At 41.9% G+C, this 1,153,433-nt stretch overlaps 1 protein-coding gene across 1 annotated transcript; it reads left to right on the forward strand.

Moving 5' to 3' along the window:
* Positions 1 to 126,666: 126,666 nt before the first annotated feature.
* Positions 126,667 to 696,412, forward strand: CLSTN2 (calsyntenin 2). The gene is made up of 17 exons (XM_088472076.1): positions 126,667 to 126,727; positions 127,072 to 127,194; positions 355,236 to 355,431; positions 380,620 to 380,828; positions 430,561 to 430,710; positions 467,961 to 468,146; positions 486,387 to 486,635; positions 489,488 to 489,609; positions 609,287 to 609,449; positions 644,169 to 644,335; positions 647,697 to 647,845; positions 656,552 to 656,772; positions 666,366 to 666,536; positions 670,818 to 670,963; positions 673,371 to 673,488; positions 686,021 to 686,205; positions 696,200 to 696,412. The coding sequence occupies exons 1-17, from the start codon at positions 126,667 to 126,669 to the stop codon at positions 696,410 to 696,412; spliced, it is 2,829 nt and encodes a 942-aa protein (XP_088328202.1).
* Positions 696,413 to 1,153,433: the final 457,021 nt, after the last annotated feature.

Here is a 1,153,433-nt window from a genome sequence, read left to right on the forward strand (position 1 = left end):
AGCACATTTATAGACTTAGCGGGGATGTGGCTAATTACCCACACAGAGAAATGCTATTCAATTAAAAAGGCTTTTTCCCGGCGCGGTAAACCAGGGGTTAATGCGCACTAACCCACTGATTTCAAGTAAACGGCAGAATCAGTGGGTTTTCCTTGCACGTTGACCCTTCATGGGTGCCTTTTCTTGCGGATTATTCCTTGCAGCCCCTATAGCTATAGTTTAACACAGGGAAACTACATCTCCCAGTGTGGATAAACCCTGCAGATAATTAGATTCCCAACATTAGGGGAAGATTTATCAAAGTTTGGAAAGAGGTAAAGTGCCAACCAATCAGCTTCTGTTATTTTACAGGCTGCATTTGTAAGCTAGGAGCTGATTGGTTAGTACTTTACCTCCCTCCGCTTTACCTCTCCCCATTGTATCCACCATAGATTGGTTTTCCTGCCATGTGTACATCACAGGTATATTCTAAGGCAGTTTTTCCCAACTCCAGTGGAAACTCTAATAGTGCCTGTTTTCCTGGTCTCCTTACAAACTCACAAGTAAAATAATTATAAACCACGTGTGGATCATTTAAATTGTCTCTGGGTCATGTGTTTGATGAAGAATTATTCATGTCAAAGTAATTTTTTACCGATGTATTAATGTTACAGGTGTTTTTGTTTCTTGTTTTGTACTGAATGGTATATTGTATGAAGCGAGTCTGTGCTTACAGGTGTAATATTTTATCCCTGTCCTCTTTCTTCTCTTCTATTCTCTTCTCTTCTCATCTCTTCTCTTCTCTTTTTTCCTTTACCCTATATTTATTTCTGTAAAATGATCAATAACAAATATAATGATAAATATAAAATGTGCCAGTCAGTAATGGCTACACCTGTGTTGCAGCGTAAAGTATGGGAAACATGCACTGTTAGGGTGCCACAAGCACTGGCATTGGGATATACTGGTCTAAAGCTGCATACACACGATACGATCTATTCAGCAATTGATATCGCTGAACGATTTCCCTTGAAAATCCCGATGTGTTGGTTGAATGATATCATTCATCCACACACCAACAATATCACCCACTGGCAGCATAAAAATTAATGATATGAGTGATTTAAAGATGAATGATATCGTTATCGTTCATATCTTTCATTTAATCACACCATGTGTGCGTACCATAAGGGCTCATTCCAACAAGTTTTTTCAGAGAGTTCTTATAAAATTTAACACATTTATGGCAAAAATTCATGGATCATGGCAAATATTAAAAAAATGCACGGCTGGCATTTTGCTGGAGATTTAAAGGTAGTTTTACTCAGTTTTGTAGCGTATAATGTAGCCTGTGCAAAAAGCAGAAATGTATCTATAATCTGTGCAGCACTTTCAGAACATCTTTCTCTAAAAACACTGGTGGTTACATAACAACAGCTGGACCTCACAATGAGGTGTAAGAAAAACTCAGGGCTCATCACTGAATTACTTACAGGCATCTACTAGTACATTTCAGGATTTTGTTTTCTCTAAATACCTTGGATTAGCTAATTACATTAAATGGTAGTGATCAATGTCACCTGCTAGTCTCGGTATCTCCCCATACGGGGCCAGATCTGTAAACTGATGCTATTTGCTTGTTCCTAATTACACTAATTGCATAAATGATTAGCATTATGGATTGGACTTTAACAAACAAAAAAAAAGGCAAGCATTACACTTACAGCTAACGTGGGAAGTGACACGAGCAGAGCTGTAGATCCATGTCCCGCTAGTCTGATCTGCAGCAATGACATAACGATTTAGGCTGTGATCCATTCTTTTTAGGTTTGAACGGTGATAGTCAATCCATGTAAGCAAGAATGCAGCTCTGAAATGTCATGTGTAAAGGCCTATGTGATCCATCTCTGTGCGTATGATTGATGAATGTGCAAACCTGCATACATCATTATGATTATGCTTTCTGTGCTGACATTAAAATCAGCCAGGTTTAAAAATTCTAATATGAAAAAAAAAAATCCTAAACTTTATCTTCATGGTCTTCCATAATTTCTAGCAAGAGATCCACTACATTTGGCTTTTGTGTTCTCTTACCGTGTAGAGGTAACAACATAAAATAACATACAATATCTTATCAAGTGGGAACAACACAAAGGTAAACTATAGTTTGATGAATGGTTGTGGGCCATGCTCCATATACGTTTTAGTGTCCAATCACCTACTGTACTGAAACGTTTAGTAGTCTATAGTATCAGCTCTGGATAACTTATACTGATACAGTAAGATTACATGGTCTATCACATACAGTATTTGTTTTAGATTCCACACAAAACACAACAAATACTTGGACCAACCATCACTGCATAAAGCCCCCTCTTTGACCACCGGCATTCTTACATAATGCTTATTGTTTTTTTTATATAGATATATATATATATATATCTATATATATAAATCGTTTTTATTAAAAAAATCATTAAACTTGCTTTATATACGGTATCACTGACACAGTTCATTTGATATTCCCAATTACCCAACATGCAGAAGATGATTTCAATGGGATCTATTCATCATCAGGTAATTTCTACAAAAGCCAGTTGAAAAAAACCATTCTCACCTGCTATTGTAGATATTACGTTTTTGGGCCATTCATTCATCAAACAGGTAAAGCTGGAGATATCACAGATATCTCCTGCTTACCTTTCTCTCCCAGAATGGCCCACTGTCCCCATACACTAGTATCACAGATATCTCCTGCTTACCTAGGTGTCTGCACTGCAAGAATAGAAAGGTAATCTATTTTGTAAAGAGTCCAGTGCTACACCAGGGCTGTGATCTTTACCAAATGCCACAGCATTTTTTGTTTTCTTCCAGCAATGGCAATTCTTCTCTAAGGTGGCGCTTTTTCTTCACTTGAAGAACTCTGGATTGCTCCCTCTCTGCCTAACTAAAATGTTCCCTGTTGGCACATGAAAAGCTGGAGAGAGGGGGCAAATCTAAAGTGCAGAGTGATGCCCCTGAAAATTCCTGGCTTAGCAATACAAAATTAACTGTTTAGAATTGCTAAATGCAAAGTGCTGCAAAAAAATTTGTTTGGGCACGAATCTCTGCAGATTTACACCCACAAAAGCCAGAATGGCCCACTGTCCCCATACACTAGTATCACAGATATCCCCTGCTTACCTTTCTCTCCCGGGATGGCGCTCTGTCCCCATACACTAGTATCACAGATATCCCCTGCTTACCTTTCTCTCCCGGGATGGCGCTCTGTCCCCATACACTAGTATCACAGATATCCCCTGCTTACCTTTCTCTCCCGGGATGGCGCTCTGTCCCCATACACTAGTATCACAGATATCTCCTGCTTACCTTTCTCTTCCAGCATGGCCCACTGTCCCCATACACTAGTATCACAGATATCTCCTGCTTACCTTCCACTCACGGAATGGCCCACTGTCCCCATACACTAGTATCTTAGATATCTCCTACTTACCTTTCTCTCCCAGCATGGCCCACTGTCTCCATACACCAGTACCACAGATATCTCCTGCTTACCTTCCTCTCCCGGAATGGCCCGCTGTCCCCATACACTAGTATCACAGATATCTCCTGCTTACCTTCCTTTCCCGGCATGGCCCACTGTCCCCATACACTAGTATGGGGACAGAATTCATCAAGCTCCGAAGATACAATATTTTCGGAGCTTGACTGTGGGAGTATTCGCCATCTTCATATTGCCCCTGTCCAGCTCCTTGCGCTGTAGGTCAATCAGGCTCTAGTTTCACTGCTCCAAAAGGAACAGTGAAGAGACTCAGGGAAACAGCTGATTTTTGGACTAGCTTGTCTCCACACCGGAGCAATGATGAATTGCTTCGGTGCTCGCATCGAGTAGGAATGTTATCTATCGGGGTCTGTTCAGACTCCGATAATTAACATAATGAATAGAGCACAATATACTATATATGTAAGATGTAAGACCTTGTAATCTTATAATCCAAAAATTTTAGGTGAAATTATTTAATGACTGCAATAGTCCTGTTAACGGCAAATGTATCTACAGCATTCACATTTTTACAACATCTACAGTCAGGTCTATAAATATTGGGACATTGACAGAATTTTCAGATTTTTGCCTCTATTCACCACCACAATGGTTTTGAAATGAAACAAACAAGATGTGCTTTAACTGCAGACTTTCAGATTTAATTTGTGGGTAATTACATCCAAATCAGGTGAACGGTGTAGGAATTACAACAGTTTCAATATGTGCCTCCCACTTTTTAAGGGACCAAAAGTAATGGGACTATCAACTCAAAAGCTATTTAATGGACAGTTGTGAGCTATTCCCTCGTTATTTCATTATCAATTAAGCAGGTAAAAGGTCTGGAGTTGCTTCTAAGTGTGACATTTGCATTTGGGATCAGTTGCTATCAACTCTCAATATGAGATCCAAAGAGCTGTCACTATCAGTGAAGCAAGCCATCATTAGGCTGAAAAATCAAAACAAACCCATCAGAGAGATAGCAAAAACATTAGGTGTGGCCAAATCAACTGTTTGGAACATTCTTAAAATGAAAGAATGCACCGGAGAGCTCAGCAACACCAAAAGACCCGGAAGACGACGGAAAACAACTGTGGTGGATGACAAAATAATTATTTCCCTGGTGAAGAAAAACCCCTTCACAACAGTTGGCCAAATCAAGAACACTCTCCAGGAGGTAGATGTATATGTGTCAAAGTCAACAATCAAGAGAAGACTTCACAAGAGTGAATATAGAGGGTTCACCACAAGATGCAAACCATTGGTGAGCCACAAAAACAGGAAGACCAGATTAGAGTTTGCCAAACAACATCTAAAAAAGGCCATTACAGTTCTGGAACAATATCCTATGGACAGATGAGACAAAGATCAACTTGTAACAGAGTGATGGGAAGAGAAGAGAAGGAAAGGAACTGCTCATGATCCAAAACATACCACCTCATCAGTGAAGCATGGTGGTGGTGGTGTCATGGCGCGGGCATGTATGACTGCCAATGGAACTGGTTCCCTTGTATTTATTGATGATGTGACTGCTGACAAAAGCAGCAGAATGAATTCTGAAGTGTTTCAGGCAATATTATATGCTCATATTCAGTCAAATACTTCAGAACTCATTGGACGGCGCTTCACAGTGCAGATGGACAATGACCCAAAGCATACTGCATAAGCAACCAAGGAGTTTTTTATGGCTAAAAAGTGGAATGTTATGCAATGGCCAAGTCAATCCCCTGATCTGAATCCGATTGAGCATGCATTTCACTTGATGAAGACAAAACTGAAGGGAAAATGCCCCAAGAATAAGCAGGAACTGAAGACATTTGCAGTAGAGGCCTAGCAGAGCATCACCTGGGATGAAACCCAGCGTCTGGTGATGTCTATGCGTTCCAGACTTCAGGCTGTAATTGCCTGCAAAGGATTTGCAACAAAGTATTAAAAAGTGAAAGTTAGATTTAGGATTGTTTAGTTTGTCCCATTACTTTTGGCCCCTTAAAAAGTGGGAGGCACATATAGAAACCGTTGTAATTCCTACACCATTCACCTGATTTGGATGTAATTACCCTCAAATTAAATCTGAAAGTCTGCAGTTAAAGCACATCTTGTTTGTTTCATTTCAAAGCCATTGTGGTGGTGAATAGAGGCCAAAATATGAAAATTCTGTCAATGTCCCAATATTTATGGACCTGACTGTATTTATATAGCTACAGTATATGAAGAAAATAAAATAAATATCATTATTATTATTATTAATATTATTATTAATAATAATAACAACAACTGTTATTTATAAGGCATTACAAAGTATCTGCAGCTCCATACAAGCAGTAACACAAGAACACATAGCAGAAATACAATACACAACAAAGATTATGTTTTTTTATGTAATAGGTCTACATTGTTTTATGAGAATAATCATTCCATAAATGTTAATTTAAGCCCATGTATGTACACTGGAATTTTTTATAGATATATTTTCTTCAGAGTATATTGAAATCATTTGCTGCATGTTGGGTAATTGGATATATCAAATGAAACTATGTCAGTTAAATATTTGGTCTCAGTGAGAATTTAGTTGGCCAGCAGTCCTGGTGCTTCCTGGGCTGAACTGCTGATACAGAACAATCTCATTTCTTGAACAGTTTGCAGATTACTGTAGATCTTAATTTGTGCGAGAATAGAGCCTTGCTGAAGCCAAAATGCTGGCTATGTTTAGAAGTGATCACCTTAGGGTGAAATTAGATGGAAGGAAAATTACTTGTGTAACTCATTCACAGCATTGAAACATATATCTTATTACTGTGGTGTCATTTGTTTTCTGGAGGCATTATAGAGTTAAGTGTTCAAATGTCAGCAGAAAAGAATGAAATTGGGGCCATGTGTTTATGAAGGAAAAGGTCAGTACACATTGGGGAGACTCTCCAATCCATTTACCCTGCAGAAATAAAATATTTTTATATAGCAATTCATACAATCAAAGTTATTTTCAGCATGGAAAAGGGCAGTAATTTGAAGGAGAACATGCACATTGAAAACTATTTTCTCCACCCAAAGCCTTCAGAGACCTGTCATTTCCCAGCATCTGCCTCATTGTCCATTTACTTATTAGTAACTCCTTCATTGTGCACATGATTTCCCTGAGAGAGAAAATATATTGCCATATATATGCGTATATCTCATCCATCTGTGGCTATATAGGAGTATACCCTCAGACACCTACATCGGGAGAGCGTCATATTCAACTCCATGAGTATCACATTAAGCAGTCCCGGACCTGCCTTGGGATCTTGCAGTAGTAGTAGATTTATATATCACTGCCCATGGAAATTCCACTCTTGGTGGCCCTATTCCCAAGATATAGTAGTTGGTCCATTGGACAGGGCCCCCTGCATGTGTGTGTTTTTAGTAGCAAGTGAAACTATAAGGTGGAGCTGACACAGGAATGGTAGCATAGTACAATTACAGTTGACAAAACAAATGGGCTCAGGGCCATCTCTCAGATGTAATAAAAGTGCTGTACAGTATAGTACATTTAGAGCTGAAGGTAGGTGTATTTGTACTTAGTAACTTTGCATTTTGCATATGATTTGTTACACTGCACATGCACACATCCTGCACTCATCCTTTGAGTTAAACTTAAAAACCCTGCCACAGATGAGCCTGGGATCCTTTTAAATGGCAAGGAAACTTTAGGACATAAAAGTCCTCTAAAATAGTCTCTAGAGCAAGTTAACCAGTGGAAGACGCAGCCAGATGAATAGTTCCAGTCCAGACACATTTCTTGTGTTCCAACAGACTTCCTCAGGGGAAATCATAAATTCTTAGTTACACAGTGATTGAAAATGTAATAAAAATTAGTACAATGTTGTGTTGGCCTTTGCAAGTAATAAAGGAGCAGCTTCAGTTACAGCTACAGACACTTCTACATAGTAAGCAGTGGATTGCTTTATGGGAATATGTGACGACTGCCCTAAGCTAAAGGCCAGGGCCGTAAGTAGGGTGGTGCGACCTGCACCATGGCACAGGGCACCGCAGGGCAGGGGGCGCTCAATTTCCTGTTTCAATGGCAGGGGGCCATTCAATTTTCCCGTTTATTATAATTCTCAGTTGTAGCTTCCTCTACTTATATCCCCAGCATCTCCTGGCCTCCCCTATCTCTTCCCTGGCCCTTCCCCATGAGGCCATGGCCCTTTTTCAGGTGCACTATCTTATGTCCCTATTTAAAAAATGGGGGGGGGGGCAATGCTCTCTCTGGCACAGGGCACCAAAAAGTCTAGTTACGGCTCTGCTAAAGGCAATACGGGGCCCACATCTAAGGACCCATCTGCCCTAGGAGCTCACCACTCTCAAATGTCTTTGTTCTTTTTTTTTTTAGTTACGGGTACGGCCAGCTCAGGACTACGGTGCAGCGAGTGGTGGCATTTGCATAGTCCACAGGACACTAGCTGAATTGTGAATACTATATGTTTTACTAATGTAATCTAAATAATTATTCCCGCCATATATTTAAGTTTCATCATCTAGGGAAATTCAATGAGCACCCCACATCCCACATCATATCCTTGAAAACAGTGAACAACATTGTGCTTCATATACACACAAATAAATAAATGTGTTTGTAACGTGCATCTGTGCTTGTAAATTCTCCTATTTCTTTACTGTACTGTGCACATTCATTTATTTGGCAACATCTCCTTTATATTGTTTGAGATGAAATTTACCTATTTACCTGTTTTTGTATCTTCTGCCACCTAACTATAACAGGAATTGTTTTTTTTTTTTTTTTTTTACTGTTCTTTGATGTATGTTTTTTTGCTGTTTTTGATAATATGTACTATATATTTATAGATTTTTGTTTCTACTATAGAATTGCTTCTGTAGAGAGAATTTGTGACTAGAACTCCTTAATTAGATGGTCCTGTTAATGTTGTTTTACTAATTGCCTACAATTGGTAACCTTCAAATGGTGGCATTATATATGCAACATAAACACTGATGTTAGCCTCTCATTAGCTGAACATTTATAGAGCGTACTGTATGGGGAAGTCTGCTCTGCCTGCTCCACAGTGTAGGACCATTCCGCAGTTAGCAGCTTTAATGAGGTCAGCCTAACCAGCTGGTCTTTGCGGCTATGTACCTGTCATTTAGAAACTTTGCTGAGTGGAACTGGCCATTGATTTCTCAGAACCCTTTCAGATTTTCACTTCACCTCTGAGATTAGCAGCCTTCTAATTGAAATAAATTGTCACGACTTCTACGAGGAAAGTGAAGCCGATTCTGATTAATTTCTTAGCATAAGTGACCCCTTTAACTGTAAAAGGTGACTCCTTAAAGGTTAAACTGAATGGAAATCTCTTATTGTCATATGGATTTATATAATGTCATATTGGGATATATATAATAGCCTGCGAGTGGCAGACTGACGCAGCATTTTCAGAGTTTTAGCTGCTATTTTTAAAGCAAATAAAAAGAAAAAACAGCGCTTACCCAGATCAGGGAAACAAGTATTAATGCAGCAGTAAAAAAGAGGTTTTTGCTACCTCTTGACAACAGTACAGAAAAGACAATATACTGCGCTTAAATACCCCAGTCAGGACCTGAATTCAAACACACGTAAAAAATGAATAGGTTTAATTACCCATACTTATGGTCACAAAAAGCACATCAATTTACATAGACATATTACACTACCTAAAGGAATATATATATATATATCATACTGATAACAATATAGATAGTATTATAAAAAATGAATAGGTTTAGTTACGCACACTTATGGTCAGAAAAAGCACATAAATTTACATATACATACACTACCTAAAGGAATATATATATATCATACTGATAACAATATAGATAGTATTATAAAAAAATAGTACAGAGAGTTGATCAGACTCTATGTATAGGAACCATATATTACTTTCCCAAACAGGAAAAAAATCCCCAGTCAGGGGTCTCTGGAGTAAAACACAAAATCACAATTTAATTCAGCTTATTTGCTCAATTGTGCACTGATACATCAGATGTGATACATATTATACATAAGAAAAATTAGTCTCATGTATCCAATGGAATTATTGCACTTTGTATCCAAAATAAAATCCTTGCCGCAAGTGGTATGACAAGTATACGGCAGTCCACCTCAAAGCATTCATATAATCATTCTCAATTTGAATTCAACATTAGGACATCTATTTCCCAGCAGCCCAGCTGGAAATGTAGGTCTGGTGTATTATTGAGAGTTTTAGTACTTGCCGTCACCTCTCATCAGCAGCCGTCAGTCTCTGTAGCCGCGTGGGTCCCCAAATTAATAGATCAAAAGATGGCTTAGTGCTGGTAATAGGTGAATGCTGAGGGTACAAGTCCAAAAAACAAGGAGAGCAGCAACGCACGTTTTGGCTAGCGCCGTAGTCTTTTTCAAGCTGATAATTTGGGGACCCACGTGGCTACAAAGACTGACAGAATATGGGAGTGTTATCCCACTGAGGTATGGGACTCCCTTCAACTGCGGGTATTACATTCTACCAACGTCACCTGAGGCTGCTGATGAGAGGTGACGGCAAGTACTAAAACTCTCAATAATACACCAGACCTACATTTGCAGCCGGGGTGCTGGGAAATAGATGTCCTAATGTTGAATTCAAATTGAGAATGACTATATGAGGTGGACTGCCGTATACTTGTCATACCACTTACAGCAAGTGAGGATTTTATTTTGGATACAAAGTGCAATAATTCCATTGGATACATGAGACTAATTTTTCTTATGTATAATATGTATCACATCTGATGTATCAGTGCACAATTGAGCAAATAAGCTGAATTAAATTGTGATTTTGTGTATTACTCCAGGGACCCCTGACTGGGGATTTTTTCCTGTTTGGGAAAGTAATATATGCTTCCTATACATAGAATCTGATCAACTATTTTTTATAATACTATATTGTTATCAGTATGATATATATATATTCCTTTAGGTAGTGCATTTATGTCTATGTAAATGTATGTACTTTTTCTGACCATAAGTGTGGGTAATTAAACCTATTAATTTTTTATGTGTGTTTGAATTAATGTCCTGACTGGGGCATTGAAGCACAGTATATTGCATTTTCTGTGCTATTTTTAAAGAAGCAATATTTAAAAGGCAAAAGCAACCTGTCTTTGCCTTTTAAAAAAATTGCAGATTTGTATATAACAGTTAAATCACATAAATCGCACTGCTGTCTGCAACTCGCAGTCTATTTATATCTACCCCATTATGTTCAGAAGGCTTCAGGGGTACATTACAGAAACAGATCTATGCCCTTTGTCTACAGGGTTGGACTGGCCCACAGGGGTACAGGGGAAATCCCAGGTGGCCCCACTGCCTGAGGGCTCACCTCCTCTTCTAATGGCAGATTTCAGATAGTGCACTTGACTTATACATTGTTACCGTTACCTGGTAGAGCAGGAACATGGATGAACAGACCATGCATTGTAGTATCCATGGTGTCTGCAAGTCCTCTATGATGGTTAGCCAAGTCTCTGTGGGGTCTTTGCCACACCCCTCTGGAGGCTGGCCACACCCTTTATGCATGGGCCCGTACCACTGCCTTCTCCTGGTGGGCCCTTCTTACCCCAGTCCGACACTGTCTTTAACTGTTCTGTCATTCCTGACCTGAAGCCACAGTTACAGTACAGATTGTTTTCCTTTTTATACTACTAGAATGCCAGGTGAATCTATTTCATTGTCCTGTATACTGTGCATAAGGGGAAAATTTAATTCAGAGTGATTGAAACAATTTAAAATTTTATAATGGCAAATAACATCCATCTATTTCACAAGTTTTGCCTCACACCCTCTAGAGATGCATACACTTGTGATGTACGGGCTACTGTAACTGGCTTTAACATTGCCAGCATTTTATTCTCCCCCTCCCATCCCCCAACAAAGGGTTCCTATGGAGAAGTTGGCAAAAAAAAGTGCAGAAAAATGGATTTGCATAGAGGGGCATTACCAGTATTATTACCACACATATATAGAAGATTAATATATATATACAGCATGCTATGTACAGTATGTCTTTATTTAGAGAGGGCTGCCCAAGTTGGACAAGGCCTTTAAAATAGTAGGAATGAAAGAGTATACAAACCAATACATTCAGATAAAATGACTCAGTCTTTGGCGTTTAATCTATCTATTTATTGGGGATGTAGTTATACGACCAGCGGGAGCAAGGCCGCTGGTCACTATCCCGATGTCGGAACACCGGCTAAGGAGTCACGGTGGTGTCAAGATATGGATGACGCCGGAAGACAGAACACCGCGGGCCCGATTGCGGTAAGTACGGACGCCTGTTCTGTTAGCTCCTGGGGCGTAGGGTTAGGTTTAGGGCACCCTGGGGGAACTTAGGGTTATGCACCCCTCAGGGAGGGTTAGGGTTACGCTACGGGAATGGCACTCCCAGGGGGAGCTTAGGGTTAGGTTTAGGGAGCGGGGGGGGGTTAGGTTTAGGCACTAATGGGGGGAGGTTGAGGTTAGGCACTAGGAGGGGAGGTTAGGGTTATGGTTAGGCACCCCTAAAGGCGGGTTAGGGTTAGGGGGGGAGAGGGGAGGGTTAGAGTACTTACCTCAGCCTGTCGGGATTTCAGCCTGTCGGTCTCTCCTTGTCGAGATTTGAACCGGCGACAAGCCACGGGTAATACAATCCCATTCCATTTATTGTATCAATGGGTAAAAGATAATAAATATATCAGTATGCTCAGTTGATGTTTGTGGATAGAATATAAAAACTTTTGTATTGAGAGAGTAGAAACAATAACTTGTTTAAACTATAAAAAAGGCTAGATGTCAAAAATAGCAACATACTGTAATAATTGTAGTAGTTTTAAGTATCTGTTATAAAAATGCAGATGGGAAAATATCCATAGATAATAAAATAAGGTAACTGGTCAATGAATATCAAATAACAGTTATGGCAAAAAGACATTCATATTATAGAGTAGATGTGTCCACATACACCTATTCTCAAATCATAAAATAGCTGTGTCCACATACATCTATTCTCAAATCATATAATAGCTGTGTCCACATACACCTATTCTCAAATCATATAATAGCTGTGTCCACATACACATATTCTCAAATCATATAATAGCTGTGTCCACATACACCTATTCTCAAATCATACAATAGCTGTGTCCACATACACATATTCGCAAATCATATAATAGCTGTGTCCACATACACCTATTCTCAAATCGTATAATGGCTGTGTCCACATACACCTATTCTCAAATCATATAATAGCTTTGTCAACATAAACCTATTCTCAAATCATATAATAGCTGTGTCCACATACACCTATTCTCAAATCACGCCAAATAGCCCTGTTTAGCATGCCACAGACTTTGCTTCATGGCTGGCCAAAGTACTAACTCTAAGTACCTAGTACACTGTAAGCAAACTAAGTAGCAAAATTTGAGAAAAAAGTGGCACATTTGAGGAAAAAACAATACAATTTAGTGTTAAAAGGGCAAAAGACAGGTCTGATATGAGTGACCTGCACCATACATAATTATACGTAATCTGCAACTTTAAAACAATTCCTTTGCAACAAATAAACAAAGCCCAAGTAGTTAATACACTATATGTAAAGTTGTAAACTAATACCCTTTCACATTGCAATGTCAGGTCGCACCTGGGTTTTTGCTCACGCATCTATCCCGGCTGAGACCCCTTTCAGACTTACGTCCCCACCTGGCTTATTGCCGGTTCGATGACGTCACCGCCATCACGTGCTGAGCCAGCACTTGGAGATGAGATCATCTCTAACCGCTGGCTCTTCTTATGCTGTGAACAGGACCTGGGTCGCATAGACCTGGATTATCCATTCACACTGCATCACAAGCCGGGGTAAACCTGTGCTCGACCCGGGTTATTTCAACCTGGCCCTTTCACACTGCACAGTAACCTGGGTTGCTGCGTGTTCACATGCAATAACCCGGGTTATTGCTTATAGGGTTAAAGGGGTATAAGGTGCAAAATTGAGGAAAACGTACGCAGTCTGTTACAAGTGACCCGCACCATGCATCATTATGCTTTACACCAATTCCTTTGCTACAAAAACAACTAATACTAAGTACCTAAGAGTGCCAGGGCCGGCTCGAGGCACGTTCGACCAGTGCGGTCAAACAGGGGCGCCACCCCATAGAGGGCGCACCCCTCCCAACCATTCCTGTTCCGTCTTTCGGTCACTGCCCCGCTGTTCCACCAGCGGGCCTAAGTGTCCCGTGGAATGTTGGTTACCTCCACCACCGCAGATGTGCGGCGATGCCGGACCCTGGAGAAGAGGATGGATGCCGCACGCATGCACACACCATCAATTCAATGCAGGAAGAGGGCTGGGGGCAGCCCAGCTACTGACGGAATGCTGGGCTCTCCTGCAGCCTGACTTTAAATGGGAGGCGTGCCATATGGGCATGCCCCCCAAATAACGCCATTAAAGGAGTGTGGCCTATGATAATTATGTCTCGTAACAGGCGCCTCAGTTCCGTTCTGCACAGGACGAGGCTCCCCCTGGAGCTGGCCCTGAGCAGTGCATTCAAGATAATCGAACAGACTGCATTAGTGGTCAATCAAATAATGAGGTATATAGACAGTTAAGTAAGTGACAGTAATTAGCAGTAGCACTAAATCATCCAGTGCCCTGGGAAGGTGGACAGAAAGGATTAGAGTCACTGACTGTGAGTGGGAGTGCATTGGTGACAAGGACATTTCAGGGCGAGAACAAGTGGGTGGAGGCAGGGCCATAGCTAGGGTAGTGCATCCGGTGCCATCGCACAGGGCACCACAGGTCAGAGGGTGCTGTTTGGGCATGTCAAATTTCTGTTTATTATCATTCTTGCTTGTAGCTTCCTCTTATTTCATCCCCAGCATCTCTTGGTCTCTCCTATCTCTTCCCTGGCCCTTCCCTGGTATGAATTACTTGCGTCCAGCGGTTCAAATCCCAACAGCAGCTGCCCGACATGGGTGAAAATCCCGATTGTCCCCAGGTAAGTATTTACTAACCTAACCTCCCCCCTAACTCTAACCCTCCTTAGGGGTGCCTAACCCTAACCTTACCCCCAGTGCCTAACCCTAATCCCCCCTCTAAGTGCCTAAACCTACCCCCCCTTCTCCACCGCCTAAACCTAAGTCCCCCCGGGGTTGTGCCTAACCCTAAGTCCCCCCCGGGGGTGTCTAACCCTAACCCTCCCTTCCCCTATCCTAACCCGAACCTCCCGGGGGGGTACCTAACCCTAAGTCCCCCCCGGGAGCCCCAAACCTAACCCCCCCCCTGCAGCTGTCCACGCTCGGCGCCCAGCATCACTTCGATCGTGATGCCGGGCGCCGGTCTCCCGGCGTCGGTAAAATGACAGGCGTCTAGAATTAGACACCTGTCATTTAACCCTCGCCGGGATTAAGAAGTTGGGAAGCCTGCTGTCGGGATTGGGTCCGCCGGCTTCCCGACTGCATACCGCCCCATGAATCCATGGCCCTTTTTTGGTTGCATTATGTCCCTTTGAAATATGAGGGTGGAGGGCCATGCTTATGAAAGCTAACAGTTTAGTGGAGTGGGGGATATAAGAGGGAGGTGAACTGGGTACCTTTTAAATTGCACAGGCTGATAGAGAGTTAATGTAGAGAATATCAGTAGACTAGATGTAGTGGAGATGATGGTTATATGCATTCTGTTCTGCTTTACATGCATTCTGAACATTGCATTTGCTGTACAATTCATAGAGTGAAAAAAGTGCTGAGCGCTTTACTAAATGATTGTAAAGATATGAATATGCATAATGCACATTAATAAAAATGCAAGCATGAAGGTTGATTTAATGAGACAGAACATGTGCTAAGTGCCAACAAATGTAAAATTCCATCAGGGATAAATATATAGGAAGGAATTAACACCCTAAATATGGATTCAATTCAAATTTAAGGGTATCACTTGATTTAAACAAGTGCTGTAGGTGCTATGGAATGTATGCAAAAGTCCTTCATAAGTACTATAGTCACTCATATAATACTATTATTTATTAATTGATCAAATAAATTAAAAATGTGAAAACAATGGATGAATAGATGTATTCATGGATATAGTTCTAATAAAACATTGTTTATTTACCATGCACACAGGGCTGCCATCAGGGGGATACAGGGGTATACCAGTTAGGGGTCCAAATTTACTGGGGAGCACTGATGATCTTGGCCACGATTTCACAATGAATAAAATGTAGTTTGTAGCCAGGGCCAAGGCCATCTGTGCCAGCACAGCCCTGTGCCCCATTGTCAGCTGAAGCAGTAGGGCTGTAGAGAGGTCAGTACAGAGCCATCGGCCAGGGTGCGATGTCCTGGGGATGGCTTGCCCACCGCTGCCCTGGGCCCCTGATTCTCCTCTGCTCCGTGCCCCACGGAAGTGAGAGGCACCCGCCGTGATGCATTATTTCGGTTCTGTCCTCGGTTCCTCTGCACGGAGAGGGCGATTCAGACCCGGACGCAAAGCAGCGCACTTTCGCTGCCATCAGGGGCCGTGTATGCAAATTCCACGATTGCACAGCAAGGCTTAAGGACGCCCTCTATGTCTTAGAGAGCGACGGCAGAGCGAAGCACGCCGGTCTAAAGACACCCACTTTTCTTTCTTAGCACACGTTATCTCCAGAAAGTCTATGATTAATCAGTAACATTTAGAGCCATCGGAGCTGCTTGCGCCCTTGAGTTCGACACTACCCCACCGTAAGCACTGCGATCACTGCAGGCTGAAATATAACCAAGTGACGTGTAGAATGACGCTTCCATGCTAATTAGGCACACCCATAAAACGCCATTTTGACGCCCAGACATGTCTGCTTTCGCAGCACCACTCCACCGTTCACAAGCACCTTCCCCTGTTACCACCCACAAACGGCACTATCTGTCACTCAAAGTAGCATCCAGTCTGTGTACTACGAGCGCACGATTCCCGAGTGCAGTGAGTGTCTCGCGCATGCACATATTGATGCATACGTATGCGCAGAGGGGCGACTATCGGCCAAAGCGTGCGTTCGCGGCTTAGCATCCAGGTCTGAATCAGGCCCAGAGTTCCATCCTCTCCATGTATCCAGGCTGCCACTGTGACTTTGGGATTGAGATCGATGGTTGATGTTTACAGACTATCACTGTTATAGCAGTTTTTTTTACAATTCAATGACATTGTTCCGATATTTGCCGCCATCGGAATGGGTATGAAGTCCCAGTGGCTGAATAGCTGCCGGTTCATATCCCGACGCCGGCAGCCCGAAGGGAGAAGATCCCGACAGAGCAGGTAAGTACACTGTCCCTACCGCTCTTCCTCCCTAACCCTCCCTTAGTGGTGCCTAACCCTAACCTCCAGCCCTAGTGCCTAACCCTGACCTCCCCCAGGGGTTTCTAACCCTAACCCACCTTACCACACCCTAAACCTAACCCTCCCGGGGGAGTGCCTAACCCTATCCTCCCCCGGAGGGTGCCTAACCCTCCCCCCTAGGGGCACCTAACCCTAACCTCCCCCCAAAAAACCTAACTCCGCTATGCGCCCTAAACCTAACCCTCCCCCTGCATCTAACGCTAAGGGCGCCCCTGACTTACCTTGTTCGGGCTGGCGTCCTACGGCATTCCGGCATCGGGATTAAGATAGGCATCGGTATTTTGACACCTATCTTAAGTCCCTTGTGGCTGCCGGTCTCATAACTACATCCCGCCGCCATCACAAGGTAACGAAGCGATGGTCTTCCTTTGTTCTTTTTTAATCATGAGAGCTGCATTTCCACTGGCTCCTTCTTGTCTGAAACTTTCTGCATCTTGGGTTCATTGGAGGCTGTCTGTCTGCCTCAGACATGACTTGCTCCTGTCTCTCCCCTCACTCTAGGCTGTTGTTAGACAACAGACACATTGCTAGCTCTCATTGGTTCTCTCTGTTTCATTGGTTTACACTGTGTCATTGGTGAACCGCGTCATCAGCCACCCATGTTTGCGGGGTAAGTGGGCTTGCAAGTGGATGTTTGCTGCCTCGGGAGACTCTTCTGGGCTGCTGGGAATGCCACCCAATTTTCGGGCGCCTCACAGCTGTTCCGGGAGTTTAGGCAAGTATGAGTAATAGCAGCACTACTACTGTATTACAACTACTACTACTGTATTACTACTACTACTACTGCTACTACTACTATTACTGTATTACAACAACAACTACTACTACTACTACTATTACTGTATTACAACAACAACTACTACTACTACTACTATTACTGTATTACAACAACTACTACTACTACTACTACTACTATTACTGTATTACAACAACAACTACTACTACTACTATTACTGTATTACAACAACAACTACTACTATTACTGTATTACAACAACTACTACTACTACTACTACTATTACTGTATTACAACAACAACTACTACTACTACTACTACTACTATTACTGTATTACAACAACTACTACTACTACTACTACTATTACTGTATTATAACAACAACTACTACTACTACTACTACTATTACTGTATTACAACAACAACTACTACTACTACTACTACTACTACTATTACTGTATTACAACTACTACTACTACTACTACTATTACTGTATTACAACAACAACTACTACTACTACTATTACTGTATTACAACAACAACTACTACTACTACTACTACTATTACTGTATTACAACAACAACTACTACTACTACTACTACTATTACTGTATTACAACAACTACTACTACTACTACTACTACTACTATAACTGTATTACAACAACAACTACTACTACTACTACTACTATTACTGTATTACAACAACAACTACTACTACTACTACTACTACTACTACTACTACTATTACTGTATTACAACAACAACTACTACTACTACTACTACTATTACTGTATTACAACAACTACTACTACTACTACTATTACTGTATTACAACAACAACAACTACTACTACTACTATTACTGTATTACAACAACAACAACAACTACTACTACTACTACTACTACTACTATTACTGTATTACAACAACTACTACTACTACTACTACTACTATTACTGTATTACAACAACTACTACTACTACTACTATTACTGTATTACAACAACAACTACTACTACTATTACTGTATTACAACAACAACTACTACTACTACTATTACTGTATTACAACAACAACTACTACTACTACTATTACTGTATTACAACAACTACTACTACTACTACTACTATTACTGTATTACAACAACTACTACTACTACTATTACTGTATTACAATAACTACTACTACTACTACTACTACTACTACTATTACTGTATTACAACAACTACTACTACTACTACTACTATTACTGTATTACAACAACAACAACTACTACTATTACTGTATTACAACAACAACTACTACTACTACTACTATTACTGTATTACAACAACAACTACTACTACTACTACTACTACCATTACTGTATTACAACAACAACTACTACTACTACTACTACTATTACTGTATTACAACAACAACTACTACTACTACTACTATTACTGTATTACAACAACAACTACTACTACTACTATTACTGTATTACAACAACAACTACTACTATTACTGTATTACAACAACTACTACTACTACTACTACTACTACTATTACTGTATTACAACAACTACTACTACTACTACTACTACTACTATTACTGTATTACAACAACTACTACTACTACTACTACTATTACTGTATTATAACAACAACTACTACTACTACTACTATTACTGTATTACAACAACAACTACTACTACTACTACTACTACTATTACTGTATTACAACAACTACTACTACTACTACTACTATTACTGTATTACAACAACTACTACTACTACTACTATTACTGTATTACAACAACAACAACTACTACTACTACTATTACTGTATTACAACAACAACTACTACTACTACTACTACTACTACTATTACTGTATTACAACAACAACTACTACTACTACTACTACTACTACTATTACTGTATTACAACAACTACTACTACTACTACTATTACTGTATTACAACAACAACTACTACTACTACTATTACTGTATTACAACAACAACTACTACTACTACTATTACTGTATTACAACAACAACTACTACTACTACTACTATTACTGTATTACAACAACTACTACTACTACTACTATTACTGTATTACAACAACTACTACTACTACTACTATTACTGTATTACAACAACAACAACTACTACTACTACTACTACTATTACTGTATTACAACAACTACTACTACTACTACTACTACTATTACTGTATTACAATAACTACTACTACTACTACTACTACTACTATTACTGTATTACAACAACAACTACTACTACTACTACTATTACTGTATTACAACAACTACTACTACTACTACTACTACTACTACTACTACTATTACTGTATTACAACAACAACAACTACTACTATTACTGTATTACAACAACTACTACTACTACTACTACTACTATTACTGTATTACAACAACAACAACTACTACTACTATTACTGTATTACAACAACTACTACTACTACTACTACTACTACTACTACTACTGTATTACAACTATTACTACCACTACTACTATTACTACTATTACAACTACTACTAATATATTACAACTTCTACTACTATTACTACTACTACTACTACTACTACTATAACTACTACTACTAATAATAACAATACAAGTATTAGTTATCAAGTAAATGAAAAGCACCAATGCACAAACTGTAGTCCATGTGTAAGCCAAACCTCCCTTTAAATCCATGTGGTTTATGTAATAATTGTCATATATGCAGCACATGGCGCATTCACAACAAAATACAGGATTCTTAGTATCTACACATTTATGAAACTACTATATACAGTATGTAAGGACCTCTGAAAGTGGCATACTTATTAACGTAATTTTGTGGTAAATCCCCCCAAAATGTAAGCATCCCTAGAATGTTTGAAGGGGGGTGAGCAAGGGGCCCTGACAGCTAACGCCAATCAGTTGGCATTAGCCCATAGTAGCCTATGGGGTAATGTATCACATTTTTATATGTTGATAGATCCTTTGGCTCCCTCCCTGTCAGCCAGTACTGGCACAGTCCAATGTTTGTGCATGCACATTCAGCTAGCTGGGTCTCTACTCAGAGGCAAAGTGATATCAGTTTGCTTCCAACTCCTATCAGAACCCATTTCCCGGCAAGAGAAATTTGCGAATTTACATGATAATATCTAATCGCAAAAATGCGGATTGTGATAAATATGCCCGTTAGAAACATATTAAGACATGGAAATATGCCAGTGGTGACAATTTCTGTATTCATTTAGCAGAATTACCTGCACTACATTCCCCGGACCCCAGGTCTGACCATCCATTTTTTCTATTCCGGTCCAAAGTTGTGTTTAAACGAAAGCACCAAAAGTGCGATGAAATCTGCTTCTTTGGAATCCTTTAGTAGGATAATGCTTAACTGATATCTGTGACGTACTCTAATCAACCCAAGCACTACAAATTACATTTATTGTATCGCTATTAATGCAGGCTCAAGATTTCCTGTCTGGCATGTCAAATTCTACTTACAAATCATTAACTTCACATTTATTGAACAACCTTTACCTTTTGATACATTGTACTTTCTATTAGGCTCATGCTGGGGTGGTGGCATCTCACGATGCTTCCAGCTCTGTACCAATCAAATATCCACCAACTTTACGTTAGGTCAGGTCGGCCGATCTGCGTACGTGGTTGCAATTGCGATCCATGCTGAATCAGGCCCCAACTAGGTCAAAAGTATAAAAAATGTTTTAATCATTTGTTTTGATTGCTATTATATTTTATTTAACTAAAATAAAAATTCTAAATACACCAGCTTTAATCTTCCTTCTGGTGAAGAAATGAAAGTACTGTAGCAAAATATTCCAGGAGACTTGTGATTTTGGGGAAGATCTCCCTATTCCAGGAGAGTGGGACTCTATCTGCATCCCACCACTTCTCCAAAGAAGTGGGTGGTGGACACGGTGATGTGATTTGATATGAATCATCTCATCGTGGTCCCCAATCTCTGAAACGTAATGAAGACATAGTTCTTGTAATATGTTGCAGGGATCTACGAAGATGTGATTCATAGGGCCTAATTTATTAAAGAGTTTTATCACCAAAACGAGTGATAAATGTCACTGTGTATGATAAATGGTGCTCCAGCCAATCACCTCCCAACTGTCAACTGTTAGAAAAATGACAGTTGGGAGCTGATTGGCTGGAGCACCATTTATCATACACAGTGAAATTTATCACTCGTTTTGGTGATAAAACTCGTTAATAAATGGAGGCCATAGTGTCACACCCCCGTAACTACCACCCGGACCTCCCCAGATCTCTCGGAGGCCAAGTTGATAAGAACAGTAAAGCTGGATACACACTATGCGACCCATTGCACTATATATAATACAGGCATGTATCGGAACGATATATAGTGTGGATCGCATAGTGTGTATGCCCGATTGCGCATGCCCATCGATGTGATGAACAATGCCATGCTGCTAAATGCAGCAACAATACATTGCTTTATCGTACAACGCATCTTGCAGTGTGTTCGGACAGCGTGATGTATCATTACATCGTCTCATTGGATGGGTACACCATCATGTAGTGTGTACCCATCTTAAGTGTGGATGTAGGCACAATCAATTAAAAGAGCAATATCAGCTTCAGAGGCAAATTCACAAGCAGCCAATCAGAAGCAGGCGCTAGGGCTGGCAACCATCATTATCAGTGTGTATTTGCAACAGCTCTCATGCACCGACAAGCTATGCTATTTTTCAGCAGGAACAAGCAGGGACTCTCATTAACTATGACGTAATGTACTGGGTCAAAATGTATTTTCCATAAGATAAGTTTTATTTTAAAGGCCCTTTTGACTGACTTATTTTCTAAATACTGTATATATATATATATATATATATAATATATGTATAAGTATATATGCTGTAATATATATAATTGTTTTTCTATAGCTCCACGCCCAGTAGCTCCACCCACAGTTCCTGGACCTATTTTTCCAGAAAAATGGCCCTCCCGAAAAGTGACAGGCATATGGGTCTGTCTCAGTTTGTATTTATGCAAACACTCCATTACTGCACTTAGGGGGAGACTCATCAAAGCTTGGAGAGAGATAAAGCACCAACCAATCAGCTCCAAGCTGACATTTTTTCAAACACTGCCTGTAAAATAACAGAAGCTGATTGGTTAGTACTTTATCTCTCTCCAAGCTTTGACAAATCACCCTATTAGTCTGTGTTTATACTAGAGATGTGCGGGTTCGGTCTTACTCAGTTCTTTTCAAACCGAGTAAAACTGAACCTGCACATCTCTAGTATATACGCCCTTTCACGTCCAGATCCCACTTCTCCAGGTGTATACCTTAGAGACTTGAGTAACAAATCGGCATATAGATGTAAGCATACACTTTTCTTGGGGCAGATGCAGAACAAATTTGCATATTTTTTTCTAAGCAGACCGGTATACACCCAACTCGCCATGATCCCTTATGAGTTTTGTTTACTTTTGTTTTTTGTCTACGAACATATTTTTTAAACTGCATTTGAGTGGGAGAGTTTTAAGAGAATTTAGGTACACAAACTTGGATCTCTTGCATTATAGTCTGCCCTGTAACCAGTGGCGGCTCCAGAGGTGGGGCTGCAGCACAGTCCAAAATTCAAATAGGGGAACCACACCAACTGCCTGTGAGACCCTGCCGGCGATGTTTGTCAACATTTGAAAGGACACTTGGTGTGGCTCCCCTATTTGCCCCACCTCTGGAGCTGCCACTGCCTGTAACATCATAATCATGTATATTATACCAAACCTATACAAACACATTTTCCTGGAAGATATACTGCAATAAAACAATGGAACCACCTATTTTTCTGTAATTCTTCCATTACTCCAGTGGTTGATATGGCATCAAGAAGAGTTATAAACACAATGGCACACCGCTGTAATAATGCAAAGGTGGTGTTGAGCTCTGGGAAACTAGCCATTTCTTGCAGAAGCTGCGGTGAGTGTATTGGGAATGGGGAGTGAGTACCTGTATATTAGGAAATGACTCTCTAAGGATAGTTCATTGCTTTTATGTAAAATGAAATATTATTATGAATATAACACACCTCGTTATCATAGTTTTGTGTGGTGTATGGTTTCTCATACAGTACAACAATTGCGGAACATTTTCTTACAGGCTATAACTATTTTAGATTCTGTGTACAGATAAAAAAAAACAACCCATATGGTTAGATGTCAATTAAAATATTGTTCTCCATAGTAGACAATAAAATTCTATTTGCTTCAACACAGTTTTCCGCAAGGAACACAGCACAGTGCTGTTTGGGTTTGTTTATTCTCAGATAGCATCTAGCAAACATCTTAATTATACATTGCAGTTTATGAAAAACATGCCAAAATACAGGGGGTTTGGTGCCAGATGAAGAAGAATACATCTAGGAAACTGGTCTTATTGCATCTTAAATATTGTAGCAGCAGGATGTTTTCCAAGAAACCACAGCATTTTCATAGCTAATTGGTCATGTGGCTGACACATTTTGCTATAACGAATATGACATACTGTACAGTGTTAGGGACCTAAAATATACATCTGAGGCTGTGGCTTAGGTATTATTTTTCTTCCTAAACCCAATTCTTCTAATCAAACAAAATGTAGTTCTGCAAGTTGGGCATCTAGAGACCTCCTGTGAAGGGCACCTAGTGCTGGAGGGATGTGCTGCACAGATTCCATTTAAGATTGTATAGATTGCTACACATTTTCCTGTACTTACACCCAAGAATATTGATCTGTGTCGTATTCTGTGTCCTATCAAAGTTACAGACTTACTTTACAAAGTGAAAGTAACATTCTACCATTGAAAATGCTTTATAGCGTACTTTTATCATAGTGCCATTAACTATTCGCATTATCCATTGTATGTGCTGACACAATAATCATTTGTGTAAGGTCAGATTACAAAGTTCTAGATCAGTGTGTCCAATGGTGTGAGACATCATTTTTACATTTTTAAACTATAAAGTACAGAGATCGAGACATCTGGAGAAGTGACAATGGGACCAGGAATGGTTTATTAATCACAACAGTATACCTTCATGATGTTGACATTCAGAATGTCATGGAAAAAATGTTGAAAGTCAAAATGTCGACACTGACAGAATGTTGACATTGTGAATGTCGACAGATGATTATAGGGCTAGGGTTAGGCTGAAGTTAGATTCCGGGTTAATGGTAATGTTGACATTCTTATCGTCGTCATTCTGAAAGTCAACTTTTTGAAACACACAAATCACAACGCTCTGTGCACAGTGCAGTGGTTACATACCATGTAACATTACATACTAGTGACTGATATACAATACAGAGATCACCTTAGCGACCAATATACAATACAGAGAGTATCATAATGGCCAATACAACTTAAAGAGAACATTCTAGTAACAGATAAACAATACAGACACCATACGAGCAACCAATATAAAATGGAGGTACTGGGGTTAAAAGCACCAAGTGTTAAATGCACAAAGTGTACTAACATAACAGTTAATCAAACAATTATCCTGCATGAATATGGACTAATCATCTGTTTATTTCATTTCATCCCTCAGGTACGTGACTGTCCCATCCTGCTTATTGCACCTATATTCTGCATAGAACTTCATGCTTGCAATTGTGTGTGGATTTAATGTACGTGACTGTCCCATCCTGCTTATTGCACCTATATTCTGCATAGAACTTCATGCTTGCAATTGTGTGTGGATTTAATGTACGTGACTGTCTCTTTTGCATAGATTTTTTTTTTTTTTTTCCTGTATAGTCTGTATTGGTCAGTGAAGCATAGTTTATGGTATATATCTGGCCTGGTTTATGCTCCAACTCAGAGCAAGTTATCTCCTTTGATCAGCAAACCAATTGAGTCAGCTGTAGCCTGTCCTAATCAAGGGATGAACAAACATTGACCAACATCTAAGGTAATTTCAGATTAAGAAACTGATTGCTTTAAAATTTGTCTAAAAATAACAAACCTAAAACTCACCATGTACTACACATTTCTTTTTATCAAGTCCCTCCTTTGTATTTTCTCTAAGGATATAACATCCCTAACTCTCCCTGCATCTCCCCTCTCTGGGCACACTGCCGCCCTATTGAGTCACTCACCTCCTCTAAAAACTAATGAGCTTTCTTTTCATCAAAAATTGACAATTACAGCCTCATTGTGTCACTATAAAAAACTTTTACACACCTACAACTATATCTACTTCTCCATTCTTCTGCTTTTATTATCTGGTGACATATCACCAAATCCAGGCCCCACACACATACAGCGGATTTACTATGGAATAAATATCCTGCAAACCTCACATGTCTCCCATCACCCTCCAAATCAATAAATGTGCCTTATAGAATTCACACTTGATCACAACTTATTATTTTACATCTGAACATCTCTTTACAATAACTACTTTCACCAATTTCTACATTTACCTGAGACTGCTGGGTCACACGTTAACCAAACTCTCTAAATAGCCCTTCATGAAGTCGCTTCAGCCATCCGTCAGACTTCACGTAAACTGATATAACAGCCATGGCTTTCCACAGACACCTACAAATACTGCCTCTTAAAGTAGAATGTCAGTGGCGTAAATCTTAATTCAAATGACTTCCTCAAATACTGTAAAATAGGAATCCAGCCATCTGTCATCCTAACCCTCTGTCCCATGCTCACTGTCTACCCCATCTGTGTCACCCCTGTCTGTTTGCCCATCCCCTCTAGAATGTAAGCTCTCACGAGCAGGGCCCTCTTTCCTCTTGTGCTTATTCTTTCTTTACTTATACTATCTGCTCTATACTCAAAAACACCTAACCCGTGACTTTTGCCATCCTGCTTCTGTTGCAGCAGTTTTTATATACCATCTACTTGTCTTGTAGTGTCTTAAACTGTATGACACTGTTTTCTTGTTCTGCTCAACTGTTTATGTACTATGTTTATGTACTATGTTTATGTACTATGTTGTGCACTATGTAAGGCGCTGCGGAACCCTTGTGGCGCCATATAAATAAAGGATAATAATAATAATAATAATAATAATAATAATAATAATAATAATAATTAAAGGCCCGATTCAGACCCGCTCACTAGGAAGCGTTCGCACGCAACCAGCAGATTTTTGCACCAGTTTATAAGTACACACACCGTTTCCTTCTATGTCCATGGAAAATGCAGCCAAACACATTGTAACTGTGGTAGAATAGAAGTTTACCATAATGCAGTTAATAAAGATGCAGCACAGCTCACTAACACTGTCACTATGTACTGTAATAAATCCAGCCCCATCTAACTGAGCTCCCATAGAAACACTATGGCATAGTCAGGGTTAGTGCATTGCAGTACTGTTTAGTAACACTTGGGGAAATGTATCAAACCATCTAAAAAGTGGACAAGTGGAGAAGTTGTCCATAGCAACCAATCAGCTTCTAGATTGCATTTATCATGTACATTCTATAAAGTAATTGGTAGAAGCAGATTGGTTGCTATGGGCAACTTTTTCACTCTTATAATCAACTTGTGGGAGGCATGGTTTACTCTCCTGACTGTGTGTGTTAGTGAGGTTAGAGATGCACGTGGCACAAAGTGTGGAGGGAAATGGTACAGCCTCAAATCTAAATATGTCCTCCCACTCCCGTCCTACAAGATTTTGCCCTTGCTAGTACCCTACCTCTGGAATTTTCTTCCTCTCCCTATCAGACTCTCCACCTCTCACCTAAAACTTAATTTGGGCTCTCAAAACCCACTTCTTCATGAAAACCATCCAGCTCTCATCCTAACCCACTGGTTCATGCTCCTTCCTCACTGTCTACCCCATCTCTGTCACTCCGTCTTCTGCCCCTCCCCTTTAAAATGTAAGTTCTATCGAGCAGGGCCCTCTTACTCATGTGCTTCTCCTTACCCTTACCTATGCTATCACATACTCCCTACAACGGCACCTAACCCTAGGTTGCTGCTGCCCTGCTGCTTATTTGAGTGTTATGATCGCGGGTGCAACAATGTTTATAAACCATGTCCTTGTCTTGCATTGTTTTGTATTGTAAGTCATTGTTTTCTTGTTTTTCTAATTTGTAACCATTGTGGCACCATAATAATAAATAATAATAATAATAATAATAATAACAAAAGCAGAGTCCTTAAGATGCATGGCACACTGATAGGGGATTACTGTGATGGCAAACACAAGTCTCCATAAAGCAAATACATATATCCAACTTGTTATCAATGGTATTTTATACTGTTTTATACAATACTAGTAACCTGTCCGGTGTCACACGTGAGCAAATTTGAATTTACGGAGATAGTCTTGTTTAACTTAGGTCTTATAAGATTGCCTTGTAGACATTAGCCGTTTTCCCTCCTGACATCAACACGAAAAGATTTAGCTTTGACGTGGCACAGAAGGGCCATGTAAAGTATTGACCATGAACAAAACAGTCCCCACCTAGATAAACTCCAGCCACGTTAAGTGTCTGTCCTGTGCTTTATATATTGTCAATGCAAAGCAGACTCTTTCCGAGAATTGGATTCGTGTGAAATTAAAGAATCGTTTTTCACATGAAGGAAATAGGATCGGTAAAAAAAGGGAAGAACTAAAATATGTATCAGTAAACAGGGCTTACATCAATCTTTCTGGAGAACCGGATAATATGTATCAATCTCTACATGGTATAAAATACAGTCCACCGTGATATACCTTTAACGTTTAAGCAGCGTAAGCCAAGAAAGCGCTTGGACGTCCGTTTTTTCATTGACTTGCTCTACTAAAATCATCACTGCTCAGCTCCCTTTTGTCATATATTTAAATTTTTCATACACCTAAACCTTCTTCTACACATGCTCTATAGAATAGTGAAAACTGCATCAAAATCTGTCCAGTGGTTCTTGAGATTGGCCCAAACAGACAGACAGATGCCTACCAGGTACTTTATTTTATACAATTTATAGATAAATTAATGGCATATATATTCCATGCTGATCCCTCCCAGATCTCCCCCCCCCCCCTAGAATGATGCCAGAGGGACTCTTGCAATGTCCCTCTATTGCAGTGGACAGCTCTTACCGGACAAGTTTTGTCATTTGTATGTACCCGATAGTTGGCGGTATGTACTGTACGACATTGCGGATGCAATGCTTAGTACGTCCCACCCTATGTCTTATTTCAGGAATGGGCAATACCAGCTAAGTTGCCTGTACCACATTATCCATATTAAGAGCCTTTAGTGCAGCATCCCTTGAAAATATTCTCAAATGCTGGCAATTGTCACCTGTGAAATGAATGCATTACAGGCAACTGCTAGCATACCTCATAAAGCTGACAAAATAGATTACAGGATAAAGAAATTGACTTTCTACATATGTACACAAACAACTTGTGAACTTTGATTTGTAGTTTCATTATTATTTCACTCCCAGATACTTAAAAATTGTAGAACGGAAAAAATCATATTGTACCAAAAATGATAGTTTGTGATTATTATAATATAGTTTACACAATGTTTTGCAAATATTTCTTATGTCAGAATGTTTCTTAACTAATGACACTCATAGATTTAGCAGGCATTAAACTTGCAGTTGCTGTTGTTTCTTATCAAATGATTTCATATTATTTAAGTCGCCTGTCACAGTTACAACATGTGAAGTAAATTACTGGGGTTTGGATTGATTAGAGGGTACCAAGATTAGGCATTAATGTCCCAGATGTGCCAGGTTATACGCACATCACTGCATTGAGAAAAACTAGAGCAAGCGTTGAGATATTCCATTAAATCATCTCTGCATAAGAGCACACACAATTTGGAAAGTTTCTTCTAAGAGCACAAGAAAACTAGGCTAATGAGCCCTAAAACACAGCCTCCTGCTATTAATCTATTGGAAAATACTACATTTGCTCTTATTTCATACATCAAATAGAAAGGAGAATTTCTCAAGTTAAAGGAACATTGGGGTTGATACATACCAAGCAATGAAAGAGCAAAGAAGTGAACCAGTGGAAAAGTTGCCCATAGCAACCAATCAGCTTCGAGGTAGCATTTGTCAAAATGCTGAATGGTTGATATGGAGATCTTCATCACTGGTCCACTTCTCCCATCTGTTCACTGCTTGATACATCAATCCCATTATTCTTTTGAATAATATGTATGAATTAATTGTATTTTGCTTAGACTTTCCACAACATGTGAATGTAGATATACAATAATTACGGTATACAATACTTTGAAGACAATGCAAAGACACTTCCCATTCAGGGTACCATCTCTGTGGAGTCTAGCGGGTGGAACTTGAACACTGCCACCTCCCACCTCATTGCGGTCAGAGGGTGCTGTAACTTTTATAAGGACAGCAGAGGCCTTTTCCCTACCGCAGTCATGCTGTCAGTCACCACACTACAGTGATTTCAGGAAGGAGCACAAAAGACTCCTTTCACCCAGTGCTCCTTCCACACTTCCACAGCTCTACAATTATCACACTTTTCCATACATTTTTGGATACTGAGTCCAGTAAAAATACGAAGACAAATTCCATCACGTACCATTTTTTCCACAAAATTAACTTTAATTTTGTTATCTATTAATTGGTCAAGTTTTACATATAAACCTATTATTTTCATTTTAGCTCTTTTGTTTTGAGAAGTTAGTATTATTTGACAAATCTACTTTAAAATGATTATTTTTAGACCAAAAAGAAGATACTGTATGGCAGTCAGTAAGTATGCTCCAGACCCATTTGGTCATTCTGTGCACCTTACAGAAACTTATGACAATTTAGCTTTAGTTCTTATGAAGCTCAACTACAAGGATCACGAATGGATGATATGTGGTGATCTTAAAGTACTGTCTATACTCTTTGGACAGCCAAGCAAAGGGTCAACATGGTTGAAAAACAATGGTGATGGGATAAGCAGTATATAGAAGAGAAATTACCAAACAAAGCGTTAAAGGGTAAATAAAAGGCAGTATAAGGACTTTTAAATGTAAGTAACATTGTAAAATTGCATTTTGGTAAAAATTTTTGTGCCTCAAAATATATGTATGGTTTGGTACTAAAGTGAACAATCCACCAGAATACACATGTATAGACTATTTTCCCATATCTTCTCATTTTGTTACATCTTAAAGAAAAATCATAGTATTTTTTTAAATAAGCACAAATACCCTAGGAATCAGGAATCAATGAGAGAATTGCAGACAATTTTCAGTGAATCAAATTTTGCAGACCTGTGTTATTGGGAATGGCATTAATCTCAAAAGTGCATAGTGGTACGGTATAAGTCTTTTAGGTGGAACTGAGAGGTGGCAAGATGCAGAGAAAGATCTAAGAAGGTAAAGAAGGTGAGTGGTAGAGTAAAATATATATGGAATTTCCGCTGTATGAAGGGGTTGTGTCATTGAGGGGTTTGTAGATAATGGAGAGTATTTTCAATTGGATTCTGGAGGACACAAGATACCAGGCTAGGGATTTCCAAAGAAGTGCCACAGAGATGTGAGTGAGGAAGATTAGTCTTGCTGCGGCATTGCAGATACAATTGATTGAAGTGGGAACATTTACAGCAAGACCAAATTATAGGAAAATTAGCACTATTGGTTGTGGTTTTATCCCTGCAAACTAGCACCACTTCTGTAGACTTATCCTAAAACTTAATATATATACACACACACACAAAGGTTTACAAGAAGGAAACTTACAGCGGGAGGTAGGCAATTAAACAATACTGTAGATCAGTGGTAAGGGAACAGGGGTAAATTACCCCACATGGGGTAAAAATGAAATTCCTGGGGGTAATGGACGGACAGCTGGGCATGCATATGAATCATTCTTAAATAAAGAATGATTCTTATGCATACCCGGCTGTGCCGCAGGAGGCTCTAAGCCGGACGCCTGCTGAGATGTTATTTCCAGCGGGCACCCGCTCCTTCCCTGCAGCGCCGCGTTAGCCGGAGGCTGGAGTTCTCTTCTGAACTCCAGCTTCCGCCTCTATCCATGCACACTTTGGGAGAGATGTCATGACGACTCTCTCCCATAGTTCCAAGGAGCAGCCGGGTGGACAGGACGGCAGCGGATGCAGGAGCGGGGATTGAGGTAAGTGTTTTTTTTGTACAAGCGGCACTACAGGGGCATTTTATGGGGGCACTACTACATGGTCATTATATGGGGGCAATACTCCAGGGTAATTATATGGGGGCACTACTACAGGGGCATTGTATGGGGGCACTACTACAGGGGCATTACTATGGGGGCACTACTACAGGGGCATGACTATGGGGGCACTACTACAGGGGCATAACTATGGGGGCACTACTACAGGGATATTATATGGGGCACTACTATATGATTTCCTTCCTTTCAAATCAAGGGGGTAATGTCGGCGTTTCTAAATATATTTTGGGGTAAAAGGTAAAAAAATTCCCTGACCCCTGCTGTAGATCTTCAAAACAATGTTATTTATTTCTGCATCACTTTATACTTTAAAAATAGTTTCACCTAAGAATTAATGTTAAAAATGTTTTACTACAAAGTTATCTGTTTACTTTTTTTTTTTTACTTCATAAATTAAATTTTAGCAACATTATTCCATCTGGAACTTGAAAATTAACACTTGCACTAGTTTAGTAAAATAATGGGGTTCTTTGCATGTCAAAATTTTTTCATTTACTTTACTGTTTTGTTTTTTCTTTGGCTATTTATAATATATAGTAAATAAGCCCTATGTATTTGTGAAACACAGGGATAATTTACTGTTTCATTTTAGCATATGTTTGAATAAACCCATTTGCTGCAGTATCAAGAGGGAGTGTGAACGGTATGTACATGTTGTTTGGTTGAGTAATACAGTGTTCTATCTCTGAATACCCAGGTGACAGTTCATGCACACCTTCTGCTGTGTAAATGTCTCTAGTGCAGTTTCTGCTCACTGAGACTGATCTATGATTGAACGGTGTATAAATCAGTGTGTATAGTTGCAATGAGTCTGCTGGATTTCATAATAAATACTTGCAGCAAGTGCTGTGTTATCTGTTACGGAGTTGGCAGTGGATGCCGTATGATAACTATCTGCTCAGGAAAGGACTGATTAAAGGGCTCAATTTCTCAATTTCCAAATAGATAGTGTCGCTATGGTAACTTATTGTGTATAGTATTACCTGCCTGTTTGGGCAATATTTCTGTGAATATAATTGGTGTATGTGAGCACAGTACATATTGGAAGTGATTTACAAATTAATTTTTTTTTTTTTTACAGAAACAGAATTATTACTTGAGATACAGTATACTCACATATACAGTATCAAATTTTTATCTGCCAGCATTAAACACAAGCTTTAATGTTCGTATAATGTTTTCCAGTGATAAATTAGGTAACATTTATTTGCAGATGGTTACAGTAGGTGCCATCAAGGAATCGTTCAATGGTTGTGTTTCTAAATCAAGCAATTTAATGCAAAAACATACACAATAAACAATAAAAAGACATACTGTGCTGTACTTTAGATATGTCATATTGAATAAAAATGTAAAATGAACTGAATTTAGATTAATACCAAAATACATGTTGTTTAGAAGTGGTGTACAGTTTAAATAAAAATAATAATAATAAAAAAAAATTAAAGAATTTATTAAAAAAAGACTGCTTATTTTTATAGAATACGGCTTATTTCTTAAAAGAAAAATATTTACACTTTTTTTTATCCCATTTTCCTCTACCTTTTTTACAGAATAACCCGTACTTACTTTAATTCATCTGTTTTTGTCATATGAAACCATCTTGAAGTGTATGACTAAGCTAAAATCACTACAGTTATCTTGTAATATGCAAATGATTGTAAATTCATTCTAGTAATCAGACATACAGTATTTAAGTCATTTAATTACTTTGAGTGCTTGATTATGTCTGATGAGGACAAAAAATTGTTTGTACAGTAGTTTAGTGATATGACTCTAAACGATCTCTTGTTGACTTAATATAGGTATGAATACATATCCAGCAGACCTCTCAATGTCAGGGAAAATCAATATTCTAATCTTGAATATCCCAACCACGTTCATGCCGATTATGTTATTAGGCATATAGAGCCTAGTCAGAGCTGGCATACTGCATAGATATGGTATGGGTAAATGCTTCTCTTTGGGTGCCAAACATTTAACATTACAAGCCCAAAAGATGTGCAGAGTGCCATTACCATTCCAACAGAGCCAGATTTACAACCGGGCAACTGGGGCAATGACTTAAGAGCCCTGATACAATGGAAGTCCCCTCACAACTAGTTACATCACCAGTGTGGGGGCACTGTGGCATATGTGAGCTAGGGTTGCTCAGTGGCATTATGTGAACTAGAGGCACTACAGTGTGTTTAACACATTTGTGGTGCTGTGAGTATTTACACATTATACTTTGTAATAACATCACTAGCATATCATAGTGACAATTTTATTGGTACAGACCCCCACATATTAGTCAGCCCTGGGGCCCCACAAACCTTAATCTGGCACTACATTCCAACATACTGTATATAAACATTTACAAAAGTTATGGATGGGTACTAAACATCTAAGTGGCTTCCTTGTCCTTCCTTTTCTGAAGCTCGTTTGCTCAGGTTAGGTCGATCAGTTGTAGTCTGGAGAGGAAGACGTGCTTCTGAATTTTGTATTGTTTATTGCCAGTGAACAGGATTAACTGTAGCTGGGTTTTCTAAGCAGAGGCCCTGGCTTTGAGGGATATTATGGCTAGAATAGGGTCTAGCATGTCAAAAAAGGTATCCTCTTTTGGGGAAGGAGGTGGGGCATCTTTGGGTGCCACCTTGTGAAACTAGTTCCGAGGGTTTCCTACGCCTGTAATAGAGCACACACTCTATGTAAAATGCTTTTTCCCTACTTTACTCTTTCCTATTTACTGTATCTTACAGCAAGAGTGCTATAAGATATATTGGCCTATGTATTAATATTTGGCTATAATATATTGGCCTATTTATTAATATTTGGCTTTCTATTGCAGTAAGCAGCAATAGAAAGTCACCTATCACCACTATTTATCATTAAAATATACAGTCCAAGAGCGGTAACGGTAGTTCCACCCGTACAGTCTCCAGGGATATGTGCAAGAATGATCCGGCTAGCAAGTTTAATTTGTTGATATATATATATATATATATATATATATATATATATATATATAAAATTAGGTAAAAAAATAGTATTAGCCAGATCTTTATATTTGATAAATATACCCAATAGTGAGTCAGTCAGGGTGGAAGAGAACATAGAGTATATTGACAGCCAATATTGAACCCTGCTCTATTGCATGTCCTATAGTGGAACTCCATGCACAAGGCATTTTGTAAGCATACTAAAAGAAATATACATTAGTGGCAGTTTAAAAAGTTTTTTAATTATATGTTATATACCATGGGTGCTGAGAGGGGGGAGGGGTAGGTACTAATTACCCAGGCCCGGGCTTGTTGGAGGGACGATGACATCCCCCTTACCTGTCAGCAACCCAGCACACTCTGCCAGGGGCTGGCTGGCAACTTTTAGCCTGGGGGGCAAAAGCATGCAGGCGGCCCTGGCAGAGGAGTAGCGTGTAGGCAGGGTGTCCGAAGAATATGCGTGCTACGGTGCCCCCCCCCTCAAGTGTTCCAGGGAGCAGGCGGGTCCATATGGGATTAATGTAAGGTAAAAATAAAGATTAGGGCAGCCCCCTGTCGTAGTGCCCATATGCAGTGCCCCCGTGTGCCACAGGAGAGAACACCCTTATGCAGGCCTCCAGTAGTGCCCCCAGTAGTAGTCCCCCCCTTGTAGTGCCCCCAGTAGTAGTAGTCCCCCTCCTTTTTAGTTCCCCCAGTAGTAGTAGTCCCCCCCTTTGCAGTGCCCCCAGTAGTAGTAGTCCCCCTTTGTAGTGCCCCCATTAGTAGTAGTCCCCCCTTGTAGTGCCCCCAGTAGTAGTAGTCCCCCCCTGTAGTGCCCCCAGTAGTAGTCCCCCCCTTGTAGTGTCCCCAGTAGTAGTAGTCCCCCCCTTGTAGTGTCCCCAGTAGTAGTAGTCCCCAGTAGTAGTAGCCCCCCACCCCCCTTGTAGTGCCCCCAGTAGTAGTAGTAGTCCCCTTATAGTGCCCCCAGTAGTAGTAGTCCCCAGTAGTAGTAGTCCCCTCCCCCTTGTAGTGCCCCCAGTAGTAGTAGTCCCCCACCCCCCTTGTAGTGTCCCCAGTAGTAGTAGTAGTAGTCCCCTTATAGTGCCCCCAGTAGTAGTAGTCCCCTGTAGTAGTAGTCCCCTCCCCCTTGTAGTGCCCCCAGTAGTAGTAGTCCCCCCCTTGTAGTGTCCCCAGTAGTAGTAGTCCCCACCCCCCCTTGTAGTGCCCCCAGTAGTAGTAGTCCCCTTATAGTGCCCCCAGTAGTAGTAGTCCCCAGTAGTAGTAGTCCCCTCCCCCTTGTAGTGCCCCCAGTAGTAGTAGTCCCCTACCCCCCTTGTAATGCCCCCAGTAGTAGTAGTCCCCCCCCTTTGTAGTGCCCCCAGTAGTGCCAGACCCCCCCCAGTAGACACACAATATAAAAAACAAAATAAAAAAAAAACAACTGAATCCCCGCTCCCGCCGCCGCCATCTGCTCCTCCATCTGTCCTCCCAGGCCGGGCCGCTCTGCATTATGGGAGAGACGTCATATGACATCATGACATCTCTCCCATTGCCCACTGCGGGAGCCGGAAGATGGAGCAGCTCCCGCAGTGGGCGCAGCAGCAGCAGCTAATGAGAGTCTGACAGACTCTCATTGGCTGCTGCTTACAACAAGCACACAGCTGCCGGAGCCGTCCGGTCAGCGCTACACACGCGGTGCAGTCTGTGTCACAGTGACACAGACTGCACTGGCCCGCATGACGCTGCGGCCCGGGGGGCACATGGCACCCTGCCCCCCCGGCCCAGCCCGCCACTGCACGCTGCTGATCTGCAATGGGAGACTGCTCACTGGTGCAGCAAAAACAGTCTCCTCTGCCTGTGGGGGAGCGATTGTGCTGCCCCCTGGATTAGCGTCAGGTTGAGGAGCCCACAGCACCCCCCTCCACAGCGCGCAACTTCGCTTCGCGGAGCTGCAAAACATTTTTTTTTTCCCTAAAAGGCACGCCTCCCGTGATTAGGCCATGCTCCCAGGCCCAGGGTTGCTCTCTACGGCCCTGACTATATACAGTAATAGTAATATACATTTAAACAGTCAGTTGCAGATAACATAGGAATCCATATTCATGCAATGTGATCACTTCTGCACAGCATGCTGCCAAACAATCAGATTAGTGACTTAACATGTGGATCAATCAGATTTTAAGAAATTCTGAGGGAGATACAGGGGCGTATTTATACCGCACACCCCGCACCCATTTAAAATATACTTACCTCTCCATCAGCCCAGCGCTGGCTGCAGAGCTGCAGGAATCACTGGGAAAATGGCCACCGTGACCATTTTCCTGGTAATTCGCACATGCGCAGTAGAGATGTCTTGGGAACACGGCGTGGGTGCCATATTCCCGGAGACCTGCACATTCCAGAGTCTACTGTACTGCCATAGAAGAGGGGCCTGATTGGAGCCTGCACATGGGCCCCCTCTTCTCTTAAAGCGCCTCTGGGGAGATATTTCAAATCTTGGGGGTCTATTCATCATCACTTAATTTCTACAAAAGCCGGTGAAAATTAACATTTTCACCTGCAATTGTCGAAGGCCATTCATCAAGAAGGTAAATCAGGAGATATCACAGATATCTCCTGCTTACCTTTCTCTCCCAGAATGGCCCGCTGTCCCCATACACTAGTATCACAGATATCTCCTGCTTACCTTTCTCTCCCAGAATGGCCCGCTGTCCCCATACACTAGTATCACAGATATCTCCTGCTTACCTTTCTTTCTCACAATGGCCCGCTGTCCCCATACACTAGTATCACAGATATCTCCTACTTACCTTTCCCTCCCAGAATGCCCACTGTCCCCATACACTAGTATCACAGATATCTCCTGCTTACCTTTCCCTCCTAGAAAGGCCAGCTGTTCCCATACACTAGTATCACAGATATCTCCTGCTTACCTTCCTCTCCAGGAATGGCCCGCTGTCCCCATACATTAGTATCACAGATATCTCCTGCTTACCTTTCACTCCCGGAATGGCAAGCTGTCCCCATACACTGGTATCACAGATATCTTCTGCTTACCTTTCTCTCCCAGAATGGCCCGCTGTCCCCATACACTAGTATCACAGATATCTCCTGCTTACCTTTCTTTCTCACAATGGCCCTCTGTCCCCATACACTAGTATCACAGATATCTCCTACTTACCTTTCCCTCCCAGAATGCCCACTGTCCCCATACACTAGTATCACAGATATCTCCTACTTACCTTTCCCTCCCAGAATGCCCACTGTCCCCATACACTAGTATCACAGATATCTCCTGCTTACCTTTCCCTCCTAGAATGGCCAGCTGTTCCCCTACACTAGTATCACAGATATCTCCTGCTTACCTTCCTCTCCAGGAATGGCCCGCTGTCCCCATACACTAGTATCACAGATATCTCCTGTTTACCTTCCTCTCCAGGAATGGCCCGCTATCCCCATACACTAGTATCACAGATATCTCCTGCTTACCTTCCTCTCCAGGAATGGCCCGCTGTCCCCATACATTAGTATCACAGATATCTCCTGCTTACCTTTCACTCCCGGAATGGCAAGCTGTCCCCATACACTAGTATCACAGATATCTCCTGCTTACCTTCCTCTCCAGGAATGGCCCGCTATCCCCATACACTAGTATCACAGATATCTCATGCTTACCTTCCTCTCTAGGAATGGCCCGCTGTACCCATACACTAGTATGGGGACAGAAGTCATCAAGCTCCAAAAATACAATATTTTCGGAGCTTGACCGCAGGAGCATTTGCCATCTTCAGATGGCGTTTGCTCCCGCTCGCAACCACCGCCCCTATCCGGCTCCTTCTGCCAGACAACAGGGCACTAGTGTCGCTGCTCCGAAAGCAGCTCTCTGCGCTGGAGCAACGATGAATTGCTCTAGTGCTCGCATCGAGTTAGTATGTTAATTATCGGGACCACGATAATTAACATAATGAATAGACCCCTTGGAGTGAGATAAAGGGGAATAAGCTTCTGTCATTTTACAAGCTGTGTTTGAAATATGGTGATATAGAGGCTGATTCAGAATGAGCACTATGCCAGCTCCATAAATGTGTCTCATGTGATTTGCTCTGTGCATGCTTAGAAAGTGAATGCACACATACAGTAAGTGGCTGTGCAGAGTCAGACACACGTACTTTGCACATATCAAACATTATGACCAAAGAGGTGAATCTGGGGTGTGAAGACGTGTTCCACACTGCAATCCTGATGCGACGTGTAACAGTAGCAAGTAAGAGCGCCATTGAACTGATGTATTTATGCATGGAAGGGGGCTCCGCTCTCACCACAATTTAATTGTTCACCAACAATATCTAGAGCTTGTATGATTATCCATGGTGACATCTCTGCAAATCTAGGCAGACAGGATTACAGTGGATGGAATATAAATCAGGTGATAAAATACACTGTGACGTGTCATGGATACTCTCTTGTGTAGATTTGCATTAAACAATTTCTTGCCTGAAATTTTTAAATTAAAGTATAGACAGAAGTGCAAAGTCTGCTCCTACCTTCAAGGGCATTTAAAATTGTGTTTTTAGTGTGGGGAAAGAGTTTTGGTGGCTGTCACCTAACGCACATTACTGTACACTAGGGAGGTCAATCCCGGGATCGGCGGGATCCCTGGATTTTGGCCTAAAATTGGTGGGATTTCAATCCCTTGATTGGAGCATCCAGGGATTTCGGGACTAGTGATCGCATGCGGTGTTTCACTTTCTTTAAGCCGGGCACCGCTGAGCACCTGCAGTACTCGCTCAGACTCTGCACAGCTGCCCCGGCCCCCATCTGTGTGCAGCGTGACATGATGTTAGCGGTCACTCTGTGTGACCCCACACTGGACCATTCCTTCAGCCATGCCTGCCCGCTCCATTGACCAACTCAATACCGGGTATCCCGGGAATCCTGGGATTGAGCCTTTTTCAATTCTGGGATTGAAAAAAATGACCCAAGATTGTCTTCGATGCTACACACACTCCATGCCTTAAGTATGCTTTTAAGTATATAACCTCAAGTAAACAAAATCTGATTTTTATATATTGAACCATTGATCTATGCAGTTCTGGTAAACAGGTGTATTTGCACAATAATCATATGATTTTACAAAATGGCATTTGCACTGCAGGACTTGGGACCTGATTCAGAAATGTACCGATGTTTATGCAGTTGAGCGATTATCAACCGTCTGCATGTGCGTCTGATTCGCACTGCTCAGGTGTCAATGTACATTACCATAGTCACTCGCTGCAAGTATTTATTTGCAATATGATTGTCCTACAGGGAACGCATGGAAGTGGTTACAGAGTATAGGCTAAGAACGCAGGTGTATTGCGTCTGCATCAGGAGCATGTCACATCATGCGTCTGCGATCCTGTACACAGTGTACATGGCTCCGGCGTCTCATTACCCGCAGCCATTCTGCACCACCATAGATTTCCTCAGGACTGCTAACATCAAATAATCTGGGACCAATGACTTTGTTCGCAGTTACTTGGATTTGCAAAGACGCCGGTTGGCATCTCAATACATATCCCGGTGACTGCAATATTTGCATATAATCACAAAGCAGCTGCGTACAATTCTAAATCAGGCTCTTGATCTATGAAATCAGAAGAAAATTTGGTTGTTCTACTTGTGAGAATAAATTCCCTTTCTGCTTTGATGTTTGTCAATTGGCCTAAATATCTGCATTATAGTTAATTGCGTTGATTGCACCAGAAGTTAGCAGTGTACATTTGTCGCTACAAGTATTTTTAAGCAAATAAGAACAGCATTTTGAGAGACAAAGACACTCAACGAGGCTAAGTTGCCTGGGACCTGGCACCCCAAGAGGGGCTATTTGGCGCAACTTGAGGAACTGAGTATGAGTACACATCATGGGGCTTTGGGGCTTTACCACAAAATTAATAAATTGCTCCCCAAATTACTAAAATGTCTTACGTCTGGTAAACTGCAACAGAATACAAGAAATGATATGTCTGTGCTACATACTATACATAAGTTTGGCTTGATTAGAGTGTGCCATGTACTGGTGTACAGAAAGCATTCTAAATGAATTATCAGAGAAAGTAGCCTAGGAATTGCTGATGTATGTTCCCGATGCATCTATGGTAGGGCAAACGTATTCAGTGCCTGCATGCTTGGAACCAGCAGCCAAATTCAGCATTAATCTGCAACTCTTTGACACAAGCTGTGAAGGTAATTCCTGCCAGGCTCAGTGATTATCCACTCGGTTTAGTTTACAAGCTAGACTGGAGACAGTCAGCAGCCTACATTAAAGGGCTTTCTGTTGAGCTAGCTGAAGCCAGTACAGTTTTTTTAGGGTGATGTCCTGAACTTGAATATTGAACATGTGAAACTAGCTTTATCTGTGTAGTCCGTCGGTATACTGTGATACATTACAGTGCTGAAGAGAGACAAGCTGTTCTGTGCTCTACAAAGTCATAGAAAATGTGGAATAAGATTTTCTCACTTATGCAGGTAAATACATTATTCAGTGACATAGATATCTGGCTTTAAGAGTGACTGCCCACATGTTAAAAAATCATGCAGGTCAGATGTAGACCTTTGAATATATCTAAATCTAATAGACATTAGCAATTCAAGTCATGATACATTAATACTGTAAAAACTGTATAAGCAACTGTGAAAATTGTGACAATTGTCTTGCAATGCTATTATAGATTTATGCTGGGGGAGTTAATGCTATTCCCCAGTGGACCTCAAAAGGGAATGATGGGACTGCACTGTGGGGAACCAAAAGGTCTCCCTGGGCAACTATTGGCACACAATAGGAAGGTCGGAGATTAGACTAAGGTCATGCTTAGTTGCACAGGTTTGTAAGTGGTAAACATGGCTAATTTCGCTGGCAGACAACCCTAGTCAGAACAAGTCAGAACAAGCTGGTTTGGTACACAGAGAATGAGATAGGTTATACCCCAATATATAGCAAAAACAACAATGATACATGACCAACACAAGAGGAAGGTCTGACAGAGCAAGATTAAATAGTCAAGCAAATGGTATGACATTGCATACGCCTACAGAGTGCATATTATTAGAAGCACCTACAGAAGGAGCATCCAAACAGATGAGTAGGCTGAAGGAGAGGTGCTTGCAGATGGATAAACGACAAATGAATGATTTTCTAGCATAGCAAATAGAAAACCTCCTATCGCCATGATTTACAAATAAATTATTCTTTGGCAGCTACTGGCCAGGAGTGGTAAAAGTAGACTGATCACTTTACCGGGCCAGTATCCAGGAATATTCACATTTAGCAGGTACACATACACAGTAGACTTGGAAGTCATGGTTTGGGCCTTCAGTTCCAATTATAAAATAAAAAAGTTAAACATATTACATATACTTTTTACAAAATTTATAATATCCATATTATGATAAGTAAAATAATAACTATTTTATCATTAAAGATATTTCTATAGTGAAATGAGAATAGCAGCATAAGGATTGAAGCAGTAATTGTTATTGAGGTCCAGGTTCAAATGCAGGATTTGTAGAGGGGGTTTCCAGAGAGGGGGTGGAGCCAAGTACGGGGGTGTAGACTGAGGTGACCTAGTATATACCGTATGTATGTATATACAGTATATATACACACATAGTGGCATTCCATGCAAGAAAGAATGAGCCAGACTCGTTCTTTCTTGCATGGAATGCCTCCATATGCTGGCTAGGATATGCACGTCTTCCCTGTTAGGAACCTTGTTGAATGCACCTGCATTAGAGATTTTGTACTTACCCTATGACATATATATATATATATATATATATATGCAAACAGGCCTATATACGTATATATACATATACAGTATACACACATATATGTATATATACACAACATACTGTATATACATAAGTAAATACATACACACATATAAAACAGTCCAGTGTATGGAAACTTTTCCGCTTTTTCCAAATTTAACAAAATTCAATCACACATCTCTGACGTAATCTCACAGACACGTCTTCCTCATCCTCCATGATGAAACGTACGAAAATCTTTTACTCGCAGTGACCAAACAAAGAAGACTGCAGTCCAACCGCAGGTTCAGACACATCGATGTATGAGCTTCACAATACCCAGCATAGCGTTGCTACAGTGTGTCTGCCTATGGGACAGAAAAACAGAGGCAGCCTCCTTACTTTTCAATCAGCCCATATATATATATATATATAAAGTTCCCATAAACAGAGGCACTCGGAGACTGCTGTAAATAAACAACTAGTGTGTAATAACAATAGACACCAACGTTTCGAGACCAAACGTGTCCCTTTGTCAAGGCATGCCTTGACAAAGGGACACGTTTGGTCCCGAAACGTTGGTGTCTATTGTTATTACATGCTAGTTGTTTATTGACAGCAGTCTCCGAGTGCCTCTGTTTATGGGAACTTTTGATGGAATTGTGTACGGAGGGCACCTGAGCAGCTGAGGTGGAAGGAAGAGTGCCGGTCCGCATGAGATTGTGTATATATATATATATATATATATATATATATAATGTATTTAAAAACTTACCTTCATTAAAAAAGATAAATGAAAGAATAAAGCATATTTTTAATGGGCAGGTTGGCATTTTGCAGAATGGCAAATCAAAGGCAGTATTCAAAGAATCTATCACCGGAAATTTGCACCTCTGCAAATTGGCCTGTATATACAGTACAACCCAATTAAAGAGGAAATGCACTGCAGACTAATACATAAAATACATTCACTAAACAAGTACATAAGGCTTGATAACATTTATCTCACTTATTTCACTTTTAAAAATACTGTCACTTTGTTTGGTGTATTTTCCAAATTTAAACTAATTAACCATGGTTGCTCCGGTCTGTGCATCCGGTCCCTACATTATACAACAAGCTTTGATAACTGAGCCACAGTTCTGGAATAAAACAGTTCCTCTGGGAACTTATTTAATATGAATAATATAGCATATAAATAAATACATAAAATAAAACATTATTGTACAAACATAAGTGTACCATATAAAGAGCTGAATGCGATTGTTGAAAGTGCGGTTTCCTAAAGGTTACACAGCATAGAAACCGTACCTAATCATTTTACAAGACAAAGTTATATATCGTACCACAATTCATTACACCTGGTGCATTACGCAGACACTTATACGGATTCGGCGTACGCATGTGCCATCCTGTGGATGTGTTTTCAAATATGCCGCTATGGCCACACTTCTGTTGCAGTCCTGGATTTATTGTAATTGACATTATTACAGTAGAGTTGGCTGCCTCACCTCATTTTTCACATACGTCAAGTCACTTTACAGCACAGAATAAATAAAGGGGATTTATCATTATTACCCTGGTAACCTTCAATAGACTTCCTTAGCGTTCTAAATTGAGATGGGCAAATAATACCAATATTTATTTGCCTGTGTATTTGTAGCCTTGCCCTTGGGCTTTACTCATGGGCTTGTAGTGATTTGCAGTCAGTTTTTGTATACTTTCAGCTTGGTAGTTACAAAATAAACTGAAGTATAGAGATAGAGATGAATAAAGAGGGTGTAAATAAATATTCTGCTCTCGCTATGCATTTTAAATTATATTTCCATGGTGCGACAAAGCCACCCGGCAACACTTTCTAGTAAACTGACATTTATGTTTTGAATTTACATTCCTGCACAAGTCAACAGTCTTAACACCTGGGACCAGAGCTAGGTGGTTTCCCCGCAAGATGGCAATAGTTTTCTCACAATTCCTCTTCTCTGGTGCCTGAGATACAGTATACCATGATACAATTATAATACATTGCACTGTGTAAAGCTGGGCATACACGTCCAGATAAAATGCCTGTCAGACCGACAGACATTTTATCTGGCAGCGTGCCAGCCGCAGATGTCCGCGGCATACACTGCGAGATTACTCACAGCATATTAGCCGACATCTGCGCTCCGCCCCCGGGGGTGGAGACATTTCCATGTTCCTTCCATGGGAAGGAACACAGGAAACGTCTGTCTGTCGGCCGCGGCTGGGCATACACTGCATACCACATGCGTTAATGGGTGTCAACTGGGTGTCAACAGGCACGTAAGAGAAACGCTCTGTGGTTGTTTTGTACACATGTAGCCAGAGTTGGGACTTACTCTGGGTTGTGTGAATGCACAGTGCACACCAGAGTCAGTCTCATCTCCTGCACCCAGCATGGGGTAGGTGTAACTTCTGATGATAGTGGGCGGTTGCTCTCGCAGACAGAGGACTGGCGCAGTGCAATCATAGAGATACATACAACGTAATGTAGATATGGGCGTATAGTTGCATTGGTATTCTGTTCGCATTCTGTTTGCATCAGGGGCCCAGAATTGTGCTTACATTACCTACTACTCTTAATCAGGCCCTTAATTTCTGGCTAATAACGAGAATAGCCCGTGCTAATTACAGAAGAGACAGCCGCCTAACAATTCTGTGAATTCACTTGAGCCTCTAGTTAATGGTTTGTATTTTTGCCTTTTACTATGTTCAGTGTAGGTTTTCATATGTATATCTCACACGCGGTCTCCATAGTGCATAGGGTTATATGACACATGCTTCATAGAGTTGTTTGAAAAGGAATAATGACTAGTTACATGTCATCTTGGTTCTCCATCAGTAGGTGTAATAAACGTGAAAGGCATCATTTCTAAACCAGTCATTGTTACTAAGTGCACATTTAGGGAGAGTGTACAGGGATGTGATCTGCTGGGCTACCAGCTTTATTATCCATCAATTACACTGCTCTTGTTCAAATCACTAACACTTTCTGACTTTATAAACAGTATTTGGAGTGGACACAATGTATGTTGTTATGTAGTGTTTATTAAGCAGAACAAAGCTTTACACAGCTTTACTGTGTGGTTTATTTCACACAGATAGTACCTTCCTTAGCTACAATTTAAACTCATGACCAGGGGGTCCATAATGCTTACCACTACGCCAGCTGTGCTGCCCACAAGTTTGAAATGTATCAAAATTTTAGGTTGCATGATTCACAAAAGGCAGAATGCAATGTTTTTTTTGTCATTTCTATCTTGGTATACAGATGTGTCCGGCTACATCTTTGCTCATAGTGCCATACAGGCATCAAAGTCGCGGCATGAGAATAGCACGCCATGGCGTGGTAAGGCGCAGTGAGACTTGATAAACATCCACGGCATGCAATGTACACCTTCACCGCTGGATGGCCAGTGCTCCACTGAATAAGTGTGAATACAATGTAGCTGGCAAATAATACAGCAGTGGATGGATACAGTAAGGCACTACAGAATACAATAGAACAGTAAGCCCTGACAGGTGGGCCAATCGAATACTGTACAGTATTGCAGAGTGTAAGCAGTGTCTTTATTACAGTATGCAGTACTGTAGTAATTCTGCATGGCAGGCTGTTTTCGGCAGTGATGTGCGGCACTCACATAGTGATGGCATGCCTTAGAAACCAGTAGTGGGGTTTTAGCGATGTATGAAAATTTTCAATGAACCACAAATCTCAGCCCAGAAAGAGGTGTGTTTAAATTTCAAACTGACTGTGGAAAGTGGTGTGTAGTGACTGGATCAGACGACATATTGGGCACATCGCCTAGTGTGTACCTGTTATGTCACTGACGATGCGCGCTCTTGCTCATTGTCAGCGACACCGCATGTCAGACATGCATGCAGGTCCTACAGGCAGCATTGTTAGTGAAGGTCATGCTGCTGAATGCAACATGGCCCCCCGCCGTCATGTGTACCCAGCTTTAGGGATGACCATCGACAGGTTACCCATTAATGGTTTCATCCACCAATGATCATCCCCGTTTTAATACTGGATGTGCAGGGGCCGAGCAAAACTAGTTAACATGCATGCAGGTCTGACGGGCGACGCGCGGGAGGATGTATCATCAGCGGCGTAGCGGGTAAACTGCCCGATGTGGACGATATGTCGTCTGATCCACCGGATCGGACGACACATCGTCTAGTGTATAACCGTCAAGTAACTCTACAGTTTATGGCACACAAAGCTCATTCCCGTTATGTCACACAATAATGGCACTATGAAGGATCCTGATTGGCTATACTTAACTACTGTAACTGTACAGTAATACTGTACTTACTATGGGCAAGGCGTTGCCTGAGCCTCTGCAGCCGTAGGGCATCCCACCTCACCAAATCACTCCAGCAGCGCTGAAGGGAGCGAATCGATCTATCCCATCCTACTTGGGCCAGGATATCGTGCCAGGCATTTAAAAGCATTGCTGAGAAGTGGCTGATCCCTCCACTGAAGGAGGATCTGCAACTCTCTCCTGGAGTATGGCTGCTGCCTAACCGTCATTTTCAACATCATATACTGTAATAGCAGCACGCAGGATGCACAACGCAGTATATTAACGGGGAAGCAGTTGAGAAGCTGGCGGACGCAATGCAGACCGCCGGCTTCCCGACTGCTTCATCCCGGCAAGGGTTAAATGACAGGCATCGAAATCCCGAAGCCTGTCATTTTACCTACGCCGGGAGACCGGCGCCCGGCATCCCGATCGAAGGGATGTCGGGCACCGCTGCGAAGGGGAGGGTTGGGTTTAGGCACTTAGAGGGGGGATTACGATTAGGCACTCGGGGGGAGGTTAGGGTTAGGCACCCTAAAGGAGGGTTAGGGGGGGAAACTAGATAAGTTATACTTACCTCTCTAGACGCTGTCGGGGTTTGAACGTTAGTCATACTGATTCCTATTAACGCACAGGAGCGTACACATGCGCAGGCCATGTTTTAATCAGTGTGTGTGCATGAATTTCAGTGTATTAATGCTGCGACGTGTACCAATTAGCGACATGTTGTCCAAGCTCCTAGTGGCACAGCAGTGTCGACATTGTCGCAGGTGTGTGGTGTTATGCACCACTGTTCAGACCCCACTCCTAGTTTTTAGGACATGCGATCACTATATGAGCACTACAGTGAAGGCACTTACGGCTATGTGTCGAGTAGCGACATGTTGTCCAAACTCCTAGTGGCACAGCAGTGCCAACATTGCTGCAAGTGTGCTATATAAAACGCACAGCCAGTTTCTAATCCAGAGATACCTCTTTCTGGGCTGAGACTTGTACTTCAGTGAAGGTTTTATACACCACTGCTCTAGTCCCACTACTCATTTTCTAAGGCATGTCATAATTGTGTGAGCACTACACACAACTTTCTACAGTGCCGCAGTGCCCTTCAAACCCAACTGTTCATTTCTAAGGCATGTTATCAGTGTGTGAGTGCTGCACACCACTGCAGAACAATGTCGCACGGATTGGCACTGACTTATCTAAAATGAGGTGTTATCTTGGTGATACCTGTACCTAGCATAATACACTGTAATAATGATGGCCGAACATATTTATACATTGTTTTTCAAAAGTGTACTCAGGACTCACACACCGAATGATTTAATCCTTTATTACACACTCAATTATTGCTATTGTTCCATGACAACTGTAGCGTACCTAATGACCGGTTCAGTCAGCCAATCAGCGGCAGTACTACAGACATTGCATTGTCCCTTTTTTTACGCATGCACAATGCAGTTTAGGAAAAGTGACATCTGGTGGACAGAAAGTTGTATTACACTCTCTGGCTGTTACTGTGCTCTGGGCCTGATTCAGAGCCGGACACAATTAGCGCTCGCTCGTCCAGAAAATAGGGGTGGCTATTCAAATGAACCGTTCGCTGTTTGCGGTCTGTTCACGCCTCTAGGTCTGAACGAGCGAACAAAACTTGCGGTCGTTTTTTGGATAAATACGCCCCCTGGCCGCTCGCATCCTACGTCATGTCCGCTATTTATTAGATTAATCAAGTACATCGACCAGCGTATGAACTGCTCGCTATTCTTGTAGTTGGTTTTTGCTACCACAATCTTGCGAGCAGTTCTGGCTATAAAATAACCCAGTGACGTGGTCAATGATGCTGCTGCTTTAATTATACACACTCATAAAACGCCCGTTTTGACCTTTAAGCACGCCTGCGTTCGGATCTCCTCTCCCCGTTTTCAAGCACCTTCCCCTGTTACCACCCACATACGCCTCATTCTGTCACTCAAATTATCAGGCATTCGCTATTTTGCGAGCACATGAATTTCGACCGCACTTACTGGGTCGCGCATGCGTATAACGATCCGTACGCATGCGCAGTTGGGCAAACATCGCTTGGAGCGAACGAACGGCCGCTTACGAGTGGCTCTGAATCAGGCTCAGTACGTTACCATGCGACTCAATACGCCATGGCACAGCGCGACTAGCAAGGCACACGACATGGCATATGGAGCAAAGATGTAGCAGGTCACATCTGTATAGTAGTTTTCTACATTTCATGTATCTAGATTTAGGTCTGCAGATAACCTATATATACTACAGTGTGTTTTCATACACTAGAAATAGCTCCCGCAGCCTCTATCATCCTATTACTTATGAATACATGCTCAGACTGCTTACCGCTCATAGATGAAGAGAAAGCAGCCTACTTCTGACAGACTTGTGTGATCACACTTATACAATCGACATAAGCTAATCCATGATACTGCTCCACACCTCCATAGTCTTCACGAAAATGACAACCGAAAACACATGTTAGATTTCATGTGAGAACACAACTTTTTATTGTAATGGAAACATGGAGACAATTACCATAATGGAAGTTCTCACCAGAGTTGTGTTCACCTGCTTTTATTGCCTCTGAAATCCCAGAGGTATAATTGCCCTGCTTTAAAAGGATCTGCTTAAGTAGAGTAAGTTGTTATTTAATGCTAGAATTACTGTCTTTAATGCAGATTAGAAGAATGTAAATGCAATTTCAACTTCTTGAGCTAATTTTTATGGCTCCGCTGGGCCTTATTTTGTAAAATCTGCTATTTTATAAAGCATGGCAGGTTCAGTCAAATGAGCTGATTAAAAGGCACTTAATATAACTTAGGGACGGTATGTGCAGCTTTTCCACCTGTAAGACTAAGTCATCATTAGATTGGGAATTTAGAAGTTTTCTGGATTGACATAATCATAGTTAAATGCAATATTGGTAATTATCCTGTCTCAGAATTCACAACGTCTTATATGTAACATTATTGTCATATTGTTTCAGTACTATTATGTTATATTTGGTTAGGACAGATACACGGGGCAGGGACAGCTTAATAGGCTGCAGTCCCAGCATTTAAACCTGTATCAGATTGTATTCCAAAAACAGACGCGTATCTTTAGCTGGCTGTAGTGGAGGGAGTAGCTAATACTTCATTTTTCAGCAGAGCTACATCAGACTGTCATTTTACAGTAGCACTGTTTATATCAGAAAATTTACATTTTGGAGCTTATTGGTGTTTTGGACGGAGAAACCTGGTAGGCATCAATTAGGTAAAGGTTGTCTATGTTTTCTCTTTCCTTTTCATTAAATTGAAGTCTATATGTTTAGGAGATATTATATTCTGTGAGAAAATTAATTGTGATAACGGACATATTAGAGATTAGTGGGCACAAATAACCACATGAAGCAACTAAATGTGAGTTATTTCAGAGCCTATCCCAAACCCTCCCCCTAGTGCCTAACCCTAACCTCCCCTCCCATAGCCTAACCCTAACCATCCCCTAGTGCCTAACCCTAACCTCCCCTCTCATAGGCTAACCCTTACCATCCCCCTAGTGCCTAACCCTAACATTATTCTCCCATTGCCTAACCCTAACCATCCCCCTAGTGCCTAACCCTAACACTCTCCTCCCATTGCCTAACCCTCCCCCTCCCCCTAGTGCCTAACCCTAACCTCCCCTCCCATAGCCTAACCCTAACCATCCCCTAGTGCCTAACCCTAACCTCCCCTCCCATAGGCTAACCCTTACCATCCCCCTAGTGCCTAACCCTAACATTCTCCTCCCATTGCCTAACCCTCCCCCTCCCCCTAGTGCCTAACCCTACCCCTCCCCCTAGTGCCTAACCCTAACCTCCCCTCCCATAGCCTAACCCTAACCATCCCCTAGTGCCTAACCCTAACATTCTTCTCCCATTGCCTAACCTTAACCATCCCCCTAGTGCCTAACCCTAACACTCTCCTCCCATTGCCTAACCCTACCCCTCCCCCTAGTGCCTAACCCTAACACTCTCCTCCCATTGCCTAACCCTAACCATCCCCCTAGTGCCTAACCCTAACACTCTCCTCCCATTGCCTAACCCTACCCCTCCCCCTAGTGCCTAACCCTAACCTCCCCTCCCATAGCCTAACCCTAACCATCTCCTAGTGCCTAACCCTAACCTCCCCTCCCATAGGCTAACCCTTACCATCCCCCTAGTGCCTAACCCTAACATTCTTCTCCCATTGCCTAACCCTACCCCTCCACCTAGTGCCTAACCCTAACCTCCCCTCCCATAGGCTAACCCTAACCATCCCCCTAGTGCCTAACCCTAACACTCTCCTCCCATTGTCTAACCCTACCCCTCCCCCTAGTGCCTAACGCTAACCTCCCCCCCATAGCCTAACCCTAACCATCCCCTAGTACCTAACCCTAACCTCACCTCCCATAGCCTAACCCTAACCATCCCCCTAGTGCCTAACCCTAACCTCCCCTCCCATAGCCTAACCCTAACCATCCCCTAGTGCCTAACCATAACCTCCCCTCCCATAGCATAACCCTAACCATACCCCTAGTGCCTAACCCTAACATTCTTCTCCCATTGCCTAACCCTACCCCTCCACCTAGTGCCTAACCCTAACCTCCCCTCCCATAGCCTAACCCTAACCATCCCCTAGTGCCTAACCCTAACCTCACCTCCCATAGCCTAACCCTAACCACCCCCCTAGTGCCTAACCCTAACCTCCCCTCCCATAGCCTAACCCTAACCATCCCACTAGTGCCTAACCCTGACCTCCCTACTATAGCCTAACCCTAACCATCCCCCTAGTGCCTAACCCTAACCTCCCCTCCCATAGCCTAACCCTAACCATCCCCTAGTGCCTAACCATAACCTCCCCTCCCATAGTCTAACCCTAACCATCCCACTAGTGCCTAACCCTGACCTCCCTACTATAGCCTAACCCTAACCATCCCCTAGTGCCTAACCCTAACCTCACCTCCCATAGCCTAACCCTAACCATCCCCCTAGTGCCTAACCCTAACCTCCCCTCCCATAGCCTAACCCTAACCACCCCCCTAGTGCCTAACCCTAACCTCCCCTCCCATAGCCTAACCCTAACCATCCCCTAGTGCCTAACCCTGACCTCCCTATTATAGCCTAACTCTAACCATCCCCCTAGTGCCGAACCCTAACCTCCCCTCCCATAGCCTAACCCTAACCATCCCCCTAGTGCCTAACCCTAACAATCTTCTCCCGTTGCCTAACCCTAACTCTCCCCCTAGTGCCTAACCCTAACCTCCCCTCCCATAGTTTAAACCTAACCCTCTGCTGCCAGTTTGTGCAGAATGTCGCATTTCACATGTCGCCATATCACATTATTATCACATTATCGGTGGTGGTACGGCTGTCGCAGTGAGTATCTGCACACAGTGTGACTGACAGTCAGAGAGCATTTAGAGGAGGTAACGGGGTAATGATGGCTGAAATGCAGATGTGTCTGCAACTGTGATCTCGTACGTAGTTAAAATGGCTCCGGCGTCTCAGTTCCCTAACTCTATCAGTAGACCATAGGTATTCACAGCAGGCTGATTATCAACTGATCTGCAACCGGTGCTTCGTCTTTGCACCCAGTTGCTTGGATGTAGTGGAGGGCGTCCCAATATAAATCCTGGTAGCTGCAACATTTGCATATTTTCACGCAGCCGCTGTGTACAACATTAGCGTTCATCTCTGAACCAGGCCCTCACTTTGCAGAAACCTGCAGCCTAAACTTTTACAAAGCACTGAGGCCCTGATTCAGAGCCGGACGCTCTGACCAGAGCGCTCGCTCTGAATCAGGGCCCACCTCCATTAATATGGAGCATCCTCCTGGACGCTCGTATAGCTGTGGGTCACCACCCACAGCATATACGAGCGTGCAGGATGATGGTCGCGATGGTCTTGACCATCGCGACCATCGCCACTGCGAGCAGAAGCCTGCGGTTGAGTTTCTCAACCGCAAGGCCAGGAGTGATTTTGGCTCTATCAGAGCCAAAATCACTCCCTCTGACATCACTAGTGATGTCAGTGGGGCCGGCTTCTGACGGTAGGCATTCCCTTGGGAACGCCTCCGTCTGGCAGGCACGCCCCCGGCACGCCCACCAAAGGGGGCGTGCTGTCAATCAACATCGACAGCACGCCCCCTTTGATCAGACACTACGAGCGAAGGAAAGTCCTTCGCTCGTGGCGTCTCGTGCATGCGCAGTGCAGACCGTCTACCCACTTGCGAGCGGACAGCCACTCGCGAGTGGGTCTGAATCAGGGCCTGAGTTGGCTATCCTTTCTTATTTGTCTGCTCTGTAATTTAAGGTCTTAAACATGCCCTACTGTATATGAGAACAGGTGAACAAGAAAAGATGAAGGAAACATTTTGCTGAAATGTTTTTTAGCTGTACATTACCACAGAGCCCTTCATCAGATGGGGAATCATGTATATTTTTTTCAACTGTGCAACAATCGTGTTAAAAAATCCATTGAAAAAGTTAGCTTAGTGTATCCCCCTGCAATGTTCAGTTGTTCATTTTCATGCCCCTCATCAAACTGCCTTTCATTGCTTTCAGGCTTTTCTGTCTAAACTTTGGCTCTAAGCTCCACTTTTTTATATTTTCTAAGAATCTACCACTACCTACATGAAGTCCCTTTACTTTTCCTTCTGCTGTAAATACTGTACAGAAATATGGATGATATCCTAGACCCTCATCTCCATTTACCAGACTTATTTCCTTCTATTGTTGGCACTTTTCTCATACTTGCCAACTATCTCTCATTGTTTGTGAGACTCCCTGAAATAGTAGCAATCAGGGATATATATATATATATATATATATATATATACACGCACACACACAGTATATCTATACATCCAACTTATATGCTCCGGTGCATTACACTGGAATTTGATTTATATTATCATATCGTGGTGCTCTTTTTATTTGCCTGCATATAAATAAATGAATATATACAGTATAAGGCACAGTGGAGTATGCTGGAGCTATATAAGTAACTTAATAAATAAAATAATATGTAAAAAATGTTTGTTGCTCATATTTAATGATGAAAATGTGGAATGGCAATAAGCGGAAACTCCGAGATTATGGACCTCATTCAGACCCGGTCACAAGCGCTGAGCGCTCGCAAGCAGGTCGACGTTTAGGCCCTGTGCACGCGCAGCTGCCGCACTGCGCATGCGCAAGCCCCGGAGCGAGATAAAAACTCTCTCGCTCCGGAGCTCACTACAAAAGGGCCGGCTGTCGATGTTGATCGACAGCTCGGCCCGTTTTGTAGGTGGGCTGGTGGCTACACAAACAGAGGCGTTCCTAACGGAACGCTTACCATTTTGTGGGCGGCCGCACTGACATCAGCAGTGATGTCAGTGTGGAGCTTCCTGCTCGATCAGAGCAGGAAGCTCCCTGGGGCTTGCGGTTGCCAAGACCCAACCTTAGGGTCTCGTCGCAAGCCCCGATGGTTGCGATGGTCTTGACCATCGCAACTATCAACCTGGTTGGTTGCTATGCTGTGGGTGGTAGCCCACAGCTTACCTAGCGACCAGGAGGCCGCACTTCAAACCACAAGCGGCCGCCCTCATTCAGAGCGAGCGCTCGCTACTTGCGACCGCCTCTGAATGAGGGCCTATATCCCTGCATCTTTGCTCATCTCTGCTCTGGCGAAATGATGGCAAAATGAGTTTTTGGGCATAATCGTTAAGCTAATGTTACAGTAGCGGCCGTAGCGGTCTGTCATAAGATGTTCCTCTGAGAGTATACTATAACTAATCTACATCCACAAAATGCTGTAATCTACATCCACAAAATGCTTATTGTAGCCTCATAAATGTGTTTTATTTCCGGTATGCAGGTTTAAGGTGAGGTTTAAGTCATGTTCTGTACAAAGTTCCATCCTCAGTATAGTATGCCGCACTCCCAAATACATTCTGCTCCTGTTTGCTGTCCCATCTTAACCTTGACCACAACAGTTTCTGTTTAGCTCTATTCCTTCTAAGTACTTTAGTATTTCCATCTCAAGTCTGACAGCCGTCTGATCACAGACTACATGAGTATCCAAAAAACATCTCATTCATTTATATGTTCTTTGGTAAGTTTTATAAAAGACAAAATGGTCTGAGTTTTTTTCTACCAAAACTTCCTTGTGCCCTCTGAAAAGTGGGCTGCACAATGCCATTGTTAGTGTAACATTAATGGGAAGGTTAAGAGATTATTTCTAAGACTTCTTGACTTTTCTGATGTCACGGTACAGATGAGAATATTTTTAAATTTGTTTTTGTGACATTTTGTCCTTTTCGAAAGCAGATTGTTTTTTCCTTTAAGTGTTCCAGTCCTACCCGTACCACACAGCACAGCAGATTGACTTCACCATGGTCATCTTGATTCTATTCATAGACTATAAATTCAGTAATGTGCAAATTTACAAATACATTAGGATTATATCATCTGAAGTTCGTACCTTAAAATGTCCTATTCCGCTTTGATTATACTCATCTCTATTGCCTGTTAATTTCCCTCACCAAATATGCCATGTAATTCCACTAACTGCTGTGAAGCCAAACCATTTCAATGTTGGGATTTTAATGGCTATTAATGCTTTCATGAGGACGACCTTAATCTCTGTCACCACTCATCCATGCGCCATTATAAATTCCATTACTAGCATTAACAAAGAACCGACAAGAGTCTCAGGGGAAGCCCTATCACACCTTCTAAAGTGGAAAAGTGTTGAGGCAACCAATGAGAATTTAGCTATCATTTATTACATTTTATAAAATGATACAGATGTGTCCACATCCACCTAGCCTCAAGTCGCCAAATAGCCCTGTTTAGCACAACATGGACTTTGCTACTTAGCCGTGCTAACACACTAATGCTAAGTACCTTTTACACTATAAGAAATCTAAGGGGTCGATTCAACTACCTGCACAGAGCGTGAGATACAACATTGATTAAAAAGTAGCGCAATGAAGAAAAGAGGGTGAAAGTTATGGAACACAATCCAGGGTAAACAGGCAAAAGACAGGTCCGATATGAGTGACTCCCACCATGCTTCATTATGTGTAATATGTGACTTTACACCAATTCCTTGCGACAAAAACACTAAGGCCCTGATTCAGAGCTAAACGCTCTGAGCAGAACGCTCGCTCTGAATCAGGGCCGTCCTATTTAAATGTAGAGCGGCCTTATGGACGCTCGCATAGCTGTGGGTTACCACCCACAGCTTATGCAAGCGTCCATGATGATGGTCGCGATGGACAAGACCATCGCGACCATCGGGCTTGCGACGAGACCCTTGCGGTAGGGTCTCGCTGCCACAAGCCCAGGAGTGATTTTGGCTCTATCAGACCTAAAGTCACTCCCACTGACATCATTACTGATGTCAGTGGGGCCGGACTCAGACGGTAGGCGTTCCCACGGGAACGCCTCCGTCTGGCCGCCATGCCCCCGGCACGCCCACCAAAGGGGGCGTGCTGTCAGTCACCATCGACAGCATGCCCCCTTTGGTGCGAGTCCCCGAGCGACGTATTTCTTGAGTTCCCTCCGTCGTGCGCATGCGCATTCTCACAACATCGACCCGCTTGCGAGCGAACTTTGCTCGCGAGCGGGTATGAATGACCCCCTAAGTACCTAGTATATTATTTGCAAGCAATTGGCTTGATTCAGATAGCTGTAGATGTGCGAAAATCTGCTAATGCAACAGTGGCCGAGACTTGTACTGAGACACCCACCAGAGCCATCACAGCTGTCCGCAAATGCAAACACATTCGCAGTATCGGACACAGGTCAGGCAAACATCGACTCTTGGCAAAGAAGGAACCCTCAAACATGGTACTAGAAAATGATAATTAACTATCGCAGCTGTGAGGAGGATGGTCAGGTCTCCTAATTACATCTCAAAGAGAAACTAGCACAAAAAGGGTTGAACACAGCGCTGAAACACAATTAAGATAATATTACAGTCTTTGTCATTATCTAAAATAGAATTGATTTAATAAATCACAATTTCAGTGTTAAAACATACAGTATGTAGATTTAAAAAGCAGGAACAACAATTAATATTCAACTGAATACAGCACATGTAGAACCAAGCCATAATTCAAGGTTAAAGATTGTAACTGAATGATGTTACCTGCATGGAGAAAGTTTCTGATAAGCTGGAGCCCAAAACTGTGCCCTCTGATAACGGAGGTCTCCTATGTAGCGTATAGATGAATGAACAATGTCCCGGTAACCAAGCTGGTAAACAGATATTAGCCTGTGAAACAAGTCAGTCTCCTGTGCAATGAGAGCCCATTAAAACGACTATAACTTAGCCTGAACTCTCACCGCATGTATGGAGTCCGGTGGTAATGAGAGCGGCTGAGAGCGGGTTGCTGCAGGAATAACAGGCAGACAGGAAGAGGCTACGTTCCTGTAGCACAGCTTGGAGAGCAGCAGGGCACCGCTTATAAGTATAAGTCCGTGTAGCTGGTTCAGTGCTAGAATGAGTTCCTGCTATAGTCAAACAAAAGTGGAAGTGGCTGACGCGTTTCCCTGTGGCTCCACCCACGGCTTCTTCAGAGGCATATGACTATGACATGTGTACATACATATATAAATATAAAATGCAATCGATAATGGTAAACCAAGTGGAACTCCTTTCACAACAACAGTTAAACTCATTTTACTGGCGTTTTGCACATGCGCAGTAGGAAATTAATGGGCGCCGCGGCTGTTATCCTGGTGAACTGTGCATGCGCAGTAGATTCCGCACACACTATAGTAGTTTTTACTACCTAATGCAGATTCCTTCTCTATCGTAACTCTTTATTTTAGCATGTATAAGAGTTGCAAAATGTTGTTCTTATTATCACCAGACTTGGCTCCAGGCACGCTTCTTGTGTTCGGCCACACATGGGCGCCGAGGTCTGGCTGGAGAAGTTCCCCGCTCTCCACCCACCTGTTACCGCAATTATTTTATACACGGGGAAGTGCGCAGTGAAGGAAGGGGCAGTGGGGGAGTACGGGACGGCGCTTGGTGCCGAGACACCTAGCACAAGCCTTGTTCGTACTTTTGATGTATTTAATGGCAATGATACTTAAATTCCTTACATTATGATTTTGACATAGTGATACATGGCTGGACAATGGGTGGGTTTTTCATGACTCCCATGATGTTTCTGTGATGTTCCATATATCTTATCTGGAGCACACGAGTAGTGTGCCCCACATTTTGCTTTCCACAGCCACAATTGATCAGTTAACTACATAGGAAGATTTACAGTTTAGAAAATCATTTATTTGAAAGGTTTCCCCTGTTACATAGGAGCTAAATTCTATGTGCGCATGATGTGCTGCGAGAATTTCCACATCTATGGTACCCTGAGGGTATATTTGGAAACCAAGTTTTATTTACTTTGGTTTCATTTATAGTAGTTCTCCTAAAATGGCTTGGGATTAATTTAGACCTTAGGTTTTCCTATTTTTGGAAAATAACTTTACCTTCCACATTAATTACATTTTTTAATACTTCATCTAACATAAGTAATGAAGTGTTTCTTTTAATAATATTTTTAATTTCTTTCGCCCAGCTATTGAACTGTGTATTAAACATCGCTGATCTTTCATTATACTTTTGATCCGTTTCTATTGTTTGTTTTTTTTACATTTTGACTGTAGAAGTGTATCCCTATCTATTTTATTTACCTCTTTGTATGCTTTTTTGTAATATGCTATCTTGGTAACCTTGCTCTGAAAATGATTTCATTAGGGATTTTACTTGAGAGTGATATGACTGTTCCTAAGAGCAGTTCTGCTTAATCCTGCTTCATAAATTGACTTTTAGGAATAGTATTTTTCCACATTTGGGAATGTGAGCTATTAAAATTTAAATATCTATTTTGGTTGACCGGTATAACGTATGTTTCCATGACAAATTTGACTCCCACCACCGAGAGTGCGATATCCAAAAAATGTTTAGAAGTGACAGGTGAACTTTAAACCATATGTGTTGTCATTTAAATTATCAGTGAACTCTTGTAAAGACTGCAAATCCCCATCCCAAATAATAAACAATGTTAATTGAAAGGGATAAATAGACTATTTCTATTTACTTGGCAGAAATCTGTGAACTAACAACAAGATTAAAACTGCATGCTGCTTGCCTTAAGTATAGTTCTTACTCATTTCTACTTGGCAGAAATCTGTGAACTAACACAAAGGGCCTGATTCAGACCAGGTCGCAAGCGCTTAGGGCTCGCAACCGGGTCGATGGTGGCCCACAGCGCATGCACACGACGGAGCCGGCTCTGTCGTGCGCATGTGCGAGACCCGGCTAGCGACGGGCACTCCTTCGCTCCGGGTCTCACAACAAAGGGGGCGAGCTGTCGATGTTGAGTGATAGCTCGCCCCCTTTGGTGGGCGGGCCAGGGGGGTGGCTGCCCAAACCGAGGCGTTCCCATGAGAACGCCTGTCATTTGGGGGCGGCCCCACTGACATCACGAGTGATGTCAGTGGAGAGATTCCGGCTCTGTTAGAGCCGAAATCTCTCTGGGGCTTGCTGCCACGAGACCCTACCACTAGGGTCTCGTCACAACCCCGATGGTCGCGATGGTCTTGACCATCGCGACCATCATCATGGCCGCTCGCTGTAGCTGTGGGAGGCCGTTCTAAAAAAAAAACAAAAAACCCGGTCCTGATTCAGAGCGAGCACTTTGTCAGAGCGACCGGGTCTGAATCAGGTCCAAAGTGCAATACTGTATGCTATTGGCTTTAGGACAGTGGGCCTGTTTCAGACCCGCTTGCAAGCGCTATGCACTCGCAAACGGGTCAATTGTTAGGCAGTGCGGCATGTGCACTGCGCTGCGCGACCCCTGGAGCGAGCGCAAAAAGCACTCGCTCCGGCGCTTGCATCCAAAAGGGGTGGCTGTCGATGTTGATTGACAGCTCACCCCGTTTGGCAGGCGGGCGGGGGTTGGCTGGCCAAACGGAGGCGTTCCTGCAGGAACGCCTGCCATTTGTGGGCGGCCCTACTGACATCACTTGTGATGTCAGTATGTGGACTTCCTGCTCTATTAGAGCAGGAAGTCCACTTTGGCTTGCAGCAATGAGACCCTACCGCAAGGGTCTCGTCGCAAGTCCGATGGCCGCGATGGTGTTGACCATCGCGACCATCACCTGGCCGCACGCATAAGCTGTGGGTGGTAACCCACATCTATGCGAGCGGCCAAGAGGCCGCAACTAAAAAAATATGCCGCCCTGATTCAGAGCGAGCGCTTGCTCTTCGCGATCACCTCTGAATCAGGGTCAGTGTCACTAACCTTCTTTTCGCAGAAATTTGGGAACTAACAACGAGTTTAAAATTGCATGTTATTTGTCTCTGGGACAGTTTTTGCCAGTCCTTGCAGGTGTGTGAATGGCAATTAATACAACAAACTAGAACTTGTAAATTACAATAGGACTGCTACTAGCACGGTAATTGCTATAGTAACCACTACATGCTCAGTGGACTGGCTATTAATAAGAAATATAAGTATTATTGCATTTATATACATTTTTTATTTTTTAATATAGTGATTTTATATGTATATCTATGTACCGGCCGGTGTGTTTATAATTGTGGAACATTGTTTGATTAAATTTGATTAAATTTACCTGATTTCCAAGCGCTTCATTTTTCTGTTGCGTATACAGATATGCCTTTAGCTCCTGGCTAAGGCTTACATACACATTACATATGATCCAGTTCAGAGTATTTTTGTTTTTACATTTGTCTTTTCCTACATGTGTTCATCGGGCAAATGTGCCTATTTACAAACATGCCTCATTATGCTCAGCTGCCAACCTGCACATATTATTGTTAGGCACAACAGATGACACTCAGTGCTGATCCAACATTGCACCCACCAGTGACAAACACATTATGCTCAGCAGTGACCAACACATTTTACTTAACAGTGCCCAATACATTGCACTCAGCAGCAACCTACACACTGCCCTCAGCAGGGTTCCACACATTGCTAGCACATGGTACTATAGTGCAGTCATTACATCACGGGCAACGTTATTTAGAAGATTTACTGGATCCCAGCTCAATTGAGAAGCTGGACCCATTGAGCGCATCTGCTGTGGCTGCAACCACATGTGGTCCTCATTTGGTGGTCTCCACTGCTTCCGTAGTAGCAGCAGAAGCTGCCAAATGTGATGAATAACCATCCTGGCTCTGTTGTTAGCAAAGAGGATAATGGTAAAGTAAAACAATGACACTGCTACACCAAACTGGAGGATAACTACAATAGAATCTGTGCATCATGAAAACAAAAACCTTTTCTAGAACCATAAGAGGTTCAGTTGGGATAAACAGTGAACACAGTTATGGTTGACATCATTCCACTGTTTTAAGATTTTTATATATTGACTGGTTCCTGTTTTGTGTCTTCTCTTTCTGCTGTCTCCTCATTACAACAGTGAGGCACAGCATTACTGGTAGCTGCACAAGAAATACCAGTTACTAGTGGCTGCATTATTCAGGGCCATAGCAGGGCTCTATGTCACCCAGTGCTGGCCCCACCCCGTGATGTCACACCTAGGGGGTGTGGCCACCGACACTAGGAAGTAGAGCACTTGATGCTCCGGAGAGCTGTACAGGCTGCAGTTTGCCATTCCAAATGCAGGTGCAGTGGGGCAGCGACAATACCGGCAAAGGGCCCTGATCGACGGCACCTCTTGCACACCCCTAGTTTACGGCCCTGGCTTTATTATTAATGGCTGATAATAATGCTGCCTTAGAGTAGCCTCGCACAGTTTCCGCACCAGCAGCTACTGTACAATTGTTATTCCACTTCCTTGTGTACCAAGTGTCCATTAAATCTATAAACTTGTTTGTACATATGGACAGGATAATCTTCTCCTGCTTCAAGTCTTTTTAATCATTGCACAGTGCTGCACGATATGTCACCACTTACTAAATAATAAATAATAATGGTGACATTTTAAGAAGTTTTGCTTTATTTCTGTACAATCATTTATAAATGAAGCTTCTACATCTTGCACTGGATGAGAAAGCTGCTGTCATCCTAAAGGCAGTGTATCAGCATAAAGGTCATTACATTTTATGCTTACTTCCTAAATACATTTTTGCAGATTCTCTACAGTATCTCTACTATATGTTGACAATAGATTTCTCTACACAGACATCACTGTTCTAACACCAGAGCTAAAGGTTCAGCAATCATTAGTAGATATTTCCCAAAAATACAAAATATTCCCTACCCATGGGCATTTGAAGCAACATTTTCCACTTCTAAACATCCTGGATGCCAAGATTTAGAGTTATCTATTGCATCTTTTATTTAGTCAAAATCTACATTGAACGTTATTAGTTTTTCACTTCGTTGACTTCTCAAATTACATTGCAAACATTTTACTCCCAGGGTCCTCTGCAGAACATTTGCATTTTATGAGCACATTCCATTAGAATCCTAGTGCCACCTATATTTATTCATAGGAGCTAGAAATGAGACGGATTTGAATTCACTGGGTCTGTCTGCTCAAGCGAATCTCTTCATATTGAATGAACAGCAATATATACTTGAATCATTAGCAGTGAGCTTTGTGACAATTAACCTGTTATGGGTCATTGTTTGCTGAGCATGTGGTCAAGGGGAAAAACAAGTATTCTTTTCAAGGGCAGCTATGGACTAAAAATAGTTGAAGCGACTATTTTGTGACATGAAACACTATTTATGAAAAAGTAGCCTTTATCCATTGAAAACAAATGGGACTCATGAAGCGCAAAACAGCTGATATACAATGCAAAAATTGTCATTGGTGGTGCCATGCACAAGTGCACCAACATTTTCTCCAAAGCAGTCATTAGGGGTCATTCAGACCCGCTCGCGAGCGGCAGTACGCTTGCAAGCGGGTCGATGTTCCCCACTGCGCATGCGCACGACGGAGGGAGCTCCGTCGTGCGCATGCGCGAGACCCGGGGAGCGACGGGCTTTCCATCGCTCCGGGTCTCGCACCAAAGGAGGCGTGCTGTCGATGTTGATTGACAGCACGCCCCCTTTGGTGGGCGTGCCTGCCAGATGGAGGCGTTCCCATGGGAACGCCTACCGTCTGAAGCCGGCCCCACTGACATCACTAGTGATGTCAGTGGCAGTGATTTTGGCTCTGATAGAGCCAAAATCACTCCAGGGCTTGTCACAGGGAGACCCTACCGCAGGGTCTCTGTCGCAAGTCCGATGGTCGTGATGGTCAAGACCATCGCGACCATCTTTTTGGCTGCTCACATATGCTGTGGGTGGTCACCCACAGCTATACGAGCGGCCAGGAGGCCGCTCCATTTTCATTGAGGAGGGCCCTGATTCAGAGCGAGCGCTCTGGTCAGAGCGTTCAGCTCTGAATCAGGCCCATTGTTCATAGTCATAGTCTTGTGCTGTGCATTCCTAGTATAGTCAGCCATAGATAGCTCAACTAATCTAGGGTCTGAGTACTGAGCATAACGTGTTAGTTACTGCTGAGAATTGAGCTAAACTTTCAGTGCTTTATGGCAACAGAAAAATGTCGTTTTTAGTTTTCACAGCCATACCAAAACCACATAAATACAGGCATATGCTGTACAGCATAATAAATTGTCATTTGCCAGCTTCATCTGTAATATCTGTAAAATATGAAGTGACAAATTCAGTACAAAATGGTTAAGCAAAATGCAAATTGTATGATTCTATCTCTGGAACTCACTGCTCTGCAAAATAGCATGTATTTCGTACATATGCAAACCATGTGTAAATGTATATGCCCCCAATTACAGTATGTTCAGTGTGTATTTGCACCTGCCCTGTTGCAGAATAAAAAGCCCAGATTATGCAGACCAAGCTGGGGATGTTTGCGGAGGAATAGGAGTTTACCCTAGAAGATTGTCGGAGCTGGTTTAGTATGGGGGTAACAGTAACTCTTAATAAGTATTGAGTAGTCACACTGGTGCGCCTCATTTTCTAGACCATACCCTACCCTATTGGAGAGATGTGCCTCTTCCGGGACTATCCCAGATGGGACTGTAAGGAAGTCGGCAAGTATGCAGTGCACTGTACATGTATGTACAATATCAACCATCTCAAGTTCGGCCAAGGTATGGCGGGATGCAACAGGGAAGTCGGCTGACATTATACCGACAGCCGGCTTGCCGACTGTCATATCCAGGCGAGGGTGAAATGCCCAGCATTTAGATGTAGATGCCGCTCATTTCACCGACGCTGGGAGACCGGCGCCCGGCATCCCGATCGAAGAGATGCTGGGCGCCGCGAAAAGACAGCAGCGGGGGGGAGGGTTAGGTTTAACCCACCCGGGGGGACTTAGGGTTAGGCACCCCCAGGGAGTGTTAGTCTAGGGGGAGGGAGGGTTAGGGTTAGGCACCCCCAGGGGGACTTAGGGTTAGGCACCCCCCCGGGGGACTTAGGTTTAGGAAGCGGGGAAGGGGGGGGGTAGGGTTAGGCACTTACAGGGGGGATTAGGGTTAGGCACTTCGGGGGGAGGTTAGGGTTAGGCACCCCTAAGGAGGGTTAGGGGGGTTAGGTTAGTCATTACTTACCTTACGACAATCGGGATTTCCAGTGCTGTCGGGATGCCGCTGCCGGGATCTGTTCCAGTGTCGGGCTGCCACTGCCGGGAATCGAACCGCCGTCCGCATACCGATTCCAGGTATGGCAACTTACATATGTATTTGTGAAATGTATTAAAAGTTCTTTTATACAGGACAACTAAATCTATTTACTTAAGTTTATTAAGTAGTTCTGCCACGTAATGATATATGTGATCACACTAACCTCTTACATACAGAGGATAGAGAGAGACCTGCAGTGAAAATAAACATTATGAATGAGGTACAACTTGCTTTATGAAGCAACAACCCTGACACAACTAGAAGTCATCTTTCACAGATCAGGCTTTAATATATATGTGTTTTATGTAGGGAGGAAAATGAATCAACCTTCTACAGTGCTGGGGAGGGCTCCCACATAAAGTCGGACAATGTGTTGATTGCTCCTCCAGCTATATTGCAGTCATGCTGTATATCTGCCTCAAGAAGAATAATGACAGCAATAACCACAAATAAACACACTCTATATGAAACTGCAGTCCCTAAACAGTTACTAAATGTGACTGGTGTTATTGCGGCATTAATAAATTCAAGTTCAATTGAAAGAACAGTCAATTAGTTGCATGTTCCCTATAGAGAATTTACAGCCATATTTCGTTCAGCGAATCACCTTATTTTTCCTTCAAACCTGTTTATTTTATTTCAGCATATGTTTCCCCAGGTTATACAGTGCAGACAACACAGGCAGACAGCAGCTCCCTGGAACAAAAACAAAAACAAAATGAAATGGATAAAGGGCCTGATTCACAAGGATCGCAGCTGCTAGTACTCACGCAATCGGCTGATCTTTACGTACTGTGCATGTGTATGCATCACAGTGCACGGGCGCGACCCAGTAACTGCAATCGGGACTGCGATAACTACGCAGACCCACCACAGAGTGATGGACAGGAAGTACCGTTTGTGGGTGGTGACGGGCGGTGGTTGGGTGAATGCAGGCGTGCCAGTGCGTTTCAACGCCGTTGCATGGGCATAAATTATCCACTGCGATACCATACGCAGCCTGAGGCCTCATAGCGTGCACTGAAGTTAGCAATTCCTGAGTAAGGTCTGACCAGCCTTAACTGTGCGTATAGGTCCGATGTTACTCAGTGTTACCGATTATTTCGCTATGTTGCTAAAGTATACAGATGTGAGTAAGGGGCAGTGGGAGTTCTTATGTTAGGCTGCGATCGCAGTGCAAAGGCAATAATTTGCATATCACCATTTATATTAGCAACTGCATTGCGTGCGTATTAGCAGAATAGCGATCCTTGCTGAATCAGGCCCAAGGTGCGGATATGTGACAAACCCTAAATTATTATCGATATATCATATATCACAATTTTATTGTAGCTAGTTATAATGTAACTACAAAGTAAACTTTTTATTTTTGCTAAGTATTTAAACTTGAAGCTGATGTGAGTAGAGATGTTGCTCATAGGAACCAAACAGCTTCTACTTAACATTTATCTGGCACCTTCTAGAAGATAATTGCTAGAATCTGATTGGTTGCTATGGGCAACTCTCCACTTTTAAAAACCTGCACTTAGTAAATATACCCCTAGATGTCTTAGTTAATTGATGTGCATGAATTTGCTGTTGCAGTGTACAGTCAGGGGCGCCGAGAGGGGGGGGGAGCGGGTACAGATTACCGGGGCCCGGGCTTCCTGAGGGGCCCGGCGGGGTCCGGGTCCGGCGCCGCTCCCCCTCCCTCACAGCAGCCCAGCATACAGCGTGTGCTGAGCTGCAGTGGAGACTGCTCGTGGCTGCTGAGCAGCAGCCACAGCAGTCTCCTATGCCTGTGGGAGGGAGCGATCACACTGATTGCGCCCCACCTGGCTTTGAGCAGGGCTGAGGGGGCCCAGAGTGCCCCCCTCCCCAGCATGCAGCGCTTCGCGGAGTTGCAAATACACCTCCCGCGATTAGGCCACGCCCCCTATTACCCGGACCCGCCGCGGCTCTCAGCGGGCCTGATTACAGTGTGATGTGGTCATTTTATATATGGTGTTTTACTAGCTACAGGGCAAACCTTAGTTACAATATGCAGAGCCGTAACTAGACTTTTTGGTGCCCTGTGCCAGAACGAGCATTGGCGCCCCCCTCATATTTCAAAGGGACATAATCCACCCAAAAAAGGGCCATGGCCTCATAGAGAAGGGCCAGGGAAGAGATGGGGAGGCCAGGAGATGCTCGGGATGAAATAATAGCACCCCCTGACCTGTGGTGCCCTGTGTGATGCCACCGGCTGCACTACCCTAGCTATGGCCCTGACAGTATGTACTTAAGAATAATTTCTAGCTGGATCACGCTGGCTAAGGGCACTAACCTGTCCTTATTTCTGACCTTACTTTCATTTCAAATCCTAACAGCATGTCTAATAAATTATTGTTAACATCCCTTCCACTTGTAGACAGACTTTTACTGTCTTGCTGTGTCCTAAACCTAACAAATCCCCTCTGTAGTCTAAACCTAGCCCCTCTTCTGCAGACAAAGAGGTATACATATTGCTGTAAGTGTTCAACGTACTGTACACAGACCAGTGCCCACACAAAATGCACCTAAATATAGCTAATGAAAGATGTTAGCCCAAAGTGATATAGGCTTAATATACTGTAGCTCAATGCTCAACCTGATATCAACTATACGGGATGAAGTCATAATTTGGACGTTTGCAATATCGACATTTATAATGTTGACATAATGTCGACGGGTAGGATGTCGACATTATTGAAATGCAAAAACAGTTTTCATAAACAAAAAAGATGTTCCCAATATGTTAAATAGATGGAAAGTTCTAAATGTAAACCTCCTAAAAATGACCTTCTAAAATACAGTGTATAAAAATCAGTAAAATAAATAAAATAAAATACGGATCTGCAAAAGAGATAATCGGTAAAAAAGGACACACATAAAAACAATTTCGATGTTTATAGCCCCTCTAATGAGTATATGGTGATTCTCCGCTGCTCTGGTCATTCACTCTCCCCAATTCATGGTTGGGTGATCTTCCTAAACTGGTTTCGAAGTGCTCTCTGTGTGGTGTGTTGTTATGATTGTTTTTGGTGACGTTGCTCGTTGTTAAAATGAACCATACGATGCAAAATCCTTCCGCCTGTGAAGTGTGGAGTGTTATTAGATTTTTGAATGTGCAGACAGTGAGACCTGACGAAACGGATTATCAGTTAAACCAGGTGTATGGTGAAGTGGTGTGCAATGTTCACTTGTCACAGTTTTGGGTGGGAGGATTTCGATTATCCACCCTACGGTATATTCCGGAACTTGCTCCAATCAATTTTCACCTTTTCAATAAACTCAAGGAGTTTCTGGACGGAAAACATTTTGGAAGTGATGATGAGTTGAAGCTTGCAGTCAACAACTGGTTCAATGGACTGGATGCAGCCAGGTAGAACAAGGGGCTTCTAAAGATCATGGACAGATATGATAAATGCTTAAATTAAGGAGGTTATTATGTAGCGAAATAGACAAAGGTAAAAAGGCAAACGGTCTTTACTTTCTGGATTACCCTCGTACATTATTGCCACCCATATTAATTATTCTCTATCAAGGCTTCAATGATATTAGATTGTCAGCAAATGCACACAAAATACCACTTATATAAACATAAAGCTTTAATCTAGTTTTGTCCAATATTTTTTCTTATTAATTATTGTAATGTGGTCATACAATTGCCAAATCAACAGCTTAAATGGGATGCCACATTACCCATTATAAACTAGCAATTAGGTAAGGTACATATGGTAACAGAAAAGGTTTGAGCTCTATCTTTAGGCCCTTTCTGAACCTCTAACTTAGTAATTATACCCTGGGAACAGCGACGTCCTCCAGACAGATAGAGTAATACAGGTGTGCAGGTGAGGTAGAATTAAAGTCAGTACAGATGACCCCTAATTGTACAGACATCCAATAACACTATTCGTGCAATGGTGGCCCCTGAAATAAAGTGACCCTGCCTTTCTGTCTCACAGCTGGATCAGCTTTCTTTATACATGTAATGTTAAAATGCACTATATTATTTGTATGATCGTTCTATATTACATTTATGGGTATAACAAACAGTAATTACAATGCAGCATTACAAAGACAATAATTATATAAATTATGTGCGTAACATTTGTAATCCTCAAACAAACAAATATATATATATATATATATATATATATATTATATATATATATATATATATATTTAAATTTTATTAATTTTAGACAGGTTAATCATAAGCACTCAATTGACTTCTGGATAAAACTAATTGCTGTGTATTAGCAAGGTATTAGTTTTTCCTCTTGTGAAGCATAATTGCCAAATGTTACACAAAGGTTGCTTCCTACAGATCGATACAAATATATAACATGTTACATCATTAAACAACTGTTTGACCTCAGCCAAATCATTCTCTTTATGTACTATTAGTTTGAATCCAATATTTTATTAACCCTGAAACAATGTTGTTGAACTTTTAGCCCAGGACTTTGCGGCTAAATATAAATTCTGTGTTTCAATTGAACAACATTTTTGTAGTGAAGAAAAATTCACAGAAAATAATGACTTACAAAAAAATAAAAGTATAGTACTGTACAGTTTGCATTAAAAATAAGTCATTCATTTCTAGTGACTAATTATATTATATAGATATATTTGAATTATGGGACATTTTGTTTGCAGTAGTTGCCCATCTTTTTTAATTTCTGATAGAGGTAAGGAGGATCAGGGCTGCCATTAGAAATGATGGGGCCTGGGACTGACAAAAAAGGTAGGGCCCCTACCCCTTTTCCCTCAGTCCCATCATTTGTATCCACTGTCTGAAATTGACTACACATCAATCAAAATGGCCTTGCCCGGGAGAAAGGACAGACACACACACACACAGACAAAGACAAACACACATACATTTAACTTACTATCTCGCTCCGGAAAGAGATAGATCCCCTTCTATTTCTGTACGATGACATCATCTGCCAGAGTCCAACATCATTCCCTACCATCCAAGTGGGCATAGAGGGGGAAGATAATTATGTGGCGAGCGAAGCGAGCCACCGAGTCTGCAGGGTGGCGAGCGAAGCGAGGTCACAAGGGGCCAACTTTCTTATTTTCGTGGAAAGTGTGGGCAGAAACCTCCACTTCAGCCCTCACTCACGTCACTTCCAGATACGGCTAGTGAAGGGGATTTATACTCTTCCATATCGCTCTTTCTTCTGTCTCAGCCTCTATGCTCTAGACGGCGGCTCCTCACACAACTTGCCCGCCGCGGCTCCTCTCTCTCATTTAGCGGTGCAATGTGACATCATGACGTTGCGCCACGCCTGCTTCAGTGTAAAAAAAAAATTACTTTATTGGGAGCAAGGTAGTGGGCACGGCGGTCAATGCGGGAGGGTGATGCGGATGGGGCTGAGTGAGAAGTGACTCACAACTAGTCACTTACTCACTGTATTGTGCAGCGGGAGGGGGGGGCAGGCTGGGGGGATAGCGGTGGGCACATGCGCGAGCGGCTGCAGGCCTGCAGCATCGTGGTAGGAGCGGCTAGGACCCCCCCTCCGGGCCTTTCACTGCAGGGGGGTAGTGGCGGGCGTGCGGGCAGCAGCAGACCCCAGACAGGCCCTCCGAGTGTTTGGGCCTGGGTCCCCAGTCCTAACAGTCCCCCCTGATGGCGGCCCTGAGGAGGGTTATATGTAATAGGTTCCAATATTGCGTAATCGGCAGGATTTCAGCGAGTACACTGCAAAATTTAATGTGGCAATAAGTTATAAGGCTGGTTTTGCCATTTAGCGCAAACTCACTGAATTTCCGCAGAATAACGCAGTTCTGTAGTATTGGAACCTATTACATATCCCCAAGGAGTGAATAAAAGGAAAACGCACCCATGTCTGTTCAAGAAATCTCAGTGAGGAGATATTTAATTGCTCTATAGATCCTCTATGTCTCCTCTCAACTGCTTCATATTGTTTCTGTAACCCAAGCATGTGGTTGATCTTTAATCTGGAGGCACCATGAGAGCATGCTTAGCGGTACGTAGTGTCATTTACTGGGGGTAACCGCAACTGCTGTTTTCATCTGTCACTGCTTTCACCACTAATCAATCTTATAGCTTACAAATTGCTATTGACGGTAGCTGCGAGCTTCTTTTTGCTTCATATAATTCTTTACACTATGAATGATATAGCAAATAAAGAATACTTTTTACATTTCTGGGTGCTGTCACATTACAGCATGTGGTGAATTATTGTGTTGTCTGATCTCCTGTATTTATTTGTTGCTATTAAAATCTATTGGCAAAACAGACAGTTTTGCCAATAGCGAGTGTTAATGCTATATAATGTATAATAGTTAATTGACAGAGAACTACAACCGTTGCATACATTTTTGCTCTGCCCTCCTGGTACATATGCAGCACAGTCCCTATAGGGCTTTGAGTTCTGCGATTAAAGGTTCAAGTAATGCTGCACTATGCATGCACTGGTCCTGTGCATACGTAAAAGAGGACAGGCGGCACTTCATGGATGGAATGGTATCACCTGGCCACCATATTTTGGAATTGGACCTGTCTACATTGTAGCAATAATATTGACCTGACACCATGTAATGTTACTGACAACATCTTAGTAATGAAAAGATCAGACAGTCTAAAGCTGAACTCAGTAAAAGCTGTAACTACATAAGATTCAATGAGGGCAGTGAGTGGGGCTTTACAACTCAGAATTATTTTAAACATGACCAACCATTTGTACGCTTGTTACCACCATTGCTAAGCTCTGCTACTCTTTTCTCTTTTAACCGGACTTCTTTTCTATAAAGTATATTACTGCCCTGCAGGCAGGGGGCGCTCACAAGGTATTCAGAGCACACTGCAATCAAGGGCTCTGGGGTATTGTTATTCTTTGGCAACTTTAGTAACAGTGTTGCCTACTGTGCCAGAATGTCCAAGACACTCCCACATTTCGTCAAGCTCTTCCGGAATCCCAAGAAAGCACGCCAGCCTCCTGGGTCCACCCACTTCAACGCAACCCCACCCCCCCAGTGCCCAGTGTCACAATTAGCATTGACACGATTCACTGCAAAATTGCTCCCCCACCTTCCACCAGCTCCCTCTGGTATCTCCGAGAGGGCTTTCAGAAAATGTTGGCAAGTTTGTTTTAGTCGAATTAAACAGGCAATGTAAAAAACCTCAAAATTCCCCAAGCCCCAAAAGTCCAGTAAGAATTACTGTGTGTGATACATTCAATTATTATAGCAAGTGTTACTAGTATGTATGATTGTTATACACTTGTAGCAGGGATGGAAAGCCTGTTGCTTCTGAGCCTACTCACTGGGCATAATAAAGGATGTATTCCCGGCACAGCTGGAGCGCTAACGATTGCCTATTCTTGTACTATATTAAAGAAATGTTCAGTCTTGCCATCGCACTTCACATCTTTTTCCCTAATCCTTCTCAGCATAAACTTCAGCTGGTAGTCACCACTGAACGAGTGTATTTTTTTTTATTTGTGTTAGATGAAGAAATCACACTTTATCTAAATGAAATGAAACTACTGACGTGCAATGCCGAAGGTGAAATTGAAAATGAGAAACGATAACTGGAGGAATGGTGGTGTATAGTGAATGTGCTGCTGCCTCCTTCCATCCAGCAAATCAGTTTTTATGCATCTGTCGGCTCCCTAACTAATGCATTCAGATATCTTAATTTAAAGGATTATAGCGTGGGAATAGCATGAATATTTTTATTTAAATATATGTTAAGTTTGAGTGTTATTTGCAGTATTTTTTATTCTTTTTAAGCTTAACACTTTAGTCAGTGCAGGACTTTAAAATAAATATTGTTAATATTTAATTGTAAGGGTTGTTTTGAGCAGAGGATGAACAGCTGTGGCCTTCCAATATCTGTTGAACTACAAGTTCCAGTATAACTTTCCAGCCACTGAAACTGAGGTTGCCTATTTTAGAGCATGCAATGACAAGGGGGCAGCGACGGGTTGGAGGGGACCTGTAGACGCGGCCAAGGTACAGTAATGGCATGCCAAAGCGAAATGCACCTAAGATAACCTAAAAGGGGCAGTATGTTGGGGCTGGAATCCCGACAGCAATCAGAATCCGGCTCCAGGATCCTGACCGCTGACATCCTGATGGTAAGTATTAGGGTTAGGTTTAGGCACTAGAGGGAGGTCAAGGGTTAGGCTGCTGGGGGGGTTAGGCTGCGGGGAGAGGGTTAGGGTTAGGCTGCGGGAAGGTTAGGTTAGGTTTAGGCTGCGGGAGGAGGGTTAGATTAGGGGTAGGGTTAGGAGTAGTGTTAGAGTACTTAGCTACAGATGTTGGTATTTCAAACCAGTCGGGATTCCGGCATCGGCATTCATAGTATGTGTTACGGGTTCCCGTACCTAACTTGTTTGGAGGGACATGACTTGTGGGTACTAAATCCCTGGTGGCAGTAGTGAGCTGATCATGGTGATGGCTACTGACAGTGTCTGATAGACTGAATATATTTAAGATACACCCAATTGTAAAACTGCTGCTGCTGCGATTGTATTGTAGAATTACAGCATATGAAGTAGCCGTTTCTAAAAAATAAAGCACATTACTCTGCATGGGATGGCTGCTGATATTTTTATTAGTGCGGATTTTAAAACAGTTAAAATTTTATATTTGCATCCTATTCCATTTGCCTTTAACAGGCTCCAAGCTGGGTTCTTTTTATCTACACATTCCTACCATTTACTATAACGTGTACAAATTGTTTACTGTGTTTTTGAGCTTCTTTTGTACTAACAGTGAAGCCAAACGGGATGTAGTCAGGATGCCGGCAGTCAAAAATACCGACTGCCAGAATCCCGACACTGAAAGTCCGGCATGGGACGAAAGATCGGCATCTAAATGAGCCCTACGCCGAAATCCCGACGCCCGGCATACCGAACTTAGGTGAGCTGGGTGTCGCGAGCTGTTAGCCGCAGGGGGGAGGGTTAGGTTTAGGCACCCCCGGGGTGGGACTTAGGATTAGGCGCCCCCCCAGGAGGGTTATGTTTAGGCTAGGGGAAGGGGGGTTTAGGCACCACTGGGGGGAGGTTAGGGTTAGGCACCCCCCCGGGAGGGTTAGGTTTAGGGTGCAGGTAGGGGGGGTTAGGGTTAGGCACCACCGGGGTGACTTAGGGTTAGGCACCACCCCTGGAGTCTTAGGGTTAGGCACCTCCAAGGGGGGAGAGGGGAGGGTTAAATATACTTACCAGCCGGCATCAGGATTTTTATCTGTTGGGCTTCCAGGGTCGGGATGTGAACTGGCGGCTTTTAAGCCATTGGTATTTCACACCCAACCCAAGCCAGACGTCAAGTCTCCTTTTACATTTCCATTTGCATTTGACGTTGAATGAGGAGCTTAAGATCTGCTGCAGAGTGGGGTGTACACCAGTTTGTGTAGCATACCTTTTATGCTCTATATTCTGTGTGACCGTGTAGGCAAAATTGCGTTTTTTTCAGAGTTGTGTGCACGACTTCAGTTGGAGTTCTTGCACCAAGGATAGGCTGGTACAAGCCCGCACTGATAGTGATGACGAGGGGCGCTGTGACCACAGAGATGTGTGCAACTCTGAATACACATTTATTTCCAAGTACGCAATGCGTCCTTATCCGTGTTGGAGTAGCGTGCAACTCTGTATAAGGCTCTAACTATATTATATATGGTGCTAGTAATGCTATTGCTGTGCAAGTCTGCCTTTGAACTTGAGCTGGTCCTTCTTATGAAGTAATACTTGTCGCACATAATTGATTCTTTGTTCAGACTGAGACAGGATCATGGTCCAACTTGGCAACAACCAAAATAAGTGCTGGTAGCAATTGCTGGGTAGATGAGGACCACATGGCGAGCTGATTACATGATGACCACACACAGAGATAGAGGCCATCTACTGATAGGATGTTCAGGCATGCTGGACAACAGTTCAAACAATTACAATCAGATCATTCACAATAATGATATCAGCCAAATAAATAATATGGCATTATTTGTAGCATAAGAACATCTCTCTGAAAAACATTTAAACGTCTAAAAAATTGCTAGTGAATGTCTGCGTCAGTACTGTACACCATCACTGGGCTTTCTAGGTTTGAAAAGTGGATTTATTTAAGTTGTATTGTGGTTTTTACATTGTATAAATTCAATCATTTATATTCTTCGGTTTATTCATTGCATAATTGACATTGTAATATTTCTGCTATTTACTTAGCCGTACAGTTTTGAAATTAACTGTTAAAACCTGTAAGAAAGACAAAATGCAATCTTAACAAGGAGACCATAATCAATTAATATTGTTTTGTTTACTATTGGCAGAAGCCACCATTATCTGTATGCAATTTGCAAACAAAGGGATTGTCTCAATTTAAGCTCAGCATTATTAACGACTTAATCAAAATTCATATTTATCACCATTGTACAGTTGTGGCCGTGATAATTGCATTGCCATTTATATTTTTCAAATTGTATGGATACACCCACACTCAATTTATGTTAATGGATTATTGTTAAGAGTAATTTTGATAGTAACATTATATTTTATGTAACGTAACGAAGAGGCCACGATTCATTTTTAAAAAGTAGCGATTTGGTATGCAGGGTAAAGAAGACACAGTGGCAGAATCTTTATTCTGGTAATACATTCATATTTTATACCTTTAATGGGTAACTGGGAAATGGACCATTTGCAGCTCTCCGTACCAAGCATACAATATGTTTTCTGAAACCACATGTGTTCACTAGGTTTATGTAACAACATGACTGTACAGCGATGTCTTCTTACCAGCATGAGTAACACAGTGACATTAGCCAACTGCGTGGATTCTCTAATGTACAAAAAGACACTCATTGTGATCTGATTCTTGTTAGCGAATGTACGGCCTACTTGTGGGTCCGAGGAAAACGTATGCACACATGCCTACTTTTTAGATCTTGTCTTCTTTTTGTAACACCCGTTCACACACATAACCGGACTGGCCATCTCGCAATTCTGGCAAATGCCAAAAGGGATGATAGCCAGATTAGCAGGACCGGCCTTGTGAATGCCTGGCCAAGCAGCTCGGCCTCCTGGCGTTCTGCTCAGCCAGGATGCTTTGCCCTTTTTCCTCTGCATGCACAACAGAGATGCCAGGGCCGAAGTATAGTCCTAGTCCATCCCTCCGTTCACAAGAGTGGTGAATTGGTTATGCCTCCTAACCTCATACGTGAGCAGCCTTGCAGAATGATGGGGATCTTTCTGGACAGTGGACCAGCCCCTAAAGGTTTCATGACTTCATTTGCAGCAAATTGCCACCTGTCACTTGTAGCACAATGAGAATAATCACATCACTGTTCATCTGGAGACAGGACTGTCATGATGTGATTATTGGCACAACCCCCACACAGACACACCTGGACCTCTCTCCTCCAGAAGGGGAGAACAGAACCATTTGGCAACCTTCTGGGATGGCGGGAGAGAGGTCCAAATTTGGGACAGTCCTGCCCAATCGGAACAGTTTGGAGATACCTGAAATAATTTCACTGTAGATTAAATAACTACATGTAAATACAAGTATTATTTACACAACCATCAAAGGTCATGGTCCTAGATAACAGAATTTGCAATGGCAGCAGATGAGGTGGTTACACATCTATCAATGTTCACAGTTTCATGTCAAGGGTGAGTTTAAATGTAGCTAGTTGTAGCTAATATAGAGAAATACTACAGAACATCAGGGTAAATGTATCAAACCTTGGAGAGAGATAAAAAGCAGAGAAATAAAGTATCAACCAATCAGCTCTTGTCACAGTACAGGTTGTGTTTAAAAAATAACAGTTAGGAGCTGATTGGCTTGTATTTTATCCCTCTCCAAGGGATAAAGTTTGATACATCTCCCCAATAGTGAGAGCAAACTGTTTCCATGGTAGAATTTGTCTGAATAATTAAAAAGGAGTATTTGAAAATTATTTTTTAAGAGTTGTATTTGCTGTAGTCTGCTGACTTACCTGCCCTCTTGATTCAGATGAGACGATCCCTATTTCAGAGCTCTGTCCCCAGAGCTGGAATGTTAGGGGGTACAGGATGTCACATTCATTCAATACTGCTCTGCATAACATATACCACCTGCATCACTTACTGGGCAATAGGTCGTAAAGGTGGGAATGGACATCAGAAACCGATGGTTGGCAACCAATTATGTTCCATATTTAATTGAAATACTTTTTCTATTCAATGTCGGTATTGTGATGGTTACCACCATCACATACTTGTTTCAGATGGCTATTTTGATGTTTAAATTTGTCCATTCAGCTGCTGACACCTGAAAGCAGTGTCAGGTATGTTTTGTATCCACAAGACATGAGATATACATATTTTTTCATTTAAAGGAAACTGTGCTGTTTCCATTACATAGCTTTGTTGAAAATTGTGCTTTATTTATTTATTAAGAATATGCAGTATGTATCACATCTAATGCCATTATCATTCTAAGTAATAGATGCAAAACTCAGAGAATTAAATTAATTACACATGATAGTTACTCATACATTGTTAGGCTGAGCTACAGTACGTCTATTTATATATCAATATTTACTATCTCTAAGCTACTTTTCTTCTACTAACATGTCAATAAAACACATTTCCTCCAGCTCTAAGCTGAGCCTATAGGTAGAAATAACACATTTGCCAGAAACAAGAAAATACTTTAATATGAAAAACACTCCAATGATTTTAACAATGAGGTTGTGCAAAATATTTTATTGTTGTTTTTGTTTTATTAGTTTTTTAGGAAAAAGTATCTGTTCCTCAGTTTAATAACCTGTTTTTGAGTTTGCCAACACAAAAATAAATGAAATCAAGGCTTACAAAGTCATAATGCAATAGCATTTAGCAGCCATTCCTTTTGCTAGATGGCATGTGGGTGATGTATAGCATTTTTGCCTCTTCTATACAAGCCAAAGTGACTGTGTTGTGTGCTTATAATATAGTTATCAGTTATTTATACAATACCAGCTTACTCTACAGAGTTTAACATTTGGAAAAGAATAAAGTAACCAAAGAGACTGAAAATTAACAAAGAGGGACCCAGGTTGCAAGCACAATACATGAGGTCCTTGATATTACAACAGGGAGCCTCCGTGCAACACGTTTCAGGTCCAAAACCCTACTTGAAGAATGGTCTTGGACCCAAAACGCATTGCAAGGAGGCCCCGTGTTGTAATATGAAGGACCAGATGTCCTGACTGATCCTGAGGACCTTGTGGACATTCTTGTTTTCGATACAGGGAAGATAAGTGACCGGGACTTGCAGCCACCTTATTAGGTATTGCTGAATGATCTCTGGTACGAAGCTGGGGCATTTCAGGAAACCTTTGTATACATTCATTGCCTTACTGTATACTTCTTTTATACCTGTGAGATCAATTGCTGTTATATCAATAAATATTTTCTAAACGGTATTACACAATATGTATTCCCGTTTTTTTCCGCATGGTATTTCGGTTTATGAACTGACTACTGGCGAGGAAAATCCATCCTATTCTTAAAAGACCTGCATTTAAGACAACTCTAAATAAGGTCTTACTTCAAGCATAATCCCTAGAGGAGAGAAGCTTTGGGACCTTGGGACTCCTTTGCTCGGATTTGAAAGGAACTATTTGATCACCTCTTTGCTTGTTTCTAGCTCAGTGGTTCTCAACTTGGTACTCAGGACCCCAAACAGTTCATGCATCCCAGGTTACCTAGTGGGTACACAGGTGTATTCATTACTCACTGACACATTTTAAAAGATCCACAGGTGGAGCTAATTATTTGTGGTTCTGTGAGGAGACCTGGAAAACATGAACTGATTGGGATCTTGAGGGCCGAGTTTGAGAACCTATGTTCTAGTTAATTTCTTCCCCTTGTGCAGGAACTTTCACTCTTGCAGCTTGTGCAGGACCCTTGATAGGCTAAGTTCTGGCTATAGCAGACTCAACTATGGTAGGATTTACACTGCCTTGCAATTATTTGCAATAGTCTTGCAGCCTTAAAACAGGCCCTTCATGGTACACAGGAAATCCCTAAAGGGGCTTTTTATTGTCATTATTATATATAGTGTTAAATAAATCATTGTTCCTTTTTACACTATGGTGCATATTCATCATCACTTAAATTCTACAAAAGCCATTCATCAAGAAGGTAAAGCAGGAGCAGGTTGCCTTCCCTTACCCCCTTTTTTTATTTCTTTCCTCTCTGTACTTTTCTTTTTCTTGTTAAAAATGTAAATTAATAGTTGTGTATTCACAGTGATGTATATGTTACATTTTGGATATAATATTTGGTTTGTAATTATTTATACACAATATGTTGTGTTGTATTCTATATCAAGTATTATAAATACAGAGATATAAAAAAAGAAGGTAAAGCAGGAGATATCACAGATATCTCCTGCTTACCTTCCTCTTGCGGAATGGCCCACTGTCCTCATACACTAGTATCACAGATATCTCCTGTTTACCTTCCTCTTGCGGAATGGCCCTCTCTCCTCATACACTAGTATCACAGATATCTCCTGCTTACCTTCCTCTTGCAGAATGGCCCTCTATCCTCATACTCTAGTATCACAGATATCTCCTGCTTACCTTCCTCTTGCGGAATGGCCCGCTGTTCCCATACACTAGTATCACAGATATCTCCTGCTTACCTTCCTCATACGGAATGGCCCACTGTCCTCATACACTAGTATCACAGATATCTCCTGCTTACCTTCCTCTTGCGGAATGGCCCACTGTCCTCATACACTAGTATCACAGATATCTACTGCTTACCTTCCTCTTGCGGAATGGCCCGCTGTTCCCATACACTAGTATCACAGATATCTCCTGCTTACATTCTTCTTGCGGAATGGCCCACTGTCCTCATACACTAGTATCACAGATATCTCCTGCTTACATTCTTCTTGCGGAATGGCCCACTGTCCTCATACACTAGTATCACAGATATCTCCTGCTTACCTTCCTCTCCCGGAATGGCCCGCTGTCCTCATACACTAGTATCACAGATATCTCCTGAATACCTTTCTCTCCCGGAATGGCCTGCTGTCCCCATACACTAGTATCACAGATATCTCCTGCTTACCTTCCTCTTGCGGAATGGCCCGCTGTTCCCATACACTAGTATCACAGATATCTCCTGCTTACCTTCCTCTTGCGGAATGGCCAGCTGTTCCCATACACTAGTATCACAGATATCTCCTGTTTACCTTCCTCTTGCGGAATGGCCCACTGTCCTCATACACTAGTATCACAGATATATCCTGCTTACCTTTCTCTCCCAGAATGGCCCGCTGTTCCCATACACTAGTATCACAGATATCTCCTGCTTACATTCTTCTTGCGGAATGGCCCACTGTCCTCATACACTAGTATCACAGATATCTCCTGCTTACATTCTTCTTGCAGAATGGCCCACTGTCCTCATACACTAGTATCACAGATATCTCCTACTTACCTTCCTCTCCCGGAATGGCCCGCTGTCCTCATACACTAGTATCACAGATATCTCCTGAATACCTTTCTCTCCCGGAATGGCCTGCTGTCCCCATACACTAGTATCACAGATATCTCCTGCTTACCTTCCTCTTGCGGAATGGCCCGCTGTTCCCATACACTAGTATCACAGATATCTCCTGCTTACCTTCCTCTTGCGGAATGGCCAGCTGTTCCCATACACTAGTATCACAGATATCTCCTGTTTACCTTCCTCTTGCGGAATGGCCCACTGTCCTCATACACTAGTATCACAGATATATCCTGCTTACCTTTCTCTCCCAGAATGGCCCGCTGTCCCCATACACTAGTATCACAGACATCTCCTGCTTACCTTCCTCTTGCGGAATGGCCCGCTGTCCTCATACACTAGTATCACAGATATCTCCTGCTTACCTTCCTCTTGTGGAATGGCCCGCTGTCCTCATACACTAGTATGGGGACAGAATTCATCACCCTCTTAAAATACAATATTTTCAGAGCTTGATTGCAGGAGCATTTGCCATCTTCAGATGTCAAGTGCTCCCGCCTCCCTGCTCCTTCCCTATGGGACGGAGTCCCGGGTTGTGAAGAGGGATCCTTTCGGATCAATGATGAATTGCTCTGGCATCTGTGGCGAGTTAGAATGTTAAATATTGGACCCCGATAATTAACATCATGAATAGAACCATTTTGGAGGCTGGTATTTGTGAATATTTTTGTTGGAGGGACTCCAAACAGCTGGCGTGGATCTCGTTTAACACCAGGCATACCATTAGACATGTGAAAGGAGGGTATAATGTCTAAGAAATACCAAAGAAACCTTTATAGGTACATATCTCACCACATTAAGGTGAGCACAATCCTGATCGTTTTATATGGAACCTTTCTATTTTCTCTTTACTATACAGATATACAGTATATATATATATATATATATATATTTATTATCGTTAAGACGAGCATTTGATGGCCTCCCATTTGGTTGTTTTGTGTATTCTTAGAGTGTTGGTGATCCTTGGGTTGGACCCTTGCTGCTGGACTACAAGTGCAGGTTACACAATACATTGTCTTGTAGTCTTGCAGCCTGGTCTGGCAGATGGAATGGGATTGAAATACCTGCGGCTGATTCAAATCCCGACTGTGGAAGCCCGACAGGAGCAGATCCCAACGCCGGCTGGTAAATATCCTGACCCTCCCCCCCTAACCATCCCTTAGGGGTGCCTAACCCTAAATCTCCCGGGGTGGTGCCTAACACTAAGTGCCCCCGGGGGTGCCTAAACCTAACCGTCCTAGGAGGGTCCTTTTCCTAGCCTAACCCTAACCCTTTTTCGGGGGGGTGCCTAACCCTAAGTCCCCCCGGGGGTGCCTAAACCTAACACCCCCCCCGGTAACTCCTAAAATGACCCGGACATACCACGTTTGGGATGGCGTCTGTCAGGATTCTGGCGTCAGGATTAGGATAGGCGTCAGTATTTTGACACCTATCTTAAGTCCCATGTCGGGCTTGAACCATCGGCATTTAGACTGGCGGCATCTTGTCCGACGGCCTAATAACTACATCCCCTGGCGCACTGACATTTTTGTTTACTAGTTTTCCTTGGGCTTCTAACAGGCAGAAAGGTCTCTTGCTATGTGCTTCTCTCTGTCTTGCAGGCTCAGTGGACTTTCAGACGCTTGTTTCCAATTGCAGGTTACTTATTTCGACATGACTGCAGACCAGATAGTGCCTGTGCCTCCTTTGCCACTCTCAGATTCCTTCTTTTCCTTTTATTTTGACTAAAACCTCCCAAACTTTTCGTTGTCGATTGAGGGTTATGAGAAAAATACAGAGGTGTGAAATGCGTTTGGGGGGGATGGAGAAGAAAACCATAGCGATATTTAGGAACCTTGTATTTGCAGACAGGAAGCAGTTGAAACCTAGAAGCCATCTTATAATATCTGATTTACTGCAATACAGAGCTATGTTGATGTGGTATGAGAACCTGCCTTTCTTGAGCAGGTGTATTTTATATGAATTATTCTGATATGTTGCAATAATTTCACACCATAAGAGGTTCATTATATATTTATTTATTTTTATTTATTACCAGTTATTTATATAGCGCACACATATTCCGCAGCGCTTTACAGAGAATATTTGGCCATCAGTCCCTGCCCCAGCGGAGCTTACACTCTATGGCCCTCATTCAGAGCCGCACGCAAGCGGGCGCACGTACGTTAGGCGTACGTACAAAAATATTTAAATTCAATGGCTCGCTCGTATTTTCGTTCGCATCTAAAATTCCTCCCTAAACTCTGACGACCCCTCCTCTAACTAACGAGCGTACGAAATAGCGAGCGTACATCCCCGAAATGGCTTGAAAGGAACGCACGCACAAGTATAAACAGGAAGTGGCCTTGTCAGATGTCGATTACCTGCTCCTTTATTCTGCCTACCTCCATCAATCGTATCATGCCAATCAATGTATCAATTAGCTTAATTGTTTGTTTTTTTTCAACACAATGCAAGAAACTTTACTCTTGTCTGTGTTTGTGTTTACCCGCAGAATACGTACGGATGAAACATTCGCTTGTATTGTTTAAAAAACATGTGAACCACAATTAAACAATTGTACTATTGCTGTGTATCCCCGCATATTTCCCTGGGTTCATTTCTTTATTTAAATTTGCTTACGCATGTCACTGCATCAAGCCTATCCTAACTCTCCAGAGATTTCTGGCCCTGTCGAACACATGACTCATACACTAACCAATAAAATTGCTCCTGTTAATTTCCAAAATACATTAGCCAATCAGAAAATTTTTACACACTTTATCAAAAATGATTTTTAAGAAAAACACCATTGCCATCATGAGAGCCTCCGCATTCACCAGGCGTGAGCTGCTGGTGCTTACGGAGGTCATGGATCGCCGGATCACCAGCCAGCCAGAACCCATGACCAACCGGCAGAAGCGCTCCGCGTATGCGGAGGTACGGTCCCGCCTGCGGTCCTTTGGATCACGCCGCAACATCGGGCAGCTGGAGCGCAGGTGGTCCGACCTGCAACGGCGAACGCCCCGCTTGCTGGCATGCTTTCGCATGCAGATCCTGGCAAGTAAGTGTTATGTATTGTGGTTTTAATGTTTGTGTTTGTGGGGCAAACTGCGTGTGCATGTTTTCCTGTCTGTTCTATTTATTATTTGTACTCATATCTGCGTGTGCATGTTTTCCTGTCTGTTCTATTTATTATTTGTACTCATATCTGCGTCTGCATGTTTTCCTGTCTGTTCTATTTATTATTTGTACTCATATCTGCGTGTGCATGTTTTCCTGTCTGTTCTATTTATTATTTGTACTCATATCTGCGTCTGCATGTTTTCCTGTCTGTTCTATTTATTATTTGTACTCATATCTGCGTCTGCATGTTTTCCTGTCTGTTCTATTTATTATTTGTACTCATATCTGCGTCTGCATGTTTTCCTGTCTGTTCTATTTATTATTTGTACTCATATCTGCGTCTGCATGTTTTCCTGTCTGTTCTATTTATTATTTGTACTCATATCTGCGTCTGCATGTTTTCCTGTCTGTTCTATTTATTATTTGTACTCATATCTGCGTCTGCATGTTTTCCCTCTTTTTATGAATTTTTAATTCTACTGCTATTTTTTTTTGTTTGTTTTTTTTTTTTGTTTGTTTGGCCGGATTTGTCCATAAACTAAACGCAATTTATTTGACATATTTTAGGGGGACAGCCAAGACTCCGCCGTCACCGTCGGCGTTCCCGCCCACTCTCCCCAACCCCCAGCCAACACTCCACCCCAAATCTTTCGCCTATTCCCCACTCCTCCCCATCCTTCCCAGACCCTCTCCCGGAAATGTCGGGACTCCTTCCCCTCCGTCCCACTTCCCCCTCTCCTCCACCCACCCCTCTTCCAATTACCCCCTCCCCGGAGTCCTGCATAACTCCGCCCCATTCTTTGGGGAATGACGGATCCTCCGAGGAGGATCATGGAGGTTTTGCCGGAGCTCCCGATTTGTTTCCCGGTATGTTTTTTATTATTTTTTTTTAAAGCACAAACTGTTTGTATGTAATCATGTGTCGTGCCTTTCTTCGTGTTTTTGTGGCTTGACTTTTGTTGATTGTGAAGGTTTGCCTTTACCTCTTCCTGGTGATTTAAGCATACACATATCATACCTGTGGGAATTTGTACCTAGGCCTTGTATTTTTGCCAGCCCACCCTTTTTATTTATGTTTTTGGGTTTAGGAGTGATTAGTTTTTTAATTAATGTTTTTCTGTGGAGTCCCTATTGTTGTATTAACCCACACACTTTTCTCACCCACAGAGGAACAGAGGCGTCGGCAAGAGGTGGCGGATGTTGTGGGGCAGATGCGCCACCATGTAATCGGCCTTCTGGTGGCCCTCGACCGGCTGTCTGGCCTCCTTCGGCATTAGTTTTTTTTTTTTTGTTGTATTTTCCCAATAAAATTTTAAAGACAAATATACGTTGTGGCTCATTTTTAAAAACCAAAACCAAGATAGTTTAGCCTGACATAAGTTCCTGCAAGGATTTCCCTTTTTTAAAAGTTAGATTGTGTTTTGTCTTTGTATGTCAAACAGACACCAGAAACACATAACAGTAACAATGTAATTTCCCTTTTTGGGTGTAGTGTCAATTTCAGATTTCTACATTTTCCAGGTTCCTACTTGGTGCGCAAGCTGCTTAGGCCAATCTTACAAATCCCAAGGTTGGGCCAGGCTTCCTTTTGGTGTGGATTGGAAAGCTGAAAACATATTTCAGTTTTGCTCATCTGGCGTCAGTACTGGTTTACCCCTTAGTCAAAAGTAACTTGTGTTAACCTGGTTACACTTGCTGTTAACGTCCCAAAAAAGGAAGACCATTTCACTCTTCAAACATTTATTCACCACATAACAGAGAAAACAAAGTGGTCACTCCCAAAAAAAATACACAGTGATAAATTCAAATACAACACATACCAAGAAAAAAATAAATAAAAACACAAAATCAAGAACTGGTTGACGAAGGACCATGCCAACATGATTCCACAAACATGGCGTTGCGATATGGGTTCCAGAATATATGCCCAAAAGGACCAGATCCAGGTTTGGTAAGGGTAGCAGGAAGTAGTGAGCGTTGGAGTGCCAAAGATTATGTGAACAAACAGAAGATGGTGAGAAAATTAAAAATAAATTAGATGTTTGCCAAAAAAAACAAACACATTAGGTATAAACACTGGAGTTTTGAACAAACTTACCTAAAAAATCTGGCCACCACATCATCGCGTATGGCCCCCCCACATACTGACCTTCGACCAACCTCGGGGGGGCCATCCTCAGGTAAGGCATCCTCTGGCTGCATTGGGACACCACTCCTTATGGCAATGTTGTGAAATATCCCACACAGGACCACAATTTTAGACACCATATCCGGCACATACATGAGCTCGCCACCAGAGCGGTGGAGGCATCTGAATCGGCCTTTTAAAAGGCCGATACAGCGCTCCACCACTTGCCTGGTGGCTGTAAGTGCGGAATTATACGCACTTTGTGGCCCTGGTGTGGGAGCCAAATAAGGAGTGAGCAGCCAGGACATGCAAGGGTATCCACTGTCTCCTGTGAACAAAAATAGACCACATCAGGAACACTGTGTATCAAGCTTAACATTGTTATGTACTAAAGGTCTCCACTTACCCAGAAGCCACGCATCACCAGCTTGTAGGTTGGTTAATTTCTGCCATATCCCTGATTGCCGGATGACGAAGGAGTCATGAGCACTTCCGGGTAATTTAGCATTCAGGGACAGGATCTGGAGGGAGGCATCACATACCACCATTACATTCAGGGAGTGATAGTGTTTCCTGTTTCTAAATATGGCCTCCAGCCGTGCTGGAGGCTGAAATGGTATGTGAGTACCATCCACAACCCCTATGATGTGTGGGAAGCCAGCTATTTGGTAAAAATTGGCCTTGGCCACACTAAGGGCACCCATATCCAAAGGCATTTTAATAAAATGATGGAGGTGCTTGAAAAGTGCCTCCATCACTGCCCTCAGGATCCGGGAAAAGGAGGATTGGGAGATGCCCGCCACTATTCCGACCGTTGTTTGAAACGATCCTGAGGCACAGAAATGTAACACCGCCATAAATTGCGTCAGTGGTGGTATTGCTGTTGGACTGTCAATTTGCCGCTCAAGATCACTTTCTATTAATGAGAGAGTGTCTATGATGATTTTGGGAGGTAGACGGTAGCGTCTTAAAACCTCATCATCGGGCATTCCAAAAAGGGTGACACGTGTTCGAAATATCTGGGGCCTTGCATGCCTACGATGCCTACGCCTGGGACGAGTTTGAGGTTGGTCGTCTTCCGGGAGCAGGGCCAGAACAATTCGCCCCAGATCTACCTGAAATTCAAAGTTTACAATGTAAGGCTTTTGACCCACCCCAAAAGTAAGAAAAAACAACTTAGCTTTCTGATACCATCCATAGCTGCTTACATGCCGGGGTATTGTCATGATACGTATAAACTGTAAATAAGGCAACAATGAGACGTCAAAATTTTAAAGGGTTTTTTTTTTGGTTAAAAATTGTTGCAAGCCAACACAGAAAATAACGGAAAAACACATTTGGCCATCGATGAAAACTACATTGCACACCTTACGTCAAATAGGGTTCAAATGGACCCAAAAAATGGAAAAGGGAAAAGCAAAACTGGATTATATGATGAATAAGCCGTCCAAAATGCGGTAAATTATTCGCAAATGCAAGTCACTACACCAACAGTCAAAAATGCGGTAAATTATTCGCAAATGCAAGTCACTACACCAACAGTCCAAAATGCGGTAAATTATTCGCAAATGCAAGTGACTACACCAACAGTCCAAAATGCGGTAAATTATTCGCAAATGCAAGACACTACACCAACAGTCCAAAATGCGGTAAATTATTCGCAAATGCAAGTCACTACACCAACAGTCAAAAATGCGGTAAATTATTCGCAAATGCAAGTCACTACACCAACAGTCAAAAATGCGGTAATTCATTCGCAAATGCAAGGCGCTACACCAACAGTCAAAAATGCCGTTATTCATTCGCAAATGCAAGACAAAAAATGGACTTACCCAACTCGAATATATAAGATGTCCTCAAAAAACTTCTTTGGGTCCGAAAACAAAAAAAACCTAAAAAAGATGAAATGAGTGTTAAACAAATTAACTAACCACAAAACAGAAGAATACACCAATTGGCCACAAATTTGAATGCACAAAACTTACCAAATCAGGAAAGGATGTTGAAAAAAAGAAAAAAATGCGAACGGAAAAACCAAAGAAATGTAGCAAAAACAAACAAAAAAACAACTCTCCAAAATCCTCCAAACGCAACCAACCAACCAAATCCAAACCACTTAACCAACAACACTCCAACAACCCCACCTCGAATCCACACACACCAAGCCATAAATAGTGTTTATTTTCCCGCACAAATTAAGGATGAATCATAGGGACGCACAATCAATGATGCGGCCGCAAACTAACGACGCATGTATAAATACGTCACGAAATCACATAGAATTTCTGGATGATTTCATGCTGGAAGCAGAGACATGGCTTCAAACCAGGGAAACAATGGTCAAAATTGCGGCGGTAAGGCCTTCATGCATTTTGTGTCAATGAGTATTTTAAAACATAATATTGTGCAAGTTGTGAAGTGGCTAAATCTGCATATTTACCCAAATAGGTGAGGAGGATGACATGGAAGAGACTGCTGGCCCCAGTCAACCCGCCAAAGCTGCAAAAAAAAAAAGGCAGCCACATTTCACAAGCAAGGAGATGGAGGTTTTGATCCAGAAGTGCGTTGACATCCTGCCCCAGGCAGCCAGGAATATGAGCCAAAGCCAGAAGTGGAGAATGTGGGAGGAGGTCGCCGTTGCTGTCAATAGGGTGGGTGATTATGTCCGTCTAGCCCGGGATGTCAAACGGCGGTAAGTAAACACTTTCCCATCCTATAAACAAACCCCATTGTAAAAAAAAGGATAATGGTTCCAAATTCATTCCACAGATGGGCAGACTTCAAATATCGTCTAAAACAAAAACTTGCCGACAGGGCTAGGCATGCAAGGGGGACAGGTGGGGGTCCCACCCCTGTGTCATTGGAGTTGACAGACTTAGAAGAGATGGCACAGGGGTGTGTGCAGGCTGTGGAGGTGTTTGGCGTGTCCAACATGGATACGGACATGCCAGACTTTGCGGCTCCTCATGTTGGCCAAGGTAAGTCTTGTGATGTCACCAACTCAGAAATGCTATTGTGCCAATATGTAGATTCTAATGTGAGTCTTTTCTCCAATTTCCTAACAGAAACAGAGGCGGATGAGTCTGCTCCAGAGGGGAGCCTTGGCCGCAGAATTTCTGCTGACTCTGCAGGGGAGGAACCAGTACATCCGGCTGAGGACCCTGCAGAAGCCAGTCCAGGGCGTGCCCCCTCGCAGGCAGTGGGCCTCCTCACAGAACTCAATTTTAAATCGGATTGCCATACGGAGATTCTGCAGAGGATGGACGCCAGTCTGATACGGGTGGCTGAGGCCCTGGAGCAAAATGCTGCGGCCAACGTGACCATTGCTCAGGCCCTGGCGGAAAATACCAGGGCCAACATCCGCATCGCCGATGCCCTGGAGCAGCTCGTTCGCCAGCACATGGTGGAGCCGACCTCCCTTCCTGCCGGAACATCCAGATCCTCTACCTCTGGCACAACATCAGGCAATCCTCCAAATGTGCCTAGCCCTGTGCCTAGTCCAGAGGCCACAACATCTGCCTCTGGACAGGCCAGCCGATGGCATCCCGGACCCGGTCTGGCGCCCACCCTCACCCAGCCAAACGGGCGAGAAAACGGTGACAGCAATGGCGACTTTTCCCACTTTCCTTCTGTGCTTGGCTCATATTCCTTTCTGGTCAAAACTTCCCTCTCCTTTCTTGTGAAATGTTTTTAAATTTTGTATTTACGATTATGTTAGTAGTTATGTTTTGTTTTTTTTTTTATCAAATATCTTGGCCACAAAAAAAGGCAATACAATATTATGCCAATTTGTTTGTGTGTAAACAATAAATTTTAAAAAAAAAACTGACATTGTATTGTGACATTATTGTACAAATGGGTTACATTTAATCCTGGCCTTAAACGCAAAAACTGACCCTCTTTTGTTAAAAAAAAGACCTCTTTAAGGAACGTTTAAAAAAACACATAGCGATGCAAATTCCACAGTAAACCAAAAAAAAGGGGAGCTAATTAAAAGATGATGACATTATTTTTACAATAGGCCATAACCACCAAATTGTGGCCAAAATAAAAGCCCAAAAATGTACGCTAATTGATTATGTAATCATGACATTAGCAGCTCTGATTTCCACCTGCGTACGCTTTTGTGCTATCCCAATAAACTGCTTTCCAAACACATACCAAGCCGGATTTCAATCCAACACTAATTACTTTACTGACCAGCCACGATTAATCACAGCACCATCGTGGAGTCCCGGGACGGAGGAGAAGGCCATCGCCAATGTGGTCGAGTAATCCTGACCCTAAGCTGTGCGAGCATTTTGAAGGGAAAGCGGATGTTTCAGTGACGTATGAGACGGTCCGAACACATTTGACGTTCGCATCTGCTAATGTATGTACGCCCCAAAAACGCTTCGCCACGCCTGCGTTTTGTCATCTCCACCCCCGTCAACACCCAAAAACGCCCTGTTCTGTCAATCACATTTGACATGTCACTTCCTGTACGCTATTTTAGGAACGAGAGAAAAAAAGCTCGCAATCTGCCGTACGCACATGCGTGGTGTAACACCGACGCATGCGCGGTTAGTCAACATCGGAACGCAACGAGCGTACTGTTGTTAACGTGCGGCTCTGAATGAGGGCCTATGTTCCTTATCACATGCTCACACATATACATACACACTAGGGTTAGTTTTGTGTTGGGAGCCAATTAACCTACCAGTATATTTTTGGAGTGTGGGAGGAAACCGGAGCACCTGGAGGAAACCCACGCAAGCACAGGGAGAATATACAAACTCCACACAGATAGGACCGTGGTGGGAATCGAACCCATGACCTCAGTGCTGTGAGGCGGTGATGCTAACCATTACACTGTCTATATATATACATATATATATATGTGTGTATATATATATATATATTAGGGGTGAGCGGGTTCGGATTTCTGAAATCCGAACCCCCCCGAGCCCCCCCAATCCGAGTCCGATCCGAGTCAGGCTCGACTTTTCCCGCCTGACTCGGATTCTGAAATCGAGGCAAAACGTCATCTTCCCGCCTTCCGAGTCTCGCGGGTTTTGGATCCTATATAAGGTACCCACGTCGGCGCCATTTTCTCACTCGGCTGTGGACAGTGAAGAGGGAGGGTGGGAGTTAGGGCTGTGTAGTGTAGTGTAGTGTAGTGCTGCTGTTGTCCACTACTTCAAAGTCCATAGGGGCTGGCTGTGTTGTGCTGTGCTGCTGTTGTTAATAGGGGCTGTGTCCACTACTTCAAAGTCCATAGGGGCTGGCTGGACTGTGTTGTGCAGTCAGTTCTCCATAGGGGCTGTGTCCACTCCAAAGTCCTGTGCAGTGTCCCAGTCCTAAAGAGGTGCTGTAGTGTTGTCCAGGGGGTGCTCTGTCCATCAGGGGTGCTCCCCCCAAGTGCTAAAAATATAATATATTTTCTGTGTTTGTGAATTGTGTGCGCAGTAGCCGCACGTGCATCAACAAAGTAGTGCCAAGCGTGCGCCTGTGTCATAAGTAAAGGGCCGGCTGGCTTGACCGTTAAAGGGTGCTGTAACCCCCGAAAGTACACTCCAGTCCAAACCAAAAAAAAATTATTTTCTGTGTTTGTGAATTGTGTGCGCAGTAGCCGCACGTGCATCAACAAAGTAGTGCCAAGCGTGCGCCTGTGTCATAAGTAAAGGGCCGGCTGGCTTGACCGTTAAGGGTGCTGTAACCCCCGAAAGTACACTCCAGTCCAAACCAAAAAAAAAATTATTTTCTGTGTTTGTGAATTGTGTGCGCAGTAGCCGCACGTGCATCAACAAAGTAGTGCCAAGCGTGCGCCTGTGTCATAAGTAAAGGGCCGGCTGGCTTGACCGTTAAGGGTGCTGTAACCCCCGAAAGTACACTCCAGTCCAAACCAAAAAAAAAAATATTTTCTGTGTTTGTGAATTGTGTGCGCAGTAGCCGCACGTGCATCAACACAGTAGTGCCAAGCGTGCGCCTGTGTCATAAGTAAAGGGCCGGCTGGCTTGACCGTTAAGGGTGCTGTAACCCCCGAAAGTACACTCAGGTCCAAACCAAAAAAAAAATTATTTTCTGTGTTTGTGAATTGTGTGCGCAGTAGCCGCACGTGCATCAACAAAGTAGTGCCAAGCGTGCGCCTGTGTCATAAGTAAAGGGCCGGCTGGCTTGACCGTTAAAGGGTGCTGTAACCCCCGAAAGTACACTCCAGTCCAAACCAAAAAAAAATTATTTTCTGTGTTTGTGAATTGTGTGCGCAGTAGCCGCACGTGCATCAACAAAGTAGTGCCAAGCGTGCGCCTGTGTCATAAGTAAAGGGCCGGCTGGCTTGACCGTTAAGGGTGCTGTAACCCCCGAAAGTACACTCCAGTCCAAACCAAAAAAAAAATAATTTTCTGTGTTTGTGAATTGTGTGCGCAGTAGCCGCACGTGCATCAACAAAGTAGTGCCAAGCGTGCGCCTGTGTCATAAGTAAAGGGCCGGCTGGCTTGACCGTTAAGGGTGCTGTAACCCCCGAAAGTACACTCCAGTCCAAACCAAAAAAAAATTATTTTCTGTGTTTGTGAATTGTGTGCGCAGTAACCGCACGTGCATCAACAAAGTAGTGCCAAGCGTGCGCCTGTGTCATAAGTAAAGGGCCGGCTGGCTTGACCGTTAAGGGTGCTGTAACCCCCGAAAGTACACTCCAGTCCAAACCAAAAAAAAAATTATTTTCTGTGTTTGTGAATTGTGTGCGCAGTAGCCGCACGTGCATCAACAAAGTAGTGCCAAGCGTGCACCTGTGTCATAAGTAAAGGGCCGGCTGGCTTGACCGTTAAGGGTGCTGTAACCCCCGAAAGTACACTCCAGTCCAAACCAAAAAAAAAATTATTTTCTGTGTTTGTGAATTGTGTGCGCAGTAGCCGCACGTGCATCAACAAAGTAGTGCCAAGCGTGCGCCTGTGTCATAAGTAAAGGGCCGGCTGGCTTGACCGTTAAAGGGTGCTGTAACCCCCAAAGTACACTCCAGTCCAAACCAAAAAAAAAATTATTTTCTGTGTTTGTGAATTGTGTGCGCAGTAGCCGCACGTACATCAACAAAGTAGTGCCAAGCGTGCGCCTGTGTCATAAGTAAAGGGCCGGCTGGCTTGACCGTTAAAGGGTGCTGTAACCCCCGAAAATACACTCCAGTCCAAACCAAAAAAAAATTATTTTCTGTGTTTGTGAATTGTGTGCGCAGTAGCCGCACGTGCATCAACAAAGTAGTGCCAAGCGTGCGCCTGTGTCATAAGTAAAGGGCCGGCTGGCTTGACCGTTAAAGGGTGCTGTAACCCCCGAAAGTACACTCCAGTCCAAACCAAAAAAAAATTATTTTCTGTGTTTGTGAATTGTGTGCGCAGTAGCCGCACGTGCATCAACAAAGTAGTGCCAAGCGTGCGCCTGTGTCATAAGTAAAGGGCCGGCTGGCTTGACCGTTAAAGGGTGCTGTAACCCACAAAGTACACTCCAGTCCAAACCCCAAAAAAAATTATTTTCTGTGTTTAGCCGCACGTATATATCAAATCGATATAACATAAATGGAGGACCAAACTTTCTCCGATAAAAATAAAATAGAGAAAGATCAAGAACCACTTCCTCCTAGTGCTGAAGCTGCTGCCACTAGTCATGACATAGACGATAACATGCCATCAACGTCGTCTGCCAAGGCCGATGCCCAATGTCATAGTAGAGGGCACATACAATCCCAAATGGCAAAGTTCAGGAAAATGACCTTGAAAAAGACATTTAAATCAGCTGAAGAGAAACGTAAACTTGCCAATATGCCATTTACGACACGGAGTGGCAAGGAACGGCTAAGGTCGATCCCTAGTATGTTCATGACTAGTGGTTCAGCTTCACATGACGATGGAAGCCCTCCTCCCACTAAAAAAATCAAAAGAGTTAAGCTGGCAAAAGCACAGCGAAGAACTGTGCTTTCTAAGAAGATATCACAAATCCCCAAGGAGAGTCCAAGTGTGGTGGTGGTTGCGATGCCTGACCTTCCCAGCACTGGACGGGAAGAGGTGGCTCTTTCCACCATTTGCACGCCCCCTGCAAGTGCTGAAAGGAGCACCCACAGTCCACTTGCTGATATGCAAATTGAAGATGTCACTGTTGAAGTACAACAGGATGAGGATACTGGTGTAGCTGGCGCTGAGGAGGAAGTTGGCGAGGAGGATTCTGATGGTGATGTGGTTTGTTTAAATCAGGCTCCGGGGGAGACAGTTGTTGTCCGTGGGATGAAAAAGCCCATCACGGTCATGCCTGGGCAGAAGACCAAACATTCCACCTCTTTGGTCTGGCAATATTTCTATCCAAATCCGGACAACAACTGTCTTGCCATATGTACCATATGTAAAGGTGAAATAAGTAGGGGTAGGGACGTCAACCACCTAGGAACATCCTCCCTTATACGGCACCTGCAGCGCGTTCATAAAAAGTTACTGTCAAGTTCAGAAACTTTGGCTAAGACCGTAAGCAGTCCAGGGACACCTAAATCCCGTTGTCCTGTTGTATCCAAGCGCCTGCAAACCACACCGTCAACTCCCTCCTCGTCAATTTCCTCCTTAGTCAGGATCAGAAGTAGTCCTGCAGGCCATGTCACTGGCATGACTGACTCTCCTATCCGGGATTCCTCCGGAGGATCCTGCATTGCTACGCCTACTGCTGCCGCTGCTGCTGTTGCTGCTGCTGGGAGTCGTTCATCATCCCAGAGAGGAAGTAGGAACACCACTACTTTTACTAAACAATTGACCCTCCAACAGTCCTTAGCGAGGAGGATGAAGTACGACAGCAGTCATCCTGAAGCAAAACGTATAACTGAGGCCTTGACTGCTATGTTGGTGTTAGACGTGCGTCCGGTATCCGCCATTAGTGCAGTGGGATTTAGACAATTGATGGAGGTAGTGTGTCCCCGGTTCCAAATCCCGTCTAGATTCCACTTCACTAGGCAGGCGATACCGAGACTGTACAGAAACGTCAGAAAAAGTGTCCTCAGTGTCCTGAAAAATGCCGTTGTACACAATGTCCACTTAACCACGGACATGTGGACAAGTGGAACAGGGCAGACTAAGGACTATATGACTGTGACAGCCCTCTGGGTAGATGTATCACCTTACGCAGCAACAGCAGCAGCGTCACCAGTAGCAGCATCTCAGAAACGCCAGCTCGTTACAAGTCAGGCTACGCTGTGTATCACCGGTTTCAGTAAGAGGCACACCGCCGACAACCTCTTAGAGAAACTGAGGGAAATCATCGCCCAGTGGCTTACCCCACTTAGACTCTCCTGGGGATTTGTGATATCTGACAACGCCACCAATATTGTGCGGGCATTACATCTGGGCAAATTCCCATGTTTTGCTCACACAATAAACTTGGTGGTGCAGAATTTTCTGAAAAGCGACAGGGGCGTGCAGGAGACGCTTTGGGTGGCCCGAAAAATTTCTGGCCACTTTCGCCATTCAGCGACTGCGTGCCGAAGACTGGAGCTCCAGCAAACACTCTTGAACCTGCCCCGCCATCACCTGAAGCAAGAGGTTGTGACGCGGTGGAACTCAACCCTCTATATGCTTCAGAGGATGGAGGAGCAGCAAAAGGCCATACAAGCCTATACATCCACCTATGACATAGGCAAAGGAGGGGGTATGCACCTGACTCAAGCGCAGTGGAGAATGATTTCCGTGTTGTGCAAGGTTCTCCAGCCCTTCGAACTTGCCACACGTGAAGTCAGTTCAGACACAGCCAGCTTGAGTCAGGTCATTCCCCTCATCAGGCTTTTGCAGAAGCAGCTGGAGAAAGTGAAGGAGGAGCTAAGACGGAGCGATTCCGCTCGGCATGTGGGACTTGTGGATGAAGCCCTTCATTCGCTTTGCCAGGATTCCAGGGTGGTCAATCTGTTGAAATCAGACCACTACATTTTGGCCACCGTGCTTGATCCTAGGTTTAAAGCCTATGTGGTGTCTCTCTTTCCGGCCGACACAAGCCTGCAGAGGTGCAAAGACCTGCTGGTGAACACACTGTCAGCTGAAGCGGAACGTGACACGTCAACGGCTCCTTCTTCATTTTCTCCCGCAACTGGGGCTGCCAGGAAAAAACTTAGGTATCCTAAGCAACCCGCTGGCGGTGATGCAGGGCAGGCAGGACCAAGTTTGGACATCTGGTCCGGACTGAAGGACCTGGCAACAATTTCTGACATGTCTACTGTCACTGCATATGATACTGTCACCATTGACAGAATGGTGGAGGATTACATCGGTGACAGCATCCAAGTAGGCATGTCAGACAGTCCATACCTGTACTGGCAGGAAAAAGGGCAATTTGGAGGCCCCTGTACAAGCTGGCTCTATTTTACCTGAGTTGCCCCCCCTCCAGTGTGTACTCCGAAAGAGTGTTTAGTGCAGCCGGGAACCTTGTCAGCGAAAGGCGTAGGAGGTTGCTTCCACAGAATGTGGAGAAGATGATGTTCATCAAAATGAATTATCAGCTCTTCCAGGGAGACCAGCCTCCAGAAGGTACAGAGGGACCTGTGGTGGTGGATTCAAGTGGGGACGAGTTAATACTTTGTGAGGATGAGGATGTACACACTGAAGAGGGTGAGGAATCGGTGGATGAGGAGGATGAGGATGACATCTTGCCTCCGTAGAGCCAGTTTGTGCAGGGACACATTAATTGCCAGCTTGTTTTGTGGGGGCCCAAACGAACCAATCATTTCAGCCACAGTTGTGTGGCAGACCCTGGCGCTGAAATGATTGATTTGTTAAAGTGTGCATGTCCTGTTTATACAACATAATCCCAAGGACAATTCCATCTTGCACTTCTTTTTTTTCTTTGCATTATGTACAGTTTGGGGCCTAGTTTTTCTAACTGCCATCCTGTCTGCCACTGCAGTGTCACTCCTAGATGGGTCACGTGTTTGTGCCGCCCACTCGTGTCGCTTAGCATAGTCATCCAGCTACCTCGGTGCAACCTTTTGGACATGAAAACACTATTGTGAGGTGTGAGGTGTTCAGAATAGACTGGAAATGAGTGGAAATTAAGGTTATTGAGGTTAATAATAGCATAGGAGCAGAGAAACCAACAAATTCTGTGATTTTAGCTGTTTTTATGCTTTTTAAAAAAAAAATACAGATCCAAAACACAAAACCCAGAACCCAAAACACGGAAGGGTGGTTTTGGCAAAACCAATCCAGATCCAAAACACGAAGAAAGATCCAGATCCAAAACCAAAACACAAAACACGAAAAGTGGCCGGTGCACACCCCTAATATATATATATGTATATATATATATATATGTATATATATATATATATAAACCATGTTGTTAAAGGGTATTATTCCAAATATATCCTCCTTTTTTCCTTTTTCCTTATTATGTAAGATAAAGATGCATCATACAGTATGAGATAACCAGAGGGATTACCTAATTGAGGTCTAATTGGGATATACATCATTTATTTATATTTAGAGTAAGTGCACTCACAAGGATAAAACACCTGGCGGAATTTAGAATCTTGGAAAAACATCATAGATATCTGGAGACACTTGTTCCTGTTGGATCATGACAGTGATCACTTGTCATACACATTACCTTCGTGTACAGTATACAGTGTTTTGTTGAAAGGAACACACTACATTTGTCTATATTCTTTTTAACACTTAAAAAGACTTTTGGTCTTTACTGTTCATCTCAGGTTTTATACATACGATTTTTACATTATTGATATTTTTTTCATCACTAATTTATACTATGTGAAATACTTTGATGTGAAAATGCTATAGTTCACTATTATATATTTCATTTAAGCAACAGTAAATGCCTGCTGGTTTTTGGTCCAGAAGTACAGTAGCTTTTGAATTGCTGTAAGGAAGAAGCACATTCAGCATGTTATAGTGATTGATGGACACAGGTCATGTTGCTGGTTACCTCACGGGTTGTCTGGCTGGACGCAGGGCATCTTGCCGAGGGGGCTGATGTAGAGGTGAATGTTCGCCTGTTTGGAGAGTGTATTTTGTGTGTTTCTCGCACTGGAACCAGGAGTATATATACAGTAATCATACTTACCTACTTTTCAGCTCCTTTTCTCCAGGAGAAGCCCAGAGGAGAGATGCCAGCTGACTGGAGGTGGGCGGGACCTGGCAATACATGTCATTAGACCCCATAACATGATTTGCATAGAAACATGTCATGTTAGCCCACCCCCTCCCTGTTTACCTGTGATTTGCGGCATTAATCTCCCCATAGTGCCTGCATTGTTAGGAAATGGGGAAATGGGCAGTATGTGAGAGGACCACTTACTCTTCTATGGGTGCTGGGGACTACCTGCAAATTCGGGTGTCTCCTGCAACTTCCGGGAGAGTAGGTATGTATGTTTATAATCACGAGTTATGTAGAGTTGTAAGGTTTTTAATTGCATCTACAGTACATTTGTGACTGAAGGGGTGTAACAGGCATAGTTCAGAAAGGACGTGTGAACAGAAATGCGGGCTATGGAGATTTGGACAGAAGGGTAAACAATCCTGGTTTCAAACAATTTTTTGCACAAAGCAAGTGCACCATGGTGGATTTAAACATTATCAAACCAAGCATACGGATAGGTGGAAGGGGCACTGCTGTCACGATCCAGTGCAAGAATTCCTCTGTGGAGGATGGTGAGCCGAGGGGTTCGGGTGACTAGGGGAGTGACTAGACTAGGTCTCCTAGTTGCGGCCAAACCCAGGTTTGGCTAGACCTGCCCAGAGGCGTGGAGTCTAACTCACTTGGTGGTTTTCTCCAGTGACCCCTCCAATTGGGATTTGGTTTTCAGCTGCACCAAGTGAGCAGGTCGCGGCCCTCTGGACAGGTACCTGGGAATGGCAGAAGACCGGAAACTATAATGAATGCAATATGACTAGAGGTGAATGGAATGAATGAACTCTGGAAATGGAACTGAATGCTATAACACAGGCAATGACTGGAAACAGTTAAGTATGCAGAAAAACACAGACATATACTGGGGATTGCAAAGGCAAGAGCAGAATGGACTCAGGGAATATATGGAAATGCTGGAAATGATTGGAGCTGATCAGGCATACACTAGGAGAGTGCTAAATGCAAGTGCAGATTTGCACTGACAAGACTCAGGGCAGATTGACACAGATATGTGCTGGGAGGTCCAACTGTGGGCTAATTAATACCAGCAGGTAATCTGACACCTCAGTAACACAAGGAAGCTGCAATACTAGCAGCACATATACAAAGACACACAGACATAGAAAATAAAACAGTCTGGATACTGGGAGAGAACTACTCTCAGACTAAGAATAGCTTGGAAGCTAATACTGGAAACTGGAGAACTGTGAACAGGCTGAAGTAACTCACTGAAAGATTAGCACAGAGCAACGCTGGTATCACTGGAAGAGAAGAAGAAGTTGAACAGCAACTTCCTGGAGTTCTGGAGGCAGATTTATACCCAGGGGTAGCAGATTACTGGAGCACAGCATCAGCTGACTGAAATCATGCTACCATAGGTTAGGAGTACTGTCACATGAGAGGAACTGTCATGGCGGCACCCATGATGGGAACTTCGATCCCCAGCACACACAGCCGACCATAGAAGCTCACAAAAAGCACCTAAGGCAGAATACTCAGCCCCACATCCATCACTGCACCAGACGTCTGACTGCAAGGAAGTCAGGGGAAGTCGGCAAGAAGGTGAGAGAGGCCGATCCTAGGCTGAAGCCTGACCGTACCCCCTCCTTTTAGGGTGGGCACCGAACACCAATAAAGGCTCAACTAAAACTCCTCAGAAAGACACAAAAAATATATTTGAAAAACACGGGAAACTCGAAAATCTTGATTGAAGATACAATAAGAACTGGAAAATTTAGAAGAACAAGGTTCCCAATACCAGATGGATTCTGAGACTAATAATTGGAAGAAATAGTCAACTTGGTCCAAGAAAGGTTGGTCACCAGGAAGTCATCGATTCTTCTTTTTCCGAGACTTTTTCGAACCACTTGAAGAAGAAGACTTAAGTTGCAAAGTGTCTTTCATGGGAACTACCGAAATTGTTTTTTCATCGTACTCAGGATCATAGTTAGAATCTATGATATAATTCATCATCCTTATGCCTCCTTGAGTCTTATCCTTCTGGACAGGTTGTTTTTGTACTGGATCTTTTTGAGAAGGACTCAAAGAAATGCATCTGAGCTTAATAGCAGAGGGTGGTACCCCAGAACTTGAGACTTTGTTGAGATGAGTATCCTCGAGAGAACTGTAAGGATAAGTTGGACCAAATTCTTTAATGACTGCCGCAGTAAAGGCTACTAAATCTGACAGCATCGGATCCTTTGAATCATAAATAGGCTCAACCCAGTCCCAAGCTTTACCTCGGAAAGATGAAATTATAAATTTTACTACATTAGTAGGCTTGATTTCAGACCATGGAGAGGTTTTCATAATAGCGATGAAATGATCCACCAAAGCATAATACTGCGTTATATCTAAAAAAAAAATGGACATAGAAACATCAGATGGATCCTGAGGTATACCTTTAAATGTAGTGGTAGCATCATCTTGTGAACCTCTTAATGGATTGGGCACTAAAACATTTGACTTTGACACAACACTAGAAGATTCTTCCTTGAGTAAAGAACCGGAGATCTTTCCTTGGGATACAGATTTTGAAATCCCTTTTTGAGATGTAAAACTTTCCCCTGGACTATGAGACTTGATACCCCCTGCTGGGGTACATAACTAGAAACCTCCTCTGGAGGTATAATGTTTGAACCCCCATCTTGGGGAGTAACACTTGAAAACCCTTGTTCTTGGGGTACAAGACTTGAGACCCCCTCCTGGGGTAAGACACTTGAACTCTTCTTCGGAAATGTAATACTCAAAATCCCCCCCTGGGGGATGGCACTAGGAATCCCATCCTGGGGTGAGACACTTGAAGTCCCCTCCAGGGGAATAACACCACGAACCCCATCTTGGGGCATTACACTGGTAACCCCATCCTGGGGTGAGACACTTGAAATCCCCTCCTGGGGTATAACACTGGAAACCCCATCCTGGGATGGAATTCTTGAAATCCCTTTCTGGGGAAAAATATTTAAGGCTCCCTCCTGGGGCGTAACACTAGGAACCCCCTCTTGGAGTATAGCATTAGAGGCCCCTCCTTGGGGTACAACACTTGAAACCCTCTCCTGGGGTATAGAGTCAGGAAACCCCTGTTGAGGTACTTTACTTGAGGCCCCTTCCTGGGAAACAAGATTTGAAACCTTCTTTTGGGGTGAGAGACTCAAGGCCCCCTCCGGGAGTAAAGAACTTGACACTCCCTGTTGGAGTATGGGACCTAAAACCCCCTTCTGGGAAGCTGACTTGGCTTTTCCTTTCGGGGTACGCAATATGAAACCCCCTTTTGGGATGCAAGAACACAGACTTCCTCCTGGGGTGAGTGGCTCAGAACCCCCTTTTGAGGTATGGAACTTGAGACCCTTTCTTGGGGAGTAACACTTGAAATTACGGCCCGCTCCTGGGGCATAACACTCGAAACGAAGGCCTCCCCTTGAGGCATGAAACTCGAAACGAAGGCCCTCTCCTGGGGCGTGAAATTCTAAACGATGGTCTCCTCTTGAGGCGTGTAACTTGAAACAAAGGCCCCCTACTGGGGCATGAAACTCGAAATGAAGAACCCTCCCTGGGGCGTGAAACTTGAAATGAAAGCCCCCTCCTGGGGTACAACACTTGTAACCCCCTTCTGGGGTGAGAGATTTGAAACCCCTCCTGGGGCATGAAACTTGAAACGAAAGCCCCCTTCTGGGGCGTGGAACATGAGACCCCCTCTTGGGGTGCGAGACTTGAGACCCCCTCCTGGGGTGCGAGACTTGGGGCCCCCTCCTGGGGTGCGAGACTTGGGGCCCCCTCCTAGGGTGCAAGACTTGGGACCCCCTCCTGGGGTGTGAGACTTGGGACCCCCTGCTGGGGTGCAAGACTTGGGACCCCCTGCTGGGATGTGGAAGTTGAGACCCCTCCTGGGGCTACTGACTGGAGTCCCGTATTGGGAAAAACAGAATCCGGACTGGGACCGATGGAAATGGAATCCGGGCCGTGACCAGTAGAAATGGAATGAGTAGTGTCCCTGACTTTAGAAGGTTGAAATATCCTCCCAATATTTCTTAGACGAGGGTTGAAGCAACTTGTAGCAGGGCCCCAATCAAAAACTTGAACTTTCTTTTGCTCAGTGGACATCATCTCCTTATCTGTAACTGAAGAAATGGGAATCACTGATGGATGATGGGGAGCACTGAAAGCGCAGACATTGGGAGTCACACACTTGTCACCACTTCTCAGTGGGCGCAGAGTACAGTCCTTAAGAAAGTGATTGTCATAACCGCAATATAAACAGAGATGCAGTTCCCGGCGTCGCTGACGTTCAACCTCAGTAAGTTTAGGGCGCAGGAAACTTTGATGCTTTACTTTAGTTTGTTTGGAAAAGCTGTTAGTCAAGTCAGGAGTAGCACTAGAAAGCTTGGGAATAACTTGAAAAATTTTGGGACGGAGATTTTGTAGTTGTTCTAGAAGCCAGTAGAAACTCTTGAAAGGTTCAGGGTCACGCATATCAGAAAATTGGGAAACCAGAGGACACTTGAGAGGTTCACTAGCTTGCACAGAAAATTTTTCATCTGTAGGTGTAATTGAAACTTCAGAACAAAACTGTGGAGAATTCACTGGTGGAACTTGTAGTGTGTCTGGGGACAAAGCAGCTAGAACTGAATGAATAACCATCATTTGACTAGAGAGTTCTTGCAGCTGCTGTCTGAAGGATTGCAAAGCTGTCTCCTGTGCAGTCACATGAAAGAGTAAATCCTGAAACCCTGTATCACCCTGGAACCCGGCGGCTTGCATATTGGGCTGTTCAAACTGTCACGATCCAGTGCAAGAATTCCTCTATGGAGGACGGTGAGCCGAGGGGTTCGGGTGACTAGGGGAGTGACTAAACTAGGTCTCCTAGTTGCGGCCAAACCCAGGTTTGGCTAGACCTGCCCAGAGGCGCGGAGTCTAACTCACTTGGTGGTTTTCTACAGTGACCCCTCCAATTGGGATTTGGTTTTCAGCTGCACCAAGTGAGCAGGTCGCGGCCCTCTGGACAGGTACCTGGGAATGGCAGAAGACCGGAAACTATAATGAATGCAATATGACTGGAGGTGAATGGAATGAATGAACTCTGGAAATGGAACGGAATGCTATAACACAGGCAATGACTGGAAACAGTTAAGTATGCAGAAAAACACAGACATATGCTGGGGATTGCAAAGGCAAGAGCAGAATGGACTCAGGGAATATATGGGAATGCTAGAAATGATTGGAGCTGATTACCAGAGACAAGACACTGGGGAAAGTACACAGACATATACTGGAGATTGCACAGACAAGAGCAGAGTGGACTCAGGGAATATATGGGAACGCTGGAAATGATTGGCAGAGACAAGACACAAAGAGAAGTCAGGCATACACTTGGAGAGTGCTAAATGCAAGTGCAGATTTGCACTGACAAGACACAGGGCAGATTAACATAGATATGTGCTGGGAGGTCCAACTGTGGGCTAATTAATACCAGCAGGTAATCTGACACCTCAGTGACACAAGGAAGCTGCAATACTAGCAGCACATATACAAAGACACACAGACATAGAAAACAAAACAGTCTGGTTACTGGGAGAGAACTACTCTCAGACTAAGAATAGCTTGGAAGCTAATACTGGAAACTGGAGAACTGTGAACAGGCTGAAGTAACTCACTGAAAGATTAGCACAGAGCAACGCTGGTATCACTGGAACAAAGAAGAAGAAGTTGAACAGCAACTTCCTGGAGTTCTGGAGGCGGATTTATACCCAGGGGTAGCAGATTACTGGAGCACAGCATCAGCTGACTGAAATCATGCTACCATAGGTTAGGAGTACTGTCACATGAGCTGAACTGTCATGGCGGCGCCCATGATGGGAACTCCGATCCCCAGCACACACAGCCGACCATGGAAGCTCGCAAAAAGCACCTAAGGCAGAATACTCAGCCCCAAATCCATCACTGCACCAGACGTCTTACCGCAAGGAAGTCAGGGGAAGCCGGCAAGGAGGTGAGAGAGGCCGATCCTAGGCTGAACCCTGACACACTGCATTGATGTGCACAGCTCTTCACCTTCTCTTACAGAGTACAAATCCCTCTCCTCTTTCTTACCTATAAAGCCCTCACCCAATCCTCTTCCCCTACATCTCCTCTCATACTCCCACCCGATCAGTTTGCTCTGCCAATGACCACCGCTTCATTTTCCAATGGATAACCTCACACCTCTGGTACTCATTCCCTCTGCCTAACAGACTCTCCACCCTTCTGCTTAATGTACTCAAAAAACAAGCATCATCATCAAAGCCTAGGAGCAGGGACTTTTTCACTCATGTACCCTTTCATTCCTCCCTTTTGCCATTATCTCCCAACATGCTTGCAGTAGCCCTGAACCTACCCGCTGCTCCGATCAACTAGGGCACAGGTGAAACCAATGCTGACTTTGTTGTTATTGTGTCTGCAATTGTTGGACAATTATCTAGCTCAGGGCTTAACAAATCCCGGGGGCCAGGTCGCAATGGCTGCCAGATCTTCCTGCCTGGCTACCAGATTTTGCAGTGAGGGAGGAAGCAGATCCTCATCAGCTCCAGTGGAGATTTGTACCTATAGTATGTGTTCATATCATGCACAGGAGTGATGTGCTGAGTGTCGCCTGCAGTGACTGCTGTGCCTGTGTCCGTCCCGGCATGCTCTGATGACTCCTCTCCATCCTGGCCTGCTCTGATCCCTACTGTCTGTCCCAGTCTTCGCTGATTCTCCTGTACATCCCGGCTGTCTACTGTCTCCTATCTCCGGCTGCATCAAGCTCTCCAGTAATAGGGTCTATGGGTGGCCAGGGATTGTGGAGCGGCTTCAGAGGGAGAGAGGTGTGATCACGAGGGGAGGGGGGTTTTGTTGTACTTTCTTGCACCATTGTTTTATATGAAATGTGGTCTGTTATTAGTGAAGGGTGGGGGTGGAGCAGGGGAGCTGTTCATTTTACTGTATCCATTCAACTGCATACATTTTGTGGACTAGTATAGTGTGTATAACAGTTGCATAATACACAGAGCTGTGCTCCTCGCTCACTACTGTAATTTTTTGGGGGGACTGTGGTCTGGCTCCTACACTTTCATCCTGGATCCTAGAATTTAGAAAAATGTGTCAATCCCTGATCTAGCTTGTTTGTATTGCAATGTTTTGTACTATATCTGTATATGCACTCTGTAAGGTGAAGCAGGCCCTTTGTGGCCCATTATATGTAATGGTTGATAATAATGATTGTGCATAGAGGTGAAATCTTGTAGGTGGACCAGTAGCGTAACTAGGGTATTTGGAGCCCAGGGCAAATTTGAAAAGGGAGCCCCCCCCCAACATCCTGAGATGTGCGCGCGCCCTTTATTTTCACGCTGAACATTCCTATCCATATGCACCTTAACCCCAGTAGTACCCCTTATACAGTACCCCCAGTATGGGGTTGTGATCCCTCTTATGCAGACCCATAGTAGTGCACCTTATACAGTATCCCCAGTAGTGGTCCCCCTTATTCAGCCCCCAATTAGTTCCCCTTACTCAGTACCCCCAGTAGTGGCCCCCCCAAATGCAGTGCCCCATGTAATGTTCCCCCTTATGCAGTGCCCCCAGTAGCAGTCCCCACAATGCAGTGCGCCCAGTAGCGGTATCCCCTTATGCAGTGCCCTTTATGTGGTGCCCCCAGCAGTAGTCCCCCCCCTATGCAGTGCCCTTTATATAGTGCCCCCAGCAGTAGTCCCCCCCATGCAGTTTTCCCAGTAGTGGTCCCCTTATGCAGGCACCCTGTAGTGATCCCCCCTATCCTGTGCCCCCTGTAGTGGCCCTTCCTATTATTGCCCCCAGTAGTGGTCCCCCGAGTGCAGTGCCTCTAGTAGTAGGCCCCTTTTATAATGCCCCCAGTGGTAGTTCCCCCCCAAGTAGTAGTCCCCAGTAGAGTAGGTCCTCCCAATGGCGCCCCCAGTAGTAGCCACCCCTCCCCCAGTAGAGGTCCCCCAGTAGTAGCCACCCCTCCCCCAGTAGAGGTCCCCCCAGTAGTAGCCACCCCTCCCCCAGTAGAGGTCCCCCCAGTAGTAGCCACCCCTCCCCCAGTAGAGGTCCCCCCAGTAGTAGCCACCCCCCTCCCCCGTTGTGCAGATAGGTTAAAAAAAAATAATATATATATATATAAAAATATACTTACGTGAATCTCTGCTCCTGGTCCTGGTCCTGCTCGCGACGCCACTCCCGCCCGGGCTGGTGCACTCAGCATTATGGGACAGACGTCATGACGTCATGAATGCAGTCCCATTACCCACTGCAGGAGCCGGACGGAAGTCAGGCTCTTGCAGTGGGTGCTGCAGCAGTCAATGAGAGCAATGAGAGTCTATCTGACTCTCATGGGCTGCTGTTTAACACACGCATCACCGCCAGCGCTGGCGGTGATGCGTGTGTTATGCACAGCCTGAGCTCGCCTCCTGGTGCTATTGGGCAAGCGCTCAGGGGGAGGGAACGGGCTCAGGCATGCAGCACAGGACCGGCGCTCGAAGCCTAGCAGCGGTCCTGTGTAAATGTGTAGCGCTAACCGCACTCATTGCGGTTGGCGCTAAACTGGCTAACTAGGGTGGGCGGGCCGGTACCGTGGATGGCGGCGCCCCCCTGCGCCGCCGGTCCAATGGTGCCCAGGGCACGCACCCCACTCGCCCTGCCCTAGTTACGCCACTGAGGTGGACATATCTGCTTTGCTCTGCTGCTACAGGTGGAAAACATGAAAACTCTCCTGCCCCCACAGTACAAAATGACTTCATGGTAAAAGGCAGAAATTACTGTTTCTGTAGATAAATGGCCTTTATTATCTCTTACTGTACAAGTTATATGGTTAAGCCTCACGCCAGGAAATGGAGGAACATGCAGGCGAGCAATTTTCAGCCAATTCACTCTCCCCATTTGAAGAATGATTAAATTAATGGCTAAGAAAGAAATGCGGTTCCCCAGCTGTAATGAGGTTTAAAAATGATCCAAAATAGATAGAAAACATTTCTCTTGCTCTCTTGTTTTACTGTAAATTGTGTGGTCATTACATTGCTCTGAAAACTAAATGTCTAATGCACAGAATATTGAATGTGTTGACAAGGTACAAGATTTATCAAGCAATGCTTTTAAAGGGCTTACAATATATTAACACCAGCTGTGCTCAATCATCCTATTTGACCACAAAGTCACTGGCCTGATTTAACACTGTATATTGTGTTATTAAAGCTTTGGTAAGCCATTTAACACTTCCTCTGCTCACTGTGACCTTGCTCACACAAGGCCAATTCTCACTTACAGTACAAGGACTTCTATTCTGAGGACTGCATAAAATAGAGTAAAAATACATCATGGTTCAATAGACATTTACGGTAATACGTCACAGAGTACAGATTTGTTATTACAGTATCAGATATATATATAAAATCTATGAGGGCTGATTGAAAATTAATGAGACTGATATTCTTATTCATTTATTCAGAATCGATGACTCCACAGGATCTGAACATTTTTATTTTTCAAAGTAGCGTCCTTCTTTCAATACATTTTTTGCAGCACTTCAACAACGATTTAAAGATATGCAGTAGACTGTTTTGTGACAACACTGTTAGTGTTGCGGCTGAGGCATTTTTCACTTCACCATCTGTTGAGAACTTTGGGCCTCATTCAGAGGCGGTCGGAGGATGAAAGCGGTCGCTCAGAAACTGGGCGGCCACTTGCATCCTGACCGGCCACCTCTGTTGCGGTCGTTAGGCTGTGGGTTAACACCTACAGCTCTAACGACCGCTCCGGTGATGGTCGCGATGGTCAGAGACCATCGCGACCATCGGGGCTTACGACGAGACCCTAGGGTAGGGTTTCCCTTGTCGTAAGCCCCGGAGAGCTTCTGGCTCTGTCTGAGCCGGAAGCTCTCCACTGACATCACTAGTGATGTCAGTGGGGCCTCCCCCAAATGGTAGGGAACGCCTCCGTTTGGGCTGACACCCCCCCGGCCCGCCTTCCAAATGGGGCGAGCTGTCAATCAACATCGACAGCTCGCCCCCTTTGGATCGAGACCCGCTACGACCGGCGGCATCGTGCGCATGCTCTGTGGGGGGCCATCGACCCGGTCCGAGCGCATCGGCGCTAACGACCGGGTCTGAATGACCTCCTTTGTTTTTTGCTCTGAAAAGCAGCAGTCCTGCAAGCCCTACCATTGCTATTTTTGCTGATAGCTAGTAGTATCAAAACTTGACACTGCTGGGCAGTGTCACTGTGACCTTCAGGGCTCGGGGAGGCAGTGATCTCAGTGATCCCTCTTTGTACTCTAGATTTTCTTCCATTTGGAAGCAGCAGGCCTCAGCAGGCTAATGCCATCTGAAGATGGCGTTTAGTTTTCTTTCAGTTTGCAGATCTTGATGAATGAATGGCGACCACATCTGTATGTAATGGTGAATGGGTTCATTACATTAAACATGTAGAAATTACTAAAGTGGTACTGTACCGATACCATGAAGATGTATCAGTACAGTATATTATGCATATAGCACACCTCTGAACTGTTTCGATTTTGGTGGAACAGTCTAGATGTAATGGCTGTGCCCACCTTCTTGATGTAGGCTAAAGTTTACTAATCGGCAAAGCATTTGGGGAGGTAAGTCCCTGTTAGCACTATGCACAGCCGAGGTGAACTGGCATTTAAAGTAGAGATCTGCACAGACACCTGTGTTTTGGTTTTGGTTCTAAATTGATTTTGTCAAAACCACCCTCAAGTGTTTTATTTCGGATGTGGTTTTACATTTTAAAAATGTACAAAAATAGCTAAAATCGTGTAACTTGGACCTGTTGTTGTAGTATTATGAACATCAATAACATTAATTTCCAGTCAATTTTGAGCACCTCACAGCACCTGAAATCACAAGTGAGGAACTTAATTGCAATTCAAAACAAGCGGTTTTTAGATCTGAGGTTCTGCTTCAGACCCGCTCGAGAGCGCACAGCGCTTGCTAGTGGGTCGATGGTCCCCCACTGCGCATGCGTACGTTGGATCCGGCTCTGGCATGCGCATGCGTGAGACCCGGCCAGCGACGGGCGCACCGTCGCTACGGGTCTCGCACCAAAGCGGGGCAGCTGTCAATTGTGATTGACAGCTTGCCCCATTTTGGAGGTGGGCAGGGGGGTTGGCTGGCCAAACGGAGGCGTTCCCAAAGGAATGCCTGCCGTTTGGGGGCGGCCCCACTGACATTATGAGTGATGTCAGTGGTGAGCTTCCAGCTCTATTAGAGCCGAAAGCTCACTGGGGCTTGCGGGAACAAGACCCTACCACAAGGGTCTCGTCGCAAGCCACGATGGTCGCGATGGTCGTGACCATCGCGACCATCACCTGGCCGCTTGCTAAAGCTATGGGTTGTCACCCACAGCTTAGCAAACGGCCAGGAGGCCGTCTTTAAAAAAAATACAGGGACGGCCTGATTCAGAGCGAGCGCTCTCAAAGTGTGTCCGGCTCTGACTGAATCAGGCCCTGAGTTCCAAACTTGGAGAGAAGACCCGAGTCAGAAATCAGTTCTACTTGGAACCCCTAAGTGATCTGAGCCGGGAACGCGGTTCAATTATTCAGAACTCCAAAGTTCAGTGTTGGAAGTACTGGCAGTTATAGGTGACACTGCTTCCGTGATTTGTGGTCGCTCCCTCTTCTCTGTTAACTCTGTTCCAGTGTATCAAACATACTGTAAGTAGTAAGTACAGATTTTAAATTACATATAGGAGCTATGTTTTGTTCCTATTCCATAACTTTTTGCATCACAATCTTTATTTTAATTGTTGACCAGAGTTATCAATTGCAGTCATACCCAATACAAAATAAGTTTTTCACCAACTTTATGTTTTATAAATAAAACCTGGATATCTATCTGTCAGATGATTGTTACAAAATCTGTCGGATCAATTATGGGTCTATTTATTAAAGATATATGGCTACTGTAGTTCTCTATTTGGTATTTGTTGCAGCGACTGAAAGCATCTCATTGCCATGATTTACCCTGGAAAATATCTCTGGAGCATCCAGTTCCACTTGAATATAAATAAATAAGCAAAATGTGAAGCAAATCGTTAAAGAGTATATAAAAAAACGAATAAAACCCTAAGAAAGTGAAAGAAGGATTGCGGTGGTCCTTGCACAACGTGATCCTTGTATTGCTGCCGTCCTTGTTAAATTGATTTCCTATGCTGGCAAAACAAGAGCATGGGTAGCCTGTCCTAGATAGGGAGGAGTCCTACATCTGGTGAAAACACCTGTTTTCACTAAACATGGGGCTTTTTTTCAGCTTTATAAATAGAACCGTAAAGGGGCCTATCCATTACCCGACTTTGTGAACAATCCGACCAAAACCTGGAGGTTTTGGTCGCATTGTTCACAAAGTCGTGTAATGGATAGCCGGCAAGGACCAGCGATGCGTGTGCATGCTGGGTACTTGCCGTCCCCGACTGTCTACTGAACATGCCCATCAACAAGACGACGCTCATCAGGTTCGGCATGTTCAGGGATAGGAGGTCGGACTCCTTCACTGAATGACGTTCAGTGAACGCCATTCAGTGCGGTGCCCGCACCTCGGTGACCTGAAGGTCTGAACGCTAGACATTCAGACTTTCAGGTCGCGTAATGGATAGGCACCTTAAGTGTCCTATTGAAATAGATTATGCGAATGTGGAGATATTGACCTAAGACCACACATATCATCTGGGAGCAGTAAAGTATTTTGCAAGAATATTTTGTAGTCTTTTGCATATTAATTTAATAATATTGCAGAACATGAAACCTGGAGACAGAATGCACATTACAGCAGGTCAGATAACCTATTTTATTCTTTCCAAAATGGAAAGCTTTAATTATCATCTCGTACTGGTTGAAAAATCATGACCCTGATAATGGTTTCTGCTGCTGAATTTGCTAATATGCTGAAGGTGGGATGATGGTTACAATCTACAGTACTTTATAAATGCTGACGATGATTAGAAGTTTTATTTTTCATAATGATCTGGTAATGTAGTTAATAGGCCATAACTAATGATAGCTGAATGGAAATATTGCAATTTATTTAGCTCTTTTTTTTTAAAACTACTTTCCTTTAAAACACCTTTAGAGCAAATCATGGATCCCTAATCTAAATTCTTTAGAAAGAGAATCTGAAGCGTGAACATAATAGCTTAATAGTTTAAAGAATTGTGGAAAGATACAAACTTATCCTTGCTAGACAGCTCTCATTTCTTCCTGCAATTGTGAACCCCACTAGACATAATGAACCCCATCAAAAGAAGATGGACCACATTAGCAACCAGCTAATGGTAGATGCCAAATAAAATAAAATAATTGCAGTGAATTATTCCTGTTGATGTCTGTCATATAGCTTTTAACGGAACTCAGATGTAATAGTGAGAGCAAATCACCGTACTCTATGGGGAGGATTTAATGTAGTGAGATTTGGTAAATTCAGCAATTATATTTGAGTGAGTTACAATATATAGGATCTATTAAAATACAAAATCACTGGATAATGAACAAACAACACTATTTTCACACACAACCCGGCTGTAAATCCATTTCCCGATTATTAAATGTTCTGAATATAAATAGTAGGATTGACTAAGCTGCAATTTCACAAATCAGTTAAGATGTTTTTTTTTATTATGACTTATTATCATGTTGTCCCAACTATTATATTAAATAAGGAATTGTTATAAGTTTATCTATTAATTTCTTTGGGCCCCTTTATTGAGTATTAATTTGTGACAACTTAATACATATGTTTAATGTGCCTCTTTATTTTATTCTTGACAGACAGATAGCTCCAGTCGCACGCAGTTTGAGCTAATCTCGTCGGCCTGCTCAAGTTTCTGGTAAATTTTGCTAAAATCGCCAATGATTATGGAATTTAATACCTCCTGCACATTGCTGGTGATTTTCAGATTAATTTATACCCCTTCCAGACATCTCGAGATTCCCGGGAATTTGGCCTGCCTCAGCCAAATTCCCGGGTAGCCACGTCTGTCTGAACGGTACCTACCCGGGAACACGTTCCCGGGTAGCCGCCCCTTCAATCGACCAGGGTTTTTCCCGGGACTTAAGTCCCGGGAAATTACCCTGCTTCTGTCTGAATGGTGCTACCCGGGAATTTACTACTCCCGCGCAGCACCAAGCAGCTTTTACATGGAGGTGACAGTGCAGAGCGCCCTATAGGATGCTCAGCGTTGCTGCTTTCAGTTGGCAGTGCAGAGCTTCGTATAGGGCGCTCAGCGCTGTTGCTCACCACCCCCAGCACTGGCCGGCTGTGTACACAGAGAACCCCAGCCGGCGGTGGGGATACCTGCCGGCGGGTCTCTGCCACAGCGGGCCGCCCGCCACGCCGGTCACTGTGTCAGCGACACAGGAGCCCAGCCGGACGCCGTGGACACCCGCGCTGGAGACCGCCGACTGGTCCCAGCCATAGCGGGCCACCCGTACATTCCCGCTGGACCACCAGGGAATTAAATGAAATTTTTTAAAAATAATACTTAAAAAAAGAATCTGCATTATGATTGGCCGGCTTCCAGTAGCTGAATGATGACATCATCATCATCAGCCAGAGAGGGGATAGGCTAGGAGGAGCAGACGGCAGAGAAGAGGCAGGTAAGTAGCAAAACCCTGCTCTTGTCTGAAAGGGGTCTACCTGGGAATTTCCCGGGTAGACACTGTAGTGTGAAACCAAATACCCAGGAATTTGCACAGGAGAAATTCCCGGGTCTGTGCAGGAAATTTCCCGGGTAGTATATCTGAAAGGGGTATAAGTCTCCAAACTGTTGCATAAAAAACCTGGCCATTTGGAGGGGAAAATCATCACCAATTTGTGCAGGTTTGAACTCGCCCGATAGAATGTACTTCATTAAATGCTCACCTACATGTTGATAGTTACAAACTTGTCAATAGTGCCCAATCTATGCATAAAGATTATGGGGGAGACTTATCAAAGCTCGGAGAGAGATACAGTGGAGAGAGATAAAGTACCAACCAATCAGCACCTGTCAGCCTGTAAAATGACAGTTAGAAGCTGATTGGTTAGTACCTTAGCCCAGATTTATCAACGAGTGATATTCTTGTTATCACTCAGTACTAATCCTAAATTGCGCCCCAACCAATCAGCTAATGTCATTTTTCAAACACATGACAGGTTGGAGCACCAATTAAGATTAGTAGCGAGTGATAACAAGAATATCACTCGTTGATAAATCTGAGCCTCAGGGCGGGATGCAGCAAAGGGAGGAATGTGGTCAAACCCTGAAAATGTGGGTTTGACCGCATTTCTCATCTGCACCAAGTCCAGAAATGCGATGCACTCTGGGGCTTGATTGCGGTGGGTAACGCCATCTCCTGATGGAGTTACCCTATAGATGTCTATGGTTTTCTATCAAGAGAGTGTTGTGAGAGGGATCCAAACTAGCATTCCCGCTAGGCTGTTCTTGAGGGGCGTGGCGCCCTGCCCTCCTTCTGGAGGGCAAAAAGCACCCTGCCCTCCAGAAAGAGGGTAAAAATCGCCCTGCCCTCACAGCCTGCGGGTGTGTCTTCACCCGAGGGTCGCAGTGTCCCGCGGGTGGAGAAATGTGCGGTGACCCGGTCACCACCGGAAAATAGACGCTGGGCTCATGCGCCCGGCATCTATTCTCCCTGTCGGCAGTGCTTGGGGGCTGCCCGGCGTGTCCGTAAGTGCCGGGCAGGCCTCCCAGAGTGATGAAAAGGGGATGCATCTTATAGACGCACCCCCTTTCAATGGCCATGCCCCTTTTGGAAGTGCCCTCTCTAGCTCCGGCGCCCTGCCTGCCACCGGAGCTAGAGTGAACACTACCAATTGGATTGTGTCCTTCTGCGTATGCGCAAAAGGATGCCAGAGGGGATTCTGGGTCATAGACCCAGAAGTCCCTCCATCGCAAAGGGCCGTTCTTACTGAAAGAGTGGTCCTTTACGATGTTCTTCATGCATACCGGCATTGCTAACATCGGCATGCATGCGAAGGGTGGTGGGATGCATCGCATTCCAAATGCGATGCATCAAGCATCCTGCCCTCAATCTCTCTCCACTTTATCTCTCTCCAAGGTTTGATAAATCTACCCCCAATATATACTATACTTAGACAGTTATAAGAGATTTGATTATGCAGTAACATAAAACATATTATATAAACCAAACATGTAATCTTCGATTGAATATAAGACTAATTATTTTTTTATAGGTCTAAAATAGTGTTCCACTGCAAATTCAGTCATACTAACAATATGATGGAAGACATAATATGCCATTTTATTTTGTTACATTTCTAAGAAAATACATTACTGGGAATTGTTGAGTAGCAAGTAGGCTATCCCGTGGGTAAAGACACAATGCACATTTTACCTGTCTAATATGTCTAGTTGTTTTACGCTCTACTGAACAAGCTGCCTAATTATCCAAGCAGGCTTTACACCTTACCAATAAACAGCATAGCAACTCTTACAGCAAATTGTTTTCTTACTTACAAATTGCTATTTTTATGTTTTAAGCTTTTTGGTTGCAAACTAAACCTTGACCTGTATTTGTAAGTAATAAAGTCAGAACACTTGATGATCTCTCACACTTGGACATTAGTTATATCTTTTTATATATATATATATTCAATCAGGCTACTCTCTTATGGATGGATTTTGATGGGGCTGTCACTAATCTATACAACATTGGTCAAAGAAGATTTAGGTGAATTAACCATTCATCTGTGAGAAAAGGGAGCCGAACAGTGACTATTTTAGTGAAAAAAATCTATTCTTACACCAAGCTGAAGCAGAGTAGCTGCGCATGGTGCTGAAACAGTAAAGTGAGAGCAAATCAGAGATAGCAATGTGCCCTGTTGCTTAGCAGCAGCCTAGAGAGGGGAGAGAGACAGAGAGTGAGCAGGATCTGGTCTGAGGCAGACAGAGAGTGAGAGACAGCCTCCATCAAACCTATGAAGATGCCCTGTCACAGTAGTCAGGAAGGAGCCAGGGGAGGCATAGCTATCAGGAAGTAATAAAAAAAAAACAACCATTGGAACACCATCAAATTATTTCCATTTGATGGTGGCAAACATCGAACCACCACCATCCAATGGTAAAAAACACTACCATAGGGACAAAACATTGATGGTTAGTAACCATCGGATTCCGTTGTCCATCTCTACGCTGAACCTGCAGGTGGACTCCGGCTATCTCTCCTTCACCGTGAAGTGCTCCCTCTCCAGCATGATGTTCCCATGGAAGTCAACGTTGTTCTCGGACAGGGGCACCACGATGAGGAAGCTCAACATGAAGCCCAGGAAATATAGGGTACATTTTGCAAAGAGGACATTGCTCATCCCCATGTTTGGCAGCTGGGGAGGGGTACGCATGGATACTGCGGAAATATGCTTACGGTAGCTGCAATACAAATTTCTCCTCCATGATCCTCCTGCCCTTCCCATCCCATCCCATCCCAGTGGCCGGCCCCAGCCAGCTGTAGGGCAATAACAGTGGGAGTTGTGGTGACACTGGTTAGATGCAGGGGGCAGGAGTGAGAAGCAGGGGTTTGTGGTGAGATGAAGAGGCCTGTGGTATGATGCAGGGGGCTGTGGTAAGAAGCAGTGTTGAGAAGCAGGGGCCTGTGGTGAGGTGCAAGGGGCTGTGGTGAATTATAGGATGCTGTAGTTAAATGCAAGGGGGCTGGAGTAAGAAGCAGGAGGCTGTTGTGAGATGCAGGGGGCTGTGGTTAGATGCAGGAGCCTGTGATATGATGCATGGGACTGTGGTGAAATGGCGTAGGTTGTTATAAGATGCAGGGGGCTGTGGTGAGATTAAATTTCTCCCGTGCAATGCTGGGCCAGGTCGCTAGTTTATACTATAGCAATATTATTTCATTAGCGATTTTAGAAAAAACAACAACTGAATTTACCAGTCTGTTTATCAATGGGAGAAGAGTCCACTTTATTTATCTAGCCCAGCAGCCACTGATGACTACTGCCAGGTATCATCAGCGACAGCCATAGCTGAAGCTATCCTGAGATAGCTTCTTCATGGGGTGACAAGTTATCGAATATTCAAAAAGGGCAGTGTAGGTACCTGTGTTACTGGCTGTTTTCCTGTGCTATCCTCATTTCAGGATGTCAGTTGCATAAGGGAAAATTTTGTTTTATTATTAATATAAAGCATTTTTCCCAATATATATATTAAATGACTCACTAAAGAGGCTCCCTTCACTGGCAAGCAACAATAGTACATTTTTGCAGACATGAACACGCACATGTAATCTGTGCACATACAGCCCCCATCCCCTTCCCCATCTGTACACATACAGCCACCTTCCCTCCTCCACACAGCCCCCTTCCTTTCCCCATCTGCACACACACACAGCGCCCTTCCCCTCATCCATCTGTGCACATACAGCCCCCTTCCCCTCCCCCATCTGTACACATACAGCCCCCTTCCCTCCTCCATCTGTGCACATACAGCCCCCTTCCCTCCAAACAGCTCCCTTCCCTCCTCCATCTGTACACACACAGCCCCCTTACCCTCCTCCATCTGTACACACACAGCCCCCTTCCCTCCTCCATCTTCCCTCCTCCATCTGTACACACACAGCCCGCTTACCCTCCTCCATCTGTACACATACAGCCACCTTCCCCTCCTCCATCTGTACACACAGAACCCCCTTCCCTCCTCCATCTTCCCTCCTCCATTTGTACACACACAAAGCCCCCTTCCCTCCTCCATCTGTACACATACAGCCCCCTTCCCTCCTCCACACAGCCCCTTCCCTTCCCCATCTGTACACACAGCCCCTTCCCCTCCTCCATCTGTGCACTTACAGCCCCCTTCCCCTCCCCATCTGTACACATACAGCCCCCTTCCCTCCACACAGCCCCCTTCCCTCCTCCATCTGTACACACACAGCCCCCTTCCCTCCACACAGCCCCCTTCCCTCCTCCATCTGTACACACACAGCCCCCTTCCCTCCTCCATCTGTACACACACAGCCCCCTTCCCTCCTCCATCTGTACACATACAGCCCCCTTCCCTCCTCCACACAGCCCCCTTCCCTTCCCCATCTGTGCACTTACAGCCCCCTTCCCCTCATCTGTACACATACAGCCCTCTTCCCTCCTCCATCTTCCCTCCTCCATCTGTACACACACAGCCCCCTTCCCTCCACACAGCCCCCTTCCCTCCTCCATCTGTACACACACAGCCCCCTCCCTCCACACAGCCCCCTTCCCTCCTCCATCTGTACACACACAGCCCCCTTACGCTCCTCCATCTGTGCACATACAGCCCTGTTCCCCTCCTCCATCTGTGCACATACAGCCTCCTCCACACAGCCCCCTTCCTTCCTCTATTTGTACACAGTTACACACATCATGGCCCCGCATTAGTCGCCTGTTCGCATTGGAGTGTTGAGCCGCGCTCCCTTCCTATCTGGGTCCCCGGCTGTATTTTGAATATATTACTGGCCACGCAGAGCAACAGCCAATTAGGGGCAGCCACACGGCCGCCCCTGATTGGCTGCCGGTCCGCGAGCTGTGATTGGCTCGCACAACCGGTGCCAGCGGCCAAATTTAAAGGGGACAGTGATAGATTGTGCCAGCTGCTAGGTGCTGAAGTGAAGTGCACTTCGAACACTGGTCAGCTGCGATAAATCGGCGTCGAGGGATGGTTTCTAGGTACTCTGAAACCCCCCTGCGTATGTGCCTGCATTTAGTGACTATAACGTGAGACTCCACCCAAATACAGACACAGGAACTCCCAATCCCTACAATCCAGCAATTCACAATAACTAATAATGCATTAAGCTTATCACAATAGGTGCAGTACACATTGCATTCATGCCACACATGCGAATTATTATCAGACACCACTACACACACTATGCTGGGCTGGTTACACCCAGAAGAGATAACATGCCCAGACTTCACCTTATGGGCAGCACAGATGGTGTAATGGTTAGCGTTACTGCCTCACAGCACTGAGGTCGTGGGTTTGATTCCCACCAAACTACCTGTGCGGAGTTTGTATATTCTCCCTGTGCTTGCGTGGGTTTCCTCCGGGTACTCCGGTTTCCTCCCACAATCCAAAAATATACAGGTAGGTTAATTGGCTCCCAACACAAATTAACCCTAGAGTGTATGTGTGTGCGCAAGTGATAGGGAATATAGATTGTAAGCTCCACTGGGGCAGGGACTGATGTGAATTGCCAACTATTCTCTGTAAAGCGCTGCGGAATATGTGTGCGCTATATAAATAACTGGTAATAAATAATAAATAAATAAATAATGAGCAGAAACCAACAGCAAAAAAAAGTTCTTATAAAAAAAAAAAAACAATAATAGTTTTCAGTAGTATATAAATAGAGATGTGCGGTTCCTGGCAAATGAGCACACCTGAACTTTGGGTTCCGAGCCGAACCAAGTCCCAGTTCAGAATCACTTTGGGGTTCCGAGTAGAACCGAGTCCTGACTCGGGTCTTCTTGCTATTAAGAACTCGGATCTAAAAAACTGTATCTTGCGTATATTGTGTTCCATTTAAGTCCCTCCCTCATGATTTCAGGTGCTGGGAGGTGGTCAAAATTGACTGGAAATTAATGTTATTGATGTTAATAATACTATAGAAACAAAAGCAGGTCTAAGTTACATGATTTTATCTGTTTTTAGCAAGTAACGAAATCCAAAACCGAATCCGAACCAAAACACTTGAGGGTGGTTTTGCCAAACCCAAAACCATAACATTTGTGGGTGATTTGCCAAAACCAATAAAACAGGTGTCTGCACACTCTCTAGATATAAATAGCTGCACATTTAAGTTGGTTTTGTTTAGTCCTGATAGTAAAGAAGGTATCAGTAGTATGTATTGTGAGTTAGCAAATATGGTCAAAAGTAAACAAATATGCAAACTAATTTTCCCTAAACTTTATCATCTAATTAAGTCAGGATGTATATATGTATACAACATAGTAATGACCTCACTGCTTCTGTTCATTATAGGGGCAGGCTTGCCTACCCTCCCAATTTGGCCGGGAGCCTCCCAATTTTCGGGTGCCGCTCAAGGCCCCCCGGGAAGGCAGGCAAGCCTCCCGCAAGCCGCCATCCCTCCCTACCCCCTTGCAGAGTTACTAGGGAAACCCCCGCAGCGGGGAGGCCCGGTGAGGCGATTCGCGCTGAATCGCGTCATCGTGGCCCCGCCCCCCGCTTTACATGCCGTTTACTCCGGCATTGTGATGAGGGGGCAGAGCCGCGATGACGTGATCTGGCGGCCACACCCCTGGCCCGCACTGGCCACGCCCCCACAACGGTGTTATCATGCGGCCACGCCCCCGCTGTAAGCTGACATTCAGCCCCCTCCCGGAAGGAGGGAACTGAATGTCGGCAAGTATGTTATAGGGGGCTCCATTCTTCCTCAGCATTCAGCAAACATTGCACAGGCTCAGTAGGCACTGCCTCGCTCTCCCATGAGACTGCTGTTCAACTTCACTGTCAGAAAAGCATGTGATGAGCTCCACCAATTAGAGCTCAGCACATGGGACTTAGCTCCCAGTGCACTCAGTGTGTCCCCATGTTCGGGAGGGGGGGCGAGCCACCCCTTGCCTCCCTCCTATTACGGCACCTATGATAGGCCCCATACTAAATCTGCAGCTTACAGTTAGACTAGTAATGGTTCCTGGATATGAGAGGCCATAAAAAATTGTCCTCCTCTGACCTGGGGTGTAATACCTGTGTGTCTATAGCTTTAAATAAGAAGTCTGTATAAGTGGAGTTCCTCCCCCTGGTTTGTCTCCCACTGGTTAGAGGCTCTCCTGGGATTCCTTCTCTTATTGTACACCTGCAACTGAGAGAGAATCTGCTATATTCTGATTAAGGTACAGTAGAGGTGGAGCATGATTCATTGCCAAGACATGTCCACCTGAACCAAGTACTCTCCCAAACCTACCATCAGGTGAGTCTAGCCCCATGCAGTAGCAGTATTTTAGTTTGAGTTTTTCTTTAAGAAGAAGGACATCAAAAAATATAAATAATTATTTTGAAACTAGCTTTTTGTAACCTAATTATGTTGTAAAATTCATCATAAAAGCCGGTGTTATCAGACAGGTAAGCAGGTGTGCAGGGTACATAAACTGACACGGGCAGACAGAATAGGACAACACAATTGCAATTAAATATGTTGAACAAATGACACATAAAAATAAAATGGAATCATATTCCGAGGTCTGTAACATTTGGGGGAGTTTTCAGCACAAAATAGTGATGCTTATATTTTCATACAGCAGTCATCGCACAAAAAGAAATTCAGAGATGGTCTTGTAATGTGCACAAGGGAATTGGAAGCACACTTCTAACGGAAATGTATAGCTGACAGCAAGCTTTTTTTTTGCTAGACTTATGAAAAACAAATGGTCTGTTTGCAGTGAATGAAGTGTAAAATATGTAATTACCATTCATTGTTCCAAACATTTTGCAATAAAAAGCGTGAAATTAAACTTTATTGCAAATCTCTCTCATTTGAAGCACTTTTACTAGAAAAACAGATATGCTTTAGGTCAGGATGAATTTTATTTAGAAGATTTACAGCCAGCAGAGGATAATTGAAAGCAAAATTCAGTGTTTGGAGAATCTGATCCGGTAGTTAAACACCAAACTGGACAAATTAGCTAAAATAATTAGGGCTAAAACAAAAGGATTTTGCAATTAGATCTTTGTGGAACCGTATTATAATTTAGCAAGATAAAATTCAAAGTTGGGGAATTAGGACTATAAGAATTACTGGAATTGGGCCTAGGGTTGAGTATGACTTTTGTTCTATGTTTGGAGCAGAAACAACAAGACTTACAGTCAGCACACATGTGCTTATTATTATTCCATTTTACACAAAACAAGGTAAACAGCTTTTTAGATAATAAGCCTCCTGGTTGGGTTCATCTGGTGACAGTACAGCCGTAATTTACTATTTTGTTTCCACTGTCCCTTCATCGCTTAAATCAGTAGTTCCCAAACTTTTTTGAATCACGGCGCCCTAGAGTATCAGCACTATTTTCACACCACCCCTATGCCTAGTTTCTTAAAATTCTGAAAGTATTATTCAATTATGTAAATTGTGCTTATCTGTCATCCAAAGGATAGGTACACATTAGGTGACCCCCTGATGCGACACCAGATGGTGCCGTTGAACTACAAATCGGGTGGTCGGTACACACTGCACGATCCGGTGACCGACCATCCAATATGTTGTTCACCGGCACCATTGAAATTGCCGGCGTCGGCAGCTGGGTTGTTCCATCATCCGTGCATGCCCTGATGCCATTGCCTATCACACTGACCATAAATAATTTGATTTTATCCTGGAACACCAACCTGTGGCACCCCTGTATGTGCCCCGCGGCACCCCAGGGTGCCACAGCACCCAGTTTGGGAACCACTTAAATCCTTTTAATATTCTATATTGCCAAATGCACACTAACTTTTACCACATTTTACAACCCCAAGCAGTTTGGGCTGCCATGGTTCTTCACAATAGTTTTTTGTTGTTGTGTATTACTGCAAGTGTTTTGTACAATGTAGCAGTTTATTTAGGACAGAGCAGTACGTGCAGATCTCAGCACGGCGCAGAGAATTGCTTTCACGATTATAAACAATCATATAACCTTTTATATGCAAAATATTAGAAAACAATATTTCCTTGAAGAAATCAGTTTTGGTTAATAATCTAAACATAGGCAACTCCTCCTTCAGTGCTGCAATGGTTAACATTACCTGCAGAGCGTTTTGCACGGCTATTGTGCATTATCACATCTCTCCTTTCAGACTCATTGGGTTTTATTGTATCCCTTCTGTTGTAGCACATCAATGCCATAGGTGCATTCACTATCTTAATACGTATATTGGCTCGTTCTCTTTCAACAATGGTGCTACAATAGTCAGTCTTTCATGACCTCAGCAGCAGAATTATTATCTGCTTGGCCAATCATCTGGCACGGCTTAGACAAGTTCATAGTAATGTCACAAGTCAATATGTTCAATACAGAGCTGATGGAATCCATGTAAAATGTTCTTCATGCAGAGAGGACCTAAAGTTACCCAACAGTGAAGTATTGCAGATAATGCAGAGGAAGATGTGACATAGAATATTGATTGTGAGGGGTTGCTCAGGAAAATGTAACTAGGCAGCTGCAAAACTAAGAATAGAATAATAGGAGGGGGAGAGTCCTCATAATGGTCATGGATGCTCTATGCCAAAACATTGCTTAGGGGAAACCTAATTGGTGCTCACTCTCTGTGATGTGACCATTAGTTTCCTACACATTACTTGCTGTCTAAGCTAAGAAGGACATCACTATCAGATACAGTAAATTGAACTGAGCACTGCATGCTGTATACATTGGTGAAATATAGGTTTTATTTCTATTGATCCTTTAAAATAAATTACAAAAAGTTACTTTAACCTTTCAATGTATAATTTTTTGAAACTTTGACACATCTTTTGACTGGATGGGATTTACTAGGGGTGTCACGTTCGCCTAGGCCCAAAGTACATTATTGTGGAGGAGAACCTGGTGATGCCAATCCATCCCAGAGGCCACGCCTTGCGCTTCTGTCCATGCATGGGGGCTGCTCATGTACATTGAGCTGGAACCTCAAATATGGCTACACTGCCCATGTGCGTAATCAGAAGAGCAGAACAGGGGTAACTGGAATGGCATCACTGGCTTACTCACCTCCAGGCCGCATAGCCATCTCTCTCTGCAATGGTGGTAATTCTGCCACTGGGTACCAGTTAGGCATTGGATTGGCGTACAGTATACATTTAGTAGTAGAAATAAGATCATTTAAGCAATTTGTTCATCTTGTGTGTAATGTAAGTGGCTGTGCTCATGGATAAAATAGGCAGATGGGTGACTTTTACTAAACAGGACAGCAGTAGTGCCTACCAGGTCATTTCTACTATCTGGTCTGACATGGCTGAGAGTGGGTTTGCATCGGGAACAACCAATTTTCTATATTTTCCTCTCAGCTGTAATATTTGAGTTGAAATAACAATGTAATAATCAGAAGAAACGTATATAACCAAAATGTGGGTTAAAGAGCAATTGGTAAATAGGGAAGAGATGTTTCAGAGTTTGATCCTGGCTGGGTGACGTGAGTGGACGGCAATTCATACATAACCTGTGATTGCTGAGGTCATCAGAAGGCAATATGTGAGACAAGTTAGGGGAACAGGCAAAAATTCACACAGTGAGAAATAGTTTGAAGTCCACCAATAAACTGTAGACAATAAGAATAGAAATTCCATGTATTGTAAATTGCAATGATTACTGTACATTTTAAACTAAACCTAAATAATGAAATAGTAACTTAGTGAAAAGAGGGGATTTTACCTGATTTGTCAAAGTTATGTTCATAATCATTATGTGTATCTCCCCAGCATTGAGAACATGTTGCTGCTTTATAAATAAAACATTGTAATAACTATAGCGAATGTGCTGCTAGATTTGCATCAGATCAGATATGGGATATTTGAAACAGGGCAATGCATCACTAGATAGTAAACATACATTTGCAAATGAATTGTAGAAAAGGATAAAAGGGCATCTAAGGAAAAGAAGTGTGTTCTTTGAATCACATGGACATAGCATACTGTAGCTCAGTATGTGTATGAAAAAATATCTCCAAAGAGTCTTGATGTGGTCCATACATACATGCAATTTTATCTATATAATAAAATCAACTGCTGAAATTCACATATGAATGTAATGACATTTAAACTTGAAGGATTAAACATTAACCCAGAGGTTCCAAAACGCGGCCCTCAAGGCTCCCCAACATGTCAGGTGTTAGAAATATTCATGGTTGAGCACAGGTGGTTAAATCAAATTGACTGAGGTACTAATTCAGCCACCTGTGCTCAACCATGGATATCTCTAAAACCTGAACTGTTAGGGAGCCTTGAGGACCGCGTTTGGGAAATTCTGTATTAACACAATAAGTCTATCCCTATGGTGTACATTGTACCAAATCAGAAGTCAGATATGCTAGACAATTTCTACACAAATTCTTCAAACCCTTCGCAATTGTACAGTTAACTACAAAAAGATACCCTGGTAAAGAAATGCTAAAGTTCCGCCCCCCACACCCACAGAAGTGTAGGGAGATCTCCCACATCCTGCCCACTTCTTAGTGAAGCGGGCAGGATGGGGAGATTTAATGGGGAATTGGCGGGTCTGTAGAGAGGGGGCTGGGCTAAATGATGCAAATTGCGTTGTTTAGCCACGCCCCCTCCTTGCGGACCCGCGAATCGCTGTCTTTTCGGGGAAAGGGACAGGGCCTAATTATGTCTACAGCCCATCCCCGCCCCCCCCGGACCAGCCACCAGCATCCGCTCTCCCTGAGATGATTTCTAAAAAGTAGGTAACTATGAAATGCCGTGCTTGTTCATATCATATTTTACTGCCAAAATTGGAATATAAACACTATTTAACATGAAGACATAGTTTTGCCTTTGTAATAAGATGACACATCTTTTTCCTGGAATCTAATGTACGTGTGAAGTGATCATTCAGCATTTGCCAGCCGGAATAAATGCCACTATGTAATAATTTAGTATTATTCCTGTTATTTCAGTCTGTAGGCATGCTAGTTTAGTCTTTATATTATGTTATTGGATTTTTCACTGAACAGTTAAAATGTCCTTCTCAGAAAGAGCTCCTTCAAATCTCTCCAGATTTCAGCAGAATAAAGGACAGAATAAAAATGAAAACCTTCACGTACATCTTGAGTTTCACTTCTGAGATCGATGTGCAAGTAAATATGGCTCAATCTCAGGCTCTGGGAAAGAAACACAAAGAATAGACACTATTCCTTACTTATTAAAGGCCGTCAGTTCTCTGCCAGTGATATACAATTTGATTTACATTACATTCAAACCTATTGAGCTTTTTCCACCCTGAGGTGCAGATGGTTTTAGGTTGTGTGATTGAAAAAAAGACTTCTACCATAATCTATCAGTCGCTTTAGGCCTGGGATCTAATGTAATATACAATAGCCACTTTTACAGCCAAGCAGAAAGAAAAAGGTCATTGGCATGTGTCTTATATACTAGTCTGGTACACTATACATTTCCCATTAGCAAGAAGTCATCAAATAGACCTTAGAACAGTACAAACATTGATTGCACGTTTCAGTCTTAGCATCACACTTCCATTTAAGCGACAGTAAAAGTGATCCAGAAATTAAAAAGTGAACTTAGGAAATAAAACTGCAGGGTAGCACTGAACTGTCTATTTTCAATGGAGCTTGTTAGAGTGGAATTCTCATTAGATTGAGATGATAACTCTCATATGCACATCAGTCAGCTCATTTATCACATGAGATATGTGAAAGAAGTAGCTCCACTTATCACCGCAAATTAGTAACTAGTTCCCTTAGTGCAGCTTTGTAATACAGTACGTTTGTGATCCTACGGTTCCCTTTATGGCCAAATAAAATTTCCAAAAAAATTGTACATTATTTGTTTTTTGTTTCATTTATTCAATTGCAGAATTGTTGCTCTCTGGTTATAACTTATGATTAAACCCAAGTTAGAACTTCACTTGTTTTGGAAGTTACGTTTGTGATTAGATTAAAATATGATAGAATAATAAGTAGTGTTACTCAACAGATAAGGCATCTCCCAATCACCCCGAGTTTGGTATCTTCATTCCGGATGTGAGGGGGGAAGTTGGGAGATATCACCGTGAAAATTTAGGTTGTTTTTTTTGCTAAACACTGATTGCTGATAAAGCCATGCCCACCGTACACCATCATTTTTAGTCCGTTTTAGCATATCTTTAAATCCATCGTCCTGGCTGGATGTTTAAAAATAAATAAACCTGGAGCAAGCAGTATGTTTAGATGGTAGGAAAATAAATGTGATAAATAGTCCCTGTGCATTTTGATTACTTTTATAATAGGATAACATGTATTTTATGGTCTGTTTTCTTAAACATAAATCCTACATGGGCGGGCCCTTACTGTGTTACTCCTAGCCTGATCATCCATCATGCAATATAGCCTCTGGCTGGAGTGAGGGGCCCGGATTACCATTACATGTATGTATTCATGTTTGTTTGTTTTTTAGATAAACAGAGCGGTGGAAAGGGCATACACCAATATGTTACCAAGGGTTAAATCACTACTTACTAGTGTGTTTATCAAATATATGTTGTAACAATCTAATATATGGAGATTTGTGCAATACTTAGCTGATTCTATGGGGTATATTACTAACCAGCGGGTTGTCAAAGCTGCCGATTGGCGTCTTTGACCAATAGGTTTAAAACGGTAACTGAAATAAATGCTCAGCATGTCCGATTTAGAATATATTTCTATTGCCGGTTTTAATCTATTGGTTAAAGTCGCCAATGATCCGCGCCCTTGAAAACCAGCTGGGTATTACATACTGTATACCCCTGAGGTTGTTTAGTGAAATCTCAACACTGTGGCTACATGTATTTATTTACATGTTATTCTAGGGCTTTTAGTACCTTGCTATTACTAGTTATTTTTCTAAATAACATAGAATGTATTTAAGAGAATAGAAGATGATTTTATAAAGGCATATGATTCATTGTATGTCAATAAAATGTTATATTTATAACTCATTCAATATCTGTTTAGTTATTCCGCTATTTGATTCCCATTAGTTTATGAGAAAAGATTAGCACTGCCAAACTATTTATTTTTATAAATGAACAGAGGTGATCAGAGTAAATCAGCACAGTGATTGCAGCCTGTTGCCTTGTCAGGGTGTGGAAGTCAAAGACGTCTGGCATTTATCAGTAACAATTATTAAAGCTAGGAAGGAGATGTATCAAGCCTTGGAGAGAGGTAAAGTGGAGAAGTTGTCCAAAGAAAACAATCAGCTTTTAACTGTCATTCATTTAGAAAATGACTTTGAAATGACAGATATGTGGGCTATACATCTACGGCCTCGATTACCCGTTCTGTTGATCCGATCCGCCAACGACGTTCAAAAAACGCAGATCCGCGTACATCGATAATCAGTGATCCTTCAGAGGATCTGGGAAAAAATTCAGGTTAAAAATCCCTGACTCACCGATCCTGATGCTTATTGGTCAGGATCAGTTTATTGAGGATTTCTAACATGTTGGATTTCACCAATTTCCTGACCCCGGCAGAACGGGGAATTGGGGCAATACGCAGATGTATGGGCTCCTTTAGAAGCTGATTAGTTGCTTTGGGCAACTATTCAAATTTAGCTCTCGCCAAGGCTGGATACAGCTCCCCATTAGAAACAAACAGGAGTCACACTATGCTTTTCTAACTTTGGCGTGATAATAATAATGGTGCACAACATAAAAAAGTACTAAATCAATATTGAGCCAACACTAAAATGCTACACATAGATAAGTATATCCCATTAGCAGTTAATATCTTATCCATGATTACCTGCCTGCCATCAATAACATGCATGAACAGATGTCTGAGTAGTAATATAAATGCGATTTTAAAGGTATTCACACTGTTGATCTCTTTCCATTTGTCTCAGTGAATAAGCACAAGCCATGGATTGAGACCTCATATCATGGAGTCATCACCGAAAATAATGACACAGTCATTCTGGACCCACCTCTGGTTGCATTGGACAAGGATGCCCCTGTGCCTTTTGCTGGTAGGCCAATGTTTTCCTTGTTGTATGTTTATTGCATTTGGCTTTCAATATATTTTGATGGTTCCATATTGTTTCACCTGATTAAGAAGTTCAAGACCATGTAGTAATTTTAAGTAAGCTATGTATTTGTACATTATACAGGTGGTTTTTGAAGCTTGTGGTAATTTCCTCAGTGTCATATTGAGTGTTCAGAGTTTGTAGCTAATTTGAACAGATGCATTTCTGAACACAGTTTAATATACCCCAATCAGGGGCTGGCTGGCAACTTTTAGCCTGGGGGGCAAATGCATGCAGGCGGCCATGGCCTAGGAGTAGCGTGTAGCCAGGGTGCCCGAAAAACGTGCGTGCTACGGCGCCGCCCCCCCTCAAGTGTTCCAGGGAGGTGGCGGGCCCATATGGGATTAATGTAAGGTAAAAATAAAGATATGGGGCAGCCCCCTGTTGTAGTGCCCATATGCAGTGCCCCCATGTGCCACAGGAGAGAACACCCTTATGCAGGCCTCCAGTAGTGCCCCCAGTAGTGATCCCCCCTATGCAGTGCCCCTTGTGCCCCCAGTAGTAAGCCCCTTATATAGTGCCCCCAGTAGTGGTCCCCCCTGTGCAGTGCCCCTTGTGCCCCCAGTAGTAAGCCCCTTATATAGTGCCCCCAATAGTGGTACCCCCTATGCAGTGCCCCTTATATAGTGCCCTCAGTAGCAGTCCACCCCCCATGCAGTGCCCCCAATAGTGGTAACCCTTATGCAATGCCCCTTAAATAGTGCCCCCAGTTGTAGTCTCCCCCCTATGCAGTACACCCAGTATTGCCCTTTATATAGAGCCCCTCCCCCTATGCAGTGCCCCTAGTAGTAGTCCCCTTCCCTCTATGCTGTGCCCCTAGTAGTAGTCCCCTCCCATTGAAGTGCCCCTAGTAGTAGTCCCCTCCCCTTGTAGTGTCCCCAGTAGTAGTCCCCCCTTGTAGTGTCCCCAGTGGTAGTAGTCCCCACCCCCCTTGTAGTGTCCCCAGTGGTAGTAGTCCCCACCCCCCTTGTAGTGCCCCCAGTAGTAGTAGTCCCCCCCTTTGTAGTGCCCCCAGTAGTGGTCTCCTCACTGTAGTGCCCCCAGTAGTAGGAGTCCCCCACCCCCCTTGTAGTGCCCCCAGTAGTAGTAATGCCCCCCTTTGTAGTGCCCCCAGTAGTAGTAATGCCCCCCTTGTAGTGCCCCCACTAGTAGTAATGCCCCCCTTTGTAGTGGCCCCAGTAGTGGTCTCCTCATTGTAGTGCCAGACCCCCCCTGTAGACACACGTAATATAAAAAACAAAAATAAAAAAAAACTTACCTGAATCCCCGCTCCTGCTGCCGCCATCTGCTCCTCTGTCTGTCCTCCCGGGCCGGGCCGCTCTGCATTACGGGAGAGATGTCATATGACATCATGACCTCTCTCCCATTGCCCACTGCGGGAGCCGGAAGATGGAGCGGCTCCTGCAGTGGGCGCAGCAGCTAATGAGAGTCTGACAGACTCTCATTGGCTGCTGTTCAAAACAAATGCACAGCTGCCGGTGCCAGCGGCTGTGTGTTTGTCACTCCATCCGGTCAGCGCTACACATGCGGTGCAGTCTGTGTCACAGTAACACAGACTGCCCGCGGCCCGCATGACGCTGCGGCCCGGGGGGCACATGGCACCATACCCCCCGGCCCAGCCCGCCACTGACCCCAATCATCTCTGATATCACAGTATAGGTTCCATGCTCCTCCTGCTGATAGCTGTATCATATGTTGTTCCAATCGGTACTCTTAATACTTACAAATTTGCAGTGGACACTGACCAATCGGTGCTCTTGAACCAGGACAAAATCATATTTGTATGTGTAAGTAATACATTTATAGGAATTACCATTAGGTGACAGAATGGTGACTATGTTTTGCATTACTTTGGGGACCGTAACTATTCTAATAGTAGGGTATTTAATATTAAAAACTGTGGGGTCTATTTATTAAGCCTTGGAGAAAAATAAAGTGGATGGAGATAAACCAGCCAACTCCTAACTGTCATTTTTCAAACACAGCCTGTGACATGACAGTTAGGAGCTGATTGGCTGGTACTTTATCTCCATCCAAGGCTTAGTAAATAGACCTATATGTTCTGATTGACATCTTATTTTAGGATTGATGTAAATCACGACACATATTTAGTTACAACCATCAGATATAATTTTCTAGGACCACTACAGTCAAAAACGACAATCTTATTTAATATATGTAGAACTTCAAATTGAACGCCAAAATTTGTAAATGGAAATTCAGTTTATCAACCTAAACATAGTATAATTAACATCAGTATTTTTTGTTAGTTTATTCATTGCATCACACAAACATCAGATAAAATAGTACAAAATGTTATTAAATGAACTTCAAATCCATTAACTTGTTATATCACGTTTGTTAATTTGGTAACAAAATGTCAATCTGATTTTACTTATTTATGATTAACACTCTTTTGACTTATCTATGCAATATTTGAATAGACATTGAGCGGACTATTCAGAGTCACATGCAATTGCGTGCAGATAATGGTATTTTCCATGTAAAATAGGTAACCACAGTTATGCCTAAAGAATGACTCGGCAAATAAATCTCCAATATTAAGATTATTATAAAAAATATAGGATTAGCAGTTGGTTATAGATGTGAAATTGATAGTTTCAATGGTCAAAATATAATCTATTCAAAAGTAATATTACTTTGCATGAACTGCATTATAAATACACATAATGTTTCTATAATACATGTCAATTATAAGTTTTTAATGTATATACAGATTACTATCTATATGTTATATTTAATTCTTATATAAAGTTTGAATCCCAATTTTAAACACAAATTGCTCCCTAAAGCTGGGTACACACTATATGAGATATCATACAATATATATCGTTCCGATGCATATTGGAAAGATATATCGTACACATCATTTGATGCGTCGCTAGCGATGGTCATTCATCGCAGCGTCCCATCTGTTATTTTGCACGACAGATGAGACGATGCAACGAACGATGCAGTGCTGTTATATGCAGCATGTAACGATACACTGCGCCGTCGTACACCATATCGTGCAGTGTGTATGGCGCACACAATGTATTGTTACATTGCATTGCACCATCGGCTGGGTCACAAATCATATAGTGTAGTTCTTCCCACTGTCTCTAAGCTATGATAAGGTTTTTTTGTAAGGAAAGAAGTCTCACTTTGCAAAGCCAGGGAAGAAATGAATGGCACTTGTTCATAAAGGCCTTGTCTAATGGCTCAGTACAATCTAGTCCTGATTAGTTGGCTCAGGGCGATCTACAGTCTGTTTCCTAGATTGGCCACTCTACTCACATCACTAGGACTGGGGACATTTTTAAGTGCTTATTGGAATTTATGGCAAAGATGAAGACTTGGTTTAGCTCTATAATAAGAGCACATATTGCTATATAGTGGGTGTTCACTCCTGGGTCTTCATGGGCTGGAGGTCAGTTATGTCTCCCAATGGACTGGCTGGAGAATTAGAGGGGTACTGAAGGACTGCAAGGTTCAGTAAGTAATCTTCCTTTATTTGAGTTCCTGCAGCTCTTGTAAATCTGTCTAAGAATCTAATGAATTTGTATGAGATTAAAGTGAGATATATATCAACCTGAAGAAGTGCCACCAGGTGATACCTACTGCAAATCAAATGGTGGTAATACATGCAATATATATACCACTTTGAAGGAAGTACGTACTAGAGAGGGGATGTAGTTTAAATCCTGTCAGTCGGGATGCTGTCACTCGGAATGCTGGCACTGGAATTCCGACACCAGTCAGAATCCCAGCGCCGGCATCCCGACAGTAAGTAGTGGGGTTAGGGAGAGGGTTAGGTTTAGGCACTATAGGGAGGGATAGGGTTAGGCACTAGACATGGAGGGTTAGGTTACTTACCAACAGGTGTCGGTACCCAAACCCTGTCGGAATGCCGGTCTCAGGATTCTGACCACCGGGATCCCAAGCGCTGGTATCCTGTACCCAACCTCTAGGGAGTACAAGTATCAAAACAAAGGAAGTATTACTAGATATCTGAACCAAATCACAACAATTACTTATGGATAATATTTATCAAATAAAGTGTAAATTGTAATGGGTATAATTTATGCTAAAGGGGTTTTATGACCATTAGATGATGTTAATGTAATGGCATGTATGTGCCCCCATGCCACATCTACTAAATGCATTGTCCTTTCTTTGTAGCTTTCTTCTGTCCTTTCTTTGTGTATTTAAATAATCATAGAAACTTGTTAATTACTAAAAAATAATATATTAGAGAGATAGTTTATGGGGAAATCCTCAGAAAATGGCTGTTTTTGGAGGATTTCCCACAAAGCAAGAGTGTTACATATGACCCATAATCTTAAATGTACAACTATAGAGATTATATTCCACACCTACAGTATAGAAATCTGACAGCAGCGCTCCCAGTTGTCATTGCATGTCCCATGTCAGAGTGACTGCTCCATTACCTAATGCTGCTGTAGGTGTTTTTACAGGATTTGTCTCTCCTTTATTTACAAGATTGAAACTCAGGAATATCATGTACATAATCCATTAATAACATGTCTTCCTGACACCATTACTAGATGAGGCTCAACATACATACTGGTGTCCCTGCTTAGCCTGTCTACTTCATTACAATACACAGATTGTCTGTGCAGCCTGTAACAACAGCATTGTCACTGGAAGGGCAGGTGTCCTACCAATGCTCTGACAGTGGATATACTATTTTACCTCTCCTCCTGCAGCTTTGACAGCATCCATATTAAAAGAACCTGTTTTGCACTCAGCACATTTTGGAATCTATCTGCAAATATACATGCCAGCTGTTAACCTCCTGAAATGGGATAATGTGGCGCCTGCTCTTTCAGGCTGCGCAACCAGGGCACTAATGCAGATGGGTTATGGTAATGGACTTCAGGATACATTTGTTTTTGAACTGGTTGTTATACGTGTAATGGATCGAAGAAAAAAAAAAGCTGTGTTGATAATTGAAATGAAGTTCTTTTGTCGAGAGTAAGGATTTAAAATATGAAACTTTTAACCGTTGCCCTTTTAACCTCCCATCTGTTTGAGAATGGAATATTTATGAAATTAAAATGTTTAGTGCAGCTGCGGAACACTCCACTACGTATATACGGGGCCGTACCTAGGGGTGTGCAAGCCGTACCATCGCACAGAGCGCAGTGCTCTGTGGGTGGCACCGACATTGCCCCATGGTCCCTGGAATGGAACCCTGCAGCCAGTGTCACTGCTACAGCACCGTTGGGCGCTCCAGACATCTGAGAGTGTTTGCCGGTGGTGATATCTGTACCTGCGCTGCCGGCCCCGCCTCCTCGGTATGCAGTTATGATGTCATCACTTCGGGGGCTTTGTGAAGCCCTGTTACAACTCTGCGTACATTCAGAAATGTATGCATGTATTATGTATATGTGTATACATAAAAAAAATGTGTACAAATATCCACTCTCCCAAAAAATTAGGGGTCTATTTACTAAGCAGTGTTTGGAGACAGAGTGAAAAGTGATAAGGTGCCAGCCAATCAGCTCCCAACTGTCATCTCACAGGCTGTGTTTGAAAAATGACAGTTGGGAGCTGATTAGCTGGCACCTTATCACTTTCTTATCACTTTTCACTCTGTCTCCTAACACTGCTTAGTAAATAGACCCCTTAATCTCTATTTAATGGTAAAGATTTAGGAGTCTGTTCACCAGATATATACAGTACAATCCGGGTGGTTTTGTTTTTTATAGAATTGACAATTTAAAACATTGGGCAGACTCGCCGGATATTACATTTACCCCCATGAGAATATTTTCACATAAATACATTCTGCATTACTTTTTTCCCCAACAAATTATCAAAAATTAAGTATTTAAGCTTAAACTATAATCACAGGGAACAAGTTTTCCCCATGAATGTTAGACTTCTTGTCCTTAGCTCTATTGAAGGACACTGAAGTCAGCCTTTTTTAGTTGGAACTGAATAGAAAATAGAGATCAATAGCTTGGATACATGCTTGCAACTGTTCCAAGATGTTAAGTTAATTCGCTGTTTAAGAAGGCTTGAAGTGATAAGTACAGCAATATAGTGATAGAGGTAAACTGACAATTGTTGATTGGAATCTTTGCAATAAAACAAGCTGGAGGTTCTAATCTCCAAGTAATTATATTTCAATCCTAAAATACAATCATATCCTTTATCAATCCTGATAAGTAACCTGACTGTATAGACACTACATATTAACAATAAGATCATATCTGTGTCAGTGATTAAAGCTCATCCTTATTGGAGCGCTTATTTGATGTTTGATCAATACAAATAAATTAGCTACTGAATTGGGATTTCAAACTAAAACTGGCCAAGCGCATGCAGATTTGTCAGTCAGGTTGGTTAGATTTGTACCAAATCCTTGAAGATCATAATCAGAACAGGAAGTCCAATTAGCCAATGGCCTCCATTGGTGCTTATACAGGAAGTTCAGCCGGGTGCTTGCAGCAGTCTGATTTCTCAGCCTAATACACAGGGAACCATTTTCATCAGAGTTAGAGCTTTTCCAAGGATTAATAATAATAATAATAATAATAATAATAATAATAATAATAATACATCAAATAGTCCTGAGGAAAAAAAAAATTATCACTACAATGAGCACCAATAGAAAATAATTTTCGGGTGTATTTAACAACAGCAAAAAAAAAAATGCCAAGGCAGGTGAGCTCACCTGTCCGTATGTGCACTGCGTAGGGCCGGATTAAAGTTTGTGAGGGCCCTATGAATAAAATTGCCACGGCTCCACTCAGCAACTACTACACCTCTTACCTTGTCTCCAGGCTTTCCACTGACCGGCAAGGTCGCAGCATACTACTTCATGTCCGCCCAACACTGCTGGGACCCAACTCCCGCCAGCATAGCAGACAGGATTTTCAGTGGGGGGTCAGAGAGAGAGAGAAGGAGAGATGGGGGAGAGAAAAGAGAGGAGAGAGAGGAGAGAGAAATAGGGAGAGACAAGGAGGGAGACAGTGAAAGAGAGGGAGGAGAGGGGGAGGGAGTCATAGAGAGGGAGGGGGGAGGGAGAGCAAAATCGAGGAAGAGAGGGAGAGAAAGTGAGGGAGGGGAAGATGGAGAGACAGGAAAGAAAGTAGGGGACAGAGAGGGAGAGAGAGGGGGTGGAGGGAAAGGGAGAAAGAAAGAGAGAGACAAAGGGAGGGGTATACTTGCCTACTTTTCAAAAAGCTTTTCAGGTAGATTGTGAAAGCAACACCTACTGTTAAAGTGGGCGTGTACTGCTACATCTGAGAGGCGTGCCATAAAATGTACTTACATCCAGATGTAAACAAGCCCGAAAGCAGTTAGTAAGATCTATTTGTTGACGACAACACACTGATACTTTTCAGAAAATACATGTAGCCATAGGGATCATTGTGCCTTATAACCAATGCTGGGCAATGATACTAATGAACCCATTTGAATGTATCTCTGTTTTCTTGGGGAAAAGGTGTAATCAGGGAGATTTGTAGACTCTTCAGTGAGTCAGAGAGATTGCGACTATTTCAGGGAAGTATGGGGAGGGGGAGAGAGAAAGGGAGATAGATAGATAGATAGATAGATAGATAGATAGATAGATAGATAGATAGATAGATAGATAGATAGATAGATAGAGGCAGAGTGAGGGAGGGAGGGAGGGAGGGAGATAGATAGATAGATAGATAGATAGATAGATAGATAGATAGATAGATAGATAGATAGATAGATAGATAGATAGATAGAGGGAGGCAGAGTGAGAGAGGGAGGGAGATAGAGAGAAGTCATGAGAGAGAGAGAGCGGGAGAGGGAGAGGGGAGAGAAAGGGAGGAGAGAGATAGAGAGAAGGAGAAGGAGGGAGAGAGAATAGGAGGGAAGGGAGAAAGGGTGAGAGATAGGATGAGGGAGGGAGAGAAGAGACAGTGGGCCTGGTTCAGAGCCGTATGCTATTTGCGCTTGCTCGTTCAGAAAAAGGGGCCGGATATTTTAATAGAGCGCTCGCTCTTTGCGGTCTGTTGACGCCTCTATGTCAGAGCAAGCGAACGAAATATGCGCTCGCTATTTTGTAAAGACGCCCCCTGGCCGTTCGCATCATTCGTCATCTCCGCTATTTATTAGATTAATCGAGTACATCGAAAGGCGTCTGAACTGCTCGCAGTGCTTGTGGTTGGATTTTCCTACCGCAATCATGCGAACAGTTCAGGCTAAGAGACAACCAAGTGACGTGGCCGATGACACTGCTTTGTTAATTATGCACACCCTTAAAACGCCCGTTTTGACCGTTTGGCACGCCTGCGTTCGGATCTCCACTCCCCATTTTCAAGCACCTTCCCCTGTTACCACCCACAAACGCCTCATCCTGTCAAATTAGCAGGCACTCGCTGTTTTGCGAACACACGATTTCCGACCGCACTGACTGGTTGGCGCATGTGCATTATGACCCATACGCATGCGCAGATGTGCGAACATCGCTCGGAGCGAACGAGCGGCCGCTTACGAGCGGCTCTGAATCAGGCCCAGAGTGCATACACAGTTACACACTACCTGTTGTGGAATCAGGCTTCTGATGGGGATGGGCAATTCACAGCAGTAGGCTCCATCCCCTAAATTACACCCGCAAAGCACGGAATTATGTCTGAGAGGGGGTGGGGCCTCCATCATCAGTCACGGTCCATCAGTAATTGTACTGTCACTGCTGTCTGCTGCCGGGAGCCAGCCAGAGCAGGTCCAGAGTGGCCTGAATGTTTGTGGCAATATGGGGGTCCCCAATGTGTGGGGACCTTTGGGCGACCGCCCCATCCGCCCGCCTATAATACGGCCCTGGCACTGTGCCTAGATCTTGGTCTCGGGCTTCCAGGTGCAGAAATAAATTAAGCAAAACGATAATAAATATATATTTTTTTAAATGATTGTAATAAGAAAAAAATGGCAATATCATAGGAGGACAGCTAGCAGTGCTGGTACTGCCACTATCCATGGCAAATACTGTAGGTGGTAACTAGTCTTCGCTATTCTTTACGGGGGGAGCTATTGCGTAAGAGCCTCTGTGATAGCCACAGATTGTGATACCTGGCAATGGCATTTGTAGGCTGCCAGGATTGATAAATACTGTAGGTAAAGGCAATAAATCTGGTAAAAACGGTATTTGGGTTTGCGATGACAAATAAAGTAAGATGAAATCACTTCCTACTTCCATATTGATTACAATAACACACCATTATAAAGATAATAAATAATGATATGAAATATATTTGTATATAAGATCCTTACTGTGAGAGGAATCTTGGTTGAGCAACAGCACATTACTAGCAGCAGCTGATAATTTCACCTCTGATGTGATGTTAAAATCTGGTTATTTTTTGCTTGCTGCAAAAGCTCAGTGACACCTTACATAGCAGTTTGGTTTATTTCTACCAATTACAGTTAATTTTGACTTGACATGCAGAATAACATGTAGTTTTAGGCTGTCACTAAATTGCATTTAACGTGTAAGCCATAGGAGTGCCATTATACAGATGTATCACGCATTGATACTTGCTTTCCAACTAAAATGACTGAATTAGCAACATATGCCGTCTGAGCAGAGGCAATTGTCAATCACTTGCAGAAAAGATACACAGCTGAGTAGCCAAAAGATACATGTGTTTAAAGTTACCTCAACTCAGACCACAGATGCCATATTGTATAGTTAAAAATAGTATTAAAAAGACAACAACACACCAATTCCCTAAATCCTCAATCTGTCCAGCACTATGCAGCCTAGGCTTGTTTCCACTATTAGAGCTTGTTGTCACCCAGTCATACAAAAACCCAGTCCCAAGGTGGCCAGCACAGAGCAACTACCTCTATGGAGTGGTGGGAGTTCCAAATACAGAGTACCCCCATTCAGAGCCCTTCACACCACTGCTGAGAAGTGCTTGGGGTCATGACCCTCCCGACCTGTAGGGGGCTTGGATTGTTTCACAGGTATAGGACACCTGACACCTATTGGTCACAGTATAATAGACCATGGGCAACTGGGTACCTTTTCATTATACTAGGGAACCCCATGCCTTCCTGTTATAGAGGAAAATAGGCCAGACTGTCTAACACTTAAGCAGATTCAGTATTTGTGGATGAGGAATCTTGCCCATTTTTTAATTAACATTAGTTTTTTGTTACAGAGTGTAGCATCTGTTGACTGAGCAGAGGTAACTGACAATCGCTTTCAGTTCTCTGTTATTTAGTTATGTGTTTTTTTTTCCTTTTTCAGAAAATGACTGACAGTTACCACCACTCAAATCTTAGATGCTGTAGATTCATTAATTTAAAATGAAATGTTTTCAGAATTTATTACCACCAGTAATACAGGTTGAGTCTCCCATATCCAAAATGCTTGGGACCAGGGGTATTTTGGATATCGGAATATTCCGTATTTTGGAATAATTGCATACCATATTAAAATGTCTTAGGTATAGGGCCCAAATCTAAACACAGAATGCATTTATGATTTATATACACCTTATACACACAGCCTGAAGGTAATGTTATACAATATTTTCAATAATTTTGTGCCTCAAAGTTTGTGTACATACATGAAATTTATTTATGTGTCATATACACCTTATACACACAGCCTATAGGTCAATTTATACTTTATTTTTAATAATTTTGTGCCTTAAACAAAGTTTGTGTGCATTGGACCATCAAAAATCAAAGTTTTCACTATCTCAGTCATGCTAAAAATATTCCGTATTTCGGAATATTCCGTATTTCGGAGTATTTGGATATGGGATACTCAACCTGTATCACTAAAATCTGTAATTTATCATCTCACCATGACTATGGTACAAAGGTAAATAATTGATTGACCAATCAAGTTGTAGTTTTCCAAAAAGAAAAAGTGGAGTTTATTACAACATGTTGTAGTATCAGCATAGCCTCCAGTAAGCTCCCTGACCAACAGGTGGGAGATGTTTTATACAAAAAAAAGGCTATATAGCATGGCTGGAAACATTCAGTGGTTTCGATATACTATATTTTTTGTTTAGTTATTCTGGCAGTTGATACAGTCTTTAGTCTGTATTGGATAATTTTCCCAAGACATTTTGTGAGGATATGCAATAAGTATATAATGTATAGGTTCGATGTAAATGCAGGACCTGTCCATATATGGTCATTACATAACATTTTTAGTGTTTATTTAAAAACAAACTTTGGTTAGAAAAAAGCTATTATTTGGTATAAAATCGATGATTTGATGTATTTATTAAAGAGTAAAAAAACATTTGTGGTAAAATATCGAGGAATAGTGAGACAAGTAAAATGCACTTATTTAGTTGCAATGTAATTTAAAATGGGATTGGATCTTTTACCTATTTTTTTCCCACTTTAACAATTACAAGTAAACGTATAAATGGTTTGGTGTTTAACATTAACATTGCACTTGTGGAAATCGTACCGTATGGGATTTGCCATGACAGGAACACCCAGTGTTAATATACATTTGCAGCTTGCTACAGCTGTATGTTTATATGGATATACTTTATTCAAGGTCATTGTTTGTTTGAAGTTCTGTGGTTGCCAACAATATACATACGATTCTGTGTCTATGGTTTATGACATGCTGTACTTTTTTATGCCAATGGAAATATGTCACATCCAGTATTTCTCCAAACAGCTCTGTGCTTTGTTTCCAATATTTTACAATACCCTTAATAATGTAGATATGTGCAGAAAAAAATAACAAGTACTAGCAGTTTCTTTACGCTTGTGCAAGTTTTCCACTTTCCTTTCCCACATCTAAATCTTGATTAATTGCCTGTAATTCAAACTTCTGAAGCATTTTTTTTTCAAAGCTTTTTCTAGGTCACTTAGCTGTATGGATATAATTAGTCCAGCCATTTGAGAACATTTTAATTTATGTTTTTGAAATGTAGTAGCTGAGATGTGTGAGGATGAAGATTAACACCCAAAAGCATTGAATCTTTCAAATACTACTTTACAGGCCGGGATTTCTAAATTCCAAATACTTTATACAGCAGCAGATAGTTATCTGGTCAAGTCTTTAAAGTTTAAAGAGATGTCTTGGATTAGGGACTTCCTTTAAGGATTTGGTTGTGTGTCTTCTGCCAACAGACAGAGCACCTGTGGTCTCAAACACAAGTAGGAAAAGGGGCAAATTTATTAAGAAGTGAGAAGCCTTTTACCCAATGAAAATGACTGGTTTGGTCAGAGGTAGAGTTTAATTGTATTTATTAATAGGCAACCGCTAATTATCACCAGCATTAGCCATCAATTGGGCTCTGCATGCTACAGTTTTATCATAGTGCTAAGGCACAAGAAAAATGCTGTATTAGTACATAATCTATTTTTTTTATTTTTTTCTAATAAAATATTTTTATTTTTCTATTTTTCAAGTTTTTTTTTTTACAAAAGTGGAGGTGCAAGTTCAAGTAGGTCTTGGAGGTCGACTGCACATATGTGATCCGGCAATGCCAGATCAAACGTGCAGAGGCTCCGGCAAGCAGTGACAGTAATCTTACTACTGCCAGCCAGCATCGCCAGGGTGCTGAACACTTCTCAGCTGCCCTGGTGACATTTTTTTCATGTATGTGTTAAGATCAAATGTGTATTAATAAAATATAAGTGGTAAGAAATTCAATTTATATCTAGTTGTAGCTAAAAAAAATATAATATTGCATTAAAAAAATGAACTTTTAAGAGCATTAATATTGCAAACTAATGGCTTCTATATTATATAACAAGTCATTTGCCCAGTGAAGTGTATGAAAATCCCATTAGCTTTTGCCATGTACCAATGTGTTTGTGTCAATTAATGACAAAGTCAACAGAGCATTGCTCCGCTATCTATACAAGTAAATGAACATAAGTCCTCAGCAAACTCTTTACTGTAAGAATAGCGGTAATGTTTTGTGCTTGATACTGCAATACTTATGGATTACTGTTAACAGATTAGGCTTTTAATAGGAAATGAATGTATGACGCAGCACTAGCCTTGTGGTGAATAAAATACACAATTATGTGTTTGGAATTCTACACAATTGGATGTTTTCATTAGTTTTTCATTGTTGAGAAAATATTGCTGTTACAGCAACTTTACAAACTGCAATTGAAATCCAATATGACATGTCATTGATTAGTCAGTATTTTCTAAACGGTGTTACTTTTTTATTTATTACAACAAATCATTTTTGGGAATAGATCAGATTTTCTGCCATGAAATTTTGTTTTGCTATTTTTCTCTCAGTAGCAAGATCTTGTATTAAGAAACTGATTCAATAGTGAATTTTGAAATGACGTACAGCCCCCACCTTGTAATAATATTATTATTGATTGTATCTTTGTAGCCCCCCTCCCCGTAACTGTAATCAGTTCTGTTTAATGATAACTTGTAGTACTGAAGAGTATAGTTTCTTGTAGCCAGATATATGTGTATATGATTCAGATTATTCAATTATTACCTTAGAGAAACTATTCTAACAGTTGTAGCAACTAAATTAGGGATTCTCCCTGGGTCAATGCATTACAGCTCGCAGTCCGTTCCTTTCTGAATAATAATTCCAAAAGTGAGGCTATTATGCAAAGATCTGGTTAGTTGCCCTAAAGATTCATTATTTTTTTTTTTTTTTTGGGGGGTGGTCTTTAGGTATATTCACTGATTTTACCATAGCTATCATCTACTTGAATCTCTACTGCAGTTGGCACCTCAGACAAGGAGATGGTTTGCCAATCATACTGTAGTACTGCACTTCTTACAACTGTTTGCAGGACCAACATATGTGGGGGCATATCACCCTACAAGATATTTAACTACATCATTTAAGTAAATCAAATGTTATTGGTATGAGAGATCCATCCTGTCAAGTTACTTCAGTTGCTTGTAATGGTAAAATGACTATAGTGATATCGGGGAAATTGCTGTAGTAAAGTTCCTGATCTAGTAAAGGGGCGTCTCTTGCGTCACACATGAGGCATGTGTAATACCACCAGGCAACTAACAAGATGCTTAGTTTACCTATTTAACAGCATGACGGATCGCAGATCTCATGGTTTTTCCATAAGATCCACGATGCCAATGTACGACGGCGGGGATGCGCATCGCCATCGTACAGCATGCCAAAACACACACGATATGCACGATCGATCGTTGTGATAGATCAAAATCGTGCATATCGTGTGTAAAATCTTACAGTGTATGGTGGCCTTAACTCTCATTATCCTAATGCTCAGTACTGTTCCAATTTTCATTATCCTCATACACTGCACTGATCCTAACTCTCATTATCCTCATACATTGCTCTGATCCTAACTCTCATTATCCTCATACACTGCACTGATCCTCACTCTCATTATCCTCATACTCAGTACTGTTCCCAATTTTCATTATCCTCATACACTGCACTGATCCTAACTCTCATTATCCTCATACACTGCACTGATCCTAACTCTCATTATCCTCATACACTGCACTGATCCAATTTTCATTATCCTCATACACTGCACTGATCCTAACTCTCATTATTCTAATGCACAGTACTGTTCCCAATCTTCATTATCCTCATACACTGCACTGATCCTTACTCTCATTATCCTCATACACTGCACTGATCCTTACTCTCATTATCCTCATACACTGCACTGATCCTTACTCTAATTATCCTCATACACTGCACTGATCCTTACTCTCATTATCCTCATACACTGCACTGATCCTAACTCTCATTATCCTCATACACTGCACTGATCCTTACTCTCAATATCCTCATACACTGCACTGATCCTTACTCTCATTATCCTCATACACTGCACTGATCCTTACTCTCATTATCCTCATACACTGCACTGATCCTTACTCTCATTATCCTCATACACTGCACTGATCCTAACTCTCATTATCCTCATACACTGCACTGATCCTTACTCTCATTATCCTCATACACTGCACTGATCCTAACTCTCATTATCCTCATACATTACACTGTTCCAATTTTCATTATCCTCATACACTGCACTGATCCTAACTCTCATTATTCTAATGCTCAGTACTGTCCCCAATCTTCATTATCCTCATACACTGCACTGATCCTAACTCTCATTATCCTCATACACTACACTGATCCTAACTCTCATTATCCTCATACACTGCACTGTTCCCAATCTTCATTATCCTCATACACTGCACTGATCCTTACTCTCATTATCCTCATACACTGCACTGATCCTTACTCTCATTATCCTCATACACTGCACAAATCCTTACTCTCATTATCCTCATACACTGCACTGATCCTTACTTTCATTATCCTCATACACTGCACTGATCCTTACTCTCATTATCCTCATACACTGCACTGATCCTTACTCTCATTATCCTCATACACTGCACTGATCCTAACTCACATTATCCTCATACACTGCACTGATCCTTACTCTCATTATCCTCATACACTGCACTGATCCTTACTCTCATTATCCTCATACACTGCACTGATCCTTACTCTCATTATCCTCATACACTGCACTGATCCTAACTCTCATTATCCTCATACACTGCACTGATCCTTACTCTCATTATCCTCATACACTGCACTGATCCTAACTCTCATTATCCTCATACACTACACTGTTCCAATTTTCATTATCCTCATACACAGCACTGATCCTAACTCTCATTATTCTAATGCTCAGTACTGTTCCCAATCTTCATTATCCTCAAACACTGCACTGATCCTTACTCTCATTATCCTCATACACTACACTGATCCTAACTCTCATTATCCTCATACACTGCACTGTTGCCAATCTTCATTATCCTCATACACTGCACTGATCCTTACTCTCATTATCCTCATACACTGCACTGATCCTTACTCTCATTATCCTCATACACTGCACTGATCCTTACTCTCATTATCCTCATACACTGCACTGATCCTTACTCTCATTATCCTCATACACTACACTGATACTAACTCTCATTATTCTCATACACTACAATGTTCCAATTTTCATTATCCTCATACACTGCACTGATCCTAACTCTCATTATCCTCATACTCAGTACTGTTCCCAATTTTCATTATCCTCATACACTGCACTGATCCTAACTCTCATTATCCTCATACACTGCACTGATCCTAACTCTCATTATCCTCATACACTGCACTGATCCTAACTCTCATTATCCTCATACACTGCACTGATCCTTACTCTCATTATCCTCATACACTGCACTGATCCTTACTCTCATTATCCTCATACACTGCACTGATCCTTACTCTCGTTATCCTCATACACTGCACTGATCCTTACTCTCATTATCCTCATACACTGCACTGATCCTTACTCTCATTATCCTCATACACTACACTGATACTAACTCTCATTATTCTAATGCTCAGTACTGTTCTCAATGCTCATTATCCTCATACACAGCACTGATCCTTACTCTCATTATCCTCATACACTGCACTGATCCTTACTCTCATTATCCTCATACACAACACTGATCCTTACTCTCATTATCCTCATACACTGCACTGATCCTAACTCTCATTATCCTCATACACTGCACTGACCCTTACTCTCATTATCCTCATACACAGCACTGATCCTTACTCTCATTATCCTCATACACTGCACTGATCCTAACTCTCATTATCCTCATACACAGCACTGATCCTAACTCTCATTATTCTCATACACTGCACTGATCCTTACTCTCATTATCCTCATACACTGCACTGATCCTAACTCTCATAATTCTAATGCACTGTACTGTTCTCAATCCTCATTATTCTCATACACTGCACTGATCCTAACTCTCATTATCCTCATACACTGCACTGATCCTTACTCTCATTATCCTCATACACTGCACTGATCCTAACTCTCATTATCCTCATACACTACACTGTTCCAATTTTCATTATCCTCATACACTGCACTGATCCTAACTCTCATTATCCTCATACACTGCACTGATCCTTACTCTCATTATCCTCATACACTGCACTGATCCTTACTCTCATTATCCTCATACACTGCACTGATCCTAACTCTCATTATCCTCATACACTGCACTGATCCTAACTCTCATTATCCTCATACACTACACTGTTCTAATTTTCATTATCCTCATACACTGCACAGATCCTAACTCTCATTATCCTCATACTCAGTACTGTTCCCAATTTTCATTATCCTCATACACTGCACTGATCCTAACTCTCATTATCCTCATACACTGCACTGATCCTAACTCTCATTATCCTCATACACTGCACTGATCCTAACTCTCATTATCCTCATACTCTGCACTGATCCTTACTCTCATTATCCTCATACACTGCACTGATCCTTACTCTCATTATCCTCATACACTGCACTGATCCTTACTCTCATTATCCTCATACACTACACTGATCCTAACTCTCATTATTCTAATGCTCAGTACTGTTCTCAATCCTCATTATCCTCATACACAGCACTGATCCTTACTCTCATTATCCTCATACCCTGCACTGATCCTAACTCTCATTATCCTCATACTCTGCACTGATCCTTACTCTCATTATCCTCATACACTGCACTGATCCTTACTCTCATTATCCTCATACACTGCACTGATCCTTACTCTCATTATCCTCATACACTGCACTGATCCTTACTCTCATTATCCTCATACACTGCACTGATCCTTACTCTCATTATCCTCATACACTACACTGATCCTAACTCTCATTATTCTAATGCTCAGTACTGTTCTCAATCCTCATTATCCTCATACACAGCACTGATCCTTACTCTCATTATCCTCATACACTGCACTGATCCTTACTCTCATTATCCTCATACACTGCACTGAACCTAACTCTCATTATCCTCATACACTGCACTGATCCTTACTCTCATTATCCTCATACACAGCACTGATCCTTACTCTCATTATCCTCATACACTGCTCTGATCCTAACTCTCATTATCCTCATACACTGCACTGATCCTTACTCTCATTATCCTCATACACTGCACTGAACCTAACTCTCATTATCCTCATACACTGCACTGATCCTTACTCTCATTATCCTCATACACAGCACTGATCCTTACTCTCATTATCCTCATACACTGCTCTGATCCTAACTCTCATTATCCTCATACACTGCACTGATCCTTACTCTCATTATCCTCATACACTGCACTGATCCTAACTCTCATTATCCTCATACACTGCACTGATCCTAACTCTCATTATCCTCATACTCTGCACTGATCCTTACTCTCATTATCCTCATACACTGCACTTATCCTTACTCTCATTATCCTCATACAGTGCACTGATCCTTACTCTCATTATCCTCATACACTGCACTGATCCTTACTCTCATTATCCTCATACACTACACTGATCCTAACTCTCATTATTCTAATGCTCAGTACTGTTCTCAATCCTCATTATCCTCATACACAGCACTGATCCTTACTCTCATTATCCTCATACACTGCACTGATCCTTACTCTCATTATCCTCATACACTGCACTGATCCTAACTCTCATTATCCTCATACACTGCACTGATCCTTACTCTCATTATCCTCATACACTGCACTGACCCTTACTCTCATTATCCTCATACACAGCACTGATCCTTACTCTCATTATCCTCATACACTGCACTGATCCTAACTCTCATTATCCTCATACACAACACTGATCCTAACTCTCATTATTCTCATACACTGCACTGATCCTTACTCTCATTATCCTCATACACTGCACTGATCCTAACTCTCATAATTCTAATGCACTGTACTGTTCTCAATCCTCATTATTCTCATACACTGCACTGATCCTAACTCTCATTATCCTCATACACTGCACTGATCCTTACTCTCATTATCCTCATACACTGCACTGATCCTAACTCTCATTATCCTCATACACTACACTGTTCCAATTTTCATTATCCTCATACACTGCACTGATCCTAACTCTCATTATCCTCATACACTGCACTGATCCTTACTCTCATTATCCTCATACACTGCACTGATCCTTACTCTCATTATCCTCATACACTGCACTGATCCTAACTCTCATTATCCTCATACACTGCACTGATCCTAACTCTCATTATCCTCATACACTACACTGTTCTAATTTTCATTATCCTCATACACTGCACAGATCCTAACTCTCATTATCCTCATACTCAGTACTGTTCCCAATTTTCATTATCCTCATACACTGCACTGATCCTAACTCTCATTATCCTCATACACTGCACTGATCCTAACTCTCATTATCCTCATACACTGCACTGATCCTAACTCTCATTATCCTCATACTCTGCACTGATCCTTACTCTCATTATCCTCATACACTGCACTGATCCTTACTCTCATTATCCTCATACACTGCACTGATCCTTACTCTCATTATCCTCATACACTACACTGATCCTAACTCTCATTATTCTAATGCTCAGTACTGTTCTCAATCCTCATTATCCTCATACACAGCACTGATCCTTACTCTCATTATCCTCATACCCTGCACTGATCCTAACTCTCATTATCCTCATACTCTGCACTGATCCTTACTCTCATTATCCTCATACACTGCACTGATCCTTACTCTCATTATCCTCATACACTGCACTGATCCTTACTCTCATTATCCTCATACACTGCACTGATCCTTACTCTCATTATCCTCATACACTGCACTGATCCTTACTCTCATTATCCTCATACACTACACTGATCCTAACTCTCATTATTCTAATGCTCAGTACTGTTCTCAATCCTCATTATCCTCATACACAGCACTGATCCTTACTCTCATTATCCTCATACACTGCACTGATCCTTACTCTCATTATCCTCATACACTGCACTGAACCTAACTCTCATTATCCTCATACACTGCACTGATCCTTACTCTCATTATCCTCATACACAGCACTGATCCTTACTCTCATTATCCTCATACACTGCTCTGATCCTAACTCTCATTATCCTCATACACTGCACTGATCCTTACTTTCATTATCCTCATACACTGCACTGATCCTAACTCTCATTATCCTCATACACTGCACTGATCCTAACTCTCATTATCCTCATACTCTGCACTGATCCTTACTCTCATTATCCTCATACACTGCACTTATCCTTACTCTCATTATCCTCATACAGTGCACTGATCCTTACTCTCATTATCCTCATACACTGCACTGATCCTTACTCTCATTATCCTCATACACTACACTGATCCTAACTCTCATTATTCTAATGCTCAGTACTGTTCTCAATCCTCATTATCCTCATACACAGCACTGATCCTTACTCTCATTATCCTCATACACTGCACTGATCCTTACTCTCATTATCCTCATACACTGCACTGATCCTAACTCTCATTATCCTCATACACTGCACTGATCCTTACTCTCATTATCCTCATACACAGCACTGATCCTTACTCCTATTATCCTCATACACTGCTCTGATCCTAACTCTCATTATCCTCATACACTGCACTGATCCTTACTCTCATTATCCTCATACACAGCACTGATCCTTACTCTCATTATCCTCATACACTGCACTGATCCTAACTCTCATTATCCTCATACACAGCACTGATCCTAACTCTCATTATTCTTATACACTGCACTGATCCTTACTCTCATTATCCTCATACACTGCACTGATCCTAACTCTCATAATTCGAATACACAGTACTGTTCTCAATCCTCATTATTCTCATACACTGCACTGATCCTTACTCTCATTATCCTCATACACTGCACTGATCCTTACTCTCATTATCCTCATACACTGCACTGATCCTAACTCTCATTATTCTAATGCACAGTACTGTTCTCAATCCTCATTATCCTCATACACAGCACTGATCCTTACTCTCATTATCCTCATACACTGCACTGATCCTAACTCTCATTATCCTCATACACTACACTGTTCCAATTTTCATTATCCTCATACACTGCACTGATCCTAACTCTCATTATCCTCATACACAGCACTGATCCTAACTCTCATTATCCTCATACACTGCACTGATCCTAACTCTCATTATCCTCATACACTGCACTGATCCTTACTCTCATTATCCTCATACACTGCACTGATCCTTACTCTCATTATCCTCATACACTGCACTGTACCTAACTCTCATTATCCTCATACACTGCACTTATCCTTACTCTCATTATCCTCATACAGTGCACTGATCCTTACTCTCATTATCCTCATACACTGCACTGATCCTTACTCTCATTATCCTCATACACTACACTGATCCTAACTCTCATTATTCTAATGCTCAGTACTGTTCTCAATCCTCATTATCCTCATACACAGCACTGATCCTTACTCTCATTATCCTCATACACTGCACTGATCCTTACTCTCATTATCCTCATACACTGCACTGATCCTAACTCTCATTATCCTCATACACTGCACTGATCCTTACTCTCATTATCCTCATACACAGCACTGATCCTTACTCCTATTATCCTCATACACTGCTCTGATCCTAACTCTCATTATCCTCATACACTGCACTGATCCTTACTCTCATTATCCTCATACACAGCACTGATCCTTACTCTCATTATCCTCATACACTGCACTGATCCTAACTCTCATTATCCTCATACACAGCACTGATCCTAACTCTCATTTTTCTTATACACTGCACTGATCCTTACTCTCATTATCCTCATACACTGCACTGATCCTAACTCTCATAATTCGAATACACAGTACTGTTCTCAATCCTCATTATTCTCATACACTGCACTGATCCTTACTCTCATTATCCTCATACACTGCACTGATCCTTACTCTCATTATCCTCATACACTGCACTGATCCTAACTCTCATTATTCTAATGCACAGTACTGTTCTCAATCCTCATTATCCTCATACACAGCACTGATCCTTACTCTCATTATCCTCATACACTGCACTGATCCTAACTCTCATTATCCTCATACACTACACTGTTCCAATTTTCATTATCCTCATACACTGCACTGATCCTAACTCTCATTATCCTCATACACAGCACTGATCCTAACTCTCATTATCCTCATACACTGCACTGATCCTAACTCTCATTATCCTCATACACTGCACTGATCCTTACTCTCATTATCCTCATACACTGCACTGATCCTTACTCTCATTATCCTCATACACTGCACTGTACCTAACTCTCATTATCCTCATACACTGCACTGATCCTTACTCTCATTATCCTCATACACTGCACTGATCCTTACTCTCATTATCCTCATACACTACGCTGATCCTAACTCTCATTATCCTCATACACTGCACTGATCCTTACTCTCATTATCCTCATACACTGCACTGATCCTTACTCTCATTATCCTCATACACTGCACTGATCCTAACTCTCATAATTCTAATGCACAGTACTGTTCTCAATCCTCATACACTGCACTGATCCTTACTCTCATTATCCTGATACACAGCACTGATCCTAACTCTCATTATCCTCATACACTGCACTGAACCTAACTCTCATTATTCTCATACACTGCACTGATCCTAACTCTCATTATCCTCATACACAGCACTGATCCTAACTCTCATTATCCTCATACACTGCACTGATCCTAACTCTCATTATTCTCATACACTGCACTGATCCTTACTCTCATTATCCTCATACACAGCACTGATCCTAAGTCTCATTATTCTAATGCACAGTACTGTTCTCAATCCTCATTATCCTCATATATAGCACTGATCCTTACTCTCATTATCCTCATACACTGCACTGATCCTAACTCTCATTATTCTAATGCACAGTACTGTTATTATCCTCATAAACAGCACTGATCCTAAAGCTGGGTACACACTGAGTTGATGTCGGCACAATATGTAGTTTCCAGCTGAGTTGGCACAACATATCGGGCACATCGCTCAGTGTGTACGGCCAATATGCGCGCTCCAATGGTCGCATTTGGTCGGTCGTGCTGTATGTCCAACCGGACGATATCACATGCAGCCCAGTTGCAGGTAATGAAGGACGGAACAAGGGATCGTTCCAACGTTCATTACCTCTTTCTAATGTGTTCCCGATGTACCATATGTCAGCCTTTTCGGCCCGACATATTATACTGCTCAGTGTGTACCTGGCTTAACTCTCATTAACCTCAAGCACAGTACTGGTCCCAATCCTAATTATCCTCATACACAGGACTGTTCATAATGCTCATCCTTTATTGATCCTGTGAGTTGATGCTAGTAAGTGGTTATTGCGAGCTCTTGTGATTCAACTTAAGCCTACTCCATTAATAACACCGGGCCTGATTCAGCTTGGATCGCAGTTGCTAATATATACGCAATCGGCCAATTGTTGCGTTCTGCGTATGCGGATGCATCGCAGTGCACGAGCCGGCCACTATGATCGGGACTGCGATTGCCGTGACTACACAGACCCATCGCAGAGTGATTGACAGGAAGTGCCATTTGTGGGTGGTGACAAGGGGGTGGTTGGCGAAATGCAGGCATGCCAGTGCGTTTGAACACCGTTACATGGACGTGCAGAAATTATCCACAGTGATGCATTACTCAGCCTGAGGCCTCATAGTGTGCAATGAAGTTAGCAAATTCTGTGCAAGTGTGCGTGAGGCTGCGATGGTACTCGATTGTACCGATGGTTTTGCAGTCTTGCTAAACATTACGGATGTGTGTAAGGTAAAGTGGGCATCCTTATGTTCTGCTGCGATGTCATAGCGATTGCAATGGATTAGCATACTATCGCAGTTGAACTGCGCGTGTAATCGCTATTGCAATCGCAGTTGCAATCGGTAGTGAATCAGGCCCACTGTCTAAAGATATGTAAATAAAATGCTCCATACCATACAATTATTTTTACCTTCCTCAAGTTTCCTTCGTCACATGAAAATGACAAGAGATTACTCTAGATCAAAAAATAAATAATTTATAACTGCACTTTTGTTAAACTTATTACATGAATGAGGTAATGGTAATCTAAGCAGGGGTATTAAGCATGCTGTCCTCCAGCTGCTGTGGAACTACATATCCCAGCATGCCCTGCCACAGTTTTGCATGATAAAACTGTGGGAGGGCATGTCGGAATGTGTAGTTCCACTGCAGCTACAGTAGAAGGGGTGGCATGCTGAATACCCGTCATTCTAAAGCAACAGGTTTCAACCTGGAGAACAAATACCCCAGGGATACTTGATGTGATGTTCAGGGTGTGCAAAACATTTCCTGTAATTGGGCATCCAAATGATAATTAGACACATAGGGAAAGTAGTGTCCTAGTGATTTCTACCCCCATGCATAGGTCTCAGTGGGACCCTGATAACAGGCAGGTAAAAACAGTGACATGTTCTTTAGTATTTCCTATATAAAAGAGATCATAACGATTTAGTGATCTCCGGATCATTTCTGACACAGCGTCCCTAATGTCAGAGCTTGTGACTATGACACCAGTCTACGATATCACATGTTACATATGTTTTACCAGTTTCTACTTAAATCAAAGTAATTACATTGTCAATCCCTGTATCTCTGTAATCTCCATAGTTGCTATAATGTATCAAAGTCTAAAACGTAATAACAAAACATGAGTATAGATTTGTTATCAATTTTTTTAGTTTTCTTAAACTGTAATATATGATAAATATACTGTATACAATATGTACATTTATAGGGGCAGCACCAGGTGCCCCTCATTCATCCCATATAATCGCATCATATTGGCCCAGCCCCCTCATCCTGGACCCACGATTTGCGGCATTATGCTCCCCATCTCACCCATTTGGCTAGGAAGTATATGGGATGCCAGACCACACACTATTTCAGGTGTCTGGGGGACTCCCCTAATACCTGGGGGTCTAATGGACATCTTGGGAGAGTAGGTAAGTATGGCTCAAAGTAAAAAGACATCAAACAGTACAGCTAGAGCCAACAACGGTTGTTCTGATCCAGAGCATGGATCTTTGGGCCTGATTCAGAGCTGAACGCTCTGACCAGAGCGCTCGCTCTGAATCAGGGCCCTCCTCCATGAAAATGGAGCGGCCTCCTGGCCGCTCGTATAGCTGTGGGTGACCACCCACAGCATATGCGAGCGGCCAAAAAGATGGTCGCGATGGTCTTGACCATGGGAACGCCTCCGTCTGGCAGGCACGCCCCCGGCACGCCCACCAAAGGGGGCGTGCTGTCAATCAACATCGACAGCACGCCCCCTTTGGTGCGAGACCCGGAGCGATGGAAAGCCCGTCGGTCCCCGGGTCTCGCGCATGCGCACGACGGAGCTCGCTCCGTCGTGCGCATGCGCAGTGGGGAACATCGACCCGCTTGTGAGCGTACTGCTGCTCGCGAATGGGTCTGAATGACCCCCTTTATCAAGACACTTTATGTATCAAGCCTAGGAGAGAGATAAAGTGGAGACAAATAAAGTACCAACCAATCAGCTCCTAACTGTCAATTTTCAAACACAGCCTGTAAACTGATGGTTAGCAGCTGATTGGTTGGTACTTTATGCATCAAACCTTAAAGCGAGATAAATCCTTTATGATATTAACACTGTTTATATTGCACCAGGATTTGCACCAAACAGTGTATGTATATTACTACACGCTATACTACAGGTTGAGTCTCCCATATCCAAAATGCTTGGGACCAGGGGTATTTTGGATAACGGAATATTCCATATTTTGGAATATTTGCATTTAATAATGAGATATCTTGGGAATAGGGCCCAAATATAAACACAGAATGCATTTATGTGTTATATATACACACAGCCTGCAGGTCAGAGTCGGCCCTAGACATAGGCGTTATAAGCAAATACCTAGGGGCGACTGGATTGCCCAGGGGCATCCGACGGCTCTGCTGTTTCCCCAAGGCTTAGCTCCCCCCGCCTGCCACTGTCCCCCCTTCGCCGCCGTGATTGGAGCTTCCTGGAGCAGCTCCTCCCACCTGCCGCTGCCCCTCCCCCGGCGCTGCTGCGATTGGAGTTCAGCTCCGATCATCAGCTCAGTGTTTGGCCAGGACCCAGGTCTGAATGAGCATTCTGGCAGGGCTGGAGGTGCATGTGCCAGTATCCTCCAGCCGCAGGGAGGCTCCAAGCCGACACCCGCTGAGATGTTAGTAGCAGCGGGCGCCTGGCTCCTTCCCTGCAGCGCTGCGTTAGCCGGAGGCTGGAGTTCTCTCCTGAACTCCAGCTTCCGGCTCTCCCCATGCACGCTATGGGAGGCTCTCCCATGCGCACTATGGGAGAGACGTCATGACATCTTTCCCATAGTTCCGAGGAGCAGCTGGGCTGACAGGATGGCGGCGGATGCAGGAGCGGGGATTAAGGTAAGTGTTCTTTTTTTAAAAGTGACACTACAGGGGTAATACTATGGGGGTATATGGTTACTACTACAGGGGCATTACTATAGGGGTATATGGCACTACTATAGGGGCAATACTGTGGGGGTATTACTATGGGAGTATATGGGCACTACTACAGGGGCAATACTATGGTGGTATATGGGCATTACTACAGAGGCAATACTATGGGGTTATTACTATGGGGTTATATTGGCACTACCACAGGAGCAATACTATGGGGGTATTACTATGGGGGTATATGGGCACTACTACAGGGGCAATACTATGGGGGTATTACAATGGGGGTATATTGGCACTACTACAGGGACATTACCATGGGGGTATATGGGCACTATTACAGGGGCATTACTATGGGGGTATATGGGCACTACTACAGGGGTATTACTATGGGGTTATATGGGCACTACTACAGGGGCACTACTATGGGGGTATTACTACTGTATATAGACACTAAAGGGGCATTACTATGGGGCACTACTACAGGGGCATTACTAGGGGTATTACTACTGTATATGGGCACTACTACAGGGTCATTACTATGTACGTATATTATATATATATATATATATGTATTGATAAATATATATAATCTCCACAAGGTCTTACACTCCCAATAACAAATTCAACTTGCTGAGGTACCCTCACATAAATAGTAATAGGAATCTGGAGGTGTGGCACTCTCAGAAATAAATATTAACAACATTAATATTTAATATGTTAAATCAATCAACGTTTCGGTATTTAATATACCATGAAGATGATATATTAAATACCGAAATGTTGATTGATTTAACACTTGAGTGTTGTTAATATTTATTTCTGAGAGTGCCGCACCTCCAGATTCCTATATATATATATATATATATATATATATATATATATATATATATATATAATGTGTAGGGGTAGGGGGCACCGGTCAAAATTTTGCCTAGGGCACCAAATTGGCTAGGGCCGGCTCTGCAGTAATTTTATACATTATTTTCAATAATTGTGTGGCTCAAACAAAGTTTGTGTATAGAGATTAAATTAATTTGTGTTTCATATACACCGTATACACACAGCCTGTAGGTTATTTTAAACATTATATTTAATAATTTGTGATTTAGACAAAGTTTGTGTACATTGAACCATCAAAAATCAAAGGTTTCATTATCTCAGTCATGCCCAAAAAATTCTGTATTTCGGAATATTAGGATATGGGAGACTAAACCTGTACTAGACTGCATTTATAGTAAATAAAACATTGATTAGTTTTGCTCGCACCTCAAGTTCATTACTTAAATACCACATATAAACATAATGCATTGGGGGAGATGCAGTAAGCCTTGGAGAGAGATAAAGTGAAGAGAAATAAAGTACCAGCCAATCAGCTCCTAACTGTCACTTTACAGGCTGTGCTTGAAAAATGACAGTTAGAAGCTGATCAGTTAGTAATTTATCTCTCTCCACTTTATCTCTGTCCATGGCTTAGTGCATCTCCCCCTCTGTGTGATGCTACTAACCCTAACTGAACTGGTCCCTATGAAGGAAAATTGTGTTCATGACACAGACAATTAAAAATATGTCATGTAATAAAGTTATCAGTGTAATCTTAATGTTTTGTTCTGTATTCCCTATTCTTATTGTCTTTTTTTCTTCTTCATACTGTATGGTCTAATTTAAAACTATAATACTATGGCAATTATAGTATATGGTAATAAAATATACAGTAAATGGGAGTGTGTTTCATCTGTTCCTCCAGATGAATAGGGCAAAATGATCTGTTGTCTCCTACAATATTCAGTGCTACATTCAATAACAGTATTATGCATAGGACCTACTGTACAGTATATAACAGCAGATGTTGCCAGTGGACAGAACAGCAGCTGGAAGCAACGCACACATTCGAGGCAAATTATTTTCCTGCCACGCGCGCTAGACATTTCTCAGTGGTTCAATTCTCAATGGGTTATTGCTCTTTAACCAAACACTCATGAAACTCTGAAAGGTCCACAGAGGGAGATTGATATGTTAGACAGGCTGGCATGTTTAGTGATTGCAGATGACAAGATTCCTGCCTCTCACTGGCTGATGGGCCTTGGGAGTGTTTCAGCTCTGATAATGAAGGGAATACTGAAAATAGTATAGATATATTTTCAGATAGAACATTTAGTGCTTAACTGCTTACATCATGGTTATACGTAAATCAAACTCTAATGATCAGAAGCTGGTACAAGTTTTCTTTAACTTTGCTGATGAATTCTGTAAGGACCAGGAGCTTAGTTACTAAATGGCTGCTTTTGAATACTATTAATTGCAATAAACATATCTACTGTATACACTTAATAGTATTGTTGTTAAAAAAAATATTGAACAGCTGCCCTTTAGAAAATAAATGCCCCAGTCTCAAAAATATACATTTAATAGAATTTGATGGTAGACATCTAATATGAATATGTAATATTAACCTTGTAGTTCTAAATATAATAAATTATTGATTTTAGTACCTACTGTAGGAACATCACAATGTGAAACTGAGTAAGGCACCTATTTTTGTTTAGGATTATTTGAAAACATATTTTTGGTGAAGCATTTCAAGTATTTGATTATGAAAATGTGTTTACTTCTATGGTTATATAACACTGTCTACTGTATTGTCTGAGCCAATTCTCTATACTTAGTATACAATCATTAATGAAGTAATGCCTCATCCACCGGCAAAGGAATATTTCCCAATGTGCAAAAGGTAGTCCCAATTAAGGTGCTGTAGTATAAAGTCCAGTGCTGGTTCAAGCGATTCCACAGTAGGTAGGTCCTTGAGGTTAGTAGGGGTGAACACCTAATGCAGTTCTCTGCTGTCCTGTGCAGCTTTATCAAAGGTGACTGTCCATGTCCTTTAGTTGGGAATATTTACCCTTCTAAGGGACATGGATAGTCACTTTTGATAAAGCTGCACAGGACAGCAGAGAACTGCATTAGGTGTTCACCTCCACTCACCTCAAAGACCTATCTACTGTGGAATCGCTTGAACCAGCACTGGACCGTATACTACAGCACCTTAATTGGGACTACCTTTTGCACATTGGGAAATATTCCTTTGCCGGTGGATGAGGCTCCACTAAAGAGACATCGCATTACTGGTGAGGACATACCGTTTTTTATCTGTACAAACATTTATGGGACAATACCCTCCAGCTGTGTATTATGCCCCCATGAAAAGAGGAGCCCTAAATATCAAACTACTGTCTTTTCAAACTGGCCCAGTGCTATAAATGGGAACAAGCAAGACTGATTTATATGTATTTTTTCCCCACTCTTATGTTCTGAGGTGTAACAGCTGATAAGACATAAATCCATACTTGCCAACTCTCCCTCATTGTCAGGGAGCCTCCCTGAAGTAGCAGCAATCTCCCTGTCTCCCTGAAGAGTCTACCAATCTCCCTCATTTCACCTTACCCCCAGTATGACACTGTTATATAAAAGAATAAACAGAGATATATACATTCAAATGGGATCATTAGTATAATTTCCCTGCATTGGTTATAAGACACAGTGGGCCTGATTCAGAGCCGGACGCTCTGAACGAGCGCCTGCTCTGAATCAGGGCGTTTTTTTTTTTTTTTTGGTGCGTTCGCATAGCTGTGTGAGCGTCCATGATGATGGTCGCGATGGTCTTGACCATTGGGCTTGCGACGAGACCCTGCGGTAGGGTCTCGCTGCCGCAAGCCCTGGAGTGATTTTGGCTCTATCAGAGCCAAAATCACTCCAAATGACATCACTAGTGATGTCAGTGGGGCCGGACCCAGACGGTGGGCGTTCCCATGGGAACGCCTCCATCTGGGCAGCCACGCCCCGGAACGCCCACCAAAGGGGGCGTGCTGTCACTCACCATCGACAGCACACCCTCTTTGGTGCGAGACCCCGAGCGACGGCTTCCCCGTCGCTCGCCGGGTCTCGTGCATGCGCACGACGGAGCAGCCTCCATCGTGTGCATGCGCATTTGGGTACCATCGACCCACTTGCGAGCGTCCTGCGTTCGCGAGCGGGTCTGAATGAGACCCAGTGTTCCCTATGGTTACATGTATTTTATGAGAAGTATCAGTGTGTTTTCATCAACAAGTAGATCTTACTAACTGCTTTGGGGCTCATTTACATGTGGATGTAAATCAATTTTATGACACGCCCCTCTGGTGTAGCCGCCCACGCCCACTTTACCGCCGAGCTCATAGGTGCTGCTTTCACAATCTCCCTGAAATGCTTTTTCAAAAGTAGGCAAGTATGCATAAATCTTAATATTTTTATATTTACTGATTTTATTACTATTAAATATTTTTGATACTATGCATAGGCAAACGCAAGGGGGGTTTCCGTCTGCCTGGAAACCCCCCTCCCCAGCTCACACCATGACTACAATAGAAATAGTAAGGTCATTTTACTAGTGCTGCATGATCTTCTCAGTATCACAAATGAAATAATTAGCACCACCTGTGGATCTTTTAACATGCATCAGCCAGTAATAAATAACCTGTGCACCAGCTAGGAGATCTGGAAAACATTCAGTTAGGGATGTGCTGCTATAGAGCCCAATATGTACATATATGTCCAGGGCAATGCTAGGTTATTCTGCTGCTCCCCCAGACTCCCGGACTTGCTCTAATACTCTGGAATGGGGCCCACATCTAAAATAAAAACATTCAGCTCAGACAGGATGGCCTTACTGCCGCATCTAATGACTGTGATCGCTGGTCCTGTATATGCTGGAATTCTGACACACAATATACTTTGTATGACACATATTAAAGCTGGTTAAATGCTAATTATACCCTCTTCATGGACAGGCCACACTCACTCTAAAATCAAGCATTTGGAAACCCCCTCTAGAAATCCTGCATTTGCCAATGCTATGTATGTATCATGATTATTAGATTGGTGCATTCGTTTGGTTACTAAGTAGAATTTAAGCGCTGCTATTTTCTGTATTATTGTTTCTTATGTTTTTGTACTGGAACTGACTACTCCAGCCATTTAGTAGCTGCTTTAGAACAACAACTCATATTAGCGCCTGAATATACCTTAATTAGTTAATTTCTTTACCACATTCACAAGAGGTGCCTATGTGATTTCACTTACTCATGTGGAGGCAGCTATTATGAGGGCTAAACTAATAATCATGAAAATGCAGCCTGCCATTCTCTAGGAATCAGTGACATTATCCCATGGGCACTATGCCTAGGTAATGAAATTAGTTCCTTGTGAATATAAAGGTAATATACTGATACAGTCCACAAAATGCTTGTCTCAACTGTTTGTAGGAAACTCGCACAGTGTAATAAGTAGAAAATCCATGTATCAGAGCAGTGGTTCCCAAAGAGAGTGCCGTGGGGCACTTGCAGGGGTGAAAAAGGGTTGGTGGTCCAGGACCATATTAAGTATTTATGGTCAATGTAATAGGCAAAACAAGTTCTGGGGGGCTGCCAATCATAAAATATGTGGACAAACCTGGTCCTCCTCCTCCACCACACAACTGAACCTAAAGTGACAGGTAAGCACAATTTACTTCATTTATTTTTTTTCTGAATTTCTCAATAAGAAACTTTTGGCATAGGGTTGCTGTGAAAAAAAATGCTGATACTCTAAGGTGCCGTGATTCAAGAAGTTTGGGAACCACTAGTAACTCTATACAATGTACATGGTGTTTGGCAGTGAAGCCAGGCCACAGCTCTTGGGAACCTAGCAACAGGCCTGAGCGAGGATTGAAGTGAAAGTGATTTAAACCCTTTCCCCCTTTACTCAATACTAAAATTTTTATGTCTCATTTGAGTTAAAATGGTTAATTAAAAATAGAAGATAGAACTGGTTTTAGGGTGCAAACTATGTTAACAACAACAATGTACTATTTTTTACAGCAATCTATATTTTGGAGTATATACACAAGTATAGATTAAATTCATAATGCTACAGAAAGGATCATTTTTAAGGCATCACAAAGTTCCACATGTAAACAAATAATAATGAAATCTAAACTGTCCTCGCTCAGAAAAGGCGGTATACAAATGTACCTATATTCTGCAACCTCACAGTAGTTGGATATGCACAATATACAATTTAACAGAAAGATGATGTATATTTGGTATTTTTAAAAAATAAATAAATTCTGAAGAGTATCACATGACGCTTTATCCACTGTCTACACTATACTGTCACTGTTTTTGTTACATTGTATTTTTTGTATTTTTTTTTCCTTTTAACACAACATTTTATTTTCCAAATAAAATGCAATGGGGCAATTTTTTCAGCTTTCTTGTCTTCGTAGCTGGAAGATAACACTTCTTATGAGCCATTAAATCTACGGGAGAGTAAAAATAAGACTTTTCTATCAGACGTGGAAGGCGATTCACAATCCTCAGCTTTAGACTCGTAACAATTTAAAATACTGTAATAATGAAAGTGGTGGAGATTAACATAAAATACATTAAGTGGGTTTGTATACGTTTTTATGGTCATAATAACTTGTAAAACAAACTGGCTTTTGTAGTATGTTTTAAAGCTTTTATATCAAGCAGGCATTGTTATTTCAGGACACAGATAAACTCGCAGAATATATTTGAGTCTACTGTACATCATTACAACTAATAAAGCACATAATTGCATATTATTTATCTCATGATAACAATTTAGTTATATACGACTTCAAATTATAAAATTTAATTAAAAAATGCACCAAATTGGCCAAATTAATTTTATCAGCCTCAAGGCCTTGGGTTTTACAGTACTGTAGCAGTATAACATTCATAGACAGCTAGATTTTGTAGTGTAATTTATCTGCACAAATGAGGATTGGGAAGGATATTTGGAATTCAACATAACAGTAAAATGGCAACAGTGTGCTTCTGCTTTCCATTGTAAAATAAAATATATTTTCTAATGTAATAACTTTTTATTTTATGGTAAGGGGGTACATACAGTACATTATTATTTATTATTATTATTATTATTATTATTATTATTATTTATTTATAGGACTCCACAAGTGTTCCGCAGAGCCTTACAAAGTACTTAGACAAAAAAGTAACCATTGGCTTACAATACAATGCAATACAATACAGGACATGGATAAACATTGCTATATTAGCGACCTTAAAGCCCGCATAAGCAGCCAAGTGTTAGTTGCCCTAGTGGGGAGTAAGAGATAAATTAAATTACAGTAGGGAGAAGAACAAGAGGGTAGAGGGCCCTGCTCGTAAGAGCTTACATTCTTTAAGGGAGGGGAAGACAAACAGGAGTGAAACAGAATGGGGTGGGCGGGGAGAAAGGAAGATGTAGCAGCAAGTTAGGATGAGAGCTGGAAGGCTTTAATGAAGTAGTGGGTCTTAAGAGCTCGTTTGAAAAACTGTGGAGAGGTGCAGAGTCTGATGGGGAGAGGGAGGGAGTTCCAAAGGTGAGGAGCAGCACAATTTAAAATACTGTAATAATGAAAGTGGTAGAGATTAACATAAAATACTTTAACTGGGTTTACTTTATATACATTTTTATGGTCATAATAACTTGTAAAACAAACTGGCTTTTGTAGTATGTTTTAAAGCTTTTATATCAAGCAGGCATTGTTATTTTAGGACACAGATAAACTCGCAGAATATATTTGAGTCTACTGTACATCATTACGACTAATAAAGCACATAATTGCATATTATTTATCTCATGATAACAATTTAGTTATATACGACTTCAAATTATAAAGTTTAATTAAAAAATGCACCAAATTGGCCAAATTAATTTTATCAGCCTCAAGGCCTTGGGTTTTACAGTACTGTAGCAGTATAACATTCATAGACAGCTAGATTTTGTAGTGTAATATTATCTGCACAAATGAGGATTGGGAAGGATATTTGGAATTCAACATAACAGTAAAATGGCAACAGTGTGCTTCTGCTTTCCATTGTAAAATACAATATATTTTCTAATATTACTTTTTATATTATGGTAAGGGGGTGCAGTACATTATTATTATTATTATTATTTATTTATATGGCGCCACAAGTGTTCCGCAGCGCCTTACAAAGTACATAGACAGAAAAGTAACCACTGACTTACAATACAATACAATACAATACAGGACATGTATAAACATTGCTATATTAGTGACCTTAATGCCCGCATAAGCAGCCAAGTGTTAGTTGCCCTAGTGGGGAGTAAGAGATAAATTAAATTACAGTAGGGAGAAGCACAAGAGGGTAGAGGGCCCTGCTCGTAAGAGCTTACATTCTTTAAGGGAGGGGAAGACAAACAGGAGTGAAACAGAATGGGGTGGGCGGGGAGAGAGGAAGATGTAGTAGCAAGTTAGGATGAGAGCTGGAAGGCTTTAATGAAGTAGTGGGTCTTAAGAGCTCGTTTGAAAGATTGTAGAGAGGTGCAGAGTCTGACGGGGAGAGGGAGGGAGTTCCAAAGGTGGGGAGCAGCGCGGGCAAAATCTTGGAGGCGCGAGTGGGAGGAATTAATCAATTGGTATGAAAGGCGGCATGCATTTATGATATGAATGTTGCCATTTAAATGAAAATAAAATGTTTAGATGAGGTCATCCTCATCTTCACCTATATTTTTCCTTGACTCACAGTTATACATACCATAATGTAAGAGAACAGGAGTGACATTACTATATTCCAAATATTAATACTGCTTTACTATTTGTACCTTATTTATTTGGAAAGCATAATGACCATATCTCCGAAATTCATATACTACAGTAAACTGATTATACATGCATAAAATTAAATTGGTTTTGTGAAAACTTTAATGAAGAATTTGTGTACTAAAGCAGCAACCCCATATATAAGGTGTACTTAAATAGAAAGTTGAGTATCTTTTAAATATGCATCTGATAGTCATTTTTCTTAGTAGTCCTTCTACAAATCATAAATACTATTGTTTTTTTTTGTTTACTTAAATAGCAATTTTAGTATCTTTAAAACATGCGCCAATTTTAACTCCTTTTCAAAATCTCTCTGAAGACTGCAAAAAGCTGCCAGTTGCACAGATAGTGCTCAGCATGACATGTGAAGGCAGAGGGAGCAGGACAAGAGGGTGATCTTACATTACACAATCAAACAGAGCTCAGAGTTGTATTCAAAGCCTATCTGCACACTACATGATGTGCCATGTAACTGTGGTTGCTATGGTAGTCACTTCTCATTGTGCACAGATTACAGAACTATAAATCATTAATATCAGCCTGAAGGAAAAAAAAGGAAAATAATCAATACCAATATTCTTATTATAGCATTTCAAAGTGATTTGTGCTAAAAACACATGCTGTATTTGTTTGAGGGATTACTGGTTTAAGCTCAAGCTACATGTACAGTGTGCCTATATTTGCTCCAACATGACACTGGGGATCTATTGCCACTAAGGGGGTGGGAGGTAATTTTACATTGGGGGCCTGTAGACATGGGGTGTACAAGACACATAAGCATTTTTTTAATAAATTATTTCAATACATTTTTTTAAAACAATTTTTGAGGGCCTTTGGGTAAATTTTTTTTGCAGTTAAGTGGTTAATGAGACACATTTTGTAGTTCTGTGAACAAGCACATGTCTATGTATGCCTTCAACAATATCATAAAAACCTTTATACACACAAATTGATATGTGCAAGAACAGTCCTGATGTCCCTGTCATTATCCATGTTACACATTAATCCAACTAAAGTGAGGAGTGTTTTGGAGAAAATGTGAAATGCTGAAATGGATGAAAGGGGAAGGTAATAGAGTGTTACCAGGTGGGAAATTATGTTTCACAGTTTCCAGTTTCCAGCACACACATTTTCAGGTGAATCGGCAAAGCCCCAAAGTTAGACGTAGGTGAATCCTTGGGATAGGTGTACTAGGCTGATTAGTAGAATCATTTGAAAATAGAAAAAATTGTGGTACTGCACTTCATAAATCACTATTATTGTGTCTAAAGCAAAGCCACAGTCATATTTACCCCCACCACAGTTATTATGTTAGTACATCTTGTTTAGACATTAGGGCTCATTTTTAGCATTGCACAGTATTTTACAGTAGGTGAGCAATTCGCACTGTTTCACAGCAACCAATCAGCATTTTCCTTTATTGTATTGTTCAAGTTAGACAATGAAAGATGAAAATTTATCGAAGAGCTCTTCTGCTGAACCCTAGGTACATCTGCTCCTTCTCTAGCACATTCTGATTAGTACAATTCTCCAAATTAGATTGGATAACCGAAACATACACTTATTTATGTAATCAAATTTTGTATTAATATGAAAACCATAATATTTAAACATTCTTGTCGACTACCAAAGTTTGGTCTTCTCCCTGAATCCAAGCCAGAGAATCATTGGATGGAGCTACCATGTAGCGGAGAATGGCAGCCCTTTCCTCTTAGCACACCTTATTCTGCCAAATAAAGATTACTTACCAGAATGTGTGCTACAAGAAAATGGCTGCCAGTCCCCAGCAAACAGTTGTGGTCATTACATGTTCTTCTCCCCATTGTGTGAGACAGAGAGTGAGAAGTAGAGAAAATGGGCATCCCACACTATGCACTTACTAGTAAGCTGCAGCGTCCGTCCTGGTGTGTGCACTCCGAATCTTCAATCCAGTCTCCATCTTTATACTGGGGTATCCTTGTTCTGCACTTGGAGATGGTTGTCTAGAGGGAGGCCGGAATCCCCGCAAGTCCATTCAGAATCTCCTGTCTCTGTGTGTGCTGAGGTCTGGAGGAGAGAAAACTTCCTCAAAGTAGCATCAGTGACAGCAGCTGTGATGTCAGCGGTCATGTGTCCTCTCATGGAGGTGCAACAACCCTGATGCTAGTGTGCTATTGGTCCACTGTCTCTCCCCCTCCCCATTGTCTCAAAACAATCCTCAGCTGACTATGAGTATACTTTGCAACTTCTCCCTGCAGGGCCCCAGGCTTCAGGCTAATCAGTCTTATGAATAATATGGCCCTGGTGAAGAGAGGTAGGTGGTAAATGGAGAGGAAGGAAGGGCATGCATTTCTTGTATATAAATCTATAATATAGGGGTCTATTTATCAAGCAGTGAAAAGCATGGAGAAGTGAACCAGTGGAGAAGTTGCCCATAGCAACCAATCAGCTCCTACCTATTATTTTATAGACTGTACTTGATAAATGCTATTTCAAAGCTGATTGATTTGCTATTGGCAACTTCTCCGCTGGTTCACTTCTCCACACTTTTCACTGCTTGATAAATAGATCCCTTAATCTTCTACAGCAATAGTCTAGATTCAGGGAGGCCCTGCCAGCTTCCTTTCCTTCTCCTCTCACTAGCTGACAGCTTTCCAAACACAGCCTTAAGCTGCATACACACGGTATAATCTGTACCACCAACGACTTGAAAGATATCTTTCAAAGATATCTTTCAAAGATATCGTTCATAGACATCGTTAATAGATCATTCAAAGATCTTTCAAAGATATCTTTCAGTGAGTCATCCTGCCACATCTCTGAACAGGGAAAATTGACGATATCGTCCAAGTTGGCCTGCATGCATGGACAATGAAAGATATCTTTATCGTCCATGCGGGAACACGCATCGTTGGTCGATCGTTCACCGTCTAAAAATGAACGATATGAACGTTATATTGTTCAACGATATCGTTATCGTTCATATCGTTCAGGAAAATCGTCCCATGTGTATGCAGCATTACTTCTGTCTTCTCCCCCAGCACTGTTAGAAAAGGGCTCTCTCCCCTGTCAGGACCTATAGCGAGCACACCCTCACAGGAGCAGAGACAGGGGTCCGCTGTTGGGGAAGGGCTGCAGGTATTGACTGAAGAGAACAGTCCTGTCCTAACACTATATCCATCTGCCCAGGGAGTATTGGAGACAGAGAGGTTAGAGACATGGGAAAATAAGACCCTTTAACCCCCGGACACAATAACTAGCAACCCAGCAAATGATAAGTGCAAAATACTATTATGTACTGTATATTATATTATATATTATATAAGGTATGCTCTTTGCATGGTGCCAGAATTTATGTTACATAATGTTATGTCATGGAACATAATGTAAAGTGTCTTCTGTGCTTATTAGCCAGAGACAATCAGGTGTGTGTACGCTTATGGGATGGGATATTTTCACTCTCCTTCATATTGTAACTAGTCTAACTTTCTTGTAACTTATTATTTAGGTGAAATTGAGTATAATTTGCACTTCTCTTTAAACTGATCTGCCAGCAGGATGTACAGTAGTAGGACATACAAATGGGACACTGGGTTCTAGTGAGGAAGCCCTAAACCATTCCATATTGTTCCAACACTGGTCACATCCTCCATGGACTGGCAAGTTTGAGGGCCCCTGCATTCCAAAGAGGACCCCATACCCCTGTTCTACACTGTCTTAGACTCTTCATGGATGCTGTCATCAGGTCCCCTCTTGTTATTGTTTAGCTTTACTACATACTGCATTGTGCTCATTGAACAAAGTTCTCTCTTCTAGGTGATCATTTTCAGGGCAACCCATTTTTTACTTCATAATCCACCAAGCATGTGACCATGTGTTTTTCATTATTTTGAAATATTCCTCAATTCAAAACAAAGTTTAATGGACCTTGAAGCTGAACGTACCAGTTTGTGCTGTATAAGGAATGAGTAGGTCTATTATTAACAGTCTGTCCCGATTGTTCTTACACTTACAGTGATCTTCAACCTCACTTTATATCATACTTGCCTACTCTCCCGGGAGTTGTGGGAGGCTCTCAATTTTTCGGGTAACCCCCTTCACCCCCGAGAGAGTATGAAGATCTCCTGCATCCCGCCTACTTCCTAGTGAAATGGGCAGGATGGGGAGATTTTCTGAGAAATGTGCAGGTCCGTAGGGAGGGGGTGGAGCTACATGACACAAATCGCTTCATTTAGCCCCACCCCTCCTCACGTACCTATGAATCACAGGTTTTTCCTGTAAAGGGGACGGGGCCAAATGACAGCTATAGTCTGGCCTCACCCCCCGAAGCTGATAGAGGCAGCTCCTCTCCAACTGCTCCAGAAAAGGAATCCTGAAAAGTCAGTAAGTATGCTTTATATATTCCAGAAACTGTACAGATTTCCTATAATGTACGTTACCTAGATAACATATTGCTATGGAGAGATAATGGCGCTTTCAAATCTTGGCTAAGATTAATTTAAGCTTCATCAGTAATTTGTCTGCATACGTTTTTTGTGTGTGATGTATTCTTGCTATTTTATAAAAGTTTTATCAGTGTGATTTTGTCTCTGACTACAAGGAGTTTTGTGATGGAATGCATAAAGCATTGTGTGACAATGGCATTCCATTCTGAATTACTAGCGGCAGAATTCTTTGCTGTATGAGTGGGATTAGCCTCGGTACAGTCATATCGCCATCAAATGTTAAACCTTTTTATTTGAAAAAGAAATTTAATGTGTATTTAGTCACACTTTCTGAAATACAAATCCATATCCCAGTATGAGGCAAATGAATAAATTGATGGAGGTTTTCACAGGGATTGAGGAAGGAAGCCTGTGCTTTGGAGAATGGCTAATCTTTTTTTACCTATAGTCAGATTTCAATTGGTTTTTATTCAATTGCAAAAAAAATCTGAATGTTTTAGATTATTGAACTTTCATTGAAAACTGTCACACAAAAGTCACCGCAAGACTTAGCATGTTCGTTATTGGGTAGACTAACATTGCACTTGAGAATACAGGAGTGCCCAACACTTATGGTAGGTAGGTTCCAGACCCCTGCCGTACGGCGAAAATCACTGAAAAGTGTAACACTGACTTTTTCAATTGTAAATGCAGTCATGGACATAACGTGCTCATTAAATTTAGTAATTGCTATCTTGGTATTTAAAGTAAGAGGTAAAACAATACTGTTCTGTTAATGGCACCTTTCTCTGACGTAGTGTCAGTGCTAAAAACTCTGAAAGAACATAACGTTAGCCAAACTTATTGACCATATATATAATTGAACGCCGCGGTATTAGTGGAACGCCGAAAAAAGATGGACATTATAGAACGGGACACTCCTGTACTTTAAGATGGAAATTTATCATTAGAAATGTTATATTCAGGGTTCTATTTAACAATATAAGGCAATAGTAATGATCTTCTATTGCAGATATTAAAAATCTACTATTGCCGCAATTTACCAATAAAACTGCGCTAGGGCAGCTTAGTGACGCTCAGCTCCCCAGCGATGCTGGCTGGCAGTGGTAAGTCTGAATTTTCCACTCCACCTGGGCAGTGTGGAGGCAAATGTCTATCCATGACCTGACTTGTAGGCTCCCACGTCCGCAGTGGACTAGAAGCTCGGCTGGAGGCTTCTTAGCTAGCCTCTATATGTAAGGTTTATCTCCCAATAATAAATATACTCCTCAATTTAGAGTGGGTAGGATATGTTGGCAGTCATAATGTCGGCATGGTCATAATAAAGACAGTAATTACATTTTGACATGTTACAATGTCAACATATCGTCCCTGGTGGCCCAACTGTAATTTACCTGCTCTGGGTGCCTGCAGCGGCTCCAGAGACATCTTCTCGGTCATATTGACTGTGACTAGTGGGCCATATGTCTGATCCTCCAGCATTTGGGTGAGTATTTCTTCCCTAACCTTAATCCATAACCCTCCCTCTAGTGCCTAACTCTAACCTCCCCCCCACCTAACCCTAACATCCCCCAACAGTCTAACCCTAATGTTGACATTATGACTAGAGATGTGCGTCGACCACCGTGATTTGGTTTTGGATCCGGATTCAATTTCGTGTTTTGTTTTTGCAAAACCACCCTCGTGTTTTGGTTTTGGATCTGTATTTTTTTTTTTAAAAACAGCTAAAATTATGCCATTTTGACCTGCAATCCAAAACCCGAATACAGTTTTTATATCTGAGATCCGAACTACGGGGAAAATCCGAACCGGGACTAGGTTCGTCTCGGTACCCCAAAGTGATTCCAAAGTCAGACACAGGTCAACTCGGAACCCCTAAATGTGGTTGTTGTCAGTTCTCACAGAACTGGATCCGCACATCTCTAATTATGACATTGTCGATATTTCACCTTTCAACATTCCGAGAATGTCAACATGTTGCCTGTCAACACTTTAACAATGTTGACATCATATCTGTTAACATTGTGTTTATACATGCACATTTCACCATTTCTTCTAGGTTCATTACCTTTATGCATATTTTTTACTGACAATAAATTGCACCAACACTTGGAACTTTTTTACTGACATTTCCCTACAGTATATCATATATATATTACATATAATGCTTGAAGTGAATAACAGAAGCAGCAAATAGAAGACACAATTTATTTTATTATCCAGACTCTTAAATCAGTGTTTACTTCAGTGTTGTGATCTTTGTCAGGGTCCACATCATGGTAAACTTTTTACTTTAAATGAAAAATTCCATGTAGTAGGATATATAAAATCTACATATTTGTAATTCAAGCAAATTATTTAGAAATGCATTACTGTATTACAATAAGTACTTGCCGACTTTGGCAAGTCTTAGTCCGGGACAAGAAGCAGACGGGTGGGACGGGGCAGAGCATTGCTTCAGCACAGCACTGCCCCCTATGGGGTTTTGCCAGGATTCCCGGCTTTGTGTGGACAGGACAGGGCCAAACAACATAAATTGTGACATTACGTATAGTGAATCGCGTCATCAACAGAGTTCCGCTCACAGTGGCTGCCAGAATGTGGGAATTTTCACACTTTACTGGGAGCCAGGAGACTCTCTCCTAAATAATGGAGTCTCCTGCAACTTCCAAGAGAGTGTGCAACAATGGCATTATTTAAATAAATTTTATATAAAAATATTTCACATTTTATTTTCTTACATCATGGCTTACATCAATAAGGCTTTAATTTGAAATTCTTACATTGATCAACATACACAACTCTACAATATAAAATAACCAAATTATCCAATCAACACCCTAAAACACTTAAATAAACTCTAATGTAACTAGTTGTCTTGAGAGGTCACATATAATGAATTGATCAGAGTTTACATACATACAATGTAAGTGTATTAATACACTTCAATGTAGATGCAGTGGTCTGTGCAAGGTCCTTCATTTTGAAAATCAAAGAACACTTATACCAAATTCGAGGAAGGATAGAAGATTCTTCTGGTGCACTGTCAACCCCATTATGAAGATATGGAAAGGAAATGGAATGGCTGTGCATTTGTCTAGTACCATCCATCCTTAAAAATTGAGCATTTGAGCTTGATCAGTGGCAATCATGAGGGTTATGGTAAAATCACATGAAATGTCACCAAGCCCTGGCAGAAAGCATATGGGAGATCTATTTACCAAGTGAAAGAAAATTCTACAATCTGATGAGATTACTCATTTTGATCCCAACACTAGGTTCTATGGGAGAGAAGTCGAAAACTTTGGAGAGTGATAAGTACCAACCAATCAGCTTCTAACTGTCATTTTACAGGCTGTGTTTGAAATACAAGAGTTAGAAGCTGATTCAATGGTATTTTATCTCTCTCCAAAGTTTAAGACATCTCACCCTATGTTTGGTGCAAGCCTAACACTGCCCATCATCCCAGCAACACTATATTCAGGGGTCTATTTACTAAGCAGTGTTAGGAGACAGAGTGAAAAGTGATAAGAAAGAGATAAGGTGCCAGCCAATCAGCTCCCAACTGTCATCTCACAGGCTGTGTTTGAAAAATGACAGTTGGGAGCTGATTGGCTGGCACCATATCACTTTTCACTCTGTCTCCTAACACTGAAGCATGGTGACACGAACATAACACCATGGAAATGTCTCTCAGCTTCAGGCATTCATGAACTTGTAAGCACACTGTAAAGGAAATGAATGGAGCAAAGTATAAACACATTTTGGAGGAAACTCTTTGGCAGTCTTCAATAGATCTAGGAATTTAGAGAAGATTTATATATCAGCACTGAAACCACCTCAAGCATTCCACAAAAGTCACATTTGGATAATATACCAAAAATAATAGGTGAATATCACTCTGTCCGGATGTACAATGCTGGCTACCCAGATTATACTCATAGCTGTAATTGTAGCTAAATATCCTGTATCTAGTATTAAAATTAAACATATGTAATCATATTCAGAAAAAGCTTTAGAGCTTTTTGATTTTTTTTGCATTGGAGCGTTATGTGTTCATCAGTGATAAAAATTGCTACATACGGTAATTCTTTCTGATGATGGAGCAAATAACATTTTACAAATGTCAAAAAGGATGATTGCTTATAATAAACACTGTGAATACTCTTGAAATTGACATCTACAGTTAAGCAACTCAACACAGCTAAATTCCATATTATCTAATGTGCTATTTATCAAGTGATGGTATTTTATAGAGGGTACTGTGTCTATTGTATACAGCAATGTTTTGGCTTATAGAATCTCACATAAGTAAAGGTGCTGAGTTTAATGCCACAGAAATGTACAAGGTAAAAGAGCTGAGTGTGAACATTCTGCTGGCTACAGCCTCAGCCCAGGATCATTTTCACATCTTTAATTCCTATTGATTTTAGAATCAAGTCCTGTAATCCATAAAAAGATTTTAGATGCATGGTTCCTGAGGCAGACGTACAGAAAGAAAATCCCAGACCATCTAGATGAGGTTTGCAATATATAAGGGGGCTTATTGCTATAAATGAAATATCATTTAATTAAATTTTTTAGCCACAGTTTTCAGTATAATGTTGCACTTGGCATGTGATGCATGAAACCACTTGTTTGCCTATAACCCTTGTTTTAATCTCCTGGTACCAAGCTGCAACAAAAGTGGGTTACTAAGGAAGCACAGCAATCTCCCGCTTAGCGCTGTTAATTCTCCCTTGAAAACTGGGGTGCTAACCGAAAAGCACTAAGCAAAAAATTTATTTCCCATAGGAATGAGCTGAAATCAAATAAATTTGTTCCCAAGGTCCCAGAAACGATATCAAATTGCAATAAAATGTGTGGTGTTTCCACATTTCCTAAAATGCATCCTCTTCCTCTCTATTTCTCATAGCTGCCAGCATTCACTTTCACTGACTGCTCTCATACCATATGCAGTCTCTCTGGCTGTTCCATAATATAGCTCATGTCTCCATCCATGGTACTAGCTGTCTTCACCTCTAAAATTAAATCCTGCTCCAATAGTATGCAGGTTCATTCAGACCCAAAAAGATATAATTTATTAAGAGCAAATCAGGGTGGAATAAAATAAATAGAGTTTAAGATCAAAAAGCTTAAGCTGGGAAATTACAGTAGTATATACATAGATGTACTGATTCTTAGGGCGGTATGTACTAACGATAAGATGCGGGCAACACTCCGAAAACTGAAGTTTTCGGAGGTATGTCTTATTTCCCCTACATGATGTATCAAGTTCTGGAAAGCAAAACTTTCCGGAGCTTGTTCCCAATAGGCAATACCGTCTGTAGATGGCGTTGCCTGATAGAAGCCTATGGGCTTCTTACCAGAGACTTCCCAGAGAGGGATCCAAAAAGATCTCTCACTGACCCCCTGTGGCTCACACTTGCACGGTAGGACTGGAATTTCTGTCTAGTATGACCCTAGACCAGTGGTTCCCAAACTTTTTTGATTCACTGCACCCTAGAGTCACAACATTTTTTTTCAAGGCACCCCAAGGCCAATTAATTCTTATAAACTCAATCAGCAAAAATTATTAAATTAAGTTAATTGTGCTTACATATCCTCCTTAAGTTCTGTTATGTGGTGGTAGATTGCGCTTCTGTTTGTCCACGTATTATATATTTGGTAGCCACCAGCACTGGTATTGCCTAATGCACTGACCATAAATCATTTGATTTGGGACTGGACCACCAACTCGTGGCACCGCTGCAATTGCCTGCGGCAGTCAGTTTGGGAACCACTGCCCTGGACATAAATGAAGTGATACACAAACTATTTTACTATTTATCTGTGACTGCATCTGCTGATACATAGCATACCGAATGTTGCCAACTGGTTGTTATACTTTTTATTTGCTGACTATTTTGTGTTTTTTTTTAAATACTGTTGCCATTTGGTAGTCTATAGTGATTCAGATATACAGTTTGATCACATTTAATATTATTTGTATTTTTTATTTTTATTTTTTGGGGGAACAGTTGTACTGTATGTAATTTTATTTGATACTTAATTTTATTAATAAAATACTTCTTATATACTTTTTGTGAGATTCCTGTATGAGACCCCAACTCCATGCTACAGTATTTGTTTGTTACTATAAAGTTAAGTAATCCTTATTTTCCGAATGTAACATTATAACTATACTGTAATCAAAGTGGAAACAACAACCCAATGTAACGCGTAAATGTATTCTGTGTACAATCTGCATATCAGGGCATATCTGCACATGCAAGCTGCTCCGTTATTAACTTTGTATGTGCTAACCTTGTTAGAAAGTTCAAATATTACTTGAATTATCCTGAGGGCAAATGTGGGTTTATTTATGTGCATTTCATATATGAGTGTGTTTATTACATTTTATTACAGATCATGCATCAAAATAAGTTATCACAGACTCCTATGAATATTGCCCAGAAGCTGGAAACTAGGGCACAGACGCATTAATAATGCAGAGTTCAGCACTCAGACCCTTCCAGGCAGCTGCTCTACCAGTGACACAGAAAGGTCACCACACATTTAGACCACCAGCCCAGCTCCTTCTGTTAAAGCATCATTGTAATTATTATTAATGCATTTGCTCACTCAAACTGCCTTTATTTCTTAATTTGCCCTCTTGATTGTGTCCCTATAAATGAAACAGCAAGTGTTTTCATTGTAAAATGCCAGATAATTATCTTTTTTGTTTTAAAGATAAAGGCGGAAATCAAAGAGGATGTTAACAAGGCTTACTTAGCATGGTCAGTGTATTGTAAAACAAATGGTAATGGGGCTGATGCAGGATGCAGACTGAGCGTACGTGTTTGTGGGTGATTCAGTTGTACACAACTAAGTCGTAGCTCCACTTTTGGATAAAGGAGTGTAACTGGCTGGCAATTGGGCATTTAGTGTAAGATAAGTTTAGTGTGGGTGTGGACAGAATCACAGGCTATGAAGGGTTATCACTGATTATGATTGCAACTGTGAAACTAAGTTGGATAGGGCCAGGGTCGTAACAGGGCACAAATGCACCCTGTGCCACCCCTGCCCCGAGCCCGTGACATCACGACATTGCACGCATTACAATATGTCATGACATTCTGCAAAAGGGGCAGAGCCAGCAGCACAGCTAAATGCAGACCTGACCGGGCAGACTGAGGATGCCTAGTCAGCTGCACAGAGCTCAGTGTGCCTGTTTGGAGCATCCACAGCACACTCTGGATGGTACTACACAAGCGATCCTGGCTGCAGGGTGCCATTCCAGGCTCTGTTCCAGGTTCTGGACAGCTTCAAAGGCTGCAGGGTGCCTGCCCAGAGCATCCCCTGGCTCTACAGTAGTGCTAGTGGCTGCAGGGTGTTATGTTGGGCAGCACCTTGCAAGTTACATGCAGGTGTTGTGTTGGGCAGCGACAACCCTAGTTATGGACCAGATTGCAACCATCTGTGGCGAAACTGCACAGTGACCCTGTTCTGTCCAATGTTAGGCATATCTGTGAAGGTCACCAGAATCACCAACAAAATCTGATGGCGCTAACTGTATAATGTCTAGTATATTTTATTATCAGAACACAACCCAGATTGCTGCAATCAACATAGGGGGATCTGTATACCTCCAATAAATAAAAAAAAAAACAGAAGAAACTATTTTATATGGTTAGTTGCGCTATTCCAGATTAGGGTATCTTGACCAACTTAAAAACAAACCAGTAATTGTATTAGTCTGTAACATGAAAAAAACAAGTAAACTAATCAGGAGAAGTCTGGTTCACATATAATGCATATTTAATAATATTGCACATATAAAATCACATAAAACATTCCAAAATATCATAAAATCAAAATCTATATGGATTGAGTAATAAATTGTGCTTTCATAATAAGTATTAAACTTATTTAAAAAATAGAAAATGATGGTTTAATCTAAATGACCAAATGATGTTCAGTTGAAACAATGAATCAATTTCTCCAGTAAATGTCTTCTAATACCAGCCAAATGAAACCGTCACACAGGTTTGGTATACACTGTTGCAAATGATAGTAGCCAAGTCTTAGCTACTATCATTTGCAACAGTGTCTACCAAACAGTGTCTACCAAGCAGAATGTTCTGTGAGGACAATCAGTGTAGTGGTTGCATTCACATAGATTGTACAGGTAAAAGCATGGTTAGGAGAAAACTACTGTAGTAAGAATGTCTTTGTAATATTCAATACAGGAGATAATGAGTGCATTCATAAAAGTTTTTGCAGTGTCTTATGTGAGATATAATGATATATGCATATTTGGGAAATATTTCTGAGATGTATGTAACATGATTGGATATACTGTAGATTGAATTTGGGGAACAAATGACAGATCTTAGACAAGAGTGACACCTAGGCAGCAACTTTAAGGGGTAAGGTCTATTGTCAAGTTGTCAACAGAAATAGAGATGTCAGGTAGTTAAGTTCTGTTGACTGGTATAATTTTTATTAGCACTGTTTTTAAAAGATTAAGGACCTGATTCAGAACTGCTCGCTAAGTTGCAGCCGCTCGCACTGACTGATAGTCGCCCGCCTGCGCATGCATATAATTTGCAGTGCGCGTGCGCAAGCCAGTCTAAGCGATGGGGAATCGAGCGCTCGTAGTAAACAGACTGCCCGCTACTTTGAGTGACAGAATGTGCCATTTGAGGGTGGTAACAGGGGAAGGTGCTTGTGAACGGGGGAGTGGATGTGCGAATGCAGGGGAGTCCGAGTGTCCAAACGGAGTTTTGTGGGTGTGCATAATTAGCAAAGACGCGTCCTACTACACGTCACTTGGTGGTTTTTTACACTGAAGAGCTTGTAGTGCTTGCGGGAGGGTAGAGTCAACCACAAGCGCTGCGATCACTTCCGATGGTCCTCGATGTACCAATGTTTTAAGACACTTCCTGGGGATGACGTGCGCTAGTGGGCATGTAAAGACACGCTAATGGGCGTCTACATTGACAAAGTGATTGCTCGCCAAGACATAGTGGGAGTGTTTACGCCTTGGCGTGCGATCGCCTGCCATGCCGCCACTAACCCGAATTTGCATATGCTAGGAGCAAGCGGCCGCAACTAGCGAACGGGTCTGAATCAGGTCTTAAGTTTGAGGTGACAAGATGACATCTGAAAGAAGACACACATTCTGTAACACAGGCCAGCACATATGGTGAGAGATCCAGATGGAGAATAGATACATTTGGGCATCATCTGCATAGGACAGTGCTGGAATTCAAAGGAGCTTATTCATTTTACAAGAGAAGTTTTATAGATAGAGAACAGATAACATTTAATAGTTATGGCTGGGATGAGCACAGGAGTCTGGGATTTACTACTTTGTGAGGGTATAGGATCAAGAGGATAAGCACCCGCGCACGCAGGGGGGGTTTCTGAGTACCCAGAAACCCCTCCTATGATCCAAAATTCTTTTTTTTCAGAGACGGAGACAGCGCTCCATCTCCGACCTCTGTGGCTCCCTGCACTGTGAACACTGGCCTCTGAAGAGACCGGAGGCTAAAGAAGCCTCCGATCGCTTCAGAGGCCAGCGTTCCCAGTGATGCACTGCGCGACGTCACCCGCGCGATGTGAAGAGCCTGATCCAGCCAAAAGCAGAGGCGAAGCGGGAGACAGCGTGGTGGTGAGGTAAGGACTGGACATAAGAGTAACAATACAGACAGATACACATAACTAAAAATGGGAGTGTATCTCACATATATATATATATATATATATATATACAAACTGTGTATATATACATATATATATATATATATACATATATATGTGTCTGTATATATAGAGAGAGATTTGGAAACCCCCCCCCTAAAAATCATGCATTTGCCACTGATAAGAGTATAAGAAGAGAGTAGATTCTTTGGTCCTGATGAAGAGTTGAATGGAATTTAGCGTATGTGCTCCCACATTGTATAAGGATGAAATTATTTTGCCTGTTTATAAAGCTGTGTGCATCTGGTGATGCGCCTGCCATTTGTGTATGCTTGGTTTGCTACTAATGATAAATGTACATTGTGATCCACGTTCAACAAAGGTTCCCCAGGTTGCAGGAGCAGCTGAGTACCTGAGATGTCCTTACTCCAAAAGGAAGGATAAATGTGGTGATTGTGTACTAAGCGCTCACCTGATGTTCAGTGGATGGCTAAAAGAAAAATATCTAAATATATAAATAAGTGTGAATGACCAAATGGGATACGTATATGACAATGTTTTTTTTATCTTAGAAGACACAGTGCTCCAATATAAACAACTGATTGTTTAAAATCCTAAGGAGTGGGAATGGTTGCCAGGGATATTAGCAGGCTCCTTTGGTTTGCTACTAATCATCATCATGATCCATGCACACTTGCATCTCCCTAAACTTAGTGTAGAAGATACGCCTCTCGTTACTTTGCACGTCGGCAGGTCTTATATAGGACAGCTCCACTAATGAGCAGTGCTTTTTCACCCTCTCGTACTTCTGTTTTTTTATTTTGTAATAACTGTGTATCAATTGCTTGCACTTCAAATAAAATAATAAGCTCCACAGACTGCCCATTCTCAAGTTATAGCTATCCAATAGGGTCATAGTCATTTTCCTGTAACCCAAATATAGTTCCCTTCAATAGAATTCAGATGCTGACTATAATAGACATTATTGAATTACAATTCTGAGCTCAGTGATAAAACTTGTTTGTGCAAATTAGGTATACACCATATTGCAACTGTAACAGCTTGTTTTCTTTTGACCTTTCAAAGTGTGCAGGCTTAATGGAAAACCAAGTATTAGCATAACTATGATAAAGCACTTACCAGTCTGGATATGAATGTGGTATCTGCTCATCACTTCTCATTACGGCACTGGCAGACTGGTAGAGACATTGCAGCCTTATAATAGTCTTTATGTTGGTGGACGTTAGGGATATATATATATATATACATTAGGGATATACATATATATATATATATATTAAGGAAAGATATACAGTATATATACACTTTATTAAATACATGAATAACCTTACAAAACTGTTACAGGTAGAAATTAAAGTGCAGTAGGTTTGATAAGTGTGAACATTTTGTTCCCATAAAACTTTAAGTAATGAACAAACTGATAAGAAAATGCCAAAAGCAATGTGAAAACTGTGGGTCTGATTTAGAGTTAATAAATAAATAACTAAATATAGGGCCGATTTGCTCCTGGAATATACCATATTGCAATGCACGTGGTGCAAATGCATTAATTTATTTATTGCCTGCAGGGAAAATACTATTTGCATTTGCATGTAACAACCAAATACTGGGCTGCATTCTTTTTACGGTTTTATCAAGGTGAAAATTGCTACTTTGTTTAAACTTTCTCCTAACTATGAATCAGGCCCTGTATGAGTGCATTAATAGAGATGGACATGGTGCATTGCTCCTCCATATGTGCTATATGTCAGCAGAATGCGACCCTCTGAGATGTAAAATTGCTCCATATATACAGTATCCTGGTTTTGGGCAGTGTTATGTGGGACACTTGGATCTGCTTCATGTGCTGACTAGTGGGGGTATAGATAATTTACAGTAGTTCTCAATTGTATGTTACTGCTAGATTGGACACATTTCCCAAAAGGGTTATTATCTATACAATATTTCTCACTACACCCACAAAAACTGTTGGCATGTGCTTTATGGAAAGTGATTCACTTATGTTAAATGTGCATTCCTTTGTAAAAGCAGTGGAGATCAATGAACCTTACATTAGACAAACATGCAGAAATGAGTAGGCTCTTATGCTATTATATACATAAACACATACAGTCCCTCTGAACGGTAATCTTTCTGTATCTTTCAACTAATCAGCAGCAATTTGTTCAGAAATGTGCCAGCCTTTGTGTGTTGGCTATTCAATGTAGCATTTTTCATCTGCAGAGTAAATGTGATTTTTTTTTGTATTATTCATTTTCTTTTCACCTTTGAAATGAGTGATGTACTAAATGTGAAATCTTGATAATGTTTTGTTCAACTGTAAAATAATGGAATTAAAATTACATATCTGTCTCTTCATAAATTTATCTGTAATTGTGAATCTACTTGAAACTTTTCTTAGCAAAAATCACTGATCAGTGCTATTGTTATATTTTGTTTCCAAAATTACGTTTATCTTTGAAAAAGCTTTTAACAGATTTGACATAAAAAAATAACATAAAAAAACAACAACAAAAACACTACAAGTGACCATGGGTTACAGTTAAGTAATGTAAAGTCTATTGTGAAATGAACATATACGGTCAATTTGGACCCATGTACTGTAATTGTTATTATAGACTGTGATTCCTTATAATGGGCTAACACAAAAAGTCCTCCACAGGTATGAAAAATAATCTTCAGAACATTTCAAATGTTTCATATGTGACATTTTCTTTGTGATGATAAAATAAAGCAGAACATGACAGTATCATAAGCAAACTACAGTATAATTAGCAAACTACTGGCATTTTGTTCTGCAAATTAATTTGTGCCATTGGCCCAGTAGGTTTATTGATCCAATAGGTCTATTTTATTATACTGTATTTTTTAATGTTGGAACATTTACATTTTAACATTGTTTGTCTTATATTACTATTTATTGCAACTCTGAAAGTTTCTGGCTTATAGTAAATGCGCATTCTCCAAAGTCATAAGAAATGGAGGTAAATTCATGATCAGGTGTAGAAAATGCTCAAAAGAGTAGGACCAGTTGAGAATCATATTCTTATTTCGTACTGATGATCTCGATGAGTAATCGTTTTGGCCTTTTTACTGTCATTGGAGCTGATGCAGAGAGAGCCCTTTGCAAATAACATGATGTGTTTTGCTTATTTTCACACTACACATGCTCAGAAAGTGAGCATACACAAATGACCGATTATAGACTCAAACACCTAAGACCAGGGAGGCGGAACAGGGACAGGAAGCAACAATCCTTAAGCAAAGTTCAGTAAGCATGCATCCGTGCAAGTGAAGCCCATGTTAGGGAATTTAATTTGGGCACCTGCTACATTGCAGGTGAAATTACTGCACACTCATAATGACTTGTTATAAACCAAGTGCATTTGCTGCATATGTGAAGGCATGTGGAGATGTCTACATATTGGAATAGCTAATCATCTGTGCACAATTTGTAAAGAAACTTATACCCATTTTCCTACCCATGTGCTCTACTGTTGTGAGGTATCACTGTATTGCTTTTGGCTGTTCTAGCAACCATTTTACGGGAGGAAATTATCGCAACTTACATCATGTTTTCCGCCATCTGGTTTGCTCCCTCCAAGAGGGGACAGCTAGGTTGTCAAGATGGGATGTGTGGCGCGGCAAGGTGGGTGGTGTGGGGGCATGATGGTCTGAATGCGTAATGGCCCAGCCTCTGCTATACAATGCCGCCATTGCCGGCACTGTGAAGTGCGGTGTGGGGCTACAATTACACTATTTTGCACAGATCACATCTTTGGCCGATCGTACCACCAACTTCACTTGGGAAAGTGGGTGGTGCCAGATGGCCATAGGCAGACTCTGGGACACTTGCTTACTTTTCCAGGGATCTGTGAGCGGTACCTGAGATTCAGTAGCCTCCTGGATGTTCTGGGAGGCTACAATGCCATACAACTGTCATTAGAAAGAAGGGCTGTGCCATCTTGGGAAAGACTTCTCCCCTGCCAGGATCCCCCAGAGTGCTATGGAGAGGCACAATACATCAGGGGCTGGAAATAGATGAGGGCCATGAAAACCGAGCGGTGTGGGTGAAGAAACAGACGGTGCCAGAGACTGAAGGCAGGAAGCAAAAGAGGAGTAGAAAGTTAAACTGGCACTCCCAAGCTTGGAGGAGAGAGCTGCAAGCTACCAGAAGCCCAAGATTTCCTCATCTTCTTGCTACGACAGAGATCAGAGGGGAAGCTGACTCACTATTCCTGATGGAGTTGGTGTAACTACTACACATGAACCCTGCTCCACATAGTCATAAATTCAGTTTCTGGATTAGTTTCTAGCCCTGTCCATTGTTGTACACTGTAGGCCTGATTCAGACGTGGACGGTATTGCACAGTCGCAAGGAAGTGGCTGTGAAATATTGTCCTGCAAATATTTAAATGCTGCAGGTGGCGTCTATATGAAGCAGATCCATAGATCAAATCCAGAGATGCTGCATCGGACCACTATTGCGACCATCGGTCACGATGGCAGCAGCACTGGCCAGTCTGAGTAAACGTGGTAAAAAATGTTTACCCCCCCCCCATGTGCTTTGCATCGGCAAATGTGAATATCATCGGCTTTATGCACTATTTGCTGTAAATGTTTCTTTAAAAGTCATTTAAACAAAGGTATTGTTTAAAGATACTTTATTGCCTTGCTAAAAGCTTGGCCTCTGTGCTGGGGTGTGGTACAGTGGGACAGCATTTCCAGAACAAAACCATCTTACTGTACAAAGAGGTACTACTACTTTGGGTACCACACCAACTCTTGAAAAGCACAAAGCTCTGCATTCCCATATTTATTTTTGGCACATGCCCACTGGGAAAACACACAGGATAAGCTCCGCCTATGGGAATATGTTCAATTCTGCATCAGCCCCAAACCATCCAAGTTTCCAACACAGCTCTATTACACAATATCCCCATAGCAAGATCCCACTTTCTTTATAGGAGTTTAATGTAATTCATTTTTACCAGGAAACAATATTTGTAATATACTGTATAATCTAGAGCTGAAATCAGCAGCTTGTGTTTAGCGTTTCCACTTAGCTAAACTACGTGTGCATCCAGTTGTTGACATCAGGCTTCCAGCAAAGAACTAATTTGACAGCAACGGCTACAGCAGAAAATAGAAAGGAAAAAACAATAAGTGAAAACTGGAAAAACAACAAGCGGGAAAAGGAGAACAAAAAGTAGTAGTAGGAAAATAATCTGCATCAAATTGATAAGAGGTCAGGCAAAGGCACACAGCTGAGCTTTTATCATACAATACAGGACTTTAAAAAAAAAACATAACAACTTTAAAATTGAACCTTTAGATTAATGGTTGGTTGTAGCTACTATTTGGCACCCAGGTGGTTAAGTTGAATTGCATTAATTGACATTAAGTATGTCCATTCATGCGTGTGCAATGCCTCTCCATGCTTAATTGGGTAATGGCTTTTCTTTCAGTAAAATGCTCTGAGTGGGCAGTACACTGTAACACTGTAAATAGAAGCAATCACGTCAGGCTATGGAAAAGGCATATTTTGCTTCCTAAATGATGGGCAAAGTGGTTTAGAATGTAAGCTATATCCATATTTTGTTTAATGTATTAAAAAGAATGCTAGAGTTTATGCATCAATACTTAACCTTAAATGTTTAAACATTGCAATGGTAGAAAGGAGGGGTGTGCACCGGCCACTTTTCGTGTTTTGGTTTTGGATCTGGATATTTCTTCGTGTTTTGGATCTTGATTGGTTTTGCCAAAACCACCCTTCCGTGTTTTGGGTTCTGGGTTTTGTGTTTTGGATCTGTATTTTTTTGAAAAAAAGCATAAAAACAGCTAAAATCACAGAATTTGTGGGTTTTTCTGCTCCTATGCTATTATTAACCTCAATAACCTTAATTTCCACTAATTTCCAGTCTATTCTGAACACCTCACACTAGTGTTTTTATGTCCAAAAGGTTGCACCGAGATAGCTGGATGACTATGCTAAGCGACACGAGTGGGCGGCACAAACACGTGGCCCATCTAGGAGTGGCACTGCAGTGGCAGACAGGATGGCAGTTTGAAAAACTAGGCCCCAAACAGTACATAATGCAAAGAAAAAAAAGAGGTGCAAGATGGAATTGTCCTTGAGCCCTCCCACCCACCCTTATGTTGTATAAACAGGACATGCACACTTTAACAAACCAATCATTTCAGTGCCAGGGTCTGCCACACGACTGTTTGAGGATGCAGGTGCGGCTACTGTGCATACATTTCACACACAAACACAGAAAAAAAGAAGATTATTTTATTTTTGTTGGAGCGCACTTTGGGGGTTACACCACCCTTTAACAGACAGACGCACGCTTGGCGCTGCTGCTTTGAGGATGCACGTACAGTTCACACAATTCACACAGAAAATATTTTTTTATTTTGTTTGGAGTGCACTACTGCGCACACAATTAACAAACACAAAAAAATATATTTTTTTTGGATTGCACTTTGGGGGTTACAGCACCCTTTAACGGGCAAGCCTGCCGGCCCTTTACTTATGACACAGGCGCACGCTTGGTGCTGCTCCTTTGTTGATGCACGTGCAGCCACAGTGCACACAATTCACAAACACAGAAAATTATTTTTTATTTTGTTTGGAGTGCACTTTGGGGGTTACAGCACCCTTTAACGGTCAAGCCAGCTGGCCCTTTACTTATGACACGGGCGCACGCTTGGCGTTACTTTGTTGATGCACGTGCGGCTACTGCTCACACAATTCACAAACACAGAAAAAAATATTAATTTTTTTTGGAGTGCACTTTGGAAGAGCACCCCTGATGCACAGATCACCCCCTGGACAACACTACAGCACCCCTCTAGGACTACAGCCTTTATGAGACACTGTACAACACAGTCCAGCCAGCCCCTATAGACTTTGGAGTGTACACAGCCCCTATGAACAACTGACTGCACAACACAGCCCAGCCAGCCCCTATGACATCAGCACAACACAGCCCAGCCAGCCCCTATGGACAACAGCAGCACAACACAGCCCAGTCAGCCCCTATGGACTGAGTGGTCTTATGGACAACAGCAGCACAACACAGCGCAGCAAGCCCTAGCTCCCACCCTCCCTCTTCACTGTCCACAGCCGGAGTGAGAAATTGCGCCGATGTGGGGACCTTTTATTGAATCCAAAACCCGCAAGATCCGGAAGGCGGGATGATGAAGTTTTGCCTCGATTTCAGATCCGAGTCAGGCGGGAAAAGTCGAGCCTCACTCGGATACGACTCGGATCGGGGGGGCTTGGGGGTGTTTCAGATTTCAGAAATCCAAACCCGCTCATCCCTAGTAGAAAGGTGGACCACTGCATTAGTCTAATGATCTTATTCTGGTCTGGAGGGATCCTGGTATTAGAATAATCCTTCAACAAGCTCTTTTTATTCTTCTCTTTTCTTCCCCACTCTAGATGGGAATCAATAGAATTTGTTACCTGCTTTTGAACTACCCACCTTAACCCAAGATTAAGTGATTGCTGAAATAGTACAGTATTATAGAACTGTTAACCTTAGCAGACCTGACACACTATCACTCATTCAGGGTGGGATGTATCAAGCATCACATATTACAACCGATTAGTCAGGGGCGTATCTATAATGGGTGTACGGTGAACATGGGCCCCTGTGTCCAGGGGGGCCCTGCACCGCACACCCTGCACCCATAATATAACTTACCTCTACGGAGTCCCATGTCGGTGCGGGCGTCTGGCACTGTAAAATGACTGTAAAATGGGCGTGGTGCCCATTTTCCCATCATTTGCGCTTGCGCAGTACAGGGAAAATGGCCACTGTGGCCATTTTCCCGGTGACATGTGCAGACACTATAGGCTCTGGGCACACTCTAGTGCCCAGAGTCTATAACTCCGGCGTTGCCCGCTCGCAGCTTTGTGCGCTGCCGGCCGCCGGGCGGAGAGGAGGGGGCCCGTGTCGGAGACTGCACATGGGTCCCTTCCTCTCTAATAACGCCCCTGCGATTAGTGCTATTAAATCAGCAAATGGGAAGTTATTTGGAATAGAGCTGTCCTTTACGGTGTAAGGTCTTCCAATTTTCTGATCCGGGAGTCCTTCTGCGCATGTGCGTCCGTCGGGCAGCGCACAACCCTGGGAGGGATTCTATTGGATGTCTAATGAGGAATCATGCTTAAAGAAGCCCATAGGCTTCCACTAGGCAACGTCAGAGAGGCAAAACAGGGAAGGGTCTGAAATATAGCGATTATAGTAAGGGCGTGATCTTGCAAATGTGGCTTATACAAATCTGCAGAAAACATGTTAGGAGTTGTATCCTTTGCAGCTGGTAGAATACAGGGGGTAAGTAAACTCTAATAGGAATGACTTGTCATAAGCCTAGTACATATACTGTCAAGGTGAAGCAAGACATAACTCGAATTTGACAATTATGGAAATAGACTATTCCCTTTAACAATATTACATGTCCACAATAAAGTGGCAGGTGTCATTATTATATAATAGGATACTTCTATAATGATGTATTTGGTCTCTGAAAAAGTGTTGTCTGCAATTGTTATTCAGTCCTAGTTACTGTAATATGGTGAATTTTAACGTAAGATTATCATGTGACCGGGGTCACGTGCTCTTCTATGGTGAAAAAAAATAATTTCTTAAGATGGTGGATGCCACCTCATTGCTGTTTATTTGTTTAAGATATAGACAAACTGAAGAGATATTAGTTTTATTAGATGATTCACCATTGCAATTCTACATTAAAATGTTGGTTTCTAGTTTGGGATTGAATAAGCTGTGTGTCTCCAGTAAAATAGATTACAGTATTCTCTTCATGTAAAATGGTGGCTGTCACTGTTACAGAATTTGATAGGACACTTTGAAAAACATGGAGCAACTGTCATTCAATACTATACATCAATGAGCGGTATTCAATTAGTTTCGCACCCGCAGAAAAGTTTCGCCTGCCGGACTTTTCACCAATATTGTGTGTTTTGGAAGCGGAAACTTATCATATGCGTCCCCGCTTTCCGCCATATTCAATACCAAAACAGACGAAAACGGCAAGCGGCGAATGCAGAACAGGCGGAAAGTACTATCAGACTTGTGGAAATCAGCCTTACCCCCCAAAAGATGCACTAACATTGGGGATCAATGTAGAAGTGTTCCAATAGCCCTAATAAAACTACTTGGGGTACTGAAGTTGTTTAAAATCCTTGTTATTAGCGTCCTTTCAAAAATGGTGAAGAATGGCATTAAGCAGTGTTTTTTGGAGCAAATAAGTAGTTCCATTAAATTTGGGGTACATGAAAATGGGTACTAGCATATATTAATGTCTCTAAAGTGAATTTTTAGAAAAGTTAAATTTCTCCGTCATACAAGCACCTGCAATCCCAAAAACACTTGGCCCCTTCTTAGAGCACCCCCAGAAGCTTATTTTGTTAGTTTTTGAAGTTGTTCCCCCACTTTTGTCATTTTTGCCCAAAATTTCATAGGTTTTTTTTTGGGGGGGGGGTTCCTAGAATTTTTTTATTCTTTTTTTGGGGTGAATTGTCCTTTGGGGGGTGTATCAAGGGTTCTGGGTGGTTCCCATCATTTGCACCCCAAAATATAGATTTTACAGTACACTTTTTTTCACCTGCTATTCTTTGGAGAAAAAGTATCGCCTATTTCAGTGCCTTGACTTTCCGCTTAGGCGAAAACTGAATCGAATTGAATACGGAATAAAAAAAATATGCAAAATTATCGCTAAAAACAGGCGAAAATGGCTTTTAGCTTCTAATTGAATTGTGGTGAATGTTATTTTGTTAGCACTAGACCACATGTAATCACCTATAATGTAAAGACCATTTCTAAGATTGGGGGTCCAGTTTTATTGGTGTTTTTTGTTTGACAAAAATAAAATGTATACTTAGTTTTATTAGATTTAGTTTATGTATAGTGTAATTGTTTATATTACTTTATTTGAATACTGTAGATTAATATATAGTAAAATAAATCTGTCTGTCCTAACATAAAAAAATTTCTTCAGTATGGAACTCCACATTTTATTGGATTCTATTGTTTGTTTATCCTGATATGTGGTGATTGGTGTTTGTAATTAGGATACACTATAGTGCTTTGGCTAATGAACAACTTCCATTAGAAGGTGGCGATATGTAGGGCTCTCTTGTAGAGCTCCCTCTACCCCTTACATTTCCATTCTCCTTCCTGCCCTATCCTCTCCTCCTCTGACACTTCATCTCAACCCTGGTCACCTCCTTTCACAAGATTTCTCATGCAGTTTCCCCAGCTTTAAACGCTCCCTAAAAGAACAAATTTTTACTAAAGCCCCCCCACCCTCCTCCCAACTCTTCACTTCTCTCCTCAGCGCCTACTCCTCTCTTAATTGTGTCACCAATAAAGCACATCCCCTTTCAAATCTATGTTTTTTAAGTGTAGTGAGTTAACAGACCACTGTGGTTCCTAATGTATAGAGTAAATGCAAAATGAATCAATAATTGGTCAATTTCCCTGATAATATAATACACAACTGCTTTGAGTATTACACTTTAATGCTGGTAACTTCCACCACATATTGAAAACCCCCCACTATGAGCCTATACCTTATTACAGATTGACATAACTCTGCGTTGGTTACAGTAGCAATATAAATCTTCTAAACAAGCTATGGGTCTGTAGGGAGCAATAAGAACATAACTTATTAAATTGGAATTTAATATACAAAAAAAACAATGCTTATAGAATAAGTGAAGCGTAAGGCTGACTTGCAAGCCTGAGTCCACTTTAAACCCTGAGATTGCTCTGTAAATTAACTCCCCTTTAAGAAATAAGTGATTGATACTTGTATGATTCTTTCCCCTAGTGATTAGGGATCCTATTGTGTGTGAGGGACAGAGTTTTGTAAGTGTTTTTGTAAGTGATTGACAGATTGTTACAAAACAGACATACAAATACAGATGTTGAATAAAAGGTTATAAAAAAACAGAATAATCCACTTACACAAGGGCAGTTTTCTGGTCGCTGGCATAAATAATAATCATTAAGTCCTCACCAAGCCCTAACATTTTATAGTGACACGTAACCAATAATAGATTTTACTTTGTCATTAATTATTCATAAAAAAAAAAATATGAAAAAAATGCATGAACAACATACAGTATAAGTACACCTTACTACTTCAATACCAGTAAAGGGGCCTATACATTACATGACTTTTTGAACGATCCGACCAAAACCAGAAGGTTTTGGTCTCATTGTTCAGAAAGTCGTCTAATGGATAGCCGGCAAGGACCAGCGATACGCGTGCACGCTGGGTCCTTGCAGACCCCGACTATCTACGGAACATGCTGGTCAACCTGACGACGATCGTCAGATTCCACATGTTCCCAGATAAGAGGTCGGGATCCTGCACTGAAAGACGTTCAGTGAACGCCGTTCAGTGCGGCACCGCACCTGGCGACCTGAAGGACTGAACGCTAGAAGTTGAGTTTTTCAGGTCGCGTAATGGATAGGACGCTTAAGGAAGATAATTTGAGCTAGGAGTTTCCAATCAAGTTCACATTATTATATGATCATCAGAACATGCTACCACTTGTATTAAGGACAGAACATTTGGCAAATCAGTCTGGAGTATTCAGGTTTGTATTAAGACCATTCTGAGAGAAATTACATCTGCAGTGATCTCAGAGAAGCAATTATTACTGTTCATCAATGTGGAAAGAGTTATTTACCCATTTCCAAACAAGTCCATCATATCACAGTGAGAAAGACTATTTGCAAATTGAAAACACTGAAGTCAGTTGCTAATCTTCCCAGGACTGTGCAATCCAGCAAATTCACTTAAAGATCAGATCATAAGATGCTCTAATATATTGTAATAAGCCTCTATGAGCAACATACAGGACAACACCGCATATGTTAAAATGGGATGTAGTCAGCATCCCGGCTAACAGGATGCAGACGGTCTAAATATTGGTGCCTGATTTCCAACAGCAGTCGGGATCCCGGCTCGAGAATACAGACCATTGGCATGCCCAAGGTAAGTATCGAGGTTTAGGGGAGGCTTGGGGTTAGGCACTAGGGGGAGGGTTAGGGTTAGGCACTAAGGGAGGTGGTGTGGTTTAGGGCGCGGGTATAGGGGGTTAGGTTCAGGCACTAGGGTGGAGGTTAGGGTTAGGCACTAGGAAAGCAAGGTTAGGGTAGGGAGAGGGTGAGGGTTAGCATACCAACCAACAAGTGTCGGTATGTTAACCCTGTCGGAATTCTGACCACCGGGACCCCGACTGTCGGCAACCCATACCCAACCCATTAAAATTCATGCTTTTAAGACTGTTCTTTCCAGTAAACCCATTGTATGAAACAGAAGACTTCAGGATCACTGTGCTCTAGATCAAAGTGTCTTACTTTGATCTAAATGCACAACTCCAAGCCAAACACAGAACAACACCACAAAATATTCATAAAAACTATTAAGCTTTTGGGTATTTTGAATTGATTTGTCACAGGACCTGGATGTCTCATAACCATTATGTCCACAATGTTCACTTCTCTATATCCCAGAGTATTCTAGAGGAACATGTGATGCCATCCTCCTGATAACTAAAGTTTGAGTGAAATTGGACAATGTATCAGGACAATATCCTAAACACACCAGTGAATCTTCAACTGAAGAACTGGAAAATACAACATTCACGGTTCATACTTAAATGCCTGTAGGAAGTCACTGCCACTGCTAGGCCTTCCCTGCGTGTGGTGGATTCTATTGGGGGAGCTGCAGTCTTGCAGACCAAAGGTAAAATCTGCCCCTGACAGGTATCAAGGCATACTTGCCTACCAGTGGCGTAACTAGGGTATTTGGAGCCCAGAGCAAATTGAAAAATGGAGCCACCCCCCCCAACTATGTGGGTGTGTGGCAAAAAATGGGCGTGGTCACAAGGGGCATGTCCACTGAAAAATGGGGCATGTCAACATGACACACCCCTTTGTTGTCACTGGGAACATTTCTTTCCATATGCACCTTAATGAAGTGCCCCTTATACAGTCCCCCCTATACAGTGCCCCTAGTAGTGGTCCCCCTTATGCCATCCCCCAGTAGTGCCCCTTATACAGTACCCCCTGTATGCATTGCCCCTAGTAGTGGGCCCTCTTATGCAGGCCCCCAGTAGTGCCCCTTATACAGTACCACCAGTAGTGGTCTCCCTTATGCAGTCCCCCATTAGTTCCCCTTTTACAGTGCCCCCAGTAGTGCCTCCCCTTATGCAGGCCCCCAATAGTGATCCCCCATATGCAGTGCCTCTTACACAGTGCCCCCTGTAGTGGTCCCCCTTATGCAGCCCCCAGTAGTTCCCCTTATACAGTGCCCCCACTAGTGATCCCTCATATGCAGGCCCCCAGTAGTGATCCCTCATATGCAGTGCCCCTTATACAGTGCCCCCTGTAGTGGTCCCCCTTATGCAGCCCCCATTAGTTCCCCTTATACAGTGCCCCCAGTAGTGATCCCCCATATGCAGGCCCCCAGTAGTGATCCCCCATATGCAGTGCCCTCTGTAGTGGTCCCTCCTGTGCAGTGCTCCCAGTAGTAAGTCCCTTATATAGTGCCTCCAGTAGTAGTCCCCCTTGATACAGTGCCCCCAGTAGTAGTCCCCCCCAGTAGTGGTCTCTTATGATGCAGTGCCCTCAGTAGTAGTCCCCAATAGTGGTCCCCCCCTATGCAGTGCCTCCAGTAGTTGTCCCCTCCTTAGTAGTAGTCCCCAGTAGTGCCCCCCCGATGCAGTGCCCCCAGTAGCCAGTAGTGATGCCCCCCCAGTAGACACACACACAGAAAAAGGGAAAAAAAAATACCTGAATCCCCGCTCCTGCTCCCACCGCAGCCATCAGCTCCTCTGTCCTCCCCGACCGGCCCGTTCTGCATTATGGGAGAGACGTCATGACTCTCCCATTACCCACTGCAGGAGCCGGAAGATGGAGCTCATGAGTGAGCTCCAGCCCGGCTCCGGCAGTGGGCGCAGCAGTCAATGAGAGTCTGTCTGACTCTCATTGACTGTTAATCAGTGGCGGGCACCAGCTCTAAGCACGGACTAGGCGATCCGTCACCCGGAGCGCAGCCCTGCTCCCTGCCTGAGCCACCCTCTACCCTCCCACTAGTGTTATTGGGTAAGTGCTCAGGGGGAGGGAAGGGGTGCGGCCATTCAGCACAGGATGGCGCTGGATGCATGGAAGCCTAGCACCGGCCCTGCTGCTCATTAAAACAAACAGCCGCTGGCCGGCAGCTGTGTGTTTGTACTGAGTGTAGTACTGACCTCAGTGTCCTGGACCGCGCCGCCAGTCCAATGTCACCCAGGGCACACACCCAACTCGACGCCCCTTAGTTACGCCACTGTTGCCTACCTTTTGCTTCTCCTCCCTGGGAGAAGCCTGGGGAGGAGAAGCAGGTATGTTGTGATGGGGGCTGATGGTTTGCATCATTAAGCCCCACCCTCTTGATGGCAAATTGCCGCAATTGGCTTAAATTTAAATAGGAGGTGGGGCTAAATGACGCATTTCATGGAGACTCGCATCATTAAGCTCCGTCCCCTACACTGGGACCCGCAATTGTCGCGGAAATTCTCCCCTTTCTGTCCACTTCACTAGGAAGTGGGCAGAATGCGGGAGAAGTGCCCACCCTTCCGGGGGTGCGGGGAGTTTTCCGAAAAATCGGGAGTCGTACACATACAAGCTCATAGCTTGCATATACATACAGTTTTACATATGGGTGAATATACGCATTTAATTCCTGTAAGTGAATGAATAATGGGGTGTACTTACTTTATCAAATGTTGCTTACTTATTTTAGTTTATTTTTTGCTGAGTAAATATTAATGTGAATCTGTTATGTGTTATTGTTCACACGAAATTCAATTTACCAAATTTTAAGACTTGGGGGTCTATGTATTAATAATCGCGGCACTGACATGATTATTTACGTTCCAACTCGCTGGAGATATTTTCATTCTTAATAAAAATATCCTGGCTATGTACTACCGGGAACTCGCAGGGACAGTGGTTGTGGTAACCACTGTCCCTGCGTGTTATATCCCTGGCATTTCAGGAGTAGTCTTTCACTGATGCGAAATTCTTCCCCAGGGGAAACTGATACTGCGCATATGCACAGCGCCAGCTTCCGGAACTTTATGTAAAAAATGGCTTGATATATATGCCACTTGATGGGCATTAGATAGATATTAATTGGGCCCTGATATGGACAACACTTTCTTTTTCACATGACTGTAGATTGATATCATCTCATATTATACATTACTTCTGTAACAAAAATGTTTACCTTTGTGCAAAAAGTTCTGCCAATTATATCTTAATTTGTCTGATTTCTGCAGACACTAGATAATTAGTTCACTGCAACGCCTACGGTTCTGTGTTTTTTTTTCTCCTTTTACAGCAGCACAGGTTCAAAAAAGAAATGGTCTGTAGAGGCACCTGTTTCATCAGCTGTAATTTTGCTTTCAATCGGCGCTAAGCTCCATGAGACAAGCTGTTCGTAGGCCCACTGATATGAACTGATCGCTGGGTTGGCGAAAAGCCTAAATACTGTAGGAACTGCAAGAAACAAAAGAATCCAACAATGAAACAAAACAAATTGCATATAAGAAAAGTATAAGTAACAATTAACATTTACTCCCAGTTATAGACAGCTATTTATCTTCTATAGGATCTTATTGTCTGTATATTTTGTTGTCTTATGTATATTATTTTGTATTGTACTACTGAATATAGTATGCAACTAGCAGAGTTATTGCATAAGTGTAGAAAATATCTTGCATGTGGAAAAATTGCCAAGAAACTATACATATGTAAAATAAGGGAATCATTTAGAAAGAATGAAATAAAGAATTATAGACTGGCAACCTGTATTGAATATTAAAATATACATTTATTTTAGAATGCCATTTAGATGATAACAATTGCAGGAAATAGTTTATAAAATATCAATAGTTAGTCTAAAGATGCTGAATATGTCTAACATATGCATGGGAGATAAGGGGCGTAGCCAGAACATTATGGGCCCAATAGCAACATTCTTCTAGGTGTCACCTCTCTCCAAAGCAGTTGTTTATTTTAGGCCCCATAGTAGTGCCCTAATTAATGTTATTCCCTATAATAGTGCCATACTTCAAGCTGTGTCCGATAGTAGTGACCTAGTTAATGTTATGCCCAATAGTAGTGTCCTAGTTAATGCTGTGTCCCTTAGTTGTGCCCTAGTTAATGTTATATCCCATAGCAGTGCTCTAGTTAATGTTATACCTCACAGTAGTGCCCTAGTTATTATTATGGCACAGAATAGTGCCTATTTAATTTTATACCCCATAGTAGGGCCCTAGTTAATTTTTTTTAGCTTTCATTTTTCACCTTATTTGTGATAGCGATACATTAAGTGCTCCATTCCTATTGGCTGCAGGGCCTTCAGGGCTAAAAGAATTACAGTTTACAGGGAGTGTAAAGAGAGGAAAGGAGGGTGGTGGGGAGGACCAGCCAGTTCTTACATTCCTAATGCAGGAAATTCCACTTTGAGCACCATATCCCTTTCTGGTTCAGTCCTAATCTTGGAGCTAAATCCCCATCCCCTAACTCCCTTAAGCAGGATACAGATTAGACAATGTGTACCCAGAACAACATCGTTTGCGACAGACCTGGCGGGGGTGCCAGCATCGGCAAGTGCATACACAATTGCCAATGCCGGTTTTGACAGAGCAGCGGCAGGGGGGGGTGGATGGGTAGCAGGGGCCATGCTGAATTTGGCAACAAGGCATTGCTAGTGACATCCTCAGATCTTTCTGCATGTAGAAAAGATCTGAGGATGCGAAGGACGACCCGCAGGAGAACACATTGGCATCGCGATAGCGGGTATACACTACACAATTTGAATGATTTGTTGTTCCCATGCATTAGAATCGGCCAAATCACTCAAGATATCGTCTAGTGTGTACCCACTTTTACAAAAACTGTAATGAAGAAGAAGCCTACTCTACAGCAGTGCCAGGATCACTGATTAGCTTAGCTGTGTCTGTGGGAGTGAAATGGGAGTGCGAGAGATTGACCATATCAGTGTGGAGCTTTACTGAGAGGCAGAGATAAAGACTGCCACCTATATGAGTGCTGACAACTTCCTGCAACAGACTGGACTCAATAGCTTAGCAGTTAATTCTGGAAACTTGGTAGAATACTATATGAGATGGGTCCAGAGCACCCTAAGCCTCGGCCCCATAGCAATATCAACCCCTGCACCCACTATAGCTATGCCCATGCGGGAGATGTCAGAAGCATAATAAGGATATATATTTGCACAATCAGACAATTATAACAAATGCCTAAAGTATTATTATTAACATATATAGTATAGCAATTAAAGAAGACCACTGGTTATCGAGGTGCAATAAATGTAGCCACTCAAATAAAACAGAGGGTGGTTTCACATTACTATGGTAGGATTGCTATCCAGAGAGTTCAGAAAGGACCCAAGTAGCAGGAGCTTTAGAAAATATGGTAGCGGGGTGTGAGCAGCCAGAGATGCAGGTGTATTTTGACTGGAATGTATGCATAGGACAGAGAGAGCTAACTTGTAGTCTGAACTATCATGGATTGTGTACATGTGGGAGCAGGATAATGGCAGTCAAGATAATAAAGTAGTCAATCCGTATCCAGGGTTTGGTACACAAAGGATCAATATCATAATGAGTAGTCAAGAGCTTAGTCAAGTTCCATTCCAAGGTCTGATTCTCTGAATGAGCCATAAGTAAGGAGTTAGGCAATGTTAAGGTCATGTATTTGGGACACAGTAAGTTAGCAGTATCAGCACACGGAAGATCAAACTGGAGAGTGGTGTGCAGTTATGATAAAAATGGGCACTGGCAATCACCTAACACTTGATGCTAAGAGAGGCCCTGCTTTATAGTTCTAGTAGGTGAAGATCTGAGACTATAAGAGACTGCCAGCAACTCATACATGAGCGGTTTGATTTCCACTACACTGGATACTAGTACCGCATCTTCCTTCTCAGTATTATATTACAACTTTGCTTACAATATGCAGTCAAAATCACTTAACTAACTTCTTTTTATGGCGCACAAGGACAGGAAATGTGCACTGGGCAGTCAATAAATTGAGCATACATCCTGGCAGGTAGTTATATTTACATTTAATTACTACTATTGCAGACGGTTAGTTGGGATGTAGTACTTAGATATAAATGTTCAGATTGACACTTGCAAAAATTATGAGATAGTCCCTGTATATACAGTATAAAGCAAATGTTTTTGCTGTAGAAAAAAAATGAATATAGTACCTCCATTAATGTGCATAATTAAAGAGTTATTGGTTTTGTAAGTCATTCCAGAGGATAGAGATAGTACAATGTTAAAAAGAAAATTAAAAACATTGCATATCTGAAAGAAGATGGAAACATCGACATGCAAATGTAATATTGTCCAATCATCCTTTATTTGAAGCATATTTATATGCTTACTTTTTGGTTCTACACTGAAATTTACTAATTGAGAGTATCCTAGTTCACTGAAATAATTTCCAAAGTAGATTTCCTATAGAAGCAAAGTTGATAGCTCCTTTTTCCAATGGATGCAATTTCTTCACTTATTTGTCCATTGGGGCAAGTCAAAACCTGTGTTTCCTTTGATTGCTTTAGAATGTCACCTATGAAAGTAACTCCCATCCTGGCAAGAGCAGCTATGATGTAATTGTTAATGAAATAGATCTAATAATTGGCAAAGCCAAAACATGTCAGAGTAGCTTTGAGACCTACAGACTAAGTCCAACTCAAAATAGTAGAATATTTGTCTGAATACATCTGAAGTCACAAAGTAGAGACAATTGCGGAAATGTATCATAACGTCTAAAGACTACAAGTGGAGAAGTCGCCCCTTCCTGTATCAACCAGTCAGCTTCAAGCCATTTATTTATTTATTTTCAAGTATACTCACTAAAATAATAGGTAAAAGCTGAACGGTTGCTTTGGCAACTTCTCCACCTGTACTCTTTAGCAGGTTTGGATCATCTACCTAAATGTCTGGAACCAGGGACTGTTTGCAAATGCACTTCTTGAATTTGGCATAAGACAAAGAAGACAAATCTAGATAGAAAACTAAAATATCACCTAAATACACCTGGACAAAACAATACAGAAGATCAAGAAAAGGTCATTAAAATTGTGGAAGGCTGCTGTTATGTTACATTCCATATATTGAAGGCTGATTTGTTCCATTCTTCAATCCATGATTCAGTTATTTAATCAATGTAAATGAAGCTTGGTAAAAAATGAACCTCCATCGTTAAGCTGTAAATTCATTGAAGTTTTTAACTGCGATATTATTGAAACCTTTGTAATTTGTGCAGTGTGAGAGGTTCTTTCTTTCCAACACAATAAAACCTTGCACAAACAGGGGATATGGAATTGCTAATGGCACAACCAGGGGATATGGAATTGCTAATGAAACCTCTGGTCATGTTCATGTAATATATTCAGACATAAGTTTTAATATTAAAATTTGATAAAGGCCAGCCTTGACCCCTTGGAGAAGTGTTTCTAGGTAATAGTGGTATGTCACAGTCATATGGTCTGTGTGGAGCTTTATACTCACTAAACACATAAATGCAGAGAGACTATCAATGGCATGGACTTTAAAAGCATTTTACAGATGCTAAAGGTAAAGAGGCTTCAGGAATGCGTTATCTAAGCAAGAGACAAATCATAATGGACAGCAATGTTTGCCAGAATTCCAATCCCTGTCTATGTTTCTGAAGCCTCAGTAGGCAAAGTAGGAGTAGATTATACACGTTAGACAAAAAATAAAATGAGCTCTTTATGTAGAATGACAACTTAAAAACTAAGAGGAAGAACCTGAAATTGAATAAAGCCTACAGGAATAATGGGCCTGATTCAGAGCCAAACGCTCTGACCAGAGCGCTCGCTCTGAATCAGTGCCCTCCTCCATGAAAATGGAGCGGCCTCCTGGCCGCTCGCATAGCTGTGGGTGACCACCCACAGCATATGCGAGCGTCCATGATGATGGTCGCGATGGTCAAGACCATCGCGACCATCGGGCTTGCGATGGAGACCCTGCGGTAGGGTCTCCCTGCCGTAAGCCCTGGAGTGATTTTGGCTCTATCAGAGCCAAAATCACTCCCACTGACATCACTAGTGATGTCAGCGGGGCCGGCTTCAGACGGTAGGCATTCCCATGGGAACGCCTCCGTCTGGCAGCCATGCCCCCGGCACGCCCACCAAAGGGGGCGTGCTGTCAGTCACCATCGACAGCACGCCCCCTTTGGTGCAAGACCCGGAGCGACGGAGAGCCCGTCGCTATCCGGGTCTCACGCATGCGCACGACGGAGCTCCCTCCGTCGTGCGCATGCGCAGTGGGGCAACGTCGACCCGCTTGCAAGCGTCCTGCGCTCGTGAGTGGGTCTGAATGACCCCCACAGAACATTACACGTGTGAGAGGTCTTGTTACCTTACTTATTGAACCACCCTCGTACATGTTTTGTCTATTACTCTTGTAAAAAAAATGGTTCAATTGTAATTATTTGTGAGTGTAAAATAACTGTTAGAGCTGGGACTGCTTTAAAGTAAACAAAATGTTCTTAGGCTGGACAGGCCAGTGTATTTTGAGAGATAGGAATTTTAATAAGCGTTTACCAATTACATCAATTAGAGACGTCACATTTATAATGTGTTCAACAATCAACTCCCATAATAGGATTTTCTAAACATATTTCTCAGTTTTAGTTGCAGAGCCAAAGAACATATATTTAGGCAAACACCTCTGAGCTAGTGTTAATGCTTCCTTCAGTGAAGTACTGTATTTCTGCAATAAGTAAACTCTAGTTCATCTCTTAGGATAATATGTGTCTATGTCATAAGAATTAGGAGTAAGCTTTGTCATTATTATCCTAGAGCAATGATATAGTTTTAGATTTTGAGGATACATATCAGTTTTTAGACTATGGTGGTGAGGGATCCAATCGGAATGCCGGTGCTTAGAATGCTGGCACCGGAATCTTTACACCTGTTAGAATCCCGCCGGCAAGTACCGGGGTTAGGGTTAGAGGTTAGGGTTGGGCACTAAGGGGGGAGTATTAGGTTTAGTCTGCGGGGAGGGTGGTGGTTAGGTTTAGGCACTTGGGAGGGAGGGTTCGGGGAAGGGAGAGGGGGGAGGGTTAGAATACATACTGACAAGTATCGGTATCCTAACCCTGTTGGGATGCCGGTATCGGAATTCTGACCGCCAGGATCCTGAGCATCGGCATCCCGTACCCAACCCGGTGGTAATTTGCTAAACGGCTAAGCTTCTATATTGTTGTAAGCAACAATGTCTCACTAACCTCTCAACATCTGAAAATTCAAAAGCGGACAAGGCAGAAAGGAGACCTGGTCCAGTTAGGGGGCAAGTCCATGTCTCAGTAATCATGGTCAGATGTGCCTAGCACTTCCAAAATGCTAATTCACCACACTTCCATCCCATGCTGTGGCATAGCATTTATAGTACATCAGTAGAACATACATCCAAACTCTCCGTACCTGACTTGGGAAAGCAGTATACAAAGCACAATGGAACTTGGCATGAAAAAAAGCCACATCCTATGCATCACAGCACTTTGTATACATATTCAGACTCAGTTGCACACGGATATACAAGGATTACATATCAAATTAATCAATACAACCTCGTAAAGTGCTTTGTCACCGTCTCGTGAAATGGTTTGTCACATCCGATTGCGTCTAAGACATATTTTCAGGCAAAAAAGATGCAAGAAAGACGGTACAAGCAGAGACACACAGGACCTGGCCCCGAGAAGGACTATGTGGTGTGACTGCAGCAATAGTGTATGAGGACACATATGTAGGTTGCACCTCTCTTAGAAAAACAAGAACACTTAAATCAATGAAGTGAAGATTCATGTCCAATACTCTGCAAATTGCTTCTTTCATTGCAATATTCAAATAAAATGCATTTAACTCCTCAGCACTCCTCAGTGCTTCTTTAGATATAAATCACATAAAGGAAGGAATGATTTAAATAACAAATGTCCTCTCCATCATATAATCTATGCACAGTTGTTACCTAATCACATAACACATTGAGGGCTCACATTTCAAGGTTTGACCATGGAAGTAATCAACTAACTAATATACATATAACTACAGAAACATTCCTACTGTGTACACTAACTACATAACTTCAAGGCTGTTAAAATTTCTATTAAAGCACATTAGAATACATAAATGTACTTCTATAATGGAGTCTATATCTATATCATAGCAAGGTAGACGGTCTTAGCCTCACTGTATGCATATATTTTTGTGCCTGAATTGAAATATATTTTGTTTTATATGAGACGTGGTTGAGACGTGGTGTTAATGAATTATGATATTAACAATATCATACTTTATGTAATATACAGTACAGGGACAGACATGGTTTGTGACTCGCAAACTGTACATCTACTGTTAGCCAGTCATTTATATTGGTTTGTGCAATCTTTATATAAGAAAACAGGAGCCAATCTAGTTGATCTAATGTAAAGAAATAAGAATAACAAATGTATTACATAAAGATGTCTTCATACATCATAAAATAATAATTGAAGCTACGGTAGCTACGGTAGTGCGGCCGGTGCCATCGCACAGGGCACCACAGGTCAGGGGGTGCTGTTTGGGCCTGTCAAATTTCTGTTTATTATCATTCTTGCTTGTAGCTTCCTCTTATTTCAGCCCCAGCATCTCCTGGCCTCTCCTATCTCTTCCCTGGCCCTTCCCCATGAAGCCATGACACTTTTTTGGGTGCATTATGTCCCTTTGAAAAATGAGGGGGGCCGCATTCTCTTTCTGGCACAGGGCAGCAAAAAGTCCAGTTACGGCTCTGGTCCCCAATACATATGCCACACAGATGTGCACCAAATTTAGTGTATGCCACATAGCAGTGAATTATGCCACACAATGCCTCAATACATATGCCACACATATGCCCCAAATTCTTTATATGCCATACAGTTGTGCCCCCAATACAATACATTATTCCTCAAATCCCTGCCCCAATTTAAATTTATGCTACACGTTTGCCCCAGTATGTTAGTACCCATTAACCCCCTCCCCCCCCACACACACACTCACCCTGCACTCATTAAACCCACACACACGCATGCACTAACCCTGTCGGCACTCAATAAAAACACCCCACACACTAAGCCTGTCTGCCCTCATTAACACACACAGACAAGCCCCCCGCTACCTACACATACAAGACTCCCACTTCCTAGTCACACACTCAAATAATCCTTTCTCCTCACCAAAAAGTCATAACATACCTCACCAGGATCCATTCAGTAGCTCCTCATGTTGTCTAGGAGGCAGAGCTTCTTATATGAGTGACAGGCTGGCACCCTGTAAGTAAGGAGAGGACTGGAGGAGTGGGAAGATGCAGCCACTACTGCTGCTGAATCTACTGCATTAACAAGTGAGAGTGCAGTGCCGGGGGCTGGGGGAGTTCCTGCAACAGCCTTGGTCATCAGTAGTCCTGGCAGGTGCTGAAAGAGACATCCTTCTTTCTTTATTTGTTTTGTGGACTTAGCGGCTCCCTCCAGTGGCCGGCAGCTGCCTAAAGGTGCCTAATTGTAGCACTGGCCCTGTTTGTGGGTGTAGTATAAGCAAAAATGGAAGAGGCAAGTGTAAGTGGGATATTTTGTTTATTGAAAAGAGACATAATGCTCCCCAGTGAACAGTGTACATCTGCTGGCATTGGGTCTGCTCTTGTGGGGAGCACCCTTTGTGGGTATTGCAGTGGGTAGCTATACTACCACTCTCTAGATCTGATATCAGCACGTGTGCACTAAGGGGGGAGGTAGGGTTTCTCTTTCAAGGAGCATCTGTTTCATGTGGATCAGTGACTGCCACATGTCCCTTATCAGACATACAGTCTGTGAAACTAATAAGGAGATGTACGAAACCATGGAGAAAGATAAAGTGGAAAGAGATAAAATACCAACCAGTCAGCTTCTGTCATTTTTTAAACACCGCCTGTAAAGCAGGGATGGGGAACCTCAGACACAGGGGCTGTATAAGGCCAGCAAATCATTTGGTCTGGCCCTCTGAGCTTTTTTCTGCTAGCCTCATCTGGCTACCAGGGTGCCCAGAATAGCACCCTGCAGCCAGAATATGTGCAGCAGTGCCACCTGGACGCTTCAGACGGTCACACTGCTGCTCTTACAGCTCCCCGGAGCACCCTCAGGATGCTCTGTGCATTGATGTATTCACCGGTGATTGTGGGTCCCCATGTAATGTCACACGGAGGGGGTGTGGCCTGCACCGGACCCGCAAAAAATGTTGTATATATATTAAAATGGCCCTCAGCAGAAAAAAGGTTCCCCACCCCTGCTGTAAAGTGACAGTTCAGAGCTGATATGTTGGTACTTTATCATGTGATCACAATTAAAATAGCTAATAGTTGTAGTGATACAATATACAGTCAGGTGCATAAATATTGGAACATTGACAGAATTTTCATATTTTGGCCTCTATTCACCACCACAATGGCTTTGAAATGAAACAAACAAGATGTGCTTCAACTGCAGTCTTTCAGATTTAATTTGAGGGTAATTACATCCAAATCAGGTGAACGGTGTAGGAATTACAACGGTTTCTATATGTGCCTCCCACCGTCAAAAGTAATGGGACTATCAACTCAAAAGCTACTTCATGGACAGGTGTGGGCTATTGCCTCGTTATTTCATTATCAATTAAGCCGGTAAAAGGTCTGGAGTTGATTCTAGGTGTGACATTTGCATTTGGAATCAGTTGCTGTTGACTCTCAATATGAGATCCAAAGAGCTGTCACTATCAGTGAAGCAAGCCATCATTAGGCTGAAAAATCAAAACAAACCCATCAGAGAGATAGCAAAAACATTAAGTGTGGCCAAATCAACTGTTTGGAACATTCTTAAAAAAAAAGAACGCACTGGAGAGCTCAGCAACACCAAAAGGCCCGGAAGACCACGGAAAACAACTGTGGTGGATGACAGAAGAATTATTTCCCTGGTGAAGAAAACCCACTTCACAACAGTTGGCCAAATCAAGAACACTCTCCAGGAGGTAGGTGTATATGTGTCAAAGTCAACAATCAAGAGAAGACTTCACAAGAGTGAATATAGAGGGTTCACCACAAGATGTAAACCATTGGTGAGCCACAAAAACAGGAAGACCAGATTAGAGTCTGCCAAACAACATCTAAAAAAGCCATTACAGCTCTGGAACAACATCCTATGGACAGATGAGACAAAGATCAACTTGTACCAGAGTGACGGGAAGATAAGAGTATGGAGAAGGAAAGGAACTGCTCATGAACCAAAACATACCACCTCATCAGTGAAGCATGGTGGTGGTAGTGTCATGGCATGGGCATGTATGGCTGCCAATGGAACTGGTTCCCTTGTATTCATTGATGATGTGACTGCTGACAAAAGCAGCAGAATGAATTCTGAAGTGTTTCGGGCAATATTATATGCTCATATTCAGTCAAATGCTTCAGAACTCACTGGACGGCGTTTCACAGTGCAGATGGACAATGACCCGAAGCATACTGCAAAAGCAACCAAAGAGTTTTTTAAGGCTAAAAAGTGGAATGTTATGCAATGGCCAAGTCAATCCCCTGACCTAATACATTTCACTTGCTGAAGACAAAACTAAAGGGAAAATGCCCCTAGAACAAACAGGAACTGAAGACATTTACAGTAGAGGCCTGGCAGATCATCACCAGGGATGAAATCCAGCGTCTGGTGATGTCTATGCGTTCCAGACTTCAGGCTGTAATTGCCTGCAAAGGATTTGCAACAAAGTATTAAAAAGTGAAAGTTAGATATAGGATTGTTTACTTTGTCCCATTACTTTTGGCCCCTTAAAAAGTGGGAGGCACATATATTAACCATTGTAATTCCTTCACCATTCACCTGATTTTGATGTAATTACCCTCAAATTAAATCTGAAAGTCTGCAGTTAAAGCACATCTTGTTTGTTTCATTTCAAAGCCATTGTGGTGGTGAATAGAGGCCATAATATGAAAATTCTGTCAATGTCCCAATATTTATGCACCTGACTGTATATATATACTGAATATAAAAGTGCCTAGGTAAAGTATGTCATGAAATTGCTATCTTGGTGGAAAATATCGTTATCATTTTGTAATAAAATACTTGTTAGTAAAATATTAGAAGTATAAAAGTCAATTAGTGATTTGTTAAGATGTGCAATACTTGTAAATGTAGAGACAATAAGCCCCTCTATGAAATAGTATGCCGAGCTAGTATGAATCCAGTCTGAACACAGATCATGTTCCTGTTGACCTTCTAAATTCATTATCCATTTTATTCATCCTGATATATGTAATGTTTTCATTTTCTTTTCTTCTTGATAAATGTAATAAGTGCAGGTATTATAAATTGTAGGCTGGCATTTTCTATGCTCATGTTTTCTAATTAAATTCTTAACACGTTATTATTCAGCACATTAGATAGAGAATTGTACAGTATTTACCTACAGTATTAAATAATAAAAAGAAGATTCACTTTACAGGATACATCTGTAGTAAATTAAAGGGGTTTATCAAATTTCGGTGGAATTTTACACAACCACCTCCACTTTCAACAGACTAGTTCATTAGTCCATTATGTGCAATGCTGTTTGCCTGTTAATAGCTATTTAAATAAACCCAGTTGCACTAGCAGAGGATACTACTTCAGGCAGAAGTAATACATTATCATTGGAGGCAGTGATGTTTAGCAAAACTGGTACCAGTGCAGCATTTATTAGTCACATTAATTATACTGTAGGTGTGCATTGATTAAATATCGTTTCCTTATAAAACATTGTGCAGGGCCACAACTAGGGGTTGGGATAGGGGGGCACATGCACTGGGTGCCGGATTTGAGGGGAGCACCGACCAGGGAAGGGCTGGGCTGTGTGCTCACCAGCCCTGGATGTAGTCTATTAGTGTGCCAGCCGGCTGCTCCGACATCTTCCTGAGCATGCGGATCAGCTGACCACCATGACCATTCCTCACCTTCCCCAAACTCCTCCTACCCAGTAATGTGCAGCTGCTAGAGGTTAATGGGCAGCTCCAACGAATATCTTCAACAGTGATACACGGCGAGCCCCCAGGCAATGGGTGTGAGCTATGCCTTGTGTGTTGGTGCAGACCAGTGAGCAGGGCCAGGTAGAGATTATGGAAAGAGTCCTGCACATCCCTCCCTTGCTTTCTGCTGACCGTACCCGATGGAGCTGACACGGTGAGCCTCTGTGCGGTGTTGAGGTAAGCTGGAAGCTGTGCTCTTGTCAGGTGTGCCTATATTATATACAGAACTGTAGCTGTAGGAAGACGACTGAGTGCAAGAGAGAGCAGGGCAGGGAGGCTGACCTCGCCACTCGGAAACAGCAGAGCAGCTTCCTTCACATCTTCAGCTCCTGCACAACAGTATGCCCGGGTTGCTGTGGTGGAGTTATTTGCTAAGGCAGGAGCTAGGGCTGAGAGAAGAACTAGTGGGATAAAAGGTGCATGCCATGGCTGAGGAAGGACAAGGGTGAAAGAATATGTGTAAGGCGAATTACTGTGTGGCATAATATTATAAGGGATATTACTGTGTGTGGCAAAATGTGTTATAATGGGCATTACTGTGTATGGCAAAATGTATAAGGGGCATTACTGTGTCACGAAATAGAACCCCCTTTTCGGGAGCGCATGCACAGAAGAATGCCCTCTTTGTTTGTTGTTTTTGTTTGGGGGGAGTGTTGGCGGGGGCAAACTACTGCCTTGCCCCGGGTGACAAGAATACTAGTTTGGGCCCTGCATTGAGTAAATTAGCATGTATGTCTCATGTCTCTTGAAGATAGAAACACATTTTTAGATATGATTATCTGTTTGTTGCTGCAGTTAAAAATCACCTTCTGTCTGCAAACAGTGGTTTGTTCAGTAATTTTATGCAGTGAATAACACACCTGATTATTTGTACTGAGGTCCCTTGTCTAAGAGCTGCAGGAGATCTCTAGAGCTCCAGGAGAGAGACTGACTGAAATGACAACAAGCTTCTGAGTGGGTGAGTGTTGTGCAATGCCTTGAAGCTCATTAGTTCTTGAGATACATAGAGCAGGTCAGTACATGCATCGCTATCATTGGTGTGTGCAGGAGACAGCCCAGGGGGTGCCACAACAAATCCCCCCCCCACCACCCCCCTTCGGGACATAGACTACTCAATTAGACAACCTGGGCAGTGAGTAGTGTGGGGGCGTGGGGGATAGTCCATGACCCAGCGGAAAGGGAGTCTTTTTAAGGCACCTCATGTGCCAGCTTCTGCGCATGCCTATGATCACTATACTGAAGGAAGTTGTGTAGCCATCTACCAATTAACTTAACATTTTCAACACTAGCTAAGGAGATATGAACATAGGGCCTGATTCAGATCTGCACGCAAATGCTATCGCAGTTGCGATTTTTCATGGAATGCAATTGCAAAAATATGCTAATGATCCACTCAACGTCCAGGGCTAAGAGACGCCCAATGAATGCATCTCACACCTGCCGCTCAATCGCAAATCCAGAAGCATCGAACCCAGATCAGTCGCCACCAGCCTTCTGAGTAAGTCTAAGGTGCTGCAGACACAGCATGTCTCCAGACATTCACAGGGCTCTCCTGCTGCGAGAAGAACGCAATGGCTAATTTATGCATGCCCTGAAAACCATGTTTAAACAGTATTTCTAGCCTCGTCACCTCCTCCAAATGCTGGCTACCTGTCACTCACTTTGAGAGTGAATTCTCTGTGTGTGCGTGACCACAAAACGCTGCATATGCACAGTACGGCTTTTACACTTGCGCAATGACTAACAATCGCTAAGAGCAGGGACAGGGGAAACCAAACCACTTGTGTATGGTATGCTTGATGAAGCTATGTATGTGCTAGTTGAAATCTGAAGGTTGAGCAGGGAAATATAGGATAAATTCATGGCACAGAGTTACAGATGTAGTAAGGAAAATTACTCCTTTATCTTTTCTCTGTCTAATTGACCCTGTGTATAAATCCTTTCAAGATTAAACAAATAATGAAAGCTGGATTGTAGACCTCACATTTTATTTGTTTGCTGTAAGTGGTTACACTTTTCTTACATTTAATTTGTATAAATGATCAAACTCCTTGGAAGACAACCAGACATAAATTATCAAAAAACACAGCCACAAATACCAGAAAACACTCAATCTTACAGCCCTACACAATTACCACTACAGTACATTTAGTGGACAAACACTTTTGAGAGTTATACCCCTTTTACACCAGAGCTAAAACCCGGGTTATTGTAGGGTTAACCGGGTAGCTCCTTGGTGTAAAAGGGGATTCCTGGGTCGAGTGACCCGGCAATTCAACCCAGGTAATTTGCAGGGTTTAACACGGGAATGGCATGAAAAACCCTGCAGTGTAAACGGCGTGATCCGGGTCACAATGACCTGGAGCACGCCGCATGCCGGCCGATTGGCCAGCTTCAGTGGTGCTTGGAGATGACATCATCAGCAAGCGTCCACTTCCACGCCGGAAGAGCCGGGTCACTGCAGACCTGGCTCCGGTGTGAATGGTGCTGACTCTGGAATTTCCTGGGTCAGTGTCGGCTAAATTCCGGGTCTGATCCAGTTTGGAACCTTGTTCCAACCTCCGGGTCAGACCCGGAATTTAGGTATAAAATCAGTATCAGTGAAGAGAGGTTTATGTCTGCTAGAAGCCTCTAGCTGTTCTCATTGCTAATACTACAAATGATTAAGCATGCTTAAACAAAACAAAAACCTTCCAATATTTTTTTCTAATAACCAACAATTGCAAAAATTCCTGATAAGTCCCCAGACAATAAGGGAAACATATAACAGTTGTTTGAGGACTTTAGTTGTCTCTGTGAAAAGTGTATATTGATAGACCAATTAATATTACAAATTGGCTTGTTAAAATGATAAATAATATTTATTAGTTTAACAATAAAGTGAAACAAGTTCAATATTCTAAATCCTGGATTAATAGAGAGAATTATTTACTATATTATTTGCAAACTATTAAATGGGTGAACATGTATAAATGACAAAATATAACTGCAGCCTCAAAGTCAAGCCAAAATTTTTATTTTAATTAGTTTATATATATATGTATATACTGTATATATACACACTTTTATTAATATACTAGTTGAGCGCTGTTCAGTATGTTTTAGTTATGCCTTAATACTTATTGATGTTAACTGCAAAACACATCTGCCATTGTGTTCTTATATTGCATTGTCTCTGGACACTCAGCTATGACTGCCTGGATAGAGTTAATGATAATAATAATAATAGTAATGGTTGTCTGTCAGGCCGCTGCTTGTACAAATCCAGCTTCCGCCCTCATTGCACCATCCTGTCATTGTTAACTCTTCCGAAAGTCCACGTGTGAACCTTATCATTATTGCTTCACTTAATTATTGATATTTTTGCACACTTAAGACAATAGATTTTGCTAATATCCCTATTAAATGTTTTGCCATTGACCACAAATGAAAAATAGATATTATGACCAAGTAGTGAAAATTACTTTTTCTTCCACATCAAGGTTTATTTAATTAACCCCACATAATAAGATTGTGATTCGAATAATGACATAGACAACACTCATTAAGTCAGCAATGAAGGAAAATAGACTTTACAAACAAGAGAATTACTTATTGTTTTCAACGGTTTTCTTTGTCTTCTTCTATATATTGACAAGACTGAGTTTAATCAATTTCAGATGTAGTGTAAACAGGTAATAGGGTTTTCACATTTCTACTTGGCTATTTGAAGACTCTCTGTATAAAGCTAACTGTATTGTAATCAGTTATACTGCATGCACAGTAATATTTAGACCAATTATGTTAACAGTAATTACATTGTTATAATATCCAAATAAATATCATATACTGTAAGTGAAAAGGGCATCATATGATACAGTATTTAATGTGCTCAACTGTTTAGCTCTTAACAGCATAGCCAGATTAAGGGGGGTCTTTATCAAAGCTTGGAGAGAGAAAAAAATGTGAGAGATAAAGTATCAACCAATCAACTCACGGTAAATCTCTGCTTCAGGTAGGTGATATGTAATTGTTGATTTGGCATCTATGCTAGTCTGCCCTGGAAAGCTGTAGGTTCTAATTCGTCATTTACTGACAACCTATGACTGTTACCACAATATATGCAGCTTCCAACAGCTCTGAATTGTGGGTCTAATGCTTAAATGGTAAACACAATAGCAGACTGATGTTACATTTTCGCAAACACAAGAGTTGCCTAACACATTGTAATTAAATATGAAGTACATGAGTATGTGGTTTATGTGGTTTATTTATCATCACTTAATGGCCCGACACACATGCGGAAACACTAATTTCCACATATTTAAGATAATGGGCCATTCATCACCGGGGTCTGATAGGACCATCAGATATTCAGCAAACTCTGAAAACTTTACGTCTATAGATGGTGCTTGTTGTCAGCGTCCTGCTCTTTCCTATGGATCCCTCTGCTGCCTCCTCACTGCCTCTCCAGTGGCTTTGTGCATGCATGACCTCTGGTCACACATGCGATTGAGCTGGCAACGGGGACAGGTAAGTGATGCTGCTTCAGAAGTAGCAGTGTTACTGATCACGGGGACAGCTGCTGTCCCTGCACCAGAGCAATGATGAATTGCTCCAGGGATAAGTATCGCCATGGCAATTAGGATACTTCATCATCGGGGGCCATACTACCTCCAGTGGTGAATAGACCCTTATATTTTTTTACCCAGCGCACCCTACACCAGAGAGAGATATGTAAGAAAAAACGTCATGCCATCGGTATACTATCAATAGGTGCCTACGCTACTTACTGTACTGTATTTAGGAAAATTACTATGACCGAGGGATATACATTAGCTTTATATACATATTGTAGAGCTTACTTGGTAGAAGTTTAAGAAACGCTGACAAAAAGATAGGAGAACAAATAATAATAGAAAAGCACAAATAGCTGCATTAAATAGTTAACAGCCAGTGATGTTGCAGATTATTCATGTTATTTCTTCCTCTAACGCATAATCTAAAATGGCCGATTATGGAGATGGAAGAGCACATCAGTTACTATTGTAACGCTAAAGGGTGTTCATTAGAAACAAATTTACAGCTTTTAGTGCTACTGTAATTGCAAAGCTCTGAAACAGAGGATATCTGTTTGCCTTTTAATGTCTATTTGAATAACCATCCCAATTGCACTGTTCATAGGATACTACTTTAAGCAAAAGTACGAGGTTATCTACTGGAGAGAGGGTGATGATTAGCAGAACTGGTACTAGTGCATTATTAATTAGTCACATAACACTTCAGTGTGGTTATACTGTAGGTATGTGTTCAGAAAATATTGTTCCATTATAGCACATTGTGTTAATTAACATTTATGCCTCTAGAAGAAGAAATACATCTTCAGGGATCCTTATCTATTTGCTGATACACTTAAAGAGCACAATCACTCTGCAAACAGTGGTTTCTCCAGTCATTTTGTGCACTGAATCAATACTCACGATCGTGCAGTATTTAAACTGGAATGAGACCATTGACATCACCGAGATTTGTCACCTGATCACTCCCTATGGCAGTGATGTCTCCGATTTCATATGAAAGTATGAGCTGCAGTTTCATGAACTAAATGGCTCCAATGTGTGTACCTAAAAAAAATACATTCTAATGAGTCTAGCACCCTTTTTACAAGCACAAATCAGTCAGCACTAGGGACAATTATTGGAAAGTTGTTCCAAAATCATTTTGTCAAACCCCTTCTAAAGTTTTAACATGTGCTATAAATTCTCATTCATTCATAGGCTAAAAAACTTGCGCTAAACACAGGAAGTTCAGCAGGTTAGGAAATATCTGAGCTTTAGTGGCTGAATTGTGTAGTAATTGTTAAAATGTGAACAACTAATTCAAACGTCAAATTTAAACACAAAAAGGGTAGCTGTACAAATTAAAAAAAAAAAAAATATATATATATATAGAATTTAAATAAAATATAAGTGATAATTTGACTAAAGTTGGGTACCCACTGGAGTGACGGGCATTTGTTCTGACATCAGAATGAATGCCAGTGAATAGTGACGACTTTAACTGGATGACTTTAACCACTTAACTGGCTAATATTTTTTTCAAAAAAATGCCCCCAAAATTGTCGTTTTTTTAATTTAAATAGCAATTAATTACATGTGATAATAAATAAAATGGCCATTTGGGGATTTTGGGGACTTAAAAAAGCCCCAAAAAACATAAAAACATAAAATGTTGCCCTTTAAGCTCAAAATGGCAGGAAAGGCAAACTGAAGCCGTATACACTACATGAAGTATTGTAATATATATATATATATATATATATATATATATACAGTGCTCGAAGTGAGAATATTGATATTGAAGTGGGGGTATGGATGTTTTAGCTGAAATCCCCCCCCCTCACACTTCCCTCCACCCACTCCCTGCACATCACACTAAATACTACCCTCTCTTACTCCCTGTACCTGTTCCATGTCCGGAAACAGCGCTGACAGGGTTCTGGCTACTCTCCTGTCCCCTGGCTTGAAGTGGAGCTCCGTGGGCAGATCAGCATCCTCCTGCCAGGCTTTCGTCTTGGTGCCAGCTGTGAACCAATCACGGCATGGACTAGCAGCCAATCAGATGCAGCCGCGTGGTTCACGACCGGCGCCGGGTTTACTGTGGCTGCATCTGTCAGGTGCCGGGACCCTCACCTCTTGATTGGTCAGGTCAGCATTGCTTAGAAATGTCACATCTCCACTTTATGCTGCATCTGCTCTTTAGCTTTCAGCACCGACTAAGTTGGGACACTGGCGGAAGTAGCGGTATGGCATACCACTGTATACTGGCTCACTTTGAGCACTAAATATATATATGTATACATGACACAGATCAGGAGGATATATCGTACACATGGTATAGTGTGTACACCCGATCAGTTGTTCCCGGCTGTCGTTCATTGCATCGTTCCATCTGCTGTCTTGCGCAGCAGATGAGACGATGCAATGAATGACGCGGTGCAATTACATGCATCATGTAACGATGCTGTACATGGCTCCATCGTATGTCGGATTGTGCAGTGTGTACGGCGCACACAATGTACCATTACATCACATTGCCGCATCGCTCGGTTGCATCGTCTTATGGTGTGGACCCAGCTTAAGACGCTCATAAGTAAAATATATTCTAATAAGCTTGGAAGTAATAAAATAAAATACATACACTTTGATGATCAATCCAAAATGAACTTGATATTGACAAGATGCAGTTTTGTCAGCCGTATATTAGCCCATATGCACCCATATGCAGGTGTATCAGGAATGTGCGTCAGGGTAGGAAGAAGAGGCAGAGCGTCTCCTGTCATACTCCCTCCCTATCATATTCCCTGTCATGCTCCAGAGTTTTGATATAAAGATTGTGGACCTCATTCTCCCGGTCGCAAGCGCTGAGTGCTCACAACCGGGTCGATGTTAAGGCCCTGCGCATGCGCAGCGGCAGCACTGCGCGTGCGCAAACCCAGGAGCAAGAGAGAAACTCTCTCGCTACGGAGCTCACTACAAAAGGGGCGGCTGTCAATGTTGATCGACAGCTCGCCCCATTTTGTAGGTGGGGCGGGGGGTGGTTTCGCAAATGGAGGCATTCCTTAAGGAAATCAGTGCGATCAGAGCAGGAAGCTCCCTGGGGCTTGTGGCTGCCGAGACTCTACCTCAGGGTCTCGTCGCAAGCCCCGACGGTCTTGATGGTCTTGACCATCGCGACCATCAACCTGGTCGGTTGCTAAGCTGTGTGTGGCAACCCACAGCTTAGCTAGCGACCAGGAGGCCACACTAAAAAAAAAAGCGGCCGCTCTCATTCAGAGAGAGCGATCGCTTCTTGCGACCGCCTCTGAATGAGGGCCTGTGTCTTTATACATGTGTGCCTCCCCAGCCATTGACCTCACCACACGTCACTGGGTTGTATCCATCTTTGCAGCCAGACTGCCCCCCCATCAGTATGCTTTGTTTGATAGCAATCATAAATATCAGAGCACACTTGCAACAGTCTTAATCTTGGTGTAAAAGATCCATCTTAAAACAGGCATATTTACGTTTAGCACAAGTCGGTATAACCTGCAATACTGTGAACACACCTTCCACACCCCTTGATAAACTTAGCTTTCCTGTGAATGCTCCATTACCACTCAGTTATGCCCCTTTAGCCACAAGTGGAGGTGCGATTGAGTTGCATATAACTCGCCATCTCCCGCAGTTACATAGACTTGCCTTGTCTCCAGAGAATATACATCAATAATGTTGTGCTATTAGATAGCAAAGTAATAAAGGAATTCTGTGTGCTGGCCTCTTGTACATTACAAGGATAACGTATATGTTCCCCCATGCCCCACACAAGTCACCTTCAATTAAGTCAGTGTTGCTGTTTTTTTATTTTATCATTGTATATTTATACTGCGTACAGCACCAATATTTCTATTGTGGAATGAATAGTGTAAATCAATGAGGAAAGTGTATTTTACACCATTGAGTTTTACAGTGTATTAATATAATATTTTCATTGTAGCTTTTGTGTGTTCTTTATATTGATCTATGTTGAGCTGGTTTTTGCTACTGTTTGTGAATTTTAGAATACACTGCAGTGGAGGATGGGCCAAGCTGCATTCACTATTGACTACTTTCACAGTAACACAAAGACAAAATCATTTTCCAAGGTTTTAGCAACTGTCTAGGTACAGAATGAAGCTATAGTGATTTTGGTAGAAAGTGTAACCACCTAATGAATCAATGCTTATTTGACCTAATACTGTACTTTTGGTCATTGAGCAGGTAAAGGCTGGTCTAGATACAGTGTTGGGCTGGGACATCAAGGACCCACTGGGGGAATGCAGTGGCAAGGGCCCATTGCTTAAGGGGATTGGTCTGCCACAAGAGGGGGTAAGACGAGCCACCACAGAGGTTTGGCTAACCATTAAAAACTGCATTGTCTGGACCCCTTTCGAAATATATATATAGTAAATACTGATAGTGCATGCAGTATAATGTATCAGATTGATAACAGCAATGCACTATAGTGAAGACACTATAGTCCTAGGAATGCTGTATAATGTGACATATATATAATAATTACGCACATGAAGATGATCCTGTCTGTATATACCATATTAATGCAGGTACATGTGATAAGGAACCCCAAGATAAAGTAGCAACTAATCAGCTTCTTAATGTCATTTTACAGGCTGTGTTTGAAAAATGACAGGAGTTGATTGGTTGGTTCTTTATATCTCTTTAAGTCTTGATACATCTCCCCCTTAGTCTCAGAGTTACAGTACAAAAAATGTTCACTGCCTATTATCTGGTTCCCATTTTGTTAATCCACTTTCTGAATGTTCTTAGAAGAGCAAGCATAGATTATATGGGCAGAATTCACATATACCCGCAACTTGCAACCTGCTTCCCAGCGGGTTGCAAGTGGATATTTTAAACGGCACTCAGAGTCTGTGCATGCCAAGCTTTACACTGACTACTGGTGTAGTTTTAAATATGTGCCGGGAAGCAGCGGCTTCCTTCGTAAATTATGCCCTATATCTCATAAATCAATTACGTAATCAATTGTCCATGCAAAAAGTATATGCAAATCCACACAGATACTTAAAGAATGATTTGCAATGCATTTGTAATTTAGAAAGAAATACCTACCTGTGACTACTAGGCACTTTGTTCAAGACATACAGTCAGGTCCATAAATATTGGGACATTGACAGAATTTTCAGATTTTGGCCTCTATTCACCACCACAATGGTTTTGAAATTAAACAAACAAGATGTGCTTTAACTGCAGACTTTCAGATTTAATTTGAGGGTAATTACATCCAAATCGGGTGAACGGTGTAGGAATTACAACAGTTTCAATATGTGCCTCCCACTTTTTAAGGGGCCAAAAGTAATGGGACTACCAACTCAAAAGCTATTTCAAGGACAGGTGTGGGCTATTCCCTATTTATTTCATTATCAATTAAGCCGGTAAAAGGTCTGGTCACTATTAGTGAAGCAAGCCATCATTAGGCTGAAAAATCAAAACAAACCCATCAGAGAGATAGCAAAAACATTAGGTGTGGCCAAATCAACTGTTTGGAACATTCTTAAAAAGAAAGAATGAATTGGAGAGCTCAGCAACACCAAAAGACCCGGAAGACCATGGAAAACAACTGTGGTGGATGACAAAAGAATTATTTCCCTGGTGAAGAAAAACCCCTTCACAACAGTTGGCCAAATCAAGAACACTCTCCAGGAGGTAGATGTATATGTGTCAAAGTCAACAATCAACAGAAGACTTCACAAGAGTGAATACAGAGGGTTCACCACAAGATGCAAATCATTGGTGAGCCACAAAAACAGGAAGACCAGATTAAAGTTTGCCAAACAACATCTAAAATTGCCATTACAGTTCTGGAACAACATCCTATTGACAGATGAGACAAAGATCAACTTGTACCAGAGTGATGGGAAGAGAAGAGAAGGAAAGGAACTGCTCATGATCCAAAACATACCACCTCATCAGTGAAGCATGGTGGTGGTAGTGTCATGGTGTGGGCATGTATGGCTGCCAATGGAACTGGTTCCCTTGTATTTATTGATGATGTGACTGCTGACAAAAGCAGCAGAATGAATACTGAAGTGTTTCGGGCAATATTATATGCTCATATTCAGTCAAAATTTTCAGAACTCATTGGACGGCGCTTCACAGTGCAGATGGACAATGACCCGAAGCATACTGCAAAAGCAACCAAAGAGTTTTTTAAGGCTAAAAAGTGGAATGTTATGCAATGGCTAAGGCAATCCCCTGACCTGAATCCGATTGAGCGTGCATTTCATTGATGAAGACAAAACTGAAGGGAAAATGCCCCTAGAACAAGCAGGAACTGAAGACATTTGCAGTAGAGGCCTGGCAGAGCATCACCAGGGATGAAACCCAGGGTCTGGTGATGTCTATGCGTTCCAGACTTCAGGCTGTAATTGTCTGCAAAGGATTTGCAACAAAGCTTTAAAAAGTGAAAGTTAGATTTAGGATTGTTTAGTTTGTCCCATTACTTTTGGCCCCTTAAAAAGTGGGAGGCACATATAGAAACCGTTGTAATTCCTACACCGTTCACCTGATTTGGATGTAATTACCCTCAAATTAAATCTGAAAGTCTGCAGTTAAAGCACATCTTGTTTGTTTCATTTCAAAGCCATTGTGGTGGTGAATAGAGGACAAAATATGAAAATTCTGTCAATGTCCCAATATTTATGGACCTGACTGTAGATTATAATTCACCACCAAAGTTCTTGACAAATTGATCATGGAGAAAAGGAGCTGATCGAGGGAAGATGATTCTCCAACTGGAACTGAAATGGATAGACAGGTTGACTCCATGTGGACTTACAGGCTGATTATGAGTCGCACACTCCTGCAAACACTGTAGCTGTAGTTGTGTCTGCCATTATATGCTAAAGACCCTGGTGTACAAGCGTGCAAGAACTGAGATACCCACTTTCACCATCTTCACACACCGCTCATTGCTCCTTCATACGCCACCATCGGTCGCACCATCGAAACTTACACCAGCCCTATTGTAGGTATAGATTTTACATCAATGTGAGCAATTAAGCAACCACATCAGTGATACGCCTGCGACACTCCATAACATAGCCATAAGGTGGACAGTCTATGGGCCTGATTCAGAGCCGCTCGTAAGCGGCCGCTCGTTTGCTCTGAGCGATGTTTGCCCAACTGTGCATGCATACGGATCGTTATACGCATGCGCGAACCAGTCAGTGCGGTCGAAATTCATGTGCTCGCAAAATAGCGAATGCCTGATAATTTGAGTGACAGAATGAGGCATATGTGGGTGGTAACAGGGGAAGGTGCTTGAAAACGGGGAGTGGAGATCCGAACGCAGGCGTGCTTAAAGGTCAAAACAGGCGTTTTATGGGTGTGCATAATTAAAACAGCAGCGTCATTGACCACGTCACTGGGTTATTTTATAGCCAGAACTGCTCGCAAGATTGTGGTAGCAAAAACCAACCACAAGAATAGTGAGCAGTTCATACGCTGGTCGATGTACTCGATTAATCTAATAAATAGCGGACATGACGTAGGATGCGAGCGGCCAGGGGGCGTATTTATCCAAAAAATGACCGCAAGTTTTGTTCGCTCGTTCAGACCTAGAGGCGTGAACAGACCGCAAAGAGCGAACGGTTCATTTGAATAGCCACCCCTATTTTCTGGACGAGCGAGCGCTAATTGCGTCCGGCTCTGAATCAGGCCCTATGTGCGTCCGATTTGCCACAGCACATTTCCAATCCATTCCTGCTACCGTGCGTCTCCATTGCACTGCGCCTCTGTGCGTACACACATTGTAACTCATTCGCCATTAGAGAGTTACGGTTAGGGGGGGGGATATGGGATGTTAGGGTACTTACTTGCCTCAGTTGGGATCTTGATCCTGTCGGGCATCCGCTGTTGAGATTTGAACCACCGGCTAAACAGCCACTGTCATTTCAATCCCATTCCATATTTTGACCTATATTTACATAGCTATGTATAATCACTATATAGCTTTTTAATTTTTGGAGGTTACTTAATATATTTTCTGTACCTTGCATATCACAAAGCTGACTTATACTCATGCTTTCTATTTCCTAAAATAACATATATTTTTGTTCTGAGATAATATCGTGGTTCCATATAATTATGATAAGTAAATAATTTCCTTTTGTTTGCAGAGCTAGTACTGATTTACTGTTTTGAGTTATGATAAGGAGATTATTATTTTTGTTACAATGCATCATCCTGTTATGATTTATTACAATGTATTGTAAGCATTTTGTTCATCTATTACTTATTTCTACAATTTTCTTTATGGTAGTGCATTGCATTGCTGTCCTGGTTTTATTTGTGCCTTATTTGTCCCTTGTTTCTAGGGGCTCAGAATGTACAGTAACAGTATATATGAGAACATTTCCCAGTTAATGGGTGGTCACGCGATTTGCAGTTGATCACATTTTATTATTTGATAAACACTTTGCTCCAGATGGCAAACTATCCACAGATGAGAGCCTTCCATGAAAACACTTATCTGTACAATACAATCTTACCTTTATGAAAGCCGGACATTACAGCATACAGTACCTGACAACTGCAGAGATTTAGGTGGGACAGTGTCAATTTGAAGGGACTATCCTAATTACAGTATCAGGATTTTGCCTAATTTGGGTATATTTGGGAATTATGTGTTTGAGTACAGAAGAAGAGTTGCTGCTTTGGAAAGCTGTGGTATGGACATGTCCCCCAAATGGGATGCGTCTTCACTCCAGTGATGTGCGGTGAGGTAAATGGCTGGGGAGGCCCTGGCTAGTATCAGAGCCAGTTTTACAGATAAATATATAAACTCGAGGGTTCATGTAGGCATTATACAAAGGTGCAGCAGATGTGTGGAAAAGGTAGATAGGGGAGGCAGTGCCTCACCTTCCATACCAGTGGTGTAACTAGGGTATTTGGAACCCAATTTACAAAGGGGCATGGCCACTGAAAAATGGGGGCGTGTCAACATGACACCACCGTTTCTCATCAGGGAACATTCCTTTCCACTCCATATGCACCTTAATGCCCCCATTAGTAGTGCCCCTCTTGCAATGCTCACTGTAGTAGTGCCCCTTGCCCCTTATGCAATGTCCCCAGTAGCAGTGTCCCATGTAGTAGTGTCCCAGTACACTGACTTTAACGGACCTGGACCTCGGCCAGTGGCACCGCTGGTCTGAATGGTCTGACCCGCCCTGGTTACGCCACTGTCCCATACACTTTTTACTCCAGAGTTTTGACTATTAAAATGATTAGAATAATACAAAGGAGATATTTATAATATTTTCTTTACATTTTTCTTATAATATTTATAGTAAAAACTGTGGTGTATACCTAAGTATGACAGGAAAGGCTCTGCCTCACCTCACCGCACATCACTGCTTCACTCCCTTTTGGCCATGTACCAATTTAGAATTTCACGAAGGTATGGCGACATGGAATATCAGGAACTTGTTTACATGGAATATCAGTAATTTGTTGGCATGGAATATAATGGAATTTGTTGATATGACTTATCAGGTGTACTTTAGCAACTACAAAATATTCGTGGAAATTTTAGAAAGTCGGAAGACATATATCTGCATCACGCACTACTGTCCCAATTTAGGCAAGACAACCAAGAATTGAGGGCTAGCGGACCGCTTTGTCCGCATTGGAAGAAAGCTGTGAGGTATGCACCATTTAATGCTGCTCTTCCACACTGGTGGGCAACGAACAAGAGGTGAGAACTGTTGAGTAGTTACTAAACAAATTGGACCACATGCAGTAATAATGAAATTTGCAGGATAGTAGACAGTTATGGTTTAATCTCTTACTAACCTATTTACATGAAGAGAAGAAGAAAAGATAGGCAGTATTGCGGTACACAAATCGAGAAGGAATTAATAAAAATTAACCTTTATTGGGTATTTATTAAAAATAGTATCCCCTGGAAAGAATACATCAATTGGTGAAGTATTAAACAAATTGTAAACTAATCAAAAAATAAATTAACAAACAAAAATGATTAAATTCATAAAATAACAAAGAAAATTAGGGCTGACGCAAAAAGGGAGACACACGTCTGGGTGGCGTGAATGGGCAATTACTATTGACAACTGCCTTTAATCTCGGATCATACTCATTTGATCCTGAGAACATTAACAACTTGGCCCCCTAAATGAATTTAATGTGAAACCACTGCACACTACAGCTGAATTATTTGATCATAGTGATCACCTGGAAATACATTTTACCCTGATATACCAACACAGTCAATAACGTTATGCCTAATGGACCCTATGTTTTGAACTATATTCATCTTATGTTAATAATTAGTTTGGACTAAAATGCCCTACATATAAATAGTCCGCAGAGGACAACTCCTGTTAATTTGTACAGGAAAACTGTATGCCTGCTAGTAAACATCAACAAGTTGCAACAATTTACTATGCAACATTGTTTCAATAAGGCTATGTTACAGGGAAGAGAAACTCTGTCTCTGATTACCAGTCAACAATAAATACAGAGTAAGAAATTTGTCCAATACTTTAACATTAACTGACATTCACAGGAATCATCTTTTTCATACGGGTGTGACCCCTAGTGCGTCTTTCTAATTTTCTTTGTTATTTTATGAATTTAATCATTTTTGTTTGTTAATTTATTTTTTGATTAGTTTACAATTTGTTTAATACTTCGCCAATTGATGTATTCTGTCCAGGGGATACTATTTTTAATGACAGGTAGCACACCCCTTATAGAATGTGAAAGCTGTACACCAATTAAAGGGGTTCATCGAGATAAACCTGGTGCATTAGATCTCTTTGTTAACCTATTTACATACAGCATACTTTATATATTTAACTTGTCACATGCAACAACATGAATGTCTTGTTTTACATTTTACAAAAAAAAGTCTTGTGCAGTATACAAATGTATATTTCACTATTGAAAAGTATTCAGTTCAACCCAACAATCGTCAGATTATGCAGAAAGAGTATAAAAATTTAAATAAACCAGCACAGATTTAAACTTTAACATTTTGAATTACCATTTTCCTCCTCCTTTACATTTCACCCGAGTTTGCCAGACGATGGATTTTCTCTGCAGGCACTGAAGGATAGAACAGCCAGCACATACATTCTCTCTCTAATCAAGCACAAGCACAAATGGTTTATCTGCAAGTGACACATTAGTTGTGTAAGAGATATCACAACATAACTTGGGAGCTGTTTATCATACAGACTGTATTAATGTCAGGCATGCCGTAATTCTCTGCTTTCGCAACCAAATGAAATGTAAAATAACTTTTTATCCATGCATGACATGTTTAACACCAGATATAATGCTTCAGCCAGTTCTGCATGCACAATTTGATTGATTCTGAAAATGTAGAAAAAAAATTCTTAGAATTTATTACAAATGAAATTTACAGCCGCAATCACATCTGTATATTGTAATGTACAGTATGTGAGGTGCTGTATACTGAACTACTGTATGCTGCAAATTGTTTGGCAACCAAAGTAACTTGTGAGGCCAAAGTAATCGTTACATTAAAGTGTTCCTGTAGTCTACACATAGTGGAGGTCATTTATACACATTAAGCACACCTTGATTTTGAGGTAAAAGATATATAGAGGCTTCACATCAAAGTCCAACCTCCACTCCCTTTAGCATGGATGTGTAGTAAGGGTAGGCAGAGCCTCCCCTTTCATACTCCCTCTCATGCTCCAGAGTTTTGATATAAAACTGTGCTTTTATACATATGTGCCTCCCCAGCCATTGACCTCACCGCACGTCACTGCCCTTTAGTACCACCCGTTTCAATGAAAACTCTTTGAAACTTAGATACTAAAATTCTTTTCTGTGTAGCCTCATGGCTTACAACATGCTTCTTAACTTACTCATGAGAAGTTGGTGTATGGGGTCTGTCTTTGTGTGCCTAAAATGTTCAACTCATTGTTCGGAACATGTCTTGAAATGCTCTTTCTTCTAAGGGTTCTGTGTTTTACATCAATGTCACAAAACCATCAAAGGAAAACCATCTATGGTTGGAACATTGATGGGCATTCCTGCTGTGGAACATGGGGGGGCAATCAGTGAAGGCTGCGGGGTAGGATGTTGTGATGGAGAGGAGAAGCTAAGCAATGGGCCAATCAGGGAATGGGGCGGGGCCACATTGGGGAATGGAGCTAAACACTGTACCACATGCACCAGGAAAAATCATTACCTTGTCTCTGCCATTGATGGTGGATAACAATTGGACCTCCATCATTGATGGCAAAACTATTGACCATCAGTGACAAACCATCGATGGTTGCTAACTACCCATACTTTCTTCTTTGAATATCAAAGCAAAGAAAAAGACTGCAAAAGCAACAGATTTTGTTAAAGTAAATATAAAAACCAACTTACACCAAGTGTGAACTGGTAAAAACGTGAAAATGGCTTTAAAATCCAGCAATGTTGAGCCTACAATAGGCGATATGAGCACATTAAAACATCGCAGTATTCACCACTATCTGAATCGGCTCCTTAGAGTTGGATGTCAGTCTATCTGTACCACTTAACAATGAAACTTGCATAACATTTATTGCCCTGGGCAAGTGCACCTATGTGCCCATATCTCAAGTTGAGCTTACAGTGTCTTTTATTTGTGCACATGTATTTGGGAGATGGTCATTGGGTTCACATGTAAGTTCATATAAAAGACACAATTTTACACTTAACTCTTAATTAGGTCATACAGTACATGACTTCCTTTCCTGGGCCAGTTCCTACCTAACAAACCTCTCTTATAGTGGTATATTTACTAAAGTGAAAGTTTTTACAAATGGAGATGTTGCCCATAGCAACCAATCAGATTCTACTTAACATTTAAGTAACACCTTCTAGAGGATAATAGCTAGAATCTTATTGGTTGCTATGGGCAACAACTCCACTTCTAAAAACTCTCAGTAAATACACCAATTTAATAAGTAACACTGTTTAAGAGTATGGGTAAAATGGGTACATTATGAGTAAAGCCATAGTGTTTTAGCTCAAGTCGCGTGGTGGATGAAGCTTGAATGTCTAACATTATAGAGACTATGGATTTACCACATATTCTCTATACTCACAAAGCAATGATTATTAGTGCACAGAATCAGGAGGACATCGGGTCTCATTCAGACCCGGTCGCAAGCGCTGATGCCCTCGCAACTGGGTCGATGGTTAGCCCTGCGCACGCGCAGCGGCCGCACTGCACGTGCGCAAGCCCCGGAGTGAGAGAGAATCTCTCTCGCTCCGGAGATCTCTAAAAAAATGGGCGACTGTCGATGTTGATCAGTGTGAGTTGTATAGATAGGAGTAATGTGAGCTCAAATGAAGATATGGGTTTTCAGAGTGTTTAAAGCAGGGGCGTATCTACCCATCGGCCAGGATGGCACTCGTCAGGGGTGCCGGCTGAGGGGTGGCGCCATCTGGTGGTGCCATCCATGGACAAGGGGTAAAATCAGGCCGGGACTGCCAGGACTGGAGTCCCGGCACCCAGGTATGCCCCTGGCTCCTACCCGGGCAGATGTTTAGGACCTCGTAGCTGCTGGCGATTGCTGGCGGCTGCCTGGTATGAGCAGATGATTAATAAAGGTTTTTTTTACACAAGGCGCGCGTGACGTCATGCGCACCGCATTGCTGCTCTCACTGAGGAGCCTACCGCAGCCACACCACAGCAGGATGATACAGCTGGATGTGGGGGGAGGAGTAGAAGGGGGATGCCTGGGGACACAGAAGGGGTTGGCAGGGGATACAGAAAAGAGATGGCTGGGGAGAGAGAAGGGGGAAAGGCTGTGGAGAATGAAGGGGGATGCCTGGGTACACAGAAGGGGTTGGCAGGGGACACTGAAAAGAGAATGCTGGGGACACAGAATGGGGAAGGCTAATGACTGGGGAGACAGAAGAGGGAAGGCTGGGGACACTGAAGGGGGATGGCTGGGGAGAGAGAAGGGGGAAAGGCTGTGGAGAATTAAGGGGGATGGCTGGGGAGAGAGAAGGGGGTTAGCTGGGGAGACAGAAGGGGGATGGCAGGGGAGACAGAAGGGGGATGGCTGGGGAGACAGAATGTAATTATTCAGAAAATATGGAGGGACCAGTCAGCTGGTCTCCGGGCTCCTGCACCGCACTGTGACCCTGGTCAGCTTTTTTTTTTAAACTTTTTTTTTCCAGTGATTAGCTTGCGGTCTATTTATACCACAAAGCTGATCACAGGGGCCATCTCCCAGCTCTGTTCTGCATGTCAGAGTGGAGCAGGAGTCGGGGGACCGGGGGGGAAAGCTCTGATACCGCCATCTGAAAATGGCGTTATTATCACGTGGCTTTCCCACGTATTCTTTTACTATTATATTATTATATTTAGTAAATCTCAGGCAGATCACATTTCCCATTATAAGTGTGGGAAATGCGATCTGTATACTAAAAATATGCAAATTAAATGGCATAGAGTAGTTTTTCATGAAAACTACTCTAATCGCCCTTTAATAAATGTATGTGATAATAAAATAATGTGAAAAGGGTGCAAAAACACCCTTTTTCACATTTTCTTAGTAAAAATATTATTGATAAATAGGGTCTAAAGTATACAGTAAAACCAAAACAGAAAACCAGACATTTGCTTTCATGATTTACCTTGAGATGGAATAATTAAACTCCATTTTGGATTGTCTGCTGTGATTTTAGTACACAGTTGAAGAAAATAAAATAGTAACTAACCTCCTTTTATCAAGGTTGGTATGGCAGTATGTTATCATGTACAGTAAAGAACACCAACATACAGTCTATGGGAGAAGTTTCTTAACTCTCCTGTCAAAGCACGCTTGTCATGTCAGGTACAATGTAAGTACTTTACCTTGTTTTGCTATTTATTTTTTCAGATTTGGATCCATTAAGTCTATCAGTGTTGATTCTGCCTGGGCGTTGTTGTAGCAATACATCTTGTTACAGCTTTGCTTCATTTTGTTGTTAGAGATTCCAGCAAAATAATGTGCCATGAGTACGACCTGCTGTTTACACAGAAGACGTCGCCAAGTAACAGAAATGTGAAGTAGGTATAAATTTGTGCTCTTAAAATAAGAGCAGGGAATAGAAGCCGTTTGAATGTAAGTCTTCTTTTTGGCTTAAAAAATAAAAGGAAAAAAGAAGCATATTTCACATGGGAGCTAGAATAGTTAGAAGAAAAACACCTGTTCTTTTTTTTTCACACACATATGCGCCAAGGTGAACCTATCACAGCTGCAGAGAATGACACGAGGTGCAGGCTTGCAGCTGGAAATAGTAGCACAGTCAGAAAGTGAATATTCGGGAGGGAAGAGTGGGAATATTATCTACTGCTGCCATGATAATGCTACCTTGTTTTTTTAATGCAAGGGCTGGATGCAGAATATTTTTAGGATGGAGAACACATTGCAGGATTGTTTGTTTAGTAGGTGACGAGCAGGCTTGTTGTGAGCTTTATAAATGATTTTTAATTAGCTTAGCATACTTACTGCAAGGTTAAACTTGCTCTTCTCACGACTAAAATTCATTTTTTATGAACAGACTTGGCATAATGTAATTAAACCAGCAATGCCATCTGGTGAACATTTTAGTAAACCTTAAATGATTGTTTGTCTAGATGAGGTCATTTATATGTTAGAGTTAAGCTAAAAAAATATTTCAAATGTGCATTTTAAAATTCCATGTACAGAGAAACTGTTTATACATGTTAAATTGTAAATAGGTGATATATAGCGTAAGGACTGATACAGAGTTGGACAAAATACAGAGTGTATTGTATCCAAACTGCGCATCCAGACGAAAATGTGTATGTACTCATATGCAGAGTTACACACATCTTGCTCAGCGCATACTTCTTAAGGTGCATACACACACAACGATTTTCTGAACGATAATTGATAACAATATCGTTTATCGTTCAGTCGTTGAAAAAATCGTTCACTGTCTGAGTTAAAACGATGAACAATTATCGTTAATGCGCGTTCACGCTTGTAGTTTGTAGTTCTGTCAGACTGACTAACTGAACGTTTTTCATGAAGGGAATATGCAAAAATCGTTTGTAGTTAAAAAAAATCGTTCATTACACTGTAAAAGATCTGAAAGATAATCTGACAGAAAATTGTTAATAAAATCATTCAGAAAATCGTTGATAAAATCATTGTGTGTGTATGCACCTTTATGTGTGCACTTGTTCTGTAATTAGATATCATCATCATACGCGTCCACTTCCAACTACCCAAAAATAGGTGCAAAAAATGTATTTCCAAACAGGCGTACCATTGTTATAATCCAGGTCTGCATAGCCTGACTATCCACACTCCCTCACTTTGCCAGTGTGAGCTCATTACAGTGAAAGGGACATAGAATGCAGGCGCACACTCAAGCTACTAAGAAGTACAATGATAGGCTACTCCTGCCTGTGCTGACAATGTCACCATCTGTTGCAGCCTGTGCTCTGTCCCACCACAAGCCAGTCCAACACTGGCGATTTAGCAATGTGGGGGGGCTCCCCACCATATGTGGTGACCCGGTGTTACCACCTCAGCCATCCTGTTGGTAATCCTGCAAGTATTTTGGCAAATACACAGGACATGTCATCAATATAATTCAGTGTTACATGTGTATCTTTGTAGTGTGGGTGACCTCCTGGAATCATTATAATAGTTATCATTGTGGAAGTCCAATCATAGGCAATAGAAACATAAAAAATGAAGCATAGACTCATAAACAGAACAATAGAGCCGCACATGTACATTACATGAAAAAAGTTGTAGAACTGAAGTAAGTCAGGGGCAAATTAAGATTTGCAGGTATGCCAATTTGCGAAGTGCATCTTGCACCTTTTTGTAGTGTTCACTCTAGGTCCGGCATCGGGCTGATAATTATCGCTTAACTGCGTGAACTGTGTACATCTCTGAATCAGGCCCATGGCGTGGAGCCCATGGAAATTATGTGCTAACCCATGTGACATTTCCCTTTCTCCTGTAAGGCTTGCATTTGGAATATCTCCTCTTCAATCTGTAACATACCCTGCCCTAACTAAAGCTGGGTACACACCATACTTGCCAACTCTCCCTGATTGTCAGGTTGACTCCCTGAGACAGTAGCAATCTCCCTGACTCCCTGAAGAGTCTAGCAATCTCCCTGATTGCACCTTATCCCCATTATGACATGTTATATATATAAAACAGAGGTAAATACATTCAAATAGGATCATTAGTATAAATGCCCTGAATTATTATATAGTTATTATAAGGCACAATGATCCCTATGGCTACATGCATTTTCTGAAAAGTATCAGTGTGTTTTCATCAAAAATAGATCTTTCTAAACGCTCTGGGGCACATTTACATTTGGATGTAAGTCAGTATTATGACACGCCTCTCAGATGTAGCAGTACACGCCCACTTTACTGCCGCGCTCATAGGTGTTGCTGTCACAATCTCCCTGAAATGCTTTTTCAAAAGTAGGCAAGTACACCCTGAACAGATATATCTGCAGATGATGGTTGTTCATACACACTGAACAACCATCATCTGTCATCATATGCCTCAGGTCTCACTAGCCAGGGGGGGTTTTGCGCCCCCTCCCCGAGTCCTATTTTGCAGACCGTACACACTGCCTGATGCCCCAATATATCTGCAGATATATTGGGCATCGACTGTGCAGCAGAGCTTACGCGATCTGTGTGTGAACGACGTCGTTCACATACATATTGCTTATACACACTGGCCGACTGGCACCCAATATATTGTCCAATCAGTCAGGCCTGATGACAGGGGGGTACAAGGGGTACACCTGTCCTGGGCCCCGAGGTTGAGAGGGGCCCCATAGTTCTGAGGGGCATCTAGTTGGGCCGCAGCACCTAAATGCAATTTACCTACTGAGCGCACCGGCCATTCATCCGGCGCTGTGCAGAGAAATGCAGTCAGTCAGTGTAACACCGCTTTGGCCCACTCCGATGACTACCTTCTCCGATGACCCCCTCCTCAGCTAACCCTGTCACCTGATGCTCCATATCAGGTGACAGTGCCCTGCAGGGGTGTCATTACTTGCGATGGTGCACAGTCTCAGCTGACGGTGTGTGATCTCTTCTGTCTCCCTGCCTTCTGCCAACATGCAGCCGTGGCCACCTAGGGAGAGATAAAGGAGGCAAGAGCAAGCTTGCCTCGCGATCTGACACCTTCCCGACCCGTGAGGCAGCCGCAGCTGCAACGGGCATGTGGCATATATATATATATATATACAGTGCCTTGCAAAAGTATTCACACCCTTTGCATTTTTTATGTTTTGTTGCCTCACAACCTGGAATTAAAATGGATTGTTTGAAGGTGTGCATCATTTCATTCACAGAACATGCCTACAACTGTGAAGTTGTGTTTTTTTTTTATATTATGAATCAAACCACATTTAGGACTACATAACAGAAAACTTCAGCGTGCATAACTATTCACCCCACTAAAGTCAGTACTTTGTCGAGCCACCTTTTGTAGCAATTACAGCTGCAAGTCACTTGGGATAAGTCTCTATGAGCTTGCCACATCTTGCCCCTGGGATTTTTGCCAATTCCTCAAGGCAAAACTGCTCCAGCTCCTTCATGTTGGATGGTTTCCGCTTGTGAACAGCAATCTTCAAGTCTAACCACAGATTCTCAATTGGATTGAGATCTGGGCTTTGACTAGGCCATTCCAACACATTTAAATGTTTCCCCTTAAACCACTCGAGTGTTGCTTTAGCAGTATGCTTCGGGTCATTGTCCTGCTGGAAGGTGAACCTCCGTCCCAGTCTCAAATCACAGGCAGACTGAAACAGGTTTTGCTCAAGAATATCCCTGTATTTAGCACCATCCATCTTTCCCCCGCCTCAAATCACAGAGACCAAATCACAGTTTCCCAGTCCCTGCTGCTGAAAAAGATCCCCACAGCATGATGCTGCCGCCACCATGTTTCACTGTGAGGATGGTGTTCTTGGGGTGATGGGATGTGTTGGGTTTGCTCCAGACATAGCGTTTTCCTTGGTGGCCGAAAAGTTAAATTTTAGTTTCATCTGACCAGAGCACCTTCCTCCATACATTTGGGGAGTCGCCCACATGCCTTTTGGCAAACTCAAATCGTGTCTTCTTATTTTTATCACTAAGTAATGGCTTTTTCCTGGACACTCTTCTATAAAACCCAGCTCTATGGAGTACACAGCTTATTGTGGTCACATACACAGATACACCAGTCTCTGCTATGGAATTCTGCAGCTCCTTCAGGGTTACCTTTGGTCTCTGTGCTGCCTCTCTGATTAATGCCCTCCTTGCCCGGTCTGTGAGTTTTGGTGGGGGGCCCTCTCTTGGCAGGTTTGTTGTGGTACCATGTTCTTTCCATTGGATGATGATGGATGGATGGTGCTCCGGGGGATCATCAAAGATTTGGATATTTTTTTTATAACTTAACCCAGAATTGTACTTCTCAACAACTTTGTCCCTGACTTGTTTGGAGGGCTCCTTGGTCTTCATGGTGTGATGCCTCTTGCTTCGTGGTGTTGCAGCCTCTGGGGCCTTTCAGAAAAGGTGTGTTTATACTGACAGATCATGTGACACTGAGATTTCGCACAGGTGGACTGCATTTCACTAATTATGTGACTTCTGAAGGTAATTGGTTGCATCAGAACTTTTTAGGGGCTTCATAGCAAAGGGGGTGATTACATATGCACATGCCAATTTTCAAAATTTTATTTATAGATTCTTTTTTATATATATTTTCTCATTTCACTTCACCAAATTAGACTATTTTGTGCAGATCCATCACATAAAATTCAGATAAAAAAAAAATAAAAAATTACAGGTTGTAATGTAACAAAAAAAGGTAAAAAGCCAAGGGGGTGAATACTTTTGAAAGGCACTGTGTGTGTGTATATATATATATATATATATATATATAGAGAGAGAGAGAGAGAGAGAGAGAGACAGAGAATATACATAGAGAATATATATATATATATATAGAGAGAGAGAGAGAATATAAATATATATATATATATATATATATACAGTATATATTTTCAATAGAGAGGGAACTCACCAGTTCAAGTTGTGCAAACTTTTTCTCAAGACAACCAGCAATTACAACATGGTACCTTATATTTGTCATTTAATGTATCAGCACATGCAGGGGAGGGATGTGTGGTTGCAGGGGTCGAGGGTGGTGATGTGGGGAGGTGGTCAACCGGCGCCCCCAGAGACATCAGTGTATAGGGCCCCAAGATTTCTGTTGTCGGCCCTGCAATCAATTGATCGGCCAAACTGATCTGCCTGTGTGTATCAAGCATACGGTGTTATAGTGTCAGACTTGATTCACCTGTTTCACAAAGGCTTAAACCAGCAGAATGAAATCTGGTGTTCATACATGGCATCTGTCTGTCTACCTGAGTGAGCTGTGTCTTTAAAGTACAATACAATATGTTATGACAAGATTTCCAGCTCACAGACACTCTGCTATTAATGTGCCTTTTACTTCAGAGGTATTTAAGAGTATGAATGCACTTCTCAGACAGTTAATTATGTCTTAATTATATTACACATATTTTGATCCCACTAAGAAGCACTTAGGGAATCCTCCAATATCGGCTTCATTCCTGTAATTAAAGTTACTGGAAAATGTCTCCTATCAACCATTCCATTTATTAAAAGCCTGCACCTCAACAAAGCACCTGTACAACTTAAATGCTGCAATATCATTATTTTCAAAATTATAAAATTGCTTAAATAATATATGAAAACTATTTATAATTCAACTTTTAATATAAAGTGGAATTAAAACCATCATTTGAACCATGTAATATTTTGTACATATACTAATATACATTATTATTCTATGTATTGATAGCAGGGAAGACTAAAGATAGCCATACCCTGAACGATAATTGTTCAGATCACCCGATTAAATGACTGTATTATCGTTCAGTGTATGGACCAGAATGATAATAATTATACAAACAGTCTGGATTGTTTGGTTTGTTATGAGACCTGTCCGAGCCTCACTTTGGGCTTGATTCAGAGATTAATGCGATTGCAGCTGCAAAATTATACTAATGTTAGCAAAGATCACCCGAGCATAAAGACGCCCATTGCTGCCTTCATACCTTCGTGCGATGACGCATACCTGCGTAAATATCTGTAACATCAGCGCAGATGGAGCGCCCATCTTGCCCTTGCGGCATGTCTGACCAGCCTTAGACTGGGCAGCACTCCTCTCACACAGAGGGCTCTCATGCTGCATAGAAGATCACAAGTACTAATTTATGCACGCCCATGTAACGGCGTTTAAATGGTCATACACGCCTGCGTCGTTCTGACCACCCCCAAACGCAGACAACCTGTCAATCACTGTGCAATGTATTCCTATGTGCGTCCGTAATCGCAATGTGATATCAGCGCACATGCAGTGCCGTTTATATGCATGCGCAATGGCAAACAATCGCTCAATCTGCAAATGAAATCGCCATTACCCTCTCTGAATCAGGCCCACTCCCATAACATGTCCATAAGACGTATAATCTCCGTACATCTGAATAGCCACCTCCCAGTCACCTCCTAGGAATGGATTTCCAATATATTTCTGACACTGTACGTCTCAATCGCGACTGCGCCTCTGTGTGTACTCACAGTGTAACGCATGCGCTGTACGAGTTTTTAGGTCGCACATATGGTAACAACAAAATGCTCAACTCCGTGAACATCAACATTGGGAGCGACTGAAAATCTTGTCAGAAATGTGCTACAGTGGAAAATATTCTATTCTTATTGCTCCTTATAGTGCTGAACTTGTTATCACTAAGAAGGATTCTCTAATATGCTATTTATCAGGATGAGTTGCATATGACTCAAATTATTTTAACATTTTAAGCCAGTAGATATGTTATATATATATATTTACAATATGTAGACAAATGTGATTGGACACCCCTACGCAAGTGAAATGCAAATGACCACTAATGTGGCAGTTTCGACGAGAACACTTGGTAGGGAGGCCCATGCACTTGCAGTTCTTTGGAAAAACTAATGTTTTTATCAGGATGACAATGTCACCTGTCATGTTTCCAGGGCGATACTGGAATGGTATACAGAAAATTTGGTAACCCGGATGGACTGGCCATCTCATAGTCCAGATCTTAGCCGCATTGAGAACTTCTGCGACGATTGGAGCGATGGGCGCAATCTAGGCCGACACAACCTTCTTCATTGTCACTGCTGGTCACTCTAATTAAGGCGGAATGGCAAAACACACGGCCTGCTGTTGTCCAGGAACTTGTGGACAGTTTGCCAAGACAGGTGTCTGTAGTAATCACTGCACGTGGTGCACCTACAAAGTACTGACATCAATAAAATCTTGTTGATCTATTTGCTGTCAGTGTCTAATTACTTTTGTCTACATAGTGTATATATATATATACTGTGTGTGTGTGTGTATGTATGTATATATATATATGTATATATTTATATATATATATATATATATATATATATGTATGTATTCCTTTTTGTGTAGTTTATTTATGATCATGTTGGATTAGTAAAAACTACACTGAGTGGCCTAATTATTATAACCACCAGGAGCGTTTATGTAAAGTATCTATTCCACAGATAGTGCTGACGTGGATTTCTGAATCTGTTTAAGATGGAACAGCGAAGGAATGCTGAGAGACTAATGAAGTGTATCACTCATGAAATAATAATTGGTAAACAATGTGATCTGACAGACTTTGAATTACTTTTGGCGCTCACAGCAGTGGTGCAAGTATTAGCAAAACGGCTGCACTGGTGAATTGTTCACAGGCGGCATTTGTTACAGTGTACACAGAGTGGATCAACAGATGAATAACTGGGTCTGAGTGAACCCGGCTATCCATTGTTAGTGAATGGAAGTTGCCTACGTATACTGTACATACATTTTGCAGTTTATGAAGGAGCTTTAATTATTATTTGATTATTATCCCAGGTGACAAACCATAAGGGCAAGTCAGGGCAGTGGCGTAAGTTGAACCCAGATGCCCGGAGGCAAGTTATAACTTGGTGCCCCCCCCCGTAACACAGAGAGTTATGGGTGAGGTGGGCACCGGACATGTCACACTGACAAAGTAAGTTGCTGAGGAGCAGCAACACCAATGAGTGTGGACAGGCTATAGATAGATGGAGGCGGCAGCTAAGACTTCTCAGGTGCCAGGAAGAGGTGCCATGTATTGGGTGGCCGTGACGGAGCACTCCGGGTACATAGCTACAGCCCTAAGTGGGGTGAATATGTTGTGGGCAATGGAGGAGGTGCCCCTTCAGTGCTGGAGCCCGGCGGCAGGCGTCTCCATTGTCTCCCATAGTTCTGCACCTGAGTCAGGGGTAGAGGGTTTAATGGGATTTATTAGTAATATCTTTAACTGTGTTGAGTGTATACGACCATACTTATAGGCTAACTCTACATTTAAATGTATTGGATATTGTTATTATTTAATCATTCCCTTTTCTTGTGACACCACTTTCTTTCTTTTTTGGGTTGAAAACTAGCCACCATAATGGGTTCTGCGAGGTATACTGTCACCCAGCAAAGTATAGTAAAGTTCTTACACTGGTATCCCTTATGAAAGTTTGGGGCAGTGGAAACCAACATTTTCACCAATACTCATGGGCATCTAGTTCCACCACTTGATTCAAAATTCCAATAATAGAGTAGAAGGTGGACGTAAGCTGGATTGGCCATTAAAGTTGAAAATGCAACTGTGCAATTGTGCTAACTGGAAACTTGGCCACTGCTTTCCATGAAGTGCCTTTTGCGTCATAAAGGTTTATTTTTTAGAGGAAATCGGTGGTTAAATGCAGGGCTATTTTTCTGGAAAAATAGGTTCAGGAAGTGTGGGTGGAGTTACTGGGCATGGAGCTATAGAATAACAATTATGGATTTTTAAATAAAACTTATCATATAGAAAATAAATTTTGGCCCAGGACATCATAGATAATGAGAGGTTCAGGAACTGATGGCCTGATTCAGCAAGAAACGCAGTTGCTAATACGCACACAACTGGCCGATTGTTGCACTCTGCGCATGCATATTGGTGTGCGAACCAGCCACTGCAGTCAGGAGTGCGATCGCAGTGACTAGGCAAACCCATCGCAGAGTGATTGACAGGAAGTGCCGTTTATAGGTGGTGACAGGGGTGTGGTCGTGGATACGCAGGCGTACCAGTGCGTTTCAACGTCGTTGCAAGGCCGTGCATTAAAAGCCACTGCGATGGCCTACGCAACCTGAGTACTCATAGCATGCGATGAAGTTAGCAATTTCTGAGTGAGGTCAGAGCTTGTGCTAGTGTGCATGAGCTGCGATGGTACTCGATGTTACCGATGGTTTCGCAGTCTTGCTAAGGATTACGAATGTGTGTAAGGTAAAGTGGGCGTCCTTATGTTGTACTACGGCGGCATAGCGGTCGCAATGGATTAGCATACTATCACAGTTGGACTGCGTGCGTAATCGCTATTGCATTCACAGCTGTGATCCATAATAAATCAGGCTCTGTGTTCCTGCTTTTTCCTGTGAAAAATAGCACCGGTTAAAAGTAATAAAAATGTACAGTAAAGAAGAAATACTTACAATTAAAACAGCTACTGTAGTACATACCCTTTCTGTCGCAAAGTGTATAATACGTAGTTTAGGATAAACATGCAGTCTTTAAAGTGATAAAAGCCAACATACTGTGCAATAAAATTTAGGGGATGGTACAAATGTAATAGTAAGCAAAGCAATGCTTTTAGATTAGGTTGTCATGGCAAAGCTCCATTCTATGTATGCACGTGGAAGCATTGTGTAACAGCAGTCACCTGGTGTGGTAACTGACAACATTGACAACATGAATAAAGAAGGTGCCAGGGGGTAAGAATATTGTGTATGCTAACTGAGACAAAGTTGTCACCTTGTCATATTATCTCATGATGCTTTCATTGTGGACAAACACTAGCCTGGAAGTGCAGCTATTAAGCCTTTTGTCCCATTCACATATGAACGTGCATTCGCATCGATATACTGCATGATGTGTTAATGAGACCGTCATTCAAGCTGTATCCATTATATGGAGTGAGATAAAACACTATTGGTTTACCTTTGTATATGTTCCCTAAAGTAATCAACTGAGGGTTATTTACTAATACTGCTGGAAGGTGCAGATATGCACTAAGATAGATAACCAGACATTTGCTTTCATTGTTTAACTTGTTAGTGATAAGCAGGGTCCTGCCTGATGGCTGGATAGCAATGCCAAATTCAATGTGCTCATCAGTCAATCATACATGTCTACTCTCCCGGGAGTCGTGGGAGGCTCACGATTTTCGGGTAACCCTCTGCACCCCCGGAAGAGTAGGCATGTCTCCCGCATCCCGCCCCCTTCCTAATGAAGTGGGTAGGATGGGGAGATTTTACATGGAAATGTCAGGTTCTTAGGGAAGGTGTCACAGTTGGTGCTTGTGAATTACCTGTTTCAGGTGATGAACTGGAATCACTGGAGGCCGGCTGGACTGGAACCACGGGTAACATGAATAGCTCTTTTAATGTAAGAAGTGGGTAGCAGTGAGAACTGCCTTTGGTGATGAGTGACTGGAACTGGAAACTTGAGACGTTGGAATGAGACCAGAAGGAACTTGGAGGGACCGGACTGGGACCGGCAGGTAAGCTGACTGAGCTGGTCGGGGTACCAGGAGATGAGCTTGCAGATGGATGGTAGCGTGGAAGCTACTTGTTGTGGCTTGGGAAGCCGTGGGTAGACGCTGGTAGATGGGTAGCTACGCGGAGCGGCTGGATAACCGTGGGTAGATGCTGGTAGCTGGGTGGCTACGTGGAGCGGCTGGATAGCCGTGGGTAGACGCTGGTAGCTGGGTGGCTATGTGGAGCGGCTGGATAGCCGTGGGTAGACGCTGGTAGCTGGGTGGCTACGTGGAGTGGCTGGATAGCCGTGGGTAGACGCTGGTAGCTGGGTGGCAACGTGGAGCGGCTGGATAGCCGTGGGTAGACGCTGGTAGCTGGGTGGCTATGTGGAGCGGCTGGATAGCCGTGGGTAGATGCTGGTAGCTGAGTGGCTAGGTGGAGCGACTGGATAACCGTGGGTAGACGCTGGTAGCTGCGTGGCTACGTGGAGAGGCAGGATAGCCGTGTGGAGAAGCTGGCAGCGTGGAAGCTACTTGGAGCGGCCTGGGAGCCGTAGGTGAGAGATGGTAGCGTGGAAGCTACTTGGTGTGGCCTGGGAGCCGTGTGGAGATTCTGGCAGTGTGGAAGCTACTTGGAGCGGCCTGGGAGCCGTAGGTGAGAGATGGAAGCGTGGAAGCTACTTGGTGAGACCTGGGAGTCGTGTGGAGAAGCTGGCAGCGTGGAAGCTACTTGGAGCGGCCTGAGAGCCGTAGGTGAGAGATGGTAGCGTGGAAGCTACTTGGTGAGGCCTGGAAGCCGTGTGGAGAAGCTGGCAGCGTAGAAGCTACTTGGAGCGACCTGGGAGCCGTAGGTGAGAGATGGTAGCGTGGAAGCTACTTGGTGCGGCCTGGGAGCCGTGTGGAGAAGCTGGCAGCGTGGAAGCTACTTGGAGCGGCCTGGGAGCCGTAGGTGAGAGATGGTAGCGTGGATAGCTGAACGCAACAGGCTTACGAATAACACTGGTCTAGGAACCAGCAGGAGCCTGGGACATACTGGACACAGAGGTACAGCTATATCACAAGTAGTACACCACAGGACGTAACAAGATGTTCAAGCACTGAGTGCTATTAGAGGAGGACCTATATACCTAGAGTCTGGCAGCGATTGGTGGATACAGACAGGTGGTCTGGCAGTGGCATTCAGAGTGGAGCAAGGCACAACATGCAGAGGGAGTAATCATCTCTGCAGCCCTTGAGAATCAGGACCATACCTGTGATTCCAATTAAGACTAGCAATGCTCACAGATTAATCAGTGTGAGGAGGAGAGCAGTCTGCACATACAGGGTTGTCACAGCCAGCATGATTCAGCCAGAGCAGATCTCCCAGGGGAATTACAACCACAGATCCATGGAGCAGCTAGCAGAGGTAAGTCTCAAAAGCTAAAAACTAGCCAGGATTGTGACAGAAGGGACTGGGTTAAATGGCGCAAATTGCGTCATTTAGCCTCGCCCCATCCTCATGGACCTGCAAATCACAGGGGGGGGGGCTCTGTAAAGGGGGCTGGGCCTAATGACGATTAAAGTCTGGCCTGCCCGCCGAAGATGAAAGCAGCAACTCCCCTCCGGCTGCTCACGGAGAGGTGCCCTGCAATGTCGATCAGTATGCAGCCAATGCCGTAATAATTAATCTCTGGCCCCAACAAAATTATAACACAACAATATTCTTACATTATACCAGTGTACTCACATATGTCTTTTACTATGACTGGCTTCACTTATATGCCAACACCCTACCAGTTCCCCCATATACCTTCCACTGTACCAGGTGTCTCAATATGCCACCTAGTGCCCCAGCCATCTTATGCCACTTCCAATACCCACAGATGCTATTACTGTGCCCACACTGTGTCCCACACATGTAATCAATGGTTCAAGTGTCCCTGTATGCCATTCACAGTGATAGGTGCCCTCACATGATGCCCAGTGTTTGAGTCACATTATTGTGCCACTCACACATATTGCACTATTACCACCCCTACCTCTCTTTCTATACAAATAACCCCTTCATCACTCTGCCTGCATAATACTCCAATACCAGTCTCCCAAAATATTACAGCAATTATTATTATTATCCTTTATTTATAAGGCACCACAAGGGTTCCGCTGCACCCTACAAAGTACATAAGCAAATGAAAACACAAGAAAACCATTATTAACAGTACAAAGCAATGCAGGACAAGAACATGGTTTCTAAACATTGCTGCATTAGCGATCATAACACTTAAATGAGCAGCAGGGCATCAGCAACCAAGTGTAGATGCCGTTGTGGGGAGTTATGAGTAAATTATAGTGTAAGTAAGGGTAGTAGAAGTACATGAGGGAAGAGGGCCCTACTCGTAAGAAATTACATTCTAAAGGGGAGGAGCAGAGAAACAGGGGTTACACAGATGGGGTAGACATTGAGGAAGGAGTATGGATGATTTGGTTAGGATGAGAGCTGGAAGGTTTTGAAGAATAAATGGGTCTTGAGAGCCAATTTGAAGATTAGTAGATAGGTGAAGAGTCTGATAGAGAGAAGGAGGGTATTTCAGAGGTAGGGAGCAGCTCGGGCAAAATCTTGGAGAAGGGGTGGGAGGAAGTAATCAGTTGGCAGGAGAGGTGGTATGCATTTGTGGAGTGAAGTGGATGGGCAGGTGTGTGAAGGCAGATGAGGAGATGTAAATAGAATGAGGGCTTTGTAAATGAGTATGATAAGCTTTAATTGGGCTCTGAAGGGGAGGGGGAGTCAGTGTATGGCTTGTATGAGAGGGTAGGCAGATGTAGAATGTTTAAAGAGGAAGATGAGACAAGCAGCAGCATCGAGTGAGAAGAGAGGGGGAGAGGTCAGAGGAGGAAAGATAGATCTAAGAATCATCAGCATTGAGATGACATTGGAGGCCAAAAGAGCTGATGAGTTTACCTAAAGAGGACGTATAGAGGGAGGTCCAAGAACAGAACTTTGGGGGAGACACCTACCATTAGTGGAAGAGGAGTTATTAACGGAGACTGAAAAGGAAGGTCTGGGAGGTAGGAGGACAGCCAGGAGAGGGCAGTATAACATAAACCAATATCGCCCTCTTCCCTCTCTCCACACATTACACTAATATCACGGGTTGGGTATGAAATTTTGGCTGTCGATATGCCGCTGGTCAGAATACTGACAGCGGCATCCTGACAACCAGAGTCCCAACACCCATAGGAAATAACAGTAAGTATTTTTCTAACCCCTACAATAGCCCTAACCTCCCCCACCAGTGCCTAACCCTGACCTCCCCCTCCCTGCACCCTAAACCTAACACCCACTCCCCAATGCCTAAACCTAACCTCCCTCTCCACGCACTCTATTCCTAACATACCCTACCCGGTGCCTAACCCTAACCTTCCCTCTAATGCCTAACCCTGCTACCTAACCCTAATCTCCTCCTAACACCCCGATACTTACCTTCAGGATGCCGGTGGTTGGGATACTGGTGCCGGGATCCTGACCTGTCGGGATTTCGGCACTGGTATTCAGACCGTTGGCATCCTGCACACCGGGATGCCGACTACATCCCAATATCACTACCTCCTATCCCTACACATTACACCAATAACATCCCCACCCCTTCTCCATCCATTACAATACTATGCAATCACTGCACTGTGTGGCGGGAGTGCCATAGGCGTCTTTATAATGGGTGCACACCCTGCATCCATAGGTAATTATACTTACCTCTCTGCCGATTCCTGAAGTGCTGCTCCACAGCGCCGGACCGGCGCTGTAGAGCAGTAAACACTGGCCATTTTACCAGTGATCTGCACATTCGCAGAAAAGATGTCCCCGAGAAAGTAGACGCAGGCTCCATGTTCCCGGAGATTCGCGCATGCGCTGTAGATTCTGGCATGAAGTGCCGCTGAGCCGCCGTCAGAGAGGAGGGGGCCCAAACGGAGGCTGCACACTAGCCCCTTCCTCTCTTAAAACGCCCCTGGGGAGTACAACTCACTTACCTCTGCTGTCCTTGCTTTTCTACCAGGGATAACACTGTAGCAGCTATTTTATGTCACTTTGAAGAACAAACTTAGCTAATAAGTATAGTAACAGTCAGTTACTCCATTCTACTCCATTTTGTGCATTTTATTCATTAGATTACAAGCTGGGTACTGTACACTATCCCCTGCCTCAATGACACAAGCATACTTGACTCTTATTCTGTGTTCCTGACAATCAATTCCTATTCCAAAGACTTTTAATCATATTTTTAGCATCAAATGCCGAGGGAATGAGGATGATTTCCTGAAATCAAGACCTTGCACTGTGTACCGATGTCCTCTGTCTGGAGGCCACTGCTCCCCCCTCCTCCTCCATGGTTCTTATACAATAAGTCATTTTGTGCTATGGTCTATGATCAGTGATGCATCATGTTTCATCGAGCAGAGAGTTATGCTCAGGGTTAGCTGTTAATGACAGTACACTCTGCCAAGTATTTTGTATTCTGTAATGAGCAAAAGGATAAATTATTTCAGCTCTTTGGAAGAACAGTAACAGTACTGCAATGTTACTGACTTCCTACAGTTTCCTGCATTAGAGAGCCAAGCCATTTCCACATTTCTAGTGGAGATAATTTTTAATGATACAAAAAGCTGGGAACACTAATATCTTGTCTCAGCTGGAAGCATCCAGAGCGGCTGGCGTTCCAGTCTAATACTGTACACACTGTAAGAAGGTGACAAACAGCATGCTGGGTATTCTATGTGCAGTCTGGTGTAGAACAGTGCACACATATAAACAAAGCACCATTCTTATTTCAGGGCTTTATTTTAAGAACTGTCTAAGACAAAATATCTTCTTGTTTAGATATATTTAGCTAAATGTATGCCTATACTGTATATCTCTGTCTCAGCTTGATAAAATTCACATCTTAATATATGAAGTTTCTTTTGAAACATCAAAATATACATTATGATTATGTGAAATTGTTTGTGTGCTGTCTTTATGTTCCTTTATCGGTAATTGTTCAATAAAGATATGCAGTCCTGCCCTGATCAGGCTCCCTCTTTTTACAATTAAACACTTCAGCTCTAGACAATAGAGTTTCTGATTTCATGTCATTCCAAATGGGGACAGATTGTAGGTTTTTTAAGCAAACTGCAAATGTCAAAGCCCACATATGCAATTTACAGCAGTTACCAGGTATTCTGAGTCATATAGATCTCGGTCACTTCTCACCTTCGGCATTGCTTATAACAGAAGTGTTTGCTTATAACAGAAACGTCCCATGGGCATATAGACAGAGGTGCAGGCTATTCAGAGGTGAGTGTATGCAGAGATCCATCTGAACTCGGACAGATTTATTGCACCAAATGTAGTGCTGGCAGGGCCAGATTAAGCCTTCAGAGGGCCCGGGGCACTTAAGACAGAGGACTCTCCCACTCCTATCATCACCGTCCCCCTGGCTGTGTCTGCTCACACCTCCATGAGGCAGCAGCAACAGCACAGGTCCTACTTGCACTCCTGCAGCATAGCAGACTCCAGGGCCTCCTGTCAGGAAGCAGAAAGAACTATTCTACTTGTCCCCAGCCTTGCCGGCAGCTGCAGCTCTCCCAGCAGCATAACATCAAGTATTTGGCTTACCATCCTGTTTGTCTCCCTTTTCTATGCCTCCCACTTCACACCTCTTCTCTGTCTCCCACCTTCTTGCATAACCCTTTCCATAGGTCCTTACACCTGCCCTTCAGCTGCCCTATTGGTCACTTTTACTGTACTGAATTCTCATTGGTTCATAACAGAGTTGTGAAAAGTACTGTAGTTGATTGGGCAGAGCAATGGAGGCTGGAGACACGCAGAATTGTCACTGGAGAGCAGTGACAGAGCTGGGTTGGAGCATCTACGTCCCAGGAGGGGAGCTGAGTGAGGTGGACCTGGTGGTAGTCACCCCTACCCCCTTAATCTGGCTCTGTGTAAGTACAGATAATGATGATGGCCGCTCTCATGATGATGTCTGGTACATTGCGCAGTTGTGACAGAATCAAAATATAGGTAGATGTTCACATAGTACTTTCAACTGCTGTAATTGCGACTGCTTTACATGCAAATCGGAATCAGGCCCTTAGTCCTTCTTTGCTCATGCCGCATGATTTTACCCCTATGTCAAAGACAAAATCAATACCAATCGACAAAATATATTCCTCATGTCATATTCCACACTCTACACATATCTTCTCCTACACTCCCAATCATCATCATTATCTTTTCCCCAGTAACAAAAGACAGTGACTTTACACTCCTCTCATCATCTCACCTTATAACCTGGTTCCTCGGCCCTATTCCCTCACAACTTCTGCACCATCTCTACCTCACTGAATGTGCTCACCTCTTCAACCTCTCACTCTACTGGCACATTGCTATCCTTAGTTTTAAATATCATGTGTAAACAACTGCCTAACTCACTTTCTCTCCTCCTCCATTCTTGACTCTCTGAAATCAGGAGCTGATAAAATCCAGTCCCTGTGATGTTTAAAAGTAAAGAAGCAAAGTGACCGCTAATGCAATCACTTTACGTTTAGTTTTAGGGTCTGTCTGTGCTACTGTGCATTCATGATCTGATGACTGCACATGTGTAAGCAGAGAGTGCCAGGTAACTTTTGTAATCTGTAGCCCATGATGATGGTGTTAGCCACTGGGGCCAAGCTTCAGAATGTTTAGCATCTATATCTTCAATATCTCTTGCATCCTCCTCAGTGGGTATTTTGAGGTGATATCCCACAAATATTCTTAGATAGGGATTTGAACACCAAACCTCTTATACCATATTCATACACTTAACTTTTGAACTATCTGTAAAATGTGTTTTGTGTGCACCTTGTTAATAATAAGTTTTATTTGATTTCCGCTCTATTTAAAATACGTATTGATCAACATGCCATGTAGGGGACTTGAACACTCAATCTCATACACCACAGTCAGACACTTTGTAGCTATTTGCTCCTGCGTTGCAAACATAGTAGTTCTACCTATATGAAGCCAGTTGTAATTGTCTGTTTAAACCATTGCAGCCACACACTACAAAGATCTGCTTAGCTGCAATGGTTTATACAAGGGGTAGGGAACCTTTTTTCTGCCGAGGGCCCCCTTCGTGTGATGACAAATGGGGGGAGGACCACAATCGCCGGTGATTACAGCAATGCCTGGAGCATACTGAGGATGCTTCAGGGAGCTGTAAGGGCAGTGGTGTGACCGTCTGAAGCATCCTAAGGATGCTCCAGGCGGCACTGCTGCATAGATTCTGGCTGTAGGGTGCCATTCTAGGCACACTGCTAGCCAGGTGAGGCTAGCAGAAAAAAGCTCAGAGGGCCAGACCAAATGATTCCGCAGGCCTTATATGGCCCCCAGGCCTGAGGTTCCCCATCCCTGGTTTATACTCACAATTACAACTAGCTTGTAGCAATCACAACGGGAAGCAATCGGGAAGCCGGCTGCCTAAATACCGGCAGCTGGCTTCCCGACTGTCTTATCCTGGCATGGGTGAAATGCCGGGCGTCTAGATGTAGACGCCCGCATTTCCCCGACGCCGGGAGACCGGCGCCCGGCATCACGATCGTAGTGATGCCTGGCACCGCGAGCGGACAGCCGCGGGGGGGAGGTTTAGGGCTCCCGGGGGGGACTTAGGGTTAGGCACCCCCCCGGGGGACTTAGGTTTAGGCAGCGGGGAAGGGGGTGGTTAGGGTTAGGCACTTAGTAATGTTTGAGCAACTGTTTACACTACTGTAGAGCATAAGGAATATGATGCATTTTATTTGGATTTACAGTTATAATGCATTTCACACTTTACCTGTAATAAACCCGATGACTTGCACAGGATACTAAATTACTGTTATTTTTTCATTTATCCCTGCTACAGTACCATCTACTTAATGTACTTGGAGCTCTAGTTTTAACTTAAAAGAAAATGTTACACCTACAGTATGTCTTATTTGCATGATAGAATTAAGGGCACATTTATGTCCTTAAGTAGATATTTTTATTGTAACTTTGTATTTTCTTTATTTTTCACATTATCACATATAAATATAACTGTGGCTATTGTGTCTATTCATGATGTTAATTATTGGGGTCCGAACGGACCACGATCATTAACATTTTAACTCGCCGTGGACACCTGAGGAATTCATCATTGCCCTGGCGCGGAGACAGCTGATGCAAAAATCAGCTGTCCCCGCTCGCAGCTTTGTGAATCTTTTCACTGCTCCTTTCAGAGCAGCAGCAACACTAGTGCGCATGTGTGACCTACAGGTCATGCATGCGCACAAGTGCCCTGACAGAGCCAGACAGAGGTGGAGGGATCCGAAAGGATCCCTCTTTAAAAAACCCGGGATTCCTTCCCATAGAGAAGGCGCAGGTAGCGGGAGCACTCGCTATCTGAAGATGGTGAATACTCCTGAAATCAGGCTCAAAATATTGTATTTTTGGAGCTTGATAAATTCTGTCCCCATACTAATGTATGGGTACAGCGGGCCATTCCGCCAGAGGAAGGTAAGCAGGAGATATCCATGATATCTCCTGTTTTACCTTATTGATGAATGAGTCGAAAACGTTATTTATACAATTGCAAGTGAAATATTCATTTTCATCTGCTTTTGTAAAAATTAAGTGATGATGAATAGGCCCCTATGTATTAATACTGTTACTGTGCTACTTTCTTATATATATTTTATTTTGTTTGCTGAGCATAACTCTCATTTTTCCAGCTAGACCAATATCACCACCTTAATCCTTAATTAAAATTCAACACAACTTTCAACATATTTCACTTTGTATCAAAGGATAAAATATTAATACGCTATGTTGCTGCTAGGAAAGTCTGTTCATATTCACAACTTTATCTTCACCAAACAGTTCCTTTATTTTGCATTTTTTTTAAATAATACAGTTGAAGATCAACAAAAACCAAATTAAAGTTGGATATTCCATCACTGAGATGTTTTTTTGGCAAGAATCTAGATTAATTATTGAAGTATAATATCTACTGATCTTGTACATCTGCTTTTCTGCAAAACACCCTTTTCCATTTAACAGTAGGAATACGTTTTACATATCAGGGAGTATGTTTTGCCATGTGCAGTAGTCAAAATGTGATTTCTTAAATAAACGAAAGGGGTAAATAGGGTCAGTGGCATATCTACTGTATAATGGGTACAGGATGTGTGGTAAACACAGGTCCACACCATACAACCTGAACCTATTTCTTATCTTACCTTCTGTCCGTCCTGACAACTGCGACATATTTCACAATTTTGTGCCATATTTCTGAAGTAACCCCCAGAAATTTAGTGTCAGCAGGAATGGACCGGGGCTGTGATTCAGCATCAACATTCCTCCTATGGTGAATGCATGAAATGCTTGAAAAAGGGGCGTGTTATGAGACACAGGGGAGTGGCCTTATGGCACACCCCTGTCTCTTTACATGCTGACTTTGCAGATTGCTGGAAGCAGAGCTGCTCAGCCAGATGGTCAGTCCGGCTCTGGGTATTGGCAAAATATTCTGAAAATTATGCTGGAAATTTTTGCATGTACAAAAGCACTTTCTGCTACTTTGCGCTTACACCAGCACCAATTTTTCAGGGGTATCATGTGTTCCCTACAGTCTTAAAATGCCACAGTATAGGGTGCTGGGGTGTTCTCTGCAGGAAAATGCACAGCTTTTTCCTCCCTGAAATAGGACTTGAGATCTCTAGCACCATTGAGGTTCCAGAGATTGGGTCTTTCCTGGATTTTGCAACTTCCAGTTACAATTCTGAGGGAAATCACATTTCTAGATGCCCTTTGAGCTTGTTCTGAGGCTGGTTTCTCCTGCAGTGATGTCAATAAATGTACACAGTTCTAGTGCATAGATATTCTTATTGAAATCCATTTTTCCCTCACACTGGCAGGGAGCAGGGTCACAAGTTCGACCCTCTAAAATTGATCAATGCATAGCTGGAGGTGTGTGTTCAGTGACTTCCTCACCTTTCCGGATCATTAACATTCCCAGGTTGTTCAATATGTTAAGGAAATGACTATTCCTGAAGAAACAGGCTAAACCAAACCAATAATGGGCAGAAGATGCTTGCTCACTCATTGTATACACATGTTCTTCACGCCTTCACCAGCCTATCACGCTTGCTTAAATTGTAGTGGCAGATAAAGAGCAGCTGGAAAAGATGCTTGAAATGACTCTTAATTTTGCTTAAATTTGATATTGTGTAGTTTAGTTACTTTGAGTACTGCTGTAAATTTGGGGACTTTAAATTAGATTTCTCAAACCTTCTAAAGAGGACAAATGGAAAAATTGCCCTTTGCAACTAATGAAATTTTAGCTATCAGTTTATATATGTACTCGATAAATGATAGCTAGAATCTGGTTGGTTGCAATACGATTCAGATCTATTCTTACCTGTTCTTATTTATTGCTCTGACCTCTGATCTGTGCTCCTAGCAGCTGTCGGGGGCCTGGTAATCTAAAATAATAACATTTGCAGTCTAGTCCCAATGACCCAGTGTATAAAAGTGCCTCAGAATTTCACAGTGATCATGCTAAAAGGAGGAAGTACGTCCATATTAAAATCATTATAATATACATATTTATAAACAGTTTTTTCTTCTGTATCAATGAAAAGGATGGTGCGGTTGGACATAGTTTTATAATTGTAATACTGGATATGTGAACATTAATTTATTGTATTGTATAAGTCATGAAACTATAAACCTAGTGCCAAAATACACAAACATTTATTTGTTTTCTATTAGGAAAACTGCACAGGTCTATGAATGGGGTATTATAACCATTCAGTTACTGTAAATTATTATTATTATTATCCTTTATTTATATAGTGCCACAAATGTACTGCAGCGCCTTACAAAGTACATAAATAAGTGAACAAGAAACCAGTCACTTACAGTACAGTACAATGCAGGACAATGACATGGGTTATATACATTGCTACATTAGCGATCATAACACTCAAATAAGCAACAGGACGTAAGCAACCAAGTATTAGGCGCCCAAGTAGGGAGTGAGGAGTAGATGAAGGTATATGTAGGGGGAAGCACAAGAGGGTAGAGTCTCCTGCTCGTGAGAGCTTACAATCTTATGGAATAATAAATCTAAAATAAATTATCCATTTTGCTTGATTTCTGAGCTGTGTTCTTGTAATGTAATATTTCTAAAGGAAAGTACCTGTATTTCATATGTTTTATTATATCTTTATAATGTATTAACATTAAGGTTTGATGGTAATTAAGTTAATTGATCCCTGTGATGTCCTTTACAATGTTTAATACAGTCAGTAGTCTTTTTTCCCAAAACCCAGCATTCTCCATATTTGTGAGGGCTACCCTTTGGGCCAGATTCAGAGGTGCACACTATTGCAGCTACTTCCACGTCTTTTGCTGCAGCATGATTGTGTCTTTATGCTAATGCCGCAGGCAATGGTATTCATACAGATGCTCACTGTCTGTGGCGTTAATCCACCGCTGTATTAAGATGTAGCATTGGCTGCATCGGTTGCACTATTGGTCGCACTAACAAACACTGTACCAGCCCTATGGGGAGCAGATTATCCATCTGAATATGCTTGTGTCAGTGCAACTGCATCTTAACACTCATTCGCTGACTGCAATATGTTTGCGTCTGGCTAGCCACCCCCCTGTTACCACCCAGTGATGCCCACTAAAATTGTCTCTCTCTCTCTGCTTACATGCAGCATCGACACGCGTGCACCTAAGAATGAGACCTTGTGTCATGTGAAGTTTATGTGCTGTCTTGGGGAATGCAGAAGTGCAGTGCTATGACTGTCCTCTATCTGATATCAGTTTATTTGGTCTGTCAGTATTGGGTATCACTTTAGTTTGTGCCCTCAGTTCCTTGCCTTGTCTGCATTTTATGATCTAGTATTGTGTATCCCTCTCTGACATGGTCTGTAGATCTGGTACTGTTGCGGGTCCCTCTCTGACAAGGTCTGTGATATTATGACAATGATCCCTTAGTATCGAAAGGCTTACTCTTTGGAAAATTGGTATGCACAGGGCCGGGCTGGCCATCTTGCAAATGCTAGAAGGGCCGATGGCCTGATGGGCCAGTCCAGGCTAAAACCTGGCCAAGCAGCTCCGCCTCTCGGCACAGCTGTGAGGTCACGTCTTTTTTATTCGAACACGCCAACGCATGTAGAGGTTCATGCAAGGGCTGTTATAGAGCGCCAGTCCGTCCCTGGGTATGTACCATGGGTGATAAGCACTGTCATTTGCATCTGTCCTGATTAATCAGTAATTTGCAACACAGATCTTTGATTATAGGATATTTTAGTTTGATTGACCATTTAAATAAAAACTCATACTTTTTTAAATAGATCATGTTGTGGGGTGTTTTTTTGTCTTTCATGAATCTTTGTAGTGGTATCTGGGGGAACAAAAAACTAAAATGAACCAAGTTAAAAATGCAGAAACTAATACCAGTTTACCTGACCAGTGTCAGCCACTGGTCAGGTAAATTTCAGAAGACTGCAACCATGCTAACCAAAACAAGTAGTAGCAATTACAGCTCGATGTCGTTTAAAGTTAAAGCAGATAATGTACTTTAACTCAAGTTCTTGTTGTATCAATGTACAATATCGTGTACAATATAGTGTACCATATATGACAGAAAATTGTTGCCATTATTAGAAAAAAATGTCCCCCAATCTTAAATGATAACACCTCTTAAAAAGTGTTTTTACTTACAGATTGGGAGAATTTTTATTAGAGATGAGTGGGTCAGTTTTACTAGGTTATGTCCGGATCTAATTGGCTATCCGACTCACATGTGGTTTGAAGGGTTGGGTACGGGATCCCTGTGGTCAAGATGCCGGTGGTCAGAATACCAACAGCACCAACCCGACAGAATCTTGACCCAATTAGGTAAGTGTCCTAAAGCTAACCCCTAATCCTAACCCACCTTTCCCGCAGCCTAACCCTAACCCTCTCCCCCCGCGGCCTAATCCTAACCCTCCCCGTAGTGCCTAACTCTAATACTTAAACCTAACCCTAATGCTTACCATCAAGATGCTGGCAGTCAGGATTCTGGCACCGGGACTCCAACTGCTGTTGGGACTCTGGTGCCAGTATTCTGAGCGCTGGCATCCTGACCGCCGGTATGGTAACTACATCCCTTTTTGGATAGCCAATAAGATAAATCCGAACAAGAGCTGGGTCAAAACCGAACCAATGTTCAGCAACCAGGATGTAACTCTCACACAGGGCTCCATACAGACAAATCTACTCACCTCTACATCCAGCACAGAAGATCCATTCTGTGCTGTGTAAACACAGGGACCAGGTGCATGTGCAGTGGAGCCTCATTTGCTCTTTCAGTTTCCATTATAACATTTTTAACTACTCAACCAGAAAAACCACACGTTATCACAGACCCCTGGAAGAATATCCTACCCATTGGTCCAAAGACAAGGGAGGCTGACTTGACTCGCCTCAAATTGCTGGATTTTACAGCAGGTGTGAGACCGTGATGACTGGAATTGCATCACCACACTTTCCGAGATGTCCCGGAGTGAAACGTCTAAACGTAGGTGTGTATGTACAATGGTACTGCACATGTGTCTGCATTTGCACTTGCTAAGAACAGCAGAATGGGGACTCAAGAGCAAATGGCCATGCATAGCCAGGCTGACCTTGTCAGGCATCACATCAGCTGCATGAGCTTTATGTCCTTGGTTAGTAGTATTTCACAGTATGGGTTATGCAAATGGACATGTACTAAAGTTACACTCAAGTACACAAGTAAAAAGGCTCATAGCATTGCAATCTCCATAAACGCAATAAATAAAAAGCATAGGGCTATTTGATAGTTTTGCTGGCTCATCTTTCACCATGGACAAAGACTGAGATTACAAAGTGGTTTAGATGAAACTAATACAAAGGGATACAAAACTTATTTGTACTCCATGGAAATGACATTTGGAAAAATATAAAGAGTATATGAAAGCCTTTGCTCTTCTGTGGTGTAATGGGTTCTGATGTGTTTTTTTGGCAGCGTAATTTGTCAAGCAGAGGTTATATTTTATGTATGAGGGCTCCTCGTGTATGGGGAAAGAAAAGTCATCTTCCATAGTGAATTTAAGTTTCTTAGTTCATTTTGTTACACATTTAGTGCATGATTTTTACATTTTATTTAGTGTTCTGTTTTGTAGCAGGAGAAATCCCACTTAACCCCCCATAGGGAAAGTATAAAAAAATGATGGCAGTTACTGGCTTATTAAAAGAGAATTTGGTATTTTGTAATATTTTTTACAGATCACACTGACGTTTTAGTGCCTTAAAATGGAGCACGAAAACAGTTTTCCCCTCAAAGTATCCATGGCAACTTAAAATAAATGATTGCCTTTGCATATGTCAGTAGTGTACATTTTTAATGTCCCCCAAACACTAAGATAAAGGTAAAATATATATACAAATGCTATATGTTTAATTTTTCTTTTCATAACATCTAACGTGACCTGAAACGGGGAACTTTTTGACTGCTGAGTAACTGTCCATAATTCATCTGCTAAAAATCAGACTGTTAAAGTTGGTTAGTAAGTAATTCTTTTCATGAGTCTAGAAATGAGAGAAGTTTAGTTATGTAACCATTTTTTCTTTATTTAGTAAAGTGCCCATAATTCAAAATCGAGAAAAAAATTATCTCTTTCTCCATTGTTGTACATACTGCCCAGTGTTTCCAATTACTCAGGATTGTCCTGGTTTTTTGGGGGGGGTTTGTTTTACCAAGGTGAAAGAAAAGGAAAACAGAAGGTATTTCATATTCATCAGAATTTAAACTACTAGCATGTAACTGAATACATTTTATGAGCAAGGAATAAATGATTTGTGTAGTCCTATTACAGTTAAGAAATTCTTAGATTATCATAGAATGTAGAAATTTGAGTTACTGAATGTTATTGATTATGCCCCCGCCCATACAGGAAATGGGAATGGTAGGGGTATTTAAGGAAGTTTGGCAGACAGGAAGGTCAGTGTGGGAGCGCACTTCCTATTTTTTAGCTCTTTTGGAATGCCGATGGTCCACCTGGAACCCTTGTCCCTTTTATCTGGATAAAAGTACTGGGTTTATTTTACATCTACATGGTGACCTATGGCAGATCCAATATGGTCTTTTTTGGACTATTTTTGTAACTGTTTTTATCACTGTTTGTTTGGATATATGGAATAAATGTTTATTATTCATACTACTGGTGAAGAATCTATAAGAAACCCTTTTTGAGATATATAAAGATGCCTTTAAGAGTGTTATCCAGTGGTAGCAGAAGTGAGTATGGTACGCTCATTCATAAAAGAAACCTTTTGAAGTTTACAACCACATGTGATAGAGTGAGTTGGGTACGCCCCTCTTAATTCTTTAAGACACCTTGGGTGAGGTAGCACAAGGATTAAAGTTTTGAAGGGTGTCCTTTTTCCACACAGAGGATTAAAGATACCTTTATGAGTTTCACTCTCCTATATTTATAGTGAGTATGGTACGTTGGGGTCTCCGACTATGGTATCTGACCTTTCATTGTAAAGAAGGTACAACCAATTTTTTCTTTTTGTTTTCTTTTCATCACATTGTGACGAGAAATACAAAATCCAAGAAGACTTCTTCTGAAGGAACACCATCCTACTAGAACATTATAACTTATCTATTATTGACTATAATTGGTGAATTGTACCGCCAAACTCTGGGTACTAGTTTTTATTTTCACTATTGCAGTTAAGATTTGGCATTTTGGGACTGAGTTGCTAGTTTATAATGGCGATTTCCTGGTTGGGAGGTCTCTTGCCTCTTTGGAAGTTCCCATACCCACCAGCTTATTGTGATTGTCAACTATTGTTTTGCAGGAACTGTAACAGTGGCTGTCTTGTTGTAGGTCTTGAGGTGCTCTGCCTGCCAATACATGAGTTTACACTGATTGTACCCTACTGGGGTTAGCAACACCAATGGTCCCAGTGGGCCTTTGTGTTATTGGCAGAGGGAGTTTGGATACCTTGAGTTGTTGGTGATGATGAGATGGCAGTTAGCACCCATCTAGGCATTGAGTTGTTGGCAATGGACTGGTAGTTGTCCCCTATCTAAGATCTAAATTGTTGACAGTGGATTAGCAGCTGGACCCCAACTAAGCCTTGAGTTGTTGGTGATATGCTGGCAGATGACCCCCATCTACACCCTGAGTTGTTGGTGATGGGCTGGCAGTTGGCCCAATCTTAGCCTTGAGTTGTTGGTGAGTTGTCGGGAATGGGCTGGCAGATGGCCCCCATCTAAGCTATGAGATATTGTTGATGGCCTGGCAGTTGGCCCAATCTCAGCCTTGAGTTGTTGGCGATGGGCTGGTAGTTGGCCCCCATCTACACCTTTCATTGGATTATTTTTCATTATGGCAATATTGTGTGTAGGGCAATTCTTTCTTCAATACCATACCTTTTCCCTCCTTTCAATAAATAATTAAATAAAGCTGATCCCCTCCAATATGCCTCCCTGTCTATTGTAGATTTGCTTTTCTTCTATTCACCTGGTTTAAAAAAGTAGGCTGAAATCAGCTGATAAAAATGTATGCTGTAAATAAATAGGGGACAGGGTCACAGATACAGTACATGGCAGGAAAGATTAGTAGTATGGTTATGGTAGAATGTTGTTGAGGGATAATGTGTAACAGTATGTATGATATACAGTGCATCCAGAAAGTATTCACAACGCTTCACTTTTTCCACATTTTGTTATGGTTACAGCCTTATTCCAAAATGGAATAAATTCATTTTTGTCCTCAAAATTCTACACACAATACCCCATAATGAGAACGTGTAAAAAGTTTTTTTCAGATTTTTGCAAATTTAATAATAAAAAAACCCACTAAGAAATCACATGTACATAAGTATTCACGTCATTTGCCATTTTTGAGCTCAGGTGCATCCTGTTTCCACTGATCATCCTTGAGATGTTCCTACAGCTTAATTGGAGTGCACCTGTGGTAAATTCAGTTGATTGGACATGATTTTGAAAGTCATACACCTGTCTATATAAGTTCCCACACTTGACAGTGCATGTCAGAGCACAAACCAAGTATGAAGTCCAAAGAATTGTCTGTAGACCTCCGAGACAGGATTGTCTCAAGGCACAAATCTGGGGAAGGGTACAGAAAAATATCTGCTGCGTTGAATGTCCCAATGAGCACAGTGGCCTCCATCATCCGTAAATGGAAGAAGTTTGGAACCACCAGGACTCTTCCTAGAGTTAACTGGCTGTCTAAACTGAGTGATTGGGAGAGAAGGCCCCTAGTCAGGGATGTGACCAATAACCCGATGGTCTCTCAGTCAGAGCTACAGCATTTCTCTGTGGAGAGAGGAGGACCTTCCAGAAGGACAACCATCTCTGCAGCAATCCACCAATCAGGCCTGTATGCCAAAATGCACCCGAAGGACTCTCAGACCATGAGAGACAAAGATTGAACTCTTTGGCGTGAATGCCAGGCGTTATGTTTGGAGGAAACCAGGCACCGCTCATCACCAGGCCAATACCATTCCTACAGTGAAGCATTGTGGTGGCATTATCATGCTGTGGGGATGTTTTTCAGTGGCCGGAACTGGGAGACTAGTCAGGATAGAGGGAAAGATGAATGCAGCAATGTACAGAGACATCCTGGATGAAAACCTGCTCCATAGTGCTCTTGACCTCAGACTGGGGCGATGGTTCATCTTTCAGCAGGACAATGACCCTAAGCACACAGCCAAGATATCAAAGGAGTGGCTTCAGGACAACAATGTTAATGTCCTTGAGTGGCCCAGACTTGAATCCAATTGAACATCTCTGGAGAGATCTGAAAATGGCTGTGCACCGACACTTCCCATCCAACCTAATGGAGCTTGAGAGGTGCTGCAAAGAGGAATGGGCGAAACTGCCCAAAGATAGGTGTGCCAATCTTGTGGCATCATATTCAAAAATACTTGAGGCTGTAATTGCTGCCAAAGGTGCATCAACAAAGTATTGAACAATGGCTGTGAATACTTATGTACATGTGATTTCTTTTATTTTTTATTAAGTTTGCAAAAATCTTAAAAAAAACTTTTTACATGTTCTCATTATGGGGTATTGTGTGTAGAATTTTGAGGACAAAAATTAATTTATTCCATTTTGGAATAAGGCTGTAACGTAACAAAATGTGGAAAAAGTGGAGCGTTGTGAATACTTTCCAGATGCACTGTAGATGTTACTGGGTTGATGTAGAGGAGCACACAAATTCATTTTGCAGACCTTCTTGCAATTGTTAGCACTGCACATAGCCAGTAGTTCAGTGTACAGAATTATGATCAAGTGCCCGTGTTTTAAGAGGCAACTCAGTCAAATCTCCACTTGCGGCTTAAGATGCGTAACTAGGTGGTAATGAGGTGTCCAGTGAGCATGCGTCGTCTGCTTGTAGCTGGGATTTCACTCTATACTGAGTTGTATATATATTTGTAGAGATCTGTCAGTTTCCGTGTGGATCTCCTGTACCAGGAATAGGACAGGTGTTTGTGCAAGCTGATAATGATTCTGAGGAAGCTGGGTATCCATTGCCTGGCATAACATGTAAAGCTTTACCTTGTCATCTGACCACATATTTGATCTACTCCAGATTGGATTCAAAGACTCAGTATATGCTGGTCTTTTCTGCTCTATTTGGAACCATCTACTGCTACTGTACAAGTGTAAAGTGACATAACCCACCATCTGCGGATTAACACTAAGGGACTGTCTGGATCTGGTGAATCACCACTTGGTAACTATCTACTGCATACTGGACTTTTGAAGTGACATTTGGAGTGAGTCCTAATTTCAATTTCTTTCTGGAGTAATCTAGTGGATCTAGTGGCTTATATCTCTATGAAACAAATCAATAAGATCATATGAATAGCAATTATTTTAGACTTTAAACTTTGTTTAAATAAATGTTTAAGTTTTAATAACTCATCCGTCCTCTAAGAGTATCTGTATATACTATATGACATTAAGTGCTGGTTCCCTTTACTGATAATGATGATGGCTGTCTTCCAATGTATGGATCAGGGCTGTACATTGTATAGATGGTACAACTTTGCATACGGTCCAATTTTCATTTTGTGCATGCAGTGCAAGTGCTATTGTGACCGACTTACATGCATCTCTGCATCAGTCCTTGCATGAGCACATGTTCACACCTCTAAAACCTGCTACTGTTACATTTCTGGAAGCCTGGCATTGCCATGTGGTATGTAATGGCCACTGATCAGCAGCTGAGTATACAGAGGAAAGCGATAGGAATCAGGGACAAAACATAGGTGAAACTCAGGACATAAAAAATGAGTCTGAAATGTGCCTGGGTCAGTGTTACCAGCAAACAATCAAGACCAAGAACAGGCCAGGTCAGCATCAGAATGTCAGACAGATTAATGCTCAAATACAGTAAATTCAACCTCAACCTCTTCATTGCACCAGATAATTATCTAAGCAGGATTAAATAGAGAGGATGACCCCCACTGGGCTGCATTAAATCTCCAATCACTCAACATTGAAGCAAACAGTAGTTTATATTCACTCACCCTCTCCCTGTGGTAACCTGAAGTGCCTTTAATTGAATCCTCTCTCTATCCTTTTATTCTCTCTATTCCATTGTTGCCTTTACTTAAGCTGTGATCTGTGAAAAATTGTGGGTAGCACTATGGGAGGCCACTTTCTCCTTTCTATTTTTAAATATAGAAGTGTCTGACATCATGTGTATTAACCCAAATATGTACTCACATACCACTGGGAGCACCCAAGTATGCATGACTAAAATGCACCTACACAATAGCTACTATATAAAATGTGTCTTTACATACAAATATGCCTGCATGTGAATGATTATGCACAGGGATACAGTGTTTGATGCAGCGGATGTGGAAAGACAGATTGTTACAGTAATTGAAAGATTAGCGGTTAGATTTACTAATGGCTGAAGGAAGAAGTCGCACATACTGTACATATTACAATTTAAGCATACAGTTTAATTCACCTTGTTTATATGTTACAAGAACATTTTATTCCAAGTTAAAGAAAAAACTGCAAACAAAAATAGTAATTGGTTTATAAAAGACAGTGATGCATGTCAGTAACTTACCCCCAGGGGTTGGCGGGCAATTTTTATCCTGGGGGGCAAGTCCAGAGCACTGGCCCATAAACAACAGCTCACCCTTAAATAGAGATTTTGAGATCTCGCATGCAGACCGATAGACACAGATGAACAATGAGTGTCCTAATCAATGACTCAAACAGGGATGTAAGTTTCGATACATACACTTAAATAAACAAAACATTATAAAGGAGGAAAATAAAATAGTGGAGACAAAAGAGACAATATAGGGGCCCAATTAATAACAAAACATAATCCCTTTAGTAGTTATTAAAGGGGTAATGGTCTCCTTTAATGGAATCGGTATGAAATACCACCGGCCACATGGCTGGCGGCCTGGCCGACATCAGCAGAGTTCCCTGCAGCGGAAGCCCGACAGCGCTGGAAATCCCGATCGTGGATAGGTAAGTATTCTCTAACCTAACCCCCTAACCCTAACCCTCCTTAGGGGTGCCCAACCCTAACCTCCCCCCAAGTGCCTAACCCTAATCCCCCCACTAAGTGCCTAACCCTACCCCCCCTTCCCCGCTGCCTAAACCAGGGGGGTGCCTAAGCCTAAGTCCCCCCCGGGGTACCTAACCCTATTCCTCCCTCCCTCCCCCTAGCCTAACCCTAATCCTCCCGGGGTGGTGCCTAACCCTAAGTCTCCCCCGGGTGCCCTAAACCTAACCCCCCCCGTGGCTGTCCTCTCGCGGCGCCCGGCATCCCTTCGAACGGAATGCCGGGCACCGGTCTCCTGGCGTCGGGGAAATGCCTGGCGTCTACATCCGTAGACGCCCGGCATTTCATCCCTCGCCGGGATATGACAGTCGGGAAGCCGGTATGTGTGGTGGGGGATGTCTGGAGGGCAGCAGTCTGCAATCCATGTGTGTGTGGGGTGGCTGGAGGGCAGCAGTCTGCATACACATATATACACACACACGTGGGAGAGGAGCTGCTTGGTGGGAGTTACACTGGGCTAGCTGCATGAACATATTGGGACACTGGGGGCAGAGTGGAGCTGAGGCTGCACTGCAGCTGCTGGGAGATGCTGGGCTGCTTGATCACTGTGGCCACAGTGTTTGGGATACTCTGGGGGTGGAGCCACAGCCAGCACCAGGTGGAGAGTGTGTTGGAATTGCCAGATCACTGTGGCCACCAGTGATCGGGATAAATTGGGGGTTGAGCTGTGGGTGCAGAGGGACCGGGAAGTCCCTCTGAGATTGGTGGCAGCTGGAACATTAACTTCCAATAGTGCCCAGTGAGCATCAGATGCGACCATGTCAGGAAAGGCCAAGCTTGGTGAGGTCACATCTGATGTGCCCACTCCAGGCAAGTGGTTAAAAAAATATTTTAAAATTTTTAATAATTAAAAAGGAATAAAGAATTTTTTTTAAAAATGGAGAAAATCCATATTGGCTTAATAATTGAAAACTATGCTTACCTGGTGGTTGCTACTTCGTTCAGTCTCTTCTGATCGGCAGCCAGCAACCATTGAAAGAGGGAGCAGAGGCACACATGGATAAAGGAGGCAGAGGCTCAAATGGGGAGAGGCGCACAGGTGAAAAGGGTACAGGGCATAGATATGGAGGGAGGGAGGCAGAGGCACAAATGGGGAGAGGCACACAGGAGAAAAGGGTACAGGGCATAGATAGGGAGGGGGCAGAGGCACAGATTTGAAGGGGAGGGGAAGCACAAATGTGGGGAATAGGGAAAATGCACAGATATCGGGAAGAGGCAAATGCACAGATATAGGAAAGATGGGAAAAGGCAGAAGGACATACAAGGAATGGGCAAAAGCAAAAATATGGTAGTGTAATGGTGAGAACACATGGTACGATAAAAAAGCACGATATGAATGATAACAATATTGTTCATATCGTTATCGTACATCTCGTGCAATTTTGGGTGTCTTCCAATCCTCAAATGACCAGCGATGCGCGGGCACCTATAGACAATAACGATATCGTCCGTTGGCTGTGCATGCAGGCCAACCTGGTCGATATGAACCAGGTTACATAGGGCCCCACGATCATTGATCACTGGTCACTGGCCCGTCATTGGTGGGTTGGTGGTGTGCTGGATGATCGATATCGATAATCCAGCACCGTGGGAAGGTGCAGGGAGATCAGTCAGCGATATCGTTATTGCTGACTGATCGTACCGATCAGTCAGCAAAATGGACTTTTGCCCAGGAATGATGATGTTTGTCCATGAAAGATGACATTTTGCCTCTTTCTGAGTCCCGTTTTTTCACGCCTCCCATGTAACGTCAAGCTGGGGGGAGCCCAGCATTACGTCACTAGCTGAGTTTCCCCCAGCCCTCTCTCAGCACTGATTGGATGCCACGCACATGCGCGCAGCATCCATTCAGACTCCGGGGTCCGGCACCGCCACACAGTTGCGGTGGTGGGGGTACCCAACCTCCCAATTTGACCACTTGTGCTGTCCCACTGAAATCAGGATGATGGGGAGGGGTGCGCCCTCAATGGGGTGGCGCACCTTGTTTGACCGCACTGGTCGAATACCCCAAGAGCCGGCCCTGTACGCATCATCAGCGAGGCGCAGATATTGGGAGGCAGCAGAAGCACACATATGGGAAAGGGGCAGAGGAAAGATGGCAAAGAGCACAGTAACATATAGGAAGGGGGCAGAGGCACATATATGGGGAAGGGGGTAGTGGCAGGAATGGTAAAGAGGATGGTGGGACAGACTGTACAGGAGGAAGGGCTGAGACACCTCTGTATAGGGCAGTGCTATCTCACTCACATTGCTTGCAATCTTCTGTGCAGTACATGCACACTATGCAGCCCGTCCAATGGGAGCAAGAGAGGAGAGCTGGGGGCGGGGTAGCTGCAGAGGCAGAGATATGGGGAGCTTCTTCGGTGGGGGACCTGACAAGATGGACATAAATGTGACAGGGGAGTCTAATGCCACTAAGGGGGAGATGTATAATCGGCGACATCGCCGATGCGGTACATTAATTACCGCGGTATGTACCAAGAATATCGCAAAGAACAGCTCTTTCGATGAGAGCTGACCTTTGCGATGCTGCCGGGCAGAGGGACTTCTGGGTTTAACACCCAGAAGTCCTTCTGCGCATGCGTAGAAGGACGCGGGCCGCGGGGGCTCATGGGAGGGATCCGTTTGGATCCCTCCCAACCCCGAGCGTCACGCTAAGAAGCCCATAGGCTTCTATTGGGTAACGCCACCTGAAGGTGGCGTTACCTAGCAACGCGCTGCATTCTGCTGCTTAATACATACGCGGAATGTGGTAAAACCCCCAAAACTGCATTTTCGGGGGTGTTACCGCATTTTTGCTGATGATACATCTCCCCCTAACTTTCCAATGATCCCTGTGTTGGAAGAAAACTGAGGGGGGTCGTGGCCTGCGTGAGGGGCGGGGCCTATGGTTGGGGGCGGGGCCTCAGACAGCAACATTAATCCAGCCCTGAGGAGGTGTTCCCACAGGCTGCAGGGGGTGGGACACAGACAGGCAGAGGCAGAACTGCTGTGACAGACAGCACTTCCTGTGCCTGACTGACAGCTGGGAGTCAGTCAGAGGAATCTTCCCAGTTGTCAGTTATATGCATATAAATACACTGATGGCACCAGCACTGCAGAATTGTACCGACCTGGGGGACAGATGGCACCCTGCCCCCCTGCCCAACCAACCCCTGCTTACCCCCCCTCCCAAAAAAAAGACAGAATGTAGAGTAGAGCATTACCAAAATACATGACTGTAAACAAATCCAATTTTAAAATAATAAGCATTCTTATCATCAATACAGTATCCTCTATAATTAACACTTGTTCACAAATAGGGTTGGTGTATGTTGCCCCTAGAAATTCTGTTTGGGGCGGGATGTAGTTATGATCCTGGCAGTCATAATGTTGGTGCCGGAATCCCCACATCAGTCAGAATCCTGGCGCCGGCATCTTGACCGCTGACATCCTGACGGTAAGTATTGGGGTTAGGGGGAGGGCTAAGGTTAGGGTTAGGCATTAGGGGAGGGTTAGGGTTAGGTTTAGGCTGCAGGGGGTGGGTTAGCTTTAGGCTGCAGAGGGAGGGTTACGTTTAAGGGTAGGGTTAGGGTTAGCCTATTTACCGGTAGGTGTTGGCATTGGGTTAGGTGGGATCCTGAGCACCGGCATTCAGTCCAACCCGTTTGGGGCGATTCACGAATTGTGGATACATTTTTGTTTTTAATTCTGCTTGGAAACTGTCATTAGTTTCTTTAATAGTATTGAATGATATCTCCAAAGTTTTTTGTTTCCAGAAGGTTTTCGGTATTTTTTTTATTCAACAAGCAGGTAGACATAGATATTGGTAGTTTTCCAGATAGTTTATTATCAGAAATAACAGTTCAAGGATACAAAAATAAATACCTATTCAGAATGCACAGGATAGCAGAAATATGGAAAAAAATGTCGAGCTGGTTTGAAATTGGATCGAATTTCTATAGTCATAAACCTATTCAAGGTACAGACTTCAATAGATGCTATTCTGAGCTTTGGCTAATGGTGCATACACACGTAGCGATTTAAAAGGATGATTAGAACGATAACGATATCGTTACCGTTATCTTTCAAATCGTTCTTTTAAATGGTCCCTACCAACTTACATTCGACCAGCGATGCGCGGCCACGTATGGACGATATAGATACGTCCATTGGCCGTGCATGCATTAGTCATTTATCTTTAGAGAATGAGGCTTAACATTCATGCTGAAAATAGTATTTTAAATATTGTTACTTTAATAACATTTTTAAATAATTAAAAAGTATTGTAATTTTTTTACATTCAAACGGCTAACTTTGCAGGATTCACCATTGTCATTCACCATTTGCATAAGAAAACACTTAAAATGTATCAAACTAAACTTGAACATGTTAAAATTGATTCTACAATGTGCAAATCATCTCAAACCTGTTTGCCTGGTTACAATTTTGCTATTTTCAATCAAACACAATATTTAGAAATTCCATATTATTTTCACATTTTTATTCTCATTTTTCAAACTGGCTCTAGAAATGTTTACAGCTGGTCCAAGCTTCTCTAGTCTGTAGGAAAGTGCTTAAATCCATTAAACTTGTGTAGGGGTATTTCACCCAAATTGTCCATATCTTTTATGTTCTCCTTTTTTATTTAATTCACTAAAGTAATACAGGTTGAGTCTCCCATATCCAAATATTCTAAAATACGGAATATTCTGAAATACAGAAGTTTTTTGGCATTACTGAGATAATGAAACCTTTGATTTTTGATGGTTCAATGTAGACAAACTTTGTCTAAGGCACAAATTATTAAAAATATTGTATAAAATTACCTCCAGGCTGTGTGTATAAGGTGTATAATGAAACATAAATGCATTTCATTTCTGTACACAAACTTTGTTTGAGCAACAAAATTATTGAATATATTGTATAACATTACCTGCAGGCTGTGTGTACAAGGTGTGTGTATATTTGGGTCCTATTCCCAAGATATTTCATCATGATATGCTATTATTCCAAAATACGGAATATTCTGTTATCCAAAATACCCCTGGTTCCAAGCATTTTGGATATGGGAGACTCAACCTGTAAATCCAAAATCAATTGTTTCTGTACTAATCATTAAACATATCCTGCAGATCAATGTTTCTCAAACTCAGACCACATGGAACCTTAGCAGTGCATGTTTTCAAGGTATACTCAGGAATAATTAGTATCACCTGTAGATCTATTTTGTTAGTCCATGAGGACTGGGTTTGAGAAACAATCCTGTAGATTGTCAGTTATTATAGGGCTATCTAAATAGGGTGTAAAATGCAAAATATGCAAATCAGACAATGAAGTGCACACGCAACACATGTTATCATCATAAATAACTACATTCAAAGACATTCTCCCTAAGAGCAAGCCAAGAGAAAAGAGTGCCAGAGCCACGGGCATAACTACCACAGATGGAAGGGGTGCAGCTGCTTTGGGGCCCAGAGCTGAGAGGGGCCCATCTTCCTTGTCAAAGTTACATGTGTTATATACATTATTCATCTTTGGGTGGTACATAGGGGCCCTTAAAAACTTTTGCTTCAAATACCTAGTCATGCCTCTAGTCAGAGGGGTTATATAAGTATTTTTATTAGACTATACACGTGACATTTGTATATTCCTTGCTGATTAGCTCTTTAAATTCCATACACTGTGATTAAATTGATTTGTAATTGATTATCAAGTCAATGAAATTCGGCAAAATTCAGAATCCATCAAATTTCATCCATCTCCATAGTACAAATTGTAATTTAGTAACTTGGTTTTATTAGAAACATTAAAACTTGGTTACGATGATTCTTGAGTGAAACTACGCATTGCTTCTTATAACTCAAATCTTATAACTCATGGCATAAATAACCGGGTTATATGACATTATCAGGGGCATTTTAAGAAAGAAGGGTGCCCGTGTTCATTCCCCATCCGGGGCCCCCTCCTCTCTCCCCGGCACCCGGCAGCAGACTGACGCTTCTGACCACCGAACGCAGCATCAGTAGACTCTGTGTACTAGAGTGTGCCCAGAGTCTACTGCGCATACGCGGGTTGCCGGGGAAATGGCGTGGCCACCATTGTGACGGCGATTTCCTCACTACGCATGTGCAAAAAGCCGGAAAAATGTCCGCCGTGGCCATTTTCCGCTGTTTTGTGCAGGGCTGAGACACCTTACGCGGGACCTCGGAGAGGTAAATATTAGATAATAAATGTCCAGGGGCGTATCTATAATGGGTGCAGGGTGTGCGGGGCACAGGGGCCCCTGGGTCCAGGAAGGGCCCGCACACCCTGCACCCATTATAGATACGCCCCAGGACATTATCCTATGACTAAAACGTACAATAATTTGAAACCTTTATATTTGCCTTTAGCCTTCAGTACACGAGCATAATTAGTTGGCATTGCTTAAAACACACATGACATATAGTTAGCAGAAAGCAGGGTCAACACGCTTCTGGAATCTAAGGAAAATATGCTTGTTCAAGCAGAAATGAAATGAAATATTGTATCTATACTGCATCTTATGCTTATAGCAATTCAGCAATTTTAATGAATGGGAATTCTCGAGCACTCCTTAATATTATATTATACAGTTTCTGATTAGGGTCTAAAATCATATTCTTGTTTTCTACAAATAAACTAAAGACTGTGGGTTTTATGGATTCTATATATTAATACTTTTAGCTAACTAACCATCTCTGTCACAGCTTATTGCAGTAATACAGATATTCGTAACTAATTTCTCAATTTACTAATACAATACATTTCCCTTGACCCAGAGCTGTATTAAGGTTTGCTGGAGCATCAGGGCAACTAGTTTTTGGGCGCCTCTACCAATGAAATTGTCAAAATGATATACTGGGAATGTTATTAAAAAGTAAAATGTGTAAATACTACTACCACAGCATGTTGTAGTGCCCCAAGTTCACCTTATGCCACACAATGCTCCAATTCACATTATGTCACACAATGTCCCGTCCCAATGACAGTACCCCCTCCCCTTCCTCAGCTACACATTTTATGTTTTGCTCTGGACGACAAGTGGGCACCTCCTCCTCCGCGATACCATCTTCCCGGTGATATTTGGGAAGAAGTTGCATATGCACCATAAGAACAAAGGTAGAGTCTTTGCTTTCACTGGGCGGCGCCATCTTCCTGTAGATTTTACTGGGAAGATGGCGCCGCTGAGGAGGAGAGACCCACTTGTCACACAAAGTATAATCTGGGTGCAGGGTGTGCGGTGCGGGGGGCCCCTGGACCCAGGGGCCTGTGTACATAGCACTTCCTGCACCCATTATATATATGTCCATGCAATGCCCCTAGTTCACATTATACTACAGTGCCCCCAGTTTATATTATGCCACACAGTGTCCTCAGTTCACATTTTGCTTCCCCACTGTCATTCACCACCCAGTGATCTCAAATCTTAGAACCTGCAGCCTGCAGCAAGATCTTTTGAAGGAGCATCTGCTTTACCATGGCCCTAACTCTTATTTCTCCGTCTTGTTCCTTTCACTCAGCTCCTTCTGCCCTGCTGACAATGTAACTGTCGCGTTCATTTGTTGCAACTTGAGCTCTGCACCCCCACTGACCAGCCTAATGCTGTTTAGGTAGCTATGTGTGCCCCCCCCCCTTGAGCATGAGCCCCCAGGCAACACCCCCAGTCATCCTGCTGGTAATATAGCACCGCCTTGACCCATGGACTTATATGCGTTGCACACCCTGCACTCATCATAGATACGCTATTGAGTCATACCAAGCCTTTGGATGACAAGGGACGCAGGGACTTGGAGTTCTCTAATATCTGGAGGGACACAGGTTACTTATCTCTGCTATAAGATATAGGACCCTTCAGTAAGAATTGTGACTCTGCTATAAGAGATAAGACATGGAACTCAGCTATAAGAATTATGTTTTTGCCATATAAGATAGGACTGAATTCCTCTGGCACTCAGTCAGATGTCAGTTTTACAGTATGAATCGCAATCATTTAATTATAAAAAATAAAACATTGTTTCATGAAGAGTCTACAATTTAAATATTATTGTAATTAGCATTCTCTATTTAGAAAGTACTAGCAAATTATACCACGCTGCTTCTGCACTTCAGCTTCTGTCAGCTTGAGGTGTGATACCTCACACTGAATCTCTATCACAGATGCTGTGTAGTAAGTGGTAGGAATGAGAACACGTTTAATACTGTGCCTCATTGACTAGGAAGGGACATGGAATAGCAAGATAAGCTTCCATGGCCTTTAATAGATACATATTGTCATATATATAACATTGTAGCATAAATTGAAAAGGTGTGACAAACCGATATGGTGATTTTTAGAATACATTAAAATATCTGTCACATAGCTTCTCGCTAACTATTACTGTCCTATGTGATTAATGTAAGCAAGGCAAATACAAATAAAAGGCCTTGAAGTGTTGAAGATACAAGACAAGTGACAGGTGGCTGTAATACTCGCAGCCTAGTTCCGCATAATACATACAGGCAGTGGAGTCTGACATGCAAATCTCCCTTGTTTGAATTATTATCCATATTTATTAGACATGCTCTAAAGTGCATATATATGTATTCCTGACAACAAGCCTTTGTATCAATGGTGTTCTTTTTTTATTATAACAAGACAGTATATAAATTAAGTTTGTGTATTAGCAGGAAAGACTGTGAGAAAGAGGTCTCCTATCACAAAGACATGGTTCACTTAGAATTGAGCCCGATAGTAACACTTAAATGCACCTACATGACTCTCTGGTTTTAGAATTAATATATTTTCAGAAATGTACAGGTTCTAAATTTAGCTAAGCTAAGTAAAGACTGTGGGCCTGATTCACTACGGATCTCTATTGCGATCGCAGCTGCGAATATGCACGGAGGTTTGTTGCAAAAATATGCTAATGAATGCTATCGCAAAGCCGTCGCACAGCTAGCATAGAGACGCCCACTACCGCTACTTCACATCCGTAATACATTGCAGTGCTGCATATACATCAGTAACATTGAGTAACATCGGTCCCTCACGCACAATTACAGCAGCTGTGACCTTACTCAGAAATTGCTAACCTCGTTGTACACAGTGAGTAATGGTGTCAAACAGACAGGCGCGTCTGCATTTCTCCGACCATTCCCACGTCACCACCCCCAAACACTGAGCTCCCATCACTCACTCTGTGATGGTTTCTTTCTGCGTGAGTGATCACAATGCTAACTCACGGTATATACGCATGCGCAGTACGCACCATCGACCGATCTGCGTACGCTGTTGCAGTTGCGATCCTTGATGAATCAGGCCCTGTATGCACAATCCCAATTAGTACAAGCCAGGGGACAAACACAGTTAAGTGGCCCAAGCTCTTCTACCACCACACCATAAGGGGAATAGGGGCGAAGACAACTGAGCAGGTGCAGTTTTATATAGCCAATGAAATATGCATAATTGTCATCTTACAGAGATATAGGGAGTAATTGTTATCTTACAGAGATATAGGGAGTAATTGTCATCTTACAGAGATATAGGGAGTAATTGTTACCTTACAGAGATATAGGGAGTAATTGTCATCTTACAGAGATATAGGGAGTAATTGTTATCTTACAGAGATATAGGGAGTAATTGTCATCTTACAGAGATATAGGGAGTAATTGTTATCTTAAAGAGATATAGGGCGTGATGTACTAAAGGCGAAAATGCGGTAAGACCCCCGAAAATGCAGTTTTCTGGGGGTTTACCGCATTCCCCAAATGTACTCAGCACCGTAATGCATCACTTCGTCCCAATGGGTAACGCCATCTTCAGGTGGTGTTACCCAATAGAAGCCTATCGGGATGTGCCCCCTTGGGAGAGATCCGATAGGATCCCTCCCATCACCCCCCGCTGCCTGTGGCCTTCTGCTCATGCGCAGAAGGACGCCAGAGAAACTTCTGGGTGTTAAACCCGGAAGTCCCTCTGTTCGGAGCCGTTGCAAGGACAGCTACAATAACTATTATTCAATGCAGATACTTTTATGGTAACATATAAACAACTTAACAATCATTCCATTCACATATTTAATACTTACTAACTATATATACATACATACATACATACATACATACTTACATGCACAATGCATACTATTCTATGCTAACCTTGTTCTGGTGGCCATTCTAAAATGAAGACCCCAGATCTTTGGTTGCTTTACAATGCAGACCTCATAAATCTTTGATGCTGTTGCAGTGCAGGTCCTCCAAATCTCTGTGGGCTCTAAAAGTCAAGAAATATTTTTTAAAAAGACTGCGCCAGTGATCCATAATACTGAGAAAAAGTGATCAACTGAATAAATATGTAGAGGAATGGCTGAATACTTGAATACAACAATATAAATTTATTGCTAAATGAGTATCAAATCACATGTAACATTCACAATATTAGCAGCATTTTAAGCCAAAAAAATATATATAAATATATGCACATACAACCACAATATGGAACATATATTAAGATAGTAAGTGAAAAAAATATTTTGACTTTTTTAGAATAATATAAACATAGTGGATTTATATTATGGTAATAATAACAATTAGAGTCCTTTGGAGTATTCGTCTCTTTGATTTCAAAGAAAAAGTTCTTGTTTATTTCAGAGAAATTAACTTTGATCGAGATCCACCGATACTAAGTACTCTAACGTTCTCGTGCCTGCCCGGCCCTGTCATCATTAGCTAGCTACTAAACATCAGAGGAAGAGTGCAGTGTGCAGACTGCCGCTGACATGCCCGTGGCCGCCTGGCCCTCCCATCATTTGCCGGCTACTAATTATCTAAACCAATGGTCTCCAACCTGTAGCTCTCGGTCTTAATTTTGGTAGCTCACTTAGCTGCAGTACTGCTGAGTCAACTAAGAGGAAGTGATCTCTGACATGTGCTCCCCCATGGCATCAACGCCATGGGTGGAGCCACAGGGAAGCTCGTCAGGTGATTGCCACAGCCTCTACAGCAATCACCTGATGTGCTTCCCTGTGGTTCCACCCATGGCGGTGACTCCCGCCCAACCCTGCTGGAAAATCGCACAGCAGCCCTGCTTATATCTTTTGCATCTCTATTGCACTTACCTCCTTGGAGCTGGTAATTTTCAGTGAAATGACCTTGGGGCCTATTCATCATAACTAAACTTTCTCTGGAGGTAATTAGGTTTAGAACTCGCATGGAGTTCTACCTAATTACCGGAGGAATTCATCATTCCTCCTCCCTATAACTATCTATTCCGAAAAGCTGTCATTTTTGCGATGACAGCTTTTCAGGAAATATATAGTTATCTCTCTCTACACTAACTTACCGCTGCTGTAATCAGTGCTGTGCATGTGCTCTTACATCTGTAAAACCAGCGCATGCCTACAGATGCGGTAAGTTTGTGTCACCCCCTCCGCTCACCTGCCCCCCCTCCCCCACGGCTCACCTCCCCCGTGTCCAGCACTTACCTGCCCGCGCAGCAGCCTCTGGCTCTGTCTGCTATGCTGTCAGCACACAGTACTGTTTAGAAAAAAAAACAAAACATTTTTTTTTCTAAACTTTATTGTGTTCTGCTGGTAGAACACTTGACAGCGTGGGAGACGGAGCCAGAGGAGAGTCCAGAGCGACAGAGGGAGACACCGGGGGACCTGCCCACGCTGACACAGGTAAGTGTTATCTGCTATTCGGCACCTCACAGTGGCGAATAGTAACTCCATAAAATTCCAAAAATACATAATTTTCGGAATTTGATGAATATCATAATTTCCATATCCCCATACTAATGTATGGGGAGTGTGGAAATGAACGCAGGGGGACTAAGTCTCTTCATGAATACTAAATTAACGTTATTTAAGGAAAATGTCCTTAAAAATGTTATTTTAGTGTTGATGAATAGGCCCCCTTGTGCTTAAATTTTATTTACAAACTACAACAATATTACTGTAATAATTAAATGGATTTTTATTTTCTATGAAACATTTTTTTTTCATTTTCACTAAATTACGTTCAATTGTTCGGTTATTAGCCCGATTTTTTTTTCTACAATTTTAGTAGCTCTTCAGGAGGTTTCATTTTTCTAAAGTAGCTCACACCTCAATTAAGGTTGGAGACCACTGATCTGATCTCTCATGGCTTTACTATACTGACCACAGACCTATAGTGGCTTTATAATATAGCCACTATAGTAATAATAATATGACAGATTAACTCACAAGAATGGTGGGGACTGGTGTCATTTCCTAAGGAAATTATATAATGAACTGAAGTCACCACTACCGAGCCTGCTAGAAGACAACCATACCACTTGAAAAGTGAGTACAGTAGGAAAAAGTGCTGCAGAGTCAGACACAGAAGCAGAGGCCATCCACTGCACAGAGAAACTGTAGGAAATAATAAAGTGCAACACATCCTTTAGAACTTCGGCTTTCACAGAGAATGCTGCAGATTTGGCAGAGAGAGCTGCCTACTCTACAGAGAGGATTACCAGACTTGTCCAAATACCTGCGAAGCAATCAAGAAGAGCTGCTAGATCACTAAAAATAGCTGCCAAACTAAAAGAGGAAACTGCCAAGAACACTGAGATATCCCATTGCTTTAAGATGCGGTTGGTCTTATACAAGCTTCCAGAAGAACAAAGGGAGTCCACTGAGGTCCAGCCCAGAGAAACAGAGATAGTCGAGGCCCAGCCAGGGAAAGATGAAGCCCAGATCCAGCAAGAGTCTGGAGTTGTGACAGTTTTCTACAAATTGTCATGTTTCTTTTCCATTGTTCTAGATTTCTTAATGCAGCTATTGCAAGTAGAACAGCAATTTCGACATTCAGAGATGAGAGTTACAAAAGATACCCTTCAGGTTTCCAAAATTGGTCCGTGACTGAACGAGTAACCTGCCATATACCTTTACAGCACTATGCCCACAGCCAGCTGGCAGTGCTAAAGCCACTTGAGTCAGGGGATTAGCCTTGAACTGCCTTAACATGATTGGACTACTGTTCCCCATACCATGGATGCACCTGCGACGATGTCAGTGAGCAGCTGGAGAGGAGAAAAGAAGAGAAGCCCCGTCAGTACTGCAAGGTAAGTAAACTGCTCATAGGAGTGGTGAAAATGTGAGAAGCCATGAGAATTGGGACTGGGGGTGGGGGGAGAGCGGTGAGACTGGATGGGGGGTATAGGCAGTTAATAATGTACTTAGACATGCCTAACTCCTAAATCCACACTTCTGTGGTACAGTATCTCTAGCTTACTGTAATTTAGAATATGTTATAATATATCTTTCTTTACCACTACATTTACCAGTGCTACTGCACAATGGCCCTGAATCAGACCCGCTCGCTGCCGCTGTCCGCTCGCTGGGTTTGTGAGCGTTTTTATTTATTTATTTTTTTGTTCTCTGGCCACTCGCAAAGCTGTGGGAGACCACCCACAGCTTGTGCGACCGGCCGGGAGACCATCGCGATAATTGCGAACATCGGCCTTGTGACGAGACCCTACAGTAGGGTCTAGGCTGTCGCAAGGCCGAGTGGACTTCCTGCTCTAATAGAGCAGGAAGTCCACTACTGACATCACTAGTGATGTCAGTAAGACCTCCCAACAAATGGCAGGCGTTCCTAAGGGAACACCTGCGTTTGTCCATCCACCCCCTCTACCTGCCCACAAAACGGGGCGAGCTGTCACTCACCATTGACAGCCACCCAGTCTTGTTGCGAGGCCCGTAGCGACTGAACTTCAGTCGCTCAGCGGGGCTCGCGCATGCCGGATGCAGCGCATGCGCAGTGCGGAAACATCAAGCCGCTTGCGAGCACATAGCGCTCGCGAGTGGCTCTGAATCAGGGCCAAGGGGCCTGATTCAGACCCGCTCGCTAGATGCTATTGCTCGCACCCAGTGTATGCAAATTCGGCTAAGTGACGTCATGTCAGGTGCTCGCTCGGAAAGGCATAAGCATGCCCACTTTGTTTTGGCGAGCAATCACTTTGTGTCAATAGACACCCTTTAGATTATGTAGAGACGCCCACTAGCGCATGTCATCTCCAGGAAGTGTATTAAAACATTGGTACATCGTGGACAATCGGAAACGATCGCAGCGCTTGTGGTTGCCTTACCCTACCGCAAGCACTGCGAGGACTTTAGTGTAAAAAACAGGCATGTGACGTGTACTATGATGCTGGCTGTTAATTATGCACACCTCTGAAACGGCGTTGCTAAACTCCTGTGTTCGCACCTCCACTCCCCCGTTATTACCCACAACCGGCCTCTCCTGTCACTCATTACACTGGGCTGTCTTTGCTGGGCAAGCGAGCGGATTCCGATCGCTCTGAGTAGTTCGCGCATGCGCAGAATGAAGCATACGCATGCGCGGTCGCTTACCATCGGCCGTGAACGAGCGAGCGGCCACTTGCGAGTGGTTTTGAATAAGCCCCAATGTCTGTTTACCATCTAGCTGGATATACGTGCATCTCCTGAAGTTATAGTAAGTACCATACTGTCAGCATTTAAGCTAATTGGTATGGTGTTTATGCATAAGGTGTTTTGACAGCACCACTGAGATCTAGTATAGATTATGAATATATGCGGTTCAAGAGAGGAGGGAGCCAATGTGCAGTCTCCATGCAGGCCCCTATCTCTCACATATATACCAGAGACTACTGCGCATGTGAAAATCTCCAGGAAAATTACTCAGATGTCATTTTCCCAGTGGTTTCTGCGGCACCTGACTGGCACCTGGCAGGACTGGTAAGTATAATCTACGGGTGCTGGGTGTGCAGTGTGGGCCCCCTAAAATCATGGGCCCATAAGCACCCGACACCCTGTACCCATCATTGTTACACCGATGATTATGAAGTATAAAGCTGTACAGATGGAAAGTTATTTTTGTGTGTTCTTAGTACAGTACAGTATAGTATGCTTTCCTTATTGTTATGAAGTAGTCTTTTGTTTCAGGTTTGTTTAATACTGAAAAATAAGATCTTAAAGAGTTATTTTGCTACTGTTTAAATGAAATAAGGCATTACCAAAACATATAATTTTGTAGTGTTTGAGATACTTAAATAAATAATTGCAAAAAGAAAATAGGTGACCTTTTTGTACACTAAAATATACCTGAGATAGGACTGACAAAACTATTAAAGTAAAATAACTGTGAAGTCTGCTGAGCTTACTTGTAGTTCCAAAGTCCCAAAAATTTATTTGCACAAAGCAGTGGCGTAACTAGGGTATTTGAAGCCCAGGGCAAATTTGAAAAGGGAGACACCCCCCCCCCCCGATGTGTGCGTGCCGAAGTCGCGCGCAGCGAAAAAATGGGCGTGGTCACTTAAAAATGGGGCATGTCACCATGACACACCCCTTTATTTTCACATTGAACATTCCTATCCATATGCACCTTAGCCCCAGTAGTACCCCTTATATAGTACCCCCAGTATGGAGTTGTGGTCCCTCTTATGCAGGCCCATAGTAATGCCCCTTATACAGTATCCCCAGTAGTGGTCCCCCCAAATGCAGTGCCCCATGTAGTGTTCCCCCTTATGCAGTGCCCCCAGTAGCAGTCCCCACAATGCAGTGTGCCCAGTAGCGGTATCCCCTTATGCAGTGCCCTTTATATGGTGCCCCCAGTAGTAGTCCCACCCCCTATGCAGTGCCCTTTATATAGTGCCCCCAGCAGTATTCCCCTCCCCATGCAGTTTTCCCAGTAGTGGTCCCCTTATGCAGGCACCCAGTAGTGATCCCCCCTATCCAGTGCCCCCTGTAGTGGCCCTTCCTATTATTGCCCCCAGTAGTGGTCCCTCGAGTGCAGTGCCTCTACTAGTAGGCCCGTTTTATAATGCCCCCAGTGGTAGTTCCCCCCCAAATAGTAGTCCCCAGTAGAGGTTCCCCCTCCCGATTAAGTGCCCCCAGTAGTAGCCCCCCCCCAGTAGAGGTCCTCCCAATAATGGTGCCCCCACCCCCAGCAGAGGTCCCCCCAGAAGTAGCCACCCCCCTCCCCCGTTCTGCAGATAGGTAAAAAAAAAAAATGTATATATATAAAAACATACTTACCTGAATCCACGCTGCTGCTGCTGCTCCGGTCCGCGACGCCGCCCCCGCCGCCGCCGCCCGCCATTCCTCCCGGGCTGGCGCGCTCAGCATTATGGGACAGACGTCATGACGTCTGTCCCATTACTCACTGCAGGAGCCGGACGGAAGTCCGGCTCTTGCAGTGGGTGCTGCTGCAGTCAATGTGAGTCTATCTGACTCTCATTGGCTGCTGTTTAACACACGCATCGCCGCCAGCGCTGGCGGCGATGCGTGTGTTATGCACAGCCTGAGCCCGCCTCCTGGCGCTATTGGGCAAGCGCTCAGGGGGAGGGAACAGGCTCAGGTGTGCAGCACAGGACCGGCGCTACACTTGTGGCTAACTAGGGCGGGCCGGACCATGGCCAGTGGCGCCCCCCCCCCCGCGCTGCTGGTCCCACTGCGCCCAGGGCCCGCCCCCTGCCCGCCCCCCCTAGTTACGCCACTGGCTTAAAGAAATAAAAAGAGTACTGCCCCTTACAATTAGAGATGAGCGGTTCGGATTTTGTGGAATCCGAACTGCTCAGAACAGTGGGGATCCGAGTCGACCCGAGCTGAGGCTCAGGTGTTCCCGCCGACTCGGATCCCCACTGCGAGCCCGACGTCAGCATACTGACGTCGGACCTCGCGAGAGTGCCAAACTCTCGCGGGAGGCGAGAGTTTGCCTCTGCCTAAGGCGCCAAGTCCCGTGACTCGGCGCCATTTGTCCTGCACGCTTCGGAGTGTGCGCTACTCCGCAACTGGGCGGGCTGGCTGACAGGGGGCACGCTGATCATTGGCTGGCTGAGTGTCTGTATAGTGTCTGTATAGGGGGACACACTGCAAGCTGATGCTGCACTATACTCTGCTAAGTGGCTGCGCTGGCAAAAGTGACTGTGTAAAAGTAAAAAAATAGAAGTACCCCACTGTGTAAGTGTGTGACTTTGTGGGCCATAGCCCTCTGTGTATAAAAAATACAAGCACCATGACTCCGTGGGCCATAGCCCTCTGTGTATAAAAAATACAAGCACAGTGATTTCTTGGGCCATAGCCCACTGTGTAAACAAGTACTGTGACTCTGCTGGCCATAGCCCACTGTGCATACAAGTCAGGCTTTGGTCGGGAGCTTCCCGAATATCGGGTGCCGCTCCCAACCCCCCGGAAAGGCAGGCAAGCCTCCCGGCTGCCACCTGACCCACCCCCAACTACTACAAGAAACCTCAGCAGCAACCCCGATGACGTGATTCGCGCTGAATCACGTCATCGTGGCTCCTCCCCCTGCTTCACAATGCCAATATTTTCGGCATTGTGAAGAGGGGGCAGAGCCACAATGATGCGATCGCGTGGCTCCGCTCCGGTTCCGCCCCTAAAACCACGTCATTGTCTGGCCACGCCCCCCGCTGTGCACAGACATTCAGCTCCCTCCCAGAAGGAGGGAACTGAATGTCAGCATGTATGATACAAGCACTGTGACTCCATGGACCATAGCCCACTGTGTATATAAGTACTCTGACTCTGCTGGCCGTACCCCACTGGGTCGGTGGGAGGGCCCAAGCACCATTCCATCTTGCACTACCTTTCATTTCTGCCACTGCTGTGTGGCAATGTTTCATAGATGTGCTTTAAACTGTGGTGTCTGTGTCACTGCGCCGCTGCTCTGACGCTTAGTAACCAGTCAGCTCACTGCAACCTTTGGCCAATAATGGTGAAAACAATACTATAAGCTGTGATGTTGTCTAAGTTGATAGTAAATGACTGGAAATTAATGCTATTGAGGTTAATAATACTCTAGGAAGAAAAAAAAAACAATTTATGTGATTTTAGCTTTTTTTGTCAATTTTTGTAAAAAATCCAAATCCAAAGCCAGTCACCGCAGTTTGGCAAATCCAAATCCAAAGCCGGATAACGAATTAGATCCAAATCCAGCAAAAATGGTCCAGTGCACATCCCTACTTACAATGCGCATGCGCGGTTGGCACCAACACAAGGCTTAAATTCTGAATGCACTGACTTCCAACGGTCACTGCAGTACAATTTATAGGTTCACATTCAAATAGTGCTTAGGGAATAAAATCATTGGGTACAGGCAGGGATCTGTATATACTCGACGTTGGATAGGTCAGTTCCTTTGTGTGTGCAGCCGGATCTTCATAAGGCCAGAGGGCCCCGCCGATGACTATCCCATGCTGGATTTCCTTTGTTTTACAGTATTATCGGTGAGGGGAAATGTAGCGTTTCATGGGCAGCACATTACATTGCTTAACTGCAAACAAAGGGATCTTAGAACATTACATCAATAATATTACATTTATATTTACAGCAGAGATGCTTTATTTATCTATAAAACAATACATATCAAATGCTGATTAAAATATGACTAAACATCAATATACAGTTATAAAAATTGAATATAAAATAGGTAATTACACTTATAAAATTAATAACGTACAGAAAGTGTTATAATTTATTGTACTTCATTCAGTTTCAATATTTTACCTTTGACATAACAGAAATATCCACAGAAATAATTCCTGCAAGAGCAGCTCTGTCAAAATAATATCATAAAATAAGAAATTAAAATGAATAAATCTTTAGAGCTAGATTTCCAATAAAGGTTGTCATGTATGTCCTGTTGTACAGTTGTGTGAAACGCATGGACTGAGATAAAGTAAATCAATGATCAAAAATGATGTATCTCAAAATAATGAGAGAATCTGACATACTATAGAAGAAGCGCTTTGCACTTGAGTTAGTGCTGACTAGATTGATCCTAGGAATACAATATAAATAATGTATTTTGCCCTACTCTGGAACAAAATAATATTTCATGCATTGTAAGGAATAGAAATGTGTCAGAACAGTACATTTAAAAAACAAGTAAAGACCCTTTTCAGCATTAATATATGCAAATGGTTATTTTTCCATTTATGCTCAATTGAATGTATGTCCATGCTTTTATCCCAGCGATAAGAGAAAGCAGTTGTTGCTTGGGGTGGTGCTTCTTTATCTTGCTAGAGCTAGTGAGATTGGATAGCAAGTATGTCAGGTAGCAGAAATAAACAAAGCTTATTCATATACAGGGGTCGGCCAGCCATCCAATGCACTGCCTTGCAATTTAAGCATTACATATAGTGACTGTAATTAGGACAGTATCTTAATTATCCAAATTCAGCTATTGGTAATGAAGGAGTAAAAACTTTAGTGTTTAACAGAGCTGCTGTGGAAACCATTTGTAAGAGAGAAAATATGAGCCATTAGTAACTAACCAATAATTAAAGGACATAAGCTGTTAATTATTATTGTTATTATTATTATTATTATTATTATTATTATTATTATTATTATTATTGTACAGTATCATATTGGTTCCCAAATTTCTTGAATCACTGCACGTTCCAGCATGGCACCTCAAGGTCAAAAGTTTGTTATTGGCATAATCAGCAAGTAGGAATATTGTGCTTACCTACCATTCTTCGGTTGAGTTTTATGGTGGCGCAGACTGCTGATTGGCAGCCACCACCATTGGTTTTGCCTATAAAATTGATCAGAAAAGCAGGAATGGTAACTGTTGGCGAGGCATGCGTTATTGCACTGTCTCCTCCTGTACAGTGACCTGCTGGCCAGATGGTACCACCATCATGTGCAGTACTTAGCTCCTTACCTGAGATCGCCACTACCTGTACACTGATGTAAACCCTGTGCCTACTGCTACTACCACTATCACCACTGCCAACCACGTATACACTGACTGACATCCATTTCACATTCTGCTGACATCTATTGCAGCCAAACAATTTCTACCAATAGGTTATTGCAATCAAAACTGCAAAGAGTGGAGAAGTGGAAGACAATGGGAAGAAGTGTGGGCCAATTGGACAGTGGGTTGTCAGAAAAGATGAGAGAAAAAGAGGGCTGAACAGATGGAATGGGAGGACAATGGGAGACATAAGTACAAAAATTAATTACAGAGATACACACACATGGGGAGACAGAGAGACAGGTACAAATGCAAAGAGACAAGTACTATACAGAGAGACAAGTACACACAGGAGCGTATTTATAATGGGTGCAGGGAACACAGGCCCCTGGGTCCAGGGGGGCCCGCACCACACACCCTGCACCCATAAAACTTACCTCTCCGGAGTCCCATGTCAGCTCCAGTGTCTGCGCCTGCAAAAATGGCTGGAATATTGACGCCACTTTCCCATCGTTTGCGCATTCGCAGTACAGGGAAAATGGCCACCACGGCCATTTTCCCGGTGACCTGTGCATGCACTATAGACTCTGGGCACACTATAGCAAGACAGAGAGGAGGGGGGCCCATTTCGGAGACTGCACATGGACCCCCTGCTCTCTAGAAACACCCCTGGGTACACATACAGGTTGGAGACAGAAAATATCACAAAGATGGTGTCAAACACACAGAGGTGGAGTAGAGACACAGACAGACAGGGGGACAAACATGGAGGGGAAGACATGGAAAGAGAGGGACCCTACTTACATTGAAGTCTTCTATGTGTAAAAAGCCACATGGAGGAAGAGAAGTAGAATGGAGGGGAACTACAGAAAGAGGCACCAGAAACACACAAAACACTGCAGCCTGTTTATCTGTAAGGACAAGCACGACACAGTTCAGTTATATGGTAGTGGACATGGCTGTTTGGCAGCCACCAGAATTGCTTTTGCCTAGGACATTGACCAGAAGAGCAGCGATGAAAATGGCAAAGAGAGGAGAAGTGGAAGACAATGGGGAGAAGGTGTGGGGCAAGTGACAAGTGCTTGTCAGAGAAAATAAGAGGAAGAGAAGGCTGAACAGATGGGATGGGGACAATGGGAGACATAAGTACAAAGAGGGTTGCCGAGATTCACACACGGAGAGAGGGAGAGACAGATAAAAATACAGAGAGACAGGTACTCATACAGATTGGAGACAGGGAGACTAACAGAAAGATGGGGTCAGACACACAGAGGAGGAGCAGAGATGCAGACAGAGGATTGGACAAACATGTCATAGAAACACTGAGTCAATGGTGGACATGGAAGGAGAGAGGACCCTACATACATTGACGTCTTCTGGAACTCTGTGTGTAGAAAGCCATGTGGAAGAAAAGGAGTAGAATGGAGGAGAAGTACAGGGATAAGCACCAGGCACACACCTAACACTGCAGCCTGTTCCTCTCTAAGGCAAAAGGCAGTTCACTGCGCAGCCTACAAAGATGTCAGCCCAAATAGTTTGACTTAGGACTGGACAACCAACTTCTGGCAGCCCTGCAGCACTCTCATATCTCCCAACTTTGTGACCTAAAGTGTCCTGATGGAGTATTTTTTTATTCAAGATTCCTTATGATCCTACAAACTAACTTGATAGCTCTGTTTGTTCTGTTTTGTCACATAAGGAATAAAATATCCACTACTTTTAGGGCTATTTGAAACCAGCTTGTGTGCTCTGTAACTCGCCGCCCTCTGCTGCATCTTTCTGTCAGTCACCTGTCTCATAGTTCCTCACACAGGAGAATCCTTCCAACTGTGTGTGTCTGCAACGACAAGAACAGATAAATGAGGCAGAGATGTGATAAGCAGATGTAGCTGAAAGGTCAGTGGAACTGATTGACAGAGAGAGACGTGCTCAAGACCCTCCATTTGATTCCCAGCACCAGCTATTTGTAACCTTGGACAATTTACAATACCTTGCCTCCTATATTTCTCGACACCAAAAAATGGATTGTAAGCTCAACTGGGCAAGGAAATTTCATTGAGCCATTCTATGTGTACCCAGCTGTGCAAATCAGTGACTAATGATAATTATGAGCAGGTGATGCAGACTGCCCAGCTTGCTTGAAGCCTCTCCGACTGCTGTAAAGAAATATGAACGCCTATAGTTTCTTGCCCTGGTGTAGGGGATACATTTATAACACTTTTATTTTATATAGGACTGACTTAAAGCTTTATATTTTACATAGGCCTTTGTAGCTGACCAAGAGTTACAGATCATGTACAATGTGACACTGAATTCTCTTTATATTACCCATATTACAGCCAAACCCGCAAGGATTTTCTTCCCGTAAATCCAAAACCATGGCCAAGTGCGACAAGGTCTGATATATCAGTCTGAAACTCGAGCCTTTTATTTTATCACACTAAACTAAAGAACATAAAACCCCTATGTTACTTCAGAAAGATGGCATTTGGTGCTGAGAATTTAGCTTTTACTAATATATCTTCTTTGTGGTTGTATTCTTACATGTCCTTTCAGTGGCTACAATATATGTATTTTCACATTGCTTTTTCTCTCAATATCGGATAAGTCAATTGATAACATTCAGGTTTCGTAATCCATTTTATAAAAAAATAATCTGAATTTCAGCTCGTATTTCTAGTTAGAATGGGCTAACTTAAATACAGCTCTCATATTCCATTATTTATAATAAGGTACAAACTCCCACCTATTTACGCTTTTTCACTGACTACCATATGATGTCTTGATGTCTTACAAGATTGATCGGTTTACAGTTCTGAATCATTCACTAATGTGGGTCTCTTAAGTCCTGGTGTTGATATCATTAGGGGAGCTAATGTACTGGAAAGACTTTGAAATGAAAATCCTTTGTAGACTTAAAATCATATTATCCCCCTGACAGTATAGGATGCTATGGTGATCTGATAATAGTCTCATAGACATTGGACACGTTTTCAAGATGTCAAACTTTTTTTAGTATATTCAATCTCATAGATTATTTCAATGTAAAGATAAAATATATTTAACAGATCACACATACAGCATCATTGATGTTTCATTAGTTGGTTGCATGACATACACCATGCATGAAAACTATTCTAGACTGGCAATGCTGATGTTTGCGCAGTTGAGCGATTATCGGTGGTCTGGGCATGCATCAAGTGTCATTGCCGATGTCGCTTTCGGTGAGGATTCATTCGCAAATTGATTGACGCTGACAGGGGGGGACCCGTTTGTGGGATGTGGGACAGGGAAGTGGAGACTCAAATGTAGATTTGTCGCAACCATTTTCAGGGGCGTGTCTCTGCCTGCGACTGCGATCCCATACTCAGTGAACATGATTCCGGCGACCATAGGGTTACTCAGAAGTCCGATAATCGACCGATCTGCTGCCGAGCTGCATCTTTGTATGTAGCCACTTGGATTTGCAAAGCCGCAGGTGGCCGTCTCAAGACAAATCATGGTGGCGACATTTGGATATTTTCACATAGCCGTTGCGTTCAAACTCAACAGCTGCAGCGGCATTAGCCTCCATCTCTGAGTCAGTTGCATGCAATTCAGAATGAGGACAGGTCATGCCATTTTTAGCAAACTGCACCTGCGTTGTAGCCTGCATACACAGCTCACAGTAAGTACCAGCAATTCAGAATCATGCGCATCTCAGTCACATTTCGGTTACAGATGAGTGGATGTTACTGGGCAACAGGATGGTAACGGGGTGTTCGCACATAGAATAGGTGCTTTGTGGGTGTTTAGATGGAACTGCAGCCTATTCAGAGGGGAGTGTATGCAGAGATCCCCCAACTACAGACAAATTTCCTGCACCAAGGATAGTGCTGCTGTAAATGTAGATAATAGTCTTTTTGGGACTCTCACAAGCGGAAGGCTGGGGACTCTCACAAGCGGAAGGCTTGGCACTCTCACAAGTGGAAGGCTGGGGACTCACAAGCGGAAGGCTGGGGACTCTCACAAGCGCAAGGCTGGGGACTGTGTGGTTGACTCTGATTGCAGGTGGATGTTTGAATGTATTTCCAGTCACTGTAAGCGGCCACAATTGTGATCGCTTTTCACGTGCAACTCTGAATCAGGCCAATTATTTGGTCAACATATGTTTTAGTGTTAACAAATGTATTAAGGCCTCCATTCATTATTGCAATTAACCAATAGAGATCAAAACCCCTTATAACTCTAAATTAAATAACCACACGGAGGACAACTGCTTGGATTAAAAGGTCACAGCGTTTATTAATTATGACCAAATGTTATTTCTGAGAGGTGGCTAAGAAGGCGCTATAGGATCAGCTCCAGCCAAATTTGAATATACTCAAGGTGATGGGCGACTAAAACGCCGCTCCTGAAGACGCAAATGCGCTGCAAAGGACTCACTTCTCCTTTCTTGGGCACAGACTGAACAGCCCTATAAAGATGCGCCCAGGTCCCCCCGTATTAGTAGGAAACCTGGCCTTACTTCAAAGGGGCAAGTGCCCCACACCCACTTCTTGCGTCACATGTGGCCGCTGATCTGCTTCCCACCACAGCTAGATTAACCAAAACCGAGCCTGCCACCACTAAAGAAAAAACAATCCAAGCTACTCTATAAAGGAAAACATCTACTTAAGAAATCTCCTCGAAACTAAATTAGATAAATTAACCCCATCTGGCCTGTTCAATTGCAGCGCATTCAACCTGGTCATGGGGTTTCAAACCACTACGCCACAAAACTCCTGAAATAATGGGACACAGCAAAATTGATTTTCTTTCTGGCTTTATACAGAGCCGCATGGTCCCTGGACCCTAGCTAAACCAAGTGTGGCACTATCTCAGACCATACTAGCTGCACATTCGGCCGCTTGTTCCTGAAAATCAAGGCAGATATCTCTGTTTTAAGGAACAAGTCAATACATAATTTCTGCCAAGATGAATCACTAACCAGTCTGGGCGTCCCCATTTCTGCTCCAAAGAGAAAAGTACTTCAAGTAAAGATGATCAACAAAGAACCCTAGCACCTATCCACCTAACCCTAAGCCCCCCCAATGACAAAGTGGTTTTCCTTGCTAGGAGGTATTTCTCGGCCCAATAAACAATATAAGTGGTCCACAAACCACACTATTCTGGACAGAAAATCTACAGCTGTAACTAAAATTAAATCCTATAGTCAGAAACCGCACCCAAAACCATTACAGGAACAGGGGAAGAACATCTAGAAACTATAAGGGAAAGAAAGAAATAGAACCCAAGTGAAGGATAAACCCTAAAAAAACTCATGTGGACCATTATATGAGCCAATTGTGATAGAAGGCCTCTTCAGAGGAAAAAATTTAAATCCCTTCACGCCCTCAGTTTTGAATGCTAAACATTCAAAAAACAGCACTGTAAACAAAATTTTTGGGTTAAAGCAAGAAGAGCAAAACTATAGATTTTCGCTGTGAACAAATGCCTTGTATGCCGCCGACTTCCATCTACAAACCTTCTGAATGTCTAATGTTGAGAGACCAGCAGCTGCAGCACATATAGCAGAACCTATCCTAAAAGAATTTATGCCAAATTTTCAGCCTTTAAACCTAACTGAACCAAACAATGCTTAAAAACTGCTGCAAATTAAAACTTTGTAGGCGGGAAAGAATGAATTAACCAATTGCTTCTACTGTGACGCCTCAAAATAGAATAAACAGAGCAAAGCTTAACTGGGCCTATTGCTATTAAATTGGACACTCAACTTACACCAGTGCCCTGTTCCTAACTGGTCCATCTTAGAGCAGTGAATTTTACATGAAGCTTCTCTCTAATAAGAATGTTTCTCGCGCAAGCAAATCCATTGATGCTGACCCTTTACTGGCCAACTTTGCTCACCCAAAAAGCCCCAAAAACTGCAATGAAAAAGCTACTTTAAAAAGTTGGGCTTCATAACTGGAGGAGACAATGCTGTGTATTGCAGAAGACAGCTCTTTCAACAACTTTAGGCCTACCGGTTTCCTAGAAAATGGGCTGGCATATAAGTCCTTAGCCGAGACCTTAAGGGCTATGGTAAAATTTACCTGCTAAGGCTGCCAACATACAGTAGCAACCTTGGACCTACCACATTCATAATGGCCCCAAACAAAATTAACAAACATTGATCCAGTGCTTACCCTCGTGATTTAAATGGGCCAAATACGATTCCCAATCACGCCAAGCCACAGTATCAACTCTCAGCATTGCCAGGGCCAATGATTTTCATACAAGTCCTTCTGTACCTGTTTGATAATCTACCAGACATGAGAAGGGCAAATTAATCCTTCCAAGTTAGCTTTGGAAGCTAGGGTACGAAATTTAGCGACGTTGAAACATGGCAAAGTATCTGCTATCGCATTGTCGACACTCGGCACATGTTTAGCTTTAAAAACTATATTTGTCTGTAAACATTTGAAATCTAAATGCCTCAAAAGCCGCAGAGCTTTAGTAGAGGCTGAACGCTGGTTTATGATTGCATGTACGACACCAAAATTATCGCACCAGAATACAATATTCTGATTAGATAATTTGGTGACACATAATTCCACTGCCACTATCATTGGAAATAGTTCCACAAATAGAAGGTTGTCTGTGAAACCTGTTTGAAGCCATGCAATCGGCCATGATGCCATGCACCAATCCCCGTCAAAATAGGCCTCAAAACCCATAGTACCCGCCGCTTCCATAAACGGCTGTAACATTGCGTCGGTAGGCCAAATCCTAAATTAAAATTCTTTCAAAATGATGCCCAAATTCAGAGATCATCCTTGAACTCCTCGGACAAATGCACATGGTGATGTGGTTTATTAACTCCTGCTGTAGCATGTTCCAATTTCCAACAAAAACAAAACTTGCCTTATCAGAATAATGCGATAAGCAAAATTAAATTAACCTAATAGAGATTGGGCGACCCACAACCTAACCTTGTCTGAAGCCAGACAAAACTGAAACAAGCCTAAAAGCTTCTGAACTTTATCTGCTGGGAGCCGACAGCAACCTTTTACGATATCTATTTCTATACCTACTGTAGGTAGGACCAAAAGGAAACTTTTGTTTTGTCCTGCGCAACAGGAACTCCTAAAATACAAATAATGATTGTGCCAAAAATACGATGTTCGCACAAACACCACTATCCGCAGGAACTATAAACCAAAAGTCATCTAAATAATGTGTGATACCAGCATGACTAGTGCCAGTCTGGACGCACTAATGTAAAGAGAAACTACATTTTTCGAAATAAGCAACCCATGGGCAAGCATTTATATACATAATACTGCCCATTCAATTTAAAACCCATAAATCTCATGGATTCTGGGTGCAACGGTGGGAGTCGAAAGGCTGATTCGATTTCCAGCTTTGCCATTAATGCTCCCTTACCGAAAACACGCACCGGGTCCAATGCCTCATCAAAGAATTGATAACGAACGCTGCTAAGCTTTCCGGGATGGCATCATTTACTGATGCCCCATGCGGGTAAGAAAGATTCTGTATTAGTCTTTATTTACCGGGCACTGTTTTAGGTACAACACCAAGAGGATAAACATACAAATCTTGACGCGTGGCTGAATCAAAAGGGCCACACATGCATCATAAGCTAACCTCAGCTGTAACCTTCTGCAACACACTTTCAGGAAACTCCCTAGCTGAACGGAGGTTCCTAACTACCTCAACATTTAATGAATCACTAATCGGTAAATGAAAATCAACTGTAAAACCCTCTAAAAGAAAATGGGCCTTCTCCCGCAACAGATACCAACCCAACTATTTTGCAAGCTCCTTTAAGTTAATCGGCCAGCTAGCCTTATGAAGCATCGGTCCTGGACTTACACTTTCCTCTGACTCTGTCCTTTCCTCTTCTACAATCCTTTGTTGGGTGTCCCCCCTGCAGATATGACAGGAGTGTTGAAAACGACACCCTGCCCCCCCTTAAAACAATGAGAGTTGCTATAGGCAAAACATTTACCTTGTTGCACCTTTTGCCAGTATACTCCTCTTAGTGCATACCACCTCTTGTGGAACCCTCTCCTGTTGGGTTACCTCTAACCATACTTATATGTCCTATAGCCCAAGAGGAATAATCTCTTTTCCTTCCTGTTTGTGACAAAACTTCTAGTCTTAGGGCCTGATTCAGACCCACTCGCGAGCGCATAGCTCTCGCAAACGTGTCGATGGCCGGGCAGTGCGCACGCGCGGCGTGCGCGAACCCCGTAGTGAGTGAATTTTCACTTGCTGCGGGACTCACTACAAGACGGAGCAGCTGTCGATTGTGATTGACAACGCGCCTCGTTTTGTAGGCATGCAGGGGAGGTGGCTGGACAAACGGAGGCGTTCCTGAAGGAACGCCTGCCGTTTGTGGGCGGCCCTACTGACATCACCAGTGATGTCAGTAGTGAACTTCCTGCTCTATTAAACATGACTCTGTGACTTTAAAAACATCATGTATCAAATTAATATAATTGATAACATTTTGATGTTCCTCAGGACGTGTCTCTAGATAATATGCCTAAAAAACTAAGATGCCCATAATCCAATTATTATAACTCCTAAATGCCTACTCGCCAATACCATCCAGCTTCTTAGCCTTATCTAAATATATATTTGCCTCCTTTGTTACAACAAACAGATCTACATATTTACCCTTACAATTGTTAACCTTGGCCTTTTCCTTTAAACGGGAGGGGCTGGGCTGCACATCCTAATATTAAACATGATAATAGGTGCTACCATGCTGAGACCAGTGGTTCTACAGCAAAAAGGAGAGGGGGGGAGGAGCAGGTGCACACTATAAGCACTAAGAATACAAATGATCAAAATATCTATAATAGACTGCAATAATTAACATGGTTTTAAATGTAAGGTTTCTTAGTACATGTTTGGCCAAAGATGTTTGCCCACCTACCACGTCACGGTGAACCTTATACAGGTAGATCCCTAACATCTCTAATACTGACACACTAATTAATTTATCTAGGACTTACCTATCATAGAGCCCATTAGATGTGTGTACTGCAATGCAAGGACCCATACCAGTTAAAATCACCTGGGGCAAGCAGGAAGAGTGATAGCCCAAAGAAGGGGTCTCACCTTCAGAATGTACCTTAAATACACACACACACAGGAAATGGGAGGGGCTGGGCTGCACATCCTAATATTAAACATGATAATTTGTGCTACCATGCTGAGACCAGTAGTTCTACAGCAAAAAGGAGAGTGGGGGGGAGGAGCAGGTGCACACTATAAGCACTAAGAATACAAATGATCAAAATATCTATAATAGACTGCAATAATTAACATGGTTTTAAATGTAAGGTTTCTTAGTACATGTTTGGCCAAAGATGTTTGCCCACCTACCACGTCATGGTGAACCTTATACCGGTGGGTCCCTAACATCTCTAATACTGACACACTAATTAATTTATCTAGGACTTACCTATCATAGAGCCCATTAGATGTGTGTACTGCAATGCAAGGACCCATACCAGGGCAGGAAGAGTGCTAGCCCAAAGATGGGGTCTCACCTTCAGAATGTACCTTAAATACATGCCTGCCCCAGGTGATTTTAACTGGTATGGGTCCTTGCATTGCAGTACACACATCTAATCGGCTCTATGATAGGTAAGTCCTAGATAAATTAATTAGTGTGTCAGTATTAGAGATGTTAGGGACCCACCTGTATAAGGTTCACCGTGACGTGGTAGGTGGGCAAACATCTTTGGCCAAACATGTACTAAGAAACCTTACATTTAAAACCATGTTAATCATTGCAGTCTATTATAGATATTTTGATTATTTGTATTCTTAGTGCTTATAGTGTGCACCTGCTCCACCCCCCCCCTCTCCTTTTTGCTTTTCCTTTAAACCCCTGGTTACTTCTGTGTTTACACAATTAAAAAAACATTTGCTGTACTAATGTCCATAGTCTGCTTCTTACTTGACCTTTGCGCATTGAGCTTAGCCAATTTACGCGGCCTATGCGGAGCAACAAAAGAAAAAGTGCTACTACTACTAGAAGGAAATTCACATGACAACAGTTGATCCATTAAGGGGATATACTCACCAACCCCAGGCAGTCCAGGCTCTACGGAGATGACAACTGGCATTGATCCCACCGCATCAAATGCCCAGCCTCCGCACCACCTTCCAGTGCTCCCACCACTAATTTTGAGTCACTGGGAAAGCGGCAGGCAATAACAGGCTGGGGAGAGAGGGGTGGGGGTGATTCACTGGCAGCAGAGGCAAAAGGGAAGGTAATGAAAAAGATGGGGAAACCTGGGGAGTTGGCAAACTGGCCTGGGCCAATGGAGGAGTGTTAATTAGTTGTGTAGCATAAGGCTGCCACCAAGCAGCGGGTTGTTGGTAAAAATTAGGGAAAAGAAGGGGCAATGGTGAAGCAGAAAGGGACATGGAGGGGGCAGCAGAGACCGCAGAGGGGCTATAAGAAAAAGATTGAGCCTGACTAACTAGAGGGACGGCCGACACCATGGTAATACTGAAAAGTAGGGATATGGCGCACTGCAGGATGTCCGACAAAAGACCATGTGGGCTGCACATTAACATTTTTTGAGGAAAAAACCAATGGGGGGAATGGAAAATGTGATTGCAAACAACCCTGGATACTCATAGGGGCAGGCATGGGTGAATCACTGATAGAAAGAACTGCCCCTGAAACAGCCTCTGCCTATGCACAACACTTAATAGCCTGCAATTCTGCTTACATGCCCGTGGCATGCTCTCGGAAATCTTAGTCTTCATGCGAATACCAAGATGCCGTCCAGTTATACCCATTCAGCAGCAGATGCATGCGACTCAAATTTGTGTACACTTAGCTCTCCTGTCCTTACTTTCATACACCATAACTCCTTAATGTCTTGATTTTGGTGTGACTATCCCAATTTCTGAAGTGGTTAGGGCAAGGCTTATTTTGTCCTGATTTTTGTTTTTTAATGGTGGGTGGTATACCCATTGAAAAGATTAGCCTGGTAGTTAATTTCACTAATTAATAGTGACACTGACAGACCCTAATTGAAATCTCAGGTACCAAAATAAATTGTACTCTGTATTTGGGTAGATAAACCATACTTGAAAAATTCTATGTATAAAGCTTTGTACATTTATTTTATTTATTAACAGTTTCTTATATAGCGCAGCATATTCCGTTGCACTTTACAATTGTAAACATTAATAGAACAAAACTGGGTAATAACAGACAGATATATAGGTATGATGGCCCTGCTCGCAAGCTTACAATCTAAAGGAATGCATACATTTGAATGCACGCTATGAAAATTAGAGATTTAGCAAATAGAAGAAGGAACGAGTGCTGTATATTCCAACTGTTTTAAATAAATAAATAAAAATAATTATAAACAGCTACTCAAAAGAAGACATTATTCTTCAAAATAGGACAAAATTGTAAATTGATGTGGAAGGGCTATTTAAATGGCTACAACAGCGTTCAATACAAAATAACACAGCAATACCTCCTCATACAGAACTTTTCCAAAATAAAAAAAAGTCCAGTTTGAGAATCATAAGGGGTGATCCGGCCAAGACATGTCAGTCACAATGTGACCTTTTTTAATCCAGTGTTTGATCTGTGATTCCCAACTTCAGGTCCAGACCTGTCATTATATGAGAACATATGAGGATGTCCACAGCTGTATACAGTACGTTACGGGTCTCAAAACAAGCCCAGCTGGGTCATGATCACCTTAAGGCCCCCATACATCAGCAATCGTGCAATTTGCAATCAATTGTGTATAAAAATCTTTCCCTTTTTCAATCGATTGTGGCAATTCTGCAATAGATTGAAAAATTGCACGATTGCTGCAATCAATTGCTGATGTAGAGGACCTATTTGTAACACTTAATTTGGCCATATTCCATCTGAGTTGCTGTATATTTATTGGTACTCTTTGTTCCAGATGTTTTGACACGATGGGCTCTATTTATTAACATTATTTTTACTAAAATAAAGTGAAAAAGGGTGTTTTCACACCCATTTCACATTATTTTAGTATCACCTATACTTATTACAGGGCAATTGGAGTAAAATTCTACTTCAACCCCTAAGTATCACTTATTTTTAGTAAAGCAGATCGCATTTCCCATAACTGTAATGGGAAATGTGATCCGACCATAGTTACTGAAAATAAATGTGAAAAAAATATCGGGGAAAACCCTGTGATAATAACGCCACCTGGAGGTGGCGTTATCTAGGGTCTCCCCCAGTTACCGGACTCCTGGCCTGCTCTAACTGGGAGAGCAGAGCCGGGAGTCGGTCCCAGTAATCAGCTGTGTGGTCTAAACAGACCGCAAGCTGATTACTGTAAAAAAAAGAAAAAAAAAATAGTAAAAAATAAAATTACTTACCTGACTCCAGGGACCGGTGATCGGGGCTCCGGTGATGACTCCCCTCCAGTCAGCTGGTCTCCCACAGTGCACTGCTGCCCGGTCATCAGGTGATCGGGTTCCAGTGCAGTATGGGAAATCACCTGACCGGAGGAATGGAGACCATCACCGGAGGCCTGGAGCATGCAGGTAAGTGTAAGTAAGGGGTCGCGGGGGGTCCGCGACCGTGGGGGGCGGGGCTTAGTGCGGGGGTGGGGTTTAGCGCTGGAGGGGGGGTAGCAGCGGCGACCGGTCGGCGCATGCGCGGGCACTTAATCACGGTATTTTTTGCGAAAATACCGTGATAAGGCTCCGGAGGGGATTCGCAGGGACAGAGCTTTATCACAAGCTCTGTCCCTGCAAGGGATTTGTAGTAAATCCCTGTGATATTGCCTGAATTCGCAATGCGAATTCAGTCAGTAATATCACACTACAATCTGCATTACAAATGCGGATTGTAGTAAATAGAGCCCTTAGTGACACAAATAATACATTGGTTTATGGACTGCTGAATTTCCTAATACTTAAAGTTTAACCTTGTTTATGTCACTAATCTATATTTTATGTCTATTTGTAGTGCTATGTTCTATCAGCCTTAATATATTTCTGTCTGCTATTATTATACAAACTTTGACTGATACTTCACTGGCATTGGTGTGATCTTTTCTAGCAAAGAAAACCTATTGCAGCCATTTAATTAGGGCTATCACGCCAATTTGATATGCTATCTAAAATGTTTAGATGGGTCCCCATCATCTTTTTGTAAACCTATTGCGTATTACTACAATTCTGTGGAATTTCATCATTTACTATCAGTTACAGATTAATAAAATAACACAAACTAATTACAAGGGAACATTTTATACATTTAATAATGAAGCATGCAGATGGTGATACATACCAGGACATAAACACATATAGGGGTTCTCCACTTACGACAATTCCTCTTCCATACTATATACAGGTTATATTTTCCTTTAAGCAGCAGTAGATTATATATTGTACAATAAACACTAGTTTAGGTTTGCTTCCTTTTTACTTTAATGTGAAATTTTGGTCTGGACACGGGATACTTTTCTCTGCAGGGTGACACTTTTAAAGTTGTTATTCAGAGATTTTCGAATAAGAACATATTTTTTTTTAACTTAACTGAATCTATTATTGCTCTTTTATCAATGCATCACAGTAAAGTCAAACAAATAAAACATATATATAACAAAATCCAGGCCCTGAAGCAGCACAAGGGTGGAAGGTCAGCATGAGAATAAACATTGCTCACTGCTTCATATCCTGAATTTACAGTCTCCAGCAATTCCTGGAAATAAAATGAGATAGTTCTCATTATTTACACTCTGCTAAACAAGGTTATTGTCTTTCTCCTCTGGAGTTGCTCATTGGTACCATTTCTTTTAGATAGAACACTAAACTAAATTAAAAACCCCCAGTAAATCCATCCTCATAAAATGTCTGATTTTTTCCCCACGTCTTCCTTCTTGTGTTTTCAAATTGAGTTTTCAACTATGGAAGTATAATAACTAACATGGCTTATATTCTAAGACAATAATTGCTGACATCTCTAGCTGTGATAGCGGAGCTAGTATAAGGTTTTACAGTATATATTACATAAAGAAAAGTGCTAGCGGTGTTCTAGATAATGAAATACACTGTATGTTTCTTTTCAATGTTTACATCTTTCATGAGAATACTACAACTTGTCATATAGTGCAGTATATACATTAATACATTTTCTTCTGTCTGTCTATCTTCTATCTATCTATCTATCTATCTATCTATCTATCTATCTAACTATCTACATGCATATATACACACAGACAGTATGGGTATATATTCATAATGTTTACATTCAACATTCACAATTTCTACAATGATAAAATGTCAACATGACAATGTCTGCATTGTAAATGGTGACAGCCTATTTTTAATGATTTTAGGGTTAGGGTTAAACTGTGGTTAGGGTTAGGCTGTGGTTAGGGTTAGGCTGTGGTTAGGGTTAGGTTTAGTGTTGGGACTCACAACCACAAATGGTAAATCTTCAGGGTGCTCCCATATTAACACTAAAATTTAAACAATGGGGAACTCACCAATAATTATTCCTCCTCTATTATGGTAACATATTCAGATCAAACAAAGGCCCTGATTCAGACCCACTCGCGAGCGGCTGTCCGCTCGCAAGTGGGTCGATGTTCTGCACTGAGCATGCGCACGACGGAGGGAGCTCCGTCATGCGCATGCGCCAGACGCGACGAGCGAAGGAAAGTCCTTCGCTCGTTGTGTCTGATCAAAGGGGGCGTGCTGTCGATGTTGATTGACAGCACGCCCCCTTTGGTGGGCGTGCCGGGGGCGTGCCTCCCTGACGGGGGCGTTCCCACGGGAACGCCTCCCGTCAGAAGCCGGCCCACTGACATCACTAGTGATGTCAGTGGGAGTGATTTTGGCTCTGATAGAGCCAAAATCACTCCGGGGCTTGCGGTTGAAAACCTCAACCGCAGGCTCCGGCTCGCAGTTTCGATGGTTGCGATGGTCAAGACCATCGCGGCCATCAAACTGCACGCTCGTATAGGCTGTGGGTGGTGACCCACAGCTATACGAGCGTCCAGGAGGACGCTCCATTTTCATGGAGGGCGGCCCTCATTCAGAGCGTGCGCTCTGCTCAGAGCGTACGGCTCTGAATGAGGGCCAAAGTGCAAAGCTGATGTTTCAACCTCTTCAGAGGTCATAGTCATGACATCAGATCATGTTCCAAAGTCCCGGTACGTTTCAACCTCTTCAAAGGTCTTGTCTGTGACACCAGATATTGGCCCTCATTCAGAGCCGTACGCTCTGAGCAGAGCGCACGCTCTGCATGAGGGCCGGGCTCCATTTTCATGGAGCGTCCTCCTGGACGCTCGTATAGCTGTGGGTCACCACCCACAGGCTATACGAGCGTGCATTTTGATGGCCGCGATGGTCGTGACCATCGCGACCATCGAAATTGCGAGCCGGAGCCTGCGGTTGAGGTTTTCAACCGCAAGCTCCGGAGTGATTTTGGCTCTATCAGAGCCAAAATCACTCCCACTGACATCACTAGTGATGTCAGTGGGCCGGCTTCTGACGGGAGGCGTTCCCGTGGGAACGCCCCCGTCAGGGAGGCACGCCCCCGGCACGCCCACCAAAGGGGGCGTGCTGTCAATCAACATTGACAGCACGCCCCCTTTGATCGGACACAACGAGCGAAGGAAAGTCCTTCGCTCGTCGTGTCTGGCGCATGCGCACGACGGAGCTCCCTCCGTCGTGCGCATGCTCAGTGCAGACCATCGACCCACTTGCGAGCAGACAGCCGCTCGCGAGTGGATCTGAATCAGGCCCATTGTTCCTAAGTCCTACAGAAAACTCCTACCTCTCCAAACCCAAAATATATACACATAAACTTACCAATTATGAGATTCACCTGAATCCGTTAATCAAGGCTCTCATGCGTTCCAATAAATCAGAAGCAGAAGTTCAGAATGGATTGCAAGCTGTAAGTACTAAGCAATCTGGTCTGTAATAATATAAATGTAAGTATAAGGAAAATCTATCGGGATGCGCTGACACAAGAGCAGCTGGAATAGGGATAGTCACACCCTATACATCAAACACTTCTGTGTGCATTAAATGTAAGTATAAGTCTAAATATCAAAATCAATATCCTTAGTATGAAACAGGTATCCAGGCTCTAAGCCTTCTAGGATATAATTAGAGATGAGCAGTTCCAGTTCTGAGAATTGCTACATAAGATTAAGTTTTCTCACCATTAGTAGGCTTAAAAAGTTGCACTGCCACATCACATTTATTGATAAATAAGCCAAAAGACAGATGAAGAATCTGTCCTAGTTAGCAACCACGCATGTAACTTAAGGAACTAAGGCCCTCATTCAGAGCCGTTCGCTATTTGCGTTCGTTCGTTCAAAAACAAGGGGTGGCTATTCAAATGATCCGTTCGCACATTGCAGTCTGTTCACACCTCTAAGTCTGAACGAGCGAGCAAAACATACGCTCGTTTATTTGTTAAAAACGCCCCCTGGCCGCTCGCACCATACGTCATGTCCGCTATTTATTAGATTAATCGAGTACATCGAACAGGATATGAACTGCTCGCTATTCTTGTGGTTGGTTTTTTCAACCGCTATTTTGCGAGCAGTTCTGAGTTAAAAAAAACCAAGTGACGTGGTCAATGACGCTGCTATATTAATTATGCACACCCATAAAACGCCCGTTTTGACCTTTAAGCACGCCTGCGTTCTGATCTCCACTCCCCGTTTTCAAACACCTTCCCCTGTTACCACCCACATACGCCTCATTCTGTCACTCAAAATAGCAGGCACTCGCTATATTGCGTACAAACGATTTTCAGCCGCACTGACTGGTTCGCGCATGCGTACTAAAAACCGTACGCATGCGCAGATGTGCCAACATCGCTCGGAACGAGCGTACTGCCGCTAGCGAGTGGCTCTGAATGAGGGCCTAAGAGGGAAAAAATATATAAAATGTAAGAAAAGATATACCATGGAGAAATCAGAGATTTCTCTAGTGGAGCCTAACTGGTTGTACGATAACACTGCCACCTAGGGACGGTCTGGCAGTCCCCCTGTGCGCATGCATACAAAGGGGCATGGCCCTACCTCAGGGGGGGTGCTGCGAGTCACAGGGGCGTGGCCTCACGGTACGCCCCCATCTTTCAGTATCCCTGGCCGAGCACAGCACCGGGAGACGGTGCTGCTCGGCCGGGCAGAAGTGCTAGATGGGCAGTCCGGCCCTGCCGCCACCATAGCCAGTTATGGTGGTGAATCATTCAGGTAACTTACCAAGTAATGAAAAGTTGAGATTTTTGTTGCTAGTTGCAAAATCAAGACATCATCTGTGGATAGTATTATGCTTACCTTTTATGCCTCCATCACACCAGAGCTATTGTGCAGAAGTGCAGCTTTAGTTGCTCGCTCATGCACAATGTGAATTGAAATGGTGCATGCGTTAGCAGGCTGTACTGGCTTGCTCATGCAATTTAGGGCTGAGATCTGACAACTACGAATAGCTTCAACATATGCTACTGTAATACAGAGGGACCCAGGTCACTGGAGGCATAAGTTACTGGAAGTCCTCTCCAATGAGTGAACTTTTGATACATTCCAGTACTATAACCTCAAGTATTGCTGCAGTTGACAGATATCATGCTTTGTTATAAATTTAAGATATGGATAAACCTCTATTTAAGATTAATTTGGAGAATGGGTTATACAGTATATTATATGTAGATACATTTAGACCAAATCAGAGGTTTTTTTTATACCCACTAATAAGTCATGTCTAGATTTCTTCTTACAAGCTGACACTGGATGATTTCTGCTGTATACAGAAATGTAAAAATCAAGTTTAAAATAATTAATTTCGGATACATGGATTAAAACTAAATCTGCCATTAAAAGGTGTAGGGTATTTATCCAGGAAAGAACTTATAACAGAAGTGATGCTATAAGAAAACTTAATGATGCTAGGTTTTATGAAACATGAACAATCAATTCTGTTTTGTCTTTTCAGCGAATAATTTAAAATTATTTTGGATTTCAAACTATCTGACAGGGGCATATCATATCATATCATATCATATCATAACATGAATGAGTAGAGATTTTTCAGGGTTTCATAGTAATATTGTAATGCATCACTCATTCCAGCAACTTTTGGCACTATAAAGACATTACAGAAAAGCTATGAATAACAAGAATGCAACAGGTTATTGAGCATTTAGTAGTTATCTAGAATTCAAGCACAATCATTTTGTCCCCTAGAAGAAATAAAAAATGCTAAACATTTAAGAACAATACTGCAGAAGAGCAACAGAACAAACAACATCTGTAAAGTAATAAAATTTACTCCAATGTTTAGGTTTTACTGAAGGTACCCTCTACAGATTTGTAATACTATACATTAATTTATTATATTGTTGGCAAATGGCAGTGGAGTATTCCATGTTGTGGAAATTAACTCCTCAATTATGGACGTGTCCTACACCAAATGATTGATCAATGAAGGATGCATTCAACACTAAGGAACACACTCTCTCTTCATTCTAAAATTACAACGTTTAGTAACTGATAAAAAAGCCACCTTACCTATTACTATTACTATTACAAGCCACCTTACCTATTACTATTACTATTACAAGCCACCTTACCTGTTACTATTACTATTACAAGCCACCTTACCTGTTACTATTACTATTACAAGCCACCTTACCTGATACTATTACTATTACAAGCCACCTTACCTATTACTATTACTATTACAAGCCACCTTACCTATTACTATTACTATTACAAGCCACCTTACCTATTACTATTACTATTACAAGCCACCTTACCTATTACTATTACTATTACAAGCCACCTTACCTATTACTATTACTATTACAAGCCACCTTACCTATTACTATTACTATTACAAGCCACCTTACCTATTACTATTACAAGCCACCTTACCTATTACTATTACTATTACAAGCCACCTTACCTATTACTATTACTATTACAAGCCACCTTACCTATTACTATTACTATTACAAGCCACCTTACCTATTACTATTACTATTACAAGCCACCTTACCTATTACTATTACTATTACAAGCCACCTTACCTATTACTATTACTATTACAAGCCACCTTACCTATTACTATTACTATTACAAGCCACCTTACCTATTACTATTACTATTACAAGCCACCTTACCTGTTACTATTACTATTACAAGCCACCTTACCTATTACTATTACTATTACAAGCCACCTTACCTATTACTATTACTATTACAAGCCACCTTACCTATTACTATTACTATTACAAGCCACCTTACCTATTACTATTACTATTACAAGCCACCTTACCTGTTACTATTACTATTACAAGCCACCTTACCTATTACTATTACTATTACAAGCCACCTTACCTGTTACTATTACTATTACAAGCCACCTTACCTATTACTATTACTATTACAAGCCACCTTACCTATTACTATTACTATTACAAGCCACCTTACCTATTACTATTACTATTACAAGCCACCTTACCTATTACTATTACTATTACAAGCCACCTTACCTGTTACTATTACTATTACAAGCCACCTTACCTGTTACTATTACTATTACAAGCCACCTTACCTGTTACTATTACTATTACAAGCCACCTTACCTATTACTATTACTATTACAAGCCACCTTACCTATTACTATTACTATTACAAGCCACCTTACCTATTACTATTACTATTACAAGCCACCTTACCTATTACTATTACTATTACAAGCCACCTTACCTATTACTATTACTATTACAAGCCACCTTACCTGTTACTATTACTATTACAAGCCACCTTACCTATTACTATTACTATTACAAGCCACCTTACCTGTTACTATTACTATTACAAGCCACCTTACCTATTACTATTACTATTACAAGCCACCTTACCTGTTACTATTACTATTACAAGCCACCTTACCTATTACTATTACTATTACAAGCCACCTTACCTATTACTATTACTATTACAAGCCACCTTACCTGTTACTATTACTATTACAAGCCACCTTACCTATTACTATTACTATTACAAGCCACCTTACCTGTTACTATTACTATTACAAGCCACCTTACCTATTACTATTACTATTACAAGCCACCTTACCTGTTACTATTACTATTACAAGCCACCTTACCTATTACTATTACTATTACAAGCCACCTTACCTGTTACTATTACTATTACAAGCCACCTTACCTATTACTATTACTATTACAAGCCACCTTACCTGTTACTATTACTATTACAAGCCACCTTACCTATTACTATTACTATTACAAGCCACCTTACCTGTTACTATTACTATTACAAGCCACCTTACCTGTTACTATTACTATTACAAGCCACCTTACCTATTACTATTACTATTACAAGCCACCTTACCTATTACTATTACTATTACAAGCCACCTTACCTATTACTATTACTATTACAAGCCACCTTACCTATTACTATTACTATTACAAGCCACCTTACCTATTACTATTACTATTACAAGCCACCTTACCTATTACTATTACTATTACAAGCCACCTTACCTGTTACTATTACTATTACAAGCCACCTTACCTATTACTATTACTATTACAAGCCACCTTACCTGTTACTATTACTATTACAAGCCACCTTACCTGTTACTATTACTATTACAAGCCACCTTACCTGTTACTATTACTATTACAAGCCACCTTACCTATTACTATTACTATTACAAGCCACCTTACCTGTTACTATTACTATTACAAGCCACCTTACCTGTTACTATTACTATTACAAGCCACCTTACCTATTACTATTACTATTACAAGCCACCTTACCTATTACTATTACTATTACAAGCCACCTTACCTATTACTATTACAAGCCACCTTACCTATTACTATTACTATTACAAGCCACCTTACCTATTACTATTACTATTACAAGCCACCTTACCTATTACTATTACTATTACAAGCCACCTTACCTGTTACTATTACTATTACAAGCCACCTTACCTATTACTATTACTATTACAAGCCACCTTACCTATTACTATTACTATTACAAGCCACCTTACCTATTACTATTACTATTACAAGCCACCTTACCTATTACTATTACTATTACAAGCCACCTTACCTATTACTATTACTATTACAAGCCACCTTACCTATTACTATTACTATTACAAGCCACCTTACCTATTACTATTACTATTACAAGCCACCTTACCTATTACTATTACTATTACAAGCCACCTTACCTATTACTATTACTATTACAAGCCACCTTACCTGTTACTATTACTATTACAAGCCACCTTACCTATTAAGCTGCATACACACACAACGATTGTTTTAATGATTATCGTTTAACGATAATCGTTTGCAAAAATCGTTCACTTTCTGAGTCAAACGATGAACGATTATCGTTCATGCGCGTTCACGTTTGTAGTTTGTCGTTTGTGGTTTGTAGTTCAGTCAGACTTGTCAACTTAACGATTTTCATTAAGGGAATATGCAAAAATCGTTTGTAGTTCATAAAAATCGTTCATGACATTTAGTAAATGAACAACTTTAGTAAACGATTTTAGTTAATTTTTTCAAGGGAAAAAAATCGTTTACTAAAATCGTTCATTAAAAAAATCGTTGTGTGTGTATGCAGCTATACTATTACAAGCCACCTTACCTATTACTATTACAGGGTTTTTTTTGCATACAATTAAAAGGAATAAAGTAGAGATGCAAGGTGCTTACAGAGTGTGCTACTTCTCTCTAATTTAGCACTCATTGATTTATGTAATAGTTAAGCAAATATACCAATAACTATTTAATAAATATTTAGAAATCTTTACAAACTATAAATATGAAAAATAATTACAGTATTTCCTTGCTCTTAATCTGATATTCCTATCTTTAAAGACTTATAAAGATTGGACCCAGATTGTTGTTCCATTTAAAACCGAGTATTCAGTATCTCTATGGTGCTGGAACAGCTCCTCCAAAAAGCTTGTTTGCCTACTTCTCCCTTGTGGCTAGTGGAGCACACTGTGGGGATTCTGAGTACCCCAAACCTTTCTCCCTCCCCCCTTGATGGACTAAAACATTTTCTTTTTTTTTCAAGTGAAGACATCCTTGTCCCTGTCTTGTTATCGGCCATGAGTTGGCACTGCAACTGCTGTGCATGCATGACATCTCCTCTGACAAAGAGCTCTCATTGGCACAGCTCTCATTGCACAGTGCAAGTACCACAAGATGGCCGACTGAGAGCTGCTGCACTTGCCCAGCCATGGCAGCTCCTCACCTGGCTTTGTGGAGCTGTGCTCATTTCTTTTCTTTTGTAAATCTTTCTCTTGCACAGGGAGATGATGAATATCTCTTTATCCATTCAGGCAAGCAGCAGTGTAAGAGTTGCTTTATGTATGCTACCAATTTGCAGAGAGTCCTTCCAAAATTCCTAGCCATTCACTTTATTCCTTAAATAAACAGCTTTAGAAACATTATGTACTAAAGCTAATGCAGACTTTATGCCGTTTTAACTTTTTAGACTATTTTAAACCATACACAAATGGAGTAAAACATTTTGGACCTCATTCAGAGCCGCTCCCAAAATGCGAGCGCTCGCTCTGAATCAGGGCGGCCGCATCTCTAAAAAGAGCCGGCCTCCTGGCCGCTTGCTAAGATGTGGGTGACCACCCACAGCTTTAGCGAGCGCCCAGGTTGATGGTCGCGATGGTCAAGACCATCGCGACCATCGGCGCTTGCGACGAGACCCTTGTGGTAGGGTCTCGTCTTCCGCAAGCCCCAGAGAGCTTCCGGCTCTAATAGAGCCAGAAGCTCTCCCACTGACATCACTGGTGATGTCAGTTGGGCCGCCCACAAACCGCAGGCGTTCATTTGGGAACGCCTCCATTTGTGAAGCCACCCCCCCACCACGCCTACAAAACGGGGCGAGCTGTCGATCACCATCGACAGCCTCCCCTTTTGTAGTGAGCCCCGGAGCGAGAGAATTACACTCTCGCTTCGGGGCTTGCGCACGCGCAGTGAGCCCAACATCGACCCACTTGCGAGTGCTCAAGCGCTTGCGAGCGGGTCTGAATGTGACCCTTTGTTCATAGATGTTTATTTACTCTGAGAATATTACACAGTATTACCCAGTGTGAGAGATCTCATAATGAAGCTCCCAGTTAGCAAGGGTTTATTGCAAAACAAAATCCTATAATTACACAATGGTCATTTTTAATAGTTTGAATAGATATCTCTGAGAATGTTATACCCTAATCCCCACATGTGTCCCTGCACCCACTTTGTATGTGTGTATCCCCCCCTTTGTATGTCATCTTATCTCTTCCTTCTCCTGTTTATGTCTTCCCCTTTGTATGCATTTCTGTCTTGTGCTCTCCTCTAAGCCCATCAGTACACTGGGCATACTTGAATAATGCCCTCCTGATTTAAGCAACTGCGCTGGTGCAGACTGAATTTATTGAAAAGATTAACAAATATTTTATTTATTTAAAATTTTTTAAAAGAATAAAGCATAATTTAATTAGAATATGTTACCATCCTGATATGGAAATGACAGGACTGTGGTGATGAAAGTATTGTATAAAGAGGATGTGGTCATAACTTGATGATACCACATTTTAATCATTAAGTTGTTGTGGCAAAGGATGATTATGTGAAGGATATCACCAAGCCCTTTCATAATGCCATCAAATACTGTAGGCAGGGGCATCTTAAGAGAGGAGGGGGCCCGTGTGCACTTCCCGTGCGGTGCCCCCTCCTCTCTCCCCGGTGGCTGGCAGCCACTAGAGTGTGCCCGGAGTCTACTGTGAATGTGCAGAATAACGCGGCGACCATTTTCCGGTGTTCTGAGCAGCGCTGACACCCGACACGGGACCACGGACAGGTAAGTTTAAAATAATATGGGTGCGGTGCGGGGCCCCTGGACCCGGGGGATCGTGTGCCCCACACACTGCACCCATTATAGATTTGCCACTGCCTGTAGGTCATCGCAGCACATCCCCGCATATAGCAGGCCATTGGGTGTGCTTCTAGAAGCAGTAACAGCAGTTTTGAGCTACTTCCGAACATTATGGGGGAATTAAATTCAGCATGAAGTATGCAATTTGCCCCTCTGGAATGGCAAATTCTGTACATCTACATGGTAATTGTTGCCTTGCAGAGGTGCATACAGGGGCATTTTAAGAGAGGAGGGGGGCCTTGTGCTGCCTCTGTTTGGGCCCTCTTCTCTCCGTTGGTGCATTGAGCGCAGTAGATTCTGGCCTCATTCCAGAATTTACTGCGCATGCGCGGGTTCTTGGGAATATTGCGTCCACACCTATTTTCCCGGGAACATCTTTTCTGCGCATGCGCAGGTCACCTGGAAAATGGCCGCCGCTATTTTCCCAGTGATTTTTTGCTGCTCTGAAGCGCCGGTCCAACACATCGGTCTCTGCGGAAAAGTAAGTATTTATTAACTATGGGTGCAGGGTGTGCAGTGTGGGCCCCCCTGGACCCAGGTGCCCGTGTGCACCGCACACCTTGCACCCATTATAAAGATGACTATGGATGCATAGGAAAACTTGCTATGTAGGGACTACTGTAACTGGCTGATATGTGCCCACTGGACTTCATGCAGATGTCTGCTGACACATTGCTAGCAATTGAATTCCAACCTATGGGAGAATAGGCAATTATGATATATTTTGAGTGCTGAAGCTATTGTTATGAGGCCCAGAAGTGAGGAATACCTGGTGATGGCAGTCCAATCACTACTCTTGACAATATGCAATAAATCTTTAAGATGCAGATCCTAACAATTGAAGCGTTTTAATTGTGTATTTGACTTGAATTTATTATAAATTATCCATACATAGGGCCAGGGGCGCCGAGAGGGGGGGGGGAGCGGGTACAGATTGCCCGGGCTTCCTGAGTGGCCCGGCGGGGGCCCCGGTCCGGCGCCGCTCCCCCCTCCCTCACAGCAGCCCAGCACACAGCGTGTGCTGAGCTGCTGTGGAGACTGCTCGTGGCTGCTGAGCAGCAGCCACAGCAGTCTCCGATGCCTGTGGGGGAGAGCGATCACACTGATCGCGCCCCCCCCTGGCTTTGAGCAGGGCTGAGGGGGCTCAGAGCACCCCCTCCCCAGCGCGCAGCGACGCTTCGCGGCGATGCATATCTTTCTTTTTTCAGGAAGGGGGCGTGGCCACACCTCCCACAATTAGGCCACGCCCCCTATTACCCGGGCCCGCCGCCGCTCTCAGCAGGCCTGCATAGGGCTCGTCAGGATAGGGTATACATAAACTCTAGTAACTACCCACTTCCTCAGACTGTTTATGCCAGTGGTTCCCAACTTGGTCCTCAGGACCCCAAACAGGTCACATTTTCCTGGTCACCCAGCAGGTACACAGGTGTACTAATTACTGGCTGACACATTTGAAAAGATTCACAGGTGGAGCTAATTATTTCACTTGTGAATCTGTGAGAAGATCTGGAAAACATACACTGTTGGGGGTCCTGACGACTGAATTTGAGAACCTGTGGTTTATGCTAATTAAAATTAAACATATTGTGCATAAGAGCCTTATACTAAAAACTAAAATATAAATATAAAATCCATCTAGCAAAATAGTAAGTACTGTTTAGAAAAGACTAGATTAATTATAAAAATATATTAAAAAAAACATTTTAAAACCATTATAAACACATTAAGTAATCCTTCACCTAAAACATAGTATATACCAGTGTTGGCTAACCTTGACACTCCAGCTGTTATGGAACTATATAACCCAGCTTGCACTGCTACAGTTTTGCTATTAGGGCATGCTAAAACTGTGGCAGGGCATGCTGGGATATATAGTTCCACAACAGCTGGAGTGTCAAGGTTAGCCAACACTGGTATATACAAACATACTACACTATGTAGACAAAAGTGATTGGACACTGACAATAAATAGATCAACAAGATTTTATTGACGTTAGTACTTTGCAGGTCCACCACAAGCAGTGATTACTGCAGACACCGTTCTTGGCAAGCTGTCCACAGGTACGGGAATGAGGGAGTGTGTCGCCACTGAAAGGCATCGTTAACAACATTGAGCCCAGCAATGCAGGGGAAACACTTAACGATAAAGCTCATGGAGCATATCATTAAGTGTGTATGCGGCTTAAGCAGGGCCAGCCCTAGCCCAAATTTTTTGGTAAGCGGGTATATTTTTTGGCGCCCCCCCTATGCAGTGCCCATTTTACAGTGCCCCCAGTAGTGGTTCCCCCTGTGCAGTGCCCCTTGTGCCCCCAGTAGTAAGCCCCTTATATAGTGCCCCAGTAGTAGTCCCCCTATGCAGTGCCCCCAGTAGTGGTACCTCCTATGCAGTGCTCCTTATATAGTGCCCCCAGTAGTAGTCCACCCCATGCAGTGCCCCCAACAGTGGTACCCCTTATGCAGTGCCCTTTAAACAGTGGCCCCAGTTGTAGTTCCCCCCCCTATGCAGTACCTCCAGTATTGCCCTTTATATAGTGCCCCCAGAAGTGGTCCCTCGATGCAGTGGTACTCCCCCCCTTGTAGTGCTCCCAGTGGATGCTCCCCCCTATGCAGTGCCCCAGTAGTAGCCACCCCATTGTAGTAGTCCCACCTTTGTAGTAGTCCCCCCCTTGTTGTGCCCCCAGTGGAGGTTCCCCCCCTATGCAGTGCCCCATAAGTAGCCACCCCCTTGTAGTAGTCCCTCCTTTGTAGTAGTCACCCACTTGTCCCAGTATTAACCCCCCCCCGAGTAGACACACATGTAACAAAAATAAAGACACTTACCTGAATCCCCTCTCCCGCTCCGGCCGCCGCCATCCGCTGCTCAGTCCGTCCTCCCGGGCCTGGCCGCTCTGCATAATGGGAGAGACATCATGACGTCTCTCCCATTACCCACTGCGGGAGTCGGAAAGCTCCAGCCCAGCTCCGGCAGTGGGCGCAGTAGCCAATGAGAGTCAGACTGACTCTCATTGGCTGCTAATCAAAACAGCCAATGAGCGCCGGCGGCTGTGTGTTTGTCACTGTGTAGTGCTGACCGAACTCTGTCTGGTCAGCGCTACACGCGCGGTGCAGCTGTGTCACAGAGACACAGTCTGCCCTCGGCCCGCATGGTCGCAGCTGAGGTGCCCTCCACTATGTGGTGCCCTACTCAGCTGCGTACCATGCGTAATGGTAGAACCGGCCCTGGGCTTAAGTGTCCTCTCCAGCATGGCTGGTTCCTATTGCCAAGGAATGCTAGGATTTTAGCTGTTTGTTGAATTGGTTATTGCCAAGGTCACTATAGAGGTCTTTGGGAACAGTGGCACAAAATAGAGTAACACCTAACAAATCTGTAATTTCTCTCATGTTGACTTCTTGTTAAACTGAGAAAAGCAGAGACAAATCTTTCCTCTGGCATTTTTGCTGGAGATTTAGCTTTTCTCCGCTTCATAAATAGACCCCTGAGTGTTGCTTATTTTACAGTTATCACTGAGCTAGAAGGTGTTAACAGATCTGTTAAAACTGCGAGAGCTCAAATAAAATTGTGTTATATATAATTTTAATTTTCACCTCTTTATAGTTGGGTTGGTTCATGCACCCTCAACCTTGTTTTATTTTGTTCTGTTCATTTTCTAATGGATGTGCTAAGATAACGACACTAGTTTTTGCCTGATAAAAAAATCAAGGGATGCTGTTACTTAGCGAGGCCTGCATCCAGTGGATGTCATTAATGCCTGTGGATAACTGTCACTGTGTGAATTTTATAAACCTAAAATAACACCTTCAGGGGGAGGAGAGGTTATTGACATTTGGCAGAGGGATACACCCAGCCGCCAGCTCATCAGAAAATGAATGTTCCTGCTTGCTGCTTACAAACTCTCACTCATCCTAAAATATCTTCAACATTTACAGATAAACAGAGCAGATTAATAGATGTGTTAGAAAAAGTGATTTGTAGCAGCCATACAGTATTATTATATGTGTACATTTGGTTTCTCTCTGAAATAGATGCAATTAGTCTCATTGAATCATGTTGATTTAATTATTAGTGGAAAACATTGGGAATCATTTAAAGGTGGACGCATATGTGTTCAAAATGGAATAAAAGCATATTTATGTGCATATGTTAAGTTGGCCACATCTCAAGGCCTATAACAGATGTAACTGTTCATTCTTATGTCTTAAAATAGTGTGAATAGAGATGGCAAACAGTTAGCATATGTGGCTTCTACGTGGTAGTAGTAAATGCTAAATTGCATTACCCTATTTGTACACAATATAATAATGTAATGGAGTGTCATGTACACAAAAGAGAACAAGGGGCCTAATCCGGATTTGTATGCTATAAGCACAGAAGCTGCGTTTTTGGATGCAGCTGCTGTGATAAAATACGCTAATTTCGCAGGAAGAGTCTTGTGTAAATGGGTGCTTCCTGCCGGCTTCTGTGATCCACAGCTGCGTCTAATATAGCAATAATAATAAAGCATATGATGGTTATCCTGTCTGTATACAGTAGAGCATATTAATGCACTCTACATACAGATGTGTCCTGCTACATCTTTGCTCCATTTGCCATGTAGCGCGCTGTGCCATGACGTATTGAGTCCCATCGTAACGTACTGAAGCGCTGGAAAAGCCAGAGAGTGTAATACAACTTTCTGTCCACCAGATGTCACTTTTTGTAAACTGCACTACACATGCACTAAGGCCCTCATTCAGACCCGGTCGCAAGGGCTGAGCGCTCACAAACGGGTCGATGTTAAGGCCCTGCGCGTGCGCAGCGGCCGCACTGTGCGTGCGCAAGCCCCGGAGCAAGAGAGAATTTCTCTCGCTCCGAAGCTCACTACAAAAGGGGCAGGAGCTAGTTGGCTGGGGTGGCTATCTGTTTGGAACAGAAGCTGAGTGGTGCAGGGGCTGGCTTGGACTGGCTGTTTGGGGCTGGGTCTGACACATCTGGGGCATATGTATATATGTGTGTATATATATATATATATATATATTATGGAAACCCCCCTAAAAATCCTGCGTTTGCCCCTGGACACTGTTTACACTCTGCAATACTGTACAGTATGTGATTGGCCCACCTGTCAGGGCTTACTATTCTATTGTACTCTGTAGTGCCTTACTGTATCCATCCACTGCTGTATTTTTCACCACTGTGGTTTTAGCACCAAGCCTCAGAATATGATGCATTCCGGGACTTGGATGCCGTGGGTAACGCCATCTCCTGATGGCGTTACCCTATAGAAGCCTATGGGCATCTCTCCACAGAGTGCTCCCTGCAACCCCAGTGTCATGTGACACCAGAGGGGCTTCTGGGTCATAGACCCGAAAGTACCTCATTCGCAAAGGAAAGCTCTTATCGAGAGAGCAGTCCTTTGCGCTTTCCTTCATGCATACCGGCATAATCAAAGCCGACATGCATGCGAAGAGCAGTGGGATGCATCGCATACCGAATGCGATGCGTCATGCATCCCGTCCAGGATCTGTTAAAACATCCGCAAATTTTGATTGGCAGGAGGGTGAATCTTGGTGTAGTTTCTATAGAAACAAACTAAGCACCTATGTTCATCCATATTCTGCCAAGTAATTGACCCTCTAGTGAAGTAACAATGTATAATTGGAGTGCACAGTCTGAGACCTGATACTAGAGGAGTTGGTGGGGCCCTCAGGCAGTGGGGCAGGGTTATTTTAATGTGTGGGAACAATGGCCAACTGTCATAATTCTAGGGGCCTTTGAGCAGGGGCAGGCTGGGCCAGGTAGCATCTACGTGGAGTGTGCAGCCACTTAGGCATGCATAGGGCAGTCAGCGTAGAGGCAGGCAGAGAAATATGCTGTTTTTTAGTTTAAACATTGATTTTGTTGAAAGTACCAATAAATCTGAAGATTTAATTTTATTGAACATACACATTTTTATTCCTATGAATGGGTCGGCAGAGACGGACAGAGGGCCGATGGGCAGAAGGGATGGTCCGGCATCAAACCCAGGCCGAGCAGCTCTGCCACCCAGCACTCGGTCAGGGATACTGAAAGACGGGGGCATGCTGCGAGGCCAGGCCCCCGTGAGGCGAGGCCAAGCCCTTTTCCTGTCCCCATGTATTACTTTGCCCAAGGCCTACAATGCTGTTAAGATGGCCCTGCAGTGGGGCTCACCAGGGATTTACTCTGTACCCTGTGGGCCAGCCTGACCCTGGGCTGCAGTTAAAAACATCTGCATCCACTGTGCACATAATTTTACAAATGAAGATTTGGTTTTTGGTAGGACAGATGGTTTATAATATTTTTTTGCAGGGACAATGTCCCAGTTTCTCCTCATTTTATCATAATCAAACTGTTCAAAATTAACCAAATTGGGAGTTGAACACTTTAATTCACAATAGCAATAAACAGAAATAGCAAACGTCCCAAGTAATTAAGGTCCTGTAAATTAATATGATCAAGCATTTTGCTAAAAGTGAATGTATCCTTTAAAGCCACAAAATATTACTGCATAGAGCTCTAAAAAGTCCCTTCCATAAATAATTTATGTTTTCCTCTTCAAAGACGTAATCTGTAAACCAAAATTTGTTGGAGCGTCTCTGCCTAATAAAATCAGATTAACAGCGACGGCTAAGGCAACTATCCATAAAGTATTTTCGGTGAAAAGGCATTTGCTCAGGCACTGTGCCTGTCATCTCAAGTAAAATTAATGTATCACCCCCATCTACACGCCTTTTTGAAGTACGATTTAATCAACGTATGCATTAATGGAATAATTATTTTTTTGCAATAATTGACATTCTCTGATTTAGCTGTCATTACAGTTTTCACTTCAACAGTATGAAACAGAAGTGTTCATTATATGCCTGTAGCATAAAATAGAAACCCCCAACCCCAACATGTTAACATTAGGGGGTATATTTACTAAAATGCTGGTTTTCAGTAGAGATGAGCGGGTCAGGTTCTTGAGATCTGGACATACTCGAACATTGCAGATACGAACTGGATCCGAGTCGTGCTCGGGTTTTCTCGCCTGACTTGGACCCGAAAATGAGGCAAAACGTCATCAATCCCGCGTTATATTCTCTCGGGTTGTGCTATCCAGGAACCGTGCTGTTCCGTCCAGGGACTGTGCTGTCCATCCAGGGGTTGTGCTTGTCCATCCAGGGGCTGTGCTTGTCCATACAGGGGCTGTGCTTGTCCGTCCAGGGGCTGTGCTTGTCCATCCAGGGGCTGTGCTTGTCCATCCAGGGGCTGTGCTGTGTCCATCCAGGGGCTGTGCTGTGCTCTGTCCATACACTCCAGTGGCTGCTACTGTGCTCAGTGCTGTGCTGTGTTCATCCACTCCTTTACTGCCGATGGACCTGTCCAATGTCCATCCACTCCTGTGCTGTCGCTACACCTGTCCGGTGTCCATCTCCTCCAGTGCTGCATGACGAACCTGTCCGGTGTCCATCTGCTCCAGTGGTAAAAAAGAAAATATATTAAAAAAAGTTGAAATGTTTTTTTAAAAAGTTCAAAAAGAGAAAAGTAAAAAAAGTATATCCATATAAGTACTGTGACACCGCACGCCATACCCCAGTGTATCCATATAAGTACTGTGACGCTGCAGGCCGTACCCCAGTGTGTATCCCTAACACACAATTACTGTGACTCTGCAGGCCATACCCCAGTGTATCCATATAAGTACTGTGACGCTGCAGGCCGTACCCCAGTGTGTATCCCTAACACACAATTACTTTGACTCTGCAGGCCGTACCCCAGTGTATCCATAAGAGTACTTAGACGCTGCAGGCCATACCCCAATGTATCCATATAAGTACTGTGACGCTGCAGGCAATACCCCATTGTATCCATAAACGATTTCTATCCATCCATCCATTATGGCAGCACTTCCCATAAAATGTGCAAACAATTAATATTTAGCAAAATATTGGGGGAAATGTATTTACATGCCCCTTTTCTCAGAGCCTAATGCAGGGAAGCAGGATGTCTTAGTGCTGAATGTATTACAAAAAGAGTTGCTGGAGAAGTTATGGTAGATCACTCCTCCGATGATCTCTATGTAGCCTTTACATCAGCCTAGTGCTGATGCAATACTGTATGATTCCCAGCATCCTCACTGCAAATGCACGAGTACTAGCAAAACCACAAGATCTCATTCAGAGCAGACAGTGCAAGCTTAAGGATCATCCATTGGTGGGACTGGTAAGTTAACGCACAAGCGACTAAAAGCTCGGCTGTTCATTGCTTAGTAGGTGTCCATAATGCTTCTCCATAATAGCAGAGTTGTTAACAGAAGTTGCAGACCCGCCCCGCTTCCTACAATTGCCCTATAGAAAATACCCCATAATATATTGCTGATATGCCCCCTGTGTGGTAAATAGGGAAGGCCACGCATTCAAAAAAAACCCTTTACCTAAACCTCTAGAGGTGCTGCAGTTCACATTGTTTGGAATTAATCTAGTCTGGTCCTGGTGCACAACGTCACGGTGGGTAAGGTTTTATATGATTTCCACGCCCTCTAGCTCCTGGTATGTGGATTTGAGAATGTACCAAAGTCACATATACAATGATTGAGGAGACTAGATGGGCGAATTTGAGTTTATGTGTTATCACAAAGATAATGTGACTTAAGCGGAAATCATGCTTTATGAAGCTGGTCCAACAAACCATACATCGGCCTATAAAACATCTGAGCAACCTCCTGGAGCTGTGATGGCTCCGGCTGTTTCTCCTCTAACATTAGGCACATTTCTTGGGAGAATGACAAGTGACTACTCAGAGCATATGAGGACACATTTTACATTCATCACAGTAATGAAATACTGTTGGAAAATATGTTTTCATGTATTACTGAAAAATTCAAGGCGGCTAGAAGAGTTTTATTAAAGGTCTGGAAGATTAAAGATGTATAATTTACATAGTTTGTACTACAGTACAGTTCTTTCCTTTAATTAATTTTTATACACAGATACATTCCTTCAGAAGTCTTATTTTTTTGTCATTAAGTTATATACTGGACCTACCTACTTTCTCATTTCTATCTACTTTTCTTCATTTTTTTTCATCTGTTGTAATATGTTCTACTTAAACTTTTCATGTTTCTCATCAAGTTAGTGATATAACAATTTAACAAATAAGGCAGAGGAAAGAAAACATACTCATTAAATTAATTTAAGCTCTTAAACTATGGACCTGCACCCACTGCAGCAATATTCCAGTCTGGGGTGCAGGCTCAGTAAGACAACAAAGTGCTGTGTGTTCTCTCTCTCATATATATATATATATATATATATATATATATATATATATATATTATATTATATATATTATTATATATATATATATATTATTATATATATATATATTATATATTATATAATATATATATATATATATATATAATGCAAACAGGAAGTATTATGTTCCATCACCTCTAGTGAGCCCTGTGTCAATGGGCGGCCGTGATGTCTGGATGCTGCGTCTTTTGGAGAGTTTTGCATGGGGGTGTAAGTTCATCCCAGGCGCCCGGAGGCAAGTTATAATTTGGTGCCCCCCTCCGTCACAGCCGCTGACACTAATGTAGCAATTTGCATGCACACAGGCTATAGATAGATGCAGACAGCAGCTGTTGGTCTGACATGGAGCTCCCCACTAGTGTATGGTGGCTTCTCAGGTGCTGGGAAGAGGTGCCATGTATTGGGCGGCCATGACGGTACACTCCGGGTACATAGTTACAGCCCTAAGTGGGGTGAATATGTTGTGGATAATGGAGGAGGTGCCCCTTCAGAGCTGGAGCCCGGCGGCAGGCGCCTCCATTGTCTCCCATAGTTCTGCCGCTGGATTTGCATCACCACGCTGGAACGCATGCTGCCATTCTAGTGCACAGACAGGAAATAGAGTTTACAAGTTTCTGCCTTGCGTCTAATTTGGCAGAGAATCCTTTAATACTATTATATATATATAAATTATAGGTGCTTCTTTTGGACAAATTTATGTTTATACTGTTTGGCCCATTTGTTTGTCTCATTTTCTATATGCCATTTTTCATATATTGTTCTATTTTTCCTGACATTTTGGTGGCCATTTTTAGTAACTTAACAGTAACAATATGTTATTTGTTAGGCTTCCCCAAGATATCATGGGATTTGCCATACCCACAGCCAATTCTGGTTGACTACACCATCTATTAGTGTTATTACCATTTCTCCTTGGTACAGCAGGGCCGTATTATAGGCAGCGCGAACGGGGCGGTCATCCGATGGCCCCCCACATTGCCACAAACATTTCCGGACCCTCTCTGGCTGCCTCTCTGTCCCTTGCTCTCTTCCCTCCCTCTCTCTCTTTCTCTATATCTCCCTCATGACTTCTGTCTCCCTCCCTTTCTCTCTCTCTAAGATGGACACTATAATTATTATTTTTTTTTTTTTCAACTTTTTTTTATTGAAATTTAAAACGTTACAGAAAATGTCATATAGTAGCTACATAAAAATTTAATACAAAGCTTTATAATAAAAATTACAACATAACAAAGGTAATTAAGTGGGAATGTTTTCCCTTATTAAAATAAAAATAGTAGTATATAAAAGTAGAGAAGAGGAAAACAACTGGTAGAAGTGAGAAAAGATAAAAGAAAGAAATGAGAAGTAGAAAAGGGGGCGGAGGGAGCCAATCGGCGCTAGTCAATGACACTATAATTTTCGGATCCACAGAATCTTAGCACCATACCCCTGAGAAAGTTAGATCTATAAAGCCCAATGCAGAGGAAATATCATGTGCTTGAGGACTGTGAGCTATTGATGAGTCACACCTGCACAGTTCTATAATTATTTTTTGCTATAACATTTATGCAACATGGGACTCTGACATTTACTTCCATTACCTGAACTATTTCCACACTCCTCCTGTCTACTAAGGAATGTTATGCTTCCTCTCTTTCCTCTTCCCTCTCTTTCTCTCCCTTTCTCACCCCTCCCCCATCCTTGCCTCTCTCCCCCCTCATCCCCTCACTCTCTTTCTCTCCCTGTATTTTGCTCTCTCTCTCTTTCTTCCCTCTCTCTCTGTTTCCCTTCTACTCCCTCCATCTCTCTCCCTCCCCCTCCATTCTTCTCTCTCTCTCTCTAACACCCCACTCAAAATCCTGCATTTACCCAGGCAGTATCCTAGATCATGTCCGCTATGCTGGCAGGAGTTAGTTCCCAGCAGTGTCATGGACATGATGTAGTATGCTGCGACCTTGTCGGTCAGTGGAAAGTCTTGAGACAAGGAAAGGGGCATAATAGTTGCTGCATTGGGCCATGCTAATTTTATTAATAGGGCCCCCACAACTTAGTTGCCCCGGGGCTCCCACAAGCCTTAATCCGGCCCTGGGGTACAGTATATATGTTTTTGCATATGAGATTATTGTATATAGAATATATGTTTAAAGATCCAACAATTATTGTATATTGCAACATTAGATGTATGTGTTCTATGTACTTTGTGTATCGTACCATCCTGTATATTCATCCTATGTATCACTGATTTTAAAGATTTGTACCCCTGATGAAGTCTGTGAGAAGGATGAAACACGTAGGGTTGGGGTACCGCTTATAACATCCATGTTTATGTTCAGCCTGGAGGTGGCGTAATCCAGGGTCTCTCCCGGTTACCAGACTCCTGCTCCACTCTGATGGGGAGGGCAGAGCCCGTAGCCGGCCCCAGTGATCAGCTGTGTGGTCTAAACAGACCACACGCTGATTCACTGTAAAAAAAAAGTAAAAAAACCCACAAATTTACCTGACTCTAGTTGTTCAGGGATCCGGTGATATCCTCTCTCCGGTCAGCTGGTCTCCCATGCTGCACTGTTGCCTGGTCATCACCTGACAGGGTCCCAGTGCAGTATGGGATGTCAGATGCCCGGAGGACATGGAGGACATCACCGGAGCCCGGATCATGCAGGTAAGTGTAATTAAGGGAGAGGGGGGGTCACGGGGTCCGCGATCGTGGGGGCCGGCTTGGCAACAGGGGCGGGGCTTATCAATGGGGGGTAGCAGCGGCGGCCGGTCAGAACATGCGCGGGGCACTTGTCACGGTATCTTTTGGTGAAAATACTGTGACTAGTGTGCGGAGGGAATTCGCAGGGACAGAGTTTTCTCGCAAGCTCAGTCCCTGCAAGGGATTTGTAGTAAATCCCTGTGATATTGCTTGAATTCGCAATGCGAATTCACTCGGTAATATCACAATACAATCTGCTTTACCAATGCGGATTGTAGTAAATAGAGCCTCATGTCACATGTGACCTTTTGATGTTTCATATGTATCAATCTTTATGGTTTTTATATTGCATTTAGTGTTATTTTATGTATATGAAATTGTGTACATTTTCAATATCAGCCCTGCTTATCACTTGTTTCTGTGTGGCTGTGAGGCGCTTGCTTGTCTTCTATTTCTGGTACATCTGCTTTTTAAAAGTTCTATTTTAGTAAAAGGCAATATTTTCTGTAGCATGGAAGAGCACCCTGCTCTTGTTTTCTTTTAGACACCTCTATATATAATGATGTTCATACATACTTGTTCATTTATGGGGAGACATAATGAAAGGAAATTTGACAAGTTTATTAAAGCCAGGCCAATCCAGAGATATCATCCAATGTGACAGTATGTAATGAATAAAATGAGTTTGATGAGACACCTAGCAATATGTGACTATGTGGTTTCAGACACGTCAGAATTAGGAATGTGAGGTGTCATCTTTAGCGTATGGTAATTGCAAGCCAATGTCACAATTGACATTTCAGTAAAGAGTGATGGTTACATTTGAAATCCCTATGTCTTGGGATGTGTATTGCAGTGGGACGATGTGTTCTAATTGTGCTAAAATCTTCCTGCCATGTTAGGACTAGCACTAAGTGAAATAAAATAACCAAAGGGGTCTTCTTGCTGGGATTTATTTACCGGTAGCGCTAGGGGCCAGCATTTATGTACCTTGATGATGATTCACCAGTTAAGGCCAAAAGCTGCCAATTGCCTCTAAAATCTTGGCATTTGGACATAATATGAAACACATATTAAAATATTAACTTTTGGGCATAAAATAAATCACATTTCTGTGGCTAGCCTGCATTCAGCAAGGAACACCCAATCTGCCCACCTCCTCCTAAAGGAATTTCATGATAGTGTGAAGGAATGTCATCAAACAAAAAATAAGGTAGAAGATTGAGTCATATTATAGACCCGATATTTTCATCCTTCTTAAACTCATGGGATACTGAACAAGATGCTAAAATTCTCACGGCACACCAGTTTTTTAAAGAAAATATTTTATCATAAAAATAAAATAGTTTTAAGACTGTGTTTTAAAGTTCAATGCAATAAGATTCTATATTTTAATGCCATTATGCCACACTGTAGTACCCCCAGTTCACATTATTTCACAGATCCCCAGTTCACATTATGACACAGTGCCCCAATTCACATTATGACACAGTGCAATAGTTCCCATTATTTCACAGATCCCCAGTTCACATTATGACACAGTGCAATAGTTCCCATTATTTCACAGATCCCCAGTTCACATTATGACATAGTGCCCCAATTCAATTTGGATATGGGAGACTCAACCTGTATATATAGGCATAGTTGAAGATAACATAGACACTAGGTAAAAGACATAAGCATTAGGGAATTCTAACTAAATAAGAAACAGTTTCTATTAATGCTGTCTTGTAAAAATCTATTCCCCTGTGCCACAATCTCCTGGCAACAAGATTAATAGAGATTTTGCTAGCATACATGCAGTGTGCATAATAAACATCCCAAATGCCATAATAATTGTGAAGAATTGTTTTTAGATTTAGATGCAAACATTGTAAGAATCAACTGCATTACATAAAAAAAAACACTCTGCAAAGGAGTTCAAGTGTCACACCACCACTTCATCTGCAAATACCATTCATACTATAATTAAATAAAGGGCCTGATTCAGACCCGGACGCTAAGCTGTGAACGCACGCTATGGGCGATGATCGCACGTCTGCGCATGCGGCAGTATGCGCATGCACAAGCCACTCACTGCATTCGGGAATTGTGCGCTCGTAGTACACAGACTGGATACTACTTTGAGTGACAGATAGCGCCGTTTGTGGGTGGTAACAGGGGAAGGTGCTTGTGAATGGGGGAGTGGATGTGCGAACACAGGCGTGTCTGGGCATCAAAACGGCATTTAATGGGCGTCCATAATTAACATGAAAGCGTCATTGTACACATCACCTAGTTGTATTTCAGCCTGCAGTGATGGCAGTGCTTGCGGCAGAGTAGGGTCTACCTTAAAGGTAGCGAGCAGCTCCGATGGCTCTCGATGTTACCGATTAATCATACACTTCCTGGAGATGACGTGTGCTAAGAAAGAAAAGTAGCCGTCAATACACCGGTGAGCGTTCACTCTTCCATCGCTCTCTAAGACATAGAGGGCGTCCTTAAGCCTGGCTGTGCGATCGCGGCATTTGTATATCCGCCCCCTGACGGCTGCGAGAAAGCGCAGCTTAGCGTCCGGGTCTGAATCGCCCCAAAGTTTGGTGGCAACTGTTTATGTCAAAATTGTTATTTAGCTGAATGACTTCACAGTGAAGTAACATTCATCCAATGACCCCCTATCATGTGCTCCAGTATTGTCATGCAGATGATTAATCATGGCACTCTTGGGGCACGAGAATTGAAACCTGAGACCGAAAGGCTGAAATTAGATTTTCATCCAGTATTTTAGTGAATAGATTCCTTTAATTATTAGAAAGTCTTTAAGGAAAAAAAGAGTTTGTGCATTCTTATAATAGTCATTTCTGTGAGTCTTAGGACAGAAGTAGAATATAACTCATTATTTCAACATGCAGCCCTCCAGCTGCTGTGGACCTACATATCCCAGCATGCCCTGTCACAGTTTTGTTATTAGGGCATGCTAAAACTGTGGCAGGGCATGTTGGGATGTGCAGTATCTCAGCAGCTCGGGGGCCGCATGTTGAACACCCCTCATTTAGTATCTAAATTGCAAATCTTCTTTCCAGCTACTATATATAAAAAGAGGGCTCTATAAGCGGAATCAGTATGAATGACCGTTGGACGTCAGCCCGGCAGTTCATATCCCAATGCCGGCAGCCCGATGGGTGAAAATCCCGACAGCGCAGGTAAGTATACTATACCTACCCCTCCACCCCCTAACCCTTCCTTTGGGGTGCCTAACCCTAACCTCCCCTCTGGTGCCTAACCCTAACCTCCCACCGTTAGTGCCTAAACCTAAACCCCCCTCCCTAAACCTAACACTCCCGGGGGGTGCCTAGTCCGGACCACCCCCCCTAGTGCCTAAACCTAACCATCCTTCCCATAGCCTAACCCTAACCTCCCCCCTAGTGCCTAAACCTAACCCCCCTTCTCCTAGCCTAACACTAACCTTCCCTGGGTGGAGTGCCTAACCCTAAGGCCCCCCGGGGGTCCCTAAACCTAACCCCCCCATCCCCGGCTAAGTGTATACTCACCCCCTGCAGAGAACGATCGATCTGGCGTTCTCTCGGCGTTCCGGCGTCGGGATTACCAAAGGCGTCGGTATTTTGACGCCTATGTTAAAACCCTTGCCTGGATTACAATGTCAGTATTGAGACCAGTGGCCGTCTCATAACTACATCCCTTATAAGCATTCTGATATTTTTCAATGATTAAGAAGAAGTGTAACCTTTATGAGGTGGATGCTTAATTTTATCTAATCAGCTTTCGACTGGTTTATACATTTTTCTTGGGTTAAAAAAATAGTACCATTAGGGAAAGCAGATGCCCACAAAATGCTTGTAATGGAGAACCATGATGCCCCGAAAGGAGGAGAATGTGAAATCAAGGTATAAAAATAGTGTTGTCTATTGTTTGTATACATGCTACATGCAAAAGGCAGTACTGTATGCAAGAACATAAAATACATTTGTACCCCTTGTGTTACAAAATAGTTTTTCCAGGTAAAAGTTTGCACCTTTTAGCTGAATTTGCACCTATCTCTGCTCCAAAGTCTAAATGAGGCCCACAGTAAGTGTCTAACATATCCTGGTAACCTGTAATCTTTCTGCACTGGGGAGATTTGTTTTGCCATTCTGACAGGAGGACAGAAACAATATGTCTACAGTCACTATATCACTAGTGGACACAAGAAAGCCGTCTCCAGTACCCCGACATTGTTGTAATACTACTTAAAGCATTTTAACCGCGTGGGCATTACGGTATGCAGTCGGGAAGCCTGCGGACGTAATCCCGATGGCCGGCTTCCCGATTGCTTTATCACGGCGATGGTTAAATGACAGGCGTCTAAATCTAGACACCTGTCATTACCGACGCCGGGAGACCAGCGCCCGGCATCCCGATCGAAGTGATGCCAGGCGCCGCTGCGGACAGCCGAGGGGGGGGGGGCTAGGTTTAGGGCTCCCGGGGGGAACTTAGGGTTAGGCAGCGGGGAAGGGGCAGTTAGGTTTAGGCATAGAGGGGGGATTAGGGTTAGGCACTGGGGGGAAGGTTAGGGTTAGGCACCCCTAAGGAGGGTTAGGGTTGGGGGGGAGGTTAGGTTAGTAAATACTTACCTGGGGACGATCGGGATTTTCACCCATGTCGGGCAGCCGCTGTCGGGATTTGAACCACGTCCGGCGGTAATTCATACCGATTAAAGATGCTGCTAGAGCGTCCGATTTTTGGTGCTACGTGTCCCAGTCATCAGGGTTCCCTGCTCAGTCACAATCTCTATCCACACTTGTTTTACACAGAACATTCTCATGTTTGCTGTTTCCGTCACAGAGCAGAATATAGTGGCACAATACCCTCCTCAGTTAAACTCACATAACCTGATTTTACTCATTTTATTTATCTTTGCCAATATAAGTAAAATAAGTTTGACATACAGTACATGTAGAAAAAATGCATCTACCACCACCTGTAATATGGTGCAGGGCAATGTAAGCTCATGGTGCCCAAGTAAAATCATATCTTTAACAATGGACCTTAGTGATTTATTTTTGAGCTGCAATTTCCTGTAAAAAGGAAGTTATGATTCAAGCTTATTCTTACTATTTATTCTTTGCTCACTGACACGGTATGTAATTACTATGGAAACCACAGACACAATAACTATGATGTAGAGAACATTGGGCATCCTTCAGGCTATATCTATTAAGCCTCAGCTTTAATAAAGCCCACCTTGCTTTACACGTAATACTGTATGAGTGCCGCTTTAAATTGTCATCTGAAACCCGCCTAAAAGCTTGTAAATATAGCCCTTCATCTAAGTAGGTCTATTACTGACAATTACTCAGGGATCAAATTACGCTCTCAGGTAGAGATGGCAGCCACTGTACATGAATGTGGAATTGCACTTCTAAGTCCATTCATCATCACTTAACTTCTACAAAAGCAGGTGAAAATTAACATTTTCATCTACTTTTGTAGAAATTAGGGGTGAGCGGGTTCGGATTTCTGAAATCCGAACCCCCCCGAGCCCCCCCGATCCGAGTCCGATCCGAGTCAGGCTCGACTTTTCCCGCCTGACTCGGATCTGACATCGAGGCAAAACGTCATCATCCCGCCTTCCGAGTCTCGCGGGTTTTGGATCCTATATAAGGTACCCGCGTCGGCGCCATTTTCTCACTCGGCTGTGGACAGTGAAGAGGGAGGGTGGGAGTTAGTGCTGTGTAGTGTAGTGTAGTGTAGTGCTGCTGTTGTCCACTACTTCAAAGTCCATAGGGGCTGGCTGTGTTGTGCTGTGCTGCTGTTGTTAATAGGGGCTGTGTCCACTACTTCAAAGTCCATAGGGGCTGGCTGGACTGTGTTGTGCAGTCAGTTCTCCATAGGGGCTGTGTCCACTCCAAAGTCCTGTGCAGTGTCCCAGTCCTAAAGGGGTGCTGTAGTGTTGTCCAGGGGGTGCTCTGTCCATCAGGGGTGCTCCCCCCAAGTGCTAAAAAAATAATATATTTTCTGTGTTTGTGAATTGTGTGCGCAGTAGCCGCACGTGCATCAACAAAGTAGTGCCAAGCGTGCGCCTGTGTCATAAGTAAAGGGCCGGCTGGCTTGACCGTTAAGGGTGCTGTAACCCCCGAAAGTACACTCCAGTCCAAACCAAAAAAAAAATTATTTTCTGTGTTTGTGAATTGTGTGCGCAGTAGCCGCACGTGCATCAACAAAGTAGTGCCAAGCGTGCGCCTGTGTCATAAGTAAAGGGCCGGCTGGCTTGACCGTTAAGGGTGCTGTAACCCCCGAAAGTACACTCCAGTCCAAACCAAAAAAAAAATTATTTTCTGTGTTTGTGAATTGTGTGCGCAGTAGCCGCACGTGCATCAACAAAGTAGTGCCAAGCGTGCGCCTGTGTCATAAGTAAAGGGCCGGCTGGCTTGACCGTTAAGGGTGCTGTAACCCCCGAAAGTACACTCCAGTCCAAACCTAAAAAAAAATTATTTTCTGTGTTTGTGAATTGTGTGCGCAGTAGCCGCACGTGCATCAACAAAGTAGTGCCAAGCGTGCGCCTGTGTCATAAGTAAAGGGCCGGCTGGCTTGACCATTAAAGGGTGCTGTAACCCCCGAAAGTACACTCCAGTCCAAACCAAAAAAAAATTATTTTCTGTGTTTGTGAATTGTGTGCGCAGTAGCCGCACGTGCATCAACAAAGTAGTGCCAAGCGTGCGCCTGTGTCATAAGTAAAGGGCCGGCTGGCTTGACCGTTAAGGGTGCTGTAACCCCCAAAAGTACACTCCAGTCCAAACCTAAAAAAAAATTATTTTCTGTGTTTGTGAATTGTGTGCGCAGTAGCCGCACGTGCATCAACAAAGTAGTGCCAAGAGTGCCCCTGTGTCATAAGTAAAGGGCCGGCTGGCTTGACCGTTAAGGGTGCTGTAACCCCCGAAAGTACACTCCAGTCCAAACCAAAAAAAAAATTATTTTCTGTGTTTGTGAATTGTGTGCGCAGTAGCCGCACGTGCATCAACAAAGTAGTGCCAAGCGTGCGCCTGTGTCATAAGTAAAGGGCCGGCTGGCTTGACCGTTAAGGGTGCTGTAACCCCCGAAAGTACACTCCAGTCCAAACCTAAAAAAAAATTATTTTCTGTGTTTGTGAATTGTGTGCGCAGTAGCCGCACGTGCATCAACAAAGTAGTGCCAAGCGTGCGCCTGTGTCATAAGTAAAGGGCCGGCTGGCTTGACCGTTAAAGGGTGCTGTAACCCCCGAAAGTACACTCCAGTGAAAACCAAAAAAAAATTATTTTCTGTGTTTGTGAATTGTGTGCGCAGTAGCCGCACGTGCATCAACAAAGTAGTGCCAAGCGTGCGCCTGTGTCATAAGTAAAGGGCCGGCTGGCTTGACCGTTAAAGGGTGCTGTAACCCCTGAAAGTACACTCCAGTCCAAACCAAAAAAAAATTATTTTCTGTGTTTGTGAATTGTGTGCGCAGTAGCCGCACGTGCATCAACAAAGTAGTGTCAAGCGTGCGCCTGTGTCATAAGTAAAGGGCCGGCTGGCTTGACCGTTAAGGGTGCTGTAACCCCCGAAAGTACACTCCAGTCCAAACCAAAAAAAAAATTATTTTCTGTGTTTGTGAATTGTGTGCGCAGTAGCCGCACGTGCATCAACAAAGTAGTGCCAAGAGTGCGCCTGTGTCATAAGTAAAGGGCCGGCTGGCTTGACCGTTAAAGGGTGCTGTAACCCACAAAGTACACTCCAGTCCGAACCAAAAAAAAATTTATTTTCTGTGTTTAGCCGCACGTATATATCAAATCGATATAACATAAATGGAGGACCAAACTTTCTCCGATAAAAATAAAATAGAGAAAGATCAAGAACCACTTCCTCCTAGTGCTGAAGCTGCTGCCACTAGTCATGACATAGACGATAACATGCCATCAACGTCGTCTGCCAAGGCCGATGCCCAATGTCATAGTAGAGGGCACATACAATCCCAAATGGCAAAGTTCAGGAAAATGACCTTGAAAAAGACATTTAAATCAGCTGAAGAGAAACGTAAACTTGCCAATATGCCATTTACGACACGGAGTGGCAAGGAACGGCTAAGGTCGATCCCTAGTATGTTCATGACTAGTGGTTCAGCTTCACATGACGATGGAAGCACTCCTCCCACTAAAAAAATCAAAAGAGTTAAGCTGGCAAAAGCACAGCGAAGAACTGTGCTTTCTAAGAAGATATCACAAATCCCCAAAGAGAGTCCAAGTGTGGTGGTGGTTGCGATGCCTGACCTTCCCAGCACTGGACGGGAAGAGGTGGCTCTTTCCACCATTTGCACGCCCCCTGCAAGTGCTGAAAGGAGCACCCACAGTCCACTTGCTGATATGCAAATTGAAGATGTCACTGTTGAAGTACAACAGGATGAGGATACTGGTGTAGCTGGCGCTGAGGAGGAAGTTGGCGAGGAGGATTCTGATGGTGATGTGGTTTGTTTAAATCAGGCTCCGGGGGAGACAGTTGTTGTCCGTGGGATGAAAAAGCCCATCACGGTCATGCCTGGGCAGAAGACCAAACATTCCACCTCTTTGGTCTGGCAATATTTCTATCCAAATCCGGACAACAACTGTCTTGCCATATGTACCATATGTAAAGGTGAAATAAGTAGGGGTAGGGACGTCAACCACCTAGGAACATCCTCCCTTATACGGCACCTGCAGCGCGTTCATAAAAAGTTACTGTCAAGTTCAGAAACTTTGGCTCAGACCGTAAGCAGTCCAGGGACACCTAAATCCCGTTGTCCTGTTGTATCCAAGCGCCTGCAAACCACACCGTCAACTCCCTCCTCGTCAATTTCCTCCTTAGTCAGGATCGGAAGTAGTCCTGCAGGCCATATCACTGGCATGACTGACTCTCCTATCCGGGATTCCTCCGGAGGATCCTGCATTGCTACGCCTACTGCTGCCGCTGCTGCTGTTGCTGCTGCTGCTGGGAGTCGTTCATCATCCCAGAGAGGAAGTAGGAACACCACTACTTTTACTAAACAATTGACCCTCCAACAGTCCTTAGCGAGGAGGATGAAGTACGACAGCAGTCATCCTGAAGCAAAACGTATAACTGAGGCCTTGACTGCTATGTTGGTGTTAGACGTGCGTCCGGTATCCGCCATTAGTGCAGTGGGATTTAGACAATTGATGGAGGTAGTGTGTCCCCGGTTCCAAATCCCGTCTAGATTCCACTTCACTAGGCAGGCGATACCGAGACTGTACAGAAACGTCAGAAAAAGTGTCCTCAGTGTCCTGAAAAATGCCGTTGTACACAATGTCCACTTAACCACGGACATGTGGACAAGTGGAACAGGGCAGACTAAGGACTATATGACTGTGACAGCCCACTGGGTAGATGTATCACCTTACGCAGCAACAGCAGCAGCGTCACCAGTAGCAGCATCTCAGAAACGCCAGCTCGTTACAAGGCAGGCTACGCTGTGTATCACCGGTTTCAGTAAGAGGCACACCGCCGACAACCTCTTAGAGAAACTGAGGGAAATCATCGCCCAGTGGCTTACCCCACTTAGACTCTCCTGGGGATTTGTGATATCTGACAACGCCACCAATATTGTGCGGGCATTACATCTGGGCAAATTCCAGCACGTCCCATGTTTTGCTCACACAATAAACTTGGTGGTGCAGAATTTTCTGAAAAGCGACAGGGGCGTGCGCAGGAGACGCTTTGGGTGGCCCGAAAAATTTCTGGCCACTTTCGCCATTCAGCGACTGCGTGCCGAAGACTGGAGCGCCAGCAAACACTCTTGAACCTGCCCCGCCATCACCCTCTATATGCTTCAGAGGATGGAGGAGCAGCAAAAGGCCATACAAGCCTATACATCCACCTATGACATAGGCAAAGGAGGGGGTATGCACCTGACTCAAGCGCAGTGGAGAATGATTTCCGTGTTGTGCAAGGTTCTTCAGCCCTTCGAACTTGCCACACGTGAAGTCAGTTCAGACACTGCCAGCTTGAGTCAGGTCATTCCCCTCATCAGGCTTTTGCAGAAGCAGCTGGAGAAAGTGAAGGAGGAGCTAAGACGGAGCGATTCCGCTCGGCATGTGGGACTTGTGGATGAAGCCCTTCATTCGCTTTGCCAGGATTCCAGGGTGGTCAATCTGTTGAAATCAGACCACTACATTTTGGCCACCGTGCTCGATCCTAGGTTTAAAGCCTATGTGGTGTCTCTCTTTCCGGCCGACACAAGCCTGCAGAGGTGCAAAGACCTGCTGGTGAACACACTGTCAGCTGAAGCGGAACGTGACACGTCAACGGCTCCTTCTTCATTTTCTCCCGCAACTGGGGCTGCCAGGAAAAAACTTAGGTATCCTAAGCAACCCGCTGGCGGTGATGCAGGGCAGGCAGGACCAAGTTTGGACATCTGGTCCGGACTGAAGGACCTGGCAACAATTTCTGACATGTCTACTGTCACTGCATATGATACTGTCACCATTGACAGAATGGTGGAGGATTACATCGGTGACAGCATCCAAGTAGGCATGTCAGACAGTCCATACCTGTACTGGCAGGAAAAAGAGGCAATTTGGAGGCCCCTGTACAAACTGGCTCTATTTTACCTGAGTAGCCCCCCCTCCAGTGTGTACTCCGAAAGAGTGTTTAGTGCAGCCGGGAACCTTGTCAGCGAAAGGCGTAGGAGGTTGCTTCCACAGAATGTGGAGAAGATGATGTTCATCAAAATGAATTATCAGCTCTTCCAGGGAGACCAGCCTCCAGAAGGTACAGAGGGACCTGTGGTGGTGGATTCAAGTGGGGACGAGTTAATACTTTGTGAGGATGAGGATGTACACACTGAAGAGGGTGAGGAATCGGTGGATGAGGAGGATGAGGATGACATCTTGCCTCCGTAGAGCCAGTTTGTGCAGGGACACATTAATTGCCAGCTTGTTTTGTGGGGGCCCAAACGAACCAATCATTTCAGCCACAGTTGTGTGGCAGACCCTGGCGCTGAAATGATTGATTTGTTAAAGTGTGCATGTCCTGTTTATACAACATAAGGGTGGGTGGGAGGGCCCAAGGACAATTCCATCTTGCACCTCTTTTTTTCTTTGCATTATGTACAGTTTGGGGCCTAGTTTTTCTAACTGCCATCCTGCCTGCCACTGCAGTGTCACTCCTAGATGGGTCACGTGTTTGTGCCGCCCACTCGTGTCGCTTAGCATAGTCATCCAGCTACCTCGGTGCAACCTTTTGGACATAAAAACACTATTGTGAGGTGTGAGGTGTTCAGAATAGACTGGAAATGAGTGGAAATTAAGGTTATTGAGGTTAATAATAGCATAGGAGCAGAAAAACCTACAAATTCTGTGATTTTAGCTGTTTTTATGCTTTTTTTCAAAAAAATACAGATCCAAAACACAAAACCCAGAACCCAAAACACGGAAGGGTGGTTTTGGCAAAACCAATCCAGATCCAAAACACGAAGAAAGATCCAGATCCAAAACCAAAACACAAAACACGAAAAGTGGCCGGTGCACACCCCTAGTAGAAATGAAGGATCGGGGCTATTCATTATAAAGGTAATGCAGGAAATATCACTGATACTGTATCTCCTGCTTACCTTTCAGACCGGATCTGTCTCGTAGGCACCATACACTAGTATGGGGCCCTAAATTATTCAATCTCCGAAAATATAATATTTTTGGAGCTTGACTGCAGGGGTATTCACCATCTTCAGAATTGTTGCAGCACACCCATTCTCAGCTAGGGTGCTGAATATGATATACATCTGAGACCTATCAGTGATCTTTTATACACTGCCGATCTCTCTTTACAAAGGAGTTATAGGATAAAGAGTCAGGATTAAAGAAGGCAGACATAACTCCTGCAAAGCAGATAACCTTCAGATGGAGGAGCACATATTGCGATTTTATGGCATGTGCTGCAGATAGCAATAAATCCAGAGTTTAACTATTTGCTAGAAGGGATTTAAATATATGACCATGACTTTGATGCTCTCTTCAAAAGATAAAAAAATCTGCAATTGGTAATATTAAAGTTTTTGTCAGTCTTTTCATGTCTTAGTTCACTTTAACTTATTAGTAAAGTATTTCTGTGTATGGTTTTCTCTTGTTATCTTCACTTTTGATACCAATTGTAGAAATCTGGTGTGTGATTTAGGGGCCTATTCATCATCACTTTATTTTTACAAAAGCAGATGAAAATGAACATTCTCACCTGCAATTGTAAAAACTAAGTATTCGGGCCATTCATCAAGAAGGTAAATCAGGAGATGTCACAGATATCTCCTACTTACCTTCCTCTGGCGAATGGCCCACTGTCCCCATACACTGGTATCACAGATATCTCCTGCTTACCTTCCTCTGGCGAATGGCCTGCTGTCCCCATACACTAGTATCACAGATATCTCCTGCTTACCTTCCTCTGGCAAATGTCCCGCTGTCCCCATACACTAGTATCACAGATATCTCCTGCTTACCTTCCTCTGGCAAATGGCCCGCTGTCCCCATACACTAGTATCACAGATATCTCCTGCTTACCTTCCTCTGGCGAATGGCCCGCTGTCCCCATACACTAGTATCACAGATATCTCCTGCTTACCTTCCTCTTGTGGAATGGCCCCTGTCCCCATACACTAGTATCACAGATATCTCCTACTTACCTTCCTCTGGCAGAATGGCCCACTGTCCTCCTACACTAGTATCAAAGATATCTCCTGCTTACCTTCCTCTGGCAGAATGGCCCACTGTCCTCCTACACTAGTATCAAAGATATCTCCTGCTTACCTTCCTCTGGCAGAATGGCCCACTGTCCCCATACACTAGTATAGGAACAGAATTAATCAAGTTCCGAAAATATAATTTTTTCGGCGTTTGATTGCGGGAGCACTCCCCATCTTCATATTCCCGGGTCTCGATGAGGGATTCTTCCGCCGTAAGTCGGGGATCTTGTGTGCATTTGTAACCTGTAGGTCACGCATGCGCACTGCTCTCGCGAGCAGTGAAAAGATTCACTGCTCCAAAAGGAGCAGTGAAGCCGCTCGCTGGGACAGCTGAGTTTCATTAACATTAGCATATTGTCACAGCTGCGTTGCGTATGAAAATGCAGTTGCCATCACATTAGCATCCGTCCCTGAAGCAAGCCCTGAGTTCTATATGTTATTATAAAATCCAGAGTGTTACTTACAGTACTGTGCTGTGCTGGTCTCTCAATCTCTCGAGTCTGCGGAAGTCTCCATCAGTCCAGCACTTTCCTGCACTCTACTACTACTACTGCTGGGCTATCTTATCATTGTTATTGATGCCTGTCTATTGTGCACTTGTCATTTGTAAGCAGTGGTGGATTTCCCGATAGGCACGTGCCGAGGGATGCACTTATTTTCTTTTCCGATTTCGACAATTGTGTTGCTGGAGGCGGGGTGAGGTTGGGGCAGTCCAAAGGCAATGTCTGACATCCTGACATAAAGGGAGAGGAGCTGTCCATATTCTAAACCAGTAATGTAAGTTATTAGAATTTTCAGTTAAAGTTTGTCTCAACATATGTAGCTTTGCCGCATCACCTGGGATCAGGGCCGTAGAGTGCAGGGGATGTTTGCTGCACTGGGGGGTGCCAGGTAAAGATCAAGGGGGTAACTAGCTCTAAAAACAAGAATAAATCAGCAAAAGTAATTTCAGAAATGAATTAAATAAGACTTGTTCAGAGTAGGGAAACTACTATCAATCTTGTATGAACTTAAACTTTAGATGAGTACTAGTACTTTTTTCATAGAAAGAAAAACACTGAGTATAACTAGAGTGCACTAAAGAGGACAGATGACTCTTCAGCAGGTCTGTATGTTATGCCTTCGAATATGGTATATTTTGGCAACAATCAGAATGTGGACAGCATAATGTCGACATGTGAACTTTCAAGGTTTTGACATGTACAGAGTGTTGACATGTCAAATGTAGACATTGTGAATGTCCACTGCCAGCATGTCGATAATAGAATTTCCCTTAGACCTTCACTCAAAGCATAACCTTATCTGCAGCCAGGGGCGTTTCAAGAGAGGAGGGGTCCCGTGTGCAGTCTCTGTCCGGGGCCCCCTCCTCTCTCTCTGGCGGCCAGCTGTACACTGAGCACAGCGCCGCTCCAGTAGACTCTGGGCACTAGAGTGTGCCCAGAGACTACAGTGCATGCACAGGTCACTGGGAAAATGGCGCCGCGGCCATTTTCCTGGTGTTTTCCCTACTGCACATGCGCAAAACCCTGGAAAAACGGCCACGGGGGCCATTTTACAAATCAATTTTGACATGGCTGATACCGGCGCTGACGTGGGACTCCGGCGGCGGAGTGGTAAGTATTAAAAATATGGGTGCAGGATTAACCCTAATCATTGTGATCGTCGAAATTTCCAATGTCGACATTCTGTACACGTCTATATTCCAAATGTAGACATTCGGAACATGTCAAAATGATGCTGTCTACTTTATGAATGGCGAAATTCTGTGACTGCATACCAACACTTCCAGGTGGTGATTATTATTATTATATCGTTTTCATAAAACTCTAGGATATCATTATATAAACTTAGACACAACGTCATGAAGCAGCATAGAGATGGATCTAGAATTTATATATGTATATAGTATTTGTTGGTTTATTTTAATAACTCAGTTCTCTTTATCACATAAATCCTATATCTTCATATTCTGCCTATTTTAGTCTCTCACACAGAGCCAGCTACACACACAGAAATAATGGACACTTACACAGTAGATGTAAAACAAGGCATCTGTAACACTGTAGTTGACTGAACCGAGTCCTCCCACATCTATTTGTGAAATAAAATAATCTTTTTTGCTGGCTGCCTGTGCTTGTCAGTGTAATTTCTCCTGGAAATATTTAAATGTAAATATAATAAGGTAAACCTGCAAATATAATTGGATTCTTTGCAAATCTGGCAGATTCTGGCAGATGCTTAATTAAAATAGCCATCGATAGAGCGATACATATATACGTTTTCTCCTATGTGAATGACTGGGACAATTTATTATGGAGATTTTTATAGTATTACTTTTCTTTATTACTCTCTACTGCACACGATGGACGTTTATACTTCAATACTTCATTCTATTCATTTTAAATGAAGTCAGAAAATTGCAAATAAGGTAAAACATTGATAGTCACTAAGGCATCAAAAATGCATAAAACACAGGGCATTCAAGTCTTTAGTGAAACAGAATCTGATATAAGATATCTGCACATCTGAATTGGAAGAAATTTAAATTGTATTCCAAGAATAAAGCATTTTTTAATGATCTTGTTTTGCTGACAATAATGCTCTTTGGGAGGATTCCTGTTGTCCGGAAAACCCCTACATTTGAATCACAACACTTTGGTGGGTTAGATGATGGTTAAAACTTCTAGGAACCTCCCAGTTAGCACCTGCATTAAATAAATGACAACACTATGAATGCAAGTCCATTTTTATGCACAGAAAATGCATGTGTAACTGTATATACCTATGCAGCATATTTGCCAACTTACTGGTTGCCCTCTGATGGAAGGGGACTGGCAGGCTGACTATGGGAGGGGCATGGCAAAGTGGGTGACACAATATGTCATTGTGGCTTCGCCCCCCGCTACACAATGCCATTATTACCTGCATTGTGAAGCGGGGGCAGGACCACAATCATGTAATTCAACATGAATTACGTCATCAGACACCTGGACCGCCCACTTCACTTGGGTGGCTGCAAGAGGTTTGCCCACTTTTCTGGATGTCTGGGAGCACAAACCCGAGATTCAGGAGCCTCCCGGAAGTTCATGGAGAGTAGGCAAGTATGCTATGCAGACTACTACTACATACTATTACAGGAGATTAATGGGCGATGGAACAGTATTTCAGTGTAGAACAAGTACTGTATTGACATATACAAGGTACCTGCTACTTACGTAGAGGTTGAGACAGCAGCATACTATACACCAGTTAGGAAGGGTACTGTATCTGTTGCTGGTACTCTTCCCCTGTGTGCTGCTAATAATGATCACCAGCACTTATCTTGCAAATATAAATAACAATACAAGTATAGCCCCCATCTCAAATGTGATGTTACTGATAAAATGTACCAATAAACTACTCTGTAGCGATGTAGTTCATTGTGATCAATGTTAAGTTCTCAACAATGGTATCCAAAGAAGAGCGGTATCCAATTCTCTAACCAATCAGAGAGTATAAGCTTTTTATTGATTAGTGTGATAGGATCAGAACCTGCCATTCATGCTGCAGGTTGAGTTTTATTTATAAAGGTCTTTGTTACATTGTATCTGTGTGTTTATTTCACTCTATTTTTACAGATGCACTACCGTCCATGGGGGCCCTGGATGCCAGGAAATGCTGTAATTTGTAGTTCTACAAGTGCCAGCATGCTCTAGCAGCCATGAGTACACTGGCAATTGTAGAACTACAGGTACCAGCATGCTTAAGCAATTTGATGTTGCAAGGATTTGCAGAGAAAAGAAGGGCACCAGACAAACAATATACTTATGTCAAATAACTCTTTATTATCCCACCACACCAGGGGTGTGGGAAGGGCCTTTGTGCTTTCATTCCCTTCCAGAATACGCTAGGGCTGGTAACATTAAGACAAGGGCACAGCATGCTGTGGTTTTTCTTGTTCTAGAGTCTGTTGCCAATGTCGTGGCTGGAATAATATGCAAAGTATCTGCCCTTCCCCTAGTGTAGCAGCCTGCGCCTGAATCTGCTAGCAGCAAGACGCCATTTTTTGTGCCTCTGACCTCTGTATTAACGCCGGTGATTCTATAGATGCCACCATCGACGCACGATCAACACCTGCACCGGCAGCCCCATGACAGGTGCAGCTTCACCATTAGACTCTGACCACCTATGGCTGCAGCTGTAGGTCTGTGAACGCAGACCCTCTCACTGACATGCCCACGACACTACCACGCTCACTTCTAGCCACCTCCAAGTCACTGCCCAGCCTCGCATAGCTTTGTCCTAGTAGTAGTTTTTCTTCAGGACCACCCACTGATTTTGTCGCTACTACGAGCACTAGTGCTAGTAACACTTTTGGTATGGAGGGGGCAAACTTTTTTTCAATATATTTATTTATTAAAATGTCAGTCATCATAATCATTTAGTATAAACAAAGGTTTGTGCGCTAAGAGTTAGCCCCTAATACCCTAAATTTTAATCTGCTGCTCTCAAAGTGGATTCTGCTATCCACTAAAAATACAGATTGATGAAAAAAGAAATGAGAGCGCTTGATAAAATGTGGAAAATGAATGAACAATTTATTCACCACACATATACACTGGAATTATAAACTTTTAAAATATAACATCATATAATTGGCTAGCATTACATCATTAATAATCAGCAGTTAATGCTGATTATTGTGAGCATAGTAGAGTAACTTACATACTTTGCTTTACATAGCATGCTGCAGCACATTTATCATTTATATAAGACACATGTGGTTGGCAGACCCCTATAATAGCAGCTTTATGGGGGCTCAATTTATGCCTGCAACTTTTGTGAAATACTGTACATCCTACTGTACAGGTCCTATGTCTGTAATCCTATGTCTGTAGTCCAAAATGCACCCCATTACTGTCCATACTTACATTTTGGCTCTAGTGTATTTCTGTTACCTTTGTTTGACTCACCTTTTTTTTGTTGGAAAGAAGAATACGGTTAAAGTAAATCACATCTGCTTCAGTTTTTTGGCTGCTCTCAGTGATGTGAAGCACTGGCAGAGTAACTAATACTAATTTTGTTTTTTTTCTTATAATTAGATTTGCAGGTAAATTTTGTAGCAGGCTTGCCGACTATTTGGCTGCCTTTTCCAGGAGAGGCAGCCAGCTCGGCACAGCTGGGGGACATGTCACAGTTTTGAGGACGTGTCGCGAGGCATGACCTCGCAATCACATCCCCACCCTTGGCAACATAATGCCTGTAATCTCGGCATTGTGTTGCCGGGGGTGGGGCCATGATGACGCATCATCAGCCACCCCCCGCCCCTGCTGCTGGTATATGTTTACTATTATATCCGGCGGGCGGGGGTAGGAAAAATTACCAAGACAAGTGCCTATTTTTCCGGGAGGTCGGGAGCGGCACCCGATTTTCGTTTGTATGTTTTGTAGTGTATCCATTTAGAAAGTATAACATTCATTTGGTACGATGGTCAAAATGGATTTATGCAAAGGAGGATAATATTATTGTATATGTTAGTTTTTTATATCTCTTTCTCTTAATTATTGAAAATACATTAATAAGTTTATATACGTTGTGCTTTTCTAATTCTATTATTAGTGAAGCAAGTTTGTGTTTTCTGCTTTGCTCTGAAATCAAGCATTTGGTAAACACCACCCTCCCTCTCTAAGTATTCTGCATTTGCCCCTGTTGTTCTTTTATAAATAATCCCCCTATGTGCTCCATCATGATCTGAATATATTTTGACCATCAAGCTGCTTGGACACGGAGAAGGTAAATGGCAGATGTTAGAAAAGAGATTGAACCCCTGTAGTGGGCTGCTGAGAGTTACTGAAACATGGTACACTATTGTATAAAGAAGAACTTTTACTAATGACCTTTGTCAAGGATACAAAAACATAGCAGTCAGGTCTCTGGACTGTTCGGGGCTGTTTCCTTATCTTGAAGAGCTTGTGCAATCCTAATATCCATGTTTGATGTTGTCTAATAAGCTTTTTCAGTGGCCTTTTAAGTTACAAACGCTATCAGACCTCGCTAAATTACTTTCTCCTAGATTCCATTTCAAATGCAAATGTCTCCTTTTTTTGTATTTAAAGCTAGCACTAGCTGTAATTCCTTGATTATACTAATTGCAGCACCTGGGAAGAGTTGTAGAAATCACTTTTCAGTGTCTTATGTTGGAGCTCTGCATGTCTTTAGTTCATGCCAATGAGAAGTAGATATATATTTCTTACTACAAAGAAAGTATTTATAATTTACCGTTTGAGTGCATAAAATTATTCACTTCTACATCAAGATATACTGTAGATATTAACATTGTTTTGCAACAGGAAAAGTATGACCTGCAGCTTTTGTGGGAGAGAATACAGTATATACAGTATTTGCACCAATACATCTAGTAACCTAAAAAAGTCATAAGTAGCTGTCCGTAGTCCTGGAGAACTATATTAATCTGGATAACTGGATTAGGGTAGCATATTAAACACAGATTGATTGATTAAGACATAATAGGATTAAGAGGGTGGATGGTATTGATTGCTATGAGATACGATAAAGTATAACAAGAAAAGTTTGAAATAACATACTGTATTACATTTAAAGATTTAGGGGTCTATTTAATAAGATGAACAAAATTGGCAACATATTTTTCAGCTAATTTTGCACAAGAGATAGCACCATAAAATTATCTGTGCAATGACAGAACACACAAAATATACATATCCCGAGGAAGAGAAAATCCCTACGTGATGCACAGTGCAAAACATCTTTCATAAATGCAAAAGATGTACTGTATGAGGGTCAATCAAGCCCAATACACATGCCTGGATCAATGAGAAGAATCTGTTATATACACTTATATAAAGCAGATTTTATATATCCAGTTAAATTCTTTTACATTTTCCACTCCTTTTTTTTATATTTTTGCAAATGTATGGGATAAAGTTTTTATACATATTTTATATACCATCAGTGAAATGGGGATATATATTATTGTTTGTTCCTACAATATATTTGGAAATAACATTGAAGGTAAGTTCTTCTCATAGTTTCTTTTGGTCTAAAGCAGTAGTAACCCACAGTTACCTGGACGATTGTATGTGGAAGGAGCCAGGGGACAGGGGTCACTGCACAGTTTCTACTCTACTTCACTCTGGCAGCTACAGTCAGGTGCATAAATACTGGGACATTGACAGAATTTTCATATTTTGGCCTCTATTCACCACCACAATGGCTTTGAAATGAAACAAACAAGATGTGCTTTAACTGCAGACTTTCAGATTTCATTTGAGGGTAATTACATCCAAATCAGGTGAACGGTGTAGGAATTACAATGGTTTCTATATGTGCCTCCCACTTTTTAAGGGGCCAAAAGTAATGGGACTATCAACTCAAAAGCTATCTCATGGACAGGTGTGGGCTATTCCCTCGTTATTTCATTATGAATTAAGCAGGTAAAAGGTCTGGAGTTGATTCTAGGTGTGACATTTGCATTTGGAATCAGTTGCTGTCGACTCTCAATATGAGATCCAAAGAGCTGTCACTATCAGTGAAGCAAGCCATCATTAGGCTGAAAAATCAAAACAAACCCATCAGAGAGATATCAAAAACAGTAGGTGTGGCCAAATCAACTGTTTGGAACATTCTTAAAAAGAAAGAACGCACCGGAGACCTCAGCAACACCAAAAGACCTGGAAGACCACGGAAAACAACTGTGGTGGATGACAGAAGAATTATTTCCCTGGTGAAGAAAAACCCCTTCACAACAGTTGGCCAAATCAAGAACACTCTCCAGGAGGTAGGTGTATATGTGTCAAAGTCAACAATCAAGAGAAGACTTCACAAGAGTGAATATAGAGGGTTTACCACAAGATGTAAACCATTGGTGAGCCTCAAAAACAGGAAGACCAGATTAGAGTTTGCCAAACAACATCTAAAAAAGCCATTACAGTTCTGGAACAACATCCTATGGACAGATGAGACAAAGATCAACTTGTACCAGAGTGATGGGAAGAGAAGAGTATGGAGAAGGAAAGGAACTGCTCATGATCCAAAACATACCACCTCATCAGTGAAGCATGGTGGTGGTAGTGTCATGGCGTGGGCATGTATGGCTGCCAATGGAACTGGTTTCCTTGTATTTATTGATGATGTGACTGCTGACAAAAGCAGCAGAATGAATTCTGAAGTGTTTCGGGCAATATTATATGCTCATATTCAGTCAAATGCTTCAGAACTCATTGGACGGCGCTTCACAGTGCAGATGGACAATGACCAAAAGCATACTGCAAGAGCAGCCAAAGAGTTTTTTAAGGCTAAAAAGTGGAATGTTATGCAATGGCCAAGTCAATCCCCTGACCTGAATCCGCTTGAGCATGCATTTCACTTGATGAAGACAAAACTGAAGGGAAAATGCCCCAAGAACAAGCAGGAACTGAAGACATTTGCAGTAGAGGCCTGGCAGAGCATCACCAGGGATGAAACCCAGCGTCTGGTGATGTCTATGCGTTCCAGACTTCAGGCTCTAATTGCCTGCAAAGGATTTGCAACAAAGTATTAAAAAGTGAAAGTTAGATTTAGGATTGTTTAGTTTGTCCCATTACTTTTGGCCCCTTAAAAAGTGGGAGGCACATATAGAAACCGTTGTAATTCCTACACTGTTCACCTGATTTGGATGTAATTACCCTCAAATTAAATCTGAAAGTCTGCAGTTAAAGCACATCTTGTTTGTTCATTTCAAAGCCATTGTGGTGGTGAATAGAGGCCAAAATATGAAAATTCTGTCAATGTCCCAATATTTATGCACCTGACTGTATGTGAGTAGTCATAACTCCATCCAGACATGGCATTATTCTTTGAACCTACTTAAATAAAGCAGACTTTTTCTCTTCTCTTTAAATTGCATTGACTATCGGCCCCCATTGCAGCCTACAGGGTTGCAGAGAGCTTTGAAAACTCTATGAAATTATATTACGGGAATACAACAGGTATGCATAAATATATTTGAAAAAATGAATGAAATAGTAAATAAGTAAAACAAGTATATAAAGCAAATAATCAACAAGTACTACTCTAGTCGGAATTGGTATGAAAGCCCGGCACTCGGAATGCTTGCTGTCAGTATACCGACAGCAATGCTTGGGATCCCGACAAGGGTCCGGTAAGTATGTTAAATGTCCCTCTTCTTCCCCTAACCCTCTGGTCCTACATCATAACACTAACCCTCCCCACCCCCCACCCTAACCTTCCCCGATAGTGCCTAAACCTAACCCTCCCCCCTTGGTGCCTAAACCTAACCCTCCCCCCTTGGTGCCTAAACCTAACCCTACCACCCCAGTTGTGCCTAACCCTAATCCACCCACGGGTATCCCTAGCCCTAACCTCCCCCTCCACTAGCATAACCCTAACCCCCCCATGACGCCTAAACCTAACAAGCCCCGCTATACTTACGATCAGCATCCTGGCTGTCGGGATTCTGGCGTTGGGATGTCCACTACTGTTGGTATTCCAGCGATGGTGTTCTAGCCAGATAGTGGCATTCTGGCGCCAGGATTTCGTCAGCCGGGATGCCGGTTGTGGGTATGTTAACTACATGCCCTCTAGTCTACTGTGTTCTTGGCAGTGACGTGGTGTGGGTGTGTGCTGGGTACAGTACATATGAATATTGTGTGTGAGCGGTTAGGCTGAGGAGAGATCAATAACTACTATCAAGGCATGAAGAAAAATAATAAGAGGACTGTTAAACAAATTAAGAAAGTGGATGGAACAGAAGAAAAAAAAGGTTGTCTGTTTCTTCATCCATTTCTTCTATTTCTCTCTGCCCTCTTTTGTATTCCTTTTTTCCTTTTCCTTCTTCTACTCCTATTTCTGTTTCTCTTAATCCTACTCCATTTCCGACCTCAGCTATCTCCTGCACTCCTCAGGTTTATTTATATACAATGCTACTTCAGTGTTCCAGACCCAGAAAATCATTGCAGAGCTCTATGACAACGGACAGCGTTTTGTATAATCGGTTACAGCATAGATTCACCTTTCCAAACATTTAATACAGAAGTACAGAGCCTTCATCTTAAATTAACTGGCATACAAGTACATCTCTCTATATAGCGTAATCGTTAGTCTCGCTCTCTCTCACAACTGTTCCTGAATCAGATTTGTCACTAGCTCTATCCATCATATCTGTTGGATGAATTCGGGTTGAGTAGGCTCTAATACTGAACCAAGATCCATATAGGCTTGAAGGAGAGAGAGGATACACTTGAAGTTCCACAGTTTTTGAAATTAAGATTTTGAAACCAAAAAGACTCCTGTTCTAGTACTGGAGGGTTGCATTCATTCCAGAGCATTTGGAGCATGGCACAGGCACATATTTCCAAAGTGGGTGTCATCACCTACCCCCCCCCACTCCTCACGCCCCATGGCCACATATGAACCACAGCTATGACCCGGAAGACAGTATTATAATTACACACTTACCAATCATCGGCCCAATGTGTCATGACTGACATCACAACTGGGCGGGCATTTACATGTGCCCGCTCAGTTGGGCTGTCAGTCACCGGCGGCCTCTGCAGCAAGTGTACGGGCGGTCGGCTAACCACCCATACACACAGCATGATGCTCCAATATGTCTGCAGATATATTGGGTACCGGCTGTGATTCACAGACATATCGTCTGTACACACTGGCCGATGCACACACAATATATTGGCAGTTCAGTTGAACACCTGATATAATGGCCAGGTTGTACCCAGCATTATAGCATTTTCTTGTCTCCCCCTTGATCTTTTCCTTGACCACAGCACAGTGCTTCTGGCAGAATTCTCCCATTCACCAACATGTAAGCTAGCATGGCCTCTATTGCCTACATATAAACAAGCATGGCCTCTATTGCCTACATATAAGCTAGCATGGCCTCTATTGCCTAGATATAAGCTGGTATGGCCTCTATTGCCTAGATATAAGCTGGCATGGCCTCTATTTCCTACATATAAGCTAGCATGGCCTCTCTTAAACACATGTAGTGATGGGCTTTTACCTCATCCAACACCCACTCTGGAAATCTAGGAACATTTATGCAAATGGAGTGTGGTCAAAAGGTCGGCATTCACAATGGCAACGATCACAATGTCAACAGTTATGATGTTGACGTTGAAATGTCGACATGTTCACAATGTCGACCTCTGAAATGTTAACATATAAATGCCCAACATGATCAGAATGTCAACATATTAGATTAGGTTACAGGAGGGGAGGGTTTGGGTGAGGCACTAGGGGTAGTGGGGTGTAGGGATTATGGTTTGGGTAAGAATACTTACTGGAACAGCCGCTCCATCAGATGCCTGCACTGGAACTGCTCCACATGTGACTGCCGGGACCTGGAAGCTGCTGCTGGAGACGCAGCTGCCGCCTGGAGCAGGTAAGTCACCACTAGACCACAAGGGACGTTTTGTTGACATTCTATCATGTCGAAATTTAAGCAGTGTCCACATGATGAATGTCCACATGATGAATGTCCACATGATGAATATTAACTGTATATACCACACCCTATCCAAATAAGTGGACTCAGAGGACCAAAGTTGATTCTGTGCTTTACCTCGCTTATTTTGCACCTGATAAATGACCACCAGTCCTAGTGCTTAATGGGATGGGAAGCATCATTGCTTTTACTATAATATAATATAGGAAGAATAATCAACAATCATTGGATGTATAGTTCAATGTACAGTATATCTAACAAACAATATCAGCCTGGTGGGAGAGATGATGTCACCTGTCCATATGGTGGAACCTCACCAGTTTCAAGGTTAGCTGATTGTTGGGAGCTGGGGAAAGAGGGTGTGAATCTGAAAATTAACAAGAAATTAGAGACTGTTCTCCTTTAGGAAATATGTAAACGTAAACAGTATAGATAATATTCTGTATAAAAATGTTGCCACCTATTTACAATCCAATAATCTCAGCATTACATAAAGACTATGGGACTGGCTGCAATCCACATATCTCCATGATACCAATCTGCTGATTACATTTACCACTTTCTGTTCTGTCATTTTACTCTCGTTCCAGGACAGTAAAACAGATGGGAGATTGACATTATGATGCATTAAGCAATAAAATCACATTTCAGTGTACCAGCCCTAGTGTTTCATAGCATTATAGCTACTATTACCACTGAACTAGTGTGGTGCAGATGTACAGAGCCACATGTCCTGAGCTACACCTGTGAATACTATTTTAATGGGATCCAGCTGCATTTCTACAGTCTGAACTAGTGTCGCTCTTCCAGGGAATCAGATTGGAGTATTTGTTTCCTACCATATTGCGTGCACCTTTATAATAGGATTTGTTTCACAGGTACTGTATGCAAGGATAAGATATTTCTCCTGGGAAAGGATGTTACAATGTTGCTCCGACACATGGGGGTATATTTACTAATGTTCCATTTCGATTTTTGAGTGATTTGAAATTCGATTTGCATTCAATTTGCATTAGATTTTAGTCTATTTAAATCACCCATAAAATATACCCCATGGTGTCTTACACTATTGTCATGGAAGTATTTTACCTCTTTCTCTAACAGAAAGTGTATTGGTGAGTGCACACAAGTACGGTAGTACGACCTGACTAATCAGACTAGGTTAGAACAGATTAATAGGGTTAGATTTAAACAAGATAAAAGGGTGTTTTGTGGGTACAACTACTAGTTCTCTGGATCCAGTACATAATGTAATTAAGATAATACCTGGCAATGCGTGTTTAGGTAATGCTTGTCTCCCCAGTTGGCAGAGTACAATCTGGTAATATATGCTGGAACTACACAATAGCTACAGTATAATGTCACAAGCTTCCTGCCACTAATATACATTGTGGAAATAGCAATCAACTCTTCCTTTTTAAGTAGCAAACAAAATCTTTTTCATGGAAGCATTCGGTAAGAATTTGCCCATGCTTCATCACAGACAGACAGCTAGTGAGCCAATCTTTTGAAATGTAAGCAGGCATTGAAATCATTGATGGTCGCTGAAGCATTGTGCATTGTAATCTGCAGTAAGTGCTGTCACCCACTCTTGGATAAATAGCAGCTATCACTTTCAGTGCAAATTGAAAATAAAAATAGAGCATCCTAAGGCATTACGGATCTATATAGTGGCATTAGGGTGTGTTGTGGGCTTTCTATAACTTTCCATGAGGTGCTTAGAAACACATTCATTTAATGATTCCTTACCATGGCTCTAAGATAGTCAAAAGAAAAAAAAACTCCAAAAGAAAATATATTGGCAAGACAGAACCATTGTAACAGCAGACACATAAGGCAGCCTAGCTGACCTTGCACTGTGTTACAGAATGTTAGCGATCATTAGCAAAGAATAGAAAGTGAGAGAACTGTAGGAATATTGATGGTAGATTATAGATCATCTCTGTATAAAATAATATAACATTTTTGTGAACTACAGATGCAGATAAAATTATTACAATTTCAAGGGGTCCATTCATCAGGTTAATTATCGGGGGCCGGGCGGATAATTATCAGGACGGCCTCTGGTAATTAAGTATCCAACTTGCTGCAAGTAGCAGAGGTGGATACATAGTCACAGGAACAATTCAGCAGTGCTCCGAGGCGGAGAGAGCTGATCCGAAAATCAGCTGTCTCTGCATTCACGCAGGCGCTCAAAGCAATATCCGTAATATCTCCTGCATTACCTTTATAATGAATAGCTCCAATCCTTATTTTCTACAAAAGAAGGTGAAAATTTTAATTTTCACCTGCTTTTATAGAAATGAAGTGATGATTAATGGACCCTTAAAGTACAAACAAATTATACCTTGTTGCCCAAACAAGTTATATGTGTCAATGAATTATGCAGTACTTTGTATTTGCTTCCAAATTCCAGGCAAAATAGTGAATATTCTTATCAAGTGTAGACTGTAGTTGAGTCATGTGAAGTAAATCAGATCTTAGTCTATTCCTCTGCTTCAGCTATAAACACATGATATAGCAAAACAATAATTATGAAAGCTCATCATTTAACAAATGAATCATAATGAATGTCCAGAAAAAATCTGACTACTATCTGTTTGTACCAAGGCAGTATTGACTATTGATAAGGTCCATTTGACTAGGGTCAGATGAGTAGTCCTGTGAAGGTGCTGTCAAGCTAGAGAGACTGAAACGTTTTCTGCGTGACACAGGATTATACATCCAACTTGTTTTCAAACTTAAGGGTTCTTCTACTTATTAAATGTCAAAAAGCCTGGGTGTTTCAGCCAGAAAGAGAGCTTCACTCTGTACATCAAGGCGTCACAACCGGCTATAGGTTTCGAAGACTATTTAACAAGGCATAGCTGTACAAGTACTGTCATAATCTGTCTTCTGCCACCGCCATCTCGAGATGGGGATAACAGAGGAATATGAATAAAAATGCTGTATCATTTGAATAAATCATTCTTTAATTTGGTAATGTTTGTTAAATATATATTTTTAGTTTATTGTATACTATTTAGCTATTTTTTACTTGCAGTTGCAAGGTATCACTTAACCTTTGTCCTAATGCAGCTGCCGCTATTGAAGGCATGGGAGCTGTGGCCGATTGAAACTGCGCCCCCCATGATGCTCTGGGGCAGTGCAGAGAGGCGGGCACATGTGCAGTGTATGCAAAGAGACAGGAGAAAGCCCATAAAAGGGAGAGAGGAGGAGTGAGCCATGGATAGTGAGCCAACAGAGGGTCATGTGATTTGGAAGCTTCTGGAAGAAGCACGCGGATGAGATATGACACTTAGGGGGTCAGTTAGAGGAAGCCTGGGTAATCTACAAGAGGGACAGACCTGCTCTGAAGTGGCAGTGACGTAAATACCAGAGACACCTGTTTAAGAAATGAGGGAGGAGACACTGACGAAGAAGACAGAGAGATAAGCCTACAGAGAAACAAGCTGCAGTTTCAAGAGCCTGGGACTTGTAGTGCCACAGCCAGTTGCAGTGTTCTAGTGTATGCTGTATGGTACCTACCATCCAGAGGGGAAGCTGTGCCCTTCATTAGATCTTGAATTTGGTGAGAGAGACCCAATTATTACAACTAGCTGGTGTGATAGACATTGCTAATATTAATCTATATAACAGAACTGCAACATGCATCTATACAGCATGGGCCCCATCTGTGCACACTTAGCTGCATATTTATCACTATCTGCTTTTTTAATGTGGATGTGATAAATATTTTTCGTGTAAATTTGCAATGTGAAAAAATTAATATTTTCATACGAATTTAACATACTGCTCTTGCCGGGAGTCAGGATCCAATAAGATAACACCTTGAAAAAGGCCGCCGATGACGGCCGAAATACGTTGATCTGCAGATTCAACCCAACACACAGGCATTTGCCAAAAGATAGAATTAAATCCCTTGATACCTGCAACAAAGATTTGCTACCCCAGCATCTGAGGTAGGCAGACCTCCAGCAGACCATACCCTGATTTAACATATGGAACATCCAGTTTGTGATCTGAGCCTGGAAACAATGCTGCTTCAGTGTGGTGCTGCTAGAGACAGACTCCTAACTACCAGGAACCATGAGTAAAGGAAATTGAATATATTATTTTTGGAGGACCAACAAGACTAAGGAAAAGGATATTCCTGGTACACTTTTGAAGTGAGAATTATCTGGGACACTGCACATCTTAAGCCGGCCATACACGGTGCGATTAGAAACCTCACGATGTGTTGTACGATAACCCTTGCAATTCTTCCTTTGAAAGTCTCCATATGTTGTGGTCAAATGGTGTACGATTGATCGTTACGATCATACATACATCATAATACATCCTACACAATAGATCGCAATCTTACAATGTATGATCCAACTATACGACAGCGGGGCCGCGCATCGGCATCGCAAACATACCAAAACAACACAGGATGTGCACGATTGATCGTTACGATCGATCGAATTCATGCACATCTTGCAAAAGAAATCGCACCATGTATGGGCCGCTTTAGACCACCATGCAATTTACACCCCATCACCTCGTGTGTCCACCCTTCCCCTGTCCTGTTGATCCTATTTATAGAGGCTAGCCATTTTTATACATTGGTTTTATACATTAATTTTTAATAAATGTACCTATATGCTTTCATTTAGTATGTGTGTATAGTGATTTATCCACTTTAGATCATTGTATTTATTGAATTTTAAAACAGAATACACCCCAAGCTTCTTATTACACATGAGTAGTTATACAATCAGAGGAGTTTTTCTTATTGGATATAAATAATGGAATTGAGTTTTATATAGACTGAGGGGTCTATTTACTAAGCAGTGTTAGGAGACAGAGTGAAAAGTGATAAGGTACCAGCCAATCAGCTCCAAACTGTCATTTTCAAACACAGCCTGTAAGATGGCAGTTAGGAGCTGATTGGCTGGTACCTTATCACTTTTCACTCTGTCTCCTTATACTGCTTAGTAAATACACCCCAAAGTGAAAAGTGATAAGGTACCAGCCAAACAGCTCCCAACTGCCATCTCACAGGCTGTGTTTGAAAAATGACAGTTAGGAGCTTATTGGCTGGCACCTTATTACTTTTCACTCTCTCTCCTAACACTGCTTAGTAAATAGACCCCTCAGTGAGTGAGCGCTGACTGTTACTACATCTTTGACCTATTGTTTTATATATCCAAAAAGAGAAGAGCTGGTTACAGTGTGATAGCATTACGCTATGGCACTGTTTCCTAGTTCAAGTCCTCTGCACATACTGGTTCACATTACGTTCACGAGTGATATAGGCTACAATAGGCTAACGCCATCTGCAGATGGCGTTAACTATCAGGGCCAATCTCCATAATATGACTGCATAGCGGCCCCCTTAGAAACCTATGGAGGCTGCATTTGCAGTTGGAAATGGAGGGACCAAGGCAGATACCAAAGATATCTGCTGTGATCCCAACATGGTACATTTGGGGGATGTTTAATATTTGTGGGGGATATCCCGCAAATATTGAATGATAAATAGGCCCCAAAGATCCAACTGCAGCCCAGATTGCCACTATCCAAAGCACTGAAAGAGAACCCATAACTTAAATGCTCCTTTATTTATTTCAAAATGTTCTTTGAACACCAGTATACATACTGTAGGACTGTAATAAGTATTTTTATTAATGAATAGTCTATAAAATCTTGCAGATATACTGTACATTTGTAGGATCATTCTGAGATTGTATAGTGAATAGCCAGTTAATCCGTATTAGTGATACAGTTAGTAAGGTTATTTTTCATGTAAAGTGTTAGTTATATGCATGTAATATTACGTTATTGATTCCAGTGTTGCTGTTTTAGATAGACTGTACAGGAACAGACTACTCATATACTGTATAATACTGTATACTGAATATTGCAATGCAGATCTTAGTTTATGCTTTTATTTAAACAGTAAAGTAAGTAAAGTGACCTATTCTAATGTACTTCCAGGGTCATTACTAATAAAAAATATAAAAAAATACTTGCCATATGTTTTAGCTCTCATTGGGGTAGATGTATGAAAGCGGCCGCTATACCGCTTCCTGCTTCACCTTTTTAGCGAGGCGAAGCAGGAAGCACTACCGATGAGATGTAAGAACATCTCATCTGCCGGAGAGGGGGAGCGTTAACTCCCCCCTCCGGCGCTACCCTCTAGAGACAGCAACGCATCAGGCTAGTGCTGATGCGCTGTGTCTCTGTGTCGGCCGGCTCCACTGAGCATGTGCGGGATCTCGCAAGTACCGCGAGATCCCCGCTTGCAGCCCTGGAGCCGGCAGCAGCCCCAGCAGGGACAGCGCTGTCCCTACTGAGGGGATAGGCTAGTGCTACAGCCCTCCGAACGGTCATGCGGTATGACCGTTCGTACATGGCCCTGCCGCTTGGCGCTGCTATCTTGTAGATAGCAGCGCCGATAATGACAGGAGCGCATAGTGCCCCTGTCATTTACCGCCCAGACCCCCGATCATACATCGGGGAGAAGTGGTATCTGCACACATAACGTACGCTGATACCGCTTCTGGGCTTCGTACATATAGCCCATTGTCTGTGTTTGGTTGGGGAACCCTTGCCTCTCTGTCAGAGCATGGTTTGGCTTACAGTTGCCACTGAAGAAGTGAGAAGATGACTTCACTACAGAGGTAACTCCAGCTTACACCCATACCTGACCATCTTTTCCCTCACCTCTTTGGGGTATCACACTGCCACTGAAGAAGTCTGGTTGAATCGAGCCCTCTTAATTTTCCCAAGTAGAGAAATCCCCAGGAAAATGCACACGGATTACTTGATAGAACGCTCTGAAATTTGTTCTTTCAATTCCACTGTTCAGCTGAATTACGCATGTGCATATCCCCTCAGACTGGCTCAGCAAAGATAACCTTAATGACTTTACACAGCTGCCTTATTGAGATGTTAATAATAAATTATGGCAAATGGGTATTTTGTTATTTCTGTTCTAAGTGATAATAGTCAATCAGCCTTAATGTTAGAGATTAATACATTTACCCATAAGAATCAGAATTTTTCCTTCCATAAGTAGGTAACCTCACCAACTTGATCAATAAGTCTGGCTTGCTAACTCCTCAAGTGACTACCAGAGCACTCTGGGAAATGCAGTTCAACAGAACAACAGCAAAGCCATCTGAAAAGAAAGCTACATATATATTATGTTTGCATGATGATTTTGACCTCTGTGCCATAAGCATTTGCTTTAGTGTGCTGCATTTCCATTTAGTACAAAGATTAACACTGAGGAATGGATGCATGCCAAAATGAAATTAGAGGCTTTAGGCTTTAAGCAGCTTTCTTGGAATTAACACTGTAGGGGAAATAATAGTTGATTATTCACTATAAAGGACTTTCATTATAATTCACTTTTTGTCAATGTATTAAGTTCAGCAAGATTTAAAATTTGGCTACAATGATGTAATGTGCACTCATTGGAATGACAAAGGGTTAAAATATGTGTAGTGTGTGTATGCAGTACATCGTGTAGTGTGCACTCCCGTGTGGTCGTCAGCCTCATCACCTGATATTATATTATGTACAACATGTAAGATCGGGCAATGCGGCTGACGATCCCATGCAGCGCTATGCAGGGGGGCCGGCATATCGGGTGGTCGGGCACCAGATCACCCAGTGTGTACGGACTACCCAATATGTCAGCTCGTCGGCAGCCGGGTCGTGTGTCACATCGCTGGGTACACACATCGTTTGTGTGTACCCAGCTTAAGACAGTGCACCTGATTCCTTTGCAGTTAAGATACTGTTACGGTAAAGTAAAGTACTGTAATTTTGTTCAACTTTGTATAAAGTGGGTGATCTCAAAATAACTCTCTGTTCCAGAAAGTAAGATATTTTGTACTGCACACACCCGTAGGTGGCATATGCTTGATCCTGGAGCATGCGCATAGCAAAAACCCGCAGTATATAAATTAAGTTGATAGGGGGCACTAAATGATAACTTGCCTCCGGGCGTCTGGGATGAACTTACGCCACTGTGACGGAACTACAGATGTGTCCTCATTCACGTTTTTGTGCCATATGGCGCAAGGCGAATGCGACTTAGATGCCATGCCACAGATAGTTTCGTACTTTATTATTTTAGCATTTTTGATTCTCCCCGCACCAACAGACTTGCGGTGTACTTTAGTATTTGCATTTTTTTCACAATAATGGTAGTGTGAATTGCATGGCGGGATGCATGGTGCGGTCAGTCAAATCGGTCACTGGCCTCATGCCCATTTTCTCATATTAGTTCTTTTTCGCACATCTATAGCATGAAAATACACTGGTAGTGTATAGGTTAAGCGTATCTTGTGCTTTTGTCGCATTAGCAATGGCAAAAAGACACTAATTGATTACAATATTGAGCAAAAAATATGCATGGTGCGGCTTTGCTGCAATTATCATGGCGCGCCAAACAGGTCTATTTGACTCGATTTGAGAAAGTGGACAAGTCTGTACTGGCGGAGCCACCACATGGCGGCTCCTGTGGACATAGGGGCTGCCATCGCGGTCACAGAGCCAGATTAGGAGGGGGGCACATTGGGGCATATGGATCACTAGAGTGATCCACAGCCTCTGTCCATCTCCACAGCAGTGAGCTGTGTCAACCAATGGACTTTAAAAGCCTTTGCAGGCTTAGTATACAGACACTGGTCGCACAGAATGTACTGCAGTGGGGATAAAGGGCTGCTCTGTACTCTGCAGTGGTGCAGAATGAACAGTAGTGTTTCTTTTCTCACTAGTACATGCGCCCACCAATTATTAGTTCCACCACTGACTTGTGTTCACATCTAATCTATGCCAGCCCATACTGTATGTGTTACATTCAAGGCCATTGAAAATAAACAATTCCCTCTATATATGAAGCCAAATAAGATAAATCAAACCATATAGTAACAATTGCTGGAGGAGGATGATACATCAATAAATTAAAGTCATGTGAAGGTGACAAAATTCTACTGTGTATACTTTTATTATGTAAATTATTAACTAATATTTAAAACTAACTAATATTAGTTGCCCTGAAACTGGACATTATGCCTAGTAAGAATTCTTTATAAGGTTCTATGCTCGGAGAATCTCTCCCATTGATCAATCACTATGCACCAAGTATAGCCTGCTTACTATAGCAGTCTGCACAGTTTGGATAGATCCAGAATTTGGATAGAGATGCTTGTGGAAGGAGTTCAGTCTTTTCATTGAGTTTCCCCTCCCTCCCCTTTTCCTAGCCAATATTTTTTCTTGCAGAATTGTCAAGATTCAGCAGCCCCTGTATCATAGGCTACAAGGATAATGTATTCATGTTCCACAAAAAACCTGAAACAACATCTGGCACAATAGTGCTTACATAAAATCAAGCTCATTAATGCAGTTGCTGTTCTTTGCAGACATCTTTGGCACACACTGTTTAACACTGTCATGAGTGGGCATGTCATTTCCTACAGGATCCTCTTAGATCTATGGCCTGCAGCCCTGCGTATAACCATAAAAATGCATTCTAAGAGCTCCCTTCCAGAATCACATGGGTTAATTGACCAAAGTGAATTAGTCTTTTAAGCATCAATAGAGAAGCGTTCAATGAAATTGACATACATTTTAATTAAAAGAGGGAAGAGGACTTGTGTGCAGCCCACCAATTAGATGCTGCCATTGACCCATGAAAGGTACAATATTAGCTTAAGCACCGTATATTACAGACCGTGAAATAGACTACTGCAGGGACCTTATTTCCAAGCCACACTGTGGCCTTGCAGATTCAATTAATCATGGATGACTTTTCACTTAAAGCTACATCAAATATTAAGCTAGATCTTCATTATGTTTATCTTTTTAAAAGCAATCTCTTTGATCCCTGGGAAACATTTGTAATTCTGAAATATGCAGTTAGCTGTGCTTTCAGTCTGGGGGACAGGCAAACTGTTGCTCCCTTACCGTAAAACTATGTACCAACATGCTGTGCAGCTTGCCACACCAATCTGAGGGCAATACTGCAGGCAACATCTTATTTCTAATAATGTGTATTTATCCAAGGCCCACTAAAACATGTAGTTGTACAATAACAATTGTCTGCTAAAGTATTGGTTGCTTTTTGGCCTTGCAGTAGCTGCACACCAGCAAGTGTACAAATCCAAGCATCTGCGTACAAAGATGCAGCATCGGTCGCAGATACTTCAATAAGCGGCCTTCTGAGTAACCCTATGGTTAATCCCATATGCAGTGGACTTCCGAAAATATGCTAATGACTCTGCCACCATCTTATGCACAGAGACGACCACCTTTGGCATCTCAAATTCGCTTCTTATGTACAAAAGTATAAACATCGGTCGCACATCGAACCTTTGAGCAGCCCAATGCTGTCTCAGAAAGTCCATCTCACGTAAGACGGACCCCCCTTTACCTTCCCCAAATGGTGACTACCTGTCACTCACTTTGCAAATCCACCCTGCATTCTCTTTCTAAAACCCATCACCACGCATGCACAGTGTGGCTTTGACATGTGCGTTGAAGCCAAAAATCGTTACACTGCATCTAACATCGATACTACGTCCTTATCTGAGTCAGGCCCACATTCTTTGTGACTGTTGTTGTTGACGACTTGAGGACCCCTCTATGAGAAGATGGCAAGTATTTAGAGTAACAACATAAATCAAATATAAATACTGTACTCCTTTTTCTTTTCTTACTATAGAATTATTTAGCAATGTTCATTTAATTTATTTCTTTTTATGAAGTTACTTTCGTATCAATGGGTATCAATGGGATTTCCAGCTCTACAACACCAGGTGCTAGAATATGGTACTGTATGTAATAAATGCAATGTAATAATAATAATAATAATTAATAATAATGGCCCTCATTCAGAGCCGCACGCTATTTGCGGTCGTTCGTTTAAAATCAAGGGGTGGCTATTTAAATGATCCGTACGCACATTGCAGTGTGTTCACACCTCTAAGTCTGAACGAACGAGCAAAACATACGCTCGTTTATTTGTTAAAAACGCCCCCTGGCCGCACGCATCCTACGTCATGTCCGCTATTTATTAGATTAATCGAGTACATCGACCAGCGTATGAACTGCTCGCTATTCTTGTGGTTGGTGTTTGCTACCACAAATTTGCGTGCAGTTCTGGCTATAAAATAACCCAGTAACGTGGTCAATGACGCTGCTGTTTTAAATATACACACCCATAAAACGCCCGTTTTGACCTTTAAGCACGCCTGCGATCGGATCTCCACTCCCCATTTTCAAGCACCTTCCCCTGTTACCACCCACATACGCCTCATTCTGTCACTCAAAATAGCAGGCACTCGCTATATAGCGTACAAAGGATTTTCGGCCGCACTGACTGGTTCGCGCATGCGTACTAAAAAGCGTACGCATGCGCAGATGTGCAAACATCGCTCGGAACGAGCGTACTGCCGCTAACGAGCGGCTCTGAATGAGGGCCAATATACTTTGGTTTCCCAAAGAGGAATAAACCATATTGCCCTCTGATGGGAATGGGAAATACCCAGAACCCAAGTCCATCCCTCTTGCAATGTTCTATGGTCCACCAGTGGCTTTGTTAAGTTATATTTAGGATTGGATGTAATAATACATGGAAGCTACTTGGATAACTTTACATTAATATTCTCTAATGATCATTTTTTACAATGATATATATCTTCAATGTTTATTCAAAGTGTGTTGCACACTAGTATAATTGCAATGAACTTAAAGCAGTCAGTTACTTTTGAACATGTATTGTTAATTTTACCATATGTTCAGTATCTGCAAATTTAGTCCCAAAAGCTTGGCTGAGAACCGCATGATAACGAGCAAATTACAGCACGTACAGTGCTTTCTTTTGCCACTGAAAAGTTAAATTGACAATTTCCACAGCTTCTGAATCAAATCTTTCTGATGTAAAAAAAAAAAATCATTTTATTTTAAAATAATAATAAAATGATTGTTCAGGTGTTACATTAAGTACGTCAAAGATGAAATAAGCTTGTCCCAGTAATGAAGAACAAGAATCAAACATCACGCTGTGTTCCAGAATTAAAATAAAAAGAAAAGCCTTCTGCTTTTACCCAGTTTCATTTATAATTTATTGCCTCAAACATCTCTGCCATGAAGAAGGCAATGTCTGGCTATTTGTTACAGGCGGGGCGCCTGCAAGTATGAGATAGTGTCTGTTTTTTTCACTGTTTACTTTTCATTGGGTGACATCTATCACTCATGATGCCTTTCCTATAATATCTAGCCATAGTTTTTAAAATCTGATATTTTAAAACTCTTTCAAATGCCTAACTTCTTGAAGGCAGACACTGCAAAAATACTAATGTCTGCATGAGCCCATTGTATGCCATTGTAATATGGAAAAGTTAAGCCTACAGTGGGGTTGTAGCGATGTTCGGCCTGTGGGCCTAGTATATGTCAGTCACTAATCGGGTGCACCACTTGTAGGTTTAGGGCCTGATTCAGAGGCGCTGGCTGTTTGCGAGCGCTCGCTCTGAATCAGGGCGTTTTTTTTTTTTTTTCCGGCCTCCAGGCCACTTGCATCGAACAGCCGCTCCATCTTGTTGCGAGACACATTGCGATGGAGCTGCCGTCGCAGTACAGGTCTCGTGCATGCACAGTCGGGAACCATCGACCCGCTTGCGAGTGCTCTGCGCTCGCGAGCGGGTCTGAATCAGGCCCTTAGTTCTTCTGTTACCTGGTGAGATTATACAGTATAATTCTAAATTCATAATTTAAAAACTATATATAGAATTCCTAATGCAAAGTTTAATGGAAACACACAATTTATTTGTTTCTATATGTAAATTTTAGTTCTCCTATGCTCAAAACCTGTGCGGTCAGTCACTTTTCCATTTTTACTAATTGTACTCAGCAATTCACATTAATGGACTTAAGGACTTTTTTTTTTTTTTTGTAAATGAGTAGATAGCAATTCATGATGAGTTGCTAGTCTTCAGATAACCATGGATGATTATTTTTCTTCTGCTAGTTGTGTGAAAATTTGCTGTGTGATTGCTGGTCTACGACTGGTGACCGAGAGGAGAGATGTACAGGGTAGATGTTACTGTAATTTTAGCTTGTTACTGTTATATATTCATTTTCATTTACGGTAACAATGTTGTATACAGAATAACCATCAGCAATAACAAACTATCCAGAGTAATTTACTGTATTGTGAAAAGTACATCTGTTCTAAACCATCTGTAACACGTGTAATTGTTCCAGTTTGATTTTACATGTGACTGTTCACCAACATACTACACTGTATTTGGAATTTCATAGTACAAGTGCCATTATGTCACTTGAAAGCCTTATAAGATGAGGAATCCAAAATACCTCTGTAATTATTAACCATGGGAAACTGTACCTCACTCATGTCTGTCCTTCCCAAAGTGGTCCTGACAGCAAGTCCCTGGGCTAAATCATCTCATGTTTTATCTTGGTGGACCTCAGTCGTCCACCTTAACCTGATCTATCTTCCTGACAGTCATGGAATTAGTGCAGTGTAGTGGAGTCTCAGGTGGGTACTGATTTGCGTCCATCTGGAAGAAATTGCTATGCTGGGAAATGTGCTTTAATTCCACATGTGATGTTAAATATAAAGACTGAGTTACGGCCTATAATGGCACAACCTCACAAAAATGCAATTTTGGCTTGTTAAAGAATCAGAATATTAATTCTCCAAACAACATTTCATGAAAATTATTTTATTTCTGCCATTAAGTCCAATTTACACAGCGCAGTTGTTTTTTGTCTACTCTTCATGTCTTTGGCAGAATTACTGACAATAATTAGGGAAAAATAAACTGTGTGTGAATAAAGTATATTTTCTTGAGCCTTTACTTTTGTAAGCTGAAAGGTTCAATATGGACACATTACACCTAGAATACATGTCTATTTACACAGTATGATAACTTCATGCTGAACTGTCAGAATATACTGTTTACTGTCAAGAAATGTGCTCATGAAATATCTTATTTAGTAATGACTACAAGTATAACCTGCAGATTATGTTAGGTATAAAAGATAAAAATAAACTATATCTCCAGGCAACATATAAAGTTGTATTGCCAAGAACAGCAGTTACCTTGCACTTCCAAGTGAGATATTTTTAATTGACAACAAACGCTCATTGGGTCATATATTATTTCTCTCGCTTGTGCACAAGAACATCTGTAGTGTGAAAAAAGAATTGTAGGTCATAAAGTGGGAAGCAGACGTGTCTGTGCATGAGATTAGACCTGCAGGACTATAATGTACACAGTCTTAAACAATAGATGATTGTCTTCATAAAAAGTAAAAAAAAAATCTTATCAATATCTATTGACTTTCTCTGTACATCACGTGCTCTTAAATAAAAACTCCTACTGTACTTTAACCCTCAATTTACGCTAGACTGGATGGAAGAAGATGTTCTGTATGTAAATTAATAGTTTTAGTAATGGACCCACGGAACATGACCAAATTTTAGTCAGCTACAAGAGATTATGATGGTTTTTGTGGAAAGCAAATAGTATAGTTGTTCATGTGAGATGATCACCTGGAAAAAAACAATCCCACTAAGTTACACCGCCTGGATTAATAACATCTTGCAGGCAGTACAGGAAAAGATTTCAGTGACTGGTACCCTGGGATCAACAGCACTGGAGTAATAGACTCAGGTTCAGGTGCAAGGCTCCGGAGTGTAGTCAGATGGGCTAAGGTGATTACAAGGAGAGTTACGAGGAATAAAAAAACAGGAATGAGGTCAGGCAAATGGGCTGAGGTCAATTCTTTAAGTTAGTAATGGGAATCTAAGATCATGACCAGACCAGATCAACGCAGTATGCAGGTTGGGAACAAGTCACTGGATTAATGACATAAACATAATAATCTGACAATGGTGTCAGTGTCTGAGTCAGTATTATACAGGGTTTATAGGGCCACTTTCTGAGTGGGCTCAAGTAGAGTAAATGTATGTTTAAGTACTTGTATTATAGTCAATAGCGAAAGCACCAAATATACCTGTTGGTGTTGTTTGACCCCTGGTGCAAAATCTGTTCTGACGATGATGATGATCAGCATGAACCTTTTCATTGATAAAAAATACATTTTTAAAAAGCAGCATATCTCATTATAACCACAGTCATCTGATCACCCGCGCTCATAGCCTGGGCTGCTTGTGACAATTGCAGGCGGTCGAACAGCATGGGGTCTCCTCACAGAAGCAGCAACCAGCGCCAGGAGATGACAGGCAAAGCTGGTCACTTTATAACAAGGGAATCCACAGAGTATGGTCCCCCTGTCGTTGTGTGATCCCAGTGTATACCATGAAATTGTGGTGGGTTAGGGTGCAGGGAGGGGGAGGTTAGGTTTAGGCACTAGGGTGGGAGGTTAGGGCATAGTTGCCGACATTCAGCTCCCTCCTTCCGGGAGGGAGCTGAATGCCTGCACACAGTGGGGGGCATGGTCGGGCACTGACTCTGCATGGGGGCGGGGCCAGGGGCATGACCACATGATTGCATCATCGTGGCCACGCCCCCTCTTCACATTGCCCAAAAAAAGACATTGTGAAGCGGAGGGGCGGAGCCATGATGATGCGATTTAGTGCATATCGCATCATTGGGTCCCCCCTGTGGGGGGTTTCTAGTTGTAGTCGGGGGGGGCAGGCAGCAGCCGGGAGGCTTGCCTACCTTTCCGGGGGGACGGGAGCAGCACCCGATTTTCGGGAGGCTCTCGACCAAATCGGGAGGGTAGGCAAGCCTTGGTTAGGGTCAGGCACCGTAGAGGAAGGGTTAGGGTAGGGAGAATGGGAGGGTTAGGGTTAGGGTAGGGAGAGGGGGAGGGTTATGGTAGGGAGGGGGGGAGAGTTAGGGTAGGGAGAGGGGGAGGGTTAGAATACTCACTGACAAGTGTCTGTATTCTAACCCTATCAGGATGCCAGAATCAGCATTCTGACCGCCGGGATCCCGAGCACCGCCATCCTGGAGCCCATCCCAAATTGATGTGTTAACGGGCGTTAACACAAAGAGGGCCTAATTCAGATGCGCTCGCAAGCGGGTCGATGTTGCCCAAGTGCGCATGTGCATGACGGAGGTGGCTCCGCCGTGCGCATGCGCGAGACCCGAATAACGACGGCCAAGCCGTCGTTATGGGTCTCGCACCAAAGGGGGCGTGCTGTCGATGGTGATTGACAGCACGCCCCCTTTGGTGGGCGTGTCAGGGGCGTGGCTGCCCAGACGGAGGAGTTCCCATGGGAACGCCTACCGTCTGGGGCCGGCCCCACTGACATCACTAGTGATGTCAGTGGGAGTGCTTTTGGCTCTGATAGAGGCAAAAGCGCTCCAGGGCTTGCGGCAGCGAGACCCTACCACAAGGGTCTCGTCGCAAGCCCGATGGTCGCGATGGTCTTGACCATCGCGACCATCATTTTGGCCGCTCGCTATAGCTGTGGGTGGTAACCCACAGCCATGCGAGCGGCCGGGAGGCCGCTCCAAAAAGGAGCAGGGACGGCCCTGATTCAGAGCGAGCGCTCTGTCAGAGTGTCCAGCTCTAAATCAGGGCCAGAGTCTGTGAAAAGTCCAGGGATTCGTGCGTTAACAGGGTCGCAGCATCCGTTAACCACTTAGTTATATGTTTTTTTTTCACTGCCTGCAATGGTGAAAAAAAAATCCCCAATATGTGCAGCCAGCGGCCTTACCTCGGGGCTAATTGAATAGCTCCAAGGAATCAATTATCCCGCTGTAAATTACTACGGTTAATTTAATTCCCCTCTAACTCTCTATGACACCCAATGTTTTAATGCCACTTTGACTGTAAAAGAGTTTGTTTCCTTTAAATACAAAGCTGGGACACATCCTTATTATTTACCAGTTCATCTGGTATCCCATTAGCAGAGGTGTGGTACTGTAAGTACGCCAACCCTTGTTTATAATAGAACTGAAACCGCAAGTTCTAAAATTTGTATATTGCTCAGAAATGTCTTTTTAACGTGGATAATTGAGCAAAAAAACAACAACCCGCTGCATGCTTAAATAATACAGATGAAACAATGCCAAAGCAATTATTCGCTAGGATGTATACTGATATAAAGTCCAAGAGAAAGTAGAAAATAGGCCAAGACATGCTTTTCTATTACCTCTGCGTAGTGGGTCAAAGAAAGTGCAAGTGAAGCTATTGTTATTTTTAGCACATTAAAGAGTGTAGAGATTACCATTATTATTGTAATATTTATCTAATCCGTGCTGTGAAGATATTAATTGTGACTTTTGTTACAGTAATTATAATTAGACTATGTGACCGAGAAACTAATGAGAGAAAGCGATGCATCCCACTGCCAAACAAGATAGACATTTATCATGTGATAAATCTACTGTACGTCTTTTACTGAAATAATCAGCATGCAAATAAACATTGTTGTAATAACGAATGATACTTAAAGGAAAACGGCATTGAATTATGGATATGATACACTTTACTGAGATATTGTAAGAACTATGCAGTTCATAAAACTACAAGATACTTCTATGGAGGAAGTTTAAATATCCTTTCATTTTATGTCTTAACAATTGCAGTTACTGCTGAGCTATACAATTGAAATATGTCAGCAATTAAAGAGAAACCAAATTTACTGTAGCTTATTCAATTACTTATCTATGTTAAATAATCTCCGATAATGTTTGCATTTAAATAATTTTTAGGTTAGTAATGTGTTTATCTAACATATATATAAATTGTAGTACATGTGTAGTTGTAAAACCATTAATAATGATCGGGATCAGAGCTGGATTTAGCAATAGGTACACGTAGGCTTTTGCCTAGCTGAGGAAAGCGAGGAACTTCTCTTTCCTGGAACAGTGCGTATGTTTTCTTTTTGTCATCAGCAGAGAAAAATGAGGAGTGATAAAATTAGACTGATAGAGGAAAATGATCATTTCATGGAATGGGCGGAGTTTTATCCAAGGGACATGTTTTAGCTGAAATGCAGATGAATTATTAGGGTATTGTCAATATATTCTGCTCTGTGGCAAGACTGTCAAAGCTACACAATAATAATATTGGGGCTTCAGCTGCCCAAGGTTGTGTGCTTTAACTATATAAATCTGGTCCTGATGTCTTTATGGGCAGAGTTTTTGTGTGCACTGGATGGGAATCTTTCTTTGCAGATAGTTGCTGGGAAGGGATCTGCTGAATCTCCCCTCCCTCCCGTCCCATTTTTTTCCTTTGTTGTCTGTCAACCTTAGCTGTGGGAAAAAGGGGCAGTCCAGTGGAACCTTAGCTGTGGGGAAAAGGGGCAGTCCAGTGGAACCTTAGCTGTGGGAAAAAGGGGCAGTCCAGTGGAACCTTAGCTGTGGGAAAAAGGGGCAGTCCAGTGGAACCCTAGCTGTGGGAAAAAGTGGCAGTCCAGTGGAACCTTAGCTGTGGGAAAAAGTGGCAGTCCAGTGGAACCCTAGCTGTGGGAAAAAAGTGGCAGTCCAGTGGAACCTTAGCTGTGGGAAAAAGTGGCAGTCCAGTGTAACCTTAGCTGTGGGCAAAAGTGGCAGTCCAGTGGAACCTTAGCTGTGGGAAAAAGTGGCAGTCCAGTGGAACCCTAGCTGTGGGAAAAAAGTGGCAGTCCAGTGGAACCTTAGCTGTGGGAAAAAGTGGCAGTCCAGTGTAACCTTAGCTGTGGGCAAAAGTGGCAGTCCAGTGGAACCTTAGCTGTGGGAAAAAGTGGCAGTCCAGTGGTACCTTAGCTGTGGGAAAAAGCTGCTGTCCTGTGGGAAAGAGCGGCAGTGGTTATTTTGCTGCATTACATCTGGGTGAGCTTCCCTTAAATACACTGGGTAAGCTGATTTTACCCTACAGGGGTCAGTGGCACTGGCTGCCTGGCTGGGCATTTTGTGATGCATTGGTATGGCAGTTGGAACCTCATACTTGATGTTGAAAGGGCGATTGGCCCTTCACGTTTGTTGTGACATGTGTTGCATTACACATCTGGTCATTGATTAACTGGTCTTTCTTTCTGTCACCACTGAATTTTAAATAATAAGGCTGACCATTTTTAAAGGCCACATTGTTGTCTGTGTGATTATTTTAAGATAAGCTTGTTTTCAGTTAAAGTTATGAGCCACAGTTGGGTTACAGTCTGGTATTTGCTGATAGGGCGTTTGCATCTTGTGACCATACTTTTGTTTTTAACTTTAAAATGGTATCTAAACAAGTTTGATGTATAACTGTTGTTTCATATAGAGCAGCGTTGAACACCACAATCTTCTTGAATGAGTAATGCAGGCTTGCCTACCCTCCCGATTTGGTCGGGAGCCTCTTGAATATCGTCTGCCGCTCTCAACCCCCGGAAAGGCAAGCAAGCGTCCTGGCTGCCGCCTTACCCCCCCCCCCCCCTCCAACTACTACAATGGGCCCAATGACGCGATTTGCGCTGAATTGCGTCATCGTGGCTCCACCCCCTGCTTCACAATGCCAATATTTTCAGCATTGTAAAGAGGGGGCAGAACCACGATGACGCAATCACGTGGCTCCGCCCCTAAAACTGTGTCATCGCCCGGCCATGCCCCCCGCTGTGCACAGGCATACAGCTCCCTCCCGGAAGGAGGGAACTGAATGTCGGCATGTATGGAGTAATGTAAAATAACTTTACAGTTGTGGGGGAACCCCTGACTCACTATCTAACTCCCACTTGCCTATCCGTTCCCACGCTTGTATCATGATGCTAAGTCTGTCACACGCAGTCCCCTCATAACATAACCAAACAAGGTGGACAGATAATAGACTCCCAAAAGATCTGCACTCTCATCTCCTAAAATACTCTGTGCTACTTTTATTATTCTGTTGGTCTGATTGGCTATGCAAAGTTTACACTCATTTCAAAAAACAACTCCTGTAGAAACAGTCTATAAGCAACTGCTACTGTCATATAATGTTCATTTAGAGAGTCACATAATACACCTCTCTGTTCTATGCATGTGCACCAATAATGTGTAGGCATACAAGCATATGTAAACTTTTGCATATTGTTTACTTGGGTCTGGGCACCTGGGCAGGTGAAGCAGGGGCAGGCATGTGTAAGCTGAGTACAGTAAGCTGATGCCTGTAAAGTCCTATTCACATAACTGAAATACAATAAGCCATGCATGTGGACATACCACCTCATACATCTCATCCCACCATGTGCAGTTGTAGCATACCTGAGTGTGGCGGTAAAGTGGGTGTGTACTGCTACATCTGAGAGGTGTGTCATAAAACTGACTTACATCCAAATGTAAATGAGCCCCAAAGCAGTCAGTAAGTTCTACTTGTTGATGAAAACACATTAATACTCTTAAGAAAATGAATGTAGCCATAGGGATCATTGTTTCTTATAGCCAATGCAGGGATGATACTAATGATTCCATTGGAATGTATATATCTCTGAATTTTTTTATATAACAGCTTCATAACGGTTGTGAGGTGCAATCAGGGAGATTGGTAGACTCTCCACGGAGACAGGGAGACAGCTACTATTTCAGGGAGTCTCCCTGACAATGAGGGAGAGTAGGCAAGTGTGAGTTGTAGACATGGGCCATCACAGTAAGGGAAATACTGTGTAATATACCGTTTTGTAGGTACAATATCCATATTCATGTTACTGTCGTTATGTCTCTCAACAGATTGACAGCACAATGAAAACCTCTCTGTCATGTGTGTAATTTATGCCGCACTCTGAATGACTTCTTAATCTATTTTACAGGAGAAATATGTGCATTTAAAATCCATGGTCAGGACACTCCTTTTGAGGCTGTCGTTCTCAACAGAACTTCAGGTGAAGGTCGACTCAGAGCTAAAGGACCAATTGACTGTGAACGACAAAAGGAGTACACCTTCATCATCCAAGCATATGACTGTGGGGCAGCAGTGAGTGGGGCTAATTGGAAGAAATCTCACAAGTAAGTCATTTTACATCATAACATATATAATCAAAGTGGATAAGAAAAACATGCCAAAAAGAACACGTTTCCTACATTCTACATGATAGCAGTAAGAACCTCTGAATATATAAATGTCCGCACAGGTGCCAGGGCCATATTTTCAGTGCTCCATGTAGAGTCTGTCAGGGTTCTCAGCCCCATTACTGTCCTGTAGAGAACTTTCAGAGAATGATGTCGGTGTCTGTGCAGAAGGTAGCAAAGTCTCCGGCACTGATGGCAGACTCTTTCCTATTTTCTACACAGACACTGATAACAGGTTTCAGAAAGAGTATCTGAAACCTTTGTGCTAAACTGCGCTTCCTCTTGAAATTGGCTGTATGAAGACTGCTCCAGGTAATCTGAATTTAAAACCGATCAGCACGCATCAGTTATCATGGATACCCCCTGTCTGATGACAATTTACAACACTGTGAATTTTAATAGCTACACTATATAGAAATATACTTTTGCTTCTTAGTCACACTTCAACTACAGTAATATGAAGTATAAAATAAATAATCCAATGTAGTTATACTTTAACACATATAAATTCACAACTATATGTACAACTGTTAATTAACATTAAAATACAGTATCTCTGGTTGTCATAAAGAGCACATAGAACAGATACCAATAGGGCAGATGTTGTTTACATGTAAAAGAAAGCTGTGAGATCTGGTGTTCTAGATAGAAATTGTTTCTCAACTAGAAAATCTAAATTTAGTAAATAGCGCAAATATACATATATACATACATCCACACATACACCTTTAATTAGACTTCATCGTCATGTCAACCAGTCATTCACGTATCGCATGAACCATTTAAATAGATTAATTACATATAGATTAATATATTGTACATGACCTATTCATAAATATAAATTTTGTTTACAGGGAGATATACAGTCAGGTCCATATATATTGGGACATTGACATAATTTTCATATTTTGGCCTCTAGTCACCACCACAATGGCTTTGAAATGAAACAAATAAGATGTGCTTTAACTGCAGACTTTCAGATTTAATTTGAGGGTAATTACATCCAAATCAGGTGAACGGTGTAGGAACTACAACGGTTTCTATATGTGCCTCCCACTTTTTAAGGGGCCAAAAGTAATGGGACAAACTAAACAATCCTAAATCTTACTTTCACTTTTTAATACTTTGTTGCAAATCCTTTGCAGGCAATTAGAGCCTGAAGTCTGGAACGCATAGACATCACAAGAAGCTGGGTTTCATCCCTGGTGATGCTCTGCCAGGCCTCTACTGCAAATGTCTTCAGTTCCTGCTTGTTCTTGGGGCATTTTCCCTTCAGTTTTGTCTTCATCAAGTGAAATGCATGCTCAGTCGGATTCAGGTCAGGGGATTGACTTGGCCATTGCATAACATTCCACTTTTTAGCCTTAAAAAACTCTTTGGTTGCTTCTGCAGTATGCTTTGGGTCATTGTCCATCTGCACTGTGAAGCGCCGTCCAATGAGTTCTGAAGCATTTGACTGAATATCATATAATATTGCCCAAAACACTTCAGAATTCATTCTGCTGTTTTTGTCAGCAGTCACATCATCAATAAATACAAGAGCACCAGTTCCATTGGCAGCCATACATGCCCATGCCATGATACTACCACCACCATGCTTCACTAATGAGGTGGTATGTTTTGGATCATGAGCAGTTCCTTTCCTTCTCCATAATCTTCTCTTCCCATCACTCTGGTACAAGTTGATCTTTGTCTCATCTGTCCATAGGATGTTGTTCCAGAACTCTAATGGCTTTTTTAGATGTTGTTTGGCAAACTCTAATCTGGTCTTCCTGTTTTTGAGGCTCACCAATGGTTTACATCTTGTAGTGAACCCTCTATATTCACTCTTGTGAAGTCTTCTCTTGATTGTTGACTTTGACACATATACACCTACCTCCTGGATAGTGTTCTTGATTTGGCCAACTGTTGTGAAGGGGTTTTTCTTCACCAGGAAAATAATTCTTCTGTCATCCACCACAGTTGTTTTCCGTGGTCTTCCAGGTCTTTTGGTGTTGCTGAGCTCTCCAGTGCGTTCTTTCTTTTTAAGAATGTTCCAAATAGTTGATTTGGCCACACCTAATGTTTTTGCTATCTCTCTGATGGGTTTGTTTTGATTTTTCAGCCTAATGATGGCTTGCTTCACTGATAGTGACAGCTCTTTTGGATCTCATATTGAGAGTCCACAGCAACTGATTCCAAATGCAAATGTCACACCTAGAATCAACTCCAGACCTTTTACCTGCTTAATTGATAATGAAATAACGAGGGATTAGCCCACACCTGTCCATGAAATAGCTTTTGAGTTGATAGTCCCATTACTTTTGGCCCCTTAAAAAGTGGGAGGCACATATAGAAACCGTTGTAATTCCTACACCGTTCACCTGATTTGGATGTAATTACCCTCAAATTAAATCTGAAAGTCTGCAGTTAAAGCACGTCTTGTTTGTTTCATTTCAAAGCCATTGTGATGGTGAATAGAGGCCAAAATATGAAAATTCTGTCAATGCCCCAATATTTATGGACCTGACTGTAATTATGATGATGATTTTTTTATTTTTATATATAGAATAAGCAATGTAACAGAAACAAATATACAATGGTATACGAAAATTTTCCTCCCTGCGTTATGGGGCTTAAATTGCTTTGTGTGTGCATCCCACCACTGTGTTCATCATTGCTTTGTGTGTGCACCCCACCACTCTGTCCACCATTGCTTCGTACAGTGGGCTTGATTCAGACCCGCTCGCGAGTGCACAGCACTCGCAAGCGGGTCGATGGTCCCGCACTGCGCATGCGCACTTCGGAGCCGGCTCTGGCGTGTGCATGCGCGAGACCTGGGCGCTCTGTCGCTATGGGTCTCGCACCAAAGCTGGGCAGCTGTCGATTGTGATTGACAGCTTGCCCCATTTTGGAGGCGGGCAGGGTCGGTGGCTGGCCAAACGGAGGCATTCCCGAAGGAACGCCTGCCGTTTGGGGGCGGCCCCACTGACATTCCGGCTAATAGAGCCGGAAGCTCACTGGGGCTTGCGGGAACGAGACCCTACCACAAGGGTCTCGTCGCAAGTCCCGGTGGTCGCGAGGCCGTCTTCAAAATAAAAACAGGGACGCCCTGATTCACAGCGAGCGCTCTGAAAGAGCGTCCGGCTCTGAATCAGGCCCAGTATGTGAACCCCATCACTGTGTCCACCATTGCTTTGTGTGTGCATACAACCGTGTCCACCATTGCTTTGTGTGTGCACCCTACCACTATGTCCACCATTGCTATGTATGTACATCTCACCACTGTGTCCATCATTGCTTTGTATGTGCACCCCACCACTGTGTGCACCAATGCTTTTCTGTGTGCAACCAACCACTGTGTCCACCATTGCTTTGGGTGTGCACCCAACCACTTTGTCCATCATTGCTTTGTGTGTGCACCACACCACTATGTCCCAAATAGTCTTGCACAATATTTCCTATATTTATGGTTGACAAGAATTTGTGAACTAACAGTGGCCTCAGTGCAGTAATAATTGGGCCACCAGTACCAGAAGCAGGGAAGCATGTGTGCATTGTAATTAATTTCCATTGTCATGGGTGCTAATATTCAATCCTAAAATTAAATAAAATAATGGTAACACACACTAAGTTCTTACATATTGCACTTTCCACATAAGGCCCACATTCTGCAGCCACAAAATGTTCCGTACTGTATTATAAAACCATATTATAGAACCAAAATAACCCTTATAGGGCTCTACCTATCAAACACTTAAGAGCCATTTTGCTGTTTCTATTTTTGCACTTTAACGTTGTCCCCTAAGACCTCTATGGGGATGGTGGCTTAATTCAATTTATCAAGTGTTGAAAAGTCTAACTTTCACCGCTAGGTAACTTCATATTGACATGTTGCAAATTAGATGCCACTAGAGGTTACACTAAAATATTCTGTATTCTGGAGTATATTCCATATGATCCACCAGATGAAGATTTTCACATTTGGTTATTGGATTTTGGGTTTGTGCCCTGGTCCAGCTGCATTACATGCACAGAGCTAGTAATGCATACTGACTCCTGTGATTGGCTTGTTCCCTGTACATAATTTCCATGCACATTGATGGCATCTTGTGTTACATGACTGTGAGTAAAATAGCAAATGCAGCTACCTTGAATGAGATAAAACTGGCTGACATTGGTATTCTCAAGGCTTCAATGTTCAAAGGATTGTTGAATAGGACAGACCTATTTTATGGGAATGTACAGCCGGATTAGATAATTCCCTGTGGAATCCATGCCTACATAATACAACCTCAGAAATTGATCCTCAAACTGTAGCTTGGTGTGTTTTGTCCTCACTGGTCTTGTAATGCTGCCCATCCTCTAGAAGACAGGCAAAAGACTGCATGATTACAACATTGTAATCGTGCAGTCGTTTGTCAGTCTGTGATGTTCCTACACTGAACGAGCAGTTGTTCAGTGTAGCACATCAATCATCTGCAAACATGCTGAACCTTATGTTATCGTCAAGGTTGTCCAGCATGTTTGGCTGATGATAGATGTCTAAACGACCAGCAGGAGCACACATCACTGGTCGTTTTAGACATTTTTGCAAACGATTTGCAAACTATTGAACGCTAACGTTATCGTTCAATCGCTCAATTTAATCTTCTACTGGATGGGCACCTTAAGTATGCTATCAGATTTTTCATTTAAGTGGGCAAGACCAGTTAATTGAGTGCTTAGGAGTATACTCATCAGCCAAATGCATTTTAGGAACCACACCATAAAAATAATACTTTCCCCAAACATGTAAAAAACTGCTGAAAAACAGATTGGTGAATATGCAAACATGTGTACTATAATGTGGAAAGTGGATTCGGGATCTGACTGGCCGACATCAATATTCTTTATCATTTATGCTATAAGGAAGTCAAATCACAACTGTGCGTTTATATTTGTATTAAGAAGCTTTCAAGACTTTATAAAATACTTAGCCCTGAATAAAATATCATTCAGTAAATATTAAACCCAAGGAAGAGAAAATAATGTTTTAAGAAGCAATTGAATTTCATATTCACTCTCATACAATGCAAGTGTACATATTCTCTTCTCTGGTCTCCCATTCCCCATTATTGTACAGCACTGTGCTTCCTCTTTTCATTCTCATTCATGTAATTGCTAGGCAGCCTGTTATAGGCTCTGCATTTCTCATCTCTTGCTGCTTTTGTCCCTTCGTCATGCGCTTCTGTCCCTTCTGAGCGTGGAAGAAAATTACTTTTGCCCATGCGGATTAAAGAAAGCCAACATTGAGACTGTGTTATTAAACCTAATACTGTATATTTTCTCCCCACCACAGCAATGCCTTCTGAATGGCCAACTACAAACTCATTTATATGTTATATGCATTTATATGTATTTCAGAAGTGAATAACCAAGTATATATATATATATATATACATATATATATATATATAAAGTCCAGTATTAGTCCACACTCACGTCTGAAAATCCAATTGCTGGGGTAGCCACCCAAAAGGGATCACCTGTATCCCTGCATACAAAAAATGAACAAAGGGGGTGCACTCACCAGTCTTCTAAAATGAGTTTTTATTTCATCTTTTTAAAAATTTTTTTACAGCATCATAGTAAAGCTCCGACGTTTCGGTCCTAGCCATGGACCTTTGTACAAACATATAGAGACATGAAGACATCATTTGTAATTGTGCAATAATACCAATCAAAGATTAACTAAAAAATGATTGGTATTATTGCACAATTACAAATGATGTCTTCATGTCTCTATATGTTTGTATTGTTTGTACTCACATGATTGTGAGGGAGGAGTCTCTTAATTGGACTCAGGTATATATTGATGCAAAGTACTACTTGGAATTGTACCTTGACAAAGGTCCATGGCTAGGACCGAAACGTCGGAGCTTTACTATGATGCTGTAAATTTTTTTTTAAAAAGATGAAATAAAAACTCATTTTAGAAGACTGGTGAGTGCACCCCCTTTGTTCATTTTATATATATATATATATATATATATATATATATATACACACACACAAACACACACACACACACATATATATATATATATATTAGGGGTGAGCGGGTTCGGATTTCTGAAATCCGAACCCCCCCGAGCCCCCCCGATCCGAGTCCGATCCGAGTCAGGCTCGACTTTTCCCGCCTGACTCGGATTCTGAAATCGAGGCAAAACGTCATCTTCCCGCCTTCCGAGTCTCGCGGGTTTTGGATCCTATATAAGGTACCCACGTCGGCGCCATTTTCTCACTCGGCTGTGGACAGTGAAGAGGGAGGGTGGGAGTTAGGGCTGTGTAGTGTAGTGTAGTGTAGTGCTGCTGTTGTCCACTACTTCAAAGTCCATAGGGGCTGGCTGTGTTGTGCTGTGCTGCTGTTGTTAATAGGGGCTGTGTCCACTACTTCAAAGTCCATAGGGGCTGGCTGGACTGTGTTGTGCAGTCAGTTCTCCATAGGGGCTGTGTCCACTCCAAAGTCCTGTGCAGTGTCCCAGTCCTAAAGGAGTGCTATAGTGTTGTCTAGGGGGTGCTCTGTCCATCAGGGGTGCTCCCCCCAAGTGCTAAAAAAATAATATATTTTCTGTGTTTGTGAATTGTGTGCGCAGTAGCCGCACGTGCATCAACAAAGTAGTGCCAAGCGTGCGCCTGTGTCATAAGTAAAGGGCCGGCTGGCTTGACCGTTAAAGGGTGCTGTAACCCCCGAAAGTACACTCCAGTCCAAACCAAAAAAAAATTATTTTCTGTGTTTGTGAATTGTGTGCGCAGTAGCCGCACGTGCATCAACAAAGTAGTGCCAAGCGTGCGCCTGTGTCATAAGTAAAGGGCCGGCTGGCTTGACCGTTAAGGGTGCTGTAACCCCCGAAAGTACACTCCAGTCCAAACCAAAAAAAAAATTATTTTCTGTGTTTGTGAATTGTGTGCGCAGTAGCCGCACGTGCATCAACAAAGTAGTGCCAAGCGTGCGCCTGTGTCATAAGTAAAGGGCCGGCTGGCTTGACCGTTAAGGGTGCTGTAACCCCCGAAAGTACACTCCAGTCCAAACCAAAAAAAAAATTATTTTCTGTGTTTGTGAATTGTGTGCGCAGTAGCCGCACGTGCATCAACAAAGTAGTGCCAAGCGTGCACCTGTGTCATAAGTAAAGGGCTGGCTGGCTTGACCGTTAAGGGTGCTGTAACCCCCGAAAGTACACTCCAGTCCAAACCAAAAAAAAAATTTATTTTCTGTGTTTGTGAATTGTGTGCGCAGTAGCCGCACGTGCATCAACAAAGTAGTGCCAAGCGTGCGCCTGTGTCATAAGTAAAGGGCCGGCTGGCTTGACCGTTAAAGGGTGCTGTAACCCCCAAAGTACACTCCAGTCCAAACCAAAAAAAAAATTATTTTCTGTGTTTGTGAATTGTGTGCGCAGTAGCCGCACGTGCATCAACAAAGTAGTGCCAAGCGTGCGCCTGTGTCATAAGTAAAGGGCCGGCTGGCTTGACCGTTAAAGGGTGCTGTAACCCCCGAAAGTACACTCCAGTCCAAACCAAAAAAAAATTATTTTCTGTGTTTGTGAATTGTGTGCGCAGTAGCCGCACGTGCATCAACAAAGTAGTGCCAAGCGTGCACCTGTGTCATAAGTAAAGGGCCGGCTGGCTTGACCGTTAAAGGGTGCTGTAACCCCCGAAAGTACACTCCAGTCCAAACCAAAAAAAAAATTATTTTCTGTGTTTGTGAATTGTGTGCGCAGTAGCCGCACGTGCATCAACAAAGTAGTGCCAAGCGTGCGCCTGTGTCATAAGTAAAGGGCCGGCTGGCTTGACCGTTAAAGGGTGCTGTAACCCCCGAAAGTACACTCCAGTCCAAACCAATAAAAAATTATTTTCTGTGTTTGTGAATTGTGTGCGCAGTAGCCGCACGTGCATCAACAAAGTAGTGCCAAGCGTGCGCCTGTGTCATAAGTAAAGGGCCGGCTGGCTTGACCGTTAAAGGGTGCTGTAACCCCCGAAAGTACACTCCAGTCCAAACCAAAAAAAAAATATTTTCTGTGTTTGTGAATTGTGTGCGCAGTAGCCGCACGTGCATCAACAAAGTAGTGCCAAGCGTGCACCTGTGTCATAAGTAAAGGGCCGGCTGGCTTGACCGTTAAAGGGTGCTGTAACCCCCGAAAGTACACTCCAGTCCAAACCAAAAAAAAAATTATTTTCTGTGTTTGTGAATTGTGTGCGCAGTAGCCGCACGTGCATCAACAAAGTAGTGCCAAGCGTGCACCTGTGTCATAAGTAAAGGGCCGGCTGGCTTGACCGTTAAGGGTGCTGTAACCCCCGAAAGTACACTCCAGTCCAAACCAAAAAAAAAATTATTTTCTGTGTTTGTGAATTGTGTGCGCAGTAGCCGCACGTGCATCAACAAAGTAGTGCCAAGCGTGCGCCTGTGTCATAAGTAAAGGGCCAGCTGGCTTGACCGTTAAAGGGTGCTGTAACCCCCAAAGTACACTCCAGTCCAAACCAAAAAAAAAATTATTTTCTGTGTTTGTGAATTGTGTGCGCAGTAGCCGCACGTGCATCAACAAAGTAGTGCCAAGCGTGCGCCTGTGTCATAAGTAAAGGGCCGGCTGGCTTGACCGTTAAAGGGTGCTGTAACCCCCGAAAGTACACTCCAGTCCAAACCAAAAAAAATTATTTTCTGTGTTTGTGAATTGTGTGCGCAGTAGCCGCACGTGCATCAACAAAGTAGTGCCAAGCGTGCACCTGTGTCATAAGTAAAGGGCCGGCTGGCTTGACCGTTAAGGGTGCTGTAACCCCCGAAAGTACACTCCAGTCCAAACCAAAAAAAAAATTATTTTCTGTGTTTGTGAATTGTGTGCGCAGTAGCCGCACGTGCATCAACAAAGTAGTGCCAAGCATGCGCCTGTGTCATAAGTAAAGGGCCGGCTGGCTTGACCGTTAAAGGGTGCTGTAACCCCCAAAGTACACTCCAGTCCAAACCAAACAAAAAATTATTTTCTGTGTTTGTGAATTGTGTGCGCAGTAGCCGCACGTGCATCAACAAAGTAGTGCCAAGCGTGCGCCTGTGTCATAAGTAAAGGGCCGGCTGGCTTGACCGTTAAAGGGTGCTGTAACCCCCGAAAGTACACTCCAGTCCAAACCAAAAAAAAATTATTTTCTGTGTTTGTGAATTGTGTGCGCAGTAGCCGCACGTGCATCAACAAAGTAGTGCCAAGCGTGCGCCTGTGTCATAAGTAAAGGGCCGGCTGGCTTGACCGTTAAAGGGTGCTGTAACCCCCGAAAGTACACTCCAGTCCAAACCAAAAAAAAATTATTTTCTGTGTTTGTGAATTGTGTGCGCAGTAGCCGCACGTGCATCAACAAAGTAGTGCCAAGCGTGCGCCTGTGTCATAAGTAAAGGGCCGGCTGGCTTTACCGTTAAAGGGTGCTGTAACCCACAAAGTACACTCCAGTCCAAACCAAAAAAAAAATAATTTTCTGTGTTTAGCCGCACGTATATATCAAATCGATATAACATAAATGGAGGACCAAACTTTCTCCGATAAAAATAAAATAGAGAAAGATCAAGAACCACTTCCTCCTAGTGCTGAAGCTGCTGCCACTAGTCATGACATAGACGATAACATGCCATCAACGTCGTCTGCCAAGGCCGATGCCCAATGTCATAGTAGAGGGCACATACAATCCCAAATGGCAAAGTTCAGGAAAATGACCTTTAAATCAGCTGAAGAGAAACGTAAACTTGCCAATATGCCATTTACGACACGGAGTGGCAAGGAACGGCTAAGGTCGATCCCTAGTATGTTCATGACTAGTGGTTCAGCTTCACATGACGATGGAAGCCCTCCTCCCACTAAAAAAATCAAAAGAGTTAAGCTGGCAAAAGCACAGCGAAGAACTGTGCTTTCTAAGAAGATATCACAAATCCCCAAGGAGAGTCCAAGTGTGGTGGTGGTTGCGATGCCTGACCTTCCCAGCACTGGACGGGAAGAGGTGGCTCTTTCCACCATTTGCACGCCCCCTGCAAGTGCTGAAAGGAGCACCCACAGTCCACTTGCTGATATGCAAACTGAAGATGTCACTGTTGAAGTACAACAGGATGAGGATACTGGTGTAGCTGGCGCTGAGGAGGAAGTTGGCGAGGAGGATTCTGATGGTGATGTGGTTTGTTTAAATCAGGCTCCGGGGGAGACAGTTGTTGTCCGTGGGATGAAAAAGCCCATCACGGTCATGCCTGGGCAGAAGACCAAACATTCCACCTCTTTGGTCTGGCAATATTTCTATCCAAATCCGGACAACAACTGTCTTGCCATATGTAAAGGTGAAATAAGTAGGGGTAGGGACGTCAACCACCTAGGAACATCCTCCCTTATACGGCACCTGCAGCGCGTTCATAAAAAGTTACTGTCAAGTTCAGAAACTTTGGCTAAGACCGTAAGCAGTCCAGGGACACCTAAATCCCGTTGTCCTGTTGTATCCAAGCGCCTGCAAACCACACCGTCAACTCCCTCCTCGTCAATTTCCTCCTTAGTCAGGATCGGAAGTAGTCCTGCAGGCCATGTCACTGGCATGACTGACTCTCCTATCCGGGATTCCTCTGGAGGATCCTGCATTGCTACGCCTACTGCTGCCGCTGCTGCTGTTGCTGCTGCTGGGAGTCGTTCATCATCCCAGAAAGGAAGTAGGAACACCACTACTTTTACTAAACAATTGACCCTCCAACAGTCCTTAGCGAGGAGGATGAAGTACGACAGCAGTCATCCTGAAGCAAAACATATAACTGAGGCCTTGACTGCTATGTTGGTGTTAGACGTGCGTCCGGTATCCGCCATTAGTGCAGTGGGATTTAGACAATTGATGGAGGTAGTGTGTCCCCGGTTCCAAATCCCGTCTAGATTCCACTTCACTAGGCAGGCGATACCGAGACTGTACAGAAACGTCAGAAAAAGTGTCCTCAGTGTCCTGAAAAATGCCGTTGTACACAATGTCCACTTAACCACGGACATGTGGACAAGTGGAACAGGGCAGACTAAGGACTATATGACTGTGACAGCCCACTGGGTAGATGTATCACCTTACGCAGCAACAGCAGCAGCGTCACCAGTAGCAGCATCTCAGAAATGCCAGCTCGTTACAAGGCAGGCTACGCTGTGTATCACCGGTTTCAGTAAGAGGCACACCGCCGACAACCTCTTAGAGAAACTGAGGGAAATCATCGCCCAGTGGCTTACCCCACTTAGACTCTCCTGGGGATTTGTGATATCTGACAACGCCACCAATATTGTGCGGGCATTACATCTGGGCAAATTCCAGCACGTCCCATGTTTTGCTCACACAATAAACTTGGTGGTGCAGAATTTTCTGAAAAGCGACAGGGGCGTGCAGGAGACGCTTTGGGTGGCCCGAAAAATTTCTGGCCACTTTCGCCATTCAGTGACTGCGTGCCGAAGACTGGAGCGCCAGCAAACACTCTTGAACCTGCCCCGCCATCACCTGAAGCAAGAGGTTGTGACGCGGTGGAACTCAACCCTCTATATGCTTCAGAGGATGGAGGAGCAGCAAAAGGCCATACAAGCCTATACATCCACCTATGACATAGGCAAAGGAGGGGGTATGCACCTGACTCAAGCGCAGTGGAGAATGATTTCCGTGTTGTGCAAGGTTCTCCAGCCCTTCGAACTTGCCACACGTGAAGTCAGTTCAGACACTGCCAGCTTGAGTCAGGTCATTCCCCTCATCAGGCTTTTGCAGAAGCAGCTGGAGAAAGTGAAGGAGGAGCTAAGACGGAGCGATTCCGCTCGGCATGTGGGACTTGTGGATGAAGCCCTTCATTCGCTTTGCCAGGATTCCAGGGTGGTCAATCTGTTGAAATCAGACCACTACGTTTTTGGCCACCATGCTCGATCCTAGGTTTAAAGCCTATGTGGTGTCTCTCTTTCCGGCCGACACAAGCCTGCAGAGGTGCAAAGACCTGCTGGTGAACACACTGTCAGCTGAAGCGGAACGTGACACGTCAACGGCTCCTTCTTCATTTTCTCCTGCAACTGGGGCTGCCAGGAAAAAACTTAGGTATCCTAAGCAACCCGCTGGCGGTGATGCAGGGCAGGCAGGACCAAGTTTGGACATCTGGTCCGGACTGAAGGACCTGGCAACAATTTCTGACATGTCTACTGTCACTGCATATGATACTGTCACCATTGACAGAATGGTGGAGGATTACATCGGTGACAGCATCCAAGTAGGCATGGCAGACAGTCCATACCTGTACTGGCAGGAAAAAGAGGCAATTTGGAGGCCCCTGTACAAACTGGCTCTATTTTACCTGAGTTGCCCCCCCTCCAGTGTGTACTCCGAAAGAGTGTTTAGTGCAGCCGGGAACCTTGTCAGCGAAAGGCGTAGGAGGTTGCTTCCACAGAATGTGGAGAAGATGATGTTCATCAAAATGAATTATCAGCTCTTCCAGGGAGACCAGCCTCCAGAAGGTACAGAGGGACCTGTGGTGGTGGATTCAAGTGGGGACGAGTTAATACTTTGTGAGGATGAGGATGTACACACTGAAGAGGGTGAGGAATCGGTGGATGAGGAGGATGAGGATGACATCTTGCCTCCGTAGAGCCAGTTTGTGCAGGGACACATTAATTGCCAGCTTGTTTTGTGGGGGCCCAAACGAACCAATCATTTCAGCCACAGTTGTGTGGCAGACCCTGGCGCTGAAATGATTGGTTTGTTAAAGTGTGCATGTCCTGTTTATACAACATAAGGGTGGGTGGGAGGGCCCAAGGACAATTCCATCTTGCACCTCTTTTTTTTCTTTGCATTATGTACAGTTTGGGGCCTAGTTTTTCAAACTGCCATCCTGTCTGCCACTGCAGTTTCACGCCTAGATGGGTCACGTGTTTGTGCCGCCCACTCGTGTCGCTTAGCATAGTCATCCAGCTACCTCGGTGCAACCTTTTGGACATAAAAACACTATTGTGAGGTGTGAGGTGTTCAGAATAGACTGGAAATGAGTGGAAATTAAGGTTATTGAGGTTAATAATAGCATAGGAGCAGAAAAACCTACAAATTCTGTGATTTTAGCTGTTTTTATGCTTTTTTTCAAAAAAATACAGATCCAAAACACAAAACCCAGAACCCAAAACACGGAAGGGTGGTTTTGGCAAAACCAATCCAGATCCAAAACACGAAGAAAGATCCAGATCCAAAACCAAAACACAAAACACGAAAAGTGGCCGGTGCACACCCCTAATATATATATAGATAGATATATATATATACATATATATACATACAGTATATATATCTACATAACTTCAAAATTAAAAGGTGCACTTACCAGTCTTCTTATGCAAAAATGTATTAGTTACTACATGTACTTTAGGTCAGCGAAAAAGCTGAATAGCTGCATAACAGTGAGGAGGACTTGTAGAATGTCTTGTGGGAACCGAGGCATCGACCTGTAGCTATATGCTGACCTTGTACAACAGCATATCCAATATCTTTTTTGCTGACCTGCTACATGTGGTAACTAATAAATATGGTGTTTTTTTTGCATTAGAAGATTGATGAATGTCCTTTTTTAATTTTGAAGATATTCCTAATTGGGACTGCTGTTGGTTCCTATTTGAAGGAAGCACCCCAGTGGATGATTGAATTTATATGATGAGAGTGCTGTGGAATGAACCATTGACCAACTAGGAGTACTATAGTTCAGAGGGTGTTGTATGCTGCTACAAAGTGCTGCGGTAGTCCTTTTGGTTCAGTGTTCCAGTGACTCTGTGCAAGTCGTCAACTTGAAATCCAGCAAAAGAGCCACAGGCCCATAGGCATATTTATTAAAGGTGCAAGGTTTGTGGCGCACAGGCTACGTGGGTCCAGGGTGGCCCCGCACCACACACCCTGCAGGGCTGGCGCGCTCTGCATTATGGGAGAGACGTCATGACATCATAACGTCTCTCCCATTACCCACTGCAGGAGCCGGCTCTTGCAGTGGGCGCTGTCTGCAGCAGTCAATGAGAGTCTATCTGACTCTCATTGATTGCTGTTTAACACACACACCGTCGTCAGCGCTGACGGAGATGTGTGTGTTATGCACAGCATGTGCCGCCTGTAACCCTCCTCCTGGTGCTATTGGGCTCAGGGGAAGGGAAGGGGCTCAGCTGTGCGGCACAGGACCAGTGCTGTGAAGTCTAGTGCCGGTCCTGTGTAAATGTGTAGTGCTGACCGCACTCACTGCGGTCGGCACTACACTGGCTAACTAGGATGGCCCCCCCCCAGCGCCCACGGCACGTGCCCCGCTCGCCCTGCCCTAGTTACGCCACTGCTCACTATTCACACAGATGACAATCTCCTTTGGTCAATCCAGTTTCAGTGATCACATACCATTAAGCCATTCAAAAGCTGTAAATAACAGAGTAGAAGTAAATATGAACAATCCCATGATAATTACTAATGCAATAAATATGTATTTCACAGTATCATCTAAAGCAGTTCATTCTCTGAATAATAATATCAACAGCAAAAAACAAATTATAGCAGGTATTTGTTAAATACTCTACTAATTTAAATGTTTAAAATGTACACAAAATGAATATATTATCACATGATGTCTTAGACAGTACTAAGCAGCAATATAAATTGAATTTACTTACATAATTCATACATTCTTCAAATAGAATACATAGATCTTATAAAGAAAACATTAGAAAACAAATTTTATTAAAATACAATAAAATATACTTCTAAAATAGGAGAAAAAAATGGAAGATAATATTATGCCATTAAAATATATATTTTATAGTCTCAAAAAAATAGTTATTTTGTTTAAACTATTAGAATACAAAAATGTTATCACATAGACTGCAGTTACTGTAACAATAAATGCGAGAAATAGCAGTAAGATAGAAAGCTTTTAATAAATTTTTTCCTTTCATTTATATATAGAATTTGATGGCAGATAAGAACCACTTGGCCCATCTAGTCTGCCCTTTTCCATGTATCAAAAATGACTATTATTCATATCATTAGATGGTATAATTGCTAAGGCTATGACATCCTTCACTCTTCCTGCATCTCACCCCTCTGTGCAAATTGCCACCTCAATAATCTACTCCCCTCTAAACACTGATGAGCTTTTTTCTTATCATTATACATTAACTGTAGCATCCTCAACCTGTCACCATAAAAAAGTTTGACAAACACCCTAAAACTATATTTATCTCTCTCCTTCTGCTTCTATTAACTGGTGATATATTGCCATGTCTAAGCCCCACACTCACATACAGCTAATTTACCATGGTATAGAAATCCAGCTAACCTCATAAACATCACGTGTCTCCCATCACCCTCTATATCACTTAAATGTGTCTTATGGAATACTCGCTCTGTCAGTAAACATAATTCATCCACGACCTCTTTATCTCAAACAACCTTAACCTTCTGGCAGAAACATGGCTCACACAATCAGACAATGGTTGGAATATTACTGTCCCAGTATTGCACATTCACAGTTCTATTACAGGTTCCAACACTCACATTTACATTTTTTTAAGTACAGCCTATCGAGATTATTATCCCATTCTCTCTGCATGTTACCATGATCTATCGTCCACTTGGGCCACACCAACAATTTCTGGAATTTGTTTTTGCCTGGCTCACTCACTTTTTATCCTCTGACATATTTACCATCATCATGATTGATTCTAATACAATATATCTATTGATAGTCCACATTCTCCTTTTGACTTCAAACTACTTTCTCTAATCTCTTGGCCTCTCTCAGTGGACTGACACCTCTACTTCTGCCTTGATCTTGTATTCAACAGATTATGCTCTGTTTCTGAATTCAATAACACTCCGTTCCCTCTCTCTGATCACAACCTTATCACCTGCACACTCTCCTCCATTACTTCAAACTGTGCAGTGAACCAAGCCTCCTCAAACCTGGAGAAAAATTAACGCAATTGATTTTCAACAACTTTTGGAACACCAAACTTAATGTCCCAGCTGAATCTCAGTTACATCCACTTAACAACAAGTGGAGTTGCTGCTGAGATGTGTATGACTGTGAATCGTTCATAATTGCTGAAAGTTGTGTGTGAAGAGATCCATCCGAGATCCATCTGAGAAGTGGACTTGCCTGCAACTCTGAATCTGACCATTAAAGGCATATTTAACACAATCCGCATCTCAAATGGGATGTGATAAATTTACCCAAATTCTTATTGCGCTATTTTAATACATTGCAAGGATGTATCAAGTATCGCATGTATGGACAGAGTTTGCGAGAATGCTTTGTGCATTTGATTACTCTCCTCGCATTTCTTAGGGTATTTTTTGCAAATAACAACATACTTGCGCCTGCGCCTCCACCTCTGCCCCCATTCCCTTGCTCAGCTTACACTTACCTCCGTTCAGGTAATCAGTGAGCTCCGCTGTGATCCAGTCATTTGATGGCTGTGCGTGACCCCGGGCATCTGATTCGTGCAGTAAACTGAGGATGCTGCCGACACTTTACAGCATCTCAGTTTACCGATCAAATGAACAGGGCACAGTGATTCAATGACCAGGTCACCGAGGAGCTCACAAGATCACTGATCACCTGAATGAAGGTAAGTGTGTCTTTTATTTTATTTTTTTACTGTGATCAGCCTCTGGTCTATCAGACACACATACAGTAGCTGATTACAGAAGCTACTCAAGGCTCAGCCCTTACTGACAGCATTCAAGGAAAGCTGAGCTAGAGTAGGTGAAAGAGGGAGGGGGGAGTAACCCTGCTTAATGATATTTTTTTTTACAATTTCTTTTGGCAGATCTGAAGCAAATAGCATATCTCATTTCAAGTGTGAGAAATGTGATCTGCTTACTAAAAAAAATGCAAATTAAGGGCTTGGAGTATTTTTTTTTTTTACAAAAACTGCTCCAAAAGCCCTTTGGTAAATCTATAAGTGATACTAAAATAAGGTGAAAAGGGTGTGAACACTCATTTTCACACTATTTTAGCAAAAAATAGATTGATAAATAGGACCCTTAGGGGTAAATTTACTAAGGTGCCGATTTCTATTCTATGTCATCCGAGACCAATCTCGGATGACATCGTCCGGATATCTGTTTCATTTTGAACAGGTTACTGAATTTACTAAGCTGCCGAGTTCCTGTCATTTGTGTTGTTCGATGGTGTAATCATTCGTTGTCATTCGTATTATTCTCTTCTATTTACCGTTTGGTTTTCATTAACTAGAATGAACAGATGCATGCACGGATCAAAGAGATCTGTGATACATGCAACTGTGTGTAAATAAATAAACACAGAAGCACGGACAGGATCAGTGAGATCCATCTGTGATTCTGTGATAAAAAAATGAAAACCAGTGTAATATTAGAAAAATAAACGGCGTGGCCCCCTCCCCAAAAGAACAACCAGCACCAGGCTTTGGAGACACAGTACTGGTTGTGCTAAATACAGGGGACAAATGACGTAGGGGTCCCCCATATTAAGCAAAACCAGCACCAGGCTATTCAGAACCAGTCCTGGTTGCCGAAATACAGGGGACAAAAGCCGTAGGGGTCCCCCCATATAAAGCGCAACCAACACTGGGTTCTGATCCGGTCCTGGAAATACAGGGGAATAAAATGGTAGCCCAAGCAGCTTCTGCTGTTTAAAACGATTTGCAGCATGCCTATATTCACAGAATATAGGCATGCAGCTTATCATTTTAATCAGCAGAAGCTGCTTGAGCTACCTATTACGCATTTGAAGGTACAAAGTCGCACAAAAAGACACTCTGTGCTACCGAGTCATGCCACGGCATGTATGACTTCGCCATCGGCCAATGCTGACCATGCTGTTTCATGACCTTGGTTTCTTCCATCATGGTGGCAGAGCCTAAGGTATCTCCATCCTGCTCAGAAAACTCTGCCATGCTTTGTTTCTCTTTGTAACAGGAGAGAAGTGTATGCATATGCTTAATCCCCTTTTAGTGGCCACAGATTTGAGTTGTCAATGATGGTTAAGTATGTTCAGATGTCAAACTCGAATTGAAAAAGGTATTCTATTTGAGATTTCTATTTGGGTTCGTTTTAGCATCTTTTGCGGCCGATTTGCACTTTATTTCGGCGGCTATGACAAATACAAATCCTTATGAAATTTTAAGGTCCTATTGCTTTCTATGGCAAAGTGCTGCCGAGTTGTTCCGATGGTCTATGTGTCCGAAAACATGTTACCGGCCAAGTTACAGTTATTGTCGGCAGAGTTTTAGACATCGAATGGAGCAAAGTCTGCAGAGTTTAGCCTTTAGTAAATTCTGAATATGCATTTAATGAGCGATTACCCCTTAGTGTTTACTTGCAGTATAATTGTTTTAATGTGTTATTTCTCCCTTAAGAAGAAAATTTCTTTAGATCTAAAAGTCTCCTGAACTATTTATTATTTAATTTATTATTTAATCACTTTATATTAACACTGTATTAATTATTTAATTTTAAATTATTTAAAAAAAAGGAGGTGAAGCACACTGCATGTATTTACACTGTTTATTTTAAATGTTTAAGGAAAAGAGAGTAAAATAATCCTTCTAACGTTTCCATTCTCTATTCACAAAATAAAACTGGAACTTAAACAAACATAGATACAGTCAGGATTACTGAAATAATGTCCCTGTGTTCCTCTATTGTCATCTTTTTGTAGCCAATAACTAATCAAAGTGAACCCCCATAAACCCCCCTGATGCTCATAATAATATCTACACCCACAATCTCACATTCTGTGAGCAATGATCTACTAAGCTACACCCATCTAAGAAGAGAGTGGGAGAGTTGACTTTAAACTAGGGATGTGCAGGCTCGGTTCTACTCGGTTCCGTTCGGATTTTTTTCCCGAATCTTATTGGGTTTCAGCTGTCACGAGTTTTGGATAGCCAATAAGATTCGGTAAAAAAAAACGAACGGAACCGAGTAGAACCGAGCCTGCACATCCCTACTTTAAACCCAATATATTTTAAACCCAGAGACCATATCTATTGTTGAGTAACTAACATTTAAGAGTTAATCTTTTTTTGTGTGTGTACTTGGACTTGTTCTATATGCTTGGTTGGGTTTTGATAGTCTATGATGGATAGGGTCTCTTTCTGTCACTGTCTCTTTGTTTCCTGTCAGCTTTCCCTCCAACCCTCCCCAAGTTGCTAGTTCTGGGTTACCGTTACCATTATTAGGTTCTGGATTACCGTTATTAGGTGTTTGTGGTGATTGTGGTTTAGCTGGCAGTGGTGAATGGCTATTGTTATTGTTTACTTAATTGGTGGTTTGGGCTGTGCCTTTCCTCAGTTTGGTGATGCTGATGACCCTGGACCGGTTTGGCAAAACTGTCTGTCTGTATTGGTTCACCATAATTTGTCCATTTTCCCCTATATCTGTGTCTGTGTCTTTATTTACTAATGTTTTTTTTGGAAATGTTAAAGGTTTTAAGGAGGTATTTGTAAGCAGTGTTTTCAACAATGGATATCAGCCATTAGGGTGTTTAGTGTCTAGGAGCCTTATTCAGATTGTGTGTAAACCAAATGGTTTGTTCAACCCCGATATTTAATGATCATCACATGCGCATGTCCTGGTCTCTGATTGGACCGACAGTGGCAGTCCCCCCTAAGCTGCAGCATGATTGAATGGCGGGGATGGGAAATCACAGCTTGCATTCCAAAGAAACGGGGCTATGTGGGCTTCATTTTCTAGGAATGCCAAAGTCAGGGTCCTGCATCTGCTGATGCAGATTTACTAGCCTCGCAAGCGGACAAAAGGTTGTTATTCTGATTAAGTTTAGAATCCTGTACGGACCTCTGGGGGTATCCCGCTGTGCGCACACCAGGACCCCACCACACCACAGCCCCATAACAGGAACGGACCAGGTTCCCAGTTTCATTATCTATATAGTTTGTACAACCACTGGACACATTATTTCATTTACATCTCATTTGAGTTATGAGAATACTTTGTTGGTTATACACATGCGCATTGTCTCTCTTATCTATATTACTATTGTCAATGTGGTTCAACACTTACAGCTATTACAAATGTGTTAAACCTTATTGTCCGATAGTTTTCTTATATACTTGTTACCCAGATCCTCTTTGGTAACAAAAGGGTTAAACACCACAGCAGAACATATGCTAAACCCCTGTTCCACTTAATCAGAAACAACCCCATCCGCCTTAATTTTTGACAACTGCAACCTTCTACTTTGATTTAACTGCAACCTTCCCTTTGATTTATTTATTTTTTCAATATATATGCTGCAAATTGTGATCTGTGATACTCTCATGTAATGTTATTCAAATGTTTTTATGACATACTATGAACATGAAACATTGTTTCAGCACAGCATACATTGCAGAACTAAACAACAGTGTCTAGTAGAATAATTATTTTTTTCTCTTATAAGAACCTTTTTAAGGTCACATTAAGGCTGCTGATATTTGATATAAGCATTCATGATATTTTTGATAGGATTGTATTCATGAGGAATAATTTGCAGTTTTACCTCAATTTGTGAAAATTGTAATATTTTCTATAGTTTTATTTTTTCTTTAGCTTATTCAGGCCTGCAGGACATGTATTCATGCTCTCTCATTTACTGTCTAATGTCATAGACTAATGGAGGACAGCAGAAGTAATAACTCATCTTTATGCAGGCTCTTTCTATCCCTACCTTATCTCTATTAGTTTACAGGAATACATAATTAAATCTCTCATCCATCATTAACTGTTTTAAACAAATATTGGAAATCAGAAGTCATAGTACACAACCTCTCATCTAACTAAGCTTATTGTGGAGTGTTTGTGACCCTGTCATGCCCTGTTCACTGTCCTTGCAACAAACGGGTGATAGCAGAAGCCACAACACCCTTTGCAACTTTTTCCTCCCTCATTATATTACAATCTTACCATTGTGTTCCATTTGTTCAGAGATTACCACATCATTTCTCCAATCATGTTGATATATACTAGATTATCTGTTACATTATTTCATATATTCAAGACTGTGGTGTGGTCATTATTTATTAAGTGTTGTGTTTTTCCACTTTACCATTTTCTTAATTCATTAATTGTTATTGTTATATGTCGCCATTTTTTAATATGATTTCACTGTGTAGTATCTTGATTTTTATGTAGTTAATAATTTTTTTGTACCAATGCTAGACCAATTGATATACAATAAACGTTACATTTTAAATTCATGAGCAAACCATTCAAAAATGTTCCCTTAACAGGGTGAATATTTTGCTTAAGCTTAGGCTTACTGAGATGGCCGATGGTCACAATGTTGATCTGATACTGTGTCTTCGGACGCAGACATGGACTCTGAGATGCCAGCAGGAGGTGTCTTTATTCTGCATATGCCTCCTGCAGCATTATCATATATGCACACAGAAGCGCTGCTGTGTGCATAAGCATAAAACTCTGAATTTAAAATAGGCACAATTCTAGATACATACACATTTTGTTATGCAAGCACAGGACCAAGATAAACATACAATATGTATGCTATAAAAATTTATACATCCAACTTTAAATGCTGGACACATAACAAAGCAGACACAACTAGAGCTATATGCCCTCGGTTTTGAAATCCAAATTATTTTTAAATTCTATCTGCTGGGGGGAAAAAATTGTTAGAGGACTGTGCTGGGCTACCTGTATTACTAGCCCCAGAGCAGACTGGCTCTCTCTCGAGATCTCATCTTTGACATGTGCTATTGCACATGTGTGGCTCCACCACGCATCTTTCTCCTTGCACCCTGAGACTCCCCAGCATTACACAGCATATAAAGTCCCCACAGGTTACCTGTTACACTGTGCCATCACCACTTACACAGAGGTGCACACAGCTACTTAGCAGAAGTGTGTATGTGTTATTACCATCTGGCACACTACAAAGCCCAGCATAGCCAATCGCTGAAAGCTGTGTCTAGCATCCAGTTAACCTGTACCTATTTAGCCCTGTGTCTACAGCCACAGGTATCTCTACTTGGTTAATAAACCTACACCCTGGTTAAGCCAATCTGCTGTGTGGACTCACCTCCATATGCACACTTACCACACTCAGCACATTAGCCAAACTCTGCCAATAACAATTAGCACACATTAAAGGGATTTCTTTACATTTTATATTTATGGGCATATTTATTATAATGTAAGATGTGTCCCTGAATATTAAAAATATTAAGACTCCTTATTGTCGCATATTGCAGCAATAAAGTTTTTTTTTCGCTTTAATGTATTAATATAAATCGCCAGGACAGGGCTTCGATAAGAACCCATCTCAGCGGTCAGTAAGAAATGAAGTGATCACATATGCGATCACTTCCACCTATGGACACTGGGCGGCTACTGCACAAGCACGGCTTTCCAATTGCGCATGTCTTATCTATGCAAAAAAGAACACAATGGTCATCTCAGATACCGCCTGCTTTCTGCATTACATTTCAGGGGTACCTAATTCTGGTCTTAACATGCGGAAACAGTAGTTTCCACATATTTTAAGGGCAGAATTGATTCATAAATAGGTTTCTGATTCATGTTAATGCTGGCCATACACGCTACAATTATCGGGGCGATCCGCCTGATATCGGCGGATCGCCCCGATAATTGTAGCGTGTGGGGGGGCGACCGAGGGTTAAATATTGCTCGGTTGGGCATGCCGGATTGTCCAGCATGCCCGTCCAATGCGATATTTCCCGGTAAACTGTCGGCCGCATCGGGCAGTGTATGCCCAGCCACGGCTGACAGACAGACATTTCCTGTGTTCCTTCCTACGGAAGGAACAGGGAAATGTCTCCTCCCCCGGGGGCGGAGCGCGGATGTCTGCCGAATACACTGTGAGAGAAATCTGACAGTGTATGCCGGCGACATCTGCGGCTGGCAGCCAGCCAGATAAAATGTCTGTCGGTCTTACAGGCATTTTATCTGGCCGTGTATGCCCAGCATAAGGAATTGGCATGTATTGAGGGAGTGCAAACATATAGTAGTAGTTATATTTTCTGTATCTCTTGTCTTCTGATTTTATTGCACTGTTATAAGGCAGGAGGAAATCATAATTATGCACATGCATATGTACTTATATAAATAATTTAGCATATCTGCAACTTAAGACTTTTGACTGTTTTGTATAGAATTGTAGAATGGAAGAGTAAGGTGGTGAGTAAGCCTAGGCCAAGGCCATGTTCACATCATTGCAAATCAAGACGTGAACAGATACTGTATGCAGATATTTCTATTAGGAGGATATAAGGCTTCCTATCCAACCCTGCAGCCGGCGGTGGCCATCGCCTAATATGACTGATTGCAAAAGGATAGGTGGGACAGAGATGGAAGGGGGACCCAAATATAGGCTTAGTACAGTAAGGGTATGTTTCTGTAATTGGGTCAGACGCAAATCCACACAGAGACACATATACAATACAGTACATTTGATTTCCAAGCAAAAGGGCAAACAAACACTAGTATCAAACACATGCCAAATACATTTTTACTAGCATTTAATAATGTTAAAAACACAAACATACAGCTAACAGAACGAAGGGGCGGAAATAGGAGGCAGAAACAAAATACAAAGGAGGAAGGCCAGTTCGCGTGAAAATCTATAGGGCTGCCCATGCCTGAGGAAAAAAAGGTAAATATAGAAAACATATCATCGCTATAAATTCCATTTGAACTTAATTAAAAACAAACATAAACATAACAGAGATAATTACAATTATTTAGATCATGTAATCAAATGATTTTAGATATTCTGAGAGGCAGGATTAACAGGGATGAATTCATTACAACATACTGCAGCAAACAGAGATGAGACCGTGGAAGTGTTTGATCTATAAACAGATCAATTAACCCAACGAAGTGTGCATATTAACATGCTACAGCTCACGGTTTGTATTGGGTGCCTATAGCTTTAGTCGACCTGTCAGAATCCACGTTTTCCGCCTTGGCACAAGGTACTTATCAGCGGTGATCTCTTTATCTCTAGGGTGTTTTCACTGACTACCAGGGACACCATTTACACAGATGGTAAGACCAAGTGGCTTTCACTTACAATTGCTTTCAGTTATTTAGATTTGCCCCTTATTTGTTCATCTACAGTATTTAATCTTTCTTGTGCTAATCCTATGTGTTATGTGTAAGAAGAGATATTGTGCCACATGCATACTGGGAAGTAAATCACACATATTGGCCCTTACGCAGATTTGTACACCCCTTGCCATCCACCTGTCCCCTATGTTCGTTTACTACTAGTCATCATCATCTATGCGCATTTGTACGTGCTCTATACAAATTGAAAAAGACGTGCCTCCACACAGATGTATTGTAGATCATGTCCAACTCTGCCCACAGTTGTGCCAAATGCCAATACGCCATCACTGAGCTTGCTTACGTCCAGTTACAACCCAGCATAGCCGGAGCAGGGCAGCACTGCTCCCTGTGCATGCCCTGCCCCTGAACACATGATGTCATACTAAGGGGGCTGGGCTACAAGCACTGTGAAGTACAGGACTGCCCAGAGCATCCTCAGGAGGACGCCCCCGGCGGCTGTACAAGTCCTGGGCAGCTTAGCAGCGGCGATACTGGATGAGAGGGTGCCATTCCAGGCAAGCTGCAAGCCAAATGCAGGGGCTGTGGGGCAGAGATGGTGCCTCTCCAAGGTCCCTGCGCCCTGGCACCGCTTGCACACACCTAGTTACAGCTCCGCAACCCAGTTTCACATTTATAGTCATAAGTGTTGAGATTAAAAGTGTACTACTGTGTATGTCCAGTACTTGTGTGTGTCTTTTTGTGAAGCATGCACAGTGGCAAAATCAAACTTACATACAGTATGGTCCTCAAACAGCTATATGTTCAACTGCGCATCCGATGCAGATACATAGATATTTTTTGTAAAACTGAGTGGTGGGGCCCATTTTTTGGTCACATGCCAGGGCCCATGGAAATACTAGTTCACCATTGCTAATACTGGGAGCGTCCGGCATAAGTTCTGTGTATGGTGTTATGTATGGCGTCTAAAATAACATTGTTTAATGCATCTCAAACAAGCTGACGGTGCTCTATACCCTCCATGACCTGTTATATCATGCTTCTTTTCTCTAGGGCTGTGGTCCACATCCAAGTGAACGATGTAAATGAATTTGCCCCAGTATTTAAAGAAAACACATACAGAGCAACAGTGACTGAGGGTAAAATATATGACAGCATCCTGCAAGTGGAGGCATTGGATGAGGACTGCTCCCCCCAGTACAGCCAGATCTGCAATTATGAGATTGTTACAAGTGATGTGCCGTTTGCCATTGACAGAAATGGTGAGTGTTGTGTAATACTTGAGCACACATTTTATGCACAGTTGTCCTCCCTATTTTGACATTTATCACATACAAGAGATTTAGATGGTCATACTTTTGTATTTACTGTATTGTGGTTCTTGCTACTACTTAACACTGTAGTGTAGGGGCACAACACTCAATCTCCCCTCCCTATAGAATTAATTGGTGAGGGGGGGGTGTTGGGCTTGTTGATGTTATTGCACCATGTGCTTCATATGCTCCCATGTACTAGTGTGAATGTTCTTTGAAGCCGCACTTAGGCTCTCATTTCTGCTACTGAAAGCCACATGGATTGCTCTTTCTGCAGTCCTGACACTTATTATAGGTGTAGGCAGCCTGTGGAGTTGCAGATCATAACATACCCTGTGTCCCTCTCGTGTAGAGGTCCTTTGGCACAATAAACTGCTGTCGATAAATAACATATCACAAAGCACCCATGGGCATATTAAAGCTGCTAAATAAGTAAAATGTAAATTAAATATATTTATATAAATAAATGTTTAACAGCTATAACAAGAATTTGTTGTGATGTGACACCTATGATGATGGTGCTTATGGATACAGTTGATTATACTATTATTTCTTAATCTGTCTCGAATATCACACAAAATGTTTTCTATACTTCTATATGTCTTCATATATATATTTATATATGTCTTCAGTTACTAATTTCTATGTGGCCATTGTGAAGTAATTATACTGGGCTGAGATGTAGATGCAATGGTAGGTAAATAATATACATGTCACTTTATTCACTTAGGTGGATACATTATTGATGCTTTTATATGCGCCCTGGGCTTGGACAATGCTGTGTTCACTTACAAATTTATATATCATTGCTGTGTTAGGAGAATTGTATCTATTAATAGACTTTTACAAAATAATGTTTATGTATCTTTTTTTTACTGTTTACCGAATTGTTATTGTTTGCATAAAAGTGCATTTGGTTTTATACTAGAGCATAAAATAATGTGGAGGAGGCACAACAGGAAACTGAAGACTTTGATGTACCTCATGTAGGGCTTGATACAGTTATATGCAGCTGCTTTGCGAAAATATGCAAATATCGCAGCCACCGGGATTTGTATTGATACTCCCACCTGCAGCTTTGCAAATCCAAGCATCTGCGTAAAAATTTGCAGCATCTGCCTAAAAGACACACCATCGATCGCATATTGTTCAATTGTCGCAATCCATGGTCCGCAGAATGCCAGTGAAAAGTGAGATGCAGTGACACATCCCGAAAACAGTTGCGTCATGTCAGCGTTTTTGACATCCACTCCCCGTTACCTCCACTGCTGGCCTGTCCATCATACTGCGAGTAAAAAGTCACATCGATCAATTACGGTGAAGTACTTTGGCTCATGCTCAGTGCGACTTAGACGCATGCGCAGTTCACTGATAATCACTCAACTGTGAAAACAGCAGCATAGCGTGCTTCTCCTATCAGGTCAGTAGTCACCTGATTCACTTGTTCAAGAGGCTCTTTGTAAAAAAAACCCCAAAAAAACAGAACTGACACATCCATGTCACGTGACGTTTTCTCAGTCTATAATACATCCATGTCACGAGATGTTTTCTCAGTCTATAATACATCCATGTCACGTGATGCTTTCTCAGTCTATAATACATCCATGTCACGTGATGCTTTCTCAGTCTATAATACATCCATGTCACGTGATGCTTTCTCAGTCTATAATACATCCATGTCATGTGAAGTTTTCTCAGGCTATAATACATCCATGTCACGTGATGTTTTCTCAGTCTATAATACATCCATGTCACATGATGTTTTCTCAGTCTATAATACATCCATGTCACGTGATGTTTTCTCAGTCTATAATACATCCATGTCACGTGATGTTTTCTCAGTGTATAATACATCCATGTCAGATGATGTTTTCTCAGTCTATAATACATCCATGTCACGTGATGCTTTCTCAGTCTATAATACATCCATGTCACATGATGTTTTCTCAGTCTATAATACATCCATGTCACGTGATGCTTTCTCAGTCTATAATACATCCATGTCACGTGACGTTCTCTCAGTCTATAATACATCCATGTCACGTGATGTTTTCTCAGTCTATAATACATCCATGTCACGTGATGTTTTCTCAGTCTATAATACAGCCATGTCACGTGATGCTTTCTCAGTCTATAATACATCCATGTCACGTGATGCTTTCTCAGTCTATAATAAATCCATGTCACGTGATGCTTTCTCAGTCTATAATACATCCATGTCATGTGAAGTTTTCTCAGTCTATAATACATCCATGTCACGTGATGTTTTCTCAGTCTATAATACATCCACGTCACATGATGTTTTCTCAGTCTATAATACATCCATGTCACGTGATGTTTTCTCAGTCTATAATACATCCATGTCACGTGATGCTTTCTCAGTCTATAATACATCCATGTCACGTGATGTTTTCTCAGTCTATAATACATCCATGTCATGTGAAGTTTTCTCAGTCTATAATACATCCATGTCATGTGAAGTTTTCTCTGTCTATAAATAGCACCTTATTTTTTTTTTTTGCTGCCAAATGAATTGAAAGCCCTTATACACTTATCACCTTTTTGCCGTATAGTGCGAGACGCCTGGCGCAATCCCCTTAATGCATGATTTTTCCTCAATTTTGCTACTTTTTCCCTCAATTTTGCATCTTAGTTCGCGAATACCATACATGGTACTTAGGGCCTGATTCAGACCCGCTTGCAAGCGCTATTCGCTCGCGAGCGGGTCAATGTTAGGCCACTGCGCATGCCGGGCCGGCTCCAACGTGCGCATGCGCGAGACCCGGCTAGCAATGGGCTCTCCGTTGCTCCGGGTCTCCGATGGGGGTGGCTTCACAAATGGAGGCGTTCCCATGCGAACGCCTGCCGTTTGTGGGCGGCCCCACTGACATCACCAGTGATGTCAGTGGGTGGGAGAGCTTCCGGCTCTATTAGAGCCAGAAGCTCTCTGGGGCTTGCGGCCACGAGACCCTACCACAAGAGTCTTGTCGCAAGCCCAATGGTCGCGATGGTCTTGACCATCGTGACCATCATCCTGGCCGCTGGCAATAGCTGTGGGTGGTCACCCACAGCTATGCGAGCGACCAGGAGGCCGCTCCAAAAAAAAAATAAACGCCCTGATTCAGAGAGAGCGCTCTTTCAGAGTGTCCGGCTCTGAATCAGGGCCTTAGGTTTAATTATTTTTTTTGCACAGAATTGGTGTGAAGTCGCAGATAAAGCACAACGACACATAGTACAGGTTACTCGTATCAGACATATCTTTTTCCTCAATTTTGCATCTTCGTTCACAAATAGTGTACTAGGTAGGTACTGTATATTTGGAAATATCTGTAAGCAATTAACGTAATTAACGGTGCTATGTAACCGATAAGTGGCGGAATGTATTGAATTGCGGATGCAATGCTTTGTACATCCTGCCCTAATATTATTATTTAATTTGATGTATAATACAAAAGATTTGAGTTCTGGGATAAAATCAATCTGAATTAAAAACTCCAGTGGCAAAATCAGTTCTGTATTTTGGAAACCATGGCGTATAGAAGCTCCATGCTATAGGTTCATGTTGTCTTGTGACATCATATCTAAATGGTCAATAACAACCTGTGGCACAAGGAGGAAGTTTACACTAGACTTAGTGGCGGGCAAATACAAAATATATTTGGTCCAATCATGCCAAAGAGGTACAGCCACACCACCACACATATGTGGCCTTTCTGCTTTCATACCAGGGCCTGACATTTCTCATGGCGGTACAAGAAGAAAGGAATGGAAATCCGCACAGAAAGCTAGTATATGACATTCATGTATCAGTAAACAATATAAGGTTATGTTATGCACCCAAGCAGGGTTACAGTCACTCAAATTGGTGGTGCTCCCTAGAGCTAAGAGATGATGTACATATATTGGGAGAGAGAGAAGGCTCTACTTCAGGGGCACTCTTGTATGTAATATTATATAAGTTAAAATATAACTTTTAATAGAGTCAAATTAAAATTGTGTTTCTCTGGAAAATATAATTCCAATGAATCCATACCTATATGTACACTCCATCCAGTGTGTCTCTACTCAAATGTATTCAAGGAGAAATCTCCAAAGCAAAGCGAAAATCTTTACAGCAATAATAAAGAATTACCATTCTAAAAGCAAAATTCTCCTTATGAACTACAGTACATACATTCCGTCATATTTCAATTCCATGTATGTCTTAGTTACGTAGGTATAAGTAAGTATATTCTCATGGTGGCCCTGACTATACTTACCCACACACATGCTGGAATTCACAGCACTGATAGCTATCACTAAACAAAACATTAGCACTAGCATTTCAGCCTATAGGGCGGGATGTACTAAAGCCTATATTGTGGTCAAAACTCTGAAAACCCCTGTTTTCCGAGTTTTGGCTGCATTTCCATATATACCGAGCTCCAGAATGTAATACATTCCGGAGCTTTGACCCATTGGGTAAAGCCATCTGTAGATAGACCCAATAGAAGCCTATTCACTTTTTACCACACTTCTCCCTGAAATAGATCCAATCGGAACCCTCCCAGCGGCGCGTGCGTAATTATGTGCAGGTGCAGAATGACACCAGAGGGATTTCTGGGTCATAAACCCGGAAGTTCCTCTATTGCAAAGGACAGCTTTTACCGGGAAAGCTATCCTTTCTGATTTTAAACGCATTTCTAGATATATAACGGCGATATTATCGCCGGTATAGACCCGATTAGTGGCGGAATATTCGGCAACCCAGATGCAATGCTTAGTAAATCCCGCCCATATTATGCCCAATAGAAACTACAACCATACTATAAGCCAAGAGCAACTGTGTAACAATCATATACTGTTCATGTGGTAATTAATTAGGGGAGAAATTTCAAAAGGAAAAGTAAATGTATTTCCCAGAGCAACCAATCAGATTCTAGGTATCATCTATCTAGTACATTCTCTAAAATGGTATTATTATGGAGAACACTTCTACTTTTCCTTTTTAGACAGTTCAAATAAGGCAGGCACTAATGTGAATGATAAAAGATTCTCTGTACAGTGATGCATTGTATGGTGGCGCTACGTAAATAAATACAGATATGCCCAGCTACATCCTTGCCACTGGCGCGGCAAATTGCGCCATCAACAGCGCGAGATGCGTGTCCATGAGCAAATACGGGCACTGCGTTCGCACCGACGCCTCCATAGGAATGCATGGTGCGATCGCAATGCGCGCCATAGCATAAGATAGCATATGCAGGCGCGGGGTATTGAATGGCCCGATGCGTGCGCACGTTTGTGACGCAATCAGCCACAATGTAACTGGGCGCATCTGTAGTAATAAATGATAATACTGTTGTAGAGATTGTAATAAAATGGGATAAAAAGAGAACAGTTAAACACTTGAAAAATGGAGACTTCCGTCCTGCTGCATTAGACTCATACACAGGCTGTGACCACTGATTGCTCACTAGCAATGCCGGCAATATGAGATACTGAGAAAAAAAGTCTATCAAATGAGAATTGAATTGTCATGAAATGCGGCTGGGGAGCGAAAGATAATATTCTGGCAGAAACCAAATGGTGGAAAAAGCTGGAAACCGCCTTGTCTTCTAAATAACAGCAGCTTTTGGCGTTCAGTAGTTTGGATATTAGAGGAAGGATGTTATGTTGATGAATATGTTTAGGCTCCATATCGTGAGCCTTTCTGCCAACCAAATTCTTCTCTGGCTAATGCACTTATCGCGGGCATGCCAGAGCCGTAACCTTTTACAAAGTGAAAGGACTTTTCAGCATTTGCATAATGAATGATATCGAAATTAGACAGCATAATACGCCCAGAAAAGACCATAATAGGCTGAATCTCCAAATTCAATTGATAACAAATCTATGTCCTCAAAACTGTGTGTAAGAAATTTGTGAATTCTCGGTAGGCTTTACTCATAATACCTTTTCAGAAACAAAACTTATTAAATCATTGTGTGCTTTGTGCCTGAATAACTTTAGTTTTTAATAAGAGTTGATCTTGTTTTAATCAAAATTAAGATTACTGCTCTCATCTCAAAGCATCAGTCTACAATCTAACACATATCTTTTGTGTGTATGTGTGTGTGTGTGTGTGTGTGTGTGTGTGTGTGTGTGTGTGTAGGTGTGTGTCTTGCATTATTAGGACATTATACAGTATATGCAGTTGTTTGAGCTGCATTTAGTAAGAACAGATTATGTGGTTTTAACAATCTCTTAGTGATTTTATGGCATGTTCAATTCATAACAGTACACACATTTATTCACATTTCATTTTGTCATGGATAATTGGATAACAATAAATGCTAAAAATATTCTAACAATTCACATAAAAACATAGCTTAGGTGTCTGTAATGATGAATAATGCATCTATTAATGCCATTAAATAATTATGCTTGGTGAGACTGGAGAAGAACAGTGTTAGAAGTCAGAAATGTCAGAGAGAAAAAATTGTACTTTAGATGTTTACCTTTTAAAAAGAATGCACTTTATTATTATTATTATTATTATTATTATTATTATTATTATTATTTAATCTGACCCAAACTAGTACAGTGAGTGACTGTTATAAAGCAACAGTCTTTCAACCTATTATTTTGGAATTATTTTACTTAGATCTACAGTAGCTGTCAGTGAATCGGTATGTAATATCGGAGGATCAAAAACTGACAGCGGCAGCCCGGCGGGTCGAAATCCTGACAGCTGAAGGTAAGTACCCTAACCCTCCCCTCTTCCCCCCTAATCCTCACTTAGGGGTGCCTAACCCTAACCTTCCCCACTAGTGTCGCACCCTACACCTAACCCTCCCGGGGGGGTGCCAAAACCTGAGGTCCCCCGGGGGTCCCTAAACTTAAGCCCTCCCCCGCGGCTAGACGCTAAGACACCCATAATACCTTCGTTCGGCATGCCGGGTGTCGGGATTCCGTAGTGGGGCTAATGATAGGCGTCGGGATTACGACACCTATCTTTAGTCCCATGTCGGGATGTAAGTGTTGGGATATCGGGGGGCGGGATAGCGCCTGCCGGTATCCTGACTGCATCCAGCTGTCAGTTATTGAAGCCTCTCTGTTATTATTAAAACTAATTTTGTTTTATGACAAGTGCAGTAATGTACTATGAGTTTACTCACTTGCACATAATTATAAAACCCTAGAAAAGTTATGGTCACACTATTGCTACTTTGCATACTGCTCACTGCACCAGCACCGCAAGATCACCAGCAACACCCAGGACAGACGGAAGGAGAACTCCCATCGGTGACCATCATTTATGTCCAAGCCGCGGGTGAAGGGGAATGCTGTCGTGTCAGATATGTAACGGTCTGTTCAGTGCATTCCGCATGTATACTCTGTACACCATCAGACTCCCCCTTAGCCGCGACCTCAGGGACTGCTAAATTACTGCCTGGCCTGCCATCGCAGTTCTGTTCAAGCACTAGCCCGGGCGCTTACAGTACCCTCACCACCACTCCGCCTCTGAGAGAGACTGTCGGCCACTGCAGGGTCGATAGTCTTTTTTTACTTAAAACGTGCGGGTCCGGTTCTCTTGAGGAAAACATATTGCTACATATACTATCATCCTTAACCTTAAACAGCACCAGCTGTACTTTACATATACACCTAAACAGGAACTCTTGCTGGGAATTAAGCTCCAACATGGATACATTGCCTACTGTTTAAAACTTGTACTGTATTTCACAATTGAAATAAACCATTGAGTGCTGGTGATTTATTTGTTTTTTATGTAATTGGACCGGTTTTAATACCCCCATGCTACATTTTCTATTTTTTTTTTTTATTCTTTAGGGTGCAATTCCCCCTCATATTAACCTCATATTTTTATATTTTTTTTTTACTTTTGCAAATTACTTTTTTCTCAATTACCATCCCCCTTGTCTCTCCCCACCATCCCTCCCTACTGTTTTCATGTCAATTTGTCTGTCCCACTCAGATGATTTTATACGTACATGAGCTAAATAAAAATCATTTAATTTTAATCTAATCTATTATTGTCATTACTGTTGCACCACCCAGCCCTAATATTTCCATAGGTGAACGCAAGCTGACTCTTATCTATACTTCTTTTGTTCCTAGGAGAGAGTGGTGACCTCTCTAGCTTGAATAACTCCCATAAATTAATGTTTCCCAATTGTCACAATTTTCTCGTGGCAGTCTTGACTTGAGGGGGTTTCTGGGTAGATCAGGGCTTCGTTTGGCCAACAATTTTAATTATTCAAAATATCTCTCATATGAGCTTTTTATTCATGAAATGAGATGTACAGGTACTGTACAGATAAAGAAAAAATTTGTCCAAAACAATGGCCCCTTTATCTGTGCAACATGAGGTACTTAGGAAGGGGCCATTGTTTTACCCAAACTATTTGCCTTTTTTATGACGTGTACCTATACATTTCATTGCATGAATAAAATGCTCATATGAGCTGTTTTTGGAATAATAAAATTGTTGGCGTGCAGCCTTGTCCTACACTAATTTTAAACATACTAAGGTTTGAGCAGACCTGAATTTATAAGAGTACTGGCCCTCTACAAAGGAGACTCAAGCAAGGTTTGTTACTCACCATACCTTCTTTGGAACATAATGGGGGTGAGACCTATATTGATCCATTTCTGTATGTGTAAATGTTGGGAGGTATGCTGGAAGATCAGCAGGGTCCCTGTGTGGAAGAAAGAACAAAGTGCCCGGGTCTGGGAATGACAAGGGGCCTGGGTCAAGCAGGATAGCATTTACAGAGCCACGGTATTCACAACGGGGCATGGCTGTGCCCCCCAAACATGGCCATGACTTCCTCTTATCGGGGCACAAATCCCATGGTGGCACTGAGGGTCAGAAGCAGATGCTCTGCCAGGTTATTAAACAAGGGTGCAGCTAACAATTTCAATCCAATTCATTTGCAAATACCACTAACTGGCAACAAGTTAATTAATATCCTTGCTAATTTCCTAGGACCAAGTACATTGATAATATATTCAGTACATTGTAAAAACTTTAGAAAGCTACTTTAGTAGCTACATAAAACAGAGTACTGTTACTAACAGCCATGTCTTCCAGAACACACTCCAGGCTTCTTCCCAGCTGTACACTATGGGCTTCATCTATGAACAGAGATGCTTGAAAATGTCAAACTGGATTAAAATTGAATTGAATTTTACCACTATAAAATAAATATGTTTGCAGTACAATCTTCAATAGACCTCAATGCACACTGTGGGGCTGACGCACAGTTACTGTTTTTGCGGGAATCCATGTGGTTTCAAGCGGAAAGCCACACAGCCCACAGTTTTTCTGTCCATAGATGCACAACAATATTAGTATCTGTACTTGCACCAGCCTAATGCTAAATGCAAGAGATCCGTCTGACACAGGCTTCCATTATCTGTATGCATGACTCTAGCTACACTCCCACAAGATAAAGTTTCTGGCAATTTCATGTGAAGCAAAAGCCTGCAAAGATCCGACCGATTCAGTATGAGTCACAGTTTCCCTGGAAATCATTATACATTTTTCAGAGTAAGAGAGGAATGGAATAAGGAAACGACTGCTATAACCATGGGCCCTTGGCTATAAGGAACGGTTACTTAAATCAGCATTGAATCACAAGGCTGAACTATAGGCCACATGGGCCTGGTGCTAACAATGTTCAAGGGCCCATATTGAGAAGGGAAGGAGCTGTGGCCCTGATTCATAGCCGGACGCTCTGACAGAGCGCTAACTCTGAATCAGGGCCGTCCCTGTTTTTTTTGAGCGGCCTCCTGGCCACTCGTATAGCTGTGGGTGACCACCCACAGCTATAGCGAGCGGCCAAAAAGATTGTCACGATGGTCAAGACCATCGCGACCATCGGGCTTGCGACAAGACCCTTGTGGTAGGGTCTCGTCTGCCGCAAGCCCTGGAGTGCTTTTGGCTCTATCAGAGCCGAGAGCACTCCTACTGACATCACTTGTCACTCACCATCAACAGCACGCCCCCTTTGTAGCGAGACTCGGAGCGACGGCTTGGCGCTCGCGAGCGTGTCTGAATCAGGCGCTGTGTCCAGTGCTGTATGGGTGTGTTCAGAGCCATGTGTGTGAGTACACCCCATACACATCAACTCCATTGTCTCCCTAAATACATAAAAGTACAAAAATTGCCTATTTTTATGTGGACCCTTGGAAATGTAGTTCATTCCAACCATTGTTAATATGGCCCTGTTGGGAAGCTGCACATAGTACTTAAACTCTGTATACAATACACACTGGGTTTCTATTGCAGAACCAATACTCTATTCACTCCAGGTTCTGTCTAAAAAGCCTAAACTCATTCATACTCAAATATATCAGACATTATGCCCTTGCTTTCTTGGGAGAAGGCAGGTCTCCTTCACTAACATAGTTGACCCAACACATAACTTAGGGCCTGATTTCGCTATCTCTGCAGATTGAGCGATTGTTTGCCATTGTGCATACACGGATGCCGCACTGCACACATCCAGCAATTGTATTGCAATTACGCATACAGAGAGGATTCACTCGCAAAGTGAGTGACAGGTAGTCAGTATTTGGGGGAGGTAAAGGGGGATGATTAGAAAAATGTAGATGTTTCTGACCATTTAAATACCATTTCATGGGAATAAATTAACTATTGCGATCTCCTTCACAGCATGAGATCTCTAAGCATGTCAGGAGAGCTGCAGTGTTTGAGGCATGTCAGACTTCACTCAGAAGCTGCATAACTGCCCAATCTTGGTCATTATCGATATTTACGTTGTCGTAGGACTCATATGAGTATGCAGCAGTTGGCGTCCCTATGTTCAGGTAAGCTTTTGGAGACATTAGCATGTTCTCGCTATTGCAGTCCGCAAGGGAACGCAGTTGCGATTGCATTAGTGTAAATCTCAGAATCAGGCACTTAATTCATTTGACACCATATTTTCCTGTAACATTATATCTTTTTTCTGTCTAGACATAGACAGCTGCTTGTGTGCTACCCCACATAAGGTGATGATAAGGATGGTGTAGAGTGTATTCAAGTTGTAGTTACCTTTCTGACAGATCAAACTTCTGGCTTCTTTGTTCGGCGGCAACTCCCAGTTTAGACCACGCCACAGCAGAGAGGCAAGGGTTCTTCCACCAGACTAGCACAGTAAATTCACAACCAGGCTAGCATGCACAAGAATGGAATGTTTAATTTCTCTTACGCCATGTGATAATTTGAATAGGGCAGCAAGATGATTGTAATAAATGAAATAAGATTTGCATGTACATTACATTTGCAATAAATTGAGTACAGTCTCACTAATAAACTTGTTTCTTTAAGTCAAATTAATAAAACATACAGAAACTGTACATATACATAAACCTAACATGGGGTCTGATTCAGCAGTGATTGCAATTGCAACTACATATGCAGATCAAGCGATTGTTAGCCATTGCGCATGCGTATGCACTGCGATCATGCATGCAAACAGGAATGCATTGCAGAGTGAGTGACAGGCCATGAGCGTTTGGGGATGGTGATGGGTCGCAGAAACCCAGACGTGCCTGTCCGTGTGAACGCTGTTGCATGGATGTGCATAAATTAGCCACTGCGATTGCCTATGCAGCTTGTGTACTCACTACGTGCAACGAGACTTGCAATTTCGGCTATGGGTCAGAGCTGCTGTAATTGTACATGAGAGGTCGAAGTGCTTCGATGCTACCGATGTATACGCCGGAGTGCGAGGTATTACTGATGTGAGAAAGCAGTAGTGGGCGTCTCTATGCTGGCTGAGCTGTGGCAGGCATTAGCATATTTTCGCAGCTGCATTGCATGTGATTACTCAGCTGCAATCGCAATTGCGATCCTTGCTGAATCAGGCCCATTATATACATTCTGCTAGCACTCTACAAATAAGTAATGGAGGGTCCTTTAACCCAAATACCAATGTCCACTCCACAACACTATGAAATCTGATGAAGACGCTCTAAATAAATGCTGGTAATCGGGTCGCATCTGAGCCTTTGTGTACACAGTTGCTATCTAAGGGGGGTACTTCCTAATGCAGGATATGCCACTGTAAGGGGAGATCTTCTTAATTTAGGCACTCTGTTCCTTTCTGGGACAGTTCTAGTCTCGGAGCTCAGTTCCCGACCCCCGGATTCACGAAGGCTGTAGAAGAAGAAGTCTACTCCCTAACAGTGTTGGGTCTACTGATTAGTTCAGCTGTGTCTGTGAGCAAGAAACAGAATTGTGTGAGATGGATCATATCAGTTTGGAGCTTTACTGAGAGGGAGAGACAGATCACCACTGATGAGTCCCCCTTTTCAGGCCCGGGTAATGAGCTGGACCCAATTTCTTAGCAGGCATTTTCGGGAACTTGGTAGACAACTACTGTATATGAGCTGGGTCTGGGGGGCCCTAAGCCCCTGGGACCCATAGCAATGGTACCATTTGCACCCACTATAGCTATACCCATGTACATCCCATCCAAAGAATAAGTAAAGCTCTCAATTCAACTGGACTCTCTGCGTAGAACCACATGTCTGGTGTACAGTTTCACTTTCAAGTTCCAAGAAAAAAGCTTTTTTGGAACTTGATAAATCACATCATTTCTATCCCCATAATAAAGTATGAGGACTGTGGAAACTATGGTGGCAGAATTATAACCAGGAGATATCAGCAATATCTCTTGCGTTACCAGTTTAATGGCTCCCTTAACTAAAATTTACAATATGTAGGGAAAATCCTTGATTAAGTTATGATGAATAGGCCCCTTAATATACTTCTGCCACTTACTCCTTCTTTCTTAACCTTTATGTCCCAGAAACGTGTCTATGCTGCATCACACAGCACTGTGAAAGAAACATTTCATGCGACAGATATATTATACATTTATAATATATTTTCCTGGTATTTTTATTCAGACCCAGCTTTTATAACAAGCAAATAAAACATCTAGCTAGTTGAAATAGCATGAAGTAGCTGGTATCACTATCAGGGTGAAACTCCTGATGATACTCAGCAGACTTCTTCTCAAGTGTTAAGCTGTAAATATCTGGGCACTCTGGCTGTCTAATAATACAGTCCAACAACCTCTTATTGACTCCACTAATCTGAGAATCAGCAATGGCACATTAGCTTGAAGCAGTGTGCGTTGTAGAACCTATTCAAGGATGAGTCTCATCCTCACGGGCTGTGACCCTCACAGCCTCGAACTATTGTGCTTGCAATTACTGGTTTGTGATGGCAGATTGATCACAACTTCATTTTGTTTTTAATCTTTATGCAAAACAGCATTTTTTATAACGGTCATCTGTAATCCTGCTGCAAATTATGAGATTGTGGCTATTCTTATTATTTTTTATTTATAAAGTTACAACATATTAAGTATCTTGTATATTGAGAAGATCAGTGTACAAATAAATAAATAACAATAATGAGACAGAAGGTAAAGATGGCCCGCTCCAAATGGGCTTACAATCTAAGATGGTAGGGAACACTTATTAAATAAGGTAGTGAATATTAAAGCAAAGTTATGCTTTTTTTGCGGGGGGGGAATAGAGCTTCCGTTTCCATAAATTTGTAATGGAGCCTATTCATTAAGGTCAACAGGCCCTTTATACATGCTGAAAAACTAGTTTCTGCATTTTTATGTAATGGGCCCGTCCCCATTCATCATTAGTTGCCTGTGTCCATTCATCAAGTGGCAAAAGCAAAGTTGTTAGAGCTTGACTGCGGGAACTGACACCATCTTCATCCCAGCCGCTTCCTATTGGAAGGAGTTCTGGAGTGTGCAGAGGGATCCATTTGGATCACTCTGCCTCTTCCAGCCCTCCCTGTGTGCATGTGTGAACTACTGTAGGCTCACACATCCACAGCAATGCCGTGTACACATTGCAAGACCTGTCAATGCAATGGTACGATGGCACGATATATCGGACAGTCTGTACACACTGCACGATACGGTGTCTGACCACCCGATATATTGTTCACGTGAAAGTAGGCGTGGTAGTGCTCATGGGACAGCTAGTTTTAAGTGCAGCTGCACGTACTGGAGCAACACTGTGCACTGGTATCTGCTGCCACATCTCGTGGTGAATCGGATGCATAATTTACATGGCGCCATAGATTACTAATAATGCATATTCAAATAGAAATGATTTGTTATAAGAAGGAATGTGCGCCGACCCCCGTGTTTTGGATCTGGATCTCCCCTGGCTTTGGATCTGGATTGGTTTTGCCAAAACCTCACCTCCGTGTTTTGTTTTCGTGTTTTGGTTTTGGATCTGGATTTTTTCTTAATATATAAAAAAAACCAGCTAAAATCACATAAAATTGGTCTTTTTTTGTTCCTACAGTATTAATAACCTCAATAACATTTATTTCCAGTCATTTCCAATCAATTTTGACGACCTCACAATATTGATTTTTTTCATCTAGTTAAAGGGTCAAAACTGATTGATGTAATTATTAATATTAATAGAGTTGTGGACTGTGCAAAGATGATGGTTGGGATACCCTTGAGGAGTGAAGAATTGATAGTTGATAGTTGGTGCAGCCCCTGGCTGTAAAATTACTAAATTAATTAAAAAACAATTCATTGGTGCAGCCCCTGGTTGAATAATTAATAATTAAAATAAATTAATTGGTGCAGCCACTGGCTGCAAAATTGATAACAAATTAATTTAAAAAAACAATTCATTGGTGCAGCCCCGGGCTGAATAATTAATAATAATGTAATTAAAGACGTAAAAAACAATTCATTGGGTGCATACCCTGGCTGAATAATTAATAACAAGAAATTCATTGAATTCGTAATAAATGAATTAAAAAACAATTCATTGGTGCAGCCCCAAGTAGAATAATTAATAATAATGTAATTTAAAAAGTAAAAAACAATTCATTGGGTGCAGCCACTGGCTGAATAATTAATAAACATAAATTCATTGGTTTAGCCCCTGGTTGTAAAATTAATAATAAATGAATTTAGAAACAAACCATAACATTAATTTAAAAGGTCAGGCAGCAATGCCCCAACCAGCACATAATGGAAAGGAAAAAGGTGCAAGATGGAATAGTCCTTGGGCCCTCCCACCCACCCTTATGTTGTATTCGAAACAGGACATTCACAGTTTAACAAACCAATCATTTCAGCGACAAGAACTGCCAATTGTGGCTGAAATTATTTGTTTGTTTGGACCCCCATAAAGCAAACTGCCAATGTGATATGGACATGGAAATGAAAATGATCCCATACACAAACTGGCAAGGTTGCCAGCTGCACTGAAAACTCTTTCGGAGTACACACTGGAGGGTGGGCAACTCAAGTAATGCAAAGCCAGTTTGTGTATGGGCCTCCAAATTGCCTCTTTTTCCTGTCAGTACTGAAAAGGACTGTCTGACTTGCCTATTAGGATGTTATCTCTGAAATTGTCCTCCACCATTCTGTGAATGGAGACCGTATCACACATAGTCACGGTAGAAGACATGTCACTAGTAGGCAGTTCTCTCAGGCCCGACCAGATGTAATTTTTTGGTGAACGATCTGCATGACCAGCAGGCATTCTGTAAGGAAAATTTAGGTTTTTCCTGGTAGCTGCAGAAACTGAAGGAGGAGATTATGGCGATTCATGTGCGGCTGCAGCTGACAATTTGTTTACCAACATCTCTTTGCACAGTTTTAGATTTCAGTCTGTTGGAAAAAAACTCACAAGGTAGGACTTAAACCTAGGATCCAGAATGGTCGTCAAAATATATTTTTCAGATTTCGATAGATTAACGACTCTTGGATTCTGGTGAAGTGAATCAAGGGCTTGATCCACCAGTCTGACCTACTTTGCACAATCGCTCTGCTTCACCTCCTCCTTCAGTTTCTCCAGCTGTTTTTGCAAAAGTCTGACGAGAGGAATGGCCTGACTCAAGCTGGCAGTGTCTGAACTAACTTCACGTGTGGCAAGTTGAGAGGGTTTGAGAACCTTGCACAACACGGAAATTATTCTCCAATGTGCTTGAGTAAGGTGCATTCCCCCTCCACGGCCTGGACGGCCTTTTGCTGTGCCTCCATCTGCTGAAGCATATAGAGGGTAGAATTCCACAGCGTCACAACCTCTTGCTTCAGGTGATGGCAGGGAAGGTTCAAGAGTGTTTGCTGGCGCTGGAGTCTTTGACACGCAGTGGCTGAATGGCGAAAGTGCCCAGAAATGAACTACCTCTTCCTTCAGCTGATGGAAGGGCAAATTTAACAGTACCTGCTGGTCATGCAATCTTTGTCAAGCAGTCGCCGAATGTCTAAAATGTCCGGATATTTTGTGGGCCACTGAAAGCATCTCCTGCACGACCGTGTCAGTTTTTAAAAAATGTTGCACCACCTAATAATTGTGTGAGCAAAACATGGGATGTGTTGGAATTCGCCCAAATGTAATGCTCTCACAATATTGGTGGCATTGTCCGAAATCACAATCCCGAGGAGAGTCCAAGTGGGGGTAAGCCATTTAGCACTGATTTCCCTGAATGTTTCTAAGAGGTTCTCAGCAGTATGCCTCTTAGTGAAACCAGTTATACAAAGAGTAGCCTGCCTCTGTATCAGCTGTCTTTTGGTAGATGTTGCTGCTGCTGTTGCTGTTGTAGGCAATACACCTACCCAGTGGGCTGTCACAGTCATGTAATCCTTAGTTTTCCCTGTCCCACTTGTCCACATATCAGTGGTCTGAGGATGTTAATTAGGGTTTTTTTTAATGTCCTTGTACAGATTTGGAATGGCTGTTCTAGCGAAGTGGAATCTAGAAGGGATCTGGTAGCGAGGACACATGACCTCAATTAATTGTTGAAACCCCACTGCAGTAATGACGGATACTGGATGCACATCTAATACAAGCATAGCTGTTATGGCGTCAGTAATCCGCTGTGCAACTGTGTGATTGCTGTCATACCTGTTTGCCCTTGCAAACGATTGTTTGACAGTTAATTGTTTTTTGGAGGATACACTACAAGTAGTCTTCCTCCTGGTCCCCTTCTGGGATGAAGATTCACTCACAGCAACAGCAGCAGCAACAGGCATAGTCATCAAGCATCCTTCTGAGGAATCACGGATAGGAGAGGAGTCAATCATGCTTCAAATACCAACATTGGATGCAGCAGGGACTACTCCCGATGACGAATGAGGATGTTGATGATGTTGGTGTTGGAGATCGAAGGAGCTTGGATCTCACAGAGAGGGAGCAGGTAGGTGACACTGGACTTGTTACTTTTTGAGTTTTGGAACTTGGCGCCAAACACTTTGATATTTGATGAATGCGCTCCAAGTGACGTAACAAGGAGGAGGTTCCTAGGTGGTTTAGGTCCCTCCCTCTACTCACTCTTGCATGGTAATGGTCACATATGGCTTGACAACTGTTGTCCAAATCGGGATGGAAATAATTCCACACGTGAGAAGTAGATTTTTTTGTCTTTTGCCCCAGCATGACAACAATGGGCTTTGGCTTTTTCAATCCATGGGCAACAGCTGTTGTCTTACTTACACAAAGGACATCCTCGGCATCAACATCCTCATCACCAACATCTTCATCATCAACATCCTCATCATCCTTAGCGCCTTCAACTACCAAAATATCCTCCTCCTCCATGTGCAATTCCACAGAAGCATCCTCAATGACTACGTCTGCAAGATGTTGACTGCCCTTCTCCACATTTACAGAGGGCATACAAATGTTGGAACTTGGAGGATCCTCCAGTACACTAGTATTTAGGTCTGGCTGACACATGGCAACCGCAGACACACTTGCACTCTCCTTGGGGATTTGTAATTTCGATTTCTCAGGGCACACAGTTGATTTTTCCGGAGCTGTTAACTTAACAACTTTCACAATTTTAATTGGACCACCACCACTACTACTACAAGCAGAAGGGCGATCAGAATCAGCAGTCTTCATAAAGAAAAGCCAAGGCCTTATCCTTTCCTTGCCACTTCGTGTTCTGCCACTTTTTTATTTCTTAACTTCAGTAAAACTTGCTTTACCATATCAATGGTGTGACTTAAGCCCTAGAGCATGGGCCTTCATAGAGGATGAGGAAGTTGACGGCCTTGCACTGCTGGCGGCAGCTAAACATGTGGTTCTTATCCTTGCTCTCCTGTCATGTGACAGCCCTCCATATTTTCTGTGGTCTTGAAGCAGTGTCACAAGCACCAATAGTGTAGCCAAGGTGCGGTTACAAAATTCACATACATGCAGTTGTGCACACACACACAAAAATATTAGACAAAAAAAAGACAATTGATTTTTTTTTTCAGCTCCAGAACTTGGGCCCAGAGCAGCGATTGATCACGACTTGAGTGGGGCAGCACTAGGTTGCAACTTGCATTGCTGGCTGGATCTTGTGCGGTTAAGCCTAACACGCACACACAGAAAAATATTACACTAAAAGACACTTTTATTTATAATTTTTTTTTACAATATAAATATATATATTTTTGGGGGGAATCCAGAACTTGGGCCCAGATGGACGCAGCACCATCCGAGATGTATTCTGCACCAGCCCAGATGGACACAGCAGACAGCAGAGCACCAGCCCAGAATGGATCAGCACTGCAGCACCCCAGGACACAGCAGACAGCAAAGCACCAGCCCAGAATGGATCAGCACTCAGCAGCACCAGCCCAGAATGGATCAGCAGTGCACTAACCCAGGACACACCAGACAGCACAGCACTACTCTTCCAGCCCTACACTAACCACCCTCCCTGTTCAGTCTACACAGCCGGAGTGAAATGGCGTCCGCCGCGTGGTACCTATATACTACATTGATCATAGAGACATAAGCTTGTGAACCGCGAGATTTCCAACTCTATGGTTTTGCCTCGGTCTCGAGATCCGAGTCAGGCGGGAAACTCCGAGCTTGCTTGGATCCGACTCGGATGTGCAAAATTCGGGTGGGCTCGGTTCTCTGAGAACCGAACCCGCTCATCCCTAATTAGAATTACATATACAGTAGAAATACCATTACAATGGTGTTTGAATGTACATCTTATGTGAACAGAACCAGATTCCAGCTGCTTCTAAACAGCAATTTGTCAAGTGACTAAAATGTATCCTTCTTAACTCCGACTCAGTCGTTCAATAGCTAATAATAGTAAAAGCCGCACTTTGCCATAGGTATTTGAGACTCTCTGTAGATGTCTCATCGCTCTTGAACTTCACCACTCCTCTATAAATATACACATTTCCTTTAGAAAGCACAGTGTAATGTTAAGCTCAGCGTATCTCAGCCAGCAGTGTTGCTTCTACGAGGAGAGCCTTAGGCTAACCTCAAGCAACCCCATAAGAAACAGATTATGATGTGCTCCTGTTACTCGACAAGAGTTTTTCTGTCCATTAATGGCAAATTCAGTATGATTTTACCTGGCTGTGCTTTTTTCCTTCTAACAAGATTTTATATATGTAGTATATAAGCTTGCTCAGTCCAAGTATACAGAGCATAGGTTTCTATTGTAAGTGAAGACTCATCTTGCAGGTGCAGGTGAGAGACAGGAGCAAATGATCGAATTGTGAAACCTACTGCTTGAAATTTGCATGTGAGATAATTAAGTATCCAACTCACTGCGAGTAACAGCGGTGGATACAAGATTCCGGAGCACTTCACCATTGCTCCTGTGTGGAGATAGCTGATCTGAAAATCAGCTGTCTCCGTCATAGCTATCACTGCTACTTTAGTAGTAGTGAAAATTAGACTCAGCAGTGCTACTGCGTATGTATGAACGTCGGTTCACACACGTGTGACCTCTGGCAGAAAGAGCAGAATAGGGTCGGAGGGATCTGAATGGATCTCGCTTTGCAACCAGGGACTCCTTCCCATAGGAAGGAGCTGCGGTCCAGTAACAAATGCCATCTGAAGATGGCGTAAGTTCCCACAGTCAAGCTTGATGAATTTAGGTCCCATACTAGTGTATGGGGATGGCGGGTCTCATCGATGCTGAAAGGTAACCAGGATATATCTGTCATCTGCTGTGTTACCTTTATAAGGAATGGCCCCAATACTTAATTTATACAAAAGTAAGTGAAAATTTAATTTATCACTTGCATTCGTATAAATTAACTACTTAAGTGATGATGAATAGACCCCATAAAGAGAAACATACTCACAATGCACCTTCCTTCCGATGTTTGAAACTGCCCCATATAAAAGCGTTTTGTATGGCCTTTTGCATGTTTGTATGTCCAGCTGAAAATGCCCATTACGGAAACAGTAACAATCCCGCAATAAAATCCTAAATATAATCTTTTAAGACCACTCACTTCACGAATTTCAGCTTGTCCTATAATCTCATAAAATACTGATCAGTTTAGCCTTCATTTAGCTCCCTTATTCCTGAAGATCTGTCAAAAATATATATATATATATATTTTTTTAATATAGAGTAGTTAGAATTAAAAAAAAAAGTGTATTTTCTTTTTACTATCTCTTCTATCGCAATCCTGAGATCCTGTTAATATAGGAGGACAGTATGAAGACAGCCAGCAGTACAGATGTAGGCTGCAAGGATTAGCAAATGGGAAGAATCCCTAAATCCAGGGGTAGGGGTCTCCGCGGGTCTCCACCCCCTCCTAGTCCGGGCGCTTCCTGCTGGTGACCTGTGCATAAGTCCCGGGCTCCTCCTCCCTGCACCTGGAAGATTAGGAGGAGAAGGAGGCGGAGGACCCAGGAGGAGCACGGGCCGGTAACCAGGAGACTGAGGTGAGTCGGGGCCAGAGCTCGGCGACTGCGGGCAGCGGCAAAGCGTTGTGAGCATGATGCGGTAAGAAGACCATAAGCTTCTATAGGGTAATGCCAGGTTTTTCTGGTGTTACCCTCTGCACCGAAAATAGGGCGGCCGGGGCTTAGTACATATGAAAATCCGGTAAAGACCTCAAAAATGGGGGTTTTACAGCATTTTTCCTTTAGTACATCCCGCCCATTGAGTATACTGATGGCCCTATGTACAGTACATTGAGTATACTGATGGCTCTTTGTAAAAGTGCATGCATTGTTTTAGGTGTAAAATTACAATGCTATACATATGTGATTATGGGGCTTGTTCATCATCACTAACAGCTCTTTAGATTTCCCCATGTTTTTAGTAATGGGTCTATTCATTATTAGGGGCCAGATGGGGCTGCCCAATATTCTGCAAACTACAATCTTCGGATGGTGTTGGTTCCTGGAGCCCCCCTTCTTCCTATTAGAAGGAGGTCTAGGTTGCAAAGAGGGATTCGCTGAGTGCCTACAGTTTATGCAAGCGTACTAACACTCCAATATCATATCTCATCGGAAGGCTGGCAGCACCAGTAACTTTACAGACAAGCATGAAGAACATACTTGCCTTCCCTCCCGGGAGGCCGGGAACCTCCTGAAGGGCAGGCAAGCCTCCCGGCAGCCGCCGACATCTCCTGTTCCCCCCGCGATTGTATGAGAATCTCCCGCAGCGGGAGGCAGGTGACGCGATTCACGCAAAATTGCGTAATTTTAGCCCCACCCCTTGCTGCACAATGATGGAATCTCTCATTTTAGCCACGCCCCCACTCCGCCCACAAACGCCGGCTACGCCACCTGATTTTGCCGATCTGGCTGCCCCCTCCCGGAAAGGGGCAGCCAGAATGTCAGCATCTATGATGAACAAAGTGTCGATATTAGGTTGTGCTTACCTACACCCTTGACCCTATGTGTGCAGATGTGTCTTCATACACCAGCCTCAGTATGCTATGCGGTGCGTCACAGCCGGCGCAGGAGCGACACAGCCGGCACGACTGCACCATGCTGCACGGTTTAGTGTATCGACCTCTTCTTTAAATTTGTGTATTACTTGCACCGCAGGCAAAGCGAAACACCACTCAAATTGGACCAGTGATGCCGGGCTGCGACTTTAACTGCACATTACTTTTTTTTAAATATGTACAAAGACGCAGATGAAGCAAAAAAGAACTTGGCGTGAAAGCAAGCCGCAGCCACTGCATCATAGCACTTCATATTCAGACTCATTCGCACAGATGTACAAGTGTTGCATATCAAATGAATCAGTGTAGTTACGTTAAGTGGTTTTGTCATATTTGATTATTTAATTTGTATGACTAAGACACACATTCAACCAAAAAAGGCAGCTGGGATCATACTGGACCCTGAGCACCGAGAAGGGCTGTTTAGTGCAACTGCGGCAATAGTGTATATAGTAAGCATTAGCACTGCTTACATTTATGTTAATACCACAAATACAGATTATAGTGTCTACTGCTTATTTTTTTTTATACGCAGCCCTGTAAAAGCATCATGTGCCAAGTTTTGCAGATTAAAGTCCATTGTATTACCACTTTCAGTTAACTCATTTTTAGTTTTACATTTTACTAGATGGTGTAGTGCCATTTTTATCTTAAATATACCTATACGTGTGAGGTGGGGACTGTCGTTTTTTTACGTGCGTCCATTTTCTGTGCTTGCATATTCTTGTATTAAAATAAAATAAAGTAGAGCGCTCAAACTGACAGTTGAAGAGTCTATTGTTGCTCTTTTATTTAAAAATTAATAAACATACATAAAATATGTAATACATGAAACATAGACCATACAATTCAATAGGTAACAATCTCCATCCTATGTGCAATATGTAGCTAGGGCTAGTTCTTCTTTTGCCCCACTAATCCCCCTTGCTTTCATTTTTTCCCAAATGTCTTTTTATGGTTCTAATGTATTATGCAGTAATCCTTTGACTCCCGGAAACATCTATGCAGCTCCTAATATAATCATTCAGTCTGCGTTTTTTTGTGAGTTCTACTGCTTGTGGTGTTTGTAGCAGTGATTAGAGTTAATTGAAATTTACAGGGGAATGTCACCTGTGGTTTGTTCGTGTCCATGGATGCAAGCAAAATATGGAACTCTCTTTGTGCAGTTAAAATGTTATGGTTTATGTAGCTCTCCTGCTAAAAGTCTATAGTTGATGACATACAGTACAGTATGTCAAATGTTAAAATGATTTACTTTTAAAAAAAAATTGGTACATAAAATAATACTGAATTTTATAGTGTTTGCCAACAATGGGCCTGATTCAGGGTTGCCTACCATCCCGATTCGGCTGGTAGCCTCCCGATAATCGGGCGCAGCTCCCGGCCCCCCGGAAAGGCAGGCAAGCCTCCCGTCGTCCGCCGATCCCCCCAACCCCCCCGCGACTATCTGTTAAACCCCCACAGTGGGGGGGTGTTGACGCAATTCACGCTGAGTTGTTTCATTTTGGCCTAGCCCTCTGCTTCACAATGCCTGTATTACAGGCATTGTGTAGCGGGGCGGGGCCAAAATGACCCCACCCTTGTCACGCCCACAAACGTCAGTCATCCACCCTGTCACGCCCTCTTTTGCCGGCATCGGAAGGAGCAGCCAGAAAGTTGTCAACTATGGCCTGATTCAGAGTTGGGAATAGAGTAAGATAGAGCAAGTAACTATGCCTCTTGGTCAAAACTCAAAACCATGTATCACACCCGACAGGTAAACACTAAACAGATTACCTTGTACCCCGTATGCCCCGTACTTTGTACCCCGTATGCCTGTAGCAGGTTCTTCGTATGGATTCGGAGAGGGCGGGAGTGACGCAGAGTTACGGATAAACAGTTTCTTCCCCGTAGAGAACGGTTTTATTCTGTAATTCTCAAAGATTAGTAAAACAAAATCATTTAATATAAAAATTCTTCACAGTACATTCACTTGGCAATTTTACTTTTCACAACAAACAGTTGATCATATAACGACATCATCCCATTGACGTCAAATATGGTGTACAAAATGCAACTCAAGTAATCTCACAGTTACCGTTATTACTGCATACTAGTTACCATTTTCACTATTACTTCACAATACATAGCCATAAATTAACATTGCAAACCTCTGATAAACAACCCACAACCCTTGACTAGTGCGCACGGGTACAATGTCAATACTCCTGGCTGATCACCACGTTGGGGCCCAAACGTAAGTATGAAAGGTAATTTGTTCTCCTAATATGACATATATGTCCTTGATGATTCCAGTTCTAACCACCAAGTGGAGGTGTGCAAGCAGACCCGTGTACCCGTGTATAATAGCTATAATACTGGGAACTTAACTTCACTTCAGAAGAAGACAGACAGACTCAAGGTATTTTACCCACAATAGTGTCTGTGAGTGTAGCACAAAGTCACAGATTCAAGACTCACCACTCTTCTGGAGATCTGTGGGTTACTGTTAATTATGATATTGTCAATAACTGTAACAGCAGGCAGGGCCGTAGCTAGGGTAGTGCAGCCGGTGCCATCGCACAGGGCACCACAGGTCAGGGGGCGCTGTTTGGGCCTGTCACATTTTTGTTTATTATCATTCTCACTTGTAGCTTCCTCTTATGTCATCCCCAGCATCTCCTGGCCTCTCCTTTCTATTCCCTGGCCCTTCTCCATGAGACCATTCCCCTTTTTTGGGTGCATTATGTCCCTTTGAAAAATGAGGGGGGCGCCAATGCTCTTTCTGGCACAGGGCACCAAAAAGTCTAATTACGGCTCTGACAGCAGGATGGACTCTCACTGTTGGGGCTGCTGCAGACTTTGGTGCTTTGTGTAACAATGCTGCCAATAAGTCTCTGGCTCTCACCTCATGTAGCTGTTGCTGGGGCAGGATTCATGTCTCTCTCACTCTCTTTATTGGGTAAATGTTTTAGTTCTCCACTCTCTGCTGTGACTGCTGCTGAGAAATGCAGCTAGGCACTTTGCTACTCTCTGCTGCTGTCTCTGTATATCCTGGGCTTGTGCAGCTTCCCCTACACATTCCTGGCAACTGCTTCACTCCGTTATCACACACCGCAACGCTCCTAACATGCTCCACACTGCTGCTTCTCCTCTGTCTTCTCCCATACCTCTCCCCAGACTTCAGAGATCTCTGTCTGTCTCAATCCAGGCACACTCTACCTACACGTGCTGTTTCCCTGCAGCCAGCTCTGGGTCCTAAAGTCCTCCTACTTCCTCCAAGCACACTGCAGTCATGTGCTATTCACTGAAAGGCTGTCAGGGAGTTAACCCCTGCATTTCCTGGGGGAATCTTTCAGGGGTGTCACACATGCTGCACTGCAGGTGGAGGCAGATGGAAAATGTGCAGAGTGATTTAGATATGGGAGGGGTGTGTCTAAGCTATGGTGTAAACATAAAGCTGACCTGCATTTGTGGGCTACATGCAAAAGCAGCAAGTATTTACCATGCATGCAAAAACAATATAAGTATTTGCAACCCTTGTATTGCAACATGGTTTGTCCAGGTACACAGTTACTTGCTATTTCTTACTCTATTCCCATCTCTAAATCAGGACCAGTGTTTTACAGACGATTGTCTCCAAGAAAAAACAAAAACATATATTGTAGCAATAAATTACGTTCAATACCATTTATTCCAAGCATTATACAGATAACTGTTCTCTCCAAAAAAACAAGTGCTACGTCTATCAGCTTGCCTGTACTTTTTAGTTCCATTGTTATAAATTTCCACTGTGAAATCCTGTAGTCACTCTCTATTGTCAGGAGATATAGATGAATAAGGTTTTTTGCCAGCTTTCAGGACTGACTTTCCAGTGAAACCTTGTAAGATCTGATTTGTAACTAGGACCAAATTTAAACTTGCTGCACGACTGATTCTCTGCTTGGAAATGTGCTTTTACCTACTAACGTCTGATGAAAACATATTGTGCTTTGCCTTCTGCGGAGCCATTTCTCCTTCTGTTCAGGGGCCAGTTCATTAGATCTAAATAATAAAAAATTGTACACCTTAAAGCAATAAGGAAGGTGTTTAAGCACCAGCCCTAGTTAACATATGCTTCGATGTAACACTGCAACTTTAATGAGGTCCTGGGTTTTTTGGAAGGAAGAAATTCAATATATGCCAGAAACTGAGTCTAGGAGATAAGGACGAAGAACATCTGTGCACTCCAGAGAAACATATTACTGAGGGAAAAGTGTTCTAAGTAGAAATATGTACCTGCTTCATAGTTTTATAGGGCAAAAAATTATATATTCTATAATAAGTGTCCTGAAAGTTATGTAAATCCTGATTGCAGCTTTGTAAACCACTTGCTTTTTGCTAAAGTTGAAGTTCGACCTGATTTGCAGGTTTAAATAAAATGTAATTTGATCTCTGGAAACTAGAATAGCTTTCACTAGTAGCTTATTTGCCTATATTTCTTTTTAAAGCCAAACTTGCGATGATTTGAGTGATGTAGTGTAGGGTGCAGTGGTATAGCCTGCTTTTGACAGGTGGGGGAGTGGAGTTGGAAAAGTAGGTGGCTCATACAAGATGGTGGGGATTGCTAAGCATTCCTACTGGGCCATAAATGCACCAAGGCTGGGGCATAACTAGGTATTTGAAGGACCCATAAAAAATGTTTGTAAGGGTCCCTATGTATCACCCAATGGTGAAAAATGTATATAACACATGTAATTTTGACAAGGAAGATGGGCCCCCCTCAAGTCTGGGCCCCATAGCAGCTGCAACCCTCGCACCTATGGTAGTTATGCCCAGTGGTGAAATATATATATATAACACATGTAACTGACAAGGAAGATGGCCCCCCTCATCTGGGCCGCATAGCAGATGCACCTTTGCTCATACGGTAGTTACGCCCATGCACCAGGTTCCCGCAAGGCCCTGTACGATACCAGCGGCATCAGGGAGCACCCCTATCCCGACACACAGAACACTCAGTGGCCGCAGACTCAACAGCCTCTCCTGTGGGCACATGATTCTGCACCAGCGACCACTGCACAGGGTACTGACCATTGTCACAAGCACCGACCGCGATCACCTGATCTTTCAACAGGAGGCGGGCGGCACAATAGGGTTCAGTGCTTGAAGTGCCAGTATACCATAACATTGTATACCGGCACACTTTGAGCACTGGCATAAATAGTGAAGAACATTTTGGACCACAAAGTGGGAGTGTTTTTGAATTGATGGCAGAAGGGTGTGCTTTCTGGCTGCCAGCTGCTGTGGGGTTGATTTTTTTGGCTGCCAGAGAAGTTTTCTTCCTTTGGGAAGTTAGAGGGAAGTTTCCAGGCACCTACAGTCAGGTGCATAAATATTGGGACATTGACAGAATTTTCATATTTTGGCCTCTATTCACCACCACAATGGCTTTGAAATGAAACAAACAAGTTGTGATTTAACTGCAGACTTTCAGATTTAATTTGAGGGTAATTACATCCAAATCAGGTGAACGGTGAGGAATTACAACGGTTTCTATATGTGCCTCCCACTTTTTAAGGGGCCAAAAGTAATGGGACTACCACCCACAGCTATAGCGAGCGTCCATGATGATGGTCGCGATGGTCAAGACCATCGCGACCATCAGGCTTGCGACGAGACCCTGCGGTAGGGTCTCGGTGACCGCAAGCCCTGGAGTGATTTTGGCTCTATCAGAGCAAAAATCACTCCCACTGACATCACTAGTGATGTCAGTGGGGCCGGACTCAGACGGTAGGCGTTCCCAAATGCTTCAGAACTCATTGGATGGCGCTTCACAGTGCAGATGGACAATGACTCGAAGCATACTGCAAAAGAAACCAAAGAGTTTTTTAAGGCTAAAAAGTGGAATGTTATGCAATGGCCAAGTCAATCCCCTGACCTGAATCCAATTGAGCATGCATTTCACTTGATGAAGACAAAACTGAAGGGAAAGTGCCCCAAAAACAAGCGGGAACTGAAAACATTTGCAGTAGAGGCCTGGCAGAGCATCACCAGGGATGAAACCCGGCGTCTGGTGATGTCTATGCGTTCCAGACTTCAGGATGTAATTGCCTGCAAAGGATTTGCAACAAAGTATTAAAAAGTGAAAGTTAGATTTAGGATTATTTAGTTTGTCCCATTACTTTTGGCCCCTTAAAAAGTGGGAGGCACATATAGAAACCGTTGTAATTCCTACACCGTTCACCTGATTTGGATGTAATTACCCTCAAATTAAATCTGAAAGTCTGCAGTTAAAGCACATTTTGCTTGTTTCATTTCAAAGCCATAGTGGTGGTGAATAGAGGCCAAAATATGAAAATTATGTCAATGTCCCAATATTTATGCACCTGACTGTAAGTCCAATACAGTTTAGGCACTGTTGTTCAACAGGTTTTCAGCAGGCTGAGAGGGCGCTCCCCCTGCAACCCCCCTGGTTATGCCACAGTTGGAAGGTAGGAGTTTGGACCCTATCACAAACCTACATTGGGGCCTACTTGCTCACTGGATGGTAAATAAATAGATCTATAAATGAGAGACAGATAAATAACATGAGTGTGGTCAGGGCTTGTAAAAGATGCATCTTCCTTGCAATTTAAGCCTGAAATTTAAAAGGCAATGCTTTTGTAGCCAGCGTAGGGATATTTAGTCTAAAAGGGCTGGGTGGTAGCAACACTACCCCTATAGTAGGGATCCGCACCAGTCATTGGTAACCAGAATAACCCTTTTGAATACAGATAATATTTTATATTTATGTTAATGTATATATAGATAACAGGATGTTATAGGAAATGTGTATATTTTGTACAGGGTGGTAAAAGTCATTGTTGGAGCACAAACACTCAGGGTAGAGGTTAGTGCCATAGGAAAGGAGCTGGTCATGTGAAGACCAGAGGGATACAGGAAGGACAGCGGCGGTTGGGTCAGTTGGTGGTCCCCCCCTCCAGAGCAGTACAACGGACTTACCAGCGCTGCGATGAGAGAAAAACCTAGCGGCAGCCAGTAGTCGGATAGTGACAGGCCAGTGTGGGGCTTTCTGGTATTTCTGGTACCTTCAGCGGCAGCTGCCGAACTGCAGTCACTGGGCTTTGTGGCAGAGGAAAAGTAAGAGGCTCCAAGCAGGCACTTGATGGTGGGGGCCTGCAGTTGTTAAGGTAGCCTGAGATCTCCAGGGGGCATGGTTTCCAGGGCAGGCAGCCACATCAGAGAAGACTCCAAGCCGGGGGAGTGAATGAAGTAGATGGACGGCTGGCCAGACAGTTAAGTAAGCTGGTGAAGTGCAAGCCGAAGCAGTCAGGTTAATCTAGGAGCCGTAGTAGCCGTAAAGGCTGCATGGGACCTGGATAGATATAGTGTAGCCATATTTATGTATGGCTAATAGCAATGATAATATAGCAATATATACTTTAAGGGGATATGTTTATTTTAACATAAGAGATAATAGTTCTGTATACAATGTGTTATATGTTTGATTTAATTGTATACTATGTAATATATGTCTAATATAATGGTCTGAGGGTCAGAAAGTTCTGGATGAAGCAGCTTGAGGTAGAAGCCAGTAGTACCGTGCGGGCGGGAGTACTGTTAAGTCAGTTATTAGGTCAGTTAGTCCAGAGTCTCCCCGACGGAGTGGCTACCTTGGAGACTGGGGGAAGTAGTAGAAGGAAAAAAGAAATCGTAGCGGAGAGAGAGGCTGCGGGTCCCGGCAGCAGCGCTGTGGCTGTCAGCTGTAAGTAGGAGAAGCAGAGTCGGAGAGCGGCTGCAGTTCCCAGCAGCAGCGCTGTGGCTGTCAGTTGTCAGTAGGAGAAGCAGAGTCAGAGAGCGGCTGCAGTTCCCGACAGCAGCGCTGTGGCTGTCAGTTGTCAGTAGGAGAAGCAGAGTCAGAGAGCGACTGCAGTTCCCGACAGCAGCACTGTGGCTGTCAGCTGTCAGTAGGAGAAGCAGAGTCGGAGAGCGGCTGCAGTTCCCGGCAGCAGAGTTGTGGCTGTCAGCTGTCAGTAGAAGAAGCAGAGTCGGAGAGCGGCTGCAGTTCCCGGCAGCAGCGCTGTGGCTGTCAGCTGTCAGTAGGAGAAGCAGAGTCGGAGAGCGGCTGCAGTTCCCGGCAGCAGCGCTGTGGCTGTCAGCTGTCAGTAGGAGAAGCAGAGTCGGAGAGCGGCTGCAGTTCCCGGCAGCTGTTAGCAGTCCTTGCGGGGAAAGAGACGGTGGCCAGCTAAGTCTAGAGGAAGCAGTGAGCGTTTGAAGGACCAGAGAAGGGGCCAGCAGCAGCGGTTCATATGAGGCGGTGGTGATAAATTGAAAGGTAGCAAAATTGAATGACAGCCAGTAGTAGTGTATTCCAGCAGCTGAGGATAAATAGCTGGAAGAGGCAGTAGCGCCTGTCAGCAGCAGTGAGTAAAGCTAATACACTGCAGTGCAAACACTTTACTCGGTTAGACTGTATACTCTGGAGCCTTACAGTCTATAGTGACAAAAGTATAGTTAGGAGGTATTCGGGGGAGTGCCCTAGGAATCGCAATTTAGTACTGGAGGGGAAACTATAACTCAAGTCAATAGTCTAGCTTCGGGCATATAGCACTGGCTTGTACATCGGCTGCTGCCCAAGCATAGGAGCAGTATTGAAGCTAGCTTTAAGGAAAAATAGACCTGTTATTATTGGGACCATAAGGCATCAAATAACTTTGAGCATCTGATCCCCAGGAGCTGTACGGCTACGATCCAATAAAGGGAACTGTATTGCTAATGACACTATTTTTTATATAGTCCATGGATTACCAGAGAGACTACTTTTTTATATAATAAAGATGGAGACGGGTTTAGAGTCTTTTGTTAGCACATTTTTTGGGTTATTTGTAAAAAGGGGAAAATGTTATTATTGTATGTATATTTACTGTGTATTATAGAAATGTTCCTGTAGTCTATGCTTAACAGCCTTAAACTGAGTTGTAAATTATTGTAAAATTACGAGTATTCATATTGTTTAACATACTTACATAAAAATTTTGTTATACTTATCTGTGGGGCAGAGTGATACCGTAAGGAGACATCTGATATGGGCATCTATAGAGAGGAAAAGACATAAGACTTTTAAAAAGAACATATGTGGTATTAATGTGTTAATCTTATAATATGCAAAACATAATATCTTGAGGGCTTTCCCAAGCAAGCCTTAGACAAAGTCATAGATACATAAATACAGATATACTTAACCATCTTTGGCTTGGGTGGAGGCACATAAATTTAGTATCCCTGTAAGTGGGGTTACAATAGCAACATTGCTTTAACAATTGAGGGTACCAACATATATAAACCACTTCGCTTATACAGAAGCCCAGTAAGCTTCACTAATACAGAACAGAGGGATCAGCCAAAGGCCAGGACCATTAAAGAGGAGCAAGTTAACAACCCAGAATATATAGAGATATAGGGGAAGTCCTCATTTGTCTCAGATAGGATAGTGATAGTGACTTATACTTCAAACAGTTTTGTTGCCCACTCTCTTTGAGCGTTTATATACCACCTATTGCCAACATATGTAAACTGATACAGTATATATATATATATATATATATATATATATGTATTTAGCTATCACTGAGGAGCAATAATAGTGAAAGAGAAAGTGGAGCAGAAGTACACCAGTGGAAAGTAGGGTGAGTTAAGGCTCCTAATGAAATAAGACTATCTGATTCAGCTGAATATAACTTGTTACAGAGTCACTTATTCAGTCTACAGAGGATTCAAGGCTGCAACATTGTAACAATTACATCTTTCATGGACATCAGACCCAGAGAGAGAGGAACATCTAGTAAGGAATTCGTTTTAAAGAAATCTGGGGATATTGTAAATATTTCACCTATAAACTCTCACTTTGACTTTTGCCCCTCTATCGGAGCCTGTATATGTATGCTGTTTAATAAGAGTGTAAACTGATACCGTAAGCTGAGAACAGGGTTCACCTTTAAACAGAGATATTATTTGGTCCGTAAAAGAGGACCGACGGAAACTATCTATTCGGCCAGGAGGCTGAATTCAAGACTTTGACTTATAGTAAGTGACTATAACAAAAAGAAACCAGAACTGTGGATAGGACATTTTAAGTTATAGGGAATCCCGAGAGTTTATCCAATCCATTATATATTTATATGTGTATTGTTATATTGTCAAAATACTGCTTGATGTTATAATAGTATAATTATATTGGTAGGAGTGTTATAATTGAAACTTAATAGCATAGGTTACTTTTGCAACTATATGTGATTTTCTTTGATAAAAGAATAACTAAAATATATATATATATATATATATATATATATATATATTGCATGATTTACACACCTGAGGGAGTGTAGAGAAACTGTTGAGGAGCCAGAACCTGAAAGAAAAGATAAGTGATTGGGTATGTAATATATTGAAGTTGTATACAAATACAATATACACTAACGCTATACACCCCAAGTATAAAACTATCATTACATAGTATGGGCTTTCCCAGGTTAGCTTAGATAATTTATATCAAATACAAATCTGGGTTACATTACATTTGGAGGCACTGCTGATATGAGAGTAATAATCAGTGTAGTCATGGAGGTTATCAATGGGAAGGATATCTTATTGTGGTGTAGGAGAAGAGATGTAGATCCCAAATGTAGCATGGGTATTTGTGGAAATGTAATTGACTCGACTGATGAAGAAGTACTGGAACAAGTACAAAAGTTGTATGGTGTACATCAGCCAAGAGTAATAGATAGATGGAAAGGGAAATATGGAGGGACCTGTGCTCTTTTAGTCTATAACAAAAATTATTTAGAGTCTGAACTTATCCCAGCTATAATAGCTGTAGATAGCATACCTGGTAGAAGGTGGCAAATAGTGTGGCCCGATGATGGTATTGAAAATGGAGAAGAGGCCACAGAAGATAATACTGGAGGAACAGATGAGTTACAGGTTGAGGGAGGGGATAACACTGTACAATCAAATAATGAACCTTCCTCTTCAGGAGAAGAAAATTTAGGGTCACAAGTAGAAGCTGTTGTAGATAAAGTTGTGAGCCATTTTGAAAGGTGGCATTATGAAGGTGGATATTGCAGGCTACGGATTTTTTCAGGAATATTTCCGATACCAGCTGGGGAAGAGACATATGATGCAAGGAGAGAGGTCGCCATTCAACACTCCGAGGAATGGCAGTGCCCTGAACATATCAAAAAACAAAGAATAGTTGAAAGTTTAAGGGGTCCAGCTATGCGAATAATCCAGGCTACACTTAGATGTAATTCTAATGCTACCTTGATTGATTATTTTGAGGCATTGGATTATTCCTATGTTACCTTGGAAAATGTAGGAGATTTGTTGGCTAGATTAAATTGCACATATCAAGAACCTGGAGAAACGCTAACCAACTATATTTATAGAATTGATAGATTCATTTATAAAATAGTTGAGAAAGAGGGTATGGAAAGAGGTGATGTGGATGAGCCTTGTATGAAACAACTCTTACGTGGAGCTTTGACTACGGACCCTGTGGCCCAGCAGCTAAGATGCAGTATTGATAGGGCCTCCCCTCCTACCTTACATGATCTAATTAAAGATGTCAAATTGGATGAGGTTCAAATTGAAAATAGAGAGAAATATTCAAAGAAACTCAAAATGGTATTACCTTCCACTGATACCACCAGCCTAGATAATTAATTGCTCTGCAAACTAATAGTAACAACACTACTAATCTGCCATCTGGGCTAGGTAGGGGAGTAAATTGAAGAGTGGAGTCTAGGCCTCCCATCACATGCTATCGATGTGGACAATTAGGACACCGGTCTTTTGAATGTCCCCAGAATGAAGATTCTCGTAGAAAGTCTAATTACTTTGGAAGGAGGAATAATTCACACTCGGGAAACTCAGAAGGGAGGTCTGTGAGCCCCTCACAGACTCCCAGACAATAAATATAGATGTAATGGGGAGTGTTACGTGGATGGGTACTATACCTGAAGGCATTATGGGACCTGCTCCACTTGTGAAAGCTCTACTTAACGGGTATGACTGTAATGTTCTATTAGATAATGGGTCTCAAGTATCCATAATCTTTGAAGATTGGTATCATTCCCATCTATCTGATGTACCACTTCTACCATTAAGTGGACTTACCATTTGGGGGCTGAGTGAGTAGAAGTATCCCTATCTGGGTTATGTAATCACCCATATCAGTTTTCCCAATTTAGAATTAAAGCCCCCGGAAACAGTCCCCATGATTGCGTTAGTATGTCCTAACGCACCAGGGGATAGAGGAGATGTGTCTGTAATAGTAGGAACTAACACTTATTTATTCAAAGCACTGACCCAATGGTGTAATTAGAAAGGTAGTTCTTACTTACTTTCAAATAATGATCATTCTACAAGGGAGAGTGGAGTTTGTAAAAAAATCTCTGGGCAAAATCAAAACATGGAGCAAGAGGAAAGAGAATATCGCAAGGACACCAGGTTCAAAGAGTTAATTAGACCATGTTTCCAAGGTAGTGATATAGAGAATAGTCAACAGGAATGGTTGGCTAATGAAATTCAACAAAGACAACAAGCTTTTTCATTAGGGAATTGGGATTTAGGCATGGCAACCGACGTAGAACATCACATTAAATTAATGGATAACACCCCTTTCCGAGAACGTTCACGCAGATTAGCCCCAGCTGACTTTGACGACGTAAGGCAACAATTGCATATGTTACTGGAAAATCAGGTGATAGCTGATTCAGAGAGTCCCTATGCATCACCTATTGTTGTGGCCAGAAAGAAAATGGGTAAAATAAGATTGTGTATTGATTACCGAATTTTAAACAATCGTACTGTCCCCAATCAATATACGGTGCCTAAAATGGATGAGGCATTGGATTGTCTACAGGGAAGCAAATGGTTTTCCGTATTAGACCTGCGAAGTGGATATTACCAAATACCAATGAGTGCAGAGGACCGCCAAAAGACCCGTTTTATATGTCCCATTGGGTTTTTTGAGTTTTTGAAAATGCCTCAGGGCATAAAAGGTGCCCCTGTTACCTTTCAACGTACCATGGAAAAAACCATAGGAGACATGTGCTACCGAGACGTGTTGGTCTATTTAGATGACATTATTGTTTTCGGGAAGACTTTAGAGGAACACAATGCTCGGCTTCTTAAAGTATTAGATCGGTTGAAAACACGAGGACTGAAACTCTCCATTGACAAATGTAAGTTCTGTCAACCCTCGGTGAAGTATCTAGGACATGTAGTAAGTAGAGAGGGGATTGCTACTGACCCTGAAAAGGTAAAGGCTGTGAAGCAATGGCCATGTTCTAACAATCTCAAAGAATTAAGATCCTTTTTGGGGTTTTGCGATTACAGAAAGTTTGTCTCTCATTACTCAACCATTGCAAAACCATTAACGGACCTCACCAAAGGATATCCTCCCAATAATAAAAAAAAACAACAACAATCTCTACTGGCTCTACCCATAATAGCACCATTGGTTATTTCAAACTGCAGGAAACTTTTGGAGAAAGGTGGAGTGAATCATGCGAACGATCTTTCCAACTGTTGAAACAACTTTTAACAGAATCACCCATTTTGGCTTATGCCAACCCTGAACTCCCTTATGAAGTGCATGTAGATGCTTCATTTGACGGATTAGGTGGAGTGTTATACCAAAAATATGATGATCATTTGAAACCCATCTACTATGTGAGTAGGGGGCTCTCCTGCAGTGAAAAACGCTATCCAGTGCATAAATTTGAATTCTTGGCATTAAAATGGGCCATAGTAGAAAAATTTCATGATTACCTATATGGAGTTACTTTCACGATACATACTGACAATAACCCTCTTACCTATGTGAGTACCACAGCTAAATTGGATGCCACAGGACATAGATGGTTAGTGGCTTTGTCGAACTATCATTTCACCATCAAGTATAAACCAGGGGTAAATAATGTAGAGGCTGATGCCCTTTCTCACCAACCCAATGCGGAACCCTTGTCTGGTAATGATGAATGGGTTGAAGTCCCTGCTTCTACTGTCCAGGGATTATGTCATCAACTTTCTTGTATGGTTTCGGCAGAACGAGAACTCATTAGTGCACTTGGAGCTGCAGATAGTGCATTACCTGTACTGTATTGTAGATTGACTACCACTGAATTGAGAGGGTTAGAAGTTGTATCCAGAGGAGAGATGGCGAGGGAGCAACGTAAAGATCCTGACATTATGCATGTAATAAACTTACTAAAAGGAAATCCTGGGCAAGCTATTCCCAGTGATAGGACAGGAATGGTAAAAGTTTTGGTTAGGCAGAAATCCAAATTAATATTCCAAAGTAATGTATTATACAGAAAGACTCAGAGGTCCAATGGGAAATATAGATATCAACTAGTTTTACCATATAAATTTCGAAAAACTGTTCTAACTGAATTGCCTGATCATCATGGTCATTTAGGGTATGACAAAACTCAAGGATTAATAGCAGAAAGGTTTTATTGGCATTATATGAATTATGATGTAGAAACTCACTGCAAAACTTGTGGTAATTGTCTACTCCGAAAGACTTTGCCTAAGAATTCTGCATCCCTTGTGAACATAAATAGTAATGGACCCATGGATCACATTTGCATTGATTTTTTATCTTTAGAAGGTCCCGACCAGAAAGAAAACCAAATTTTGGTCATTACTGATAATTTTACTCGGTATGCTCGGGCCTACCTCACTCGTGATCAAAAGGCCATTACCGTTGCCAAAACACTTTGGGAAAAGTTTTTTAGCCATTATGGATTACCTGCACGCATTCATTCTGACCAGGGACGAGATTTTGAGAGTCGAATTGTAAAAGAACTGTGCCTATGCTGTGGTATAAAGAAATCTCGTACCACGCCATACCACCCTCAGGGAGACCTACGGCCTGAATGATTCAATAGAACTCTATTAAATATGCTGGGTACACTAGATTAGAAGAAAAAATATCAATGGAGCCGTCATGTCTCGCATCTGGTGCATGCATATAACTGTACCACCAACAAAGCCACTGGATACTCACCATGTGCTCTAATGTTTGAGCGAGAGCCTAAATTGCCTATAGATGTAAGTCTGGGAACTTTATCATCTACCCCAATGTCATCGTCCTACACTAAATATATCTCTCAGTTACGGCAAGATTTAAAAACAGCTTACAATACTGTGCAGAGAACAGCCCGGAAGTTAGAAAGAAAGAATAAGAGACATTATGATTCCAAGGTTAAGGAACATCTGTTACTTCCAGGAGATCGAGTATTAATAAGATAGTTAGTCATTCCTAGAAGACAAAAGTTAGCCAATCGTTGGCGAGAAATTCCCTATGTAGTTGTTAAACAATTACCTAATTTGCCTGTATATCAATTAATTTCGGAAACCCAGACAGGACCTGTACTGACATATCATAGACAACATCTATCACCTATAAGTCAAGATGTTCGGTTCACTGAGAAAGACCCTTCTACTTCCCAAATGAGTGTTGGGTCAGGGGTTACCCGAATGAAGAAAGGAAATAACATTTCCAACTATTATGAATATCAGTCGGAGGACCATGATATTATAGATCCTTATAACAAAAATGTGGATACTGGGGGATATTTCTACTCCGAAGCATTGACAGCGGAACATCAGGATAGTGGTATGATTGATCATAGTACTGATACTAAGGAGGGTGAAAATGTTCTAGAGGGTAGAAGTGAATGTGAATCTCCTGAGAGTAGTATCGCTGAGAATGATTCTGCATATACCCCAGAGTCATTACCAAGCTGTAGGGAAGAAGAAAGAGAGTGTATTCCCCAGCATCGAGAGAAAAGACAATGTGGACCCCCACAGATACTCACTTATGATCAATTGGGAATACCCAGTAATACTACTAGGATTATCCATCCAAACATATTTACCTTATTTTGGATATGTGGGGGATAGGCTATAAGATAAAAGAGAGTCAGTTGGACCGAGTAACTGCAAGGGAAACAGGGGTTAGTATGGTGATTCATCATCAATTAGTAACAGAAAGTATGTAATTGATTTGATCACCAGGGGGAGAGTGTAGCCAGCATCGGGGTATTTAGTTTTAAAAGGGCTGGGTGGTAGCAACACTACCCCTATAGTAGGGATCCGCACCAGTCATTGGTAACCAGAATAACCCTTTTGAATACAGAGAATATTTTGTATTTATGTTAATGTATATATAGATAACAGGATGTTATAGAAAATGTGTATATTTTGTACAGGGTGGTAAAAGTCATTGTTGGAGCACAAACACTCAGGGTAGAGGTTAGTGCCATAGGAAAGGAGCTGGTCATGTGATGACAAGAGGGATACAGGAAGTGACAGCGGTGGTTGGGTCAGTTGGTGGTTCCCCCCTCCAGAGCTGTACAACGGACTTACCAGCGCTGAGTTGAGAGAATAACCTAGTGGCAGCCAGTAGTCGTATAGTGACAGGCCAGTGTGGGGCTTTCTGGTATTTCTGGTACCTTCAGCGGCAGCTGCTGAACTGCAGTCACTGGGCTTTGTGGCAGAGGAGAAGTAAGAGGCTCCAAGCAGGCACTTGATGGTGGGGGCCTGCAGTTGTTAAGGTAGCCTGAGATCTCCAGGGGGCATGGTTTCCAGGGCAGGCAGCCATGTCAGAGAAGACTCCAGGCCGGGGGAGTGAATGAAGTAGACGGACGGCTGGCCAGACAGTTAAGTAAGCCGGTGAAGTGCAAGCTGAAGCAGTCAGTTTAATCTAGGAGCCGTAGTAGCCATAAAGGCTGCATGGGACCTGGATAGGTATAGCAACCTTGCTTTACCAATTGAGGGTACCAACATATATAAACCACTTTGCTTATACAGAAGCCCAGTAAGCTTCACTAATACAGAACAGAGGGATCAGCCAAAGGCCAGGACCATTAAAGAGGAGCAAGTTAACAACCCAGAATATATAGAGATATAGGGGAAGTCCTCATTTGTCTCAGATAGGATAGTGATAGTGACTTATACTTCAAACAGTTTTGTTGCCCACTCTCTTTGAGCGTTTATATACCACCTATTGCCAACATATGTAAACTAATACAGTATATATATATATATATATATATATGTATTTAGCTATCACTGAGGAGCAATAATAGTGAAAGAGAAAGTGGAGCAGAAGTACACCAGTGGAAAGTAGGGTGAGTTAAGGCTATATGTGATTTTCTTTGCAAAAAGAATAACTAATATACATATATATATAAATTGCATGATGTACTTACCTGAAGGAGTGTAGAGAAACTGTTGAGGAGCCAGAACCTGAAAGAAAAGATAAGTGATTGGGTATGTAATGTATTGAAATTGTATCCTAATACAATATACACTAACACTATACACCCCAAGTATAATACTGTCATTACATAGTATGGGCTTTCCCAGGTTAGCCTAGATAATTTATATCAAATACAAATCTGGGTGGAGGCACTATTTACTAACTGGTAACGAAGGGTTACACTTTAATAGAAAAATAAGGGTGTTTTGCTAATGAAAGCATTGCCCTTTTAAATTTTGGGCTTAAACACGATGGGAAGTAATGGCTTTTACAAGTTGCTGCTTAGCAAACGAACCCCATTGCCTCAATAAAGTCTGAACTCACGGCACACTCTGGGGGGTATCCAATTAGCTTCGGTATATTACCACAGCTAATTACCTCGCCCGGGGCTATCCACATAACCCCGAAGTTGGCCTGACGCTGGCAATTATATGAATTTTTTTTTCAGGACTGATGTGTCCCGAAAAAGATTCCATTCTAATTTCCGTTTTTTCATCTGGAAAAAGGCGAAAACACATGGGTCCACGAGCTTATCGCGGCACCTATGTGTTTTCATTGGAACTATCCTATTATTTCGACCAAAATAGTAGGATAGGATGAAAAAAAACATTGGCGAAAATCGGGGATAATCGCTGAGAAATACCCATTTTTAGCCAATCGCGGGGGTCAATTAGCACCCGAACAATGGATACCGCTCTAAATAAGTTACTAAAATTGTCAAAGCTCAACATGAGTTTTTTAACCACTTAATTGACATTTTTTTTTCCAAAAAACGCTCAGAAATTGAAATTTTTATGATTGAATTAGGTCAAGAACTTCAGTGATCAATATATCGGACCATCAATGTTCAAAACATTGTAACCTTTTTCTTTAACCTTTAATGATCGATCCTTTTCAGAAATATTCACTCCAGTGAGCACTTCTCTCAACTCAACTCCACTTTCCACACTTTCTTCTGGCGGGAAAACAGCACAGAGCCATGGGGAAAGATAACTGTACAGTGGGTCTGATTCAGAGACGGACGCTTATGCGATCGCAGCTGCATTTTCGTACACAATGCAGCTGCGAAAATATGCTAATATTAACAAAGATCACCTGAGCATAAAGACGCCCACTGTTACGGCCATCTTACATTTGGGGCAGGTCTAACCTGCCGCAGCCTTGGGTGCTATTCTGACATGCAGAGCTGTGTATGCAATCACAGTGGTTAATTTATGCACGCCCATGTAACGGCATTTAAACAGACAGACACGCCTGCTTTTTTCTGACCACTCCCAATTACCTCTCCCAAACTCTGGCAGTCTGTCACTCACATAGCGATGGATTCCTCTGTGCATGCGTAATCACAATGCAATCACAGCGCACGTGCAGTGCGGTGCATGCACAATGGCAAACAATCGCTCGATCTGCGTGAAAGTTGCATTAGTGTCCATCTCTGAATCATGCCCAGTTTCCTCATCGCCACCTGGTGGCAATGTTTGATAATGGTAGTTTTCATTTCTAATGTTGCCTTTTAAAAAAAACAATATTTAGTACTGCTATGACAGTTTCTCACTACGTAAGGTAAGTATTGCATATAATACAGGAGGAGTTGCCATCCAGGCAACTAACCAGGAGCAGCATGTTCCTAAGCAAATCTTGGATGGCCGACTGACCTTGGCGGCACCCTTCTTTAGCCAGAGTCCCTTGCGAGTGCCATCCTGGCCAACCCCTAGTTACAGCCTGAGTGTAGTCTATAACTAATGAGGGTGCTGTTGAGATCTTGGAGAGATCTCAACTGCTGATACTGGTAATAAACTGTAAGGGGCATTCATGATGCACAAAGATTTTGGATGGCATTAGATGGGTAAGAGAGATCTATTGGGGTAGCTATGAATGATCATTTGTTTGTGCCCAGCAATGTGCAAAGCTCCAGAAAAAGTAAGACTTTTTTAAGTCTAATATTCGAAAGTGGTAAAAAGCTGTTAATGGTCACAAGCAGGATGCAGTCACCATGTTGACATTGAAAATGTTGACAGTCATGTCGGCACCATAATAAAAACAGTTATGACGTGGACATCGTTGAAATGTAGACATGGAATATGTCGTCATCTGCAAAATATCGACAGGTGAAATGGCAACATTCTGCAGAATGCAAGCATTAAGGTTAGTATGCGGGGTGAGGGCAAGTGTTAGGCTGCAGGGTGAGGGTTGGTGTTAGAATTATGGTTAGGGGTCAGAGTGCTGGATCTCTGCATCACTTTGCACTGCCAGACTCGGAAGACACTACTGCACTGCCACAGCTGAATGGAAGTAAGTGGGTAAGTGACCAACGCACTGCTGGGACCAGCTGTTTAGTCGACGTTCTGAGCATGTAGACATTTCCTCAGTCAGGGCTGTAACTAGGGTGGTGCGACATGTACCATGGCACAGGGCACCGTAGGGCAGGGGGCGCTGCTCCAGCCTATCAATTTTCTGTGTATAATCATTCTAACTTGAAGCTTCCTTTTCTTTTATTCCCGGCATTTCCTGGCAACCCCTATCTCCTCACTGACCCATTACCCCTTCCCATCCTCTTTTATTTAACACACACATTTCAAAATACTCTCATACCTAGGACTCAAACCTATGACCTCTCACATGGCAATCAGACACTATACACATGGAGCTAACTGCAACACAACCTCAGATAGCAGCCCTGAACACAGCCACCAATTTCCGACTAAGGTGTTACCAGCACACTTCGAGTACCTTTGCAGAGGAGTTCACCTGTCGTCTCAGGGTACATACATGTACCTCCCTGTCATTGATATTTGCTGCATATACACTACAAGTAGCACTCTTTCCATATCTTCAGTCGATGATCTACACTGCCAGCTCCAGGCTTGTGCACGGCTGTTCTAATGGACAAATCCTGCTGCAGGTGCAGCCTCATCAGTGCTTTCCTACATCTAGAGTTGGTGAATTATACTGCATAATTATTGTGTATTATCACTGCAGCCATTGGGTTCACACTGTATTTGGCAGAAACAGTTGGATAACAGTGTTATATCGGGACCAGTACCCCTTCATCATCATAAAAGACAAATCAGAGTTGTCATGCTTCCCCATGAGACCACACCCTTTCTTGGGCATGCATCTATTGGGGATGCAATCGGAAGCCGGCTGACGTAAGCCCGACAGTCGGCTTCCTGATTGCTTTATCCTGGCGAGGGTTAAATGACAGGCGTCTAAATGTAGACGCCTGTCATTTTTCAGATGCCGGGAGACCGGCACCTGGCATCCCTTCGTGAGCGGACAGCCGGGGGGGAGGGCTAGGTTTAGGGCACCCGGGGGGACTTAGGGTTAGGCACCCCCCTGGGAGGGTTAGGGTTACACTAGGGGGAGGGAGGGTTAGGGTTAGGCAACCCCGTGGGGAGGTTAGGGTTAGGCACCCCCCCGGGGGACTTAGGTTCAGGCAGCGGGGAAGGGGGGGTTAGGTTTAGGCACTTAGAGGGGGGGGATTAGGGTTAGGCACAGGGGGGAGGTTAGGGTTAGGCACCCCTAAGGAGGGTTAGGGTTAGGGGGGTTAGGTTACGTTAGTAAGTACTCACCTACGGATGATCAGGATTTCCAGCGCTGTCGGGCTGCCACTGCCGGGATCTCTTCATTTGTCTGCCTGCTGATGCCGGGATTCGAACTCCCGGCCATGCGGCCGGCGGTATTTCATACCGCTTCCCATCTATTGACCCTATTTGAACAAATGGGGTGTGGGGCACCAGTGCTCTTTCTGGCTCAGGGCACCAAAAAGTCTAGTTACGGCTCTGTATTCAGTGTTCATCATGCTAAACATGTCAACAAGCCGGATGTCAATGACAGGATTATGTCAAATTAACAAGAAAAATGTCAAGAAAACATGTTGAACCCATAACAAACATTTATCTAATTGTTGACAACATACATTGGCCCTCATTTAGTGGATGTGCACCTCATCTGCCCAGCTCACTTCAAGGTGACCTCTGCTCTCAGGAGACATCCCTGCAATGTGCCTAGGCTTGTGGGCAGGCAGAGGAAACTAATGAGCCACACTGTGCTAAAGTGTAAATGTCACATTAATTCATTAATATTTTTCCTAAAATATTTTTTTGGGTGATTTGCCTGATTAATAGTTTGAAATAGAACACACTTACAATGAATGAAAGGCTGACCTTGATGGCCTTCTTTCTTTTCCACGTTACTTATTAACTTCTTATAGGTGTATATTTACTAAAGGTCGATTTTAATTGATTTAAAATCGATCATCATCAATGTTTTGTTTCTGGGGCTAAATCACACATTTACCAATACTTAAAAAACTAAATAAAAGTGTTAGTAAATGTGTGATTTAGCCACAGAAACACAACATAGATGTAATTTGATTTTGGCCGTCTCTTCCACTCCACTCATTGGCCAACCTTTCATTCAACTGTTTGTGAAAAATACTATGCGCCCTTCTGCACCGGATGGAACATCCCTAAATGTGCTCTCTGCCCCCCCTTGTGACCTTTCAATTATCTTTCTCTGCAATATGAAATCTCAGTTTTGCACTATTGTGTAAAACCAAGCACACATGATATATTGGACCTGATTCAGAGTTAGGAGAGATTAGAAATAAAAGGTTAAAAAATAAGATCAAAACCATATTGCACTTCAATTGGGGCAGATATAAAATGAGCAGATAGTTTTAGCGTTGGGAAGAAATGTATACTGCATTTTCTTAGGGGATAATTCAGAGTAGCAAAGCGCAAAAAAAGAGTAACTTTGCACCTTGGCTAAACCACTGTGCACTGCAGGTGGGGCAGATTTGCACCCCTTGCACTGCAACATGCTTTGTTCCAGGAGCAAATTACTCCTTTGTTGCTCCTAACCCTAAATCAGGCCCTTTGCTAGTATTTCTTTTATATAAGTCAAATGTGGTTTAGGTTCAGAGTATCTTTAAGTGAAAGTTGTTTTGGGAAGTTGTTTTAATAAGGGAGCTGGACCATATGTATATAGGTGGTCAGTGCCACAAGCCGACACGCAGAAATATTGCTTTGCACACATGGGGGGGAATTCAATTCAGCGCGATGTTGAACAGCGATGGGAGGGATCTCCCGCAGCTATTCAATACACCGCGCTGTTTGGGCGGGCTAAGGATTTCTTCTCGCACCCCCCTGGGGATGCGAGGAAAAATCCGACCAAAGTTCCGGGCGCTCAGCTGTTTTTCTGCATAGTGCGGCACTGACAGCCGCTTACCCGGCACTTTGGTCAGAGGATGCCAGTTACCACGCCTTAAAACCTTTGTTAAGGCGCGATAACAGGCATTCTCCGACCACACAGTGCACTGAATTGAATAGCTCCGGGCGAGAAGAAATCCGGCGCTATTCAATTCGCGTTGAATTGAATTCTCCAGTGACGTAACTAGGGTATTTGGAGCCCAGGGCAAATTTGAAAAGGGAGCACCCCCCCCCCCCCCCCGATGTGCGCGCGCTGTAAAAAAAATGGGCGTGGTCACTTAAAAATGTGACGTGTCTACATGACACACCCCTTTATTTTCACACTGAATATTCCTATCCATATGCACCTTAACACCAGTAGTACCCCTTATACAGTACCCCCAGTATGCAGTTGTGGTCCCTCTTATGCAGGCCCATAGTAGTGCTCCTTATACAGTATCCCCAGTAGTGGTCCCTCTTATACAGCCCCCAATTAGTTCCCCTTACTCAGTACCCCCAGTAGTGCCCCCCCCAAATGCAGTGCCCCATGTAGTGTTCCCCCTTATGCAGTGCCCCCAGTAGCAGTCCCCACAATGCAGTGCGCCCAGTAGCAGTCCCCACAATGCAGTGCGCCCAGTAGCAGTATCCCCTTATGCAGTGCCCTTTATATAGTGCCCCCACTAGAATTCCCCCCATGCAGTGCCCTTTATATAGTGCCCCCAGCAGTAGTCCCCCCCATGCAGTTTTCCCAGTAGTGGTCCCCCTTATGCAGGCGCCCAGTAGTGATCCCCCCTATCCAGTTCCCCCTGTAGTGGCCCTTCCTATTATTGCCCCCAGTAGTGGTCCCCCCAGTGCAGTGCCTCTAGTAGTAGGCCCCTTTTATAATGCCCGAAGTGGTAGTTCCCCCCAAGTAGTAGTCCCCAGTAGAGGTTCCCCCTCCCGATTAAGTGCCCCCAGTAGTAGCCACCCCCCAGTAGAGGTCCTCCCAATAATGGAGCCCCCAGTAGTAGCCACCCCTCCCTCGTTGTACCCCCACCCCCAGTAGAGGTCCCCACAGTAGTAGCCGCCCCCCCCTCCCCCATTGTGCCCCCAGTAGTGCAGACAGGTTTAAAAAATATATATATATAAAAATATACTTACTTGAATCCACGCTGCTGCTCCGGACCGTGACACCGCTCCCGCCGCCACCGCCGCCCGCCAGTCCTCCCGGGCTGGCGCGCTCAGCATTATGGAAGAGACGTCATGATGTCATGACGTCTGTCCCATTACCCACTGCAGGAGCCAGATGGAAGCCCGGCTCTTGCAGTGGGTGCTGCAGCAGTCAATGAGAGTCTATCTGACTCTCATTGGCTGCTGTTTAAAATATGCATCGCCGCCAGTGCTGGCGGCGATGCGTGTGTTATGCACAGCCTGAGCCCGCCTCCTAGTGCTATTGGGCAAGCACTCAGGGTGAGGGAATGGGCTCAGCTGTGCAGCACAGGACCGGCGCTGGAAGCCTAGCGCCGGTCCTTTGTAAATTTGTAGCTCTGACTGCACTCACTGCGGTCGGCGCTACACTGGTGGCTAACTAGGGCGGGCCAGACCATGGCCAGCGGTGCCCCCCCACTCCACCGGTCCCAAGGCGCGCAGGGCACGCACCCGCTCACCCTGCCCTAGTTACACTACTGGAATTCCCCCCATGGTTTGAGCAATTGTTTGATTCAAGGCCTAATTCAGCGATGGACGCTAACTCGATCGCAGTTGCGATTGCTCACGGAACACAGCTGCGAAATTATGCTAATGCATGTCAAAGCATAAAGATGCCCACTGCTGTCTTCTCACCTGCGTAAATATCGTTACCATCGACGCACATCGGGGGGCCATGTTGCCCTTGTGGCAGGTCTGACCTGTTGCAGATATGGCAGCTCTCCTGACACGCTGAGCTGCGTAGGAGATTGCAAGTGCTAATTTATGCACGCCCATGTAACGGCGTTCAGACGGTCAGACACGTCTACGTTTTTCTAACCACTCCCCATTACCACCCCAAACCCTGACAGCCTGTCACTCACTTTATAATGGATTCCTCTGTGCATCTGAAATCTCAGTGTGATCGCTGCAATGTCAAACAATCGCTCAATCTGCGTATATGTAATCGCCATTGTGTTCATCACTGAATCCGGCACTCAGAGAGAGCAGATATATGTTCTTGGAATTATTTAAATATATGAGCACAAAAAGGTTTAAGGGTATAAAAGGTAATGTGCAATTTTGTCTTTGCACATCATAAACATTCCCTGTACAAGAAAAGGCAACTAAACACACATTTACTGTATAGGCAGCTAAAAGTGGCATACTGTTAAACATCAATTGCTCTGTAGGGTAAAGCTTTTTTAGTTTAATGTTGTTTCATTTATAAAGCACTTTTGTATGAGAAAAATTGACATGAGAATGAGATGCTAATATCCACTGGCTCCTAATGTCAATCAATATGAAATGATTGGTCTTCATCTCATGGCTCAGGATGCTCCTATTATAACCGCCATATGATTGAAGTCTTTCAATTTCCTTTTTTTATAACTTTTGCTCTTTGATTGGAAAGTAGCAGAGCAGTTACAGATCTAGATTTCTCTTTGTAATGTATTTCACTGTACACAATTCAAACTCCCCAATTTATCTCACTAGAAAGCTACAGTATCTCAGGAATTACTGCTAGACTTGGCTGCTGAGAGCTTACAGTTGTCAGAGGTTATTAGATAGTTAATGAATATAATGTGTGTGATAATTGCTATTGTGATTAATCTAATAAGCACATACAGTATTATCCTCGATAGTTTATGCTAGATGTGTACTGAATGCAAATTCTTCTGGTAATTGTTTAATAATATAGAAGCAAATATGTTATTATATAATAACAATGTCATGCAATAGCTTATGCAAATGTGTGGGAGACACTCTATTAATGCAAGGTTCACATATGAATAAAAACAGAAACATTAAGGTAGAATACCGCTGTTAGTGTTTTACTTTTTAATCTATTTTTTTACCTATTTACTGTAAATTTAATATTATTGTTTGTGAGAAACATATCAGAATATGCCTGTCACATTTAAGTGTGACTATTTGTAGGCTGATCTCATTTTATGAATTAGTGATATTTCTCAAACATGAGTCACTCATTTATAATACGTCATAATTAATCACATTTTTCAAGTGCGGCAAATCCTAAGTGAAAGTGTCAGCTATACCAGTAGGAAGAGAACAACAGGGATTCATTAAAGGGTCTTTATATTCTGTCCACAAACACAAATAGGTATTATTGGCCACAGAAAAAAAGGTTAGTAACCAACAAATTCATCAAATACATTGGGACAGACTATATGAGGCAGGTTGGATTTATAAGCTGTCCTCTCAACAGCGCTGTCCTAAGATTGTCCCTAGCCTGCTTATAAATCAGAGTTGTAGCACAGCAATTTTCCACTCTGTGGTGGTGGCATCGCCCCACTGAACATGTGATGTTTTGACATAATGCTGAGGGAGCGTGGCTACCGGGACTATGGACAAGAGCAGTACCTGAGCTTCCTACGGTGCCGTCTCTGAGACTCAGCTCCCTGGGCAGTGGCACTGTTTTCACACCCCTAGTTACGACCCTGTTGGAAATAGAGCAGAGCTGAGTGTAGGCCTGGGTACTGAGAGGACATGGCTAAATACAGGGAAGGTGAGGGAACACCCCTTAAAAAAGGAAAAAAAAATTCTGGCGTTGAAAAGCGACTGCACAGATGGCGCCAATGGCCGAACAAGGGGGTGGGATCGCAGCAGTCCTTACAGGGGTACTTTTGTCCTCTTTAGCTTGGCAGCTGACATGGACCAGGCCCCCCCTGGACCCCTCAAACAAGCCAGGGCCTGGGTAATTAATACACCACCATCTCGGCGCCCCTAGGTGCATATTTGTGACTATGCAGAGTTGTATGGAATTTTGGAGCATCAATACTTATGATCAAAGAGGTGTAAATGGGATGGGAAGAGCATCAATGAGGTAGTGTTCATGCAAATGCAGGCCATACATGGAATACACCTCTTAAGAGCTGTATCTTTTGCTCCTATGCAGGGGTGCACTCATGTCTTATATGTAAAATATACTTTTTGTGAGAGTTTTTCTTTGAGTAACTTACTCCTATTTTACCTTCCAAATCTACCCCAGAGGGAATGGGTAGGAAGTCCTGGCGTCGGGATTAGAATAGGCGTTGGTATTTCGACACCTATCTTAAGTCCCTTGGATTCGGGTGTCGGTATTGAGACTGGCGGAACTACATCCCCCCCAAACTGTTTAGTACATTTGCTATTGGTATTCTGATGTCTTTACTATTTTATGCATTAAGCAATAAGCAGCTTATTTTGTAATGATGCATAAGACAAGCTTCAAATACTAAAAAGTAAAAGAGTACAGTACATAAGACCTCATTCATCACAGATCGTGTTTGTGATCGCTGCTGCGATTATGCTCGCAGGTCTGCAGAGAAAATATGCTAATGAAATGCAGTCGCAAAGCCGTCGCACAGCCAGCATAGAGACACCCACTACTGCTATCTCACATCTGTATACCTTGCAGTCAGATGCGTTTCAAGAGAGGAAGGGGCCTGTATGCAGTCTCCGTCACGGGCCCCCTCCTCTCAGTCCGGCAACCGGCAGCGCACTGAGCGCAGTGCAGCACTGATAGACTCTGGGCACTAGAGCGTGCCCAGAGTCTTTAGCGTATGTGCAGGTCACCGGGAATTTGCTCACGGCGGCCATTTTCCCTGTACTGTACTGTGCATGCTCAAAACACGGAAAAATGGCCGTCGTTTTTGACAGAGGTGCCGGTGGCTACGTGGAACTCCTGACTGGTAAGTATAATATGGGTGCAAGGACCACACACCCTATACCCATTATAAATACGCCCCTGCTTGCAGTCCTGCATATACATCAGGAATATCAGGTAACATAGGCCCCTCACACACAATTACAACAGGTCTGACCTTACTCAGAAATTGCTAACCTCATTGCACGCAATGAGTACTAATGCCGCGTATGCCGTCGCAGTGGCTAATTTATGCGGCAAACGGACAGGCACGTCTGCGTTTCTCCAACCACTCCCCCTTCACCACCCCAAAGGCTGTCGTACCTTACTTCAGTCTGCGATGGCTTTGATTTTGCTTAAGTGATCGCAATGCTAACTCACACACGCACACTGCGGCATACGCATGCGCAGTACACACCATCAGCCGAACTGCGTACGCTGTGACAGTTGCGATCCGTGATTAATCAGGTCCTTAAAAGAAACAAATAATTACAGAAAAAACCTTTATGGCTTGATTAACTTATGATTAATTAGATCACAGTGTAATTGCATAGGACAATATACAGTAAAATAACTATCTGATTAGCACCAACATTACAGGGCAAATATTAAATAATCATTGTGTGTGTTATTTTTCTTTTTTATCTTCAAGGTAACATCAGGAACACAGAGAAGCTAAGCTATGATAAGCAGCACCAATATGAGATAAAAGTTACTGCTTATGATTGCGGCCAGAAGCACACAGCAGAAGAGGTCACTGTGAAAGTGGATGTAAAGCCAGTGTGCAAACCGGGGTGGCAAGGTAAGAAACTTTTCTCCACCTCTTTCTTATACTGCATACCAATGTTTCTCTTCTACAGAGACTTTTATTACTGTTTTCCCAGCTCTGAATAACAAGTTTCCTGAAATATTGGGCTTCTCAGTTCTCACAGGCAGATAAGTGCTGGTGTGGCTCTATGACCTTAGAGCTTGTACTGACTCGTGCTGGTCTCAGGCAGCAGGAGACACTTAATACTGTTGCATTTCTACTAACACAGGCAGCATCTCCTCCTGATGAGTGTTAAAGAAAACATCAGGATATTATAGTCAACTCATACTGAAAATAGAAAAGTTAATTCCAAGTGGGATGCACAGGAATATTTCGCCAGTGGTTTATAGATTGTTGATTGAGCAAAAGTAGTGATGTCATTGCTCATATCTGAAGAGCAGCAATGTGACTCCTTTGATGTCACTTGACTCATTTAACAGGTGTTCCTTGATGGAATGTATAAGTATCCGTGACAGGGACGGCAGCAGAAATCTTGGGGCCCGGCACACTCATGTTTTTGAGGACCCCATCCCTCCTCAGTAGGTACAGACTGGTCGGCCATTGGCTCATCTGCCCATCCCCGCCTGTGTCTCTCAGCCGTATACACCTGTGTATGTCCAGTCTCATCCCCATGCTGTCTCTCAGCCTCATCCCACCTCTGTGTTTGTTCTTAGCCTTATCCCCCCTTGGTCTCTCAGCCTCATTTCCCACCAAGTGTTACTCAAGCTCTTTCCCACCCCATTGCATCTCAGCATCATCCTCTTTCTGTGTGTTTAAGCCTTACTCCCCCTCCTGTGTCTCTCAACCTGTGTCTTTCAGCATCATTTATTCCCCGCCTCATGTTTCAGTCCCATTATCCGGGCCACACTTACCTTCTGCTACCTTATGGTGCTGCAGCTCCTCTTCGTGGGCGGCTTATCTCATCTCCGATCCAGTAGCGTGATGTTATGAGGTCAAGCAAAAAAAAATATTGTTGTACCAATTGCTGGGCTCCTTCTCTTACTGCCTGTGCACTTCTGAATGTAGGCAATGCACAGGCAACGGGGACACGTGAACTGGACTCCCAAGATTCCTGAGGAGCCAGAGCCCCCTTGCACCCCTCTGTCACCGGGTCTGATCAGTGTAGGTAAAACGCACCAGTGTAGGTAAGCAAGCAACTTGTTTAATTTCAAATGGAAAGTTTAGAGACATTATTAATACAATTATTGTTAATTGATATAGCGCCACTTGTTATGCAATGCTGTGCTTAGGAAATATTTGCCATTCACATTAACCCATGCCTCAATGGAATGTCTAAATTCCCTAACTCACAAGAACATGCACTAGGGTACATATAGTCAGTAGACAATTAACCTACCAGTATGTTTTTTGGGATATGGGATGAAAGCCACGCAATCAAGAGGAGAACATACACACTCCACACAGAATCCTAATTAGGGCTCAAACTCATCATCCCAGAGCTGTGAGGAAGAAATGTTACCACAGTGCTGCCCGGCCAAAACATCACTTACTGTTAGCTATATTGTACTTAATAAATATAACACCTTAATGACGTATGTCTCTATTGAGCTGCTTTGCTCTCCTTGCTATATATTAACAATCAGGGAAGTAGAAAATGACCTTGAAGATACAAAGGACATTTTATTATTCTTCAGAGTGTGTGTGATGTCTGTATTTACCACATTGCTTCTGTGTAAGCGTGTTGCCCATGCAATGCCTATCCCCTCTATAAATTACATCGTCAGAAGATAATATGTGCATGGCGAATTTTCATTTTACGGCCAAAAGAATCAACTTAACTGGCTCATCAGTTTCAATTTGAGTTTTCCATATATCAGTGAGCCACACAGACTTAACAGGGGTCTGAGCCAAGACAACTAACACAATTGCAAAGAATACATCATCTGGAAGCAAGATGCTTAGGAAGACAGAATTAGATTTGCAACACTGAAATACCCACTCCTTAGCCTTTGGTAAAAATGATTGGTAGCGTCTACAATTCAAAACAGCCTAAATCCACTTCTCCTGCAGAAGAAGCAGTATAGTGGAGAGATTGACGCTGTGTTTTGTGTTCAGGGTAACTACTCCTATCATCATTACTTGCATTTCAAACAAAAAAAACCCGAAATATATCTATATGATATCTCTATATAATGACTTATATTAAAAGTGTTGACTGTAGGTTGAGCTATATGTGGCTTTCTGAGAAGCAATGAAGTCTCTTCTCCTGTTGAGAATCAATTTCTTTTTGCAGTAAGATGAGGAAATGCTTAAATCTTGCATGTATGACTCCTTCGCATTAATACCTAATTTCAGGGCTACATATCTCTACTTGGGAATTTCGGTACTTTATTTACAGAACTTCTCTTATTCAAACTGGGCTTTTTAAATAAAATATCTGTATAAACAGTAACAGTTTGATTTGTCTGTCATACAGTATGTGTAATTTCACTTTTTTCTTCAATTGCTATTTATTTCAGAATACTCCTAGATATGAGTTTTTGAAATGACAACTTTTTATATTCAGAGATGTAGAACAGTCTTTTATATTATTTAGTTTCCTTGATCTGACAATATATCAGGTCTGTCTTCCAATGTACTGTGCATCTCTTGCTACTATGTAATGTAGCTGCATGGATGTCATGCCAATACGTCATATAGCACTGTGCATCTCTTGCCACTATGTAATGTAGATGCGTGGTCCGTGGATGTCTTGCCACTATGTAATGTAGCCCTGTGGATCTCACTCTTGCTACTATGTAATATAGCCCTGTAAATCTCTTGCCACTATGTAATATATCCCTGTGAATGCCATGCCACTACATCATGTAGCTGTGTGTATCTCTTGTCAGTTTGTAATGTAACAGTGTGGACAGCTTTAGGCAACTGCCTAAGGGCGTAGGCCACTAGAGGGCCCGGCTGGGTACATTAAACTAAAAAGTGAAGAATGCCTCAAAGAGATATTGTTCTTCTACATCGCGCTAGAGGCGGCCGTAGGTCTAACCAGCCACAACCGCCACTGTCACCTCAACCCACACATGACCTGGTGTCACTGGCACTTTTAGTGTGAGATTTCCCGTCCGCGTCCGCCAGCATTGACGAGTATGGGTGCCCACCCCCTGGCCTGCTCTGTACTCTGCTTCCCTTAACTCCTCCTTTTCCTTTACAGAAGATGAGTAGTAGAACTGCTGGGGCTGAGCTGTGAGACAGATGCGAACAGTATTAACAAACATTATCCAATCCAACTTATCTGCCCAGTGCTGGTACTGTAAGTCAGCAAGCTCTGGGTTGAGTGTGTAGTTAGTGCAGTGGTTCCCAAACTTTTTGGAATCAGCATTGTTTTCTCGGCACCCCTGGGTCAAAAGTTTGTTATTAAAAAAGTCAGAATAAAATGGGGAACAGGAGCGGTAGGATGAATATTTGCCTAGGGCGCCCAGTAACCCGAAATCGGCCCTGTTTGCCACTATGTAATATATGTAATGTAGCTATATGTATATTTTGCTGCTACTTAATATAGCATTGTTGATAACAATGCACTATGTAATGTAGCTGTGTTTCTCTTGCCAATATGTAATGTATCCCGGTGTATGCCTTGTCATTATTGTATTATCTTTTTTTTATATGGCGCCAGAAGGAATTTGCAGCACCTTACAAAGTACATAAACAGAAACCGTATTGACAGAACAAGAAAAATCTGACTTACAGAACAGAACATAGCAGGACATGGACATGGTTTATAAAAATTGCTGCATCAGCAGATGTAATAACCAAATGCACAGCAGGACTGCAGACGTCAAGGGATAGGTGCCAATGTAGGCAGTGGGGAGGAGATGATGATATAAGTGAGGGGAAGAAAAGCACATGAGGGAAGAGGGCCCTGCTCGTGAGAGCTTATAGTCTAATGGGGAGTGGCAGACGGACAGGAGTGACACAAAGGAGTGAGAGTGTCTATCTCTTGTCACTATGTAATATTAATGTAGCCGTGTGCATGGCCGGATTATAAGGGGGCGGACGAAGCGGTCGTCTAGGGGTCCCCACACATTAGGGGCGCCCACATTGTGGCAAACTTTCCCTCTCTGTCCCGCTCCAAGTCCCGACTCCCGACATCAGTGACAGCACACACAGTCACTGATGGACCATGGCTGCTGATAGAAGTATGGGTAGGGGGCGGAGCCTAATGCTGTGAATTGCCCGTCCCCACCAGAAGCCTGCCTGATGCTGCTGCTGGAAGTCTGCAAAAACAGGTTAGAGTGTGTGTGGCTGCATGCTCTCTCCCTCCCTACCCCCCCCCCTCTCTCTCTCTCTCTCTCTCTCTCTCTCTCTCTCTCTCTCTCTCTCTCACTCCCTATTCCCTCCTGCCCTTTCTCTCTCTCCCTCATGACCTCTCTATGTCCCCTTCTCTCTCCCCTCCCTCTCTCCCTCCCTCTCCCTTACCTCTCTCTTTTTTTCTCTCTCTCCCCCTATTTTCCTGTCCCCCTCCCTCTCCATGTCTCACTCCCTTCCTCTCTCTCCCTTTCTCCCCCCTCTCTCTCTTTCTGTCTCCCTCCTTGGGCAAGATGCATGACGAAACACATTCGGGATGCAATGCATCCCCGACGCTTTTTGCATGCATGATGGCGTTAGCTACACCTGTGTGCATGACGAACACTGCATAGGACCGCTCTCTCAGTGAGAGCGGCCCTTTCCGCTGGCGGGACTTCCGCGGGGGGTGATGGGAGGGATCTGATTGGATCAGATTTTCACCTTACATTCATTCTGTCTCCCCAGTCAGCACCCCTTCTGTCTCCCTAGCCAGCATCCCTTCTGTCTCTCCAGCCAGCCCCCACATCCAGCCCCCTGTAGCCCACAGACACTTACCTTCTATTGTGTATTCTGGATGCTCCTTTTTGCGCTGCAGCTGGCTTCTCTCAGTGGTGCGGTGCGCCTTGTCTCAGAAAAAAAACTTTATTGTACCAGGCAGTCACTGGGAAGCGGAAGCCTAAACGGACCCCACAGTAATGGATAGGTCAGAACCATCTATAACCACTGCCTGCTCTGCTGTAGCGATCAGCAGGGCACAGGCAGTGGTTATAGATGGATCTCTCAGTGCCCCCCTAACAGCTGGAACCCTGAGGACAATGCTTCCATGGCCTCCAGAAGTTCTGCCACTGTGCAACTCACCAAGTATCGGCGTTAGGAGCCAGGAGCAGGCCCCCCTCTCTGTCTGGGCCCCAGTCTCGGCAGTCCCCCACTACAGGCAGACATAAGTACACGCTCTCTTCAGCGGCATGCTGCTTGTATAGATGCTGCTTTCACAATGTTCCTGAAATGCTTTTTCAAATGTAGGCAAGTGTGCAATAATTTCTAAGGTAATCTTAAAAATAAACAATAGAATTGGTCTTAGATCTTTTGGTACTTGGTGCAAGGAATGTGGACTCCGGTTCCAGAAATGCATAGTGTGTGCTAGAAAATGGGGCTTATTTATCAATATAGCCCCGATCATGGTGATAATGCTGATTTTTTTATTTATTGCTGCTTACTGTGGTGACAAAAAAATAGGTTATCACTGCAATTTAACAAAAAGGTATCACAGTACAAGCTGAGTTACTGTATTAGAGCTTGGGGCTTTCAAGTACAACATTTTTAAAAGTTTAAAAATAGAACAAATCATATAAAAAAATTAGAAAAAATATTAGTACCTTTTACTCATTAAAAAAATGCTTTATTCAGAATAGAGCATTTTTAAAAATGATTTTTTTAGCTTATTATTGTCATAGAGAAATGGCAATAACAGACCAAAAGGAAAATTTACTAAGGGTTGCAGGTCCTGGCCAATGCATTTGGAGGCTCCTGCTCTCTTTTTCAAGGCCAGCCTTGATGATGAGACCAGAAGTCTCGAAATGCATTGGCCAGGACCTGAGCATGCAGTAATGCCGCACATCCACTACCCGACCCAAGGTTCCACATCCCCTGCAGTGCCTACACTGAACGATCAGTCGTTCAGTGTAGGCACTCTCCATCATCCACGAACATTGTCAACTGTCGTTATCGGCATATTGACCAGCATGTTCTGGCGATGATTGATGTTGGAAACGACCAGCGGGAGCACAAATCGCTGGTCGTTTACGACATTTGCATGCCCAATTTGTGCTCGATTAACGAGCGATTGAACGATAATGATGTCGTTATCGTTCAATTGCTCTGTTTAATGGGTAGTGGATACCCACCTTTACTCATCTGTGGACCTGTTTTACCTGACTCTGGATTGCCTGGGAGCCAAAGCAATGTTTTGTCCGGGAATACTCTGCTGTATAACCACCTGCGGCTTCTATCTCTTCAACTGGGTATAATTCACCCCTAAAGTGGATATTGCTCTGTGTGAACTATATTTTAAACTGTTTTTACTGCATATTCTCAAAAAGTTGATGCTATACTACACATGTGCTAGTGATATAAATAGCACTAAATTTGTGTGAAATTTGATGATACTAGTGCTATAGACATAGCCAATCAGGAATTTTATACTACTGTATTTCACCTACAGTATGTGTATTTTTAGAATAAATGTTATTTTTATCTTTATATCCATTTATTTTCTAATCCACTTAATTAAGCATTCAGCGTCTATATATAAATTATTATCATTTGTACATTTGACCAGTTCCTGTAAAAACCTATTATTGGGGTACAACCCACCAACATATAAAGTGAACCTACATTGGTATTCAGTACACAGCATAACTGTAACATGAACAGACCATCTGCGCTACTGAGTGGCGCGACTAGAAGGGCTATTTAACGTGCAAGGAAGTAAGATGTATGTGGACACATCTGTATCTCGCCATTAGTTTAATGAGCTTGAAGAATTTAGGGCAGCCCTAAATAGATATTTCACCGATAAGATTAAATATATTATTGTAAATGTTGCAGCCGTTATTACAAGTGGGGCAACAAACTGGGTAGATTATTAGCCTAGGCCTTACAGGAGCAGCGCACAGTCACATTTATACATGTTATTGAAGATGAACAGGGGACAATGCAACACGAGACATGGAAGTTTGCTGAATTCTTTCAGGTATATTCCACTAAACTATACAATCAGTCAGGGATGGTCTAATATAACAAAAGTAAATATTTCCAGCGCATACCTCGCTGATATATTAGTAAAAAGACCAAATTAGGGGTTTAAAAGTACTTCTAAAAATATAGATAATGTGCATATCAACAAAAGTAAATAACTTTTGGATGGACCAATACCCGTATACATACATAGATAAACTAACAAACTGCACATACAACAAATAACATAAATACCTATAGTGTGCATTAGCGGGCCTCCCGTTAAACACTCTTTATACCCTTTTGGTGTTAGATTGTGGGATCTCCCATGTATTAGAATCCAACTGTATATTTTGTGCAAGTTCTTTAGGTTATAAAACTTTGTAAATAACCTGTATAATTCCACAGGGGATACGCCTCCGGCATATCTGTGATTTAGTCTGTAAATGCCCAATGCACAGCCCAGTGTATATCTTCCATCTGTTCAGCCACAGATTTGATGGCAGAAGATGATTTTCCTCCTGTTGGGGTCCAGATTTTTTCGTGGTACAATGGGTTGACTGGTGAGTCCGCTGACAAGAGTGGTAATCCCCATTAATGTTGGATAGATAAGCTCCTATCAGCGCGTTTCACCTGACTGAGCTGGCTTTCTCAGGATAACGGAGTAATCGATTCTCCACCGCTCTGTCCTTCACCCCTGGATTCCCTTATTACCGGCAGTGGCATCATCTCTGCTTTTGATCGGGTTCTGATTTTATCACCCACTCATTCTTATAAATGATTATACATTAATGAGGCATTCTTATTGGTGTCTACCATTTATACAATAACAGAACAAACATATAACACATAAGGGCAGATGTACTAAGCTCTGGAATGTGCTAAATTGGAGAGTGATAAAAACCAATCAACTCCTAACTGTCATTTTTCAAGCACAGCCTGTAACATGACAGTTAGGAGCTGAGTGGTTGGTAGTTTGTCACTTTCCAGAGCTTAGTACATCTCCCCCATAGTGACATATATTTGCATAATTGAATTATTAATTGAGATAGTCAGATTTTTAGTAGTAGTCTCCACTTGAAAAAGGATTGAAGTACTAAAGGCAAACATACAGTACATCCGGAAAGTATTCACAACGCTTCACATTTTGTTATGTTACAGCCTTATTCCAAAATGGAATAAATACATTTTTGTCCTCAAAATTCTACACACAATACCCCATAATGACAAGGTGTAAAAAGTGTTTTTGAGATTTTTGCAAATTTAATTAAAAAAAGCACTAAGAAATCACATGTACATGGCCTTTGCCATGAAGCTCAAAATTGAGCTTTGGTGCACCCTGTTTCCACTGATCATCCTTGAGATGCTCCTACAGCTTAATTGGAGTCCACCTGTGGTAAATTCAGTTGATTGGACATGATTTTGAAAGGCATACACCTGTCTATATAAGGTCCCACACGTGACAGTGCATGTCAGAGCACAAACCAAGCATGAAGTCCAAGGAATTGTCTGTAGACCTCCGAGACATGATTGTCTCAAGGCACAAATCTGGGGAAGGGTACAGAAAAATATCTGCTGCTTTGAAGGTCCCAATGAGCACGGTGGCCTCCATCATCCGTAAATGGAAGAAGTTCGGAACCACCAGGACTCTTCCTAGAGTTGGCTGGCCATCTAAACTGAGAGATCGGGGGAGAAGGGCCCTAGTTAGGGTGGTGAGCAAGAACCTGATGGTCACTCTGTCAGAGCTACAGCATTCCTCTGTGGAGAGAGGAGAACTTTCGAGAAGGACAACCATCTCTGCAGCCAGGGCTGCCATCAGAAATTTTGGGGCCCGGGACTAACAAAATAGGCAGGGCCCCCCCCACCCCCCAGTAGCGCACCCAGAAACCCCCCCTGATGGGCCGACACTTTTTTTTTTCAGAGACGGAGACAGCCTCACACTAACTGCCTCCTTCCCAGGTTGTTGCCCAGAAGACAGCCATTCAATCAGCTGTTCACATTACCGGAATTTCCCCGCTTCCAGCCGCCCGGCTCCAGCATCCGCTGGCTGGTAGATGCCGCCTGTCTCCTACCCAGCCAACAGTCCCTCGGAGCAGATCGCATTTATGCCGTGTCCCCAGGTCTATCTTGCATTCCCAGCCGGGAGTCGGGAAGACCACATTCATCTCTCCCTCTGGCAGTAGGTGGGAGGCCCCTGGAGGGACAGACCCTGGAGATGGCAGGACCCTGCTGGGGGCTGTGCTGCAGACTGGAGTAGCACAAGATGCTGAACCCGAGCAACGGAGACCAGACCCACATAGTGAGCTATGTGGAGGGTTACTTGGACTCCATCAAGTCTCTCCTGTTTGATGCCTAGTACCAGTTAGGTGGTCGGTGTGTGGTGTCCCCCCAGCCAAAGAGCTTGGGCAACTTTCCCCCATGTTGCTTGCTGCAGTCCCCTTCTACTCCTTATGTATCCCTCACTCTCTGCCCTCTTTCTCATATGCATCCCTCACACTCAACCCTCTTCCCCATATGCATAATGCATCACTCGCACTCTGCCCTATACCCCTATGTGCCTGCATTGTGTCAATTTCCCTCACTTTCCTGCATTTGCCACTTCAAACCCCCCTCTAGAATTCTTGAGTTTGCCCCTGCCCCCCCCGGTATTAAGTCCAGTCATCTCTGCCCTGCCCGCTTTTTTACACTTACCTTAGTTCCGAGTTCCCTCTGGCTTCTTCTCTCCTTCATCCCCGGCAGCGCTGCTCTTCACAATCAGCGGCTCCTCCGACCTCTCCCTCCAGCGCGGCGCTGCGTGACGTGCGTCATGATGTCACGTGCGACAAGGCATATAAAACTTTATTTAACAGACGGGGCGGGGGTTGTCCTGTGTGTTAGTGGAGTAGCGTTGCGAGCGAGCCTGGCCTCCTCCTCCTCCATTTAATTAAAGGGGCCTGGGTCAGCGGCGGGGTAGTGCAGGCTGCATCAGGCTGGGCAGTGGTGGTAGGGGCCGGCGGGCCCCCCCTTGCTCAGCCAGGGTCCGGGCCCGGGACTCCGGGCCCGGCAGTCCCCCCCTGATGGCGGCCCAGTCTGCAGCAATCCACCAATCAGGCCTCTATATTACAGGGGCCAGATGGAAGCCACTCCTTAGTAAAAAGAACATGGCAGCCCGCCTGGAGTTTGCCAAAATGCACCTGAAGGACTCTGGTCTGATGAGAAAAAGATTGAACTCTTAGGCGTGAATGCCAGGCGTTATGTTTGGAGCAAACCAGGCACCGCTCATCACCAGGCCAATTCCATCCCTACAGTGAAGCATGGTGGTGGCAGCATCATGCTGTGGGGATGTTTTTCAGTGACAAGAACTGGGAGACTAGTCAGGATAGAGGGAAAATTAATGCAGCAATGTACAGAGACATCCTGGATGAAAACCTGCTCCAGAGCGCTCTTTACCTCAGACTGTGGCGACGGTTCATCTTTCAGCAGGACAACGACCCTAAGCACACAGCCAAGATATCAAAGGAGTGGCTTCAGGACAACTCTGTGAATGTCCTTGAGTGGCCCAGCCAAAGCCCAGACTTGAAACCAATTGAATATCTCTGGAGAGATCTGAAAATGGCTGTGCACTGACGCTTCCCATCCAACCTGATGGAGCTTGAGAGGTGCTGCAAAGAGGAATGGGCGAAACTGCGAATGAGCAAAACTGCCCAAAGATAGGTGTGCCAAGCTTGTGGCATCATATTCTAAAAGACTTGAGGTTGTAATTGCTGCCAAAGGTGCATCAACAAAGTATTGAGCAAAGGTTGTGAATACTTATGTACGTGTGATTTCTTAGTGTTTTTTTTTAAATTAAATTTGCAAAAATCGCAAAAAAACTTTTTACACATTGTAATTATGGGGTATTGTGTGTAGAATTTTGAGGACAAAAATGAATTTATTCAATTTTGGAATAAAGCTGGAACATAACAAAATGTGGAAAAAGTGAAGCATTCTATAACATATACCGTAGAAACATTTTTGCATATTTAAATAATTAATTTGTGATAGTCATATGTATTGTCAGTGGCGTAACTATGGTGGGTGCAGGGGGTGCGGTTGCTATGGGGCCCGGCGGCTTAAGGGGCCCGCCGGCCCAGCGATCCCACCCCCTGCACTTTCCATATGCCGGGCGCCCGCTGAGATTGTGTTACCAGCGGACGCCCGACTCCTACTCAAACCCCCGGCGGCAGCCGAAGGACGGAGCTCACTCCGTCTTCCGGGTCCCGCAATGCACTATGGGAGTGACGTCATGACGTCACTCCCATAGTGCCGAGGAGCGGACGCCGGGGACGGAGCTCAGGAATGAGCTCCGTCTTCCGTGTCCCGCAGTGCACTACGGGAGTGACGTCATGACGTCACTCTCATAGTGCCGAGGAGCTGGCGACGGGGCGGTCGGCGGCTTCACAGGAGCGGAGATAAGGTAAGTTTTTTTTTGTTTGGTTTGTGTGTGCGCACGCGCCCGCGTGCGTGGGGGGAAGTTACTGGGATCTCACTACTGGGGGCATTACAGAGGGCTCACTACAGGGGGCAGCTACTGGGGGCATTACAGGGGGCTCACTATTGGGGGAAGCTACAGGGGGTCACTACTGGGGGCAGCTACTGGGGGCAGCTACAGGGGGTCGCTACTGGGGGCTCACTACTGGGGGCAGCTACAGGGGCTCACTACTGGGGGCTCACTACAGGAGGCTCACTACTGGGGGAAGCTACAGGGGGTCACTACAGGGGGCTCACTACTGGGGCAGTTACTGGGGTCTCACTACTGGGGGCAGATACAGGGGGTCACTACTGGGGGCAGCTACTGGGGGCAGCTACAGGGGGTCGCTACTGGGGGCTCACTACTGGGGGCAGCTACAGGGGCTCACTACTGGGGGCTCACTACAGGAGGCTCACTACTGGGGGAAGCTACAGGGGGTCACTACAGGGGGCTCACTACTGGGGCAGTTACTGGGGTCTCACTACTGGGGGCAGATACAGGGGGTCACTACTGGGGGCAGCTACAGGAGGTCACTACTGGGGGCAGCTACAGGGGGCTCACTACTGGGGGCAGCTACACAGGGCTCACTACTGGGGGCAGCTACAAGGGGCTCACTATTGGGGGCATTACAGGGGGCTCACTACTGGGGGCAATTACAAGGGGCTCTCTACTGGGGGCATTACAGGGGTCTCACTACTGGGGGCATTACTGGGGGCAACTACAGGGGGTTCACTACTGGGGGCACTGCGTAAGGGGCACCATTACAGTGGGCATTGCATAAGGGGCACCATTACAGTGGGCATTTAATGTTTTAGGGGAACTACTGTGGTTATTGTGTAAGACCTAAGTTAGGGGGGGCCCTTAAAAATGTTGCTATGGGGCCCAAAAAGTTCTAGTTACGCCCCTGTGTATTGTTATAGTCTCCCCTTGTAAAAGAAAGGTGGCTATAAGTTATAATTGGTATTTCATATGATCTATTTAGAAAACGATATACGTTTTTAATATATAAAAAATAATACAATATGAGTTTGTCCACCTAAAATAATATTATATTTGTTCATAGTATTAGGCTCTTATTTCAACAACTTAACTACAGTATGTAGTAAAAGATTCCTCATGGACTAATGCTTTATGTACCGTGTTGTTAAATGTCTCTGCATCAGGGGCGTATCTATAATGGGTGCAGGGTGTGCGGGGAACATGGGCCCCTGGGTCCAGGGGGGCCCCGCACCGCACATCCTGCACCCATAATATTACTTAACTCTCCGGAGTCCCACGTCGGCGTGGGGGTCCGGCGGGGGTCTGGCTGCGCACAGCTCAGTGCGCTGCCGGGCTGAGAGGAGGGGGCCCATGTCGGAGACTGCACACGGGCCCCCTCCTTTCTAGAAACGCCCCTGCTCTGCATTTATAATCCTGATTACAGTCCAGAAGAGAAATTAGTATAAAAACCTACCTATGAAAAAAATAAAGTGGTTACTAAGGACCAACAGTACGGAACGTTGGAACCAAAAGGTTTAACATATTCAGTGTGTGTCTCTTGTCTTTTTTAAAATATTTTCTTTACAGTGGGTGTACAGGTGCCAGTGGTCCTTACTGCTCAGTCTAGCTGGGAGCTGTAGTTCCACTGTAACAAACAATAATTGTAACTATTTGTCACACATTAACCCTGCACCAGGGGTGCAGAGAATAGCCCCAGGCTTCACCCCAGCCTTGGAGTATCCCTTTTTTGCAGAGGTCCCCACTTTCTGAGGAATCCCAGAGCTGGGGTGACTAGTTTGGAGGTGGTTAAAATGATGGCAGGGGGACCCAGTGATATGTGTCCCTCTGCTATGGCATTACTCCCCGACTGGTTGAGCCTGATGCTGGTTACTGGAAATACGGGGGAACCCCCCATGCCATTTCCTCCCCATTTTTTTCAGTACCAGAATGGGTTTATAGATCAGGGGCTGGTTATGATTTTTTTTAGGTGGGGGGACCGCACTCCGATTTATTTCTATTTTAACTATTTCTTTAAACTGCAACACACAAAAGCCTGCACAGATCATACTGATCTGTGCAGTGCTTTGTGAGAACACTGCTGATTAGGTAATTGATGTGAAAATACTAGCAGGTTGATTTGATTGTCTATTGACTATTATTCGCATGTTTTGCCATCTATTTCTGTGCGGGACCACGTTTGTGCACTCGTGTTAGCCTTTAGTAGATATCAGAGTTGCAAAGGAGTCACTGTTGTCCAATAATTAGCACCAGATTACTGCCACCCCCCTTTCCTCAATATATACAGTAATTCCTAAAGAATCTAAATCATTTCCAAGGCTGAGGACACTCATCCATTTCGAACCTTAAACTCTTTAACTGCAGGTAACAATGAGAGCTTTTAGTAATAGAACGTGACCTAACCTGACTATAGAGCGTTCTGGAGAGGTGGAGAAGCCCTTTCTATGTACACATTCTTACATGAAATACATTATAAAAGAAAAGGAAGTAAATGAATTAAAGCAACATGTCACATGGGGATGTAGTTGGGATACCTAAAGCCGGGATGCCTGTTCTCGAAATCCCGGTGCTGAAATCCCCACTTCCGGCCAGAAGACCAGCGCTGGAATCCTGACAGTAGTGGAGATGCAGATGCTGGAATCCCATCAATCAGCATCCCGATCTAGCAGGACCAGTTAGGTGTTAGCCGGGGGGGGAGGTTAGGTATAGGTGCCATGGGTTAGGCTAGGGGAGGTTAGGGTTAGGCTACAGACAGGGGGAGTTAGGTTTAGGCACCACTGGGGGAGGAGGTTAGGTTTAAGCACTAATGGGGAGGGTTAGGGTGTAGGGTAGGGAGGGCAAGGGTGCAGAAAAGGAGGGTTAGGGTTAGAAGGTTAAAGGGAGAGGGTTAGGATACTTACCTAGCCCCTGTTGGGATACTAAGCATTGGGATGCCACTGTCAGTATTTTGACAGCTAGCATCCCGACTGCTGGTATTTCCTACCCAACCAGTCACATGTACAGTGGATGTCTGAGGTTAACTTGTGTGCACAATATATACACTATACTGTATGCAGCACATTTTCTTCATCCTGATAATTGTTGTATCTATCCAAACATGTTCCTTATTAAAGTAGTGGCTTGGAAGCATTCAGTCAGGCTAATTATTTTATCATTATCTGCAAGGAATGGAGGGAGTTTTCAAGCTGCTGCAACTATGAAATTGAATTGACATGGGAAGGCCTGAAGAACAACCAGCCTGGAACACTGAATTTATATCACAAGAACAATGACATACAGTAAATCAATTCACTTTGTACCTTAAGAAAATTAAGTTTTCTCCATACATGACTGCATGTGCCTCTCAGGCTTAGATTAAGTTACACAAAAGTGTCAGAATACATGAAACTGTTGGAAGGAGTGCATTTCCTGCACTGCCTTCCTCCAGCATCTGACAGGTAGGACTGAGCCGGTGGTCACTAGGACCTGCCAGAGCTCAGTCACACAGGTCTGACCTCTGACATGTGCTACTGTGCATGCTCTTCATCTCAGCGCATTTTTATTCCCTGGAGTTCCATGAGGATGGAACTTACAGTATAGAGCCACATAGCTGGACCGCAAGTAGACTATACTACCACCATTATAGTACAGGGCATCACCGCTACGGAATCGGTATGACATACTTCCAGACATAAGCCTGGCAGATGTAATAATGACGCCGGAAGGCAGAAGGCTGGAGATCCCGACAGGGTAAGTATTTTAACTATCCCTAACCCTCCCCCCCCCTAACCTTCCTTTATGGGTGTCTAACCCTAACCTCCCACCCTAGTGCCTACACTAACCACCCACAGGGGTGCCTAACCCTAACCCCCCCTTCCCCTAGCCTAACCCTAACCCTCCCGGGGGGTTCCTTACCCTAAGTGCCCACGGGAGCCCCTAAACCTAAACCTCCCCCCCATGACTGTCCACTTCCGATGCCTGGCTTACCTTCGTTTGGTATGCCGGCCGTCGGGATTTTGGCTAATGCTAGGCATCAGGATTTAGACGCCTATCATTAGTCCCATGCCGGGATATCACAGTCGGGAAGCCGGAGGTCGGCATTTTGGCCACCAGCTTCCTGACCGCATACCACCACTACCATACGCCGGTGTACTAGTCACTAACTTGCCCAGTGCACTACAATTCCCTGCAACACCCTAAGCTCTAGGCTGCCTATATATATATTCTGCATTCCAATGTTACACCTGTGATATCCCTGTGTCATTTGTCACTTGTTGTTCTACCCAATTCAATAAATCTAAGAACTGGTTAAGCTGTACCACATGTGTACTAAACGCCACCAGCACCAACAACTGTGTTACACAGATAACACCACATGCATTTTGGCCAAGCACATTATACCCTGGTTTAACTAGTGTCTGGAGGACTACTGCTCGAAGCACAATCCACTTCGGCATTATAGTGATATTCTGCTCTGCTATTAGGGCATGCCCAGCCTGCTGTCACCCCGATACTCTGCTAATAGAAACCTATAGGAAGCATAAATTGAGAACCTTATGGTGGCAGAAAGCTGTCTTTGTTGTTTGGTCTATAAAAAGGGCAGGTCTAACTCACTCTGGGGCCTTTTAATTATTACAAATGGAACCATTACACATGCACAAATGCTAGTTTCTGCATGTTTTAAGTAGAGGTGTGCGCCAGATCAGTTTTGCTGGATTTGGATTTGGCTCTGATTCATCGTCCAGATTTGGATTTGCCAAAACTCCTTGACTGGTTTTGGATTTGGATTTTTTTACAAAAATTGACAAATAAAGGTAAAATTACATAGTTTTGGTTTTTTTTGCTCCTATAGTATTATTAACCTCAATAACATTAATTTCCAGTCAATTTAGACCACCTCATAAAATTGTTTTCACCATTATTGGCCAAAGGCTGCAGTGAGCAGGCTGGTTGCAAAGCACATCTATGAAACATTGCCACACTGCAGTGGCAGAAATGAAAGGTAGTGCAAGATGGAATTGTCCTTGGGCCCTCCCTCCCACCCTTATGTTGGATATTAAAAAGGACATGCATACGTTAAGCACTTCAGTGACAGGGACTGCCACTTTTGTGGCTGAAGTGCTTGGTTTGTTTGGACCACCAAAAAACAACCTATCAATTGGCTTAAGGCAACAGCTCTACAGTGGCAAGATGTTACTGTCATTGTCATCCTCACCCTCATCAGTGTGTACATCATTCTCACACAATATTAATTCATTCCTGCTGGAATCCACCATTACAGAAGTATCTGTATTGTGACGTAATTGCTGGGAAAGGTCTTCCTCGTGGAATTTCCGGTTCATTTTGATGAACAGCATCTTTTCCACATTTTGAGGAAGTAGCCTCCTATGCCTTTTGTTTACAAGGTTCCCTGTTGTGCTGAAAACTCTCTCCGAGTACACACTGGAGGGTGGACAGCTTAAGTCATGCAAAGCCAGTTTGTTAACTCCAAATTGTCTTTTTTTCCATCCAGTACTCGAAGGGACTCTGGGCCTGATTCAGACCCGCTCACGAGCGCTATGCGCTCGCAAGCGGGTCGATGGTGGCCCACTGTGCATGCGTATGACAGAGCCGGCTCCGTCGTGCGCATGCGCAAGACCCAGATAATGACGGGCAATCCGTCGCTCCAGGTCTCGTACCAAAGGGGGCGTGCTGTTGAGTGACAGCACGCCCCCTTTGGTGGGCAGGCCGGGGGCATGGCTGCACAGACGGAGGCATTCCCATGGGGACGCCTACCATCTGGGGTCGGCCCCACTGACATCACAAGTGATGTCAGTGGGAGTGCTTTCAGCTCTGTTAGAGCCGATAGCACTCTGGGGCTTGCAGGAATGAGACCCTACCACAAGGGTCTTGTCACAAGCCCGATGGTCACGATGGTCTTGACCATCGCAACCATCTTCCTGGCCACTCGCTATAGCTGTGGGTGGTCACACACAGCTATGCGAGCGGCCAGGAGGCCGCTCTGAAAAACAAGAAGGATGGCCCTGATTCAGAGCGAGCGCTCTGTCAGAGCATCTGGCTCTGAATCAGGGCCTCTGTGACATTTGTCTATTTGTGCGGTGTCTTGAAAATAATCCTCCACCATTCATATCAGATGGAGTTAACATAGAGGTATCACTAATGTTGGGCAATTCTTTTAGACCCAACCAGTTGTCAAAATGTTGGGTTGACTTATCTGCATCACCACTGGGTCTTTTGGGAAAGCTGATTTTTTTTTGGCTGCTGCTGAAGAAACTGAATGAGACGTTGTAGTGCCATGTGTCACTTGAGCTGCCAACTTGCTAACCAGGAGCTCTTTGCATTTTTAAAGATCTGGGTCAGTTGGAAAGAAAGACACAGCATACGACTTAAACCTAGGATCAAGCACGGTTGCTAAAATGTAGTGATCAGATTCACGCCCCTGTCATTTTTTAAAAAACCCTGCACCACTAAGTTGATCGTGTGAGCAAAACAGGGTATGTGTTGAAATTCACCCAGCTGTAATGCTTTCACAATATTTGTGGCATTATTAGAAATCACAAATCCTGAGGAGAGTACAAGTGGGGTAAGCCATGTTTCTAATGACAGCTCTTAGTTTTTCTAAGAGGTTGTCAGCAGTATGCCTCTTATTGAATCCGGTGATACACAGTGTAGCCTGCCTCTGAATGAGCTGACGATGTTTGCTAGATACTGCTTCTGCTGCTACTGAATGTGATTCACCCACCTAGTGGGCCGTCATAGTCATGTAATCTTTAGTTTGCCCACTACCGCTTGTCCACATATCTGTGATTAAGTGGACAATGGGTACAATGGCATTTTGTAGGCCAATAATAAGTTTTTTTTTATGTCCTGGTACAGCCGAGTAATGGCTTCTCTGGTAAAATGAAACCAAGATGCAATTTGTAAAACCCACTGCATTAATGGCGGATATTGGATGCAGATCTAATACTCGCATAGTGTCACGACCAGGGTTTCGCGGTGTGGAGGTTTGCGGTCCTTACCGGTGAGGGCGCTGTGGCGCAGTCTTTCTGGTGGGGGAACTGACATGTGGAGACTGGCATTGCATGTACGCAGAGGTCTTCCAGTGTTGGACCATCCTGGCAAGGGTAATTCTAGTGGCGTCTCTGCATCATGGCTGTCTGGGTGCCACCATGTTGTCTTTGGCCATGTGACATAGCATGCCAATCATCTGTGGGTCACCTGCTCTCTCTGCCCTATCACGTTCCGTTACTGGGTACTTAAGGGTGTTTGGACCACCCTGTAGTTGCCAGTGCAACGGGTTCACAGCGTCAGCTGTGAGAGAGTTCTCTGCACTCCTGAACCTTAGACTTGTGCTCCGGTGCTTGCCCGAGCTCCTTGTCAGACTCTGGCTCCCTGCATAGCCTGCACTGCTCTGTCTTCCCTTGCACTCCACTGGAGATCAGCCCGGCACCTTGCACCAGACCCACTCTTGCCTGAAACCTGTCTCCTCAGTTAACCCATTCCTGTGCAGCCATCATCACAGCATTACTGGATTCTCCTTTCAGCCATCACCTCAGCATTACCGGATTCTCCTTTCAGCCATCATCACATCATTACCGCATTCTCCTTTCTGCCATCATCACAGCATTACCTGATTCTCCTTTCAGCCATCATCACAGCACTTCCGGATTCTCCTTTCAGTCATTACAGCATTACTGGATTTCCCTTTCAGTCATCATCACAGCATATCCCTCTCAGTCACTATTCAGCATACCAGGACTGCACTCTTATAGTCTATCTGCATTCACCTCATTCATCTCTGTCACTGATTTTGACATTCGTTTATTCCCACTCACTATAGTTCCCTCCTGCCACATATAAGTTTATTACTGGACTTTAGTTTATCTTATTGCTCATGTCTACCAACATTCACATTAAACATCCCTCCTTTCATTTTAAACCTGTTCTGGTGTCTACTCCTGTTACCACTCTGGGTCCACAACAAACACAGGGCCTGATTCAGAGTTGGGAATAGAGAGAGATATCTCTCTCAACTGATCATCTTGGTGAAACCATGCTGCACTGCAGGTGGGGCAGATTTAAAATGTGCAGAGAGATTTAGATTTGGGAGGGAGGTGTCCAAACCGACATCTAAATTGTAGAGTAATAATAAAGCTGTGCAGTATTTGTGGTCTTCATGTAAAAGCAGCCAGTATTTACCCTACATGCAAAAAAAAAAAAGATTTTTTTACACCCTTTGCATTGCAACATGGTTTGTCCAGGTACACAGTTAATTGCTATCTCTCTCTCTATTCCCAACTCTGAATCAGGCCCACAGTCTCTAACACAGCAATCATGGCGTCAGTGATCCGCTGTGCGACTGGGTGAGAGCTGTCATACTTGCTTCCCCTTGCAAAGAATTGTTTAACAGTCAATTGTTTTGTTTAACTACTACTAGTAGTCTTCTTGGTCCACTTCTGGAATGAAGATCCACCCCCAGCAGCAGCAGCAGGCCTAGCACTCAAGGATCTTCTGAGGAGTCCTGGAAAGAGGAGGAGTAACCTAGCAATAATAATACATTTTATGCCGGACAACCTCTGATCATTACTGAGGATATTGAGGTTGAAGGTGTTAGCACCAGTTTCTGATGTTATCAAATACTTTTCATGAGCTCATTGCAGATGACGTAATAGCGTGGAGGTTTCCAGATGCTTAACGTCTTTACCTCTACTTACTATGGTTCTACAATGGCTACAGATGGCTTGACATATGTTGTGAGGATTTGGGTAAAAATAATTCCACATCACATAAGAGGTGGATTTGCTGGTCCTATGCCCAGGCATGATAATGGCCTTCTTCTTATCATGGCCAAGAGCTGCTTCCACTAATTCCTGACTTACACAAACAACATTGTCATCCACAATATCTTCATTAGTGCCAGCGTCTGCTACACAATTATTCCCCTCATCCTCTTGCAATTCCACGGTGGCATCCTCAATTTCTATGTCATCAGCAATACTTATGCTGCTCATCCCCACAAATAAAGAGGGAGCAAAAACTGTGGAAGGCAGCTTTTTTGAAAGGTCAGGCTCACACATAGCACTCTTGGACACACTTAGGGCATCATGCAGAGGCAGTCGGAGGATGCAAGCGGTCGCTCAGAAACTGGGCGGCCACTTGCATCCTGACCGCCCGCCTCTGTTGCGGTTGTTAGGCTGTGGGTTAACACCCACAGCTCTAATGACCGCTCGGGTGATGGTCGCGATGGTCAGAGACCATCGCGACCATCGGGGCATACGACGAAACCCTAGGGTAGGGTCTCACTTGTCGTAAGCCCCGGAGAGCTTCTGGCTCTGTCAGAGCCGGAAGCTCTCCACTGACACTTCACTAGTGATGTCAGTGGGGCCTCCCCCAAATGGCAGGCATTCCCATGGGAATGCCTCCGTTTGGGCTGCCACCCCCTGGCCCGCCTTCCAAACGGGGCGAGCTGTCAATCAACTTCGACAGCTCGCCCCCTTTGGAAAGAGACCCGCTACGACCAGCGCTGTTGGTCATAGCGGGTCTCACGCATGCGCACTGGCAAAACATCGAGGTGGCCGTGCGGTCGTAGACCGTACGGCCGCCTCTGAATAAAGTCCTTAGACTCTTCTCAGGGATTTGTGACATTTGTGTTTCTGAACACACAGTTTGATCTACTGCCTTAGTGGTTTTCAGTTTTTTTACACTTCTTCTAAAGTCTGAGTGAAAAGGTCTTTCATTGTCATGAGAGGCAGAAGGTGCCTCACTGACAGTTGCAGAACCACCACTCAGAAATAAAGGCCAATGCCTGAGTCTTTCCTTACCACTGTGTCTTGTTAATGGTATGTTGCCAATTTTCTGTCTTTCTGCACTAACCTTTAAAGGTGTTTTTATCTTTACCCCTATAAAATCTCGATTTTTTTTATTTCAGATACCCTGATTTTTTAAAATCCTCTATTTATTTATTTATTTATTTATTAATAGTTTCTTATATAGCACAGCATATTCCGTTGCGCTTTACAATTGGAAACATAAATAGAGCAAAACAGGGTAATAACAGGCAGATATATAGGTAGGAAGGCCCTGCTCATAAGCTTACAATCTATAGGGAAATAGGCATTGATACACAAGGATAGGTGCTATATATTGCATTTTGATCCAATCAGAATGCTGAGTTTCTTGGTGGGTTGCATGATCCAGTCACACTGGAATGTCGGCCAAATATCAGGAGGATGTGAAAGAAAGACAATGTATGAGGGTATGTGTGAACTGTGAAAGGGGATGTAATTAGATATGGAAGCTATGAAGGTTATGTGGAGGGTTCTGGAATCTGATAAGCTTGCCTGAAGAGGTCAGTTTTCAGGGAACGCTTGAAGGATTGGAGACTAGAGGAATGTCTTATTGTGTGTGGTAAGGCATTCCACAGAGTGGGTGCAGCACGAAGAAAGACCTGTAACCGTGAATGGGAGCAAGTAATGCATGGGGATGAGATACGCAGATCTTGTGCTGAGTGGAGAGGTCAGGTTGGGAAATATTTTGAAATCAGTGAAGAGATGTATGTTGGTGTGGTTTGGTTAATAGCATTATGTGTAAGTAAAAGTATTTTATATTGAATACGGTAGAAAACCGGCAGCCAATGGAGGGACTGACAGAGCTGTGCAGCAGACAATGAACATTTGGCAAGGAAGATAAGCCTTGCAGCTGCATTCAATGCCCTTGAGCATCAGCTGTAGATGATAGTGAAGGACTAGTATCGTCTTCATGATTGGTTGCAGCAACTGCAGTGCTAGCATTTGCTTGCTGCTTCTGCTCTCCTCTCAGTTGGCTGTCGTGATCCATATTGATGAAAACACTCAAGTTGTACAAAAACTACTTACTAGTTTTATGTATTTACTAATCACCACTCACTGCGGAGTCACAGTTCTTGTGTGTTATGGACACACAGTGGGGTATGGCCAGCAGAGTCACAGTACTTGCATACACAGTGGGCTAAGGCCCAAGGAGTCACAGTGCTTGTATACACAGTGGTGTATGGCCCAAGGAGTCACAGTGCTTGTATACACAGTGGGGTGCGGCCTGCAGAGTCACAGTACTTGTATTCACAGTGGTGTACAGCCCAAGGAGTCAGAGTGCTTGTATACAAAGTGGGCTACAGCACAAAAAAAAGTTTTTTGTACTTCTATTAATTTTTAAAAACTTTTTAACTTTTTTTTACTTTTCTTGCGTTAACTTGTCACAGTACTTGTGTGCTATGAACACGCAGTGGGCTATGGCCCAAGGAGTCACAGTGCTTGTATACACAGTTGGCTATGGCCAAATGAGTCACAGTCTTTGTATACACAGTGGGGTACAGCCCAAGGAGTAACAGTGCTTGTATACATAGTGGGCTATGGCCCAAGGAGTCACAGTGCTTGTTTACAAAGTGGGCTATGACCCTAGGAGTCATGGTGCTTGTATACACAGTGGGCTGTGGCCCAGGGAGTCACAGTGCTTGTATGCACAGTGGGCTTCGGCCCAAAGAGTCACAGTGCTTGTATCCACAGTGGGCTATGGCCCAAGGAGTCACAGTGCTTGTATACACAGTGGGCTTTGGCCCAAAGAGTTACAGTGCTTGTATACACAGTGGGCTATGACCAAGGAGTCACAGTGCTTGTATACACAGTGGGGTACGGCCAACAGAGTCACAGTACATGTATACACAGTGGCGGCATGGCACAAGGAGTCACAGTGCTTGCATACCCTTAATCTGTCTGCAAATTTTACATTTGACTCCCTGCATAGCAATATGGGTTTGCCAAGGAGCAAATTTTATACTTTTCTGGTCCTTTTATCACTTTACACCTAATGCAGGCCATACATCAGTGTCGCGATTCTCCATTCTGTTGCGGATCGGCACCCAATGATGATCGGCGATCCAAATGCATGTTAAAAATCCCTTACTCACCAATCCCAATTTTTGGGTCTGGATTGGTGAATCGATGTTTTCCATGTTGAATTTCCCTGATTCCCTGACCCCGCTGTCGGCAGAATGGGGAATTGCCGCGATAGTGGCTAGATGTATGGGCCCATTATCTCTGCAATAACTCCCTAGTTATTTGCACTCTCAGAGGATTGGTAAACTTGAATTTTCATTTAGAAGCTGTGAACTTTACTTCAGTGCCAAATGCTCAAATAAAGTGCTTCATTCCCTGATGTGCAATGGCAAATCAGTGAGATATAAATCTTAAGGGTATTTTCCATAAGTTTAAACTCCCCTGGTATAAAGTACATTCTCTACTACTGGTTATCTTGATGCTTCTCTACCTCTTCAGTTAACTTTTTAATTCCCAATCACTGGGGATTTATCATTCAAACATCAATCACCAACAACTTTCCCAGTTGATTTTTTAAGTCCCCAGTGATACCTGGGGATGGGTCCCATATCACAGCCCTCTGGAGTTCAAACTGATGCCAGACGGTCAATTAACTTTATTGATAAGCAGTGCATTCATTCAAAGTTCTCCAGGGTGTTGAGCAATGAACCATGGGGACAGGAGTGAGTTTCTCAGGAAATGCCAGGATTCTTTAGCCTGGTAATTTTGTGATTCTGTAAGTAGAGATTGAGCAGAATAAAACACATGACTTATTTTAATAGTTAATGAAGGTCAATTTTATAAAGCTCATGCATGCAGCTAATTAGTGACCACAATGGATTGTTTGTTAATCTACCCTAAAAAAAAAAAGTGGTCTGGAGCCATTAAGCTACAGCTACTGTAGATGAATAATGCTTTGTCTACTCTTCAATTCATGGATTGGTAATATGAAATGTATCACCACCAGGAGATGGCCAAGAGCTACAGCTTATATAATGATTTATTATATGCTATTTGTTCATGTTACTGGACATGAATCAAAGCACATTCAGTTGCATTCAATTACTCATTACTGTCTCTTGGACATTTCTCAGCTAAATTAGAACCATAGTGTAAGTGGTATTTCACTCCATACTGTATGCCCCCATTATATTTATCTAATAGTTTTAGTACAATATTTAATGATAGAAACACAGGAAATATAATCAACTTTAATGAATTGCAAGAGGAAAGCAAAATCAGCAAAGTGTGATCTATATACACCCTACAGCTGAGGGGCTTCTCAATATATGAGCTTGAATAAGATTAGACAGGGTGTCCCTGAGGAAAGTACAAACTAATTTCACCTCTCATGCTCTGTCAACATCACAGCAAGATGTTAATTTTAAGCAATTAGCAAATATGATATAAAATACTTGTAATTTGATTTAAAAATAGCAGCTCAGAGAGTAAGGGCTGTAAATTCAGAACTTGGTGGGCTGAACTACTAGGACAAATGGGGAGTAACATTATTAAATAAATTTGAAGAAAAAAATGATTAATTAATCAGATGAGTAAGTTTGTTTTTTCTAATCCAGTATTTTAGGTGACTTGCAACATTTCTATAGTATACTATATTTTCTAATATGTGTCAAGAGGTCTGCATCTTTGTGTGCATGTGTGTGTTAGCCTATGCTTTGTATAAGTGGCCTTCTGAGCTGTTAAGCTTGCTTATTTTTGATGATTACTACGTTTTTATTTAGCACTGTGCTCGAGTCATGCTGAGAAGGGGCAAGTACAAAGGGCCTATTGGGGCTTTGACGCTGGCTGATTATATATTTGACTAAAGTGAAGCCATCTTGATAAGCTATTAAAGCTGTATAATAATACATATAATAAATTATGCATTTCTTGAACCTTTTTATCCTTTCCACATCAGTAGGGAAACCACCTAACTGCCATGGTTCCTATTCCAGCTGATCTTTATAATGGTGAAGGAAACTGACCACACAGACCAATAGCGTAGTATTGGCTTTTACATTCTCAACCCTTTGGTTGCACAAGCACTGCTTCCTTTAGTTAAGGCTGCGGACGCAGCCTGGTAGGTGCCAAGTATAGCTGTCATGGCTGTACTGTTATGGCACATTGAGGTAGTTGTAGCCATTTGACTAACTGAAAAACTGGACTAATTGGTAAGACTTATTAATAGAGATGAATGAAACAATGAGTCCAAGTTTGGGACTTGATGGATTTTGGCCATTTTGGGGATCTCATATTAACCTAAAACCAAATCATAATAAATAATAAATAGATTAATATTTAAATAGTGGAATTGATAAACACTTTCTTATAGTGATTTTTAAAAATAAACAATTTGAAGACATAATGACAAAGTGAACCATTCATATTTTGCTAATGTTTACTTGCAGCATAACTTTTTGTACACAAAAACATGTCTCCCCAATTCCTCAGCTCTAGCAATGCTGAATCACAGTGGTTATATAATTTGCACAAGACGTGTACATTTGAAATTAACCACCTCATTAGGGAGGACATTGAATTAAAATCTGAGAACCAAAGATAAAGTAGACATCAAAGAAATAGTGATGAGAAAAGATTACATGTGTGAGAATGGCTATATACACTTCTAGAAATTATCTAGAGGAACAGAAACAGTTTTTTTTGTCATTGCAATTGTCTAACAATACAAAAAGGAATTCATTTATCTGATATGACTTTCCCATTTCTAGGATAGAAAACAAGCAGTATCACTGTTTCAATAATTGATTATTTATATTCCTCTCTGTCATACACTCATCTCTATTCTCCCTCTGGAAAAATATATGTAATTCCATCCAAAACAAATCAATATTTGTAGAGAGATGGGGTCAAATACAAAAGTACACAACAGCTCATCACTCTATTTTATGTAACTCTCCTGCTCCATTCTACATGTAGCTTATACTCTACATATAGCCAATATTCTACATACATCCTATACTGTACATATAGCCAATATTCTACATACAGCCTATACTCTACATATACCCAATATTCTACATATAGCCTATACTCTACTTATAGCCAATATTCTACATACAGCCTATACTCTACATACTGTATACCAATATTCTAAGAGTCCATATTCTACATATACTGTAGCCTAAACTGTACATGTAGGCATTATTCTAGTAAGAGCTCATATTCTACATACATACCATTATTCTAGATATAGCCTATGCTCCACATATACAGTAGCTCATGTTCTACATATAGGTTATACTCTACATATAGCAACTATTCTGCTTACAGCCTATACTCTACATTCTCTGCAAGAGAAGAAAAAAATAATATGTGTGTATGTATATATATATATATATATATATATATATATACAATGCTGGTCCTCAAAAGAATTCAAAGTCCACGCACGGCAGTAGTGCCGTGCGTGGACTTTGAATTCTATTGAGGACCAGCATTGTATACATTATAGCACGGGCACACTAGAAGTTGAATCGCAGCTAAGGAGTGCCGGATTATTGAGATATTATATATATATATATATATATATATAGAGAGAGAGAGAGAGAGAGACAGGTGCATAAATATTGGGACATTAACAGAAACGTCATATTTTGGCCTCTATTCACCACTACAATGGCTTTGAAATGAAACAAACAAGATGTGCTTTAACTGCAGACTTTCAGATTTCATTTGAGGGTAATTACATCCAAATCAGGTGAACGGTGTAGGAATTACAACGGTTTCTATATGTGCCTCCCACTTTTTAAGGGGCCAAAAGTAATGGGACAAACTAAACAATCCTAAATCTAACTTTCACTTTTTAATACTTTGTTGCAAATCCTTTGCAGGCAATTTCAGCCTGAAGTCTGGAACACATAGACATCACCAGACGCTGGGTTTCATTCCTGGTGATGCTCTGCCCGGCCTCTACTGCAAATGTCTTCAGTTCCTGCTTGTTCTTGGGGCATTTTCCCTTCAGTTTTGTCTTCATCAAGTGAAATGCATGCTCAATCTGATTCAGGTCAGGGGATTGACTTGGTCATTGCATAACATTCCATTTTTTAGCCTTAAAAAACTCTTTGGTTGCTTTTGCAGTATGCTTCTGGTCATTGTCCATCTGCACTGTGAAGCGCCTTCAAATGAGTTCTGAAGCATTTGACTGAATATGAGCATATAATATTGCCCGAAACACTTCAGAATTCATTCTGCTACTTTTGTCAGCAGTCACATCATCAATAAATACAAGGGAACCAGTTCTATTGGCAGCCATACATGCCCACGCCATGACACTACCACCACCATGCTTCACTGATGAGGTGGTATGTTTTGGATCATGAGCAGTTCCTTTCCTTCTCCATACTCCATACTCTTCTCTTCCCATCACTCTGGTACAAGTTGATCTTTGTCTCATCTGTCCATAGGATTTTGTTCCAGAACTGTAATGGCTTTTTTAGATGTTGTTTGGCAAACTCTAATCTGGTCTTCCTGTTTTTGTGGCTCACCAATGGTTTACATCTTGTGGTGAACCCTCTATATTCACTCTTGTGAAGTCTTCTCTTGCTTGTTGACTTTGACACATATACACCTACCTCCTGGAGAGTGTTCTTGATTTGGCCAACTGTTGTGCAGGGGATTTTCTTCACCAGGAAAATAATTCTTCTGTCATCCACCACAGTTGTTTTCCGTGGTCTTCCGGGTCTTTTGGTGTTGCTGAGCTCTCCGGTGCGTTCTTTCTAATGTTCCAAACAGTTGATTTGGCCACACCTAATGTTTTTGCTATCTCTCTGATGGGTTTGTTTTGATTTTTCAGCCTAATGATGGCTTGCTTCACAGATAGTGACAGCTCTTTGGATCTCATATTGAGAGTCGACAGCAACTGATTCCAAATGCAAATGTCACACCTAGAATCAACTCCAGACCTTTTACCTGCTTAATTGATGATGAAATAACGAGGGAATAGCCCACACCCAGGGCCGCCATCAGGGGGGCACAGTCTAGACTACTGTCCTGGGCCCAGTCACTTCAACAGAATAGGGGGGCCCGGCCCTCTCCTACCTCCTGCCCACCATCACTACTGCAGATCTAGTGAAAGGGGCTTCTATTTTAATGTTTAAGGGTCCTCCCGTCTGCTGGAGCCGCTACTGCTTCGCCTCCTGTCAAAGAGGTTTCGTCCCTGCTGACTGTCCCCAAATCCCATCGCCCCCTGTCAAAGAGGTTCTGTCCCTGCTGACTGTCCCCAACTCCTCTCGGCATATGCAGAATTGCCGATGTACAATAAAGTTTAGTTGGTGCGCGTGACATCATGACGTCACCGGGCGCCACTGAAGGAGATAGAGGAGCCGCGGCATGATCTGAGGAGCAGCAGTCAGGCACAGAAGAAGATGGGTAAGAAGATTCATAGGCAGAAGGGGGCTGGAAACATCAGAGTGCTGGAGAGACAGAACATAACTTTATTACTCACATAGACCTATTAGAACCAACATATATCTACCAACAGCCTGTTTTACAGATATTCCTCATGTGCAGCAATCCCTCTATTACCCCTTCCAGTTCCAGCACCCCTTTTCAGTTTTTACTTTAGTGCACAGGGCTGTCCCTGCTTTCCTACATACTGGCAGAACTTTTGTTCAAATCTTGCCCTAGCACCAAATACCTGTAGCACCAAACACATTTCTGCAGCTTGCTACTGAACATATATGGGCCCCAATGTAATAGCCTACTATTTGCAGACACTGGAGCAACCAACCTGGTTTTTCTGTAAAATTAAATGTGACTTTTAATCTAGAAATTACCGTATAACGCTAAAATAGTGCTGTTCCTGTATATCACTATGTATATACTGTGTATATTTATTAGGGGTGTGCACCGACCACTTTTCGTGTTTTGTGTTTTGGATCTGGATCTTTCTTCGTGTTTTGGATCTGGATTGGTTTTGCCAAAACCACCCTTCGGTGTTTTGGGTTCTGAGTTTTGTGTTTTGGATCTGTATTTTTTTTTAAAAAAAGCATAAAAACAGCTAAAATCACAGAATGTGTTGATTTTTCTGCTCCTATGCTATTATTAACCTCAAAAACCTTAATTTCCACTCATTTCCAGTCTATTCTGAATACCTCACACCTCACAATAGTGTTTTTATGTCCAAACGGTTGCACCGAGGTAGATGGATGACTATGCTAAGCGACACGAGTGGGCGGCACAAACACGTGGCCCATCTAGGAGTGACACTGCAGTGGCAGACAAGATGGCAGTTTGAAAACTAGGCCGCAAACAGTACATAATGCAAATAAAAAAAAGAGGAGCAAGATGGAATTGTCCTTGGGCCCTCCCACCCACCCTTATGGTGTATAAACAGGACATGCACACTTTAACAAACCAATCATTTCAGCGCCAGGGTCTGCCACACGACTGTGGCTGAAATGATTGGTTCGTTTGGGCCCCCACAAAACAAGCTGGCAATTAATCTGTCCCTGCACAAACTGGCTCTACGGAGGCAAGATGTCGTCCTCATCCTCCTCATTCAACAATTCCTCACCCTCTTCAGTGTTGTGTACATCCTCATCCTCACAGAGTATTAATTCGTCCCCACTGGAATCCACCACCACAGGTCCCTCTGTACGTTCTGGAGGCTGGTCTCCCTGGAAGAGTTGATAATTCATTTTTATGAACATCATCTTCTCCACATTTTGTGGAAGCAACCTCCTACGCCTTTCGCTGACAAGGTTCCCGGCTGCACTAAACACTCTTTCGGAGTACACACTGGAGGGGGGGCAACTCAGGTAAAATAGAGCCAGTTTGTACAGGGGCCTCCAAATTGCCTCTTTTTCCTGCCAGTACATGTACGGACTGTCTGACATGCCTACTTGGATGCTGTCACTGACGTAATCCTTTAACAGATAGACGCACGCTTGTCGCTGCTGCTTTGAGGATGCAGGTGCGGCTACAGCCCACACAATTCACAAAGACAGAAAAAAAAAGAATTTAACATTTTTGTGGAGCGCACTTTGGGGGTTACACCACCCTTTAACAGACAGACGCACGCTTGTCGCTGCTGCTTTGAGGATGCAGGTGCGGCTACAGCCCACACATTTCACAAAGACAGGGAAAAAAAAGAAGAATGTTTTATTTTTTGTGGAGCGCACTTTGGGGGTTACACCACCCTTTAACAGACAGACGCACGCTTGTCGCTGCTGCTTTGAGGATGCAGGTGCGGCTACAGCCCACACAATTCACATAGACAGAAAAAAAAAAGAATATTTTTTTTATTGTTTGTGGAGAGCACTTGAGGGTTACACCACCCTTTAACAGACAGACGCACGCTTGTCGCTGCTGCTTTGAGGATGCAGGTGGAATCTAGACGGGATTTGGAACCGGGGACACACTACCTCCATCAATTGTCTAAATCCCACTGCACTAATGGCGGATACCGGACGCACGTCTAACACCAACATAGCAGTCAAGGCCTCAGTTATACGTTTTGCTTCAGGATGACTGCTGTCGTACTTCATCCTCCTCGCTAGGGACTGTTGGAGGGTCAATTGTTTAGTAAAAGTAGTGGTGTTCCTACTTCCTCTCTGGGATGATGAACAACTCCCAGCAGCAGCAACAGCACTAGGAGGAAGTGGTTCTTGATCTTTCCCTATTTTATTTTTATCGGAGAAAGTTTGGTCCTCCATTTATGTTATATTGATATATACGTGCGGCTAAGGCGCACACAAACACTGAAAATAATTTTTTATATTTGTTGGACACTAGTGCACTTTATGGGTTACACCACCCTTTAAGAAATGAGCCAGTCGGCCCTTTTCTTATGGGACACAGGCCCACGCTTGGCGCTGCTCCTTTGTTGATGCACGTGCAGCCACAGTGCACACAATTCACAAACACAGAAAATATTTATTTATTTTGTTTGGAGTGCACTTTGGGGGTTACAGCACCCTTAACGGTCAAGCCAGGCGGCCCTTTACTTATGACACAGGCGCACGCTTGGCGCTACTTTGTTGATGCATGTGCGGCTACTGTGCACACAATTCACAAACACAAAAAAATATATATTTTTATTTTGTTTGGAGTGCCCTTTGGGAGTTACAGCACCCTTTTATGGACAAGCCAGCCGGCCCTTTACTTATGGGACACAGGCGCACGCTTGGCGCTGCTCCTTTGTTGATGCACGTGCAGCCACAGTGCACACAATTCACAAACACAGAAAATATTTTTTTATTTTGGTTGGAGTGCACTTTGGGAGTTACAGCACCCTTTAACCGTCAAGCCAGCCGGCCCTTTACTTATGACACAGGCGCACGCTTGGGACTACTTTGTTGATGCACGTGCGGCTACTGCGCACACAATTCACAAACACAGAAAAAATATTTATTTTTTTGCACTTAGGCGGAGCACCCCTGATGGACAGAGCACCCCCTGGACAACACTACAGCACCCCTTTAGGACTGGGACACTGCACAGGACTTTGGAGTGGACACAGCCCCTATGGACAACTGACTGCACAACACAGTCCAGCCAGCCCTTATGGACTTTGGAGGAGTGGACACAGCCCCTATGGGCAACAGCAGCACAGCACAACACAGCCAGCCCCTATGGACTTTGGAGGAGTGGACACAGCCCCTATGGAGAACAGCAGCACAGCACAACACAGCCAGCCCCTATGGGCTGTGGAGGAGTGGACACAGCCCCTATGGACAACAGAAGCACAGCACAGCACAACACTACACTACACAGACCAGCCAACCCTAACTCCCACCCTCCCTCTTCACTGTCCACAGCCGAGTGAGAAAATAGCGCCGACGCGGGTACCTTATATAGAATCCAAAACCCGCGAGACCCGGAAGGCGGGATGATGATGTTTTGCCTCGATTTCAGATCCGAGTCAGGCGGGAAAAGTCGAGCCTGACTCGGATCGGCCTCGGATCGGGGGGGCTCGGGGGGGGGTTCGGATTTCAGAAATCCGAACCCGCTCACCCCTAATATATATATATATATATATATATATATAGGCAGCAGTGGCAGCGGCACTCCTCAGTAAAGAATATGAGACTGGTTACAAAGAACCTAATTTACTTCTTCAACGTTTCAATCACAATAATGATTTTCATCAGGAAGACAATACTAAACAATAAGACACTTACCTAAATAACATCTAAGAAAACACCACGAGTGCGGCTGGCTCCATCCGTCCACTGGGGGCGTCTGACGTCATCGCATAGCACTACGCAGCTAGCGCGGCGTCAGCAAACCCGTTACCAAGGAAACCAAGACAACAATTGTGACATAACGATACCGGCACCAATAACAACATAAGATCATAGCAGCAGTATAACTTAAGGGAATCAGAAAACAATAACAGTGACCTAACTGATAAAGACTGGGTATAATTCCAAGAGTAAAAAAGAAGCAACAAAAAGCTGTCTAATAGAGACTGTATGTGCAGCGTATAGTACTATAAGGGAAATAAACGAATATGAGTATCCGAGTGGGTAACAGAGAACATGGTTAATTAAAGCAAGATAAGGATAAGGTCTCATTCAAACCATTCGGCTGTATGGTATTGAGACGATGTATCCAGAATGCTTCTCTTTGCAAAAGCTTACGGGCCCTGTCACCTCCTCTATGATTGTCAGGGACCTGATCAATCATTTTATATCTTAACGTAGATAGATTGTGTCTGTGCAGACGAAAGTGGCGAGCCACCGGCTGATCATTGTCCTTACCACTGAGGGCTAGTCTAATGGCAGACCTATGAAGGGCCATTCTCTCACGGAACTGTCTAGTTGTTTTGCCGATGTATAATAAGCCGCAGGGACAACGAACAAAGTAGACTACATACTGGCTAGTACAAGTCAGTACATTATTAATCTTGTATCTATGTCCCGTGTGTGGATGGACAAAACTGTCTCCAGTTTCCAGGTATCCACAGGTCGTGCAGCCCAGACATTTATAATTGCCCGGTTTTTTGGTCAAGAAATGTGTAACGGGGGTATCACCGAAACTGGTGATGTCATTGTGTACCAACCAGTCACGAATGCTTTTACCCCTTTTATAGCAGGGCAACAACGAAGTGTTTTTCAAACTTTTAAGATTCTGGTCTTTGTTGATCATTGGCCAGAACCGTTTCGCTGTACTGATTATGTGTTCACTTGCCGTATTAAAGCTGTTAACCCACACCAATTTGTGATCACTACCATTCTTTTGAACATTAGGCAAAATCTCCTTTGGAGTAGCCAACGCTCTTGTTCTGGCTTTAGTTAACAATTGTCTGGAGTAACCCCTATCCTCAAATTTCTTAGTCATGATGTCAAGTTCCCTTGACTCATCATCAGGGTCACTGCATATCCTATGTATCCTCAAAAACTGCGAATAAGGCAGTCCCTTTTTGAGGTTACCTGGATGAAAGCTTGTGGATAATAACAAGGTGTTCCTGTCAGTAGGTTTTCTATAGATAGTCGTCTGGAGTGCCCCGTCCTTAAGTCTGACTAAAACATCCAGGAAATGAACCTCATTGGCATGTATGTCGTATGTAAACTTAATATCACTGTCTAGTGTATTGATGTTTGTCATCATTTGTATAAAATCTTCCTTACTGCCAAGCCAAATTATGAATATATCATCTATGTACCGTGTGAAGAACCTTATCCTTTCAGCATAGATGGTGTTGCTGAAGAATAGGTCCTGTTCCACACGGTACATAAAGCCATTGGCATATGCCGGAGCTGCACATGAACCCATGGCGCAACCGTGGGTCTGTAGGTAAAAATTACCATCAAACAAAAAGTAATTTCTGGTAAGAGTAAGGCGTAATAATTCAATAAAGAAGGGTAAAGCTGGACCAACATAATTGGTGTTGTTGGTAAGTAAATGTTCTATGGCAATCAGGCCTCTGGCATTAGGTATGCTCGTATAAAGGCTTATTACATCTATAGTACAAAGCCAACAATCTTGTGGTAAATCCCGCAACGTGGTAAGTTTGCGTAAAAAAGCAGTCGTGTCCCTTAAATATGATTTTTCAGCTTGTATCACCGGCTGTAGATGGTAATCAATAAATCTTGAAGTTTCGTAATATAGTGAGTCCCTGGCCGATATAATAGGCCTCCCCGGTGGATTAAGGGGATCCTTGTGAAGCTTAGGTAATGTGTAGAAGACTGGTATCTTTGGTGCCGTGGGTAGAAGCATGTCCATGGTGGTTTTATTTATATTGTGTTCTTCCACAGCCAATTCTAGTATCTCCTGAAGTTCCTGCTGATATTTGGCAGTTGGGTCTCCTGCCAATGTGCAGTAAACTTTGGCATCACTTAATTGTTTGAGAGCTTCATTACGGTAGCTGGAGATATCTTGTATTACAATCCCGCCCCCTTTATCAGCGGGGCGGATAGTAATACTTTTGTCACTACCAAGTTGTTTAAGGGCTGTCAATTCATTTTTGGATAAATTGTGATGTATCTTATTGTCCCTTTTGCTGTATTCTGTGATGCTGGATTCCATCAAATTAGTAAAACCCTTGATTGCTATATTGGTGGATGCTGGTTCAAAGGTGGAACTGGATTTGCTAGGTTGGAACCTAGAGGGATTCACTGTTGTATCAATTTTGTCATCATAGAACTCTTTCAAACGAAGTTGTCTGTTCAGCCTGTGTAGATCAATTTTACTTGTCAGTTCATCATGTAGTACTGTGGGAACAAAACTTAATCCTTTTTGTAGTACACTCATTTCATCTGTACTCAAAGTCCTACTGGAGAGGTTATAAATTATTTCTTTTTCTTTGGTGCCTGTTTTTTGCCTCTGCCACTGCCCTCCTCGTCTTGTGAAGAGTCTGGGGGGAGATCTTTTTTGGCTCTTGTAGTCACGCCTAAAGGGGGCCTGCGTGCAGGTAAAGCTCCACTTGGACCAGCACATTCTTGATCTGACGACAGTCCTCCACTGGAGGTATCCGTTTCAAGGGTGAATTTTTTGTATTTTCTATGAGGACCTTTAAACTGTGTCCTTCTTACACCCACTGGATTGTAGGCCCACGAATAAACTCTTTTTTCTTCGTAGTCCTTGTTAACAATATTAAGTTTATTTTGTTTGAACTTTATAAGATCGTTTTTATATTTATCAACCTGTCCTTGTAGTTTACCAATCCAGTCACAGGTAGTGTCGTCTGTCAAGGTTTTATAATGTGCAACTTCAAACACGTTAATCTTGTCTTTGATGATCTTAAGTTCTCGCCCCGACTCCTCTATGACCAAAAGTATCAGGTCAAATGAGGCCTTATTTAATATGGCCGCCCACTTTCTGCAGAATTCAGGGTTAAAACGCCCGATGGTCGGGGTATTTCCGAATACGAAATCCCCTTGGGATTTTTTTATTTCTGAAATAATCGCTCAGAGTGACACCGTGTAAGAGAAAGTCAATTTCCTTCTTTTTTAATATATACAACTGAGTATAGTAATACTCAGGTGGTAGAGTCCCCGCTGCAGCAGTCAAGTTATCTTTAAACAGAATATGATCAGCGTCAGTGTCAGAGAAAGTAAACTGATCACCCACCGGTAGATCTATATTAATAAAACCCAGACCAAGCGTAGGGTCTGTTGACTGTGTCATATTAAACACAGAAATAGATGGTTAATAGTAACTTTTCCTCCGGACAGATGAAATCAACAAACAAACAAAGGGATGGTGCCTCAGCAAGGATAAGTAAATGAATACCTTCAAAAACATGCAACAACGGCTTGGCACTCTTCCTCTTATGTATAGATGGGTGCCCTCTGCAGATAATCACAAAACAGGCAGCAGTGGCAGCGGCACTCCTCAGTAAAGAATATGAGACTGGTTACAAAGAACCTAATTTACTTCTTCAACGTTATTTAGGTAAGTGTCTTATTGTTTAGTATTGTCTTCCTGATGAAAATCATTATTGTGATTGAAACGTTGAAGAAGTAAATTAGGTTCTTTGTAACCAGTCTCATATTCTTTACTGAGGAGTGCCGCTGCCACTGCTGCCTGTTTTGTGATTATCTGCAGAGGGCACCCATCTATACATAAGAGGAAGAGTGCCAAGCCGTTGTTGCATATATATATATATATATATAAATATAAAATCTGGAGGCATATCATTGGTACATATGCTGCATGTGCATCTCGAAATGCGTACCACTTTGCATATCGCTATATAGGGCCATAAGGAGAGGTGTGCGGCTGCATTATGTGGGAAGGGGGGGCTGCCTATTAAAGTCAGTCCCAGGCCGCACTATTACTGATGGCAGCCCTGCCCACACCTGTCCATGAAATAGCTTTTGAGTTGATAGTCCCATTACTTTTGGCCCCTTAAAAAGTGGGAGGCACATATAGAAACAGTTGTAATTCCTACACCGTTCACCTGATTTGGATGTAATTACCCTCAAATTAAATCTGAAATCTGCAGTTAAAGCACATCTTGTTTGTTTCATTACAAAGCCATTGTGGTGGTGAATAGAGGCCAAAATATGAAAATTTTGTCAATGTCCCAATATTTATGCACCTGACTGTATATATATATATATATATATATATATATATATATATATATATATATGATTTGCAGTGTACAACCTCTACCAATGACTAAATAATGTTTTGTACCATGTCCATATAACACTTTAAGTGCTGACTGTATATAATGCTGAGATAGCATTAACCAACATTTGCAGAGAGGTGATGATTTGTTTTATTGAATTAATTGTTTAATTAGAATTTAATTGTTTTATTAGAACAAATGAAGTCGCCCGGATGTACCTTCTACTTTTTGGAAAGGATTAGTTGCCTCAGTGCTCAGTCAAAACTTTTCTTTGAAATGCTTGTATGTGAGTTTTAACTCTCATGCTAACTTTGTACTAATATATATCTGTTTTTCTTACTTTCAGATTGGGAAAAGCGTATTGAATATAACCTTGGTTCTGGAAGTGTTGCATTATTCCCTAGTGTCCGATTGGAGACTTGTGATGGCCCTGTGTCCTCTGTCCGAACTAGTATTGAGCTGCAAACCAATCATATTGGGAAAGGCTGTGATCGTGAAACCTACTCTGATACGTCTTTACAGAAGTTATGTGGTAAGTGGACAAGCGGGTTATACTGCTAAAAATATTTAAATTCTGTTTATTTCTGATATCCTGTACAGTATGCAGTTACGAGGAGGCATTGTACAATTGCAGTTTTGTCCTCTGTTGCATGACTTACCTATATCTGCCTCTATATGCCCGAAGATGGCAAAATATGTGAACAAGCAAAATGCAGCTTCTGGTGGGCGCAACTGGCAATGTGTCACCTGGAAATTGTGGTCTTGCTACAATAATTCATCTGATTGTGCTGCCAAACATAAGATTACATGCTTAGGATGAGTCACTCAAAATAATATACTGTATAAGGGGAAGAAACTGCACATATATAGGCTATTCTCAATTTAGTATTTGTCCGCAGAACCTATTTACACTTCTGGAGTTAGGTCATTACATAAAAGTAGTGTATTTATATGTGATGTGATAAAGTAAGCTGCAGGGAGCTAAGACAATGTCTCTCTCTCACTTTTTACATTTTGGGGGCTAAACTGTCTTGACAAAATTAAAATTTGAGAGGGCTGAATAAGCACAGAGAAAATGTAACACCCAAGACTGAACCTTCATTCAAGGTAGGTAAGAGGATAGAGGTAGATACATTGATTGGCAGGAGTTTGTTGCTTTCTGGCTAGCCTATAAGAGATGGGTTGTGTAGCTGTGTTCATTCCTAGTGTACATAAAAGTGGGTTGGCTGAGTGCTGGTCTCTTTGTATGCAGATTTTCCCATCCTCCCACTCTTTAATTGGTCGTTTGTGTGTTTTTTTTGTCTTTTTCGGTTTTGTCTTGTGTGTCTTTATTGTTTATGGTGGTAAAGCATAGCAAACATGGTCATTTTGGTTTTGGTCGAGTATTTTCGGAGTATATGTGCTTTAGCAATACCAACCACATGGGGGCTGCGGATTCCACCCGCAAAAGGGGCTCCGATTTTAGTAGCGTATTTTGCGTGGGACAATTTTCTTTAGCCTACCACAAGTTTTAAGAATGTTTTAATTGGCACATTTCTAATTATGTTGGCAAAAATTTTCCTAGTTTTATTTCATATTTTTTAAGTAGTTAAGCTTTATGATGAATAAAGATTTTCTGCCATTAGGGGATTTACTCTGTTTAAAGCAGTTGTTTAATTTTTGGCCACACAGCTAAAATAAAACCAGATACTGTTATCCTTTTGTGTGTGCTGAACATTCAGCACCACACTTAGGGGGAAATTTACTAAAGTGAGAGTTTTTAGAAGTGGAGATGTTGCCCATAGCAACCAATCAGATTCTAGCTATTATCTTTTAGAATGTGCTAGTTAAATGTTAGGTAGAATCTGATTGGTTGCTATGGGCAACATCTCCACTTCTAAAAACTCTCACTTTAGTAAATTTACCTCTTAGTGTTAAATGACTTCATCACACAAACTTCACAAAACTAAATACAGTGTAGTGCAGTCATGAGCTTTACAGATTTGTGGGTGCCTTTTCTGAACAGCTATCTCTCTGCTGTGTGACGTCTTGGAAAGCACTGAAACTCTGAAAAATATAGATTAGATTGCTTAGGTGCACCAATTTTTGAAAACCAAATACCTGGACTGGCCATTCCATGGATAAAACTATGACCGGAGTTGTTAAGTAGCTGTTCAGGGCTGTAACTTTGGGTGTGCAAGTGGTGCCATCACACAGGGCCCTTGGGTGTTACTGTCGCTGCCCCACGGCCCCTACATCTGGTAGCAGTGTGCCTGGAACACATTTTTGTGCTTAATAAATAGGCCCCTAAAACCTAGAGAATGTTCCAAAGAGCATTATTACATTTGTCAGCACGTGCTTTACAAGCTGGGATCTCAGTTCCACAAATGGAGGAATCTATTTTAAAATCTTGTATTTTATAATAATGTAAGACCTATGCTGTGGCTGAGTGTCTTTGGTAGAGGGTATCTAATGCAGAGCTGTCCTATTGCCTATCTCCTGAAGAAGCCGCTGATATTCCTAAGGCGGAGAAACGCGTAGAGAGAAGGACGGGACGTGAGACCGCAAGCCGGCTAAGTGGGTCACTAAATACCCTACACGGAGGACAAACATTAACGCTGCACGCTGCTCACCGACGGGTGATTGCACCGGAGCCGATTCCTCTCCTCCGTGGATTATTATGGGGCCACTGCATGTGAGAGCTAAGTGAGGATCACGGCAGGATATATGGTCACAATCGGATCGTGAGTGACAAACCCCTTAAAGCATACATGCTTAAATGTGCACATTTTTCAAATTTTTTTTTTAATTTTTTACTCTCTGATACCTCAAACAGAGTTATCTGTGGCTGTGCGGTCCACACGGATTAGGAGCAGCTTCATAAAATTAAGAAACAGCCATACGCTCCAAGCTGAACTACTAATAAGCCCAACGTTAAGGGCTCAACCTATACTTTATATTTTAATTCTTTTTAGAATATTACTGGACATCGTGAGTCCTTTTCTAAACTCACTTTGTGCCACACAGGCTGGAATACGCTCAATATGGTGTACTAATTAACACTTTTTTATAGGCTCAGATGTGTGAGAGCTATTGATCAAATATTTATGATTATATGGACCATCCAAGAGATTTGTATCAACGACATCAATTTCAATGATATTTGTGATTGTGCATATGCCAGCCTATTATCTTGTCTTTATTGCTACACAATTCACATGATATCTTGTAGGTCCGTTTTTCTGCTTAGTGCAGACTCCATTTACTTACATTAATCATTGTCCATATTCCCTATTGTTTCATTTATTGTCTTAGGTCTATTTTTATATTTTATTGTTTTTTACCTTTTGCTTCACTTTAATAAATTTTGGTTGTGTGTTTTAAAATTATACTGTGGTCTTCCTACATTAATAATAATATTAATATCTTTAGCGCCTGTCAGTTTGTACTTTCGATTTTCTGTCCTATTGCCACCTTCGGTGGGTTGGGCACATTCCACCAATATGGATACACAGGGCCGGCCCTAGCCCAAATTTTTTGGTAAGCAAGTATATTTTTTGGCGCCCCCCTATGCAGTGCCCCTTTTACAGTGCTACCGGTAGTGGTCCCCCCTGTGCGGTGCCCCTTGTGCCCCCAGTAGTATTCCCCTTATATAGTGCCCCCAGTAGTAGTGCCCCTATGCAGTGCCCCCAGTAGTGGTACCCCCTATGCAGTGCCCCTTTTACAGTGCCCCCGGTAGTGGTCCCCCCCTGTGCAGTGCCCCTTGTGCCCCCAGTAGTATTCCCCTTATATAGTGCCCCAGTAGTGCTCCCCCCTATGCAGTGCCCCCAGTAGTGGTACCCACTATGCAGTGCCCTTTATATAGTGCCCCCAGTAGTGGTTCCCCCCTCCCTTGTAGTACCCCTAGTAGTAATCCCCCCTTGTAGTGCCCCCAGTACTAATCCCCCCCTTGTAGTGCCCCCAGTAGTAATACCCCCCTTGTAGTGCCCCCAGTAGTATTCCCCCACTGTAGTGCCCCCAGTAGTATTACCACCCCCTGTAGTGTCCCCAGTAGTATTACCCCCTGTAGTGCCCCCAAGTAGTATTACCCCCTGTAGTGTCATAAGTAGTATTCCCCCCCTAGTAATCCCCCCTTGTAGTGCACCCCAGTAGTATTACCCCCTGTAGTGTCTTAAGTAGTATTCCCCCCCTAGTAATCTCCCCTTGTAGCGCCCCACAGTAGTATTAGCCCCTGTAGTGTCATAAGTAGTATTCCCCCCCTAGTAATCCCCCCTTGTAGTGCCCCCGCAGTAGAGACGTAATGAAAATTAAAAAAAAACCACTTACCTGAAACCCGCTCCTGGGCCTGGTCCAGCCGCCGATCCCAACTCCTCCGTCCGCCGCTTTGCATTATGGGAGTGACGTCACGTCATGACGTCACTCCCATTACCCACTGCGGGAGCCGGAAGATATCCAGCTCCGGCAGTGGGAGCAGCAGCTGATGAGAGTCTGTCTGACTCTCATCGGCTGCTAAAGCAAACACACAGCTGCCGGCGCCGGCGGCTGTGTGTTTGTGCTGTGTAGCGCTGACCGAACTCCGTCCGGTTAGTGCTACACACGTGGTGCAGCTGTGTCACAGAGACACAGTCTGCACCGCGGCCCGCATGGTACACAGCTGAGGCGCCCTTCACTATGTGGCGCCTTACGCAGCTGCGTACCATGCGTAACGGGAGAACCGGCCCTGTGAATGCAACTGAGAAGCATGAATAGCTATATTTTAAAACTGCTGATGTTGGATAGAGGGTGTGCTGATGGGGCCAGGAATAGATATAAAGTTACCTGTAGATGTTCCACCATAGATAGAGAAACTGCGGCCATGGTGAGTGCTGGAAGAATTCTGCTAATTCTTAATGCATGGGATAGGGATTATGGCCCTCATTCAGAGCCACTCGCTAGCGGCAGTACGCTCGTTCCGAGCGATGTTCGCACATCTGCGCATGCGTACGGATCGTTATACGCATGCGCGAACCAGTCAGTGCGGCCGAAATTCATGTGCTCGCAATATAGTGAATGCCTGCTATTTTGAGTGACAGAATGAGGCGTATGTGGGTGGTAACAGGGGAAGGTGCTTGAAAATGGGGAGTGGAGATCCGAACGCAGGCGTGCTTAAAGGTCAAAACGGGCGTTTTATGGGTGTGCATAATTAATACAGCAGCGTCATTGACCACGTCACTGGGTTATTTTATAGCCAGAACTGCTCGCAAGATTGTGGTAGCAAAAACCAACCACAAGAATAGCGAGCAGTTCATACGCTGGTCGATGTACTCGATTAATCTAATAAATAGCGGACATGACGTATGGTGCGAGCGGCCAGGGGGCGTTTTTAACAAAAAAACAAGCGTATGTTTTGCTCGCTCGTTCAGACTTAGAGGTGTGAACAGACTGCAATTTGCGAACGGATCATTTGAATAGCCACCCCTTGTTTTTGAACGAACGACCGCAAATAGCGAACGGCTCTGAATCAGGCCCTATATCTGTAAAATAGGCTCTTTGGATTCACCTAGGTTTAATGCTGCTGATTTAGGCGTCTATGTACTAAGCCTCGGAGAGAGAGAATGTGGTTGAGCTAAAGTACCATTCAATCAGCTCCTAACTATCATGTTACAGGCTGTGTTTGAAAATTGACAGGAGCTGATTGATTGGTACTTTATCTCCATCCATTTTATCTCTCCCCGAGGCTTAGTACATAGAACCCTTAGCCCCAAATAAGAGTCTTTGAGCCGATTCCGAGACAGACACAATGCCGATATTCACACAAATGGACAATGTTTTTGTCATACTTGCCTACCTTTAATAATCTCTTCCCGGGAGAAGCCCGGGTAAGAGAAGCAGCAGGTTGGCGACGGGGACAGGGCCTGACGATTCGTGACATTAAGCCCCGTCCCCTCACAGTAATATTGTCACGATTGGGTAAAATTTACATAGGGGCGGGGCCAAATGCTGTGATTCATGCAGAATCACTTCTTAAGCCCCTCCCCCTTCACGGAGACCCTCGATCGCCACAGGTATTCTCCTCATTCTGCCCACTTCACTAGGAAGTGGGCAGAATGTGGGAGAAATGCCTACCCTTCCGGGGGTGCGGGGGGTTACCCGAAAAATTGGGAGCCTCCCGCAAAAACCGGGAGGGTAGGCATGTATGGTTTTTGTGTCTGCACATGCGTCTAAGTCGCAGCGCGATGTTGTACGTACAGAGTTGCAGTACAGATTTGGACACACAGTAGCAGAATTATTAGAGGTTCTGGCCGGTTACTAGGAGATAATGGGTTGCTAGAAAGACGCACAGAGATGTTGCAGTGTCATGAGCATGTCGAGTACAAAGGCGCTGAACTGCTCACGTAGGAGGCCAGGCTCAGGCTGATGAACCGCACCTACAATACGGACGCTGATAGTGGGCATCTCAGTCCTTGCATATGTGGCGCATGGCTGTATACCAGGGAATACAGGGGCATTACCATACAGATGCTCCTTTGTGTGCTCCCCTGTATGAACACAGCAGGCAAAGGTGCACATTTATCCCCATTTATTATTATTATGATTATCTGTGTATGCTTGTACTGACAGGATGCGATTAAGATCCCAACAACCGGGATGTTGTCTGCAGGAACCCCGGCACTGGAATCCCATTCGCCGAGAGAACACCGGCTACGGATCCCGATATGACTGGGGATGCCGACGCCGGGATCCCAGCAGAAGGCATCCCGATCGTAAGGAGACCGGGGAAAGGTAAGTATCAGCCACTGGGGGTGGTGGGGGGGTTAGGTTTAGGCACCCCAAAGGGGTTTAGGGTTAGGCTGCGAGAGAGGGGAGGTTAGGGTTAGGCTCTAGACAAGGGGGGCTTAGGTTCAGGCACCACCGGGGGGGAGGTTAGGGTTAGGCACTAAGGGGGGAGAGTTGGAGTTAGGGTGCGGGTAGGGAAGGTTAGTATGAGGGTGCAGGAAAGGAGGGTTAGGGGGTAAATAGGACAGGGGAACATTACTCACTGTCACTGTCCGGATTTGAACCATCGGGATGCCGCTGTCAGACAGCATCCCGTCCATTGGTATTTCATACCGATTCCGTACTGACAAACATTTGCTGTGCACACCTGCAATTATTTATTACCCATTTCTTTTCATTACTTGTTGTCTGTTATTTATTTCTCAGCTGATTTTGGAAAAAAAATTATCATTTATTGTAGGTACTATTAAGTCAGTATTCTCTGATAAGAAATGACAGATTCTGTTTGAATTTATCAGAACAGACATAATTTCCATTTAAATTACATTCTGTTGCAATTATGGTTTTATTTGCTGAGGAATGTGTGAAAACTAGATTGGAGCAGGCATATTTCCTGTACAAGGTGGCCTAATGTCATAAATATCTGAACAATTTCCAACAAGAGCATAATTGAGGCTCAGAGTGACAACTTCCTGATCTCTGCTGACGGGCCGAAGTTTACCAATATGCTGCTCTGCTCTTACCGTGCCTTATCTTCTGCTTAAAGCAGCAAAGCAATTTTGGAAAATGGTCAAATTGCCTGTAGTGACTGGTGCAAGAGCTTCTTCATGTACGAGTACCTATGTGACAGTGTCATTATGATCTGTAGATCTACAATGGTGTAACAAGCAATACAAAGATGACTGCCATCTGCTGGCAGCTACAGAATTTTCATGGCCAGAGTCTCTTCCGTTACTCTTGTCCAGGAGAGACAACCAGATTTTATCAACTTAACCAATAAATATAAAATAAAAATCCAATCTTATATACTGTATTTTTGTAGAATTGCTACTGCAATGATCACCCAACTACTGTAACTGGAAGTGAAAAGGGGTTTTAAAGTGACTTTACAAAGCTACTACATAACCTTTTACTCTATGGTGGGAAGCACAGTATTACTTCTATATAGTTTTGAAAAAATTACCACTTTTATCTCTCTGAATTTAGTATGATAAAAGTATTATACTATACATGGGTATGAAAAGTAATATAATCCTAAAGCAACCATGTTTTTTTTACAAAACGTATTTTTCATTTTTTGCTTACATGACAGAGAGAACTCCATTTCTGTCTCTGCACTGCATGTATGTATCTATGATTAATGGCTAGTTTAATTGCATGTGGCATTTAGTCTTTCACCTATTTATACCGCTTTTGATCTTGTAGCACTAATCCTGCGAGGTAATTCTCTTTTGTATGAAGCGTGTAATCAAAACAAATGATTTCAGTGGAAAGATGAAAAGTGATTACCAAAACATGAATTAAAGATCAAAAATTATGTATTTAGATAAAATTGTAATAGAGACGGAAAGAAGAGAGAGATAGGTAATTATAGGGTCACATTGTCTACATGATTAACATGTCAACAGGCACTATGTCAACATAATCAGAATGTCGACATGTTCCACATGTCACCATGTGTAATGTTGACATTATCAGTATGCTGACATTTGGCATTAGTTGACGCCAGGAGGGTTTGGGGGTTAGGCACTAAGGGGTGGGTTAGGGTTAGGCTGTGGAGTGTGGAGGTGTTAGGGTTAAGTACTAGGGGGAGGGTTAGGGTTTATGATCAGGGATAGGGGGACTGTTATAACCAGAACGCTGCTTGTCTGATGTCTGATGCCATAACTGCTCGTTTATATGAGTGCCAGGACCCGGAAGATGGCGCTGCCCTCGGGACCGGGTAAGTGACCGCTGGGCCCACAGGGGCGTTCTGTCATCCGTGCAGACATGATAAATGTCAACATGTCACTGTCGACATGTAAAGCATGTAGACATTCGCATGTCGACCTTATGCATGTTGACATAACACACCACACCCATCATATGCTCTTGGATATGCCATATGTATTGTCACCAGTGTTTTTGGCTTTCTCAGTAACCAAATATATTAATTTGAACTTGTTTTTTTTTTTTTTATTTCATCTATATGATTTTTCTTTTATTTACCTATTTTAATATAATTAATTACTTGCAGAATACTTGCCTGACAAAGCTAAGGGGTCTTTTATTAAAAACATGCACAAGCTATAAATCTGTATAAATGCTTATCACAACAATACAAACTTAAGATCGGAGCCCCAGCAAAACCCCTTTTCCTATGCAGAGAGTTTCTCTTCCACACCGTCATCTTAATACTGCCAGCGAGGAATTCTCCAGTATGCACAGGCCCGGCCATTGGCGGCGCTTGGTTTTGAGCTTTGACTCGGCTTGGATTTGCAAGTACTCTATTAATGAGATTTCCCATCACAAGATGCCCTAGTGACTACTGCTGATCTTGTTAAATTGTATATGTAACTTAATATTTACTCTTTGCCTTCTATGAAGCATAGATGTTGCTAAAAAAAATATATTTCTGTTTGCTGTCATTCTCTTACACCATATTCATGTCCCAATTTTTGGATGTTTGTTTTATTGTTTATGTATGCTCTGCATTAACCAGATTCATACATGCCTACTCTTCCAGGATGGCCGGGAGTTTCCTGAATATCGGGATGTGCTCCCAGCCCCCAGAAAAGCAGGCAAATCTCCCAGCCGTCGTCACCCCCCTGCAACCACCCCGCATCACCCTGGAACCCCCCCCCTGATACAATGACATGATCATGCATAGGCAAACGCAGGGGGGGTTTCCGTCTGCCTGGAAACCCCCCTCCCCAGCCCACACCATGACCACAATAGAAATAGTAATATAATAGATTGTTACTAGTGCTGCATGTTCTTCTCAGTATCACAAATGAAATAATTAGCACCACCTGTGGATATTTTAACATGTTTCAGTCAGTAATAAATAACCTGTGCACCAACTAGAAGATCTGGAAAACATGCACTGTTAGAGATGCACTGCTATAGAGCCCAATATGTACATATACGTCCAGGGCAGTGCTAGGTTCTTCTGCTGCTCCTCCAGGCTCCTGGACTTGCCCCAATAGTCTGGAATGGTGCCCACATCTACAATAAATACATTCAGCTCTGGCAGGATGGCCCTACTGACGCATCTACTGGCTTACTGTGGTCACTGATGCTTATTAAAGCTGGTTAAGTACTAATTCTGCCCTCTTCATTGACGGGCCACACTTGCTCTAAAATTAAGCATTTGGAAACCCCCTCTGGAAATCCTGCATTTGCCACTGTCATGCTGTCCCGCCCCCAATCCGTCATCATCGCCAGGCCACACACCCTGCTGTATATAGACATTCAGCTCCGTCCCGGAAGGAGGGAGCTGAATGTCGGCAAGTATGACCAGATTGTTCTACTCTGATAACAAAAAATACTTATAAAAGTGGAGAGAGTATTAAGCAGTGATAATCTCTTTTTTCTGAGCTTTTGACACAAAAAAAAACCGCTTCTCCAAAATGTGTTACAAAACAGTTTTCTCCAGTGCGGTCTTTGGTTTCTCTTAATAACGCTGCTGCCAAAGCCAACTATGGCGGCTATACGTGCCGGCTGTACTAAGCACTGGGCAATGAGGATAGTCCTATGTTTACTTGCAAGTTCTGCTGCCACCTGAAATCTCATGATTTTTCCTGATCTCACACATCCGGTAGCCATTACGTACTCAGGGCCGTTGAGAGCGCTGCCGGGCCCCGGTAAAGAGGGGGCGTGGCCTAATCGCGGGAGGTGTGGCCACGCCCCCTCGAATAAAAAAGTATACATTTGCAGAGCCGCGTAGTGGCGCTGCACGCTGGGGAGGGGGGCACTGTGAGCCCCTCAGCCTGGCGCAAAGCCAGGGGGGCGCGATCAGCGTGATCGCTCCCCCCTCAGGCATAGGAGATTGCTCGTGGCTGCTAAGCAGCAGCCACAGCAATCTCCCACTGCATCTCAGCACACGCTGTGTGCTGGGAGATAGTGAGGAGGGAGGGGGGGCGGCGCCGGACCCGGGCCCCCACCGGGCCCCCACCGGGCCCCCGCCGGGCCCCTCTGGAAGCCCGGGCCCGGGTAAATTGTACCCGCTCCCCCCCCTCTCGGCGCCCCTGTATGTACTGTATCACATCTGCACTATGCTGCTGCAGTACAGCAGAAAAGACGCTGCCGGAGGGGGTGAGTTACCATAGTAACTCTCCAAGGGCTCTATTCATTATGATAAAAATGTGTAATGTGAAACTTTCATTTTTAAGAGGCCTATTCATCATAACTTAATTTCTACAAAAACAGGTGAAAATTAAAATTTTTACCTGCAATTGTAGAAATTAAGTCATCAAGAAGGTAAAGCAGGAGATATCACAGATAGATGGCCCGCTGTCCCCATACACTAATACACTGGTCCATTTTAGTTCATTCTTTTTTTATGATATTTTGTTCTCTTAGTGCCGTATTCAATTAGCGACAAAATAGGCAGATTTTACCCCAAAAACACAGGCAAAAACGGAGGGTCGAATAAAAAACAGGCAAAATATTTTCACCATCTCAAACCAGGTGAAAAAAAAATTCTAAATCCCTATTTTTGCCTAAAAATGTGGGTATTTCATTCAAAATCCTTTGGACACCCCCCTAATGATAACTTACCCCCAAAGTTTTTTGTACTTTGCGTAATTTAGCGAAAAACAACCAGTCAAATTTTAAGTGAAAAAAAAAATGATGAAAATTGGTTTAACGTATTGGGTCTAGTTTTTCGGGTGTATGGATGCGTCAAGTGGTTTAGACATTGCAGGTGGCTGCAGCAGGCGTTTTGTTAACGGTTTTGAAAAGTACGCTTTTACGACACAAAAATATCTTTGCACCCATTTAAACGTACCCCCAATTTACGTGGAAAAGTAATTTCCTGGCAAAAAAATAGCTTTCTATAATTTTTTTTTAAATGTTTATATACGCAAATTACTGCCAACCTATGCAATTTAAGTGCCCTAAATACTTTTATTAAGGCCAATATCTGTAATGCACTTCTAAATTAATTTCCGATGTACGTCAGTCATTTTTTGGGGATGTAATTTCCTGACTTTTTGCCTATTTTCGCCTGTTTTTTTTAACACCTCCCGTTTTTGCCTGTCTTTTCTGTAAAATTGGCTGATTTTATTGCAGATGGCCAAATCCCCCGAATTCACCACTAGTTGAATCTGGCCCTTAGTAGTAATTGTAATAGTGTGTAATATCCTCCTTTACCCTCCTGTTGTCACAGTTGTGACTGCTGAATATAGGAGTGCCATTTGCAGGATAAAAAACAAAAACAAATACATTTGTTTTTGTATTTGTTTTTGTTTTTTTAGTAGCATGGTACAATTTCGAAACAGATCATACTATCAAACTCTCCCAGAATATCTTGGAGAGTTACAAATTTCAGGAACTCTTCCAGACACCTGTAGAGTCTCCAGCATGCCACATACTTCCGGAGTGAAGAGGGTGGTCAAGGGAATTAAGCGACGTGCTTCACATTGAATTGCATCATCGTGGTAATGCCCCTCACTGTAAATCACAGAAAATTGAGGCTTTGGACAGTGAGGCACGGGGCCGCAATTACAAAAGAGAGGCTCCCATATTATTGCTCCCTTCAGGACTCACCTGGTGGTGACTTAATTAAAGTTGTCAAGTTTGAAATAGATATAAAGAAGAAACCATAGCTCACATCCGTTAATGGCAAATAATGGACATAGGGGCTAATGATTACTGTATCAGCAAATTCCCAGAACAGTGTGTGCATGCATAGGCTTCCATGTAGAATATTTCAAAGTAGCTGAATTTTGCACTAGTTGGTTGGAAAAGTTGGGCAGAATGAGGTAGGATTTGTCACATACAGTAGTAGCTCCTTATATTGTGGAGCACAATTATAATAAGATAAAAGGACTTACTGTAAGGTGTATTTCTATGGACGTTGCTTGCATCACAGATGATCGTACAGCCATTTCCACTCTGCAAAAACACTTGGACTTTGCGCTAGTGGTCTTGTAGCTTGGCCTGTACTTTGTAATGGGATGCATTTTGAAGCTTCCAGTTGTATGTCTCTGGAGAGGCACAACTCTAGACACACTTTACCCAATGTAAAATCATCTTCAAACACACAAAGGTGCCACAAGTAGTAATAAAAGCACTTATACTTCCACACTCTCATGATTAATCCAAGCAAACAGAAAGTAAACTGAGATATATTTTGGAAGAATAATGGAAAAGTTTTATTTAAAGGAAGGTATTTTTTATTTTATTGGAGGCGACTCATTAGAATAAATACAAAATAATTTATGGTGCACAACCATTATACTTCATAAGTGAGGTCTAGTAAAGGAAGCCAGTTGTGGGTGGATCCAGTATTTATGAGAATAGAGATTATCAATTTACCAGGAATTAATGACATCACAGTGGTGGTATTTGATTGACTTCCAGGTTGACAGATGTTGTTGCCCGTCAGATTAGCAGTAAAGTATGGGGTGTATAAATTAATTAGACCTTACAGAAAATGCAATACTTTAAGATCTATGGAGTCATAATTTATACAGTATGATGTTTACTACTCACCTGCTTGAAATATAAGGTTTTATTTGAAAAGAAAATATGAATGGAATGTTTGAGGGCTACAACTACACTGGCATTTGTGCTTGTAATGCAACCCTGCCATAGCAGTAGAGATGTAAGAGGCAGGACTGTTGAAGTCTTCAGGGCTGAGGCATTACTGGGGAAGAGAGTAGGAGGCTTCCACAAAGCTGGTGAGCAGTAATTTTAAGCATAGTTTATTAAATTCCATCCAAAACAACTCAGTAGATTGAATTGCTTGGGTGGAGTTCTTCATTATGTGAACATCTTTCAATTGTTCTGGAATGCTACATATATGAGTAATTTGTCCATCCTGGATTCAGTGTTATAGCTGTGAAATAATTGGCTGTGTTATGCTGTCATAATTTAAATTGAAGAAGTTCCAACTTTTCAGTTTTCTTCTTTCTATGATTAGGAATGGGAGTGACACCATGGATGCTATTCCAGTAAGCCTTAAATGTATACAGATTTCATATACAATGTACTAGAATATATTGCCAAATTGAGCTAACTAAGCATGACAGCTGTCATACATAATTAGAACAATAAAATGATCTGGAGCAATGAAATTTGGGAGTTTCTCAGAAGAACAAAAATGTTTACAAACATAAAACACTTGGCTACACTACTTGCTCTGGGCTTTTGAGACAGAGAGTTGCAATCCACAAAAAATATTCTCTTTGGTGAAAATTTAGATACATTTATACTTAATACTTACAATAGCTAGATTAATACATAACCTGAAAAAAAACATTTACATTAGACATTGTGGTAATTGCATGGTATTTGACAGTATTTATTTATATGCAACATTACATTTTTCAGTTACATTATTTCATAAAACATAGTTCATGTGCAAATTTAAAAGGTAAACATAAATTTACATACACCAGGAAGTGACTGAAAATAGGTAGAATCCATGGTCTGGGGATAGAGCTCTTAGCATGTTGGATGTCAATACTTTGTAGAAGCAGCTTATTATTGTTAAGGTAACAGAAAAGTATGATGTTCCATGAAATAACAGTGAAGTAACATATTTCATGAGATAACAGAAAAATATATGTTCTACAAAACAACCAAACAGGGTAATGTTCCAGGGGATAACATGCAAGTGGCATATTGCATATTTCACAAGATAACAGTCAAGGGGCATGTTCTATGAGATAAGAGACAAACAGCATGTTTCACGAGATAGCAGCCAAGAGGCATACTCTACAGGATAAGTCAAGTGGTAGTTTCTACAAGATAACAATCAAGGGGCATGTTTCATGAGATAAGAGTCAAATAGCATGTTTCTGCAGATACTGTTTAAGAGGTATTCCTTTAGAAGATAAGTCAAGTGGCATTTTCCACACGTTAACAGTCAGGTGACATGCTCTTCAAGATAAGAGTCAAGTGGCGTGTCTCTCCAGATAATAGTCAGGTGACATGCTCTAGAAGATAACAGTCAAGTGGCATGTTTTCCAGATAATAGTCTGGTGGCATTCTCTAAAAGATAACAGTCAAGTGGCATATTTCTCCAGATAATAGTCAGGTGGCATGCTATACAAGATAACAGTCAAGTCAGATTATAGTCAGGTGGCATGCTATACAAGATAACAGTCAAGTGGCGTGTCTCTCCAGATAATAGTCAGGTGGCATGCTATACAAGATAACAGTCAAGTGGCATGTTTCTCCAGATAATAGTCAGGTGACATACTAGACAAGATAATAGTTAAGTGGCATGTTTCTCCAGATAATAATTAAGTGGCATAGTCCTCTAGATAACAGTCAACTGTCACATGTCAATGGGCATGTAACAGTGAAGATGGCAAGAAATCTGACTAAAACCAGGGCAATATTCTACAGCAGCTACAGCCAGTTAAGATGTTACCTTACTCCAAAAACACAAACCATTCAATACAAATATATTACATACAGTGCTGTAGGATCTGTTTCACTACTCAAAATCTTCTCTTGATCAAAACCATTTAGTAGATTTATGCAACAGAAGAAACACAATACATAATGCATATCACAAATAAATTGAAAAAGATACAAGACGCTATAAAAACTCATCAATGGGAAATGTGACACATACTGTATATCCAGATGTCCCTACCGGACTTTGGCAACATGCATGTATCCCATGTGAGGAAATATACTTTTTATACTTTAAGCTGGTAGGAGCATACCTGGAATTATGTCTAACAGGACTTTTCATTATCATTTTATGCATGTTCTATTAATATATTATGTGACTGTGGTACTTTTATTAAAGGATTTATTTGTTATAAATGGTAATACACCAATAATCTATATCCTCTTTTTACATGCTCAAATCATGTGGACTGAGAGATTAAGGAGAAAGGAGAACCACTCACAGGATTTGAGATGCATTAAACCCAGGTTGTGTTGTAGTAAGCAGAATATCCACACTTGCTATTCTTTAGTCTGACTATCCTATTAGAAGGAAAGTAAAAACAGACAATTCTTTCCTTTGTGGTGGCAATTGGAATTCACCTTATTCTTCAGACACTCAGGGTGCTCATTAGTTTATTTGTGGTATACGCACTATGTATTGTGCCTCTTCTTTTGCATTAATCCACTAAATGGTTCTTATCAACTGATGATTTTGAACAGTAAACCAGGTCCTGCACTAATATATGTTTCACGAGATAACAGGCAAGTGGCATGATTCACAAGATAACAGGCAGGTGGCATGTTTCACAAGATAACAGGCAAGTGGCATGTTTCATGAGATAACAGTCAAGTGGCATGATTCTCAAGATAACAGTTAAGAGGCATGATTCACAAGATAACAGTCAAGTGGCATGATTCTCAAGATAACAGTTAAGAGGCATGATTCACAAGATAACAGTCAAGTGGTATGTTCATTAGATAAGTCAAGTGGCATGTTTCACAAGATAACAGGCAAGTGGCATGTTCATTAGCTAACAGTCAAGTGGCATGATTCACAAGATAACAGGCAAGTGGCATGTTTCATGAGATAACAGTCAAGTGGCAAGTTTCACAAGATAACAGTCAAGTGGTATGTTTATTAGATAACAGTCAAGTGGCATGATTCACAAGATAACAAGCAAGTGGCATGATTCACAAGATAACAGACAAGTGGCATGTTTTATGAGATAACAGTCAAGTGGCATGATTCTCGAGATAACAGTCAAGTGGCATGATTCACAAGATAGCAGTCAAGTGGCATGTTTCACAAAATTACAGGCAAGTGGCATGTTTCACAAGATAACAGTCAAGTGGCATGATTCACAAGATATCAGTCAAGTGGCATGATTCACAAGATAACAGTCAAGTGGCATGTTTTACAAGATAAGAGTCAAGTGGCATGTTTCATGAGATAACAGTCGAGGATCATGTTTTACAAGATAACAGTTAAGTGGTATGTTCCTCAAGATAAAAGTAAAGTTGTATATTTCTCCAGACAAAAGAAAAATAATATATTTTCTTTGTAGTTCTCTAGTTATTCTCAGGTTATGGTTTTCTATTCAAGAGTATGCAGGGGCATTTCTAGAGAGGAGGGGGCCCGTGTGCAGTCTGTGACATGGACCCCTTCCTCTCTGTCCCGCGGCCGGCAGCACACTGAGCTGTGCACGGCCAGCACCGGAGTTATACACTAGAGTGCGCCCAGAGTCTATAGAGTCTCTGCAGGTCACCGGGAAAATGGCTGTGGCGGCTATTTTCCCTGTACTGCGCATGCGCAATCTATGGGAAAATGGCTGCAGTAGCCATTTTCCAGTTGTCTTTACAGCGCCAGACCCCCGCGCCGACGTGGGACTCCAGAGAGGTAAGTATTAAGTAATACTATGGGGGCAGGGTGTGCGGTGCGTGCCCCAAAGACTTATTGGCAATGATATAGAGGAGCTTAAACTTTTTAAATTATTCTCAGGTATCTGTGCCTAGTGGGTGAGTGGAGCTATGAGCAAGTAGCTAAGGTCCTGGCATGGGCCATATTGTACCCATAGAGACATAAGTTTGTTGGAGGACAGCTTCACAGGAACACATACTTACAGATGTGTCCTCATACACTGTTGCTCAAATTGCGACAAATAGCCCCTCTTGGCACGCCAGCTCCTGTCAAAAACATGATTGCCCAAAGCATATTTTTTGTGTGCTTTTCGGGCAAACACGTGTCTTAGTCACAATATGATGTGACAAGGACGCATCAGGAGACTGCACTGATTCATTTGATATGTGGCACTTGTATGTCTGTGTGCACCTGAGTCTGTACAGTGAATCTGTATTCAAAATGCCACGATGCAATGGCCGTGGCTTTTTTTTTCATGCCAAGTTCCGTTGGGCTTCATTTACACACACAGTAGCACACAGATATACAAGTATCGCATATCAAATTATTCAATGCCATCTCCTGGTGCATCTTACACAAATTGCATTGCAGCTAAGATGCATTTGTGGCAGAAAAAGACAAACAGATGATTGGTGCACGCGCAGTTGCACAGGACTTGGCGGCTCATTCACACCAGGCGTCTTGCGCTACGTGGCATATAAAAAGGCTAGATGTATGAAATCACATTTGTACATAAGTAGATACGTTAGTAGTTGTTTAAATAAGAATACAGTCTTTAGTTTCCTTTACAGAGTTTTGCAGATATGTCTTGGAAAAAATAAACATACTTCCACGTGGTTGTCAATTGCTGCTCAACCATATATGACATAGATATAAGATATAAAATGATTTTGTTTTGTATTTCTGTTCTGCATATGTTGGTAGGGAAGATTTTCCTGCCTTAGAGATGAATATTCTAGGAAGAATAATTCACTGATGACAGCAGTATGTGAACTGGAAAAAAATAATTTTGCAGTTATTTAGATCCAAGAACTTTTGTAATTTTATAGGCTAATATGTCCCCGGGTTTCCTGTGGTTTATTATGTCCTAGCACATGGCCGTATGATCTTTCTTTGATAAGGTTCATAGATAAAAATCAAATAACTAGGAAAAATGCAATCATATCTAGTTTCTTCTAACCCTCTTATTTATGACTTTATATCTGAACCTCTATGCTTATTTATTATTCAAAAATGTGACTGTTCTGTACTCAAACATGAATGTAAAGACAATGTTGAAGCAATTGCTTATTTATGCTTATTATAGTAGTTTGTAGCCATATGTATTTCGAGTATTACATTGTAATGTACATTATAATTTTATGCATACAGTAACTTACTTTCTTCCACACTATTCTTATTGGAGTAAGTAAATGTTACTTATATTGTGTTTGTTTGTTTTTTTCATTTTGTTAATCATTTAATGTCCAGTGTTGTTTACTGAATATTCCGGTCTTTATTTAGGAGCCTCATCTGGTGCCATTGACTTACTTCCGTCTCCCACTTCTGCCACCAACTGGACAGCTGGCCTGCCTATGGACAACAGTGGCATGATTTTTAAGTTTGATGGTAAACAAGGAGTGAAGATCCCAGATTCCATAGTACCAAAAAATCTAACGGACCAGTTTACTATCACTATGTGGATGAAACATGGCCCCAGCCCAGGATTAAGAGCAGAGAAGGAGACAATATTATGCAATTCTGATAAGACAGGTAACTCATTAAGAAGCTTAATTTAATGTCTACATAATGCTGATGAAGTGCTCTACTTACATGTAGAAAATGAACCTTGCACTCTGCAGGATTTTATGGAAGCAAAACATTGCTTATTTTTCCTTGCACCCCATAGAAGTATAAGGAAAAATAAGTGGTTTTACCTACCATAATACCATAAAGTGTGAACAGCACTGATCGTGTGAGGCTTTTAAGGGAGCTACTGTAATTGAATCTGTATATTTCTGCTGAAAATATAAGAAAATACTACTTTAAAGATCATATCTTCAAAAAATTTGATATTTTTCTTTGAAGTAGTAATGTGTTGTCCAGTAAATAATTTTTGTTATTGTGATTATAGAGTAACTTTTGTAGTAATGTATAATTTACTATTGGCTTGTTTAAGGAGACTGAGGGCCTGATTCAGAGCCGCTCGTAAGCGGCCGCTCGTTTGCTCCGAGCGATGTTCGCACATCTGCGCATGTGTATGGGTCGTAATGCGCATGTGCCAACCAGTCATTGGTGTCAGAAATCGAGCGCTCGCAAAATAGCGAGTGCCTGCTAATTTGAGTGACAGGATGAGGCGTTTGTGGGTGGTAACAGGGGAAGGTGCTTGAAACCGGGGAGTGGTGATCCGAACGCAGGCGTGCCAAACGGTCAAAACGGGCGTTTTAAGGGTGTGCATAATTAACAAAGCAGTGTCATCGACCACGTCACTTGGTTGTTTCCTAGCCTGAACTGTTCGCATGATTGCGGTAGGAAAATCCTACCACAAGCACTGCGAGCAGTTCAGACGCCTTTCGATGTACTCGATTAATCAAATAAATAGTGGAGATGACGTAGGATGCGAGCGGCCAAGGGGCGTCTTTACAAAATAGCGAGTGCATGTTTCTTTCGCTCGCTCAGACATAGAGGCGTCAACAGACCGCAAAGAGCGAGCGCTCAATTTAAATAGCCGGCCCCTTTTTCTGAACGAGTGAGCACAAATAGCGTCTGGCTCTGAATCAGGCCCTGAGAACATACACTACAGTTAGTCATACATTTAGCATGCACTTGAGCAATCTCTAACTAAAGACATTATGTACTCGGGGATGATGCATGCACTCTGGCCAACTTAGATACCACTTCCGCCTTCTTTCACCATCGATATACAATTGTGTCCACATACCTCTAGCCTCCTTGCGCATTAAATAGCCTTTCTAGTTGTGCTGTGATTTTTTTCCCTTAAAATATGTCTTATTCGCAAAAATTATATGCAGCATGCCTATAATCTGTGTGTGACTGTGGGTGTATCTGCATGTGAACTGCTACATAATAGTGTCACAGCCGCTGTAACAGAATACAGAATATAGGCACAGTGTCACAGTCCCACACAGTATATAGGCATGCCGCATATCAATTTAATCAGCATAAGTTGCTTGTACGTCCTATTTACATAACTTTGTGTACAAGTTGGATTTTAAGGTAAATAATTGCATGGAAAGACGCTGTGTGCTACCCGAGTAACATGGCGCTCACGCATTATGTGTGATACGATTTGTAGCACTCGGAGGATAGATTTACAGTATGTGTGCACATCTGTATGAGCTGCTATGCCCACTGCTACTTACCCTGTGAGGCATAGAGAAGCATCTTCTCTTTTTTGGGGTGTCTCACTTCACAGCCAAAATCACACTTCCAGCCCAATATTAAAATGGAGGAGCAGCAGCCGGAAGCCTCACTGGTAAGCTGACAGATGCTGCCCATCCAAATCAGCTGTTGGCACATAGTTACTGGGGAGGGTGCTGTGATCAAAATGAGTAATAGTAACATTAGTCCCTAGCACCTTTAGCCAACTGTTTTGAATTACCTATTGGTAGCATAGGCCCTGGATGTACTAAGAACCAGTTGCCATAATTACAAAGTAATGCAACACATAATTTATTACACTGCCCTTTTTAAACCAGATGGCTGAAACTTACATGAATAAAGTTCGGTAACCCGTGTTTTACATACTTGGGGCTAAATGTAATAGAGTGCGAGCCAGCGCCGTTGCGGGTATACATGCGAGTATGCCCGTATTTTTAAAGCAGTAAGCATGCTAACGGTTAAACCAAGCTGGCTCGCAGGCTATTACATTTAGCCCATGGTATTTGTTGGCATTTTAGTCAATAGGACCAGTGCAGAGTTGAATGAAAGTCTGTTTTGCTGGTGTATCTTGTGTATTTTCTTATACGCATGCTCTGGAACTGAGCCATACACAACTCAGTGGCATCTCTAATTGCAACTGAAGGGACATAATCGGGTGGCAACAGATCATTCGCAGTAGTCTAAATTTAGCAATGGTGTGTTGAGGGTACGTCGACGGAATTGCGGGTTATGCAGAGTTGTGCGTATGCGTAATATGCCAGTTTGTAGATGAATTCTTTGTACCAAGCATCGGTCTAGTGCACACTGATAATGATGACGGGTATAACACCAAGTGTACAGATAGGAGATATCCAGCCTCAGAGATGTGTACAACTCTGCATGTAGGTGAGTATCCATAGTTAGACCTGTACCAACAACACAGAAGCATTTACTCTTGACCAGTGGTCAATTCTGCAAGTACATCTTTTTTGCACCTGGGCACAAAGAACTACCTTATAGAATTCCATAAGTACACTAAGTGCAATAATGTGATGATTGTAGTGATGATGATGATATAAAGTTAGAGCTAACAAACTATAAAGTAGCAGTTACAGTACAAGTAATGTAGTAAAATGTCTATGATGCCATACACTGTATAGTAGCATAGCCATATCTAAAAAATATTTATGTGCAAGTCTTTAATGCCAATGAGTGTGTTAGAAGAATGTGTATCTCTCTTCCAGAAATGAATCGCCATCACTATGCATTGTACATACACAACTGTCGTCTTGTCTTCCTGTTACGCCGTGATTTTGACCAAGCTGACACTTTCAGACCTGCCGAGTTTCATTGGAAATTAGACCAGGTAGGACATTTTCCATGCTCTACTCTGGAGTTTCAGAATCATTTTCTGTATAGTGTTCAAGCTTAGCTCTTACAAATGAAAATAACTGTGCCCCCAACAGCCATGTGCAACCTCTGTTAGCTGAGAGGTCACTGGGTAAGATTTAGAAGAGCACTGACAGGTGGTCTTTTTAGAAGTCACATACAAACCATGGAGAGATGTTTGTTGTACAGTACTTAAAAATGACAGATTAATATATTGTTTTGTTAAGGAGCAGTTGTCACTTATAAATGTTCTTCAAATTGAGCATTCAACACAAGTGCCTATATTGCCCATTTTTGAACAGCTGGCTCTCAGTAACCAGGGGCACCAAGAGTGGGAGGTGGGTGGTAACTAATTACCTGGGCCCAGGCTTGCTGGAGTGGCCCGTCGGGGGCCCGGGTCCAATGCCACCCTCCCCTCCTCCCTGTCAGCTGAGCAACCCAGCAAACGCTACTGTGTGCTGGGCTGCAAAGGGAGATTGCTTGCTGCTGCAGAGCAGCTTGTGGAGAAGGGCCCTAGACTGCACACCCTGAATATATATAATGGGAGGTGCTACCTGCTGAGACTATTGTTACAGACACAGAAAGAAAAAGTGCACAACTCCAATGTCACTAATTATTTATATTACACTTTGCAGAGCAGTATCAGCAGCAGCTGTCACTTCTGCCTGTGGTCGGGAGTGATCATCGTGATCGCACCCACCCTGGAGTTGCGCTGGTCTAAGGGGCTCACAGCGCCACCCTCCCCAGCTCAGAGTTTTTCTATTTTTTCTTAAGTGGGCGTAGCCACACTTCCCACAATTAGGCCATGCCCCCTTTGCCCTCTAATATTATCTTATAAATAAATTGAGTGTGTTTGTATGTCATATTTAGGTACTGTATCTATATATAATATGGCATCAATATCTCCCATTTAAACTTTGACTGTATTATTCTTAAAATCCATGTGTTTAGCATTATTATCCTCCTCATTTACATCAAGCTTTCTACAGACAATATTCCAACTTTTTGTGCAATGATCTGGCTGCATGATAATAGTGAATTGAAGTCACCTTCATCCTAATAAGACTTAGTGTTTCCTCTGGTACAGTGCAACTATAATATAATAGAACAAAGTCAAACATTTCAGCTTGTAGAAATTTTGATATTACATATGTTGTACAATTTATTTAGCTATTCTGCAAAGTTCCCACTTATATCATATCTACTATAATTATGTCACACATGCTTTCCAGGGGATGTAGTTATGAGACTGGCGGCCACGATGCGTTATGCGTGGGGGGAGGGTTAGGTTTAGGGAGCGTAGCGGGGTTACAGTTATTTTTTTTTGGGGGGGGGTTAGGGTTAGTCACCCCTAGGGGGGAGGGTTAGGGATAGGCTCTACTGGGGTGGGTTAGGGTTAGGCAGTAAGGGTGGAGGGTTAGGTTTAGGCATGAAGGGGGGTTAGGATTAGGCACTAATGGTTAGGGTGCGGGGTGGGGAAGGTTAGGCTGCAAGAAGGGAGGGTTAAGGGGGGGGAAGTATACTTACCCATCCCCTTTTGGGATACCAACCATCGGGATGCCGCTGTCGGTATTCTGACAGTTGGCATCCCAACAGCTGGCATTATATATCCATTCCCTTTCCACTAAGCCATGTATCTAAGCAATTATATTGTTAGAGGCTTATCACAACTAAGTAAGATTAATCTTTATAGGGAGGAGAAAATAAATGACAACACATATCCTCTCTCTCTACCCAATTCACCAGCCAGTTTTACCCCTCAACACCAGTGATGTGCGGTGAGGTAAATGGCTGGGGAGGCACTGGTTAGTATCAGAGCCAGATTTACAGATACATATATGAACCCAAGGGTTCATGTGGGCATTATACAAAGGTGCAGCAGTATATAGTGCTGGAAATTTGATGAGTTTTGAACAGGGATGTGTGGAAAAGGTAGACAGGGGAGGCAGTGCCTCACCTGTCATACACTTTTTACTCCAGAGTTTTGACTGTACAAATTATGACAATAATACAAAGAAGATATATATAATATTTTCTTAAATTTTTTTCTTATCATTTTTTTTGTCAAAACTTTGGAGTATACCTAAGTATGACAGGAAAGGCTCTGCCCCACCTGACCGCACATCACTGCTCAACACCTAGACTGTAGGTTCTCTTGTACAGACAGGTGCACCGAGAGGGGTGGAGTGGAGGTGGGTACTAATTACTTGTGTCCGGGTTTGTTGGAAGGGCCTGGGTCCACCACACCGCACCCCTTCTTACCTCTCAATGGCAGAGCTTCTCTCCCCAGCCCAGCACATGCATTCGGTCATGCCCCATACAGTACCCAAGCTTAACACCGCTCTCTACGGCCCTCCACCCTCTTGGTTCTCACTGTGCACTATCCTTGTCTCCAGGCAGTGGCGTATCTATAATGGGTGCAGTGTGTGTGAGGCAAATGGGCCCATGGGTCCAGGGGGGCCCCGCACCGCACACCCTGCACCCATATTATTTTAAACTTACCTGTCCGTGGTCCCGCTGCGGGTGTCAGCGCTGCTCAGAACACCGGAAAAATGGCCACCACCGACATTTTCCCAGCATTCTTCGCATGCGCAGTAGACTCCGAGCACACTCTAGTGCCCGGAGTCTACTAATGCTCCGGTGGCTGGCCAGCCTCGTCAGTCGGCTGCCGGTCACCAGGGAGAGAGGAGGGGACCCGGCACGGGGAGTGCACACGGGCCCCATCCTCTCTTAAGATGCCCCTGTCTCCAGGGCACATCCACTTACAGTCAGAAACTCTGATATTTTCTGTGCACCCTTCTTCTCAGGGCACAGTCATTGAACGCTACTGTTATTAATAGTTTCTCAATTTGTTCTATCATTATTTCCCTGTTTGATTTGATAAGATATATAATATAATATAGATAGGTATCATAATGATAACTGTACTAAATGAGACTGAATTACTGACATTTTGGATTTTATTTTTCCATAGTGAATGCTACCCAAGAATATAGCTTATGTATTGGGTGGTGCTGTTTTTTAATGAATGTTTAACCCCCTGCATAGCAGTGTGCTTGCATACCGCTGCTTCTGATATGTAGGACATGGAGCTGTTGTCTTCTGTGCACAGACTTGGGATGTTTCTATTCTTGAGAAAGAGTAAGTATCTTAGGAGCAGCATGAGCTGAATTCATTACAGATAAGCAGTGCAGGTCCCTAATGTTTTGCAAGTAATCCTTTAACCCATTCACTGCCTGCACAAATCTCTAAGACTGTAGATGGTACCTTGCTGCAGGCTTTTCTATCATTTAAGTGGTTAAGACGATATACAGGGAATTCAAAGGCACCAAATTTACCTAAGCAGCTGGCGAGATAAATGATAAATGAGTCATGTTAATCCTACCAGAGAGAATTATTCCAAGTCAATTCCACTGTATCCAGCAGGGTCTAAATCCATTAGCTTTCTATCCCTTAAAGTCTTTTCTGACATAGTTTATTTGCTAAGCTTCTGCCACTCTGATCCTTTCCCTGCCCACCTCAGTGCCAATGATTTCTTACAGATCAGGACGATGGCTTCCAAGCCGAACTGCATATCAAATGCATCAGCATTCACTAGTTCCAGATACCATTCTCCTCCATGTGTACAGTGGCCATCTAGAGCATTCATTATGAAACCTCCATTAGCACAGGCATATTGTTCTCTAAGTACAGAATAGCGAATTATATATATATGTTATAGGTTTCATAGTCACTGTTGTCCATACCTATCTTGTATGGCAGAGAGCCCACAAATATTCCCAGCCCCTGATGGCTCCCCTGATTACTCTAACAGCCAGAACGCACCGCAGCTGCAGGATATAAGCTCTGCAACTATTACTAAAGGTAGAGGTCTTTTGCTACCCTATATTATAATAAGAGTACACAAAGCAGAGGAAATGGACAGTATTGTGATATACTAACATTACAGAGTACATTATACATAGACATATAATATTTTATTGAACTGTAATATGAAGCTCTGTCTTTGAATCCTGCAAGCGTGAAGTGAATAACCTGGCAGGAGTAGGGTTTGTGGGTGCAGTCAGGGGAGTCTGGGGCTGATGAGTTGCCTGCTAGTGCTTTGCAATTTTTAGCACTGCGCAAGCTCCTTAGCTGAGCATAGGAATTCGCAGGCAATTCTGGCCAGTTGCAACTCCACTTGTAGCTGAATGGGCGTAACTGCGTACTAAAGAGCACCCTGATCATGATGATTTATTTTTATATTTATTTATTTTTAGATTTAGTAACAGTTTTTTATATAGCGCACACATATTCCACAGCACTTTACAGACAATATTGCCCATTCACATCAGTCACTGCACCATTGGAGCTTACAATCAATATTCCCTACCACAAGTATACACATATAACCAGTATACTCAGGTTAATTCTTTTTGTTAGAATCCATTTTAACTTACTGTACGAGTACACTTTGTTTATGTAGGAAACCAGAGTACCTGGGGGAAACCCTCACAAACATAGAGAGAACAAACTAACTCCACACAATTACGGCCTTCATGGGAATTGAACCCAAGTTCTCAGTGCTGTGAGGCAGTAATGCTAACCATTATTATTTATTTATTAACAGTTTCTTATATAGCGCAACATATTCCATTGTGCTTTACAATTGGAATCATTAATAGAACAAAACTGGGTAATAACAGACAGTTATATACTGTAGGCAGGAAGGCCCTGCTCGCAAGCTTACAATCTCTAGGGAAGTAGGCTTTGATACACAAGGTTAGGTGCTATATATATTGCTTTTTGGTCCAGCCAGAAAGCAGTTTCTTGTTGGGCTGTATGATCCAGTCACACAGGAATGTCGGCCAAATGTCAGGAGGATGTGAAAGAAAGTATGTGTGAGGTTATGTGTGGACTGTAAAAGGGGATGTAATTAGATGTTGAAGCTATGAAGGTTATGTGGGCGGTTCTGGAATCTGATAAGCTTGCCTGAAGAGATGAATTTCAGGGAATGTTTGAAGCTTTAGAGACTAGATGAAAGTCTTATTGTGCATGGTAGGGCATTCCACAGAGTGGGTGCAGCCCAAAAAAAGCCTGTAACCGTGAATGGGAGCAAGTAATGCGTGGGGATGAAACACGCAGATCTCGTGCTGAGCGAAGAGGTCGGGTTGGGAGATATTTTGAGATGAGTGAAGAGATGTATGTTGGTGTGGTTTGGTTAATGGCCTTATGTGTAAGTAACAGTATTTTGTATTGAATACAGTAGAAAACCGGCAACCAATGGAGGGACTGACAGAGTGGAGCAGCAGACGCTGAACATTTGGCAAGGAAGATCAGCCTAGCAGCTGCATTCATAATGGGTTGTAATGGCGAGAGTCTGTTTTTGGGAAGACCAATAAAGAGACTAATGCAATAGTCAATGCTGAAAATAATGAGTGCATGGATTAGAGTTTTGCAGTGTCTTGTGTGAGATATGGTCGAATTTTGGATATTTGTTTTAGATGTATGTAACATGATTTTGAGATAGTTTGAATGTGTGGAACAAAGGACAGTTCAGAGTCAAGGATGACACCTAGGCAGCGAGCTTGTGGGGCAGGGTGGATTGCCGAGTCATCAACGGTGATAGAGAGATCAGGTTGGTAACTGTTATTGGCTGGTGGAAATATAATTAATTCTGTTTTAGAAATATTAAGTTTGAGGTGCAGCAATGACATCCAAGATGAAATGGTAGAAAGACATTCAGTGATATGGACCAATACAGATGGTGATAAATCTGGGGAGGATAGGTAGATTTGAGTATCACCTGCACACAGATGGTACTGAAATCCAAAAGAGCTGATTAGTTTGCCAAGAGAGGTGGTATAGTTTGAGAACAGCAGAGGACCTAGACTGAGCCTCGCGGTACTCCCACTGATAGAGGGAGAGAGGAGGAGGCAGAATCATAAAAACGAACAGTGAAAGAGCGATTAGATAGGATGAGAACCAAGAAAGAGCTGTGTCCTTAAGACCTAGGGATTGTAGTGTTTACACCAACCGAGCTGTTTTAACAAGCCTATGGATAGAGGGGGTGCAGTCAATTACTGTAGATGTGCACAAGTTTGATTTATTTCTCAGGTTATTTTTGTAACTTTTGTATGCAAGAGCAAACATAAATTTGTATTGTGTGTAAGCTGTTCCAGTGACTACGGGGCCTATTTATTATGTAATATTTGCGGGAAATCTTTCAAAAATACCTATTTTCTGGTCTGTACCCACAAGTATTAAGTATCTCCCAAATGTATCTACCGAGGATCGCAGCAGATACTGGAGATATCTGCTTCAATCTCCCCATTTTCGTTCGCGAAAGCAGCCCCAATACAAACCTATGGGGGCTGCTTATTTGCCAAATTTATAAAACTCCGGAATGCAAAGCAATCTAGAACTTAACCCTGGTAGCTTACTTTCCGCAATAAGAGAGGAATCCTTAGGATCCTTCCCCGACACCATCCACTCGCACATGTGTGGTCAGCAGACCGTGCATGCACAGAACGGCACCCGGCTCCCGTAGGAGAAGTGAAGTGATCGTATTAGCCTCTGTCCCTGCAGATGTATTTTAATTGTTCACAGTTAGTGAACTATCTGTCTATCTGTCTATCTATCTATCTATCTATCTATCTATCTATCTATCTATCTATCTATCTTTATATACAACACACATAGTTACTGTGTGTATAACCGTGGTTCTCAAACTTGGTCCTCAGGACCCCACACAGGTCACATTTTCCAGGTCACCCAGCAGGTGCACAGGTGTATTCATTACTCACTGACACATTTTAGAAGAGCTAATTATATCACTTGTGATTCTGTGAAGAGACCTGGAAAAGATGCACTGTTTGGGGTCCTGAGGACCGAGTTTGAGAACCTGTGATGTATAATATAGATTTGTATGTACTGTATGTATGAATGCAGCAACTCCAACAAATCAGTTTGGATATTGTGTCAGTGCTGAATATTACACTTGTTGCTGTTACAGTATAACCTTTATAACCTTTATTAATGTAGATTACATTGTTTTTATCTGTGTATGTTTGTTTTGTTGTTTGTCTGTCATACATATTTGAATTTACAATTGGAGCAGTCTTTCTAGTGAGTACTAATACTCTTTTCTCTTTTTAAATAAAAAAAAAAAATTCCAGCTGTTTTCAGTTTTTCGGACAGTGATTTATATTGAGAAAAAAAATAGCTTGTGTTTTACAGATTACTTTTAATGAATGTTTTAGTGCATCAGAGAATATCAAGCCTTTAAATAATAAGTGGGTTTTAATACTGCTCATTTACTCTGACACACAAGATTGCATTTAGTTATTCTGTAATGATGTATCATATCCCATTAATTTTTTCCAACATCCAAGTGATCTTTGGAGCTTCTCAGTGAGCAGACCAATTAATCTCAAGGCACAGCACGACATCCCAAAAATGCTGTCACATTTCACTAAATAAGTTATGGCATTGTTAACAGTCATGATGAATTATTGGATAATAGAAACGACATTGTAATAGTTTCTGGAGTTAAATTTAGTGTTAAAATATTTTACAGTATACCATAGGATTCTGCTAAAATGCCTGCACAATAAATCTTATCTCATTACATTTATAATGATCCTACTGGGTTTGAAAAGCATATCACTGTTACATAAAACCATATAATGGGTATACATAACATTACAGGTTGGTATTATGGGGTCGGCCCTATTTGAAGGAGATGTTTTACAGTTTTGCATTTGGTAATTTGGATGTACAGTAGCTCTTACATTGCTGTTTTCATTTTTTTCCTTTGAACTGTTCTTCCAAATTTCTATTTCCCACTGCAAGAGAAAAGCGAGAATTTACAGTATATGTGGTCTGTTTAGGGTGAATTTTCCGGTGACTCTTGAACTGTTAAGAAAGTTAAAGTCATTCCCCTATTATACAGTATGTAGCCAGGAGCTGATTCCCCTGTTATACAGTATGTAGCCAGGAGCTGATTCCCCTATTATACAGTATGTAGGCAGGAAGTGATTCCCCTATTATACAGTATTTATCCAGGAGCTGATTCCCCTATTATACAGTTTGTATCCAGGAGCTGATTCTCCTATTATACAGTATGTAGCCAGGAGCTGATTCCCTTATTATACAGTATGTAGCCAGGAAGTGATTCCCCTATTATACAGTATGTAGGCAGGAGCTGATTCCCCTATTATACAGTATGTAGGCAGGAAGTGATTCCCCTATTATACAGTATGTATCCAGGAGCAGATTCCCCTATTATACAGTATGTATCCAGGAGCTGATTCCCTTATTATACAGTATGTATCCAGGAGCTGATTCCCTTATTATACAGTATGTATCCAGGAGCTGATTCCCCTATTATACAGTATGTAGGCAGGAGCTGATTCTCCTATTATACAGTATGTATCCAGGAGCTGATTCCCCTATTATACAGTATGTATCCAGGAGCTGATTCCCCTATTATACAGTATGTATCCAGGAGCTGATTCTCCTATTATACAGTTTGTATCCAGGAGCTTATACCCCTATTATACAGTATGTATCCAGGAGCTTATAACCCTATTATACAGTATGTAGCCAGGAGCTGATTCCCTGTTTATACAGTATGTAGGCAGGAAGTGATTCCCCTATTATACAGTATGTATTCAGGAGCTGAATCCCCTATTATACAGTATGTATCCAGGAGCTGATTCCCCTATTACATAGCATATATCCAGGAGCTGATTCCCCTATTATAAAGTATGTATCCAGGAGCTGATTCCCTTAATTATATGGTATATATCCAGGAGCTGATTCCCCTATTATATAGCATATATCCAGGAGCTGATTCCCTATTATAAAGTATGTATCCAGGAGCTGATTCCCTTATTATACAGTATGTAGGCAGGAGCTGATTCCCCTATTATACAGTATGTATCCAGGAGCTGATTCCCCTATTACATAGCATATATCCAGGAGCTGATTCCCCTATTATAAAGTATGTATCCAGGAGCTGATTCCCTTAATTATATGGTATATATCCAGGAGCTGATTCCCCTATTATATAGCATATATCCAGGAGCTGATTCCTTATTATAAAGTATGTATCCAGGAGCTGGTTCCCTTAATTATATGGTATATATCCAGGAGCTGACATGCTACTCTACAGGGAAAACAAGTATGGAAAAACTTCTTATGCCAAATACAACACTGTGATTCAGGCAACATAAAAAGGATTAAATGGTGGGAATGGATTCATATGCTATTACAGGGAAGTAGGATTGCATTAAAGGGGCTGTCCAAAGTGGAAAACTCCTTTAAATGGGGGAAAACAAGAAGAAACAATTTAAAATCATAAGTACCTAGCATTCAAAGTATATATTTATGGTACAATATAGTTTTATAGACTGCATTAAGGTATGATCCCTACATCCTCCAGTGGATTTGCATATGTTCCAACTAGAATCAGCAGGAGTTCTGTAGTCATCATATAACGGCACATCATCCCGTCACATTGAAGGGACTTTGGGGCCTATTCATCATTACTTAATTTTGACAAAAGCAGGTGAAAAAGCACATTTTCACCTGCAATTGTTCAAATTAAGTATTCGGTCCATTCATTAAGAAGGTGAAGCTGGAGATATCACAGATATCTCCTACTTACTTTCTGTTTTCGGAATGGCCTGCTGTCCCCATACACTAGTACCACAGATATCTCCTACTTACCTTCTGTTTTCGGAATGGCCCGCTGTCCCCATACACTAGTATCACAGATATCTCCTACTTACCTTCTGTTTTTGGAATGGCCCGCAGTCCCCAAACACTAGTATGGGGACAGAATTCATCAAGGTCTGAAAATATTATATTTTCGGAGCTTGACTGCAGGGGCATTCGCCATCTATAGATGGCGAATACCCCCACTTGTTCTTCGCCGCCCGCTCTTCCCTATGGGAAGAGGGTCCGGTTGCGAGAAAGGATCCTTTCGGATCCCTCCGCCCCTGTCCGGCTCCTTCCGCCGGACGTCGGGGCTCTTGTGCGCATGCGTGACCTGTAGGTCACGCATGCGCACCGCCGTCACTGCTCCGCAAGGAGCAGTGAAAAGATTCACTGATCTGAAATCTGATTTCACATCAGCTGCCACCGCGCAGGAGCAATGATGAATTGCTCCGGTGGCCACGGCGAATTAGGGTGTTAATTATCGGGGTCCGTTCTGACCCCGATAATTAACATCATGAATAGGCCCCTTTATCTTCAAAAGTCAACACTAGTCCCAAGGTCCCGTTAGAATGCAAGTTATACTTCTCCACTATATTCCTCCAATAATATTTGAACTTTCTGTTGTGCTTTCTCCGTGGAACATCATCAGTAAAAAATGTCCTAAAACTGACCAATCTACAAATATATTGCAATATACTGTACTTTGAGAAGTTTTATGATGGAGTCTCTAAATATGTTCACCTACCTCTAGATTTCTATCCACAGTTTGTTTGCTTAAAATCCAAGCTGATATACAACCAGCACATTTTAGATACACATTATTTTAAATAGATTGTACAATATAAGTGTTCTTTATCATTTTATAAGATACATATTCTCTACATTTCTGAAGATAAGGTTAAATATTATTTGAAGGTATACAAGCGCAGTCCTCTCTTCTGATACGTTCTATACTGTATGTATGATATACACATATATATATATATATAATATATATATATATATATATATATATGTGATATGTCATTTGCCAAATTATTCTATTGGCCTTGTTGAGCATCCTTCTTGATCAAAATATGCACCTTATTCGCATGATTAAATCAACTGGAAGCGACAAAAGTACTTTGCTAGATTGCACTGATCAATTTGATGTGTGACATTTGTAGATCTGTGTGTGACTGAGGGGCCTATTTATCATACCTATAAATTCTCTGGAGGTAATTAGGTAGAACTTGCATGGAGTTCTACCTAATTACCGGAGGAATTCATCATTCCTCCTCTCCATAAGTATCTATTCCGAAAAGCTGTCATTTTTGCGATGACAGCTTTTCGGGAAATAGTTATCTCTGTCTACACTAACTTACCGCAGCTGGAATCTGTGCTGCGAATGCGCCGTTACATCTGTAAAACCAGCGCATGCGCAGCACTACCTACAGATGCTGTAAGTTTGTGTATGTGTCACCTCCCGTCCCCGCACTTACCCTGCTGCAGCGCCTCCGGCTTCTAAGACCTGTTCTCCCAGCAGCACACAGTACAGTTTAGAAAAAAATAAATATTTTTTTTCTAAACTTTATTGTGTTCTGCTGAGAGAACACGTCTCAGAACAGCCACTGGAGCCAGAGGACGGACCAGAGCGCCGGAGGTAGACGCCGGGGGACCTGCACACGCTGGAAGCAGGTAAGTGTCACCTGCTATTCGCCACCTCACAGTGATGGATAGTAACTCCATCAAATTCCGAAAATACAGAATTTTCGGAATTTGATGAATACCATAATTTCCATATCCCAATACTAATGTATGGGGAGTGTGGAAATGAACGCAGGGGGACTTAACCAGGAGATATCAGTGATATCTCCTGTGTTATGTCTCTTCATAAATACTAAAATAACGGTAATTAAGGAAAATGTCCTTAAAAACATTATTTTAGTGTTGATGAATAGGCCCCTGAGTCTGAATTTGTATACAATGCTATGAAGCACTGGGCGCAGATATTCCTCGATGGTCGATGGTCCCCCACTGCTCAAGTGCACGCCTGAGCCGGCTTCAGCGTGAACATGCGCGAGCCCCAGCGAGCGACGGCAGCTCCGTCGCTACTGGGCTCACTACAAGACGGGGCGGCTGTCGATATTGATTGACAGCTCGTCCCGTTTTGTAGGAGGGGAGGGGGGGTGGTTGTGCAAACGGAGGAGTTCCCGAAGGAATGCCTGCCATTTGGAGACGGCCCTACTGACATCACCAGTAATGTCAGTAGTGAGCTTCCGCCTCAATTAGGGCCAGAAGCTCACTGGGGCTTGCGGCAGATGAGACCCTACCACAGTCGTACCATATGGCATATAGATACTAGGTTTATGAGGACACATCTGTATACAGCATAATAAAGAAGTTTGGCTGATACCAGTGTGGAACATTTAATGAAGGCCCAGTTCCCCTGCATAATTGTAAACATGTTTGCTGGGACAGCATGGCGAAGGAGTCTATTTGCTGTGGACAGCAGTGGTTCCCCCACTGTTCTTTTATTACTATCATCATCTCAGGATGTCAGTAGCTGTGGGCCAGTACTGGAAAAAATTTGCTTTGTTATTGATCTCTATAGCATGTTTTTTCTTTGTTTTCTGTTTTCCTTTTTTATAATTTTAAAATACTAGATTTTTTATTGTATTTTTTTAGGTATTTCTAGTGAAAGTGAAACTGGAAGCCTAAAGTCAGATCACGCAGGTGCACAGGGCCTGCAGAATGTCTGGCAATGTGATAAGACAATTCTTATCATTGCCAGCAAGTTCTGCTGTGGAGCTGAATATTACTCAGCTACAGAAGATATATCCTGTAATGTACTGTATCAACCCTATGGTTCCATTATATGTGATCAGTGAAACCAGGACTGTTCTCTGAAAAAACATAACAATTAGTGATATGCTTAAATGGAGCAATATTCACATTAGGCAGGTAGGGAAGTTGGATGCTTGGGACGAGGGGCCCCAACTGCACCACCTACCTCTAGTTATGCAACACAAAGGTGGAGATGTACTGTGTCAAGCCTTGGAGAGTGATAAAGTGGAGAAATTGTCCAAAGCAACTTATCAGCTTCTAACTGTCATTTATTTAGCACAGTCTTTGAAATGATAGAAGCTGATTGGTTGCTTTGGGCAATTCCTCCACTTTATCTCTCTCTAAACCTTAATACATCTCCCCCTAACGCTTAAACATGTGCTTGCCCTCCCACCTCCTTTTTCCCAGTTCATTCAAGGCTGGTCCCATATACTGTATACACTGGATACAGATCTGCCTAGAGTGCAAAATAGAAGTGGGCACTGTAAACAGATGTCACCAAGATGCCAGAAGTGGACAGTGGATCTGTTATTATGCTGGCTTACAGCAGCTCACAACAGGGACGACTCACAGCAGCAGCACGACCCCTGCCCCTTCACTAGCGCACAACGGTACTACAGTAAGACAGGTGAGTGAAAAATAGCATTTGTGGATGTCATGCAATGGGGAAAGGTATGTGTGTACCATATTGATCAGGGTCAGTCCAGCTCTGAGTTCACCTCTCAGTTAAGCTACCTACACACTATACAATTATTAGGCCAATTTGCGAATAATTGGATGATCGGCCTGATTTATTGTATAGTGCATATGAACGATCGTTTCAGTGTTTCACCAATAAAACGGTTAGAAAACACTCACAAACGCATTCCTTCCTTTATCTGATATGTCGGTCTTGAACGAAAATCTCGGCCTCAAATTCACGATATCAAGCAGTGTGTTTGCAATCTCCATCATCTGCCCAAGTTTCCTATGTTCTCCTGTCACTATGTCATCATCCTTTTGGGCGACATATGCAAAATCAGTGTGGTGTGGTGAAACATCGCTATCTTCTATGGGAAAATTGCATAATGTGTAGCACAGATATTGGGGCTTTCAATTTTCTGAAAAATCTGACAGTGTGTAGCTAGCTTAAGTCCCCACACCCATTAGTCTGTAAGCTCTCAAAAGCAAAACAATTCTCCCACTTAGTCTCTCCCTGCAATATCCATGTACCCAGTGCGCTCCCAGTCATGGTCATTGTCAATGATTCTTTCTGTTTGCCCACCCCAGGGCACATAGTCCTAGTCGGCTTATTTTATTGTTTAGTTTATCCCCTTATACATTGTTTCTTTTTTTGTACTTTCTATACTGCAATGTTTATGGTGTCATTGTCATTAATTTCAAGTAATTGTTTCTCTGAGCAGCGCTATAAATGATTGGTGATGCCATATACAGTAAATAAAGGATAATAATAATAAGACAGAGCTAATGCGGCATGATTCAGTGCATGTGATGTACTGTATATGGCAGCACACATATTCCACAATGACATTTGGCATAATTATGTTTAAGGAGCATCACTTTAAAAACGGTTGTGCAGCATTTCTTTATAATACTTGCTGACAATGAAAGTCACATCTAGGGAGAAACAGCTAATTTGAAAGTAAATGTTGAGGAAAGGGGTTAACCATGCAAACACCATTAATGTAATTAGGTGCCTTTCAGCTGTTTGAATCCTAGAGGCTCACAGAGTCTGTACATTGTATAAATCCACTGTCATGCTGCTTTGATAGTCATGCGCCCCAGAGACTTCCCTTCGCTCTGATAATAAATTAGCCATGTTCTCAGATGTGGTGTGGATGTGACAGATGTGGCTGGGCAAGCCTTTATTCTCTAAGGGCATGCATCCAGCTTCCAGGTACCAGAGATGAGAGAATATACACAAATATACAGCTTGCTAGGACCTTTTGTACATTTAATGATTAATACAGCAAGTATGAGTGTTCTCCTCTCTATACGGTGCTCTTTGCCTTCCTCTCTATATGGTGCTCTTGCCTTTCTCTCTATATGGTGCTCTCTGCAATCCTCTCTATATGGTGCTCTTTGCCTTCCTCTCTATATGGTGCTCTCTGCCTTCCTCTCTCTACGGTGCTCTCTACCTTCCTCTCTATACGGTGCTCTCTGCCTTCCTCTCTATACAGTGCTCTCTGCCTTCCTCTCTATACAGTGCTCTCTGCCTTCCTCTCTATACGGTGCTCTCTGCCTTCCTCTCTATATGGAGTTCTCTGCCTTCCTTGCTATACGGTGCTCTCTGCCTTCCTCTCTATACGGTGCTCTCTGCCTTCCTTGCTATACAGTTCTGTCTGCCTTCCTCACTATATGATGCTCTCTGCCTTCCTCTCTATACAGTGCTCTCTGCCTTCCTCTCTATACGGTGCTCTCTGCCTTCCTCTCTATACAGTGCTCTCTGCCTTCCTCTCTATATGATGCTCTCTGCCTTCCTCTCTATATGGAGCTCTCTGTCTTCCTCTCTATATGGTGCTCTCTGCCTTCCTCTCTATACGGAGCTCTCTGCCTTCCTATCTATATGGTGCTCTCTGCCTTCCTCTCTATATGGAGCTCTCTGCCTTCCTCTCTATATGATGCTCTCTGCCTTTCACTCTATACGGTGCTCTCTGCCTTTCACTCTATATGGTGCTCTCTGCATTCCCTGCTATATGGTGCTCTCTGCCTTCCACTTTATACGGTGCTCTCTGCCTTCCTCTCTATACAGTGCTGTCTGCATTCCTATCTATATGGTGCTCTGTGCCTTCCTCTCTATATGGAGTTCTCTGCCTTCCTTGCTATACGGTGCTGTCTGCCTTCCTCTCTATATGATGCTCTCTGCCTTCCTCTCTATACAGTGCTCTCTGCCTTCCTCTCCATACGGTGCTCTCTGCCTTCCTCTCTATACAGTGCTCTCTGCCTTCCTCTCTATATGATGCTCTCTGCCTTCATCTCTATATGGTGCTCTCTGCCTTTCACTCTATACGGTGCTCTCTGCCTTTCACTCTATACGGTGCTCTCTGCCTTCCTCTCTATACAGTGCTGTCTGCCTTCCTCTCTATATGGAGCTCTCTGCCTTCCTCTCTATATGCAGCTCTCTGCCTTCCTCTCTATATGGTGCTCTCTGCCTTCCTCTCTATACGGTGCTCTTTGCCTTCCTCTCTATATGGTGCTCTTGCCTTTCTCTCTATGTGGTGCTCTCTGCCTTCCTCTCTATATGGTGCTCTTTGCCTTCCTCTCTATACGGTGCTCTCTGCCTTCCTCTCTCTACGGTGCTCTCTGCCTTCCTCTCTCTACGGTGCTCTCTGCTTTCCTCTCTATACAGTGCTCTCTGCCTTCCTCTCTATACGGTGCTCTCTGCCTTCCACTCTATACAGTGCTCTCTGCCTTCCTCTCTATATGGTGCTCTCTGCCTTCCTCCCTATACGGTGCTCTCTGCCTTCCTCTCTATACAGTGCTGTCTGCCTTCCTATCTATATGATGCTCTCTGCCTTCCTCGCTATATGGTGCTCTCTGCCTTCCTCTCTATACAGTGCTGTCTGCCTTCCTATCTATATGATGCTCTCTGCCTTCCTCTCTATACGGTGCTCTCTGCCTTCCTCTCTATACGGTGCTGTCTGCCTTCCTCTGTATATGGTGCTCTCTGCCTTCCTCCCTATACGATGCTCTCTGCCTTTCTCTCTATACAGTGCTGTCTGCCTCCCGATCTATATGATGCTCTCTGCCTTCCTCTCTATACAGTGCTCTCTGCCTTCCTCTCTATACGGAGCTCTCTGCCTTCCTATCTATATGGTGCGCTCTGCCTTCCTCTCTATATGGAGCTCTCTGCCTTCCTCTCTATATGATGCTCTCTGCCTTTCACTCTATACGGTGCTCTCTGCCTTTCACTCTATATGGTGCTCTCTGCATTCCCTGCTATATGGTGCTCTCTGCCTTCCACTTTATACGGTGCTCTCTGCCTTCCTCTCTATACAGTGCTGTCTGCATTCCTATCTATATGGTGCTCTGTGCCTTCCTCTCTATATGGAGTTCTCTGCCTTCCTTGCTATACGGTGCTGTCTGCCTTCCTCTCTATACGGTGCTCTCTGCCTTCCTCTCTATACAGTGCTCTCTGCCTTCCTCTCTATATGATGCTCTCTGCCTTCATCTCTATATGGTGCTCTCTGCCTTTCACTCTATACGGTGCTCTCTGGCTTTCACTCTATACGGTGCTCTCTGCCTTCCTCTCTATACAGTGCTTTCTGCCTTCCTCTCTATATGGAGCTCTCTGCCTTCCTCTCTATATGCAGCTCTCTGCCTTCCTCTCTATATGGTGCTCTCTGCCTTCCTCTCTATACGGTGCTCTTTGCCTTCCTCTCTATATGGTGCTCTTGCCTTTATCTCTATGTGGTGCTCTCTGCCTTCCTCTCTATATGGTGCTCTTTGCCTTCCTCTCTATACGGTGCTCTCTGCCTTCCTCTCTCTACGGTGCTCTCTGCCTTCCTCTCTCTACGGTGCTCTCTGCTTTCCTCTCTATACAGTGCTCTCTGCCTTCCTCTCTATACAGTGCTCTCTGCCTTCCACTCTATACAGTGCTCTCTGCCTTCCTCTCTATATGGTGCTCTCTGCCTTCCTCCCTATACGGTGCTCTCTGCCTTCCTCTCTATACAGTGCTGTCTGCCTTCCTATCTATATGATGCTCTCTGCCTTCCTCTCTATATGGTGCTCTCTGCCTTCCTCTCTATACAGTGCTGTCTGCCTTCCTATCTATATGATGCTCTCTGCCTTCCTCTCTATACGGTGCTCTCTGCCTTCCTCTCTATACGGTGCTGTCTGCCTTCCTCTGTATATGGTGCTCTCTGCCTTCCTCCCTATACGATGCTCTCTGCCTTTCTCTCTATACAGTGCTGTCTGCCTCCCTATCTATATGATGCTCTCTGCCTTCCTCTCTATACGGTGCTCTCTGCCTTCCTTTCTATACGGTATTGTCTGCCTTCCTATCTATACGGTGCTCTCTGCCTTCCTCTCTATACAGTGCTGTCTGCCTTCCTCTCTCTATGGTGATCTCTGCCTTCCCCTCTATATGGAGTTCTCTGCCTTCCTTGCTATACGGTGCTGTCTGCCTTCCTCTCTATACGGTGCTCTCTGCCTTCCTCTCTATATAGTGCTGTCTGCCTCCCTATCTATATGGCGCTCTCTGCCTTCCTCTCTATATGGCGTTCTCTGCCTTCCTTGCTATACGGTGCTCTCTGCCTTCCTCTTTATACGGTTCTCTCTGCCTTCCTTGCTATACGGTGCTGTCTGCCATCCTCACTATATGATGCTCTCTGCCTTCCTCTCTATACAGTGCTCTCTGCCTTCCTCTCTATACGGTGCTCTCTGCCTTTCTCTCTATACAGTGCTCTCTGCCTTCCTCTCTATATGATGCTCTCTGCCTTCCTCTCTATATGGAGCTCTCTGCCTTCCTCTCTATACGGTGCTCTCTGCCTTCCTCTCTATACGGAGCTCTCTGCCTTCCAATCTATATGGTGCTCTTTGCCTTCCTCTCTATACGGAGCTCTCTGCCTTCCTCTCTATATGATGCTCTCTGCCTTTCACTCTATACGGTGCTCTCTGCCTTTCACTCTATACGGTGCTCTCTGCCTTCCTTGCTATATGGTGCTCTCTGCCTTCCTCTTTATACGGTGCTCTCTGCCTTCCTCTCTATACAGTGCTGTCTGCCTTCCTATCTATGTGGTGCTCTCTGCCTTCCTCTCTATATGGAGTTCTCTGCCTTCCTTGCTATACGGTGCTGTCTGCCTTCCTCTCTATATGATGCTCTCTGCCTTCCTTTCTATACAGTGCTCTCTTCCTTCCTCTCTATACGGTGCTCTCTGCCTTCCTCTCTATACAGTGCTCTCTGCCTTCCTCTCTATATGATGCTCTCTGCCTTCCTCTCTATATGGAGCTCTCTGCCTTCCTCTCTATACTGTGCTCTCTGCCTACCTCTCTGTACGGAGCTCTCTGCCTTCCTCTCTATATGGTGCTCTCTGCCTTCCTCTCTATATGGAGCTCTCTGCCTTCCTCTCTATATGATGCTCTCTGCCTTTCACTCTATACGGTGCTCTCTGCCTTTCACTCTATACGGTGCTCTTTGCCTTCCTCTCTATACGGTGCTCTCTGCATTCCTCTCTATACGGTGCTCTTTGCCTTCCTCTCTATACAGAGCTCTCTGCCTTCCTCTCTATATGGAGCTCTCTATATGGAGCTCTCTGCCTTCCTCTCTATACGGAGCTCTCTGCCTTCCTCTCTATATGATGCTCTCTGCCTTCCTCTCTATACAGTGCTCTCTACCTTCCTCTCTATACGGTGCTCTCTGCCTTCCTCTCTATATGGTTCTCTCTGCCTTCCTCTCTATATGGTGCTTTCTGCCTTCCTATCTATACGGTGCTCTCTGCCTTCCTCTCTATACGGTGCTCTCTGCCTTCCTCTCTATACAGTGCTTTCTGCCTTCCTCTCTATATGGTGCTCTCTGCCTTCCTCTCTATATGGAGTTCTCTGCCATCCTTGAAATACGGTGCTGTCTGCCTTCCTCTCTATACGATGCTCTCTGCCTTCCTCTCTTTACAGTGCTCTCTGCCTTCCTCTCTATATAGTGCTCTCTGCCTTCCTCTCTATACAGTGCTCTCTGCCTTCCTCTATATATGATGCTCTCTGCCTTCCTCTCTATACGGAGCTCTCTGCCTTCCTCTCTATATGGTGCTGTCTGCCTTCCTATCTATATGATGCTCTCTGCCTTCCTCTCTATACGGTGCTCTCTGCCTTCCTCTCTATACGGTATTGTCTGCCTTCCTATCTATCCGGTGCTCTCTGCCTTCCTCCCTATACGGTGCTCTCTGCCTTCCTCTCTATACGGTGCTGTCTGCCTTCCTCTCTATACGGTGCTCTCTGCCTTCCTCTCTATATGGTGATCTCTGCCTTCCCCTCTATATGGAGTTCTCTGCCTTCCTTGCTATACGGTGCTGTCTGCCTTCCTCTCTATATGGTGCTCTCTGCCTTCCTCTCTATATAGTGCTGTCTGCCTCCCTATCTATATGGTGCTCTCTGCCTTCCTCTCTATATGGAGTTCTCTGCCTTCCTTGCTATACGGTGCTCTCTGCCTTCCTCTCTATACACTGCTGTCTGCCTTCCTATCTATATGGTGCTCTCTACCTTCCTCTCTATATGGGGTTCTCTGCCTTCCTTGCTATACGGTGCTGTCTGCCTTCCTCTCTATATGATGTTTTCTGCCTTCCTCTCTATACAGTTCTCTCTGCCTTCCTCTCTATACGGTGCTCTCTGCCTTCCTCTCTATATGGTGCTCTCTGCCTTCCTCTCTATACGGTGCTCTCTGCCTTCCTCTCTATATGATGCTCTCTGCTTTCCTCTCTATATGTAGCTCTCTGCCTTCCTCTCTATACGGTGCTCTCTGCCTTCCTCTCTATATGGTGCTCTCTGCCTTCCTCTCTATACGGAGCTCTCTGCCTTCCTCTCTATACGGTGCTCTCTGCCTTTCTCTCTTTACGGTGCTCTCTCCCTTCCTCTCTATACGGTGCTGTCTGCCTTCCTCTCTATATGGATGTCTCTGCCTTCCTCTCTGTATGGAGCTCTCTGCCTTCATCTCTATACGGTGCTCTCTGCCTTCCTCTCTATACAGTGCTGTCTGCCTTCCTCTCTATACAGTGCTCTCTGCCTTCCTCTCTATATGGTGTTCTCTGCCATCCTATCTATATGGTGCTCTCTGCCTTCCTCTCTATACGGTGCTGTCTGCCTTCCTATCTATATGGTGCTCTCTGCCTTCCTCTCTATACGGTGCTCTCTGCCTTCCTCTCTATACGGTGCTGTCTGCCATCCTATCTGTACGGTGCTCTCTGCCTTCCTCCCTATACGGTGCTCTCTGCCTTCCTCTCTATACAGTGCTGTCTGCCTTCCATTCTATATGGTGCTCTCTGCCTTCCTCTCTATATGGAGTTCTCTGCCTTCCTTGCTATACGGTGCTGTCTGCCTTCCTTTCTATATGATGCTCTCTGCCTTCCACTCTATACAGTGCTCTCTGCCTTCCTCTCTATACGGTGCTCTCTGCCTTCCTCTCTATACAGTGCTCTCTGCCTTCCTCTCTATATGATGCTCTCTGCCTTCCTCTCTATATGGACCTCTTTGCCTTCCTCTCTATACAGTGCTCTCTGCCATCCTCTCTATACGGTGCTCTCTGCCTTCCTCTCTATACAGTGCTCTCTGCCTTCCTCTCTATATGATGCTCTCTGCCTTCCTCTCTATATGAAGCTTTCTGCCTTCCTCTCTATACGGTGCTCTCTGCCTTCCTCTCTATACGGAGCTCTCTCCCTTCCTCTCTATATGGTGCTCTCTGCCTTCCTCTCTATACGGAGCTCTCTGCCTTCCTCTCTATATGATGCTCTCTGCCTTTCACTCTATATGGTGCTCTCTGCCTTTCACTCTATACGGTGCTCTCTGCCTTCCTCTCTATACGGTGCTCTCTGCCTTCCTCTTTATACGGTGCTCTCTGCCTTCCTCTCTATACAGTGCTGTCTGCCTTCCTCTCTATATGGAGCTCTCTGCCTTCCTCTCTATACGGTGCTCTCTGCCTTCCTCTCTATACAGAGCTCTCTGCCTTCCTCTCTATATGGTGCTCTCTGCCTTCCTCTCTATACAGTGCTCTCTGCCTTCCTCTCTATATGGTGTTCTCTGCCATCCTATCTATACGGTGCTCTCTGCCTTCCTCCCTATACGGTGCTCTCTGCCTTCCTATCTATATGGTGCTCTCTGCCTTCCTCTCTATATGGTGCTCTCTGCCTTCCTCTCTATATGGTGCTGTCTGCCTTCCTATCTGTAAGGTGCCCTCTGCCTTCCTCCCTATACGGTGCTCTCTGCCTTCCTCTCTATACAGTGCTGTCTGCCTTCCTATCTATTTGGTGCTCTCTGCCTTCCTCTCTATATGGAGTTCTCTGCCTTCCTTGCTATACGGTGCTGTCTGCCTTCCTTTCTATATGATGCTCTCTGCCTTCCTCTCTATACAGTGCTCTCTGCCTTCCTCTCTATACGGTGCTCTCTGCCTTCCTCTCTATACAGTGCTCTCTGCCTTCCTCTCTATATGATGCTCTCTGTCTTCCTCTCTATATGGAGCTCTTTGCCTTCCTCTCTATACAGTGCTCTCTGCCTTCCTCTCTATACGGTGCTCTCTGCCTTCCTTTCTATACAGTTCTCTCTGCCTTCCTCTCTATATAATGCTCTCTGCCTTCCTCTCTATATGGAGCTCTCTGTCTTCCTCTCTATACGGTGCTCTCTGCTTTCCTCTCTATACGGAGCTCTCTGCCTTCCTTTCTATATGGTGCTCTCTGCCTTCCTCTCTATACGGAGCTCTCTGCCTTCCTCTCTATATGATGCTCTCTGCCTTTCACTCTATACAGTGCTCTCTGCCTTTCACTCTATATGGTGCCCTCTGCCTTTCACTCTATATGATGCTCTCTGCCTTCCTCTCTATATGGAGCTCTCTGCCTTCCTCTCTATACGGTGCTCTCTGCCTTCCTCTCTATACGGAGCTCTCTGCCTTCCTCTCTAATATGGTGCTCTTTGCCTTTCTCTCTATACGGAGCTCTCTGCCTTCCTCTCTATATGATGCTCTCTGCCTTTCACTCTATACGGTGCTCTCTGCCTTTCACTCTATGCGGTGCTCTCTGCCTTCCTCTCTATATGGTGCTCTCTGCCTTCCTCTTTGTACGGTGCTCTCTGCCTTCCTCTCTATACAGTGCTGTATCCCTTCCTCTCTATATGGAGCTCTCTGCCTTCCTCTCTATACGGTGCTCTCTGCCTTCCTCTCTATACGGAGCTCTCTGCCTTCCTCTCTATATGGTGCTCTCTGCCTTCCTCTCTATACGGAGCTCTCTGCCTTCCTCTCTATATGATGCTCTCTGCCTTTCACTCTTTATGGTGCACTCTGCCTTTCACTCTATACGGTGCTCTCTGCCTTCCTTGCTATATGGTGCTCTTTGCCTTCCTCTCTATATGGAGCTCTCTGCCTTCCTCTCTATATATGATGCTCTCTGCCTTCCTCTCTATATGGAGCTCTCTACCTTTCACTCTATATAATGCTCTCTGCCTTCCTCTCTATATGTTGTTCTCTGCCTTCCTTGCTATATGGTGCTCTCTGCCTTACTCTCTATACAGTGCTCTCTGCCTTCCTCTCTATACGGTGCTCTCTGCCTTCCTCTCTATATGGTGCTCTCTGGCTTCCTCTCTATACTGTGCTCTCTGCCTTCCTCTCTACAGATGTGCCCAGCTAGTTTGTTGCTCCATACAGCCATGCATCTCACACCACACATTAGCCTTGAGTCGCACCACACTTAATGTTTCTTAACGGAACGTAGCGTAGCACTGGAAAAGTCATATTGTGTAATACAACTATTTGTCCACCAGGTGTCACTTTTCCTAAACTACACAGCACATGCGTCAGAGTTCCATTGCATTTTCTGTATCGCCACCTGATGATTGACTGACAGAAGCTGTAAACTATAGTATAGCATTTTGGTCGTGGAATCAGGCCTGTAGAATAATGTGTAATAAAGTATTAAATAACAACAGTACAGTATGTGTGTGAGTCCTGTACTGTTAAAAAAAAAAATATATATATATATATATATATATATATAAAATTTTTGTCTCATGGGCTCAGACTTGGGTCACAGGAATGCACAGCTTTCACTGAGACATGATGAATGTGTTTACATGTACTGTACTAATAAGGCATGACTAGGTAGCGCGAGCGTCTTGTCGAAGCTGGATTAGTGGCTGAGACGGAATCAGCCACTAATTGGGAATCCCTGTATATAGACAAGAATAGTTGTGGCAATTGTAATATAACCCAGACATTGATCTACACAATTGAATTTGTCTGAATCCTAAGCAGGTTTTAGTCTCACATCCAGACAGAAAGCCCCAGCTTCACAGCTGGGGGTCTCCACCTTGTTTGAGAAGTGAAGCTCACTACCCATAACACATTTGCATTGTAGTTTGAAACTGTTAGTAAGGAATGAGATATGTGTGTATATGTATATATATATATATATATATATATATAATATGCCATCATAAATAGAATCTCATGCATAAACACCGCACATTACGCACAGTAGCGAATGCACAATATCCTGCATGCAAACGCTGTTTATTAGCTGCATGAGTGCACATCTACCCCAAATCAGATAAACCTAACTAGCGTCTTTTCCCATATCCCTAATACTTACATAATGCACACTTACACAAAAGGTTCCATAGTATAAAGTAAAAGATCAAAGTTTTATTAAATTTTTACAAATGCTGTGAAATAAAGACTATTTTGGTATCTAAGGTTTAATACGTGATAAGTAAGCCGTATTTGATATTATACTGATCCGCACTTTATCCACTGCTTTCCGGTGTCATCGGTGTGAAGATCGGAACATATGTTCGCAACTTATGGACCATAAAGACATAAAGAACCAAAATGTACTTTGTAAAACCAACCGTCTAGATTTGCATGAGGTGGGAAAACGAAGGCAACCAGCTGTTGGAGGCTGGACTGTGGCCATTTGAATCAACCTGTTAAATGCCCTGTAACAAATGCACCCGCACTGGGAACCAATGGGATCAGCAACAATCTCCTCTATTGTGTTGTCTATTTCTGGGGGGGTATAAATATGTGTGCCCTGACCCTGGGTTTCTAGTCTATTCTGCTGATTGACGGAGGTCTCTTGCTGATGCCGGAATCTGGTCCCAGAGCGCTTGCGTATGTATGACTGTATCTTGGGTCTGTATAATTCTTTGCGCTAAATTGTAATTAGATCACAGCGTGTAACTGACTGTACTTTACTTTACTTGAATAATACTTTGTGCTTTGGAACACATGTTCAAGGTGTAAAGTCTTTACTGTATGACAGCGTGCTCAATAGCGTCAATTTTAGAGGTTTATAGGCAGGGTTTAGAAGGTATAGGTAGGTGCGTATAGAGGTTGAAATCCAGTATCCTTAGTTGGGGGCTCATAGTGTAGTCACGTACCTAATCACACGATATATACACGGATATCTATATCTCAGCAAAGGGTGGATAGTGGCCACAAGCAGTCTTACCTGCAACCATTCGATGCTGAGAGTTCGCTACCCATTATCGTATGACCAAGAGACGCTGACTAGAATCCAGGGATAAGAGAGGAAGAAGTTTGTTTTCCTTTGTTGATAGTATTTTGCATTTAAAAGGGGTGTCGCAGTATTGCGCACGCAGCTAAGTTGCATTTTTGCGTGCAATAGGGATGCACTTTTGCGTACGCAACTTAGGGTACATCATACGGTTGTGTGGTGGTCGCATCATTCTGTATGCGACTAGTCGCACAATAGCATATACGCATTTCCGGTTGTGCTGCCACGTGTTTAAACAAAGCCATTAAGTTTACATTATCAATTGTTGCTAATATCTGGGTTAACATGTATTTTTCTGCGCAGGAAAAAAGTGTGTATCAGTGAGTATTTCTTTAGGGTGTAACACGGGACCTAAATGTTAAGGGTATCATAGGACCCTTAAGTGCTAAGCGCAGGAGTTGGCCTAGTGACTCGGTAGCAGCTTACCATTTACTTTACACAAAGCAGGTGTATGGGTTGTTATTTTTGTTAGGGTTCGGCCCCCAGCATGATTATAGCGTTCAATAATCAATGTGTGTGATCTGTTAGGCTTATTTGAACACTATAATTGAACCGCATAATTTTGGTTAGATTATGATTGTGAGCTTGTGGGAGGGTGGACGAAATCAACTGGAACACAAAGGGTACTTTGCTGCCCCCTAGAAGTTGAAAGGTAGTCAAAAAGGGATTGCTGAGCGGAAGCGGCCTTTACTTCCGTAGGTGAGTGGAAGCATCTAGAAGTCCTCCATAGGGTTTGCGGATACACCCTTTTTCAAAGACATCCACAGGTAAGTGAAAGTATCTTAATTGTCTTTCACCAGTTTAAATTTTTATTGAAAAACATAGGAGTTGTCCCAAGATGGGTGCCACGCAAACAATAGAAATGTTAGACAATGATGTGCTGCTAATGGAAGCGCCGCTTGGATTGGCCCATCGTATTATGCATACTAAGTACGGTACTTATGCAATAAGGTATTGTGACGTATGGTTTAAAATAACAATGAAGAGTGTTAGACCGTTTCCCAGAATTGGTAGTTTTGATAAAGATGTATTGGATAATGTCCGGGATCACATCAGTCTGATGCGCTCTCTAGAGAAAAAGGTAAAATATTACAAATGTTTAAAATTGTGCAGCATGAAGGGGATGCGTGGCTTAAAAATGTGCAAGCGACACAAACTAGCGTTGCGAGCGCATTGCCAGCAAATACACCTGCAGCGCTGGATTGCAATGCGTGCGAGCCGCAAAATGGTGCACACATGCAGCAAGGTAGCGTTGCAGAATGTATTGCCAGTAGTTCACGCCCACCACCGCCACCTTATGTGGATGGAGGTGCAGATACAGTCATGAAAAAAACTCATAAAAATGTAACAAGCAACTTGTACCCTCTCTTAAGTAACCATAAAGAAAATAACAGCACGGGAAGTGTTAAACTCCTCTGCGCCGTGGAGGAAGTTGTTAATACTATACGTTGCAGCAACAGATTAAACCCCCAGCCAGGTAATAAGGTCAAAGGTAGCACTGCGGCCGGTCTGCATCCCATTCGGACAATCACTGTTCCGAATGGAAATGCGGACATGGACGGAGTTGTACCTACAAAGGATGTGGTAATGCATTGTCCTTGGACAAGAGCAGAGTTAAATTCCATCATAAATGATTTCCCCGATCCCAAAAAGGAATTAGCCAAATGTCAAAGATTTTTGAGAAATTTGGGGAGTTCTCATGAGCCCACCAATAAAGATTGGCAGGTGGTGTTAAGGGCATGTCTATCATGCAATATCGACGTGACAAAATTTATCACGGATTGTGTATTGGATGGTGACGTTCCTTTAACAGACCAAGTAAACCAAGGTAATATTTCCCACATTATAACTCAATTGGGTATATATTTTCCAGTAGTAGTTAACTGGAACAAAATTTTCACCATAAAGCAAAAGGAGAGTGAATCTGCAGAAGATTATTGCGACCGGGCTCTGCAGGCTATCACCCAGTACACTGGGTTAGAGGATATTAAAGATAGCATTCACCACAGGGGAATGATTGTCACCATACTCATGGATGGCCTTAAAGAGAACCTAAAAACCCGGGTTCAGACCTCACAGCCTGGCTGGAGGGGAGTCACAATAAATACCCTCATAGAATCCTTCATAGAACATGATAAAAACATCTCAAAGAAGAGAGAGACCCAGAGCGAGAAACTAATGGCTGTCAGTATTCAAGCTCTGGAAGGAATGATGGTAACATCACAGCCAGCAGATACACCTGCACCCACACACACACCTGCACCCGAACAGTTACATGCCCTCACTAATCCCACACCACTGCAAAAACAACCCTATCCCACTTACCCTGCACCACCACAAGTCCCATACTGTCCACAAACTACATATCCCCAATCATATCCTTTCCCTCAATATCCTTACCCATACCCACCACCTCTTCCTCCTGCACAACTCGCACAACAACCCTTTTCTTCATCCAATCCACGAACGTGTTTTAATTGTAACCAGCCAGGACATGTAAGTAGAAACTGTATGGCAAAAAGGGTAGGACCCCCAAATCAGGGAAAACCTAGATATCCCCATAAGGGATATGCACAGAGACCAGCAACTGTCCAACAGGCACCAGCTCCAATCGTGGCCATTAATGCTTTACTGGAGAGTGGTAGCCAACGCTAGGGGTCAGGTCATACCTGTAGTCTACAGATAGTCAGGTTAACGGGAGGTACTAGGGAAGAGCCAGTCATGATGGTTGATGTAGCTCGTACTAAATATCCTTTTCTTGTAGACACAGGGGTGACCAGGTCAGAGATAAAATCTCCTGTTAATTTACAGGTAACCAGCAATGGGCGTAATGGGTAAAGTGCAACATTATCCTTTAACAAAATCCACAGAGGTTACTATCAGGCCGTTGCATACCAGGCATTCTTTCCTTCTGGCTGCTGCAGCTCCTACTAACCTACTGGGAAGAGATTTGTTATGTAAGATGGTTGTGTCATATATTGCACCCCTGATGGTGTATTTCTAGATATCCCAGAGAGAGTTGCGCACGAGGTGAGGGATATGTTGGACACTCCCCAAAGGATAATGTATCACTCTACCAATGTAAATGGAAATCCATCTCAGGTAGATCAAATGTTATCCCAAATTCCAGATTCACTTTGGACCAAGGACGGACAGGACACTGGATTAATGGCAAACGTAATCCCTGTAATGGTAAACTTAAAAAGCGGTAGGCAAGCTCCAAAAATTCCTCAGTACCCACTAAAACAGGAGGTAGAATTAGTAGATAATCCAATAATTGAACGATTATTACAACAGGGAATTTTAGTTCGTACAGCTAGTGTAGCCAACAGTCTCATCTTCCCGGTGAAAACAGTGGTGGGAGAGGTTACAGGCTGGTACAAGACCTTAGAGGTGTTAATAAGGTAGTAGAAAGCCAATTTCCCGTAGTGCCAAATCCAGCTGTCATTCTTATGCAGATCCCACCAAATGCAACCCATTTCACTGTCATTGACCTCTGTTCTGCTTTCTTCTCTGTACCTCTTCATCCTGTCAGTACCTTTCCGCTTTCACATATAGGGGTGTACAATACACATGGACACAATTGCCCCAGGGTTTCATAGACAGCCCCAGTATCTTCTCCCAGGCCTTGCAAAAATGTTTACAATCTCTTCAACCTGCCAATGGGTCTGTTCTAATCCAATATGTGGACGATTTATTGCTATGTTCTGATTCGTTTATGTTATGTTTAAATGATACTAAACTTTTGGTGCTTCACCTCTCGCACACAGGATACAAGGTTGCTAAGGACAAACTACAGCCATGCCAATCCAGAGTAAAATATTTGGGACCATACAGAACATGACACTGCTGCAGAACCAACAGCAAATTCGTACCTTCTTGGGAATGTGTGGATACTGTAGAATGTGGATCCCAGGTTCTTCTTTTCTGGCTTTGCCTTTACAGGACTTAGTCTCTTCCTCAAAGCCCGACCATGTCATACACACAGAGGAATCAGAGCAGGCTTTCCTTAATTTTAAGAATAGTCTGACAAAAGCACCTGCATTGGGAATACCTGATTATGAAAAACCCTTTGATTTGTCTTGTACGGAAGCTGATGGTTGTGCTGCAGGTGTCCTCACACAAAAACATAGTGATGCCAGTAGGCCCGTAGCATACTACAGTGCCCAATTGGACACTATAGCAAGATCACTCCCAATGTGTTTATGAAGTGTAGCAGCGACAGCTCTATTGGTGAGTAAAAGTGAGGACGTAGTATTGGACCATGAAATGATTGTCTACACTCCCCACGCTGTATCTCCTCGGCTGAACTCTGCCCAAACCTGACATGTCTCTTCAGCTAGGTTTACCAAATGGGAACTAGCTCTAATTGCACCTGCAAACATCACTGTTAAACGATGCAGTATGCTGAATCCAGCAACGTATTTACCATATGTACAACATGATGTACAAAGGGTGGAAGGAGACGGGTTGCTGGAGGGAAGTGAGTTCAGCGGACATAATGATACACACGATTGTATGGAATATCTGAATCAGACCTTTACTGCTAGACCTGACATACGTGACACACCTTTAGAGAATGTGGATGTGACATTTTACATGGACGGGAGTTGTCATAGACAAACAGACACAGGTGAGTTATGTACAGGTTATGCTGTTGTAAATGACACAGACATCATAGAAGCTGAACCTCTTGGTCCTCCTCACTCAGCCCAGGTGGCAGAGTTAGTAGCACTAAGAAGAGCGTGTGAATTGGCAGCAGGCAAATCTGCTAACATTTACACTGACTCTAGGTACGCGTTCGCAGTCGTGCATGATTTTGGAGCTCTATGGCGTCTGAGAAATTTGATGACAGCAGCAGGCACACCAGTTGCACATTCCAGACACATAAAACATCTTTTAAAAGCAATCCAACTGCCCAAAATGGTGGAAGTAATTAAATGCAAAGCGCATACATGTGAGAGTGACCCGGTGTCACTAGGCAACAACAGAGCCGATGAAGCTACAAAATGGGCAGCAGGGTTAAAAATGTTTTTACCAACAGAACAAATTATGTCTTTCCAAACAATTGATATGCTGAAACTAATTGAGATGCAAAATTTGTGTTCAATCCAGGAAAATTCCATCTGGAAGTCCAAGGGATGTGGGCAAGAGTATTCCGAGCTCTGGAGGGACACACAAGGTAAGCCAGTAGCCCCCAAAGCATATTACCCCAGCCTGGCTGAGGCAGCACACGGTATGACTCATCTGGGAAAGCAAGGTATGTGCAAATTGGTGAAAGCATACTGGTGCGCACCGGGTTTTTCTTCACCTGTCTGACCTGCTTGAGGAAGAACATAGGGAAAGCGATCCCTACTGAACCATCCCACATTCCACCGACTGATGTACCTTTCCAGGTAATACAAATTGATTTCATCCAATTACCACCCTGCAGGAATCTCAAGTATGTATTAGTGTGTACTGACGTATTTTCTAACTGGGTCGAGGCCTACCCAGCGGCCAATAATAATGCAGATATGGTATCCCTAAAATTATTGAGAGTGACAGGGGTACCCATTTCACAGGTGATGTTTTTCAAAATATGTGTAAAATGATGGGTATCAATAGTCGACTTCACACCCCCTACCGACCGCAGGCCAGCGCCAAGGTAGAGAGGATGAATGGGATGAACTGTCTCCTTTTGAAACACTGTTTGGTAGACAACCTCATTTGATTATAAGTCCACAGGAAGACTTGAAGAGTAACAACGAGGTAACTGTAAAGTATCTTATATCAATGAGTAAACAGTTAAAACAGCAACAGCAGAAACTGAAATTGTTGTCCCATGATATGCCTGAAACTAACTGTCATGATGTTGCACCAGGAGAATATGTTATGATCAGAAATTTCTTGCGTTCAGGTTGTTTGACTGATCGGTGGGAAGGTCCGTACCAGGTGCTGTTGACAAGTACTACATCTTTGAAGGTGGCTGAGAGAGATACCTGGGTCCATTCCACTCACTGCAAAAAGGTCAACCAACCGGTGGAGAAACAAGGCGGAGACAAGGCTGATAACGTGGACCTGTTGGTCGCAAGCTTGTTCCGGGAGGATTGAAAAGGTCGAATTGAGATACCTGAACTAAAAGGAATTTGCAGGTCTTTGTTGTGACAATGGACTGGCCTGCTGTGTTTATTTTCATATTCTCTTCTAGAGTGTTCACCATCCTGGTTGGTTCGGGAATGTCCAGTTTCTGTGTCAGGGGACTGATATAGGAGATGGGAGCTGATGGCAGTGCTGATGGAGTGGAGTCAGGAGGAGTGCTATGCCAATCAGGGGAGTGTTTGACCAATCTTAGTACTGTAATTGTTAAAAGAGCTGTTATTTCGGATACTCGGGAACGGTGTGGAGGTTTATTGTCTGAAGATTCCTGTATTTGTGAGTTTTGTGAGTCCCTAGTTGATGAGAACTGTATCCAAAGGTGCCAACCTAAATATAACCCGTACTGGGGTGGGTATCCTTTAGAGGATTATCATAGCATGATAGGCAAAGTTTTAAATCAAACTGATTGTTGTGGGTGCTCACATGTGCCACAGGGTCAGCATAATGTAGGGTTGGTGCCATTTACGCTGAATACCACGGAAATTTTAGAATTGCAGAAAGGGAAAACCTTGGATGGAAAATTCCTCTCATCCAAACCACCTCATTTCAAATTAAAAATTGCAAGCAGATAGATCACTTTTGTGTTTGAACATAACCAACCCCAATAAACCAGGGAATTTGGAAGTGACGGGGAATAATCAGACGATGACCTTCTCACTGAAAGCTGATAATGAATCTATGAATCATGATCTGTTACGCTCAATTAAATCTAATGGGAGAAGCTTTAGGTATTGTTATACATTGAGTTCCACCAAAGAAATGATTGGTAAGGTACCAGATGGATATTGTGCTAAGATAATACAGCCAGAAACTTGCATGTACCAGATGGAAGAGCCTGAAATAGGACTGTTTGCAAGGGAAATGTGTTTAATGATAATGATGCATTCTATCCCTTATGTTCTCCCCGATAATGTATATTTTATATGTGGAAGAAAAGTGTATAAATGGCTCTCCCCGAGTTCCGAAGGTTTGTGTTACCTGGGAAGAGTAGTCCCATAGGTTATGACCTCACACATGTTGAAATGCTCGGTATTCATAAAAACACACCATCACCATATCTTCACACACAGTATGAACACAGAGGCAAAAGAAATATGATACCTTGTGACTTGCATAAAGCCACTCAGTTAATTAGTGAGACAACTGGCTTTCAAGTTTTAGTAGCATTGGATCCCACCAGGATCGCTCGGGGTACACTAAATTTTACATATATTCAGGATCTTGCTAAATTGATAGATAATATCACCGAGATGTATGATGACACTTTCAGGTATACAGGTAGAGAATTGCAAGCGTACAAGAAAGAACTGGTGCAACACAGACTAGTGTTAAATTATTTAACCGCTGTCACTGGAGGATATTGCGTAACCTTGGCCACCCAATTTCGAGTGAAGTGTTGCACCTATGTCACCAATGATACCAGCGAACCCAAAGAGGTAATAGATCGAAAGATGGATTAAATTCTGCACCTGAAATGGAAATTTTTGAAGAACCATAATGCTTCAGTGGCTGAAATAGAGGAAAAGGTAGAGGAATGGGTGTCATGGTTGAACCCTGTAAAATGGTTCTCAGGCCTAGGGAAATGGGCCCAGTAAATGATCACAAGCGTAGGCAACTTCCTGATCCTTATACTGGTCATCATCATAGTAATTGGTATATGTGTCTGGTGTGCTCCTATTGTGTTGAAGTGTGGAAAATGTAAGAATAAGGTAAAATGAAGGAACAAAATTATGATGGTGGTCAGTAATGACAATATGAATACTGGGGTAAATATAGAACTGCATTACAACCCTGAACTTGGGAATACCATCATATAATGTATTATGTTTAGACATGCATGAAATGTATTATTATTAAAATGTTATTTTCAAACATCTCAAATAATGTAAGTCCCTGATCCCCCTCAAGACTTCCTTTATAGGACTGGTGCATCCCCACATCTTTCACATGATCTCTCAAGGTCCGCGGTGTGCGTATAATGGTAGTTTTATGTCCCCTCCTAGAGACACATTATTGATGGATTAAGAACCACCTTGTGCCATTCCCTAATAACATTAAGTAATATACGTATGTATGCCTAAAATTCATTTTAACATCAGGATGTGATAGCATGTTGTTCGTTATCAAAGGTTGGACTGTCGAAGCTGGATTAGTGGCTGAGACGGAATCAGCGTAAAAATTAGTGTGTGTGATGCCATCTTGCGAATGGCAGCTAGACTCCATCTTAAAAATAAGAATCTGCAAGACGCCATTTTGCGACCAACGCCATTTTATGTTATGACTCACAAGCTAAGTACAGATGGCAATTTTGTTTGATCTTTGTAGAAGCCATGACAGGTCCATTCTGGGGACAACCTTGCATAGAGAAATACTAAAACAACTAGAAAAACAGCCTTCTGAGAAAAGTAAATAGCATAGACAATACACCAGAATACTGTGAGTGTTTTACATACAATTTGGGAATCCCTGTATATAGATAAGTACAGTTGTGGCAATTGTAATATAACCCAGACATTGCTCTACACAATTGAATTTGTCTGAATCCTAAACAGGTTTTAGTCTCACTCCCAGACAGAATGGCCCCAGCTTCACAGCTGGGGGTCTCCACTATGTTTGAGAAGTGAAGCTCACTGCCCATAACACATTTGCATTGCAGTTTGAAACTGTTAGTAAGGAATGAGATATGTGTGTATATGTATATATATATATATATATATATATATATATATATATATAACAAGTCACTCCAACAGCACTCCTCTCCAAAAGTGCAGGTGCCTTCACATAAACCTCCAACAGGATGGATTTAGATATGTAACAGCAAAGTGAGCGGCACTCATTGCAATAATGTAAACAGGAGACCAGTTACGCCAGCGTTTCAATGTCTTTATCCAAACATGAGGAAAATGTTTGGATAAAGACATTGAAACGTTGGCGTAACTGGTCTCCTGTTTACATTATTGCAATGAGTGCCGCTCGCTTTGTTGTTTTATATATATATATATATATATATATATGCCATCATAAATAGAATCTCATGCATAAACACCGCACATTACGCACAGTAGCGAATGCACAATGTCCTGCATGCGAACGCTGTTTATTAGCTGCATGCGTGCACATCTGCCCCAAATCAGATAAACCTAACTAGCGTCTTTTCCCATATCCCTAATACTTACATAATGCACACTTACACAAAAGGTTCCATAGCTATAAAGTAAAAGATCCAAGTTTTATTAATTTATTACAAATGCTGTGAAATAAAGACTATTTTGGTATCTAAGGTTTAATACGTGATAAGTAAGCCGTGTTTGATATTATACTGATCCGCACTTTATCCACAGCTTTCCGGTATCATCGGTGTGAAGATCAGAACATGCGTTCGCAACTTATGGACCATAAAGACATAAAGAACCAAAATGTACTTTGTAAAACCAACAGTCTAGATTTGCATGAGGTGGGAAAATGAAGGCAACCAGCTGTTGGAGGCTGGACTGTGGCCATTTGAATCAACTTGTTAAATGCCCTGTAACAAATGCACCCGCACTGGGAACCAATGGGATTAGCAACAAACTCCTCTATTGTGTAGTCTGTTTCTGGGGGGTATAAATATGTGTGCTCTGACCCTGGGTTTCTAGTCTATTCTGCTAATTGATGATTGAGGTCTCTTGCTGATGCCGGAATCTGGTCCCAGAGCGCTTGCGTATGTATGACTGTGTCTTGGGTCTGTATAATTCCTTGTGCTAAATTGTACTTAGATCACAGCGTGTAACTGACTCTACTTTACTTGAATAATACTTTGTGCTTTGGAACACATGCTCAAGGTCTAAAGTCTTTATTTTACTGTATGACTGCGTACGCAAATAGCGTCAATTTTAGAGGTTTGTAGGCAGGGTTTAGAAGATATAGGTAGGTGAGTATAGAGGTTGAAATCCAGCATGCTTAGTCTTTTATGCAACTTTTTACCTTCAAATCTGAATCACACAGCGATGCCTATTGATAGCACAAGCATCTTCGGCTGATTAAAATGATATGCAGCCTGCCAATATTCTGTGAGCCAGTTAGGGTGTATCTGCACGAGAAACGCTATTGACATTGTACACATTGCCTGCTTTAATTTGCACACTTCACATCACATACATGCCAGGTTCAGCTCTCAACATGGTTCGAGTGTGTGGCCTAGTGGTTAAGGTACCTTGCACTTTGGGGGTCTGGGGCTCGAATCATGGAAGGGGGGGTTTCTTTAGTATATAAATCTTCACTACTAGATTAATAATAAATCCCTTGGTGGTGTGTGTGAATTATGTTATTTATACAAATACATATACAGATGGGTCCTCATACATTCAGCTTCCTTACACGTTAAACAGACCATCCAGTCACGCCATGCCATTGGTGTGACTCGGTAGTGCGAGAGACTTTTATGCAACTTTTTACCTTCAAATGTGTCTGAATCATACAGCGGATCGAATTTATAGCGCAATTCTGCTGATTAAAATGATATGTAGCATGCCTATGTTCTCTGAGCGAGTGCGGGTGTATCTGCACGCGAAACATCACGTTACACTAATAGCAACTGTAACACTTTAACGTAATGATTTGCTTGCAGATACACCCGCACTCGCCCAAAGAACATAGGCACGCTGCATATCATTTTAATCAGCAGAAGATGCTTGTACTAATAAGATTCATAAAAGATGCATAAAAGATGCTCGGCACTACCAAGTCACACAGCAGTCCTGCGCTATGTGTGGAACAACTTGTAGCACACGGAGGATAGATATATGTGGACTCATCTTGTGGTAGGGTAAAGGCAACCGCAAGCGCTGCAGTCAGATTCGATGGAACCCGATGTACCGATGGTTGTATATACTTCCTGGAGATGACGTGCGCTAGTGGGTGGCTAAAGAAAGGCTGGTGGGCATCTATAAACACAAAGTGATCGCTCGCCAAGACATGGTGGGCGTGCTTATGCCTTGCCGTGCGATCGTCTGCCTTGACATCACTTAGCTGATTTTGCATATGCTGGGAGCGAGCGGCCGCATCTAGTGAACGGGTCTGAATTAGGCCCTAATTGCACAAACTGACCCCTATGTACCAAACTCCAAAAAAGCAAAGCTTTCAGAGTGTGTCCTAATTAGTTGTCATCATCTTCAGATGGTGTATACTGCTTTAAGCCTTTGGAGGCTCCAGGAGCAGGAAAGAGATCTTTCAAGCTTTCTCTCGCAGCCTCCAGACGGCACTGGAAGCTGACACACTCTTTCACAAACATGAGACTTCCACAATTTTCCAGGGGATATAACTAGCATGGACAGCAGTTACTGCAACCGCTGTTCCTGCAAGTTCCCCATTGTACATACAGTAGCGGGGATATTTTCATGAAAAATGAAAATATCCCGTGATATGGATAGATAATAGTAGCGGCACATCCGCGATTATTGGTACATAGACTCATAAATCTTTTGTGCCACTCAAACACACATGTATGTGACATACAATCTGCCTCAGTTAGCATGTGGAAAGTTTTGGTGGGTTCCTAAACTATAGTTACACCAGTTTTCATAATCCTTTTTAAAGTCTTGGGGGTAAATTTACTAAGAATCGAGTCTGATCGAGTTTTTTCAACTTGATTTGCTTCGACGAAACTCCGGTGAGTTTAACCTTTTGAAACTTGCAGATTTAGAAAGAAGTGAGTTTAGCTGAGAGTGAGTTGGCTGATGGTGAAGCAAATCGAGATTTGTCCCACGAGTTGCAAGTTTTGAAGGAGATTTCTCATCCGAGATTGCAGTGTCTCCTCTCTACCAAACTCTCCCGGACAAGCAGCCTGCACATATCAGTGACATATGTGAAGGCTGCTTGTGTTATACCTGTTAAAAAAGGGTTACATGTAAAAAATAATGACATAGGGTCCCCCACCAGAAAGCAAAACCAGCCCCAGGCTGCTCTGCCAGTCCTGGTTCCTAAAATTTTTGAAAAAAACTAGAAGGGTCCCTCCGTATTTTAGTAATTGTAGAGCGGCCACTGATTAGCTGGCGGGTCCGGCTTCTGACAGTTCAGATGTAGGGTTGCCCGTCAGAGGCCGGGTAGCCATCTGTGTGACAACATATAGGCGGCTACAGTTTTCTGTGCTTGGGACTAACCGGGGGGTTGTTACAGAAACCAGTAGAGGTGAGTATAAGTTCTTTGTTCACAGGTACTCATTGGAATTCTACTGGAGAAGGGGACAGAACATCTGGTAGCAGGTAAGTATGTGTGAGTGTGGTGTTTATGTAACTTATGTATAGTTTTTACAGTGTGTGTGTGTACTGTGTTCTTTTAACTATTACTAGTATGGGTGCCGGCCATCTGCTGGCACTTGTAGTTCCGCAAGGGCCAAAGGAAAGCCTGCTGACACCTGTAGTTCCACGGTAAAGAAACAATAGTTTCTATTTTTTAACACTACTATTACCCCTGTACCCACAGCACTGGGGTGCGGGGAAGAGCCTCAGGCTTCAGACTAAGCCTGGGCTGCACGGGAGAGGAGGGACCCCTTTATTGGGGAGTCCTCACCTCCCCTGAAATACCTGGCTTGGGTTGACCGGCTTGAGGCGCAAATGCGAAGGCTGTGGCATTACACCCCGGCCGGATTTGAGTCCGGTGCTGGTTTTAAGTATAGGGGGACCTCTACGCAATTTATTCCCCCTATTTTTAAAACCAGGACTGGCCCAGCAGTCAGGTGCTGGTTCCTAAAATATGGGGGGACCCTGTTCATTTTGTTTGCCGTATTTTTAGGAACCAGGACTGGCTGAGCAGCCCTGGGCTGGTTATAATGTTTTTGAGGGGGACCCTACATAATTTTTTTTTAAAACATTTAGCTCTTTTTGGGCTATTTACAGGCAGAAACATACATGAATCACACTGATCTGTGTATGGTTCTGCAGAACTCGCAGTCCACAGGCAGGGGAATTGATTTCACAAATTTGGACAGGAGTTTTGTCCGTTCTCATGAGGGCTTTGAAACCATCATCTCTGCAAATTCCCGAATCCTATCTTCACTAGTGAAAATTAACTCGAGTTTGACCGATGTTGAAGGGAAGAGACTCTCCAGACTTTTCCTGTAGCAAAGGAGATTTATATCCTGAGTTTAACAATAGTAAATTTGCGAGTGGGAAAAATGGCTAAACTCTCCAGAGATTGCTAACTCGACCAAAGTCGATTCTTAGTAAACTAACCCCCTAGTATCATGACTCTGATTTGCTTTTCTGTTTGAGTGGAGTTTTCTGGAAATAGTAGGCTACAGTACATCCCAATTAGTGAAATCAAATAGCAAAATTAAAAAATCACATTAAAATTGCTCAGAAATAAATCATTTACAATCTTTTTCTTTTATAACTCTTTAGTTATCACAAGTGATATTTTTTATTTTGTAGCGTGACACTTAGTTTTGTATGCTGCACCCATGAGAGCCTGTGATACCATCACTTATTTATATGTAAACTGGTGTGATGGCGCTGGTATCTCTAAGGGGCTCTCAGCTGCAGCTGGGAAATGCGCTTTTGTCATAAACACAGCTAAGTTTTTGAAGCAAAAGTTCTGCATAAATAAACTAAGGTTATGAATATTACAACGTCTTGCACATAGAATATGCTTTACAGCATGAACCATGCAACCTGTGAAACTATTGTTTTTGTCTATACTATTTATTTTATAATAGTGGTAATTAGGCCAGAATTTAGGGCTCTATGTATAAAGCATTTTGTTGCATTCTTGACAATAAAGAGGTGATCAGCGCTAATTCTTCCAAATCAAGAAATGGGAAACCGCAGCGAAAACACGTTTCCCCTGTGGTTCCCATTTTTCCGCATTGCATCGAAGACCCGTAGTGTACAGTAGCCTGCTATTGGGACTATGATGTGGAATCAATTTATTAAACTGCAATAAGCTAATCTTGTCATAGTTTGAGGAAATAAAACATAATGATATCTCCGGATGGAGTTAGGTATACTTACATGCATACCCATGTTTCTGTACTTTGTTTTTGTACTTGTTAGGCGCTGCGGAACCCTTGTGGTGCCATATAAATAAAGGATAATAATAATACCCAGTACCAATCAACAAAATACAGAAGTGATCACAGAGGATTTCTCCTCTGAGAAGCTGCAGTATTTACTGTGCATGCAGGGGCTTTTTGGCTTGGACAGGCACAGAGTGGCTATTAATAAAGAAGAAATGGCTGTAGGAGATGCAGTTATTGCTATACTGACTGAAACAAAAAAAACTGCTCTGATTTTTTGAACCATCTTTCCAGTGGGAGCAATATCGATAATTCACTGCAGTCCTGAACTCTATATGATAGAAACATTCTGCGATGTATGTTAAGTACCCAATGGCTTACCTTCCTGTCTAGATACCTGGTGCGGGGAGGCTTATTGTGTGTGCGACGGAGCTGTGCGCAGACAAAAAGGGGATAGGACCTCATGAGTAGGGGAGCCTCGCGGGTAGAGGTATGGGGCCTCACGGGCCAGACCCCAGTTTTGTCACTCCTGGTCTCCCGGAAGTGAGTGACCCCTGGAGTGCTGCATGTAAAGCTACAGTGCAGCACCCGGCTCCTGTAACTGAGGAGAAGTCAGCACTTTGGTTTCACTCCTCGGTGGGTGACACCCGGGTGGGGCCCACACCCCCCACACCCACCTTGTGACGCCACTGTAAGTACCACAGTTAAAAGGTGAAAAATAATTCAAAACCCATAGGTCTTTATTGATTGATACTACTAATTACCGGTGGTATAAATATACCCTTTTAAGACTTAAGATCTGGCTAATTCCGCTGTCTCAGCCCAGCTCTGATAAAGAGCAGGGTCGTGGACCTGGGACTTTGTCCTGTGTTGTTTTGTTTCACACATACCAATATCCCAGGTCAATGCAAAAATCCAGGATTTTCATGTATGTGTGAAAGGGGTATTATTTAAATATCACTGTTTTTTTGAAATATTTTTATTTGAGTGAACAGTTACAGTAGTCAGAGCAGAGCAACAAACATGTAGAAATGAATGTACAAACACACACAAATATGTAATGGACATGGCAATAAAGAATACAATATTACAAAATCATAAAGTCTAACTAACCAGAAATTCAAGGTTTGGTCGGCAGGGCCGCCAATAGGGGGGGACTGCCGGAACTATAGGCCCGGGCAGAAAGTGGGCCCAGGCGGCAGTGTAGAGCGTTGCCAGCATTTTCAATTTGGTGCTGGCCGCGAGCCAGTCATAGCTCGCGAACCGGCATCCAATCAAGAGCGGCTTCAGCGTGATTGGAAATAACGCTGCCACGCTTGGTGGCTGCCACCTGCCAGCGGGTAGGCTGGGCTGGGTAGAGAGCTGCTGGGGAGGGAGAAAGCAGCAGACAAGGGGGTACAGAGACTCCCGCTCTCACACCTCTGCTCTCACCCCCTCACCCTGCGCTCCCACCCCCTCACCCTGCTCTCATACCCACACCCTCACATTCCTCTCACACCCACACCCCACTCTCACACTCCCACCCTCACCCCACTCTCACGCTCCAACCCTCCTCTCACACCCACACCTTGCTCTCACACCAACAACCTCACCCCATTCTCATACTCCCACCCTCATCCTCCTCTCATACCCACACATTGCTCTCACACCCACATCCTCACCCCACTCTCACACTCTTACCCTCACCCCGCTCTCACACTCTTACCCTCACCCCGCTCTCACACCCACACCTCTCTCTCACACCAACAACCTCACCCCACTCTCATACTCCCACCCTCACCCTCCTTTCACACCCACAACCTCACTCCACTCTTACATTCCCACCCACACCTCACTCTTACACACTCACCCTGCTCTCACACACACACCCTCACACCATCACCTGACATTCTGTAAGTCCTAACCTGCCTCCAAAAACAATAATAAGCAGTGATACTTTTATGCTGCTGGTATTTACCATCACTTACCTGTCCAGCGAGGTCCACCACTGTTTTCATCTTCCATGACACCCATGTTGCAAGATGTCACTGACTATTACTGACTAACAGTGTTTCAGTATGGCAGCACTCGGTAAAGCCTGGAGGTCATTGCTAAATTCAGAGAGGCATTGCTGGGAGCCCATTGTCAGCAATGGAGACAGTAATGGCTATATTTTAGTAGATTTTGGCTTTTTGGTGTATTTATTTATGATTTGATTTGCAAATTGGGGATTTACTAAAGACAAAATCGACTATAATATTGAATCCCAACCAAAATCGACCATCGATCAAACATCGATACTTTCACAGAAAGACCACTACAGAATTTTCGCTTTGTTGCAACCACAGGATTTTTTCCTTGCACCCCCATCTTAACAGCCCGTATTGTAACAGTACTTCTCAACCGCCAGTGGCAATAGATGCCCAAGCAGCAATAGATCCCATGTTTCATTACCCACCACCCTAATAGTGGTAATGGATACCTGGTGGCAAAGCTATCCTCATCTCCAGAATTTATAGTCCCCATAGTATGGAATTACCCACTTGTCTACATCCGAACCACTTGTGCCAAAAGATCACCCTGCCCTGGTGCACTTACTCCTCACCATCCTGCAGAGCACAGCATACAAATTTGGAATCTCTGTATGTAGGCAAGTATAGTTGTGGCAATTGTAATATAACCCAGTCATTGATCTACACAATTAAATTTGTCTGAATCCTAAACAGGTTTTAGTCCCACACCCAGACAGAATGGCCCCCGGCTTCACAGCTGGGGGTAACACATTTGCATTACAGTTTGAAACTGTAAATAAGGAATGAGATGTGTGTGTGTGTATATATATATATATATATATATATATATATATGTATACACATATATATATGTGTATGGAATCTCATGCATGAACACCGCACATTACGCACAGTTAAGCTGCTAACATGACACTCAGTAGCGAATGCACAATATCCTGCATGCGAACGCTGTTTATTAGCTGCATGCGTGCACATCTTCCCCAAATGAGATAAACCTAACTAGCTTCTTTACATCAAACCCCACATACTCACACATTACATATTCACATACAATGTTCCATAAACTTTAAGGTATAAGATTCAAGTATGCACATTTACTATAATTGCTATGAAATAAAGATTATTTTGTAACTAAGGTTTTATATGTGATAAGTAAGTCATGTTTTGTATGGTACTGATGCGTACTCTCTCAACAGTATTCCGATGTAGAGATCGCAACAGGCATTCTCAACTTATGGACCGCAGAGACTTCAAGCAGCAAAATGTACATTATATGACCAACTGTTAGGATTTGCATGAGGTGGGAAACCAGAGACCACCAGTTGTTAGAGGCTGGACTGTGTCTATTTGAACCAACCTGTTAGATGCCTTGTAACATATGCCCTCTCCTTTAGGACCAATGGTATTAGCAACAAACTTCTCTATTGTGTTGTCTATTTCTGGGGGGTATAAATATGTGTGCTCTGACCCTGGGTTTCGAGTCTTCATGATGAATGCTGATTGACGAGGGGTTTCTTGCTAATGCCTACATCTGGTCCAGAGCGCTGCGTATGTATAACTGTACTTGGGTCTGTATAATTCCTTTGCGCTAAATTGTACTTATAACTAGCGTGTAACTGACTGTACTTTTACTTGAATAATACTTTGTGCTTTGGAACCACAGGTTCTAGGTCTGGAGTCTTTATTCACTGTATAACTGCATACGCAAAATAGCGTCATCCTTAGAGGTTTATAGGCAGGATATCAGAAGGTATAGGCAGGGGTGTATAGAGGTTCAAAGGCAGAATCCTTACATCACAGTGCGCAAACCAGCTGCTACGATTGGGACTGCGATCGAAATGACTATGCAGACCCATTACAGAGTGATTGACAGGAAGTGCCATTTGTGGGAGGTGAAGGGGGGGTGTTCTGCAAAGTGCAGGTGCCTCAGAGCATTTGAACGCCATTACAGGGGCATGCATAAATTTTCCACTGCGATTCCGTGCGCAGCTTGAGTACTAATATCGTGCAATTAAGTTAGCAATTCCTGAGTAAGATCAGAGCTTGTGCAAGTGTGCGCGAGGCTGCGATTGTACTTAATGTTACCGATGGTTTCGCAATTACGGTTGTGTGCTAAGTAAAGTGGGCATCCTTGTGTAGTGCTGCGACAGCATGGCAATCGCAATGGTTTAGCATACTATCGCAGTTAAACTACGTGCGTAATCGCAATTGCATTCGAAGTTGCGATCCCTAGTGAATCAGGCCCTCAGGCCCTAATTGGTTACATTTTATGTCGTGTCTACAAGGCCTCAGTAAATGGCTAAACACCACTTTCACAGTTGCCCAGAATATTATTCACATATTTCTGCATAATCTAATTAAATTGCCAAGTGAATATCTTCTCTCATTTTCCTTTGTTAAAGAATATTATAGCACAATGGCAACGTGTGGCTCATGACTCTCATGGAAGTATGAGATGGGTTCATTACAGATAGGTGATTATACACAGAAGGGCTGTTAGCAAAAAATTATATAGATAAGCCTTAGTAAATATACTCACACATATGATGTCCTAATTGAATAAGGATTATCACAGCGCTTTCTGCACCATATTTTACAGATAGTACATTAGAGTAATTAGGTGTTATTTGAAGGCTGAGATAAGGCTTGTGTTTCTACAAATGAAGGAGAGTGATCTAATGAATTTTTAAGCAGAACATGTATTACTGCATTGCAATTTTAACAATTGTCCTTGAATGGTATATTTGCATTTTGAAATGGCCTGTATATCATTAGATGTATGTTTCCTTCTGCAATAATAGAGCAATAATAAAGCTGTGTACTGCTATTGAGCATCGCCACGCACACACACACGCACATTTATTTATATATATATATATATATATATATACAGTACATAGCTTTTTCATTATTAAAATTATTTGAGTGTTCAGGCATTTTCATTAGCAAGCTAGTGAGCTATACACCTGGTGGTTTTTATTGTACAAATGCAGTTAGGCTTGCTCTGGGTACAGGGTATACCGTGCAGGGCCCCCCTGTACCCAGAGACTTGTGTGTACAGCACACCCTGCACCCAATATAGATATGCCTGTGGATACTGGGATGTAAAAGTTTTTTAATGCAGGTCAAGTACAATGACATCTTCATGTAACTGCAAACATATGCATCCTTATCAAATGTGGATGTCTGGTGCACATATTGACTGATGATGTTGATGGTCTCCAGCATCTAACTGCTTCAGATTGGCTGATTGTGAAACATAGAAACATAGAATTTGATGGCAGATAAGAACCACTTGGCCCATCTAGTCTGCCCCATTTTTAAACATATTGTTACCTCAACCCTTATAGATCCTTACTTCTTCTGAAGGATATCCTTATGTCTATCCCAAGCATGTTTAAATTGCTCTACTGTCTTAGCCTCTACCACCTATGATGGGAGGCTATTCCATTTGTCCCTTTCTGTGAAGTATTTTTTCCTCAAATTTCCCCTGAAACTACCACCCTCAAGTTTTAGAACATGTCCTCTTGTTTTAATACTTCTCTTTCTTCGAAGAATGTCTACTTCCTTTACCTTATTAAAACCCTTTATATATTTGAACGTTTCTATCATGTCCCCCCTTTTCCCTTCTCTGCTAAAAACTATACATGTTAAGATCTTTTATTCTTTCTTGGTACGTTTTGTGGTGTAGACCTTGCACCATTTTAGTCTCTAATGTATTATTATCCTTCTGGAGATATGGCCTCCAGAACTGAACATTTTGAGTATGAGGCCGTGCCAATGACTTATACAGTGGTATTATCACTTCTTTCTTTCTGCTACTTATTCCTCTCCCTATGCAACCAAACATCTGACTTGCCTTCCTCATTGCTTTGTTACAATGTTTGCTTGCCTTTAAGTTACCTGAAATAGTGACTCCTAGATCCCTTTCCTCTTCAGTAGTTTCCAGTATAGTGCCGTTAATAGTGCCATTAATATTATATTTAGCCTTTGGATTTTTGAGCCTTTGGATTTTTTGGCATTAAACTGTAGTTGCCACGTTCTTGACCATTCCTCTAGTCTACCTAAATCATCAATCATTTGTTTTACCCCTCCTGGTGTGTCTACCCTGTTGCATACCTTTGTGTCATCTGCTAAAAGGCATAGTTTCCCCTCAATACCGTTTGCAATGTCACAAATAAAGATATTAAAAAGCACTGGTCCAAGTACAGATCCCTGAGATACTCCACTGGTAACATTTCCCTCTTGAGACTGCACTCCGTTTACTACAACTCTCTGTTTCCTATCCTGCAGCCATGATCTTATCTATTCAACTATCTTTGTATCCAATCCCATGCTTTCCAGTTTATTTAACAGTCTGCAAAGTGGAACAGTGTCAAAAGCCTTACTTAAGTCTGGAAAAGCTATATCTATGGTCCCCCTTTATCTTTTTCCTTAGTCACCCAGTCAAAAAAGTCAACAAGATTTGTTTGACATGATCTCCCCCCAGTAAATCCATGCTGTTTGGGGTCCTGCAAGTTGCTGGATTTGAGATCATCTACAACTCTTTCTTTTAAGAGTGTTTCCATAAATTTCCCTACTACTGATGTAAGGCTCATTGGTTGTTAGTTGCTTACCTCTTCCTTGCTTCCATTTTTGTGCAGTAGGACAACGTTTGCCCTATTCCAGTCATCTGGAATTACTCCAGTAGCTAGTGACTGGTTGAATAATTCTGTTAATGGTGTTACCAGCACCCCTTTAAGTTCTTTTAGTATCCTTGGATTATCCCATCCGGCTCCATTGATTTATCCACTTTCAGTTTTGAGAGTTCTGTTAGGATCTTCTCCTTTGTAAATGTGCTTGTTCCTACCTCATTTTTCTGATTACACCTGCAACTTAACTGTGGCTCCTTATCCTCTCTTTCAGTAGTGAATACTGAACAAAAATAATTATTAAGATGATTAGCTATTACATTGTCTCCCTCAACAAGACTCCCTCTTTCTGTCTTTTAGTCTTTTTATTCCACCTTTTGTTTTTCTCCTTTCGCTTATATACTTAAAAAAAGTTTTGCCCCCTTTACCCACTGACTGTGCCATTTTCTCCTCAGCTTTTGCCTTTGCACATCTGATTACTTTCTTAGCCTCCTTCTGTTTTACAAGAAACACCTCTTTGTCCTCATTATTTTGCGTCTGCTTGTATATCCTAAAAGCCATCTTTTTACTTTGCTACCTCTTTCCCAAACCAAACTGGCTTCCTTTTCCTTGTGGTTTTCCTAACCCCTTTTGATACAAAGGTATTTTGCCTTTAATATTGCACTTTTAAGTTTTCACACCTCTCCTGCACTCCTTTCAAGTTCCTCCACTCTGCCAAAGATTCGCTTAGACATCTTTCCATCCCTGCAAAATCAGCCTTCCTAAAATCTAACACCTTTATTTTTGTATGGAGTGAGTCAGTATCTGTCTTTATTCTGAACCATACTGCTTGATGATCATTGGATCCCAGGTTTTCATCCACTTTTACATCAGATATTCTGTCTCCATTTGTAAGTATTAAGTCTAATATTTTGTCTTTCCGAGTGGGCTCCCTCACCAATTGCTGGAGGGAGGCTCCCTGCAATGAATACAGGATGTCCCTACTTCTAGTGGAACTTACCACAGACACCTCCCAGTTTATATTGGGTAGATTAAAATCTCCCATGATTATAACCTCTCCTTTTAATGCCATTTTAGTGATGTCCTGCAATAGTTTATTGTCCAGTGCCTCTTCCTGACCTGGTGGTCTGTAGATCACCCCAATACAAAGAATCACTTTCTCCCCTGTTTCTATAGCCACTCAAAGGGACTCGTTTTTCTCTTCAATACTATGTAGTAAAGTACTATTTATGCTTTCCTTGACACACATTGCTACTCCTCCTCCTATTCTTCCCATTCTGTCCTTCCTAAATAAAGTATATCCCGGTATAGCTATGCCCTAGTCATGATTTTCATTGCCCCATGACTCCATAATAGCCACAATATCCAGATCATCCCATGTCAGTATTTCAATTAGTTCGTGGATTTTGTTTCCTAAGCTCCAAGCATTTGCACACATTGCTCTTACGGGTTTTATTTGTTTGCTTATTTCTCCTGTTCCTAGGTATGTTCATCTCTCTGCCTATGTTTATTTAGTTTGGTTCTGAATTATATTCTGTTGCTGTGGATATGCTTCCTGTTCCATTTGCAGAAATAATACCTCTTGGTTGGGGAGCAGATTTATTTTTCTTGGTTTGGTTCACTGTCCCCCTCTTCTAGTTTAAATAGTTCTTGGTGAAACTTTCAAACTGTTCACTCAGTATTCTAGTTCCTTTTGAAGATGGGTGCAGGCCATCATATCTTTATAAGCTTCTTTCTTACCAGATGACATGGCTATGGACTGTCAATCCAAATCCCTCCTCATAACACCACTTCTGTAACCAAACATTGAAGTTTCTGATGCAATGATGTCTATCTCCCCCCTCTGTGTACTGGCAGGGCTGCCATCAAATATTGTGGGGCCCAGGACTGACAAAATGGGCCGGGCCCCCCCTCAACATCCCTAAACCCCCCTCCACAAACCCCCTTCCCTGATATATATATCTAATATGGAAAATGCTCCAAAGTGTTTATTTGCAGCATTTGAAATATACAGCGAGCTGGGGGTCGTGTAGCTAGCTGTATATTTCAAATGCTGTGAATAAAAACATTGGAGTGCAATTATCCATCTCCTATACTGCACCTACTGTATCCTGGCACCCTTGATAAAACTTTGGACACTAAAGTGCCCATTACCTCTATATACGTGTGTGTGTATGTATAATATATATATATCTTGTGACACAGTCACCCTCCTGGGGTAGACGGACTCTCTCTTTACACACACCACAGCCTGAGAAACAGGATACAATTCTGGGGTTCTCATACAAGCTGGTCGGAGCCAGTCTTTATTGTGCCAGGTACATAATTAAAACAAAACATAAACAAAATCCTAACCCGTCTGGGTGCTAACTAGACAGTAAGTTCCCTCACTATCAGAACACTAAACAAAATCCCCATCCACAGTACCTTCTTGTTTACAGCCAAGAGTGTCTCAGAGCAAGGTAATCTGTGGCCTGCTCTCCCAGGTATGAGACACTCAGTTACAGCTGCACACAGCTTAAATCAGCCAGTTCCAGGTGTAAGCCCTAATGAACCTGCTATCAGGCTGAAAGGCCCAAAACCTGGAGTGGCCTGTGGATGGAGCCCTCCCTCTCCTCACATCCACACCCCCAGGACCCAAACCGGCTTTTCCAAAAGCCGATACTCTGGTCTGTTTACAAAACAGACTTCTCCTGGGGGTTTTTAGACCACATAGGTCAAAAACCTAGGACAAACGTACCTGCCATTGACCACTCTACCAGTGCTTCTATCACATATCCCCCCCTTTGTTTCAACCTGTGGGGCAGAACAACTGCAGCCCCCAAACAATGGACAGCTGGCTTCCTGGCCTGTGTTCTACCGTAAATTTATAGGTTTGCTATACCAAGAACCATCTTGTTATTCTCGCAGTACTGTCCTTGTTTTCTGACATCCACTTCAGAGGGGCATGGTCAGTGATCAATCTGAACTTCCTTCCCACCAAGTAGTACCTGAGAGTCTCTAACGCCCACTTTATGGCCAATGCTTCTTTCTCGACCATAGCATAGTTTCTTTCATGTACATTTAATTTCCGACTTAAGAAGAAAATCGGGTGTTCTTCACCCTCTTTGCTTTGGGACAGGACCGGAGCGGTGCCTACATCTGATGCATCATTTTGTACAACAAACTCTCTGTCAAAATCAGGCGTCATTAGAACTGGTTAGGTACATAATGCTATTTTTAACTCCTGGAAAGCCTTCTCTGCTTCAGAACCCCATTCCACCATGACTTTCTGTTTGCCTTTGGTAAGGTCAGTCAGTGGAACTGCAATGGTGGCAAAATTGGGTATAAACCTCCTATAATACCCAGTGATCCCTAAGAAGGCTGTCACCTGCTTCTTGTTCAGGGGTCATGGCCAGTTTTGTATTGCCTCGATCTTATTGATCTGTGGCTTTATCAAACTTCTGCCAATGGTGTACCCAAGATACTTTACTTCTTCCATCCCCAGACAACACTTTTTTGGGTTGGCTGTCAAACCTGCCTTATAGATGGAGTCCAACACTGCTTGTACTCTGGGCTAGTGAGACTCCCAATCAGGACTATGAATGACCACATCATCCAGATAAGCATCAGCATATTGTCTATTGGGCCTTAGAATCCTGTTCATCATTCTTTGAAAGGCAGCAGGTGCCCCATGTAGCTGAAAGGGCAACATCTTGTATTGAAACAACCCCTCTGGTGCAGAAAAAGCTGTCTTTTCATTGGCATTCTCAGTTAACGGCACTTGCCAATACCCTTTGGTTAAGTCAACAGTAGTTAAATATCTGGCTGTCCTCAGTCTTTCAATTAGTTCGTACACCATAGGCATAGGGTAGGCATCAAACTTTGACACACTGTTCAATTTCCGGAAGTCATTGCAGAATCGCACACTCCCATCAGGTTTTGGAATGAGCACAATGGGACTTGACCACTCACTATGCGATTCTTCAATTACACCCAACTCTAACATTTTTTTAATTTCCTTCAACACTGATTCTCTTTGGGCTTCTGGTAACCTATAGGGATTTAGGTTAACCTTAACCCCTGGGTCAGTGATTATGTCATGTTTAATGACCGTGGTTTTCCCTGGTAGGTCAGAAAACAGCACCCTATTTCTGATCAGAAATTCCTTAGCTTCCTGCTGTTGACTGGCTGACAGGGTTTTTGCCACTGTCACTTCGGGTACCATGGACCCAGGGTTTACTGGAGGGGCTCGGACGGCTGACAGTGCTGCTCTATCCTTCCAGGGTTTTATAAGATTTACATGGTATAACTGTTCTGGCTTTCTTTTCCCCGGCTGGTAAACTTTATAATTGACCTGCCCCACTTTTTCTAAGATTTCAAAGGGTCCTTGCCATTTAGCCAAAAGTTTACTTTGTACTGTGGGAACCAACACCAACACTCTGTCCCCAGGAGCAAAGTTGCGTAAGCGAGCATTGCAGTTGTCTACACTCTGGTGTGCCTGTTGGGCCTGTTCCAAGTGCTCTCTTACTATCGGCACCACAGCAGCAATTCTTTCTTGCATTTGAGAAACATGCTCAATAACTGTTTTATACGGACTGGACTGCCCCTCCCATGTCTCTTTGGCAATGTCAAGTAATCCCCTTGGATGTCTCCCATACAATAAATCAAAAGGGGAAAACCCTGTGGAGGATTGGGGGACCTCTCTTATGGCCAATAGCAAATAAGGTAACAAGTAATCTCAATCTCTACCATCTTTGTCCACTACTTTCCTTAGCATGTGTTTGAAAGTTTTATTAAACCTCTCCACTAACCCATCAGTCTGGGGATGGTACATAGAGGTTCTTAACTGGTCAATTTTAAACAGACGGCAAAACTCCATGATTTTTTACATAAATGGGGTACCTTGGTCAGTCAGGATCTCATTAGGTTTACCCAACCTGCTGAAGACATGGACTAATTCTCTAGCAATGGTCTTGGTTGATGTATTGTGTAATGGTATCGCTTACGGGTACCTGGTAGCGTATTCCATTATCACCAGAATATATTGATGGCCCCAGGCAGATTTCATTACGGGCCCAACCAAATCCATAGCTATTCTTTGAAACAGAACTTCAATAATGGGTAACACAACCAGGGGACTTTTGAAATATGGCCTTGGAGCATGATACTGACATTCAGGACAGGATGCACAATAGTCAGATACCTCTTTATGGACCTCGGGCCAAAAAAACCTCTGCACTATTCGCTCAGTGGTTTTCTCTACCCTAGGTGGCCTGCCGTTATATGACCATGGGCCAGATCTAACACTGTTCTTCTGTATGCTTTGGGAACTATTAATTGTTCCACAATATCTTCCCCCTTCTTAGTCACCTGATACAACAAATCCTGACATACTGCCATGTGAGTATATGACAATGGACTATCAGGGTCTATGGGTTTAGCATTGATCACCTTGACATTCTCCATGGCTTTTACCAGAGTAGGGTCATTTAACTGCTCCATGGGAAAGACCTCTCTTCTGACCTGTAAATCAGGCAGACGATCAACTGGCTCAACAACACTACCCACCTTAGTGGGAGGCACATCACTTGGTGATCCACCATCACGCTCCGCATTCTCTAGTTTGCCAATCATACTAGAAAAAAGGAACATCTATGACTCTGCTACTACACCAGTAACCCTCTCAAACAAGTCAGGGCGATTTACCTCTGTGCAAAATCGGCTTCCCACAACTTCCAGAAGTGAGCAAAGTCTCTCCCCAATATTGCATCTTACATTTAGCCATGTACCAAACCCACAGAGACTATCGCGGAACCACATGATGTCTTGATTTCACTTCTGCAGTAATATAATAGCGAGTGTCCCCATGTATGCAGGTCACACCAGCAATTTTCCCCTTACGCTTCAAGGGGTCTACCAGCTCCGCTTTCACAAGTGTCACCAGGCTACCAGAATCTAACAGAGCCTCTACACGGTTGCCTTCTACAGTAAGTACACACATGTGCTTATCATATTCAGCCCACAGGTTGGCAGTACAGGCTGGCTGTGCAAAGAAAGACCCCCTGCGGTATATATGAGCAGTATCACATTGCGTAGGTTCAGAGGTAAGTGGACATTAGCTGCAATATGGCCAAAGCCACCACATCATAAACTTTGAATCACATAATCTAGTCTTTAACAGGGAAGGAACCTTCCTGGCCTGGCTGGCCTGTCTCCAGATTCCTCACCCTCAGTCTTAGGTACATTCCATCGCCCTGCACCCTTCTCCCCTAGAGCAGTCTTACCAGTGCCAATGGGAGTTTGACGGTGCGTCATCTGGGCTCGGTGGGGCAGACTCAACAGCTCCTCAGTTGCCACATACCTCTCCACCAGTTCCACTAGCTGGTCTGCGGACTTAGGGTCTGCATGGCTCACCCACTTGCGCAAAGATGCAGGTAGCGGTCGCAGATACCGGTCCATCACAACTCTTTCCACAATCTGTGGTCCTGTCAGCATCTTGGGCTGCAGCTATTTTGTGGTTAGATGGACGAGGTCATGCATCTGTGAGTGTGGAGGTTTTTCCATTTGGAACTCCCAGCGGTGGACTCATTGGGCCCGAACAAATGAGGTGACTCCCAAGCGGGTTAGGATCTCCCATTTTAACTTTGCATAGTCCTTGGCATCATCCAGGCATAAATCATAGTAGGCCTTTTGTGGTTCTCCAGACAGGAAGGGTGCCACAAGACTTGCCCACTGTTCCTTGGACCAACTTTCCCTTTCCACGGTTCTCTCAAAGACCGTAAGATATACTTCCACATCATCATTTATGGTCATCTTCTGCAAAAAATGACTGGCTCGTATAGAGCGAGTTTGGGTTGCAGTCCGAGCTCCAGTCAGGGCTACCAAGTGTTGTACTACCTCTTTTAAGGCCTGCCGTGTTTCCTCGATGGCGACTTGTTGTTGCCTCTGGGCTGTCTCCAAGGCCAACAGTTGCACATTGGTGGATTACTGCTGAGCTCTGGTAGCTTCCTGCTGCAGTTTGTTCATTTCCTGCTGAGCTGCCGTAGCATGGAGCAAGGCTTTAACAATGTCCTCCATTTTGTCCTGGGGTGTAGATTGGAAGCAGGATCTGGCTACCACAAGCATCTGTGGATGCCACCTCTATGGACTTCAAAGGACACAACTTTATATCCACACTGACAAATTGGTGTCTATCCCTTTAAATTTTAAACGAAAATTTTTCCTTGCTGCAATTTCAGTGTGTGGTTGTCCGCATTCTCCACCACTTGTGACACAGTCAGGATAGGGGTCCCCCTCCTGGGGTAGACAGACTCCGTCTTTACACACACAGCAGCCGGAGAAACAGTATGCAATTCTGGGGTTCTCGTACAAGCTGGTCGGTGCCAGTCTTTATTGTGCCAGGAACATAATTAAAACAAAACATAAACAAAATCCTAACCTGTCTGGGTTCTAACTAGACAGTAAGTTCCCTCACTGTCAGAATACTAAACAAAATCCCCATCCACAGTACTTCTGGATTATGCCCAGGAGTGTCTCACAGCAAGGTAACCTGCGGCCTGCTCTCCCATGTATGAGACACTCAGCTACAGCTGCACACAGCTTAAATCAGCCAGTTCCAGGTGTAAGCCCTAATGAGCCTGCTACCAGGCTGAAAGGCCCAAAACCTTGAGTGGCCTGTGGATGGAGCCCTCCCTCTCCTCACATCCACACCCCCAAAAAGCGATACTCTGGTCTGTTTACAAAACAGAATTCTCCTGGGGTTTTTTAGAACACACAGGCCAAAAAACTATGACAAACGTACCTGCCATGGACCACTTTACCATTGCTTCTATCACAATATATATATATATATATATCACATAGGATATAGGTATCCTCCACAGACTTGTAAATTAGTGTACATCCTTATTAATAGTTACTGACATTTCCAGACCTCCATGGGTCTTTTAACTAATAATATTTTATAGATAGACAATTAGATATAACAGCATCTATCAGTTTGGTACTTTTCTCCATATATATATATATATATATATATATATATATATACACACACATTCAAAGTAATATGACCTGGTGCCTTTAATTTATTAAATTTTAATTGATAACAAAAAAAGTGAACTACTGTGTGTCTTACTTTATCCACACTGATGATCCAGAAGACCTCCACAGCATGGCACGTTTCTCACCCTCAGACCAGCCTCATTTGCCCCTTTTCCCTGCAGCTTTTGTGCTGGTCGGCCACTCACTAAAAGCCTGCACAGCCTCAGGCTGCTACTTTCTATTCTATTGGACCCCCGCTGGATGGTATCCCAGCAGTGCTCTGCGGCGGCATCTGTATGATGGCAGTCAGTGTAGTGGCTTCTAGGGAAGCTGTTGCGCTGCATCGGAAATAAAGATACGATCTATGGTGGGGGGCCCTGCGGCTGGTTGATATAAGTGACTTACTTGTCACAAATTTTATTGTGCGGCAGAGGGCCCGGCTGGGGGGATAAACCTATACGCTGGCAGCCACAGTGCGATGGTAGGAGCGGGCCCACTGGCTGTCAGTTACCACTGTGGGCCAGGAGGGTAGTGGCAGGCAGACGGATGGGCCCCCAAGTGGCTGGTCCCGGGACTAAAGTCCCAGCAGTCCCCCCCTGATGGTGGCCCTGTGTACTGGCAATACTTCTGAAAAAAGTTACAGTGAAAGTGCTTTAGAGCAGTCCCTAACATCCTGAATTAATCTTTTTCTGTCATGACTTCAGCATTGGCCAGGTCATTTGTCCCTAGGTGGACAATGACATCAACCTCTCCATCTTTTCTTGCTGCCTTCACAATTCTCAGCATGCACTCTTTATCCCTTGGAGCTGTGGCTCCAGGTAAACACCTTACTTGTCTCCCTACTTTAGCAGTGTTTCCCAGATGTACTCCTCTAATAATGCAATCTCCAAAGAGAAGTGTAGTCCTTTTTGAAGATGTAATTTTCCTGTTCCTACTCCTTTTTCTTTAGTCAGTGGAAGACCTCATATCTTCCTGTTCTGTATTGCCTATATTAGCTATACCTTCCAGCCCTGCAAGAGTATCATATGAGTTTTGCAGTGTCACAGCTTGTGGGAGGTATCTGTGTCCCTCTGGAGATCTCTGCCTTTCAGAGCCCACTGTAGTCCAGGCAGTATGTCTTTTGGGGCTCTCTGAGGCAGTGGTGGCCTCAAGGACACAGACATCCTACATATCTCAGCATGCAGTTTTGCTATCTCCTCCTGCAGCAAAGAAAATTACTTACAGATTGGGCAGCAGCTGAGTCTCCAGAATTCTTTCTGCAAAACAAATGCATTACATCCCCTGCACTGCACTAGGCCAAACATTGTGTAAGTGGTATCGGAAATATGTGTTACTGTTTGTGTATAATAACTCACCTGCTTCTGAATCAAACTCACAATTCTCTAAAGTATTCAAGCTTCACTTTAGTTTGCAAGCTTCTCTCAAAGTAAATTCATCTTAGAAACCTATTGGTGCTTTATTCATTACGTTGTACATGTGGGGAAGACGATGAGAGTAGGCAGACCTGAGACTTAAGGTAGAGTACACTGCCTATGTGAGATTACATTCTAAAGAGCAGTGGTAATGAGAGACAATAGCCAGTGGGATGATAGACATAGGTTGGATAGAACTTTCATCTTAGTAGCAAAATGTAAAGTGTTGAATATTACAGGCCACTGCTTCAGTGATGTCAATGGCTGCTGATGATTAGGCAGTGTATCCAAAAGGCTGGTTTGGGAGGACACACATTATGGTAGGATGATGTTGCGAGAGCATCGCAATGAAATGCGTTACAAAATTTTTCAGTACATGTATGTGGAATTTTATATACCCCTAAATTGATATTATACTTACAAACAATAGTACTGTATATTACATGTTATCACAGAGGAACTTCAGTACCTGTGAAACTACTTACAGTACCATGTACAGTCTGCTTAGGCATTCCCTTAGGCATTTATCTGATCCTTAAATCATTCAGAGACAGCCATTTCCACATGTCTGTTTCCCTTATGTCACAGAAACATTTGAGCTTTATATTATTTTTGCTGTAAAAATTTTTCTGAAATAACATAAGTTAGTCTGTTCAAATTATGAATGCCCATTTACTGCGATAAATTATCTCATTAAGACATTAAATAAATACTAATCACACTAAGAAACATTTGTGCAACAAAGGTTGTCTAGTGGGTGATCCAGCTCTGTCCAACGCATTTTGGACCAGTAGTGTCCAACACATTCTTCCAGCACCTACTGTACTGGCAGCATCTAGTACATTTACTCAGCATGTACACAGCAGTTCCCGACACATTTACCCCACATTGTCTAACATATATTAGCATTGCCCGGAACAGTTACCCAGGATTATATTGCCTGTGCCTGTATCACACAGAAATCTCACCCACCTAACTGTAATACCCAGCAATTCTACTCACCTCTGATGCCCAACACCACTGTCCTCCTAAGGTGACCAGCATGTACAGTTAGCACATATGCAGTTAGCACTTACGAGCAGATGACTACTCATTCTCCACTCTGCTCTGCTTGAAATTCCGAAACCTACTGCCTACAATTGCCATTTCTAGTGTAACAGTTTCCTCTGCTAACCAGGCAGTAAGTGTGGAACTCTGTACTAAAATAACACTTACTTTTAGAGGATGCTGCACTTTAATCAATGCAGAGGAGAACCATTCAGGACTTCTGTGACTTCAGGCATAGCTGCCACAAGTTATTATTAATATAGCTCCAAACTCCTCCTCTTCTAACAAGAAGGTTAATGTCATGCAAGTGGCTTAGAAAAAGCTATGTCCTCCAGTAAGGGGAGATGTATCAATTCTTCTAAAGTGAAGTGAAGATGTTGCCCACAGCACCAATTAGATTCCAGCTATCATTTTATAGAATGTACTAGATAAATTATAGATAGAAGCTGATTGGCTGCTATAGTCAACACTATAATATGTCTGCTGCAGTCAATAAGGGGTATTTCTTTTCTCCATGATTGCCTGTCAAGAGTAGTGTCCCAGTCTAGAGTAAAGGGCAAACAAATACAATAAGTTGATCAGCATTGACTTGATGAGCCTAAGCTAATCACAATCTATTGATCTGAAAATTCTACATGTTCATAAAACTCCATATCCAGTTTTATTGTACAGTATTTCTGTGTATGTTCCCAATAGCAAAGTGTTACATAAAGATGCTGATTCTATATAAATAGATGTTATTAATAATAGCATCTCTTGTGTACTCTTCCTTTCCTTAGTTATGCCTTTATAGCCTCAATAAAAAATATAGTTGTCGCTCACGTCAGCTTAATGGTATTGCACAGGTGCTTGTAAAGGGTGGGGTTTACTCTGAAACAAAGAAGAAAAGGGTGTTCCCTCCAGCACACTGCAACAATATCAGCAAACATACTTGAACCCTATATAATAATAGAAATTCAGAGGTATTAGTTGCATACATGTGCAAATATATGATTAAGTGCCGGGCCAGCGTTAAGGTTCTTCTATACCGGCGTCCCTAACATTCAGGGGTTCACGTCTGAGGCGCATGAAAATTACATGAATAATAAACAAACAATTAAAAAGGTGATCATCTTTTTAATTGTTTGTTTATTACTCATGTCATTTTAATTCTTTCTTACTATATTAAAAATTATTGATTATCTTTACACATCTATACTTTACACTTCACTATCGCCTTTTGTCCTATTTACGTGTGATGCCCTGGGGATGGTCCTTGGCTGGATTCTTTTGGGGTGCCCTGCGCCTCAGACGTGAACCCTTGAATGTTAGGAACGCCGGTATAGAGGAGCCTTGACGCTGGCCCGGCGCTAAATCATATATTTGCAAATGTATGCAACTAATACCTCTGAATTTCTATTATTATGTAGGGTTCAAGTATTTTTGCCTTTATATCCTTCCCTGTGTCTCTAAACCTACCTGCTGCACCCATCATGTAGGGTACAGGTTCAGCAGGTGTTAATTTGGTTGCATAAATATATAGGTATGCCTTGTTTATAATGTTTTGTTTTCTGCAATGTTTGTACTGTAATTTTTGTTTGTCTTTTTATGTTTGCACTTTATTTGCATATGCACTCTGTACTGTGCTGCAGACCCCTGTGGCGCCCTTGTTGTGGATACTTTATCTTGGAGGAGTGAATGACACAGAGGTTGATGGGGTGCTGCTGGCACTAATCTCAGTGGAAATAGACACAATAGTTAGGGTGCCAACAAATCATGGCATAACTGGGAAACAGCAGCAATACAATTCGACTAAACTTTCATGAAAACTCAGATAAGCACAATTAGGAGGTATGATTATAAGAAGAATATTTGATATACAGAGCAATATTTGCTATACAGATTATTTTTTTTTTTTTACTAATAACATGCTTCCACCTCAATCTGTGATTTGAACTGAAAGGAATAGAAAATATGATTTCAAGGGCGGTCATGAAGAATACAGTTTACCTACAGGGCAGCTTTCCAGCTCTCCCCTTATCCAGGCTGGGATTAAATCATCTCCTGTAATACAAACAATTCAACTCATCTATTGCCTTTACCTCTACTGCTATAATGGTGTCAAGCTGACATTCATGTTAAATATGAAATAAATGATATGTTTTGATGAATTACAGTAAATGAACAGCTTTACAGCATAACCCACAATGATGATTAAAATAGCAATCACTTGATACAGATGAAATGTTATCAATATAAGAAAGCACTCGTCTGTTATATAATGCTTTTGCTTTTTCAACAGCCATTTGCTATTCATTGCAAACAATCCTTTCCTGTCACAAACATTCTTATAGAGATATATCAGAAATCCGTGACACATAAGGGGCATCAGGGTCACTTAATCTTCCCATTCACTTTGCAATGCACTGTAGCCCCTCTAGCATTGTTTGGTAATGATTCTTGAATTTAATGTAACTGTTTGGTATTCATCAGACTCATTCTGTAAGTAGATTACTATGTGGTTTAAACTACCATTTTCAAATCCTCTCAATCATGACTAAGACAATACAGATTAGAGATCTGTATTGTGACTGAACAGGCAATCTCCGAATATTTGAACAAAAATGTAAAGTCCCAACAAACATATATATACTGTACTGCCGCCCAATTATTTTTATCATTAAAAGATAATTACATCCAAATGTGAAATAAATCACAAGGGCAATAGTCCACAGCAGGATGAGAGCCAGCGGACATGCAAAAAAAAAAAAAAAGTAGAATTAAGCTGGGTACACACGTAAAGATTTTCTGTCCAACCATCCAACTAGTTGATTGTTTGGAATGAAAATCTGGTAAGGTATGAAAGCAAATGACAATCAGCAATTTGCTCCCAAACGCCGGAAAATGGATAAAAACTGTTATTTAACAAATTGTTTAGATCAAACATTTACCAGACTTGTCTGAACGACCATTTTCATCTGTTTTCTGGCATTTAAGAGCAAATTGCTGATCATCATTTACTCCCATATGTTACCAGATTTTCATTCCAACCAATCAAGGATGGTTGGACAGGAAATCTTTATGTGTGTATGCACCTTCAGACCTGGAAAATTTGTATATTGCCTCAACTAGACATGTGTATACAACAATTATAAAGTTTGCATATAACACAAGAATTATCTACTGTGACCATTTAACCACTTAACCTATTTTTTTAAAATGACAAAAAAATTGTTGCATTTTTTCTTTAATTAATTAGGTCATGAACATATTTTTAAAAGTGTATTTAAATATTTTAGTAAAAAGAAACTGCCAAAAAAAAAATGCCTGCTTGGGTGTATAGGTCTACATTGTAATATTAGCCCCCCTCCCCAGTGGCAATAGATTCTGAAGTGGTAATAGCTTGCCCAGTGGTATTGCTCCACCCCTCTAGTGTCCATATGTCTCTGCTGAAGCCTCCCCCCCCTAGTGGCAATAAACTCCCATGTCAACAGAACGCCACTGACATTAAATCCATTTCTGACATCCATTCCCCCCCCCATTCACCCCTGGTGATCATCAGCCCCCCTGCAGTAGTGCTTCGAGAGGAACGTCAGTTGCATTGGATTTCAACTTTACAATCCGGAACATTAAAAATCACAATCCAGATGATGCCTCTGGTGGCTTATGTATGGCTGCCTTTTCTTCAACTTTCTCCTACACTTTTCTGCTGTCTCAAAAAGTCTTGGTTGAAAGCAAAGATTTTGGATTGTTTCTCACCCTAGTTACTGGCCCTTGTTTAATATAGGCACATTATACCTCTCTTCCATTTGACTACCGGGTCGCACCCAGGATTATGTTCACGTGCTCATCCCGGGTGCGACCCAGCTGAGACCCCATACAGACAGGCGGCCTGACCTGGATGACACCATATATATATAGCTCACACTCTGCATTAGCCACCAAATGAGTGGTTGCCATGGGCAACACCTCCACTTTTCCTCTTGAGAAGGTTTCATAATTATCCCTACTTTCCTGACACTCCACTCAGAGCACTGGTATCCTATTGGCCTGAATGAAACAAACACATATTTCTCATTACCTGACAATGAGAAAGGGGTATGTGTAATAATGTAAGTTCTCACCTGTAATGTAGTTGCTACATCATGTCAGTGAGTGATAGGCTGTGAGTGATGTAACAACCCATAACACATGTCTATAGTTTCATCCTCCTCTACAAGAGATCATGAATTGGAGGTCCAAGGGGCAAAAAATGCATGGTGTGAAATGATGTCAATTGTTTCATGTTTACTCTACCCCGCACCACAATAATGCAATTCCCCATATCGAAGTGCAGGTGCGGCGGGCAATGACAGCACAATTCACATAATAAGGTCACCACACCCTTGAGCTTTTTTCACTTTAACGTTCATCTGTTGCCTGCAGTCAAATTTTAATAACAGCTCTCTGAATGCAGGTTAAAACAATTTGCCTTCAGGAGAGCTGCATGGCTGGATATTCCAAACAAATTCTGGCTATTTTTTCTAGAAGGCGTATATAATACAGCATTGTGATCTGATATTAGAAGTGAGTACACATATTGTTATACATATATAACTCCAGGTGTCTCTCATTTGTACAATATGGCCTTAAAGACACTGCCACATACATGTCCATCTTTGTAATTGTCACAGAAACATTGAGTATTTACGGAAGTGCAGTGTGCAGCTGCAAGGTAAATGAGACAATGACTGTGATCCCGTTCTGTGCAGATTTATTAATTAATACCAAGATGATTTTTCTCCACATGCCGACACAGGCAAAAATACTTTGAACAAATGCAATGAAAAGAAAACAGCTTTCCGTCAGAGAGAAATGTATTACTGGAATCATTCAGTGCAGGCACTGGGTATTGATCTCACACCCACCAGCCACATTGTAATCATGTGACACAGCAGATTTTAACTCTAAAATATCCTGCACATAAATTAGAGCAGTCATGGTGTTGAGTGCATACTTTATGCAATCAACATCATGATGCAAACCTTCATCATTTACAGTATGGGGGAGATTTGTTTAGCAGCATTTTTTTATGTGGTTTGCAAACTATCATACATTGCATATGGTTTTAAAAATGTCTGATTTACTATACTGCAGTTTGGAGCATACTGTACTTGCCGACTTTCCAGCTCCTCCCTCCAGGTGGGGACAGCCAAGTTGGCGCAGCAGGGGGCGTGGTGGCACAGGTGGGTGGTGTGGGGGTGTGGCAGTGCAATTGCAGCCCTGTCCTCATTTTACAATGCCAATATTACCAGCATTGTAAAGCAGGGGGCCGGGCTATGGTGACGCAATTCAGAGCGAATAGCGTATTCCCTCCCGGACCGCCTACTTTCACTCGGTAAGTGGGTGGATGCGTGGGGGATTTGGCCAGTCTGGGACACTGTTGAATTCGTCAATAAACCTTTTAATATATTCCTTCCTATAAACCTCTAAGATTCACCTGCCTAGAACCTCTAAGACAAAACCCTGCCTAAAACCTCTAAACAGAACGCTAATTGCGTACGCAGTTTAACCGCAAATAAAGACAGGAGTGGAATCTGTGTTTCCAACGCTCAAGTATTATTCAGGTAAAAGTACAGTCAGTTACACGCAATCTATACATACACAAGTTAGGCGTAAAAGGAAATAATACAGACCCAAGTACGGTTATACATACGCTGCACCTCTGGACCCAGAGATAGACTTCTGACTAGATATCCTCAGTTCACCCAAAATTCAGCATGAACTGGCAAACCAGTGTTCAGACACATGTATTTATTCCCCCCCAGACTGAAACAGGGCAAAGGGGGAACTTCCTGCTGATCTCATTGGTTCCCAGAGGAGAAGCATATGTAACGACACATTTAACAGGTTGTTTCAAATAGACTTTTCCTGCCTCTAACAGCCGGAGTCTTTCTGGTAACGTCTCCTGTAACATTCCATCAACTAAACATTGTGTTGCTTGTAAGTTCTGCGATCCGTAACTTGAGTTTGCATGATGCAATCTCTCCACCGATAACACCGGGATTCTGTAAAAAGCGTACGCATCAGAACGAAACCAAATACACCTTGCTTATCATGTATAATACCTTAGATATCAAAAACCTCTATTTCTTAGCATTTAAACTAACTTAACCAACTTGAATCATACAATTTGATGCTAATGGAACCTTGTGTGCGAATATGTAGTGTGTGAGTATTCGGGGTTTGATATAAGGACGCTAGTTATTAATGGGTGAGATTTAAGTGCATAATTTCTCATTCACGAAGTGAACATCCAGCAGTGTGGATGGCTGAGGGTTGTAGTTCTACATGCCCTCTGTCAGCAGGCCCCCACCTGTTGTGTGTTCAAAGGAAAACAAAACCTCTTTTGTTCTCACAGACTCTTGTGTGAAATGCAAATGTATTACCACCTCAAGCTGTGGAATTTGGGGCCATCCTGTCTAGGATTCAGACAAATCCAATTGTGTAGATATTATATTACAATTGCCACAACTATACTTTATCTGCATCCAGGGATTCCCAATTTGTATGTAAAAATACCCATTGTCTCTTCTTATTTACTTTTACTCAGAAAGCTTGTTTTTCCAGTTGCCCTTGGTAGGTTAACAAAAACATTGCCATCTGTTCTTAGCTCCTGAGTTATAACTTGAATTGACGCTGACCACAAAAATGGTGTCTTGCGATCTCATTTCCAAAATGGAGTCTTGCGGCCATTCGCAAGATGGCGTCGCTGCAATTAAATTTTAAACTGAACTTGTCTCAGCCAATTATTTAGCTTCGACAGTCCACCCTTTGATAGCAAACAACATGCTATCACAATCTGCTATAAAATTTTATTTTGGGCTTACATTCACATATTATTTAGTGTTATCATGGGATGGCACAAGGTGGTTCTTAATCCATCAACAATGTGTCTCTAGGCGGGGGCATAAAACTACTATTATACGCACACCGCGGATCTTGGGAGATCATGTGACAGATGTGGGGATGCACCAGTCTTATAACAGTAGTTTTGAAGGGGAATTTGAGACTTTACATTGTCTGGGTGTTCTATAAATAACATTTCAATAATATCTTCTATGCATGTCTAAATATTATACATTTAAATGATGGTACTTCCTAGCTCAGGGTTGTACTGCAGTTCTGTATCTACCTCGGTATACATATTATCATTTCTGACCACCATCATAGTTTCATCCCTTCGTTTCACTCTGTTTTCACGTTTTCCACACTTCAACACAATAGGAACACACCGGACGCATATGCCAATTACTATGATGACAATCAATATAAGGATCAAGAATTTGCCTACGCTGGCGACCACTTCCTGGACCCACTCTCCTAGACCCGAGAACCATTTCACTGGGTTCAGCCATGACACCCATCCTTCTATCTTTTCCCCTGCTTCAGCCACTGATGCGTTATGGTTCTTACGAAATTCCCACTTTAGCTGCAGAATCTCATCCATCTTCTGGTCTATCACCTCCTTAGGGTCGCTGGTATCATTGGTGACATAAGTGCAACACTTTACTCCAAATTGGGTGGCTAATGTTACGCAATACCCTCCAGTAACAGCAGTTAAATAATTCAACACTAGCCTGTGTTGCACCAGTTCTTTCTTGTACGCTTGCAATTCTCTCCCTGTGTACCTGAATGTGTCATCGTACATCTCAGTGATATTATCTATTAATTTAGCAAGTTCCTGGATATATCTAAAATTTAATGTACCCCTAGCAATTCTGGTGGGATCCAGGGCGACTAAAACTTGGAAGCCAGTTGTCTCACTGATTAACTGAGTGGCTTTATGCATATCACCAGGTATCATATTTCTCTTGCCTCTGTGTTCATATTGTGTGTGAAGATATGGTGACGGTGTGTTTTTATGTATTCCCAACATTTCAACATGTGTGAGGGTCATAACTTCTGGGACAACTCTTCCCAGATAACACAAACCTTCGGAACTCGGGGAGAGCCATTTATACGCTTTTCTTCCACATATAAAATATACATTATCAGGGAGAATATAAGGAATGGTATGCATCATTATCATTAAACACATTTCTCTTGCAAACAATCCTATCTCAGGCTCTTCCATCTGGTATATGCAAGTTTCTGGTTGTATTATTTTAGCACAATAACCATCTGGTACTTTACCAATCATTTCTTTGGTGGAACTCAATGTATACCGGTACCTAAATTTTTCCCACTTGATTTAATTGAGCATAGCAGATCATAGTTTATGGACTCATTATCAGCTCTTTGTGAGAAGGTCATCGTCTGATTATTCCCCGTCACTTCCCAACCTCCGGGTTTATTGGGGTTGGTTATGTTTAAACACAAAAGTGATTTATCTACTTGAAATTGATAGAGTTTGAAATTAGGCGGTTTAGATGAGAGGAATTTTCCATCCAATGTTTTCCCCTTTTGTAATTCTAAAATTTCCGTGATATTCAGCCGAGTATCTGGAATGACAGCTCTCTTAACAATAACAGTACTAAGATTGGTCAGACACTTCCCTGATTGGCATTGCACTCCTCCTTTCTCCACTCCATCAGCACTGCCATCAGCTCCTGTTTCCTCAATAGGTCCCCCTTCACAGACACTGGGTATTCCCGAACTGACCAGGATGGTGAACACTCTAAAAGAGAATATGAAAATGAACACAGCAGGCCCGTCTATTGTCACAACAAGACCTGCAAATTTCTCTCAGTTCAGGTATCTCACTACAACCTTTTCAATCCTCCCGGAACAAGCTCGCGAGTGACAGATCCACACTATCAGCTTTGTCTCCGACCTGTTTCTCCACCGGTTGATTGACCTTTTTACAGTGAGTGGAATGGACCCAGGTATCTCTCTCGGCCACCTTCAAAGATGTAGTACTTGTCAGCAGCACCTGGTACGGACCTTCCCACCGATCAGTCAAACAACCTGAACATAAGAAATTTCGGATCATTACATATTCTCCTGGTTCAACATCATGGCAGTTCATTTCAGGCATATCATGGGACAACAATTTCAGTTTCTGCTGCTGTTGCTTTAACTGCTTACTCATTGATATAAGATACTTCACAGTTACCTCGTTGTTACCCTTTAGATCTTCCTGTGGACTTATAATCAAATGAGGTTGTCTACCAAACATATATCAAATGGGGACAGATTCAGAGGAAATCTAGGAGTGGTCCTTATACTATGTAGGACCAAAGGTAAAGCTTCTGGCCATCCTAGTCCAGTCTCCGCCATGATTTTACTTAGCTTATTTTTAATAGTCCCGTTCATCCTCTCTACCTTGGCACTGGCTTGCGGTCGGTAGGGGGTGTGAAGTCAGCTATTAATACCCATCAGCTTACACATATTTTGGAAAACATCACCTGTGAAATGGGTACCCCTTTCACTTTCGATGATTCTAGGGATACCGTACCTGCATACAAATTCCTGAACTATTTTCTTGGCAGTAAACGCAGCAGTATTAGTGGCTGCTGGGTAGGCCTCAACCCAGTTAGAGAATATGTCTGTGCACACTAATACATACTTAAGGTTCCTGCAGGGTGGTAATTGGATGAAATCAATTTGTATCACCTGGAAAGGTCCATCAGTCAGTGGAATGTGGGACGGTTCGGTAGGGATCGCTTTCCCTATGTTCTTTCTCAAGCAGGTCAGACAGGACATTGCTATCTTCTCTGCTTGTGAAGAAAACCCTGGTGCGCACCAGTATGCCCTCACCAACTTGCACATGCCCTGTTTACCCAGATGAGTCAGACCATGTGCTGCTTCAGCAAGGCTGGGGTAATATGCCTTGGGGGCTACTGACTTACCATGTCCGTCCCTCCAGAGCTCGGAGGACTCTTGCCTACACCCCTTGGACTTCCATATGGATTTTTCCTGAATTGAACACAAATTTTGCATCTCAATTAATTTCAGCATATCAATGGTTTGGAATGACATAATTGTTTCAATTGGAGAAGGCATTTTTTAACCCCGCTGCCCATTTTGCAGCTTCGTCAGCTCTGTTGTTGCCCAGTGACACTGGGTCATCCTCACATGTGTGGGCTTGGATTTAAATACTGCCACTGCTTTGGGCAGTTGGATTGCTTCTAAGAGATGTTTTATGTGTCGGGAGTGTGCAACTGGTGTGCCTGCTGCTGTCATAAAATTTCTCAGACGCCATAGAGCCCCAAAATCGTGCACGACTCCGAACGCGTACCTAGAGTCAGTGTAAATGTTAGCAGATTTGCCTGCTGCCAGTTCACATGCTCTAGTCAGTGCTACTAACTCTGCCACCTGGGCTGAGTGAGGAGGACCGAGAGGTTTAGCTTCCATGATGTCTGTGTCATTTACAACAGCATAACCTGTACATAATTCACCTGTGTCTGTTTGTCTATGACAACTCCCATCCATATAGAAAGTCACATCCACATTCTCTAAAGGTGTGTCATGTATGTCAGGTCTAGCAGTAAAGGTCTGATTCAGATATGTCATACAATCGTGGGTGTCATCATGTCTGCTGAACTCACCTCCCGCCAGCAACTCCTCTCCTTCCTCCCTTTGTACATCATGTTGTACATATGGCAGGTATGTTGCTGGATTCAGCGTATTGCAACGTTTAACTGTAATATTTGCAGGAGCGATTAGGGCTAGTTCCCATTTGGAGAACCTAGCCGAGGAGACGTGTCTGGTTTGAGCTGAGTTCAACAGAGCAGATACAGCATGGGGAGTGTGGACAATCATATCATGGCCCAATACTACGTCTTCACTTTTACTCACCAATAAAGCGGTAGCTGCTACACTTCTCAAACAGGTGGGGAGTGATCTTGCTACCGTGTCCAATTGGGTACTGTAGTATGCTACGGGCCTACTGGCATCACCATGTTTTTGTGTAAGGACACCTGCAGCACAACTATCGGCTTCCGTACAATATAAATCAAAAGGTTTTTTCATAATCGGGTATTCCGGGTAATGCAGGAGCTTTTGTCAGGCTATCCTTAAGATTAAGAAAAGCCTGTTCTGATTCCTCAGTGTGTGTGACGCGATCGGGCTTTGAGGAAGAGACTAGTTCCTGTAAAGGCAAGGCCAAAATAGAAAAACCTGGGATCCACATTCAGCAATATACACACATTCCCAAGAAGGTACGAATTTGCTGTTGATTCTGCGGCAGTGTCATGTTTTGTATGGCCTGGATTCTATCATTTGTGAGATGTCATAACCCCTGGGTTAGGCAATGTCCCAAATATTTTACTCTGGGCTGGCACAGCTGTAACTTGTCCTTAGCCACTTTGTGTCCTGTTTGCGAGAGATGAAGTAACAAAAGTTTAGTATCATTCACACATGACATAAATGAGTCAGAACATAGCAATAAATCGTCCACATATTGAATTAGAACTGATCCATTGGCAGGTTGAAAAGCTTGTAAACAGTCATGCAATGCCTGGGAGAAAATACTGGGGCTGTCTATGAAAGCTTGGGGCAATCGTGTCCATGTATATTTGCACACCTCTGTATGTAAATGCGAATAGGTACTGACAGTCAGGGTGGAGAGGCACAGAGAAGAAAGCAGAACAGAGGTCAATGACAGTGAAATGGGTTGCATTTGGTGGGATCTGCATCAGGATGACAGCTGGATTCGGCACTACAGGGAATTGGCTCTCTACTACCTTATTAACACCTCTAAGGTCTTGCACCAGCCTATAACCCCTCCCACCACTCTTCTTTACTGGAAAAATGGGACTGTTGGCTACACTAGCTGTACGAACTAAAATTCCCTGTTGCAATAATCGCTCGATTATTGGAAACACCCCTAGTTCTACTTCCTGTTTTTGTGGGTACTGGGGAATTTTTGGAGCTTACCTACCGCTTTTTAAGTGTATCATTACCGGGCTTACGTTTGCCATTAATCCAGTGCCCTGTCCATCTTTTGTCCAAAGGGAATCTGGAATTTGGGACAACATTTCATCTACTTGTGATGGATTTTCTTTTAAAACTGTAGAGTGGTACATTATCCTTTGTGGCGTGTCTAACATATCCCGCACCTCATATACCATTCTCTCTGGGATATCTAAATATACACCATCAGGGGTGCAATATATGACACATCCCATTTTACATAACAAGTCTCTGCCCAGCAGGTTAGTAGGAGCCGCGGCAGCCAGAAGAAAAGAATGTCTGGTATGCAATGGCCCAATACTAACTTCTGCGGGTCTGGTTAAAGGATAACGTTCCACTTTACCTGTCACACCTATTGTTGGTATTGTCTCGTTGGTCACCTGTAAATTAACGGGAGATTTCATCACTGACTTGGTCGCCCCTGTGTCTACAAAAAAAGGATATTCAGTACCAGCTACATCAACCATCAAGACCGGTTCTTCCCTAGTACTTCCCGTTAACCTGACTATCTGTAGACTACAGGTATGACCTGACCCCTAGCGTTGGCTACCATTCTCCAATAAAGCATTTACGGCTACAATTGGAGCTGGTGCTTGCTGAATATTTGCTGATCTCTGTGCATATCCCTTATGGGGATATCCAGGTTTCCCTTGGTGTGAAAGACTGGTGAAAGACAATCAAGATACTTTCACTTACCTGTGAACGATTTAAGTCGGCGGCGCCCACACACCTGGATAAGATTTCGTAAGGCCACTTCCACACCTAGATAAGTTTTGAAACAGGCAACTTCCAGACCCGGATAAGCTTTAGTAAGGTAACTATTAGAGTTTGTATGTCGGCCACTCTCACGCACCTCTATACAACAAAGACAACATGTACACCTGCTACTGTGTTTAGAACGGTAAAGCTGCTTACCGAGCGACTAGGCTAACCCTTGCACCTAGCCCTTAAGGATCATACGGTACCCTTAACTTTAGGGAATAAATTACCCCTACCAACAATACACACACTGTTACACACTTTTTCTCTGCGCAGAAAATAAATGTTTAACCCAGATATTGGTAGATAGAAAAAAATTTAAACCAAATGGCTTTGTTCAAACACGTGGCAGCAGAACCGGAAGTGCATATACGCTATTGTGCGATCGTCCGCATACACAATTATGCGACTACCACACAAGCGTATAATTACTTTTTTTTTTTTAACTGCGTACACAAAAATGCGTTTTAGCTGCGTATGCAAATTCTGTAGCACCCCTCTAAACACAGGTTCTATCAACAGAGGAAAAACAAACTTTTTTCCTCTCTTGTCCCTGGATTCTAATCAGCGCTTCCTCTACACAATAACTGGCAGTACGCTCTCAGCAACACTGTGGTAATGAAAGACTAATGCGTCTCCCAAAAGGCACCTCCACCCTTTTGCTGAGAGAGAACTGACCGAGTGTTATCGTGTATCAGATAGTGTGATAAACCGATGAGCCCCCACTGTTGAATTCGTCAATAAACCTTTTAATATATTCCTTCCTATAAACCTCTAAGATTCACCTGCCTAGAACCTCTAAGACAAAACCCTGCCTAAAACCTCTAAACAGAACGCAGTTTAACCGCAAATAAAGACAGGAGTGGAATCTGTGTTTCCAACGCACAAGTATTATTCAGGTAAAAGTACAGTCAGTTACACGCAATCTATACATACACAAGTTAGGCGTAAAAGGAAATAATACAGACCCAAGTACGGTTATACATACGCTGCGCCTCTGGACCCAGAGATAGACTTCTGACTAGATATCCTCAGTTCACCCAAAATTCAGCATGAACTGGCAAACCAGTGTTCGGACACATGTATTTATTCCCCCCAGACTGAAACAGGACAAAGGGGGAACTTCCTGCTGATCTCATTGGTTCCCAGAGGAGAAGCATATGTAACGACACATTTAACAGGTTGTTTCAAATAGACTTTCCCTGCCTCTAACAGCCGGAGTCTTTCTGGTAACGCCTCCTGTAACATTCCATCAACTAAACATTGTGTTGCTTGTAAGTTCTGCGATCCGTAACTTGAGTTTGCATGATGCAATCTCTCCACCGAAAACACCGGGATTCTGTAAAAAGCGTACGCATCAGAATGAAACCAAACACACCTTGCTTATCATGTATAATACCTTAGATATCAAAAACCTCTATTTCTTAGCATTTAAACTAACTTAACCAACTTGAATCATACAATTTGATGCTAATGGAACCTTGTGTGCGAATATGTAGTGTGTGAGTATTCGGGGTTTGATATAAGGACGCTAGTTATTAATGGGTGAGATTTAAGTGCATAATTTCTCATACACGAAGTGAACATCCAGCAGTGTGGATGGCTGAGGGTTGTAGTTCTACATGCCCTCTGTCAGCAGGCCCCCACCTGTTGTGTGTTCAAAGGAAAACAAAACCTCTTTTGTTCTCACAGACTCTTGTGTGAAATGCAAATGTATTACCACCTCAAGCTGTGGAATTTGGGGCCATCCTGTCTAGGATTCAGACAAATCCAATTGTGTAGATATTATATTACAATTGCCACAACTATACTTTATCTGCATCCAGGGATTCCCAATTTGTATGTAAAAATACCCATTGTCTCTTCTTATTTACTTTTACTCAGAAAGCTTGTTTTTCCAGTTGCCCCTGGTAGGTTAACAAAAACATTGCCATCTGTTCTTAGCTCCTGAGTTATAACTTGAATTGACACTGACCACAAAAATGGTGTCTTGCGATCTAATTTCCAAAATGGAGTCTTGCGGCCATTCGCAAGATGGCGTCGCCGCGATTAAATTTTAAACTGAACTTGTCTCAGCCAATTATTCAGCTTCGACAACACTTACCCTCTCCTGCGGGTGGCCGGGAGCACCAGACGCTTTTTGGGATCCTCGCAGCCATCTCATGGGGAGTATAAACTGCATCCGAAGTCCCAAACCACATATGGATTACCACAAGTAGCACATGATTGTGACCTTACGTCATATATAAATACTTTGATCCTTCTTCATTATCATTGATAGAGTCCATATGAAAGCGGGGAGAGGAGAAGATATTTGTGTAGGATATATCAGGGAATTTGTTACTTAGCAATTTCTGAGCTGTCTTGCACTTTTTTTGTTGTATTGTCTGCAATATTTGCATGACTGGAAGGGTAGTTAGCTTTGTGTGTTGATATGACATCTGCATTAAATGATTTCAGGCACATCTAGAGGGACTTCATTCATGCCCAAAATCCAAAGATGCATCAAATTAATGTCCACTGTAAAGGACCTCAAAATCCCAGAACATTCAAACTAATGGCCAAAATCATATAGCAAATGCCCTGTCGAGAATTGATACCCTAATTACACATTGGTTAAGCATTAATGGGCTTATCTGAGTTTTCATGAAAGTTTAGTCGAATTGTATTGCTGCTGTTTCCCAGTTATGCCATGATTTGTTGGCACCCTAACTATTGTGTTTATTTCCACTGAGATTAGTGCCAGCAGCACCCCATCAACCTCTGTGTCATTCACTCCTCCAAGATAAAGTATCCACAACAAGGGTGGCAGAGATAGAGCAGACATGCTAATCATCATGATTTTGGTAGGACAGTCTGGCATTTCAGACACTGTCTCGCTGTCCTACCTGCTGGCCACAGTGTCCGTCTTCCACACACAAACACAGGAGGAATGGTTTGGAGGTCTATCTCACCTGCACAGTAGAGCAGCTTGCGTAGCATTGCGCACACCACCAATGTGACAAAAATAGGGGCGGGACACTCTGGCACTCCACAATGTCATGAAGCCACTGCTTGTGCCACAAGATCATGTCCCCTTTTTGTGCCAAATGTCGGGTTGTATGAATGAGGGTACACTAGTGACACCTCTAATGAACCAGCATCTAAATTAAGGAAAGCAAATTTAGCGTCCTATATTTTAAAATATTGTTTTGTGTTTTTTCGCATATTATTTTACAGTTCTTATAATAAGCGAAAAAGCTTTTTGAAGACCACTTACATGTGAAGTTTTGTTGAATTATATATTGTCTGACCCGTCTCCCCTCCTCCGATTTCTACATAGCACTAGCTGTCAGGCCCCCTATGTTGATGTTTTGATAATGTTTGTTTATGGAAGCAGGTGGGATTATTACTGCCACAGCAAAACAGATTATTCCACCTGTGCAAGATAAAAGAAATCCACCAAGCATGATTTGCTGGAAGTACTGGAGGATTACAGATGAGAGCCATTGTTCTAGTAAGTTGCTCCAGCCCCTTTCCTACTATATAAGTCATGCCTGCTCACAGCCTCGTTGCTTGATTATTGGGTCTCCTGATAGTATTTTTATATCGAGTACAGAGGTGTAAGTTTGCTAAAATCACAGAAACAACAAATAAAAAGAGTTTCAGAAGTTTGTTAGTATCAAAATTACATCTAATATTGAATCTATCTGTCAGGATCTCAAATTCCAACAGGCTCCCCTTCAGCCTTTCTCCATCTTCCCTCTTCATCCTGCCAACCATGACTTCATTAACTCCAATTTCTGGAAACAAAGTTTTAGCCCTCACCTGGTCCCTCCCTCCTTCTTGCTCACCTCATCATGCTTTCTCTCTCATCAGACTATGCTCCTTCTGCATTTAAGCATGCCTTTGTCTCTCCAATCCTTAAAAAAATACTTCCTTCTCCTTCCCTTTGCCTCCAAGCTCTTTGGGCAGATTATCTACAACTTCCTTACCATCTTTCTTTCCTTCAAGTCCCTGATTGATCTACTTCAGTTATCTTCACTCTACAGGCACTGTTCTTTCGCAAGTCAATAATGACCACCTTGCTGCCAAGTTCAAGGGCTGTTTTTTGTACTCATTCTCCTTCATCTATTTGACACAGTGGAACACTCTTTTTTCCTGCAATTCATTCACTCCTTTGGTTTATGTGACACTGCACTCTCGTTGTCTGCCCTCCTACTTCTCTGGCCACTCTTTCTCTATCACTCCACCTCTTGATGTCTCTCAAAGTTTTGCTCCTAACCCCTACTGTTCTTCATTTATACTTACTTTCTGGGTGAGCTCATTAGCTTGGCCTCCAATTTCATCTCTACGATGATGATTCTGAAATCTGCCTCTCCTCCCCTGACCTCTCCTCTTCACTCCTCACTCATATCTCTGGTTGTGTGTCTGCTATTTCCTCATGGATGCCCCAGTGTTTTCTGAAACTTATCATGTAATTTTCCCAGCCACCCAAATCTCATCCAGCTCCTCTTCCAGTCTTGCTGTTTAAACCGTCTCATTAGCACAGTTCAGTTAATTTTTCTCTCAAACCAGACAGCTTCTTTCTCCCCTCTCCCCCAGTCCCTTCACTGGCTCTCCTTCCCTATAAAACCCAATTCAAACTCCACAGTCAACCCTGCCGCCAAAGACTGCCACCAACAGTACGCTCTCCCTATCAGACTCTCCATTTCCCCTGAAAGCGTCAGACAGTATTTTCAAACCAATTTTTTAAATTAAAGCCTAACAACTTTCATCGTAACCCACCATTCGGTGTTTCTCGCACACTGTCTTTCTCCTCTGGGTCACACTTGTCTGTCTGCCTCTCTTCTATAGATTGTAATCTCTCGTGAGCAGGGTCCTCTACTTTAATTTGCTCTTCCCTTCCACCTCCACCCCATCCCTGGCCCCTCCACTTCCACTTAGCTGCCCGGTGATTGATGAGCTCTCTCCTCTGGACAGCGGGACGTTAGATTACTGGTCTGTGACCCCAGTCAGCTAATGTGTGCCATAAACTGAGATGCCAATTTGCGACACAGCTGAGCGGGGTCAGATTGCAGGACCCCAGCGACCAGCTGACCAGAGGAGAGAGCTCACCGACCACTGGACCCCTGGGTGCAGGTGTTTGATTAAAAAAATATATATATACTGTCTATATATATATATATTTATATATATTAATTTTTTTTTTTTTTTTTTTACAGTGAGATCAGCTTGTGGTCTGTTCTGCCTTAACGCTATATTCAGATATCGCAGGGCTCCACTCTGGTATTTTTTCCAAATCCCCTTAGTAATTATCAAGCAGATCGCATTTCACGTTACAAGAATTGGAAATGTGATCTGCTTACTTAAAATTTTTTAATTAAAGTGCTTGGAGTTGTTTTTCATGTTATTTTAGTAAAAAATTATTGATAAATAGAGCCCTTTGATATGATTACACTTTGGAGAGTGTGATATACAATATAGAGACAACAAGATACCCACAGAATCATCAGTTCCATGGATTGTCATTCTACTTATGAAAGTACTAGGTGAGGCAGCCATCTTGGTCACACGACATAGATTACAATGGGTGATGTAAACAATATCTGGAGATGTGATACAAATTGGTGGACGATAAATTACAGAAAGTGATGTACTAAGGAAAATATACCCACAGAATCACCAGAACCATGGATTGTTCATCCTACCTACATGTGAGCCAGGCAAGTCAACCATTTTTAAATTCATGAGTTTAGGTGGAAATTAACTTAATAAATAGAACCGTAAATGAATAGGGGTGGTTAATCTTTTATATTTAACTGTCATACATATATTTTTATATTAATATCCACTAGCGGTTTTACTTCTGTTCAAAAAGACAGCATAATGTATGGACTTTAGATGTGAATGTTAAATAAAATATTAATTTTCAACATAACATGCTTAGGCAAAGCACAATGTAACTTGCACTCTTCAGCCTGTAAGACTTTTTTATACTGTTATTTGGATCAACCTCCAAATATACAGTCAACAAGTTAATTGAGGTTTTGATTTTATCAGCTAATTTTACATTACTTTTTTTAACCCAGAACTTTTAATTTTGAAATACAGTAAGATGTAAAACCATAATAATAATATAGAAATACTGTATGTGCTTTCAGTGGGAATATTTTATGTTTTGTTGGAAAGGATGAATATACAGAAACAGAACGTTCTTAGCCCATACATTTTTTTTTTTTTCATTTGACTTTAATTGAAATCCTTTTTACAGAGCAAACATATAACAACAACTTTTTCGCTGGGAGCATTGTGAATAGAACGGCAAATCAACATTCATGGACGTAAAAAGAACTTTTCATCAACCTTTTTCCCTCAGCTGCTTAACTCTGACAATAGTATGGGCAGTAATTCTCATTGAAAGCAAAATGTGACTACATTGCTTATTTCCGACGTTCTCTAAAGGCTATATTTATTTAAGACCGCAATGTAATTTGCATACCAAGGTCATCAGTAAATAAACAGAAAAGTGGTTGTGAATAAAAGCTTAACTTAGTGCATATCTAACCTTAATGAATACAGACTAGTGTACTATACTGCCTTTGGGTTAGCAGACGTACATCGGGCTACCAGTGTTTTCCTATTGGTATAGAAGGTTCCATGAAGAGATGGTATGCTATACAGACCTTCTTCCATAGAGGCAAAATTAGGTGTATTGGGCTTCAACAGCAAGTGGCATGAATAAAATAATTAGAATTAAATATATTATGTCTGTTGATAAGAGGTCCATTGCCAGATGTTTTTTAATATTACCAATATCCTTAATTCATATATGGGGACAAAAGTGTGGCATATGGTTAGCATTGCTGTCTCACAGTCATGAGGTCATGGGCCTGTACCAACTAAGGTCCCATCTATGTGGAGCCTGCATGCTCTTCCTGGAGCTGTGGCTTCCTCCCACACCATAGAGATAGTTTAATTGGATGTTGATTAAATTAACCCTATTGTGTGTGGTAGTGAATATAGATTATAAACTCCACTGGATCAGAAATTGTTGTTAATGATTACATATTCACTGTAAGAAGCAGCAGCAACAGAGCCAGAGATTACTCTCAGTGGCCCGAGTCCACCTTATTAAGCATTGTTATGTGTTAGTCATTTACAGCAGTCCTTTACCACACATTGGGATAGATTTTGTCAGAAGCAAACTAACTTATAAGTCTGCTTTGCAACAATTTGTAGAAACCCATGTGAACAAAGGGAGAACATCATTCTTGATACTGATAGTGCCCTGGTCAGAATGCAACCCATGGTCCAATGCTGTAAAGGGAACAATGCAAACCACTGTTCCACACTGCTATCTGGACCTTTGCTGAAAAGTGCACCACTGTGGATGCTTTGTTTTCATTTGACTTACTTTATTATAACTGTTTTAGTTGTGTTTTACTTATGTCTCCATCAAATTTGTTACAATTTGTGTTAGATATTGTATTTATATCCTCTATGATTTCCTGTTTGTGTATGCCTACAGTGTGAAATAATTGTTCAAATAGGAAATATAGAAATGGAACCCAGACGTCAACACAAATCTCATTATAACAAAATTGACAAATAATAGCACGACTTCATTCATTACATCATCTTAAATAATATTTATCCTGAAAACGCCTGACAATTCCCAATTATACTTAACGACCAGGGTTCTAACTTCTAACAAGCAGTGTTCTAATCATCTTTTAATATAAAGTAATGCAGCAAGTGACAGTGCAAATGCACTACCAAATATAATGTATGTGCGCCATGATTTTGAGAGCATGCCCATTACTTGTCATGAGAAAGTTCCTTTAACTGAAAGTTCATATGTTCCCGTTACTTCTGTACCAGTATACCTATAATATACCTTTGTCACTACACCACAGGATGGGAACTTATCATTCAATGTAGCTCACTTATGTGGAATATATCCATTCTTTGCAATTCGTTGTAGAACCCCTTCTCTTCATCAAAACTGAGATGGGTGAACCTCTAGGGCAGTAATTCCCAACCTCGGTCCTCAAGGCACACTAACAGTCCTGGTTTTAGTGATATCCATGATTGTGCACAGATGGTTAAATCAAAATAACTGAGGCACTAATTAAGTCACTTGTGCTCAAGTATGGCTATCCCTAAAACCTGGACTGTTAGTGTGCCTTGAGGACTGTGGTTGGGAACCCCTGCTCTAGGGGCTTTGTACAAATACTGCTGGTGCTTGATGCCCCATACAACTGTGCTGCACAGAACATGGCATTATTGTCATTTCCTTTTACTGTTTGTTTTGTGCATTAATTTGCTCTAATCTGCAAGAGTAAGTTTACAAAAACAATTTATGAATTAGGTGTCAGCAGTTTTACTTATCTTTAGATTCATGTAATGAAGTCTACTTCTCCATATTTATCTCCTTGTTATGATGTAGTGAAGCATGAAAAATCCCTTTATTGCATCCATTTCCTTAATCCCTTACTACCTGGTTTTGCATTTTACAGTATTTAGCCAAGCCGGTAACTGGCCTCCTGTCAGTCATTGCCTGACCTTTTCCAATTATTTTGCAGTGAATCCATAACACTCTTGTGTCTCACAACAAAGGTGTCTACTTATTAAACTCCTAGGAAGACAATATGTCTTCATTATAGTTCTTCTCTATTCTGGGTTTGACAACTGTTTTGGTAAAGTGCTACATTATTTTGATAAAATAAAAATACATAAAATTAAATTAGGTAACTGTTAATATAGCCCTTTAAACAATATATTATATCCAACCTTTTTTTTTAAATAATGCTAAAATTGAATAGTATATTCTACAATTTCTTAATGTGTAGTTATTTCTGCTATCATTGCTTATTATTAGAGTTTTATTCTGATGCTGTTTCTCTTTATTTATTATGTTGCTTCTTGCTTTCCTTGGAGAGTAGCTTTATATATAGCAAGTAATAACATTCTTAAAAACAGAATAAACAATATAATATAGCAGTAATGTAATAAGTATGTTTCACTATAATATCTTCTTTCTGTATTTACAATTTTTGTTACAAAAAATCTATCAAAAAGTTCTTACATTAATAATACATGGGTCTTTCCAATTGACTCAACTCATGGCCACTATTTTTGTGCCATCCCCTGTCCCAATATCTCCCTACAGCTGTAGTTTACCATTGTTACTCCCCCCCACCTTACCATTTTTACACAGAATTATAAAGGAAGGCTAAATTAAGCTTGACTGCTTTTTAACCCAAAGGCTGTGACAGATGGAGTACTAAATGGCATTTCGATATTGTGGCACTCATTTTGTGGTTACAGTGTGGTGACAGTTTGATTGCCCTGTAGTTTTCAGGAGGTGGAGATTAGGGTCTGTCTTTTTAGATTATAGTGAGTGGATGACTTTAGATCAGCCTCTTTGTTCCTGAATTTCTCATTCTTACCTTTTATTATTTTATGAGGTTTACGAGCAGTTTGGTGGGAAAAAGTTACACTCTAATAGCCATTTTGAAGCACTGATGAGGTATGCTCACCTTCAATACACTGGGTATGCTGATTTCACCCTATTGGGGTGAGCTTCACCAACTAGATGAGTTGTGCCAGAACCCATTAGTAAAGTGATAACGACTTTTCTGCTACCTCTTTGACAGGACCGGTCGGCTTACTAGAGTCACTGTCCTGGCAAAAGTGTTTTTTGTTAAATTGCCCTGGAAATTTTTTTGTTATTGCTACATACTGTATAGCGAGTCAAAGCTAGTTTGGGTCTTAAATAGACCCCTAGGTATACAATATGATTGGAAACACATGATTATAATATGGTAGAGTGTCACTCCTGCACCTCTGCTGTCCTAAATCTTGGACATATGTGACCTTTTCAATAATCCAGGCATGATGGTACATTGCATTAGTTGGTGCATCACTGTGAATAACAAGGACTCTGTGACTTTGTCAAAGGTGAAGAAGGGATAAACATAATGGCCTATCTATAAGGAAATACATGATTGATTTTTGTTTGGGTACTGAATAGCCTCAAGGCATCATATTAAACAAAAATCCTTCTCACAGGGTAATGCAATCTAAAATGCTCAGCTTCTCCTAAGCCAAAAATACACATAAGAATCCCTATGGTGTAAAACACAACACGTTTTACAGAGGGGAGAATATTATATTACTTGGCTTTTCTTCAGCCAGTAATGAAATTAACTCCTTTCCTCAAATGAATTACAAGGACACAAAGAAATATTATTCAAAAAATAATTAACAGTAATGTGTGGCATAAATCATAAAGGTGCATTAAAAGAGAGGAGGAGGGGACACAGGATAGCACATTTCCTTGTACAACAAAATAGAGCATTATTAAACATTATTATGCATATTTTGCATACTGCAACCTTGTGGTTTTAGTATAAAGAGGAAAGCAATTTATATTTTAAATGAATTTCAAAACGTATTTGGCATCTGTACAGTATTTTAGCAGATCTTAAAAATTATTAAATCATATCACAATATTATAGATCATATCACAATTTTATAAATCATATCACAATATTATTGCTATTAAATATACTCTTTGTTATATTATATATTTAAAGTTTGGGCTCTTACACTACTTAAAATCTGTAAGGGAAATGCTTGTTATCCACTGCTAGGCAATAAAGTAATGTGTTAAAACCAGAATAAAGTACCATCAAATATGAAACCGTATGATTTGTTATTTAAAGTTTTATTTCAGTAACAAACAAAAGCAATTAAATTATGTGACAATTTGTTTAGAAATAGTTACTTATACAGGCAATTTATTTGACTCATTTGTAGCATTATTCCACACATAAATCTAGGGTACTTTAATAAAATCTACTGTGTGTTACATATTAAAATTATTTTTTTATGAGCGTCTGGCATTATTGCATTATTTGGCAGGGCCATAACTAGGGTGGTGCAACACAGGGCACTGCAGGGCAGGGGGCGCTGTTCGGGACCGTCACTTTTCTGTTTATGATTATTCTCACTTGTAATGTAGCTTCCTTTTCTTTTATCCCCGGTATATCCTGGAAGCCCCGATCTCCTCCCTGGTTGACTCACCCTCCATCTGGCCACCTTCCACGCACCTTCAGTCACATCCTCTTTTATTTAACACACATATTTCATCAATGCAGCCATTGGATTCACACTGTATTTTGCAGTGACACCTGGATAACAGTGGTACAACGGGATCAGCACCCTTCCGTCACCGTACGGGACAAATCAGATATGTCATGGCCCTTCCCATGAGCCCACGCCCCTTTTTTTGGGCATTCATCATCTGTACCTACTCGAAAAACAGGGAGGGGGTGCTAGAGCTCTTTTGTGGCACAGGGCATCAAAAAGTCTAGTTACGGCTCTGGATTTGGGGGTATACATACATCATTGATTTTAGAGGGAAGACTACAGGTGTCTGAGATCACCATTATCTAAATGTCACCATGGCTTCTGCGTCTTCTGTTGACATTGTAGCTTGTAGGGTTTTGTAGGGTAGCACTTGTGTATACAGTACTGCAGAATGACTATATACTGTACATATTATTATTATGTGATGCATATGAAAAATATAATGCTGCTTCCTGATTTGGTTCTATGTGTGCGCTAGGTCAGGTTTTGTTAAAACAAAATGATCTCTCAAATACAGTGTGCAGCTATGTCAATGGTAGATTCTGACTTAGCTGCATACTGCTCATGAGTACTTTTTTTTTCTATGAAAACAGTACTCAGGATAAAAGCGGTCAGTAATCACCTAAAGTTAACATTTAATGTAAGATTTATAGTAGCTTCCATGTTCTAGATCAATGTGCAGATACTTATTTTATTCATGTCTGTAATGATTTCATTGATTTATTTTTGTCTCTGGAAAGGGGTATAAAAATAAGTTAAAAAAAAAAGAAAAGTTGCCGCTACTGGGACCCCTCAGTACCATCACATATAAGCTCTGCTGCTCGTTTTACCACTTATGGAACAGCTGGCACACTGGTAGTTAAACTGAGACACAACCCAAGTCTACACTAAAACATAGTTGCTATTATGAGCCACTAAAAGCAATTACAACATGACAATACAATCCCCATCTCTTCACATTTACTAAATCTCTGGGAATTACAATCTTTAGATATATAAAGAAAAAGAACTGGGCTGACAAGCAGCCAATCGCACAACTGAAATGGATGTTCAAAAGCATTCTTATACTATTTTTCCATGCTGTGCTGTTAATTAAAAATTACCTGCCAAAAAATTAGCTGGAAACATTGAAAGCTACATGGCGTAGTCTGCATAATATCATGGTAATTCTCTCTGAATATGCCAATCATTTTTTATTTATTCTACAATACAGTATCTTATTTACACGGTATAAATCAGTAACCACTGAGTACTGTGATTCTGCAGATCTGGCTATGGAGAGGTGCAAGCAAACCATTGAATCCATCCCATTGTTCTGGTCTTTCAGAAATACAGTCCCAACTGCAGCGACTTACGCACCTGCAGATTCTAAAGTACTACCAAAAATCCCTTCTACAGTCACCCCCTAGTGTTCCCAGGTAACTTCATTAATATGTTGCTGCTGACATGTCCACACTTATGTAGAAGCTATCAGCAAATTTCACCTCTTAAAACTACCTATACAAATTAGTTAATTAGCTGCAGAAGTCCCTGCATATGTACATTACACAGCATTCACCTCTCATCATCCCAGGATAATCTATAACCCACAACCACTGGAACTTATCTACAAAAAACGTCCTTAATTGCCACTGATTGGTATACACTAATGCTATTTGCCTACAGAAATGTCTCATCGCCAGATTCTGGAATGTTAAACTCACACATTGGATAGGTTTGGAGTGGACACTTATCTGCATGTACCGTACATGCTATTTTGCACATCGATTATCATTGATAATAACCTCACCCCAACCACTACCAGCTACCCATTAGTTTAGCCTTTTGCTATATATTAATGTCAAATAGTGACCTAATTTTTCATTAAACATATGATACTCAATGGAAGTATTATCGACGTTTCCTTTTTTGTAATAAACTGTGGCAGTCTATCATGGTGATTTTTCCCTCTAAAAATAAACACCATGGATGATGATGAGTACAGTAACCACCAGAAGAATGGGGGACTTTAGTATATATTAGCAACTAGATTGGACATATTTATTGTATACTATCCAGTATCCACAATAAATTAGATCTATACTGCAATACACAGTAGCAACCATTAAAAATGTGTGCTTTGTATGCTATCCACTTAAATGGGAGGTTATGTGTAATACTGTACATTAGATCATAGAATGGGGGTATAGATTTTTTTAAATGTCACCAGAATTAGAAAGTGCTTTGTACAATATTTTGGTCAGCGCAATTGGTCCTATTTGATATCTTTGCACTTGCAGCTAATATGGGCCCCGTTTAGCACATTTATCTACAGAATCTGGTTTACTGTGCATACTAGCCTGCAGACTGATTTACTTCTCATTTATCTAGCACCTTCTAGAAGATAATACCTGGAGTCTGATTGGATGCTATGGGCAACATCACTTCTTAATAGATCTCCCATCTTAGTAAATTTACCCTTTAAAGGCACATTGCGAATTTTAAAACAAATATCAATTTTGCCATGTTAGAATATGAAAAACATAGTCAGCAGCAAAGTACTATCAAAGTGAGCCTTGGACAGAAAACACACTGTGTCACAAATGTGACACTGAAAAATAGAAGAAAATAAAAATTGAGAGGTACCCAGAATAAACTGTCTGACAGCCCCTGGGAAGAGCGGACTGCAGGGCAGCGGAAGGGCATGGTGAAGGAGGACCATGGACCCCAAGTCTGTATTAAATTATGGCAGTTTTTGTTGAGGTAAAGTATGCTGTAATTTTTTCCAGGGAATGTTACCCAGTAATAACCATATAGCTATTACCCTGTACTAAATTTGTATCTTTATGGTGGACCAGTATGTCTGGTAGATAATAATTTTGTTTCTTTTGCTACTTTGAAAATGCGTTTGTTATTCAGATATTTTCTTTAAATAGAGTGCATGATCTTTTTTTTTCTTCCACATAGGGGCCTATTTATCAAACCATTCTTCCCCAAAAATAATGTGGAATCCGCAGTTTCCCCATTTTTTAAGATATATATTTGCCCCAGATTTGACAAAAATAGTGCAGCATACCGTAGGCCCCTTACAATGTATGGGGATGTTGCAAAAGTACAATTTGCTCTAACAAGCTGCAAAAACCAAACATTTTTGGAGCTTGTCTGTGCATGGAGCAGCTCAGCTGAAGAAGAATCTTGCAATACTTCACTGGTGAGCGGTAGCTGAACCAGATGCCCCTCTGCCATGTACCACACCCAGGGCTAAAGTAATTGCGTAAGCGAACACTTTACTCTTCAGGATTCTCCCAAACAGGCTCTTAATGGTCCTGGCATCTTATCCCGGATACAGTGCCCTGATGAAGCATTCCAAGTCACCGCGATAAGTGGTAATGACCGCAGTATGCGGCGATGAGGAATGGTAATTTCAGGATTTTATGTGCAATTTGTTAAATGCAGTATGCCCCATAGTCCTTTATATTTAGTCTACACTACACCATACCTTGAAAATAAATAGTACATGGCATATTGTGCATCACAGTATTCTTTTTTTTATCATATCATAAACCTGCTTTGACTTTCTCATCACTTTACAAATTAATTTTATGTTTCCAAAGATTATAGCTACAAAGTTTATGTATTGCCTTTATGCATACTAAATATAAGATAGCATATACAGTAGTTTATTCATGTAATATAATTTAAATTCATATCACATACACATAATCATATTCACTTTAGTGGTTTTATACACTCCTGCATATTAGTTTTCCTATTTCATTCCCGTCAGAATCGCACTGTTTATGAAATCCACGGGAGTGGTAATTATTCACGTCTCTGTCATTCGTGGCCTTTTGATAAGTAATTGAATTAATAGCTAGTCTAACGGGCCTGACATGAACATAAAACAATTACCATGCAGAGTGCTGTACGCTGTGACATTGTAAAAATAAAAACACGTATATAAATGTTTATCCTGGAGCACTGCAAAAAGTATGAGACCAGACTGCAACATTTTTTTTTGTTTCACCAGCAGATAAATGTATCAGCAAATATTCTGACAATACCTTCACATTATTCTACAAATGTCCCGATAAGCATCCTTGATTTATCAAAGCAAAATGATTGTATATCTATCTGGTAAAGTAAGAAGCAGCAAATCATAAGTAGCTGATAGGGAGCATAAAATGTAGGCGATAAGGAGCAGGAAAATCAAGGAGCTTTCTATAAATGCTTTGTTTGTATAGAGAAACTGGTGATCTCCAGCTGCACCATTCAAAATGGTATAATACATTGTTTTATATTTATATCCAGCTGACAAGATGATTTGGTGATGATTTAAAGTGGATCAAATCTGAATACAAATGTTGCTTCCTAATATTCACAATATCAAATAGGGGTTAAGAGTGATGTTTGAGAAGTTTTTTTAAGAACATGTTGTTATTTGTATATAAAGTGATGAATGGATTTGTTAGGGGCAGCTTGAAGGTGATTTATGGATTTAAAATGTACATGTTTTGCATGTGTATTAAATAAGATAAACCAGGGCCGTAGCTAGGGTAGTGCGGCCGGTGCCATCGCACAGGGCACCACAGGTCAGGGGGCGCTGTTTGGGCATGTGAAATTTCTGTTTATTATCATTCTTGCTTGTAGCTTCGTCTTATTTCATCCCCAGCATCTCCTGGCCTCTCCAATCTCTTCCCTGGCCCTTCCCCATGAAGCCATGGCCCTTTTTTGGGTGCATTATGTTCCTTTGAAAAATGAGGGGGGCGCCAATGCTCTTTCTGGCAAAGGGCACCAAAAAGTCTAGTTACAGCTCTGAGATAAACGGTAAACTGAACACACCTGAACGTAGGGGTTCCAAGTCGAACCGAGTCCCAGTTCGGAATCACTTTGTGGTTCTGAGTAGAACCAAGTACTGACTCGGGACTTCTTGCAATTCGGACCTCGGATTTAAAAACCAGATCCTGCGTATTTTGGATTGCATTTAAGTCCCTCCATTGTGATTTCAGGTGCTGTGAGGTGGTCAAAATTGACTGAAAATGAATGTTATTGATGTTAATAATACTATAGGAACAAAAACAGGTGCAAGGTACATGATTTTAGCTGTTTTTATACATTTTTAAAGAACACCAAAACCAAATAAAAACACCTGAGGGTGTTTTTGGCATATCTCTAGTATTAAGGCATCATGGACATGTTGTCTTTCATAATAGAACTGAAGTAAGTTGCATTTTACTATAAACCTCCTAACATCTAACGTTTATTTGTGTAGTTCCATAACCTTAAACCTTAATAAAATAACAACTCAAAGACAGGAAAATTACATTTAAAACAGGTCAGCTACTGTACTGTATTTATTGAAAGAACATACATTTAAAGATTGTATGGTGGCAAGAAAGGACGGTCAAATATCATCACAGCCCAGCAATGCACCAACACAAACACCCAACATGCAATGCAGGCGATGTCCACCCTATGGATGCTTACAACACAAAATTAAAAATGGTTTTCCAACATTACACCCAGAAAGGCGTAGTGCTGACTACGGTGGGGTAGTTCAGACTAGTCAAGAATGAGTGCACCCAAAAACAAATCAACTGCACCAGAGCTGAATAACCTGCTGTTCTTACCCGCCATCGGGAAACAGCCAACAACCAATAAAAACAAAACCAAACTAAAGGATGGGTGGGAGGGTAAATTCTTCAAAATAGTACTTGTCCCCACACAATAGGCCCCATCCCTGAGTACTAGGGCGCTGAAGAGCTTTTGGAAGCTCTGAGAGTGATGGGAATGGATTCCTGATATTTGTGAATAATCGCACTCGGGCTCATTTTACAAACATTGGATATTAGGCATAAAAATTGCCTTGATCCATAGCAACAAATCAAATACTTTCTTTAATTAAGCTGTACAGTACCCTATGAAATGTCCTTACCTAAAGTTAGATCATATTTTACTTTCCTGCTCACATCAAACAAAAGAGAAGAACACAGTGTAAGGTTAGTGTCACAATTCTTTAGGGATGGCCATCAACCATCGATAACTCATAACCACTAATGGTTTCTTCCTGATGGTAAATAGCTTTACCATTGGTATTAGAGTTCCCACGCTTTTATGTACTGTGCATGTGCATTTGCAGTCTTCTTCCCTTTGTGTATGCATAGATCCTAAACATCGCCCATCAATGAGTAACCTGCTGATGGCCAACCCTGCATTTCTTACAATAGAATCTCATGTTCTGTTGGAAATTAAAAATTACATATTGTATTACGTTTAATACATAAACTGTAGTATACCTATTTAAAGGATCACTGAATACAGTATGCCTTAAAGAGTACAATAGTTATTAGTAACATTCACAAGTAAATGTAATACTCAAAATTGTTCAAGTTATTTGATTACAACAATCTACTGTATGTGCTGGTTCAGATATCTAGTACTTCCCTCCGGGGTATGATTGTCAAAAATATTTCAATGATGGCATGATATAGATATATATACATACACATATATATATATATATATATATATATATATATATTTATATACTGTATGTATGTGTATATATATATATATATATATATATATATTATAATGTTTTTTTATATAGCTATCTCTGAGGCCATAAATGTTGGAGTTAAGTGGAGTCTTTATTTACACTTATAATTGTCCCTTCTCTATCTCTTCAATTTATTTAAATATTTCTATATTTACCCACAAAATAAAATTTCATACTGTATTTGCTTGTGGGTGCATGATCGTGTCTAGCCAAGAATTACTGAAGAATTCCCCCGATTTGCCCAACTTCGCATCAGAACATGCAAAATTTAAATCTGCAAACCTTCTGCACGATGCATAAAATTAGACATATTTGCATGAAATGTCATTTACGCTGTGGGGGTTGCACTTTTGTACTTCTATAAATTACATTTAATGAAAGCAAATGTATGATTGGTTGCTACACCCTTTTTCACCTTGCTGGTAAACAAGTCCTAAAAACTAACTGTCTTTGGAATAGGCATAACCAATACTAGAAAAAAAAAGACAGGGGAAATGTATTTTTCTGATCCTTACTAAAATAGCACTGTACTTCCAATTCTGTAAATTACATTTATAGCATATCTTCATTGTTCAAAAGTTACCAGAGAGCAGTAGCAGCACATAGCCATCTGAGATGCACAGTAGCAGTTCGGTTTAGCATGGCATTTGTTAAGAGTTAATAGTATTGGTTCTACAGCTTTATCCTAGGACAGTACAGTAACTTATTTGTGTACAGAGCTTTTCTATAAAGTGGATTCTATTTGTGGATTACAGGATTGACATTTCGGTCTAAGCCAGGATTAATACATCACCGCCCAGTCTTTTTATGCATAGCCACCAAGGGTAATGGGTGACAAGTTCTGAAGCCGCTTGTTAGAGCTCAGCTGCTATCTTCACAGCAGAATCTGCCGTTTGATCTGAATGCGGAGGTTGAGTGGAAAATGCTAATGCCCCGAGCAATGGATCAAAGAGAAATTCTACCGCTTTCTCTTATCTCCTTTCTATGTTGCGAAACCGCTGTCTCTCTATTGCTGCATTTTATATACTGAGGAGAACTTTAATAAATTAATCCAAACTAAATTAATGCAGATCCTCTAACATGACCTGTTCATTAATTCAGCCCAGGGGACTACGGTAGAAAGCTCAGTTAGAACTATAGGAAAAGAGCAGTATTAGGTGGAAGGGATCATGTTGGTGGCACTAAAATATCTGTAGTGTATGTCAAAAACTGGATCACATTTTAAGCGATTTGGGCTATGGCATGGGCTTTATCTTACAGATGAGGATGTCCTCCCTCAGATCAGCATCATATCCCATTTCAGAACACCAATGCTGCTGACAAAATATCATTATTCTATAAGTAAGACACCAGGGAGCAGTTATAGGTGCTGTGGAGGTGGCGAGAAGTCTGCTCTAGTCTTACTCACTTATGGAGATCCTATGATAGCTAAGGCCTATATATGCTTACGTGCTGGCGTGCATGGACATCTCTTAAATGAGTATACCCTTTGCAAATGTGAGAATGCCCAGTCAAACCCCCCTTTTCTACCTCTCCAATGCATATGCCTTCAGAACGCATTAGACTCTTCATTGTTACATTTAAGTGCATTAATTTTTTTTAATCATGCGCAGAGCAAATTCAAAGATAGGGTAAGCAAACTGGCATATGGATCAGCCTCTCTTGCTCTAGAAAATGCATGAGCTCTGTAACATGTTTGCGCAATGTAAAAACTGGTATTATTAATAATAATAATAATAATAATAATAATAATATTAATAATAATAATAATAATAATAATATAGTGGACCAACATTCACATATGATGGAAGAAATTTGAATCAGATGAGTTCATTAGATGTTAATACATTGCAGAAAATCTAAGTTTCAGAAGCAAAACAATCTTGATCTTATGTTGATCTGCTATGTTAATTGAAATGTGAAAAAGCGGACATATTTTTAATGTAAGCCTCATAATCCTTTTTGAACACATGAGAACATCAGTGTTATAATGCTTAAAAAATTGGAAGACAATTAAACTCTGTGGGGCGAGCTGCAGCAATGATCTAGTGGATAACCGTTTGGCATTAATCAATGCAATTTTTCTTTTCTTTCCGAAGAGAATTGTATTGATTTTTCAAAAAAAACAAACACCTAAGGGATTACTAAGAGCAAAATATATACTCATTTAGTGAACAGGACCTGTGTATTGTTACAGGTGGGTCAGACATTATTCATGGCTTTTGGTAAACACATTTGAAAATTATAAACTATTGAAATTTGTCTTTATACCAACATTATTGATAAGTGCCAAAAGTAATAATACATGTATGGCAGAATTATCTAGAATAGTGGAACTTTTCTGGACTTTTGTTCTGCCTTTTTTAGTTTGTTTAGCAGTGTTATCACAGTGAATTTAGGTTTAGACACTTCAGAATTGCTGACTTTTAACCATTTTCCTGGTGAAAAGGTGCAGTGGGGCGAGAGTTTGGCATAATCTCTTGGAAGTTTGGAAGAGCCCTCCAAGTAGGTAAGTTTGAGATACTTGAGAATCATTATAACTAACTAGCAATGGTTTACCTTATTTTCTTTCTTTCTTGCTTTAAGAACATTTTTGGATAACAAGTTACCAGAAAAAATATCTCATGCCTGTACATAACAAACAGTGCATTTGTTATGGACAGGCACCACAGCTGGCTCCATTGAAAGTCCATATAATTTGCACCTTACAGCATTACAAAACCAAGAGGTGGAGTAGTAGTGAAATCCCTGACTGCCTGACTGCCTGAAGAGTCTAGCAATCTCCCTGGGGCCGGGCCAGGTGAGCACAACATAGTGATGATGTCATTACTCTCCTCCCATCATAAAAAAAAACACTGGGGAGAAAAATAAGGAGTATGTGTGCTACAAAAAAATGGTTGTCATTTTCCAACACACTGATGTGCGCCATAACAGGGCATGTGTGTTGCATTTTATGACATTACATGACATGTGCTTCATTACAGGTTGTGTGTGCTGCATTACAGGAGATCTGTGCCCACGGATGTGTGATGCATTACCGGGGATGTGGGATGAATTGCAGGAAGGGAGAAAGTTAGAGAGTCATTTGAGAAGCTAGGTAATAGGAAAGTGCAACATATTTATAATGCACAGTTGGATGTAAGTTAAATTCATGACTCTCAAATGATGCGGTATGCGCCCTCTTCAGTGCCGAGTGCATACGTGTTGCTTTCACAATGTCTCTGAAATGCTTTTTTTTTAAATTGGCAATAACGGTTTTTAGCAAGTGTGGGAACACTGAGAGGCAGTCTACAATATAAAACCTGAATCATATAAATCTTTTCTTAATACTGTTTCTATATAATGGAGCAGCATAGGATTTTAAAAAGTTTATTTCCCTGGCAGGATGAAATTGATTGTACTGGAAACATGCGCTCTGATAGAATGTGACCTTGGAAAGAGGAGGTTAAAACACACATACACTTTTTCAAGGCTATGCTTTAAAAATTCTTTATAACTATATTACATCATGCACCCATTAGGTGCTTTCAATGCTTCGGCATAAGTGAGATTGGAAAAATAAGTCTGTAAAACCCATAATCGCAGTGTCTCCATGGATACTTCCAACAGCCACTGGTTTATTGTGTTCACTTCATAAGTGTATTTAAATGCATATTCATTGTGGTCAGACTTGCATCCACGTGATCTTTGATGCTATTAAAGAAGTGTCTTGAACGATGGGTGGTGAGCCTTTTAGACATTAAACAATGCATTGCACATTAGTATATTCCTCATGTTCTGTAAGATGGCAAATTTTCTAGCAGCTTGGCCTAAACATATAATCAGCCGTATGTTAGGGACTTTATGGTTCATATTTCCATAGTGCCATTAACATATTGTTTAATCGATGATAATTCACATATTGTATATAAATTACACAATAGACAAGATTGACTATACAATTAAATTATATAACCTCTTATGGAACACCATTAGTATGCCTCAGGTGCATTATATAGTAAGAGGACTTCAATACACAAAGCAGTTTGCCTTGAGTTGAGTTATTTTGGTGAAATGATTTGTTTTATTCTGAAATTATCCAGAGATGTACCAAAATTCACATTGCATGGAATGTAAAAAGTGGAAACCAGCAAGGAACAAAAGTGAAATGCATTTTCTTACTTAAGGAGCCTACAGCTCCTCCGGTAAACCTCTATCTAGTCTATTCAAGGAGAATTCATCTGGGAATGTTACTATTTGTGAATATGATATGAGTTGTGCTGTATCAGTGACTGGCCTCTGACTATTTTTTTACATTTTCACTTTTATTATTGCATACACTTATTACATACAGTAGTAAGATTATTAACCTATATTTTTATTTGCATCCTTCTTTGTTTGGCCTACAGTATATTTACATAGTCTATTGGAATATGTATTTGTGTATGTTTTATTCTCCATTACAGGTTAAGACTCCCATATCCAAATGAAATACAGAAAATTCCAAAATACGTAATTTTGTTAGCATGACTGAGATAGTGAAACCTTTGCTTTTTGATGGATCAATGTACACAAACTTTGTTTAAGGCACAAAATGATTAAAAATAAAGTATAAAATGAACTTCAGGCTTTGTGCATAAGGTGTATATGAAATATAAATGAATTTCATGTACAGTCAGGTGCATAAATATTGGGACATTGACAGAATTTTTATATTTTGGCCTCTATTCACCACCACAATGGCTTTGAAATGAAACAAACAAGATGTGCTTTAACTGCAGACTTTCAGATTTAATTTGAGGGTAATTAGATCCAAATCAGGTGAACGGTGTAGGAATTACAACGGTTTCTATATGTGCCTCCCACTTTTTAAGGGGCCAAAAGTAATGGGACTATCAACTCAAAAGCTATTTCATGGACAGGTGTGGGCTATTGCCTCGTTATTTCATTATCAATTAAGCAGGTAAAAGGTCTGGAGTTGATTCTAGGTGTGACATTTGCATTTGGAATCAGATGCTGTCGACTCTCTATATGAGATCCAAAGAGCTGTCACTATCAGTGAAGCAAGCCATCATTAGGCTGAAAAATCAAAACAAACCCATCAGAGAGATAGCAAAAACATTAGGTGTGACCAAATCAACTGTTTGGAACATTCTTAAAAAGAAAGAACACACCGGAGAGCTCAGCAACACCAAAAGACCCGGAAGACCACGGAAAACAACTGTGGTGGATGACAGAAGAATTATTTCCCTGGTGAAGAAAAACCCCTTCACAACAGTTGGCCAAATCAAGAACACTCTCCAGGAGGTAGGTGTATATGTGTCAAAGTCAACAATCAAGAGAAGACTTCACAAGAGTGAATATAGAGGGTTCACCACAAGATGTAAACCACTGGTGAGCCTCAAAAACAGGAAGATCAGATTAGATTTTGCCAAACAACATCTAAAAAAGCCATTACAGTTCTGGAACAACATCCTATGGACAGATGAGACAAAGATCAGCTTGTACCAGAGTGATGGGAAGAGAAGACTATGGAGAAGGAAAGGAACTGCTCATGATCCAAAACATACCACCTCATCAGTGAAGCATGGTGGTGGTAGTGTCATGGCGTGGACATGTATGGCTGCCAATGGAACTGGTTCCCTTGTATTTATTGATGATGTGACTGCTGACAAAAGCAGCAGAAGGAATTCTGAAGTGTTTTGGGCAATATTATATGCTCATATTCAGTCAAATGCTTCAGAACTCATTGGATGGCGCTTCACAGTGCAGATGGACAATGACCCGAAGCATCCTACAAAAGCAAACAAAGAGTTTGATAAAGACAAAACTGAAGGGAAAATGCCCCAAGAACAAGCAGGAACTGAAGACATTTGCAGTAGAGGCCTGGCAGAGCATCACCAGGGATGAAACTCACCGTCTGGTGATGTCTATGCATTCCAGACTTCAGGCTGTAAGTGACTGCAAAGGATTTGCAACAAAGTATTAAAAAGTGAAAGCTAGATTTAGGATTGTTTAGTTTGTCCCATTACTTTTGGCCCCTTAAAAAGTGGGAGGCACATATAGAAACCGTTTTAATTCCTACGCCGTTTACCTGATTTGGATGTAATTACCCTCAAATTAAATCTGAAAGTCTGCAGTTAAAGCACATCTTGTTTGTTTCATTTCAAAGCCATTGTGGTGGTGAATAGAGGCCAAAATATGAAAATTCTTTAATGTCCCAATATTTATGCACCTGACTGTATGTCCACAAACTTTGGGCCATATCCAGTTAGCCCCGACCCTGTTCGGGCTCTAATTGATCCCCGTGATCGGCAAAAAACTGGGATTTTTCGACGATAATCCCCAATTCTCGACGATATTTTTTTCCTCCCCAGCCTACTAATTCGGGCAAATTAAAAGGATAGTTCACCCGTTAACACATAGGAGCCGTGATAAGCTCGTGGCCCTATGTGTTCTTGCCTTTTTTGGGGCGAAAAAACTGCACTTATTGTGGATTATTTTTCGGGACACATCAGGTCCCGAAAAAAAACCCTGATAAGTGCCGTTGTCAGGCCAACTTCGGGGTTAATTGGATAGCCCCGAGCGAGCAGCGGGCGAGCTAATTAGCAGTGGTAATTTACCGTGGCTAATTGGATATGGCCCTTTGTTGGAGCCACAAAATTATTGAAAATATTGTATAAAATTACCTGAAGGCTGTGTGTATATGGTGTATATAATACATAAATTTATTCTGTGTTTAGATTTGGGTCCCATTCCCAAGATTTTTCATTATGGTATGCAAATATTCCAAAATACGGAATATTTCTATATCCAAAATACCCCTGGACCCAAGCATTTTGGATATGGGAGACTCAACCTGTATACATATTCCCTTTAACATTTTTTTTTATTCAAATCTTCAATAAATTCAAACCCATTGTCTTAATGCTTGCCAATACCCATATACTGTAGGAATTAGAATTGAGCGCTTTGATATTTCTGAAAACCGAACACACCCGAACTTTGGGGTTCCGCGCCGAACCGAGTCCCAACTTGGATCACTCTGGGGTTCCGAGTAGAACCATCGTGACTTGGATCTTCTCGCAAGTCCGGAACTTAGGGCCTGGTCCAGACCCGCTCGCAAGCGCTATGCGCTCGCAAGCGGGTCAATTGTCGGGCATTGCGCACACGCAGCGTGCGCAAGCCCCAGAGCAAGTGAGAAATTCACTCGCTCCGGGGCTCGCTACAAACGGGGAGGATGTCGATGTTGATCGACAGCTCGCCCCGTTTTGTAGGCGGGGAGGGGGGGTGGCTAGCCAAATGGAGGCTTTCCCGAAGGAACGTCTGCCATTTGAGGGCGGCCCTACTGACATCACTAGTGATGTCAGTAGTGAGCTTCCTGCTCTATTAGAGCAGGAAGCTCACTGGGGCTTGCGGGAATGAGACCCTACCACAAGGGTCTCGTCGCAAGACCAATGGTCGCGACCATCGCGACCATCACCTGGCCGCTCGCAAAAGCTGTGGGTGGTCAGCCACAGCTTAGCGAGTGGCCAGGAGGCCGTTTTCTTTTTAAAAAATTGGGCGCCCTGATTCAGAGCGAGCGGCTCTGAATCAGGCCATTAGATCTAATAAACAGATCTCACGTATTCAGGATTACATTTAATTTCAGATGCTGTGAGGTGATCAAAATTGAGTGCGAATACCTGGAAATTAATGTTATTGATGTTAATAATAGAATAAAAACAAAAACAGTTCCAAGATACATGATTTTTAAAGAAAACCAAAACGGTACCAAAACACTTGAATGTTGTTTTTCCAAAAACACGGGATTCTGTGCACATTTCTAGCAATAATCAGAAACAGTTTAAAAACAGCAATATAACCTAAATACATGTTCTCTTCGGCAAATGAGTAAGGGTGATCACAAATACAGCATTACTGTATGTTCAACAACACAAAAAGGATGTTTTAAATTAATCTTAACACTTAATTGACCTCAATTGAACAATATGCTTCTGCAGTTTTCCCAGAGGCAGGTGGTCCTCAAGGCACCCCAACAGTTCAAGTTTTAGAGATATTCATAGTTGAGCACAGGTAGTGAAATCAACTTACTGAGGTACCAATTAAGTCACCTGTGGTCCAACATGGATATCCTTAAAACCTGGACTGTTAGGGTGCCTTGAGTACCGAGTTTCGTCAGTCCTTCTTATCCAGAAAACTATAAATAAGAAAGGTCTCAAAAGGACACCCCTTAGCTCACGGGAATGAAACAAATTCAGCTCTATGACATGACAAAATGCCAGTAGAGCAGGAGTCTTTCTGCTAGATGAGGTTCAAATAATGGCCCTAGACTGAGGATCAGAACACAATCTTTTACATTACATTTTGACACAATATAGCAATATATTATTTAACTAGTTTCCTTTAAATAGGACTATAAAAGGCAAGCCTCTTTATACAAAAGTAGCTCTTTTCTACCTATTTTCTTCTCAAGACTTTATGAAAAATAGGCTCAGATCATAGCATTGATAAAATTAATCATGATGAGAGAATAGTTCTGCAATTTGATAGTCACCCATTGAGGGATAATGAAGATGAGCATTAATGCTCATCCCATAAGGATTCAAATCATCCACCAAGTGATAAGCCAATATCTGGTACAGACAAATATACTGTACAACAAAAGAAGCAAAGCTAGTAAAGTAGTGCTGATACTTCCTTATTCTCATCCATATTATTTAAATTAAAAAAAAAGTTCCAAATGGGCCCAATGCAAAGCAATCTTTCTTTGCAGATTCTGGGAACACAGCCTAACAAATTGAAATTACTTTAGACAATAAATTGCTTGCAATGGTGGTTCAAGCTTACATGAGGAAGAAGAGATAGCCATGCAACTAGATGGAACGTCCATGCAGGAAGCACATGAGAAGTGGGAAAACATTAACCGGTATTCTAGGTAGCACAGTTCATTCTAGGCTTGATTCAGCAGATTCCCGATGTTCAGGAATTTGCACAGGCGCATCACCCGTTCGCCACCATTGGAGGTGAGGGAAGAAGCCAGGATCTCTGTCGGCTGACGGAGATTTTCCTGGCTTCTTCTCAATTGCAGTGGCCCATGGGTCACCTTAACTGGCCGATGTCTCGCAAAGTACCCGATGCTGCGTTGGACAACTCATCTCGGACACGTAATGCAGCAGGAGGTGTGATGCCTCCTGCTGCATTAGCATATCAGCACAGACGGAATAGCTAAGCTGCTTGCGAACAGCTTAGCTATTCCGTCTGAAGCTGCATCAGGCCCTCTGTTCTGCTCCCCAGAATACTTTTTATACTGTGAAGGAAACAAATTTATCATAGGCTAAGTAAAACCGATAATATAATACCAGACATTTCCTAGGCTACTAGTTCTCAATCCCCTACAACCTTATGAATAGATTAAATTCCCAATTCAAAACATGTAAGCCATATATTGTCTAAAATCACCACTTGCATGAAAAACATGACAATTGTCAAGTGCTAAGTTCTCAAAAAAGTTAATCGTAGTCACCAGAAAACAAAACTTACAATGCCGGCCTTGATCCAACATATGGAAAGGCATCATAGGGCCTGATTCAGACCCGGTCACTAAGCTGTGCTCGCTCGCTAGGGGCGATTATCGCACATCTGTGCATGTGTATGCTTCATAGTACGCATGCGGGAACCAGTCACTGCAGCCAGGAATCGTGTGCTCGTAGTACACAGACTGGACGCTACTTTGATTGACAGCGCCGTTTGTGGGTGGTGACAGGGGAAGGTGCTTGTGAACGGGGGGAGTGGAAGTGCGAACGCAGGCGTGTCTTGAGCATCAAAACGTAGTTTAATGGGTGTGCATAATTAGCAAAGTAGCGTAATTGAAAACGTCACTTGGTTGTATTTGAGCCTGAACTGATTGCAGTGCTTGCGGTGGGGTAGGATCTACGTCAAGGGCTACAAGCAACTCTGATGGCTCGCGATGTTACAGATTATTCATACACTTCCTGGAGATGACGTGTGTTAAGTGGGTATCTTTATACACCTGCATACGCTCACTGCCGTCGCTCTCTAAGACATAGAGGACGTCCTTACACCAGACAGTACGATCGCGGAATTTGCATACCCGGCCCCTTTTGGCAGCGAGCGAGCGCAACTTAGCGACCGGGTCTGAATCAGGCCCATAGTCTCCTTCATGCAAAACTTGACATGCCAAAAATAAAAATGATTGATGATGATGCACAGATATGTCCTCAGACACTGTTGCTGCAGTCGCACAAAACAGAACTTCTTGGTGTGCCAAATCCAGTCTGACTCGGCTTGCGGCAAGCATCTTTTTTCTGTATTTTTTATCAAAATATGCATCTTAGTCACAATCGGATGTGAGAAACCGCTTTACAATACTGCACTGATTAATTTGCATCACTTGTATTTCAGTGTAATACTAAGTCTGAATCTATATACAAAGTACTAGGATGCAGCAGCCATGTCAAGGTCCGTTGTGCTTAGTACCGTATGTCATGCTCCGGCCCTTAAAAACCACTTTCTTACCTCTTTGGTGTCTGTCCATACTAGCACATAGGTCTGCTCATGCTGCACATCATTCCCAGGTTGTGCTGAGGTCTGTCTGTGCTGCTCCTGCCCCATCCTCTCAGTACCCTGTCACTGAGCATGTAGATGGCTCTCCACAGCCCGTTGCTCACAGCGTGTCTTCCCAGCATGATGGCACACAAGCTGCACTGCAGAGTTCCCTCCTAAACCACAGAATGGGCATAGCCATGTTGGAATCTGTCACCGGATGCTCATCTTTCACTCAGAGCACTGCTCCCTGACCAGCTGATCCCAGCATCCAATCCCTGAGGATCATCCCCTATAAATTCCATTTTCTGACTGGCCTCTGTCACCAGTAGAACGTTGCTTCTGCTGAAGTTACAGTACTGTGTTGAACTCCCAAGTACTCTGTATCTGAAATGGTCCCAGTCTGTTATTTTCCAGTTCCAAGCCTGGTTATTAAGTCTCCTATTCCATATAACATTCCAGTGTGGTTTTACCACAGAGACTTGTTAACATCAACCTATATTGGTCACTGCTGATACCTCCAACCATCAGTCCCATCCGATACTTCCATCATCGGTTCCAAACCGTCCCAGTACTGCAATTCATTATTATCAGTCCCAAACTGATCCAGTACTGCAATTCATAATCATCAGTTCCAAACCGACCCAGTACTGCAATTCATAATTTTCGGTCCCAACCCGATCCAGTACTGCAATTCATCGACATCAGCCTCAACCGATCAAGTTCTTCAATTCATCAACATTGGTTCAAACTGATCAAGTCCTTCAATTCATCTATATCATCAGTCCCAATCCGATTCTGCCCACCTCTTCTGTATTATATATGCAGTTCCCATTACAACCTGCTGCTCAATAAAGACATTTAGAGGTACTTTACTGTCCTCACCTTTGAGCCCATCATCCTCTACAGTTTATATCACTCCTCTTCAGCCTCCCACGCCTGTTCCTGCCTACGCCTAACCTCAGGCATGACATAATATACAGTTTCAGTTACTCACAGATATACAAGTGTCACATCAAATTAATCAGTGCAGTCTTCTGAAGCGTTTTGTCTCATTCATTAGCAACTGAGACGCATTTTTGGGTGAAAAAGACTTGCAGTCTGCGCAAGTCGAGTTGGTCAATACCTGATGGCTCACTCCACCAGGTGTCTCATGCAGCTTGGTGTATTGAGGCTAGTTTTATGAGGACACATATCTACATGTAGATAATTGTGAGACCAAAGCTGCACCTACTGACAATTGGAAAGTACAATCTGTAAGTCAGTCTTGGTCCCTTAATGTTTTTAATAATTTTTCTTGAATGTTCCAAGTCATTACTATGGTCATTCACTATCATTGCAGGAAATATTAGACAGATGGAAAAAGAATAGCAGAACTCATCCTAGAGCACTAGCCCTAAATGTGTACTTAGCAAAACGTACACTTTCACACTTGTTCAATCTGTGTCTTTTTTGTGAATTGATGACTTCTTCTAAGCTGAGGTTGCAATTACCTAGTCGTTATTGGTTTTCTAGTAAAAATGTGCAGTCTTTGCATGTCAACACTGCAGTAGCTAAATATGTTCTTACTTTTAAGCACCTTAGCTTTCATTGTCCTTATTGTGAAGTTTGCTTTTCCTATAGAGATTGTAGATGGCTGATAGGAGTGGGTGAGGTGAATTGGAAATGGTAACCTGCCAAATCATAATTTCCAATTAGAATACATAATACTAATCAAGGTTACCATCAGAGGCTACAATGTAGCGGCTCCCACCCAAGACTTCAATGGAGCTTTCCCAACATTGAAGTGTATGGGGGTAAGTCTGACAGGCAGCCTGACCGCTTAGAGCCAATCAGCGGGCAGCTCCTACGGAGGCACCTGCTTATTGGCTTGCAGCTCCTTCAATAACAGGGCTCATGTGGGTCCTGGTCATTCGCACAGAGGAAGGATATGTGTAACCTTGGAGGGGTAAACACATACCCTTCCTCCTGTCTAAGCTGGTTTTGCGTGTTGGTTTCTTTTTTTTGTGGATGCCTACATGGAATGAAGAGGACGTCAGCTACGCTAGGAATAGGTGAGAATGGAATTCTTTTTACAGGTGTCTTGGATTCTACTGGACAAGGGGACGTTAATGGCTACAGGGATTATAGGTGAGTATGCGTGAATGTGAATGTGAATGTGAGTGTACATGTATGCTTTAATAAAATTTTACTTCATGGTGTATGTCTTGTGTTTATTTTAATATTTCTTTTGCAGGTGAACTACAGGTACCAACGGGCCCTTAATGCCCCACATGCTGGTGCTTGTGGTTCTCCAAGTACCAGCATGAAGGGGAGGCTTGTAGTTTGCCAGCAAAAGACAATATTGTTAAATCTATATTTTGCACCAAACTTTTATACACAACCCAGCAGCCACCGGCCAGGGGTGCCAAAGATAGCACCTGGCTATCAGCCCAGGCCTGGGGTGCACTGGAGAGGGGTCCCTTTTATTGGAGGGTTCCTCCCCTCCCCAGGGATCCCTAGCCTGGGCTGACTAGCAGTCAGGTTTAATGCTTTGGCCGGGGGACCCAGTGATAAGGTTCCCCGGCTTTGGCATTACACCCCTGCTATAGAGAGTCCGGTGCAGGTTATGGAAAATACAGGGAACCCCTACTCATTTTGTCCCCTGTATTTCCACACACAGGACCAACTTAGCAGTGCCTTATGCTGGTTCACAAAATACAGGGAAACCCTACGCTTTTTTCCCCTGTATTATGCTAGTCGCATTAAAAGGTCAGAGTTTTCATAGGAGAAAACTCACATGGACTCACATAATGTAATATCCTCAAACTCACAAGTTCGCAGGCTATTACTGTACATTTGGCAAGTTTTGAGACAAACTCGGAAGAAGGTCCGAGTTCGTCTCACAAAAAACTCGGACCCTATTACATTGTGACCATTATATAAAGCATTAAGGAACAAATCTGTCTACAGTATGTCCCCATTTCATACACTGCTCTATAAAGCTTGCTCATTGTATTCATAAAAAATGTTCTCTGTGAAACTCGCATAGTTGATTTTTAGCTTGCCTTGTATATGGCTAGCCCATGATACAATATATCATACCCTATCATAAAGTTTAGTAGTTCCAAAATACGTACAATTTGTGTGATTTAAACATAATGATAATGAATTAAAACAAGAGATACTAGAATGGGCTGCAGAACGATTGTCGAACATGTTTGACGGATTGATACAAAAAGTTTCAGGAATTTCTAGTTTCAGAAATTGATTTATTTAAAACAAATCTGGAGAGTCGAGAAGGTTTGACCATATGTCATCTCATTTAACGACAATTGATCATTATCAAGCAGGTTTTCACATGTTTGAGCTGATTCACATGCAGTATGTAAATTGATACATTTTAATATCTGGGTGAATGGCACACCATCAACTTTGAACAGCAAACAGACTAGTGTTCAAATTGAAATAAATTAACACACTTTATATATTAAATAATGTTTTAAAAATTAAAATATTTAAAATCACAAATTTAAACTCGAACTTTGAATACTAATGGCGAACCAAAAACGCAAACTGCATATTAGCCGAGCTGCTCTACAGGTATTAAGGCCCTGATTCAGAGCTGGACGCTCTGACCAGAGCGCTCGCTCTGAATCAGGGCCGTCCTATTTAAATTTGGAGCGGCCATCTGGCCGCTCGCATAGCTGTGGGTTACCACCCACAGCTATAGCGAGCGTCCATGATGATGGTCGCAATGGTCTTGATCGGGCTTGCGACGAGACCCTGCGGTAGGGTCTCGCTGCCGCAAGCCCTGGAGTGATTTTGGCTCTATCAGATCCAAAATCACTCCCGCTGACATCACTAGTGATGTCAGTGGGGCCGGACCAAGACGGTAGGCGTTCCCATGGGAACGCCTCCGTCTGGCAGCCACGCCCCCGGCACGCCCACCAAAGGGGGCGTGCTGTCACTCACCATCGACAGCACGCCCCCTTTGGTGCGAGACCCGGAGAGACAGCTTGGCTGTCGCTAGCCGGGTCTCGCGCATGCGCACGACGGAGCTCCCTCCGTCGTGCGCATGCGCATTTGGGTAACATTGACCCGCTTGCGAGTGTCCTGCGCTCGCGAGCGGGTCTGAATGAGACCCTAAGGTCACTGATTAGAACTTTGCAATATAAGTTCTCAGTGAAGTCACTATATGGAAGGTCCCATTTCATCTGCATATAACATGCTGTAGCAACAAAAATATAAACAGGATTACACTTGAAATTTATGTCTTCACTTTGATAATTCTAAGAATGGTACGTTGGTAAAATATATTTAAAGTTACAGTGTGTAAAAGTTAAAGAGATTTGTGATGGACATGTTACAAAAAAAGTCAACAATGTATATTAGGCTGGTGCTGAATGTGATTGCTGTGTAACAACAGCACATTGCACCAGATATTTATGTACAGTAGTTGACAAATAATGCACATCACCATGTTTTAAAGATTTGTCTATGAAGAATTCTTGTATCTGGCATAGGGCCTGATTCATTACGGATTGCAACTGCGATGGCAATAGCAATTATGCACACAGTCTCACTGCGATAGTATACTAATCCACTGCAATCGCTATGCTATCGCATCACAACATAATTATGCCTACATAACCTTACACACATCCGTAATCCTTATCAAGTCTGCAAAACCATCGGTAACATCGAGTACAATCGCAGCATCAAGAAAACTTGCACAAGCTCTGACCTTACTCAAGATGCTAACCTCATTGCACGCTATGAGTACATAAGCTGCGTATAGCATTGCAGTGGATAATTTATGCACACCCGCCCATGCAACGGCGTTCAAACGCACTGGTATGCTGATGGATCTGTGTAGTCACTGCGATCTCAGGGCCTGATTCAGAGCCGGACGCTCTGACCAGAGCGCTCGCTCTGAATCAGGGCCCTCCTACATGAAAATGGAGTAACCTTATGGACGCTCGCATAGCTGTGGGTTACCACCCACAGCTATAGCGAGCGTCCATGACGATGGTCGCGATGGTCAAGACCATCGTGACCATCGGGCTTGCGACGGAGACCCTGCAGTAGGGTCTCGTTGCCGCAAGCTCTGGAGTGATTTTGGCTCTATCAAAGCCAAAATCACTCCCACTGACATCACTAGTGTCACTAGTGATGTCAGTTTGGCCGGCTTCAGACGGCAGGCGTTCCCATAGGAACGCCTCCGTCTGGCAGCCACGCCCCTGGCACGCCCACCAAAGGGGGCGTGCTGTCACGCAACATCAACAGCACGCCCCCTTTGGTGCGAGACCCGGAGCGACAGAGAGCTCGTCGCTCGCCGGGTCTCGCGCATGCGCATGATGGAGCTCCCTCCATCATGCGCATGCGCAATAGGGCAACATCGACCCGCTTGAGAGCATCCTGCGCTCGCGAGCGGGTCTGAATGACCCCCTCAGTCCCAATTGCAGTGGCTGGTTCGCGCACGTGCACTGTGATGCATACACATGCTTAGAACACAATAATTGGCCGATTGCGTGCGTAATCACAGTTGCGATCGGTAATGAATCAGGCCCATTGTCCATATTTATATATGCTGATCAGGCATGCATACTGTACAATTTCACTTTTTTGTTTGCATGCAATTCTGTGCTAGTTCAAGCTTTAGAAATTTAATTTTTTTTTAAAATCATTGTAATATTTTATATTAACATATTATGATAGCAGTTATAATGCAACAGGGTAGACTAATATAGCACTGGACACAATGGACTAGAGTCACTTGCAATGCAGTATTGTCCCACTGTATTTAAAGTTGTCAACAGTGCTTTTAATATAATTTCTGTATATAAGATTATCTTTTAATGGAAATTCCACATAGTGAGACTCCGGCAATTTGTGGTGCTCTTCTGCACTCCCCAGAGTAGATAGACTTCCCAGACCCTGCCTACTTTCCCAGGAAATGTGTGGTATGGGTGCTTGATGATGTGATTCACAGTTAATTGTGCCAGTGTTGCTCCCTCCCTTGTAGCACAATCCTACTATTTTCCATATTGCACAATTGGGGGTGGGGCCGCTATAACACATATCTGAACCTGTAAGTTGTAGAGATGGATCAGGCATGTTCAGGCCATAGACAAACGCAGGGGGGGTTTCTATCTGTCTGGAAACCCCCCTCCCCAGCACACACACGACCACAGTAGAAATAGTAATAGAATAGAATTTTGCTAGTGCTGCATGTTCTTCTCAGTATCACAAATGAAATAATTAGCACCACCTGTGGATCTTTTAACATGTATCAGACAGTAATAAATAACCTGTGGACCAACTAGGAGATCTGGAAAACATGCACTATTAGGGATGCACTGCTATAGAGCCCAATATGTACATATATGTCCAGGACAGTGCTAGGTTCTTCTGCTGCTCCTCCAGGCTCCCGGACTTGCTCCAATGGTCTGGAATGGTGCCCACATCTAAAATAAAAACATCCAGCTCAGGAAGGATGTTCCTACTGCCGTATCTAATGGCTTGGCTTATTGTGATTGCTGGTCCTGTATAGGCTGGAATTATGATACACAATAGACTTTGTATGACGCATATTAAAACTGGTTGAATACTAATTCTGCCCTCTTCATGGACTGGCCACACTCACTCTAAAATTAAGCATTTGGAAACCCCCCTCTAGAAATCCTGCGTTAGCCACTGCAGGCAGAGGCGCAGTACAGTAAGGGCGTGCAGGCACAAGTTAGACATGGCTTTTTAAAATGTGTCTTATTTTACATTTTGTAAATTTAAATACATTGGCCTGATAATATGTATTGTAGAAAAGGAACTGTTTAGATGACCACGTTTTATATACAATATCAACAGTTTTACAGATCTGCTGTCATTTCACATATAAACCAAATAGCAACTAGCCCCTTCTTGTTCAGAGGCCGACACCCACAGACTCGGTTGTTTAATTACTTCCATGCATATGAAATGTACTCCGTCCTACTTATATGTAACCATACTTGCCTACCCTCCCGATTTGGTCGGGAGCCTCCCGAAAATCGGGTGCCGCTCCCGAGCTCCCAGGAAGGCAGGCAATCCTCCCGACCCCTGGTGAAGTGTCCGCACCCCCCTGCACTTGTAAGGAAAACCACGGCAGCAGGGTGGCCGGTGACGCGATTCGCGCTGAATCGCGTCATCGTTGCTCTGCCCCCGGCTGCACAATTTCATTAATCACGGCATTCTGAAAAGGGGGCGGAGGCACGATGATGCGAAGGAGGGCGCTAAATGTCGGCAAGCCTGTATGTAACACCCCTTTTGTTACCTCAGAAAAGTGGGATGCAGTGTGTGTGTGCCCTCACTTCCTTCCTCGTAGTGACGCACTGCCTCCACCCAAGTCTCCTCTTGTCATGAGTAAATGTTGATAGGGGAATCTTCCACCAGAGACCTACTTGGGAGACCACTTGAATCCACACATACCTACTCAAGGACAGCGCACACACAACACTTTTGTAAAAGCCACCTTGGCATATTTATCAAAGGACAGGTAAAGGTTGGTGGAAAAGGGTAAGGTAACAAAAAGAAATGATGGTAACCACAAAATACATAAAATGGCCATAGAGCAAATAGTGATAGAAAGAACTGTAATAATGCACAATAATTCCCCTGTGTACTATTCAGGGTTGTCTTAACAGCAGTGTGGGCCCTGGGCAAAGCAATGCACTGGGGCCCCCTACCCTCCTATTCACGGGAAAAAAATTGAAATGGTCAATAAAATTAAACCCTCCTGCATGCCCATCAGACCTCGCACACATGCAGAGAGACTCTGTCTGACTGGTCTGAAGCCGGCAGATGAAGTGAAACTGGGACTGAGGTGAGTACTCATCACCAGGGGAGGATGGGGTGGGGGAGGTTAGATCAGAATACAGTGCACCATCAGCCGGCTTATAAAAATATCACAAATTTACCAACTGGCCGCGGCTGCAGGGGGGCGGGTTGGTGGGCCCCTACAAGCTTCGGGCCCTTGGGCAACTGCCCAACAAGCCCAATGGAAGAGATGGCCCTGGTACTATTAAGATTACAGTATCTCTTTCTCCCACCCAGGCGATCCATCCATACTGTACACACACCTTGCAGTGCTACATACAACCCTGCACTGGCTAACAACAATTTAGGACTTACCTAATACTAATTAAGCATTAACAATCTACACTAGCTATACTGCAGTACTGAGCTCAGTGGGTACCACTGATGCGTTGCTGCATGAACTGAACTTATCTGGTAACTTTTCTGGTCAGAGCAGGTGACTTTGGACAGTACAGGCAGATGCATGGAGACATCCCCTCTGCAGCTTAATCACAGGATAAGGGACCCTTTGCTCTTTTATCAGATACTCCCAGGGGACAAACTGGGGTCTGAAGCACAGCGACTCTCAGAGCAGTCAGTATGTGACAAGCTGGCTGGGACTCTTAGTTCCACCAAGGCAGATCAGCAGATTGCAGTCTCAGTTTACAGGCTAGCTGGTGCAGTTTCAGTTTACAGGCTAGCTGGGACTTGTTGTTCCACAAGCTAGAGCTTCTTTCTCTCACAGCACAGGGTTTCTCCAAACAGAGCTGTAACTAGACATTTTGGTGCCCTGTGCGAGGAAGCGCATCGGTGCCCCCGCCCCCCCTCAAAAAAATGGCTGATATGATTTAGGATATTGCCTTCCCCACCCCCATCCTGTCACTCTGAGATCATGAAGATGTCACCTGGTCAGTAAATTAAAAATATCTTTACTCTGGCAAGGATATGGGGTCATTAGTGTACCTCCTCCTTTATAACATTTATGTAGTGTATATATATATATATATATAATTATATATACACTAAAAGTCGTACGTGGAATATCCTTGCTTAAAACAATTAGTTGTAGTTGATAAGCAGCAAACAAAAAACCCATAAACCATGTGTACATAGCAGCAGCAGACATGAATGCCCCCAGCACATGCTTACTCTCAGTGCGCAATCTTTATTTTCCTCCTGGGGGTACTGGCATACATGCCCACCCTCCCGGTTTTTGCAGGAGGTTCCCGATTTTTCAGGTAACCCCCGCACCCCCGGAAGGGTAGGCACTTCTCCCACATTCTGCCTACTTCCTAATGAAGTGGGCAGAATGGGGAGAACTTCCGCGGCGATCGCGGGTCCGTCTGTAGGGGGCGGGGCTTAATGACACGATTCTACATGAATTGCGTCATTTTGCCCTGCCCCTTATTTAAATATGCACCAATCATGGCAATTTGTCACAGAGGTGGTGGGGTTTAATGCCGCAAATCGTTAGTCCCCGCCCCCGTCGCGACCCAGCTGACCCGGGGAGGAGATTGAAAAGGTAGGCAAGTATGGGTACTGGGCCACCGATGACTGACCCATGTAAAGCCCCTATCAATCAGCTTTTTGTTGAGTAATTCCCCCAAATTTTCCCAACCATTAAAAACAGTTCTCTGTACATGCGAGTCAGAAACAGTGCTGGTCGGATACAGTGCAGCGTACAGTGCAGGTCAGATACAGTGCTGGTTGGATACAGTGCAGGGAACAGTGCAGGTCAGATACAGTGCGGGTCGGATACAGTGCATGTCAGATACAGTGCGGGTCGGATACAGTGCATGTCAGATACAGTGCGGGTTGAATACAGTGTGAGTCGGTTACAGTACGATACAGTGCGGGTCGGATACAGTGCGGGACACAGTGTGGATTGGATACAGTGCAGGTCAGATACAGTGTGGGATACAGTGTGGGTCTGATATAGTGCGGGTTGAATACAGTGCAGGCTGGATACAGTGTGTTATACAGTGTGGGTTGAATACAGTGCAGGTCGGATACAATGCAGGGTACAGTGTGAGTCGGTTACAGAGCGGGTCGGATACAGTGCGGGACACAGTGTGGATTGGATACAGTGCAGGTCAGATACAGTGTGGGATACAGTGTGGGTTGAATACAGTGCAGGTCGGATACAATGCAGGGTGCAGTGTGAGTCGGTTACAGTGTGGGTCGGATACAGTGCGTGTTGGATAAAGTGTGGGTTGAATACAGTGCAAGCCGGATACAGTGTGTTATACAGTGTGGGTTGAATATAGTGCAGGTCGGATACAATGCAGGGTACAGATGAGTCGGTTACAGGGTGGGTCGGATACAGTGCAGTTTATAGTGTAGGTCGGATACAGTGCAGGTCTGATATAGTGCAGATCGGACAAAGTGTGGGTTGAATACAGTGCAGGTCGGATACAGTGTGTTATCCAGTGTGGGTTGGATACACCAATAGTGCACTTACTGTAACAGCAGTGTTGGCAGTGCAGGGTACTGGCGGTGTCCTCAATGTGAAAGTGCCAGTGGGGTCCTCAATGCGGGGGTGCCGGCAGTGTTGGCAGAGTGGGGGTGCCAGCAGTGTCCTCAGTGCAGGGGTGCTGACAGTGTCAGCAGTGCAGGGGTGCCCTCGGTGTGGGAGTGGCGGCAGTGTGGGGTTGCTGAAGGCGTCCTCAGTACGTGGGGCAGCAGTGCAGGAGTGCTGGCAGTGTCCTCAGTGCATGTGTGCTGGCAGTGTGGGGTTGCTGACGGTGTCCTCACTACGTGGGACAGCAGTGCAGGGGTGTTGGCAGTGTCCTCAGTGCAGGGTGCCGGCACTACGTGGGACAGCAGTACAGGGTGCTAGCAGCATCCTCAGTGCAGTGACAACTTTGTTGTCAGCAGAGCGGGGGTGCCAGCGGTGTCCTCAATGTGGGGGTCCTGGCAGTGTCGGCAGTGCATGGGTGCCGGTGGTGTACTCAATGCAAGATGCCAGCAGTGTCGGCAGCAGGGGGTGCCACCAGTGGGGTGTTGGCAAAGGGGGTGCCAGCAGCAGGGGGTGCCGGTGGTGTCATCAGCAGGAGGCGCAACGTTGTCAGGCAAGGGGGATGGGCGGCATCTTCCTACATTCCTGTGCCCATTGAATTCAATGGGCTTAACGCTGATTGGCTGAGAGCCTTGACAGACGACTCATTCAGCCAATAAGCGTTAAGCCCATTGAATTTAATGGTACTTGTAAAATGGGCACTCGAGATCCGACAACAGATTACGAGGTTTTGCCTCGATTAGGGATCCGGTGCAAGTTCATTAGTATATACGTGGGACCATGGTGCCATATATGTGAGTAAAAAACTTTTACTCACTATGGAGCGCCCCCTTATGTGTTTTTGCTTATGATTATAACAGTGGGGACAAACACTGACTCCCCATTGACACACACCTGCTGCTGGACGTGACTCCAGGCCTGGCAGTAAATAGGGACCTGCTGGTGCTGCCATGCTGGACGTCATCAGGGGACCCATCACCGTGAGCACCTGCATTGCTGTGCTCACTACTGGATGCTGTACTGCACACCGCACTGCTGTGCACCTGGCCCAATAGCTCAGAGTCCTCACTCACTCTAGGAACTGTGGGAGGAGAGACCTCATGATGTCTCTCCTCCCACAGTTCCTAGGGTCAGCACTCGGAGCTGCTGGACCGCTTTAGTGTAAGAACCGGGCACCACACATTGTGCCATCATTAATATACAGTATATAGCAGTGGTTACCCGGCAGATAGTGATAGCGGGTGGCGGCCAGTTCTGCCCCCTCAGGGCTGTTGCGCTCTGTGCGGTGGCACCGGCCACACCACCCTAGTTATGACCCTGTCTCCAAAACCTTTCTCTGCAACAACATAATGATGGGGCTGCACAGGCTCTTCTCCACTCTGTAGTACTCCTCACCTCTGCCCTCACAGTCTCTCTTCTTCCACGGCACCAAAAAGTCTAGTTTATCAGCTCCTGTTCCCCCTGCTGGATGCCCCCGGGAAAAGCTGTGCCCCATATTTTTACTTTCCAGCCCCTTGCATGCAATGTGGGAGCAGTTATGGCCAACTTGCCTGGAATGGCATGTGAGCAGGGAAATGGAGATAAACAATAAGCCACAGACCAAGAGTCTGATAGTGAGAAGTGCAGAGTCCCCAAAAAGCACAATATTATCCGGAGGCTCTTGTCAGACTGATGGAGGAAGACTGATGTGTTAGTTACACCCCTGTAGGAAATAAGATACAAACACTCAACTTCTCAGTCCTATATTGCAATTAAGAAGCCTGTTAGCTGTAAATGCTTACTCTTCTCAAACTTTTGTTTTTTTATACTTTTTCTTTCAAGATTAATTGTATGTTCATTAACAACTGTCAGCTGCAAGACAATACTATGTTAAAAAAGTCTTCAAGATTATTAAGTAGTAGTCAACGGAACACTATTCTTTTTAGTAGGCCAATTAGCTCATAAATTATTTTTAGAATTTAGGAGTGACATTTGATAAATTAGCTTATTCTATGTGCGAATAATAGAGATATGATCAAACTTTGAGCACAGCTACATATATCCTGTGCCACTAGGTTGATGCACATTTTTGTTGTATTTTAACAAAGTTTTCTATTTTGCCAATCTATTTACTTTCAATTTTCACTAGAGACCATTTCACCTTCAGAAAACACTATTTCTCCTATTTCTAGAATGGATTAAAGGTCATCCCTTATTGCTGCATTTATCTCTCACTCCTGTTTGGCCACGATGCTTGCGATAATAGGTATATCTGTTTGAAATGGAAAGTGATTACATCCATTTGATGGGCCGTCTGGAACAAAACATTAGTAGTATGGAAAAAATGTAACCTGACCAAGGACAAAATGTCATATTTACTACATTGCTAAAATAAATCCCTGGATGTAAAAGATAATCAAGACTTGTGCATATAAAGACTTTACATTCAGATAATTGAGTTCTATCAAATGTTGAAAGGTATAATTAACTGTGCAAAATATCATCTGCAGAGGTGATGACCCTAAAAATGTGGTTGCTGAGATCTTTAATTTCTGAATCAGTGTGGATTATGATGAACATTTTCTTTTTTTACTGTAGCAATGTACAGGATGTTCTCATTGTAATGTAGTGATTGCTGTAAATGGGGTCATCCTGTCAAAATATTGATAGACATACTGATTAAATAAGGGTAGCCATTAATAAAGGAAGAAGCTTTGATTTCAAGATCTATTGTAGCTCAAGGTTGTAGATGATGTTAAGGTACAGTAATCTAAAATCATAATTGTAGGACCTTTTAATGAATATTTTTGCCAAATCTACACAAATATCTGGAATGTGGAGTTGTACACATCTCATAGCATCTCCACTATTTTCTGTAAGAGGCATAACTAGGCTGCAATGGGGAATTCTCTCTCAGGCAAAATTTAGCTAGGGTGTGTCCATGATAGTGTATAGCAGAAGGTTTGTACCAGGGGGGAAAGTTTGTCCTAAGGCCTCACTAGCTTTAGCTAGCAGGAGCTAGTACGCCTTTTAGCTAGGAAGTGGGTGTGATGAGGATCCAGGAGACTACCCTGAAATATCCGGCATCTCATGGACCTTCTGAGAGAGTAGGTAAGTATGAGGTAAGGCTACTGTTAGAGTATTTCCTCTTTTTGAAACATAGGGGGTCATTCAGACCCCCTCGCGAGCGGCAGGACGCTCGCAAGCGGGTCGATGTTCCCCACTGTGCATGCGCACGACGGAGGGAGCTCCGTTATGCGCATGCGCGAGACCCGGCGAGCGACGGGGGCGTGCTGTCGACGGGGGCGTGCTGTCGATGTTGATTGACAGCACGCCCCCTTTGGTGGGCATGCCGGGGGCATGCCTGCCAGATGGAGGCGTTCCCATGGGAACGCCTACCATCTGAAGCCGGCCCCACTGACATCACTAGTGATGTCAGTGGGAGTGATTTTGGCTCTGATAGAGCCAAAATCACTCCAGGGCTTGCGGCAGCGAGACCCTACTGCAGGGTCTCCATCGCAATCCCGATGGTCGGGATGGTCTGGACCATCGCGACCATCATCATGGACGCTCGCTATAGCTGTGGGTGGGTAACCCACAGCTATGCGAGCGTCCATGAGGACGCTCCAAAAAAAGGTAGGAGGGCCCTGATTCAGAGCGAGCGCTCTGGTCATAGAGTCTACTAATGAGAGCCTGTGTAAAAGACTATTCTCTTCTATGTTGAGGGTAGCCCACATTGATCCATCATCAATTGATAATAACTGGCTGAGATGGTTGTTTGTTTTTCTGCGGCCATGTTTATAGGTCAGCTACCTTGCAGCCTAAAGGTTAGCTATTGTGCAATTGTAGTTATGTTGCTTTACTAAATATGCAAACTAAATTTAGCCCAGGCAACTTTAAAAGTTAGATTGTAGTGAATAGATAAGGGGCTGATGTGAGCCGGCCGGGAGACTTGCCCACTCTTCCGGGGGGCTGGGAGCGACACCCGATGTTCAGGAGGCTCTTGACCATTTCTAAAGAGTAAGGAAGTATACACTAGAGTCTTCTCTAGTGTCTGGAGTCTGCTGCAGGTAGAGAGGACCGGGCCCCAGACAGGGAGACTGCACATGGGTCCCCTCCTCTCTTAATATGCCCCTGATATGCTTCTATTGCCACCAGAAGGCAGCAGAACAGTTAATAATAATTAAATTCACATTATAGGAACTAGGGGACAATAATAAAACAAAATGTGTGGAGTTACGTTTTATAGATACATATGAGATTCTTGAAGATTAGACAGATATGAAATAAACAGTTCTTCCAGGATAGTAGATAAGTAATATTGGTTTTGTACTAAAGTTGTTTCACTATATTTTGCTTTTTGGGGTTAAGTGTCAGCAATCATCCAGCTGACTGCTAATGATTATATATGAAGGCCTAGCACAAAGTGACTAAGGCCCTATTCAGAGAATTTACCAATATCTATCTTAGCTCTCTTTTAATTTTGTTCTGCGATTGCAGCACAATAAACCTTCAATAAACCCAAAACAAATACTTTTCCAATCTTTGTGCACTGCATGGCTGATGTGGATATGCTTTTTCTTCCCAATGATGATAGCTGGCCCAATCAATTTGTCTGTTTAGTTATTACTAATTGGAATTGGGTTATATCCATTTAGCGGGCATCCCCTTCCAATCAGTGGTGCAGAGTGATATAAAGAAGTCACGTGCGCAGCGTCGCAAAACAAACAAATCTTTATTACACTGACTGCTGAGGCTGGACTGAGAACTCTCATTTTATGCCTTTGCCCTGCAGTATTCACTGCAGTGGCACAAGCAGTAGAGTTGAATTAAGGCTTTGGGGGGGTCCGAGACAATTAAGACTGGGGAACTCTAAAGAGCAAAATTTAGGATGCAGGAATCAGGTTCTCGTGTGCAAGCCTTCAGCGCATACATGAAAGGGAGCATGATCACACATCATCATGCCCCCAATCATGTCACGTCATTCAGGTCCAAGTTACATGATTTTAACTGTTGTTTATCAATTGTTAAAGAAAACCCAAACCAAAATCGAACTGAAGCTTGGTTTTGCCAAAATCAATTATTTAGAACCAAACCCAAAACACAGGGGGTCTGTACACATTTCTAGTATTTACTAGGGGTGAGCGGGTTCGGATTTCTGAAATCCGAACCCCCCCGAGCCCCCCGATCCGAGTCCGATCCGAATCAGGCTCGACTTTTCCCGCCTGACTCGGATCTGAAATCGAGGCAAAACGTCATCATCCCGCCTTCCGAGTCTCGCGGGTTTTGGATCCTATATAAGGTACCCGCGTCGGCGCCATTTTCTCACTCGGCTGTGGACAGTGAAGAGGGAGGGTGGGAGTTAGGGCTGTGTAGTGTAGTGTAGTGCTGCTGTTGTCCACTACTTCAAAGTCCATAGGGGCTGGCTGTGTTGTGCTGTGCTGCTGTTGTTAATAGGGGCTGTGTCCACTACTTCAAAGTCCATAGGGGCTGGCTGGACTGTGTTGTGCAGTCAGTTCTCCATAGGGGCTGTGTCCACTCCAAAGTCCTGTGCAGTGTCCCAGTCCTAAAGGGGTGCTGTAGTGTTGTCCAGGGGGTGCTCTGTCCATCAGGGGTGCTCCAACCAAATGCTAAAAAAATAATATATTTTCTGTGTTTGTGAATTGTGTGCGCAGTAGCCGCACGTGCATCAACAAAGTAGTGCCAAGCGTGCGCCTGTGTCATAAGTAAAGGGCCGGCTGGCTTGACCGTTAAAGGGTGCTGTAACCCCCGAAAGTACACTCCAGTCCAAACCAAAAAAAAAATAATTTTCTGTGTTTGTGAATTGTGTGCGCAGTAGCCGCACGTGCATCAACAAAGTAGTGCCAAGCGTGCGCCTGTGTCATAAGTAAAGGGCCGGCTGGCTTGACCGTTAAAGGGTGCTGTAACCCCCAAAGTACACTCCAGTCCAAACCAAAAAAAAAATTATTTTCTGTGTTTGTAAATTGTGTGTGCAGTAGCCGCACGTGCATCAACAAAGTAGTGCCAAGCGTGCGCCTGTGTCATAAGTAAAGGGCCAGCTGGCTTGACTGTTAAAGGGTGCTGTAACCCCCGAAAGTACACTCCAGTCCAAACCAAAAAAAAAAATTATTTTCTGTGTTTGTGAATTGTGTGCGCAGTAGCCGCACGTGCATCAACAAAGTAGTGGCAAGCGTGCGCCTGTGTCATAAGTAAATGGCCGGCTGGCTTGACCGTTAAAGGGTGCTGTAACCCCCGAAAGTACACTCCAGTCCAAACCAAAAAAACAATAATTTTCTGTGTTTGTGAATTGTGTGCGCAGTAGCCGCACGTGCATCAACAAAGTAGTGCCAAGCGTGCGCCTGTGTCATAAGTAAAGGGCCGGCTGGCTTGACCGTTAAAGGGTGCTGTAACCCCCGAAAGTACACTCCAGTCCAAACCAAAAAAAAAATTATTTTCTGTGTTTGTGAATTGTGTGCGCAGTAGCCGCACGTGCATCAACAAAGTAGTGCCAAGCGTGCGCCTGTGTCATAAGTAAAGGGCCGGCTGGCTTGACCGTTAAAGGGTGCTGTAACCCCCAAAGTACACTCCAGTCCAAACCAAAAAAAATAATTATTTTCTGTGTTTGTGAATTGTGTGCGCAGTAGCCGCACGTGCATCAACAAAGTAGTGCCAAGCGAGCGCCTGTGTCATAAGTAAAGGGCCGGCTGGCTTGACCGTTAAAGGGTACTGTAACCCCCGAAAGTACACTCCAGTCCAAACCAAAAAAAAAATTATTTTCTGTGTTTGTGAATTGTGTGCGCAGTAGCCGCACGTGCATCAACAAAGTAGTGCCAAGCGTGCGCCTGTGTCATAAGTAAAGGGCCAGCTGGCTTGACCGTTAAAGGGTTCTGTAACCCCCAAAGTACACTCCAAACTAAAAAAATATATATTTTCTGTGTTTGTGACTTGTGTGCACTGTGGCTGCACGTGCATCAACAAAGGAGCAGCGCCAAGCGTGCGCCTGTGTCTCATAAGTAAAGAGCCGGCTGGCTCATTTCTTAAAGGGTGGGGTAACCCACAAAGTGCACTACTCTCCAGCAAAAATAAAAAAATATTTTCTGTGTTTGTGTGCGCTTTAGCCGCACGTATATATCAATATAACATAAATGGAGGACCAAACTTTCTCCGATAAAAATAAAATAGGGAAAGATCAAGAACCACTTCCTCCTAGTGCTGTTGCTGCTGCTGGGAGTTGTTCATCATCCCAGAGAGGAAGTAGGAACATCACTACTTTTACTAAACAATTGACCCTCCAACAGTCCCTAGCGATGAGGATGAAGTACGACAGCAGTCATCCTGAAGCAAAACGTATAACTGAGGCCTTGACTGCTATGTTGGTGTTAGACGTGCGTCCGGTATCCACCATTAGTGCAGTGGGATTTAGACAATTGATGGAGGTAGTGTGTCCTCGGTTCCAAATCCCGTCTAGATTCCACCTGCATCCTCAAAGCAGCAGCGACAAGCATGCGTCTGTCTGTTATAGGGTAGTGTAACTCTCAAAGTGCTCCAAAAAATAAAAAAAAATTTTTTCAATGTGTTTGTGACTTGTGTGCAATGTAGCCGCACTTGCATCGTCAAAGCAGCAGCGACAAGCGTGCGTCTGTCTGTTAAAGGGTGGTGACACCCTCAAAGTGTGCTACACAAACAATTAAAATATTCTTCTTTTTTCTGTCTTTGTGAATTGTGTGGGCTGTAGCCGCACCTGCATCCTTAAAGCAGCAGCGACAAGCGTGCGTCTGTCTGTTAAAGGGTGGTGACACCCTCAAAGTGTGCTACACAAACAATAAAAATATTCTTCTTTTTTCTGTCTTTGTGAATTGTGTGGGCTGTAGCCGCACCTGCATCCTTAAAGCAGCAGCGACAAGCGTGCGTCTGTCTGTTAAAGGGTGGTGACACCCTCAAAGTGTGCTACACAAACAATTAAAATATTGTTCTTTTTTTTTCGGTCTTTGTGAAATGTGTGGGCTGTAGCCGCACCTGCATCCTTAAAGCAGCAGCGACAAGCGTGCGTCTGTCTGTTAAAGGGTGGTGACACCCTCAAAGTGTGCTACACAAACAATAAAAATATTCTTCTTCTTTTTTCTGTCTTTGTGAATTGTGTGGGCTGTAGCCGCACTTGCATCCTCAAAGCAGCAGCGACAAGCATGCGTCTGTCTGTTAAAGGGTGGTGTAACCCTCAAAGTGCGCTCCACAAACAATAAAAATATTCTTTTTTTTTTCTGTCTTTGTGAATTGTGTGGGCTGTAGCCGCACTTGCATCCTCAAAGCAGCAGCGACAAGCGTGCGTCTGTCTGTTAAAGGATTACATTGGTGACAGCATCCAAGTAGGCATGTCAGACAGTCCGTACCTGTACTGGCAGGAAAAAGAAGCAATTTGGAGGTCCCTGTACAAACTGGCTCTATTTTACCTGAGTTGCCCCCCGTCCAGTGTGTACTCCGAAAAAGTGTTTAGTGCAGCCGGGAACCTTGTCAGCGAAAGGTGTAGGAGGTTGCTTCCACAAAATGTGGAGAAGATGATGTTCATAAAATGAATTATCAACTCTTCCAGGGAGACAAGCCTCCAGAACGTACAGAGGGACCTGTGGTTCCAGCAGGGACGAATTAATACTCTGTGAGGATGAGGATGTACACACTGAAGAGGGTGAGGAATCGGTGGATGAGGAGGATGAGGATGACATCTTGCCTACGTAGAGCCAGTTTGTGCAGGGACAGATTAATTGCCAGCTTGTTTTGTGGGGGCCCAAACGAACCAATCATTTCAGCCACAGTTGTGTGGCAGACCCTGGCGCTGAAATGATTGCTTTGTTAAAGTGTGCATGTCCTGTTTATACAACATAAGGATGGGTGGGAGGGCCCAAGGACAATTCCATCTTGCACCTCTTTTTTTTCTTTGCATTATGTACAGTTTGGGGTCTAGATTTTCAAACTGCCATCCTGTCTGCCACTGCAGTTTCACGCCTAGATGGGTCACGTGTTTGTACCGCCCACTCGTGTCGCTTAGCATAGTCATCCTGCTACCTCGGTGCAACCTTTTGAACATAAAAACACTATTGTGAGGTGTGAGGTGTTCAGAATAGACTGGAAATGAGTGGAAATTAAGGTTATTGAGGTTAATAATAGCATAGGAGCAGAAAAACCTACAAATTCTGTGATTTTAGCTGTTTTTATGCTTTTTTTCAAAAAAATACAGATCCAAAACACAAAACCCAGAACCCAAAACATGGAAGGGTGGTTTTGGCAAAACCAATCCAGATCCAAAACACGAAGAAAGATCCAGATCCAAAACCAAAACACAAAACACGAAAAGTGGCCGGTGCACACCCCTAGTATTTACATGTTTAAACAGTGCGACCCTTGAGATTTTTCCGCCTCTTTGCACACTTAGGAACATCTCTGTGATGATGCGGTATCTCCTGAAAGCAGTAAGTAGGTGTGTGTGCACCTTGATAGGCATTGATTAGACCATCTAAATGCATCAGTGCTAAACGGGTTGGGTATGGGATCCCGGCGCACACAATACCGGTGCTCAGAACCCAACGCCGGAACCGCAACTGGTTTGAAATAATAATGACACCTGTAGGTAAATCCTCTAACCCTACTCCTAACCCTACCCCTAAACCTATCCCTCATCTCCCACAGCCTAAACCTAACACCACCACCCCCCCGAAAGCATAACCCTGAAGCTGGGATTCTGACTGTTGTTAGGACTCCTATGCCAGCATTCTGAGCACCAGCGTCCTGACAGTCAGGATGCCTACTACATCCCTGATAAACAGTGCAGTGCCAGGTTTTGCTGCTGTGTGCATTGGATGTGCTCTGTACTTGACTTTCAGTATTTATGTTTATATTTGTATTTCATTTATCAGTATTAACGTGTGCTGCTTGTATGTTTGCTGTTATGACGATTCCAGACGAGGAATGCCAAACAATGGCCAAATTACTGTGAAATAGGATTTACTCATTTCCAGATTACCCCCATTTATATTAGCTACTCAGGAAGAATACTAGTCTACGTAGTTTATACTCTCTTTTTTTTCCATCGTACTGTATTTGTTTTGATTTGCTTTTCAAATATGAAAAAGCGCTGATCAAGTACTGTAGGCTCCACTCTTCCAAGGACTTTCCTATTATGCTTATACAGAAATACATGTTTTTTCTGCAGATATCTCAATATCATTGTAGTATTGTATATAACTTAATATTAGACTATAATGCCTGCAGTAACTTTACTCTGGGTCTGTGACAGGCTGCTATCATGAAATTTGAACCCTTCACTTCTCATTCCAATGTTTCCTTTGAAATAATTAGAAAAGAGAAAGCCACTGCCTCAAAACTAATCCTGTTTACTTTTGTCATGCTGTATAATATAGAAATTTGCACACAAATGACTTTATGAACAGTCAGGCACACGGATTAGTATGGCGTGGGTCATGAGTTTGTCACCCTTTGTAGAGTTTGTATGTTTTCCCCATGTCATACTTAGGGATATGTGCAGGACCATTTTTGCTGGATTTGGCTCTGATTCATCATCCGGCATTGGATTTGGAATTTTTTTTACAAAAATTTCCAAAAAAAAAGCTAAAATCACATAATTTGGGCTTTTTTTTTGTTCCTAGAGTATTATTAACCACAATAACATTAATTTCCAGTCATTTACACTCAATTTAGACCACCTCACAGTTTACAATATTGTTTTCACCATTATTGGCCAAAGGCTGCAGTGAGCTGGCTGGTTACTAAGCGACAGAGCAGCGGCACAGACACCGCAGTTTAAAGTACATCTATGAAACATTGCCACACAGCAGTGGCAGAAATTAAAGGTAGTGCAAGATGGATTTGTCCTTGGGCCCTCCGACCCACCCAGTGGAGTATGGCCAGCAGAGTCACAGTACTTGTTTACACAGTGGGCTATGGCCCAAGGAGTCACAGTGCTTGTTTACACATTGCAGTACAGCCAGCAGAGTCACAGTACTTGTTAGTGGGCTATGGCCCAAGGAGTCACAGTGCTTGTATACACTGTGGGCTATGGCCTGCAGAGTCACAGTACTTGTTTACACAGTGGGCTACGGCCCAAGGAGTCACAGTGCTTTTAAACACAGAGGGCTACTGCCCAAGGAGTCACAGTGCTTTTAAACACAGAGGGCTACTGCCCAAGGATTCCCGGTACTTGTATACACAGTGGACTATGGCCTGCAGAGTTACAGTACTTGTTTACACAGTGGGCTATGGCCCAAGGAGTCACAGTGCTTTTAAACACAGAGGGCTATGGCCCAAGGAGTCACGGTGCTATTATATACAGAGGGCTACTGCCCAAGGAGTCCTGGTGCTTTAATACACAGAGGACTACAGCCAAAGAAGTCACGGTGCTTTTATACACAGAGGGCTAACACCCAAGGAGTCACGGTGCTTTTATATACAGAGGGCTACTGCCCAAGAAGTCACGGTGCTTTTACTTTATTTTAAATTTATACACAGAGGGCTTATGCCCAAGAAGTCACACTGCTTGTATACAGAGGGCTAAGGCCCAACACAGAGGGCTTATGCGAAAGAAGTCACAGTGCTTGTATACAGTGGGCTAAGGCCCATTTAGTCACGGTGCTTTTATACACAGAGGGCTTATGCCCAAGAAGTCACAGTGCTTGTTTGTATACAGAGGGCTAATGCCCATGTAGTCACAGAGCTTGTATACACAGAGGGCATATGACAAAGAAGTCACAGTGCTTGTAAGCACATTAGAGTACAGCACATAAAAATGTCCACTGAATAGTTAAGGGCCAGGCTAATACAGCAGAGTAAGCGCTGCATACATCAGCGTGCTGTGTGTGACTCCGATCAGTCCCCGCCAGTCCCGACTCCCTCCCTTCGTCCTAACTAAGTAAAATGCAGAGCTCATCTCTAGTCATACTTACCTAATTTCTTGGATCCGCCGGGTGATTTCGGTGAGTCTTCCAGGACAGTGGGTGGTCCTCCAGCACCCAGGGGAGAATTATGGCACAACTCACGGATCTATGGGGAGGGGGTGGGGCTAATATAATGTGATTCTATGAGAACTGCATCATATTGGCCCTGCTCCCTCTTCATACCCATAATTCGTGGCATTATGCCATCAAGGGTGTGGGGGCCCTACTGATGTCAGCATGTATCTCCCCTCCGGCTTCTATCAGACAGGAGAATATAAAACTTGGCAAGTTTTCCCCATGGTTGCATGGTCTTGCTCACGTTTCCTCCCATACCCCCAAAACATGTATATCAACTGGATACTACAGTACCTTAAATGGACCATAGTGTGTTTTATTGAAATTTAGGTTGTAAATTCCTGCAGTTAAAGAACTGATCAGAATGACACATATTCTCTGTAAAGCACTGTCTAATTTAGTGGCACTATGTAAAGTATAATAATAACTAATGGTTATGCCTAAATATATGTGACATCATCTGTTCCCTTTCTTCCAGATCTGTGATAAAGAATGGCACTATTACGTAATCAACATAGACTTCCCACTGGTAACGCTATACATGGATGGTGTTACTTACGAGCCATACCTGGTGACCAATGATTGGCCTATACATCCCTCACACATTGCTATGCAGCTGACTGTTGGCGCTTGTTGGCAAGGTAAATCAATGATATGTTTCTGTTACATTTACAAAATATTCAACCAAGTAATAGATATAGATTGTGCCACATAAACTTCATTTAGTACAGGAATATAGAGTTGGGAACTAGACCACTCCAAAGCGCAACTCAATCCCAACTGCACCAATGAACCGAACCTGTAGTAAATTATAGCATTTACCTTTCTGATATTCTAGGGCTCTGGTTACAAAAGGTTACCTCTGTGAATAGCTTCTTGTTTTATTAATTCTACACGTTCTATTCAAGAATTAATTAGGGATTTTTAAATGATGAGAAGTTACCATTTTGAGAAAGTGAAATTGTTCCCCCCTCATTGATCCTGTAGTAACACCTTTCCTTAAATATTTTCCTCCATTTATCAAAATGTATTATACATTGAAGAAGTGGTTATTGCATAATCTGAGACAAGTGCATTCTGCTGCTGCTGATGATGATGATGGATTGTGTCAAACCAAGCATACAGGTAGAGAGAGGAAAGCTTCACAACTCGCAGGGCAATAGGTCCCACCAGGACTCAGTTATGAGACGTCTGACCTATGACACGCGCTACTGCGGATGCGCGGCGTCTCCGTGCATCTTTATAATGAATCTAAGAGCTGGTTAAGCTGTACCACGTGTACACTAATTGCCACCAGCACCAACTACTGTGTTATACATTTAATCAACATCACTCACACACACTGGACAGTTACACTACACTCTGGTGATTCAATTCATCTTGAAAACTACTGTCCAAAGCAAATTCCGCTTCACATTGCATAGTAACACCCCAGCACACTGTCTGTGATAATTACTCTGCTAATATTATGCCCCTGAAGAGAGTTGTCACAGTTCTGGTTGCATGGTGGGTGGCATGGGACCCCTTTGACTCGTGTGTCCATGTGCCGTGTTCTCCATGCGCATACTATAGATATGCCACTGGCATGAGTACACACAGTAGATTCACCCCATTTCCATCCAACTCAGCACCAGGACATTATGAGTTGATAGGAGTTATCCGTTCATGCATCTTTTAAAGGCTTTGTCATTAAGTGTTTATGGTGATAGTAAAAGGGGTTTTAAAGTTTTAGTTTGAGCAGAGTTTTTAAATAGTTCACTGGCTCAAGGATTGGTTCTGAAGGATATTCTGTTTGATGCATGAGATATATTGTATAAATACTGTATAGTGTTTTCAAACCTCTGACCTATATGGATTCAGTGAAATATGAACCTAGAACCTTAATTTTTTTAGCCACAGTTCAGTAATTTCTGTGCTACTGCAATTGCTGTTTTCAGACCAGCTCGAGATACTTGCCAGTTTGGATAATGGAATGGAGATTTTATAGCTTTTTATTTATAAATTAGGTGTTGTTGTTAAGAAGGAGAAGTAAAAAAGTTTTGCTTTCATTGTGTGGTTTTCAATGTAATGTTGTACAGCTTTCAGATGTAACCCAGTATGGAAATATTTAGTATTTCATAGCTACAGCTGTCCTGAGCTTTGCACAGTTCTGAACAAATGAAAAATGCATGGGCACAAATGAATGCTTTCAGCTCTGTGAATTATAGAATAACACAAGCAAATGTGTTAAATAATGTACCTCTGGCTGTTCTTTATTTAACAAAGTTGTCTTTAAGTCTAAAGAATTGTGATTTAATGTTACTATGGTGATTTATCATTCGTGCTTCACTTACATTTTTTCCTTGCTGTGGTTAATGATTTCCAGGCTTATTTATTAATAATCGGCGACAAGGCTTGTCTGTTGCCTTAATTCAGCAATAAAACGTCACGAAGGCAGCTGCATGTCACTCAGCTGCCTTTGTGACGTTTTATTGCAGAAGAAGAACTAACTTTGGGCCTGATTCAGAGCCGGTCGCTATTTGCGTTCGCTCGTCCAGAAAATAGGGGTGGCTATTCAAATGAACCGTTCGCTGTTTGCGGTCTGTTCACGCCTCTAGGTCTGAACGAGCGAACAAAACTTGCGGTCATTTTTTGGGAAACTACGCCCCCTGGCCGCTCGCATCCTACGTCATGTCCGCTATTTATTAGATTAATCGAGTACATCGAACAGGGTATGAGCTGCTCGCTATTCTTGTGGTTGGTTTTTGCTATCACAATTTTGCGAGCAGTTCTGGCTTAAAAAAAACCCAGTGATGTGGTCAGTGACGCTGCTATTTTAAATATGCACACCCATAAAACACCCGTTTTGACCTTTAAGCACGCCTGCGATCGGATCTCCACTCCCCGTTTTCAAGCACCTTCCCCTGTTACCACCCACATACGCCTCTTTCTGTCACTCAAATTATCAGGCATTCGCTATTTCGCGAGCACATGAATTTCGGCCGCACTGACTGGTTCGCGCATGCGTATAACGATCCGTACGCATGCGCAGTTGGGCAAACATTGCTCGGAGCGAACGAGCTGCCGCTTACAAGTGGCTCTGAATCAGGCCCTTTATCGGACAAGTATGAGGAGATCTGCACATTCACATTGAAACCGCTTTTGGGTTTACGGTTCCACTTAGTAGAAAATACTGAAATAAAAAAACAGAAGTTTGTCATGTCATGCAGAGAAGTACAACATAATGTTTTTGAATCTGGTGGAGCAAAATCATAAACATTTGTTATCCATAAAAGTAAGCACAGTATGGGACTAAGCATATTAGAACGCAAGTTAGCCACATTTTCTCCCAAATCGCGTGAATGGAACTTAATGGCGGTATTCGCCTGCATGCAGTCTTGTAACCATCTCTGTGGCCAGATCACCCTACAGATGTGTCCTCATACATTTAGCCTCCTTGCATGTTAAACAGCCCTTCTAGTGGCGTCATGCCGTGGCGTGACTTGGTAGCGCCGAGTGTCTTTTCCTGTGACTTTTTACCTTAAAATGTGTCTTATTCGCACAGTGATGTGAATAGGATGCACAAACAGCTGCTGCTGATTATAATTATAAACGGCATGCCTAAATTCTGTGTGCGACCTCGGCTGTATCTGCATGCAAAATTCTACGTTACAGTGTCACAGCCGCTGACATTGTAACGTAGCATTTTGCATGCAGATACTTCTCTACTTGTCCACTCAGTGGCGAAGTAACTCTGCTGCACCATCATCCCAGTAATATTTGGGAAGATGGCACATGCGCACAAGAGAGCACAGGGTCTGGCTCAGTGCCAGAGTCTTTGCTTTCACTGCGCGACGCCATCTTCACGAAGATGTCGCTGAGAAGATGGAGATGCAGAGGAGGGAGGACCTGCTTGCTAGCACAAGGTAAGTATACTATGGGTGCAGGGGGTGTGGACCCAGGAAGCCGTGTGCACCCATTTTAAAAATACATATAATAAAGGATAAATAGATAGAAATCAAAAATGGAAAATGAATAAAGTAAAATAAAGATCCACTGAATACTTAACTTACAAATAGCGAGTAGGTTTCACGTTTCTTAGACCTTATGGAATAGATTTTCTCCGGAATGACGTATTGGATATGTGGAATATACAAATGAAAGGATGTAGCAACCAATTATAAATTTACTATAAAGTTTACGCAGGTGCCACAGAAATAAAAGGAGCGTAACCACACTCTCTCTTCAGAGTGGGGAGAGACTCCTATAAAGGTATCTTTTTAGCGCGATTTATCTATCTCAACGACGTCCACCTCACCTTAATAGCGTACCTCACTTACATCAAATAATCGTGTTAGACACATATAGAGGTTTCTTTCAAATTTCCAATGAAGGTGCGTACTCATGTGGATAAATATGTAGATGATCCTATAGAGGTATCTTTTATCCTTAATAATAGGATCATTCTTTAATGGATATAAAATTTATGTTCCATGATAAAAGAAATGACACAAAATATTTAAGAAACAAATAAAAAATGGTGTCTGGGGGAGCAGGTGTGCAAACGGAGCAGGATAGGACCCAAAAAACAATTGTATATTACCGGGACGGTACCTGGACAAAAAGAAATATAAATATACAAAATTGGTCCTACCTTAACTTCGCTTGCAGGTGGCGCAGGATACCTGTGGCACATGCTTAAACTTTATAGTATATTTATAATTGGTAGATACTTTACATCATTTCATTTGTATATTCCACATATCCAATACATCATTCCTGAGAATATCTATTCCATAAGGTCTAAGAAACGTGAAACCTACTAGCTATTTTTAAGTTAAGTATTAAGTGGATCTTTATTTTACTTTATTAATTTTCTGTTTTTGATTTATCTCTATTTATCCTTTATTATATGTATGATAATAGCACCATTTTTTTCCACACTACACTTTTTGATACTACATTTTAAAAATATTCATATGTGTCCACTTCTCCACTCTCTAGAAGCTTTGATATATCTCCAACTTACTCACCCACGAACTCACAGGAATTAGCTCAGCAACAATACTCTGTGCTGCTCTTTTCAGTTTAAACTTGTCTACAGAAGGGTACACAGGGGAAGATTCTGAGTTAGCAGTAAATTGTGCCCCAAATCGGAAGCATACAACACATTCTCTGAATAAACAACTGCAGGGAGTATGAAACGTTGTGACTATCACACCAACAGCATGTCCCCCCATGTCCCCCCATGTCCCTCCATTACACATATGCACATATCTCACGTACATTTGCACCCATGTTTTTAACCATTGTGTTTTGTATGTGTACTACAAATTCACGATTTTTGCTTCAATAAAACTTAGAAAACCTTCCCAACACATCAGATACAGTGCACCAACACATCAGATAAAATGCACCAACACATCAGATACAATGCACCAACACATCAGATACAATGCACCAACACATCAGATACAATGCACCAACACATCAGATAAAATGCACCAACACATCAGATACAATGCCCCAACACATCAGATACAATTCACCAACACATGAGATAAAATGCACCAACACATCAGATAAAATGCACCAACACATCAGATACAATGCCCCAACACATCAGATACAATTCACCAACACATGAGATACAATTCACCAACACATGAGATACAATGCACCAACACATCAGATACAATGCCCCAACACATCAGATACAATTCACCAACACATTAGATACAATGCACCAACACATCAGATACAATACACCAACACATTAGATACAATGCACCAACATATTAGATACAATTCACAAACACATCAGATACAATGCACCAACATATCAGATACAATGCACCAACACATCAGATACAATTCACCAACACATCAGATACAATGCCCCAACACATCAGATACAACTCACCAACACATTAGATACAATGCACCAACACATCAGATACAAAGCACCAACACATCAGATAAAATGCACCAACACATCAGATAGAAATTCACCAACACATCAGACACAATGCACCAACACATCAGATACAATGCACCAACACATCAGATATAATGCACCAACACATCAGATAAAATGCACCAGCACGTCAGATACAATTCACCAACACATCAGATACAATGCACCAACAAATCAGATACAATGCACCAAAACATCATATACAATGCTCCAACACATCAGATACAATGCACCAACACATCATATACAATGTTCCAAAACATTAGATACAATGCACCAACACATCAGATACAATGCACCAACACATCAGATACAATGCACCAACACATCAGATAAAATGCACCAGGACATCAGATACAATGTTCCAACACATTAGATACAATGTACCAACACATCATATACAATGTTCCAACACATTAGATACAATGCACCAACATACCAGATACAATGCACCAACACATCAGATACAATTCACCAACACATTAGATTTAACAATGCACCAACACATCAGATACAATGCACCAACACATCAGATACAATGCCCCAACACATCAGATACAATGCACCAAAACATCAGATACAATTCACCAACACATCAGATACAATGCACCAACATATCAGATACAATGCCCCAACACATCAGATACAATGCACCAACACATCAGATAAAATGCACAAACACATCAGATACAATGCCCCAACACATCAGATACAATTCACCAACACATTAGATACAATGCACCAACACATCAGATACAAAGCACCAACACATCAGATAAAATGCACCAACACATCAGATAAATTTCACCAACACATTAGATACAATGCACCAACACATCAGATACAAAGCACCAACACATCAGATAAAATGCACCAACACATCAGATACAATTCACCAACACATTAGATACAATGCACCAACACATCAGATACAATGCACCAACACATCAGATACAATGTTCCAACATATTAGATACAATGTACCAACACATCAGATACAATGCACCAACACATCAGATACAATGCACCAACACATCAGATACAATGCAACAACACATCATATACAATGTTCCAACACATCAGATACAATGCACCAACACATCAGATACAATTCACGAACACATTAGATACAATGCACCAACACATCAGATGCAATGCACCAACACATCAGATACAATGCACCAACACATCATGTACAATTCACCAAAACATTAGATACAATGCACCAACACATCAGATACAATGCACCAACACATTAGATACAATGCACCAACACATCAGATACAATGCCCCAATACATCAGATACAATGCACCAACACATCAGATAAAATGCACAAACACATCAGATATAATGCCCCAACACAACAGATCCAATTCACCAACACATTAGATACAATGCACCAACACATCAGATACAATTCACCAACACATTAGATATAACAATGCACCAACACATCAGATACAATGCACCAACAAATCAGATACAATGCCCCAACACATCAGATACAATGCTCCAACACATCAGATAAAATGCACAAACACATCAGATACAATGCCCCAACACATCAGATACAATTCACCAACACATTAGATACAATGCACCAACACATCAGATACAAAGCACCAACACATCAGATAAAATGCACCAACACATCAGATACATTTCACCAACACATTAGGTACAATGCACCAACACATCAGATACAAAGCACCAACACATCAGATAAAATGCACCAACACATCAGATACAATTCACCAACACATTAGATACAATGCACCAACACATCAGATACAATGCACCAACACATCAGATACAATGTTCCAACATATTAGATACAATGCACCAACACATCAGATACAATGCACCAACACATCAGATACAATGCACCAACACATCAGATACAATGCAACAACACATCATATACAATGTTCCAACACATCAGATACAATGCACCAACACATCAGATACAATTCACGAACACATTAGATACAATGCACCAACACATCAGATGCAATGCACCAACACATCAGATACAATGCACCAACACATCATATACAATTCACCAAAACATTAGATACAATGCACCAACACATCAGATACAATGCACCAACACATTAGATACAATGCACCAACACATCAGATACAATGCCCCAATACATCAGATACAATGCACCAACACATCAGATAAAATGCACAAACACATCAGATATAATGCCCCAACACATCAGATCCAATTCACCAACACATTAGATACAATGCACCAACACATCAGATACAATGCACCAACACATTAGATACAATGCACCAACACATCAGATACAATGCACCAACACATCAGATACATGCCCCAACACATCAGATACAATGCTACAACACATCAGATACAATGCCCCATTACATCAGATACAATGCACCAACACATCAGATAAAATGCACAAACACATCAGATATAATGCCCCAACACATCAGATCCAATTTACCAACACATTAGATACAATGCACCAACACATCAGATACAATGCACCAACACATTAGATACAATGCACCAACACATCAGATACAATGCACCAACATATCATATACAATGCACCAACACATCAGATACAATTCAACAACACATCAGATACAATTCACCAACACATCAGATACAATTCACCAACACATTAGATACAATGCACCAACACATCAGATACAAAGCACCAACACATCAGATAAAATGCACCAACACATCAGATACAATTCACAAACACATCAGACACAATGCACCAACACATCAGATACAATGCACCAACACATCAGATATAATGCACCAACACATCAGATAAAATGCACCAGCACATCAGATAAAAATTCACCAACACATCAGATACAATGCACCAACACATCAGATACAATGCACCAAAACATCATATACAATGCTCCAACACATCAGATACAATGCACCAACACATCATATACAATGTTCCAAAACATTAGATACAATGCACCAACACATCAGATACAATGCACCAACACATCAGATACAATGCACCAGGACATCAGATACAATGTTCCAACACATTAGATACAATGTACCAACACATCATATACAATGTTCCTACACATTATATACAATGCACCAACACATCAGACACAATGCACCAACACATCAGATACAATGTTCCAACACATTAGATACAATGCACCATCACATCAGATACAATGCACCAAAACATCAGATACAATTCACCAACACATTAGATATAACAATGCACCAACACATCAGATACAATGCACCAACACATCAAATACAATGCCCCAACACATCAGATACAATGCACCAACACATCAGATAAAATGCACAAACACATCAGATACAATGCCCCAACACATCAGATACAATTCACCAACACATTAGATACAATGCACCAACACATCAGATACAAAGCACCAACACATCAGATAAAATGCACCAACACATCAGATACATTTCACCAACACATTAGATACAATGCACCAACACATCAGATACAAAGCACCAACACATCAGATAAAATGCACCAACACATCAGATACAATTCACCAACACATCAGATACAATGCACCAACACATCAGATACAATGCACCAACACATCAGATACAATGTTCCAACATATTAGATACAATGCACCAACACATCAGATACAATGCACCAACACATCAGATACAATGCACCAACACATCAGATACAATGCAACAACACATCATATACAATGTTCCAACACATCAGATACAATGCACCAACACATCAGATACAATTCACGAACACATTAGATACAATGCACCAACACATCAGATGCAATGCACCAACACAGCAGATACAATGCACCAACACATCATATACAATTCACCAAAACATTAGATACAATGCACCAACACATCAGATACAATGCACCAACACATTAGATACAATGCACCAACACATCAGATACAATGCCCCAATACATCAGATACAATGCACCAAAACATCAGATACAATGCACCAACACATCAGATACAATGCCCCAATACATCAGATACAATGCACCAACACATCAGATAAAATGCACAAACACATCAGACATAATGCCCCAACACATCAGATCCAATTCACCAACACATTAGATACAATGCACCAACACATCAGATACAATGCACCAACACATTAGATACAATGCACCAACACATCAGATACAATGCACTAACACATCACATACAATTCACCAACACATTAGATACAATGCACCAACACATCAGATACAATGCACCAACACTTCAGATACAATGCACCAACACATCAGATACAATGCCCCAATACATCAGATACAATGCACCAAAACATCAGATAAAATGCACAAACACATCAGATATAATGCCCCAACACATCATATCCAATTCACCAACACATTAGATACAATGCACCAACACATCAGATACAATGCACCAACACATTAGATACAATGCACCAACACATCAGATACAATGCACCAACACATCAGATACAATGCCCCAATACATCAGATACAATGCACCAACACATCAGATAAAATGCACAAACACATCAGACATAATGCCCCAACACATCAGATCCAATTCACCAACACATTAGATACAATGCACCAACACATCAGATACAATGCACCAACACATTAGATACAATGCACCAACACATCAGATACAATGCACTAACACATCACATACAATTCACCAACACATTAGATACAATGCACCAACACATCAGATACAATGCACCAACACTTCAGATACAATTTGCCAACACATCAGATACAATACACCAACACATCAGATACAATTCACCAACACATTAGATACAATGCACCAACACATGAGATACAAAGCACCAACACATCATATACAATGTTCCAAAACATTAGATACAATGCACCAACACATCAGATACAATGCACCAACACATCAGATACAATGCACCAGGACATCAGATACAATGTTCCAACACATTAGATACAATGTATCAACACATCATATACAATGTTCCAACACTTTAGATACAATGCACCAACACATCAGACACAATGCACCAACACATCAGATACAATGTTCCAACACATTAGATACAATGCACCATCACATCAGATACAAAGCACCAAAACATCAGATACAATTCACCAACACATTAGATACAATGCACCAACACATCAGATACAATGCACCAACATATCAGATACAATGCACCAACACATCAGATACAACTCACCAACACATTAGATATAACAATGCACCAACACATCAGATACAATGCACCAACACATCAAATACAATGCCCCAACACATCAGATACAATGCACCAGCACATCAGATAAAATGCACAAACACATCAGATACAATGCCCCAACATATCAGATACAATTCACCAACACATTAGATACAATGCACCAACACATCAGATACAAAGCACCAACACATCAGATAAAATGCACCAACACATCAGATACATTTCACCAACACATTAGATACAATGCTCCAACACATCAGATACAAAGCACCAACACATCAGATAAAATGCACCAACACATCAGATACAATTCACCAACACATTAGATACAATTCACCAACACATCAGATACAATGCACCAACACATCAGATACAATGTTCCAACATATTAGATACAATGCACCAACACATCAGATACAATGCACCAACACATCAGATACAATGCAACAACACATCATATACAATGTTCCAACACATCAGATACAATGCACCAACACATCAGATACAATTCACGAACACATTAGATACAATGCACCAACACATCAGATGCAATGCACCAACACATCAGATACAATGCACCAACACATCATATACAATTCACCAAAACATTAGAAACAATGCACCAACACATCAGATACAATGCACCAACACATTAGATACAATGCACCAACACATCAGATACAATGCCCCAATACATCAGATACAATGCACCAACACATCAGATAAAATGCACAAACACATCAGATATAATGCCCGAACACAACAGATCCAATTCACCAACACATCAGATACAATGCACCAACACATTAGATACAATGCACCAACACATCAGATACAATGCACCAACACATCAGATACAATGCCCCAAAACATCAGATACAATGCACCAACACATCATATACAATTCACCAAAACATTAGATACAATGCACCAACACATCAGATACAATGCACCAACACATTAGATACAATGCACCAACACATCAGATACAATGCCCCAATACATCAGATACAATGCACCAAAACATCAGATAAAATGCACTAACACATCAGATATAATGCCCCAACACATCAGATCCAATTCACCAACACATTAGATACAATGCACCAACACATCAGATACAATGCACCAACACATCAGATACAATGCACCAGCACATCAGATACAATGTTCCAACACATTAGATACAATACACCAACACATCATATACAATGCACCAACACATCATATACAATGTTCCAAAACATTAGATACAATGCACCAACACATCAGATACAATTCACCAACACATCAGATACAATGCACCAACACCTCAGCTACAATGCACCAACACATCAGATACAATGCACCAACACATCAGATACAATTCACCAACACATTAGATACAATGCACCAACACATCAGATACAATGCACCAACACATTAGATAAAATGCACCAACACATCAGTTACAATTCACCAACCCCTTAGATACAATGCACCAATACATCAGACACAATGCACCAACACATCAGATACAATGCACCAACAAATCAGATACAATGCACCAATACATCAGACACAATGCCCCAACACATCAGATACAATGCACCAACAAATCAGATACAATGCACCAACACATCAGATACAGTGCACCAAGACATCAGATACAATGCACCAACACATCAGATACAATGCACCAGCAATGCTCCAATACATCAGATACAATGCTCCAACACATCAGATACAGTGCACCAACACATCAGATATAATGCACCCACACATCAGATACAATGCACCAACACATCAGATACAATGCACCAAGACATCAGATATAATGCACCCACACATCAGATACAATGCACCAAGACATCAGATATAATGCACCAACACATCAGATGCAATGCACCATTACATTAGATACATTTCACCAACACATCAGATACAATGCACCAACACATCTGATACAATGTATACAAGAGCAATGGAGAAATCAATTATATAGTGTCAGCTGAGTATTCACAATCAGCCAATCACAATCAGTTTACAACTGCTGACTGTCATCATCAGTGTTTATTTGCATTTGCCTCCATGCATCCAAAAATAGTACAGCTTAGACAGGCATATATGTATTTGTGCATCTGTTTAGAATTATCTGACCCCGCCCTTATTCTTTTTGGCCTACATTAGTCCACCCCTTTCTTCTCCTAAGCTACGGTTACAAAATAGTGCTTCCAATAGTGTTCAGCAAATCAGGGTGTATCTAGCAAATAATAGCATTGGAGTTTGTTCATATGTTGATTATATCATTTAAGCTTGGAGCTCATCGGCAAACGACCCCAATCTCTCCAAATCTCCATGGTTGCATGATTGACTTGAAATGGTCTATGCTATAGCTATTATTCTAATACTGTAACTACTGAATTTTCTACAGTAGACTTCTCCCTCCATCAATTGCATTTACATGTACATCCAGTATAGTTGGAGTATAGTTTTAATATTCCTCTGAAAACAGCCTTGGCCTGCAAATGTCCCCTACATATATTGCAGTAACTATGCAGCTCATTCACAGCCGCTCGCTAGATGCAATCGCTCGCATCTAGCTTATGGAAAGTCGGCAAAGTGACGCCATGGCAGGCGCTCACTCGGAAAGGTATTAGCACGCCCACTTTGTCTGGACGAGCAATCGCTCTGTGTAAGCAGACACCCATTAGCGTATGTTGAGACAGCCACTAGTGCACGTCATCTCCAGGAAGTGTTTTAAAAACATTGGTACATCGAGGACCATCGGAAACTAATGCAACGCTTGTGGTTGCCTTAGCCTACCGCAAGCACTGCGAGGACTTCAGTGTAAAAGCAGGCATGTGACGTGGACTATGACGCTGCCTGTTAATTATACACGCCTTTGAAATGGCTTGGAACACTCAGGCACGCCTGCGTTCGCACCTCCACTCCCTGTTACTAGGGTCCTGCCCCTGTTACCACCCAGAAACGGCTTCTCCTGTCACTCATTTCACTGGGCTGTCTTTGCTGGGCGAGCGAGCGGTTTGCGATTGCACAGAGTAGTTCATGCATGTGCAGAACGAAGTGCGCACATGCGCGTTCGCATACCATCGGGTATCGCGAGCGGCTCTGAATCAGGTCCAATGTTTCATGAAGGCAAGACTGTACACACTTATACCACTTTCATACATACGACCCGGGAATTACCCTGCTCAGACCCGGGATTTTCTCTTCTGAAAAGTCCCAGTATTTTGGTTGAGACCTCACACTACACCTGAGAGCCGGGGAATTCCCAGGTCGACCCCTTTCAGACATAAGCAGGTTTTTTTTTATTGTTTTACACAGTTTTTCACAGTTTTGTAAGTCGACGCTTTCACAAGTACCTATTAGGGAAGCAGTACAGTGACTCCTGAGACACTACAGATAAGGACTCTTTGCAGCACATGGGCTGTTCACCAGGTGCATGACATACACGTTCCCACCCCAGGTTTAAACCCAACACACACTGTAGGCAGCAGCCACCCAGGCACCCAACACACACACACTACAGGCAGCCATATTACATGTGCGGCGATTCTCTCCCTCTCTGGCTGCTGATGATAATGTGATCAGCATGCAGCAGGCAGCCCTAGCCGGCCAATCAGAAGCTGCTAGGTGCAGCCCATGAGTAAAATCCCGGTTTGCACCATTCAGACTTGAGCAGGGTTGTCTTCCTAGGAATAAGTCCCGGGATATACCCTGGTCAATTGCAGGGGCGGCAACCCGAGTCGGTGCCTTTCAGACATACGCGAGACCCTGGAATTTTGGCCAAGGACAGCCAAAAACCCGGGAATATCAGTATGTCTGAAAGGGGTATTATAGATATATCACAGGCATCGATGTGCCAAAATTACCACTGTGCAATTACATAAAAAATTTGACTACTTAAAAATGATTAATTGAGATAGCTATGGTATGCAAAAAGAAAGGGAAGTTCTAGGTAATAGTTATTTCTTTAGATGAAGGTCATATCTGTGTTGAGTTGACATTGTTCTTCAGAACACGGTGCTAACATTTGTGCTGCCAGTTATACAGGGTACTAAATTATTACCAGATTTAGTGGCCCCTTAGGGTGGGATTATATGATGCCAAACCATCTTCTAGCATCCTTTATCACCATGAAATTGAAGTCAGAAGAGGTGAGTTTTATTAGGATTGTTAGGAGAGCTGTTTCTTTTTACAACTAGACTTAACTGATGTTCAGTATTTATTATTGCATGTGTTTATGAAACCATAGGGTATATTTCCATAAACTATACACTGAGTGGCCCATGATAAATGTGCCCATTGAAACAGACGTGAGTGACACATGTCCTTATCATGCAACATAATACAGGGCAACCGATAGCTAGTCTGACTTGGGAGTGCGAGTTGCTAATTGGATTGCAAAATTAATTCGCTGTGCGAATTCGAAGTGAAAATAGCAACTCGCACCTAATAGGATTGACCCCTATTATTGGTATCAAGTAAACTTTTATGATTTCAATCATCTGATCAATTTGGATACTGGCTATTTGCGAATCACTGTTGATTCTTCTAACCCTAATCATTTTGGAATAGAATAATCCCAATTTAAGACTTGTCGGGTGGCAGTTTTGGACCTGCAATAAAGTATTATGGTGTGTTTCTTTATAAAATACAGTAGTTGTAGTCTCTTTACCATTTTTCCCAATTTAAACATCCAAGAAATTAATTCGCTGTTGACTCATATAAAAAGAAAATCTCACAGGGCAGGAGATGTGATTGTTAATATTTATAAGTGCTAGAAATGCCATTACCATTCCATATGATCATTAAATCATGTAGTACAGTATGTGCTGGACCACGAGCACCATTAGATAGCAACAGATTTTTTCACAGATGCGAGTCTCCGTGTATGCAGTATTACAGTATATAAACTTGTCACATCTGCAGGAATAAAACAAAGACTATTAAGTTTGTTCAAAAGCATGGTGGTATCCAATAAGTAGTTAGGATGTTTTTGAATGATCGGTTGGCATATTGTATCCAAATAGATAGCAGTCGGTTGAAATAGGGAGTCACTAGATGAGAGTGTATATAATTGTTGTGATGGAAATTCAGGTATAAGAGCATTGAATAACTTCTCACTAATAATATGACCATATTTGGCTAGTGTAAGGGTTTCTCTAAGTTCTTTCAGAAATGCATTAGTAGGATCACCCCGTAGTTTACTATAGACTTGCATATCATTGAGTTAAATCCTTCAAAAATAGACTCAAGACTTACCCCTTAACCCAAGCATTTCACTAATGTCCCTTGTTTAAGCTTATTTTGTATTTGTACTGTAAATGCAAGTGTAAAGCACTTTGAGTCCTTTAGGAGAAAAGCGCTATATAAATAAAATTGTTATTATTATTATTATTATTATTATTATAATTATTATTGAGTTGACGTAAATAGTCTTCGTTGTAAATTCTCAAGATCCTTTAAGACAATACCTCCTCCCTTATCTGCCAAGCGAATTCTTGTTATAAGATAAGGATTTTAATGACCTATCTATCAAGCGGTGTAAGATTAGGATGAATTGTAGGGATCTTTTTCACACAGTTCAAAATGTCCTGCTCAAGTACTCTAATAAAGGTCTTAGTTGTGGCATTTTTTTTAACAGTTTTGTAGTTTCTTTAGTTGAGGAGGGACTGCCCTTACAGTCAAATCAGTTGAAGTTTTATTTTTATGGAAATATTCCTTCAATTTCAATTGTCACTGGAGCTGATATTTCTCCGACTGCCATTGGAGATTATTAAATGGTGTTGATGACACAAAGCGTAAGACCTTGTTTAAAAAAATCCTCTAATTGTTAATAACTGTGAAGAAAGATTGAAAATTTTGGGTAGAGGTGGACTTTTGCTGTGCCTTTTGCCTCTTGTTCTGCCCACTGTGTCTGATATATCATTTAATTGTGTGATCCCTTTTGTTCATGTAGAGACTCCTAAAAGACCAGTGATTACATTTTCCTTGAAGATGGTGCATTCTCTTTATCACTTGCAGTACTGTTAAATTCCTGAGAAGATTCAATATCCACAATAGATTTGGGATATCTTTATTTCTTTAAGAAAGGGTGTCTCTTCTCACTCGTTCTGGTTCCAGAAAGCCATTGATAGGCCTGATGATGTTTCATAATCTAGTTCCACTTTCTGAAGTTTCTCTTTCTTAATTCTGCAAGTTTGTCCATCATAATTCTAGATCTCTTTTATAGGTCGAGATTTGGCTGTTAAATTTCTCAAGCCAATTGGTGCTTTATCAGCTAAAATACTTGGCATGTGAATTGTGTCATATCTGGCAATATTTTCTTTGATGGAAGATAATTCTTGGCTAGATTGTTCTATAACCAAAACTATTAGATCATAGGAGCATTTATTAAGTATGGCAATCCATCTCTTACAAAAGGCAGGATCGTACATGCCAATAGATGGGCAATTTGAATACTAAAACTTGTGGCCATTCCATAAAGAATACTGGGCCTGATTCAGAGCCGCTCGTAAGCGGCCGCTCGTTCGCTCTGAGCGATGTTCGCACAACTGCGCATGCATAGGGGTCATAATTAGGGATGTGCAGGCTCGGTTTTACTCGGATTTACTCGGTTCTTATTGCCACTTTACAGCAAATTCGGATTTATTATATTGGCTATCCAAAACAAATGATAGGCGGTAGCCAATAAAATGCCGTTTAAAGATCCGAGTAAATCCGAGTAAAACCGAACCCGCTCACCCCTAGTCATAATGCGCATGCGCCAACCAGTCATTGCGGTTGGAAATCGTGCGCTCGCAAAACAGCGAGGTCCTGCTGATTTGAGTGACAGAATGAGGTGTTTGTGGGTGGTAACAGGGGAAGGTGCTTGAAACCGGGGAGTGGAGATCCGAACGCAGGCGTGCCAAACGGTCAAAACGGGCGTTTAATGGGTGTGCATAATTAACAAAGCAGCGTAATCGACCACGTCACTTGGTTGTTTTTTAGCCTGAACTGCTCGCAGTGATTGTGGGAAGTAAAACCTACCACAAGCACTTCGAGCAGTTCAGACGCCTTTCGATGTACTCGATTAATCTAATAAATAGTGGAGATGACGTACGATGCGAAGGCCAAGGGGTGTCTTTACAAAATAGCGAGCTCATGTTTCGTTCGCTCGCTCAGACATAACGGCGTCAACAGACCGCAAAGAGCGAGCGCTCTATTTAAATAGCCGGCCACTTTTTCTGAACGACTGTTCGCAAATAGCGTCCGGCTCTGAATCAGGCCCACAGAATAATTTCATGCAGTCTCAGATATGCAGACACATGACTGTGTACTATAAGATGTGCTGGAGTCTGTGTACTTAAGACCTACTGCACCACACCATACACACACTGCAATAAACACACCGCCCAAACACTAGTTTAACTTAAGTTTGGTTAGTCAAGTTGGTGAAGAAATTATCACAGTTACACAATTAAGAAGTTATGGGGCGTGGGTTTGATCTGTGTTCAGTTTGTACATTTACTATAAATAATACATATAATATAACAATTAAACAATTCTAACATTATACAGTTATCTAACAACTGAGATAGAGCAGATAACAGCTACAAATATAATAAGTTTATGCTAAGCCATAACTGGACACCTACCACACTTATCCCTCACCAAATACACCACCAACCCACTGTACACTGACACCCCCTGACATTATACCTCCCACATCACACTTACCCCTCACCAAACCACTGTACACTAACACCCCTGACACCCCCTGACATTATTCCTCTGCCACCACACTAACCTCTCACCAAATACACCACTAACCCATTGTACACTGGCACCCCTGACACCCCCTGACATTATACCTCCCCCACCACACTTACCCCTCACCAAATACACCACTAACCCTTTGTACACTAGCACCCCTGACAGCCCCTGACATTATACCTCCCCCACCACACTTACCCCTCACCAAATACACCATCAATCCACTGTACACTGAGACCCCCTGACATTTTACCTCCCCAACCACACTTACCCATCACCAAATACACCACTAACCTACTGTACACTGGCACCCCTGACATTATACCTCCACCACCACACTTACCTCTCACCAAATACACCAATAACCCACTGTACATTAGCACCCCTGATATTATACCTCCCACACCACACTTACCCCTCACCAATTACAACACTAACCCACTGTACATTAGCACCCCTGACATTATACCTTCCACACCACACTAATCCCTCACCAAATAAACCACTAACCCACTGTACATTGGCACCCCTGACATTATACCTCCCCCACCACACTTACCTCTCACCAAATACACCACCAACCCACTGTACATTAGCACCCCAGACATTATACCTTCCACACCACACTTACCCCTCACCAAATACACCACTAACCCTCTGTACAGTGGCACCCCTGACATTATACCTCCACCACAACACTTACCTCTCACCAAATACACCACTAACCCACTGTACATTAGCACCCCTGATATTATACCTCCCACACCACATTTAGACTCACCAATTACACCACTAACCCACTGTACACTGCACCCCTGACATTGTACCTCCCCCACCACACTTACCTCTCACCAAATACACCACTAACCCACTACACTGGCACCCCTGACACCCCCTGACATTATTCCTCCGCCACCACACTTACCTCTCACCAAATACACCACTAACCCACTGTACACTGGTACCCCTGACACCCCCTGACATTATACCTCCCCCACCACACTTACCCCTCACCAAATACACCACCAACCCACTGTACACTTGCACCCCTGACACCCCCTGACATTCTACCTCCCCCACCACACTTACCCCTCTCCAAATACACCACTAACCCACTGTACACTGGCACCCCTGACACCCCCTGACATTATTCCTCCGCTACCATACTTAACTCTCACCAAATACACCACTAACCCTTTGTACACTAGCACCCCTGACACCCCCTGACATTATACCTCCCCCACCACACTTACCCCTCACCAAATACACCATCAATCCACTGTACACTGACACCTCCTGACATTATACCTCCCAAACCACACTTAGCCGTCACCAAATACACCACTAACCCACTGTACAGTGGCACCCCTGATACCCCCTGACATGATACCTCCCCCACCACACTTACCCCTCACCAAATACACCACTAACCCTTTGTACACTAGCACCCCTGACAGCCCCTGACATTATACCTCCCCCACCACACTTACCCCTCACCAAATACACCATCAATCCACTGTACACTGAGACCCCCTGACATTTTACCTCCCCAACCACACTTACCCATCACCAAATACACCACTAACCTACTGTACACTGGCACCCCTGACATTATACCTCCACCACCACACTTACCTCTCACCAAATACACCAATAACCCACTGTACATTAGCACCCCTGATATTATACCTCCCACACCACACTTACCCCTCACCAATTACAACACTAACCCACTGTACATTAGCACCCCTGACATTATACCTTCCACACCACACTAATCCCTCACCAAATAAACCACTAACCCACTGTACATTGGCACCCCTGACATTATACCTCCCCCACCACACTTACCTCTCACCAAATACACCACCAACCCACTGTACATTAGCACCCCAGACATTATACCTTCCACACCACACTTACCCCTCACCAAATACACCACTAACCCTCTGTACAGTGGCACCCCTGACATTATACCTCCACCACAACACTTACCTCTCACCAAATACACCACTAACCCACTGTACATTAGCACCCCTGATATTATACCTCCCACACCACATTTAGACTCACCAATTACACCACTAACCCACTGTACACTGCACCCCTGACATTGTACCTCCCCCACCACACTTACCTCTCACCAAATACACCACTAACCCACTACACTGGCACCCCTGACACCCCCTGACATTATTCCTCCGCCACCACACTTACCTCTCACCAAATACACCACTAACCCACTGTACACTGGTACCCCTGACACCCCCTGACATTATACCTCCCCCACCACACTTACCCCTCACCAAATACACCACCAACCCACTGTACACTTGCACCCCTGACACCCCCTGACATTCTACCTCCCCCACCACACTTACCCCTCTCCAAATACACCACTAACCCACTGTACACTGGCACCCCTGACACCCCCTGACATTATTCCTCCGCTACCATACTTAACTCTCACCAAATACACCACTAACCCTTTGTACACTAGCACCCCTGACACCCCCTGACATTATACCTCCCCCACCACACTTACCCCTCACCAAATACACCATCAATCCACTGTACACTGACACCTCCTGACATTATACCTCCCAAACCACACTTAGCCGTCACCAAATACACCACTAACCCACTGTACAGTGGCACCCCTGATACCCCCTGACATGATACCTCCCCCACCACACTTACCTCTCACCAAATACACCACTAACCCACTGAACTGTGGCACCCCTGACATTATACCTTCCACACCACACTTACCCCTCACCAAATACACCACTAACCCACTGTACAGTGGCACCCCTGACATTATACCTCCCCCACCACATTTACCCCTCACCAAATACACCACTAACCCACTGTACACTGGCATCCCTGACATTATACCTCTTCCACCACACTTACCTCTCACCAAATACACCACTAACCCATTGTACACTAGCACCCCTGACATTATACCTCCCCCACCACACTTTCCTCTCACCAAATACACCACTAACCCACTGTATATTAGCACCCCTGACATTATACCTTCCACACCACAACCAAATACACCACTAACCCACTGTACACTGGCACCCCTGACATTATTCCTCCCCCACCACACTTACCTCTCACCAAATACACCACTAACCCACTGTACATTGGCACCCCTGATACCCCCTGACATTATACCTCCCACACCACACTTAACCCTCACCAAATACACCACTAACCCACTGTACACTGGCACCCCTGATACCCCCTGACATTATACCTCCCACACCACACTTAACCCTCACCAAATACATCACTAACCCACTGTATACTGGCACCCCTGACACCTCCTGACATTATTCCTCTGCCACCACACTTACCTCTCACCAAATACACCACTAACCCATTGTACACTAGCACCCCTGACATTATACCTCCCCCACCACACTTTCCTCTCACCAAATACACCACTAGCCCACTGTATATTAGCACCCCTGACATTATACCTTCCACACCACAACCAAATACACCACTAACCCACTGTACACTGGCACCCCTGACATTATTCCTCCCCCACCACACTTACCTCTCACCAAATACACCACTAACCCACTGTACACTGGCACCCCTGACATTATACCTCCCCCACCACACTTACCTCTCACCAAATACACCACTAACCCACTGTACATTGTCACCCCTGATACCCCCTGACATTATACCTCCCCCACCACACTTACCTCTCACCAAATACACCACTAACCCACTGTACAGTGGCACCCCTGACATTATACCTCCGCCACCACACTTACCCCTCACCAAATACATCACTATCCCACTGTACATTAGCACCCCTGACATTATACCTTCCACACCACACTTACCCCTCACCAAATACACCACTAACCCACTGTACAGTGGCACCCCTGACATTATACCTCCCCCACCACACTTACCTCTCACCAAATACACCAGTAACCCAATGTACATTGGCACTCCTGATATTATACATCCCCAACCACACTTACCTCTCACCAAATACACCACTAACCCACTGTACACTGGCACCCCTGACACCCCCTGACATTATATCTCCCCCACCACACTTACCCCTCACCAAATACACCACTAACCCATTGTACACTAGCACCCCTGACACCCCTTGACATTATACCTCCCCCACCACACTTACCTCTCACCAAATACACCACTAGCCCACTGAATTATCTCTCACATCTATTAGTGCAGTATGTAATGCCTCTTACCCACTACTACACACTGACACCATTCCTCATCCACACTGAAACAGCATTCAAACATTACCATCGCCTGAGACTATACTCCCCCCACAGAATTCCCTTTCCCCCACCACTGTCCCTGGCTGCAGACCGCACCCAGTAAAATACACTCTAAAATCTAAAAAAAAAACACCAAAAGAAAAGTATATAATATTTTGTTTTTACGGGCGGGATGCAGCAAAGGGAGAAATGCGGTCAAACCCCCAAAATGCAGGTTTGACCGCATTTCTCATATGCACCACGCCCCGGAATGCATAGGTTACGGTGGGTAACTCTATCTCCTGATGGCGTTACCTTATAGAAGCCTATGGGCTTCGATCAGGAGAGTGCTGTGAGAGGAATCCAATTGGAACCCTCCCAGCACCCCCCCCCGCCGCACAGGTGCAGAAGAACACCAGAGGGGCTTCTGGGTCATAAACCCGGAAGTCCCTCATTCGCAAAGGACAGCTCTTACCGAGAGAGATGTCTTTTGTGTTTTTATTCATGCAAACAAGCTTAACTAACGCCGGCATGCAAGCAAATGCAATGCATCATGCATCCCACCACTTGTCTTGAATAAATTTGACCTGCAAATATTCATTTATCTTAAGAGCTCCATTTAAGAACAAATTATAACCGCTTTAGCCAGGGCCATAACTGGGGAGTGCGAGCAGATGCCTGTGAATGGCATCCTGCCCCCAAAATCTCTGCAGAATCTCTTAGAATACTTCAGACATGTGTACCTCTGTCCTTACAGCTCCTCCATTGCTGTCTTTCCCAGCAATGGTTGGCACCACCCCCTCCTCCTGACCTCATTCTCTCAAGCTTCATAGCCAGCACATGGCACCGGGACACACAGTTATGGTGCTGCCTGTAGTACTCGCTAAAGGATTTATGACATCCATTCAGATATTATTACTTTACTGCTTACATCATCTATAGATGACATAAGCATAACAGTCCTCATTGCCGGCTACAGCGAAACATTCCAGGCTTTGCTGAGTCCCCGCTAGGTTGAAGCACAATGTGAGAGACAGGAGTGGCGCGCGTTCTGAAAAAGACATAGGGCTCCTTTTAACGAGACATAATTCTTGCAAAAGCGTTATGTCCTTCATTCTGTATTAAGAAAACAGTGGTAAGCTTGGCTCACTGCTGTTTGTCACTGCACCGCTTACACCACCTATAGCTGGCATTAGTGGTACTACCCCCATTGCTGGCAATGGTGACCCAGCAAATGCCTTTTTGACTTAGTGGAAGTGCAATGTGCATGTGATGGAAGCTGTCGAGCCTGAGCATTGCATGTTACCCTGTCGCTGGCAGCAGTAGGCTGCCAACAACACAGCAAAGGAGTCTGACAGGGTTAGGCACACAGTAGAACCTTGTCGGATGGGTAAGTAATGTTAAATTCCGACTGCATATTCGGTAGTATCCCTGTGATACCAAGCAAAAAAATGCAGCAGACAAAAAGTATCGGTGCTAATAAATGAAGCCCACATTCTAGCCTCTACATACAAGATCATTGATCACATCCTGGAAGGGGGGTGGGGTAGATTGCTACACCCATACTACCCAACAAATCTTTACTATACCCCCAAAACAACTTCAGTATACCCCTTGATAACAATATACTCCCTGATAACAATATACCCCCTGATAACAATATACTCCCTGATAACAATATACCCCCTGATAACAATATACCCCCTGATAACAATATACTCCCTGATAACAATATACCTCCTGATAACAATATACTCCCTGATAACAATATACGCCATGATAACAATATACCCCCTGATAACAATATACTCCCTGATAACAATATACCCCCTGATAACAATATACCCCCTGATAACAATATACTCCCTGATAACAATATACCCCCGCAACACCATCTTCTCAGTGACATTTTCGGGAAGAGCCTTTGCTCTCTAGTGCACATGCACCATCTTCCCAAATATTGATGAAGATGGCACTGCTGAGGAGGAGGGAACCGATTACTGGAACAAGGTAAGATGCAGTCAAGGTACTCCTGAGATTCCCACAAATTCTCCATTAAATTTCCCCATCCTGCCCAATTAACTAGGAAGTGGGCAGGATGCAGGAGATCTGCCTACACTTCCGGGAGGCTACACGAAAAATCGGGAGCCTCCCGCGACTTCTGGGAGTGTAGGCAAGTATGGTTGTGACCACAAAATATGTCATGGCCGCCAGACTCAACAGGGAATATCACTGTATACAGGGCCTGATTCAGAGCCGCTCGTAAGCTGCCGCTCGTTCGCTCCGAGCGATGTTTGCACAACTGCGCATGCGTATGGGTTGTAATACGCATGCGCGAACCAGTCATTGCGGTCGGAAATTTTGTGCTCACAAAATAGCGAATGCCTGCTAATTTGAGTGACAGAATGAGGCATTTGTGGGTGGTAACAGGGGAAGGTGCTTGAAAACGGGGAGTGGAGATCCGAACGCAGTCGTGCCAAAAGGTCAAAACGGGCGTTTTAAGGGTGTGCATAATTAACAAACCAGCGTCATCGACCACGTCACTTGGTTGTTTCTTAGCCTGAACTGTTCGCATGATTGCGGTAGGAAAATCCAACCACAAGCACTGCGAGCAGTTCAGATGCCTTTCGATGTACTCGATTAATCAAATAAATAGCGGAGATGACGTAGGATGCGAGCGGCCAGGTGGCGTCTTTACAAAATAGCGAGCGCATATTTCGCTCGCTCACTCAGACATAGAGGCGTCAACAACCGCAAAGAGCGAGCGCTCAATTTAAATAGCCGGCCCCTTTTTCAAAACGAGCGAGCGCAAATAGCGTCCGGGTCTCTGAATCAGGCCCACAGTTCATAGTGGCTGTTCTTTAAGTGCGCCCTGATGATGATCCTGATGGGTACGGGCTTATATACGCATTTATTTCTGTGTGTGCAAAGTAGGAGCATCTGTGGCCAAGTTGCTTTCAACTTTGCATCGATCCATAAGTGCTTTCCTTAAAAAGAATATGCTTAACTTCAGTTTTCTGATATTTAAACAGTTACTTTGACACAATATTAAAAATAGGAAAATTATGTATTATCGTTTTTAACAAGAATCTATGTTATCGCTGTAAAAGCTCTGTATTGAAGCAGCAACATCTTAGAAGTACTGAATAATGCCTGACAACACCAATATAGCACTGCTTTCGTTCTCAGAGGCATTTAAGGTCGCCGATCTAGTTCTAGAATTGTGTTAGCTGTTATGATAACAGAATGCATAAATGGGAGCATTAGCAACAGGAATTATTTAAAGCAATTAATTCCCACATTCCTGGTGGCTTAGCTAATGAAGGTTCGAAGCACTCATCCATCGTGCAATGTTTTTTTTTTATTTTTAACAACAATACTACCAAGGACATTTTAACAATTACAAAGTTCAGTTTAAGAAAATTGTACCAGATAAATGAAGTTACAGGGAAACATTATGCAAAAACCCACTGTTTAATGCATAGTACACTTTTTATACTTTTCATTGAAATTATACACAAATTTGAGTTTCTATGACAACTGACCATTATTATAGCACATCCAATGTTCTCTGTAAGCTGTGCCTAATTTTAAAAGCTGTTTTAAAAAGTGATTTCAAAAGTGTTGAAACTTTAATGTAATGAGCAGTCCACCATGAAGTGCTGTATTGAGAAACTGCTGTTCAGTGAAGGCACTATAGGAATATCTTCATAATGAACACCTTAGAGGCCTGGTTGGGATCTTTCACCTGGAGGTTTCCACAGTAGATTTTGAGGCCTATTACATTTATTACATACTTATCATTACATACTTATCATTACATACTGTCATTGCACGCCTTAATATATGTCTGATGATAATGTTTGCTTCTAAAGTTGTCATTGTAAAATACTTCTGAATGTTCCATGTGAGAAGTTACCAGGTGTGTTAAAGGACACATTGGCCTAAATTGTGGTGTCAAATCAATTATGCAAGACACATTATATTGTGCACCTCTATCTGCTGTTACAGACTAGCTGTAAAGGGCAATAAGCTGTCCTCTCCTGGCCACGGCCAACAAACGTGATGATACAGTATATGATGTCATGAAAAGGGGACTGGACCATTGGACCAGGAAGAAATGGAGTGCCCGGGGCATCCTGTCCAGGCTGCAGGGTGCTGTTCTAGGCACTGTGCAAACCAAATACTAGTGCCACAGGGAAGCGTGGCTCCGCCACCATCCTGTGCAGCAGCACTGTTCACATACCCCTGGATACAGCCCTGATAGTGCAGATACATTTGTAAAAATGAACATGGGTGAGCAGAACATGATAGCATATTGGTGCACTTAGGGCCAACAAGAGGGGGGCGGTACTAGCTACACAGGTCCGGCATTGTCTATGAGGCCCAGATGAGACCCGGCAAACTGTGAATGAGGAGAAATGTGCCCCTCCACAGAGTGTTGCCACAAAGCATTGGCATGCATAGAATTTTCCATTCATTTTTGTGAGGGGATATGGGCATGCCTCCTGGATTTGACCACACCATTTGTATCACCTTGTCCTGCTGAACGTCTCGACAGCCCTGCACCTAGATTTTTATAATAGTGCAGAAATTAGACTTCATTTTGTGGAGCAAGATTAATAAAACAAGAAAAAGAGTGGAGTGGATGCTGCACAATGTGGTGAGAGTGCAGTTTATATACGTTCATACCATTCGCAGTGTATGACCCCACTAACTGTTATTCATTATTATATTAATAATGATAATTTTAATGCACAAGGGAATAGTTAAGCATTCACATGCCTTGCTCATGAAATACATCTCTTTTGCAGAAGATTACCTCAACAATTGCATGATCAAATCAAATTAAGTCATATACCGTTTGTGTGCATGGGACTTAATGTGAAGATCTGTGACTGCAGTCTAACATATGCACATTTTAGACTGTAAGCTCTCATGGCCCTGCCATTGTGTACTCCTTCTTCCATGTCTCAGTGATGATGTTAGCAGTTATCTACCACTTGTGAAGGGAAGTGTTTCTTGTTCCCTCCCACTGATGCTATTACTGTTTTAAGTAGAGATGAGCAGGTAGTTTTTGCTGAAAACTGAACAGACCCGAACTTCGGGGATCCGAGTCCCAGCTCACATCACTTTGGGGTTCCGAGTAGAACCGAGTCCCGACTTGGGACATCTCGCAAGTTGAGAAAGCGGATCTAAAAACCGGATCTCGCAAAGTTTGGATTGCATTTAAGTCCCTCCCTCATGATTTCAGAGGCTGTGAGATGGTCAAAATTGACTGGAAATTACTGTTATTGCTGCCAATGATACTATACAGGAACAAAAACAGGTCCAAGTTACATGATTTTAGCTGTGTTTATCAATATTTAAATAAATCCTAAACTGAAACCAAACCAAAATACTTGAGGGTGGTTTTGCCAAAACCTTTGAGGGTGTTTTGCCAAAACCAAAACACGGGGCCCTCGCACATCTCTAACATTTAATGTGGGATCTGCAATCTATTCATTTTATGTATATGTGATATTTCCAATTGGTTTGCGGCAAGTTAAAACAAATTCCCATTTGACTGTTCAAAGGTGAAGGCAGCAGTGGCTTATTCACAGTTGTACACAAGTTCCATTTGCAGATGAATCTTGCAATTTTTTGCCATGAGCATGCTCCATAGTCGAGCATTTGCAAGTTTAAGCAGCTACGGGTGATCCAGAGTTGTACACATATCATCCTATCACTCGTATCTTCACTGGGCATTCGCACGTAGGCTAAGTGTTCTGACCGCTTGTCATAGGCGTATAGTTTGAATTACGGGCCATTTACAGATGAACATATAGTACTCAGGGATCAGTCTGATTCCAGACAGATCTCTTGCACTAAGGATAGCGTTGGTGCAAATGTGCGCTAATAGTGATGACTGCTACTGTCACAAGCAGATGAATAGGGGCAGTACGGCCACATAAATGCAGCCAACTCAGAATACAGGAGAAGATCCATATTTATTTCCAAGCATGCAGTGCGGGTTCTTCTGAGGCCGACTGATATTTAGCTCTGAATTAGGCCCTGGATATTTTGTTTTTAAATTAACTTAATTAGTACATATATCTTGTATATGCAATTGTATTTAATTCTATTTTACATGCTACTTAATATTTATTAATAGCACTGTCAAGACAAAGACAGACAGCCTTAACTAGCATAAGATACTTCCAATAAAGTAAGTAGTATGAATTATGTACTGTACTGCATCTTTAGTAATACTACTAACACTATCTCCTAGAGTACACCAAATACAATATTACTGTTTTATTTAAGCGTCAGCCTGTTATATTTACTAATATTTTCTCCTGATGTAAAACTGGCCCAAATTCTACCTTTGCAGAGCTGCATGTATCTGAACATTCAAGAGTTAATCATCCCCAATTGTACTGTACAGAATAAATAGGATTTATCATTGCCTACTGTGCCTATGGTACTTTGATTCAGAAATATATCATTGAGGAACATTGCAAAAGCAAGAATAACAATAATATGGTTCTTAAACATACATGCGGTAACATAAAGGCAACAATATCCACTTTGTTTCCCCTTTTCATGTGAGTTACGGCTATGCAGTGACTCTTTAATCCACTCTTTGCAATCTGAGAGTGCCCGTATATATAAATAACCCATCTGCAGGTTTTGTTAAAAGCACATGCACCCTTCACGCAGCTGTTCATCTTTGTCTCCCATTCCTAGGTGGGTGACTTTAACAATGTATTTATGTTTTTAAATAAGTAGTCTGTAAATGATTGCCATAATCCATCTTCCTGTAATTAGCACATTCTGTCTCATAGATAGGAAAAAACAGCAGCATCTCTTTATTAAGCTAAGTAAGTTATGTATAACATCCAGAAGAAAGATAAGCACACATGCAACGTGCATTGTTTGTGTACGATGATGGAGGCGGGGGAGGCGGGGGGAGCGCTGGAAGTGGAAACTGTTTAATAATTTTCTCTGAAGCTAAATTTGACCTTGGGAAACCAGACTAAAGCACCTTGAAACCTCTTTCTGGTGCATAAATACAAAAGTGTTTATAAAGAAAATGAGTATTACTGTATGTGTTGTTTTTGCTTTAACGGAACACATTTTAATCATGAAAATTGATATTTGTGTTAAGATTAAACAATAAGGGTTATTTACAGCCTGTGCTTTTTTTCTATAAAAAAAAGGTTCCAGTACTCAGAAGAAAGTTGAGGGTACTCATCTAAAGTTACTCCGTGATGCAAGTTTTATAATACGAGGGTTGATTGAAAAGTAATGAGACTGAGTTTTTATTCAGAATCAGATGACTCCACAGGATCTGCATATTTTTCTATTTTTGAGTAGCGTCCTTCACATACAGTACAATAAATTTTTTGCAGTATTTTAACAACGAATCAAAGATGTGCAGTAGGCTGTTATGTGACATCACTGTTAGTGTTACAGCTGTGGCGTTTCTCAATTCATCATCTATTGAGAACTTCTTTCCGCGCAGTTGTTTTTTCAGGATTGGGAATGGCCAGAAATCACAGGGCGCTAAGTCCGGGCTATATGGAGGGTGTTCCAGTGCTGTCTTATTAATTTCAGTCAGTGCTGCCAATGCAACAGCAGCAACATGTGGCCGGGCATTGTCTTGGAGCAAATACCACTGTTTCTTAAGCAATTGTGGTCTGTTCTTCCTCATGGCTCCACGCAAATGGGTTTTCAGGACGTTTGCGTACTAGACACCATTAACTGTAGGATCATACCGTGTGCATCAAAGAACAGCAAAAGCATGACTTTACACGCCAAAGGAATCACATAGAATCTTTTTGGGCAGAGGCAAATTCGTGTATTTCTATACACTGGACTGTTTGGATTCCGGATCATAATGACAAATCCATGATTCGTCACACTACGGTAAAAACAGAACATTTACATATATATAGTGCGCAACCTTCGACAGAATGCTGGACAACTGCTCCCAAGGGAGATTGCCAGTTCCCTTAAAGCTAAAAAATTAGACACGCTCCACGCTATATTTTATTTGTCTGCAGCTATTTCCATAATTCAAAAAGATGTAAAATACAACTCACCATTTCTAGTAATAATATTTAATACTAATTCAATTTTCCACAGTATAAAAAACAGGTGCATCTGTTCACTACATTCTAAAGGGTTATCCAAGTAAAAGATAACTTTATTGCAATCATGTTAAACAATCGTTACACTGTAATTATTTTCAAGAGGTAAACTGACACAATATTAATACACTTCAAACCCTCAGTATAGGGTATGAGTGAGTCCCAACGTGCAAAGTCTGATATTCGAACAGTTTTCTTGTACGATTTAACTAGTCGTCGCATCTACTCTTCTGTGATATTTCTGGGTACCCACCTGGCACACACACGATGCATTTTCAGTTCCTTTGTCACAATATGCTGTACCCGTTCAAATTAGATAAATGAGATACCAAGTGTAGCCTAAAGCTTGTGTAAAGTTACCCTTCTGTCATTTGGCAACATCTCCACAGCTTTGGCAATGTTGACATCTGTAACCATGGTAGATGGTCTCCTAGAACGTGCTTCATCAGTCACTCCCGTATAACCCTCTTTAAAGTGCTTCCAACACCAAAACACTGCAGCACTTCTAATTGCTTCTCCACCGTATGCTTGCCGTAACATTTCATGAGTTTCATTTCCGCTTTTTCCAAGTTTAACACAAAATTCAATCACACATCTGTGACGTAATCTTACAGACATGGCTTCCTCTTCTGCCACAGCGAAACGTATGAAGATCTTCCACTCACTGGGACCAAACAAAGAAGACTACGGCAGTCCAAACGCAGGTTTTTGACACATCGATTTATGAGCTTCACAATAACCAGCATAGCGTTGCCACGTCTACCTATGGGACAGAAAAACAAAGGAAGTCTCTTTACTTTTCAATTAGTCCTCGTAGCTTTTCTACTCTGGATAAATGATTATCGCGGCAATAAGAAATGAAAAATAATTTTCCAAAACGAACATCCAAGGACAGGGGCTTTGGTAGGAGCCCATCTCTGTGATGTGTAAAAGTAAAATGAAAGTGTTTGCTAATGAGATGATTATACTTTAAATTTCTGAAGCCGGCTGCACTGCTGCGCATGAGTGGTCTGATAACTGCACATTTGTGAGCAGAGAGTGCCGGGGATCCCTCTTCCGGTAACTGTTGTGATTAGTAGCTCCTGGGCTACAACTGAAGATGGTGCTAGCTACCGGGACCAAGCTCAGGAATGCTTTGAATTCAAGAGCTTGGTAAAATTGGCATTTAAGCAGCCCCCATAGAAACTTATGGGGTCTGCTTTTGTAATGGAAAATGGGGGATCACAGCAGATATCTCTGATATCTGCTGTGGTCCCCTCTATATACCATCAGGGGATCCTTAATATTTGTGGACACCCCCACCCCTGAAAATTCCTTCAAATATTATTTGATTTATATACCCTTGTGGTTTATGTCTCTTTATATTCCATAGAATAAAACCAAACTTAACATAATACAGTGAAAAGTATGTCTGAAGTGGTGCACAAGATTAGAAGACGTCTCGCATAGGGCAGATGCTAGGACATGCTTCTGCTGATGGCTTGTGCTGAACTAGCGCTCATGCTGCTGATATAGAGGCGGAAGCATCTCAAGTTGCATTCAGAGCATCAGTGCTAAAATAGATTTGTCTGAACACTTATCTTTTAAGCAATGTTCTCCCATTTTACTCTCCATCAGCCCTGGATAGCCCAATGATAGAGCTATTCCTTAGTTTTTGATCCTTGCAAACTAAGGTTAAATGACAAACAGCAGTTCTGTCACATCACCATCCCTGCTGGAAGAAAGCCCAGTCAGTAGACTGGGAGGCATGTAGCAAGTCTCTTATTCAAGACATCACTAATACATCCTTGGGGAAATGACTTTGGTAATAAGCAGTAGTGAATTTGCCATTAGGCATGTCAGGCACGTGCCTAGGAGCGCCACTTCTTGGGGGTGGTATTCAGCTGCTACTTTTATTACTGACAGTCAGACATTTCCCAGTAACTAAATAAAAAAATGTCCACTATACTGTACTGTACTGTATGTCAATTTGAGTGGAGCGTGGACATATAGAACACGTGTACAGTACCAAACAGTGGAAATATTTTGTAGAACTGGAGAATGGACCAACCAGTGAGCACCTGTGCCTGTGGGCTGGACAATCAGCTGGCAGGCTTAACAGGTGCCTATCCGGTTATCAGAGGTCATCACTGGAAATATTTTGTACTTATTAGAAAATTTTGGACTGACAGACTATCCCCAGGTATCGGTTTGTTTGATTACTGTCAGTGTCTGAGTGCCGCCCTGCCTCGAGCAAGTGGCAAACATATCATATAAACATTGTATGGGTATATTCTACAGTATGTGCATATAAGTAACTAAAGGAAGAATTCAGAGAGAAAGTATGGGGAGGTTAGGATGCCACACTTCTCTGTTGAGAAAATTGTAGTACAAGTATTTGGCATCAGCTTTATGCTTTCATAATGTTGACATGAAATTAATTATTTTTATGATTCTACCTATATAAATTAACATTGCAAGAGTGTCATAGTAAAATTCCAGGACTGCTAGTCAGACATCATGATGCTCAAGAGAACCTAGAATGATCAAAGATGTCCCTGAAATATTCACACATGGTGAAGTTTTATCCTATGCACACATTGAGTTTACCGTTATTTTGATAAACAGAAACATGTAGCTGAAGCTTAATACTCAGAAATCGTTTGATGTTGACAACAGATCTAGTAATGCAACAGATACTATCATTTTCCTATTATTGTAGCTTTAGTAACATGACAGCATGTATTCTTGATGACACAGTGCCAGTATTTTTAAACAAATACTTGCTAAAGACAGGCAGATGTTTGCATTAATGTAGTGTAGATGTCTAAATCCCACGTTTCAAAGCAGGTGCTATCTGCGGAGCTGTGAACCATGCACAATTAGGAAATTATACCTTCTACAAAACCTTATTAATATTCGAGGTTCCAGCCATCGGTGTACAGTAGGTGTATCCATATTTCAAGCCAAAAGGGACAAATCAGCTATAGACTGTACAGCATCAGGGTGTTACATATTTAACAAATGAGCAGTCTGCTAACAATATTGGATTATTCTGTTATTCTATACATAGAAACTGAATTGTGCACACTAACGAACACATTGGTCTATCGTACATTGCACATTTTCATGTTATATATCTTCTTGAAAAATATCCATATATAAGCAACGAGGTCTCCTACCTTTTTATAATGGGGGAGTGGCCCTGGTTACAGTCCAATGCCTCGTGCCTCGGCATTGGTGCCTATCCATTGCACATGCACAAAAAAAGGATAGGGAGTAATTACTAGTTTATATGTTTGCCCAACTTCTGGCAAATGTACATTGTGTGCAATTTACAGCATAAAAGTAATTTATGGATAGATGTGTATATGTATTATAGGTTGTGAAGAGTTTCACATTGTGATTTTGCTCAGTAATGTTGGTAAAGGTCCTAGGACTGTGGGGGTAAAATTGTCTTTATCATTCACCGTGCACTCAATGTCCTGCTGCTGGACTCCCCTGGTGCTTGTTATGACTGTACATGTGCAGGGGTAGGGGCGATGGCTCAGGGGCATTGGGCACCTCTGCCCAATGATACAGCACTGCTAGTGACTGTAGGGATGCCCTCGAATAGTGGTGACGATGCTGCCATGCAACATGCGTTATGATGATATGTAGCCATCACAAGATAACCATCAATAGTCATGTGAAGGACATTCACAATTTACAGTGGAAACTCGCACATGCACAAAAGTGCTGTGCTGCGGACACCATTTCTGGGAGAATTTAAGTGATGCAGCCATCGGATGGACATTTTAAGGAGGCGCACAATGCTTGTCAACCATCACAAACCAGACATCAAAGTATAAAGCATTTCCATCGGTGGTTGCCAACCATCGGCTTCCGTTGTCCATCCTTTACTGACTGTGTTCTCCCATTGACTGACATGGAAAGAATCAGTTATACCCTCTTGTATTTTCTTCAAATGAAAGATATTCCTTGTAATACTGATTTCTCCTAACTGACAGGTGGCGAAATCACTAAGCCTAAATTTGCCCAGTATTTTCGTGGCAGCATTGCTGGCCTTACACTGCGTCCTGGCAAGATAGAGAGTCGCAAAGTGATTTCCTGTTTGCAGGCCTGCAAGGAAGGACTGGACATCAATTCACTGGACAACCTGGGACAAGGTGTAAAGGTGAGTTGAAAATAAAGGAATAGTAATAAATTAACTGTAAAAACTAGTAACATTATACCCTGTTCATTTACTCTAAGTAGCAGACAAACATTGTTTTATTGCTATACCCAAAATTGCTCTTTAGAATTTTAAGTATATTTTGCCTATGCAAGTTGCGCATAGGTGCCAATAACCCCAAAACATTTCTATGTGCCCACAGCACTTTAAAGACTTAAATTTGTCTGTTGTATTAAACTTTTTATTTTTATTTAAATGATTTATCTGAAGAGCATTTTTATAAAGATATACTTATACCTAAAAATAAAGTACTCTACAGCTTCAGAGGGATCAGCAAGGCTTAGAAGTAAACATACTTATACTATAAGAACTCTGCAGGAAGCTATTGAATGTTTAACATCTTCTTTAGCACATTGCTCTCATCCCATTAATCAGATTGAACAGGTTGTGCAAGACTTATGTGGATCCTCATTCAATTAGATCAAGATTACTTTCATGCCTTACAAACATAGACAGAATATTAAAACAATGGTTTTTATAAGGAATAAAATTACTGGCACTTTTGTATTGTATAATTATAGGAATTAAATTATATGAATTGTTTGATTTATTTATATTTAAAAATATATATATTATATTACATACATTTTAACTCATTTATTTTTACCAGTGCTATTCTAATACCTCTTTTCCACCAAAAACCCGGGTCCGACCTGGGTTTACAGACATGGTTCTAACCCAGGTCAGACACCGTTTACACAGCACCATCGATCTGGGTTATTCTCAGGTCAGCCCCGTTCACACTGAACCTGGGTCTGCCCTGCTAAGGTCAGAAAAAGTGGGAGGTGACTGCTCCACAACCACCAATCAGCTAATTTTAGGCATGACCCAGGTCAGATATCCCGGGTTGCGCCATTTACACTGCATCATTACCCAGGTCCATCCTTTGTCTGACCCTGGTAGCTACCTGGGTTGGATTGCAGGGTCACTTGACCCGGGTTATATTTCAGGTACCCTTTTACACTGAGCTGTGACCCGGGTAGACCCAGCAATAACCCAGGTTTTTGCTCTGGTGTAAAAGGGATATAAATTAGAAAGTAATAGACATTCAGGCCTATTAGTATACTAAAGACACCAAAGAAGTTATTTAGTTTAATTACATTATTAATTACTCTAGGACGGGAACAGATAATGTTACATGGTAAGGTTACAGAAATACATAGATCTCTGTAGATTTATGCATTGCTGTCTCTGGCTGTACCATTGTTCAAGTAATTTGTGATTATTTCTAACCTACAATTTTCAAGTAAAATATTATGAGGACACCCCTTTGTGGACCAAGGTCGTATCATTTTGAAAGTGTTAAAAATTGCAAACTTATTTTCCAATTATCCAGACCTCTGATTAAGTAAAATTAACAAGCTTCAGATAACTGTCTTACAAGGAGGTATGTGTTTGATTTTATGAGAAATCTTCAGGTCACATGGGTGTCCTAGATATTATTATAGTAAGCTACATTCACCACAGCCTTAGATGAGGCAGCTTCAGTCACCACATATCGCCTCTGACTATCCAAACCTCCACCCAGGCACTTCAAGCCGACCAGTTTCCTGCAAAAGTGCCCATATAACACTAAACACCAATGATTGCTTCCTCTATTACAACTTTATCCTGTCTTTTTACTATGCTGCCCTCTCTTACTGAGCAAACCAACTTTAAATCCTTAATATCTACTCAGTCCACCAATTCTGTCACTCCTTGCTACCATCAAATCTCTTCTCTGTCAGTCATTTTCACCCTCTTGCATCCTTCACTAGTCATGACTTCCCACCTACTAAAGGTAAAATCTTCTTTTGCCAGATCCTTCACATCAAAACAAGTCTTCTCTTCCATGCAACTAGCCACCCTCATTTATTTCTCTCCTGTTATTGAAGATGAGGGGGTTTATTTACTAAGTTTCAGGATGTAAAACGCAACACACTTGAGTTCCCGATATTTAAAAGGGCAGTGCTTTTACTAGCAAAGCATGGCTAGTCAAAGCACTGACTTTTATTTATACCATGCATGAACATGAACAAAAGTGTTAGTTTTACATCCCGACACTTAGTAAATAAACCCTGAGGTCTTCACACTTCTCTCTTCATCTTCCCCCTAAATCCGTCTACTCATTCTCTACTCATTCCTGTTCCTTGCCTATCCATCTCCTCATACGCCCACCTACAATGCTTGCCTGTACCTTGTTTGCACCATTCTGCAAATCCCCACAATTAATTTCCATTTCCTCATGGGCTCAATTCAATGTTCTCACTATCCTCTTCAAATCCCTCACAAAATTCTCTATATCATATCTCACTGACCTCATCATGTGCTATGCTCCCTCCTACTGTGTATGATCTGTCACTGACCAGTACATCTCCTCAACTCTGGTTACTACAGTACATCATTTTTCTATCTGCCATCTCCAAAACAGAGATCACCATCTTCCCCCTCCTAGTTTGGCTATCCCTCATGTTGCCTTCCTCCATGTTGAAAACAGTATACGCTAACATGTTTTCCATGCCTACTGCAATCATGTATTTCTGTACTACAGTATACCGGTTTCTCATTCAGGATATAACCAAAACCCTTCATTCATTCTCATTATCTCCAGCCTTGACGACTGCACCATCTACTATATGATTTTCCCCTAATTCCATTTTCCTCTTTAAATGCTATGACAAGACTTATCTTGCTCTCTTTGCACTCTAAATACTTAACAACTCTGAAAGTCAGCACACTGGCTCCTTCATTTCCTCCAGAATTCAATTCAAACCTCTCACCCTTGCCCTGACCAACTCCTCTCCTTCATATATCTGATGTTTTAATGAGATATATTCCTTCTCACCCTCTACTATACGCTTCTGATCTACACCTCTCCTCCTCTCCTCTCTGGTAATAACATCTCACTTCTACCTCCAGAATTTTTTCCATGCTGCTCCACAGTTATGGAACCTCCCTACTCTGCATAATCTGACTCTCCCCCAATCTTCAATGCTTCAAGCACGCTCTCAAAACTCACCACTTCACTATTGCCAATCCCACCCCACCTGGGCCCTCTCTGCACATTGTCTTACATCTGCACCTCCTTCTATCAACCCTGTCTTTTACTTTATGTATAATTGAATCTCTAGTTCCATGGAATTTTGTGGGTACGATGATGGTGACAGATTGATTGCATCCCAGAGCATTTGCAAATTCCACCACAAAATATATCACTAGACATGAGTATTCTGACATTAAAATGTATTCCACCACCTACGGATTTCCTACTTTGTGAGTCTTTTCTGGAAGATGTAAATGTGTTTGTTTGTTGTCTTTCTCTCAGTACCACTTCAATCCTTCACAATCAGTGCTCATAATGGAAGGTGAGGATATTGACAGTATAAATCAAGCTCTTCGCAAGGTCTCTTATATTAACTCTCGGCAGTTCCCAAATACTGGAAAAAGACGTCTCAAGGTGTCATCCAAAGTACAGTAAGTGTGAAATGCATGTTCCATGATTGCACTGGTTTATTAAATACGTGCTGATTTACAGATCAATTCTCTCGGTGTGAGCATATTTCTCGCTTCCATTCACCAGTCTACAAATGGAGCAGGTGGAAGACACTTTAGAAAACTCCCTAGTCCTTATTATTTTCCTAATTCTATTGTACCTAGTCTCGCTGCAAATAGATGACACTAGGGGATACATTTACTAAAGTGAGAGTTTTTAGAAGTGAGTTTTAAAAGTGATGTTGCCCATAGCAAACAATCAGATTCTACTTAACATTTAACTGGCACCTTCTAGAAGATAATAGCTAGAATCTAATTGGTTGCTATAGGCAACATCACTTTTAAAACTCACTTCTAAAAACTCTCACTTTAGTAAATGTATCCCTAGATGTGATTTCATAAAGGGAAGGGGTGTTAAATAATATTGAGCTGGCAGGTTTTTTTCTCTTAATTGGCTGACAGCATTTCCTTATAGTAAAAAAATATGCTGCCATAATAATAGCAATATTGCATATATATAAATATAAAACTATGGGCCTGACTCAGTTGTATGCTTATGCACAAAGCAGCGGCATCTTCAATAGACAATATATTTTGTATCGGTTTAATCCCGGATCACATTTTCCGAGACTTCAATGAAAAAATAGAGAAAAATCTAAAAGGTTTACATATCCATATATATGATACTTCCCCTGTAAACGTCTCTATTAAGCATATTCCCTTTAGAATTGGCCCTTCAAACACTTTCTCTTGGTCTCTTACTCAGGAGTGTATCTAGGGATCCAAGCTTCCCTGGCAATGTAATGGACTGGCGCCAACCTCCCCCGCCATGCAGTGCTGCATTGCCCCCAGTAGTAGTCCCCCTATACAGTGCCCCCAATAGTAGTCCTCCTATACAGTGCCCCCAGTAGTAGTCCCCCCTATACAGTGCCTCCAGTAGTACTCCCCCCTTGGCTGCAGTGCCCCCAGTAGTAGTCCCCCCTATACAGTGCCCCCAGTAGTAGTCCCCCCTATACTGTGCCCCCAGTAGTAGTCCCCAGTAGTAGTCCCCCTATACAGTGGCCCCAGTAGTAGTGCCCCCAGTAGTAGTCCCCATAAAGTGCCCTCAGTAGTGGCCACCCCTTATACAGTGCCCCCCCACTGCTGTGCCAGGCTTACACACACACACAAGAAAAAAAACTACAACTTACCTGATCCCTGCTCCTAACGCGACCGCCGCTCTCCGCTCCGAGTCCCGGCTCCTCTTGCACTATGGGAGAGACGTCATGACATCTCTCCCATTACCCGCTGCGAGGGGGAGCCGGAAGACGGGAGCTCCACACGGCTCCCTCCATGGACGACGCAGCAGCCAATGAGAGTCTGTCTGACTCTCATTGTATGGCTGCTATAACAAACACACAGCCTGTGTAAGGCAGGCTGCTCTCACTGTGGTCTGCCCTACACTTGTGGGCCCGAGGGACTAGCACGGGTAGTCCACTCCTTCTGGACGGTGCCCCCCCTTTGGTCGGCGCCCCTGGTGAGTGCCATCCTGGCCATTGGGTAGATACGCCTCTGCTCTTACTGTATGTGTATACTTAACACTCCGTGAAGTGTTGCATTCTTATGCAAGGTCATATTATTCCAGCAACACCCACACAAATCAGAATTCCTAAATGTGCTTCATTGGCTTTTAACAAGTTGTCTCTATTACTGTAAGCTGGTTATTGTAGATATATATTACTGTAGAGAACCATATGCTAGTGGTGATAACAATTAACGTAGACCCATCTAATTTACTTGCAGTAGGTTTGCTTCTGAAATATTAATTAAATGCCCGTTAGCTATTCACATATTGATTGTGATTAACCCTGGCAGCAATTGGCTTTGAACAAAACAAATTGTACAAATTCTGAATGGTCAAATATCCATGAGCGTTTATGACACACATGTAAATGTAGTTTGACCACAGTTTAAAAGCACTGTTCTCTCTGAGGACACTTTTATGATATTGACTTTGAAAGTTTAAAAAAAAGAACACAAGCAAACCAGTGTCTCAGCATCTTATGTGGATCTATGTGTCTTCAGTATTCTTTATAGAGAATGGTGTCAGAGAGACATTTACTAAAGTCAATGTTGTAGGCTACAGCCATGGTTTCGAATTGATACTAACTTATGTGTAATCACTGACTGGCTGAGTATTATGGCCCGTACACACGGGACAATCAGACAACGATCAGATTCGTTGTCTGATCGTCCTGCATGTGCTGGATGTTCGATATCGAACATTCAGCAACATGCACCAACCCAACGATCATGGGTTCCTATAGTAAACAGGCTAACCTGGTCGATATCAACCAGGTTGGCTGCATGCACGGGCGATGGTTGATATCGATATCGACAATCCATGCCTGCGCAACGACTATGGTTTGGTCGTTGGAAGGGTTAAAAAAGGGCGATATAAACGATCGTCCTTTTATCTGACCGTGTGTATGCACCAAAAGAGTCTGAATCTGTTGAACTGGTTACCAGGGGAAGCTGCCTACACCTGTACACAACTGGGAGAAATGTCTGACCAGCACCAGTGTTGCTGTAGCAGAAAGCCTAGCTCAGGTGCAGATACAGTAGTGTACTTAAGGTCCCCTTCCCTTTCTTTCTCATAAGAAGTTTAATACCACTAAAAAAGTCATATCATACTGTATGTTACTAAATGGATATTCTGATTCAATGACAAAGCTACAGTACAATTGCCATTGCTGTACTGTGTCTGCAAAAAAACGTACAGATAAAGATTAGTGAAGACCAGAGAGGAGAAGTACTCTCGGCTATAGAGGCATTCAATTTATGTCTAAATAATGTTAAAACTTACCTTTTATTAATATCCTGTATAAGTCTGTATACCACACCTGGGCTTGTACAGACTTTAATCCTGTTTCCAGGGCTTAAAGGCTCTTCTGTCACTCCTATCAATATGTACAGGAAGCATCGCTCACCTGCTTTTCCCTGCTACCCTGCATAATGGCAGGAAGCAACATTGTATTCCCTGATCTTATGCAGTGATTACTTATTACTGGCATAATCTCAGCCCTATCTAGTTTCTTTAAATAGTGACATATCTATAAATCAAGGTACTCTCATTGGATCTCATATCTATTGTGTGATCCTGCTCTGCTTCAACAGGATTAACCTTAGAGGCTGAACAGCAAATACCTTTTTATCTTTTCCTACCCCTTGCTGTGAGGAAGGGTATGTTCACTGCAGTGTGCAGCAGCTGTCCACCCCACAAAATACTACATGGCTTATTGACCCACTTCTTTTTACTACTTTTTGCTTGATATTGGATCCTCTGTTTGGTTTCATGACTTACACCATATGGTGTAATAAATTTTGGTACAATTACCCCAAGTGATCTTCATGCTGACTCAGTTGATCATATCAAGTGTCCTTGGTGAATGATGAATTTTATTGATATGATTGTGATATAATTCAGCAAATCACAACTATCTCATCATGAGGTCGCGAGTACCATGGGCAGGCCGTCTTGAGGCACCAGTCAACACAGTAACTCAACAGAGACCTCCGGTTCCAATCAACTAGTTGGCTGGTTGGACGTAAGTTGGTCTAGTGTGTGGCCAGCTTAAGGGGCTTGTGGCTTCTAGCTGCACTGAGCATTGCTGGTCTGGGCAACCGGCTGGGAGTATGGTCGGCCCTACTGTATTTGAGGGACCTGCCCCTTACTTTAGGAATATGGGGCTGAACCTCTAGCCGACCTTCCATGCTTTTTTTCATGGAACCATAATGGTTAATAGATGAATAATGCACCCGGGCCAACTGTACCCATCTACCCAACTTCGTCAGGGCCACACACTGTCACACAATCCTTAAAAATGGGGACACTCTTACACAGGTTCCGGGGCTGGTTCCAGTGGAAATTGGCAGTCTGCCAAAAACTTATGTGAAAGCATAAAAGTATCCTTTTAACCTCAGTCTGAGCAAGCTTGAAGACTTATGGAAGTTTATATTAAGTCCAGAACCTCTGTGTTTGCATGCAAGGGTGTAACTAAAACTTTGGGGGCCACATAGCAATATATTAAAAAGCCCCCCCCCAGAGATTAAAAAGCACATACATTTACCCCTACACAGGCCCCATGCAGGTTATGCCACACAGAGCACATTCATGTTATGCCACACAGTAGTACCCCTTATACACAAAATGCAATGCAGTAGTAGTGCCCCTTATACATTATGCTACACAGTTATGCCCCTAACACTTTACAGTAATGCTCCTTACCCATTATACCACACAGTAATGACCTTTGCAGATTATGCCACATAGTAGTAGTGCACCATATAGCACATTATTCCACACAATGGTAGTGCCCCTTACACATTATGCCCCCCCAGCAACTCACCTCCCCATGTCCCTCCAGCAGCTTCTTGCCTCCCCCTGTGTGCCATCAGCAGCCAGTGTGGATTTGGGGCCAGGCCGCCCACTAATTACAGCTGGTGCACTGGCAGGCAGCAGCAGACATGGATATACAGTGCTGGCGCAAATTGACTCTGGCGCCGGTTGCAAGCCAATTGGAGCTCGCGGACCAGCAGCCAATCAGTAGCCTCCACTGCTGCTAGTCCGCGAGCTCTGATTGCATTGCAACCAACGGTGCTGTCTCTCCATCACTGCCTGCCAATGCACCACCAGCTGTAATCAGCTGGCGATCTGGCACCAAATCAACATCGCTGACACCTGTGCCCCCATCAACAGCCCTGAACAGACTGACCCACCTTGTGTGCATGATTGTGTGCAGAGGCAGCTTGGGCACGATAGCAGCCGCACTCCATGCACACACAATAGTTACCCTAGTGTTTGCTTGCGTGTAGGCAAACAGTGGGGTCCTTTTCAGGATCAATGGAATGGGGTGTAGCTGAGGACAATGTAAACAAATAAAGGCTGCAGGTGTAACTCAGGGTGCAGTCTTCAACCCTCCAGCATTTCAATCCCATTCCATAAATATTCCTATTCAAGTAGAAACTGAGATAATAATAGTCCTTATAAGGTAACAGGATTGTGGTAATTAAATATCATAGATCTGCTGATGAGAATGTTATATTGGTTAAAATCATTGTGATGCTATAATTAAAAATATCCATAGGTAGTTATATATAAGTTTTATTGTTATTGCCATTACAGGTTGAGTCTCCCATATCCAAATATTCCAAAATACGGAATATTCCGAAATACGGAATATTTTTAGCATGACTGAGATAGTGAAATCTTTGATTTTTGATGGTTCAATGTACACAAACTTTGTTTAAGGCACAAAATTATTAAAAATAAGGTATAAAATGACTTATAGGCTGTATGTATAAGGTGTATATGAAACATAAATGAGTTTCATGTATGTACACAAACTTTGTTTGAGCCACAAAATTATTGAAAGCATTGTATAAAATTACCTGCAGGCTGTGTATAAGGTGTATATGAATCATAAATGCATTCTGTGTTTAGATTTGGGCCCTATTCCTAAGACATTTCAATATAGTATGCATATATTCCAAAATACGGAATATTCCGATATCCAAAATAGCCTTGGTCCCAAGCATTTTGGATATGGGAGACTCAGCCTTTACTAGCATAGGCGTCTTTATAATGGGTTGCCGCACACACTGCACCCATAGGTAATTATGCTTACCTCTCCGCCTTTCCCAATGTGCTGCTCCGCCAAACTGGCGCTGCAGAGCAGCAAACACTCACTGGGAAAATGGCGGTGGACATTTTACCAGTGATCTGAGCATGCGCAGAAAAGATGTTCCCTGGAAAGTAGGTGCGGGTGCCATGCTCCCGGAGATCCGAGCATGCGCAGTACATTCCGGCTTGAAGCCAGAATCTATAGCGCTCAGTGCCGCTGAGCCACTGACAGAGAGGAGGGGGCCCAAATGGTGGCTGCACATGGGACCCCTCCTATCTAAAAAAAACGCCCCTGAGTACTGGATACATTTTATCTACATTTTTAGAATATTGTGTAATAAATTTGTTATATGATACAGAGAAGCCTGCCTGTGATCATTCAAGTATTACTTATAACTGATAAATTGTCAGCAATTACGCGGTCTATGTCTGCAAAGTGGTGCCTCTCCCTGTCACCTACTGATTCTCCATCACCCTCTGCCTCCACGTGTCACCCGCTGCTTCCCCAGTCACCCACTGCCTCCACCTGTCACCTTCTGCCTCCCCAGTCACCCATTGCCTGGGGACAGGGACTCCGAAAGGAGCTCATCCCTGCAATGTGTAAGAAATGAAGCGTTCGCATTAGGGTTCACGTCACTTCTGTTTTGTGCCTGTGCAGCACTAATGTGCTTGAGAGGTCTGCTGACCATGCATGAATGGTGGCCATTTTGCAGTAACTTGCTGGGGTCCCATAGCAAAATAATTTGAGAACCCCTGATATAATTTATCAGGACACAATGTTTATTTGTTTTCAGTTTTGCATCAGCATAATACAAGGGAGACCATGCAATTTGTGTATTACATTTACCTGAGCTTACCTAGACAACATGCTAAGATTATGAGATACTGTGACTGTCATATTAATCTATTTAAGGGTCCTGACAATCTCTCTATATAATTACTATTATTAATATTGCGCTGTCACGTACTTGAGTTATCCATTTTTAGGTAACTCTGTTCACTGAAACATATATTTTTCTTAGACGTTTTGAGAGTTTTCAGAGTCTTTTGGTTTTATAGATGATTTCACAGGATATTAATAAAAGTTATGATTTAATATTATTTAGATGTAGATAGAGTGCCCTATACATAGGAGTACTTCTCTCTGTCCTACTGTTTCACTGTTTTAACTCTTAAGGGAGCAGATCCAAATGTATTATATTTTTCCTACCTTTTAGGACAGTATAAAACTCATTTGTGAAATATGTAAATTGTTTTTTAGTTCCATCTAGACAGGTGGTATCTACTTTACATAATTTTTATAAATCCCTCTAAAATGACTGATTAGACGAGATTGAAGATTAATATTTTTAATAAAATCCATCCCCTGATGTTTTTGACAATGTTCATTGTCCCTTTCCATATTTTGTACATATTGTAAGGGAATGGGATTGAAATGCCGGCGGCTGTTTTGCCGCCGGTTCAAATCCCGACAGCGGTTGCCTGACAGGATCAAGATCCCGACAGGGGCAGGTAAGTACCCTAACCTGCCCTGGCCCCCCCCTAACCCTCCTTCAGTGGTGCCTAACCCTAACCGCCCCCCTTAGTGCCCCTTACCACTTCCTAAGCCTAACCCTCCCGGGGCGGGGGTGCCAAACCCTACCCTCTCCCTGGGGATGTCTAGTCCTAACCCCCCCCTGCACGGCTAACGCTGTGGGTGCTCAGGACTTACCTTTGTACAGGATGGCATCCTCAGTGTGCCGGCGTCGGGATTATGATAGGTGCCAGTATTTCGACACCTATCATAAATCTCTAGCTGGAATTCCGATTCCGGGATTGTGACCGGTGGCGACTACATTCCATTGTAAGAACCCTTACTAATATATCTGTGGATTTACTAATAAAGATATAATAAAGCTATACTAAATACAGTATGTTCACATTTGTATTTATACAATGTTGTGGCACATAGCCCCTCTTGGCGTGCCAGGTACCGGAAAACTCTGCCACGTTCAGCTTCTTTCTCGTTCAAAATGTGCATCTTATTTTTATAAATAAAACAACTGGGAGACACAAAACTGCATTGCTGACTTGCTGACTTGCCCTGATCACTTTTTTATGCAACATTTGTATATATGTGTTTTTAACTGAGTCTGAATCTGTGCAAGAAGGGCTGTGATGCAAGCGGCCGTGGCTTTTGTCATGCTAAGTTCCATTGCGCTTTATCTGTGACTTTGTATGCGTTTAAAATAAATTCCTGTTAGAGATGTGCGGTAGAGTTTTTCAGAAAACCGAACACACCCAAACTTTGGGGTTCCGAGTCGAATCAAGTCCCGGGTTGGATCACTTATGGGGTTCCATGTAGAACTGTGTCCTTGTTTGGGTATGCTGTAAGTTCGGAACTCGGATTTAAAAATAAATCTTGGATTTTGGATTGCATGTAATAAACAGGTCCAAATTACATGATTTTAGCTGTTTTTACCAATTTTAAAGAAATCCAATACCAAAACACTTGAGAGTGGTTTTGCCAAAACCGAAACCGAAACACAGGGTTCTGCGCACATCTCTAATTCCTGTATGGTTACATTTACAGCCCATTGTATCTAGTACACTGTGAGTGTGTTTTGCTGTTTCTGCAATGTGAATAAGACAAATACAGTATGCTACCTCTCATGGAGCATTTCAGTCGCGTTGGGTATCTTGCGCAGTATGGCGTATAGACGCTAGGTGTATGAGGACACTTCTGTACACATAGGGGCATATGTATCAAAGCTTGATGTGAGATAAAATTGTGAGATATATATCACCAACCAATCAGCTTCTAACTTACATTTTGCAGGCTGTGTTTAAGAAATTATAGTTTGGAGCTGATTGGTTGGTGATATATATTTCACAATATTATCTCACATCTAGCTTTGATACATATGCCACATAAAGTAAGAAAACATATAGGCAGTGTTACATTTATAGGAACATAATTATTGCTTATTATTGCAAGTGTTTAGCTTTTACTGACCACAATCCCTGATCCTCTTTACATTTCCCAGATGCTTTGGAGAAGATGTCTGCATCTCCATTCCAGACATTGAGGCATATGTTGTGGTTCTCCAGGCTAATGAGCCCAAGATCACAGTCAGTGGAATGGATCACTTTGCCCGTCCAGCATCTGAATTTGAGAATGCAAACGGTGTGATTTTGCTTCCAGATATAACAATCATCAGCACGGTCACTAAAATGGAAAAACGTTTGGATAAGAGCTCTGGCAAAAGTAAGTCAGTTTGTTTTAATATTTTTTAAATTTTCCTCATTCCTGCATGTACAAATGGAACAAATATAAGTCACACAAACACAATGAGACAACGCACTACACGTAAGGTGCACATTGTGAGACCTCAGAAGCACCACAGTCCCAGAAATCACTGTGTTTGAGTCGTCCGAGTCAGTACAGTCCAATGTAAAGCTTTTTCTGCATGCCATCATTCTGTACGCTATACTGAATTTAAGGAAGTTGGGGAATATTAAACAAGCTTCATATTATATAGTTAAGGAAATATGGCAAAGGCAATTGCCCTGCATGCTACAGAGTACTGCCAATGACAAGAGAGACAGGTTTTATTCACTGTTACACACTACACACTGGGGTTAATGTATCAGGGAGTGAAGAGTGGAGTAGTGGACCAGTGGAGACAGTGGCGGAACTCCCGGAGACAATGGAGTCATTTGCCGCCGGGCGTCAGCCCTGAAGGGGGCACCTGGCTCCATTGTCCCCGGGAGCTGCATGGAGAAGGAGCGCCGCTGATCGGCGCTCCACCTCCATTCGCGTAACTACGGAGGGTGCAAGGGGTGCGGTCGCACCCCCTGCACCCTCCATTTGCCGGGCGCCCGCTGAGTGTGTTACCAGCGGGCGGCCGGCTCCTATTCTCCTGGAGGTAGCCGGAGGGCGGAGCTCCCTCCGTCTTCCAGGTCCCGCAGTGTACTATTGGAGTGACGTCATAACGTCACTCCCATAGTGCCAAGGAGCGGACGCCGGGGACAGAGCTCAGGAGTGAGCTCCGTCTTCCGGGTCCCGCAGTGCACTATGGGAGTGACGTAATGACGTCACTCCCATAGTGCCGAGGAGCGGACGCCGGGGATGGACGGCAGCAGCACTGGAGCGGGGATAAAGGTAAGTGTTTGTTTTTTTGTGTGTGTGTGCGCGCGGTGGGGACCATCACTACTGGGGGCAACTACAGGGGCCTACTACTGGGGCTCACTACTGGGGGCAACTACAGGGGCCTACTACTGGGGGCAACTACAGGGGCCTACTACTGGGGGCAACTACAGGGGCTCACTAATGGGGCAACTACAGGGGCCTACTACTGGGGGCAACTACAGGGGCTTACTACTGGGGGCAACTACAGGGGCCTACTACTGGGGGCAACTACAGGGGCCTACTACTGGGGGCAACTACAGGGGCTCACTACTGGGTGCAACTACAGGGGCCTACTACTGGGGCCTACTACTGGGGGCAACTACTGGGGCCTACTGCTGGGGGCAACTACAGGGGCTCACTACTGGGTGCAACTACAGGGGCCTACTACTGGGGGCAACTACAGGGGCCTACTACTGGGGGCAACTACAGGGGCTCACTACTGGGGGCAACTACAGGGGCTCACTACTGGGGGCAACTACAGGGGCTCACTACTGGGGGCAACTACAGGGGCCTCACTACTGGGGGTAACTACAGGGGCCTCACTACTGGGGGCAACTACAGGGGGCTCACTACTGGGGGCAACTACAAGGGGCCTCACTACTGGGGGCAACTACCGGGGGCTCACTACTGGATGTACTGCATAGGGGGACCATTACTGTGGAGCACTACATAGGCGGACCACTACTGGGGGAATTATATAAAAGGAACTGCATAAGGGGGGCGGCGGCAGCTGGGCCTGGCATAGGTGCTGGGGGGTGGTACATTTTAGTTTGGGGGGGGGCACCAACATTTATCTTACCTCCGGGCACCTGGGATGAAGTTACGCCACTGAGTGGAGAAGTTGCCTATAGCAACCAGTCAGCTTTGAGGAAGCATTTATCAAGTAAATTCTATAAAATGATAGGCAGATGCGATTGGTTGCTATGGGCAACTTCTCCACTGGTCCATTTCTCCAGTTTTTTTACTGTTGTATACATCAACCCCACTGCATACCTGCCGACATTCTGGCTGCTCCTTCTGGGAGGGAGCAGCCAGATCGGCAGGACGGGGTGGGCGTGGCCGAGACAAGGGGGAGTGGCCGGTTGGGTGAGGTCACTTGTGGGCGTGGTGGGGGCGGAGTCACGCGATCACATCAGTTTGGCCCCGCCCCTGCTACACAATGCCGATAAAATAGGCATTGTGCAGCAGGGGGCGGGGCCAAAATTATGCGAATCGTGTCACCGGCCCCCCCCCTGTGGGGGTTACAGGGGTTATAGCGGGGGGATAGGAGGGGTAAGCGGCAGCCGGGAGAATTGCCTGCCTTCCCGGGAGGTCGGGAGCGGCACCCGATTTTTGGGAGGCTCCCGACCAAATCGGGAGGGTAGGCAAGTATGCCCCACTGTTACTACATGTACAGTAGCAGAACTTTCTGGGTGTGGCTGTTTTCCCTGGCAATAAGATGTGTCATATTATGTCCTTAGCAGCCATCACCACAAGGCGCCCGGTGTGGAAATAATCATAATCATGAGAATAAATACAGCTGACAGCTCATTATCAGATGCTACCTCTTCATTACAATCTGTAACCCATATTATAGAAAAATGTGTGGGTGCTACATATTGTGGGCTACTTTGTTTTGCTGACCCCCAGCCCAAAAGGCACGAGCCCTGCCCTGATGTCATACAGTTTATTGCTATTAATTAGTGATTATACGCCAAGGTATCATGATCAATCATAACAACTCTTAATATTTGTCTCTCTAGTAACCAACTCAAATTAATATCAAGTATAATCTGAATATATTAACATTAATTTGTCCTCACAATATTTCACCAGTATATTTGTGCAGGATGGAAATGTATGTGCTAACATACATCAGAGTCAGACCGTGCCATCGTTTTCACACAGCACGCAGGTCATATATTCAGTTGATAAATTGAACAATGCATCAAAATAATAGCTCTCTCCTTCTACAGTACATGGAATAAAAGGAGCCTGCTGTGTAACACGTCATGTATGCCTAATATTCATACATATCTGTGTCATAGACTTGGTGGTTTCAGCATTTTTTATACAAAGAATTCAAAGCTAATGGAGGATGAATTACTTATCTCTATTTAGACAATATGATTATTTGTTTAGTGTAGCAACATGGTGTATGCTGGGGTAGAGCTTATTTCCCCTTCGCGCTAGGGACCTGGAAGTGGCATGAGTGAGGGCGGAAGTGCAGTTCCATGCCCATTAAGGCCACCTAAAGAAGAAAGTTGTCCTCTTGCGGGCTCGATTATATTCCCCCTCTATGCCCACATGGATGGTAGGGAATGACATTGGGCAGTAGTTGATGACATCAGGGTCCTCTCCGCAAAGGGAATTTACACACTACCTGTATACTGGTGTCCTATTACATATATTGTGTACATACATTCATACAGTCTTTGTCTTATGTCAGAAATATATGTAGTGATAATAAGTAATTGTCTCATCTTCCTCCTGTAACTGCCCTTCAGCACAATTTCTTGACTAGCAGCACGCAGAATAATCCATAGAGTAATATTAAGCACAGGACAGTATACACACACACATATATATATATATATATATATCATACTTACCTACTTTGCTGGGCAGCTTTCCGGGAGCAGCAAGAGGGGACCTGCTGCTCTCCTCTTCGGGGGGCGGGGCCAGACGATAGACAGCATTAGGCCCCGCCCCTTTACAGAAAACCCCCGTGATTCGCGGGTCCGTGAGGAGGGGGCGGGGCTAAATGATGCGATTTGCCTAATTTAGCCCCGCCCCTTCCCGACGGACCCGATAATTTTAGGTAAAATCTCCCCATCCTGCCCACTTCACTAGGAAGTGGGCAGGATGCTGGAGATATGCCTACTCTTCCGGGATCGCGGGGGGTTACCCGAAAAATCGGGAGCCTCCCACGATTCCCGGGAGAGTAGGCATGTATGATATATATATACAAACAAAGTGCAGAATCACTAAACGTGACAAACACGCAGCGTCACTCCAGGCTTTTAGAAGAAATGTTTTGCTGCAAAATCAACGTTTCAAGGCCTCCTGGCCCGTCGTCAGGAATACAAAGCATAAAAACATAGACAAACACTTACCTAAATACCCCACCCGGTGATTGCTGAGCCAGAGACTGCCACTGGACCGCGATCACGTGACTGGAGGGCGCGAGTCGCCTGTTTGATGACGTCACACGATTCCCCTCCGGAGGTTGCCGGGCCAACCTAAGACACTTGTGCAGCCATTGGCTGTATGCAAAATGACAGCAACGAAAAAAAGTAATCAAGTGCACATACAGACATGGTACTGTGATTGTTAAATACTTTACAAGTGACACTATTGAATGCGGATTGTAGTGTGATATTACCGAGTTAATTCGCATTGCGAATTCAGGCAATATCACAGGGATTGACTATAAATCCCTTGCAGGGACAGAGCTTGCGATAAAGCTCTGTCCCTGCGGATCCCATCCGCACTCTAGTCGCGATATTTTCGGAAAAAATACAGTGACTAAGGGCCCGCGCATGTGCCGACCCACCGCCGCTGCTAGCCCCCACCGACGCTAAGCCCCACCCCCATGATCGCGGACCCCCACGACCCCCCCCCCGCAACCATCCTCCCTTCATTACACTTACCTGCATCCTCCTGGCCTCCGGTGATCTTCTCCGGGCTTCCCGATCAGGTGATCTCCCATACTGCACTGGGACCCAATCACCTGATGACCGGGCAGCAGGGCACTATGGGAGACCAGCTGACTGGAGAGGAGCCATCACCGGAGGCCCGATCACCGGTCCCTGGATACAGGTAAGTAAAAAAAAAATTTTCACATTTTTTTTCTTTTTTTTACAGCAATCAGCTTGCGGTCTGTTTAGACCACATAGCTGATTACTGGTACCGGCTCCCGCCTCTGCTCTCCCCGTTAGAGCAGAGTGGGAGCCCGGTAACCGGGGGAGACCCTGGATAACGCCACCTCCAGGTGGCGTTATTATCACAGGGCTTCCCCCGGTATTTTTTTACAATTTATTTTTAGTAACTATGGTCGGATGACATTTCCCATTACAATTATGGGAAATGCGATCTGCTTTACTAAAAATAAGTGATACTAGGGGTTGGAGTAGAATTTTACTAATTCTACTCCAATTGCCCTGTAATAACTACAGGTGAAACTAAAATAATGTGAAAAGGGTGTGAAAACACCCTTTTTCACTTTATTTTAGTAAAAATAATGTTAATAAATAGAGCCACAATAGTGACACAATGGAAATGCATTACATGCCAAACTAGGATCTAAGTTATAGATACATTCTATAAACAAAAGGGCTGCTGCTGTGTTATCCATAAAGGGCCTGGGGCTGCAGTACATAAAGGGGGGCTGCAGTATATAAAGGGGTGCTGCTGTGTTGTCCTGTCCATCAAGGGGCTAGGGCTGCAGTGCATAAAGGAGTGCTCTGTCAATCCAGGGGTGCTCTTCCCCAGTGTAAAAAAAAAAAAGTTCAATAAAATAAATAATTATCATTCCACAAAAAAAATAAAAGATTTTTTTTGTGTGTGTGCTAGCTACGCTATTATTGTTCGGCAACACTGCCGGTCAGACCGCAGATCATCATCCACGAATTTGTGATTCTGCAGGTGGTCCGTCCGCAGGGGTGCTTTGTTGTCCATAAAAGGGTTCTGTGTTGTTCATCAAGGGCTGCTGCCTCGTCCAGGGGTGCTCTTCCCCAGTGTAAAATAAATAAAAGTTAAATAAAATGATCATTCTATAAAAAATAATCTTTATTTAATTTTTTTTTTTGTGTGTGCTAGCTACACTATTATTGTTCGATGACACTGCTGGCCAGACTGCAGTTTATCATCCACGTATCAGACACTATAAGTAGTAGCGCAGTGTGTTATTCTTATTCATAAAAAATCTTGTGACACTGTAAGTGGTAGCACAGTGTATTATTCATAAAAAATCTTGTGACAATGTAAGTGGTAGTGCAGTGTGCTATTCTTATTCATAACAAATATTGTGACACTGTAGGTCATTGATGCCACAGTGTCATATTTAAAATTGGTACAAACTGACGTGTTTGTTGATATGAAGAATGATCAGTTGAGAGGAAAGTTGGAACCACATACTAAGACTGGAGCTGCTGCCAGTGCCACCAGTCATGACAATACTAGTCTGTCTACATCATCTACTAAAGCCGTTGGCCAAGGCCATACAGGGCTTAAGTCAGAGCATCTAAAATCAAAGACCCAATCTTTTAAAGTGTTAAACAAAAAAACATCAAAGGGAAAGTCAGCTGCAGAAAGACATAAAATTGTCAATATGCCTTTCACCACACAAAGTGGCAAGGAAAAGGTTCTGCCTCTTATGATGATGTATGCCCTTCTCCCTGTAGGAGGTTTAAAAAAAAAAGAAAATCGTTGAGACACAGGAACCAACTGTGCGCTCAGAAATGTCAGAAATCCCTGAGGTTGAGTTTAAGGGGTATAATTACTAAAGTTAGAGTTTTTCGAAGTGTAGATGTTGCCCATAGCAACAAATCAGATTCTACTTAACAGTTATCTAGCACTTTCTAGAAGATAATAGCTATAATCTTATCAGTTGCTATGGGCAACATCTCCACTTCTAAAAACCCTCACTTTAGTATATTGGCGGGTGCCATGTGTGAGCCTGACCTTTCCAAAACTGTACTCGAAGAGGAGCCTCTTGTGCATCCTCTGCAAATGTGGGGATGAGCAGCACAAGTCAACATGCTGACATAGAAATTGAAGATGCTTCTGTAAAAGTGCACCAGGATAAGGAGAATATTTGTGTAGCTGACACTAATAAGGAAGTTGATGATGAGGATGCTGATGATGAAGATATTGTTGATGAGGATGTTGTTTGTGTAAATCAGACACCAGTGGAAACAGTTGTTGCCCATGATAAGGAAAATCCCATTGTCATGCCTGGGCATAAAACAAAAAATCCACTTCTTATGTGTGGAATAACTTCTACCCAAATCCGGACAACAATTGTTAAGCCATCTGTACCTGTTGTCATGCCATAGTAAGTAGAGGTAGGGATCCTAACCATCTAGGAAGCTCGTCCCTGTTATGTCATCTACAGTCCATCCATCAAAAGTGTTTGCAAAATTCAGAAACTTTGGCTAATAAAGTAACAACAAGCAGTCCAGTGTCAGCTAGCTCCCTTCTCTATGCTATATCCAAGCACCTGGCATCTTCACTACTAACACCTTCATCAATAATATCCTCAATCATGATAGGAAGTAGTCTTGCATCCAATTTGATAAGGCTAACTCAGTCCACCCCTATCCTGGATTCCTCCTGCTGCTGGGAGTGGATCTTCATCCCAGAAGGGGTCCAGGAAGACTACTAGTAGTAGTTCTAAAAAAACAATTGACTGTTAAACAATCCTTTGCAAGGGGGAGCAAAGTATGACAGCAGTTGCACAGTGGATCACTGACCCCATTACATCTATGCTGGTATTAGATATGCGTCCGATGTCTGCCATTAGTGCAGTGGGTTTTAGACAGTTAATTGAGGTCCTCTGTCCCCGTTACCAAATCCCATCTAAGTTCCACTTCACTAGAAAAGCAATTCCCAGCCTGTACAGGGACATTAAATAAAACGAGTGTCCTCCAAAATGCCATTGTACCCACTGTCCACTTAACCATAGATATGTGGACAAGTGGAACAGGGCAAATGCAAGATTACATGACTGTAACAGCCCACTGGGTGGGTGTATTGCCTTCACCAGCACCAACAGCAGCAGCAGCATCTAAGAAAGAGCAGCTTACTCAGAGGCAGGCTACTCTGTGTATAACTGGTTTCTCTAAGAGGTTGCTGACAACCTCTTAGAAAAACTCAGGAAGTCATTGCAAAATGGCTTACCCCGCTTGGACTCTCCTCGGGATTTGTGATTTCTGACAATGCCACCAATATTGTGAGAGCATTAAAGCTGGGTGAATTCCAACATGTCCCATGATTTGCTCACACGATTAACTTGGTGGTGCCAATTTGTTTTTAAAAATGACAGGGCCGTGCAGGAGATGCTCTCCATAGCCCGCATCATTTCTGGGCATTTTTGCCATTCAGCATGTGCATGAAGAAGATTGCAGCACCTGCAAGACATGTTGAATTTGCCCTGTCACCAGCTGATGCAAGAGGTAGTTACAAGGTGGAACTCCACCCTTTATATGCTTCAGCAGATGGAGGAACAGCAAAACAACATCCAAAGCTACACAACGAACTATGATATAGGAAGAGAAGGGGGAATGTACCTTACTCAATCTCAGTGGATATTACTTTCCGTGTTGTGCAAAGTGCAGAAACCCTTCGAAGTAGTCACATGTGAAGTGAGTTCAAACACTGCCAGCTTGAGTCAGGTAATTCTCCTGTTGGAAAAGCATCTTGAGAAACCGAAGGAAGAGCTGAAATGAAGCGATTCCGCTAAGCATGTCGGACTTGTAGATCAAATCCTTTATTCGCCTTGCTAGGATCCAAGGGTTGTCAGGATCTTGCAATCTGATCAATACATTTTGGCGACCGTGCTGGACCCTACGTTTAAGTCATACGTCATGTCGTTCTTCCAAGCAGACACAGATCTGAAGAGATGCAAAGAGCTGTTGGTAAGGAAATTGTCAGCTCAAGAAGCACGTGATGCAGCGATGGCTCCTCCTTCAGTTTCTCCAGCAAGTGCGGCTGCCAGGAAAAAACTAAACTTTCCCAAAAAAAGATTTACTGGTGATGCAGGTGAGTCAACACAACCAAGTTTTGACATCTAGTCAGATCTAAAAGAATTGCTTACCTTGACTTCATCTGATATGGTGACCATTCAAAGAATGGTTGAGGACTATTTTGATGATATCATCCAAATAGGCATGTCAGACAGTCCATTTCACTACTGGCAGGAGAAAAAGACAATTTGGAGGCCCTTGCACAAACTGGATTTGCTTTACTTGAGCTGCCCACCCTCCAGTGTGTACAGACTGTTATGTAGACTATCCTACTCAAGTGACCGCGGACCCAAGTACCCATCCACCCCTTACTGGCCACGCGCATGGTGCCACACCTATCTCTTGCATTGATGATGTCAATATATTTTTTTTTTGTTATTACTCAGCTTTAACTTGACAGATCAAGATAAGACAAAGTGCAGGTTATTTCTAGGAATTTCCACTACAAAATAATGCAGTTTTCATGGAAATCGGTTTAGTAGTTTTTACACCAACTTGGTACAAATAGACAGACATGACTTATTATAATACTGTAGATTAGAATATAGATATTCCATAGATGACAGCTGTTTCTATGTCTTTTGTAAACTCTGTGGAGAAAAGTATACTGAATATACAGGAAGGTAGATTGCTGTACATATTGTATGTACTATATAAAAAATTAAATCAATCAAGATCCTGACAAATCAGCAACAAAACAAAGTCTTAAAGCTGACCTGAAAATTCTGTAGAATGTACTATTATTATTATTATTATTATTATTAGTAGTAGTAGTAGTAGTAGTAGTAGTAGTAGTAGTATTATTAGTATTATTATTCTTAATAATAATAGTAATAATATGCATTTAATAGTTGATACACCTTGGCTGTATAACAGTATTCTAAAATGATGCTATAAAAGCAAATCTTGGGTAGTTTTATTGGGTATGCTTTATGTCCCCAGGTACCAGTCCTGTGGTAGTTGAGGAAACTCTACATCGTTTGGATTTCTGTAACATCTTGGTTACTGGAGATGAGCTCAACCCCAAACAGGAGTGTCTGGAGCTGGACCATGGTACCCTGCAAGGAAAACATCTTGATGCCACCAATTCAACAAAGGGCTATTCAATCTATGGTATCCACTTATAATCATATTGTTGTTATACCTAATCAAAACCAATGTAATTGTATCAAATGCCCAACATCTGTTATACATCACACAAATTAATTATAATTTACAATATTTAAACATCCTACTTTGGGACAAACTATTCAAGCTGCGATACACCACTGCTACAGAGGCCCTTCATCGTAATAAATATAGCAATGTAGTCCTTTATCCATGATGAATAGTACTGACCCTACTTGCAACCATAGAGTAGTGGTGTTATAATTCCAGTATTCATGAGGGACATTTGTACAGTGTAAGGATAACACAGCCACCTGTTTGCTAGAAGTATATGAGAAGTTACATCAATACTTCCTAGTTAATAAAATTCTGTTAGATAGGTTTGCTAGTTGGATGGACAAAGATTAAAATACACCAGCCAGGTTATCTCATTAACAAAGGGAATGGAAGGGTTATTTATGCAGAGGGGTAGAAAAACTGGGTTTGTTTATGTTCAAAAATTGGGGGACTTTACTAATAATGTATTATTGAATCTAAAGTCAAAATAGAGATTGAGCTAATTAACTTGCACCAAAGGGTCTTTTCAGCAGCAGTTTCAATATTGGCCCGAATATTTTCGGATAAGATTGACACAATGTTTTCTTTTTCCGAATGCTTTTCTCTGGTATTTAGCAATAATCTTCACAGGGACAGGAGTTGCATTAACACCCTGCTTTGATTTGCACCTGATTTGGATGTAATTACCCTCAAATTAAATCTGAAAGCCTGCAGTTAAAGCACATCTTGTTTGTTTCATTTCAAAGCCATTGTGGTGGTGAATAGAGGCCAAAATATGAAAATTCTGTCAATGTCCCAATATTTATGCACCTGACTGTATATATATATAATATTTATATGTACACTGTATATATAGCCCTTCCCAGAGCTTATCTACCTTAAATTCATATTGCTGCCCACTCCCACATACTCCTCCGACTTCCAGGTGGAGTTTCCGTGGCGGAGTGTATGGTCAAGGGAGCAGTAGGCAGGCAAGCGCTGGGAAGTATATATATATATATACAGTATATATATATAGTGTGTATATATATATATATTTATATATATATATATATATATATACACAAAGTGAAGTATAGATGACGGCACTCACAGGTCTTGTAGAGAAAGAATCACACTGACAACTGTGTCAAATCTTGTCCGACGATCAATCAAGATAAAAGTCTGTATTGACTGAAACGTCAGACAAGATTTGACACAGTTGTCAGTGTGATTCTTCCTCTACAAGACCTGTGAGCGCCGCCATTTATACTTGACTTTGCATACATTGCTCCTTTGGAGCTGGTGGATGGCACCTGAACCAGTTTATTTTTTGCTTAAATGTGGAGTGCCAGCCTTGGTGACATTTTATATATACAGGTTGAGTCTCCCATATCCAAATATTCCGAAATACGGAATATTCCGAAATACGGAATATTTTTGGCTTGACTGGAATAATTAAACTTTTGATTTTTGGTGGTTCAATGTACACAAATTTTGTCTAAGGCACAAATTATTAAAAATATTGTATAGAATTACCTTCAGGCTGTGTGTATAGGGTGTATATGAAACATAACTGAATTTTATGTATGTATACAAACTTTGTTTGAGCCACAAAATTATTGAATATATTGTATAAAATTACCTGCAGGCTGTGTGTATAAGGTGTATATTACACATAAATGCATTCTGTGTGTATATTGGGCTCTTATTCCCAAGATATTTCATGATATTACGCAAATATTCCAAAATACGGAATATTCCGTTATCCAAAATACCCCTGGTCCCAAGCATTTTGGATATCGGAGACTCAACCTGTATATATATATATATATATATATATATATATATATATATTACATATAAGTATATAATATATATTATGCATGTTTACAAAGAATTGTAATTACTCTACCGGGAACACTGGCAGTGTTATTACCAATTGAGGGGTGGGTAGTGGGCGGAGCTTCATATAACTGCAGGGAATGATTGGAAGAGAAAGAAATCTGCCCCTTCAGTTTTTGAATAAGGTTTTCCCTATATAACACCATTCCCAGATATTGTTATATAAGTTTTTTTAACGTTTCCCTACTACCTGAATAGCAGAAAATTTTAACATGCTCTGCAGTCCGATGTTGTAGAAGTTGGACATTAACAGAGAAGGTTATTGTGTTATCTTCTCCGTTAACCTGTTCCTGCATAGCTGGGATTCTTAAATCATGTGGTAACATTAATTTCCGCATGATTAAGTTATATTTTGCTTACTGAATAGACCCCCAAGAAACTCAGAGGAGAAAAGGTCATCAATTGTGAAGTGAAGAAATCAGTTTTTATCATGAACATAGGAAGGGTTTTCTAATGTAAGAGTAGCTAAGTCGTGGAATAGAATCAGGTCTTCCTCTGGATCAACACAGTTAGAATATCGTGAAAGGTTAAACTTGGTGTTCTTCTGTCTATTTCAATTATTTATCATTCATCATAAGCAGAGGCAGAACTATTGCTGGTGCAAATGGGGTCCAGAGGTGAAGGGGCACTACAATGCCAGCTAGCTCTCTTGGTCCAAGATGCCTTCTCCCCACTTTGTGTCGCAGATAACTGCCTGAGACTCCCTCTCTGTTCTGGAAAGAGCAGAACAGAGTGACTCACCTGACAGGCACATGTGCTGTGGCCACATGCTAAACCAGTGCATGCGCATTGGTCACCATCTCTGGATCTTGCATGGTCAGTAAAGCCTCATCTCTGTTAGGTTTAGAGCAGAACTGGGGCATCGGATGGCTACATTGGCGTCACTTGACCCCTACGTAGAATTTGCTCTGGGAGCACTGTTCTGCTACTGGTCATAACCCAAGATAGTTTGCACCTCAATAATCAAAGAACTTTTCAGATTTTCACACTTCTGTACTCTAACGTCCAAGAAACAGGTCAATTAGCTAGTCCTTTAATAAAGCATTATGGAGCCTATTCATCAACACTATAATAAAATTTTTAAGGACATTTTCTTTAATTACCGTTATTTTAGTATTTATAAAGACACTTAACACAGGAGATCTCCTGGTTAAGTCTGCCTGCATTAATTTCCACTCCACCCATACATTAGTATGGGGATATGGAAATTACGGTATTCATCAAATTCCGAAAATTATGTATTTTTGGAATTTGATGGTGTTACTATATGCCACTCCAAAGTGGTGTATAGCAGGTTACACTTACCTGCACAAAGAGAAGAAAGTAGGGCTAGTTGTTGGGGCACTCTTCAAAAAATACAATTAAAATATAACTTTTATTAAATATGTCAATAAAATATTAAAACTATTAAATATTTCACCAGAGGATTACCTCAGGATCTTGCATTTCAATTAGATCCATCTGCATTTGATTAATTTGCTCCTTTTCTTGGGGGATTTTGGTACCATATATTTTATTGACTTATATTTAATAAAAGTTATATTTTAATTGTATTTTTCGAAGAGTGCCCCAACAACTAGCCCTACTTTCTTCTCTTTGTGTATATATTGTCTTTTTGGGCTATGGGAGCACCACCAACGAATTTTGAATGACATCATTTGAGTAATGATTACTTATGGTTGGTCCTTTTGGATATTATTGAATTGAAAAAAATCAGCTCTGTGCAGAATTTTCTCTCGTCCTTTGTATACACTTACCTGCAGTCAGCTGGGCAGGTCCTCCTCTGCTCCCTCCGGCGCTTCCTGGTGCCTCCTCTGACTTTGTCTGCTTCTGTAAAGTTTAGAGAAAAAAAAAGGGTTTTCTTTTCTAAACTTTACTGTGTTCTGCCGGGAGAACACAGTGTCAGAACAGCAGATGGAGCCGGAGGCGGCTGCAGCGGCCAGGTAAGTGGGGGACAGGGAGTTGAGCGGGGGACACACAGTTACAGCAGCTGCAGGCAGTGCTGCGCATGCGCTGCTTTTACGGATGTACAGTAACAGCGCATGCGCAGCACTGATTACAGCTGCGGTAAGTTAGAGCAGATAGGGAAAAGCTGTAATCACAAAAATGACAGCTTTTCGGAATAGATACTGATGGAGAGGAGTAATGATGAATTCCTCAGGTAATTAGGTAAAACTCCATGCGAGTTCTAAACCTAATTACCTCCATTGAATTTTTAGTAATGATGAATAGGCCCCTATGTCTGCCTTTACTGCACATAGTAAGTTAATCAAATAAATGAATAAATATTTGCATAAATAATAAATGTAATTCCTTTCATCTTAATAGAATTGTAACATTTTTTAGGTGTGGACACAATGAAAAACTATGAAGATGTCTTAAGACAAGTGCGCTATCGGCACTGGGATTCTGCTTCTATCTTTGGTCGCAAGTTCAAAGTGAAGTGTTCTGAATTAAATGGACGTTACACAAGTAATGAGTTTAATCTTGAGGTAAGACTAACCTTGCTTTCTATAAATTGCTCAGGAGCTTAGCTAGGCCATGTCACAAGGACCCAGGCACACAGTCTCAAGCTTATCACGTTTTTAAAATTAATTAATAGCAACGTAATATACACAAACTGCATCCCACGCCAATATGTCTGTAAGTCACAAACATCTCCCATTTGTTGTTTCACATGCTAGTGCCCATGCATGGTATGAGCAGGGGCGCCGAGAGGGGCCTGGCGGGGGCCCAGTTCTGGCACCGCCCCCCTCCCTCTTACGTCACAGCAGCCCAGCACACGCTGCTGTGTGCTGGGCTGCACTGGGAGACTACTCATGGCTGCTAAAGCAGCAGCTGGAGCTGTCTCCTAGACCTATGGGGGGAAGCAATCACGCTGATCGCGCCCCCCATTGGCTGTGTGCCGGGCTGAGGGGCACACAGCGCCCCCCCTCTCTAGCGCGCAGTGCCTCTTTGTAATATACTTGCTAAGGAAAAGTCATGTGTAACATAAAAAGTATCAAATATTATAGATTCTGCTTCCTCCTTTACCTAATATGGGATGGTCTGAGAGGCAGAGTGTTGGGTCACCAACTCTTCATCATATCCCAGCAATTAAACCTTTGTGAATTTATGCCTGGCCTGGCCAGGTGCTTTTCTTTTTTTAAGATCAATGCCCACATTCAATTAGCCGCGATACGTACCTTGGGCTTGTAGCCTCGGCCTTTAACACCCGGAGCTATTCAGTTGCAATCCCTTTTCCTGGCGCAGTAAGTTGTGGCTAACGAGCGTTAACCCATAGATTCCGGGTTAAGTGTCCAGAGCAATGGGTTAACACATTTGCAGTGGCCACGGTAAGGGCAGAAAGCCCAACTTACTGCGGATTTCTGTTTGAGCCTCAGGAGTGAGTGGATAGAAATCCGTGCAGTCTGCAGGCTTATCGCTTGCTGCAATTGAATAGCCACAGGCACTGCTGCAAGCCCACAGAATTTAGCATGGCTAATTGTATCCAGCCCCAAGACGCATTATTGCATTAGAATGTCATTTTATTTTCCTGCTAGTGGATATGCTGTAGAACTACATGTAGCTAGTCAGATCATCTTGAGCACAGCAGCACAGAGTTTTTAGGAGACAAACTGATGCTGTAAGTGGCAGTTCTCTGTCCATTCGTGCTTGCATGAACAGGGCTGTTGTGTCAGGGATAATGTCAGGATCTGGAGCTAGAAATGGAGGCGAGCCAGAAGCCACAGACTGAGAGTTATGTGAATGAGCAGGATTGCCCAACAGTTTAGTAGTAAAATAAGGCTCCTGTCGCCAATTATCAGCGTTGTGCACCTCACAGTGATGTATATTCGCTCATTTTTCCATGCACTCCATTGAGGTATATAGGAAAATGAGCAAAGATTCCATACCATTATATACAGTAAAGTACAAAACTGTACATCCTGGTGATATCTGGCACCCACATCGCTGATCATTAAATTGCCACATAGATGTCAAATAGACCTCTTCATGAAAATAAGTTCATACATTCATCTTAGTATTCTTTTTATGAAAAGGCTGGGGTGTAACTAGGTATTTGAAGGTCCCATAGCAAGCATTTGTAAGGGCTCCAATGGAACATCAATGGTGAAAACTATATAGCAAGGAATATTGGCCCCCCTCAGCTCTGGGCCCCATAGCAGCTGCGCCCCTTGCACCTATGGTAATTATACCCATGTGAAAAGGGAATGTAATAATGACTTAGTTGATTTATTGGAGGGCTTTCTGTATTTGTTTGTTATAATACAGTAACATAAGTCACATAAGTCACATCGGCATAAACATTATTTGATAAGCATTCATTGCCAGTGTTTAAGGTGTCATTATTTCAGAATTTATTAGAATACCTGTGTAGAGTCCAATAATTTTTTACATCACATTTCTGACATCTAATCACCTTGAAATGTACGTTACATTAGCACACGTATAATTTATAAACTTATTTGACACCTCATCTGCATTTGAAACCATACTTGAATATTAATTTGGCGAAGGACAAGTCAATTCCCCTATCTATATACATGCATTACAGAATGATATAAAGTATTACATACTGTAACTGTGCTATTACTAGAATTAAACCATGTATAATATAACATAAAATATGATGAAAATTGTGACAACGTAGTCGGAAACATGACAAACAGTACAGTACCTGTATTATTAATTTTTTTGCCTATATTAGCATGATAACACAAGAAATGTCTGCTATAGTATTATAATGTATACAAATAATGTCATTTTAACGTCAATCAATGTCTCAGTGCATAGTCTTGTAGGAGTGATCTAAAGCAACTAAAATCTTTGTGATACAACTAATTTAATATATTGATAAAATAAAGCTTATCGAATACTATCTCTTATCTCCTTGTTTAGGTTAACATTTTGCATAATTCCAATTACATGGAGCATGTAAACCACATGGTAATGCAGCCACAGTTTATGCCATCTCTCCAGCAACCAAACACTGAACTACTAGGACATGAAAGCCGTGGTACGTAAAGCGGAGCTGCTTATGAATTTGTTTTTTTGACCTGTCTCACTCCTGACCATGGGTATTTGCTTTCCCAGTCTCAGAGGGCATCATCTCCTGGAGCTCTCACAGTATATGATGGAGATGGGACAGACCAACACCGATTATTCTAAATATGTAATTGTGAAATTCACTCTGAGTTGATGCTACCTTTAGGTTAACCAATGGTTCATGGTGCTTTAACTACTGAGGGCATATTTATATAATGGCAATATGAACTAAGACCTGCTCGTGAGTGCTATGCTCTCGCAAGCAGGGCGATGGTGGCCCAGTGCGATGCGCACGGCAGAGCCGGCTTCGTCGTGCGCATGCACGAGACCCGGATAGCGACGGGCAAACCGTCACTCCGGGTCTCGTACCAAAGGGGGTGTGCTGTCAATGTTGAGTGACAGCACGCCCCCTTTGGTGGGCGGGCCAGGGGAGTGGCTGCCCAAACGGAGGCGTTCCCATGTGATGTCAGTGGGAGAGATTTTCTGTCAGAGTCGAAATCTCTCTGGGGCTTGCGGCAACGAGAACCTACCACAAGGGTCTCGTCGCAAGCCCGATGGTCACGATGGTCTTGACCATCGCGACCATCTTCCTGGCCGCTCGCTATAGCTGTGGGTGGTCACCCACAGCTATGCGAGCGGCCAGGAGGCCGCTCTAAATAAAACAGAAGCCCGGCCCTGATTCAGAGCGATCGCTCTGTCAGAGCGTCCGGCTCTGAATCAGGCCCTAAATCCAGAAAAAGTGTTTTCTCCTAAGATAGCACTTATCTTCTCCCTATTTAACAAGCATCACTTGTCGACTGTTTTCAGTAACAGCTGCCAATTTAAAATGTACAGAAGGGTGAGAAGTCTTATAGAATGACCTCTAATCACTATCACATTTCAGAGTGCTTTATTATTAAAATTAGTGACCCACCCCTGCTTCACACTGGACCAATTTTGAATTTACGGTGATAGTTTTTTTAACCAAAGTCTTATAAGATTGTCTTGTAGATGCCATTAGTTGTTTTTCCTCCTGTAGTCAACACAAAAAGATTTAGGCCCTGATTCAGAGCCGGACGCTCTGACCAGCGTGCAAAAAGATGGTTGCGATGGTCTTGACCATCGCGACCATCGGAATTGCGAGGGAAACCCTGCGGTTGGGTTTCCCAGCCGCAAGGCCAGGAGTGATTTTGGCTCTATCAGAGCCAAAATCACTCCCACTGACATCACGAGTGATGTCAGTGGGGCCGGCTTCAGACGGTAGGCGTTCCCATGGGAACGCCTCCGTCTGGCAGGCACGCCCCCGGCACGCCCACCAAAGGGGGCGTGCTGTCAATAAACATCAACAGCACGCCCCCTTTGGTGCGAGACCCAGAGCGATGGAAAGTCCTTCGCTCGCCGGGTCTCGCGCATGCGCACGACGGAGCTCCCTCCGTCGTGCGCATACGCAGTGGGGACCATTGACCCACTTGCAAGCGTACTGCCGCTCGCGAGTGGGTCTGAATGACCCCCTTAGTTTTGACGTGGCATGCATGGACAAAGTTGTCCATGAGAAAAACAGTCTCCACTTAGGTCAACTCTAGCCATGTTAAGTGTCTGTCCCTGAGCTTTATTTATTGCCATGCCTAAGCAGTCTTACCAGGAATTGGACTCGTTTGAAATTAAAGGATTGTTTTTCACATAAATGAGATAGGAATGGTAAAAAAAAGGGAAAAACCGATATGTTGTATCAGTAAACAGGGCTTACATACATTTCTTTGGAGAAACTGAATAATACGTATCAATCTCTACATGGTATAAAATAAAGTCCATCGTTGGATGGACTTTATGCACACAAACCTTCCTCTACAAGTGTTCTATAGAATAGTAAAACATGCATCAAAATCCGTCTAGTGATTCTCATGACTAGCGTGGACTAAAAGTCAGACGCCTACCAGGGACCGTTTTTTCATTGACTTGCTGCACTATACAGGATAATATTTTGTTCTGTGTGTAATTACTTATAACTCCAGAGGAGCACCTCCAACTGAGGTACTGAGGTACAAGAAGGGTTCTCCCTTAAAGATTACATATATGTTGGTATATATATATATATATATATATATATATATATTAGGGGTGAGCGGGTTCGGATTTCTGAAATCTGAACCCCCCCGAGCCCCCCCGATCCAAGGCCGATCCGAGTCAGGCTCGACTTTTCCCGCCTGACTCGGATCTGAAATCGAGGCAAAACGTCATCATCCCGCCTTCCGGGTCTCACGGGTTTTGGATTCTATATAAGGTACCCGCGTCGACGCCATTTTCTCACTCGGCTGTGGACAGTGAAGAGGGAGAGTGGGAGTTAGGGCTGGCTGGGCTGTGTAGTGTAGTGTTGTGCTGCGCTGCGCTGCTGTTGTCCATAGGGGCTGTGTCCACTCCTCCAAAGTCCATAGGGGCTGGCTGTGTTGTGCTGTGCTGCTGTTGTCCATAGGGGCTGTGGGGGTCATTCAGACCCGCTCGCGAGTGCAAGACGCTCGCAAGTGGGTCAATGGTGCGCTACTGTGCATGCGCACGATAGAGGGAGCTCCGTCGTGCACATGCGCGAGACCCGGCTAGCGACGGGATAGCCGTCGCTCCGTGTCTCGCACCAAAGGGGGCGTGCTGTCGATGTTGATTGACAGCATGCCCCCTTTGGTGGGCGTGCCGGGGGCGTGGCCATCGCGACCATTATCATGGACGCTCGCTATAGCTGTGGGTGGTCAACCACAGCTATGCGAGCGTCCAAGAGGCCGCTCCATTTTCATGGAGGAGGGCCCTGATTCAGAGCGAGCACTCTGGTCAGAGCGTTCGGCTCTGAATCAGGCCCTGTGTCCACTCCTCCAAAGTCCATAGGGCCTGGATGTGTTGTGCTGTGCTGCTGTTGTCCATAGGGGCTGTGTCCACTCCTCCAAAGTCCATAGGGGCTGCCGGTGTTGTGCTGTGCTGCTGTTGTCCATAGGGGCTGTGTCCACTCCTCCAAACTCCATAGGGGCTAGCTGGACTGTGTTGTGCAGTCAGTTGTCCATAGGGGCTGTGTCCACTCCAAAGTCCTGTGCAGTGTCCCAGTCCTAAAGGGGTGCTGTAGTGTTGTCCAAGGGGTGCTCTGTCCATCAGGGGTGCAAAAAAAATAAATATTTTTTCTGTGTTTGTGAATTGTGTGCGCAGTAGCCGCACATGCATCAACAAAGTAGTGCAAGCGTGCGCCTGTGTCATAAGTAAAGGGCCGGCTGGCTTGACCATTAAAGGGTGCTGAAACCCCCAAAGTGCAGTCCAAACAAAATAAAAAAATATTTTCTGTGTTTGTGAATTGTGTGCACTGTGGCTGCACGTGCATCAACAAAGGAGCAGCGCCAAGCGTGCGCCTGTGTACCATAAGTAAAGGGCCGGCTGGCTTGTCCATTAAAGGATGCTGTAAGCCCCAAAGGGCACTCCAAACAAAATAAAAATATATATTTTTTTGTGTTTTTGAATTGTGTGCGCAGTAGCAGCACGTGCATCAACAAAGTAGTGCCAAGCGTGCGCCTGTGTCATAAGTAAAGGGCCGGCTGGCTTGTCCGTTAAAAGGTGCTGTTACCCCCAAAGGGCACTCCAAACAAAATAAAAAAATATATATTTTTGTGTTTGTGAATTGTGTGCGCAGTAGCCGCACATGCATCAACAAAGTAGCACGAAGCGTGCGCCTGTGTCATAAGTAATGGGCCGGCTGGCTTGACCATTAAAGGGTGCTGTAACCCCCAAAGTGCACTCCAAACAAAATAAAAAAATATATTTTATTGTGTTTGTGAATTGTGTGCGCAGTAGCCGCACGTGCATCAGCAAAGTAGTGCCAAGCGTGCGCCTGTGTCATAAGTAAAGGGCCGGCTGGCTTGTCCGTTAAAGGGTGCTGTTACCCCCAAAGGGCACTCCAAACAAAATTAAAAAATATTTTCTGTGTTTGTGAATTGTGTGCGCTGTAGCTGCACTTGCATCAACAAAGGAGCAGCGCCAAGCGTGCGTCTGTCTGTTAAAGGGTGGTGTAACCCCCAAAGTGCACTCCAACAAAAATAAAACATTTTCTTCTGTGTTTGTGAATTGTTTGCACTGTACGTGCATCCTCAAAGCAGCAGCGCCAAGCGTGCGTCTGTCTGTTAAAAGGTGGTGTAACCCCCAAAGTGCGCTCCACAAAGAATAAAAAATTCTTCTTTTTTTTCTGTCTTTGTGAATTGTGTGGGCTGTAGCTGCACGTGCTTCAACAAAGGAGCAGCGCCAAGCGTACGCCTGTGTCCCATAAGTAAAGAGCCGGCTGGCTCATTTTTTAAAGGGTGGTGTAACCCACAAAGTGCACTAGTCTCCAACAAAAATAAAAAATTATTTTCTGTGTTTGTGTGCGCCTTAGCCGCACGTATATATCAATATAACATAAATGGAGGACCAAACTTTCTCCAATAAAAATAAAATAGGGAAAGATCAAGAACCACTTCCTCCTAGTGCTGAAGCTGCTGCCACTAGTCATGACATAGACGATAACATGCCATCAACGTCGTCTGCCAAGGCCGATGCCCAATGTCATAGTAGAGGGCACATACAATCCCAAATGACAAAGTTCAGGAAAATGACCTTGAAAAAAACATTTAAATCATCTGAGGAGAAACGTAAACTTGCCAATATGCCATTTACGACACGGAGTGGCAAGGAACGGCTAAGGTCTTTCTCTATGTTCATGACTAGTGGTTCAGCTTCACATGACGATGGAAGCCCTCCTCCCGCTAAAAAAATCAAATGAGTTAAGCTGGCAAAAGCACAGCGAAGAACTGTGCATTCTAAGAAGATATCACAAATCCCGAAGGAGAGTCCAAGTGTGGTGGCGGTTGCGATGCCTGACCTTCCCAGCACTGGACGGGAAGAGGTGGCTCTTTCCACCATTTGCATGCCCCCTGCAAGTGCTGAAAGGAGCACCCACAGTCCACTTGCTGATATGCAAATTGAAGATGTCACTGTTGAAGTACAACAGGATGAGGATACTAGTGTAGCTGGCGCTGAGGAGGAAGTTGGCGAGGAGGATTCTGATGGTGATGTGGTTTGTTTAAATCAGGCTCTGGGGGATACAGTTGTTGTCCGTGGGATGAAAAAGCCCATCACGGTCATGCCTGGGCAGAAGACCAAACATTCCACCTCTTTGGTCTGGCAATATTTCTATCCAAATCCGGACAACAACTGTCTTGCCATATGTACCATATGTAAAGGTGAAATAAGTTGGGGTAGGGACGTTAACCACCTAGGAACATCCTCCCTTATATGGCACCTGCAGCGCATTCATAAAAAGTTACTGTCAAGTTCAGAAACTTTGGCTAAGACCGTAAGCAGTCCAGGGACACCTAAATCCCGTTGTCCTGTTGTATCCAAGTGCCTGCAAACCACACCGTCAACTCCCTCCTCATCAATTTCCTCCTTAGTCAGGATCGGAAGTAGTCCTGCAGGCCATGTCACTGGCATGACTGACTCTCCTATCCCGGATTCCTCCGGAGGATCCTGCATTGCTACGCCTCCTGCCGCTGCTGCTGCTGCTGCTGCCGGGAGTCGTTCATCATCCCAGAGAGGAAGTAGGAACACCACTACTTTTACTAAACAATTGACCCTCCAACAGTCCTTAGAGAGGAGGATGAAGTACGACAGCAGTCATCCTGAAGCAAAATGTATAACTGAGGCCTTGACTGCTATGTTGGTGTTAGACATGCGTCCGGTATCTGCCATTAGTGCAGTGGGATTTATACAATTGATGGAGGTAGTGTGTTCCAGGTTCCAAATCCCGTCTAGATTCCACTTCACTAGGCAGGCGGTACCGAGACTGTACAGAAACGTCAGAAAAAGTGTCCTCAGTGTCCTGAAAAATGCGGTTGTACCCAATGTCCACTTAACCATGGACATGTGGACAAGTGGAACAGGGCAGACTAAGGACTATATGACTGTGACAGCACACTGGGTAGATGTATCACCTTACGCAGCAATAACAGCAGTGTCACCAGTAGCAGCATCTCAGAAACGCCAGCTCGTTCCAAGGCAGGCTACGCTGTGTATCACCGGTTTCAGTAAGAGGCACAACGCCGACAACCTCTTAGAGAAACTGAGGGAAATCATCACCCTGTGGCTTACCCCACTTAGGCCCTCATTCAGAGCCGTACGCTCTGAGCAGAGCGCACGCTCTGAATGAGGGCCGGGCTCCATTTTCATGGAGCGTCCTCCTGGACGCTCGTATAGCTGTGGGTCACCACCCACAGGCTATACGAGCGTGCTTTGTGATGGCCGCCATGGTCGAGACCATCGCGACCATCGAAATTGCGAGCCGGAGCCTGCGGTTGAGGTTTTCAACCGCAAGCTCCGGAGTGATTTTGGCTCTATCAGAGCCAAAATCACTCCCACTGACATCACTAGTGATGTCAGTGGGCCGGCTTCTGACGGGAGGCGTTCCCGTGGGAACGCCCCCGTCAGGGAGGCACGCCCCCGGCACGCCCACCAAAGGGGGCGTGCTGTCAATCAACATTGACAGCACGCCCCCTTTGATCGGACACAACGAGCGAAGGACTTTCCTTCGCTCGTCGCGTCTGGCGCATGCGCACGACGGAGCTCCCTCCGTCGTGCGCATCCTCAGTGCATAACATCGACCCACTTGCGAGCGGACAGCCGCTCGCGAGTGGGTCTGAATCAGGCCCTTAGACTCTCCTGGGGATTTGTGATATCTCACAACGCCACCAATATTGTGCGGGCATTACATCTGGGCAAATTCCAGCACGTCCCATGTTTTGCTCACACAATAAACTTGGTGGTGCAGAATTTTCTGAAAAGCGACAGGGTGCATGCAGGAGATGCTTTGGGTGGCCCGAAATATTTCTGCCCACTTTTGACATTCAGCGACTGCGTGCCGAAGACTGGAGCGCCAGCAAACACTCTTGAACCTGCCCCGCCATCTCCTGAAGCAAGAGGTTGTGACGAGGTGGAACTCAACCCTCTATATGCTTCAGATGATGAAGGAGCAGCAAAAGGGCATTCAAGCCTATACATCCACTTATGACATAGGCAAAGGAGGGGGTATGCACCTGACTCAAGCGCAGTGGAGAATGATTTACGTGTTGTGCAAGGTTCTCCAGCCCTTCGAAATTGCCACACATGAAGTCAGTTCAGACACTGCCAGCTTGAATTAGGTCATTCCCCTCATCAGGCTTTTGCAGAAGCAGAAAAGAAAGTGAAGGAGGAGCTAAGACGGAGCGATTCCACTCGGCATGTGGGACTTGTGGATGAAGCCCTTCATTCGCTTTGCCAGGATTCCAGGGTGGTCAATCTGTTGAAATCAGACCACTACATTTTGGCCACCGTGCTCGATCCTAGGTTTAAAGCCTATGTGGTGTCTCTCCTTCCGGCCGACACAAGCCTGCAGAGGTGCAAAGACCTGCTGGTGAAAACATTGTCGGCTGAAGCGTAACGTGACACGTCAACAGCTCCTTCTTAATTTTCTCCTGCAACTGGGGCTGCCAGGAAAAAACGTAGGCATCCTAAGCAACCCGCTGGCGGTGATGCAGTGCAGGCAGGAACAAGTTTGGACATCTTGTCCAGACTGAAGGACCTGGCAACAATTTCTGACATGTCTACTGTCACTGCATATGACACTGTCACCATTGACAGAATGGTGGAGGATTACATCGGTGACAGCATCCAAGTAGGCATGTCAGACAGTCCATACCTGTACTGGCAGGAAAAAGAGGCAATTTGGAGGCCCCTGTACAAACTGGCTCCATTTTACTTGAGTTGCCCCCCCCCCTCCAGTGTGTACTCCGAAAGAGTGTTTAGTGCAGCAGGGAACCTTGTCAGCGAAAGGCGTAGGAGGTTGCTTCCACAAAATGTGGAGAAGATGATGTTCATAAAAATGAATTACCAACTCTTCCAGGAAGACCAGCCTCCAGAACGTACAGAGGGACCTGTGGTGGTGGATTCCAGCGGGGATGAGTTAATAGTCTGTGAGGATGAGGATGTACACAACACTGAAGAGGGTGAGGAATCGGTGGATGAGGAGGATGAGGACGACATCTTGCCTCCGTAGAGCCAGTTTGTGCATATATATATTTACTCATATATATATATATATATATATATATATATTTATATATATATATATTTTAGGGGTGTGCACCGGCCACTTTTCGTGTTTTGTGTTCTGGTTTTGGATCTGGATCTTTCTTCGTGTTTTGGATCTGGATTGGTCTTGCCAAAACCACCCTTCCGTGTTTTGGGTTCTGGGTTTTGTGTTTTGGATCTGTATTTTTTTTTAAAAAAGCATAAAAACAGCTAAAATCACAGAATGTGTTGATTTTTCTGCTCCTATGCTATTATTAACCTCAAAAACCTTAATTTCCACTCATTTCCAGTCTATTCTGAACACCTCACACCTCACAATAGTGTTTTTTTGTTCAAAAGGTTGCACCGAGGTAGATGGATGACTATGCTAAGCGACACGAGTGGGCGGCACAAACACGTGGTTCATCTAGGAGTGACACTGCAGTGGCAGACAGGATGGCAGTTTGAAAACTAGGCCGCAAACAGTACATAATGCAAAGAAAAAAAAGAGGTGCAAGATGGAATTGTCCTTGGGCCCTCCCACCCACCCTTATGTTGTATAAACAGGACATGCACACTTTAACAAACCAATCATTTAAGCACCAGGGTCTGCCACACGACAGTGGCTGAAATGATTGGTTCATTTGGGCCCCCACAAAACAAGCTGGCAATTAATCTGTCCCTGCACAAACTGGCTCTACGGAGGCAAGATGTCCTCATCCTCCTCATTCACCAATTCCTTACCCTCTTCAGTGTTGTGTACATCCTCATCCTCACAGAGTATTAATTCGTCCCCGCTGGAATCCACCACCACAGGTCCCTCTGTACTTTATGGAGGCTGGTCTCCCTGGAAGAGTTGAAAATTCATTTTTATGAACAACATCTTCTCCACATTTTGTGGAAGCAACCTCCTATGCCTTTTGTTGACAAGGTTCCCTGCTGCACTAAACACTCTTTCGGAGTACACACTGGATGGGGGGGGGCAACTCAGGTAAAATAGATCCAGTTTGTACAGGCGCCTCCAAATTGCCTCTTTTCCTGCCAGTACATGTACGGACTGTCTGACATGCCTACTTGGATGCTGTCACCGATGTAATCCTTTAACAGACAGACGCACGCTTGTCGCTGCTGCTTTGAGGATGCAGGTGCGGCTATAGCCCACACAATTCACAAAGACAGAAACAAAAAGAAGAATTTTTTATTTTTTGTGGAGCGCACTTTGGGGGTTACACCACCCTTTAACAGACAGACACATGCTTGTTGCTTCTTCTTTGAGGACAGTATCATATGCAGTGACAGTAGACTTGTCAGAAATTGTTGGCACGTCCTTCAGTCCGGACCAGATGTCCAAACCGGCCCTTGACTTATGACACAGGCGCACACTTGGCGCTACTACTGTGTTGATGCACGTGCGGCTACATCGCACACAAGTCACAAACACATAAAAAAAATGTTTTTTATTTTTTGGAGCACTTTGAGGGTTACACCACCCTTCAACAGACAGACGCACGCTTGTCGCTGCTGCTTTGAGGTTGCAGGTGTGGCTACAGCCCACACAATTCACAAAGAGAAAAAAAAATAAGAATTTTTTTATTGTTTGTGGAGCGCACTTTGAGGGTTACACCACCCTTTAACAGACAGACGCACGCTTGTCGCTGCTGCTTTGAGGATGCAGGTGGAATCTAGATGGGATTTGGAACCGGGGACACACTACCTCCATCAATTGTCTAAATCCCACTGCACTAATGGCGGATACCGGATGCACGTCTAACACCAACATAGCAGTCACGGCCTAAGTTATATGTTTTGCTTCAGGATGACTGCTGTCGTACTTCATTCTCCTCGCTAGGGACTGTTGGAGGGTCAATTGTTTAGTAAAAGTAGTGGTGTTCCTACGTCCTCTCTGGGATGATTAACAACTCCAAGCAGCAGCAACAGCACTAGGAGGAAGTGGTTCTTGATCTTTCCCTATTTTATTTTTATCGGAGAAAGTTTGGTCCTCCATTTATGTTATATTGATATATACGTGCGGCTAAGGCGCACACAAACACAGGAAATAATTTTTTAATTTTGTTGGACACTGGTGCACTTTGTGGATTACACCACCCTTTAAGAAATGAGCCAGCTGGCCCTTTACTTATGGGACACAGGCGCACGCTTGGCGCTGCTCCTTTGTTGATGCACGTGCAGCCACAGTGCACACAATTCACAAACACAGAAAATATTTTTTTATTTTGTTTGGAGTGCACTTTGGGGGCTACAACACCCTTTAACTTCAAGCCAGCTGGCCCTTTACTTATGACACAGACTCACGCTTGGCACTACTTTGTTGATGCAAGTGCTGCTACTGCACACACAATTCACAAACACACACAAAAAAAAAAAATTTTTTTTTGGAGTGCCCTTTGAGGGTTACAGCACCCTTTATCGGTCAAGCCAGCCGGCCGTTTACTTATGACACAGGCGCACGCTTGGCACTACTTTGTTGATGCACGTGCTGCTACTGCGCACACAACTCACAAACACAAAAAAATATATATTTTTATTTATTTTGAAGTGCACTTTGGGGGTTACAGCACCCTTTAACAGTCATGCCAGCCAGCCCTTTTACCTATGACACAGGCTTACGCTTGGTGCTACTTTGTTGATGCACGTGCGGCTACTGCGCACACAATTCACAAACACAAAAAAATATATATTTTTATTTTGTTTGGAGTGCCCTTTGGGGGTTACAGTACCCTTTAATGGACAAGCCAGCCGGCCCTTTACTTATGGGACACAGGCGCACGCTTGGCGCTGCTCCTTTGTTGATGCACGTGCAGCCACAGTGCACACAATTCACAAACACAGAAAATATTTTTTTATTTTGTTTGGAGTGCACTTTCGGGGTTACAGCACCCTTTAACGGTCAAGCCAGCCGGCCCTTTACTTATGACACAAGCGCACGCTTGGCACTACTTTGTTGATGCACGTGCGGCTACTGCGCACACAATTCACAAACACAGAATTTTTTTTTTATTTTTTTTGCACTTGGGGAGAGCACCCCTGATGGACAGAGCACCCCCTGGACAACACTACAGCACCCATTTAGGACTGGGACACTGCACAGGACCTTGGAGTGGACACAGCCCCTATGGACAACTGACTGCACAACACAGTCCAACCAGCCCCTATGGACTTTGGAGGAGTGGACACAGCCCCTATGGACAATAGCAGCACAGCACAACACAGCCAGCCCCTATGGACTTTGGAGGAGTGGACACAGCCCCTATGGACAACAGCAGCACAGCACAACAGCGCCAGCCCCTATGGACTTTGGAGGAGTGGACACAGCCCCTATGGACAACAGCAGCACTGCACAACACAGCCAGCCCATATGGACTTTGGAGGAGTGGACACACCCCCTATGGACAACAGCAGCACAGCACAGCAAAGCACAGCACAACAGTACACTACACAGCCCAGCCAGCCCTAACTCCCACCCTACCTTTTCACTGTCCATAGCCGAGTGAGAAAATGGCGCCGACGCGGGTACCTTATATGGAATCCAAAACCCGCGAGACCCGGAAGGCGGGATGATGACTTTTTGCCTCGATTTCAGATCCGAGTCAGGCGGGAAAAGTTGAGCCAGACTCGGATCGGCCTCGGATCGGGGGGGCCCGGGGGGGTTCGGATTTCAGAAATCTGAACCCGCTCACCCCTAATATATATATATATATTATCTATCACTTCTCCGGTGCAGAGTCCTCTTTGTTTGTTTGTATCTCACTAAAATCATCACTATTTGACTCCATTTTCTCATACATTAATGTTTCAAACACTTAAACCTACCTTGACAAATGTTCTATAGAATAGTGAAAACTGCATCAAAATATATACAGTGGTTTTCGAGATTAGCCCAAACAAATTGGCAGATGCCTACCAGGGACTTCATTTTATAATACATGTATAGATAAAGCATATTTTCCATAGAAATTTATATGATTTTTTTTTTTTTTTTAGAAAATTGCAGCTAGAATGCTTTGTTCTTCTAGACTGAAATCTTCCTGCTCTTCTTTACTTCCAATCTGTCAGTTTGTGTGCCTGATCTATAGATTGCATTAATAAATCCACATGGGCTCCCAGATTTATGGAAGTACCGTAAGTGCGGCATATATCTACGCAGCACCCACCACAGTATTTGTGTATATCAGTTTTCCATGTCATAAACTTTGAAAAGAACATTTTTTTTATTGACCTTTTCCATCAGGGAATTAAAGGTTTAGGAGAATTCTAAACTCCCCTAAAAGCAGTTATAGGCTGAAGTAAATTAATAGTCAATGCAGCTGGATAGGAAATATATTGAATTTACTACAGTTTATTGAGCTTGTGTACATACAATATTTAGAGTTAATAAAGTAGTAATCTCATTAATTATTCTCCAGTTTCTCCAGGTGCTACAACAATTGTCCTGGTGGCGTGTATCAGTATATTGGTCATTATTGTCGTCCTGGGAATTCTCAGATTGCGAGTAGTTCACCAACAGGATTTTCCAGAAAAAGAGGCAACAAAAGACACTGAAATGGATTGGGATGAAGCTGCTTTAACTATCACAGTAAATCCCATGGAGGTATAAGTAGTGGCCCTTTTAAGTTTAGTCAATATTTTTTTATTATATACCTGTAATAATAAAATATAATTTATTATTTACATTATTATTACTATTAACATGCTGCTGTTTTTTATGTTAATGTATAAATCAGTATAGAATCAATTTATATTAACTACCATAAATATTAATTTTGTAAGAATATATTTAGGTCATATTATTTTGAATCAATATATTTTAAAAGCAAAATAATGATAGATGCAAATGCTATTATCTTAGATTTTATTGGATATTTTGCAAATATTAGCATTTTTTTACATATTTACAGACACTAACGATGCAAACTGACGGTGTAAAAACAGTAGTAAATTATTTCAATAAATTGCACTACTCCCTAAATACTGTAATAGCAGCGCGCCTGCACAAAACTGTTTTTTAAGTCTGAATTCCAGGTACTATCTCAACTTATCTCAAGACATTCACCTCATTACCTTATTCAGTGTGACAGTCTGCTTAAAAAAATGTGCTATGTATATACATACAGTATATATATATATATATATATATATATATATATATATATGTGTGTGTGTGTGTGTATTAGGCAGAGCCGGCCCTAGCCTATTTGGTGCCCTAGGCAAGATTTTGGCTGGTGCCCCCATCAGATAATCCCGGGCTCTCCCCTCACAGCACCCCTCTCCCCTCACAGCACACTGCTGTAACTAAAGAAAGAAGGGACAGAGTTTAGGGGAAAGTCCTTTATACCACCACCTCAGAATGCATTCTATGGGGCACATTCTCCACTCACAGCACCACAGGCTCTCCCTTCACAGTACCTCTCACCCAACACAGTATCTCTCACCCAGGACCTCTCTCCTAATACAGTACCCCTCACCCAGCACATCACTCCTCAATTAGCACCCTCCATAGCACAGATTACAGCACAGCGTCCCTCACCATGCACTCTCCCAGCACAGCACCATGCTCATAGCAGTGTCATATCGACCTGGGCTCCCATTAACAATATGTCTTCCTCTCCCCCCAATAGCAGTGTCATTAGCATCCTGAGCCACCACTCCCAGGGTCAGCCCTAGCCAAATTTTTTTCGTAAGCAAATATATTAACTGGCACCACTAGGTGTATTGTTCGCGCACCCAAAAAGATTTAGGGGGCATGATCTTGTGAGTAAAGCCAGACCCACAAGCCATTTTTGTCATGCTGGATGCATGCCCAGCAATCCTGGAGCTGTTGGCCATGCTTCCAGTCCCTCTCCAGTGAATAGATGCGGCACAGCATTTATTCACCCCTTGCTCAAAGCAGCTACCCGGCTTTTTTTGTTTACTGAGGATAGATATGGCTACTATGTAGGTGTATGGAAGTCACCCATTGTCACACACACATCATTAATTGTCTCACATACCAACAGCAGTCACCCATTCTCTCTCACACACAGCAGTCACCCATTCTCTCTCACACACAGCAGTCACCCATTCTCTCTCACACACAGCAGTCACCCATTCTCTCTCACACACAGCAGTCACCCATTCTCTCTCACACACAGCAGTCACCCATTCTCTCTCTCACACACAGCAGTCACCCATTCTCTCTCACACACAGCAATCACCCATTCTCTCTCACACACAGCAGTCACCCATTCTCTCTCACACACAGCAGTCACCCATTCTCTCACACACACAGCAGTCACCCATTCTATCTCACACACAGCAGTCACCCATTCTCTCTCACACACAGCAGTCACCCATTCTCTCTCACACACAGCCGTCACCCATTCTCTCTCACAAACAGCAGTCACCCATTCTCTCTCACACACAGCAGTCACCCATTATCTCTCACACACAGCAGTCACCCATTCTCTCTCACACACAGCAGTCACCCATTCTCTCTCACACACAGCAGTCACCCATTCTCTCTCACACACAGCAGTCACCCATTCTCTCTCACACACAGCAGTCACCCATTCTCTCTCACACACAGAAGTCACCCATTCTCTCTCACACACAGCAGTCACCCATTCTCTCTCACACACAGCAGTCACCCATTCTCTCTCACACACAGCAGTCACCCATTCTCTCTCACACACAGCAGTCACCCATTCTCTCTCACACACAGCAGTCACCCATTCTCTCTCACACACAGAAGTCACCCATTCTCTCTCACACACAGCAGTCACCCATTCTCTCTCACACACAGCTGTCACCCATTCTCTCTCACACACAGCAGTCACCCATTCTCTCTCTCACACACACCAGTCACCCATTCTCTCTCACACACAGCAGTCACCCATTCTATCTCTCACACACACCAGTCACCCATTCTCTCTCACACACACCAGTCACCCATTCTCTCTCACACACAGCAGTCACCCATTCTCTCTCACACACAGCAGTCACCCATTCTCTCTCACACACAGCAGTCACCCATTCTTGCACTTGCCTAGGGCCTCCCTATATATACACATCTCTGTGTCAATTAATCAGTTGGTACCAAAATAAATTTCCTGTATTACAGCTTACCAAGCATCATCTACAAGAGATAATGTCATAATCAGGATGTAGTATTGGATAGGCACGCACAGCACTGTATTACACACTGACTATGTGTTTGAAGCTGCACACTTGTGTCAATGTCAGCGCTGTCCCAGACTAGTGATTCCATGACTTTAGTAGCAGGCTCTGTTTAAAAGAGGGGTCTCTGTATTACAAACTGAGTGTCCATTTTAAGGCGAGTACTTGCAGCAATGTCAGCGCTATCGGCGCTTTTGTGGCTGTCAGCTCCGGGGGGGGGTTACAATGGGATCTCTGGTGCATGCCCAGTGGAGCCGCTCAATACGCTAGTTGTGCTATGCCATGGCATATGGAGGATCATAGCACTGCGCATGCCCAGTGGGTTGGGAGTCACACACAGTGAAAGGAGGATAGCAAACAAATAGTACCAGCGCTCAATTAGAAATATGAACACATTAATTATACATCATATTTTATTCAAAGCAATATAAAATATGCATAAAAAATACATAAATAATAAAACAAATGTGAAAAAGAATTATATAAAAAATAGCATGCTGAGCAGCATATGAATATTAAGGTGATTCACCATATAGGCTGCATATAGTCTAGTAAATGGATAAGTCTAGCAATTGAATAATCCGCATTGTCTCACTGCAGCCACAGTATTGGTTTCTTATACCACAATGTTCTTAGGAGACTTAGAATCCCAAAATGTTTAATGGTGAGAAGGGATGTGCACTCCCAGTTGAAGTTATAATTACAAGTTCCAGTGTCCTAAATCATGCGGGGTCTTGTTTTAGCAATGCTCTCAGAGCTGTCGCAAATGGATAATCCCCCTGGGCACGGTTCCTGGTCCAAAGTGGCAATCTCCAGTAATCGGTAATCTCACCAAAGTGTAGGGAAATAAGTAGACTCCCAGCGGTTAAGGTGGTCACCTATAAGGCAAGTTCTGATGCGTTTCGCTGCGTGGAGCCGCAGCTTTATCAAAAGAAGTGTTGCTCTGGCATAATGCCCTTTTTATTCCAGTTAACCAAGATGTCAGCTGATTGACAGCTGATCTGTATTAATATTCAGTATAAAATACAACAAATCAATACAGCCAATATATATCAAAAGAAAAATTAAATTAATCATATTCATAGCAGGCAAACCTAATTACTAAACATATATTTTGTACCAATCTAATGCTTAGAATAACGTTAATTATTTGTAACACTCACCAGCTGTTGCTGGATCTCCATCCGGAGTAGTAACGTGAAAATGATCTAAGTTCCGTCCACGTGATTGAAACAAACATCACATGGAACCCACAAGACAGAGAGTTAATCCCACTAAAGCTGCCAACATATTGCTGGTCTGGCTCCCGTCCACGTGATGTAAACAAACACCACGTGGTCGGCCTGTAATATGAAGACTAGCCGACGTGAAATCACGTCTTGCGATATGACATGATAATCAAATTCCGCTGAGAAAACACAGCACCTACGTAGATACCGCCCACATGATGTAAACAAAAACACCACATGGAAGAGCCCACACAGGCACAATGTCTACCCAGTGGAAGGAACAAATCAAATATCTTATCTTATCATTCAACTAGCTTCCCACAATTGTATTAAAAATAGGTTAACGATGGTTCCAAACTATAAACAAAATGTATAATATTATATCAATGACCTTCTTGTATCAATAATAAGATAGCTATAGAGATACATAAACAGAGACAGTTGCCTATATCTTTAGACACGTAACCAGCCAAGAGCATATTCCAGTCTATATGAATAATTTATTATATTAAAATAATTTGTGATATAATCAAACGCGCCTGATCATATTGAATAGAAACATTTTTATATGAAAAAAAAATTCTTGCATCCTATACACAACATCTCCAGTTCAACCAACAGGCACTACAAATAAACCACCTCTAGTCAGCCACATAGTGAAGAGTATACTTACCCAACCCCTGTCTGGATACCAACCATCGGGATGCCGCTGTCAGTAGTCTGATAGGAGGCATCCCGACAGCCAGCATTACATACCCATTCCTCCAAAAAGATGTGCACACTTAGTCCAGTAGGGTCTATTAAAATGTGGTGGGTGGTGGTAGTGAAGTCAGTTGGCTCCTTTAGGGTGCCACTCTGTAATGTCTGCGAGACTACATCTCCCTTATTCACCTGTGGTGTAAACCAACCTTTCTCTCCCTCATCTGTTGGTAATGAATCAGTATCTGTGACTATGGTGGTGAGTGAGCCCTTTAAGGTGGCTACTGTCCGTATAGTACCTTGTACCTACGTCACCTGACAGAATCATCTCACTGCCACTGTGGGCTATCTGTGCTATGAAGAGGGGAGTCAGGAAACCTGTGAGAAGAGGTCCTTTACCATATGGGAAGATATCGTACGTCACCCCTGCACAGTATATATTGTATACAACACATCAATGTCTGTTATAAGCAGTCTCCAGCCGCGGTATACCGCACTGTGACATACCCGTATCTTTTGTAGTTAATCCGGCAGTCCTCTCAAGTCCCACGGCATTGGTGTTAATGGAGCCGAGAACAGGAGTTTCCTTCTGGTGCCAGGTGTTTAGACCTTCACCCTCACCTGCTAACTCGTGCTCGTTGGTAGTTAACGGCGGGTGCCGACCCCTGAAGCCGCTGGCTGATGGCCATCGTCACTTGCTAACAGCCGGTTAACGTGGTCTACAATGAGTTCCTAAGTTCCTGTGTGATGTCAATGTCACATGCCAGGATGTAGTCAGCATCCCAGCGTGTGGGATGCCTACGATCAAAATACCGGTGCCAGAATCCCAACAGCATCGGGATCCCGGCTCCTGAATCCCAACTGCCGAGATCCCGAAAGTAAGTATCAGGGGAGGGGTAAGGGTTAGTGGTAGGATACTTACCTAATGGTGTCGGGATTCTGACTGTCGAGATGCCGCTGTTGGTATCCTGACTGGGTTTCCATACCCTACCCATCATAATCTGTGTAGCAAATTTTCAGTAATAGCATCAAAAATTTAGTAGACAATAAAGATCCATCAGCGAACCACCTAGGGGCAATAAACCACTCTGTTATCTATTACAAAGTATATCAAGGCTGCAAAAATCCTCATATTCTTCACACACCGGCACCAGGCGTTCCAGCCTGGAACGCAAGTTGGAAGTTGCTACTGAATCTGCGAACATGATTCAATGTTCAACAATATGTTCCCTAGTCATCTATGTACAACAAAGTGAAGACAATAGAACCAACCACTCAGAAAGCTACCATTTGCCGGGGGTCATCTCATGATTAATAAAGGCACAGATAGGGAAACCCAGACTTGAATAACAGCATCATATGAAAACAAATATATATATATATATATATATATATATATAAAGGGTCCTCAGTGATGCGGCACTCCAAGCGAATAAACACAGCATAGACAAGGCTTAGAAAAAGTCAACGTTTCAATACCAAGAAAAGGAAAAAACATCCTACCTTATATGTGCTCACCTAAGTATATTTTTTTGCATCCTTTGTCAGGACGTAAATACCACATTCGACATAGACTTACCTGTAACTCTTCGTTTGTCGTTTATCAGATAATATGCCCTTGTGGCCTATCATATATAGGCAAGACTGAGAGAACATTTAAAGAGCGCATGGCAGCTCATAGAAGTGCCATTAGGTCAGCTCTTAATAATGGTTGTAATGAACAACCTGTGGCAAAACATTTTGCCTTGGCACGCCACCCTTTGTCTGCCCTCAAATACAGAATGATAGACCATATCCCAATATCTATGCGGGGAGGAGATAGATCCCATAAATTAATACAATGTGAAACTCGATGGATACATCGTTTGGGCACAATGTCACCCAGGGGTCTAAATGAGCAATTGAGCCTAGGATCTCTCCTTTGAGTTGTGATGTTTAATAGACAGTCTCTGATGTTTTTAAATTTTGATACTATTATATATATGGAATTTATTATCCTTAAATATGTGTAAAGCATTACATCTGTATCTGCAGACATGCCGCTAGCCTTTTCTTGTTACGTGATGTACTATATGCCTTCTGACCATGTGTATGTTTATCTCATAGCACTGTTTTGTAGTCTGCGCTAGTTTGTTTATATGTTACTATGGTGATGGCATTTGTTTAGTAGAGTCATGTGACGCTGTGACGTCACTGGTCAGCGCCGCTGGGTGGGTGTGGATCCCTGCTCCAGTGAGGCTGTTTAGTCACTTAGGTGAGCACATATAAGGTAGGATGTTTTTTGTATATGTATGTATGTCCTGATGAAAATACCCTTTTCTTGGTATTGAAACGTTGACTTTTTCTAAGCCTTGTCTATGCTGTGTTTATTCGCTTGGAGTGCCGCATCACTGAGGACCCTATTCACATTCATTACTCATGCAGGCAACCAGCTAAGTAATTTATTTATACAGAGAGTGCCGGATCCTATGCTCCGTATATATATATATATATATATATATATATATGGAGAAAGTGAAGCTGATAAAAAAGCGACCAATGTGCTAATAAATACTTTGATAAGGTGCTACATGAATCATTACAATAAATAAATAAATAATGTGCAAGTATGCAAGACTGAGATAGTATGTGCAATAAACGCAAGTGAATATGATATCAAAGTGTTATGAAGTGCATATAGTATTATATGAATGACAAATATAAATATAATTAAAAAAGAGTAATTTATTACAAATAACAGCTGACCCTAACATATAGGGCAGTACAATAATTAATTTAATCTAAAAATAAAGAAATGCAAATAAAAATTAAAAGGGTAGGGATAAAGAATGGAGGACTTATCTGGATCACAAATAGGTAAGTTCATGTAAGGCTGGAACCAGGAGTCCCCAACGCGTTTCGTCCATATGGTGGACTTCTTCAAGGGATGTAACACTCCTGTCAGGGACCTGATATATATACTCCTTAAATCAGGATGATGGGAGGTGCTTAGAATTAATTATGACCACTTCCGGTTTTCACTAATAAAAAGTCATTCAAACATCGTGACTAATACATAGCCAAGGTAAAGTTCATTTATGTAAGTAGATCGCTTCCACAGTATATGATTTTAGATGCTAGAACTCATTTTTCGGTGTTATTTGCGGAGTAAACCTGGTCATCACATGATGTCTGCTTTGTCACTTCCGCCCTGCTTGATGCAGTCTCTCGCGTCACTTCCGCCCATGCACTCGTGTTTCACCACTCGTCTGTGGTGGATCATAATCTGGTGTCCGCTGTGTCATTTCTGCCCAGCTGCGTTTAGCCTCTCACGTCACTTCCGCCCATATGTGTAGATGTTGTCATGTCGTTAGCGGCCATGTTGCTACACTTTATTTGATTTGAGACGGCGGACATCTTGGTACTCCATTTTATATCAACATTACGGCTATTTAAGCTTTCAAACATGCGATTTTCACGGGAGATGTCTCGCTGTATTTTGTATATAAAACATCTATTGGTACCTACATAATATAATAGAAAGTAATATTACTATTATGTTCATGGGTACAGGTTAGTCAATATTCCCGTATACTGATAGTGTGTTATTTTACATTGTTCATAAGTATTATCAAATGCACAAAATAAATAATTAATTACTCGAGAAGTACTAATAATATAAATTAAAACATAAATAGTTGTCAGTAAAAAACAAGATGGTATTATATCATATATTACTATTTTCTAAAAATTGGAAAAAGGAGGTACAGTACATGAAATCTAATAATTAATATTTCCATGAATACAGTTATAAATATATATTTTAAAAATGTAAGAAAATCTTTTTTCTTTTTAAAAAAACATATATATTTTCCACATCGAATAGTGGGATCTCTGGAGGATTCCAATAAAGACCTTTTATGTTGGATTTCATTACAAAGATCCTCTGTCCTCAGTGTCTTGAATGTAATTACCATCAGACTCCACCTACAATAGGCGGTACAAAGGAGGAAACCCGGCCAGTAATAATGCAGGTGTTACTGACAGCCGGCAACAGCCTCTCTGATAGGAGCTACTGCAGAGCACTTTTCTCTGGCTCCTGTCTGCACAGCTTGTCCCTTGTAGTGGTGCTCCCGGCAGCCAAGGAGTCGGGCGCTCCACTGATATTATGCATTGCACCGGCCGCCTGCCTGTCATAAGGTTTGACAGGTGCAACGGCAGTAACAGAGGACACAACACTAGCAGCAGTCGGGGAGAGCGCCGCTCTAGCCTGGCGTCTCCCTGCAATGCATCCCCTTGCTGAGTGGGTTGCTCCGGCCCTGCTTGGGTTGCCCCTAGGCAGTCCAGGTGCCCCTAGGCATTTGCCTATTATACCTATGCCTGGGGCCGGCCCTGGTATTAGGAGGATCAGGCTGGATATGGAGTGATTTTGGCATTTCATGTTGGACAGGGCTTCAATAATGCTCCTAATTCTGCATCCAAATGCAAAACTTATTTTTTTTTTTACTGAATGAACTATACTTATGTAATTCAAAAGATGGACATTGAAATACAGACAACTCCATCTCCAATTTCCCCAATGTCATCCCGTCATCCAGAAGAAATGTTATTATTATAAAGAGGTTGGTCCAAAACTGACAGTAGATATATATTTGAAGGATATTGTAAAACGATTCTGCTCTCTTGAACATAAAATAAGCATAATGCAAGTGAATGTGCGTTTGTCTCAAATAAGACCATAATCACAAACATATGGAGTACAGTATATTCACATTTACTGTTCATAGTCCCTGTCTGTACTGTCTCTTTACTGGAAGTACTCATGGACAGGCCCTCCAGCCTCTTGTATCCCACCTTGCACAATTTTTTCTCGAGTGTGCTCCCACTTTAAGTCAGTGACTCTGTCTGCCCTTCCCGGGGCACAGAGTCATCCAGTGCTACTGTCTATAACTGTCACTCACTGTGTTATTATCTTGCTGTTGATTTTCCTCCTTGTACAGTACAGTGCTGTCTGTTTGAACCTTTTTATATTCTATTGTTTGTTTATGCCATTGTAATTTTCCCTGTATGGTACCAAAGATACTTGGTGGCACCATATAGATAAAAAATATAATAATGACTATACAGTGTATATTTTTCTTTTCATATGGTTTTAATATGTATCCAAAATACATAAAAATCACATTGATGTAAATTTGCTGTAAGAATATTCTTGAAGGACAACCATGTCTTCTATTAATGTGTTATCTGTTGTAGGGTTCTTCAAGCTGAGTAAAACAACATGCTGTCAGATATAATAATTAGATATAAGGTTTACTCCTTTGTAGTTACAAGGACAAAAAAAAGTGTTCTTCTAAAACTGACAGTATCCAGGAATAAAGCCTACTGACCTTATTCTACGTTGCACATTATAAAACCAGCATTGATCCCTAAACATCTTTGTTCTTTGCTCATAGCTTACATCATGATCACGCTGTTTGTGTGCATGATAGTCTGTGTAACAATCTTCTCTGTTCTCTGTAGAAATATGAAACAAATGTCCCTGGAGAAAATGAAAGTGAAGAAGAGGAAGAGGGTGAAGAGGAGGATGACGATGAAGAAGAGGAGGAGGAGAGCACAAGTGGTGATTCTGATGATAGTGATGAGGAAGATGTTGAACACCAGGCTAAGTTAAGGCAGCACAGCGCAGCACAAAGAGGGCACCTGGAATGGAATCAATTAACACTTACGTACTAATACTTTCTTCTTCCTATTCTTCCTTTTGTAAACACAAATCTTACTTATTTCAGAAGCAAGTTAGTTAAAGATGCTGGATTAAGTGACAGGATAATCGATGAGAGCTAGGACTCTGTCCAATTGCTCACATACCATAGCCTAAAAGCAAAACTTGGTTTGTTGTATGCTAAGTTTTGATGCCAGCAAGAGGTTTTCTTAGAACATTAGTTGTGACAGTAATGATATACCGGCTCCCTGTGGTTAACAAGAGCAGAGGGAGACGTCAGCTGCCCAAGAGAGGATTTTTTTATTTACAAAGCAATTTGAACCCATTTGCTCTCTTGAGGGGTCTGCAGCTCATAAATTAAGACAGTGCTGAGGGAATCTAAATTAGAACATGGAAAGGTTCTCCTGTCACTCTGTAGCATTTATTGAAGTATTGAAGATGGAACACGGGAAGGGTGTGATCAAAAGTTGTAGAGATTATGATGGTAAAAAGATGTTACTATAACGGAGAAGAAAAGGTAACAATATACTGGTAATACATAGGGCATCACTTTTTCACCCTGCATTTACCTGCTGCTGGTAACAGAGAGTGGATACTTTTCACTAACAGTAATCTATGTGTCAGAGGACATTGCGGGGAGATGCAGTATGTATCAGGGGTTTCAGTTGTATACCTACACTTGGAGTAGGCAGTGAAAGCTACAGTCAGAGGCTGGATTCAGTTAGCCTCAATACTTTACTGGGTGAGTAAAAGGGTTGAAGCCTCGGACTTTTATGCCTGGAGCTATTCAATAACAAATAAAAGATAAAGCAACCACAGATTCTGTTAGTATGAATAAAAATCACTCAAACCAGTAGCAACAATATGTATAGTAAAAATGAATTGTATCTTTATTAAGACAAAGCAACCAATATTCAATAACAAGCCCTTTTCCTTGCGCGGTAAATCCATGGCTAAAATGTGTTAACTCATAGATTCCGGCATAAGTATCCAGAGCTATAGGTTAACGCGTTTGTAGCAGCTTCGATAAGGACAAAGAGTTCTACTTAACGCAGATTTCTGTTCAAGCGTGTGAACAGAAATCCGCATTGAGTGCAGTCTGCGGGCTCCAATTGAATAGCCCTGGAAACTGTTACAAGCCTGCAATAATTAGCACGGCTAATTGATTCCGGCCTATAGTGTTGCTTCAGTTGTCATTTCGCTTGGAACTGTTCCAAAGTGTTACCAAAATCATTACTGTCAGAATGTTGACATTGTCACTTGTTTTTGCTAATTATTCTAGAAGCATTCAAAATGACTACATTAAAAAGTTCAAAATGCCTAAATATCTTAGGCTCAAACCAACATATCTATGTAATATATTTGTCTTGAGGAAAGAGAAAACTATTGGGTAGATTTACTAATCCTTATAAAAAGGGAAAGTTGAGGAATTACGCATAGCAACCAATCACATTCTTGCTGTTGTTTATCTAGTTAATTCTAGAACATTATAACTAGAATATTAATGGATAATGTGGCTATACTTCCTTTTTGTACATGCTTTAGTAAATCTACCCCAATATTGTTGGACTATTATTGCTGATTAAACAAGAGTGGCACTGTGGCTGTTTGATGCATCATACTAAACTATTTTCTATGCTATAGGTGCTTTATGGCTAGACATGGGTAATTTATCCACTGACTAAAAGCCTCTCTAGAGACAGCAATTGCACTAGTAAATATATACAAAACACCAATTAAAACAGTCATTAATTTCTCATGAAAAAACACCACGACATTTCATAAACATAAAATGTACAGTAATTATGATTGGTTGATTTAAAAAAAATAAAAATAATTGATGTATTAAAAAATATATTTAAAACACAGCTATCACAATTTACATTACCATTAGCTCCTTTTTCCACGTGCCATAATTATACTTTTTAATCTCATTGAGCTTGGTGTCTAAATCTCCATTGTGGAAAGGGCTAAAAGACATATAACCTTCATATGTCTGTCATTTTTATACTCATTAACGTCACTTGGTTCCTCCTGCAATGGGTGGAGCAAAACCTGGCTTATTGGGATGGAACAGTAAAAGTGGTCTCGTGTGGGAATAGCTGTGGTTTTTGTAAAACTGCTGTTCTGTTTTTGAAAGGGTATTTGGCATCATTTTAGTTGTGAAAACTGATCATTTAAATAATGGTCTTATATTTTTCATGTTTTTCTTTATAGTTGACCTATGGAGAACACTGCAAAGACTGTAAATGAGATATAATTAATAAAGTCCCCTCCTGTAACATTAGTGGTTATATCCCATTTTTAAATAGCATTACCATTACAGATTACAGTGTTTTTTAAAAAGGAATCCGCCAATTGTATATTTTAGAATTACTAAACCAAATACTAATCCTAATTTGTATATTCGGATTAAACAAGAAGGGACCCAAATTATAAAACTGTATGTGTAATTTGGATCCTGGAAATGGTAACTCTGTCTTATACATTAAAATTGTAAAGGTACTGGAATTGCTGAACAGCAACCTTATTTAAAACACTTTCCAAATCTGAAATGTAATCCAGAATTGATGCATCCCAATTTTAAAGTTTTCAGCAAATGTATAAGGTGCAGGTATCACTCTCTTCCTCCTGTTTATGAAGACATCACACTGCTGATCAAGTTGTTTCTATAAACAGCAATGTAAACAGCCTACAAGCCAGCACTACGTTCTGCTAAAAGTCAAATGGCAAGAAGCAAAACAATAAATGTAGTCATTAAAATGCATTTGATTTCCAATTAATTAAACTGCAAATCTAAATTATTTTTATCGAATTAAAGAGAGAACATTTTGTTCATGTCACTCCTGTCTGTGTTTAGAGTTTCCTCTAAAACTACAGTCCATAAATCATTGCAGACTCTTCTCTGAGCAAAAGGGTTAACTAAAATCTAATGTCTTAATGGAGAGAAAATCCATTTTGATTGGTAATGCATGCAAAATAGTAAAGTATCAAACCATGTCCTGTCAATCAATCCACTAATTTTTTTGTCGATGCTATTTTTACATACAAGAAAGATTTTGGTTATGAAACTGTACCTAAATAGTCTTAGTTAAGCCCCTTAGCTTTATTTAAAAATGTGGTTCCAGTTTGATATGGGACCAACTGTGGGTTTTAAAGCCTTGTTGAATATCAGTTTCTTGGGAAGGATTGTTTAGAATTTTTCCAAACTCTATTTACTGTATGCATTTCAGCATGTAGAATTGTTAATGAGTTTTAGTTTTAGTAAAACTTATCATTGCTTATGTTTGTTAAGCTGGTGAAAGGGACCATCCAGTACCATTTAAAAATTGGGTGGAAAAGTCAGATGAATTATTGTAATTTGTGGTTGCTACTGTGCTAATGGAAATACTTCCTTACCAATGCCAGGAGCAAGCATTTTATTAATACATTACTGTATCTCTTTCATGCAAAAGGTAACTGTGTACTCAAACCTTAAAGTCTAGATGATGTACTACTTTTGTAATTTGATTTAATGACTAGAAAATAAATTAGGGGTTCTTCATTTTTGGGGCAAGATTCAAAACATGGGCAATGGGACCATGATCGTGGGTCACATGATCCTTTTAATGTTGTAAATCACAATCAAACCTATCAACATATGAAAATATTGGGACATTTTAGGCCCAGGTCTCACCCTGGCTACTTGCCATGTTACTAAATACAAGGCTACTCCTCATATAGTGTGGCCATTTCGTTTTCACAACAGAATTTGGCACTGATCCTAAAGCTGTACAAATGCAAACATTCTGTTCAGTGTACAGTATGTAGTAACAACAATATACTTAATAATTGAGGTCATTGCCCAAAAAGAGTAAGAATCCCTGATATACAGACTCTTTGATGCTTTATAAAGTTGTGCTTTATTTTAGAATGTTTATCCCTGCCCACTAGTGCAACCTCTTAGTAGTTACACTTTTATTTAAAAATATAGTAAATATTGCAATACAAGTCACAGGGAATATTGCAGAATTGGACAGTATAAGGAAATGTGTGTCTAGGCTCTTTAGTGCATTGCAAGCTCCTCTTCATTTTCACCAATTTAGAAATAGAGGTGAATTATAAATTAATACAAATATTTATTATATATTTTATTTCACTCTCATTGGTTTGTACATACAGTATACTGTAAGTCACATTGCAGTTCATGATAAACTCTCTCACAATGATTCATTTAGAAGATGTTTGGGCTTTTGGAAACATTATCTTGGATTACAGATGCCAGCAGAGAAGCAACACAAAAAGGTAAATTTACTAAAGTGAGAGTTTTTAGAAGTGGAGATGTTGCCCATAGCAACCAATCAGAATCTAGCTATTATCTTCTAGAAGGTGCTAGTTAAATGTTTAGTAGTATCTGATTGGTTGCTATGGGCAACATCTCCATTTCTGAAAACTCAGAAATACTCAGGGGTCTATTTACTAAGCAGTGTTAGGAGACAGAGTGAAAAGTGATAAGGTGCCAGCCAATCAGCTCCAAACTGTCATTTTTCAAACACAGCCTGTGAGATGACAGTTGGGAGCTGATTGGCTGGTACCTTATCACTTTTCACTCTGTCTCCTAACACAGCTTAGGAAATAGGCCCATTTGTGTTTAAAAGTCATTGTTACAACACTGTGTGTACAGGTAGAGTGAATTCCTACTAAATAAGCAGGGCATGATGACGTAAAGTGGAGGTGCAGTACATTATGTGTTCCGATCATCCAGGTATTGCAATGTCCACCATAGTATTCACTGACCCTGCTGGGTGCACAGGAACATTACATGAGATAAGAAGCAGTGTCTCTTTGACGCTCAGCTGATGTATGAGTGATGTAGCATCCAGCCGCATTAAAAGCACAGTATGTCTGCATCGATGAATTGAGTCCGGAAAAGAAAGCATCTGTCTGTGTCAACCTCAATGAATCCTGTCCCAGGCTGCCTGTGGTGGCCTTATCCACACAGTGTTTGGGGACTTTGCTTCTCTCTCTCAGCACCCTCCTATGCTCCAATTGCTTTATTGTCATCGTGACTGATTATTACTAGAGCTGGAGCTTTCATTAAGCATTGGGCTTACGTGAATAGTAAAATGTTTCAATTAAAATCTGTAGATACTTTTTCTTTATGTTATCTTCAATGTATTCTATTTCCTTTACATTATGTGCAGTCACTTAATGTTATTTACTGGGGTCACATTTAATTTATAGCAGTCTCATCGTAAAGCTGTAGTATTGTGCAGGGGAGCTTTACGGTTCAGAGTTCTTTGTTGGTGTACGGTAACTCCTAATACAGTAACATTACATGAAATTCCCCACACAGAGATCATTGGTAAATACGAGATTCCTAACAGGAACTACTATATTACAGTAGTCATAACCAGCCACTAGAGGGAATGTTTGCTCAATAATACAATACATGCACGATTACACAGCTTAAATAAAGATATAAGCACAGATGGAAATTATTTTACTAAAGAATGCTTGTATTATGTTTACTATACTGTGTGGCATTGGTGTTACTTTTGTATTAGGCTATTTAAACAATTTTGTAAAAAAAAAAAAGGTATTCATTTTCAATTACAGTAGACTATATCCTAAGTATATGAGCCTGGATATATATGTTGGATGACAAAAGTTCAAGTAAATATGAGTTTATTAGTTTTGAACAATTTTGATGTGTGTACAAATATTGCACATTTATTTAGATTGAACCCGTCATAAAGCTGGAAAAGCAGTAACTTTATGAGGTGTGTTTGAGCAGTCTGAGAGATTCTTTTTATATTCAATCTTTATCTCAATATCAGTCTCATGTCCCAGTACTCAAGGTAGGGAAAGAACAACCTGTAGCAATTAAATCCTTCTGCGCATACGTCGTGTGACACGTGCACCGAGGGGGACAATGGGAGGAATCCAATTGGATAAGCAGTTGCTAGCTATCATTTATCTAGTACTTTCTAGAAAATGATAGGTAGAATCTGATTGGTTGCTATGGGAAACTTTTCCACCTGTCTTCTTTAGAAGGCTTGACACATCTCACCCCATAGAATCTCAGGAGAGCGTGCTGATCTTTATGGGAGGCATGAACCTGTTTACTCATCTATATTAGTGAGACATTGTTGCATGTGCCAGGGTATTGTCATTATGAGGTATATTCATTATCCCTTCATTTCTACAAAAGTAGGTGAAACTTAAAATTTTCACCTACTTTTGTAAAAATGAAGTGTCAGGGCCATTCATCATAAAGGTAATGCAGGAAATATCACTGATATCTCCTGCTTATTTTTCAATCCTGATTGGACCCAATGTCCCCATACACCATACACTAGTACGGGGACCAATATTTATCAAGCTTAGAAAATACTAAATTTCCTGAGCTTGACAGCAGGAACCTTAACTTCTTCAGATGGCGCTGATTCCCGGACCCCGCTTTTTCCCAATGGGAACTGAGAGTTACATATTTGAAGAAGCAGGTCTCCACCAGGACAGACTAGTGATGTAACGTTCCTGCAACCAGACGCCAGAAGATTGTGGTGTTACTTGCACCTTAAATAAAGCAAAATCTGTATGGGGGAACAATGAGCAGTCTGTCCTTCTGTGATTCTTCTGTGCATACACAGCGCCGATATATGCATGGTAAAGCTCTGTTTCACCTCCGATACATTTGTGATGACATGATAGTGAACACAGGCAATGGCAGAACAACAATCATTGTGAGAAGTGGTGTGTCTACCGTCCATCTATTAACTCCTGGCACCTCTTGCAATGGCAGTGGTTCCACATTGCCTCTATGTGAAAGTTCATATCTCACCTTGCTCTATCTGGAATTTACTGTATGTCAGCCTATGTGAATTTTGACCACCAAACTACCTACAATGGCATGCTATAGACCTAATTCTGAGTATATTTCAATGAGTCAAGATCCTTTAACTAAAATCTCTTTTAAAAACATACAGCAAAAACTAACATCAATACCGTCCAATAGGCATATGAAACCCAACGCTGATGTTATTGAGTAGATAAAAATTAAGGAGAATAATTTTAATTCTATGAATGGTCATAAATCAGTGACGTGCAGTGAGGTCTATAGCTGGGGAGGCACACATGTATAAAACCAGTTCTTATATCAAAACTCTGGAGCATGACAGGGAGTATGATAGGGGAGGGAGTATGACAGGGGAGGCTCTACCCTGACTGCACATCCCTTGCATACTGTATATACGTACTCCAGTGGAGGAAATGCAGCATTAACAAGGCTTTTATGTCTCATTTATATTTTTAAGAACTGCAGTTGTATTTTAGAAGCCCAACTGCTAAGAAATGTAAGATATTTACCCTTTAATTGAAATTCTTAAAAATAGCCCCAAGGATAGATCGAGAAGGAAGCATACATGCTTAAACCACCACGTAGACATGATTGCCTTAGTAAATCAGGCTATAGAAAAAGGAATAAATTGGATTGTTAAAAAGTACTTTCTGAAGACGTGCTGAAACATATGTCTCTTTGGAATCATGTCTCCAAATATAGGTGAGCTAAAGTTATAATATATTTCCTAAAAGACTATTTTGTGCACAATTTCAAGAGTTGAAGAGCACTCTGAGGGTGCTTGTACACACTTTAAGTGTTGCTAAAGATTTCTAGCTACAGGAGATCAATGTAGTGAAACGCAAACATCAGTTACAGTTTCATTTGGCCTGCAGGGACCTACACATCTTTCTACTTAGTAAAACAAAAAAATTCAATGTTTTCTGTGAAGTTCTCATTAATTTGAAATAACCTGAAGCAGCAATTCTCAGACATAAGTCACTGGTGTGGCCGGCTACACCAGCTTTATGTGCAATGTGCAATGCAATGTTTGGTAATTGCTGACATAACACATTTATAACAATTCAAAGCTTGTAGTTTTGTAGCATTTTTATGGAGCTATGTTGCGTGAATGCGGGCAGGGCAAGAATAGTTTGATTTATTTAAGAACAAAAAAAAAAGTACAAGAAGTCCAGTGGGCTAATAACTTATGACGTGGTACCATTTTGTTACAAGTCACTTTAGTCGGCTCTATGAACTGGCAGAATATATATGGTTTAAAGGAACAACTTTCAGTCTCTATACCTGTGTCAATGTATCTAATTCAAAAGGCTTCATCATATTCAGGAAAAAGACACAGGGGCTGATTGAGAGCAAAGCAATTAAAGCAAGTAACTTTGCACCTTGGTTTAGATCATGTTGCACTTCAGATAGCAGATATATAAAATGTGCAGAGATATTTAGATTTGAGAGGGGCATATCCAACCCATACTTGCCGACCTTTAGGCTGCTTCCTCCAGGAGGAGGTAGCAAGGTTGCCATTGCGGGGGGCGGAACTTGGCAGAGGTGTGTAGGGCGGAGCTCGGCAGAGGTGGGCAGGTATGGGGCGTGACGACGGGATTGCGTCAACGTAGCCATACCCCACGCTCTGCAATGCCAAGATTACCGGCATTGTGGAGCAGGGTTGGGGCTACGTTGATGCGATTCAACATAAATTACAGTTACAATGACAGTCTATTAGGTGATGTTCCTATGTCTATGATAAAACTAAGCCTGCACATTTCTGTATATATTCATGGCTGTATTTAATTGTTGCACCAATCACACTTATCTGCAAAAGGTAAAAATATATTATACTGTATACACTGTGTCTATATAGCTGTTGACACCCTTATAAAAACATAATACAATTTATTACAATAAAAAACATTTTGTGCAGTACCAATACAATTTTAGACGGTGCTGATTAGGTTCCACATTTGAACATGGACGATTCACCCTTAGGTTTAAAGCATGTATTCGTAGTGGTGTAGTCACCGAATTAGGATCAAAAACACAGTTACCCTATGCGTTTTGTCTCCTTGAAGACTTCTTCAGGGGTTAATCTCTGTGCCTTCACAAAAAGGAATACATATTGGTCTCAAATATACTGGAACGATGGATTTTCTTAGGTAACACTTGGTTCTCAGTAAAAGATGGCAGATTCACACCTCAGATATTTAAAAAAAAGTCAAAATTCTGTATATACTATATATGATCAGTACTGGGTAGTTGAATCACACCTAGGTAAGCAGAGCAGCACATTCACCTTCACAAGATAAGGGTGGTTTGTATAAATATATATATATATATATATATATTATTAACTAATATTATATATATATATTTATAATATATTAAAAATTGAAAGTCAGAATATCTACCTAAACCTGGTAAGTCATCTGACTAGTCCTAATTGTTTAAAACCAGAGGTTCTAAAAGTTAAAGATACACCAGATATATGTACTCAGTTTAATAAAAAAGTGCTTGTAATTTCCAATATAATCCCTTTATAAACTATTCTAAACTTTTCTTTCATCTTCCTTTCACCAGACAACTATGTGTGGGCACTCATGGGCACCATGCCATGAAAATCAATGACCCCTTCATACTGAATAAAAAAACACTAGCCGCCGCGTCTGTGTCTCGGCACGATAGCTATTCTATCCCAGTGTTCATTACTGAGTAAAATGAGTGTAAATGATGTCAAATTCCAAAGAGAGCTGGAGAAATATTTTACTAAAATGACTCTGACAATACCTTTTACATCGATTATGGCCCATTACTTTGTGTTCAAGTAGCTAGTGACTGAGTTTTATTGCCATAGAAACCACGCTTGTTGAAATGCAAACTCGGAAGGCCTGATTCATTAAACAATTACTTACAGTATACGTGCCAGCCACAAAGCTTTTTATGGGCAATTCCATGCCCAATTATTACACAAGATCCCACCACACACAAAAAAAGATAATTCTTTGTTATTATGGGACAATTACTGTTACTCTATTTATTATATGATGCTATAAAAGTTATATTTAAAGAAAATCACTTTCAGTGGATCACATTATGGTACAATCCAAAAGCTCCATAGCGATTTCTTTGTCTGTGAGGTGCAATAAATCAGCAATATGGTATGTAATGTAGCATAAAATGAAATGTTACCTACCAAAAACCTGGACGTGAGCAGATTGTGAACAATTGAAGCAGACAGATGCATCATGCCTGCAAATAAAGTTGTTGAGCTATAAACTGGAAAACACAAAATATGACAGAATTGGCTATATAAGTGATTTACTCATTTATTTATTCAGGACACTTCATAGATGTGGTAAATAGATGTCACAATGGTTTCTAAAATACCAATATGTATACATTAATGTAATAAAACACATCTTGTAATACTGCTGACAGTGAACCAGACACTTGCGCTCAGCCCATCAGCTCAAGCTCCTAAGTATTTTTGGATAAAATAAGTATCTTATACAAATATATAAGTACACATGGACAATTACGCTGAACAACCAGCACAAAAAATTTGCTCCAAACTTGGACAGGTTATGTAAATGCTCATTTCTGCATGTCTGCTACACAATTGCTCATATTACATCATGGGCAGCCTTCTGTATGTTCAAAATGGAGTAAACACTTGTTTGCAACAATTTGAATTGGACATACAGCATTATATCTATGATATACTGTATAATCCACTGACTGATTTCATTGTCACTGACTCACTTTGCTCATGAGTGGGGCAAACTCATTTAGTCTGTGGCTGAGCTGCTGTTTGCTATTTTTAACTACAATGTACTCTTCACTTAAATCCTGCGGTGTGCCCTTAACTTACACTCTGTGAGGAGGCCATTTTGTGCACTGAACAATTATCATGAGAATGCATCATATGTATTAATCTCTGATATAAGGTTTTGGCACAGTGTGAGGTAGGGATTAACCTCAAAGTTATTAGCAGTGTCCCTTACAGAATTGAGACTTACAGTATCATGACAGGCAATGAAAGTCAATATCCTGATAGGCCTCACACTTACCCCAGGTTACCAGTCAAAATGACTGTAATATCTGCTTGTGACCAGTCAGTGTAAACTACTGCTACATTCACCAGTGGTAAATTCCCACCTCACCTGACTGGAAAATGGCATGGTTTATTAATGTAGTAGGTTTCTAGTCAATTATTAGTCTATACCAAAAATAGCCAACAGGAAATATAGTACTAAAGGGGCTGGAGGGCTGTCCCTCTTATATTCAGAACTACTACACAGGGCCTGATTCAGAGCTGCACATAATGTAAATGCCGCACACAAGCGTCTGATGTGTTCAGTCAGTGTATACCTCTGAATCGCATTGCGCATGCATCCCGATGGTTACCCCCGGGAGCCGCAGAATGAATTTAGACAAAAGAGCTGGGGATTAAAACACACGGATGTGACGCGGTCAGCGACTGAGTCTAAAGTCACAGGTGGCCACGTTCAGACACACAATCTGCCCTCCATAGGGCTAGTGCAATGTTTTGACGGTGTGACCGTGTGTGTGTCTTAATACGGTGGGCGTCACAGTACGAATACCATTGGCCGTGGTATTAGCATAAAGAGGCTGTAGCAAAAGGTGCAGTCATGGCTGCAATAGCATGCACCAGTGAATCAAGCCTAGGCCATTCTTAACCCTGCGTCGGGCGCAGCTGGCCTGACAGGCACCACAAAGCTGTTCTTGCTCATCTCTCCGCAAAAGGGGGCACAGGGGCCTGCCCCTCCTAGTACCTTCCTATCTCTAGGTGCTGTTTGAAACCCCCCTAGTCAGTTTTCCCGCCGCCTGCATGGAGTGCAGTAGTGACCTTCCTGGCCTCTCAGGCTCATTGCGCCCAAACTCGTCCGACTTTTGAAGGTACGTATTTCTTTTATTTTCTCACAATTTTGTGTATTTTGCTCATTTTATGAATGAAAATTACAAAGGTTGTGGGTATTTTGCGGAAATATGTAAGTTTGTCCAGGGTGGCCTCTTAGGCACACTGCGCCTCTTAAAATTTTGTATTTTTTGTTTTATTTGCTTTAAGGTTAATAAATGTGGTTTTGTGAATCAGATTTCCATATATTCTCTCTTTGTACATCCTAATGAAGGTCACTGATCACTTTAAGAGCTTAGAATTGAGTTAGGTGCTAATGACGATTTTATAACAGGCGCCTGTCAGGTGCACTTTGCCTGAACCTGGGAGTCCCAGAGGTGCGCCTGATGCAGGGTTAATCTCAGTAATAGATTTAAAAATGTATTACATTAAAGAAGAGACACTTATCTGTAATATCCCATCAGCAGACATTTTAAACAATTATTTCAAGCTACAGTATAACAAACAAATCTGCCAGTAAAGCAGTATAGAGCTGTAGGCCGAATGTGAAGGCCAGTTGAGCCATCTGTTGTCACTGGTCTACATTCTCAATAAGGTTGGTTTAGCCGGCAAAATACCTCACACCACAGAGTGATGGGTACTGTACATATCACGCATTAAGTCCCACTTGGATATTAATATGCAGTTGATTGAAATGCTCCCCAGTTGCTGTTTTAACAGCCAGTAACACAATAAAGGCTCTTTCACATAAAAAAACATGGATTCACATTATGGGCCGAGGTACATATATGAAGCTATATGCTATTTAAATTTAGAATGGTAAATTCCCAAATCCTTCCTTTACATCCATGCATCTTAAACACCCACAGTGATGTTACAAATGTATATAAAAACTAAAATGGGAATGTTTTCTTATAATATATGCGCATGATTTACAATAAGCATATTTATATATGTGTTATAGGCACGTGTGAAATGGCTCTAGGAGACAGACAGGTGTTGAATATTAATAAGATGTATGTAATACGAGCATACTTTGGAGGGCTTGTAGAGGTAACATTAAGAATTTGTTTCTTTTAAACATAAACAGCTGCATTAGGGAACATAATTCTCCTTCCTGAATTCATGAGCAAATGCTAAAATATGTAAAATCACAGCAGTGGGATAAAGTTGTGATGAAATAAGAGACTCAGCATTTTTCTCCTGCTTAATAATTAATCAGACACAGCGTGGGGTTATTGCTGTGTTAATGAATGTATTTCAGCTGGGTCCAACTTGCCATAGGCTTGTACATTTGTTAGCGCTCTTCCAGCAGTACAGGGCAGGAGGAAATCGGCTGTGACAAATTGTCTTTGTGTGGTGTCTGCCTATGAGGTGGATGTTCAAGGCAGCTGATACGCAGAGATATGAGCTTTATGTCTGCAGATAACTTGGAGCGTAATTAAACAGAAATCCCCTGGTTATTATTTACTCTTGTGGAAAAACAAACCTACTTCATTTAGACACATCAAGCAGAAATGGCAAACCGAAATTGATTTAAAGGGATGAGTGTTATTCAGAAGGCAATGTACTGGCAGCTTTGCAGGCCAGGGACTAAATAAAATGGCAACGCAGGTACCTATATCTGCAGATAATCTTTATATGTTTCTATATTTGTAGCCCTGATATGTTCCCAATAGGATTATCTTACCTTAGAACATGCTTCCCAACATTTATACAGGAAAAATCAGGACACAATATACCCAGCCCCAGAGCACTGCAAACCACTTCACCAATTCACTAAAACCATGTCCCAATCTGCACAACCACACCCACTTTCCAACAAAACTACACTCACTTGCCCGTACCCTTTGTAGGATCCTTGTATAGGGACTGTCCTGCTGCAATTTGGACGGTTGAGGGTATGCAAAGAACGATTTGATGAAAATCATTCAAACTATTTTCAGGCATGTCCAAAATTTGGAAGGCACCTTCTGGCGACTTGTGTGTGTGGTCATCGGACAGTACTAGGAGACCACCAAGTTACAGTACTGTATGTGCCTTCTTAGGCCAAACACCAAATTTGTGTACTTCTTCAGCTGGCTACACACATGGTGATTTTTTACCCTATTTGGATGATTTTTACGAATCGTGAGGACAAATCGTGTAAAATATGGCCAAATCCGCCATAAAGAGTCCCCACTCACGACCACGATGCGATGCACATCCCCACTGGTCGCACATCGCATCGTCAGTTCTGCCGTGCAGTAGGGCAGGTCTGACAATCTAGGAGGCGATACACTGTGAAAGTCTGGATGCAGGAGAGATCGTATGAAGATTGGGCACCAAATTGTGTGCAGATCGTGTAGAGATCTTGTGCAGAGCTGCCGGGGATAGTTTCAAGGGAAATTGTACACTAATCGTACACATCGGCTGATTGTGTGCAGATCGCCATGTGTGTGGCCAGCTTCAGGGACAGCATTGTTCCCAGGCAGGCAGAGCACAATTGCAACAGTTTGGCAACTCTATAGTCTGGTGTTTGTAGGAAGTGCCCATCAGGATCTACATATGCTCAGAGGTAAAACATACATATTAATTACAGAGTTCAAAACTATGCACCTACATCACCATAGCTGGACTTTGTTGTACTGACTTTATTTTTGAGGATCTCACACAAGGGAAAATACATCAGACATTGCAGAGAGGATATGCGTAGAAGTTTTCCTTAATAACCAATCAGCTTCTACAGTAGCTATTTTTTTTTATAGAATATGTTCGATAAATGATAGCTAGAAGTGATTGGTTGCTATGGGAAACTTCTCCACTTGTACAGTATCAAACCTTCTAAAGAAGACATCTTCCCCTTAAACATTATTACTAAATCCTAAATTCTGATTAAACTAATCTAACATTACAAAAATTATTAAATGGATTAATATTTGCACTTTACCAGAACCCACTTATTAACACACTGGTTTTCCCAAATGATTTTGCCGGGGTATTCCAGGTAGTTATTTCTACAATTACAAAATTTGTTTTTCTTATTTTTAGTTTTTTAGATTCTAAGTAAATGTCTCCATATAACATGAGTTGATGGGGTTTAAATATTGTTCTAACTGTAAGTCAGTCTGCACAAAAATCCAAAATAAGATCTACAGTATACTCCAACGTCTCAATTACACCCATAAGCTATTCCCTATTAGAGAAGCTTGCAATGCTTGGTCACTAAAAAGTCTCTGGCACAATCGCCATAAGCTAAATTCAACATTTATGTTTTCTCTACAATGATGTTACTGTATTTGTTTTTTGAAATAATATTGTTAGTTGTTTCAGAATTGTATCAGTGGGAAACCGTAAACTGTTCATAGTAACAAATACAACATAGTATGTTACCTGCGAGAGTTCTCATTACTGTGTTTATTTTAGTTTTGTTTCATATGTCTGTTCTAGATTCTGAGTTGTTAAGATTCTGACAGTTTCCACAAGAATTTGAGAATCATTATATAAGAATAATTCACAATGGACCTGCTGTTTTAAGCCTTGGCTTTTAAATGTATAAAAGGCGCCTTTTTTTGTGGTACGATGGCACTTTCTGTGGACTGGCCAATAAATATGATTTTAGAATTTCACAGAAAAAAAAATGTGTTCTTGTGTTTATTGTGTCTTTTTGTCATTAAATGTCACATGTGCTGCATTGAGGAAGATTATGAGTTTTGATAATGTAAGTATAATGTTTTACTAACAGCATCAAAACCTGAGGTTTTGATCATTTCATTCATCACTACACAAAAAAAAACCACATAGCTACCAACCAGTCTATATTTCACAGTGTAGTTATAATCCACTTCTGCTTTACCCACTTATTTTCCATTGCAATAGACCGAGCAGAATAATTTTAATGCTATGCATATCAAAAGACCTGGCACTACCAAAAGACACAATAATACCAAAAGATTTACAGATAATTCCTAGCAAGTAACAGATCTGCCAATGGTGAAAGGCTCATCATTTTACTAGTAATGGTCAGTAAATTTCACTGATCATTACCATACACTAGCAATCTACAGCCCTATTTGGTCGTTGAAATCCAACATGTTGGACAACCTGATTTACTGATTCCTATCACTTTTTGGTTGGAATCGGCAATTGGTGAACCCATTACATTGCAGGTAGTTTTACACAATCGTCTGCAAAACAGGGGGGAACTGCCCCAATTGATTGCTAATGTATGAGCCCTATAGGACTAGTCAATACCATGCATGCCTGTCAGAAGGACAATCAAGGCACTGTCTGAAGCTTCAGTGTGAAACCAATGGAACAGAATGAGAGAACTGATAGGTGGTAACAGATCAGAAAGTTTGACAAATACAGATACAGTACATACAAGCATCAGAGAGCCCTGGGAGTAATTATAGAGTTGAATCTGGATTTTGCTGTATACACGGATTTATAATTCCATTCCATTATTAAAGCACAACATTTCCTGTAAATGATTATACCTGCTGATATACTGTAGTATTGTTCTGACTCAATTGAATAAGGAAATTGCACACAACAGAGTGAGCGGAACACACCGCACCATTTAACATCATATGTGGAGCAAATAGATGACCATAATATTTTGATACCTTTATTTTTCCTGCATCAGGAAATACTCAGATATTTTTTCTGTCATCCTTGTTGCTCAACCATATGTAAAATAAACAAATTCAGTATTACAGCACACAATTTTGTATTTTATGGAGTGAATGATTACACATTGGTTAAACTTACCACATAAGTAAGCACAGAGATTGCTACCAAAAATAGAGACAAATTAAACTTTTAGGCTGACACAGCAGAGACGTTGTAATGATATCAAGATATAATAAATTATGTGCATCTTTGTTTTTACTGAATTCAGTTAGATTAAATTCAATGTAATGTATAGTACACTGCACATCAGCTTTTAAGGTGCTTGCACATTCAGGGGTTTTTCACACATCAACATATCAGTAGAGGTTCGCAACTACTGTAGGACAGGGGTTGCCAACCATGGTCCTCAAGGCACACTAACAGTCCAGGTTTTAAGGATAGCCATACTTGAGCACAGGTGACTTAATTAATTAGTACATAAATTATTTTGATTGATCTATCTGTGCTCAACCATGGATATCACTAAAACCAGGACTGTTAGTTTGCTTTAAGGACCGAGATTTGGAATCACTGCTGTTGGACCATCGTAGTTTGAAAATATTTTCTGCACATGTTAAATATATGTATCCCTATCTCAATCTAGCTTAATGGGTATGCACAGTTTTACTGTATATGTGCACAATCAGTTTTATGTACAGATCATTTATGGAACGTATTTTTTTTTTTTTTTTTTTTTAGGACAGAATGGATGTATGTTCAATCACATTTCATGGAATGCACTACACATAATATAACTAGACAAGTCAAAGCACAAAGTGATGTCTGTTTTACAGCTGTCCTCACTGTGGGCTCTATTTACTACAATCCGCATTTTGAATGCAGATTGTAGTGTGACATTACCGACTATATCAGCCAATATCACAGGGATGTACTAAAAATATAAAAAATATATATAGCCAATATCACAGGGATTTAATAAAAATCCCTTGCAGGGACAGAGCTTGCGATAAAGCTCTGTCCCTGCGAATCCCCTCCGCACACTTATCACAATATTATTGCAAAAAATACAGTGACAAGTGCCCACGCATGCGCCGACCAGCTGCCGCTAAGCCCCGCCCTGCCACTAAGCCATGTCCCCACAATCGCAACACTCCCTCCCTTAATTACACTTACCTCCGGTGATCGGTGCTTTGGTGATGTCCTCCGTGGCTCCGGTCAGCTGACATCCTATCCTGCACTGGGACCCGGTCAGCTGATGACCGGGTCACAGTGCAGGATGGGAGACCAGCTGACCGGAAAGAGGACATCACCAGAGCCCCGATCTCCGGTCCCTGGACTCTGGTAAGTTTTTCTTTTTTACTAATTTTTTTTCGTTTTTTTACAGTGTATCAGCATGTGGTCTGTTTAGACCACACAACTGACCACTGGGGCCGGCTTTGGGCTCTGCTCTGCCTGTTAGAGCAGAGCAGGAGTCCGGTAACTGGGGGAGACCCTGGATAACGCCACCTCCCAGGTGGTGTTATTATCACAGGGTTTTCCCTGGTATTTTTTCACAATTAATTTTTGGTAACTTTGGCCAGATCACATTTCCCATTACAATTATGGGAAATGCGATCTGCTTACTAAGAATAAGTGATAATTAGGGTTTGCCCTTTAGTAACTTTAGGTGATACTAAAATAATGTGAAAAGGGTGTGAAAACACCCTTTTCACTTTATTTCAGTACAAGTAATGTTAATAAATAGAGCCCATAGACATAGTACTGTAGGAAGTGAAGTACAAAAAATTTCAATGTTTCGTTAACAATTTGGGATGAAAGTAAATTGGAACCCACAGTTATGAAAACAGGTACTGTACAACATTATTTCAGTTTCCAAACTGTGATTTTTAGACCTAAATAAAACAACCACAAAGTGCAAAATAGTGTAGGTATAGCACAGAGTGCTCATTGGTTCTCAAATTAAACAAGAGCATCTAGAAGGCCCTAATCTGAGTTGGGAGTAAAGTAAAAAAAAAAAGAGCAAGTAACTGTGTACTGTACCTGCACAAACCATGCTGTACTGCAAGAAGTACAAACTTTTTATTTTTTTGCATGTGGGGTAATACTGACTGATTTTGCATGTGGCTCACAAATACTGGACAGCTTTATTTTTACACTGTCATTTACATTTCAGTTTGGACACTTAGCATTATATGTCTGCCCCACCTGCAGTGCATCATGGTTTTGCCAAGGTGCAGAGTTACTTGCTCTTTTTTGCTTTACTCCCAACTCAGAATCAAGCCCTGAATTCCTCCACTGTGCATGGGTTTGCAGAGGAGCAGAAGATTCTACCAGCCAGTTGCAAAGGAGCAGAATATTTTATCAGCCAATCGAAGAGGAGCAGAAGATTCTATAGACCAATTGCAGAGGAGCAGAAGATTCCATCAGTTAGTTGGAGGAGTTGGGTGCTGTTCTGAGGAGCAGTGCGCAAATGAAAATTATTTGATTAGTGATATTGTGAAATAAGATGAAGGGTATAGAGAGAGAGCATTTTTGGGGCATTCTTTGCTATACAAAAGGGAGAACAGCCGTTCCCACTCTGAGAAAGTACTTGACGCTTGCTCAGAGCAGGTGATGGAGCTTTTAGTAAGACTCATTTTGTGGCTTCCATTTTGGCAGAAAAATGCAGTTCTAGCCGCATATTGGCCAAGTAAAAAAAAATATAAACGCGTCAAACCCATGAATGCGGTTCTATATAATATGGTAGGAGATTGGACTTTTCATATGACATATACATTTTTGCACATGTAGTCTTTCAGCCAATCAGCAATTCTAAGCACACTTCTGGTATGCAGAGGCTTCTACAGAGAGTGGAGTATAGGTGTAACAGAAATGCACTAGGAGCTCCATCCAGACACAGCAGTTCCAATGCAAAGTGTTTTGTATTGCTCGTAAGGTGCATGTCATCAATGATGCCCAAAGACATGCACGCTATGTTCTCAACACACTTTTGGCCTGATTCAGAACCACATGCAATGCTGATGCCAATGTAGTGCAAGTGCTTGAAAATCCCCTGGTACGGTGCATGTGTTACAGAGTGTATGCACAAAGGTACGAATGAGACACACTGTATCTGAGTAGTCTAGGAAAAGTGAAGGGTGGCAACTGGTGGCTTTGCGCATGCATGGGGATTGGCCATATTATGGCCATGTTATGGGAGTGTCACAGGTGTGTCAGTGAAATTGGTTGCATACTTTACACAGACACTCAACCGCTCACATAGGATGGAGAAACTAATTGCCATAGGACTGTTGCAGGTATCGATGGTGCGACTAATGGTGGCATCTAGAGGCGCACCAATCAGTATTCAATCTGCTACAGACGCTGACTGTGGGTGGCTCAGTCCTTGCACTGTCGGACACACAGATGTACCCCAGGGAAGGACTTTGTAGCAGCATTTGCATAAAGTCGCAGATAGGCGAGCACCAATAGAAGCAGCCGCCTCCCCGTCCCCGTCTCTCACTGCATCAGCCCCTTTCATTTTGTTGTTTAACTTCTATTTAAATTGAAAAATGACACATAACTTTGTATTATCCTTCCACTGCCAATGTACGGGATTTTTCTCTTCTGCCCGGACTGTCTTACTTTAATAGATACAGAGTAAAGGGACATTAAACAAAGAGCTTAACACTTTTCTGCCTGTGCCTTATCCTTTAGTTTGACCCTCAAAATATTGTTATGACCAGGTTACAGCCTTTTCATGAGCTACTAGAAGCACAACACAATATATTATGTAATAATAGTGCAGTATATCTGGGTAAGTGAGCAGCACGCTCCACTTATAATGGATGAGGTTATAAAATGCACATCCTAGCTCTCATTTGGTAGAACAGCTACATTTGTTTAGGTAAGCTAGAAAAATGAATTGTGGAACCGGATACCCTTGGCACAGCTCTGACTGCAGATGTCAAATAATGAGCCAAACAAAACAAGATGCCAGCAACAAACAGGACAATGATTACATTACAGATCTTTATGAGAAAACCTGGGATATGATTCACAGTGTCCTGGAGCAGTCTTACGTAAAATAATGTTGGTTCCAGCAGGGTCATACAGTAGCTAGAACTTTGTGGGCCCCATAGCAAAATATTGATAGGTTCTAGGGCCAACACTCTGTGCAGTGCTCCACCAGAGTGGGCTTGCCTAGTGCTGCTCAGGGGCAATGCTTACTGCCACCAATCATTTTATTCATTTTTCTTTAAATAATATTTTCATTCAAGCACAGGTCCTTAAGTATCATTAGACAGTGACTGAAAGCACAGCTCACCTTCAGCTAGTTGTCCGGCTGTCTGTCCATCAGTACTCTATACTGCTGAATCTGGCCTCAAACCCAGATCTTCTATCCACAGTGCCTCACTGGTTCTGGGGGAACGCTGAGAGGTGTGACATTATATCCCTTCCCAGCAGGGCAGGCAGGGAACACTCTTTGGCAGTGATTGACGATGGCAAAGAGGGCTGTGCCCGCACAATGCTGGGTGGGAGGTGTGACTTCACTCTCCCTTCAGTTGGCAGGGAACACTGTCTGCAACATACGGTGATGGGAGAGACAGCCACATGTGGGAAATGCTGGAAGGTGTGATGTGACCGTCCGTCTCAGCAGGCATGGATCACTGCTCTCTAGCACATGGTGACTGTAGAGAAAGCCACTTATGGGGAATGGTGGGAGGTGCAACGTACCACCCCACCCAGCAGGCAGGGTATTGGCAGACACTACGATGGTAGTTGGCAGCGTTGTGCAATGGAGGTTAGTCCACACAGGAGATGACTTAACCAGGTGAAAGTTTATTAACCAGTTAGAAACAGGAACAGGTAAACACAGGGTTATCTGGATTGTCCAGCTGCAGCCAGAAGCTTTTGTAGGATTTGTTAGATGGCATGGTGCACTGGGTATGCACACTCACTGTACTGCTTAGTTGTACTGCCGGCAGCAGGATACTGTATATTAATATATTGTGCGGTGGTGACATAGTGGAATATGTGGTCTCACAGGGCCTCCCTTTGTACCGGACACTCAGGAGTACATACAATAACACAGGGAACACTGTTAAGTGGCATGAGGTGAGTGCTGGTTGCAGGAGGAAGCCTGCTCATGGGTGCGACTCAGGCCCTTTATCAACCACACCCCTTGCACCTATGGATGCTACCTCTCTGGATTCCATTGAAAATGTTATGTCTGATGTAACCTTCAAGTAAATATGCTTCAATCACAGGGTTATTCCACATAGAATACATAAGGCACTGAAATCTGGCCAGGTTTCATCTGCTGCTGTCAGTAACAGCTATAGGGTATATTCTTTGCCAAGAGTAAGAACCGCTGAATGCACTGGAATATGTCTATGTATATATGTCTGTGGGCCTAATTCAGACATTTACCCAAACTCGATAGTTTGCGTACAAGTCCGATGGCGGGGGGACATCGCATGTGCAAGACCCATTCTGCACCCATGGATGCAGCAGCGATGCTAACAACGTACAACTCTGAATCAGACCCTATATCATGTCCTCTACCATGATGTGACTTACATTGCTACACACATAGATATTTGTTTGATGTGACCTGGACCAATAACGGTAGTCACCTCCAGAAAATAACTGTAATCTTTTGGGGGCCAGAAAACGCTGGAGTGTTACAGTACATTGCTGCTTCACTCAGATTTATAGCTAATTCTATTACATCATTTTATTTGAAACATTTGCACTTGTACTTGCACTGTGTTCATGGTACTAAAGTGGATTTAAAAATCAGAATTTCCCATTGGATGACAAAGACAGAGGATTTTCCCATTATATTACAATGAAGAAGCAAAGAGAATATTTTACAGTATTTTATAAACAAGTGGTCAAAAAACATTTGTGGAGTGTTTCATTCAATTAAAGTTATTTTTTTTTTTTGCTATTGCTATTGTTGAACTACATGTTTCAGCATGTACAGGTAGCCATTGGCTAGAAGGACATGCTAATGCTTGTGGTACAACAAACACCAGCATACCCTTCCAGCTTATGGCTTTCAGTGCATGGTGGAACATGTAGTTTGAGAACAGTCGGGAGCAAATCATCAATAGTGGAGACATAAAAGACTGGGAAACAGACATGGATGCAATACTTTACTGTATGTTTCACATCCAACTCTCCTGGTCTCCAGGATTCTTCACTATCACACAAGATCCAGCAAACAGGTAAATCTATTGGACTGAGTACAACATCAGGGGGCGAAGTTTGGGTGCAAAAAAGTCTGCTATATTTTCACATGCACAAAAAATTTCTGTTATAACGCTTGATTGGATCTGCACCTACTGTATAGGTAAAGAGAACACTGCACTTCCTAAATGATCTCATTGTCATTACATAAATGGTGTGCACAACCATACTTAGCTAGGAATGTCTTCTTCATTCGCCAAACTTCTCTCCTCTGTGCTGCTTCTCTTCAAGTGCTGCCGTTTGGCTCTGCTTTGGCAAAAATGTAGGCACATTGCTGCAGGAGGAGACACACAGCAGGTCAAAAGCAACTTGTGCACTCCACGGCTGAGCATTTTCAGTTCCTAAATGAGCTCCAATGAAGGCAAGGTGTGTGCACTGCTAGGGGACAGGAAAACCACGGATGACACAATTACTGAAATCCTGCAATAGTGCAAGATTAAGGCCACTGGAGGCTCGATAGTGCACAGATACTCATACATAGCACATTCAGCCAGAAATGTGAGAAAAAGACTATTTGGATAATAGTAATCTAATAACTGGAAAGTGTTTTGCACTTTAAGTTAGACACAGAGAGCCTCATGCAGAGTTGGGCCTATGTCAATTTTATTAGCGTAAAATATGAATTTCCCTACTGTACATGTGCACTAAAAAATGCATATGCACAGGGCCGTAGCCGGTCACTAGGGCACCCTGTGTTGGCGCCACCCCCTGAACATGTGATGTTGAAGACAATGAGGGGATGTGGTCATCAGCACCACGGAGAGAAGCTGAACACCCAGAGCATCCTTAAGATGCACCGAGCGGCTCTGCAGTGGCTTGCTGCTGTTACTAGAGGGAAGTTGAGCACCCAGAGTCCCAGAGCATCTTTGCCTCAAACGCCGGCTTTCTGGACTGCTGGGTGCTATTCCAGCCACCCTGCAGGCACAATACAGATGTCATGAGGCAGCGACAGTGCTACCACCTAGGACTTGTGCCTTGGGCTGTGGCACCGCTCTTCTAACCCTAATTATGGCCCTGCATACACATATGTTTGCATAGAGGTATGGATGCATCTTACACTTCTCACATATTTTTGGCCCTGTGTGAGCTGTGCCAATGCTTCATGCCATGCATCATTGTGCTTAATCTGAGACTTTGTACCAATTCCTTTGCAACTAAAACACTAATCATAGTGCCTAGTACACTAAAGGGCAGATGTACTATAGCTGTACTTATCGTGCCATTATAGCTCTTCCTGCTTCGCCTCTTATTAAAGCAATAACACCTAGATGTATTAACATCTTGTCCACTGGAGTGGGGCAGAGAAAACTCCCCCTCCGGAGATTTATGCAAGACCCACACTATGCTGATGCGCTGTGGCTTACTTCCTGGGTGGCCCGGGATCCGGATGAAAGGTCTACAGTTAGAAGATTGACAATGAATAGGTCAACACCAAATTGTCAACATACAATTGGTCGACAGGGGCAAAAGTCACATGACAAAAGGTCAACAGTGCAAAAGGTTGACAGGGTTAAAAGGTCGACAGGTTCAAATGGTCGATACACCAATGTTTGATACCTTTTGTCCCTGTCGATTTATTGCATGTCAACAAATTAATTCTTGACCATCTTACTGTCAATCCTTTATAGCACAACCGGCCGGCCCCACTGCGCTTGCACAAGTTATCGCAACATTGCGAGATCTCATGCACAGCCTGAGATCCCTAGGGATGCCACTAGGTCGCCGCAGGCTAGTACACATACCAGCAGGTAATTCCACCGATATGTGAAAAAATTACAAGCCACAAAAGTGCGCTTAGCATCTTTTAATAACATTTTCTGTCACCATACAGTGAAATTATTAGATGTTTGCAGATGATGTGGAGAAAAGTGATTTTTCTCATTGTTGCTGTGTCTGCTTTCTGAGGTTCAATGTACAGTGATTGTCAAATTTCACTGGTTATAGCGCATTTGGCACTTACCACCTCTTCTTACATCTCCTCATATAAGCTTTGTATGTCACTACGATGTAAAGAAGACATTACATTTGGGAAAAAGTATGAAAGTCCATAAATTGCTACCCGTGGGGAGGGTATAAGATGCACCCTGCGTCTCACGCAGGGGCTGGCTGGCAACTTTTAGCCTGGGGGGCAAATGCATGCAGGCGGCCCTGGCAGAGGAGTAGCGTGTAGCCAGCATGCCCGAAGAACATGCGTGCTACGGCGCCCCCCCCACCCCTGCCTCATGTGCCCCTTAGTGCCCAGTAGTAGTAGTCCCCCCCCTTGTAGTGCCCCCCGTAGTAGTAGTTCCCCCTTGTAGTGTCCCCAGTAGTAGTAGTCCTCCCCTTGTATTGCCCCCAGTAGTAGTAGTCCCCCCCTTGTATTGCCCCCAGTAGTAGTAGTCCCCCCCTTGTATTGCCCCCAGTAATAGTAGTCTCTCCCCTTGTAGTGCCCCCAGTAGTGGTCTCCCCCTTGTAGTGCCCACCCCTCCCCCAGTAGACACATGTAATAAAAAAAAAACCCACTTACCTCAATCTCCGCTCCCACCATCGCCATCCGCTCCTCCGTCTGTCCTTCCCTGGCTGGGCTGCTCTGCATTATGGGAGAGACATCATGACATCATGACGCCTCTCCCATTACCCACTGCGGGAGCCGGAAGATGGAACGGCTCTTGCAGTGGGCGCAGCAGCAGCTAATAAGAGTCTGAACTTCAAAGAAAGGGGGGGAGAGGGTAAAGAGAACTCTCATACATGGGGCACACTATGTCAAAAATGAAAACTGGATAAAATGAAAAATTAACTTTTATTCAAAAATAATTAAAATAATTAATATTCAATAGGTAACAGAAAAAACAAATGACATGACATGACAAAATAATGATAACAATAAATTAGTTCAAAAATTACCTATGTATAAAGACTGATTTATATTTCAAGGTGTCTAAATAGTAAATCTATTAAAGTGCACTGTGCAAACACATTTTTTTTGTGCAAAAAATTCAGACCTTAACATAGAGTGATAGATATCTTGCCATTGTAAAATTATCACACATATTGAAAACAGATTTCTTAATATATATTTTTCGCCATTTATAATTGGCTTGAGGTCTTACATCACTATAGGAGATTAATTAATAGATCTGTTATATTATATTACAGATTATGAACTTCGAATTGGTAATTTTTTAATATTTAGCTATATTTTTTCTTATTTATGAATTTGCTGATACATTTATTTATTGTGTTTAATTAATTTTTCTTATTGGTGTAATAATTTATTATCTATCACATTTTGCACTTGCACAAGTCACTTTATGGACATTTGTCTATTTTGGGTAGTGATAAATGGTTGTTGAATGTGTTATAAAGCTGCCTTGCATCATTGTGAACTTGACAGGCGGAAATTATAAGCGTTACAATGGCAAGAAATCTATCACTCTATGTTAAGGTCTGAATTTTTTGCACAAAAAATTTTGTTTGCACAGTGCACTTTAATAGCTTAGCTATTTAGACACCTTGGAATTTAAATCAGTCTTTATACACAGGTGATTTTTTAACTAATTTATTGTTATCATTTTTTTGTCATGTTATGTCATTTGTTTTTTCTGTTGCCTATTGAATATTAATTATTTTAATTATTTTTGAATAAAAGTTAATTTTTAATTTTATCCAGTTTTCATTTTTGACATAGTGTGCCCCACGTATGAGAGTTCTCTTTCCCCTCTCCCCCCCCTTTCTTTGAAGTTCAGATTAATTACTCTCAGGGAGCACCTCTGTCTACATAGGTAAACACAGATTTCTTTTCACCTTCATCCATTCTTCATTATTCAAATTTCCTTAATATCTAGATCAATAATTTGCCTTAGTGCTGCGTCGCCTTCTCCTTCCCCAATCTCCCCTTGTTTTCAGCTAATGAGAGTCTGACAGACTCTCATTGGATGCTGATCAAAACAAACACACAGCTGCTGGTTCTGGTGGCCAGGGGTGTATCTAGGGGTCTGAGAGCCGCTGGCAGAGTAAGGGACAGGCGCCTCCTCCGCCCCCCTCCCCCTGCTAGCAGTTAGTAAACCGACACCTCCTCACCCCTTCTTCATTGTCCGGCAGTGATGTTTCTGACTGGGAGATCATCAGCAGCACAGACTTTTGACAGACAGAACAGTGTGCTGTAAATAAAAATACACCTTACCTATATGGTGGTTTCTCTGCGATGGGGAACCTCTGAAGAAATTGGTCCTCCTTGGGCAGACTGTCGGTATTCATTACTCATGTAGGAAATCTCATTTACCGGAAATGCCTGTTTGTGTAGAAATATAACCAATGTCATTACCATACAACAGAGGGTCAACAAAACTTGTGTCTCATGTCCTCTCCAGCCTCCTACCTGTGTCACTCCAGTCTCCTCCTCCGTGTCCAATTCATCCATGTGTCTTTCAAGCTACATGACCCGTGTCTCTCAAGTCTTGTGCCCCGTGTTGCCTCCAGCCTCCTGCTCCATGTGTTACCTCCTGCTCCAAGTCCCCACCAACATTCTGTGTCTCCCCAACGTCTTGCTCAATCTCGCCTCCAGCTCTGTAACCTCCTGCCCCATGTCCCTTCTAGCTTTCTGTGTCATCTCTAGCCTCCTCCTTTCTGTATCACGTCCTGCCCCATGAATCCCCCCCATCCTCCTACTCCATTTTGCCTCCAGCTCACTGTGATATTCCATTCTCCTGCCCCATGTCACTTCAGCTTCCTGTCCCACTCATTCCTTCCTCTGCTACCTGTCTTTCAAGTCTTCTCCCCCTCTTTATTTCCATCCTCCTGCCCCCTCTGTATTTCCAGCCTTGTGCCCCCTCTGTATTTCCAGCCTCTTTCCCCCCCTCTGTCAATCTTGCCTCCACTACCTCCTGCCCCCTCTGTAATTTCAAGACCGCCCCGCACAGTCTTACCAGCTTCCTTTCTATCTCCAGTGCAGCCTGCATGGTCCTCTCTGTAGCCTGTGTGGGGCGTGACTTCGCAATCCAGCTCCCGGCAGTCCCGGAGGTAGGAGGTGCTGTGACTGTCATGCCGCCGAGCACCATGGTCCTGCTCAGTGGTGCAGGGCACTCTGGGGCTGGAATGGAAGGGAGAGACAGGAAATGAGCCGGGGAGGTGGCGGAGCACATGGGGCAGACAGCGCAGCGCTGCCCAGTCAGTGCCGCCACTGAAATTGTAAAAGTGTATTAGTAGCGGTGTGCCCGGCAGCAGAGGAACCGGGCACACCGCTGCCTTTATACATGTAAAAAAGACTAGTGCCCGTGATCGGGGGTTGTGGCGGCCGGATCCGCCCGCAGGACATGAGCGGTTGTGGCGGCCACACCAGTTACGGCCCTGGAATGGCACTGCCGGGTGGCGCCCCCCCACTGGCTGGTGCCCCTGGTGAGTGCCATCCCGGCCAATACAAAGATACGCCCCTGCTGGCAGCTGTGTGTTTGTCACTTGTGTAGCACTGACCGAACTCCGTCCGGTCAGCGCTACACACGTGGTGCAGTCTGTGTCACAGTGACACAGACTGCCCATAGCCCGCGGCCCCCATGATGCTGCTGCCCAAGGGGCACATGGCACCCTGCCCCCTGGCCCAGCCCGCCACTGGTCTCACGCCATATTTGCACAAAAAGGATAGGTGTATGAGGACACATCTGCATTTGCCAGAAGTGCCAGATGGTCAGTCCGGCCCTGCTGTATACGTAAATTAAACCAGAATTTTTCAATATGTATGTTCAATGTATAGGCAACATATTCCAAAATACAAGTTTTTGTTTCCTATAAATGATTCCTTGCATGGCATGATATTATGATGATCAATAATATTAACTGAAAATATCTGAATTGACTATAAATAACATCATACTGGGACACATTCTGACTTGGGAGTATGGTAAAAATGAGCAAGTAACTATAATCTGGACATACTGTACCATGCTGCACTGCAGGTGGGGCAGATGTACAATGTGCAGAGATTTAGATTAGGGAGCGGTGTGTCCAAACTGACATCTAGGGCCAAATGTAATAGGGTGAGAGGTTAGAAAATGTGAGAGAAAAGTGTTACATTTTTAAACTCAGCCAATGTAATAAAGTAACAGAACATACAAACTCGCATGTTTTCAGACTTACAAAACTCTCAAGATTTAAACTCTCATCCAGGTGTTTCCAGTATTGAAAATACAACTCGATCATTGTATTAGTGTGAGAAGTTACTGCTAAACTCTCACATTTTCTAACCTCTCCTATTACATTTGGCTCCTAAACTGCAGTGTAAAAATAAAGCTGTGCAGCATATGTGAGATGACAAAGCAGCCAGTATTTACCCTGCATGTAAGAATAATAAATGTCCTTGCACCCCTTGCAGTGCAGCATGGATTGTCCTGGGGTAAATGACTGGCTTTTTTTTTGTGCTTTACTCCCTACTCTGAATCAGTCCCTATGAGTACTATTGTTTTAAGCCATTGTACTGTACGTAAATACTTAAGTTCATAGAGAAACAGTATGTGAGAATAGATGAATCTAGTTGCCTAGGCTCTGTGAATGGATGTATGTAACGTGATGACTGTGTTATTATTAGATACGATTGTAATTCAAATGAATAACATATCTGCTACTTGCTACTATCACAGTGAAATTTCCTGTAGTTAAATGTCACAAAACAAAGGGACTCAAAAATCTCTTAATATTCTTTGTAATCAGTTTGTTATCCATTACTGCAGAAAATCCACATAGTGCTGTCTATTTATATTATCTTATGACACTGAACTGTCATCGGGTGCGTTTGCTATCAGCAAAGGTAGGATTGATAGGCCAAGTTATAACGTTCATTTCTCCTCTTTATAATGTATTTCAGTGAGTGCTCCATACATACAGTATGTGCGGCAAATGTATGTACTATAATATTTGTGGTTACTTCAAAGCCCTATAGAGTTATACCCATGTCTCCTGCTTCCGTGCTCTTGGAAATGTTATGCAAAATATACATGCAGCATTACATAACGATGTGTTTAATAATGATCTCTTATGCATTAAATCTAAATGTGGTTTCACACCAATATGCCTGTCTTGTGATTAACTTACCCGCTTATAACTGTTTTTATGCCATGTTCTCCAGTATATTATTCAGCAATTATCTCCACTCTCTGTACGTACATAGTAATTATATCTCATGAAGTGACCTGTACTAGGATCCTTGCTCAGAGTGGGGCTCAGAAGTCTGCCAAGACCCTGTTGTAACAATCATTACGCATATTGCAGCAATACATAACATTCTACAACTTCATTGTACCCACTGGAACTCCTATAAGAGCGGCAGCAAACACCCCAATCCTCAAGTATCCTTTTGATTACTAGAAACTTAAGGCTGCCAGCAAAAGGTTGCAGTGAAATTCACATAGTGATTTGACCGAGAGGTTCTAGTGGAGCCTCCCTGGTTTTGGTGGTTCTCATTGGTGGGTGTGGTCAACACTACTTACTGCATCTTGAGATGGTGTTAGTTAAGGGCAAAATTGACCCAGGTCGTCATCCCCATAGAGGTCTATGGGGACAGCGGCTAGTGGTTTACAACTTGGTAAATTGTGAGAAGCTGAGATAAGCCCTTTCTCCAGCAATAAGCTGGAAAAGGGTCTTAGCTTTATAAACAGACCCCTTAATAGTATACAATACAGTATGTCAGCTTAGTCACTGGTTATTAGATCTGCTAAGCTTGCTTTTTCTGTAGTTATATGATTCAGTTATTAGAGTCTTAATATTTATTTAGCATTAATCAGTACTTAAGCAGCGTTCTGTATAACAATAAGTACTGTATAACATTTTTTAGTCACAGCTTTACAACCAGTCATTCCTTCATTTATTTGATCACTTCAAAGAGGCAACTAAGGATTCTGTAGCAGGTAACTGACCCATTACAGTATTATAGTTCAAACCATTGCAAATTCAATGAACTGTTTAAGACTAAGCTATTCCTCTTGTGTACAAAAGACAGAGGAGAAAAGAGCTCTTACATTTAATTGCTGTGTGTTCACCAGGGGCAAAGCAGGATTGGTAGAGGGAGTTTTACAAATGCTTGATTTTAGAGTGTGGGCAGACCATGAAGAGGGCACAGTTAGGACTAAGCTATTGTCTGCCTAATGCAAGGTGCAGTGTACAGAATACATCAGACATATACAGAGCCAGCAATCACAGTAAGCTGGTAGATGAGTAATAGGGATAGTCAACTTCAACTGAGTGTTTTTAATTTCCAAATATGTATGCACCATTACATAATCGAAGCCCCCTGCTCTGCTGAGCATTTATTTAAGTCTGAGAGTATCGGGAACCAGCAGAAGAATCTAGCACCTGGCCTGGACATATAGTTAGTTACACATTGGTATCATTATACACTGAAGAATGTATGTAATAAAGTATTAATAATTAACACAATAGATCAGGGTATTCAACATGTGACCCTCCAGCTGTGTGGAATGTACATCTAAGTATGCCAGTTTTAGCATGTGCTAATAGTAAAGCTGTGGCAGGATATATTGGGATGTGTAGTTCCATAACACAGCTGGAGGTCTGTAAGTTGAATACCCTTGCAATAGACGGTCTACAGCATAGGCTGTAGAGGAGAGACTCACCGCAAATAGATAAGATGTGCACACCAAAAGGTATCTTTGTTCTTCATATCTCGGGCATAGGAATGGGACATGGAACCGTTCTTAGGATGATTATTCAGCCAAAATTAGAGGAGTTGATTTTAAACCTGTGGGATCCTCCAGCCAATATTGGCTGAATAATCATCCTAAGAACGGTTCCATGTCCCATTCCTATGGATATGAGTGGTGAAAGGAATGTGTTCTCAGCCTTAGTGGAGTAGAGGAGAACAAACCATATTTTTTGTGGGGAATGTTATTTTATTGTTTTATTTTTTATATCTCTTTATATTAAAAACTTTTTTGGATTTACAAGGAGTCTATTTCCTTTTGAGTGCGGCTCAGTTTTGGTTCCTCTGGGAATGAGTTAAGAGTACAACTGATGACAAGCTTATTCAGATGAAAAAGAAACCCTTATGTGCATGTAGCAGCTACATATTTGGTGAGTTCTTTTCCATTGGAAGTACTATGTGATACTTGGTACATATAGAGAAGAAAAAAGATACTTTTTGGTGTACACATCTTATTTATTTGCGGTGAGTCTGGAGATACAGACATACTATTGAGAAAAAGGAACTGTGTATGTTGATGAATCACTGCCTTTCTCTGATTTGTCAAAATATATAGTAAGCCCACCACAGAGGAAATCAAGGGTCCTATACATAAATCTGATCCTAACAGCACTTGTGAGCCACTCTACTTTGTATCTATATGTCTATGAGGTTTGCTGTCCTTTTTTGAGTTGGTGCTTAGCTGCAGTTAAGGGGCGCAAGTTATCTCACCCTATCACTGTTTTGTAGTATTGTAGAGGAGAGAGTTTAAAATATTAACTTTCTGTATCAAATAACTAACATAAGTGGTCAAGAAAAAGGTTAAACATCTCACAATAAATACACATACATAATATAACTAGTAGGAGACATACGGTAACTGAGCGTTCCATGCACACATTCACCCACTTAATGTCAAGACGCCTCTCTCTCCTTCCTGGCACCTGCTCTCTGGCCTCTCTGGTTCAGTGCACTGATTGAGTGTGCAGATCTACACACAACAATATGACAGGAGAAGTTGCTGGTACTGGGCATTCACAGCATCCCTGTTAAGTACCTTATACTTCATGTTGAGGCTACAGCTCTAATAAAATAGTATTATATATATGTGGGATGTACTTATGAGACCAGCAGCTGTACCGACATGGGAACCCTGACAAGGGATGTACAACAGGCGCAAGAGAGGTAAGTCCAGAGCGCCCTTAGCTTTAGCAGGGGGGGAGGGTCAGGTTTAGGGAGCGTAGCATGGTTAGGGTTAAGTTTTGGGAGGGAGGTTAGGGTTAGGCACCCCTAGGGGGAAGGGTTAGGGTTAGGCACCAATGGGGGGGAGTTAGGGTTAGGTTTAGGCATGAAGGAGGGAGGGTTAGGTTTAGGCACCTTTAACAATTGCTCAATACTTTGTTGATGCACCTTTGGTAGCAATTACAGCCTCAAATTTTTTTGACTATGATGCCACAAGCTTGGCAAACCTATCTTTGGGCAGTTTCGCCCATTCCTCTTTGCAGCACCTCTCAAGCTCCATTAGGTTGGATGGGAAGCATTTTTTCAGATCTCTCCATAGATGTTCAATCGGATTCAAGTCCGGGCTCTGGCTGGGCCACTCAAGGACATTCACAGAGTTGTCCTGAAGCCACTCCTTTGATATCTTGGCTGTGTGCTTAAGGTCGTTGTCCTGCTGAAAGATGAACCGTCACTCCAGTCTGAGGTCAAGAGCGCTCTGGAGTAGGTTTTCATCCAGGATGTCTCTGTACATTGATGCATTCATCTTTCCCTCTATCCTGACTAGTTTTCCAATTCCTGCTGCTACAAAACATCCCCACAGCATGATGGTGCCACCACCATGCTTCACTGTAGGGATGGTATTGGCCTGGTGATAAGCGGTGCCTGGTTTCCTACAATCATAACGCCTGGCATTCACGCCAAAGAGTTCAATATTTGTCTCATCAGACCAGAGAATTTTGTTTCTTATGGTCTGAAAGTCCTTCAGGTGCATTTTGGCAAACTCCAGGCGGGCTGCCATGTGCTTTTTACTAAGGAGTGGTTTCCGTCTGGCCACTCTACCATACAGGCCTGATTGGTGGATTGCTGCAGAGATGGTTGTCCTTCTGGAAGGTTCTCCTCACTTCACAGAGGAATGCTATAGCTCTGACAGAGTGACTATCGGGTTCTTAGCCACATCCCTGACTAGGGCCCTTCTGCTCCGATAGTTCAGATTCAATGGCCGGCCAACTCTAGGATGAGTCCTGGTGGTTCTGAACTTCTTCCATTTATGGATGATGGAGGCCACTGTGCTGATTGGGACCTTCAAATCAGCAGATATTTTTTTTTACCCTTCCCCAGATTTGTGCCTTGAGACCATCCTGTCTCTGATGTCTACAGACAATTCCTTGGACTTCACGCTTGGTTTGTGCTCTGACATGCACTATCAAGTGTAGGACCTTATATAGGCAGGTGTGTGCCTTTCAAAATCATGTCCAATCAACTGAATTTACCACAGGTGGACTCCAATTAAGCTGATCATCTCAAGGATGATCAGTGGAAACAGGATGCACCTGAGCTCAATTTTGAGCTTCATAGCAAAGGTTGTGAATACTTATGCACATGTGATTTCTTAAGTTTTTTTTTTTTTTATTAAATATTTTAAAGATGTAAAAACATTTTTTTACACGTTGTCATTATGTGGTATTGTGTGTAGAATTTTGAGGAGAGAAATTTATTTATTCCATTTCGAAATAAGGCACAACACAACAAAATGTGGAAAAAGTGACGCGCTGTGAATACTTTCCGGATGCACTGTATATACAGTATATATATATATATATATATATATATATATATATAAAATCAGAAATCCACTGCACTCGCCACTCCCAGGCATGGGGTGCAAGTGGCTTGTGACCACATTGCTTAAATAAATAAAACAGAAAACTCAGCACTCACCATTGTTAAATCACTCACAATAATATATAAATAATGGGGTTTTAGTTCATGGATTGATCAATGCATTTAAGCCTGCAGCCCACATCACGGGACCCCACTTCTCTGCAGGTCCTACACTATTTGTCATACTTATGGGAACCTGGTAGCTGCTATCACAGAGTTTAAACTGAAAAAATGTTAACTGGTTTAAAGCTCACCTGCCAACTAATGGCTTTTAAATGCAAGGCAGTCACCAAACATAGCTTCTATCATACTACCAAAAAGGCAGCTGACACAGGTTATTATAAATGAGCTTGCAAAGGGGTGCATGAGAAAGCTATGACCACAAAAGGTTAATTAAAAATTAACCAAATATACAAAGTCAGATATCCACTGCACTCTCCATTCCCAGATTTGGGGTGCAGTCCTGCACTCGCCATTCCCAGGCATGGGGTGCAAGTGGCTTGTGACCACATTGCTTACATAAATAAAAACAGAAAACTCAGCACTCACCATTGTTAAATCACTCTATAATATATAAATAAATAATGGGGTTATTATTGTGAGTGATTTAACAATGGTGAGTGCCGAGTTTCCTGTTTTTATTTATATATATATATATATATATATATATTATATATATATATATATATATATATATATATATATGTATATATATATATATATATATATGTATATATATATATATATATATATATATATATATAATTATACATATATACTACTGCTATTGTGATCATGATTCGGCTGGGAGGCTCCCTGCAACTGGAGCTTCCCCATATTTTTACTTTGTTCACATATGATTAGCAGAAGGCTACCATACGCTTAGATGGCTTAAACCACAATGCTGGAGGCTGGCTCTAGTGGTGGTCACCTCTTATGTTTATTGGCCAATAGCTAGAGTTAGGGATATGGTTTGTTATTTTCTTAAAGACATCAGGGCACATGCCTCTTTCCCTGAAGAAAATTCCCCACCTCCCTCTTTATTTCTTTGCAGTAGTAGTAGTTGTTTTGGTGGGAATGCGAGGCTATTCATCATCCCATTTGAAGTTGGCATGGTGGGTACACTCACCTTCATGAAGATTATTTGGAAAGTCCAAGGAAGGACCAATCTCACGGAGGCAGCAAATCCACCATTCTGGGTGGGATAGTTATGGTGGAAGGTTGAATTGGATACCCAAGTTTTGGGTATGAGGACACCCATGGGATGGACACTGCCTGCAATGCAATTGGTGTTGTTGGGTTTGCAAACCATCGTTGGGCTGCACTTATTGGGAGTCATCCTTTTCATACCACCATACAACTCTTGGTGTATTATTAACAAATAGATGACCTTTTTAATGCCAAATTAAGGATTCCAGTCCCCAATTTTTTCCAAATCCTGGAATACTGTGTTACAATTTTGGGCTCCTGAAATCTTCTTACTGAGCAAGGCAAGTACCTTGCCTTGCCGCGACCAGCGCAGCCGTACTGAAGAGTCCGGACGCCGGCTGAGACTGGCCTCCACGTCCTGCTGCTGGCTGCACTTGTCAGTCTGTCCTCTCTCTGGACGGTGGTTGGGGCCAGATTGTCCACTCCCATCTGCCGCGCCCGCCCTCCGAACTGGGCACTGACTGGGCAGGATCATGAGGCAAGCGCACAGCAGTGAGATGCGCTGCGCTGCAGCTTCATCAGGTAACTACACCTCCACGGGGGAAGGGGGGATGCGAGCAGCATGTGTAAATAATGTCAGTTGTGCGGGGTGCAGTGCAGCCTGCAGCAGGATGTTGGGGCTGGGGGGTGCACGCACAGCATGTGCTATGTCATTTGGGGAGGTGTGCAGCGTGTGCTATGTCATTTGGGGGGTGTGCAGCGTGTGCTATGTCAGTTGTGGGGTGGGCAGCATGTGCTATGTCAGTTGGGGGGTGTGCAGCGTGTGCTATGTCAGTTGGGGGGTGTACAGCGGCTGACATTCTGTCTTCTTTCGAGACCATGCTTCCTTACTGTGATACCACACTCCCTCATGATGAGGCCACGCCCACTCTGCAATATTACCGCTTCTTGGGAGGGGGGTGCGTATTTTCACTGCTCGCACTGGGAGCCTCAGACCCTAGAAACTGCCCTGGCCGCGACCAAGCCCCATGAGATTGGGGTCAGTGGGAAGGAATCTGGGGCCGCACGAGGATTACATGCCATTCAGAGGAGCCGCACTTCCGGGTTTCCGGGCATCAGCTACAGTACAGCAGGACGCTGCTTCACGGGGGACTGCATATGGTGAGTTGGTAAAACCTCTGCACACCAAAACTACTTCAGGTATCTCTGCCATCTCCACCATTAATTTCCTTCTGTCTCTCTCTCTCATCTCACCTTATTCCTCCTCCTCTTATTCTCTCTTCTATCTTTCCTGATTTCTTCTCTCTCTTTTTTTTTTCGTTTCCCCCTATTCCCTTCTCATCTCCCCCTATTCCTAAACTCTGCTGCCTGCCCTTATTCCTCCTGTCTCAATTCTCCCCATATTCCTACCCTCTATCTCCCATCTCCCCCTATTCCTCCTCTCTCGCCCAGCTCCCCCTCTTTCTCCTATGGGCTCAATTCAATTCTGTGTGTTGTTAGGTTGGAGAATGCCCTTCTCCTGTGCCTTGCGCCTTAAAAAAGGTATTTAGTCGCGAGAATGGGCATTCTCTGACTAAACTTCCCAGCACGATGTTGTTTCTGAGACGCTAAGGGCAGAAAACAGCATTGCGCCTGGACTTTTGTTGGATTTTTGCTTGCATCCCAGGAGGGATGCGAGAAGAAATCCTTAGTCGGGCTTAGTAGCGCAATGGATTAAATAGCTTTGGGAGCTCATTTCCGGTGCTATTGAATTTGCGTTGAATTGAATCGAGCCCAATGTCTCTCCTGTCTCCCCCTATTCCTTCTCTCTCTTTCCCAGGTTCCCCTCTTTCTCCAATATATATCCCTCCCGTCTCCCTCTCCCCCTCCCTCTCCCCCTCTCCTATCTCTGACTCCCTCTCCCCCTCCCCCTCTCCTATCTCTGTACCCCTCTCCTATCTGTCTCCCTCTCCCCCTCCCCCTCACTCTCCCCCTCTAGTATCTCTGTCTCCCTCTCCCCCTTCCATCTCCCCCTCCCTTCTCCGTCTCCCTCTCCCCCCTTCCATCTCTGTCTCCCCCCTTTCCATCTCTGTCTCCCCCCCTTCTGTCTCTGTCTCCCCCTCTCCCGTCTCCCCATCTCCCATCTCCCCCCCTTCCTCTCCCCCCCTCTCCCATCTCTGTCTCCCCCTTTCCCTCTCTCCCTCTTCCCCTCTCCCATCTGTCTCCCTCTCCACCTCTCCCGTCTCCCCCTCTCCCGTCCCCCTCTCCCCCTCCATCTCTCCCGTCTCCCCCTCTCCTATGTCTCCCCCTATTCCTCTTCTCTCTCCCAGCTTACCCTTTCTTCTATGTCTCTCTCATATCCCCCTATTTCTCTTCTCTCTCCCATCTTCCCACAGAAATATGGGCAATTCAGGTGAGAGACAACCCCTCTCGCCGCAATATACATATATTTAAATTTGTCACTCAGACAGTGGACCACAATTTTAATGCAATTCTTTTGTGGCAAGCTGGGCAATGCAAAGGCTGCCTTAGTCTCCCTGGCAATGTCAGTGTGATTTTTTCTTTTTACCAAGCTCTGACTCCTGTCCCGATGAGTCCTTCTATTGAAAGCACTGCTGCAAGCCTGCAACAGCAATAAATACAAATACAACTATCCCTTGGACCCCCACTCTCCCACTTCACTTTGACTCTCCCTCAGGGGCCTATGCAGCAACGCTAAACTAACAGTTTTAGGGAGCTTTTTCTGTAATTTACCGTTTTTTTGGTAATCATTAACACACTTAACGCAGGAGATATAAATGATATCTCCTGGATAAGTCCATCTGAGTTAATTTCCACACTCCCCATACCTTAGTATGGGGATGTAGAAATTAAGCTATTCGTCAAATTCCATAAATTGCTTTATGTATTTTCAGAATTTGATGGTGTTATGCTATGCCATCCTCAGATAGCATACAGCCATTGATAGTGTACACAAGCTGCCATCCTTCCTCCAAGTCCCTCCATCAGCTCCTTCCTCCAGGTTCCTCCGGCTCCTACTTCGGGTCTCTCCTTTGGCTACCTCGGGCTACCTCCACTGTGTCCCTCTGGTTTCCTCCTCCGAGTCCTTCCGGCTCCCTTCTCTGTGTGCTTCCGGCTCCCTTCTCTGTGTGCTTCCGGCTCCCTCCTCTGTGTCCTTCCAGCTCCCTCCTCTGTGTTCTTCCGGCTCCCTCCTCTGTGTCCTTCCCATACGCGCACACAGGGGGGGTTTCCGAGTACCTAGAAACCCCCCTGCCCGCCACTACATTGCAGCGCAGCTTAGCAATATATATATATTTTTTGTAAAGCGATCTGAGTGAGCCGGCAACTGTACCTGGCTGAGCTGGCTGTAGGGGGAGCTGCAGCAGTAGCGCGCAGCTCCTCCCGGGCAGTTTCCAATTGCCATGGGGGCACCGCATTGTGGGAGGCTGAGAGATTGTGATTCGGATCCATTGACAGTGACCGGCGCTCTCTCCCGCAGGTGGGTGTAATGTATGACGTGGGGGGAGCCGATCTTTAATAAGCCATGCCAGCGCTGTACTGACTGAATTTGTGTCAAGTGAGAGGTGTGTTTGTGTCAGTGTGCATTTCAGTGAGTGTGTGCCGGCTTTGTCAGTGTGTATGTGTGTGACTCTAGGCTTTGTCAGTGTAGTGTGTATATGTGTAAAGGCTTTGTCAGTCTGTGTGTGTGTGTATGTGTGTGTGTTAAGGCTTTGTCAGCCTGTGTGTGTTTGTATGTGTCTGTGTCAGTGTGTGTGTGTGTGTGTGTATAGGCTTTGCCAGTGCAGTGTGTTTGTATGTATGTGTCTGTCAGTGTGTGTGTGTCTGTGTATAGGCTTTGTCAGTGCAGTGTGTGTGTGTGTGTATGTATGTATGTATGTATGTATGTATGTGTGTGTCTGTCAGTGTATGTGTGTGTATAGGCTTTGTCAGTGCAGTTTTTCTGTTCCAGTGTGTGTGTTGGCTTTGTCAGTGTGTATGTGTAGTGTTTATCAGTGTGTGTAGGCCTTGTCAGTGCAGTGAGTGTGTGTCAGTGTGTATGTGTGTGTAGTGTTTATCAGTGTGTGTGTAGGCTTTGTCAGTGCAGTGAGTGTGTGTGTCAGTGTGTGTGTTTAGGCTTTGTCAGTGTCTGTGTCAGTGGGTGTGTGTGTAGGCTTTGTCAGTGCAGTGAGTGTGTGTGTGTGTCAGTGTGTGTGTTTAGGCTTTGTCAGTGTCTATGTCAGTGGGTGTGTGTGTGTGTATATGTCACAGTGTATGTTTGCAGTGCCGCCTTTTTTATTTCTTCGAGGAGCTGAAAAGCTCCACATAAATACGGTATAGTTAAGTAGACGGCACTCCAAACAAAGTTCAACAGGCAGGGTGCAGACTGCTCAGTCTTGATCATACAATCAGATACAGGCAGCACTCCTTGGGCACTCAATAATCCAAGCTTGTTAATGCAATTATTACATGTTTCGTCAAGGCTTTGCCAAAATATGTAATAAATTCATCTGAAACGTTTAACAGTAATGGATTAACAAGCTTGGATTATTGAGTACCCGAGGAGTGCTGCCTGTATGTGGTTAGGTTTTTTGCCATTGGTTTTGTAACCAAGTATTGGAAACCCCCCTATTAAAATCCTGCGTTTGCCACTGCTTCCGGCTCCCTCCTCCAGCTCAGACAGCACATTAGTGTTCTCCCTGCCAGTGCATGTTACTGCTAATAGGAAGCATCTCCTCTCCGTTCCTCAGTGGCACTTATAAGTAAGCTTAACAACTGAAGAAACACTTACAAGTGCCACCAGGAAACAGAAGGGAGACAGTTCCCGTCAGCAGCAGCATGCAGCAGCGGGGAGAACATAGATAAGTATTTTGAAAAAATATATATATATAGTCAATTAGCGCTGCTGTAATCAGTGCTGCGAATGCGATAGTTCTCTGAATAGAAGCACCGCATGCGCAGCAATGATTCCAGCTGTGGTAAAGTAGGAACAGGCAGGGAAAAGTATCTATTTTCCTAAAAGATGTCATTACAAAAATGACAGCTTTTTGGAATAGATACTTATGGTGCTGAGGAATGATGAATTCCTCCGTTAATTAGGTAGAGCTCCATGCAAGTTCTAAACCTAATTATCTCCAGAGATTTTTTGGTAATGATGAATAGGCCCCTCAGTCTCTCTCCTCTCCCTACTACTACTGTCTACCTCACTTTCTGTAGGAAGCTAGCTAGGAAGATGCAGCAGGAGGAAGTGGTGTGCTTTATATACAGTACTACTAAGCATGTCACTCACTCCTTTCCTACTGGCTGAAGTCCGCTCTCGCCCCCTTCAATGAGTGACAGTGGCAGCAGGGCAGCGTGTGATTAACACATGCAGCCGCTGTATCCAGAACTGTGCCGTTCGCTGATGTGGTCACTGAGACTGTAGACAGACAGAGGATGTGGTTAATATACCTGTCACCAGAATCACGATCAGCGTTAGAAGACCGGCCCTGGAATCCCCACATGTCTGGAGATGCCGATGCCAGAATCCAGCCGGCAGCCCAATCGTAAGTATAGCTGGGCCATGTAGGTGTTAGCCACAGGGGGGAGGGTTAGATTTAGACACCCCTGGGGAAGGTAGGGTTAGGCGCAGCAGGGGGAAGGTTAGGGTTAGGCTCCAGACAGAGGGTGTTAGGGTTAGATTAGGCACCCCTGGGGGAGTTAGGGTTAGGCTGCAGGAGGGGGAAGGTTAGGGTTAAGCTCCAGACAGGGGGTGTTAGGTTTAAGCAGCACCAGGGAGATGTTAGGGTTAGGCACTAAGGGGGGAGGGTTAGGTTTAGGCACTTACCGGGTGGGTTAGGGTGTGGGATAGGGATGTTAGTGTTAGGGTACAGTAAAGGAGGGTAAGGGGGTGAAAAGGGTAAGGGAACACCACTTACCATTCCCCTTTTGGGATTGTAGGCATCAGGATGCCGCTGTCAGTCTATTGACAGCCGGCATCCCAACTGTTGGGATATCATACCGATTCCGACAGTTAATGTGAGTGGCTGTCTCAGTGATTGCGAGAATCCCTTTAATTTGGTGCTGAAAATCCTGGGGAATTTGGGCACCTGAAACTGGCCGGGATCCAGGAAATGTTAGTCTCTACTTCCAATTCTTGCCTCAGTGTCTGTATTTCTTGTTTAAGTTTATTAAGATGTAAAAACACACTGACAAGACATATCTCACCAGTTAGTAGATTTAATAAGCAGTGAATGAAACTGCATTGGTAAAAATAGAGCAAAGCGTATTGTAAAGTAACACTCATTCCTAGTACCTGTTACTACATAAGTGTATACTTGCCTACACTCCCACAAGTCACGTATATCCATCATTGGTAAAGTTCTGCTGCTAAAATGACATTTCACCTTGAGAACGAGAGCAAGTCCTAATTACCATAAGTTCAGATTACTTTTTCACTAGGAGCGGATTCAAGTGGACAATTATAGTGTAATTCAAATGCATTTAGCACTTTCACTACTATTTGAGCACTTTTCATGCTTATTCAGAGCAATATATTAATCTTTATGTATTAAACATTATATATATTTTTAATTCCATTGTCCATCAGTGTTATTGATATAATTTTATGTGTGAATTAATGTAACTACAGCGCAGGTGTTCAATATATTGTATTTTACCATTGCATTTATAGTGGGCCTAACAACCCCATACACCTGCAGCATCTGGTCAGCGCATAAGATCTGTATATATATAAGTGCATACTTGCCTACACTCCCACAAGTCGCAGGAGGCCCCCAATTTTTCTGGTAGCCCCCTGCACACCGGGAAAAGTAGGCATTTCTCCAGTATCCCAACCACTTCCTAGGGAAGTGGGAAGAATGGGGAGAAACTTAACAGGAATCCGCGGTACATCGTTTGGGGGCGGGGCTTAATGACGAGATTCTATGATTATCCCATCATTTTGCTAATGATAGTCCTGCCCCCATCACTGCCCAACTGCTGACCCTCCCCAGGATTCTCCGGGGGGGAACAGATCAAAAATTGGTAAGTATGCATAAGAGTGGTTAACTGACCTGCCATACATTTTGAAACTAAGTTGTTTTTAGTCTTTGAGGAGATAATCAGGTTATCAAGGGGCCTATTCATCATCACTTAATTTCTACAAAAGCAGGCGAAAATGCACATTTTCACCTGACTGTTAAATTAAGGTTATGTATTAGTTAGCGTTAAGCTATTGCATTTTTCAGAAAACCGAACACACCCAAACTTAGGGTTTCCAAGTGGATCCGAGTCCCTGCTTGGGTTTCCCGGCCAAACTCGGATCTCAGGACGAGGCAAAACATAATTTTCCTGGAAATGTTGGATCCATTTTAGGCTCGCCTAGGTAGTTGCACTGCTCCTGACAGACTATAATGGACTTCACCTATAACAGTCACTGTATGATTGCCCAGTACTATGATACTTAACGCAGGGACAATGAGTCAGTGTGGAAAACTAGGTGAGCACAGCAGTTGGCTGAAGTGGAAAACAGGGGACAGACAAAATAAAAATAACCAGGAGACACAAGGGAACAAGAGGCACATGTCTGGGCTAGGCTAGCAGGGCCGAAACTAGGATTTTTGTCACCTGGGGCAAGGCCATAATTTGGCGCCCCCCAAAAAAATACAACATACAGGACGAAATGGGTGTATAGTTTTGTGACACAGTAAAGCCCCTTATAACACATTATGCCACACATTAATGACGCTTATAACACATTATGCCACACATTAATGACCCTTATAACACATTATGCCACAGTAATGCCCCTTACAACACATTATGCAAGACAGTAATGCCCCTTACAACACATTCTGCCACAGTAATGCCCCTTATAACACATTATGCCACAGCAATGCCCCTTATACATTTATGCCACAGTAATGCCCCATATACAATATGCCACAGTAATGCCCCTTACACATTTATGCCACAGTAATGCCCCATATAAATTATACCACTGTAAGGCCCTTTTTACATTATGTCACAGTAAGGCTCCTTACACATTATGCCACAGTAAGGCCTCCCCTTTACATTATACCACAGTAAGGCACCTTACACATTATGCCACGGTAAGGCTCCTTACACATTATGCCACAGTAAGGCTCCTTACACATTATGCCACAGTAAGGCCCCATCTCCCTTCTCTTACCTGCCAGGGCCGTGCGGTGGGTGAGCTTGGGGTGGTGCGGAATGGGGCTGCCACACACTGGAGAACTGTCAGTACTGTCATCATTGTAATGTGGCGCTGCTTGCAAACAAATTGGAGCTCACAGACCGGCAGCCTCTGCTGATTGCCTGCCGGTCCGCGAGCACTGATTGGCTTGCGACCAGCTCCACATCAGACTGATGGTGTCTCTGTACCTCTCAAGGCTGGGATGCAGCTCCAAACCCACAAGAGCAGCAACCTAGCCTCCCGGCAGCCTCTCCCCAGCACCCCCTCAAGTCTGGCACCTGGGTCACGAGCCCCCCACCCCAACCCCTAGTTGCGGCCCTGAGGCTAGATGCAGGCTGAATATCCAAAGCAGGAACAAGGAGCTGGAAACTGAGAAGCAGATGCTGGCAGGTTTTCCACAGAATATCAGCAGCAGAGTAAAAATCTATAACCTGCAGGGAGGTTACCATAACCTGGAACCAATCAGAACCCAGGAACAAAGACAGACCCCTTGCAATAATTGCATTGCAGCTGAGTAGCTGCACATAAAGTACAGAGACAAACCCCTAGCAATTACATTACAGATGAGTAGCTGCACAAACAAAAGGAAGCAACCCGGCTGTTTAGTTACAACTGGGACCAACATGAAGTGTGGCTGCAGAGAGTTCTGGTTGCCTAGCAACCCCTGGAAACATCAGCCATAGCAGCCGGTCGATACAGTGTTCCTAGCATCGACCGGGACCCGCCGCTGGAGAGAACTGCTGCTGTGGCAGCTCATAACAATCCCACGTGTTTTGGATTGCATATCCCATCCCATGCTCGTGATTAGGTGCCATTTCATACAGGAAAGTGTAGGGAGAGGGTATAGGCTTTGAATGGTCTTAAAAAAACACTGTTAGGAGGAAATAGAGAGTTGTAGTAGTATGTAAATGGGGTGTAGGTGGGAAGGGTGCCGATATCTTTCTCACTGTGTTTGTGTGTTTGTCAGAAACATTAGCTAGCAACAACAACCACAATCCAGTGCACTGCAGTGCAAACAAGCTATTGGGCCTGATTCAGAGGTACATGCTATTTGAGTGCGTTCGCTCTGAATCAGGGCGTCCTTATTTTTTTTTAACCGGCCTCCAGGCAGCTCGCACAGCTGTGGGTGACCACCCACAGCGTGTGCATGCGGCCTGGTGATGGTCACGATTATCGCGACCATCGGGCTTGCGAGGAGAGGGTCTCAGGTCTCGCAAGCCCGAGTGGATTTCCTGCTCTAATAGAGCAGGAAGTCCACTACTGACATCACTAGTGATGTCAGTAGGGCCGCCCACAAACGCCAAGCATGTGGCCCACCATCGACCTGCTTGCGAGTGCTGTGCGCTCATGAGCAGGTCTGAATCAGGCCCATTATTTGCTTTTCAGACATAGTAGCACCTGCAAGCAAATGCTGCAAAGCAACTAGGCTTTCGTCTTTTTGCTTTGTATGCAGTATGTTTGTTAAAGTGAGCTTACACATGTTAGATATATCAGTATCTCAGAACTCTACACTACAGTATAATATATATATATATATATATATATATATATATATATATATATGGGTTAAAGGGAGCCGGAACAGGGTGGAACTGCGTTCTATCAGTTCCATTTGGAGACAGAACCATTTCTGCCTCCTCCGGCCCGCATAACCCACAATGTCATTCCAGCACCACAGGGAGTTGCCGGGCGCCTGCTGAGATTTTGTTACCAGCGGGCTCCCGGCTCCTTCCCCACCATGGCAGCTCCTGTTCACTCCTGAGCTTGGCTTCCGGCTCCCGCAGTGTGCACTATGGGAGAGATGTCATGATGTCTCTCTCATGGTTCCGTGGAGCGTGACGGATGGCAGTGGAGGCAGGAGCGGGCTTAAGGTAAGTATTGTGTGTTACTGTTTCTTTTTGTGTAAGGGGCACTACTACTGGGGGCATTACTACTGGGAGCACTAATACAGGGGGCTTTACTAGTGGGGGCATTACCACTCGGGCCATTCCTAATAGGTGCACTACTACAAAGGGCACTACTACTGGGAGCATTACTACTAGGGGCACTACTCCAGGGGGCATTACCACGGCGGGCACTATTACAGGGGGCATTACTACTGGGGGCACTTCTACAGGGACATTTCTAATGGGGGCACTACTACTGGGGGAAATACCACTGGGGGCATTACCACTGGGGACTGTACTACTGGGGCACTACTACAGGGGGCATTACTACTGAGGGAACTACTAATACTGTATGTGCATTTCCAATGGGGCATTAATACTGGGGGCACTACTACAGGGGCAATTACTACTGGGGGCATTACCTCTGGGGACACTACTACAGGGAGCACTACTACAGGTGAAATTACTAAATGGGGTACTACTACTGGGGGCATTACTACAGGGGGCACTACTACAGGGGTCACTATTACAGGGAGCATTACTACTGGGGGCACAACTACAGGGAGGATAACCACTGGGGGCACTACTACTGGGGCCATTACTACTGGGGGCATTACTAATGTGGGCATTGCATATGGACACTGCATAAGGGGCACCACTCCTGGGGGCATTGCACACTGGGAACCACTACTGTGGTTGTACATAAGGGGCACTACCACTACAGTGGGCATTGCATAAAGGGCACTACTGCTGTAGACATTATGTTTAATGGACACTACTACTGTGGGCATCATGTGTATTAGGGGCACTAGCACTGTGGACATTGTGTATAATGGGCAATAATGCGGGCATCCTGTAAAAGTGGCACTACTGTGTGTCACAACATGAGTAAGGGACACTGCTATGTGGTGTAATGTGAATAAGATTGTGCTACTGTGTGGCATAATTTGAAATGGGGATACTATTGTGTGACCACGCCCCGCTATTTTTGAGACCATGGTCTGTTTTTGCAGCGTGCAGTCCCTTTATTAAATAAGTGGTGGGGGGGTGGTTGGGGGAGTGAGTTCCACCACTTCTCTAGGACCACTTTAAGCACTATATATATATATATATATATATATATATATATATACCACACCGTCCATCTTCAGCATTAGCCCAAGCAGGGAACAGGACCAGCACACCAGTTGAAAATTGACAAACATTTAATAGCAACATATAGTTCAGTGCAAACAAGTCATCTTACAGAGCATTAAGGGCCAAATGTAATAGGGTTTGAGTTTAGAAAATGTGAGAGTTTAGCAGTAACCTCTCACATTGCTCGAGTTGTATCTCCGAAATAGGAAAACATCTAAGATTTTAAATCATGAGAGTTTCTTGAGTCTGTAAAACATGCGAGTTTGCTCTGTTGCTTTGTTCTCAGTCTCTATTACTTTGGCTGAGTTTAAAAAGTGTGAGAAAACTCTAACCCTATTACATTTGGCCCTAAGCATTTATACTTACAGTAGCATGGATACATCCAATGTAAAGTCATTAAATGTAAAGTCAGGGAAGCTATGCTCTAGAGACCCAGCGCGTCCCAACATCTATTTCGTTTGTCACCTTCCTCAGGGGACTGCTGCCTAACCTACTGCCGGACACCTATGGAACATTAAGAAAGGTTTTGCCAACCAATCTTTATCCCAACATTTTAAGACAAACATCAATGCTCTATTTGTAATATTAAGTCAATAATTGGAGTAAAAAAAGTTGAATGCAATTGGAGAACTAAGGTTATTGTAAATTCCTTGCCAAGACAGAAATTAAACTCATTTATGAACTTAAAACACTGGAACCTTGAGGTTTAAATTGCGACTTCAAACTTAAGTGGTTTTTGTTATCATCATTCCTATTTATGCTTTTATGCACCACACAACAGGAGGCCATTGTTTTATGGTTGTTTATTCTCATTTTATGGTTTCTATATAGTGAATAGCATGTTGATAGTCACAATATGTGTAATAATGGTAGCACTCGTCACGTCACATGTTAGTCAAGTGGCTTTATTTACCCTGATTGAATGTTGTTTTAATGCTCATATCTTATCCTATTTACTTTTAAGATATCATTGGCTGATGTCTAGCTGCATCGTATAAGTATTTCTATGTGAAATAGTGACTCATCTCTATTTTATTCATTAATATTTTATTTATTATTTTATTGTTATCCACATTTGTATATTTTTAATCACTTGTATTTTGTATTTTACTGTTTTATCTATGATATGAATTTGCTATCATTTCTGGGGTATAGTCATAGTGTGCTACTCCCACTAATGTTTGCCAGATAGCACCATTGGAGATATATATATATATATTTATTATTATTCATTCTATGGCCTGTTTATCTCTGTATAATTACATATTGCCCTCCACTTGCGCTGCCTGTGCATTCACTGGATTTGAAGCAGTTCTTGTTTGAGTTCCAATCATTGGAGCGCATAATCCTAATTTTCAGCTTCGGTGGAAGGGTTACTGAGTTTTTTCCCCACTATTAGTGGGATGTGTCCTAGATGAAACACAGATACTGGAAGCTATATTGCTAGGACAAGATGTAATATATATGTTAATATTTGTCCATTTTAATATTTGAAAAAGAGAGTTTACAGGTAAGTGCAATCAGCCCATTTGATAAGCCTATTTGGATAATATATGTAGAGCTATGCGGAGAATGTAACAATGTGAATGTGTAGCCCTGCTCACTATTAGTGATAAGGAAGTGTCTAGAAGTATGTAAGGTAAAATGATCCAACTGTATAACACACCTTGATAAAGACTTTGAAGAGTTGAAACACGTTGGTGTATTATGGAGGAGCTGCTGCCACAGTGGACACTGCGATATTATCAGAAGGAAGGCGATATTGCTCCAGGGGTAGCAGGACTAACCCTTATGCAAGTCATTGTGCCTTTCTCAAAAGGTATCTTATGGTACACGGCCACTTTACCTATGGTTTTAATTAATTTTAATCATATGTTTATTTATTCATGTGTATGCCCTTGTTTGATCCACAAATAAATGTGCTGGTATTATGCTATGGTATGTCCCCTTTTCTGATTCATTTGGTGGTGCTGTGACAATTTATTTATAAGTATTGAAGTATACCCTGGAAATATAAGAGGGACACCTTGCATGGGAGGAGGCTACTTTCCATCATAAGGACTATTCTTGGAACTTTGTGAAGTACGAACTGATTCATCTTTTATTTATTATGCACAAACAGTGAGTTTATAGACTATACCTTAGTATAGGATGTCTTCATATGTGTTCTTTCTGAACTCAGTACTAGTGCTAGGAGTGATAGTACTTCTTTAAATCTACCATACTAAAGGAGGTCAAGGGGAAAAGGGAACCTCATATTTAAACCAGTATTTCACATTCTTAAAGAAAACATCACCTCTAACTATGAAGGGTAAAGTTAATTCTGAAAAACAAAAAATTGGCAACATGCCATACACCACACGCAGTGTGACAGGTGCGTGCAGGACATGCTGACTGTGGCCCTAAAAATTTGTGGCCATTTATGGCATTCAGCAACTACATGTAAAAGATTGCAGCAGCTACAACAACAGTTTAATTTTCCATGCCACCAACAGAAGCAAGAGGTAGTAACGAGGTGGAATTCCACCCTTTATATGCAGAGGCGATGAGAGGGGTAGAAGTGGGTACTATTGGCCCGGTAGGGGCCTGGGTCCAACACACCACCCTCCTTCCTTTTACATGTCAGCAGAATGCTCTCTGTTTTATGCAAGCTACTGAAACCATATGAAATTGTAACTAATGAAGTGAGTTTAGATACTACCTGTCAGTTCATACCTTAACTAAGTACTGTAACTACTGGAAAAACAGCTAGAGAAGCTAAAGGAGGAAATGAAACAATGTGGATGTACTATGTGTGTTGGACTTGTAGGTAAAGTTCTTTTTCAGTTCAAGGACATTTCCATTGTGCACCACTTTCATTATAAGTTTAGCCAATATTGTGTATGTGTTACAGGCAGTGTTTATTACTGCACTTTACTGGAGTGTTCTTTTTTATCTTGCAAAGCCATTTATCACCAGCTTTCCGTCCAGGTATATAGGCCTCGTTTCCTGTAGCTTCTCCAAAAATACAGAGTAGTAACATCAAATCATATAATCACATAATATACTTCAACTAGACTGTTGATTTGACTTGAATATCTTGTATTGTCCTGAGGCATATGATTGGATTCAGTTTCCATTTTAAAAATGTCATTGGGTTTTGGAAGCTTATTTTTTAATAGTTTGTTCAATGTCTCTGATTTACTTTTCTAGAAAGTTATTAGTACTGTTAGTAATCAATCAACTAATCAATAAATCAATCTTCTATCTATCTATCTATCTATCTATCTATCTATCTATCTATCTATCTATCTATCTATCAATCCTTTACCTGGCTTCCACTAAATACTCCACCTCCATTTACCTGTGCTGGCATTGGGCCTCTGATCTAGTTCTTGATTAGGATTCTATAGGCTTGTATAGTATATTAAACTGCCATCCTGTCTACCACTGCAATGCCACTTTATTTCATAGATGTGCTAGATTATTGTAAACTACCATGTGTTTCTGTTGCTGCTCTGTCACTTAGTTAAGCCAGTCAGCTCACTGCAGCTTTTGCCCAATATTGGTTAAAACAATATTGTGAGCTGCTAGGAACTCAAAATGACTGAAGTGATCTCAATATTACTGGGAATCCACAGTCATTCCTGGTATTGGGAGAGAGACGCTTGTGTTTTTTAATATGAGCAATAAGCAATCATTTTTATATATATTTTTTATTACTATGGGATTCTTTTTATGTTGAACCATCAACTGCTGAATAACCATGGTCAATCTACTTATTTTGTCCCATAAGGAACAACACAAGATCTCTACTAGTGGTGCATATATGCAGAGTGTTACACTGTTTCTGTTATGTAACTTTTATTGTTGATTTTAGGAACTGCAGTTCTAATATTAGACTCATTATTGCTATTGCAATTCTAAATAAACTAACTTCCAGTTAAAAATATATAAATATTTTTTGTTCTGTTATATATGTTTCAGTGATCTCAGGCGCAGACACATATTTTTATTTCTATTTTATGGTTTTCTGGGGTTATTAAGGCAGGAATCCCCTTGTGTCAGCTGCCAGCGATCTACTGATGATCTCTGTTTGAATTTAGAGCTCTACTACTTCTCCTTTCACATGTGTCTGTACATAGAAAGAAACTGAGATATGTATTATCTTGATATGACTTCATGGAGAGGAGCAATAAAGAATGCTTGATACCCATCGCATGCAGTGTGCAGGCTCCTCAAGCCAAAAATGACTATGTATATAAATATAATTTTTTTGGGACAATTATTCTTTTAGGTACTGTTTATGAACTATGGAGACAAAATTATTTTTTATCAGAATTTGCACAGGCTCAAGTCCATAGTGACTATATGTATATAAATATATATATATATATATACACACATATATATATACTGTATATACACACACACACACACACACACACACACACACACACACACACACACACACACAATATATACGCTGAAGTATCCAGAATTGCCCAGGTTTAAATCTTTAGTTTAAGTTATTAAGTTTTATTATGTTTTGTCATCCAGATCCATCCAGTAGAAGGCCCACAAAAGGCTCCTTGGGTCAAAGTTCTGCTGGCGCACTTCGCCGTGAGGTCCAATTGGGACCCCAACCACTTCTTTAGGAATTCCAGACCAATTACCACCTCTCTGTGAAGTTTTCATCCTAATCCATCCAGTGGAAGGTCCAGAACAGGCTCTCCAGGTCAAAGTTCTGCCCAGCGTACACCAACGAGAGGTCCGGCCGGGACCTCAACCCCCTAGTATGTCTTCTGCGATCCAATGTTACCACTCTGTGAAGTCTTCATCCAAATCCATCCAGTGGAAGGCTCAGAACATGTTCCCCGGGTCAAAGTTCTGCTCAGCGTACACCAACGGGAGGTCTGACAGGGATTCTAACCTCCCCTAAAACCTGGTCAGGATCCAACTGGACCACCTCACTTTGGTTTCATCCCAATCAGTGCAGGGGTGTCTGAATGCATAACCAGACAAACAGATCAATGGATTTTATATGTAAGATTGCACACTGCAAATGCAAACAGTTCTATATGTATGCATATAAAAACACACACACACACACACACATATATATATATATATATATATATATATATATATATATATCTCAAGATTTATTTTGCAGGAACATCCAACTATATATTAAGCACTAACTAAGCAGCTTATCTTGACTCATGAAGTTGCAGTATACATGTCAATTCAGTAGATTGTGCACCAAGACAAATACTACATATCATAGTCGCTGCTCTTGTTACTTGCAACCTTTCAGTGTTTTTGCAGATTAAGTAGCAATGGATTTTGGATCTACAAGATAAGATTTGTTTGACTAAAGTGAACTTAGACTGGACTGTGAGATTGATTGTCCCTTGAATTGGATTATGTGGTTTACATAAAAAATAGAAAACTGTGGATTCTTGTTTACAAAGATATTTTGTGACCAGTGGGCTTGATTCAGCATGGATCGCTCTTGCGATCACAGCTGTGATTACGCTCGGAGCTGTGCTGTGAAAATATGCTAATAAATGCAATCGCAAAGCCACCGCACGTCCAGCATAGAGGCGCCCATTACCGCTATCTCACATCGGTCCTGCATATACATTGAGAACATCGAGTAACATCAGCCCCTCATGCACAATTACAGCAGGTCTGACCTGTTATAGAAACTTCAAGTCTTGTTGCACGCAGTGAGTACTCAAGCTGCGTATGCCATCTCAGTGGCTAATTAATGCACGCCCATGCAATGGCATTCAAATGGACAAATATGCCTGCGTTTTACTGACCACTCCCCCATCACCACCCCCAAACACTGACCTCCCGTCACTCAATCTGCGATGGCTTTTATTCTGCTTGAGTCATCGCAAAGCGATCACAATGCTAACTCATGCACTGCAAACGCATGCGTAGTACGCACCATCGATCGATCTGTGTACACTGTTGCAATAGCGATCCATGCTGAATCAGGCCCCATGTCACCAATATATACATCACAATATTAGATACCACTATTGTCTTTGTAAAATTAGTTCCGCTGAGCGATAACAGACATCCATGCAAACAAAGCAGCAAACAAACACTAGTTTATACTAAAATTGATTGTCACACAAATTAAGCTACTGTTAGCTCAGTGTGCCCTAATGTACGTTTTGTGGTTGGTTGCTTGTTCACAGGAAACCTGAACATTTCCAATTTAAACACATTTAAAGGTGTCCTTTCCAATAAGAAGGCTCCAAAATGTGTGGCCTCTGTTTAGTCCATTTTAAATCTTCATCCCAACTTTTCATCCCATATTGATGTAGCCTACCCTCCAACATGACCCCTTCCACCAGGTACAAAATGCTTTGCTCCCGGACTTCCCACCTAATTTATAATTGCAGTCACCTGTGCTGAACTAGTTTATTGATGAGACAGGTGTTTCAACGCAGGTGGCTGTAATCATAAATTAAGAAGCAAATCCAGGAGCAGAGCATTTTGTAACTGGTGGAAGGGGTTATGTGTGAGTGTCTGATGTAGTACATTGGTGTATACTGTATATGTACTCTCCATTAGCTACCCATTTCTGGTATGACTAAGGTTTTCTGCTAAACCAGCTTGTATTTTGTTGTTAATGCTATGTAAACAGCAAACAACAATAGATTAAAGCAGATGTTCCCAAATGTGATCCTCAGGTTTTAAACATTTCCATGATTGAGCTCACATGACTTAATTAGTACCTCATTAAATTTGATTTAACCACCTGTACTCAACCATGTATATCTCTAAAACCTGTATTGATGGGTAGTCTAAAGCTGGCCAAACATCTAAAGATTATCTGTCCAACCAGCCAACTAGCTCATTGGTTGGAATGAAAATCTGGTAACGTATGAGAGTAAATGATGATCAGAAATTTGCTTCTAAATGCCAGAAAAGAGATGAAAATGGTCGTTCAGACAAGTTTGTTAAATGTTTGATCTAAACAATTTGTTCAAACAACAGTTTTTGTCCATTTTCCGGCGTTTAAGTGCAGATTGCTGATTGTCATTTGCTTTCATACCTTACCAGATTTTCATTCCAACCAATCAACTAGTTGGCTGGTTGGACAGATAATCTTTAGATGTGTGGCCAGCTTTAAGGATCACATTTTTGAATCTCTGGATTAAAGGTTTAATGTTTTTGTCAAAAAAAGTGAAGTTACTGCATACTAGTTATCAAACAATGGACAATAGGACTGTCTGTGTGTGGCAGAATTGCAGACCCTATGAATATATCATGAGTTCACTTCATCATTTCATGACATTTAAATAATGATCTTAGAAATTTATATCATAGCATTTAATGTATATACATTTTTAATGCACTGTTCCAATGAATACTTTATGTACATAATACACACATGAAATCTACCCTCAGGCAAAGTCATGCACTTATGTAAAAGATAACTGTACAAAGATTTGCTTATATAACAAAGCAAATTGCGCTACATGACATTATCAATACAGTTAGGAAGTTTTGTTTGATGATTATGAGATATCTAGAAAATGATTGAAAAAAAAAGAATTATTTTTCCAAACAGTTAATTCTGCATAAAATAATACTATTTATTCATAAAGTAGCAAAATCATTCCTAGCAATGTGCAGAGTAAGAAATACATTTAGGGCATTATAGTTATTAAATAAATAATTGTATCGCATGATTTTAAAATGTGTACACCCTGAGACAACAGGAATGATGACCCTGTTCCAAGAGCTTATAATCTAAAAAAATAGGAGATGTCCTTTCTGAAACATGAATGTTTTTCAGCAAACAGATCTGATACAAATAAATGGGGTTGGGTACGGGATGCCAGCATCCCGACAGGGTTAGCTTACAGACACTTGTTGGTCAGTATGCTAACTCTCCATCCACAATGCCTGACCATAACCTCCGCCCCTAGTGCCTAAACCTAACCTCCCCCCAGCACCCTAAACCTGACCCTCCCCTTAGTGCCTAACGATCCCCCTAGTGCAACCCTAAACCCCAAACCTAACTCTCCTCCCAATCCCGCTACATACCTTCGGTATCCCGGTGGTCAGGATACCAGGGCTGGATTCTGACTGCCGGGAATACCAAACGCCAGCATCCTGTTCCCAACCATTTCATACAGTAGTGTTTCTATCTGCTTACCACCCCAATCAGGCCTAGATGCGGATCCCTCTGCCAGCCCATCATACACACACTTAAGGTATACACTCCCCTCCTAATGATATACAAAAGGCTCACCAGGACCGGTGGTGTCGCTAACCCCAGTAGGGCAGAATCAGCCTAACCTGTGTATTGACGGGGAGAACATCTCAAGATATAATAACAAGACATCCACTGCTACCGTTCTTTCCCACAATAAAGTTGACAACTGAAACAAAGTAAACAACTAGAATAACTGCACAAACCCACAAACACACCCCATAACAGATGATTGGCGAAATAAACAAGTGTCCGAACCACAAAATAACCCACCAATATTTTAACCACTGCTAATCCAAATTTAGCCAGACACGTACAGTACTAGGGGGGGATATTTATCAAATATTGGGGAAATATAAAGTGGAGAGAGAAAAATTTCAGTCAGTTTCTAGCTGACATTTTTTGTTTGAAAAAATTACAGAAGCTGACTGGTTGGCACTTTGGGCCTGATTCAGAGCCGGACGCTCTGACCAGAGCGCTCGCTCTGAATCAGGGCCCTCCTCCATTAAAATGGAGCGTCCTCCTGGACACTCGTATATGCTGTGGGTCACCACCCACAGCATATACGAGCGTCCAAAAAGATGGTCGCGATGGTCTTGACCATTGTGACCATCGGACTTGCGACGGAGACCCTGCGGTAGGGTCTCCCTGCCACAAGCCCTGGAGTGATTTTGGCTCTATCAGAGCCAAAATCACTCCCACAGACATCACTAGTGATGTCAGTGGGGCCGGCTTCAGATGGTAGGCGTTCCCATGCAGGCACGCCCCCGGCACGCCCACCAAAGGGGGTGTGCTGTCAATCAACATCGACAGCATGCCCCCTTTGGTGCGAGACCCGGAGCGACAGCTTGGCTGTCGCAGTCCGGGTCTCGCGCATGCGCATGACGGAGCTCCCTCCGTCGTGCGCATGCGCAGTGGGGAACATTGACCCACTTGCAAGCGTACTGCCGCTTGCGAGTGGGTCTGAATGACCCCCTTTATCTCTCTTTAAGATTTGATAAATCTCCCCCTAGGTGTTTAATCCATAACAGGCACATGAAATGCCTTCTGATCTTCATCTCAGAATCTGATAGAAAAATTATCTTTTTTTAACCTACAGTATAGAATTTTTATGAACTTAGGACGTAGGACACTGACAGTAAAAAAAAAGTGGGGAAGAGAGCAAAGCTGTAAGGGGACAAAACATGGTCCAGAAGAGCTGTATAAAACAAATAAAACTATATATGACAAACTTGTCGACTCTCCCTGAATGTCATTGAGACTCCCTAAAATAGTGGCAATATCCCTGACATCCTGAGGTGTCTAGCAATCTCCCTGGGCCAGAGATGGGTGTGCACAACACAATGATGACATCATTCCGTCATGGAGGACACACTGAAGAGAAGAATAAGGAACAGGAATAAAGAGAATGCATGCTACAAGTAAATGGTCGCCATAGCATCATTCTCCAGCACACTATTGGCTACTTGAGTAGTAGTGTGTCCAAGGGGAAGTAGACTCATGTTTATCTTAGCAGAGTCAGTGTATGGGGACCATAACCTATTTATTAAGGATGCTGAACTGCACTCTGGCCCCATTGCTTATTGGCAGAGAAGACTAGCAATGTGGAGTGCAACAGAATGATGCTAAATATATTTAGTATAAAGACAGATTGCCAGCCAGTATGAAATACACTTGGCCAGATTAAATGGGATGTTAGATGTGTTTGCACTGTTGTTTGGAGCTGGTGGTGGTTATTTCACATGTGGTAGAGCTAAGCCAGTTGTTAGATTTATTGAACCAGGTAGAACAACAAGAAGCATAAGACACAGGGGACCTGATTCAACAAGGAATGCAGCAGTTCTTCCCGTGGGGCATTGCGGAGCACGTGAGTGACACCTCACGGCTCTGCCTCCAGCAGCCACCAGTCCAGCACAGGAGCCAGGAAGAGGAAAGGGGCAGACTGCAGGAATGGCAGGGCTGTTTGGACTGGAGTGAGTGGCCGCGACTGGCAGTGACACTGAGAGTCACAATTTATCCACATGATGTGATGTGACATATGATTCCTTAAATATATATATGTGTGTGTATATATATATATATATATATATATAATATCACATGACACAAGTTGTGTCATGATAGTTATTTAGGTGATGCCTAGGAAGTCAACTGATTATAATATTATGATCACAACATCCCAGGCATCACTTAAGTAACTATCATAACTTGTGGGTTGGGATGTGGAATATATACATATATATATACAGTTAGGTCCATAAATATTGGGACATTGACAGAGTTTTCAGATTTTGGCCTCTATTCACCACCACAATGGTTTTGAAATGAAACAAACAAGATGTGCTTTAACTGCAGACTTTCAGATTTAATTTGAGGGTAAGTACATCCAAATTGGGTGAATGGTGTAGGAATTACAACAGTTTCAATATGTGCCTCCCACTTTTTAATGGGCCAAAAGTAATGGGACTATCAACTCAAAAGCTATTTTATGGACAGGTGTGGGGTATTCCCTCATTATTTCATTATCAATTAAGCAGGTAAAAGGTCTGGAGTTGATTCTAGGTGTCACATTTGCATTTGGAATCAGTTGATGTCAACTCTCAATATAAGATCCAAAGAGCTGTCACTATCAGTGAAGCAAGCCATCATTAGGCTGAAAAATGAAAACAAACCCATCAGAGAGATAGCAAAAACACTAGGTGTGGCCAAATCAACTGTTTGGAACATTCTTAAAGAGAAAGAACACACCGGAGAGCTCAGCAACACCAAAAGACCCGGAAGACCACGGAAAACAACTGTGGTGGATGACAAACGAATTATTTCCCTGGTGAAGAAAAACCCCTTCACAACAGTTGGCCAAATCAAGAACACTCTCCAGGAGGTAGATGTATATGTGTCAAAGTCAACAATCAAGAGAAGACTTCACAAGAGTGAATATAGAGGGTTCACCACAAGATGCAAACCATTGGTGAGCCACAAAAACAGGAAGACCAGATTAGAGTTTGCCAAACAACATCTAAAAAAGCCATTACAGTTCTGGAACAACATCCTATTGACAGATGAGACAAAGATCAACTTGTACCAGAGTAATGGGAAGAGAAGAGAAGGAAAGGAACTGCTCATGATCCAAAACATACCACCTCATCAGTGAAGCATGGTGGTGGTAGTGTCATGGCGTGGGCATGTATGGCTGCCAATGGAACTGGTTCCCTTGTATTTATTGATGATGTGACTGCTGACAAAAGCAGCAGAATGAATTCTGAAGTGTTTCGGGCAATATTATATGCTCATATTCAGTCAAATGCTTCAGAACTCATTGGACAGCGCTTCACAGTGCAGATGGACAATGACCCAAAGCATACTGCAAAAGCAACCAAAGAGTTTTTTAAGGCTAAAAAGTGGAATGTTATGCAATGGCCAAGTCAATCCCCTGACCTGAATCCGATTGAGCATGCATTTCACTTGATGAAGACAAAACTGAAGGGAAAATGCCCCAAGAACAAGCAGGAACTGAAGACATTTGCAGTAGAGGCCTGGCAGAGCATCACCAGGGATGAAACCCAGCGTCTGGTGATGTCTATGCGTTCCAGACTTCAGGCTGTAATTGCCTGCAAAGGATTTGCAACAAAGTATTAAAAAGTGAAAGTTAGATTTAGGATTGTTTAGTTTGTCCCATTACTTTTGGCCCCTTAAAAAGTGGGAGACACATATAGAAACCATTGTAATTCCTACACCGTTCACCCGATTTGGATGTACTTACCCTCAAATTAAATCTGAAAGTCTGCAGTTAAATCACATCTTGTTTGTTTCATTTCAAAGCCATTGTGGTGGTGAATAGAGGACAAAATATGAAAATTCTGTCAATGTCCCAATATTTATGGACCTGACTGTATATATATATATATATATATATATATATATAATGTTTAAGGTGTCCTATGTGTTTGTGTTACTTCAATATCATGCACTGACATTTATGTAGGTTGCACATGTATTTAGTAATTAGTTATTTAGAGGTGATTATGCTATTTATAGAAAATGTGTGTGTAACTGTGTATAGATCTATCTATCTATCTATCTATCTCATATCTATCTATCTCATATCTATCTATCTATCTATCTATCTATCTATCTATCTATCTATCTATCTATCTATCTATCTATCTATCTATCTATCTCTGCCAAGCAAAGTGTGCTAATTTAGATCCTTAAAATGTCAAAATGGAACAGGTCCCAGAATTGATTGCTTTAGGTGTGAACAACTCTCTACTTCAGTTGAAACCACCGTATCAGTTCTAGCATGGACCAAAGAATTTTGTGGCTGGCATCTTTCCCAGTAATTTATCCGAATCCAATCACCTCACAGGAACGTCACTGCTCCAAGCGTGGCTTGGCGTTGTTGTGACGATCCTGTGATGTGTTTGCCCAGAGAAGCCTGTTGATTTGACGGTGGTATCTCTGGTTACCTAACCCTGACCCCTAACCCTCCCACTAACACACGTTTCCTGCAGCCTAAACCTAACCCTACATAGCCCCCCTCCCCCAGTAGCATAACTCTAGCCCTCCCCCCAAAGCCTAACCCTCCCCCTAGTGCCTAACCCTTAACCTTAAACCTAACCCCTAAACCTAATACTTACCATCTGGATAGTAGGGCTGGTATTATGAGCCCCGGCATCCTGACCCCCGGGATGTCAACTACATCCCCTCTGTATGAATCTACTATACCAGTTGCTACTTTGTGTGCTTTGATTTTAGAATATATAATAGGTGCATCCAACTCAGAATCAGGCCGTCAGAGGAGGAATCTCGCCCCCCTCAATAGTACCCGCCCCCTCATCAGACCACGCCCCAAATAGGGCTGCTTCCAGAAATTTCCCTGGCTGGTTTTCCAACCCAATCCGCCCCTGGCCAGGGATGCAACAGTTATAACAGTAGTGTAGAAGCAGCCTGGATATTATTGGTACTGCTGGGCTTTGTAGTGCGCCAGGCATCTGGGTACTAAAATCACCAGTGGATATTAGTACTATGATGGCTTACTATAGCACTGGTAGTGTAGTATACTTGCGGAAAATGTAAAGGCTCTGCCCACATCACACAGATGGAGAGTCTCCGGGTTGCATCTGTCCATGAGGGATGACAGGGAGAAAGATGCTCAGAGAAGTCGCACATTAGCAGTAGCACATGTCAGAGGTCAGACCTCTTGCTGAGCTCTGGCAGGTCCTAGAGACTGTTGACTCAGTTACCTGTCTGCAGCATGGATGGAAGCAGCACCAGAGAGCTCCTAATCCAACAGTTAAAAGTTATAATCCTGGTGCTGTTAAAATACTTTAAGTTACATAACAACCATGTTGATATTATGCAGTTGACATTATCCAGTTAGCAAATTCATCATTGACATAGTGACTTATCAAGTAAAGATATGTATTCTTGCCCAAGGATGTTTGATGAATTACAGGCAAGTTCTGCCAGACTCCTGGGAGACTAGATAAACCCCATGATTTTGTCCAATTCTCCAATGAAGTGAGTGGTCCATAGGCTGATGCCATGATCTATGGCATTGTGCAAATTGCATTTCAATTCACAACAAACATCCCATTTGGGGATCTCCTGGAGGGAGGTTATAAAATGCCGGCGTTTTAGCAGTAATTCAAACTGCACGGTTAGAACATTTCAAACGCATCTACACTTACACACTGAGGGCCATATTCAATTAGAAGTGAAAAATCAGTTTCATGGATACTTTTTCGCCGATGACATCATTTTCGCCGATTTCATTTATCCCCTATTCAATTTCAGCGTCCTTTCGCCGGTGCGAAAACGCAATGCAATATAATAGGTGAAAAAGTTTCGCCTATGAATACCCAGTGGAAAAAAAGTGCAGAATTTGGGTTTTGGGGTGCAGAGGTGTGGAAACCACCATGTACCCTTTGTACACGCCCCTTGATGTAAACTGTGTAAAAAATGCAAAAAAAATACACAAAGGACACCCCAAAAAAGCACTTTGAAAAAATGGGCGAAAAAAAAATCAAAGTGGGGGTACAAATTCAAAAACTAGTGAAATAGCCTTTGGGGGGATCTGTGAGTATGGGGGAGGAGTTCTTTGGATTGCAGGTGTTTGCTGAAGGTGCATTTTTGGTGCTTTTTAATACTTGACTTCAGCAACTTTAAAATATGCTTGCACCCATTTTCATATACCCCAAATTTGATGGGCATACTTATTTTACCAAAAAAAGTAGCAAAATGTTATTCTTCAACACTTGCTGAAAGAGGCTAAATAGCTCCTATTGAGACCATTTAAAAACCCCAAATACCTTTAGGATGGCTATTTGGGGGTACCCATAGTGATCCCCCATGTCAGTGCATGTTTTGGGGGGTGCCAGGCTGATTTCCCCAAAACTGACAGAACTTTTGCCGATTTCAGTTTCGCCGGTCCCATTTTCGCCGATTTGGAATTGAATACGGGGATAAGCAGGGATGAGCACAATACTTTTTCGCACCCAAAACCAGCCATGACGGCGAAAAGTCTGGCAATGGACTAATTGAATAATTGAATATGCCCCTAAAAGGTGAACCCAGGGTGCAATGGGGCATTCTCACATTGGCAAAGTTAAGTGAAGGCATGTTTATGCAAAGCGGGCTAAGCAGAGCTGGATGTAAGAGAAAAATACACCTATCTGAAGGCTATCCTTTTTGCACCAAATGGGACCTGGCACTACATAGACGCTCCACCTCTAGTAGTGATGCCCAAACTTTCATAATTTTTCCTGAATTTAAGCCCCCATTTATCATTGAAGGCAAATACTAGCAGAATATTTTGTTTAGTATCACTGTGGTACAAATGAAAAATCCACTGGTATTATTTACCAATATTTACCCATCTGGCGAGGTCCAGTGAAGTCCTCCTCCTCTGGGAGGTCCTCCGCTGGGCGGCTGGCAGCCTAACATTGCCAGTGACGGGGGTCTTGTGTAATGCGCATGCGTGACGGTCCGTTTGTGCATGTGCATGATACGGGGACCTGGCAGTGCTTTGCTGAAGTCGTCAATGGGGACTGCAGATGGTGAGAACGATGCTGGGACAAACAGCAGTAATCTTAGCTTATCACTGTTTATTAATTCCAGAAACTAGGACACAACCATATTACCGAGCGCTAAAGGGGTTATGCTTTGTTGATAAATGGGGGCCTGGGTGTCTTATTGTAACTGTAGTCTAAGGGCCTGATTCTGAGTTGAGAATAAAGCATGAAAGAGCAAGTAACTGTTGGCCTGATTCAGACCCTGGTCACTATCAGGGGTCCTCTCGCTGCTGCCAATGTTTGCTAATCTGCGCATGCGTATGCATCGCAGTGCACATGCGTGAACTACTCATAGCGATCGGGAAGCGCTCGCTCGCCCGGCAAAAACAGCCCAGTATAATGAGTGACAGAATGTGTCGTTTGTTGGTGGTAACAGGGGAAGGTGCTTGTGAATGTAGGAGTGGTGCTGCGAACGCAGATATGTCTGACCATCAAAATGGAGTTTAATGGGAGTGCGTAATTAGCAAAGTATCGTCATTGTACACGTGACTTGGGTGTATTTCAGGCTGAACTGATTGCACTTGTGCAGTGCGGTAAGGTCTACCACAAGAGCTGCGTGCAGCAATAAAGCCATTCGATGTACTTGAGTAATCACTCACTTCCTGGAGATGACATGTGCTACGAGTGAGAGGTGGGCGGCTTTATACTACACCATGCATTCACTCTGCCATCGCACTGTAAGACAGAGGGTGTCCTTCAACCAGACAGTATGATCGCATATTTGTATACCCGGCCTCTTTTTTGCTGTGAGAGCGCAGCATAGCGACCGGGTCTGAATCAGGCCCTGTGTACCTAGGCAATCCTTTTTGTGTATGCATAGTAAATACTGGCTTCATTCACAACTCAGAAGCAGGTATAAAATCATTTATACAGGTTGAGTCTCCCATATCCAAATATTCCAAAATACGGAATATTCCGAAATACAGATTTTTTTTAGCATGACTGAGATAGTGAAACCTTTGCTATTTGATGACTCAAAGTACAAAGACTTTATTTAAGGCACTCAATTATTAAAAATATTGCATAAAATAACCTTGTGTATAAGGTGTATATGAAACATAAATGAATTTCATGTTTGTACACAAATTTTGTTTGAGCCACAAAATTATTGAAAATATTGTATAAAATGACCTGCAGGCTGTGTATAAGGTGCATATAAAACATAAATGCATTCTGTGTTTAGATTTGGGTCCCTTTCCCAAGATATTTGAATAAGGTATGCAATTATTCCAAAATACAGAATATTCCGATATCCATAATACCCCTGGTCCCAATCATTTTGGATATTGGAGATTCAACTTGTAGTTAGATTATATTATTGGCGCAAAGGAATTTGTATAAATAAATTGGTATAAAGTCGCAGATTATCCACAGTGATGTATGGGGTAATGAATGGCTCACCCATATCAGTCCTCCATATTTTGTTGTTTTACCCAGGTTTGTGTCTGAGTTGCACACAGCAGCTAAATGCATTGCCAGTGCCAGTATCCAGGATACCTGTGTATTGTACTTTTGTCACATAAGTGATGAGAGTAAGACTCATATATTGTGAACAAGTGACATTACACATGACGTAGCTTTTTAGCAAAGTCTATGGTGTGGTCTATTTGGCATGATTTGAGAATAGCTGTATGTGGATACATTTGTAGTATAAGGCAATTGCACCCAGATAATGTTTACTTCTAGCCAGCCAGTTGCACACACAGAAGTGGTTACATCTCGGTACCTGTACAATTCTGCATTTGTTTCTGTATGCCCAATTTACTTCCAACTCTGCATCAGCCCCTTTATATGGTAAAGCACATGTATAGGCACAATACTATCAATATAATAAAACTTTATTATATGGTAGTGATGAACACAATAAAATCACCCCATTGGGATTTATTTTAGATAAAAAAATAAATGTTGCAAACATTGAAATAAAGATCGGAATCCCAAATTTCTATCATGCACGAATTTAAACGGTCAATGCTAAACCTGGAAAAATTACACTAGACTAAACTTTTGAATATTACAGCTTTTTCTTTTTTGCTATCCTAGGATCTGCCCGTACTGCGCTTTCCATATCTGCTTGTAAGAAAGAGAGAATGTGACAACCGGACAGGTATTTCTTACCTCTTTGGATCACAGAAGAAAATAGGATGAGCGAGCTCTAGAGCAAAAGGGGAGGAGATTCTCTTTAAGACCTTTACCAGTATGTAGCTTTGTCAGGATTGTTTGGTACAGTACCTAAAAGGACCTGTAGAGATTATAGGTATCAGGCCATTTTGTGAGTTAAGTTCTTTTGATGTTAGGTTATAATTCTCCCCCACACAGACCAATAGAATGTTAATCTCACTCAGGAAGCCTGAAGAAGGGACTTGTGTAGTTTCATTAAAATTTACATTCAATTATGGCATTGTGTCAGCAGGAAAATGCAATTACCTGGACAAGATGGGTAGACAAAAGCCTTTTTTTCTATGTATACATTAGATGACGTGAGGATGCTCTTTCGCCTCTAACACTGAAGGGGTATTCAAACAGCCATCTGGTTATGAGACGTGCCATCTGTTCATGAGATGTGTTTTAACCTAAACAGGAATTACCCATGTTTTGGTAAAATATGTGACACTGATGCATTTATCAGAACCTCAAAAAATGGCTCTGGATATAGATTTAAGCAGCAACAAAGATAGGATGAGCCTCCACTAGTGTTTGTGTTCAAGCCTTATCAAAACAAGATAATGAGCTTGAATGTTTGTACTGTATATTTAAAAAGCACTTTGGAGAATCCTTGAGCTGTACTCCAAGCATGTGTGTGGACATGAAACATATCAGCAAGATTTGGAACAGAAAATTGCTGAATATGTTGTAGATGTAGTAAATAAAAACAACATAGAAATAAACTGGGTGCTACGGTAATCCAGTCTGTATGAGGAGGCATTTGTGGTACCTCCATATTTGTGCCCAAAAATAAGGTCACCCCTTAGTTAGTAGGGGACCCTTAGAGCCCTGCAGCCCCTGTAGTTTTATTTATATATTTAAGCCCTATAGCAGGGGTTTAGTGAACTTTTAATGACCCTGTCAGCAGAGTGCTATTTATTAACCTGAATTGTAATTGTGCCTAGGAAGAGTTTCTTTGCTAATATGGAAATGCTATTGACCGCTGATAGTTTACAGTACTTTGCTATGTATCTGTGGTAGTTGTTTTGCTAATTAAACATGCCAAAATATGCATGCTAACCAAAGACTGGTAGCGATTTCAGCTGGTGCACCATAAACTGTTCAATTGCTCCTCACAGTGACATGCATGTGCAGATACTTTATTGCTTGCACTGGTACAATTTAGAAAACTGCTTACCATATAACTTTAGTTAATGAATTGTTGTATTGTGCCAAATATAATAAAATTGTGTTGTACCCTTATAAATATGTTTCCATCATTGAGGGATCTATTTACTAAGCTGTGTTAGGAGATAAAGTGAACGGTGATAAAGTACCAGCCAATTGGCTCCTAACTGCCATTTTTCAAACACAGCCTGTGACATGGCAGTTAGGAGCTGAATGTCTGGTACCTTATCACCATTCACTTTATCTCCTAACACAGCTTAGTAAATAGGCCTCTATGTCTGTTGTTAAAAAGGGAAACACATATTTCAACCAGTTTGCCTCTCTGATATTCAATCCTGGTCTCTGGTAAAAATGGGACATTGTACATTGAAGCGCTGTTGAGTTTAATGTAGATTCCTTAGGATTTAGAGTGTATACAGACAGTAGGGGAAGAACTGCTGCCTTTTATGAACACTAACTTTTGTGCAAAAAAATGCATAATACAGCGAGAATGTGTCAGCTGCCAAATGTAGAAAGGACTTTAGTGAGAATAAGAGGAAGAGGGTCATTGTGTGTGAATGTGCTGACAGTCTCCCAATAGAAGCTATATATTTTTCTATGGATGTTTTAGCAGAGCTAAGAAGGCTGATGTATACAGATGGGATTGTGAGGTTTTTGCATACTCAAATAGATGCAGCTCATATCATAAGTTAGAGATCAGAAGTCCCAAAAATACTGGGAGAGAGAGTATTAGAAGATAACATGCAGAATCTAACAGACAGAGTAAGTTGTAAGAAATAACCTTCAGGTAGAGACAATGAATGAGTTTAAAAAGTCAAAATGCATATATGCTACAGAGGAGGACAAGAACAAGGTCAAGAAAAACAAGATTAACACATTTGTCAGACCAATTGTGTGTTACTGAGATATTATAGATGACAAAATGCAATTAACTTGTAAGATAAATGGTACTCTTGTGTAAGAAGAAATGAAGCAGGATCAAGAAGATTGTATCAAGTGATTTTGGGGAGTGGCAATTATGTTTCCTCCAGCTACTGAGACATGGGAGGCACCAACAGGGCCACGCCTGGCCCTGGTGACAGGGGGCATGACCTAATTTTAGAGGAATGGCCATGCCCCCTTAGAAATTTTTTAAAGAATAATATTTGTTTCGGCACCATGAAGCGCCACTGCATGCTTGGGTGGGTGTGCTGTGTGCCCCTCAGCCCGGCATACAGCCAATGGTGGGGTGCAATCAGCTTTATTGCTCCCCCCATAGGCATAGGACACTGCTCTGGTTGCTGCTTTAGCAGCCACGAGCAGTCTCCCAGTGCAGCCCAGCACACAGCACCGTGCCCCAGCTGCTGTGACTTAAGAGGGGGAGCGATGCTGGACCTGGCCCCCATTGCACCGCTGCAGCAAGCCCAGGCCTGGGTGATTTGTACCCACTCCCCCCCTCTCAGGGCCCCTGAGCACAATAGCCATTACATGGAAGAAAGGTGTTAGGATCTGCGGTTAGCAGATCATTTTAGTTACTATTGAGACACTGCATTTATTCCTGTGTGTCTGTGTGCTGATCTCAGGTGTCAACCTGGCGACATAGACCATACCTCAGCATCCTTAGTGTGCAATTTAGTGCACCAATGTCAGCACCTACCAGCCAAGGCCTATGAGCCCTCAAGGCTGCTACATGGCTAAAGCCACATCCAATTCAGCCCAGAGGCTGCCTCTCGCCAAGGCTTACCAGCCCTCAAGGATGCTCATGGCCAAAGCCGCATCTTGCTTGTCTGCCCAAAGGCAGCTCCTCACCCAGACTTTCCAGTCATCAAGGCTGCAACATCTCAACAGCCCTCAAGGCAAAATGGCTACCACTAGCCAAGGATTCCAGCCCTCAAGGCTGTAGCTGGACTTTCCTAATTCCTTCAGTGGTTATCAACTCCAGTCGACAAGGGGTACGCCCAACCTATCTCCTCACCAAATCCTCCCTCTACAGGCATTGGCATCGATTCCCTTCAGTTATCGTTACAAAAGGCAGGACTGTAGTCAAAATCCATGCTTTTGAGGCTGAAGACTGCCCTATGACATTATATATTTGATATCACATGGAGACACCCACCCAGGTCATGTCACTGTTTTACTAGATGCTGAAAATATAGGAAATGAGCAGTGTATTGTTTGTTATCCAGTGATGAAATAGGGGTTGGGGGATACACACTGACAAATTATGAACCAAGAGAGATGCATAAGGGCCTTACATGCACTATAGACATACTGATTGGGGAATTGCTGTTTGTAAACATACTTTATTTTGTATTGCAGTAAATTCTATTTTGAGAAGTAAGAAAATTTGAACCCCAGTGTTTCCCACAACCTTAAAAGTCAGTTATCCTGCTACAGCTGAAATATATAGCAAAGTTACCAACAGTAACTACAAGAACTGACATGTCGATTGCTAAGGAGATTAAAGAAGATTTCAATAGCACAAAAAAGACTTTAATTGCACAGAAAAATACTTTAATGAATTGGAGATGGTACTCACTTGCTGGACTTGTGAAATTAAAACCAATTTTGTCAAAAAAAGCAGAACTGCCCAGAAAGCTCCATGGTGGGGGAATCATGAAGACAGAAAGCAGTATTGGTTCATGAATTATGGTGCTACACTCACTCATAAAGTAGAATTGTGGAACTCTTTTGCTGTAATGCAGCTACCTTCACATGCTTTCGGACATCAGACAAGAGAAGAAGAGCTAGCCAATTTGCTGAGCCTAAGGCAATTTTCCAAGTCACTAAAAAGACTAAGGGGCCTATTCATCATCGGGGGTTGTATGACCCCTAATGATGAATTATTCACCTCACCACAGGGGATTTTAACACTGGAGCAATTCATCATTGCTCTAGTGTGGGGATAGCTGCTCTGAAAAGCAGCTATTCCCATGATTAGTAGCGCAGCTAAAGAAGTAGCTGTGTTACCTACCTGTCCCCATGGCCGGCCTCTGCGCATGCGTGACCTGAGATCGTGCATGTGCAAAGCCGCCTGGGAGTCATAGAGGAGGTGGCAGAAGGATCTGCTCAGATCCCTCTTCGCATCCCTGGAACTCCTTCCCATAGGGAGGAATGAGGCTATGAGAACATGCACCATCTGAAGATGGTGCTTGTTCTAGCAGGCAACTGCCTTTAACCCTAAACTATCATTTCCAAAAGGCTGCTCTTTCACCGGAGTCAGCTTTTCAGAAGTGACTCTGCTGCTCCAGTCTTCTTAGACTTCTCACAGCCTGTCTTCAAACTGCACATGCACCATGGCAGCAGCAAGAAAAAATTGTCCAGCCCATCAAGAGCATGAGCACCCACCACCAGAATGAAGACTTCCCTTATGCAGTGGTAAGTGCAGTGGAGCCGGGAGGAGGGATGGGGTGGAGTTGGCAGCTGCAGTCATCCAGCGGACAGCAGGGCAGGATCTGAAAATATCTCTCTGCTGCACAAGCTTACATGTAAACAGCAACTTGTGAGACTTTTGGGGGCTGTGCCCCATCTGAGAATGACGTACAGTAACACCATCAAGTTATAAAAAAAATGCTAATTTGTACCTGTTTTTGTAGAAATAAAGTGATGCTAAATATGGCCCTAAAGGTCTTGTAAGTCTCCACAATGAACACTGGACATCTGACAAGAATCCTATATGGACTGTTGTTCAACACTGGAAAGGTTACATGGTTCATGTTAGTATACTGTACACACCAGTAACCAGAATGGAAAGCAAATTAACTGTGTGCAATTTACCACAAAAGAGCACTGATTGTGCGAGGATGCTGGCTGCAAGTACAGTTACGTCATGATGAACCGGAAGCTACATTCCAGTAAGATCGTTAAAGAGATTGCATTAATCCAAATCATGGTCAGAGACATTACAGACAACTGTTACTGTGAAATAACAACTGCAAAAGTATAGCAATATGGATTTACCAGTTTCTACCAGAGAGTGGAGAAGTGCTGTGTTGTACATTGCACAATTTTTCAAGAACAATGTTATTTCAACTAGTTGTTCTACAATCCAAAAGATTTTCCTGAAGTCTTGATAAAGACACAAAGACTTTTGAGATATTTAAGGAACTTTAAACATTTAGAACATGGAGTACAGTACACTGGGTAATTTATATTTTTTACTATCCACAAAAACTGGCAGTGTGAATGAGTGAATGTTTTATTTAGAGAATAGAAAAGTTCTTATATATACAAAAATTAGATGTAAATGTATAGTTTAATTCCGAAATATTATAAAGTACCAGGGGTTAAAGTGGGATTTGCAGTCTGGCAAATACACTGAAAAACTGAATGTATATGTATAGGGCCAGGAAAGACTCATTATGTTTTGTTAGATGATGAGACTCACCCTAATGTCCTTGCACATCATAGTTGCAGTTGCGCCAAACAGTCCTTCTTGGCGCGCCAGGTCCTATGCATATCTGCTTGCACGGGGCATCTGTTTACATCTTTTTTACCGAAAAAGTGTAGAAATCACAATGTCATGTGACTAGCATGCAACAGGAGACTGTGCTGATTAATATAATATGTGACACTTGTATATCTGTGTGTGACTGAGTCTTTGAATCAGAATACAAAGTTCTATGATGCAGTGGCTGTGGTTTTTTTCCATGCAAACTTCTATATACAGACTTAGGTGCAAACATATGAACAAGTGCCACATATCAAAATAATCAGCACAATCTCCTGGTGCATCCTAGTCGCATCATATTGTGACTAAGACTAACCCAATGCTAGCAGAGGTGCACGGGACCTGTTGCACTGCATGTCATATTGAGGATAGATGTAGGAAGGCACATCTACACCATCAAATTAGATGCAGTCCTTTATGTGGATCTCAGGCCTGGTGATACCTGTTCTTATCTGTTATGCTCCATATACAGCAGGTATTATAGGAACCATGGTGCAATATGTTCATTCAGAGGCATTACCAAGCTGCCCTTCAATTACAGTTATAAGGCTGGATTCGTACACATTCCCCATTGTATGCTAAGTCAATGAATTGGGTTTGAGTAACTCTAAAATTAACAGATTTTTTAACTTTGAAGAAGGCAGAGGGATCAGGCCTAAGTGACTCCTTTGCTGTTGAGGCCATCCCTTTGAACATAATTACTCTCAGTACAGCACCTAACTTTTATTTTGATTCTCCCCATTTAATCCCATTTAAAGTCAATATCTCCCCAGTGCATAGTGGGGAGATATTGACTTTAAATGGTATTCTGACACTTCATGCAGTACAATGGGGATAGGGTTAAAAATGTTGTGATATCACAAAGGTTAATTTCACGTACAATTGATTGTCAAAGCTGGATGATTGGCTGAGATCAGATCTTTGAAAATATCTGAAGACGCCATGTTTGCATTGTCTGCACGATGCCATCTGGTGTAGTCAGTATAATATCATTGTGTACGGTGCTATTTAGCATTGTGTACATCTGCCGTGTTACTGCACACTGTTAAAGTCTTTACATAATAAATTCGCATGGATACACATATGTATTTAAAGACTTTATTTATATATTTAAAAATGCAAGGTTTGGTCAGTGCTGGGAGACAAGTACTTTGGACATGTCTGTGACTAGAAATTGAAAAACACACACATACTGTGAGGTGCAGACGAGTGTTTTGAATGAACCATTGTCTTTAAGTCTGACTGTCATTGTATGCCTAAAGGAACTAGCATTTACATTCCAAATAGGCTGGAGAGGCCTTTGATTACATTGTGATTCCATCAAGTATCTGCTGGCCATCTCTGATCAGAACAACTCCATTGTCTGTCATTTTTGAACTTAGGGCCTGATTCAGACCCGCTCGCAAACGCTTGAGCGCTCACAAGTGGGTCGATGGTGGGCTCTGCGCATGCACAGCGACCGCACTGCGTGTGTGCAAGCCCCGCAGCAAGAGAGAAATTCTCTCACTCCATGGCTCACTATAAAAGGGGCGACTGTCAATGTTGTTCAACAGCTTGCCCGAGTTGCAGGCATGGCAGGGGGGGTTCACAATTGGAGGTGTTCCCAAGTGAATGCCTGCAATTTGTGGGTGGCCCCACTGACATCACCAGTGATGTCAGTGGGAGAGCTTCCGTCTCTATTAGAGCCGGAAGCTCTCTGGGGCTTGCGGCCACGAGACCCTACCACAAGGGTCTTGTTGCAAGCCCCTATGGTCAAGCCCCTATGGTCAAGATCATCGTAGCCATCATGCTGGCCGCTCGCAATAGCTGTGGGTGGTCACCCACAGCTAAGCAAGTGGCCAGGAGGCCGCACATAAACCCCCCAAAAAATGCCCTTATTCAGAGCGAGTGCTCTTTCAGAGCGCACATCTCTGAATCAGGCCCTTAGTTCAGACAGAAGGAAGGCCTTTGATTACATTGTGATTCCATCAAGTGGCTGGCCATCTCTGATCAGAACAACTCTATTGTCTGTCATTTTTGAACTTAGGCCCTGATTCAGAGCCGGACGCTCTGACAGAGCGCTCGCTCTGAATCAGGGCCGGGCTATTTTTCTTTTAGAACGGCCTCCTGGCTGCTCGCATAGCTGTGGGTGACCACCCACAGCTATAGCGAGCAGCCAGGAAGATGGTCGCGATGGTCAAGACCATCACGACCATCGGGCTTGTGATGAGACCCTTGTGGTAGGGTCTCGTTGCCGCAAGCCCCAGAGAGATTTCAGCTCTAACAGAGCCGAAATCTCTCCCACTGACATCACTCGTGATGTCAGTGGGGCCACCCCCACTGACATAGGAACGCCTCCATTTGGGTAGCCACTCCCCCGCCCCACCCACCAAAGGGGGCGTGCTGTCACTCAACATCGACAGCACGCCCCCTTTGGTACAAGACCTGGAGCGACGGATTGCCCGACGCTATCCAAGTCTCCAGCTGGCTCTGTCATGCGCATGCGCTCTGGGCCACCATCGACCCGGTTGTGAGCGCTCAGCGCTTGCGACCGGGTCTGAATCAGACCCTTAGTTCAGACAGAAGTAATATCAATAATACCAGTTACAGGATAAAGATATATATATATATATATATATATATATATATATAAATCCATGACACTGATGCACATTTGCACACACAAATATATATATATATATATATGTATCCACAATGCATGCACACATATACACAGTTGCTATTGTAAATATAAACACACACAGCGCATGCTTGCACTGTACACAACCCCTGCACATAGCGCACCTTTTATGCTGTGTGTAGATGCACAACGCATACTTACAAATAATCATAAATATACACTCACTCATAAAAGGTTCCTTCACATTAAACATAATATTACAGGTTTTAGTAACATATAATTATGTTGTGAAATGTATGTACAGTATATGATATTTAAGGTATACAACATGGTAGACATGGTATTTGGTACTATACTGACACCCTGTTTATTTCCAGATATTCGAGTCTATCAGCGAGGGAGTCGCGTCTTGTGTTCGATGGTAATGGATCATAGGAAATTATTGGTTAGAATGTATACTCTGTATGTAGTGTCTTAAACCAATTAAAGGTTGACAATGTAATCTCAAGAGACTGTGGAGAATTGGGACATACCCCTAGTGAACTGTCCTATGAACTACAGCGTACTACAAAGACAAAGAGCAAGAGCCAATGGAATTATGTTTGTCTGTCTACATTGTTGTTATCATGATCTATTAGGGTATACAGTCAGGTGCATAAACATTGGGACTTTGACAGAATTTCCATATTTTGGCCTCTATTCACCACCACAATGGCTTTGAAATGAAACAAACAAGATGTGCTTTAACTGCAGACTTTCAGATTTAATTTGAGGGTAATTACATCCAAATCGGGTGAACGGTGTAGGAATTACAACAGTTTCAATATGTGCCTCCCACTTTTTAAGGGGCCAAAAGTAATGGGACTATCAACTCAAAAGCTATTTCATGGACAGGTGTGGGCTATTCCCTCATTATTTCATTATCAATTAAGCAGGTAAAAGGTCTGGAGTTGATTCTAGGTGTGACATTTGCATTTGAAATCAGTTGCTGTCGACTCTCAATATCAGATCCAAAGAGCTGTCACTATCAGTGAAGCAAGCCATCATTAGGCTGAAAAATGAAAACAAACCCATCAGAGAGATAGCAAAAACACTAGGTGTGGCCAAATCAACTGTTTGGAACATTCTTAAAAAGAAAGAATGCACCGGAGAGCTCAGCAACACCAAAAGACACGGAAGACCATGGAAAACAACTGTGGTGGATGACAGAAGAATTATTTCCCTGGTGAAGAAAAACCCCTTCACAACAGTTGGCCAAATCAAGAACACTCTCCAGGAGGTAGGTGTATATGTGTCAAAGTCAACAATCAAGAGAAGACTTCACAAAAGTGAATATAGAGGGTTCACCACAAGATGTAAACCATTGGTGAGCCACAAAAACAGGAAGACCAGATTAGAGTTTGCCAAACAACATCTAAAAAAGCCATTACAGTTCTGGAACTACATTCTATGGGCAGATGAGACAAAGATCAACTTATACCAGAGTGATGGGAAGAGAAGAGTATGGAGAAGGAAAGGACCTGCTCATGATCCAAAACATACCACCTCATCAGTGAAGCATGGTGGTGGTAGTGTCATGGGGTGGGCATTTATGGCTGCCAATGGAACTGGTTCCCTTGTATTTATTGATGATGTGACCGCTGACAAAAGCAGCAGAATGAATTCTTAAGTGTTTCAGGCAATATTATATGCTCATATTCAGTCAAATGCTTCAGAACTCATTGGACGGCGCTTCACAGTGCAGATGGACAATGACCCTAAGCATACTGCAAAAGCAACCTAAGAGTTTTTTAAGGCTAAAAAGAGGAATGTTATGCAATGGCCAAGTCAATTCCCTGAAGTGAATCCAATTCAGCATGCATTTCAATTGATGAAGACAAAACTGAAGGGAAAATGCCCCAAAAACAAGCAGGAACTGAAGACATTTGCAGTAGAGGCCTGGCAGAGCATCACCAGGGATGAAACCCAGCGTCTGGTGATGTCTATGCTTTCCAGACTTCAGGCTGTAATTGCCTGCAAAGGATTTGCAACAAAGTATTAAAAAGTGAAAGTTAGATATAGGATTGTTTAGTTTGTCCCATTACTTTTGGCCCCTTAAAAAGTGGGAGGCACATATAGAAATCTGAAAGTCCGTAGTTAAAGCACAACTTGTTTGTTCATTTCAAAGCCATTGTGGTGGTGAATAGAGGCCAAAATATGAAAATTCTGTCAATGTTCCAATATTTATGCACCTGAATGTATAACCTGTGTCCCAGCCCCAGTCTGTAGCCATTCTTCTTGGATGACCACAGGCTTCTGGAGTGACGACTGTTTACTGGGACCGGTGCGCAAGCATATGTATCAATCTGTACCTTTTGTATTTAATTGTCTTTGCACTAATTGTGATAGATCATAGCGTGTAACATACTTTTGTTGCAATAAGAACTTTTTGTGGTTTGGAAACACAGTTGGACTGTAAAGCAATTATTTATTGCGCATCAGGTAACGCTAAATAGCGTCTTGCAATTATTAATAACGATATTATGGCATTCATAGACTGAATATGTCCAAGTGTCTCTGGCTCTGAGTTTATTATGGATGATGTACAGTAAGTATGACCAAAGGCCAAAGCATGACTAAAAATATTGAATACTACTATGAAATTTAGTGGTATATTTACAGAAAGGTGGGTATAAGCCTAATATATCAGAAGCCAGGGATTTGTTGACCATTGTTAACACAGTCGGTTTAAACCTACCTCATGCTTTGCTTGGTAATGTGTATTACCTTTGTGTTAAAAAGGCATTCAACTGGATACAAGTTAGGATATCTAGTTCGTTCTACTTATTACACTGCCGGTAGGGAAATTAATATGGCACAGACACCTCTATACCTCTATGGTAATTCATATTTTATCTATATTACCATAGAAACAACGTGAAGCCTAAAATATTAAACATGAAATATAAAGTGCATAATAGAATAATATAGTATAAAAAGTATAAAATGAAGTATAAAATATCTAAAATGGAATATAAGGGAACTGGCAGTACACTTCACAGAACAACTAACATAACTAAAAAGATTTATCAAAAAATTAAAAAAAATGGAGAAAAAAAAGATGAAAAAAATAATATAGTGGTTAGAGTGCACCCCTCAAATGAAGATTCCAAGATGCTCTTTAAGGCCCTTTGGCCAAACTGTATTCAGATTACTGATCCAAGTAATTTCCTTTTGGGTTTATTGCTCTGATACCACCCCTTTGTAATGGTGCCACCCAGTGTATGACCATACATGGTAGAGATGCTAGCTGGTGTTGTTTTTCCACAAAATGACTTCAGAATTATACAGGGCCAGCAATATTGGTGGACTGTTCACTTCTGGCAAATGCCAGATATCAGTGACAGTTAATGAATGGCGCCGAAACTTAATTTCTACAAAAGTAGGTGAAAATGTTAATTTTAAATAGAATCCCTATACAGACAGTATATACTGTAAATTGAAATACTGTAAATACATAATTAAGTGAGCATTTAGCATAATATGTAGGGAAGACAAAGAGGAGAGGGCCATGTTCATATGAGTTTAAGATAAATTGGGGATATGGGTGCACACAAAGGGGAGTAGAGGGCAGAGACTGTAAAGAGAAAGGTGCTATTGGATGATTAAAAATAAGTTTGAAGGGCAAGCTTTAATGCTGGAAGGCCAGAAGAAAGTCTAATGGAGTAAACAAGGGTATTAGGAAGTTATGAGTTGTCCAGGATAAATCCTGAAAGTGAGAGTGGGAAGTGGTGACCAGAGAGAAGCAGCAATCATTAGCAGAGCAAAAAGGGCAGCAGTGTGTGAGGAAATGAGACCACAAATGTAAGAAGGAAGGACGGGGGAGGTTGAATGCTTTGTAGTTCAGTTTGAGAGCATTGCAGGCAAGAGAGGAGATTGAATTTAGGCCCTCATTCAGACCCGTACGCAAGTGGCCGTTCGTACGTTCGGCGTACGTACAAACATATGTAAATTCAAGCACTCGCTCGTATTTTCGAACGCAGCTAAACATCCTCCCCAAACTCTACCGACCCCTCCTCTAACTAACGAGCGTGCCAAATAGCGAGCGTACATCCCCAAAGTGGCTTGAAGGGAACGCACGCACAAGTACAAACCGGAAGTGGGCCTGTCAGATTCCGATAACCTGCTCCTTTATTCTGCCTACCTCCCTCAATCGTATCATGCCAATCAATATATCAATTAGCTTAATTGTTTTTTTGTTTTTTTTTGGACAATGCAATAAACTTTAATCTTGTCCGTGTTTGGGTTTACCCGCAGAATACGTACGGCTTAAACTTTCGCTTTTCTTTGTCAAAATACATGTTAGAGCCAATTAAACATTTGTTTTATTTGTTTTTAACCACGCATATTTTCCTTGGTTCATTTCTTTATTTAAATTTTCTTGCGCATGTCACTGCATCAAGCCTATCATAACTCTCAAGAGATTTGTGGCCCTGTCGAACACATGACTCATACACTAACCAATAGAATTGGTCCTGTTAATTACCCAAATCCATTAGCCAATCAAATTTTTTTTCGTGTCTTTATTAAAAATGATTTTTACCAAATACACCATTGCCATCATGAGAGCCTCGGCATTCACCAGGCGTGAGCTGTTGGTGTTAACCGAGGTGATGGATAGGCGGATCACCAGCCAGCCTCCACCCATCACAAATAGAGAAAAGCGTTCCGCATATGTGGAGGTACGTGGCCCCCTGCGTTCCTTCGGCTCACGCTGCCAGATCGGCCAGCTGGAGCGCAGGTGGTCCGACCTGCAACGGCGGACGCCCCGCTTGCTGGCATGCTTTCGCATGCAGATCGCGGAAAGTAAGTTTTTGGGACTGTGGTTTTCATGTTTATCTTTGTAGCCCTAACTGCGTGTGCATGTTTTCATGTATGTCCTATTTATTCATTGTACTCATATCTGCATGGCCATGTTTTCATGTATGTCCTATTTATTCATTGTACTCATATCTGCATGGCCATGTTTTCATGTATGGCCTATTTAGTCATTGTACTCATATCTGCATGGCCATGTTTTCATGTATGGCCTATTTAGTAATTGTACTCATATCTGCATGGCCATGTTTTCATGTATGGCCTATTTATTCATTGTACTCATATCTGCATGGCCATGTTTTCATGTATGGCCTATTTATTCATTGTACTCATATCTGCATGGCCATGTTTACATATTTGTGTTGTCATAAATTAGTGTTTAACTAGGTTTTGGTTGAAACTAACCACAATTTGTTTCACTTCTTTTAGGGGCAGAGCGAAGACTACGGCGTCATCTGCGTCAAAGACGGCGCTCTCGCCCACTCTCCCCAACCCCAAGCCAAACCTCCACACCCCCAAATTCCCGTATTTCCCCCTCCTCCCCAGCCTGCACAGACCCTGTGGAGGATGTTTTGGGGCTCCTTCCCTTCCATCCCAATTCCCCCTTTCCTCCAACCACCCCTCTTGTAACTACCCCCTCCCCTGAATCCCAAATCACCCCGCCAACCTCGTTGGGGAATGGAGGCACCTCCGAGGAGGACGAGGGAGTGGCTTCTGGAGCGGCCGTTAGTTTGAACGGTATGTTTTTTTTTTAGTTTCGTTTTTTGCAAAAACTGTTTGTATGTAATCATGTGTCTGTGCCTTTTTTTGTGTTGTTTCAGAGAATTTGATGGAGTTTTCGGTTTGTCTTTACCTTTTACTGCTGATTTCCCCATACACATATCACACCTGTCTGAATCTGATTTTTTGACTTTTAATTTTTGGGTGCTTGGTATTTTCGGTGTAATTCTGCTTTGGGTCACAATATTGACATTTTTGGTTAGCTTGGTTTGGCTTGTTTTTTAATGTGGTTTCATTATTGATGTATTAATCCCCACACTTTTCTAAACCACAGAGGAACAGAGGCGTATGGCGGAATTAGCCGGATGTGTTGGACGGATGCGTGCCCACGTCATCGGGCTGCTGGTGGTCCTTGACCATATGTCGGTCATCCTTCGTAACTAGTTTTAGGATTTCATTTTAAAAAAGTTTTCTAAATTAAAAAATTAATCTTAACGTTCTGTCTCATTCCCAAATCAGAGATTGTTTACACTGACATAAGTAGACTCTTCCAGCAAGGATTTGCAATTATTGTCACTAAGATTGTGTGTTGTATTTTTTAGGAAAACAGGCACAAGAAACACCTAACAGTAACAATCTGATTGGCCTTTTTTGGTGTTTTACAAATTATATATTACTACATTTTACAGGTTCCTATTTGGGGGGCAACCTGCTGAGGCTGATATTACAAGGCCAACTGATAGTACAGGATTCCTTTTGGTGTTGGTTTGGACCCAGAAAACATCTTACATTTTAGCTCAACTTGCATCATTACAGGATTACCCCTTAGGCAAATTTAACGTGGGTGAACCTGGTTACACTTGCTTGTAATGGGCAATACACTCTCAAAACATTTATTCACAACATAACAAAAATAACAAAGTGTTCACTCACAAACAATACACACAGTGATAATCATAAATACAACCCATACAACAACATTTTAAAATAAAAAATAAAAATCAAGAACTGGTTGACGAAGGACCATGCCAACATGATTCCACAAATGTGGCGTTGCAATATGGGTTCCATAATATATTTCCAATGTGTCCCCATGAAGGTTTTTTTAGGGTAGCAGGAAGTAGTCATCGTTGGAGTCCCAAAGATTATGAAAACAAACAGAAGATGGAGAAAAAAACACAAAATAATTAGATGTTCTCAAACAATCCTTACCACATTGTGTCTAAACACTGTTGTGTTGCCAATAATTACCTAAAATATCTGGCCACCACATCATCGCGTATGGCCCCCCCACATACTGACCTCCGACCAACCTCGGGGGGGCCATCCTCAGGTAAGGCATCCTCTGGCTGCATTGGGACACCACTCCTTATGGTGATGTTGTGAAATATCCCACACAGGACCACAATTTTAGAAACCATATCCGGCAAATACATGAGCTCGCCACCAGAGCGGTGGCGGCATCTGAATCGGCCTTTTAAAAGGCCAAAACAGCGCTCCACCACTTGCCTGGTGGCTGTAAGTGCGGCATTAAAATTACTTTGTGGCCCTGGTGTGGGAGCCAAATAAGGAGTGAGCAGCCAGGGCGTGCAAGGGTAGCCACTGTCTCCTGTGAAAAAGAAGTGACAACATCAGGATCACTGTGTATCAAGCTTAACATTGTTATGTACTAAAGGTCTCCACTTACCCTGAAGCCACGCATCACCAGCTTGTAAGTTGTTTAATTTGTGCCACATCCCTGATTGCCGGATGACGAATGAGTCATGTGCACTTCCTGGTAATTTTGCATTCAGGGACAGGATCTGGAGGGAGGCATCACATACCACCATTACATTCAGGGAGTGATAGTGTTTACGGTTGTGAAATATGGCCTCCAGACGTGCTGGAGGCTGAAGTGGTATGTGAGTACCATCCACAACCCCTATGATGTGTGGGAAGCCAGCTATTTGGTAAAAATTGGCCTTGGCCACACTAAGGGCACCCATATCCAAAGGCATTTTAATAAAATGATGGAGGTGCTTGAAAAGTGCCTCCATCACTGCCCTCAGGATCCGGGAAAAGGAGGATTGGGAGATGCCCGCCACTATTGCCACCGTTGTTTGAAATGATCCTGAGGCACAGAAATGTAACACCGCCATAAATTGCGTAAGTGGTGGTATTGCTGTAGGACTGTCAATTTGCCACTCAAGATCACTCTCTATTAATGAGAGAGTGTCTATGATGATTTTGGGAGGAAGACGGTAGCGTCTTAACACCTCATCATCAGGCATTCCAAAAAGGGTGACACGTGTTCGATATATCTGGGGCCTTGCACGCCTACGATGCCTACGCCTGGGATGAGATTGAGGTTGGTCGGCTTCCGGGAGCATGGCCAGAACAATCCGACCAAGATCAACCTGAAATGGCAAGATTTGAATGTAAGGCTTTTTCCCCCCCCCCAAAAAAAAGATTTTTACTTAGCTTGATGATACAATCCATTGATGCTTACATGCCGGGGTATTGTCATGATTGGGCCAAACTCTAAATAATCACAATATAAAAATGCAACAATTTAGGGTGGGCATTTAGGAATCTAAATTGGGTGCAAGACAAAACATAAAAGGGGAGAAACACACATTTGGCCAAATAGCAAAACGACAGTGCGCAGACTACCTCAAATTGAGCCAAAATGTAATCAACAAATGCTAAAGGGAAAACACAACCAATTTAACGGGTCTAAATAAGCATTTAAAAATGTGCTCATTAGTTCGCAAATACCATTCACAATAGAAACAGTTAAAAATGCGCTAATTAGTTCGCAAATACCATTCACAACAGAAACAGTTAAAAATGCGCTAATTAGTTCGCAAATACCATTCACAACAGAAACAGTTAAAAATGCACTAATTAGTTCGCAAATACCATTCACATCAGAAACAGTTAAAATGCGCTAATTAGTTCGCAAATACCATTCACAATAGAAACAGTTAAAAATGCGCTAAATAGTTTGCAAATACCATTCACAATAGAAACAGTTAAAAATGTGCTAAATAGTTTGCAAATACCATTCACAATAGAAACAGTTAAAAATGCGCTAATTAGTTCACAAATACAAGTACAAAAATACGCAGATAGAAAAACACGAATTATTAGAAACATTTCTGACTAATAAAACCAAAGGTTAAAAGTGTAAGGTCAAACAAAGTTGCGTAAATACAAACATGAACATTTAATAACCAAGTGAAAAAATAAACTTACCAATAGATAATATATAAGTCTCCGGATGAAAAGGTCGTTGGGGCAGAGCCAAAAAAAACCTAACAAAGGGGACAATTGGAAACATTAACGAGCCAAAATTCAGGAAAAGAAGGAGACACAAATTGATCAAAAGTTAGACGGCCAAAAACTTACCAAATAAATACACGCCAAAAAAAAAACCCCAGAAAAAAAGCGAACGGAAAAAAAATAAAGAAAAAGACCAAACAAAAGCAACTATCACCAACGCCAAATCCAAAACCCGCCAACAATCAACTCCGACCAACGTAACCTCCAACAATCAACAAACGCCACCTCGACTCGAGACGCCCCAAGCCATAAATAGTGTTTAGTTTCCCGCACAAATTAAGGAGGGATCATAGGAACGCACAATCAATGATGCGGCCGAAAAATAAGGACGCATGTATAAATACGTCACGAGCCAACAAAAAAGTTCTGGTGTATTTCTTGTTTGGAGATAAGACATGGCTACAGACCAGGGAAACAATGGGCAACAGTCTGGCGGCATCTCAGGCATTTGTAAACAATGATTAATTTGAAACATAATATAGTGCAAGTTGTGAAGCTTACAATTCTCAACATTTAAACAAATAGGTGAGGAGGATGACATGGAAGAGGCTGCTGGGCCCAGTATTCCGGCCAAAGCTGGCAAAAAGAAAAGGCAGCCACAATTCACAAGAAAGGAGATGGAGGTTTTGGTTCAGAAGTGTGTGAACATCCTGCCACAGGCAGACAGGAATATGAGTGCAAGCCAGAAGTGGAGAATGTGGGAGGAGGTAGCCGTTGCTGTCAATAGGGTGGGTGATTATGTCCATCTAGCCCGGGATGTCAAACGGCGGTAAGTAAAAACTTGACCCCCCCCTAAAACCAAAACCCATTTAAAACAAAAGGATATTGGTTCCAATTTCACCCACAGATGGGCCTACTTCAAATATCGCCTGAAGCAAAAACTGGCGGACAGGGCTAGGCATGCAAGGGGGACAGGTGGGGGTCCCACCCCTGTGTCATTGGAGTTGAATGATTTAGAAGAGCTGGCACAGGGGTGTGTGCAGGCTGTGGAGGTATTTGGCGTGTCCAACATGGATACGGACATGCCAGACTTTGCGGCTCCTCATGTTGTCCAAGGTAAATATTGTGATGTCACCAACTCTGAATGTTATTGTGCCAATATGTAGATTCTAATGTGACTCTTTTCTCATTTTTCCAACAGAGACACAGGCGGATGAGTCTGCTCCAGAGGGGAGCCTTGGCCGCAGAATTTCTGCTGGGTCTGCAGGGGAGGAACCAGTACATCTGGCTGAGGACCCTGCAGAAGCTAGTCCAGGGCAATCCCCCTCGCAGGCAGTGTCCCTCCTCACAGAACTCAATTTTAAATCGGATTTCCATACAGAGATTCTGCAGAGGATGGACGCCAGTCTGGTACGGGTGGCTGAGGCTCTGGAGCAAAATGCTGCAGCCAATGTGACCATTGGTCAGCCCCTGGCGGAAAATACCAGGGCCAACATCCGAATCGCCAATGCCCTGGAGCAGCTCATTCGCCAGCACATGGTGGAGCCGACCTCCCTTCCTGCCAGAACATCAGGATCCTCCACCTCTGGCACAACATCAGCCAATCCTCCAAATGTGCCAGCCTTGTGCCTAGTCCAGAGGCCACAACATCTGCCTCTGGACAGGCCAGCCCGATGACATCCCGGACCCGGTCTGGCGCCCTCCCTCCCCCTGCCAAACGGGGGAAAAAACGTTGACAGCACTGGCTACTTTTCCCACACTCCTTCTGTGCTTGCCCCATATGCCTTTCTGGCCAAAACTTCCCTCTCCTTTCTTGTGAATTGTTTTTAATTTTTAGCTTTACGTTTCCATAACTTTTATGTTTGCACAATTATTAAATTTTTTGGAAAGAACACTGCAAAAAATGTTTGGGCAAAAAATGTGCATGAAATTGTTTTTATTTTCCAATAAATTTGAAAAAAATGTACGACATTGTATTCTGACATTATTGTAGAAATGGCTTACATTTAATCCTGGCCCACAAGGCAAAAACGCGCTCCACCAACATTTTACCTGAGGAAAAAAAAGGGCTCTTTAAGGAACGTTTTTAAATTTACATAAGGATGCAAATTCACCAGCCAAAAGCAAAATGGACAAAAACACACAAACATGATGACATTATTGTTACAATAGGCCAAAAACAAAATATCAACCCAAAAAAAACCACCCACAAATGTACGCTAATTGATTGTGTAATCCTGACATTAGCAGCTATGATTTCCACCTGCGTACGGTTTTGTGCTAACCCAAAAAACTGATTTCAAAACACATTCCAAGCCGGTTTTCAATACAACACTAATTGATTTTCTGACAAGCCGTGATTAATCGATGCAACATCGTGGAGTGCCGGGACGGAGGAGAAGGCCATCGCAAATGTGGTCGAGTAATCCAGACCTAAGCTGTGCGAGCATTTTGAACGGAAAGAGGATCATCCAGTGACGTATGACTTGGTACGAACACATTTGATGTTCGCATCTGATAATGTATGTACACCCCAAAAACGCCTCGCCATGCCTGCGTTTTTCCATCTCCACCCCCGTCAACGCCCAAAAACGCCCTGTTCTGTCAATCACATTTGACATGTCACTTCCTCTACGCTATTTGAAGAATGAGGCAAAAAAAGCTCGCAATATGCCGTACGCACATGCGCAGTGTTACACCGACGCATGCGCGCTTTCTCAACATCGGAACGCAACGAGCGTACTGCTGTTAACGAACGGCTCTGAATCAGGCCCTTAATTCTGAATGGTGTATGGAGCCAGTACAGTAACTATAGACCTGACTCTGATGTGGACAGTATTGCACAGCCTGGTCGTCGGAACCACTCTGCCAGGTCTAGAAAGTCAGCATTCGACTATGCAGACCCTGGGATTGGCCCGCTCTGCCCCAAATGCCAAGGGGGATTGCGAGCGATCACGCAGGGCCCATTTTGCATATGTGCAGACCGACAACAAACGATATATGTACATAATCCATTGGGGTTACATACATATCTGAATCAGCACTTGAACCACAGGCCATCATTCACTGTAAGGTTCCTGGTATGGTGTAGCAGGCTTAGTGCAGTCAATGTTAAGTAATGGCAATGGGTAGTAAAGCCTGGCTATCATTTACATGAACTAGTTTAAGGAAATGTTAACTCCGAGGTGTATAATACTTTCCTTTTGTAAACAAAGGTTTATGGGATTACTTATGTCTCTGTTGGCAGTATGTTGATCACATACCTGTACTAAATTAAATATTGGCTATTCAGTGTGGATGGGAAGATCTGTTAAGGTTAAAATAATCTTTAACCTTTGCAATGTTTTATTGAAAAAAAATACATAATTACAGTAACTAGTGACAGAAGGTGCATTGTGTGCACCGGGATCTATGAGGTATAAATGCATTGTTTATGGTGAGCCCTTCTATTTCATTCTGAGTGCAATTTCTTTCCATAAACACACAATAAATACACAAAGGGAAGACAATTACTGTCCTCAAGGGAAATGTTTATACCAATGAAATGATTAGCACTGTTCAACCACATAAATCAGTTTGCACAGCCACAGAAAATGTTCCCTAATGGAACAGCAGCATCGATGCAATGGAAAGGTACAGAAAAAAAAGACTACAAAATCTAGTGCAGTTAAAAATATATTATCCTCTGTAGGACGGGGAACACATTTCCAAACACATATAAAATGATTTCTTTTTATGTTTTCCATAGCACTCCGAAAAGAAAAATATTTATCATCATCCTTCACAGGACAAGAAATAAATGAAATAAAATTCAAAATCCTGTTTTCTTAATTTGTCTTTTAAGGTTTATTGGACGGATGTATTTGATATCTTTCCTATGCTTAGAGATTTAAGTAAGTGTATGTAGAAATTTTATTTTTATTGTTTAGAAATATTCATGGGAATCATTCTTAATTGCATATTTTATGAATAGATAAATAACACTTTGTTAATCCATTTACAACCAAATAATAATAATAATAATAAATGTCTGATGTCTTATTTACATACATCTTAATTTGTTTCCACAAAAACAACAAACAGCCAATAGTAATGCAGATTGGTGGTTGGCATGGTGCATACTTTACCTCCCAACTTTTAGGAAGTATAGATACTATAGGTCCCTTTGTGTGCGCCTTGCCATACCCACCTGCCATGCACCCTATTTTCATTACTCTGGGGGCTTGCCTGGTGCTTTGGGAGCTGCTGAGCATGCCCCCAGTCCCTCTCCCCACTGAATAAACGGCAAGTTTAGAGGGGGCCTCCAACTTCCCCCACCACGGAACACTGTGAACCATGTGTGGGACAGATGGACAGTAGCCAAATAGTGGGACCGTCCTCCAAAAAAATAGGATGGTTAGTTGGTATGATAGTGGTTAGTATTACTTTTTCACAGCCCTGATGTTATGAGTTCAATTCCTGACCCAGGTACTAGTTGTATTGACTTTGTACATTGTCTCTTTGTTTGTATGGTTTTCCACTAGGTCCTTCATTTTTTCTCACATCTCTGACAAAATATTTACCTTAGTGTGTATGTATAAACTAGGAAATGTGGATTGCAAGCTACTCTGGGGCAGGGACTGATGAGAATAACTGACATATCCTTTGACATTCTCTGAAATGAATGCACAGGGATGGATAAGGTCGAGCAAAATTAAACCATGTGGTTGTTAAAGCAGAACTCTTTTAAGATGTTAGTTATTTCCATTTTATTTGTTAATACTGTAGGTTGATTAGGTGGTAGTCTGTCAGCCTGTCATAGGTAGGGGTGTGTTTATGGGACTATATTAGTAATCATTGGCAGCCATTTCTTCCTCTTGCTTGATGGAAATTCATTGAGGAAAGTGTCACTTGTGTCTATTACACTGATCACTTGTTAGCCATGGAATATTTGCCTGATATCTGTTTCTTTTTACATACTCTCTTTCTGTTTTGCTTCTTTATTCATGTGTTTCATCACCCCCTTTTTGTTTCTTCTCTGTTGCCAAAATCATATCTCTCTTAGGGCTCTATTTACTACAATCCGCATTGGGAATGCAGATTGTAGTGTGATATTACCGACTGAATTTGCATTGCGAATTCAGCCAATATTACAGGGATTTACTAAAAATCCTTTGCAGGGACAGAGTTTGCGATAAAGCACTGTTCCTGTGAATCCCCTCCGCACACTTATCATGGTATTTTTGCAAAAAATACAGTGACAAGTGCCTGTGCATGCACCGACTGGCTGCCGCTAAGCCCCGCCCCCGTCGCTAAGCCCTGCCACCCATGATCATGACCCCCCTCCCTTAATTACACCTACCTCCGATGATCGGGGCTCCGGTGATGTCCTCTGTGGCTCCGGTCAGCTTATCTCCCATCCTGCGCTGGGAACCGGTCAGCTAACTGGGTCCCAGTGCAGGATGGGAGACCAGCTGACCAGAGGGAGGACATCAACGGAGCCATGATCTCCAGTCCATGGACTCAGGTAAGTTATTTTTTTTTTCACTACATTTTTTTTGTAGCAGAGCAGTGATCAGCGTGTGGTCAGTTTAGACCACACAGCTGATCCCTGGGGACAGATCTGTGCTCTGCTCTGCATGTTAGAGTGGAGCAGGAGTCCGGTAACCGGGGGAAAGCTTGGATAACGCCACGTGGCGTTATTATCACAGGGCTTCCCCTGGTATTTTTTTCACTATTTATTTTTAGCAACTACCATACAGATCGCATTTCACATTGCAATTATGGGAAATGTTATCTGATTACTGAAAATATGATAATTAGGGCTTGGAGTAGAATTTTATGAATTGTACTCCAATTGCCCTTTAGTAACTTTAGGTGATACTAAAAATAATGTGAATAGGGTGTGAAAACATCCTTTTTCACTTTATTTTAGTAAAAATAATGTTAATAAATAGAGCCCTCTTTCTCCTTTTACACTCTGTCATTTCTCACTTCTTTGTGGATGTTCTCATCTTTTCCGTCTGGCCCTACCCACCTTCTTTTCATGTTATTTTTACCTCTATATACCTCTAACCAAGCGTGATGTGTGTCTCTCAATTCTTGGAATGGTGTAACAAGGAAAAAAGAGGGAGGGGGGGGCTCTTTGGCCATTTTGCCAGATTACCAGCCTTTTGTTGCTCTGATATGCCCAAGGGTTAGTGAAAGTGAATCACGTGGTGTAAATAACCCTCTTGCCTCTCAGTAGGTCCCTCTAGCCTTATGTACCCCACTAGCCCTATGCTTCTACATGCATACAGGAATTTCTGAGCTTTTTCGCTCTCATACGACTAGGAAGGAGCATATCCCACTTATTTCAATGTGTCCACATAGAGTATTTTCAGCAGTATGAGCACTAACGTTTTCTAGCTGGAAAGTGCCAGTCTGTCACCGGCCTTAGCGCCATGTTTCAATAATTTTTTTCTGTGCTTTCAACTGTAATGTATTTCTGGAAATAATTGTGTACAGGTGCGGTGGTGTGGCATAGTTATGTACTTATGCCTTATCACTAAACACAGCCCAGTTGCTTAACCATATGAATGGTTTATTTGGTGTTAAGTTTTGTAAAGCCGTACTCACTCTGAAAAACTGGTTAGGATGGAGCAGAGCAGGGTTTGATACACTTCACCGGCCTGTGAGTGTATATTGGATGCATATAGTGGTGCAGGATGCTGGAATAGCACTAATACCGGGTGGTAAATCAGGTCTCTTATGGAGCTAAGTGGGAGACATCTGTCTCCAACTGTGTCACTCTTACCCTGTAACAATACGGCACCAAGCATGCGAAGTGCTGACCTCAGTGGCCATCTTAGATCAGGGAAAGAAGCCTCCCAGCAGCACGGAGTCTGCGTAGTAGCGCACTCCACTATCAACACGTATGTGATAGAAAATCTAGATTGTTAAATCCACTGGGGCATGGATTAATGTGAATAACTGAAATATTCTTTTTAGAGATCTGCAGAATATGTGTACACAGAAATTGCCATTGAAAGACATACGTTCTGCTGGGTGAAGAGAATGGACAATCATTGTGGGAAGCAATGTTGGACATACAGAACAGCTATGGTGGACTGGGACAAACAGACAACACAACCAGAGCTGGACTAAGTGTTTTGGGTTCTCTACTGTCTGAAATTAAGAGCATTGTCATAATTCATGAGATAGAGATAGTGAGATAGTTAATAGTAAGTGATAGAGTCTTTCAGACCAATTCCATCACAAAAGAATAAAATATTTAACACATGTTCAAATATTGCAGAGGGACACATACAGTGGATCACAGATGCAGAGTCTCAAATACAGCAGGTCACAGACATAGAATCACACATGCAGTGTCACAGTTGCAGTGGATTATAGAATCAAAGTTACACATGCAGCAGACCTAGATGCAGAGTCAAACATGCAGTGCATACTTACCGACATTTTGGCAGCCCCTTCCGGGAGTGGGTTGCCTGGTCTGTGCAGCAGGGAGGGTGGGGATGGTTTCAGTAGGCAGAGCAGGGTGTGCCGACGCGATCGCGTCATCGCAGCCCCACCCCCCGCTTTATAATGCCGATATTACCACCATTATAAAGCAGGGGCTACACGATTCAGTGCGAATCATGTTATCGCACACCCGGACCGCCCATTATCGCGGGGCCTGCGATGAGGGAGTCGCAGGGGGGCGCCATCTTTCCGGGGGTTTGCCTACTTTTGCGGGGTGCTGGGAATGGCACAAGAGTTTCGAGAGGCTCCCAGCGGTCCCGGGAGAGTAGGCAAGTATGATGCAGTGGGATATCAATGCAGAATCACACATGCAGAAGGATATAGATGCAGAGTCACACATGCAGCAGGATATAGATGCAGAGTCACACATGCAGCAGTATATAGATGCAGAATCACACATGCAAGAGGATATAGATGCAGAATCACACATGTAACAGGATATACATGCAGAGTCACACATGCAGCAGGATAAAGATGCAGAGTCACACATGCAGCAGGATATAGATGCAGAATCACACATGCAGCAGGATATAGATGCAGAATCACACATACAAGAGGATATAGATGCAGAATCACACATGCAGCAGGATATAGATGCAGAGTCACACATGCAGCAGGATATAGATGCAGAATCACACATGCAGCAAGATACAGATGCAGTCACACATGCAGCAGGATATAGATGCAGAATCACACATACAGCAGGATATAGAATGCAGAATCACACATGCAGCAGGATATAGATGCAGAATCACACATGCAACAGTATATAGATGCAGAATCACACATGCAAGAGGATATAGATGCAGAATCACACACGCAGCAGGATATAGATGCAGAGTCACACATGCAAGAGGATATAGATGCAGAATCACACATGCAGCAGGATATAGATGCAGAGTCACACATGCAGCAGGATATAGATGCAGAGTCCCACATGCAGCAGGATATAGATGCAGAATCACACATGCAGCAGGATATAGATGCAGAGTCACACATGCTGCAGGATATAGATGCAGAGTCCCACATGCAGCAGGATATAGATGCAGAGTCACACATGCAGCAGGATATAGATGCAGAGTCACACATGCAGCAGGATATAGATGCAGAGTCACACATGCAGCAGGATATAGATGCAGAGTTACACATGCAGCAGGAAATAGATGCAGAGTCACACATGCAGCAGGATATAGATGCAGAGTCACACATGCAGCAGGATATAGATGCAGAGTCACACATGCAGCAGGATCTAGATGGAGAGTCACACATGCAGCAGGATATAGATGCAGAATCACACAAGCAGCAGGATATAGATGCAGAATCACACATGCAAGAGGATATAGATGCAGAATCACACATGTAGCAGGATATAGATGCAGAGTCACACATGCAGCAGGATATAGATGCAGAATCACACATGCAGCAGGATATAGATGCAGAGTCACACATGCAGCAGGATAAAGATGCAGAGTCACACATGAAGCAGGATATAGATGCAGAATCACACATGCAAGAGTATATAGATGCAGAATCACACATACAAGAGGATATAGATGCAGAGTCACACATGCAGCAGGATATAGATGCAGAATCACACATGCAGCAGGATATAGATGCAGAATCACACATGCAGCAGGATATAGATGCAGAATCACACATGCAAGAGGATATAGATGCAGAATCACACATGCAGCAGGATATAGATGCAGAGTCACACATGCAGCAGGATATAGATGCAGAGTCACACATGCAGCAGGATATAGATGCAGAATCACACATGCAGCAGGATATAGATGCAGAGTCACACATGCAGCATGATATAGATGCAGAGTCCCACATGCAGCAGGATATAGATGCAGAGTCCCACATGCAGCAGGATATAGATGCAGAGTCACACATGCAGCAGGAAATAGATGCAGAGTCACACATGCAGCAGGATATAGATGCAGAGTCACACATGCAGCAGGATATAGATGCAGAATCACACATGCAGCAGGATATAGATGCAGAGTCACACATGCAGCAGGATATAGATGCAGAATCACACATGCAGCAGGATTTAGATGCAGAGTCACACATGCAGGAGGATATAGATGCAGAGTCACACATGCAGTGGGTCACGTAAATAGAGTCACACATGCAGGGGGTCACATAAATAGAATCACACATGCAGGGGGTCACATAAATAGAGTCACACATGCAGGGGGTTACACAGCCTTTCCTTGCATGTAAAAAAAATAAAAAGTCATAGGGGTATAGTTACTAAAGTGAGAGCTTTTAGAAGTGGAGATGTTGCCCATAGCAACCAATCAGAGTCTAGCTATTATCTTCTAGAAGGTGCTAGTTAAATGTTAAGTAGAATCTGATTGGTTGCTATGGGCAACATCTCCATTTCTAAAAACTCTCTCTTTAGTAAATGTACCCCATAGAGTCATGCTATCACAGGTTTAGCATAGGCAAGCAATATTTCTCACCATAAAATGTTTATGAGTTTGTTAGAGTAACAAAGCAAAACATATACAATTTTAGATTTAATATAACTGGGTATATGCCATTCAATGGATATAAAATATGTGATAAAAGACATATAAAAGTGCAATTCAGTCACAAAAACAAAAAGTTACACAATTAGAGAGATGTACCACTTGTTACATAGTTCATATAATCTGAATGCCTGGGTGTAGAATAAAATATACAGCTCTTAAATTGTAGATGCATCCCAAAAAGTATTCATTATATGCAGGGGATTTTTGAACATACTTTCTGGGATGTAAGTTTCCTCAGAGGTGCGATATTTATGCTAATATGAAAAGGGGGGATCCCCCCTGGATGTGAATCTTAACTTGTTTAAGAGTCTAAAATCTTTTTCCTTCTATATTTTTGCATGGATACCTCACACAGATATTATTCCCCATTGAACAAGCATGTCAAATCCTTTAACACATTTGCATATGAAATATGATATTAGTATAACATTAATAAGCCCATTTCAGGAGATATGTAATACTGTAGCTTCTTTGCACAGAATTACTGTATTTATAAATTGTGGACTTTATGAAATGTTATAATTTATGAATTTATGAATATAAGTTGGCACCCAGATTTCTCAAAACATGAATTAGAAATGTGTTTTGAAGGTTCATATTTTGATATATAGGCTACTTGTATCCTTGATGTCTATGCATCTAGCCAGCTTATGCATTCTACTGAGTTCCACCTACTGTGTTTGTTAATTGGCTGAACTGACACCTGCTGATAACCATCCTCCTGTCAGGACAAACCATAATTTATGTACTTATCCTGGAGGTATGTAAGAGTGGGAATTGATTTCAATTCAGTCTTGTTGGCTGTGTGGTCTTTGAACTGCATATTTTAATTACCTGAACAAGTTTCTTTATCTGACATGGCAAACTTACTGTATATTTCCTCCCCACTGGCCACATACAAAAAGGCAATTGTTTTGAGGAGAATTCTAGGATAGTCCAAATATATTTGATTATAATGCTATAATTTGACCTCTTAGCACAACAAACCATTTAACAAACTATGGGCCTAATTCAGAGTTGTACACTACTGCATTCACAGCTGTGCTCGCAATGTATGTGTGAAATTAATGCCTGCATAGGCGCATGTAGGGGGGTTTCTAAGTACCCAGAACTCCCCCTTTCCACCGACCAGTAAGTGTAGTGCAGTCCACACTACACAGTAACAAGCACACCACTGCCGGTGCTGGTGTGTACTACCCAGTGGCGGTGTATTTGTTTTAGCAGCCAATGAGAGTCAGACAGACTCTCCCGCAGTGGGTGATTGGAGAGACATCATGACGTCTCTCCCATAGTGCAGAGTGGGCCGGGAGGATGGAGGAGCGGACAGTGGCAGGTACTGGGATTCAGGTAAGTGGTATTTTTTTACTGTGTCTTTGTCCTATATATGTAAGGGGCACTGGATAGGGGTGGGGGCAATGCATAGGGGAGACTACTACTGGGGGCACTGTATAATGGGCTCTACTGAGGGCACTGTATAAAGGGCCCAACTGGAGGCACTGCATAGGGGGACCACTACTAAGGGCACTGCATAGGGGGCACCACTTTGGGGGCACTGATATATAAGGGGCCCTACTGAGGGCACTGTGTAAGGGGGCCACTACTGGGGCATTGCATAGGGGGAACTGTATATGGGGCACTACATGGTGCACTGCATAAGGGGCACTACTGGGGGCACTGTATAAGGGGCACTACTGGGGCAGTGCGTAAGGTGGACCACTATTGGGGGCACTGAATAAGGGGCACTGTAAAAGGGGCACTACTGGGGCACTGCATAGGAGGACCACTATTTGGGGCACTAAATAGTGGGGCACTGTATATGGGGCACTGTATAAGGGGCACTACTGTGGGCACTGCAAAAGGAAACCACTACTGAGGGCACTGTATAAGGGGTACTACTGAGGGCACTATATAAGGGGAACTACTGGGGGCACTGCATGGGGGCACTGTATATGGGGCACTACTGGGGGCACTGCATAAGGAGCACTACTGGGGACACTGGCACTACTGGGGGCACTGTATAAGGGGCACTACTGGGGGCACTGCATAGGGGGACCACTACGGGGGGCACTGCATAAGGGGAACTACTGGAGGCACTGGCACTACTGGGGGCACTGGCACTACTGGGGCACTGTATAAGAGGCACTACTGGGGGCACTGTATAAGGAGCACTACTGGGGGCACTGTATAAGAGCCACTACAGGGGGAACTGTATAAGGGGGCCTGTATAGGGACACTACTGGGAGCGCTGCATAGGGGGACCACTACTGGGGGAATTACATAGGGGGGACCACTACTGGGGGCACTGCATAAGGAAACCACTACTGAGGGCACTGTATAAGGGGTACTACTGAAGGCACTATATAAGGGAAACTACTGGGGGCACTGCATAGGGGGGCACTGTATATGGGGCACTACTGGGGACACTGCATAAGGAGCACTACTGTGGGCACTGGCACTACTGGGGGCACTGTATAAGAGGAACTACTGGTTGCACTGTATAAGGGGGCACTGTATAAGGGGCACTACTGGGGGCACTGCATAGGGGGACCACTACTGGAGGCACTGGCACTACTGGGGGCACTGGCACTACTGGGGCACTGTATAAGAGGCACTACTGGGGACACTGTATAAGGGGCACTACTGGGGGCACTGCATAGGGGGATCACTACAGATGGCACTGTATAAGGGGCACTACTGAGGTAACTACATAAGAGGACCACTACTGGGGGCACTACATAAGGGGGCACTGTATATGGGGCACTGCATAATGGGCACTACTGGGGGTACTGTATAAAAGGCATTACTGATGGCACCATGTAGGGGGGCACTGTATAAGGGGCACTACTGAAGGCACTGCATAGGAGGACCACTACTGGGGGCACTACATAGGGGGGACTACTACTGGTGGCACTGTATAGGGTGGACCACTACTGGGGGCACTGTATAAGGGGCACTATTTTGGGCATAGTATAAGGGGCATTACTGTTGGCACTGCATAGGGGGGTCACTACTGGGGGCACTACATAGAGGGGCACTGTATATGGGGCACTACTGGGGGCACTGTATAAGAGACACTACTGGGGGCACCATATAAGGGGCACTACTAGGGGCACTGCATAGGGGGACCACTACTGGGGGCACTGCATAAGGGGCACTACTGAAGGCACTGTATAAGGGGCATTACTGGGGTAACTGCATAGGAGGACACTAATGGGGGCACTACATAGGGGGGGCACTGTATATGGGGCACTACTGGGGGCACTGTATAAGGGGCACTACTGGGGGTACTGTATAAAAGGCATTACTGAGGGCACTGTATAAGGGGGCACTGTATAAGGGGCACTACTGAAGGCACTGCATAGGGCGACCACTACATAGGGGGGACCACTACTGGTGGCACTGCATAGGGGGGACCACTACTGGGGGCACTGTATAAGGGGCACTATTGAGGGCACAGTATAAGTGGCACTACTGAGGGCACTGCATAGGGGGGACACTACAGGGGCACTACATAGAGGGGCACTGTATATGAGGCACTACTGGGGGCACTGCATAAGTGGCACTACTGGGGGCACTGGCACTACTGGGGGTACTTTATAAGAGGAACTACTGAGAGCACTGTATAAGGGGCAGTACCAGGGGCACTGCATAGGGGGACCACTACTGGGGGCACTGTAAAAGGGGAATTACTGAGGGTACTGTATTAGGGGCACTACTGGGGGCACTGCATCAGAAGTCCATAACTGGGGCCACTACATAAATGGGCACTGTATATGCGGCACTACTTGGTGCACTGCATAAGGGGCACTACTGGGGGCACTGTATAAGGGGCGTTATTGAGGGCACCATATAAGGGGCACTATTGGGGGCTTTGCATAAGGGGACCACTACTGGGGCCACTGTATAAGAGGCACTACTGGGGGCACTGCATAGGCGGAACACTACTGGGGCCACTGTATAAGAGGCACTACTGGGGGCACTGTATAAGAGACACTACTGGGGGCACCGTATAAAGGGCACTACTAGGGGCACTGGATAGGGGGACCACTACTGGGGGCACTGCATAAGGGGCACTACTGAATGCACTGTATAAGGGGCACTACTGGTGTAACTGCATAGGAGGACCACTACTGGGGGCACTACATAGGGCTGCACTGTATATGGGGCACTACTGGGGGCACTGTGTAAGGGGCACTATTGGGGGTACTGTATAAAAGGCATTACTGAGGGCACTGTATAAGGGGGCACTGTATAAGGGGCACTGCTGAAGGCACTGCATAGGGGGACCACTACTGGGGGAACTACATAGGGGGGACCACTACAGGTGGCACTGCATAGGGGGGACCACTACTGGGGGCACTGTATAAGGGGCACTATTGAGGGCACAGTATAAGGGGCACTACTGGGGGCACTGCATAGGGGGGACACTACAGGGGCACTACATAGAGGGGCACTGTATATGAGGCACTACTGGGGGCACTGCATAAGTGGCACTACTGGGGGCACTGGCACTACTGGGGGTACTGTATAAGAGGAACTACTGAGAGCACTGTACAAGGGGCACTACTAGGGGCACTGCATAGGGAGACCACTACTGGGGGCACTGTAAAAGGGGAATTACTGAGTTTACTGTATAAGGGGCACTACTGGGGGCACTGCATCAGAAGTCCATAACTGGGGCCACTACATAAGGGGGCACTACTTGGGGCACTGCATAAGGGGCACTACTGGGGGCACTGTATAAGAGGCATTATTGAGGGCACCATATAAGGGGCACTATTGGGGGCAGTGCATAGGGGGACCACTACTTGGTCCACTGTATAAGAGGCACTACAGGGGGCACTGCATAGGCGGAACACTACTGGGGCCACTGTATAAGAGGCACTACTGGGGGCACTGTATAAGAGACACTACTGGGGGCACCGTATAAATGGTACTACTAGGGGCACTGCATAGGGGGACCACTACTGGTGGCACTGCATAAGGGGCACTACTGAATGCACTGTATAAAGGGCACTACTGGGGTAACTGCATAGGAGGACCACTACTGGGGGCACTACATAGGGGGGCACTGTATATGGGGCACTACTGGGGGCACTGTATAAGGGGCACTACTGGGGGTACTGTATAAAAGGCATTACTGAGGGCACTGTATAAGGGGGCACTGTATAAGGGGCACTACTGAAGGCACTGCATAGGGAGACCACTACTGGGGGAACTACATAGGGGGGACCACTACAGGTGGCACTGCATAGGGGGGACCACTACTGGGGGCACTGTATAAGGGGCACTATTGAGGGCACAGTATAAGGGGCACTACTGGGGGCACTGCATAGGGGGGACACTACAGGGGCACTACATAGAGGGGCACTGTATATGAGGCACTACTGGGGGCACTGCATAAGTGGCACTACTGGGGGCACTGGCACTACTGGGAGTACTGTATAAGAGGAACTACTGAGAGCACTGTATAAGGGGCACTACTATTGGCACTGCATAGGGAGACCACTACTGGGGGCACTGTAAAAGGGGAATTACTGAGTTTACTGTATAAGGGGCACTACTGGGGGCACTGCATCAGAAGTCCATAACTGGGGGCACTACATAAGTGTGCACTGTATATGGGGCACTACTTGGGGCACTGCATAAGGGGCACTACTGGGGTCACTGTATAAGAGGCATTACTAAGGGCACCATATAAGGGGCACTATTGGGGGCACTGCATAGGGGGACCACTACTGGGGCCACTGTATAAGAGGCACTACTGGGGGCACTGCATAGGCGTAACACTACTGGGGCCACTGTGTAAGAGGCACTACTGGGGGCACTGTATAAGGGGCAGTACTTGGGGCACTGCATAGGGGGAACATTACTTGGGGCACTGTGTAAGGGGCACTACTGTGGGGAGGGTAGTCTTTAATAAATCATGCTGACTGTATTTATTTGCCTGCTGCATTTATGCTTTTTAGTGATAGAGGTGTGTGTGTGTCTGTGTCAGTCAGTGTGTGTGTACCCTGTTATAGGCTGAGTAATATATTTTACTGTAGTGGTCCTAAATCCTGTGTAAGCTGTTTCTATCTATATATATATATTTATTTGTGGCTAGATGTTTTTTCAGTGGTGCGGTAACCAAGGAATTGGAAACCCCCCTTTCAAAGTCCTGCGTTTTGCCACTGGCCTGCCAACAGACTCCCCACCTGAAATAGTGTGCGACAGACTGAGCAAATGTTGCTACACTCACTTCCCCTATCTGCTCTGTGTGCAGATCCCCTGGGGATTGTGAACACACCACCATCAACGCAACATCGGACGAACATTGACTCCTCAAGTAAGTCCTTGGCTGCGCAGATTCTGGATAAACTTTCACTCTAAAACTAACCTCTGAGATTGTGGTTCTGCAATTGAGAAAGCAGCAGTGATCGCAGAAACACCCTTGGAACTCCCATAACACACCCACAGAACGGCCTCTCTTTGTGAACCCTTTCGGTCACATCCCTGACTCCACCCAGGAATACCAATGGATTGCAGTGGTCTGCTCAGGACCTGGCGATCATGGAGACATTGTGAATGCCATCTAAAACTACAGCTCACACGTGCGTGGTGAGACTTTCATTGGCGTTTCGCACATGTGTAGCAAAAAAATCACTCAACTGCGTGAACAACTCTGAATCAGGCCCTATATAAGCCCTTAATATTTTTTACATTGTAGGAAATATTGTTTTGTAAAGGTTTTATATCATGAGTAAATGATTTGTAAAGTATGTGTTTATTATAGTTTATACATTGTAAAGTATGTTTATTATAGTTTATACATTGTAAAGTATGTGTTTATTACAGTTTATACATTGTAAAGTATGTGTTTAGTATAGTTTATACATTGTAAAGTATGTGTTTATTATAGTTTATACATTGTAAAGTATGTGTTTATTATAGTTTATACATTGTAAAGTATGTGTTTATTATAGTTTATACATGTTGGCACTATATAAAGGGTAATAAATTAATTAATTAGTTCCTACCATTATGTTTGTTACCATCAACCCCACCTGACATAATAACTGCTCTTCTTTTGCAAAGACTATTGTGTAGCCTTAATTCTCTCACAGATTCGCATCTGCATTTATCGCAGGAAACACAATAGATAATAAATAGCCCATAAGTCCTAATAGCAACAAAACATTCCCTACTTTTGACCAATGAAAGATATGGGACAGCGATGGGACCTATGAAAAAATTGTTAGTTAAGTGGTTCGTGTTTTGATGGATCAGGGTATATTTTCTTGAATTGTCCGGTCACTGGGGCTGATTCAGCAGTGCACGTATGTACACTGCTGAACGCAGATTCCCGATGGTTGGGAATCTGAGTAGGCACCGGATCCGTACTGTGCATGTGCAGTACGGGTGCGGCGAGTGGCAGCAGACTGTCTGTGAAAAGCAGGCGTATCACTGCTACTGGGGGTGAGGGAAGAGGCCAGGATCTCCGTCGGCTGACAGAGATTTCCTGGCCTCTCTGTTGTGTCTGTGGCGGCCAGCTTGCGTAACCCCGTGGGTCACTTATCAAGTCGATATTATTGCAGATGATCTAATGCTGTGTCCTTGGATGCAGCTCGAATAAGTAATACATGCAGAATGCATGACGCCTCCTGCTGCATTACCATAATTGCAAGGATGTAATTGCAAAGCTGCTTGTGCGCAGCTGTGCAATTCCATCCTGTGCTGAATCAGGCCCATGTCCATCACTGTGATGTCCCTCTGTGTCAGCACGTTGTTACAGAAATGGTAATAATATATAAACCTCTGATTTTGCTTTGAAAAAGGACATTCACAGGTCAGTACTGAGTCATGAAACAGTAATTCAATCTTACAGCAACATAATCTAAATTGTTAGGAAGATGAAAAGAACACACAGGGCCTCAGTAAGAGGTGTACGTAGTATCGGTGCCACACGCAAGCGGCCAATGTTCTCAGTCTGCGCATGTGTCTGAGTCAATCTAAGCCGCAAAACAATTGGGACGCAAGAGCTGAGGATTTCAGAGGGCATTCCTGGGAGGTAACATGGGGTGGCGAGCCAGACATAAGTGTGTAGCGGTCAGTGATTTTGTCTAAGGATGCAGTGGCGCTGAAACTGGCCACCATGTTCAGACGGAAATTCTGCTACTCCATAGGGCTGGTGCAATCTCTGATGGTGTGACACACAACGACAGATTAGCACCACGGCCTATAGGGGTCTCAGTATGAATGCCATCGACCGCGGCACTAGCATAAAGACGCAATGTAGGCTGCAATAGCGTGCTCTTCTGCATCGGGCCCAATGTGTTAGTGCTGTAATCATACTGAATTTGGTAACGGAACAATTTATTTTGGCTTTTGATTCACAACATTGGGCCCAATTCACTACGGATTGCAACTGCGATTACACACACAATCGGCCAATTGTTGCGTTCTGCACATGCGTATGTATCATAGTGTGCGAGCACGAACCGGCCACTGAGATCAGGACTGCGATCGCAGTGACTATGCAAATTCATTGTAGAGTGATTGACAGGCAGTACAGTTTGTGGGTGGTGATGAAACACAGGCGTGCATAAATTAGGCACTGCAATGCCATACGAGTATTCACTGCGTGTGATGAAGTTAGCAATTCCTGAGTAAGGTCAGACCTTGTGCAAGTGTGGTGAGGCTGCGATGGTACTCTATGTTACCGATGGTTTTGCAGTCTTGCTAAACATTATGGAAGTGTGTAAGGTAAGGTGGGCGTCCTTGTGTAGCGCTGCAATGGCATATCATCACACTGAGACTGCGTGCGTAATCGCAGGCACAATCGCAGTTGCGATCTGTAGTGAATCAGACCTATAGAACATTTATAATGTCAGTATACAAAAAATATATCCAACACTGAATGCCCAGGGAACACGACATTTGTGGATGTACATATACTGTAGGTACATGTTGAATGAAAACAATACATTTTCACTATTTTAGAACAGTCCCTTGAAAAAGTCATTTAAAAATGATAGTTTGTAGCTACATTGTTTTGTAACACTGTATATTTCATCCTAATAAAAATGAAATCTGCAAAGTCACCTAAAGAAAAATCTTGTAATCCTAAAAGCCTTTCTGCACTTATCCGTGGAGAAACCATAAACGATTCATATAAAAGGAAAATCCTTTCCAAAAAAATATCATTCTGCAAATGCAATTTGCGGTGCCTGACTCTTTCTCATGCAGTACATGTTTGGGCATCAAAAACGAATCTTTTTTCCATTGAACTGAACATGTTGAAAAGCAGAACAGTAACATCAAGAATTGCTCTATGCAAGTTCACAAAAGCATACAGAGCATTGTGTAATAACACTTTCAGAAAGTGTATCAATTGGAAAGCAGAGGGAGAACTTGTGCCGTGTGCACTTTTCATGCAATGCGTACTGGTTATCTAAGGCCATTTCTATCTCTGTTATATTTCTAACTTAAGAAACTTAGTTAGGAATATTCTGTTCCTTCATATAAGTATTCAGTAGTAGTACTGAATATTCACAGAAGATGGTTCATACTGAAAATAACAATGGCTAACACTAACTCCCCTTCAAATTATCATCCCATCCAGTGGCGTAAATTTGTCCCATATGCCCGAAGGCAAGTTATAATTTGATCCCCCCCCATCACAGCCGCTGATACTGTAACAATTCACATGCAGATAGGCTATAGACAGACGAAGACAGCAGCTGTTGGGCTGACATGGAGCTCTCCACTAGTGTATGGTGGCTTATCAGGTGCCGGGAAGAGGTGCCATGTATTGGGCAGCCGAGATAGTACACGCCAGGTACATAGTTACAGCCCTAAGCAGGGTGAATATGTTGTGGACAATGGAAGAGGTGCCTCTTCAGAGCTGGAGCCCGGTGGCAGCCGCCTCCATTGTCTCCCATAGTTCTGCCCCTGATCCCATCATTATTCTCTAATTTGCCTCCAAACTCTAACAGTTTGTCTTCCACCGCTTTTCCAAATTTCTTTCCTCTCACTTCTTCCTTTACCTGCTTTAATATGACTTCCACTCCTTATTGTACTAAGGTCACTGATGACCTTCTCACCTCATAGTCTAAGGGTCACTATTCCATTCTCATCCTTCTTGACCTATAATTTGCCTTTTACATGGTCAACCATCCTCTCCTCCTTCAAACCCTCCATTCCTTAGACCTCTGTGACCTTGCACATTCATGGACGTCCTGAGGAGTTAAAGTGTACATGAACGGGATGCCTCCTCCAGCCCACCTTACCTGGTTAGTCAGCCCTGTGCCACAAGCAGTTGCCGGGTGCCTGCTGAGATTTTGTTATCAGCGGGTGCCCAGCTCCTTCCTTACAGGGGCAGTCGGAGGCTGGAATTCACTCCTGAGGTCCTGCTCCCGTAGTCCCATCTCTCCCATAGTCCCGAGGAATGGCCAGTCGGATGGCAGTGGATGCAGGAGCGGGGCTTAAGGTAAGTATTGTGTGTTACTGATTCTTTTTGTGTAAGGGGCACTACTACTGGGGGGCATTTCCACTGGGGGCTCTACTACTGGGGGTATTACTATAGGGGGCATTACTACTGGGGCACTACTACTCAGGGCATTACTACTGGGGGCATTACTACAGGGGGCAATAATACTGGGGGCACTACTAGACAGGGCATTACTACTGGGGCATTACTACTGGGGGCACTAATAATGGAGGCATTACCACTGAGGGCACTAGTAATGGAAGCATTGCATAGGGGGCCCTGCATAAGGGACACTATTTCTGGGGGCACTGCATAAGGGGCACCACTACTGAGTGCACTGCATAAGAGGCACCACTACTGTGGGCTCTGCATAAGGGGCACTAGCACTGTGTGCACTGCACAAGGGGCAACACTACTGGGGAGCACTGTATAGGGGCACCACTACTGGGGGCATTGCATAAGATGCACCACTACAGTGGACATTGCATAAGCATGGTTGCAGTGCACTGCTGTGAGCATGGTATAAGGGGCACTACTACTGTGGGCATTAAGTGTATTTGGGGCATTACTACTGTGGGCATTGTGTATAAGGGGCATTAATGTGGGCATTGTGTATAAGGGGCACTAATGTGGGCATTGTGTAAAAGGGGCACTACTGTGTGTCATAACATGAATTAGGGACACTACTATCTGGTGTAATGTAAATCAGGGGCACTATGTGCAGTGTAATATGAATAAGATTGTGCTACTGTGTGGCGTAATTTGAATTGAAGATACTATTGTGTGACCACACCCCTTTCTTTGGAGACAATGACAATGAATGATATATGTTTAGATCCAGGCAATGCAATATAGTTCTGAATGATTATTGATCAGTGTACTATATTAACATTAATGATAATGATAATAGGTCAATACTTGGGGCCAAATGTAATAGGTTGTCTTTTTTGGTAACAGTACAAACTCGCACTTTCTCGCACTTTCAAAATGTGTGAGTTTGTCCTGCAACTCGCAAATGTAATAGCCTGTGAACTTTTCAGCTCGAGGCTACTACATATGCGAATTTAGGTGAGTTTTGGAGTATGTAAACTGACACCTTTTAATGCGACAAGCATTAAAAGGTGCGAGTTATACAGAAGCCATCACAGATCAGTGAGAACCGTGACTGCTTCTGTCTGTATTTTAAAAAATAAATTACATGCAGTCCCTCCCCATAAGCATAACCAGCCCTGGGCTTTATAAAGCCTGTTCTGGTTCTAAAAATACAGGGGCCAAAATGTATAGGGGGCCCCTGTATATTATGAACCAGCACAGGGATTTGCTGAGCCGGTCCTGGTTGTGGAAAAACATGGGACAAAACAGGTAGGGGTCCCCTGTAATCTCCATAACCAGCACTGGACTTTTTCTAGCAGGGGGTGGGGGTAATGCTACAGCCTGGGAAAATCTTTCACCAGTTTCCCCGGCCAAAGCGTTACACCTGACCACTAGTTAGCCCAGGTCGGTCATCCCTGGGGAGGTTGGGACCCCCCCAATAAAGGGGTCCCCCTCTCCAGGGCATCCCTGGCCTAGACTCCAGGGCACCCCTGGCCCGGGGCTATCCTCGGCACCCACTGCCCATGGGGTAGTTCCACAGCCAAAGAAATACTTTAAAAAAAAAAACAAAATACACACCATCAGTAAAAGTTTATTATAACATACATGCACACTCACACTCACTATCACACATACTCACCTAGTATCCCTGATGACATCATGTCCCTTTTTCCATAGGGGTACCTATAATAAAAAAATCCATGCTCACCTCCCCTATGTGTAGTTTGGGTCCTCTTTGTTCCATGTATGCATTCAGGGGGTTATAAAAACAAACCGAAAATTCCTGAAACCATGCCGGACAGGAGAAAGGTATGTGTTTCCACATACTTTTCCTCCGTGCGAATGACTGGGGCCCACATGTGCCCCATCATTACAGGAGGCGCCAGCCAATCAGCGGGCATCTCCGTCAGAGCTGCTTGCTGATTGGCTGTGTGCGGTCAGTCTGTCTCCTCCATAGACTTCAATGGTGAATCTCCATTGCAGTCTATGGTGGGAACAGATACATTGTATCCAATGATGCAACCACAAGGTTCACCTCAAGTAACCTTATGGTTACATCATTGAATACAATGTAGCCACCATAGACTATTAGAACCAGGACATGCTTTATAAAGCCTGAGGCTGGTTATGCTTTTGGGGGGAGCTGCAGGTAATTTTAAAAAAACAAAACATTACTCATAAGTACACACAGAAACATGCACGTATCTCTTGGATATGTGCATGCTTATGTGTTACTGTGACCTGCTCAGAATATTCTCGCTTTCCTGAAGCAGGTCTATTACATTGGGCGAGTTGATTGTTTTAAATGGGAAATGGATGCGATTTTGATAATGGCGGTTTTTAGTAACTCTGAAAAGATGGGAGTTCTATTGAACTGACACCCTGTTACATTGGAGAGTTGTGAAAAAGTGCAAGTTTACAACAAAACTCGCAAATTTACCAAAACAGACAACCTATTACATTTGGCCCTTGAAATGGATTGTGAAAAATGGTTGTAATTTCCCACAATTAACTGTACAGGTTGATATTGTCTACTTTAAAACATCAGGCAGTCTCGCACGGGATGTCTCAAAGCTGCAGCCTATTAAATTTAGCCCCAAATATCTGGAGCATATTCAAAGTGAGGTTTATTTACTTCTAGAAGTGTAATAGTATTTTAGGATTTAGTCTATGTGTGACAAAATGTTGTTTAGGAACATCTAGTTTATGTGTTATTACTTATTCCTTTTTACTATATGACTGTCACCTAAAGTCTCACCTATTAACCACTTAACTATGGTTGCATGGGATGTGACCACAGCCAGCTGTACTTTAGCTGACATGGGCACATCCCATATGACCGCTCCATCCCACTGTGTCCCCCAACTTTTAAGGAGTCTGCGTAATGTTGCACTATATGCAACTTGGGCTGATGAAAAATGTAATCAAAGCTATAGATAAAACCGGTTGTGGATTCACCAACATCAGTGAGGCACAAATAAAGGAGAGTATTTTTGTAGGACCTCAAATCAGTGAACTACTTTGAAATAAAAAATTTGATGCAGAGTTTAATGAACATGAAAAATCTGCATGGTTGTCAAAAAGAATTTGCAGAGAATTTTTGGGAAATCACAAATCAGAAAACTACCGTGACATTGTAAATGACCTTCTGACCTCGTTTAGAGCTCTTGGATGCAATATGAGTGTAAAAATAAATTTTTAGGACTCCCACTTAGACTTTTTCCTCCCAAAATGTTGGGGCAATCAGTCATGAACATGGCGAGCAATTTCATCTAGATATCTTTGACATGGAAAAGCGCTACCAAGGAAAGTGGACCCCATGTATGTTGGCAGACTATAGCTGGACACTGAAAAGTGATGTTCCTGCAGCAAAATAAAGCCAAGAATCGTATGCTTCTTCATTTTAAAGGTAAATTATACATGTAGTAATAGCCATATTGGCAAAAACAAATTTGTACACTGACTGTAACATTTTATTAATCTGTTTCTCAATAACTATGTCTGATAGAAAAATTCTAAAACCAGATTTGAATTCAGTGACCAAAATACTGTATGTTTCACTAATCTTGTCAATTTCTAACTTTTCTTGTGGAAAAAAATTGTCAGTTAAGTGATTAAGGGAAATTTTCATGGTGAAAGAGTGATAGTGATGAATATTAAGTTAAATATAATTGCTCTTTTTTTCCTTCACTTGTACTATAATAGAAATTATTATATCAATAGGTAGCACATATAATCAACATTATACTCAAATATTAAAAGCAAATGATTTATTAATAACAGCAAAAAACAAAGCACATACAGATGTCCTCTCTCATCTATAGAGAGAGGACATGGCAAATCGTGTCACGCTTGGGGCGAGGCGTGCACCTGCGAGCGGATATGCACATTGTGTTTACACCCGCAACTCCATAGGATTGCATGGTGCCACCGCAGTGTGTCTATAGTGTGTACGCGGCAAATCGTGTCACGCATGGTGCGAGGTGTGCACCTGCAAGCAGATACGTGCATTGTATTCGTACCCGCAACTCCATAGGATTGCATGGTGCCATCGCAGTGTGTCTATAGTGTGTAGGCGGCAAATCGTGTCATGCATGACGCGAGATGTGCACCCGTGAGCAGATACGTGCATTGTAGTCGCACCCGCAACACCATAGGATTGCATGGTGCCATCGCAGTGCATGCCATAGCATACCGTAGTGTACTCTGCTGCGAGTAATCACATGGCGCGATGCATGTGTACGTACTGTAGCATGATCTGAAAGGATGTAAGAGGACACATCTGTAAATTCAAATAATTAATGAGCTGTTACTCTATATACTACAGTATATTGCTATCAGTCTGCAGTATAACACAACATAATAACCACACCTAAGAATGATAGTTGACTTACTGGAACTAAAGAATTACTTTTCTTATACCAGAGCCCCAATCTCCGGTCCCTGGACTCAGCCTAATAGAAGAATGGGACACTTAGCCACTTAAAATTGATCAATCTGGAGCATACAAAACTGGCTTTTTCCTGATAATTTTCCCAAATGCTTAATTGAGAACTTAACTGGATGGTCCCAAGGAAAAATAAATTCACTGGTGCAGTATACTGTATGTCAATCAGTATCAGTTCACTGCATTGTTATCCTCAGTAATGTACTGACATCATGGCAGCTTAAGATTGTCAGTGAAGCACAGCAAATGAGTCCTCAAACAGAGCTTCAGCCAGCTAATAGAGTATAATACAACATCATAAATTGGTGCTACAGCCTAACAGCAAGACAGTGGTCACTGCTAGTGCAGGTCCTTACGTGTTTCTCCACAGTCTCAGCTTTGTGCTTTTTACAGATAAATCGTAGCTTAATAGTTTTACTTTGAACTTCACTTTATGCCCTGGTAGGGTTGTGGTACAAAACGATGATATTTGGAATATTGACATCAGAATGTCAACGTGATGATCATCGGTTGGCATGTCGGCATATAGTTTTTGCAGTATTTAAACCCTAACCCTATCCTCATGTCCACATTATGTAATGTCAACATTGTGAATGCCGACCTCTTAACTGTTGACATTTTGACCATGTTGACATTCTGAATGTCAAAATAATGACTACATACCCCTGGCAGATGAGACTATTATCTGATGGCAATCATCAATTTGATATGCTTTTTCTTATATGTTCTAGAAATCCTTAGGAGTTGTGTTTGCTGTGTCTCTGAGGATAACTTCCATGACTCGGTGCCTGAGGGGCTGATTTAGAGTTGCATGCAAGTTGCCTGCAAATGTGAGCGCATTGAGTGCATGGATATCAGCATGGATCTTTGCCCATATGCAGAGTTTTATGCATCCATGTGCTTATGAAAGTGACCATCATCACTATCAATGCGCATTTGCAGCAGTCCAATACTTAGTGCAAGAGAACCGCCTGTACAAACAATCAATGGAAAACTGGTACAGTATGTCAATCTATCTAATAGGTGGGTAATGTAAGCTAAGTGTTGCACCTATAACCATAGCAGTGCTTATTATCACCCCCTTCCTCCTAGTGTTATTCTGCATCCCCACCAAATGCTTCAGTCTAGCAGCTAAATCTCATACACTGTTCCTTATATATTTATTAAGGTCACGTATCACATTCTGCAAAATGTCAAATTAGAAGTGACCAAGCCAAGGAACAAATCAGCTATTATTCAGGACAGCCATTTAGAAAGCTATGCAATATTAATTCTAAATGTACTTATCATGCTGCTTTTTCCTGTTAGGCAGGTTATGCTTTCAATTATTCTTAACTAAAATCTCTGTTACGAATAACAAGACATTTTTTGTAAGCTTAATTTTTCTCAATGTTCCGTCCAAGATCTTTAAGACATTTCTCATTATTCACTTTGGTGTTTTTAAGGACCTCAATGTAAGTTTGAATTAAACAGCTACCTGGCGTTCAGAAAACAAATTGCAGGCATCTGTTAATTAAAGTGTTTATAACAAAAATCCAGCTCTTCGCAGACAAGTAAACAATACATGAAATTATTGATGAGTGAGAAAAGTTTATTTGGCACGTGTTGCCTTTGATTGGAAAAACGGAATGTATGTTTGCACTTCTGTGCTTGGGCATTATTAAAATGGAAAGTAGAATATGTGATCAGGAAAAAGTCATTCCCTTTATCATTTCTTCTATATTGCTGACCCCTAAATAGAATTAATAAAACCATTTTATCAAGGATTAAATGATCCTTTTAAGTTTATTCTTTTATTAAAGGGTAGATATTTAAGTATTAAAGCAATATTTTGGGCAAAGAAGGAAGCATGTGACCCATGGGACCAATCACATGATACATAATTTTTTATCACATCCAAAAAGGTGCCACCCTCTTCTGCCCAGAAGCACCCCACTATTTTAATTCTCTGGCATGTCTCCCACTTAGACTGCTTTCACCAATTGTGTCAATTAAACCCTTTAAAGGAGTTGTTTATCAAAGCATTATAGTGACTTTAGGACACTGATTTCATATACTCATATTCTTGATAGAGCTGTGACTTATTGGATGTCCCTGAAATTAAGAGGGAATATACAGATAAAGATGGATTTGGAGGGAACCCTGGGACCTGGAATGGATGGCAATCATTAAGGAGGTTCCCAGTCCACGGAAAGCGTGATTACACCTTGACATTATGTACGTAAAAGGGGCATGGTCTAGTGGTACAGGGGTGTGGCTGTGCATCATGCCTCTTATTTTTCGTCATACTGTGGGCAAGCCCAACACTCCCTGAACTAATGAACTGCCCTCAGTCTTTCTCCCTAGTGTATGGATGCCAAAAGCATGAGCATGGCATCCAGTAAATGAAAGGGAGACCTCTCAACCTTGCCCTCTCCCATGGGACACTGGGGCCTGTATGTGGGATGGCGGAATGCTGTCCAAAAAGCAGGACTGTCCCGCCAAAATCGGGATGGTTGGGAGGTATGTATTATTCACTGTGTAGCCTTGGGATTTTGATTCTATAGGGAAACACAAAGGCGTTATAGCTATGATACTGCGAGATATAGAAGGTGCAGTTCAGTACACAAAGTGAGGGATTTTGGTAGCATGCCAAAAAATAGACAGCATAATTTGCAATAATCATGGAGCTCAAAACAGACAGCAAGTGTAACAGAGTACACACACAGATACTGTAAATGCAAACAAGTGAAATTGGCACAACCTAAGACCCCCACCGGACTTCACAAAGAATCCCCGCAAGAGCAGTGCTATTTTCAGCAGGAACAAGCAAGAACTCAGTTCCTGAACCTGTCCTGGGCCAAAATGTATTTTCCATTAGATACGTTTCATTTTAAAGTAACTTTTAAATGGCTTCTTTTCTAATTACTATATATATATATATATATATTTAGGAAAAAATGGAACAAGGAGCGCACACTTGAAATTTTCTGTAATTCTTTATGTAATAAAAAAACACAATCACATACATCAAGGTTAAAAGTATTCCATATAGACCAGCCTGTCTGTAATCAATATGCCACTATCCGTATCCACCGCTCCGGGGAGCCATCTGCTAGTTTCACTCGGACCCGGCAAGCTTTGTCCTGAAAACAGACTGCTCAGTTCACCAATAAAAGCCGGGGACTGCTGCTCCATGCTCTGTGATCACACCTCTCTGGCTTTTATTGGTAAACGAGCGGTCTGTTTTCAGGACAAAGCTTTCCGGGTCTGAGTGAAACTAGCAGACGGGTCCCCAGAGCAGTGCAGATGGACCGTGGCATACTGTTACAGCCTACTTCCAGTCGTGTGTTATAACTGCGATGAACCCGGACATGTACGTCGGGACTGCCCAACCCGAGGTGAGCCGATGGACTGTAGCACAGGTAAATCGGCCCAACCTGTTATCAGTATGATGGCAGGTATTGCCCATCCGCAAGAAACCACCTTGTTCTGGATGGCCCCACAGATTGAAGGCCGGGAGGTCTGGGCTTTGATTGATATGGGTAGTGAACTGACAATTGTTTTGGCTAACATGGTACCAAATGGGGTAGATCAGGTATTACCCTCAATGAAAGTACTGTGTATATGTCGGGATGTGGAAGAATACCCCAGTGTACAACTGTTGGTGCTAAAAGGGCGACCAATAAAAATGGTAGTTGCCATAGCCCCAAGGTCTCCCTACCCAGTGATCTTCCTGTTATTACAAGAGATTATTGCCTGGCATGACAGTGAAGGGAAACTGGCAGTGGAGGTCCCCATAAAAACAAGTACTGTATTGTGCCAAAGTCCTGTGACCATAAAACCTTACCTGGCCAGTGAACAGCAAGAGGGAAGTGATCTGGAGGCTAATTGGTCACCCTTGGATAAAGATGTCTCCTTACAGGACTTTCCAAGGGATCAGCAAAATGATGGGAATTTTGTAAATGCATTTGAAAGTGTTGTAATTATAAATAGTAAAAAAGAAACTGCTTTACTGCCTGATGACACACCATATTTCATATTAAAAGAATGATTTGTTGTTCCAGGTTGCCTATTGCAAGGTAAAATGATAGACCAGTTACTAGTTTCCAGAAAGCATGAGCAGTTGGTACTGAAGGCAGCTCACACACATTTATGGGTTGGCCATTTAGGAGAGAAGAAAATTCTCCAACGTATTCAGTTAAGGTTCTGCCTTAAACATACCTTTCTTTCCATGCTCCTATTGTACAAAATACAAAAGTTTGTTTTTGCAGGTTAGCATAACAGCAGCGGTCTTTAAGAGCTGAACTGTTTGCTTTCCAACATGAAATTTTTTTCATGGTTTTCTACATTTTCCTCTTGCAAACAGTAAAATAAACAATTGTTGTTACCATTTGTCAATGAATTCAGCCTGGATAACTGCAAGAGATCATCTCTGGGAAAATATATGCAAACAACGGTTTAATAGAAATATTGGACTGTATGAAAGTAGAGATGTTTGCTGACCCCTGTGTTTGGGATCTGGATTCATCTTTGTTCTTTTGTTTTGCAAAACCACCCTCATGTGTTTCGGTTTTGGATCTGTATATTTTTAAATGATAAAAACAGCTTAAATCATGTAATTTGGGCCTGATATTGGTCCTACGGTATTAATAACCTCAATAACATTACTGTCCAGTTAATTTTGACCACCACACAGTTCATAATATTGATAACTAATATTGGCCAAAGACTTACTGGCTAAACTAAGCAACAGCGGCACAATCAGACAGCAGCTTAAAAGACATTAGCACAGCTATCAAACATTGCCACACAGCAGTGGCAGACAGGAAGACAATTTAATAAACTATACGCCCCCATAGACACCAAGGGGTAAATTTACTCAGAGGGCAGTTCTATTTAAGAAGTGATGTTGCCCATAGCAACCAATCAGATTCTACTTCTATTTTATCTAGCACCTTCTAGAAGATAATAACTGGAATCTGTTTGGTTGCTATGGGCAACCTCACTTTTTAATAGAACTCCCATCTTAGTAAATTTACCCCCGAGAATGCTTTCATTAATCAAGAACTAGATCAGAGGCCTGAGGGCAGTACAGGAAAAAGGAGGTGGAGTATATATATGTAGTGAAATACAGGTAAGGGAAGGAAGGATTAGTCAGCAAATTTAATTTAATTGTTTGATTGATTAAGGACATTTATGAGGGAGGAGGGGGGCAGTATGGCAGGCAGGACAGCCTCCTAATATTTGTTAGTATAAGATAGACTGATTTATAGTTTCCAGCTCTGCAGTGCAACTATTAATTTCTTTACTTCTTGTTTCAACCCTTGTTGGAAATCCTTGGCTATTACAATTTTATATTTTCTGGTTAAAAATGTGTTGAAAATTAGAAATGTATTAGAGCAATCTTATATATAAAATTCATTGGTCTGTTTATTTGTCTGACCGGTTATGCATTTGGACACCCCCGCACTAATTGGAATGAAACAAGGTGAGGTGATGCAGTAGGATCCTGGCCAAGTTTCAGGGGGGTTAGGGTCCTGGTCGGACCTCCCGTTGGTATACACTTGGCAGCACTTTGACTCAGGGAGACTGTTCTGGGCCTTCCAATGGATGGATTTGGAGGAAAACTTCACAGAGGAGTGGCAATTGGTCTGAGATGCCTGGCAATAGGTCTGGGGTGCCTAACTTAATAACTTGAAGATTAGGTCCCATTCAGACCTCCTGTTGGTGTATGCTGGGCAGAAGTTTGACCCAGGGAGCCTGTTCTGGGCCTTTTACTGAATGGATTTGGATGAAAACTTCACAGAGGGTGACAATTGGTCTAGGATTCCTAACTTAATAGCTTGAAGATTCAAATCTGGGCAACATTGGGTACTTCATCTAGTAACCAACAAAAATGTTTGTCTATATAAAAAAGACCATACCTAATGCTCTCCAAAAATACAGCCCATAATGAAAATAAAGTAGTGCAAGATGGAATTGTCCTTGGGCCCTCCAACCCTTATGTTGTAAATTAAAAAGAACATCTACAGTTTGTCTTCAGTTGCAGGGATTGTTAAGGCCCTAATAAAACAAGCTACCAATGGCTTAAGGCAGCTAATAGTGTTATTAATCATCTCTACATTGTTAAAATGTCATAATTCTCTTCCTCATCCTCATCCTTCATCAGTGTTAATATCATCATCACACAATATTTGCTCATCCATAGTGGAATCAACCATTAAAGTCTCTGTACATTGATGTAATTGTCTGGAAAAGTCTTTCTCATGGAATTTGAAGTTAATTTTTATGAACATCAGCATTTCCACATTTTATGAAGTAGCCTCCTACACTAATTGCTCACAAGGTTTCCAGCTGTGCTAAACACTCTTTCTGAGTACACACTGGAGGGTGGACAGCTTAAGTAAATCAAAGCTACTTTGTACAGGGGGCTTCAAATTGACTTTTTTTTTCCTCTCAGTAGTCAAAGTGACTGTCTGACATGCTAACTTGTACATTGGCATTAAAATAATCCTCCACCATTCTATTGATGGTTACTGTATCAGATTGAGTCACAGTAGAGGTGTCAATAATTGTGGGCAATTATTTTAGGTATGACCAGTGGGTCTCTGGGAAAAGGTGAGTATTTTCCTTGCAGCAGCACTTGCAGGAGAAACTGAAGCAGAATTGGCAGTGTCATGTGCCACTTGAGCTGAAAAATTGATCACAAGGAGCTCTTTGCATCTCTTAAGATCTGTGTCTGTTGGAAAGAAAGACATTTCATTTCCCTTAAACTGAGTATTAAGCATGGTTGCCAAAATGTAGTGATCCAATTGCAAGATCTTGTCAACCCTTTGGTCCTGGTGAAGTGAATATAGAACTGGAACTACAAGTCCAATATGCTTGGCAGATTCGCTTCATTTCATCTCCTCCTTCATTTTCTTTAGCTGCTTTTCCAATAGCTTAATTAAGGAAATCGCCTCACTGGCTGCAGTGTCTGAAATAATTTAATTAGTCATTGCTACTTCAAATGGTTACAGTAGCTTGCATAAAATGGAAAGTATTCTCCACTGTGCTGGACTAAGTTACATTCCCCCTCCTCTCCCTATGTCATGGCTTGTTGTATAGGTTTGGATGGCTTGTTGCTGTTCCTCCATTTGCTGAAGCATATAATGGGTGAAATTTCACATCCCTCTTGCTTTAGTTGGTGGCATGGCAACTTGGAAGTTCCTGCAGACACTGCAATCTTCTACATGTGGTTTCTGAGTGCCAAAAAAATCCAGAAATTTTTCTGGCCACAGACAGAATCTCCTGTACTTTTTAAAAAACTAAAACCACCAAGTTTATTATGTAGGCAAAACATGGGATATGCTCACATTCACCCAGTTGTAATGCTCTTATGTTATATTCATTATGACAAATCCTGGGAAGAGTCCAAGCAGGGCAAGTCATTTTGCTATGCATCTCTGTGTTTTTCTAACAGGTTGATTGATACTTGTATGCCTCTTAGTGAATATGGTGATACAGAAAGTAGCCTTTCTGTGCAGGAGCTGGTGTTGTGTGTTAAATGCTGCTGCTGAATGCAAAATATTCACCTAGTGGGTAGTCATGTAATGTTTGGTTTGACCAGTACTACATGTCCACATATCTGTGTTAAGTGGATACTGGGCACAATGGTATTTTCTAGGTCAACTAGATTTCTTTTAACGTCCCGGTACAGGTGAGGAATTGCTGTTCTTGTAAAATGGAATTGTTACAAGTCACTGTCATGGCCTGTCACTTTCTCATGCTCCGAATGTCTCCCCAGTCACCAGGCAATGTGGATGGCAAACTGGAATGGTACCTGCAGTTGCTGGGAGACCAAGACGCTGGCTGGCTACTGGTACTGCTGGAACTGCCAGATGTCGTGCATTGTCCCAGCTGTCAATCTTCTAGCAATTGGGGTACCTGTCTCTCATTGGTGGATGATGCCTTGTTGCTGGTTATAGATTACTCTTCCTGTGTGAACTCTAGTCTTTGTTGGCCCTGTTGTTAGACCCGTCAGCCTGTTCTCCTGTGATATTGAATTTTGGTCCTCCCTTGTATTTGTCTGTTGCCACTTGTTATTACTGTGTGGCCTCAGCTTGTGGCCCTGCTACATCTGTGGCAATCACCCCAGTGTGTGAATACCATCCCTGGCCTCCTCTTGTCTATAAGTGCCGCTCATGATATCTTTTCCAGCGACATCTGCTAGGACATCTGACATCCAGCGACAAATACTAGGCTGCATTTCTGCTGTCAAAGATGCACCATCCATACCATCAAGGCCACACCTTGGCTCTCAAACTTGCACCTTGGCTTTCAAGTCTGCACCTTGGTCCTCAAGGCCCCACCTCTGTCCTCTAGGCAGCACCTCAGCCCTTAAAGCTGCGATCATACCATCTAGGCCACACCTCAACTCTCAAATCCGCTCCTTGGCTCCCAAAACTGCATCTCAGCTCTAAAGCAGCACCTCGGTTCTCAAAGCTCTCTATACTGCACCACGGTTCTAAGCTATATCCTGTTTCTTGATCGCACCTTGTCATCCAATTCACATTTTTGTGACCTAATCCACAAACTCTGTCTTGTGCCAGCCTGAATCCACCACCAGCTGCTAAATGCAACCTGATCACCAGTATAGCCGTGTAAGCCTCTACTGTCCTGAGTATAATACCAGGAGGCAGCCTAAGTACTAGTGTGTATACTAGCATGAAGGGAAAAATGTGGGGCTGTAATTGGCAGAAGACTTTATCAGTGTGACTACAGAGGTCTTACACGGTGACTTACAGTTAATCATAACAAGAATGGAGATGGAATTTGGTAGCGGGGACACAGGACTTCAATAAACTGTCTAAAACCACATGTAATAATGGAAGATATTGGATCTACAGTAATTCTAGCATAGCCGTCATAGCTTCAGGGATCCACTGTGCAACTGATTGACTGCTTTCATACTTGATTACTCTTGCAAAGTATGTTTTCAGTAAATTTTTGTTTAAAACTAGTTTTCATTGTCCTCTTCTTAGTTGAAGATTCACCCCCAGCAGCAACAGCCCTTGCACTCAAGATTCTTCTGAGGAATCCTGAATGGGAGGAGTGATTTGTCTTCACAAATAGGATGCAGGAGAACTACTTTTAATCAATAATGATGAGATTAATGATGAAGGTGTTGTTGGTAGAGATTTCATGAGCAGGTATCTAGTTGAGACCTAGTTAATGCTGGACGGCTTGTTATTATTACCAGATTTTTCAGCTTTTTCCAAAAACTTTGCATGCATTTGCTCAAATGAAGGGACGAGGTTCCTAGATGATTAATATCCCTACCTCTACTTACTTTGGCTTCACAAATGGTACAGATCGCTTGACAAATGTCAGGATTTGGGTAAAAATAATTCCACACATAAGAGGTGTTTTTTTTGGTCCTCTGCAAATGCATGACAATGGCCTTCTTCTTATAACGGGCAAGAACTGCTGTCACTGGTGCCTGCCTGACATTCACAAACAACATCCTCATTAACGGCTTCAGCTACACAAATATCCTCCTCATCCTATTGCGCTTCCACAGTAACATCCTCAATTTCTAGATCACCATCTTGTACTTGTGCTGCTCTTCCTCACATTTGCAGAGGGTACAGAAATGGTGGAAGGAAACTTCTCTACGAGTACAGTATCATAAATATCAGACTCACACATAGCACTCATGGACACTCTTAGACTCTCCTCAGGGATTTGTGATGTTTCTGAACACACAGGGCCTGCTCGTAAGATGCGATCACTCGCACAATGTGTATGCAAATTGCATAGGCATTGCTACCACACAGTAATGCACTAGCATGCCCAGTATTTCTTAGAGTGTGATGACAAAGTGTATGCATACACCCACCAGCCTGTTTTAAGATGCCCACTTGTGCACGTCATGTCCAGGAAGTGTATGCAACCATCAGTACATCAAGTAACATCGAATGCTATTGCAGCACTTGAGGTTGACCATGCCCTGCCGCAAGAACTGTGAGCACTTCAGTGTAAAAACAAGCTAGGTGGTGTGTACTATGATGCTGTCTTTTAATTATGCACACCTCTAAAACACAGTTAAGATGCTCAGGCACACCTGCATTTGCATCTCCACTCCCCTGTTTTTAATGGACAGCCCCTGTTACCACCTGCAAATGGCTTCCCCTGTCACCCACTCTGCTGGGCAGTCTATGCGCAGCGAGCAAATGCATTGAAAACTTTTGCTAAGGTATGCACATGCGCACTGAGATGCATGCGCACACTTCATACCATCAGCAGCAGCGAGAGTATGCATCTTAGTGAGCGGGTCTGAATGAGCTCCACAGTTTGTTCTTCAGTGGTTTTCTTCTGTACTGCATTGCCTGTTTTACATTTGACACCTCTTCTAGAATCTGAGTGAGAAGGTATTGCATCATCATGTGTGGTTACAGAAGAAGACACCTGACTGACAGTAGTTCTAGAACCACCACTTGCAAATAAAGGCCATGGCCTGAGCTTTTCCTTGCCACTGCCAGTGGTCTATGGCATGTTTGCAATTTGTTATTTTTTGGCAGGAAACTTTCCCCTTATCATTAGATTATTGATTTTTTTTCTTTAACATTTTAAATTTTGTTTTGATTTCAGGTGCCCTGTTTTAAACCCTCTATGCCCTTGAGCACCAGCTTTAGCAGATTTTAAATTACTAGTATCATCATGACTGGCAGCAGCTGCATCACTAGTACTTGGTTGCTGCTCCTGCTCTTCTGTGGACTGATCGTGATCCATATCGACTCACATCACTGATATTAACAGTGCCACAGCACCTTTTGAACATTATTTTTTCAACACAGTACCACTGCCTGGCCCTGAATAAACACAAGTTTTAGAATTTTTTTTTTTGTAACAAAAATTACCACACTGTGACTCCCAGCGCTGATATGGTGACACAGCACTAAATGAACATTCATTTTTAACACAGTGCCACTGACTGACCCTGAACAAAAAAAATGTTTTCTAGGTTTTAAGAATGACTACTTCACACTGCTACTCACAGCGCAGATATTAACAGTTACATGGCACCTGCTAAACATTATATTTTAACACAGTGCACTGTCTGGCCCTGAATACACACGAGTTTTAGAAAAAAGTTTTTTTCTTTTTTAACAAATGACGACTTCACACTGCGAATCACAGCACAGATGATAACGGTGACACGGCACCTACTGAACATTATTTTTTAAAATTTTTTAGTGTCACTGCCTGTCCCTGAACACAAAAAACTATTTCTTGTTTTTAACAAATTACAGATTTTTACTGCAACTTCCAGCGCTAATATTAATAGTGACACTTCACTGCCTGAACACAAACAAGTTTTACAACAAAAAAGTTGACACAAGTACATGACTCACAGGACTTACATTAATTGTGGCATTATTATTTGACCGTTTTATTTTAGTTTTTTCACACGGTGCCTCACAGTGCTGCACCCCATTGTCCTTCACTTATACAGTCTTTAGTGCTGCACCCCACAGCCCTTAAAAGTATGACACAGCCCCAGCAGTATAACAACAACCTAAAGAGACAGAACAGTACTCCTATTTTGGGGCACACTACTTTAACAACTATTAATAATACATTTTATTGATTTAAAAATTAATATAGGTTGTGTAGCCTCCATTTAGAGTGATGGGTACCTATATCATATGCAAGATATGATGTTTACAGGATCTTGTAAAATATTATTATTTATTTGTTCATAAATGTATTGTGGTCTTTTAGTTATAAGGAGAGCAGGATTGAATTAAAATATTTATTAATACAAGTTGTGGCCTGGAGGGTCTGAGAGGCCCCCTTGCCTAATTTAGGCAGTATTGAGGGGGTTAATCTTAGGAGTGTCCATCATGCGGTTAGCAGTGGGGTGATGTGAAGGTTTCCATGACAACCCATGAGAAGCTATAAATAGCACTGAGGCAAGGGGAGTGACAGTTAGTGGTGAGGTGACTGACTGAACAGGGAGAGACCTGTTGGCTCCCCTACATATGGTGAGGGGAAAGGGGGAGCAGTTCCTGAGGTAATGGCCTAAATGAGGGGACAGGCTCCCGCACTGCTAAAGCCTGCAGCTGCAACAGAGATATGTGAGGGAGCATCCACAGGAGGTGGACGTCAAATGTGTGAGGGGAGAGGATCAGCTTACAGCCCCCAATAGCTATTGGTGGGTATATTTGTGGAAGCAGCTGGAGAAAAGGTGCTGACTGGAAGAAATCTGGAGAGGTCAGTACCTGCCACACTAATGAAAGCAGCCACTCACATCTTGTTATCTGCTGGTAAATTAGGACACAGCATCAACAAAGTAAATATATGTATATACCCCCTCAGCAAACCAAGTTCATAGATATATGAGTCACTAGTGTTAACAGACTTACTGCCCTTTGTCATTTATATAATTCTGTGACAGGATTGTTTAGTACATCAAGTCAGACTACCTCACAAATATTCGTAGGGAGATCAGGTAGCGCATTATAGTGAAGTTACCTCAGGAGAGGAAGTGGTACTAAGCACAGCTCCAGTCAAACCAACTCCCACATACTGAGCCCATACAGAGCTCTGCCTGATTACAGCTATAATAAGGGAACCTCCTATACTGTATCTGCACATACTAAGGAATGCACTGTGGAGAAATTAGCACTAAACTGCTATGACAGCTGTGGCACCTACGCTATAAAGGAGAAAGACATAGACGTCACACCTATTGATAAAGATATCTTCTTGTGAACACTTTAATATCCACCTATATATACTACAGTATATCCATTCCAACCTACATCCGAGGAACAGTGAGAACTTCGCTTTGGACACAGGACATTTTCTAACGACCATCCCTTCCAAACCTGGTTTGCACCTTTCAAGTCAACTCTACTGAAGGGGGTCCATAAAACAATTCCAAAAGCTAGTGGAGACTGATATTAGACATCTACTATTATATTTAAAGCAATATCGCAATACCATGGTATTGAAATATTAATAGAGTTATGTGTATAGTTATTAGGAAGGGCTGTGTGGAGTGATTAATTAGTTTGAGTCAATTAGCATACGGGAGTAAATTGTATACTCAGCAGGTACAAGGGGGAGGTTTCTGTTAAGAGTTGAAGGGTATCATATAACTAAGTAAGACGCTAAGGGGATCAAAGGATCCTATCAGGAGTTGTAAAGCCTACTTAATATAAAGTTCACCAATGTAGATTTATAGGTGTGGCCATGTAAGATGAAAGCTAGAGGGGAATAACTATATTAATTTAGTTAAAGTATCTGAATTATTATTATTGTTGTACTATTCAATAACCTTGTATTACATGATACCATTATTAATCTTAGGTGAATCGCAGAGAAGAAGTGTTCCAGACAAATAAACTAGTATTTCTTTTAGTCATAATATTTATTTTGTGAGTAGTTCTAACATTATAAGAAAGTGTCTTGTTACTTAATGTGTTGGTGGGGGACGACCCAAGCCATCCCCTTGAGAATCATTATAAAATAAAGCTTGGGTGGAGGCACAATTTATTGACCCAGTAAGAAAAAGGGTTACATTTGGAGGCACATTGCTGAGATCGAGAATACACTCAGAGTCTGTTACCAGAAGGTGTTAAGGTCATTCATTACAGAGAAGTTTTTGGATCCCGAATCTGCACAGTCAAATAGACTCCCACCATTATGGGAAAGAAACAAAAGAATAAGGAAGAGGTAGGCGTTAATGCCCTTGCTGTGGCAGTTGGGGGAGCTGGAACCCATAAGGAGAATCAAAGGGATGAGAGGTGGAGAGACTTAGAAAAAGTGGGTGTGAAAAAGCCAAAGGGGGATGTGATATTAGGAGTTCATGAAAGTAAAGATGATAAAGGGTTAGAAAATGACGTTGCCATGATGGGAAAGAGAAGAAGGACAAAGGGTAGGAAAGAAATATTTAAACTACATGAATATGATAGTGAGGGTAGTATAAGTGAAAAAATAGTAGAATCCATATGCACTGGTGTATTACCTGAAGACGGGAAGATACCAGGAGAACTAGAGGCAGCAACAGTGGCAGTGATAAAAAGAAAAGGGTATAGTATAGATAAAAAGAATGAAAATGATAAAAACAAAGGCTCCAGTTTGGGTACCGAAATAGCCATCCCAGATGCTCTGGAGGAGCCGAAGAGACAGGTAGTTAGGTATAAATGGGAAGAGAAGTTTGTGGAAGGAGATAAAGAAGCAAGAGAAAAGGAAAAGGTAGCAATTATGGAACAGATATTTGCAGAGTACAAGGAGCACGAAGAGTTGTTGCGGAAAAGACCAAATGATGTCCAGTACAATTTAGGCATAATGGAATATATAGCAAATGTACGGTTAAAACATGTTAAATGGTTGTCAAATCTTTTACGTGACGAAGTGTATTCAAAGAGAGAAATTAATGGGGATGAGTTGAAAAGTAAAATTAAGGAAGAACAAAAGTTCAACCTTCAACTACAGAAAAAGAACAAGGAATTGCAACAAGAGCTTGATACGCTAACCAGAGAACTGGAACAACTGCAGCAGGAGAATAAAGAAAAAAGGTTAGAGCAAGAACATAATATACAGAGGTCTCTGCAACAAGAAGAAACAGCCCATCTTCTTGAAGCACAGTTGAACGAGATGTCCCAACTCTTGGAAGCGGCGGAAACAGCTAAAAAAAGGACCAGATTAGTCTTTTTGAAATGAAGGCAAATTTAATGCAACTAGAATCTGAGAACAATACCCTTGCCAACTCCGTAAAAACCACTCCTGAAACCTATCCTAGTGAGTTTTCCATGGATACTAGAGACGTTGCCTTACAGACTGAAGAAGTGGAGGTTAATTTGCTGGGAGAAACAGCAGATAGCCCTAAAATATCTGGTATGGTTGTGTGGTTCAATGTTCAAAAAGGCTATGGATTCATTAGAAGGCATGACAACCAAAGAGATGTCTTTGTCCATTGGACTGCTATCACAAGAAGTAACCCCATGAAGCTTTTGTTAAGTGTTGGAGAGGGAGAAAGTGTAGAATTCAATGTGGTGGATGGAATGAAGGGAACACAAGCATCCAATGTGACCGGCCCTGGAGGTTTACCGGTGAAAGGAAGTCGATTTGCTCAAAACCATCGAGGAATATGCAGATTTTGTCATCAGCCAAGAAGAAGAAATGTTGGGGGAGAAGGAATATATGCAAAACGAAGGCAAGAGAGAGAGAGGGATGGCAAAAAATCCTTTCCCCATAATCCAGCCCAGACCAGACACCTTGTTTCATCCCACAACCAACCTTGTTCCAGTTGGAGACACCGAGACACCAGGCCCCAGGGTCAAGCTGTTGCAGATTTAGATACTAAAACTTTGACAAACTCAGACATTTCACTAGAAGAAAAAGATCATCAAAATGAAGTACATACTAACTTTGTCTTGACACAATATTCCAAAGCTCCAATGCATGGTCAAATTATTCAGGAACCCAATAGCATAGATTTAGAAGACCAATGTGGACACACCCAAAAAGAGCAAAGCAGGGAGGAAGCAAAAGAAGTAACTCTGAAATAAAAGCCCAAGAGAATGTCATCAGGAGGAGACAAGAGATCTTTGTAGTACCATTCCTTTCTAATTGGCCATCTGCTCAAAAGATTGAATTAGAGTGGCGAACTAATATGCTTCAACGAGTTATAAATGGATCTAATAATTTTATTATCATTTAGGATATATAAGCATTGTATGCATTATTAGTGGTGCACTGGCAAATTTTTTAGAAAAAAGTGATTTGTCAATGCACCAGGGGGAGAGTGTAGCCTCCATTTAGAGTGATGGGTACCTATATCATATGCAAGATATGATGTTTACAGGATCTTGTAAAATATTATTATTTATTTGTTCATAAATGTATTGTGGTCTTTTAGTTATAAGGAGAGCAGGATTGAATTAAAATATTTATTAATACAAGTTGTGGCCTGGAGGGTCTGAGAGGCCCCCTTGCCTAATTTAGGCAGTATTGAGGGGGTTAATCTTAGGAGTGTCCATCATGCGGTTAGCAGTGGGGTGATGTGAAGGTTTCCATGACAACCCATGAGAAGCTATAAATAGCACTGAGGCAAGGGGAGTGACAGTTAGTGGTGAGGTGACTGACTGAACAGGGAGAGACCTGTTGGCTCCCCTACATATGGTGAGGGGAAAGGGGGAGCAGTTCCTGAGGTAATGGCCTAAATGAGGGGACAGGCTCCCGCACTGCTAAAGCCTGCAGCTGCAACAGAGATATGTGAGGGAGCATCCACAGGAGGTGGACGTCAAATGTGTGAGGGGAGAGAATCAGCTTACAGCCCCCAATAGCTATTGGTGGGTATATTTGTGGAAGCAGCTGGAGAAAAGGTGCTGACTGGAAGAAATCTGGAGAGGTCAGTACCTGCCCCACTAATGAAAGCAGCCACTCACATCTTGTTATCTGCTGGTAAATTAGGACACAGCATCAACAAAGTAAATATATGTATATACCCCCTCAGCAAACCAAGTTCATAGATATATGAGTCACTAGTGTTAACAGACTTACTGCCCTTTGTCATTTATATAATTCTGTGACAGGATTGTTTAGTACATCAAGTCAGACTACCTCACAAATATTCGTAGGGAGATCAGGTAGCGCATTATAGTGAAGTTACCTCAGGAGAGGAAGTGGTACTAAGCACAGCTCCAGTCAAACCAACTCCCACATACTGAGCCCATACAGAGCTCTGCCTGATTACAGCTATAATAAGGGAACCTCCTATACTGTATCTGCACATACTAAGGAATGCACTGTGGAGAAATTAGCACTAAACTGCTATGACAGCTGTGGCACCTACGCTATAAAGGAGAAAGACATAGACGTCACACCTATTGATAAAGATATCTTCTTGTGAACACTTTAATATCCACCTATATATACTACAGTATATCCATTCCAACCTACATCCGAGGAACAGTGAGAACTTCGCTTTGGACACAGGACATTTTCTAACGACCATCCCTTCCAAACCTGGTTTGCACCTTTCAAGTCAACTCTACTGAAGGGGGTCCATAAAACAATTCCAAAAGCTAGTGGAGACTGATATTAGACATCTACTATTATATTTAAAGCAATATCGCAATACCATGGTATTGAAATATTAATAGAGTTATGTGTATAGTTATTAGGAAGGGCTGTGTGGAGTGATTAATTAGTTTGAGTCAATTAGCATACGGGAGTAAATTGTATACTCAGCAGGTACAAGGGGGAGGTTTCTGTTAAGAGTTGAAGGGTATCATATAACTAAGTAAGACGCTAAGGGGATCAAAGGATCCTATCAGGAGTTGTAAAGCCTACTTAATATAAAGTTCACCAATGTAGATTTATAGGTGTGGCCATGTAAGATGAAAGCTAGAGGGGAATAACTATATTAATTTAGTTAAAGTATCTGAATTATTATTATTGTTGTACTATTCAATAACCTTGTATTACATGATACCATTATTAATCTTAGGTGAATCGCAGAGAAGAAGTGTTCCAGACAAATAAACTAGTATTTCTTTTAGTCATAATATTTATTTTGTGAGTAGTTCTAACATTATAAGAAAGTGTCTTGTTACTTAATGTGTTGGTGGGGGACGACCCAAGCCATCCCCTTGAGAATCATTATAAAATAAAGCTTGGGTGGAGGCACAATTTATTGACCCAGTAAGAAAAAGGGTTACATACATTAATTGTGGCATTATTATTTGACCGTTTTATTTTAGTTTTTTCACACGGTGCCTCACAGTGCTGCACCCCATTGTCCTTCACTTATACAGTCTTTAGTGCTGCACCCCACAGCCCTTAAAAGTATGACACAGCCCCAGCAGTATAACAACAACCTAAAGAGACAGAACAGTACTCCTATTTTGGGGCACACTACTTTAACAACTATTAATAATACATTTTATTGATTTAAAAATTAATATAGGTTGTAAACATCACTTATATTAATAGAATAAACAAAAATGTATATTCAAAACTTAGAGCAGTACCAAAAATGCACCAATTGATGTTATGGGGTATATATTTTCTAAAGTGCAGGTTTATAGAAGTGGAGATGTTGCCCAGAGCAACCAATCAAATTCTAGCTATTATCTTCTAGAACAATGGTTCTCAAACTCGGTTCTCGGGACCCCATGCAGGTTATGTTTTCCAGGTCACCCAGCAGGTGCTCATGTACTTTCATTGCTCACTGACACATTTTATAAGAACCACAGGTGGAGCTAATTATTTCACTTGTGATTCTTTGAGGAGACCTGGAAGCCATGCACTGTTTGGGGTCCTGAGGACCGAGTTTGAGTACCTGTGTTTTAGAACAGTGGTTCTTAAACTCGGTCCTCAGGGCCCCAAACAGTGCATGTTTTCCAGGTCTAATTACAGAATCACAAATTAGATAATTTGCTTCCGCCTGTGGATCTTTTCAATTGTGTCAATGAGTAATGAATACACTTCTGCACCTGCTGGGAGACCTGAAAAAAGGGACCTGTGTGGGATCCTGAGGACCCAGTTTCAGATTCTGTGTCCTAGGAGGTGCTAAATGAATGTTAAGTAGAATCTGAATGGTTGCCATAGGCAACAACTGCAATTCTAAAACCCACAGTTTAGTAAATATACCACTAAGGGGCATATTCAATTTGAGGCGAAAAGTCTGAGGTTGGACTATTTGCCATCATCACTGTTTTTCCTGGGGATAAAGTTGAATTAGGAATTGGAGAAAATGGGGCCCAGCAGAAAGGTAAGTATCGAAAAGCCCTGTCAGTTTTTGGGGAAATCAGCCTGTCACCCCCCAAAAGATGGTCTGACATGGGGGATTACTATGGGTACCCCCGATTTGGCCTGCTGAAGGTAATTGTGGTTTTTAAACAGCCGCGGCAGGTGCATTAATGCATCTTTGAAGAAGCGGTGAAGAATAACATTTAGCTTTATTTTTTTTTAAAAATAACTAGTCCCATCAAATTTGGGGTACACGGAAATGGATGCAAGCATATTTTTAAGTCCCTAAAATGATTTTTAAAGGTTCTTCAAAAATCCACCTGCCGCAACCATCCACATTCTAGAAAACACCTGCCGCATACTTGGGAACTTCCCCTGAGTCAATTTCGCAAGTTTTTAAGTTTGTCCCCCAACTTTATTTTTTGCACACAAAATTAAACCACTTTTTTTGGTGTGTCCTATGCTTATTTACATTTTTTTTGCCACAGATTACTTTAAGGGGACATTACAAAGGCTGCAGGGTACTTTTTTTTAATTTTACACCACAAAATCCCAATTCTGCACTTTTTTTCGGCACCTATTCAGTGGAGAAAACTTATCCCCGTTTTTTAACAAAGACTTTTCGAATCCGAAATTCAATATGGGGATAAGTAAAAATGGCAAAAATTACGTCATCGGCGATAAATTATCGCCAATAACGGACTTTTTGCTCCAAATTGAAAATGCCACTAAGTGGTAGATTTAATAAAGCTTGGGGAGATATAAAATTTGAGATAAATAGTACCAACCAATCAGCTCCTAACTGTCACTATGCAGGCAGTGTTTGAAAAATGACAGTTAGGAGCTGATTGGTTGGAGCTATTTATCTCCAATTTTATCTCTCTCCAAGCTTTATTAAATCTCCCCCTAATGGTGCGTACACACGTAGCGATTTAAAAGAACGATTTGAACGATAACGATATTGATATTGTTATCGTTACGGTTATCTTTCAAATTGTTCTTTTAAATGGACCCTACCAACTTACCATCGACCAGCGATGTGTGGCCACGTATGGACGATCTACTCCCCCCATAACTTGTTGTGTTTGGTTGTTAGCAAAATGCCTTGTTACTTGGGCATTCACCCCATAGCCGGCTGTGTTACAGGAGTATTGCGCACGCATAAACAGGGTTTATCACGCGTGCGCAAATCCTATTAATACTTTTTACCAGGTTAAAGACAATAACAGTGTGTTTAACACAGATTACAATTGCTTACACCACGAACGTGGTCTGACCAATTATTGCTATAATTAAATAAATAATTTGTAGCTGAGGCGTCCCTCCATGCTACCAATGGGAAATTGAGAGTTTGTATCAGTGTACTACAATGAGAGAAAATAGGTCTGCACTATTTACACATGTAAATAGGGCATAGTTTCTCATCATACATTGTATTGGATGAGAAATGGCACAGCTGCTGTTAGTGCTCAGACCACTCAAATCCCTGATGCTAATGCAGTGCAGGGTAGTTTGTGGAAAGGCAGCTAATGAGAGAGCAGCTGAAGGAGAAATAATACCTGCAAGTAGGTCTCCCATATGTCAGAGGTTTGTGGTGCGGAGGTCCTATGTGCGCATATAGGTCCCCCTCAAGCTGACTGATGCGTGTTTGGCCAGGGGCTTTTCAAGGAAGCTCAGTGCATAATGTTCATAATGAAATCTAAATAGTGCCTGCCCTCTGTTCACAAGAAGTTATGCTGTGAAAAAACTGTACCCCATTTTGCCTTTTTGGATTTAAATTATTAAATTGTGAACTTTTTCCTTGGCTGCCAGGCTCCATTAATATTTGGGAGTGTTAAATGAGAGAGCCTTATCCGAATAAGAAAGGAGCGACTCAAGGACAATAAAGATCCACCTGATGTACCTACTGTACTATAACTCCTGAGTTTGTGAGTGCTTTACCGTGGGGGCATCCCCAATAACATCTATTTATGGTGATATATCTAAAATAGAAGCAAGATTATCTCATGATGGGCTTTATTTTTATTGTTAATCTGTGAGTGTTCTGGTTGGGGACATCCTCAATAACTCACTATTCTAAGGGTGTTTAATTACACTATAATATTTTACACAGTGAAAGTCAGCCAAAGGTTTTCCAGTATTACACAAGAATATTTGTATGTTTTCTACTTTGTTATATATATATATATATATATTAGGGGTGAGCGGGTTCGGATTTCTGAAATCCGAACCCCCCCGAGCCCCCCCGGTCCGAGTACGATCCGAGTCAGGCTCGACTTTTCCCGCCTGACTCGGATCTGAAATCGAGGCAAAACGTCATCATCCCGCCTTCCGAGTCTCGTGGGTTTTGGATCCTATATAAGGTACCCGCGTCGGCGCCATTTTCTCACTCGGCTGTGGACAGTGAAGAGGGAGGGTGGGAGTTAGGGCTGTGTAGTGTAGTGTAGTGTAGTGCTGCTGTTGTCCACTACTTCAAAGTCCATAGGGGCTGGCTGTGTTGTGCTATGCTGCTGTTGTTAATAGGGGCTGTGTCCACTACTTCAAAGTCCATAGGGGCTGGCTGGACTGTGTTGTGCAGTCAGTTCTCCATAGGGGCTGTGTCCACTCCAAAGTCCTGTGCAGTGTCCCAGTCCTAAAGGGGTGCTGTAGTGTTGTCCAGGGGGTGCTCTGTCCATCAGGGGTGCTCCCCCCAAGTGCTAAAAAAATAATATATTTTCTGTGTTTGTGAATTGTGTGCGCAGTAGCCGCACGTGCATCAACAAAGTAGTGCCAAGCGTGCGCCTGTGTCATAAGTAAAGGGCCGGCTGGCTTGACCGTTAAAGGGTGCTGTAACCCCCAAAGTACACTCCAGTCCAAACCAAAAAAAAAATTATTTTCTGTGTTTGTGAATTGTGTGCGCAGTAGCCGCACGTGCATCAACAAAGTAGTGCCAAGCGTGCGCCTGTGTCATAAGTAAAGGGCCGGCTGGCTTGACCGTTAAAGGGTGCTGTAACCCCCGAAAGTACACTCCAGTCCAAACCAAAAAAAAATTATTTTCTGTGTTTGTGAATTGTGTGCGCAGTAGCCGCACGTGCATCAACAAAGTAGTGCCAAGCGTGCGCCTGTGTCATAAGTAAAGGGCCGGCTGGCTTGACCGTTAAAGGGTGCTGTAACCCCTGAAAGTACACTCCAATCCAAACCCCCCAAAAAATGATTTTCTGTGTTTGTGAATTGTGTGCGCAGTAGCCGCACGTGCATCAACAAAGTAGTGCCAAGCGTGCGCCTGTGTCATAAGTAAAGGGCCGGCTGGCTTGACCGTTAAAGGGTGCTGTAACCCCCGAAAGTACACTCCAGTCCAAACCAAAAAAAAAATTATTTTCTGTGTTTGTGAATTGTGTGCGCAGTAGCCGCACGTGCATCAACAAAGTATTGCCAAGTGTGCGCCTGTGTCATAAGTAAAGGGCCGGCTGGCTTGACCGTTAAAGGGTGCTGTAACCCCCAAAGTACACTCCCGTCAAAACCAAAAAAAAAATTATTTTCTGTGTTTGTGAATTGTGTGCGCAGTAGCCGCACGTGCATCAACAAAGTAGTGCCAAGCGTGCGCCTGTGTCATAAGTAAAGGGCCGGCTGGCTTGACCGTTAAAGGGTGCTGTAACCCCCGAAAGTACACTCCAGTCCAAACCAAAAAAAAATTATTTTCTGTGTTTGTGAATTGTGTGCGCAGTAGCCGCACGTGCATCAACAAAGTAGTGCCAAGCGTGCGCCTGTGTCATAAGTAAAGGGCCGGCTGGCTTGACCGTTAAAGGGTGCTGTAACCCCCGAAAGTACACTCCAGTCAAAACCAAAAAAAATTATTTTCTGTGTTTGTGAATTGTGTGCGCAGTAGCCGCACGTGCATCAACAAAGTAGTGCCAAGCGTGCGCCTGTGTCATAAGTAAAGGGCCGGCTGGCTTGACCGTTAAAGGGTGCTGTAAGCCCCGAAAGTACACTCCAGTCCAAACCAAAAAAAAATTATTTTCTGTGTTTGTGAATTGTGTGCGCAGTAGCCGCACGTGCATCAACAAAGTAGTGCCAAGTGTGCGCCTGTGTCATAAGTAAAGGGCCGGCTGGCTTGACCGCTAAGGGTGCTGTAACCCCCGAAAGTACACTCCAGTCCAAACCAAAAAAAAAAATATTTTCTGTGTTTAGCCGCACGTATATATCAAATCGATATAACATAAATGGAGGACCAAACTTTCTCCGATAAAAATAAAATAGAGAAAGATCAAGAACCACTTCCTCCTAGTGCTGAAGCTGCTGCCACTGGTCATGACATAGACGATAACATGCCATCAACGTCGTCTGCCAAGGCCGATGCCCAATGTCATAGTAGAGGGCACATACAATCCCAAATGGCAAAGTTCAGGAAAATGACCTTGAAAAAGACATTTAAATCAGCTGAAGAGAAACGTAAACTTGCCAATATGCCATTTACGACACGGAGTGGCAAGGAACGGCTAAGGTCGATCCCTAGTATGTTCATGACTAGTGGTTCAGCTTCACATGACGATGGAAGCCCTCCTCCCACTAAAAAAATCAAAAGAGTTAAGCTGGCAAAAGCACAGCGAAGAACTGTGCTTTCTAAGAAGATATCACAAATCCCCAAGGAGAGTCCAAGTGTGGTGGTGGTTGCGATGCCTGACCTTCCCAGCACTGGACGGGAAGAGGTGGCTCTTTCCACCATTTGCACGCCCCCTGCAAGTGCTGAAAGGAGCACCCACAGTCCACTTGCTGATATGCAAATTGAAGATGTCACTGTTGAAGTACAACAGGATGAGGATACTGGTGTAGCTGGCGCTGAGGAGGAAGTTCGCGAGGAGGATTCTGATGGTGATGTGGTTTGTTTAAATCAGGCTCTGGGGGAGACAGTTGTTGTCCATGGGATGAAAAAGCCCATCACGGTCATGCCTGGGCAGAAGACCAAACATTCCACCTCTTTGGTCTGGCAATATTTCTATCCAAATCCGGACATCAACTGTCTTGCCATATGTACCATATGTAAAGGTGAAATAAGTAGGGGTAGGGACGTCAACCACCTAAGAACATCCTCCCTTATACGGCACCTGCAGCGCGTTCATAAAAAGTTACTGTCAAGTTCAGAAACTTTGGCTAAGACCATAAGCAGTCCAGGGACACATAAATCCCGTTGTCCCGTTGTATCCAAGTGCCTGCAAACCACACCATCAACTCCCTCCTTGTCAATTTCCTCCTTAGTCAGGATCGGAAGTAGTCCTGCAGGCCATGTCACTGGCATGACTGACTCTCCTATCCGGGATTCCTCTGGAGGATCCTGCATTGCTACGCCTACTGCTGCCGCTGCTGCTGTTGCTGCTGCTGGGAGTCGTTCATCATCCCAGAGAGGAAGTAGGAACACCACTACTTTTACTAAACAATTGACCCTCCAACAGTCCTTAGCGAGGAGGATGAAGTACGACAGCAGTCATCCTGAAGCAAAACGTATAACTGAGGCCTTGACTGCTATGTTGGTGTTAGACGTGCGTCCGGTATCCGCCATTAGTGCAGTGGGATTTAGACAATTGATGGAGGTAGTGTGTCCCCGGTTCCAAATCCCATCTAGATTCCACTTCACTAGGCAGGCGATACTGAGACTGTACAGAAATGTCAGAAAAAGTGTCCTCAGTGTCCTGAAAAATGCCATTGTACACAATGTCCACTTAACCACGGACATGTGGACAAGTGGAACAGGGCAGACTAAGGACTATATGACTGTGACAGCCCACTGGGTAGATGTATCACCTTACGCAGCAACAGCAGCAGCGTCACCAGTAGCAGCATCTCAGAAACGCCAGCTCATTACAAGGCAGGCTACGCTGTGTATCACCGGTTTCAGTAAGAGGCACAACGCCGACAACCTCTTAGAGAAACTGAGGGAAATCATCGCCCAGTGGCTTACCCCACTTAGACTCTCCTGGGGCTTTGTGATATCTGACAATGCCACCAATATTGTGCGGGCATTACGTCTGGGCAAATTCCAGCATGTCCCATGTTTTGCTCACACAATAAACTTGGTGGTGCAGAATTTTCTGAAAAGCGACAGGGGAGTGCAGGAGACGCTTTGGGTGGCCCGAAAAATTTCTGGCCACTTTCGCCATTCAGCGACTGCGTGCCGAAGACTGGAGCGCCAGCAAACACTCTTGAACCTGCCCCGCCATCACCTGAAGCAAGAGGTTGTGACGCGGTGGAACTCAACCCTCTATATGCTTCAGAGGATGGAGGAGCAGCAAAAGGCCATACAAGCCTATACATCCACCTATGACATAGGCAAAGGAGGGGGTATGCACCTGACTCAAGCGCAGTGGAGAATGATTTCCGTGTTGTGCAAGGTTCTCCAGCCCTTCGAACTTGCCACACGTGAAGTCAGTTCAGACACAGCCAGCTTGAGTCAGGTCATTCCCCTCATCAGGCTTTTGCAGAAGCAGCTGGAGAAAGTGAAGGAGGAGCTAAGACGGGGCGATTCCGCTCGGCATGTGGGACTTGAGGATGAAGCCCTTCATTCGCTTTGCCAGGATTCCAGGGTGGTCAATCTGTTGAAATCAGACCACTACATTTTGGCCACCGTGCTTGATCCTAGGTTTAAAGCCTATGTGGTGTCTCTCTTTCCGGCCGACACAAGCCTGCAGAGGTGCAAAGACCTGATGGTGAACACACTGTCAGCTGAAGCGGAACGTGACACGTCAACGGCTCCTTCTTCATTTTCTCCCGCAACTGGGGCTGCCAGGAAAAAACTTAGGTATCCTAAGCAACCCGCTGGCGGTGATGCAGGGCAGGCAGGACCAAGTTTGGACATCTGGTCCGGACTGAAGGACCTGGCAACAATTTCTGACATGTCTACTGTCACTGCATATGATACTGTCACCATTGACAGAATGGTGGAGGATTACATCGGTGACAGCATCCAAGTAGGCATGTCAGACAGTCCATACCTGTACTGGCAGGAAAAAGAGGCAATTTGGAGGCCCCTGTACAAGCTGGCTCTATTTTACCTGAGTTGCCCCCCCTCCAGTGTGTACTCCGAAAGAGTGTTTAGTGCAGCCAGGAACCTTGTCAGCGAAAGGCGTAGGAGGTTGCTTCCACAGAATGTGGAGAAGATGATGTTCATCAAAATGAATTATCAGCTCTTCCAGGGAGACCAGCCTCCAGAAGGTACAGAGGGACCTGTGGTGGTGGATTCAAGTGGGGACGAGTTAATACTTTGTGAGGATGAGGATGTACACACTGAAGAGGGTGAGGAATCGGTGGATGAGGAGGATGAGGATGACATCTTGCCTCCGTAGAGCCAGTTTGTGCAGGGACACATTAATTGCCAGCTTGTTTTGTGGGGGCCCAAACGAACCAATCATTTCAGCCACAGTTGTGTGGCAGACCCTGGCGCTGAAATGATTGATTTGTTAAAGTGTGCATGTCCTGTTTATACAACATAAGGGTGGGTGGGAGGGCCCAAGGACAATTCCATCTTGCACTTCTTTTTTTTCTTTGCATTATGTACAGTTTGGGGCCTAGTTTTTCTAACTGCCATCCTGTCTGCCACTGCAGTGTCACTCCTAGATGGGTCACGTGTTTGTGCCGCCCACTCGTGTCGCTTAGCATAGTCATCCAGCTACCTCGGTGCAACCTTTTGGACATAAAAACACTATTGTGAGGTGTGAGGTGTTCAGAATAGACTGGAAATGAGTGGAAATTAAGGTTATTGAGGTTAATAATAGCATAGGAGCAGAGAAACCAACAAATTCTGTGATTTTAGCTGTTTTTATGCTTTTTTAAAAAAAAATACAGATCCAAAACACAAAACCCAGAACCCAAAACACGGAAGGGTGGTTTTGGCAAAACCAATCCAGATCCAAAACACGAAGAAAGATCCAGATCCAAAACCAAAACACAAAACACGAAAAGTGGCCGGTGCACACCCCTAATATATATATATATATATATATATATATATATATATATATATATTGGTATCTCCCTAGGTTGAGGTTGAAAAGAGGGTACCAACTTTAACTAACACTCCAAAGAAGTAATGTTAATGTATGCTCTAAGCACCAATGTACAATAATAGGGATTTTTACTTATGTGATTTGTGGAATTGTAGGTGTGTTCCATTTTTCTTCTATATAGGCTGCTGGAGTTGCACAATAAGATAGTACCACCAGTTCTACTATCTTGAAAGATGTGATTAACCATGAACCTTTAGCAAGGAGACTAGTCTTTTTAAAGACTTATGCGTAATAAATATATTAGTTTAAGATGCCTGCATCTGTTTGTATCCTGTGAATACCAGAGGTGCGCCACACGTTACTCTGTTCTCCTGCTGTTCTGGATTGAGCCCAGGGTCTCCAAACTGAAAACCTCTGCAGACTGCTCCATAGTGGGGGACACGGGGGAATTAGCTGATATTCTGCAGGAATTGTTGCAGTAGCATGTCCAAACATACCCAGAAGTAGGCGGTTCCAGGTGCTGGTGGTAGAAGCCTGTGTGAAACGATCAGGTCCAGGTGCTGCTGTAGGAATCAGGTGGTGGCAGCAAGTTACCTGCCCACTGTGGGAGGAGTCAGTAACAGGTGGTTACTGACGGTGAGAAGGGAATCCCATAAGAGTGGTGGATTAAGCCCACTCAGGTTACTCAGGGATGAGTAACCACTCTCTATTCTATCAGTGACAAAAACTTGTTATCTCCTGGCAGAGCGAGGTCATCAGGTCACAATATTTTATGATTGACTGAAAAAATTACTATTCCCCACCTAGAGGCTACAACTGCCGACTAAACAGTTAGGCTATATACACAGGAGCAACACTAAGGCATGCACAGAGCGCTGAATCAAAGTTGCTTACAGAATACTGTGAACACTCAGAAAATTGGATTCACACATTCAGGGCCTGATTCAGCAAGTATCGCAAGTGCTAAGGCGCACACAGTCGGTCGATTTTCATGATCTAGCCACTGCGATCGGGAATGAGATTGCAGTGTGTGTGCAGACCCATTGCAGAGTGATTGGCAGGAAGTACCGTTTGGGGGTGGTGACGGGGGGGGGTAGTCGGGTGAAGGCGGGTGTGCCAGTGCGTTGGGACAGCGTTGCAGGGGCATGCATATATTAGTCACTGCAATACCATACACAGCGTGAGGCCTCATAGCGTACACTGAAATTAGCAAATCCTAAATGAGGTCTGACCTGCCTTAACTGTGCGTATGGGTCCGATGTTACTCGATGTTACCGATTGTTTAGCTATGTTGCCCAAGTGTACGGATGTGAGTAAGGGGAAGTGGGCATCCTTATGTTAGGCTGAGATCGCAATGCGAATGCAAACATATCCCCACTGATATTAGCAACTGCATTGCGTGTATATAAGTAGATAGCGATCATTGCTGAATCAGGCCCTCAGTCCGCATGGGTATGCAAGGGATTGTTGTGTACAGCATTGATTCATGCCCAAAGATCACCCAACCACACGGTGTTCACAACATGTAGCTGTGCATATAAAATCAGGGTACCCTGAATGATTTAATGTACTCTTTTCTTTGCACCTTCGCATACACAGTATGAGCCTAATGTTCATGTGAATTGGGCTCCTGTGTGTATGAGGACTAAATATTCAGTACAGTCAAAAAAGAAATGACAATAGGTGATTATGTTAATTCAGTATGATCTGCTACTAAATTACGCTTTTATCTTGAGGTGTACTACTAATCACAGCAGACCATATAATAAATCACCAAATACTGGTAAAGGAGTGGGATACCCCCAACAAACATGAAGTAAAGCTGTAATAGAAGCCATTAATACACATTACGCTTCATTAGGCAGGAATCTCAGATAGATGTTTTCCATGAAGCCTTCAGTCTCATGCACAGCTGAAGGACAAACTGAACAGCTATTTATAATCCCGCAATTGACAGCAGCATGGGAAGAGAAGGGCTCCACTCGCACAGTACCATATATCTGCCAAAGCCTGAGCATATCATCACTGAATGATTTCTCAGCCTAATATATCATTTGAAATTTCATCTCATATTATGAATTAAGTATTCAGGCAGGTAACGGCAATCTTTACATTACAAAGCAGATGAGAAGGGGAACCTGACTATTGTACGCTGCTAAATAGTGGTAGACACCTTATTTGATATAGCATAAACTTTTCCAATCTTTCTACAGGTATCTATATGTAAAATTAAATCAGATTTAAAAAAAAAAAATGTGGGTGATAATTTATAGTATAGATCTGTGTTCTGATTCCTGTAATTGTGTGAAACGAAGAGGTTATCGACCATGTAAAACATTAGAGATGTGCAGGCTCGGTTCTCAGAGAACCGACAATAACCAAATTTAGGGGTTCCAAGTCGAACCGTGTCCAAATTCGGAATCACTTTGGGGTACCATGTCCCGGCTCGGATCTTCCTGCAGTTCGGAACTCGGATTTAAAAACGGAACTTGTGTTTTGGATAGCATGCTAACAGGTCATAATGACGTCATTTAAGCTGTTTTTTATTAATTTTTTTTTATTTTTTTAAATACAGATCCAAAACCAAAAACAAAAGGTACATGAGGGTGGTTTTGCAAAACACGAAGCTGAATCTGGTTCCAAAATCAAAACTAAAACACGGGGTTCGCCAAACATCTCTAGGAAACATAAGGTTACCCCTATAAATATAATGGAAATACTGTACATTCAGATGACTACTGCTACAGTACATTGACAATAGTTATTTGTGAAGCAGTGAGAACAAGTTTCCATTCTGTTGAAAGTCGACTTGAATACAATGGGCCTGATTCACGTAATTTCAATGCCGCATACAAGCGGCCGATTGTTCAGTCTGCGCATGTGTCAGAGTCACACTGCACATATGTCTCGATGGTTACCATTGGGAGCCTCAGAACCAATTTGAATGCAAGAGCTGGGAATTTCAGTGGACGATTCTAGGGGGGGGTTGGCTAGCCAGACGCGGGCATGTCACAATCAGCAACTGACACATTCGGCCAGGTTCAGATGGATAATCTGCGCCTCCATAGGGAGAGTGCATTTTTTTGTGGTGCATCTGATGAGACCAATGGTGGGTCCTAATATGCATAGCGGCGTAGATGGTGAACCATGGGCGTAACTACAATAGGTACAAGGGGTGCAGCTGTTATGCGGCCTTCAAATACCTAATTCCGCCCCTACAGTGAGCCATCCGCTGTGGCATTAGCATAAAGCACACTGTGCACCTCTGAATCAGGCTCAGTATATACTAAGAGGTGTACAGTATTTTGATGCGTTAGATAGCAATGTTTTGTGTTTCTCTAGCACTATTCTCATATGTGCACACTTCATGCATTCTGCTCGATTCCATTCTACAGTATAGATTGATGTTTGCAAAGTGTTATTTAAAGCAGTGATGGGCAACCTGATGCATTTCAAGTGCCATAATGCTGTCCTCTAGCTTGTAAAAGGGCTCTACATTATCCTTCATCTCATTAATAGGGAAAAACAATGCTTTTGATCAAACATAGACAGCAACTCATAATAACATATCAGAGGCATTTTAAGGTAATGTGTGACTTGTGTTTGACCAGAATTGCCGCCAGATTTTTATCTATCAATATGACACTGTGTTTTAATATGATAATAAGCACACAGCACAATTATTTTACATTGTGGTATTTATTAGAAGTAAAGGATGTAAATTTCAAAAGTAATAAAATGTCATATTCTAATGCATATTTGTTCCTCAATAAGAATGGGACTGGACTAAGGGCAAAAGGACATCTTCCTCCTGGCCAATACTATCTGTACTGTCTTGGATGATGCTGCAGAATTCTTGGCTGCACCTGGCAGATTATGGTGGGGAAGAGGATTCTTCTCCATTCACCAAACAAAAGTAGTGGGAAGTCCCCACACACTGAAGAGTGAATACAGGGATGGACTGGGGCTGCTAAGCAGCCCTGGTAGTCCCCCTTTGGGTCAGTGTCCCGGACGAGCAAAGCACCAGGAGGCAGAGCTTCTTGGCCAGGGTTTAACGCTGAACAGGCCCATCTGGCCATCGGCCCTTCTGGCATTTGCCAGAAATGCCAGATGGGCAGTCCGGACCTGGGTGAATATCTGTAATCATCCAATAATTAGAGGCTTAAAACTGCCTATAGGTGTGAGAGCATCACATCATCACCAGTGCATTGTGGGTCAGCGTAGGGCCAAAGAAAAGTTAAGCATTAAATTTGAGTTGCCACGACTGTTCTGACTTTATAACAGTTAAGAACATTTAATATACAATTGAGTTTTGGAGTTCCTGATCTGTGCACGCTTCTTAGGGTTAAAATAAGTGAAATAGCTAAAAAGAAGCAAAGAAAAAATCACTATGATCTGTGCAGGCTTCTTAAGTTATAAAACAAGTTTAATAGTTTAATAGAATATTAAAATGGCGTGGGCTTTCCCCCATACATTCATAATAAGCTCTGGACCTTTCAACCTGTTCTGGTCATAGAAAATCAAGTTAAAAGCTGGCATGGGGTTCCCCATGTTTTCCATTATCCAGCACTAGGCTAAACTAGTCAGGGTGCTAATACCATAGTAAGGGGACACACAGCATGGGGTACCCCTGCTATCACATTAACCAACCCCAAACTGGTCAGCCCAGAGCTGGAAATCCTCAATATAAGTTGGGGTCCCCCTCCCTAGGATCTACCAACTCTGGTGGGTATGGGTGTAATATATAAAATATAGATTTAATATTGTTCTTTAAAGTGGTACCGCAAGTCCTAGCTAGCCTGGCTCAGCATTCCGGAACTTGGAGAACCACAAGTGCCAGCATGCCCAGACGTCCTGGGTCCACTGGCACCTATTGTCCCCAAGTAAAGAAAATATAAAAACAACAGGACACACACACCAATTGTTGTAACCCTGCTATACAATGGCATTACCACCCTGGCTGGTTCAGCCTGGTGTTGGCTAATGGAAAAGAGGGGAACTCAACAATGGTTTTCCCCCTAATTTCCATGACCAGAACAGGCTGAAAGTTCGAAGACTGGTTATGGATTTAGGGGGGGACTCCATGTCATTTAAATTTTATTTTTTAACTATTTAATTTTTTTATAACTAAGAAGGCTGCACAGATCATAGTGATCTATGCAGTGCTTCTCTTTTAGATGGGTTTTTCATCGTGTTTGACCTTTTATTTGCTGATAATTTTGAACAGAGTTAGAAAATGACAGCATTTACACCTACAAAATCCAACTGAAATTGAGATCAGGTTTCAATTGAAGTTGAAACCGACAGATGATAAATATGTGCATTTTGTAGTCAGAAATCCGTCGACCTTTAGTAAATTTACCGCTTAGTGTACTTTATCCATGCTTGAAGAACTCCTCTAACCAGGGCCAGCTTTACCTATAAGCTGGTTAGGCAGCCAAAAAGGGTACCACATAGAGGAGGGCACCCTGGCTTGGTCGCGCCAATATGAAATATGCACATCACCTCCCCAGTGCCACTGGGATGCCAGTCACCCTCACATGGGTGATAGAGAGATTCTTCTTAGGTTGTGTAGGTTAAATATTCTAGTATGTTTTGACAAAGTTTTATCACATGTCCTGCTTGTAATATATAAAGGTTTGTTGGAAATGGTGAAGGCTGTGACCATCTGGCCTCATTATAGTTTTCTCATGGTTTCAAACTAGGCCTCCTCTCACCCGCTGCTCTGCTTAGAGCAAGCAGTGAATAAATGCCATGCACTTGCACGCCACATCTATTCACTGGAGAGAGGAACTTGGGGCATACTCCCGGGGCACTAGGCATTCCTCCAGCATGACAAAAATGGTGTGAGGCTTGTGAGTATGACTTTTACAATGGGACCACATCCCCTTAATTTTTGGGGGTGCATGCAATAGTACACCAGAGGGCCCTGAAATATATATTTGCTTACCAAATAAATTGGGCTCGGCCCGACCCACACTCTTACCTTTGTTCTGCAAAGCTCAAAATATGTTTTAGTCACTATAGGGACAGTTACATATGCCTTTTAGGTGTTTAGGTACAGTAGAAAAAAGGCTATTTGCAAGGAAAAGAATGTGTAGTTTGCATTTATTTCCAACTCCTACATGAGCCCCAAAATGTAAAATAAAGTGTATTTTCTTATTTACTAAGAATGTTTTTCTACTATTTATTGTTATATAAAAGACTACTATAACTATAACAAATAATAATTTGTACACACACCTTTCAAAATGAAAACACAAAAATACACTGAAAAAAGGTCCTATGTCTAAGTTCCTTCCACCGTAATTGGTGCCTGTGCAACTGTGTAAGTCTTAAGTATAAGTCAAGTTGGAGGAGAGACCTTCTGCTTAGAAATTGGTTACTTACCAATAACATAGTTATCTGACAGACAACCTTGACATAATAAAAGGTGGTAAATAATAGCAAGTATATAAACACAACAGCCAAACTGTACAATTATCCCAACTGAAAAAATAATCTCCTGGCCAAACAAGATAGCAGAAGGGAGGTTCAGTAAATATAAAGCCTCATTAAACACGAATAGCTGAACTGTTTGTCTGTGTCTGTTGTCCATAATGTGCAAGATGTTTTCAGAGAAAGATCATGAAGATGCAAAGTCATCAGGCTTGATTTTTACAGCTGTTAAAGGTAATTACTGCAAACCCAAAGTACAGTAGTGTTAAAAATGTCTAATAAGCCAGATGACATGGCGCGTACAGTACATGCTTCTCTTTCCAAATGCTGACTTAATGTGTAGTATAACCATTTTTTATATATCTTCTATTTTCAGGGGCCTGTACATATCTAAATATAATTTTTGGGTTTAGACTTAAAATACATACATGTTAAAAGATAAATAAATCCCCATTACATTGATATTAAGATAAGGGACAGCATTATATATGACCATAGTGTCATAAAACTCTAGGACATGGGGCTGGCAGTTATAGGCACACACAGAAGGGGGAGGAGTTTATAGTGCAGTGAGTGGGGTGTTAACCAATGGGATTACAGTTTTAGGTTGTATGATGGGTGGTATTCTGTCTTCTTGTTTTAGTGTTATGGTTTGGGTGGCCCCTTTTGTCGAAAAACGTTGACCCACTCTTCCAACCCCAGAGTTAGTGTCAGCTTTAAGATGCACTGCACCACCTCCCCTGGTCTCTCCCCTTCCCAATAGGCAGTCATGGGTGTTCCATAGGTCACCCTGCTGCTGGCTGCTCTTCTTGCAGGTCTGTGCAGTCTTAGAAGGAGTGGAAGTATAATTAGTTTTTATACAGTTAAAAAAAGTTTAAGATGTATGGATATTAATATATATATATATAAAAATAAATAAATTTTGAGGACATTTTTGGAAAATATATTAACCAGTTAAGTGGTTAAAAAATAATTATAAAATATATACTAACATCTTTGCTGCAATTAATGAAATGTTTTGATATACATATCCTCAAGAAATTTCATAAATGTATATATACAGTAAACATACTTTTACCCATTTGCTAATCCATGTCTTGTGTAATATATTGAATATATTCCTCATTTAAACTGTATTAGACCATAAGTGATTTATGTAAACAAGTTCTGAGCAGAAATTATATTGCCTACTTGTAATTCATATGAAAATATACTTTTATAAATGCCAATTTTCTTGCATCATTTTGTACAGAGCGACTTCAGTCTTGTCTTTGATATTTCTTGACCTATTTGAATCATTTGTCTTTTTAGAATGGTATGATAATATGCATATGTATAATAAGCACTGATAAATAAATGAATAAATAAATAACAAAATGTGCCTTGTTGTGAAAAGATAACAGAAGCCTTTTATGATTGGAGGCAGTTTGCACCTTAATGGCTGGAACAAGTTTTGCATTTTAGTGCTACATTGGAATATACTGTATACTAGGGGTGTGCACCGGCCACTTTTCGTGTTTTGTGTTTTGGTTTTGGATCTGGATCTTTCTTCGTGTTTTGGATCTGGATTGGTTTTGCCAAAACCACCCTTCCGTGTTTTGGGTTCTGGGTTTTGTGTTTTGGATCTGTATTTTTTTGAAAAAAAGCATAAAAACAGCTAAAATCACAGAATTTGTAGGTTTTTCTGCTCCTATGCTATTATTAACCTCAATAACCTTAATTTCCACTCATTTCCAGTCTATTCTGAACACCTCACACCTCACAATAGTGTTTTTATGTCCAAAAGGTTGCACCGAGGTAGCTGGATGACTATGCTAAGCGACACGAGTGGGCGGCACAAACACGTGACCCATCTAGGAGTGACACTGCAGTGGCAGACAGGATGGCAGTTAGAAAAACTAGGCCCCAAACTGTACATAATGCAAAGAAAAAAAGAGGTGCAAGATGGAATTGTCCTTGGGCCCTCCCACCCACCCTTATGTTGTATAAACAGGACATGCACACTTTAACAAATCAATCATTTCAGCGCCAGGGTCTGCCACACAACTGTGGCTGAAATGATTGGTTCGTTTGGGCCCCCACAAAACAAGCTGGCAATTAATGTGTCCCTGCACAAACTGGCTCTACGGAGGCAAGATGTCATCCTCATCCTCCTCATCCACCGATTCCTCACCCTCTTCAGTGTGTACATCCTCATCCTCACAAAGTATTAACTCGTCCCCACTTGAATCCACCACCACAGGTCCCTCTGTACCTTCTGGAGGCTGGTCTCCCTGGAAGAGCTGATAATTCATTTTGATGAACATCATCTTCTCCACATTCTGTGGAAGCAACCTCCTACGCCTTTCGCTGACAAGGTTCCCGGCTGCACTAAACACTCTTTCGGAGTACACACTGGAGGGGGGGCAACTCAGGTAAAATAGAGCCAGTTTGTACAGGGGCCTCCAAATTGCCTCTTTTTCCTGCCAGTACAGGTATGGACTGTCTGACATGCCTACTTGGATGCTGTCACCGATGTAATCCTCCACCATTCTGTCAATGGTGACAGTATCATATGCAGTGACAGTAGACATGTCAGAAATTGTTGCCAGGTCCTTCAGTCCGGACCAGATGTCCAAACTTGGTCCTGCCTGCCCTGCATCACCGCCAGCGGGTTGCTTAGGATACCTAAGTTTTTTCCTGGCAGCCCCAGTTGCGGGAGAAAATGAAGAAGGAGCCGTTGACGTGTCACGTTCCGCTTCAGCTGACAGTGTGCTCACCAGCAGGTCTTTGCACCTCTGCAGGCTTGTGTCGGCCGGAAAGAGAGACACCACATAGGCTTTAAACCTAGGATTGAGCACGGTGGCCAAAACGTAGTGGTCTGATTTCAACAGATTGACCACCCTGGAATCCTGGCAAAGCGAATGAAGGGCTTCATCCACAAGTCCCACATGCCGAGCGGAATCGCTCCGTCTTAGCTCCTCCTTCACTTTCTCCAGCTGCTTCTGCAAAAGCCTGATGAGGGGAATGACCTGACTCAAGCTGGCAGTGTCTGAACTGACTTCACGTGTGGCAAGTTCGAAGGGCTGAAGAACCTTGCACAACACGGAAATCATTCTCCACTGCGCTTGAGTCAGGTGCATACCCCCTCCTTTGCCTATGTCATAGGTGGATGTATAGGCTTGTATGGCCTTTTGCTGCTCCTCCATCCTCTGAAGCATATAGAGGGTTGAGTTCCACCGCGTCACAACCTCTTGCTTCAGGTGATGGTGGGGCAGGTTCAAGAGTGTTTGCTGGCGCTCCAGTCTTCGGCACGCAGTCGCTGAATGGCGAAAGTGGCCAGAAATTTTTCGGGCCACCCAAAGCGTCTCCTGAACGCCCCTGTCGCTTTTCAGAAAATTCTGCACCACCAAGTTTATTGTGTGAGCAAAACATGGGACGTGCTGGAATTTGCCCAGATGTAATGCCCGCACAATATTGGTGGCGTTGTCAGATATCACAAATCCCCAGGAGAGTCTAAGTGGGGTAAGCCACTGGGCGATGATTTCCCTCAGTTTCTCTAAGAGGTTGTCGGCGGTGTGCCTCTTACTGAAACCGGTGATACACAGCGTAGCCTGCCTTGTAACGAGCTGGCATTTCTGAGATGCTGCTACTGGTGACGCTGCTGCTGTTGCTGCGTAAGGTGATACATCTACCCAGTGGGCTGTCACAGTCATATAGTCCTTAGTCTGCCCTGTTCCACTTGTCCACATGTCCGTGGTTAAGTGGACATTGTGTACACCGGCATTTTTCAGGACACTGAGGACACTTTTTCTGACGTTTCTGTACAGTCTCGGTATCGCCTGCCTAGTGAAGTGGAATCTAGACGGGATTTGGAACCGGGGACACACTACCTCCATCAATTGTCTAAATCCCACTGCACTAATGGCGGATACTGGATGCACGTCTAACACCAACATAGCAGTCAAGGCCTCAGTTATACGTTTTGCTTCAGGATGACTGCTGTCGTACTTCATCCTCCTCGCTAAGGACTGTTGGAGGGTCAATTGTTTAGTAAAAGTAGTGGTGTTCCTACTTCCTCTCTGGGATGATGAACGACTCCCAGCAGCAGCAACAGCAGCAGCGGCAGCAGTAGGCGTAGCAATGCAGGATCCTCCAGAGGAATCCCGGATAGGAGAGTCAGTCATGCCAGTGACATGGCCTGCAGGACTACTTCCGATCCTGACTAAGGAGGAAATTGACGAGGAGGGAGTTGACGGTGTGGTTTGCAGGCGCTTGGATACAACAGGACAACGGGATTTAGGTGTCCCTGGACTGCTTACGGTCTTAGCCAAAGTTTCTGAACTTGACAGTAACTTTTTATGAACGCGCTGCAGGTGCCGTATAAGGGAGGATGTTCCTAGGTGGTTGACGTCCCTACCCCTACTTATTTCACCTTTACATATGGTACATATGGCAAGACAGTTGTTGTCCGGATTTGGATAGAAATATTGCCAGACCAAAGAGGTGGAATGTTTGGTCTTCTGCCCAGGCATGACCGTGATGGGCTTTTTCATCCCACGGACAACAACTGTCTCCCCCGGAGCCTGATTTAAACAAACCACATCACCATCAGAATCCTCCTCGCCAACTTCCTCCTCAGCGCCAGCTACACCAGTATCCTCATCCTGTTGTACTTCAACAGTGACATCTTCAATTTGCATATCAGCAAGTGGACTGTGGGTGCTCCTTTCAGCACTTGCAGGGGGCGTGCAAATGGTGGAAAGAGCCACCTCTTCCTGTCCAGTGCTGGGAAGGTCAGGCATCGCAACCACCACCACACTTGGACTCTCCTTGGGGATTTGTGATATCTTCTTAGAAAGCACAGTTCTTCGCTGTGCTTTTGCCAGCTTAACTCTTTTGATTTTTTTAGTGGGAGGAGGGCTTCCATTGTCATGTGAAGCTGAACCACTAGTCATGAACATACTAGGGATCGACCTTAGCCGTTCCTTGCCACTCCGTGTCGTAAATGGCATATTGGCAAGTTTACGTTTCTCTTCAGCTGATTTAAATGTCTTTTTCAAGGTCATTTTCCTGAACTTTGCCATTTGGGATTGTATGTGCCCTCTACTATGACATTGGGCATCGGCCTTGGCAGACGACGTTGATGGCATGTTATCGTCTATGTCATGACTAGTGGCAGCAGCTTCAGCACTAGGAGGAAGTGGTTCTTGATCTTTCTCTATTTTATTTTTATCGGAGAAAGTTTGGTCCTCCATTTATGTTATATCGATTTGATATATACGTGCGGCTAAACACAGAAAATAATTTTTTTTTTGGTTTGGACTGGAGTGTACTTTGTGGGTTACAGCACCCTTTAACGGTCAAGCCAGCCGGCCCTTTACTTATGACACAGGCGCACGCTTGGCACTACTTTGTTGATGCACGTGCGGCTACTGCGCACACAATTCACAAACACAGAAAATAATTTTTTTTTTGGTTTGGACTGGAGTGTACTTTCGGGGGTTACAGCACCCTTAACGGTCAAGCCAGCCGGCCCTTTACTTATGACACAGGTGCACGCTTGGCACTACTTTGTTGATGCACGTGCGGCTACTGCGCACACAATTCACAAACACAGAAAAAAATTTTTTTTTGGTTTGGACTGGAGTGTACTTTCGGGGGTTACAGCACCCTTTAACGGTCAAGCCAGCCGGCCCTTTACTTATGACACAGGCGCACGCTTGGCACTACTTTGTTGATGCACGTGCGGCTACTGCGCACACAATTCACAAACACAGAAAATAATTTTTTTTTTGGTTTGGACTGGAGTGTACTTTGGGGGTTACAGCACCCTTTAACGGTCAAGCCAGCCGGCCCTTTACTTATGACACAGGCGCACGCTTGGCACTACTTTGTTGATGCACGTGCGGCTACTGCGCACACAATTCACAAACACAGAAAATAATTTTTTTTTGGGTTTGGACTGGAGTGTACTTTCGGGGGTTACAGCACCCTTAACGGTCAAGCCAGCCGGCCCTTTACTTATGACACAGGTGCACGCTTGGCACTACTTTGTTGATGCACGTGCGGCTACTGCGCACACAATTCACAAACACAGAAAATAATTTTTTTTTTGGTTTGGACTGGAGTGTACTTTCGGGGGTTACAGCACCCTTAACGGTCAAGCCAGCCGGCCCTTTACTTATGACACAGGTGCACGCTTGGCACTACTTTGTTGATGCACGTGCGGCTACTGCGCACACAATTCACAAACACAGAAAATAATTTTTTTTTTGGTTTGGACTGGAGTGTACTTTCGGGGGTTACAGCACCCTTAACGGTCAAGCCAGCCGGCCCTTTACTTATGACACAGGCGCACGCTTGGCACTACTTTGTTGATGCACGTGCGGCTACTGCGCACACAATTCACAAACACAGAAAATAATTTTTTTTTGGTTTGGACTGGAGTGTACTTTCGGGGGTTACAGCACCCTTTAACGGTCAAGCCAGCCGGCCCTTTACTTATGACACAGGCGCACGCTTGGCACTACTTTGTTGATGCACGTGCGGCTACTGCGCACACAATTCACAAACACAGAAAATATATTATTTTTTTAGCACTTTGGGGGAGCACCCCTGATGGACAGAGCACCCCCTGGACAACACTACAGCACTCCTTTAGGACTGGGACACTGCACAGGACTTTGGAGTGGACACAGCCCCTATGGAGAACTGACTGCACAACACAGTCCAGCCAGCCCCTATGGACTTTGAAGTAGTGGACACAGCCCCTATTAACAACAGCAGCACAGCACAACACAGCCAGCCCCTATGGACTTTGAAGTAGTGGACAACAGCAGCACTACACTACACTACACTACACAGCCCTAACTCCCAGCCTCCCTCTTCACTGTCCACAGCCGAGTGAGAAAATGGCGCCGACGTGGGTACCTTATATAGGATCCAAAACCCGCGAGACTCGGAAGGCGGGATGATGACGTTTTGCCTCGATTTCAGATCCGAGTCAGGCGGGAAAAGTCGAGCCTGATTCGGATCGGACTCGGATCGGGGGGGCTCGGGGGGGTTCGGATTTCAGAAATCCGAACCCGCTCACCCCTACTGTATACACAATGTACAGTTTAAGAGTCATTTGAAGCTAGTTAAAGTATTTTTACATGTTTAATTAGGTGGTGATATGAACAGTTTTATATCTTTCTGAATTTTCAGGCACTGCCATAAAAAGTGCTGCTACCACTACAACAGACAAATAATCATAAATTATGCACATTATAGTTTATTAAGAGGTATGTGGAAATAAATCCAAAAATATAAATAGTCCTAGACGCTGACTACAGCTATTACTACTATTGTAAATCTACAGCCAGGAAAGGTCAGATCTAAAATATCAGATACAAAGCATAAAAAGAAAGCACTATTAGTGTAGTATGTTTAAGTAAAAAGAATATAGAGTGCAAGATTAATGCAGTATAATTGAATAATAGATCATGGAGTAAAACAATCTCACAAGACTTGCCAAACCTATTGGTGCAATATCAGATGAAAATCTTTAACTGGACACCATGGCTCCTAGAGGCAAACAGTCGCCATGTGCAACACCTTCAAAAGTTTTTTTTATTAAATCCATAAATAAAAACCCTTACAATGAGCACATTTCTAAAAGCTTACCTCGAACTCAAACTAACTAGGTGGCGCTGTGTAATTAATTATACACAATCCTTGTCCTGTGTCCTGGAACCAACGAGGAAGTAATGTCACTGAAAATACAGAAACAAACAAGACAAGTCAAGGAACATGAGAGATGATGTATGGAGTTTGCCTTACTAGTTTCATTAACTTCATCAGGATCATGACCTCTCATACTGTAAAAATGGAGTTCTATAATGCCCAAATTTCCATAACTCAATATATACCACCCTGTAATTACATTTTGATTGAATATATAATGATTGAATATTGAATATATAATGGGTGTACCGCCTACCATATGATACTGGGGTATTGTTGAGGGAGATACTGATATTTATATGTCTGCTCACTTGTAATTGCTTAGTATAACATTAAATAATATAACCAGCGTCCATGTAGGAACTGATTTTTAAGACAGCCCCAATCAAAATTTAAACACAATCATTTTTTTTAGAAGAAAATACAATACAACAGCATAGGAAATATATAGTTGTGGACATATATATGTAAACATAAAAGACCTACTATAATACAGTATATCCTTGTACCAGGTAGATTCAAGTGAATAGACTTGTATTCCAGCAAAGGGTACAGCCAGTGCAATAGCTTTTTACACAGGAGCAAAAACAGCAACTCAGCAATATAGCTTAAAAGCAGGACAGCAATATGGTAAGTCAGGGTATTTAGCTTCCAGTACACAGAGGGGTGCCAAAGGTTCACACCCTCCTATCTCGCCCCCTGACTGATCCACACAAGAAGGTTTATATACCTTAACTCCTCTTAATTAAAGAAAGGCTGTGGTTCTTGTTAAAAGAGGTATGGACTATTGTGCAGACTCCAGTCTTTCTGTTCCTCCATGGAGACTTCTTTCCCTGTTCCAAGATGGCATAGAGGTCACTACTATGTGCAGGGGCCATCTTGTCTTTACTGTATACTGTATAAAAGTGACCTTCTTAGCTCCTGTCACACTGTTGGCGACACCTAGTACTGAGGCACGGAGTCTAATCTGCTGGTGGTATTCACCAGGGACCCCCACAAGGAGGTTTGGAATTAGCTGCCCCTATATGCAGGTCGCGGACCTCGGACTTGGTTCCCTAATATGGTTGCTGGTGTACTCAGAAATGGAGTAGAATACAATGCACACGTACAATGTAGTCGACAAGCCGGGTCAGAACCAAACAGACTAGACGGAACTAGAGAGCAGACGTAAGCAGGTTACAGAGGATAGCCAAAGGTCAAAACTGGAATATCAAATGCAGTACCAGGGAGAAGATGGAATCAGGTCACAAACAAAGCCAAAGTCAGGATGGAGCAGTAGATTGCAGGTTAGAATGCTGGAGTAAGGGTTGGGAGCCTATACTGTGGTACAGAAGTGTCCTCGGGAACCTCCTTATATAGGAGGAGACTCAAATTTGGCACCCATGTGACCTCACCCATGGTGCGCCTGGCCCTTTAAATCTATTGCATAACAGCCTGTGTGGCCCTATGGGAGCCACAGCCACTGTCAAGAAGTGGAGAGACCAGCCATCGGGATTGCATCACAGCATGCCACGTTGGCTGCATAGATGGAGAGCCGGCCGGACTCTAAAGCAGTGGGTGCCGGAGACCTTCTGCCTGCTGCCTTGCAGAACACCATCGCCACTGGACCCGGTAAGTAGACCCGGCAAGTAGATGCCGGGACTCCGCGTGCTGTGACATTACCCCTCCTGACATTACACCCCATAAATGGCTTGGTGGGAAGCTTCTGGCAAAATATATGAAGGAGTCGTGGTGTATGAATACCCGAAGCCTTAGCCCAACAACATTCCTCAGGACCATACCCCTTCCAAACAACCAGAAACTGAACTGTGCCTTGAGATATTCTGGAATCCAGAATTTGTTTCACTTTGTACTCCTCTTGATGATTCACAAAAACAGCCAAAGGAGATTTAACGGGTGTCGAAAACCGGTTGATAACCAGATGTTTGAGGATGGAAATATGGAACACATTTGGTTGCCTGAGTGTGCCAGGAAGTTTCAGATGATATGAATCTAGGTGGAAACTTCATCATAGGTACCTTCAAGTGTAGATGTTTGGATGATAACCAGACTATATCACCCGGTTTTAGGAAAGGGACCTTCTTCCTCTTTTTATCAGCAAACAGTTTATAGTATAGCGTGGTGAAGTTTTACCCAAGTTCTTTTTTACCTTCCAGATCTTTAGAAAATTATCCACAGTACCATGGATGGCTGGAAGTCATACTCACCAGCAGATTTTCAATTCCGGCAATACAGAATTTAGACCATATTGAATAAAGAATGGAGAGTGACCAGTTGCCTCATGGAACAGGTTATTGTAAGCAAATTCAGCACATGGAAATAGTGAGACCCAGTCATCTTGATTGGCAGATACATAAATCCAAATAAATTTCCAAATTTTGATTCACTCATTCCGTCTGACCATTACTTTGAGGATGGTTTGCTGAGGAGTAACTTAAATTGATACCAAAACACTTACACAGTGCTCTCCAAAATGTAGAAGTGAATTGTACCCCTCAATCAGCGATGTCCTTGAGGAACCCGTGGAACCTGAACACTTCCTTAATGAAAGCTTCTGCAAATTTTACAGCTGACAGAAGGCCCTTTAATGGAGCAAATTGAGATGCTTTGGAAAATCTATCCACCACCACCAAGATAGTGCTGGAGTCTTAGCAGAACTGTAGTCCCATGATAAAGTCCATGGAGATATGAGAACAAGGACGACCAGGCACTGATAATGGATGCAGGGGATCCAAGAGAGGGTGAGGTGGGACCTTGTGTTGTGCACAAGTAGTAAATGCTGCCACAAAATCCTGACAGACAGTAGGCAATCAATAATCCCTGAGGATTAACTCCAGAGTTCTTTTCACACCCGCATGGCTGGTGAAAAGTGATGAATGCACACATTGAAGTTGCTTAGCCCGGAGTTTGGGTGCTATGAATGTCTTTCCCGGCAGAATCTTGACCCTGTTGGTAACTGCCACAAAGCAAGCAGGGTTCAGATTGGGCTTGTCTTCCCTTACTTCCTCCACCTCAGCAGAACTGAACGTTCTGGACAGGGCATCGGCTCTTATGTTTTTGTTACCTGGACAATAGGTATTCACCAGATTGAACCAATTGAAGAATAATGACCATCTGGACTGTCACAGTTTAGGCAGTGAGCTGTTTTGAGGTACGTGATCATTGGCTGCAATTCAGTTCAAAGCAATAATGAATAGCCCGAGGAGAGAGCTCCTGGAACTATTCAAATCAGTGCAATGTTTGGCCTGACTAAAGGATTTCTTCTCGCACCCTCCTGGGGATCGCAGCCATTATAAACTGTCACCAGAAATGTTTCTCCCTCCAACTAGTATTGCCATTCCTGAAGTGCCAACTTGATGGCTAACAGTTCTTTATCCCCGACTGCATAATTCCTTACGGGAAAAGAACCCACAAGAATACCACTTGCCCTCTTCATCCTTTTTGCGAAAGCCCAGACTGCAACTATGGAGGCGTCTACCTTCAAGAAAAAAGATTGGTCACAATTGGAATGGGAAAGGATGCATAATAATTTTTTGTCTGCATGCACTGTAAAAAAAGACCAATTTGCAATATGCACTAAAGCTTTAGAGGAGCTGCTATAAAGCATCAATTAATAAAAGATACAGTATGAATCTTCATGTAATTTTCACAAAAGAGGGCACAGGTAAAAATTAAATTAAGAAACACAAATACTGTATTGTTTTTAATAAGCTATCAAACAATACTGCAAACAATGCTGCTAACAGGCACACACAATGTACAGGATAAATCATTGTGCCACAGCTGATAGGGAAGGTATACAAAAGGCAAATCAAATAATAAGCAGCCCTTGACCAATGATAATGAATGGATAATCCTAGGATGATATAAACATGAAATGTCACTGTAATCAATCTAAGCACTAGGGACCAACAGAACTGGAGGCATAAAAAATAACATAATGGTTACCTTGTATCAATGACGATGGCATAAAGAACTCAATAAACCACCATAGTGAGATAAATCTATGTGATCAGGATTGTACAATTGTTATGCAAAGGAAACTATAGAAGCTGTAGTTATTATAACCCTATGTCAATAATGCTAATATAGAGGACAGGTTAACCAAGCATTTAACTATTTTAATAAATCAAAGGAATTATTACCGTTGAATCATGTCTGGCTTACCCTAATGAAAGAGGAATAATACAGAGATTAATATTCTTTTATATGTCTCCTATAAACATGCTCTCTCTAATGGCTCATATAATTAGTAGACAGTAATCAGAATATTTCAACTGGCAACTGTAAATAGCGATACATTGTTATAACCGAGATAATGTTTTATCATCTAAATATGCAAAATACACCCTAAAAGTGTTCTGCTGTTGCCTTTTTTAAATTGGCCTGTGCACCTGCCATAGTAGAATAATTAGAAAATCATTACAGTGACCACAATAATAATATGTGTAAAGCACAATCTATTCATGCTTCATGTAAAACTATGACTTAATTTCAATTTGTTACCTTCGTTACTTTGACTGACAAGCACATTTGCATTTTTATAAACTGGCCAATTTCAGGTTCAAGTAGTAAAAGAGTGCAAAAAAAGCTATGAACAAGTACACAGCACTAGGCGCTATCGGTATCCAACTATGTATAGCACAGAGAATCAGAGCAGCTGTCCCTTATGAGAGATGTGGGCTCTCCATATGTAAGTTATAAGGAAAGAAAGGGGTTAAGGGAAGCGCTCAGGTTTTCTATAACAATCACAGACAGACTATAGAAAATGTCCAATTAGGATTAACAACAATTTATTACATAATATTCAATGATAGCAGTATAAAAACACGAAGATAAAAAAAAACAAAAAACTATAAACATTTGCAATAATATATCTACTAACAGAGTCAGAATTCTTATTCAGGGGTCACAATATAGATCAAATATTAGGGATAATGGTTGTACTGTAAGTTTCAGATATTTCTTCAAGGTTTGTGTATGTGGATAGAATAAGTTAAGTCCCGATGGTATTCATAATATTATAGCCATTCCTATTTGTGTCTTAAACAAGGAAGGTACAAAGTATCTTTTCTCAGGATTTCCATGTAAATTTGTAGCAAGGGTGCATAAAAAGCAACAGCTTGTGTGACCGTGTTATTAAACCAGGTAATCCAGTTCAGTATGATATCCGAGTCTAATGCAGTCACTCAGTAATGCAACCTTAATAGAAATAACACATTATATACAGTACACGGTTATAAAAATGTGTATAGAGTTGATCTCACTGTGTGCATGGTCTCTGTGAAGGGTCTGAGGGCCTGATATAGAGCCGCTCGTAAGCGGCTGTTCGCTCGCTCCGAGCGATATTCGCACATCTGCGCATGCGTATGGGTTTTAGTACGCATGCGCGAACCAGTCAGTGCGGTCTGTTTATGAGGATTCTGTCCCGCTTGTTAGAAGAAAGGTTTCGTAAGTAGTAAAAGATATTGTACTTGTACAACTGGAGCTACCTTGATTCCAAAAAGTTTTTACCAAGGATATCTCTTATTTCCAAAACCTTTGTCTAATCTATGTGGTACTTACATAAATTTAAGACAAACAGAATTCACTTGGGATAATGATGGCTCCAAATAACCATGTATAGAAATATTATGTATTCATAATCCTTGTAATCCAGGAAATTCAGTGGACCTGGAATAAAGTAATAACTGTTACTAGCATACAGAGAGACATACACAATCTATAGTCACCCTGAGGATATACGCTCAGAATGTCAACATGGACAGAATGTTGACATTGAACACATTGACATTCACAATGTTGACAATTACAGGATGTCGACATTATATAATGTCGAGATTGTGAGTGTCAACAGACTGAATGTCAGCAATCAATTTTTAAACTTTTTTAGGGTAAGGTTAAGGGTTAATGTTAAGGTTTGGCTGATATTAGGGTTAGGCTGTGGTTAGGGTTAAGTTTATGGTTAAGGTTAGAGTTACGGTTTGGCTGAGATTAGGGTTATGGTTAGGCAGCAGTAAGGATTAGGCTTAGGTCGAAGGTTCTAAGGTTAGGGTTTGGTAGCGAGTAGGGTTAGGCTGCTGTTACAGTTAGGTTTAGGGATACTTAGTCAATGGAAAACCACATAGTTGACATGCCAACTGTCGATATTCATATTGATGTTCTGGTAATAACGGCATTATGTCAAAGTTGACATCATGAATGTTGACATTTGGCATGTCAACCTCCCGTCCATGTCGATATTATTGTGTAACATTTAACTAGGGTTGTATAGGAACTGAATGTTCACACGGAAACATATTGTTCCACCTCACACAAGAAATGAAGACTAAATACACAAGACGCATTCGCCACTGTCAAACTTGCCTAGAATAATAAATGATCTCTGAAAATATAAAAACTACATCTTATGTATCTATTGTGCTTAGCGTGTGTGTGTGTACACACACAAACAAACACACACACAGTCAAATTAATAACAAGACCAAACTGTACTGAACAATTATCTTTATTGTGTTACACTTATGATAGCACAGCAAATAAATATTGTACAGCACCATATTGACCCTGTTGGTGAATTTTTGCACAAAACACTAACATTTGTTTCTACAGAATCCCACTTTCCATATCCTAATTAATCTACCTACCAAATTTGGTGACAGTCTGGTTGTTAGCTCAAGCTACAGATGGCCCTGAATAGGGGAAGTTTAATTATACTTATAAAATATGTATATTATTCCCTATTCTTTATATAAATTTATTTTTTTTGTCCAATTTTTTATATGTATGTGGTGTTGGGTAATGTCACCATGGTAACAGGAGTGCAAGCCGGTCGATTCCGCGTCCCACACCGACTGCACCACACATAGCACTTGGGTGAGTGTCTTATTTGTGTATATATATATATATATATATATATATATATACACTCCAAAAATATACTGGTAGGTTAATTGGCTCCCCACACAATTGACCATAGTGTGTATGTGTGTGAGCATGAGGTAGGGATTATTAGATTGTAAGCTCCACTGGGGCAGGGACTGATGTGAATGGCCAACTATTCTCTGTAAAACGCTGCGGAATATGTGTGCGCTATATAAATAACTGGTAATAAATAAATAAAAATAAATAAATATGTGTACATTGTGAATACCCTGTTGGTCCCTGGGGAAAATCTCTAATATAAGAGATTGAAATGTTGGAATAAATTTGACCTAGAATTGTTCATTTGAAGTCCTGTGAGTGCCGCCATTCTTCTTTTACCTGTATTCGGAGTATATTGCTTACCCGGGGAGGGCACCAAGGCAAGTCTAACTCTTTTTTCAAGTAAGTGCGTGCCGGTCTATTGGATTGATATATTTTGTGCATTGAGATGTAAGACATGACTCCCCAATTTTGAAATTATGGACACACATTCCTCAGCTACGTATATTTGAATGGGTACAGTGATTTTCTTTTTCCTTGTCCCATTTTTATTGATGAATCTATGCTTTATTGCAAACAGACATCGTGATTAGTATGGACTTTTTCATGTGTGGATTTTTCTTTATTCATTCCATTCTTTAGGGGTAGTGTAATGCAATCATCTGTTTGAAACCTATACTTATTGAAACATGACTGAAGGCGGTGGTTTTATCAATTTAACATTACCCATTGTTGAAATTTGATCTTCTCCAACTCGGAAGCAGAAAACCTTTATTTCAATTATACTCTGACACTACTGGCAATGACTCCTTAGAGGAATTATATTTTTACATTTTCAAACAAAAAAAAAAGGAAATTGATTTCCACCTCCATGGGGTAACTCTCTCCGATTTCCATAGGGAGAGAAAAATACCCAGGGGGTTTAGAATTCGTAACGTACCTACCATAAGACGCCACTATGTGGATTTTTGTTGCCGTTGGATGGTGATCCTGAATAAATGCTACCTGGATCTAATTCTTCTTGTCATAGAGGAATCAGCCAGAGAGCTCAATTCCATCTGAAAAAAAATTAAGGTTTTTAAGGCCACACAACTTCCTTCACTTGTACAAGATAAGTCAAACAAATGGATTGAAAAACTCAGTGCACAGGTGGATTCCTATAACCAGGAATTAATTCAGTATAAGAAGGATAAATTATCCAAGGTAAATCAGGATTACGAGCAGCAGAGTGTATACTCCTGGTCCACAGGGAAAGCTCCATCCAGATATCATACTCCAAACAGGAGAGGCTATAATAAACATCTAACAAAAGATACTGATGCCTCAAGCAGTTACAATACCTCCATAATTGACCAGGAAAGTACTCCCTCTACCTCATCTCAGCAGCCCCCTTTAGGGGTTATTACCCATGCTTCATGCGGGATAGGAAGGGGCATCAAACGAGACGTGGGGGCCAGAATCAGAGGAAAAAGATCCTACAAAAAGAAAACTTAGTAGTGAACCTTTCATCATGCATGCTAACTTCAGCAGAAACAGATTTACTAAATCATGGCCTTTATTTTATACCGATCATGATGCTCCCCGCAGAAAAAGGCAGGGCAATCGTCAATACAGGACACAATCTCATATTGTACAGAAATGTACAAACAGTTCAATGGCAACAAAGTGTATCAATTATTGCAGTCTGATCCTACCTGGACATTTAAACTTGAGTTGGACAATATCCTGCAAGAGGTTGTTGATTTGAATTACATCACTGATAAAACTAAGCTGGCACTTCCATCACAACACCCTGTGGTCCCTTTACTATACTCACTTCCCAAGATTCATAAAAAACTTGCCTCCCCCTGAGTAGACTGATAATTTCGGCTTGAGATTCATTATATCAGTCAATATCTACTGTAAATACGTGGATTTCTATCTGCAGCCCCTCATTCAACAAGAACTATTTTTTCATAAAGGACACTACATCCCTCCTTGTAAAATTGCAACAACTAACCAACTTACCATCTACTATGTTACTATGCTCTATAGAAATTATCAATTTATATACTAGCCACATCAAAAGGGATTAACCGCCATGTCGGAATTGTTATCTGCCAATCCCAATTATTCTGGTCCAAAAATTTTCTTTTTCTTTGATTTACTAAACCTCACACTGAGTAGGAATTACTTTTACTTTGAGGGGACATTTTTTCTTCAGCTTCAAGGTTGTAGTATGGGATTGAATGTTTCTCCATCACTGGCAAATATTTTCATGTTCAAGGTTGAAAAATTACTATTTCTTGATAATCCAGAGTTTTCTAGAAACCTGTTATTTTTCACGCGTTACATTGATGACCTACTGGTATTGTGGTCTGGAACGGCTACGGAGTCGAATATGGAAAACATCAATACTGTTCATCAAACAACTAAATTCATGTGGGAATATAATACTCACATGATACATTATCTTGACATTGCCATTAGTTGGAATGGATGTACCTTGGATACCAACCTCTACACTAAATATACGGATAAGAATACGTTCCGCCATGCAACTAGTTACCATCCTGTGGCAAGAAAGAGAGGGCTACCCCCAGTTTCTGCAAATACGGTGGATTGGCAGTGACAAAGTGGAAGTGGTCAAGCAGATGAAATTGATGTTAGATAAATTCCATCAATGGGGTTATAATCTAAAAGATCTGAATAAGGCTATGAGCAAAGCCTTGTCTATTCCCAGAGGAGAATGCCTAAAAATTTCAGGCAACAAGGACAATAAATTGAATAACATGCTATTCGCTAATACCTATTACATGATGAGCCCCAAAATTAATACTGTAGTGAAGAAACACTGGCCATTGATCACCACAGACCCCAATTTAATCCCCTTAAAAAACTCTAGAGTGAAGTACTGTACTGCTACCGCAGAGGCCTGAATCTAAAAGATCATCTGGTAAAAAATTACATACTGTAGCTGGATTCAATATGTTCTCTACATCCAAGTACAAAAAAGCCTGGATGTCACAAATGTCTTGGATGTATGACATGCAGATACATGGAAGTGGGGAACTATATTTCACATCTGCATTTGGGCAAAATATTTTTTATCGAACATGTTCTTACATGCACTAATGCACTAGTTCTTCTGTTGTTTATGCCATTCACTGCCCATGCAGACTAGTCTATATTGGCAAGACAGTATGTCAGTTCCGTGAGCGCATTGCCATGCATCGCTCGGCCATTAGACTGGCATTGAATGGAAGGGAGAGTGACCAACTGGTAGCTCGTTACTTTTGCGAAAGAAAACATACACTAGCCACCCTCAGTTACAAAATCGTGGATCAAATCCCCCCACTATCAAGAGGTGGTGATAGAGAGGAAATCTTGTTGCAACGAGAGGAAAATGGATAGACCGGATGAACTGTGTTGCCCCCTATGGGTTAAATGAAAACTTGTCCAGTTTTTTTGAATTTTTATATTTTTTTAATGATTTTTTTTTTTTATATTACATTTACCCTGGCTATTTGTTTCTGGATTTTCTAGTATTTTTTTGATTTCTTCATGACTTTAGTCCATGTCTCTTTTCAAGGGATGTGTAGGTTATCTATATTAACATTATGGTTTCCATATATATTTTTTCGTTTAGCATGATTCAGCATTGTTGCACATTTTTCTTACTTAATTATTGTTTGTGTTGGCATTTATCATTATCCTTGCAATCATTTGCATGATTATTTCCTCTATTGGCAGACGCTAGTAGGAATCCCGTATTTAAATATTCCTTTATAGTTGCCGTACTTACTTTGGATGGTGATGTTTTTCTGTATCTTGCCGCAACAAGAGGATGGTTTTGTCCCCTATTATCTTATTCCTCATTTTTTATATGTATGTGGTGTTGGGTATTGTCACCATCGTTACAGGAGTGCAAGCCGGATCGGGACGACGGGTTTTGCTGGGACACCATGTGATGACATCATTTCCATCGATCCCACGTCCCATACCAGTTCCACTGCATGTAGCACTTGGGCGAGTGTCTTATTTGTGTATATATATGTGTACATGTTGTATACCCTGTTGGTCCCTGAGGAAAATCTCTAATATAAGAGATTGAAACGTTGGAATAAATTTGACCTAGCATTGTTCATTTGAAGTCTTTTGAGTGCCGCTGCTCTTCTTTTATCTATATTTTTATATATATATATATATATATATATACATATATATATATGCAAAGTCAGAAATCCACTGCACTCACCACTCCCAGATTTGGGGTGCAGACCTGCACTCTCCATTCCCAGGTATGGGGTCCAAGTGGCTTGAGACCACATCACTTAAGTAAATAAAAATGGAAAACTCAGCACTCACCGTTGTTAAAACACTCACAATAATATATAAATAAATAATGGGGTTTTGGTTCATGGATTGATCAATGCAATCCATGAGCCAAATGGCTGAAAAATATCCCAACTGGTCAAATTCAAAGAATAAGAAAAAATTGTACCGATGATAAAACTTTTAGTGAACAGGCAAGGGTAATGAAACACAAATGTACCGATAAGGGGTATCATCCTAATGATATAGATCTTACAGTATAATCAACAAAATGAAAGATATACCACAAAATGACCTTTTAGAGTATAAGAATCATACAACAAATAACAAGCAACCTGTTCTTCCTTTTATTACAACTTTTAATAAGCAATATACAGTAAAAGGTTAGAACACCAGTTTAGGTACATTCTTAAACAGGACCCCATTCTAAGTTCTATTATTCCAGCACACCCTAGATTTACATATAGGTGGGTCCTAAATATAAGAATTCGCCTGGTGAAAAGTCATCCCAGAAAAGAGGACCGGGAGAATAATAACGAAAGGTTTTCACTGGCGCTGTACTTGTAAAATATGTATTACACATAATAATCAACCTACTCAATTAGAGAAATTCCATTCAAGTTCGACCAAACAGGAATTTAATGTATGTCAATTTATGACATGTGGGAGCAATATTTGTATATATTTAATAGATTGTGTATGCGGCATGCAATATGTGGGGAAAACCTCCAGAACCTTGAAAGAAAGATGGATGGAGCATTTCCGTAGCATTAAAAAAGGCTTTGAAAAACACACATTATCACTGCACTTTAAGGAACAACACAATTGTTCCCATCATATATCAAAATGATTATGGTGATCAAAAAAGTAGAGGGTAACTGGCGCACTAAAGGTCTAGATCCCTTTCTTGCAAAGGCAGATATGAAATAAATATATGAACTTAAAACATTAGAACCTTCTGGCCTTAATAGTGACTTCAAACTCAAGTGGTTCTTTTTTTATGTTCTTCTCTTTTTACATTGCCCCTTTATTACTATCCCCTTTTTTTTAGAGATAATCAGTTTTACGATATTAAGGTATACTGTACATGTATTTTATGTACTGTATATTTTACTTACTATGCCAAGTTTTATGATTTCCTTTTTAAGCCTATTATTCATGTATCACGCACTTTATTTGTATGTACTGTATCTATTTATTTGTATCTGGGTGACCTATGCAACCATTAATTCAAATTAGCGGTCCCGCTGAGTGAATGAAGGTAGACGTTAGGTGACACCACATTATATCAACCTGCTTTATATGTAAGGTTGTTTCCAGTTTAATATAGATACTTCTTGCCTCCTTCCTCTAACTATGGTTTATGGTTGACAAGGATGCGTTATTTATTTCACTTCATTGAATATTATGTGAACATAAGGACGTTACTGAGACATGAAAGGTAGGAAGTAAGTTGTGCATTCCAAGAGGTGAAACGCATTAACGTCACTTCTGGAGACACATGGGAAGTGATTTGCGTTAGAAGGGGTGTGAAACGCACAACCACCACAATGCGGCTAAAGAATACATTACAGATCATGCCAAAATATACTATTTATTTTTAACATATTAAGGATAGAAGTGTATCCCAAATGGAGTGTTCTTAGGGGATTTTTATAGTCTAAAAAAGGGCTAATTATGTGATGAAAGATTTTACACTATGAGTTGCCCTCCTGTATTTTTATATGGATATCGTTTATGATCAGTGGCAAGAGGAAAACGTGGTGAAGCTACACATTGGAACTGTATTTGGGTTGATTGAAATTACATCCACACCCGTTGTTTATTGCAGAACCACTGACTCCATTTTCTTCGAGTGTTGGACATCAGAGTGACAATCAGTATTTCTATTTTATTTATCTTTTCCTTGTGGACAGCGACATTCACATTTTTTTATTTTGTCGGAAAGATTTATTTTTCCCTTCCTGGTGGAGGTAGCGCTTTATTCTGGTTCGTTATATAAGACGTTTGTGATTGGTGTTTATCACTTGATAGAGAAACACCTCTTTTTTGGACCACAAGTGATCTAACATAAAGTTTCTATTTTTTGTCAAATGTCTGGGAAGTTTAGGCTGACATCAGCCGATAAGAAGTTAATACGAGGTTTCACTCTATATTGTGACATTACCTGCAGCAATCATAGATACAGTATTATGCTTCCCCCCATCACAGTATTAATATAATGACCTTGTGTTAAACATAGAAATGCCTCAATAACTTGATACATATTAATTGGATGTATATATGCTGTACAGTATAAGAACGACTGCTGCTGGCTACTATTACTGACGCCACTATTTATGCAGGTCACTTACCCTTCATGAATTGCTTTTTGTATACTCATTTTTTTGGTTTCCCACCTATCTTATACACTACACATTTTTTTAGGCATAACAATTTGCAGCTAATATTATTCTGTTACTCTAATTCATATAAGTTACATACCATTCATTGGCTACCTCTTTCTGTGTATAAAAAAATCCCCCATCTATTTACATTATTACAAGTTGGGAAGGTGAAATAATAGGAACATTCACTAGATAACTAAAAGTTTATGAATATTATTTATGTATAAACAATAAGTTGTATATGGAACCTATTTACATACTTGCCACTTCTTATGATTACAGACAGCTAAATAATCTTTCTTGCCGTGTAAACTGTAAACTATTTATAAGATCATATTCTAATTTGTATCGACCCATTTTTACAAGCTCGGTATTATCAGACACACACTACTCTTTATATAATATTAGTAATCCTAAAAACTTCCAAATGTACAACCCAAAGCTGGGTACACCTCAGACGATGGGTACCCAGCCTGCGGGTGATGGTACCAGGCATACGGCAAGAGCATACACACTTGCCGTGGCCGGGTCAAATGGGGGGAGGGATGCGCCATGCTACATTCTGCAGCATGACATTGTTTGTGACAACCCCCATCTGCCCTGCTGTAGGAGCGACGGGGTTGACGCAAACAACCAGCTGGAGCGCGCATATCATGGGTACACACTAGACAATGTATCCGATATGTCGCTCCGATCCGTGGGATTGGATGACATATCGTCTAGTATGTAGCCAGTTTAAGTCTTCCTTTACATTTATCCCATCCTTTGTAATAGTACTAGGACTTAGACAGATTGGGACTGATTCAGATGTGGACGCAGAAGTGACTGCATCTATTGGCGGTAGCTCGTCTGCAACTAATGCAAATATCGCTACAAAGGCCTTCCCCTGGGTACATCCATGCGTTCTAATGTATAAGGACTGAGGTGCCCACTGCCAGCGTCTGTAGATGCTGAAATATTGATTGGTGCAATTCTGTCCTAAGCTGAATTAGGCCCTTTGTACGCAACCACTTTCACCGCACCACCCCCTCCCCTCCCCTAATAAGCCACCACCCTGTAACCACACAGGAATGCCCATCACTTTTCTAAGACAGTTCTGATACCCGTCTCGATTGCAATAGCCAGAGGAATTTTTAGGGATTTCCAAGCATGCACAGTAGCAAAACATAGCAGCATAGTAGCAATCTGCCATAGTAGGCAGATTCAAAGGCACAGCAGTTACTTCATTGTATATTGAGATAAATTCCCAACCAACCAGCTCCTAACTGCCATGTCATAGGCTGTGTTTGAAAAATGACAGTTAGGAGCTGATTGGTTGGGACGTGATCTCCGTTCACTTTATCTCCATCCAAGGCTTAGTAAATAGACCCCTGAGACCCAAAGTCCATTGCAAGGTAAATGGGTGTGTTTGGAGTGATTTGAGGATAGGTGTATGTGGACACATCTGCAAGGCTGCCACTTGATGGTACAGATGTTCTGACCTACTGAGTAAAATGTTATTTGAGTCACCAGATAATGATTGCTAAAATCTGATTGGTTCCTATTGGTAACACCTCCATTGTCCTTTTAGACGGTTTGATAACTCTCTCTGTTTAAACCTTTATCAAAACCTCTTCTAGGATCATTACTGTGAATACAGGATGTCTTGCAGCAGTATCTGCATCTTGTGAAATCAGGTGGTCTGTCTTCCTTGTACTATGGGCAGCACAGACGGTATAATGGTTAGCATTACTGCTTCACAGCACTGAGGTCGTTGGTTCGATACCCACTACGGCCCTAACTGTGTGGAGTTTGTATATTCTCCCTGTGCTTGCGTGGGTTTCCCCCGGGTACTCCGGTTTCCTCCCACACTCCAAAAATATACTGGTAGGTTAATTGGCTCCTAACAAAATTACCCATAGTGTGTATGTGTGTGCACATGTGGTAGGGAATATAGAGTGTAAGCTCCACTGGGGCATGGACTGATGTGAATGGCCAAATATTGTCTGTAAAGCGCTGCGGAATATGTGTGCGCTATATAAATAACTGGTAATAAATAATATGCATTACTTTTACCCATTAGAAGTTCTATTGCTTCAGCCAGAGCCGTAACTAGACTTTTTGGTGCCCTGGGCCAGAATGAGCCTTGCCTCTCACCCCCACACATTTTTCAAATAGGGACATAAGACACTTGCCCCAAAAAGGAATGTGACCTCATGGGGAAGGGGCTTAACCAATCTGATTTGTCCCATACGATGGATACTGATCCCATTGTGCCACTGTCATCCAGGTGGTACTGCCAAATACAGAGTGAATCCAATGGCTGCAGTGATGATACATAGTAATTATGCAGCATAATTCACCAACTCTAGATGTAGGAGAGCAGTGGTGTAGCTGCAGCAGGATTTGTCCATCAGAGTAGCCATGCACAAGCCTGGAGCTGGCAGTGTAGATAACCGACTAAAGGTATAGAAAGAGTGCTGCTTGTAGTGTATATGCAGCAAATAGCCGCGGGGAGATCCGTGTATAGTACATTCACAAGCAAAGGTACTTGTGGTGTGCTGGTAACACCTGGGTCAGTCAAGGTGGATATAAGAGCGACCAGGAGATTTTGGGAATAAAAGAAAAAGAACTAAAGTGAAAATCATATAAACAGAAAATTGATAGGTCCGAGCAGCTCCCCATGCCCTGTGGTGCCCTGTGCCACCCTAGTTATGGCCCTAGCGCCACCCTAGTTACGGCCCTGGCTTCAGCTCACTCACTCTCTGATGGGTGGATCCATTGAGGTTTTTTTTTAAATAGGTCGGACAGTCCAAAGCTGAGCATACCTTATGTGTAATATGTGCAGTCGTAGTTGTGATTGGCTGGTGTAACAATCTCGATAAACCATATATTCTTTTAAATAAATGTTAATAATAGATACCCCAACACTACTGCTATAGCTAAAACGAATAGTATATTTATACAATTCAATTTTAGTATGCAAGTGTAATGTATTTCACATGATCAGCATTAAATACAGCACCTACAAGGAGTTCTATTGCAGTGCAAAACCCAACCGTGGGTTGATATGTTCCCATCAGTAGGCAGCTGAGACATCAGAATGATTTGTGTGCATGCATATGTCTTTTACTTAATATGAAAACAACTGAGAAAAGCACAAAAAAATCTTTACAAAGCCAAGCCGAACAAACTAACACCTTTAATAAATGAGCCTATTAAATGGTAATTTGTTTTCTTGTGCCCCAGGTGATTCTTCCATTGTTCCGATTTTCAGTTCTTGTTTTTCTTTTTTGTCTCTATCTTGTAACATTTAGTGCAAAATGGGTGCTAAATATAGCAAAAGGCAAGTTCTTAAACGTCACTCATATTTAGACATGTAAACCCTAGAGCTCTATTTGTTCAAAATAGTTGTGGAATATGTACTAGAATATCTAGCAATAATAAACAAGAACAAGAAAAAAACAAAACTTGAATCTTGTTTTTCAGAATAAGAATATTTGTTATTTTTCTGTAAGCAAAAGCCTTTAGCAAAAAAATGTTAAGTTCTTAAAACAAACAAAGATAAAAAAAAATGAGTGAAAATCATTAGTGGAAAATTTGCTTGTCTTGCAGGTTAAGATATTTATATTATGACGATGTAATGTAAACTCTGCTAGCTTCACTGTAAAAAAAATACTATAATGTAGCAATTGTGGATGCTTCCACTGGAAAATCATTCATTGCTGTATTCCAATCCAACATTTTAGAGATTTATATTCCAAACATCAAACACGGGGCCTGATTCACTACCATATGCAACTGCGATTACGCACATAATTGGCCGATAGTTGTGTACTGCTCAAGTGTATGCATTGCAGTGTGCGGGCGCACTAGCCATTGTGATCAGGACTACAATCGCAATAACTACGCAGACCCAACGCAGAGTGATTGACAGGAAGTGCCGTTTGAGGGTGGTGACAGGGGGGTGGTCAGGCGTGCAGAGGCGTGTCAGTGCGTTTCAACGCTGTTGCAGGGACGAGCATAAATTATACACTGCGATGGCCTAAGCAGCCTGAGGCCTGATAGCATGCATGGCTGTTAGCAATTTCTGAGTAAGGTCAGGGCTTGTGCAAGTGTGCGTGAGGCTGCGATGGTACTCAATTGTACCTATGGTTTCACAGTCTTGCTAAACAATACGGATGTGTGGTAAGTAAAGTGGGCGTCCATATGTTATGCTGTGATGGTATTGCAATCACAATTAATTAGCAGACTCTTGCAGTTGAACTGCGTGTGTAATCGTTATTGCATTCGCAGTGGCGTAAAGTAGTGAATCAGGCCCACAGTTCGTAAAGAAAAATGCTACAATGCAAATTAAAATCTATATAATAAAATCAAGTGCTGATAAAAATTATATCACCATGTTGGCATTTTATGACAGTTGGTGGAAACTGATCCCTCCCACCAGTGTCAGTGATATTTCTTTCAGAGAGTTTTTGAATAATGTACATTGTAAGTTCCCATACTCATTCATCACACACCACCTCATGATGAAAGCAATGACACTACTGAAACCAATAACAACTTTACATTATCCACAACCAAAACAGAATACAAGAAAGGAAAAAGGCACACAGGGTTGCACAGGCTATGTACATAGATGAATAAGCAAAGATGTCCCAGAAAGTACAATAGTAAAGATGAAAATAAAAATAGATATTGCTAATAATGATCTATATATTGCTTAATAAAGTCAAGAGCTGTTTAAAAATGATGTCCTCATGTTAGAGCTCGAGTCTAATAAAAAAAACTCCCACTAACTCTGAAAACCCCTGCTCCACCCTAAAAAAATTCAAATTAATTACACTAACCCTCCATAAAGTATAAAAAAAAATATCCAGACACACGAACATGTGCATTAGGTCCACCATGTCCACATGCTCAGACCTACTATGCAGTAACGTGCATAGCATATACCACAGCCATTGTCTGGTCAGTGCAACAACAACTGTAAGAATTTATTAACAGAGGGTAGAGAAGAGCAAAACAAAGGGGACAGGAGAGAAACAGACACACAGACACAGAGGGGCAAGAGAGTGAGAGGGGGGAAAAAGAGTAAGAGAGATGAGGGGTGAAGAGAGAGAGGAGCCAAGAGAGAGAAGAAAGAAAGAAAGAAAGAAAGAAAGAAAGAAAGAAAGAAAGAAAGAAAGAAAGAAAGAAAGAAAGAAAGAAAGAAAGAAAGAAAGAAAGAAAGAAAGAAAGAAAGAAAGAAAATTAGGATGGGTGAGAGATGGGAAAAAAGATGGAGTAAGAGGGGAAAAGAGGAGAAGAAAAAATGGGTGAATGCGCTGAAGAGAGGGGATGGATGCATCTTTTGCTGCAGTCATGTCTGCGTCTTTATGCTAATGCCGCTACAAAGCCCTTCTTTGGTGTAGATCCATGCATCCATAGGTGCAAGGAATGAGACGCCCACTTTTGGCAGGTGCAAGCAGTTTAGTGCAATGAATGAGATGCCCACTTTTGGCATATGCAGGCAGTTTAGCGTCTTAGTGCACCCTGGTCCGTGCAATAGTACCTGTTTTTCCAAAGCCTACTTGGGGCACAGTTACACCTGACATCAGCAGCGCCCCTAAAGGAGATGTGGCATAACTTCACTGATGCAGTGAACTCAGCGCTATAATGATTTTAAAAGGAACACAAAAGAGAAAATGGCTGAGGAGCATGGGCAGTGACGCACGACAGGAGAACGAGCAGTGAGAGTTCACTTCACTCCATATGAACAGGAGCTGAGGCCGGTTTTTGCTCCTGGGGTTTTTCCAGGTCTACATATTGTAGACACTGACCGGCCTGCAATCCATAGGCATCTTGGTGAGTATGCAAACAAATGTTACTACTTTTCACTGTATTTTTTTAAAAGTATTGTAGATCCCATTTTTTTTTGTTTTATTTTAAATGCTGTAGTGTGTACGCACCTGTAGGCACTCCCATAATTAGGCTATATTCAATTTGGGCCCATATTCAATTTGATTCGCACCCGCGATACATTTCCGCCTCCTGGACTTTCCGCCTACTTCGCCTGTTTTGCGGGCGGAAAAGTATCGCGGGGATGCACGATGCTTTTCCGCCTCCAAGACTTTCTGCCTACTTAGCCTGTTTTGTAGGCGGAAAAGTATCGCGGGGATGCACGATGCTTTTCCGCCTCCCGGACTTTCCGCCTACTTCGCCTGTTTTGCAGGCGGAAAAGTATCGTCGGTGTGTATCAAATTGAATACGGCTCATAGTGATCCCCCATGTCAGTGCATCTTTTGGGGGGGGGTGTCAGGCTGTTTTACACAAATCTGACAGGATTTTTCGCCTGTTTCAGTTTTGTCGGGTTCCCTTTTTGCGTCCTTTCCAATTCAATACGGGCCATTGTTTCCAATTAATTTGTTTTTGTCTAATCTCATTTTTTTTATATTTTATTAAAACACAGCTGCTGCACCAAGGAGGTCAAGAACTCCTAAAAGACCTCGTATGGAAAGGTCAATGGAGCAGGCTGGTGAGTTAAGCCAATGTTTAAAAAATCCACTTACACAGTTTTGAATTTATAAAAAATGTCACATTACTTAATTAACCTTAGCATTGTGACATTAAAGTCTACAACAATAGAAATGTCGAAATTATGTTCTATACATATTATTTATTTTAAAGAATTAATTAAAAGGTAATGATAGAGATTTGTACACATACATAGCCTCCTTGCATGTTAAACAGGCCTTATAATTTTTATGTTTTTTTATTTATATTATAGACATTTTAATTGTAACATGTTGCATTTGCACATCAATGGAAAAAGAATACACAACCAGCTTCTGCTGATTCCAATGATATGCGGCATACCTATATTTTTTGACAGACAGCGGGTATATCTGCATGCCAAATGCCAGGTTACAGTGGCATAAGCGATGCCACTGTAATGTAGCATTTATCATGCAGATACACCCGTTGTGTCACTTTAGTGCAGTCACTATTCAATATACCTGTTTTGTTTTTTATATATGTGAAACTCAAAATCAAAAATGAATCCTAACACACTTTTAAACATTTTAGTTCTACTAGATTTTATTTTAATTTTTCAGGACCATCAACAGTTTCTGTGCCTCCACCGTGGACCACATCACCAGGGTCCCAGGAAGTCATATTGGCTTGGTGGCCTACACATCTGAGGAGGAGGAGGAGGCTGAGGCAACAATTCCTCTTAGTCCTGTGGAGGCAACAAGTCAAAATCCACCTGCACAGCACCAACAGCCACCAACACAGCAAACAGCACAGCCACCCACCCCCAGTGCAGATGAGCTGGCTCAGTCCCTGCACACCTTCCATCAACACCAGATGCAGTAAATGGAGATGCAAAAAATTCAAATGGACAGCATCACACACCAGCTCAGGAAGCTAAATAGGACCTCCGCAGTAGCCCAGGGGACCCGCCCTAGCTAGTGACTTCAGTAGGCATCTGGTGGAGCTAACACAGGCTGCCAGAGACCAAAATGCTGCCATACGGGAGCAAACACAGGGCGCTAGAGACCAAAATGCTGCCATACGGGAGCAAACACAGGCCGCTAGAGACCAAAATGCTGCCATACGGGAGCAAACACAGGTTTTGTGGCATTACAAAGGGAGCTGGTGGCAAAAAGGGCCCTTAGGGAAGTGCCATCAGCATCTACACCCAGCTCACAAGCCACCAGTCCCCAAACGGCCTCACTAATGAGTCCCCAGAGGTGAAGTTCCCGTACACGGTGGGGATGCAACTACAGGGTCAGGGAGGTGTAGAGGCCCATCTGCCTCACAGTAATTTTGGTTGTTTTTATAATTTGTGTTTTTTTTCCTGATAGCTTATTAGTTTAGTAAAGTAAATTTAATTAAATTTGTGTCTGTCTTTCTTTATAAACTAAACTTAGATTGTTTAGTTTATTTTGAACAATATTTAAATGGAACAGATGTTTGTATTTAATTAGCCGCAAAAAGTAGGTTTCCGGGAAAAAAAAAACACCGATTGTGACTTGTCGCCGGGGAGAAAACTTATCCCCAAGACTTTTCACCTGGGAGAAAACTTATCCCCAAGACTTTTCACCAGGGAGAAAACTTATCCCCAAGACTTTTCGCCGGGGCAAAAACTTATCCCCAAGACTTTTCACCTGGGAGAAAACTTATCCCCAACACTTTTCACCGGGGTGAAAAGTCTATGCCAAAAAACGGGGATCATTTTTCAGCACACAATAGGGGTTCAAAAAAAGTCCAGAATTTTGGCTCCTAATCGAATATGGGTTCGATTTAGATACTTTTAAAAGGATTAAGAATTATGAGTATTTACAGCTTTAAAAAGGATTTTTTACACTTATATGCATATTTATTTATGTTTATGGATTGAAAGATTCCTTTGTAACCTTTTTGAAAAAAGATTTTAATTTTGAACATACAACTCTCCATTGTCACTTTGGTCTATTTTTTGGCGAGATTATGGTAATTTTTTATGTACGAGTTTCGAACTCGCACCCTATTACATTGCACAAGTTGTATGTACAACCTAGGGAAACATCTGGATGTGAGTTTGAAAAATGTGTATTTGGAAAAATGCAAGTTTGCAGGATCACGCATGCTATTACATTGGCCGAGATTACAAAATGTGTGAGTTTTCAAGGAAACTCGCAAAATCTAAAAACTCAAACTCTATTACATCCTGTTCTTTATCGTCGTTTGTGAGGTCAAATGAAGAGAATGTGCCAGAGGGTTCAGGTAGGGAATTGAGCAGGTCACTGGCTGAGGAAGAACATACCATTCATTTCGGATATTATCAATCTTGTCCTTAAAATAGGAAGCAAGATCATGCGCACAGATAGTAGCAGGTGGCTTGGGTGATGGAGGGGTAAGAAGCAGTTTAAATGTATTAAAAAGTCACTTGGGGTTAGAGGCTTGAGCAGAGATTAAGAGATTGGAAATATGTTTGTTTGGCAGTGTCCAGAGCAGTACGATAAGAGTTGTAGATAGTCGTATATGTGAGGAAGTCACATTGAGTACAAAACTTTTGCCACTGATGTTCTACTTTATGTGAGAGTTTTTGTAGATGCCTTGTTAAGTTAGAATGCCACGGTTGACGCCTAAGTCTACGTGGTATGTAATGGGTAGCTGGAGCTACTTCATCGAAGGCTTTTACTAGAATCTGGTTTAGGTGTGATGCAGCAGTCTCAGTGAATGTAGAAATTGGTAAGAGTAGTTGTTGTAGAGACGTAGATAGTTTTTGAAAGTTAATAACATTAATATTTCTGTGGGTTTTAGGAGGTTTGGTTGATTTCACTGACATTGCGCTCGCAAGCGGGTCTGAATCAGGCCCACAGTTCCGCCCTATTTCGGCCCACTTTAACCTTTAATTTCATAAGACATTTCTCTACATTCCATCTCTGTGCTGTTGTCATCTGTCACCCTCATTGACAATTTTCGTGTGTGGCTTTCTTACTATCTATTATCACTCTCAGTGACTTCAACGTCCCCATTGATGCTACTACCAGCCCTGATGCCTATATACTCCTATCCCCTCATATGTCTTTTCCCACACACTGCAATGTAGAATTCTTTCACTCTGTTTTCTAACACCTCCTCCTTTTCGTACTCTCTCTTTTTACTCTCTGAACACAATCTTCTATCCTTCATTCTATCACTGCTAACTCTTTAACCCTGATGCTCCCCCCCCATCCTATGCCCCTATACATCCAATGACTCCTAAATGGCATTGGCTCTAATCTTTCTCTGCCTCACTTTTCCTCTCCCCATCTCCTCCTTATATGCTCAGAAGCTATTTCAATTAATCCACTCACTACAGCCCTGTATGAGGCAGCTTCTTTTACCAAACTCTGCTCTGACCAACCAATTCCCAAACATGGCATGCAAAACAGACTGTCCATTTGCAAAAATTCTCCCATATAGCTGAACGCCATTCTCTGTAATTCTCAGGGACATACAGTCAGGGCAGGCAGAGCCCTCCCTGTCATACTCCTGAGATTCAATATAAAATGATTAGAGAAATACAAAGAAGAAATGTACAGTATAACTTCTAAAAATCTTCTTTGTTTATTGTAATCATTTTTATAATTAACACTATTAACACTCACCAGCTTTGTGGAGCTCCCTGGGACTGCAGACAGACGAGAGATGAGATGACAACAGCTCAGCCTCGCTTCTGTATAGTCAGACCTTGCTTGCAGAACTGGGAGCAGAGCAGTAAGTTGCACAGAAAGAGAGGTAATAGAAGCATGCCTTTGAGTGTGGGGGGCGTGCCTTGAGCACCGATGGACACCTTGTATGTGTCATGTGACCAGGAAGTGCACTGCAGTGTTTAGAGATCGGAGCTCAGCAGCAAGAGTAGACACAGTGATGCAGGTAAGAGAATCAATGGAGACTGAAGTTTAGTGTGCTGAGGGGAGAGGTACTGTGAGTAGGTGTGAGACATGTTCCCAGCACTCAGACCCATCTCTATGTATGCCTCCCCTGTCATTGACCAGACATCACTGGTAATCCTGTATAATGCTGACTACAATTTTTTCCTGGTTTCCTACTTTGCTGTACTCTCTCTTGCCGTTCAATCCTACTTTAGATCTCTCATATCCACACTGACAACTCACCCATTTAACATCCTTGCAACCATCAACTCCTACTTCTGTCCTGCTATCTTGCCCCTCTTCACTTATTGCACACAAGTTTGACATCATCTTAAGATATAATTTTGACATCATCTGTCATGATATCTGATCTCATTTCACCTGCTTTCCCACACCCTCACTTTCCCACACCCTCACTTGCCCACACCCTCACTTGTCCTTTTATCCTGTCCTCTGGAAACAATGTTCTCATATTCCTCTCCTCCTTCCCTCCTACCTGTCCCATTGACATGATCCCCTCTCAACAGCTCCACTCCCTCCCACTTGCTTACATTTTGGTCATTTTCAATTCTAAGAACTCCTATTTTGACTATACTTCTCTCTCCAACTACCTTCCTTCTCTCACCTACAATTTTCTTACCTACAGGTACTTCATTGACTTGTGTACAATTGACTAAACCACTTCCCCTCTGCTCACTCCCTACATGACACTCTACAATCACGTTTTCAGCATCTCCACTCTACTGAAAATGACTTACTAAAGTGAGCAATGACCTACTTATGGCTAAGTATAAAGACCTCTTCTTTATTCTCAGCCACCTTTACTTTTTTGCTGTTTAGACACAATCAACCACCCTCTTCTCTTGTAAACCCTTCACTTCTTAGGCCTTTCTGACAATGTCCTCTCCTGGTCTACTCCTACTTATATTAAAGGTTCTTCAATATCTCCACTTTTATCTCATCCTATTCTACACTCCCTTTTTATAGTTGGCTCTGCCATTGTTTAATTTCTAAAAATCCACAAATTGTCTCACACAGTGGCGCTTGAGTCAAATAAAATCATAAAACAATACTTTCTTTCAAAGTTCTTTTAACTCTGAAGTCTGTTCTCATAGGACTTCCATTAGGTACATGAAAATGAGGAAGATGATATGGTTCCTTCCAAGTACTTTAGCATCTCCAAGAGAAGAAAATAGAGACTGATAGTGCAATATTGTCATAAAACATATAGCCTTTAATCAAACATATTGCACTCACATTTAAATGTAAAGAAATCAGCATATATCACCAGATGGTGAACACTTCAGCATCTACAGGATGCAGGGTGAAGTCAGATGAAGTGGGAAAGATGATATAATTCCTTCCAGATGCTTTAATATCTTTAAAAATTGAAGTGGACTCAATGGCTGTATAGCTGGTTACTGTAAGAGATACATAATCACAGTCCATTTCCCTATTGAGAGCAATTAGTTGTGTAACCATTTTCTGCAGAAACTTCCTCCCAACAAAAGTTATATCCTTTAATGTGTCTTGATCAGTCTTTAGAAAATTGTATTCCAGTCATTTCAGATCACACTTTCCAATAACTCACAAACATCTTCCTTTCACTATTCCATACACAAAATCTTCTCCTTTTGTCATCAGATGACAAAAGGAGAGGATTAAAGATATTAAGGCATCTGGAAGGAATTATATCATCTTTCCCACTTCATCTGACTGCACCCTGCATCCTGTAGATGCTGAAGTGTTCACCATCTGGTGATATATGTTGATTTTTTTTACATTTAAATGTGAGTGCAATATGTTTGATTAAAGGCAATATGTTTTATGACAATATTGCACTATCAGTCTCTATTTTCTTCTCTTGTAGATATTAAAGTACTTGGAAGGAACCATATCATCTTCCTTATTTTCATGTACCTAATGGAAGTCCTATGAGAACAGACTTCAGGGTTAAAAGAACCTTGAAAGAAAGTATTGTTTTATGATTTTATTTGACTCAAGTGCCACTGTGTGACACAATTTGTGTATATTTGTAATATTGTAAAGTTTGGTGAAGGCTTTAGTGGTGTTACATGGGCAGCTTTTGATTCATTTCTTTGCGCACTTGGGATCTATTTTTATATTGTTTAACTTCTGTTCACTCTCTACACCTCTTGGCAAACACATATGCTCCTGTGGCCTCCAATACCACCTCTATACCAATGTCATGCAAGTCCACCTCTCATCTCCTTATCTTTCACCTGCTTTCCATCCCACATTTCCAACTGCCTTTCTGCCATCTTCAAATGGATGTAACAGTGCTACATCGAGCAGGAACTAAAAAAACTAATCATCTACCTCCCATGGAAGTAACTACCTCACCCCTCATCTCCCTCACAGTTGACAACATCTCACTTTCCTTTTATCCAAACCTGCAATCTTGGCATCATTCTTGACTCATCTCACAGCTTGACCCCCCACATAGTCATTTACCCTATCCTACCACCCCCTCTTTGAAACATTGTCAAAATGTGCAAATTCCTAACACACTGCCATGTCAACTTCACCTAGTTTACTACAACCTCCTGCTATCTGGCAATCTTCTTCACCTCTCCATGGACAATTCATCTTAAATATTGCAGCAAGACTGATCTTTCTCACTCACCGTTCAATTTCTGCTTCACCATCCGCTCTTAACCTCTCCAGTCTTCTATGGACCTACATATATTATCCTTAGTAACAACACTCCTACATCTAAATATCTCACATTGCTCCCCATCTGTGGAACTCCCTACCTCACTTGACCAAGCTTTCACCCAACCTTTACTTCTTCAAGCATTTCCTTAAGACACACCTCTTCATCAGTGCCTACATCACCTCCACCTGATACATCTCCTAGCACTGGTCCCATCTTTCTCTGACCTATCAACACTCCTTGCCTCCCTCTGCCCCCACTCATGATGATGATTGATGTCATGTACCTATTTTTGCACAAATGCACCTGTTTTTACAATTAAGTGTGTGACTTCAGATGCCAAGAGGGTGACATCTGCAGAGGTGCAAAACTGTAGCTTTTATGATAGTAGTCTGGATCCAAAGTGTTCCATCTACCCACTTTTGTACAGTGATTTCTATATTGTGGAACAGGATTATATAGATTAATTTGCAGTAGTGCAGAAGAAGTTGTGACAGACAAGGAGGATCACTGATGCCTTCTGTTCAAGTCAAGCAAGTAGGATATGAATAGGATTAAAAGTTAAGTTTTAATATAATTTCATTGACCAACAATTTGTTTCAAGAGTGCCCACGTCAGCGAGTATTCATTGCCAACAGTTGGCAGCTTCTCTTTTGTATGTATGCACACGCGTCTCCCTGAAAATGTGAGAGCTGGGTTCAGGCTGGGTCCAGGAGTGATGATAAATAGTTAGATACGATAGAAAGATAGATAGATAGATAGATAGATAGATAGATAGATAGATAGATAGATAGATAGATAGAAAGAAGCATTTAGATTTTTGATTGGAGTTATTCTTTAAAATGAGTAGCTATCAGACTTTTATTCAAAAGGAAGAACACATTTTGCAGCATATGTTTTTGGAATGATATAATTTTGTCAGTATTTAAACTCTCACTCTACATTTGAATTCGTGTTCAGTGTAGGAGGGGCACACCGAATTATAGTGCAGGGTGACCTTTAATATTCATGAAATTGTCATTGCCATTTTCTAGGACCAAGAACACACACACAAAATATACTATAGAGCTACATTTCTTTTCTCCTGCCTTTCACATTATGCAAATGCAATGTATTATGAGGCATTACTTGTGAATATGGAAGTATCCGGGGCTATATTTCTTAGATGGAAAGGAGAAGAGCAATAATTGGAAACTGTTAAATAGTTTGGCTGCAGGGTGAAATGTAAAAAGGATTTGCTTGTACAGTCAGCATTGAACAGTCAAATAATTCTAGGACACAAGATAAAGTACTTTAGAAGAGTTTTAGAAGTTAGGTTAACATGTGCCTAAGTAAATGTCATAGGCAGTGGTGGAAATAGAATTTAAATTAATATTCAAATAATATGAATTAAAGTAATTCCCCTTAAATTTCTAGACAGGTCAAAAATAATCTCAGACTTTAAAATTTAATCTAACCTCTCTTCCTAAATAAAGCTTCAAATTGTTCTAAAGCATTAATATGAACCCCTATCATTTCAACCTCATTAACACTTATATAACTTTTTGGCTATCAGTGGTCTACATCAGTTATTCTTAAATCCAGTCCTTAGGACACACTAACAGTGCATGTTTTACAGGTTTCCTCAAAGACGGAGAGATGTGTCAAGCCTTCGAGATAAATAAAGTACCAGCGAATCAGCTTGTCATTTTTCAAGCACAGCCCGTAAAATGACAGTTATGGTAGAAGCTGATTTGATGGTACAATATGGGTATGACTATGATTTAGCAAGGATCGCAATTTCAAAGCTGTACACAGGCAGCTTTGCAATTGTGTCCTTGCTATTATGCAAAGGTAGCATGAGATGCATGACACCCCCTGCTGTATTTGTGATCCCAGCACTGCGACGGAGGTCACAGGCTGGGATCACCATTGCGACCATCGGTGGTCAATGGTCGCGATGGTGGACAGCACTGGGCCGCCAGTCAGCTGAGTAAGCCTCAGCTTACTAAGGATGGCCGATTTGCGTCGGTCAACACAGTCCCTGGGCTTGCCACTCCCAGAATATGGGACAGACAACCAACCATTTCTGGGAACACTGGCCAACCCTGCCCTCACACTGCCCCTTAAATGCCTCTGTCTGTCAATCAGGCAGAGGCATATAAGGGTCTGAGTGCGACTATGCAGGACCCTTTCTGCACACTCGCAGAATGGGTCCTGTGGACACACAGATTCCCGGTAATCAGGAGTCTGCGATCAGCAATGTACTTGTGTGCACTGCTGAATCAGGCCCTATCTCCACTTTTCTCTCTCCAAAGGTGGAGATTTATTAATGCTAGGATATTCTCCAATCTGATGGATCAAACTGACTTATTGGGCACATTTTCTAGTGTGTACACACTATGTTGCTGACAATGCACGCTCACATGGGTTATCAGCGACATGCTCAGCAGCAATGCCCTCACTAACAATGTTAACAACAGCCCCCTCCCTCGCTGCCTGTATCGGCAAGGGTGTATGCACCCCCGTTGGGTCCCGTCGCTGCAGATGTCGGGCTGGGTACACATCGTCTAGTGTGCACCCAGCCTAAGAATTGTTTTTGTTAGATTTTGCAATTTTCTGTGACAAAGGTGCGATTTTGTAAATCAGGAATTTACTATTGGTCAAATCGCATTGATATCGCATGTCAAACATGACTTCCCGAAAACAAATCGCGTCAAATCACCATCGGACAGGGCCATAGCTAGGGTAGTGCGGCCGGTGCAATTGCACAGGGAACCACAAGTCAGGGGGCGCTGTTTGGGCCTGTCAAATTTTTGTTTATTATCATTCTCACTTGTAGCTTACTCTAATTTCATCTCCAGCATCTCCTGGCCTCCCCTATCTCTTCCCTGGCCCTTCCCCATGAGTCCATTCCCCTTTTTTGGGTGCATTATGTCCCTTTGAAAAATGAGGGGGGCGCCAATGCTGTTTCTGGCACAGGGTACCAAAAAGTCTAGTTTCGGCTCTGTCATCGAAACAAACATTGTCAAAATAACATCGGTCCAATCAGGGATGGACTGGGGCTGCTGAGCAGCCCTGGCAGTCCCCCTGTGCGACCGCAAAAGGTGCACGACCTCACCTCAAAAGGGAAGTGGCCTCATCTCACAGGGGCGCGCTGCAAGTTACAGGGTGTGGACTCGCGGCACGCCCCCATCTTTCAGTATCCCCGGCAGAGCAGAGCACTGGGAAGTGGACCTGCTCAGCGGGGGTTTAACGCCGGACCGGCCCATCTGGCCATTGGCCCTTCTGGCATTTGCCGACCATCCCATCTAGTCATTGGCCCTGGTTCAAATGCAGTTCACAAATTTACTAAGAATCGCACCCAAATCGGACCTCAATGCACGAAATCACTGCACTTATTTTAAAAATCGTGTTGATGTGAAAAACATTTTAATTAATTTCAACATTAGCATCCAATGTATTTGATAGAATTCATCTATGAAAAAAACATTGATAGTGGGCCTCTTTCTTCAGCTTAAAATTGGCATGCTAATTAGTGACATTATTCTAAATGCAGGGCCGGATTAAGGGGAGGGTGACAGGGGCGATCGTACCGGGGCCACCACACACAGAGGGGCCCCCACACAGGCAGCAGCTCTACAGTGCAGGCGGGCACCTAACACCTGAGGTATCCTAGGGGACAGCCTCTGTCTCGGGAGCGGCCACACCAAGCTCTGTATGCCAGTTTTTGGCTATCTCTGGCAACAGCAGCTAAGACAAGCAGACCTCGCAAGGTGCGGTGACTGCCTGATATCACACAAGGGGTGGGCTGAGAGGCGCGGGAGAAAATGACTACACTGATGACCGTCAGTGACAAGCAGCCAGGTGATATGTAAGGGTGGGGGGTAATGATGACGGGCCATGGGGTGATAGGAGAGGAGGGGGTGATGTGAGTGCTGCAATGATTATGGTGTGGTGATATGAGGAGGGTAATGACGGTGGGTGATGTGAGCTAAGTAATGATGAGTGAGGGGGGTGACGTGAGGAGGTAATAATGAGGGTAGCAATGTGAGGAGGGTAAATATGATGGGGGCAATGTAATGAGGGGGCAATGTGAGGATGGTAATGATGGGAGGATAATGTGAGGAGGATAATGAAGAGGGGGGATGAGGGAGTGATATGCGCTGGGATAATGATGAGGGAGGAGGGTAATGTGAGGAGGGTAATGATGAGGGGGTGATGTGAGGAGGATAATGATGAGGGGTTAATGATAATGATAAGGGAGGAGGGTGATGCTGAGGAATGGACTCAGAAGTAGCTCTGCCGGTCGGCACATCAGGTGAGTCATCAGCTGGGGGAGGTTTGTGGCATGGACGAGGCCCCCACAACTTAGTTGCCCTGGGGCCCCTACAAGCCTTAATCCAGCCATGTCTAAATGACATTTAGCTGTGAAGTATGTCACTCTATTTTTCACTTTTTCATTAACATATCAGGGTGCTTACACATTTTTATTTTCTAAAGTATTCCTAGTCATTTACCCATTATTTGAAGGTGTGTTAGATACAAAATACAAATTTGTACATGATATTTGCTTTTATATTCTAATAGAAAAGAAATAAAACAATGATATTTTAATGAACAAGTTGTATTAGGTCAATACCTGCATATTATGTTCTAACAGGCTTTTTTTTTTTAAATGTCTTATGTTTTTTTTTTTGCAGCATATAAATCAAAGAGAAACATACTGTATATGTATTTTGTATATGTAGCATCATACAACCAAAAAAATTAAGACATATTTTAATCATTATTGTGAACGTATTGTGAACGTCTCTCTTTTTTTTTACAATAAAAAGAAACCTGCATTTGTACCAAACAACGAAACCAGACAATTGTACATTGTCCAAAACATAACCAGAGAAAACAAGCAACTGTACTTAGTATCAGACTAATCATTGACCTTTTTCACATGTCAAAACAGTTGTAATGCATTTATAAATGGCACTAACAAATAAACCTGCCTTTTTCTTGTTGACTACTAAAGTTCATGTTTTTCTTTGGAAATACAACATAGAACAGATGCAAGCACAATAAACTTGCTGTGTGGTGACATATATTACTAAAAATCAATAAATTACATATCCAGGTATGCACAATATAATGTACATTGTTTGCTAAGTACTATGATGATTGGGTTGATTTTTCATTACCATTAACACATTCAAATTTCACGACAAAGGAAATGATTATGATATAACTCACTCTTTGTGGTCAGAGAGCCTGATTCAGACCCGCTCTCGAGCGCTGAGCGCTCGCAAGTGGGTCGATTTTGGCCAAGTGCGAATGCGCACGAGGTACCCGCATATGGGTCTCGCTACAAAGGGGTCATGCTGTCGATGGTGAGTGACAGCACGCCCCCTTTGGTGGGCTTGCCGGGGGCGTTGCTGCCCAGACGGAGGCGTTACCATGGGAACACCTACCGTCTGGGGCCGGCCCCACTGACATCACAAGTGATGGGCAATTGGAGTAGAATTCGTAAAATTCTACTCGAACCCCTAAGTATCACTTATTTTTAGTAAGCAGATCGCATTTCCCATAATTGTAATGGGAAATGTGATCCAACCAGAGTTACTAAAAATAAATTGTAAAAAAAAACCGGGGAAAGCCATGTGATAATAATGCCACCTGGAGGTGGCGTTATCCAGGGTCTCACCCAGTTACCGGGTTCCAGCCCTGCTCTAACGGGGAGAGCAGAGCCGGGAGTCGGCCACAGTATCAGTTGTGTGGTCTAAACAGACCACACGCTGATACAGTGTAAAAAAAAGAAAAAAAAAAAGAAGAAAAAATATACTTACTTGACTCCAGGAACCGGGGGTCGGGGCTCCGGGTGATGTCCACCCTCCGGTTAGCTGGTCTCCCATGCTGCACTGCGGCCCGGTCATCGGCGCATGCGCGGGGCACTGGTCACGGTAGTTTTTTGCGAAAATACCGTGACTAGTGTGCGGAGGGGATTCGCAGGGACAGAGCTTTCTCACAAGCTCTGTCCCTGCAAGGGATTTGTAGTAAATCCCTGTGATATGGCCTGAATTTGCAATGCGAATTCAGTCGGTAATATCACACTATAATCTGCATTCAATATGCGGATTGTAGTAAATAGAGCCCTTTGTCAACTCTTTTGTTTGTTTTGTTTATTATTTTTGGTACTCACGTAATATGACGCTGGAATAGGTCATTTTGGGTACTCTCCTGCGGGGGTTATTATCATGCATAAATACATAAACACCTGATTTTGAATCAATTGCAGGAGTATTGGTACCCCGCTTTTTTCAGATTTTTTTTTACTTACAAAGAGTAATAATAAAACATCAATAAAAATTGCTACAATTTAGATTTAGGGGTATATTTACTAAAGTGAGAGTTTTTAGAATTGGAGATGTTGCCCATAGCAACCAATCAGATTCTACTTAACATTTATCTAGGACCTTCTAGAAAACAATAGCTAGAAACTGATTGGTTGCTATTACATCACTTCTATAACTTCTCACTTTAACCTCAGCATATGAATGAGTGTCAGATCAAATCCAATTTCCTATAGCTGTGATGTAGAGTGTCCTGTATATGATTTTGCACTGAATAAATAGTAAATAATATACAGTATATTCGCAAATACCTCTTTAGATGATATACTGCAATATTGTCCTGTAGATAGTTTAATTGGCTGTGTTCAGATGTAAATTATGATAAACAAACACAGGATCAAAGACAGAGTTGCAGGTTGCAAAGGCACCGAGGTAATACAATCTAAGGTTATTCTGTCTCCTGCTCAACCAGCAACCAATGCTGCAGGAGCGCTGGTAACCAGAGCGGCCGCTGTAGCAGATGGATATTACAACCGGTTTTAACAAGCTCCATACACAGCAGACGAGATTCTCATTGAATGAATGAAATACTTTATTGGCATTGTAAAAAAACATCGTCTTGGAAACTACATTCATTTCTGGAACTCCCAGAGCCCCAATACAGCAGGATACAAACATTATATTGGACCTGTATATTATTTAGCACATTACAAAAATAAAAAACTCTAATAGACAGTTGGACTAACTTCCTGGGTGCATTGCTTGTTACTCTTAATGACACTAAGGGCCTATTCAATTAGCCGCGATAATTTTAACGCCATCGGCGAAATGTACTACATCGCGTGTTTTGGAGGCAGAAACTTATTGGGGTGCGTCCCAGCTTTTTGCCCTATTCGATTACAAAGGACACGAAAACAGGACCTGGCGAAACGCAAACAGGCGAAAAGTGCTGTCAGATTTTGGGAATTAAGACTGACACCCCCCAAAAGATGCACTAACATTGGGGATCAATCTAGATGCCCCCGAATAGCCCTGTTGAAGGTATTTGGGGTACTTAAATACTCTCAATAGCTGCTAATTAGCGACTTTGCAGTTTTTTAAGGTGTAAGTACTAGTCCCAGCAAATTTGGGGTCCATGGAAATGGGTGCAAGCATGGTTAAAATTTGCAAAAGTGATGTTTTAAAAAATGCACCTTCAGCAAGCACCTGCAATTAAAAAAAAACCTCCCCCATACTTGTAGACCCCCAAAAGCTTATAAGCTTATTTTGCTAGTTTTTAAGTTTATACCCCGACTTTCATTTTTTTTTTGCCCCATTTTCAAAGACATTTTTTGGGGTGTCCTTTTTTTTAGGATTTTTTGATGCAGTTATGCTTTGGGGGGCTGTCCCAAGGGTGCTGAGTGGTTTCCCGAAGTTTTCACCCCAAAACCGCAATTCTGCACTTTTTCTCACCACCTATTCATAGGCGAATCTTTTTCGGAATCTTGGGCTTGATTCACTACCGTACACAACTGCGTATGCAATTGTGTTACGCACGCAGTTCAACTGTGATAGTATGCTAATTCATTGCTATCGCTATCCCGTCGCAGCACTGCACAAGGATGCCCACTATACTCAGCACACATACATACTGTTTAGCAAGACTGCAAAACCATCGGTACAACCGAGTACCATCACAGCCTCATGCACACTTGCACAAGCCTGACTTAATTTACACTCATGAAATAAAACATCAGACAGTGTAGGCCATTGCAGTGGATAATTTATGCATGTCTCTGCAAAGGCGTGCAAACGCACTGGCATGCCTGCGTTCGGCCGCCCCCCCATTACTACCCATAAATGGCACTTCCTGTCAATCACTCTGCGATGGGTCTGCATAGTCACTATGATTGCAGTCCCCATCGCAGCGGCTGGTAGTAAATCAGGCCCCTTGTGCAATATATAACGCTGTGCAAATTGCTGGTAATTAGGGAAAGCCTCACTCGTTTGCTTGCATGGGATGTGAGAAAAATCAAAAGATATTCCCTTCACAGATAACCACCATGCAAGGTTCTGATGGATCCTCATGGCTAATTGAATCTCCCCTTAAGAACACCAGGGCACCTCCCCAATACACACAATAAAGCCTCAACTCAGAGATCCCTAAAAATGCCCATATAGGGTGCAAAGTTTGTGTAATCATGGCCAGGGCCATAACAGGGCACCGCAGGGCAGGGGGCGCTGTTTGGCCCTGTCAATTTTCCTGTTTATTTCCATTCTCATTTGTAGCATCCTCTTCTTTTATCCAAAGCATCTCCTGACCTCCCCTATCTCTTCCTCTCTTCCCTTGCCCTTCCCCATGTGGCATTGGCCGTTTTTTGGGTGCACTATATTATGTCCCTATTTAAAAAATGGGGGGGGGCACCAATGCGATCTCTGGCATAGGGCACCAGAAATTCTAGTTACGGCTCTGATCATGGCCATATGGTAATGTGCAATACTGTACTCATGATTCGTTTTTTTTTAAAGTTAAGTTCAAATAAAGACAGCTATATTGATAATGTATATGCCAGTTGAAAATCTATATTTGAACATACAAAAAGACACTTTGGGACTAACATATTTTGTTAATTCTATGCAAAACTTAAGTATAAAAATGAATGAACCGATTTCAGGTGGGCGGGGCAACTAGCGTCTGCATTTTACATGGGATCCATACTTTAACTCTTAAATCTGCTTTCAAACTGGGTTTTTTCCCCCAAGGAATTATCCTCCGTTGTTGGTTATAGCTGCATCAACACTTTGGTGAGATAGTCAATCCTTTTTTTGTTCAGGAATCAAGCCTGCATAGTTACAGGCATTCATGCCGCCCTCGGCTATCTTTGCACGCAAAAGCTGGGAGAGACCAGGAACTTCTCTCATGGCAAATAACCTACTCCTACTCATTGTCATCTCCAGAACCTGCAGTTGCAGATACAGCTTGACCGCTGTGCAGTGACTACTGAATTTAATCTCAGGTTCCCTGTACACACGGCTGTGTTGCTGACTGGGCACCCACACAATTGCTAGGCTGTTCCGTGGTTTCAGCCATTCTTCCTGCTGACTGCTCCCACTGGTCTTTTCATCAGTGGCTCTGCTGTGCCTGGACTACCTTTTTATGGGACTCCTGGGCTGAATTGCTGGCTGGTTCCTTGTGTCATCCTCCTTCTGGTACCTTGACATCATCTGGCTCATTGTGGATTTCCCTTGGGGCGTACTAAGTGTCTAGTGCCTCCTGCTGTGGTCTCTCTTCTGCACATCTCTCCTCCAAGGTGGGTGCCTGCTCTGCCTGACCCCACCCAGCTCTGGGATCCAGATCTCTGCTGTTTCAACCTAAGCTTCATATTTGGCCCTACCACCGGTCATCCTTTTGGACTTACATTCGACCACTATATCTGCGCATCATGGCCACACATGTTTCCGCAGTCTGGCAGTAGTCTTCCTTCTTTGCCAACCTCCCCTGCTCTACCAGTCGTGGAGGTCTCTGCCCTGATGTCTCCGGATACTGCATTCACCATTCATTTGACAATGAAACTGGGTAAAATCTTATTATCCTATTTGGATGACTGAATTAATCATCTGTTGTTTCCTTTAAATCCCATTTTAGATCGCATGGTCCTCCCTCTTGTGTTGCTGCTCCCCTGTGGAAAAGGGATGACTCTAATTGAAGTCCCTTCATTTAATGTGGTGTCCACATCTGTTGCTATGAAACCCATGAAGGAGATAAAATCTCTTCTTTTTTTCCATCCTCTCTACTGGGCAATTTATATTCCAGCTTTTTAATGGACTCTGACTATCCTCCTGGGTGGTCAGATGGCCTGATGCCTGCTCACTTACCAGGTCTGGCGGCGATCGCATTCGCAGCAGTAGGTGCTCATGGCCGGAAAACCCTTCTGGCTGCTGGCTTCTCCCACAGCTGATACTATTGACAGGTGGCTGCTGCTCCCATATGGAAGTGCACGCTGCTCTGTCTTAGATTTAAAGGGTCAGACATGCCAAATGTGATGTCACATTTGGGCCAGATTCAATATATAAAAGTAAGTGTCTGGGCACAGATTAGTGCCAAAGTATTAGGCTCAACTTTGATCCAGGATTTGCCTCAGTGTATGTTAATAATGTATTGCCTTTGTATTTCCTCTGACCTGATTTCTGATTGCTCCCTGGTTCCTTATTCATCTACCCGGTACTGAACCATTCCTGATGACCACACTCCAGTGTGCCCCAAAACAACCTGTCTCCACCTTACCCCTGTTCCTTCAAACCACCAGTCCGTATCTTGGAACCCAGACAGAGGGCCATGACTTGCTTATCGGGTACAGCGAAGTCCAAATCCTTTTGTGGGGGTCTCTGTGGAAAACCACCCATACGTTAGATTCTGCGCCTTATTTCTGGATATATGCTAACTCTGAGTATATGGCCAGGATTCACGTTATCCACCCAAGGTTTGTGACAGAATGTTGGCTTCCTACTGACTGCATCATAGGCAACTGAATGATATCTACAAGCAGTGCCAGATTAAGGTTCATAAAGGGTCAATTGTGGTCCGCTGCAGGGGGATGTAATCATTGGTGCAACTGTGTGACTAGTGATGTATAGGCATGACCAGTGCTGTATGCGATCAGCATAGGGGGTGTGGCTAGTTCCATAGAGGGCATAGATATGCCTACCTTCGGACAGTTTACTTTATAGTGGAGCTTTAACCAAAAAAAAAAATTGTGAAAGGGTGTGAACTGTATTATGTGCCTTTCCTTGAGTGCTAGAATAGTTACAATCAGCCTCTGATATTATGAGCACTATTGTGACATGCTACCAGTCCTGCACAGTGTCTCACAGGGTGATAGTCTCACAGATGACAGTGTTATATTCATGTTATTTGATAGTTCCAGTGTAAAAGACCTGATGATGTGGGTGAAGTATTTAATTTAATAAAATCTAAAATTGTTCACTAATTATTGCCATATTTCTATAAGTGTTTATCCCACATTCCTCGCTACTGCAGTAAATAATAAACAAACTGCTTTTTTAGCTGTAGCCTTTAAAAAAAAAAAAAAAATAGCTCCAGTGACAATACTGGTCCATGACAACTGGGTTAACTTACTTCTTTGCAGATGCGCATGTGTGAGCTAGCTTTAGCTTTCAGTTCTATTTATTAATAAAGAAAAAATAGAAATAAAGTTTAAAATAAATAAATATATATATTCAAAATTATAAAAAAATGTTAAAAGTCTTTACATAAAAAAAAAAAAATTTCCCAAAATAATTTAGTTTGTTATTGCCATTTTGAGCTAGTGCTAACAGAACAGATAATGTGGCAGTGCAATTATTGCTACAATACTAAATAGGCTTCCCCATGCAAAACCTTTGGGATGCCTTCACCAGATAGCAGTATTATCACTTATCAGTGGTAACTTTCATGTTTATAGAAAAGGTAATTCTCCTTCAGTTACTAGGATTCTTGTGTATATTATTATTATACCCCTTTCAGACATAAACCCCAGCTTTTACCTGGCTCGGAATCCTGGACACTGAACACGGGTTGGAGCCTAGAGTTTCAGTACTTACCCCCTTTCACATCTGGGTGATGGTTCTGGGTTATTCCTGGGTTGTCATCCTTCACACCAGACCCGAGTCTTCCAGTAACCTGGGGCTTCCATCTAACAGTGGACATTTGGAGATTGTCATCTGCAAGCATTACTGTGCCTGCCAATCGAGACTTTTAAGTCATGACCCGGCTTATCAAGATTGCTAAATCCGTCTAAAGTCCAGGTACCATTTGGGCTCCCAAAATACCGATTTATCGCACATTGCTGATTGCCCTAATAGAGCAACAATTTAATTGGGCACCCGGCACTACCAGCCGCCGGTAAAAACAATGAAATCGCCCCCTCTGTACCCTCAACATTGTATGAGCTAGCATCCCCTTAGCCAATCTTCTTGTAATGAGGTCCAGTTACAGTACAACTCCAAAAACACTTTTCAAGGTAACAGTCTGAGACAAGCATACAGGCATGACAGCTATGTTCCTACAAATGTTAAATTGGCAGGACATCCACTTACAAGTAAACAGTCCAGAGCACTAATGTGGTGGTTCATTCATCTACAAGAGGATACCATCCATTGATTTTATGCCAACCTCCGCATCTGTCATCATCAGTACTTGCACCAGCACCATGCTAGAGAGATCCATCAGAAATGACTTCCCTTCCGCATACACACAACCCAGAATTGCACAGAGCTTTACCTGTAGATACACACGCCCATGACACAAATCAGGGCGGTTATATACGATTGCATTGTCACTGCTTAGTTCCCGTCCGAAAACGCCCTATTTCATAGAAAGACAGATCCGGCCTAGAGTCATCTGACTCATAATAGGATGGAGATAGCAATAAAGCGTAAATTTCCTTCTGCGCATCCACTGCATGGAAACACTCACCACAGAGATCCATCTGTCTCAGAATCAGGCCCATCATATCGTCATGTAAATTAAGTCGACATTGACCATCTTTGAGTATCCATCTATTTTAATATATATTCTAAATAAATGAATATGTTGGAGCTGGACAGAGTAGCACAGAGGTGGGTGGAGCAGTAGATAAAGAGAGGGCAGTATAAGTATATGTGTGTATATGCATATAGACATATACAAAACACCAAACATTACAGTGACCTGTAGATGCATGTGATGTGACAGCTGCCCTGTGTTCACCATGTGATCCTCAGCTTCAGGGCGGCTGCTTTTCTTTTGAAGGGCGGCCTCCTGGCCACTCGCTAAGCTGTCACCCACAGCTTTGATGAGTGACTAGGTGATGGTCGCGATGGCCGAGACCATCGTGACCTTCAGGGCTTGCAAGGAGACCCTTGCGGTACTGTCTCATCTACCGCAAGCCCCAGGCAGCTTCCTTCTCTAACAGAGCAGGAAGCACCCTACTGACATCACTGGTGGTGTCAGTAGGGCCGCCTACAAACAGCAGGTGTTCCTTCAGGAACTCCTCCGTTTGTCTGGCCACCCCCCACGCCTACAAAACGGGGTGAGTTGTCGATCAACATCGACAGCCGCTTGCGCAGTACCCCACCATCGCCCCCTTTGTGAGTGCATAGGCGCTTGCGAGCGGGTCTGAATGAGACCCTCAGTCTCATTCTCATGTTATGATGTGTTCCTTACTTATGCCCCATAGTCCCCTTTATGTTAGATTGCTCACCTATACTTACTAGTCTGACTATGACAATTGGCATGTTTCTAGCTTGTTGGTCCCCTTCCCCTGTTTTTCACATGTGCCTGGCAGGCAGTCATGGAGAGACAGTGATGCCAGTTGAGAGGCTATCAGAGCTCGCTGACTGGCAGCCAATCAGCAGTAGTGGCAGATTCAAATTGTGCCGTCCTGTCTGTCCATGTCTGCCGCTGCCTGCCGGTGCATCAGATGTAATTAGCTAGCAGCCCAGCCCCAAATCCACACTTGCTGGCTGCTGATGGCACACAGGGGGAGGCGAGAGGCTGCTGGAGGGACATGGAGTGGTGAGTTGCTGGGGAGGGCATAATGTGCAAGGGACACTACTATTGTATGGAATCATGTTTTATATGGGGCACTACTAATATGTATCATAATCTGTAAAGGACTATTACTGTGTGGTATAATGTGTAGGGGCATTACTGTGTAGTATAAGGGACATTACTGTGTGGCATAACCTGAATGGGCTCTGTGTGGCATAACCTGAATGGGCTCTGTGTGGGGGCAAATGTATGTGTTTATTTTATCTCTGGAGGACTCTTTTAAGATCTTGCTATGTGGTTCACAAAGTTCTAGTTATCCCCTTGCATGCAAACACAGAGGCTCTGGATTTAATATGAACTTGCATGAGTCATCAAGTTTGCTCAGACTTATTTTAAAATTATACTTTTGTAGCTTTCTCACAGGTTTTTTGGCAGACTTACAATTTCCACTGAAGCCAGCCCTAGAACCTGTGTAATTTAAGAGTGTTCCCATTGTTAGGGATTGAGGGCCTGATTCAGAGCCGGACACTCTGACCAGAGCACTCGCTCTGAATCAGGGCCCTCCTACCTAAAAATGCAGCGGCCTCCTGGCCGCTCGCATAGCTGTGTGTGACCATGGCAATTGGGGCAATTTGGATTTTTGCAGATGATTGTGTTAAAATAAATCTGCAATGTATGGGATTCTCAGAATGCAGATTCCAACCAAACATTCAGTGGAATCGTTAAATCAGGTTGTCCAATATGTTGAATTTCACAGAAAAATTGGGGCTGTAGATTGCTAGTGTATGGTATTAATCATCAGATTTGCAGACCATTACTAGTAAAATGATGGGCCTTTCAAGATTTGCAGATCTGTATTTGATGAAAATTATATTCAAATCACTGAAAAATATCTGTAAAGTATGGGTGCAGATTGGGGAATCTTTAGATTGAGGAAAAAACATCACAGAATCTGTGAATTGTCTTTTAGTGATTGCTGATGTATGGGCCCCATCAGTGATCTCGTAATACTATGTGCAAGGATTAATTTAGCTTTTTTACAATTGACCTGTGAGCAAGGGGCATATTTATTTAACAACATGACCCAATAATGAAAACCTTTTGTCACCACAAACAGTAGCAATGAGGGATGCCATTTATTGGAAATGTATCTATGCATTCATACTGTGACAGCTTCTATGAATGCTAACACTTGTACGTTTGTGGAAATGTACTCCACTGTAGCAGCCAGCACTAGGATCAAGTGTCTGATTCCAGGGCTGGAAGTCCTGGCCGGCACTGGGACATTGTGTCTGCTCCCAGTGGTGTTCAAAAGCAGCCAGCCATGAGCTAAGTGCAGCTCGCAAACCAGGCTAGCCATTAAACTGCGGCAGCAGCTAGAATTTGGCACCAGCTGCAAGCCAATCATGGCAGCCAATAGGAAGTGGATGTGGCAAGCCAAACGTGGGTCGCCACATCATGGCTCGACCTGCCCATGGCATCTGACAGCAGCAGAAGAATCAGTTCAATGGTGGTCAAGAAGGGAGGATGTTGCAGCAACAGTTCCTGCAGCTGTGAAATAGGCCAGAAGATGCTTCAGTCAAGACAGAAGATGCCTGGTGGCGGCTAGAGGTGGAGAAAAAGAGGCGGCAGAAGAAGTGAAAGACATTGGGGACTGGAGAGTGCTGCTAGTGGGAAGCAAAAGAGCTAAGGAAGCTCCCCACTCCAGCCTCTCCCAGCGTATAGGTAGAATCTCTGTGATGCATTCCTGTAGATTGAAAAGACAGGAGCCCACCAGTTAAAATTGATCCTGGGCTCTAGGCCTAGGTTAATTATTTGTGACCTTAAGTAGACACGCCAAGGCCTAAGCCCCTGTACGTGACCCTGGGCATTAAGCCCGGTCACTAAAATATAAGTTATAACACAAACATAATTTATTAAACTAAATGAGAATTTACACACAGCAGTAGATACCATAGACCATATAAAACATAAAACAAAACACACAATGTATCTCTGAGTGATAGAGTCTCTTGTATGAATAGAGAAACAATAAGGAGTTTAGTTACCTGGTATAACACTTCAGAAATCAGGGAGACTTCTGTCATTAAGGGGATCACCTCCAAGTTATACAATCCTAGCAGGGGCATTACAAGAGAGGAGGGGGCCTGTGTTCAGTCCGGGGCCCCCTCCTCTCTCTACGGCGGACGGCTGTGCACTGAGCACAGCACCACACCAGCACTGTGGCCATTTCCTTTGTGTTTTCCCTACTGCACTTGCGCAAAACACCAGAAAAATGTCCATGGTGGCCATTTTCCAGGTGATTTTGACAGCGCTGATACCAGCGCCAACGTGAGACTCGGAGTGGTAAGTATTAAAAATATAGGTGCCCCCATTATAGAAATGCTCCTGAATCCTAGTCCCTGGGCAATCAGCCTCTGATATTATGAGCACTATTGTGACAGCCTACCAGTCCTGCACAGTGTCTCACAGGGTGATACTCTCACAGATGTATATTCATGTTATTTGATAGTTCCAGTGTAAAAGACCTGGTGATCTGGGTGAAGTAGCTGCGCTGTGTATCTTCAACAGAGCACCTAATCAAGATGATTCAGGGTAATCGGGAAACTGTAATACAGCTTACCCTCCGGTGAAGGCCAGGGGGCGGGTATCTGCTCAGGTCAGGTGTCCTCTCCAGCTGTGCCGGACACAATGTACAGTAGTAAGGCCGATAGCGGTGTTCCACTTAGAATATGTCCATCCACTATATATATATATATATATATATATTATTTGGGCAGCCCACTTGAGAGCTGAGAACTGCAAGTGATCACTGGCAAATAACACTGTGCATCATTAGGTTATCTATATCAAGTACTGTAGAGGTCAAAGCAGTGGAAGTGTCAGGATGAAGATGAGAATCTATCCTCATACAACCAGACATCTTACTTAAACATGAGTGCAGAGTGTGCACTGTGGGCCCCCATGGATCCAGGGGCCTGTGTTTGCTGCACACTCTGCACCCATTATAGATATGGCACTGTACAGTATTAGGGGCCCCTCTAGAATTTGTGCACTGGGGCCCTCTGTCTACAGTAGGTCTCAGGGGGCCTAATTGAGAGATGGATGCAGTGCAGATCTTTACACCATTGAGTGATGTTTTGCTGGTGGCATGTGAAAAATGTCCAGCGCTCCCTTACTGTGCATGTGCAAACCCAAGTGTCCTATGCTGTTTGCAATTGTATATGGAATCGGAGATGTTTGCAAAAAAGGGTCTGTTTCATGAGCATGTTGTGGTAGTGTCTCGGGCATGTCTGGAACGCTGCTGCATTTCCAGTCACAAATCCAATGCTTCAGAGGTCATGTTTAGTTGGATTTGAGGAGAGTAACTAGAGTAGATTCTAGGCTACTGCAAATGTTGATAGTGCGACCGATGTTGCATCGATGTTGGGGTGTTTACAATCTCCATCGCAAATGCACAGACCATGCAGTCTAAAAGTGGGCATCTCAATGTTCCTACTAGAGATGAGCGGGTTCGGATTTCAGAGATCTGAACCCACCCGAATTTAGCAGATCCAAGTCGGATCCAAGCAGGATCGGGGTTTCCCGCCTGACACAGATCTCAAAACCTAGGCAAAACCATAGAGTCAGAAATCTTGCAGTTCGCGAGCGTACGTCTCTATGATCAATGTAGTATATAGGGACCATATGGCAGATGCCATTTCACTCCGGCTGTGGAGACTGAACAGGGAGGGTGGGTAGTGTAGGGCTGGGAGAGGTGCTGGTGTTTGGTGTTGTGCTGTCTGCTGTCTTCTGTGTCCTGGGCTGGTGCACTGCTGATCCATTCAGGGCTGGTGCTATCTGCTGTGTCCTGGGCTGGTGGTGCTGTGCTGTCTGCTGTGTCCTGGGCTGGTGCTGCTGATCCATTCTGGGCTGTGCTGTCTGCTGTGTTCATCTGGGCTGGTGCAGAATACATCTGGGCTCTACTGTGTCCATCTGGGCTCAAGTTCTGGACTAAAAAAAAAAGTTAAAAAAAACAATAAAAGTGTCTTTTTGTGCAATATTTTTCTGTGTGTGCGTGTGTGTTAGGCTTAACCGCACAAGGTCCAGCCAGCAACGCAAGTTGCAACCTAGTGCTGCCCGACTACAGTCATGATCAATCGGTGCTCTGGGCTCAAGGTCTTGAGCTTATAAAAAAATTAAAATCAATTGTCTTTTTTTTTATCTTTTACTGTCTGTGTGTGTGCATGCATGTTAGGCTTAACCGCACAAGATCCAGCCAGCAACACAAGTTGCAACCTAGTGCTGCCCGAATCCAGTTGTGATTAATCTGTGCTCTAGGTCCAAGTTCTGGAGCTGCAAAAAATAAAAATATATTGTCTTTTATTTGTCAATTTTTTTGTGTGCGTGTAAGCCACACCTGGCTGTCACTGGCATCGGCGTAGTTGCGCAGGGGTGCTGTGCTCCTGTCTGTCAAGGGGCTGCTGCCCAAAATAATAAATAAACTATTTTTATTGTGTGTGTCAAGGGGCTGCATGAGTATTGCAATGAAAACTTTTTTTTTAAGTTATTGGGTTACAAAAAGTTTTTTTTTTTAATATTAAACATAGCAGAAATGTTATCCTAACAGCTTGTAAAGTAATATGCTCTAAAAAAAACTAAAGCCTATATTTATTTACAAACCTATATAGAGTAGACATCCTAAATTCTAAAACTGTTGTATTCAAAAATGTAAACAAAAGCAAAGATTATAAGTCTAGTGATTTTACAGTGTGTTATTAGAACAAGCGGAATAGAGCATTAAATGCAACATTACATTTTAAGGTTTAAGTTTTACATTGTGTCTGGAGATCATTTAGAAAGCATAAAAAGAGCTCCACACAACTGGCAGATGACTAAACTCACACACAAAGGTTTAATAGAAATAAGTACAACACCAGATCAGATGTTTACCCTGGAGGATCTGTCTGATTCATCATGGTGCCCCCAAGACCAAGATTGTGCAAAATCTGCCAAAAGAGAGACTGACATCATGGGTAAACATAAGAGTCACCTTCTGGATGTGAATTGTCTCATTTGCATGGGGAAAACTCAACCTTCAGATGAGATGGATCTCACCAGTGGACAACATTGAAATCACCATTAAAAAGTCACAATGGAAGACTACAGTGTGGAGAATCTTTCTTCACAGTCAGTAGAGGCCTTAGAGAACATGAAAAAAGATGCTCTAGGTGCTGAACTTCAAGGGATTTCTCCATCATGTTCTGTAGTGTGGAAAGTTTTCATTCACATGTTTTCTATAAAGCAGTTCAAAGTTACAGCCTTCAAAGTGTCTGGCTATAACACCCACCTTTGCCAGGAATTACCAAAGATTATCACAAACAAAGGATTCATCTGTCCGGAATCTGTCTGGGAATTCATGGATTGTATTTTGCCTGAATGCAGTAAGACATCCAGTGATTCTGTAGCTGACTTTATTCCTACCGGAATTGCAAACTGAAATACGGAATAGTAAGCACAGAGAACATGGAGGCCTTTGTTATTCCGCTGTCTGCATGCCAACCAATACCTCCCAAACTACACCCACAGGGGGGACCAGGTCTTGATAATGACCATCCCCATCTGTTGCTAGGCCTTCTTCTTTCAAACCATCCATCCTGGAATTCCTGTCCAAAAAGGGTGAGCAGGGTACAGAAAGAAGAGCTAGATGTCCAGAGAACAAAGCTCTGTTCCTAAGGAAGTGTCTATGCCTGAGCTGATAGGTAGACTCTGTCTGTTGGTAAACACCCTTCAGGAGATTGCAACCCAAAATGACAACAACTACTGCATAACAATAATAATGTGTCCACTGATAATGATAACCAGCCTGACCCCTTAACAGCAACATACCCCTTATGGCCAACTCATAACATGACACCCAGTTTACAGCCTCCTCTTCCTTATGACACTAATCCAGTCACCATGGTTGATCAATCAGCCATGTGTGGTCCACTCAATTTTTGGCCTTCTGCATTATAGCAAATTCACATATCTAAGAAGTGGACAGTGGGAACAATGGCAATTTGAAGGCCACTAACTAACTGTTTTTTTTTTTTATGTCCTTGTACAGGTTGAGAAATTCCTTTCTAGAACAGAAGGTTTGCAAAGGATTATTTAAGTCAATTGTTTATTTATTTTTGTAAAGAACGCTTCCTGGTCCCCTTCTGGGATGAAAAAGATCCACTCCCAGGAAACAGGCATTACGCTCAAGAAAGAATTCCCAAGAAAGACACAATGTAAGACTTAAACCTTAAATCTGAAATGTTGCATTTAATGCTTTGTTTCACTTGTTCACATATCTCATATGGTTAAGTGGACAGTGGGAACAACAGCAGTTTGAAGGCCACTAACTAAATTTTTTTTTTTTTAATGTCGCTGTACAGGTTGGAAATACCTTTACAGAACAGAAGGTTTGCAAAGGATTATTTATTTCAATTGTTTTTTGGAAGCACTCTTCATGGTCCCCTTCTAGAACAAAAATCCACTCCTAGCCACAGAAGCAGGCACAGGATTCTCAAGAAAGACACAACATAAGGCCTTAAATCAGGGGGAGCCAACCTCAGTCCTCGAGAGCTCACATTTTCCAGATGACCTAGCTGGTGAACAGGTGTATTCATTACTCACCAAAACATTTAGAAAGATCCACAGGTGGAGTTAATGATTATAGTTTTGATTCTGTGAGAAGACCTGGAAAACATGCACTGTTGGTAGCTCTCGAAGACCAGGGTTGGCTACCCCTGCCCTTAAATCATAGATCTTACACTTGTCCAAATATCTATGCTGGTTAAGTACCACTTAGAGGTCACTTACTAACTATGGGGGTCATTCAGACCCACTCGCGAGCGGCAGTACGCTCACAAGTGGGTCGATGTTCCCACTGCGCATATGCACGACGGAGGGAGCTCTGTCGTGCGCATGCATGAGACCCGGCGAGCGAAGGACTTTCCATCACTCGGAGTCTCGCACCAAAGGGGGCGTGCTGTCGATGTTGATTGACAGCACGCCCCCTTTGGTGGGCGTGCCGGGGGCGTGCCTGCCAGACGGAGGCGTTCCTATGGGAATGCCTACCGTCTGAAACCGGCCCCACTGACATCACTAGTGATGTCAGTGGGAGTGATTTTGGCTCTGATAGAGCCAAAATCACTCCAGGGCTTGAGGTTGAGAAACCCGACCACAGGGTTTCACTCGCAAGTCCAATGGTAGCGATGGTCAAGACCATCGCGACCATCTTGTTGGACGCTCGTATATGCTGTGGGTGGTGACCCACAGCTATACGAGCATCCAGGAGGATGCTCCATTTTAATGGAGGTGGGCCCTGATTCAGAGCGAGCGCTCTGGTCAGAGCGTCCGGCTCTGAATCAGGGCCTATGTTTTTTTATGTCCCTGTACAGGTTGGAAAATGCCTTTACAGAAGGTTTGCAAAGCATTATTTAAGTCAATTGTTTTTTTTTTTTGGAAAGCACTCTTCCTGGTCCCCTTCTGGGATGAGAAAATTAACTCCCTGCAGCAGCAGCCATGCTCAAGGATTCTTTTGTGGCAAGGACTGATGTAAATGTACTGTATCACATTTTTTTTGTAAATGCCTCCTCCCCTCCCCTTCTCCCTCATAAATTTTCTTTTGAATCAAAAATCTAAATTAAATTACTACTACCAATCAACCCTTCCTATCCCTGCCCTACCTTCAACTACATACATACTCCAACTCCCTCAGACCTCTCTTGAATAATAAAAGTGTTTCCTGATGTGCCATGTTTGAAGTTGAACTGCCATGTGTTTGTGCCACCCACTGCTGCAGCTTAGCTTATTCAGCCAGCTATCTTGCTGCAAATTTTTGGGCCTAAACAAGATGAACTAATCAATATTGTGAGCTGTGAGGTGGTCAAAATTGACTGGAAATGTGGGGCAATAAATGTTATTAAGGTTATTAATACTGAAGGAACAAAAAGGCCCTTTTAATGTGATTTTAGCTGTTTTTTTTATTTTTTAAGAAAAAATCCAGATCCAAAACCAAAACACGAAAACAAAACACGGAGGTGAGGTTTGGCAAAACCAATCCAGATCCAAAACCAGGGGAGATCCAGATCCAAAACCAAAACCAAAACATGGGGGTCAGCGCACATCTCTAGTTCCTACACTCCATCGCTCGGACTATACTGCCCAGGAAACTTACTTCAATACCGAATAATTCCTGACTTCATTTACCAGAATATACCTTTATAGGTTATCGCCAGAGGCTGAGAAAGATATATGTATAATCTGGCTGCAATTTTAAACATATTGCACATTTTATGTGAACATTCCATGATCTCTGATTTCACATTCAACAAACAAACAGAAGACATCTTAAATCTCATTGCTACAAAGAAAATATTCTGCTATTACATTGTTGATTTTAGAAAATTGTTACACTATACAAGCCAGACCAATTATATTGTGGTGATATGTGACCAAAACCAATTGTGAATGCTACATATATATATATATATATATATATATATATATATATAATAATGACTACGGCCGGGTACACATTAGAATGACATACAAAAGATGCGATGGCCGTTCCAATTTCCCTTCATCCCAGAATACACGATATAAAGTGTACACACTATGCAATCTTCTGGACGACGGCACAATAAATCATATCAGTGGATTGTATCCAATTAATCAATTCTCCTGTACAAACTGTGCAGTCATTGTGTATATCACTGGTGGTTCAGGTGATGTCTTCAGAGGAAAGATTGGACCAATGTATATTGTGATATTCCAATTGAGCTTACACACTCATTGCTACAAAGAAAATATTCTGCTGTTACATTGTTGATTTTAGAAGATTGTTACACCATACAAGCCAGACCAATTATATTGTGGTGATATGTGACCAAAACCAATTGTGAATGCTACATTATATATATATATATATATATATATATGTATATATAATCATGACTACGGCCGGGTACACATTAGAATGACATACAAAAGATGCGATGGCCGTTCCAATTTCCCTTCATCCCAGAATACACAATATAAAGTGTACACACTATGCAATCTTCTGGACGATGGCACAATAAATCATATCAGTGGATTGTATCCAATTAATCAATTCTCCTGTACAAACTATGCAGTCATTGTGTAGATCACTGGCAGTTCAGGTGATGTCTTCAGAGGAAAGATTGGACCAATGTATTTTGTGATATTCCAATTGAGCATACACACTGCATAATGTGCACCACATCATTCACAACAGTTTCCCATCTGATGCGCAGCACATCAGGTGGAAAGATTAGATGAATGTTACAGCTTACACACTATGCAATGTGAACAATATGTCAATCCAATTTGCCCCAAAACTTCATATTGTCCAATACATTACCTAATGTGTACCTGGCCTTAAGCTCTCCAATAAGGTACTTTCTGGCCCAATTGGACACATCCTCCACTCCACTCACAGCAGCCTCATTTCCAAAACACAGACACCTTTTGTTAATTTTTAACTATTGACTTTACATTTATCCTGAATAAATAATAATGGAGGAATACCGGCGCACTCTTAAGATAAGCTGCCAAAATATGTGACCCGCCACTCCCACCAAAAAGCAGCCAAAGGGGATCATACAATACAAAAAATGGTCACCTATAAGCGGCGCTAAATAAGGGGATTCATACAAACAGTAGAGAACATATATATAGTCCTTATAATGTCTCTGTTTTCCTATAGATCATCCATATATCCGGGTATCAGTCCAATGTTGTCTCTCTCCACAACGCACATATAAAAAGAAGAAAGAGAGAAAGGACCATATAGTGTAGTGGTTTTTTCAAAACTTGCAGTTAAATTGTACAAAGGTAAAAAAAATTTTTTTAAATTTACTTAATAGAATTTATACATATGATGCAATCTGAGCTCACCCAGAACAAACGGTATATGTGAATTGGAACCGCACCATCACATGGTATAGGTACATACAGTAGATGATATAATTTTTATTTGGAAAGGTATGTATGATCCTCTTTGGCTGCTTTTTGGTGGGAGTGGCAGGTCACATATTTTGGCAGCTTGTCTTAAGAGTGCACCGGTATTTTTCATTATTATTTATTTAGTTAACCTTTTCCACTTTTTGGATTTGTATAGGCAGCACTATGTTTTTATATATACAAGATAGGGAAGATATGATAAAAAACATTTTCAATGTCTCAGGAAAGATTAAGGACATAGAAGTTACGGACAATAGCCTTGAATCTGCCATGGAGAAATTAGAAACATGGCTTTTGAAAGAAAATAAAATATGGTGGGAGGTGGCTACCCTTGAGAAATATCAATCTGACCAAATCATACCTAAGAGCCTTAGAATAAAGAAACCACCATCATTTAGTGATTGTAGTGAGGAGTTCCAATGTGAATGGAACATGATATTGGATAGTTGTTCCTTTTCTCTCATTCAGTTAATATTGAAGGAAAGTAGAGAAAAACTAAAAGAAATCAACAAAAAAATAGAGGAACTACAATCTTTGGTTAGTCCATTTCAAGATATACCTGAATTTATCATCTTGGAGAAAGATATAGAAATAAAAATTAAGAAAAATACTAGGGAATTGGTGATGAAGAAACAAAAGAAATTGATGAGGGATTACGATCACTATAAAAATGAAGGTAAACAACAAAAAAGAAAAAAGAAAATGATTACTTCCAAATCATCAGTTGATGATTCCAGGTACGATCATATAGATATTGATTTATATAATAATGAGGAAGATAAGAGACACAAAAGGAAGAATAGGGAACGTTAATTGCCATACAGGGAGTGTCTTGAAACTCCAATGAAATGTAATTCCATTCTATCTCCAATTAAGGGAGATTATGATCATTTAACACTTGAAACCCCATGGAAATAGAATTAAAATTTTAGGTATAATGGATGACCAGAATCCCACTTTAGGAATAAATGGATTCACCCAAAAAAATGTTTAAAAATTTTCCATACCACAGAACAGGTGAATTGAGACCCACTTATTCACATCCTAATAGGTACAGCCCACTCAATGAAGAGTACACCCCTAAACCTCATTTTTTAGGAAGAAAGAACAGATCACATTACCCATTGTGAAAGAGGAGAGAAGGTATAGGTGAAAAAGGGGGGGGAAGAAACCACAGTAATAAAAAGAAAAAGACAATTCTATAGAGGAACCCCCCACGAATGGTAATTTATCTATGACCGAAGGAACAAAAATCTTTAATTTAAGTACAAGGACACTTACCTTATAAGAAATTGATTTATTAAATAAGGGATTAAAATTTGCGCCGACAAGGAATTCAGATTCTTTTGAAACCTTCACTAACACACATAAATTTGTGCATAAATTGACTCTGAAAAAGTTCTTTGCCTCAAAAAAGGAGGAAAGCGAAGCAGACAAGTCTGAGAGTAAAAAATTTGCAAAAAAATCATCCTTTTATCCTTCACACCTTAAGGGAAACTTCATTGATTGTTTTCAAAAATTGGTTATAGATGATTTAAGTAAATTAAAGGAAGAAACACAACTTAACAAGGAAAGAGATAAATGCTATTAAAGTTTTAAAACAGGATAAGGGAATAATTATCAAACCATTATCAAAGGGGTTGTATACGAAGGAGATATACAGGCAACTACAAGATGGAGTTACTTACCAAAAACTTAACAATGATCCAATACAGCGGATCAAAGCCCATTTTATAAAATTTTTGAATAAACATCTTGAGAATGGGGCTATTTCAAAGTCAGAATATGACTTTCATTTGATAGATCATCCAAAAACCCCAACTATCTATACTCTGCCTAAGATTCATAAAAGTACCACAGCCCCCCCAGGATGACCAATCTTAGCGGGGGTGGGTGGACTCACAACAAACCTCTCAGAAATGATAGACCATTATTTACAACCTTTAGTGGTTCTGAATAGATCTTACATTAAGGACACCACTGACATTATCAACAAATTGAATGCAGTGTCATGGGAGAAATCAATGGTTCTGATAACGGGAGATGTGACCTCCTTATATACTATTATATCCCATATGAAGGGTTTGGAATCAATAAAATGGTTTTTGGATCGATCCGATTACTCTGAGATTTTAAAGAATTTCATTGAGGAAGGGATAGAATTTATACTTAACAATAATTATTTATTTTTTGAAGGTACTTATTACCTACAAAGAATCTGTACGGCAATGGGGACCAAGTTCGCACCCAGCTACACTAACTTGTTTATGGCGTATTGGGAAAAGACGACCATTTGGGGCAGTAGCTGGGCATCAAACTTGGTCACATGGTATAGGTACATAGATGATATAATTTTTATTTGGAACGGTACTGATGGAGATTTGAAAAAATTCTGTGATTATTTGAATACTAATGATAACAATATTACTCTCACTTTCAATGTGAGTAAAGAGAGTGTGAGTTTTCTGGATCTGACAGTGTATATTGATAAAGGAAAAATAGAGACTAGAGGCTACATTAAACCAACTGACTCTCATAACTATATTAATATAAATAATCTGCATCACAAAAATTGGCTAAAGGGTATTCCTAAAAGCCAATTTATATGCTTGAAAAGAAATTGTAGCAATGAAAATGATTTTGTGTCACAGAGTGAGAAAATGAGTTTAAAATTTGCACAACAGGGATATGAAAAAAGTGAATTAGAAAAAACAATGAAAGATGTGTCCATAATGGATAGGAAATCACTTCTGATACCTAAGAAGGGATTGAATAAAGATGGAGGCAATTATGATTTTTCTTTCTTTAAGACTTTTTGTGCGAATCATAAGAAACTTGAACATATAATAAGAAAACACTGGTACTTAATAAAAATGGATCCAGTTCTAGGTGAAGCAATAACTATAAAGCCGAAGTTTATATATAGGAAAGCCCCAAATCTAAAAAAACCCACACTTATTAAGAAGTGCTTTGAGAGATGAAGGAATGCGCCTGCGTTACTGCAGCCAGATGACATCCGGTAGGAACTGAAGTCTATAGTCCGCAGCGCCTTGTTAACACGTGGAGGGCAGCTTAAAGCATATTGTATATTTGCAACTTTATTGCGCCAGAGAAACGGACAATAAAACTCTGTAATGAATCTATCCAAAATACTTTTTTTATACCCAGTTTTTCAATATGAAGGCTGCACATGTCAGGTTTTGAATAGTATACGAATGAATGGTTTTGGAAATGTTTATTACACTTTGTACATCTCATTATCTTGTAAGAGGGAACCTTTCTCTCTACTTTCGGGTCAAGGGGCCTATAAATAGCAGATGGTGTGACAGTGAATGCCATACAGCCTTGAGGAAGAGTGTTGTCACTCGAAATGCGTTGGAAATTGGGATTCATCTGCTATTTGACCATGTGCAGCTACCTGAATTGGAGGCTTGGAGGGAGCAGGGCAGTTTATCCGGAGACCCCACTGATATACTCACTTGAAGCAGCAAATCGGGTGCTAATCACAGTATGGTTCCAATTCACATACAGTACACCATTTGTTCTGGGTGATCTCAGATTGCATCATATGTATAAATTCTATTAAGTTAAGTTTGAAAAAAATTTTTTACCTTTGTACAATTAAACTGCAAGTTTTGAAAAAACCACTACACTATATGGGAGGAGTGCAATTCTCGCGCCAAATGCGACTTTACATTTGGCGCACCTGTCACTTTAAATTTCCCTGCAGGTCAGCGCGCGCACCCCAAGGTAGCAGTGGCTGCCTGAACTTGCAGTGACGTCAGGGAGCAGAGACACCAGAAGTGGGCATCAGGGACTCCCCACCCGCTGCTCGTCGCTGGCTGGGACCATTGTATGTTGTTTTGATTTGTTTTAATACTTATTTTTTTCTTCTTTTTGAGCCACCCTAGCTCTTATTAAATTGACCATTCATTTTCCAGATCAGTTTCCCCATCTAAAATAGTGGTTCTGTTGGAAATGGAAATACATGTATGCCCTTTCCTAACTAAAAATTGCCATAGATATCCTTAACCTCTTTGTAGGCCTGTTTGTTTAAATAATGGAGTATTTAGTCAAATTTTATTTGCTTTTTTGAAATTTTTCTGAATTACCTTTTTTTCTTCTTATGTGTTATATCCAGGGGCGCCGAGAGAGGGGGGAGCTAATTACCAGGGCCCGGGCTTGCTGGAGGGGCCCGGCGGGGGCCCGGGTCCAGCGCCGCCCCCCTCCCTTTTACCTCATAGCAGCTCAGCACACACTGCTGTGTGCAGGGCTGCTATGTGCTTTTTAAAAAAAATGTAACCTAAGGGGGCATGGCCACGACTCCCGCGATTAGGCCACGCCACGGCTCTCAATGCACATGGTTATATATGCTATTATTCGTCCCCTTGTTACAGGTTTTGTTGCTGCCAAAAATAAATTTATATCTTGACTCTGGTCTTTACTATCATCAAACTTTTTCCATAATTTTTTTATGAAATCTTTAAAGGAAGCTAAATATTTGGGGAATCTCCAATTAAATAGAAGCGTAAACCATATTGGTGCATGGTATGATAACAGAATGTACTCTATAATTGAATCTATTTCTCTATACAGTATATACTCTAAAATAGACCAATTATCTTGTCTTGAGAAGGTACAATGTGGATGGGAGTAAAATGTATATTCTCTATTTATATCTCCATGGGTTAACTAATTTTAGAATATCTACAGTATATGCATCTTTTAGAGTGGGAGTTGTTTTTGCCCTTCTCTCTATTCCCTAGTCAAGAGGTGGCCAACCAGTCAGAGGCAAAGAGCCAAAAGATATATGTAGTCAAGTTAAATAGCCGATACATGCGCATGCGAAAATGGGCATGGCCTAGCTGCCACAAGGCCATGCCCCATTTTTGTGTGCACACCTTTGGTATGAAATTTGCATGAGCTTGACCTTGTGTCACTCCCCCCATAGTACTGCCCCTTATGCAGTTCCCCCTGTAGTACTACCCCTTATGCAATGTCCCTTGTAGTAATGCCCATTATGCAGTGCCCACTGTGGTAGTGTCCACTATGCAGTGCTTTCTGTAGTAGTGCCCATTATGCAGTGCCCCCTCAAGTTGTGGCCCTTATGTAGTCCCCCCTGTAGTTGTGCCCCATATGCAGAGCTTCCTGTAGTAGTGCCCATTATGCGGTGCCCCCTGTAGTTGTGCCCCATATGTAGTGCCCCCTGTAGCTGTGCCCTATATGCAGTGCCCCCATAGCTGTGCCCCTTATGCAGTACCCCCAATACTTCCCTGACTTCTCTCTGGGCACTGATCCCGCTGTCACTCCTGCTGCCGCTGACTGCGAGATCTAACTGGATCCAGCAGGCACGCAGGCTCCTCACATTGCGGGTGACGACATAACGTCACCCACACACTGCATCACTGGAAACACTGGCCTGTGAAGCGATCAGAGGGTTCTTTAGCCTCTGACCACTTCTGAAGCCAGCAGTCACAGTTGCAGTTGCGTAGCAAAAGCACCCAAGCCACCACAGGGTCTGCGGGGTCGTTGTTACGAGCCGCAGCACAACCCCTGCCCTAGTCCTTTTGATCTATCTAATTACATTATTGAGGTCTCCCCCCAAAAATAATCTGACTCTCTGCCCCCATGTTATAAATGTAAAAAAGAGCGACAAGGAGGGGATGAGAGGTGGAGGGGGGAAGGCTAAGGCAAAGGGCTAAATTAATGGATAAATAATTTCCAAATCTAACGGAAAGTAATTAAAAAAGGCAGGTGGGTGTTATGGTAAGTTGCCCAAGATGCACAGGTTTTAATAAATGACATTGCCAAACTAATTATAATTATAGCAGTTACATATTCTGTATGGTAGGTTTATTAAAATCAGTTGACCACAGCGAAAATAGAAGGAGAGTCTAAGATTTCCAAATAAGCTGCTAATTAAGAGGTGGTAACTAAAGTGACTTGGTGAATGAGTTTGGATTGTTATATCTGGAGGAACAAGGTGAAATATATAGTACCTTGGGGATAAAGGAAGGTCAGTCAGGAGAACAGGTGCATCTATTTCTCAGGGCAACCAGTCTTCCACTCATCTACTGTTTTACTGACCCAACAAGGTATGCCTACATCCTCCTTGCCAATTTGCCTTAGATTGTAAGCTCTCATGAGCAGAGCCCTTTGTCTCCTATAACCTTTCCCATCCCAATATCATCCACCTGTGCATACTAGTATCAGGTTCTGTACTATTGCTATTAATGCATTCATGCTTCTTTAATGTTCTGGTCTTTGTTTTTGCTTGCTACTATGTTTTGATTATTATACATTTTTGTACTATGCTCTTTTTCCGCACTGAATGGCACTATGGTATTTAAATGAGCAATATAAATCAACAATAATAATAGAAACAAAACATTTTGGGATGCCTCTAAATTATTGTATGGTTATTAAATTTTCTTTTTGGTGCTTGAACTGCTCTTGAACTATAGTTTTATATTTTACATGCATATGTGTCACTTGCTTTCAATATTTCCTATAGCTTGAACAAGGCCTTTTCTAGTTATTGTTATCTATGTGTTCAGTGTTTGCTTTATCTTCCTTATTGCACAGTGTAAAAACGATGTTACCTCATTATAACTATAGTCGTTTTATGTCAATACTTTTCTTATAAGGTGATGTTTACTGGTATGGCAATTGATAAGAGTATTTAAATTGTTATAAAATGTATTTTATTGCACTTTCACTGCTTTGCAATACAGTGCAGCCTGACAAAGAACCCAAGCACAGTTTTCTTGTATAGACAGTTCCTAACGAACAATTAAGGAAAATTCAAGGTTACCCTTAACGATATTTCTTGTTGCCTGTGTTATAGTTGAACTTGTGACATTTTCAGTACATTTCTTTATTCTGTGTGCTGTATGTATTTATGAAAGCGGAGTATCATGCTGGCATAATGTGCTCCATGAATTACACAGGAGGAAAACCTTCCTATAATATACAGTAGGTGGTGTCATGGTAATATAACACTATTCTCTACAGTAGTATGTAGTAGTAAGTATTTTTTAAAGGAAAGTATATGTGAATTTATTATAGAGGAGTCTGATAGTGTCTCCATACAGTTTAATTAGCTCTTCCCCAAGAGTCAACAAATAGGAGTTTATATACAATCAAAACATCTTTTAAACACATTGTACAACCCATGAGTACACTCTAAGCGGCTCTTTTATATGGGGATGCAGTCATAATACTGACAGTTGGCTCTTAGAATGCCAGTACCGGAATCCCAATGGTAAGTACTGGGGTTAGGGGGAGGGTTAGGTTTAGAGGTTAGAGTTAGATACCAAGAGGGGAGGGTTAGGTTTAAGGTGCGGGGATGGAGGTTATGTATAGGCACTGACTGACAGGTGTTGGTATCCTAACCCTGTTGGTATGCTAGTGTCGGGATTCTGACCGCCAGGATTACGATCGCTGGCATCCCATGCCCAGTGCCAGATTAAGGTCCACATGAGTCTAGAGCTGACATTTAGAAAGGCCTATTGTGTGCCGCCACAGGGGGTGTGACCAGCACCATGCACGGCAGGGGAGGGGGGGTGACTAATGATGTGGGGGTTTAGCCAGTGATGTCTACCCTCAAAAGCCTCAATCTCCCTCCTGTCTTCACTTAGAACTCAGTGTACTGAGAGAGTCTAGAAATGAGCAAAAGGGAAACACCCCTTGTTAAAATGAGAGAGACCTTACCCTGTTAGTAGCTATACTGAGATTTTTGTCAAAATTTACTGACCACTGGGTTCTAAACCCCGGTGGTTTGGTGACTGTTTTGCTATCCGCAGATTTACTAAGGCCAAAACCGCTGCAAAACCACAACCAAAACTAATTTTATAATAGAATAGAACAGGGTTGTCATTTAGAAACCGCCGCCAAACCACCACCAAACCCCGGGGTTTAGAACCTGCCGTCAAACCGGCACCAAACTGCCGGGGTTTAGCACCCCCCACTTAGTAAAGTTTGCCCTTTATATCTAGACACTATAGTGAGATCTAAAATAAAAGAGTCACTAAGTGCGGCGCACAAACATATTGTGTGTGTGTATATATATATATATATATATATTTATATATATATTGTGACACAGTAGGGATAGGGGTCCCTCTCCTGGGATAGATGGACTCCCTCTTTACACACCCAGAAATAGGATACAAGTCAGGGGTTCTCAAACATACTGGTCGGCACCAGTCTTTATTGTGCCAAATGAATATAAACATAAACAAAACATAAACATAAGTCCTAGCCCGGCTTGGCACTAGCTACACAGCAGATTCCCTCTCTATAATAATGGTAAGGCCTATTGCCCTCACCATCAACAAAACACGTGCTCAATACTTTCAAAGATTATCACCAAGTGTCTCTGAACAGGCTAGTCTGCTTGCTCTCCCAGGTGTGAGACACTCAGCCACAAACAAACCATGCTTATATTAGCCACTTCCAGCTGCAAGCCCTAATGAGCCTGTTACCAGGTTAAAAAGCCCAAAACCTGGAGTGGCCTGTGGATGGAGCCCTCCCTCTCCTCACATCCACACCCCCAGGACCCAAACCGGCTTTTCCAAAAGCCGATACGCTGGTCTGCATACAAAATAGACTTCTCCTGGGGTTTTTTAGAACACATAGACCAAAAATCTAGGACAAATGTACCTGCCATTGACCACTTTACCAGTGCCTCTATCACAATATATATATAAATATATATATATATATATATATATATATATATATACCAAATACAGTACTGTATATCCTGGAACAGAACTCTAAATGGCACTCACAAGATAGAGCATACCTTTTTTAGAATCACTGAGGCTCAGTTTTCAGGACATCCCCATGATCAGCAGAAGAGCAGTAGGACACTTCATATCACCCGACATGGCTGCCTTCACGGAGCGCAGGTTGATGCATATAGCCTGCTTTTAGACTCTGTACTAGTGTCCACAGCAGTCGGCGCCGGTGGTCACATGACACGGTGAAGGTGCCCAGGCCCCAGTAGGGATAGACATCGATGGTCGATGTTTGCTGACCATCAACGTTTTTCTTGCGATGTTAGTGTTTTCACCATTTGATAGCAGCATTCCGATGTTTGCTGCCATTGATTGGTAAGCCCTGCCCCCAATCCCGCCCCTTAACTATTCATATTAATAGTTTTTGCCATCTAAGGCCCTCATTTAGAGCCGTACGCTCTGAGCAGAGCGCATGCTCTGAATGAGGGCAGCCCTCCATAAAAATGGAGCGTCCTCCTGGACGCTCGTATAGCTGTGGGTCACCACCCACAGCCTATACGAGCGTGCAGTTTGATGGCCGCGATGGTCGTGACCATCGCGACCATCGAAACTGCGAGCCGGAGCCTGCGGTTGAGGTTGTCAACCGCAAGCCCCGGAGTGATTTTGGCTCTATCAGAGCCAAAATCACTCCCACTGACATCACTAGTGATGTCAGTGGGCCGGCTTCAACATCAGCATCAACAGCACGCCCCCTTTGATCAGACACAACGAGCGAAGGACTTTCCTTCGCTCGTCGCATCTGGCGCATGCGCACGACGGAGCTCCCTCCGTCGTGCGCATGCTCAGTGCAGACCATCGACCCACTTGCGAGCGGACAGCCGCTTGCGAGTGGGTCTGAATCAGGGCCTAATTCTTTTGATGCGATGGTTAGTTACCATCGCATCGAAAGATTCAATGGTGGAAGCACTGCCATCATATAATGTTGAATTTCCAATGTCCATCCCTAGGTCCCAGACACTATACTGGAGGGATTGAATTTCTTGTGGGATGGTAGAGTTTCGGCAGGGTTGAGTGGGCGGGGCCTTAGACAGCGCTTGCAGGCAGGCTGTTGTGTGCAGCTGTAACAGAAAAAAAAATCCTGTCTACACTACAGCATATCCTGTGGGCCTATTTTAATGGGGTGGCCTGGGGCTGCAGCTCCATCCGCCCCATTGTTAATTTGACCCTGCCCGTACCCAACCCTTTTATAGGGCTGTGACACAAATAACATTAAAAATTTAATAAAAACATACTAGAGTAAGGGGATTACTACTTGTTGCGAAACATCTAAATCGTATGGCACTAAAAGGATAGGTGTATCATGAAGATACATCTGTATGAAAGGTACCCTTGTGTGCCACCTCAGCTTTCCCCATGGAAGAACGGACAAAACCAGTAATCATTGCACACAGAATAGCACATATTATAACTGTACTATTATAGTACTGTAGATAGCATGAATGGAATGTCTAGTGGAAGGGAATACAGTTTTTTGCCTAATGTACCCTATAAAACGTTAAAACTTTGGTAAATTTGTTTGAACCAAATTAAAGTCCAACTTTAGTGAAGAAAAGTTAGGGAACAAGGAACTAAGAGAATAGGGAGGCTAGATACTGTATATGATCAGAGGCAGTGATGAGCCATGGAAAATAAATGAGACAATACACACATTAACTATCAGAACAATAGATAAAAATAATATTGGCAGTAACTGGAGCTGAGTGTTCTGTGCAACTATATGAATAATACTGGAAACCCAGCTCGGTTACAGTTTGAGTTCTCAGTATCATCCCGTTAAAAGCATGCTTATTATAATAACTACATAAGGAAAAACAGAATTATTATACCTGTGTGAAAATATCAGATATAGTTACTATCAAATATCAATATAGTTTAATATCCTCTGCTGGGTGCACTGTTTAGCTGGTGCCGTTCTTGTGTGCTACTAATAAGGTAGGGTACATTAAAATACCATAAAATAAATGTCACTAATCATATAGAAGCTCATTGGGAGCTGGACATATGTCTGTTTGATTTGTGTAACATGTACATTTCTGTACTGCACTTTTGCACCAAAAAATGCATAAGAATAATTCTATATGTAGATTTTGGATACATTTCATTTGCTTTTACTGGATAGGGACAGGCAAGTGCAGGCCAAGTACAGTGATGTGATTCAAGTACTTGCGACAAATTTAGATGTACATGTGTCAATTATATGTGGTGCATGGAGGGCTTGTACAATGAAATACAATGATGAAGATGACTCAGCAGCACTATATATATAGCCAAGTCTGACTGACTGATTGGATATTGACTCCTCCAGTTGGTAGTACATACTGTACATCATTTGGCTCAGCAGGGGATGTGTCATGGGAAAGTGGTCTGATTACCGGCATTGTGATGCGGAGGGTGGGGTCATGATGATAAGATTTAGCATCATTCACGTCATCAGCCACCCGAACTGCCCACTTTCGCCAGGTAAGTGGGTGGCTTGCAGGCAAATGGCAGCTGGATCAGGGGACTTTCCAATCTTCCTTGTGGCCAGGAGCACTGCCCAAATTTCGAGGGCCTACCGCCCATTCTAGGAGAGTAGGAAGGTATGGATAAAAGAGGGTCAGAGAGAGAGACATGTGGAACAAAATGAGGGGGTGGAGAAGGATGGGGTAAGAGAGAGAGGGAAGGTGGGGCGGGGAGATGGGAATGTAGGGGGGAGAGAGGAATGTTGGGCACCATAGTTGGCAACTCGGTGAATCAGGGGTCCAAAATAGTAGTGTATAAAAAAAGGAAATCAACTGGCATGTAAATGTGCTTAAGTGCACTTTCTTACATGCATCTTTACCATACGTTCTGAGTTCTCTATGGGGTCTATGTACCAAGCCTTGGAGAGGGATAAGGTGGACGGAGATAAGGTGGACGGAGATAAGGTACCAATCAACCAGCTCCTGTCATTTTTTAAACACAGCCTGTGACATGGCAGGTAGTAGCTGACATGTCGATACTTCTTTTCACTTTATCTCCATCCAAGGCTTAGTAAATAGACCCCACAGTATGTAAAGTGACAGTTAGGAGGTGATTGATTGCTACTTTATCTCTGTCCACTTTACCTCTCTCCAAAGCTTAGTACATAGACTCTTTTATATGTTCCCTACCTACTTTCCAATATGTCACATTTAAAAGAGCTCCATTACTGTATGTCCAGTATTTGGATGCACATAGAACAAGTGTGTTTGTAAATAAATATTTAGATCCAGGCTTTATATTTTCACAGAATGCTATGCTAAGTCTGAGTATGTATAATTTGCTGTAACCTAAACTCCTTCACTGTATTACAATTACAAATCCTGCTGTTTTTTGTTTTCTAGATTGGATCAAAATACATGACTCAGGAAACAAATTGAAGTGCAACCTCTATATTACCAGCCCACGGAAGCTTCTGTTGTACAGCTGCTGGGTGATCACACAACGGCAGCCAAATGGATTCATTTGTGAGCACGGCTTTGTTGTGCATATTAACAACATTTTTCATTTAATAAGTATAAATAAGAAACAAGATTTTGTGTATATAAGCTATGTCATATATAAACTATTGGTTATGACTGCTTACATGTGTTATACTGAATCTATGTTTGTTTACCAGTCATTGTAATTCAATAATGGAAGTTGTCATTTCAATACATTCTTGTGATCTAGTTCCTTTACTGCCCTTGAGTTCTCCATGGTTAACAGAGGATATTAACTGTATTATTTGCATTTTTTACAGTTATGCATACATCTAATCTTGAGCAATTCCTTTATGATTATCATATAATGCTTCATAATTAGTTTATTATTCTAATTCTCCTTAAAACTTTTGTCATAGATTTGTGCAGGGGTGGACTGGAAACTTTAAAGTTTCCCTGGAAGTGTAGATACACCCAAAAATTAGCAAACTGTTAGCGATAGCCACAATATAATACAGAGCCATAGGGACTGCCATACAATAAAGAGAACATCCATGTGACACCGTACAATTAAGAAAGCATCCACATGATCACTACACAATAGAGAGAGCACACCAGTGACTGCCATATACTGCAGCACAGAGAGCATCCCAGTGTACATTTCTCTGTTTAGGATCCATAGTGAACAAGCCACCAAAAGGTGAAATACGCATCTAACCAATTGGTAGTTCGGTACGGAACAAGAGTGCAAATACTAGTATCACTAACATTAAACTATATGGTGTTAATCTACTGTATATTTACTGATTTCAGCCTAAATCTACAACTCTTGATTTTCTTTCACCTCTACATTCTAGACAAACTCTCATTGTATCCCTGAGTTTGTCACTCAGTTTTTCCCAAGAGCAGATCTGTACTTTCTATCCTATTTCCATTATGTTTTGTTCTCCCTCTGCACTGTCACTCCCCTGTACACTGCAGTTTTGCACATTGGGGAGCATTAGAAACAGGGAGATTATTCATCAAGACCTTGTTGTGTGTGTGTGTGTGTGTGTGTGTGTGTGTGTGTGTGTGTGTGTGTGTGTGTGTGTGTGTGTGTGTGTATATACTGTATAGCGGTTCATATATTTTATTTATTATTTATTACCAATTATTAGAGAATAGTTGGCCATTCACATCAGTCCCTGCCCCAGTGGAGCTTACAATCTAAGTTCCCTACCACATGCCCACACACATACACACTAGGGTTAATTTTTGTTGGGAGCCAATTAACCTACCAGTATATTTTTGGAGTGTGGGAGGAAACCAGAGTACCCGGAGGAAACCCACGCAATCACAGGGAGAATATACAAACTCTGCACAGTTAGGGCTATGGTGGGAATCGAACCAATGACCTCAGTGCTGTGAGGCAGTAATGCTAACCATTACACCGTCTGTGCTGCCCTATATATATATATATGCAATTATGGGTATACAAGCAAAATATAGTCTTGAACACAGAAGAACTGATGGGGTAGGGGACCAAAAGTCCAATAACCCTGTAGTACTGGCAATAGGGCTAAGCCCTGTGATGCTGCAGAAAGACGGAGCAGGCTTGAGCCCGGAAATGCAGAGAACGATGGAGCAGGGTTGAGCCCTGTTATGTGAAGGCAGACGGGGCAGGGTTGAGCTCTGTGATATGAGGATGGTTCAGGGTTGAACCCTATGATGCGATGAAGACTGAAGCAGGGTTGAGCCCTGTGATGTGAGGATGGTGCTGGGTTGAGCCCTGCGATGCGATGAAGACTGAAGCAGGGTTGAGCCCTGTGATGTGAGGATGGTGCAGGGTTGAGCCCTGCGATGTGATGAAGACTGAAGCAGGGTTGAGCCCGTGGTATGGCCAGGGTTCGGAGCGGGGTTGAGCCCCATGGTGAAATGACGACTTAAGCAGGGTTGAGCCCTGCAGCGTGTCTGGAACCCGGAGCGGGGTTGAGCCCCGTGGTGCAATGAAGGTAACTGTAACGGTGCAGTTGACACTGTGATGAAGATAAGTTCAATGTCCACAGGAGAAAAAAACAACAGGCAAGGTAAATGGTGCAGCAAAGAGTGAACCACTGCAGTGAAACAAAAGGCTCTGCTTAGACAATGGTAATGCTGGGCTCTGTAGTGCAGCTGGTAAATAGTGCAGCAAAGGGTAACACCACAGCAGTGAAGCAAAAGGCAGTACTTAGTCAATGGCATTGCTGGGTTCTGTAGTGCAGCTGGTCACTGACGTCAGAGGTTCAACTGGAACATGGGCAAGAATATAACAAAGTCCTCAGCAACCCACAGGCACAGCAGGGATCTGACAGGAGTCCAAGAAAGACCTAGAAGTAACGTTGCACAGACACTGAGACACAGTTAGTAACAGGCTTTATACTAGAGTTCTGTGATCCATAGGAAGTTTCAGAACATGTGACCCAAATGGAATCAGGTTTGAAATGAGCAATCTAGGAATCCCACAACCTGACGACACCTGGGAAACAGATGAACATTTTAACACTCTATCCCCTGAATGAGAAGCATGCCAGCAAGCAGGATAGCTCCTCCAATGACCACAATGGAACTTTGGCAAAAGTAGTCTATGTTTGTGCACTGAAATAGTCGCAGTCTTGACACACCTATTTTAAAAGAAAAAAAATAAAACTCAATTTTAAAAAATATATACTTTCCGCGGCACCAAAATGGTCCATCCCAGTCCCATATTCCAGAAAATTTCATGTGAGGCTAATGGCCAATCCGCTCCTAGATGTATAGCATGCATACATCCCATTGTGTTTTGTTTATACTGTATGTTTGAGATGTTTGAGTAATGAGAGATATTTCTGCCTGCTATTTTCATGGAACATACCTTCCATGATTACTTATTTAATTAATGAATTATGTATTTACCTGCTACTGCTGTCTTAGAGGCATTTTTCAACACTCTCCAACACAGTCCTGATGAAGCATCATGTGAAAGGTGTCTTGACATGCTTTTCTACTAATGGATTTTTTAGGGCATCTATTAATTTTCCCCTAGTCGGTTTAGATCCACTTTTGACGTAATCAGGCTTTCTATATACAATAGCATTTATTGCATTATAAATTCTTAGATTTTGTTTTACTTAAATATGGATTTATTTAGATTTCTGCATTTGACTCATCTTGTTGTTATGTGAGCCTGAGTGGATCCTAATAAATGGATGCCTTACAGAGTGGAATCAGCACAAGCTTATACCATTATTGCTTTACAAAGTAGCTGATTTGTACTCCTCACTTATTAATCATGACCATAAAGATCTATAATTCATTATTCATTTTACATGTAATACTTGTCAACTCAATCAGTAACTCTCAGTAATATATTTTAATTTGCCATTTCTCTAGACGGCAATAGCTCTCATATATTCCTTTAGCTGATTTTGGGCCAAATGTAATTGGGTGACAATTTTGCAGTAAACTCTCACATTGGTTGAGTTTTATCTTTAAAATGGGAAAACATCTGGATGAGAGTTTAAATCGTGAGAGTTTTTTTAGTCTAAAAACAGGCGAGTTTGCATGTTTTCTTTTACTGCAAAACTCTCACATTTTCTAAACTTTCACCCTATTACATTTGGCTCTTTATGTATTTTTGGGATTTTTTGTATTATGGTAATGGATACAATTGCCATGTAAGGTACTGTATTCTTCGGGATGTAGTCACGAGACCGGCGGCCATGCATCTCAATCCCAACTAGGAAATCTCAGCAAGGGATTTAACATAGGTGTCGAAATACCGACGCCTATGTTAATCCCGATGCCGGAACCCCGAGAGGATGCTGGACCATTCATCCTCAGTCGCATAAGTATACACTTAGCAGGGAATGGGGGAGTTAGGTTTAGGCACCCCTGGGGGGACTTAGGGTTAGGCACCCTCCGGGGAAGGTTAGGAGTAGGCTAGGGGAAGGGGGGGTTAAGGTTAGGCACTTGGGGGGGAGGTTAGGGTTAGGCCCCCCCAGGAGGGTTAGGTTTAGGGTGCGGGGTGGGGGGATTAGGTTTAGGCACTAACGGGGGAACTTTAGGGTTAGGCACTAGAGGGGAGGTTAGGGTTAGGCACCCCTAAGGGAGGGTTAGGGTTAGGGGGGGAGAGGGGTAGGGATAGCCGGGCTAGAGTCCAGCGGTCATGGACTGAATCCGTAATCTTCATTTGTATGCATTTGCTTCTGTGTTTTATAGCTTTATTTACTGTTACCACATACCGAGCTAGCCTTGCATTAAGTGATTTTCTCTCTCAAATGGCTGCTTTTCTCTCTTGTTGAGCTGCCAAGCGTGCTTGTAATTCCTCTGAGGTGAGGGGGGAGGGGATTGTTTCTGCACAAGACACTTTTTTTTCTGAAAATTGTCTCATCTAGCAACATATGTAGAACCAACATCCAATAATTTTTTGGTTTAGTTATATAATATCATTGCGTTGGTGGTGCACCCTAAGGTAATAGCTGAGTATATAGTCAGAGAGTTCCTCCCAAAGAGGCGGGAGGGAAAGAAGAAACCTTTTTTGGTGGCACTCTTTAAAGAAAATATAAGTAAATGTAATAAAATATAACTTTTATTAAAAATGCATTAAGAAGGGATCAGTAGCTCCCTACTAGACCCATGTGTGTCATTTGGGAAAAAAATATATGCGTAGTAATCTATGAGGTGAAAATATGTATTTAACACTTTTGCTAAATTGCTTGTGTCTTAGATTGACACACCCATGTAATATTATATTATGTAGGAAATATTCCTCTAAACAGTATCCACAGCCAAAGCATGATAAAGTTTTTCACAATTATAAACCTATGAAGAAAAATATGCTATTTCTTGAAAACATGGCATGCAAGATTGGTATCATCCAGAAAACATGGTCTGCAGCACTAGAAAACATGGCATGCAAAATTTATCCACAACCCTTTTACTTGTCTAAGGTGTAATAAATTAGTCCCAACATAAATATTAGAGCGCAGTATATCCATTCTTTGTACCCATTTACATGTACTCAAATTTAACTACGGTACTTATTTTTCTCAAATAAACATTGCATTATATAATTTTTTCACACTTATGCAAACATGCATATAACAGGCATTTGACTCATTTTAAGATCACTAAATACTATTATTAGAGCTAGTAATACTCTTCTTTATTGTTTTCCAGGGTCAGGGAGGCTTTTGGGGTACAGACTGATTTCCCCAAAATATGCTGTCTTTTTCACTAGTTTTGTTATTAAATACATTTTTCCTATCCACGTCTTTGCCTGTTTCGGAATTGAATACGGAGATATATGTGGACACGCATGGTGAAAATATTGCGTCCAAACAGGCGAATGAGACAAAATCATTGCGCTATTTCCCTGACCTCGGCTTTTCATGGCTAATTGAATTTGCACCATAGTGTGCAACTATTAAAGAAAAAATATTTTTCAGGAAAAAAAATAAACTCATCTTGTACTAGTGAGTAGTAGGCGTTGGACACAATTCTCACCGTGGTCCTACGGTCAGTGGCGGGCTGGGCTGGGGGGCAGGTTGCCATGTGCAGCGTCATGCGGGCCGCGGGCAGTCTGTGTCACTGTGACACAGACTGCACCGCGCGTGTAGCGCTGACCGGACGGAGTTCTGTCAGTGCTACACAAGTGACAAACACACAGCCGGCACCGGCAGCTGTGTGTTTGTTTTCATCAGCAGCCAATGAGAGTCTGTCAGACTCTCATTAGCTGCTGCTGCGCCCACTGCAGGAGCCGCTCCATCTACCGGCTCCCGCAGTGGGCAATGAGAGAGGCGTCATGCTGTGTCTTTTTTCAGCTCCAACCCGTCAAGAGGCATCAGCTTACAAAAGCCACCACATTGTAAATATAGCCTTAGGGGGTCTAATGTATGACATACTTCTTAAAGACTTTTCTATGGCTAAAGCAAATATTTTGGCCATTCCTAGAAGCAATGCCCTCACACCATCTTTGAATACCAGTGACAAGTTAATCTGGGTAAATAATGTCTCAACATTGTGAAATCTGCATGGAATCTTAGGCTTAGGTAATTCTGACTCTGATTTATCTGCATTAACCAACAGCTCCCCCCAAAGGGGGAAAATATAAAAGGACCTGGTTATGCAATTATGGAAATGTATGCTTCAGCTACAGGGCAGATGATGATGATGATGATGACGATAATGATGACAAACAACAACATGACCTCATCAGATTGCTGAATCACAGGCACAGCTGCAACACTACTGTCATTTAGCACACCAGTATCAGCTGATTGAGGGTCACATGTTTGCAGGGGGGTGGGTACCAATTAATACCTACTAAATATGCCATCCCCCCTCCCTCATACCTGTCAGGAGCATAGCACACGCTGCTGTTTGCTGAGCTGCAGTGGGAGACCAGGGAGACTGCTCGCTGCATGTGAGCAGCAGCAGCAGTCTCTTCACCTCTGCCTGTAGGGGGCAGCGATCACACTGTTTCCCCAAAAAATATATTTTCTCCAGGCTGAGGGGCTCCTAGCACCCACACCCCTGCACGCAGAGTTGCTTTGTGGTGCTGAAAATAGGGTTTTTCTTTTTTTACTCTAAGGGGACATTGCCACGCCTCTCGTGATTAGGCCACTCCCCCTTCCCCTGGGCTCGGGACAGCTCTCTATGGTCCTGCATGTTTGTGCCACTTTGCAGCACAGAGTGAAACATTCTGATACAGCAGGTAATATAATGGTTTGGTGTTGTTTACACTCATGCGTACACGTGTGTGTCTGACTGAGCAGTTTTCTGCAAACCGCATTAAACAATTGCATCCTCATATCTTTTTGATAAACTTGTTTGCCGGTTTAGTATTGAGACATATGTTATGTTTCTTTTTATCTTTTCTCCTTTACAAACAATGAGACTTGATTATTACATTCAGGGAATATCTGGGGAAAGTATGACCTTGCACATATGTGTCTTCTCAATAAATGTCCTCTCAATATGTCATCATGTCATGCATTTAGCACAACACACAGCCTTTGTCCCATTTCCAAAAAATCAGTCCATTCCATTTTTACGTGACAACTGTATTTTTTTCCTTTTTGGCATTTATATATAGGACTCGTTAAATACAAATTTGTCACAGTCACATGTTGAATTATCTTAAAGAGATACCGCAACCATTAATGCAAACACTCCTCTATTTTTTGCTTTGTTGGATCGAAAATCTGGTAACGTATGGGAGCAAATAACAATCAACCATTTGCTCTCAAACACTGGAAAACAGACAAAAACAGTAGTTCAGACAATTTGGTTAATTCAGTTTGATTCAACCAATTTGTCTGAACACCATTTTTGTCTGTTCTCTGGCATTTGTGAGCAAATGGTCGGCTGTCATTTGCTCCCATACGTTACCAGATTTTGGTACCAACCAGCTAACTAATTGGATGGTTGGAAAGATACATGTAATATGTATAGACAGCTTTAGACTTTATATTTATCTTTATTTCTGCTTTGATTTTGACTTTAGAGCTATACCTGTTATCTTTATACTGATTTATATCCTTGTTTTGTTTTTCGTCTCTTAATTAGAACATATGTGAACAATAATATATCAACTTTATATCGTCTTTGTAGCTGTATTTGCATTGTGAAAGTCATTTGTTGTTATTGTATTACAAACTATTTCTTGTTTGGTTCATTATTTATGTCTGTTTATTTTAACACATAATTATATACTGTAAACTTACTACACATTTTCTTATACTAGATTGTTTTGATAATTTTTACATACAAACTCTTTAAATTGTATAAGGTGTAACATTCTGGAGCACTAAATAAGAAAATGTTGTAACAAAAGTGTAGGAGTTGTTACTATTACTAGGTAATTATGCCATAATACTCATATATCTATGGAGCATATGTAGAGGTTTATGGAAGCAGTTTGCTACTCATATGAATTATTACTTGGAATGTTACAGTACAGTAAACACACAGAATGTAAGCTCTCATGATCAAGGCCATCTTCCCCATGTGCTTTTCCTCCTTACTTACGGCACCTAACCCTGACTTCTGCCATTGTACTACTTATTTGAGGACTATGACCGCTGTTGCAGCAATGTTTATATACTTGACCTGCATTGTCTTGTACTGTAAGTCACTGTTCTTTTGTTCTACTCAATTGTTAATGTACTTTGGGCCTGATTCAGAGCCGCTCGTAAGCGGCCGCTCGTTCGTTCCGAGCAATGTTTGCACAACTGCGCATACGTACGGATCGTAATACGCATGCGCGAACCAGTGAGTGCGGCCGAAAATCGTTTGTTCGCTAAATAGCGAATGCCTGCTATTTTGAGTGACATGAGGAGGTGTATGTGGGTGGTAAAAGGGGAAGGTGCTTGAAAACGGGGAGTGGAGATCCGAACACAGGCGTGCTTAAAGGTCAAAACGGGCGTTTTATTGGTGTGCATAATTAATACAGCAGCATCATTGACCACGTCACTGGGTTATTTTATAGTCAGAACTGCTCGCAAGATTGCAGTAGGAAAAACCAACCACAAGAATAGCGAGCAGTTCATATGCTGGTCGATGTACTCGATTAATCTAATAAATAGCGGACATGACGTAGGATGCGAGCGGCCAGGGGGCGTATTTTTCCAAAAAACGACCGCATGTTTTGTTCACTCGTTCAGACCTAGAGGTGTGAACAGACCGCAAAGAGCGAACGGTTAATTTGAATAGCCACCCCTTTTTTCTGAACGAGCGAGCGCAAATAGTGTCCGGCTCTGAATGAGGTCCTTTGTTAGGTGCTGCAGAACCCTTGTGGTGCCATATAAATAAAGGATAATAATACAGGTAATAATAATAATAATAATAATAATAATAATACAGGTAATAATAATATTACATAATAGTAATATTAGAGACTGCCATAGCAACCACAGTCACTAGCTGATATATAGGAAATAGGAGCATACATAGCCAAGATGGATTTGTGACCTAAAGAGCAAGTATTAAAAGGACATTTTCTTTGTCACTCTTCTATTCATGAAACATACAGTATGGTTACACGTCATTTGTGATTAATAAACTATTAAAATCTCAGTTGCATTATTTTTACATGCATTTCTCTTTTTTTTCCACCAGGTGTCATATTGAAGCAAATCATCTGTCTATTTGCTGGAAACTACATTGAAATTATTGGGAAAGCTTTGCTAATAAATACATTTTAAAAAAGTGGTATTGCGTGCCTACCCAAATCCTCCACCTGCACCAGTACTGGACTGTCGGGTTTCCACTTTTGAATGGAATTACAATCATGGGAATGTAAACAAGATCCAGCCTGGTCATACATAACTTTACCCTAAAAATGGAATGGATAGTTGCAAAAAAAGAGAATTGCCATCATACCGACAGCAGACACTATCAACTCGCCCCGAAAAGTCTAAGAGCTTTACCAGCATGTATAATGGGAGCAGGCACAATTATTTTATAGTGATCCAAAGAGGCAACATGACTACAGTAGGTTGGTACTTGCTTCTACTATGGCAGGGGAATTCCAATAGAGGAACATTGCAGATTTTCCTGCTCTGCTGTAAGGTTTGTGAAGGAAAATCTGTGGTGTTTGTGGGGAAACAATCCAAATGCTGACAAATTTTTTGTGGCCATTGTGATCAATTGAATTGAACTCAAAGAATTCACCAAGCATCCACAACTTCTATTACAGGTCAAATCATTTCATGAATTCATGAGCCCAAGAAAATACAGTACTATTTGGAGCATAAGCACAAGTGACCCAGCAGACCCCAATGTGTGGTGGACCACCAGACACATGGCCTCGGGCTAGTACACATACCGGGAGGTAATTCTGCCAATATGTGAAAAAATCAATAAGCCGAATAACTGATAACATGTAAATGATTTTCCGTCACCATAAAATAATCTGGTGGCGGCGAAATCCTAACATGTTTGCAGATACTGTAGAGAAAAGTGATTTTCTCTACATTATCTGCTTTCAAACATACATGAGTTCCATGTAGGTGTCAAATAGCGCTGATTATAGCGCACCTGACACTTATCTCCTCTTCTTGCATCTCCCCCATGATGTTGAGTCACTACAACACACATAGGCCCTCATTCAGAGCCGCTCGTAAGCGGCCGCTCGTTCGTTATGAGCGACGTTTGCACATCTGCGCATGCGTACGGATTTTAATATGCATGCGCGAACCAGTCAGTGCGGCTGAAAATTGTTTGTTCGCTAAATAGCGAATGCCTGCTACTTTGAGTGACAGGAGGAGGCGTATGTGGGTGGTAACAGGGGAAGGTGCTTGAAAATGGGGAGTGGAATTCAGAACGCAGGCGTGCTTAAAGGTCAAAACGGGCGTTTTAAGGGAGTGCATCATTAATCCAGCAGCGTCATTGACCACGTCACTTGTTTTTTTTTAACTCAGAACTGATCGCAAAATAGCGGTTGAAAAAACCAACCACAAGAATAGCGAGCAGTTCATACCCTGGTCGATGTACTTGATTAATCTAATAAATAGCGGACATGACGTATGGTGCGAGCGGCCAGGGGGCGTATTTTTCAAAATTACAACCGCACGTTTTGCTCGCTCGTTCAGACTTAGAGGCGTGAACAGACCGCAAAGTGCGAACGGTTCATTTGAATAGCCACCCCTTTTTATAAAACGAACGACCGCAAATAGCAAGCGGCTCTGAATGAGGGCCATAATCCCAACACTTGCAGGTTTAAATATTTATTAATTATCTCTTGTGTGTGGTATGTTGTTTAAAGTTATTATACAATATAATACATGTGCCTCATGCCCAGCCTAAAAAATACATCTAACATCGTCTGCAAAGCAGCAAAATATTTCAAGAAAGCATATCTAATCTGTCAGATTTCTTCACAACGCCACATTGAAACTAAAATAACTTACTTCATTACACTTTAACATTGCTTTATAATTATCTTTCTAACTACAGCTTAATTAGTGGAAGAATTAAGCACTTGATTATCATTGCACTAACCGTCTTATTTACCTGGATAACTATGAATTATTTGTAAGACTCAATAGAAAGATCTCAGAATGGAAAGATGAAAACATGGAACAGCATGTAATTTTACAAATAAAAGGGTTTATTGCCGGAACTATAAACATAACAACACAGGCAACCACGCTGAAATCTATTGACTAAAGTAATAAATTAAATGTTATCTCCAAAGCAGAACAGGTGCAGAATAAATTCTTGCTGAAAACAGTATATGATGTCCGTCATACATGCCTACCGTCCCGGTTTTCGCGGGAGGCTCACGATTTTTCGGGTAACCCCCTGCACCCCCGGAAGGGTAGGCACTTCTCCCGCATTGTGCCCACTTCCTAGTGAAGTGGGCAGAATGGGTAGAATTTCCGCAGCGATCGCGGGTCCCTGAGTAGGGGGCGGGGCTTAATGACACGATTATCCACAAATCGCGTAATTTAGCCCCGTCCCTATTTAAATTTAGGCCAATCATGACAATTTGCCACTAAGGGGGTGGTGCTTAATGACGTGACCTGTCAGGCCACGCCCCCATCACAGACCATCTGGTTGTCCTCCCCAGACTTCTCCCGGGGAGGATAATGAAAAGTGGTATGTATGTATGTATGTATGCATGTATGTGCTAAGGGCCCAATGTAACAACGAGACATAACCCCTTTAGCACTCTCTAAAGGGGTTATGTAATCCTTTCAGTATTCAACAAACAGTGATAATCTAAGATTACCACTGTTTGTCACTGCATCGCTCTCGCCAAGGGCGAGAGTGATGCGGTCCCCATTGCTGCAAATGGGGTCCCGGCAGCAGCCTTTCCGACTTCAGTGGAGGGTTTCAGGCGCTGCCTGGTCCGTGCCTGGAGAAACAGTCATGCGCAGACTGTCGCACATGCACATGATATACAAGCTCGTCTCTGGCAGCAATAGGCTGCCAGCAGATGAGCAGATGGCACATCTGAGGAAGGAGCCATCGCTGGACCTCGCCGGTGAGGTAAGTAATGCTGAATACCAGACGGATATTTGTTTGTATCACTGTGATACTAAGCGGAATATGCTGCTGGTATTTAGGTTCATTTTTAAATGGGGCCCTGAATGTTTTGCTTCCTAAGTAAAAGACATTACTGCAGCAAATAAAATATGTTTTCTGAGTCAACCACTAGAGACTGGTGAATACAGAGCCATAACCAGGGGTGTGAGAGTGGCATCACTGCCCAGGGAGCAGGGCCCTGGAGGCATCAACATCATTTCCCTATGAAATCTGCATTTGGCTTCTTGGAATGGCACACTGCAGCCAGTAGAGCTGCTGCACACATCCTGCAGTTTGAAGAGCTGCCCGAAGCATCCGTAAACGCACCAGGCAGTGCTCTCCTTCCTGGTGCAAATGGCCTCGCCCTTTCAATGTGACATTGTGACATCACATTTTTGGGGGGATGGGGCCAGCACATGGCAGAAAATCGCTGTCACTACATTGGGTGAATCAGTGTTCTAAGAATTCAGAACATAAATAACACCCATTAGAAAATCAGAGAACCTATTCCCCTGTTACAAAACAGATATGTCCAGTGTTGGTCTACCTTTATGACTTATGTAGCTGGTAGTACAGTAACAAGAGCAGCAACTGTCTCTATATAGTGCCGTGCCAATCCTGGCTTCATGGGATTGGCACCATTTATTGTATAGTAAATAAATTATTTAAAAAACTGAGGGCCTGTTTCAGAGTTGTACGCTAATGCCACTCCTGCTGCCTCAGTGTATGCAAATGCTGTGCAAAAATATGCAAATGTGGCAGATACCAGGAGATGTATTGAGATGCCCACAGCCGGCTTTGCAAATCCAAGCATCTGTGTACAAATATACGCAGCATCTGTGACAGATCATTTGCTTATCACAGACCTGAGTGAGTCTAGAAGGGCCGCGGGAACTGAGACACAGGAGCCATATTTCTTGAATACTGGATCGCAGACGCAGGGTGTGACCCCCCAAAATGATTGCTACACATCTGCGTTCGTTGCTGCTACTCCCAATTACTGTACCTCCCTCAAATGCTACCTGACTGTCAATCACACTGCAAGTGAAAAGTAGCTGCATATGACTATGGTAATGTGTCTTGATACATGCCCAGTGCAACTTATACATATGCTCGGTTTACTGATAATCGCTCAAATCCATAAACATCAGCACTGCTTACATCTCTGAACACACGGTGAGTGCACGGTATAATAGAAATCTTAACAAAAAAAAAAGTCCCAGCACTGGTCTGGCATGGTTTTCACTATAACAGGGTAGCAACTGATTTGAGGGTGTATCACTCCCTGCAACTGTGATCCAATTTAGGATAAGCCCACACATACTTCCCTGACAGGTCGTGGCCAGGGGACCACTTATTTTATGCTGAGGCAGCTAAGGTGGCAATGTTGCAACTCCTGTTATCAGGATGTTTACATTTACCCCAGACTCACATCAGACACATGAGAAGATCTATTGAGTGCAGGGCTCTATTTGACTTCCAGTTTATCTCCTTAGAGCCTACTTTCATAAGCTTTTGTCAAGATCAGCCTCCCAGCCAAGTTCATGAGTATCACGAGGGTTAGAGCTGGAGGATGTCAATTCAGAGAATAAGGTAGACATTAAGTCTTTAGTAGACGCTCCTCTAAGACTACCTATTCATCATAACTAAGCTTTCTCTGGAGGTAATTAGGTGTAGAACTCGCATGGAGTTCTACCTAATTACCGGAAGAATTCATCATTCCTCCTCCCCATAACTATCTTTTCTGAAAAGCTGTCATTTTTGCGATGACAGCTTTTCAGGAAATATATAGTTATCCCTCTCTACACTAACTTATCGCAGCTGGAAGCAGTGCTGCGCATGCGCTGTTACATCTGTAAAACAAGCGCATGTGCAGCACTGCCTACAGATGCGGTAACGTTGTGTCCCCCCCTCCGCTCAGCTGCCCCCCTTCCCCCCCGCTCACCTCCCCCCGTCCAGCACTTACCTGTCTGCGCAGCAGCCTCCGGCTCTGTCTGCTATGCTGTCATGTGGTCTCCCAACAGCACACAGTACTGTTTAGAAAAAAAAAATTATTTTTTTTTCTAAACTTTATTTTGTTCTGCTGGGAGAACACATGACAACATAGCAGACAGAGCCAGAGGAGAGACCAGAGCGCCGGAGGGAGATGCCGGGGGACCTGCCCATGCTGACACAGATAAGTGTTACCTGCTATTCGTCAACTCACAGTGGCGAATAGTAACTCCATCAAATTCCGAAAATACATAATTTTCGGAATTTGATGAATACCATAATTTCCATATCCCCATAATAATGTATGGGGAGTGTGGAAATTAACACAGGGGGACTTAGCAAGGAGATATCAGTGATATCTCCTGTGTTAAGTCTCTTCATGAATACTAAAATAACTTTATTTAAGGAAAATGCCCTTAAAAATTTTATTTTAGTGTTGATGAATAGGTCTCTGAGCATTTCCACTTTAATCAGGGGCTGATACATTAGTTGCATTGCAATTTTGTCATGAAAATGTCTGATATGCAGAATTGAAAAAATGAGTATTTGGGATGTTGAATATAGAGTGGATGTCTGAACAAAACATTGGTAATTAAGTCATTTATATAGCTGATGCTCTCAGCCACCAGGGACCAAACAAGGTCAGTTTTAAGTCCAGAGAAAATAAAAAGGTGTATAATAGGATCAGACATAGAGGAAAGTGCATTGAGTTTGTTTGCATGATCCCAGATCATTAGGGATTGAGAAACTGTTGGATGATGGCTGGATGATTAAGGGCATGTGGAGTGTAGAAGCCAGAGGAGGGACGAAGGTGACAGGATGCCTATACTCTAGGACGCATTGAGCAAGTTGCACTGCCATGTAATATCTTTTGAAGTCAGGAATACCTGGACCTCTCCCTTTGGTTGACCTTTTTAGCACCCCAAGGAAAATCCATGGATGTTTATCCACCCAGAAATGGGAAGTGTGGTGATGCAAATATTTAGTAACATATAAAGGAACATTTATGTGAAGGGACTGGAAGAGGTATAACATTATAGGGAGGATGTTTAATTAACCAAGGTAAAATGGTCAATCCAGGAAATAAAGAAACAGGACCAGGTATCTGAATCCAGTTTAATCTGAGAAAGAGGGTGAGGAAAACTTGCTTGAAACAGTTGGTGATGGCTTCTGGTACTGTATACTCCTAAATACTTACTTTTCTGTCAGTGCCAGTGGAATGGAAAAGTAAGCTCCAAGGAAACTCTCTTCTCCCCAGGCACGTAGAAACTAAGACATTCATTTTGTGATGAATAAATTTATATCTTGACAAGTTATCAAAGCATATTTATTTAATCTGGCCAGTGTGGGAGAGAAAGAAAGAGGTCAGTGATTTTGAGCAAAATGTGGAGAGCTACCTTATATTCTTTAACCCTACCTTCACACCCAAGATTCCCAGACTGGCTTGTATACTTGTAGCAAAAGGTTTGTTAATAAATGCAAATAATTGGGTAGAGCGGGCAATCATACCTGACCAGAATTTGAGGGATGTCATTGTCCACCTCCATTACTACACATTCAAAGAACAAGCGGCAACTAGAGATACACCTACAATTAACTTCTGGGATTATCATATCCAACAATTCCAGGACCTTGCACCCTCCATTATACTCTTACCTGCTGATTTTGTACAGTGCACCTAATCTCCTGGCTCTGACTCATAGCAAGTCTTGACCATTCTTCTGGATCATCCTTCTGGCTTATCTACTACAGTACTGAAGTCAACTACCTGTCCCTTGGCCTGTCTGATTATCTGTGCTCCATTTAGTGAGGATACAGTGCCTGCTCTGCATATTGTCACTAGCGTTTCTATTGCCATACTGTATATGGCACAGTCTGGCAGCTGTGTGTGCCAGTGAGTGCTGCAATTTTCAGCATTTTTCTGTACTGATAGTGAAGCCATGCCTCCAGTTGCATTGCAGTATTGCTGTCTCATCTCAGCCAGGTATGACAAGAGCAAGGAATCAGCCAATGGGAGGGAGTCGCAGCTCGCAATTTGTTCACGCTACTGACTCAGATTACAGAGATGGGACTTTTTAAAACAAATAAAATAGAAAATTGCACTTACTGTATATCTTACTCTGAATAAGGTCCTATATCTATGTCTGACCATGAAAGAGCTGCTGGCCAATGGTATTTATAATAGTATGTTTTGTCAATAGTGTGAAATAATAATACCACCAGAGCAGCTCTGTATTCCTGGTAGTCTACAAGCCCTGCCTCTGCTCCCTCCCAGCAGATGTATCCCCATTTTCCCCTATTTCCACAGTACAGTTGGAAAACAAAAACCAAGTAAAGCAAGTATAAACAAAAACAGGAAATTGTGGTCATCCAAAGGGCACAAGTGTCCATTTATGGGCTCAATGCTGATCGCTGTGTAAACCATTAAATAATTATTTAGAAAAGAACAGCAAAGAAGTACATGCAAATGAATGATTAGATATTGTTTTAATTATTCTGTTATTGATCTTTGGCTGTCACATACAAAATGTAATAAATAGAAAAGGTTTAAAGGCTCAAGTGTCACTGTATTAGTAGTACATTTAGTTCCAATACCTAATACCAAGATAATCTGTGGCACTGACTTTATCTCAGTAATAACATACTAAACTTTTTTTCCGCTTTAGTTATTTTATAGGCAACAATTTCAGATAGTGATGGAATGTTTAATATTCATGTGTTGATCATACAGCAACTATAATCAGAACATTCTGTGCAAAGCGATGCATAAATAGTTACAATACATTTATTAAAGATCGGACAAATGCGTTTGAATGGGACTGGCTGAGACGCTGATGCGGTGACATCACAAGTATGGAACTGAGGCTTGCAATGCAGGATCCCAGTGGTGCCTGTTTATACGATAGAACTGGAGGGTTCATTTCCCTTTTGAGCGTTCACAACACCCTATGTGAGTGTATGTATTTTACTATTATTAAAGTTTATTTCTTTTAAAGATGTACTTCACTATTATGTGTCCCTTTCTTTCTTCATATATATGTCAATCCAACTGCAATTGAAATAATTCTAGAATCTGAAATTAGAATAAGATTCAGCCTCAGAATTACATTGTGAAATATGTCTGGTTTCACAGTAGCTACTCTAAATTGTGGATTGGCAAAATAATCACACAAACTGGGTTCTACTGCTGAGCAATGAAACACTCAAAGTTCTAAGGCATGAAAAAAAGACATCAGAAGCCAAATATGTCATCTCTTACACTTTGTTAGCATCAATGGATTCCATCTATAAAGGAGACTCATTCTTTGAAGATGAAGGTTTTCTATTCAGATATCCCTATTTGGCTATAAATCCCTAAATGTTACGCTACAGTATCTACGGCTTCTGATTTTGACAACTGCGTTAAAGGAAACATATGTCTTATTATTATGTAACACCATGTTCATCTCAGCAAGAGACACAATAACATCTATTGAGTAGGTACATACAGGTATAATTCCATGCATTTTGTTACACCCCAGGTAGGATATTAAGAATTGGGATTAGGAGATCATTTATTGCTCTTTATTTGAGAAAATGGTAAATTGAATACCAGATACTGAAAGTTAAATAAAAACAGACTCTTTTGCAACACTTTTCCTTATTCATTTTTTAAGCTGGTTAAGATTCAGGCCCTGATTCAGAGCCGGACGCTCTGACAGAGCGCTTGCTCTGAATCAGGGCCGGCCTTCTGGTTTTTTAGAGCGGCCTCCTGGCCACTCGCATAGCTGTGGGTGACCAACCACAGCTATTGCGAGCGGCCAGGAAGATGGTCGTAATGGTCAAGACCATCACGACCATCGGGCTTGCGACGAGACCCTTGTGGTAGGCTCTCATTGCCGCAAGCCCCAGAGAGATTTCGGCTCTCACAGAGCCGGAATCTCTCCCACTGACATCACTCGTGATGTCAGTGGGGCCGCGCCCAAACGGAGGCGTTCACATGGGAACGCCTCCATTTGGGCAGCCACTCCCCCGGCCCGCCCACCAAAGTGGGCGTGCTGTCACTCAACATCGACATCACGCTCCCTTTGGTACGAGACCTGGAGCAACGGTTTGCCCGTCGCTATCCGGGTCTCGCACATGCACACGATGGAGCCGGCTATGTCGTGCGCATACACACTGGGCCACCATCGACCCGCTTGCGAGCGCATAGCGCTCACGAGCGGGTCTGAATCAGGGACTCAGTTCTTAAATGTAGTAAATCATAGAATCTTTCTAAACACTAGTACTTGCCAATTGCACAATCTATAACTATAAAATATGCATCACTTTGTTGTGCCCCTGTAATTGTGTTATCTGTATAATATTATTAGCTATACTGCTGTCAACACTATCATCATCATCTTTATCTTCTGTGCAGTGTGGACTTACTAGTTTCTAACAATTTCTCTAATGTTTTTCAATTTGATTATAAATTAGCTAGTTAATGGTCCTGGCCCCACCCCCTCTCTATCCAATGATCTGACCCCTCTTTGACTTTGCACCCCTTACTTTATCTAGCAATAGAGGAGACAAGGCCAAAAAGAGCAATTGTGGGGGGTCACCATGGGTCTTTTCGGCCCTGTATCCTCTATATACAATGGTCTACCCTCTCTCTACTGCTGCCATGCCCCCCACCAACCAGCCACCCCCTGCTCCACCCTGCCTCTTCTCAATTCAATGGTCTTCCCCCCCTCTCTGTGGCTGTCCCATTCCCTGCTCTGTCTTGTAACCCTCCCCTCTCCTTTCAGCAGCCCCCCCCCCTCCTCTTTGCTCCCACTGCACTTCCCAGATTTACCAACCAAATTGCTGGTAATTATCACAAAGGTAGTTTAGAAGAATGTATACCTTGCAAAAGCAAATCCTAACCAAGAGATGAAGACTTATTCACTAAAATGTTTAGATCTTGACAATGTCTCTTTTTTCGACAGTGTTATGTGATGTTCTGTTTGTATTTTACAGTATGTATACTATGCAGGAATATTTCTTGGTAAAGATAGGTGCACACTTAATGCATAGTGAATAGTTTTTGTACAAGATCTGTAACAAAATTCTACTGAGGATAGGGCAAAATTTATGTCACCCTAACCCTCTCCTCCCGCAGCCTAACCCTGACCCTCTCCTTCCACAGCCATAACCCTAACCCTCCTGTCCCGCAGCCTAACCCTGACCTTCTTTACCTGCAGCCTACCCCTAACCCTCTCTTCCCGCAGCCTAACCCTAACCCTCTCGCTAGTGCCTAACCCTAACCCTCCTCCTAGTGCCTAACCCTAACCATTCCCCTAGTGCCTAACCCTCCCCCTAAACCTAACACTAACCCTCCCCCTAAACCTAACACTCCCCTAACCATAATACTGACCTCCTTACTCAGACGGCATTCTGACAGTTGGGATGCTGACTACATCTCCATTGCTTGTTATTTCATGAGCAGTTGTTTTATTTTGATCTATGTATCTGAATGCTGAGCTCACCATCCATCACAGTTCCAAAGTTTACATTTGTACTCCTTTAACTCCTCCCATACCGAGTTCCCATTCAATCTAATTTATGGCAAGTTGTCAGAGAACATCACAGTGATGAATAGTGTTGTTGCGATTGTGCTGTGTATCAAATTTTCAGAGCATGACTACAGGAACTAGTGATATCTTCATATTGTGGTAGCCTAGTGAGCTCCACTCCTTCCTATAGGAAGAGGGTTTTGATTGCTTAGAGGGATCCAATTGGACCCCTCCACCTCCTCTTGCCTTCACAGTGCACATGAGAGACCTAAGGTCACGCATGTTCATCACAGACGGATTCGTCAGGACAGCTGTTTTTCACAAGTGCTGTGTCGGCTCTGCATCATTAATAAATACAGTAGTACTGAAAGGGAATTACAAGACATGATAAGGACCGATATTAGTGGTGGTGTTTTATAATTTTTTTAGAAATAGGCTCCTAAATATGCTCATTGACTGCACAGAATGAAAACATAATATTTATTATAAAAATATTTCTAATATATGTATTTATCTGTGCTAAGCACAATTAAGCACAGAAAAGTTTCTAATTCTTGGGGCGATTGATTTGGTAGCACCGGTGGTTTGTCAGTGCCAGGCGCCCACAGGGCAATTCAATTGATCCTGAGGAGGCGAGCAAAAATGTGAGAAAGATCCATGGTTTGTGCGCCCAAACAGTAGTTTGGGTGCCCTAACCAGGACTGTAGATGAGTTTAGCGGCTTTACACAGCTAAACCCGGTATAATTGGGGATGACAAGCACAATAATTGATTGGCGCCCTAAAACAAATGAGTTGCAATATTGGGCGCTCATTAATTACGGCGCCTTAAAAAACAATTGTATCACCCCTATAGTGTCCATTTTAGTAAATATTGATATAAATATTTATTAAATAAATGTCCTGGAAGCCTCATCTATGAAGGGAGGACATTAGAAATTCACCCCCCCTCCCCCATACTTCGCATTACAGTCATATGGATATGATGCTTTTGGGTAATTATGATAGCTGTGAAATCAGGGGGAATAGTCTGTAACCTCGCACTACCATTTCCATAATATGTTATTCAGCAAATTCCCCAAACTGCTCTCTAATCCTTTATCTCATTTGCACTAATTTATATCTGTGGCCCTTTTAAATTAAGTGGCTCAAATAAGTCTTGGAAACTCATTACACAAAACAACCAAACTAGATGAGTTAATTAAAAGGCAATATCCCATCAGTTGAACGACATGGCACGGTCTCTTCTCTCTAACCCGCAATAAACACGTAGTTGGAGCTTTGTGTATGGGTCTAGGGACAGATAAACTGGTTGGTGCTATGTGAATGCAGAGTGTACATTTTACTCCTATAACATTTTTTTCTTCCTTCATGTTTTATATAAAGGAGTAAGATGTTTAAAGAGATTATCTAAAAATTAGGTGTCCTAAAATCTATAGGACATATATAACTAAGTACCTACAGATTTGCCTAGTTACATTGTGGCTGATCGCGCCACAAACGTGCACACGCATCGTGCCATGCAATGCCCTGCGACTGCATACGCCATGCTATGCTGTGGCGAGCACTGCGATCACACCATGCATTCCTATGGAGGAGTGGTCGCATACGCAGTGCGCTTATCAGCTCTCGGTTGCGCGTCTCGCGCTATGTGTGGCGCGATGCCCCGCGCCATGGGCAACAATATAGCTGGCCATATCTGTACTGAGTATATAATTTGTTTTTTTTTTTTTTTTTTGGGGGGGTATAAAAGGCTTTCAATTAACAAAAACATATTATAGTGTATTCTCTATACTGTATATGCTTTACGTATATTCTTCATATAAATATAAGGGGGCTATCTATGAAATAAGAATGCCCTTAAAATATATGGATATCTGCTGTTTCTGCATGTATAAGGGCAGAATTAAGTGTCGCTTGAATGTAACATGCAGAAAGCTGGAGATATATCAGAGATATCTCCTGCTTTACGGCCACAAGCCCTTACATCAGCCGTCCCCATAGCAAAATATTTAACAAGTGTAGCTTACTGGATCCTGCCTGTGTGGGCTAATACCATCTTCAGATGGCATTAGCCTGTTACCTTCAATGAGACAGCCTTGTCTGAGAGGGACCTTGCGATCCTTACCAGTGGGCTGGAGCTGATCCCAATGTCCATGGCGTTTTCTGCACATTGCGCATATGCAACTGGAAAGTCACATGTGTGATAGTGGGGAATATTTTGCTTCTTACTGGTTGCAGAAACAGGCTGGAATCAGAGCCTGTGTCTTGGTGACTTAGGTTGGTAAATGAAAAAAAGATCTGAGTGGAATTACTCATGGGAGTGAAAGGTCTTTGGGCCTGTCTTTATTACATATGACACCACTGTGTGTGTGTGAATCTTTTCTTATACATTGTAGAAGTGTACATCGAAATCTGCCTTTCTGCTGAAGTGCAGCTGGAATTTATACTGTAGGGTGCAGCCCAGTCTCCACTAACTCACAGCTGGTGTGAAATGTGTTTCGACAGAGTAAAAATGGCTGTGCACCCTCCACCAAGTATTCTAAATACAATAATATCCTTATAATATACATTACATAAATATGCCACTAGTGTTTCATATGCACTATTTACATAAAAGAGCATAAAATAAGAGGTATTACAGTGCATGGAATATTCACAATTGCAGGCATCTGAAAATATCTGCAGCTCTTCGTATTGTTTAAGTTGTGATTTGAATCCTTAAGGCCAACCCTCCCCCTGCCCACTGCCGCAAATCACAGCCTCAGACAGTGGGGGTGGTGCTTTATGATACAATTTACCATAAAGAGCATCTTAAAGCCCTCGGACCACCCACTTCACTGGGGAACTGGCCGGATTCAGGATGGTCTACTCTCATCGGGGTCTAAGATAGATTTCAGAAATTCAGGAGTCTCTTGGACATTCCAGGAGAGTGGACAAGTACAGTATGTCTTCAATATGAGGATGTTGAGTGTAAGCAGAGGAGGTTTACTCATATTCAGAGACAGGAAGGAGGAATCAGTTGCAGGAGATGGCAACACCTAACCGTTCATCTCTAATTCATACTATATATGTAGGATGACCAGCTTTAGATGAGTAATATCTTTAAACATGATTATCAGAGGCAAAACACCCTGAATTATAACCATATAACATTTGAAAATATGTTTTCACTTGTTAAATAACAGGAGACTTATTTTAGATTAAAAATAGACACATTAATAGACACACAAGTATTTTTGTGTGTGTTTGAAGCATGTGTACGTGAAGGTAATTTATTATAATGCTTAGGCAGTTTCTTTAAATTGGTGGAAAATTGCATTTTAGCTAAAAAGCTGCTTTTCTAAATTCAATTTGCATGCATTGTCTCCGAATAGGAGAAATTTTATCCACATTGAACTGCTGTATTAAAACTATTATATTCTGCTGAATCAGTTTTAATAGTACAGCACATGTATTCTTCACTGCTAATCAAATGACTTAGAGGTAATAAGTAGTTGATACAGAATGACAAAAGGTAACCAAGAAACATTTATAACACAGGATGACGAAAACATTGCTCCATTCGTGGAGTGTACATAATGATTATACTAATCATTTTGTTCTGTTTGAACAGTACACAACTGTTTAGCATCACAGTAATAACTTTTAAAATTACTGTTGTAAAACAGTGTGTGTTGACATTTTTAAAATCTAACGTACAAACCTTATTAATGGTTGGTTTTAAAAAAGCACTAAAGAAAATAATATATATACTGAAAATGGTAATTTACTTTTCTGTAGTAAACACTGTAGATATGAACTGTTGTACCACATTGTGATTCATAGAAATAATACAAAATTAGATTACATAAAAGTGATGTATGACAACTTAACTTTAAAGTTTCACTACCACCTAGTAAAAGTGAGGTGACAACCTAACCTCTCAAGACCCACTGATTCATCAAAGCCTTCCAGCTCTCATCCTAATTCGCTGCTACGTACATGCTCCTTCTTCTCTGCCCATTAGAATGTAAGCTCTCACAAGCAGGGCCCTCTACCCTCCTGTGCTTCTCCGTACTTATACTTTCATCTACTCCTTACTCCCCACTAGGGCACCTAACACTTACGCTTATTTGAGTGTTATTATTGCTAATGCAGCAATGTATATAATAAACCTTGTCCTTGTCCTGCATTGAATTGCACTATAATGGACCGTACACAAGGTCAGATCAGACAACGATCATATATCATTGTCTGATTGATCAGCATGTGCTGGATGATCATTATTGAACATACAGCACATGCTCCATTCCCCCAACTACTTAAACGACCCTCGATCAACGATCGAGGGTCCCTATAGTAACCAGGCTAACCTGGTCGATATCGACCAGGTTGGCCTGCATGCACGGGCGATGGTCGATATCGATCATCCATGCCCGTGCATCATTTGATTGTTTGAGGGGGCAAAAAAAGGTCGATTTAAATGAACAAAGGATAAACAATATCGTTATCGTTTAATTCGACCAAGAAATCTGAACGTGTGTATGCACAATAAGTCACCGTTTTCTTGTTCACTTATTTGTTTATGTACTATGTAAGGTGCTGCAGTACACTTGTGGTGCGATATGAATAAAAGAAAATAATAATGACCTAACCTAAAGACTTCACTCCTGCATAGTAAAAAATAGATATGACAACCTAACCTAAAAGTTTTACTATCACTTAAAAAAAGTGAGGTATGACAATCTATCTTCAAAGCTTCACTACCAACTAGTAAAATATGTTGCTAAAATGCACTTTCCTCCTACTAAAACCCAAGAACTGCTCTGTGAACTTGGTTATTCAAGAACTCCTCTCTTACATGTGCAGCCTTAGGGAAAGGGGGGGGGGAGCGTACTAGTGATTGGTCTTCTGGCTCTCATCCACCCACCATCCAATGCCTTTTAATGTTGGTAAACAATATTGATTTGTTTCACTTTGCCAAACACTGTGGATTCCAGATAAGTGGTAAGGGGCATCTTAGTAAAATATTTTGCATAGAGTATTAGCACAATTTTAACAATTTGTTTTCAGATATACTTGAATGAAGTCAAAAGAAAACTAAAAGGGTCACTGCATATTAGCCAGTGCAGAATATTATTGCCCATTGCCAAACAGAATAACAAAATCTGATCCAAGTTTCAACCATTTAATTTTGTTTTTGACAGAATGCACAAGGAAGACATAGATAACTTTTTACTAAAGACTGTTGGTGATACATTCAAATTAATAATGACTAATAAACTCAAAAATCTAAACTTTTTGATATGAAATAGAAAATGGTGGACATAATTAGCTACAAACTTTTTAGTTATATAAAATTTAGCTAGAATAGTTTAGACAGTTATGTATGTTTATATTAATGTCTAATACATATTTTATTGTTTTTTAAACATTTGTTCTGAATCTAAAACAAAGTGCCTCAGTAGATGAATTACCATCCATTAATGTATAATAAAATATTCAATAAAATGCTGGATATATTATTTAATTCTAATTAATAAAGTGAGAAATCTCAGATGTATCAAATATTCTCCTTATATATATTTAAACTTACAATATGGTTGCTATTCTTGTTATACCTGTTCTAGATTTGGAGATACCATTTTACAAGATTTATCTACAGGACATTTTCAGGATAGTGTATTTATCGGCATACAGGATAATATCAAACAAAAATAATAATCAAATAACACAAAAAGTGACCAGGCGCTGATAATAAAATACAGAAGAAATAAACATTCACAAAATTAGTGCACCCAATTTGGATGTTGAAATTACTATAGCTGCAATCTTCAAATGTGAGCGTGTGTGCACACAAAACAATTAGTAAAAAGAAAATTACTGGTGAAAAATGCTTGTATAAATAAAGTTTGCTGATATGGGAGAACAAATTCAAGACACTTTAAAATAATTAAATATAGATTATATATTTATATAAAAAACATAAAAATCTTTTACACAATAGTTAAGCACATAAAAATAAATACAGTATCATTCAATTGTAAACATACCAACTTGGTCTAAAGTACCAACTCAGGTATGCATATTAACTGGACATATCTCCTTAAAATCTAAAAAAAACAGCAATGCAAGTATAATTTTGTTTATCTAAGATAGACTACAGGACCCTGGATAGAATTTAAACCTGTTTAGGGCTCTTATTGCACTTAAACATGCAAAACTTAAATAACAGATGCGGCACTGACAGTAGTAAATGACTGAATGAAAAATGAGGAACTGAAAGTTACGGTAAATTGGATAATAGAAATAGTGTTCATGGATTTGTCACATGAGAGGGGTCCATTGTACTAGTAAACACTGGCTATATTCCTTGGGCTCCCATGGTGCTTCCAGTAAACTGTGACCACTGTGCAGGGTATGATGTGGCTGCCAACCGTGTCCGCTCTCAGTGCTGTGAACGGCTATATAAGGAAAGTGCCAAAACAGAAAATCTTGATTTAAGAGTCACAGTAGTAGCAGCTGCTGGTACTTTGTTAAACAAGCCTGGAGAGCTCAATAAAGAATGTCACAATTGGCTGCAAGGTTTAGAGAAGATAATCCATGTACTGTAGGTATCCAATGCAAGGGCTATAAAATAGCATATCAACTCTTTATGGAGGCTTTCTACTTGCTGCTATGCTACAATAAAGACCACTTTCTAGGACAATACTCGTGAGTGCACCTCTATTTTTTTGGCATGTACAGTATTTTTGGCTGAAATTCATGTTTCCAAGTCAATATAATGTGTTGCTTGACACCCCAGGATAATATTGGTCTTACTGTGAGCACTGACACCATTTGCATATCTTAAAGCTGGTTGATAGGTAGGCTTGACACAGGAAGTGGACAGGGGACATATCATCAAACAAAGAAATGTACAACCTGCGCTTTACAACAGCAGCTGAGTCCCTTCTGTGAGTTTTCATTATACTCAAATACAATACCACATATAAGAAAATGCAATGGCAAAAGTGCTATTTTATAAGTATCCGCTTGTGCGCAATGAATAAATAAAGGAGGTTGTCAATCCCCAATAGGTGATATCCTTCTTGTCGCATAGTACATAACAAAAGAAATAAAAATTAAATGGTGAGGCTTCACAATTAGTACATCAACTTCAAAAGGTGAGATCCCTCATAAACTTAACTTAAAGGTATGTAAAGGATGTTCACATAAAGGTATCCTTTAAAGTTGGGGGTCATATGATCATCATATTCCACCACCAAACTTAGGGTCACACTTTTCTTGTCTGCATTAAGTAAACCTTTTAAAAAGCTTCATAAACACCATCATCACAATAGATAGGTTTCTCATAGATTATTCAGCAGCAAGGTAGTTACTCCACAACAAAAAATATAATTAAAAATGTATTTTTGCAGGTGTACATATACCAAGTAATAAAAAAATAAAAATCAATGTAAAAATATTAAAATTATCCCCTACTGTAGGCACCCACAACTATACCAGCATACATTAGGACAAAGTACAGTAAATAAATACTTGCAGACCTTCCTTAAGTAAATAAATCCAGGATATGGAAGGAAACCACAAGTCCACAAGTTTACCAATGATGGATAGTCCAGCTGGATAATAGGGGGTCGCCTATAGCAAACAACACTGACAAATTTTGGATGGAGATTATTTTTCCACACTGGGCTCTAGTATAATGTAACTAGCTTCTACAAGTGGAAAAACAAAATGGTGCTGGCCATGCTGTCACACAATAGAGTGAGCATCTTCCCAATCCTGATGAAGACATATTGTAATGTATTGTATTCGATTATGTACTATATCATCTTTATTACAATGTTTTAGAATACATATAAAGAACATAATAATAATTTAAATATTATTGAAGTTTGTTAATCAAAAATACAAATATCTTAAAATACATCTGTGTGCAATCTTCATTATAAGTTAATAATATGAATATCATAGTTGATGTAAATTTTTAACAAGAAAAAAAGAAATACATTTCATGGTTATACTTTGTGAGTGGTTTTTTATGAGTTCTTAATTATAAATAGCTATTAAATGGTCAAGATTATATTTGACTCAGTATTATATACCATACCTCTTCAGTTCTGTAAAAAAAAAAGAAAAATAGCATGCCACTTTCTGTTGGTGTTCAAGCAGGAACTCCATTAAGTATGATCTTAAAAAGCCTAGAGGATTCAGAAATAATTGCAGTGAACCCGATCCTGAATTCTAATTCTAATTATGAATATTAATTTTCATAATGCTAAAGCAAATGTAAGTTTAATTATAGGAACAGATAATCCTAATGATTGATCCATACAATATTTTTTGTTATTTATATAAAAATTAAATGACTGTATATATGATCTCTATATTGTGTTTTAAAGTGGGTAGAGATATGTCCTCAAAAACCTAACGTCCTTATGCCATATAACCCGAGATGCCCCATAATGGATAGCGTATCAAAGATTTCACTAAATCCTGTATTTTAGTCACATCATATCTGCATATAAAGCCGCTCACAGTGTACTGGAGATGTTAGGTTGCAAAGGAGTTAGTACAGCTCATGTACAAAGTCGCAGATTTAGCATAAAAGCACATGGTGGAAGAAAAAGCTGCTGCCTTTTTTAAACAGCTTTTTGATGGAGTAGAAAGATGCCACTTCAGAACATCTGAAATGTCAAATGCAAAATTTGATGTGACAAAAATATTGCTAAATGATGCAAATTGTATCATACACCAATATTATGATAGTTAAGATGATCTGTTAATCAGATTGATTTGAAGTGCTATAATATTTTATTTTAAATGGCTATGGTTGTTCCTGGTAGAAGAGGCATTGTGTACAATACAATAGACATATCCAACCACAATTTCCGCAGAAACACATTTTTTAAGTTGTATAGCGGGTATATGCTTTTGTAAAACCTTTGAATTATGAGAGGATCGAGGGAACTAAGTCTCCGGTTAAGGCCAACATGAAAAACCACGTATGCCGGGTGAATTCACCAATATATGATCGCAGGTCTAATTTCCATGCAGCGGGCATGAGACTCATTGACACAGGTGGTGAACAGTCATAGAATCTTATAGCATAACTGGAAAATATGAATTTTACAGAACCCTAGTCTGGCTAACAGTCCTGTAGCTGGAGCAGATATATATAATTAGTCATACAATTTCTGATGTTTCATCAGAAGTCAGTATGACTAAAACAGTTATTCTTTAAGTGAAGTAGCCCATGTGGTATATATGTTCCACAAATGACAATAGATCTAGCATTTCTAAAGAAATTTGTGTAAAAGTCCATTTGGCGCTTTCTTCTGTTTGCACAGTATAGTTATATTTTCCTATCCTCATGTATGCGTGTAGAGGAGAAAAAATAAATGCAAATTACAATGTAATACAAGGCAAAAAATGTAACACAAATTGTGAGACTGCACACCCCAGACTGTTAAAGGTGTAGCGATTTCCAAGAGGAAAGAGAACAATATATTAAGGATAAAAGCAACGCAAAATATCATAACCTTGTGGTTTCACCAGAGGGGTTTCTTCCTCATAAATATTCTTTCTTATAATGATATATGGAATGCAAAGGATGCCACCATTGGAAATATAATACAAGAAAAAAGAAAATTTTTTAGTGTATTACTTAAAAAGTAAAATTTTTAATACAATATCATGAAAAGCAAAATATACACAAAGCATGGATTGGACAGCTTTAGCACAAAGTTAGTTAGTTAGTTAGTACCACAAAGTTGGTACAGTATGGCATATGTCAGTCAAACGCAGGCTCTTCTGGAACAAAAGTGCAGATAACTGCTGCTAATGAATGAGAATACCATTCTGGATAGTCCCGTCCATGTGTAGAACACCGACGCGTTTCTACTCTTACAGAGTCTTTATCAAGGTGTATAGCAACTGACCTAATGACAAACATTATATAGCAGTTACAATTAACAAAATCGCTTACCACTGTGGTAAAAATGGTTGATTGTACTGTATATAACCCTGTTATGACCGTGGCATGTGTGAAAAAAATTAAATCAAACTGAAATCAACATTGCGTTCCAAGCATCAGAAGTAAAGGGGCCGCTCTGATAGCAAGTCAACTACCGGTAGTGACATTTGCGTGTCAAAGACCAGAAGCCAGATGGCGACCGTATATGAATCACTACTTAAATGTGCAAACACAAGGGTATTAACTATGCACCTATTTTCTTATAGGCAAAAATAGTATTAAATGGCACTAGACATACTTGTAGTTACCAGTGGCTATTCAGTAAGAACTTGAGAAACCATGTGCGTGCATAAAGAAAATTAGCCCAGTGGCCATATTACTGTAAATTATTAAGCTGTAATGATGTATAAAACAAGTATATTATTAAAATCATATTAAAATAATAATGTCAAAATATAAATATTTATAATAAATACAATAATACATTAAGACCACAGAGTTTACATAATAGCCATAATCACTGGCGGCTCCAGAGGTGGGGCTGCAGCGCAGTCCAAAATTCAAATAGGGGAACCACACCAACTGCCATTTCCAATGCTGCCAAACATAAATGGCTGTGACTGTCCTGTCAGTTGGTGTGGCTCCCCTATTTGAATTTTGGACTGCACAGCACTGTAAGCCTTGTGGTAGAAGAATGTCCAAATTAAAAATGTATTCCATTACATGCAAGTCTGTTTTCACAATCTCTATATTTGCATGTATTCTGAACATGTTTAATGCCTTTCTTTTTGTTTCTAATGTGCTCTCCAAGGCATATTTACAAAGAAGAGACCACATCTAAATTGAAATAAATGAATAAAATTTGGAGTATTACAAGGGATGAACTGATCTATTTTATATGTTTTTCCATTTATCACAAAATTAACAAACTTGCTCTTATCCTTTTTTTATGTTGCAACAAAGAAGACAAATCCCACACTTGTGGAAATCCAAGGTGTTGGCTTATCTATCTCTCTAATTTTAGGTCCAAACATACTATTTACTAAGAATGTAGAAGGTGATATCTGCCAACAATTGCGCTACAAAGGCTGCTAAAGGGTAAATCTCCTTGGTGTTATCCTCACCAAAATTACATTAACACAAACAAAAATCCGGAGAATACCACTCTGCGCTCACCCAAAATATAGAATTTACTTATCTTCAATATGAAGTCCTGATCTTGGGACCTCAAATCCTTTTTATAATGGACACTTTATATGATAGGTGTGGGATGTATGTTCCAATGTTGATGAATATGTGGGAACATAAAACATAAAACACAATCTAGTGCAGACGTATAAGAATTCACTTGAGTACACAATAATTCACATATAGGGGTGTATATGATCTACCCCAAATTAATACATATATAGTCCATTCAGGTATATGCTCTCCATATGTCCATATTAAAATGGAAAAAAAGGCACATTTAAAAACCAAAGAGACAAAATTTCCAAAAAAATAAAAGTGTTTTAATTGGATATATCCAAATGAAGGAGTTCCAAATAACTTTAAAAATACAACAATGCTTCACAGCTGAAATATCCACAAAAGGTGAAGATGGCTTCCTACCAGAATACAGTGGTTTTTTGTGCGTATAAGAGTGATCTCACTGCCCGTAGTAATGCACCCAAATCTTTGATGGAAATGGCACCGTCCTCCTCTGGTCTGGTCAGGATAGCTGTTCAACACCAATACCGCCAACGCGATTCGATCAGTACTCTGATCTTCCTCAAGGCTTGGATGTTTGCCACTCTTCCCATGGGTATTTATACCCAGTGGGATAAAATGCACCTAATTGCTGGGAGGAGCCATCCTCACTTACAAAATACACATGTTTACAAATATTGCATAAATAACTCTCTAACATAAAAAATATCTTCCTAAACAAATGACCATGCCATCGTTTCTTTAATAACATAAAAAACATAGATTTCATAGTCTTTATTTGTAAATAAAGTTATATACATAAATTTCCGGCTATTACTTCCGGTTCGGCCAATAAATATGTCCCCACAAAACTCAACCATAATGGTTCCTCCTGCCATTAATCTGATCCTATACCTCCGTGTAGCCTGCGTTACCCCAAGGGCATCACCATCCGGTCTCGCTTCTGCATCCGGTTCGGACACAAAATGCGTCCCCCCGATGCTTCTACACCAGGGTTCCCCCCTGGCACTGCCTCAATGGGGGACTTCGGCTGCACATCCGTAACGTGACGGACATCATCTTCCGGTCCCGCATCCGCATCCGGGCAGGCCGAGAAAGATGTCCCCACGATGTTTCCATACCAGGGTTCCCCTTCCATAGATTTATTAATAGGGGACAAAAAATAGTGTTGTGCATTGAACTCTAACCCGGGTGTTATTCCGGTACTATTCCCGTTACATGCACTTCACAGTTACCTACCCAATTATTTTAAAAACCTTAGATGAACAATACAACAATTATTGCTTTTTGAAATAACCAGATATCTCTCTTTCTTAAAATTTGGCAAATCGATATGTTGACATTTGGCCTATATAAAAGAATCTTCAGTGGCCATTTTAGATCCTGGCATATCTGTTTTTTTCACCAAATATTCAATTTGACAACCTATGTGTTGAATAATTAAATGTTCTTCACAAAATTAACCATATTTGACATATTTAGTAATATACAGTCAAACAAATAAAAAACATCATTTTTTTTAAAACAGACATCATTTTTTTGGTGATCCGTTATTTTTCAAAGTTATCCTTGGTGTTCTCCATATGTTAACCCTTTAAGATAGAGGAAAAATATCAAATAAGAATTACATATTCAAAAACCAGAAACATTATTACTCCAAAAACCACTTCACTTCAAAATCCTTATTTAACCCATATGGCATCAATGTTTTAAATGAGTATATGTGTTCCATCTCAGTTTTGGCTAAAACTTTGGCAACGTTATTGCATCTCCAACTCCCTTTTACTAATTTACATGCCCCAAAGGCTGTGATTTCTTTCCGATTTCCCTGATGGTATTCCTTAAAATGTAAGGAGAGTGCATGGGTTTCCAACCCATTCTTTATATTACGTAAGTGTTCCCCGAACCTTATTTTGAGGTTCCTGGAGGTTCTCCACACATAATATTTCTCACAACTACATTTTATGAAATAAATAACATTTTTTGAGGCACAAGTTATAAATTCCCTTATTTTTTTGGTGTGGCCATTTATTGTTATTTCTTCACATTTATTCATCCCCATAGTGTTTTTACACATACAACACGTGCCACACCTAAAAAAACCTTTTGACAAAAAAGTGGTGCCCGTTTTCTGTGGAGACAATGCACTCTTAACTAAATTATCTTTTATGTTTTTAGCCTTTCTGTATATGAATTTGGGTTTATCAGAGATAACATTTTTTAAAAGAGGGTCCTGTACTAAAATGGGCCAATGTGTTTTAAAGATTTTTTCTACCTGTTTGAACTGGGTGGTATAACCCGAGATAAATGCTATGGACAAGTCTCTCTTTAATGTATCACCTTTGTCTCCCTTACCCTCTATATTTGCCTTTGGAACTAATAGGAACTTTCTATCTATATCCCCACATTTTTTTCTAGCTTTTTTTCTAGCTTTCTCCAAATTTCTCCTGGTCACGATACATAGATGACATCCTTTTTATATAGAAGGGTGATGCAGAATCCTTAACCTCTTTTTGCAGTCATCTTAATAATAATAGTTATAATATAGTGTTGACATTTGATAGTAGCAAGATTGGTGTGAATTTCCTGGATCTCAACATTTATGTTGAGGATGGTATATTAAAAACTCGTAATTTTGTTAAACCTACAGACTTAGGATCATATATCCATACTTCAAGTTGTCACCATAGTAATTGGTTAGATTCCATTCCAGAAAGCCAACTACAAAGATTGAAGAGAAACTGCATGGATGATCAAGTTTATAAAAATCAGGCGGAAGAGTTGATCAATAAATTCAGAAATAGTGGTTATATACCTGAAAATTTGGAGAAAGCTAGAAAAAAATGTGGGGATATAGATAGAAAGTTCCTATTAGTTCCAAAGGCAAATATAGAGGGTAAGGGAGACAAAGGTGATACATTAAAGAGAGACTTGTCCATAGCATTTATCTCGGGTTATACCACCCAGTTCAAACAGGTAGAAAAAATCTTTAAAACACATTGGCCCATTTTAGTAGAGGACCCTCTTTTAAAAAATGTTACCTCTGATAAACCCAAATTCATATACAGAAAGGCTAAAAACATAAAAGATAATTTAGTTAAGAGTGCATTGTCTCCACAGAAAACGGGCACCACTATTTTGTCGAAAGGTTTTTTTAGGTGTGGCACGTGTTGTATGTGTAAAAACACTATGGGGATGAATAAATGTGAAGAAATAACAATAAATGGCCACACCAAAAAAATAAGGGAATTTATAACTTGTGCCTCAAAAAATGTTATTTATTTCATAAAATGTAGTTGTGAGAAATATTATGTGTGGAGATCCTCCAGGAACCTCAAAATAAGGTTCGGGGAACACTTACGTAATATAAAGAATGGGTTGGAAACCCATGCACTCTCCTTACATTTTAAGGAATACCATCAGGGAAATCGGAAAGAAATCACAGCCTTTGGGGCATGTAAATTAGTAAAAGGGAGTTGGAGATGCAATAACATTGCGAAAGTTTTAGCCAAAACTGAGATGGAACACATATACTCATTTAAAACCTTGATGCCATATGGGTTAAATAAGGATTTTGAAGTGAAGTGGTTTTTGGAGTAATAATGTTTCTGGTTTTTGAATATGTAATTCTTATATGATATTTTTCCTCTATCTTAAAGGGTTAACATATGGAGAACACCAAGGATAACTTTGAAAAATAACGGATCACCAAAAAAATGATGTCTGTTTTAAAAAAAATGATGTTTTTTATTTGTTTGACTGTATATTACTAAATATGTCAAATATGGTTAATTTTGTGAAGAACATTTAATTATTCAACACATAGGTTGTCAAATTGAATATTTGGTGAAAAAAACAGATATGCCAGGATCTAAAATGGCCACTGAAGATTCTTTTATATAGGCCAAATGTCAACATATCGATTTGCCAAATTTTAAGAAAGAGAGATATCTGGTTATTTCAAAAAGCAATAGTTGCTGTATTGTTCATCTAAGGTTTTTAAAATAATTGGGTAGGTAACTGTGAAGTGCATGTAACGGGAATAGTACCGGAATAACACCCGGGTTAGAGTTCAATGCACAACACTATTTTTTGTCCCCTATTAATAAATCTATGGAAGGGGAACCCTGGTATGGAAACATCATGGGGACATCTTTCTCGGCCCGCCCGGATGCGGATGCGGGACCGGAAGATGATGTCCGTCACGTTACGGATGTGCAGCCGAAGTCCCCCATTGAGGCAGTGCCAGGGGGGAACCCTGGTGTAGAAGCATCACGGGGACGCATTTTGTGTCCGAACAGGATGCAGATGCGGGACCGGATGGTGATGCCCTTGGGGTAACGCAGGCTACACGGAGGTATAGGATCAGATTAATGGCAGGAGGAACCATTATGGTTGAGTTTTGTGGGGACATATTTATTGGCCGAACCGGAAGTAATAGCCGGAAATTTATGTATATAACTTTATTTACAAATAAAGACTATGAAATCTATGTTTTTTATGTTATTAAAGAAACGATGGCATGGTCATTTGTTTAGGAAGATATTTTTTATGTTAGAGAGTTATTTATGCAATATTTGTAAACATGTGTATTTTGTAAGTGAGGATGGCTCCTCCCAGCAATTAGGTGCATTTTATCCCACTGGGTATAAATACCCATGGGAAGAGTGGCAAACATCCAAGCCTTGAGGAAGATCAGAGTACTGATCGAAACGCATTGGCGGTATTGGTGTTGAACAGCTATCCTGACCAGACCAGAGGAGGACGGTGCCATTTCCATCAAAGATTTGGGTGCATTACTGCGGGCAGTGAGATCACTCTTATACGCACAAAAAACCACTGTATTCTGGTAGGAAGCCATCTTCACCTTTTGTGGATATTTCAGCTGTGAAGCATTGTTGTATTTTTAAAGTTATTTGGAACTCCTTCATTTGGATATATCCAATTAAAACACTTTTATTTTTTTGGAAATTTTGTCTCTTTGGTTTTTAAATGTGCCTTTTTTTCCATTTTAATATGGACATATGGAGCGCATATACCTGAATGGACTATATATGTATTAATTTGGGGTAGATCATATACACCCCTATATGTGAATTATTGTGTACTCAAGTGAATTCTTATACGTCTGCACTAGATTGTGTTTTATGTTTTATGTTCCCACATATTCATCAACATTAAAACATACATCCCACACCTATCATATAAAGTGTCCATTATAAAAAGGATTTGAGGTCCCAAGATCAGGACTTCATATTGAAGATAAGTAAATTCTATATTTTGGGTGAGCGCAGAGTGGTATTCTCCGGATTTTTGTTTGTGTTAATACTATTTACTAAATTATCCTTTAGATTTTTGGCTTTTCGATATATAAAAGATAGCTTCTCTGGCATAAAACTATTTAAAACTGGATTTTTAAGTAAAATTTGCCAATTTTTCGTAACTATTATTTTAACATTTTTATGTACATAGTACAGTATGCATATGTTGCTGCCGCCTACAAGTCCCTGCGACTGTGATGGTTGCATACTGTATTTTTGTACTTTCACTGCCGCACTGCTCGTGGACATAGGCGCTATAAAGTCACAGATATACAGTACACCAAACCACTAATGCAGCAGTTGCTTCTAGCAGTGTGAGCTTCTCATACTGCACAGGCTACTATGCAATAACAGTGAGAATAATCATGGCCATCAGAAAGGGAGGTGTGCAGCACCTGAATAGTTGGCTTCAGTGGTTAGTGATATGTTCAATGCTTAGCATAGCCTTCAACTGGGGATCGATTCCTGTGGAGGACAGGGTTATTGAAGAATAAATTAGATTTTGTTATCAATATTATATTATACACAGTATATTTTTAAAAAGGTAATTTTAGACTGCTCTGCAAGTGAACTACTGCAATAAAGACACTAAAGGCAAAATGTACAGGTAATAGGGTCCAAGTTTTGAAACTGTGCAAGTATAGAGCTAAACTTGTATGTTTCTCACACCCCTGCAACTCTCAATAGCAAAACACGCATCCAGATGTTTTGCCATTGTGAGGATACAATTTGGGCAATGTAATAGAGTGTGAGTATTTAACTCACACATTATTACTGTCTCGAAAGAAAGAGACTTGCTTCAGGCAGGACTGAGTTACACAGAAACATGCAAAGATCTGTGAGATCTGTGCATGTTTACTTTATATGTGTAAAAGAGGCTGGGGGTCCCTGGGGAGGTGGTGACCCCCCAGTAACGCACGCAGGGGGGGTTTCTGAGTACCCAGAAACCCCCCCTGACGGACCAAATTTGTTTTTTAGAGATGGAGACAGCACTGTCTCCATCTCTGCAATGCTCTGCAGGCGTGAGAGAGCTGCTGTGGTTCCACCGACGAGCTCTAATTGGCAGAGCTCTCTACAAAGGATGCATGTGCAGCCGCAGCAGGCCGGTGGCGCTGCTGTGTCACAATCCCACTGCGCTACGATTGGCTCAGAGGGGGCGTCTCAGTTCGGTGGCAGTAGGGGGTGGAGCAGCCGTGTGTCTCCCAGCTCCCGCTGCTTCTTGTCATGCTGTGTGGATGCTCCAGGGCAGTGAAGGGCCATCACGGTCGTCCTGGTGCAGGTGCTCTGGTGGATCTGGCTCAGCTCCAAGTCCTACATCTTCAGCTGGGAGGGAGCTGCTTTGCATGCAGAGCAGCAGCAGCTCCGCTGACATGGGCTCCAGCAGTGACCCTCCTCCTTCTCTCTCATCAGCCCTCAGTAAGTGTACTTATGTATGTATGGATGTATGTATGTATGTATGTATGTATGCTGTGTATAAGTATGCTTATGTGTGTGTTTATATGCTGTATGTATGAATGTATGCTGTGTATGTGTGTGTATATGCTGTATGCTGTGTGTAAGTATGTATATATCTTGTGTGTAAGTATCCTCGCGTGTATGTAAGCATGCTTATGTCTGTGTGTGTATGCTGTGCATGAGTATGCTTAGAAGGTGTGTGTGTGTATATATATATATATATATATATATATATGTGTGTATGTGGAAACCCCCCCTTAAAAATCCTGCGTTTGCCACTGCCCCCAATGAAGGGGTTTTCAATAAATAGAATGATTAATATTGTCTTCTATTGGAGAACTGAAGGCCCCAGGAAGACTCTCCCGCATGCTGGTAAAAACGCCATTACACAAGCCCACGGATAGGTATCATCCTCCAATGGATGGTACCTCGTGGATGATGGCTCAGCCACTGTATTTCCCATATAAATACGTTAGCTGAACGTTCATTGGCTGAGACAGGCGAGCCTCCACCTCTCTCAGCCAATGGCTGAGCCATCATTCACGAGGTACCATCCAGTAGAGGATGATACCTGTCCGTGGGCTTGTGTAATGGCATTTTTAACAGCATGTGGGCATGGCATCCTTGGACCTCTAGTTCTCCAGTAAAAGACAATATGGTTCCCACCAAAGTGTCAATGCTTTGGCTGAGGGACCCGGTGAAAGGGTTCCCCGGCTGTGACATTACACCCATGCTAGAAGGAGTCCGGTTCTGGTTACTAATACTAATTTTGTCCCCTGTATTTCCACAACCAAAAATGGGGTCCCCACTAATAAAATATATGAGTAAAAAACATTCTCAACATAGAAATGACTTAGCAGCAGTGATTATGTATTGTAACCCCATGAACAGATTTATAAAAAGCTGAAAATGGGCAAGACGAGTTCCTTTAGAAAGATCTTGAAAAATGTTAATGCCACAGATATAAATCCCATTCATTCGTATGTCATTATTTAGAGGTTTTCAACTCCCTGTACATATAAATTAACACAATGGTTTTTTTATAAATTTTAGGGTTCGGGTTAGGTTCAGGGTTACACTTGGGATTAGGGTTAAACTTAGGTTTAGGGTTACACTTAGGTGTAGGGTTAGGGTTACAGTCGGGTTTTGGGTTAGGGTTAGGCTAAAATAACAATAACATGTGTTGACATTTTAGTGTTGATATGTTAATTGTCGACCTCTTTACTGCGACAACCAGTTAGCCCTGTCAACCTAAATACTGTACATGTCTTCACAATGATGGTTGACCTAATGACTATACTCTATCAACCTTTTTACTGTCGACTATCAAAAGGGTCAACCTACTGAATGTAGAACTTTTAATTGTCAACCAATCGACTGGTATCCCATTCTGTGTTGCTTTAGAATCCCCCATGTATATCCCTGGCAAATAAACACTACCAATATACCTTCTGAATGTCGACCTTTTTATAGTCAACCTTTATACCACACCCACGGAATGAACAGTTCAGGAGTTTAACATGGACATTATTTTAGTAATGTTAAAATATAGGACAGTTTTGATATCCAGATGACACATAGGAGTTGATTTACAGATGAGTCCTCATACACTGTGGCCACAGTAGTGAAAAACAACTCCTTTTGGCGCATCAGGTCCTGTGCGACTCGGCCGCACCGCACATCTCATTTGCTAAAAATGTGCTTCTTCTTTGAACAAGTAAAACAAATGGTAGTCACAAAACTGCGCTGGTCAATTTGACATGCGACATTTGTACATCTGTGTGCAATTGGGTCTGAATCTGAATATGAAGTGCAATGATGCAGCGGCCATGGCTTATTTAACACCAAGTTCCTTTGTGCTTTATTGGTATGTGTTTAAAACAAATTCTTGTGTGGTTAAATTTGCAGCCTCTCGTCTCTAGCACACTATGGCACCCATTTATTAATGAGTTTTATCACCAAAATGAGTGATACATTTCACTGTGTATGATAAATGGTGCTCCAGCCAATCAACTCCCAACTGACATTTTTCTAACAGTTGACAGTTGGGAGCTGATTGGCTGGAGCACCATTTATCATATACAGTGACATTTATCACTCGTTTTGGTGATAAAATTTGTCAATAAATGAGGCCCTATGAGTGGTGTTTCGCTGCCTCTGTGATGCGAATAAGATGCAAACAAAGTTGTTTCGTTACACTGCTCAGGCATATTGAGGCTTAGTGCATGAGGGCACATCTGTACTAAACCGCAGTTTTGTGTAAGATGCTGGTCATCGGCAACTTTGACCAATAGATTTAAAATGGCAACAGAAATAAATGCTAAACATGTCTGATTTATCATTTATTTCTGTCACCATTTTAAATCCATTGGACAAAGCCGCCAAAGATCAGTGTATTTGACAAAACGGACAGTGGTGGAAATAATGTGAAGTTTAGCCCATAGTACTTGCAAATTGGAGTGAAGTATATTTAAATTTTCGAGAAGTAAGTAAAAACCTGGAGTAAAATCATAACCTATCGGAGATGGTGGAAAGGGACTATTAATTATGATTAGAAGGTGAAATTTCCCAGAAGAATGTTTTTGTTTCTTCCCATACAGTTAAGAATCAAAACATAGGAGCTCATTCAGACCCGCTCGCTAAATGCATTCGCTCGCTCCCAGCGTGTGCAAATCTAAAGCACACCCAGCATGGCAGGCGATCGTACGGCAAGGCATTAGCACGCCCACTATGTCTTGGCGTGCGATCACTTTGTGTATGCAATCGCCCACCAGCCATTCATAAGACGCCCACTTGCGCACATCATCTCCTGGAAGTGCATGAAAACATTGGTACATCGAGAACCATCGGATGTACTCACAGCGCTTGAGGTTGACTATACCCTGCCGCAAGCACTGCGATCACTTCAGTGTGAAATACAACCAGGTGACGTGTAAAATGACGCTGCCTGTTAATTATGCACGCCTATGAAACGGCATTGGAACACTCCTGCACGCCTGCGTTCGCACCTCCACTCCCCCATTTCTAGTGGCCTGCCCTTGTTACCATGCACAAACGGCCTCTCCTGTCACTCAATCAACTGTGATGTCTATGCTGGACGAGCGAGCGTTTTCCGATCTTTCGCAGTGGTTCGCGCAAGCACATTGCCATACATACGCATGCACAGATTGCAAATATCGGCCAGCTACGAGCGATCGCATCCTAGCAAGCGGGTCTGAATCAGTTCCACAGTCCATAGCAAAATATCAAAAAGGACTACAAGCACACTGGTTAACTGGGAAGATGACTGATAAAAACATACATAAGTACTGATTTCTTTTGCTTTCTACTTAAATGCTGATTAGGAAGGGGCTCAGCTGTAGCATATCTTTGACAGAAGATATTATTATTATTAATAATAATAATAATAATAACTTTAATTATATTGCATTTTTCTCCCAATAGGACTCAAAATGTTTTATAGTACATTTAAAAAACACAAGATACAAAATAAGCTTAACAGAAAGAGAGCTAAGCATTTGAGTTGTACCTATGACTGAATGGATCTTACAGCAAGATGACTGGAGAGGACACAGGAAGCACGACCTGGTCACAGATTACCTGAATCAGATTCCTCAAGATGATGGTACCCCACAAGCCCCCCAACTCACCATGTGAAGATGATGATATCACAAAGTACAGTAACAACAAAGAAGAAACTCTAGAGTCTTAGTTTGAACTTGCTGAGGGATAATTAGGAAGCAACATGCTTGACATGTTAGTTGTTTTTCCTAGCATCATAAACAAGAATACAGTATACTTTGAAAAAGGAAAAAAGAAAACTTCCCAACACTTCAAAGTCAATAACCTGCAAATAATGAATAAATAAATAGACTACCAGAGCATAAGACCATCAGCCACAGACTACTACAAATTATGTGTGAATTTGCAGAGTGAATAGAGAGCAAAACAAAAAACAAACATTCAGCGCTGACAGTGATCTGCTATCGTTAATTAGAGAAATGCCAAGAGTCAGAACTATATACTAATTATTTATTACCAATGTGAAATGGTTTCACTATAAATATGTTTCTAAAATAGCTAACAACAGAGTGTCCATAGTCAAAAATCAAATGCAAACATACGATACAAAAATAACAAATGCATCAAAAAGTGTTAGATGGAATAACTACAGTTGCTGCAGTCAAAAACTGCACAGAATGAAAGTCAATATAAAGTGCTGTGCAGGTACAGTATTAAAACTTCAGCTGCTACAGTATATAAAATAGTGGCGTAAGGGACAGCGGCAGCATAGATACATTATCCTGTTTAGAATATGGCAGTGTACTCAGCAATCAAAAGTCTGTTGGGTCGTTTTTCTGTTGTTGTTTCATTAAAGCATCCAAAATCCAGTCATTAATGATTCAATCAGGTTGTTCACCTAATAGGAGATACTAGTGTCCTGAGAGCAATATATACAAAATAAGCCCAGTAAGATCTGTAGCTGGACAGTGAGAGGCCAACAGATGTCTCTCTACTGGACTGGTGATATGAACTGGACCAATGGACACCACTGGACAAACAGCCTATATGGTTGGTGCAAAAGCTGATAGTCAAGAAACAGCCGGATGGTTATCACTCAATAGCGAACTAAAGAAGGTTCTGTACGGACCACTGTCTTCGACAATACTGTGTAAAATATTAAATATCTTGACTCCTTATGTGCTAGGACATGCAGTAAGTATTGCAACACTCCTTTTGGAAAACCACTCCACTCCTGGCACATTTTTGTCACATTGGTTTGATCACACCCACTAAATGATGCTAATTGGGGGCGTGCCATTTGGCATGCCTCCCATTTAACGTCAGGCTGATGGCAAGCCCAGCACTCCTTCAGTAGCTGGGCTGCTCCCAGCCATCTCCCTGCACTTAATGGATGCCGTGCACCATTCCTCTTCTTCAAGGCCGGCACCAATGCACAGCTGCAGTGGTGGGGGTGCCCAACCTCCCAACCACCGGCGGGACACTTCGGCCCACAGGTTGAACAGCGGGGCAGTGTCCGAAAAACAAGAGTGTCCCACTGAAAATGGAGATGGTTGGGAGGGGAGCGCACTCTATGGGGTGGCGCACCTATTCGATCGCACTGGTCGAACCTGCCTTGAGCCAGCCCTAGTCACATTATAACAAGAGAAATTACGTCCATTTTGCATCCATCTCTGCATCAATCCCTTAGAGCGCTTAAGGCTGGATTGTCTTCCTCCCACATCCTGACACAAAAAGAGAGGTCCAAATTGATGCATCCAAAGAGCACATGATTCTGACATCCTGACATCACAGGAGGAGGACTCTTTCCATGCTTTCAGATCCAAGGTGAGCTGGAAATTCCAAGTGAATTCAAGTTTTAACTGTTGCTACTGTAACTGTCAAATTCTTTTGAATTCAAACTTCTTATACCTAAAAGAAACAAGGAAGAGAAAACATTTGTTATATAAAACTACTGATTTATGTTGTCACCTGGTAAATAGTCTGGAGGACTTTTAATTCTTCTCTTGTTTCTAATGAAGATTTATACACCAGAAGAAATATATTAGCTTAGAGCAGTGGTTCTCAAACTTTGCATCGCGGCACCCTGGGGTGCCTTGGGGCACTTGCAGGGGTGCCTCAGGTTGGTGGTTCAGCACCAAATCAAATTCTTTGTGGTCAATGTAATGTAAATATGTGAACAAACAGAAGCACAAACCTGTCCACCACTATATAACCAAACCTAAGGATGACAGGTCAGCACAATTTACTCACTTTACTACTTCACTACATTTTTTTATGAATTTCTCAATAACAAACTTTTGGCTTAGGGGTGCCGTGAAAACATTACTGATGTACTAGGGCACCGAGATTCAAAAATGTTTGGAAACCACTGGCTTAGAGCATATGATATTACACCCCTCAATTCATAATATTACAAGCATACGCCCACCATTAATAAGCAGTAGGCATATAAAGCAGGGTGTATATTAGACGCAAACATTCTCTACTGAGATTAGGGTGGCAAAAGGCCTGAACTGGTGAAACATTTACTATATGTTTTGCTTGTGGGCACATTCACAGATCTAAGTTCTTTCTGATGTACATGTTTTGTTTAATTGTAGAACATGAAAACAGTTCTAGAAAAATGACAACATATTTTTTATGGCCATTGGAAATTACAGCTATAATAGAAATAATTATTCTGCATGCACTAATTCAATGTCAGAGATTGAAAATTTAAAATTATATTATAATTATAATAGCTGCAGGACAGTGAGGTGGAAACATAATGGTTAGTACATTATACGCTCTAAAAAGGGACTGAAATAATAATTGGTTACATAAAGGTCAAGTAATGTCACAAAGATTGGGAAAAAAATTAAAACCATGAATGCAGCATATACAATTATTTGGGCACAGGGTCAGTCCTGTTATTTTTATCATCGCCTTTTACAGTATGATAACTATGATTTCCATATTTTATCCCCATTGCCCGTACCTAGATAAGGGAAACATAAACATGTTGGTTATAATTAAGACAAATGCACGAAGTCCACAAAATGTGACTATGGTTTATATGTACTAAAAGTTATTAACAATAACTTACAGGTGTTTCAGTTTGCAATCAGATTCTAGCTGGGGTATATTTACTAAACTGCAGGCTTTTAAAATGGAGTTGTTGCCAATAGCAACCTTTCAGATTCTAGCTATTATCTTTTAGAAGGTGCTAGATAAATGTTAAGTAGTATCTGATTGGTTGCTATGGGCAACCTCTCCACTTCTAAAACTCGCACTTTAGTAAATATACCCCTATTTATTATTTACATAGAACATTTTAGAAAATGACAGCTATAATCTGATTGGGTGCTATGGGTAAAATCTCAACTTTTCCTTTTTAGAAACCCATAGATATTTTAAGACCATACTGGATTGTAATGAGTCTAAAATTAATGAAGACAAACAAAAGTAACATTTGACATGCCTTTAGCGCTGTAACAAAGTTGCAGGGGGCCCTGTGCTGGCCTATACCCGTGACAATATTAGGTCACACCAAATGAGTGGGCCCGCCAGCTCTGGGAAGTAGAGCACTGCCTGCATCGCCCTATGGATGCTCCCGGCAGTTCTATAGGCTGCAGGGTGCTTGCCCAAAGCATTCCTTGGATGCTTCGGGCAGCTCTACAGTAGCTCAAATGGCACCGTGCATTCCACATGCAGGTGCCGTGGTGAAGCAACCATGCCATGCTCCTAGTTACGGCCCTGCATGCTTTTTCTTATTCTGTGGAAAGGATGCATACATAATAAGAAGAGTATAGCAAACAAACTCACTGGCAAATATGTTTGGCTTTACAGGTTAGGTAACTAACTTGGCTTTAGATGTATAAAGCTGTATATTTTGTGCATAAATTCTGCTTTGCCAAAGGTGATCTGTTTATGAGCTTTACTTAAATTCACTTAATATGAAATGGTTGCAATGAAATAGGAGAAGGAAAATGGCTGTAATAAATATTAATCAGTGAAGTGGCATGGCATTGAAAGTTAGGGCTTATAGTTTTTGGTAAATGTCCAGAGACCAAAAAGTAATGTCAGTGTGTGAAGAACATTGAGGTTCTTACATCTACAGCATTGTTGCTTGCAAATGATTGGTATGCTAGACAATGGAACGTGCAAAATCTTCCTGAAAAGATAAATGCTGAAATCAATCACTGTCTGCAAACTCTCTTAGGCAAAACTGAAGTTTGAAAACTGTTCTTTGAAAAATAACATAAATAACGGTAACAGGTGAGTGTGAAACTAATTCTGCTTAGAGCATTTTTGGGTTTGGTACTTTAAAGTCTTATAACCACTATACTTTTTGCATTGTCAAAACTTAAGTTATGTGTTCTCTGCAATAAAAAAAATTACATGTACTGCATTTAAAAAAGTTTTAAATCAGAATGCAAATTATCTAAAAAATATATTAAAATATTTTTCTCATTATTTTTTATATAGAGAACCGAGCTCTGCCAGCAATGTGCAAATATTATACTTTTATCCTTTGCTATTTGTTTTTATATGTCTCTCATCACTAATTACATTACATTTCTTACATTACATTACTCGCTTTTCATGCAAGTTTATTTTTTCTGCTCATAGACATCTAATATTTGGGTCATTTACATTTTAATTTGTTTATGTTTTCATTTACCTACTTATCAAATATATTTTTACTTTAATGCACTCTGCAGGATCTCTTTGGGAATATATAGTTGAATTTCTCACAATGGCCTAAACTCTGCTGTCAGAAGACATTTTTGGCACTAGCTGTGTATACAATTATGACTATGTTCTGGGAAACAATGGTCCTAAGGAGTCGGCGGAACAGTAGATTCACTCATGGATCTTGCCACAATGCATTAGGGGCATCCTGCTCTGAATCTTCGTACAGGCACTCAGGTTTGACAGCGACATGGAGCTCTAATAGGGACTGTGCAATCTTAAATACTCATTTTAATCCTTTTCACCCCCTAATGAGTTTGGCAAATCTGTGAACCTACTGCATAATATTGTGGCAAAACAATATTATATATTGGGGCAATGTATTAAAAAACACATTCAGGCAGAGACGTAACTAGACTTTTTGGTGCTCTGGGCCAGAAAAAGCATTGGCGTCCTCCACTAATTTTCAGTTAAGGACAAAAGACGCATGCCCAAAAAAGGTGTGTGGCCTCATGGGCTGCCATCAGATTTGTGGGGAAGATAGCTCCATATGTAAGGTGACTGACTGCCATGTGAGAGGTGATGGGTTTGAGGTCCGGGTATAATAATATTTTGAAATGTGTGTGTGTTAAATTAAAGAGGATGTGACTGATGGTGCTTGTTTAGGTGGCCTGATGATAGGGGAGTTGGCCAGGGAGGAGATAGGGGTGGCCAGGAGATGCCGGGGACAATAATTATAAACAGAAAATTGACAGGCCCGAGCAGCGCCCCCTGCACATGTTGCACCACCCTAGTTACGGCCCTGCATGCAGGGACGCAAACTCCACATGTGCAAGTGGCTATTACCTTTAGATCCCTCCCTGTAACAGTGCAAATGTATAGGCCTTAGTCTACAATGGTTAATGACAAAAGCTGTTTTAGCTGTTGGACATCATGCACTGAAAGCTAAGCTTACAATCCCCATAGACTTCTATGTTATTATCACAGAGAAGGGAAGGAAGGCATATGGATCTAACAACAACAAAAAAACCCAGTAGACTAAATTAGCTAAAATAGTAGGTTATATCTCGCAATCTGACTGACCAAATAAGTAACTGTATACCTTGGCTTACACATCTACCCATTGTTTTACTTACAGCTGCAAAGATTGCTGAGCACTGTAATAATATGTAGGAATACACATTTCTACTGAACACAATAGTTTGGGTAATCAACACTAAGCGCCAAATGTAATAGGGTGAGAGTTTAGGAAATGTGAGAGTTTTGCAGTAAACTGTCACAGTAATACATTGGTCGAGTTTTATCTTTAAAATGGGAAAACATCTGGATGAGAGTTTAAATCGTGAGAGATGTTTGAGTCTGAAAAACATGTGAGTTTGCATATTCTCTGAGTCTATTACATTAGCCAAGTTTAAAAAGTGTGAGAATTAACTGCAAAACTGTCACATTTTCAAAACTCTCACCCTATTACACTTAGGGTGTTAGGGTGTTAGGCCTAGGGCAATTTCAGTTGTTTGTGCTTGCTTTTCACAATCTTCAGAACGAGATGGGAATAGTGAATAGTGACCTTAATGTTTGAGATACACAAGGTTATTATTACTAAATTCTTGATCTAGACAAAGCCGATTTAAGGTGAATGTTGTGCACAAAGTGCAGCTGCAATATTTACACTTGTCTGATCCATTACTAGTTAGTGGTGGGAGTGATCCTTTAGGGCCACTCCTCAGAGTGTACAGTAGGTTAGACAGTGACCTCCTAAGGCAACCTTCTTATGGAGTAGACTGTAGACTGTGAGTTGTTATCTCTCCAGAGGTTGAGAAATGATGATTTTGTAACTTTGACTTCGTATCTCTGTGGCCCAACTATCCATATCCTACATTATTCACTGTGCCATTTCATCTCTACTGCTCTGTAAGTATTTGAGCTGCCCTACAATTCATCTACCTCTGTGACTACCTCACACCATAAAGTAATTCAGGAACAAAGTATGTGTGCTTTGTTAAGGTCGCATCAATAAGTATTTTTCTACAATTTTGCTCCATTTCCTAAATTTTAAATTAAGATTTGTAGAAGCCCCAGGGCAAATAATATGCCAAAATTATATATTGATGTCTGCTAGGGTGTTTGGTCTGGTACACAGCTGTTTGCGGCCTATTTCCAGTCCTTGCCAATTATTACTGCAAATTGGCAAAGCAATACACTTCAAAAATAGAATATTGCCCATATGCTAAAAATGAGGAGGACTTACCTGCGCTGTGCTCTGGTGCCACTGAAACCAGACTGCATATGTGTGAGCTTGATGACAGCCTTTTGTAAACTCCAATTCCTGACTCCACAGAGCTGGCTGCCAAGATACTCTACAGTGGATGGGGAAGGTAAACACAGTGATGTACACTGTAATCATGAATTGTATTTGTGTGGTGTGGTGAGGGAATGCATAGCCAGCCTGGAAGTTATAAGTTACATCGCCTATTATAAATGGACCTGAGAAGCGCCTGGGGGGAAGGTGAGGGAAGGTAAAAAAATGTACCTACTGTACCTTTATTTAAAATTAAACTATTTGCATCCCTTTTATAGCAAGTTACAGTATTAAAGTACACTGTATGTACACGTCTGTAAATTAATCAGCATTTTGTAGTTGTGACGCGCTAATGTGAACTCATTAGCTACTAATGTATTGGTTATATCGTCATAACATGATGGCAATTGCACTACTGTACAGTACTGTGTGTGTGCTGATTTGCTTCTGCAATATTATTAAAGATTGGTTGTACGAACATGTGACTTGCAAATACACTGCAAAAGTGTTCCAAGCATGATTGGGCCAAATGTCAGGGATATCAATCCACTTCTACAGTATGGATCGATGGGTACAAATGGCCAACATGGTCAAAAGGTCAACACAAACATGGTCGACACAAAAATGGCCAACACGTGATTTTTTTTTAAATTATTATTATTTTTTTAAGATTAGGGTTTGGTCAAACAGTCGACACAAAAATGGGCGACACAAAAATGGGCGACACATAATACATTTTTAAACAAATTTTATTCGGGTATAGATTGGTCAAAATGTCGGCACAAAAATGATCGGCACATTGTTATTTTTTAGATTGATATAAATTTTTTATAGTTAAGGTTTGGTCAAAAGGTCGACACAAAAATGGTTGACACATGATTATTTTTCTTTAGGGTTTGGGTTAGGTTTAGGTATAATTCATCTAATTGAAAGCTTTGCCTGCTTCTGACCACTGTCTGAGCCCCTGAAACCCAATACGCTTTAGGTGCATCTGAGACATCTTTGAGCCCCTGAATCCCAACACTCGAGCCCCTGCATCCCATAAATGTATGTGTGTGTCATTGCAGGGTGCGTGGCAGTTGTGGAGCATAGTGCCTTCTCTACACTACTGCAACATTATTGAACAGGAAGTCATGTGGTTTTATTTAAAACAGAGGTTGCATTTGAGTCCCTGAACCCCAAAACCGATGGGTGCGTCTGACCCGTCTAAGCCCCTGACGCTGATTGTGCATCTTAAACCCGGCACTCAAGCCCCTTCCCTATAACTGTATGGGTGTATCATTGCAGGGTAGTTTTGGAGCAATGAAGTGCCCTCAATACACTACTGCAACATTATTGAACAGGAAATCAAGTGCTCTTATTTGAAACTAAGGTTGCGTTTGAGCCCCTGAACACCAACACGCTGTGCGTGCGTCTGAAACTCGATTACTGCAGATGGATCCAACACAGTACTTATTAAAAAAATATATAGAGGAATGAATCTAAAGTAATCATGATTACAAAATAATATTGGGCTGTGGTGAGTTTTGAACCCTGGACCATGACACTGTAAAACCACCGCTCTACCATTAGGCCAAGAAGGCTTTCACATCCGTCTACTGAATCCTTGTGCACTCCACCCACCAGTTGCCGTTAAGGAAGCATAAAAATAATGATAATAATAATAAAAATGTTTCCTCCTTTGTAAATTTTATACTACTAGTACATGTAAACACAGTACCTGAGCAGTTACCCGAATATTAATTCATCCCGTCTCATTGAAAGCTGTGCATACATGGGACCCCTATCTGAGCCCCTGAAACAAAAGTATTAAAACATATAATTTTTTTAAAAGTACAGGACTCACAAAAATACTGTACTGTAATGATTTAAAACTTTATTACACATTCTTCTACAGCCCTGATTCCATGATGAAAACGCTGTACTATAGTGTACCAATCACAGGTTCTGTCAGCAAGTCCTTGAGTTGTGAAACGGAAATGCATTGGATAGTTTAGGAAAAGCAACACCTGGTGGACAAAAAATTGTATTACTCGCTATGATTTTTTCCAACATCACGGCATGTTCTTTTGCGATTAATACTGAAAGACGCATCTCAGCAACATTCAAATGGACAAAACACCAAAATAATAGGATGCCTTCTAACTGTAATGTAAAAACACAATAAAAAAAGCAAAACGTTGACTGAAGGTTGTACCTGAAATAAGATTGGATCGAGATGGACATTATTTGAAAAAATGGATCTTAAAAATCCTCCTCTATTACACAGCAAAAACTGTACTAGACACACTCACTACATTTGCGGAAAATGCAAAGATTCAGTGTGTCCAGAATGTATGGAATAATTTCCTACTGAACCAAAGACCAATGTACACATATGTTGCCAGTTAATTTTTCAGCTTTTTGCCGCTTATATAAAACAATTATTTTTGTGTACAAAGAGCCATTGGTGTCACTTGAAATTTATCTTGCTGATAAAATATATTAAAACTTTTTTATTATACTGTATATCTCTAAAAAAAATTGTCCCTGAAGAGGTTAAAGCACCCTTGTAACACTACAGGGTTAATTTACTAAAGGTCGATTTTAATCAATTAAAAAAACAATCTAAATCGATCAATATTGATGTTGTGTTTCAGAGGCTAACTCACCCATTTACCAACACTTAAAAATCAATATAAAAAATTGTCTGTTATTAAATGTGTGACTTAGTCCCTGAAACACACCATCAGTGTTGATCGATTTAGATTTAAAAAGATTTTTAATCAATAAAAATCGACCTTTAGTAAATTCACCCTACATATTTTCAATCCTGGTTGCTTACTATCAAGCTGTCAGCTCCTCCCATTGATGTCCTCCCCTGAATTATGTGGATAGCATATTTCCCTATTAACATGACAATATTATTATCTAATGCAGTGGTAGATCTACATTTTTGGGGCCCGAAGCTTGAACTGTTGGGCCCATTTGCAACCAGCAACAATAGTGTAACATCCAACAAGGCCGAAATGGCGAAGATGTAGAAACCCTCCAGAGAGTGAGACACTGTATTTAGATAGATAGATAGATAGTCAGTCTGCTGGCCAGCACTGATCGGGGTGGAGGGGGGGTTCTGGGTATGCATAAACCCCCCCTACATGCACTACTGTAGAGCATATTCTAAGGTCGATATTAAGTACTTCAACCCAGTGGCTTATGATTATATCACTAAAACAACCTTAATTTAATAACACACACTTAAAAAACTTTTTGTTGAAAAATTCACCCATTAAAAATAATTTGCTTCAGGGCCCCTTTGGGGTTGGGGCCCTGAAGCTTAAGCTTTATTAGTTTCACTGTAGATCTGCCCCTGATATGTGACAGTCAGCAGTGTTGAAAAGTAAAATGACACCAATGGCTCTTTGTACACAAATGCTACATTCCAACATGAAAACATCAATGTCACTAATTACTTACATTCATAAAAGAATGAATCCACTTTTCAAACAACAGCAAAAAGCAGGATTCTACACATAAGTTTTCATAAGGAAATCTGCTGTTAAAAATGATGATGCATTTTAGAATACAAGTTTGGATGAAACACATAACGTGTAGGAATATTATGGTAGCTCAACAAGTTATACAGTTTTGAATAGTACAGTATATAGCCTACCGCATGAAATGAGGGGACCACTGTGGTATTGATTCCAGCTTTCTGGGCATTAATGTTTTCTGCAGCCTAGGGTGTAAGGTGTCCTGTGATCACCAAAAAATAACTATTAAGGGGGTACACAGCATGAGAACGGACTCCCTTCCTTCAAGCAATGTTGCTCCAAAGTGTGTACATGCCAGGATGGAGTAAATTGGACACAATAGCTCTACTAATATTTCTGTGGTGTAGGCAAATATTGTCTGGTGATAGCAGGTGATCATCAGACAATAAACACTAAAGTATCCCATAATTTAAAAGAGGTTACTCCCCTCTTTCAACTAAGGCTGCACCTGAGTTTTTTGAAGTCAGAATGGAGGGGATGTTCATCTGTCCACAGATTTCATAATGATTTCTGCTGTAAAGTGGTTTTCTCTTTCAAACAAGGTATACCTACAGAAAGTCTCATTGCCAAAATGGGACAGATGGAGAATTTGTAATATCCCCTCCCCCATTTTCTGACTTTTGAAAGCTTTAGATTAGTTCTTGGAGAGGGGTGGGATTAATTGCTTCATAGCGCTCGCTGGTCCAATAGTGTCAGAAATCTCCTCCCTCCCCTACTCCAGACAAAAGCAACTATGGAGGGGGACATTTTAAGTAAACCTCTCCACCCACTTGAATTCCTGCAGCAGTTAAGAATTCTACTTATCCTTAGCATGGATGAGGTTAAGTAGAAAAATTTAATTTGTTTTACAAACCATTCTCCCTGAAATTTGTGAGCGACAACTACTTCAGTAACATCTTTGTAATGCAATTCACGCAGTATATTGTGCTCAATACTCATTAATGTGAGCCATAAAAGATGATTTTGCCATAAACAACAACTTTGATTTATTGCTTTTCTTAGTCTGTTCTTTATCATCTTGGAAAAGGACCATTCACCACTGCAGTTGAACACTATCATTACCATATATATTCTCAGAAGAACATTTCAACATCTGAACAGAAATGGAGTTTCATTGATCTTTATGCTATTCCGCCAATGCTGTCCACACAGACAACAAAGAAATATACAGCTCAGAAGTTACTCCAAGAAATAGTGTCAGCATGATTTTTAATGGATCTCTATGGCATGCTATTCTTCTGGCAGATTTCTTATGTCGTATTCCATTTTAAATACAGCTCAAGAAAACATTCTTACAAAAGGAACAGCTTCTTCTAGATCATTAACCGGACAGGAAAATGACCAATAAACAAACTACAATTTTTTTTAGAAGATCATAATACGATGGAAATGACAAAAGCTCTCTTTTTTTATTACAAGGACATACTAGAGGTCGTTGTTGAAGGGCAAAATGGCATCTCCACTTTGCTAAATCAGCTTTGAATCTGTTGCATGTCTCTATTTGCGCAAATGCACTGTACCTAGATATCTATCTTGGTGCATAGGTATGCAGATCATGATGTGGTGGAACTAAAAATTGCACAAGCAGATTTTGAAGATCAGAGAATTGAAGCCAATCCTAGCAAAACACCTAATAGGTGTCTTGTTTATGCAGAGCAGATACATCTGAATTTATGCAGTGGAGATTTGGTCTTACCCCATACGTTTATTGAGATAAAAGCATTCTCATGCACAGTGTTCAATTTAAATGAAATGTTTAAAAAAATCCATTTTATCATCCTCTCCAAATCCTCAACCAGCCCCATCAGCTTGGATTGATTTCCACTATAACAGGGATAGTACACACTTGTGATTGGCTGGCTGGTAGTAGGGAGTCCTGAGGACTCTTAACTATAGTAGTCATTTCATTAAAGTCTCCTGTAGTTAGTGGATTAGTTATATTTTCAAAATGATTTTCTTTTTTTTCTGTTTAGATAACAACAGATCCAGAAAGAAGACAGGTGTATTCCTAATATTTAATAAAGTAAGTTTGTGAGGAGTCTTTTATTCAATAAACTGTATCTTAAAATAGTGTGTTTTCAATAAAATGGCTCTTAGAGACACCTGTCCATTATATTGGGACCACTAGACGGTAGAGCTGCCACTCCTGGAATATCAATATTGTGAATTACTCTGGCCCCAAAAGCCCAGGAACTTAAGAAGCTTCTGTAGTGGTGGTTGTGGTGTTTCCTATACAGTCCATCCCTCATAACTGACTTGTCTGGAGCTAATTTTAAGTTTAACAGGTTGTTTGGCTCTTGGGAAGGGCAGTAGCCTTTTTAAATTTTTATTATCTTATTTATAAGGTGCCCTACATAGTAAATATAGAACATTTCACAGTAACAAGGAATTAGGGCATACGTATAATACACAGGGTCCAACCCTAGCATAAGTAAGAAACATTGATATCAAGCCACAGGCTGGGTAAGACTGATAACTGGGGCAAGGGTAGAGCATAACTGGTGGGAGTCAAGTTAGTACTCAGTGATTCTGTACCCAATGTATGGGTGAGCATACAGAGTCAGAGTTCCTGAAGGTGAGAAGGAGACACAGGATAGTGCTGGGGAAGTACAAGAGGGAGGAGGGCCATGCCTATAAGAGCTTGCATGCTAAAGGGTGCAAGGGATGAACAATTGGATGATGAACTGGGGAAAATACATTGTAGAGGGTTGTAGGTGAAAAAATTTAGTTGTGAGGAGGGCTGGTACACTTTAAATTAAATAAATATTTTAAGGGCACTTTTAAAGCTGGGCAGACTGGTAGATAATCTGAGTGGGTAAGAGAATGACTTCCATGAAATGTGAGAACCTCAAGCAATCCTTGAGATGAATGTGAGAGGAAGTGACCATGGTGGAGGAGAGACATTGGTCAGAGGAGGAGTGAAGATTGCATTAGGGAATGTGGACAGAGACAAAGTTAGAGATGTAGGGAGTGGAGGAGTGGTACAAGACTTTGTAAGTGAGGGTGATGAGTTTGAAATGCAGTCTGAGAAGATAGGGAGACAGTGAAGCCAGTTGCTAAGGGTAAAGGCAGATGTGGTTTGGTTTGAGAGGAACAATTGAGATGAGCAGCAACATTAAGAATTGATTGAAGTGGAGATAAAAAGAGGAAAGCCAGAGAGGAGGAAGTTACAGCAGTTTAGAAAGGAAATTATGAGAGCATGAATAAGAGTTTTGGTGGCATTAGGGGAGAGGAAAGGCCAGATTCTGGCTTTTCTCTGATAGTGGAAGCAGCAGAATTGAAACATGGCCTGAATGTGGGAACTATAGGTGAGAACAGAGACAGCAGACTTGGTGAACAGAAGAGATAGTGATATTATCAACAAACAGAGAGTGGTGCAAAGTCAGAGGGACCCATGAATGGGTAAAATCAAGTTCAGTCTTGGCCATGTTAAGTTTCAGGAACCACTGAAACATCCAGGAGGAAATGGCAGACAGATAATTGGAGATGGGAGAGAGGACTGAGAGATAGAGGTCAGGGATGGAGAAATATATTTCATTCTAATTCATGTATGGATGGCATTGAAGGCAAAAGGAGCAGATGACATTTCCATGGCGAAGGTCTAGAGGGAGAAGAGAATGTTACTGAGAGCAGACATTTTGGGGATTCACACAAGTAACGGAAGTGAAAGGAGTCAATACAGAGGAGGAGACAGGTGAGGTAGGACATGAACCATGATAGGATAGAGTCACAGAGGCCAATGGAGTGGAGAGTCTGGAATAGGAGGTAGTGGTCAACAGTGTCAAAGGGGAAAGACAGATCAGGGAGGATGAAGTAAGAGTAGCGAGACTAGCATTTGGCCATGTGAAAGCCATTGTGAAGTTGGTGGAGTGGAGTAGACGAAAGCTGGATTGAAGAGTACCTAAAGGTGAGTGGGTGGAAAGGAACGAGATGAAGCAGACATAGACAATTCTCTTTGAGCTTGGAGGAATAGGGAAGGAAATATAAGTTAGTGGTTAGGGAGAGGATCAAGGTAATGTAATGGTTTCTTCAGGATGAGTGAAACTGATGTGTTTGAAGCAAGAGAGGACAGAGTGAGTAGAGAGGGACAGGTTGAAAAAATGGGTGAAGTGGGAGCAAGTATTGGAAGAAATACAGCAGAGGAGGTGAGATGTTATGAGGTCTGGGGGGCAGGTGCAAGGTGAAGTTAAGGTGCTCCCTTGGTGGCGGGCAACAAGGAAAAAATGGTAGAAAGGTATGTGATGGAGGGTAGCGGAGGGAGTGTAGACTTTAGATAGGAGATAGCATTGTGGATGGCCTCTATTTTCATAGTAAAATGGATGGCAAAGCCAAGGGCAGAGAGTTGGAGGGTCACTTAGAAGTGGGGGGAGTAAATGCATTTATATAGCTCACCCATCACTAACTGTGCTATTATACAAAATGGTTGTCACGTAGCTAAAATTGAGTACATAAAAAGTAAAATGCTATATTAAAGTAATATAGAAAAATGTGCATGGGTGCGCTATCCAATCAGTTATTATATTAGGTTATAAACTGGCAGCTCCCACAGCAGGATCTGCTACCTGCTAAAAAGGTCAATGGAGTGTAGGTAGTTGTGGAGCGCTGGTTTAGATAACCACACAAATTCTAATAACAGTAAATTTATTGTATAATTACATATATCAAACAGTAAAATATAAACACAAAATATATAAAAAATAATACAGTCCAGTGCTATAATCTGTTCAAGCTTTGTAATTGATTGTTCCCCAGATTCCTTTCTAAAAGGGATAACTCAAAAAGGTACCAAATAGTATCATGTAGGGTAGGTGAGTAATCTTCCGTTAACTTAGTGCCCGTTCTTAGTAGATATACACAGGAGCATGAAGGTCCCCAAATGATTTTGTTACCAACGGGCACCCAGCAGCACCCTCCCTGCAGCCGGAGGCTGGAGCTCACTCCTGAGCTCTGCCTTCCAGCTCCCGCAGCTGGTGTAGAGAGAGATGTCAACATCTCTTACACAGTGCCGAGTTTGAGGAGCTGTCAGAAGGCAGCAGGTGTAGGAGCAGGGATTCAGGTAAGTACAGTGTTGTGTGTGTGTCTGTGTGTCTTTATGTGTAAGGGGCACTACTACTGTGGGCATTGTATAAGAGGCACTACTTTTGTCAGCATTGTATAGGGAGCACTATTACAGTTGGCATTCTATAAGTGGCACTACTACTGTGAGCATTGTATAGAGAGCACTACTATTGTGGGCATTGTATAGGGGGCACTACTACTGTGGGCATTGTATAAGGGGCACTATTTCTGTGGGTATTGTATAGGGGCACTACTACTGTGGGCATTGTAAAAGGGGGTACTACTACTGTGGGCATTGCATAGGGGTCACTACTACTGTGGGCATTGTATTGTGGCACTACTACTGTGAGCATTGCATGTAAGTGGCTTTACTACTGTGGGCATTATGTGTATACTACTGTAGGAATTGCATAAGGGGCACTACTATGGAGGGAATTGTATGTAAGGTGCACTACTACTGTGGGCATTTGTGTGTAAGGGGCACTACTACTGTGGGCATTATGTGTATAAGGGGCAGTATTATGGGCTTTGTTTATAAAGGGCACTACTGTGTGTTTGTTGTAACGTGAATAAGGGTACTATTATGTTGCCATGCCCCTTTCTTGTAAGACCAGACCCATTTTTTGGCGCGTGCCTCCATTGCGTGCTGTCCTTTTTATAAAAAATATTGGGAGGGAGGGTGCAAATTTATAGTTTATGGGGGGCGCCGAACACCCTAGCACCAGCTCTGTGTGTACGTACAGTAAGACAAACACTTTTTAATATTTTTAATATTGCCCACAAGTACTTTAGCCGTACAAAGAAAGACTTAAAAAAGACAAAAGCTTAGTGGTGGAATGGCACCATACAGTAGCATTGCAGTGTGAATGTTTCTTTTTGATTCCTATAATCTCCTTGGAGTACTGTATATCTCCCTCTGTCACCATGAGCTACAGTACCTCCAGGGGCTTCGGTTTCACCACAAAGTCCATAGAAACATTGGTACAGTAGGTAAATTTGCATTTAAATGAAACTGGAACTGGTGCGTGCTTCACTATGGTTGGGACTGGTACATTTTAATAACAATAGTACCATTGCAGGTGGAGCCTTTGTTACCCACTCAGTCATTACTTCCCTAAACATGCACCAAAAGGGGCCCTGCTCTGCTATATAGTACAGAGTAGGGACCAGGAGGCTTAAGGTGTTTTACAAGACACTCCTTCAAATTTTGCTATGGGGCTGTACAATGTTCATATGTTTATGATATAGAAATAAAGTCATAGTAATTATATTGATTAAAACTAAATATAGTAATTTCTATAAAATAACATTTCCAAAAGTAAAAGGGTCTTGTGTACTGTCACACTTTTCACAAAACTAATACCCCAATCACAAGTTCACAATCCATAAATTATGGAGTAACTTTTATCTCAGTGCCATCAGGCTACTGATTACAGAAGGGTACACACCTGTGTTACCTTGTGTATAGTATTAAGGAAGAAGATTTTGGGGTCAATTCAGACCCGGACGCTAAGCTGCGCTCTCTCGCAGCCAAAAGGGGCTGGGTATACAAATTCTACGATCACACTGTCTGGTGTAAGGACACCCTCTATGTCTTAGAGAGCGACGGCAGAGCGAACGCACGCCAGTCTAACGACGCCCACTTTTCTTTCTTAACACACGTCATCTCCATGAAGTGTATGATTAATCAGAACCATCGAGAGCCATCGGAGCAGCATGCAGCGCTTGAGGTAGATCCTAACCCGCCGCAAGCACTGCGATCACTGCAGGCTGAAATACAACCAAGTGACGTGTATAATGACGCATCTTTGCTAATTATGCACACCCATAAAACTCAGTTTTGATGCCCAGACACGCCTGTGTTCGCAGCACCACTTCCCCGTTCACAAGCACCTTGCCCTGTTACCACCCACAAACGGCGCATTCTGTCTCTCAAAGTAGCGTCCAGTCTGTGTACTACCAGCGCACAATTCCCAATCGCAGTGACTGGTTCGCGCATGCGTATTTTCTGCATACGCATGCGCAGACGGACAACAATGGCCCATAGCGTGCGTCCGTGGCTTAGCGAACGGGTCTGAATCGGGTCTTTAGTTTTTCTAATAAAGAACTTTAATAAGATGAGCACACGTAGCACAATTTAATATATATATACTGTAGTACTCTGTACATCTCAATATTCCAACTTGCTCATCTCTATAGGAGTTGATTGAATTTTAGCAATTTGTTTTCAAAAGCTGCATTTGATGCAGGACTGTACTGCCCCAAGGTACTTGACAAAGAGAATTTTTGAATGCACCTTTTTTACACTTACATTCACAGTACACATACATTCACTTTAATGCTGGCTTTAGTCCGTTTTAGAAAATCATAGGAACAAATTTTTCTCATATTTTGTACATCAACCACTATAATAATTCTGCATTTATTCTACAGAATGTATCCAGATGGCTAACAGAGTACACTTTATACAACAGTAATAGTATGGGTACATTAAATCTCTATGTGTTAAACCTTTATATCAAAGCTACTGTATGTTGCTGTTGAAGTTAAAGCTGTGAGACATACTAATGAAGTGTACGAGATAGACAGTGTCTTTGTTTTAAAGATAAATACAATAGATATAAAACAAAGTATAACTCCAAGAATAAATTGTAAGAAACAAAACAAACATTGACCAATTACAGTCTAAGTTTGTGGTAGGATAGACTAAAAATGTGCTGCTGGTCTTGAACAACACAATTCAGTTCTCCTTCATCTGACCCATTTACGGTATAGATATTGGTGAATTGATTTGGCTGCTCATGGAATTTGGACAAATTTCTGAAATCCCCCCAAAACACTAAATAGTGCTCACTGGAAGCCAATCAGGAAGCAGTGCCAAACATATGTCACATGTGTAGCCTATGCTTCCTTGCATGCTGTATTTGGTACGTAACCATCAGAATAGCACAGCAAACTAATCTGCCTTTTTAATACATATTTTACACCCTACCAGTACAATATTTTGTACAATTTGCACTTTCAGTATCTTCACAACAAATGCGTTAACTAAACCTATTTTTATACGTGTTATTAGTTATGAATATAAGTATAGAACAATGCAGACAAACAAGGTGTTAGTTAGTATATTTGTAACAACTAGAGATGTTTCTAATTCATTTTTGTGCTTTAGTTTTGTTTATATGTTTTGGTTTTGGATCTGTATTTTTTTTACAAATTTATTAAAACATGTAAAATCATGTAATTTGGTCCTGTTTTTGTTCCTACAATATTATTAACCTCAATAACATTAATTTCCAGTTCTTTTCAGTCAATTTTGACCACCTCACAGCTCACAATATTGTTTTCACCAATTTTGCTCGAAGACTGGCTGGCTAAACTAAGCAACAGAGCAGCAGCACAAACACATGGCAGTTTAAAAGACTATAGCACATCTATGAAACATTGCCACACAGCAGTGGCAGACAGGATGGTAGTTTAATAAACTATATGACCCCATAGACACAAAGAATGGTTTCATGAAGAAAAAACTAGATCAAAGGCACAAGGGCAGTGCACAGAAATGTAGGTGGAGTATGCATGTAGTGGAAGGCAGGTAAATGATTGATTTATTGATACATCCATTATAATTGATTTATCAATTAAGAAAATGTAATTTAAGGTTATAAAATAATTTAATGTTAATATCACAAAGGTTGAAAGAAAAGCCAAGAAATTAATAGTTGCACTGCAGAGCTGCAATCAGCCTTTCTTACACTAACAAATATTAGGAGGCTGAACTTCTGGCCATACTACCCCCCCTTCCTAATTGGGTAACATACCCCTGTAGTACATTTATTAGGTGTACCAGAGAGTCTGAGTATGAGGGATAATACCATGTTTTTTTTTCCTAAATCTAGTCCACACACAGAGATCTTCTGATTGAGGGCTGATAGTAACCTGGGGCCCCAGGACCATTGCAGCCTTTGGGCTGATGAGACTCAGATGAGGTATGCAACAAGAATGTGGGGCTGTAACCAGTGCTGCCGAGATGACACTGGTGATGGTATGCTTAATAGCGCACCTGGAATGTAGAGTTGCTATCAGTGCCGCCGGGATGACACTGGCGATGGTGTGCTAATTTGTGCAGCTGGAGCGCAGAGATGCTACCAATGCTGCTGGGATGACACTGGGGATGGTGTGCTAAGTTGCACACCTAGAATGCAGAGCTGCTACCAGTGCTGCCGAGATGACACTGGCAACGGTGTGCTAGGTTGCACACCTGGAATGCAGAGTAGCTACCAGTGCCATTGGGATGACACTGGCAATGGTGTGCTAGATTGTGCACCTGGAATGCTAAACTGTGACTGGTGCTGCCGGGTTGACACAAGCCACCGGATGTTGACATGCATCTGGGGTAGGAAGCGCTCCATGCTGCCCACATAGTACAAGCAGCACGTGTGGACGAGATGCAGGTGGAGCTGCCTGGATGGAATAAACGGCACACATTAAATACAGCTAGACTGACTCAGGAACTCGACTGGCAAGCATGAGACTGGAAAACCGGAAGTACAAAAAACTCTATCACTGGCATGGAGTGAAGGGCTGGCTGGAATTTAACAGGAATAAGGCCCAACCAGAGCAAGTCTCCCTTAATGATAGACCAGTGTGCAGTTGTGCTGTGCTCAAACAGGAGAATCAATTAGCGTGCATCTGACACTACACACAGACAGGCAGTAATTAATGTAGTACCTCAGGCTGGAAGCTGCAGATCCTGACACTTACATGGCTTTATTTTTTTAATTATACACACTTGTGAGGTCACATATGCAGTACACCATATTTTTTATTTCAGGTTTGATTTGAATTGCTCATATTATATGTATATATTGGATGTGATCATTCATATTTTAGGCGCAATATAATCATTTCCTTTACCAAAATTGCTTCTATACCCTCTGTAGGGGCTTTTCATGCAGTCAAACATTAATCAGATTCAAGTGCTGTTTGTCAGGATAATGAACAGGGGGCCTGATTCAGAGCCGGATGCTATTTGCGAACAGTCGTTCAGAAAAAGGGGCTGGCTATTTAAAGTGAGCACTCGCTCTTTGCGGTCTGTTGACGCCTCTATGTCTGAGCGAGCGAACGAAACATGCGCTCGCTATTTTGTAAAGACGCCCCTTGGCCGTTCGCATTATACGTCATCTCCACTATTTATTAGATTAATCGAGTACATCGAAAGGCGTCTGAACTGCTCGCAGTGCTTGTGGTAGGTTTTACTTCCCGCAATCACTGCGAGCAGTTCAGGCTAAAAGACAGCCAAGTGACGTGATCGATGTCACTCCCTTACTAATTATGCGCTCCCATTAAACGCCCGTTTTGAACGTTTGGCACGCCTGCGTTCGGATCTCCACTCCCCATTTTCAAGCACCTTCCCCTGTTACCACCCACAAACGCCTCATTCTGTCACTCAAATTAGCAGGCCCTCACTGTTTTGTGAGCGCACGATTTCCGACCACAATGACTGGTTGGCGCATGTGCATTATGACCCATACGCATGCACAGATGTGCGAACATCGCTGGGAGCGAATGAGCGGCCGCTTATGAGCGGCTGTGAATCAGGCCCAGAGTTTGGGATATAAATTGTTACATATTGAGACATTCCACTACATTACAGTCAATATCACCTGTTTATCCTGGTTGTCTTAATATCATTATACATCCCTGATACTCAAGTGGTTTTATAAGGCTGTTCGCATTACACTCTCCCTGTTTGTTTGCCTGCTGGATTTTTGACTCCCTACTATTCTTGTCTTCCACCGGCACTAACTTTAGACTATTTATTGATTATTCTTGTCTGCTGCCTGTCTGGATCATGGTTTCATTTACTATTCTTGTCTGTCACTTGCACTGACCTCAGATTGTCTTTTGATTATTCTTGCCTGCCGCCTTTTTGGACCATGGTTCATTACTTTTACTATTCTTGTCTGCCCCCTGCACAGACCTAAGGTTGTTTATTGATTATCATTGTCAGATGGTTAAATCAAATTGACTGAGGTATTAATTAGGTCACCAGTGGTCAAGCATGGATATCCTTAAAAATGGGACTGTTAGGGTGCCTTGAGGACAGAGTTTGGGAGCCTCTGGACTAGGAATATTTACAAATGGCAAAATTTGTGAACTCACTATGTTTCTTTCTGTGCTCATATGCTCCTACTTCTCCACCAAGTATATATCAACATGCAAGTTCGCTTCACTCTCTTATGGCACACACAGTCATTCTGTGCCTGGAGTTGTGATGTGGTCTGCAAAATGTGTAGGGTTCAAACAGTGAACCCTAGTATGTTAGGGACCTGCCCTAAAGAGGTTACCTGGATATGGTGGGTAGGCCCATAACCTTGGCCATGATTTTGCTAAAAAACTCTATTGATTTCAAAATTTTATTGCATAATGTATTTATATATAATCAGTAATTTGGAGTTGTGCACCTGTGATTTGTCTGTTCCTGTGCCTGCAAGAAGTCTCAACAGGTAGCACCTCCCATTATATATATTCATGTTGTGCAGTCCAGAAATCTTTCCTATACACTCCATTTAATGTGCTTTATTGCACACCTGAAGGAAAGGAGACGTTTTCAGCCTGGACTAGCATATCTCCTTATTGGTATAAAAGCATGGAGTCTAGTATTGTATATGCACACTTGTAATAGGCACAATTTTAGGTAAGTCCTACAAGTTATATACTGTAGTGCAACTTTGGGTTGATTTTTGGGGTGTGGGTCCCCTGGATTGCTTTGGTTGGTCTGCTTCAGGCCATTGCATTATAACACATTCTTTCTTTTTTGCACTATTTTAACACTTTACTGTTTGTTTTTGTTATATTTGTATTTTCACCTTTCCATGCAGCCATAGCTGCTCTTACCTTTCTTACTTCACATTTCACTTTTCTCATCATGGCGATGCACTGGGGTGGCTTGGCTGCGCCGATTTAGGGGTGTCCTGCACTCTGGGTTTGAACCCTAGTATGTTAGAGACCTACCCTAAAGAGGTTACCTGGATATGGTGGGTAGACCCATAACCTTGGCCATGATTATGCTAAAAACCTTTATTGATTGCAAAATTTTATTGCATAATATATTTATTTATAATCAGTAATTTGGAGTTGTGCACCTGTGATTTGTCTGTTCCTGTGCCTGCAAGAAGTCTCAACAGCTAGTACCTCCCATTATATAAATTCAGGGTGTGCAGTCCAGGAATCTTTCCTAAGTACTATTTAGGTCACCTGTGGTGACGCACACAGTCATTCTGTGCCTGGAGTTGTGATGTGGTCTGCAAAATGTGCAGGGTTCAAACAGTAAACAAGTAGTCCAGCCTACTACCACTTAAGGACTATCCTCTTTATTAATTTACATTTTTATGTGTTTATTCCAAAGTAATACACAGTTAAGTCTCATTTACATGAATCACTTTTTTTTTCTTATCAAATAAGTCACTTTTAACTGGAAGGTGCAAATATAGGCATGAGACCTAATCGCCTGCCCTCAGAGGCGATGGAGAATCCATGTAATTTTACCTTAAGAAAACATTTTTACCACCACCCACCACAAAGCAGAAAATACCCCTGTAATTACATCATTTACACCCCTTTATATCATTTACATAATCCCAATACTTGATATAAAATCCATTTCTGCTTTTCAATTAAACTAAACTCTATTGTGTGCTCAATCCACCTAACAAGATACCATCAGCAGATTATATCTTTTGCACCATAGCAAGCATCACTATCTTGGTCCAAAAATTCACATACTCCCTCTAGGGGGTATATTTACTAAAGTGTGGGTATATAGAAGTGGAGTTGTTGCCCATAGCAACCAAGCAGATTGTACCTATCATTTATCTAGAACCTTCTAGAAGATAATAGCTAGAATCTGCTTGGTTGCTATGGGCAGCAACTCCACTTCTAAAAACTCGCACTTTAGTAAATATACCCCTAAATTTATTTATGAATGGTGCAACAATTTTAAATCATGATGAATGGTTCATAAAAGCAATTATCTGAAGTAAGAAGATGGAATGTTTATTTTATTATTTACAATCTTCAACTTTATTACAGGAGCTACAGTGATTAAGCAATTGCGTAGTCGTGAGACAGACTATTGCTTAGAATCCCATGATAATTCTAGAATAATTGCTTACATTTTCTAACCAATAATATTTGCATAATGCTTTTCTCACATGTGAGTACTATTGTTTATATTTTGTATAATAATTGCTGTTTCAATATAGCATCTCATTATTACTTCCAGTGGTGTCATAGCTCTACAGAGGAGATAAGAATGGTAAACTTAAACAACAAGGATAAATCTATTCTAATAATAAAAATATTATTTTAGATTAGACACAATTCCAACTTAATTAAAATATTAAAATGTCACAGGATTCAATAATGTATATATAATAAATTAAGTCGTAAAGTTTCTCTTAAGCTTGGATAAATATTTATTGTGGCTAAAAAAAAAAGAGTACACTAAATCAGGTTATTATTTTTACTACATTATATTATAATCATGGCAAATAGCAATATGTCCATTTTATGATATCTGAAAATGTATTCATATTGTGTAAATGACTATATTTTACATTGTACTATACCAAACATATGCAGTCCTAATCAAGGTATAAGTAGTCTAAACTACTGATCAGCATGTATTTAATGTAAAGCATAAAATAATTATGCTAATTATTTAGAAAGTTTCTCCTGGAAAGCATTGAAACAAATTATAAATATATTAACAGTCATGTACAGACTGCAAAAACTACATTATTGCTGTAATTATTTTCTTCAAATAACATCAAAAATTCACTCAGTGATGCTTTAATATATGCACTAGGAATACTAAATATGAACTTTACTGGCACATTGAAACTGTATAATATATAAAAAGGACATAAAGAGATGGATTCAATTAGCAACAAGGTACCATGGTGATATTATGGCAGAAAAATTTTGCTATTTTTGGTTGAACCCCATAAAATTCAAACCTAACACTCAAAATCCTCAACCAGTCCCAAACATATAAAGCCTGGATGGTATTACATGAGTTGTAGTGCCCAGCTATAATGAAAACTTTGGTTTGCCAGTACAGAGCAGATGCATTTATTAAAAAACCAGCATGCACCCACATATCAGATACCATCCTCACATTGAAAATGCCGGGCTCTTCCTGATCTCCTTGGACTGGGGAATTAACAATATTAGGACATCTGTAGTCTAAAATTTTCTACCTCATTAATCCTGGTACAATAGACAGGGATCCCTAAAAACTCCAACCCAATAAGCCAATGTAGTAAAAAATAAAATCAACAAAACATTATTTTCAAATAAAATGGAATAAAAAACACATTGTTGTATACAATTAGTTTTTTTTGTTGGGGGATTTTCTATTATATAAAGTGGTAAAGTGTTGAATGAGGATTTTGGAAAGTGTAGAGCAGTGATGAGCAATCATAATTCAAAGGCCAAACATACTGTAACCTTAATTTGAATGATTAAAAAACAGAGCAAAAATTAGTTCTGCACCACCAAATACATAATCCCAAAATGCCCCATGTGCCCCTCACTTTATCCGAAATTACTCCACATTCTACTTAGAACTTCACTTGCCACTCAGACCTCCCCACGTGCCCCCTTGCTTGCTGGGCAGATCTCACAAATACCACTCACACCTCACAGTTGCCCATCACATGCTACTTAGGGCTCCTCATATGCCACCAAAAAAACACTCAGACCACCTGCATTAGTCCACACAGGCCATGCAGACCTCAAAACATGACCCACAAACCTCTCCATATGCCCCTCACATGCCACCCACATAGCACATAGACTTCCCCATAATGTTTTAAATTATATTTTTATTGCCTCAGAAGCATATCAGACATAGGCACTTGATTTTATTTCCTCAGAGTAATACAAATCAAAAAGCCCTATACATTGTATAGTAATAATACAAAAGAATCCATAGGACATATAACAAACAGAAGATAACGTAATGTTCCCCCAATGGTATCGGCAGATTGTTATCAACTAGTCACAATTCAACCAAGAAGTGGAAGAAAAACATTGCTGAAGCAGTTGCTGTGTTCTCGAGGGAAGGGTAGTGATGTAACTCTCCCAAACCTCAAAGAATTTCTCAATCCTAGATTCATTGTAAAGTCATGCCTCCAGCCAGTCCATTTTAAACAAATAGAATATTTATCCCTTAACAAGGAAAAAGGGGTATACCTGGCTGGCTCCAAACCTGGAGTATGTTTTTTTTTGTGGATGCACTTAGGGCCAACAGCAGTTTATGACCTCCGCTAGACACCCCCTGGTCCTCTGGTATTATTCCCAATATAGCCCAAGCTGCGGTAAAAGGTAAAAAGTTAACCAAGTGATTACTTGCAAATTTTCTGACATGAAGCCAAAAAGACCTTACATGGTGACATGCCCATAGACAGTGGAACACATCGGCATTGTCTTCCTGACACCAGGGGTATCTATGAGAAAAAGACGAACCCATCAAAAAACTTGTGTGAGGACTGATATATGGTCTATGAAATGTTTTTTAAAAAAAGTTCCCTATAGGGACTGGCAGGTATAAGGCAGCAAGATATCTCCAGGGCAGTAAGTAGATTATCCGTTGTTAACTCTGAAAAATTATTCAACCCGGTTCTAATTCCCTCATAATCAAGTGTGTCATGCAAGAAGTAGTAATGAATAGAAATGGCTTTAGCAGTGGGTGAGACCTCCCCATAATGAATGCCACTTACACCCAGGCCTTCCCACATGCAGCTCAGACCTCCCCAAAAGCAATTTAAATTAGAGATGTGCGGTTCGGTTCTCCAGAAATAAGAATCCACCTGAATTTCGTGAACAGATCCGAGTCACGTTTCAAATCTCCTGGGGAGATCCGGATAAATCCGAGTCACGGTTCTGACCTTCCAGTGGTTCATAATTTTGATTTATAGGGGGGTAGTCAATTTGGAGTGAAAAGTCCGGACTTTTTGCATGTCGGACTTTTCGCTCGACATCGGAGGTTTGACAGGGGATAAAGTATCGGGCGTGTGCCCGCTTATCCCCGTATTCACTTCCAGAAGCTGCGGAATCAGGACCTGGCGGAAAGGTAAGTATAGAAAAAATCAGGGAATTTTTGGGAATTGTTCCTGGAACCCACCTAAAGATGTCCAGACAAGATGTACCCCCATTTTTGCCTGCTGAAGGAAGTCAGGGTTTGCAATAGCCGCTGCAGGTGCATAAATGTGGCTTAAGAAGAAGGGGTGAAGAATAGCATTTAGATTATATATTTCTTTTAAATAACTATTTCCAGAAAATTTGGAGTACATGAAAATTGGTGCAAGCATATTTTTAAGTCCCTAAAGTGCATTTTTAAAATTCTTCAAAAATTCTCCTGCCGCTGCTACCCACAATGTAGAAAACACCTGCCACATACTTGGGAAACCCTCTGGAATCTATTTTGCTACTTTAGGTTTTTGTCCCCCATATTTTTTTTTTACCCCAAAATTCAAGTTAAATTTTTGGGGTGTTCCGATTTTTTTTTAAAAACTTTTTTTTTAACACACATTAAGTTTTAGGGTCCATTCCCAGGTGTGCAGCCTATTTTTTTAAGCCTGCACTCCTAAACCCCAATTCTGCACTTTTTTTCACCACCTATTGTGTGGAGAAAAGTAATCCCCATTTTTTTACAAAGACTTTTTGTAAATAATGGGTTTTCGCCTCAAATTGAATACTGCCCTAAATCTGAATTTTGGGGAAAGGATTCCACAAATTACATGATTTTAGCTGTTTTTAAAAACTTTGTAAATATTTTTTTAAATACAGATCCAAAACCAAAACCAAAACACTTGAGGGTGGTTTTGCAAAACCAAAGCCAAAACACGAAGATGAATCCAGATCCAAAACCAAAACATGGGGTTCATTGCACATATTTAATTTAAATTTCCCCACATTTCCAGACATACTGTATAAGCTAATCTGGTAATCTTTAATTAAATTGTATTATGGTCAATTCAGATTTATTACTTAGTTATCTTTTTTGAAAATGTTTTTATTGGAGTGAAACAGTTACAAAAATCAGAACAGTGTAACATATAGATGTGACCTCATACACCTAGCAAGCTGCACAAGACACCTGTTGTGAATGAGCTGTGCCGAACTGTGTAGTATCTTTTATGTGTCTTTTTTTCATGAATGTGCATCTTAGTAGCAAAGCAATGCAACAAACCCGCTTAACAAAACTGCACTGATTAATTTGATATGAAACACTTGTTTATCTGTGCGTGACTGAGTCTAAATCAGTGAAGAAAATAGTACAGTACAGGTTGAGTCTCCCATACCCAAATATTCGAAATACGGAATATTCCTAATATGAATTTTTTTTTGGCATGACTCAGATAATGAAACCTTTGATTTTTGATGGTTCAGTGTACACAAACTTTGTCTAAGGCACAAATCATTAAAAATATTGTATAAAATTACCTGCAGGCTGTGTGTATACGGTGTACATAACACATAAATGCATTCTGTGTTTAGATTTGGGCCGCATTCCCAAGATACTGATGTGCCCAACTATAACGTGGCATCACAGCGCTATCTCTCACGCCACGTATGGCGCGCCACACACCACGCCATGAGTCGCGCCACAAAGAAAGTTTATTAGTGAAAAAAGTCATTACGTGTAATACAACATTTTGCCCACCAGATGTCACTTTTCCTAAACTACATAGCGCATGCGTCAGATTTCATTAAGTGTAATACAACTTTTTGCCCACCAGGTGTCAGTTTTCCTAAACTACATAGCGCATGCGTGTGATTTCATGATGTGTAATACAACATTTTGCCCACCAGGTGTCACTTTCCAATGTACCGTACGGTATGTTCTGTATCACCGGCCGATGATTGTTTGACAGAAGCTTAGACATTAGACTTTACAAACTACAGAACTCTATTAATGGGTGAAGCGTGTGGCCTAGCGGTCTAATGCCTAGTCTCACTGCTTCTCCTCTCTTCTTGTTCCGTGGGTTCGAGACCTTGAAAATACAGTATGTTTTTTTAATTTATTTTTAAAATCTTCACTTAAAATATTCAGTATTCAATACAGTACATGTGGAGCGCATGTCTGCCCAGTGCTTCGGGAGTCAAACAGCGAAACTAGGATTTTTATTATTGTACATACAGTACTGTACCTTAGAATGCAAACCTGCGTCAATGCCGGCGCTGACATGAACGCGGACATTATAGTTATTTATTATGACCATCAAGTGGCAATGGGCCCTGTTAAAGAAACTGGTATCTGTATATCAAACTGACAGCGCGTTTAAACTGCAAAATTGCATCAATGTCTGCGCGTGCCCAGTGGTCGGATTTTAATCACAATGGAATGTGTGCCCCATGTCCAGTGGAGCCAAGCCATACATTAAGTTGCGCTATTTTATGGCGCATACCCAGTTGTCTGTATTGCCAACAGTACTGTTGAATTTTCACACTAGTGCCATTCTGCACTGTCCGAGACTTACAGTACCGCACAGTATACACAATAGTAAATTCATTACTACAGTACATAAGGTGCTACAGTAGTGGACTAACAGCAGTTTGTAGGGCAGATGCAGAGCGCAAACTTGCGTCAATGAAAATGCTGTCTTAGACTTGGTAACATTATTAATTTAATATGTTTAGTAACTGATAGTTGACTGTGTATAAGAGAGGGGTCTCTCTAGTACAAACTGACTCGGCGTTTAAACCGCAAAATTGCGTCAACTGTCAGCACAGTTTGCGTTGTGGTAACTTATAGCCAGTGGCGGGGTTGCAATGCATTGCCCGTGGTGCTGCGCCATAGCCATACCCTTGTAGCGCTATGGCTATGTACTGTACGCCATGGTGTACAGTATGGAATATCATACTGTACAGTACCAGGTCATGATTCACACACAGTGAAAGTGTGTTATTATTACACTGATTGTGTAATAATAATATTAAAAATAAAAAGTGTAACCTTGACTGTCTAATAATAATGAAAAGCTTCATTATTAAGCTTCCTGGTTTCGAACCCGGGTTGTACAGACGTCTGCAATGTAGAAGTACGATTTCTTACCTCTACGCTACAGATGCCTGAGTACTGTACGTCATCGTATGTTACTGTAGATGTCACATAAAGTACTGTAGAGGACTAGGAGAGACTTGTGAGCAAGGGCTTAGGTGATCCGTCTTGCTTACACTTCTCTCCTTATGACCGAGACATTTATAATTTAATGGATTTTTTTAATGTTCACTATAGTACTGTAGTTCAGTCTTGTTATCCAACCCTTACAAAAATCAATCTATTGTACTGTATATGTGCCCAGCTACAGTACTGTAGTTTGTTGCTCCATACGGTACGCCATACAGTATACCGCATTGTTGCGCGCTACACTGTGGCGTATTGAGTCTCATAGCACTGCGCATGCCCAGTTGTCTGTATTATACGGTACTTATAACTGTAGTTGTAAGTACAATATGGTAGACATTGTAGTGATTCCCTGACTCTAGGAACTACAGCACAGTAGATGCAGTAGTCTAGGGGGCTAATGCCTAGCCCTACTGCATCTACCATTTTCTTGTACCACTGGTTCGAGACCTTTAAAGTACAGTACATACTTTATACGGTAATTCTATTTTGTTTTAAATCTTCACTAATACAGTACATTATCCAGAAATTCTGGTATTTCTATGCCACAGTACTTTGACCAAAAAGTCTAACCTTGTTAATAAAAAATAAAAAGTGTAACCTTTCAAGCTTCGAACCCGCAAAAGGGTTGTACAGGCAGCGTAATGTATTGGTTTGATTATTTACCATTACACTACAGCCGCCTGCAATACCAAGTTTGCACCTGGCTTCAGTGTTTCCTACAATACTGTACGTCATCGTATCTCAGGCGCATGCCCAGATCTACTGTATACCCATTTAGCGCTTTTTTTTTTTTTACTAAACTCAGTACATTTTATATATTAGGGGGTAAATGTACTAAGATGGTAGTGCTATTAAGTGATTTTGCCCATAGCAACCAATCTGATTCCAGGTATTACTGTACAGTATCTTCTAGAAGGTGCTACTGTAGATAAATGCTAAGTACAGTAGAATCTGATTGGATGCTATGGGCAACATACTGTACAGTACAGTAACTTCTTAAATAGAACTCCCATCTTAGTAAATTTACCCCTACAAGTTTCACTTTTTCCCCCAAATTTTTTTTCATCCACCCCCCAAAATGAAAGTGAATTTTTAGTGTGTTCTGACTTTTTAAAAAAAAAAAACTTACACAGTTTACAGTACCTTTAGGGGACGTTGAAGGCTTCCCGCAACATTGCACCCCAATTCACGAAATTTTTCCACCAGCTATTCATACAGTAGGAGAAACTTTTTTACATACTGTCTTACTGTACATTGCATTGACTTCCCGCCTACAGTAGGCAGAAAAGCTTTCAAATTGAATACAGCGATAATTTCACGCCTGGCAAAATGACGTAAACATACAGTACAAACACCAATTGTATAAATTAATGACAATTTTTATTTAACCTACAGTAACATGCTTTACAGAGGGGGGGGACTTCTTTAGCCCTACTGGGGGACCGAGGACTACACAAAAAAAGTTTGCTTTTAATTTAAAATCATCACTGGCACTTTTGGCCTCAGATTCAGAGTTTCACCTATACCAGGTGCAGACTCTACCGTGCATCAGAGTGCACCATAATATAACATAAAAAAAAAAATACATGAAACAAAACACTATTTGGGTGCCCCAGATGGAGGTGAACACCAGCTGTGTGAATACGATAACAGAGCACTAACATTACCAAAAATCTCACCTTATCCTGATGTCGAAGGGACCGCCGCTCTAACCATACAGTAGAAGCCTGTCTCTCAATTCATGGTGCACCCACTACTGTACAGTATGTCTGCAACTATGGATGTGGATGTTGAAGCAGCCACTACTATTGTAGTGTATATGAACTAAAGGAACCTGAAAACTTGAAACATCTGCATTACAAATGGCAACATCAAGGAAGTTAAACCCCTCCTCCACATTACAAATTATATACAGTACAGTATAAGCTACATAGCAGTTGCTTGACCATTTCTTTCGATGACAACTGGTAAGACTCTATGGAGATGATCAATATAATTGTTACACTGGGCACGTGTCAATACTGTTCTCCAAAACTTAATTATCCCATCCAAAAGTTCTTGTTTAGTTGTTGGTTTCACATCAGACCTGATGAACCTCTTCAACTGGGCCCAGACCATTTCAATGGGATTCATGTCCGGTGACCTACAGGTAAGTAAAAATAAAAAAAATATTCAGTCACAGTACTGTACTTTAGTATAAAGTGTACTAGAATAATTACTGCTTGGTGCTGTACATACTTTTTGGTACAATAAACAGTTAATACAGTACTATAGGACAATACTCACTCTGGTGGTGTGCGTTCCCAATTTATCCCTCTCTCTTCCATGAATTTTGCTGAAGCCGAATGTTTGGGATCATTATCCAGGAATAATCGATGTCCTGATGGGAAGCATTTTCTCACAAATGGCACCATACAGCAATCTACAATTTTTTCTTGGAAGAAGGTCTTATCCATGATGCCTAAAGAGATGAGAAATTGTCAGTAACAAGCATACACTGTACAGGACTGTAAATCATTTTTAAAACAAGCATTACTGTACTGCACCTTCAAAAATATAGATCGGTCCTGCACCCCAATGAGATATACCTCCCCATACATGGACTTTTAACGGATGCTTCGGACGTGGTTTAAGTGAGAGATGTGCACGGTGTCAGAAGGACAGTCTTGAGAACCTCTCGAGAGAAACCGAAGTTTCATCTGTGAAAATGACGTCATTAAAATTTTCTCCACTCTCTATCCACCGTCGTGCTTGTTCAACTCTCTTTACTTTATTAACATCCCTTATCATGGGATTTATCCTGTGAAATAAAAACAAGTTTTAGTTTACTGTCATGTAAAATCAGTGCATTATTAATATACAGTATATATATTTTACAGTATGTACAGTACCTTGTAGGGCCAAAAATCCATCCCAGTTCCTTACGCATCCGTTTGATGCTGGAACAGGAGATGTCCAGGTCACATTCTGCTTTTAGAATACGTTTGATTTGTAAAGCTGTACGCTCATCATCCTCACAAGTCAATTTGTGCACAATCTTTTTGACGCTCCTACGGTAGAACACATACAGAGCATATAGCAATTATTGGACAGATAGTGTTGAAATTGGAACACAATACAGTACCAATCTAGCAACATACAGTATACTGTAATAAAAAAAGGTTTATGTAAAGTACCTACCATGTGCATTTAGAAGGAAATCTATATCTGGTCCGCGTTCTCTCAAATGCATGATAGCGCACAGTCTGTAAACTACCAAGAACACCACACTCTTTCAGCCAGGCATGAATCTGTCGTGTTGTTTTGTGTTCTTTTTTCATGCTTGCAATTATCTTGCTGATGGCTTTGCTGATTTTTGCCATGTTTGACGACAAAATCTGTGTAAAGAACAAGAGAAATACGTTACAGTACTGTTGCTGAGTATACAGACTGAGTACAGTATACAGTACATACAGTAATGTAATGTTCAGTATCTTAAACATAGGGGGTTATTACATTCTTACTGTACATCAGCCATAACATGTACAGTATAACCGGCTAGTAAATTTCATTTTGCAGGCTGTGTTTAATAAATGATAGTTTTGAGCTACTTTGTGATATATATTTCCCAATTTAATCTCACATCAAGCTTTCATACAGTATGCCCCTAAATACACAAATATCCATCTACAGTACTGTATGAAGGAGACAAACAGGACAATAAACACAGCAATATTGCGACTGAAACAAAAATGCTCGCCGAGCAAAACAAAACGGTACCGTATATGCATTGAAAAGTCGCTGCGCAAATCAGCGTCTAACACAGCAAACTGCAAAATGACCGTGAACCTAGCAAGCTCCCATACTTACAGTACCAGCGGGTTGATACTGTAGGAAACAGCTGTAGAAGCTCACGGTACAGCAACAAAGGTGACTCGGAAGTCAGGCTGAGTTGCTGAGGTACATAAGATCACGGTAATGAGCAGCAACAACAGCGACTTAGAAGTCAGGCAGCGTTGCAGGTAGTAGTACAGTATCTCAAGGGTTCATACTGTTGATACGTGCCGAAGAGACAATCCGAGCAGCAAGTCCGTACAGTTAAGTAGCAGATTCACAGTGTGGATAGCTAGTGCGGTCTGAGATGCTCTTTTATGCTACCAGAGACAAAGAAAACCTTGCCGCCGAAACTCTGCCATGCCATTGGACCACAAGGAAGTGCATATTTCAAATACACCAATCAGCGGCCAGATTTTCTGCGGGAAGGAATTCTTTTGTATCTGGTAGCATAAAAGAGCGTCTCAGACCGCACTAGCTATCCACACTGTGAATCTGCTACTTAACTGTACGGACTTGCTGCTCGGATTGTCTCATCGGCACGTATCAACAGTACGAACCCTTGAGATACTGTACTACTACCTGCAACGCTGCCTGACTTCTAAGTCGCTGTTGTTGCTGCTCATTACCATGATCTACCTCTGCAACTCTGCCTGACTTCCGAGTCACCTTTGTTGCTGTACCATGAGCTTCTACAGCTGTTTCCTACAGTATCAACTCACTGGTACTGTAAGTACGGTAGCTTGCTATGTTTTTGCAGTTTGCTGTGTTAGACGCTGATTTGCGTTTCCCGTGACTGACCGCCGCCATCTTGTTTTGCTCGGCGGCCATTTGTTTTTTCAGTCGCAATATTGCTGTGTTTATTGTCCCGCTGCCTCGGTTTGCCCCTTCCTTCACCCATCCCCATAGAGGCTTACTTGTGAATCCAGTAACTATCACACACACATACGATCGTTCCTAGCCTCCCGTTGCCCCTCATAGTTTCCCGTGACTGACCGCCGCCATCTTGTTTTGCTCGGCGGCCATTTGTTTTTTCAGTCGCAATATTGCTGTGTTTATTGTCCCGCTGCCTCGGTATGCCCCGTCCTTCACCCATCCCCATAGAGGCTTACTTGTGAATCCAGTAACTATTACACACACATACCGATCGTTCCTAGCCTCCCGTTGCCCCTCATAGTTTCCCGTGACTGACCGCCGCCATCTTGTTTTGCTCGGCGGCCATTTGTTTTTTCAGTTGCAATATTGCTGTGTTTATTGTCCCGCTGCCTCGGTATTCCCCGTCCTTCACCCATCCCCGTAGAGGCTTACTTGTGAATCCAGTACCGGTAATAAATACAGTACCAGTGGAATTTTCGTTTGTATCACAGTGATACCAAATGAAAATTCGCCCTGGTATTTCCCTCCTTTTGTACTGTACTGTAAATGGGGCACAGAGTGAGTAGTGATAAGATACCAGCCAATCAGCTCCCAAATATCATTTTTCAAGCACAGCCTGTGAGATGACAGTTGGGAGCTGATTGGAGACCCCTGAATCTGTCCATGACGTACAGTAATAATGTCAGACTTAAAGGGGGCAGGCCCAGCACAGAAAAATAGTGTGTACAGTACTGTAGGTTAACAGATTTGGTCGACAGACATTAGAATGGTGGATCAATCAACTTGCCTTTTGTTACTAATTTATTAATCAAACAAGCCATGTCGACCAATAGTGTGTAACCCTTTAGTCCATGTACAGTACTGTAGATTTAATCAGCCTGTCAATCAAATGTCTGCCAGTCATGTCAGTATGTGTTAACAACTGTCAGTCATCGTCAGATACTGTACTATCCAAAACCCTACAGTGCAGTGTACAGTAATGTAGAGTATGTCAGAGTCGTGCATTGTACTGTATTCGTTATTGTACAGTATACTGTAATTCATGTGATTATACAGCAATACTGTACTTACTTTGTCTTATACGCCTCCGGATACGGTGTAGGCGAGGCCTATCCCTTCGCAGCAGGTCACTCCACCTGCGCTGCAGTGAGCGAACTTTGCGGCGCAGGCCGTATAGCCTGTGGATCTCACGGCTTACACTTCTGTAGGCGAGCTCTTTGTCTTGGTTAGTGGCGAACGCTTGGTCCCGCCACTTAACAAAGACAAAGAGCTCGCCGGACGAGTAGCGTCTTGCCCTCATAGAAGCCATTTTGACTAGCCAGTGACGCACGTCGTTCTTCGCACGACGCACGACGCACGGCGTCCTCCTACAATGGGACAGGAGTAATACAGCCAACTGTGCATGCTCAGTGATAGCATAGCGCTACATGGCGTATGGCTTGGCGCCACAGATCCCATTGTACCCCCCTCCATTTCTAATCCATCACAGATGGCTGACAGCCACCATAGCACCAACCGTGTAATACAGAGAGCTCTGTCTCCTACAGATCCCACTACTACCGTACTTAGTGTGCAGTTCCTGCAGTTATGAAATCACTATTCTGTGGTGCTAAATTGTAGGGCACCGTCACTTTTGAATATTCAGTACAGGCACATTCATAGCGGCACACTAATTGTCCTAGCAGATGGGGGATGGTGTCTTTCCCAATGGTGACAATTCGTAGCATTTTTCAGGACACTAGGGCAGAGCTGACTGCTTACAGTAAATGGATTAACAAAGCTTCCTTTATTATGGTAATGTGAGGCTCTTGGCTTGCTTTGGGGGAAGGGACCTGATGCTCTGTGTATGACTCTGGGCCCACTTGGCATTCGCCAGAAATCCCATCGCAACCCTCCTACTGGGCATGCGCCTGCCATAGATGGAAATGCAGCAGAATACAATACTGTACCGACTGCAGTAATACAGCCAACTGCGCATGCTCAGTGATAGCATAGCGCTACATGGCATATGAATTGGCGCCACAGATCCCATTGTAACCCCCTCCATTTCTAATCCATCGCAGCCACCGTAGCGCCAACCGTGTAATACAGAGAGCTCTCTCTCCTACAGATCCCACTACTACCGTACTTAGTGTGCAAGGTTGGAGCAGCATCACCAATGTTATCAGTTTGGGATGCAACGCTATTTTGCGCATCAAACGCACAGTCAGCTTTGAACACAGAGTGCTCTCTCACAGACGGAAAGCACTCTCAGACACCGTCCAAGGGACGTAGCCATAGTGCGCGAGGCTGAGACCGCATATGCGTTGTCGCATGTTTGCGTTTTGCGGTTTCTGGGCGCACAGTTTGTGATGCAGAGGCCTGTCTCACATTCTAGACAGTAGTTTCACTAACAGTTCCTGCAGTTATGAAATCACTATTCTGTGGTGCTAAATTGTAGGGCACCGTCACTTTTGAATATTCAGTACAGGCACATTCATAGCAGCACACTAGTTGTCCTAGCAGACGGGGGATGGTGTCTTTCCCAATGGTGACAATTCGTAGCATTTTTCAGGACACTAGGGCAGAGCTGACTGCTTATAGTAAATGGATTAACAAAGCTTCCTTTATTATGGTAATGTGAGGCTCTTGGCTTGCTTTGGGGGAAGGGACCTGATGCACTGTGGAGGGTTGCGATGGTGGGCCCACTGGGCATGCACCAGAAATCCCATCGCAACCCTCCTACTGGGCATGCGCCCGCCAGAGATGGAAATGCAACAGAATACAATACTGTACCGACTGCAGTAATACAGCCAACTGCGCATGCTCAGTGATAGCATAGCGCTACATGGCGTTTGGCATGGCGCCACAGATCCCATTGTAACCCCCTCCATTTCTAATCCATCGCAGCCACCATAGCGCCAACCGTGTAATACAGAGAGCTCTCTCTCCTACAGATCCCACTACTACCGTACTTAGTGTGCAAGGTTGGAGCAGCATCACCAATGTCATCAGTTTGGGATGCAACGCTATTTTGTACCCGCATATGCGTTGTCGCATGTTTGCGTTTTGCGGTTTCTGGGCACACCATAGCCACAGTATGAAATCACTATTCAGTGAAATACAGTACAGTACAGAGCCCTCTCTGGGCACTACAGTGTCCAGAGCAGACAGTGACAAAAAAAAAATATACAGTACGGTACAGTATATTCTTTTCCAGGGATCGAACCCCGGACCATAATTCTACCAAAGTGATCACCTAACCACTAGCCCACATGACAGCTTCAGTACAGTGAACCACAGAGAGTGGCCTCATCCTTGTGCACTCCTCCCGCTGCTGTTTTTAATTAAAAAAAAAAAAAATGTCATACTGTAATGCATCCCATATCAGTGAAAGCTGTGCGTGCATCTAATTATTCTACAGTATCGGTTATACCGTGACAACAACTCCGGCAACTTCTCTACTATTCAGTTACTGCACCGTACCGTATGTACAATACAGTATGTGCAGTGATTTGTACAGTATATTATGCGACATTAAAAATACAGTATGGGTTGTGCATTCATGCAAATGCTGTGAATATGATAGACATTCAGTACAGTGGAGCACTCGCCACCCAGCGGTTAAGCACTATATTACATGCAATTACAAAAGTGGAGCACTCGCCACCCAGCGGTTAAGCACTGTATTACATGCCGTACCATATCCTTCGTTGAAGAATACCACGGTATTCCACAAGTCCATGGCGCGACTCAGAGGCCTGCATGCCACGCCACAAGTCCGTGGCGCGACTCACGCCACGCCATGAGCAACAAAATAGCTGGGCAGATCTGTATTTCAATATGGTATGCAATTATTCCAAAATACGGAATATTCCATTATCCAAAATACCCCTGGTCCCAAGCATTTTGGATATGGGAGACTCAACAGGAAACCTAAGTATCCATTGCAATTGGAGGATATATTGTGCCAAAATCATTTCCAAAATTCCCCATTCATCAATAGGGTGTCCCGAAATGACAACAGGATGGGCAACAATTGCAGAGAGTATAAAAGCAGTGGAAACGTAATCAGTAGCCTTAATAAAGCATCTCATGTTAAGGTCGTAGACTGGGCTAATCTGTTTGGGAAGCTGAATGCCCTAATTTCTGAGGCACCTGTTAGCCCAAGACAAGTTAAGGTGTCAAGCCCAAGATGGGGTAGTAACTTGGCCCAATGACATTGCTACAGATTTGTCACGATTAATGCAAAAACCCAGACAACCTCCCAAACTTACTATCACTTCACTGGGGTTTTGTTGATTTGGGTCAAGACCCGTAGTGAAACCTAAGGTGCTGAAGAGTAAACAAAGCTAGATGGCCTGATTATGCTTTTCCTCATGCAGTTCAGGGCTATAGACAAAGACTTTTATGCAGAAGAATACAGGATAGATGCAGGTACCAGGATAACATGATATAGCAAAGGTGTGTGGGAAATCTGGAACAGACTGTGAAGATACACTGAAGGATCTTGGCAGGGAGGTTGTTCCAAACATCTTGGAGAACTAAACACAGATCTTCTGTGGATGTAGGCTTACTCAAATCCTCCAGTCTCTTCATGTAGTCCCAGACAGCCTCGATGATGTTGAGATCAGGGCTCTGTGGAGGCCATATCATCACTTCCAGGAATCCTTGTTCTTCTTTACGCTGAGGATAGTTCTTAATAACATTGGCTGTATGTTTGGAGTCGTTGTCCTGCTGCAGAATAAATTTGGAGTAAATCAGACGCCTCCCTGATGGTATTGCATTATGGCGAAGTACCTGTACTGAAAAATGGTAGCGCCAATTAGCCTGCACAGGACATATGAGACATATAAAGTCAATACTTAAAAAGAAAGATATTTATTCAAGTGATACTTCTAAAAAGTTTGTTGTGTTAATAACACTGATTAAAATGTCGTACAATTAAATGCAACTCTTTTACTACATATGAACCATACTCTGTATGCAAGTTACATTTAAAATGATACAATGAACAACAAGTGCCTGAATGTATAAACCTTTCCCACCTAATTGAATAGAATCTGTGTTGGTTGCAATTAGTCCAATCCTGTGTAAATGACAGTAAAATTTAAGGTGCAAATCAATAATGTTTTAGAAGAACAATGTTAATTAGAAGATATCATATGCATATATCATGTTGTCACTTGCTTGAATAAATATTTATCGCCGAATACTGTTTATCCAGACTAGGGCTAAAAGCTTCCAATAAGTGTGTATCAGCAAAAAAGCTGGTAAGTCCAAAGATAAATCTACCGCCTCCAATACCTATGTGTAGAGCGGGATGAACCATTCATTGGTCACACATCAGTCTCGGGTCTCACAGCTAATACCATGGAGAGACTTCACGCTGGTACAGCGCAGAGACACCCTTAACGCATTTCTTTCTCAATGAGAATTTCCTCAGTAGGCACTTGTTTCTTTGTATCGTTTAAAATGCAACTCGTACATGTAGTAAAAGAGTTGCATTTAATTGTATGTCATTTTAATCAGTGTTATTAACACAACATATCTTTAGGAAGTATCAATTGAATAAATATGTTTCTTTTTCTTTTTAAGTATTGGCTTTATATGTCAAATATGTCCGGTGCAGGCTAATCGGCGCCACCATTTTTCAGTACCTGTATATACCTTTTCAGTTTTAGGGTGTAGGTGGACCCCTAGGAGAGCTGTCAGCCTCTATATTCAATACACCAAAATACACATACACTCGCACAGACTCAGTGTTGGTGGCTCTTTCCCTATTTGAATTGTCTATATAAAGTTACAATATCTTAGGGAGGTGCTCCCAGGAATGGGATAGATATATAAAAAGAAAAAAGAAAACAAAGTATTCCTACTCATGAGCATAAATATAAAGTATCTACATACATCAGTATGGGAATCCAAAAATAGACCTAAATATAGCTTTTAATAATACAATTAAAATATAGCCAGCGAAATATAAACAATTAGATGAACAATTATAAAATTAAAATTAAAATATGTAGCTTTCAAAGACAATTCAGTCTAGATTCTCCATATTTAAATATAGATCAATCTATTGTGTAATAAATCACACTGTATAAGTTAATTTAAATATAATTCCCCTTTAGAGGGTCCTCTAATAGGGGTAATTAATGTCCTGTTATACAGTGAGTACTATGACAAGTATTTCATTAATGACAGCCTATTAGATCTGACTGTCAGTCAATAGTGGTGCCTAATAAACAATATTCTCAGGAAAAACAATAAATTAGTGTCGCTAGAATGCAATCCTCACACAATTGCCATATATAATCGGCTACCATATTGAACTGACTGACCATGGGTAGAGAATTAAGTTTACTAATACACTATCTGTAACCAATACCCTAATGAAAGGGATCACAGCACTATATATATATATATAGCTGGTTGGTTAAATTAGTGCTTCCATATAATGGTAGAAATTACTGTTATTCCTATAAATAGGGCAATCATAGAATTGGTTCATATATGCCCAATAGATAGATGTATTATTTAGTCTAAATGAATAATAAGTAGGAATAATTGGCTGTCCTGAATAGTATTGGTCCTGTTAGAAATAATAGGTATCTCTGTTAGTTCTCTAATTCTCTTAGATCGGAAATAAAGTATCCCAATGGACTAAATATGGCACCTATAAAAGAAAGGTGCAATCTAGATAATCTGTATCAATAGTTACATGTGTAGCAAAAACTGGGCAACAGATAGAGAACAAGGAACCATTCAATTCAGTCATTGAAATTCAGTGCTGTGAATGTAACTATCACAGCGCTTATACAGGACAGACTCATTCTTTCATCACATAATTTGCAATAGTGAAATCTCTGCAGATCTAGGCATAGACAGTGTATTGCTATAATAGCTTATATGTAAATTGGATCATAAACAATACAAGTTAGGTGTTTAACATGGCAATCATATGTATGCACGCTGACAAGTGCTGCGTGTCTCCCTGATGCGCGATTCGCTAGGTTAGCTTATTCATAGGATCAACCCGTCCACTGGGTTGATACATATTAAATAGTGAGGTTCCTCCAGTCAGATGGCTTCCTGAGTGATTGATACTTGTTAAATTCAGTAATGATTGGTGGGCGCCCTAAAATATTTTTTTCTTGGAGAAGTACCTGCTTGTATTGCTCAGCATTGAGGACACCATTAATCCTGACCAAATCCCCAACTCCATTTGCTGAAATGCAGTTTCAAACTTGCAAAGAACCTCCACCATGCTTCACTGTTGCTGGCAGACACTCATTATTGTACCACTCTCCAGCCCTTCGGCAAACAAAGTGCCTTCTGTTACAGCCCAAAAATTCTAATTTGGACTCATCAATCCAGAGCACCTGATGCCATTTTTCTAAACCCCAGTTCTTATGTTTTTGTGCATAGTTGAGTCACTTGGCCTTGTTTACACATCGATGGTATGGCTTTTTGGCTGCAATTCTTCCATGAAGACCACTTCTGGCTAGACTTCTCTGAACAGTAGATGGGTGTACCTGGGTCCCACTGGTTTCTGCCAGTTTTGAGCTGATGGCACTGCTGGACATCTTCTGATTTAAAAGGGAAGTAAGCATGATGTGTCTTTCATCTGATGTACTAAGTTTCCTTGGTCACCTACTGCATCTACAGTCCTCAACATTGGTCGTTTCTTTGTGCTTCTTCAAAAGAGCTTGAACAGCACATCTTGAAACCCCAGTCTGCTTTGAAACCTTTGCCTGGGAGAGACCTTGCTGATTCTGTATAACTACCTTGTGTCTTATTGCTGTGCTCATTCTTACCATGGTGTATGACCTTTGACATGAAACTGTCTTCCACAATCTCACCTTTGTAGCAGAGTTTGGCTGTTCCTCCTCCAGTTTTAAGCCTCATACTCAGCTTTTTCTGTTTCAGTTAATGACTGTGTTTCAACCTACATATGAAAATGATGATCATCATCACCTGTTTGGTATGATTGGTTAATCAAACACCTGACTGTTATTCTACAAAATCCCTGACTTTGTGAAAGTGTACATTGAAGAATTGATGCTATTTTGAAGGCAAAGGGTGGTCACACCAAATAATGATTTGATTTAGATTTATTTTCTGTTTATTCACTTTGCATATTGTTAATTGATAAAATAAACTATTAACACTTTTATTTTTTAAAACATTCTTACTTTGCAGCATTTTCCCACACCTGCCTAAAACTTTTGCACATTATTGTATAATAAAAAAGATCTATTTTTGAGATACAAGTTTTGAACTTGGAGAGAAGACTTGAGTCGGGACCCAGTTCTACTCAGAACACCAAAAGTGATCAGAGCTGGGGCTTGGTTCGACACTGAACCCAATGTTCGATTGTGTTCTGTTTTCAGCAAAACCGAACTGCTCATCTCTACTTATGAGTGCAGAGTGACACTATGCACTTGGATTTGTGTATGAGCCATGGTGCAAAACCACGGTATAGTTATGTTAGAGCACTCTGTATATTTTATTACTGAAAGAGTGATAGATGTGTTTAGAGATTAAGGGGGACATGTATCAAACTTTCTAATATGAGAGGTGGAGGTATTCCCCATAGCAACCAATCAGATTCTAGCTATTATTTTTAGAATACAATAGATACATGATTGCTATAATTTTATTGATTCTAAATTTGGCAACATCTTCACATGTTCATGATCTGGACATCTGTCATACAATTTCTATTTTCCTGTGTAATGAGAGAGCATGCTACACTTAAAAGATAATTAAGAATAACTGGGAAGAGAGATATATGTCACTATTTGCTCCTTTTCCATGCTACATGCACACTTGCACATACTGTAAATTAACAGGTTTTCACATAAGAGTGAGGTATCTCTATTTAACAAGCCCCTTATCCATCTGAGAATCTGGTGTACATGGTAATTGTTGTATTGAGGGTATAATAGAATTTTAAGAATTGTTAAAGAAGTGAAATTGTCAAAATAATGGTTAACTATCTTCTCCAATGCAAAGACAAGGGCATGCTTGAATGCAGAGGGAACAGTGCCTGATGAGAGGTAAATTTTGAAGAGATGGTCAAGATTAGATCAGGTAGCAGGAGAGAGGAAGGGCAGAGGTGGGAGAAGATAGGACGGAAGGGGGGGCTGGTTTAAGGCATGACTTCATATCCAAATACTGCTAAGAATAAAGCCAGAGTTGGTAAAATGGATGGGGAAGATGGAGAGGTATGCTGGGAAAGTAGAGGATGAGATGACGAGGGTCTGGTGGGAGGTCCTGACATATGGATTCAATTTTATATGTGAAAAGGGCAACAAAGTCAAGGGCAGAGAGTGAGGATGGGAGATAAGAAGGAAGTTGAAAGTGGCAAAGAGAAGATGGGTTAGATGACTGGGAGGAGATAAAGGTCTTAAAACAAGATTTTAAGAGAGGGAAAGGTCAGCACTATAGGTCGAGAGCATACATTTGAAATGGAAAAAGTCAGCATTGGACCACAATTTCCTCCACTGTTGTTCAGCAGTTCATGAACACTTTTTCAGGTATCTGGTGCATTTGGAATGCCAGGTTTGAGGTGCTGCTCTGCATACAGTAGTTGAGTAGTGACATCCAGAGCAAAAGAGCCTAGAGCTTCAGAAGTACATTAAGGAAGACATTGTAAGGGAAACATCTTAGTCAGGGCAGAGAGAGAGAGAGAGAGAGAGAGAGAGAATGTGGGAGAATTTATGCATGGATGATAAGGAACACTTGGTAATGGTAGTTTTGGGAAGCTGAGGTGGAGAAGGAGTGATGTATAAGTTAAATGAAAGAACATGATGGTCAGAGAGAGAGCATAGGGAATTTGTAAAGTCAGAGATATCACAACAGTGAATGAAGACCAAATCAAGTGAGTTAAAACAGTGGGGACATCGTTAAGGATATTGAAGTCACCTAAGATGAGGGAGGGAACATCTGAAGAGAGGAAGTGGAGTAACCAGAAACCAAAATTGTCAAGGATTTTGGAGATAGCGCCATGGAGACAATAGATGACAGCTGCTCAAAGGTGAACTGGTTAGAAGAGGCAAATAGCATGAAACTCAAAAAAGAGAATGAAAGAGATGGTGTTGGAAGGAGCAGCAGGGGAATAGAAGTGCCCTTACACTATGACCATGCTGGGGTTATGAAAGAATGCAAGTCCACCAGATGAGAGTGCAGTGAAAGAAGTGGAGTCTGAAGGGAAAATCCAAGATTTGGTGATGGCTGTGAGATGCAGGGAGTTGGAAATTAAAAGATGGGTAAGTCCCAGCTTGTTATAGATAGATCTGGCATTCCAGGCGGTACAGGAAAGAGGTAAGGTGAGAGATGTGAATGAAGTTACCAGGGTTGCTGTATTGTGGTGGTGAGACTAATTTGGAGCAGGGAGATTAAGAGAGCACTGAGATGGTGTGGGATCCTGATCAAGGAAGGGAAACTGCAGGTGGTGAGCTAAGAGGGTGGTGATGCAAGTAGAGGTGATGAGAGGTGACTGGGAGAGAAGTGAGGGTGCAGGGCTTAGTGGTGGGGTAGCAAGACCATGGTGGGAGAGAAGTGACTGAAAATGGAGAAGTGGGAGAGACAAGGGAAAGTAAAAGAATGGTGGAAGGAAGTTAGTGGAGAGAAGATATGGGGAAGAGGAATTGGAGGAGATTAAGGGGGAGAAGAGAGGTGGGAACAGGTATTAGAAGAGAGGAATATCTAGCCACTGAGTGAGTTTGATATGAAAGATAGACAGGAATTAGATAGACAATATCTAGATAGACAACAGATGTTAGACAGGCAATAGGTCAACAGGGATTAAAGGTCAACACAGAAAAGTTCAACATGGATGGAGGTCGACAGGTACAAAAAGTCAATATGGTCAAAAAGTTGACACAAAAAAGGTTAACACATTTTTTTACTAACACCAATCCTCCCCTTGGTGCCTACCCCTAACCTACCTACTGGTGCATTACCCTAACCACCAGGGTAAGTGCCTAACCCTAAGTGTCCCTTCTAGTGCCTAACCCTAAAAAACACAAAAAAAAGCCATTTTTGTGTTGCCTTTTGACCCTGTTGACATTACGTTCATCCATGTTAACATTTTCTGTGTCAACCTTATGTCCCTTTCAATCTTTTGTCCCTGTTGACCTATTGCCTGTCTAACATATGTTGTTTATCTAGACATTGTTGACCTTTCTACTGTCTATCTATTGACTGAAACCCCCGCTGAGTGGGGAGGAGAGCTGAAAAAAAGAGGGACGTGGTGTAGAGGAGAGAAATAGGGAGAGGATAAACTGTAGTGGTACTAGAGACCGTGTGCAATAAAAAATTCACAAATGCAGATAAAAATTACAGTGCTGGTAAATATATCAGCACAACTACAATAGTATATTATGAAAATTAATATTCTGGAGACGTTATGGGTGCAAGAATATAATACTAAAATAAACAATCTTAAAATTGAATAGATGTGAAGAAATTGTAAAAAGCAATGGCATTTCATATACGAATTGCAAAACAATTAAGGTAAAATGACAATGGCACAGGAATATTATACTGTAGACAGAGTTGTAGAGAAAAGCTAAGAGCAATCAATAAGTGCAGCAAGCAAATTGGTAACTCCTTGTAATATCTAAGCAGGGAGTACAGTAGGGAGTGTCCAGGATATGAAGAAAGCAGGTTTTTTAATAGTAGTCCATCAGAAGCAAGGATTTCTACTTTAATGGCCTCCTTCAGTTTTCCTTCCATTTAGTTCTGGTATAACTCAGAATTATGGTCAAAAATGTAATTACACATTGAACGATAAACACTTAGAAGAAAAACACTATGCAGTCTAACATACACTGCTTATGTATGGTTAACAAACATGTGATATTTAACTACAACCCACCCTCATGGATCCAGAAGAGGGAGGAGATAAAAGTATGTTCAACTTTTTTAGTACTTTTGCCATATTACTGTGCAATCATCTATATGTGAAGCTTCAAATGAATTCAGTGTTAGCTACTGTGGACACTGTTGCTGTATGCCAGCTTATTTCTTTTCAGGTCTAACTAGCACATCTACAGTAATTCTCATTTAATAGCTGATCAGTGACATTTATAGAAAAAACAGCACACAAGCTGTAGCTGCAGATATACTTGTACTGACTCATATCAGAGATACAGCTATTAATACATAGACTTTCCTAGTAAAAGGTCATGTGGTGACTGTCAATCTGATAGGAAATGCATTTTATATTTTGTTTAAGATAAAATCGATGGAAATCCAAGAGACATTTCCATAGCGACAGTTATTTTATTTGTCCTTTATGTAGTTGTAAAACCAAATACTTTACCTTGACAAGTAATTAAGTATAAAGGGTTTTGCCCGCCAGCTGATAGCACATGATAAATGAGCACCTTATATCAAAACTTTCATGTTGGGGCTTTTCCCTTTAAAATTGTCCTAATGTTATAGGTATAACACTCAATCACCAGGCTCCATAGCAACATTTTTTTGGATGCTTATCTACTTACAGCACCAAAAGTCCTGCTTGGCTCCTCTGAGCATATTACAGAGAAACAAACTGGGGCTTTTGGCAAAAGATGGATGGGGAAAAAAACTATATTGCTGAGCCTCCTTTACCACTTGGGCCCCATATTAGTTGCATTGATTAGAAATACAATAGCATTATTATCAGGGGTGGATTGGGATGGAAAACCAGCCCGGGAAACTTCTGAGAGCAGCCCTTATGGGGGTGGGTCTGTTGAGGGAGTGGGTCTGTTGAGGGAGCGGTGTCTGTGGAGGAGGGCAGGATACACCCTCCTCTTAGGGCCTGGAGGGGCTTTTGCAAGCCACTGAGGGGAGCAGGGTTGCAACAGAAATGATACACTCTTTTTGGGGACCCCCATTCCTCTGAACTAGGTAGAGGCCAGTCAGTTTGAAAGTCTTTTTTCTTACCTATATTGTGGTTTCTCTGCAATGGGGACCCTCTAAGGAATTTGAGCCGGTATTCACTATTCATGTAGATCACACTGTTTGGAAGATACCTGTTTACATAGAAATATAACCAATGTCATCATCATAACCAGATAATGTATAATAACAAGTATTTGTGCAGGGCATAATGTGAATTTCCCCAATCAAACAATTTAGGTGTTTCCAGGCCCCTGTGTTACTCCAGACCACCTTACATCTCTCCATCCTCAGGCCCCCTGTGGTTCTCCAGGCTCGCTGTGTGTCTCCACCTCCAGTCCTCCATGTCTCTCTCCAGGACCCTCGGTGTCTCTCCATACCCAGGCCCACCTGTAGCTCTCAGCCTCATTCCCCCAGCCCCAGTGTGTCTCAGCCTCATTCCTCAGACCCAATTGTCTCAGCCCCATTCCCCCAGACCCAGTGTATCTCTCAATCCCATTCCCTCAGAACCAGTGTGTGTCTCTCAGACCCATTTCCCCAGACCCAGTGTGTGTCTCAACCCCATTCCATAAGACCCAGTGTGTGTTTCTCAGACCCATTACCCCAGTGTGTGTCTCAGCCCCAGTGTGTCAACCTCATTCCCACCAGCCCCATTGTGTGTGTCAGCCCCAGTGTGCCCTAACCCCAGTAAGTGTCTCAGCCCCAGTGTTTCCTAGCCCCAGTGTGTGTCTCAGCCCCAGTGTGCCCTAGCCCCCGTGTGTGTTAGCCTCATTCCCCCCAGCCCATGTGTCTCAGCAGCCCCTGTGTGCCCCCCCAATGTGTGTCAGGCTCATTCCCACCAGTTCCAATGATTCTCTCAACCTTGCCATCCCATTCCCCCCATGCAGTCACCACCACAACCGCTGCCACTTACTTTCAGCTCCTCTGTCTGCCCGCTGCTTGTCTCAGCCACATGGTGTCACTGTGTGCAGGCTGCTGTCCTGGAGGTGGGAAGCTGAGCCCAGCACGCAGAGGGACTGGATGGAGGCGGAGCCTTCACTAGTGACTGACAGGCTCTGCAAAGGCTTGTGGGAGGAGCTGCTGCAGTTTTTCATCATCAGCATTTGCGCATGTGCTGCAGAAGAAGTAGAGCTGCCCGATCGGAGTTGAGCCCCGATCACAGCAGTGGCGGGTGGGCAAGTGCTGGTTGGCCGCCGGCCACTGTGGGGACCAGCCCAGCAGGAACCAGCCCGGTTTCCCAGCAGCCTAATCCACCACTGATTATTATGTATGGCTAGACATGGCTTTTCAACCACAGTTAGTGTAGTATTTTACAGTAGATATTAATTAGAGATACCTTGTCACAGATACATATGAATTATCAACTCTACACACATTGTTTAGGACCCCAACATAATATTTGGTTGTTCTCAGTGAACAACCAAATAATATGTGAAATAGAAAGTTTACACATCAGGCACAGCTCATTGTAAGATACAGTCCAGGGAGTGGTGCACAGGGATCCAACAGATAACTTCAGGGGTTAAGTCAGTGGTCCACAAACTGTGCGCCGTAGCACCCTGGGGTACCTCAGGACACTTGCAGGGGTGCCTCGGGTTGGTGGTCCAGCACTAAATCCAATAATTTATGATCAATGAAATGTAAATATGTTGAGAAACAGAAGCACAAACCTGTCCACCACTATATAACCAAACTTAAGAATGACAGGTAAGGACAATTTACTTCACTGTACTATTTCACTATATTTTTTTCTGAATTTCTCAACAACAAACTTTTGACCTAGGGGTGCCATGAAAACATTGCTGATACACTAGTTCACCGTGATTCAAAAAGTTTGGGAACCACTGGGTTAAGCAAAAGCAAAGGTCAAGTTCAGGGATCGGATTTCCAATTTTCCAGCAGGTATAGTTTTAGGAAACAGACAGAGGCAAGGTCAAATCACAATATGGTCAAGTTTCCAGGTATCCAGCAGAGGTATTATTCAAAGACTAGGTAGAAGCTAGGCAAAGTATAGCCAACAGGAAGACCAATCATCTAACAAGAGTTATTAGGTGAAGTTTTCTTATAAAGCCAAAAAGGGTGAGAGGTTCCAGGCCGGATCCAAAAGCTCTGCTGCTCATACCCTCAACTTCTGGCACTTGTGTTCTAGCTGCTGAGAATGTCCATGGTCACCGAACCCCAAAACGCAGCTTGCTGTTTGAGAGCCTAAGGGGTCAATTTACTAAGCCTTGGATGGAGATAAGCAGAACGGAGATAAAGTACCAACCAATCAGCCCCTAACTGCCATGTCACAGGCTGTGTTTTAAAAAATGACAGTTAGGAGCTGGTTGGTTGGCACTTTATCTCTGATCACTTTATCTCTATCCTAGGCTTAGTAAATAGACCTCCAAGGGCTAAATTCACTAAGCAGTGGTTTTGGTGTCATTTAGAAACCGCCATCATTCGCTGCAAATACTGTATATACATGTGTGAGTCAAACAGTGACAGAAGGGTGGGGGTTCTTCTGTTCTGGGTGCAAGTTTAAGGGGCAACACAGTACCTGTTTCCATTTTGCGATGTGCCTGGTGATAGAAAGGCGTTGGGTGCTTCCTTTGAATGGATAGCGTGCCAGGTTTCCTGCTCCCAAAACTTTTTCTGTGACATCACATGCACCGGGGGCAGAGGGAGTTTAGGAATTTTAAATTACTGCACATCTCTGGCGATTTAGGTTTTAATCCTCTGGCTTTCAAACCTGGCGGTAAAGCAGACATTTTATAAAGTTACACATAACTTCTCTGTTTATTTCAGCATAAAATGCTATATTTTAGATAAAGTAAATAATAGTTTTAATTTTCCATGAAGTTGATTCTATTTTGACACTGTACTATGTAATGAACTGAGTAAAGCATACAAACTTTTACTCTGTAATCTACTAATTTAACTGACATTAAAAGCACAACTGGTCAACTTCCTTTAGTCAAATAAGTTTCTGCCTCATTAAATAGGATGTTCAGCTATTTTTCCTAACTGATAGAATACAATTGCAATTATTCTTTAAAATTAGATAGTGAATTTGCACATCGTACATGATAATAATCCTCTCAGATGAAGTGTGATTACATGACAGTTTTAAGAAATTATTGTATTATAGCACTAAATACTCTAGGGAGAAGCAATTTAAAGATATCCTTCATTTTCTCTCCCTTAATCACCCCAGCCAATCAGATCATTTAACTCAGAAGAAACATAACAACCACTATTATCTATATTCATTAAACGCAAGAGTGACACAGCATAATGGTCCACAGGATAAATCAGGGCATGCCGGCATGGAGAACTGAATGAGAACAATAATTCAACATTCACAGCATACATAGTAATTGCTTTCAATGAAGGTAAACTTTTCGCCAATAGAATTATTAACTGTTTAAATAAAAACTGACATACTGTATTTATTATTTTTTGTGACCGACATCAATTTTAAGGACTAATGAAAACTTTTAGGAAATTATATTTCTCTACTATACTTTTCTATACATGTCAAATACATTATTCATTATTTATTACAAGATGGGTTATTGTTTACTAATCTAGTAGTACAGTAATTAATAGCACCAAATCAGAAATTAGTATCAGACTAGTGTAAAGTAAGCTAATTTAAGCAAATTCCCAATATAATAACACTTATCCTGCAGTTTTTATATGAAACAAATTTGTTGTTCTATAAACAATATGTCATTACTTGAGAATTGCTGTTTCTCTTGGTAGGTAACTGCCATTCCAGACCTTCAGTATAACCAAACACAAGCTTTAAAAACACCAAAGGGAACTTACATTGTAGGAAGTCTAAAACCAACGCAATTACAAAACTTTGGTAAATATGTGTCCTCATACACCTTTTCTCCTGTGTTATCATACACCTTTTCTCTTGTGTCCTCATTCACCTTTTCTCTTGTATCCTGAAACAACTTTACTCTTGTGTCCTCATACACCTTTTATCTTGTGTCCTCATACACCTTTTCTCTTGTGTCCTCATACACTTTTTCTCTTGTGTCCTCATACACCTTTTCTCTTGTATCCTTATACACCTTTCACTTGTGTCCTCATACACCTTTTCTCCTGTGTCCTCATACACCTTTCTCTTGTGTCCTCATACACTTTTTCTCTTGTGTCCTCATATACCTTTCTCTTGTGTACTCATGCACCTTTTCTCTTGTGTCCTCATACACTTTCTCTTGTGTCCTCATACACCTATTCTCTTGTATACTCATACACCTTTCTCTTGCGTCCTCATACACCTTTTCTCCTGTGTCCTCATACACCTTTCTCTTGTGTCCTCATACACTTTTTCTCTTGGGTACTCATACACCTTTCTCTTGTATCCTGATTCTCCTGTGTCCTCATACACCTTTCTCTTGTGTCCTCATACACTTTTTCTCTTGTGTCCTCATACACCTTTTCTCTTGTGTCCTCATACACTTTCTCTTGTGTCCTCATACACCTTTTCTCTTGTGTCCGCATACACTTTCTCTTGTGTCCTCATACCCTTTTTCTCTTGTGTCCTCATACACTTTTTCTCTTGTGTTCTCATACACTTTCTCTTGTGTCCTCATACACCTTTTCACTTGTGTCCTCATACACTTTTTCTCTTGTGTCTTCATACACCTTTACTCTTGTGTCCTCATACACCTTTTCTCTTGTGTCCCCATACAACTTTTCTCTTGTGTCCTCATACACCTTTATCTTGTGTCCTCATACACCTTTTCTCTTGTGTCCTCATACACCTTTCTCTTGTGTCCTCATACACCTTTTCTCTTGTGTCCTCATACACCTTTCTCTTGTGTCCTCATACACCTTTTCTCTTGTGTCCTCATACACCTTTTCTCTTGTGTCCACATACACCTTTTCTCTTGTGTCCTCATACACCTTTTCTCTTGTGTCCTCATACACCTTTTCTCTTGTGTCCTCATACACTTTCTCTTGTGTCCTCATACATCTTTTCTCTTGTATCCTTATACACCTTTCTCTTGTGTCCTCATACACCTTTTCTCCTGTGTCCTCATACCTTTCTGTTGTGTCCTCATACACATTTTCTCTTGTGTCCTCATACACCTTTCTCTTGTGTCCTCATAAACCTTTTCTCCTGTGTCCTCATACACCTTTCTCTTGTGTCCTCATACACTTTTTCTCTTGTCTCCTCATACACCTTTTTTCTTGTGTCCTGATACACATTTTCTCTTGTGTCCTCATACACCTTTTCTCTTGTGACCTCATTCACTTTATCTCTTGTGTCCTCATACACCTTTTCTCTTGTGTCCTCATACACCTTTTCTCTTGTGTCCTCATACACTTTTTCTCTTGTGTCCTCATACACCTTTTCTCTTGTGTCCTCATACACCTTTTCTCTTGTGTCATCATACACTTACTCTTTTGTCCTCATACACCTTTTCTCTTGTGTCCTTATACACTTTATCTTGTGTCCTCATACACTTTCTCTTGTGTCCTCATACAACTTTTCTCCTGTGTCCTCCTACACCTTTCTCTTGTGTCCTCATACACTTTTTCTCTTGTTTCCTCATACACTTTCTCTTGTGTCCTCATACAACTTTTCTCCTGTGTCCTCCTACACCTTTCTCTTGTGTCCTCACACACTTTTTCCCTTGTGTCCTCATACACCTTTTCTCTTGTGTCCTCATACACCTTTTCTCTTGTGTCCTCATACACCTATCTCTTGTGTCATCATACACCTTTTCTCTTGTGTCCTCATACACCTTTTCTCTTGTATCTTTATACACCTTTCTCTTGTGTCCTCATACACCTTTTCTCCTGTGTCCTCATACACCTTTCTCTTGTGTCCTCATACACTTTTTCTCTTGTGTATTCATGCACCTTTCTTTTGTGTCCTCATACACTTTCTCTTGTGTCCTCATACACCTTTTCTCTTGTATTCTCATACACCTTTCTCTTGAGTCCTCATACACCTTTTCTCTTGTGTCCTCATACACCTTTCTCTTGTGTCCTCATACACTTTTTCTCCTGGGTACTCATACACCTTTCTCTTGTATCCTCATTCTCCTGTGTCCTCATACACCTTTCTCTTGTGTCCTCATACACTTTTTCTCTTGTGTTCTCATACACCTTTTCTCTAGTGTCCTCATAAACTTTTTCTCTTGTGTTCTCATACACCTTTTCTCTTGTGTCCTCATACTCCTTTTCTCTTCAGTCCTCATACACCTTTTCTCTTGTGTCCTCATACACTTTCTCTTGTGTCCTCATACACCTTTTCTTTGGTGTCCTCATACACTTTCTCTTGTGTCCTCATACACCTTTTCTCTTGTGTCCTCATACACTTTCTCTTGTGTCCTCATACACCTTTTCTTTTGTGTCCTCATACACTTTCTCTTGTGTCCTCATACACCTTTTCTCTTGTGTCCTCATACACTTTCTCTTGTGTCCTCATACACCTTTTCTCTTGTGTTCTCATACACCTTTTCTCTTGTGTCATCATACACTTTCTCTTGTGTCCTCATACACCTTTTCTCTTGTATCCTCATACACATTTTCTCTTGTGTCCTCATACACTTTCTCTTGTGTCCTCATACAACTTTTCTCCTGTGTCCTCCTACACCTTTCTCTTGTGTCCTCATACACTTTTTCTCTTGTTTCCTCATACACTTTCTCTTGTGTCCTCATACAACTTTTCTCCTGTGTCCTCCTACACCTTTCTCTTGTGTCCTCACACACTTTTTCCTTTGTGTCCTCATACACCTTTTCTCTTGTGTCCTCAAACACCTTTTCTCTTGTGTCCTCATACACCTTTCTCTTGTGTCATCATACACCTTTTCTCTTGTGTCCTCGTACACCTTTTCTCTTGTATCTTTATACACCTTTCTCTTGTGTCCTCATACACCTTTTCTCCTGTGTCCTCATACACCTTTCTCTTGTGTCCTCATACACTTTTTCTCTTGTGTACTCATGCACCTTTCTTTTGTGTCCTCATACACTTTCTCTTGTGTCCTCATACACCTTTTCTCTTGTATTCTCATACACCTTTCTCTTGAGTCCTCATACACCTTTTCTCTTGTGTCCTCATACACCTTTCTCTTGTGTCCTCATACACTTTTTCTCCTGGGTACTCATACACCTTTCTCTTGTATCCTCATTCTCCTGTGTCCTCATACACATTTCTCTTGTGTCCTCATACACTTTTTCTCTTGTGTTCTCATACACCTTTTCTCTAGTGTCCTCATAAACTTTTTCTCTTGTGTTCTCATACACCTTTTCTCTTGTGTCCTCATACTCCTTTTCTCTTCAGTCCTCATACACCTTTTCTCTTGTGTCCTCATACACTTTCTCTTGTGTCCTCATACACCTTTTCTTTGGTGTCCTCATACACTTTCTCTTGTGTCCTCATACACCTTTTCTCTTGTGTCCTCATACACTTTCTCTTGTGTCCTCATACACCTTTTCTTTTGTGTCCTCATACACTTTCTCTTGTGTCCTCATACACCTTTTCTCTTGTGTCCTCATACACTTTCTCTTGTGTCCTCATACACCTTTTCTCTTGTGTTCTCATACACCTTTTCTCTTGTGTCATCATACACTTTCTCTTGTGTCCTCATACACCTTTTCTCTTGTATCCTCATACACATTTTCTCTTGTGTCCTCATACACTTTCTCTTGTGTCCTCATACATCTTTTCTCTTGTGTCCTCATACACCTTTTCTCCTGTGTCCTCCTACACCTTTCTCTTGTGTCCTCATATACTTTTTCTCTTGTGTCCTCATACAACTTTTCTCTTGTGTCCTCATACACCTTTCTCTTGTGTCCTCATACACCTTTTCTCTTGAATCTTTATACACCTTTCTCTTGTGTCCTCATACACCTTTTCTCCTTTGTCCTCTTACACCTTTCTCTAGTGTCCTCATACACTTTTTCTCTTGTGTCCTCATACACCTTTTCTCTTGTGTCCTCATACACCTTTTCTCTTGTGTCCTCATACACCTTTCTCTTGTGTCCTCATACACCTTTTCTCTTGTATCTTTATACACCTTTCTCTTGTGTCCTCATACACCTTTTCTCCTGTGTCCTCTTTCACCTTTCTCTTGTGTCCTCATAAACTTTTTCTCTTGTGTCCTCATACACCTTTTCAATTGTGTCCTCATACACTTTCTCTTGTGTCCTCATACACCTTTTCTATTGAATCCTTATACACCTTTCTCTTGTGTCCTCTTACAACTTTTCTCCTGTGTCCTCATACACCTTTCTGTTGTGTCCTCATACACTTTTTCTCTTGTGTCCTCATTCACATTTCTCTTGTGTCCTCATAAATCTTTTCACCTGTGTCCTCATACACCTTTCTCTTGTGTCCTCATACACCTTTTCTCTTGTGTCCTCGTACACCTTTCTCTTGTGTCCTCATACAACTTTTCTCTTGTGTCCTCAAACACCTTTTCTCTTGTATCCTTATACACCTTTCTCTTGTGTCCTCATTCACCTTTTCTCCTGTGTCCTCCTTCACCTTTCTCTTGTGTCCTCATACACTTTTCACTTGAGTCCTCATACACCTTTTCTCTTGTGTCCTCATACACCTTTTCTCTTGTGTCCTCATTCACTTTTTCTCTTGTGTCCTAATACACCTTTTCTCTTGTGTCCTCATACACTTTCTCTTGTGTTTTCATACACCTTTTCTCTTGTATCCTTATACACCTTTCTCTTGTGTCCTCACACACCTTTTCTCCTGTGTCCTCATACACCTTTCTCTTGTGTCCTGATACACCTTTTCTCTTGTATCCTTATACACATTTCTCTTTTGTCCTCATACAACTTTTCTCCTGTGTCCTCCTACACCTTTCTCTAGTGTCCTCATACAGCTTTTCTCTTGTGTCCTCATACACTTTCTCTTGTGTCCTCATACAACTTTTCTCTTGTATCCTTATACACCTTTCTCTTGTGTCCTCATACACCTTTTCTCCTGTGTCCTCATACACCTTTCTATTGTTTCCTCATACACTTTTTCTCTTGTGTCCTCATACATTTTTCTCTTGTGTCCTCATAAACCTTTTCTCCTGTGTCCTCATACACCTTTCTCTTGTGTCCTCATACACTTTTTCACTTGTGTCCTCATACACCTTTTCTCTTGTGTACTCATACATCTTTTCTCTTGTGTCCTCATACACCTTTTCTCTTGTGTCCTCATACACTTGTTCTCTTGTGTCCTCATACAACTTTTCTCTTGTGTCCTCATACAACTTTTCTCTTGTGTCCTCATACACTTTTTCTCTTGTGTCCTCATACACCTTTTCTCTTGTGTCATCATACACTTTCTCTTGTGTCCTCATACACATTTTTTCTTGTGTCCTCATACACTTTCTCTTGTGTCCTCAAACTTCTTTTCTCCTGTGTCCTCATACACTTTTTCTTTGGAATCCTCATACATTTTTCTCTTGTGTCCTCATACACCTTTTCTCTTGTGACCTCATTCACTTTTTCTCTTGTGTCCTCATACACCTTTTCTCTTGTGTCCTCATACACCTTTTCTCTTGTGTCATCATACACTTTCTCTTTTGTCCTCATACACCTTTTCTCTTGTGTCCTTATACACTTTATCTTGTGTCCTCATTCACATTTTCTCTTGTGTCCTCATACACTTTCTCTTGTGTCCTCATACAACTTTTCTCCTGTGTCCTCCTACACCTTTCTCTTTTGTCCTCATACTCTTTTTCTCTTGTTTCCTCATACACTTTCTCTTGTGTCCTCATACAACTTTTCTTCTGTGTCCTCCTACACCTTTCTCTTGTGTCCGCACACACTTTTTCCCTTGTGTCCTCATACACCTTTTCTCTTGTGTCCTCATACACCTTTTCTCTTGTGTCCTCATACACCTTTCTCTTGTGTCCTCATACACCTTTTCTCTTGTGTCCTCATACACCTTTCTCTTGTGTCATCATACACCTTTTCTCTTGTGTCCTCATACACCTTTTCTCTTGTATCTTTATACACCTTTCTCTTGTGTCCTCATACACCTTTTCTCCTGTGTCCTCATACACCTTTCTCTTGTGTCCTCATACACTTTTTCTCTTGTGTACTCATGCACCTTTCTTTTGTGTCCTCATACACTTTCTCTTGTGTCCTCATACACCTTTTCTCTTGTATTCTCATACACCTTTCTCTTGAGTCCTCAGACACCTTTTCTCTTGTGTCCTCATACACCTTTCTCTTGTGTCCTCATACACTTTTTCTCCTGGGTACTCATACACCTTTCTCTTGTATCCTCATTCTCCTGTGTCCTCATACACCTTTCTCTTGTGTCCTCATACACTTTTTCTCTTGTGTCCTCATACACCTTTTCTCTAGTGTCCTCATAAACTTTTTCTCTTGTGTTCTCATACACCTTTTCTCTTGTGTCCTCATACTCCTTTTCTCTTCAGTCCTCATACACCTTTTCTCTTGTGTCCTCATACACTTTCTCTTGTGTCCTCATACACCTTTTCTTTTGTGTCCTCATACACTTTCTCTTGTGTCCTCATACACCTTTTCTCTTGTGTCCTCATACACTTTCTCTTGTGTCCTCATACACCTTTTCTCTTGTGTTCTCATACACCTTTTCTCTTGTGTCATTATACACTTTCTCTTGTGTCCTCATACACCTTTTCTCTTGTGTCCTCATACACATTTTCTCTTGTGTCCTCATACACTTTCTCTTGTGTCCTCATACATCTTTTCTCTTGTGTCCTCATACACCTTTTCTCCTATGTCCTCCTACACCTTTCTCTTGTGTCCTCATATACTTTTTCTCTTGTGTCCTCATACAACTTTTCTCTTGTGTCCTCATACACCTTTCTCTTGTGTCCTCATACACCTTTTCTCTTGAATCTTTATACACCTTTCTCTTGTGTCCTCATACACCTTTTCTCCTTTGTCCTCTTACACCTTTCTCTTGTGTCCTCATACACTTTTTCTCTTGTGTCCTCATACACCTTTTCTCTTGTGTCCTCATACACCTTTTCTCTTGTGTCCTCATACACCTTTCTCTTGTGTCCTCATACACCTTTTCTCTTGTATCTTTATACACCTTTCTCTTGTGTCCTCATACACCTTTTCTCCTGTGTCCTCTTTCACCTTTCTCTTGTGTCCTCATACACTTTTTCTCTTGTGTCCTCATATACCTTTTCAATTGTGTCCTCATACACTTTCTCTTGTGTCCTCATACACCTTTTCTATTGAATCCTTATACACCTTTCTCTTGTGTCCTCTTACACCTTTTCTCCTGTGTCCTCATACACCTTTCTGTTGTGTCCTCATACACTTTTTCTCTTGTGTCCTCATTCACATTTCTCTTGTGTCCTCATAAACCTTTTCACCTGTGTCCTCATACACCTTTCTCTTGTGTCCTCATACACCTTTTCTCTTGTGTCCTCGTACACCTTTCTCTTGTGTCCTCATACAACTTTTCTCTTGTGTTCTCATACACATTTTCTCTAGTGTCCTCATAAACTTTTTCTCTTGTGTTCTCATACACCTTTTCTCTTGTGTCCTCATACTCCTTTTCTCTTCAGTCCTCATACACCTTTTCTCTTGTGTCCTCATACACTTTCTCTTGTGTCCTCATACACCTTTTCTTTGGTGTCCTCATACACTTTCTCTTGTGTCCTCATACACCTTTTCTCTTGTGTCCTCATACACTTTCTCTTGTGTCCTCATACACCTTTTCTTTTGTGTCCTCATACACTTTCTCTTGTGTCCTCATACACCTTTTCTCTTGTGTCCTCATACACTTTCTCTTGTGTCCTCATACACCTTTTCTCTTGTGTTCTCATACACCTTTTCTCTTGTGTCATCATACACTTTCTCTTGTGTCCTCATACACCTTTTCTCTTGTATCCTCATACACATTTTCTCTTGTGTCCTCATACACTTTCTCTTGTGTCCTCATACATCTTTTCTCTTGTGTCCTCATACACCTTTTCTCCTGTGTCCTCCTACACCTTTCTCTTGTGTCCTCATATACTTTTTCTCTTGTGTCCTCATACAACTTTTCTCTTGTGTCCTCATACACCTTTCTCTTGTGTCCTCATACACCTTTTCTCTTGAATCTTTATACACCTTTCTCTTGTGTCCTCATACACCTTTTCTCCTTTGTCCTCTTACACCTTTCTCTAGTGTCCTCATACACTTTTTCTCTTGTGTCCTCATACACCTTTTCTCTTGTGTCCTCATACACCTTTTCTCTTGTGTCCTCATACACCTTTCTCTTGTGTCCTCATACACCTTTTCTCTTGTATCTTTATACACCTTTCTCTTGTGTCCTCATACACCTTTTCTCCTGTGTCCTCTTTCACCTTTCTCTTGTGTCCTCATACACTTTTTCTCTTGTGTCCTCATACACCTTTTCAATTGTGTCCTCATACACTTTCTCTTGTGTCCTCATACACCTTTTCTATTGAATCCTTATACACCTTTCTCTTGTGTCCTCTTACAACTTTTCTCCTGTGTCCTCATACACCTTTCTGTTGTGTCCTCATACACTTTTTCTCTTGTGTCCTCATTCACATTTCTCTTGTGTCCTCATAAATCTTTTCACCTGTGTCCTCATACACCTTTCTCTTGTGTCCTCATACACCTTTTCTCTTGTGTCCTCGTACACCTTTCTCTTGTGTCCTCATACAACTTTTCTCTTGTGTCCTCAAACACCTTTTCTCTTGTATCCTTATACACCTTTCTCTTGTGTCCTCATTCACCTTTTCTCCTGTGTCCTCCTTCACCTTTCTCTTGTGTCCTCATACACTTTTCACTTGAGTCCTCATACACCTTTTCTCTTGTGTCCTAATACACCTTTTCTCTTGTGTCCTCATACACTTTCTCTTGTGTTTTCATACACCTTTTCTCTTGTATCCTTATACACCTTTCTCTTGTGTCCTCACACACCTTTTCTCCTGTGTCCTCATACACCTTTCTCTTGTGTCCTGATACACCTTTTCTCTTGTATCCTTATACACATTTCTCTTTTGTCCTCATACAACTTTTCTCCTGTGTCCTCCTACACCTTTCTCTAGTGTCCTCATACAGCTTTTCTCTTGTGTCCTCATACACTTTCTCTTGTGTCCTCATACAACTTTTCTCTTGTATCCTTATACACCTTTCTCTTGTGTCCTCATACACCTTTTCTCCTGTGTCCTCATACACCTTTCTATTGTTTCCTCATACACTTTTTCTCTTGTGTCCTCATACATTTTTCTCTTGTGTCCTCATAAACCTTTTCTCCTGTGTCCTCATACACCTTTCTCTTGTGTCCTCATACACTTTTTCACTTGTGTCCTCATACACCTTTTCTCTTGTGTACTCATACATCTTTTCTCTTGTGTCCTCATACACCTTTTCTCTTGTGTCCTCATACACTTGTTCTCTTGTGTCCTCATACAACTTTTCTCTTGTGTCCTCATACAACTTTTCTTTTGTGTCCTCATACACTTTTTCTCTTGTGTCCTCATACACCTTTTCTCTTGTGTCATCATACACTTTCTCTTGTGTCCTCATACACATTTTTTCTTGTGTCCTCATACACTTTCTCTTGTGTCCTCAAACTTCTTTTCTCCTGTGTCCTCATACACTTTTTCTTTGGAATCCTCATACATTTTTCTCTTGTGTCCTCATACACCTTTTCTCTTGTGACCTCATTCACTTTTTCTCTTGTGTCCTCATACACCTTTTCTCTTGTGTCCTCATACACCTTTTCTCTTGTGTCATCATACACTTTCTCTTTTGTCCTCATACACCTTTTCTCTTGTGTCCTTATACACTTTATCTTGTGTCCTCATTCACATTTTCTCTTGTGTCCTCATACACTTTCTCTTGTGTCCTCATACAACTTTTCTCCTGTGTCCTCCTACACCTTTCTCTTGTGTCCTCATACTCTTTTTCTCTTGTTTCCTCATACACTTTCTCTTGTGTCCTCATACAACTTTTCTTCTGTGTCCTCCTACACCTTTCTCTTGTGTCCGCACACACTTTTTCCCTTGTGTCCTCATACACCTTTTCTCTTGTGTCCTCATACACCTTTTCTCTTGTGTCCTCATACACCTTTCTCTTGTGTCATCATACACCTTTTCTCTTGTGTCCTCAAACACCTTTTCTCTTGTATCTTTATACACCTTTCTCTTGTGTCCTCATACACCTTTTCTCCTGTGTCCTCATACACCTTTCTCTTGTGTCCTCATACACTTTTTCTCTTGTGTACTCATGCACCTTTCTTTTGTGTCCTCATACACTTTCTCTTGTGTCCTCATACACCTTTTCTCTTGTATTCTCATACACCTTTCTCTTGAGTCCTCAGACACCTTTTCTCTTGTGTCCTCATACACCTTTCTCTTGTGTCCTCATACACTTTTTCTCCTGGGTACTCATACACCTTTCTCTTGTATCCTCATTCTCCTGTGTCCTCATACACCTTTCTCTTGTGTCCTCATACACTTTTTCTCTTGTGTCCTCATACACCTTTTCTCTAGTGTCCTCATAAACTTTTTCTCTTGTGTTCTCATACACCTTTTCTCTTGTGTCCTCATACTCCTTTTCTCTTCAGTCCTCATACACCTTTTCTCTTGTGTCCTCATACACTTTCTCTTGTGTCCTCATACACCTTTTCTTTGGTGTCCTCATACACTTTCTCTTGTGTCCTCATACACCTTTTCTCTTGTGTCCTCATACACTTTCTCTTGTGTCCTCATACACCTTTTCTTTTGTGTCCTCATACACTTTCTCTTGTGTCCTCATACACCTTTTCTCTTGTGTCCTCATACACTTTCTCTTGTGTCCTCATACATCTTTTCTCTTGTGTCCTCATACACCTTTTCTCCTATGTCCTCCTACACCTTTCTCTTGTGTCCTCATATACTTTTTCTCTTGTGTCCTCATACAACTTTTCTCTTGTGTCCTCATACACCTTTCTCTTGTGTCCTCATACACCTTTTCTCTTGAATCTTTATACACCTTTCTCTTGTGTCCTCATACACCTTTTCTCCTTTGTCCTCTTACACCTTTCTCTTGTGTCCTCATACACTTTTTCTCTTGTGTCATCATACACCTTTTCTCTTGTGTCCTCATACACCTTTTCTCTTGTGTCCTCATACACCTTTCTCTTGTGTCCTCATACACCTTTTCTCTTGTATCTTTATACACCTTTCTCTTGTGTCCTCATACACCTTTTCTCCTGTGTCCTCTTTCACCTTTCTCTTGTGTCCTCATACACTTTTTCTCTTGTGTCCTCATATACCTTTTCAATTGTGTCCTCATACACTTTCTCTTGTGTCCTCATACACCTTTTCTATTGAATCCTTATACACCTTTCTCTTGTGTCCTCTTACACCTTTTCTCCTGTGTCCTCATACACCTTTCTGTTGTGTCCTCATACACTTTTTCTCTTGTGTCCTCATTCACATTTCTCTTGTGTCCTCATAAACCTTTTCACCTGTGTCCTCATACACCTTTCTCTTGTGTCCTCATACACCTTTTCTCTTGTGTCCTCGTACACCTTTCTCTTGTGTCCTCATACAACTTTCTCTTGTGTCCTCAAACACCTTTTCTCTTGTATCCTTATACACCTTTCTCTTGTGTCCTCATTCACCTTTTCTCCTGTGTCCTCCTACACCTTTCTCTTGTGTCCTCATACACTTTTCACTTGAGTCCTCATACACCTTTTCTCTTGTGTCCTCATACACCTTTTCTCTTGTGTCCTCATTCACTTTTTCTCTTGTGTCCTAATACACCTTTTCTCTTGTGTCCTCATACACTTTCTCTTGTGTTTTCATACACCTTTTCTCTTGTATCCTTATACACCTTTCTCTTGTGTCCTCACACACCTTTTCTCCTGTGTCCTCATACACCTTTCTCTTGTGTCCTGATACACCTTTTCTCTTGTATCCTTATACACATTTCTCTTTTGTCCACATACAACTTTTCTCCTGTGTCCTCCTACACCTTTCTCTAGTGTCCTCATACAGCTTTTCTCTTGTGTCCTCATACACTTTCTCTTGTGTCCTCATACAACTTTTCTCTTGTATCCTTATACACCTTTCTCTTGTGTCCTCATACACCTTTTCTCCTGTGTCCTCATACACCTTTCTATTGTGTCCTCATACATTTTTCTCTTGTGTCCTCATAAACCTTTTCTCCTGTGTCCTCATACACCTTTCTCTTGTGTCCTCATACACTTTTTCACTTGTGTCCTCATACACCTTTTCTCTTGTGTACTCATACATCTTTTCTCTTGTGTCCTCATACACCTTTTCTCTTGTGTCCTCATACACTTGTTCTCTTGTGTCATCATACAACTTTTCTCTTGTGTCCTCATACAACTTTTCTCTTGTGTCCTCATACACTTTTTCTCTTGTGTCCTCATACACCTTTTCTCTTGTGTCATCATACACTTTCTCTTGTGTCCTCATACACATTTTTTCTTGTGTCCTCATACACTTTCTCTTGTGTCCTCAAACTTCTTTTCTCCTGTGTCCTCATACACTTTTTCTTTGGAATCCTCATACATTTTTCTCTTGTGTCTTCATACACCTTTTCTCTTGTGTCCTCATACACATTTTCTCTTGTGTCCTCATACACTTTTTCTCTTGTGTCCTCATACACCTTTTCTCTTGTGTCCTCATACACCTTTTCTCTTGTGTCCTCATACATCTTTTCTCTTGTGTCCTCATACATCTTTTCTTTTGTATCCTCATACACTTTTTCTCTTGTGTCTTCATACACCTTTTCTCTTGTGTCCTCATACATCTTTTTTCTTGTGTCCTCATACACTTTTTCTCTTGTATCCACATACACCTTTTCTCTTGTGTCCTCATACACCTTTTCTCTTGTGTCCTCATACACTTTCTCTTGTGTCCTCATATACATTTTCTCTTGTGTCCTCATACAATTTTTCTCTTGTGTCCTCATACACCTTTTCACTTGTGTCTTCATACACCTTTTCTCTTGTGTCCTCAAACACCTTTTCTCTTGTATCCTTATACACCTTTCTCTTGTGTCCTCATTCACCTTTTCTCCTGTGTCCTCCTACACCTTTCTCTTGTGTCCTCATACACTTTTCACTTGAGTCCTCATACACCTTTTCTCTTGTGTCCTCATACACCTTTTCTCTTGTGTCCTCATTCACTTTTTCTCTTGTGTCCTAATACACCTTTTCTCTTGTGTCCTCATACACTTTCTCTTGTGTTTTCATACACCTTTTCTCTTGTATCCTTATACACCTTTCTCTTGTGTCCTCACACACCTTTTCTCCTGTGTCCTCATACACCTTTCTCTTGTGTCCTGATACACCTTTTCTCTTGTATCCTTATACACATTTCTCTTTTGTCCACATACAACTTTTCTCCTGTGTCCTCCTACACCTTTCTCTAGTGTCCTCATACAGCTTTTCTCTTGTGTCCTCATACACTTTCTCTTGTGTCCTCATACAACTTTTCTCTTGTATCCTTATACACCTTTCTCTTGTGTCCTCATACACCTTTTCTCCTGTGTCCTCATACACCTTTCTATTGTGTCCTCATACATTTTTCTCTTGTGTCCTCATAAACCTTTTCTCCTGTGTCCTCATACACCTTTCTCTTGTGTCCTCATACACTTTTTCACTTGTGTCCTCATACACCTTTTCTCTTGTGTACTCATACATCTTTTCTCTTGTGTCCTCATACACCTTTTCTCTTGTGTCCTCATACACTTGTTCTCTTGTGTCATCATACAACTTTTCTCTTGTGTCCTCATACAACTTTTCTCTTGTGTCCTCATACACTTTTTCTCTTGTGTCCTCATACACCTTTTCTCTTGTGTCATCATACACTTTCTCTTGTGTCCTCATACACATTTTTTCTTGTGTCCTCATACACTTTCTCTTGTGTCCTCAAACTTCTTTTCTCCTGTGTCCTCATACACTTTTTCTTTGGAATCCTCATACATTTTTCTCTTGTGTCTTCATACACCTTTTCTCTTGTGTCCTCATACACATTTTCTCTTGTGTCCTCATACACTTTTTCTCTTGTGTCCTCATACACCTTTTCTCTTGTGTCCTCATACACCTTTTCTCTTGTGTCCTCATACATCTTTTCTCTTGTGTCCTCATACATCTTTTCTTTTGTATCCTCATACACTTTTTCTCTTGTGTCTTCATACACCTTTTCTCTTGTGTCCTCATACATCTTTTTTCTTGTGTCCTCATACACTTTTTCTCTTGTATCCACATACACCTTTTCTCTTGTGTCCTCATACACCTTTTCTCTTGTGTCCTCATACACTTTCTCTTGTGTCCTCATATACATTTTCTCTTGTGTCCTCATACAATTTTTCTCTTGTGTCCTCATACACCTTTTCACTTGTGTCTTCATACACCTTTTCTCTTGTGTCCTCATACACCTTTTCTCTTGTGTCCTCATACACTTTCTCTTGTGTCCTCATACATCTTTTCTCTTGTGTCCTCATTCACCTTTTCTCTTGTATCCTCATACACTTTTTCTCTTGTGTCTTCATACACCTTTTCTCTTGTGTCCTCATACAACTTTCTGTTGTGTCCTCATGCACCTTTTCTCTTGTGTCCTCATACACTTTCTCTTGCCTCTTAATACACCTTTTCTCTTGTATCCTTATACACCTTTCTCTTGTGTCATCATACACCTTTTCTCCTGTGTCCTCATACCTTTCTGTTGTGTCCTCATACACTTTTTCTCTTGTGTCCTCATACACCTTTCTCTTGTGTCCTCATAAACCTTTTCTACTGTGTCCTCATACACCTTTCTCTTGTGTCCTCATACACTTTTTCTCTTGTGTCCTCATACACCTTTTTCTCTTGTGTCCTCATACACCTTTTTTCTTGTGTCCTCATTCATCTTTTCTCTTGTGTCCTCATTCACTTTATCTCTTGTGTCCTCATACACCTTTTCTCTTGTGTCCTCATACACCTTTTCTCTTGTGTCCTCATACACTTTTTCTCTTGTGTCCTCATACACCTTTTCTCTTGTGTCCTCAAACACCTTTTCTCTTGTGTCATCATACACTTTCTCTTTTGTCCTCATACACCTTTTCTCTTGTGTCCTTATACACTTTATCTTGTGTCCTCATTCACATTTTCTCTTGTGTCCTCTTACACTTTCTCTTGTGTCCACATACAACTTTTCTCCTGTGTCCTCCTACACCTTTCTCTTGTGTACTCATACACTTTTTCTCTTGTTTCCTCATACACTTTCTCTTGTGTCCTCATACAACTTTTCTCCTGTGTCCTCCTACACCTTTCTCTTGTGTCCTCATACACCTTTTCTCTTGTGTACTCATACATCTTTTCTCTTGTGTCCTCATACACCTTTTCTCTTGTGTCCTCATACACTTGTTCTCTTGTGTCATCATACAACTTTTCTCTTGTGTCCTCATACAACTTTTCTCTTGTGTCCTCATACACTTTTTCTCTTGTGTCCTCATACACCTTTTCTCTTGTGTCATCATACACTTTCTCTTGTGTCCTCATACACATTTTTTCTTGTGTCCTCATACACTTTCTCTTGTGTCCTCAAACTTCTTTTCTCCTGTGTCCTCATACACTTTTTCTTTGGAATCCTCATACATTTTTCTCTTGTGTCTTCATACACCTTTTCTCTTGTGTCCTCATACACATTTTCTCTTGTGTCCTCATACACTTTTTCTCTTGTGTCCTCATACACCTTTTCTCTTGTGTCCTCATACACCTTTTCTCTTGTGTCCTCATACATCTTTTCTCTTGTGTCCTCATACATCTTTTCTTTTGTATCCTCATACACTTTTTCTCTTGTGTCTTCATACACCTTTTCTCTTGTGTCCTCATACATCTTTTTTCTTGTGTCCTCATACACTTTTTCTCTTGTATCCACATACACCTTTTCTCTTGTGTCCTCATACACCTTTTCTCTTGTGTCCTCATACACTTTCTCTTGTGTCCTCATATACATTTTCTCTTGTGTCCTCATACAATTTTTCTCTTGTGTCCTCATACACCTTTTCACTTGTGTCTTCATACACCTTTTCTCTTGTGTCCTCATACACCTTTTCTCTTGTGTCCTCATACACTTTCTCTTGTGTCCTCATACATCTTTTCTCTTGTGTCCTCATTCACCTTTTCTCTTGTATCCTCATACACTTTTTCTCTTGTGTCTTCATACACCTTTTCTCTTGTGTCCTCATACAACTTTCTGTTGTGTCCTCATGCACCTTTTCTCTTGTGTCCTCATACACTTTCTCTTGCCTCTTAATACACCTTTTCTCTTGTATCCTTATACACCTTTCTCTTGTGTCATCATACACCTTTTCTCCTGTGTCCTCATACCTTTCTGTTGTGTCCTCATACACTTTTTCTCTTGTGTCCTCATACACCTTTCTCTTGTGTCCTCATAAACCTTTTCTACTGTGTCCTCATACACCTTTCTCTTGTGTCCTCATACACTTTTTCTCTTGTGTCCTCATACACCTTTTTCTCTTGTGTCCTCATACACCTTTTTTCTTGTGTCCTCATTCATCTTTTCTCTTGTGTCCTCATTCACTTTATCTCTTGTGTCCTCATACACCTTTTCTCTTGTGTCCTCATACACCTTTTCTCTTGTGTCCTCATACACTTTTTCTCTTGTGTCCTCATACACCTTTTCTCTTGTGTCCTCAAACACCTTTTCTCTTGTGTCATCATACACTTTCTCTTTTGTCCTCATACACCTTTTCTCTTGTGTCCTTATACACTTTATCTTGTGTCCTCATTCACATTTTCTCTTGTGTCCTCTTACACTTTCTCTTGTGTCCACATACAACTTTTCTCCTGTGTCCTCCTACACCTTTCTCTTGTGTACTCATACACTTTTTCTCTTGTTTCCTCATACACTTTCTCTTGTGTCCTCATACAACTTTTCTCCTGTGTCCTCCTACACCTTTCTCTTGTGTCCTCATACACTTTTTCCCTTGTGTCCTCATACACCTTTTCTCTTGTGTCCTCATACACCTTTTCTCTTGTGTCCTCATACACCTTTCTCTTGTGTCATCATACACCTTTTCTCTTGTGTCCTCATACACCTTTTCTCTTGTATCTTTATACACCTTTCTCTTGTGTCCTCATACACCTTTTCTCCTGTGTCCTCATACACCTTTCTCTTGTGTCCTCATACACTTTTTCTCTTGTGTCCTCATATACCTTTCTCTTGTGTACTCATGCACCTTTTCTCTTGTGTCCTCATACACTTTCTCTTGTGTCCTCATACACCTTTCTCTTGAGTCCTCATACACCTTTTCTCTTGTGTCCTCATACACCTTTCTCTTGTGTCCTCATACACTTTTTCTCCTGGGTACTCATACACCTTTCTCTTGTATCCTCATTCTCCTGTGTCCTCATACACCTTTCTCCTGTGTCCTCATACACTTTTTCTCTTGTGTCCTCATACACCTTTTCTCTTGTGTCCTCATAGACTTTTTCTCTTGTGTTCTCATACACCTTTTCTCTTGTGTCCTCATACACCTTTTCTCTTCAGTCCTCATACACCTTTTCTCTTGTGTCCTCATACACTTTCTCTTGTGTCCTCATTCACCTTTTCTTTGGTGTCCTCATACACTTTCTCTTGTGTCCTCATACACCTTTTCTCTTGTGGCCTCATACACTTTCTCTTGTGTCCTCATACACTTTCTCTTGTGTCTTCATACACCTTTTCTCTTGTGTCCTCATACACCTTTTCTTTTGTGTACTCATACACCTTTTCTCTTGTGTCCTCATACACCTTTTCTCTTGTGTCCTCATACACTTGTTCTCTTGTGTCCTCATACAACTTTTCTCTTGTGTCCTCATACACCTTTTCTCTTGTGTCCTCATACACTTTTTCTCTTGTATCCTCATACACCTTTTCTCTTGTGTCATCATACACTTTCTCTTGTGTCCTCATACACTTTCTCTAGTGTCCTCAAACTTCTTTTCTCTCCTTGTGTCCTCATACACTTTTTCTTTGGAATCCTCATACATTTTTCTCTTGTGTCTTTATACACCTTTTCTCTTGTGTCCTCATACACCTTTTCTCTTGTGTCCTCATACACTTTTTCTCTTGTGTCCTCATACATCTTTTCTCTTGTGTCCTCATACACCTTTTCTTTGTATTCTCATACACTTTTTCTCTTGTGTCTTCATACACCTTTTCTCTTGTGTCCTCATACATCTTTTCTCTTGTGTCCTCATACACTTTTTCTCTTGTATCCACATACACCTTTTCTCTTGTGTCCTCATACACCTTTTCTCTTGTGTCCTCATACACTTTCTCTTGTGTCCTCATATACATTTTCTCTTGTGTCCCTCATACAATTTTTCTCTTGTGTCCTCATACACCTTTTCACTTGTGTCCTCATACTCCTTTTCTCTTGTGTCCTCATACACCTTTTCTCTTGTGTCCTCATACACTTTCTCTTGTGTCCTCATACATCTTTTCTCTTGTGTCCTCATACACCTTTTCTCTTGTATCCTCATACACTTTTTCTCTTGTGTCTTCATACACCTTTTCTCTTGTGTCCTCATACACCTTTCTCTTGTGTCCTCATGCACCTTTTCTCTTGTGTCCTGATACACCTTTTCTCTTGTATCCTTATACACCTTTCTCTTGTGTCCTCATACACCTTTTCTCCTGTGTCCTCCTTCTCCATTCTCTTGTGTCCTCATACACCTTTTCACTTGTGTCCTCATACACCTTTTCTCTTGTGTCCTCATACACCTTTTCTCTTGTGTCCTCATACACTTTCTCTTGTGTCCTCATACATCTTTTCTCTTGTGTCCTCATACACTTTCTCTTGTGTCCTCATACACCTTTTCTATTGAATCCTTATACACCTTTCTCTTGTGTCCTCTTACAACTTTTCTCCTGTGTCCTCATACACCTTTCTGTTGTGTCCTCATACACTTTTTCTCTTGTGTCCTCATTCACATTTCTCTTGTGTCCTCATAAATCTTTTCACCTGTGTCCTCATACACCTTTCTCTTGTGTCCTCATACACCTTTTCTCTTGTGTCCTCGTACACCTTTCTCTTGTGTCCTCATACAACTTTTCTCTTGTGTCCTCAAACACCTTTTCTCTTGTATCCTTATACACCTTTCTCTTGTGTCCTCATTCACCTTTTCTCCTGTGTCCTCCTTCACCTTTCTCTTGTGTCCTCATACACTTTTCACTTGAGTCCTCATACACCTTTTCTCTTGTGTCCTAATACACCTTTTCTCTTGTGTCCTCATACACTTTCTCTTGTGTTTTCATACACCTTTTCTCTTGTATCCTCATACACCTTTTCTCTTGTGTCCTCATACACCTTTCTCTTGTGTCCTCATACACTTTTTCTCCTGGGTACTCATAGACCTTTCTCTTGTATCCTCATTCTCCTGTGTCCTCATACACCTTTCTCCTGTGTCCTCATACACTTTTTCTCTTGTGTCCTCATACACCTTTTCTCTTGTGTCCTCATAGACTTTTTCTCTTGTGTTCTCATACACCTTTTCTCTTGTGTCCTCATACACCTTTTCTCTTCAGTCCTCATACACCTTTTCTCTTGTGTCCTCATACACTTTCTCTTGTGTCCTCATTCACCTTTTCTTTGGTGTCCTCATACACTTTCTCTTGTGTCCTCATACACCTTTTCTCTTGTGGCCTCATACACTTTCTCTTGTGTCCTCATACACTTTCTCTTGTGTCTTCATACACCTTTTCTCTTGTGTCCTCATACACCTTTTCTTTTGTGTACTCATACACCTTTTCTCTTGTGTCCTCATACACCTTTTCTCTTGTGTCCTCATACACTTGTTCTCTTGTGTCCTCATACAACTTTTCTCTTGTGTCCTCATACACCTTTTCTCTTGTGTCCTCATATACTTTTTCTCTTGTATCCTCATACACCTTTTCTCTTGTGTCATCATACACTTTCTCTTGTGTCCTCATACACTTTCTCTAGTGTCCTCAAACTTCTTTTCTCCTGTGTCCTCATACACTTTTTCTTTGGAATCCTCATACATTTTTCTCTTGTGTCTTTATACACCTTTTCTCTTGTGTCCTCATACACCTTTTCTCTTGTGTCCTCATACACTTTTTCTCTTGTGTCCTCATACATCTTTTCTCTTGTGTCCTCATACACCTTTTCTTTTGTATTCTCATACACTTTTTCTCTTGTGTCTTCATACACCTTTTCTCTTGTGTCCTCATACATCTTTTCTCTTGTGTCCTCATACACTTTTTCTCTTGTATCCACATACACCTTTTCTCTTGTGTCCTCATACACCTTTTCTCTTGTGTCCTCATACACTTTCTCTTGTGTCCTCATATACATTTTCTCTTGTGTCCTCATACAATTTTTCTCTTGTGTCCTCATACACCTTTTCACTTGTGTCCTCATACTCCTTTTCTCTTGTGTCCTCATACACCTTTTCTCTTGTGTCCTCATACACTTTCTCTTGTGTCCTCATACATCTTTTCTCTTGTGTCCTCATACACCTTTTCTCTTGTATCCTCATACACTTTTTCTCTTGTGTCTTCATACACCTTTTCTCTTGTGTCCTCATACACCTTTCTCTTGTGTCCTCATGCACCTTTTCTCTTGTGTCCTGATACACCTTTTCTCTTGTATCCTTATACACCTTTCTCTTGTGTCCTCATACACCTTTTCTCCTGTGTCCTCCTTCTCCATTCTCTTGTGTCCTCATACACCTTTTCACTTGTGTCCTCATACACCTTTTCTCTTGTGTCCTCATACACCTTTTCTCTTGTGTCCTCATACACTTTCTCTTGTGTCCTCATACATCTTTTCTCTTGTGTCCTCATACACTTTCTCTTGTGTCCTCATACACCTTTTCTATTGAATCCTTATACACCTTTCTCTTGTGTCCTCTTACAACTTTTCTCCTGTGTCCTCATACACCTTTCTGTTGTGTCCTCATACACTTTTTCTCTTGTGTCCTCATTCACATTTCTCTTGTGTCCTCATAAATCTTTTCACCTGTGTCCTCATACACCTTTCTCTTGTGTCCTCATACACCTTTTCTCTTGTGTCCTCGTACACCTTTCTCTTGTGTCCTCATACAACTTTTCTCTTGTGTCCTCAAACACCTTTTCTCTTGTATCCTTATACACCTTTCTCTTGTGTCCTCATTCACCTTTTCTCCTGTGTCCTCCTTCACCTTTCTCTTGTGTCCTCATACACTTTTCACTTGAGTCCTCATACACCTTTTCTCTTGTGTCCTAATACACCTTTTCTCTTGTGTCCTCATACACTTTCTCTTGTGTTTTCATACACCTTTTCTCTTGTATCCTTATACACCTTTCTCTTGTGTCCTCACACACCTTTTCTCCTGTGTCCTCATACACCTTTCTCTTGTGTCCTGATACACCTTTTCTCTTGTATCCTTATACACATTTCTCTTTTGTCCTCATACAACTTTTCTCCTGTGTCCTCCTACACCTTTCTCTAGTGTCCTCATACAGCTTTTCTCTTGTGTCCTCATACACTTTCTCTTGTGTCCTCATACAACTTTTCTCTTGTATCCTTATACACCTTTCTCTTGTGTCCTCATACACCTTTTCTCCTGTGTCCTCATACACCTTTCTATTGTTTCCTCATACACTTTTTCTCTTGTGTCCTCATACATTTTTCTCTTGTGTCCTCATAAACCTTTTCTCCTGTGTCCTCATACACCTTTCTCTTGTGTCCTCATACACTTTTTCACTTGTGTCCTCATACACCTTTTCTCTTGTGTGCTCATACATCTTTTCTCTTGTGTCCTCATACACCTTTTCTCTTGTGTCCTCATACACTTGTTCTCTTGTGTCCTCATACAACTTTTCTCTTGTGTCCTCATACAACTTTTCTCTTGTGTCCTCATACACTTTTTCTCTTGTGTCCTCATACACCTTTTCTCTTGTGTCATCATACACTTTCTCTTGTGTCCTCATACACATTTTTTCTTGTGTCCTCATACACTTTCTCTTGTGTCCTCAAACTTCTTTTCTCCTGTGTCCTCATACACTTTTTCTTTGGAATCCTCATACATTTTTCTCTTGTGTCCTCATACACCTTTTCTCTTGTGACCTCATTCACTTTTTCTCTTGTGTCCTCATACACCTTTTCTCTTGTGTCCTCATACACCTTTTCATTTGTGTCATCATACACTTTCTCTTTTGTCCTCATACACCTTTTCTCTTGTGTCCTTATACACTTTATCTTGTGTCCTCATTCACATTTTCTCTTGTGTCCTCATACACTTTCTCTTGTGTCCTCATACAACTTTTCTCCTGTGTCCTCCTACACCTTTCTCTTGTGTCCTCATACTCTTTTTCTCTTGTTTCCTCATACACTTTCTCTTGTGTCCTCATACAACTTTTCTTCTGTGTCCTCCTACACCTTTCTCTTGTGTCCGCACACACTTTTTCCCTTGTGTCCTCATACACCTTTTCTCTTGTGTCCTCATACACCTTTTCTCTTGTGTCCTCATACACCTTTCTCTTGTGTCATCATACACCTTTTCTCTTGTGTCCTCATACACCTTTTCTCTTGTATCTTTATACACCTTTCTCTTATGTCCTCATACACCTTTTCTCCTGTGTCCTCATACACCTTTCTCTTGTGTCCTCATACACTTTTTCTCTTGTGTACTCATGCACCTTTCTTTTGTGTCCTCATACACTTTCTCTTGTGTCCTCATACACCTTTTCTCTTGTATTCTCATACACCTTTCTCTTGAGTCCTCAGACACCTTTTCTCTTGTGTCCTCATACACCTTTCTCTTGTGTCCTCATACACTTTTTCTCCTGGGTACTCATACACCTTTCTCTTGTATCCTCATTCTCCTGTGTCCTCATACACCTTTCTCTTGTGTCCTCATACACTTTTTCTCTTGTGTCCTCATACACCTTTTCTCTAGTGTCCTCATAAACTTTTTCTCTTGTGTTCTCATACACCTTTTCTCTTGTGTCCTCATACTCCTTTTCTCTTCAGTCCTCATACACCTTTTCTCTTGTGTGCTCATACACTTTCTCTTGTGTCCTCATACACCTTTTCTTTGGTGTCCTCATACACTTTCTCTTGTGTCCTCATACACCTTTTCTCTTGTGTCCTCATACACTTTCTCTTGTGTCCTCATACACCTTTTCTTTTGTGTCCTCATACACTTTCTCTTGTGTCCTCATACACCTTTTCTCTTGTGTCCTCATACACTTTCTCTTGTGTCCTCATACATCTTTTCTCTTGTGTCCTCATACACCTTTTCTCCTATGTCCTCCTACACCTTTCTCTTGTGTCCTCATATACTTTTTCTCTTGTGTCCTCATACAACTTTTCTCTTGTGTCCTCATACACCTTTCTCTTGTGTCCTCATACACCTTTTCTCTTGAATCTTTATACACCTTTCTCTTGTGTCCTCATACACCTTTTCTCCTTTGTCCTCTTACACCTTTCTCTTGTGTCCTCATACACTTTTTCTCTTGTGTCATCATACACCTTTTCTCTTGTGTCCTCATACATCTTTTCTCTTGTGTCCTCATACACTTTCTCTTGTGTCCTCATACACCTTTTCTATTGAATCCTTATACACCTTTCTCTTGTGTCCTCTTACAACTTTTCTCCTGTGTCCTCATACACCTTTCTGTTGTGTCCTCATACACTTTTTCTCTTGTGTCCTCATTCACATTTCTCTTGTGTCCTCATAAATCTTTTCACCTGTGTCCTCATACACCTTTCTCTTGTGTCCTCATACACCTTTTCTCTTGTGTCCTCGTACACCTTTCTCTTGTGTCCTCATACAACTTTTCTCTTGTGTCCTCAAACACCTTTTCTCTTGTATCCTTATACACCTTTCTCTTGTGTCCTCATTCACCTTTTCTCCTGTGTCCTCCTTCACCTTTCTCTTGTGTCCTCATACACTTTTCACTTGAGTCCTCATACACCTTTTCTCTTGTGTCCTAATACACCTTTTCTCTTGTGTCCTCATACACTTTCTCTTGTGTTTTCATACACCTTTTCTCTTGTATCCTTATACACCTTTCTCTTGTGTCCTCACACACCTTTTCTCCTGTGTCCTCATACACCTTTCTCTTGTGTCCTGATACACCTTTTCTCTTGTATCCTTATACACATTTCTCTTTTGTCCTCATACAACTTTTCTCCTGTGTCCTCCTACACCTTTCTCTAGTGTCCTCATACAGCTTTTCTCTTGTGTCCTCATACACTTTCTCTTGTGTCCTCATACAACTTTTCTCTTGTATCCTTATACACCTTTCTCTTGTGTCCTCATACACCTTTTCTCCTGTGTCCTCATACACCTTTCTATTGTTTCCTCATACACTTTTTCTCTTGTGTCCTCATACATTTTTCTCTTGTGTCCTCATAAACCTTTTCTCCTGTGTCCTCATACACCTTTCTCTTGTGTCCTCATACACTTTTTCACTTGTGTCCTCATACACCTTTTCTCTTGTGTGCTCATACATCTTTTCTCTTGTGTCCTCATACACCTTTTCTCTTGTGTCCTCATACACTTGTTCTCTTGTGTCCTCATACAACTTTTCTCTTGTGTCCTCATACAACTTTTCTCTTGTGTCCTCATACACTTTTTCTCTTGTGTCCTCATACACCTTTTCTCTTGTGTCATCATACACTTTCTCTTGTGTCCTCATACACATTTTTTCTTGTGTCCTCATACACTTTCTCTTGTGTCCTCAAACTTCATTTCTCCTGTGTCCTCATACACTTTTTCTTTGGAATCCTCATACATTTTTCTCTTGTGTCCTCATACACCTTTTCTCTTGTGACCTCATTCACTTTTTCTCTTGTGTCCTCATACACCTTTTCTCTTGTGTCCTCATACACCTTTTCATTTGTGTCATCATACACTTTCTCTTTTGTCCTCATACACCTTTTCTCTTGTGTCCTTATACACTTTATCTTGTGTCCTCATTCACATTTTCTCTTGTGTCCTCATACACTTTCTCTTGTGTCCTCATACAACTTTTCTCCTGTGTCCTCCTACACCTTTCTCTTGTGTCCTCATACTCTTTTTCTCTTGTTTCCTCATACACTTTCTCTTGTGTCCTCATACAACTTTTCTTCTGTGTCCTCCTACACCTTTCTCTTGTGTCCGCACACACTTTTTCCCTTGTGTCCTCATACACCTTTTCTCTTGTGTCCTCATACACCTTTTCTCTTGTGTCCTCATACACCTTTCTCTTGTGTCATCATACACCTTTTCTCTTGTGTCCTCATACACCTTTTCTCTTGTATCTTTATACACCTTTCTCTTGTGTCCTCATACACCTTTTCTCCTGTGTCCTCATACACCTTTCTCTTGTGTCCTCATACACTTTTTCTCTTGTGTACTCATGCACCTTTCTTTTGTGTCCTCATACACTTTCTCTTGTGTCCTCATACACCTTTTCTCTTGTATTCTCATACACCTTTCTCTTGAGTCCTCAGACACCTTTTCTCTTGTGTCCTCATACACCTTTCTCTTGTGTCCTCATACACTTTTTCTCCTGGGTACTCATACACCTTTCTCTTGTATCCTCATTCTCCTGTGTCCTCATACACCTTTCTCTTGTGTCCTCATACACTTTTTCTCTTGTGTCCTCATACACCTTTTCTCTAGTGTCCTCATAAACTTTTTCTCTTGTGTTCTCATACACCTTTTCTCTTGTGTCCTCATACTCCTTTTCTCTTCAGTCCTCATACACCTTTTCTCTTGTGTCCTCATACACTTTCTCTTGTGTCCTCATACACCTTTTCTTTGGTGTCCTCATACACTTTCTCTTGTGTCCTCATACACCTTTTCTCTTGTGTCCTCATACACTTTCTCTTGTGTCCTCATACACCTTTTCTTTTGTGTCCTCATACACTTTCTCTTGTGTCCTCATACACCTTTTCTCTTGTGTCCTCATACACTTTCTCTTGTGTCCTCATACATCTTTTCTCTTGTGTCCTCATACACCTTTTCTCCTATGTCCTCCTACACCTTTCTCTTGTGTCCTCATATACTTTTTCTCTTGTGTCCTCATACAACTTTTCTCTTGTGTCCTCATACACCTTTCTCTTGTGTCCTCATACACCTTTTCTCTTGAATCTTTATACACCTTTCTCTTGTGTCCTCATACACCTTTTCTCCTTTGTCCTCTTACACCTTTCTCTTGTGTCCTCATACACTTTTTCTCTTGTGTCATCATACACCTTTTCTCTTGTGTCCTCATACACCTTTTCTCTTGTGTCCTCATACACCTTTCTCTTGTGTCCTCATACACCTTTTCTCTTGTATCTTTATACACCTTTCTCTTGTGTCCTCATACACCTTTTCTCCTGTGTCCTCTTTCACCTTTCTCTTGTGTCCTCATACACTTTTTCTCTTGTGTCCTCATATACCTTTTCAATTGTGTCCTCATACACTTTCTCTTGTGTCCTCATACACCTTTTCTATTGAATCCTTATACACCTTTCTCTTGTGTCCTCTTACACCTTTTCTCCTGTGTCCTCATACACCTTTCTGTTGTGTCCTCATACACTTTTTCTCTTGTGTCCTCATTCACATTTCTCTTGTGTCCTCATAAACCTTTTCACCTGTGTCCTCATACACCTTTCTCTTGTGTCCTCATACACCTTTTCTCTTGTGTCCTCGTACACCTTTCTCTTGTGTCCTCATACAACTTTCTCTTGTGTCCTCAAACACCTTTTCTCTTGTATCCTTATACACCTTTCTCTTGTGTCCTCATTCACCTTTTCTCCTGTGTCCTCCTACACCTTTCTCTTGTGTCCTCATACACTTTTCACTTGAGTCCTCATACACCTTTTCTCTTGTGTCCTCATACACCTTTTCTCTTGTGTCCTCATTCACTTTTTCTCTTGTGTCCTAATACACCTTTTCTCTTGTGTCCTCATACACTTTCTCTTGTGTTTTCATACACCTTTTCTCTTGTATCCTTATACACCTTTCTCTTGTGTCCTCACACACCTTTTCTCCTGTGTCCTCATACACCTTTCTCTTGTGTCCTGATACACCTTTTCTCTTGTATCCTTATACACATTTCTCTTTTGTCCACATACAACTTTTCTCCTGTGTCCTCCTACACCTTTCTCTAGTGTCCTCATACAGCTTTTCTCTTGTGTCCTCATACACTTTCTCTTGTGTCCTCATACAACTTTTCTCTTGTATCCTTATACACCTTTCTCTTGTGTCCTCATACACCTTTTCTCCTGTGTCCTCATACACCTTTCTATTGTGTCCTCATACATTTTTCTCTTGTGTCCTCATAAACCTTTTCTCCTGTGTCCTCATACACCTTTCTCTTGTGTCCTCATACACTTTTTCACTTGTGTCCTCATACACCTTTTCTCTTGTGTACTCATACATCTTTTCTCTTGTGTCCTCATACACCTTTTCTCTTGTGTCCTCATACACTTGTTCTCTTGTGTCCTCATACAACTTTTCTCTTGTGTCCTCATACAACTTTTCTCTTGTGTCCTCATACACTTTTTCTCTTGTGTCCTCATACACCTTTTCTCTTGTGTCATCATACACTTTCTCTTGTGTCCTCATACACATTTTTTCTTGTGTCCTCATACACTTTCTCTTGTGTCCTCAAACTTCTTTTCTCCTGTGTCCTCATACACTTTTTCTTTGGAATCCTCATACATTTTTCTCTTTTGTCTTCATACACCTTTTCTCTTGTGTCCTCATACACATTTTCTCTTGTGTCCTCATACACTTTTTCTCTTGTGTCCTCATACACCTTTTCTCTTGTGTCCTCATACACCTTTTCTCTTGTGTCCTCATACATCTTTTCTCTTGTGTCCTCATACATCTTTTCTTTTGTATCCTCATACACTTTTTCTCTTGTGTCTTCATACACCTTTTCTCTTGTGTCCTCATACATCTTTTTTCTTGTGTCCTCATACACTTTTTCTCTTGTATCCACATACACCTTTTCTCTTGTGTCCTCATACACCTTTTCTCTTGTGTCCTCATACACTTTCTCTTGTGTCCTCATATACATTTTCTCTTGTGTCCTCATACAATTTTTCTCTTGTGTCCTCATACACCTTTTCACTTGTGTCTTCATACACCTTTTCTCTTGTGTCCTCATACACCTTTTCTCTTGTGTCCTCATACACTTTCTCTTGTGTCCTCATACATCTTTTCTCTTGTGTCCTCATTCACCTTTTCTCTTGTATCCTCATACACTTTTTCTCTTGTGTCTTCATACACCTTTTCTCTTGTGTCCTCATACAACTTTCTGTTGTGTCCTCATGCACCTTTTCTCTTGTGTCCTCATACACTTTCTCTTGCCTCTTAATACACCTTTTCTCTTGTATCCTTATACACCTTTCTCTTGTGTCCTCATACACCTTTTCTCCTGTGTCCTCATACCTTTCTGTTATGTCCTCATACACTTTTTCTCTTGTGTCCTCATACACCTTTCTCTTGTGTCCTCATAAACCTTTTCTACTGTGTCCTCATACACCTTTCTCTTGTGTCCTCATACACTTTTTCTCTTGTGTCCTCATACACCTTTTTCTCTTGTGTCCTCATACACCTTTTTTCTTGTGTCCTCATTCATCTTTTCTCTTGTGTCCTCATTCACTTTATCTCTTGTGTCCTCATACACCTTTTCTCTTGTGTCCTCATACACCTTTTCTCTTGTGTCCTCATACACTTTTTCTCTTGTGTCCTCATACACCTTTTCTCTTGTGTCCTCAAACACCTTTTCTCTTGTGTCATCATACACTTTCTCTTTTGTCCTCATACACCTTTTCTCTTGTGTCCTTATACACTTTATCTTGTGTCCTCATTCACATTTTCTCTTGTGTCCTCTTACACTTTCTCTTGTGTCCACATACAACTTTTCTCCTGTGTCCTCCTACACCTTTCTCTTGTGTACTCATACACTTTTTCTCTTGTTTCCTCATACACTTTCTCTTGTGTCCTCATACAACTTTTCTCCTGTGTCCTCCTACACCTTTCTCTTGTGTCCTCATACACTTTTTCCCTTGTGTCCTCATACACCTTTTCTCTTGTGTCCTCATACACCTTTTCTCTTGTGTCCTCATACACCTTTCTCTTGTGTCATCATACACCTTTTCTCTTGTGTCCTCATACACCTTTTCTCTTGTATCTTTATACACCTTTCTCTTGTGTCCTCATACACCTTTTCTCCTGTGTCCTCATACACCTTTCTCTTGTGTCCTCATACACTTTTTCTCTTGTGTCCTCATATACCTTTCTCTTGTGTACTCATGCACCTTTTCTCTTGTGTCCTCATACACTTTCTCTTGTGTCCTCATACACCTTTCTCTTGAGTCCTCATACACCTTTTCTCTTGTGTCCTCATACACCTTTCTCTTGTGTCCTCATACACTTTTTCTCCTGGGTACTCATACACCTTTCTCTTGTATCCTCATTCTCCTGTGTCCTCATACACCTTTCTCCTGTGTCCTCATACACTTTTTCTCTTGTGTCCTCATACACCTTTTCTCTTGTGTCCTCATAGACTTTTTCTCTTGTGTTCTCATAGACCTTTTCTCTTGTGTCCTCATACACCTTTTCTCTTCAGTCCTCATACACCTTTTCTCTTGTGTCCTCATACACTTTCTCTTGTGTCCTCATTCACCTTTTCTTTGGTGTCCTCATACACTTTCTCTTGTGTCCTCATACACCTTTTCTCTTGTGGCCTCATACACTTTCTCTTGTGTCCTCATACACTTTCTCTTGTGTCTTCATACACCTTTTCTCTTGTGTCCTCATACACCTTTTCTTTTGTGTACTCATACACCTTTTCTCTTGTGTCCTCATACACCTTTTCTCTTGTGTCCTCATACACTTGTTCTCTTGTGTCCTCATACAACTTTTCTCTTGTGTCCTCATACACCTTTTCTCTTGTGTCCTCATACACTTTTTCTCTTGTATCCTCATACACCTTTTCTCTTGTGTCATCATACACTTTCTCTTGTGTCCTCATACACTTTCTCTAGTGTCCTCAAACTTCTTTTCTCCTGTGTCCTCATACATCTTTTCTCTTGTGTCCTCATACACCTTTTCTTTTGTATTCTCATACACTTTTTCTCTTGTGTCTTCATACACCTTTTCTCTTGTGTCCTCATACATCTTTTCTCTTGTGTCCTCATACACTTTTTCTCTTGTATCCACATACACCTTTTCTCTTGTGTCCTCATACACCTTTTCTCTTGTGTCCTCATACACTTTCTCTTGTGTCCTCATATACATTTTCTCTTGTGTCCTCATACAATTTTTCTCTTGTGTCCTCATACACCTTTTCACTTGTGTCCTCATACACCTTTTCTCTTGTGTCCTCATACACCTTTTCTCTTGTGTCCTCATACACTTTCTCTTGTGTCCTCATACATCTTTTCTCTTGTGTCCTCATACACCTTTTCTCTTGTATCCTCATACACTTTTTCTCTTGTGTCTTCATACACCTTTTCTCTTGTGTCCTCATACACCTTTCTCTTGTGTCCTCATGCACCTTTTCTCTTGTGTCCTGATACACCTTTTCTCTTGTATCCTTATACACCTTTCTCTTGTGTCCTCATACACCTTTTCTCCTGTGTCCTCCTTCTCCATTCTCTTGTGTCCTCATACACCTTTTCACTTGTGTCCTCATACACCTTTTCTCTTGTGTCCTCATACACCTTTTCTCTTGTGTCCTCATACACTTTTTCTTGTGTCCTCATACATCTTTTCTCTTGTGTCCTCATACACCTTTTCTCTTGTGTCCTCATACACTTTTTCACTTGTGTCCTTATACACCTTTTCTCTTGTGTACTCATACATCTTTTCTCTTGTGTCCTCATACACCTTTTCTCTTGTGTCCTCATACACTTGTTCTCTTGTGTCCTCATACAACTTTTCTCTTGTGTCCTCATACACCTTTTCTCTTGTGTCCTCATACACTTTTACTCTTGTGTCCTCATACAACTTTTCTCTTGTGTCCTCATACACCTTTCTCTTGTGTCCTCATACACCTTTTCTGTTGAATCTTTATACACCTTTCTCTTGTGTCCTAATACACCTTTTCTCCTTTGTCCTCTTACACCTTTCTCTTGTGTCCTCATACACTTTTTCTCTTGTGTCCTCATACACGTTTTCTCTTGTGTCCTCATACACCTTTTCTCTTGTGTCCTCTTACACCTTTCTCTTGTGTCCTCATACACCTTTTCTCTTGTATCTTTATACACCTTTCTCTTGTGTCCTCATACACCTTTTCTCCTGTGTCCTCTTTCACCTTTCTCTTGTGTCCTCATACACTTTTTCTCTTGTGTCCTCATACACCTTTTCAATTGTGTCCTCATACACTTTCTTTTGTGTCCTCATACACCTTTTCTCTTGCATTCCTTATACACCTTTCTCTTGAGTCCTCATACACCTTTTCTCCTGTGTCCTCATACACCTTTCTGTTGTGTCCTCATACACTTTTTCTCTTGTGTCCTCATTCACATTTCTCTTGTGTCCTCATAAACCTTTTCTACTGTGTCCTCATACACCTTTCTCTTGTGTCCTCATACACCTTTTCTCTTGTGTCCTCGTACACCTTACTCTTGTGTCCTCATACACCTTTTCTCTTGTGTCCTCATACACCTTTTCTCTTGTATCCTTATACACCTTTCTCTTGTGTCCTCATTCACCTTTTCTCCTGTGTCCTCCTACACCTTTCTCTTGTGTCCTCATACACTTTTCACTTGAGTCCTCATACACCTTTTCTCTGGTGTCCTCATACACCTTTTCTCTTGTGTCCTCATTCACTTTTTCTCTTGTGTCCTAATATAACTTTTCTCTTGTGTCCTCATACACTTTCTCTTGTGTTCTCATACACCTTTTCTCTTGTATCCTTATACACCTTTCTCTTGTGTCCTCACACACCTTTTCTCCTGTGTCCTCATACACCTTTCTCTTGTGTCCTGATACACCTTTTCTCCTGTATCCTTATACACATTTCTCTTTTGTCCTCATACAACTTTTCTCCTGTGTCCTCCTACACCTTTCTCTAGTGTCCTCATACAGCTTTTCTCTTGTGTCCTCATACACTTTCTCTTGTGTCCTCATACAACTTTTCTCTTGTATCCTTATACACCTTTCTCTTGTGTCCTCATACACCTTTTCTCCTGTGTCCTCATACACCTTTCTTTTGAGTCCTCATACACTTTTTCTCTTGTGTCCTCATACATTTTTCTCTTGTGTCCTCATAAACCTTTTCTACTGTGTCCTCATACACCTTTCTCTTGTGTCCTCATACACTTTTTCTCTTGTGTCCTCATACACCTTTTCTCTTGTGTACTCATACACCTTTTCTCTTGTGTCCTCATGCACCTTTTCTCTAGTGTCCTCATACACTTGTTCTCTTGTGTCCTCATACAACTTTTCTCTTGTGTCCTCATACACCTTTTCTCTTGTGTCCTCATACACTTTTACTCTTGTGTCCTCATACACCTTTTCTCTTGTGTCATCATACACTTTCTCTTGTGTCCTCATATACATTTTTTCTTGTGTCCTCATACACTTTCTCTTGTGTCGTCAAACTTCTTTTCTCTTGTGTCCTCATACACTTTTTCTTTGGAATCCTCATACATTTTTCTCTTGTGTCTTCATACACCTTTTCTCTTGTGTCCTCATACACCTTTTCTCTTGTGTCCTCATACACTTTTTCTCTTGTGTCCTCATACACCTTTTCTCTTGTGTCCTCCTACACCTTTCTCTAGTGTCCTCATACAGCTTTTCTCTTGTGTCCTCATACACTTTCTCTTGTGTCCTCATACAACTTTTCTCTTGTATCCTTATACACCTTTCTCTTGTGTCCTCATACACCTTTTCTCCTGTGTCCTCATACACCTTTCTTTTGAGTCCTCATACACTTTTTCTCTTGTGTCCTCATACATTTTTCTCTTGTGTCCTCATAAACCTTTTCTACTGTGTCCTCATACACCTTTCTCTTGTGTCCACATACACTTTTTCTCTTGTGTCCTCATACACCTTTTCTCTTGTGTACTCATACACCTTTTCTCTTGTGTCCTCATGCACCTTTTCTCTAGTGTCCTCATACACTTGTTCTCTTGTGTCCTCATACAACTTTTCTCTTGTGTCCTCATACACCTTTTCTCTTGTGTCCTCATACACTTTTACTCTTGTGTCCTCATACACCTTTTCTCTTGTGTCATCATACACTTTCTCTTGTGTCCTCATATACATTTTTTCTTGTGTCCTCATACACTTTCTCTTGTGTCGTCAAACTTCTTTTCTCTTGTGTCCTCATACACTTTTTCTCTTGTGTCCTCATACATTTTTCTCTTGTGTCCGCATAAACCTTTTCTCCTGTGTCCTCATACACCTTTCTCTTGTGTCCTCATACACTTTTTCTCTTGTGTCCTCATACACCTTTTCTCTTGTGTACTCATACACCTTTTCTCTTGTGTCCTCATGCACCTTTTCTCTTGTGTCCTCATACACTTGTTCTCTTGTGTCCTCATACAACTTTTCTCTTGTGTCCTCATACACCTTTTCTCTTGTGTCCTCATACACTTTTACTCTTGTGTCCTCATACAACTTTTCTCTTGTGTCCTCATACACCTTTCTCTTGTGTCCTCATACACCTTTTCTGTTGAATCTTTATACACCTTTCTCTTGTGTCCTAATACACCTTTTCTCCTTTGTCCTCTTACACCTTTCTCTTGTGTCCTCATACACTTTTTCTCTTGTGTCCTCATACACCTTTTCTCTTGTGTCCTCATACACCTTTTCTCTTGTGTCCTCTTACACCTTTCTCTTGTGTCCTCATACACCTTTTCTCTTGTATCTTTATACACCTTTCTCTTGTGTCCTCATACACCTTTTCTCCTGTGTCCTCTTTCACCTTTCTCTTGTGTCCTCATACACTTTTTCTCTTGTGTCCTCATACACCTTTTCAATTGTGTCCTCATACACTTTCTTTTGTGTCCTCATACACCTTTTCTCTTGAATCCTTATACACCTTTCTCTTGAGTCCTCATACACCTTTTCTCCTGTGTCCTCATACACCTTTCTGTTGTGTCCTCATACACTTTTTCTCTTGTGTCCTCATTCACATTTCTCTTGTGTCCTCATAAACCTTTTCTACTGTGTCCTCATACACCTTTCTCTTGTGTCCTCATACACCTTTTCTCTTGTGTCCTCGTACACCTTACTCTTGTGTCCTCATACACCTTTTCTCTTGTGTCCTCATACACCTTTTCTCTTGTATCCTTATACACCTTTCTCTTGTGTCCTCATTCACCTTTTCTCCTGTGTCCTCCTACACCTTTCTCTTGTGTCCTCATACACTTTTCACTTGAGTCCTCATACACCTTTTCTCTGGTGTCCTCATACACCTTTTCTCTTGTGTCCTCATTCACTTTTTCTCTTGTGTCCTAATATAACTTTTCTCTTGTGTCCTCATACACTTTCTCTTGTGTTCTCATACACCTTTTCTCTTGTATCCTTATACACCTTTCTCTTGTGTCCTCACACACCTTTTCTCCTGTGTCCTCATACACCTTTCTCTTGTGTCCTGATACACCTTTTCTCCTGTATCCTTATACACATTTCTCTTTTGTCCTCATACAACTTTTCTCCTGTGTCCTACTACACCTTTCTCTAGTGTCCTCATACAGCTTTTCTCTTGTGTCCTCATACACTTTCTCTTGTGTCCTCATACAACTTTTCTCTTGTATCCTTATACACCTTTCTCTTGTGTCCTCATACACCTTTTCTCCTGTGTCCTCATACACCTTTCTTTTGAGTCCTCATACACTTTTTCTCTTGTGTCCTCATACATTTTTCTCTTGTGTCCTCATAAACCTTTTCTACTGTGTCCTCATACACCTTTCTCTTGTGTCCTCATACACTTTTTCTCTTGTGTCCTCATACACCTTTTCTCTTGTGTACTCATACACCTTTTCTCTTGTGTCCTCATGCACCTTTTCTCTAGTGTCCTCATACACTTGTTCTCTTGTGTTCTCATACAACTTTTCTCTTGTGTCCTCATACACCTTTTCTCTTGTGTCCTCATACACTTTTACTCTTGTGTCCTCATACACCTTTTCTCTTGTGTCATCATACACTTTCTCTTGTGTCCTCATATACATTTTTTCTTGTGTCCTCATACACTTTCTCTTGTGTCGTCAAACTTCTTTTCTCTTGTGTCCTCATACACTTTTTCTTTGGAATCCTCATACATTTTTCTCTTGTGTCTTCATACACCTTTTCTCTTGTGTCCTCATACACCTTTTCTCTTGTGTCCTCATACACTTTTTCTCTTGTGTCCTCATACACCTTTTCTCTTGTGTCCTCCTAAACCTTTCTCTAGTGTCCTCATACAGCTTTTCTCTTGTGTCCTCATACACTTTCTCTTGTGTCCTCATACAACTTTTCTCTTGTATCCTTATACACCTTTCTCTTGTGTCCTCATACACCTTTTCTGCTGTGTCCTCATACACCTTTCTTTTGAGTCCTCATACACTTTTTCTCTTGTGTCCTCATACATTTTTCTCTTGTGTCCTCATAAACCTTTTCTACTGTGTCCTCATACACCTTTCTCTTGTGTCCTCATACACTTTTTCTCTTGTGTCCTCATACACCTTTTCTCTTGTGTACTCATACACCTTTTCTCTTGTGTCCTCATGCACCTTTTCTCTAGTGTCCTCATACACTTGTTCTCTTGTGTCCTCATACAACTTTTCTCTTGTGTCCTCATACACCTTTTCTCTTGTGTCCTCATACACTTTTACTCTTGTGTCCTCATACACCTTTTCTCTTGTGTCATCATACACTTTCTCTTGTGTCCTCATATACATTTTTTCTTGTGTCCTCATACACTTTCTCTTGTGTCGTCAAACTTCTTTTCTCTTGTGTCCTCATACACTTTTTCTTTGGAATCCTCATACATTTTTCTCTTGTGTCTTCATACACCTTTTCTCTTGTGTCCTCATACACCTTTTCTCTTGTGTCCTCATACACTTTTTCTCTTGTGTCCTCATACACCTTTTCTCTTGTGTCCTCCTAAACCTTTCTCTAGTGTCCTCATACAGCTTTTCTCTTGTGTCCTCATACACTTTCTCTTGTGTCCTCATACAACTTTTCTCTTGTATCCTTATACACCTTTCTCTTGTGTCCTCATACACCTTTTCTGCTGTGTCCTCATACACCTTTCTTTTGAGTCCTCATACACTTTTTCTCTTGTGTCCTCATACATTTTTCTCTTGTGTCCTCATAAACCTTTTCTACTGTGTCCTCATACACCTTTCTCTTGTGTCCTCATACACTTTTTCTCTTGTGTCCTCATACACCTTTTCTCTTGTGTACTCATACACCTTTTCTCTTGTGTCCTCATGCACCTTTTCTCTAGTGTCCTCATACACTTGTTCTCTTGTGTCCTCATACATCTTTTCTCTTGTGTCCTCATACACCTTTTCTCTTGTGTCCTCATACACTTTTACTCTTGTGTCCTCATACACCTTTTCTCTTGTGTCATCATACACTTTCTCTTGTGTCCTCATATACATTTTTTCTTGTGTCCTCATACACTTTCTCTTGTGTCGTCAAACTTCTTTTCTCTTGTGTCCTCATACACTTTTTCTTTGGAATCCTCATACATTTTTCTCTTGTGTCTTCATACACCTTTTCTCTTGTGTCCTCATACACCTTTTCTCTTGTGTCCTCATACACTTTTTCTCTTGTGTCCTCATACACCTTTTCTCTTGTGTCCTCCTACACCTTTCTCTAGTGTCCTCATACAGCTTTTCTCTTGTGTCCTCATACACTTTCTCTTGTGTCCTCATACAACTTTTCTCTTGTATCCTTATACACCTTTCTCTTGTGTCCTCATACACCTTTTCTCCTGTGTCCTCATACACCTTTCTTTTGAGTCCTCATACACTTTTTCTCTTGTGTCCTCATACATTTTTCTCTTGTGTCCTCATAAACCTTTTCTACTGTGTCCTCATACACCTTTCTCTTGTGTCCACATACACTTTTTCTCTTGTGTCCTCATACACCTTTTCTCTTGTGTACTCATACACCTTTTCTCTTGTGTCCTCATGCACCTTTTCTCTAGTGTCCTCATACACTTGTTCTCTTGTGTCCTCATACAACTTTTCTCTTGTGTCCTCATACACCTTTTCTCTTGTGTCCTCATACACTTTTACTCTTGTGTCCTCATACACCTTTTCTCTTGTGTCATCATACACTTTCTCTTGTGTCCTCATATACATTTTTTCTTGTGTCCTCATACACTTTCTCTTGTGTCGTCAAACTTCTTTTCTCTTGTGTCCTCATACACTTTTTCTCTTGTGTCCTCATACATTTTTCTCTTGTGTCCGCATAAACCTTTTCTCCTGTGTCCTCATACACCTTTCTCTTGTGTCCTCATACACTTTTTCTCTTGTGTCCTCATACACCTTTTCTCTTGTGTACTCATACACCTTTTCTCTTGTGTCCTCATGCACCTTTTCTCTTGTGTCCTCATACACTTGTTCTCTTGTGTCCTCATACAACTTTTCTCTTGTGTCCTCATACACCTTTTCTCTTGTGTCCTCATACACTTTTACTCTTGTGTCCTCATACAACTTTTCTCTTGTGTCCTCATACACCTTTCTCTTGTGTCCTCATACACCTTTTCTGTTGAATCTTTATACACCTTTCTCTTGTGTCCTAATACACCTTTTCTCCTTTGTCCTCTTACACCTTTCTCTTGTGTCCTCATACACTTTTTCTCTTGTGTCCTCATACACCTTTTCTCTTGTGTCCTCATACACCTTTTCTCTTGTGTCCTCTTACACCTTTCTCTTGTGTCCTCATACACCTTTTCTCTTGTATCTTTATACACCTTTCTCTTGTGTCCTCATACACCTTTTCTCCTGTGTCCTCTTTCACCTTTCTCTTGTGTCCTCATACACTTTTTCTCTTGTGTCCTCATACACCTTTTCAATTGTGTCCTCATACACTTTCTTTTGTGTCCTCATACACCTTTTCTCTTGAATCCTTATACACCTTTCTCTTGAGTCCTCATACACCTTTTCTCCTGTGTCCTCATACACCTTTCTGTTGTGTCCTCATACACTTTTTCTCTTGTGTCCTCATTCACATTTCTCTTGTGTCCTCATAAACCTTTTCTACTGTGTCCTCATACACCTTTCTCTTGTGTCCTCATACACCTTTTCTCTTGTGTCCTCGTACACCTTACTCTTGTGTCCTCATACACCTTTTCTCTTGTGTCCTCATACACCTTTTCTCTTGTATCCTTATACACCTTTCTCTTGTGTCCTCATTCACCTTTTCTCCTGTGTCCTCCTACACCTTTCTCTTGTGTCCTCATACACTTTTCACTTGAGTCCTCATACACCTTTTCTCTGGTGTCCTCATACACCTTTTCTCTTGTGTCCTCATTCACTTTTTCTCTTGTGTCCTAATATAACTTTTCTCTTGTGTCCTCATACACTTTCTCTTGTGTTCTCATACACCTTTTCTCTTGTATCCTTATACACCTTTCTCTTGTGTCCTCACACACCTTTTCTCCTGTGTCCTCATACACCTTTCTCTTGTGTCCTGATACACCTTTTCTCCTGTATCCTTATACACATTTCTCTTTTGTCCTCATACAACTTTTCTCCTGTGTCCTCCTACACCTTTCTCTAGTGTCCTCATACAGCTTTTCTCTTGTGTCCTCATACACTTTCTCTTGTGTCCTCATACAACTTTTCTCTTGTATCCTTATACACCTTTCTCTTGTGTCCTCATACACCTTTTCTCCTGTGTCCTCATACACCTTTCTTTTGAGTCCTCATACACTTTTTCTCTTGTGTCCTCATACATTTTTCTCTTGTGTCCTCATAAACCTTTTCTACTGTGTCCTCATACACCTTTCTCTTGTGTCCTCATACACTTTTTCTCTTGTGTCCTCATACACCTTTTCTCTTGTGTACTCATACACCTTTTCTCTTGTGTCCTCATGCACCTTTTCTCTAGTGTCCTCATACACTTGTTCTCTTGTGTTCTCATACAACTTTTCTCTTGTGTCCTCATACACCTTTTCTCTTGTGTCCTCATACACTTTTACTCTTGTGTCCTCATACACCTTTTCTCTTGTGTCATCATACACTTTCTCTTGTGTCCTCATATACATTTTTTCTTGTGTCCTCATACACTTTCTCTTGTGTCGTCAAACTTCTTTTCTCTTGTGTCCTCATACACTTTTTCTTTGGAATCCTCATACATTTTTCTCTTGTGTCTTCATACACCTTTTCTCTTGTGTCCTCATACACCTTTTCTCTTGTGTCCTCATACACTTTTTCTCTTGTGTCCTCATACACCTTTTCTCTTGTGTCCTCCTAATCCTTTCTCTAGTGTCCTCATACAGCTTTTCTCTTGTGTCCTCATACACTTTCTCTTGTGTCCTCATACAACTTTTCTCTTGTATCCTTATACACCTTTCTCTTGTGTCTTCATACACCTTTTCTCCTGTGTCCTCATACACCTTTCTTTTGAGTCCTCATACACTTTTTCTCTTGTGTCCTCATACATTTTTCTCTTGTGTCCTCATAAACCTTTTCTACTGTGTCCTCATACACCTTTCTCTTGTGTCCTCATACACTTTTTCTCTTGTGTCCTCATACACCTTTTCTCTTGTGTACTCATACACCTTTTCTCTTGTGTCCTCATGCACCTTTTCTCTAGTGTCCTCATACACTTGTTCTCTTGTGTCCTCATACAACTTTTCTCTTGTGTCCTCATACACCTTTTCTCTTGTGTCCTCATACACTTTTACTCCTGTGTCCTCATACACCTTTTCTCTTGTGTCATCATACACTTTCTCTTGTGTCCTCATATACATTTTTTCTTGTGTCCTCATACACTTTCTCTTGTGTCGTCAAACTTCTTTTCTCTTGAGTCCTCATACACTTTTTCTCTTGTGTCCTCATACATTTTTCTCTTGTGTCCGCATAAACCTTTTCTCCTGTGTCCTCATACACCTTTCTCTTGTGTCCTCATACACTTTTTCTCTTGTGTCCTCATACACCTTTTCTCTTGTGTACTCATACACCTTTTCTCTTGTGTCCTCATGCACCTATTCTCTTGTGTCCTCATACACTTGTTCTCTTGTGTCCTCATACAACTTTTCTCTTGTGTCCTCATACACCTTTTCTCTTGTGTCCTCATACACTTTTACTCTTGTGTCCTCATACAACTTTTCTCTTGTGTCCTCATACACCTTTCTCTTGTGTCCTCATACACCTTTTCTGTTGAATCTTTATACACCTTTCTCTTGTGTCCTAATACACCTTTTCTCCTTTGTCCTCTTACACCTTTCTCTTGTGTCCTCATACACTTTTTCTCTTGTGTCCTCATACACCTTTTCTCTTGTGTCCTCATACACCTTTTCTCTTGTGTCCTCTTACACCTTTCTCTTGTGTCCTCATACACCTTTTCTCTTGTAGCTTTATACACCTTTCTCTTGTGTCCTCATACACCTTTTCTCCTGTGTCCTCTTTCACCTTTCTCTTGTGTCCTCATATACTTTTTCTCTTGTGTCCTCATACACCTTTTCAATTGTGTCCTCATACACTTTCTTTTGTGTCCTCATACACCTTTTCTCTTGAATCCTTATACACCTTTCTCTTGAGTCCTCATACACCTTTTCTCCTGTGTCCTCATACACCTTTCTGTTGTGTCCTCATACACTTTTTCTCTTGTGTCCTCATTCACATTTCTCTTGTGTCCTCATAAACCTTTTCTACTGTGTCCTCATACACCTTTCTCTTGTGTCCTCATACACCTTTTCTCTTGTGTCCTCGTACACCTTACTCTTGTGTCCTCATACACCTTTTCTATTGTGTCCTCATACACCTTTTCTCTTGTATCCTTATACACCTTTCTCTTGTGTCCTCATTCACCTTTTCTCCTGTGTCCTCCTACACCTTTCTCTTGTGTTCTCATACACTTTTCACTTGAGTCCTCATACACCTTTTCTCTGGTGTCCTCATACACCTTTTCTCTTGTGTCCTCATTCACTTTTTCTCTTGTGTCCTAATATAACTTTTCTCTTGTGTCCTCATACACTTTCTCTTGTGTTCTCATACACCTTTTCTCTTGTATCCTTATACACCTTTCTCTTGTGTCCTCACACACCTTTTCTCCTGTGTCCTCATACACCTTTCTCTTGTGTCCTGATACACCTTTTCTCCTGTATCCTTATACACATTTCTCTTTTGTCCTCATACAACTTTTCTCCTGTGTCCTCCTACACCTTTCTCTAGTGTCCTCATACAGCTTTTCTCTTGTGTCCTCATACACCTTTTCTCTTGTGTACTCATACACCTTTTCTCTTGTGTCCTCATGCACCTTTTCTCTAGTGTCCTCATACACTTATTCTCTTGTGTCCTCATACAACTTTTCTCTTGTGTCCTCATACACCTTTTCTCTTGTGTCCTCATACACTTTTACTCTTGTGTCCTCATACACCTTTTCTCTTGTGTCATCATACACTTTCTCTTGTGTCCTCATATACATTTTTTCTTGTGTCCTCATACACTTTCTCTTGTGTCGTCAAACTTCTTTTCTCTTGTGTCCTCATACCCTTTTTCTTTGGAATCCTCATACATTTTTCTCTTGTGTCTTCATACACCTTTTCTCTTGTGTCCTCATACACCTTTTCTCTTGTGTCCTCATACACCTTTTCTCTTGTGTCCTCCTACACCTTTCTCTAGTGTCCTCATACAGCTTTTCTCTTGTGTCCTCATACACTTTCTCTTGTGTCCTCATACAACTTTTCTCTTGTATCCTTATACACCTTTCTCTTGTGTCCTCATACACCTTTTCTCCTGTGTCCTCATACACCTTTCTTTTGAGTCCTCATACACTTTTTCTCTTGTGTCCTCATACATTTTTCTCTTGTGTCCTCATAAACCTTTTCTACTGTGTCCTCATACACCTTTCTCTTGTGTCCTCATACACTTTTTCTCTTGTGTCCTCATACACCTTTTCTCTTGTGTACTCATACACCTTTTCTCTTGTGTCCTCATGCACCTTTTCTCTAGTGTCCTCATACACTTGTTCTCTTGTGTCCTCATACAACTTTTCTCTTGTGTCCTCATACACCTTTTCTCTTGTGTCCTCATACACTTTTACTCTTGTGTCCTCATACACCTTTTCTCTTGTGTCATCATACACTTTCTCTTGTGTCCTCATATACATTTTTTCTTGTGTCCTCATACACTTTCTCTTGTGTCGTCAAACTTCTTTTCTCTTGTGTCCTCATACACTTTTTCTTTGGAATCCTCATACATTTTTCTCTTGTGTCTTCATACACCTTTTCTCTTGTGTCCTCATACACCTTTTCTCTTGTGTCCTCATACACTTTTTCTCTTGTGTCCTCATACACCTTTTCTCTTGTGTCCTCATACACCTTTTCTCTTGTGTCCTCTTACATTTTCTCTTGTGTCCTCATACATCTTTTCTTTTGTGTCCTCATACACCTTTTCTTTTGTATCCTCATACACTTTTTCTCTTGTATCCACATACACCTTTTCTCTTGTGTCCTCATACACCTTTTCTCTTATGTCCTCATACACCTTTTCTCTTGTGTCCTCATACACTTTTTCTCTTGTGTCCTCATACACCTTTTCTCTTGTGTCCTCATACACCTTTCTCTTGTGTCCTCTTACACCTTTTCTCTTGAGTCCTCATACAACTTTTCTCTTGAATCCTTATACACCTTTCTCTTGTGTCCTCATACACCTTTTCTCCTGTGTACTCCTACACCTTTTTTCTTGTGTCCTCATACACTTGTTCTCTTGTGTCCACATACAACTTTTCTCTTGTGTCCTCATACACCTTTCTCTTGTGTCCTCATACACCTTTTCTCTTGAGTCCTCATACACCTTTTCTCTTGAATCCTCATACACCTTTTCTCTTGTGTCCTCATACACCTATTCTCTTGTGTCCTCATACACTTGTTATCTTGTGTCCTCATACAACTTTTCTCTTGTGTCCTCATACACCTTTTCTCCTGTGTCCTCATACACCTTTCTCTTGTGTCCTCATACACTTTTTCTCTTGCATCCTCATACACCTTTATTCTTGTGTCCTGATACACCTTTTCTCTTGTGTCCTCATACATCTTTTCTCTTGTGTCCTCATACACTTTTTCTCTTGTGTCCTCATACACCTTTTCTCTTGTGTCCTCATACACATTTTCTCTTGTGTCCTCATACACCTTTTCTCCTGTGTCCTCATACACCTTTCTCTTGTGTCCTCATACACTTTTTCTCTTGCATCCTCATACACCTTTATTCTTGTGTCCTGATACACCTTTTCTCTTGTGTCCTCATACATCTTTTCTCTTGTGTCCTCATACACTTTTTCTCTTCTGTCCTCATACACCTTTTCTCTTGTGTTCTCATACACCTTTTCTCTTGTGTCATCATACACTTTCTCTTGTGTCCTCATACACCTTTTCTCTTGTGTCCTCATACACATTTTCTCTTGTGTCCTCATACACTTTCTCTTGTGTCCTCATACATCTTTTCTCTTGTGTCCTCATACACCTTTTCTCCTGTGTCCTCCTACACCTTTCTCTTGTGTCCTCATATACTTTTTCTCTTGTGTCCTCATACAACTTTTCTCTTGTGTCCTCATACACCTTTCTCTTGTGTCCTCATACACCTTTTCTCTTGAATCTTTATACACCTTTCTCTTGTGTCCTAATACACCTTTTCTCCTTTGTCCTCTTACACCTTTCTCTTGTGTCCTCATACACTTTTTCTCTTGTGTCCTCATACACCTTTTCTCTTGTGTCCTCATACACCTTTTCTCTTGTGTCCTCTTACACCTTTCTCTTGTGTCCTCATACACCTTTTCTCATGTATCTTTATACACCTTTCTCTTGTGTCCTCATACACCTTTTCTCCTGTGTCCTCTTTCACCTTTCTCTTGTGTCCTCATACACTTTTTCTCTTGTGTCCTCATACACCTTTTCAATTGTGTCCTCATACACTTTCTCTTGTGTCCTCATACACCTTTTCTCTTGAATCCTTATACACCTTTCTCTTGTGTCCTCATACACCTTTTCTCTTGTGTCCTCATACACCTTTCTGTTGTGTCCTCATACACTTTTTCTCTTGTGTCCTCATTCACATTTCTCTTGTGTCCTCATAAACCTTTTCTACTGTGTCCTCTTACACCTTTCTCTTGTGTCCTCATACACCTTTTCTCTTGTGTCCTCGTACACCTTTCTCTTGTGTCCTAATACACCTTTTCTCTTGTGTCCTCATACACCTTTTCTCTTGTATCCTTATACACCTTTCTCTTGTGTCCTCATTCACCTTTTCTCCTGTGTCCTCCTACACCTTTCTCTTGTGTCCTCATACACTTTTCAGTTGAGTCCTTATACACCTTTTCTCTTGTGTCCTCATACACCTTTTCTCTTGTGTCCTCATTCACTTTTTCTCTTGTGTCCTAATACACCTTTTCTCTTGTGTCCTCATACACTTTCTCTTGTGTTCTCATACACCTTTTCTCTTGTATCCTTATACACCTTTCTCTTGTGTCCTCACACACATTTTCTCCTGTGTCCTCATACACCTTTCTCTTGTGTCCTGATACACCTTTTCTCTTCTATCCTTATACACATTTCTCTTTTGTCCTCATACAACTTTTCTCCTGTGTCCTCCTACACCTTTCTCTAGTGTCCTCATACAGCTTTTCTCTTGTGTCAACATACACTTTCTCTTGTGTCCTCATACAACTTTTCTCTTGTATCCTTATACACCTTTCTCTTGTGTCCTCATACACCTTTTCTCCTGTGTCCTCATACACCTTTCTCTTGTGTCCTCATACACTTTTTCTCTTGTGTCCTCATACATTTTTTTCTTGTGTCCTCATTAACCTTTTCTCCTGTGTCCTCATACACCTTTCTCTTGTGTCCTCATACACTTTTTCTCTTGTGTCCTCATACACCTTTTCTCTTGTGTACTCATACACCTTTTCTCTTGTGTCCTCATGCACCTTTTCTCTTGTGTCCTCATACACTTGTTCTCTTGTGTCCTCATACACTTTTACTCTTGTGTCCTCATACACCTTTTCTCTTGTGTCATCATACACTTTCTCTTGTGTCCTCATACACATTTTTTCTTGTGTCCTCATACACTTTCTCTTGTGTCCTCAAACTTCTTTTCTCTTCTGTCCTCATACACTTTTTCTTTGGAATCCTCATACATTTTTCTCTTGTGTCTTCATACACCTTTTCTCTTGTGTCCTCATACACCTTTTCTCTTGTGTCCTCATACACTTTTTCTCTTGTGTCCTCATACACCTTTTCTCTTGTGTCCTCATACACCTTTTCTCTTGTGTCCTCTTACATTTTCTCTTGTGTCCTCATACATCTTTTCTTTTGTGTCCTCATACACCTTTTCTTTTGTATCCTCATACACTTTTTCTCTTGTATCCACATACACCTTTTCTCTTGTGTCCTCATACACCTTTTCTCTTGTGTCCTCATACACCTTTTCTCTTGTGTCCTCATACACTTTTTCTCTTGTGTCCTCATACACCTTTCTCTTGTGTCCTCATACACCTTTCTCTTGTGTCCTCTTACACCTTTTCTCTTGAGTCCTCATAAAACTTTTCTCTTGAATCCTAATACACCTTTCTCTTGTGTCCTCATACACCTTTTCTTCTGTGTACTCCTACACCTTTTTTCTTGTGTCCTCATACACTTGTTCTCTTGTGTCCACATTCAACTTTTCTCTTGTGTCCTCATACACCTTTATCTTGTGTCCTCATACACCTTTTCTCTTGAGTCCTCATACACCTTTTCTCTTGAATCCTCATAAACCTTTTCTTTTGTGTCCTCATACACCTATTCTCTTGTGTCCTCATACACTTGTTATCTTGTGTCCTCATACAACTTTTCTCTTGTGTCCTCATACACCTTTTCTCTTGTGTCCTCATACACCTTTCTCATGTGACCTCATAAACCTTTTCTCCTGTGTCCTCATACACCTTTCTCTTGTGTCCTCATACACTTTTTCTCTTGCATCCTCATACACCTTTATTCTTGTGTCCTGATACACCTTTTCTCTTGTGTCCTCATACATCTTTTCTCTTGTGTCCTCATACACTTTTTCTCTTGTGTCCTCATACAACTTTTCTCCTGTGTCCTCCTACACCTTTCTCTAGTGTCCTCATACAGCTTTTCTCTTGTGTCCTCATACACTTTCTCTTGTGTCCTCATACAACTTTTCTCTTGTATCCTTATACACCTTTCTCTTGTGTCCTCATACACCTTTTCTCCTGTGTCCTCATACACCTTTCTCTTGTGTCCTCATACACTTTTTCTCTTGTGTCCTCATACATTTTTCTCTTGTGTCCTCATAAACCTTTTCTCCTGTGTCCTCATACACCTTTCTCTTGTGTCCTCATACACTTTTTCTCTTGTGTCCTCATACACCTTTTCTCTTGTGTACTCATACACCTTTTCTCTTGTGTCCTCATGCACCTTTTCTCTTGTGTCCTCATACACTTGTTCTCTTGTGTCCTCATACACTTTTACTCTTGTGTCCTCATACACCTTTTCTCTTGTGTCATCATACACTTTCTCTTGTGTCCTCATACACATTTTTTCTTGTGTCCTCATACACTTTCTCTTGTGTCCTCAAACTTCTTTTCTCTTCTGTCCTCATACACTTTTTCTTTGGAATCCTCATACATTTTTCTCTTGTGTCTTCATACACCTTTTCTCTTGTGTCCTCACACACCTTTTCTCTTGTGTCCTCATACACTTTTTCTCTTGTGTCCTCATACACCTTTTCTCTTGTGTCCTCATACACCTTTTCTCTTGTGTCCTCTTACATTTTCTCTTGTGTCCTCATACATCTTTTCTTTTGTGTCCTCATACACCTTTTCTTTTGTATCCTCATACACTTTTTCTCTTGTATCCACATACACCTTTTCTCTTGTGTCCTCATACACCTTTTCTCTTGTGTCCTCATACACCTTTTCTCTTGTGTCCTCATACACTTTTTCTCTTGTGTCCTCATACACCTTTCTCTTGTTTCCTCATACACCTTTCTCTTGTGTCCTCTTACACCTTTTCTCTTGAGTCCTCATACAACTTTTCTCTTGAATCCTTATACACCTTTCTCTTGTGTCCTCATACACCTTTTCTTCTGTGTACTCCTACACCTTTTTTCTTGTGTCCTCATACACTTGTTCTCTTGTGTCCACATACAACTTTTCTCTTGTGTCCTCATACACCTTTATCTTGTGTCCTCATACACCTTTTCTCTTGAGTCCTCATACACCTTTTCTCTTGAATCCTCATAAACCTTTTCTCTTGTGTCCTCATACACCTATTCTCTTGTGTCCTCATACACTTGTTATCTTGTGTCCTCATACAACTTTTCTCTTGTGTCCTCATACACCTTTTCTCTTGTGTCCTCATACACCTTTCTCATGTGACCTCATAAACCTTTTCTCCTGTGTCCTCATACACCTTTCTGATGTGTCCTCATACACTTTTTCTCTTGCATCCTCATACACCATTATTCTTGTGTCCTGATACACCTTTTCTCTTGTGTCCTCATACATCTTTTCTCTTGTGTCCTCATACACTTTTTCTCTTGTGTCCTCAAACACCTTTTCTCTTGTGTCCTCATACACATTTTCTCTTGTGTCCTCATACACTTTTTCTCTTCTGTCCTCATAGACCTTTTTTCTTGTCTTCTCATACACCTTTTCTCTTGTGTCATCATACACTTTCTCTTGTGTTCTCATACACCTTTTCTCTTGTATCCTTATACACCTTTCTCTTGTGTCCTCACACACATTTTCTCCTGTGTCCTCATACACCTTTCTCTTGTGTCCTGATACACCTTTTCTCTTGTATCCTTATACACATTTCTCTTTTGTCCTCATACAACTTTTCTACTGTGTCCTCCTACACCTTTCTCTAGTGTCCTCATACAGCTTTTCTCTTGTGTCCTCATACACTTTCTCTTGTGTCCTCATACAACTTTTCTCTTGTATCCTTATACACCTTTCTCTTGTGTCCTCATACACCTTTTCTCCTGTGTCCTCATACACCTTTCTCTTGTGTCCTCATACACTTTTTCTCTTGTGTCCTCATACATTTTTCTCTTGTGTCCTCATAAACCTTTTCTCCTGTGTCCTCATACACCTTTCTCTTGTGTCCTCATACACTTTTTCTCTTGTGTCCTCATACACCTTTTCTCTTGTGTCCTCATGCACCTTTTCTCTTGTGTCCTCATACACTTGTTCTCTTGTGTCCTCATACACTTTTACTCTTGTGTCCTCATACACCTTTTCTCTTGTGTCATCATACACTTTCTCTTGTGTCCTCATACACATTTTTTCTTGTGTCCTCATACACTTTCTCTTGTGTCCTCAAACTTCTTTTCTCTTCTGTCCTCATACACTTTTTCTTTGGAATCCTCATACATTTTTCTCTTGTGTCTTCATACACCTTTTCTCTTGTGTCCTCATACACCTTTTCTCTTGTGTCCTCATACACTTTTTCTCTTGTGTCCTCATACACCTTTTCTCTTGTGTCCTCATACACCTTTTCTCTTGTGTCCTCTTACATTTTCTCTTGTGTCCTCATACATCTTTTCTTTTGTGTCCTCATACACCTTTTCTTTTGTATCCTCATACACTTTTTCTCTTGTATCCACATACACCTTTTCTCTTGTGTCCTCATACACCTTTTCTCTTGTGTCCTCATACACCTTTTCTCTTGTGTCCTCATACACTTTTTCTCTTGTGTCCTCATACACCTTTCTCTTGTGTCCTCATACACCTTTCTCTTGTGTCCTCTTACACCTTTTCTCTTGAGTCCTCATACAACTTTTCTCTTGAATCCTTATACACCTTTCTCTTGTGTCCTCATACACCTTTTCTTCTGTGTACTCCTACACCTTTTTTCTTGTGTCCTCATACACTTGTTCCCTTGTGTCCACATACAACTTTTCTCTTGTGTCCTCATACACCTTTATCTTGTGTCCTCATACACCTTTTCTCTTGAGTCCTCATACACCTTTTCTCTTGAATCCTCATAAACCTTTTCTCTTGTGTCCTCATACACCTATTCTCTTGTGTCCTCATACACTTGTTATCTTGTGTCCTCATACAACTTTTCTCTTGTGTCCTCATACACCTTTTCTCTTGTGTCCTCATACACCTTTCTCATGTGACCTCATAAACCTTTTCTCCTGTGTCCTCATACACCTTTCTCTTGTGTCCTCATACACTTTTTCTCTTGCATCCTCATACACCTTTATTCTTGTGTCCTGATACACCTTTTCTCTTGTGTCCTCATACATCTTTTCTCTAGTGTCCTCATACACTTTTTCTCTTGTGTCCTCAAACACCTTTTCTCTTGTGTCCTCATACACATTTTCTCTTGTGTCCTCATACACTTTTTCTCTTCTGTCCTCATACACCTTTTCTCTTGTGTTCTCATACACCTTTTCTCTTGTGTCATCATACACTTTCTCTTGTGTCCTCATACACCTTTTCTCTTGTGTCCTCATACACATTTTCTCTTGTGTCCTCATACACTTTCTCTTGTGTGCTCATACATCTTTTCTCTTGTGTCCTCATACACCTTTTCTCCTGTGTCCTCTTACACCTTTCTCTTGTGTCCTCATACACTTTTTCTCTTGTGTCCTCATACACCTTTTCTCTTGTGTCCTCATACACCTTTTCTCTTGTGTCCTCTTACACCTTTCTCTTATGTCCTTATACACCTTTTCTCATGTATCTTTATACACCTTTCTCTTGTGTCCTCATACACCTTTTCTCCTGTGTCCTCTTTCACCTTTCTCTTGTGTCCTCATACACTTTTTCTCTTGTGTCCTCATACACCTTTTCAATTGTGTCCTCATACACTTTCTCTTGTGTACTCATACACCTTTTCTCTTGAATCCTTATACACCTTTCTCTTGTGTCCTCATACACCTTTTCTCCTGTGTCCTCCAACACCTTTCTCTTGTGTCCTCATATACTTTTTCTCTTGTGTCCTCATACAACTTTTCTCTTGTGTCCTCATACACCTTTCTCTTGTGTCCTCATACACCTTTTCTCTTGAATCTTTATACACCTTTCTCTTGTGTCCTAATACACCTTTTCTCCTTTGTCCTCTTACACCTTTCTCTTGTGTCCTCATACACTTTTTCTCTTGTGTCCTCAAACACATTTTCTCTTGTGTCCTCATACACCTTTTCTCTTGTGTCCTCTTACACCTTTCTCTTGTGTCCTCATACACCTTTTCTCTTGTATCTTTATGCACCTTTCTCTTGTGTCCTCATACACCTTTTCTCCTGTGTCCTCTTTCACCTTTCTCTTGTGTCCTCACACACTTTTTCTCTTGTGTCCTCATACACCTTTTCAATTGTGTCCTCATACACTTTCTCTTGTGTCCACATACACCTTTTCTCTTGAATCCTTATACACCTTTCTCTTGTGTCCTCATACACCTTTTCTCCTGTGTCCTCATACACCTTTCTGTTGTGTCCTCATACACTTTTTCTCTTGTGTCCTCATTCACATTTCTCTTGTGTCCTCATAAACCTTTTCTACTGTGTCCTCTTACACCTTTCTCTTGTGTCCTCATACACCTTTTCTCTTGTGTCCTCGTACACCTTTCTCTTGTGTCCTCATACACCTTTTCTCTTGTGTCCTCATACACCTTTTCTCTTGTATCCTTATACACCTTTCTCTTGTGTCCTCATTCACCTTTTCTCCTGTGTCCTCCTACACCTTTCTCTTGTGTCCTCATACACTTTTCACTTGAGTCCTCATACACCTTTTCTCTTGTGTCGTCATACACCTTTCTCTTGTGTCCTCATACACCTTTTCTCTTGAATCTTTATACACCTTTCTCTTGTGTCCTAATACAACTTTTCTCCTTTGTCCTCTTACACCTTTCTCTTGTGTCCTCATACACTTTTTCTCTTGTGTCCTCAAACACATTTTCTCTTGTGTCCTCATACACCTTTTCTCTTGTGTCCTCTTACACCTTTCTCTTGTGTCCTCATACACCTTTTCTCTTGTATCTTTATACACCTTTCTCTTGTGTCCTCATACACCTTTTCTCCTGTGTCCTCTTTCACCTTTCTCTTGTGTCCTCACACACTTTTTCTCTTGTGTCCTCATACACCTTTTCAATTGTGTCCTCATACACTTTCTCTTGTGTCCACATACACCTTTTCTCTTGAATCCTTATACACCTTTCTCTTGTGTCCTCATACACCTTTTCTCCTGTGTCCTCATACACCTTTCTGTTGTGTCCTCATACACTTTTTCTCTTGTGTCCTCATTCACATTTCTCTTGTGTCCTCATAAACCTTTTCTACTGTGTCCTCTTACACCTTTCTCTTGTGTCCTCATACACCTTTTCTCTTGTGTCCTCGTACACCTTTCTCTTGTGTCCTCATACACCTTTTCTCTTGTGTCCTCATACACCTTTTCTCTTGTATCCTTATACACCTTTCTCTTGTGTCCTCATTCACCTTTTCTCCTATGTCCTCCTACACCTTTCTGTTGTGTCCTCATACACTTTTCACTTGAGTCCTCATACACCTTTTCTCTTGTGTCCTCATACACCTTTTCTCTTGTGTCCTCATTCACTTTTTCTCTTGTGTCCTAATACACCTTTTCTCTTGTGTCCTCATACACTTTCTCTTGTGTTCTCATACACCTTTTCTCTTGTATCCTTATACACCTTTCTCTTGTGTCCTCACACACGTTTTCTCCTGTGTCCTCATACACCTTTCTCTTGTGTCCTGATACACCTTTTCTCTTGTATCCTTATACACATTTCTCTTTTGTCCTCATACAACTTTTCTCCTGTGTCCTCCTACACCTTTCTCTAGTGTCCTCATACAGCTTTTCTCTTGTGTCCTCATACACTTTCTCTTGTGTCCTCATACAACTTTTCTCTTGTATCCTTATACACCTTTCTCTTGTGTCCTCATACACCTTTTCTTGTGTCCTCATACACCTTTCTCTTGTGTCCTCATACACTTTTTCTCTTGTGTCCTCATACATTTTTCTCTTGTGTCCTCATAAACCTTTTTTCCTGTGTCCTCATACACCTTTCTCTTGTGTCCTCATACACTTTTTCTCTTGTGTCCTCATACACATTTTCTCTTGTGTACTCATACACCTTTTCTCTTGTGTCCTCATGCACCTTTTCTCTTGTGTCCTCATACACTTGTTCTCTTGTGTCCTCATACAACTTTTCTCTTGTGTCCTCATACACCTTTTCTCTTGTGTCCTCATACACTTTTACTCTTGTGTCCTCATACACCTTTTCTCTTGTGTCATCATACACTTTCTCTTGTGACCTCATACACATTTTTTCTTGTGTCCTCATACACTTTCTCTTGTGTCCTCAAACTTCTTTTCTCTTCTGTCCTCATACACTTTTTCTTTGGAATCCTCATACATTTTTCTCTTGTGTCTTCATACACCTTTTCTCTTGTGTCCTCATACACCTTTTCTCTTGTGTCCTCATACACTTTTTCTCTTGTGTCCTCATACACCTTTTCTCTTGTGTCCTCATACACCTTTTCTCTTGTGTCCTCTTACATTTTCTCTTGTGTCGTCATACATCTTTTCTTTTGTGTCCTCATACACCTTTTCTCTTGTGTCCTCATACACCTTTCTCTTGTGTCCTCACACACCTTTTCTCCTGTGTCCTCATACACCTTTCTCTTGTGTCCTGATACACCTTTTCTCCTGTATCCTTATACACATTTCTCTTTTGTCCTCATACAACTTTTCTCCTGTGTCCTCCTACACCTTTCTCTAGTGTCCTCATACAGCTTTTCTCTTGTGTCCTCATACACTTTCTCTTGTGTCCTCATACACCTTTTCTCCTGTGTCCTCATACACCTTTCTTTTGAGTCCTCATACACTTTTTCTCTTGTGTCCTCATACATTTTTCTCTTGTGTCCTCATAAACCTTTTCTACTGTGTCCTCATACACCTTTCTCTTGTGTCCTCATACACTTTTTCTCTTGTGTCCTCATACACCTTTTCTCTTGTGTACTCATACACCTTTTCTCTTGTGTCCTCATCCACCTTTTCTCTAGTATCCTCATACACTTGTTCTCTTGTGTCCTCATACAACTTTTCTCTTGTGTCCTCATACACCTTTTCTCTTGTGTCCTCATACACTTTTACTCTTGTGTCCTCATACACCTTTTCTCTTGTGTCATCATACACTTTCTCTTGTGTCCTCATATACATTTTTTCTTGTGTCCTCATACACTTTCTCTTGTGTCCTCAAACTTCTTTTCTCTTGAGTCCTCATACACTTTTTCTTTGGAATCCTCATACATTTTTCTCTTGTGTCTTCATACACCTTTTCTCTTGTGTCCTCATACACCTTTTCTCTTGTGTCCTCATACACTTTTTCTCTTGTGTCCTCATACACCTTTTCTCTTGTGTCCTCATACACCTTTTCTCTTGTGTCCTCTTACATTTTCTCTTGTGTCCTCATACATCTTTTCTTTTGTGTCCTCATACACCTTTTCTTTTGTATCCTCATACACTTTTTCTCTTGTATCCACATACACCTTTTCTCTTGTGTCCTCATACACCTTTTCTCTTGTGTCCTCATACACCTTTTCTCTTGTGTCCTCATACACTTTTTCTCTTGTGTCCTCATACACCTTTTCTCTTGTGTCCTCATACACCTTTCTCTTGTGTCCTCTTACACCTTTTCTCTTGAGTCCTCATACAACTTTTCTCTTGAATCCTTATACACCTTTCTCTTGTGTCCTCATACACCTTTTCTCCTGTGTACTCCTACACCTTTTTTCTTGTGTCCTCATACACTTGTTCTCTTGTGTCCACATACAACTTTTCTCTTGTGTCCTCATACACCTTTCTCTTGTGTCCTCATACACCTTTTCTCTTGAGTCCTCATACACCTTTTCTCTTGAATCCTCATACACCTTTTCTCTTGTGTCCTCATACACCTATTCTCTTGTGTCCTCATACTCTTGTTATCTTGTGTCCTCATACAACTTTTCTCTTGTGTCCTCATACACCTTTTCTCTTGTGTCCTCATACACCTTTCTCATGTGACCTCATAAACCTTTTCTCCTGTGTCCTCATACACCTTTCTCTTGTGTCCTCATACACTTTTTCTCTTGCATCCTCATACACCTTTATTCTTGTGTCCTGATACACCTTTTCTCTTGTGTCCTCATACATCTTTTCTCTTGTGTCCTCATACACTTTTTCTCTTGTGTCCTCATACACCTTTTCTCTTGTGTCCTCATACACCTTTTCTCTTGTGTTCTCATACACCTTTTCTCTTGTGTCATCATACACTTTCTCTTGTGTCCTCATACACCTTTTCTCTTGTGTCCTCATAAACATTTTCTCTTGTGTCCTCATACACTTTCTCTTGTGTCCTCATACATCTTTTCTCTTGTGTCCTCATACACATTTTCTCTTGTGTCCTCATACACTTTCTCTTGTGTCCTCATACATCTTTTCTCTTGTGTCCTCATACACTTTTTCTCTTCTGTCCTCATACACCTTTTCTCTTGTGTTCTCATACACCTTTTCTCTTGTGTCATCATACACTTTCTCTTGTGTCCTCATACACCTTTTCTCTTGTGTCCTCATACACATTTTCTCTTGTGTCCTCATACACTTTCTCTTGTGTCCTCATACATCTTTTCTCTTGTGTCCTCATACACCTTTTCTCCTGTGTCCTCCTACACCTTTCTCTTGTGTCCTCATATACTTTTTCTCTTGTGTCCTCATACAACTTTTCTCTTGTGTCCTCATACACCTTTCTCTTGTGTCCTCATACACCTTTTCTCTTGAATCTTTAAACACCTTTCTCTTGTGTCCTAATACACCTTTTCTCCTTTGTCATCTTACACCTTTCTCTTGTGTCCTCATACACTTTTTCTCTTGTGTCCTCATACACCTTTTCTCTTGTGTCCTCATACACCTTTTCTCTTGTGTCCTCTTACACCTTTCTCTTGTGTCCTCATACACCTTTTCTCATGTATCTTTATACACCTTTCTCTTGTGTCCTCATACACCTTTTCTCCTGTGTCCTCTTTCACCTTTCTCTTGTGTCCTCATACACTTTTTCTCTTGTGTCCTCATACACCTTTTCAATTGTGTCCTCATACACTTTCTCTTGTGTCCTCATACACCTTTTCTCTTGAATCCTTATACACCTTTCTCTTATGTCCTCATACACCTTTTCTCCTGTGTCCTCCAACACCTTTCTCTTGTGTCCTCATATACTTTTTCTCTTGTGTCCTCATACAACTTTTCTCTTGTGTCCTCATACACCTTTCTCTTGTGTCCTCATACACCTTTTCTCTTGAATCTTTATACACCTTTCTCTTGTGTCCTAATACACCTTTTCTCCTTTGTCCTCTTACACCTTTCTCTTGTGTCCTCATACACTTTTTCTTTTGTGTCCTCATACACCTTTTCTCTTGTGTCCTCATACACCTTTTCTCTTGTGTCCTCTTACATTTTCTCTTGTGTCCTCATACATCTTTTCTTTTGTGTCCTCATACACCTTTTCTTTTGTATCCTCATACACTTTTTCTCTTGTATCCACATACACCTTTTCTCTTGTGTCCTCATACACCTTTTCTCTTGTGTCCTCATACACCTTTTCTCTTGTGTCCTCATACACTTTTTCTCTTGTGTCCTCATACACCTTTTCTCTTGTGTCCTCATACACCTTTCTCTATTGTCCTCTTACACCTTTTCTCTTGAGTCCTCATACAACTTTTCTCTTGAATCCTTATACACCTTTCTCATGTGTCCTCATACACCTTTTCTCCTGTGTACTCCTACACCTTTTTTCTTGTGTCCTCATACACTTGTTCTCTTGTGTCCACATACAACTTTTCTCTTGTGTCCTCATACACCTTTCTCTTGTGTCCTCATACACCTTTTCTCTTGAGTCCTCATACACCTTTTCTCTTGAATCCTCATACACCTTTTCTCTTGTGTCCTCATACACCTATTCTCTTGTGTCCTCATACACTTGTTATCTTGTGTCCTCATACACCTTTTCTCTTGTGTCCTCATACACCTTTTCTCTTGTGTCCTCATACACCTTTCTCATGTGACCTCATAAACCTTTTCTCCTGTGTCCTCATACACCTTTCTCTTGTGTCCTCATACACTTTTTCTCTTGCATCCTCATACACCTTTATTCTTGTGTCCTGATACACCTTTTCTCTTGTGTCCTCATACATCTTTTCTCTTGTGTCCTCATACACTTTTTCTCTTGTGTCCTCATACACCTTTTCTCTTGTGTCCTCATACACATTTTCTCTTGTGTCCTCATACACTTTTTCTCTTCTGTCCTCATACACCTTTTCTCTTGTGTTCTCATACACCTTTTCTCTTGTGTCATCATACACTTTCTCTTGTGTCCTCATACACCTTTTCTCTTGTGTCCTCATACACATTTTCTCTTGTGTCCTCATACACTTTCTCTTGTGTCCTCATACATCTTTTCTCTTGTGTCCTCATACACCTTTTTTCCTGTGTCCTCCTACACCTTTCTCTTGTGTCCTCATATACTTTTTCTCTTGTGTCCTCATACAACTTTTCTCTTGTGTCCTCATACACCTTTCTCTTGTGTCCTCATACACCTTTTCTCTTGAATCTTTATACACCTTTCTCTTGTGTCCTAATACACCTTTTCTCCTTTGTCATCTTACACCTTTCTCTTGTGTCCTCATACACTTTTTCTCTTGTGTCCTCATACACCTTTTCTCTTGTGTCCTCATACACCTTTTCTCTTGTGTTCTCTTACACCTTTCTCTTGTGTCCTCATACACCTTTTCTCATGTATCTTTATACACCTTTCTCTTGTGTCCTCATACACCTTTTCTCCTGTGTCCTCTTTCACCTTTCTCTTGTGTCCTCATACACTTTTTCTCTTGTGTCCTCATACACCTTTTCAATTGTGTCCTCATACACTTTCTCTTGTGTCCTCATACACCTTTTCTCTTGAATCCTTATACACCTTTCTCTTGTGTCCTCATACACCTTTTCTCCTGTGTCCTCCAACACCTTTCTCTTGTGTCCTCATATACTTTTTCTCTTGTGTCCTCATACAACTTTTCTCTTGTGTCCTCATACACCTTTCTCTTGTGTCCTCATACACCTTTTCTCTTGAATCTTTATACACCTTTCTCTTGTGTCCTAATACACCTTTTCTCCTTTGTCCTCTTACACCTTTCTCTTGTGTCCTCATACACTTTTTCTTTTGTGTCCTCATACACCTTTTCTCTTGTGTCCTCATACACCTTTTCTCTTGTGTCCTCTTACACCTTTCTCTTGTGTCCTCATACACCTTTTCTCTTGTATCTTTATACACCATTCTCTTGTGTCCTCATACACCTTTTCTCCTGTGTCCTCTTTCACCTTTCTCTTGTGTCCTCACACACTTTTTCTCTTGTGTCCTCATACACCTTTTCAATTGTGTCATCATACACTTTCTCTTGTGTCCTCATACACCTTTTCTCTTGAATCCTTATACACCTTTCTCTTGTGTCCTCATACACCTTTTCTCCTGTGTCCTCATACACCTTTCTGTTGTTTCCTCATACACTTTTTCTCTTGTGTCCTCATTCACATTTCTCTTGTGTCCTCATAAACCTTTTCTACTGTGTCCTCTTACACCTTTCTCTTGTGTCCTCATACACCTTTTCTCTTGTGTCCTCGTACACCTTTCTCTTGTGTCCTCATACACCTTTTCTCTTGTATCCTTATACACCTTTCTCTTGTGTCCTCATTCACCTTTTCTCCTGTGTCCTCCTACACCTTTCTCTTGTGTCCTCATACACTTTTCACTTGAGTCCTCATACACCTTTTCTCTTGTGTCCTCATACACCTTTTCTCTTGTGTCCTCATTCACTTTTTCTCTTGTGTCCTAATACACCTTTTCTCTTGTGTCCTCATACACTTTCTCTTGTGTTCTCATACACCTTTTCTCTTGTATCCTTATTCACCTTTCTCTTGTGTCCTCACACACATTTTCTCCTGTGTCCTCATACACCTTTCTCTTGTGTCCTGATACACCTTTTCTCTTGTATCCTTATACACATTTCTCTTTTGTCCTCATACAACTTTTCTCCTGTGTCCTCCTACACCTTTCTCTAGTGTCCTCATACAGCTTTTCTCTTGTGTCCTCATACACTTTCTCTTGTGTCCTCATACAACTTTTCTCTTGTATCCTTATACACCTTTCTCTTGTGTCCTCATACACCTTTTCTCCTGTGTCCTCATACACCTTTTCTCTTGTGTCCTCATACACCTTTTCTCTTGTGTCCTCATACACCTTTCTCATGTGACCTCATAAACCTTTTCTCCTGTGTCCTCATACACCTTTCTCTTGTGTCCTCATACACTTTTTCTCTTGCATCCTCATACACCTTTATTCTTGTGTCCTGATACACCTTTTCTCTTGTGTCCTCATACATCTTTTCTCTTGTGTCCTCATACACTTTTTCTCTTGTGTCCTCATACACCTTTTCTCTTGTGTCCTCATACACATTTTCTCTTGTGTCCTCATACACTTTTTCTCTTCTGTCCTCATACACCTTTTCTCTTGTGTTCTCATACACCTTTTCTCTTGTGTCATCATACACTTTCTCTTGTGTCCTCATACACCTTTTCTCTTGTGTCCTCATACACATTTTCTCTTGTGTCCTCATACACTTTCTCTTGTGTCCTCATACATCTTTTCTCTTGTGTCCTCATACACCTTTTTTCCTGTGTCCTCCTACACCTTTCTCTTGTGTCCTCATATACTTTTTCTCTTGTGTCCTCATACAACTTTTCTCTTGTGTCCTCATACACCTTTCTCTTGTGTCCTCATACACCTTTTCTCTTGAATCTTTATACACCTTTCTCTTGTGTCCTAATACACCTTTTCTCCTTTGTCATCTTACACCTTTCTCTTGTGTCCTCATACACTTTTTCTCTTGTGTCCTCATACACCTTTTCTCTTGTGTCCTCATACACCTTTTCTCTTGTGTCCTCTTACACCTTTCTCTTGTGTCCTCATACACCTTTTCTCATGTATCTTTATACACCTTTCTCTTGTGTCCTCATACACCTTTTCTCCTGTGTCCTCTTTCACCTTTCTCTTGTGTCCTCATACACTTTTTCTCTTGTGTCCTCATACACCTTTTCAATTGTGTCCTCATACACTTTCTCTTGTGTCCTCATACACCTTTTCTCTTGAATCCTTATACACCTTTCTCTTGTGTCCTCATACACCTTTTCTCCTGTGTCCTCCAACACCTTTCTCTTGTGTCCTCATATACTTTTTCTCTTGTGTCCTCATACAACTTTTCTCTTGTGTCCTCATACACCTTTCTCTTGTGTCCTCATACACCTTTTCTCTTGAATCTTTATACACCTTTCTCTTGTGTCCTAATACACCTTTTCTCCTTTGTCCTCTTACACCTTTCTCTTGTGTCCTCATACACTTTTTCTTTTGTGTCCTCATACACCTTTTCTCTTGTGTCCTCATACACCTTTTCTCTTGTGTCCTCTTACACCTTTCTCTTGTGTCCTCATACACCTTTTCTCTTGTATCTTTATACACCATTCTCTTGTGTCCTCATACACCTTTTCTCCTGTGTCCTCTTTCACCTTTCTCTTGTGTCCTCACACACTTTTTCTCTTGTGTCCTCATACACCTTTTCAATTGTGTCATCATACACTTTCTCTTGTGTCCTCATACACCTTTTCTCTTGAATCCTTATACACCTTTCTCTTGTGTCCTCATACACCTTTTCTCCTGTGTCCTCATACACCTTTCTGTTGTTTCCTCATACACTTTTTCTCTTGTGTCCTCATTCACATTTCTCTTGTGTCCTCATAAACCTTTTCTACTGTGTCCTCTTACACCTTTCTCTTGTGTCCTCATACACCTTTTCTCTTGTGTCCTCGTACACCTTTCTCTTGTGTCCTCATACACCTTTTCTCTTGTATCCTTATACACCTTTCTCTTGTGTCCTCATTCACCTTTTCTCCTGTGTCCTCCTACACCTTTCTCTTGTGTCCTCATACACTTTTCACTTGAGTCCTCATACACCTTTTCTCTTGTGTCCTCATACACCTTTTCTCTTGTGTCCTCATTCACTTTTTCTCTTGTGTCCTAATACACCTTTTCTCTTGTGTCCTCATACACTTTCTCTTGTGTTCTCATACACCTTTTCTCTTGTATCCTTATTCACCTTTCTCTTGTGTCCTCACACACATTTTCTCCTGTGTCCTCATACACCTTTCTCTTGTGTCCTGATACACCTTTTCTCTTGTATCCTTATACACATTTCTCTTTTGTCCTCATACAACTTTTCTCCTGTGTCCTCCTACACCTTTCTCTAGTGTCCTCATACAGCTTTTCTCTTGTGTCCTCATACACTTTCTCTTGTGTCCTCATACAACTTTTCTCTTGTATCCTTATACACCTTTCTCTTGTGTCCTCATACACCTTTTCTCCTGTGTCCTCATACACCTTTCTCTTGTGTCCTCATACACTTTTTCTCTTGTGTCCTCATACATTTTTCTCTTGTGTCCTCATAAACCTTTTCTCCTGTGTCCTCATACACCTTTCTCTTGTGTCCTCATACACTTTTTCTCTTGTTTCCTCATACACCTTTTCTCTTGTGTACTCATACACCTTTTCTCTTGTGTCCTCATGCACCTTTTCTCTTGTGTCCTCATACACTTGTTCTCTTGTGTCCTCATACACTTTTACTCTTGTGTCCTCATACACCTTTTCTCTTGTGTCATCATACACTTTCTCTTGTGTCCTCATACACATTTTTTCTTGTGTCCTCATACACTTTCTCTTGTGTCCTCAAACTTCTTTTCTCTTCTCTCCTCATACACTTTTTCTTTGGAATCCTCATACATTTTTCTCTTGTGTCTTCATACACCTTTTCTCTTGTGTCCTCATACACCTTTTCTCTTGTGTCCTCATACACTTTTTCTCTTGTGTCCTCATACACCTTTTCTCTTGTGTCCTCATACACCTTTTCTCTTGTGTCCTCTTACATTTTCTCTTGTGTCCTCATACATCTTTTCTTTTGTGTCCTCATACACCTTTTCTTTTGTATCCTCATACACTTTTTCTCTTGTATCCACATACACCTTTTCTCTTGTGTCCTCATACACCTTTTCTCTTGTGTCCTCATACACCTTTTCTCTTGTGTCCTCATACACTTTTTCTCTTGTGTCCTCATACACCTTTTCTCTTGTGTCCTCATACACCTTTCTCTTGTGTCCTCTTACACCTTTTCTCTTGAGTCCTCATACAACTTTTCTCTTGAATCCTTATACACCTTTCTCTTGTGTCCTCATACACCTTTTCTCCTGTGTACTCCTACACCTTTTTTCTTGTGTCCTCATACACTTGTTCTCTTGTGTCCACATACAACTTTTCTCTTGTGTCCTCATACACCTTTATCTTGTGTCCTCATACACCTTTTCTCTTGAGTCCTCATACACCTTTTCTCTTGAATCCTCATAAACCTTTTCTCTTGTGTCCTCATACACCTATTCTCTTGTGTCCTCATACACTTGTTATCTTGTGTCCTCATACAACTTTTCTCTTGTGTCCTCATACACCTTTTCTCTTGTGTCCTCATACACCTTTCTCATGTGACCTCATAAACCTTTTCTCCTGTGTCCTCATACACCTTTCTCTTGTGTCCTCATACACTTTTTCTCTTGCATCCTCATACACCTTTATTCTTGTGTCCTGATACACCTTTTCTCTTGTGTCCTCATACATCTTTTCTCTTGTGTCCTCATACACTTTTTCTCTTGTGTCCTCATACACCTTTTCTCTTGTGTCCTCATACACATTTTCTCTTGTGTCCTCATACACTTTTTCTCTTCTGTCCTCATACACCTTTTCTCTTGTGTTCTCATACACCTTTTCTCTTGTGTCATCATACACTTTCTCTTGTGTCCTCATACACCTTTTCTCTTGTGTCCTCATACACATTTTCTCTTGTGTCCTCATACACTTTCTCTTGTGTGCTCATACATCTTTTCTCTTGTGTCCTCATACACCTTTTCTCCTGTGTCCTCCTACACCTTTCTCTTGTGTCCTCATATACTTTTTCTCTTGTGTCCTCATACAACTTTTCTCTTGTGTCCTCATACACCTTTCTCTTGTGTCCTCATACACCTTTTCTCTTGAATCTTTATACACCTTTCTCTTGTGTCCTAATACACCTTTTCTCCTTTGTCCTCTTACACCTTTCTCTTGTGTCCTCATACACTTTTTCTCTTGCGTCCTCATACACCTTTTCTCTTGTGTCCTCATACACCTTTTCTCTTGTGTCCTCTTACACCTTTCTCTTATGTCCTCATACACCTTTTCTCATGTATCTTTATACACCTTTCTCTTGTGTCCTCATACACCTTTTCTCCTGTGTCCTCTTTCACCTTTCTCTTGTGTCCTCATACACTTTTTCTCTTGTGTCCTCATACACCTTTTCAATTGTGTCCTCATACACTTTCTCTTGTGTCCTCATACACCTTTTCTCTTGAATCCTTATACACCTTTCTCTTGTGTCCTCATACACCTATTCTCCTGTGTCCTCCAACACCTTTCTCTTGTGTCCTCATATACTTTTTCTCTTGTGTCCTCATACAACTTTTCTCTTGTGTCCTCATACACCTTTCTCTTGTGTCCTCATACACCTTTTCTCTTGAATCTTTATACACCTTTCTCTTGTGTCCTAATACACCTTTTCTCCTTTGTCCTCTTACACCTTTCTCTTGTGTCCTCATACACTTTTTCTCTTGTGTCCTCATACACCTTTTCTCTTGTGTCCTCATACACCTTTTTTCTTGTGCCCTCTTACACCTTTCTCTTGTGTCCTCATACACCTTTTCTCTTGTATCTTTATACACCTTTCTCTTGTGTCCTCATACACCTTTTCTCCTGTGTCCTCTTTCACCTTTCTCTTGTGTCCTCACACACTTTTTCTCTTGTGTCCTCATACACCTTTTCAATTGTGTCCTCATACACTTTCTCTTGTGTCCACATACACCTTTTCTCTTGAATCCTTATACACCTTTCTCTTGTGTCCTCATACACCTTTTCTCCTGTGTCCTCATACACCTTTCTGTTGTGTCCTCACACACTTTTTCTCTTGTGTCCTCATTCACATTTCTCTTGTGTCCTCATATACCTTTTCTACTGTGTCCTCTTACACCTTTCTCTTGTGTCCTCATACACCTTTTCTCTTGTGTCCTCGTACACCTTTCTCTTGTGTCCTCATACACCTTTTCTCTTGTGTCCTCATACACCTTTTCTCTTGTATCCTTATACACCTTTCTCTTGTGTCCTCATTCACCTTTTCTCCTGTGTCCTCCTACACCTTTCTCTTGTGTCCTCATACACTTTTCACTTGAGTCCTCATACACCTTTTCTCTTGTGTCCTCATACACCTTTTCTCTTGTGTCCTCATTCACTTTTTCTCTTGTGTCCTAATACACCTTTTCTCTTGTGTCCTCATACTCTTTCTCTTGTGTTCTCATACACCTTTTCTCTTGTATCCTTATACACCTTTCTCTTGTGTCCTCACACACGTTTTCTCCTGTGTCGTCATACACATTTCTCTTGTGTCCTCATACACTTTTTCTCTTGCATCCTCATAAACCTTTATTCTTGTGTCCTGATACACCTTTTCTCTTGTGTCCTCATGCATCTTTTCTCTTGTGTCCTCATACACTTTTTCTCTTGTGTCCTCATACACCTTTTCTCTTGTGTCCTCATACACCTTTCTCTTGTGTCCTCATACACCTTTTCTCTTGAATCTATATACACCTTTCTCTTGTGTCCTAATTCAGCTTTTCTCCTTTGTCCTCTTACACCTTTCTCTTGTGTCCTCATACACTTTTTCTCTTGTGTCCTCATACACCTTTTCTCTTGTGTCCTCATACACCTTTTCTCTTGTGTCCTCTTACACCTTTCTCTTGTGTCCTCATACACCTTTTCTCTAGTATCTTTATACACCTTTCTCTTGTGTCCTCATACACCTTTTCTCCTGTGTCCTCTTTCACCTTTCTCTTGTGTCCTCATACACTTTTTCTCTTGTGTCCTCATACACCTTTTCAATTGTGTCCTCATACACTTTCTCTTGTGTCCTCATACACCTTTTCTCTTGAATCCTTATACACCTTTCTCTTGTGTCCTCATACACATTTTTCTCCTGTGTCCTCCAACACCTTTCTCTTGTGTCCTCATATACTTTTTCTCTTGTGTCCTCATACAACTTTTCTCTTGTGTCCTCATACACCTTTCTCTTGTGTCCTCATACACCTTTTCTCTTGAATCTTTATACACCTTTCTCTTGTGTCCTAATACACCTTTTCTCCTTTGTCCTCTTACACCTTTCTCTTGTGTCCTCATACACTTTTCTCTTGTGTCCTCAATCACCTTTTCTCTTGTGTCCTCATACACCTTTTTTCTTGTGTCCTCTTACACCTTTCTCTTGTGTCCTCATACACCTTTTCTCTTGTATCTTTATACACCTTTCTCTTGTGTCCTCATACACCTTTTCTCCTGTGTCCTCTTTCACCTTTCTCTTGTGTCCTCACACACTTTTTCTCTTGTGTCCTCATACACCTTTTCAATTGTGTCCTCATACACTTTCTCTTGTGTCCACATACACCTTTTCTCTTGAATCCTTATACACCTTTCTCTTGTGTCCTCATACACCTTTTCTCCTGTGTCCTCATACACCTTTCTGTTGTGTCCTCATACACTTTTTCTCTTGTGTCCTCATTCACATTTCTCTTGTGTCCTCATAAACCTTTTCTACTGTGTCCTCTTACACCTTTCTCTTGTGTCCTCATACACCTTTTCTCTTGTGTCCTCGTACACCTTTCTCTTGTGTCCTCATACACCTTTTCTCTTGTGTCCTCATACACCTTTTCTCTTGTATCCTTATACACCTTTCTCTTGTGTCCTCATTCACCTTTTCTCCTGTGTCCTCCTACACCTTTCTCTTGTGTCCTCATACACTTTTCACTTGAGTCCTCATACACCTTTTCTCTTGTGTCCTCATACACCTTTTCTCTTGTGTCCTCATTCACTTTTTCTCTTGTGTCCTAATACACCTTTTCTCTTGTGTCCTCATACACTTTCTCTTGTGTTCTCATACACCTTTTCTCTTGTATCCTTATACACCTTTCTCTTGTGTCCTCACACACGTTTTCTCCTGTGTCGTCATACACCTTTCTCTTGTGTCCTGATACACCTTTTCTCTTGTATCCTTATACACATTTCTCTTTTGTCCTCATACAACTTTTCTCCTGTGTCCTCCTACACCTTTCTCTAGTGTCCTCATACAGCTTTTCTCTTGTGTCCTCATACACTTTCTCTTGTGTCCTCATACAACTTTTCTCTTGTATCCTTATACACCTTTCTCTTGTGTCCTCATACACCTTTTCTCCTGTGTCCTCATACACCTTTCTCTTGTGTCCTCATACACTTTTTCTCTTGTGTCCTCATACATTTTTCTCTTGTGTCCTCATAAACCTTTTCTCCTGTGTCCTCATACACCTTTCTCTTGTGTCCTCATACACTTTTTCTCTTGTGTCCTCATACACCTTTTCTCTTGTGTACTCATACACCTTTTCTCTTGTGTCCTCATGCACCTTTTCTCTTGTGTCCTCATACACTTGTTCTCTTGTGTCCTCATACAACTTTTCTCTTGTGTCCTCATACACCTTTTCTCTTGTGTCCTCATACACTTTTACTCTTGTGTCCTCATACACCTTTTCTCTTGTGTCATCATACACTTTCTCTTGTGTCCTCATACACATTTTTTCTTGTGTCCTCATACACTTTCTCTTGTGTCCTCAAACTTCTTTTCTCTTCTGTCCTCATACACTTTTTCTTTGGAATCCTCATACATTTTTCTCTTGTGTCTTCATACACCTTTTCTCTTGTGTCCTCATACACCTTTTCTCTTGTGTCCTCATACACTTTTTCTCTTGTGTCCTCATACACCTTTTCTCTTGTGTCCTCATACACCTTTTCTCTTGTGTCCTCTTACATTTTCTCTTGTGTCCTCATACATCTTTTCTTTTGTGTCCTCATACACCTTTTCTTTTGTATCCTCATACACTTTTTCTCTTGTATCCACATACACCTTTTCTCTTGTGTCCTCATACACCTTTTCTCTTGTGTCCTCATACACCTTTTCTCTTGTGTCCTCATACACTTTTTCTCTTGTGTCCTCATACACCTTTTCTCTTGTGTCCTCATACACCTTTCTCTTGTGTCCTCTTACACCTTTTCTCTTGAGTCCTCATACAACTTTTCTCTTGAATCCTTATACACCTTTCTCTTGTGTCCTCATACACCTTTTCTCCTGTGTACTCCTACACCTTTTTTCTTGTGTCCTCATACACTTGTTCTCTTGTGTCCACATACAACTTTTCTCTTGTGTCCTCATACACCTTTATCTTGTGTCCTCATACACCTTTTCTCTTGAGTCCTCATACACCTTTTCTCTTGAATCCTCATAAACCTTTTCTCTTGTGTCCTCATACACCTATTCTCTTGTGTCCTCATACACTTGTTATCTTGTGTCCTCATACAACTTTTTTCTTGTGTCCTCATACACCTTTTCTCTTGTGTCCTCATACACCTTTCTCATGTGACCTCAGAAACCTTTTCTCCTGTGTCCTCATACACATTTCTCTTGTGTCCTCATACACTTTTTCTCTTGCATCCTCATAAACCTTTATTCTTGTGTCCTGATACACCTTTTCTCTTGTGTCCTCATGCATCTTTTCTCTTGTGTCCTCATACACTTTTTCTCTTGTGTCCTCATACACCTTTTCTCTTGTGTCCTCATACACCTTTTCTCTTGTGTCCTCATACACTTTTTCTCTTCTGTCCTCATACACCTTTTCTCTTGTGTTCTCATACACCTTTTCTCTTGTGTCATCATACACTTTCTCTTGTGTCCTCATACACCTTTTCTCTTGTGTCCTCATACACATTTTCTCTTGTGTCCTCATACACTTTCTCTTGTGTCCTCATACATCTTTTCTCTTGTGTCCTCATACACCTTTTCTCCTGTGTCCTCCTACACTTTTCTCTTGTGTCCTCATATACTTTTTCTCTTGTGTCCTCATACAACTTTTCTCTTGTGTCCTCATACACCTTTCTCTTGTGTCCTCATACACCTTTTCTCTTGAATCTATATACACCTTTCTCTTGTGTCCTAATTCACCTTTTCTCCTTTGTCCTCTTACACCTTTCTCTTGTGTCCTCATACACTTTTTCTCCTGTGTCCTCATACACATTTCTCTTGTGTCCTCATACACTTTTTCTCTTGCATCCTCATAAACCTTTATTCTTGTGTCCTGATACACCTTTTCTCTTGTGTCCTCATGCATCTTTTCTCTTGTGTCCTCATACACTTTTTCTCTTGTGTCCTCATACACCTTTTCTCTTGTGTCCTCATACACCTTTTCTCTTGTGTCCTCATACACTTTTTCTCTTCTGTCCTCATACACCTTTTCTCTTGTGTTCTCATACACCTTTTCTCTTGTGTCATCATACACTTTCTCTTGTGTCCTCATACACCTTTTCTCTTGTGTCCTCATACACATTTTCTCTTGTGTCCTCATACACTTTCTCTTGTGTCCTCATACATCTTTTCTCTTGTGTCCTCATACACCTTTTCTCCTGTGTCCTCCTACACTTTTCTCTTGTGTCCTCATATACTTTTTCTCTTGTGTCCTCATACAACTTTTCTCTTGTGTCCTCATACACCTTTCTCTTGTGTCCTCATACACCTTTTCTCTTGAATCTATATACACCTTTCTCTTGTGTCCTAATTCACCTTTTCTCCTTTGTCCTCTTACACCTTTCTCTTGTGTCCTCATACACTTTTTCTCTTGTGTCCTCATACACCTTTTCTCTTGTGTCCTCATACACCTTTTCTCTTGTGTCCTCTTACACCTTTCTCTTGTGTCCTCATACACCTTTTCTCTTGTATCTTTATACACCTTTCTCTTGTGTCCTCATACACCTTTTCTCCTGTGTCCTCTTTCACCTTTCTCTTGTGTCCTCATACACTTTTTCTCTTGTGTCCTCATACACCTTTTCAATTGTGTCCTCATACACTTTCTCTTGTGTCCTCATACACCTTTTCTCTTGAATCCTTATACACCTTTCTCTTGTGTCCTCATACACCTTTTCTCCTGTGTCCTCCAACAGCTTTCTCTTGTGTCCTCATATACTTTTTCTCTTGTGTCCTCATACAACTTTTCTCTTGTGTCCTCATACACCTTTCTCTTGTGTCCTCATACACCTTTTCTCTTGAATCTTTATACACCTTTCTCTTGTGTCCTAATACACCTTTTCTCCTTTGTCCTCTTACACCTTTCTCTTGTGTGCTCATACACTTTTTCTCTTGTGTCCTCATACACCTTTTCTCTTGTGTCCTCATACACCTTTTTTCTTGTGTCCTCTTACACCTTTCTCTTGTGTCCTCGTACACCTTTTCTCTTGTATCTTTATACACCTTTCTCTTGTGTCCTCATACACCTTTTCTCCTGTGTCCTCTTTCACCTTTCTCTTGTGTCCTCACACACTTTTTCTCTTGTGTCCTCATACACCTTTTCAATTGTGTCCTCATACACTTTCTCTTGTGTCCACATACACCTTTTCTCTTGAATCCTTATACACCTTTCTCTTGTGTCCTCATACACCTTTTCTCCTGTGTCCTCATACACCTTTCTGTTGTGTCCTCATACACTTTTTCTCTTGTGTCCTCATTCACATTTCTCTTGTGTCCTCATAAACCTTTTCTACTGTGTCCTCTTACACCTTTCTCTTGTGTCCTCATACACCTTTTCTCTTGTGTCCTCGTACACCTTTCTCTTGTGTCCTCATACACCTTTTCTCTTGTGTCCTCATACACCTTTTCTCTTGTATCCTTATACACCTTTCTCTTGTGTCCTCATTCACCTTTTCTCCTGTGTCCTCCTACACCTTTCTCTTGTGTCCTCATACACTTTTCACTTGAGTCCTCATACACCTTTTCTCTTGTGTCCTCATACACCTTTTCTCTTGTGTCCTCATACACCTTTCTCATGTGACCTCATAAACCTTTTCTCCTGTGTCCTCATACACCTTTCTCTTGTGTCCTCATACACTTTTTCTCTTGCATCCTCATACACCTTTATTCTTGTGTCCTGATACACCTTTTCTCTTGTGTCCTCATACATCTTTTCTCTTGTGTCCTCATACACTTTTTCTCTTGTGTCCTCATACACCTTTTCTCTTGTGTCCTCATACACATTTTCTCTTGTGTCCTCATACACTTTTTCTCTTCTGTCCTCATACACCTTTTCTCTTGTGTTCTCATACACCTTTTCTCTTGTGTCATCATACACTTTCTCTTGTGTCCTCATACACCTTTTCTCTTGTGTCCTCATACACATTTTCTCTTGTGTCCTCATACACTTTCTCTTGTGTGCTCATACATCTTTTCTCTTGTGTCCTCATACACCTTTTCTCCTGTGTCCTCCTACACCTTTCTCTTGTGTCCTCATATACTTTTTCTCTTGTGTCCTCATACAACTTTTCTCTTGTGTCCTCATACACCTTTCTCTTGTGTCCTCATACACCTTTTCTCTTGAATCTTTATACACCTTTCTCTTGTGTCCTAATACACCTTTTCTCCTTTGTCCTCTTACACCTTTCTCTTGTGTCCTCATACACTTTTTCTCTTGCGTCCTCATACACCTTTTCTCTTGTGTCCTCATACACCTTTTCTCTTGTGTCCTCATACACCTTTCTCTTGTGTCCTCACACACCTTTTCTCCTGTGTCCTCATACACCTTTCTCTTGTGTCCTGATACACCTTTTCTCCTGTATCCTTATACACATTTCTCTTTTGTCCTCATACAACTTTTCTCCTGTGTCCTCCTACACCTTTCTCTAGTGTCCTCATACAGCTTTTCTCTTGTGTCCTCATACACTTTCTCTTGTGTCCTCATACACCTTTTCTCCTGTGTCCTCATACACCTTTCTTTTGAGTCCTCATACACTTTTTCTCTTGTGTCCTCATACATTTTTCTCTTGTGTCCTCATAAACCTTTTCTACTGTGTCCTCATACACCTTTCTCTTGTGTCCTCATACACTTTTTCTCTTGTGTCCTCATACACCTTTTCTCTTGTGTACTCATACACCTTTTCTCTTGTGTCCTCATCCACCTTTTCTCTAGTATCCTCATACACTTGTTCTCTTGTGTCCTCATACAACTTTTCTCTTGTGTCCTCATACACCTTTTCTCTTGTGTCCTCATACACTTTTACTCTTGTGTCCTCATACACCTTTTCTCTTGTGTCATCATACACTTTCTCTTGTGTCCTCATATACATTTTTTCTTGTGTCCTCATACACTTTCTCTTGTGTCCTCAAACTTCTTTTCTCTTGAGTCCTCATACACTTTTTCTTTGGAATCCTCATACATTTTTCTCTTGTGTCTTCATACACCTTTTCTCTTGTGTCCTCATACACCTTTTCTCTTGTGTCCTCATACACTTTTTCTCTTGTGTCCTCATACACCTTTTCTCTTGTGTCCTCATACACCTTTTCTCTTGTGTCCTCTTACATTTTCTCTTGTGTCCTCATACATCTTTTCTTTTGTGTCCTCATACACCTTTTCTTTTGTATCCTCATACACTTTTTCTCTTGTATCCACATACACCTTTTCTCTTGTGTCCTCATACACCTTTTCTCTTGTGTCCTCATACACCTTTTCTCTTGTGTCCTCATACACTTTTTCTCTTGTGTCCTCATACACCTTTTCTCTTGTGTCCTCATACACCTTTCTCTTGTGTCCTCTTACACCTTTTCTCTTGAGTCCTCATACAACTTTTCTCTTGAATCCTTATACACCTTTCTCTTGTGTCCTCATACACCTTTTCTCCTGTGTACTCCTACACCTTTTTTCTTGTGTCCTCATACACTTGTTCTCTTGTGTCCACATACAACTTTTCTCTTGTGTCCTCATACACCTTTCTCTTGTGTCCTCATACACCTTTTCTCTTGAGTCCTCATACACCTTTTCTCTTGAATCCTCATACACCTTTTCTCTTGTGTCCTCATACACCTATTCTCTTGTGTCCTCATACACTTGTTATCTTGTGTCCTCATACAACTTTTCTCTTGTGTCCTCATACACCTTTTCTCTTGTGTCCTCATACACCTTTCTCATGTGACCTCATAAACCTTTTCTCCTGTGTCCTCATACACCTTTCTCTTGTGTCCTCATACACTTTTTCTCTTGCATCCTCATACACCTTTATTCTTGTGTCCTGATACACCTTTTCTCTTGTGTCCTCATACATCTTTTCTCTTGTGTCCTCATACACTTTTTCTCTTGTGTCCTCATACACCTTTTCTCTTGTGTCCTCATACACCTTTTCTCTTGTGTTCTCATACACCTTTTCTCTTGTGTCATCATACACTTTCTCTTGTGTCCTCATACACCTTTTCTCTTGTGTCCTCATACACATTTTCTCTTGTGTCCTCATACACTTTCTCTTGTGTCCTCATACATCTTTTCTCTTGTGTCCTCATACACATTTTCTCTTGTGTCCTCATACACTTTCTCTTGTGTCCTCATACATCTTTTCTCTTGTGTCCTCATACACTTTTTCTCTTCTGTCCTCATACACCTTTTCTCTTGTGTTCTCATACACCTTTTCTCTTGTGTCATCATACACTTTCTCTTGTGTCCTCATACACCTTTTCTCTTGTGTCCTCATACACATTTTCTCTTGTGTCCTCATACACTTTCTCTTGTGTCCTCATACATCTTTTCTCTTGTGTCCTCATACACCTTTTCTCCTGTGTCCTCCTACACCTTTCTCTTGTGTCCTCATATACTTTTTCTCTTGTGTCCTCATACAACTTTTCTCTTGTGTCCTCATACACCTTTCTCTTGTGTCCTCATACACCTTTTCTCTTGAATCTTTAAACACCTTTCTCTTGTGTCCTAATACACCTTTTCTCCTTTGTCATCTTACACCTTTCTCTTGTGTCCTCATACACTTTTTCTCTTGTGTCCTCATACACCTTTTCTCTTGTGTCCTCATACACCTTTTCTCTTGTGTCCTCTTACACCTTTCTCTTGTGTCCTCATACACCTTTTCTCATGTATCTTTATACACCTTTCTCTTGTGTCCTCATACACCTTTTCTCCTGTGTCCTCTTTCACCTTTCTCTTGTGTCCTCATACACTTTTTCTCTTGTGTCCTCATACACCTTTTCAATTGTGTCCTCATACACTTTCTCTTGTGTCCTCATACACCTTTTCTCTTGAATCCTTATACACCTTTCTCTTATGTCCTCATACACCTTTTCTCCTGTGTCCTCCAACACCTTTCTCTTGTGTCCTCATATACTTTTTCTCTTGTGTCCTCATACAACTTTTCTCTTGTGTCCTCATACACCTTTCTCTTGTGTCCTCATACACCTTTTATCTTGAATCTTTATACACCTTTCTCTTGTGTCCTAATACACCTTTTCTCCTTTGTCCTCTTACACCTTTCTCTTGTGTCCTCATACACTTTTTCTTTTGTGTCCTCATACACCTTTTCTCTTGTGTCCTCATACACCTTTTCTCTTGTGTCCTCTTACATTTTCTCTTGTGTCCTCATACATCTTTTCTTTTGTGTCCTCATACACCTTTTCTTTTGTATCCTCATACACTTTTTCTCTTGTATCCACATACACCTTTTCTCTTGTGTCCTCATACACCTTTTCTCTTGTGTCCTCATACACCTTTTCTCTTGTGTCCTCATACACTTTTTCTCTTGTGTCCTCATACACCTTTTCTCTTGTGTCCTCATACACCTTTCTCTATTGTCCTCTTACACCTTTTCTCTTGAGTCCTCATACAACTTTTCTCTTGAATCCTTATACACCTTTCTCATGTGTCCTCATACACCTTTTCTCCTGTGTACTCCTACACCTTTTTTCTTGTGTCCTCATACACTTGTTCTCTTGTGTCCACATACAACTTTTCTCTTGTGTCCTCATACACCTTTCTCTTGTGTCCTCATACACCTTTTCTCTTGAGTCCTCATTCACCTTTTCTCTTGAATCCTCATACACCTTTTCTCTTGTGTCCTCATACACCTATTCTCTTGTGTCCTCATACACTTGTTATCTTGTGTCCTCATACACCTTTTCTCTTGTGTCCTCATACACCTTTTCTCTTGTGTCCTCATACACCTTTCTCATGTGACCTCATAAACCTTTTCTCCTGTGTCCTCATACACCTTTCTCTTGTGTCCTCATACACTTTTTCTCTTGCATCCTCATACACCTTTATTCTTGTGTCCTGATACACCTTTTCTCTTGTGTCCTCATACATCTTTTCTCTTGTGTCCTCATACACTTTTTCTCTTGTGTCCTCATACACCTTTTCTCTTGTGTCCTCATACACATTTTCTCTTGTGTCCTCATACACTTTTTCTCTTCTGTCCTCATACACCTTTTCTCTTGTGTTCTCATACACCTTTTCTCTTGTGTCATCATACACTTTCTCTTGTGTCCTCATACACCTTTTCTCTTGTGTCCTCATACACATTTTCTCTTGTGTCCTCATACACTTTCTCTTGTGTCCTCATACATCTTTTCTCTTGTGTCCTCATACACCTTTTCTCCTGTGTCCTCCTACACCTTTCTCTTGTGTCCTCATATACTTTTTCTCTTGTGTCCTCATACAACTTTTCTCTTGTGTCCTCATACACCTTTCTCTTGTGTCCTCATACACCTTTTCTCTTGAATCTTTATACACCTTTCTCTTGTGTCCTAATACACCTTTTCTCCTTTGTCATCTTACACCTTTCTCTTGTGTCCTCATACACTTTTTCTCTTGTGTCCTCATACACCTTTTCTCTTGTGTCCTCATACACCTTTTCTCTTGTGTCCTCTTACACCTTTCTCTTGTGTCCTCATACACCTTTTCTCATGTATCTTTATACACCTTTCTCTTGTGTCCTCATACACCTTTTCTCCTGTGTCCTCTTTCACCTTTCTCTTGTGTCCTCATACACTTTTTCTCTTGTGTCCTCATACACCTTTTCAATTGTGTCCTCATACACTTTCTCTTGTGTCCTCATACACCTTTTCTCTTGAATCCTTATACACCTTTCTCTTGTGTCCTCATACACCTTTTCTCCTGTGTCCTCCAACACCTTTCTCTTGTGTCCTCATATACTTTTTCTCTTGTGTCCTCATACAACTTTTCTCTTGTGTCCTCATACACCTTTCTCTTGTGTCCTCATACACCTTTTCTCTTGAATCTTTATACACCTTTCTCTTGTGTCCTAATACACCTTTTCTCCTTTGTCCTCTTACACCTTTCTCTTGTGTCCTCATACACTTTTTCTTTTGTGTCCTCATACACCTTTTCTCTTGTGTCCTCATACACCTTTTCTCTTGTGTCCTCTTACACCTTTCTCTTGTGTCCTCATACACCTTTTCTCTTGTATCTTTATACACCATTCTCTTGTGTCCTCATACACCTTTTCTCCTGTGTCCTCTTTCACCTTTCTCTTGTGTCCTCACACACTTTTTCTCTTGTGTCCTCATACACCTTTTCAATTGTGTCATCATACACTTTCTCTTGTGTCCTCATACACCTTTTCTCTTGAATCCTTATACACCTTTCTCTTGTGTCCTCATACACCTTTTCTCCTGTGTCCTCATACACCTTTCTGTTGTTTCCTCATACACTTTTTCTCTTGTGTCCTCATTCACATTTCTCTTGTGTCCTCATAAACCTTTTCTACTGTGTCCTCTTACACCTTTCTCTTGTGTCCTCATACACCTTTTCTCTTGTGTCCTCGTACACCTTTCTCTTGTGTCCTCATACACCTTTTCTCTTGTATCCTTATACACCTTTCTCTTGTGTCCTCATTCACCTTTTCTCCTGTGTCCTCCTACACCTTTCTCTTGTGTCCTCATACACTTTTCACTTGAGTCCTCATACACCTTTTCTCTTGTGTCCTCATACACCTTTTCTCTTGTGTCCTCATTCACTTTTTCTCTTGTGTCCTAATACACCTTTTCTCTTGTGTCCTCATACACTTTCTCTTGTGTTCTCATACACCTTTTCTCTTGTATCCTTATTCACCTTTCTCTTGTGTCCTCACACACATTTTCTCCTGTGTCCTCATACACCTTTCTCTTGTGTCCTGATACACCTTTTCTCTTGTATCCTTATACACATTTCTCTTTTGTCCTCATACAACTTTTCTCCTGTGTCCTCCTACACCTTTCTCTAGTGTCCTCATACAGCTTTTCTCTTGTGTCCTCATACACTTTCTCTTGTGTCCTCATACAACTTTTCTCTTGTATCCTTATACACCTTTCTCTTGTGTCCTCATACACCTTTTCTCCTGTGTCCTCATACACCTTTCTCTTGTGTCCTCATACACTTTTTCTCTTGTGTCCTCATACATTTTTCTCTTGTGTCCTCATAAACCTTTTCTCCTGTGTCCTCATACACCTTTCTCTTGTGTCCTCATACACTTTTTCTCTTGTGTCCTCATACACCTTTTCAATTGTGTCCTCATACACTTTCTCTTGTGTCCTCATACACCTTTTCTCTTGAATCCTTATACACCTTTCTCTTGTGTCCTCATACACCTATTCTCCTGTGTCCTCCAACACCTTTCTCTTGTGTCCTCATATACTTTTTCTCTTGTGTCCTCATACAACTTTTCTCTTGTGTCCTCATACACCTTTCTCTTGTGTCCTCATACACCTTTTCTCTTGAATCTTTATACACCTTTCTCTTGTGTCCTAATACACCTTTTCTCCTTTGTCCTCTTACACCTTTCTCTTGTGTCCTCATACACTTTTTCTCTTGTGTCCTCATACACCTTTTCTCTTGTGTCCTCATACACCTTTTTTCTTGTGCCCTCTTACACCTTTCTCTTGTGTCCTCATACACCTTTTCTCTTGTATCTTTATACACCTTTCTCTTGTGTCCTCATACACCTTTTCTCCTGTGTCCTCTTTCACCTTTCTCTTGTGTCCTCACACACTTTTTCTCTTGTGTCCTCATACACCTTTTCAATTGTGTCCTCATACACTTTCTCTTGTGTCCACATACACCTTTTCTCTTGAATCCTTATACACCTTTCTCTTGTGTCCTCATACACCTTTTCTCCTGTGTCCTCATACACCTTTCTGTTGTGTCCTCACACACTTTTTCTCTTGTGTCCTCATTCACATTTCTCTTGTGTCCTCATATACCTTTTCTACTGTGTCCTCTTACACCTTTCTCTTGTGTCCTCATACACCTTTTCTCTTGTGTCCTCGTACACCTTTCTCTTGTGTCCTCATACACCTTTTCTCTTGTGTCCTCATACACCTTTTCTCTTGTATCCTTATACACCTTTCTCTTGTGTCCTCATTCACCTTTTCTCCTGTGTCCTCCTACACCTTTCTCTTGTGTCCTCATACACTTTTCACTTGAGTCCTCATACACCTTTTCTCTTGTGTCCTCATACACCTTTTCTCTTGTGTCCTCATTCACTTTTTCTCTTGTGTCCTAATACACCTTTTCTCTTGTGTCCTCATACTCTTTCTCTTGTGTTCTCATACACCTTTTCTCTTGTATCCTTATACACCTTTCTCTTGTGTCCTCACACACGTTTTCTCCTGTGTCGTCATACACATTTCTCTTGTGTCCTCATACACTTTTTCTCTTGCATCCTCATAAACCTTTATTCTTGTGTCCTGATACACCTTTTCTCTTGTGTCCTCATGCATCTTTTCTCTTGTGTCCTCATACACTTTTTCTCTTGTGTCCTCATACACCTTTTCTCTTGTGTCCTCATACACCTTTCTCTTGTGTCCTCATACACCTTTTCTCTTGAATCTATATACACCTTTCTCTTGTGTCCTAATTCAGCTTTTCTCCTTTGTCCTCTTACACCTTTCTCTTGTGTCCTCATACACTTTTTCTCTTGTGTCCTCATACACCTTTTCTCTTGTGTCCTCATACACCTTTTCTCTTGTGTCCTCTTACACCTTTCTCTTGTGTCCTCATACACCTTTTCTCTAGTATCTTTATACACCTTTCTCTTGTGTCCTCATACACCTTTTCTCCTGTGTACTCTTTCACCTTTCTCTTGTGTCCTCATACACTTTTTCTCTTGTGTCCTCATACACCTTTTCAATTGTGTCCTCATACACTTTCTCTTGTGTCCTCATACACCTTTTCTCTTGAATCCTTATACACCTTTCTCTTGTGTCCTCATACACATTTTTCTCCTGTGTCCTCCAACACCTTTCTCTTGTGTCCTCATATACTTTTTCTCTTGTGTCCTCATACAACTTTTCTCTTGTGTCCTCATACACCTTTCTCTTGTGTCCTCATACACCTTTTCTCTTGAATCTTTATACACCTTTCTCTTGTGTCCTAATACACCTTTTCTCCTTTGTCCTCTTACACCTTTCTCTTGTGTCCTCATACACTTTTCTCTTGTGTCCTCATACACCTTTTCTCTTGTGTCCTCATACACCTTTTTTCTTGTGTCCTCTTACACCTTTCTCTTGTGTCCTCATACACCTTTTCTCTTGTATCTTTATACACCTTTCTCTTGTGTCCTCATACACCTTTTCTCCTGTGTCCTCTTTCACCTTTCTCTTGTGTCCTCACACACTTTTTCTCTTGTGTCCTCATACACCTTTTCAATTGTGTCCTCATACACTTTCTCTTGTGTCCACATACACCTTTTCTCTTGAATCCTTATACACCTTTCTCTTGTGTCCTCATACACCTTTTCTCCTGTGTCCTCATACACCTTTCTGTTGTGTCCTCATACACTTTTTCTCTTGTGTCCTCATTCACATTTCTCTTGTGTCCTCATAAACCTTTTCTACTGTGTCCTCTTACACCTTTCTCTTGTGTCCTCATACACCTTTTCTCTTGTGTCCTCGTACACCTTTCTCTTGTGTCCTCATACACCTTTTCTCTTGTGTCCTCATACACCTTTTCTCTTGTATCCTTATACACCTTTCTCTTGTGTCCTCATTCACCTTTTCTCCTGTGTCCTCCTACACCTTTCTCTTGTGTCCTCATACACTTTTCACTTGAGTCATCATACACCTTTTCTCTTGTGTCCTCATACACCTTTTCTCTTGTGTCCTCATTCACTTTTTCTCTTGTGTCCTAATACACCTTTTCTCTTGTGTCCTCATACACTTTCTCTTGTGTTCTCATACACCTTTTCTCTTGTATCCTTATACACCTTTCTCTTGTGTCCTCACACACGTTTTCTCCTGTGTCGTCATACACCTTTCTCTTGTGTCCTGATACACCTTTTCTCTTGTATCCTTATACACATTTCTCTTTTGTCCTCATACAACTTTTCTCCTGTGTCCTCCTACACCTTTCTCTAGTGTCCTCATACAGCTTTTCTCTTGTGTCCTCATACACTTTCTCTTGTGTCCTCATACAACTTTTCTCTTGTATCCTTATACACCTTTCTCTTGTGTCCTCATACACCTTTTCTCCTGTGTCCTCATACACCTTTCTCTTGTGTCCTCATACACTTTTTCTCTTGTGTCCTCATACATTTTTCTCTTGTGTCCTCATAAACCTTTTCTCCTGTGTCCTCATACACCTTTCTCTTGTGTCCTCATACACTTTTTCTCTTGTGTCCTCATACACCTTTTCTCTTGTGTACTCATACACCTTTTCTCTTGTGTCCTCATGCACCTTTTCTCTTGTGTCCTCATACACTTGTTCTCTTGTGTCCTCATACAACTTTTCTCTTGTGTCCTCATACACCTTTTCTCTTGTGTCCTCATACACTTTTACTCTTGTGTCCTCATACACCTTTTCTCTTGTGTCATCATACACTTTCTCTTGTGTCCTCATACACATTTTTTCTTGTGTCCTCATACACTTTCTCTTGTGTCCTCAAACTTCTTTTCTCTTCTGTCCTCATACACTTTTTCTTTGGAATCCTCATACATTTTTCTCTTGTGTCTTCATACACCTTTTCTCTTGTGTCCTCATACACCTTTTCTCTTGTGTCCTCATACACTTTTTCTCTTGTGTCCTCATACACCTTTTCTCTTGTGTCCTCATACACCTTTTCTCTTGTGTCCTCTTACATTTTCTCTTGTGTCCTCATACATCTTTTCTTTTGTGTCCTCATACACCTTTTCTTTTGTATCCTCATACACTTTTTCTCTTGTATCCACATACACCTTTTCTCTTGTGTCCTCATACACCTTTTCTCTTGTGTCCTCATACACCTTTTCTCTTGTGTCCTCATACACTTTTTCTCTTGTGTCCTCATACACCTTTTCTCTTGTGTCCTCATACACCTTTCTCTTGTGTCCTCTTACACCTTTTCTCTTGAGTCCTCATACAACTTTTCTCTTGAATCCTTATACACCTTTCTCTTGTGTCCTCATACACCTTTTCTCCTGTGTACTCCTACACCTTTTTTCTTGTGTCCTCATACACTTGTTCTCTTGTGTCCACATACAACTTTTCTCTTGTGTCCTCATACACCTTTATCTTGTGTCCTCATACACCTTTTCTCTTGAGTCCTCATAAACCTTTTCTCTTGAATCCTCATAAACCTTTTCTCTTGTGTCCTCATACACCTATTCTCTTGTGTCCTCATACACTTGTTATCTTGTGTCCTCATACAACTTTTTTCTTGTGTCCTCATACACCTTTTCTCTTGTGTCCTCATACACCTTTCTCATGTGACCTCATAAACCTTTTCTCCTGTGTCCTCATACACATTTCTCTTGTGTCCTCATACACTTTTTCTCTTGCATCCTCATAAACCTTTATTCTTGTGTCCTGATACACCTTTTCTCTTGTGTCCTCATGCATCTTTTCTCTTGTGTCCTCATACACTTTTTCTCTTGTGTCCTCATACACCTTTTCTCTTGTGTCCTCATACACCTTTTCTCTTGTGTCCTCATACACTTTTTCTCTTCTGTCCTCATACACCTTTTCTCTTGTGTTCTCATACACCTTTTCTCTTGTGTCATCATACACTTTCTCTTGTGTCCTCATACACCTTTTCTCTTGTGTCCTCATACACATTTTCTCTTGTGTCCTCATACACTTTCTCTTGTGTCCTCATACATCTTTTCTCTTGTGTCCTCATACACCTTTTCTCCTGTGTCCTCCTACACTTTTCTCTTGTGTCCTCATATACTTTTTCTCTTGTGTCCTCATACAACTTTTCTCTTGTGTCCTCATACACCTTTCTCTTGTGTCCTCATACACCTTTTCTCTTGAATCTATATACACCTTTCTCTTGTGTCCTAATTCACCTTTTCTCCTTTGTCCTCTTACACCTTTCTCTTGTGTCCTCATACACTTTTTCTCCTGTGTCCTCATACACATTTCTCTTGTGTCCTCATACACTTTTTCTCTTGCATCCTCATAAACCTTTATTCTTGTGTCCTGATACACCTTTTCTCTTGTGTCCTCATGCATCTTTTCTCTTGTGTCCTCATACACTTTTTCTCTTGTGTCCTCATACACCTTTTCTCTTGTGTCCTCATACACCTTTTCTCTTGTGTCCTCATACACTTTTTCTCTTCTGTCCTCATACACCTTTTCTCTTGTGTTCTCATACACCTTTTCTCTTGTGTCATCATACACTTTCTCTTGTGTCCTCATACACCTTTTCTCTTGTGTCCTCATACACATTTTCTCTTGTGTCCTCATACACTTTCTCTTGTGTCCTCATACATCTTTTCTCTTGTGTCCTCATACACCTTTTCTCCTGTGTCCTCCTACACTTTTCTCTTGTGTCCTCATATACTTTTTCTCTTGTGTCCTCATACAACTTTTCTCTTGTGTCCTCATACACCTTTCTCTTGTGTCCTCATACACCTTTTCTCTTGAATCTATATACACCTTTCTCTTGTGTCCTAATTCACCTTTTCTCCTTTGTCCTCTTACACCTTTCTCTTGTGTCCTCATACACTTTTTCTCTTGTGTCCTCATACACCTTTTCTCTTGTGTCCTCATACACCTTTTCTCTTGTGTCCTCTTACACCTTTCTCTTGTGTCCTCATACACCTTTTCTCTTGTATCTTTATACACCTTTCTCTTGTGTCCTCATACACCTTTTCTCCTGTGTCCTCTTTCACCTTTCTCTTGTGTCCTCATACACTTTTTCTCTTGTGTCCTCATACACCTTTTCAATTGTGTCCTCATACACTTTCTCTTGTGTCCTCATACACCTTTTCTCTTGAATCCTTATACACCTTTCTCTTGTGTCCTCATACACCTTTTCTCCTGTGTCCTCCAACAGCTTTCTCTTGTGTCCTCATATACTTTTTCTCTTGTGTCCTCATACAACTTTTCTCTTGTGTCCTCATACACCTTTCTCTTGTGTCCTCATACACCTATTCTCTTGAATCTTTATACACCTTTCTCTTGTGTCCTAATACACCTTTTCTCCTTTGTCCTCTTACACCTTTCTCTTGTGTGCTCATACACTTTTTCTCTTGTGTCCTCATACACCTTTTCTCTTGTGTCCTCATACACCTTTTTTCTTGTGTCCTCTTACACCTTTCTCTTGTGTCCTCGTACACCTTTTCTCTTGTATCTTTATACACCTTTCTCTTGTGTCCTCATACACCTTTTCTCCTGTGTCCTCTTTCACCTTTCTCTTGTGTCCTCACACACTTTTTCTCTTGTGTCCTCATACACCTTTTCAATTGTGTCCTCATACACTTTCTCTTGTGTCCACATACACCTTTTCTCTTGAATCCTTATACACCTTTCTCTTGTGTCCTCATACACCTTTTCTCCTGTGTCCTCATACACCTTTCTGTTGTGTCCTCATACACTTTTTCTCTTGTGTCCTCATTCACATTTCTCTTGTGTCCTCATAAACCTTTTCTACTGTGTCCTCTTACACCTTTCTCTTGTGTCCTCATACACCTTTTCTCTTGTGTCCTCGTACACCTTTCTCTTGTGTCCTCATACACCTTTTCTCTTGTGTCCTCATACACCTTTTCTCTTGTATCCTTATACACCTTTCTCTTGTGTCCTCATTCACCTTTTCTCCTGTGTCCTCCTACACCTTTCTCTTGTGTCCTCATACACTTTTCACTTGAGTCCTCATACACCTTTTCTCTTGTGTCCTCATACACCTTTTCTCTTGTGTCCTCATACACCTTTCTCATGTGACCTCATAAACCTTTTCTCCTGTGTCCTCATACACCTTTCTCTTGTGTCCTCATACACTTTTTCTCTTGCATCCTCATACACCTTTATTCTTGTGTCCTGATACACCTTTTCTCTTGTGTCCTCATACATCTTTTCTCTTGTGTCCTCATACACTTTTTCTCTTGTGTCCTCATACACCTTTTCTCTTGTGTCCTCATACACATTTTCTCTTGTGTCCTCATACACTTTTTCTCTTCTGTCCTCATACACCTTTTCTCTTGTGTTCTCATACACCTTTTCTCTTGTGTCATCATACACTTTCTCTTGTGTCCTCATACACCTTTTCTCTTGTGTCCTCATACACATTTTCTCTTGTGTCCTCATACACTTTCTCTTGTGTGCTCATACATCTTTTCTCTTGTGTCCTCATACACCTTTTCTCCTGTGTCCTCCTACACCTTTCTCTTGTGTCCTCATATACTTTTTCTCTTGTGTCCTCATACAACTTTTCTCTTGTGTCCTCATACACCTTTCTCTTGTGTCCTCATACACCTTTTCTCTTGAATCTTTATACACCTTTCTCTTGTGTCCTAATACACCTTTTCTCCTTTGTCCTCTTACACCTTTCTCTTGTGTCCTCATACACTTTTTCTCTTGCGTCCTCATACACCTTTTCTCTTGTGTCCTCATACACCTTTTCTCTTGTGTCCTCTTACACCTTTCTCTTATGTCCTCATACACCTTTTCTCATGTATCTTTATACACCTTTCTCTTGTGTCCTCATACACCTTTTCTCCTGTGTCCTCTTTCACCTTTCTCTTGTGTCCTCATACACTTTTTCTCTTGTGTCCTCATACACCTTTTCAATTGTGTCCTCATACACTTTCTCTTGTGTCCTCATACACCTTTTCTCTTGAATCCTTATACACCTTTCTCTTGTGTCCTCATACACCTATTCTCCTGTGTCCTCCAACACCTTTTCTCTTGTGTCCTCATATACTTTTTCTCTTGTGTCCTCATACAACTTTTCTCTTGTGTCCTCATACACCTTTCTCTTGTGTCCTCGTACACCTTTTCTCTTGAATCTTTATACACCTTTCTCTTGTGTCCTAATACACCTTTTCTCCTTTGTCCTCATACACCTTTTCTCTTGTATCCTTATACACCTTTCTCTTGTGTCCTCATTCACCTTTTCTCCTGTGTCCTCCTACACCTTTCTCTTGTGTCCTCATACACTTTTCACTTGAGTCCTCATACACCTTTTCTCTTGTGTCCTCATACACCTTTTCTCTTGTGTCCTCATACACCTTTCTCATGTGACCTCATAAACCTTTTCTCCTGTGTCCTCATACACCTTTCTCTTGTGTCCTCATACACTTTTTCTCTTGCATCCTCATACACCTTTATTCTTGTGTCCTGATACACCTTTTCTCTTGTGTCCTCATACATCTTTTCTCTTGTGTCCTCATACACTTTTTCTCTTGTGTCCTCATACACCTTTTCTCTTGTGTCCTCATACACATTTTCTCTTGTGTCCTCATACACTTTTTCTCTTCTGTCCTCATACACCTTTTCTCTTGTGTTCTCATACACCTTTTCTCTTGTGTCATCATACACTTTCTCTTGTGTCCTCATACACCTTTTCTCTTGTGTCCTCATACACATTTTCTCTTGTGTCCTCATACACTTTCTCTTGTGTGCTCATACATCTTTTCTCTTGTGTCCTCATACACCTTTTCTCCTGTGTCCTCCTACACCTTTCTCTTGTGTCCTCATATACTTTTTCTCTTGTGTCCTCATACAACTTTTCTCTTGTGTCCTCATACACCTTTCTCTTGTGTCCTCATACACCTTTTCTCTTGAATCTTTATACACCTTTCTCTTGTGTCCTAATACACCTTTTCTCCTTTGTCCTCTTACACCTTTCTCTTGTGTCCTCATACACTTTTTCTCTTGCGTCCTCATACACCTTTTCTCTTGTGTCCTCATACACCTTTTCTCTTGTGTCCTCTTACACCTTTCTCTTATGTCCTCATACACCTTTTCTCATGTATCTTTATACACCTTTCTCTTGTGTCCTCATACACCTTTTCTCCTGTGTCCTCTTTCACCTTTCTCTTGTGTCCTCATACACTTTTTCTCTTGTGTCCTCATACACCTTTTCAATTGTGTCCTCATACACTTTCTCTTGTGTCCTCATACACCTTTTCTCTTGAATCCTTATATACCTTTCTCTTGTGTCCTCATACACCTATTCTCCTGTGTCCTCCAACACCTTTTCTCTTGTGTCCTCATATACTTTTTCTCTTGTGTCCTCATACAACTTTTCTCTTGTGTCCTCATACACCTTTCTCTTGTGTCCTCATACACCTTTTCTCTTGAATCTTTATACACCTTTCTCTTGTGTCCTAATACACCTTTTCTCCTTTGTCCTCTTACACCTTTCTCTTGTGTCCTCATACACTTTTTCTCTTGTGTCCTCATACACCTTTTCTCTTGTGTCCTCATACACCTTTTTTCTTGTGCCCTCTTACACCTTTCTCTTGTGTCCTCATACACCTTTTCTCTTGTATCTTTATACACCTTTCTCTTGTGTCCTCATACACCTTTTCTCCTGTGTCCTCTTTCACCTTTCTCTTGTGTCCTCACACACTTTTTCTCTTGTGTCCTCATACACCTTTTCAATTGTGTCCTCATACACTTTCTCTTGTGTCCACATACACCTTTTCTCTTGAATCCTTATACACCTTTCTCTTGTGTCCTCATACACCTTTTCTCCTGTGTCCTCATACACCTTTCTGTTGTGTCCTCATACACTTTTTCTCTTGTGTCCTCATTCACATTTCTCTTGTGTCCTCATAAACCTTTTCTACTGTGTCCTCTTACACCTTTCTCTTGTGTCCTCATACACCTTTTCTCTTGTGTCCTCGTACACCTTTCTCTTGTGTCCTCATACACCTTTTCTCTTGTGTCCTCATACACCTTTTCTCTTGTATCCTTATACACCTTTCTCTTGTGTCCTCATTCACCTTTTCTCCTGTGTCCTCCTACACCTTTCTCTTGTGTCCTCATACACTTTTCACTTGAGTCCTCATACACCTTTTCTCTTGTGTCCTCATACACCTTTTCTCTTGTGTCCTCATTCACTTTTTCTCTTGTGTCCTAATACACCTTTTCTCTTGTGTCCTCATACTCTTTCTCTTGTGTTCTCATACACCTTTTCTCTTTTATCCTTATACACCTTTCTCTTGTGTCCTCACACACGTTTTCTCCTGTGTCGTCATACACATTTCTCTTGTGTCCTCATACACTTTTTCTCTTGCATCCTCATAAACCTTTATTCTTGTGTCCTGATACACCTTTTCTCTTGTGTCCTCATGCATCTTTTCTCTTGTGTCCTCATACACTTTTTCTCTTGTGTCCTCATACACCTTTTCTCTTGTGTCCTCATACACCTTTCTCTTGTGTCCTCATACACCTTTTCTCTTGAATCTATATACACCTTTCTCTTGTGTCCTAATTCAGCTTTTCTCCTTTGTCCTCTTACACCTTTCTCTTGTGTCCTCATACACTTTTTCTCTTGTGTCCTCATACACCTTTTCTCTTGTGTCCTCATACACCTTTTCTCTTGTGTCCTCTTACACCTTTCTCTTGTGTCCTCATACACCTTTTCTCTAGTATCTTTATACACCTTTCTCTTGTGTCCTCATACACCTTTTCTCCTGTGTCCTCTTTCACCTTTCTCTTGTGTCCTCATACACTTTTTCTCTTGTGTCCTCATACACCTTTTCAATTGTGTCCTCATACACTTTCTCTTGTGTCCTCATACACCTTTTCTCTTGAATCCTTATACACCTTTCTCTTGTGTCCTCATACACCTTTTCTCCTGTGTCCTCCAACACCTTTCTCTTGTGTCCTCATATACTTTTTCTCTTGTGTCCTCATACAACTTTTCTCTTGTGTCCTCATACACCTTTCTCTTGTGTCCTCATACACCTTTTCTCTTGAATCTTTATACACCTTTCTCTTGTGTCCTAATACACCTTTTCTCCTTTGTCCTCTTACACCTTTCTCTTGTGTCCTCATACACTTTTCTCTTGTGTCCTCATACACCTTTTCTCTTGTGTCCTCATACACCTTTTTTCTTGTGTCCTCTTACACCTTTCTCTTGTGTCCTCATACACCTTTTCTCTTGTATCTTTATACACCTTTCTCTTGTGTCCTCATACACCTTTTCTCCTGTGTCCTCTTTCACCTTTCTCTTGTGTCCTCACACACTTTTTCTCTTGTGTCCTCATACACCTTTTCAATTGTGTCCTCATACACTTTCTCTTGTGTCCACATACACCTTTTCTCTTGAATCCTTATACACCTTTCTCTTGTGTCCTCATACACCTTTTCTCCTGTGTCCTCATACACCTTTCTGTTGTGTCCTCATACACTTTTTCTCTTGTGTCCTCATTCACATTTCTCTTGTGTCCTCATAAACCTTTTCTACTGTGTCCTCTTACACCTTTCTCTTGTGTCCTCATACACCTTTTCTCTTGTGTCCTCGTACACCTTTCTCTTGTGTCCTCATACACCTTTTCTCTTGTGTCCTCATACACCTTTTCTCTTGTATCCTTATACACCTTTCTCTTGTGTCCTCATTCACCTTTTCTCCTGTGTCCTCCTACACCTTTCTCTTGTGTCCTCATACACTTTTCACTTGAGTCCTCATACACCTTTTCTCTTGTGTCCTCATACACCTTTTCTCTTGTGTCCTCATTCACTTTTTCTCTTGTGTCCTAATACACCTTTTCTCTTGTGTCCTCATACACTTTCTCTTGTGTTCTCATACACCTTTTCTCTTGTATCCTTATACACCTTTCTCTTGTGTCCTCACACACGTTTTCTCCTGTGTCGTCATACACCTTTCTCTTGTGTCCTGATACACCTTTTCTCTTGTATCCTTATACACATTTCTCTTTTGTCCTCATACAACTTTTCTCCTGTGTCCTCCTACACCTTTCTCTAGTGTTCTCATACAGCTTTTCTCTTGTGTCCTCATACACTTTCTCTTGTGTCCTCATACACCTTTCTCTTGTGTCCTCATACACTTTTTCTCTTGTGTCCTCATACATTTTTCTCTTGTGTCCTCATAAACCTTTTCTCCTGTGTCCTCATACACCTTTCTCTTGTGTCCTCATACACTTTTTCTCTTGTGTCCTCATACACCTTTTCTCTTGTGTACTCATACACCTTTTCTCTTGTGTCCTCATGCACCTTTTCTCTTGTGTCCTCATACACTTGTTCTCTTGTGTCCTCATACAACTTTTCTCTTGTGTCCTCATACACCTTTTCTCTTGTGTCCTCATACACTTTTACTCTTGTGTCCTCATACACCTTTTCTCTTGTGTCATCATACACTTTCTCTTGTGTCCTCATACACATTTTTTCTTGTGTCCTCATACACTTTCTCTTGTGTCCTCAAACTTCTTTTCTCTTCTGTCCTCATACACTTTTTCTTTGGAATCCTCATACATTTTTCTCTTGTGTCTTCATACACCTTTTCTCTTGTGTCCTCATACACCTTTTCTCTTGTGTCCTCATACACTTTTTCTCTTGTGTCCTCATACACCTTTTCTCTTGTGTCCTCATACACCTTTTCTCTTGTGTCCTCTTACATTTTCTCTTGTGTCCTCATACATCTTTTCTTTTGTGTCCTCATACACCTTTTCTTTTGTATCCTCATACACTTTTTCTCTTGTATCCACATACACCTTTTCTCTTGTGTCCTCATACACCTTTTCTCTTGTGTCCTCATACACCTTTTCTCTTGTGTCCTCATACACTTTTTCTCTTGTGTCCTCATACACCTTTTCTCTTGTGTCCTCATACACCTTTCTCTTGTGTCCTCTTACACCTTTTCTCTTGAGTCCTCATACAACTTTTCTCTTGAATCCTTATACACCTTTCTCTTGTGTCCTCATACACCTTTTCTCCTGTGTACTCCTACATCTTTTTTCTTGTGTCCTCATACACTTGTTCTCTTGTGTCCACATACAACTTTTCTCTTGTGTCCTCATACACCTTTATCTTGTGTCCTCATACACCTTTTCTCTTGAGTCCTCATACACCTTTTCTCTTGAATCCTCATAAACCTTTTCTCTTGTGTCCTCATACACCTATTCTCTTGTGTCCTCATACACTTGTTATCTTGTGTCCTCATACAACTTTTTTCTTGTGTCCTCATACACCTTTTCTCTTGTGTCCTCATACACCTTTCTCATGTGACCTCATAAACCTTTTCTCCTGTGTCCTCATACACATTTCTCTTGTGTCCTCATACACTTTTTCTCTTGCATCCTCATAAACCTTTATTCTTGTGTCCTGATACACCTTTTCTCTTGTGTCCTCATGCATCTTTTCTCTTGTGTCCTCATACACTTTTTCTCTTGTGTCCTCATACACCTTTTCTCTTGTGTCCTCATACACCTTTTCTCTTGTGTCCTCATACACTTTTTCTCTTCTGTCCTCATACACCTTTTCTCTTGTGTTCTCATACACCTTTTCTCTTGTGTCATCATACACTTTCTCTTGTGTCCTCATACACCTTTTCTCTTGTGTCCTCATACACATTTTCTCTTGTGTCCTCATACACTTTCTCTTGTGTCCTCATACATCTTTTCTCTTGTGTCCTCATACACCTTTTCTCCTGTGTCCTCCTACACTTTTCTCTTGTGTCCTCATATACTTTTTCTCTTGTGTCCTCATACAACTTTTCTCTTGTGTCCTCATACACCTTTCTATTGTGTCCTCATACACCTTTTCTCTTGAATCTATATACACCTTTCTCTTGTGTCCTAATTCACCTTTTCTCCTTTGTCCTCTTACACCTTTCTCTTGTGTCCTCATACACTTTTTCTCCTGTGTCCTCATACACATTTCTCTTGTGTCCTCAAACACTTTTTCTCTTGCATCCTCATAAACCTTTATTCTTGTGTCCTGATACACCTTTTCTCTTGTGTCCTCATGCATCTTATCTCTTGTGTCCTCATACACTTTTTCTCTTGTGTCCTCATACACCTTTTCTCTTGTGTCCTCATACACCTTTTCTCTTGTGTCCTCATACACTTTTTCTCTTCTGTCCTCATACACCTTTTCTCTTGTGTTCTCATACACCTTTTCTCTTGTGTCATCATACACTTTCTCTTGTGTCCTCATACACCTTTTCTCTTGTGTCCTCATACACATTTTCTCTTGTGTCCTCATACACTTTCTCTTGTGTCCTCATACATCTTTTCTCTTGTGTCCTCATACACCTTTTCTCCTGTGTCCTCCTACACTTTTCTCTTGTGTCCTCATATACTTTTTCTCTTGTGTCCTCATACAACTTTTCTCTTGTGTCCTCATACACCTTTCTCTTGTGTCCTCATACACCTTTTCTCTTGAATCTATATACACCTTTCTCTTGTGTCCTAATTCACCTTTTCTCCTTTGTCCTCTTACACCTTTCTCTTGTGTCCTCATACACTTTTTCTCTTGTGTCCTCATACACCTTTTCTCTTGTGTCCTCATACACCTTTTCTCTTGTGTCCTCTTACACCTTTCTCTTGTGTCCTCATACACCTTTTGTCTTGTATCTTTATACACCTTTCTCTTGTGTCCTCATACACCTTTTCTCCTGTGTCCTCTTTCACCTTTCTCTTGTGTCCTCATACACTTTTTCTCTTGTGTCCTCATACACCTTTTCAATTGTGTCCTCATACACTTTCTCTTGTGTCCTCATACACCTTTTCTCTTGAATCCTTATACACCTTTCTCTTGTGTCCTCATACACCTTTTCTCCTGTGTCCTCCAACAGCTTTCTCTTGTGTCCTCATATACTTTTTCTCTTGTGTCCTCATACAACTTTTCTCTTGTGTCCTCATACACCTTTCTCTTGTGTCCTCATACACCTTTTCTCTTGAATCTTTATACACCTTTCTCTTGTGTCCTAATACACCTTTTCTCCTTTGTCCTCTTACACCTTTCTCTTGTGTGCTCATACACTTTTTCTCTTGTGTCCTCATACACCTTTTCTCTTGTGTCCTCATACACCTTTTTTCTTGTGTCCTCTTACACCTTTCTCTTGTGTCCTCGTACACCTTTTCTCTTGTATCTTTATACACCTTTCTCTTGTGTCCTCATACACCTTTTCTCCTGTGTCCTCTTTCACCTTTCTCTTGTGTCCTCACACACTTTTTCTCTTGTGTCCTCATACACCTTTTCAATTGTGTCCTCATACACTTTCTCTTGTGTCCACATACACCTTTTCTCTTGAATCCTTATACACCTTTCTCTTGTGTCCTCATACACCTTTTCTCCTGTGTCCTCATACACCTTTCTGTTGTGTCCTCATACACTTTTTCTCTTGTGTCCTCATTCACATTTCTCTTGTGTCCTCATAAACCTTTTCTACTGTGTCCTCTTACACCTTTCTCTTGTGTCCTCATACACCTTTTCTCTTGTGTCCTCGTACACCTTTCTCTTGTGTCCTCATACACCTTTTCTCTTGTGTCCTCATACACCTTTTCTCTTGTATCCTTATACACCTTTCTCTTGTGTCCTCATTCACCTTTTCTCCTGTGTCCTCCTACACCTTTCTCTTGTGTCCTCATACACTTTTCACTTGAGTCCTCATACACCTTTTCTCTTGTGTCCTCATGCACCTTTTCTCTTGTGTCCTCATTCACTTTTTCTCTTGTGTCCTAATACACCTTTTCTCTTGTGTCCTCATACACTTTCTCTTGTGTTCTCATACACCTTTTCTCTTGTATCCTTATACACCTTTCTCTTGTGTCCTCACACACGTTTTCTCCTGTGTCGTCATACACCTTTCTCTTGTGTCCTGATACACCTTTTCTCTTGTATCCTTATACACATTTCTCTTTTGTCCTCATACAACTTTTCTCCTGTGTCCTCCTACACCTTTCTCTAGTGTCCTCATACAGCTTTTCTCTTGTGTCCTCATACACTTTCTCTTGTGTCCTCATACAACTTTTCTCTTGTATCCTTATACACCTTTCTCTTGTGTCCTCATACACCTTTTCTCCTGTGTCCTCATACACCTTTCTCTTGTGTCCTCATACACTTTTTCTCTTGTGTCCTCATACATTTTTCTCTTGTGTCCTCATAAACCTTTTCTCCTGTGTCCTCATACACCTTTCTCTTGTGTCCTCATACACTTTTTCTCTTGTGTCCTCATACACCTTTTCTCTTGTGTACTCATACACCTTTTCTCTTGTATCCTTATACACCTTTCTCTTGTGTCCTCATTCACCTTTTCTCCTGTGTCCTCCTACACCTTTCTCTTGTGTCCTCATACACTTTTCACTTGAGTCCTCATACACCTTTTCTCTTGTGTCCTCATACACCTTTTCTCTTGTGTCCTCATTCACTTTTTCTCTTGTGTCCTAATACACCTTTTCTCTTGTGTCCTCATACACTTTCTCTTGTGTTCTCATACACCTTTTCTCTTGTATCCTTATACACCTTTCTCTTGTGTCCTCACACACGTTTTCTCCTGTGTCGTCATACACCTTTCTCTTGTGTCCTGATACACCTTTTCTCTTGTATCCTTATACACATTTCTCTTTTGTCCTCATACAACTTTTCTCCTGTGTCCTCCTACACCTTTCTCTAGTGTTCTCATACAGCTTTTCTCTTGTGTCCTCATACACTTTCTCTTGTGTCCTCATACACCTTTCTCTTGTGTCCTCATACACTTTTTCTCTTGTGTCCTCATACATTTTTCTCTTGTGTCCTCATAAACCTTTTCTCCTGTGTCCTCATACACCTTTCTCTTGTGTCCTCATACACTTTTTCTCTTGTGTCCTCATACACCTTTTCTCTTGTGTACTCATACACCTTTTCTCTTGTGTCCTCATGCACCTTTTCTCTTGTGTCCTCATACACTTGTTCTCTTGTGTCCTCATACAACTTTTCTCTTGTGTCCTCATACACCTTTTCTCTTGTGTCCTCATACACTTTTACTCTTGTGTCCTCATACACCTTTTCTCTTGTGTCATCATACACTTTCTCTTGTGTCCTCATACACATTTTTTCTTGTGTCCTCATACACTTTCTCTTGTGTCCTCAAACTTCTTTTCTCTTCTGTCCTCATACACTTTTTCTTTGGAATCCTCATACATTTTTCTCTTGTGTCTTCATACACCTTTTCTCTTGTGTCCTCATACACCTTTTCTCTTGTGTCCTCATACACTTTTTCTCTTGTGTCCTCATACACCTTTTCTCTTGTGTCCTCATACACCTTTTCTCTTGTGTCCTCTTACATTTTCTCTTGTGTCCTCATACATCTTTTCTTTTGTGTCCTCATACACCTTTTCTTTTGTATCCTCATACACTTTTTCTCTTGTATCCACATACACCTTTTCTCTTGTGTCCTCATACACCTTTTCTCTTGTGTCCTCATACACCTTTTCTCTTGTGTCCTCATACACTTTTTCTCTTGTGTCCTCATACACCTTTTCTCTTGTGTCCTCATACACCTTTCTCTTGTGTCCTCTTACACCTTTTCTCTTGAGTCCTCATACAACTTTTCTCTTGAATCCTTATACACCTTTCTCTTGTGTCCTCATACACCTTTTCTCCTGTGTACTCCTACACCTTTTTTCTTGTGTCCTCATACACTTGTTCTCTTGTGTCCACATACAACTTTTCTCTTGTGTCCTCATACACCTTTATCTTGTGTCCTCATACACCTTTTCTCTTGAGTCCTCATACACCTTTTCTCTTGAATCCTCATAAACCTTTTCTCTTGTGTCCTCATACACCTATTCTCTTGTGTCCTCATACACTTGTTATCTTGTGTCCTCATACAACTTTTTTCTTGTGTCCTCATACACCTTTTCTCTTGTGTCCTCATACACCTTTCTCATGTGACCTCATAAACCTTTTCTCCTGTGTCCTCATACACATTTCTCTTGTGTCCTCATACACTTTTTCTCTTGCATCCTCATAAACCTTTATTCTTGTGTCCTGATACACCTTTTCTCTTGTGTCCTCATGCATCTTTTCTCTTGTGTCCTCATACACTTTTTCTCTTGTGTCCTCATACACCTTTTCTCTTGTGTCCTCATACACCTTTTCTCTTGTGTCCTCATACACTTTTTCTCTTCTGTCCTCATACACCTTTTCTCTTGTGTTCTCATACACCTTTTCTCTTGTGTCATCATACACTTTCTCTTGTGTCCTCATACACCTTTTCTCTTGTGTCCTCATACACATTTTCTCTTGTGTCCTCATACACTTTCTCTTGTGTCCTCATACATCTTTTCTCTTGTGTCCTCATACACCTTTTCTCCTGTGTCCTCCTACACTTTTCTCTTGTGTCCTCATATACTTTTTCTCTTGTGTCCTCATACAACTTTTCTCTTGTGTCCTCATACACCTTTCTCTTGTGTCCTCATACACCTTTTCTCTTGAATCTATATACACCTTTCTCTTGTGTCCTAATTCACCTTTTCTCCTTTGTCCTCTTACACCTTTCTCTTGTGTCCTCATACACTTTTTCTCCTGTGTCCTCATACACATTTCTCTTGTGTCCTCAAACACTTTTTCTCTTGCATCCTCATAAACCTTTATTCTTGTGTCCTGATACACCTTTTCTCTTGTGTCCTCATGCATCTTATCTCTTGTGTCCTCATACACTTTTTCTCTTGTGTCCTCATACACCTTTTCTCTTGTGTCCTCATACACCTTTTCTCTTGTGTCCTCATACACTTTTTCTCTTCTGTCCTCATACACCTTTTCTCTTGTGTTCTCATACACCTTTTCTCTTGTGTCATCATACACTTTCTCTTGTGTCCTCATACACCTTTTCTCTTGTGTCCTCATACACATTTTCTCTTGTGTCCTCATACACTTTCTCTTGTGTCCTCATACATCTTTTCTCTTGTGTCCTCATACACCTTTTCTCCTGTGTCCTCCTACACTTTTCTCTTGTGTCCTCATATACTTTTTCTCTTGTGTCCTCATACAACTTTTCTCTTGTGTCCTCATACACCTTTCTCTTGTGTCCTCATACACCTTTTCTCTTGAATCTATATACACCTTTCTCTTGTGTCCTAATTCACCTTTTCTCCTTTGTCCTCTTACACCTTTCTCTTGTGTCCTCATACACTTTTTCTCTTGTGTCCTCATACACCTTTTCTCTTGTGTCCTCATACACCTTTTCTCTTGTGTCCTCTTACACCTTTCTCTTGTGTCCTCATACACCTTTTGTCTTGTATCTTTATACACCTTTCTCTTGTGTCCTCATACACCTTTTCTCCTGTGTCCTCTTTCACCTTTCTCTTGTGTCCTCATACACTTTTTCTCTTGTGTCCTCATACACCTTTTCAATTGTGTCCTCATACACTTTCTCTTGTGTCCTCATACACCTTTTCTCTTGAATCCTTATACACCTTTCTCTTGTGTCCTCATACACCTTTTCTCCTGTGTCCTCCAACAGCTTTCTCTTGTGTCCTCATATACTTTTTCTCTTGTGTCCTCATACAACTTTTCTCTTGTGTCCTCATACACCTTTCTCTTGTGTCCTCATACACCTTTTCTCTTGAATCTTTATACACCTTTCTCTTGTGTCCTAATACACCTTTTCTCCTTTGTCCTCTTACACCTTTCTCTTGTGTGCTCATACACTTTTTCTCTTGTGTCCTCATACACCTTTTCTCTTGTGTCCTCATACACCTTTTTTCTTGTGTCCTCTTACACCTTTCTCTTGTGTCCTCGTACACCTTTTCTCTTGTATCTTTATACACCTTTCTCTTGTGTCCTCATACACCTTTTCTCCTGTGTCCTCTTTCACCTTTCTCTTGTGTCCTCACACACTTTTTCTCTTGTGTCCTCATACACCTTTTCAATTGTGTCCTCATACACTTTCTCTTGTGTCCACATACACCTTTTCTCTTGAATCCTTATACACCTTTCTCTTGTGTCCTCATACACCTTTTCTCCTGTGTCCTCATACACCTTTCTGTTGTGTCCTCATACACTTTTTCTCTTGTGTCCTCATTCACATTTCTCTTGTGTCCTCATAAACCTTTTCTACTGTGTCCTCTTACACCTTTCTCTTGTGTCCTCATACACCTTTTCTCTTGTGTCCTCGTACACCTTTCTCTTGTGTCCTCATACACCTTTTCTCTTGTGTCCTCATACACCTTTTCTCTTGTATCCTTATACACCTTTCTCTTGTGTCCTCATTCACCTTTTCTCCTGTGTCCTCCTACACCTTTCTCTTGTGTCCTCATACACTTTTCACTTGAGTCCTCATACACCTTTTCTCTTGTGTCCTCATGCACCTTTTCTCTTGTGTCCTCATTCACTTTTTCTCTTGTGTCCTAATACACCTTTTCTCTTGTGTCCTCATACACTTTCTCTTGTGTTCTCATACACCTTTTCTCTTGTATCCTTATACACCTTTCTCTTGTGTCCTCACACACGTTTTCTCCTGTGTCGTCATACACCTTTCTCTTGTGTCCTGATACACCTTTTCTCTTGTATCCTTATACACATTTCTCTTTTGTCCTCATACAACTTTTCTCCTGTGTCCTCCTACACCTTTCTCTAGTGTCCTCATACAGCTTTTCTCTTGTGTCCTCATACACTTTCTCTTGTGTCCTCATACAACTTTTCTCTTGTATCCTTATACACCTTTCTCTTGTGTCCTCATACACCTTTTCTCCTGTGTCCTCATACACCTTTCTCTTGTGTCCTCATACACTTTTTCTCTTGTGTCCTCATACATTTTTCTCTTGTGTCCTCATAAACCTTTTCTCCTGTGTCCTCATACACCTTTCTCTTGTGTCCTCATACACTTTTTCTCTTGTGTCCTCATACACCTTTTCTCTTGTGTACTCATACACCTTTTCTCTTGTGTCCTCATGCACCTTTTCTCTTGTGTCCTCATACACTTGTTCTCTTGTGTCCTCATACAACTTTTCTCTTGTGTCCTCATACACCTTTTCTCTTGTGTCCTCATACACTTTTACTCTTGTGTCCTCATACACCTTTTCTCTTGTGTCATCATACACTTTCTCTTGTGTCCTCATACACATTTTTTCTTGTGTCCTCATACACTTTCTCTTGTGTCCTCAAACTTCTTTTCTCTTCTGTCCTCATACACTTTTTCTTTGGAATCCTCATACATTTTTCTCTTGTGTCCTCATACACCTTTTCTCTTGTGTCCTCATACACCTTTTCTCTTGTGTCCTCATACACTTTTTCTCTTGTGTCCTCATACACCTTTTCTCTTGTGTCCTCATACACCTTTTCTCTTGTGTCCTCTTACATTTTCTCTTGTGTCCTCATACATCTTTTCTTTTGTGTCCTCATACACCTTTTCTTTTGTATCCTCATACACTTTTTCTCTTGTATCCACATACACCTTTTCTCTTGTGTCCTCATACACCTTTTCTCTTGTGTCCTCATACACCTTTTCTCTTGTGTCCTCATACACTTTTTCTCTTGTTTCCTCATACACCTTTTCTCTTGTGTCCTCATACACCTTTCTCTTGTGTCCTCTTACACCTTTTCTCTTGAGTCCTCATACAACTTTTCTCTTGAATCCTTATACACCTTTCTCTTGTGTCCTCATACACCTTTTCTCCTGTGTACTCCTACACCTTTTTTCTTGTGTCCTCATACACTTGTTCTCTTGTGTCCACATACAACTTTTCTCTTGTGTCCTCATACACCTTTATCTTGTGTCCTCATACACCTTTTCTCTTGAGTCCTCATACACCTTTTCTCTTGAATCCTCATAAACCTTTTCTCTTGTGTCCTCATACACCTATTCTCTTGTGTCCTCATACACTTGTTATCTTGTGTCCTCATACAACTTTTTTCTTGTGTCCTCATACACCTTTTCTCTTGTGTCCTCATACACCTTTCTCATGTGACCTCATAAACCTTTTCTCCTGTGTCCTCATACACATTTCTCTTGTGTCCTCATACACTTTTTCTCTTGCATCCTCATAAACCTTTATTCTTGTGTCCTGATACACCTTTTGTCTTGTGTCCTCATGCATCTTTTCTCTTGTGTCCTCATACACTTTTTCTCTTGTGTCCTCATACACCTTTTCTCTTGTGTCCTCATACACCTTTTCTCTTGTGTCCTCATACACTTTTTCTCTTCTGTCCTCATACACCTTTTCTCTTGTGTTCTCATACACCTTTTCTCTTGTGTCATCATACACTTTCTCTTGTGTCCTCATACACCTTTTCTCTTGTGTCCTCATACACATTTTCTCTTGTGTCCTCATACACTTTCTCTTGTGTCCTCATACATCTTTTCTCTTGTGTCCTCATACACCTTTTCTCCTGTGTCCTCCTACACTTTTCTCTTGTGTCCTCATATACTTTTTCTCTTGTGTCCTCATACAACTTTTCTCTTGTGTCCTCATACACCTTTCTCTTGTGTCCTCATACACCTTTTCTCTTGAATCTATATACACCTTTCTCTTGTGTCCTAATTCACCTTTTCTCCTTTGTCCTCTTACACCTTTCTCTTGTGTCCTCATACACTTTTTCTCTTGTGTCCTCATACACCTTTTCTCTTGTGTCCTCATACACCTTTTCTCTTGTGTCCTCTTACACCTTTCTCTTGTGTCCTCATACACCTTTTCTCTTGTATCTTTATACACCTTTCTCTTGTGTCCTCATACACCTTTTCTCCTGTGTCCTCTTTCACCTTTCTCTTGTGTCCTCATACACTTTTTCTCTTGTGTCCTCATACACCTTTTCAATTGTGTCCTCATACACTTTCTCTTGTGTCCTCATACACCTTTTCTCTTGAATCCTTTTACACCTTTCTCTTGTGTCCTCATACACCTTTTCTCCTGTGTCCTCATACACCTTTCTGTTGTGTCCTCATACACTTTTTCTCTTGTGTCCTCATTCACATTTCTCTTGTGTACTCATAAACCTTTCCTACTGTGTCCTCATACACCTTTCTCTTGTGTCCTCATACACATTTTCTCTTGTGTCCTCGTACACCTTTCTCTTGTGTCCTCATACACCTTTTCTCTTGTGTCCTCATACACCTTTTCTCTTGTATCCTTATACACCTTTCTCTTGTGTCCTCACACACCTTTTCTCCTGTGTCCTCATACACCGTTCTCTTGTGTCCTGATACACCTTTTCTCTTGTATCCTTATACACATTTCTCTTTTGTCCTCATACAACTTTTCTCCTGTGTCCTCCTACACCTTTCTCTAATGTCCTCATACAGCTTTTCTTTTGTGTCCTCATACACTTTCTCTTGTGTCCTCATACAACTTTTCTCTTGTATCCTTATACACCTTTCTCTTGTGTCCTCATACACCTTTTCTCCTGTGTCCTCATACACCTTTCTCTTGTGTCCTCATACACTTTTTCTCTTGTGTCCTCATACATTTTTCTCTTGTGTCCTCATAAACCTTTTCTCCTGTGTCCTCATACACCTTTCTCTTGTGTCCTCATACACTTTTTCTCTTGTGTCCTCATACACCTTTTCTCTTGTGTACTCATACAACTTTTCTCTTGTGTCCTCATGCACCTTTTCTCTTATGTCCTCATACACTTGTTCTCTTGTGTCCTCATACAACTTTTCTCTTGTGTCCTCATACACCTTTTCTCTTGTGCCCTCATACACTTTTACTCTTGTGTCCTCATACACCTTTTCTCTTGTGCCCTCATACACTTTCTCTTGTGTCCTCATACACATTTTTTCTTGTGTCCTCTTACACTTTCTCTTGTGTCCTCAAACTTCTTTTCTCTTGTGTCCTCATACACTTTTTCTTTGGAATCCTCATACATTTTTCTCTTGTGTCTTCATACACCTTTTCTCTTGTGTCCTCATACACCTTTTCTCTTGTGTCCTCATACACCTTTTCTCTTGTATTCTCATACACCTTTCTCTTGAGTCCTCATACACCTTTTCTCTTGTGTCCTCATACACCTTTCTCTTGTGTCCTCATACACTTTTTCTCCTGGGTACTCATACACCTTTCTCTTGTATCCTCATTCTCCTGTGTCCTCATACACCTTTCTCTTGTGTCCTCATACACTTTTTCTCTTGTGTCCTCATACACCTTTTCTCTTGTGTCCTCATAAACTTTTTCTCTTGTGTTCTCATACACCTTTTCTCTTGTGTCCTCATACACCTTTTCTCTTCAGTCCTCATACACCTTTTCTCTTGTGTCCTCATACACTTTCTCTTGTGTCCTCATACACCTTTTCTTTGGTGTCCTCATACACTTTCTCTTGTGTCTTCATACACCTTTTCTCTTGTGTCCTCATTCAATTTCTCTTGTGTCCTCATACACCTTTTCTTTTGTGTCCTCATACACTTTCTCTTGTGTCCTCATACACCTTTTCTCTTGTGTCCTCATACACTTTCTCTTGTGTCCTCATACACTTTTTCTCTTGTGTCTTCATACACCTTTTCTCTTGTGTCCTCATACACCTTTTCTCTTGTGTACTCATACACCTTTTCTCTTGTGTCCTCATACACCTTTTCTCTTGTGTCCTCATACACTTGTTCTCTTGTGTCCTCATACACCTTTTCTCTTGTGTCCTCATACACCTTTTCTCTTGTGTCCTCATACACTTTTTCTCTTCTGTCCTCATACACCTTTTCTCTTGTGTTCTCATACACCTTTTCTCTTGTGTCATCATACACTATCTCTTGTGTCCTCATACACCTTTTCTCTTGTGTCCTCATACACATTTTCTCTTGTGTCCTCATACACTTTCTCTTGTGTCCTCATACATCTTTTCTCTTGTGTCCTCATACACCTTTCTCTAGTGTCCTCATACAGCTTTTCTCTTGTGTCCTCATACACTTTCTCTTGTGTCCTCATACAACTTTTCTCTTCTATCCTTATACACCTTTCTCTTGTGTCCTCATACACTTTTTCTCCTGTGTCCTCATACACCTTTCTCTTGTGTCCTCATACACTTTTTCTCTTGTGTCCTCATACATTTTTCTCTTGTGTCCTCATAAACCTTTTCTCCTGTGTCCTCATACACCTTTCTCTTGTGTCCTCATACACTTTTTCTCTTGTGTCCTCATACACCTTTTCTCTTGTGTACTCATACACCTTTTCTCTTGTGTCCTCATGCACCTTTTCTCTTGTGTCCTCATACACTTGTTCTCTTGTGTCCTCATACAACTTTTCTCTTGTGTCCACATACACCTTTTCTCTTGTGTCCTCATATACTTTTACTCTTGTGTCCTCATACACCTTTTCTCTTGTGTCATCATACACTTTCTCTTGTGTCCTCATACACATTTTTTCTTGTGTCCTCATACACTTTCTCTTGTGTCCTCAAACTTCTTTTCTCTTGTGTCCTCATACACTTTTTCTTTGGAATCCTCATACATTTTTCTCTTGTGTCTTCATACACCTTTTCTCTTGTGTCCTCATACACCTTTTCTCTTGTGTCCTCATACACTTTTTCTCTTGTGTCCTCATACACCTTTTCTCTTGTGTACTCATGCACCTTTTCTCTTGTGTCCTCATACACTTTCTCTTGTGTCCTCATACACCTTTTCTCTTGTATTCTCATACACCTTTCTCTTGAGTCCTCATACACCTTTTCTCTTGTGTCCTCATACACCTTTCTCTTGTGTGCACATACACTTTTTCTCCTGGGTACTCATACACCTTTCTCTTGTATCCTCATTCTCCTGTGTCCTCATACACCTTTCTCTTGTGTCCTCATACACTTTTTCTCTTGTGTCCTCATACACCTTTTCTCTTGTGTCCTCATAAACTTTTTCTCTTGTGTTCTCATACACCTTTTCTCTTGTGTCCTCATACACCTTTTCTCTTCAGTCCTCATACACCTTTTCTCTTGTGTCCTCATACACTTTCTCTTGTGTCCTCATACACCTTTTCTTTGGTGTCCTCATACACTTTCTCTTGTGTCCTCATACACCTTTTCTCTTGAGTCCTCATACACTTTCTCTTGTGTCCTCATACACTTTTTCTCTTGTTTCCTCATACACCTTTTCTCTTGTGTCCTCATACACCTTTCTCTTGTGTCCTCTTACACCTTTTCTCTTGAGTCCTCATACAACTTTTCTCTTGAATCCTCATACACCTTTCTCTTGTGTCCTCATACACCTTTTCTCCTGTGTACTCCTACACCTTTTTTCTTGTGTCCTCATACACTTGTTCTCTTGTGTCCACATACAACTTTTCTCTTGTGTCCTCATACACCTTTATCTTGTGTCCTCATACACCTTTTCTCTTGAGTCCTCATACACCTTTTCTCTTGAATCCTCATAAACCTTTTCTCTTGTGTCCTCATACACCTATTCTCTTGTGTCCTCATACACTTGTTATCTTGTGTCCTCATACAACTTTTTTCTTGTGTCCTCATACACCTTTTCTCTTGTGTCCTCATACACCTTTCTCATGTGACCTCATAAACCTTTTCTCCAGTGTCCTCATACACATTTCTCTTGTGTCCTCATACACTTTTTCTCTTGCATCCTCATAAACCTTTATTCTTGTGTCCTGATACACCTTTTGTCTTGTGTCCTCATGCATCTTTTCTCTTGTGTCCTCATACACTTTTTCTCTTGTGTCCTCATACACCTTTTCTCTTGTGTCCTCATACACCTTTTCTCTTGTGTCCTCATACACTTTTTCTCTTCTGTCCTCATACACCTTTTCTCTTGTGTTCTCATACACCTTTTCTCTTGTGTCATCATACACTTTCTCTTGTGTCCTCATACACCTTTTCTCTTGTGTCCTCATACACATTTTCTCTTGTGTCCTCATACACTTTCTCTTGTGTCCTCATACATCTTTTCTCTTGTGTCCTCATACACCTTTTCTCCTGTGTCCTCCTACACTTTTCTCTTGTGTCCTCATATACTTTTTCTCTTGTGTCCTCATACAACTTTTCTCTTGTGTCCTCATACACCTTTCTCTTGTGTCCTCATACACCTTTTCTCTTGAATCTATATACACCTTTCTCTTGTGTCCTAATTCACCTTTTCTCCTTTGTCCTCTTACACCTTTCTCTTGTGTCCTCATACACTTTTTCTCTTGTGTCCTCATACACCTTTTCTCTTGTGTCCTCATACACCTTTTCTCTTGTGTCCTCTTACACCTTTCTCTTGTGTCCTCATACACCTTTTCTCTTGTATCTTTATACACCTTTCTCTTGTGTCCTCATACACCTTTTCTCCTGTGTCCTCTTTCACCTTTCTCTTGTGTCCTCATACACTTTTTCTCTTGTGTCCTCATACACCTTTTCAATTGTGTCCTCATACACTTTCTCTTGTGTCCTCATACACCTTTTCTCTTGAATCCTTTTACACCTTTCTCTTGTGTCCTCATACACCTTTTCTCCTGTGTCCTCATACACCTTTCTGTTGTGTCCGCATACACTTTTTCTCTTGTGTCCTCATTCACATTTCTCTTGTGTACTCATAAACCTTTCCTACTGTGTCCTCATACACCTTTCTCTTGTGTCCTCATACACATTTTCTCTTGTGTCCTCGTACACCTTTCTCTTGTGTCCTCATACACCTTTTCTCTTGTGTCCTCATACACCTTTTCTCTTGTATCCTTATACACCTTTCTCTTGTGTCCTCATTCATCTTTTCTCCTGTGTCCTCCTACACCTTTCTCTTGTGTCCTCATACACTTTTCACTTGAGTCCTCATTCACTTTTTCTCTTGTGTCCTAATACACCTTTTCTCTTGTGTCCTCATACACTTTCTCTTGTCTTCTCATACACCTTTTCTCTTGTATCCTTATACACCTTTCTCTTGTGTCCTCACACACCTTTTCTCCTGTGTCCTCATACACCGTTCTCTTGTGTCCTGATACACCTTTTCTCTTGTATCCTTATACACATTTCTCTTTTGTCCTCATACAACTTTTCTCCTGTGTCCTCCTACACCTTTCTCTAATGTCCTCATACAGCTTTTCTTTTGTGTCCTCATACACTTTCTCTTGTGTCCTCATACAACTTTTCTCTTGTATCCTTATACACCTTTCTCTTGTGTCCTCATACACCTTTTCTCCTGTGTCCTCATACACCTTTCTCTTGTGTCCTCATACACTTTTTCTCTTGTGTCCTCATACATTTTTCTCTTGTGTCCTCATAAACCTTTTCTCCTGTGTCCTCATACACCTTTCTCTTGTGTCCTCATACACTTTTTCTCTTGTGTCCTCATACACCTTTTCTCTTGTGTACTCATACAACTTTTCTCTTGTGTCCTCATGCACCTTTTCTCTTATGTCCTCATACACTTGTTCTCTTGTGTCCTCATACAACTTTTCTCTTGTGTCCTCATACACCTTTTCTCTTGTGCCCTCATACACTTTTACTCTTGTGTCCTCATACACCTTTTCTCTTGTGCCCTCATACACTTTCTCTTGTGTCCTCATACACATTTTTTCTTGTGTCCTCTTACACTTTCTCTTGTGTCCTCAAACTTCTTTTCTCTTGTGTCCTCATACACTTTTTCTTTGGAATCCTCATACATTTTTCTCTTGTGTCTTCATACACCTTTTCTCTTGTGTCCTCATACACCTTTTCTCTTGTGTCCTCATACACCTTTTCTCTTGTATTCTCATACACCTTTCTCTTGAGTCCTCATACACCTTTTCTCTTGTGTCCTCATACACCTTTCTCTTGTGTCCTCATACACTTTTTCTCCTGGGTACTCATACACCTTTCTCTTGTATCCTCATTCTCCTGTGTCCTCATACACCTTTCTCTTGTGTCCTCATACACTTTTTCTCTTGTGTCCTCATACACCTTTTCTCTTGTGTCCTCATAAACTTTTTCTCTTGTGTTCTCATACACCTTTTCTCTTGTGTCCTCATACACCTTTTCTCTTCAGTCCTCATACACCTTTTCTCTTGTGTCCTCATACACTTTCTCTTGTGTCCTCATACACCTTTTCTTTGGTGTCCTCATACACTTTCTCTTGTGTCTTCATACACCTTTTCTCTTGTGTCCTCATTCAATTTCTCTTGTGTCCTCATACACCTTTTCTTTTGTGTCCTCATACACTTTCTCTTGTGTCCTCATACACTTTCTCTTGTGTCCTCATACAACTTTTCTCTTCTATCCTTATACACCTTTCTCTTGTGTCCTCATACACTTTCTCTTGTGTCCTCATACAACTTTTCTCTTCTATCCTTATACACCTTTCTCTTGTGTCCTCATACATTTTTCTCTTGTGTCCTCATAAACCTTTTCTCCTGTGTCCTCATACACCTTTCTCTTGTGTCCTCATACACTTTTTCTCTTGTGTCCTCATACACCTTTTCTCTTGTGTACTCATACACCTTTTCTCTTGTGTCCTCATGCACCTTTTCTCTTGTGTCCTCATACACTTGTTCTCTTGTGTCCTCATACAACTTTTTTCTTGTGTCCACATACACCTTTTCTCTTGTGTCCTCATATACTTTTACTCTTGTGTCCTCATACACCTTTTCTCTTGTGTCATCATACACTTTCTCTTGTGTCCTCATACACATTTTTTCTTGTGTCCTCATACACTTTCTCTTGTGTCCTCAAACTTCTTTTCTCTTGTGTCCTCATACACTTTTTCTTTGGAATCCTCATACATTTTTCTCTTGTGTCTTCATACACCTTTTCTCTTGTGTCCTCATACACCTTTTCTCTTGTGTCCTCATACACTTTTTCTCTTGTGTCCTCATACACCTTTTCTCTTGTGTACTCATGCACCTTTTCTCTTGTGTCCTCATACACTTTCTCTTGTGTCCTCATACACCTTTTCTCCTGTGTCCTCATACACCTTTCTCTTGTGTCCTCATACACTTTTTCTCTTGTGTCCTCATACACCTTTTCTCTTGTGTACTCATACAACTTTTCTCTTGTGTCCTCATGCACCTTTTCTCTTATGTCCTCATACACTTGTTCTCTTGTGTCCTCATACAACTTTTCTCTTGTGTCCTCATACACCTTTTCTCTTGTGCCCTCATACACTTTTACTCTTGTGTCCTCATACACCTTTTCTCTTGTGCCCTCATACACTTTCTCTTGTGTCCTCATACACATTTTTTCTTGTGTCCTCTTACACTTTCTCTTGTGTCCTCAAACTTCTTTTCTCTTGTGTCCTCATACACTTTTTCTTTGGAATCCTCATACATTTTTCTCTTGTGTCTTCATACACCTTTTCTCTTGTGTCCTCATACACCTTTTCTCTTGTGTCCTCATACACCTTTTCTCTTGTATTCTCATACACCTTTCTCTTGAGTCCTCATACACCTTTTCTCTTGTGTCCTCATACACCTTTCTCTTGTGTCCTCATACACTTTTTCTCCTGGGTACTCATACACCTTTCTCTTGTATCCTCATTCTCCTGTGTCCTCATACACCTTTCTCTTGTGTCCTCATACACTTTTTCTCTTGTGTCCTCATACACCTTTTCTCTTGTGTCCTCATAAACTTTTTCTCTTGTGTTCTCATACACCTTTTCTCTTGTGTCCTCATACACCTTTTCTCTTCAGTCCTCATACACCTTTTCTCTTGTGTCCTCATACACTTTCTCTTGTGTCCTCATACACCTTTTCTTTGGTGTCCTCATACACTTTCTCTTGTGTCTTCATACACCTTTTCTCTTGTGTCCTCATTCAATTTCTCTTGTGTCCTCATACACCTTTTCTTTTGTGTCCTCATACACTTTCTCTTGTGTCCTCATACACCTTTTCTCTTGTGTCCTCATACACTTTCTCTTGTGTCCTCATACACTTTTTCTCTTGTGTCTTCATACACCTTTTCTCTTGTGTCCTCATACACCTTTTCTCTTGTGTACTCATACACCTTTTCTCTTGTGTCCTCATACACCTTTTCTCTTGTGTCCTCATACACTTGTTCTCTTGTGTCCTCATACACCTTTTCTCTTGTGTCCTCATACACCTTTTCTCTTGTGTCCTCATACACTTTTTCTCTTCTGTCCTCATACACCTTTTCTCTTGTGTTCTCATACACCTTTTCTCTTGTGTCATCATACACTATCTCTTGTGTCCTCATACACCTTTTCTCTTGTGTCCTCATACACATTTTCTCTTGTGTCCTCATACACTTTCTCTTGTGTCCTCATACATCTTTTCTCTTGTGTCCTCATACACTTTCTCTAGTGTCCTCATACAGCTTTTCTCTTGTGTCCTCATACACTTTCTCTTGTGTCCTCATACAACTTTTCTCTTCTATCCTTATACACCTTTCTCTTGTGTCCTCATACACCTTTTCTCCTGTGTCCTCATACACCTTTCTCTTGTGTCCTCATACACTTTTTCTCTTGTGTCCTCATACATTTTTCTCTTGTGTCCTCATAAACCTTTTCTCCTGTGTCCTCATACACCTTTCTCTTGTGTCCTCATACACTTTTTCTCTTGTGTCCTCATACACCTTTTCTCTTGTGTACTCATACACCTTTTCTCTTGTGTCCTCATGCACCTTTTCTCTTGTGTCCTCATACACTTGTTCTCTTGTGTCCTCATACAACTTTTCTCTTGTGTCCACATACACCTTTTCTCTTGTGTCCTCATATACTTTTACTCTTGTGTCCTCATACACCTTTTCTCTTGTGTCATCATACACTTTCTCTTGTGTCCTCATACACATTTTTTCTTGTGTCCTCATACACTTTCTCTTGTGTCCTCAAACTTCTTTTCTCTTGTGTCCTCATACACTTTTTCTTTGGAATCCTCATACATTTTTCTCTTGTGTCTTCATACACCTTTTCTCTTGTGTCCTCATACACCTTTTCTCTTGTGTCCTCATACACTTTTTCTCTTGTGTCCTCATACACCTTTTCTCTTGTGTACTCATGCACCTTTTCTCTTGTGTCCTCATACACTTTCTCTTGTGTCCTCATACACCTTTTCTCTTGTATTCTCATACACCTTTCTCTTGAGTCCTCATACACCTTTTCTCTTGTGTCCTCATACACCTTTCTCTTGTGTGCACATACACTTTTTCTCCTGGGTACTCATACACCTTTCTCTTGTATCCTCATTCTCCTGTGTCCTCATACACCTTTCTCTTGTGTCCTCATACACTTTTTCTCTTGTGTCCTCATACACCTTTTCTCTTGTGTCCTCATAAACTTTTTCTCTTGTGTTCTCATACACCTTTTCTCTTGTGTCCTCATACACCTTTTCTCTTCAGTCCTCATACACCTTTTCTCTTGTGTCCTCATACACTTTCTCTTGTGTCCTCATACACCTTTTCTTTGGTGTCCTCATACACTTTCTCTTGTGTCCTCATACACCTTTTCTCTTGAGTCCTCATACACTTTCTCTTGTGTCCTCATACACTTTTTCTCTTGTTTCCTCATACACCTTTTCTCTTGTGTCCTCATACACCTTTCTCTTGTGTCCTCTTACACCTTTTCTCTTGAGTCCTCATACAACTTTTCTCTTGAATCCTTATACACCTTTCTCTTGTGTCCTCATACACCTTTTCTCCTGTGTACTCCTACACCTTTTTTCTTGTGTCCTCATACACTTGTTCTCTTGTGTCCACATACAACTTTTCTCTTGTGTCCTCATACACCTTTATCTTGTGTCCTCATACACCTTTTCTCTTGAGTCCTCATACACCTTTTCTCTTGAATCCTCATAAACCTTTTCTCTTGTGTCCTCATACACCTATTCTCTTGTGTCCTCATACACTTGTTATCTTGTGTCCTCATACAACTTTTTTCTTGTGTCCTCATACACCTTTTCTCTTGTGTCCTCATACACCTTTCTCATGTGACCTCATAAACCTTTTCTCCTGTGTCCTCATACACATTTCTCTTGTGTCCTCATACACTTTTTCTCTTGCATCCTCATAAACCTTTATTCTTGTGTCCTGATACACCTTTTGTCTTGTGTCCTCATGCATCTTTTCTCTTGTGTCCTCATACACTTTTTCTCTTGTGTCCTCATACACCTTTTCTCTTGTGTCCTCATACACCTTTTCTCTTGTGTCCTCATACACTTTTTCTCTTCTGTCCTCATACACCTTTTCTCTTGTGTTCTCATACACCTTTTCTCTTGTGTCATCATACACTTTCTCTTGTGTCCTCATACACCTTTTCTCTTGTGTCCTCATACACATTTTCTCTTGTGTCCTCATACACTTTCTCTTGTGTCCTCATACATCTTTTCTCTTGTGTCCTCATACACCTTTTCTCCTGTGTCCTCCTACACTTTTCTCTTGTGTCCTCATATACTTTTTCTCTTGTGTCCTCATACAACTTTTCTCTTGTGTCCTCATACACCTTTCTCTTGTGTCCTCATACACCTTTTCTCTTGAATCTATATACACCTTTCTCTTGTGTCCTAATTCACCTTTTCTCCTTTGTCCTCTTACACCTTTCTCTTGTGTCCTCATACACTTTTTCTCTTGTGTCCTCATACACCTTTTCTCTTGTGTCCTCATACACCTTTTCTCTTGTGTCCTCTTACACCTTTCTCTTGTGTCCTCATACACCTTTTCTCTTGTATCTTTATACACCTTTCTCTTGTGTCCTCATACACCTTTTCTCCTGTGTCCTCTTTCACCTTTCTCTTGTGTCCTCATACACTTTTTCTCTTGTGTCCTCATACACCTTTTCAATTGTGTCCTCATACACTTTCTCTTGTGTCCTCATACACCTTTTCTCTTGAATCCTTTTACACCTTTCTCTTGTGTCCTCATACACCTTTTCTCCTGTGTCCTCATACACCTTTCTGTTGTGTCCGCATACACTTTTTCTCTTGTGTCCTCATTCACATTTCTCTTGTGTACTCATAAACCTTTCCTACTGTGTCCTCATACACCTTTCTCTTGTGTCCTCATACACATTTTCTCTTGTGTCCTCGTACACCTTTCTCTTGTGTCCTCATACACCTTTTCTCTTGTGTCCTCATACACCTTTTCTCTTGTATCCTTATACACCTTTCTCTTGTGTCCTCATTCATCTTTTCTCCTGTGTCCTCCTACACCTTTCTCTTGTGTCCTCATACACTTTTCACTTGAGTCCTCATTCACTTTTTCTCTTGTGTCCTAATACACCTTTTCTCTTGTGTCCTCATACACTTTCTCTTGTCTTCTCATACACCTTTTCTCTTGTATCCTTATACACCTTTCTCTTGTGTCCTCACACACCTTTTCTCCTGTGTCCTCATACACCGTTCTCTTGTGTCCTGATACACCTTTTCTCTTGTATCCTTATACACATTTCTCTTTTGTCCTCATACAACTTTTCTCCTGTGTCCTCCTACACCTTTCTCTAATGTCCTCATACAGCTTTTCTTTTGTGTCCTCATACACTTTCTCTTGTGTCCTCATACAACTTTTCTCTTGTATCCTTATACACCTTTCTCTTGTGTCCTCATACACCTTTTCTCCTGTGTCCTCATACACCTTTCTCTTGTGTCCTCATACACTTTTTCTCTTGTGTCCTCATACATTTTTCTCTTGTGTCCTCATAAACCTTTTCTCCTGTGTCCTCATACACCTTTCTCTTGTGTCCTCATACACTTTTTCTCTTGTGTCCTCATACACCTTTTCTCTTGTGTACTCATACAACTTTTCTCTTGTGTCCTCATGCACCTTTTCTCTTATGTCCTCATACACTTGTTCTCTTGTGTCCTCATACAACTTTTCTCTTGTGTCCTCATACACCTTTTCTCTTGTGCCCTCATACACTTTTACTCTTGTGTCCTCATACACCTTTTCTCTTGTGCCCTCATACACTTTCTCTTGTGTCCTCATACACATTTTTTCTTGTGTCCTCTTACACTTTCTCTTGTGTCCTCAAACTTCTTTTCTCTTGTGTCCTCATACACTTTTTCTTTGGAATCCTCATACATTTTTCTCTTGTGTCTTCATACACCTTTTCTCTTGTGTCCTCATACACCTTTTCTCTTGTGTCCTCATACACCTTTTCTCTTGTATTCTCATACACCTTTCTCTTGAGTCCTCATACACCTTTTCTCTTGTGTCCTCATACACCTTTCTCTTGTGTCCTCATACACTTTTTCTCCTGGGTACTCATACACCTTTCTCTTGTATCCTCATTCTCCTGTGTCCTCATACACCTTTCTCTTGTGTCCTCATACACTTTTTCTCTTGTGTCCTCATACACCTTTTCTCTTGTGTCCTCATAAACTTTTTCTCTTGTGTTCTCATACACCTTTTCTCTTGTGTCCTCATACACCTTTTCTCTTCAGTCCTCATACACCTTTTCTCTTGTGTCCTCATACACTTTCTCTTGTGTCCTCATACACCTTTTCTTTGGTGTCCTCATACACTTTCTCTTGTGTCTTCATACACCTTTTCTCTTGTGTCCTCATTCAATTTCTCTTGTGTCCTCATACACCTTTTCTTTTGTGTCCTCATACACTTTCTCTTGTGTCCTCATACACCTTTTCTCTTGTGTCCTCATACACTTTCTCTTGTGTCCTCATACACTTTTTCTCTTGTGTCTTCATACACCTTTTCTCTTGTGTCCTCATACACCTTTTCTCTTGTGTACTCATACACCTTTTCTCTTGTGTCCTCATACACCTTTTCTCTTGTGTCCTCATACACTTGTTCTCTTGTGTCCTCATACACCTTTTCTCTTTTGTCCTCATACACCTTTTCTCTTGTGTCCTCATACACTTTTTCTCTTCTGTCCTCATACACCTTTTCTCTTGTGTTCTCATACACCTTTTCTCTTGTGTCATCATACACTATCTCTTGTGTCCTCATACACCTTTTCTCTTGTGTCCTCATACACATTTTCTCTTGTGTCCTCATACACTTTCTCTTGTGTCCTCATACATCTTTTCTCTTGTGTCCTCATACACCTTTCTCTAGTGTCCTCATACAGCTTTTCTCTTGTGTCCTCATACACTTTCTCTTGTGTCCTCATACAACTTTTCTCTTCTATCCTTATACACCTTTCTCTTGTGTCCTCATACACCTTTTCTCCTGTGTCCTCATACACCTTTCTCTTGTGTCCTCATACACTTTTTCTCTTGTGTCCTCATACATTTTTCTCTTGTGTCCTCATAAACCTTTTCTCCTGTGTCCTCATACACCTTTCTCTTGTGTCCTCATACACTTTTTCTCTTGTGTCCTCATACACCTTTTCTCTTGTGTACTCATACACCTTTTCTCTTGTGTCCTCATGCACCTTTTCTCTTGTGTCCTCATACACTTGTTCTCTTGTGTCCTCATACAACTTTTCTCTTGTGTCCACATACACCTTTTCTCTTGTGTCCTCATATACTTTTACTCTTGTGTCCTCATACACCTTTTCTCTTGTGTCATCATACACTTTCTCTTGTGTCCTCATACACATTTTTTCTTGTGTCCTCATACACTTTCTCTTGTGTCCTCAAACTTCTTTTCTCTTGTGTCCTCATACACTTTTTCTTTGGAATCCTCATACATTTTTCTCTTGTGTCTTCATACACCTTTTCTCTTGTGTCCTCATACACCTTTTCTCTTGTGTCCTCATACACTTTTTCTCTTGTGTCCTCATACACCTTTTCTCTTGTGTACTCATGCACCTTTTCTCTTGTGTCCTCATACACTTTCTCTTGTGTCCTCATACACCTTTTCTCTTGTATTCTCATACACCTTTCTCTTGAGTCCTCATACACCTTTTCTCTTGTGTCCTCATACACCTTTCTCTTGTGTGCACATACACTTTTTCTCCTGGGTACTCATACACCTTTCTCTTGTATCCTCATTCTCCTGTGTCCTCATACACCTTTCTCTTGTGTCCTCATACACTTTTTCTCTTGTGTCCTCATACACCTTTTCTCTTGTGTCCTCATAAACTTTTTCTCTTGTGTTCTCATACACCTTTTCTCTTGTGTCCTCATACACCTTTTCTCTTCAGTCCTCATACACCTTTTCTCTTGTGTCCTCATACACTTTCTCTTGTGTCCTCATACACCTTTTCTTTGGTGTCCTCATACACTTTCTCTTGTGTCCTCATACACCTTTTCTCTTGAGTCCTCATACACTTTCTCTTGTGTCCTCATACACCTTTTCTTTTGTGTCCTCATACACTTTCTCTTGTGTCCTCATACACCTTTTCTCTTGTGTCCTCATACACTTTCTCTTGTGTCCTCATACACTTTTTCTCTTGTGTCTTCATACACCTTTTCTCTTGTGTCCTCATACACCTTTTGTCTTGTGTACTCATACACCTTTTCTCTTGTGTCCTCATACACCTTTTCTCTTGTGTCCTCATACACTTGTTCTCTTGTGTCCTCATACAACTTTTCTCTTGTGTCCTCATACACCTTTTCTCTTGTGTCCTCATACACTTTTTCTCTTGTGTCCTCATACACCTTTTCTCTTGTGTCATCATACACTTTCTCTTGTGTCCTCATACACATTTTTTCTTGTGTCCTCCTACACTTTCTCTTGTGTCCTCAAACTTCTTTTCTCCTTTGTCCTCATACACTTTTTCTTTGGAATCCTCATACATTTTTCTCTTGTGTCTTCATACACCTTTTCTCTTGTGTCCTCATACACTTTCTCTTGTGTCCTCATACACCTTTTCTTTTGTGTCCTCATACACTTTCTCTTGTGTCCTCATACACATTTTTTCTTGTGTCCTCATACACTTTCTCTTGTGTCCTCATAAACTTTTTTTCTTGTGTTCTCATACACCTTTTCTCTTGTGTCCTCATACACCTTTTCTCTTCAGTCCTCATACACCTTTTCTCTTGTGTCCTCATACACTTTCTCTTGTGTCCTCATACACCTTTTCTTTGGTGTCCTCATACACTTTCTCTTGTGTCCTCATACACCTTTTCTCTTGAGTCCTCATACACTTTCTCTTGTGTCCTCATACACCTTTTCTTTTGTGTCCTCATACACTTTCTCTTGTGTCCTCATACACCTTTTCTCTTGTGTCCTCATACACTTTCTCTTGTGTCCTCATACACTTTTTCTCTTGTGTCTTCATACACCTTTTCTCTTGTGTCCTCATACTCCTTTTGTCTTGTGTACTCATACACCTTTTCTCTTGTGTCCTCATACACCTTTTCTCTTGTGTCCTCATACACTTGTTCTCTTGTGTCCTCATACAACTATTCTCTAGTGTCTCATACACCTTTTCTCTTGTGTCCTCATACACTTTTTCTCTTGTGTCCTCATACACTTTCTCTTGTGTCCTCATACACATTTTTTCTTGTGTCCTCATACACTTTCTCTTGTGTCCTCAAACTTCTTTTCTCCTGTGTCCTCATACACTTTTTCTTTGGAATCCTCATACATTTTTCTCTTGTGTCTTCATACACCTTTTCTCTTGTGTCCTCATACACTTTCTCTTGTGTCCTCATACACCTTTTCTTTTGTGTCCTCATACACTTTCTCTTGTGTCCTCATACACATTTTTTCTTGTGTCCTCATACACTTTCTCTTGTGTCCTCAAACTTCTTTTCTCTTGGGTCCTCATACACCTTTCTCTTGTGTCCTCATACACTTTTTCTCTTGAGTCCTCATACACGTTTTCTCTTGTGTCCTCATACACCTATTCTCTTGTGTCCTCATACACTTGTTATCTTGTGTCCTCATACAACTTTTCTCTTGTGTCCTCATACACCTTTTCTCTTGTGTCCTCATTCACCTTTCTCATGAGACCTCATAAACCTTTTCTCCTGTGTCCTCATACACCTTTCTCTTGTGTCCTCATACACTTTTTCTCTTGCATCCTCAAACACCTTTATTCTTGTGTCCTGATACACCTTTTCTCTTGTGTCCTCATACATCTTTTCTCTTGTGTCCTCATACACTTTTTCTCTTGTGTCCTCATACACCTTTTCTCTTGTGTCCTCATACACCTTTTCTCTTGTGTCCTCATACACTTTTTCTCTTCTGTCCTCATACACCTTTTCTCTTGTGTTCTCATACACCTTTTCTCTTGTGTCATCATACACTATCTCTTGTGTCCTCATACACCTTTTCTCTTGTGTCCTCATACACATTTTCTCTTGTGTCCTCATACACTTTCTCTTGTGTCCTCATACATCTTTTCTCTTGTGTCCTCATACACCTTTCTCTAGTGTCCTCATACAGCTTTTCTCTTGTGTCCTCATACACTTTCTCTTGTGTCCTCATACAACTTTTCTCTTCTATCCTTATACACCTTTCTCTTGTGTCCTCATACACCTTTTCTCCTGTGTCCTCATACACCTTTCTCTTGTGTCCTCATACACTTTTTCTCTTGTGTCCTCATACATTTTTCTCTTGTGTCCTCGTAAACCTTTTCTCCTGTGTCCTCATACACCTTTCTCTTGTGTCCTCATACACTTTTTCTCTTGTGTCCTCATACACCTTTTCTCTTGTGTACTCATACACCTTTTCTCTTGTGTCCTCATGCACCTTTTCTCTTGTGTCCTCATACACTTGTTCTCTTGTGTCCTCATACAACTTTTCTCTTGTGTCCACATACACCTTTTCTCTTGTGTCCTCATACACTTTTACTCTTGTGTCCTCATACACCTTTTCTCTTGTGTCATCATGCACTTTCTCTTGTGTCCTCATACACATTTTTTCTTGTGTCCTCATATACTTTCTCTTGTGTCCTCAAACTTCTTTTCTCTTGTGTCCTCATACACTTTTTCTTTGGAATCCTCATACATTTTTCTCTTGTGTCTTCATACACCTTTTCTCTTGTGTCCTCATACACCTTTTCTCTTGTGTCCTCATACACTTTTTCTCTTGTGTCCTCATACACCTTTTCTCTTGTGTACTCATGCACCTTTTCTCTTGTGTCCTCATACACTTTCTCTTGTGTCCTCATACACCTTTTCTCTTGTATTCTCATACACCTTTCTCTTGAGTCCTCATACACCTTTTCTCTTGTGTCCTCATACACCTTTCTCTTGTGTCCTCATACACTTTTTCTCCTGGGTACTCATACACCTTTCTCTTGTATCCTCATTCTCCTGTGTCCTCATACACCTTTCTCTTGTGTCCTCATACACTTTTTCTCTTGTGTCCTCATACACCTTTTCTCTTGTGTCCTCATAAACTTTTTCTCTTGTGTTCTCATACACCTTTTCTCTTGTGTCCTCATACACCTTTTCTCTTCAGTCCTCATACACCTTTTCTCTTGTGACCTCATACACTTTCTCTTGTGTCCTCATACACCTTTTCTTTGGTGTCCTCATACACTTTCTCTTGTGTCCTCATACACCTTTTCTCTTGAGTCCTCATACACTTTCTCTTGTGTCCTCATACACCTTTTCTTTTGTGTCCTCATACACTTTCTCTTGTGTCCTCATACACCTTTTCTCTTGTGTCCTCATACACTTTCTCTTGTGTCCTCATACACCTTTTCTCTTGTGTCCTCATACACTTTCTCTTGTGTCCTCATACAACTTTTCTCTTGTGTCCTCATACACCTTTTCTCTTGTATCCTCATTTACCTTTCTCATGTGACCTCATAAACCTTTTCTCCTGTGTCCTCATACACCTTTCTCTTGTGTCCTCATACACTTTTTCTCTTGCATCCTCAAACACCTTTATTCTTGTGTCCTGATACACCTTTTCTCTTGTGTCCTCATACATCTTTTCTCTTGTGTCCTCATACACTTTTTCTCTTGTGTCCTCATACACCTTTTCTCTTGTGTCCTCATACACCTTTTCTCTTGTGTCCTCAAACACTTTTTCTCTTCTGTCCTCATACACCTTTTCTCTTGTGTTCTCATACACCTTTTCTCTTGTGTCATCATACACTATCTCTTGTGTCCTCATACACCTTTTCTCTTGTGTCCTCATACACATTTTCTCTTGTGTCCTCATACACTTTCTCTTGTGTCCTCAAACATCTTTTCTCTTGTGTCCTCATACACCTTTTTTCCTGTGTCCTCCTACACCTTTCTCTTGTGTCCTCATATACTTTTTCTTGTGTCCTCATACAACTTTTCTCTTGTGTCCTCATACACCTTTCTCTTGTGTCCTCATACACTTTTTCTCTTGAATCTTTATACACCTTTCTCTTGTGTCCTAATACACCTTTTCTCCATTGTCCTCTTACACCTTTCTCTTGTGTCCTCATACACTTTTTCTCTTGTGTCCTCATACACCTTTTCTCTTGTGTCCTCATACACCTTTTCTCTTGTGTCCTCTTACACCTTTCTCTTGTGTCCTCATACACCTTTTCTCTTGTATCTTTATACACCTTTCTCTTGTGTCCTCATACACCTTTTCTCCTGTGTCCTCTTTCACCTTTCTCTTGTTTCCTCATACACTTTTTTCTTGTGTCCTCATACACCTTTTGAATTGTGTCCTCATACACTTTCTCTTGTGTCCTCATACACTTTTCTCTTGAATCCTTATACACCTTTCTCTTGTGTCCTCATACACCTTTTCTCCTGTGTCCTCATACACCTTTCTGTTGTGTCCTCATACACTTTTTCACTTGTGTCCTCATTCACATTTCTCTTGTGTCCTCATAAACCTTTTCTACTGTGTCCTCATACACCTTTCTCTTGTGTCCTCATACACCTTTTCTCTTGTGTCCTCGTACACCTTTCTCTTGTGTCCTCATACACCTTTTCTCTTGTGTCCTCATACACTTTTTCTCTTCTGTCCTCATACACCTTTTCGCTTGTGTTCTCATACACCTTTTCTCTTGTGTCATCATACACTATCTCTTGTGTCCTCATACACCTTTTCTCTTGTGTCCTCATACACATTTTCTCTTGTGTCCTCATACACTTTCTCTTATGTCCTCATACATCTTTTCTCTTGTGTCCTCATACACCTTTTCTCCTGTGTCCTCCTACACCTTTCTCTTGTGTCCTCATATACTTTTTCTCTTGTGTCCTCATACAACTTTTCTCTTGTGTCCTCATACACCTTTCTCTTGTGTCCTCATACACCTTTTCTCTTGAATCTTTATACTCCTTTCTCTTGTGTCCTAATACACCTTTTCTGCTTTGTCCTCTTACACCTTTCTCTTGTGTCCTCATACACTTTTTCTCTTGTGTCCTCATACACCTTTTCTCTTGTGTCCTCATACACCTTTTCTATTGTGTCCTCTTACACCTTTCTCTTGTGTCCTCATACACCTTTTCTCTTGTATCTTTATACACCTTTCTCTTGTGTCCTCATACACCTTTTCTCCTGTGTCCTCTTTCACCTTTCTCTTGTGTCCTCATACACTTTTTCTCTTGTGTCCTCATACACCTTTTCAATTGTGTCCTCATACACTTTCTCTTGTGTCCTCATACACCTTTTCTCTTGAATCCTTATACACCTTTCTCTTGTGTCCTCATACACCTTTTCTCCTGTGTCCTCATACACCTTTCTGTTGTGTCCTCATACACTTTTTCACTTGTGTCCTCATTCACATTTATCTTGTGTCCTCATAAACCTTTTCTACTGTGTCCTCATACACCTTTCTCTTGTGTCCTCATACACCTTTTCTCTTGTGTCCTCGTACACCTTTCTCTTGTGTCCTCATACACCTTTTCTCTTGTGTCCTCATACACCTTTTTTCTTGTATCCTTATACACCTTTCTCTTGTGTCCTCATTCACCTTTTCTCCTGTGTCCTCCTACACCTTTCTCTTGTGTCCTCATACACTTTTCACTTGAGTCCTCATACACCTTTTCTCTTGTGTCCTCATACACCTTTTCTCTTGTGTCCTCATTCACTTTTTCTCTTGTGTCCTAATACACCTTTTCTCTTGTGCCCTCATACACTTTCTCTTGTCTTCTCATACACCTTTTCTCTTGTATCTTTATACACCTTCCTCTTGTGTCCTCACACACCTTTTCTCCTGTGTCCTCATACACCTTTCTCTTGTGTCCTGATACACCTTTTCTCTTGTATCCTTTTACACATTTCTCTTTTGTCCTCATACAACTTTTCTCCTGTGTCCTCCTACACCTTTCTCTAGTGTCCTCATACAGCTTATCTCTTGTGTCCTCATACACTTTCTCTTGTGTACTCATACAACTTTTCTCTTGTATCCTTATACACCTTTCTCTTGTGTCCTCATACACCTTTTCTCCTGTGTCCTCATACACCTTTCTCTTGTGTCCTCATACACTTTTTCTCTTGTGTCCTCATACATTTTTCTCTTGTGTCCTCATAAACCTTTTCTCCTGTGTCCTCATACACCTTTCTCTTGTGTCCTCATACACTTTTTCTCTTGTGTCCTCATACACCTTTTCTCTTGTGTCCACATACACCTTTTCTCTTGTGTCCTCATACACTTTTACTCTTGTGTCCTCATAGACCTTTTCTCTTGTGTCATCATACACTTTCTCTTGTGTCCTCATACACCTTTTTTCTTGTGTCCTCATACACTTTCTCTTGTGTCCTCAAACTTCTTTTCTCTTGTGTCCTCATACACTTTTTCTTTGGAATCCTCATACATTTTTCTCTTGTGTCTTCATACACCTTTTCTCTTGTGTCCTCATACACCTTTTCTCTTGTGTCCTCATACACTTTTTCTCTTGTGTACTCATGCACCTTTTCTCTTGTGTCCTCATACACTTTCTCTTGTGTCCTCATACACTTTCTCTTGTGTCCTCATACACCTTTTCTCTTTTATTCTCATACACCTTTCTCTTGAGTCCTCATACACCTTTTCTCTTGTGTCATCATACACCTTTCTCTTGTGTCCTCATACACTTTTTCTCCTGGGTACTCATACACCTTTCTCTTGTATCCTCATTCTCCTGTGTCCTCATACACCTTTCTCTTGTGTCCTCATACACTTTTTCTCTTGTGTCCTCATACACCTTTTCTCTTGTGTCCTCATAAACTTTTTCTCTTGTGTTCTCATACACCTTTTCTCTTGTGTCCTCATACACCTTTTCTCTTCAGTCCTCATACACCTTTTCTCTTGTGTCCTCATACACTTTCTCTTGTGTCCTCATACACCTTTTCTTTGGTGTCCTCATACACTTTCTCTTGTGTCCTCATACACCTTTTCTCTTGAGTCCTCATACACTTTCTCTTGTGTCCTCATACACCTTTTCTTTTGTGTCCTCATACACTTTCTCTTGTGTCCTCATACACCTTTTCTCTTGTGTCCTCATACACTTTCTCATGTGTCCTCATACACTTTTTCTCTTGTGTCTTCATACACCTTTTCTCTTGTGTCCTCATACACCTTTTGTCTTGTGTACTCATACACCTTTTCTCTTGTGTCCTCATACACCTTTTCTCTTGTGTCCTCATACACTTGTTCTCTTGTGTCCTCATACAACTTTTCTCTTGTGTCCTCATACACCTTTTCTCTTGTGTCCTCATACACTTTTTCTCTTGTGTCCTCATACACCTTTTCTCTTGTGTCCTCATACACCTTTTCTCTTGTGTCCTCATACACTTTCTCTTGTGTCCTCATACACATTTTTTCTTGTGTCCTCATACACTTTCTCTTGTGTCCTCAAACTTCTTTTCTCTTGGGTCCTCATACACCTTTCTCTTGTGTCCTCATACACCTTTTCTCTTGAGTCCTCATACACCTTTTCTCTTGAATCCTCATACACCTTTTCTCTTGTGTCCTCATACACCTATTCTCTTGTGTCCTCATACACTTGTTATCTTGTGTCCTCATACAACTTTTCTCTTGTGTCCTCATACACCTTTTCTCTTGTGTCCTCATACACCTTTTTTCTTGTATCCTTATACACCTTTCTCTTGTGTCCTCATTCACCTTTTCTCCTGTGTCCTCCTACACCTTTCTCTTGTGTCCTCATACATTTTTCACTTGAGTCCTCATACACCTTTTCTCTTGTGTCCTCATACACCTTTTCTCTTGTGTCCTCATTCACTTTTTCTCTTGTGTCCTAATACACCTTTTCTCTTGTGTCCTCATACACTTTCTCTTGTCTTCTCATACACCTTTTCTCTTGTATCTTTATACACCTTTCTCTTGTGTCCTCACACACCTTTTCTCCTGTGTCCTCATACACCTTTCTCTTGTGTCCTGATACACCTTTTCTCTTGTATCCTTTTACACATTTCTCTTTTGTCCTCATACAACTTTTCTCCTGTGTCCTCCTACACCTTTCTCTAGTGTCCTCATACAGCTTTTCTCTTGTGTCCTCATACACTTTCTCTTTTGTCCTCATACAACTTTTCTCTTGTATCCTTATACACCTTTCTCTTGTGTCCTCATACACCTTTTCTCCTGTGTCCTCATACACCTTTCTCTTGTGTCCTCATACACTTTTTCTCTTGTGTCCTCATACATTTTTCTCTTGTGTCCTCATAAACCTTTTCTCCTGTGTCCTCATACACCTTTCTCTTGTGTCCTCATACACTTTTTCTCTTGTGTCCTCATACACCTTTTCTCTTGTGTACTCATACACCTTTTCTCTTGTGTCCTCATGCACCTTTTCTCTTGTGTCCTCATACACTTGTTCTCTTGTGTCCTCATACAACTTTTCTCTTGTGTCCACATACACCTTTTCTCTTGTGTCTTCATACACTTTTACTCTTGTGTCCTCATACACCTTTTCTCTTGTGTCATCATACACTTTCTCTTTTGTCCTCATACACATTTTTTCTTGTGTCCTCATACACTTTCTCTTGTGTCCTCAAACTTCTTTTCTCTTGTGTCTTCATACACTTTTTCTTTGGAATCCTCATACATTTTTCTCTTGTGTCTTCATACACCTTTTCTCTTGTGTCCTCATACACCTTTTCTCTTGTGTCCTCATACACTTTTTCTCTTGTGTCCTCATACACTTTTTCTCTTGTGTACTCATGCACCTTTTCTCTTGTGTCCTCATACACTTTCTCTTGTGTCCTCATACACCTTTTCTCTTGTATTCTCATACACCTTTCTCTTGAGTCCTCATACACCTTTTCTCTTGTGTCCTCATACACCTTTCTCTTGTGTCCTCATACACTTTTTCTCCTGGGTTCTCATTCACCTTTCTCTTGTATCCTCATTCTCCTGTGTCCTCATGCACCTTTCTCTTGTGTCCTCATACACTTTTTCTCTTGTGTCCTCATACACATTTTCTCTTGTGTCCTCATAAACTTTTTCTCTTGTGTTCTCATACACCTTTTCTCTTGTGTCCTCATACACTTTCTCTTGTGTCCTCATACACCTTTTCTTTGGTGTCCTCATACACTTTCTCTTGTGTCCTCATACACCTTTTCTCTTGAGTCCTCATACACTTTCTCTTGTGTCCTCATACACCTTTTCTTTTGTGTCCTCATACACTTTCTCTTGTGTCCTCATACACCTTTTCTCTTGTGTCCTCATACACTTTCTCTTGTGTCCTCATACACTTTTTCTCTTGTGTCTTCATACACCTTTTCTCTTGTGTCCTCATACACCTTTTGTCTTGTGTACTCATACACCTTTTCTCTTGTGTCCTCATACACCTTTTCTCTTGTGTCCTCATACACTTGTTCTCTTGTGTCCTCATACAATTTTTCTCTTGTGTCCTCATACACCTTTTCTCTTGTGTCCTCATACACTTTTTCTCTTGTGTCCTCATACACCTTTTCTCTTGTGTCCTCATACACCTTTTCTCTTGTGTCCTCATACACTTTCTCTTGTGTCCTCATACACATTTTTTCTTGTGTCCTCATACACTTTCTCTTGTGTCCTCAAACTTCTTTTCTCTTGGGTCCTCATACACCTTTCTCTTGTGTCCTCATACACCTTTTCTCTTGAGTCCTCATACACCTTTTCTCTTGAATCCTCATACACCTTTTCTCTTGTGTCCTCATACACCTATTCTCTTGTGTCCTCATACACTTGTTATCTTGTGTCCTCATACAACTTTTCTCTTGTGTCCTCATACACCTTTTCTCTTGTGTCCTCATTCACCTTTCTCATGTGACCTCATAAACCTTTTCTCCTGTGTCCTCATACACCTTTCTCTTGTGTCCTCATACACTTTTTCTCTTTGCATCCTCAAACACCTTTATTCTTGTGTCCTGATACACCTTTTCTCTTGTGTCCTCATACATCTTTTCTCTTGTGTCCTCATACACATTTTCTCTTCTGTCCTCATACACCTTTTCTCTTGTGTCCTCATACACCTTCTCTCTTGTGTCCTCATACACTTTTTCTCTTCTGTCCTCATACACCTTTTCTCTTGTGTTCTCATACACCTTTTCTCTTGTGTCATCATACACTATCTCTTGTGTCCTCATACACCTTTTCTCTTGTGTCCTCATACACATTTTCTCTTGTGTCCTCATACACTTTCTCTTGTGTCCTCATACATCTTTTCTCTTGTGTCCTCATACACCTTTTCTCCTGTGTCCTCCTACACCTTTCTCTTGTGTCCTCATTTACTTTTTCTTGTGTCCTCATACAACTTTTCTCTTGTGTCCTCATACACCTTTCTCTTGTGTCCTCATACACCTTTTCTCCTTTGTCCTCTTTCACCTTTCTCTTGTGTCCTCATACACTTTTTCTCTTGTGTCCTCATACACCTTTTGAATTGTGTCCTCATACACTTTCTCTTGTGTCCTCATACACCTTTTCTCTTGAATCCTTATACACCTTTCTCTTGTGTCCTCATACACCTTTTCTCCTGTGTCCTCATACACCTTTCTGTTGTGTCCTCATACACTTTTTCACTTGTGTCCTCATTCACATTTCTCTTGTGTCCTCATAAACCTTTTCTACTGTGTCCTCATACACCTTTCTCTTGTGTCCTCATACACCTTTTCTCTTGTGTCCTCGTACAACTTTCTCTTGTGTCCTCATACACCTTTTCTCTTGTGTCCTCATACACCTTTTTTCTTGTATCCTTATACACCTTTCTCTTGTGTCCTCATTCACCTTTTCTCCTGTGTCCTCCTACACCTTTCTCTTGTGTCCTCATACACTTTTCACTTGAGTCCTCATACACCTTTTCTCTTGTGTCCTCATACACCTTTTCTCTTGTGTCCTCATTCACTTTTTCTCTTGTGTCCTAATACACCTTTTCTCTTGTGTCCTCATACACTTTCTCTTGTCTTCTCATACACCTTTTCTCTTGTATCTTTATACACCTTTCTCTTGTGTCCTCACACACCTTTTCTCCTGTGTCCTCATACACCTTTCTCTTGTGTCCTGATACACCTTTTCTCTTGTATCCTTTTACACATTTCTCTTTTGTCCTCATACAACTTTTCTCCTGTGTCCTCCTACACCTTTCTCTAGTGTCCTCATACAGCTTTTCTCTTGTGTCCTCATACACTTTCTCTTGTGTACTCATACAACTTTTCACTTGTATCCTTATACACCTTTCTCTTGTGTCCTCATACACCTTTTCTCCTGTGTCCTCATACACCTTTCTCTTATGTCCTCATACACTTTTTCTCTTGTGTCCTCATACATTTTTCTCTTGTGTCCTCATAAACCTTTTCTCCTGTGTCCTCATACACCTTTCTCTTGTGTCCTCATACACTTTTTCTCTTGTGTCCTCATACACCTTTTCTCTTGTGTACTCATACACCTTTTCTCTTGTGTCCTCATGCACCTTTTCTCTTGTGTCCTAATACACTTGTTCTCTTGTGTCCTCATACAACTTTTCTCTTGTGTCCACATACACCTTTTCTCTTGTGTCCTCATACACTTTTACTCTTGTGTCCTCATAGACCTTTTCTCTTGTGTCATCATACACTTTCTCTTGTGTCCTCATACACATTTTTTCTTGTGTCCTCATACACTTTCTCTTGTGTCCTCAAACTTCTTTTCTCTTGTGTCCTCATACACTTTTTCTTTGGAATCCTCATACATTTTTCTCTTGTGTCTTCATACACCTTTTCTCTTGTGTCCTCATACACCTTTTCTCTTGTGTCCTCATACACTTTTTCTCTTGTGTACTCATGCACCTTTTCTCTTGTGTCCTCATACACTTTCTCTTGTGTCCTCATACACTTTCTCTTGTGTCCTCATACACCTTTTCTCTTGTATTCTCATACACCTTTCTCTTGAGTCCTCATACACCTTTTCTCTTGTGTCATCATACACCTTTCTCTTGTGTCCTCATACACTTTTTCTCCTGGGTACTCATACACCTTTCTCTTGTATCCTCATTCTCCTGTGTCCTCATACACCTTTCTCTTGTGTCCTCATACACTTTTTCTCTTGTGTCCTCATACACCTTTTCTCTTGTGTCCTCATAAACTTTTTCTCTTGTGTTCTCATACACCTTTTCTCTTGTGTCCTCATACACCTTTTCTCTTCAGTCCTCATACACCTTTTCTCTTGTGTCCTCATACACTTTCTCTTGTGTCCTCATACACCTTTTCTTTGGTGTCCTCATACACTTTCTCTTGTGTCCTCATACACCTTTTCTCTTGAGTCCTCATACACTTTCTCTTGTGATCTCATACACCTTTTCTTTTGTGTCCTCATACACTTTCTCTTGTGTCCTCATACACCTTTTCTCTTGTGTCCTCATACACTTTCTCATGTGTCCTCATACACTTTTTCTCTTGTGTCTTCATACACCTTTTCTCTTGTGTCCTCATACACCTTTTGTCTTGTGTACTCATACACCTTTTCTCTTGTGTCCTCATACACCTTTTCTCTTGTGTCCTCATACACTTGTTCTCTTGTGTCCTCATACAACTTTTCTCTTGTGTCCTCATACACCTTTTCTCTTGTGTCCTCATACACTTTTTCTCTTGTGTCCTCATACACCTTTTCTCTTGTGTCCTCATACACCTTTTCTCTTGTGTCCTCATACACTTTCTCTTGTGTCCTCATACACATTTTTTCTTGTGTCCTCATACACTTTCTCTTGTGTCCTCAAACTTCTTTTCTCTTGGGTCCTCATACACCTTTCTCTTGTGTCCTCATACACCTTTTCTCTTGAGTCCTCATACACCTTTTCTCTTGAATCCTCATACACCTTTTCTCTTGTGTCCTCATACACCTATTCTCTTGTGTCCTCATACACTTGTTATCTTGTGTCCTCATACAACTTTTCTCTTGTGTCCTCATACACCTTTTCTCTTGTGTCCTCATACACCTTTTTTCTTGTATCCTTATACACCTTTCTCTTGTGTCCTCATTCACCTTTTCTCCTGTGTCCTCCTACACCTTTCTCTTGTGTCCTCATACACTTTTCACTTGAGTCCTCATACACCTTTTCTCTTGTGTCCTCATACACCTTTTCTCTTGTGTCCTCATTCACTTTTTCTCTTGTGTCCTAATACACCTTTTCTCTTGTGTCCTCATACACTTTCTCTTGTCTTCTCATACACCTTTTCTCTTGTATCTTTATACACCTTTCTCTTGTGTCCTCACACACCTTTTCTCCTGTGTCCTCATACACCTTTCTCTTGTGTCCTGATACACCTTTTCTCTTGTATCCTTTTACACATTTCTCTTTTGTCCTCATACAACTTTTGTCCTGTGTCCTCCTACACCTTTCTCTAGTGTCCTCATACAGCTTTTCTCTTGTGTCCTCATACACTTTCTCTTGTGTCCTCATACAACTTTTCTCTTGTATCCTTATACACCTTTCTCTTGTGTCCTCATACACCTTTTCTCCTGTGTCCTCATACACCTTTCTCTTGTGTCCTCATACACTTTTTCTCTTGTGTCCTCATACATTTTTCTCTTGTGTCCTCATAAACCTTTTCTCCTGTGTCCTCATACACCTTTCTCTTGTGTCCTCATACACTTTTTCTCTTGTGTCCTCATACACCTTTTCTCTTGTGTACTCATACACCTTTTCTCTTGTGTCCTCATGCACCTTTTCTCTTGTGTCCTCATACACTTGTTCTCTTGTGTCCTCATACAACTTTTCTCTTGTGTCCACATACACCTTTTCTTTTGTGTCCTCATACACTTTTACTCTTGTGTCCTCATACACCTTTTCTCTTGTGTCATCATACACTTTCTCTTTTGTCCTCATACACATTTTTTCTTGTGTCCTCATACACTTTCTCTTGTGTCCTCAAACTTCTTTTCTCTTGTGTCTTCATACACTTTTTCTTTGGAATCCTCATACATTTTTCTCTTGTGTCTTCATACACCTTTTCTCTTGTGTCCTCATACACCTTTTCTCTTGTGTCCTCATACACTTTTTCTCTTGTGTCCTCATACACTTTTTCTGTTGTGTACTCATGCACCTTTTCTCTTGTGTCCTCATACACTTTCTCTTGTGTCCTCATACACCTTTTCTCTTGTATTCTCATACACCTTTCTCTTGAGTCCTCATACACCTTTTCTCTTGTGTCCTCATACACCTTTCTCTTGTGTCCTCATACACTTTTTCTCCTGGGTACTCATACACCTTTCTCTTGTATCCTCATTCTCCTGTGTCCTCATGCACCTTTCTCTTGTGTCCTCATACACTTTTTCTCTTGTGTCCTCATACACATTTTCTCTTGTGTCCTCATAAACTTTTTCTCTTGTGTTCTCATACACCTTTTCTCTTGTGTCCTCATACACCTTTTCTCTTCAGTCCTCATACACCTTTTCTCTTGTGTCCTCATACACTTTCTCTTATGTCCTCATACACCTTTTCTTTGGTGTCCTCATACACTTTCTCTTGTGTCCTCATACACCTTTTCTCTTGAGTCCTCATACACTTTCTCTTGTGTCCTCATACACCTTTTCTTTTGTGTCCTCATACACTTTCTCTTGTGTCCTCATACACCTTTTCTCTTGTGTCCTCATACACTTTCTCTTGTGTCCTCATACACTTTTTCTCTTGTGTCTTCATACACCTTTTCTCTTGTGTCCTCATACACCTTTTGTCTTGTGTACTCATACACCTTTTCTCTTGTGTCCTCATACACCTTTTCTCATGTGTCCTCATACACTTGTTCTCTTGTGTCCTCATACAATTGTTCACTTGTGTCCTCATACACCTTTTCTCTTGTGTCCTCATACACTTTTTCTCTTGTGTCCTCATACACCTTTTCTCTTGTGTCCTCATACACCTTTTCTCTTGTGTCCTCATACACTTTCTCTTGTGTCCTCATACACATTTTTTCTTGTGTCCTCATACACTTTCTCTTGTGTCCTCAAACTTCTTTTCTCTTGGGTCCACATGCACCTTTCTCTTGTGTCCTCATACACCTTTTCTCTTGAGTCCTCATACACCTTTTCTCTTGAATCCTCATACACCTTTTCTCTTGTGTCCTCATACACCTATTCTCTTGTGTCCTCATACACTTGTTATCTTGTGTCCTCATACAACTTATCTCTTGTGTCCTCATACACCTTTTCTCTTGTGTCCTCATTCACCTTTCTCATGTGACCTCATAAACCTTTTCTCCTGTGTCCTCATACACCTTTCTCTTGTGTCCTCATACACTTTTTCTCTTTGCATCCTCAAACACCTTTATTCTTGTGTCCTGATACACCTTTTCTCTTGTGTCCTCATACATCTTTTCTCTTGTGTCCTCATACACTTTTTCTCTTCTGTCCTCATACACCTTTTCTCTTGTGTCCTCATACACCTTTTCTCTTGTGTCCTCATACACTTTTTCTCTTCTGTCCTCATACACCTTTTCTCTTGTGTTCTCATACACCTTTTCTCTTGTGTCATCATACACTATCTCTTGTGTCCTCATACACCTTTTCTCTTGTGTCCTCATACACATTTTCTCTTGTGTCCTCATACACTTTCTCTTGTGTCCTCATACATCTTTTCTCTTGTGTCCTCATACACCTTTTCTCCTGTGTCCTCCTACACCTTTCTCTTGTGTCCTCATTTACTTTTTCTTGTGTCCTCATACAACTTTTCTCTTGTGTCCTCATACACCTTTCTCTTGTGTCCTCATACACTTTTTGTCTTGAATCTTTATACACCTTTCTCTTGTGTCCTAATACACCTTTTCTCCTTTGTGTCCTCATACACCTTTCTCTTGTGTCCTCATACACTTTTTCTCTTGTGTCCTCATACACCTTTTCTCTTGTGTCCTCATACACCTTTTCTCTTGTGTCCTCTTACACCTTTCTCTTGTGTCCTCATACACCTTTTCTCTTGTATCTTTATACACCTTTCTCTTGTGTCCTCATACACCTTTTCTCCTGTGTCCTCTTTCACCTTTCTCTTGTGTCCTCATACACTTTTTCTCTTGTGTCCTCATACACCTTTTGAATTGTGTCCTCATACACTTTCTCTTGTGTCCTCATATTACTTTTCTCTTGAATCCTTATACACCTTTCTCTTGTGTCCTCATACACATTTCTCCTGTGTCCTCATACACCTTTCTGTTGTGTCCTCATACACTTTTTCACTTGTGTCCTCATTCACATTTCTCTTGTGTCCTCATAAACCTTTTCTACTGTGTCCTCATACACTTTTCTCTTGTGTCCTCATACACCTTTTCTCTTGTGTCCTCGTACACCTTTCTCTTGAGTCCTCATACACCTTTTCTCTTGTGTCCTCATACACCTTTTTTCTTGTATCCTTATACACCTTTCTCTTGTGTCCTCATTCACCTTTTCTCCTGTGTCCTCCTACACCTTTCTCTTGTGTCCTCATACACTTTTCACTTGAGTCCTCATACACCTTTTCACTTGTGTCCTCATACACCTTTTCTCTTGTGTCCTCTTTCACTTTTTCTCTTGTGTCCTAATACACCTTTTCTCTTGTGTCCTCATACACTTTCTCTTGTCTTCTCATACACCTTTTCTCTTGTATCTTTATACACCTTTCTCTTGTGTCCTCACACACCTTTTCTCCTGTATCCTCATACACCTTTCTCTTGTGTCCTGATACACCTTTTCTCTTGTATCCTTTTACACATTTCTCTTTAGTCCTCATACAACTTTTCTCTTGTATCCTTATACACCTTTCTCTTGTGTCCTCATACACCTTTTCTCCTGTGTCCTCATACACCTTTCTCTTGTGTCCTCATACACTTTTTCTCTTGTGTCCTCATACATTTTTCTCTTGTGTCCTCATAAACCTTTTCTCCTGTGTCCTCATACACCTTTCTCTTGTGTCCTCATACACTTTTTCTCTTGTGTCCTCATACACCTTTTCTCTTGTGTACTCATACACCTTTTCTCTTGTGTCCTCATGCACCTTTTCTCTTGTGTCCTCATACACTTGTTCTCTTGTGTCCTCATACAACTTTTCTCTTGTGTCCTCATACACCTTTTCTCTTGTGTCCTCATACACTTTTACTCTTGTGTCCTCATACACCTTTTCTATTGTGTCATCATACACTTTCTCTTGTGTCCTCATACACATTTTTTCTTGTGTCCTCATACACTTTCTCTTGTGTCCTCAAACTTCTTTTCTCTTGTGTCCTCATACACTTTTTCTTTGGAATCCTCATACATTTTTCTCTTGTGTCTTCATACACCTTTTCTCTTGTGTCCTCATACACCTTTTCTCTTGTGTCCTCATACACTTTTTCTCTTGTGTCCTCATACACTTTTTCTCTTGTGTACTCATGCACCTTTTCTCTTGTGTCCTCATACACTTTCTCTTGTGTCCTCATACACCTTTTCTCTTGTATTCTCATACACCTTTCTCTTGAGTCCTCATACACCTTTTCTCTTGTGTCCACATACACCTTTCTCTTGTGTCCTCATACACTTTTTCTCCTGGGTACTCATACACCTTTCTCTTGTATCCTCATTCTCCTGTGTCCTCATACACCTTTCTCTTGTGTCCTCATACACTTTTTCTCTTGTGTCCTCATACACCTTTTCTCTTGTGTCCTCATAAACTTTTTCTCTTGTGTTCTCATACACCTTTTCTCTTGTGTCCTCATAAACCTTTTCTCTTCAGTCCTCATACACCTTTTCTCTTGTGTCCTCATACACTTTCTATTGTGTCCTCATACACCTTTTCTTTGGTGTCCTCATACACTTTCTCTTGTGTCCTCATACACCTTTTCTCTTGTGTCCTCATACACTTTCTCTTGTGTCCTCATACACCTTTTCTTTTGTGTCCTCATACACTTTCTCTTGTGTCCTCATACACCTTTTCTCTTGTGTCCTCATACACTTTCTCTTGTGTCCTCATACACTTTTTCTCTTGTGTCTTCATACACCTTTTCTCTTGTGTCCTCATACACCTTTTCTCTTGTGTACTCATACACCTTTTCTCTTGTGTCCTCATACACCTTTTCTCTTGTGTCCTCATACACTTGTTCTCTTGTGTCCTCATACACCTTTTCTCTTGTGTCCTCATACACAATTTTTCTTGTGTCCTCATACACTTTCTCTTGTGTCCTCAAACTTCTTTTCTCCTGTGTCCTCAAACACTTTTTCTTTGGAATCCTCATACATTTTTCTCTTGTGTCTTCATACACCTTTTCTCTTGTGTCCTCATACACCTTTTCTCTTGTGTCCTCATACACTTTTTCTCTTGTGTCCTCATACACCTTTTCTCTTGTGTCCTCATACACCTTTTCTATTGTGTCCTCATACATTTTCTCTTGTGTCCTCATACATCTTTTCTCTTGTGTCCTCATACACCTTTTCTTTTGTATCCTCATACACTTTTTCTCTTGTGTCTTCATACACCTTTTCTCTTGTGTCCTCATACATCTTTTCTCTTGTGTCCTCATACACTTTTTCTCTTGTATCCACATACACCTTTTCTCTTGTGTCCTCATACACCTTTTCTCTTGTGTCCTCATACACTTTCTCTTGTGTCCTCATATACATTTTCTCTTGTGTCCTCATACACCTTTTCACTTGTGTCCTCATACACCTTTTCTCTTGTGTCCTCATACACCTTTTCTCTTGTGTCCTCATACACTTTCTCTTGTGTCCTCATACATCTTTTCTCTTGTGTCCTCATACACCTTTTCTCTAGTATCCTCATACACTTTTTCTCTTGTGTCTTCATACACCTTTTCTCTTGTGTCCTCATACACCTTTCTCTTGTGTCCTCATGCACCTTTTCTCTTGTGTCCTGATACACCTTTTCTCTTGTATCCTTATACACCTTTCTCTTGTGTCCTCATACACCTTTTCTCCTGTGTCCTCCTTCTCCATTCTCTTGTGTCCTCATACACTTTTTCTCTTGCGTCCTCATACATCTTTCTCTTGTGTCCTCATATGCCTTTTCTCTTGTGTCCTCATACACTTTCTCTTGAGTCCTCATACACCTTTTCTCTTGTATCCTTATACACCTTTCTCTTGTGTCCTCATACACCTTTTCTCCTGTGTCCTCATACCTTTCTGTTGTGTCCTCATACACTTTTTCTCTTGTGTCCTCATACACCTTTCTCTTGTGTCCTCATAAACCTTTTCTCCTGTGTCCTCATACACCTTTCTCTTGTGTCCTCATACACTTTTTCTCTTGTGTCCTCATACACCTTTTTTCTTGTATCCTGATACACATTTTCTCTTGTGTCCTCATACATCTTTTCTCTTGTGTCCTCATTCACTTTATCTCTTGTGTCCTCATACACCTTTTCTCTTGTGTCCTCATACACCTTTACTCTTGTGTCCTCATACACTTTTTCTCTTGTGTCCTCATACACCTTTTCTCTTGTGTCCTCATACTACTTTTCTCCTGTGTCCTCCTACACCTTTCTCTTGTGTCCTCATACACTTTTTCTCTTGTTTCCTCATACACTTTCTCTTGTGTCCTCATACAACTTTTCTCCTGTGTCCTCCTACACCTTTCTCTTGTGTCCTCATACACTTTTTCCCTTGTGTCCTCATACACCTTTTCTCTTGTGTCCTCATACACCTTTTCTCTTGTGTCCTCATACACCTTTCTCTTGTGTCATCATACACATTTTCTCTTGTGTCCTCATACACCTTTTCTCTTGTATCTTTATACACCTTTCTCTTGTGTCCTCATACACCTTTTCTCCTGTGTCCTCATACACCTTTCACTTGTGTTCTCATACACCTTTTCTCTTGTGTCCTCATACACCTTTTCTCTTCAGTCCTCATACACCTTTTCTCTTGTGTCCTCATACACTTTCTCTTGTGTCCTCATACACCTTTTCTTTGGTGTCCTCATACACTTTCTCTTGTGTCCTCATACACCTTTTCTCTTGTGTCCTCATACACTTTCTCTTGTGTCCTCATACACCTTTTCTTTTGTGTCCTCATACACTTTCTCTTATGTCCTCATACAACTTTTCTCTTGTGTCCTCTTACACTTTCTCTTGTGTCCTCATACACTTTTTCTCTTGTGTCTTCATACACCTTTTCTCTTGTGTCCTCATACACCTTTTCTCTTGTGTCCTCATACACCTTTTCTCTTGTGTCCTCATACACCTTTCTCTTGTGTCCTCTTACACCTTTTCTCTTGAGTCCTCATACACCCTTTCTCTTGAATCCTTATACACCTTTCTCTTGTGTCCACATACACCTTTTCTCCTGTGTACTCCTACACCTTTTTTCTTGTGTCCTCATACACTTCTTCTCTTGTGTCCACATACAACTTTTCTCTTGTGTCCTCATACACCTTTCTCTTGTGTCCTCATACACTTTTTCTCTTGTGTCTTCATTCACCTTTTCTCTTGTGTCCTCATACACCTTTTCTCTTGTGTCCTCATACACCTTTCTCTTGTGTCCTCATACACCTTTTCTCTTGAGTCCTCATACACCTTTTCTCTTGAATCCTCATACACCTTTTCTCTTGTGTCCTCATAAACCTTTTCTCTTGTGTCCTCATACACATGTTCTCTTGTGTCCTCATACACCTTTTCTCTTGTGTCCTCATACACCTTTTCTCTTGTGTCCTCATACACCTTTCTCATGTGACCTCATAAACCTTTTCTCCTGTGTGCTCATACACCTTTCTCTTGTGTCCTCATACTCTTTTTCTCTTGCGTCCTCATACACCTTTATTCTTGTGTCCTGATACACCTTTTCTCTTGTGTCCTCATACATCTTTTCTCTTGTGTCCTCATACACTTTTTCTCTTGTGTCCTCATACACCTTTTCTCTTGTGTACTCATACATCTTTTCTCTTGTGTCCTCATACACTTATTCTCTTCAGTCCTCATACACCTTTTCTCTTGTGTTCTCATACACCTTTTCTCTTGTGTCATCATACACTTTCTATTGTGTCCTCATACACCTTTTCTCTTGTGTCCTCATACACTTTTTTTCTTGTGTCCTCATACACTTTCTCTTGTATCCTCATACATCTTTTCTCTTGTGTCCTCATACACCTTTTCTCCTGTGTCCTCCTACACCTTTCTCTTGTGTCCTCATACACTTTTTCTCTTGTGTCCTCATACACCTTTTCTCTTGTGTACTCATACACCTTTTCTCTTGTGTCCTCATGCACCTTTTCTCTTGTGTCCTCATACACTTGTTCTCTTGTGTCCTCATACAACTTTTCTCTTGTGTCCTCATACACCTTTTCTCTTGTGTCCTCATACACTTTTACTCTTGTGTCCTCATACACCTTTTCTCTTGTGTCCTCATACACTTTCTCTTGTGTCCTCAAACTTCTTTTCTCTTGTGTCCTCATACACTTTTTCTTTGGAATCCTCATACATTTTTCTCTTGTGTCTTCATACACCTTTTCTCTTGTGTCCTCATACACCTTTTCTCTTGTGTCCTCATACACTTTTTCTCTTGTGTCCTCATACACTTTTTCTCTTGTGTACTCATGCACCTTTTCTCTTGTGTCCTCATACACTTTCTCTTGTGTCCTCATACACCTTTTCTCTTGTATTCTCATACACCTTTCTCTTGAGTCCTCATACACCTTTTCTCTTGTGTCCACATACACCTTTCTCTTGTGTCCTCATACACTTTTTCTCCTGGGTACTCATACACCTTTCTCTTGTATCCTCATTCTCCTGTGTCCTCATACACCTTTCTCTTGTGTCCTCATACACCTTTTCTCTTGTGTCCTCATACACCTTTTCTCTTGTGTTCTCATAAACTTTTTCTCTTGTGTTCTCATACACCTTTTCTCTTGTGTCCTCATAAACCTTTTCTCTTCAGTCCTCATACACCTTTTCTCTTGTGTCCTCATACACTTTCTATTGTGTCCTCATACACCTTTTCTTTGGTGTCCTCATACACTTTCTCTTGTGTCCTCATACACCTTTTCTCTTGTGTCCTCATACACTTTCTCTTGTGTCCTCATACACCTTTTCTTTTGTGTCCTCATACACTTTCTCTTGTGTCCTCATACACCTTTTCTCTTGTGTCCTCATACACTTTCTCTTGTGTCCTCATACACTTTTTCTCTTGTGTCTTCATACACCTTTTCTCTTGTGTCCTCATACACCTTTTCTCTTGTGTACTCATACACCTTTTCTCTTGTGTCCTCATACACCTTTTCTCTTGTGTCCTCATACACTTGTTCTCTTGTGTCCTCATACAACTTTTCTCTTGTGTCCACATACACCTTTTCTCTTGTGTCCTCATACACTTTTTTTCTTGTGTCCTAATACACCTTTTCTCTTGTGTCATCATACACTTTCTCTTGTGTCCTCATACACAATTTTTCTTGTGTCCTCATACACTTTCTCTTGTGTCCTCAAACTTCTTTTCTCCTGTGTCCTCAAACACTTTTTCTTTGGAATCCTCATACATTTTTCTCTTTTGTCTTCATACACCTTTTCTCTTGTGTCCTCATACACCTTTTCTCTTGTGTCCTCATACACTTTTTCTCTTGTGTCCTCATACACCTTTTCTCTTGTGTCCTCATACACCTTTTCTATTGTGTCCTCATACATTTTCTCTTGTGTCCTCATACATCTTTTCTCTTCTGTCCTCATACACCTTTTCTTTTGTATCCTCATACACTTTTTCTCTTGTGTCTTCATACACCTTTTCTCTTGTGTCCTCATACATCTTTTCTCTTGTGTCCTCATACACTTTTTCTCTTGTATCCACATACGCCTTTTCTCTTGTGTCCTCATACACCTTTTCTCTTGTGTCCTCATACACTTTCTCTTGTGTCCTCATATACATTTTCTCTTGTGTCCTCATACAATTTTTCTCTTGTGTTCTCATACACCTTTTCACTTGTGTCCTCATACACCTTTTCTCTTGTGTCCTCATACACCTTTTCTCTTGTGTCCTCATACACTTTCTCTTGTGTCCTCATACATCTTTTCTCTTGTGTCCTCATACACCTTTTCTCTAGTATCCTCATACACTTTTTCTCTTGTGTCTTCATACACCTTTTCTCTTGTGTCCTCATACACCTTTCTCTTGTGTCCTCATGCACCTTTTCTCTTGTGTCCTGATACACCTTTTCTCTTGTATCCTTATACACCTTTCTCTTGTGTCCTCATACACCTTTTCTCCTGTGTCCTCCTTCTCCATTCTCTTGTGTCCTCATACACTTTTTCTCTTGCGTCCTCATACATCTTTCTCTTGTGTCCTCATATGCCTTTTCTCTTGTGTCCTCATACACTTTCTCTTGAGTCCTCATACACCTTTTCTCTTGTATCCTTATACACCTTTCTCTTGTTTCCTCATACACCTTTTCTCCTGTGTCCTCATACCTTTCTGTTGTGTCCTCATACACTTTTTCTCTTGTGTCCTCATACACCTTTCTCTTGTGTCCTCATACACCTTTTCTCTTGTGTCCTCATACACCTTTACTCTTGTGTCCTCATACACTTTTTCTCTTGTGTCCTCATACACCTTTTCTCTTGTGTCCTCATACAACTTTTCTCCTGTGTCCTCCTACACCTTTCTCTTGTGTCCTCATACACTTTTTCTCTTGTTTCCTCATACACTTTCTCTTGTGTCCTCATACAACTTTTCTCCTGTGTCCTCCTACACCTTTCTCTTGTGTCCTCATACACTTTTTCCCTTGTGTCCTCATACACCTTTTCTCTTGTGTCCTCATACACCTTTTCTCTTGTGTCCTCATACACCTTTCTCTTGTGTCATCATACACCTTTTCTCTTGTGTCCTCATACACCTTTTCTCTTGTATCTTTATACACCTTTCTCTTGTGTCCTCATACACCTTTTCTCCTGTGTCCTCATACACCTTTCTCTTGTGTCCTCATACACTTTTTCTCTTGTGTCCTCATATACCTTTCTCTTGGGTACTCATGCACCTTTTCTCTTGTGTCCTCATACACTTTCTCTTGAGTCCTCATACACCTTTTCTCTTGTGTCCTCATACACCTTTCTCTTGTGTCCTCATACACTTTTTCTCCTAGGAAATCATACACCTTTCTCTTGTATCCTCATTTCCTGTGTCCTCATACACCTTTCTCTTGTGTCCTCATACACTTTTTCTCTTGTGTCCTCATACACCTTTTCTCTTGTGTCCTCATAAACTTTTTCTCTTGTGTTCTCATACACCTTTTCTCTTGTGTCCTCATACACCTTTTCTCTTCAGTCCTCATACACCTTTTCTCTTGTGTCCTCATACACTTTCTCTTGTGTCCTCATACACCTTTTCTTTGGTGTCCTCATACACTTTCTCTTGTGTCCTCATACACCTTTTCTCTTGTGTCCTCATACACTTTCTCTTGTGTCCTCATACACCTTTTCTTTTGTGTCCTCATACACTTTCTCTTATGTCCTCATACACCTTTTCTCTTGTGTCCTCTTACACTTTCTCTTGTGTCCTCATACACTTTTTCTCTTGTGTCTTCATACACCTTTTCTCTTGTGTCCTCATACACCTTTTCTCTTGTGTCCTCATACACCTTTTCTCTTGTGTCCTCATACACCTTTCTCTTGTGTCCTCTTACACCTTTTCTCTTGAGTCCTCATACACCCTTTCTCTTGAATCCTTATACACCTTTCTCTTGTGTCCACATACACCTTTTCTCCTGTGTACTCCTACACCTTTTTTCTTGTGTCCTCATACACTTCTTCTCTTGTGTCCACATACAACTTTTCTCTTGTGTCCTCATACACCTTTCTCTTGTGTCCTCATACACTTTTTCTCTTGTGTCTTCATTCACCTTTTCTCTTGTGTCCTCATACACCTTTTCTCTTGTGTCCTCATACACCTTTCTCTTGTGTCCTCATACACCTTTTCTCTTGAGTCCTCATACACCTTTTCTCTTGAATCCTCATACACCTTTTCTCTTGTGTCCTCATAAACCTTTTCTCTTGTGTCCTCATACACATGTTCTCTTGTGTCCTCATACACCTTTTCTCTTGTGTCCTCATACACCTTTTCTCTTGTGTCCTCATACACCTTTCTCATGTGACCTCATAAACCTTTTCTCCTGTGTCCTCATACACCTTTCTCTTGTGTCCTCATACTCTTTTTCTCTTGCGTCCTCATACACCTTTATTCTTGTGTCCTGATACACCTTTTCTCTTGTGTCCTCATACATCTTTTCTCTTGTGTCCTCATACACTTTTTCTCTTGTGTCCTCATACACCTTTTCTCTTGTGTCCTCATACACCTTTTCTCTTGTGTCCTCATACACTTATTCTCTTCTGTCCTCATACACCTTTTCTCTTGTGTTCTCATACACCTTTTCTCTTGTGTCATCATACACTTTCTATTGTGTCCTCATACACCTTTTCTCTTGTGTCCTCATACACTTTTTTTCTTGTGTCCTCATACACTTTCTCATGTGTCCTCATACATCTTTTCTCTTGTGTCCTCATACACCTTTTCTCCTGTGTCCTCCTACACCTTTCTCTTGTGTCCTCATATACTTTTTCTCTTGTGTCCTCATACAACTTTTCTCTTGTGTCCTCATACACCTTTTTTCTTGTGTCCTCATACACCTTTTCTCTTGAATCTTTATACACCTTTCTCTTGTGTCCTAATACACCTTTTCTCCTTTGTCCTCTTACACCTTTCTCTTGTGTCCTCATACACTTTTTCTCTTGTGTCCTCATACACCTTTTCTCTTGTGTCCTCATACACCTTTTCTCTTGTGTCCTCTTACACCTTTCTCTTGTGTCCTCATACACCTTTTCTCTTGTATCTTTATACACCTTTCTCTTGTGTCCTCATACACCTTTTCTCCTGTGTCCTCTTTCACCTTTCTCTTGTGTCCTCATACACTTTTTCTCTTGTGTCCTCATACACCTTTTCAATTGTGTCCTCATACACTTTCTCTTGTGTCCTCATACACCTTTTCTCTTGAATCCTTATACACCTTTCTCTTGTGTCCTCATACACCTTTTCTCCTGTGTCCTCATACACCTTTCTGTTGTGTCCTCATACACTTTTTCTCTTGTGCCCTCATTCACATTTCTCTTATGTCCTCATACTCCTTTTCTCTTGTGTCCTCATACACTTTCTCTTGTGTCCTCATACACTTTTTCTCTTGTGTCTTCATACACATTTTCTCTTGTGTCCTCATACACCTTTTCTCTTGTGTCCTCATACACCTTTTCTCTTGTGTCCTCATTCACCTTTATCTTGTGTCCTCTTACACCTTTTCTCTTGAGTCCTCATACACCCTTTCTCTTGAATCCTTATACACCTTTCTCTTGTGTCCTCATACAACTTTTCTCCTGTGTACTCCTACACCTTTTTTCTTGTGTCCTCATACACTTGTTCTCTTGTGTCCACATACAACTTTTCTCTTGTGTCCTCATACACCTTTCTCTTGTGTCCTCATACACTTTTTCTCTTGTGTCTTCATACACCTTTTCTCTTGTGTCCTCATACACCTTTTCTCTTGTGTCCTCATACACCTTTCTCTTGTGTCCTCATACACCTTTTCTCTTGAGTCCTCATACACCTTTTCTCTTGAATCCTCATACACCTTTTCTCTTGTGTCCTCATACACCTTTTCTCTTGTGTCCTCATACACTTGTTCTCTTGTGTCCTCATACACCTTTTCTCTTGTGTCCTCATACACCTTTTCTCTTGTGTCCTCATACACCTTTCTCATGTGACCTCATAAACCTTTTCTCCTGTGTCCTCATACACCTTTCTCTTGTGTCCTCATACACTTTTTCTCTTGCGTCCTCATACACCTTTATTCTTGTGTCCTGATACACCTTTTCTCTTGTGTCCTCATACATCTTTTCTCTTGTGTCCTCATACACTTTTTCTCTTGTGTCCTCATACACCTTTTCTCTTGTGTCCTCATACACTTTTTCTCTTGTGTCCTCATACACTTTTTCTCTTGTGTTCTCATACACCTTTTCTCTTGTGTCCTCATATACTTTTTCTCTTGTGTCCTCAAACAACTTTTCTCTTGTGTCCTCATACACCTTTCTCTTGTGTCATCATTCATCTTTTCTCTTGAATCTTTATACACCTTTCTCTTGTGTCCTAATACACCTTTTCTCCTTTGTCCTCTTACACCTTTCTCTTGTGTCCTCATACACTTTTTCTCTTGTGTCCTCATACACCTTTTCTCTTGTGTCCTCATACACCTTTTCTCTTGTGTCCTCTTACACCTTTCTCTTGTGTCCTCCTACACCTTTTCTCTTGTATCTTTATACACCTTTCTCAGGTGTCCTCATACACCTTTTCTCCTGTGTCCTCTTTCACCTTTCTCTTGTGTCCTCATACACTTTATCTCTTGTATCCTCATACACCTTTTCAATTGTGTCCTCATACACTTTATCTTGTGTCCTCATACACCTTTTCTCTTGAATCCTTATACACCTTTCTCTTGTGTCCTCATACACCTTTTCTCCTGTGTCCTCATACACCTTTCTGTTGTGTCCTCATACACTTTTTCTCTTGTGCCCTTATTCACATTTCTCTTGTGTCCTCATAAACCTTTTCTACTGTGTCCTCATACACCTTTCTCTTGTGTCCTCATACACATTTTCTCTTGTGTCCTCGTACACCTTTCTCTTGTGTCCTCATACACCTTTTCTCTTGTGTCCTCATACACCTTTTCTCTTGTATCCTTATACAGCTTTCTCTTGTGTCCTCATTCACCTTTTCTCCTGTGTCCTCCTACACCTTTCTCTTGTGTCCTCATACACTTTTCACTTGAGTCCTCATACACCTTTTCTCTTGTGTCCTCATAAACCTTTTCTCCTGTGTCCTCATACACCTTTCTCTTGTGTCCTCATACACTTTTTCTCTTGTGTCCTCATACACCTTTTCACTTGTGTACTCATACACCTTTTCTCTTGTGTCCTCATGCACCTTTTCTCTTGTGTCCTCATACACTTGTTCTCTTGTGTCCTCATACAACTTTTCTCTTGAGTCCTTATAGACCTTTTCTCTTGTGTTCTCATACACCTTTTCTCTTGTGTCATCATACACTTTCTATTGTGTCCTCATACACCTTTTCTCTTGTGTCCTCATACACTTTTTTTCTTGTGTCCTCATACACTTTCTCTTGTGTCCTCATACATCTTTTCTCTTGTGTCCTCATACACCTTTTCTCCTGTGTCCTCCTACACCTTTCTCTTGTGTCCTCATATACTTTTTCTCTTGTGTCCTCATACAACTTTTCTCTTGTGTCCTCATACACCTTTTTTCTTGTGTCCTCATACACCTTTTCTCTTGAATCTTTATACACCTTTCTCTTGTGTCCTAATACACCTTTTCTCCTTTGTCCTCTTACACCTTTCTCTTGTGTCCTCATACACTTTTTCTCTTGTGTCCTCATACACCTTTTCTCTTGTGTCCTCATACACCTTTTCTCTTGTGTCCTCTTACACCTTTCTCTTGTGTCCTCATACACCTTTTCTCTTGTATCTTTATACACCTTTCTCTTGTGTCCTCATACACCTTTTCTCCTGTGTCCTCTTTCACCTTTCTCTTGTGTCCTCATACACTTTTTCTCTTGTGTCCTCATACACCTTTTCAATTGTGTCCTCATACACTTTCTCTTGTGTCCTCATACACCTTTTCTCTTGAATCCTTATACACCTTTCTCTTGTGTCCTCATACACCTTTTCTCCTGTGTCCTCATACACCTTTCTGTTGTGTCCTCATACACTTTTTCTCTTGTGCCCTCATTCACATTTCTCTTATGTCCTCATACTCCTTTTCTCTTGTGTCCTCATACACTTTCTCTTGTGTCCTCATACACTTTTTCTCTTGTGTCTTCATACACATTTTCTCTTGTGTCCTCATACACCTTTTCTCTTTTGTCCTCATACACCTTTTCTCTTGTGTCCTCATTCACCTTTATCTTGTGTCCTCTTACACCTTTTCTCTTGAGTCCTCATACACCCTTTCTCTTGAATCCTTATACACCTTTCTCTTGTGTCCTCATACAACTTTTCTCCTGTGTACTCCTACACCTTTTTTCTTGTGTCCTCATACACTTGTTCTCTTGTGTCCACATACAACTTTTCTCTTGTGTCCTCATACACCTTTCTCTTGTGTCCTCATACACTTTTTCTCTTGTGTCTTCATACAACTTTTCTCTTGTGTCCTCATACACCTTTTCTCTTGTGTCCTCATACACCTTTCTCTTGTGTCCTCATACACCTTTTCTCTTGAGTCCTCATACACCTTTTCTCTTGAATCCTCATACACCTTTTCTCTTGTGTCCTCATACACCTTTTCTCTTGTGTCCTCATACACTTGTTCTCTTGTGTCCTCATACACCTTTTCTCTTGTGTCCTCATACACCTTTTCTCTTGTGTCCTCATACACCTTTCTCATGTGACCTCATAAACCTTTTCTCCTGTGTCCTCATACACCTTTCTCTTGTGTCCTCATACACTTTTTCTCTTGCGTCCTCATACACCTTTATTCTTGTGTCCTGATACACCTTTTCTCTTGTGTCCTCATACATCTTTTCTCTTGTGTCCTCATACACTTTTTCTCTTGTGTCCTCATACACCTTTTCTCTTGTGTCCTCATACACTTTTTCTCTTCTGTCCTCATACACCTTTTCTCTTGTGTTCTCATACACCTTTTCTCTTGTGTCCTCATATACTTTTTCTCTTGTGTCCTCAAACAACTTTTCTCTTGTGTCCTCATACACCTTTCTCTTGTGTCATCATTCATCTTTTCTCTTGAATCTTTATACACCTTTCTCTTGTGTCCTAATACACCTTTTCTCCTTTGTCCTCTTACACCTTTCTCTTGTGTCCTCATACACTTTTTCTCTTGTGTCCTCATACACCTTTTCTCTTGTGTCCTCATACACCTTTTCTCTTGTGTCCTCTTACACCTTTCTCTTGTGTCCTCCTACACCTTTTCTCTTGTATCTTTATACACCTTTCTCAGGTGTCCTCATACACCTTTTCTCCTGTGTCCTCTTTCACCTTTCTCTTGTTTCCTCATACACTTTATCTCTTGTGTCCTCATACACCTTTTCAATTGTGTCCTCATACACTTTATCTTGTGTCCTCATACACCTTTTCTCTTGAATCCTTATACACCTTTCTCTTGTGTCCTCATACACCTTTTCTCCTGTGTCCTCATACACCTTTCTGTTGTGTCCTCATACACTTTTTCTCTTGTGCCCTTATTCACATTTCTCTTGTGTCCTCATAAACCTTTTCTACTGTGTCCTCATACACCTTTCTCTTGTGTCCTCATACACATTTTCTCTTGTGTCCTCGTACACCTTTCTCTTGTGTCCTCATACACCTTTTCTCTTGTGTCCTCATACACCTTTTCTCTTGTATCCTTATACAGCTTTCTCTTGTGTCCTCATTCACCTTTTCTCCTGTGTCCTCCTACACCTTTCTCTTGTGTCCTCATACACTTTTCACTTGAGTCCTCATACACCTTTTCTCTTGTGTCCTCATAAACCTTTTCTCCTGTGTCCTCATACACCTTTCTCTTGTGTCCTCATACACTTTTTCTCTTGTGTCCTCATACACCTTTTCACTTGTGTACTCATACACCTTTTCTCTTGTGTCCTCATGCACCTTTTCTCTTGTGTCCTCATACACTTGTTCTCTTGTGTCCTCATACAACTTTTCTCTTGAGTCCTCATACACCTTTTCTCTTGTGTCCTCATACACTTTAACTCTTGTGTCCTCATACACCTTTTCTCTTGTGTCATCATACGCTTTCTCTTGTGTCCTCATACACATTTTTTCTAGTGTCCTCATACACTTTCTCTTGTGTCCTCAAACTTCTTTTCTCTTGTGTCCTCATACACTTTTTCTTTGGAATCCTCATACATTTTTCTCTTGTATCTTCATACACCTTTTCTCTTGTGTCCTCATACACCTTTTCTCTTGTGTCTTCATACACTTTTTCTCTTGTGTCCTCATACACCTTTTCTCTTGTGTCCTCATTCACCTTTTCTCTTGTGTCCTCTTACATTTTCTCTTGTGTCCTTATACATCTTTTCTCTTGTGTCCTCATACACCTTTTCTTTTGTATCCTCATACACTTTTTCTCTTGTATCCACATACACCTTTTCTCTTGTGTCCTCATACACCTTTTCTCTTGTGTCCTCATACACCTTTTCTCTTGTGTCCTCATACACTTTTTCTCTTGTGTCCTCATACACCTTTTCTCTTGTGTCCTCATACACCTTTCTCATGTGTCCTCTTACACCTTTTCTCTTGAGTCCTCATACACCTTTTCTCATGAATCCTTATACACCTTTCTCTTGTGTCCTCATACACCTTTTCTCCAGTGTACTCCTACACCTTTTTTCTTGTGTCCTCATACACTTGTTCTCTTGTGTCCACATACAACTTTTCTCTTGTGTCCTCATACACCTTTCTCTTGTGTCCTCATACACTTTTTCTCTTGTGTCTTTATACACCTTTTCTCTTGTGTCCTCATACACCTTTTCTCTTGTGTCCTCATACACCTTTCTCTTGTGTCCTCATACACCTTTTCTCTTGAGTCCTCATACTCCTTTTCTCTTGAATCCTCATACAACTTTTCTCTTGTGTCCTCATACACCTTTTCTCTTGTGTCCTCATACACTTGTTATCTTGTGTCCTCATACAACTTTTCACATGTGTCCTCATACACCTTTTCTCTTGTGTCCTCATACACTTTTCTCATGTGACCTCATAAACCTTTTCTCCTGTGTCCTCATACACCTTTCTCTTGTGTCCTCATACACTTTTTCTCTTGCGTCCTCATACACCTTTATTCTTGTGTCCTGATACACCTTTTCTCTTGTGTCCTCATACATCTTTTCTCTTGTGTCCTCATACACTTTTTCTCTTGTGTCCTCATACACCTTTTCTCTTGTATCCTTATACACCTTTCTCTTGTGTCCTCATTCACCTTTTCTCCTGTGTCCTCCTGCACCTTTCTCTTGTGTCCTCATACACTTTTCACTTGAGTCCTCATACACCTTTTCTCTTGTGTCCTCATACACCTTTTCTCTTGTGTCCTCATACACTTTTTCTCTTCTGTCCTCATACACCTTTTCTCTTGTGTTCTCATACACCTTTTCTCTTGTGTCATCATACACTTTCTCTTGTGTCCTCATACACCTTTTCTCTTGTGTCCTCATACACATTTTCTCTTGTGTCCTCATACACTTTCTCTTGTGTCCTCATACATCTTTTCTCTTGTGTCCTCATACACCTTATCTCCTGTGTCCTCCTACTCCTTTCTCTTGTGTCCTCATATACTTTTTCTCTTGTGTCCTCTTACACCTTTTCTCTTGTGTCCTCATACACCTTTCTCTTGTGTCATCATACACCTTTTCTCTTGTGTCCTCATACACCTTTTCTCTTGTATCTTTATACACCTTTCTCTTGTGTCCTCATACACTTTTTCTCTTGTTTCCTCATACACTTTCTCTTGTGTCCTCATACAACTTTTCTCCTGTGTCCTCCTACACCTTTCTCTTGTGTCCTCATACACTTTTTCCCTTGTGTCCTCATACACCTTTTCTCTTGTGTCCTCATACACCTTTTCTCTTGTGTCCTTATACACCTTTCTCTTGTGTCATCATACACCTTTTCTCTTGTGTCCTCATACACCTTTTCTCTTGTATCTTTATACACCTTTCTCTTGTGTCCTCATACACCTTTTCTCCTGTGTCCTCATACACCTTTCTCTTGTGTCCTCATACACTTTTTCTCTTGTGTCCTCATATACCTTTCTCTTGGGTACTCATGCACCTTTTCTCTTGTGTCCTCATACACTTTCTCTTGAGTCCTCATACACCTTTTCTCTTGTGTCCTCATACACCTTTCTCTTGTGTCCTCATACACTTTTTCTCCTAGGAAATCATACACCTTTCTCTTGTATCCTCATTTCCTGTGTCCTCATACACCTTTCTCTTGTGTCCTCATACACTTTTTCTCTTGTGTCCTCATACACCTTTTCTCTTGTGTCCTCATAAACTTTTTCTCTTGTGTTCTCATACACCTTTTCTCTTGTGTCCTCATACACCCTTTCTCTTCAGTCCTCATACACCTTTTCTCTTGTGTCCTCATACACTTTCTCTTGTGTCCTCATACACCTTTTCTTTGGTGTCCTCATACACTTTCTCTTGTGTCCTCATACACCTTTTCTCTTGTGTCCTCATACACTTTCTCTTGTGTCCTCATACACCTTTTCTTTTGTGTCCTCATACACTTTCTCTTATGTCCTCATACACCTTTTCTCTTGTGTCCTCTTACACTTTCTCTTGTGTCCTCATACACTTTTTCTCTTGTGTCTTCATACACCTTTTCTCTTGTGTCCTCATACACCTTTTCTCTTGTGTCCTCATACACCTTTTCTCTTGTGTCCTCATACACCTTTCTCTTGTGTCCTCTTACACCTTTTCTCTTGAGTCCTCATACACCCTTTCTCTTGAATCCTTATACACCTTTCTCTTGTGTCCACATACACCTTTTCTCCTGTGTACTCCTACACCTTTTTTCTTGTGTCCTCATACACTTCTTCTCTTGTGTCCACATACAACTTTTCTCTTGTGTCCTCATACACCTTTCTCTTGTGTCCTCATACACTTTTTCTCTTGTGTCTTCATTCACCTTTTCTCTTGTGTCCTCATACACCTTTTCTCTTGTGTCCTCATACACCTTTCTCTTGTGTCCTCATACACCTTTTCTCTTGAGTCCTCATACACCTTTTCTCTTGAATCCTCATACACCTTTTCTCTTGTGTCCTCATAAACCTTTTCTCTTGTGTCCTCATACACATGTTCTCTTGTGTCCTCATACACCTTTTCTCTTGTGTCCTCATACACCTTTTCTCTTGTGTCCTCATACACCTTTCTCATGTGACCTCATAAACCTTTTCTCCTGTGTCCTCATACACCTTTCTCTTGTGTCCTCATACTCTTTTTCTCTTGCATCCTCATACACCTTTATTCTTGTGTCCTGATACACCTTTTCTCTTGTGTCCTCATACATCTTTTCTCTTGTGTCCTCATACACTTTTTCTCTTGTGTCCTCATACACCTTTTCTCTTGTGTCCTCATACACCTTTTCTCTTGTGTCCTCATACACTTATTCTCTTCTGTCCTCATACACCTTTTCTCTTGTGTTCTCAGACACCTTTTCTCTTGTGTCATCATACACTTTCTATTGTGTCCTCATACACCTTTTCTCTTGTGTCCTCATACACTTTTTTTCTTGTGTCCTCATACACTTTCTCTTGTGTCCTCATACATCTTTTCTCTTGTGTCCTCATACACCTTTTCTCCTGTGTCCTCCTACACCTTTCTCTTGTGTCCTCATATACTTTTTCTCTTGTATCCTCATACAACTTTTCTCTTGTGTCCTCATACACCTTTCTCTTGTGTCCTCATACACCTTTTCTCTTGAATCTTTATACACCTTTCTCTTGTGTCCTAATACACCTTTTCTCCTTTGTCCTCTTACACCTTTCTCTTGTGTCCTCATACACTTTTTCTCTTGTGTCCTCATACACCTTTTCTCTTGTGTCCTCATACACCTTTTCTCTTGTGTCCTCTTACACCTTTCTCTTGTGTCCTCATACACCTTTTCTCTTGTATCTTTATACACCTTTCTCTTGTGTCCTCATACACCTTTTCTCCTGTGTCCTCTTTCACCTTTCTCTTGTGTCCTCATACACTTTTTCTCTTGTGTCCTCATACACCTTTTCAATTGTGTCCTCATACACTTTCTCTTGTGTCCTCATACACCTTTTCTCTTGAATCCTTATACACCTTTCTCTTGTGTCCTCATACACCTTTTCTCCTGTGTCCTCATACACCTTTCTGTTGTGTCCTCATACACTTTTTCTCTTGTGCCCTCATTCACATTTCTCTTATGTCCTCATACTCCTTTTCTCTTGTGTCCTCATACACTTTCTCTTGTGTCCTCATACACTTTTTCTCTTGTGTCTTCATACACATTTTCTCTTGTGTCCTCATACACCTTTTCTCTTGTGTCCTCATACACCTTTTCTCTTGTGTCCTCATTCACCTTTATCTTGTGTCCTCTTACACCTTTTCTCTTGAGTCCTCATACACCCTTTCTCTTGAATCCTTATACACCTTTCTCTTGTGTCCTCATACAACTTTTCTCCTGTGTACTCCTACACCTTTTTTCTTGTGTCCTCATACACTTGTTCTCTTGTGTCCACATACAACTTTTCTCTTGTGTCCTCATACACCTTTCTCTTGTGTCCTCATACACTTTTTCTCTTGTGTCTTCATACACCTTTTCTCTTGTGTCCTCATACACCTTTTCTCTTGTGTCCTCATACACCTTTCTCTTGTGTCCTCATACAACTTTTCTCTTGAGTCCTCATACACCTTTTCTCTTGAATCCTCATACACCTTTTCTCTTGTGTCCTCATACACCTTTTCTCTTGTGTCCTCATACACTTGTTCTCTTGTGTCCTCATACACCTTTTCTCTTGTGTCCTCATACACCTTTTCTCTTGTGTCCTCATACACCTTTCTCATGTGACCTCATAAACCTTTTCTCCTGTGTCCTCATACACCTTTCTCTTGTGTCCTCCTACACTTTTTCTCTTGCGTCCTCATACACCTTTATTCTTGTGTCCTGATACACCTTTTCTCTTGTGTCCTCATACATCTTTTCTCTTGTGTCCTCATACACTTTTTCTCTTGTGTCCTCATACACCTTTTCTCTTGTGTCCTCATACACTTTTTCTCTTCTGTCCTCATACACCTTTTCTCTTGTGTTCTTATACACCTTTTCTCTTGTGTCCTCATATACTTTTTCTCTTGTGTCCTCAAACAACTTTTCTCTTGTGTCCTCATACACCTTTCTCTTGTGTCATCATTCATCTTTTCTCTTGAATCTTTATACACCTTTCTCTTGTGTCCTAATACACCTTTTCTCCTTTGTCCTCTTACACCTTTCTCTTGTGTCCTCATACACTTTTTCTCTTGTGTCCTCATACACCTTTTCTCTTGTGTCCTCATACACCTTTTCTCTTGTGTCCTCTTACACCTTTCTCTTGTGTCCTCCTACACCTTTTCTCTTGTGTCCTCATACACCTTTCTCTTGTGTCCTCATACACCTTTTCTCTTGTGTCCTCATACACTTATTCTCTTCTGTCCTCATACACCTTTTCTCTTGTGTTCTCATACACCTTTTCTCTTGTGTCATCATACACTTTCTATTGTGTCCTCATACACCTTTTCTCTTGTGTCCTCATACACTTTTTTTCTTGTGTCCTCATACACTTTCTCTTGTGTCCTCATACATCTTTTCTCTTGTGTCCTCATACACCTTTTCTCCTGTGTCCTCCTACACCTTTCTCTTGTGTCCTCATATACTTTTTCTCTTGTGTCCTCATACAACTTTTCTCTTGTGTCCTCATACACCTTTCTCTTGTGTCCTCATACACCTTTTCTCTTGAATCTTTATACACCTTTCTCTTGTGTCCTAATACACCTTTTCTCCTTTGTCCTCTTACACCTTTCTCTTGTGTCCTCATACACTTTTTCTCTTGTGTCCTCATACACCTTTTCTCTTGTGTCCTCATACACCTTTTCTCTTGTGTCCTCTTACACCTTTCTCTTGTGTCCTCATACACCTTTTCTCTTGTATCTTTATACACCTTTCTCTTGTGTCCTCATACACCTTTTCTCCTGTGTCCTCTTTCACCTTTCTCTTGTGTCCTCATACACTTTTTCTCTTGTGTCCTCATACACCTTTTCAATTGTGTCCTCATACACTTTCTCTTGTGTCCTCATACACCTTTTCTCTTGAATCCTTATACACCTTTCTCTTGTGTCCTCATACACCTTTTCTCCTGTGTCCTCATACACCTTTCTGTTGTGTCCTCATACACTTTTTCTCTTGTGCCCTCATTCACATTTCTCTTATGTCCTCATACTCCTTTTCTCTTGTGTCCTCATACACTTTCTCTTGTGTCCTCATACACTTTTTCTCTTGTGTCTTCATACACATTTTCTCTTGTGTCCTCATACACCTTTTCTCTTGTGTCCTCATACACCTTTTCTCTTGTGTCCTCATTCACCTTTATCTTGTGTCCTCTTACACCTTTTCTCTTGAGTCCTCATACACCCTTTCTCTTGAATCCTTATACACCTTTCTCTTGTGTCCTCATACAACTTTTCTCCTGTGTACTCCTACACCTTTTTTCTTGTGTCCTCATACACTTGTTCTCTTGTGTCCACATACAACTTTTCTCTTGTGTCCTCATACACCTTTCTCTTGTGTCCTCATACACTTTTTCTCTTGTGTCTTCATACACCTTTTCTCTTGTGTCCTCATACACCTTTTCTCTTGTGTCCTCATACACCTTTCTCTTGTGTCCTCATACACCTTTTCTCTTGAGTCCTCATACACCTTTTCTCTTGAATCCTCATACACCTTTTCTCTTGTGTCCTCATACACCTTTTCTCTTGTGTCCTCATACACTTGTTCTCTTGTGTCCTCATACACCTTTTCTCTTGTGTCCTCATACACCTTTTCTCTTGTGTCCTCATACACCTTTCTCATGTGACCTCATAAACCTTTTCTCCTGTGTCCTCATACACCTTTCTCTTGTGTCCTCATACACTTTTTCTCTTGCGTCCTCATACACCTTTATTCTTGTGTCCTGATACACCTTTTCTCTTGTGTCCTCATACATCTTTTCTCTTGTGTCCTCATACACTTTTTCTCTTGTGTCCTCATACACCTTTTCTCTTGTGTCCTCATACACTTTTTCTCTTCTGTCCTCATACACCTTTTCTCTTGTGTTCTCATACACCTTTTCTCTTGTGTCCTCATATACTTTTTCTCTTGTGTCCTCAAACAACTTTTCTCTTGTGTCCTCATACACCTTTCTCTTGTGTCATCATTCATCTTTTCTCTTGATTCTTTATACACCTTTCTCTTGTGTCCTAATACACCTTTTCTCCTTTGTCCTCTTACACCTTTCTCTTGTGTCCTCATACACTTTTTCTCTTGTGTCCTCATACACCTTTTCTCTTGTGTCCTCATACACCTTTTCTCTTGTGTCCTCTTACACCTTTCTCTTGTGTCCTCCTACACCTTTTCTCTTGTATCTTTATACACCTTTCTCAGGTGTCCTCATACACCTTTTCTCCTGTGTCCTCTTTCACCTTTCTCTTGTGTCCTCATACACTTTATCTCTTGTGTCCTCATACACCTTTTCAATTGTGTCCTCATACACTTTATCTTGTGTCCTCATACACCTTTTCTCTTGAATCCTTATACACCTTTCTCTTGTGTCCTCATACACCTTTTCTCCTGTGTCCTCATACACCTTTCTGTTGTGTCCTCATACACTTTTTCTCTTGTGCCCTTATTCACATTTCTCTTGTGTCCTCATAAACCTTTTCTACTGTGTCCTCATACACCTTTCTCTTGTGTCCTCAAACACATTTTCTCTTGTGTCCTCGTACACCTTTCTCTTGTGTCCTCATACACCTTTTCTCTTGTGTCCTCATACACCTTTTCTCTTGTATCCTTATACAGCTTTCTCTTGTGTCCTCATTCACCTTTTCTCCTGTGTCCTCCTACACCTTTCTCTTGTGTCCTCATACACTTTTCACTTGAGTCCTCATACACCTTTTCTCTTGTGTCCTCATACACCTTTTCTCTTGTGTCCTCATTCACTTTTTCTCTTGTGTCCTAATACACCTTTTCTCTTGTGTCCTCATACACTTTCTCTTGTGTTCTCACACACCTTTTCTCTTGTATCCTTATACACCTTTCTCTTGTGTCCTCACACACCTTTTCTCCTGTGTCCTCATACACCTTTCTCTTGTGTCCTGATACACCTTTTCTCTTGTATCCTTATACACATTTCTCTTTTGTCCTCATACAACTTTTCTCCTGTGTCCTACACCTTTCTCTAGTGTCCTCATACAGCTTTTCTCTTGTGTCCTCATAAACTTTCTCTTGTGTCCTCATACAACTTTTCTCTTGTATCCTTATACACCTTTCTCTTGTGTCCTCATACACCTTTTCTCCTGTGTCCTCATACACCTTTCTCTTGTGTCCTCATACACTTTTTCTCTTGTGTCCTCATACATTTTTCTCTTGTGTCCTCATAAACCTTTTCTCTTGTGTCCTCATACACCTTTCTCTTGTGTCCTCATACACTTTTTCTCTTGTGTCCTCATACACCTTTTCACTTGTGTACTCATACACCTTTTCTCTTGTGTCCTCATGCACCTTTTCTCTTGTGTCCTCATACACTTGTTCTCTTGTGTCCTCATACAACTTTTCTCTTGAGTCCTCATACACCTTTTCTCTTGTGTCCTCATACACTTTAACTCTTGTGTCCTCATACACCTTTTCTCTTGTGTCATCATACGCTTTCTCTTGTGTCCTCATACACATTTTTTCTAGTGTCCTCATACACTTTCTCTTGTGTCCTCAAACTTCTTTTCTCTTGTGTCCTCATACACTTTTTCTTTGGAATCCTCATACATTTTTCTCTTGTATCTTCATACACCTTTTCTCTTGTGTCCTCATACACCTTTTCTCTTGTGTCTTCATACACTTTTTCTCTTGTGTCCTCATACACCTTTTCTCTTGTGTCCTCATTCACCTTTTCTCTTGTGTCCTCTTACATTTTCTCTTGTGTCCTTATACATCTTTTCTCTTGTGTCCTCATACACCTTTTCTTTTGTATCCTCATACACTTTTTCTCTTGTATCCACATACACCTTTTCTCTTGTGTCCTCATACACCTTTTCTCTTGTGTCCTCATACACCTTTTCTCTTGTGTCCTCATACACTTTTTCTCTTGTGTCCTCATACACCTTTTCTCTTGTGTCCTCATACACTTGTTATCTTGTGTCCTCATACAACTTTTCACATGTGTCCTCATACATTTTTTCTCTTGTGTCCTCATACACTTTTCTCATGTGACCTCATAAACCTTTTCTCCTGTGTCCTCATACACCTTTCTCTTGTGTCCTCATACACTTTTTCTCTTGCGTCCTCATACACCTTTATTCTTGTGTCCTGATACACCTTTTCTCTTGTGTCCTCATACATCTTTTCTCTTGTGTCCTCATACACTTTTTCTCTTGTGTCCTCATACACCTTTTCTCTTGTATCCTTATACACCTTTCTCTTGTGTCCTCATTCACCTTTTCTCCTGTGTCCTCCTACACCTTTCTCTTGTGTCCTCATACACTTTTCACTTGAGTCCTCATACACCTTTTCTCTTGTGTCCTCATACACCTTTTCTCTTGTTTCCTCATGCACTTTTTCTCTTCTGTCCTCATACACCTTTTCTCTTGTGTTCTCATACACCTTTTCTCTTGTGTCATCATACACTTTCTCTTGTGTCCTCATACACCTTTTCTCTTGTGTCCTCATACACATTTTCTCTTGTGTCCTCATACACTTTCTCTTGTGTCCTCATACATCTTTTCTCTTGTGTCCTCATACACCTTATCTCCTGTGTCCTCCTACTCCTTTCTCTTGTGTCCTCATACACCTTTCTCTTGTGTCCTCATACACCTTTTCTCTTGAATCTTTATACACCTTTCTCTTGTGTCCTAATACACCTTTTCTGCTTTGTCCTCTTACACCTTTCTCTTGTGTCCTCATACACTTTTTCTCTTGTGTCCTCATACACCTTTTCTCTTGTGTCCTCATACACCTTTTCTCTTGTGTCCTCTTATACCTTTCTCTTGTGTCCTTATACACCTTTTCTCTTGTATCTTTATACACCCTTCTCTTGTGTCCTCATACACCTTTTCTCCTGTGTCCTCTTTCACCTTTCTCTTGTGTCCTCATACACTTTTTCTCTTGTGTCCTCATACACCTTTTCAATTGTGTCCTCATACACTTTCTCTTGTGTCCTCATACGCCTTTTCTCTTGAATCCTTATACACCTTTCTCTTGTGTCCTCATACACCTTTTCTCCTGTGTCCTCATACACATTTCTGTTGTGTCCTCATACACTTTTTCTCTTGTGTCCTCATTCACATTTCTCTTGTGTCCTCATAAACCTTTTCTACTGTGTCCTCATACACCTTTCTCTTGTGTCCTCATACACCTTTTCTCTTGTGTCCTCATACACCTTTTCTCTTGTGTCCTCATACACCTTTTCTCTTGTATCCTTATACACCTTTCTCTTGTGTCCTCATTCACCTTTTCTCCTGTGTCCTCCTACACCTTTCTCTTGTGTCCTCATACACTTTTCACTTGAGACCTCATACATCTTTTCTCTTGTGTCCTCATACACCTTTTCTCTTGTGTCCTCTTTCACTTTTTCTCTTGTGTCCTCATACACCTTTTCTCCTGTGTCCTCATACACCTTTCTGTTGTGTCCTCATACACTTTTTCTCTTGTGCCCTCATTCACATTTCTCTTATGTCCTCATACTCCTTTTCTCTTGTGTCCTCATACACTTTCTCTTGTGTCCTCATACACTTTTTCTCTTGTGTCTTCATACACATTTTCTCTTGTGTCCTCATACACCTTTTCTCTTGTGTCCTCATACACCTTTTCTCTTGTGTCCTCATTCACCTTTATCTTGTGTCCTCTTACACCTTTTCTCTTGAGTCCTCATACAACCTTTCTCTTGAATCCTTATACACCTTTCTCTTGTGTCCTCATACAACTTTTCTCCTGTGTACTCCTACACCTTTTTTCTTGTGTCCTCATACACTTGTTCTCTTGTGTCCACATACAACTTTTCTCTTGTGTCCTCATACACCTTTCTCTTGTGTCCTCATACACTTTTTCTCTTGTGTCTTCATACACCTTTTCTCTTGTGTCCTCATACACCTTTTCTCTTGTGTCCTCATACACCTTTCTCTTGTGTCCTCATACACCTTTTCTCTTGAGTCCTCATACACCTTTTCTCTTGAATCCTCATACACCTTTTCTCTTGTGTCCTCATACACCTTTTCTCTTGTGTCCTCATACACTTGTTCTCTTGTGTCCTCATACACCTTTTCTCTTGTGTCCTCATACACCTTTTCTCTTGTGTCCTCATACACCTTTCTCATGTGACCTCATAAACCTTTTCTCCTGTGTCCTCATACACCTTTCTCTTGTGTCCTCATACACTTTTTCTCTTGCGTCCTCATACACCTTTATTCTTGTGTCCTGATACACCTTTTCTCTTGTGTCCTCATACATCTTTTCTCTTGTGTCCTCATACACTTTTTCTCTTGTGTCCTCATACACTTTTTCTCTTCTGTCCTCATACACCTTTTCTCTTGTGTTCTCATACACCTTTTCTCTTGTGTCCTCATATACTTTTTCTCTTGTGTCCTCAAACAACTTTTCTCTTGTGTCCTCATACACCTTTCTCTTGTGTCATCATTCATCTTTTCTCTTGAATCTTTATACACCTTTCTCTTGTGTCCTAATACACCTTTTCTCCTTTGTCCTCTTACACCTTTCTCTTGTGTCCTCATACACTTTTTCTCTTGTGTCCTCATACACCTTTTCTCTTGTGTCCTCATACACCTTTTCTCTTGTGTCCTCTTACACCTTTCTCTTGTGTCCTCCTACACCTTTTCTCTTGTATCTTTATACACCTTTCTCAGGTGTCCTCATACACCTTTTCTCCTGTGTCCTCTTTCACCTTTCTCTTGTGTCCTCATACACTTTATCTCTTGTGTCCTCATACACCTTTTCAATTGTGTCCTCATACACTTTATCTT

This window comes from Taudactylus pleione, unplaced genomic scaffold (assembly GCF_031769625.1).
Source record: "Taudactylus pleione unplaced genomic scaffold, aTauple2 ptg000120l, whole genome shotgun sequence".
Classification (NCBI taxonomy): Eukaryota; Metazoa; Chordata; class Amphibia; order Anura; family Myobatrachidae; genus Taudactylus; species Taudactylus pleione.

Coding starts and splice junctions, on each gene's coding strand:
- CLSTN2 (XM_088472076.1), top strand. CDS start 126,667: ATGTTGGATTTCACCAATTTCCTGACCCCGGCAGAACGGGGAATTGGG. Junction 127,195..355,235: donor TGCCCCTGTGCCTTTTGCTG/GTAGGCCAATGT, acceptor TCTATTTTACAG/GAGAAATATGTGCATTTAAA. Junction 673,489..686,020: donor ACTAGGACATGAAAGCCGTG/GTACGTAAAGCG, acceptor ATTATTCTCCAG/TTTCTCCAGGTGCTACAACA.